The 1,137,798-nt window shown below is 43.0% G+C and overlaps 6 protein-coding genes, 2 long non-coding RNA genes and 1 other non-coding gene across 58 annotated transcripts in view; 3 read left to right on the top strand and 6 right to left on the bottom strand.

Annotated features, from left to right (window-relative positions):
* Positions 1-23,666: 23,666 nt before the first annotated feature.
* Positions 23,667-51,831, bottom strand: TLR8 (toll like receptor 8). Of its 18 annotated transcripts, none has more exons than XM_085006345.1 (7): positions 51,672-51,831; positions 42,704-42,826; positions 36,244-36,365; positions 35,543-35,857; positions 33,249-33,427; positions 32,675-32,738; positions 23,667-30,323 (listed from the first exon to the last, which is right to left on the bottom strand). In XM_085006345.1, exons 5-7 carry the CDS (start codon positions 33,410-33,412, stop codon positions 27,231-27,233), a joined length of 3,321 nt encoding a protein of 1,106 aa, XP_084862471.1. In that variant the 5' UTR covers positions 33,413-33,427; positions 35,543-35,857; positions 36,244-36,365; positions 42,704-42,826; positions 51,672-51,831; the 3' UTR covers positions 23,667-27,230.
* An 11,638-nt stretch (positions 51,832-63,469) lies between these two features.
* On the bottom strand, positions 63,470-67,292 carry TLR7 (toll like receptor 7; the record flags this gene model as incomplete). The annotated part of the gene is given in 1 exon segment (NM_001097434.1): positions 63,470-67,292. A coding segment is annotated over 1 exon segment (3,151 nt), but the record flags the coding sequence as incomplete, so codon positions are not given.
* A 40,774-nt stretch (positions 67,293-108,066) lies between these two features.
* PRPS2 (phosphoribosyl pyrophosphate synthetase 2) lies at positions 108,067-135,619 on the bottom strand. Of its 3 annotated transcripts, XM_085006167.1 has the most exons (8): positions 135,369-135,619; positions 129,113-129,296; positions 122,231-122,329; positions 120,840-120,964; positions 113,512-113,685; positions 112,772-112,931; positions 110,561-110,667; positions 108,067-108,561 (listed from the first exon to the last, which is right to left on the bottom strand). In XM_085006167.1, the coding sequence occupies exons 1-7, from the start codon at positions 135,488-135,490 to the stop codon at positions 110,575-110,577; spliced, it is 957 nt and encodes a 318-aa protein (XP_084862293.1). In that variant the 5' UTR covers positions 135,491-135,619; the 3' UTR covers positions 108,067-108,561; positions 110,561-110,574.
* On the top strand, positions 135,489-139,192 carry LOC110257839 (uncharacterized). Its single transcript, XM_085008483.1, has 4 exons — positions 135,489-135,569; positions 135,631-136,062; positions 136,990-137,242; positions 139,033-139,192. The coding sequence occupies exons 1-3, from the start codon at positions 135,489-135,491 to the stop codon at positions 137,212-137,214; spliced, it is 738 nt and encodes a 245-aa protein (XP_084864609.1). The 3' UTR covers positions 137,215-137,242; positions 139,033-139,192.
* Positions 139,193-151,867: 12,675 nt separating this feature from the next.
* LOC146394476 (uncharacterized) lies at positions 151,868-161,059 on the top strand. The gene is made up of 3 exons (XR_014835692.1): positions 151,868-154,907; positions 155,221-159,276; positions 159,568-161,059. It is a non-coding gene; the product is annotated as an uncharacterized LOC146394476 (long non-coding RNA).
* A 41,243-nt stretch (positions 161,060-202,302) lies between these two features.
* On the bottom strand, positions 202,303-1,121,981 carry FRMPD4 (FERM and PDZ domain containing 4). 26 transcript variants are annotated; one of them, XM_085007332.1, is made up of 23 exons: positions 1,121,852-1,121,981; positions 1,064,023-1,064,113; positions 1,057,138-1,057,259; positions 1,024,312-1,024,470; positions 1,015,107-1,015,236; positions 982,781-982,904; positions 586,749-586,787; positions 396,397-396,513; positions 300,929-301,089; positions 296,045-296,147; positions 251,473-251,518; positions 242,103-242,207; positions 236,813-236,920; positions 230,411-230,542; positions 225,013-225,132; positions 222,209-222,345; positions 219,295-219,421; positions 216,741-216,830; positions 216,000-216,182; positions 213,770-213,908; positions 207,445-208,512; positions 205,802-207,082; positions 202,303-204,166 (listed from the first exon to the last, which is right to left on the bottom strand). In XM_085007332.1, exons 5-23 carry the CDS (start codon positions 1,015,171-1,015,173, stop codon positions 202,842-202,844), a joined length of 5,472 nt encoding a protein of 1,823 aa, XP_084863458.1. In that variant the 5' UTR covers positions 1,015,174-1,015,236; positions 1,024,312-1,024,470; positions 1,057,138-1,057,259; positions 1,064,023-1,064,113; positions 1,121,852-1,121,981; the 3' UTR covers positions 202,303-202,841. The 26 variants fall into 26 exon arrangements, with proteins under 26 accessions (XP_084863458.1, XP_084863463.1, XP_084863464.1 ...); XM_085007337.1 differs by lacking the exons at positions 586,749-586,787; positions 1,064,023-1,064,113 and having other exon boundaries at positions 202,303-204,171; XM_085007338.1 differs by lacking the exons at positions 586,749-586,787; positions 1,057,138-1,057,259; positions 1,064,023-1,064,113; positions 1,121,852-1,121,981 and adding an exon at positions 1,052,682-1,052,772 and having other exon boundaries at positions 202,303-204,171; positions 1,024,199-1,024,470.
* LOC146394475 (uncharacterized) lies at positions 597,426-603,554 on the bottom strand. Its single transcript, XR_014835157.1, has 2 exons — positions 603,115-603,554; positions 597,426-600,746 (listed from the first exon to the last, which is right to left on the bottom strand). It is a non-coding gene; the product is annotated as an uncharacterized LOC146394475 (long non-coding RNA).
* Positions 805,237-805,344, top strand: LOC146394474 (U6 spliceosomal RNA). Its single transcript, XR_014835963.1, has one exon. It is a non-coding gene; the product is annotated as a U6 spliceosomal RNA (small nuclear RNA).
* A 7,182-nt stretch (positions 1,121,982-1,129,163) lies between the features above and the next one.
* MSL3 (MSL complex subunit 3) overlaps positions 1,129,164-1,137,798 on the bottom strand; it is a 15,848-nt gene continuing 7,213 nt past the window's right edge. For 5 of the 6 annotated variants that reach the window (NM_001359943.1, NM_001359942.1, NM_001244081.1 and 2 more), the window contains 5 exon segments: positions 1,129,164-1,129,971; positions 1,132,828-1,132,912; positions 1,133,497-1,133,596; positions 1,136,327-1,136,436; positions 1,137,076-1,137,338. In NM_001359943.1, coding sequence (NP_001346872.1) covers positions 1,129,872-1,129,971; positions 1,132,828-1,132,912; positions 1,133,497-1,133,596; positions 1,136,327-1,136,436; positions 1,137,076-1,137,338 — 658 coding nt within the window. In that variant the 3' untranslated portion in view covers positions 1,129,164-1,129,871. 6 annotated transcript variants of the gene reach the window in all.

The raw sequence follows: 1,137,798 nt of genomic DNA, 5'->3' as shown, positions 1-1,137,798 counted from the left end.
ATTAGCGTCTTTTAATTTAGAACTTCCTCAGCCTCGCCTGGTGTTCCATGCCACGACTCCTTGTGAAGACAACGGGCCAGTTGTTTTGTGGAATTTCCCTTGAATGAGGTTTGCCTGATGTTTCCTCATGATTAGATTGGGGCTTGGCCTTTTTGGCAGGAAGGCTGCACGAGAGATGCTGTGACCTTCTCGGTATCTGGCATCAGAAGGCGTGTGATGTTGGTTGGCTCCATTATTGGGGATGTTAACTTTGATCGCTTGATTGAGGTGTTCTCTTTCAGGCTCCTCCACAGTGAAGCCATTATGTTTTGAGACATGCTGTTTACTGCATCTCTGTTCCTTACATGGTGCGGATATTTCGGCAACCTTTGAAAAGACTTCTTAGCTCAGTAAGGCCACAGACTGGGTGTCTTACAAACAACAGAAATCTCTTTCTTATAGTTCTGCAGGCTGGATGTTGAGATCAGAGCACCAGCAAGGTTGGGTGAGGGTTGTCCTCAAGGCCACAGACTGCTCATTGTGTCCACGTGGGACAAAAGGGCTGGAGAGCTCTAGGGGGTCTCTTATAAGGGCACTAACCCCATTCCTGAAGGCCCCACCTTCTGACACCGTCGCACTGAGGGGTAGGATTTCAACATATGAATTTTGGGGAGCTACAGACTTTCGGACTATAGCACTCAGTAATGGTGGGATTAATTGTAAGCTCCACATGGTAAATGACTCTCCCCACTGTTCACAAACCCAAGCAAGATCCTGTGTGGCACTGAAACACATGGAGAGAGCACATCAGTGCCAATCCCACTCCCAAGTAACTTAGGTGTCACTTGAGCAATACCATAGTATCCAGGCTGTACCCTGTTTCCAAAGGAGATAACTTTTAGAGATAAAACATGGCAGATAGACTTTCACGAAGTGGTTCCATGACGGTCTTTTTCTATTAAATGCTAGAGAATGGGATCATGGGGGCTGGTCACTCAATACACTTGCCGAACCTTGTAGGATATAGTTCACTGTCAATGGACAGACCAGGAAGTTGGAGGCTGCCCTTCCGCCAGGACCTTACTGCAGTGTGGAGAGGCTCAGAGGGTCTTGGACTAGCCTGGCATCAGGTAGATGTTTGCAAATCATCTGTTAGCTGAATCCACCTGTTCTGCTGGGGGATGTGCACAGATCAGGCGATCTGTGGCTGAGAATAACAAGAACGAGGCTCACCTAGGGAGGGCTTGCCAGAGCCAGGCGCTGTCCTGCATGCTTTGGCATCCCCCTCAAGGCCAGCCTGCAGTGAACATCCATCTTACAGAGGAAGAAGATGGGGCTTAGAGAGGGAGACCAACCATTTACTGTTGAAGCATCTGATTTGCATTTTCCTCCCTCAAGCAGGGACGGTGAGTAAGGAGAAGGTGAGATTTCAGACACTGCAAAAATCATTCACTGGCCTTTGACTAGGTCAGTTGAAATCAGTTTTTTGGTTTGGGGGGTTTTGTTTTGTTTTGTTTGCTTCAATGGGAAACCCACTAACATTTGCAGTGCTGTTACTCTGCCCTGCTCTGTTGACTCCTCTGAATAACGCCATGAACTTGATCTTAGGATGCTTATTTTACAGAGGGAAAATCCGAGGCTGCAGAGTATGGCAAGGGGCTAGTGGGTGCCAGAGTCTGGGCTCTAAGCCCCCCTCACTGAGCCAGGATTGAGGCTGGGGAGCTGGTCCGCCCCCCATAGGAGGCTTTCAGCTGCAAATCAAACAAGGAAGCTTGCCTCAGCCCCTTTTAGACTGATCAAAATGAGAAGGTTGGACAAAGCCTGAGGTTGGTCAGAATGCAGGCAAAGAAGGGCAGAAGCAGCTCTCACAGGCTCTGGTTAGAAGGATAAATTGGCAGAGACTTTTCATTGTGACTTTTTCATAATGGCTCTTACAGCATTTCCAGCTTCATCCAGCAGTTCCACGGTTGGTCGTATTTGGACACACACAAAGATATATATCTACACACACACACACACACAGGGCTTTTCCCCACAGCATCGTAGCTAAGAGGAAAATCGAATCAACCCAAGTATATATCAATTGGAAGATGTGTTAAATACAGGCTAAAATACCCAAACAATGGAAAGTGAGGCAGCCGTTAGAAAAAGATTGAGGCTGGTTTATTCACAATGCCATGGAAAGCTGTCCAGAGTATAATCTTAAGTGAGAACCTCAGAAATACTGTGCAATCTCTTCTGTATAATCAAAATGGGAGTTATATCGAAATAATTTCCAGAAGGGAGTTTTAAGAACTATTGATAGACGTTATCTCTGGGGAAAGGAAATGGACAATGCTTTGCTATTTACATTTTTCCCAGAAACAAGTACTACTTGTATATTTGAAAATTTTTAAATACCATTTTATGTCTTATTTTCATCATGCATATATCTTAAAATTTTATGTCGATGGGGGGGAGGTTATGTTATGAACCTAAAACTGCTCTAAAAAATAGTCTACTGAAAAATATAAAATAAAAAATATATTATTCGTATCTTTCCGCCCCCCTCAACTTCATAAAACCCACACAAAGGCAGTTGAGTATGCCTTTGAAAGAAATCGAATGCGACCTTGGGCTTGGGGGTTCTTTAGTAAGAAAACACCTTTTGAAAGGAAGTGAAACAGGCAGTCGGGACCAGAGTAGGGACTTCCTGCTTCTCAGTACTTGAGGGAACTTGTGCACTTAAAGGGGCAGGAGGACAACTATTGTCAAGACTTCTTAACATGTGAAATCAAGTTGGCTGGAGACAGGACCCCAGCAGACGCCGAGAGTGCAACCCAGGTACAGTTTAGTCAGCCAGCCCAGTTCAGAGCCATCCTTAATGAGAGCAGCTATGCTTTGGAGGTTTTCCTGCAACATGTGAGCACAACATTACATTTTGGTGAAGGGACCTACGTTTTCAGCGAGGTAGGGAAGGCACTCCTGGAATCACAGAATGATGGATATGTGTCTGACTATCCAGGTAGTAGATTTCGCTAAGGGCAAACATCCATGGCCAGGTTGAACCATGATAAAAGTGTACATCGGTACAGAGGCTTTATTTTTTAGATGCTACCATTCTTTTGCACCTGCTAGCTCATTCGTGCCTCCTGACCACCCTGCGATGGTGTGACAGGACATCCCATCTATCAGGGAAGAAACGAGACACATGGTGAGTGACTTGCCCAAGGTCTCTGGGTATGTAGTGGGGCCAGAAGCGGGTCCCAAGCCTAGCAGGTAGGCTTTTGGCCTGGTGGCCCCGCAGGAGAGCAGCTGTGGTTTCCTGGGGTTTCATCATCTGTCCGTTTATGTGCAAGTAACTTTCCACTGCATTCACCTATGCCGACCTTGAGAGTTAGGTGCCAAGGCAGCGCTGCACTAGGGGTTCCCACCAGGGAGGGATCGGAGGAGGAGGGAAGCCTGGAAAAATAGGCAAGGCTGGCTGGGGCAGAAGTGGCCTCCTGCCTCCTCTGTCCACCTCTCATCCATATGACGGAGGGGACAATCACCTCCATGAAAGTCGAGCAGAGAAGCTGCACACACCGGCCCTGCAATTGCCATTATTACCGCCATAACTGACACGGACTCCGATGCCCTGGTGAAGATGGCAGAGCTGGGGGGTTGCTCAGGTCCCAGAGAGTCCCTGGCCAGGCTTAAAGGAATGCTGTCTTTCCCCCTTCTGCCTCCGGTCCCCAGCACACCCCAGCAGGGATGTTAGATTTAGCTGGTCCAAATGCAGAATATTTTGAGATTGGAATTTCAGATAAACAACAAATTGCTCTTGAGTAGAAGTTATCCCACGCAATGTCTGAGACCTTTAGATTTAAAAAATATTCACCACTGGAGTTCTCGTGGCTCAGCGGGGTAAGAACCCAACATGGTGTCTGTGAGGATGCAGGTTTGATCCCTGGCCTTGCTCAGCAGGTTAAGGATCCGGTGTTGCTGCAAACCGTGGCTTAGGTCACAAATGTAGCTCAGATCCAGTGTTGCTGCGGCTGTGGTGTAGGCCGGCAGCTGCAGCTCTGACTTAACCCCTAGCTGGGGAACTTCCATATGCCGCAGATGGGGCTGTAAAAAGAAGATACATAAATAAATAATTACAAATTATTCATTCTTTATCTGAAAGTCCAATGTAACTGGGCGTCCTAGCGTTGATCTGGTAGCCCTCAAGCAGTACCATGGGGCGGGGGGGACGGACTTAGAGCCTTTCACTGGTGCAAGCCTACTTCAGCTGTCTGTCCATCCCGATCCACCAGCGAGACAGACACAGACACACGGAGCCCTTGCACAGAGCCTTGGGCCTCTCAGTTCTCCCCCGAGGGCATCCTGCCAGCCTGGCTCCACTGGGTCCTCCCTGCAGGGGAGAGGGGAGGAGGGGACGAAGTGGGATGAGAAGCAGGGGGAGCGGGGAGGGGAGAGACAGCTTCAGCGTCAGGGGAGGCAGCTGAGCGCTCAGCCCCGGGGGGCTGTAGCCGGCGGAGCAGATGGGAGCCGCCAACGGGATGAACAGGCCTGCGAGGCTTGGAGCTGCTCCACCGACCCGCCCGCGTTCAGACTCAGAAGGCCTGTGTGTCGAGACAAACGAGCCCACAGCGCTGCCTGCTCTCCCCCGGGGCCTGCGCAGGCCCCGCCGCATCCCCGCCCCGGAGCCGAGCCCCCTCCCCCGCAGAGGCTGGCTTCAGCCCCGGGGCCTCGGGTGGCCACACAAAGGCGGGATTGAGGCCCAGCCGGAGCCGGCTCCCGGGGACACGGGTTCAGCACCCCGCCCCCCCACTCCGCGCCTTCCTTCCTGCTCCCATTCGGCAGAGGGTTACTGGGAGTCCACGGAGTGCCAGGCAGTGTGCTAACACGACCACACGACAACAGGCCGCTCCCCTTGCTGAACTGCCAACCTCGTCCCTTGGTGCTGAATGTCCATCAAATAAAATGCCCTCCTTTGAAGTTATGCGTCCACACGGACGCCCTTGTTCGCCAGGGTCTCCACCATCCCCTTCGGAGACACAGGGTATTTCCATCACCTTGGAATGTTCCCTGTGGCTCAGCCACTTGAGCGACCTGGGCTTCCATGGCACCCTCGGGGGAAGCGTTCTTTGACTTCCGGAAGCAGAAAGCAGGCCTCCCCGCCACCCCCTGCTTCCGCCACCCCCTGCTTCCGGCAAAGTCTCATGTTGTGACTCTTGTTCCCTTTGTTGCCATTTGTTTGTTCCCTGTCAGGCTGGGTCTCCTCCTGGGCCTAGGTTTTATTTCTTTCTGTCTCCAGCCGGTCCCGTCGGCCCTGAAGGGAATAATGTTTGTTGACTGCTTTGTGCGACAGAAGGAATCCAAGCCTGAAACTAGGGAGAGCGTTAGTAACCCAGGGAGCGCCTCTTGCAAGGCAGGTACAGATCCAGATCGGGGTCTGCTTTCCCCTCTGCCCTGTGGCCTTGCTCAGCTCAGGCGTCTGAGAGCCCATCAGAGCCTGTTTGCCGTGAGCCTGTGGACAAAGATTGTCACCTGCCATATCAGTAAACAAATCATGTCCCATCAAAAGCTCAGCCACTGCAGCCACCAGAGCTGTGGACCCTGAGGGGAACTCAGGATGGAGAAAAACAGGACACTGGCCCGAGAGGGCTAAGGTCCTTATCGAAGGAATGATTTCAATGAGCTCAGATTAGTGCATCTTCCTGTACAGAGAAGAGCGCTAAATTTCTTGGGATGGCCAGTTTTCTTCAACAGTAATCTTTTTTTTTCTTTTTTTTTTTTTGGCTTTTTCTCTTTTTAGGGCCGCACCCGCAGCATATGGAGGTTCCCAGGCTAGGGGTCCAATCGGAGTGAGGCCAGGGATCGAACCCGCAACCTCATGGTTCCTAGGCGGATTCGTTTCCACTGCGCCACGACGGGAACTCCATGAATAGTAACCTTTAAATGTTCCAACCACCTGGTTTTTGTTGCAAAAACTCCCATCTGTCCTGGCTCCTCCTTGACCTCTTCAGAGCAGTCCCTGAGAGCTGTCTGAGAGGCAGTCTCCAGGACTTAATCCTCAGTTTGTCCCGCGAATGAAATTTATTTTCCAGCTTTTAGGTTGCACATTTTTTCTTCAGTAGACAAGCCTCTGCGGGAGGCGCAGCCCACAAGCCCTTCTTTCCAGGCCTCCAGGGCAGGGGTAAGGCCTAATCAACCTCACGACTATAGTGTCAGCTGATGGTACCTTCATTCCCACTGGCAATAAGTAATGATAAAGACAGCGTGCTAATGTACATAGATGCTTCCATGTCATTCAGGATCATTGCAGAAAATCTAGGAAGTAGGATGGTAATGGACATTTATGGCCTGCTTATCGCATACCACAGACTAGTCTAAGCATTGCTCGTCTACCCTTCGAAACAAGGTAACATGGTAAGATTGAGGTGAGAGCTAGTACTGTTACCCTCCCCCTTTAAAGAAGGGATCCAGGTTACCTAACTTGTCCAAAGCGCCATCACTGATAAGTGGGAGCTGGGGCTTGAACCCAGGCAGTCGGGCCTGAGGTGGCCCACTGTCAGGCCCCTGCCAAGTGTGGAAGAAGAATCTGGGAGAGATTTGAAAGAAGAGTTCTTTTTTTCTTTTTCTGCTGTGGTTTTATTCTGATTGCATCGTCTGTTTCCTTTGAAATTTACAATTATTATGATATGATATAATTATATGTAGGGAACACAACTGAAGAACTGATGCTGCCTCTGAAAACTGGTCTGGAATATCTGTGGGGGGGGGGACTCAAATTGAGAAATGACTGAATGTACAGCCAGTGACAGCTGTTCTTTTTAGGAAGTTAAATGGATTTTGGTCTTCGCAAAGAGTTTCTCCTTCCTGAGGAAATGTATCCTGTTTGCTGTGTGTTCTAAGGCAAAGTTTGTGCAAGTGATGACACCCAAGACAGGCCTGATGTCCCCCAAACAAAAGGCCAGGTCATTAGGCATCACAAGTTTTTCTATTTTTCCCCATATTCAGATTGTAACCCAAACTTATCATTTTGACTTCCCTCACAATTATCCATTTCTCCCCATTTCCCTGCCTCTCCTCCAGGAGCCTCTCATCCTTGTGTCCCTGGCGTGGCATCGGAACAGCCTCCTTTAGGCTATGCTCTTGCCCTGGCCTGCCCTGCTCCAAACTGACCCCTAGGGGTAGTTTCCTGACCTGTGTTCACATCCCCTCCTGCTTCTTAAACCTTCCAGCACGGGCTACAACCAGCAGCCTTGAGGGCAAGGGCCTCTGGTTGGCCTTCGGAGTGCCATAGTTTGGAACATGTACTAGCTACCAGCACACGTCTGCCTCCTCCAGGTAACCAAAGCTGTAGCCACAAGGCTTTATCATTCCTCATGTGTATCACTCTCCTTGCCGCCCCTTCCAGACCATTGTACACTCTGTTCCCTCCACTAAGAAGCCATTAATCTCACTTCCAACCTCACCGCAACCTGAGGAGACAGCCATCATAGCACAGAGTTTAAGACAGAAGGCTCTGGAGTCAGACTGCCCAGGGTCACATAGGAGTCAGGGGCTTAGAAGGCCTGTGCTTGGTCTAACAGTCTGCCGCCGCCATCTTGAAATTCTTAGCCATTTTGACAAGGGCACTGGGCTCACAAACTATGTATGTTTCCTGATTCGAATACTGACAGGCGGTGTAACTAAAATAAAGAGAATTGTGAAGGGCTGAGAACAGGGTGGATGACACTGGGAGTGATCAATAAATGGGACTTACCATTATCCTCATGTCACACATGAAGAAACAGAGGCCCAGGGAGTTGCAGAGGGCCCCAGAGCTGTTACGTGATAGACGGTGATTTCGCTAAACCCACTGAACCTCTGGTCAATTAATCTATGAAAAAGGAGGCAAAAATCTACAAGGCAGAGATGATGGTCTACTCAATAAGTGGTGCTGGGAAAACGGGGCAGCTACATGCGAAAGAATGAACTTAGAACATTCTCTAATAGCATATGCACAACAATAAACTCAAAATGGATTAAAGACCTAAATGTAAGACGCAATACCATAAACCTCTTAGAGGAAAACACTGACAGACCACCTTTTGACGTAAACCACAGCAATGGCTTTGGATACACGTCCTCGAGTAACAAAAATAAAAATAAACAAATGTGACTTAATTAAACTTGAAAGGTTCTTAACATTTTTTTTTCTGTTTTATTTTTTAGAAGTTTTTTGTTTTTTTTTGTTTTTTTTTTGTTTTTTTGCAAGGGCCACACCCATGGCATATGGAGCTTCCCAGGCTAGGGGTCTAATGGGAGCTACAGCTGCCAGCCTGCACCACAGCTGGGGGTGCAACCGACACCACAGGTCACAGTGGCCCTGGATCCTTAACCCATTCAGCGAGGCCAGGGCTTGAACCCGCAACCTCATGGTTCCTAGTCAGATTCGTTTCCACTGTGCCACAACGGGAACTCCAGAAGTTTTTAACATTTTTTATTAAAGTATAGTTGATTTACAATGTTGGACTAATTTCTGATGTAGAGCAAATGACTCAGTGATACACAGATATACCTTCTTTTTTAAATATTCTTTTCCATCATGGTCTGTCCCAGGAGATTGGTTATAGTCGCCTGTGCTGTACAGTAGGACCTTGCTGTTTATCCATTCTAAATGTAACAGTTTGCACCGACTAACCCCACACTCCCATCCATTCCACTCCCTCCGCCCTGCCCTTTCACAACCACAAGTCTGTTCTCTGTCTTTTGAGTCTGTTTCTATTTTGTACATAGGGTCATTTTTGTCATATTTTAGATTCCACATGTAAGTGATATCATATGGTATTTGTCTTTCTTCTTCTGACTTACTTCACTTCGTATGATAATCTAAACTTAAAAGCTTTTGGACAGCAAAGGAAACCATAAAAAAAAAAAAGAAAAAAGAAAAGAAAAAGAAAAGGCAACCCACAGAATGGGAGAAAATCTTTGCAAAGAAAGCTCCTGACAAAAGATTTATCTCCAAAATATGTATATATCTCCCAATCAAAAAATGGGCAGAAGATCTAAATAGACATTTGTCCAAAAAAGACAGCCAGATGGCCAAAAAGCACATGAAAAGATGCTCAACATCACTAATCATTAAAGAAAGGCAAATCAAAACTACAATAAGTTCCCTTGTGGCACAGTGGGTGGGTGATCCAATGTTGCCACTGCAGCGGCTCAGGTCACTGCCGGGGTGCAGGTTTGATTCCTGGCTCAGGAACTTCCACATCATGTGAGTATGGCTAAAAAACAAACATACAAACAAACAAAAAACTACGATGAGGTACCATCTTGCACCAGCCAGAATGGCCATCATCAAAACGTCTACAAACAATAAATGCTGGAGAGGGTGTGGAGAAAAGGGAACCCTCCTACACTGCTGGTGGAAATCTAAACTGGTGCAGCCTCTATGGAAAGCAGTATGGAGGTTCCTCAGAAAACTAAAAATAGAACTACCATATGATACAGCAATCCCACTCCTGGGCATCTATCCAGAGAAAATCATAATTTGAAAAGATATAGGCACCTCAATGTCCATTTCAGCACTATTTACAATAGCCGAGACATGGAAGCAACCTACGTGTCCATCGACAGAGGAGTGGATCAAGAAGATGTGATACGGAGACACAATGGAATATACTCAGCCCTAAAAAAGAAGGAAAGTATGCCCTTTGCAGCAACATGGATGGACCTAGAAGTTATCATGCTAAGGCAAGTAGTTCAGACAAAGACAAATATCATCAGAGAGCACGAATATGTGGAATCTAATAAAAAATGATGTGAAAGAACTTATTCACAGAACAGAAACAGACTCAAAGATTTCAAAACCAAGCTTATGGTTACCAAAGAGGAAACGTTGGCGTGGGGGGAGGGATAAATTAGGGGTTGGGATTAACATATACACACTGCTATATATAAAATACATAAAGAACAAGGACCTACTGTAGAGCACAGGGACATCTACTCAGAACTGTGTAATAACCTACATGGGAAAAGAATCTGAGAAGGCTGTATGTATAACTGATTCACCTTTCCGTACATTGGAAGCTACAAACAACATCGTAAGTCAACTATACGCCAACAAAATTTTTTAAAAAGAAAAGAAAAAGAAGGTGATTTCTCTGCGAACGTGAACTTTCCTATGTAGCCTGGCTCTTCTTAGCACGTGATCTCATCTGTTTTCAGTGTACTAACTCTATGACAGCAGTCAGCACCTCTCCATACTTCTTTTGCTCCCTTCTTTTTTTTTTTTTTTGTCTTTTTGCTATTTTTGGGGGCCACTCCCGCGGCATATGGAGGTTCCCAGGCTAGGGGTCGGATCGGAGCTGTAGCCACTGGCCTACACCAGAGCCACAGCAACGCGGGATCCGAGCCGCGTCTGCAACCTACACCACAGCTCACGGCCACGCCGGATCCTTAACCCACTGAGCAAGGGCAGGGACCGAACCCGCAATCTCATGGTTCCTAGTCGGATTCGTTAACCACTGCGCCACGACGGGAACTCCGCTCCGTTCTCTTAATTCTTTCTTTCTCTCTTTCTTTCTTTCTTTCTTTCTTTCTTTCTTTCTTTCTTTCTTTCCTTCCTTCCTTCCTTCCTTCTTTCTTTCTTTCTTTCCTTCTTTCTTTTTCTTTTACAGGATAGTACCATTTTGGTTTTATTTGGCACCCCATTTTCTAAAGCCTTGAAAGTAAGCCAAACACAGAACTGGTATTTCTCACATTTGATAGAGGAAGAAAGAGTAAATAAGTGACTGGCCTAAAGGCGGGAATCCAATGACCAGCTCTGCTCAGACAAAGATGGTGGCCTCAGAGTCTGGGGCTCCCGGAACCCATTCATCGGGCTGTCTCTTCAGTCTTGAGCCAAAACCCTCAATCCTCGGCAAAGAGGCTAACAGACACATTCTGGTCTTGGGGGAAAGGCTACCTCTGAGGCCAATGGGAAGACGGGTCGTCTTGATCTTTCCTGCAGTTCCCAGAATGCACTGCAGGAAGTGGGGCGGGCAGCTCCAGGCGCTACCAAGAGAGGCTATTTACTGTCCTGCAGCATTGAGGGCTCAGTGCCATGATTCCCAGCGCTGGGGAGGGCAGTACTCTTGCTGCGTTCAGAGTCCAGCATTCACACGTTCTGAATCTAGTTATTATGCTTTGGTCTTGGAGAAGGAACCACACTGGCAGAAAGTGATGCAAAAGGGAGGAGCAGTCTGTCTTTCCTTTAGGGATTAGGGAGAAGGCTGACATGGATGAATTCCAACCATATGGCGAATGCTAAAAGCCAGGTGTGGGAACTCAGGGGTGAAAGCAAAGGTCTAGAAAGGAGGGCGGGGAGACTCCCCCCAGGAGGCAGAATTTAAGCTGCGACTTGAGGGAGGAGGAAGAGGCCCAATCGCCAGTCCACTGTATACCTTTCCTGTGGCCGCTGGAACCGATGACCACAAATTGAGAGCTTGAACGACACACATGTATTACTGCACAACCCTGGAGGACAGAGGTCTCTCGAGGGTTTCACAGGACCCAAATCAAGGTGCTGGAGAGCTGGGTCCCTTGCTGGAGTCTCTAGGGAAGAATGCACTTTCTTGCCTTTTACAGCTTCTAGAAACTGTCCACATTCCTTGCCTTCTGACCCCTTTCTCCATTTGCAAAGCCAGCCACATTGCATCTCTCTGATCCTTCCCCTGTAGTCACGTTCTCTCTGGTTCTCTCTCCCTCTTCCACTTGTAAGGACCTCTGGGGTTACTTTCACCCCACCTGAATAATTCAGGACTCTCTATTTTCAGCTGACTAGCAGACTTCATTCTGGCCACAGCCTGAATTCCCTTTGGCTGTGTAACCTCCATATCATAGGTTCCAGGGAGGAGGATGCGAGCATCTTTGGGGGCCATTATTCCGCCTACCGCACCCATTTTACAGATTACTTATTGTGTGGCCTTGAGCAGTTTGTTCTGGACCCTCTGAGCCTGAGGCCTCCCATCTATTAAACAGAGAAATAACGCTCGCCCTGCCCATCTGGCGATGTTGCCCTGAGAATTAAATGAGATAGTGTAAGTGAAAGTGCTTTAAAAATGGTAAAACCGTATGTCAGCATGTATGCTCCTTTGGGGGCAAGGGATGACAAGGATAAAATCTCTTGTGAGATTCTGCCACATTTCTTCCCAATTCCACATGCAGTGATGTCACACTGGTGTCTTGAAATCAACCATGGTGGGAGCATTTATACCATGGAAATGGGCAAACACTACATATCAGGGTGCTGCCCGCCCCTCTCCCTGCCCCCAACCAGCTGTTAAGCATTCCCAGCACATCACAGCTTTATCCCATTATTTGACATACCAGCTGACATGGTTATTGTTTCTTCGGAGTACAGATGAGCAGGGGGAAGCTCCAAGCCAGTGAGAAACCTGCATCAGTGCACGTTGGCTGGTAAGAGGGGGCCGGTGCCAGCTTGTCATACACTCCAAAGCTCTAGTCCCTCCACCACACCCCCACAACCACACTATACACCCCCCTAACTCATCCTGTTAGGATGGTTAGTCTAACTGTCCCAGAGGCTTCATGGGGCAGATGGCCATTTTTTGGGCCATGAGAATGAGGTTTCCTGGGACTCACCCAGGTCACTGCCTCCATTGGTGGCCCCTGTGTATTAACCTTCAAGCCGACTTGACCTCAATTGTGCCTGGAGCCTTCTACTCCAGGGTTTAGGCAACATATGGAAACAGTGACCTCATCATCCAATGCAAAGGTTCAAAGGGATTTGATGCAAACAAATTGCCAGGTCACTCAAAAGTCAAAGTGCCCCATGGCTTCCTTTTAGACAACCTGGAGGTATGTGAAGGTCAGCAAGTACAAGCACTCCATTCAGAGATGGAGAAAGTAAACAGCAGGCTGGCATCCTATGGGAGCAGTTAATGGAGGCGATTCGAGAGAGAAAAAAAATGGACTCTGCTCCATTTTGATCAGGTTTCCATTCCTCTGACCCTATGCTAACGGGGGGTTTTATTTTATTTTTTGGCTGCCGCGCGGCATGCAGAAGTTCCCGGACCAGGGATCAAACCCGTGGCACAGCAGTGACACCACCAGATCCTTCACCACTAGGCCACCAGGGAACTCCAGGGGTTATGTTTCAAACTGGTGCTCAAGGCAGAAGGCATCTAGACTAGTTGGTGGGCGTGGGAATTCACAGAGGAACAAAGGCTCACAACTAACAATGGTTCTCAGTCTTGGCTGAACGGTGGAATCACCTGGGGAGCTTTCAAAACTCCAGCACCCACGTTGTGTCCAGATCAGTTCATCAGACCCTCTTGGGTGGGACCCTGGCCTTGCATTTGCCCACAGAAACTCCCAGCTGATCTAGGTTTGACCGGCTGCTGCCGAGCTTATTTTCCGCACTCCCGCTTTCCTGGGGGTTTCTATTGTGTGTCAAAAGTCTGTTTGGGAAAAGCTTAGTATCCAGTTACAGCTAAAGGCCCTGGCTGGGCAGAAGGTGAAAGGCCTTAGAGCATTTTCTAGAAGATGTTTCAGGGAATAAAAAAAGCCCCACACCCAGCAAACCAGTTTTCCCAGCCTTGTATGACATCACCAGGAGCCAATAAAAAACTTTCACTTGAGTTTACTGGTTCATGTCTACATGGATTAAACCTAGAAACTGCTGGACAAACTGTGTACGCTTAGGTCACCCCCCCCCCCCCCCCCGCCGCCCCAAACTGCTCTTTGTATGAGATCGAGCCCATTCTCTGATTTGCACTAGATCCAGCCTTTTATCGACTCGCTTTTTTTCCACGCACTTGCTCTGAGGCTATGGTAGTAGTACTGGTTGGAGGAGGGTTTGTGTCCACAGGCAGGTGAGAAGCCAGCTCTCAGAATAAACAAAGATTCCACACCCTAGCGCCTAGCGAAGCGGAAAGCCAACGCTTTTGGTAGACTGTGGCTGCCCCCTGCCGGCAGTGATTGGCATTGACTCGTGGGGAAGCGTTGCAAGCCCCCCGCAGTCCCCGCTGGACCCACCTCATGCTGTGGCTCCAGACTCAGCAGCCAGGCTGCCGGCGGCGGAAAGAACTTTCCAGGAACCTATCCGATGGGGTAACGCGAAAAGGAAGACACACGCATCTAGGAGTTTACATTGTCTTTGGACCATGTTCACCTGCATCTTAAATGAGCCTTCCTTTGGCAATGTTTCATGTTCTGTGACCAGAAAATCATGATGGCGTGTTCAGATTAGTGCCTAACTTGCAACTTCCGGCCACTGGAAGCTGAGCAGCTATGCAGAGCCATCCAGATGAGGTGGAGGAGCAGGGAGACCCGAAGAAGCCAAACTGTTCAGAAGGCGTTTGCTCAAACTACATCCCCTCAGCATTGCCCAAATGGACATCATTAGAAACATATTCATTTGGGCTTAAGATACTGCCGTCCGTAAACGAACCATGGAAATCTCTGGAAAGGCTAATATGTGCATCACTTATATAATGAATGTATTTATCAGATCACTTTCCAGAATTTCATTCCCCATGTATTCAACAGTTGCCCTAAGATCCACTGGGCTTGGCACTTGGGGCGAAGGCGGGGGGCGGGGGGGGGGGGATACAGGCGTGAGGAAATTGCGGTTCCTTGACTGCGGTTCAAGGAACTTTTGGTCTTGTTGGGGAGGGATCTGAAGCGACTAATTGTGACCGAGACAACACAAAGAAGTGCCAGGATAGGGGAGCAAAGTGCTGTCAAACATGGAAACCGAAATTGTTCATTTTGAGTGCGGTACTTGGGTGATGCTTGGACCAGTGGGTCTCCAAGCATGGTCTCCACCCAGAAGCATCAGCATCACCCGGGAGCTTGTTAGAGATGCAAATTCTCAGGCCTGCCCCGGGCTGTTTTAACAAGCCCTCCAGGTGATGCCTGCCCAAGCTGAAGACCCACTGCTTCAAAGACAAGATGATGTGGGCTGGAAAGAGGACCCAAGGGACACATGGGACTTTCATAATTAAGATGGGCGGGCATTTCTCATCCTCATCCCTTATATCCGTATGGTGATTTACACCCTAGTATGTGATCTGACCTTTACAACAGGACATGAGACAGAGAAGGAAGCGAAACAAGTTTAGATTTCAAAGCAAATAAGAACTGGGTACAAATTCTCACTCTGACACCAAGCTGTGTCAGCTGGAGCAAGACCTTTAACCTGCTTTCTTACCAGTAAATGGTTACAGTTCTGTTCTCTGTGGGGATTTTTGGTAAGGATTAAATACAGAGCTGCTGTTCACTAAATGGCTATTATTTCTATACATTATTTTTATAAACCCCTGTTGGGAGTGAGAAAACCCAAGCTTGATTGTAGTTGTGAGGCTGCCCCTTGGGTACCTGACTCAGTCCTGGGGTGGTTTCCCTCCCAGACAGTTTTCACTACAGAGGAGGCCTCTACAAGGCCTTCTCTCTAGTTACAGATTTGTCGGCATTTCTGGGTTTACCGCATGGGGAACTCTAGAGGGCGCCAATGGTTCATGAAAATGGCAGTCACTGACGCAGAGCTGGAAGCTGAGTGAATACCGAGAAGTAGCGAGAAGGTGGAGTCGCACATAAAGTGAACATATTGCTTTCTCCCCCAAACTAGCCACTTTTAGGCCATGTGCATCATTTCTACGATAAACATTAGATGACTATCTGGAATTTTCCAAATTTTATTCCGTATTTATTAAACAGCTGCTCTAAGATGCTCTAGGGAGGAGACACGTGTGGGTAACATTGTGGAATAAACCCCCTCCTGTTTTTTCCCAAGTTTAAGGACTAAAGTAAGCAACTTTTTATAATCTATACCCAATGGATGGAGATTTGAACTCTAAGAATTTAGTAAGTTTTTTTTCTCTACAGGTGGAGCATATAAACTGGCATCCAGTGGGTAGAGACCAGGGATGCTGCTAAACATGCTACAGTGCACAGGACAGCCTCCTCCAACGGAATAGTCTACAGTCCAAAATGCCAGCAGTGCCAAGGTTGAGAGATCCTGCGCTAAAGATTCTCACCATCACCCCAAAGTCAACACATCAAAGATGAAGACTTGCATTCCCCAAGTTTACCAGATCTTTTTAAAATTTTTATTTTTAGGGCCCCTTTTGTGGCATATGCAAGTTCCCAGGCTAGGGGTTGAATCTGAGCCATATATGTGGCCTACACCACAGCTCGTGGCAATGCTGGATCCTTTGCCCACTGACCGAGGCCAGGGATTGAACCGACATCCTCATGGATATTAGTCAGATTCTTAACCCGCTGAGCCACAATAGGAACTCCTACCAGATTTTACAAATGTTGCTTCATTGTCTTCCCAACTCTGTCAGGCTAAAGCCTTTCACATTCCCTGGAAACCTTCCTGTGCTTTGCTCCATAAATCTATTTGGTCTCCAAGGTGTGTGGATTTTTGCCTATTTTGAATTCACGGCTTGCCATTCTCCCCAGGCAAGTATTACTATCCAGTATCCTTTGTCCAGGATCGTCTCTGCTGGCTTTGTTCTCCTGGGGTTCAGGAATCCTGCACTTACCTCTTCTAGTCTCTGTGTCCAGCACTGTGCCCAATGGGTGGCCTATTTAGCAAGAAATATCTAGGAGTCTTTAGGGAGAAAGATTTCTGGCTCAATACAAACACAAATTTCTAACAATTAAACAAAAAAAGTATACATAGAATTTAAAGGCATTTTTTAATGTGTATGTTATTATGGCAAATTAAATGTGCTTCATAAAGGAAGGATCAATATGTGGACATAAATTTTAAACTTTCTTTTGGAAGCTCTGCTCAATCATCATTGTAATGTACTTCCTATCTCTTAATTTGTTTATAGACCTGTCACACACTAAGTCCTAGAGACCATAGGTAATGTGTGGGTTATTATAGCCTGTGAAGCTGAGTTTATTTTTTGTTGCTTCTCTCAACTGCCTCCGAACCATGGCTTTTCCCACTCACCCCAGCCTTGCTTCTTCCCTTGGCTACATACTCACCCATATTTTCCCTGTTCTTTCTTCCCCACCACCTTACACAGATAATACCTTACACAGTTAATACCTGTTCACTTTTAGCTACTTTTTAGCTCTTGTGCTAAACCAGGAAAAGAAATTCCCTAAGAGGGAATCCTCAGGATTTGGGGTTTTTTTGTGTTTCTGTGGTTTTGATTTTTTTTTTTTTTTTTTTTTTTTTTGCTTTTTAGGGCCACACTGGTGGCATATGGAAGTTCCCAGGCTAGGGGTCCAAAGAGAGCTGCAGCTGCAGACCTATGCCACAGCAACACCAGATCTGAGCCACATCTGTGACCTATGCCGCAGCTTGTGGCGATGCCAGATCCTTAACTCATTGAGCAAGGCCAGGGCTTGAACCCACATCCCCATGGAGACTAGTCGGGTTCTTAACCCACTGAGCCACAATGGGAACTCCCTGTTTTTTTGCTTTTTGATGAAGTGATGCTTTTCAGTCACCCTGCCATTATTAAACAGAGAGTATAAAATAACATTTTCACAGAAATAGAGAAATTGCTGTGTTATGCTTTCATTTTCCTCACAATCTCCTTATTTTAAATTTTATTAACTAAATTTCTTAATATCTACTAATCAGTCAATAATGACCATCTTTATAAATACATTTCCACATACATCTATATGTATACATTATACATACATGTACACACATTTTATATCCATTTCCAATGTAAGCAATATCGCCAGAGTATCCAAACTTGGTTGGATCTGGTTGGTTGATTCAAAGGTGGAAATACTCCCAAGATTAGAGGTAAAATGTTTTAGCCATTGCCACTGACATCTTTGAAAGCTCAGTATTTCTTAATAAGTCCCTAGAGAGCTTGTTCAGCCACAGCAAACATTAGTCCAATCAGTGGAAGGATCATGTCTGTTTTCAGCTTATGTCAAGTACTAAAATTATCCTCCATAAGGCCAATGATGTTTGAGAAATGAATATTAACCTCTTCATACCATACCAAAGAAGGTCCATCATTGTTACTGTTTCATCATTTATTGTTTCTAAATTATAATCTTTGTTGTCACTTCTCTCTTTAGAAGCCATCATGTCCCCTTTGGAGACCTAGCAGGGCCAGTTCAAGGAGCCAATCAGCTGGATATAAAGGCCTCAAGGCATAGGGCCTAGATTGTTATTTAGGGGGCTTTAAAAACAGAACAATCCATGTCAGAATAGTCACTGTCCCCATGCACCTGTCACTAGGTTGGGTGAGTCTCTATCAGGCCTTCAAATCCCTCTTGAAGATGGCAGTGAATACTGGGAATTCTCTAACAGCCAAGCAGCTCCTAAAGCTCTCTGTATTTGTTTATGGATCACCACATGATTTCTATACTGTTGCACTCAATTTATGACATCACCCCTTGCCTTCTTCTTTTTCATCTATGCTGTACTTGCTCTGAACCACAGCCTAACAACATTCAGAGAATACAAATGATTTCTGCTCAAGCGCAGAGCCTCATGGACTCAGCCTCATGTCATCCAAGAGGGTTGGCACTGTCTGGTAGCCAAAGGACAACAAGCCTGCCCCTCCACATAGGTGCTGGAGTGTGACATTTGACAGTGTGACCTCCTACTCATACTGCATCTGTCCCAGCATGCAGCTAGAGAAGTCTATCTGAACCTTCATTCATGCATTCATTCATTTGTTCACTTGAAACATATGTATTGAGAATCTTTATTGTGTATCGGGCATTATAGTGAATATCGGGGATGGAATATTGGACCAAAGACACCTTCCCTCATCCCTGGAGGTCACAGTCTAATGGAAGACCTGTGCGTTAATAGCACTCTATCCATTTCTCTATCATCTACTCAATAAAACTCATGATAATGTTAAGATGATAGTATTAAGTCAGATTTGAACGTTAGGGGCAAGCCTCTCTAAGCAACACCTAACCTCTCCCTGTAGGATGAGTAGGAGTTAGGTAAGTAAAGCCTGGAGGAAGAGGTGTCTCAGGGCAGCAACATGTGTGGAGGCATTGAGGCAAGAGAGTTTGATACAACCTCAGCATGAACCAAAGGCTAGTGATAGGGGTGCTTATGCTTAGAGAGGAAGCTGAATGAAGAGGCAAATGGGAGGTCACAGAGGGTCTTGTTCAGGAGTTAAGGCTTAAAATTTAATTCAGAAGTCACACCTCTTACAAGAATCACTGGCTGCTAGAACTGAATTGGAGGGACTAGAGGGAATACCAGGAAGCCAGTGAGAGATGCTGGTAGCTTGGACAAGGGGTGTTGGTGGAGATGGAGGATGGATGGAAGAGAAATTTAAGAGATCAAGACTGCTTCATGCATGGTTGTGTGTGGGAGTGAAACAGAGGAGTCAATAGCAAGTCTGGGGTTTCTGGCTTGGGCAACTGTATCTGTGCTTCTCCTGCAAACTCAGACATAGCTCTTGATCATCTCCGAGCTCATGGTCATCATTACTGAAATAACTAGAGAGTTATCCCTAAAACAGTCCAGGCATAACGTCAAAGGAGAGGAAGACTGGGAAGGTAAGACAGAGGGGTCTTTTTTTTTTCTACTAGAAATGCATTTCTCACTAGAAATTTAAAAGTTTGAAACAGGAGTTCCCGTCGTGGCGCAGTGGTTAACGAATCCGACTAGGAACCATGAGGTTGCGGGTTCGGTCCCTGCCCTTGCTCAGTGGGTTAACGATCCGGCGTTGCCGTGAGCTGTGGTGTAGGTTGCAGACGCGGCTCGGATCCCGCGTTGCTGTGGCTCTGGCGTAGGCCAATGGCTACAGCTCCGATTCAACCCCTAGCCTGGGAACCTCCATATGCCGCGGGAGCGGCCCAAGAAACAGCAACAACAACAACAACAAAAGACAAAAAAAATAATAATAATAAAAGTTTGAAACATAAAGAGCTTCCCAATGGCAATATTCTACTATCATAAGTGGGGTTTTTGTTTTTCAGTTCATATCTCCCATCTCTTCTCTTCGCACACTGAAGGGACATTTATAAAGACCATTTCCCATTTTGAGTCACTAGCAGAGGAAATCCTGAAATGTTTCCTAAAGATTTAAAACACTGTTTATCCCTCACCTTGCTCCTCCAAGATTACATGAGTGCTGAGTAAGACACGGGGCTTTATCAATTCCCTCGTTCCCTCAAAGCATTCAAGGGTAGAAAGGAAGAGAACACAATTATGCAAACTTCTTTTGAACTCACGAGGAATAATGGATACTACTATGGCTTCAAGTTCAAGGATAATGATGGTGGAATCCTGGCCCTGTCACTATAATAGCTTTATTAATAGCTGAGAGGGAAATTGCCTTTATTCTTCTAATATTCATAAGGGACTCTCCCTTTCACAAGGGCATTTTCAATTCTCATGGAGTTATGAGTAATTTCTGAAAAAGAAAATCCATGGTTATTGTTATGAACTGAACTGTACCCCCTCCTCCAATTTTATGTTGAAGTTCTAACTCCCAATACCTCAAAATGTGACCTCACTGGGAAAGAGAGCTGTTCCAGATGTTATTAGTTAAAACAAAGCCATGCTGGAGGAGGGATGGAGCCTTAATCCAATATGGCTGGTGTCCTTATAAGAAGAGGAGAGAGACATAGAGGGAAGGTGGCCATGTAACAATGGAGGCAGAGACTGGAGTGATGTCTGTACGAGCCAAGGAACACCCAGGATTGGCGGCAACTACTGGGAGCTACAGGAGCAGGGATGGCTCCTCCCATGCAAGTTTCAGAGGGACCATGGCCCAGTAGACACCTTGACTTCAGACTTCCAGCCTCCAGAACTGTGAGACAATACACTTTTGTTGTTTCAAGCCACCCAGTTTGTGATACTTTGTCATGGTGGCCCTAGCAAGCTACGACAGTTGTAATATTGGAAAATAACATTCTCCATGTTAGTCCATTCTACAAATGGGGAATCATGCACAGAAAGGTAGAGTGATTTTCCCAGAGTCACCTAGTTCCTCTGCTCTGATCAAACTTGATTATTCTAATTCCCGTGGTTCAGGATTCTTTACAGAGGCCAGCAATCAGAGACCAGTACCAAACAGAGGTTTGGCAAATCTTGAACAGAACCAAGAAAAAAGCAGAGGACCAAAGTGAACTAGGAAAGAGGACTTCAAGAATAGAGCATGGACATACCAGGAGCTTCATGGTGGGGCCATGCTAGACAAGCCACTGACAAGGGGGCAAAAAAGAGAAACAAGGCTGTCGATAGATCCACGGAGTTGTGCAAACATCACTATAAAGAATTTTAGAACACTGGCCTCACTCCAACAAGAAATCCTCTGCCCATTAGCAATCACTTCCCATCTTCTTCCAATGCCCCCCCCACCCCACAGCCCCAGGGAACCACTTATTTAATTTCTACCTCTATGGATTTGCCTATTCTAGACATTTCCTATAAATGGCATCATACAACACATGGTCTCTTGTGACTGGCTTCTTTCAATTAGCAAATATTTCCAAAGTTCAACCTTGCTATAGCCTATGTCAATTCTTCATTCCTTTTCAAGGCTGAGTAATATTCCATTCTATGGCTATATCCCATTTTATTTACCCATTGATTAGTTAATGGATTGCAGCCATTTTGGAACCCACCTTAGGACCCAACACATACTAGCTGTTCAAAAGGCATTTTCCATTAAGTAGAAACTGTGAATTGAAGAGGCAGATAGATCACAGATGAGCTATTCCAGGGCTGATAGGTTTATCTTCTCACCAAAGATAGTGATAGGGGAGGATGGAGCCTTGAAAAAACTAAAAGAGGTTTGGGATGTGCGAGCCCTATTCCTTCTCAGTAGAAGGGGTCTGAGGTTCTAATTACAATTGAAGTGTTAACAACTTCTCTTGGCTCCTTTAACATGTAGCCACAAGCACTATGTAGATAGTTTCAAGTACTGTGGCAGGACCAGCTGGAGCATAGACATCTGGTGGACCTTCCCAAGTATCCTTCACACACAGATGATGACTACTGGAACAGCTGCTCCCTCTCACAGCCCTCTCTCCCTTCCCCTCTTTCACTCCAAAGGAACATGCTACCTGAGGCCTGGTCTTGAGGCTGGGTCCTGGAGAGGGGAGGGCAGATGAGTGGCCATTGGTCAATGATTTCCCACAAGTGCACTTTGACATAGAGACAACTGGTGCACACGGTAGGTGCTCATTTAATTTTTGTTGCGTGAAACAATGTAAAATATTTGAGTAGGAACCAGCTACATCAAAAGAGTGGTTCGTTCCCTGTGAGAGAGTCTCCACCTGGCAGGAAAAGGCAATGTTCTGGGAGTCTGGAGGAGGCTCTGTCTGGGTGTGTCTCTTGGGTGCTGATAAAACTCCGTCCTGACAGATTCCACCCCCATGACCAAGAAGATTCTACCTTTCCTCTATCTAACCTTAATTTTCCTCTCCCTTTCCTCTTTCATGTCTTTTGCTGAGGACAGAGAGAAGCACTTGGTTTGGCTAGTAGTTCTAACATCAAGGTAGATCCCAGAGCAAACAAACCCTAGCATTTTCCCCAGGAAGATGTTAGACAGATTTCTAACAGCATCTGGGAGGCCTATGTTCTGAGCTTTATGGAATCAGGTCCTGCACCCAGTCTTCTTCCGAGTCAGAGGTTATAAGGTAAAATGCAAATGCATGGGAGTTCCTGTTGTGGCGCAATGGGTTAAGGATCTGATTGCAGCTTCTCGGGTTGCTGAGGAGGCACGAGTTTGATCCCCAACCCAGCACAGTGAGTTAAAGGATCTGATCATGTGCTGTGGATGCCACAATTAAGAAAAGAAAAGAAAAGAAAAGAAAAGAAAAGAAAAGAAAAGAAAAGGAAAGAAAAGGAAAGAAAAGGAAAGAAAAGGAAAGAAAAGGAAAGAAAAGAAAAGAAAAGAAAAGAAAAGAAAAGAAAAGAAAAGAAAAGAAAAGAAAAGAAAAGCTTATAAAGAACCAATGAAGTGAATCTCTGTCCTGGGTCACATGTCAGAACTCTGCCCTCTCAGCCTTCTCCCCTCCAGCCACCATATAATACTCCCTGTCTCTGTCACTACTCAGTTGATGAACCACATCAAGTTGAATAAAGCTTATCTTGACCAACACATCCCCATGGGGTTTCCCACACTTCATTCTGTGGCTCACCATCAGTCAATAACATTGTAGGAAATTTTTCATTGTGTAGTTGATATGAGAAAAGCAGTGCATATGCTAAATATGCTTTCCTAACCCTCTCTCATCCTTTCCAACAGACCCCACACTTCCAGGAGGGCTGGGGACTTTGACATCACACCTGTACTCACAGAATGCTTTGAGTAGGAGGCCAAAATCCATGCCAGTTGGTCACTTCTACTAATTCCTTAGGAAGGAAACTCAAGATGGACTCTGAGCACAGTCTCTTTTGTGTTGGGAAATGACAACCATCAATTCTTTGACTCTGTCATCTTTCAACTCTTTCTGCCAAGGTTCTTGGTGCGAGTGTACATTTGAGCAGCACTTGGCAGGATGGTTGGGCAGCATCTATAGGCATTTAAAATGCCTAAGCCCTTTGAGCCAGTAATTCCACTTCTAGACCAATCCTACTCAAACCATCTATGGCAACAGATCGTATGTTTCAAAGTTCCACCCTGTCACGAATCCTGACCCTGGATGTCATGGCCATGTCCATTTGAAAACTCTCAAATTCTGCATTTCTCTCATCACACACCAGTAACACTGAGTTACAGTTCAGCAACCAGTCTTCAGACCAATTTGAGTATCATTGTACTAAACTTATTTTATTCTATGAAGGTACCGTGATGGAAGAAAACCTAAGAAAAGGAATGCATACATATGTATGACTGGGTCACTTTGCTGTACAGCAGAAATTGGCACATTATAAATCAACTACATTTTAATAAAAAAAATGTAAAACGAAACCCCCCAAATCAAAACAAACAAAAAAAGGTGTGTCTGTGTATATGAACACTAAGACATAAGTATTTTAAAATTATTTGTAATACCAAAAGATTGGAAGCCATCTAAATGTTCAACAATAAAGGATGGGGGAAATACCTTCTGATACACTCATATATAAGTCAGTACCATTCAGACAGTGAAAAGAAAAATACACATTCTGAGAAACGGTAAGTGAAAAGAGCAAAATGTAAAAACATTAGTATAAAGTCTGTTGCTTTATAGCAAAAGAGCAATTAAAGGCTTAGCTATGCAAACTGAAAACTTCTAGAAGGTGTGGCAGAGACTGCTAGCTGCCTACCGAATCTCTTCTCCCTTCCTTCCATAGTTAGAGATGAAATACATCTATTTCCCAGCACACCTTGCAGTTATGTGGGGTCAAACAGGTCCTAATGGAAGGGGAGCAGATGTGTGCCACTGTTGAGTCCAAGCCTCAAGACACTGGTCTGAGTATTTGTCCTTGTTGTTCTTCTCCCTGCCTGCCCTTGGAACCCATCCACAAGGGTGACTCTGCCTGGACCATGCAAGTGATGCCGTTCCCTAGGGAATGGAACAAGGGATCTTGATTGGCCACTTAGAGGCGAGCTGACCTCCAAGCCAAACCTCTCTTGTTGGAATTGCTATGGGTGTCTCAGTCCATTCGGGCTGCTCTCACAGAGACTGGCTGGCCTGTACACAGCAAACCTTTGTTTCTCAAAGTTCTAGAGGCTGGGAAGCCCAAGGTCACAGCACTGGCAGATTTGCTGTCTGGTGAGAGCCTGCCTCCTAGACAGCTGTCATTCTGCTGTAATGTCACATGGTGGAAGAAGCAAAGGGGCATTCTTGGGCCACTTTTATAAGGGCACTAATCACATTTAGGAGGGATCTGCTCTCTTGAAACGAATCACCTCCTAACATCATCACCTTGTGGGTTAGGTTGCAAGACATGAATTTTTGGGGGGACACAAACACTCAGGCCACAGCATATGGGACATGTAAGATCTATATGTATATAGCTGGATGTTTTGCTTACAGCAACTAAACTTTTACCCTTATAATACAAGAGAATGTACAAGAATCTCTAATAGTGATTGTCTCTAGGAAGTGAAGTTGGATTGGGGGGGGAGATTTAAATGTCATCAGGCATTCTTTTGTAAAAGCTGAATTTTTAAAAACTTATATGCAGGAATTAACATATACTCATTTTAAAATAACAGAAAACAGAACAATGCTGACTTCCTCTTCAACAAATTAAAGGTCTGGTTTTCCTGTAAAGGTACCTCAAATGAGGAATGAGTGAGTTTCAAGAAGAAATGTTTTTATGAACCACTGACTTCACTACCTTCACTTTAGGAAGTTATTTGCTAAGGAGAAGGAAAAATCATGACTTTCATTAGCTTGTGATTCTGTCAAAAGGACAGTGCCGAAGCATGTGAGCTTAACAGAGATCTATAATTACCAATGCTGCTGAAATGTGGACCTTTTTATTGCACCAGATAAGTTAATGTGGCATCCACAGGGAAAGCTCTACTGCCCCCACCATTCTTTCTGGGGGTCCCTTCCTAGAATGATCCTGCTTATAAATAGCTGTCTTCACACCTTGACTAACACCAGCATAAATACCTTTCTAAAACATGGTCACAAAATAGGGTTCAATATGACAAAGCTAAAGTTGTCCGTGACAAACTTGTGCTGATTTCCACTTTGTTCATGTCAACTAACACTGCAACTTGCCATTCTGTTCAGTTCTTTAGAAACTCATATTTAATTATTATTATTTTGCTTTTTAGGGCCGCACATGTGGCATATGGAGGTTCCCAGGCTAGGGGTTGAATTGGAGCTACAGCTGCCAGCCAGCACCACAGCCACAGCAATGCCGGATCCTTAACCCACTGAGCGGAACCAGGGATCAAACCCGAGTCCTCATGAATGCTAGTAGGGTTCGTTACTGCTGAGCCACCACAAGAACTTCAAAACTCATATTTAAAGAGAACTCATCCTACAAGATTAACTAAGAGCCCATACTTCAGCAAGGTTGGTGCCCTGGAGATTTTTCTTGTTTTCATGCTGAAAGGACTTTATTTTCTTATGCTTGAATAATTTCCAGTATCTTTAGGTCGATTTCATAAGGTAAATTTCGGGTCAATTTCATCTCTTCAAGATTCATGCTATTCTGGAGAGAAGATGCTATGAACAGATATGGAGAAACCAAGGGGGTAAGCAGAGATGGTAGACATGCCAACATTGTTTCACTTGAGAGAACCGCATAAAGAGTACCCACAGGTAGGCATTCTGACTTTGTATTTTCTGAGTCAGAAGTAAAAGAGAGAATTAATTTCCCTATTAATAATTATCTTAATATACAAATGCCATGAAAACTGTTGCCTCTTTGATTTCTACCAAAGGTTTTTTCTAAGTATTCTCCAAAACCCCAGTGTTGGTGGTAATTTCTTTTATGTTATAAATCTATTTCCCTATTGTGTATTTATTATACACTCATGAAATAAAGCATTTTAGTCATTAATTTCAAGATTTACAGCAATGGCAATAGACAGATAGACACTCCAAATGCTTCTAATTTAGCTATATGCTCTTTTTTAAAAAACGGTTAAGGAGGGAAAATACCATTTTAAATACTATCCATCTCAGCCTTTAAAGTGGTATTAAATGGCATTGAAAGCTTAGAAGTCAAGCATTATAGCCAATACATAAAAGTAACTGTAGGAGTTTCCACTGTGGCACAGTGGGTTAAGACTCTGACTCTGGTGGCTTGGGTTGCTGCTGAGGCACAGGTTCAATCCCCAGCCCAGTGCAGTGGGTTGAGGATCAGGCGTTGCCTCAGCTGCTGTGTAGGTCACAGCTGCAACTTGGATTCAGTCCCTGGCCTGGGAACCTCCATATGCTTTTTTTAAAAAAATTCAAAAAAAAAATAAAAGTAACTGTAAAAGGACTAATGCAACCAGAGCATAATATAATCACTTAGCCACAAATATATGATAAATCTAAACAGAAACTTAACATCACAACTATTATGGTTACAAATGTTCTGAAATATTGAAAAAGTGTAGTGGGTCAATGACTAAGATGGCCCACAATGACCCCACCCCCTGGCATTCACCATCTATGACTGAGATAGCAGTCTGTGGTCCTGGCTGACATGGAGATGACAGCCTTTGAGAAGCCCTGAGCACAGGACCCAGCTATAAGCCATGCCAGGGACTCCTCACCCACAGAGACTATGAAATAACAAATAGTATCGTTTTAAGACACTAAGGTGGGAGGGGGGAAATTTGTCACACAGCAAGTGATAGCTAAGACAGAAGGGTAACTGCTTTGCCTTTTTCTTAGGTTGGCGAACCACGACCAAACATCACCGAGGATTACTTAATGGAATTGACATACAAACTGTTATACCGCGAATCATTTTCCGTTAAGACGACATTTTTCAGACTTTGCCAAAACAAGCCTTCCGCCTTGGGGTTGTCCGGCCATTGGAGGATGGAGCTTTTGCAGATCCTCTGCCGCAGCCTCAAGTACTGCGAATGCTGCAGCACTGGCTCCAGCAGAATGAATACGATCACGTCCATGTTCTCATCCATTAGCCTCTGCAAGGCCAAGTAGAATGCTGTTTTAAAGTTCCAGTTCTTGGCATATTTTTTGGTTAAAACGAATATTGTCTTCTTGCTTTGGTTGATGCTCTGCATGAGGTTGTCGATGATGGCCAGTCCTGGGTCCCAGTCCCTCTCCTCCAAACAGAGGAGCACATTTTTCCCCTCACTCTCTTCCAGGTGGAAGCGCAGCTCATTCATCACCCAGTCTGTGACAGAGGCGTCTTTGGTGTCATAGGAAACATAAGCATCGTAGAAAGTCTGGGATGTGGGAAGCGACCGGTAGCCTTTTACCTTGGCTAAGCACACATGGTAGATGAACCAAGCATCCCAGTAAAACCAGTGGTGAGCCAGGGCAGCCAACATAACTGTGCTGGTGACAAAAAAGGTGAAGAAACATATTATCGCCGCAATGGTATCCGAAACACAAGTTGTGAGCTCCAGACTCACAATACTCCTCCCGCGTTGATCCCCAGGACTGGCACAAATGACATCCGTCAGTCTGGGAATTGTGACCTTCAGATTCTCATCCATCCATTTTCGAAAATCTCTGATGTCACAGGTACAGTCAAAAGGGTTTCTATCTAGTTTTAAAATGGCTAAGTTGGTGGTGGTCTTTGCGTGAAGCTTGGATATGTTGACCATCTTGAGCTGGTTGGAACTTAAATCAAGGTGCGTCAGACTGCTGGCTTCGGAAAGCAAGCCAGAGGGCAGGTAGGAAATCCTGTTCTGCCTCAGTATCAGTGTCTGAAGAGAAGTGGTGAATTTAGATAGGCTATCTGTTAAAAAGGAGAGCTCATTTCCGCTTAAGTCAAGCAAGGTGAGATTCGGAAACTGCTGGAGTAATGACCAGTTAAAGAAATTTAACCTATTATCACTTATATATAGTTCGGTGAGAGTCTGGGGCAAGTTAAGGAAGGCTTCACTCGGGATGTGCTGAAGGTTATTAGATGATAAATCGAGATGGGTCAGCGTGCTGAGATTTTTGAAAATTTGCCAGTACCTGTCATCTTGGGCATTCCACAAAAGGTCCAGGCGGTTTCCACTGAAAACTAATTCTTTCAGGGACGTGCTTTTTAAGTACGTTTCTGTTAAAGTAAAGATGCTGTTGTGGCTCAAGTTTAAAACTCTCAGCTGAGGCAAATTTTGAATAAATCCTAGACGGTGTGTCACTCCTGCTATTCGGAAATAGTGGGAGTTGTAGCTCAGATCCAGAACTTCTAACAACGGCAGCTCACTGAAAGCAGCGTCATCATCAAAGTCTAGTCTATTGTTTGTCAAGTCCAAATACTTGATACCAGGCAAATGTGAAAATTCAGATCCATGTAACACCTGCCCGTTGCCATTTGAAGACAGATTTAAACAGGCAATGTCCTTAAAGGCTTCAAATTGGTTTGGCCCAATAAAGAAAATACTGTTCAAGCTTAAATCTAAGGCTTTGCCATAACGTGAACACTGTGGTTTTATTAAAGGCTTGGTGTTATGATAAAAATTTGAATGTGGGTCAAACTTAGGAGTTGCTGAGCGTGGCTTAAGGACATGACTTTGGAAAGAGGGTCTATCTCCATTCTTTTGCCCGGTATTATTGACTAAGGGCGATATTCTGTTTTCTGACAAGTAAATGATTGACAGGTTGGAGAACTCCGAGAAAATGGTAAAATCAATTTGCTTAATGAAGTTAATGCCCAAATTGATAAACTTTAAATGCAAGAGGTTTCTCAGAGGCTGGAAATCTTCTTTTCTAAGTTCCTGGAAGACATAAGCTCTTAAGTGTAATATCTGGAGAGATGTAAGATTAGCAAAGTAATGGGAAATATTAATGTACTGGGGATATTTTTTCTGTTCATAGTTGTAAGATAAGTCAAGTATTTCTAAGGAGGGCAATTTCGCCAAAAATTCCCCAGAGGCGATTTCGTCCATCAAATAGTTGAATTCCAGGTGCAGCACCTTCAGATGATGCAGATTCTCAAACCAAGTTGCGGGAATCCTCCGGAGCGAAGTGCTAGAGAGGTTTAGGTAGCGAAGTTCGGTCAGGTAGCGAAAAGCCAGAGGGTGTATTTGAATTGAAGCATCTCCGGGGCAAGGGTTGCAGGGAAAGGGTGCGTTAAAACATCTCGGGCAGTTCCCGCTTAGATCCAGTACTCTTAGATTTTCCAGCCCCTTGAAGTCTTCCTGATTGATGTTTCTTATCTTGGTGTTGCTAAGATAGAGTTTTGTCAGGGAGCTGGGCAGTTTGGGTGGCACCCGGTAAAGGGTGTTAAAAGATAATGACAGCACCTTCAAATTCGTAAAATTTTCAAATGCTCCCTCGTCTATGATAAAGGTGTCATTACAAGTAAAATAGCAGTTCCAGCCCAAATAGAGACTTTCCAGTTTCCTAAGTCCAAACATGTTCTTTGTATTTAACAGAATGATTTTGTTTTGAATTAGACTAAGCTCTCTCAAAGATTCTGGCAAGCCAGTGGGTATTTCACGTAACTGGTTGTCTTCCAGCAGCAACTCCCTGAGGTGATGGAGGTTGAGAAACGCCCCATCTGTAATAGTCATACCGTTTTCACTCTGGGGCCACAGCTTGGCGTTGTGGTTTAGATTTATTTTAGTCAGATTTTGCAGCCCTTGAAAGGATTCATTGGTTATGCGTCTGATGAAGTTATCAGACAGGTCCAGTTCAGTCACATAGTTGCCCACTCTTCGGGGTACTTCCTGAAGTTGACGATTGTTGCACTCTGCAATGACAGAGCCATTTTCTTTTCTCTCATCGCAAGGGTAGCTTCTAGAATAATTGGCTCCAGTGAAGAACTCACAGGAATCAGGAATTAGCAGGAAAAGGCAGGTCAGGAGCAAAAAGTGAAGGGTCATGTTTTCCTAAGGAAAATCAAAGGGGATTCACAATGTTAGAGTGAGGAGATACATAGTGCTTCCTCCTACTTGGCCTGAGCTTTGAAGTTCCCTCAACAGTTAAATAAAGGGCATCAAATGAGGTTCAGAACGATTTTAGTTTTTCACTGTGTTCAGCTGCATGCTGCTAAAAGGAGAGATGAAGCTTATCTGAGATGAGATGATGAGAAAAACTGAAAAGCATTTGCAGAAGCACTAATCAAGATAAAGCATTTGTAGAAGCACTAATCAAGATGCCCCCCTCCCTACCCACATGGGCCTGATGCTGTGCCAAGGCCAAGGTTCATGCACAGCAAGCTATGTACTGTTGCTTCAACATATTAGCATAACTTATTCTTTTTTTAATTAAAGTCTAGTTGATTTCTATTAGCATAACTTTTGTTTTTGTTTTTGTTTTGCTTTTTTTAGGGCTTCACCTGTGGCATATGGAAGTTCCCAGGCTAGGGGTCAAATCGGAACTGCAGCTGCTGGCCACAGGCACAGCCACAGCCAAAGCAATGTGGGAGCCACAACGGGAACTCCCCATTAGCATAACTCTTGTTGAAACTTCGCCCAGTTCCAAGGAGAGTTCAGATCTAGCTAATCCTCCAAGATCTCCAAGCCAAGCCAGACTCACCTCTACCTTATTTACACAACCATAGCTTTTACTGGTATTTCTCGCAATTTTTCTATACCTCTGTGATGGTATGTTTCAAATTCCCTTCCATCCTAGCACAACAGGAAAGCAGACACTTCCTATTGATTAAATAATAGTAAACAAAGTGTCACATACTATGGTTCGCATTTTCTCATCCATGTTCCTGTTCCCAGCAACACAATGGGATAGATTCAATTATTATCCAATTTTGTAAGTGAAGAAACAAAGACTTAACTAACTTCCAGAAGTGAGACTAGAGTCCATGTGATTCCAATGTTTGTAGTGTTTTAACCACTAACCATCATGCTATACTGTCTCATTTTGAAATTTTCATGCCAGAATAGTACCTCAAAGGTAGACAGCACTAAAATAATTTTTTGTAGAGCAGCTACTACCTATATGAGGCTTCAACATCTAAATTCAAATGCAACTCTCATAGGGCAGGAGCAATTGAGGAGAAAAGCCTCTAGGGGGCGCTGGAGACCAGAAGAGGAACCTTTTGACATCCACTCCATTTTTTCACGATGAATTTGGCTTCCCAGAGAATCTGAGGCAACCTAAAGGCTAGGTCATGGAAATGATCAGAATATTCCAGAAAGGATTTCTGAGTAAAGAGCTTGAAGTTCCTAACTCCACCCTCCTGAAAGAGTGTCCTGAGATAAGAACAGGAGTCAACAAGTTACAAACCACCTCAATTTCAAGAGAAGTACATGGATGGGAAGTGGGGAAGTGATGAGCAGGCAGCTAGCAAAGAAGTTGAAGAGAAAGTCCTAATTGTTGAAGCCTCTTCCTACATGTCAGGGCCTCACAGAGGCCAAATGGACTGTGAAGGCTCGTCATCCATAGACTGAACCCTAGCTCACATCACGCAATGGGCTCTGAGGAGAGAGGGCAGAGCCCAAGGCCCTGGCCAGCAGGAGCTGCACCTCTCCAGCTGAGTTCTTCCTCTTGGCCACACCCATGCCTCAGGCTACCAAAAGTTGCAGCTCCCAAGAGATGAGAAAGGCAACCAGAACCACAGATGAAGTGAGAAGGGGACTGGAGAGAATTTACTGCCACTAAGTGGAACCAATGAATACCAACTATCCAGCCTGGCAGAAGAAAAATGGCAACTCTTCACACAAAATAGAGAAATGGCAACTATGCAGAAGCAAAAAAGAGAGAGAGAAACAGCAACTCGGTAAATAGAGGGGAAAGGGCCAATTACACAGTTAAGATAGAAAGTGAAACTATGCAAATAAAACAGAGAAACTGAGTAGGGAGAGGAGAGAGAGGGAAGAAGAAGGGGGGAAGGAGAGAGAGAGGGAGGGAAGGAGCGAGAGGGAGAGAAGAAGAGACTTTTGCTGTTTGAGGCTGATAGTTGAAGTTGCTCATTAAAGTGATAGCCAATGATTAGGACCTTACAAGATAAGAGTCTAAAAGGAGACCTCAGCAGGCAAGGAATGTGTATGAAGTTGAGGAAAATGGAAAGCAGTGTATGATCGGTAGGTGGCAGGGCAGAGCACAGAAGGCTAAAGCCAACCAAAGTGAGGTCAATTCATAGCACAGGAGCCTGGTAAGACTTCAGAGCTGCAGGCAACAGTTATGGCTGTGGTGTGCCAGGTGGGGTCGCAAAGGGAATGGGTTGCAAGTCTGCATGAAACACTAGACCCTTCCTTACTCTCCCTCTGAGACTTACTACCTCAAAAGGTTGAATCCAGAGCCTTGGGTTCAGGAGTCCAGGCACAAGTGAAGGCAGGGGCAAACTGTCAAAAAGCAAATAGGAGGGTTAAAGCACACTGTGTGATCTGGGGCACAGAACTCCATCCTCTTCCCTCTTCCAGCTCCAGGATATCTGACATCCACATGGTTTATAAACACTCTACTCCAGCACCCCAGGCAGGAACATCTCATTGGGAAAACAGACAGGCACAGTAGCAGGGGCACTAGTGTAAAATTTAAGAGGATACCCAAACATTTAGTCATCCAGATGAATATAGTTTAAAAAGCTAAAATCCCCAATGGACAACATATCAGCATTTTAAATAAAGACAAAATTGGACCCTGCACTGGCAAGGCAGTGTTCTACCTGCTTCATCACCATTCCAGCACTGAGCCCAAGAAAACTTGATTTTCCAGAATTGGCCACCAGCCTGAGGGCCGGAGTATGCTAATTTTATTTTTTAATGTAACATTAAAATAATACATATATTGATTACTGAGTTTTGGGGGAACCCTCCCTCCCTGAAACTGTACACCCAAAGCCATTGCCTCACCTTAGTCTCAGCCCTGCATCGCAGCAAAGATCTACGATCACATTGGCACAACCTAACTGAAAACTGGCTCCCACCCTGGGCTGGGACTCATGGTTGGCAAGCTCTGGTCGTTGTAGCTGGAGCTTCTCATCAGCTGTTTGCTGCCCCACTCGTAAGTATGACATAACAGCACCAGTCACCTGGAATTCACCCAGCATCAAAGAGAGACGGACACAAGGTAAAAGAAAAGAACAATCAGGAGTTCCTGTTGTGGCTCAGTGGGTTAAGAACCCGACACTGTCTCCGTGAGAATGTGGGTTCGATCCCTGGCCCCGCTCAGTGGGTTAAGGATCCGGCATTGCCATGAGCTGTGGTGTGGGTCACAGATGCAGCTTGGATCCTGCATGGCTGTGGCTGTGGTGTAGGCCGGCAGCTGCAGCTCCAATTCGACCCCTAGCCTGGGAACTTCCATATACTACAGGTGTGACTATAAAAAGAAAAATAAAGAAATGGAAAGAATCATCATAGAGCAATTAGTAAAATCGGGTCTTTTGAGACACAGGACAATGTTCGATAGTTTATTTTCTGAATGGACCTAGCTTATAAGCATGCTCAACCCTCTTGCCGCACTTAGGAAGGAAGACAGTGGGAAGATGGAAGCAGAGAATGCAACGATCCCCTACAAGCTAAGGATTGCTAGCCACCAAGTGAAGCTGGGAGAAAGGCATGGAATGGATTTTCTCCCTTAGAATTCTCAGAAGGAACCAACCCGGTTGATAACATCTTGATTTCGGACTTCTGGCCTCCAGTTGGGAGAGGATACATTTCTGTTGTTTTGAGTCACCAAATGTGTGGTACTCTGCAAGGGCAGCCCGGGGAAACAGAACAAGGGAGCAGAGAGCTGGTAGATAAGAGTTGATGGATGCGGAGTTCCCACTGTGGTGCAACAGGTCTGGGGATGTCTCATGAGCACTGGGACGCAGATTCAATCCCCAACCCAGCAAAGTGGGTTAAGGATCCAGCATTGCTGCAGCTGCACCAAAGGTCGCAACTGTGGCTCGGATCTGATCCTGGCCCCAGGGACTTCTGTATGCTGCGGGGCGGGGGTTGGGAGCAAAAAGAATAAAAGAGTTGATGGGTGGAACCCACTGCTGAGACAAGTTCGGGTTGCCAGAAAAAGCCTTTCATGTGGCCATGCCAGTGGGCTCACTGCAGAACACACCCTGACAAGGACGACTAGGTCTGTAAGGTCTCAACCTTTCCATGGGTGTTGCCTTGGAACACACAGAAAAAAAAAAAAAAAAAATCCAGGCCCATTTCTTTACAGAAAGCGTATGAATCACACACACAAAAGCAATTAGCTTAACTTCCCCCTCTGTGCCGAATATTGCATTGTTCACTATTGAGGAAGTCATTTCACAAGTGTTTCCCCAGTTTCCACAGCAGATCAGTTCTTTGGTTGGGTCTGTGGCAGAGGACAAGCTAATCCTCTCCTTCAGGCTCTGGGTAAACCCAAGAGCACAATAAGAACCACCTATCTCAGCTTTTGGCTTTTTTTTTTTTTTTTTTTTTTTGGCTTTTTAGGGCTGCACCCGAGGCATATGGAAGTTCCCAGGCTGGGGGGATCAAATCGGATCTGCAGCTGCCAGCCTACACCACAGCCATGGCAATGCCAGATATGAGCCTCACCTGCCACCTATACCACAGCTCATGGCAACACTGGATCCTCAAACCACTGAGCAAGGCCAGGGATCGAACCTACATCCTCACGGTTACTAGTTGGGTCTGTAACTTGCTGAACTACAACAGGAACTCCCCAAAACACCACATTGAAAGACCAGTGCAGTCTGAAGGAACAGCTGAGAAAAGCCTGCCATAGCTGAGGACACCCTAGGAGTCAGAGTGAGCCTAGGGGACACCCCCAGAACCTGGCCAGTGGGGCGAGGGCTACAGGTGGGGCAGAGCCTGGGTGTGCTGGGTGCAAAGGCAGTGACCCCAGCAGGTGAGGCTAAAATCAACCCCGCAGGTCTTTCCACACACCCCAGGATGAAGGTGGTGTGCGGAGCACCTAAAGCTGTCTTCCTGGAATAAACAAACAGCTTCTTAGCTTTTCACACCCCTTTCCTAGGCTGCAGGCATCAATTTTTGCAAAGATGCCCCCTCCCTTCTGCCTCCTTGAAAGCTTCCTTTGCCAAGATGTGATTCACCTCAGTCCATCGCCCTGGCTGTACCCCTTTCTCAGAATGGGGCCTGCAGATGCCCCGACATGGAAGTGCTGTGAGATCTTACCGATCATAAAATGGGATTAATCTCACCGACTGAATTACGTAGCTAATTGCACATGATGGAGGAGTCCACCAGAACTAAATGCTTGTCAAACTGGAAATAATTCTCCTTTTTCATGGCTTCTGATTCGTTTGCAGTTGACCCTGTTAATCACTGATATATTACAGAAGTAAATTAACAAGAAAATGGTTGTTCAGATAGAATTTGTCCCCTTAGATGAAATTTACAGTTAATCATAGATACTTAACTTGATCCATTCCACCTTTGATGGATTCACTCACAGCTTTGGAAAACTCAAGAGATGCCTACCACATGACATGCACGTGTCAATGAAGAAATGGAGCCTGATTTCATAGACAGAAAAATGAAAAATTATACTATTCGAATTCCAAGGAATATGCTGGCCAGCCTTTGCTGAGCACTTTATCATGTAAAAAACACTGGGAGCCCAAGTCATGCATCTTCCTGTCCGATCTTCATAAAAATCAGTGAGGTTGGTACTGTCCTAAGCCCCCATTTTATAGACAGGGAGCCTGAGGCTCAGAGGCTCATTTACCCAAGGTCACTCAGACGGCAAGTGGCAGAGTGGAAACTGAGCCTAGAGGTACCTGTGCAATTAACAAATTGGTACCCAGTGGCTGGACTGCAATGATCTGGTTTCACTTATCAGCTTAAACACCAAAGCCATACCTGGAACCTTCTGGATTCAAATGCCGAGGGTACTACCCACCTTGCCTTCCCACTGATCAGTCTACCACAGAGCACTTGCAGGCTCTCTGTAATTCCATAGAACAACTGGAAAAGCCACTGATTCTGGAGTTAAGGCACCAATTAGCAGCTCTTTGTTACCACCTGAAAAATCAACACAGCCGGTACTTATGCCCATCTAGAACCAGGGGTTATGCATTTAAATGTCCTGTGTCTGTACAGCCCCAAAGAGTTATAAATTGGGGTAATAGTTTAAAAAAAACCCAAATCCCTCAAACTCCACTTAATAACTCAGCTGAACTTAAGAAATCTTTCATTGGAATGACATGGTCCTCAACAGACCCTGGAGACGAATGACACTGAGACGCACTTACAAATAACATCCAACTCATTTTCAAAGGCTAACTCTGGGTCACGACATTGTCCCCTGTGAGACAGACCCTGATGCTCCAAATCTGGGTTTCCTAGAGTATCAGGGGGATCACCTTCTTGCCCATAAGCCCCCATGCAGTTGAAAGCATTATTACAGGAAAGGCAAGAAGCAGACTGAAGGACAATGAACTTCATCATTTGCCCTTGCCCTGATGCACAGCCTCGGCTTGGCAGAGAAACATACATGGAAATTTATTTTGCTTTCTGGAATCAAGCTAAGAGGCTAATGAATGAGTTTCAAGTCTTCCTAGAGCCTGGTCACCCTCTCAAAAAAAAAGTCTATGCTCCTTAAGGAAAAGACCAAAAGAGCTGTTCAGATGCTGCCCTAAGGCAAATGGTTCTCAACCTTGGCTGCACATTGAAATACCTGGGAAACTGAAGAGCCCACTCCAGAGATGCTGACTCCATCGGTCTGGGGTTCAGCCTGGACAGCAGAACTTTTTTAAAGCTCTCTCTGTGACTCTAATATATCATCAAAGCTAAGAACCACTGCTCCGAGGCCAGGAGTCAGCTAGGTCTGTGCCTTCTACCCACCACCAATGAGAGGGAGTTGGGGCATTTTCCAAGTTCAGTTTGATTTCATAATTTTGTTTTCACTTTCGTGTACTCTAATTATATTGGCTATGACAAGTAGAAATTGAATCACCTCAATTGCAATACTTATATTTACAAATTTATATATATAATATATACAATGCAAAAAATATGTACATATACACACACACACACATATATATAAATAATTATGTCATTGCCTCTATTCCTTATGGGCTATCGCAGTCCTTTTGTAAAGCATCATACAATTTGAATATAGACTTATTTTCAAGACCTATGATATGCATTCATTGGATATAAACAATTAACTTCAAGAATTTACGTATACATTAAGTAGTTGTAAAAACAACTCTAAGAACTTTAACAAGTACTAAATAAGCATGGAAAAAATTTACTAAGGTCAAGGTTGGATGAGAGTCTCTTGGAATCGGTCTTTGCAATGGCTCTTAAATTCACTGATTTTCTAGAAAATAAATCATTTTTTAAAATTGTAAGTTTTTATTTGTCTCTTTCGATTTTTCTTTTTTTCTTTTTCTTTCTTTTTTTTTTTTTTTTTTTTTTTTTTTTGGTCTTTTTAGGGCCATGGAGGTTCCCAGGCTAGGGGCTGAATCACAACACGGGATCCGAGTCTGCGACCTATACCACACCACAGCCCATGGCAACGCCAGATCCTTAACCCACTGAGCGAGGCCAGGGATCGAACCCACATCCTCATGGATGCTAGTCGGGTTCATTAACCACTGAGCCATGATGGGAACTCCCAAAATTGCAAGGTTTTTCAATCTGACCGTTCTTGACAGTAACAAAAGCTGACCACCAGCTACATCTAAACACTAGAGAATATGATTATGGAAATAGTAACACGTTTACTTAAAAACTCTGAACAAGAAAAGTAGCAATTACAGAGGTTCCCATTGTGGCTCAGTGGGGTTAGGACCCAACTTCGTCTCTGTGAGGGGATGTGGGTTCGATCCCCAGCCTCGCTCAGTGGATTAAGGATCCGGCATTGTCACAGATGCCACAGATGTGGCTCAGATCTGGTGCTGCTGTGGCATAGACTGCTGCTGCAGCTCTGATGCAACCCCTGGCTGGGGAACTTCTATATGCTGCAGATGCGAGCATAAAGAGAAAAAATAAAAATAAGATAAAATTAAGAAAAGTAGCAATTACAAATGCACATTAAGCTTCTAACAGTAGATGAAGTTCAGGCTTTGCCTGGGCACTAGCAAGCAACCCAAGTGTGTGAGCAGAGAGACTCCCCAGCCACTTCGCTCCCAACCCTTTCACTCTAGATGAGAGTATTGTTTCAGGCAGAACCAGCAGGTCATATTCCAGTTCAATCCCTAACTTGGAATTCGTTCCTTTTCCTTTTTTTTTTTTTTTTTTCTCCTTTCTTTTTTTACGGCTGCACCCGCAGCATTCGACAGTTCCCAGGAAAGGGGTCAAATCAGAGCTACAGCTCCCAGCCTACACCACAGCCACAGCATCGTGGGATCTGGCATGCCATCTGCAACCTACACCACAGCTACAGCAACGCCAGATCCTTAACCCACTGAACGAGGCCAGGGATCAATCCCACATCGTCATAGATCCTAGTCACATTCATTACCGCTGAGCCACAGCGGGAACTCCTCTTTTTCCTCCTCAAAACGTCAAACCACTGCATTGATTTTCAAAATTTCCCACATGCCAGACCATTTCACCTACATCTAGCGCTGCTCCAACACCTTGCCTTTTTATACTGATTTTGCCCATTTGTCACTTTCTTGGGTCACACCATTTGCCACCAAACCCTATTTGGGGGTCAAACATCCTCTATTTTGTTGGAGAGCTTCGTTAAAAGAATAAAAGTGGCTTACCGTTCTTCTGGTGCCGTGCCTTCTGATGGCTCATGCCAGAACCTGCAGCGCTGTGAAGTGGCACTCACTGGGCTGCGGGCGCACACAGACCTAAGAAACTAACCAACTTCCTAAAACCGGCCACTCTACCATCAGCAGAACCTCGCCTGTGGTTTGCAAAAGCTTATGTGGGAAGAAGGGAACTTGTGATTTCTTCACTGTTGCCAAATCATTTATGGACTGGGCTGTAAAACTGCAAAACTGAAATTGGGGTGGGGAGAAAAGTCATTTATAAAATGATTTAAATATAACCCGAGCCAGATGTATCCAGTGCATTTTGGCGAGTTTGGGTTTATTTGTGTCTCCATGTGGGTGAGTGGGTGGGGTGGCTGCTAGGGTCCTTGGCAAAATGTTAAGAGCAGTGAGCTTTGGGGAGCAGGATGGGGGCAGGGATGAGGGAGAAATGGGGACATTTTTCCTTTTCCTTAGAAAATCTTGGTGTGTGTGTTTGTTTTCCAACTTGACCACACACATGTACTCAATTTAGGATAGTGTGAACTCAATTTTTTTTCCCCAAAGAATTCAGAGATGTACTTAACATTTGCACTGCTCCATCTGTGTTCCGCACATTTCTAGGACTGCACGTGGTGAGGTGGGTGTGAGCCCCCAACCAGGCTGGGGCCACAGAGCAGGTCTTTCTCCCCGTATCCTTGTCCCTTGGCCAGTACCTGGCACAGAGTCTAAGATCAATAAATGTGCACTGAATGAGTGAATGGATGAGCACGGCCATGAGGCAGGAAAATTTAATTTCTTGATGTGGTGTGCTAAGTGAATTGGATTTAAGCTCTCAGAAGGTCTTGGAAGGTTTAGCCAAGAGCAGGAGTCCACAGACTCCAGCATGTGGGCCAAGTCCAACCAGAGAGTGGACAATGATTTTCACAGATGAACGTTTGCAATGGATCAGATGAGACAGAATGCTAACTGGTCGACTCCAACTAGGCAAAATGTTAGCACCCCCAAACACACACAGAATTCCTTTTTTCTCATTCTTAGACCAGTAGTACAAAAAAAAAACCCCTACATTTGATGATTTTTTAAAAATTTTATTAAAGTATAGTTGGTTTACAATGTTGTGCTAGTTCTAGGTGTACAGCAAAGTGCATCAAATATACATATACATATATCCATTTCTTTTCAGATTCTTTCCCCAGACAGGTTATTACACAGTATTGAGTAGATTTTCCTGTGCTATACAGTAGGTACTTGTTACTTACCTATTTTATATGTAGTAGTGTATATGCATCAATTCAAACCTCCTAATTTATCCCTCTCCCCAATGTTTCCCTTTTGGTGACCGTAAGTTTGGTTTTGAAATCTCAGAGTTTCTTTTCTGTGAATAAGTTCTTTTGTATCATTTTTATTATATTCCATACATTAGTGATCTCATATGATATTTTTCTTTCTCTGACTTACTTCACTTAGTATGATACTCTCTAGGTCCATCTATGTTGCTGCAATTGGCATTATTTCATTTTTATGGCTGAGTAATATTCCATTGTACGTATGTATATACTACATCTTCTTTATCCATTCTTCTCTCGATGGACATTTAGGTTATTTCCATGTCCTGGCTATTGTAAATAGTGCTGCTATGAACATTGGAGTGTATGTATCTTTTTTAATTATTGTTCTCTGGATATATGCCCAGGAGTGGGATTGGGGGATCATATGGCAGTTCTGTATTTAGCTTTTTAAGGAACCTCCATAATGTTCTCCATAGTGGTTATACCAACTTACATTCCCAGGAAGCAGTGTAGGAGGGTTCCCTTTTCTCCACACCCTCTTCAGCATTTATTGTTTGTAAACTGGGTTTTGTTTTTGGGTTTTTTTTTTTTTTTTTTTTGTCTTTTGTCTTTTTAGGGCCTCACCCACGGCATATGGAGATTCCCAGGCTAGGGGCTGAATAGATGCTGTAGCTGCCAGCCACAGCCACAGCCACAGCAATGAAGGATCCAAGCCAGGTATGCAGCCTACACCACAGCTCACAGCAACGCCAGATCCTTAACCCAATGAGTGGGGCCAGGGATGGAATCCGTGTCCTCATGGATACTAGTCGGGTTTGTTAACCACTGAGCCACAATGAGAACTCCTATTTGTAGACTTTTTGATGATGGCCATTCTGGCTGGTTTAAGATGATACCTCATTGCAGTTTTGTTTTGATTTGCATTTCTCTAGTAATTATGGATGTTGAGCATCTTTTCATGTGCTTTTTGGCCATCAGTCAATCTTCCTTGGACAGGATTATATTTTGAATTTTATCCATTAAATAATTGTGCCATTTGCTTTTCTCTTATATAAGTCCCTTCACAATGCCCTCAATTTGCTTCTTGACCTGCAAAGCCTAAAACATGTACCTCACAAAAAAACATTTGCTGACCTCCGATCAAAAGAAAAGAATAGTCTAGGAATGGGATATAATATGTTTCATCTTGCCTTATATTCCTTGAATTGAAGGGATCACACTGGGGACAGGGTGGGTAGGGTAGGGTAACATTTTAACACACACACACACTTTATTGTTTTATTTTCCCTCAGGTGCTCTGTCCACCTCTCTTGCATGACCTCTGGACGACAATAAATGGGCTTTGGCAACCTTGTTACAAAGGAAGGCCTTTCCGAACTCGGACACGCAGGCTTGCGGCCATTCCCAAACTTCCCTCTAATCAATGGTCCCTCAGGCGATTCAAGGCCTGACATAGGGTTTGGGAAGAGATTCCCATCACAGCAGCAACCACAGCCCATGGCCTTGTAGACTCACCCAAAACCTTGGTAATAGTCAGTTCAAAAACATCATCTGACCTCCATTCAGTCTTGTTTTCCCTTGAAACAATTGCTTAAAAAATAAAGTTTAAGAAGATCAGTCCAAGTGACCACCAGTAATAGACTGAGAGAGGCCCTTTTCAGCTAGAGAGTGGTCAGCCTTTCCAGAAAGGATACATGGCCTAGCCTTCAGGCCACAAAATGTCAGTCCATCACAGACCAGTCAGTTTGGATCTCAGAAGGCATGGCGCACTCTTGGGTCACACTTGCTGATGGTGTACTGCCATGCCAGGCAGACCATAGAAACCAGCAACTTATTCAAACCAAATGAGTCATCACAGGTTTTTCCATACAACCAGGAACCAGAAAGATGTAAATGAAAACGGAATGAACACCAGGGCAGGACAGTCACCGCGAACCACAAGTTTATCCCACATGGAAATTGGCCCAAGGATCTAGTCCTCTGCCCGAACCCAGAAATCAGCCATCAGGGGCCAGGTCTGCTCTGTTTGCCCTGCCAGGGCACAAAGCTCCGGGCAGCCCCTTCCCTGTTCTTCCCCTTGCCATCCATGCTGACTCAGATCTTCATTCCGAAATGGAGACCATCTGTCATCAAGTGCTCCCACCAGGGCAAGCCTATCAGGCAGCACACGAGTCCCCAACACACAAACCCCACTCTGAGGCCCATGAGTCTCTCTGAGCCCCAGTTTTGTTCTCTCTCGAATGAGAAAAATCATACTTTCTCTAATGGTAGCTTTAAGGATTAAATCATGCATGTGGAACCCTTAGAACAGTCCCTTACTCTAACTACCCTCATTGTCATGGACTTCACTCACCTCTGGGCTGTTGTCCACAGGGGGCCAGGAAGACCACTCAAGGCGCTGGCCGTGACCCTTTCCTTTGGTGTCAATGAGCATCAGGGCAGTCATAGGGCCACAGATGGCTCCTCACCATCAAGTCTGTAGTAAAAAACATGGGGAAATATCATGGATCTGGATCCCTGGAGGTGGCTCAAGACCTAGGACAATATCAGGTGCTGGGAATAAGTTATTTGTCCAAAAAACAAACAAAAAACCCCATGAAATACAGAAAAGGCTAAAGTAGAAAGGGTCTTGTCAAAGACACATTTCTCAAGTAAAGGATTTGGATGGAGAAATGTACAGGGTGATTCCTTATACAAGGCCAGATCTCCTGTGATCCCATCCTGGTTTTAAATTGAAGTGCAGAGCTCCCGAGTGGACAGACAGCAAGCTGCCCTTTGCCTGGTCAGCACGGACACAAGTGACATGAGCCCTAAGACCCAGGCACAGGATGCAGCTATTATCCATCTCCTGGTCCTCATGTTCTGGTTCCCACAATTCCACAGCTTCTCCCCTCCTTTCCCTCCTTCCCAAATCCTGAACCCTATAGCCTGCTCTTCTCAAGCTGTCTCAGTCTTAGCACTCATCCTGACTTACACCTACCCACTGTGCAATTATTTCTCATTTCAAACAGAAGCTTAACATGCTAGTCTATACAACATCTCAGTGCCCATTACAAAATGGCAGCCTTAAAAAAAAGGAAAAAAAGAAAATGGCAGCCTTTGGATGACAAAGTTTACTGAAGTACTCTTCCTATTGGCTGATGCAGCCCCTGATGAGGGCACAGAGCTTGCTAAGAGGAGGGAGGGTTGGATTCCAGGTTGTAGAGCAATTATCTGAAAACCTCAGTCTTTCCATCAGTTGCAGCCCATTCCTGTGTTTCCTGAAGTCATTATCTTCCAGATAATGAGCCAAGTCATCGGAAAACCCTATAGCACGCTAGAGCTGGAAGGGCCCCTTATTTCATGGATGAGGAAACTGAAGCCAGAGGTCAACGGTGGTGGTGGAGAGGAGTACTGGAACTCTCACTGTCCCACTTCTGCTCTTGGGTTCTTTCAACTTCTCCTTTCATGAGTGCCCTAAGTGAAGGGTCAAACGGTATCAAGGACCCCATCAACATTTTGACAAGAGGAAGAGGCTGTGTTTTCTGGTTCTCATCAATCCTTTGCTCTTCGTCCCCACCTCTTTCATTAAAATCTCATCATAATCCAGTTTCTCTCCAGCAATGGGTTGTGTAGATGCTGACATGAATTCCTATTGGTCCAGGTCTGCCAAAACAAATTTAGGCCTTGACAGAAGTCCCCAGACCAAAAGGGACTAGTGAAGCAGAAAATCACTGTGACGCATTTACCCATGGGAGCCCTGACTCGAGCCCCACACGTCCTCCCTCGCTGACCTCTGTGGCTCTGGAAATAGGCTTTGAGGCAGCCAATACTTCAGAAGAGGGCTGGCTCCACAGAATGGGAGAAAAAGTGGCAGTTTCCAAAGCTGTGATCCAGTTCTAACCAGAAGAAATAAATGAAACAACACAGAAAACAGTACTTCCATTCCCTGGAGAAGATGAAATATATCCAGCCCAGAGAGGATGATATGGTCACAGGGAGATGCTGGTCTGGTATCGGTTAAGTTCAGGAACACAGCAAACATGGAATTCCAGACAAGTTTTGGGAATCGGGAGTAGAGGAAATCTCCTCCTCATACCCCACCTGGAATCACAGGGCGAGGCTGTATCTGGAATGTTCCTTGCTACCATAAACACTAGAGCAGTGTGGAACACTGAGGCTAATAGGGCCAGAGACAGCTGCCTTGGTTTTCTCTAAGCCTCAGAGTATTGTGGAAGGAAATGCTTCAGAGAAGAGTGTGAAAGTTGGCTGAGAGACTGGGAGGGTTTCGAGGTCAGGTGGGGGGCATGGGTGGATGGCGTGTGAACTAGTGAGCCACAGTTGAGTGAGTCAGTTGATGAAAGCAAGACCATCCTGTGATTGTTCCAATGTGCTTGCAGTCAGATGGAAATGTTTTTTATAGTCTGTAAAGCTTTGAGTGTTAACCATCCTTATCAGCCAGTAAAGACCAAAGTGGAAGTGAACATCGTGATAATGTAAAGACATAATAGGACTTGGTGAAAAATAGAGCTTATACAAGAGTGAAGGCTTGGATGAACCATATGGCCCTGGATTGCATTTAGAGACATCAGTATGAATCTGTGTTTAGCTAGGTGAGGATACTGATGGATAAATACAGAAATAATTCTTTTGATAACAGCTACTCCTGATGTGTTATGATGAGAATGGTACTTCATCTCTGTGGGTCCCCCTCCTCAAATCCCATAATCCCAGTCTAATCATGAGAAAAACATCGGGAAAAAAAAATGGGGGGAACTCTACCAAAATACCTGACCTCAAAACTGTCAAGGTCCTCAAAAACAAGGAAAATCTATTAACTGTCACAGCTCATAGGAAGGAGCCTAGAGAGCCAGGATGGCTAAATATAATGTAACATTCTGGACTTCAGGGGAAAATTAATAAAAACTGAATAAGGTATGGAGTTTAATTGATAATAATGTATCAGTATTGGGTTTTTTTTAATTTTGACAAAAGTACCATAATTATACAAGATGCTAACAATAAGGGAGACTGGATGTGGGGTACACAGGAACTCTCTATCTCTGCAACTTTTGTGTAAATCTAAAACTATTCTAAAATTTAAAAATTTATTTAAATAGTAAAAATATAATACATGATTATGTAAACTGAGCAAGGTTAAAACTCTCTCTGTGTAATACACACAAATATGTAAAATCAAATGTGAATGTTCTCACTTAAAACAAAGAGGAGAGACAAAGAGGAATCAAAAGCAGAACCTATGTGTTCTGAGAGCAACAAAATGAAGAGAGCTATCTTTGTCCTCATCACAGCCCTGGTTACTTGCACAAGCCTGGCATAAAGGAGAGACTCAGTAAAAAAAGTCCTTGTTGAATGAAGGTGATGGAGGTAGAGCTGTCAAAGAAGCCAGACAAAGAGTAGTCCAAGGAAGAGGTATAGGAGCACCAAATAGTCCTGTGATGCTAAGTGGGAAGAGGATGGTTGTTCTAGAATGCAGCTCTCAACACCTAGCTCCTGCCCACATCTCCTACCTGTTTACAAAAGTTCTCCAGAAGATTTCCCATTGCCTTCCACAGAAAGTCTAACTTTCCTAGGATTACCACCAAGACCCCTTCTGATGAGCTTCGTCTCCCTTCTCAGGTCTTCAAGAGCCAAGCCCTGCTTCTGTCATCATTCCAGATTTTAAGAGATGCTCACATTTTGCCTTCCAGCTCCCACTCCCACTCCCCTCTGGGCACACACTCACACTGCCCCCATCCCATTCCTCTACCCAAACCTGGCTATCTACTGTGATTCCCCCAGAATACTGTCAACTCCAAGATGCATATCTGAACCAGCCCCACTCATGGCTGGGTTGGGCCTCCTGCTCTATGCTCCAAAAAGGCCAGGACATCCTCTGCTTCCCTCTTTCAGGAGGTTTATCATTCATTAACTGACTAGCCCAGGCCCCATTCTGGACAAAGGCTCCTTAAGGGCAGGCATTTTATCTCCACGCACCCAGCTCAGTGGCTGTGGGATAACAGAAGGTAAGGTCAGTAAATGTTCTTTGAATAAAGGGAGGGAGGGATGGAGAGAGAAGGGAGGAGAGTGAAGAAAAAGAAAGGATGTGTTTCATAGCCATAGCTGACCTTAAGCAGAGCTTACTATGTTGCACAAATTTTTTCCTTGATTAATTTATTTACCTCTCCAAGGAACCCTGTGACAGAGGGACTGTGCTTATTCCCATCTTTCATAGGGAGAAAGCCAAGCACAGAGGTTAAAGAAGTCACATTTCTCTGGTTCCAAAACTGTGCTCTTGACCACTACCCAATATTCTAAAAATGCAAAGGACTGCAGCAGTCTATAAAACTCACATAACTTGGCAAAGATTATTGGTGACACTGAGTGTGGAAGAATTAAAAGCTGGGTTCGAAGCGGCTAAACAGTAGTGGGGCATGAGACCAAACATGATCACCTCCCACTCAGTACCAAGCCCAGCAGATAAGATGAAATTTCCAGAGCGCACTGACTACCACTATCTCAGCTCCAACTCCACCATAAGCATGGACATGTAGGCTGGTAAGCAAGTTCCTCTGAAGCTGTGACCCAGTCTTTCCCAGGGTTCCCTCTCAATAGCCTTCAGCTAACAGGACTGCCTTTCACTCCTTGAGAATGCCCTATGCCTTTCCTGACTCTGCAGCCTTCTTCCTGCTTCCTGGAAAGGTCTACTCTTGCCCCCACCCCACCCCAGCTCTGTGAATCACAGGAACTTGCATTCTGTGAGGCGTGTTCCCTCAGCCATGAGCATCTGGGACACAGCTGTTGGTACCCTGCCCATCTCAATGGCTACCCACTTGGACAGGCCCGCCCAGGAGATGTGCATCTATGTTCACTCCCCAGGCCCCTCCCTGCCTCTTGTGGCATTTCATCTCCTCTGTGCCAGGCACCAGCCTGAGGCTCCACCCATGTACATTTTACATTATGCTTGAGTGGTTATTATAATCTCCACTTTGAGAGGAGGAAGCAGGTTTGCAAAGGTTCAGTAATTTGCCCAAATGAACTAAAAGCTCTGCAGAACTTGTCACTTTCTGCCCTGGATTATATTTTGGTGGGGCCATCTTACATTCTTTATCAAAATGTCAATCTTTTGAGCCTCGGGGCTGTTTTATTTGTCTAACTTGGCCATGTACACTTACTGGTTGATAAATGTTCATGAAAATGAACGGGAAGCACAGAATATCAATAGAAATATGGGACACTTATTGTATGTAAATCTTTTCTGATTATAATATTACATAGTTCTAAACATTCCAATTGAGGAATGTATAACATGTAAGATGAAAGCCCTCTCGGAGAATATACAATGGAAAAAAGAAAGTCACTTCAGTAAGTGGTGCTGGGAAAACAGCTAAATGTAAAAGATTGAAAGTAGAACACTCTTGGAGTTCCCTTCATGGCTCAGTGGTTAACAAACCCAACTAGGAACCATGAGGATGGGGGTTCAATCCCTTGCCTCGCTCAGTGGGTTAAGGAACCGGTGTTGCAGTGAGCTGTGGTGTAGGCTGCAGACATGGCTCAGATCCTGCGTTGCTGTGGCTGTGGTGTAGGCCAGCAGCTGTAGCTCCGATTTGACCCCTAGCCTGGAAACTTCCATATGCTTCAGGGGAAGCCCTAAAAGGCAATTAAAAAAAAAAGTACAACACTCTCTAACACCAAGCACAAAAATAAACTCAAAATGGATTAAAGACCTAAATGTCAGACCCAATACCATAAACCTCTTAGAGGAAAATGCAGGTCCTCTAAGTCCTGCAGGCAGAACGCTCTTTGACATAAATTGCAGCAATGTATTTTTGGATCCACCTCCTAGAGTACTGAAAATAAAAACAAAAATAAACAAATGAGACCTAATTAAAATTGAAAGCTTTTTCACAGCACAGGAGGAAAAAAAAGACAATTCATGAAATCAATAACATTTTTAAAAGTGAAAAAAAGACAACCCACAGAATGGAAGAAAATATATGCAAATGAAGTGATCAACAAGGGATTAACTTCCAAAATAATTAAACAACTAATGAAGACCAGTATCAAATAAAACAAAAAACCCCATCAAAAAATGGGCAGAAGATCTAAATAGACATTTCTCCAAAAAAGACAGATTGCCAAAAAGCACATGAAAAGATGCTCAACATGGCTAATTATGAGAGAAATAAAAATCAAAACTATATGAAGTAGCACTTCACAACAGTCAGAATGGCCATCATTAAGAAGTCTACAAAAAATAAATGCTAGAGAGGGTACAGAAAAAAACGGAGGCTCTTACACTGCTGGTGGGAATGTAAATTGGCACAACCATTATGGAGAACGGTTGGCAGTGCCTCAAAAAACTAAAAATAGAACTATTATGTGATTCAGCAATCCCATTCCTGGGCATCTATCTGGAGAAAATTATAATTCAAAAAGATACATGCACCCCAACGTTCACTGCAGAACTATTTACAATAACCATCACTTGGAAGCAACCCAAATGTCCACTGACAGAGGAATGGATAAAGAAGATGTGGTACATATATACAATGGAATATTACTTGGCCATATAAAAGAACAAAATAAAGACACCTGCAGCAACATGGATGGACCTAGAGATTATCATACTAAATGAAGTCAGAGAGATCAAGACAAATATTGCATGATATCACTTATATGTGGAGTCTAAAAAATGATACAAATGAATTTATTTACAAAACAGAAACAGGCTCACGGACTTTGAAAACCAACAGATGGTTACTGGAGGGGACGGGTTGAGGAGGGGAGGAAGATGGGGAGCTTGGGGTTGTCATACACACACTATGGTATATGGAATGGATGGTCAATGGGACCTGCTGTATATGTATAGCACAGGGCCCTCTATCCAGTATTCCGTGATAACCTATATGGGAATGGATATGTGTATATGTATGACTGAATCAATTTGCTGTACAGCAGAAATTAACACAACACTGTAAATCAACTATACTTCAATACATTTTTTGAAAAATCACAAAAAAGATGTCAACTTTATGAATTCTACTCAAAGACAATGACTATTAACAGTTTAGTGTATGTTCAAGATTTTCCCTATGTATATACTAATGTATCATTACAAATAATATTTTGCAAAAAAATGGGATCATACAGTATATACTGCTTTTGATCATTTTTTCCTACTGTTTTAGATATATAGATCTTATTCTCTTAGTCTTTTTTAAAAATGGTCATGCTGTGTACATTGTATGGATGTAACATTTTATTTAGTGAATCTCCTACTGATGACATTTGAGTGTCCTAAGATTTTATTATTAAAGTATAGCTCACTTACAATATTGTTGTTAGTTTTAGGTGTTTTATTTACAATAGTCAAGACATGGAAGCAACCCAAGTGCCCATCAGACGACTGGTTTACAAGATACATATACGCACACACACGTATATACACACACAATGGAATATTATTTAGCCACAATAAAGAACGAAATACTGACCTGAGTTTTAAAAATTACCAACAATGTCACAATAAACATTTGAAGAGAAAATAATTTTAGAAAAACCACATTCAGGTGAGGAGAAGCATCAGCAGGAAGAAAGAGAGCAATTATGTCATAGACAGAGCATGTCTTGTGAAGCAAGTTTCCCAAGTAGGAGGTGAGGCTGGGTGCTGGGGGAGAATGGCTGGCAGGGGGCTGAGAACATGCAGGAAGATTTGGGGAACAGCTACTTAATTCACATGCAGGGGGGCACTCTGAAAGCACAAGAACATTCTCTGAGATTTAAGGCTCTTGGCTAGGTGGGGAGAGGAAGACTCCAGAAGGTCTTAAATGGACTCTTCAAAATCCCCAGGGCCCATTCTTCCTTCTGCCTATGCCAACATGTCTTCTTTCCTCTTTCTAATTCTTTTTCCAATCTCCACGTCTCTCAAAGCGGTACTTTTAAAGCTGGAGAAAACTATTTTTGTTTCCTCCTTTTTGTATCTGTCCCCCAAGGGACTTCAGAACTGCCCTCAGGCTCCCAAATTTTCTGGAAGATCGAGCCAATAGTAAAAGAGTTGACGACCATCCTGCCACCAGGTGGCGCTCCCTGCCCAGTGTTTCTGAATTCCCAAATCCTTTTTTGTGTGATAACATATGGAATAAATAAGTATAAAAATGTACACTGCTGTAAAGGCTAATGAAATCTACCCATGTAGGAAAGCTTTATTCCTCAGTGAGGGTCCATTTCAGTTAAGGCAAGTTTCCAAGTTTCCAAATAAAAACAACTTTTTTATTCATAATGCACCCTATGGATCTCAAAGATTTAAGATTCAAAAAAAAAGCCAACACCACGAAGCAATGAGCTTTTGCTCCCCGATTTGGGAATAGAGAATTTCAACAAAGTACTAAGCTAGACAAGGCTCAATGTCATGAATTATAAAAGATATGAAATAAAACACAGGCTTCCCAGGATCTATTCTAAATCCACTTACTGAGTTAGATTTTGAAAAAACAAAACAAAACCAAATTACCAAAGAAATACAGCCAGGCGGGAAATGTTTCAAAAGTAAATGAGATAGCTAATGTGTCTGGTGTGAATGTCAGTCTGCCAACTGCGATGTCCGGAAAGACAAGTTCGTTTTCTATGATTTTTTTTTTTTTTTTTTTTTTCCATCTGCGCCCTAGTTATGCAGACGCTCTGGAGCGAGAGAATGAACCTGCACCACAGCAGAGACCATGCCTAATCCTTAATCGCTAGGCCATGGGAAAACTCCTCTACTATTGGATAAGTGGGGGTGCCATGGGGTGCAGGTGTGCACATGCGCAACCCTTTTTTCTTTTTTTCTTTTTAGGGCCGCACCAGCGGCATACGGAAGGCCCCAGGCTGGGGGTCGAGTTGGCGCTGTAGCTGCCGGCCGACACCACAGCCACAGCAATTCAGGATCCGAGCCGCCTCGGCGACCTACACCACAGCTCACAGCAATGCCGGATCCCCGACCCACTGAGGGAGGCCCGGGATCAAGCCCGCATCCTCACGGATACCACGCAGACTGTCTCTGCTGCGCCACAACAGGAACTCCGAACAATCCATTTCTTAATTATTTTTCCGCATAAAGTGGACCTCTCTTTTCTCAGAAGAGAAAGGTCCTCTCCTGCCTCAGAACCCAGGCCTCCGCAGCCCTCTGGTTCCCTTCCCTCTCAGCTCTTCTCTCCAAAAAAAGGGGGAGACGCAACCTCACCCTCTGCCGTTCCTGGAGAGCCGGATGTCCCTGAGCAGCTTAACCTCCCCAAACCCCTCTAGGATCCCCTAGGACCATTCATTAAGTCTTTAGAAAACAAAATCCAAATAACCCGACTTACCCCGCACAAATCTCCCGCAGCAACGCGCACAGAGCTGAAGGTCAGCTTGAAGAAAATTGAAGGAAAAAAGCAAAGAAAAGCGATGCCGTTCTCAAAGCTCACCTGGCCTCCCAGCACCATCTAAGGCGGGGCTTTGCAAAGCTTTGTCTCCAGATCAACCGCTTGGGGAATCATCTGGTTCTTATTTAAAATGCAACTGTGAGGACTCAAAACACCTGGGAGCTCCAGAACAGGGCCAATGAAGTTTGAGAACCGCTTGCTTGAGATGAAAATTCTTAGGCTCCAGCACCAGACCTACCAAATCAGAAACTGATGTGGGGATCCGGCAAATTGGAATTTTAACAAGCCCCCCCCCCTCCGTGACTTTGCTGCATGCTCAAGTCTGAGAACCAGTCGCAATGATTCTAAAGCAGTGGTTCTCAACATTGCCCGCGTTTTGGAATCATCTGCGAGCTGTTCTAATCACCTTCAAAGCCAAAAGCCCAGGCTGGACCCCAGATCAGTTAAACCAGAATCTGCATTGGTGGGGCTCAGCCACAGGGATTTTTGAAGAACCTCGGGTAATTTCAAAGAGCAGGCAAGGTCAAGAAGCACTGTAACAAGTGGGGAAATTGATATCTGAAGCCCCAGGACTGTCTCACAGCAAATATACCCCACACGGTGGTATTGTTCCCAGCCTGAGAATCTCTGCAGTTGTAACCTTTGGTATTGATGGCACAGGGTCATCTTACACCTGCGTGTTCACATGGACTCAAGATTTAAATGTAGGACCTAAAACCATAAAACTCCTTGAAGAAAACAGAGCAAAAAACCTCCTTAACACTGGTCTTGCCAATCGGTTCTTTGGACATGACAGCAGAAGCACTAGCAACAAAAGCAAAAATCAGCAAGTGAGACTACATCAACCTAAAAAGCACAGCAAAGAACAACATCAATAAAATGAAAAGGCAATCTATAGAATGGAAGAAGATAGTTGCAAACCTTACATGTGATGGGTTAATATCCCAAATATATAAGGAACTCTTACAGCCCGATAGCAAAAATAAAAATAAAAACAGAGGAACTGAATAGACATATTTCCAAAAAAGACATAGAAATGGGCAACAGGTACATGAAAAGGTGCTGGACATCACTAATCACCAAGGAAATGCAAATTAAAACCACAATGAGCAATCGCCTCACATCTGTTAAAATGGCTATTCTCAAAAAAAAAAAAAAAAAGTTTCCCTTGTGTGCAGCGAAAACGAATCCGACTAGGAACCATGAGGTTGCGGGTTTGATCCCTTGCCTTGCTCAGTGGGTTAAGGATCCCACGTTGCCGTGAGTTGTGGGTCACAGATGTGGCTCAGATCATGCGTTGCTGTGGCTGTGGCGTATGGCCAGCAGCTGTAGCTCCGATTAGACCCCTAGCCTGGGAACTTCCACATGCCCCCCGTGTGGCCATAAAAAAAGCAAGAAAAAAAGAAATAATAAGCATTGGCAAGGATGTAGAGAAAAAGGAACCCTCCTACACTGTTGGTGGGAATATAAATTGGTGCAACCACTATGGGAAACAGTTTGGAGGTTCCTCAAAAAATTTAAAAATAGACCTACCATATGATCCAGTAATTCTACTTCGGGGTATCTATCTGAGGAAAATGAAAATACTAATTTGAAAAGATATCTGCACCCCTATGTTCACTGCAGCATTATTCACAAGCTATGGAAACAACCTAAGTGTCCACTGATGGATGAATGGATAAAGACAGTGTGAGATGGAGATATATATATATTATATATATAATATATATATAAAATTCAGCCATAAAAAGGAAGGAAAGTCTGCTGTTTGGAACAACATGGATGAACGTGGAGGACTCTCTGCTAAGTGAAATAAGGCAGAGAAAGACAAATACTGTATGATGACTTTATATGTAGAATCTAAAATAGTCAAACTCGGAATTCCCTTGTGGTGCAGTGGGTTCAGGATAAGGTATTGTTGCTGCTGTGGCTCGGGTCACTGTTGTTGCATGGATTCAATCCCTGGCCCAGGAATTTCTACATGCTGTGGGTGTGCCCCCCCCCCAAAATAAAAGTAGTCAAATTCATAGGCTCAGGGAGTAGATCGGTAGTTACCAGGGACTGGAAGGGGGAGCTGAGGAAAATGGGGAGATGAGGAAACGGCAGAAACTTTTGGTTATAAGGTGAATAAGCTCTGAGTATCTAATACACAGTGTAACGGTTACAGTTAATAAAACTATATTATACACTTGAAATTTGCTACAAGAGTAGATTTTAAGTGTGCTATCATGCACACAGAAAATGGTAACTATGTCAGGTGATGGGTGTGTGGTAATGATTTCACGATGTATACATATATTAAACCATCAAGCTGTACACCTTCAATATAGAGAATTTTTACTTGCCAATTATGTCTCAATAAAGTGGAGGGGGGAGAAAAAGAAAGAAAAAATGAAAACCGCCAGTCTAGAGTAATATATGTCAATTGCACGTCCACTGACAGAAACAAAATTAGTAAAAACATTAAGGTTTGTTTACACTAAACAACACGAAATTATTCTTCTTTTATGAAAACCAGTGAGTTGCAAACACATGTTCATTTGTTCATGGACACCAAGTGCCTGGAAAAAAGTATAAAGTAACAACTGTAATTGAGACCTTCATAAAATCATGAAATTTTGAATCCACCAAGTATCTGGAAAAGAGGAGTGCAACCAGAGTTCTGATATATGAGTCTGGAAATCGCATACTTTCCTGTTTAAATATGCACCATGTTCAACCATATGTAGTTCCTTTAAAACTATTTATAGAAGGTAAGTATATTTAAGGCAGTCACATGTAGCAAACCGGCTGTAGATATAATTACACAATGTCTGCTTCCTCTGCTTCAGTCCCAAACTAGTTTAAAGAATTGCCTATTGGCAGACTTCAATAACCTGGGGTCCAGGGGCTCCTGTTCACATGGGGATTCTGACTCAGGGGGTCTGGGGTAGGATCTGAGATTCTGAATTTCTAACAAGCGCCCAGAGGGTCACCAGTAATTTGCATTTCTCTCAATTCAATGGGCACTGTGCAATCCTCATCTTTCTCTTCATCTCAGCAGCACGTGACATCGTGACATTGTCCTCATCATCCTTGCTTCCCTGATTTCTAGACACCGCTCTCCTGGTTTTTCTCCTCTCCCTCTCCCCTCCTTTTCCTTTTCCTTTTCTGGCTCATCTCTCGGTGGCTGTGAATGCTTACAATTCGTCCAAGCTCAACTTCTCTCCTCTTTCCATTCATACCTTGCCCCCATACCTCCAAACCTGGTCCGTTCTCAACCAAGGCGAGGTGTATCTTGTCCCCTGAGAGACATTTGGCAGCGTGTTTTTTTAGTTTTCACAACTTGAGGGGAGGGGACTCCTAGGACCTAGTGGGTAGAGGCTGGAGATGCCCTCAACACCCCACAATGCCCAGAACAGCTCTCGCCCCAAAGCGTCCCTCCACACGCCTCAGCCCAACAAAGAACTTTTTGTCACTCATGCTGAGAGGAATAAGCTCTACCCTAGGGCAGTGTTTCTCAAACTGTATGGTGCCTGGGACTCACCTGGGTCTCTTGTTGAAATTCAGATTCTGATTTAGCAGGTACGAAGTGGGGCTAAATGAACGTCCAGGAGATGTGGATATCGCTGGTCCAAGGACCACAGTTTGAATAGCATGGCCCTAGAGCACATCATCCTTGGCCAAGGTGCCCCTGACGGTCATTGCCACAGGGGACTTGAACTACATATCTCTACCTCAACTCTCTTTCTTGTGTTCCACAGACTATGGCCAACTACTGACTCAGCATCTCTACTTTGGGTATTGGGAACCTCCCCCAAATAAATACGTCCAAGCCATACTTAGGATATCCTGCCTGCAAACACGGTCCTCTTTCAAGGCTGGCTGGTTCAGTTAACTCATTTTTCATGTCTCAGCTCAGGTGGTCTTCCTTGGGCAGCCTCCGCCTTCCACCGCCCAATCTGACTCAGTTCTCTGAGGTGTAACATGAGAATTATATAATCTTCTAGAACATTCTTCCTTGAAAGCACTTGAATCTCTCTCAATATGATTATCTCATTAATGGGTTTCTGAATAAGCTTTGGGGAAATGGGATATTTCTATTTCTGCTCACCAGTGTGTCCTTGGCCCCTAGCACCATGCCTGGTCCGTGGTGGGCACCCAATAATATTTATTAACTGCCTGAATAAAATGAATGAATGAGTGAATGAATGAATACAATGGGTAGCTTCTAAATACTACATTAATATATCTCAGAATACAAATTCTAAATAACTACATTCGTTTGGGGGGGGTGTGTGCACGCAGGTGTGCGCACATTTTTTCGCCACACCTGCACCATGTGGAAGCTCCTGGGCCAGGGACTGAACCTACACCACAGCAGTGACAACACCAGATCCTTAACCCAGTGAGCAAGGGCAGGGATCAAGCCCGCATCCACTGAGCCACAATAGGAACTCTCTGGATTGAAGGTTTGCATTTGTTCTTTTCTACCTGTAGCTGGGAGGAGCTGAGGGTGGGGGCTGGGGGTGGGGCGGGGCGGGGAAGTGCTGGTGAGTTACAGGTCCAAGTTGTGGGCACCAAACTTAGCAAACGCTGAGTCTTAACCCCATCAGAGACCAGTGTGTATTGCACAGCTGGAGAGATGCATAAGGGACCAGCTCCCTTGGACCCCAACAATTCTGAAAACTTCACCTTCTGAGAGGAATCCTACATTCCCAAGCGAACTTCGCCAAGGCTGAACTTGGTGCAGCTTTGATGTCCAGCCAAACCCTGCCCACCACATTCTCAGAAGAAGACAGCACTTTCCACTTTCATATCTAAACCTCGATATGGTCTCTCTCAAAGGGGCTTGTTAAAAGGAGTTTTATGAAAGCAGGCTGTATCAGGGAAATGTAGACACGTGTGACAATGGAGAAAAGCAGTTATACCCAGAGTCAGAGGAACTATCAGAAGGTGGGCAGGGGGGTTAGAACAAGAACTCGATTCTGATTCATGGAGATAAAGAACATCACAAGGGAGTTCCCCTTGTGGCGCAGTGGTTAACGAATCCGACTAGGAACCATGAGGTTGCGGGTTCGATCCCTGCCCTCGCTCAGTGGGTTAAGGATCCGGCGTTGCCGTGAGCTGTGGTGTAGGTCGCAGATGCGGCTCGTATCCCGCGTGGCTGTGGCTCTAGTGTAGGCCGGCGGCTACAGCTCCGATTCGACCCCTAGCCTGGGAACCTCCATGTGCCGCGGGAGCTGCCCAAGAAATAGCAAAAAGACAAAAAAAAAAAAAAAAAAAAAAAAAAGAACCATCACAGGGTCCTAAGCAAGCCAATGTTGGCGCTACTTCATACTTCTGGATTTTTTTTTTCTTCTTCTTGCAGGATCATAGGAAAAAGCAGAACTGGGGAAATATGGGAACTTGGATCCACAAAAAGGGACTTTCCTCCGATGTTTTAAGCAGGAAGTGGTCAGCATTCTTATGGTAGAAAGAAGAGTATGGAAAATGAAATATTATATTTTAAAAAGCCTAGAGAAATAACTTCTGGGTTTCTAAGACATTTCTGGAAAGTTTCGTGGACTCGAATTCAAAGAAAACAAGAGAAGACCAAGCAGCGATTGAGAATAGGTAATGCATAGAAGAACTAACAAATTGTTTCCCTTTAAATTAAAAAAATGTATATGAATATAGTACATGAAATGTTGAGCATAAACTTAATATCCAGCAGAAATTGTCAGTAGAAGAAAATTCCCAGATACTATTTGCTAAAAGAAAAAGATTAAAACTATTCACTGTATGGGGAGTCCCTGCGTGGCACAGCAGGTTAAGGATCCTGCGTTGTCACCACCGTGGCTCAGGTTTGATCCATGGCTGGGGAACTTTCACATGCAGCCAAAAAAAAAAAAAAAAAAAAAACTCTGAATAAAAAACAAAAATAAAAATATTTGGGAGTTCCTGCTGTGGCGCAGTGGAAACAAATCTGACTAGTATCCATGAGGATGCAGGTTGGATCCTTACCCTTGCTCAGCGGGTTGGGCATCTGGCTTTGCTGTGGCTGTGGTGTAGGCTGCCTGCTGTAGCTCGGATTTGATGCCTAGACTGGGAACCTCCATATGCCAAGGGTACTGCCCCCCCAAAAAAAACCTCACTATATGATGAATATTCTATATATATAACAGCAAGTGAGCATTTCATCATCTTTGACTTGCTTCATGTTGTCTATGGGAAGCGAGCATGAAATCCCCAAGCATCACGCACCGCCCCCCGGCCCCCAGCAACAGTTCTGATGAATTAACCATAAGGGAAAGTGAAGAAGTCCGTGAACCCTCAAACTATTCCATTACTGCCCACTTCATAGGGTGAGGGGGTGGCGGGGAAGAACAGTTAGTGGTTAGATTATTCATATTATAGAAATATGAGAAAGGGAGAGATTGCTCAGTGAGTGAGACCGGGAGCTAGAGAGTGGCAGAGGGCGCTAGAGAGGCACTAAGAGGGAGTCGTTGCTACGGAAACCCCAGTTCAACATGGGGGCCATGTTGTGTGCAAAGAGGAAATGCGTTATAGAGCAAAGAAGGCCGCTCATTCAGCTCACTCGGGCTTTTCATCTACATCTACACGTGCAAAAGACAATGCATGGCCAGCCCCATTTCAAGACACTAAGCCAGAGCAATGGGAATAAGTGGTCAAAGCACTTGATAGTTTACGGTCAATAGACTTTTTATATTGTCCTCTCATCAATAAACAACAATGAACATACAGACCTAGATATTTCTGTATTAATACACTGGGTATATGATCAAGGAGCCACAAACATACTTTCTAAAAGAGGATGATACCTATTCTTATACGTTTTCTTCCCACATCCCGCTTGGGAGACCTAGCCGAGGGTCTCAGTAGCAGACCAGCAACACCCATAAGGTTTCACTAGGTGGCGATCTGCACCGTGCACGAATAACCACAGTCTGTATTTAATTCAGACACCAGGAAAATTACAATCAAGGCATCCTTTAAACCGTGAATACAAGCAGCAGTTCTATTTTCCAGGACTTATGGAATTGCAAATCAGTTGACCACCTGCCTCTGTCTCTACTCAAATCTGCTCAGTGTGCTTGCCCAAACTGTCTTCACATTTTAGCCCTGAACAGAGCTGCCAACCCTATATGGTTAAGCTATAACCTCTCCTTAAAACAAGAGCCTAGTGTGAAGCAATGTGAGTCGAAGCGCAGCTCCACTCCCTAGCAGTGGGTTAGGAGCACAAGGGTTAAACACAGAGGGAGAAAGAGAAATCGAGCATACCTGGGGACTTGGGCTTTCCTTGCTGAAGTGGTCCCTGTGTAAACAGTCCCTGGTACCCCAAAGGAAGATGTGGCACTTCCCAAATGGCTCCGGAGAGCAGCTGCTTCAGAAGCACTTGGGCTAGTTTCAGAAATGCAGGCTCCTGGGTCCCAGAGATCAGGATCTCTGGTGTGAGGGCCTGAAATTCCATAGGTGATTCTGATCCCCTGTAAAATTGGAGAACCAATTGGACTGGATGGACAGAACTGGGTCGGTTTGGGGTAGGACCATTCACATCCCCTGTGACCTTGGCAGTTGACTGAACAGTTGGATCCCTCCTTCATCTCTGCGTAAACCCATCATTTGTAAGATGGAACTCCTCATACCAGCCTCATGGAGCTGATACGAAGATGTAAAGGAAAAATGAAGCATTGAACTTGTGTTTGGTGCTTAACGGATGTGACTCCTTTCCTCTTCCTCCTCTACATTCCACTTTATAACATTGTCCAGGTACTGGTGACTCCATCCTATGCCCTTCTTCCTATTATCCTCCTCTCTCCTTGCCCTGTCAATCCCTTGGGGGTTTGCTGTCACGAGTAGGAGCCAAAATGGTGACTATCTTAAAATTCATTCTTCCCATGCAGCTGCCATTGAAAGGTAACTAAATGGTGGTAAGTGAGGACCTAGGGGAGCAAGATGGGCACTGTGAACCATTTTATTTAATGTGCATCACCTGGCTAGAGGTCCTGCTTGGTGGGCCTCCATTTGGACCTGGCCCAGGACAAGAATGTTACCCATTGTTGAAGGGTGACTGCAGAGCAGCATCAAACTAGATCTAATTGCCAAAATAGCCCCCCACTCTTCTTAGAAGCGTGGTCCTCCTGGACAATGGGCCTCGGGTCTGGGTTCATGGAGAGGTTACTACAAACTTCTAGGGCTCAAGGTGTCAGGTCATGCAAGTCATGACTTTGAAAAGCCTCTGGAATCTCTGAGCCGCTACATCACCTTGGTCAGTAAGAAGTGAAGCAGTCACGTGTATCATACAAGACAAAGATGGTGTCCTCGTTGGCTCTCCCTCTCTGGCCTTTTCTTTGGGTGTTTTCACCAGCCGGAAGGACACTGAGAACCATTTTCTCTGCGTGGAACCAGCCACCCGTCTCACCCTGCCCACTGGTGGGCTTTAGGGATGTCTGAAAAACTACCACGAGGCCACAGGGACTTGCTCTTATCATCCTCCAGAACTTAATAGACTGTTTCTGGAGGGCACTTGTTATAAGACACAGGGACTCAAACCTCCTCAGGTTGCCTGAGCTCTTCCAAAATAGTTAACATACACCACCAAGAGGGAGAAGGGACAGATATATGAAGAAATACAGCCACTGAAATATCATGGCAAACATGTTAGAAATTAATTACAACTCAAGAGTGGGGTATTCATAAGGCAGAGTATTGGCTCTTATCCTGTTTTTTAACTCACATGCTTGAAAGTTGAGATAAGTAAAAAGAAGATGAATTGCAATGTGACAGAGTCTGGCTAGTGTCACCCAGGGAAGGTTTCACCAAGGCGATTACAGAAGGTCATGCTCACAGAAGTGGGTGGGGATTTACTGGGGGGGGGGGAAGAAGGAGACCAGTTTAAAACCAAAAGTACACACAAAACCACCACTCCCCAAGAGGAGAATCCACCTGCAACAACGGCTCTTTCTCTTCATTTTTTGCGTAGGATGGGGCTTGCCGTGGGAGCCTAAAGCCAAAAAGGAAACTGAGAGCCAAGGGGAGGCAAAAGAAGAAAGATGGAAGAGATACAAAACCTCAGGGTGAAACTGCCCTATTGTCAATTCACTGTCACCGTCATGGATGGCTCCTGTGTTTTCAGGCCTTCTTCCACACAGTCTCATCCTGAGTTTGGGACTTTTTTCTCTCTCTCTAACCCTCCCCCTTCTCCATGTTGGTGGATTGGGTGGTTGGTCCATCTCTTGTTCTCTTTCATTATATTAACTCAGTGAAATGGATTAATATTCAGTCCTGATGTTTTTCAGAGAACATTTCCTTTGAGTATCCCTCAATCACGTTCCTTGGCCATTTCCCTCCCACACTGATATCTTTACTTCAGAACATACCAATAGTTCCCAGTGTTTCTTAGGCTCGAGGGTTCAATCTTCCAGAAGTTAATCTTCCACTATTAACTGTTCCCAAGCCCTGGTACCCCGAGGCTCCAAAGAGGAGCTTCCACGACCCAACTCGTAAATCTGCCCCATGAAATCTGGTTACTGGAACAACCAGTGTTCTCGGCCCACTTTAGTGTGTACAGAAGAAATGGAAGACAAATCGGACTTTATCCTCATGCCTGTTTTTAAATTGAGCCATAAATACCTCACAGGACATGCAACCTGGTTCTCCCTGGTCAGGTTGAGGAGATAAATAAAAAGCATTTTTGATGGGGTGGGGGTGGGGGAATGGCCCCCTTAAAAAAAAAAAAAGTGTGCTTCCTTGCTGTCCCTTTACGGTTTCCTTGGAGACTGGGCAATAAGATGTCTATATTCTCAAGTCACCATGCCCCCTCTCAGGTACTGTGTATCCCCCAACTATATTTAAGAGGCCAGAAGGACCTAAGACTGTTCAGACAGAGCTGGAAATAGACTTGAGAATGGGACCAGTAGACCCTGGCTCAGCAGTGGGGCTGTGGGCAGACTACACACACTTACTTTGCCTTTTTCTCAGCCATAAACCTGGCCTGCCTAATGCCTCCCTTGGCCTGGATCTGACAAAGGCCCAAGTTTTGCTGAGGTACAGTCTCTGGGGAGGAAGGACACCTGGCCAGGTTCAAGGGTGAAAGAGGCTGGGAACCCCTTCAAGGTGGAGTGGGATTTATGGAGAATTGGGAGACCCTTCTGGAGCATAGCCAACCCGAAGAAGGTCAGCTGAGAGCAGGACACTCAGAGCTTACTAGGGGACCTGGCGGCCATGCTCTCCTGATGGCCTGAGTTGGTGGCTTTTGATCTGAGCCATCTGTGAACAGCTCCATTTGAACACGACTCCACAGAGGACTGTCAGGAGGTGAAAAGAGTGACCTGTCAAGGTCAGGAAGGAATAAAAACTAAAACCACCTGTTGATGTTCTTTTGGTCATATTCTGCAACAAACCACTATACACAATTTCACGTTGAAATATGTTGTGGCTTCTAAGTTACATTGCTTTTGGCTTCTCTTCCTCTTGATCCATTTCAGAAGATGTTTAAGTTGTCTTCAAGGGCTTCATGGTTGGAAATTCATTAAAATAGCTTAAGCTTTATATATTTATGTGTTTTAAGAGAAGAAAATTGATGATGCCAACAGCCAGTTTTTATGACGTTATCTTTGTTTTCGCTGAAGCAGTAAGGCATGTATGAAGTACAACCAAGTTTACAGAAGTTGTCAGATCATTGCCTCTAGCAACTTAATTACCTCTCTATTCCTTCCAGATTTTAATTTGGGAGTCTGTGACCTTTATTAAGTGATTACATGTCCTTTAGAAATAATTTGTATACTGTGTATTTATAGCCGCCCTTTCAGTAAAACTTCTGGCTTTTGCATATATGAGGAAAACACAGTGTCTCCCAGCAAATACTCTGGGACCCATACGCACAATCTTGCAAAGGGCACAGATACCTCTGTAAATAACTTCACGAAATAAAAAACAAACTGGTCACGTTTCAAACTTTGAAATCATGCAAACTCATACCTACTTGAAAGTAAGTGTGCCTTCAGAACGTCTTGGTCCTTTCAGTTGTCACTTTTGAGGAGTGAAGCCAAAGCTCAAGACTGAAGCATTCTCAGCGTTAATTAAGGTCAATGACCCTCTATTTCTCACCCACCCCCTCAAATTTAAGGGAACCCATGTAACTTTCATCTCTGCGTGATAACTCTAAATAAATGCATGATCTTGTAACTCCTTTAGAGTTTACCATCAAAACCATCTAATGTTCATGGATCAAGTTTTCAGGCAATTACAACTGTACAGTGTTAGTGAATAAAGCAGTTCGAAACATCACTGGATGGGGCAATTCTTCTTTAAATACAGTACTTTACAATGCAGACAAAAATACTTGTCTTAGCTTGAGCTGCTCTAACAAAACACCATAAACTGGGTGGCTTAAACAACAAACATTTATTTCTCACAGGTCTGAAGGATGGAAGTCCAAGATCAGAGTGCCAGTGGGATGTGGTTCTGGCGAGAGCCCTCTTCTGGGTGGAAGACTGCCACCTTCTCTTTGTAGTCTCACATGGTGAGAAAACACCAAGTTAGTCCTCAGGCTGCTGCTTCTGAGACCCTCATCCCATCGCGAGGGCTCCACTCTCATGACGTCATCTCTTCTCGAAGGCCCCCCCTCCTAATACCATCACATTGGAGGTTAGCATTTCAATGTAGGAATTTTGGGGGTGGGGGTGGGGACAAAAATTCAGTCCATAACAATATTTAAGCAGATAAATTATCATCCATGGCAAACAGCATCACTTGGTATAAAGGCAGATCATTTTATTTTTCTCCCATTTGTAAGCAGACTATGTCCATCGATGGGCAGAGATTTTTCTATTTCCCTCACAGAATCCAATAATAGGTGGGGAGGCGGGGAGTGGGAGAGGGAGCCACGCTTGAGCAGCAACCACTTGTTGGTTGCTAGGTGACAGTCAACTGGTTGAAGAGTTGAAGAGTCAACCAGGGTATTTCTTGTTTTGTTTTTTTTGTTTGTTTTTTTGTTTTACTAATTAACTCTGGTAGACCCTGAACATTTTTTCAACCCTGTTTCTATACATACCAGTACTTCTTAAGGGTAGAAGTGCAGTTCTTCACAATGTTGTGATCGTGTACCTATGTAATAGTCACAATTAACAGAAGGATCAGGACTCTATGTCCTCTACTTGCCACCCTTCTCCCAACAGTATTTTATAAAAGAGCAGAAGCCAGAGACTGAAGTGTAAATGAAGACACAGAGAGACAGAAAGGTGACTTGATGCTTATATAAATTCCATTTTCCAGTTTCTCTGTCATACCTAGGTGACTCCTCGCCAAAACGGGCAATCCCAGGGCTTGGAAGATTTTAAAACACTCCTTTGGTGAGACATTTATGAGCAAACCTAGGCAGCCGAGCTTCCCCTTGGTTAAGTTAGGCAGTCACATTTTGCAAAGAGCTAGGCTGTCTCTTTGAACACCTGACTATAGGTAACGTGGTTGTCTGTGGCCAGGGCATTTTTCAGACACTGCCAGAAGTACGGGTGAGCCTGTGGATTTGTTGGCCACTCAAGAACAGAACTCCCACAGAGCCTCTTCCGAAGCTGGAAAAACTTGGACTTCTGAAGGGGCTTCTCAAGGAATATCAAGATAATGACATCCACTTTTTCATCCATGAGCCTCTGATGGGACAAGTAAAATGCTATCTTAAATTTCTCAGTCTTTGCATACTTGTCTGTCATCACAAACACCGTCTTTTTGCTAAGCTGTATGCTCTGGGAAAGGTTTTCCAGAACTGGCTGCCCTGGTAACCAGTCCCTTTCTTCGAGACATAAATTAAAATGTTTCTCTCTTGGATCTTCCAACTTGGCCACCAGCTCATCCAAAACCCACTCTGTCACTGCTGGGTCTTTAGTGTCATAGACAATAAAAGCATCGTAGCAGGAATTGGGTGATATCAGACGTTGATACCCCTTTATCTTGGCCTTACAGAAATGGTAACTGTACCACACATCCCAGAAATAGAGATGGTTTGCTATCGTGATTACAATCAGAAAGAGAACTGCCGATAGGGAAAGTGAAAACAAAACAAAATTAGTCAGATCTAACTCACAAGTATACAGATCTAGAGAGACCACACTCTGGCCCTTGTGTGCTCCTGGTCCCATACAAGTCACATCTGTGGCCAAGAAAGGGATGGTCACCTCTGTATGGTTAACCCACCAGACAAGCCACACAGCGTCGCAGTTGCACAGAAACCGATTATGATGCAAAAACAAAATCTGCAAATTGTTGAGAACGTTTTCTGGAAAACTAGTCTTCTGGATAACCTGGATTTTATTTGAGCTGAGGTCCAGATGTCGCAACTGGAAAGCATCTTGCAGAAAATACTTTGTTAGGTTCCTGATTTCATTATTCTTAAGTATGAGTTTCTTGAGGCTTCTGGAACAGTTGGATAATCTCTCAGGGACAGTCTTCAGCTGGTTGTAGCTGAGGTCCAGTGTTTCTAGATTCTGCAGATACTGGAGCTTTCCCCAATTGAAAGACTTGAGCCCATTTTTGGCCAAGGAGAGAGTCTTCAGATTTGGAGGCATGCCATCGAAAACTCCACTAGGTAAGAAACTCAGGGAATTTTCAGAGATGTCCAATTCCTCTAACTTGTGCAGGTTCTTGAAGAATTTTAAGTATCTGTTATCACCGTCTCTCCATAAAATATCCAAATGATTTCCTCGGAATTCCAGGATTCTAAGCGATTCGCTCTCCATGGTTGTGCTGGTGGAGGTGGCGATATCATTGTTGTTCATCATCAGTTTCTTCAGAACCTTTAGGTTCTTGGTAAAGTCTAGCATGTGAGTAATTCCTTCTGATTGAAAATAGTGGCTGTTACTACTTATATCTAGGACTTCCAGGTTGCGTAGCTCTTCGAATGCTGTTGAGTGGAGTAAATCAAGCCGGTTGTTGGAGAAGTCCAAGTATTTCAGCTCCACTAAAGGCTGAAATTCACTGCCATTAAGAGCTTGGCTGATGCTATTTCCTGATAAGTTTAGGCATTTGAGGAAAGTGAGATGCTGAAATTCCGAGGACCTGATAAAAAATATATTGTTTCTACTTAGGTCCAAGGTCTGCCCATACATGGAACAATCTTCATTAAGAGGCAAGGAGGAAGAAGGCTCTTTGTTTTTGAACCGGCAACTCCTTGCATACTCATCATATCTGAAATAATGTAATGATTCGAGGACCTGGGGCCCATGACTTTCTGCAGAAGTTCTCATGCCAGAGCAGAAGCCACTTTCACTCGAATCTCCTGAAGGTGATATTTTGTTCACTGAAAGATCTATGAATTTCAGTGTTTTAAATTGTTTAAATATGCTGAGGTTGGCAATTTTTATAAAGTTAGTCCCAAGATCAAGCACTTCAAGATTCGGAAGATTACGTAACGGGGAGAGATTTAAACTTTTCAGCTCCTTAAAGACATAGCCTTTGATCCGCAACACTTTTAAGTTTTTCAGTGAGGAAAAGGAATCTGACAGATTCATAAATGTATGATAGACCTGAAGTTCATAATTGAAGGACAGATCCAATTTGACAAGGTTGTGAAGAAGATGCAAAAATTTAGCATCCCCAATTTCTTTGGCCAAGAAGTTTTGGGAAAGATCTAGTTCCTTGAGTTTATTAAGGTTTTGAAACCATCTTTGGGGCACATACTGAAGAGAGTTACTGTGTAGACGTAAGACTTGTAATTCTGTCAATGCATCAAAAGCATGTAGATGGATCTGTAGGGGAGCATTGTTTTCACAGGGTGTACAAGGAAATGGGACATTATAACAACGAGGGCAATTTCCACTTAGGTCCAGAACTTGCAGTTGACTGAGGTTATTAAAATCATCTTCTTGGATTTTTGCAATGATGTTGTTGTAGAGAAACAGTTCTGTCAAAGTAGATGGCAAAACAGTGGGAACAGCTGAGATGTTGTTATCTTTTAGGGAGAGCAGTTTTAAATTTCTCAGACTGAGGAAAGCATCTTTTTCAATGGAAAATGACACATTACAAGGATTGCGATAGTAACAGTTCTGGCCCAGGTAGAGCATCTCTAGGTTGGCCAGTTCTGTTAGATTCTCTTTCATGATCCAAAAGATGTTGTTGGCCTCGAGACTCAGCAGCTGTAAGCTGGGAGGAAGATCCCGAGGTATTTCTAGAAGCTGGTTTCCATCCAGGTAAAGAGCTTTTAAATAAGTGAGTTTACTAAAGCTACTGGGTTTAATCTGCAGCCTTCTGGTGCACAGGTTGTCTTTTGGCCCCAGTCGAACAGGTATACAGTTGCATCTGAAATCGATCTCTACCAGATGGTCCAGCTGCTGGAAGGAGGCTGGAGTGATGCTCGCTATGTGGTTAATGGTGAGGGTGAGGTTGGTGGCATTGGTGGGAATGCCTCCAGGAATCGCTGTCAAGTGCTTGTCTGTGCAGTCCACGATCACATGGGCATTCGGAGCATCCAGACTGACATCACAGGGCAGAGTTTTAGGAAACCATCTAGCCCCAAGGAGCTCGGATATTAGGACGATGTTAAAAAGGATAAGGAATTGTCTCTTCAACGTCCACACTGGAAAAACCTGCAAGTAGAAGAACAAATCGCCCTTCTAAAATATACCAAGAATCAGAATTTGCAAGTGCAGTTTGCTGCATCTCTTTTGCTACATTTTATTTGTTTTGTTGTTGTTGTTGTTGTTTCTTTTGGCCGTCCCTGAGGCATGTGGAAGTTCCTGGACTAGGGATCTAACCCAAGCTGCTGCAGTAACAATACCAGTTCCTTAACCCACTGAGCTACCAGGGAATTCCCTCTTTTTTAATATATATATATATATTTTTTTTCTTTGTCTTTTTGCTATTTCTTGGGCCGCTTCCGCGGCATATGGAGATTCCCAGGCTAGGGGTCCAATCGGAGCTGTAGCCGCTGGCCTACGCCAGAGCCACAGCAACACGGGATCCGAGCCACGTCTGCAACTACACCACAGCTCACGGCAACGCTGGATCGTTAACCCACTGAGCAAGGGCAGGGACCGAACCCGCAACCTCATGATTCCTAGTCGGATTCGTTAACCACTGCGCCACGATGGGAACTCCTAATATTTTAAGATAAACAGTGTTTGGCAGTTTCCGTTGTGGCTCAGTGGGTTAAGAACCCAACTAGTATCTGTGAGGATGCAGGTTCAACCCCTGGCCTCATTCAGTGGGTTAAGGATCCAGCATCGGTGCAAGCTGCAGCATAGGTTGCAGATGTGGCTTGGATCCCGAGTTGCCATGGTTGTGGCATAGGCCTGCAGCTGCAGCCCCAATTTGACCCCTAGCCTGGGAACTTCCATATGCCACAGGAGCAGCCCTAAGAAAATTTTTTTAAAAATTAGGGAGTTCCCATCGTGGCGCAGCAGAAACGGATCCAACTAGGAACCATGAGGTTGCGGGTGCAACTCCTGGCCTCGCTCAGTGGATTGTGGTGTAGGTCACAGACTAGGCTCGGATCTGGCATTGCTGTGGCTGTGGCGTAGGCCAGCATCTGTAACTCCAATTAGAACCCGAGCCTGGGAACCTCCATGGGCCTCAGGTATGGCCCTAAAAAAATAAATAAATAAATAAACAAAACAAAAACCATTAAAAAAAAAAAAAAAACAGTTCAGGTCTTGCTCTCGACTGTCTAAACAGTAACCGCCATCCCCACCTCATGACTGTAGTTGTCAATTACTGAGTAATAACACAGTCACATATTTAGCTTTTAGCACCTGAGCTTTTGAGTCATATGGCTTTTAAGGTGGTAAAAGCAGCATTTTCCTAGTCCCTGTTATTTAGAATGGTACAATGGACGAGCTATCAATTAGCCGTCAAAGTCTGAAATGTGGGAGTAGGGGGTGGTGACAGAATGTTAAATGCAACTACATCTGGAAAGAAAAACACATTAGGACCTTAGTGCAATTAATGTTTGCTTGTTGAGCCTTCTCGGTACGCTAGAGTCTTCCACCATATTCAAGCCTCTTAACATCCTAAGTCGGGAAACAAAGGTGATCCGTTATCCCCATTTTACAGATTAAGACATAGCTCTGTGACATTTATTCACTGCTCTGCCCCAGGTCACCCAAGCTATCTATAAGCCAGCTTTCCTCTCGGATGGTCTTTGGAAATCATCTGCAACATGATATGGAGACAAACACTTTCCCTTCACACTGGGTTTACATCACACCAATTTGGAAAGGAGCGAATGGAGAGTCTCGGCACTGCCTGAGTGACCCCAAGAGACCACGCAGGACACTCATGGGACTGAAAGGGAGGGGGCTGCCAATAATTACACATAAACTAAGACTCTCTCTGCTGAACTGGGACAGGTGGGAACCTACTTTCACCTGGGATTCTTGGGCATCCAGGTTTAGTATGAGAGACACTTGGATCCTGGGGATTAAGACCTTAAAAGGGAATACTGGGAAGCACGGAAGAACTTTACTAATTACCCTATTAACTTGAGCCTCCTTTGCATAGAGGTTGGTTTAACCAGAGACTAGCTCTCAGGTTTCAGGGTTTCTATCAATACCTTACTCCAGAGTATTGGTTTTAGTTTCACCAGTGCTCATCCATGGCTGTGTCTCTACAGTAGGCTTCCAGCTCAACGAATGCTTTCATCCTCCCAACTGACTGAGTCAACCCATTCCCATCGTGTTGCTGTCTAATAAACCAATGCCTACCTTCCCTAATTCCTCTAATAGGGGGGAAACGAGCAAAACTTCTCCTGGGCTTTTCTTCTAATGCTAGACGCCTGAAGTTTGTTGGAGTTAGAGGTACAACACTGTCTTTTTTTTTTTTTTTCTTTCACCACCCCGTCTCCTTCTTCCCATCATTAAAACCATTCACTGAGTCCAGCTGACCTCCTTCACTGGCCTTCTTGGCATCCTCCTTGCTTTGCCATTTCAGCCGACCCAACTGGTTGAAATGAATCCACCCTTGGTTCACTCTAACACCTCATCCTTGTCCCCAGCCTCTCACTCCTCCAATCTAGCATTGACCTTCCCAAGCACTAATCGGATGATACTGCTCTGAAATCTGGAAATGGTTTTATCTTCTTCTTTTACAGAATGAGCCCTAACTTTTTATCACGGCATCCAAAGTCTTCCATAATCTGGCCCGGTTTCCTTGTCTAGGTTGACCCGATACAACTCCCTTACCAGCTTCTCTAACCACAACGCCTAAGCCCAGCTTGCAGTTCCCCGATCTGCAAGGCCTTCCACCTGGAATATGTCTCCCTACCGTTTCCACCACCAGAATTTCGGTCATCCTTTAAGGCTATACTTCTCAGTCATCAGCACTCAGAGCCCTAGGAAGATATGGCAAAACTCAGGGGGTACGGGGAACGGTTACCTAAATAGAGTATATCTTCCTTGGGCATCAGTCTTACTCAAAGACTGAGGGAAAATGTCCACCACTCAGGGAGGGGAGATTAAGTCAAGATGAGGGAAAGGGCCTTAGAAGAGGGAAAGGACAGAAGAACAGTGAGCTATTTGTGGGATCCTGGATAAGAGGATCCCAGACCCTGAACCCCATTCTGAGCTATGCTTCTGTCAGAAGACATGATGGGTTCATGAATCCCACTATCAAAAGGTAATGGGTAATGTCACTAAGAGTGGTATTATGGACGGGGTGGGGGGTGAGTTATATTCCAGATGGCGCCAAAATGTATACAGGACAAATCATAAGCCAAGTGCTCTCTTCTGATCCCATCCCCATGAACCCAGATAACACCCTTGGGAAAAAGTGGAAGGATCCTTGGACTGAGCTAAAAACAAAAAAACATGAAGTGACTGAAACTGCGTTCATCAAACTGAGTTCTCCAAGAAATGCCTAGCTGAAATATTTCTGTGATGGAAGAAATGGAGGCTCTAAGATCAAGGAAGCTACTTACAGAAAAAATAATGACAGTGGTGTACTGATAAATGTGTATCAACAATCTTTCTCCCCCAGGCCCCAATCGCCGATTTGTTAGGTCCTGATTTATAGCATTTGTGAATTCCCATAGTGTAAATACTGCCACCATGGTCAATTTCAAGGGGTCAGTGTGATGCGACTGAATGCAAGCCCGTATGAGCTTGGTCCAGCAAACTGCCCATCTTAACATACTGGAGACATGGATATATTACAAATTATAATGAATGAAAAACAAAGCAGAAGATCTTTTTCTCCGTTACTTCTAAACTTTGTCTGGCACTGGTCCACTTTTCTCCTTGTCTGCTACCCCCTCTCTACTCCACTTGGCCGTGAGGTCTCAAACCTGACCTACTGCACTGGACTCCAAACGGGCTTCCCTGGCTCCCCTCCGCCTCTACCATTCATCCATCCACGGCATCAGAGCAGACGTTAGAAACAGGAATGAGAGCAACCACAACGACTCAGGACATTTTGAATGAGGTCCAAAGTCTTTATCATTCTTTTTATCACGCACGTTCTGATCCCAGCCTGCCTCTCTGAACTTGTACCATCTTTTCCCCTTCTCTGACCACACACAAGATATCCGGCTTGTTTTCTGATCTGCGCTTGATCCAGTCTGGGCATCTGCTGTTCCCTCTTCCTGCAATCACCCTTCTCTTCCTCATCCTGTACCCTGGTCACCCCGCATCCCTTAAATGAAGCAACATCAGAGAGGCCTTCTCTGAGTAACTTTTCAAAATACTTTCCAACGGAATAATGGTTATAAGGTCAGGAGCAGCAGTTAACTTAGGTAGCACTTACCATGTGCTGGGCAACGTTTTCAGTGCTTTATATATATTAACTCATTTAATCTTCATAAGAAGTGCATGAGGGGGACACTCTAGGTCTTCGATTCCTCATCCAAAACCTTTGGATATACATGTGTTTTGGAAGTCAGAATCCTTCCCATTTTAGAATGCGATGCATGTATCTCCTTTTATGTACCACCCCTGCTGGACTCTGGGGCATCTTATAAACACATAATTTCTACCGTGAAACACTGGACTGCCCACTCGGAGTTGGATTTAAAAAAAAAAAAAAAAAAAAGAAGAACTACATCATTTGGTTCAGGTTCAAGATTCACCTCCAAATGAGTTCAGATCAAGTCGTGTTTGCCATCGACTGAATTCAGACAAAGCTTTCAGTTGGGGGATTTTGGAATTGCAGACCTCTATTATTATGTCCATTTTACAGATGAGTTAACTGAGGCACAGAGAGGTCTAGGTACTCTGCATCAGGCCACCCTGATTTATTTCCTTCACGGGCTTTAGCACAATCAGAAATTATGTTGCTGCTAATTGATGTGCCTCTGGTTTATGTGCTTCTTTGTTTAATGTCTATGCTGCGTGAAAATGTAAGATTTGAGAGAGCAGGCTTTTCTGTGTCCTCATGGAAAACAATGCTTGGCACTTAATTCATGCCGCATTATGTTTGCTAAATACACAAAAGGAAAGAATGAGTGCGTGAAAGAATGAAGAGCGAAACAGAGCAAAAGAGTTACAAGAAATTTCTCCTTGGAGTAGGTTCCTTCAGAGGTCACACTCTGCCTTTTCTCTTCTAAATCGTCCTGGGGGCAGGGGGAAGGTTTAGGGAGCTCTGCTTGTATAACGCCCAGTTCAAACTCTTCATTAAGAAGCTTTCTGTGATCAGCCTAGACAGAAGCAAGTGCTTTCTCATCTCTGACTCCGCTGATGACATGGGAGGTTGTGAAAAGAACTCCACGTGGCACATGGAAGCGGTGGGTCCTGCCCTGGTTTGGTAGTTCCCTCTCCACGTAGCTTCTGAGGTGGGCAACTGTCCTCAGGAATAGATCCCCTTCGAGAAGATGACCACACGGGAGAGCAAGGACTCAGACAACCCTCCTAGGTCAAGACAATGAACCTGGACTGCACGAGTCCCCAACAGTTCCTTAGCTTGGAATTGTACTAAGAAGATCACAATTCCACCAATTCATATTCATTCTTTCATCTGACAAATATTTATTGGATACCTCCTAGCGGTAGCAGATAACACAGTCTCTGTCCTGAAAGAGCTCAAAGTTCAGTGGAGTACAGAAAAAATACACAGACTGAAAACACAATGCAGAGGAGTCCCCTGGTGGTACAGTGGGCTAAGGATCCAGCGTTGTCACTGCTGTGGCTTGGGTCATTAGTTCTTTCTAGGAGAGATGCTGCCCTTCATATATGTATAGATTAGCTGTTTATTGTTCTTATTCCCGGGTTATTTCCTTACTTCTTCTTCTTTTTTTTTTTTTTTTTTTTTTTTTAGGGCCGGACCCTCGGCATATGGACATTCCCAGGCTAGGGGTCGAATCAGAGCCACAGCTGCCAGCCTACACCACAGCTCCAGCAACGCCAGATCCAAGCCTCAGCTGCCACCTACAAGGTAGCTCATGATATCGCTGGATCCTTAACCCAGTGAGGGGAGCCAGGGATCGAACCCGCATCCTCATGGATACTAGTCAGTTTCGTAACCCCTGAGCCACAGTGGGAACTCCCGGGGGTATTTCCTGATACTCCCAATTAATTTTTATCAGTCTCGTAGACTCCAGAGATTGTTATATATCTCCCAATTTTCCCCCTTTCTTTCATCTCATAGAAACAGAATCTCCATTTATAGTTGGGCATATGTCACTATGAAAAAAGATTACATGTCCCACACTCCCTTGCAGCTATGACCATATGACTTAATGAAAGCCAAGGTGACGTAAAAGGCAGTAAGGTGTGCAGTTTCTGGGACATGTCCCTAAACAGTGAGACTATTCCTCTTCTTCCTGTCTATTTCCATCTGGCTTCTTGTTATATGGGTATCGTAGCCACCACCTTGACTGATACGAATGAGAAAAACATGCCAGGGATGGTGAAGCAACAGGCAGATGATCCAGAATATCTAGATCCTCGAACAACTTCATAAAGCAGAGCGGAAATAAAGGCTCTAAACTGCTGACTTCTAGGAGTTTACAAGAAATCAAATAAAGCCTCTGAACTGCTGACTTTTAGGAGTTTACGAGAAATCAAATAAAGCCTCTGAACTGCTGACTTCTAGGGGTTTACAAGAAATCACAAGATTATTATGCCAAGCCAGGGTAGTTGGAATTACTATTGCACGAATGCAAACCTCAATTTTAGCCAGTGTAGAATGTATTGGAAATAAACTGCTGCCCATGAGAGGACCTAAAATATGTGGTATTGATATCATCGGGCCTTGGGCAAGGAAGACTCAGGTATTGGAAAGTGGAAAACTAGTGACCCGTGTTACACCATCACAAAACCCCTTGATACAACTATATCAGCTACGCTACCACGGAAGGCCGAACACCTGCCAACTATGACTTCTGTTTTTCCAGCTTTATGGAGATATAATTGCCATAAAACACTGGACTCGTTTTAGGTACACAACATAATGATTTGTTATTTGTACATACTGCAAAATGCTCAGCACAATAAGTTTAGTTAACATGCATCACCTGACAAAGTTGCAATGTCTTTTCTTGTGATAAGAACTTTTGTGGGGGGGGGGGGGCTGCACCCACAGCATGCGGAAGTTCTCAGGCCAGGGAATGAATCCGCACCACAGCAGTGACCTGAGCCACAGGCAGTGACAACTTTGGATCCTTAGCCACTAGACCACCAGGGAACTCCAGAGAACTTTCAAACACACAATACGGCATTGCCAATTGGAGTAACCATGCCGTACTTAGCATCCCCGAAAAGCCAACTTGGACTTTACTCTTGGGGGAAATGGTTTGACGATATTCATAATAATGATGCTGTGTGCCGATGACTTCTTACTGTTCTAGGCAATCTCGTGAGAGACGTGACCCAGGGCTGAAGTTAGCCTAGTAGGGATGAGAGGCTAACGTGAGCTCTTCTTCTGGAAGCCAGGATGGAAGGAACCACAGCTTTGCTAAGCAAGCTGTTCTCCCCTACAGCCTGAACTCTAACTCTTGATTAAGACTTCCTTAATTTGGGGCCAGAGGGGGTTGAAAAAGCCGACTGCCCTACCCTAAACCACAGCAGATGTAATGGATACAGTCAAAGAGCAGCCTTAAGAGAAAATAAGTGTATGCTCACACGCAGTTTTCAAGCACTTTCCATCAAGCATTTTCTAGCAGACAGTGAAAGCCAGTCCAGGGCAAAAAAAAAAAAAAAAAAAAAAATCTGATTAAGGGTGCTGCCTTCCTCTTGACTCAGCCAGCCTCTGGGAAGTTGATTAAATTGAGAGAGAGGAACACTGACAGAATACAGAAACTTTAGACTTAAATGGTCTAAAGCTGCTCTGTCCAATGCGACAGACACATGAGGTTGTTTAAATTTAAATGAATTAAAAGTAAGTGCCATTTTAAAATTCAGTTTCTCAGTCACACTAACCATATTTCGAAGGCTCAAAAGTTACATCAGCCTCGTGGCTACCATTTGCAAGCATGCAGAGAGGGAACATTTTTCATCATTGTAGAAAGTTCTAGTTGACAGCAGTGGTCTAGACCCGGCCTGGCAAAGTTTCTGTAAAGGGCCAGACAGTAAATATTTTAGACAAAACTGAGGTTGCTATGTGAGTACTTAAAAAAACCATTTAGAACGTGATGAATTCAAGTGGTTAAAACCATTCCTAGCTCATAAGTCATACAAATACAGGTGGCGGGACAGATTCGGTCCACAGGTCATGGTTTTCAGGCCCCCTGGTCTAGACAAAACCTTAAACTTATCCATGGAATTAACTCTAAGTGAATTCAGTCCAAGACTGCCCAGTATGAGAAGAAATCATATTACCTGTAAACCTCCATTCCCATGCCACTAATTTCAACCAACGGCATTTCACAAATTATTTTGGTGTCATCCTAATTCTAAGAGAGAGGTTCGTTTACAGTGAGGACAGTGAAAGGCAGAGACTAGAGAACTTACCGGAGGTGAGATCAGGCAACTCAGTCAGATACAGACCCTGCCCTCAGCTATCTTGCTAGCCTACCTTTCTACGAGTCTCAGTATCAACTCACCCATCTCTCCCGCTATGAGATAAACATTCAGGTCCATGATCTTGTCTGGTTTTTTTTTCCTTTTTTTTTTTTTTTTTTTTTTGGCTGCGCCCACAGCATGCAAATGTTTCCAGGTCAGGGATCGAACCTGAACCACAGCAGTGACAATGCCAGATTATTAACCTACCAGGCCACCAGGGAACTCTGACCTTGTTTATCTTCACTTGAACTCTATCACAATGACGTCTGCCACCTAGCGAGTGCAAGATTACTATCTGCTTAGTAAATCAAGGCTTTGAACATTCCTAAAATCCCATGGAAGACTCACATTCAATGATCATAAATGGTAAAGTCTTTCCAGAGGTCAGACTTTTTTGACAAGGGGATGAGGAGAGACCAGGAGGCACGGGGGCCTCTAAAAGAAGGGTTGAAGTGGGAAGGGCCACAGGAAAAAAAAAGGGGGTGGTGTCTGGGGGAGGCCGTGGGAAGCAGACCTGCAGAAAGACTCCTATACGATGTTTTCTCACAAGTTCTGCCCCCTCTGAATCTGAAACCCTCGTACGAACACGGAGCTTATCTGTCTCTCCTGAGAACAGCCACAGCCAGGATGGGACTGTCCCAGCCCAAATGGCCCTATGAATGCTAGTAACGCCAAAGAAGCCTTCTATCAGCTCTCCACGAGGGCTGCACTGAAAGCCTGAAATTCACAGATGGGCTCTGATCAAGAAGATGAGGGAGAAAACGGAGTCAAAGAACAAAGCCTTTCTGAATTTGTTAAAGAGCGATAACACCTTTGAGACTTCCAAACAGAAAAGATACTGTTGAGAAGATGATTTTTAAACGTGAAGTATTCCTTTATTCCCATGGACATTGCCCCTTTCAAATAACTGCTACTCCCTGCTTCAGACTGAAGAAGCCAGGACCTTTGCTTCAACTAATGCTATTTTGAAATGTAAGGGTTCATTCAGCATGGAGCCAGGTCTGTTTAGTCACTTCATACAATTAATCCACGTTTCTTTTCTTGCTTTTTTTGGCCATGACTGCCTAAAGACATGTGTCTTTTAGGAATTTGATTTGTAAAAGAGCATAAGACACCACAATAGGCCTGGCTCTAGTAACGAATCACAGCTAATTATACAAGCAAACACACTGGGTAAATGTGGATGCTCAATTAGTGAGCAAATTATGGCAAAAATGGAAATGTTTTATTCTGTATGCACAGGTGTTCTATTTTCCCAGTAAATCAACTCTTTCCTATTAATATGGAAAATGCAGCATTTATGTCGAAGAGTCATGAGACAAGCATTTGTGGTTTTTTTATAGCAACTGCCACTTATCAGGTATTTATGTGCCAGATGCCAAAGTAGATACATTGCTTCTATCACAGCACCAAGCCCTGACCATGAAGTCGAAAAGACATAGAAACACTCCCATTTCACTGATGAGAAAACAGAGATCAGAGAGGCAATTCCAAACCAAGACTCAAACTCCATTTTGACCAATCATCTTAAAGCTATTTCAGCCCAGCGAATGCACTTGGTATGATGCACACCTGCATCTTGATTAATTTCATTTTCAGGTAAAGGGTTCTTGGCAGTCTAATGTTTAAATATTGTGCTACTTGGATTTTTCATAAGAAAAATGTTCAAATATTCAGAAAAGATAATTATGATTTGAGGGGGACGAACCGGAGGGCAAAAAAGATACTTTTCAGATCATTCATTTCTTATGAGTGCATTCATGCTCAGTAATGCTATGTTAGCATAGTTTATGGATTTATAAATTTAAGGGCATGCTGAGCTATAGCTTCATAATAAAGTATGTGCTCATGTAGTCATTCAACAAACATTACTGAGCTCTCCTCTGTGCAAGGTACCATGTTAGACACAGTAGGGGAATGAAAATGAGTTAGACGCCATTCCTGCCCAATTAGGAACCAAATCCCTCTGCTGTTGCATCTCAGAACTAGTGATCACCACCTAAGCACAGAGCTCTGCAGTCAGGGAAATCCAGGGTGCGAGAAAGAAGATGTGGGAGAGGGACTAGTCAGGCCTACAGGTGATGCTGTCTGCCCATCCCTGAAAGATACACTTGAATACACAACCCTTTAAAGTGGCGACACATGTCCCCTGAGGTGCTTCATTTTTGTGGCAAGATTCGAGGCTATATTCCGAAGTGTATTCTCCTGATTTGAGACCCATTTTCGATTCCTGCTAGAATGCCCACGGTATGGAGCTATGATTCTGAACAGGAAAATACAGTGACCTAGATGAGTCTAACTCTGCGCGTTGCTGTTTTTATCTCCAAGACTTTGCAAGCTTGTGACAGGGATGCAATCTGTGGAGTGAGAAGGACAAATAGGAAGAGGAGGGAAATGAAGTTATGCGGTTTGCATTTTGCAACAAGTTACAGGAAGACTAGGATTAGTCTGACTTATGTTTATTTCTTCTGAGGGTTAGCTCCTGTGAACTGAAAGTCCCACCAGGACTCAGTTTAGAGATTATCATACTAAGTGAAGTAAGACAAATACCATATGATATCGCCTGTATGCAGAATCTAAACACCATCACATTTACAGAACAGAAACAGACTCATAGGCACAGAAGACAAGCTTAAGGTTACCCAAAGGGACAGGGAGAGAGGGATAAATTAGGAGTTGGAGATTAATAGATGCACACTACTATATATAAAATAGATAAATAACAAAGACCTACTGGATAGCACAGGAAACTATATTCGAAATCCTGTAATGAACCATAATGGAAGAGAATGAAAATATATATATATACACAGATATGTATAACCAAATCACTTTGCTATATACCTGAAACTAGCAGTATATTGTATTTTCTTTATTTTTTGTGTGTCTTTCGAGGGCCACACCCAGGGCATACAGAGGTTCCCAGGCTAGGGGTCGAATCAGAGCGGTAGCTGCCGTCCTATGACACAGCCACAGCCATGCCAGATCCGAGCTGTATCTGTGACCCACAACCACAGCTCACGGAAACGCTGGATCCTTAACCCACTGAGCAAGGGCAGGGATCAAACATGCGTCCTCATGTAACTAGTCACATTCGTTTCCGCTGAGCCACCACGGGAACTCCTAGTATTATACTGTAAATCAACTCTACTTTGATTTAAAAATAAAGATAAAACTTTTTAAAAATTAGAAATTGAGGCAAAGACGTCAGCTGCTTTGATGCACACCTACTGACTGAATTCTCCTTAACCTTGACTTTCTCATCTACACACTATGAGAGCTGTGTGAACTGACCTTAATGTTTCTTTTCTCTTGCGGTTATTCTAGGACTCCAAGGCTTGGCCCAGAGCCCCCTGAAACATATCTTCCTAGCTGCCCAGAACCTCAGGCTGCTGTCCTTTCAAAATCATCTAAAGAAAGTTTCCAACTACTGTGACCCTCTTAAGGATTCCACAGAGGCAAAAACAGAAAACAGACAGACAAAAACCATGAGGGCATATTCTTATCATAATACACATTATGTCTTAGATGAAACTATTTTATTAGTCTTATTCGGCTCTCTGAAAGAGTAAGAATGCAAAGATATTGATGACAGGAGTTCTCGTCATGGCGCAGTGGTTAACAAATCCGACTAGGAACCATGAGGTTGCGGGTTCGATCCCTGGCCTCGCTCAGTGGGTGAAGGATCCGGCGTTGCCGTGAGCTGTGGTATAGGTGGCAGACATGGCTCAGACCCCGCGTTGCTGTGGCTCTGGCATAGGCCGGCGGCTACAGCTCCGATTCGACCCCTAGCCTGGGAACCTCTATATGCCGTGGGAGCGGCCCTAGAAAAGGCAAAAAGACCAAAAAAAAAAAAGATATTGATGACAATCCATCAATTTGGAGAAATGGTTAAAAGCGGGAAACCACCAGTAGTAGAATATCAAACATCCCTTTACAAAGAATGTAGTAGGGCGACAGGTATTGACACGAAAAGCTGTGTGAGATATACTATTTAAAAAAATAAAATGAATTTTTAAAGCAGCATCAAAATAACCTATAGTATATGTTTCCTTTTCAATGAATATCAGTATACATATATGTGTGTGTGTGTGTATGTACATATGATTTGCATTTGTAGAGAAAAGTATGGAAGAAGACATTAGAAACTTTTCCATTTGTAGTTACAGCGCATTTTTTTTAAGTTTTATTGAAGTACTGTTGATTTACAATGTTATGGAAATTTGTGCTGCACAACAAAGTGAATCAGTTATACATAACACACATCCATTCTCTTTCAGATTCTTTTCCCACCAAGATTATTAGCACAGAATATTGGGTTGAATTCTCTGTGCTAGACAGTGACATTAGAAAATTTTAACCATGATGCCTCCTGAGCAGCCATAAGAAGGGGGCCTTCACTAAATAGGAAAGAAGGATTTCTCATGTCCCTTCATAGTCTTCTCTACTCTTGGAGTTTTGTACGGAAAAAAAAAAAAAAAAAAAAAAAGCATTATTTTTTATTAAAACACTTGAAAAACTACAAAGGAAGTAATTTCTCTTAATAATGAGAAAGGAAATTGTGAAAAAATGAAAAACCCCAGCAGCATTTTATTGCTACCTGCTATGTGCTAGGTACCTGCTTCTGGGCATTGGGTCACATCAGTGGTCTAAACAGAAAAGCTTCCTCACTATATGTTTTTGTGTACTTCTGTCTGACACATACTGGTTTTATTTATTTATTTATTTATTTATTTATTTTGTCTTTTCAGGGTCACACCCATGGCATATGGAAATTCCCAGGCTAGGGGTTGAATCAGAGCTGCAGCTGCCAGCCTACACCACAGCCACACCAACATGGGATCCAAGTGGAGTCTGCAACCCACATCACAGCTCATGGCAACGCCAGATCCTTAACCCACTGAGCAAGGCCAGGGATTGAACCCGTGTCCTCATGGATATTAGTCGGGTTCATTACAGCTGAGCCACAATGGAAACTCCTACATACTGGTTTTGAAGCCACTAGAAACTAAAGAGAAGATCTTTAAAAAAAAAAAAAAAAAAAAAAAAAAGACTTCCTACTGTGACACAGCAGGTTTAAGGATCCGATGTTGTCTCTGCAGCAGCTCAAATTGCTGCTGAGGTGCAATTTTGATCCCTGGCCCAGTACAATACATTAAGGATCTGGTGTTGTCCCAGCCGTGGCTCAGATTCGATCCCTGGCCCAGGGATCTGTGCTCTGGATGTGGCCAAAAAACAAAACCAGAAAAGCTTCCTGCTCTTGTGCAGCTTTATTCTCAAAATAATAAACTCAAAAATCTATCACTGTTTTCAGATCAGATGGTTAATAATAAATGTTAAGGAAAAAGAAAACATAGGGCAGGGGGGAGACGATCAGGAATGTGAGCTGGGCCTGGACTCTCAACAGGGGGGCTTGAGTGGGCATCACTGAGAAGCTGGTATCTGGGCAAATGTTATTGGAGCTCAAGGAAAGGAGGCTGGTGGCCATGCCTATCTGTCCAGGGAGAAGCGCTCCAGGCAGAAGGAAGAGCCTCATGCGAAGGCCCGAGTGGAAACAGGCTGGAATCATCACAAAAGTGGCAACAAAGCTGGTATTCCTGGAGCAGGGGAAGAGACAGCGAACGGAGTCAAAGTCAAAGCGGGAGGCCCCAGTCTTGCTGAGGGTGCCTACAGGGCCTTGTTGGCCACCCAGCCAGGAGTGGCAGGCCCATCCACTACAAACTTTTGAAGCCCAGGAGTGCCATGGTCCAACTTCCTTTTTAGAAAGATCATGCTGGTTGAAAAGAGACCACCGGGGGCCGGGGTGGAAGTGCTGAGACCAGCCCAGAGGCTATGACAGTAATTCAAGCAAAAGCCCCAGCTGGCAGGGGTGGCGGTGGCGAGAACTTGCCAGATACTACTGGATACATTTTTGAAGGTGAAGCCAAATAAAATACGACTTCCAAGTTCTTGGAAGAATGTGAGGAGAGGGGCTGGAGGCAGCAAACGTTTCTGGGAAGTTTCTTTCCTCCAAAGGGGAACAAAGACACTGGTGGGAGTTCCCAGGGCCAGGAGGGTCAAGAGCATCTATTTTAGGATGAGAGAAATAACAGCATGTTGTAATGCTGGTGAGAGTGAAAAAAAGTCCACCCCCCCAACCACTGTGAATAACAATACTGATGAGGATGCAAGCACCCAGAGCCTGGGGAGGTGACCTGTGCTCCCAGTGGGAGACTGGCCTTACTGAGAAGCAGAAAAATTCCACCCTTTAGGACGAGAGCGTCTATACACTGGATCACCTAGCTCCCTTCGTCTTTGAACCTGACCAGGCTTGTGTGAGGGTCTAAGAGGACAGAGCAGAAAGAAGGATGCTGCAGGCCTTTCAAGGCTGGGACGCAAAAGGTGGGAGGGTTTGCACCTGACCTCCCTCTCTCTGCACTTGGGTTGGAGTCCCGAACCACCAGCTTTGGAAGAAGCACAGCTGTCATACTGGAGAGACCACGGGGACACAGAGGCGGCCCACAGCTGGGGAGTCTCCACTGGAACCAAGCAGGACCCTGCCAGCCCTTCTCAGAGTGGACCCCCCCAACTCATGTCCTCCACCTGCCTCTTATCTATAGAAAAACTTGAGTCAAAGAATCAAGCACATCAGAGAAGCGAGAGAAAAAAAAATACAGAGAAAAAGAAAACAGTCGAGCTAGACAGAATAATAGTTAAGCTATTCAGTAAAGTCAGGGACCTTTAGTTCTTCCTCAAGGACTAGAGATAATGTTTTGAGCCATGTTCTTGAAGCTGTTTTGCAGGTGCTGAAGCCCCCACGGAGGGTTGGAAGTCAACTGTGTGCTGCCCACAAGCATGGAGACCCCAGACAGTTGGAACCAGAAGGCTGATGATGCTGATTCCCAATGACCTCACCACCCACCAATCAGGAAAATGTCCAGGAGCTGACCACGCCCTGTTCCTCAAACCCTGTAAGACCCCTCACTACCCGCTCCAAGGAGGGGGAGGCACAGTCCTTGCACTAGCTTGCTGGGCTCCTTTCTTCACCTGGGAATTAAAGCTACTTTCTCGGTCTCTGAATTCCTATTTGACAACGGTGTACCGAAGCAGCCAAGATTTCGGCAACACCACCCTGGCACCAGACCTGTGTTTTGGGTGGTTTGGGGGGCTCCAGTCCAGCCCCAGACACCAACTGCGAATGGCCAGCACCAGAGCCAGCACCAGAGCCACCTCGCTGAGCCCAGGCAAGCCCTGGGCCCATCAGACCTAACAGTCTAGGGAGGTGGCTGTTCTAAGCCAGTGCTTTTGGGGTGATCTGATAGGCAGTGATGCATCATTGGACAGGAGGTCAGGTGGAGAGGCAGCTGCAGAAGCTCTAGGGAGGCACTCCAGGAAAGAGACGCAGTCCTCTTTGCATCAGCACAGTGTTCTCAGGGCAGCAGGAAGCCAGGTTACCCACTCCCTCGCTAACAGTGAAGAGATGGCATGGGGCGGGGGATGGCTGGAATTGAGGGGAAGGTGGAGAGAGGGGCCCAGAAGGTGACTGGAGGAGGATGATGCCAGGTGTTTACCTGGGGGCAGGTAAAGCCCCTCACCTTTCCGTATTTCATTTGCATTCCCCTCCCAGTCTTTATTATGTATTTTTGCCTAGCTATGATCTGGTTAGATTTAAAGACTGCAAGGAAATTCTTCACAAAAGGAAATTCACCTGAAGGAAATTCACAAAAGGAAATTCACCTGACTATTTGAGGCCCTGGAACACTCACTGAAGGATTTGCTCCATCCCGGCTCATCTAGCCCACGTGAGTCCACAGGCCAACACACCAGGCACCCCCTGTGGGCTGCCATGTGCCAGATTTTAGGGGACAATAGGTGGATGCCCTCAGAGGCACTTCCGATTTATTTTCAAGATCACAGAGCAGAAAAAAAGCCAGTTCAAAAGAAACTGTTGGAATATGCATTTGGCGGAGTGGGGAGTCACTTAAGCCAAGCTATGGAAACAAAGGATTTCATGGTGCGGTGGGGCTGCCAGCCGTGGACGGGCTGGGTTGAACCAGAGGGGATGGCTGGGGGCAGAAGAGTGGGAAAGGGACTTGGAAGAGGCGAGGAATGGGAAAGCAATTGTGGGAAACCGTAGACTTTGAATTCACTAAACTTTTTGTCACGTTGCCATGACATTGAATTGTTTGCTAAGTAGATGTGTTTATAGACATCACCCTAGGGGCTAACCAAGGGCTGCGAATAAGGGAAGTTACTTACTTGCTATTGTTTTACGGGCCAGACTCCACTGGAAATTTCCCTAAGAGACGGACGACCAAATATCCTCTTTTTGCCAATTTTGAAATATTTCTAATTATAGGCTGACCTCTGTAAAGTCTAATTACCATGGACATCAAAGTCTCATTATATAACAACCAAAAAAAAGCACCAGGATAAGTAGACTTATCATTTACTTTCTACCATCTTAGTCCAAATGGACCTAGTTTTCAAAGTAAAAGAGTAAAATGATATAGTTAAAGAAATTAGAAAGTCAACAACTACTATGCATCAAAACAGACACCAAAGATATTCAATCTTATCTGCCCTTACACCCTTTCTCCTTTTTTCCATAAACCACAATCAGCACACTCTTTCTATAAAGGGCCAGTTAATAGCTACTCAAACCATTGAGTCATTTGCCATTGCAGTGTAAAAGCAGTTCAGACAACGTGTAAGCAAACACACAAATAAAGCCATGTCTGGGCACAAAAATTTGGATTTAATCTCAGTTTTATGGGTCACAAAAGAGTGTGACCCTTTTACATTTGTATGATGAATGATTTTTCTTTTTTCTCTGTTTATAATGCTTCTTATTTAAATGATAAAAACTTCATCAAATACATTGGGGCGTCATCCATCTTTTACAAAAAAATAGTATTCTTCCTTTGACTTTTTCAATCATTTGAAAACATTAAAAAATTCTTAGTTTGTGGGCTAAAAGCAGGTGGCAGGCTGGATATGGCCCACTGGCTATAATTTGCCATCCCAGCACTAAATTTTGGTGGGCTTCTGAGATCTAAATGAGCTATTTTGGGGGGTGGGGGCATAATGACACTGGATCATTAATCTGTAATGACTGGTTTTCATTTTGGCATGAACTTCAACATTTATATATATATATATATATTTTTTTTTTTTTGGTCTTTTTTTTCCTAGGGCCGTACCCACAGCACATGGAGGTTCCCAGGACAGGGGTCCAATCGGAGCTGTAGCCGCTGGCCTACATCACAGCCACGCCAGATCCAAGCCACATCTGCAACCTACACCACAGCTCACGGCAACGCTGGATCCTCAACCCACTGAGCGAGGCCAGGGATCGAACCCACAACCTCATGGTTCCTGGTCGGACTTGTCAACCACTGAGCCACGACGGGAACTTCTTGACATTTTTAAATAATCAATTTTTTTTTTCTTTTACCGCTGCACCCACAGCTTATGGAAGTTCCCAGGCCAGACTGAATCCGAGCCACAGCTGCAACCTACGCCATAGCGGGAACTCCTCATTGATTTTGATTAATGCAGTAAATGAATCCCTTACTATCTCCTGGGCTAGGAAGAAATGTGCTACCGTTAAGAGCAGAATCATGTGAGAAACAAATAGGGCCTGCTACATCAGTAAACAGGGGATGTCACAGTCGGAGCCATTGCAGTCCCTCCAAGGGTGAGATGGTGAGCCCTGGGAGAACTCCAGAAAGAAACCAAGAACACCTGCCATCTAGCAGCCCTCAGACCGCAGCCACTCGCCATGGTGAGCCTTGAGGAAACGCAGGATGTGACAACAGGATACTGGCCCCAGAGCCGAGGTGCATATCAAAGCAATGATTTCAGAGCGCCCAGATGTCTGCAACTTCCCATGCACAGAAAAGCACTAAACTCCTTAACTCGAGAGGTCTCATTGGCTGTGATTAACAGTCATCTCGTGTTCCTACCACCTGTCCTTTGTTGCAAAACTCCTATATATCCCAGCTTCACCCTCACCTCCGGGTGCAATTTTCTCAGGGGTACTCGAGATGCTGCCTCCCAGCCCAAGGTCTCATTTTTGTCCACAAAATAACGCTCAACTTTTAGGCTGTACTTTTTTTTTTTTTTTGGTCGACAAACGTTTTTATTTTTAAAACTGCTTACCTACTGCTACATCAGGACCCATTTCCTCTGACACTGATGCCCCCTTCCCGGCATCTATGGCACACAGTGAGAAGCATTTTAGGACTAGCTGGGGCTTTGTCAGTAGAGAGGTTTGATTTTAAATTCTCATTCTGGAGTTCCCGTTGTGGCGCAGTGGAAACGAATCCGGCTAGTATCCATGAGGACGTGGGTTCGAGCCCTGGCGCCCATGCATTGGGTTAAGGATCTGGCACTGCAGTGCTGTGGTGTAGGTCACAGACTCGGCTACCTCACTGCTGTGGCTGTGGTGTAGGCCAGCAGCTTTAGCTCCGATTTGACCGCTAGCCTGGGAACCTCCACAGGCCGAGGGTACAGCCCTAAAAATCCAATAAATAAATAAATTCTTTTTTTTTTTTTTTTTTTTTTTGCTATTTCTTTGGGCCGCTCCCGTGGCATATGGAGGTTCCCAGGCTAGGGGTCGAATGGGAGCCGCAGCCACTGGCCTACGCCAGAGCCACAGCAACGCAGGATCCAAGCCGCGTCTGCAACCTACACCACAGCTCACGGCAACGCCGGATCGTTAACCCACTGAGCAAGGGCAGGGACCGAACCCGCAACCTCATGGTTCCTAGTCGGATTCGTTAACCACTGCGCCACGACGGGAACTCCCTAAATAAATAAATTCTTATTCTGCCACCTAAGTGCTCTCAGACTTTGTTGAATCACTTTCCCTCGTAGGCCTATGCTTTTTCAACTGTAAAATGGTTAGAATGCAGGGCTCTTTTGTCAAACTATTCAAAAAAAATAGTAACACATTTATCATGCTCCATCATAAGTGACTAGATATAGTTCCCAATGCTATATAGCAGGATCTCATTGCTTATCCTTTTTTTTTTTTTTTTTTTTTTTTGGTCTTTTGTCCTTTAGGGCTGCACCCAAGGCACATGGAGGTTCCCAGGCTAGGGGTTGAACCAGAGCTGTAGCTGCCAGCCTACACCACGGACACAGCAACAGGGGATCCGAACCGCATCTGCGACCTACACCACAGCTCACAGCAACGCCGGATCCTTAACCCACTGAGCGGGACCAGGGACTGAACCTGCATCCTCATGGATACTAGTCAGGTTCGTTAACTACGGAGCCATGACGGGAACTCCCCAGATCATTTCTTTCAGAAGAGTTCCTTGAAGTGGAGTTCCCACATCGAGAGGTCTGACATACAACTATTAGTAAAATGGAATAATTTCCTTATGCTTTTTGGACTTTTGAATATTGTTTTCATGGTTTTTTTTTTTTTCCTTTCTTTCCTTGTTCTTTTTTGGCTTCACCTGAAGCATATGCAAGTTCCTGGGCCAAGGAGCCAATCCGAGCTTGCAGCTGTGACCTATGCCACAGCTGCGGCAATGCTGGATCCTTAACCCACTATGCCATGGCGGGAACTCCTTCATGAGGTTTTTCTTATAAGAGATATCCCAATTTCAGAGTTCCTGTGGTGGCACAGTGCGTTGAAGCATCCGGCATTGCTATAGGATGCAGCTGCAGCCAGGAACTTCCATATGCCTCAGGATTGTGGCAATAATAATAATTAAAAAAAGATATCCCAACTTCTCTTTTCTTAAGGAGTGAGATACCTGAAGCCAGTGCTGACTGTCTCCTGGGTAGACGTGTGTGCCGAGCCTGGTCTATATAGAGCAGCAGGGTCTCCAGTATGGCTGTCCGGCCAAGATCACAAGCTCTTACCCTCTGGAAACCCCAAGTCCTTCATCGGGGTCTCAAGAGGCTGCTTTGAGGGGGAGGTCGAATTAGAGACATCCAGTCTTTAGCACAACACGTAACTTGTGTGGTCAACACATGTGAGCTCCCTCTATTACTATCAACGCCATCATGCCATCCCTCAAGGGGCAAAGGCAGATGCGAGCAGGCATGGGTTTGCCTAAAAATAGACAGCTGAGTTTCTAGGAAATGAAACTCGAAGCTGTTGTTTCCTTTGTTAACAGAGCGCCCCACGGTTAACTCTTCATTGGACCTTAGACACCAAATGAGCCCGGGCACCAGCACTCAGATCTAGACGTCGGAGCGGGTTCCTGGTGAATGCACTCTAGTCTGTCAAATTGGGGGGACAAAAGAATTTCCATGTCTCCGTTCTGACTAACTGGGGGCATGCCTACTAACTTACACTACCTGCAAAGGACCAGAACATATACTGGCTGATGTGAGCCTCACCATGCTCCCCCCGCCCCCGGCAAAGGCAACGGGAGAGGGGGTGTAACGTTCATTGTGTAGTCAAAAGAACCGAGTTTCCTAGGGCTTGGGTGATAAGCCCACGGCCCCCCAGCTAGTGACTGACAAAGACTCTCTCCTTGACTCAACTTGACTCAGGCTCCTCGAAGCTTCTAGGTCTCCATCTTTGGGCTTTTGTGTCCATCTGCCCAGTTTTAGCAAGAATCTCCCCCCACTGACATCGGATCATCCTTGGTGTCTCATCAAACACCCTCTCCCCTACCACCACCCCCAGGTGACATCCAGCTCCCTGGCCTGCTTTCGGCAAGAATCCTGTCAAGTCGGTTCAGCCAGAACCGCCCCCACCCCCACCCCTAATATTTCCTCTTAGTAATTTTCCATCCACTGACCCCCCTCCCCCACTTCTTGGTTACAAATCCCCACATGCACATGTCGTATTTGGAACTCAGCCCAGTCCTATACTGAGGTCTCTTTTCTCCCACTGCAATAGTTCTGGAGCAAAATCTGTTTTTACAGCTTACCCTACTGTCTGGTTCTGATTTTTCTGACACCATGGGAGCCCAGATTCCCTGTATCTCTAGTCCGCGTTCCCCGCCACCACATACTCATTCAAATGCCACCCTACACTAGAAAAAGCACAAAAGAAAAAGAACTTCGGTGACTTGCACGGTTTTAAAGCCCAAAATGCAGGGTGAAAAAACTTTGACCGAGGGAAGCTATTTCCCCAATTCAAACATCTGGTGCTCCTCGCAGCAGCCCGATTAACTCCTGTAGGAAGTTAGACAGACCAAGTGTTGATTAATCTGAAATTACAAAACACCCTCCATGATTAACCCTGATTATGAAATATCAGGCGTTTTCCTCGGCAAATAACCGAAATCAAGATACTTAAACATCTCTCCTGCTAGCTAGTTTCAGTTCTTCCTCAAAAATTACAGGTAATGCTTTTTAGGGATCTCTTGGCTGTCCTTACCATCTTTAGTCTTCTTCCAGAATCAAACAGAGAAGCCTGGTTGAAGACAGCAGAGCATGAGAGGTGGCGTCAAGATCGGCCTGAGATGGACCCAAGAGCATCAACTAAGATAAAGAGAAAACACCAACACTTTACATGTCAAAGGCAGCAACGTACTGAAGCTTCCAAACGCTCAGGGACCATTGCTCTAATACGGGGCTGCTGAAAACATCTATTAACAGTATTTACTTCCTCAAAACATACCGACCAGAAACATACATGAGAAAATGATTTCTAACATTATTAAAAGTCAGACTTCATGGTCAAAGAAACGACACTTGAGACTACCAAAACTCTGCTTTAGATTCTCAAAAAAAAAAAGTCTTTGCATACAATTTGGGTTCTCCTTCCTCCCCTCCCCGTGCCCTGAGGATGGCTCATATATCATCTGCATTTGTCCCAATGTTTAAAATACCTTTCTTGGCTGCATGGAGTGAGTCTAGTTCTGGAATCTTCGGAGGTGAAGAGATGGGCTATGGGAAGCCCAGAGTCAAGACTCCAGGCTGCCAGCCTTGGAGTTCCCAAGGCAAAGATGAGGTTAGGGGTTGGGGGAGGAGCGTAACTATTTAAGCCATCTCAGACAGGAGGTTTCACAGAAGCAGTAGGTTCCTCTTATTTTTACCACTGAGGTAAAGCCATGTCTAAATCCAAGCAAGTGGGGAGACCAAACTTTCTTCTTTTTTGTAGGAATTTCTCAACCTGAGCATTGCGGTGAGATAATTCTTTGTGGCACCATCAGATGTTTAGCAGCATCCCTGACCTGTTCCCCCCCTAGATGCCAGCAGCATTGCCCCGTCCAGTCGTGACAATCACAGATGTCCCCAGACATTGCAAAATATCCCCTGGGGAGGGAGCAGCAAAAATGCCCCAGAGTGAGAACCATAGTTGTACAGATATCTTAGAGACTTCTAAATTCAGCTCATTCTTAGGTCCCACTGAAAGGAACCCTGGTTTCTAAGCAGGGGCAGGGCTTGCGGTGGGTTCACTGACTTCAGTGAAACAAGGGCAGCTGCACTTGAAGTCTAGTGCCAGGTCAACCCTGCTTCTCCAAGTGGGGCACCCTAGAGAACTGTTCCCTTCTGAACTGTTACTGGGGCCTTTTGTGGGTAGAGTCAAAACATCGGTAGTTATGTTTAAAGTTTTTTAGCCCACCTAGTGGACCCCGAGAGAATTTGCCAAGTGCAAGTCCGCCATGAGAAAACCAGCTGAAAATGATCAGGGTTAATCGACTGTATTGAAAAGCCAATAGTGCCCCGGATCAGCTAAAAAACTAGCAGATACAATAAATAAGTGATCTTTGAGAGTTTATTACAAACCAGACACTGTTTTAGCTGCTTCATATGTATTATCTCATTAAACACTAAAAAAGATGAAGTAAATATCATCCGTTTTCTTTCGTTCTCTTTATATATATATATATATATATCAAATCACGGAATTAACGCAGAAAAGATACTAGACTTTCCCCAGGTCACATACCATGTAAGTGATAGTCACACAAGCAAAAATCAAATGCCTTCCTGCCAAACCACCTTGCCATGCAAACGATACGTAAAAATCCACAGCTTTCTCACATATAAACAATAACGAATCCAAATGGACAACAGGAGAGTTCTCAAGAAAAACAGCAACAAAAACATGAAATACTTGGGAAGAAAATTGACATGAAACGCTTGGGAATGAAGAAGGTGGGAGATGAACAGGGGACAGTAACGCCTTACCTAGCGGGCCACTTGCTTTCCCTTTGCCCCTGCAGATCGGCTCTTCCACACCTTCCCACCACGCTCTGCGTCTGGAGCGGCTGAGCTGTAGGAACGTCTGAGCTGTAGGAACGTCATCACTAACTGGAAGACTTCCGGTTGGCTTTGGCCAATGGGAGGAGAGGACTGAGCACTAACCCCTGGCCTCCCCCCTCTCTGCGGCTGTGGATTGGCTGCAACCCTCCAATGAAGTTCTTGTCAGGTGATGCTCCCCTCATGGACACTTTTGCCGAATGACACTAATTGTTCCTCCCTCCTGCCGTTTTTGGCCTGGGGTTGCGAAGACTCAGCCCTTGAAATGTCGCACCTTTGGTTCTGATTTCCCTAAATCCTGTCCAAACGGTCATGAATAGTCACCTTGCTAAACGCATCAATTTCTTTTTTTTCTTTCTTTCTTTCTTCAGCTGCCAGGATCCTTAACTCATTGCGCAGGACCAGGGATCAAACCGGTACTCCGACAGAGACAGGCCAGATCATTAACCCACTGCGACAAAGTGGGAACTCCTAAACTCATCAATTTCTTTTTTTTTTTTTTTTTTTTTTTTTTTGTCTTTTTGCTATTTCTTTGGGCCGCTCTCGCGGCATATGGAGGTTCCCAGGCTAGGGGTCTTATCGGAGCTGTAGCCTCTGGCCTACGCCAGAGCCACAGCAACGCGGGATCCGAGCCGCGTCTGCAACCTACACCACAGCTCACGGCAACGCCGGATAGTTAACCCACTGAGCAAGGGCAGGGACCGAACCCGCAACCTCATGGTTCCTAGTCGGATTCGTTAACCACTGCGCCACGACGGGAACTCCCTAAACTCATCAATTTCTTACTTCAGCTGTGCCACTTGTTTCCCAGAGGACACAGAGAATATGTAAATGGATAAAGAGAAATGTATCATTATTAGGCCTAGAGGTCACAACACTAAAAAAATGCAAAGTTGCTTCAATTGATTTGTAAATGCTGTGCAATCCCAATCAAATACCAATAGGATTTCATGAGTAACTTGCTAGACTGATTCTAAACCAGAGACCATTCAATCAGCTGGGCATTTTTGTTTATCACAAAGATTGGGGCTGTGTGATCCATACACGACATCTCCTTGGAACAGTAAAGGATCCATTACCAGCTAATTCTTAGAAAGGTGAGGCATTGGATCTGACTGGGTTAAAACCACTGGTAAGGATAGCTCTGAATGAAAAGTAACAAGGAGAGGATTCCTCTTCCAGCTCAAGAAATGCATTATAATGCTGCATTGCCTACAACGGCACAATGCCAACACATCCATGAAAGACAGGTGATTGCAAAGATAAGTAAAAGCGCAAATGGGACATTAGTTTCAAGTCATATCAATGGCAAAAGGAATTACTAAAATAATGTTGGGCACTTCTTGTGGCTCAGCAGAAATGAAACCAACTAGCATCTATGAGGATGAAAGTTCGAACCCCGGCCCCGCTCAGTGGGTTATGGATCCAGCATTGCCCCAAGGTGTGGTGTAGGTCACAGATGTGGCTCAGATGTGATGTGACTGTGGCTGCGGTGTAGGCCAACAGCTATAGCCCCGATTTGACCCCTAGCCTGGGAACTTCATATGCCACAGCAGTGGCCCTGAAAAAAACTAATTATAACATTGGGCAGCTGGCTTAAAGCTTAGAAAAAATTTAACCTGTAGTCTTACTTTATTTCTTACATCAAAATTTCATATGGCTCAAAAATTGAAATGTAAGACATTGGAGTACCCCAGTGGCTCAGTGGGTTAAGGATCCAGTGTTGTCACTTCTGTGGCCCTGGACATTACTGTGGCATGGGTTCAATACCTAGCTTGGGAACTTTTGCATGCCACTGGCATGGCCAAAAATTTTTTTTTAAATATATATATCCTGTGGCTTTAAGTTGAAATAAACTAGTATTTATATTTTAAAAAAACAATGTACAGTAAAAGTACTAGAAGAAACAATAGACAAATATATTTTTATTTTTTATTTTTTTGTCTTTTTAGGGCTGCACCTGTGGCATATGGAGGTTCCCAGGCTGAGGTCAAATTGAAGCTGTAGCTGCTGGTCTATATGACAGCCACAGCAACGCAGGATCCAAGGCGCAGCCTTAAGCCACTAAGCGAGGCAAAGGAGGCCAGGGATCAAACCTACGTCATCATGGATGCTAGTCAGATTAGTTTCAGCTGAGCCATGACAGGAACTCCCCAAATATTTTTATTTAAAAAAAAAATGGGGGGCCACACCCAAAGCATCTGGAAATTCCTGGGCCAGGGATCAAAGCCGCATCACAGCAGTGACAACGCTGGATCCCTAATCTGCTGCACCACCAGGGAACTCCAACAAATATTTTTTATAATCTTCAAGTGGGAAAAGTATTCTAAGTTAGACAATAACAACAACGATAAAAAAGAAAGAAAGAAAGAAAGAAAGAAAGAAAGAAAGAAAGAAAGAAAGAAAGAAAGAAAGAGAAAGAAAGAAAAACACCAGGAACCAGAGAGTGTCTGAAAGAAAAAAATCAATAAATTTGACTACATAAAAACAAATCTGGGAAGTTCCCATTGTGGTTCAGTGGGTTACAAACCCGACTAGTATCCATGAGGACGCAGGTTTGATTCCTGGCCTCAATCAGTGGGTTAAGGATCTGGGGTTGCCATGAGCTTCAGTGTAGGTCGCAGACATGGCTCCGGATCCCACATTGCTGTGGCTGTGGTATAGACCAGCAGTTGCAGTTCCAAGTGGACCCCTAGCCTGGAAAATTTCATATGCTGCAGGTGCAGCCCTACAAAGCAGAAGGAAAAAAAAAAAAAAATCTGCTTACTCATCTATGAGGCTGTGTGATCAGTAAAAACAAATCCAGGTTTTTATATGGTAAGATCCTGAGAGATAAAGATACCATGCACGTGGCTTGTTGACTATGCTTTCTTGTAATGTTATTTGAATCTATCTCCTAGGTCCCCAATGATATTGCAGACCCCTTGAGTTAAGGATGCATTGTCCCCAGCATCATGTTCGTAGGAAGTACTTAAAAATCATTCTTCATGATGATGAAAATGAAAGTGATCACGAAAGTAAGAATAATTCAATCACTTAGATCAGTTTTGAGAGAAAGAGCATTAACCAGATAATCAATTAAGGTGACCTCCATCTGATTAGTTTCACTAATCAGATTTGAATTAACTATGAGGTTAGCCAAGTGCCACCTGCCTAGTAGTTGAGTGTAAATAAAGCCTATGTTTTCTTTCTCTTTTTTTGCAGTGATTTTTTTTTTACATGTAGCTGATTTACAGTGTTGTGCCATTTTCTGCTGTACAGCAAAGTATCCCAGTCATACATATATATATATACATTCCCTTTCTTATCTTCTGTCATGGTCTATCCCAAGAGGCTAGATAGAGTTCCCTGTTCTGTACACGAGAACCTCACTGCTTATCCATTCTCTGTGTAATAGTTTAAAGCCTATATTTTCTTACTCAAAAGATATGAAGTCCTTCAATGGATGTGGTAAATTCAATGGTACAGTGGATACTGATTTTCTAATAACCCACGTCATTCTCTTAACTTCGATTAAAAAGAAATTTACAAACAGCCTGTTTGTTGAAAGCCAACCTTTCTCTTCCCAACTTTTTTATTTGGAAAATTCTCGGATGTATGGGAGAGTTGAAAGAATTGGAGGATGCAACCTACAGACCAGCTGCCTAAGCGCAGCAATTGTTCATAGTGAGTCTCTGCACCTGGTTATGCACGTGTCCATTTTTTTCTTGCTCATTTGAAAGTTGCAGCCAGCATGACATTTTACCCCACTTAAGCCTCTATCTCCTAAAATAAGGATGCCACTTAAGAGAATTGACAACAATCCCATAATATCATCTCGTATCGATTTTACATTCAAATGTCTCCACTTTGTCCCCAGATCATTTTTAGAGCTTTTCCCCCTGACTCAGGAGCTGCTCAGGGCTCACACACTGACTTTGGTTACATCTCTACTCTCTTTATAATCTTCCTTTATATAAAAAGTCTTGAATTCTATTGCACCACCCTCCAAAGGTGATTTTTTTTTTTTTTTTGGCTTTTTTAGGGTTGCATCCTTGGCATATGGAGGTTCCCAGACTAGGGGTGAAATCAGAGCTACAGCTGCCAGCCTACACCAGAGCCACAGCAATACAGGATCCAAGCCACGTCTTCAACCTACACCACAGTTCACAGCAACACCGATCCTTAACCCACTGAGTGAGGCCAGGGATCGAACCTGCCACCTCATGGTTCCTAGTTGGATTCGTTTCCACTGCGCCACCATGGGAACTCCTTTTTTTTTTTTTTTTTTTCCTTTTTCTTTTTTTCCTAAAGGTGATTTTAAGCTCTGACAAAAATGTTCTCCTAAATAGCTGGCTCCGATTTCCAATTATGGGCTGAGCTGCTGTTTTATGTGTACAAAAAGGGACATACTCTTACAGGACAAGGCTCTAAGATTTTGAAACATGAATCTGTAAACAATGAAAAACGTTTCAAAAAAACCAAGAACAAATGAACTCTAACACTGCCATTTACAAGTTACCAGAATTTTCTGTCTCCTTAGAGACCGAGGCAGAGAAATTTGTTGGATTTTTTGTCCCTTTCAGTTTTCTCCCCTCTCGCTCTGTTTCTCTTTCTCTCCCTGCAAACATTTTGAATAGGGCTTTCAGTTAGGTAAATACAAGGCAGGGCAATAGGCTTTTAAGTTTTTCTTTAATTTTAATAGAAACTATATAATCATGAGGTAAGAACCCATACGTGGAGTAAATAGAAAAGTCAGAAGAGGTAAGAGTGTAAAGGTCTTTTTCTCTTATTTTAACAGATGTATAGTCATGTAATACAGAACAAAGATAATATATACACATATATATGTACGCATGTGCATATATTTGGGGGGGAGAAAGGGAGAGAGAGATGGGGAGAGAGGGAGGGAGTGGGGGATGGAGGGGGAGAGATGGCAAGAGATGGAGAGATGGAGAAACCATGTCGGGGTCCCCAGGACCAGCCCCAGGTTTAGTGATTCACTAGGAGAACTCACAGGAACTCTGCATAGAGCGGACTCGGGCTATGATTCACTACAGTGAAAGGATCCAAACCCCAATCAGCAAAGGGAAAAGGCAGAAGGGGCAATGAATGACTGGAGGAAACCAGGCACGAGCTTCCAGAGCCTTCTCCCAGTGCAGTCCCACAGGATGCACTCAATTCCCTGCCCCCTCCAGCCCCACCCAGCCCCAGCCCGTGGGGAACAGGCATACACGAGGCTGTCTACCAGGGAAGCTCATCAGGGACTCTGCACCCAGAGTATTTAATGCGGGCTGGTCACGTAGGCAACCCTCTGGCTGGCACGTGCCCAAATTCCAGACTTTCAGAAGGAAAGCCAGTGTTTGGCATAAATCACATTGCTTACAGAAACTGTTCAGGCACCGTGAGCCACTCTGAGCCGTTCTGGGAATGGTGAGAACCCACTAGAGCCCCCAAACGCCAGTCAAAGGCCAACCTTGGATGCAGGCCTTTCTAATGACAGCAATTTCCGGCTGGTAGGTCAGCTCTTTTCTGCACAGGTACACACCCACACGCGCATGCCACAGAGATGCAGACAGCGTAAAAACATAGTCCACTCTCCTTATGCACCAGCCACCCACTCACCCCCGTCCCATCCCCACCAGAAACTATTGTTATTAGCTCCTAATTTACTCTTCCAGAGTTTCTTGATCTTAGACCCCTCCTCTTTTTACCCCCCAGTATACCTTGTTAGCATATACTTCATCGCTCACTTGCTTTTTTCCTTTGGGGGTTCCTCCAATGCCTTCATGTAGGGAGCAGCCACATTCTTCTCTCACAGCCGAAAAAGACAATTCCATTGTCTGGACAGACATTCCATAGTTTCCTGAACCCTGGCTCTCTGGATGGATGTCTGGGTTGTTTCATATCTTTGGTATTACAAGCAGTAGTGCAATGACTAACCTTGAACCTGGTGCAGAAGAGTTAGGTGTGGCCCCGATGAGCTACCCTCATCTAGGTGGCACCGTGGGCCGGGGCCCCTGCATGTAATTAGCTCAAGAGAAATGACTGGATGAAGAAGATAGAGAGTTTCTATTTATCTTGTGAGAAGAGGCCTCTCATTGGCTGGACTATCCCATACTTGGTATTCTAAGGCTCAGTGCATTTTTTCCCTTTTAGATGGCAATAAAGAAGACTGGTGGAGTTCCCTGGTGGCTCAGCAAGTTAAAGACTGGGCTTTGTCACTGCTGTGGTTCAGGTTGAATCCCTGGCCTGGGAACTTGTGCATGTTATGGAGCAGGAAAAAAAAGAAAAGGAAAGAAAGAAAAGCAAGGAGTTCCCATCGTGGTGCAGTGGTTAACGAATCTGACTAGGAACCATGAGGTTGCGGGTTCGATCCCTGGTCTTGCTCGGTGGGTTAAGGATCTGGTGTTGCCGTGAGCTGTGGGGTAGGTCTCAGATACGGCTCGGAATCTGTGCTGCTACGGCTGTGGTGTAGGCTGGCAGCAACAGCTCAGATTAGACCCCTAGCCTGGGAACCTCCACATGCCGTGGGAGCGGCCCTAGAAAAGGCAAAAAGACAGTAAAAAAAAAAAAAAAAAAAAAAAAAAAAAAGGAAAGAAAAAGCAAAATGGCACTTGGTGGGTAGTTCAGGTTTAGCATAGGGTTGCTAAGTTTAGTAAATTGGGACATGTGGATACTAAAAAATTATTTGTTGTTTGTCTGAAATTCAAATTTAATGGGGTATCCTGTATTTCCTCTGGCAGCCCTAGTTTAGTGTCATATTTTAATCTAGAGACTTAAATACTGAAGGCCTCCTAGGATTAAGTTTCTGAAATCCTGAAGGCAGGCTAGGCTTGAGCAGCATGCAGAGTGGTGAGTGGAGAAGGTCAAGTTCCGCTGGGGACAGAAGCCCGAGGCTTGAGTCCCAGCGTCACCATTTGACGTGGACAGAGACATTAAAGGGGTTGAGTGGAAACTTAGCATCACACATACTCTCCTAAAGCTGACGGGAACCTAAATAAATCCCTTAAAGAAACTGCTGTAGTCCACCTAGGGCTGGGTTTCCAGCATGGAGAAGTATAATGTCTTAACCTTTCTTTTTTGGGGTGACCATGTGTCAGGTAGACCCCACTGCTTCCCCCTTTTCTGTTGGCTATTTCCATTCTTGGGCGCTCAGAGTCAGAGCTGGCTTGAGGAAAAGGAGAGAGGGCTTTAATGAAGAGCAATGTAGTATTTTTATAACAAGGCTGAAGTGTTAACACTTTTAATCAGGTATCACCATGAACATTTGTCAAATAAAAATCTTTACTAGAAATTTACAGATGCCACGAGCCTGCTCTTTACAAAAGACACATGGAAACAGAACATAGCCTCCAAAGTCCCTCTGTCTATAGTGTGTTTTTAGCAGTGTAAAGCCCCAGGGTCACAATGGACCTTGTCTTTTATTTCTCATCCTGCCCCCTCACGTTTAAACTGAAACGTGAAGCATGTCTCCACTTAGTCCTGTAAGTTTCATTTTCCCTTGAAATGAAAGTGTTCTGAAAAAGTCCTTGACAGGACGTGCAAATTCATATAACAAAAACCTTTCGTGTTGAGGGCTGGTCCCACGTAACTATGAGAGTTTAGCAGATGAGTCCAAAAGGTCAGTTGCTTTGAAAAAAGGTTCCGATGCAAATAATGGAATGGAGGACTTGGTTAAAAAGAGGAAAGGCTATTATTTATGGCAGCAATGGTCGCTAAGCAGTTCTGCCTGCTGTGTGGGAAAATCGGAAGCAGGTGGGCATTACAGATAATCCCTCTCGCCATCTGGTTTTTGAAGACCCGTGAGTGGCTTCATTCGTATTGAGGTATAGCAGCAAGAACACCTGCTTGGGATGGAGAGACGAGGCTTTCTATTCAAATGTGAACTCAGACCTGCACATTCCTTCATGTTTCCTATGGCACTAAGTTAGAAGCACCATCACTCCCAAAGCTTAAGAATAAAACGCCTGCGATTCATTGCAGCACTATTTACAATCCCAAGACACGGTGGCATCCTAAATGTCCATCAACAGAGGAATGGATAAAGAAGATGTGATACACACATACAATGGAATATTATTCAGCCATTAAAAAAATGAAATAATGCCATTTGCAGCCACATGGATGGACCTAGAGATTCTCATAGTGAAGTAAGTCAGAGAAAGACAAATATCATATGCGATTACTTATATGTGGAATCTAAAAAAATGCTACAAAAGAACTTATTTGTAGAAAAGAAACAAACAGATTTCAAAATCAAGCCTATGGCTACCATAGGGGAAACCACGGCAGGGGGAGAGAGAAATTGGGATGAGAAGTTAACACACACACACTACTGTATATAAAACAGAGAGCTAACAAGGACCTACTACATACAGGGAGGGCTACTCAATGCTCTATAATAACCTATATGAGAAAAAAGAATGGTTATATGTATATGTATAACAGATCTACTTTGCAGTACACCTGAAACTCATACAACATTGTAAATCAGCTATACTTCAATAAAAATCTTTTTAAAATTAAAAAAAAAAAAAAACAAAAAAAAAAACCACCTGTGAGGTAGCTATTCTTAAAACCTGATTTGGCCCCAAGGAGGAAGATGCTCAAAGTCCTATATCTAAGTAATATGCAAAACTGGGTTATAATTTGTGGGGTTTTTTTTTATTCCACTGCCCACATTCTTCCCAAAAGTCATGTCATCGACCAGGACCTCAGTAATTTAGCCAGATAATAATGAAAAGTCCTTTGTGAGTTGACGATTCTCAAGATTTATTTTCCACATTTGATATAACCATTCATATTAGAAGCTGTCATGTTTCAGTGATCTATTGCTGTGTAACAAAACACTCCAAAACATACCAGCTTAAAAGGGCAACTATTTCATTTGCTCACTGTTCTGCCACTTGGCTGGGGCTCTGCTGGGCTGTTTTGGGGGTCTCCCGAGAGGTTGCAGTCAAATTGCTTTGTTTACATGCCTGGTGCCCCAGTGGGGATGGGTGTGAGGCTGGACCTACTGCTTTTTTCTTTCCATGTGGCTAGCTTGGGCTTCTTTTCATGGTGATCAGATCCTAAGAGGGAGCATTTCAATATAAATAAGCCCCATTCTTCAAGCCTTGTTTGCATCATCCTTGCTAATGTCCTATTTATTGGCCAAGTCCAGAGTCAACAAGGAAAGGCACGCCACAAAAGCATGAATACTGGCAGCCTCGGTTCACTGGGAACCACCAAAGTGCTGGTCTATCACTTGTGATATATGCATGAGAAAGGTAAAGGGATGCCTCTATTTAAGCCCAAATCTATTGTTTCAGATTCTTTGAAGGATATTGGATTTAAAACATTTAACTTTAGAAAACTATGCAGCCTCTCAAAGTCATCTGTTGGAATACTGAATGAGACTCATATATACAGAGAACAGACTTGTGGTTGCCAAGGGGGAGCAGGTAAGGAGTGGAATGGACGGGGAGTTCGGGGTTAGTAAATGCAAACTATGACATTTAGAATGGATAAGCAATGAGGTCCTACTGTATAGCACAGGGAACCATATCCAATCTCCTGGAATAGACCATAATGAAAAAATACATAAAAAAAGAAAAAAATATATATATGTATGACTGAGTCACTTTGTTGTACAGTAGAGAGTGGCACAACATCATAAACTAACTATACTTTAATTTTAAAAAAGAATACTGAATGACTTGGGAAAAGATAATATGCTAAGTATAAGCGCAAAATGTTCTGAAACAAATACTTGTTTGGTTATATTTTAGCCAGTTACTGCCAAGCAACTACGAACGGTTTTTTCACTTACGGTTTTTGTATTTACCAAAATGTTGTCAACATATATCTATTACTTTATATATAATAAGTAAAAAAGTGATTTAATTTTTGAAGAAAAAAAGATTAAAATATTGCAGCAATAAATAGGTGGTAGATTAACAAGGTTTGAGTACAGCCACATAATATTTCCACTACTACATCGCTTTATAGATCCTATACAGTAAAATATTTGCAGTCAATAAAATAAAGTTTATAGGCATGCAAACAAAACAATAACCAGTTATCTTTAAATCATGATTTTAGGAACTAATGAAAAGATGGTCAATTCAGTGTTGGCCAGGATTTAGGGACTTGGGGTGGGAGTACAAGTTGATCTAACTTTTCTGGTGAGCAATATGATGCACCAGAATTAAAAACTGGGATTACTTTGATGGCGCAATTCCACCTGGAGGAATTCTAACTAAGGAGAAAATATTTTTAAATTCTCCGAAATGCAGAAGCTGGCTTGTACTGATTTGTGGCATGAGTGGTGGTGCTTTGTTCTTTTATATACTCTCCTCTGCTCTTTATACTTTCTAAATGCAGTGCCCCCATGGCGACACGCTCACATGTTGGGAAGAGGCGGCAGGCAGACCTTGAGGGCTTCGTGATCAAAACTATCCACTAGCTTCTTCTGCTCGCTATACAAACATCCTTGAAGAGATTATCCAGCATCAAGGCTCTCAATGCCTCTGCTCATGAGATGGAGACAAATGCAAGAGACCCATGGAGAATTGGCTCCCAAAATAAGTCCACTTACATAATTCAAGTTAAAATACAATATTTAAGCCACATATAAATCCTCTTTTCTTTTTTTTTGGGGGGGGGGCTATGTCTGCATCATACAGAAGTTCCTGGGCCAGGGATCAAACCTAAGTCACAGAAGGGACAATGCCGAATCCTTAACCTCTAAGCCACTAGGGAACTCCCAGATTGTCTTTTAAAAAGACTCCTTGGGTGTGGAGAAAAGGGAACCCTCCTATACTGTTGGTGGGAATGTTAAGTTGGTGCAACCACTATGGAGAAAGGTAGAGAGGTTCCTCAAACACTGAGTTACCATATGATCCTGCAATTCCACTCCTGGGCATATAGCCAGAGAAAATTATACTTCGAAAAGATACGCACACCCCAATGTTCATAGCAGCACTATTAACAATATCCACTAGCTATCCAAAGCAACCTAAGTGTCCATCAAAAGATGAATAAAGAGGATGTGTGTATGTGTGCGCATATATATGGAATACTACTATATGTTAAATGGAATGCTACTCAGTCAAGAAAGAATGAAATAATGGCATGTGCGGCAATATGTATGGACCTAGAGACTACGACACTAAGTGAAGCAAGGCAGAGAAAGGCAATCTTCGTATGGTATCACTTATATATGGAATCTAAAAAAATGATACAAATGAACTTATCTACAAAAGAGAAAGAGTCACAGACTTATAAAACAAATCTATGGTTACCAAAGGGGAAAGGGGACCAGCGGGACTACTTGGGAGTTTAGGATTAACAGATACATACTACTTTATATAAAATAAACAAGGTCCTACTGTATAGCACAGGGACCTATATTCAGTATCTTGTAATAACCTGTAATGGAAAAGAAACTGAAAAAGGATATATATACATGTATCTCTGAATCACTCTGCTGTACACCAGAAACTAACACATTGTAAATGGACTATACTTCAATTAAAAACAGGGCGAGGGGGAGTTCCCGTTGTGGCGCAGTGGTTAACGAATCCGACTAGGAACCATGAGGTTGCGGGTTCGGTCCCTGCCCTTGCTCAGTGGGTTAAGGATGCGGCGTTGCCGTGAGCTGTGGTGTAGGTTGCAGACGCGGCTCGGATCCCGCATTGCTGTGGCTCTGGCGTAGGCCAGTGGCTATGGCTCCAATTCGACCCCTAGCCTGGGAACCTCCATATGCTGCAGGGGCGGCCCAAGAAATAGCAAAAAGACAGGAAAAAAAAAAAAAAAAAAAACAGGGCGGGGGGCAGGGAGGGGATGTGAGCAGAGAGAATATGTCCCTGAGGGGAGGTGTTGGACCCCGGGAAAGGCTGCTGCTCCAGCTTCCCCACCCCATCCCCACCTTCCTTTCTCCCCTCCCTCCTTCCACACCCCATTCTGAAATGCTTCCACCCGGGACCTTGAGATATGTACTGATGATAACACTGGCTCTGAGGAAAATACATCGTAACCATAAGAAGCCAATAAATGTAGGGGAAAATGCTAAACGACAGATGCACACCAGAAATGGCTATGAAAACGACAGTGTATCTCCAAGCAGTATTTTAACCTGGAAGAGATGTGGTCACACGTGTTAAACAAGCACCTTTGTTCTGATTGTTCTATTTATATTTTAATGCTGAGTCTGAATGTCTTGGTAAGCTCAATATGAACAATTCTGATTTCAGGGTTGTTTTTTTTTTTTACAATGCTGAAAAAAAAAGAAATACACCAATAAAAATACTAAAAACAAAACAAAAAACACACAGAAAAACAAACTAACTCCCGGCACCATTGCCCTGGCCCCCAATGAATGATGGCGTCTACAAGGGTGGAGCTGTCATCCTCTTTTTTTTTTTTAATTTTTTTTCTTTTGGTCTTTTTGGCATTTTTTGGGCCGCTCCCGCGGCATATGGAGGTTCCCAGGCTAGGGGTCTAATCGGAGCTGTAGCCACCAGCCTGTGCCAGAGCCACAGCAATGCAGGATCCAAGCCGCGTCTGCAACCTACACCACAGCTCACGGCAACGCCGGATCGTTAACCCACTGAGCAAGGGCAGGGATCGAACCCGCAACCTCATGGTTCCTAGTCGGATCTGTTAACCACTGCGCCACGACGGGAACTCCTGTCACCCTCTTGTGTTGCCTACATCATGTGCTTGTGGATAAAACAAGCCATGGAAACTCTAATGGCTTGATCCCTGTAAGCCTTGGTCATGAAATTTTATTTCTCTGGTACTTATATCAGAGCCCCATCCTAACACAACGGTCTCCTAGTAACTGCTCCATCAAAAGCAAGGGGTGAGGAGTTTCCTGGCAGTCCATTGGTTAAAAAAGAAGAAGAATGAATGGGTGAGTGTGTGAGAGACAGCCTCCTTCACTTTACTGCAGACGAAAGACCCAAGCCAGGAGGGAAGACTATCGATAGGAACCTTGTGTTTGACGTCTGTGGGAACCAAAAGGTTCATAAGGAGCCAAATACAAAAATACAGAGAGGCATGAGGTATTTCTCAGATGGACAGTTCCTAAATTGCACACAAGTTACAAAACATCTTCAAATGACAGGGGTGGAGACAGTGTATATGGCTGCATCAATGAACACAACTCAGTAAGGACTTTTTTTAAAAAAAATTACTCAATGAATTTATTACATTTATAGTTGTACAATGATCATCACAACCCAATTTTATAGGATTTTCATCCCACGACCCCAGCGCATTCCCCCACCCCCCAAACTGTCTTCTTCGGAAACCATAAGTTTTTCAAAGTCTATGGGTCACTATCTGTTCTGCAAAGAAATTCAGTCTGTCCTTTTTTTCAGGACAGTGCAAGTATTTGATGTTGGTGTCTCATTGTCTGACTTCACTTAGCATGATCATTTCTAGGTCCATCCATGTTGCTAAAAATGTCAGTATTTCATTCCTTTTAATGGCTGAGTAATATTCCATTGTGTATGCGTACCACAGCTTCTTGATCCACTCCTCTGTCAATGGACATTTAGGTTGTTTCCATGTCTTGGCTATTGCAAATAGTGCTGCAATGAACATTGGAGTACGTGTGTCTTTGCGAGTCATGGTTTTCCCTGGACAGATGCCCAGGAGTGGGATTGCTGGATCAAATGGAAGTTCCATGTTTAGTTTTCTGAGGCATCTCCATACTGTTTCCCACAGTGGGTGCACCAATTTACAATCCCACCAACAGTGCAATAGGGTTCCTTTTTCCCACACCCTCTCCAGCGCTTATTGTTTGTAGACTTTTTGATGAGTAAGGACTTCTTGAGCCATGGAAAACCAGCCGTCTTGTGCCAACCGGGTTCCCTCCGTGTGCTCTTTAATGCATGGGATATGGTCCATGACTTGTGTCTTCAGGGAAGCGCTGCTCTTTGAAGGCTAACAAAGTCGTCAGTGAGGAAATGTTTGCATTGTCACCGCGGGGAAAGGTCTGTCCCTCTTTCAAAGCCTTAGGAGGGTGCTCTGTAGCCCTGGCTCTAAAGACAGGCTATTCTGAGGCTTAAAGAAAGTTAGGATCCTCCCTGGCTCCTCCGGCGAGTACACGTCAACGGCACTTCCTGAGTTCACTCTATAACAAACAGACATTACCATGTGCCCCCAGAGAATTACCCGGAAGATTCTGCAAAGTGACACAAATTCACTCTAAGTCCTCACAATTGTTCTGTGATCCATGGTCAGGCGTAGCTTCGAGGCAAGAAGATACAAGGTTTAACACTTCCTCTCTAGGCACCATCAGAGAATTATTCATCCACAGACACAAAAGGTCAAGTGCGCACAGACGTGGTAAGATCTCTAAATACACAGAAGGGCGATGTGAGCTTCTGTTGCAGTGAACATTTGAGACACTCTGCCTTCTAGCTGGACTGTTCCCCAGGGTCTCTACAAGCCACTATGGCTTTAAGGGCTGCTGTACCAAAGGAAGGGCAGTCAAGCCAGGTCCCGAGTGTTTCCTAAAAGTGCCCCCCCCCTTATTTGTGACTACAGCCTTCAATTCTATAGCTAACTGACCATTAAAAAAAAAAAAAAAAACTGTGATGCCACAGGTTGCTGGCCCATCATTGGGCTTGTTATATGGACTCTTTTTGGTTGCAAGTGGCACAAGATCAGAGCCAGGCTTATGGGATTCCTTAGCCAAAGTGGTGCTAGCGATCCAGAACCATCCACCTTAGAAGAAAGAAAACGAGAATAACTGAGCATCCAGGTGTCCCCAGGACGGAGGGCTTTCACTGGAGAGCAAACACAGAGAAAGTCCCCTGCAAGCCCAAACAAGCTGTTCACCTGATGGGGAAGGGCCCATCTTTGCCACATTAGAACCACAACCTTCAGCTAGCAGAAGTATTCCAGCTCAATCTATCATCAAGGTCATGGCCTATGCCATGGGACTTCTGTAATCATCTAGCCCCTCATTTTCACAAAGTGGGGTAGACACTTCCTCCGGGTCATAAAGCTTGTTGTAGCATACCAGGAACCAGGCCCGAGACTGCCACACTCTCCATTCAGGGTAGTTTTCACTGCATTACAGTTTCTGCTTTCCCATTCTCTATCGTTCTTGTAGTACTGAGTTCAGCTGAGTTTTCTTTTTTTTTTTCTTTCTTTTTTTTTTTTCTTTCTTTTTTTTTTTCCCCACTGTACAGCAAGGGGGTCAGGTTATCCTTACATGTATACATTACAATTACATTTTTCCCCCCACCCTTTCTTCTGTTGCAACATGAGTATCTAGACAAAGTTCTCAATGCTACTCAGCAGGATCTCCTTGTAAATCTATTCTAAGTTGTGTCTGATAAGCCCAAGCTCCCGATCCCTCCCACTCCCTCCCCCTGAGTTTTCTTTTGATCACAGGACTCAGAACAGTGCAAACTGCTGTTGATATTGGGTACCATTTTTTTTTTAAATGTTGGGAAGGTGAATGGAATCAGGTTGCTGTAAATGGCCTCAACTGGTCACCATCTCCACTCCTACATGGCATCCATTCCTGTCATCTCTCTACCCCAGTGAAGTACCTACGACATGCAACCATCTGTCATCACTGAATGCTACCCTTGACGGAGATGGTCATAGGCCAGGACAACGTACCCCTGGGGTGAGGGGAATCATGTTGGTAACTTGCTCACAGGCATGTGGATTGGTCTCTAGAAAGTGCATGCAAATCTGGCTTCTTCATACCCGCTTCGATTCTTTCAAAGGGAAGATTTAAGATGCCTGTTCTAAAAAACCAAAGTTCAGGTCCAAAACAATCAGTTCTAAGCACTTTACAGGTAGCATCTCACTCAATCCTTATGACATCCTCTGAGTTTAGTTAACCTACTGAGCAAGAAACCCCATTTCATATATGCAGAAACTGAGGCACAGAGGGGATAAGCAACTCGCCCAAAGAGGCTTTGTTGTCACTGTCTTAACTCTAAGTGGTTGAGTCTGTGTTTCTGAGCACCATGCTCTTTCAGAAAAGAAGAGCTCAAAGGTGACAGTGAAGCAAACCAATCCAGAATGTGGACTCAGAAAGAAGGGGGAAAGGTGGAGGGAGGGCTCAGTTCTTGGGAGCAGATGAACCAATAAGGTGAAGATTTGTAGTGAACAGAAGCAACTCTGTCAACTTCGCCATGCAGTGCCCTCGAAGGGTACAGTAGGATGTTTCAGCCCATCTTCACTGGATCTTCTCACTCAAACATAGTATGTACTAAACACCCTAGGCTGTCCTGCTTCAGTCCACGCTGGAGTGCAGCCACTGGTTCTGGAAAATTCTGCCATTTAGTGCCATCTATAATGGGAGGCCCTTCACAAATCCCTTTCTCAACTTCCCAGTTTAATTCAATCCTCTGAACCCTGTAGTATTTCATCTTTCCCTTTGACACTTGGCCTGTCCCACCCTGTAGCTTAGACAGGGGGTTTGACAGGAACTGTCATATGAAATCGAACACTTTCGAGAGGTATGACAGCATTAATTAGGTAAAACTCTAAAGTCGATGAAGTGGTTTTGGTGTTTCCATCTCTCCATTTTCTTCCTCTCTTCTAGAACATTCTACCATGGTCTGTTTGAAACGCTGATCTTCTCTGGTGGACTTGGTTTTAGTTCTTAGTCTTTCACTGGGATTTTAGGTCCAAATTTGTCACTCTCAGCAATATCCACGCTCTAGTCAAGGCCGGATCCATCCAACAGGTAAGGTCTACATTGCCGCTGGGTACGGTTAGGTCTAGTCTAGTTAGTTGATAAATGTACCAGAAGCCCTTTAAAATACAAAAGTGGAGCTACATAATGATAAAAAAAAGAAAACCAATCCATTCAAAGTTAAGCTTTACTCGGAGAACCATAATTATAAATTTATTTTGGCCCCACAAGAGTTAAAAGTGTCACTGAATAGGCAGTTATCTTATAGGAGCAGAAAACTGTTCTTGGTGCTTCTGAAATCAAAGCACATGAAAAACTTCTATGGGGCCTACATTTAAGTTTTGTCAGCTCCAACCTATGTACACTGAACACTACTACTCTGATGAGTAATTTTGCAGGAAACATCTAGAATTCTTAAGTGGCACAGCTATTATGCTGTGGAGCAAAGAGACTGCCCATTGGTTCTTCAAAGACACCTTCAAAATGAAGAGATGACTTCAATTAACTTCTGGCTTTACTGTACTTTGATGTGCTGGTCTATTACTGTGAAGCAGCAAACATTTCAGGCACTCCATCAAAACACACCACTTGTCAAAATATATTACTCCACAATGATGCTACAAACTAGAAAGGAAGAAGGAGCATGATTTTATTGAAATGTTTTAGTACAGTGTTGCAAGATCTTTAAATCCTATTTTCTAAACCAATACAAGCACTGCAAACGATGCATTTCCTGAGATGCAGTTGACTTCCTCTCTACCCAAGGAAAGTTATAATCTGCATCGCTTTAAAGCTGATTAATGTTCAAGTGGAAGCTGAGTGACTCTGGTATATTCTTATTTCTCTGGGTCCCCTTTTTGGCAAGGTGTACGCCGAGTTGACCCCCGTTCCGCAGAGTTGGAAAGAACTGACATATTTGGTGGTTTCGCTTCAATGTTTCCACACAAGCAGTGAGGGGAGGCACAAGCTCTGGGATTAAGCTGCTCTCAAGGCTGTCTTCATCATCTTTGTCGAATGGATCCATCCAACAGGTAAGGTCTACACTGTCGCTGTACGGGGCTAGGTCTAGTCTAGTTAGTTGATAAATGTACCAGAAGCCCTTTAAAATACAAAAGTGGAGCTGGATAATGATAAAAAAGAAAACCAATCAGTTCTTAATTCAGAGAATGACAACACCAAGTTTTCTTTGTTTATTGGAAGATTGTTTTTTAAAATCAGCTCTATATGTTAGACTCTGTATCTTAGATGAAATGATTGCCTTTAAATCAACTGGTTTTAGTCTCTGTCAACACGTCTACACTTATATGCCAAACCATCTGCTTGTGCACGTTCATAACTACATTTTCATTTCTGTGCATAGAAACGTCAAGAAATACAGGTATCTCTCATTTGTCCACAATAAAAATTACATACATCTCAACAGGCTCTTTACATATCTCAAATCAACTCTTTCTAGATAAGAGTCCATCTGTATTGCATAGCTGACCTTACCAGGCTCCAATGCCATATTTTTCTCAAAAGCCATCTTAAGGTACAGCAGAATGCTAATTTCTGCAATGAGTAAACTAATACTTCTTAACTTTGATTCGACCTCTGCTGTACTGAAGTTTGAAACCTTAACGATTGCTATCCAGGTTTGTTGATGACTAATTTTCATTTCTCCACTCATAGAATTGAGATCAGAGAATTTCTCCTCGTCAAGTTTTGAGATTCAGCAGAAGGCAGAGATTGTTATTTATTATTCTTGGGCTCTGTCTATGCAGGCACGTTTTCTTCTTTGGGGGCTGAAGCACTCAGTTGGCTGTCCGCCACCAACACGCACTTAGTAAAATTCAGCATCAATGCCTGCCACCTGCCAGAGAGGACGGGAGAGGGGGGCACCCCACTCAGGAGTCGTCTAAGGCCACCTGTGGATAAAGCTGTCTTCCCTCTGCCATCACCCCTGGGCCACCACTTGAACATTACCTTAATGGAGCAACTAATGTTTACTTATTCGTCCTTTTTCGGTAGGCCTTTCTCACCCACATTTTTCATGTAACAGCTTCAGTTAAAAATCCTCTGTTGCCTAAGAGGCTTGCTCCTTCTCGTTACAAAAGGCCGAAGACCATGAGCTCAACACCAAGGAAATAGTGTTAAAATATGTATTTGGAGGCACCCACAAAAGTTCACCTTTTTATTTTGTTAAAAGCAAAACAGTGATCGGACTAGTCAATGGGTGGGGACTTTAAGAAGTGGAAACCCGCAACATGAAACCACTGGAAAAAAGGCAAAGTAAAAGCAAGAGCTAAAAAAGGGACATAAAAAACCACGATGGCAGGACACGAGGTGCATCTGGGATGGGCACAGAAGAGCGTGAATGTGACAGTGAACTTGGAGACTATCTCAAAACAGTTCCTCAATCAGATCTACCGCTGAACACAATTTTGGAGTTTGAGAACATGATATTGCACGTAAGTGATAGTCATGTTTTTCAAAAGTGGCCACAGAAAAAATTCTGAATTACACTGCCTCTGATAGGTCTAATGTTTACCCAAAATCGATGTGTCAGTGGCCACCTTCAGCTACATAAAATTTGGTCTAAATTCAGCATAATGGCCCAAAGGGTTTATTGGAAACCTGATCAGTGAAACAAATATTCAACACTCAGGGTATTACACATTTTCTAAAGGTTGACTCAGAAGTAAAAGGCTAATTCTCTACGAGGTGTTATCCGAATGTCCATAGGCATTGTCATTTTATATTTACACAGAGGCTTTAATCTGACGTGACCTTTGGCAACCCCGAAACACATAAACTATGAACTTCCAGAATGGCAACATGCACTTAAGTTGTGGCCTCCAAGTACTGCCAGAACAAAGGAAAAGGTCACCTATCAGAACAGGTCAAGATGACAAAAATACTTCTCATTGAAGGCTGTGCACTTAAAAGATCAAATAAACCACCGCCCTCCCCAGCAAACTGGAAATCAACGGTCAAGAGCTTTAGAAGGAGAAACACTGGGCTGGGGAGCACACAAAGTTCTGATGCTTCTGCATTAATATAACTACTCAGTTCTAAAGCTAAAGAAAACATCAGACAAATGCACGCGAGTCAGAAGCCAGCTCAGGCTTGCTCCACACCTCCCATCCTGGCCTTAGAGCGGGACGTGGCTGAACAGGTAAGACACAGATTCGCCGTTGTGGGTCCTGCGGATGGCCTCGGCCAAGATCATCGAAATGTCGATAACCTAAAGGCCAACGAGAAGACAGAGAGGGGGAGGGGAAAGGGGGACATCTTAGTCACGTTTAGTCAGAAACTCAGAAGCCAAAAAGCTTAGGAATGATTTCGCCAGCACATAACAACGGGCTGCTTTCAAAACCCTCTGCACCCATTTCTGCCGAGAGGACAGACAGCTTGAGGTCCATCTTCCAACTGCAGACTCGTACGGGATCCTGGAAGGGAGGTTTTCCACTGCAGATGCTTCAAGGGCTTTTCAGTCTGCTCTCTTAACCAGAGACATCCATTTCTCGGGGTGCTTGTTGCTTACAAATTAATTTCACTCAATCATTATGTGCAAAGTTTTTCTCTCTCGGTCTCTGAAAACACAGGGGCTGGGCCGTTTAACAGCACAGCTGTGATCATCGAACTCCGGGTCAACATGAGAACAGCCCCAGACAACACATATAGAATGGGCATGGCTGTGTTCCAATAAAACTTTATTTACAAGAACAGATGATGGCCTGGATTGGGCCTGTGGGCCTTCATTTGCTGACTCTCAGCTACTGCTAATCAGAGAGCAAAATCTAAGGCGCAGCTATTCTGATCATTTTTTAACCAATCTTCTGGCGCCAAATGGACACGGATGGATGAGAAATCATGAAGCGAGTCACGAGGATCCATCATCATGCTCCAATGATGGGAATGGAATGGAGGCTTCCAGCAATGAAGGAACTTGCCAAAGTTCACTGAGACACAGAGGCAAAATGGGGACTCAAACCCCTTCAACTGATTTCAGGCCAGTCCGTGTAAAACGATCACTGCCAACTCTCTGGGAGCCTCCCAAGACAGGAGGGGCAGGAAGGAGTAACGCGGCATATGGAGGTTCCCAGGCTAGGGGATGAATCGGAGCTGTTGCTTCCGGCCTACACCACAGCCACAGCAAGAAGGGGTCCAAGCCAGGTCTGCGACCCACTCCACAGCTCATGGCAACACTGGATCCTTAACCCACTGAGCAAGGCCAAGGACTGAACTCGGAACTCTCATCCTCATGGATACTAGGCGGGTTCGTTACCGCTGAGCGACAACGGGAACTCTGACATTTTCACCATTTTTTTTTTTTTTTGGTCTTTTTTTTTTTTTTTGCCATTTCTTGGGCCGCTCCTGTGGCATATGGAGGTTCCCAGACTAGGGGTCTAATCGGAGCTGTAGCCACTGGCCTACGCCAGAGCCACAGCAACGGGGGATCCGAGCCATGTCTGCGACCTACACCACAGCTCACGGCAACGCCGGATCCTTAACCCACTGAGTGAGGCCAGGGATCGGACCCGCAACCTCATGGTTCCTAGTCGGATTCGTTAACCTTTGAGCCATGACGGGAACTCCCATTTTATCCATTTTTAAATATACGACTGAGTAGCATTCAACTCAACCATCACTATTACTTATTTCCAAAACTTTATCATCCCAAACAGAAACTCCGCACCCATTAAACACTAACTCTCCATCGCCTCCTCCTGGCAACCACCACTCTCCTTTCCCTTTCTATGCTCTACTCTGGGGCACTCGGCTAGGTGGAACTTAGTTAAAATATCCTATGTGTCTTTCCGTGATTGGTTTCTTTCATTTAGCATACTGCTTTCACGGTTCACCCCTGTTGTCACCTTTGCCACAATCTCCTTCCTTTTTAAGGCTCAGGAGAATTCCGGCGTTAAGAGACCACACTTGTGTACAATGGACAGTTGCATCCACTCAACCGTTGGTTGACATTTGGTCATTTCCACCTTTTGGCTACTGTGAACAGGGCCTGATGTGAATATCCGTGCACAAGGTTTGGGGGAATAACCCTAGAGGTGGAGCTGGGGGGTCATATGGTACCTCCGTGTAGCTTTAAGCAGAACTTGTTTCTTACTGTTTTTCTACTGTGGCTTTATTCACTTACTATTTCTAACTGTGACATCTGCTGGCCCCGGCCCTTCGCAGAGATCTGACATGTATGAGACCTTCCCGTTGTGGGAAACTGCCATCTCTGCCAACCTGCCTTAGCAGCAATCACACATACAAGACACATGCTATTGTCTGGGATGTGAGGTCGGTGCCGCACGGCTTGGCTCTGTCTGCAGTGTAACCAGTACCTGAATCTTGGAGCAGTGCTTCATTTTGTCCTCTTGTGGAATGGTGTTGGTGACAACAACAGCCTCAAAGGCGGCATTATTTATTCTGGAAATAGCTGGCCCAGAGAAGATCCCATGGGTAAGGATAGCATATACTTTGGTGGCTCCGGCAGAGAGTAGCCTATAAAATCAAAGACAAAAAATACCGTCTTCTCCTTCTGCGTTCAGTTTCAAGAAGTACCTTCTCTGACCTTTTTAAAAATACACTGAAAGTTCCATCTGGAAAATGAAAACCAGCCCATAGAGGACTTTTTTTTTTCCTCCCAAGAAAAAACAAATGGGTCTAGAATTGCCTTTGGTCTGAAACACTGCTGCTAATAAGCAACCAGTCATAATTCGGAAAAGTAGGCCTGGTATTTATTTATTTATTTTGTCTTTTTAGGGCCACATCCAGGGCATACGGAGGTTCCCAGACTAGGGGTTGAAGCAAAGCTGTAAGCTGCTGGCCTACACCACAACCACAGCAACGCCAGATCCGAGCTGCGTCTGTGACCTACACCACAGCTCACGGCAATGCCGGATCCCCAACCCACTGAGCAAGGCCAGGGATCGAACCTGCATCCTCATGGATACGAATCGGATTTGTTTCCGCCGTGCCACGACGGGAACTCCTCTTGGGCCCGGTTTTTAAAAGCTGGCATTTCCCCCTTTTTTAACGAGACGTCCTAGTGCTCTCCCAAACTCCCAAACCGCCCGCATACTTGTCTGCAGCATGGCAGATGGTGCCACACGTGTCAGCCATGTCATCCACAAGGATGGCCACTCGGTCCTTCACGTCGCCCACCAGGACCATCCGGTCCACTTCATTCGCCTTCTTCCTCTCCTTGTGAATCAAGGCAAACTCCACATTCAACCTGTCTGCAATTGACGTGACCCTGTTCAAAGACACAGACGGAAATGTCACATACTGGCGACGCGCAGACAAACACGTGTCTTCCATGGCTGTATCTTAGGACCGTTGTAACCAGCCCGGCCCAAGATAACGCAAGAATCAGGCCTCACTTGCAAAGCCAGGCCGGGTCGCTTAACACAATACGCATTAAGCGACGCACAGGGAGACACGTGCCAGAACACAGGCTTGCGTTGGTGGCGGTGGCTGGTGGGGAAAACCGGGGCACCTTGACCACAGGCTAAAACTCCTGGCTGAGAAGCCGACGCTCAGTGCGTTAGTGTTTGCAGGCACCTTTTGAAGTCAGGAGCGCAACTGAAAGCGAGTTATTCAGAACCTACCATCTGCTCAGTTTGGGGAGCAGCCAGCAGGGACAGAGTCCTGGTTAGCATAACCACACAGTCCATAGGTTTGTGACAACGGGCCTCACCACACTCGAGGCCTCCTGAGACGGCCATCACAGTCCAGACCTCTGCTCACCTACAGCCAAGACTCAGAGCTTATCAGCTCGGAAAGGCCTGAGCTGGCAATGGAAGGAGGAAAACATGGCAGGCCAGGCTTGCCGGTGAGGCTCAGGGCATTCTGGATTTTTCCTGTGAGGAATAAACTGCAATGATGAAACTTAGTATAAAACAGTGCCCTAGACATAAGATGACATGAAGATTTTCCTGTTTTATTATTTTTTGGTAACGGCTGCATCCATGGCATATGGAAGTTTCTGAGCCAGGGACTGAACCTGAGCCACAGCTGAGACCTATGCCACAGCTGTAGCAATGCCGGATCCTTGGAGCCACTGAGCCAGGCCCGGGATTAAACGTGCACCTCCAAAGTGACCCGAGCAACAACAGTCAGATTCTTAACCCAGTGTGCCACAGCACAGCTTTTTTCTTTTTTTTACTCTTTTACTTACAGTCACTCATGATGCAATGCAGCTGAAAAAATTTGTACTGAGGGATCAAAACACACACACTCAGGCACCCTAATTCAGGAGGCGGTGAATGGACACAACCATTCACGGGACACGACCTTTAAGCCCTGGCTCCATTCACTGTGATCTTTTCAGATGGTGACCACAAGCGGTGCTCTGTGGGTGCTGATCCAGCAAAGGGCAACCAAGGCTGAGAGGAACCCATTTTCTGGGGCCAAGAGGGCAGCGTGAAGGGAACTGTGTACTTCATATGTACTTGGCTATTTCTAAGAACATTCAACAACCAGTATTTTTTACATTGTGGTTTTTACAAAAAGTAAATAAATAACAGAATTTTTTTTTTTTTGGTCTTTTGTCTTTTTAGGGCCGCACCCGCAGCATATGGAGGTTCCCAGGCTAGGGGTCTAACTGGAGCTACAGCTGCCAGCCTACGCCAGAGCCACAGCAATGCCAGATCCGAGCCACGTCTGCAACCTACACCACAGCTCACGGCAACGCCAGATCCTTAACCCACTGAGCGAGGCCAGGGATCAAACCTGCAGCCTCATGGTTCCTAGTTGGATTCGTTTCCACTGTGCCACGACAGGAACTCCAAATAACAGAATTTGAATGGTGACAAACACGCTGCCCCACAATCACCTTATGATATTTACTACTATCTATCAGCCAATTTTGTGAAAGACAAACCATTTATTTAATTTATTTATTTTTGTCTTTTTGCTATTTCTTGGGCCGCTCCCAAGGCATGTGGAGGTTCCCAGGCTAGGGGTCGAATTGGAGCTGCAGCCACCGGCCTACGCCAGAGCCACAGCAATGCCAGATCCGAGCCGCGTCTGCAACCTACACCATAGCTCATGGCAACGCCAGGTCGTTAACCCACTGAGCAAGGGCAGGGACCGAACCCGCAACCTCATGGTTCCTAGTCGGATTTGTTAACCACTGCGCCACGACAGGAACTCCAGACAAACCATTTAAACTCCAGTTAAAGAAAGGTCGTTCCTCAGAACTTGAAACATTTTCCCAAGAAAAGACTAGAACACCTTATGGATGTGCATATATATGTGCCTATGTTTTATTATCTGTAAAGACCAGAAAGATCTCCATATGGCAGGGCCCCTAGTCCACAGCTCTGCATGCAGAAGCACCACTCTCAGGGGCTGCAGTTCTAAGCCACTCATCCAAGCAACAACCTGGGTTCACACCTTAGCCAGGTGACCCACTCTCCTGAGCCTGTGCACAAACACGCCAGCAGGGGGCGCAGAGGCCTGGGTGGGAAAGAAGCTAAGTAGTGTGGTTTTGGCGGGTGGGGGAGGGCATGGAAAAGGAATGGGGTGTCCCAGCCGCTTCAGGTACCCAAAGGTACTAGCAAACACAAAAAAGAAAGGAAAATATTCCTGCGAAAAGCCCCCTGGGTTGCTGGAACATTCCTACCTCTAAATAGGCTACAGGTCTTCTTTTCGAGGGGTATAACTAAGACTTAATACCTAGTCCTGACGTAGGAGGTATCACACAGAAACCTCAGCTGGAGGAGTGAGAACAAAAATGATACAGTTTGAGTTCCATTTCTTCTGGATACACAACTACATTCTTCCCAAAGGAGAGAGAGGAAAAATGTCTAATCTGAATTATTTATTTTCACCGACTTCCCCAACCAGTTTTATGTTAATACTAGCTCAACAGTGGGAGGTGTGGTTCCTAAGGTCTCCTTTTCTTAGCTTCGAAGGCTACCCACGAGTGACATCTTGTGGCGACAGTAAGTTTTACCTGGAACAAATCAAGGCTCAAAGTTGTTTCTAAGACAAGTTCGGGTATTTCAGATAGATACCTATTTTCTTTGGTGAAATAGGACTTTCTGCAGCAAGCAGAGAAGCCACAGATAATGGCATGTATCACGTGTCAGCTGCGAGGCTGTTGTGTCAGTTTGGCAAGAACTTACTCTAGAATACGAGGATGACAACGATATGAAGCAAAAATGGGGGGGGGGAGGGGGAGGAACAGAGGTGACAACAAATCTGAAATGCACATCCCCAAAAAGCTCGCCTTTCCCTGCACAGAGGGAGCAGGGGTGCTCTAACTGGAACTGCTCTGAAGGGGATCTTTACAAACAGCTTCTCACTGCTGGCCATTTCCTCTGGTTAGCTGATTCTGCATTTTTTTAACGAAACAAAGATTGGCAAACAGATGGGGGAACTTGGTATATAATAAAAGATGGCATTTCAAATCGATGGGGAGAAAGGGATATTTAATAGTATAGGAACAATCAGATCGCTGGGAGGACAAAGAGTTGGATTTGTAACTCACTTTTTACTCCAAAACAAATTTCAGACAGAGGAAAAACTGCAACATTAAACGCAACCCGGAGTTCCCGTCGTGGCACAGTGGAAACGAATCCGACTAGGAACCATGAGGTTGCGGGTTCGATCCCTGGCCTTGCTCAGTGCGTTAAGGATCCAGCATTGCTGTGAGCTGTTGAGTAGGCCAGCGGCTACAGTTCCGATTTGACCCCTAGCCTGGGAACCTCCATATGCTGTGGGTGCAGCCCTAAAAGGACCAGAAAAAAAAAAAAAAAGGCAACCCAACAGCAACAACAAAAGGCAACCCTTCAAATATATGAAATCGTGGGAGAAGGAAAATGTTAAGGGTGAACCCTTCATAAACCCAGAAGCCATCATGTGAAAAAGAGATAAAGATGACCACAGAAGAATGTTTTCAAACTCTTGCAGAGAACAAAACTACACAAGAGGACGGAGTGGAAAATCTGGGGAATTATTTGCAACACACAGGAGAAGCAAAGATGTCACTTCCTGCCTGTGCCCAGCTGCTGACAAACCAGAGGAAGAAGCCTGCAGCTGACAGAGGAGGAGAAAGGTATGAATGACAAAGAAACATTCCCAAAACATGACCGATAAATAAACTCAACCTTATGCACAACAACCAGAACTAACAGAAAGTGAAGCCATGGAGCATTTAGCTGATTTGTAAAGTAAAAGAAGTCTGGGAGTTCCCTGGTGGCCTAGTGGTTAAGGATCCAGCATTGTCACTGCTGTGGTGGAGGTTTGACCCCCAGCCTGGGAACTTCTGTATGTAGCAGGTGCGGGCCAAAAAAAAAAGTAAAAGAAGTCCAAAAATTTGCTAAGTGGGTGAACCTCTGTACCAAGTCGCTGTCATCCATACTCAGGAATGTCAACTTTTTTTAAAAAGTGAATTATAGCTGATTTATGGAGTTCCCGTCGTGGCTCAATGGTTAACGAACCCGACTAGCATCCATGAGGTTGCGGGTTCGACCCCTGGCCTTGCTCAGTAGGTTAAAGATCCGGCGTTGCCATGAGCTGTGGTGTAGGTTGCAGACACGGCTCAGATGTGATGGTGCTGCGGCTGTGGTGTCAGCTGGCAGCTGTAGCTCCGATTGGACCCCTAGCCTGGGAACCTCCATATGCTGCAGATGCGGCCCTAAAAAGCAAAAAATAAATTTAAAAAAAAAAAGATACAAAAATTGAATGATAGCTGATTTACAATACTGTGTTGGTTTCAGGCATACAGCACAGTGACCCAGTCAGACACATCTACCTATTCCTTCTCAGATTCTTTCCCATCACAGGTTATTACAAGATACTCAATATAGTTCCCTGTGCTATACACTGGGGCCTGGTTTCTCATCTATTTTATACAGAGTCCTGTGTATCTGTTAATCCCAAAGGTCTATCTTCTTGGAAAGGCCACATTTGGACCCTGTCCATCAAAATCGAAAAGGCTGGAGTTCCCGTCATGGCTCAGTGGTTAACGAATCCGACTAGGAACCATGAGGTTGCGGGTTCGGTCCCTGCCCTTGCTCAGTGGGTTAACGATCCAGCGTTGCCGTGAGCTGTGGTGTAGGTTGCAGATGCGGCTCGGATCCCGTGTTGCTGTGGCTCCGGCGTAGGCCGGTGGCTACAGCTCCGATTCGACTCCTGGCCTGGGAACCTCCGTATGCCGCGGGAGCGGCCCAAAGAAATAGCAAAAAGGCAAAAAGGCAAAAAAATAAAAAAATTTAAAAAAAAAAATAAATAAAAAAGGCTCAGGCCCCAGGCCTGGGCAAGAGCAGTTCGAGGAATGCATCCTACTCGCACGAGGATCCAAACCGTGAAAGGACTGTGGTGCCACACACAGGGCCCAAGAGTACGAACAGCAGCAGCACCTGCTAACAAGGAACAGGAAACTGATCGCAGGAATCACGACTCCACACACAAGGGGCGATTACCTGGCTTCGAAAAGCCAGAAAGCACATCTTCAGCACAGCCTGCTAAGGCGGAACACGTTTTCAAAAAACAGTGAAGACGTGTGTGCAGCATATGAGCATCTGTGTGACATTAAAAAAGGAGCGGTATGTTTGAATAAGGAAATTCTCCCTTCGGAAAGAAGAGAGGCCTCTCAGGAAGGACCATCTCCCTGTTTGAAGTTTGGCAAAGAGTATGTTTAGTTTTAGACAACGCATTAAAAAAAAACAGGGTCGGGATAGGAAAAGACAAGGCCACACAAGTTTGTGGAATCTGTGATTCTTTTGGCTTCTTAGCTATCAAAGTCAAGCTGTTCTGGTCAAAACGAGAAATATGCCCGACGCGAAAGCCACATGTTTTATGATGCATCTAGTATACGAAGTGGCCAGAGAGGCAATTCCACAGACAGAACGGTGATTGGTGGCGGCCGAGGGCTGGAGGGAGAGGGAGTGGGGGAGGTCACCCTCTGGGCTGATGAAAATGTTCTGGAATTCGATAGTCGTGATAGACGCCTACCTCTGAATACACAAAACCACTGACCCACCCACTTTAAAATGGATTAACTGCAGGTCCATGAATTCTACCTGCATAAGTTGTTATTAAAAACAAGTTATGGGAGTTCCCACTGTGGCACAACAGGATGGGGGCACCTTGGAAGCACTGGGACGTAGGTTCGATCCCTGGCCCGGCACAGTAGGTTAAGGATCCAGTGTTATGTCCTCATGGAGACTACTCAGATCCATTTCCGCTGTGCCACTATGGGAACTCCTACCTCTCCCTTCCTGACCGAGGGCCCTGCCTGGGCCTTAAAAGCCCCTTCCACTCTTTCCCACCCAGACAGCAGCTGTGCCGCTCGACGAGGTAACGCTGAGTCACTGAGTCTCCAGGTGCAATAAAGTACCCTGGATCCAATCAGAGTTGCATCATTTTCACCCCGATCCTCAACTGTCTGTACCCATGGCTCCTTAACTCCCCTGGATTTGCTGAAGCCCTCTGGACCTGCTGCTCAGCACCGCCTTCTATGCCATTGAGCGCGCGGCGCTCCGATGCTTTCTGCACCTTATTACTTTCTGTCACATTACGGCTTGGCAAGGGTTCTGTGACCCCCATGGTGTTGGCTGCCCACCCCCCTGTTATGTGCAGGCGCTGCAGCCCTGGCTTTTCTAACCTGGCTGTCAAGCATGACCAGGTGGTCTTCAACCGGGAGGGCTTCCCACATAGCGGGGCTCGTGGAATTGGGGACCTGCGCACCCGGAGAAGGAGGCGGATCCCTCCGCACATTTGCCCCTGGCACAGACCCTCCGCTGGCGCTCTCCTGGGTGGCTACTTTCTGGCCGCAGGCAAAGGCCCAGGGCCACGCCTGGCTTTCCGCCCTGGGCTGTAGGGGAGAGGTCTCCCCGTCACCTCCCCTATCTCCAGAGACCCCCCACGCGGGCAGGAACACCCAAGCCAGCTGCCTCTTCCTGGATCCGACGCCCATCCTCCAAGCTACCCGAGTGTGGGTAGCTTGATTTCTTGGCCACAGACATCTCTCTTTCTTGCTGCTCTGCGGACTTGGATTTAAAATCCAGGCCTCTTTTGGCTTCCTCTTCTGGTGAGAAGGACTAGCCTGGTCAATCGTGCTGTTGATTAAAAGCCCAGTTTTACAATTAGGCTCACTGCCTTGACAATGAGAAATTTAAACTTTAAAAATAACTCAAAACATTCTTTGCTGAAAATCACTCTCTGTGTGCACACGTGCGTTTGCGTGTGCTCTTCCTCCACGAGTGATGACGCGTGAAAGGCGCAGCTCTCCGCGCTGGAAGTAGAGCCTGCTGGCTACCGACGTGCTCGCTGGCAACACACACTGTTAACGAACTTAAGACCTGCCTCCTGATCTGACACACCCGGAACAGAAAAAGCGGTCCAGGAGCGCAGAGACCCGCCTTGTGGGCCCCCCCTCCCCCGGGCAGTCGGTACCTTTTGGCGCCGCCGGCATCAGGGGAAACGATGATGCAGTTCCTCCACTCGGCGATGTTCTCCGGAATCCACTGCAGGACCGCGGGCTCCGCGTACAAGTTGTCCACGGGGATATCAAAGAAGCCCTAAGGGGGGGAAGTGGGGACCACACTGGAGCAGGGTTTTTACAAAGAGCTCCTCGTTCACGAAATGAATTTTTTATTCAAAAGAAGCCTTAGCAACAGACTCCCCCTTTCTTTCTTTCAAACTTTTTTTTTGGGGGGGGGCCTTTTTAGGGCTGTGCCCTTGGCATATGGAGGTTCCCAGGCTAGGGGGCGAATCGGACCTACAGCTGCCGGCCGACACCACGGCCACAGCCATGCAGGATCCGCCACGTCTGCGACCTACACCACAGCTCAAGGCAACGCCGGATCCTTAAGCCACTGAGCGAGGCCAGGGATCAAACCCGCGTCCTCATGGATGCTAGTCGGCTTTGCTAACCACTGAGCCACGATGGGAACTTCTTTTTGGAAGTATAGTTGACTTACGATACTGTGTTAGTTTCAAGTGTACAAAAAGTAACTCGGTTTAGAGAGAGAGAGATATATATATATACACATACATACATATATACATACACACATATATATTCTTTTTCAGATTCTTTTCCATTATAGGTTACTACAACATAATGAATATAGCCCCCTGTGCTATGCAGCAGGTCTCTGCTGTTTATTTGATATAAGGTAGTGTGTATCTGCGAATCCCAAACTCCAAATTTACCCCCCCAAACCTGCCCCACTTTGGTAGTCCTAAGTTTGTTTCTATGTCAGTGCAGACTCCCTTTTCTTAACTCTAACAGAATTAAATCCAGACAAATAAGTTCCAGGAGGAGATTTCAGTCCAATCCATATCTTTGGGGACCCAGGCTATTATCTTACCCTGTATCCTAAGGAAAAGGAGAATGGCTTGCAGGGCAGTGGGGGAGGAGAGGTTTGCTGTTACTTAAGCACCTTATTAGAAGCCAAATAGCTATCACAGAGCGCTTGGCTGGTTTTACAGATACAGTAACTACATTACGAAGAGTTTAAAAAAAAAAAAAAACCGAAAACCTGCATTATGATTCTCCTTTTCTACCTATTTTCCAGAAGTTGAGAGGGAATTTTAGAGTTTCTACTGAGAAGCCATTCTTGCTCCTCCAAAAGTGAGCAGTGGCAAGGCTGGGCTGGGGACAGGCGATATCAACATTAAATTCGAAGTTCAGTAAGGATGAAAATCCAAGAGAGTCACCATGCTACAAACTCAGAGACACAAATCAAGTTACCTCCTTCGAAAAATATTCACCAGTTAGGAACGAACCACGTGCATTAAGCCCCCACCCCGACCGAGGACAACCAAGAACATGCTGGAACCTGGATCTGAGAGGCATGCAGGTCCATGGTGATGATGTGATCTGCCCCAGCCACCGACAGCATATTGGCCACAAGTTTTGCTGAAATCGGAGCACGACTCTGAAATATAAAATATGAAGGCACGGATTTTATAACAAGGAAGAGAGGGGTGCATTAGAGTCCTCCCACTACGATTTCCAGGAGAAAGAGGAAGCGCAGATGCTTTACTCCCCGTGAGGAAAATTAACATTAAATAATTTAAAATTCCTTAAACAGGAGTTCCCGTCGTGGCGCAGTGGTTAACGAATCCGACTAGGAACCATGAGGTTGCGGGTTCGGTCCCTGCCCTTGCTCAGTGGGTTAACGATCTGGCGTTGCCGTGAGCTGTGGTGTAGGTTGCAGACGCGGCTCGGATCCAGCGTTGCTGTGGCTGTGGTGTAGGCTGATGGCTACAGCTCCGATTCGACCCCTAGTCTGGGAACCTCCATATGCCGCGGGAGCGGCCCAAGAAATAGCAACAACAACAACAACAACAAAAAGACAAAAGACAAAAAAAATAAATAAATAAAATAAAATTCCTTAAACACTTCAATAATAGGAACTTAATTCTTTAAATGAATTCTTAATAAAGTTGTAAATTTTAACAGCTAAAGATGCGCATCCCCTTTTATTCACCAAATACTTTTTACATCTACTGCTGTGAGACAAGGTGCTTGACACGGGGAAGAGAGAACAAATATCAAAGAAGCGAATAATTATATACCTAAATACATGTAATATCCCAACTGATAGACTTCCAGTTGTGACAAGTATGTAGAAAAAGAGATACCGAGACGGAAAGTGAGAGAGACAGACAGTAGCAGGAAGGATATCGAGTTTAAAGACCCTGGTTGTCAGAGGCCTCTCTGGGGAAAGCACTTCTCTTAAAAAAAAGAAAAAAAAAATTTTTTTTTTGGGGGGGGCACACCTTCGGCACATGGAGGTTCCCAGGCTAGAGGTCGAATCGGAGCTGTAGCCACCGGCCTACACCACAGCCACAGCCACATGGGACCTGAGCCATGTCTGCGACCTACACCACAGCTCACGGCAAGGCTGGAGCCCGGACAGAGCACTTTTAAGGCGAGACCAGCATTCCAGAAAGAGCAGCCTCTGTGACGTCCTGGAGGCTGAGAGGTCACATCCGTGGATGGGACCAAGCCTAGCGTGGCCACAGGCAGAGGTCCAGCAGCAAGTGTGAGGGGGCGCGGGAAGGGAGGCAGAGGCACGTGCTGCAGAGCCCTGGAGGCCAAGGCCAGCCCTTAAAGATGAGTTTCTGCACCATGGCTGGGAGCGAATAGTGTTCCAAATTAAAGCAAAACCAGCCTGAAGAAGGAACGCCTTCTGGTGATGCATAATTTGCTCTTTAGAGAAGGAGATGCAGCCTGACGCTGAATCCTCTCTGCAGCCACCTAACTGCTCATAGCTTTAGTTCCCACACCATCCGCCCTGGACGGTAGCTCCATCCCCATCAAAGCAAATCCAAGGAACCACACAGGCACGATTAGACGACAAGAGTTGCGCATTTTGCTGTAAATAGTGTTCCTATATACCACAAAAAAAGGAAACACAAGCTTAAAAGAAGATCTCACTCAAACTTAAACAGTGTCAAACCTCAATAAAGCTGAAAACAAAAAAGATTTCATTCAAAATAGCAACAAATGATAACAAATAAATGATCCCTGTTAAACACACACACACAATACTCATGCAAACACACGGCGATTATATCACAATGTAAACAGCTTATTTTTCTTTTCTCTAATAACACCATTCTTTTCTCAAAAAACCCTACTACTTTATAATAATACAAGCACACACATACTTTTTTTTTTCTATACACAAAGAGAGGAAACACCCCAGAATGTTAATGGAAGATGTCTCTAGAAAGTGAGATTTGGGAGAAATAGTTTCCTCATTTTTTTTTTTTTGAATAGTGCAAACTTTTCAACTAACTATATAGTGTAACTCAGCTTTTCATCATGTAATTCTCCTGCTCTGCTCCATGTCGCCTGTGGGATAAAAAGTCCTTCCGCCAGTATGTTTTAGCTACTGAGAAGTGGTCGGCCCCCCAGCTCCACCCTCCAGACGTCAGCCACAAGGAAGGGTCCATCCTCGCAGTGGGTACTGGGCTGCTCCTTCCCTCTTGCCTGCACTCCTGCCTTACCCTTAATTCGCCACCATCTCTGCTGAGCCCAGTGCCCTTCAAGCTTCAGATCTGGTTCAAAGCTCTGAACTTCTCAAGGGACAGAGTATTTGGCCTCCACCACTTGGGGCCACCTTAGGCCATGCACTCAAAGACCAACATCAAGAGCTATTTTAGGGAGCTCGCGTTGTGGCGCAGTGGAGACAATCTGACTAGGATCCATGAGGATGCAAGTTCGATCCCTGGCCTCGCTCAGCGGATTAAGGAACTGGTGTTGCCGTGCGCTGTGGTGTAGGTTGCAGACGCGGCTCACATCTGGCGTTGCTAAGGCTGTGGCGTAGGCTGGCAGGTGCAGCTCCAATTAGACCCTTAGCCTGGGAACCTCCCTATGCCACAGGTGCGGCCCTTAACACAAAAAAGCTACTTTAAGTGCGATGCAAAGTTCACAAGTACACCATAAGGCCATCCCTCAAGGGCCCAAGATTGGTTTGGGAGATTTCTACATTATCTGCAGCACCCAGCGCTGTACCCTGCACACGACAGTTCTTCAATAAATATCAATAACAGAATCTCTCTACACACCGAGCTGCCAAGGCTTAGTCACCAACCTCACTGACTGTGAGAATTATTCAGTCTAATAAAAATCCCAGGATAATTAAAAGAACAAATCGATCACAGGAACCTGACTCATCAATTTGGGGGCTCTTCCTCTAACTTGATAACCTGCCAGAAGATTCCTCCGTTCTCATCTCTCCATGGCACCAAGCATTTTTTACTTCTGGGAGCCAAGACACAGGCATACTTTCTAAGTTCATACTTTGCAATCTCCTCCTTGGTTTTTGTACCATGTTTCATAACTTGGCGCCACACCCAAGGGCGTCTTGCAGGAAAAATGATGCACCGGTGAAGTGACATTACAGACAATAATAAAGAGAAAAATGCGTATGGCATTTCAACAAAGGCAGTCAAGGTACAGCAATGGAAAACAAAACATTCGACTCCCCTAATGAAAAGTAGATCAAGGAGTTCCCGTCGTGCCTCAGTGGTAAGGAACCCAACTAGGACTCATGAGGATGTGGGTTCAATCCCTGGCCTCATTCAACGGGTTAAGGATCCCACATTGCCGTGAGCTGTGGTGTAGGTCGCAGACAAGGCTCGGATCCCATGTGGCTGTGGTGCAGGCCGGCAGCCGCAGCTCCGATTCAACCTCTATAGCCTGGGAACCTCTAGATGCCGCAGGTGCGGCCCTAAAAAGCAAAAAAAAAAAAAAAAAAAGCAGATCAAGGTCAAAGGCCACACATTTTGTGAACCAGCCCAATCAGCACAAAGACTTTCATATAGTCCAGAACTTATTCAATGTATAAGATGCTGTCTTGCTCAAAGTGGAAATGTGACAAGCTTTAAAAACTGACAAGATGGGAGAGTTCCCTAGTGGTCTGGTAGTTAGGATTCAGTGTGTTGAATGCTGCAGCCCAGGTTCAATCCCTGATCTGGGAACTCAGATGGCACTTTAAGCTGCAGCATGCCACAGCCAAAAGAAACAAAGAAACTTGGAGTTCCCATCATGGCACAGCGGAAATGAATCCAACTAGGAACCATGAGGTTGCGGGTTCGCTCCCTGGCCTTGCTCCGTGGGTGAAGGATCCGGCGTTGCCGTGAGCTGGGGTGTAGGTTGCAGACGCGGCTGGGATCCCGCGTGGCTGTGGCTCTGGCGTAGGCCGGCGGCTACAGCTCCGACTGGACCCCCAGCCTGGGAACCTCCATATGTCGCGGGTGCGGCCCGAAAAAGCAAAAAACCAAAGAAAGAAAGAAACTGGTGCTCAACATGGCCCCTCAAGGAAATCCCATCTAGATGTTCAATGACGGGAACATGGGTCAAGAGACAGCCGAACAATGCAGTCCCAGAGAACAACAGTGAAGCCTGCTAGGGTGTCAAAAGCTTTGGAGGGCTCTTGTCATCAGCACAGCAATAGGGGGCGCTGTTGGCAAGTAGAGGCCAGAGGCCAGGGGCAGTGTCACATCCCCTGTGGAGGCAGGACACCAGCCACCCAGCCAGTGCTAGTTTCTCTATACCATAAAGACTTCATGATGAATGCACATAAGAAACATGGTTTGAAAACACCATCTTTTTTTTTGGCTTTTTAGGGCTGCACCTGTGGCACATGCAGCTTCCCAGGCTAGGTAGGGGTCGAATCGGAGCTACAGCTGCCGGCCTACACCACAGCCACACTGGATCTGAGCCGCATCTGTGACCTACACCACAGCTCACAGCAATGCCAGATCCTTAACCCACTGAGCGAGGCCAGGGATCGAACCTGTATCCTCATGGATCCTAGTCCAGTTTGTTAACCACTGAGCCATGAAGGGAAGTCCGAAGAGATCATCTTGGAGTAAGAGGTGACTGCCCATCAGACACCGGTGCAACAACAACAAAAATGCTGGTGTCTCAGTATGTGTATCAGTTAAAAAGCAGGTTAGGGTGACAAACTGTTACACAGTGGACAAGGGCTATGTAATAGTAAAAGGAGCAACTTACCAAAGCAGAAGCAATGTATCAAATATCTTCGTGCCAAATGCAAAAGCTACTAGAAGTGAAAGGACAATCTGATGCCAAATTACAGAATACGGAATGTGCTAAACCTCCTGTTATGCGAAAGAGAAATAGTAGCAGAATATTAGCTCCTTGATGACAGGGACAAGGATGAAGATGCTAAACAATCTCATGGGAACACTCAGGAGGAAGAGCTAAGACAACAGACCACGCTGAGGGGACAAAAAGGAAATGTCTATTTAGCAGCTAAAAATGCACATAAAACTTGCAAGTCAAGTTGAGAATAAAAGCAGCTCCACAGGAGTTCCCACTGTGGCACACTGGGCTAAGAATCCGGCATTGCTGCAGCTGTGGCGTAAGCTGCAGCTGCAGCTGGGATTCAATCACGGGCCCAGCAATGTCCCTGTGCCGCGGGCATGGGAGCAAAAGAGCAGCTCCATGAATGCCAGGTGGAAAGTCAAATGCTTCACAGCAGCAGATGGCAGTCAAGGTTTGGGCGGCCTACAAGCTAAAGCCAAGTCACCAAGTGACAGACAGACAGACAGACAGACTGAACACTTCATGGCACGTGGCACTTATCTAAAATTCACATGTCCATGTCCACAAACAACTGTTTTCATGACACACAGCCACGTCTGTTCATTGACGTACTGTCTTGGAATCACAACTGGAGTTTGGCAGTCACCACAGAGATTGGACGGCCCTCGAGACACAGTCTGCTGACTCCCTTCTAATATATATGGAGATCATGTTGCAAGGGCAGGATGGCGTTCTGGAGATCAAATTTGTAGTGAGAAACGAAGCTGTGTTCACCATGGGCTCTGGAAACTACATGTGAACACGTGCGCACTGAAATTTAGGGGGACCTTGCTATAGGAATTCAAATTTATAAAGGGACTTTTTTTTTTTCCCCCATTTAGGAGGGGATCTTACGTGCTGTTGAGAAAGTTGGGTTGTTACAGAACAAGAATTATGGAGATGGAGGTGTACTGGGGAAAATCTCTCTCATCACCAGTCACCCCGTCACTGGGCGGCAGTGTCTAGTCAACTGCAAGGATTCACCTGGAACTGAACGAACACCTATTCCTACAATACAAGGTGGACAACAGCTTAAGAGTTGACCCCTGTAGAGGGGTGGGTGGTGGTCCCCAAACCCGTGTCCACCCAGAACCTCAGGCCGTGACCTCATTGGGAAATCGGGTCTTGGCAGAGGTAAGGTGAGATCAAGACGAGATCTTTCTGGATGAGGGGCCGGGGGGAGGGGGGGGGCTACACCCCAAGGCTATCCTTTAATCAAAGACGGAAGGACACAGAGAGACACAGGAAGGCGGCTACCAGAAGCCAAGGAATGGCAGGAGGTACCAGGAACAGGAGGAGCCAAAGAAGGCTCCCCGCTGAGTCGTCAGAGGACGTGGGCCTGCTGGCACCTTGACCCCTGAGGTCTGGCCTCCAGGACAGGGAGAGAGTACACTTGTGTACACCTGAGTACACCTAAGCCTCCCCATGGGTGGTCGTTTGTTAATGGCAACACTGGCAAAGCAATACAATCCCCCTGAAAGCTCCCCTCCGACTCCAACCTCGCTGACTTCTTTTGGAGGCAGAGACCATGTCTGCAATTTCTTCTTGCAACTCCCAGAGCCTCCTACAGGGCTCGTGTTAGAAAAAGAGTAACTCAACAATATGAACTTCACTCTTCTTGGGAGGTGAGAAAGAGATAATGGTATAAATGACACTTTGGATCTTGAGATGAGGTGCAAGATGAGATGCCAGTGTGGCCCAGTTCCTCATGGTAACATTTTTCGAAACTACAGAAGGGGATCACAACCAGGATCCTGACACTCAGAGAATCCAGTGATCTGCTTCCGACTCACTGGGGGGGGGGGTGTCTAGTTCTATCCACCACCACAAAGATACACAGCAATTTCACAAGGACTAGAGAAATGGTGTTTTCACACCTGCAAAATACCCTCTTATCTGTTTCTCTCTCTACAAGTATCAGCATGATGACTGGTCCAAAGACAAACCTTTGCTAAAGCCAAGGGGAGAAAGCCTAGTTACTTGATCGCACAATAGAAAGCACTTTCCAGGGACCCAGAAGTACCAAGACGGGAAAAGAAACACAGCCAGGGAGTCCGAGCGGGTTCCTCCACCAGGACCCCCAGCCCCATACCTTGTCCTTTTTGTCTTGCCGGGCGTAGGGGAAGCATGGGATCACGGCGGTCACCCTGGAGGAGGAGGCGATCTTGCAGGCGTTGATCATGATGAGCAGCTCCATCAGGTTGTCGTTGATTTCGCCGCAGCCACTCTGGATGATGTACACATCCTCCCCCCTCACGCTTTCGCCAATCTCCACGCTAGGGAAAGGAAGACGCCGCCCGTCACCAGGCAAGTGTGGCTGGGCCCACCCCAGGGGGCTGGCGACTGGCCGGGGCTCAGCCCGCCCGGCTCCCGGCGGCCAGGCCTGCCCACACTGAAAGGAGACGGGGCCAGATCAGCCAAGGGAAAGGGCGCTCGGGCGAGGTCTGGGGCCACCAGGAGCAAGCTTCTGAGACTCCTTCCTCTTCAACCCTGGGGAGTCACGGACGACGGGGGAATGGCCACCAGCCGTGAGCTGTGACAACACACGCGTGACCACACAAGACGGGTGTGACGACGCGTGTCGACTGGAGAAGCTCCCGTGAGACCCGGTGCCCGGGGTTTTATTGGGGGCCAGGCACGTGGGCACCCTCTGCCTGTGGATCACCCAAATTCCAGACTCACAGGGACTCAGCGTGAACCACGTGGGTCGCACAGGCTAGCAGTGAGCCACTCATACAGGTTAAGGGCGCGAAGCCTGGCAAAAGTGAGGTTCCCAGAGGCCAGCAGAGCCTTTGCCACTGTGCAAAGGGTCTTTTTCATGTATGAGGGGACCTCATATGCTCTTTAAAATTCGTCTCAGACTCATGTTGCAACAGAAGAAAGGGTGGGGGGAAAACTGTAATTGCAATGTATACATGTAAGGATAACCTGACCCCCTTGCTGTACAGTGGGGAGAAAAAAAAAAAAAGAATTCGTCTCAGGCCTATCACATTAACTCTCTTTGGAGAAATATTATATTTCAGGGTTTGTTTTTTAACCTCTTTTCATGTTACATATGCACATTGCTTAAAAAGACTCAGGAGTTCCCATCGTGGCTCAGTGGTTAATGAACCTGCCTAGCATCCGTGAGGATGCGGGTTCGATCCCTGGCCTTGCTCCGTGGGTGAAGGATCCGGTGTTGCCGTGAGCTGTGGTGTAGGTCACAGATACAGCTCAAATCCCGAGTTGCTGTGGCTGTGGCGCACGCCAGCGGTTTCAGCTCCAGTTCGACCCTAGCCTGGGAACCTCCATATGCCTCAGGTGCAGCCCTAAAAGACCCCCCCGCAAAAAATTCAAACCATTCTGTAACACTTATAACAAATAAACAGCCCAGAGACAGCCAATTTCAACTTCTTCTTTTTTTTTTTGGCCGCAGCAAGCAACAGCTTGATGTAGGATCCATTCCCAGACCAGGGCTTGAACCCGGGCCGCAGGGGTGAAAGTGCAGAGTCTTAACCACTAGACTGTCAGGGAATTCCCTGTTTCAACTCTGGCTGTGGTTTTGAGATACTATCTTCAGAGCCCCTGGCTGATGCTTGGACTAATTCATCTGGACTTGACATCGTGGGCATCGTGCGCTGACTTCTTACCACCAAGGACAGGGATTTATCGCCACCCTCTCCCAGGCTCCTCCCCATCCCAGCCATCACCCCCTCCCTGTGGGGCCTTCCCATCTCATCTCGTCATCCTCCCAGCACAGACCAGCATTTCGAAGCAAAGGAGCGCTACCTGTTAACTGGGTCAATGCTGCTCAGAACTGAGCCAGAGAGTAAACCGAAAGCCAAGTTTATACGTTCCTTTTATGCATGACTTTTTTTTTGGCGGGGGGGTGGTTGTTTGCCCTGAAGAAAAGCATCCTATCCTTTCCTCTGCTAAGTTTTCTAGGTACAAATGGCAGCCTCAACACGTAAGCCCGAGACATCAACGCCAGGGGCCTCGAGGGCCACGTCCATCCCATTGCCCTTGGCCCCTCTCTCCTGAGCTGGCCGACCTGGGTTCTCCGTCTCTCTGGGCACAGCTGCCCCCTAGGGATTCCGTCCCCACCTCCCTTGCCCTGGATTTCCCACGTTCTGTACCGTTTCTTGGTGTACTTCCTTGTTCTGTGGATGAGCATCCTCTAGGAGCTTCTCAAGAAAGTGCAAATCGGAGCTAAAGTCTTCAAAAACTGCCTATCAGCAAATTTCCGGATTTCGGGCATAGCATTCTGAGTGTTCAACATGAGAGTGAGGCGGTCCAATGCTAGCAGACACGTACGATTCCTGGTGCCCCTGCTCCTGCCATCGGGAACCCTCACCCGAGGGTATCATCTTACTAAAATCTCTTGAGCCAGTTATTTCCAGAGAAAATGTAATTACAAATGCCATCTGGAATGCCACACAGTAATCTATCTGAAGCAACTAAAGCTTCTACCCGACTTCAAGTAAAATAATTATGAGACCAAAACGCCATTTCTTTTTTCTTTTTTCTTTTTTTTTTTTGGCCGCACCTGTGGCGCAGAAGTTCCCAGGCCAGGGACTGAACCCACGGCACAGCAGTGACAACGCTGGATCTTTAACCTGCTTAAGCCACCAGCTAACTCTTCCACCCCCCAAAAAACAAAAAACCAACAACAGGAGTTGCAGGTGCTGCTCGGTGGGTTAAGAACCCAACAAAGTGTCCGTGACGATGCAGGTTTGATCCCTGGCCTCGCTCAGTGGGTTAAGGATCCAGTGTTGCCGTGAGCTGTGGTGGAGGTCGCAGATGCGGCTCAGATCCCATGTTGCTGAGGCTGTGGCCGGCAGCTGCAGCTCCAATTCGACCCCTAGCCTGGGAAGCTCCATATGCCGCAGGTGCAGCCCTGAAAAGACAAACAACAAAATGCCATTTTTCAAGCTGATGGGATCTGAAAATGAGCTTTGGCCAGAGCCGGTCACGCCGTCCAGGTGCTCTGCCATAGATGCAAGAGTACGAGGCCAACCTCAGGATGCGAGCGAGACAGAATTCTCTGCAGCCCCTCCGAGCTTGGGTACCAAGCAGCTAAATAAACCTAAGTCCTGGGTGAACATCCCTTCCGCCGTGCGGAGAAGTCGACCTGGAAACCACGCTCCGAGACAGCTCAGCCCATGAGCCGAGGATGGCGTGGCAGGCAGGGCAACGGGCTCCCAAAGACCGTCCCTGTCCCACCCCTCAGAACCTGTGTGTTCATTTACAAGGCAAAGGGGAAGCAGAGGGGCAGAGGCAATGAGGGCTACTAGTCAGCTGACCTTAACACAGGGAGGTTACCCTGGATTATTCTCGTGGGCCCGAAGGCATCACGAGGGTCCTTAAAAAAGGAAGAGGCAGTGAGAAGAGGTCAGAGAAGGAGATGCGAGCACGGAAGCAGGGTCAGAGCCAGGCGTCCCTCAAGCCTCCAGAAGGAACAGAGTGTTCCACTTCGGTCCTCCAGAACTTAGGATGCGGCAGCAACGGGGCTGCCCCGGGCCCACAAAGCCCAAGAGCCTCGCTACCTGGCCCCTTACAGAAAAGGTTCACCAGCTTCTGGTCTGCCGACCGTCTCTCCCCAAACTTCAACTTCTCTGGCCTAGTCTTTCTCAGCAACCTCAATCCCCCTGCCGAGCAGTCCAGAAATCACCATGGCAACTTTTTTCCCAAGCTATTCCTGCTTCTACTCTTCAGGATGGTCACGACTGATCTTTATTTGAGGTCTTTTAAAAACCGTGGCCAGAAGGCAGCATCCACCGGCTGGGCAGATGGAGGCTCTTTACTGTTCCCGAGAGAAGGCGGCTGATGGGTTTATCTGTGTCAACAAGGAATGGGTGCGGTAATTAAAAGCCAGCCGCAGACAAGCACGTTTCACATCAAGAGGTGTGATCTGTGGTCCGAGCCCCTGGGTCTGGGAAGACTACGTGCTTGACAACACAAGGGCACAGAAGGGACCAGGCCCTCTGGGGCTCAGGCCTTAAGAGCCTAGTGGCTCCCCTTTGTTGTGTTTTAGAATCCTTTGCATTTGGCCCTCAGCTTCCATGCTCCAATCAGGAAGCTCCAGCACCCTACGGATAGGTACTGAGGTTCCTGACCACGCGCCCAGGCAAAAGCTAATGCCAACTTACTGGCCATGTGAGTGAACCATTTCAGAAGTGGATCATCTGGCCCCAGTGAAGCGTCCCTGACGCCACCACATGGGAGGGAACGAAGCCTTCCTTGCTGAGTCCGGCCCAGATGGCCAGCCTGCGAGTTCAATCAACAATTACTGTTTTAAGCCATGAGGTTCTGGGGTGATGTGTTACACAACGGAGAGCCAGAACTTTGGGTCTTAAAATCCAGAGAGCAGACTCTGCAGGCAGGTGAAGTGACCAGTAGAAGGGGTCACAGCAGCCTTTCAGACACCCTCATCACTGCTGTCCTAGGATGTCGCTGTGGGATTTCACGGGTCTATGGTAAAGCTGGGACGACATCCTCCTGCAGAGCTGACAGGATTTAGAGATGAGAAGGTGAAATCATGGAGACTGTGTGTCCAATCAGACAGTGTCTTATAAATGAGGAATGGGGCCAGTGAGCACCAGCAGACAGCAGACCAGATTTCTGGTCCTGGCTGAGGGATCGAGTCAGGAAGGGGCCCCTGGACAGAAATTGCATCAATGCTCTCAGCCTTTTGCCCGTCTGCGTCTCATCTCTAGGACCACCTTGGTAAAAACTGGATCCCTAGCACCGTACCTGACACAGGAAGGCCTGTTTGTAAAAATCAACCTCTGGACCTAGACAGTTCGTGGAAAAGAGAACAGTCAGGAAATTAACCTTTTAAAAGTCTAGATCGTAAAAACATCAAACATATGTAAAAGCATAGAAGGTAACTCCGTAAGCAATGCCCGGACTTCATGCTGAGTGGTTTCTGAAATCTCTTGATTTCCAATTATCAAGAGGCTGTTCTAAAACAGGCAAAAGCAAGTAATTTCTCCTTGACTTACAGGCCACCACCCATTATCACACTCTTCTGAAAGCTCCTGCAACGTGCATGGGACTGGCAAAATGCTGCCGCATTCAAACCTAGATCGACGATCCTTCTCCAGAGCCCTAGGCATCCTCCAAGACCTCTGGATGCCAAGCGGCATTCTTTAGCTGAATGACTCCTGCATTAGTACCATCAGACACCCATTCGCAAATGTTTCTTCACTTCCATTACCGTCAGGGCAGCATACCAGGCATTTTCCACCTGGAAGAAGGGCTTCCCATATCCCCGAGAGCTGACTCAACAGCCAACTCCAGCTTCTGGACATGGAGTAACATCTCTCCTCCGTATCTAAGCCATCTTGGCCTAATTCAAGATCATTCAATTGTCTCCCCTGTTTCCTCCGAGAAGTTTCTAGTTTTAGGTTTTTCATTTAGGCCCGTGATCCATTTTCAAGTTCATCTTTGAAATGGTGGGAAGTACGGATGCAGTTGTTTTTATTTTTGTTTGGGGGATGGTTTGTTTGGGGGGGGGGTGTCTGTGTTTGGTTTTATTTGGCAGCTGCAACAACTGTGCCAGCACCACTTGTTGAAAAGGCTGGCTGAACTGGATCTTTGCCAAAGATATCTGAGGGGGCCACCGGCCTGACCTCACTGAACAGAACAGACTACTTCTTGTGGACCTGAGACAGAGGCAGCAGTTACCCTCAAGCCATCATGGCCTTGCTGCCGGACACAGCAGAGACCCAGGACGACGACGAAGCTGAAAAAAGTCCATCAACTCTGAGGCAGAAAAGTTAACAGCACAGGGGATCCCAGCACGTGCGCCCGCGAGTTCCCAGGCTCTAAACACTATGCAGGACCACAACCTGGATAACTCAGACACCAGCACCCTGGACGCCCAACTCTGTCACCTGTGAGCTTTTAAAACGCCCCCAGACTCGGATCAGAATCTCTGGGGCATGGCAGGGAAGCGGCATTTTCAACCGTCCGCGGCGAATCCAGCGCGCTGCTGGGGCCGGGGACGTGGGCGGGACGCTCCCGACAGAGCCCGCCCGGGGCTTAGGATCTGCCCAGCAGGAACCCGGACCCCGGGTCGAGCACGCCCAGGGGCGTCCCTCCCCGCGTGCCCCGCACCGACGCGGTTCCCGCCGGCTGCACCCACCTCTTCCCGACACCCTGTGACCGCCCCGAGGTCGCTCTTCCGGGCTGGGGCCGCCCTCCTCGGCTTCTCCCGGACGCCGCGGCGGTGGCGCGGAGGCCGCATAGTGGCCGTCCCGCCCCGGAAGGGGAGCGGGCGGCCGCGGAGGGGGTCCCGGGCGGGCGCCGGCCCCGGCCCGGCCCCGCAACCGCAAGCCCAGCGCCCTCCCCGGCTCGGCCCCCACCTGGTCTCCTGGTTGCTGAACTTCTTGGTGACCACCTTGCCCAGCTCCAGGCCGAGCCGGTCGGCCACGCGCTGGGACAGGTCCTGGTGCGAGCTGCCGCTGAAGAGCACGATGTTGGGCATGGTTGCGCGCGGGGCTACAAGCGGCGCGGGGCGGCACAGGCGGCAGAAGCACGGGAGGCCCCGACGAGAGCGGGAAAGCGCGAGTGGAGGACACCAGCAGGAGCGGAGCTAAGAGGAGCTGGAGGGGGCGGAGCGGGCAGGAGGAGGAGCCGGAGAGACGGGGCTGGAGGAGGAGGAGGAGCCCGAGGAACCGCAAGGCGCAGCCGCAAGTCTCGGAGGAGGAGCTGGAGGGAGGCGGAGCTGCGGGAGGAGGGGCGAGAAGAAAAGGAACGCGCAGTCGCGGAATCCGGAGGCGGAGCTGGAGGGCCCCGGACGGAGGAAGGAGGGGCTGCGGGGTGGGAAGAACGCGAAAGCGCAGCCGCGGGCTCCGGAGGAGGAGCTGGAGGGGGCAGAGCTGCGGGAGGAGGGGCGAGAAGAAAAGGAACGCGCAGCCGCGGAACCCGGAGGCGGAGCTGGAGGGCCCCGGACGGAGGAAGGAGGGGCTACGGGGTGGGAAGAACGGAAAAGCGCAGTTGCGGGGCTCGGAGGAGGAGCCGAGGGCGGAGGAGCGGGAAAGCACAGCCGCGGTTCCGGTAGGAGGAGCTGGAGGGGACCGAGCTGAGGGAGGAGGGGCTTGAGGAGGAGGTGGGGTGGGAAAGGGCAGCGGCGGAACCCGGAGGTGGAGCTGCCGGAGGAGGAGCTGAAGGGAGAGGGGCGGGGGAGGAGGAGCTGGAGCGGGAAGGGAGGAGGCGGGGCGGGAGGAGAAGCCGGCGGAGCGGGAGAGGGAGGGGGAGCAGGCTTGGAGAAAGTTCCTGCGAGTGCTGCCAGGCGGGGGATGCTAACACCAAGGCGATAGGATGAGAAACCCTGGGTGGCCTGGCTCCAAGGGAGAGCTGCGGGACCCTAATCTTGACTTTTCTGTCCTGCTTCGCGGGGGCGAGTCAATGAACCGGATTAACTGGGCACAGAGGGAGGGTGCGGAAAGTGGCGATGGAGGCGCCTTGCAGCCAGGAGCGACCCCCAACCTGGAATAACCCAAAACCCGTTGCAGATCACTGGTGCCCAACTGCAGGGGGTCTGCAAACGCATGCTGCCTGTTTGTACCAGAGCGCTAAACATTGTTTTACTCTTGAACATGTGTGTATCGATGATAATGACGACAATACCTTTGGACTCCAATTAGAAATATTATCCCTTTCAAAAAGGAACACCTTTCTCTCATTAGTGGGTGTGTACTGCAAAAAAAAAAGAAAAAAAAACCCACTCAATTACTATTCTAGTTTGGATTCCATCAATAAAACATTGTGAAAGTTTGTTTTCTCTCTTGTTACATATCTACTTACATGATATCCTCGCCGGTTTTCCTCTTGGCCCACAAATCCTGAATTATTTACCTAGGTTCCTTGAAAAAGCCGCAATGCCAGGGGCCATCTAAGCCCCGATCACAGGTGGAAGGGGCAAGATTGCTCTTGATGGTGAGTTGGATTGAACCAAGGCCCTTCCAGATTCCTTATTTTTAGGTGAATGCGGCAACCCTCCAGCCAGATCGCAGCAACTCAGAGGACTCAGGTGGCCCCCAGCAGCAGCAGCAGCCCTCAACCTCTTTGGAGGCGCCACTTTTCCCTCCCTCCCTGCAGACAGGAGCCAAAAGGTTTTCTCAAGAGGCAAATACAGGCATAGGAGAAGGCGATGTGTTACATGGTGATGGAGGACGCGCAGTGTTAATGATGCTGGTCACAGTTTAACATTCCTCAATGAAAACGCATTAAACAGGTAAGATAAATGTCTGGGTTTTTACCTGACATTGCTGAAAATTGCCTCTCCATCAAGAAGACAAGGCCACTTGCAGGTTGTAGGCTGCTCTAATTTGACTTCATACTATTGGGCATTGGGGGGTTGTTGGGATAATTCAAATCATTGGAATTTTTCATCCAGGTCTATGTACTTTGCAAAATAAACTACCTAGTCCATCAAGTGTTTCTATTAAACTCCTACACCCGCCTGCTTACCAAAATATTGCCCCAAACACTAATTCTGGCAGCTCTTCTGCCCTCTTTTCATTCCACCTGGAGATGTGTAGGTGCTCTATTTTTTTTTTTTTGAAAGAGAAAACCCTACTTGCAATGACTTATTCTCTGTGTATTTTATGGATAATTACCATAGCAATGAGATTTATACTCATACTCAACCATATGTCTAAAATTTTTATTGAATGAGTCTGCCAATGTAATTATTTTAAAGTCTCCTAATAAAATTTACTACCAACGATATTACTATAATTTTTATGTACTCAAAATTTGTCTCGTAGGCAAAATATATACACGACGTTCTTCTCAAAGGGAAAGCGGCTTCTTGTTAGCATGGTGAGGCTGCAGTTCTTTGATAACAAAACAGATGTACTCTGTTAAGCAGTAGAAGCTAAAGCCCCTGTCCTCTGAGTCTGTTAATGGCTGGGCGTTTGGAAGCGATGATTGAATTTTCACAAACCATGACTTCAATACTACCAGGAAGAAGTAATATCTGGGTTGGGACAGCTAATAAAATGGTTGTTGGCTCAATGCTTTGATGATGCTTAAATGCTGAGTGTAAACAAGGGGGGACTGTGCCACTGGGATGGATGACAATCATCTAAAATCATCATGAGTAGCAGTCTGTCCAGAAAGCTGTCACTGGTAAATACACAGGCTCAAATAAAGAGCTAGAGATGATTTTTATTTAACGATGAACACTTTCTCTCTGAAGCCCTTTTATTCGTGATACTTGGGCAGAGGAGTCACTCTTCGTTGTGGGCCCTGTCCTGTTCGTTGTAGGATGTTTAGCAGCATCCCTGGTCTGTCTACCAGCAGCACCTCCTCATCAATTGTGACAACCAGAAATATCTCCAGACATTGCTAAATGTCCCCCAAGGACTGAAATCACCCCAGCAAACAAACCACTGTCCCTTTCTTCCTCCACGTTAGCCTTTCCTTGGAGCTGCTTGGGTTTCCTCACAGCTTGGCTACTGGGTTTCAAGAAGATAAGCCTCAAAGAGCAAGAGCATATCAATATGTTCAGTAACCTCTGCTATTGTCGTGTTTGCCAGTATCCCATTGGCCAAAGCAAGTCACCTGGCCAAGACCAATGTCAAAGTGGTGTGGGTCAACATAAGGACATGAACACTAGGTCTACCAGCCCCCCAGTCCACCAACCGTCCACCCTAGGGCACTAGCTTCTTAGAATGTGGAGTTGAGAGAGAATCTGGGAAAAAGAAACACACGTTCAAAGACTCAGGACTAAGAGGATAAAAAGAACATATTAGTATAATTGGCTACATATGATCTCAGGCCAGATATATTGTAAAATGTTATTTTAAGATAAAATGTTAGTGGGGAAAATTAAAATCATAAGATAGTTCCATTGTTAACTTCCATCCTCACTGACTCATGGATAGGACTGAAATGGGAAAACTGATTTGAGTTCGTGACCAGTTTCACTTCTTGTATTCCGCATCATTTAGCCAAGTTCTTTGTATATTTAGAGAGCTCTAAATATTCATTGAATGAATTTATCTGCAACTCTCCTAGGGCTGAGCAATGGAAGAAATGGCCCCTAAGAGAATGCCAAGACACCCCGATGCATCCATTCTACCGTGTATGTTTCACTGGGAGTATGACAAATAATTTACAACTGATTATAAAATGCTAATGTTTATAAATTATTCTAAAATATAAGTTAAAATGGATACAAGTTCTTTTTCTGACTTTTATTTCTCTGTCCTATCCTTTTCCCTTCTATTATGTAAAGAACAGTTTTTAAATAGAGAGGCGAGGATAATGAACACTCATAAGCCCATCACCTAGATTTAGCAGCTTGTCACAATTTTGCTAGATTTGCTTCATCTATTATTTTCGGAAGTATTCTAAATTATAGGCATAGTATATTCACCTCAAAATTATTTAGTCTGCATCTGTAAAAGTTATATATAATATACAAAAAAATGAACTCAAAGTGGATCAAAGACCTAAATATAAGAGCTGAAACTCTAAAATTCTCAAGAGAAAACAGAGGTATAAATCTTCACGACTTTGGATTAGGCAATAATTTCTTTAGTTTTTTATTTTTTATTTTTTGTCTTTTTTTTAGGGCCACACCCGCAGCATATGGAAGTTCCCAGGCTAGGGGTCAAATCGAAGCTGCAGCTGCTGACCTACACCACAGCCACAGCAACACTGGATCCTTAACCCCCTGAGCATGGCCAGAGATCAAACTTGCGTCCTCATAGATCCTAGCCGGGTTTGTTACCGCTGAGCCATGATGGGAACTCCAGTAATTTCTTTATTATGACACCAAAAGCGCAAGCAATAGCAACAACAAAAATAGATAAGCTGGATATCAAAATTGAAAACTTTTATGCTCAAAGGATATGATCCACAAAGTGAAGAGACAACCCAAAGCATGGGAGAAAAAAATGTTTGCAGTTCATGTATTTGATAAGGGATTTGCATCTAGAATGTATAAAAATGACCACAACTCAATAAAAAGACAGGAGTTCCCACTGTGGCACAATGGGTTAGGAATCTGACTGCAGTGGCTCGGGTCTCTGTGGAGGCTCAGGATCAATCCTCAGCCAAGCACACTGGGTTAAAGGATCCAGCCTTCAGCCCCTGGCCCGGGAATTTATTTATTTTATATGCCACACTTGTGGCATATAAAATAAAGAAAGAAAAATAAAAAGCCTAATTCAAAAAATGCACAAAGGAAACTGCACCTGGACTTTTACAGCAGCTTTATTCACAGCTGCCAAAACTTGAAAGCAATCAGGGCGTCCTTGAGTAGATGAATGGATACATAAACTGTGGCACATCTAGACAATGGAATACTATTCAGTGATACAAAGAAAACTTGGAAGCAATCAAGATGTCCTTTAGTAGGTGAACAGATACCTAAACTGTGGCTCATCCAGACAATGGAATATTACTCACTGAGAAAGACATGAGCTATCGAGCCATGAAAAGACACAAAAGAACCTCAAACGCATACTTCTTTTTGCTTACTAAGCAAAGACAGCCAATCTGAAAAGGCTACGTGGTCTATGATTCCAACTATATGATATGCTGGAAAAGGCTAAACTACAGAGAGAGTGAAATGATCAGTGGTCGGTCAGGGGCTAGGGGGAGGGAGGAATGAATAAGCGGAGCACAGAGGATTTTGAGGGCAATCAGACTCTTCTTTGTGATACTCTAATGGTGGACATGTGTCTATACATTTGTTCAAAGCCATAGAATATACAACACCAAGGGTGAACCCCAGCATAAATTATGGACTTTGGTTGATAATGATGTGTCAATGTTGGCTCATCAGTTGTAACAAATGTACTCCTCTGGGACAGGATGTTGACAGCTGGGGAGGTAGGGAGTATGTGGGCACTCTCTGTACTTTCAATTTTACTGTGAACCCCAAACTGTTCTAAAAAAATAAAGTCCACTAAAAGAATGAGAAAAATAGGCCAAGGATCTGAAAAACTATTTCTCCAAAGAAGAGACACAAAGGGCTAATAAACACATGAGAAGATCAGCATCTTTAGCCATCAGGGAAAGGCGAGTGAAAACCACAGTGAGACCATTTCACACCCATTAGGTTGGCTATAATCAAAAAGCCAGCTAATGCCAAATGTTGGTGAGAATACAGAGAAATTAGAACCCTCGTATCCTGCTGGGAGGGATGGAAAATGGTAGAGCTGCTGTGCAAGACGGTCTGGCAATTCCTCAGCTAAATAGAGAATTATCATCTGACCCAGCAATTTGATTCCTAGGTGGGTAGTCAAAATAATTGAAAACAGTAACTGAAACTCAGATAAACAATTTACATGAGTGTTCATAGCGGAAGCACTGTTCACAATAGCCAAAAAATGAAAACAACCCAGATGTCCATCAGCTGATGAGTGGATAAACAAAATATGATCTTTCCGTACAGTGGAATATTACTCAGCCACAAAAAGGAATGAAGTTCTGATGCATACTATGACACAGATAAACCTTGGAAACAGTATGCTAAGTGAAAGAGGCCAGTCAGTCACAAAGGACCACACACGGCATGCTTCCATGTCCAGAAGATGCAAATCTATAGACAAGTAAATGCAGCACATTCTAGGTCAGGGTGACCTAGGGCTTGGGGGATGGGAGAAAGGAGGGACCAGGGGGTGATGGCTAAGGCATGTGGGGTTTCTGTGGGGGCAATAAAAATATTCTAAAATTGATTATGAAGATGGATGCACAACTCTGTGAATATATTAAGTCACTGAATTTTATACTTTACATGGGTGAATTAAATAGTATGTGAATTATATCTCAATAAGAGTTATTTTTAAAAGATAAGGATGTTTCTTTATGACTTCAATACCATAATCAGGAGTTCCCTGGTGGCCTAACGGTAAAAGGATCAGGCATTGTCACTGCTGTGGCTCAGGTTACTGCTGTGGCATAGGTCCAATCCCTGGCCCGGGAACTTCTGCATGCCATGGGCACCAACCAATAAATATATACTGTGATCAGATCTAACATATTAATATGTCAGGTTGTCCTGCTATTGGAGAGCGTGAGGATGATACTGGTTTAAGATGGTAATAGTCCGAGTCTTCCATTATAGGGCTGTTTTCTACCCTTGCAAATGCGAATTTTCTAATTCCAGCATCCCTTCCTGTCCATAAAATTCTCCAGTAAAGAAGAGCCTCTCTCCAACTTCTGCGGCTCCTTGGTTGCCCTAAAATACAGTTTGTACTAAAAAGCAAGACAAAGATTTCATTTTCTTCCATTTAATGACCAGTTTTCAGAGTAGGTAGTTTGGTATAACACTACCTCCCTCTGAAAGGAACCAGGGAGCCTTGGTAATCTAGCAGGTCCCAAGGTCTGGAGCAGGGGACGGACAACATGAGCCAGCACATCCTGGGTCTGCTTGTTCCAAGACAAGGAGGACTATGTCTGCAAGATAAGGAAGCCAGCTTAAAACGCTTACTTCTCATCAAAAGTAGGACAGCAGAGTTCCTGTTGTGGCTCAGCAGAAACAAATCTGACTAGCATCCATGAGGACACAGGTTCGATCTCTGGCCTCACTCAGTGGGTTAAGGATCTAGTGTTGCTGTGAGCTGTGGTGTAGGTTGCACACATGGCTCAGATCTGGCATTGCCGTGGCTGTGGCGTAGGATGGTGGCTGCAGCTCCGATTCAACCCCTAGCCTGGGAACCTCCATATGCCATGGGTTTGGCCCTAAAAAGACCAAAAAAAAAAAAAAAAAAAAAAAAAAAAAAAAGAAGGACAGCATAAACAGCAAACATTCGTGAAAGGATAAAGGATAACTGCCTGAAATGTACAAAATATATAAAGATCAACATGTCCATAACGATACACAATGAAATGAAAACCAGAAGACAAGAACCAAAGTCGACCTCACTTTGGATCCAACAATGATGAATATTAAACTAATTCCTTCTCATGAAAACTGGTCATGAAGGAGTAAGCTTTCTGGAGAGGCAAGGTGAAGGTGGAATTAGCCAATTTCTTGGGTAATTCCATAGAATCTGATGCCGCCCAGGGGGATCTCTTTTCATGTGGGGCGGATCGGTCACTTCTGGAAATTAGATAAAAGATAAAGACACTGGTGGCCTCAGTGAACTTAAGATAGCTGGATACGGCATACATAATTCAAGCAGAGGAGGCCAGGCAGGGCAGCAGCACGGCAATTCCCGACCAGGGCCAAGATGGGAACAGGCGGAAGTTTTGTAATGGTGGAGCTAGAAGGTTCTTCAAGGGGACAGAGGATGTGCAGCGTTTTGAGTTGCTGGGGGAGGGCTCTGATGAGAGGGGTAACGCAAAGATAAATTGAACCAAGTTTCATTTTATTTATTTATTATTTATTTATTTATTTTTGTCTTTTTAGGGCCACACCCATGGCATATGGAGGTTCCCAGGCTAGGGGTCTAATTAGAGCTGCAGCTGCCAGCCTACACCACAGCCATAGCAATTTGGGATCTGAGCCACATCTGCAACCTATACCACAGCTCACGACAACACCAGATCTGCAAACCACCGAGGGGGGCCAGGGTTCGAACCTGCAACTTCATGGTGCCTGATAGGATTGTTTCCACTGCACCACGATGGGAACTCCTTTTTTTTTTTTTTTTCCCGAGCTTCCTTTTAGTGGGGGGGCCAAAGTGACAGAGAAATGAAGGGTCTCTAGTAAATAAGGACCAAAAAAAGCAAGTCGCTGCAAACCCGTTCTAGAATAAGATAGCAATTGAAAGAAGGAATAATAATATTGTACATGCATATAGCACTTACTCCGTGGCGGGCCTTCACAGCAACACTGTGGGGTCAGTCTTAGGACTCTCGTTCCCATTTCTCAGGTAAAGATACTGGGAAACAGAGCAGTTAGGTAACTTGGCCAAGGTCACACAGCTATTTAATGGAGGCTGGCAGCTTTTACTCCCCACCTACTGCCTCTTCCCTCGCTGCACCATGTAAGCAGGAGCAATTGGAGAGGGCTTTCCATTTTAAATCAAGATGATGTATAAAACTCCTTCCTTAAGAAAATGTTTCCTGCTTCTTAAATAATCACATTAATACAATTTTCCTTTTTTTTTTTTTTTTTTTTTTTTTTGTCTTTTTGCTATTTCTTGGGCCGCTCCCACGGCATATGGAGATTCCCAGGCTAGGGGTCGAATCGGAGATGCAGCCACTGGCCTACGCCAGAGCCACAGCAACGCGGGATCTGAGCCGCGTCTGCGACCTACACCACAGCTCACGGCAACGCCGGATCGTTAACCCACGGAGCAAGGGCAGGGACCGAACCCGCAACCTCATGGTTCCTAGTCGGATTCGTTAACCACTGCGCCACCACGGGAACTCCACAATTTTGATAAATATCCTACTCATGCAACATTTCTTGGGATGTTGTTGGAATGCCTTGAATATGATCCTGGCCTCTTGTGTCTCCTCTGTTTCCTCTACGAGCCCTTCTTGCTGTCATCCAGTCCCGTGACCTGGTAAATCTTGATGATTTACAGGTTCCTATCTCCGGCTCTGACCTCTCTCCTGAGGGCCAGGCTTGAACATCCAACAGTGACATGGGGGTGGGGGTGGGGGGCAACTAAAGGCCAAATCCTGTCCACAGCCTGTTTTGTCAATAAAGCTTTACATATTCACACACAGATGAAAGCTGTCATTTACACATTGTGTGTGGCTTCTCTGTGCCACAAGGATAGAGGTGAGGCGTTTGGGCAGAGATCATGAGGCTTAAAAGCCTAATATTTACTATTTGGTCCTTTAAAGAAAAAGCTGGACCTTTCCAATGAGACATCGGCTCCCCACAACCCTAGCTTTATTGAGGTATAACTGGCATATACCTTGTGTAAGCTTAAGGTGTACAACGCATTGATTTGATCCACTTATTGCAAAATGATCACCACCATACAGTTAGCTAATACCTTTGGCACATAATTACCACTTTTTTTGTGCCGAGAACAAACAAGATCTACTCTCTTAGCAACTTTCAAATATATAATACAGTGTTACTAGCTCTAACTCCTCTGCTGCAATTAGATCCCTATAACTTGAAGATCTCATCCCTAAAAGTTCATACCTTTGACCAACATCTCCCCATGCTCCCCACCCCCCAGTCCCTGGTAACCACCACTCTACTCTCTGTTTCTCTGAGTTTGGCTTTTTTAAGATTCCATATATATATATATAAGTGAGATTATTACAGTATCTGTCTTTGTCTGCCTTATTTCACTTACCACAATGCCCTCAAGGTCCATCCAAATAGTCACAAACAGCAGGATGTCCTTCTTTCTCTGGCTGTATAATATTCCATTGAGTATATAGATACCACATCTTTTTCTATTCATCTGTTGACATACGTCTTTTTGTATTGAAGGATAGCTGATATATAATATTATACAAATTATAGGTGTACAATATAGTGTTCTACAATGTTTAAAGGTCATACGCCATTATAGTAATTATAAAATACTGGCTAAAAATATACAAACAACTCATACAACTCAATAACAACAACAACAAAAAAACCCATAACAACAATAACAAAAAAACCAATCGAAAAATGAGCAGAAGACCTAAATAGACATTTCTCAAAGAAGACATACGGATGGCCAATAGGCACATGAAAAAAATGCTGAACATCACTAATTATTAGAGAAATGCAAATTAAAACTGCAATGAGGTACCACCTGACACCATTCAGAATGGCCATCATTAAGAAGTCAACAAATAACAAATGCAGGAGAGGATGTGGAGAAAAGGGATCCCTCCTATACTGTTGGCAGGAGTGTAAATTGGTACAACCACTATGGAGAATACTATGGAGGTTCCTCAGAAAACTAAATATAGAACTACCATATGATCCAGCAATCCCACTCCTGGACATATATCTGGACAAAACTACAATTCAAAAAGATACATGCACCCCAGTGTTCATAGCAGCACTATTCACAATATCGAAGACATGGAAACAAGCTAAGTGTCCACTGACAGATGATTGAAGTAAGAAGATGTGGTATATATACACAATGGAATACTACTCAGCCATAAAACAGAACAAAATAATGCCATTTGCACCACATGGATGGAACTAGAGACTCTCATCCTAAGTAAGTCAGAAAGAGAGAGACAAATACTCTATGATTTCACTTATATCTGGAATCTAATATAGGGCACACATGAACTTTCCAAAGAAAAGAAAATCATGGACATGGAGAACAGACTTGTGGTTGCCAAGGGGGAGGAGGAGGGAGTAGGAGGGACTGGGAATTTGGGGTTAATAGATGCAAACTATAGAGTTTGGAATAGATAAGCAATGGGATCCTGCTGTATAGCACTGGGAACTATGTCTGGTCACTTGTGATGGAGCATGACAATGTGAGAAAAAAAAATGTATACATGTATGTGTGACTGGGGAACCTTGCTGTGCAGCAGAAAATTGAGAGAACACTATAAATCAGCTATCATGGAAAAAATAAAAATCATAAAAAAAAGAAGATGTGGTACGTATATACAATAGAATGCCACTCAGCATAAAAAAGAACGAAATAGTGCCATTTGCAGCAACATGGAGGCAACTAGAGATTCTCATACTAAGTAAAGTAAGTTAGAAAGAGAAAGATAAATACTGTATGTTATCACTTACATGTAGAATCTAAAATATGGCACATATCTACAAAACAGAAACAAACTCACAGACATAGAGAACAGACCTGCAGTTGCCAAGGGGGAGGAGGGAGGGAATGGGATGGACTGGGAGTTTGGGGTTAGTAGATACAAACTAGTACATTTAGAATGGATAAACAACAAGGTCCTACTGTACAGCACAAGGAACTATATCCAATCTCCCGGTATAGACCAAGATGGAAAATAATATAAAAAACAATTGCATATATATATATGACTGAGTCACTTTGCTGTACAGCAGAAATTGGTACAACACTGTAAATCAATTATACTTTAATAAAAAATGCTTTAAAAATGTAAAAACCATTCTTAGCTCAAAGGCTGTACAGAAACAGGTGGGTGGGTGAGAGGTGGCCCATAGGCCATTAGGTAGTTTACCAGTCCTTCACCCAGCACATTGCTTGGCAGATTCTCACCATTTTTTTCTTTCTCTTGGGGTGGGGGCAGATAAAGAAGACAGGCAGGGAAGAACTTCAAAATGAGAAAATATTCTCCAATCAATACTCCTTAAATTTGCATTCAGAGAGAACACATGGCTGAATGCAAATCTGGTTATCATGCAATTGACATGATCAATGTAGACAGCAACCAAAAGGTCTTTGTTTTGCATCTTCCTAAAGATCTACTTCTCTTTATGCTATGCAGACTTAACCACCCTCACAGACACTCCAGTGATAAAACAGGAATTCATATCAAGTGACCCCTAGAAACTTCTTAGAGCAATGAGGAACAGCTCAACAAAACATGTCTCTTTTGTTTTTCTTTTTATGGAAGGTCCTGGGGCAGCGGAAGAACCTGCAACTCCACAGGGACCCCTAAACCATAGCAGGTGGATTCTTAAGCCATGGTGGGAATTCCCAAAACACATCCTTCTGATGGACGTGTAATAAGGGACAAACACACGCAAACACACCCCTGATGGTTCCAGTTCCACCACTGACTTTTTGTCCCTCTGGGTTCTGAATTGTCCCATCCTTTCTTCTCTTTCTCCAGAAAAATGTGCCACTTTTCCCCAGACGACTTGGTAGTGAACCCCAAAATAGCACGCGATTAAGCGGTGCCTGTGCTCTTAGTTGTGGTCCTTTTTGCCTTGGCTTCATTCCAGAGTCCACCATCCACTTTGCCAGGCATCATTCATGCCCTTAGGGCTGTGATGTAACATGATTCCTCTTTATCCTCCCATGTTACAGACCTCCTGTTCCCCAGGCTCAGAGGAGTCAGCTAAAAAGATACAAACTGTTTATGCCGCCTGATTAATTTAGCCCAAGGTGGTGGTGAAATGTTGCAATCTATGTTTTCTTGGTGTTTATTTAAAAAGTGTTTATTTTTGAAAAAGATAAAGTGAATCCGTGTGGAAAACTTTTTATTTTTCTCCAATATAAAATCTTAAAGGACATCCATCAGTTTAGCGTGTACTTTTAGAAGCTTTATCATACATAGGAATCTGATTTACAAGCACAGCTTTTTAACTTAAAAAAAAAAAGATTCATTTCCCTGAATGCCAACTTATGATAACAACTATCTATATATCGGTTCTCAAAAGCATGATGTGATTTTCTTGATCTTTTGAAAGGGGAATAATGTGACCTTATTCAGGCTTGAAAAAGTTTCAGCTCAAGTGTCTTTGGGGAAAAAGCCACACTTAGCCAATTATTAACTCCATTGGCACTCCTTCAAGGTTACACTACCATGGGGACAAGAAAGACTGTAGCAAGCCACAAGCAGGAATTTTAGTTCAAACACACTCCTCTGAACGTTCTATTTAGACCCTTAAACTGGAGGTGCTTTAAGTTAAATCAATAAAATACACTTGATAAACATCCATCTTGTGTGAAATACAAAGCATTGAGTATAAATCATATCAGTTTAAAACGAAAAAGGGTGTGAGTTCCCTGGTGGCTCAGTGGGCTAAGGACCTGGCATTGGCATTACTGTGGCTCAGGTTGCTTCTGTGGTGTGGGTTTTGATCCCTGGCCCTGGAATTTTGCATGCTGTGGGCACAGCTGAAAAAAAAAAGATAAAATATAAAAAGACTTCTGAGTAATTCATTCATTAACAGGAACCTCCTCAAAGGGAATGTGAGTCCCACTATGTGCCATGTTCTCCCTTAAAGTCACGTTTAACTCTCAGAGCAATCTGGTTTGCTATGGCTCCGCTAGCACAGATGATAAAAAGTGAAGCTTAGAGACAGCTTCACTGGCATCCAAGGTCAGTGGTGGGCAAGAATTTGAACTCTGTTTTCTATGTCTGAGTTTGATTTTTTTTCTTTTTTAACATTGAAACACAGAAGATGGTTGCTCATTCTTCAATACTGGATAGGGTGACCTGTCCTTTGGGAACCAGTGGGACTCTGGCTAACTAATGACCGGCCACTGGGAAGATGAATGTATTTTACAACTGCAGTGGGAATAAAATTAATAGAAAAATCATACTCGACAAAGTCATAAATGCACTCGCTTTTTGTTTCTAAATACACTAAGCTGTATCAATCCAAGACCACTTACTGAGTAATCCAAAGGGGGCCAGAGTGCTCCTTAATTTTCTAATATTTCCAAATCATTTCTGACTTTTAAAAGCTGTTCACATCATATTTTGTTTGACACAGCAGTGACCAGCTAAATGATGCTCCTGTCTGAGCTGAGATTTGACCCAAGGAACCACATTGAACTCATCCAATGATGACCCCTTATATGGATGTCACTAGGGCCCCCAGGCCAGTTCTTGGATTTATTGCAGCCCAGGGGCCACCAGGCTGGGTACTCCAGATCTTTTGGTGGCTGAGCCTGTGGACACCAGAGCTTTCTACGTGGTGTGGACCATGAGAACTATGGCTCTTCAGACCATGGGGCCACCAGTGCCCCCTTACTCCAGCCTGATAGGCACCCGACACTGGCACTGCCCCCACTTGCCATTAGCTGCCTTCAAAGCTTAGTGAGCCATACTGTCTGGTGATTTCTTATCTAATCAGCAGAGAATATATGTCAATAGCAACCATGTTATTCCCAGGGCTTAATGGCCTTTCCGCTTCTGATGAACCAATAGCAAATTAATAAAAACATTTTGCAGCCACTTTTTCTAGCTGGGATGTTAGCATATTTAACATCTCTGTTGATTTATCAAGTCACTCAGTCACCCTGATGATTGGTTATCATGACATTCGATGACATGGCAAAACCTCACACTAGGTTTATATTAGAAGGCATGTTGGTAATTACTCTTGCTAGTCACAGCAGCTGCTATTTTGCTATTTACGAATTGGTAGGGAGGTACATCAATATCAGATTAAAACATGAAATTCCTGCTAATGAACCATTTATGACCTGCAAAAACAGCAATTTCATGTGATCCTTCCGGGTAATTCTAACAACTGAAGGCCAGTACTGGGGTATAGAGTAGAATACACTCCCTGATAAATATGCTTTCCTCTTGGCCAGTGGTTCTCCATCAGGGACAACTTTGCCCCCTAGGGGACATGCAGCAATGTCTAGAGACATTTCTGTCTGTCACAGCTTGGGGGCTAATACTGGCATCTAGTGAGCAGAGACCAGGGACGTAGCTAAACATTTTACAATGCACAGGACGGCCCACCACAAAGAAGTATCCAAACCAAAATGCCAATAGCAAGGCTGAGAGATTCTGTTCCAGGGGAACTTAGAGACTAGGTGGCCCTATATGTGTTTCTCTAGCTGTAGGATCTAAAGCTCTTAGGTCTATAGCTACCTTAGATCTATAGCTCTTTCACTTTCTTTTGGCCTTTATTTGTGCTTAATCTTCACTAGGACATAACTTATACTTCATGAACGTGGTGAAGAAAAAGCCATTGAAAATCCAAAGCTAGGAAACCGGTAGACCACTGATGAATACAGAGGCTTTACTGTGATTATAAAACAGTATTTTAAGGGAGATTAAATGAGTGAAGCCACTGGCTGCTGTGTCTCTGTGGAATTTGGGTCTGTGCCAGTGGGCTCTTGTTTTCTTCCAGACTTTTCACCTACAACCTCCTGAAACAGACCCCCTGACCTACCAGCATTGGTTTACCCAATTGTCTTAGGATATCTTGCTCTTTCTGGAATTTTCACTTTCACCCCCACCCCCATCTGAACTCAGTTGTCAGTCAGCCCTTATTTCCCACTTACTTGCTTCACTTACTATAGTAATGTTGTTTTACGAATAGATTAGACATTTTTCGCACAGGTTCTTTTATATACTGTTGACCCCTCAACCACCTGGGTTTGAACTGTGTAGGTTCACTTATATGCAGCTTTTTTTCAATAGTAAACACCACAACAAGGGGTTAACTGAATCATGGATGGGGTGGAACCTCAGATGGGGAGGGTAAAGGGCCAACTATAAGCAGATTTTCAACTGTGGGGACAGTTGGGCCACTCAGCCGCCTGTGTTGTTCCAGGGTCAACAGTAGTTTGTTTTTAAATAAACTGTGTGTTGTGGAAGCATTTTAGACAGACAGAAAAGTTGCTGAGCTATTAGAGAGTTCCCACGGACACCTTACTCAAGTCTCCGCTCGTATTCAGACCTCATGAACTGCAGCCCACTTGTCAAATCAAGAAATTAATGTTGCTTCAACGCTACCAACTAAACTCCAGACTTGATTTGAACTCACTACTTTACTATTATGTTTAAATTTTTTTTTTTCCATTTTGGGATCTGATCCAGGACACTGCATTGCATTTACTGCAGTTTTTTCTTCTCTTTCTTTCTAAAATTGAAGTTGATTTACAATGTTGTGTCAGTTTCAGGTGTATAGCAAAGTGATGTGTGTGTGTGTATATATATATGTATATATATACACACACACACGCACACACACAATAGACACACACACTTTTTTAGGCTCTTTTTCATTATAGGTTATTATAAAATAATGAGCATAGTTCCCTTTGCCATACAGAAGGTGAGTTTTCTTTTTCTTTTTTGTCTTTTTAGGGCCGCACCCACAGCATATGGAGATTCCCAGGCTAGGGGTCAAATCGGAGCTGTAGCCACCAGCCTACACCAGAGCCACAGCAACGCAGGATCCAAGCTGTGTCTGCGACCTACACCACAGCTCACGGCAACGCCGGATCCTTAACCCACTGAGCAAGGGCAGGGATCGAACCTGTGTCCTCATGGATACTAGTCAGGTTCGTTAACCACTGAGCCATGACAGGCATTCTGAGGGTTTTTTTTTTTTCTTTAATATTTCTTAGAAGGATTTTTGAAAGAATAGCAAGTACTTCCATTTCACTTCAAGCTGAAATGCAACCTGGAAGAAAATTCTATGCTCCAGGCCACAGTGAGGAAAGTAGCGTCTTTGGTTCCATTTTCTTTGGTCATCAGAGTGATGCCTTTCATTGGAATGAGTCACTGACTTTTAAAATAGAGAAGATTTCATCTAAAAGCCAGATCTTGGACTTCTGTTGGAAAAATCAGAAGATGTGGCAGGACTGGTCCTGCTTTTGCATTGAACCACAGTTGTCTGTCTCCAAGTCGAGGCTGTCCCCTTTGGGGGGTGGGAGGTTGGCAGCATTCTCCTCTCTGCCATGGCCAGGCAGGCTTTATTTTATTCCCCTGGAGGCCAAACGTGAGCTGTCACTTTCCATCCCTTTGTACCTCTCTTTGTCATCTGGCCCTGCCCTAGTCACACATTTTCTTTGCTGTCTTGGCTCTGGAAGGCGGCTGATTTAGATTGTCTACCTCTAAGCCTTAGGACCCATTTAAATGAGAGGACAAATAGCCGCCTCTGTTCAATTATCTAGGGCCTGCAGCTCAGGACGTGGCCGCATCTGGAGAAATTTAATTATCCCCCTAGACAGCGAGAGTGCTTTCACTGTTGAAGGGGGAAAAAAAAAAAAGCATATCAAATAGGTCTGTATCAATGTTGCCTTCAAACATTGAAGCAAACATTCAAGCAGGAGATTTTGCATCAGCCTGGGCAGAGCCTGGCAGTCAGGCCTGAGATAGGGAAACAAGAGACCTGGCCTGAGCGCCTCACGGCAAAAGACCCGAGCCCTGCCTGACCCTTTCAGAGAATTAAAAACCACCCCAATCATAAAATGAATAACGTGGCCCTAAAAAAAAAAGAAAAAAGAAAAGAAAAGAAAAGAAAAAGAAAAAACAGGTAAAAGTGGAATTACCTAATTTTAGATTTTTGTGTCTGATACTGGTGGTTGGCAACTCTCCTCTCCATTTAAATTGTGTGCATATGTAGCTCAAGATTTGCACTTCTAGTTTAACTCCCCCATATAATACTTATTTTAGAAATATGTTTATATTTTAAATTTCTTCCAGAGAAAGGCTTGTATTGTATCAGCATCATTTTGGCAATAATTTTTAATTTTTATTGTGCATTTTCTGTACAATTTGGAAAAACTGAAATATGGCAAGTCTCTTAGTCTCGTGGAGAAACATGTTGAAAGGAAGGAATTACAACTTACTATTTTAGCTTTCTGAAACAGGGAAACTTCCAGTAAACTTGTTTTTCTAACAGTAAAGGAAATTTACAAACATTTCATGTTTTGGTCATTTTCTAGTGATGTGTCTGCTGAGATCATATATTGTTCATTTTTAAATTTGGAAAAAAAACGCTAAAGGACAAACATCTTACTGTCTTGAATTAAAGACTACTGTATGCAAACCAGACCTTTGTCTTAATAAACTAATGTTTCACTCATTATATTACAAAGATATAAAAATTCATAAAAATACTGGGGAGACTTCTAAAGAGAAAAATAAGGATTTTCCTAGGTTTTTTCTTTCCATAGCCCCCACACTATTTCATAAAGGAGAACAGTTTGAATTATGCCTGTTATGTAGAATGATGAATAATAAAGTAGCTGTGTACAAACCATATCAAGCTTTCTTCTGGGAAACAAAGTTATAAAACTATACTTATCAGGCACCAGTCCCTCTCATCAGGAAGCCTGCAGTAAGCCCCTGTACCAACTTCAGCCACAAGGGGAACAGACATCAGAAGTAAGAGAGGCTATAACCCTATTGTCTGCAAACAGGAGACCACATTAAAAATCTATACAAAATGAAAAGGCAGAGAATTATGACTCAAATAAAGGAACAAGTTAAAAAGCCCAGAAAAACAGCTAAATTATCTGGAGATTACCTACCTCCATGAAAAAGGCTTTAGATTAATGATAGTAGAGATGATTTAAGATCTTGGAAATAGACTGGAGGCAAAGATTGATAAATTACAAGAAACAATGAACAAAGAAATAGAAGATTTAAAGATTAACCAAGTAGAGATGCAAAATACAATAACAAATTTAAAAAAATTCACTAAAAGGAACCAACAACAGAATACAGGAGGCAGAAGAATGAATAAGCGAGGTGGAAGACAGACTGGTAGAAATCACTAACTCAGAACAGAAAAAAAAAAAAAAGATTGAAAAGCAATGAAGGCAGTCTAAGAGAACTCTGGGACAACTTTAAATGCACCAACATCTGTATTCTAGGGGTGCCAGAAAGAGAAGAGAGAGGACCAGAGAAAATATTTGAAGAGATAATAGCTGAAAACTAATATGGGTAAGGAATCACTCACTCAAATCCAGGAAGCACAATGAGTACCATATAAAATAAACCCAAGGGGGAATACCCAGAGACACTTATTAATTGAACGGACCAAAATTAAAGACAAAATATTGAAAGCAGCTAGGGAAAAGAAACAAATAACACACAAGGGAACCTCAATAAGGTTATGAGCTGATTTTTCAGCAGAAATTCTGAAGGCCAGAAGGGAGTGGTACAATATACTTAAAGCGATGAAGTGAAAAAAACTCCAACCAAGACTACTCTACCCAGCACGGCTCTCATTCAGGTTTGAAGGAGAAATCCAAAGCTTTACAGATAAGCAAAAGCTAAGAGAATTCAGCACCACTAGACCAGCTTTACAACAAATACTAAAGGAAGTTCTCTAGGTGGAAAAGAAAGGGCCACAATGAGAAACGAAAATATTACAAATGACAAGGCTCACCAGTAAAGGCATACATATAGCAAAGGTAGGAAATCACACACATACAAATATGCTACCAAAACCAGAAATCGTGAGAAGAGGATGGTATAAAAGCAGGACACTGGAGATGCATTTGCAATTAAGAGACCATCAATTTAAAACAATATTGTTTTGTTTATATATATATATTCCTATATCAAAACTTCATGGCAACGACAAGCCAAAAATCTACAATACATATACACACACATAAGAAAAAGCAATCCAGGAGTTCCCATCGTGGCGCAGTGGTTAACGAATCCGACTAGGAACCATGAGGTTGCGGGTTCGGTCCCTGCCCTTGCTCAGTGGGTTAACGATCCGGCGTTGCCGTGAGCTGTGGTGTAGGTTGCAGACGCGGCTCGGATCCCGCGTTGCTGTGGCTCTGGCGTAGGCTGGTGGCTACAGCTCCGATTGGACCCCTAGCCTGGGAACCTCCATATGCCGCAGGAGCGGCCCAAGAAATAGCAACAACAACAACAACAACAACAAAAAAAAGACAAAAGACAAAAAAAAAAAAAAAAAAGAAAAAGCAATCCAAACACAACACTAAAGATAGTCATCAAACTACAAGACAAGAGGACAAGAAGGGAAAAGTCCAACAAAAACAAATCCAGAATAATTAATCAAATGGCAATGAGAACATACATATCAGTAATTACCTTAAGTGTAAATGGACTAAATCCCCTAACTGAAAGACATAGACTAGCTGAATGGATACAAAAACAAGACCCATATGTATGTTGTCTTCAAGAGATCCATCTCAGATCTAGGGACACATATAAATTGAAAGTGAGAGGACGGAAGAAAATACTCCATGCAAACAGAAATTAAAAGAAAGCTGCAGTAGCAATACTCAGACAAAGCAGACCTTAAAGAATATTTTAAGACCTTAAAGAATATTTTAAGAGACAAAGAAGGACTATTACATAATGATCAAAGGATCAATCCACGAAGATATAACAATTATAAATATATATGCACCCAGCATAGGATCACCTCACTATATAAAGCAACTGCTGACAACCTTAAAAGGAGAAACTGACAATAACACAGTAATGGCTGGCGACTTTAACACTCCACTTACAGCAATGGACAGATCATCCAGACAGAAAATCAACCAGGAAACACAGGCCTTAAATAATGCATTAGACCAGACGGACTTAATAGCTATTCATAGAACATTCCATCCAAAAGCAACAGAGTACACATTCTTTTCAAGAGCACAGGAAACATCCTCTAGGATAGATCTCATTTTGGGCCATAAATCAAGCCTTGGTAACTTTCAGAAAATTGAAATTATATCAAAAATCTTTTCTAACCACAATGCTATACGACTAGAAATCAACAACAAGAAAAAGACTGCAAAAAACACAAACACGTGGAGACTAAACAACACGTTACTAAGTAACCAATGGATCTCTGAAGAAATCAAAGAGGAAATCAAAAAGTATCTAGAAGCAAATGACAACAAAGACACGACAATCCAAAACCTATGGAATGCAGCAAAAGCAGTTCTAAGAGGGAAGTTTATAGCAATACAAGCCTACCTAAGGAAACAAAAATCGCAAATAAACAACCTAACTTTACATCTAAAGCAACTAGAGAAAGAAGAATAGACAAAACCCAAAGTTAGGAGAAGGAAAGAAATCATAAAGATCAGAGCATAAATAAACAAAATAGAAATGAAGAAAACCATAGAAAAGTTCAATGAAACTAAAACCTGATTCTTTGAAAAGATCAACAAAATTGATAAACCCTTAGCCAGAGTCATCAAAAAAAAAAAAAAAGAGAGAGAAGACTCAAATCAACAAAATTAGAAATGAAAAAGAAGTTACAACAGACATCATGTAAATACAAAGAATCTAAGAGACTACTACAAGCAACTGTATGCCAATAAAAGAGACAACCTAGAGGAAAATGGAAAATTGACAAATTCTTTAAAAAATACTATCTTCCAAGACTAAACCAAGACGAAATAGAAACGATGAACAGACCAACCACAAGTACTGAAATGGATTAAAGACCTAAATATAAAACCGGATACTGTAAAACTCTTAGAGGAAAACATAGGCCAAACACTCTCTGACATAAATGACAGCAGTATCTTCTCAGATCCACCTCATAGATTAATGACAATAAAAACAAAAATAAACAAATGGGACATAATTAAACTTAAAAGTTTTTGCACAGCAAAGGAAACCCTAAAAAACAAAAACAAAAACAAACAACAACAACAACAAAAAAACCAACCCACGGAATGGGAGAAAATATTTGCAAATAAAGTGACCAACAAGGGATTAATCTCCAAAATACATAAACACCTCCTGCAGCTCCATATCAAAAAAAAAAAAAAAAAAAAACCAAACAACCCCATCAAAAAAATGGGCCGAAGACCTAAATAGACAATTCTCCAAAGAAGACACACAGATGGTCAAAAAACACATGAAAAGATGTTCCACATCACTCATTATTAGAGCAATGCAAATCAAAACCACTATGAGGTACCACCTTACACCAGCCAGAATGGCCATCATCAAAAAGTCCTCAAACAATAAATGCTGGAGGGGGTATGAGAAAAGGGTACCCTCTTACACTGTTGGTGGGAATGTAAATTGGTGTAACCACTATGGAAAACAATATGGAGATTCCTCAAAAAACTAAAAATAGAATTACCATATGATCCAGCAATCCCACTCCTGGGCATCTATCCAGAGGAAACCATTACTGAAAATGATACATGTACCCCAATGTTCATTGCAGCACTATTAATATCTAAGACATGGAAGCAACGTAAATGTCCATTGACAGATGAATGGATTAAGAAGATGTGGTACATACATACAATGGAATATTACTCAGCCATTAAAAGGAATGAAATCATGGCATTTGCAGCAACATGAATGGACCTAGAAACTATCATGCTTAGTTAGCCAGACAGTGAGACACAAACATCATATGCTATCACTTATATGTGGAATCTAAAAAAAGGACACAATGAACTTATTTGCAGAACAGAAACTGGCTCACAGACTTACGGTTACCAAAGGAGACAGGTTGCCGGGGGGAAGGGTGGGCTGGGGGTTTGGGACAGAAATATTGTAAAATTAGGTTGCGATGATGGTTGTACAACTGTAAATAGAATAAAACTCATTGAATTTAAAAAAAATTTAAAAAACCTATACTTATCACATTTGGCTATAATGCATATTAAGCCCAGAGTAGGCATTCTCTAAGCACTGTGCTAAGCATTTGCATTAATTATTTCAACTAGTCTTCACAAGAGCTGAAGAACTGGAATTACTCTCCCTATTTTACAGATGCACAAACTGCAGGATGGAGAGTAGGTCATGTGATGGACAGCTGGCAAGCGGCCAAGCTGGGATTTGAACTCAGGTGTATCTCCCTGTCAACTGAACTACAGCACACGCCATCCCTGTTCACTGCCATGGCTCTATGTCTCGTGCTTTCTATGTGTTAAGAAAAAGGAGAACAAAAGCAGTTTTTGGCCCCCCACCCCAGCCACCCCTGCTGTTTCCATGAGCAGGAAGCTGGGTTCAGGGGTTCCCTGGCTTCTGGTTTTCCCTAGTGCCCCCTCCTGACCAGATCTTCAAGGTTTAGCACTGGAAATATAGGAGGTGTATATTTCCAGTTCATGTGCTAGTTTATTCTATCCCCGTTCCTAAAGGGATTTGGGGCAGCACAGAAAGATTAAAACTGAACATGCTAATACAAGATTAACAAGACCAAGTGGATTTGGAAGAATTATGTTTGAAAGCCAATTTAAAAGAGAACATTTGAAACCTGAAACAGCTCTGAGCTTCCTGGCAGGCAAAGGCGGCCAAGAAAGCAAAGCAGTGTATACTACTCCCCCGAGAACATTGGAGGGGTGAGGGGAGATCCCCAGACTCAGGATTTTGAAAGAAGGCTTATGATGTTTACAGAAGATCTGATGGCAGGAAGAAATGAAAGGACCACTGGCCAGAGGCTGGAAAAGCTCCACATCTCTGTTCTAAACCCATCAATTTTATGAGCTGTTTGTTATATACAAGGTCAGCCAATCCAAGGCAGCAGGAAGGGTCCACTCCCTTCCTTCCCAGGAACTGCTTGGTGATTTCCAGCTGAAGGAGGCTTACACTTGCAAGTAAACACACTTCAAAGGCTACTTGAAACACAAAACCGATAATATTTTTGAGACGAGGTCAAACATGTATTTGAATACAAGGAGAAAAGGAAAGGTGAGAATGACACTGAAGTTTAAGAGTCAGTGTGTATGCTTAGGGGGATAAACAAGATTTTCCATTAGCTGAGCTGTTTGTGGTAAGAGTACAGGCATGAGGTTCTTTTGAATATGGATGAGCTGGAACAAGCCTTTTTTTTTTTTTTTTAATGTCCTCAGAGAAAGTATGTTTTAAAAAGAAGTGGGGGGGAAGAACCGTTCTTCATATGCCTGGAGAAATGACCTAGAAGCAGCATGAAGCCATTCCAAGGGAAGCAGCACTGGCTTTGAAGTGGCAATCATTAGGTGTGGCTGGAGGGTCTGCCAAGACTGAGCTGGTTGGTCATCAGCTCTCACGTCAGAAACACAAGTCAGGAGTTCCCGTTGTGGTACAGTGGTTAACGAATCCGACCAGGAACCATGAGGTTGCGGGTTCGGTCCCTGCCCTTGCTCAGTGGGTCAAGGTTCCGGCGTTGCCGTGAGCTGTGGTGTAGGTCGCAGACGCGGCTCGGATCCTGCGTTGCTGTGGCTCTGGCGTAGGCTGGCAGCTACAGCTCCGATTAGAGCCCTAGCCTGGGAACCTCCATATGCCGCGGGAGCGGCCCACGAAATGGCAAAAAGACAAAAAAAAAATAAAAAATAAAAAAAAAAGAAACACAAGTCAAGGCAGACATTTCTGTTTCTTCTGCAACATCTAGCATCAGAGCAGCCCAACCCTGTTACCCAAACAAGGAAGGGCTCTGGTTCACATCACATGCCTCCTGGAGTTGTGCAGTGCACAACCTGTGTACCCATACATGGCAACCCTGAGAGAGGGGAACCCACAAGACTTTGGAAAGCTTCTCTTTCATTTTTACTGTCTGCTGGATGGCCAAGTATACAAAATAGCCAGTGACTCGGACAATATTTCAGTGAGCTTAGCCTTAAATCAAAAATGATACTGAAAACATAAATGTAGAATTGGATTTTAAGGACTTCCTTTGTACACTGTGAAGGGTTGTGCTCATTGCGTGAAAGTGTGCTCAGCAGAGATGAATCTGACTAGCATCCATGAGGATGCAGATTCAATCCCTGGCCTCGCTCAGTGGATTAAGGATCCGGTCTTGCCGTGATCCGTGGTGTAGGTCACAGACGTGGCTCGGATCCTGGCTTGCTGTAACTGTGGTGTAGGCCAGTGGCTACAGCTCCTATGTGACCCCTAGCCTGGGAACCTCTATATGCCGTGGGTGTGGCCCTAAAAAGACAAAAAAAAAAAAATTGGATTTTAAAACTGAATAATTGAAAATATAGAAAAGGGGTTTGCTATCTGAAGAAATGCTGTGGAGACTTTTTTTCATAAAGAGAGGAAGCCCTTCACAAAGTAAATAATCACCTAATATCACTAGAAAAATCTGAATTTCCCTACATTCAATTTGCTGAAAACGAAGGCCGTTAAAATGCATGGATCCGGATCTGCACATGGAAGACGCACATGGAGCCCTGGGCCACTTGCTCTCACACGCCCAGGATCCCACACAGACACCCATGCCCTCGGTCACAGCGCCACATCTAGGGGCACTTTGTGCTGTGTCAAGAAAATAAGAGTCTCCATTTGCTCCTTGACAAAGTGGGGATAATTACTCAATGGGCCACAGAGTCAGGGAGGAAGCCTTAGGCCCCCAGTCCCTCCCCATAACCACAGGGAGCTTCCAGCCACACCCCGAGGCTCCCCCCCCCCCCATCTGGCTCATCATCACTATGTCCTCCTATAGAGAAACTGAGAGCATCCAAGGAGATGCCTCAGCATACTGCACACAGATTAGACCAGGTCATCTATGCCAGCTGCCCTTGTACACTGTGAAGGGTCGTGCTCATTGCATGAAAGTGTGTGCTGTGGCTGGTGGTCCCCAGGTGTGCCTGCACACTAGAACCTCCTGGGGAGTTTCAAGAATTCTGATGCCAGGGGCCCTCCCAGAGATGGAGATTCCATTGGTCTGGGATGCGACCTGGGCTTGGGAATTTTTTTTTTTTTTTAAGGCCACATACATGGTACATGGAAGTTTCCAGGCCAGGGATTGATTCCGAGCCACAGCTGTGACCTACTCCGCAGCTTAACCCACTGCATCGGGCCAGGGATTGAATCTGCACCTCTGCAGCGACCTGAGCCACTGCAGGCGGATTCTTTTTTTTTTTTTTTTTTTGTCTTTTTGCTATTTCTTTGGGCCGCTCCTGCGGCATATGGAGGTTCCCAGGCTAGGGGTCGAATCGGAGCTGTAGCCACCGGCCTACGCCAGAGTCACAGCAACGCGGGATCCGAGCCGCGTCTGCAACCTACACCACAGCTCACGGCAACACCGGATCGTTAACCCACTGAGCAAGGGCAGGGACCGAACCCGCAACCTCATGGTTCCTAGTCAGATTCGTTAACCACTGTGCCACGACAGGAACTCCTGCAGGCGGATTCTTAATCCACGGCACCACAGTGGAACCCCTGGAATTTTTGAAAGATTCTCCAGGGGATGTTAATGTCGTGACAGAGAAGAGGAAGGGGCTTGCTCTGCAAATGTACCTTCCAGCCACGCCCCGAGGTCCCACCCTCTGGCTTGACAAAGGTCAGAACCACTGCCACAGTCCATTTCTCCCCCTTTCTGCAAGCAAACCTGTCATTGGTCCCTTTTGCATGGATGATGACGACAACGATGAAGAAGCATATATCAACTCAAGATACCTGCTCACCTAAGGATTGCTTAGGACAGACCTTTACTGGATTATAACACTGACAAAAAGCTTCGCTGTCAATTTTGTCCAATGTCTGTTTTCTTTCCTTTCTCTGTGTCGTGTACCAAGTTGAAACTTCTGGTTGAACTACATTTCATTTGTGCAGTAAATATTTTTGAGCTTCTGCTCTGCGTAAGGCACTTAAAACTCCTATTTCAAGGATCAGACTGTGGGTTTTGGACAAATAAGGGCATGTTTAAGGGGGAAGATGTGCGATTCATTTGGCCACTAGATGGCAGGAATTTGTAAATCAATAAGAACAGAAGCCCAAAGCCCAGAGTAAATCAGAGCCTTCATATTACAAAAGAAATCAATGGCCCCTGAGTGAGGATGGGACAGGCTTAGGTGGTGCTTTAAGGGAAATGCAGTTTATCTCTGATGCCTCTAGACTTCCCTTTGCTCCGTCTGTTTGGGTGGCTCCGCTTCCATTGAGTACAGACTGACCTCACCTGGGTGCAGGTCTCCCCGTTCCACTCCTCCCATCGGGAGCTCCAGCTCTCCCAGCGATCAGCAAGGACTGGGCGGGCAAACTAAATGGTCAGCCATGTGAATTGTACCAATCCTTGGCCAATGCACGCAAGACCAGGAAAAGAGAATTTTCACCTTTTCCCAATCCACCGTTTCTTCCAGGCAATGATGCTATAGGTAAACCACGGTCAGAAAGGTGGTTATATGGCTGACGGCATCCATGGAGGGAGCCACAGGCCAGTGGGGCCCTAGACAATCAGGTGCGCTGGCTTGGGAGGATGCGCCGATTAAGCTGGGATGCGTATCGTTTCTGAGTTTGAGCTGTGACAGCTATGTAAAGCTGATATACATAAAGGGATTTCAATCCATCTCGAACTTTTACTTGTCATTTCTTGCAGGTGAATATGGTGTTTTCTGCTTCCGTTTTGTTTTTTGGCTGCACCCACGGCATGTGGAAGTTCCTGGGCCAGGGACTGAGTCTGAGCCACAGCTATGGCAACACCAGATACTTTAACCCACTGCTCAGGGCAGGGAATTAAACCTAAACCTCCACAGCCACCGGAGCTGCTGAAGTCAGATCCTTCACCCACTGCACCGCAGTGGGAACTCCACGCTTCTCTCTTTTTTTCTTTTTTTCTTTTTTTTTCGCCTCAGGTCAGGTTGGTTCTCTCCCTAATCCTGAGTCCTTGTGGAAACTATGTCATTTTTACACCTCAAATAAAACTCCCTTCCTCTAATTTTCAGCCACCAAGTTATAAATTGAAAGTACTCTTCCACAGCAATGACTTAAAGTGGTGTTGATAGAGTCAGGCAAGACGCAAGATGCCTATAGGACATGCATCAGATTCATTCCCACTTTCAATGGAGAAACGACATAAGTGACAACAATGAATGTCTCTTTATAAGTGTGTTTGGCTTTAAACCTCTTCTTTAGCTACTGGAGTGGTGAAGATCACCAAAATCCACCTACTCCTTCCAGGACCCCTGACCACATCACACCAATGAAAAGGTATTTGTGAGCTGGAAAAAAAAACAGTTTGAGCATGAGGAGTTCCCATCATGGCTCAGTGGTTAATGAACATGACTAGTATCCATGATGATGCAGGTTCAATCCCTGGCCTCCCTCAGTGGGTTAAGGATCCAGTGTTGCCGTGAGCTGTGGTGTAGTTCCCAGATGTGGCTTGGATCCTGTGTTGCTGTGGTGTAGGCTGGCAGCTACAGCTCCGATGTGACCCCTAACCTGGGAACCTCCATATGCCGTGGGTGCAGCCCTAAAAAGACAAAAACCAAAAACCAAAACGTTTGAGCATGTTATTTGAAACGCATGTAAAATATTGTCTTACGTTCATCATATGTTTCATGACTTTTCAGATACGTTTAAGTTTCCCAGATGCCTTTACAGTAAGGTGCGGGCACATGGCTGAGTTCTAGCCAGTGGAACTTGAGCCAAAATGACGCTGAACCTCAAATACTGCTTCATGGCCTTTTTTTTGAGTCCTGCTGGCTGGAATTATGATGATTGAGAGTGCTTAGAAGCCAAATGTTGAAGATGGGGAAGCTGACAGCAGCCTGGGTCCCCGAATCACTGTGTGGAGCAGAGCCCCTCTCTTCCTTCTGCCCACTAACGTTGTACACTGCAGCCCCCTCAACTTCTATCCCTTCAAGTGTGAGGTGAGTCAGAAACTTTTCTGAATGTGAGCTGTTACATTTTAGATCTCCTTGTTACAGCAATTTAGCTTTTAACAAAAGCATGTCGATAAGGGTATTTCAACTAAAAACAAACTCACAGGAGTCAGGGAAAAAAAGCAAGTGAGTGATGCATATTTGAACTCTCAAGCTCAGGCACCTTAAACATGGATCTGGGAAAATTATAGGTCCCTCATTAGCATATACATACTTGGGTTGATGAAATAACTGACAACAAGCTAGAATAATGCTTTACAGTGGAACACAAAGAAAATCACATTCAGGGCAACAACTGTGCACCCAAATCAATGTTCTTCCTGAAAAGTTTGGGAATTTCAGCTCTATGTGAGCTTTATGGTTCACAGCTTTCATTGTAGAATGCTAAATTAGAACTCTGGGTGAACCCTAGTCACACGCTAATTTTAATTCATGAATACCTTACTTTAGTAACTTTTTATGACTCACCTAGATGGAAAGGCACTCAAATGCAGCCATAGATTAGAGGCAGATAGCAGCCTGGCGGTGGGTACGGATTGAAGAGGGAAATCAGTGGCCTGGAGAGTTCCCCTAGGTGTCCCACTGCCCCAGACCTCTGGCAAGCATTTCACCTCCCTCAGCCTAAGCCTTCTGACTTGTAGACCAACGCAATGCAGTGCAACACAATGCAATGCAAAGCAACACAGCACAGCATAATCTCTTCCAGAGCTAACATGTTATGATTTCTAGTCATTAATGTTTAGTTGTGCTTTTTTTCAATTGACTTTTACTTTTAAAAAAAAATATAGTTGATTTATAACATTGAGCCAATCTCTACTGTATAGCAAAGTGACCCTGTCATAAATTCACATATATTCCCCCCCCCCTTTTCTTTTTGGCTTTTCTAAAGCTGCACCTGCGGCATATGGAGATTCCCAGGCTAGGGGTCTAACCGGAGCTGCAGCTGCCGGCCTACGCCAGAGCCATAGTAACTCGGGATCCAAGCCGCATCTTTGACCTACACCACAGCTCATGGCAATGCTGGATCCTTAACCCACTGACCAAGGCCAGGGATTGAACCCACAACCTCATGGTTCCTAGTCGGATTCATTAACCACTGAGCCACGACGGGAACTCCTATGTTCCCTTTCTTATCTTCCATCATGGTCGATCCCAAGAGACTGGATACAGTTTTGTGTGTGACTTTTTATCAGGTAAACACTGATGGTTTTAAATGGGGGTTGGCAGAATCTAAAATACGACACAAATGAACCCATCTACGAAACAGAAACAGACTCCCCAGACACGGAGAACAGACCTATGATTGCTAAGGGGGAGGGGGTGGGGGCGGAATGGCCTGGGAGGTTGTGGCTAGCAGACGTAAGCGATCATATACAAAATGGATAAACGACAAGGCCCTACTGTATGGCACAGGGAACTACATGCAATATCCAATGATTACATTGTAATGGAAAAGAGTATTTTAAAAAAAGAATGCACACGTATGTATAACTGAATCACTTTGCTGTACAGCAGAAATTAACACAACATTGTAAATTAACTATACATCAATTAAAAAATAGGAAACAAACCAGGACAAGGCAGGACATATTTAAGGTTTTGCAGGCCACAGGGACCGTCCTGGTTACTTAACTGTGCTCCAGTGGCAGGAATCAGCAAGAGAGAATACCAGCCAATACACTTAGTTTGCGGGTACAGGCAGCAGGCTCACTGGCTGTAACTGCTGATCCCTGGTTTAAAGGGCCAAATTCTTCCATGCCAGAACCTGCCGTGGTTATCTGCAGTTTCCACCACTGCACACCCCCGTGCAGCGCCCTAATCCCAGCCTCCGGCAGCCCCAGTGTTTTTTCTCCAATAAAACCACTTTCACCCCCCCTCCCCGCCCCACCTCAATTAGCCTCTCTATCTCTCAGTAATGCAGATACAGAGCAATTTCAACAAGGCTTCCAGGTGGTTAACTTAGAGTTTGAGACCCCCCCCCCGCCCCAGAGGTTTTTCTTGGTTGTTTCAAATTGTACGTAAAATATTGTTTCAAAAGATACTTGCTTTTCTCTCCAGCCCAGTCTTCCTGTCATTAGCTCCGCCTTTACCCCCAGTTCCAGAATTGTCCTCGAACCACATCATCTTTCTCTTTTGGACTCACTCCCCTCTGTTAGGGGGGGTGCCTTTCTTCCAGTAGCTTCCTGAGAAATGGGGCCTAGGAAATACATTTTTGTGGTTCTGCCAGTCTGAAAATGGCTTGAGTGTACATGCGCACAACTTCAAGCTTGACTGGATGTAGAATCCTGAATTGGAAATCATTTTCTCTTAACATTTTAAAGGCTTCGTTGGGGGAGTTCCTGTCGTGGCATGGAAGAAACCAATCTGACTAGGAACCGTGAGGTTGCAGGTTCGAACCCTGGCCTTGTTCAGTGGGTTAATGATCTGGCATTGCCGTGAGCTGTGGTGTAGGTGGGAGACGTGGCTCAGATCTGGTGTTGCTGTGGCTGTGGTGTAGGCTGGTGGCTACAGCTCCGATTAAACCCCTAGCCTGGGAACCTCCAGATGCCTCAGGTGTAACCCTAAAAATCGGAAAAAAAAAAAAAAGGCTTTGTTTGATATACTGCTGGCTTCCACTGTCTCTATTGAGAAGTTCGATGCATTTCAATTCCTGATCTTTTGTATGAGGGTATTTCTCCTCCCACCCCCTTTTCCTCTCCAGAAGCTTCTATGAGCTTTTCTTTTCCCACCATTGTACCAGTCCCTCAGCGGACCCTTTTTCATTCATGGACTTTGTTTTTTGGGGTAGTTTCTTTAATTACTTCGATAGTGATTTCCTTCCCTCCATTGTGTGTGTGTGTGTGTGTGTGTGTGTGTGTGTGTGTGCGCGCGCCCGTGTGCTCTTTCAGGAACTCCTCTCATTTGGTTATAGGATACTTTCGAAATCTTTTCTATTTTACATTTCTTTACCTTTTCACTCTACTAGCTGAGAGATTTCTGAGTTTTTCAGAAATCTGAGTTTTTCATTTCTGTGTTAGGATGAACCTTATGAAATTGTCAACTTTTTGATGGTTCTCAGCCTTTAAAAATGGCAATCTCATATGCTTCAGACTGAAATTTTTTATTCTTTTTTTTTTTTTGCCACACCATGGCACATGAAGGTTCCCAGGCTAGGGGTCAAATCCGAGCTACAGCTGCCGGCCTACACCACAGCCGCAGCAACTCAGGATCCGAGCTGCATCTGCGACCTACAACTCACCAAAATGCCTGGTCCTTAACCCACTGAGTGAGGGCAGAGATTGAACCTGCGTCCTTATGGATGCTAGTCAGATTTGTTTCTGCTGAGCCATGACGGGAACTCCCAGACTGATATTTTACATTTCCAGAAACATGCTCTTGTTTTCTGATTTTTTTTTTGTCTTCATTTTGATAGTGTCCAGCTCTTATTTCAAGGATGTTCTATCTCCTCTTATCTCTGAGGTTATATTAACGATAGTTTTTGGTATGGTTTTTATCTTCCTGTGTCTTCTCCCCAGTTACTTTTTTTCTGTCTCATTGTCTCATTCTCCAATTTTCAAATTAGATGTTTTCCTTCACTGATGATAACATCAAATCAGAAAATCAAACATCTTTAGAGCTCTTACCGTTAGGCAGGAATTCTTTTAACTGCTTTATACATATGAATTCAGTCTTAACAACCGTCCCAAGTAGTCGGAGCTGTGGGAGATGAGGAAATAGGCTCAGATATCTCAACTATCTGCTGCTATTTAAGCCACGGCCCCAAAGAGAAGAAAAGAAGCTGTGCAGTGAGTGGGATTTGTCAAGCACAGGTTTCATTAAAAGTGATCATACTAAATGAAGTGAGTCAGAAAGAGAAAGAGAAATACCATATGACATCACTTACATGCGAAATCTAAAACAGGGCACAAATGAACCCATCTCCAAACAGAAACAGACTCAGAGACACAGAGAACAGACATGTGGTTGCCAAGGGAGAGGGTGAGGGGAGTGGGATGGATGGGAATTTGGGTTTCTTAGACACAAACTATGACCTTTAGAATGGATAAGCAATGAGGTCCTGCTGTAGAGCACAGGAAACTCTATCCAATCTCTTGGGATAGACTATGATGGGAGAAAATATGAAAAAAAAGAATGTGATGGAGCCACTGTGGTGAGCAGAATACTGGCCCCCACAGGTGTCCTCACCTTCATCTCAGGAACCTGAGAATATGCTACTTGACATGGCAAAGAGGGGCTTTGAGTTAAGGACCTGGAGATGCAGAGTTGCCTGGATTACTAAGATGGACCCAATGTACATACACGGTCCTTACAGGTGGGAGAAGAACCTGGGGGAGCCAGTGTCAGAGGAGATGTGACAATAGAAGCCGAGGCTGGGGTGATACAGGGCCATAAGCCAAGGAATGCAGGCAACATCAATCATTATGTCGTGTGCCTAAAATGAATACAATGTTTTATGTCAATTCTATCTCAATAAAAATGAAAACATCCCTATTCTTTGCTTAAGGGGGTGAGGTTGGAATGCAACACAGAGATAAGTGCTTCATTTTAACAGGACATCTTGTCCTGGAAATCCTGGTCACTGAATTGAGATTTGGGTGTTTAAGCAGCGACCAAAAGAAAGGGAAAATTTGGGGATCCGACTTTTCGAGACGTATACAGTGTCCTTTGAAAATGAGTCAAATTAGCCATAGAATTCCATTTAAAGCATTCTAATAAATATATTAAAAGATTTCAAATTAGAAACACATCTCTGTATTTGAATGTATTTCTTTGAAGCCTACATAGCAAATGATGGATTAGGGATAATTATCTGGAGAACATGTGGCAAAAAAGCCTTGGGATGTTTTAACCTCCATTTAAATGGCCGATTCATTTAGCCCACAGAAGTGCATTTTGCACTTAATTCATTCTCACAAGTCCATCAGAATGATGCTCGTAAAGCTAGACTCTTCACAGAGGCAACTCGGGGCTTCTTAGGTGGACTGAGCGATGAGAAGGGAACAGATGGCTCAAACGATCTTCAGCCCAAAGAGCATCCCCTTCCACGCTGTTTGGCAGCAACTTTAGGGCCTTATGTATCTTCCAATAAAGATCCCAAGTTCTCGGCTGAGAAAAATTAGCGCTCCCCCTTGGAGGGGGTCCCCCCCTATTTCCCCCACTTTTCACAAGGTGAACTGATATTCCATGTAGCTGGAAATAAAGCTTGACTCTTTCTCAGATGCACATGAACCCTATAAGCCCCTCTTTGTTCTCTCTCAAACCTCACATCCAAACACGTAACAAACTGAAAAGCCTATTTTAGAACACCTACCTTTACAGGTGACCACTGGCTTGTCAAGTGTGGGCCCTGTACCGGCAGCATCAGTATCATCTGGGAACTTGTTAGAGATGTAAATTCTTGGGCCCCACCCAGACCTAGTCAATCAGAAGCCCTGGGGGTGGGACCCAGTGTTCTAAGTCCCCCAGGGGATAGAGTTGCATACTCCAGCTGGGGAAATCCTGTCTAAAGGGACTGCAGGGTAAACAGACTGCTATTTCAGCCCCTGGCTCAGAGTCTGATATACTGAAGATAATACATTTTTTCAGGGGTGGAACCTAAGAAAAACTCGCTTAAGACCTAGAATACTGGAGCAGACAGCCTAATGGGCATAGGATAGCTTTAATATTTCCAAGGGCTCAAAAGAATCTTAAAAAGAATATATGTGGGAGTTCTTGCTGTGGCACAAAGGGATCAGCAGTGTCTCTGGAGCGCTGGGACACAGGTTCAAATCCCCTGCTTGGCACAGCGAGGTAAGGATCTGGTATTGGCACAATAGCATCTGAGATCTGACCCCTGGCTGGGGAACTCCATATGCCTTAGGGTAGGAGGGAAGGAAGAAAAGAAAGAAAGAAAGAAGGAGGAAGGAAGGAAGGAAGAGGAAAAAAAGAATATATTTGTCTGTATATATAACTGAGTCACTGTGCTGTACACCTGAAACTAACACAACAGTGTAAATCAACTCTACTTCAATTAAAATGAAAAAACTGATGTAAGCCGAGATTGGCTTTTCTGCCCCCACTGTCAGGAAGCTTGGAGCTGCATGTGAATTCTAGGCTCCCTTTGTCCCCTGCCTCCAATGGGACCCTTTATTCTCGAGTTACCCCAATGTGCCTTCCGCTTGATCACATGAGTGGCCTCACAGTCTTGGGAAACAGGCTGGGTATAGATTGGAGATAAGAAGGTGCACGAAGGGCTGCAGGCAGCCCCGAGGCCAGGGTCAGTGAGCAGAAGCTCGGCTGGGAAAGTGACCTTTGATCACTCAGGCTGGCCATAAACACGAGGAAAAAGCAATGTGCGGGGGCCGTTATCAGCTTGTGCCCGAGAGCAGGTCAGCTTGGGTAGGACTCCAGAGCATTTGCTGAGCTGGGGGTGCAAGCTGGAGCTGTGGGAACGGCAAACATGAACTTCTGGAAGACCCAGATGGGCGCCTCTCTTTGATCAGAGGGGTGGCTTGGGGGATTGTAGAGCTCAGTGAGCCCTGGCCCTCCTGCTGGCAGTGCGCCTAGGCTCCTTGTGTTGAGTAGAATACTCATGGATCCTTTATGTCCTGTTGCTACATTGCAGGACTTACTGGGATCTTTCCAGCAATGGTATCCTTGTACTATTGTGACATCCGAGAAGCAGTTTAAAACAAAAATGACTAAGAGATGGTGGTTTTAAAACAGGCCTGGAAAAAAGGATGTGGAGAAAAGGGGACCCTTCTACACTGCTGGTGGGAATGGAAATTGATGCAACCCCTAAGGAGAACAGTATGGAGGTTCCTTTAAAAAAAACAAAAAACAAAAACCTAAAAAGAGAGTTACCATATGACCCAGCAATCCCACTCCTGGGCATTTATCAGGATAAAACCATAATTTGAAAAGATACATGCACCTCAATGTTCACTGAAGCACTATTTACAATAGCCAAGATATGGAAGCAACCTAAATGTCCATCAACAGAGGATAAAGAAGATGTGGTACATATACACAATGGAATACTATTCAGCGTGAAAAAGAACAGAATATTGCCATTTGCAGCAACATGGATGGACCAGAGATTCTCAAACTGAGTGAAAACAGAAAGACGAAATGTCATGATATCACATATATGTGGAATCTAAAACATATGATACAAATAAACTTATTTACAAAACAGAAAGAGACTCATAGGCATAGAAAACCAACTTCTGGTTACAAAAGGAGAAATGGTGCGAGGAGGGATAAATTAGGAGTTTGGGACTAACAGATACAAACCACTACATATAAAATAGATAAACAACAAAGATCTACTATATAGCACAGGGGTCTGTATTCAACATCTTGTAATAACCTACAATGGAAAAGAATCTGAAAAAAGAATATATATGGGTGTATATATAACTGAATCACTATGCTGAACACCTGAAACTAACAACACTGTAAATCAACGATACTTCAAAAAAAATTGTACCTGAAAATTCTTTGCCTTGGCAACCATCAAGAGCCATTGCAAATAGGTGGGTTTTTGTTACTCGCTTCTAATGAGAGTGCAGCAGGAGGTGATGCTTCATGCCTTCTGAGACTGTCATTAAAAGTGATATATATGACTTCTACCTGGCTCTCTCCTTGGATCACACACTTCTGGAAGGGTGAAGAGGTCAGGCTGCTGTGAAGCAGTCACAGGGAAATAACGTCTTAGAAGGACCACAAAGAGATAATGCTACAAAGAGAAGATGCACAGCTCTTCCAGGCTCCAGCTGTGGGCATTTTCCTAGCCCAAGCACCAGATGTGGCGGTGAGGACTCCTTTGAGTCCACACCACCCTCAGCCACCAGCTGACAGCAGTCCCATGAGAAATCCTGAGCCAGAACCAGCCAGCTGAGCCCAGTCAGTCCCCCAAAGCCGAAGAGATCAGAGTAAGAAAGAAGAGCTGATTGAAGGCACAAGCTTCCATCCTATTCCCTTCCCTTCCCAATTCTTGCCCTTTCCTTGGATCGCGTTAATTCCCATTACTCCCATATCTCAGTTAGGAAACAAGGTGGTGACAGGTACTGCTGAGAGCCAGCCCACCAGTCATCAGTGTGCTGATAGAATGGCGACCTGTTCAGGTCCCTGCTGGCAATCCGTGAACTGCAGGAGGGTTGGGCTCCTGTCCCATCGCCAGAGGTGAATCACAATTAGTCCAGATCAACGTAGGGATCTCATTCCCGTTGGCCACTGCTTGGTTTGGGGATGTGCATCTCTTTCCGTTCCAGCTCACCCGCTGAAAGGGGGCATTCACCTGGGAGTTTCCCTTCCCATATAAAGAGTTGACAAAAATGCAAAAGCCTTGACAGCACAGACCTTTGGCTGTCATTCTTTCCCGCCTCTTCCTACTTAGAACATGGGTGTTACGTATGGAGGCTGGGCAGTATCTAAATCCCTAAAGCAAGAAGTCAACAAGCAAAGGATGGAGGAGACACAAGATAAAACTGCTTTGTTTCTTGACAGTATTATCACTCCCTGATCTAACTCTTTCCAGCAGCTCCCCTCTGTGCTTTTTTTTGTCAGAGGGGGGAAAAAATAAACAACACATGGACGCCTCAGTGCTCTGCCTGAATTTCCTCGGATACACTTTCTTAGGTCTAAGGGCTACTTCAATTTCAGCTCACGTTGCTTCTAACTGTTCACACCTGTGATCCTTTTTGAGCCCTGCCAAGAGGCTACTGAGGCTACAGCAGCTTGAGAGGACATGCTTTCTCTGTGGGCAGCCACAGTGGATGACTGTTGGAGGTAGGAGCAGAAGCACCCAGCACTAATCCCTCAAAGGGGAAGAAAATCCAAGGTGAAATTTACACCCCAGGGCTCCCCCAGTTTACTAGCTACTGAGTAACTAGAATGAGAATTGAAAACCAGGCAGTCTGTCCCCCAAGTCAGAATTCTCTTCAATTCTCTTCAAACCCTTGCGGACAGACCTGTATTCAAATAATAGAAATCTAAGAATAAAACGACTTGCAGACTGGTCAGGGTGAACTCCATATCTTCATATGTTGTTTTACCTTCTAGTTCTTGTCTATATATACATTCAGTTTTTATATATTTGCAAGAAAATATTTTACAGCATTTTGTGTTGGCTATGTACTGTGTGCATTACACTAAGCATTTCTTTCCATCAATTGATCCCCCCCCAATCCCACCTCTGCAGACCCCCCTTTCTCCTGCCCTTTCTCAACCTCTCATAAAGACAACTAATTTTGGAATGGTAGGAAGATGAAAACATGTTAACACCCGAATTTGAATGTTGACTGTTGCTTCTGGGCTGTGTAATCTCAGACGACGTACTCTGCTTGTTTCCTCATCTGTGATACTGGGGTCCTAATAAAGGTATTTACCTTATAAGAATGTTGTGAGGCTCAAATAAGTATCATCTAGACTGCCGAGGAACACAGGAAGTACTCAGTATGGTTGCTATTTGTGTATTACCTACTGCTACATAACAGGTCAGGGCCATCTTGGTTGGGTTTTTCAACTGTAGTACTTTCCTCTTAGTGGCTTATGGATGTTATTTCACTTCCTTCTAACTTTTACTGTTGTTTATGGAAGTCTTATGCTTGTCTACTTCTTCTCCCTTTGTAAGTAAATTATTTCAATCTGAACCATGCTTATAAGATTTTCTCTGTACCTCTGGAACTCAGAAATATTATCAAGATCTTCCTAGGCAGCCACAGTGGATTTCCCATCGTGGCTCAGTGGAAATGAATCTGACTAATATCCATGATGATGAAGGTTTGATCCCTGGCCTCGCTCAATGGGTTAAGGATCTGGCGCTGCCATGAGCTATGGTGTAGGTTGCAGACACAGCTCAGATCTGGCGTGGCTGTGACGTAGGCCAGTGGCTACAGCTCCAATTTGACCCCTAGCCTGGGAATCTCCATATGCCTTGGGTGTGGCCCTAAAAAGACAAGGCAAAGAAAGAAAGAAAGAAATTAAAAGATCTTCCTAGACAAAGGTCTTTGATTTTCATTAATCTTATCTGGACTTCAGTGGGCCCTTGCAATCTGCAGACTTTTTTCAGACCAGAACAATCATCCTTGTATTCCGTCTTTAATTATTCACTTGCCTTTTGTCCTTTTTCTCCTTCTAGACTGCCTGTTACTAACGTACTAGGTTTCCCCAATCTGTTGTCTTCATGTATCTTAGCTAGTTACTCATAAATTCTTCTTTCGTATCTTTTCTCCAGAACTTTTTCATCTTTCTAAACTGAAACTCCGCCCATTAAATAATTCTCCACCACCTACCCCCCAGCCTCTATGATGACTATTCTAGATACTTCACATTAAGTCCAATCATAACAGCATCTATCCTTTCTGTTTGGCTTATTTGGATTAGCTTAACATCCTTGAGGTTAATCCATGTTATAGCATGTGTCATATTTTCTTTCTTTTTTAAACAGAATAATATCCCATTGTGTGGATAGACCACATTTTGGTTATCCATTCACCTGTCAATGGACATTTAAGTTGTTTCCAGCTTTGGACTATTGTGAATAAGGCTGCTCTCAACAGTGATATACATATATTTGTTCAAGCCCCTGCCTTTACTTTGGTTATATACTCAGAAGTAGAATTGGTGGATCATATAGTAGTTCTGGGTTTAATTTTTTGAGGAACCACCATACTGTTTTCTACAGTGGCTGCACCATTGTACATTCCTACCAGCAGTGCAGAATTCCAATTTTTCCACATCCTAAGCAACAGTTATTATTTTCTGTTTTGTTTTCTTTTTTAATAATAGCCATCATCCTAATGGGTGCGAAATGGTATCTTACTGTGGTTTTGATTTGCATTCCTTAATTATTTTGGTATCTTGAGTCCACTAACTCTGTATTCATTGCTTCCCATTGCCTATTCTATTTTATCTATGGAATTTTATTCATTTATTCAGCGAGTATTTGTATAAATGTGTAATGAACAGGGGAAGGAGCATAGCAGTGTAGGAAACCCACATACTCTTTTAAAACTTCAAAATTATTTGTTTTGTTTGATTTTAGTTCCTGTAAGTCTTTTCCTTAATGATGGAATGGAATTTCCTTAAGTTTTCTCTTTCCCTTTTTTATTTTTTTTCCACTTAGAGGCCATATGTCTCTTCCATCTACTAACGTTCACTAGAAGCTACCTGTTCGAGGACTTTTTTTTTGTCTTTTTAGGGCCCCACTTGCAGTACATGGAAATGCCCAGGCTAGGGGTCGAATCGAAGCTGCAGCTGCCAGCCTACACCACAGCCACAGCAGCACCAAATCGGAGCCACATTTGTGACCTATACCACAGCTCAGAACACCACTGGATCCTTAACCCACTGAGTGGATCCAGGGATCAAACCTGCCTCCTCATGGATAATAGTTGGTTTCGCTGCCGCGGAGCCACGATGGGAACTCCTGTTCCAGGGCTTCTTTTTGGTCTCTCTCCCAGGTTACTGGGCTCCATCTCCCAGGGATGGCAAAAGTCAGTCTCCACTTGCATGGAGCAAGGTTGACCCTCAGGTGAGCTACTGGGAGCCAAAGCCTTTCTGCTCCCACCTCTCTAGTTGCAACTATTAAGGTCTTTGTGCCTGCAGTTTCGTTGTTTTCCCCACCTTAGGAATAGGAATCCCACCTGTGCAGTGCTAGCTATTCCTTTGGGAGGAAAGCCGGCAGCCCCTCCTAGGTTAACATACACAGAGGCAGGTAACATTCTTGGTGGGGCAGGGGGAGCCAGGCATCAGCAACTTTCGAAGATTTAGTTCCTTTTATTGCTTCCACATTCTTTAGTAGAACATATTATGTGCTTTCTTATCCTGATGAAATAAAAGTCTGTGAAATGGTGGCCAAACTTGCTCCATAATAAGCTGAAACTTTTGGGTGATTTGAAAAGTTAACCTATACTAACTGGCAGAAGAAGCAGTTAAAAATGCTGAGTGCAGAATTTGGAGCCTGGAAATAGAAATAGCGTAGCTGGGAGTCACTCCATGGGAAGGGCTCTGTACATTCCTGCAGCATCCTGTGATGAGCAGTTTCATGTACCAAACTGATAGACCGTGGAGTGCCTGGACATGTGGTGAAACATTATTTCTGTAAGGGTATTTTGGGGTGTGATTAGCATTTAAATGAGAATACTTAGTAAAGCCTATTGTCCTCCCTTATGCGGTGGGCCTCATCCAAACAGTTGAAGGACAGAATAGAACACCTCTGGGTAAGAGAGAATTTTCCTGCCTGCTGGCTTTTTTTTTTTTTTTTTTTTTTTTTGTCTTTTTGCTATTTCTTTGGGCCGCTCCCGCGGCATATGGAGGTTCCCAGGCTAGGGGTCGAATCGGAGCTGTAGCCACCAGCCTACGCCAGAGCCATAGCAACGCGGGATCCGAGCCACGTCTGCAACCTACACCACAGCTCACGGCAAAGCCGGATCGTTAACCCACTGAGCAAGGGCAGGCACCGAACCCGCAACCTCATGGTTCCTAGTCGGATTTGTTAACCACTGCGCCACGACGGGAACTCCCCTGCTGGCTTTTAAACTGGGACATTGGGAATTCCCATCATGGCTCAGTGGTTAACAAACCCGACTAGTATCCATGAGGATGCAGGTTCGATCCCTGGTCTTGCTCACTGGGTTAAGGATCTGGCGTTGCTGTGAGCTGTGGTGTGGGTTGCAGACACGGCTTGGATCTGTGGCTGTGGTATAGGCTGGCAGCTGTAGCTCCGATTGGATCCCTAGCCTGGGAACCTCCATTCGTCATGGGTGTGGCCATAAAAAGACAAAAGACAAAAGACAAAAAAAAAAAAAAAAAACCAAAAAGTGAGACATTGGATCTTCTTGGTTCTCTAGCAGCCCGATGGCCTTTAGAGTCAAACTGGGACATTGGCTGTGCAGATTTTGGACTTGCCAGCATCTATAATCATGTGAGCCAACTTCTTATAATAAATGTCTCTCTCTATATACATTCTACCTGTTCTGTTTCTCTAGAAAACCCTAATACACTCCCTCTCCAGGGATAGCTGGAGTTTTGGTCTTTGGCCAGTTAGCTCCATCTTTTGCCTCCTGGTTCACTGGCGACCAGAGTCTTGTGCCCATTCTTTACTTAGAATAAGACATGCCACCTCTCTTTGTCAAAAAAAAAGTTTGAGCATTATGATAAATACACAAATAATTTACTTATAAATTATATACATGAACCAGTCCATGAGTAAGTCAAACATATTACATACCTTTACTTATAAACTAAATGAAATGGGCCACTTCATTAACACAACCAATCTGTTACATACTATAAAAATAGGAAAAAAGTACAGTTGAATTTCTCCATTCTAGTGGATTGTCTTGCATGAATCCTGCAATATATATATATATATTTTGGTCTTTTTAGGGCCGTACCCATGGCATATGGAGGTTTCCAGGCTGGGGGTTGAGTTGGAGCTGTAGCCACCAGCCTACACCACAGCCACAGCAGCATCAGATCTGAGCCGCATCTGCAACCTACACCACAGCTCATGGCAATGCTGGATCCTTAAGCCACTGAGCGAGGCCAGGGATCGAACCTGCATCCTCATGGATATCAGTCAGATTCATTTCTGCTGAGCCACGATGGGAACTCCGAATCCTGCAATATTTGCACTCCAATTTGCAGACCACTAACGTAGAGACCCCTGCCCAGCCTAAGGCTTTGGATGCCCCTCAGGCTCTGGCAGGACAGCAGTTGGCTCTAGAAAGGAAACTGAATGGCACTTGGGAGAGAAAGGAACTCTGTCTCCAATTGTCACCACCCATCTTATCTCTTCCTATTCTATTATTTGATCAGACTAATGGGTTTGAAACCAAGCCGAAGAAGTTTTAGCCTGTGTCTGCTTGCCTTTTTTTTTTTTTTCCTATAGTTTTCCAGGTGATTATGATGTTTTGTCACTATGGGAAGCCACTGAACTAGGCTAGGCCACTCTCTGCTGTCTTCTGTGAATTGTCACGGTTTAATAGGAGTGAAAATGAAAGTGCGTTTTTGCAGGAAGGTTAAAAATAAAATCAGGAACATATGCTGGTCGCTGCCCAAAAATGTTCTGAGAAGGAGTAACTTTAGGACAGATACAAGGTATATACTTTAAAGATTGATTTTGCATTTTAAAAAATTCTCAGTTTAGTACTATAAATCTCTGAAATTTTTCTGATTGAGCTTTTTATACTTTTCTAGCTGCTCATGGAAGAGCTGCATGTAAATTAAATTTCACCACCACTCTTGAGCATGGCAGGGTCTGCGTGTATGTACCTGTGTGTGTGATTGACTCTGTGTGTGTGTGTGTGTGTATTTCAACTTTGAAGATCCAGGGACTGCCACAAAAAATTAAGCAGTGTTTCTACCTAGAATTCACAAGGTAGATTTATTTGTTTATTTATTATGACAATTTCCCAGCAGACAATAATAAAATGTCTTGGCCTGAAGAAAAAAATCTGTGTATTTCAGCCATTTTATAACATGTGAACTAAAGCATTTCCAGAAAGGAGTATCTTTTCTTAATTTGCACAAATATGCCATATGCACTACTGGCAACCCCAGGGGTAAAGGGGTTAATTAAGTGGTTGTGTTCTAGCTACTTTTGCTGTCAACTTCTCAGCTCTTGCTTCTGGACCATCCCACAAATACAACAGTCCCACTAAGGAGTGTAGATTGCAGAGACAAGCCCTATTAATTTACCTGACATTCATTTATTGAGGCTTTCCCATGGGACTGCCATTGTTCTACTGGGCTGACGTGTGGTGACCTGGGAGGCCAAGCTGCACATCCTTGGACAGGGTTCTACAGTAAGCCAACACTCGCAGAGGGTAGAGCTAAAAAACCCCACTGGAGGTCTGCTTCTCTTCCTCCTCTGCAATTATTGGATTCAAGGAAATCAAACCACGAAACCCACTAATAGTGGCACCAGGCATGGTGGAAGGCTCTTACATGTGATTTCCTCATTTTTGTCATCATGAAAACCTATATACTCATTATTATCTCCATTTTAAACCAAAAGGAGTTAAGGCTCAGAGTGGGTAAGTGGCTTCTTGAAAATGGCGTGACTAGGATTTGAACCCAGGTCTCTCAGGCTCCCATGACCACAGTTCCAAGATTCACTGGTCCCTAACAAGGAATGACTCTCTCTCTACTGCCTCTGTCAATCAAGACATTTGGCTTCTTCTCACAGTTCAATAAGGAGAAGAACTGGTTGTTTTTCCTTTAACCATTATTTATATATAGCCTATGGAAACATTTGAGGACAGAGAGAAAACTACTGGCTCCTAAATGGAAAAAGAAAATTGCCAAAAGGGTCACACACCATGATCAAGTGGGATTTATCCCAGAAATACAAGGATTTTTCAGTATCTGCAAACAGTGTGATATACCACATTAACAAATTGAAGAATAAAAACCATATGATCATCTCAATATATGCAGAAAAAGCTTTTGATAAAATTTAACATCAATTTATTAAAACAAACTCTCCAGAAACTGGGCACAGAGGGAGCCTACATCAACATTATAAAGGCCATATATGACAAACCCACAGCTAACATACTCAACAGTGAAAAGCTGAAAACATTTCCTCTAAGTTCAGGAACAAGACAAGGATGTCCACTTTCACCACTTTTACTCAACATAGTATTGGAAGTCCTGGCCATGGTGATCAGAAAAGGAAAAGAGATAAAAGGAATCCAAATTGGAGAAGAAGCAAAATTGTCACTGTTTGCAGATGACACGATACTAATATATAGAAAATCCTAAAGACGCTACCAGAAAACTAGTAGAGTTCATTGATGAAGTCAGTAACATTGCATGGTACAAAATTAATACACAGAAATTTGTTGCATTTCTACATACTAACAATGAGAGTTCATAAAGAGCAATTAAGGAAACAAGGCCATTTACCATTGCATCAAAAAGAATAAAATATGTAGGAATAAACTTACCTAAGGCAACTATAAACATTGATGGAAGAAACTGAAGATGACATAATCAGATGGGAAGATATACTGTGTTCTTGGATTGGAAGAATCAGTACTGTTAAAATGACCATACTACCCAAGGCAACCTATAGATTCAATGCAATCCCTATCAATTACCAATGACATTTTTGGCAGAACTAGAACAAAACATTTTTTAAATTTGTATGGAAACACAAAAGACCCCAAATGGCCAAAGCAATCTTGAAAAACAAAAATGGAGCTGAAGGAATCAGGTTCCCTGATTTCAGACTGTGCTCCAAAGTTACAATAATCAAAATAGTATGGTACTGGCATAAAAACAGACATATAGATCAATAGAAGAGGATAGACAGCTCAGAGATAAATCCACTCACTTATGGTCAACTCATCTATGACAAAGGACACAGGAATACACAATGAAGAAAAGTCTCTTCAATATGTGGTGCTGGCACAACTAGACAGTTACATGTAAAATAATGAAATTAGAACACTCTCTAGTACTACATGCAAAAATAAACTTAAAATGTATTAAAGACCTAAATATAAGATTGGACTATATAAAACACAGGCAGAGCAATCTTTGATATAAATCACAGCAGTATTTTTTTTTTGATCCGTATCCTAGAGTAATGGAAATAAAAATATGAATAAACAAATGAGACCTAATTAAACTTAAAATCTTTTGCACAGCAAAGGAAACCCTAAACAAAATGAAAAGACAGCCCACAGAATGGGAAAAAATATTTGCAAACAATGTGGCAAACAAGGGATCAATTTCCAAAATATGCAAACAGCTCATAGAGCTCAATATCAAAAAACAAAAAACCCAATCAAAAAAATGGGCAGAAGATTTAAATAGTCATTTCTCCAAAGAAGACATAACAGATAGCCAACAGGCACATGTAAAGGTGCTCAACATTGCTAATTATTAGAGAAATGCAAATCAAAATTACAGTGAGGTATCACCTCACACCAGTCAGAATGGACAACACCAAAATGTCTACAAACAAATTCTGGTGAAGGTATGGAGAAAAGGGAACTCTTCCTACACTGTTTGTGGGAATATAAACTGGTGCAGACACTATGGAAAACAGTATGGAGTTTCTTTATAAAAACTGAAAATAGAGTTACCATATGATCCAGGAATCCCAGTCCTGTGCATATATCTGGAGAAAATTATAACTTGAAAAGATACATGCACACCAATGTTCATAGCAGCACTATTTAGCCAAGATGTGGAAGCAACTTAAATGTCCACTGACAGATGAATGGATAAAGAAGATGTGGGGTATATATACACAATGGAACACTACTCAGCCACAAAAAGTAATGAAACAATGCCATTTGCAGCAACATGGATGGACACAGAGATTATCATACTATGTGAAGTCGAAGACAAATAGCATATGATATCACTATATATGTGCAATCTAAAAAATGATGTAAATGAACTTACAAATCAGAAATAGACTCACAGACATAGAAAACAAACTGGTGGTTACCAAAGGAGAAAAGGGGAGGAGAGAGATAAATTAGGAGTATGGGGTTAATATATATACACTACTATATATAAAATAGATAACCAAAAAGATTCTAATGTATAGCACAGGGAACTACTCAGTATCTTGTAATAATTTATAAGGGAAAAGAATATATACATGTATCAAAGAATATATATAACTTAATCACTTTGCTGTACATCTGAAACTAACACTAAATTATAAATCAGCTATGCTTAAAAAAAACAGCCCCTGTAAATTTAAAATTAATTAATAAGTATATTAAGTGACTTGAGGTTTAATATAACAACTTTACGTATATAATTTATAAATTTAATAAAAAATTATACGTACTTTAATTTATACATTAGATTTTATTCTTTATGAAATTCCTGAGTGTTCATGACAAGAGCCAAGAAATTATAGCTGAAGGCCAATTAAATGATTAATAACTAAATAATTTCAAAAGCAAATTATAAAAAACATTTTATTTTAAATATATGTTTATTGTGGGATATAGGTGTTTTTTTAAAAATGTTCTTCTTTAATGTTTTACTATGAAAATCTTAGAACATATAGGAAAGTTGAAAAAAATAGTGCAATGATCACCATATACCCATCATCTAGATTCAATAATTGGTAACATTTTTGTCATATTTATTTACCCAACTGCCTATCTATACATTTTTGCTGAATCTCTTCAGAGTTGTAGATGTTATATCACTTCTATATCGTATAAAAACCTATATCTATATAATCACAATAACATTATCAGACTTAAGAAAATTAAACATGTCCTTGACACCATAAAACCCCTAGAAGAGAATATAGGCAAAACATTCTCTAACATAAATCATACAAATGTTTTATTAGGTCAGTCTCCCAAGGCAATAGAAATAAAAACAAAAATTAACAAATGTGACCTAATCAAACTGACAAGCTTTTGCACAGCAAAGGAAACCATAAACAAAACGAAAAGACAATCTACAGAATGGGAGAAAACAGTTTCAAATGATGCAACTGACAAGGACTGTTGTCAACACAAACAACACACGCAATTCAACAACAAAAAACAAACAGCCCAATCAAAAAATGGGCAAAAGACCTAAATAGACATTTCTCCAAAGACATATGAGTTGCCAGTAGGCACAGGAAAAGATGCTCAACATCACTAATTCTTAGAGAAATGCAAATCAAAACAATAAGGTACCATCTCATACCAGTCAGCATGGCCATCATTAATAAGCCTACAAATAGATGCAAACTATAATATTTAGAATGGATAAGAAATGAGGTCCTACTGTATAGCACAGGGAACTATATCCAGTCTCCTGGGATAGACCATAATTGAAGACAACATAAGAAAGGGAATGTATGATATGTGTGACTGGGTTGCTTTGCTGTACAGCAGAAATTAGCACAGCATTGCAATCAACTATAATTAAAAAAAAATAGGAAAGCCAAAAAAAAAGTGTATAAATAAATGCTGGGAAGGGTGTGAAGAAAAGGGATCCCTCCTACATTGGTGGTAGGAATGTAAATTGGTACAAACACTATGGAAAATAGTATGGACGTACCTCAGAAAACTAAACATAGACCTTCCATATGATAGAGCAATCCCAATCCTGGGCATATATCTGGACAAAACTTTCATTCAAAAAATATACATGCACCCCCCCCATGTTCATTGCAGTACTATTCACAATAGCCAAGACATGGAAACAATCTAAGTTTGAAAGATGAATGGATTAAGAAGATGTGGTACATACATACAATGGAATACTACTCAGTCATGAAAAATGCCATTTTCAGCAACATGGATGCAACTAGTTATTATCATACTAAGTGAAGTAAGTCAGAAAGAGAAAGGCAAATATCATATCATTTACAGGTGTAATCTAAAACATGGCACAAATGAACCTATCTATAAAACAGAAACAGACTCACAGACATGGAGAACAGACTTGTGGTTGTCAAGGGGGAGAGAGTGGGGGAGGGATGGATTTGGAGTCTGGGGTTAGCAGGTGCAAACTATTATACACAGAATGGGAAAACAACAAGGTCCTACTATATAGCACAGGGAATTATATTCAATATCCAGGGATAAACCATAATGGAAAAGAATATAAAAAAGAATGTATATGTATATATATGTATAACTCACTTTGCTGTAAGCAGAAATTGATACATTTTAAATCACTATACTTCATTTTAAAAAAAGAAAGCCCTGGAGTTCCCATCATGGCGCAGTGGCTAACAAATCCAACTAGGAACCATGAGGTTGCAGGTTCGATTCCTAGCCTTCCTCAGTGGGTTAAGGATCTGGCATTGCCGTGTGCTGTGGTGTAGGTCACAGACACAGCTTGGATCCTGCGTTGCTGTGGCTGCAGCTCCAACTGGACCCCTAGCCTGGGAACCTCTATACGCCACAGGAAGCGGCCCTAGAAAAGGCAAAAAGACAAAAAATAAAAAAATTAAAAAAAAAAAAAAAAAAAAAAAAAGCCCTTGCCCTCCTGCAACTGTGTTCATTTTACTCAATCTCAAAACAATAACAGCCAACATTCATCAGGGCTTTAGGTCAGACACTCTCCTAAAGACATCCATGAACTCATGTATTTCTTACAAAAATTATACGGTAGCAGCTGCTGCATCCTTATTTTACGGATAAGAAAAGAGAGGCACAGAAACATTAGGCAACTCACCCAAAATCACAGCTAGGAAAAAGGGAAATATAGATTTATTATTCTATCAACCGGAGAAGTGTTTCTAACTCAAAAATAACTTCTCGAATCTCAAAAACAAACATCTAAATACAAAAAGGTTTCTTTTATGAATGAAAAGTTTTACAGCAATAAAAGAATCAGTTTATTTATAAAAGCAAGGCCCTACAGGAAAACTTTCCTTAATGAAGCTTGTGATAAAGAGCAGCGGTACTTACCTGCAAAAATAATTCTATGTATCATTAAATCTGAAAATTAAAAAAAATCATTTATAGCTCAGCGGCCTAACCATGGATTTGTCCCTGGAGAGTTGTATTAAGCATTGAATTATGCATATCTCATTTCCAGCGCTACCTGGTGGGGTATTCTATTCTAATGATGCTTCAAAGCAGCTAAAATTAGAGAATTAGCACAGAGCCAGGGCCTAAAGGGCTATTTGGAGCCCAGGGTTTATTACTTTTATTCATTCAATAGTAAACATTTAATGAGTACCTGCTCTTTGCCAGGGCTATCTCTAGTTTCTTGAGAATAAATACAAATGAAACTCAGATCATCTATCATGAAAAAAATAAAAATCTTAAAAACAAAATAAAGAGCATGAATATTGAAAAAAAAACCAAAAAATTCATCTTTGCTCTTAAGGAAATATTAATGTGATAAAGATATACCATTGCATTGAATAAGAGCAAAGGGCAAAGATCCAGTGAGATGGAAGGTCAGACTTACCTGGAGGAGCTCTGGTAGGTCAGAAAACAGGACTAACTTCATGTGAATCATGAAGTTCACACATTGAAACTGAGGCTTGGAGAGGTTCAGAAATGCCCCAAGAGGATGTAAATCGCAGCTTCAAGACCCAGGTCTTCATGCTCCAGATCCAATGTTCTTTCCTTCTTCCCAATGTGGAGACAGATTCACGTAGTGGGCTACCAACTCACTCTCATGTGGCAGATGGTTCTAAGGTGCTCCGGCTGTTCCTCCAATGTCACCTGTGTGCATGTCTGGACTCTGAACATCATGGGGGAGTTGGTCATTGATTACAGTGGTTTCAAAGTGCTTCTCAGACCAATGATTCCCCAAGTGTGGTCCCGGGATGAGTGGTGGCAGCCTCACTTAGGAACTTGGTAGAAATACAAATTCTCTAGCCCCACCCCAGACAGGATGAATTGAAAACACTGGGCGTGGGGCCCAGTGAGCTGTGCTTTAACAAGCCCTACAGGTGATACTGATGGAGCTAAAGTTTGAGAATCACCCTCTTGGAGACATTTAGGAACACTTTCACGTTTGTTTGCTCGTTGACCAGTTGTCCAAATGTTGTAGCTATAATTCATGCATTTGATTAGCAGGGGAGACTTAGGGTCTTGCTGCTTGTGTAGCTGGTGGATGAAAAACATCACATCTTTTGGGAGCTTTTTAAAGCTGTAGAACCTCAGGCTGCCCCAGACCTCCTAAACCAAAATCTGTATTTTAACAAATGCCCAGGTGATCCACATGTATGTTGAAGCTCTCGAGGTGCGAGCCTAGATAATATCTATTTCCAAAGTTTAGGTTGTATAATTCTGTGAGTTTTGGGTTTTTGTTTTGTTTTGGCCATGCTCACAGTGTGTGGAAGTTCTGGGGCCAGCAATCGAACCTGTACCACAGGTATAACCAGAGCCACAGCACTGGCAATGCCAGTTGCTTAACGTGCTGAGCCATGAAGGAAGTCCATCATTCTGTGAGTTTTAATGTGGTCACAAATCAGATGGTTTTAAAAGTTAAAAAAAAAATACAACTTCCATCCCCCTACCCCCCACCTCCTGGAACTGTTTTATTACTGTGGTCAAACATAAAGAAAGCCCTTGGGATTTCATTCCAATTTTTACGAAAAGACATTTATTTGGTGCTTGCTGTGTGCCACATATAGTTCTAAGCACCAGAAATAGAAATGTGGGGAGTTACTGCTGTGGTGCAGTGGGTTAATGATCCAACTTATCTCTGTGGAGGCGCCGGTTTGATCCCACACCCAGCACTATAGCTTAAGGATCCTGCGTTGCTACCACTGTGGTGTAGGTCAAACCTCAGGCTTGGATTCGATCCCTGGCCTGGGAACTTCCATTTGCAGTGAGGGCAGCTGAAAAAGAAAAAAAAAAAAAGAAATGCAAATGTGAATAAAGGGCAGATACTTCCTTAAGCAGAACAGATTAAAAAACAAAGCCAAAAGACTAACACTGTGCAAATAAGGCAGTAAAAGAAGCAATAACAAGACACAGGGAGCTCAGAAGAGGAAGTGCTGCTCTTGAGCTCTTCAGTGGAGGTGGAGGTGCAATCAAGGAGGGCTGCCTGGGGAGGTGGCCACTGAGGTGTAACTGGAAAAACAAATAGGACTTCATGAGTCAGACAAAGCAAAGACTTCAAGATGGAGAGCTATTTTCATTGGAAAAGGTCACTTAAAACTGCAATTACAGATTCAAGAAATATTTATCAAAAAATCAATTGTTATTATACTTTTAATCTGTACTTATTCCTGGGTTGCCTCAGGCACTTATGACCACTGCTCTGCCTTCTGCCTTCTGCCCTATATTCTCAAAGACAGATAAAGATGTCTTCCTGGACTTAGTTATTCTTTCCATTATTTTTGTTCATTTAAGATATGTTCAAGTGTGATTTAGTGATATTTTACATGATTAAATATTATAATTATAATGTCTTATTTCATATCCATATGCCTTTAACAGTATGAATATTGTATAATAGAAAAATAATTCTAAAATATAGAATAATCCTTCACTTATAACAACATGAGTGGGTAACATAAACAGGCTTGGTTTCAAAAATAAATTTTTTTCTGGTCAAACTGCAATTTACTCCAAGAAATGTAATTCTTATTTAATGAACCTGAAAATAAAATGGTACTTTCACCCCATGACACACTAGAGAATGCAATTTACATATACTGTTCAATTTCCCCTGACCCTATCAACTGTGGGGTTATAAAAGGGATCCACTTAATGGAAATTAACTATGGCTTGGCTGCTTTTGTGCCCATTGTAGCAATGTAAGATTTTTCTTTCCTGTTAATGTCTCAAACAGTTTTTCCTGGGAGTTTGTGATGGTATCTCGTGTAAGTTCACCAACAGGTCTGCCCAGATTGTATGACATCTGCCATGTTCTTCTGACTCAGTTCATCCTTGTTGTGATCTGCTCCCTATAAAGTGGTGGAGAGCACCTCAGCCTTTCCCCATGACACATCACCATAATGGAAGCTGTGTCATGGCCAAGGGTGTTCCCTCCAGAGAGTCCCAAGTGAACCTAAGGCAGAATATATATATAACTTCGATGCGACACCAATCACTATCCCCAAACTGTCCACCCTTTGCCACTTCCTCCAAATATACTGCCTGTTCCACAGGATCTGAACAGAGATGTGATGCTGAGGAAATTGCTTACATCCATGGAGAAAAGTCAAAATGGTTTCCCACTTCATATTTAAAAAGTAGATTTCAGATGGATTAAAAACTAAATACGGAGGGGATAAATTGGTTTGGGATTAAAAGATATTTAATTCACCTGAAACTAACACAACATTGTCAATCAACTATACTTCAATTAAAAAAATAAAAGTACATGTCGGCAAACGTAAAAAAACTAAATAAGGATGGTGAAACTATAAAGCAAATAGAAGAGAATGTGGGAGAATGCATTGCTCATAAAGAATTGAGGAAGGGCTATTAAACAAAACCCTCAAAGCATACATCATAAGATTAAAAATAGGTGGGCTTGATTATTTCCACACTAAGTTTTTCTGTTTTTAAAGGAAACTATGGACAAAGATTACAAATGATGGATTCAGAGGAGATATTGGCAACGTCCCAAACCAGTGAGGACCTTTTATGTAAATGCATGAGAAACATCTGCAAATCAGCATAAAAAACTGAATTGAAAACTGGTCAAAAACATGAAGAGGAAATTAAAGTAAAAAGAACCCAAATGGTCAACTACACTACGAAGAGAGGCTCAAACACTTTAGCAATCAGAGAATGCAAATTCAAACAAGAAAGAAATATAAATCCATCAAATAAGCAAAGTCAGAAAGCTGGATAATGCACATTGTTGGTGGGAGTACATGAGTCAATGCCCCATGGTGTGTAGAGAGGTGCCACCATCTTGGTCACATTAAGTATACACGTACCTTGTCATCCAGTCTTTTGGTTTCTCTCTGTGTGGGTGTGTGTTGCTGTTGTTGTTACATGGGGGGATGTATGATGATATTCATCTCAGCTCTGTAGGAGAAAGTTTAAGGTCATTAACTGCACATCACTGGGGAAATAGCCAAGTAAATGTGGCGGATGTATGCCCTGGAATATTTTATAGCAACAAGAAACCAGGATCCGACCAGAGTACACATAGCAACACGGGACAGATCTTTCAATAATAGTAATATGAAAATATGATAAAGATAATAAATATAATGAGATCTGCAGTATAGTATCATTCTTATTAAGTCATGATACATGCTAACAAAACAGTACTATTTTTTTCTTCCAACTTTCCAGAGGATGTGTTATACAGATGATGGGCCTCCTGAACTGATGATTTAATTTCTTTCATCCCTTTCCTTCCCCTTCCCCTTTCCTGTCCCATCTCTTGGTACGTTTGATTCATTCGGGTTTTGTTTAAGTGTAAGTATACACCCATTACCAACATTTTTCTACACTGTGGTCATGCTGTCATGAAAAGGAACAAAACTTACAGAAGGGTTTAACATGACCCCAGACACTGGAGGGTACATCTGGGTCCTTTGGTTTGCACCAGTGTTAGGGAATATATAATTTATTGCAGACAGCAATCTCTCCCCCCTCTCCTTCTCTCTCTCTCTCTCTCTCTCTCTCTCTCTCACACACACACACACACACACACACACACACTCTACTATCTCTATCTTTCATCTCTATCTCTCTGCTTATTTCTTTCTCACTAAGAAATCAGCCAGCCTGCTTTAGCAGCCTGCTTCGAAGGAAACCTCAGATACTCAGGAACCAAGTGAAACTAGAGAAAGCCGATTCAGAGCATCTTAGACAACCTGGTGCTCGGATTGCTTTCCTTGCTTTTGCAGTCACTGTGGATCACTGGGCCTGCCTAGGAGGGCATCAATAGCTAGTGAAATTGAGGAATACATGTCAATTGCTTAAATTCCACGCTTGAGCAGACCTCCTGAGAAAAAAATCACAACACGCATGCACAGAGAGGCAGATACAAGAATGTTCATTGCAGCAGTGTTTTTAATAGCAAAAAATTGGTAAACAACCTAAATGTCCATTAACAGCAGAATCTAAATTCTAATATGCAATAGACGACTGTAAAGCAATGAAGGTAAATGAATCAAAGCTCTATCTTTTAAAAGGCATAGATCTTGCAAAACGAGTGTTGAATAACAAAATCAGAGTGTGGAAGGATATGTACAGTATGATACCATTTACATAAAGTTTAAAAACATGCCAAACAATATTACACATTTTTAAGGACATGTGATTATGTGGTAAATATATGAAGAATTGCATGGGGCGGATACAAAAGCAAAGTCAGGCTTGATGATATTTGAGGAGAGAGAGAGACGCATGGGACTGGGGAAGGTTACTGAGAGTATTCCAAGTCTGTCTCTGATGTTTATTTCTTTACAACAAAGATCCAAAGCCATAGGGTAAGTCGTTAGGATCTGACAAATCTGGGTGGCAGGTACACAGGGAGTGACTGCAAAACATTGTAGATAACAACGTATGCTTCTGGTGTGTCATACAAAAATCACAATATAAATCAATACGTGCCAAAGTATAGAGATATAGCAAAGTCACCCACACAGGTAGTTGTGAACACTGAGATCATGGCCAGGGCAGGAAGCGTACTATTCACCCATGACCTCCACGCAGTCCATTGCCCACACTGTAACCAAATTAGAAAAATGTCAAACCAGGGCTCTATAGTTTATTAAAACAAATTTTATGAAAACAATGTAGCTGATAACAAATATCTGTGAATGGTTTACTCTGTTCACTGGACAATAGATAATGGCTATAGGGAAAACTGGGAGGAAAAAGAGAAATGGTAGAAAGGAAACAATCTAGAATTGCAGAAAGGTGCGAACTCTCAGAAGGAAAAGATGCACTTTATTCCAAGCAGAATGAATGAAATAAAATTCCACAACTAGACACAACCTTGTGAAAGTCACACCGTGAGTAAACAGATTTTCTAGGCAATTGGGGTGGGGGGATAGAATCTTCTCAAGGAACAAGAATAATATTTAGCAAATGGATGTAAAAAGATGATGGGGCAATGACATCCATCCAAGGAATGTCATTTTGAACCTGGAATCCCACATGCAGCCAAATGTTCAATTAAGCAAAAGAGCAAAGTAAAGGTATTTTGAGACATGCAAGATTCGAAAAGGTTACATTCCACATAATCTTTATGGGAAAATTCCTCTAGGATATACTGGATATAGGAAATGGAGAGGTCCACTCTAAGAAAGCTGGGAAGGGAAGTCCTAGGATGGTATTTACTCATATAAAAAAAAAAAAAGGTTTATATTAGAAAAGGCAGTCAAACGGCGCTGGCAGGGAAGGATGTCTCCAGGATGAGTTAATCGCAAGGAACAGATAATGCAGTTGAGATGCTGGATCATGTTAAGGCTTTGGTGGAAGAACATGAACCAGATTAAAGATGGCTGCCGATTCTACGGCACCCTTCCGACTGAAAAGTAAAGTCTAATTCTCTTCTTGACTCTGGTCTGGTCTGGTGACCTAGTTGACCAAGCAAAGTTACTAAGTGACTTCCCAGACTAGGTCCAAAGAATTGAAGCTTCTGCCTGGTGCTATTGGAACCCTCACTCTTTCGATGCGCCATCTTAGAAGCCAAGTACCAAGTGAAAGGTTCTTCTACTTTGAGACTGCAGTGCTGTCTATTGACAATAGCCAAGATATGGAAACAACCTAAATGTCCATCGACAGATGAATGGATTAAGAAGATGGGGTATATATTCACAATGGAATACTACTCAGCTAACAAAAAGAACAAAACAATGCCATTTGCAGCAACATGGATGGAACTAGAGACTCTTATACTAAGTGAAGTAAGTAAGAAAGAGAAAGACAAATACCATATGATATCACTTATATCTGGAATCTAATATACAACACAAATGAACCTTTCCACAGAAAAGAAAGTCATGGACTTGGAGAACAGACTTGTGGTTGCCAAGGGGGAGGGGGAGGGAGTGGGATGGACTGGGAATTTAGGGTTAATGGATGCAAACTATTGCCTTTGGAATGGGTAAGCAATGAGATCCTGCTGTCTAGCACTGGGAACTATATCTAGTCACTTATGATGGAGCATAATAATGTGAGAAAAAAGAAGAATGTATAAATACATATGTATGTGTGACTGGGTCACCTGGCTGTACAGTAGAAAACTGACAGAGCACTGTAAACCAGCTATAATGGAAAAAAATTAAAATCATCAAAATTAAAAAAAAAAAAGAGAGAGAGATTGCAGTGCTGTGAGAAGCCCAAGACTCATGGAGTTGTCTAGTGTAAGACTCTTCTTGACAGCCTCTAGTTGAGCTCCCAACCAGTTGCTAGCCACAGAAGAAGTCATCTGAAAGCCCTGTCAAGTCTCAGGTGACTCCAGCTTCAGTCACTGCCTGAATTCAACTGCATGAGACTTCACGTGAGAATCCCCCATCTGAGCCCATCCCAGACCCAGGAGAGATGCGAATAGTTCTTCAAGCTCCTACAATTTGGGGTTTCTTTTTTTTTTTAACACAGTGTTAGATTTTTCAAACAGCACATTTTATCAGTAAGAAAAAAGGAAAACCTATAGAAACTTCAGGAAAAAAATGTTTAAACCTAGAAAGTAAATACAAAGGAATATGACATGATTTTGAAAAGTTAATGCCATTTCAGGAAAGATTGTCTATTTTATTTTGATGCTTTGAACATTCGTTCAAAGGACTTGGAACCATGATATTGAGTGTGTATAAGAGGAATCATCTGAGTACAATAATCGTCATAATACAAAGGCTGATGACCGGCTTGCAAATTGCAGATCCAACCTAAGTCAAAGCATATATGACTTCATTTTAACTAGAGAAATGCAAGTGTTACCAACCTTGACTTGCCCTTTTAAGAAGGAGGGATCAGCTTTAGTTAAAGGGACTCCGTGAAGCAATCACACGGAATTTCTGTTAGGCAAATATAGGGCAGAAAATTACCTTGCTCTGGCATATTTATGAATATTCTGGCTGCTGTAGAGCTTCTACAGGTTGAACGCAATTCAAATTGTGTTCTGCCTACTTTCTTTTGTCTTAGGAAACTTCTTTCCTTGATGTCTCCTAATGTTATACATCCAATCCGGTGATCACCCTCTGAAATACATATGCTGCCTGTAATCATCTCTTTTGGAAATATTAATCATAGCCTCTCTGTATGTATTTTAATATTTAAACACATTTTAACTAATTTCAGGTTCAGTCACAAGACAAGGTTTAGAGCAAAAAAGTCATGCTTCTTAAATTATATCTATTGTTAATCATTTAACATGGTGATTTTCAAACTTGAGCATGCATTAATCACCTGGTGGCTTGTTCAATCAGATTGGTGGATTCCACCTCCAGAGGGTGAGTCAGCAGGTCTGGGTGGAGCACGGGATTCTGCATCTCTAAGTTCCCAGTGGATGGTGCTGCTGGTGGTGGTGGTGGTGGTTCAAGGGACACTCTTTGAGAACAACCATATTAAGATATAATGAATTCACAGTAAATTCTATCTTTCCTTTCACATATAGGGTTTTTTGTTTCTAGAAGAGCTTTGGATAACATCATAGCTTTTGCCAAAGCAGTAGACTATGCTGTTTTTCCAGGCTGCAGTGGTTGATCCCTAAACACTGTGGAGAACATGCTTTTAATTGGGTAAATGATGTAAATGTGACGGTACCGAAGGCCTAACAACGACAGGAGGAAAGACTGAAGAAGTGGCGAGGTGGAAAGATAGGCTGGGGGAATAAGTAGCTTCATTCCACATGGGTGAGGAGTCAACGGAGACTATCTAATGATTGAAGAAGAAGCAGAGCTGTAACTATAATATATTTAAAATTAAATGACTAATGAAGGATAGAACATACTAATTATATCCCTATAAGACACTGGTTAGGGTAGAAGAAGGAAAGATGAGGGCGTAACATAAATAAGTGAATTCCTTGCATATCAAGAGGTGATTGGTAGAAACTGTCCAAAGTTGGTAAGTTAACAGATTACATTATTTAGAGTTAAGGAGAAAGCCACAAGAAAAAGTAAAAACAGAAACTGGTGAAATGCGTTGTCTCTGGGACTTAAGGTAGAGAGTTTGGGATGGTAGATGAATCCTTTTCGTTCTTTGATGGAATTGAAGATTTTAAAAAATACATGCTCTATTTATTTGATTAAAAACAATCAAGCTATCTACTTGGCCCCAAACTGATGAACAAATTTGCAGTTCCTGAGTTCAAATCTTGATGCTGACTAGCAGTCATGATTTTGGGCAAGCTACATTTGAAGTCTCTAACCTCGGTTTTCCTTCTTAAAAAAGGGATGATACCTCAAGAGGTACAAACTGTTAGGTATAAAATAAGCTACAAGAATATAGCAAAAAAAAAAAAGGGATAATAGTAATTTCTCAGAGGTTGTTCTAGGAAATAGATGCAATCATTATGCATGAAAATCATTTAGCACAGTACCTGGTAAATTTGCCTGAATAAATGTTAGGTATTATTATTATTATTAATGTCATTATAATCATAGTGGTAAAAGATTGGACACCAAGTTTGCAGTAGTGAGGGACAGAGATAGACTGGAGGCAGCAAAGACAAATTTGGTCCATGTATGTATTTCTGGGTGATGTGACACTACATTTACTCACATCACAGGCATGTGCACAGGTGTGTGTGCGTGTGTGTGTTTGCCTTGCCACACGTTTCTCAGAACTCCAGGGAGTATGAAAGGGGTACTTAAGTCAAGTGCGACTCAGCAATTCAGCTTTACATAGCTTTGGAAAATAAAAGGAGAGTATAAAGAGGCACAGAATCTGGAAAGAAATGAGCCCTGCTCCATATACCTCTCTGCTGACACCCACATGAAGGAAACAGCATCTTTTCAGGGTACTCTGGCCAGGAGTTCCAAGTTAGGCATGGTGGGCAGTCGAACTTAAATGCATGGGCTCCACTTCCAGATGAATAACAGGAGCAAGTGACCTAGAGCTGATTCACCCCCCTTCTCATAAATACTTGAGAAAGGCATGGCTGTGCTGGTTAAAGTTCAGCATCTTTAATAATTCATCTGCCTGTTGAAGTAGCCGATCTCACCTGACCCCAAAGGCAAATGTGACTCGAAAATGAGTGCAATGAAAAAAGTCATATTGCCACAGAAAGTTTACCTGTAGACTTAACCACTAATGAAATCCTGACCTGTACAGATCAGTACATCATAATTATTGGAGTTTCCAGCCCCAGAGACACTTGGCATATTAATATAGAAATATATCTAGTGAATGGGCCAGGGCCAGGGCAGAGAAGACCAAAGACTGTCCACATGGCCCTTGATGACTTCTATCAGAGCTGTGGGCCCTGAAAGGCTTTCAAGTTTGTATTTCAAGTGTCTACACTATTTATTCCATTCAGAGGAATATGTTCTCTGTTGAGTTTGTAGCTGAAGGAAAAGCCTTAGAGGACATTCAGACAGACCCTTGGGTGGGCCCCATGATTCCTGCCCCCCTGCTGTTCATGCCCTGTACAGCCCTCTGCCCTTGGGTGTGGACGAGACCTGGGACATGCTTCTAGCCATTAGAATATGGCAACAGTGAAATAATTGTGGAGATGGACATAAGGCCTCCAATCAATTATCTCTGAGTTAACCAAAAGAGAGTTTATCCTGGATGGATCTGACTTAACCCTGAGGTCAGAGATTCTCTTTGCAGGCTTAATAAAATAAGTAGCCATTTTGGAGATGGCCCTGTGGCAAGGACCTATGGGCAGCTTCTATGACCTGAGGGCAGCCTGTGGTCACCAGCCAGTAAAACAGCAGGAATAATGGCCAGTCCTATAGCCGCAAGGAAATGAGTTAGTCTAAAGATCTGAATGAGCTTGGAAACAGTCACCCCCAGCCATGCCTTAGGATGAGAATGCAGCCCAGCCAAAACCTTGACGATAACCTTTTAAGCAGAGGACTAGTTAGGCTGTGCCAAGATTCCTGACCTCCAGAAACTGCGAGATAAGCAGGTGTCACTGTAAGCCACTAAGTTTATGTTCATTGGTTACAAAGCAGCAGAAACGTAATACAGAAAGGTGGGGTGGGGAACATCAGGGGAGATGAGGAGGGGGAAGAAGACAAAGGCAGGAAATAATGGATTGGTGGAGATGAAACTGGTTGTCATCAAACTCTGAGCTCACACCTTCCTTTACTCCTCTCTACCCTGTATGTATTTTAAGAGTGGACTGGGCCACATCTGAGCGGATTTGAGATCAGGCCTGGAACCCAGCCAAGAACATAATTGGGCCCAAGACCTGGTGAAAAGATGGGGGAAAGCAGAGGAAAGTTCCAGCCCTGGGCTGAGGGCTGGTGTGGCATCAGACTATGTTTTCAGAAAGGACATATTCTAGGGAACAGACTGCACAGTCTGGCTCTTAGGTCAGTTTTGACACAATGGTTTGCATAGGCCAGTGCGTGTGTTTATCATCACAAACTAATGTGCAGTCCAAATTCACAGCAAATTTTCAGACCTTGGGGAAGAAGCAGTTATCCGTGGAAATCACGCATCATCATCTAAGGCATCCAGAGTCTAAGAACAAATGAGTGTTGTCTGGACCTCTGTGGGTGTTGGTACTGTTCAGGGGCACTCAGGTGTCTTTTTACTTGGGGCTTACCTGGGGCTGAGGAAAGAATGTGGGTCAGAACTCACAATCTAATGAGGGATAGTCTTTTATCGGCCATGCTACTGTTTCCATCAAACATACCATTTAAATGTCTTTAGCAGGGTCTGTGTGAAATGGGCTTCATGTGTACTAACTGACCAGTTAGTTCCTTCCCCCCAAATCTAGACAAATCCTCAGCAGCCTATCAACTTCCTTCTTTGAATTTACTGCACTCTGTCATTATTCTATTTATTTTTTACTCTTTTTGGTCTGCTTGCCTCCTAGAGGTTCATTGTCCAATATGGTAGCCACTAGCCACTGGGGAGTGTTTACATTTAGATTAATCAAATTGTATAAAGTTCAAAATTCACTTGCCATATATTCAAAGTACTCAACAGCCACATATGATTATTTGCTACCATGTTTGGCATCAAAGTTTTAGAAATTTGCCATTATTGCAGGAATTCAATTAGACCATGCTAAATCCTACTCATTCAGCCATTTTCACCACTGGCTTCAGACTCTTTAAACACCTGAGTACAGGCAGTCCTCATTCTGCACGGCTCTGATATATGCGAATTTCCATTAACACAGCTAAACACCAGTCGTCCAACATCATGGTTGTTAACTGTGAATAATAGCGTAAAGTACAAATTTTGCTACTAGCTCTTTCATCCAAAAATCACTGTATAAATAAAAATATGCATGGTGATCAGTGACCAATCATATCACTTCTTCCAAAGTCTGCCAGTGAGTGGTCACTGAGCCTCTGTCATTCAGTTCAGGCACAGGCAGCCAAGTGTGTAGTTGTGCTTTCCTCCCTTTATTCGGAGTGATAAAGTCACATCATTTTATACAAATGAATGATTGAAAGAGGGAGCTGGCCAACACAAATGAAAGTGCAGCAAAGAAATAAGAAGTGATTACTCTGGAAGTCAAATTAAAAGCAAATATAAATGGAATAACAGAAGAAGTAGGTGACGGTGGGAATAGAATCACTGGCCTCATTGGAGACAGTGGATATGCAGGCCAGAGGGATGCAGTGAAGGCAGAGCTTAGCGACATAAATAAGGAGTAATTGTGATGAAATGGTTGAAGCTCTCCCTGAGGAAGATACACTGGGGAAAAAACACTCACATTAAAGAAATCTTAGAGATACTTTACAACACTGAATGTACCAGTGCTAAAATGTTGGAAGCTGATCTGTAGTTAGAAAAGAGCATGAAAATTTGCCAGAGCCTAGAATGGATGTTCATTCCATATTGTAAGTTACATGATGCATAAAACGCAAGCACTGTTCAAACTACTTTTTATAAGGTTTTTACAAAAAGAGCCATTTTAATTCTCGAATTTTCTGTTTTAAATGAATTCACTTACAGGTGTTTTACTATATTTTCACACTCCTATTCATTTATAACTAATAGTAAGAATTTTTTTTTTTTTGTCTTTTAGGGCCGCACCCATGGCATATGGAAGTTCCCAGGCTAGTGGTCAAATCAGAACTACAGCTGCTGGCCTATGCCACAGTCACAGCCATGTGGGATCCAAGCCGCGTCTGTGACCTACACCACAGCTCATGGCAAGGTGGGATCCTTAACCCACGGAGCGAGGCCAGGGACCAAACCTGTGTCCTCATGGATCCTAGTTGGGTTCGTTACCGCTGAGCCACCATGGAAACTCCTGATAGTAAGAATTTTGACAAAAAATTTTTTTGGCCACGCCCATGGCATGTGGAAGTTCCCAGGCCAGGGATCAAACCCAGAGTCACTGCACTGATACTGCCAGATCCTTAAGCCACTGAGCCACCAGGGAACTCCTTCGCAAAAATCCTTATAGGTCATGGAACAATTGTAAGTTTTTCTCATTATCAAGATCACCTTGCACATTTGGGGCCTGCATGGGCCTCTGTACAGTCCTGCAGTACCATACAAAATGAAGACTGCCTACACTGACTCATGCTGAGCCCCTCCTTTCTTGAGAAAGAGCAAAAGATTACCCATTCTAGAATGGGTGCTCCATCTTTGGCAGGGACTGGGTCAGTCATATTCATCAACGTACCCTGCCTCAAGCACTAGGCAGTGCTTGTCCAGATCAGGACATTGCTAATAGCTGTTTGAATGAATGAATGGACTCATCCTGAGTGGGTGACAGAAAGGAGGCAAGATGTGCGAAGGGTACAAACTCACAATGGAAATAGGAGAATTATTACTTGGTTTGGGATTACCAAGAAGGCTCAGCTTCTCGAATCTCACCTGCCTCTACTGCCAAAGTGAACTCTGCCTAAAGTTGTGAATAATTATATCACGAATGGCATTCTGGACAAGAATTTTGGTCTAGAATGTATAGTGGAAAACAATTAACAGGAAGAATGAAAAAAAAAACCCACACAATGCTTTGAAATTAATGTGTAACATAAGATTGAGATGCAATTATAAATATGGAGGAAAGATGAGGGAAAGTTCAGCAAACAGCAGCAGGTTAATTTCAAGTTGAATGGTGAAATAAGTGACTTGGGATAATTGGTTATCTACTTCTTTTAAGCTATGGGGGATTTAACTAATTCCATTATTTTGCACAGCAGAAAGAGTTGATAAAGTCATGGATTGTTCTTCCATGGATTTCCTGTGTATAGGCTTTGAAATTTATTTATTTTTTAATTAAAAACTTTAATACAATTTTAAAAGGATACTTTTCAGGCTCTGACATTTAAAAGTGAGAGGGATAGGGCAGGGAATAGAAAGAATAAAAAGTATCCAACTTAGTGATATTCCAGTTGTTATGAATAAAAATTCAGTTCAAAAGGTAAGATTCCAACTCTTTGATCTTTCAAAGCTGAGGAGCTATTTCTCCAATCTGACTTTAAAGTTTTATCGAGTTTATGGACTGCCAGAGGGGAAACGAGCACTGAAATCCATAAAGGCAAACTGAAAACTAGTCTCAGACAGAAACCCACACACACACACACACACACCCCATTATCTACTCCAACACCTCTCCTGCACCTTTATACATCCAAACCTCTACAACACCCAAACATACACACGTACACATCCCCAAATCAACCTGTTTCACAGCAGAGAAAAATCAGGTTAGAGGAGGAATCATGTAATAGCCATGTGTTTTGATCCCTGTGAAGATTACTACATGTTTTGAAGCGATAAGGAATCATTGTAACATAGCTGATTTGCTTTTTTTTTTTTTTCAATTTCAAAAACGGTTAACCACAATTACAAATGGTGATGAAGAGAACAAATCTCTCCACTGCCAAATTAAGAGTAATCCAGGAGGAAAAAATTACAGCAACATCCTGAGTAGCTCAGAAATAACATTGAGAGAATAACTGGCATTTAGAAATAGATAAAAGAGGAACAGAAATGGAAGGTCGTCTTTCCCGAGATGAATCAGAATGAAAGATGAAATTCACAGTAAAGGGAATGGATCTCTTGTAAGGTTGCTGTGTTGGTCATTTCACTATTGTCTCAAACCTAATTTCCTCTGTGATGAGACGAATTTCAGCTGGGCGTAGGGGGTCTGTGTTCATTTTAATGTCTAAGGCAATGGCATTCATTGTTGGATTTTACCAGAAGCCTAATGCTGTGAGGGTGGTTCATTTGAGCTGTCTTTCCATGTCAATCACACTCCTCCAGCCAATCCACTTACATGAAACATGGTGGAAGGGAGACTCAGTCGAAGGGCAAAAGTGTTCAGATTAACTCTCTGAGTCAAAAGTTAAATGCGTAAACACCGACAGTAATAACATTAGCATAGATACAGAAAAAGGTGAAAGAAGATGCCCTAAATTATTGACAGTGATTGTCTTTGGGGGTTGGGTTTCTAGAAATGTTCACTTTCCTCATCCCTTATTTCTGTAAAATACTTGTTACTATTAGGCAATTATTCATTTTTAAAAGTGTGAAAATGTAATTATGATTATGTTTAAAAGTTCTTATCTATAGGAAGTGCCTACTGAAAGATTCAAAGATTAAATGCTATGATGTCTAAGATTTGCTTCTACATGCAGTGTGGAAGGAGGTGCATCAAAAAAAAAAGAGAGAAAATAAGACTGGACATGAATTGGTATGTGACGAACATACTGATTGATTATATGACTGTCTAATTTTGTGTATGTTTGAAAGTTTTATAATAAAGGATTAATAAAACTGACAGGTGATACATCTGGGAAAATAGGCTGGGGACTAAATGTGAAGGACCTCAGGTACAAAGAAGTTTCATTCTCTACTTCAGCCGCCTCCAAACTTTAGTGAAAGCAACTCTACCTGCGACAATATTAGTGCGTACATGCATCAGGCATATGCTTATTGATCAATTGATTTATTTAAAATGATGTACATATACCACTGTACTCTTATGCCATTATAAAACATACACAAACATAAAAAAAGGCTAGATAAAAATAAACACAGGTATCATTCTCATACATTCTTTCTGTAATCTAGTGCACCTGGACCCCACTTAGGAGCAGCACACTCAATGACTGGGGGGGCTCTTGAGGTTTTCTAAGTAGTAAAGAGTTTGGTTATAAGAAACAGAAATTTAGTGGAGCACCCAAAGGTAATGGGAGATTGGTTAGAAAGACCCAGAGCTATTTCACTGAGGCCTCTTGAAGAACTGAAATAGACTGGGACCATGTTCCAATTGGACATGTGATTGAACAAGGATCATCACTCCCCTGTATACTTCTTTGATCCATGTGCAGTACGCTAATGCATTCTGCACAGAGTCAGGATACAATATGCATATAAAACAAACAGCCCCCACAGAGGATCTTGGGCAATATATTTAATGCGATACTTATCATGATAATAACATCTGACACTGAGTGCTTGCTCTTTGCCAGGTATTGTGGTGAGAACTTTATATACATAATTTTACTTAGAACTCATGACAATCCTATGGAAAGAGATCTTACTACTGAATTCCATTTTAAGAGAAGGAAATCAAGACTGAGAAACTGATTAGCTTTCCCAAGATGAAAGGGCTAGAAAATGGCAGAGTCCAAATTTAAATCAAGAAGTTTTGGACCCCAAACCCCACGTCCTTAACTACTAAACTATCCTGCCTCCATAGGGAATTAACGATAGTGTCCAAACCATAAGAACGCTGTGATGATTAAATGAGAGAATATATATGATATGTTTAGCACATTGTCTGACATAGAACACACATCCTATTAATATGTATTTTAGTACACAGAATATTTACCAAAAATTTCCACAGTAAACACCATTAATATTTCTCACTATCAAACATCAATATTTGTAATCAAATAATGTTTTATTATTTAAACATTATAATAACACACGTCTAAATTTCTTTTGTTTGCTACCACCTATAAATATGTGTGGCTTTTGTTACTGAATCTCTAAGGAACAACTGACGAGAGAGGGATAGCAATTGGGGACCATATTATGCCTATAAAAATGGAAATATCTGCACTGGACACACTCCTGTCACATTGGAAGAAGCCACCTACATAAATCGGAGTGTGTGTAGCTTGAACACTAAATGAGCCATGAAGCACATATGTACATATCAACTTTATTATACAGTTGCAGACTTTGCATCCTTTCGCTTTGACCCAAAGATACATTTTGAGAGAGACGATGGTTCTAAACACTTCTTTGTGCTCCATCAGGTTCACTTAACATGGTCAAATTTACCACTTTTTTTTTTTCTTCAGCTTTTGTGTTTCTATCAGCCACTCCAGATTAGAACACTTCACAAATACTTTATGATTTATTTAAGTATGGCTTCCATATCCGAGTAGCTCTCTCTCCCTGATTTTCTGGAACATTCCAGATTTTAAGTTTTGTCCCAGTGTCAGACTGTAATTGTCAATTTGGTTGGGAGCGTTGGCCCCTGTAGAGGTGATGCACGAAGCTCTATGCTGAGAGCTGTGATCGTCGATGTGACTCATAGCCTGGTGTGCGGTTGGCTTTACGTTACTGGACCTGCATTTACTTGCAAGGATCATTAACTGTTCCTTTTTGTACTTCTGCAAATACTTTACTAAATGTTCTGTCACTCTTCAGGGAATTCTACGTTTCATGGCTGAACTGAAGGGCAGGGAGATGGTGTCTTTGGTTTATATATTTTGACATTGAGTTAAAGCAGATCTCTCTTTTCATCAACCAATCTCATTTTGGTATTATTAATTCCTTTCATTTTATGCAATTAGATTGTCTACAACTAGATACTACCCAGGAACCTGCCCATCATTCCCTCTGTTCTTCCATTTGGGAAATATTTTTAATTCTAGAAACATCATGAACAGCATTTGTGTTGACACAATAGAATCCACTCCCACCCCATTTCTAGCCCAAATGGCATAAGCCAAAATTAAATATGTAGGATTCTTGGAAAAAAGCATCAGATAACCAAACACTATGAGCAAAAAATTAATTTATTATATATATTCTCTAATAATTCATAATAGCTTTTTGAATTTTAAATGTATTTTTGCTATTTCCAATGCTTAAAAATCATAATTTTAAAACATAAGTATTGTTTTATATACATTGTGATTTTTCTTTTCGTTTTTGTCTTTACTTCTAAATATGAATGATATGGTCTCCAAGTATCCGCTTGGAAGGAAAGGGGATAGGATTCATTGTTTTGCTCCAACACAGCAGAATTTAAAATCTCATATCATATACCTGGAGTTTTGACTATATGAAAAATAGCCAAAGGTCACCACTTTCTTGTATATTCCTTTTACATGTATATATATGTATAATATAAACAGAATACAACTGGATTAGTACATTTCAACTTTTCATCAATGCGACTTTCATCTCCTATTTCATATAAAATAACAAAATATACAGAGAGAAGAAAGGAGACATCTGTTCATCGTACACATAAAGTAAATAAAAGTTCATGTATGGCTTTGCAAAGGTAGATTATGACATGACTTTCATACTTTTATTTATTTAAAAGCATCTTGAGAGAACGTGTTAGTGTGCTTACGAGAGCGGCCATGGTGGTTGAATGTCGCATCGAGAGTCCAACACTGGGATCCCCAGCGGTCTTTCCAGTGGCTGCCTCAGCAGCTTTCAGGAGACAGATGTAGTTTATGACCACTTCATCAATCTTCGCTACAATTTCCTGCCGCTGCGTTTCTGAGTTCACGACTTTAACTAATCGCATGCAGGCTTCTGTTAGGCAACAGAGCACTTGAAAACTGGAAGTCATGGCTAGGAGCATCTCCTCTGGGCTTTTTTCAGCCATTGCCATTTTCCTACAGGCACTTCCCAACTGTCTGGACTCAATGGATAACAGTTGCTTGTACTGAGAAAGTGTTAGGTCATAGGCTTCAGGGCGTGACTCTTCTTTCTTCCCCTTGGTTGCCCTGACAAGGCAGAGCAGCTCATTGGCATCATTTTGGGCTGCGAGGAACCCATCGGGCATTGCATACATGCTCTCCTTTAGGGCATTTATTCTTGCAATCTGGGCATCAAAAGCCAGGTTGCTCAAGTCCACATCATCTGGGCCACTCAAGTCTTCTGCCCAGACCTTCAGCACTGAACCTCTGGACAGCTCCCCTCCTTGCTTCCGAATCCCAACAGCCAGGGGTGGGCTGCTTGGTTCTGGCATGGCTTGAGTCATCTGTGGTCGAAAGAGGCAAGAGACTTGGCGGGTGGCCTCTCCCTCCTCTTCATCCTCCTCACCATCTTCATCCTGCCCTCGGTTCAGGAAGCAGTAGCTGAAGGGTCCCCGGCATCTCCAATTGCTGCCTTCCAGCTTCCGCAAGGGCAATGTCCTATACAGCTTTGAGTCTTTGTGAGCCACCGGGGACCTTTTCTGAACCTTCCCCTCAGAGCTAAAGTGCATGGAGCTTTGGGAACAACTTTTGGTGAGCTTCTTCCCCAGGGGGAGTTCTGCTCGCCTTTCTGAACTGGCCTCCTGTGCTTCTCTGATACCTGGACAGTTTAAGCTGACTGCACCCTTGCTTCTCTCTCGGAAGGTCTCCAAACTTACAGATCCCGAGAGGATACTGCTGCTCCGTCTCAGAGCCCTCTGGCTGGGGGGTGTCCTGAGGCTCCCCCCTCTCAGATCCAGTGGCCGCCAGCTCACAGCCTCTCTGTAGGCCTGGTTTTCTTGGGAGAAATCATTAGGGTCTTGATTTGGAATTGGCACCTTTGATTCCGAGTGAATGTTTGATGGTAGCAGGGTGGGATCAGCTTCAGGATGTTGAGACCAAGCTGAAGGCATGCCTCCTCGTCTCTCCTTCCCAGGCTCTGTCAAAGCTACACTAGGGGTAGCAGAAAAACAGAGAGAACCATTAAGCATCTCGTAGGTGGTCATTTTTACTAAATCTCTATATCATATCTGTCATCTCCTAAGGAAGTATTCTAGAAGGGCTGCCATCTGTCAGGGTCAACCTGCTCTCCAAAGACTGCCTCCTGAAATCTTAGAATAGAGTTTGACTTTAATACATTTTAAGAAACACCAGAATTGGTTGCTTCTTAAACTACTGACTCACTTGGCACTGTTTGGAAACTGCAAATATTTTAAGGGAGACAGTGGAATTTCACAAATTGCCTTGTTCCTAATACTTGTCTGTTAAAGCTTAGACACATAATTAGAAAACATACATCTCACATATATAAATATTCAAACATATTTATGATATTTAAGTTTCATTTCAAGAAGTTAGGTTAATCCTGGCATCAGTTACCTTTCTAAAAAGAAGCGGCCTCGTATAATTAATGCAAATTAAATATAGTAACCTTTTTAAAAGACCCCATGAGGTTTGCCTAGTATAGGGTTTGAAATTGAGACACTTGGCAAGTCCCAAAAAAGTTGGCGTGTGAAGAAAATAATCTCCATCTCACAGAACTTTTGTGAGAAGCAAGAGGTAAGTTAGATGAACGCTCTTTGTAAACTGCAAAAGATTAAACAGCGCACTTCAGTTAGTTTAGAGGTGAATATGCTTAGTTGGGTGATGAGTTAAGTAACATTCATAGACGGGTTTCCCAAGGCAGGTGAAGCCAGGGGTGAGTCTTGAGAAAAGAGATAATCTTAAAAAAGGGCAGGAATGGAAATTAACCAATATAAGGTCCCACCACCATCTGCGGACCTATATGGAAAAGACCCTACAGAGGATACCATTTGAAATTGAAAAGTGTGAAAGAAGGTCTGCTTTTCCCACAGGATGGCTGGCCACGTGGATCAGGGAGACAGGTACCCAGGGGGTGGAAGAATGGTGAAGGTAGGTACAGAAGGTAGCTGTGCCTGTGTTTCTACCCATGTGTCTATTTTATTATTTGGGGGAAAATAAGGCAGCTCAGCATGCCAACCCCCCAAACCTTCCTGACACTGGATATGCCAGACACCTCAAGTTTGCTCATCTGGGAGAACCTTACAGAGTGTGGAGGAGTCTGTAAATACTGCTGAAAGGTAAATGATCTTCCCCAAGTCCTCCAATCTCCCAGATCCTCTGGTGCACTCTCCCTCCTTGTCTCTCAAAAGCGAAATGGCAAAATCAGAGATTTGATGTCTTGAGATGGAAATCAGAACTTTTGCGACTCTAGGCAATAAATACTATCTCGCAACTGAAAGTCACACTGCGTACTGCTCAAAGCCTATATTCATCACTTAGGGAAAAAAAAATTCCGCCATCAAACTCGAAAAGCAAGACAGAGCAGGAGTCTAAAGAACAAATGCCATTTCCACTCCTGCCCTGGTCTGGAAACTTCAGCATTTATGTCAACACTGGGGGAATCAATGGTTGCTACTTCACCTGGCTACAGTTCTGCAGCCTTTTAAAAAAATCCTAACTTTGACTTTTCTTCTGGACTTGGTATTTTTAGGTTTGTTGTAATTTTGGTTTATGTGCTTCTGGTGTGTAACACAAAGCACTAAATCCATCACTGCTGTACCTGTGGTTTCCTTAATCTTGGGGAGTCGATGACATCCGTCTCTCAAAGTGCCAAACAGAGGTTCGGCATTAATGGCTGTGTGCAGAGCAGGCACTGTCATCCGCGGACACATCCCTTCCGTCTGGGGGTGTAACTCCTTAAAGGTGGCTCCGTGGCCGGGAAGCCCTGCGGCTCTCTCCTCTGGAGGAATGTAACTCACGCCTTTCCCCGAAGTCTCAGGAATCCGGTGCTTCCCCATGGAGGGGCAGAGTGGGGACTCCATGGGTGTGGCACAGGTGCTGCTGCTGCTGCCCGTGCCACAGCCCGCATCCACTGAAGAGCCCTGAGAGCTCTGCAGGGAAAAGTGGCCCTCGCTTTGCAAGGACGACATCCGCTTGGCCAAGTGGTAGTCACAGAGGCGCCCAACGCCTTCTTCTGCTTCGGGGAGCTTGGAAGGATGGTCACAGGCCGCCGGGTCAGCATCCTCCGGGTTGTCTAAGTCTTCAGCGGAAGACACGCAGGTCACATCAGTTAAGAAGTGGTCCCGTTGGCCAAGTCCTGAAACCTCAATGGCTTCTCCATCGGGAGTCCCGTCGTCCTTCCCTTCGGCCTCCCTTGTCCCCACACCCGAAGCTCTTGGAAAGGTTATCCCTGTGGCTGCTTCCAAGCCACTTTTTTCAGCCTCGGTGGCCACGTACCATCTTTGGCTGTCCTTGCGGAAGGCAGTTCTCTCCAGGTTAAAAGTGCTGAGGTGTTGACTGTCCCTTGAAGACACAGGACCGAACTGACCTTTGGGGCCCTCCTCCGCCTCGGGTGCTTTGGTCCCCTGCTGTTTTTTCCCCGGCATGCTCCCATTAAGGGCTGCTTTCCCCTCCCCGTCAGCCGGCTGGCTTTTCCTTTTGCTGGTGCAGGAGTATGCCATTGAGCCGATGTGCAGCTTGCCAAAATAGTCAGTGACGGACTTGGTCTCCATGGTTTCAGGCTCCATCTCCATGTGGTCCGAGTGAAGTATCTGCTTGGAAGGCACAACTTTGGGTGGAAGGTCAGTCACGGGACGGGCGGCCAGAGCGTGGGAGGCCTTTGGGGGCAAGCCTCCGGCTGGGGTTTTGGAAGTGGGGAATTCTGTCTGCTCTTCTGCGAGGGGGTGGTAGCCTTCGTGAGTGGCCAAGAACATGCGGGAGAGGTTTTCTGACTGCTTCTGTGCTGTGGCCAGTTCGGAACTCTCAGTCATTTCAGAAGAGTTAGTCTCATTGCCCGAGTCTGACGAGGACTCGGGACTATAAGCCCGCAGGATGGCTACACCTGCATGCCGTGAGAAACAAGAAGCGGTTAATGGATGCGTCACAGGCACTAGGAGACATGTAAGCAAATGGGACTCGTTACTATTACGACAAATACCAAGTTTTTCCCTTTGCTGTAAGGACTCTGAGTTTATTGCACAGCTGTTCCAGAGACAGGGGAAACAGAAAGGGCCACTTTTTTTTTTTTTTTAAATAACAACAAAGGAAACCATATACACAAAAAACCCATGGTGGTATTTTCAGCACATTTAGGAAATGGGACATGCGTGAAATGAAGGACATAACAGGACTCCAAGGGCAGATGGCTTGAAAGGATGAAATGATTTGGCTATCAGTGAATAAACGTAACAATCGTGAAAGAACCTGAATTGTCACTGGTCTGCTGTTCTTCGGACACGGACAGAGCCTCGAGCGCATCCAGCGTGGAAACGACGCTGTCCTCCAGGCCCTTCTCACACTTCCCCTCGGCGCTGGTGGGCACAGCGTCAATGAGGGACACGGGGATCTCGTCGCTTTGCAGAGTGCTGCCTGGCTCCTTGTCCTCGAGGAAGGAAGTGGCCTGGCTCTGAGAGTCCTCTTCGTCGGAACTATCTCTGAAGCCCGGGGGTGGTGCAGCGATGGCCATGTTCAAGGACCGCAGCAGGAAGTCATCCTCGTTGTCATCCCCTTCCGGAGGGGGCAGGGACGTGAGGTCGATGATGTCATCACTTGACCCAGACAGGTTGAGGATGGCTGGCTGGTTCATCTCTCCCACCACGAGGTCCTCCTCGCAGCTCACCTCATCCTCATCCTCGGCGTCGTCGGTGTTCTCTGCGTAGCAGATGTCGTGCAAGAGGGGCTCCTCCACGCCCTCGGCTGCCTCGAAGTTCTTCACATCGCCTATGTTTGCATACACGGAATTGGCCACAAACTGAAGGCTCTCTGCGTCTGGAGTGAGAGCCAGGCTCTTGATGTCACTGGCACCGCTGATGTAGACGCTCCTCTGCTTCTCTAGCAGCTCAGGGCTCTCGTCCAATACTCTGTCGTAGCCGAGAGTCGGGGGAGCAAGCCCATCATCCAGGGCGAGATCACCAAAAATAAAGGACACTTTAGCTCCTCGCGGAGACTCCTGTGCTTTCTTTAGAGTTTCTGGTCCTGAGAGGGTCAGCAGGGACCGCTGAGCTAGACTTCGGTAGTCTGCCTCGCACGGAGCATCTCCTGGCTGGCTCAGTGGCTGGGTGACCTCGTCCGAGTTATAGGTGTTATCTATGTACAGGTGCCGGTGGTGGTCTTTTGGACACAAGGTGCCATCTGCGATCTCGACCGTCTTCTGTTTTGCATCTATATACGTTATCTGGGCTTCTTGCTCCCCTTCGCCAATGAAGGTGGTCATTTGGGGTATACAGTTCCAATCGGGGCCAAGGAGGTTATGCTTTCCTTTATTGTCAGTTCCTAAAGAGAGAGAGTCATGCAAAGACACATTATTGCGCTGTCTGGTTTCTGGGGGTGGGGGTGGGGTCTTGCCTCTGGTTCTTAATGTAATGGTTTGTAGCATCGCTTTTTGTAAATATGGTTGTAATTCAGCTTTCCAAATATGGTAGCGGTCGATTTAGGCTTCAGGTGTGACGATTTCTTGGGTAGGTGGATTGAAACTGCAGGAAACAGAATTGCTACTGGATAAAATATACCACCCCCTGAGAGTAGGGAAATAGAGCTTAATTCCATCTGACCTCTGGTTCTATTATTAAAAGACCTCAGTTACGTCTATCATCGTGCATAGACAATGGGCCTTTAAAAATCCTTAGAGGTGACAGTCCGCTAGGCTGCTATTCCAGAGAACAGATTGCCCTTTTCTTTGTAAAGTGAGATCTGACATTTCCTGTTTTGTGTAGGAAGATGCTGGATGTTTTCCTCATTGAGTTAAGAGAAGGTCAAGGATCCTCATATTTCTACCACATATTCTAGAAAATATTGTATTGACAACAATAAATATATATAATGTATATAAACAAAAAGTATAACGTAATACTACATATTGTAACGATACCACAAAATCCTCTATCTTTAGCCTTTTTATGCCAGTGGGTGTGAATATCTTCACACACGCACGCCTGTATGTAAGCAGAGGTGCACACACAGGGAGGATGCAGAAAGTGGACCATTCACAGATAATGGAGGTCTCTGTGCTATTTCTAAGCATACTTAATACTTTGATGAATCTCAATTTTTATTTGTATCATGAAAACTCGTGAAGATGTATTTGGTGCTCCTCACGAATTAAAATTGCAAAAACCCTAATTTAAACATCGTTGTTTTGTTTGTTCTTCAAGGGTCTTTCAACAGAGAATTCTGATGAGGAGATTTTGCTCTGATATTTACCAAGACAGGGCACTGAGTCATTCTGTCAATATTGCTTTGTCAATTCCAGAGGTGACATTTTGGGGGAAATGTTAGGGCTACAAATTCTCCCATTTATCTCATCAAATTGCTCTCTGGCCCGAATCTGGATAATACTGATATGAGATATACAGAGATATCAGAAAAAACAATTCGTTTTACTGAAGAGGTTTTGGATCCTCCCAAAATATACAATGGACTCAATGCTGAAAACTGTTCCAAGTCATTTTACTAAATATATACATTTTCAGGAATAGCAAGTACAGATAAAACTGTGAAGACACTGAGTTACACACTAGCCATACTCACATGCTGCCTTATAATCAATACATGTGTCGGGATTCAGCACTGTTTTACTAACAATAACATAGATTCTGACTGGCTCTGTGTGAATGTGTGTGTGTGTGAGGAATGTGGATTGCGGAGGGGAGGGAGAGTGCTTTAGCAAAGCTGTAAGAGAGCTCTGGGTTTAAATGAGGGGTTGGCACATTTTTTTCTATAAAGGGAAGGCCACATAGTAAATATTTTAGGTTTTGTTGGCCGACTGCTCAGTTAAGCCACTACTCAACTCTGCTGTTGTAACATGAATGGAGCCACAGATGAGACATAAGCAAATGGATGTGGTGACTTGACAGGTGATGCCCTCAAAAGCTATGAGTGTAACCTTATTTGGGAAGAGTCTTTGCAGATGAAGTTAAGAATCCTGAGATGAAATCACCTCAAGCTATCTACACGGGGCCCTTTCCAATGGAAAGTGTCCAGCAGAAGGAAATTTGGGTCGCAGAGAGAAGAGGGGGAGGCCGTGTGAAGAGGGGGCAAAGACGAGAGTTATGCAGCTACAAGGAATGCTGATGGTCACTAGGAGTGGGAAGAGGCAAGAAATGATTCTCCCCTAGAACCAGAGGCCCCGCCAACACCTTGATTTGGGACCTCTAGGCCCCCAAACTGTGAGAGAATAAGTTTCTGTTATGTTAAACCCACAAGTTTATGATAATTCATTATGGCAACCCTAGGAATCTACTACAATGTACACAGCTGAGTCTCAATAAAACTTTATTCGCAAGAACACGATTTGATCCATGGGCCATATAGTCTGCCAACTCCTCGTTTGGACCAATAAAAAACCGAGTAAGTCAGCAGGCGAAAAAAAGCAACAGACTTTGCTAAAGCCCAGAGATGCTTAAATATGAGAGTTCAGGAATATTGAAAGTACTTGAACGGTTAATTTTCAAGATACTGCAGAAGAAATAGGGGCTCACTGTTCTCGGTTAGAGACCTTGACAAAGGTCTTTGATCAGTTTGAGACAAGAAGAAAATATATACTCAGTCTTGGCTTCCTTCCAGAAGGATGTCCTGGCTTCTGGAATGATTCTGGAGACACAGAAGGACGTGGGTTGGGAATTGGGATCTATTCTGCGGCCAGTCTCCTACAGAGTGGAAAGAAAGGACAGGCTAGGCCTGAGCTGGCCTCAACAAACTCCCCTGTCTACAGCTTTTGAGTCTCAGGAGATGTTTGGGGAATTTCTGAAGAGAAGGGAGGCCTTTCAGCCATTAGAGGATACTAAGCACTGAGCCGCAGCTCTCCATGGTTCAATCAGCTGCTTTTTGGAACATGCCATCAAATTCGTCTTCCCTTCTTAAACACGTGCATGCACATATACACACATGCACACGTATGCACATGCGCACGTGTGTACTATCTGGAACATATGCCGTCACCTTCATTCTCACTGTTGAACTGAGGCAAAGTACTGAAAGGTTGAAGTTTCATTCTTTCCCTGTGGTGACAGAATACTTTTTGGAACCAAGTTTTTGCCTCTTAAAACTTTATTAAACATTACCTTGTGAGTCACGATAAATTGGACAGAACTGAGGCCCTTATTACTGTAACTGTTTTTAGAATGGTTGTTTTGGTTTTCTTCTTGCACATGTGCAATCTTAGCAGTCCACGGGGAAAAGGGGAAAAGGTTTGGTTTTCACAATGAACTTTAAGAGTTGAAAATCAAAAGCCTAAAACTGATTTTCCAATGGGAAAGAATGGTGTTAAATTGTCTTTGGAATTTCGAAGGTCAGAGTTAAATCGCTCTACATCTCCTCACTCAATGAGAATGTGGTCCACAGAAATAATCACCACTGAACCTGGCACACACTCACCACCTCCTTTTTGGTCCTTCTTGATTTATTATTCATCTGTGTCACTTAGACACAAAAGGCACTTCAAGGTGGGGCTGGATAAAATCTAGTTCCAAGTCAGGGTTGCCTTCTGGCACGCCGTGCTCACCTCTCTCTCTCTCTGGTTTTCCTTTACCCTTTGACTGCAAGTGTTTCCACTTAACCAGCCATCATAATAAACTGTGTACCCGTTTGTCTCTGTGTGGGCATGGCTACATATTACTATGTATTTATGGAGTAATGCTTTATGTTTTTGGCTACATGCAAACATTTCAGACATTTAGGTTGGTTCCATGTCTTGGCCATTATAAGGAGGGCTGCTATGAACACTGAAGTTCATGAGTCTTTTCAAACTATTGTTTTCTCTGGATATATGCCCAGGAGTGGGAATGCAGGATTATATGGAAACTCTATTTTTAGTTTTGTAAGGAACTACAACCTAAATGTCCATCAACAGATGAACAAATAAAGGAGATATGGTATATTATTTACATACAATGAAATATTACTCAGCCATAAAAAAGAATGAAATTTTGCCATTTGCAGCCATACAGATGTACCTAGAAATTATCATGCTTAAATTCGGTAAGCCAAAGACAAGTATCATACAATATCTCTTATATGTGGAATCTTAAAAAAAAAAAGACACAAATCAACTTATTTATAAACCAGAAATTGATCCACAGACATAGAAAACAAATTTGTAGTTACCAAAGGGGAAAGTGGGGGGAGATAAATTAGGAGGTTGGGGTTAACACACATACACTATTGTATATAAAACAGATAACCAACAAAGACCTACTGTATAGCACAGTGTTTTATAATAACCAACAAGGGAAAAGAATCTGAAAAAGAATATATGTATGTGTATGTGTGTGTGTGTATCTGAATCACTGTGCTATACACATGAAACTAACTTAATATTGTCAATCAGTTCTACTTCAATAAAATTTTTAAAATTTTTAAAAAATTAAAAAGCAAAAGTAGAGGATTTTTCTTCCCTTCTTTCCCCCCCCACCTTCTCTTACAAACAGTGACAATGGAATTTGTTCTGAAGAATTTCCCTTCCTTTTAAAGGAAACCTGGATTATGGAACCCCATTATACTTTTTTCATGTGTCAGTAGCTCTGGCTTGAATGGTGGGATCCGTCCATCAGCCACATTTGCTGAGGGTGCACTGCAGATGGAGCAAAATGTTCAAATGAAAACCACTCACCCTCAATGAAGCCATCAGTTAAACAGCTGCAGCCCCCTCCTCCTCCTCCTCACTCTGGAGCTATTTCTTCCTGTCAGGTAGCTAAGATGAAGTATAGGACTGTTGCCATCTTGATGCTCCCGCCACGGAGCTAAGATGGCTGCCAGGGACCCTTCTAGAGTCCCAAGTTCAAGGGCTGGGTAATTCCCAAGTCTTGCTGTTGGTAGAGCTCCCCAAATCCTGGAGGTCAATCTGATGTAGGAGGGGGCGCCCAGGCATCTGGACCTAGGGCACCTTAAGGAGGGACAAGCCCTAAAGCTGGGGGCTTACGACTCCTACTGGGTGTTCCAGTCTTAGTTCTCTGTGCCCTGAGAGACCTCGGGAAAAGTCAGGCAGTAAAAACTCAGCCATGAAGGCTGATGCCCACGCCCTTCACAATAAGCAAATCACTGCTCCAGAAGCATGTACCTGACATTGCCAAGCGACATGCCAAAAAGGGGTGGAAAAAAAAAATCAACACTGTCATTTAAAAAGAAATTAGACCATATCAGAAGTATTTGAGGGAGTTCCCATTGTGGCTCAACGGGTGAAGAACCCAACTAGTCTCCATGAGGATGTGGGTTCAATCCCTGGCCTTGCTCAGTGGGTGAAGGAGCTGGCGTTGCTGCAAGCTGCGGTGTAGGTCACGGATGCGGCTCAGAGCCGGGGTTGCCATGGCTGTGGTGGAGGCTGTGGCTCTGATTCGACCTTAGCCTGGGAACTTCCATAGGTACAGGTGGGGCCCTAAAAAGAAAAAAAAAAAATGTGTTTGAAGGCTTTTGTGTTAAATTTGGACAGGCGATCTTTTCATGGGTACAATTTTAACTTTGTAAAAAGTATGCTTATTATTGCTGTCAGGTGGGAAGGGGAAGGGAGGTCAGCGCTCCACGAGCTGGGAAAGAATACCTGTCTCCTGGGCCCCTGTGCTTTTCTTGTTGGCCATGTTAAATATGGACCTTCTGGAATCCACGAGCAGCCTGTAGTATCCAGCCGTTAAGCAGGCCAGGTTCATGGCATCGGAAGATTCCATCAGGAGCGTGATGGGCTACACAAAAGAGAACTTTCAGTTAAAGCCAACCCTGCTTAATATTCCTCCCTCAAGTGACTACAATGTAGGCTTATGAAATGTGAATAAATGAAGTCATGGGAAGTCCTTCCATTGCACCAACACAAATGGTGATACCATTTTGAAAGCCTAGAGATTCTGAATCTTTGCCAAGTCACAGGCGATTAAACAAACAAACAAACAGACAAAAGCACAAATGCTAGTTTTGTTCCAAACAGCTAACATTTTAAAAAGTCACAGTTAAGGGGTCAGTTACCAGATGGGAGCCAGCAATCTGAAAAAGAACAGGAAGATTAAATTTGGGTTTGTGGTGAAACTCAGTGTTGAAGTAAAAATCAAGTGGAAATTACTGCTAAGACTGAATGAAAAGTACCAAAGCGGTCCAGGAAAAGGATGCTTCTAAAAGGAATCAAAAATTCACAGGAGGGCAAAACAGACACGGGAGTTGAGAAAAGGCCTTGCTAAAACTTTCTGGAAACAATGAAATGATAGCGTCCAATTATCACATAATTGGACCCGGATCTTGGCCACATAGGGAGGTGGTTATTCTCATTGGCTTCGGAAGGGTGAATGAGCTGGTGTGTTCTTACTGAAAGAGAGAGAAAGTGAGAGAGAAGTAAGGAAGCAACAGAGAAGCAGACATCTGGAGAGGCAGAGAAACAGTGAGAGGACACCGGCCAGGACAATGGCCTTGGCTGAGGAAACCTAACTTCCCATCCACAGCCCCTGTACTTCTTCACGTGCTGCCTTTTCCTTCCATTTCAACTGCGCTCTCCCTCCCGGCTGCCCCACAGCTCCTTGCTAGAGGCAGGAAACCACGCACAGGTCGCTGATGACCACACAGCCTTTCTTCGGCCCCCTTTTCCAAGAGAAGCCACTCTTCTCGGCATCTTGGGTCATGAACTGGGCAGGGGATTCCTAGTCTTTTCTTGTACTTGCATTGCCATGAAGGCAACTGGAGCACCCTGGGTTCAGCCCGCGCGCGCGCGCGGTGCCATGGGCCACGGCCAGCACGCCTGGGCCCCGCTTTCTCCCTTGCACGCTCAAGTCGCTTCCAGCTGCAGAGCACACTGATGCTTCTGGATCTGCTGCGTAGAAGCCCTTCCCCACCTTCTCCTTCACTCCTAATCCACTTGTCCCAGCCCAGCCCCGCCCTCAGAGCGCGCCTCCTGCTTCACCCTGTCTCCTCTGTGGACTCACTGCCTCTCCTCGGGTCCTGCGCCTTTTCTCCACAGAATCATCAGACACATTAACGCTGCCCATATCCAATGACTCATCTGTTACTGGGATAAGAAGGTAGGGACGGGGGACCTGGCTTGCCTCCTTTCAACTTCTGTTTTGGGCGTAAACGCCTGCCCTTGGAGGACAATCTCAGACGGTTCTTTGAAATGCAATGGCCATGCTATTAGAGGAGCCAGATGTTTAGCCACTACTAACTGCTACAGCAAGAAAAGACAGATTGACTATAATACTCAGCTTTGCCAAAAGAAAGAACACATACAGACTCAACCTAACAAAAAGAAATGGGAGTTCTAAACAAATGTGGGGCAAGTCTCCCTGACTCCCACCCAAGAGTCACATATTCTAGGAGTTCCCTGGTGGCTCGTGGGTTAAGGATCTGGTCTTGTCACTTCTGTGGCTCGGGTCACTGCTGTGGTGTGGGTTCAGTCCCTGGCCTGGGAACTTCTTCATGCCAAGGGCACAGTCAAAAAAACAAAAACAAAGTCACATCTATAAAACTAGTAGGGAAACACCCCCCCCCACCACCACCTAGGACTCGTGTATCCTGGAGCCAGAAGGGCCCTTAGGAAGAGATTGAGATTGAGCCCAGACAAGTACAGTCACGTGTCGTCTCTCCCCCCCCCCCCCCCCCCCCCCCCCCCCCCCCCCCCCCCCCCCCCCCGCCACAGAGCTATTTAGTGCGGATGAGAGCGCCGAGCCCTGAGGGGGGCGGATTTTTTCCCCCGCACCCTTTGCCTCTTCGGTGCGCTGCGCACGTGGGCATTTTGCCCACTTTGTAAATATCAGCAGTGCTCTCAGAAGCCAAGGCCACGTGTCTGTAAGGCTCACCTTCACGTCCAACACGTGGAGCTCCACCCTCACCAAGCTCTCCTCTTCCGTGAACATCTCGATCCTGTTGACGTGGCTGAAGTCAGCTAAAAGAGCCACCAGGTTGGTCTTGGTGTTGATGACGTGGCTGATGCCGTATCGGGGCCCAACCAGGAGGGTCACTTCTGAGCGCTTTTCCGCCTGCTGAGAAAGAGGCGTTGACAGACGATGAAAATCACGAGGCCTCTGAAACACCAGGCAAAGCTGAACCCGAGGGTCTGTTATAAGATTTTCTTTAGCAAGTGTTTCTGGGCTATACCGTAGTCAGTCACCCAGTTAGAAAAACCAGATATATGGCTGCAGTGAGGCGCTGATAAATTATGACTAATGTAGAAATAAACATTATCAGAGCACATATATTCATTATCATGAGAGGCTTTTAGATAGAGGAGGATTTTTTTTTTTTTTCCTTTTAAAAATCATTCCGGCCCAATGATTTCAAAGGAGGCCACTGTGAGAACGCGCCAATTCTCTAGGCTCCTCACATTTTTCTTTTTCTAGGGCATTCTACAGGGGCGTTATCGAGCTTAACATTTCTTCTGATATTTTCAGACTGCGGGGCGGTCAATTAGAAATGAGGGCTGGCTAAGAGTCACAGCTGATTTGCTTTTGTCATCAAAGGCAGCTCATTCAAGACAGCCTAGGCAGTGACATTTTGCAGGCCTCTGTGGCTGTCACGGAAAAGCAAGAAAAAGAAATTACCACCAACGTTGCCTTGAACACACGACCCCCATACAGTCGAAGGTCACTGAGGAACTTGAGATAATGGACCTTGGCTTGCAGTGCAGAGAGCTGAGGAGAGAAAAGAAACCTCAAGTCTTCACTCCGTGCGGTGTTTAACTGTGTTCCTGCTGGAGATTAGCCGCAAACAAGGGCAAAGGAGAAGGATGCTTCTAGAGCCAACAGATGGGGTGTGACAAGAGCTTTTCATGAGGAATAAGAGCAAACTGCTCTGTATTTGGTTTCCTGATGAAGGGCTGTAACGGGACCTCTAGACTAAAATTTATTTGGGGGGTGGGGAGTATGGTTCTCCTGGGCCAGGGCACTCAACGAGTCGTCAGAACGAGATGATAAAATTTTCCCCTACAAAGGGGTGGGTGCAGAGTTTGTGGGAGCTGTTTTGAATACATGCCCGCCATCCTTAGAAAGCCCTTTGAACAGGTTCTCTGCTCCCATTGTGTTTCTTCCAGTGTTTGCAAGTTTTTAGGGAAAATGAACTTTCCGAGTGCCAATCATTGTGGAAATGTTTGAACTTGCTATATGTAAGTGCCTGTTTTATTAATTCAATTCTAAGAATCTATTGAGGGTCATGAATGGTTGAAAAACGAAATTGTATCCAGGTAAAACTGGTCTTTATTTAAAGACTTTTAGATTTCTGAATGATAAAAAAGTATTTGACGGAAAAAAGTCCACATTTCAATCTAAAATACAACACAAAGGAACTTATTTACAAAACACAGACTCACAGACATAAAAAACAAACGTACGGTTACCAGAGGGGGAAGGGGGGGAGGGATATATTATGAATTGGGGATTAACAGATACACACTATTATATATAAAATAAACAACAAGGTCCTACTGTACAGCACAGGGAACTATAGTCAATATCTTGTAATAACCTATAATGGAAAAGAATCTGAAAAAGAATATATATAACCGAATCACTTTGCTGAAACAGTATAAATCAACTATAGTTCAATTAAATTAAAAAAAAAAAAACAGTAAAGAAAAAAGTCCACTTTTCATACCAAATGTGCCCGTTTGTTAGGGGTGAAATTTTCCAACCAGGTGTCTATCATCAAGGAGCAAGGACTGTGACATTCTGTTTTCAACTGCAGATGACTTGCCAACTCACTCGTTAACATACCTCAATGCGCTACCCTTTATGTCATTGTTATTTAGAACCAATCGCCCATCCTTGGTCTTTCAAAAATCTAAAGCATTTTGCAAATTGATTCAAAACCACTCACTCTTAACTGGAAAAAATGACCTTTATCGAAGGACGATGATAGACTGCTCTCAGAGCAGTTATCCAAATTATCATAAAACCAGTGGGCCAGGCTTGCAAAAAAAAAAAAAAAATCACACAAAGTCAATTAAGAACAAATAGCTTTGGGCAAATCAGAACCGACACTCATGACATTTTGACCCAGGACACCCTGCTATATTTCTGGAAGTGGAATGCTTACGGAAACTGGGAGGTACGTCAAAGGTGGCTGATAAGTGTGTCCAATTTGATGACACATTTTTAAAAAAGACATCAAGGTGAGAAGGGAGCAGAAATAAGTACGTCTTAGCCAGTAAAAAGGACTTGAAATCAGATACTAAGACCAAAGAACTGCCCACAGAGTTCACTGGAGTCACTCACGTTTTCAACGCCCGGTACCCCTGAATAAGCGTTCTGGGGGTGTCAGACTGCTTCCCATTTTAAGCCTCTTCCTGGCTCCTGAAACCCTTTGCTTTTTTATTACCTAAAAACATAACGATTCTGACCAACAGTATATGTTAAACTGTCCTTTGTGTTTCTTCTACTTGTTACAAAAAAAAAAGAGAGAGATGGTGAATGACAGAAATAATTTTATCTTCTGTCTCGAGGTAAGGTTTAACTCAGTGGTCATCAATTGGGGCTGATTTTGTTCCCCAGGACACATGTGGCCAAACCTGGAGACATTTTTGTTGGTTATGATTGAGGGAGGGGGTGGGTGCTACAGGTATCTCCTGAGTAGAGCTCAGGGATGTTGCTAAACATCACACAATGCACTGGAGAGCCCCTCTCCCCCAGCCAACAATGATCTGGTCCCAAAGTCAACAGAGCCAAGGCAAAGAAACCTTGGTTTAATTAATGGGGGCATCTAGTCTGCAGCGACCCTTACCAGATGCCGCTTGCTTAAGTTGGTCTGAGCGGTAAGCACGAATATGATAGAAATAGGAAATTATTTTGCAATTCTATCTCCTAATCCCAAAGACTCAGAGCCGACGCGGGGTTCTTGTGCCTGCACACATGAATGCACACACACTCCGTGCAATAAGGAGTCTAGAGCTTGCAAAGAATAAATAGGTCTCCGTAAGAATACTTATTTTTCGTTAGTTTTAGAAACATGTTAATAGTTTAAAAAAGAAGGGTATATAGTGTTATAGCTTCTAAAAATCTGGTGCTAAGTATTTTATTCATGGGCTAATTTTAAACATTTTTTAAAATGCATGCAAGCCTCTCTCTTTAAAATCCATTTTCTATTAAGATGCAAATGCGATACCTTTTTACCGGGTGGTACCAAGTTTTGATTTGCTTTGACAAGGTGTGAAAGTGCTTTCTTTATGTTCTTCTCTTTCATGCTTTGCAGCACAGCAGAGGGAAGAAAAGTCTCTAATCCCCATTCTTTTCTGCAATAAAGAGCATATCTTTAATTTCACATTCTAAGTTTGTCTAAGACAAAATGGCGCTCTGATGTCTGTTGGAACAAATGAACACTTGGTAAGGCAGGGAATGGAGACAAGTCCCCAATTAGGGAAGCAACTTTTAATTTACACTCCGGAAACATACTATTTGATCATTAATCCACATGTTTGCCTTTGAAAAGAAACATATTCCTCACTCTCCAGAGAGAATGCTAACGAGACACTTGGGACCAATGGGAATTGAAGAGACATTTTTTTTATCCAACCCACCTCGGAGCCTCTGAGAATTGGTTCACATACTTCCAAGAGCAATTTCTCTCCATCCCTCTGTTGACTCCCACTGTCACCTCTCCCTGTCTGCCCACACTCTGTCTTCTCTTAGAAGGATGAATACAACTCCTTCATGTTCCCAAACCATTCCTCCCGCCCCATTTCCCTCATCAATGGCAATTTCTCTAGAAATACTCAACTGTCTTTTCTCCCACCCAGATAATGTCTAACTCCTTCCATGAACATTTCTTGCAGAGGAGAGGAAGGGGTTGCTGGTATGAAGTCAGGAAGAGGTCATGACCTTAAGTATGTCTGGTCCTGACAGGGAGAGGCAAATATCCCTCACACGTGTGGATATACAAGAAAAGACAAACAAATGGTTTAGTTAGTATACTCTGGTCAAGGGTCCGTTTCCCCAGCCATGGCTATGGCCCTATCCCAAGAAGGGTCCATATTTGGAATTCTAGTAAATTTATCCCAATTGGCCATGTGCCCAGCCAGTATCTTCTCAATTATGTGAAGACATTCGAGAAGGTTCTGGTGCCTTCTCCTGCTCCAAATCCTCCTCAAATTAGAGCCGAAAGACAGTCTTCCCCCACTTGACTGTTCACGCTCTTTTCACTAATCAGGATGGTGGTTTTCTTGATCACCGCTTTCTTCTCCTGAACAACCCGTACTCATACTTTTTAAGTTCTTCAAAGGCTAAGATTAAAATGTATACTTATTAGCATTTTCTATTTTCCTAGTATAAATATTATAAAAAATGCTCAATGAACACTGTTGAGCGAATTAATTCCTGAGAACAGTATTGTAGACTCTGCAAGATTCTTAGTCAAGGTAGTTATCTCTGGAGGTTTTCGACTCTACCATGTTCAACCAGGTAAAATGTGGATATTGGGAATAGGAACACGCGTGCCTTTCAGTGGCCTGAAAATCATCTCAAGTTGTGCAGGTCACCTTCTCAAATGGGAGGCAGTTTCATCTGTCCCTAAGAACCTCACAAAGGGGAGTGGATATGGATGTGAAGCTATCTACTTGAGTGTGAGACCACTTGGACGGCTGGATTGCCCTTGAGCTCTAGCCCCAGCATGTGTGGCAAGAGACAAACCATCTGCAAAAAGGGATTGCACTGAGATTGGAAGGCCTGGGGTTCTCAAACTGCACACAAGGATCGATCCCTCAGCATGACAAGAGAACTGAGAGTGGCAAGATCAGAGGCACTGGGCGTCCGCAACCTGGAGCTCTCATCTTCTCCAACACAGGCTCACAAAGCTGTCGAGAAGCCATTTTGCTCCGTGGGGGTGGGGTGGGGTCACCCTAACGTGGTGGAACGCAGCAAGGCCCTGTAGGCTGCCCATGGGGAGAGCTTCTCTGGCGTGCGGGGCTTTAATCAGCAGTATGCCTCGTACAGGTGGAGACGTAGCAGACTCTAGGGCTTTTAGTGTTAATGTGGAGATGACGCTTCAGCCTCTCCATGAAGTCTGAAACATGAGTGTTCCTTTTTCTTAGCATTAAAGCTGCCAGGTTGAAGAAAGTGATGGCCACTTTAGGCTACAGGATCACCTGCCAAGGGGAAGCATATAGACTGGGAAATAGAGGGCTCTCTTTTAAGAGCAAGTCGACTGAAGGCCACACAAACTGCTATTTTTTCTCCCTGGCTGAGCCCATGGCATGCGGAAATTCCTGGCCAGGCATCACACCCAAGCCACAGCAGTGACAATGCCAGGTTCTTAACCTGCTGAGCACCAGGGAACTCCCAAACTGCTTTTTTCTAAGAGAGGATCTTTTCTGGCTAATGAGGTAGCATACCGATGTGGTAAATGCTGTATTCAGCAAGAGAAGGCATTTATATTTTCCAAACATTTGATTCATGAGGCCGTTTGTACGGCAGCCTTTCCCACTGTGTCACAGTTCTTTATTACAAAAACCGTCCTTCCTGATTATGACTCAAAGAATTCCTTTGTTTATACTGTGTTTGATCATCTAAACGTAGCCCATTTTCTCAACACAGGTCTTCAACTGATCACACGAACCACAGGGCAAAGTGGAGTCCCACTGCCTTGAGATCGAATCCTGCCCCCTCTAGTTAATAACCAGTGCGACTTGGGCAAGTTCCTTAACGGTTCTGTGCCTTGGCTTGCTCATCCTAAAATGGAGCTATGATCCTGCTGATCTCAGAGAGGGGTTGGGAAAATCAAACAGCTTGATGTCTGAAGAGTGCTGAGACCAAAGCTTGGCTTGGAACCAAGTCCGTTTAGGAATTTTAAAGTATATGCTTCATTTTAAATAGAAGCCTCAATTTAACCACAGTCCTCTAAAGGCAGATTATGTAATAAATGGATCTCTTCCACCAAAAATGAACAGAATATTCATATATTTTGCCTCTGGTTAACAAATGCTCTGCCACAAACAGGATCATTTTGGAAAAAGAGACACATCAAAAATACACTGGGGCGTTAAGGAGACAGCATCTCCGAAATAGCCCCGAGAGCCAACACTTACTCGATGTACTTGAGGGAGATTTTCTGTGTTTGCTTGGTGGTCACGGTTGCGATGTACATTTGCAAGGCCGCCAGCCGCAGGGCTATGTCATACTTCAGCTCCGGCCCAAACCGCTCCTGAACGACATCGTTACAGCTCTGCGAAGAGACCAGCAGAGGGCGCAGCGTGTCAAAGGACACAGCGCACGGCCCGGGAGGAGGACAGGTGACACGCCTTTCCCTGGAGTCCCACCGTTACTTCAAAGGCAGGGGGCTAAATGGGGAAACATTTCCACCGCTGCACGGAACCGAGTCAGCACTGGCTCAGAGGCCACGCGAACGGTTAACATTCATCATGTGCGAGCTATTGAAATATTTTAGCTTTTTGTAAAAATCATGAGGAATTTAGGAATGACATTTCCAAACACGGGTGCCACGGCTGAACAGGGGAAGCCCTGGTAGCCTGATGTGGCTTCTGTAGCTAGGCTGCAGGGACTGGAATTCTGGGTTCAAATCCTCTTTCTCCACTTCCATAGTGTGACCGTGGGCAAGCCACCTCGTTGTTCTAGGCCTCACTTTCCTCTTCTGTAAGTTGGGGATATGAAACCCCATTCACAGAGTTGTGGTGAGGCGTACACAGAGCCCTTAGAGCTGTACCTGGTAAAGGAGAAGCACTCATACACGCTAAAAGCTGTCCTCATCAACTTCATCCTCGGCCAGCATCCCGAGCGGTACAGGGAGGCAGAACTGGCTAGGAGATGGAGGCAGCCACTCGGACCTATGCCTGCTTCGGGATCCTGGCTTTACCAATGGCCTCAGTTTACTCATCTGTGCCACGGGGGTGCATACTCACTCCCTGCTGGGAGTGGGTAGGGGCGCGAGGACGCGGTGAGAAGCGCATATCACAGCACCTTGGCGCCTTCCGTGGTGGGGGGCGGTCCCGAGACCGCCGGTCTGTTACAGGGGTGACTTTGAGAGAGTCATTCCACACCTCTCACCCTTTGTTTGCTCATCTGTAAAATGGGGACACCTCCCAGGGTTTGTGATGAGCATCAAATTGAAGAGAGGTGGTTGTAGTGGGTCACATCGTCCACCACCAAAAGTGAAGGGTTCAAGGGTGGCAGTCTCACCCTTCATGGGACAAACATGGAGCCAGATGTTGGTGGGAAGTATGGCACCGCTGAAGCCTACTGGGCACATGTGTTTACTTTTGTTAGGAGAAACTAGGTTTCTTGGGCGAGAAAATATATTTAGCCTCTTCCTCTCTTCTTTACTTTTTGTCTTTTACCCCCCAAAGATTTCAAATGGAAAACAGTGTCAGGATTTGTTTGGCTCCTTTCCGAGATGAGCACTTGTCTGACCACTTCATGCATTGACTTTGCTAAAATGGGAACAGGAACCCTTGTATGGTTTCTGCACAGTATTCACCTCTGGGAAACTTCCCCGTTATGCACTGGAAATCCTACATCTATCCGGGTTGCACTGCACTCCTGGTGGAAGTGGGTCTGACTGGAGGCAGGAGATAGGGTGGCTCTGAGGGAAGGCAGCCTCTGGGAGCGATTCCAAGCTGCCATTTTGTTTTGCTAGCTTTGGGTTTACCAGTTATTTCCAAGAGCCCAGGGTTGTCCACAGGGGGGCACCATGGTTTTGGGGTCCAGACAGGGTCACTTAATAGAGTCTCATGAGGGATGAGGGTGAGGAAGGCACTTAGCATAGTGCCAGGCCATAATAGGCACTTGAAGAACAAGTTTTTTGATAAACCATTTGGAGAAATCACCTCCTTCTAGGATGGCTATTGAATGACAGATTTGAAACGGGATTTTAACATAGAATTAATTAATTTTGCTTTTTAGGGCCGCACCCACAGCACATGGAAGTTCCCAGGCTAGGGGTCGAATCCGAGCTACGGCTGACAGCCTATGCCACAGCAACACAGGATCCAAGCCGTGTCTGTGACCTACACCACAACTCACAGCAATGCTGGATACTTAACCCATTGAGCGAGGCCAGGGATCGAACCTGCAACATTCTGGTTCCTAATCGGATTTGTTTCCACTTCGCCATGACGGGAACTCCTTCTTAACATAGAATTTAGAGACAAAAACTCCAAGTCGGATTCTAGGCTCTATCAGCTACTGATCAAATGACCTTGGATGTGGCATTTCATCTCTCTTGAGTCTTAATTTTATTATCTGAAAAAATGGGCCAACACGTAACTCTTGAGGTTGTTGGTGTACCTGCAAGGTTGTTCCATAAAATGGAATGTGCTTTATTTACCAAGATCACTCATCACCATCACTTCTCCTCCGAGTTGTGACTGGGGCTGTTTTTCCCCCCAGTCCTGTTATAGCTTGGATTTAACCAGGCATTTGGGTGAATTTTTTTTTTTTTTTTTTGGTCAAGGTGATTAGTCACTTAAATAAATTATGTATTTTTTTTTGTCTTTTCTAGAGCCGCACCCAAAGCACATGGAGGTTCCCAGGCTAGGGGTCCAATCGGAGCTACAGCGGCTGGCCTACACCACAGCCACAGCAATGCCAGATCCGAGTTGCATCTGCGACCTACACGGCAGCTCACGGCAACGCCAGATCCTTAACCCACTAAGCGAGGCCAGGGATCGAACCTGCAACCTCATGGTTCCTAGTTGGGTTCGTTTCTGCTGTGCCACGACGGGAACTCCCCCAAAGTGAAAATTTGAGAAACACCGTGGAATCCTTTTATCCTACATTAAGCTTGGGGATGAAGAGAAAGCCCATCCCGAATGAAAGAATTCAGGGGCAAAAGCCCCACACCATTAAGACGAAACATGCCCCAATTCTCACGTACCTGAACATACAGATACTCGAAAGCAACCGGATCTCTCCTTAAAAGGTCAATCGGATCCTTTGGGACGAAGCTAATGCGGAAGAGACATCTCATCTTGTGGGAGCTGGGCCGCTGTGTCACCTAGGAGAGCAGAGCAACCACGAGAATCCTTCAGGGCTGGCAGAAGCGGCTGAGGGGCAGCAGCAAAGGCAGCCTGCCCTGGCCACTGAGGAAGGGGTTGAGGTTCTTTTAGCCTCTGTCATAGAATTATTCGTTCCCTCAACACTGACGTACCTGTGACTTAGGTCATGTTCCCCCAAAGGAGGCCCTCAAATGAGGGTGTGACAAGGACCTGCTTGCGGGAAAGGCCGGCGAGGGAGTGGGAGAAGCAGAGTCGGACAGAAGAGGAGGCCAAACAAGGTGCCAGCTGAGGTCAGCCTGGCAGGGGCGGTGATGGCCGAGCCCAGGGAGACTCCGCTGGGAGTATGGCTAAGTCATTGGTTTCGGGCTGTCCTGGGGGATGTGAATTTCCAGGTGTGGGCAGGACGGGCGCCAGCAGGCTGTGGGCAGTCCTCTGAAGATCTGCAGATGCTGGCTATCGTAAATGACAACGGCACACTCAAGTGAGGGTGGGGGGAGGGGGCACAGAAGGGGACCCTGGGCAGAGCACAAAAACTGGCCACTGCAGCTTATTACTGTGTAACGCTGCTATGGCTTTGCTCCTAAATTGGACTCCAGATTGACTGCAGCAGCGAGAGCATGACAATGTCGAGTTTGGGTGACATTCGATTGGAAAGCAGGAAGACAAATATCATACGACATCGCTTATATGCAGAATCTAAGAAATAATACAAATGAACCTATTTACAAAACAGAAGCAGACTCAGGGACACAGAAAACAAACTTAGGGTTACCAAAGGGGAAAGGCGGGGGGTAGGGAAAATTAGGAACTTGGGATTAGCTGATATACACACTACTATATATAAAATAGATGAACAACAAGGACCCGAGGCAAACTATTGCATTTGGAGTGGATAAGCAATGAGATAGATCTTGCGGTAGAGCACAGGGAGCTCTATCTAGTCACTTGTGATGAAATATGATGGAGGATAATGTGAGAAAAAGAATATATATATGTATGTATGTATGACTGGGTCACTTTGCTGTACAGTAGGAATTGACAGAACACTGTAAATCAACTATAATGGGAAAAATAAAAATCTTAAAAGAACAGGAAAAAAAAAAAGGACCTACTGTATAGCACAGGGAACCATACTCTCTCTCTATATATATATATTTTGTCTTTTTAGGGCTATGCCCACAGTATATGGAGGTTCCCAGGCTAGGGGTCTAATCAGAGCCACAGCAATGCTAGATCCAAACTGCATCTATGACGTACACCACAGTTCACGGCAACGCCAGGTCCTTAACCCACTGAGTGAGGCCAGGGATTGAACCCGCGTCCTCATGGTTCCTAGTCAGATTCGTTTCTGCTGAGCCATGATGGGAACTCCCATATTCACTATTTTATAATAATCTATAAGGGAAAAAACTCGGAAAAGGAATATGTGTCTGTGTATGTAAATAAATATAAAACTCAATCACTTTGCTGTACACCTGAAACTAACATATTGTAAATCAACTATACTTCAAGTAAAATCAATTAAAAAATAATTAAATTAAATTTTAAAAAAGAAAGCAAGAGGATAGAAATTTTGGCCTGTGCACTAAATGTTGAGTTCACAGGTTTCTAAACTACCCAAACTTCAGCTATCATTTACATTGTTCAAAGGAGCTTAGGATATACCATAGGTTAAGGAATAAGGATTATTTCAGTTGGTTTTCCTTTTCCCCAGCACAGTGCGTGCCAAGTAGTAAGTGTTCGTTTCTAAATTCTTTTTGTAACAAAGCAGAATCCATCAATGAAAAGTAGGTGCTTAACACACAGCTGAATGAACGAACGACACTGGACTTCAGGCAAGAAGGTAAAAGAAAAAAACAATAACAGCAAAATAACCAAAAAACAAACAAACAAACAAAAAAAGAAATAAAAGAAAAAAGAAAAAGAAAAAAAAAGAAGGTCAAAGCTCTTCAGTTTCCCTTAAAGAAGTCAGCACGATGAAACAAAAAGCATGAGGCATGAACGCACCCAGTTGTTGTGCTCACAGTTTTGCACACTTGGATGTACTTTTTAATGCACGTGCGCGGAGTTTTATGTACTTGTAACTGCTTTTATGCACCAGACCAATCTGGCAAAATAAAGATAGTCCTAGTTTTATTGAGTTCCCGGTGTGAGTACATGTATTCTGAGAGGTTACGTTCTAATATCGTTGAACACAATTTCAACGGGAAAACGCATCCTACTTGTAAAGGTACCCTGGGCATCCAGCAGTAGCGATACTGAATCAGCTGTCTGGCTGTGGGCGGGAGTGCAAAGTTGAGTGACCTCTGGAGCCCGTGGGCTCGAGGCTGCCCATCGATGGCTGAGAGGAAGGCAGCCAACCCGTGAAGAAGGAAGCGTGGGCCCCTAAAAGGCCTGTGTTGCTGGCGGGGCTGATGTTGCAGGTCGCAGAGTCATCACAGGGTGTTTCGCCAGAATGTCCGCTCTGATGTTAGAAAGTCAGGGATCAGCGTATCTCTGGCTCCGTTAATTACTGGCTAGAATCTGTCCTGACTTTTGCATAAGGCACTTTGAGTCTAGTTTTACTGTTAGTAAGTGAACACTAGTTTGGGGAAGGACACGGGAGTAATGCAAAAGCATGCTTTAGACTCATGAGAAACGGCAGTCCCATAAGAGTGAGGCTGTGAAACGAGCAAAAAGCCCATTTCTAGGAAACCTGAAGTAGTATATAAATAACACTATTATTTTCTAGACAGAAGTTTAGTGTCAAACTGTCAGAAATTCAGGTAAGATGCTTAAAATTCCTTGGGGGTTTTCATCACAGGTAAATGTTTTAAACTGATTTGTGTCCTCGGACCAATTTCTTACACTTACTCCCGTTCTTAACCATGTCTATAAATATTTTATTGATCAAAATTGTCACATGTATTAAATTCAAGGGCATATAGCTGGTTCATTTCAGGATACTCAGACCATCAATTTTCTAGAGCTAATACTTGAGTTTTAGCATTTTGCTCTTAGCTCTGATTAAAGACAAAACAAAGTGTCTTCGAGAAAGATAAGAGAAGAGGCAGTGTTCGAGTCTTTTGTTTCCTTGTAATGTTTTGAAAAGAAATTGAAAAACGAGACATCGATCTAGTGCAAACTATTGCATTTGCAATGGATAAGCAATGGGATTCTGCTGTAGAGCCCAAGGAACTCTATCTGATCACTTGTGATGGAACATGATGGAGGATAATGTGAAAAAAAAATGTGTGTATATATATATGTATATATATAAAACTAGGTTACTTCACTGTACAGCAGAAATTGACAGAACATTGTAAATCCACCATAATAAGAAAAAAGGTAAAAAAAAGAAGAAAAAAGAGAAATCTGGGATGAAAAGTTATGGTTACCTAGCACCGAAGAGCCATTAAAAGAATCTCCGTCCAGCTAAATCAGCATGAAGCGTTCCCATAAAGGCTAGGTAGGGGACAGAAGTTCAGAGGGAAAGGAGAACTAGAAATATCAGAAAGGCGTTGGAAAATGGAAAAAAAAAATGGGTGTGTACGGGTGGCTGGGTCACTTTGCTGTATGGCAGAAATTGAGGGAACACTGTAAATCAATATACTTGAATAAAAATTTAAAAATTAAAAAAAAAGAAAGTTGTGGGAAGTTTCATTAGACTCATAGTAACTGGCCTCCCACCCACTCCCCCAGGCATTTACCGCTACAGGCGGGAGGCTATTTACTGCAAACACCTGTGACCGTCTGCGGGCACCAGGAAAAGCTTCACAGGCAGGGGACAGCTGTCCTTGGCAGTAACCCACCCCCGATTACGGACAGGACGTTATCGGACAGAGCCCCAGACCCCTTGCCCCTTGGGGTGGGGCAGGGGGATGCCTCTGAGGCATGCTCTCCATTGGCTCCCAGGGTCCCCAGCAGGACTGAGCTCCAGCTGCCCACAGTGCGAAGTGGCTTGATAACACACTCTTTACTGGCCTCACCGTTTGTTTTCTCATTTCCCCTCCCGTTCCTCTCCTAGGGTTTCCCAAATAAACCCCTGGCACCCAAATCCTTATCTTCAATTCGGCTTCTGGAGGAACTCAGAGCCAGTGGGACTCTGGATATGGGGGGAGAGGCTCCCCTATAACCAACAATAAATGCCATCTGTTTCCAAGTGTGTTCTGGTACAGGTTAAAATAATAAACAATCATCAGCTGTGATTTAAGACATCTAAAGGTTGATTTGAACCTGATAAAAAGAACAGGTCAAGTGTAGACAGAGGGATATAAGAGAACACAAGTCATAACTTTGTAACGAATTCACTGCATCCAGCTGTCCTGTATCTAGAGAGTCAGGGACATTCGTGGACCTGATGTGTGGCTTTTTTCTTTTGGCTGTGCCCGCAGCATGCGGAAGTTCCCAGGCCAGGGATCGAACCTGCGCCACAGCCGTGGTCAGAGCTGCTGCAGTGACAATGCTGTATCTTTAACCTGCTGTGCCACAAGGGAGCTCCCTGATAGGTAGCTTTTAATCATGTGACAAACAAGAAGCCCTTGAGCATGACGACACTTTCTGCTACTCCATCCTCCCGGTGGGGACGGGGGCTCGACCCCCGGCCTCTCCTCCTGGCGTGCCCTCATGCCCCCCTCTGCAATGAACAATCCTACATAAGAGGAACTTGTTGCAGCCCCTTATCCATCCAACAAAAACCCTGCTTGTGTGGAATCATAAGGGAAGTCAGGACACCATGCTGAATTCAGCAGCCCGCCCGTCTCCCCAGAGAACAATGGGAGTGGCATCTTGGTGACAGTTGGGACACACTGGTGGGTGACATATTTACCGCAGAGGCAGGACTGGGTTGGGGGTGGGGGTAATTTCAGGCTTCCCAAAGGAGTCTCAAGTAGACACCTGGAACTTAAAACAACAAAAGATGGCTTCGGCTTAATTTAAATAATCTCAAAAAACGTTTCTTTTTAATAACTGCTAGAGATCAATGATCAAAACAGGTGAACAAGGCTAATTACCATAAGATAAAAGAAAATTCTGCAGAGTCATGCTCCCAATGAGCCCCTGCTGAGTCTTTGACAGTTCTGTCTGTGAGACCAACTGACAGTCTATGAAACAGTGACAAAAAGCGACACATCACCTTGAGACGCAACCCCTCCCCCACGAATGCAAGCCCTTCCTTCGGTGCTGCCCAGTGCAGCGGGGGTGGGCGACATTTAAGGGACTCAAGGACAAGGGAGTTCTGGGGCCCAGCGGCTTCTGCTCTCGTGGGCACCACCAGCAGGGGGGGCATAGTTCACACACCTGAGTTAGGGTCTCCTGTTCATGAAGCAAGAGCAGCTTGGTTCCGGCCCCTTCCGTCCTCTGCTCCAGCATGAGGGAGAAGTGTTCGATGCCTTTTATGGAGAGCTTCTCTTGAAGGGTTAAGATGACGTCCTTCCAGGGGAAACATTGACAAGATGCAATCAAAACCAAGGTAGCCCATTGTAATGTTTCAAATTTTTTTTTTTTTTTTTTTTTGCTTTTTAGGGCTGCACCCATGGCATATGGAAATTTCCAGGCTAGGTGTCGAAGCTGCCGAGTTGCAGCTGCCGGCCTCCACTACAGGCACAGCAACATGGGACCCGAGCTGCGTCTTGACCTACGCCACAGCTCACGGCAACACCAGATCCTTAGCCCACTGAACCAGGCTAGGGATCGAATCCGCATCCTTAGGGATATGAGTCGGATTCCTTTCTGCTGAGCCGTGACAGGAACACCCAAGGTACCCCATTTTCAGATTCCACATATAAATGAACTTCCATATAAAAACAGAAATAGACCCACAGACATAGAAAACAAACGTAGGGTTACCCAAGGGGAAAGGAGGCAGGGAGGGATAAATTAGGAGTTTGGGATTAATAGATACACATTATATATAAAATAAACAACAGGACCTACTCTATAGCACAGGGAAGTCTACTCGAAATTATGTGATAATCTATAAGGGAAAAGAGGATATACACACACAATATTCAATAACTGATTCACTTTGCTGTACACCTGAAACTAACACAACTCTGCAAATCAACTATACTTTGATAAAAAAAAAAAAAACAAGAAATCAAGGAAGCCCTCTTCTGTGGTGCTTGCCATGACTGAAAAGTGCAGCACAAATAGGCTTCGTATCTTTTTTTTGGTCTTTTTTTCGGGCCACACCCAAAGCAGAGAGAGGTTCCCAGGCTAGGGGTTGAATCGGAGCTGTCGCTGGCGGCCTACGCCAGAGCCACAGCAAGGCGGAGTCGGAGCCACGTCTGCAACCTACACCACAGCTCACAGCAACGCAGATCCTTTACCCACTGAGCAAGGCCAGGGATCGAATCTGTGTCCTCAGGGATGGTAGATATGTTTTTGCTGAGCCACGATGGGAACTCCAGGCTTCCTATCTTTACATTTTACACCTTTGATTGATTCTAAAGCTGATGCTCCAAAGACCCTCAAGGTAATAGAAATGAGGCTGTCCTTGCCCTTCCCTTGGTCTTCCCACCACTCCCAATCTTTATGGGGCTCAGAAACAGAGAGGCGGCCAGGTGCATTGCTGAAGCAGCACCTCCCCTACCACCCAAGGTCTCAGGAAGACTCTTCATGGACTGTGTGGTGTCGTCAGCTCAGTTCCCTTCCTGCTAAATGGGGTGGCAATTAAACCACCTCTGAAAGGGGTCAACCCCAGGGCTCGGCAAAATACTGCCTGCATGCCAAATCCAGTTCACTAGCCTGTTTCTGTCCATAAAGTTTTACTAGAATACAGTCCTGCTCATCTGTTTCTGGGCTGTCTGTGGCTGCTTTCATGCTTTGCATGGGCAGACTTGAACTTGGTTGCAAGGGAAATGGTGTGGCCTGGGAAGCCTACAATATTTGTTATCTGGCCCTTTATGGAAAAAGCTTGCCGACCTCCAGCCTGCACCTCTGTAAGAGCATGTGGAAGGGGTGAGGAATGTAGGCTCTGGAAATAGTCTTTTTTTTTTTTTTTTAAAGGATTTTTACCTTTTTCCATTATAGTTGGTTTACAGTGTTCCGTCAATTTTCTACTGTACAGAGAAAAGACCCAATCACACATACATATACACACATTCTTTTTCTCACATGATCCTCCATGATGTTCCATCACAAGTGACTAGATACGGTTCCTTGTGCTGTACAGCAGGACCTCATTGCTGATCCACTCCAAACGCAATAGTTTGCATCTATTAACCCCGGACTCCCAGTCCATCCCACTCCCTCCCTCTCCCCCTTGGCAACCACAAGTCTGTTCTCCAAGTCCACAATGGAAACAGTCTGGGTTTTCACTCTCGCTCTATTTGGTATTAGCTGGCAGCTTGGGGCCAATTACTTCACTTCTAGGTATCTCTCGACTGAGGATAATAATAAGAGCTTCCTCAGAATAGCTATCAGGACTAAATGGGCTCATACATAGTCAGCATTTCTTACAGTACTGTTTGGCACAGAGGTAGGGTGCCATACTGATAAAAGAAATTTTCAATATTCGGTGGGGAAGTCATTCTGGCTTATACATGAGTTAACCTGAATTTTATGCTAACTCAAATAGCCTGTTTGTGGCCTACCAAACATACACTGTACATCTGCTCTGATTATTACAGAAAAGGGCATTGTCCAGAAGTTTAGAAGGCCCATGTTAAAAATAAAGATGAAATGTCTCTCTTCTTGGGTCACTGACGGTGGTCCTCCTTTGATGATAAGACTCCCTTCACAGGTGCTAAGGCCATGCCAACTCACCGTGTATGTGTGGAACGTTTGTTTTTGTTTTGAAACCTTGAAGGAATATATCCCTGGCTTGTTTGATGTTCTTTGTTCTGACAAGATATAAAACTGTGCTGAAAACCACGCTTCTCAGTTTCTCAGAGTAATCTCAGAAGCTGGCTTCCGGGCTCTAGTCCGCAGTTTGGATCCAATAAAACTCTTTCCTATTGTTATTATTGATTGTTTATTAATTATTTTGACAGTAACAATATACATATATTAGCTTTTAAAAAAATCTCTGGGGAAGGTAGAATGAGCAAGCTTTACAGGATTAAATATTTATGATCAGAAAGGTGTTCTATACACAAGTAGAATTGTATTGCAATGCAAACAGATGTCCTCAACCATTACTTTTTTCATGTATTTGAAAACTAGTAAAGGATCTCTCTTCAAAGATAATTAATACTCAGATGCTAAAAATACCATAGAGCTGTAGTTTTCAACACAGAGAAATTTTGCCCCACAGCAACATTTGGCAATTTCTAGAGAAGTTTGTGGTTGTCACAGTGGGGTGGGGGATAAAAGTGACATCCAGGGATGCTGCCAAACATCGTACAACACATAGGACAGCCCTCACAACAAGGAAATTTTTTTTTTTTTTGTCTTTTTGCCATTTCTTGGGCCACTGCCGCGGCATATGGAGGTTCCCAGGCTAGGGGTCTAATCAGAGGTGTAGCCACCGACCTACACCAGAGCCACAGCAATGTGGGATCCGAGCTGTGTCTTTGACCTACACCACAGCTCACGGCAATGCCGGATCCTTAACCCACTGAGCAAGGCCAGGGATCGAACCTGCAATCTCATCGTTCCTAGTTGGATTCGTTAACTACTGAGCAACGACAGGAACTCCATAACAAGGAATTTTTTGGTCCAACTATCAACAATGTCAAGAGGAAACCCTGCCATAAATACAAGTTTTGTTTTTGTTTTTGTTTTTTTGATCTTTCTGAGGTTTGACTCTTCTCTGTGGATTTTTTCCAATTTCTTCTGGCCCCTTTAAAACAAAGATCTCCATACATACCCACCACCAAAAACATCATTTAACAGAAATTCCGGAGTTCCCATCATGCTGAGTGGAAATGAATTTCACTAGCATCCATGAGGATGCAGGTTCAATCCCTGGCCTCGCTCAGTGGGTTAAGGATCTGGCGTTGCCATGAGCTGTGGTGTAGTCACAGATGTGGCTCAGATCCTGTGTTGCTGTGGCTGTGGTGTAGGCTGGCAGCTACAGCTCTGATTCAACCCCTAGCTTGGGAACCTCCATATGCCACAAGTGCGGCCCTAAAAAAAATAAAATAAAATAAAATAAAATAAAATAAAAGAACAGAAATTCCTTGACTATATCGAACTTCAGAAAAAAAAAAACAAAAAACTCTCTGGTTCATAGTTTTTGCTCAAGGCCCAGAAAAGAGAAAAAAACAACAAAAAACCCAGCCTTTGTATGGCAACACATACTTTATAAAACATTCCCCTGAATCACCAGGGAGGACACAAGATAGCAACAGTTTCTCCCTAATGCAACTCCGTAAGCAAGAATTTGGGCAATTTTTATTAAATGGTGCCATATTCCTTTCATACTTTGACTGTTTCCATTTTATGCTTCCCAGCCTGTATCTACTGTGATAATAAGGCTGTGAGGCACAAGATAAGATAACTTTAATTTGATGTGACCTCTCTACACTGCTCCCCATCTTCACATTGTCATCTGCCCTCCTCAGGGAAATCAAACTTAGTCTGGTGTGGGTTCCTATACTAAAGAGGCCAGAGGGAATTAACAACTGGGCTCTCTTTGAAATTTAGATTTAGTTCTGTTGGGATATGCATTCACATCTTTACCTACATCTTCAGATGGGTAAGGGGTCTGATGGCAAGGAGCTTTTCTGACCAGTTGGGATCACAGAACAAGCCACAATGCCAGAGGGAATTGGAATAATGTAGCTCTGTGGGTTAGGCTGGGGGTCTTCAAACTGCATCCTGGCACTTTTGTTTCAAATCTGACCACGGCCATGCATTTATATGTTATCTGTGTAGTAAAAGCTTAGTCTTGGCCAAAGAGAGGTTAGCCTCTTTGCTCTTGGCCCTTGGGAGGTAACCTTTAAGCCCTTGGAGGGTCCAGCCTCATAGGAGTGTCTTTGTTGAACAGGGGGCCTTGGGCTACACTGGATAGTTTATGCTAATGATGGGATTTGCGGTGGGGACATCAGGCCATGGGTATCAGCTCACTTCAGGCAGGGCAGGATAATAAAGTCAGCCATGCAGGTGGTCAGCTGTGTTTAAGTGGCCAAGCCCTAATAAAATACCAAGGCTCAGGCAAGCTTCCCCAGTTGGCAGTACTTGGTGCATATTGTCATACATTGATGCTGTGAGAAATAAGCACTGTTGGCACAACTCCACTGGGGGATGATGGCTGGGAGCTCCCTGCCCGCTTTCTGCCACCCTGAGCACTTTTCTCCCTTCTGGATTTTAATCTACAGCCTTCTGCTGTAATAAACTATAACTGTGAGTATACCAATTTGTTCTGTAGGTCCTTTGAGTGAATTCTTAAAGCTGAGGGTGGTCTTGAGGACCTCCTGAATCCATCTGTCTGGTTACTGTCATGATACAACAGGAAAGTAGCTGTAACAGAGAGCAAATGGCCCACAAAGCCTAAAATACTGACTCTCCAGCCCTTTCCAGGAAAAAGTTTGCCAGCCCCTAGGTTACCTGATCAATAATTAGAGTAACATCTCACCATAAATTAATTGATTTTGAGTAGGGATAAAGGAAGAGGATTGTTTCAGTCATCGCCACTTAAAATGAGCAGTCTTGTACAAAGGAAGTTAATATTTCATCTAGAATGATTTAAGGATGATTTAAATGTTCCATCATCAATCTAATATTGTCTGCTCTATTACCTGCTAAATCACTACCTATTTAAAGCAATTCAGAACAAGCTGCTTGCAGTATCATGGCAATAAGAATGCACAGTGAGTGGGCGTCGGTAGAAACGCTTCCACTCATAAGGTCTATGCTGATTAATGAAAAAAACCTGAGAATTAGGGGTTGACTATTGAGACACATTTTTAATACAAAGGTGATAGTCTCTTGATATATTATTATACAGATCATCACCAGGTACTTTTTTTTTTAAGCCTCGATAAAATCTTTTTTTATTGTGCCATTTGAAGAAAGCCTATTTTAGCCTGATGGAATGCTAGGGAGCAATCAATTTCTGAACACACTTTTGTCCAATAAAAAAGAGAATACGTACTTTTCCCCAGGAAGGAAACGTGGGGAGAAAGAACTCATAGGCTTTGTTATAATCCCCATTAGGGAGAACTCACCTGTGGCTCTGAATAATAGGATGGCTTTGTGATGCTTCCTTTCCACCCTTTCTCCTAAGAGCATGCCTCATTCTTGCCTTTTTATGCATTATTTCCATGAAATTGGTTAGAGCAATTAAAAGTAAATCTCATTTTACATTCTTCTATCCCTTGTTTTTGCTGGACACCAAAGTAGCAGATATTCAATTAACAGCTAACATCTTCATTGTCTCGGTGGCTGACATGGCTGAGAAATCATGCTAGTTTTGGGGAGGGTGCCAAGCCTTCTTGGTGACAGTCACGCTATTTTAATTAATCTGCAGTTGCATTAAAATGACTAGCCCTAGCATTTTATGACTGATAGCATATTATATTGTTTTGCAACACACACACACACACACACACACACACAGAGCAGAACCTTGTTAGTTTAAACTTTATGTTTGGGTATGTTCACACATGACCTTATTTGCAAATGACCAAAAAGAATGTCATAAATAAAGTGATAGTTCTGAATGAAGGAAGGTGTGGATACCTAAGACTCACAGTGGGACCCTTATGCTATATCTGGCAGTGTTCAGGGACAGAGCTTAGCACGGGCTCTTACCTTTATGGAGGTGCTGCAGTCAAAGCGAAATGATTTGGTCTGTCCATTTTCCAGGTAGACCTTCAGGACATTTGGCATAAAAAGAAGTGAATTGTCCTTAACCGTTTCCTAGTGAACAGAAAAAGAGGAGGAAGTGTCAGTCAGTCCAATCAGAATGCTGCTCTTCTGAAGCAGCACATACATGCAAATTATTCTAATTGAAACATAAAAAAAGGATCAAACTTTCTAGGGCCAACTGAAGTATCCCTACAGTGATATTTGAGTTCACTTGTTCATAGTAATATTCTTCTTTACTGGCTACAAATAATTCAGTTGATTCAAATAAAAAGATCTTTTCCTTAAAAAATTTCCAACAAACAAAAGTCCAGGACCAGATGGCTTCACAGGCGAATTCTATCAAACATTTAGAGAAGAGCTAACATCTATCCTTCTGAAACTATTTCAAAAAATTGCAGAGGAAGGGATACTCTCAAACTCATTCTATGAGGCCACCATCACCCTGACACTAAAACCAGACAAAGATACCACAAAAAAAAAAAAAAAAACAAAAAAACTACAGGCCAATATCACTGATGAACATCGATGCAAAAATCCTCAACAAAATACCAGCAAACCGCATCCAACAATACATTAAAAGGATTACACATCATGATCAAGTGGGATTTATCCCAGGGATGCAAGGGTTCTTCAATATCTGCAAATCAATCAGTGTGATACACCACATTAACAAAATGAGGAATAAAAACCATATGATCCTCTCAATAGACATGGAAAAAGCCTTTGACAAAATCCAACACCCATTTCTGATAAAAAACCCTTCGGCAAGTGGGCATAGCAGGAACCTACCTCAACATGATAAAGGCCATATATGACAAACCCACAGCAAACATCATTCTCAATGGTGAAAAGCTGAAAGAATTCCCGCTGAGATCAGGAACAAGACAAGGATGTCTGCTCTCGCTACTACTCTTCAACATAGTTCTGAAAGTCCTAGCCACAGCAATCAGAGAAGTAAAGGAAATAAAAGGAATCCAAATTGGAAAGGAAGAAGTAAAACTATCCCTATTTGCAGATGACATGATACTAAGAGAATCCTAAAGACTCTACCAGAAAACTGTTAGAGCTCATTCACGAATTTGGCAAAGTCGCAGAATACAAAATTAACACGCAGAAACCAACGGCATTTCTATACACTAACAATGAAAGAGCAGAAAAAGAAATTAGGGAGGCGATCCCATTCACCATCACATCCAAAAGAATAAAATACCTAGGAGTAAACCTACCTAAAGAGACAAAAGACCTCTACTCTGAAAACTATAAGACACTGATGAAAGAAATCAAAGATGACGCAAATAGATGGAAAGATATACCATGCTCGTGGATTGGAAGACTATACTACCTAAGGCAATCTACAGATTCAGTGCAATCCCTATCAAATTATCAAGGACATTTTTTCACAGAACTCGAACAAAATATTTTAAAGTTTGTTTGGAAGCACAAAAGACCCAGAATAGCCTGAAAAAGAAAAATCCTGAAAAAGAAAAATGGAGATGGAGGAATCAGGCTCCTGGACTTCAGACTATACTACAAAGCAACAGTCATCAAAACTGCATGGTACTGGCACAAAGACAGAAATGTAGATCAGTGGAACAGGATAGAAAGCCCAGAATTCAACCCACGCACCTACAGCCAACTCATCTATGAAAAAGGAGGCAAGGATATACAATGGAGAAGGGACAGCTTGTTCAATAAGTGCTGCTGGGAAAGCTGGACAGACACATGGAAAAGAATGAAATTAGAACACTCCCTAACACCATGCACAAAAATAAACTCCAAATGGATTCAAGACCTAGATATAAGACCATCCATTATAAACCTCTTAGAGGAAAATATAGGGCAAACACGCTCTGACATAAATGACAGCAACATCTTCTCAGATCCACCTCTTTGAGTATTGACAATAAAAACAAAAATAAACAAATGGGACCTAATCAAACTTAAATGTTTCTGCACATCAAAGGAACCCCTAAACAAAATGAAAAGACAACCCACAGAATGGGAGAAAATATTTGCCAGTGAATCAACTGACAAGGGATTGATCTCCAAAATTTATAACCACCTTCTGCAGCTCCATACCAAAAAAACAAACAACCCCATCAAAAAATAGGCAGAAGATCTAAACAGACAGTTCTCCAAAGAAGACATACAGATGGCCAAAAAACAAATGAAAAGATGTTCAGTGTCACTCATTAGTAGAGAAATGCAAATCAAAACCATGATGAGGTACCACCTTACACCAGCCAGAATGGCCATCATCCAAAAGTCTACAAACAATAAGTGCTGGAGAGGGTGTGGAGAAAAAGGAACCCTAGTATACTGTTGGTGGGATTGTCAATTGGTGCAACCACTGTGGGAAGCAGTATGGAGATGCCTCAGAAAACTAAAAATACAACTCCCATTTGATCCAGCAATCCCACTCCTGGGCATCTATCCAGAGAAAACCATGACTCACAAAGACACAAGTATTCCGATGTTCATTGCAGCACTATTTACAATAGCCAAGACATGGAAACAACCTAAATGTCCATCAGCAGAGGAGTGGATCAAGAAGATGTGGTACATATACACAATGGAATATTACTCAGCCATCAAAAAGAACGAAATACCAGCCTTTTTAGCAACATGGATGGACCTAGAAATGATCATGCTAAGTGAAGTCAGCCGTACAATGAGACACCAACATCCAATGCTTTCACTGACACGTGGAATCTGAAAAAAGGACAGACTGAACTTCTTTGCACAATAGATGCCGACTCACAGACATTGAAAAACTTATGGTCTCTGGAGGAGACAGTTTGGGGGGTGGGGGGATGCGCTTGGGCTGTGGGATGGAAATCCTGAAATCCGATTGTGATGATCATTATACAACTACAGATGTGATAAATTCATTTGAGCAATAAAAAAAAATAAAGTTAAAAAAAGAAAAACAATTCAAAAGAGACAGAAAAAAAAAAAGATCTTTTCCTATCAGAAAATCAATCAGATGAGGGTTCCTTTAAAAAATCAAGTTTCCCACTAGAAAATACAATTACAGAAACAATTCCTTTGTAGTTAAACCTCAAAACCTGACTTTAGCAGAGCATTGTGTCTCGAGCAGAACAAGGACCAGCAATGATGATCTTTCATGTGACACCTGTTGGTAGGAGTCACGACAGCGAACTACAAGCATTAATAAGCTTCAAGTTTAGAGTAATTTTGCGAAATAATCTTTACCCCATTTAGAGATGTTCCTTGAACGCAAAGGGGACATAAAAGGAACGGGTCAGTGTTAGAAGAATGAAATCTGAAGTCTCTAACGAACAGGTCATAACTAAAAAATAAGTCAAAAAAGCAAATAAAAGACGTATTCTCTTTAACTGTAAGTAGGGAGAGATGAAAGGGGGAGTAAAAACACATGGTGGGTGAGTTCCACAGAGCCTTGGGGTGAAATGTGCTCCTCAGGCATAGTTGGTCAGGACGTCCCAGGGGTCGGGGAGGGAGGTCAGCAGTCATGAAAGCATAAGTGCCTTGTTTTATAGACGAGGACACTGAAGACAAGATGGCCAGAGATATGCTAACGTCCTACAGTTGCTCCATGAGTTCAGACGCTAAGGGTGTCCACAACAGCCTCTCACCCCGTGTTTCTTTCTCTGACTCGCCTCCTCTCCTCTCTACTCCTGTGGGCTTCATCCAGAACTTTCCTGCTACCCAATTCACTGAGTTAGTGTGGCTCCAAGTCCAGAAGGAAGGCCACATAATGACTCAGAAGAGCAAAAGGAGGCTAGAAAGGAAGCTGCTTATGAAGGCTGAGGGGCAGACACGGATCCCCACCACACACAGGCCTGTGGGAAGGCCACAGGGGATGAACCAACCCCAGAGCCGTTCCTATAGACCAACTGCCTCGAAGGAGCCCGGCTACATCCAGGGACAAAGTGCAACTGCCACAGCAGCTTCTGGAATCCTCTTCTCTCTGAGGATGCATCAACAGAGAGCCTAATCTCACACTGAGAAACTTGAGAGAAGATAAGGCAAGTTTCTATGGCCTTCTGTGTTACAGTCATTCCCTGTGGAACTGAGCCTTAACCTGGGACGGTCTTGTTCTGAGATGACAATTACGGTAACCCCCACCCAAAAGTGACAGGGCTTCACTGAGGGGAGTGTAAACAGGCCGTGGTGTGCAAGGGGCGAGAGGGGAGGAGGTGGAAAATGGCTGTTGGGAGGACGAGGCCTCAGATGAAATGCGGGACCGGGCCGCAGAGTGACAGCCTTAGGCCCCTCCCACATGCATAGCAATAGTGTGACAGACCGGTCAGCTGAGCCCCTGGACGCCAAGTGGGGCCAATGTAGCTCGGTAAGTTTAGCTGGAAGACCCTTGGGCCATGAATCCTTTGCCAGGGATATGCAGGCTTCGATTTTCAAATTCCGATCCAGGACCACCTTCAGGGGAGAGTCTGGGATGCATATAGCAAATATGTCACGGATGAGATTTTGTCCCTGAAGAGTTTGTTTAAACAACAAAACCTCGACCACAAAAGCTGGCCTTTCCAAGGTCCAAAAAATAAGAGCGCTCTAGATGACAGCTTTCTAAAAGCTAAAAACACTGGGCGATATTTGGGGGGAAAATTGGAAATAAGCATCCTATTGATGTTTGCATTACTCATTTTGATGATCAAGTGTGTGCCTGAGTAATCACGATTTCTATCAAGACCTACTGATGGAGGTCTGGGCCGCATTTCTTCACTCCTGGTGGCACAGAGGAAACTTCTCCATCACTTGAACTCCCTTCCATTTTGATCAGTTGAAAGAAGAGAGAGACATTTGATTGTGGATAAGGAAAAACGTAGGGGAAATCCTTCTCGAACTATAGAAAGGGCTGTCATGTGGAAGGATGCTTAGTCAGCAGAATGGGGAGAACTAGGGGAAAGTTTCAAAGAGGCACATTCTACTCGATATGAGGCAGTGCAGCGAGCTCAAATCAAATGAACTCCTCTGCACAGCAACGAGGTCTCTAACCCTGGGAGCATTCAAGGAAACGCCGGACTGCTATGCACTCTGGGTATGTAAGAGGGGACATGGCGGGCCCAACATGCTGAGCTCTCGGGCCCTTTACACTTCCGAGATTCGACACCCCTGGGAAATGCAACAGCTGCTTCTGAAGCCATCATTCCAGCGGGGCGACTGCTTCCGCTTCCTGCAAAGCCCCGACCTCAGGGCCTCTCTGCAAGTCACCAGCAGGTGACTGGGAACTCACCGACACTTGGCCATTGATGATGACCTCCTCAGAGAATCGCACTTTGACTGGATTGGACTTTAACCTTGCCTTTTTCGCAGCACTGATGAATGCTGACTTGGGAGACTAGGGAGAGGAAAAAGAAAACATTTGGTCTGATTATTGGTAATATAAGGCCAATTGTGTCAGAGCGGTTTTACATCTTTATCCTCCCAGGTATTTAATAGTTTTGCTAAAAAGGCCCAATTCAAGGCCAAAATACAAATTATGGAGGCAACCGAAAGCCTGTCAGGCTCATCAAGTGCTAAGTTTGATTTAGTCACCAGACCAAAACTATAAACAGCATGTCCCATGTTCTTTCTGAGCACATTTCCAAGCATCTTTAAAGATAACTGTGAAAGTACACGAACTCTACTTTCAACACGCAGCTTTGAGTACCATGTGGATGGGGGGGTGAGAGCCAACTGTCATGTGGCGTTTATGACAATTAGCTCATTAATTATCCATTTTATGATGCAAAGGAACTTATTTACGAAACAGAAATGGACTCGCGGGCACAGAAAACAAACTCATGGTTACCAAAGGGGAGGGAGAATTTAGGAGTTTAGGTTAACATATACACATTACTATATATAAAATAGATGAGCAACAAGAACCTACGGTACAGCACAGGGACCTCTGCTCAATATTTTGTAATAACCTATAAGGGAAAGGGATCTGAAAAAGACCTACCTACCTACCTATAGCTGAATCACTTTGCTGTACACCCGAAACTAACAGAGTTGGAAATCATCTATACTTCAACAAAAAAGCACAGGTATACTTTAAAAAGTATCCCATTACTTTCCTTCAAACAATTATCTATTTTAACAAGGTGGGAAAGAGTCACTGATGGCTCTGAAATAATTCCTAATCCCCTTGTTGTTCACATGAAGGGCATACAGGCGCATGAGCAGGCCAGCATACGCATACACACACACACACACACACACACACACACACACACACACACACTCTCTACGTGGCTGAAATGTGAAATGTAAGTTTCAGCCTCCTGTTGGTAACCTGTGATCCTACGCTCTTACTGGGCAGGGAAGAGAGGAGACCTCCACTTAGAACTGAAAGTCAGGAGTTCTCGTCGTGGCTCAGTGGTTAACAAATCTGACTAGGAACCGTGAGGTTGCGGGTTCGAGCCTTGACCTCACTCAGTGGGTTAAGTATCCGGCGTTGCCGTGAGCTGTGGCATAGGTCGCAGACACAGCTCGGATCTGGCGTTGCTGTGGCTCTGGTGTAGGCTGGCAGTTGAAGAAGCTCTGATTAGATCCCTAGCCTGGGAACCTCCATATGCTGCAGGTGTGGCCCTAAAAAGAAAGAAAAAAAAAAAAGAACTGAAAGTCACCTTCATGTTCTGCCTCATCTTTTGGAACGTTTGTACTGTCTTTCATTGGAAAGAGGGCAGAGGGATTCAGTTTGTCTCCCTCAGAAATGGAAAAGTGCAGCGAGAAAACCTGCTTGGAGGGGGCTGTGATCTTGGTAAACTGACTTCATCTGAAAAGCAGCGTCCCTGCACAATTTTAACAAAGCCTGAGGGGAAGGCATCATAGCTGTCAACCAGGTTGCAGGCACCATCTGTTTATTTTGAAAAAGAACTGCCTTCTCTAGTGAACCAAATACAGAGGTAAGTATTTTGCTTCAATCATAAAATTGCTATTTTATAGATCAAAATGGTCAAATACTGGAACTTGCACATGGTTCCAGCTAACATTTGCATACTATACAGTTCTAAGAGATTGAAGCCATTGTGTAAATAATTCTAGTAATCGACTCTAGAGTCAACACAGAGACTCAACCTCCTGTGTATATTGAATGCATTAATCTCAAAAGCCAATTAAGAGGTTCCATACTTTTGTTCAAGTAAAATGAAGGAAAAAAAAAGGATTCCCGTCTTTGTCAAATACAAGTATACAAAAGATCAAGTAAAACACAATGTGATGGAATGGATAAATAAAATGTAGTCTGTTCATGCAGTGAGATATTATTTCGCTACAAAAGGGATACATTCCTGATACAAGCTACAGTATGGATGGACCTCAAAAATATTACGTTAAGTGAAAGAAACCAGACACAAAAGGCTGTGTGTGATTTGATTACACTAAATGAAATGTCCAGAATAGGAAAACCCACAGAGACAGCAAGCAGATGAGTGGGTGCTAGCGGTTGGGGGAGGGGAGTGGGGAGTGACTGTTGAATGGGTAAGGGGTTTCCTTTTGATGTGATGAAAAAGTTCTGGAACTTAGCAGCGGCAAAGGTTGCACAAGATTGTGAGTGTACTTAACGCCACAGGATTGAACACTTAAAAATAGTTAAAATGGCAGATTTACGTTATATGGACTTTCCTATAATAAAACAAAATCACTGTTGGAAAAACATGATAAAACATGGAGGTGCGTATTCCTGGCTCGAGTTCTCCCTTAATGTTGAAAAAATCCTTCTGTGATTTCAAAAGCTCCCCTCCGCACCTGACCCACCTTGTGGATGGATGGTTTGGCTTCCAGAGTTTCAATTCCTTCATTTACGCAAGATGTTTTAAGAGAAGGGCTGCCCTTTAAAAGCAAAACAAAACACCCCCCACCCAACTCCACATGGCTGCTCCTCAACAGGAGCTCTTTGTACAGGTTCAATGTGACTTTTAAAAGTCCGACTGCAGAGCCAAAGTGATGCAACAGTGGCGTTCTCTTCGGTATCGGCATCACTGTAATTATAGGCCAAGCTTAGTCACGACGGATGAACAAATCATACCGTAGTGAGTTCATTTGCCTTTGATTCGCCATTTTTTAGCTGAAGGGAAAACATTATTCTCCCATAATGATTTTAAGCAGGGGATATTTACATTGGCACAAGGCGTTTAGCGCAAGTGAAGCGGCTGTAATAAAGCTACCCAGAACAGGCGCTGCTAATTAGATGAGATATTTGAGCAGAAACACCCTACTTCCCCAGCATTGTTGGGGAATGAAATATTTCACACATGTTCACTGTGCCAGATCCTGAGGTTTATTCCTCTGTGCATGTGAATTTTTAAATGGAGTATTTAACTGTATTTTTCTGAAATGTTCTGCATAATTCCTTGCCTTAATGAAGAGTATATTTAACCGAATTTTGGTTTTTTATGCATCTCATTTGGTGTATAATTTTAGAATGTGGTGATGTTCCCATGGAAGAACGTAGGGTTATCAGCCCCTAACGTAAGTGGCCCCATAGGACGGAAGTGGGCATGCTTGGGATGCTTGTCTCTTCTGTCTGTAGCTATTGCATGGTCACCTCTTACAGCCTCATTCCTGTCCCTAGATAAACCTGGCCATCTAGGAAAACCAGAAAGGAAACTAGAGAGCCAGGGGTAGTTAAGTAATGTTTTATACATATTTTGAAGTCAACAGCCTTGGGGTCAAAGTAACAATTTTGTGGTTGTTCTGGATTTGTGACTATTTCATAGAATGGACACATATTTTAAAAATCACCTTTGTCTTTTTAGGGCCTCACCCACAGCATATGGAGGTTCCCAGGCTAAGGGTCCAATTGGAGCTGTAACTGCTGGCCTATGCCACAGCCACAGCAAAGCAGGATCCAAGCCGCATCTGCGACCTACACCACAGCTCACGGCTGGATCCTTAACTCACTGAGCGAGGCCAGGGATTGAACCTGCATCCTCATGGATGCTAGTCAGGTTCGTTAACCAGTGAGCCATGATGGGAACTCCTAAAAATTACTTTTGATAATAAAGACATGAGCTCTTCAAGTCTGAAAGTTACTGAATGAGAATCCATAAAGTAATGGCTCTTTCTATTGGCTTGAATTACTTCTGGTACATGGAGTATGTAAATTAGTCACAACTGCAGTTTTGACTCCACCTCTCTTTGTGGCTCAAAAAATACACAGTGCACACCACCCCAAAACTCGATGAATTAATTCTTGGCAACCTGCAGACCAGTAGGTGCTGATCACAAGGACTTCATATCCTGTGGTGGAAGTGACAAGTCATTATGATTTAGAATAATCAGATTTTCCTGCTGTGATGTAATTTTAAGATGCAAAGGCCTCTAATCAACCCTTGCGCCTCTTCTCAAATTGGCTATTGCTAAGGTGGCCGTGACAGAGGGCTGACATGCTCCTGATGCTTTGAGATGTTCTTAAAAGTAATGAGAACGTAGCTTGAAAAAAATTACATAAATAAGATACATTTCTGCAACTGCAGTGTACAGTCTTGAACTTGCCATCCCCGGAGCTCCCAGGAAGCAGGGGGAGGTGAGCAGGGAAGGGAGACAGGGAGGGTAAGGAAGCCAACGAAGCAGTCCATGTTGAGTCAGGCACCACTGTGAGCAACTGGCGTCTAACCCTGCTGGGACCTCTGGGAAACAAGGCAGGCTGCATGCCTCAGAGCTATACTGACTGACGAGAGAGGGAGCTGGGGTGTTTATCCACCAGCCCCCGGCCATCAGTGATGAATTGGCTGCCCTTCTGGGAGTGATAATTCCTAACGAGGTGCCCCCTTCTGGCCTGCTCCCTGAGCATGCTCCTGCAGCCAGAAATAGCCCACAGGTAAAGAAACACTGGTGCTCTCAGGTGGAAATTGGGCTGGCAAGCTCAGCATGTCACATGCCAAGGGGATGTGTTCTGGGTTCTGATAGCATCTACTACACTGATGCTTCCATGAGGAGGTGTGTAGCTTCCTCTGTGGAACACAGTGGAAGGTGGACAGGAAGGGAGGGGCAGGCAAGCAGGTCTCGGCTCCTTGGCCTCGAAGAAACGTGAGGGAGGGTGAATTGCGGTACCTCAGGGACGTCAGAACGGAGAGAGACTGAGCCCAAGTCCCACTGAGTTGGGGTTGTGTGAGGGGAACTTCTAGAGACCCTCCCTTCCTCCTCTCTTTATTTCTTTGTCTTTTTAGGGCCACACCAGCCGCATATGGAGGTTCCCAGGCTAGGGGTCAAATCAGAGCCATAGCTGCTGGGCTACACCACAGCCACAGCAATGCAAGATCTGAGCCGTGTCTGTGACCTACACCACAGCTCATGGCAACGCCGGATCCTTAAGCCACTGAGCAAGGCCAGGGATCGGATCTGCATCCTCATGGATGCTCGTCAGATTTGTTTCCATTGAGCCACAACAGGAACTCCTAGAGACTCTTTAAATAGTCTGTCTTAGGTAAGGTTGGACCGAGACATTCTAGACTTGGAAACTATGGAAAGGAAAGAAGGAAGTAGCTGGCCCAGAAAGATCTGTAATTTAAAAAATGGTAACAGTGCAAGGAAAGCAGATGGCTCATCAGAACAAAACAGATAAACTCAATGAGTAGCCCTGAAATTCTTCCTCTAAAATTCCATCCTGAGGAAATGCTACCAAAAATAGATAAAGAATGAGCACTTCCCTTCGTGGCTCAGGGGTTAGTGAACCCGACTAGGATCCATGAGGATGTGGGTTCGATCCCTGGCCTCCCTCAGTGGGTTAAGGATCTGGTGTGGCCGTGAGCTGTGGTGTCGGTTGCAGATGCGGCTCAGATCCTCTGTGGCTGTGACTGGGGTGTAGGGCAAAAGCTGTAGCTCTGATTCCACCCCTAGCCTGAGAACCTCCATACACCACAGGTGCGGCCCTAAAATGCGCGTGTGCGCGCACACACACACACACACACACACACACACACACAAAGAATGAAAGGCTTAATGATGGGGGTTGGTTCAGTGTAATGTTTTAGAGTCATGTATATAATGCTTATAGAGAATCCTTGATGACATAGGAAAATGCTTGATGTACTAAGTAAAAGCAGCAGAATAAAAGTGTCCATTTTATGGTCTCAATTACTGACAAGGCATTAGAACAAAAAGACTGGAAGGAGATCGGCCAAAATGCTAACCCCAGTTGTCTTCTGGGAAAAGCACTGCCAACCTGCATTGTTCTGCTTCTGTATTTCCTTCTGCACTTCACTGATTTTTTGCCAAGAAATAAAGTGAAAATGGTGGAGAGAGCCCTCCATAATACTTTAAGTAAGAAGACAAAAACCTGGTAAGAGCTACTTCTTAGTGAAGAATCTGGGGACTCCTAAGGCTTTCCTCCCAGGTCGCCTCTCACTGGAGAATGATTTCGATGGCTGGGTTGTATTGGCACAAGGTTTAAACACTGGCCTTCTGCTTTGACTGGATCTTACTATACAGAGATAATATGACACAAAAAATGCTGCCCTGCAAGTTGCAAAGAAATTAAAAGGTTAGCTTTTATTGTCTGTAATAAAAGTAGAATGTATGGCCTTTCTCTTGGTCTGGTGGGCCCTCTGTTTCTGTCCACCAGTTCTGGTGGCCAAGAGAAATGGTTAGCAAATAAGTAAAACCTAAGGAAAAAAAATTTAAAAGCCACCGGCTTGTAAGAAAATGCAAACGCAAAAATTGAAGCAAAACTTCAGTCTCTCTTCCCATTTGCGTTCCTCTCTCCATTTATTGCATCTATTTAAGTAACTGTGGGGTTTCAACTCCTATAATTCAGAGGAGGAAAGGGTGGCTATGGACTGGATTAATGACGGGAGACTTTAGGTAGGACACTGGTTCCCCAGTGGGGGGGATTCTGGTCCCCAGGGACACGTGGCAAGGTCTGGAGACATTTTTGGTTGTCACCACTCAGGGAGAGGATGCTACTGGCCTCTAGGGTGGAGGTCAGAGATGCTGGTCCATATTCTTCTGTGCAGAATGGCCCCTGACAACAGAGAATTCCCCAGCCCCAAGGTCAACAGGGCTGATGTTAGGAAACTCTGAGGCAGCATTTAGAATTTGTGCTGAGACTAGAAAGGTGAGAAGGACCTGGCGAGGCCAAGGACGGGGTGAGCGGAGTGCGTGATGGGCATTGCAGGAAGGAGGGCTGGTCCAGGCAAAATCAAAGATGAGAATTCATCTACGGTGACTGGCCATGAGAGAGTGACTCTGAAGAACAGAGGTGCAACTGCTAGCCGTAAGGACAAGCAACACTCTTGAATGCTGTGGCTAAATGTTGACTTGTGATATAATGTAACAACAGGAGCCAGCTGAACTTCTGGAGAATTCCAGATTTTTCATCGAAAGTAAGTTCCATGATTCACAGGTGGAAATGGCTGTTCATATGAATAACAAGTCATGTAGACTCAAATGGCCAAAAGAGCAAGCAAAGCCGCAAGACAGAATCTTAAAGCGACATGGGATCCAAGCCACATCTGCGACCTACCCTAAAGCTCATGGCAACGCCAGATCCTTAACCCACTGAGCAAGGCCAGGGATTGAGCCCACAACCTCATGGTTCCTAGTCAGATTCATTTAACCACTGAGCGACGATGGGAACTCCCATAATCTTTAACTTAAATGCAAAACTCTTCGCAGTTTCCCGCACTGCAAAAACAACCTGGTTTGGAGTAAAATGGTTCTGATCTTGCATTGCTATGAGGTTATAAAGTGGAGACAGAGAATTCAGGAAAGACAACGTACACTTGAAGTTCCACCAGGACTTTGTAGCTGGTCAATCACTTGTTTATTATAGACACTTATATTGGCTTGACAAGAATGTACTGGCCCAGTGCAGAGAAATGAAGAAGTGTGGATAGATTTAAAGCAGGTGTGAGGGACAACGGGGTTAACTGAAACAGTCTAAAAACAGATGAGCTAGACTTTATATGGGGGGAATTGAGGAGTCAGGAAGTGGTGGAGTAGATAGAGAAGCCCTGTTTTAGTGTTGGGAACTCAAATCTTGGTTCTCTTACATTCTGCTAGTCTCCTTAGATTTCAAATCCAAACGTGTCTGTAACTCTCAAGGAGTTGGGACTAAAAGTAACAAATCAATGTTAAACTGGACTTTTTTTTTTTTTTTCATGCTTTTTAGGGCCGTACTCACAGCACATGGAGGTTCCCAGGTTAGGGGTTGAATCGGAGCTGTAGCCACTGGCCTACACCACAGCCACAGAAACACAGGATCTGAGCTGTGTCTGCGACCTACACCACAGCTCATGACAAGGCCGGATCCTTAACCCAAGGAGCAAGGCCGGGGGTCGAACCCGCAACCTCATGGTTCCTGGTCAGATTCATTTCCACTGTGCCACGAAGGGAGTTCTGTGACTTTTAATATATGTAGTAATGTCCCTGAATGGCATAACTAGCTGTCTTGGTTAGTTCAATTTGTGATCTTATAACAATCTTGAATTTTTTTTTTTTTCCCTGCCTAAAATGCCTAGCCCATGGTGGTTAGAAGGAAAATTCAGGGACAGGAGATGTGAAGAGTTTGGTCAGAAGAAGGAGACTGGCAAATGCCAGAGCCCCTTTTTTCTTTCTTTTTAGGGTTGCACTGTAGCATATGGAAGTTCCCAGGCTAAGGGTTGAATAGGCCTACGCCACAGCCACAGCCACACTGGATCCAAGCCGCATCTGCGACCTTTCCCACAGCTCATGGCAATGCTGGACCTTTAACCCACTGAATGAGGCCAGGGATTGAACCCACATCCTCATGGAGACGATGCTGGGTTCTTAAGCCACTGAGCTACAACGGGAACTCCTAGAGCCTTTTAATTGATGTAGAAATCTCTATGGGGAAGAAAAGAGAAGCATAAGCAGGTTGAAAACTCTGCAGCTCCATGTGAAGGCCACACAAGAGCCTGAGAGTGAACACTTGGGGAAAAACCTGCAGGAAATGGGCCTCAGTATTTTTTAGTTCTCTGACAATGTATGAAATTCACAAGCAACTGCAAATCTACAGAAACAAATAGTAAATTAGTGGTTGCCTGTGACTGGGTCATTATAAACGGGAAGGAGGAATCCTACTGGGGAGACGGAAGGGTTCTCCAAATGGATGGGGGGGGGGGACTATGGTGAACCCCAGTAAATTTTATAAAGATTACTAAACTGTGCACGGGCGAATTTTATAAAATGTGAATGACACCACAATACATTTTTTTTTTTAAATCATGGGAACTGAAGGCAGAGCAATTTTAATCACTCTCCACCCTCCTGACCCAGGCGGCTGAATCAAATTCTGATGGCCACGCTACCTCTGAAACCCATCTCTAAAGCAGGTTTCATTGAAACCTGTTTAACCTGGGATTCTTAAGCTGGCAACTTGAGAATCACCAGAAAATTCCTCAGTTTTGTGTTATTTCCAGCTGTGAGAGGCACATAGGACTGAGTATTTGTTTTTCAAGATATTTAGGAAACGCACGACTTTCTTCTCCAACGCATGGGCTGCAGCGTGGAGTGCAAAATACCAATAATCCAGATTTGGGGACTGGTTCTGTGAAGGCATGCTCTTATTCTCTGCTGTTATGCATCAGGCTGGAGTGGGAGGAGGAGTCTGGAAGCCTGAGATGACAGAGTGGCATTTTTACTCACGGGACACTTACAGGGTAAGGCTGGATGACCGTGAGGAGTATCGATTCTTTGCAGCTTCTGTAAGAGAGAAAAACAAACATATGACATGCACGGGGCCTGGACTCCAATGGTGACAGTATTCTTTTGAAACAAGATGTGTGATGGGTGGGTGACTATTCCTTGGGCTTCCAGGACAGGGAAGCAAAAAGCTCCGAAGTGGGCTTTCAGACCCCAGAGAAAATCAGACTCGAATGTTCACCCGCTGTAACAAACAGCCCAGTGGAACGCTCCTTATTGGGTTTATGTTGGGTGGTACCATCTGCAACGCCAAACAGCAGGGCTCTAGAATAAAACTGGCCGAAGAAAGGTCAGATTTTAGCAGGATCAATGCACTCTCTCTCAATATTGATCCTCGCCATCCGACTTCCCTTTAGCCGCTTAAAAATATCTGCGTACTTTTCTGGAAGGGGATAGATTTTAAAAAAAATGTATCTATCAATTCACTGACCATCATTCAAGGTTGTTCTATCTATCAATTCATTTCTGTCATTCATTGAACAGGCAACACCATTATCTTCTGAGGGTCAGCATCCCCAAAGAAAAAGGCGACTGCAGGCTTCTTACGTAAACACAGCATCGCAGCAAATGCGACACGCCAGACCCCGTGGCTCTCAAAGGCCGAGCTGTAACAATGCCTGTGACCTTGGGCGGATGAACGTTTCAGACGGGTGTCCCCGGGGAATATCACTCACCGGAGGGAACACTTTGTAGCTAAAAGCAGAACAATGTAATATAATGGTTTATTTAATTTCTCCCAAGTAACCCAAACCTTTCAAAGAACTCAAATCCTTGGGGGGAAATCATATTATGGGCTATAATAGTTTTTTGGCCTTCCTTCCTCTGTTCCTTTCTTTTTTTATCCTGAGTAGGAGAAAGGTCCGTTGCCATTTTTGTGGAGGAGGATCTGACTTTTTCTACTTCGGGAGGTAATTAATTACCTGCTTTCGGGATTTCCCACCCAAAGGACTAAAGCAAAGGGGATGTGTCTTAGTGCAGCTTCCCCGGAGAAGCCGGGACAAAAGTCATTTCTAGGATGAAGCCCCTTACTGGAAACCCATTGCCAGGGCTGGACCACGGTCTAGGCATCACAGCATTTAGGATGATGGTGACAGTAGCCTGTTTGTGCCCACCAGTTGCCAAGGGTTGGTGGAAAGCCCCAGGAACTGGAATGGCCCCCAGGGTTCCCATTAGACGGAGTAATAGAGCAACAGTGTGATCAAATGAGAATTCAGAGGCTAAGATGATGGGGGGGTGCCTGGCTGTAGACCTGTGTAGCAGTCTGGCACCCTCTAGGCAAACTTCAGTGTCAGGAGCGCTATGACCCAGCTGTCCCATGCTGGTTTATATCACAAAGAAATTCTGCCACTAGCCTTTAAGGGAGTGTGGATGAGGGTGTTCGCTGCAGTGCAATCTATGGACGTGAAGCACTGGAAGCAAGGTGGGCGTCCATCGCCAGGAGGGTGGGCACGTGACTGTGTGGACGGCGTGCCAGGGAATGGTGTGGCAGAGGTGGTGTGGGCCTGTTTGTCCTGCCTGGCCTGCTCTAGCTGGGTTAGCCCCCAGAGCCCTCTGTAGCAGGCAATGGCCCCGGACCTCATTCCTGACGCATAGCTGGTTGCACCTGAGCGTTGGAATGAGCCCAGTGGCTGTCCCCTGTCCAGAATCAGAACTAAGAGATGCAGACGAAGAGAGCTGGGGGCCAGGTGAGATGCGTGACTTGTCCTTCCTGAATAAGAGTAAAGGTTACAGATGCCAGTGTCCCCTGAGCAGGCCTGGTCCCCACCATTCCTGGGGGCTAGCTGTTCACTGTTCAAGTAGAAATAAAACAACTGATGTGAAATACCTCTGTATGATACCTATCATCAGTTCTGGGAATGGGCTTTATTTGTTTTCTCTCATCTATAAGTACTTAATTATCACCTGCCAGACGAAAAGAATTCACTCCATAGTGCTTTGGGTCTCTTAGGATTCCAATCCCAGAAAAAAAAAAAAAAAAGGTTCGAGGCCATATGTGTTCATATGTTACAGGATGCTACAATAACTGAGGCAGTCCCAGCTGAGGCCTCATGCCAATCACTTCCGCACACCAAAACAGGCTGCTGTAAGACTTTCACAGGAAGTACTAAAAACCAGGGTTAGGGACTCAACCCCTTATTCATCTCAGAGCCTCACTCATGATTTAAGTTTTTTACAAAAAAGGTAACAGGGAGAGGCCAGTAGAAGCAGCACATGCCCAAAGAGCAGAGGCTACATTTGTAAAATTACCACCCTTCCACAAAGGCAGGTCCCAAGTGTGCAATTCCTGTGGAAGAGCCAGGAGAAATGGTGCCCTGGGGTCACTGAATTAAAGGCATCTTGCTCAGCGAAGCTTCTTCTAAGGGCAAGAGGGCCTTAGCCGAAAACTGTAGAAAGTAAGGAACATTGGACACAGCCAGCCATTGGGTACTCTCTGACTCAAAGGAGCTACAGTTGGAGCAATCCAATTGAGAGATCTTCTAAAAATGTACAAAAGTGCCCCAAGGCAGAGACTCAACCCTCATCATCTTCCACGGACAGAGGAAACCAATGCCAGATAACACTGATGCGAATCAAGTGAGAACTTTCCTGCTCCTCACCTCACTGTTCTGGTCTCATTTCAATGTGGAAGGAGCCAAAGCTACAGAACAATGTTGGCAAATGCTCCTTAGCTCACTTTGGCCTTCACAGGACAGAAATAGGGGCAAGGGAGAAGTTTTGTGGGGTTGGCGGTTTGACTATTACGTGACAAGAGAACATTTTAATTACAGATTACAAGTTGTGATTACAAGTATACAAGTGATTGGAGAATTTTTCTGAACCTGCTCAACACATTTACGGAGGCTACATGAGATTTCATTGAGGGCTAAGGAAGACCTGGAGAGCTGTCATGAAGGACAAGGGGCTGGGGTGGGGCGGGGGGAATAACAGTTGCTCTGTGATTTCACCCTCTCAGATCTACTTGCTACCCTGACCCCCAATTTCTATTTACTTAAACTGACTTGAATAGATCAGATTACTTGAGTCCAAACAAGTCTTGCCTAAGACAGTGGGTGCTTAGATCCTGAAGAGGAAACCAAAAAGTAAATGCAAGAATGAGGGCTAAGAGGTGACAGGTGGAAGGGTGGGCAGGAGAATGGATGGGTCCACAAATTGTGGAAAAAAATGCTAGTTTTTCCTAGACAATGCTCACTGGTACCATATTCATCTGTTCATTTCAGGAAAGAGAAGCAAATATTCATAGCTCTTGTGCAGTGTGTTAGGAGCAGACAAGTCCCTGGAGAAGGACTCGTTATTCATCTTACATGCTAACAAAATAAGCATAGACACTGCATTAGCTTCCTATGGCTGCTGTAATAAATTACCACAACTTAGTGGCTTAAAACAACCCAATTTTGTTATCTTACAAGGCTGGAGGTCAAGAGTCTGAAATGAGCTAGGCTAAAATCAAAGTGTCAGTAGGGCTGCATTCATTCTGGAACATTTTCCAGCTTTGGAAGCTTCCTGGACTCCTTGATTCATGGCCCCTTGCTCCGTCTTCAAAACTGGCAATGTAGCAAATTTCTCCCTGACACTCCTGTCTCCCTCTTTCACCTATAAAGGCACTTATGATTACTTCGGACCCACCTGGATAATCCAGGAAAATTGTCCCTTTCTGAACTGAATCACATCTGCAGTCATAAGCTCTGGGGATTAGGATGTGGTTATCTATAGGGGACCTTTATTCTGCCCTACCATAGATGCTAGCTTTGTTAGTTATCTAGTGCTGCATAACAAATTACCATAAACTTAGTGGCTTAAAACAACACACATTATTACCTCACAGTTTCTATGAGTGAGACATATGAGTATGACTTAACTTGGTCATCCTTTTCAAGGTTTCTGATGCGATTTCAATCAACATGGAGCCCAGGGCTGAGGTCTCATCTGAAAGTTCAATTGGGAAGAATCCACTTCTAAGCATACTTCTATGGTTTGGGGTAGGATTAAATTCCTTTGGGGATGTTGTGCCAAGGGCCTCAGTTCCTTGCTGGCAACTGGTTAGAGATCACCCTCAGTTCCTTGTCATATGAGCCTCCCCCCCATGGCAATTTGCTTCATCAAAGCAACAAAGGAGAGCATCTCATTTGGTAAGACATAAGGTATAATCTTATGTTACGTAACTGAGGAAGTGACATCCCCATCACCTTTGCCATATTCTACAGGTGAGAAGGAAGTCATAGGTCTCAGCCAGAGTAAAAAAGAGGGAAATAAGCGAAGTTATGAACATCAGGAGGCAAGGATCACTGGGGGCCATCTTAGATTCGGCCTACCACATCAACAAAGAAAGATTCATAAGCAAGTAACCTGTAAGTATCTCAAAAGTAGTGTCCACCCATGACTTCACCTTACAGAGAAGTTTTTTTCTGTCAAGAATGTCAGGAAGAATTATTGCTCAGCTTACCTTGTTACTTTGAAAATGGGAACCTTTTTCAAAATATGCCTATTATAATTCTTTGTGTCTATAGTAATTCTTTGTAAATTGCCTGAAACATAGCCTATATTGACTTTAATTTTACTACCTAATGAATAAATGAAGTGATTGAAATAAAATATTCTAATATGTTACTTATGATTAGGACTAGGGATATGTTTCTTCTGTTTACTCTCATCTCTAATTATTTACTTATAACCTGCCAGACAAGAAAAGTTAACTCCATAATGTTTTGGATCCCTTAGAATTCTCAAGTCTAAGATCCTGGGGTGGGGGAAAGATGTAAGCCACATAAAAATAGCCTTAACAGAAAGATAAGAATTGAGAATGAGGAGTTCCTGTTGTGGCGCAGTGGTTAACGAATCCGACTAGGAACCATGAGGTTGCAGGTTCGATCCCTGGCCTTGCTCAGTGGGTTAACGATCCGGCGTTGCCGTGAGCTGTGGTGTAGGTTGCAGACGCGGCTCGGATCCTGCGTTGCTGTGGCTCTGGCGTAGGCTGGTGGCTATAGCTCCGATTGGACCCCTAGCCTGGGAACCTCCATATGCCGCGGGAGCGGCCCAAGAGATAGCAAAAAGACCCAAAAAAAAAAAAAAAAAAAAAAAAAAAGAATTGAGAATGAAAGATTCCACACTGAAGTAATAACTTCTTTTTATGAAGGTCTAAAACAGCTAGAGACTTTTTAAAAAATCCAGTTAGAAGCACATTTAGAGAAGTATTATCTTATAATAAATGCCAAGTGAACTTTCTAATTTGATGACTAATTTGAAATTACAGTGCAAATATTTTTTTAAAAGGTTGAATTTGTTAAAAACATCATTCTAATCCCTGTATTATAATGCTGACCTCTAGAAGATAATACAGTCTAACCTACCCTCAACCACTCCTATCAAATTTACCTTCCATTCTTCTCTCTTTATTCCTTTAACAAAGGTCTTCTGTTATCCTTTTTCAATGGAAAGTTGCTTGAAACACATTTGGGACACTCAGCATCAGTGGTTGCAGGTCATGCTTTGATATCATAGCCCATGTTCAAATTTCACTGGAATGGGACTCTGTTGCAGCAAGCAAAGTGAGGTGACGCAGAATCTCAGATTCTAATGAGGCTTTTGGTATTAACATCCCTTTCAGTGATGAAGCTACAGTTGGTGTTTGCTTTCTCTTAGAGCAGGATAGCTTGGTACCTTTCTTTTCTTGTCTTTTTGTCTTTTTAGGGCCACACCCATAACATATGGAGGTTCCCAGGTCAGGGGTCCAACAGAGCTGTAGCTGCTGGCCTACACCACAGTCACAGCAATGCAGGATCCAAGCCTCGTCTGCTCATGGCAACGCCGGATCCTTAACCCCCTGAGCAAGGTCAGGGATGGAACACATGTCCTCATGGATGCTAGTCAGGTTCCTTAACCACTAAGCCACAATGGGAACTCCAGTACCTTTCTTTAAATGACTTGCCCACTTCATATTTACACAGACTTAATACTGCAATATATAATCATATTGGCATATGCCATCATATATTTCCCTTCTAGACCAACTAAATAAGATGCCCTTGACTAACTCAGAGATCAACACAGATTTGCAGAGTTGTGAAGAACAATGAGATTTCCTCATAGGTTAGGAAAATAGAACAAAACAAAGCAAAACCGAAAAGATACAAAAATACACTTTAGGTCAAAATTCAAGAGTCTTGCTTTTGTAAAAGCCCAGACAAGTTAACCATACAATTTTAAACTTCAAAAGTGGAAATAAGGAATCAATTTATGAAGCCTGAAAGGTTAGGCTTTTAAAAGGCAAAATAAAGAGGCAATTTAGAGCTATATATAAAAGAATTTTATAAACTGTAAAATGACATTTGAACGTAACTCAAAAGACGGATGTGCGGTATTTTTATTTGGAAGGAAAGGTGGTGAGGCACAGTGAAAGGGCCTTTGAACTCTCACTTCTAAGGTAAACACATGCACACATAAGAGTCTTTCTTCTTCCTGAATTTCAGAGTTCCTAAAAGAGATTAGAAAAATATTCTTTTTCTAATCTTAGAAGCTAGGGCATCTTAGCCCTTAAACTCTCTGCTGGTGGACAGCTGCTGTTCATGGAAATAAGAATGGATTAAGAGCATTTCTCCAAGAGCCTTTCTGCAGTCCTAGGGTGTTATGAAGCCACTGGGACACCTTCTACTTTCTCTTCCTTACCTGAACCTGGAGATGTGAAAAGAGCGCTGAGATTTTTGTGATCTGATGACCAGCCATAACATAAAGTCAGCCTAGTCAATTGCTGCCAAAGTTGAGGAAATAATGTCCCTCCTTCTTAGAAAAGTCACCATAGGACAATTTGAAAGGGGGGTTTAATGCTTCATCCAGTTGACCTCTCCAACGTTCTGAACAGAGATTGTAATTATCCACTGTATCCATTCCTAACAGGTACTGAATACATTAGCTGGGGAGAATGGAAATAGCTAGCGAGCGACCAAGCATTCAAACAAGGTCAACATATTAAGGCTAAGTGTGATCTGTCATGGACTTTATGAAATGTTTATACTCTCCGCATTGTAGCTAAATTCTGCCCTTACTTTGATAATGGCAAAGAAGAGGAACAGGATTATTTGTCATTTCTCAGTTAGCTTCAGGGAATGCTGAGAAAAGAAATAGCCATAATGAAGCCACCACAGTCATCAGGGCAACAAAGGAAGAGGAGATGGCTCAAAGGGTTCACTTGTCCAGGAGCACTGGCTTGGTTTCTACCAATTCTACAGCCAAGGTCTCTCCCACCACCATTTTCCCCCTGGATGAGGGGTGATGCTACTGAGCCAAGAAGACTACCAGTTTGGTGGCCAAAGGGAAAAGGAAGAGAATTTAAGGAAAGATTCTTAAGCAATATGCTAAAGAGTTCACTCTAAACAACTGTAGGATTCTACCATTCACCTCTTCCCATCTGTGGTACAGAGGCTCCAAAAACCAGATCTCAATGGACCACACCTTTTGCTACTCTCACCTTTCTGTAGTCTCTTCCCCATGAAACTGGACTAGTTCTATGACATACCTTTGACGAATAGGATGTTATAGAAGGGACAGTGCATGACTTCCAGGCCTTGGTTTGAAGAACCCTAGAATCCTGCAGTGTCCAAGTGGGTATCTTGGAATGCTCACTCTGTGAGAAGCCAGCTACCATGTTAAGTCCCATAACCCTGTGATCAACATGTGGTGGGGAAGCTAGCCCTGTGGAGAAGCAGCGTGGGGAGAGGGAGGTTGGCCTGGCCAGCTGCAGTAGTGTCAACTGTCCAAGTCCAAGCAACAACAGAAGTATGAAAAAGGCACCTTGGATCTACAGTCCAAATAAGTCTTTATATGGCTCCAGTTCCAGCTGTCCTTTAACTGCAGCCACAGGAGTGAGAGCAGCAAGAACCACATGAATGAGTCCAGTCAATCCACGGTATCATGAGAGAAGACACAATCGATTTTACTAAGCCATGACATTTGTTTAGTGGCAATAGAATACGAACATCATCTGTCTATAAAGAGCTTGAAAATAATGTTTTTTAAAAACTGGCAATCAAAGGATACCAATGCTTTAGAAATTGAGCATCTCTCTCTTTATCAAGGAAGGGAGAGCATTCAATCTAATGACTCTCCAGGACACCACATGGAGACCCACACATGAAAAAAATATGCCATACAAACACACATGGAAGTTCGGAGGACGACTCACTAAGTGCTGGAAGTGGGGCTAGCACAACTGTAACATTAACTACAGACTTCTGGAGACTGGGGTGGAGGGGAATAGAACTATAAACTTAGGGGACAGGAAAATCTTGATCAGAGTCTTGGACTAAAAATGCTTCACTGCAAAGAAGAATTTTAAGGGCACAACTGACAGTGCCTTGTGGGGTATGTGTTTGAACTTTGCAGAGAAAGGATTAAGGCACATTGTAATTTTTGGCTTAGAATCAAACAGCTTACATACAACCAATGACTAGAATATAAACCTAGGGAAAGACTAGAATTCTTTGAAAAGTCTAATTCACATTTTCCTGAATGCATTTAAGGCTTAGATTGTGCTTTTCTTTGTGAAGAATATTAGGTTGTTAGGTTAAAATCCATATAAATGATGCAGTGATTATCAAAATTAACATTTTAATGAAACTGTCTCACTTCTGGCCCTTTATGTTATTATATTTTTTACACCTTTGCAGTAAAATTTCAAGTGAGGGGCTCTGAATTTGGAAGCTGCTGTGCAAGAGTTTTATTTGTGTATGGTATTTGTTGTGGGTTTGACCTAAATTTTTTGTCCATTTAATTCATTTTTTGCTGAATGAATATTGTCTTTGGCCTTTGAACTACTTTTTTTTTTCTTTTTTTTTTTTTTTGTCTTTTTGCCTTTTCTAGGGCCGCTCCCATGGCATATGGAGGTTCCCAGGCTAGGGGTCTAATCGGAGCTGTAGCTGCCAGCCTACGCCACAGCCACAGCAATGCCAGATCCGAGCCACGTCTGCGACCTACACCACAGCTCATGGCAACACTGGATCCTTAACCCACTGAGTGAGGCCAGGGATTGAACCTGCAACCTCATGGTTCCTAGTCGGATTCATTAACCACTGAGCCACGACGGGAACTCCTGAACTACTTATCTTTAACTAATGGATGAAACTGGTAGGTAAATTTAAGATTTATAAAAGGCAGCAGGATCTCTTTAGATAAAAATTAAATTATTTTATATACCTGTAGAATACTGAATAGCTCTTGCCTCATTCATTCTTTCCCTAGATATTGACTGAGTGCCTAGCAGGTGAGAGGCATTTGGGATACAGCAGTGATTCTCAATGGGGAATGATTCTGCCCTGTAGGGGGCACTGGGCAATGTCTGGAGACATTTATGATTGTCACAATGAAGGTGGGAGCTACTGGCATCTAGTGGGTATCAGCCAAGGATGCTGCTAAACATCCTACAATGCACAGGGCAGCCCCATAAACAAAGAATTTTCAGCCCAAAATGTCAGTAGCACTGAGACGGAGAAGCCCTGGGCTACATCAGATGTATTATCCCCCTGCTTCACCTCCCCCTCCACCCCCCCATCCCAACTCCCCAGGATAACCATTGGCCTGGCTTCTAACACCACAGAAGAGTTTGACCTCCATTGGGAACATAATATTAATACAATCCCATAGTGTAAACTATTCATTTTTCTTTCTTCTATCACTCACTGTTGTGTTTGAGATACATCCAGGTTGTCATATGCCACTGCATGAATGTCCCACAATTTCCTTATCCATTTTACCTTTGATGGACATCTGGGGGCTTTTCAATTGGAGGCTGTCAAGAATAGCATTGCTGTTAACAGTCTTATAAATGCCTTTTGGTGACTGTGTATATGCACGATTGTTTGGTATGTTCCCAGGAGTGGAATGGCTACGTCATAGCATATGCACATGTTCAGGCCAAGACCCTGTTGTCTTTAGCTACATCATTCCTTCCAGATCTCATGAAATTTTTATCTCTTGAATTCTATTAGTTCTAATAGTCTTCCTTTACTTTATTCTTTTACTCTTCTGAGCATCTGAACGAACTCCTCTATTCTGCTAGCTACTGGAATAAGAAGCTGCTCATCGTTTACCTGCTGTCATATAAACACATGTTCTCGAGGACATGAGGAGAAAGTGCTCTTATGACTGAAAGGCATCATGTTGAATAAGTAATCGATTTATGTCTTACAAAGGAGGGTTGGGAGAAGAATGTCTTAAAGTTACCCAAGAAGTAGTTAAAGCTTTGTCAGCTGAGTGAAGGGTGCAAGAAAGTGCGAGAATGTAACATTCAACATGCCCACGCTAACTAGTACAAACTCTATTAAAACTACTGGGAGACCCAAAGTCCTCATCAGCAATTGGTAGCAGCTCACCATGATGAGCAGGGAAAGGAGAGGGTTAATCTACATTCTCTCATTCATTTCTGGCTGCTTCAACCTACTTCTGGTATGAGAACATATTTCCACTTTCTTTTTGTCTGTCTATATCTTCAAGGATGTGATATTTAAAGAGTTAAATATCAAAACAAATTTCCAAGAGCATTCTAGTTGGCTCAAAACATGCAAGGAACTCTCTAAACCTGTGGCTATTTAAATTCACTAAATAAAATAATATTAAGTTAAAAGCTAATTCCTCTGCTGCACTCAATAGCTGCAAGTAGTTAGATTCTTGTATTCCATCACTGCAAAATGATTTGTTGGACGATGCTGTCCTAGGTGCTGATTGAGAGATTATTTACCCAAGAAATACAAAAGAAGACCCTCCTCCAAAATTTTAGCATGATGCCTATTGAACTGTAAAGGAGAAGGGCAGTTTGGCCATCTGGATCTGACGGCTAGAAGGCACACAGAGATAGAAACAGTGTTCAGGGGCAAACTATGATATTTAGAATGAATACACAATGAGGTCCTGCTGTACAGCACAGGGAACTATGTCCAGTCTCTTGGGATAGACCATGATGGAGGATAATATGAGAAAAAGAACATGTGTGTGTGTATGACTGGGTCACTATGCTGTACAGCAGAAACTGACTCAACACTGTAAATCAACTACACCCTAATGAAAAATAAATTAAAAAATTAGAAAAGAGAAGGTGCTGTCATGTCCTAACTGGCTGAACCACAACATAGACCTGTGCTTTCTGATTCCAAATCCAATGTCCTTAATTGTTCAGTTGTTCTATAGAAATTCTGATGTAAGTCTAGAAGCACAGAACTCAGAGGGCACCAGAGAGGCATTTTGTCAGTCCGGGTAACACTTCGAAGTGTGATGAGCTTTATTAGTACTTAAAAGAAGCTTCTATTTCTCATATACATTTTGGGGCAAGTCACATCACCCTACTAGGCTTCACTTCCTTAACTGGAAGAGGAGGGAACTTGGGAGTATATTAATGGTTTTCAAACTATGCTCTGTGCCATCCTCCTGAAATAGGGACACATGACAGCAGGAAGAGCCCTGGAGACACCGAGGTCTTCTCAACCACAAACGCTCTGCTGTGTTATGCATTGGGGTTGTGGTTTAGGTTTCTGTTGAAGAAAGGGTTCTACTGCTAAAAGCAAGAGGGAGACCAATGGCTAAACCAATTGCTACTGCTTCAGCAAATTTGAATAAGCCCTACTCTGCAATGCAAAATTCCATTTTGAATTTCCATGAAGGTGCCCAGCATTCTCTTTTTTTTTTAAATGATTTTTATTTTTTCCATTATAGTTGGTTTACAGTGTTCTGTCAATTTTCTACTATACAGCAAAGTGACCCAGTCACATATAAATATAAACATTCTTTTTACACATTATCCTCTATCATGCTCCATCACAAGTGCCTAGATATTGTTCCCAGGGCTATAGAACAGGATCTCAATGCTTACCCACCCCAAATACAACAGTTTGCATCTATTAAGCCCAGATTCCCAATCCGTCCCACTCCCTTCCCCTCCCCTTTGGCAACCACAAGTCTGTTCTCCAAATCCATGAATTCCTTTTCTGTGGAAAGGTTTATTTGTGCCGTATATTAGATTCCAGATATAAGTGATATCGTATGGTATTTGTCTTTCTCTTTCTGTCTGACATCAACCTTACAAATGTTTTCTTAGGTCAGTCTCCCGAAGCAACAAAATAAAAGCAAAAATAAACCAATGGGACCTAATCAAACTGACAAGCTTTTGCACAGCAAAGGAAACCATAAAAAAACCCAAAAAGACAACCTACAGAATGGGAGAAAATAGTTTCAAACGATGCAACTGACAAGAGCTTAATCTCTAAAATATCCTCTTTTAACTTAAACTTCTTTCCTTCAATGAGTAGCAAAAAGAACAAAGGTTTATTGGATTTTGTTGCTTTTCTGGTCTTTACATGCTCAGAATGACAATATCGCTTGCAATTTTATACTACAAGTGTGGAGCAATCCAGTAATAATCACAACACCCTAGGAGCTAGGTACTATTATTATCCTCATTTTACTGATATGGATAAGAGGCTCAGAAACGTTACCATGCTTGTAATAAAGTCACGTGGCTAGAAAGTAGTGGCATTTACTTACCTGACCCTGGACTTTGGGCTTGGCCAATGACTTGCTACGGCCAATGGAAGAGGTACAGAGTGACAGGTCAGAACCTACTGCTTTAGAGGCCTCATGTGTTCCAGATTGTCCACTCATGCCCTCGACTGCCATGGGCATACCATACCCAAGCCAGCCCCCTGGTCCATAGAAGATGAGAGATACGTGGAGTAGACATGAACCTAAACCGCATCTTCCAGGCAAGCCCAGCAAAAATGCATGAGAGAAATGCTTATTTCCAGACACAAAAGGACAGCTATTGAATGATTCTACCTATATGAGAGACCCTGAATAGGTAGATTTATACAGGCAGAAAGTACACTGAGGTTATCCAGGGCTAAGAGTAGGGAAGAATGGAGAGTTTCTGCTCAGTGGGTCCAGAGTTTCTGTCTGGTGTGATGAACGTTTTGGAAATGAGTGGTAGTGATGGTTACACAATACTGTGAGAGTACTGAATGCCTCTGAATTGTACACGTAGAAGTGGTCAACAAGGCAAATTGTATGTTATATCTGTTTTACCACATTCAAAAAAGAAATGCTTATTATTGTCAGCCATTGAGATCTTGTAATTACTTGTCACCAAGCAACAGCTGACTGATACAGTCCCTATCTAATAGTAAGACAGGTATTATGAAGAGAGACAAATCAGAGTTTGCTGTAACACTGAATATGAGTAAGAGAAGAGGAAAGGAGGGGTTATATCAGACTCAACATCCAGTCTGCTAAATGAAATCTCTCCAAGTTAAAAATAAACTGGGTAGTGGGCTATGGAAAGAATTGATTGTTGGGACAATTAAAAGAGATCATTTACCAGTGGCTTATGCCATTTGAGGGTCATTCCCATGGAAGGGCTGCTGTCATGGGTTATGCAAGATGACCAGAGGAATTTAGTTAGCTGAAAACACTTTGTGTTTTTGTTTTTGTTTTGTCTTTTTACAGCTGCACCTGCAGCATATAGAAGTTCCTAGGCTAGGGGTCCAATCAGAGCTGCAGCTGCCGGCCTACACTATAGCCACAGTGATAGCAACGCAGGATCCGAGCCGCATCTGCAACCTACGCCATAGCTCACAGCAACAATGGATCCTTAACCCACTGAGCGAGGCCAGGGATCGAACCTGCGTTCTCATGGATACTAGTCTGGTTCATTACCACTGAGCCACGATGGGAACTCCCAGAAACACTCTGAAAATATTTTAAAAAACTGGAAGCCAACACAACATGTTTAGGGTCTGAAAGACTGGAAGAAACTGGCAAGAGATAGGTAGTGTCATCTGCCAAGGTGAAGATGTTAGAAAGCGTAGTTCATATCTCGAGTCAGTTCTTGAAAAAAAAATCATATTCTTATGCAATTCAAGTCAATTTGCCTTGACAGCTCCTTTCCATTTGCCTCTCAGTTCCGCAGATATATTTATGTTTGATTCTGCTCTCTTTCAGCGCTGACTTCACCTTCTCCTCCCCGGCCCTGCAGTGCTCTTACAATATAGGGATTTAATATATTTTTAAACGATAAAATTAAACAGAGGGCCAGAAACTGTAATGGAATGCATGGCATGATCACAAGTGGGAGGTGGCACTTGAAACCTTTTTTATACATATGCTGAGGGGCATAAGATTGTTCAAAAAATAAGGTGGGAGCCAAAAGTCTCAGCAGCGAGCAATGTGGTTGCAAAATGGAAATAATAATAATAATCATAATGGTAATAAATCATAATGATATAGGCCTGTTCAGAGGATTGTTGTGAGGACAAATTATAGATGGGGGAACTGCTTTTAGTATCTTGGAGGAAAGGTGTTATGTAAATTTCAGTTCGTTTTCTTTTCATTATTTTTCCTTAAAGACTGCCAAAAAAAAAAAAAAAAAAAAAAAAAAAGATCCTAGTGGGTGGATGAGAGCAGGGATTGAGGGAGGAAAGGGAGAGAAAATAATTTAAAGAAGCAAGTGATAAAAGAACTTCTTGGCCATTGCTTTTGCTTTAATCTTCATCCATTGAGCTGCACAGCTACCTAGGAGGTGGGGTGATGGCGAGACCCCCTCCCTCATCCCCGCACTTGCTCTTGCCCAGGAAATATCTAGATTTTATGCCCATTTTGCCAAGAGCATCCTCTCCATCTTGTTGGCATGGCTGCTGTCTTCACTTTCATCATTTTTTTAGCAGTGACCGAGAACATTCCCCCCAGGGAACTATAAATGAGAGGTCCAACGGTAGACGCAGATTCTGCCTGCTCCAGGACAGCGGGCAATCCAAGGCCAGTATCTGGACCTGGTGTATTAAAGTGAGCGTTTTGGAAGGCAAGCCTGAATGGCAGCTTGCTGCAACTCACAGCAAGAGAAGTTCAATTCGGATCTTGGAATCCATGGGGATGATACCAAGAAGCTTGTGGCTTTCGGGACAACCAGGACACGAACTGTTTTTCAAATTAATTCATTCGATACTAACCTATAATGAAAAGGAATCTGAAAAAGATTCCTTTATGTGTGTATAAAACTGAATCACCTGAAAGTGTACACCTGAAACAAACACAACACTGTAAATTAACTACACTTCAATAAAAATGGCTTCAAAAGGTAAGAAAATTAATTCACTCAATAACCCTATTTGGGGAAAATGACATTTTTTTTTCTTTTTACAGCTGCACCTGTGGCATATGGAAGTTCCCAGGCTAGGGATTCGAATCAGAGCTGCCAGCCTACACCCCAGCCACAGCAATGCCAGATCTGAGCCACGTCTGCAACCTACACCACAGCTCACGGCAATGCCGGATCCTTAACCCACTGAGTGAGGCCAGGGATCAAACCCGACACTATGTCAGGTTCTTAACCCGCTGAGCCACAGTGGCAACCCTGGAAAAGGACTTTTTAATCAAGAAGTGGAATGCCTCCTGTTCCATTTCTCCTTGGTTTATTTGGAAGCAATTTGATCCATCTTACTGAGGTATGTTGATCATGCCACTTGCCTTCTCAAAAATATGATTATTTCCACTGCATCTCAGATTAAATTAACATTCCTCATCTTTTTCTCCTAATAGGAGATACCTCTGGTAGCTCTCCACTTATATTTCAGCTTTAAAGACCACGGGACTTCATTAAACAAATGTTTGACAATCCCCTACGATGCCTCAAAGAGTGTTCCAGGCTCTATGGACACAGTAGTGAAGAGAATAACCCCTGCCTGTCTGGGACTGCCATTCTATGGAATCCCCTGGGACACAGGCTTTGGGGCAGAGGATGCCCTAGTGGCTGGGAGAGGCCTGGGTGCGCCCTCACACCTCTGGCCATCTGTCTTCTTATCTAGAAGATGCAGAAACGGGACCAGACCTCAAATCACATACATTTCTCCTAGAGACCCAAAGCTGCTTACCATTCCAGTTAATGAATCCCTTACATTAATTAAGCTGTTTGGTTCAATACCATTCACCTAAAACTTCCTGTGACCTCTCCTTCAACAATAAATGATAACCCTGCCTCTTTATTCCGAACACTCTCCAGGAAGGGGTGAAGATTTCCCAAATGACCTCATCTGTTCCCAGGCCGCCTAGTGCCCATTTCAACATCCATGGGCAGCTCTGCAGTGGCTGGGGGTGGGGGCAGTGGTGGGGAGGGAAGACTCTGCTCTTCCTTTAAGCAAAGAGGGAACAGATTGGGAAAGGAAAGAAATAGCTTGCTTGGCTACCTGGAGTCACATGGCCTGGACTGCTTTTATCAGAAGGCTATGCTGCATTAAGGTTTCAATACACACAGGCACGGAGGATGGCCAGAATCTATGGGGGGGGGCCAACCGGTGATCATTGATTTCACATCTACTGTGTGCTAGGGTCTGTGTAAAGCACTTCATACCCAGTATTTCTCATGTACTCCTTCCAGTATATGTAAGGGCTTGGGTGTTGTTATTCTCATCTAGAGATGAAGATACAGAGGACCTGGAAATTAACATACTTGGAGCCCAGGTGCCAGAAGTTTAAAAAAAAAAAATCCTCATTTACCAAAGCATATTTACTCCTGCTGCAGGAGGAGGGTCCTTGCTACAGACCCAGTGGCAGGTCCCATGCTGGGCAGACTGAAACAAGCTAAGGGATGAGTGATGCCCCAACCAACACATCTTTAGAGGTGCTGCTGCCTGCTTCTGTTGTTATTAAAACCACTATTGTTGCAATTATGATGAATTCCTGTCCCCAGGGCCCTGAAGGAGGGCATTCAAGGAGATACAGAAGAGAACCGAGCCCAGCCATGAAGTTGGCTCATTTCACTGCTGCGTCAAGAATTGCACCCCGGCCCCCTAGTCCATGAACGCTGCACGTTCTTGGAGCTTCTGTCTGAGCGCACCACCCCTGAGGCTCCCAGAATAACCCCTGTGGCAGCACAGATGATGCTCTAAATGGCTGTCAGCTGTGAGTCTGGGTAGCCTGAGAGTGTGGCGCTTGACAAAGCAGGTTTTGAAAGCAGGATCTTGACATTTGTCCAGGTCGGCAGCCTCCCAGGGTGGAATTCAGTCTCCAGGGTCTGACGATCACTCCCTCTCGGGCCTTGTCAAGTTGCGTAACGTTGACTCTTGCTTGGCCGTGCATCCTGATCAGTACGGTCCACGTGGGAGATGATAAGGGAACATTGGAAACCATCTGAGTTCAAGTCACCAGAGCTATGTCGACTCCCATTTATTATTTATCACTGACTGCGCCAGGCCTCTGGCGGGCTGCTTGACCCTCGTCCTCTCTAGTCTTTAAAATCACTCTGCGAGGTAGGTTTCATTATTTCCACTTTACATGTGAGAAAAACAGGTTCTCTTCAAAGAGGTTAAGCATCTTGTCCAAGGCCACAGAGCTCACTCAAGGTAGAGCCAGGAATCCAATGCAGGGCATTTGTGCCAATGTTCTTCCCCTCTGTCCTTGGTAAAGTCATTATCAGTAATCAGAGTGCCCATCTCCCCCAGTTTTGCCTTTCTCTGTTGGCTCATTAAGAGCTGTCCAGTAAAGATACATGTTGTGTTCGTCTTTACAGGCTCCAAAGCATGTTCCCATATTGTGTCTTTTAATCTCCATAATGCCACTGGCAGGTAAGTATCACTTCCTCCACTTGGTAAATGACTCAACTGTTGTGCAGTGTCTAAGCAATGTGACCACTGTAACCTGCAGAGCAAGATCTGACAGCTGTAAAGCAGAACTACTGTTGATGTTCTAGAAACACAGGATGGGGAAAGAGCAGCTCCAACGTGTGGGAGAAAGGAGGACAGTCGGCGGCAAGCCAGAGAAGGCAGCTTTGGAGCCTGATCTCAATGGAAGGTAAGAGCTTGACAAGGAAAGGGGTTCCCAGGAGCACTGAAGGTACAAACAGATCTATAGGCAGGGATGCTTTGGGTTTGGTTAGGGAATGGTGCAGTTGCCAGTGTAACTAATACACAAGATGGGTGGGTAGTTCTCGAGAGAAAGAAGATGGAAAGGAAGGGAGCTCCCTGGTGGCTCAGTGGGTTGGGGATATGGCATTGTCATTGCTGTGGCTCGGGTCACTGCTGTGGCATGGATTTTATCCCTGCCCCTGAAATTTCCACATGTCATGGGTGTGCTCCCCGACTGCCTGCCAAAAAAAGCAGGTGGAAAGGAAGATGGGAGAGCCGAGGAAGATCCTGTTGATGCAAAGAATCCTGGTGAGAACCACCCTTCAGCAGTGGAGTCATTACAGCAGGAGGGGATAATGCTAGTGAATAAGAGCTGGGAGAAATGATCCTGTGCACAGGCAACCAAGTGGAGGTACAAGTGGAACTGGAAATGTATGAGTGCAATTTGTGTTTTTAGTGGGTGTCACACAGCAAAGAAAGCTCTAAAATGCCTGTTGCTACTATTAGAACTTAGAGGAAACCCATTAATTTGTTCAGAAGGAAGCCAGACATAAGAATAATGTTTTTAAAACCAAGCTGCCAAATCAGGATCTCAGGCGTTCATGTATTCATTCATTCACTTTTCCTTTCAGTCAAACATTTCGGTACCTGGGACCCTGGTCGGCTATAGGGGAATGAAGAACCTAACAGTTTCCTTGTCCTCAAGAAGCCCAGAATCTAACCTGAAAGATTAATATGACTCCAGTGAAGGTGTCATGAAGAAGCCCATATGGGTACATGGTGGCCTGAAGGGTGAAGGGTCAACCCTTCCCAGGGTGTATGTGAAGAAAGTCACACTCAGGGTAGCATTTGCCACGTGGGAGATGCTTCTGAGGGATAAAGGAGTTGTCTACCGGGTGGGGAAGGAAACGAGGGCAATTTCAGGCTGCGGGAATAACAAGTCCAAAGGAAACAAGTCCAGAGAAAACCATGCACTTGGGGGCTGTGGGAAGTCTGGGAATGCCCTACCAGAGTCAAAAAGTCAAACAAGAAAGGATGAGAAAATAATAATAAGGCAATAGTAAGGGCTTTGAACTCTCGTTCCAGTTGATAACTTTCACACGCATGTCAAGGATGGGGGCAAGTGTAAAGTAGAAAAATGCTATTTTTAGTGCTGGTAAGGAACAAAAAGGATGCCATTAAAGAAGATGCAATTCAAAGATGGCGCATAAAGAGACAGCATGCAAACAGCTACAGGACAAAAATGTGCCTTCCTACCAGGAGGAAAAAATCAGGTTAAGGAAGAATAGGTACACAACTCAAACAGAGCTACTCTGAAACAACACCCCAAACCTCATGAAACATAGCAAGGTCCTAATCCTCTCTGAGAGATGAAAGACTTTCAGTCAACCATGATCATACTTTTATTGATGGAAAGAGGTTGTGGGATTTCTATTAAATTTTTGAAGTGTGCCTTCCATGTCTGAATTTAGCCCCAACCTAGGAAAATGATTTACTCTCATCAATGGCTATAATTTCTCCATGGCAAGGCTTAGAGAAATCTCATTTTCCTGTCTATTGGGAAATACTGCTTTGAACATGAACTTGGACTGCACTAACCCTGCAACTGAATTCTGAGACCTTTCTGCTTTGGATTAATAGGGTTTGGAGTCTGCATCTAGGCTGCCCACATGAAGACAGAAAGTGTTTTACTCACAACAGCTCTCCAATTACTACATGAAGAATCATATAAAGATTACTTTTCAAAAGCAGATATCCATTGGGGTTAAGAACAAAGAGAAAAACCAAGTAAACAAAAGGAGTGGAATAGCTTCCTTGCCACAGAACCTTACAGCATGGCTTAGGTCATTCCCCTCTATGTGTCCTAAAATAACAACAGATTAGAGGTTTTTTAGTATCATTACAAAAACCGTTTACTCTTTCTACGTTCAAGACTATGAAGAACAGAGAGGGTATGGATTGGTGATCTCCATTTTTAATCATCCTATATTTTCCACTCATACCACCAAGCAGAGGCTTAATCCTTTGCCAGAACCTGAGTGAATTAAAAAGAATGCAAATAAAAAATATATGCCACAATCTTCTATAAATAGGAACAAATTTTTGTCTCTAATACTAAATGTTTTTCTTTTCCCCTTGAGTTTCATTAATGTCCAAGGCGGATCAATGTTCAACTAAGCTAAAAAAAAAAAAAAAAAGAAAAAAGAAAAAAGAAAAGTCCTGTAGGTGGGTGAGGGGCTAAGAAAAGGTGAATATAGAAACTGAGTTAAAGAGTGAGTTTTCAAAATTACCTGATGCCTAATATGCAAATACTATGCATAGAAAAACAGTATGAAATAAAATACAGCAAGGTCTAAATGGATCATGATATAATGGAAACAATGGTAAGAAATTAGCAGGAAATATAAGATAGACTACTACTATGTGCATATTATTTTGATAATATTATTTGATGAACAGTAGTAACAGTACAGACACGATTATACATATACACATTAGGAGTTCTTTTAAAAAAATGCATTTTCTTTGCCCAAATGAGACCTTAATGGCTCCTTTGAAACCCAGGTAATGTATCTTATGTTTTTAAACATATGCCCTATAGAACTGTTAGGGGAAAATCTGAACAGAACAGGTGAGGTAGTCGATTTGTATAGTTACTAACTTCCTCTTCACATGCTTTGCTCTTATTCCCGTGCAGTTCCTCCATGCAGACAAACTGCTACTCATTTAAAGAGACAAAGTAAAAGCCCTCTGTGGAGATCCCAGAAAATGATGAGACATGAATGATACCTTGAACTTGGATCTGAAATGTGGCTTGGCTAGCTGCACCTTTCAAGTTGTGCTAGATTCTGACCTGAGCCTGGTCTGCTGCTTAAGGAGATGTGGGTGGTGGTGGCTGGGGCTTAAGATTCCACCTGAGTGGAGTAGGGAGGCCACCAGCAGAAGCCCCTTGCTGCCCTCTCAGCTACCTAGATGGGAAGATGAGCTAGACGGGGGAGGTCTCGTTCAAGCTTGGGGCCCTCAGAGGCATTCCCGTCCAGTCTATGGCGAAGCACAGTCCTAGGCTCTCCTGACTTCGGATCAGGACCTGAGGAATGTTGGTGAGTGGGTCCCCCAGGGGTGCCAGAGACAAAATAAAGTTATGGTGACAGCAAGAGCCCCACAACTCTTTTGAATCCTAAACTGTTTGTCCTCAATGATGCTCTTTGCATAGTGTATAGAGATACATACTTAATTCACACCTGAATGATTTTAAACAGTGGCCTAAGATAGTGTTTTGTAAGATGAAGTTCAAAATTAGCTCATTTTTACGCATAATATAAATTACATAAAAACTTTGTCCAATAGAAGTAACAAGGTACAAGATTACAGGTATATCTTCCTAAAACAGATTATTTCAACTGTTTCTTTGTGGCCCAAATACATAATTGCTCCAAATACTGGCATGAAGAGATTTATTGTTGGTGGTTTTGTGTCAAAGGCACTCATTCAATTAAGAGTTAAACCCATATGACGATTCCTAGAAGAAGCCACAATGTTTATCGTAATAGCATGATGACGTGGTCTCCAGCGCAGACCCCATGACTTGATAACAGAGAACTCTGAGAAACTTAAACTTATCTACTCAAATTATTTCTGCAACTCCAGATGGCTGAGCTCATTGACTGGCACCATCATTCACGCTTGAGATTTGGGATTGATCCTTTATTTCTCACTGTCCTCAATCTCCACATCAAATACACCGCCAAGTCCTACCGATTCTTCCTAACACACTTTGCTCTATTCCTAGGACTACTCTGGTCCAGTCCTCTGGCTGTTATTTCCCACCTGAACTCTTTCAAGAATTTCGAATGGCTTCATTGTTTCTACTCTTATCTCCTTTATTCCTTCTCCATGAAGTAGAGCCAGAGTGACAGTTTTAAAATGCAAGTTGGGCTATTTTACTCCACTGCTTAAAACCTTCCAGTGGTTCCCTCTTTCCTAGAATAAAATCCAGACTTTTTTTCATGGTCTAGATCAAGGGTCAGCATACCTTTTTGGGAAAGGGCCAGAGAGTCCATAGTTCAGGCTTTTCGAGCCAGGTCTCTACTCTGCACCTGTAGCACAGAAGTAGCCGTAGACAATACGTAAATGCACAGTGTTGCTCTGTGCCAATAAAACTTGACTTACAAAAATAGGCATCAGGCCAGATTTTGTGGGCCACAATTTGCCAGCTCTTACTCTAGAAGACCTTCCATCACACTGTTCCTGTCTTTCACACTACTTTCCCCTTTTCGGCCAAGGGCAGCCACCATGCTTTTGTTTCTCTTCTCCAAACACTCAAAGCTCTTTCCCTCCATTCACTCTTAGTCTGGTTGACTTTTTCCATCCTCTCAGTCACAACTTAAATGTCATGGCCTCCTGGAGGACCCCCCTGAGTCCCCTACTCATATGTCATCATTCTCCCTTACAGTGTCCTGTTCTTTTCCTTCGTGGCACATAATAGAATTTATAATTATCAAGGTATTTGCTTGTTTCACCTCTTACCATCCATCTTCATCATTAGACCACATGCTCGAGGAGAGAAGGGCCCAGGTTGCTACTCTATAACCAGCACCTCCCACCATGCCTAGCTCACAGCGGGTCCCAATAAATATTTACTGAATGAATACACTTCATATCTTTGAGTCTCAGTTTCCTCATTGCTAAAATGACAGAAACAATACTTGCCTTAGAAAAGTGCTGTGCTGATTAAATATGTCGAGTAACCAGGGAAGTGCCTGGACTCAAACATTTTCCTTGCATGTGGTTCTTTTCTGCATTGATACAGACTTAATGGACAGGATTATTTCTTTAAAAAAAAAAACCCATTCTTTCAAATGGCATGCAGGCAGTTCGTGGTCTATCTCCTGAGTCAAAATATTCAGGCTACTTTGGTTGCATATTTATAATGCAAGTTAAAGATCAGAAAAGTATGGCTTTCTTTTTACAGGAGGTTTCTTTAATGGTTAATTTAATTCACCTTCAAGTCCTTCTTCTAGGGACAATTGTCAATGAATATGGAATGTTGGGCTAGAAACAAATGTTGGACTAGGTACAGGCAAGAGAAATAAAAGCAAAAATAAGCAAATGGGACCAAATCAAACTTATAAGCTTTGGCACAGCAAAGGAAACCATAAACAAAACAAAATGACAACCTAGAGAATGGGACAAAATATTTGCAAATGATTTGACTGACAAGGGCTTAATTTCCAAAATATACAAACAGCTCATATAACTCAATAACAAAAAAACAAACAACCCAATTGAAAAATGGACAGAAGACCTAAATAGACATGTCTCCAAAGACGACATACGAGCACATGAAAAGATGATCAACATTGCTAATTATTAATTATTAGAGAAATACCAATCCAAACTACAAAGAGATACCACCTCACATCAGTCTGAATGGTCATCATTAACAAGTCTACAAATGACAATGGAGAAGGTGTGGAGAAATGGGAACACGACTACACTGTGGGTGGGAATGTAAATTGGTGCTGCTATTATGGAGGATGGTAGGGAGGTTTCTCAAAAAACTAAAAACAGATCCAGCAATCCTACTCCTGAGCATATATCCAGAAAAGATGAAAATTGTAATCAGAACTGATACATGCACCCCAATGTTCATAGCAGCACTATTTACAATAGCCAAGACATGGAAACAAGTTAAATGTCTACTGACAAATGAATGGCTAAAGAACATGTGAAGGGAAGGATTAGGAGTTTGGGATTAGCAGATACAAACTTATCTGCGACATATGGAGGTTCCCAGGCTAGGGGTAGAATCTGAGCTGCAGCTGCTGGCCTACACCACAGCCATAGCAACCTGGGATCCGAGCTGCATCTGAGATCTACACCACAGCTCACAGCAACACTGGATCCTTAATCCACTGAGCAAGGCCAGGGATCGAACTGAGCAAGGCCAGGGATTGAACCTGTGTCCTCATGGATGCTAGTTGGATTTGTTTCCACTGAGCCATGATGGGAGCTTCCTGATTCTAAGGGCTTTAACTCCCATCATCCAGCACCTAGACTTTTGAACTGTTTCTGTGTTCAATAAATACCCTCAAGCTACTGAGCTGGCTGTTGCCTGAGGGCACAGAGGGAGGGCGGGCAGGAGGGAGCGAGGAGAACAAACTTGCCACATCTCTGCCTCTGATGGGACAACTATGAAGGAGCTATCCAGAACTCCCTTGTAGACAGAGCCAAAGTTATCCACCTTGGACTTCGCCTGATGTGGCATCTTTGGCTTGCTTTTCTCCTAGGTCTTGCTTCCCCACTCTCATATTCATTTTCTCTGGGAATTCTTCCCATTAAGTCATTTGCACATGGATTCCCATCTCAGGGTCAGCTTCTGGGAGCCCAAACTAAGATGGTGAACAAGAGCTTCATGATGAAAAACCGGTATTCTCTCTGTAAATTGTCATTTCCATACCATGTCTTAATGATCACAATTTGGGTAAACATTTTGTGGAAGGTATTTACAGGCAAGTCCGGCTTACTTGAAAAGTTTAACTACTTGCTGTTCAACCAATTTCTGAACCGGAAAGACAAGAAGAAAACTCAAAGTATTTGGAGTTTGCAAATAAATAAGAAACAGACTAGATTAAAAGTAAAATCCCCCATGTCAAGGTCATGCTGGGAACATTTTCTCTCTATCAAAACACATTGAAATAACCATCATTAATAGGGATCATTCTTTTAAAAGAATGACTGGAAATATTCTTTTAAACAGAAGAAATGCCAATCTGCATTAGTCTTACATAAAGATTTCACTGAGCAAAGAGGTAATTACAGCCTGACAGATGCCTAAAATAACCCTGATTCTGTGTTTCTTTTTCAATCCAGAGGTGGGCAGATACCACCCTGGTGCCTCTGGGAGTTAGAGCTTATAAAACCTGGCAGAAAAAAATTAGATCTATTGAATTGCAATGTTGAGACTATACAAGTCTTGCAATACCTTCTCCTGCCCCCTCCACTCCTGAGTATCTTCTCTAAGCAAATGAAAAGTCTAAGTTTTCTTCTTCAAAGGCAATGGTTAGAATCCCTTCCTGTGTTGAAAAGAACGGTGCTACGAGGTTTCTGTGTGTCCTGGTACAATGGTTCTTTATGTTCAGCTCTGGGCTCTGCTAGTTACTGGTTCTAGAAAAATATTACGTTCTTTGTTTGAGGCTCTACAGCCTACCTGATAGGATAAGGAAAACTTTTCTGTTAGTCCCCCATTTTGTGAAGGTGAATGGTCCCTTTACTCATAAATATTAATCAAGAAAGAACATACAACATGAAAATAATCCGGGAAGAGGCAATGCCTTCAATGGATCAAATATTTCCCACACTACTTTATACTGTACTTTGCAGGAAGTCCATTTTTTAAATCTAAGCTTTGTTTGATGTCCACAAGTTTAACGCTGTCAACATTTTGTTCTCAACAGATCAGCTAGGTTTTATTTTTTCTATCATATATGATGTCTTCTTTATTACAAAAAAAGAAGGATTTCATCTGAGCCTCTGAGAATTACTATTTGTTGATATTTGTCTGCTAGAGAGTTACTCAAATGAAAGCGCTACAGGACTATAAGAGATACTGAATATTTACAAATACTTTTCTAAAATTAAAACTTTTTGATAAAATCTGTAGCCCCTGGAGGATTATGTCAAGTTGGTAAAAGAGACTTTGAACATCCTTGAGTTCTTTCATTAACAGGGGAGGAACCAACGAGGACGGCAAAGCCAAAAACCCACAGACAACATCTCCAGCAAAACTACGTGGGAGATAGCTCCATGAACACCTGATGGAGACGCACCACCAAGGCATCTGTGGGGGAGGCAGAGAGGGAAGGGAAAGGGGCTCTGATGACTCAGAGACCAGAAACACCCCGATTGCCTACAGGCCCTCGCAAGAAGTGGGAGAGCCCCATCCAGGGGGAACAAGCTGCAGACATCTCTCCTAAGTAGAATGACAGCCACTAAGGCAGAGCATCAAGGTCCCAACCCACACTTCCCTGTATGACAACCATGCTGGTGCTCTAAGAGTAACAGGAAGCATCTCTATTGACTCTCTCCCGATAGGGTGGATGTTGCACATCGATCCACACCAAATGGGGGGAGAAAGAAGAAAGTTTACAAAGAGCAGAGGTAGGTGGCTGCTTGCCTCACAGGTATTAACATGAATTATGAGTATAAAGATAATAGTTCAAGTCAAATGTCCACGGAGAGGACAAAAAAGGCAAAGAGGTTACTTGCTAATATCAATAATGTTCAGAGTGAGAAAGCGAGAGACAATAGCCAGATAATTTAAAAGGTGGGTAGGTGGGGACAGGGGGTGGGGTGAGAAGAACTAGGCTATCACACAAAGGTGTTAGCCTAATGACAACCACTAAAACAAAAGTAGACATTTTCCTAATGACTGCTTGTGTGAATGTGTGTGTGTATAAAAACATGATATGATATAGTGACTGGGAGGATATAGAGTTAAGTGAAAAAAGCAAAGTGAATAAAAGTCTGCCTACTTTACTACTGTTTCTAATTAAACAATGGAAAAATACTACTCAGCCATAAAAAAGAACAAAATAATGCCATTTGTAGCAACATAGATGGAACTAGAGACTCTCATACTGAGTGAAGTAAGTCAGAAAGAGAAAGACAAATACCATATGATATTACTTATATCTGGAATCTAATATCCCGCACAAATGAACCTTTCCACAGAAAAGAAAATCATGGACTTGGAAAACAGACTTGCGGTTGCCAAGGGGGAGTGGGAGGGAGCAGGGTGGACTGGGATTAATAGATGCAGACTATTGCCTTTGGAATGGATAAGCAATGAGATCCTGCTGTGTAGCACTGGGAACTATGTCTAGTCACTTACGATGGAGCATAATAATGTGAGAAAAAGAATGTATATATGTATGTGTGACTGGGTCATCTTGCTGTACAGTAGAAAATTGACAGAACACTGTAAACCAGCTATCATGGAAAAAAATAAAAATCACTATATAAAAAATTAAAAAAAGAAAAGTGAACCATAAAATAAAATTTAAAAATAAGTGTTACATATGTGGAAGGGAAAGGGAGGGGCAGATAGGGATAGAAGTTACATGTACTTCTTTGAATATACATTTTGTACATTTGACTTGGGAATCATGTAAATATATATAATTATAAAACAGAGGTAAAGAAAATCCCTAAAAAATGCTTGTAAAGTGAAATAAAGAACCTGGGTATCCAGTTGGTGGCAGTTATGGTTACAGAGTTTTAAAACAAAACCAAAGAGCCATCCTTAACAATTATAAATAAAATAATTGTACCTGTGAATTTAGTTAGAGGCAGAATGACACAGAGAGGAACTGTTTCAAGTGATTTTAAAACAGTATTTTGAACATCCTTGTGGGATGTGCCATAAAGACAAACAGACTGTGATAAAAAAATATCTTCAAATGTGTTCAGCAATCAGGTTATTTGCAGTAGTGTTGTTATTCCGAGGCTGGTGTGTGTGTGTAGTGTGGGATCAAGTTGAGAAATTATGATGGGGTCACTAAGAATTGGGATATACAGTTTGAGAAAAAGGAGATAAAGATTTAAGACAGAGGCAATTATATAAAAACCTTGGTCCTGAATGTGAATCAAACCTATGATACTGGTATGAGCTCATGATATATTTTATCTTTGAAAAATGCACACAAATAGCTTAGTTCTGTCCTTATCAATGCGCGCACTAGCATTTGGATGACTAAATGCTACCTCCCATTGGAAGGAGTCATGGCTCCTTGACTATCTTATCTCATCGTGAAGTCAAGACACTAAGAGAGACCATGAGGGTCCTCTTGAGAGGACTCAATGGCCCTCTGTAACAGGCTCTCAGTGACCAAAGATGAGACAAACGGAGCTCTAACAAGAAGAATAATATTAACTAATTTAAATCATCAAATATACTTAAATCCATGTGTTTATAATGATACCTAAAACACCCCACCAACCTGTTTTGGGGGAATGCCAATAATATAACTAACTTTCTTTCTTTTCTTTTTAGGGCTGCACCTGCGGCATATGGAAGTTCCCAGACTAGGGGTCCAACTGGAGCTCCAGCTGCTGGCCTACACCACAGCCACAGCAACTTGGGATCCAAGTTGTATCTGCAACCTACACCACAGCTCACGGCAATGCCAGATCCTTAACCCACTGAGTGAGGCCAGGGATCAAACCTGCATCCTCTTGGATACTAGTCAGATTCATTTCCCGCTGAGCCGCAACAGGAATTCCATAACTATTTGTTTTGAAGACTGGTTGTGAAAAGTGGTGAATAAAGGGACAGAATCAAGTATCTGTCCATCTTTCATATGAACAGTTTCTCAGGGTAGTATCACATACTTCCTCTTTACAGAGTTATTCAGCTAATAATTGAAGAAGAAATGAGGGAATTAGAGTATTGCTTCTTTATAATCACTCATCGATGGATAAATCAAAGATTATCAGTAATTTCTTATATCATAGAATGAGACACAGATACCATGCACCTCTGGAGGATGAAAATACACAGCATCTTCCATAAGAGAGATCAGACTCTGCGAAGAAAAATAGGAGGACAGATCATGCGGCATGACACACTGGGAGGCAGTCAGCAAAATTCAGGCTTTGGGCATCTTGACAGGACAAATAACTTGTTTCTTTAAATATATATAAATTGTTTTAAAAGACAATAAAAAGAAATGGAAGGGAAAAGTACAGATTAAAAGAGTTCCACAAGACATATTGACATATCATAATACATGGCCTTTATGTGGATCTTGATTCAAATATACTGCAATAGGAAATTATTTTATGAGACCATGGAAGATAATTTGAGTACTGACTGGATATTTGATACTATTCAGAAAATATTTTTAATTTGTAAGGTGTGATATGGCTATTGTGGGGTTTTATTTTTTACAACGAATGCTATTCCTTAGAGATACATACTGAATTATTATGCATGAAATGATGCAGTGCCTGGGGTTTGATTCAATGTCATCAAAGGGTGGGACAGTGTCTTGGGTGTGGATGACTGGCCATGAGTTGATGGCTATCGAAGCTCGGTGATGGAACAGGGGTTGACTGTGCTATTCTCTACTCTTAGGATTCTGTTCAAAATTTTCCATAATAAAATGCGCCCAAAACAACCCGGAGCCAAGAGTAACCAGTTGTAGTGGCAGTTGTTTCCTTTGCCAAACTACTCTTCTAGCAGCAGGCACCAGACCTCCTCTGCAGAACCAACCTCCCCAGGGAAAATCCAGGTAGGCTGATCCCATCTCCATCATATCATGTGGACCAGCGCCCCCCCCGAACTGGGCATAGTCCACTCTCTGCCTAGCACTGATGTATTTAGGGGTGGCGGGTCACCATACTGGGCCAGTGAAAGTGGTGTCTGGGAAGTGTGGTTGGATGTGGAAGGAAATCATGGTCTTTCACCTGCTCAGGATGTGACGCTAGTGGCATCCAAGTCTGAAGCTGTGGTTCGACTCACCACTAGTGGGAGAGACTCGCCCGAGAAAGAAGCCAGGATGGGGAAGGAGATGAAAGAGGGGGTGGATGAAGGCGTCCTGATACTGCTGGCTCTCACACCGAATGCCCCTCATGCCTGACTAACTCTGCCCTACATCCTTTTGAGTTCCACGAGCCTACAGATCCCGTGTTTTCGTTTAACCCAGTTTGAATTCTACTTCACTTGAGCCTGAAGGCTCTTATTCATCACAGCCAGGCTACTTTTAAGCCATACTGTATACTTGAGGGCCCAAGGAGAGGGGCTTCACGGAGAAAGAAAACAAATTACAGGGAAAGGCTACTGCTAAGGGTCTCCCACATATTGTATTACTTTGTCAAATAATGGAAACCGGTATCTCACTGTGTTTAAGAAACATAATACATGCAGGAAATTAAAGAGTGAGAAATGTGCGTAGTGTTTTTTTTTTTTTTTTTTTAATCTTCGTACTTTTAGAAGCTTTCCCCAAATGTGGTATTTTTGATTATAAATCCCAAAAGAGGTTTCCTCTGTTATTGTGTTTAGCTCTTCAGTTTTAAAATTACCAAGTTCCAAGTTACCGAGATACCCCGAAGTGTTCTACCAGAAAGAACTGAGGCTGTTGATTGGGTTCAACGAAGAACAGTCTGTTCCACCTCTAATATCCTTGATTTAACATTAAATATAAATGAAAACACCCTGGGGTAGGGTTTCGGAGCGTGTGATGAAAATTCAGCTCTGGCATGCTTCTTGTAAAAAGCCAAGAATCCTCAACCCGCAGAGCAATCCCATTTATTAGACACAGAGATGTAGACTATTTTGTGCATAAAAATATAAATAGAACAACAGCAAGGAGCTAAAAGGGGGAAGAAAGATGTTTAACAGTGATAAGCTCTCACACAGGGAAAAAAATAACCTGTCTTTTTTTTTTTTTCTTCCTAGGTCCTTTATTATTATTTGACCTAGAATCAGTAACACATTTCACCTTGGTTGTTTAGGTCGGAAATACTCAGAATACAAAAAAGCAGAGATACTGAAATCAGAGTGAAATCCTATTTGGAATCTGAATGTGTTACAATTACTTCTGCCTAAATGACAAGATCTACAAATTTGGGGGGCGGAATTTTTTGTCTAAACACGTGTATCACATGGAGAAAATGAGTCTATTTTATGATTTAAGTTGTTATCAAGTGGCTTACTGACTGCTCTTTCTTTCTTTCTTCTCTCTCTCTCTCTTTTTTTTTTTCTTGTATTTTTAGGGTCATACCCACAGCATATGAAGGTTCCCAGGCTGGGTAGGGGTGGAATCAGAGCTGTAACCGATGGCCTGTGCCACAGCAATGCAGGATCCAAGCCGTATCTGCAACCTACACCACAGCTCATGGCAATGCCAGATCCTTAACCCACTGAGTGAGACCGGGGATCAAACCCAAATCCTCACGGATGCTAGTCAGATTCATTTCTGCTGAACCATGACAGGAACTCCATACTGACTGCTTTTTAATGTCTACGACATGGTGCTATATAATTTGGCACCCGATACAGACTGATTTAAGATATGTAGAATATTAATAAGCAAAGGTGTTGAAATTAAGGTCAACTTGATACACATAAGCTATTATGTCTGTACATGGAATCAAAAAATATTTCAGAGTGGACAAATGGCACTAAACAAGGTCTTGACTTTCCTTGCTTCTGCATATGCTGCCCAACATTAAAAAAATAAAAATAAAAAGACTAGGTAGTGTATGCCATAACACTAGTTGTAAGAAATAGTCCATTTCTTTGTATTTCTTTTTTCTTTCTTTTTTATTTTTTGCTTTTTAGGGCCACACCCTCGGCATATGGAAATTCCCAGGCCAGGGGTCGAATTGGAGCTACAGGTTCCGGCCAACACCACGGCTACAGCAATGCCAGATCCAAGCTATATCTGCAGCCTACGCCATAGCTCGTGGCAATGTTAGATCCTCAACCCACTGAGTGAGGCCAGGGATCGAACCCACAACCTCATGGTTCCTAATTGGATTTGCTTCCGATGTGCCACAAGGGGAACTCCTATTTCTTTGAATTTCTAAATAATGTATTTTTACTCTGAACTCCTGCCCAGCTGGCGGGTGGGAAACCCATTCTCAGTCTTAGGAGAGTTCCTCTCTTGCCTAAGTCATGCCAGGGTCCTGGGGGATGCTACTCAGCTCTCACCATTCAGAAAAGGCCCTCTGGTGGTTGAACCTACACATCTACCACAGACTGGTTGCTCAGTGTCCAAGGGTCCTGGAGAGGCCAAGCGACAACACAGAGTAAGAGAAGGTGCCCACCACAATGGACATTGGGCTGAGTTCCTGATTTCCTCAAGTATTGCTCAACTGACCTTGAACAATGTACAGAACTTTCTAGTAGGGTACAGAGCCCTGCATTCAGTTAGTACTTGTCTAATCCTGTTTCCTTAACTATAAATGAATCCAATTACGCTCAATCACAGAGATGCGCCAAGATGTGTGTATGTGGCCCATAAAAGGGCTTAATAAATGGTGGCTGCTTCCCTTTTCCTTTTTTTTTTTTAAAATTCAGTTCAAGTGCCTCTTTCAGCAGCTTCTGTTTGCATGAAAAAACAAAGTAGCAAAAGAGTGTCAAGGGAGTAGGAAATCTCTCTCTGTATCTTCCTTGTTCAAAGAATCCTTTTCTGCCTCAGATTTATAAGCCAGAACATTTTTATAGGTCCTATTTATAACTAAAATCCACTGTCTTGCCATCCTGTTTATGAACACGGGGGTCTCTGCTACCACACCATCTGGGTTCCCAGGAGGGAGAGGGTGGATCTTGATAATTGCTACCTCCCTGGTCCCTGCTCCTGGCTCTGTTGCCTGGGAACAGGGACAGGCCTAGCCTCATTACCTCCCTCTGTTCTTCTCAACCATCTCATGGATATTCTGCCATCTTGGAACATTCCACCCACTGGGAAACCATTCATCTGCAGGAATGTGAAAATTGCAGCCTCTTGAGAAAAGGGTGTGCGTGTGTCCACTCATGATCACAGTACGATTAAGCTGGAAACATTTCCTAACAATCATCTCCAGTGCTCCTCAGTGGGGCGGGGACATCCCCAGTGAGTGGCAAACACCATCAGGACTTAGTGGAGGAGGCCACAGGTGTTCAATGTCCTGCCACTCCAAGACAGAGCCGTGCAATGAAGAACGGCTCAGATGGAATGCCTTTGGTTCCCCATCCGCGCCTTCGGAGGGGGGAGGACCATCAAGCTGTCCCAACGCCACAGTGACAGAGCTGGTTTGGAGAGGCTTGGTATAGAACCATGACCACCTCTCTCCCCGATGCAGGCATATTCTGCACTGTGACACTCTCCGAAGCTTAACAATAAGAAAGGGATGCATGGGGAGAGCTTGGACCCTGATCCAGTGAGGAAAGGAGGAGGGTGTTTATCTGCAAGTTCCTATGTAGACTTAGGGCATAAAAATAACCCTTAAAAGCCCCCCATAGAAGGGCAGTAAATAATCTCCTTTCCCAGAGGAAAGACCAGTTTCTTTTGTTTGTTTTGCTTTTTAGGGCTGCACTTGCAGCATATGGAAGTTCCCAGGCCAGGGGTCGAATCAGAGCTGCAGTTGCTGGTGTACACCTCGGCCATGGCAACGCTGGATCCAAGCCCTATCGGTGACCTACACTGCAGCTCACAGCAACACCGGATCCTTAACCCACTGAGCAAAGTCAGGGATCAAACCCGCAACCTCATGAATACTAATTGGGTTTGTTTTCACTGCGCCACAATGGGAGCTCTTGGTTACTGAGTTTAACCTCAAACTAGAGATCATCTTAAGGGTGGGCACAACGGGATTCTGGCTGTGTTTGCTGCACAATGTGACACTAGATGATTCTGGCTATGTTTGCTCTATGATGTGACACTGGATGAAGACACGGGGGCAGGTTAATTCTAAAATGATCATTTCAACCCCTTACCAAATGCCTTATTTCAAATTTCGGAATGGAGACTAAGATGACGAGAGGAGACTGAGAAGCGTGAAGTGAGTAGAAGCGAGGCAGATGGAGATAACAAAATGATACTCAGAGTGATGGAGAGATGCTTGGAACATACGCTATGTCAAGGCTAAAAGCAGGAGCCAAGCAATGGACCTGCTTCTGGCTTGAAGTCTGTGTAGATAGAGTCATCCACAGCCCTTCCATCCTCTTCCTCTTCTGCATTTTAAGAGGGACAAACGAGGAGCTACGGGTCACAGATGGCAGAGTCACAACGTGGAGAGGGTCTGAGTTGGGTGTCCAGATTTACCTCCTTAAGGAGAGCTGCCCGGCAAGCAGGGGCACCCATTACTGACTATGTGATGGACAACTAAACTCCTAGAGAGACTGAATCTTTGTATAGTTTTGGATGTGTTACAGCAGCTAGTGCTGTCCTGATCCTGGCCCCTGTCATGAAGAAACACACAGACTTGTGACAAAGAAAGACAAGTTCACATATAATGGTAACATTGGGTGGTAGAGATTACAATAAAAATATATGTACATTTCAGTACATCAAGATTTGGGAGTAATTAACTTTGGGAAGTTACTAGGGGGGATCAGAAAAATCACCATAAAAGTCTTTGACGCTTATCTATTTGTTTCTCTTATCATTTTTTCCTTTCTCTCTACCATTCAAAAACGACTTTAGGTGGCCAGGAAGTTCGTAACATTTGCTGGATCTTTATTATTATTGCTGGCAAAAAAAAAAAAAAAAAGAAAGAAAGAAAGAAAAAAAGAGAAGAAAAAAAGGCACAGCACCCTCTGCTTTATTTCTCTGCTTTTATCTCCTCTCATCTTCAGATCAAGTCTCTTTAAGTTTCATTGGTTTAAGTCAGGGGTTGGCCAACAATACCCTGTGACCTAAATCTGGCCCACCCTTCTGCTTGTGTAAATAAAGTTTTATTGGGCTATAGCCAGACAGCCATGCCTCTTTGTTTACATATTATTTACGGCTGCTCATGTGCTACAATGGCAGAGTTGAGTTGTGAGACCATGGCCTGGAAACCCTTAAATAATTACTACTTGGTCCTTTGCAGAAAGAGTTTGCTGACCCCTGATTTAGGTCATTCCTTAACCTAATCTCACCCGCATGATGGCACATGCTAATGGTCCCAAATCTTTCCACACCCCCTTCATCCATCGGACACGACATTCTCGTTCCAGCCACCATATCATCACACTGTAGCACACCTGTGTGGTCCCCCAGGTCAATCAAGTTCACTACCAATCACTGCTGGGTCCTAGCACTCCAGGGGTGAGCTATGGCTGCCTTTGCAAAACCAAGTTTCAGGGCTTTTGAACTGCTCCCCAAATTACGTTCAACCTAAAAGACTAAATTTCTACCCAGGATCCTCTCTCATTTGGGTTGAAATCTGGGTTTGTGCTCCAGTGCCCCAAGAGCAGCAAGGGTGACATCTGAGTCCTGTACATTACCTCCTCTGACCCTTAGACAAAGCCTTAGAAGTGCAAATTCTAAGCAATGATGTTGACGGTAACCTGGATAAAGGCAACAGTAACTCAAATTTATGAAGAGTTCCTCCTGTGTTCTTACTCTGCTGGGAGCTTTACTCTGCTGAGAGTTTTACTCTCTGTGGTTTATCTAATTCACAGCAATGCTATGAGGTAGGTCTTCTTCTTCTTTTTCCTTTTATGGCTGCACCCATGGGATATGAAGTTCCCAAACCAGGGGTTAAACTCGAGCCATAGCTGTAAACTATGCAATGGCTGCAGCAATGCCGGATCTTTAACCACTGTGCCAGGCTGGAGATCAAACCCACACCTCCACAGTGACCTGTGCCATTGCAGTTGGTTTCTCAACCCACTGCATCACAGTAGGAACTCCTAGGTCTTCATTTTATAGGTCAAGAAACTGAGGATTAGAGAAATGAAGTCCCTGTCCAAAGATACACACAGCTAAACCATGGCAGAAGTAGGATTTGAATTCAGATTCTTCTGGTTTCTAAATGATACATTTTTTTTTTCTTTTTTCTTTTTAGGGCCGTACCTGTAACATATGGAGGATCCCAGGCTAGGGGTCTAATCGGAACTACAGCTGCTGGCCTACATCACAGCCATAGCAACGTAGGATCCAAACTGTGTCTGCGACCTACACCACAGCTCATGGCAACGCTGGATCCTTAACCCACCGAACAAGGCCAGGGATCGAGCCCAAAACCTCATGGTTTCTAGTTGGATTCGTTTCCGATGCACCACGACGGGAACTCCACATAGGTCTTTTCATTGGGTAGCAGGACAATATTTTGAAATACCCACTGATGTTCACCTCCATGTCCATTTCTTTGCTTTGCTTGGCCAGCTCTGTTTCTTTGCCCATCTGGTCAGCTGACCACACAACACACATCATTCCAGGGAAGGGTTCTTATAAAAGGAAGTACAGAAATATCTAGGCTCCAGGAACACAGTAAGGGCTGGGAAGGGTAACAGGATAATAGGGTAGGGGTGGGGGGAATTAATAGGCTAGGAAGGATATTCAATAAATGAGGATAAACTTGCCTTGCCTCCAGAATGGGGACTAGTCAGAGGATGGAGGAGACAGAGTGGGTCTTAGGGCCAGCAGAAGAGAAGCAATTGGCAGGTGCCAGTGAAAGAACAGGCATGCTCCCCCTTTTTTCAGAAGCAGATCCTCCAGGAAGCATCAACTGGGAAGCCCACAGAGCTTTGTGGAATTAAAGAGCATCGTGACCTGTGTCTTCTTTCCTAGTCACAATCCGGAAGGTGACGAGCTCCCAGAGGGAATTAGCCCTGGAATTTTTCAGTGTCCCAATATGGCTCAGTGGCACCCAAGATGACAGAAAAGTGGCTGCAGAAGGGTTGACAGTGGTGAACAAAGGATGACATGGTGGCTCATTGCCTAAGAAGTGATCAAAGGAGGACCAGGTGGGCCCAAAGACAGCTCAGCGAATTCTAGTGAGATGGATGATGAGGCCAAAGAGTGGACACACTTCACCTCCCCAAACACCTCCTCCGTTACACCAACCCTCCTTAATGTAGACTCGACACCACGGAAAGAAGGATGAGTTGACCAATGGACACATTCATAAGGATTTGAAATAAAATCTGGATTATTATAGGTGACAGATACATAACAATTCGCTTCTTGCCCATCTGAGTGTGTGATCTGAGATTTTTGCCAACCACACCCTGCACTGTTTTGTAAAAATAGGATCTGGGCACCTAAGACCCTCTACCAAAATCTCTAGGGAATGAAGCTTACGCCTTGATCTCCAGCATGTTCTAACCACAGGCTCATCAAGGTAATTTCTCTGTCTTTTCAGCTACTTATACAAAGGGCATGGAATAATTTATAAATGTGTAGTGCTAAAGGATTAATAGAACATGGCATAAGACCAATAATTATCTTCCTCCATTTTTTCCCCTTAATACAAGTAAGGTACTTGTTAAATTAATACGAGTTAAGACATTCAGTAGATCACTGAAAGCAGGTCCGAGTTTCCATTTTTCTCTGCCTCTTCCGTTTCCAACATTCATTTTCCTTTCATGAGTTGTATAAAAGCATCCACAGCAATGGAGAGTCTTAATGAGAGAGTGGGAGACGGTTATGAAAATCTAAGGGACATTAAACTAATCAGAAGGAAGCCATTTTTCTTATTCCTTTTCATCACTGTATGCCATTATAACTTTTATGAACTATGGGCTTAAATCCCTTTTCCTACTTTATCCATATTAGAATGTTTCCCCACACTTTCCATTTTCTAGAATAGCCAACCTCCTTCTCCCCAGGGCTCTGTAATTTGCAATGTCAGAAAATGTGTACACTGCCAGTGTGTATTAGGTGAGACCACAATCTCTAGCGTCAGCATACCGAGGGGCTGTTCTTTTGTGTTTTCCCTGCAACTGCTTGCCGGTTCTACTCTAATAAGGCCTTATTATATCTTACATCATCGTGCATATTTTATATGCCTGATGCTTGCGGTGGATGTTCTTTGCTTTGTGATCTTACTCAGAAGCACCGTGAGGCCCCTGAGCCCAACTGAAATTAGGCAGGAAGGTGACCTTCCTAATATATTCTTCTGCAGGCACAGTGCCCCTGGAACAAGATCTGATTTGACTTGCCATTATCATTCTGATGAGGAGTGACTGATAAAAAGACTGACGTGCTGAGATCTAATTGACAGACGGGTCCCTTCTAAATGGTTTATTTTGCTCTTGCTAAGCTTGCCAGGCTCCTCACCCCCACCCCTTCCCTGACCCCAACAAGCAGGCAGTCTCGAGCTTTTCCTATTAAAATTACTATGAATGTCTGGCCAACCTGGGATGGGAGGCGGGCTATTGGTGTCTAATCCGAAACTGGAGGTGCCTATGCTATGAAGGCACTAAGACCCAGGTTCAAGAGCCCAAATACAGCCTTGTTGTTTGCTGGGCCCACTAAGTAGGGACTGGATGCCAGATAGCTGGTTTGGTTCCCTTTGGACCACCAAGTCCCAGTAATTTGTAGTGGGTTTCTTTGGTGCCCACTGCATGCCCCCTCCCCCTTGCCCTGAGCAAGAGCTTCAACCTCTCTATGCCTCAGTTTCCACTCTGTAATGTGGGTCTAATAAATGGTTCTTGCCCTCAGGGCTGTTTTGAGGAATTCACATGATGAGCTGGTTAGGAGCACTCATCCATGTGCCAGACTGGGTTTCCCTCCGCCGCTTACTAGGCAAGGGATTTTGGGGCACATCCCTTAATCTCCTTGGGCCTCCAATTCCCCATCAGTGAATTAGAGGGAAGCATGGTATCCACTTACCATTGTGAGGATTAATCAAGCTGTAATACCCAAAAAGCACCTAGGGCAGGGCATGGTAAACACCATGTAAGTGCAGCTGGTCTGAACACTAAGGAAAAGTCTTTAGCAGAAGGTTTAGCATAGGATAAAGACTTGATACATATTAACTCCCATCATCATTATTGGTTGGGATGCCACCAATAATATTCTGTTTTCTTGAAGTGCCAAAAAAGTTATCCTTAAAAGTTATACACAAAGCTATGACCTTGATGGTGGAAGTGAGCTGGCTCATTTCCTTTGTAGGGTTGTACATGTTCCAGGAAGACACAAGTCCTCCAGAAAAGTCTTCCTGGTCTTAAAATGAAAATCTTTCACTGTTTGGCATATGTTTATATATATTAGTCAGTATATAATATATATTAACAACTCAGGTTATCAGTGCAGAAGGGGTGAGAGTTGTGGGCAACCTTCTGTAGATGTGGCCACGGCCATGGCTGTAGCACATCCTGTAAGATCAGCAGGAATAGTCAAGTGAGGTGGAGAGAGAAGATGGAGGGAGAGTCAGCTGTCCTATTGTAGAGGATGGGAGAAGGTGGAACTAGTTTCTAGTTCAAACCTTATGCCTTCTTCCTACACGGCAGACAGCCTTCAGCTTCTACTGTTCAATGGGAAGGGTTAAGATGAGTTAGTTGCTCACATACTTGGCTCTTCCAAGCTACCTTCCAGCAGTGATGAAGGGAGAGAAAGGGAGCCAGTACTTTAAGAGCTATTAGGGCTCTAAAACTGGGGTTGGCCATGGCTGGGGGTGGGGGGTGTCAAAGAACATTCTGGTATTACATGCAAAACTGTGTATACAGGTGGATTTTTCTGAGTGGAGGGATAAGTCCATGGTATTGATTAGATTCTCAAGTGACTCTCTAATCCCAAAGACTGATGCCTTCAGCCTAATGTGAGCCAGGAGTCCTGTTGCTGCTCTGAGGAGGCCATTTAAGGGGAGACAGGAGCAAATTTGAGGTCGTGGTTCTGGGCTGTCATCTGGGTGATGGCTATTTCCATATCTGCCAGCTGGAAAGGCAGTGTCCCTCAGGGGGGTCTGGGTTTCCCGGAGTACAAGAGGGACATCTCTTTTACAACCCTCTCTCCATGCATAAACCTGCCCTTCCACTCAGGACCAGTGGCTGTGCCCCCATCACTACATTCCTGCGTGTCTCCACCCATCCCCATTCAACATTCCTACTCAACACCACCCTCTGCCAGAGCCTCTCACACTCTTTAACACAGTGCGATGAATTAGTAGTCTCCTCCTTGAGGGCAGGAATCACGTTTTAAGTATTTACACATTCACAGTACTCTATATTACATTTGCTACCTAGTTAATGCTCAGTAATTGTAAGCACTGTAAATTAATTACAGAAATTAATTTAAAAAATGAACTTAATTGGACTGACTAGCCTTGGGGGATGGGGCATGATTCATAGTGTCTATGAGCAATTATACACCATAGTTGTTCAGAATAAAACTTTGGAGATGGTTTTAAGTTAATCCGCCTAGTTGCGAAAAGCCAAGGGAGATTATCCTCGGATAGTTTTAAAGAAGAAAGATATGGTAATTTGCAAAGGGCATGAATTCTTCAAAGATTTCAGTCCTCCACCACTACAAAGTATGAGTTAGAGTTAACAATTTAGAAAACTATGAAATGAACGGAACTCATCTAATTTCAGTGCAGCAATTATAGCTCTTTTTGAGGCTACATGAAAAAACCCAAATGTGGTTACTATAGCAGTAAATTGGTCTCTAAGAAATGCTTTCATTTTCTCAAGGAAAAAAAAAATTCTATGCTAAAGCAGGCAAATGATAAGAAAAATAATCCACAAAGAAACACAAATGTATCTGGAAACAAAAAATGATCCACGCGCAAATACGGCAATGGGGGGAACAAAAGCAAAATAAGACCAAATCACGTAGGCAAGTGAATGGATGTCAATTTTTAAAGAGAGAATTTTACAGTGTTATTAAAATGATGAGTGTTTCCCCAAATTTCCTCAGTGGCTACGAAAATGGGATAGTTTATCAAACAGAAAGGGAATTTATCTTGTGTAAGATATAGACATTGAAACACGTATTGGCTGAGAAGCCCAATAAAAAAGAGATTATATTACCAGAGCTAAATTTTCAGGTTAGTACACATATGGCAGATAGATGACTGAACTGATGAGAAGGCACAGGAAAATTTTCTAATGGATGAACTTTTGCACGAGCGAGAAATACATTATTTCAAAATTCTGGTTGAATGAGTTTGAAGCTTTCCCTTACAGTAAGGACTCCACCACCAGCTGCATTTCAATTCTGTGACTCGCATTGTGTCACTGTACTTAGATTTATGTGGTTAAAATCAGGTACTCTGTTACTTTTATAAAGGTAAATGTATTGCCTTGAGATTAAAAGAGAGTAAGTTTTAGGATGACATACATGTTCACAGTCTCAGGAGCATTTGGGCCGATGTGTTTTTATCACTAGCAAAATCCTTTCAAGTCCGACATTCCCTTAAGTGCTCAATGTGGGGGCCGGTCTGTCTTGAGGGGTCCCACCCTAACAGATGAGACGTAAGCTCCCCAGAGACTGGGCTGTGGCTCACCTATCCCCGTGCCTAGCTCGGTGGCCTGCATCTACAGTAGGTGCCAGAAAGTGTGTCCTAAATCAGTGACAAAAACCAATGCTTTCTGAGGAATGGATTTGTTAGCTGACATTTGAAGTCATGGAACAGCTGCAGGAGAGCTTGGGGGAAACCATCTAACTTGGGTGTTTCCAAAGAGTTTTCTTTAGAGCCCACCACCCTCTCAGCACACTGTTTGTGGGCATCTCCTATGGACCTGGCACTGGTCCATAGACAAGGTCTCTCTTCTCATGGAACATGGGATCCAGGTCACCTGCTTCTACAATGTCAAGCTACAGTCCTGATTTAAACTGTGTCCTTGTCACCCACCAGTGAGACACCAGCCATGGGACACACAGACAGTTCGCCACAACTTTCTAAGAGGAGGCCCTGTGTGATGGGCCTCTGCTGGCTACTGCCTCCTTTCCCCTTCTCCTTCTGGAAAGGGTGGGGGAGGGCCATGGAGCAGATGAGCTTCACCCAAGAGCCAGCATGTGGCACCAGGGACATGGAGGGAGGTGACACCTAGTGCCAATCAGAAGGGGGAGCCACGGTTCACTCTGAGAGGACTCAGCTGAGAAAAAAGCCGGCCTGCTGTATACTTCAGTCCATTTATTTATTAGCCTTTTTTTTTTTTCCTCTCTTTTCAGGGCTGGGAACCTGAGGCATACGGAGGTTCCCAGGCTAGGGGTCGAATTGCAGCTATGGCCACCAGCCTACACCACAGCCACAGCCACGCCAGATCCGAGCCTCGTCTGCAACCTACACCACAGCTCACGGCAACGCCGGATCCTTCACCCACTGAGCAAGGGCAGGGATTGAACCCGCAACCTCAGGGATACTAGTCAGGTTTGTTGCCGCTGAGTCACAATGGGAACTCCATCCACTTCAGTCCATTTAACACACCACGATCCCTCATCAAGTGTGTGGGAATCTGCTATTATCACCATCCTATGCTGAGCGAAGTCGTCTGCACATATTCTCTGGGGTTTTCATCTCAATTTGCCTTCATCGAAGAAAACGTGCCTGGTTACCTTACTATTCCCTCAAGCGGGGGTTGGGAAACCTTCTCTGGCAAGGCCACAGAGTAAAGATGTCAGTCTCTGCTGGTCACACATCCCTGCCACCGGGTATGCAGCTGGGTGATGGGAGGGACAAGGCAGCCTAGGTCATGTGGCAATGAACGGGCACAGCTGGTTTCCAATCAAATTGTATTTATGGGCTCTGAAATTTGAATTTCACACGATTTTTCTGTGTCACAAATTCTTTCATTCCCCCACCCCCCAACCCTTAAAAATGGTAGAAACGATTCTTAGCTCGTGGGCTGGATCGGGATTGCAAGCTGTCGTCTGCTATCTCCTCTTTTAATTGGTTCATCTAGTCAACAAATCTTCATTGAGCTCCATTACACAAAAAGTCCTACCGAGACTTTTGTTTACAGAGATGCCATTTTCATCCACAGTGTATTAAACCGGAAGGGGAAAAGAAAATCTTTTTTTGGGGAAAAAAAAAAATCTTCCCAGGTGTCCCGGGAGGATTGCTTATGAAATGATTCCCCCTCTGAAGAGAGCTTTTGCTCCATCTCCATGCTGCAGCAGGCAGTTTAGTCACAGCAAACACGAACAGAGGTATTTTATTTCTCCTGTCATCCTCTGAGCATTGAAATCAATAGGACTGATCACAGGAGCACGTGCCTAGGGGAAAACACAATGGCCACGTGACCTGTCATCAGCCCTACACGGCACTCCAGGATGCGAGGCCACAGAAGGCTTCGTGCCCGCCTGCACGAGGTGCATTCCTGCCCACGAGCATGCATATTCCGAGACAGAAGTAGTCCCAAGGGATCACCCTGCAGCTTCCTCTCCAGGGCTCCAAAATGCAGAGCCACCCCCTATCCTTGCATCCCAGGTCCCCAGGAATAATGGCTGTGTGCCCAGGGCTGGCTCCTGTCGCAGGACCTTCCTTCCTTTGGAGGTTTGGATGCCCATGAGGACAGGCACTTGGCTGGCCAGCTGCCAGGGCCCCACTCCGTGTGGCCTGCTCAGGAGCAGGAAGTTGGATGATCAACCATCCCAGGACCAACAGGTGTCCCAGGATGTGGCCTCTCTGTGCTAAAACTGGGCCGGTGAGTCACCCTAAAAATAAGCCCCCTCCACTTCTATTTCTGTCTTCTCATCCCTGTCCAGGTTCTTCCCAAGGGCCTGACTATCAAGCACTTGCGAATAAAGCAGAAGCTGAACTAAGCCTGGAAAAGAAACTTTCTCCAGAAAACACCAGAAACACACCCCTTTCTCAGGGTACAGATGTACCTTTTGCTATGAGAAACCATAAATGTGAAAAGATGCCCTTCTCAGTTTAAAGTGTTCTGAGAGCCTTAGCTTCTGTTTCAATCTTGTCTATAAAGACGTCTTTATAAAAGACAAAGGTCACACAAGCCGCTATCCCTCAACGCCTGGCAGCAAGAGTGGATTCATTCATCTAAAAAGGCAAAGCCTTATCTGGAAAACGTCTAAAGACCCCTTTTGCACTAAATTCACGGTAGGACTGACTCTAGTGGGCTTTCGAGGGGATCCTTGCCCAATATTTTATTTCACACATTTTTTAATAGTCATGGGTGTGGCCTATGGAAGTTCCCAGGCTAGGGGTCAAACTGGAGCTGCAGTTGCCACCCCACACCACCGCCAGATCCGAGGTGTCTGTGACCTACACCACAGCTCACGGCAACGCTGAATCCTTAACCCACTGAGTGAGGCCAGGTGTCTGAACCAACAACCTCATGGATGCTAGTTGGGTTCATTTCCACTGAGCCAGGATGGAAACTCCATGCCCAATATTTTAACATCACATAAAATACATTTTCTGGTGCTCCCTTAAGCATATCACATAACAAATGATTTACATCTATGCTGAAATGAAACTAATAAACCCAGCACATTTTTAAACCGGCCTTGTTTTGACCTAATTACCCTTTTTTCTTGGTTGATGGTTTCAATATTCAGTAATGAATCACCCAGTCAAGTATGAAAAAAAATCAGTGAGCTGTGTGTTTGCGTATCCATGGGATTATGCGTAAGAAAATTATGCATTGGAGTTCCCGTCATGGCGCAGTGGTTAACAAATCCGACTAGGAACCATGTGGTTGTGGGTTCGATCCCTGCCCTTGCTCAGCGGGTTAACGATCCGGCGTTGCCGTGAGCTGTGGTGTAGGTCGCAGACGTGGCTCGTATCCCGTGTTGCTGTGGCTCTGGCGTAGGCAGGTGGCTACAGCCCTGATTCGACCCCTAGCCTGGGAACCTCCATATGCCATGAGAGCGGTCCAAGAAATGGCAAAAAGACCAAAAAAAAAAAATTATGCATCACTTAAGTTGGGCTCAGGTATTGCACGCTGATCACCTTGATTATGGAATATGAATGTGTTAGTTATTTTGGAAGGAAACAAAAATGCAACCCTTGGATAGAGCAATGAACATAAGAGTCAAAGAGATTTCAAGGTGAAGGCTATGTACCTCGAATGTTAGCACAGAGCGGGCAAGCAGGTGTTCTGTGTTTACGGAGCCTGGTGTTTCACCCTAGAGGTCCGTGTCACCAACACTTTTGAGGTGAACATGTCAGCTTGTGTTTCTGCCCCAAAGTAGCCCATGGGAAGCCCTTTCTCTGCCAGGTGAGGGCTCAGAGCTGAGCAGCTGCCCGACGGGGCTCAGGTGAGTGAGTCACCTACCTGACCAGGTCGATGACCCGCTCCCTCGGTGCGGCGCTGACTGGCTCATCATTAATCATCACAATCTGATCTCCTGGGATCAGCTTGCCCTCGGAGGGGCCTCCTGGAGACAAATGAGAGTGAAGAGCAGGTGAGAAGACCAGTGGTAATCCAGCCAGCCGGCCAGCCAGCCAGCCAGCCAGCCGTGGCCTCCTCTCCCCATCATGATGCCTTGCGACCAACTGGTCCTATCAGCCAAAACCAACCCCACTCGTGGTCTCTGCCCCATCCTTCTCAATATTAGACAATACCTGGGGAGCAGGGAGCTTCAAGCAAGCTCCTGAGGGCCCCACCACACCCTGGCCAGTGAAATCAGACTCTCTGGAGGTGGGGCTTAGGTAAGGTGGAGATTAGCAATGCTTCTCACACTTGAAAGGGGGATATGAATCCCTTGGGACCTTGTCACCCTGGGCTGATTCAGTTGCTTTGGAGGAGTATGGGGCGACAAGATGCGTTCCTCACAAGGTCCCAGGGGCTGCTGCTGCTGGCCAGCTGGCCACGCTCTGAGTATCGGGGCCCCTAGAAGAAGGTATTCTTCCAAAAGGTAGCCAGTTGGCAGGGCTGATGCCTGCAGCCAGAGCTGCAACCTGCTGGGCACACCTGGAGCACAGTACATTTATTTGCTCTGCACAGCCAGAAAGATGGCACACTGAGGGGAAGCGTGCGGCAGCTCGACACGTGGCTGCTGGGAAGGGCTTGGAGGATCTGGCCTCCTGTTATGTGCTTTGGGAGGAGGGGTCAAGGAAGCAGGGGCTTTGCTCTCAGGAAGCGAGGGTAATTCTGTCAGGAGCATCTTAGTAATTCTCGTCTGAAAGGGAGGTGGAAGGAAGCAGGGCTAAAGCTGGGATTGGTATAACGAAGCAGCAGCCTCCCGTGCCAGCTGGGAGATGAGGTTGTTTGGTCAAGTCTGTGGTTGGGACTGTGCTGGGATGTTGGTGTCAGGGCTCACATGTGATGATAAAGGATTCCTGTTTTTAATCTTGATCCATTGCAGCCTCTCTCAGTCGTTTTTCCGAGGAGGTGGGGGGAGAACTAATATTTGCTGAGCATTTATTGTGCACCAGGCAACAGGCTGAGTGCTTTACCTAGTAACCTCAATAATGCCATAATCCCTTCCATGTAATGACTGAGCTGAGGCACACACAAAAGAAAGAACTGCCTGGAAAGACAGGACTGGAGCTTGGCTTAGGTCGGGGATCCTTCCGAGTTGAGGGTGGCTCCTATCTCTTTTGAATTTGCTACTATAACTCAAAAACTGGTCACCGCCAGGTCTCTTGGCACACAAAGTCACAGGTGCAAGCAGCACACATCTGGATTAAATAAAACCTAAAAATAAATGCTATGACAACATGGACTGTCTTCACACGTCAAATAGAATCACCCTCCAAATACCAATGGGGTACCATATGGTACTGGGATTTGAATTTTACTTCCGGAGGTCTGTCTGGATAATAGGAGCAACTGAAATGTTATCTTTCAAAGATCATCACTTTTACTTCATTCCGTAACTGAAACGAACACTTCACACCCCAAACGTGGAACTCAAAGCAACTCAGCTGTTCTGAACCCACAGCCACTTGGCATCCGTGTCACTCAAGCTGGAGGAGACACGTGTCTTGTTTCTGGGGAGTGAGAGCACGAGAAAAACCTTAACGTGTCCCTATATCAGAGAGAGAAAGTATTCATTTCCAGCTGTGGGAGCTGAGATTCCGTGTTGGCTGCCCGAGGGATTCAGAAAATCATGGGAGGGACCCTCGATGACGACTGGATTACGTGCGGATGCTCACTCAGATTCAGTCAAACAAATGCTTAGAAGTCAAATGCTGGTCAGATACAGAGAAATCTTCAAACTGTTTGCATGGCAGATGTTACCTACTCTAATGAGAGAACCACCTGCATAAGGACACGACGTAGTTTTATATCTGACTTAGGCTTTCTGAGCAAATGGCAACACCCTTGTGTACGCATGAGTTATGGGAGCAAGTGACACCCAGCTCCTTCCAGAACATGAAGCATGGGGCACACTCACTTCAGAGACCTCCCATGCCCTTTACTCCGAAGGCTGGCTCGCCTACTACAGAAAACCTGGTCTTGCCACTGCTATCACTTAGGACTTCGGAAGAGTCATTTTCTGAGAGGCACAGTTTAGGGGACCAGTATTTTCACTCATAAAAATGACTAGAAACAGGGCTCTTGGACCTTAGTTTTCACTTTTTCTACTCTTCTCAAAACAAAAAACCAAGACCTGAATCTCCAGTCAGCTCCGAGGAGGACACATGCGTTGGAGAATTTCATAACCAGAGATGTTACAGTGTCTCATGCCAAAGGGGACCCCAAGGAGGAAAAAATATGTGTACACACACGCATATAATACATTATATGTGATATGTAATACATGCAAATGTATGCACAGAATGACCTACTATACATATGTTCTCCATGTATAAAATTCTTACACGATGGAAGACAATGTAAGAAAGGAAATGTGTGCGTGTGTACATATATATATATATATATATGTATGTATATGACTGGGTCACTTTGCTGTACAGCAGGAAATGGCACAACACTGTAAACCAACTCTACTTCAATAAAACTATAAAAAAATGAAAAAGGAGTTCTTCCTGTGGCTCAGCGGGTTAAGAACCTGACTGGTATCCACGAGGATGCGGGTTTGATCCCTGGCCTTGCTCAGTGGGTTAAAGGATGCAGTGTTGCTGTGGCTGTGGTGTAGGTCAGCAGCTGCAGCTCTGATTCGATCTCTAGCCTGGGGATTTCCATAGGCCGCAGGTGTGGCCCTAAAAAGACAAAACAAAAAACCAAAAAAAACCTCTTAGTGGTAGGAACTCAGGTGATTTTTAAAAAACGTTCCCCTCCATGTTATCTACACTCTTGTTTCTTCTAAAAGCATACGTATTCTTTCATTATTAGAACAAGCAACAAATCTCTCTCGAGATTAAAATTCTCAAATTTAATCAAGTTTGACAAGCCCACGTACAGAACTAAACTGTGACCTATAGCTAATGAATGAAGCAAGAAGCTCGGCAGATGGATTAAGAAGGTATATGGTAAGGCAGTGGTAGGACTGAAAAGGAAACTCCTTCTCTGTGCAAGTCTAAAGGGTTAACTCTATTTGCAGTGCTTGCCTGGGGGGGCAGAATGTGTCAAAATGATGAAAAATGAAATTCACTTTAAAAATCTACACTAGCTCGCTCATTGGCTTTCCTTAACTGACAGACTCAACTGGCCAACTACTTTAAAGCTTAACGACAACAGCAACAACAACAACAACGACGATGACGATGGTAAGCATTCCTGGAATAAGTATGTACCGGACACGTTTCTAATGCATTTCATTCTCTCCCAAGCCCTAGAAGGTAGATACTATGTTCCTCATTATCCAAATGATGGAAAGAAGTTACATCAGACTGAAATGGAGGGGAGTTAACACAGAAGCTAAAAAAAAACCCTAATTAAGAGACAGAGGCAGGATTCATAACCATCAAATCCAGGCAGTCTGATGCCAGAGTCTGTGCTCTTGACTGCAGTCCTTTATGTTTGAACTCTGTGACTGATTTGCAAAATCCTAGAGAGAAACAGCCAAGGACATACTTTTGCTTTTGTCTGAAAAGAAATCCAAGTCCATTAAAATAAATGCATAGACACTAATAATAAATAAGTAATAAAAGAGCATTGTTTCTGGAAAAACAAAGGCTGTCCACAGCAGGCAATTGCATCATCAACTATTATACTCAACTATGTTGATGTGGAACATCTGTAGACTCTAATGAGAATGACTGAGGCCAAGTACATTAACTACCTGATCATGTGGCAGAATTTAAGAGATTTATGACACACTGTATCATCATCATCATTTACTGTGTAACGAAACACCCCGCAACTCAGTAGGGTCTCTTCTCATGCTTATGGGTCTCTAGAAGAACTGTGGATTGGCTGATCAGGATCAGACCTGGCTGGGTGGTCAGGCTGTACTTAGCTTTAGGCTGCAGGCTGGTGGCCCTATGTGTTCATTTTGGGGGCTCAGGTTGAAGTGGAAGCAGCCATTTCAGGGAACCTTTTTTTAAACATTCAAGTATAGTTGATTTACAATTTTGTGCCAATTTCTGCTGTACAGCAAAGTGACTCCATCATATACATATACGCATTCTTTTTAAAATATTCTTTTCCATCATGGTCTATCCCAGGAGACTAGATACAGTTCCCTGTGCTGGACAACAGGACCTTGTTGTTTAGGGAAACCCTTCTCATGGCTATGGCAGTAACTCAAGAAACAAGCTCAACTCCGCAAGCATATTTCAAGCCTTTGCTTATGTCATACTTGCTAATATGCCATTGGCCCAAGTCAGTCACCTGGTCCAGCCCAACAGCAGTACAGTAGGGAAATAAATTCTGCCCCTACTGGAAAGGGAGGGGAGCACATCTTTGTAAAAGAGTCCACCCACCTGAACGAACCTGAATTAAAGTTTGGAAACTTTAATACAATTTTTTTTTGCTTTCTCACGAAGGAGTTTGTCATGAGCTTACTGAAAAGAACCCAGTACCATTCTCTTAATATTTGCATTTACACATTAGGAGGTGGGTCACTTCCATGGGAATCAGTGTTTTCCTAAGTCTAGAGAGATCGGAAGGATTTGGCAGTTTAAAACCTCATTTGCAGAGCCATTTCTGTCCCTCTGGTGGTCTGGCTCTATCCAGGTGTTGGGAAACCTCAAGTAGACTTTACGGCTCAAAAGGGAACAGCAAAGAACTTGTGACACGGGACAGCAGTGGTGCTGGCAGGGGGTGGGGGGTGATCCCCAAGGACGGGGGCTGGAAGGAGCTTACCTGGGGTTACCGAGCGAACGACCACTGGCTTTTCACTCCCCGCCACAAAACCAAATCCCAGTACAGGGTCCCTCCTCATCTCCACCCTCCGTGGAGCCGGAGGGATGATTTGGCAGCTCTCCAGACGAGGGTCATCAAATGGGATCGCCTGTGTCATGTGACTGTGGGAAAAGCATACACAAGAGAAACAAGGCATCAGTGCACGTGTTGGGCAACGGCCTGGTGACTATATTCTCTCTAGTTGCAAAATCTTCTATTCTCCAGTAGAGAGCAGGGAAGATACTGGGGGACTCCCTGTCCTGCTTCTTGCATGGCCCTCTTCTTCCTGGAAAACTCTAGGCCCACTTTTGCTTTAGGCCTTTGCACCAGCTACTCCCCCCAACCTGGAATGCTTGTCTTGCAGATACGTGTATGGCCCACCCTGACCTTTCAAGTCTCTGCTCAAATGTGACTTTCTTGAAGAGGACTATCCTGGTCCCACATCTTAGAACTACAGCCCTTGGAGTTCCCGTCGTGGCTCATTGGAAATGAATCTGACTAGCATCCATGAGGATGCAGGTTCAATTCTTGGCCTTGCTCAGTGGGTTACGGATCCGGCACTGCCGTGAGCTGTGGTGTAGGTCGCGGACGTGGCTCGGATCTGGTGTTGCTGTGGTTGTGGTGTAGGCCAGCAGCTGTAGCTCTGATTCAACCCCTAGCCTGGGAATTTCCATGTGCCTAAAAATATAAAATACAATAAAATAAAATAAATAAAATAAAATACAATAAAATTGCAGCCCTGCTTTGCCACACCCAGGTCCTTTTACTCTTTCTACTTTTTTTTTTTTTTCCATAGTACTCATTACTTGCGAACAGGTTGTGGAACATAATTATTCTTATGCTTTTTTCTTTTTTTAAAAACTGTTCTGCTGTCCACACTAGAATGTAAGCTCCCTGAGGGCAAGGCATTTTGTTTCATTCACTGATTTATCCCAGGTGCCTGGAATGGTGCCTGGCACTTAGTGGATTCTCAATAAAGACTTGAATTAATAAGTAGAGAAAAAGAGATATTTGTGGAGAACTATCCAATTATAACCGATATGCTGAGGAAGAACCTCAGAGGGTTATGGACATTGGGTAGGTAACACAAAGGGCTTTGGGCTCCAGTGAAACTGAAGTGATGGGGATTGTTTTGGTGGCAACAGTTCCCCTTTGGTGTCAAGTAGAGTCCCCCCTTTCCAAACAAGTTGAGGAAATGACTCTTGGCATTTCTGTTCTGGAGAGACTTTCAGATGATCTACATGAATCTTTTTCACACCAAAACGTCGGAAGTCTTAGCACCATTTTAAACTTGAAATGTGTATAGCATTCAAAAATTATCAAACTGCTTCCATGAATGGCTCATTAGATCCACAAAACGACCTTGAGAATGAAGGAACAGAGCGGGTATTATCACCTGCATTTTTCACTGGGAGGAAACTCAGATCAAAATAGTGGCTTATTGTCACTGAGGGCCCATGGCTGGTGTGCTAGAGGGTCGGGTGGAAAATCAACTCCCATGACTCTTAATGAAATCTTCACTCATGCACATAATCCAAAGCAGACATCTTTGGGGGAAGAGTTATTAGTTTGAACCCTAGAAATCTCCTTAAAGTATGTAAGCCAAGATTATTTCAAGGACACGGGCTTAATTCGATTTTTTTTTCTCTCTCTGATCGTCTTCAATAAGTAAAAGAAGATCATTTTTAAGTACTCTGAAAGATGCTACTCTATATGCCATCTGGACAACATATTGTTCAAATGTAATAAAGAAAGACAGACAAGGAAGAATCCTGTTGTCCTTCAGTGTAATTAAGAAGAGTTAAGAAAAATCAATGAAAACCTGCTAGGATCTATCCTTTAGGACATGTATCACTGACTAGGAAAATAAAAGTTTAAAATCCCTTTGAAACAGATAGGAAGGAAATGTCTTTTCGATTTAGCAGCTTGTGATCTGGAACACTAGGAAAAAGAGAAGTGTGAGCTGAAAACGAACCTGTTGTGTGCCACGTGCTAACACTCATCTGTCACCTTGTTTCATCGTCACAATCCCCATCATGGAGGGAATCTGACCTCGCCCACCTCCTCTTTGCAAATGCCCAGAGAGGAAGAATAACTGGGTCAAGGTCACACTCTTCTCAGGCATAAGCCAGGTACCATTCACACCAGGTCTTCTGATTTTAAGTGTCATGTGCCTGACCAGCTACTTCATTTGCAAGGACAGTGCAAAATGATTATGCGGGGACCCTCCTTCAAACTTCAAGCGAGCAGAATGTGAAAAGCAGCGCAGTGCCTTGAGTGACTGCATGGGTCACATGCCCACGAAGCTGGGCGTGCTCAAATGCTATCTATCCCATGTCCCATCACCATTCCAGAAATATCTAGGCTCAGAGTAGCAACATTATAGAGTCAAAGAGGGAGGGGCTGTCTTCTGTGAAACTGCAGGTGTTTCCCTGGACCCAGAGATTAGATATGGCTACCATGGTGGGGCATGTGCTTGGGACAAAGGGAGGTGGGCAGAAGGTCACACGGAGAATCCTAGCAGTCTGAAGGACAGAATTTAAGACTCTGATCAAAGCAGGAAAAAACAATACAGGATGAGACCCAGTATTCAAGGAAAGAGCTGTAGATGGGACCCTGGGCAGGGAGGGACTAAGACACAGGGAATGGGTGGGGAAGTCAGGACTGGGAACTAGGCCACGCAGGAGGTCCTCTCATACTCCTACAGGGGGCCTCCCTTGGTGGAATCTGACCCTCAACGTTGACCCCCCCCCATTGGCATGAAACGTGCATGGCTGTATGTGCCTGGGGGAGAATGTGGCTACCTGGGAGTTGAGGATACTGTTCTATGCTCTTATCTCCTCTACAAGAGGGCTCCAACTCAGAGTGTTATAGACAAGAACACACCTGACTCCATATTGGATCTGTCCCTTTAGTGCTAAGCCTGTGCTCTGTGGTCTATGCTTAGTCATGCTGGCTCTGCACCTTTGTAAAAGAATGCTGCTTATAGCCTGAAATATATAGGATAGCCTATTCTTAAGGCTCTGACCTTTCAAGGCACAACACTTTTCCATTCGTATAGAGATAAAAAGTTGAGAACAGAAAATAACAAATGTCTTGTTGGAGGTTTATAGGATCCTTGTGACCAGACCTATGTGGACACCTGCAAGAACAAAGGATTCCAGCCGCAAGAACTCTGTGACAACCAGCCACCCTGCCCCACCCCCACCCCGCCTGAATTCCAACTTGGGGGAGATGATTCTCTGGGACACTAGTCCACCATCTTCTGAGACTGCTGGCTTTCTGAAAAACGTCGCTATTCCTTGACCCACCAACTTGTCTCTGGATTTATTGGCCTGTCATGTGGCAAGCAGAACGAGCTTGGACGCAGTAACAAAAGCGTGCTATACTCTAAGTACATGTGGAAATGAGTCTGTCCTTTTATCCCCAGAGGGAGCAAAGGAAAAAAAGGAGGGGAAATCCACGTTTTTTGGCCCTGAACTCTGAGTTGGCACCAGAATTCACAGAAGGCATATGCTAAATGAGGAAAGTTGTAGAGGTGATGTAATTTGCTGATGGTCATAGATGTTGTAGAACAGACAACTGAACTCTGGTTGGCATAACTCTCAATTCCATGTCTAGAGAGAGACTGGGGAAGACATTTCCCCTTGCTGTAGCCAGTCATGTGAAAAGCTTCTAGCAGTGGTTCCCAAACTTTGCTACATATTAGGATCACCTGGACAGCATTAAGAAATCCTAATACACAGGTTTGACTCCAGATCGATCACATCAGAATAGGTGAGAGTGAAAGCCTGGATCAATTTTTTAGAAAGATTCCCCCAGTGATTCCAAAGTGTAGCAAGGTTTGGGATCATTCACTTACCCAGGGAAGGGTGTGTTCTAGTACCTTCTGGATAATCGAAAAAGAGGACACAATGCTGCAAATGTAGGTTAAAATAACTAAAGCATCTGTAGCTAGATTATCCTCTTTCCTCTACATGATAACGTAATAGTCTCCAATTTTTAATTCATCATTCATTTAATAAGTATTATAATGTATTTTATTAATACTTGACATTAAACAGTAATTTCATGCTAAGCCTTTTTCAAGTTAATTTCCATATGTTAGTTCATTTAATTCTTGAAAACAACTATAATGCATTCATTTATTCATTCAGTCAACAAATGTTTATTGAAGGCCCACTGGCTTCTCAGTTCTGGGGATACAAGAGCAATGGAAGCAGAATAAAAAAAATAAAATGTTCACTGAGGTGTTGAGAGACAGGAAGTAAACTAATAAACTAGTAAAATGTATGGCGTATCAGGTCATAAAAGCGCTAAGGAGAAAATGCAGGAAAGAAGCTGAGGGAGCAAGGGTCCTGCAAGGTTATAACAGGGGTCAGGAAATACCTGGAGGAGGGACATTTCGGCAGAGGGACCACCCAGTGCAAAGGACCTGAATGAGCATGAGGAAGGGAGAGCCTGGCGGCCAGTGGTAGGGTGGGAGGGAGGCAGTGAGGGGAATGGTAAAGAAGGGATGAGGGAATGACCTGAGAAAATATTCATGAGGTTGATGTCAGAGAATGTTTTGCCTATGTTCTCTTCCAGGAGGTTGATGGTGTCTTGTCTTATATTTAAGTCTTTTAGCCACTTTGAGTTTATTTTCGTGCATGGTGTGAGGGTGTGTTCTAGTTTCATTGATTTGCATGCGGCTGTCCAGTTTTTCCAGAAATTCTTGTTGAACAGACTTTTTTTCCCCCATTTTATGCTCTTGCCTCCTTTGTCAAAGATTAATTGACCATAGGTGTCAGGGTTTATTTCTAAGTTCTCTATTCTGTTCCATTGGTCTGTATATCTGTTTTGGTACCAGTACCACACTGTTTTGATGACTGTGGCTTTGTAATATTGCTTCAAATCTGGAAGAGTTATGCCTTCTGCTTGGTTTTTGCTTCTCAGGATTGCTTTGGCAATTCTGGGTCTTTTGTGGTTCCATATAAATTTTTGGATTGTTTGTTCTAGTTCTGTGAAAAAATGTCCTGGGTCATTTGATAGGGATTGCATTGCATCTGTAGATTGCTTTGGGTAGGATGGCCATTTTTACAATATTATTTTTTCCAATCCAGGAACATGGAATATCTTTCCATTTCTTTACATCTTCTTTGATTTCCTTGATTAATGTTTTACAGTTCTTAGCATTTAAGTCCTTTACCTCCTTGGTCAGGTGTATTTCCAGGTATTTGATTTTTGGGGGTGCAATATTAAAGCATATTGTATTTTTATATTCCTTTTCTAATATTTCATTGTTAGTGTACAGAAATACGACTGATTTCTGAATGTTAATCTTATATCCTGCTACTATGCTGAATTTGTTAACCAGTTCAAGTAGTTTTTGGGTTGAGTCCTCAGGGTTTTCAGTGGAAAATAAACAAACAAAAAAGAAGGGCTGAGGGAGGGGTTGAAGATGACCCAGGCTCTTAGAAGGACTTAGTGTTTTGTTCTGAGTGAAACAGGAAGCTGTTGGCAGGTTCTGAGAAGAGAAGTGATGTGGTGGCTACATACTGAGAAAGAAAGGAAGGGGCACTGGTGAGCAGGGAGAGCATCTTAGGGCCCACTGCATCAATCCTGACAAAGTATCATGGTGGTTTGGACCAGAGTGAGCACAGAGACAGCAAGAAATCACTGGGTTGTTAACATATAGCATTGGAATCCTGGCCCCCCCACTTCCTAGTGGTGTGACCTGCACAAATTACCTCATCCCTCTGTACCTCAGTTTCCTCATCAGCAAAATGGTGATAATAACAGATACAGACTCCTAAGATCGCTGTGAAAATTAAATGAATGAATAAATGTCAAGCAGTGAGCAAAATGTCTGTATGTAGGAAGCACTCGAAAAGCATGAGCTGTTATTTTCATCTCTTAAGATGAAACAGAAAGGCATTATAAACTCATTCAATTTTCAAATATAAAAACAAATGCAATGTTTCAACCTCCTGTAGCCCAACTCTCAGTGAGATGCCTTACAAATCCGAGGTAAGCTCTGAGGCTTTCAATTTGAAGAATCACATCAAATGCAATGAGAGTAAACACAAATGTATGCTGATATGCAAGAGGCAAAACGGTACCAGAATACACAAGGACAAAATCTAGGCTTCTTTAGCGGCTGAATCACAGTTAATAAAGATTTCCTCTGCCATGTTTCAAAGATTACTAAGTGACCATGAAGTCCATGGCTGGGGAGTGAACCTAGGTCATGGGGAAAGGGAGCAGCCCTAACCCCATTGTAAGGAATGAGAGAGGGGAGCTGGCCCTTAAATCTCAGATCTGTGTCAACAGAGAATTTGACATTGGTCCATATGACTTCCCCACCGTAATAAGGTCTGAAACTTACAACCATGTGTGTATTTTGTGGTCACTGATTGTCCTAGTATTTTCTTTTTTATTTAGGATTTTTACATTCTTTTTGCTTTGCTTGAACTTTGAGGATAACCTTCCAATGGCATCATCATTTTCTCGCTCAACAGGTTCTATTTTCAGAATACATGAACTAACAACAATCAACCCCTGTCTCTTTCCCAGTAACAGTGGATCCATACTAAAATGCTCCCCCATGAAACATCATTTTGTTCACTGTGTTAGGCAAGTATTTTTTGGCTCTCTCCTGGCAATACTTTTTAGACAGATGCTTGAGTCCTTTTATAATGAGCTGAAAAAGCAACATCTTTTTACCTGCTGAACATGCTCCAGTGAATTCTGATGCTGAGGCTAGAAAAATACAATTGATGAGCTGTACAAACTTTCACCCCCTGCCCCACTCTTCTTCGACAAACACATACAGATAGCCCAGGAATTTCTGACCTAAAAAATCCAGAGTGTATTAATGGTGATGGAAAATATGTCCACTGAGATTGAATGAACAATCTTCCTGCTTCTGACAGATTCCATTCAAAAGGAATGATGGGAATCCTGCTGTCTAGCTCACTGCAACAAAAGGAAACGTCTGTCTTTTAACTCTGGGAGTCTTTTTTCTTCAGCAGAAATAAAAGACTGATATATCCAATGTACCACAAAGAATTACTTTGACTAGTCAAATGTGCCCTGTAAGAAAACTTACAGTAATTTCAGTTGTCCATGCTCTCATTAGAGCCAGAGAGGTCCTTTTTTGGAACATGTACTGGGTGTAAAGCCTTTGGAAGGAAGAGCCAAATTAGAAGCCATGGCCTTTGGTGTGGGGGTATTAAAGCATTTAGGAAGATGGTGGCGGGTGGGACACCTGGGTAGTTAAGCCTGGAAGGAAAAGGAGTGTAAATGGTTCTGCTCGAGAAGATCATTGTTGGAGTTTGTTACTTTTCAGGGATGGGCAGCTGTGATTATGTGAGAGTATTAAATGTCTATATATTACATTCTCATCTTGGTAGCACTGGTGTGTGTGGTCGACTGAATTAGACCTCATTTTCTCCCCAGAATGTGATTTGCCACTGGATGCCACACTGCTCTAGAGTGTGGACAAAGAACACACTTCTCTACCCCTGAACTCTGCTAACATCTCATTGCCCAAAGCATCAGCATGAGAAAACCTCGAGGTAGCCACTGCCCCATCAGCTTGGGCCCTGGAATGGACACAGTGGGACAGACCAGAGCCAGCAAGGAGCCAAGTGTAGCAGAGCTGCCCAGCCCCTCAGCCTAGATCAGCCAGCTGAATCAGGGATAACAAATGGTGATTGTTTTATGAAACATTCTGAATTTGGGGGATGTTTGTTATGCACCAAAAGCTCACTCATACAATCTGTAAATAGTGTTTTCAAATAGTATTTAATAACCCTGAAATGTTACATCCCCAAAAGATTCTCTCTACCAACTCTATTCTTCATACCATTTATGGCCATATATGTCACATTTTACAAACACTACTGACACTTCCAAAGGAAACCCCTCCCCCCATTATCCCAGTTGATATGGCAGCCACAGGCACACCAGGGTCTATTCTTCATGACTTTCTCACATCTCTGACTGGATTGGGATAGTCGTGGCTCCCGAGCCAATAATTCGTAAGCCCTATTGTGGCCTGTGAGGGGGCCTAATAAGAAAGTCTCTGAGCAGAAGTACTGGGCCAGGCAGACTAGAATTCCCCAGACTAAGAATGTAAGGAGGAAAGAAAAAGAAAGCAGAAGTATGAATTATTAAAACTGATAGGCTACAAATGTGAGGGACTGTGAGTCAGATTAGACCCCATGATAGGTTTCCAGCAAGTCCAAATCACCATGATGTGTGTGGCAACATAACATATTGAAAAGAATTTTTGGAGTTCCCTGGTGGCCTTTTGGTTAAAGGATCCAGTGTTGTCACGGCTGGGGCTGAGGTCGTTGCTGTGGCACAGGTTAGATTCCTGGCCCAGGGAGCTTCTGCATGTTGCAGGCATGGCCAAGAAAGAGAAAGGAAAAAAATTTTTGTTGCTTTGTTCCCACTGAGCTTTTCCTCTCCCAGGTCTAATAAGGTAGAGAGGCTTTGTTCAGTCCCTTGCCTCAGGAAGATACATTTACCAGGGCCCAGAGCAAAAGCTGACTGCAGAAACCCTCTCTCCTGACTTTTGTTTTCCTGAAAGTCTGGGAAACTTGGCTTAAGGTTCAAGGGCAGAGGATCTCTGCAAGGTGGCAGAAACTTCAAGAGAGAGAGCTTGGTGGTACGTCCAGCAAGGCACCAAGATCTATTGGCTGAGTCTACAGAAATGGCAGAGGCAGTGAACTTCAGGGGACCATGCAGGCTTGGACTCCAGGATCTTAGGACTGAAGACTACAAAAGCCTATCTGAACTCTCTCTGCTCTGCAGAGATTCTGAGGACTTTTGAATATTCAGCACGATTACATGTGCGTTGCCAACCAGAAGGAATGTTATATGACAATACTCACATGAATTTAAGCATAAGAATTATACTGGCCATGTGAGAAAACAAAAACCATGAGTAAACAGCATCTTTGAGGGAAAGGAGAAAGGGGAGTTGGAAGAGAAGGGATGCAACTTGGAAAGAAAGCATACTGTAGAGTGACATCACACTAGGAGATCCAGGAAGTCCTGCTAATGAGGGTCCTCAAGCTTCTCTGAATCGAAAGCTACGTCCTAGAGGTGCTGCCCATGAGGCTTGGAGGCACAGCCAGGCTGCATTTCCATTGTCACGTGTTCATGGGGTTCCATCTCTCTTAGGATCTATCTTTTTTTATACTCAACTCTCTTCCCTGCCCTTTTAAAAAAATAAATCCAGGCAAGCCTCTTCTTTGGGATCAAAAGGGCCCAAGCAAATCCCACCACTGGAGATAAGTTAATTTTGTTTTGTTTTGTTTTTGCTTTTTAGGGCCACACCTGTGGCACATACAAGTACCCAGGCTAGAGGTCAAATCAGAGCTACAGCTACCGGCCTATACCACAGCCACAGCAACGTGGGATCCAAGCCACATCTATGACCTACACCACAGCTCACAGCAACACTGGATCCTTAACCAATTGAGCAGAGGCCAGGGATCAAACCTGTATCCTCATGGATACTAGTTGGGCTAATTATCACTGAGCCACAACAGGAACTCCCAAAGATTAATTTTAATATAAACACAGATAAGAGGACACGATATGTTTCCAGGTCACATAACATAGTGAGTCTCAGGCTTTCTGCCTTCACGAATATGCAGATTATGGGTTCAGTGGAACTTAACCTGAACTAATCAATTCCACAAGCCACTGTCAGTTAATTCCCACCACATATCAGGAGCATTTAAAGGTTTGGACCTATTTAGTCAAGCTTGGAAACTTACTTCGTACTTGAAAAGCCAAGAGAATCCAGGCTGCTTAAACTCAGAAACCACAAAATGTTTGGAGGAAGGAAGTATGTTAGCGAATTTTAGGAGGACTGGAAAGAAATGGGGCTTCTCCTTAATGGGAAGACTAAAGATGAAACATTTCCATTCATTTCCAATTCATTTGTAGATTTAATGCCATCTAATAAAGCTATCTCAATAGCCCTTCTAAAGAGAGAGAATTCTAAATTTAATGATATAAAAGAACACTATGAACCAGAAAAACACCCTGGTTGTCTAGCCTTATAAGATACCAGAACCCACTCAAAAATAACTCTTATGATGCTGAGACACTGGGACAGATAGAGAAAAGCACAAAATGATGAAGGAACCACTTTGACTAGAATAAACAGGGGGTCCAGGGTAAATTAAGAGATGAATGCCCTCTTAAAAGAATTCAATGCAAGCTATGGCATCCAGCAAACTGAAGTGCTTTAGCATGTCAACAATAAGGCTGCTTTCACAACAAAACCAGGGACGTACAGCAGAGTGGCTGTGAAAATCATTTATCCTACATAGGGGTTATTGGCTATCTGGCAACAATGCACTCAAAGAGCTGTCTCTTCAGAGTATAGGAGATATTATAATAATGAATGAGAAAGTAACTTATTTTTTAAAAGCAACTTGGACTGTGGTAAGAAAGCAGGAAAACAGATGTTTGGAAATGATTCTGCCGTTATGTGCTTCATTTATTGAAAATTATGCAAATAGGTATCTCTAAAAACAGCAGCCTTTGAAAACTTAAAAATGAATTTTTCTAACCTGTTTAAAAACCCTCCAAAGGAGTCATTGCAGTGGGCTGGGGAGTCATGTGTTAAATATGATAAACTGCAACAGCTTCCATTTGGTTTGTGTCCATTCGCCTGTTCACATGTTTCTGCAGTTCCCTTTTTTCTCCGACGACAATGATTAAAATCAAGAAATAAGCTGAGCTTGCAACCAGACCTTCAAAATGTATCCACTGAAGTGGTAAATCAAGATGTTCAAAAATAAATAAGCACCTTCAGTAACTCTGCTTTCATTTACAAAAGTAAATAATTGTTAATGCAGCAGGGAGGGCAAAAATGTTTACAAGTGATTAAAATTTGGATTTCACCTCCACTCATTCTAGCATCATTTTTGCATATGCTTTATATTTTCTACCATATCAACTTTACAGCAGGATATATGTAATGAATAAGTGAATATATGTTCAGGGGGTACATGTTCAAAACTCTTTTACTAATAGGAACACAAAAGCAATACATGTGGAGACTTCTAGCTATATGCTCTAGGGGGTTCCTGACCGTGTGGGTCCAAAGGGTGTTTTATATAGTTAAACAGGATGGACAGAATCACTGATTTCCACAAAGCTCATCACTGCTCTTAGTAAATCCAGCTCGCATGTTCGGAAATAATCAGTGGCATTTTCAGAAATCTAAACATGAAGTTAGAGTGCTGATGGGAAGCACTGCATGTCCTTCCTGTTTATCTGATGCTACCCAGCCACCAGGATGAGACAGAGTGGCCCCAGGTTTAAGTGACTAAAGGACAGACAGATTGATAGTTCTTACATGTGCTCTCGCTTTGGGCTCCACCAGATTGAGTCCTATGGGGTTTGGAAATCCAACCATCCCCAATCGTTCTAAGGTACCATGGACAGCTACCACTAACAGAACATAAGGTACTACATGATGGGTAGCCTTTTTCTTCTTGATTGATTAGGGCTTTTTTTTTTTTTTTTTTTTTTTTTTTTGTAACTATAGGAAAATATGTTTTTGAACTAAAGACTTGATAACCGTGAGCAAGACTTTTCTCAAACACGTTCAAACGATTACTTTAGGTCTGAGAGTTTGTCAAACTGGATTCTATCCATATTTTAGCACAGTCTTTAGGGCAGGGGGAGGGTTGAAGACATGGGATGTCCCCTCCCCACCCCAAGGGGCTATTGTATACCCATATCCCTGTGATCTCTGTGTATTCTTTGAAAATTTATATTACAATTTATACTTATTATGCTTAGAAAGTGAAAACAATCCCATGGTTTTTGTTAACTGAAATTATAATGGTGTTTGTTACAGACCAAAGCATGAACTGATTTTCATAAAAGAGATACTTTTAGAGAGATGATTAGCCACACTTTATAAATGTCATGATTTTATAATCTTTACACAAAGGATTTTCAAAAGTGATCAAGTGATAAGGGCTCACTTTGATGATGCAGAATTTCTGACAGAAGTGGTAAGGAAATCACAGAAGCAAAGGTTTAAGCTAACAGTCCTGTGTTAATGAAAACTTGTGATCTCTTAATCTCTTTCTCATTAAAATAATTATTTCTACCGCCTACCTAGCGTATTTAGTTTCCTTAGTCATGAAACTACATGACTGCCTAAGGTTACCCGTCTTTTCGGTTTTGAGTTTGGTTTGCTGGCTTATGTTTCACTTGTTCTAAGCTCCATCACAAGTGAACTAACCCTCACTTCGTACGCCTAGATCCACACCTGGCTCCTTTGCTACAAGCTCTGTGTGCAGCATCTCGTGGGCCCCCTGCCCTCTGGCTTTCACTGGGTTCAACCAATGGGAGGGACAAGCGAGGAGAGGAGGAGAAAGAGAACAGAGGCTTTCATCCTCCTACTGTCTCCTTGGTTTGCTGCAGTTCTGCAGTGACTTTATCCACTCTGATTACTGTCCCTGTCGCATAAGGCCCTCTTGAATGGCTCCAAGACTCAGCATGCTCCATGCCAGGCCCCTTGAGCCTAGTGGTGCTAACAGGTTCCAGCTGCTAGCCTTTGGGGCCCTCAACGGAACTTGGAGGTTTCCTTGTACGAACCCACATCAATCCATTTCCTGCCAGAGCCAGGCACCACGTCTCCCTCTTCCATGAAGCGACCTTGTCAGTCCCAGGAAACAAACCCTGCCCCTTGGATGGCACTGAAGGGGAGTCCCCTTGTGCTGGCTTCCAGTGAGAAATGCAATTCTAGCTTGTTTTTTGATTCTCGGCCAAGAGATAATAAAGATGTTTATTATCTGAGAGCAGCACTGAGATCAATTATTCAGCTAATATTATTTACAACCTATCAACCATACTTATATTTATACCCATGGTTTTCAAAAACAAAAACTCTCCAAAAAACCTATGAAATAAACATTTCTTTCTGAATGAAACATATTTTCCACATGTAAACCCTTAAACAGAATGAAGACTTTAGGAGTTCCCTGGTGGCCTAGCTGATAATGGATCCAGCATTGTTACTGCTGTGACACAGGTTTGATCCCTGACTGGGGAACGCCTGCATGGCATGGGCATGGCCAAAAATAAATAAATATTAATTAATAAATAAAATGAAGACTTTGCGTTCATCCACTGACCACTGTGGAATCAATTTCTATTTGCCTAATTTAAATGAGATTCAACCTCTTTTTACCTTAACTGAGGCAGTCTCGCTTTCTCCCTTTGCCAAAGTGTTCTCGGTAAACTCTTCTTTTGGGTCAACATTACATACAGTAAAATTTGTAAGGGAGATAATATCACTGAATTTGAGACCTGGATGAGATCTTGGCTAATGCTTTTATGTTTTAGAAGGGTTGATACACTCATTTCAAGATTTTGTCTACCATTTTCTTTCAAATGGCCAGAAACTGACTTTTCAAATTTCCAAAGGAGTCCTTTTGCTTATTTACAGTGAATCAAACTTATCCACCATTTCTTCAACAACTATAGAAGCTTTCTATGTACCTGGTGCCCAGGATATGGCTGCGAATGAGACCAGCAAGCTGATATTCTAGTGCGGGTACCAGCAAACTATAGCTCCTGAGCCAAATCTGACCTCTGCCTGCTTTTGTAAATAAAGTTTTATTGGAACACAGCTACACCATTTATTTGTGCATTGTAGCTGTTTCCATGCTGTAATGGCAGAGTTCAGCAGTTACAACAGAGAGTGGCCCACAAAGCCTTATGCATTTACTATCTGGTCTTTTACAGAAAAAAATTGTTAAACCTTCTTCTAATGGAAGTACTAAGACAATAAAAATCAAATAAACATAAACTATACCAAATACTGTCAGAGGCTGGTGGGGTTTTTTTTTTTTGGTCTTTTCTAGGGCCGCACCGGCAGCAAATGGAGGTTCCCAGGCTAGGGGTCGAATTGGAGCTGCAGCTGCTGGCCCACACCACAGCCACAGCAACGTGGGATCCGAGCCGCGTCTGGAACCTACACCACAGCTCATGGCAACGCCAGATCCTTAACCCACTGAGCGAGGCCAGGGATCGAACCCACAACCTCATGGTTCCTAGTCAGGTTTGTTAACCACTGTGCTACGATGGAAACTCCAGAGGCTGGTGGTTTTCATGAAGGATAGCAGGATAGAAAGCAAAAGAGGGAGCAGAAGCCTCTCTGAGGAGGCTATTTTTGAGATGTGAGGGATGTGAGGAACTGAGCTACGAGGGCACCCCTGAGAAAAGTATCCCAGGCAGAATAAACAAAAGTATAATGCCCATGAATGACTAGTCTCCACTCCATTATTTTAATTATGCATTCAAGAAATTTTTATTCAAGAAATCTTTAGTGAGCATCAATTTACTGTGAAGTTCTCCTTGGTTCCATGCCTGCAAAGAAATTCTGACCCTGTAGGAGGAGGCAGATATATAAACACCTAAGTACAACACATTGCTACAGGCAAATGCGCTGGAAGGATTCACCCCCATACTGTGGGGTTACAATTCATGAGGGGGGTGGTGAGTCTAACCCAAGAGCAGTGAATTGGCACCAGGAAAGACCTGACACAGTAGATGCCCATGAGGTGAGTCTAGAGCTGTGAAGCAGTAACTACTAAAAGGAAGGGAATTATACTTCAAGCCAAGGGAACAGTAAGCAAAGCTATAGAGGCATAAAAGAAACTAGTGTTTGGGCAACTCTAAGTGTTGCTTGCTGGGTCATGGGAGAGAGTGTTTAGGAGAGAGAGCAGTACCAAGGAGAAATGAGGTTACAGAGGAAAAACATATGCTGTGTTAGAATGCTGTCCAATATCAGCCACACACCCTTTATGTAAGCAGGAGCACCTCCTTCCCGGAAAGGTCAGAGGCTCTAAAATCTATCACTTGATTAGGATCTGGTATGCCATGGGTTGATGAAATAAAACTCCTGAAATTCTCTCCATATCCTAGGAGATAGAAGTAGGATATCTTAGAAAATAAGGTGAACGTGGTTCCTACATATTAATGTGAACACATATATTACTAATTTTATTTATGAATCACTGTATTATGCATTTTGAAAGTGATAGTTCAAAGGACCAGAGTTTAAACAGAACCCAGATTGATATATTTTTCAAGCCATGCCTTCGGCTTTAGCAAATGAGATGCAATACATCAAGGATCTATTAGGGCTTGTATAAATTAACATCCAAAATAGATTCCACTAATTCATGATCAAATTTACCCTGCAAGGACTCAGTTCTATTTGTCAATACCCCTACTGAAAACCATTTCAACAATTAGTCTTTTATCAACATCCAGATCATCACCTCGGATTTGTGTCATCGTTAAAGACGATGAATTTAGCGCCTGCAAAATGTTTATCGACTGTGCCTTGTGATTCTAATTGAAGGAATTAAAAGGGCAAAATGTTTGTCAGTTTCTTTAAGGCTGCAAAATTCCTTCAGCTAGGCTGATAATCAATTACATTAATTGAGTTCAATTCAATGTGTTTAAGAGACGCCTTTTATGTTAATGACACTCTAATGTGACAAAGCCAATAATCCTCAAGACACATCCTTGGGTTGATTGAGACTATGAGCAGAGCTGATAACTCTCAACCTCACCTCACATCATCAACTCCAGATATGCATCATTCCCAAGAACACTCAATCTTAGATGAGATTTACTGCTGATTAAAAATTTAAAAGACAGGTACTGGAGGCAGGTAGCCAGATAATAAACATTCAGACTCATATGTGCTATTAGGCAATAATTAATACAAAGAGTGTGATATCCAGGTAACCATAAGTTAATGTGAATTGAATTTGAGAGAAGGCTATAGAAGACTTGAAATACCACTACGGAGATTTCTGGAGAATTCATCGGTACAACCACATTAGAAAGCAAATTATCAGTAAGCTCAGGCTTTTAGTCTCAACCCTGACTTCAGAGGGGTTGGGTAAGACCCAGTAGCAGGGATATTCACATCATGTTCATGGTCCTTCCGGGATACTTGGAGGGTAGTCCTGTGGTTTCAAGGCTTTACTCTAGCTAGACTAGAGGTGCTGGTAAGCAAGGTCAACCTCAGGGAAAAGTGCTAGGAGGAAACCGGAGGATTTCATTGCTCAGACCCCATTCAAGCAAGGAAGGCCTTCTATTTCAGCAGGCAGAAGAGAACAGTCACTGAGAATAGAACGGTCACTGTCTTCCAAGATAAAGAATTTCCCACTACCTGTCTCCAATTGAAAACAAAAATATTAAGCTTAAAATAGTTAAAGAAGTTATACCAATGTTCTGGGATTTTCTATGATATACTTTGATGATATTTGCTTTAAAATACTTCATTTTTCAGGAGCTCCTGTTGTGGCTCAGTGGATTAAGAACCCGACTAGTATCCATGAGGACGCAGGTTTGATCCCTGGCCTTGCTCAGTGGGTTAAGGATCTGGCGCTGCTGTGAGCTGTGGTGTAGGTCACAGATGCAGCTAGAATCCCATGTGGCTGTGGCTGTGGCATGGGGCCCCATGTTGCCATGGCTATGATGTAGGCTGGAAGGTGCAGCTCCAATTCAACCACTAGCCTAGGAACTTCCATATGCTATGGGTGTGGCCATAAAAAAAAAGATTAAAAAAAAATCTTCATTTTTCAGACCCAAGTTAGCTGATTACCTAAATTGTATGTCAATTCTCCCCACTGGTTAATCTAGCATTATCCAGGAATCTGTGTTTTTAAAAGGCATTTCAGGCAATTCTGGTGCAGGGTTCAGGATTACACTTTGAAAAGCACTGGCTCAATGGATAACATACACCGCATCCCAGAGGGAGCCAGCCAACCTCCACATATCTTGTACTTTGCAGCTCCCTCTCACTCTACAGCCGGCTAGAGTGCTGGCCTCTGTTACAGCATCTTAATTCCTAATAACTTTCTTGAGAATCTAGGGTGCCAGATGGAGAAGCATTTATGGGAAGCAATAGCAATTCTTGATCAACAATTTGGTGGGGGAGTTCCCATCGTGGCGCAGTGGTTAACGAATCCGACTAGGAACTATGAGGTTGTGGGTTCGGTCCCTGCCCTTGCTCAGTGGGTTAATGATCCGGCGTTGCCACCGTGAGCTGTGGTGTAGGTCGCAGACGCGGCTCGGATCCTGTGTTGCTGTGGCTGTGGCGTAGGCTGCTGGCTACAGCTCCAATTGGACCCCTAGCCTGGGAACATCCATGTGCTGTGGGAGAGGCCCAAGAAATAGCAAAAAGACAAAAAAAAAAAAAACACAACAAAAACAAAAACAATTTGATGGCTTGAAAAAACATTCACCACTATGTATATAGGAATCCAGAACCCTGCAAAGCGTATTGATTAATGAGAGGCACGCATTTCAAAACTATTTCTTAAGCTGTACTGTTAAGAAGTGATGCACCATCATCTTGTGGACAAAGAAAACAACCCTTCATTGTGTTTTATTTTCATTTCCTGTGTTGCTCCTACACAGACTGGAGGTGCTGAGACTTGGGAACATTGCTACCTGAACATCTGGAGTCTAAGCCAAGTTTATTTTATAGACCCTTTGCTATGGCAATTTGTGTTTGCCTTTTGTCTTACTAAGAGAACTTTAGGGAAAATTTTACTTCATTTTATATTGTTAGATTCATTTGAATAAGCTCAAAATAGCTCGGGCTTTCAGAGGCCAGGCACGCTTAATGGCATACTGAAATTTTTAAAGAGCTCAATTATTTTCCATAATAATTAACATGTGTCAGCAGTATCCATTTTGCTAGTTGCAGATTTCTTATGATCATAATTGATGTTTAACAAAATATGGAACATAGGCATTTTCAATGACATACATTTAACAATTTTATGCATGCCTAATTAACTTGTCACAATAGTATTCAGTTAATTCAATTTAAGGGCTGAAAATTACTTTCAACCTTTATTAGTGTGACACTTATTTTCTGGGCCACACAAGCTATAGGGGAAACAAATCAAAGACCCAGGATAAAACTCTGGGAGATTTTGCCCCAATCCTTCTCCACCTTTAAAAAAGGGCATTCAAACTTCATGCTCTTCTCTCTTCCTCACAAGTAATTCCCGTTCTCAATAATTTACATTTTTTAAAATCTAACTTTGAAGTTATATTTTTCAGATCAGGCACTGCACTAGACCCTGAAGAAGAGAATCATTACTATAACAGCAGCAGGTGCTACACAGAAGCACTGAGCTTGCCAAGTACTGTTCTTGATATATATATATATGGTTTAGCACATATATTTTAAAACAAGCCTACTAGGTGGGTAGTATTCGTATTAACATAGCTGATACTGAGGAACAGAGCAGTAACATTTAAGCTATCAAAGTGTTAGAAGAAAATACTAAAGAATATATTGAGAGTCTTGGAGTAGGAAGGGCATTTCTAACTATAATGTGAAATTCAGCAGCTACAAAGGCAAAGACAGATCCAACTACATATTAATTTAAAAAGACAAAAACAGGAGTTACCGTCGTGGCGCAGTGGTTAACGAATCTGACTAGGAACCATGAGGTTGCAGGTTCGATCCCTGGCCTTGCTCAGTGGGTTAAGGATCCGGCGTTGTCGTGAGCTGTGGTGTAGGTTGCAGATGTGGCTTGGGATCCCATGTTGCTGTGGCTCTGGCGTAGGCCTGGGAACCTCCATATGACTTGGGAGCAGCCCAAGAAATGGCAAAAAGACAAAAAAATAAAAAAATAAATAAATTAAAAATAAAATAAAATAAAAAGACAAAAACATTAGCAAATTTATAAGACAACACACTGGAAGAAAATATCTTCAACATATAGAACAGATAAATATATAATATACATAAGAGATAATGATCTTCTACAATTCAAAAAGAAAAGACTACCCAAATAAAAAATGATGAAGTTTCAATCAAGCACATAGATAAAAGTAACATAAATGGCTGATAAAGTTTTGAAAGATACTCATTCTCATAAGAAATGCAAAGAAAAATACTGATATATCACTTTTCCCCCTTTGAAGTAAAGGTATAAAGCGGTACAATTTTTTGAAGGACCATCATAAGCTTTCAAAATTTAAAACCATATATTATGTGTCTCAGCAATCTCATTTCCAGGCCTGTAGCCTACAAAATAACTAGGTAGAGCTGTGTGCCCCAGAATTTGCACTGCAGTACTTTATTGGGGAGAAAAAAAAACAGAAAGAAACATGAGAACGAAGGAGTACTCTTGGAAGTCAAATAGGTAATTTCATAGTCAACTCAACAGAAAGCTTGAAGGATGAATTAAAAAAAATCTTATGGAAAGTGGAACAAAGAGACAGAGTTCTGGAAATAGAAAAGAAACAAATTTACAGAGACCAATTCTGAATCCAATATAAGATTGATAAGAATTTCTAGAAGAGAAAAACAAAAAGGAGAAAGGAATTACTGAATAAATGAACGTGAATAGTCCCTAAGCTGAATGACCTAAGAATTTAGCCTGAGAGCCCTTAGCCTGACAATAAAAGCACCTTCACACCTGGATGCGTCATGATGAAATTTTAATAGGCCAAGGATAAAGAAATTATCTTTATCCAGAAAGCCATAGAGAGAAAAGATATATTGAGGATGAAGGAATGAGAACCAGATCATTATCTGACTGTAGGACTGCAGGCAAGAAGGCGCTGGAGCTTGACTTAAAAACTTCCATGAGAAAATCATTTTCAAGCTGGATTTCGATGTCAAAAGTGAGAAGGCAAAATAAAGATTTTTCCAGACATGCAAAGATTTCGCAAGTTTACTTCCCACAAGTTAGCTGAGGATGTGCTCCAGCAAAACCGAGAGATGGAAAGACATGGGGTGAAGGCAATCACGGCTCCAACATGGGAAAAGAAAGAAGCAAAACCTTGGGATGACAGTTGTGTAGTAGCCAAGGAAGTCATCAATCCAGAACAGAGCAAGAGGAGAAAATGAAGAGGGGGTTGCCTCAGAAAGAAGTTGGTCTCAGAGATTTGACTCTATTCTTGAGAAGGACAAAGTATTTAAGACAGGACATGGAAGTGGTGGGGTGGGGGGAGGAAAATTGCCAGAGATTGCTGGAAAAACAAAAACCTGTAAAATAGTGGCAACATAACCAGCAATGATTAGCTACACGATGAGTAATATTTGCTCAATAAGAAAAATAAAAACTCTTTAGTGGGTTTTAAAATTTTAAATGAACCTAGAGGAGTTCCCGTCGTGGCGCAGTGGTTAAGGAATCTGACTAGGAACCATGAGGTTGCAGGTTCGATCCCTGGCCTCGCTCAGTGGGTTAAGGATCCGCCATTGCTGTGAGCTGTGGTGTAGGTCACAGATGCGGCTCGGATCCTGCGTTGCTGTGGCTGTGGCGTAGGCCAGCAGCTACAGCTCCAATTCAACCCCTATCCTGAGAACCTCCATATGCCACAGGAAGTGGCCCTAGAAAAGGCAAAAATACAAAAAAAAAAAAAAAAATTAAAAAAATGAACCTAGAGATAAAGTCCAAATGACTCAATAATAGTTACAGGACAACTGTAAATGTTTTCATCCTTTATATTATTAAAAATAAAATATTAAAAATAAACTGACACAACATTGTAAACCAACTACATACTCTAATAAAAATTTTAAAAGAATTCAAAATATTGGAGTTCCCTGGTGGTGTAGTAGGTTAAGGATCTGACATTGTCACTACTAGGGCTTGGGCCACTGCTGTGGTGCAGTTTTGATCTCTGGCCCAGGGAAATTTCTTATGCCACGTGGCAAAAAAAAAAAAAAAAAAAGACAAAATATGGAGACAAAAGTTGGGAAAGGAGAAGGTTAGAAAAGTAAGCAAGAAGGGTGCATGGATTATTATATCTTATATCTTACTAAGTGGAAATTACTGGTATCAGGACATGCTGCTTACAGTAGGAGGAAAAAGAAATAAAAGTATCATCAAGCATTTAAAATCACAAAGATAACTGGCAACTATACTGGAAAAAGGTATGTAAGAAGATGGTGAGGAATGGTAGTGCAATGGGGAATGCAGCACTTATCTGGCAGAGTATGCAATAGCAGGTAAGCTTTAAAATTGGTAGCCCTAGAAATAGGAGTTTAAGCCTATTATTCAGATCAGGAATTGGCAGATATTTTTTTCTGTCAAGGCCCAGACAGTAAATATTTCTGACTTTGCAGATCATATGGTCTTAATTAGCACTATTCAACTCTCCCTCTGGAGCACAAAAGTAACCAAAGACAATGTATCAAGAGTGAGGATGACAGCGTTTCGATAAAACTTATATATATATAAAAAGGCAGAGGGTCAGATTTGGCCTATAGACCATAGTTTGTTGAGCAGATCTGGACGTATAGGGAAAATCACCATATTTACAAAAACAATAGAGCATCATTTTCCAAATTATCACCAGGGAGACCTTAAAGGTGAACGAACACCTAAATGTCCTTCATTTAGTGCTTAAAAGGAATCCTCTCTTTTGATTCTCAAAGCTATGTCAAGAGCACAAGTGCTCCACGAAGAGCCTTTCCCCAGTATTTAGGACAGGAAAGGTCAATGGATGAAATATACTTAAAATGGAAGCTTCAGTCCAGAATCTGTCCAGGTAAATCACTGGTAAATGCATCCTCTTGGCAATTTTAGAATTAAACTCTACTAGATTTTGAACCCCTTGAAGGGTGTGTAGTACTATCTCTTTATTTTCAGTCTCTACCACAGGGTATAGCACAGAGTAGGTGTGCAAAGAATACTTGGAAAATATAATTTAGCCAAACATACGTCATCAGTTAATTTTAAGTTTAATATAAAAATATTTCAGGGGTTTCACAAAGAACCTCAGAGATGTCATATCCTGTTTGGCATTTTAGAATCATTGGTTTAGTTTTAAATCTGGTAGAGTCAACTTGACTTTGTCTAGTTAGAAGAAGAGAGAAGCTATATCTATATTGAAGCTATGAGTTAAGGTTAGAAACTTTTGCAAGGCTCCTTTCAGGCTTTAGAATTGCATGATGAATTAACAGGTCTCTTTCTGTACAGGTATTTGCAAAGCTATCACAAACTGTTAAAAATATTTTTAAGACAAAACTCAAAATATAATTGTCAATAATTAGCACTTTTTAAAAGTTTGCGAGCAACACTTATGACCAGTGAATAGGCAACCATATTAAAGTTTCCCATTATTCTTCAAGAAATTACCTTCTCTCCTGAAATTAAAAAATTCCCACAGGAATTTAAAATGCTTTTGGAAATGAAGTGCTTGTTTGTATTCCGCCCCCAAACATCAGATGAAAGTTAAAGAAGAGAAATAAACCTCTGTGGTTTCAGTTCACATAAAGCCTTGTCTACACACTGGAGCATAACCACATTTCATCATTTAATTATAGATCGTCTCATATGATAATTATGCAAAGTAGACTTCCATTATGTCTCAAACTGAGCCCTGAAAACTGTGGATTCAGTAGGTGGAAGGAATCAGCTGATGAATTTTTGCTATGGAGCTTTGTGCTGTTCATCACAACCACGAAGTCAGAGTGGAGGGAGAGAAACGGAAGAAGAAAAAGCCGGGTAGAAATATCTAGAAATTGATCTACCTCTCGTTTTCTGCAAAGCACTGCCTTTGAAATGTTAAGTATTATTTTATGAGCATTATAAAATCAGGGACAATTAAGAAGCAAATTAAGCATGGAAAGGTCACAGCTCACTCTTCATAGCCATGTCTCAGGAAGGGTTGAATGGGGTAAGAGTGTACAAAATTGGAGCCTGGGTAAACTAAAGGCTTGTGCACTTGTTCTCAGCTCATACTGAATTTAGGAGTTTATAGGTAATGATAATATATATGCCACTCCTTTTTATCTTACCTCTGCTGCATGAAAAGATAAACATTTCCTATGTGTGACTATTACTGCAAAATGAAATGTAACCCTTCCTATATTCAATTTCAGATAAGATTAAAATCTGAGAATGTTCACATCGGTGAGCCTGGGAGTTTCTCCCCATAGTGCTTCCCTTGAATTCTAAGAATTCCTGAAGGAATGGCTGAGTGGACGATGGCGTGATCTCTGGAAGGATAACTGTGTTGCCCACTTTCATGAATACTATCAGGAAGCAATAAAAGGTTCAAATGAAACACCCAGCTGCTGTCAGCAAACTGCTCCGTGTGTGTGTGTGTGTGTGTGTATTAACTCCCACACGGTGGAAGGGGGTGCAAAATCTTGGCTGTACACATTATGAATGTACTAAATGTCATTAAAGGTAAATTTTAGGTTACGTGTATTTTACAACAATAAAAAAAAATGCATTGAAATATTTCCTTTGGAGAGACTAGCTTTCTCCCTGAAGCTCCCTCATTCCCCTCTAGGCTCCTGTGGGGTGTTGCCTGGGAGGAAGGATGATACTAAAAAGAAACAAAAGCTCCCTTGCAAAGTACAAGCATTATATTTCAGGAACCATTATTCACAGGATCTTTTCCAAGGAAGGGAGTGGGAGAGAAAGGAGGGAGTAGGGTATCCATGAAGGAAGAATCTGAAAGAAAAGAGAATGCAATGAATCCTGTCTGGTAGTGGAAGGTTCTGCCATAATGTTTGGGCAGGTTCTCGGTCTGATAAATAGTGTTTGTGATTCTGAGCAGGAGACTCCTTGCTGCGGAATTAGCTTTTCGTCCTTGTAGCTCATTGTATCATTGAGCCAACAAGTGACAGCTAAAGTGTCTGTCTGCGAGGTCTGCTTAATAGTTTCAATGTCTCAATTAAAAAAGATGGGCCACTGATCCAGATCACACTTGCAGGCAGCACCCAGCACTGATGAATGGTCAACTCTGCGGTAAATACTAGGGCAGGCTAAGAGCCCAAGATGCAGTTGTCAGATACAAAAGATGCCACTTTATTTGAGGAGCCATAGGAAACGATCTCCTTTGCATTGGAGCCAAACTTCCTGTGTTTAACAGCGAAGAGCAAGCTTTAAGAGAGGTGGAGACCAAAAGTTGACTGCCTGGAACCAGCTGGTTGCCAGAGGGTCTAAGTGACTGGGCAGAGCTTCAAAGTGGATTTTTAGCTCTTTGAATATCTGGCCAAGGCCACTTCGCCAGTATTTCATCAACTCTTGGCTTTGGCAACATGGAAGAGAAGGACAGTCACAGTATGCAGTGTGAGGGGCACTTGGCATTGTCAGTAACTAGTGTTGGTCTCTAGTTCCACCTTCCATGATGCAGCGAATACTTATCGAATGCCTCTATTGTTCCAGACCCTACAACAAGCTCTTCATGGAGTACAAAGATATGCCAATATATCAATCATCTATTTTGAAAGTCTTCTCTGTACCTGACACTACATGTATACTATTGATAGTCTTCATGACCTTGACTTAGAGATGTGACTATTCCCAATTTTTGGAAGACTTAGGTGGAGTTCAGAGTCTAAATGATTCTTATCCTTAAAAGTTTACAGTCTGGTGAAGGCTGACAAATAGATTCATAATTTTAATACACTGGAACACTGTAAGTCACAACATCGTAAGAATTCTGGCCCCAGAAAGGATCTGAGTGATCAGCCTGTAAACTCATGACAAGTGAGTCTGTGGATGGTGACTTGTCCAAACACAAATAGCAATTTAGTGAGAGATGTGGTGGCAGATGCCAGGGTTAAGATCATAACAAGAATTCAGAGGAGCAAGGATAATACTGTGACATTCTGCGGCTTGGGAAAGGTCTGGTTAAGAAGGGAGCAGAGGAAATCAGTCTTAAAGGATGAGTAGGGATGCTAGGGAGGTGGCAAGATAGGTCAAGTGTAAGCAGAGCTGAGAGTGACTATGGCAACCGGTGAGTAGTAAGAATGCGGATGCAAGAGCGGTGGATGTCCCCTGGTCCTAGGCCTAGAATCCCTTGAATTTTTCCCTATATACTGCTTCCCGAGGCTTTCACTCCCAATAGCTAGTTTCATACTAATGGACAACTGGAAGAAAATACATCTTGTAGGATAATTAGAATTTGTAGATACAGTTACACGATACCAATTATTATCCTGTCCTTAAATTGGAATAACTTGGATATAGGCTAGACCCAATATATCACATTCCTTTCTATGGAAAAAAAAAGAGATCTAACAAAACATTTAATATACCAAAAAATAACTGCCTCGGATCCTTTTATCCTTTCCTGAAACTTTAGACACCACATTGAGAGAATTCAATCAGTCACTAACCAGATTGCAAGTGACTTAAAGCAAGAGTTCTTCTTTATAAAGTATCAGCCCCTAATGTGTATAGTGTTATATGAATCTTAAGGATACTGTACGTATTTTTCAGATATCACATTTTTTAGTCCTAGAACTTCCATTTTTTATAATTTCTACTCCTCCGGTGAGACTTCCTATATTTTCATTTATTTCATGCATATTTTCTTTTAGATCATTGAGCAGAGTCATGCTCATCTCTGTCATCAATATTGGTCTCTATTGATTTTCTTTTCTCTTAACAGTGGTTCACATTTTCCTATTTCTTCATATGTCAAATACTTTTGGAATATATCCTGGCCATTGTGATTTGATACTGTGAAGACTCTGTACTCTATTATGTTTCTCTAAAAAGTATGTGTTTCAGTAAATTAACACGATTAGACTCAAACTGCGTGCTCTCTTAGGCATCAAATAAAATTTCAGTTTTGTTCTCTGATGGTTAGCTAGACTACTTAGAGTTTGCTTGCACATGTGTTGTTCAGGAGTTAGAGATCCATACAGTTTATACAGAGAATGACGGCCACACCCTCTTTGGCTTTCTCCTTTCTTTTTTCTTTCTTTCTTTCTTTCTTTTTTTTTTTTTGCTTTTTAGGACCGCCCCTACAGCATATGGAGGTTCCCTGGCTAGGGATCAAATCAGAGTTGCAGCTGCCGATCTACACCACAGCTACAGCAATGTGGGATCTGAGCCGTGTCTGTGGCCTACACCACAGGTCATGGCAACACTGGATCCCCGACCAACTAAGCAAAGCCAGGGATCAAACCTGCATCCTCATGGACACAAGTTGGCTTTGTTTCCGCTGAGTCACGATGGGAACTCCTGGCTTTCTCCTTTCTGAGATTCCCCCATCTACTTTCCATCAGCACTGATTGTCCCAAACTCTGCCCTCTTGTTCTTCAGGACAGAAAGACTACAGGTTTTCTATTGAAATTTTAGCCACTTGACAAACTGTGACATTAAAAGCCATAAATCTTAGTAAAATTATCCCTTGCCATTCTTTTCCTCTAAGTGTCAACTTCCCTCAAGAATCTGCCTGCCACTGTTCATTTTCCAATGCCTTGTGGCAGGTGTTTAAAAAATTTTTTTTCCCAGAGATTACAGATATTATATAGAAGAGGATCAGTTTGATTTCTTAGACACACTGGAAATGGAAAGACATTTTTATTTTTTTTAAATCTATAATTTGAACTTTTTACCTATTCTCATAGCTTCCTTCCTCCCTTCCTTCCTTCCTTTTTGGCTGCACCTGTACGTACAAAAATTTCCTGGGCCAGAGATCAAGCCCATGTGACATCAGTGACCTGAGCCACAGCAGTGACATCAGATCCTTAACTGCTAGGCCACCAGGGAACTCCTCTAATAGCTTTCTTTTTAACTGAATAAATTTTATTTTCCAAAGACATTTTGTCTTCTAGTTTCAGCATCTTCTCTCCTTACAATCTCATCTTTTTCTGAAGCCTATAATAAAAGAGCATTTTGAGTTTTCTTTTGTTTATTGGGAATATTTTTAAATTGTAATAAAGCATTCATGAAGGAAAAAAGATTCAACTCTATCCAATAACATTTTAAAGGTATTAACTCCATCGTAACTTCCTGATGGATTGAAAACTGATTTCTGTCTGCAAGACCCATGAATTTTTTTTTTTTTTCTTTTTAGGGCCACACCCACGGCATATGCAAGTTCCCAGGCTAGGGGTCGAATTGGAGCTGTAGCTGCTGGCCACAGCCACAACACAGGATCCAAGCCACATCTTTTTTTTTTTTTTTTTGTCCTTTTGTCTCTTTCTAGGGCCACTCCTGTGGGCATATGGAGGTCCCCAGGCTAGGGGTCTAATCAGATCTGTAGCCGCCAGCCTACACCACAGCCACAGCAACACGGGATCCGAGCTGCATCTGCGACCTACACCACAGCTCATGGCAACACCGGATCCTTAACCCACTGAGCAAGGCCAGGGATTGAACCTGCAACCTCATGGTTCCTAGTCGGATTCGTTAACCACTGAGCCACGACGGGAACTTCCCGAGCCACATCTTTGACCACACCTCAGCTCATGGTAATGCCAGATCCTTAACCCACTGAGCAAGGCCAGGGATCAAACAACCCACATCCTCACGGATAGTAGTCGGATCTGTTACTGCTGAGCCACAACCCACACTCCCCAAATTCATGAAATTTCAAAACAAAATATTCAAAGCATTGTTATGTAATTATGGAGACACAGAACTAAACATTAGCCGCCAGGCTGAACAGAGCATGCCCAGTCCAGTCCCCGACTCGAGATCACTGCACCTGGGCTCCACTGGAAGACCACAAGGATTTGGAGACAAGGTCAGAAAGAGGTTGCCCCTGAAGCTGAAACTACTCAAAACAACACATAATGGATCTGCTGAAGTAACTCTCCTTAGTACATGGCTTAGAAATGTATCCCCGATGAGACTGAAGCCTGCAGTCTAATCCAATTAAGAAAACTAAGATGGTTCTCAAGGGCTGTCAACTACTCAACTGCAGTATAACAAGTATGAGACAATTTGTGTATTATCATAAAATTGGAAGGGAGGACTGAAGGGTGTTCTAAAAAAAGCAGGATGGAAAAACCAGATTTTGAGACTTCATTCAGCATGGTCAAAGAGATGGCAATATTTTCTCTATTATAGAGTTGGATATATTTTTGCATTCAAGTAGGGTTTTCTGTGTTAGAGGGAGGAATGGTCCATCAGACATTTCTATATACATTAGATGAAATATTCCCATGACTAGCCAACTTTTATTTTTTGAGTTAATGCTCTTGAAATAGTTTTTTCCCCCATCTACTACTTCAGTTCTCCTGGTCCTCATTGTTTGTTTGTCTGTGCCTGTGGCACACAGAAGTTCCTAGGCCAGGGCTTGAATCCGAGCCACGGCAGCAATCCAAGCCATAGCAGGGACGAGGCTGGATCCTCAACCCACTGTGCCACCAGGGAACTTCCATCCACTGTCCCTGGATATAAGATGGGAATATCCATTCCTTTGGGAAGTTACACTTTTCACTGTGAATGAATAAATAACATCTGACTTGGGATCCTGACACCGGTGCAGTAAGCGGATACGCATGCATTCAGAGACCCAGGCATATACATACATATCACGGATTCTCAGTGGGGGTGCTAGCACTTCCAAGAGGGTGAGAACTGGTCCATGGGATGAGGGGGGCACAAAAATATGACTCGTTTTATATACAAAGCACAGAGACACATGCAGTATGTAAACTTATATACAGTGTAAGTGTCCATGGTAGTACAATTTCATTGAAGAGCAGTTAGGGAAAATAATGTCTAAAAAGGCTCCTTTTGTTAGAGGAGATACTGAAAAAGAAGCTCAAGAAACACTGATACGAATACACACATTACACCTATGTATATACGTATATGTGTATCTCTAAATATATATTAGGTATAGACATATTCGCAATTATATGATCAATGCATAAGTAGGTTCATAGACATTTTATATCCATAACTTTTTTTTAAAATCAGTTTGGGGTTTGGGATAAGTCTGTCCGTTCACTATCACGGTCATTTCAAAAAAGCTAGCCCTCAGGTTCGATCCCTGGCCTGGCTCAGTGGGTTAAGGATCCAGCGTTGCCGCGAGCTGAGGTGTAGGTCACCGATGCACCTTGGATCCTATGTTGTTGTGGCTGTGGTGTAGGCTGGCAGCTACAGCTCCGATTCGACCCCTAGCCTGGGAACCTCCGTATGCCGCAGGTGTGGCCCTAAAAAAAAAAAAAAAAAAAAGCCAGCCCCAACTTAGATCTGCTAATTACCCACCTCGCACGATAGATAAAACCACACAAAATGAGCCACCAATGCACATCCCAGGCAGATCTAATTAGATCTTCTCTCATCTCAGCAGCAGTGCCAATGAGTGGGCAGGCATCACTCCCATCCAAGCAGCTCTCCTCTGTTGGACTGGGTTTACATGACTGATGCCAACCTCTGCCTTGTCCATCCCAGCAACTCGGCTTTGGCTAAATGTGGTGGCTTCAGGCTGTCCACACTTCCTCATCTCTTTGTCCCTTCCACCATCTTCATCTGAAATAAAATCCTACTGATCAACAACAGCCAACTCAAACAGAGCCTCTTCCCTCAGGCCTTCCTCTAGAAATGAGGCCTCTCCACCCACAAGCCCCCTTCGTGCGCTTCTGCTTCTCCCAGTGCACTTGTCATGTTTTGTTCACGTGACAGCTGTCTGCGTAAAGATCTCTCTTCTGCTGAAGCACAGTCCTCTCTAGGAGAGGAGGTGGCTTTTGTTTTGTTTTGTTTTAATTGGATTTATTTGAGAAATCCAGAGCAGCTACCCCAATGCCTGGGGTGAATAAATTGTTATGGATTGGGTTAAGGATCCGGCGTTGCTGTGAGCTGTGTTGTAGGTCATAGAGGCGGCTTGGATTCCAGCGTTGCTGTGGTGTAGGCCAGCAGGTACAGCTCCAATTTGACCCCTAGCCTGGGAACTTCCATGTGCCTCCAGTGCAGCCCTTAAAAGCAAAAAAAAAAAAAAAAAATACCGGGAATTCAAACTAACGTGTCGTCATCTCTCCCCAACAACTAATAAATATCTACTGCACACCCACTAAGTAAGAGGCTTTTGCTTCTGCGGGAACGAAAGGATGATAAATGTGATGCGATCCTTTTCTCCTTCAAGAACTTTAAGAGTTCAGCAGGTGCCTTAGACTGGTCCATGGATTTCTAACTTAACAAGAATCTGAGGCTAAAGTGACAGCCATCATGACGTTCAGGCCATCCTTGGTCCCTCAAAGACCTCTGGCCAGTCCAGGTGACAGGCACAGCTCACTGAGCTGGCCTCAGGGGGAACGCCCACTCCCGTACACTTTCTGACTACAGACAGAAAATGGCTACAAAGTGGCGAAGGCTCCCCATCAAAAGATCTTAGCTTCCTTTTCAGTGTGCAAGCCAAGTGCTAAAGCGGATTTCTCAACTTTTAGACAAAACCCCGGTAGCAGCAGGTGGAGAGGACTGGCTATGGAAATCACCCATCACACTCACTTCATCCTGTCCTGCCTGGACCCTTAGGCTGCCTCCTACAACCCTGACAAGGGGTTTGTTTTTCTTGCTTGACTACCCACGAAACAGAGCCTGAGGGTGCTCTGTTGGGCAGGAAGGGACTGACAGGTCTCTAGTTGCACAAATTTAGCCTGCAGGCCTTAAGCAGCTAAGGATGCGGTCCGGTATGAACATAAATTCCCCTGGACAGACGGACTGCCTCCTGTGTCCTCATAGACCCAGACACATCTTAGGTCTTAATGTAGGCTCTGTTTGGAGCAAGGATTTTTTTTTTCTTCCTCGACTTAAGCATGATTAATTAGCTGTCTGGATCGAATCTCTTTTTCTTAGTTTGGTTGTAAAAAAAAAAAAAAAGTCCATCCAAGTTGAAGTCAGGCCCTTTATTTTAACTCCTTGAACTTGGCTATGAGTGAGAAAGAAACATTCGTATGTTTAGAAACAAAGAGCACAGGTGACTAGAAGTTAGAGGTTTGGGTTCCACTGCCAGCCATCGAATGAGATCTGAGAACGGATCATGGGGTCCACACCCTGGGTCAATCCTGACCAGAAATGGACATGACGTTGGGAATCGGTGCATGGGTGCGCACTCTTGAGCTTCCTACGGAGGCTATGACAAACTGCCATACAGTTGGTGGCTTCAAACAACAGTCATTTGTTATTTTATAGTTCTGGAGGTCAGAAGTCTGCAATGTGTCTCAGTGGGCTAAAAATCAAAGCATCAGTACGGCAGGTTCTTTCCTGGAGGCTAGGGGAGAATCTGTTTCCTTGTCTTCTCCAGCTTGTAAAAGCTGCTTGCATACCTTGGCTTGTGGCTTCCTTTCATCGTCAGAGCAACGGCTGGTCAATTTGTCTTCATGGGGCATCACACTGACGCTAACCCTTCTGCTTCCCCCCCCCCTGCTCCTACACATGTAAGGAGTCCTGCAATCACACTGGAGGTACATGGAACACCCAGGCTATTCGCCTGGTCTCCAGGTCAGCTCATGAGCACCCTCAATTCTACCTGCAACCTGAATTCCTCTTTGTCATTTTACATAACCTATTTATTCATTATTATTTCTTTTTTAGGGCTGCACCCATGGCATATGGAAGTTCCCAGGGCAGGGGCTGAATCGGAGCTGCAGCCGCTGGCCTACACCATAGCCACAGCCACGGGGGATCTGAACTCTGTATGCAACCTGCACCACAGCTCACGGCAACGCCGGATCCCCAACCCACCAAGCAAGGCCAAGGATCGAACCCACGTCCTAATGGATACTAGTCGGGTTCATGTCCGCTGAGCCACCACGGGAACCTCTACAATACCTATTCACAAGTTCCATGAGATTAGGGGCATGGACAGCTTTGGAGGGCATACCAAATGCATATCTGGGGGGGGGGGGAGAGGGGTTATTTGCTGTCAGATTCCTAAAGGGGAATTTAAGAACCACTGGATTCAATGCTAAAAGGTTTCTTGAAGCTCTAACCCAGCGTGATTCTGCGAATGTCATTGACATGCTCCAGGGTAAAGGATTTAAGCTCATGCAGCTGGGCATCAACTTTATGAGGACTCAGTAATAGCGAGGGTCTCAAGAGAGGTGAGATGTGGTTCTGAAAAAATAGGTCTTTGTAAGAATTAATTTATTGCCTTTTTGCGGGGCGGGGGAGGACGGGGGGAGGCAGTGGGCAGGATGAGAGTGTCTTGGGTGGTTTTTAGTACCGACTCCACAAATGAGAAAAATGAGGGAATAGTTGGCCTGCCGGATTCTTGGGAAAACTGAGAGGAGATTCTGATGATCCAGGCTAAAAGTACGTTTTCTGTTTCTTTCAGCATTCAAATCATGCACAATAATTAGGTTCTCGATGAACAGTATCACTGGAGGGACCTCCCTGATCTGTCACTTCCAGCAGGGCACAATGGACGTGGCGAGGAGGAAAGCAAGACAGCCGAGCTCTCGCGAGATCAGAGCTTCCCTTTCGGAGTTAGGAGCAGGTGAATGCTGACACAAATGCTGTCAGGAAGGGAGACTGGGCTGGGTAGACTTTCCTGTTTAATGAGTACCCTCAGGAGACAGAAGAGGAGCCTAATTTTTAACGTGGCATTTTATTAGGTTGAGATGTTAATGAATCCCAGCTCTGGGACTTCTAGCCACCTTTTAACCTGTATTCAAAATGCTCCTCGGTGCTGCAGGCTTCTCTCTTCGAGTTTAGTCTGATCTTTCCACGTCCAAGGGCTCCCAACAGAATATCCTCCCTTTCTCGCAGAGCATGCCTTAAGCTCTTGATCTCAGGACCTCTTTATGTGCCTAAAAATTACTGGGGATCTCACAGAGCTTTTGTTTAGATGGGGTAATTCCATTGACAGTGACCATGTTGGAAATAAAAATGGAGACATTTAAAAAAAAAACTTATGAATTCATTAAAATCATAATAAACTCTTAATATTGTAACATAAGCAACATATTTATAAAATGCAACTATATTTTCCCAAACAAGAAAAATTAATGAGAAGAGTGGTATTGCTTTCCATTTCCATAAATCTCGGTAATGCCCAGCTTAATAGAAGACGGCTGGATGTGGCATTTATTCTCTTTTGATATCACCCAGAAAATGCCTCTGTACCCCTATACTGGAATGAGAATGGAAAGGGTTACTCATGTCTTACTATTATAATGAAAATAGTTTTGATATCACTGACCCCAAGATGGGTTTGCAGCACTCCTCAGGGCCCCCACTTTGAGAACCACTGCTCAAACACACTTTGTGTATCAGGGAGTTAATACTGTGTGGTACCCTGATAAATGACAAAAAAACTTGGGGGCTGCAAAGAATGTATACTGGGGCTGAAGTCAGAGAAAAATCATCTTAAAAAGTGAAATTTTATTCTGATTCCAAAATATAAGCAGTTTAGGTGAACTCAGTCTTTAAAACAGTAAGAAGCAGGAACAGTTTGGGGGCTCTGGTCTCCCAGGCAACTTCTGCCTTCTTTTCGCTCCAAGATTCCTTCTACAGAGCTCTGGTCTCCTTCTGACTCCTCATTTTGTTCTCCAAGTTTTCAAGCTAGAAGAGTTTTTATGCAGCCATTAACTAGTTTCCTAGGAACAAAAGCCCATTTCCCTTTTAAGTCCCTTTTAATAAGAAAAACAGGTAAAGTGCTATTACGCTTCAAAGGTACAAAGCTGAAGCACTTCATCAGTGTTCCCATTGCAAATGTCCTGGCGTTACCATTCAATTACATGAAGCAACTAACTTCAAATGCTTTTGTTTGTTCCACCTTAAATATCGGATGCTGCTGGGAGACAAATCCTGAACAACTTTTAGTATTTCATGTAGAAAATGAATGGTTAGCTCCTCACTGTTAGGAAGCTTGCCTGAATGCAGTGGTTCTCAAAGGGTGGGGGGGGCAGTTTTGCCTGCGAGATCTTTGGCAATGTCTGGAGACATTTCTGGATGTCACATCTGGGGATGGGGACTGTTCCTGGCATCTAGTAGAGGCCAGGGATGCCGTTCAACATCCTAGAGTACGCGAGACAGCCCCGCGACAGAAGAATCTGGCCTCAGATGTCATCAGTGCCACAGGTGAGAAACCCTCATATTTTTTTTTTCATCTATTTTTGTCTTTTTTTTTTTTTTTGATATACCTGCGACATGCAGAAGTTCCTAGGCCAAGGACCAAACCCAGACCACAGCAGCAACCTGAGCTGCAGCAGTGACAATGCCAGGTCTTTAACCTACTGTGCTACAAGGGAACTCTTAATTTTCATCTTAGAACTTGGGCATGTCTTTTTCTAAAGGCAGTGTCTATGTCTATTCTCAATGGGACCCTAGGAGCTACTGCTGTGGTACAGTGGAATCAGCAGGGTCCCCAGAGTCCTAGGACACAGGTTCAATCCCTGGCTCCGCATGGTGGGTTAAAGATCCAGTGTTGCTACGGGGGCGGTGTAGGTCAAAACTGCAGCTTGGATTTGATCCCCGGCCCAGGAACTCGATGTGCTGTGGGGCAGCCAAATACATAAATACATAAATGGGACCCAAATTACTTCTCCTTCAATCATATCTTTTAAAGAGTTTTTAGAACCCTACCATGATTATCTTAATATGTTTATAAGATTTGAAAGTGGTTGACTCATCAAATTGTATACATTAATTATGAGCAGCTTTTGTATACGAATTATACCTCGATCAAGTGAGAGAAATAAAAAATTAAATTTTAAAAAGGAAAAGTTGAGTGACTTGTAAATTCAGTTTAACATATGGAACTTGAGAAGAGGGACTCACAGGTAATGGGGGACAATGGGTTAATCAAAGCTTGAAAAAAGTAAGGGTAAACAGAACACAGTTTTTTGGTCATTTTTGCAAGAATCATTAGAGGTTTTAAAAGTATAGAACCCACTGCACACCTCCCAAATCTATGCAATGCATGGCATTTGGGGACCAGAGACGCCTTTCTTTAGGGAGCCCTTTGGTAAGGAATATTTGAGGAACATATTTGGAGAAACCCTGTCTTTTTAAGACAAGCCAAGTCAGTTCAGAATTTTTATATATGTGAAGATGAAGTGAAAGCCCAATGAATCGTACGGATTTTTTCTTGCTATTTTCTCCAATTTATAAAATATTCCTTTTGTTTAAAAGAAATAGAAATAAAATCACAATTATTTTATACCACTGTTTAGGGCTGACCACACAAAATAACTTTTTGAAGCAAATTAAAGCTTCGGTAGCCTCATGATGAACAGACCATAGCTTTAGAGCTTTGAAATTTCCATCAAATGAATAACAGTAATTAGGCGATCCTTTTTCAAAGCCCTCCAAATCTAGGAATATGTATCATATCATGTAACTACAGACACAACTGTTCAGAGGGTGATGAATCAGGAACAGAAGCTTCCGCTGGAAGGGTAAGAGAGAGAAGGCCATGGGCCTCTAATGGAGCACTCCAGAAAAGACAGAACATGGCTTGATAATGGGCAATTACAATGTGGAATTAAAATTTATAATTTACAATTATGGCACAGAATTGCTGTTCTGAGCTATAATCTCCAATCACTAAGCCACAGTTCATCCAGGCAGAGAGCCTGAAAGGGCTCCTATGAAGGAGGAAAAACGGGCAGGAAAGGAGAGAAGAAAACCCACTCTTGCTTAGTTCCCATTAAGCCACTGTCAAGTTCAATGTCATGTAAATTCACACTGAAAAAAACTACGCAGAGTCCATACTTGGTGTGCTAAATATTCAAAAAATTTTTAAAAAGTTGCCATAGCAACACCTGTTGGTAAATAGCATAAATATGTTTTCTGTGGAAGCTAAGAAGGGTTTTCTTGTTGTGATCATTTGTGTAGTTTTCATTTAATTATTTCACAGAGCATTGCCTGGCTGAAGAGAGAATTATTCATTGTGGGAGAAGAGAGCTCAAATTGTTCAATAAATTAAGGTCAGGCTTAACGACTGGGTCGAGGATCTCGACCTCAAAGTTGAAGTTTGTATGTAGATTACTTAGAAACATGGAAAACACAAAGGGCGCGCATTTTTATTTACTGGGATAACAGTACTTGTGTGTTTTGTACTGTGGTTCAGGGGAGAAAAAGCTGAACGTAGGAACCTATTTAACATGTAAAGCTCAGAGAATGTGGAGTTGTGCATTTTTAAAGAGATTACCAAAGGGATGTTGCCCTAAGGCACTATGGGAAGGGGGTGTTGGGGGGAGATTTAGGGGAGGAGGCCTTGGGCTAAAATCCTAGGGCAGGAGGCTTCACTTCCTGGCAACTATTGGGAAATTTACACCCACCCAATAAATCAATGATGTGAAAGTGCCTGGCTAGCCACAAAGTGATACTCGATTTTTAAAGTGACGCAGGATATGAGTGTGAATTAAGAGTATAAGGCAAACAGTCAAACCGAGGGTCGATTTAAACATGCTCTTTTAAAAAAAGATACCTGATTTTAACTGAAGGCAGCTGGCGGTGTGGAGGGAAAAACCAGAGAACCACACAGGAATGCTGGATTTAGATGAGGCAAAGGTATGCAGAAAAGAGAGAATATTTTATGCCATTTAGTAGGAGGGATTCTTTTAAATGTAAACACTGGAAGCCATGTGAGGACAATCTGCTTCTCCTTCAAGGGGGCAGGGTGGGAGGGAATGGGGTATCTCTAGGGCTAAGTCAGCTGCCCACCCCAGCAGAACAGGAACCTCTGTGTATTTCTTTGCTGTCTTTTCCAAAGGAGACAGGAAGCACAATGGAGAATCAGCAGCCAAGAGGAGTTCCAGTGAAGGCCCTGAGAGATACTGAAAGGTCTAGGGTCTCCTACTGGGTGAGTGAGCTGGGCAAGTGAGAAAGGGCTTCTGATGGGCCCTGCGAGCAGTTAAGAGGCCTGTCCTTGGGTGGAGCTGGAGGAACGAAAAAGGCTGGAGAGACCAAGTTGAAAGGATTGAGAAATGCCACATTAAAAGCTTTTGGGCAACACCCAGATGTTGGGGGATGTAGGATGCTTCCTAGAGATGGGCTACGAAGGAAACTCCTGCAGGGAAAAGCAACAGACTTTGAAGTAAGCCAAACCTGACAGCAATCCCAACCAACTGGATAGATGAAGTTGCTTAAATTGAGGCACCTTGGTTTGTCATCTGTAAAATGGGGATAATGAAACTCAGAAGGACCCTATGGGGCCTCCCCAGAACAGACCCCCCCCCCCCCCACACATGTCCTCCACCTGATGCTTGTCTGTGGAAAAATTTTAGTCAAATAATGAAATTAATCAGAGATGTGAGAAATTACAGAGGCAAAGCAAAACAGTCAAACAGAGCAAAATAATAATAGTTTAACCATTAAGCAAAGTCAAGGATCTTTAGTGCCTCCTCATGGGCTGTAGATCATATTCTCAGCCAGGTCTTTGAGCAGTTTTATAGGTACTGAAACCCCCACCAGGTGGAAGAAGTTAACTACATGATAACCAGTCTGTAGCCAGGACATAAGCTGCTCCATCTTACACAGTTCTAAGAAGTGGCCTCAAGGAAATGGGAACAATAGGATCCTGGATTTGAAGACTAAGTGTACTTAACACAATCAAGATGACACTGTCAGACTACAAGATGACCAAGTTCAAGATGCCTGTTGGAGCTGACTCTGCTGCTACTCTGCACATAGCCACATCCTCCCTCCGATACATCCCGGAAATTTCCTTTAAAAATTCTCATCCCCGATTGACAACTGGGAGTTGGTTCTTTGGGACACAAGTCCACCTTCTCCCCAGGACCCTGGTTGCCTCAACAAATCTATCTCTTATGCAACACTTGTCTCTCAGTATTAGATTCTTGAGTGGCAAGCTGCCAAACTTGAGTTTGATAACAGTAATACCAACCTCACAGGGTTGTGATGAGGATTCAACTCAGGTTAATTAGTAGAAAACTCTTTGGACAGGTCATGACACAGAGTAGGTGCTTAATAAAGTGCAACAAGTCGAGGTTATCTAGTAGTGGTGATGCTTATATACAGAGAGAACTCCTGCTCTTCAAGGGGAAACATCACCCCATCTTCAGAACCTTCTCCATTCCTGCTCATTCCTCTAGGTCAGCACTGGCCGCCCTGTACTGTAATTATCTTATGCACTGCTTTCCTCTAAGAGATAGTAACCCCTTCAGGGTAGGTAGGGTCATTGGTTTCTTTTGTAATTCTACTACCTAGCACATCGTAGCCCCTCAGTGTTTAAACAAAGAATGAGTGCATGTGTGCATGAATGAATGGTTACAGAGAGCTAGGATTCTGAGGTATTATTTTCTTAGAAAAATCACTTCTATGTCATAGAACATTCCAAAGGGACAGAGATATTTCACTTCAAATACAACCCTTATCTTAAATCCAACTGGCTCTAGGACAACCAGGAGTGGAGACGCAATACTGGTTGGGATTGCGCAAAATTTGTATAAGTCCCCCTTCCTCAGAAACCCAGAACAGTAATAATACCGTTATTTACTGCAACAGCTCAATGGAAATCTGCCATATGGCTGTACATGAAAGCAGCTGAGGAAAAAAAAAATAATAATGTACTTCCTTTTAAAGCCAAGACAAAGAGGAAAATGGATAATGGCTTACTTATCTTTGGGAAAGAATATACTGAAGTGGAATGAAGAAACTCAGCATTAATTCCTATTTTCTATCACTGATCTTTGCATTACAGCCAAAGTAAGAATAAAGTGTGCCTATAATGCAAGAGAGAAAAGAAAGGTAGCTTTCTCATCACTCAGAGATGGGAGGGCCAGTGCAGTGTGTGATCTTGCAGAAGCTATTTTTTGCTATTTTCTCAATGATCACCAAATACTCCCCAAACAAGTGTTCCTCAAAGAGTTAAGAGTTCCTAAATCTGAAGAACAGTGGGCAGTTATGAATACACTCTGCTGTGTAAAAATCCCACCTTTCTACCTCAAGAGAAAGGTGAAATAAAGACTTCTGACTGTGATCGGAAGTTTAGCACTTGCCATCAGCCTCTACATGGACTAAATCATGAGCCACTGCAGCTGTGGACCCGCAGTACCCCCTGAGCAGAGCTTGGGTTGGAGACCAGGAATGAGGCACCTCTGTGCCCTTGGAAAAATGGAAGAACAGGTCTTCAGCTAGTTAGATATTTTAGGAGATGATTTTATGAGCCCAATGCTTGCACTTCCTCACATCTAGAAAAAATACTAAAATCCTCCAATGATAACTGCTATCTGTGACTAGTAGTCACCTCCACGAGACCAGCAGCAAGCTTCTGTAAGATGTGTGCCTGGCTGCATGCCCCTCCCCCTTCACCTTTAATATTTCCCCTTTCCTCTTTGGGACAGTATTTCTGAGCTACTGAGTAGCTCTGAATACTGCCTCCTGGGCTGTAGTTAAGTAGACAAGACAAAAGATGTCATGGTCATCTGTCAATATAGTCACTCCCAAGGGTGGGCCAGTGAGCTCTGTAGGAAGTCAGGAAAGAGACAAAAGAATCCTGGCCCATAGCTGTGGTGCACTGCAAAGGAGTGATTCCACTAAGCCCAGACCTTTACATCTTCCCACAGAAACTGGTTTTCTGCAAATCTTTTCCTGTAAATCTGGTTATCTGTAAATCTTCTGTTCCTACTACATTCCCTTTGTTGCAAAAACTCATATATCCTAGCTCCCCCCCTTCGCCTCCTGGGAGTGGGTTCTCAGGGCTACCTGAGATTCTGTCTCCTGGGCTTAAGTCCAAATTTAGCCCCAAATAAAACTTAACTCTCAGCTTTCAGGTTGTGCATTTTCTTTCAGTCGACATGATAAATAATTTCTTATCCATTTTAATCTCTAAGTTTTAGACATTTAAGACATTTCATTTTAGTGTTCCTTTTTTGTTGTTGTTTTCTTTTTTTTTTTTTTTTGTCTTTTGTTATTGTTGTTGTTGCTATCTCTTGGGCCGCTCCCGCGGCATATGGAGGTTCCCAGGCTAGGGGTTGAATCGGAGCTGTAGCCACCAGCCTACGCCAGAGCCACAGCAACGCGGGATCCGAGCCGCGTCTGCAACCTACACCACAGCTCACGGCAACGCCGGATCGTTAACCCACTGAGCAAGGGCAGGGACCGAACCCTCGACCTCATGGTTCCTAGTCGGATTCGTTAACCACTGCGCCACGACGGGAACTCCATGTTGTTGTTTTCTTTATACTGCATGGGAAAAATAATTATTTTTATATCATTTCATTCCTGTCAGCTTGATGAAAATAATCACACACTACAAAACTCATGTATTTAATAATGACGATATTATGTTGCTTGGGATATTAAGTGAAGTCTTTTTTGGAAGAACAATGCAAGTACACTGAGTATTCAGGAGGCAGTCACGGTGATAATGCAGGCAGATAGGGTAGGAGAAAGAGAAACAGGCATGGCTTTCTCAAAGATAGAGAAGCCATTTTTGGCCGAAGCCATTTTGTGATCTAAGCCAGGCCACAAGGTTGTCCTTCAACAAGTCTCTAATTCATGATATTAAGGGAACAAAGAAAGGCAGAAACACTGTTATCAGGCAAGAGAAGTAATAACAGCAAAGCCCAGTTGTAGAGACTCCCAGTTCTGTTTCAATGGTAAAAGATTAGCCTGAAGAACTTTCTTGAGGTGTTCTGCAGAATTCAAAGTCCCCTCAAATGCTAATCCCCCAGATCAACTAGAACCGCAGAAATGAGGATCTTTTTTGACCCTCAAGACTTCAGTCAACTCAAGTTTGGGTCATGTTAACTTTTGCCCCAATTCTACTCTAAATTCTCCTCTGCTCAAGCCCTTTCTGGAATATGCATACATTCATACCCAACCAAACCCCTTCATGAATATTCATATGCCCTTAGCTTAAAACTTTCCCAATTTTGCTGTTTAGGGAGACACTGATTTGGTTTTTTTGGTTTTTCTGATTTTGGGGTTTTTTTTTTTTGTCTTTTTAGGGCCACAGGCCCAGCATATGGAAGTTCCAAGGCTAGGGGTCGAATCAAAGCCACAGCCACCAGCCTACACCACAGCCAGAGCCAGATGCCAGCCATGTCTGTGACCTATACTGCAGCTCAGCTCACAGCAACGCCAGATCCTTAACCCACTGAGCAGGGCCAGGAATAGAACCCGCATCCTCATGGATGCTAATCCATGGATGTTACCACTGAGCCACGATGGGAACTCCAAGAAAGATCCCTGTTGTTCCCCTGACTTGCTGCAAGTAATAAACCCTTCCTTCTTCTCATCTTTGGCTTGACCCCCACCAAGAGGGGAGCTCAATTTTCAGGTAATAGTAAGATTAGAAATCATAAACAGATAACACAATGTATGCTATCAAGGATTTTAAAACTGGGAGTTCCTGTCATGGCACAGCAGAAATGAATCCAACTAGGAACCATGAGGTTGCAGGTTGGATCCCTGGCCTCGTTCAGTGGGTTAAGGATCTGGCGTTGCCGTGAGCTGTAGTGTAGGTCGAAGACGTGGCTCAGATCCTGCGTTGCTGTGGCTGTGGTGTAGGCTGGCGGTAACAGCTCCGATTTGACCCCTAGCCTGGGAACCTCCATATGTCATGGGTGTGGCCCTAAAAAGAGAAAAAGCCCCCCCCCCCGCAAAAAAAAAGGATTTTAAAACTGTTTGGGAGCCCTGAGTCTTCCCCTGGCTTTGTTGAAGGTTGGAGCTGGTCTATGACCAGCAAAGACTCAATCCTGAAACTGGTTAGAGAAAAAACTGTAAAGTTTTTTTCTGGTTTTTCTGCTTTTGCTATATTCCATTCCCCTCCCTTTTCATGGGCCCACTGTACTGACATCATTCCCTACTGACTCATAATTGAGTCCTCCCACCAGCCAACATTCCGTGTAAGACACTGAGTTGTGCTCCGGAAGACACGGATGTCAGTCCCTGTCCTCTAGGTGTTTAAGAGCTGTTGTTTCCCAGTTGACGTCCCCACATGAGCAACTGTTTCCTTGGCCCCCAATTCAGACATCATTGCCTCCAACTGCTCAAGCCCTGCCTCTGGAATGACTAATATGAGGAAGGAAATTATATTTCAGAACTGATGGGTCAAAGCTTCACTCCATTACCTTCAGACATATTTTTATTTTGGAAACATTTCCGGTTTGTAGGAAAGCTGCAAGGAGAGCAGAGAGCCTTTCTGTTCACCTCTTACCCAGTTTCCCCCAACTAAAAACCCACCAATGGTTTGAAAGCATGAACTACACTCTGGACCTTATTTGGACTTCATCAGTTTTTCCCATTAATGGCCTCTTTCTGCTCAGGATGCATTTCAGTTGTCACGTCTCTTTAGTCTCCTCTTGTCGGTGACAGTTTCCTAGGCTGTCCTTATTTTTCACGACCTTGACAGTTTTGAGGAGTACTCGTTGGGTATCTGGTAGAATGTCTCTCAAATTGGCTTGGTCTGACATTTTCTTCATGATTAAGACCAGGCTATGGAATTGGGGAAAGACTACTGCTGAGTTGATGTGCCTTCCTCGTTACATTATGTCAGTGCTACCTGCTCCCAAAATGACTTATCACTGGGGATGTTAACCTTGATCATTTAGCCCAGGTGGCACTTGCCAACTTCCTCCTCTGTAAAGTTATTATTATTTTTTTACCCCTTCACATACTTTACTCCTTGAGCTGCCACTCAAGGAAGATGGAGGAGGCTGCTAAGTTCTATCTCCTGGAAGGAAGAAGTATTTACATCAGTTATTTGGAATTCTCCTGGAAAGAAGATTTGTCTCCTCTCTCGCACTGATTTATTTACTTAATGATTCATTTATAGCGCTACGGACTCATGTTTGTCCAAGATTTACATTGGGTTGTAATGCAATACTATGTCATTATTTTGCTGCTTGAAATTTCCAGGTTTGGCCATTGGGCGCTCTTCTAGGTTGGCTTCTGCGTCCCTTTGTCTTGTCCTCATCTTTTTTTTTTTTTTTTCATTTAACCTTTCCTTATTTTCTAGTACTACCAGATTCTATTTATTTATTTATTTAGTCTTTTTGCCTTTTCTAGGGCCGCTCCCGAGGCATATGGAGGTTCCCGGGTTAGGGGTCTAAGCGGAGCTGTAGCAGCCAGCCTACACCACAGCCACAGCAACTGGGGATCCAGGCCGTGTCTGTGACCTACACCACAGCTCACGGCAACGCTGGATCCTTAACCCACTGAGCGAGGCCAGGGATTGAACCTGCAACCTCATGGTTCCTAGTCGGATTCGTTAACCATTAAGCCACGATGGGAACTCCTTTATTCTTTTTATTTTGTTCTAGCACTACCAGATTCTGTAGGCTCCTCTTGTATTTCCCCTGTTCTAGCCCCCAAATGAGCCATTTCTCCAAGGAGCCCTGCTTCCTTTTATTGGAAAATGGTATAATCCTTTCAGTTTAACAGGGACCCTAATAGGAGTTGTGGGCCTTCACTTGAAAGTTGATCTTGCTTATTGATTCCAAGTACAATGACTTACTGAGTATAAAACTCCCTTATTTCCTAGGTACCTACTTAGTGAAACTGAATATTAAATTGTGAAACCACAGGTTCTGAGACAAGTCTTTTGAGGAAAAAGATTGTCCTTGTCTGTTTATTTATTTATTTATTTATTTGCTTTTTAGGAACACATTCGTGGCATATGGAAATTCCCAGGCTACGGGTCGAGATGGAACTACAGTTGCTGGCCTATGCCACAGGCACAGCCACACCAGATCCGAGCCACATCTGTGACCTACACCACAGCTCACAGATCCTTAACCCACTGGGTGAGGTCAGGGATCAAACCTGCATCATCGTGGATACCAGTCAGGTTTGTTACCGCTGAGCCACAAGAGGAACTCCAAAAAACGTTGTACTCCTACAGTATCAGTACTTAGAACTAAATAGTGTCTGCATGCAGTGATGTAGGCTGAAGAATTCCTTTTTGCCACATGGAATCAACTCTACCAGCCTCTGATCCATCATCTCTTGTTATTTTCACTATAAAAAAGAAATCTGAACCATTTAGATTTCAAAGAACTATCATCCAATTAACGTCTGGTTTTGTAAATGTTTAAAGCAGCACACTTATTCCAATCTAGAAAGTAAACCCCACATAGGGCAAGTGTGATGCTCTGACGCCACAGTATCATCCAACAGTCATCTTGGGGGAAGAACACCCTTATGACAGCTCAGCTCCGCACTGCGCCTGATGTTACTTAGAGATGCAGTTTGCAGGAACGGTTCTCAACCCAGTTGTCAGGACACAATGACATCAGAATCACTTGGGAAGTATTCCAGACCAAAGAGCATGTAGGGAGAGCCCAAGCTGTATGTCAGGAAATAATGTGCCATGACTATTTGCATGTTTCCGCTTGGTCAGAGCTTCCTAAGGAAACAGCACTGGCACCGGGGCTAATGGATGACTCAACAGCAGTCTTCAAGAGAGAGGCCTAGCTTACAGAGTCCCGCGTCTCCCTGCAGCTCTGTTGACACTCCAGGGTGCTAAGGTAGACACTGTCCCCTCTCCTCTGCAGAGAGAATGTGTTTCCATTTCAGAGCCATGTCATCCCCCTTCTCTCTCTGCAGGGGAGTCGGCAGTTCCGATATAAGCTCTGGGTTTCCTAATTCTGGAGTTCTCCTGTGACATAAAGCCTGGACATACCAGTAGGCACGTCTGCCTTTCATTGGTGTGTCCTGGAAAGAAGCAGTGCTCTGGGCAAAGCTTCTCTGTGAGCAACCTATCTCTGACCCAGAGGGGTGTGTGTAGAGACACACTTATGCACATGTAATTCTGAAAGGCTGGTTGGGTAGATTGAGAGTAAAATTTCAGACCCTTCACAGTTTCAGGCTTACTACTGAGAAGCAAGACTCTAAGGAAACCAGGGCTGTGTCTCCACAGGCACGCACTGGTTTCATATCTCCTATTTTTGGCCATTATGCCCCCTGATTTGTCGGTGCTCATATTATGAACTTCTAAAGGATGGCAGCAGAGGATTAAAATAAGCATGGGAACACTGCTAAGTGCAGGGTCCTTTGAGGCTGCATGAAGTACACACCCATGAAGCTGGCCCTCCGTCTCAGATTTCCAGCCACAGGGAATGGTTCAGACGCATAAGCAACAGAGATGACTGTTAGACCTCAGCTTGGGGTGGGAGGGAATGGTGGGAAAGAGGAGCATTCTTGCTCCCAGGTCCTAACCTTGCAAGAGGGAAGCCTGAGACTGATGGCTGCCAAGACAACCAGCCTGAGAGTGAAGCCAGGCCAGAGGAAAACAGGGCTACGGGAAAGAGCAGAAACGACCGAGTTTTGGTAGCATTGCTGGAGCTTCGGCTCCAGCTGTATCCCTGACTAGGGGCCAACACAGCCAGTGTGAGCTGGAGTTTCTGCCACTTGTAACCAGGAGAGACTTGACTAACAAAACTATTAACTATTCTAATCACAGTGAACCTCTCTTCCAGCTCCTACAACACTTGGTAGGCATCACGCACTGATTTATACTGTTCATTTATAACTAGATTTTAGGCCTTTCGAGAAATATTTTATAGGACCCAGAACAGTACCTTGCATAGGACGCATACATTCATAAATGTATCAATATGATTGTGTTAAAAGTATCATGCAAACTGATTGCTAAATGAGCACCCTGCATGGAAATTAAATACAGAAAGGTGTGTTTGCAGTCTATAGTATGACTAGATAGAGGCAGAAAATTCTCTGAGATGGAATACAAGATTTGTGAAGTTTGTAATTTATTATGACTTGTCGCTAAAACTTTTCTAAGAATATACTTCCAAGGGGGACATGACATTCAATGGGAAAATGTTTTCATCTACTTATGTATTGTTTAAAAACTGTTTCAAATGTGAATGATATACTGAATTTTTTCAGCCTTCAATTGATTGAAAAAGTAGAACTATTTAAAGAGATTTTTAGATATTCGTACCTACTGATTACCTTAAGGCTGGTGAAAAGTAAAAATAGGTGAGTAAGATTCACAATTTCCATTTGACAGAAAAATCAATGTTAAAACTGTCAAAAATGACAAGGGAAGATGCAAACACTAGGGAGAATTCCTACCTGCAGATGCTAAGAAGTGGTGAACACACACACACACACACACACACACCAATTATTCTTCAGACATGTGTCATGCCAGGTTGACAAAGATGCAACAGTAATTTATTCAAACTCTTGGACATAATAAATATTTGCAGCTAATGGAACAATTTACTTAGCTCCAAAATTTTATTTTCCTGTTGTGCTAGTAATAATTTCGAAAAGGTATACCACCTTTCTTTTGCATTTTAAAAGAAATCATCAACTATTCGCTTTTTTTTTTTTCATAGACCTGAGTTGTTATGAAGTCAAATTACTATAAAGCCTTGTCAATACCCTTCCTTTGAGGTCCCTCAAGTGACTGTGGGATAATTTTGGTCCCTCCTAAGTTCTCTCCTGCAAACTCCCTTTTTTCTTCATTAATCCAGGCTGTTCAGTTGTGTATACCCCTGGGTTCGCAAATCTAGTTTTAGCAATTGTAAGAGAAATGAGCTTCAGGTAAGAAAACGGAACTGTATATTTGAATATAGCTTTTGACAGGGGAAAAATACTAATTAGGGAATCATAGACTTTTATATTCAAAGGGGGATAGTTCCCAATTGTGTGGATACTGTCTGATATTTACCATGAGAGTTAATATTTTCTTCAGGGGATTTTGAAAAAAGCATCATGAATTATTACAAAGTAAATTCTGTCATTTCTTAAACTCCATAAATCGGAATGCACGCTGTAACTGCAAAGCATTTGCAAAAGAAAATTCTTAACTTTCTTTCTCAACTAAATCTTGGGTTTCCTAGACTGAAAACAGGGAGGGCCTTCGAAAATACAGCATTTTTACTCTTCGGAGAACAAAATCTAATTTGAAGACAGCAACTTTCTCCTCTCTAAATTTACAATTTAAAACAATTGCTCAAGGAGTTCCCCTTGTGGCGCAGTGGAAACAAATCAGACTAGGAACCATGAGGTTGCAGGTTTGATCCCTGGCTTCGCTCAGTGGGTTAAGGATCCAGCGTTGCCGTGAGCTGTGGTGTAGGTTATAGATGAGGCTCAAGTCTGGCGTGGCTGTGGCTGTGGTGTAGGCTGGCAGCTGTGGCTCTGATTTGATCCCTAGCCTGGGAACCTCCATATGCCGTGGGTGCGGCCCTAAAAAGCAAAAAAATTTAAAAAAGAATAAAATAATTGTTCAACTAAGCAGTCACAAGATCCCCACTCTATGAGTTTCTATAACTGTTTATTTGAACAAGGTAGACTCTCAGATAGTTACATAAAAAACTTCAACATAGTGTACATTTATGCCTTAACTAAAAAGGTCTCTTGCCACTTTCCCAAACTTTCCATATTTCTGTTGACTTTTTCCACTTAACTAATCCTTTCTCTAATAATTCCGTCCTTTCTCCAGTAGTTCTCTCACGCTTTTGTTTTCACAGATGCACTACTGATTTGCTAGAAGGTATGTTTACTACTGAGCCAATTAACCAACAAAACATTTCTCAACCTAAATCCAGTAGGGCAGAGGGTATGCAGCCCAAATAACCTTTCTGTGCTTAAGAATTATCTTGGATAATGGACTGGCCATTGTTGGCAGTTTCAAAATCGAAAATTCTGACATTTAACTGACTCCTCCTGGTTAAATACTGGAAGCCAGTATAAAATTCAAGCCTAACACCTTCTAAAAGAGTACCATGCCTTGAACTTGCCCTTTTCATTCTTGGTGATTATTTTAATGTTTTCCTTCTGTGAATAAGTCCATTCAGTAACTAAGGCTGCTATTTACTCAAAGACACTGCCTTTTCATCGTCTTTCTATGTGTAAGGACAAACGTTTTTGTGCCTTTTCTCTGCTATCTCCTATTTAAAACAAAATGACTTTGGAAAAACGTTGACATCTATCCTGCGATAGCAGACACTATTTGGCAAAGACAGTTTACATGCGAAAGGCAGAGCACTTCCTGAGGATAGGTCTTAAATGCAAAGCACAAAATATCTGGTTTTCACTATAGTCTTACAGTTGCAGAGACAGATGGTATGTGTTGCTACTGTCCTGTTTACGAAGCAACAGCTCAGTCATCTAGACGTCTCTAGGTCATCTTCTTTTCTTGCTCTTTTTATCAATGACTTGTTAGGCATGACCCTGTTCTTTTGCAATTCCAGATAACATACCTTCAACTTTGTTTTTAAGGGGAAAGCATGCGACAGTTTTGCCTGGGCAATCAACCTTGTGAATATCAAATGAAAGTCGTACAGGTTCACTGCAGCCCATCAAGGGATGTACAAATGGTAACCGTTATTACCATATGTGAATGGTCCAGCTGGTGACTTTGGGGAAGAACTGGAAAGCATGATGCACTGTTCGACTATAAGTGCACAAGATGTGGTGGCCAAAGACTGGCTTTTTGGAACCTATTAGATATAGAACCAAATCTTGCTTTTACTATATGCTAACCCATATGATTTTGGCTTGACTTCATTTGTGAGTCTTGTTGCCTCATTCCTAAAAAGACAAGAGGCAAATGATGCCTGACCAGAAGATGTTGTTACAATTAAATGAGTTCACTCCATGTTACAGAACTGTATCTATATATAGAAGGCTTAGGGTAACTATTTATTGTCTTCTCCTTCCAAGTCTAGCCCCTTTCTGAACAGGCAAAATCCCTGGTTCATGAGATGAAAGATGTTAAATTAATGAAACAAGGAGGCCATTAGACAGGTGGCTCTAATGCTGGAGAGGGCAACGTGGGCAAACCAAATCTAAGTCTGTAAATGCCTCAAGTTTACAAAAATAAAATCTAAGTTCAGACAAACACAATCAATCACCAGGCTTCAAGCTATAGCCAATCAATCAATGTCCTTTGCCTTTTGATGTTCTCTATAAGTTCTTCCCCTGGTTCCTGTCAGTGTAGTGCTCCTAGCCACTTCTGATTTGGCGTTGCCTGATTTGAAGGATTTTTGCTCAAATAGACTCTTTAAAATGTTAATATGCCTCAGTTTAACTTTTTTTTTTTTTTTTCATTTTTGGCCTGCCCTCAGCACATGGCGCTCCCAGGCCAGGTATCAGATCCAAGCCACAGTTGCAACCTAAGCCACAGCTGCAGCAACAATGGATTCCCCAACCCACTGGACCTGGTCAGAGATTGAACCTGCATCCCAGCGCTCCCAAGATGCTGCCTTTCCTGCTGTGCTACAGCAGGAGCTCCGGCCTCAGTTTAACTTTTACAAAGGGGAGCAGAATATGCCACCCTCAAAGAGGCTTCTTCAGCATTAAGGATTATTTTGTGCCAATTGTTTTTGAGAAAATCTCTGAAAATAAAACAGAAGTTATCCCTTTGGAAAAGACATTAACCTTTATAAGGGAAATCTCCACTTGGAAAGTTGACCCCTCTCTGTCCCAGGATGAGCAGGGTGGCTCTAAATCATGAGAACTCATGAACTAGGAGGCTCAGACTTAAATCTGCACAACAATCTTACTCATATTGACTGTGCTTTTCCTGGTCACCTCCTACAAGTGGCCTTCTCCCAGTCCCAACATCTTATTTTAAGTTTAGATGATACTGAAGGTGATGACCTGGACCATGTAGGGGAGTTGACTCAGTTTTCCTGGGTATTTCCCATGTATACAGGAGATACACATGTTATTAACTTTTTGGTATTATCCTGTTAATTTCTCTTTTATCACAGGGGGTCTTGGCTGAGGACCCAGCAGGGTACAGGGAAAATGATTCCCATTGCCTCTCCCAGAGTAATAGCTTCTGAATCCATCAGTTTGCCTTAAGCTAGACACAATATATTTTTCCAATATATTTCCACTTGATTTTTAAGAAAGGAGTGATATATATTTTATTGAAGTAATATGCTCAATTTCAAAAAGTACATAATATTATAATGAAGTCTCCTGACATTTGTAATAGCATAAAACCGGATTTAAACCGAAATGGAGGAGGGGAAAGGAGCTCTTAAGTTGTGTGAACTGTTGAACACAACAGAAAAGACCCAAAGAGCCCCCAATCCACCATGACCTCTGTGATTAGGTGACGGCTCATTGACAGGGTAAGAATAGTATCCTTTTTTGTCCTAAATCAAGAGTCATGAGATGTAACTTTTAAAAGAGGATGTGGATACTTTGCATGTAACTTTGGCGCTGAGAGAAGACTATTCACATGGAGACAAAGCAGAGCGTCACTGTCAGGGAGGGGGTGGGGTGGTACCCACAGCCACCCAGAGCAAGGGCTCCCTGACTTTCTTGACTGCTACCCCAAGAATACAAGAAGCAAGAGATTTGCTTTTCTGACCTAGTATGTGTGTATACATATATTTTTACTTATAGTGAAACAAAAATTTCCAAAACAAAATTTGTACTATGCACAATGTCCTCTTTTTAAAAAAATTTAATCTAGGTCGTATTTTTAAATGCCAGTTGTGACTTAATGAATTCATTTCCTGAGTTACTAACAGGTCATGGCTACCTTTTGGAAAAAAAAAAACAGTGACCCAGGCAACCTTTGGAAATCTTTTGCATATGAAGAGCCATCATTTGCATTTCAGTATCTACTGAATTCATCAGTGGGCCTGCTTCCGAGGATTAGCCCCTCCAAGTACCCAGAAAAATCCCTTCTATAGATATGCTATTTTAGCAATGATGCTAGATAATGTCTGTATATGACAAAAGTCTGTATAAAACACTACATTACACCTAAACAGATTTTCCTAGATCATATTTTTTGCTATGAAAATAAACACAAACTAAAGCGTAATATTAAATATACATACATGTTCATATAAATAATGCTTTTCTCTTACAAGCAATGCATTCTTTGAAGCAGAATTGACTCCTTGCCAAATTATGAAATCTGTTTATGTGTCTCTTAATATGTTTTCTGATTTACAAATATACAAACATGAGCACATACTCACAGTAAAGAAAGAAACCCAAAGATAACTACTTCTATCTTGTTTTGTTTTTCCCTGAGTTGTAAAATTAGGAAAGCTCTGCCTTCCATGGCTCCTATTTCACCCCCCCTCAAAAAAAACCCTTGATCCCACAGCTTCTTGGGTCAGGTCACTATTTCTGGAATCCCCTCAAGGATGACTGTATAGGTTAGAGAAATCCACTATTCAGACTGTTGGAGAGCTGAAGCTGTTGCCGGAATTCGGCCCTCTGTCTGCCAGGGCCAAAGTGAAACGCAGAGACAGAGTTTTGGGTAAAGGAGAAAAAAAGAGCTTTGTTGCTTTGCCAGGCAAAGGAGGGTCACAGCAGGCTGATGCCCTAAAGACTGTGCCCCTCCCCTTGCAAAGAACTGTGAGGCATTTTATAGTACAAAGGAGAAGACCAGGCTTTCAGATAGGAATCGGGATTGGGAGAAACATGCATTCTTCTCTCGTTGGGGGCCTCTTAGTCATCAGAGCTGGAGTCGGGAGACCTCGGCTCGATCACGACGGTGGTCTTCTGGGTTACTGACTAGAGTAACAGCACTTGCGAGAAGGGCACACTGATCAGAGAGGAGAACCAACTCGGAAGGTTCCTGGACAACGTCATGGGCGCATCCTCTTTAACCCACAGGCGATTATGCTCAGGGTGCCTGATCTTTAGCTGAGGGGTGACTGCGTTTAGGGTGCCATTAAGTCAGGGAGAAGGACAAGGAAGGGCTCTAAACTGTTCAGTTTTCGAGTATTCATTTCTAAAAGAAGCCTGAGGAATACCGCTTTTGTCTTCGGTGTGCAAGCTCCTCTGTCATTATGTGTATCCCTTGAGAGGGAACCAGGCTCCTGCCCCAAGGCTGTGCCGCTGTTGCTTGGTGGCTCCTGCCTCGTCCCTGCGTCCCCTCCCTTCCCTGGTCAGCAAGTGTCTGAAGCTGTCCCTAGGAACTCAGGGGAGGCCATGAAGGCTGAATGAGGCCCACTTCCTAAGAACAAGAAATGGGGACACAGAAAGGCTCTTACACCCAGGAGCCCCACAGGGCCGTGCTAGGTTTCACAGTCAGAAGTATTTTTCAAGGGTAGTGATGCTGGTAAACATCCTGTTAAGTAAAATAACGCGGTGTGTTTGCACGTGTCCCTCTAGAACGCTGACACAGCCTGGATACAAAATAAGTGTGTGGCAGCAAGACTTGAGCTTTTTAGAACTAGACTGATTTCATCTTAAAAAAACTACCATAATGTTGATTTTTTGTAAATTTTCGTTTTAATAGACAAGGAAAAATATCAATGTGTAGTTTTATATACTTGTCATAAGTGGGCAATAAATTAGGTACTAAACTTTCTTGAAGCAAAGGCCAAGGGAACTCTATCCGTGGACACAACACACTTTGTCTATATGATAAACTCAGACCATTTGTGACAGGCAAAGCTACTTTGAACACTTAAATTATATAGAGTTTCTCCTGAAATGCTCCTTCATGAGGAAGCAGGTCAAGATTATGGACACAATTAAGACTCCAGCTTTACTGGAGTTTGTCTTTTACATGATCTAGCAGGACCTGGGTCTGTATGGAGAAGTGCCACCTACAGCTATGGAGGGCTGGGGACCTGGGTAAGTGGCAAGGGGTTGAAGGCTAGTATGAGGGGACAGGACTGGAGAAGAGGCAAAATGCAGTGGCTACACTGCATGGAGTATGCTGCTGTAGTTAAAAGCTGTGGACCGATGTACACGTTGGAATAGGGATGGATCTTACATAGTGCACCATGGCACTGTCTGCAGCAACAGAAGACAAAAAACAAGGGAGCTCCTGTTGTGGCTCTGCAGGTTTCAAACCCAACTGCGATCCTGGGGCCTGACTCAGTGGGTTAAAGGATCCGGTGTTGCCGTGAGCTGTGGTGTAGGTTGCAGGCATGGCTCGGATCTGGCATCGCTGGGGCTGCGGTGTAGGCTGGCAGTTACAGCTCCGATTTGACCCCTAGCTTGGGAACCTCCATATGGTGCGAATGCAGCCCTAAAAAGCAAACAAGGTAAAAAAAAAAAAAAAGAGTAAAAACAACCCAAATATACATCAGTATTCTTAGGAGCTGCAAAATGGAGTGAGGACTGCGACTCTGTATCTCAGGAAAGTGAGGTTCAGGATATACTGCGCAGTGAAAAACATGCCTCTGTATATTTTCTTATTTTTGTAAATTGAAAAAAATTTTGGGGGTACACCCGTGGCATGTGGAAGTTCCCAGGCCAGGGACTGAGCCCGAGCCACAGCAGTGATAATGCCCGATTTTAATCCACTGTGCCATCAGGAAACTCCCTGTGTATTTCCATATGTTTAAAAACAATGGGAAGATAGAATAAAAACTAGAAAAAAATAAAGTAAAACATGATCTATAAACAAAACAGAAACAGATCACAGACATAGAGAAGAGAATTGTGATTGCCAATGGGGAGGGAGTGGAATGGACAGGGAGTTTGGGGTTAGAAGATGCAAACTATTACACTTAAAATGGATACGCAATGAGGTCTTACTGTATAGCACGCGTAACTATATCCAATCTCTTGAGATAGACCATGATGGACGATAACTGAAGAAAGGCTGTATATATATACACACACACACACATGACTACATCACTTTGCTTTACAGCAGAAATTGGCACATTGTAAATCAACTATACTCAAATTTAAAAAAATAAAATCTAAAAACAAGATGGAGAAAACAGGGAGAAAATATCATCTTCTCTGTATACATCTTATTTTGTAGATCTCACTTCTGAACCAGGTAAACATTTTAAACAGTTATGGAACAAGAGAAATTTAAAAAGGATTTTTAAAAAAATAAAAGCCAAGTGAAACAAAGGAACCTAACTGTGAATTGAGTTGGTAAATAAGTGCAAAGAAATGAAACATTGCAAGTAAATTCCAAGCACAGAGATTTTACTAAACATCTCTGTTTCCCTAGAAAGGAGTAAAATGAAATACACACACACACACACACACACACACACACACACGGACACATGCATTCACATAAATGCATGTGTATATGATATATATGTACATTGTATTTACTAAAATATATTTAATATAAAAAGAAATATATTAATATATTTTAATATATGTACTATAGTCATAAATACTTATATTAATTCTCAAAGAGAGAATATATACAGATGGATGTAATAAAGATACATATTTATTTCAGGATGGAGACTTGTGTGTGGATCAAAAATGATTAATGTTCTATGAGATGAGGAATATTCTTAAATCAGTCTTGTGTACCCAAGGTCCCAAAGAAAAAAAAAGTGCTGTGTATATAGAGAGAACATTTTTTTTTGCTACATCATTTGCCTTAGAAAATGAATCCTCTTTAATAAATGAGATGGAAAACTGCTTTCAAAGTTGAAGCTGCAAACACAGTACTACAGTTCTTGCACTTGACATGCTATTCTGAAATATTCAATAGTACACCTCAATGAATCCAAAATAAATCATCCCCCTCTTTTCTCTGGAAAAATATCAGATATAATGAATTCTCTTCTTTAAAAAAAAATATTTGTAAGGTTTCTTTTCTTCAAAGAAGATGCTAACTAACATCTTTAAGGTCATTACCCATCATTTCAGTTTAAGAATATTTTTTAACACTTTGGCTTGGTTATTTCCCATACCTAATATAGAACTCTACTCTAGAATATTAACCGAACTCACTATCTATCAATTTTATAGCTTTTAATTATGGTTTGAAAACCCAATGACTCTGAAGCCTCTATTACATGCCTGCTGCTATCCAATATGTAGTTATAGGTTGTTACTTCCCTGTTGGAAAAGCATTTTTCCAAGGTCCAAAGCGCTGTTATTTAAGAAAGACATAAATTGAATATCTTGATTCTAACTAAAATTGCCCTACCGCATATGTAAATAATTAGGCTAAGATTAAAAAAAAAATCACAGATTCTCTCAGGTTAGGAGACATAAATCTCACTAACTTTACGTATGAGAGGTATCAGTCTCCTCAACGGTGTCCCTGTAAATGGGACCATATCTAGAAGTGTTTTATAGTAAATAGTATATCAGGGAGATTATTTTTGGCCACGCCCATGGCACACACATGTAAATTCCCAGGCTAGGGATTGAACCCATGCCATAGTAGTAACCAGAGCCACAGTAGTGATAATGTCAGGTCCTTAACCCACTGAGCCACCATGGAACTCCTCATCAGGAAGATATTAATGGATACTTCTAAAATAAAGGAGGATTCTGTGGTTCAAAGAATTTAGAAAATGTTGGGCTGAAGAGGATGAAAACGCTTTTTTTAAAACTCAGAACATATAATGCTGAGCACCGTGATTCTCTCAAAGGGCGGCGGGGGGCGGGGAAGTAAGGCTGAGTTTTCCAAACTTGTCTTCCTTGGAATCATTTCTTTTCACAGGTTTGCGTTGGACGAATGTTCAGTAAAATGCAGTTTGGACAATGCTGGTCTATTGGTGCCTGGATACTGCCAACAACAGGTAATTAGATTCAGCAGCATGGAGCCCATTAAATCTTTTTGTAGCTCTTATTCAGAACTTCCATTTTCTGAACCAGATGCAGAAGTTGGCACATTTAGAGGAAAAAAATAAGTCCATTTACAAAGATACACTCTGGGCCTCTGTATTAGAGAGACCTTATGCAAAAATACAAACTCTTTTTAAGAATTAAGAAAAGGTACATTAATGTTGGCTACAGAAGATAAAGGAAAAAGATCTGTAATTTGAGTGATTAATTTTATGGGAAGTTAAGAACAGTCAATACTGATATAAGAAACAGAATATTTGAAAGTGCACATTGTGGGAATCAGATAAATCACACTTTTTCCTTCCAGAAACTTTCAAAGAAGAGGCTGGGTTCTAGAACTTCTGAGATGACCAGGGGAGGAAAGCTCTGGGGTGGGGGTGGGGGCGTATGCTGCACCCCGCCCCCAACCCAACTGATGGAATCCTTAGCTGTAATGGCTAGAAGTGACAGCTTTTCTATTTAATAATCTGGGAAATCTTATGTGTGTGGACACCTTCAGAAGAAGGCTTATTTTCCTAGCTGCTGTTTTATTCTCCCAGTCCTGCACAGAGAATCCCTGAGGACACAGGAAAGAACAGAAGTTTTTCAAAGAAGAACAAATTCTGGGGAGAAAAAAAAAAAAAAAAAAAGGAGCCAGGGCTCTGAAAGAACCACTCTCCTTGAGAAGTAGTCTTATGGGAACTGTCCATGGTCCTGAGTTGTCTCTGAAAAACTCCTGATGAAGGGTCAAGCTCCCTATCTGACTAGGCCTTATTTGCTTTCTTTACCAGGCTTCCTTCCAGGCTTAAGAAGATTTAGTCACTTCCCCAACCTGTGCTTAGCCTGGCCCGATGAAAACACACACCTTCTGCCTGGCCCAACCAAATAAGACCTAAACTTGCCTACCATGCCTTCAACTGTTGACTGCCATGCTCTAGACTAGCTCTTTAGTTCCTTACTCATTACCAGTAGAATACTTGTAATTCAAGCACCCCACAGAGAGGTGCAGAAAGCATCGGAAAGGGATGCGATGCCATGGCTTAGTGATATCCTCTAATGAGAACCAAGAGACAGGATTGCGTAGAATTCTGCCTAGCCTGTTGGAGTTATGCTGGATGGCATCACATCACCATGCTGAAAATCACATTTTCCATAGAAATCAATATAATGCCAGACTCTAGCATTTAGCAGCTGCATGACTTTGAACAAGTAAGCTTTTCTGAGCCTCAGATTTCAGAATGTTAAACCACGATGTTGTAATGATTGACTGGTATAAGGTGTAAAAACATAATGTAGAGTTGGATTTGTACACTAGAAAAAGGCCCTCTTTGTAACCATCTTAAAGATTAAAAAACCCCTTATAAAATCCTTCTCATTTAAACTCACTTTCCCCCATCCTACAATGCCCAGAGATATCAATGAGCTCTGTTCATCTTTAGTTACAATTTAGTACAGCAATACCTTCCAGACAACTTGCATTTCAATAATAATAACAGAGTAGGGCAGTATAACCCACGGAGGCTAAATTTCACTTCAGGATATCCACACTGAGGAGCTAACTAATGGTGCAACAAACAGAATATTAAGGTCTATATTTCCACCTTATTGTAGAACTGATAAATATGTGGAAAAGATAATTATTTTAAAGGAAGATAATAAAGGAAGATAAAAGTCTTCCTTTTAAAATTCTTGCCATGCAACTTGGATAATTTTTTTTTTTTTTTTGGTCTTTTTAAGGCTGCAGGTACAGCATATGGAAGTTCCCAGGCTAGGGGTCTAATTGGTGCCACAGCTGCCAGCCTACGCCACAGCCACAGCAATGCAGGATCGAGCCACATCTATGACCTACACCACAGCTCAAGGCAACATCAGATCCTTCGATCCACTGAGTCAGGCCAGGGATCAAACCTACATCCTCATGGACACTAGTCAAGTTTGTTACCACTGAGCCATAATGGGAACTCCCAACTCTGACAATTTTTAAGTACTCAGCAGTGATTTACATCCAGAAGTCATTTAAATGGATGAAGTACAGTCAGAACTTCTGATACTAAATTTTTCTTTAAAGGACTATTCATTTTTGCCTTTTAAAATCTCTTCTATTCTTTGAGACATCAACCTGTCCTGTGCCAACATAAGTGTTAAAGGTGACTTTGTTATGGCAAAAGCCATACCTGATCATTGCAGAGAAGACAGAAGTGTAAATTAGTGGAATCATATTCCTTCTTTTTTTTTTTCTTTTCCTTTTTTGGGCTGCACCTGTAGCATATGGAAGCTCCTGGGCTAGGGGTCATATAGGAGCTGCAGCTGCAGCTGCTGGCCTCCACCACAGCTACAGCAACACTAGATCTGAGCCATATCTTCAACCATCACCACAGCTTGCAGCAACGCCAGATCCTTAACCCACTGAGCAAGGCCAGGGATGGGACCTGCATCCTCATGGACACTAGTCAGGTCCTTAACCCATTGAGCCATAACAAGAACTCCAGAATCATAGTTATACACTTTCTTATCCCTTATTATTACGTCTTAAATAGTCATAAGTTTTAAAATTCTCTATAAGAATAATTTCAGTGCTTGAAAACCAGCATGTAATAAGACTATCACATTATTTAATTTTTACCATAAAGTTGGATATTAGGTTTGCTTTAAATTTTCTCTATTATTAAAAGTATCCTAATAATTAGTCCTATACATAAATCACTTTTATATTCATGATTATATCCAGAGGATATATCCATTGAAGCAGTACGACTGGGTCAAAGGAATGGATTATTCTTTTTCTTTTCGTTGGAATATTTTATCTATTTTAGTCATATAGTATCGTTAACAGTAATTTTAGGCAACAAAAATTTCAAAACTCTCGATAATTAGCTTATATAATAATAACTCTATGTAAGTGAGTTCATCCACTTACTTTGATATGAACTATAAAAAAGTTCCCCTGGGGGGTAGGGGCGAAGGGAGCCCAGGAGAAGGTGGCAATACACGAAGGACAGGAATTCAGTATTATTTCATTAACATACTTTTGGTTGGAGCAAGTTACATCTGACAAGAAATCTTAGGTGCTAAATTTTAGCGAGCATGCCAGCGGAGACAGCTTGGGGGCCTCGAGAATCCATTCACCTGGGTGTTACAGCAGAGCCTCAGCTGAGCTTGGTGTTCTCTCAACCACAGCTGAGCAGAGATGAGAGATGAAGACGGCTGTTAACATGGCCTCAGGCCATGGTCTCCGGGCATTCACCCTCCACACCTATAACCTTCCCGCCTGAGGGCTTATATTTTGTAAATGGGGCCACTTTGGCCTGAGAAAAGTACAAAAAGGTGTTAACATGTTAAGAGCCATCCTTCAGTGAACGGCAATACCCCCACATGCCTTGCCCCTTGGTTGGGTAACTGTGAGGCTTGTTCTATACTGGCTCGAGAGGCCCCCAGAGGGACTGGGCCCCCAGGAGCCATGTACTTGATAGTGCACCCTTTGCTGGTTCCTTTTCCTGTGTGGGTGAGAGAGAGAGAGGGAGAGAGACAGGGGGTAGGTCTCTTTGATCATGTATCAAATGAATAATGATTTGAAGAAGACAACAGAGTGAGTCACGCTTATTTATGGATTTCTGTACCTGCCCATCAGCAGGTGCGTTATGACCAGGTTTTTGCTTATGGGGACGGGATGCTGCTCTGAATATTTCGGTGTAACCTCCTAGTACCCCGTGTGAGAGCCTCTCATCCATTCCTATCCCCTCTGCTAGGTGTTAAGTTTCGCGATTACAGAGAAGCGATCCCTACAGGCTGTGGGTGGAACACTCTGGGTAGGAATGAGTCCCAAGTATCCCTTGCTGTTGATACCTTCAGCCCCTGCAGGCTGCTGGATTTCAAGTCCCTCCAGCCCCCAAACAGGTGATGCCGGTCTACCCTCACTCCTGACGTGCCACTGGTGAGTACCTTGGGAACTGCTGCCATTCTGGCCTCCACATGTATACAAGCAAAGCCTCCAGGGCAAAGCCCTTGATAGAGCCCTGACCTAACCAGCCAGTAGGGGCTTACAAGCAGGCGTTGTTACACGGGTCCTGAAATGGGAGACTGGCCGTCTGGCATCTTCTGAATGAGAGAACCTTGACTTTGCAGCAGGAACCCTAGAGCTAGAGCACCAACTCCAGCACTGGGAAGGAGACAAATTTGTTTTTCCAAATGCCAACATTTAATTGAGGATTTACACTAAGATAGACACTGGGCCTAACAGCATTTTGTGCATTACAGCAGAGATCAGTAAACTTCCTGAAAAGGGCCAGATTGTAAGTATCTTAAGCTTTGTGGGCTGTTGGGTCACAGCCGCTCAACCCTGTCATTCTGGTCCCAAAGCAGCTATCGACAATATGCACACAAACAGATGTGGCTGTGTTCCCATAAGACCTGATTTCTAGACCTCTGAACTTAAACTTCATATCAAAGTATGTCACAAAATATTCTTCTTCACTCCCTCCTAATCCTTTAAAAAGAGTAAAACCATTCTTAGCTTGCATGTCATATAGTAACAGGTGTTGGGATGTAGTTTGTGGGGCCCTGAACTACAGCGATCAAGAGCATGGCTTCTCGAGCCAGACCACTTGGGTTTGAATTAGTGCTACCACTGGCAAGCTCTATGACCTTGGGCGAGCTACTTTACATCTCAGGTCCTGCTTTGTAGGATTATTGTGAGGGTGACGATCAGGGAAGGATATGTAACAAACATTTAACAAATACTAAGTGGTTTTAAATTTTTTAATATATTTTTTTTTATCTTTGGCTGCATCCGTGGCATAAAGAAGTTCCTGGGCCAAGGATCGAACATGAGCCACAGCAGTGACAATGCCAGATCCTTAACTTGCTGAGTCACCAGGGAACTCTTTAACTGGCTTTTTAAATAGAAGAATAGTAACTGGTTTTATTGTAATTATTGGTCCTATCATATTTACATGTCAACCCCATCGTGATCATCAAGTCAGGTACCAGTGTTTGGGTGGAGGATATGGTCAGGGGCAGGTAAAAGCTCAACTATGATGTTTGCTGGGGGGATTCATCTGCCACTTCTGCCCCCAGGGCAGCAGAGTTGAAATGAACGGATCGTAATATACTGTTGAATGGGGAAAATATGGGGAAGATCCCTGTATTCCCAACTATAGCTAAATTATATGTTAACCGAGTACTTTTTGCGGGTTAGCCTGGAATTATGCCACCACTTATAATATTATTTCTATGGAAAAATATATTCCATGTTCCAATTTCCGGCTTACAGACCAGTAACTGGAAAATATTCGGGTCACAAGAACAGACTACAATCAAGCTGCCTGTGGGCTATTGAGAGAACAGGAATAAAGGCAGTTGGCAAGAAATCAACCACTTGCAATTTGGGATGCAATGTATTTCACTAAATGATAACCATTATACAACTCAAATTCCTTAGGAAAGAGTATGCCAAAAGTTGGACAAACGGTTGCGTTGACATATGGAAATCCCAGGTCAAAAAGATGGCTTTAAATGGCCCCTTTCTTCAATCACCCCTTTTCCAGCTGTTTCTGGCAGTGGTTTTAAGCAGAACAGCGAACTGTTGCACAATAAAGATAAGTCAAGTGGCTAAGTGATCATCAGGGAGTTTTTATCCCTACTTTCAAGATACGCCACTGGCTGGACCACTGTTTAGTTTTTCAAACTTCCCTTAAGCTCTGAAGCCTAGACTAGAAAGAATCCTTCTCTAAAGGGCAGGCTCAGGCACAGAAGTGCAGGACAATAACTCCAAGGTCCCTTCCCTCACTCCCTGCTGGTCTCCTTGCAGTTGAACATTATACATCATTTTCTTGTTCTTTCCCAACTAAGCCTCACTAGGGGAGGCTGAAGCTCAGACCACACATTAAACCTTTCCACAGGAAAGCAACTCACAGACTTGGAGGACGGACTTGTGGTTGCCAAGGCAGAGGGGAAGGGAGAGGGATGCACCGGGAAGCTGGGGTTAATAGATGCAAACTGTTGCTTTTGGAATGGAGAAGCAATGAGATCCTGCTGTATAACAGCACAGGGAACTGTATCTAGCCACTTATGATGCAGCATGATGGAGGATAATGGGAGAAAAAGAATGTATATATGTATGTGTGACTGGGTCACCTTGCTGTACAGTCGAAAACTGACAGAACACTGTAAACCAGCTATAATGGAAAAACAAAAAGCATTAATTAAAAAAAGACACCAAAAAATAACACAGAGCCCTTCCCCCTCACTCTCTCCATCCTGACAATGAGTGCCACACAGACTCCAAGGGAGTTAGGTCCATATGAATTAATTTTGGAAATCTCAGGGATTTATCCATTTTGAATGTTGTGCACTGCGACTGCCCTAGGGCACACACCAGCCAGGGAAACTTTGATGTATCTTAGACTTTGGTCCTGAAGACAGGAAGACATAAATGAGAAAAGCACTTATTCTGCAGCCAATCCAGGGGGAATGGCTGGGTTTTGAAGGAGCTGTGGAGAACATCTCTAGAATCAACAAAATTCTGTGATTTGGTATGCTAATAAAAGAGCCTTACAAGTTGTGGTGACAGGCCTGACAGCCAGGTAGAGAATTCAATCAGATCAGATTTAAATATCTAAGAACAAGGTGAGTCCTGAGAGTATGAAAGAAGCAATATTTCATCAGATTCGAAAATCTTAAAATTACACAGACAGGGTATTTACCTTTGCATAGAAGCAAAACTACACAAAATCTGATCATGTGATTAACAGGGTGGGGTTTGCAGAGTTTTTTTGTTAGTTTGCTTTTTCTTTTAATGATTTTTTTTTCTATTATAGCTGGTTTACAGTGTTCTGTCAATTTTCTACTGTACAGCAAGGTGACCCAGTTACACATACATATATACATTCTTTTTTCTCACATTATCACGGTCCATCATAAGTGACTAACTACAGTTCCCAGTGCTATACAGCAGGATCTCATTGCTTACCCATTCCAAAGGCTACAGTCTGCATCCATTAACCCCAGATTCCCAGGCCATCCCACTCCCTCTCCCTCCCCCTTGGCAACCACAAGTCTGTTCTCCATATCCATGATTTTCTTTTCTGTGCCATATGTTAGATTCCAGATATATGTGATATCATATGGTATTTGTCTTTCTCTTTCTGACTTACTTCACTTAGTATGAGAGTCTCTAGTTCCATCCCTGTTGCTGCAAATGGCATTACTTTATTCTTTTTTATGGCTGAGTAGGGATTTGCAGAATTTTTGAAGAAAGGATTAGTTACTGTATATAATTCAACTCCAGGGAGCTGGGCTACATGACCACACTCCTGCAAAGCTATGGGCTTACCAACAGCAGCTAGGCAGAGAGCCCTAGGACAAGCCACTCATTCATGGTCCTGAGAATGACTCAGTGAGTTCCTGGCTGAAACTGTTGGTAGTTCAAAATCTTCAGCCTGCTGAGACCACAATCCTCAGACTTCCAGGAATCAAATGACTGTTAATTGGTATGAGAACATTCACACTGTGGCTGTCTACTCCAAGTTTCAACAGGCAGTTGGGATCTCTGGTCAAAAGTTATCTCAGTAACTGGCAGTGCATGTGACCTCCTGAGCCTGAGCATCCTGCAACCCCAAGAAGCTTTAGAATTGAGAGTAGAAATAACTGAGAATTTCAAAACGATCCTATTAATATTTCTTGGTTAAGGCACCTGAACAAATTCGGTATTGTTTGCTCTTGTAATAGTTAAATGAATTTGGTTTATTAAGATGACAGCTGTGGAGTTCCCATCGTGGCTCAGTGGTTAATGAACCCGATCAGCATCCATGAGGACAGGACACGGGTTTGATCCCTGGCTTCTCTCAGTGAGTTAAAGGATCTGGTGTTGCTGTGAGCTGCAGTGTAGGTCACAGACATGGCTCTGATCTGGCATTGCTGTGGCTGTGGAGTAGGCCAGTAGCTACAGCTCCAATTGGACCCCTAGCTTGGGAACCTCCATATGCCGTGGGTGCATCCTAAAAGACAAAAAAAAAAAAAAAAAGATGATAGTTGTGAAGCCCAGATAAAGGATGTAATTGAATGAATGATTTAGTCTTTTCATTTTAGGTTGAAATCTAACTAAGTTTATACACACATTCAAAATTTAAAAAACTGTTCCACCATGTTTTTAAGTTTGGCTTATTAGCTTTAAGATTTATTTTGAACCCAGAAAGGTTTTTAAAAATTAATCCAGAGAATGCATGTACTGAAAGAATAAATAGCGTGTGTGTGTGTGTATAACTATATATATATATATATAGTTATACACACACATATGTAATTAAATTCTTTAACTTTTTGAGATATTTAAATTCTGAAGTATATAAATTGAACCAAGACTGTTTAGAGGCTGCTTAAAACTGACTACTAAAATACCCCGTACTCTGAGGAACTAAACTTAAAAGCCAGAGGGAAATCAGTTTGGGGTTTAAACTAACTGTAAAGCATTGAAGGATAATTATTTAAACAACAACAACAACAACAAAAAACCCTGAAGAGTGTTTTCTGTGAATAAGAGCTACCCTTAGAGGCACAAAGACCTTCTATCAATAAGCAAAAGGGGACAACAATCTTATTAGGTGGCTCAGTTGGAACCCCCTGCAATGAACTTAATCTTTACACTTTGGGTCCCTTTTTCTCATAGGTATGCTCTGAGTCAGGATTTAACCAATTTTTTCTGTGAAAGACCAGAGAGTAAATATTTTAGGCACTGCAGACTGTTTGGCCTTTGTTGTAACCAAAAATCTGCCATTAAATTACAAAAGCAGACACTGACAATACTTAAACAAATGGGCATGGCTGTGCTGCAAGAAAACTTCATTAACAAAAAACAGGCTGCAGGCTGGACTGGGCCCTTGGGCTATAGTTTGCTGACTCCTGCTGTAAGTGAAGCACAATTTTACCCATCCTGTAGATGAGAAAACTGATTTCCAGTTGCTATGCTCTAAATGTTTGTGTCCCCCAAATTTCCTATGTTACAATCCTAAACCCCCCAGGTGATGGCATTAGGAGATGGGGCCTTTGGGAAATGATTTGGTCAGGAGGGTGGGGCCCCCATGATTGGGATTAGCGCCCTTATAAAAGAGACCCCAGACTGCTGACTCTCTCCTTCCGTCACAGGGGGACACAGTGAGAAGGTGCTAACTATGAAACCGAAAAGAGGTCCTCGGTAGACACCAAACCTGCCAGTGCCTTGATCTTAGACATCCCAGTCTGCAGAGCTGTGAGAAATAAATTTCTGTTGTTTGAGCCATCAAGCCTCTGGTACTTTTCATGGAAGCCCAAATGTACTAAGATAAAGAAAATGTAGATAATTTGGCCAAGGTCCTAGAAGCAGTACGGATGGAGCAGGCACTTGAAGCTTGTCTGACTCCATGGTGCCATGGTGCCTTGGGTGGGGGGTGTCAGGTAGTTGACCTCAGTTTCCTGGTCTGCAAACCACAAGATCTGAATTCCGATGCCCTTCACTATCTTCTCCTCATACTGGAGTTTTTAACCACGTTTTGTGCCATGGAATCCTTTGACAGTCTAGCAAGGCTACAGGATCCTTGCTAAGAACAAAGTCTGTAAATGCATAAAATACACAGAATCACACAGGAAATTAGTTATACTGAAATAGGGTTATCAAAAGAAAAATGTATTTATTTATTTATGCCTTTATTTAAATATTTAAAGAATATTTTATTTATTTATTTATTTAGGGCCTCACCCACCGCATATGGAAGTTGCCAGGCTAGGGGGGGTCCAATCAGAACTACAGCCGCCAGCCCATAGCAACGCAGGATCCCAGCTGTGTCTGCGACCTACACCACAGCTCATGACAATGCCAGATCCTTAACCCATTGAGCGAGGTCTGCGACCTACACCACAGCTCATGACAATGCCAGATCCTTAACCCATTGAGCGAGGGCAGGGATCAAACCTGCAACCTCATGGCTCCTAGTCGGATTCGTTTCCACTGCACCATGATGGGAACTCCAAGAGTACATTTTTTTAAAGAGTATTTTTTAAAAAGCTATAGCAGTCCTCTCAGTCTCAACACTACTGAAATTTTGAACTGGATAATTCCTTCTTGGGAGGGCAGGGATTGTCTTGTATGTGCATTGTTACGATGTTTAGCAGAGGCCACTAGCAGGTCCCCCCCGCCCCCCAAGTTGTGACAACCAAAAATGTCTCCATATATTGTGAAATGTGCCCTGTGGGGCAAAAATTTCCCTTACAATCACTGGCCTATTAATAGATGTGCTTCATGAGAAGATGCAGTGGAGGGTCTAAGAAGCACCCAAACTTTGAAGGAGTGGTAAGCATCATCAAATGATACTTACAAAACTGTGATGTGACATAGAATGTACCTGTGGTTTCTACTGGTGACCAAGTTACAGGCACTGCAAATACTATTCTAGACTGTTGTTTAGATTCCCAACTGAGAAGAAGGCTCACTGACAGTCAGAGGTCGGTGAAAATAAAAATCTAATTCCACTTTTAGTCACCTCAGTCAAGGTTCATGGACTCCGTAAATTCTATGCACAGAGTTCTTGGAGCTCCATGATCCTTGTGGTGGGAAGCTGTCTTGTAGTTTAGACATATAATGAAGATATGATACTAATAAATCAGCCTTACATAATTAATTTTAACAGACCATAGAGAGCATTTAATGTACTGCCTTACAGCTGACAAAACGTCAGCTCTGATGGGGTAAGCGGTTTCCTCAAGGTCATTCAGTGGTTGAGCAGAACGCTTGGGATTTGGGCTGCCTTGTTTCCAGCTAAGCCATCATTCCTCAGGGACCCACGCTGACTGCTTTTCTCATTTGTTTTTGTTACCTACTTTCCTGACCTCCCCAACACTGGCAAGGATCAGATCTCAAATTCCTACTCAAAAACTGGACTTGATCCTTGACCTATGAAATGACTGTGGATGTTGGAAGACTTTAAGGAACAAGAGCCTAAAGATGAAATCCAAGGACTGTAAACAGAGCCTCAAGCTAAGAAAGGGTGACCAAAAGCAGAAGGGAGGGGTGAGAAGGTCAGCTCTGCCAGCTTCATTAGGGATCTGGAGGAGGGAAAGGTAGCAGGCTGGGCCTAACCTCACAGATTATTAGGGAAGGGCAAGATAATAAAAAGTCACCCAGGGAGGCAATGAACATGGGCAGGAGGAGGTAAATGAAATTTTGGATTGATAGGCGGCTGACAACGTGACTGTGTCAACAACAGTGACCTCAGCCAAGTCACTGATACTAAATGACACCTGAACGGCCTTGCCATTCAAAGTGTGGTCCAGGGATTAGCAGTATCGGAAGTCCCTGAAACCTTGTGAGAAACAGACTCTCAAGCCCTATCCCAGAACTCAATCAGAATCTACATTTTCACCAGATCTGCAGAAGGTACACTTTCAAGTTTGAGAAGCACTGCTTCAGAAAATCTCAAGTCCAAGAAACCTGAGAACTGCCAAGTATGGCTGTATCACTGATAGCCAGTCAAAGGTAATGTTAATGAAGGATCTGAAAGGAAGGATATTTTTCATGTAAGTTTCTGGGAAAATTCTTTACCATTCCCATCTGCCTTACTAAAATTGAAGGGCTTCTAAATGGCTTCAGTAGCCAGACTGGTAGTTGCTTTGCAGCAGTTTTAGGACAAAATGCTAAGAAATCTAATAGGGTCCCCAAATGTTGATATAGCTTGCACACGGACTTTTGTTCTCTAAAACTACCTTCTTAAAATTTGTTAAAGCAGATGGAAAAACAAATTGAAGATAAAAACCATCAAAGCCAGGGATTATAATAAAAGAGAAACCTGAGTGAACTTTCTACTCACTTTCCTCTTTTGGGAGGGGGGGCAGGGGGCAGCCCCTTCAGCATGCTGAAGTTCCCAGGCCAGGGACTGAATCCATGCAACTGCAATGACAATGCTGGATCCCTAACCCACTGAGCCACCAGGGAACTCCTCATGCTCCTCTTTCTACAGTCACCTTAGCCATCTGAGGGGGTCTTATTACATCCTTCTATCCATTTTCTCCTCTGTCCCCCAAACAGATTTCTACCCAGAATTCTCTTGGATGTTTAACAACACCATCCATACATCCACTACCCATCCTTCCATCCACCCATCTGATCATCTACTTACTTGTCAATCCATCAACTGTCAACCATCAAGTATCGGGCACCATTAAAATATTGAGATTCTAAAAGTTCCCATTGTGGCTCAGCAGGTTAAGAATCCAACACAGTATCTGTGAGGATGCAGGTTCGATCCCTAGCCTCACTAACTGGGTTAAGGATCCGGCGTTGCCATGAGCTATGGTGTAGGTCACAGATGAGGCTTGGATCTGGCACTGCTGTGGTTGTGGTGGAGGCCGGCAGCTGCAGCTCTAAATCCACCCCTAGCCTGGGAACTTACATACGCTGCAGGTGTGGCCCTAAAAAAAGAGCAAAAAAAAAAAATTGAGAAACTAAAATTAGATATCGTCCCTCTTTTAAGAAGCTCTCATTCTCTTGAGATAGAAAATTCTAGAGAAATCCTTGGTTCATCCATATCCTTCCCTCATGTTTCTTTACCCTGATCTGGATCTGATAACCCTATCAATTCCAGCTTGAAAACATCTCCTGATTTTGAACTTTCCATCCCCATGGCCTTCTTTTTCCTGTATCTTATTTTAAATCATCAACTCTCCATGAAATATTATCTTAGCCTCTATCTAGCATTTCCAGCAAATACTCAACTTGCTTCCACAGTTCCTTTCTAAGGCATGTATTTCACCACATTATTCTACTAATCACAGCCCTTCAGTGGCTCTCTACTTGCCACGTGGTAAAGCCCAAGCTCCATGGTATAGCATTCAAGTTCCTTTTCCTAATATGTCTCCAATTCATCTTTCTAGACTCATTTCCTGCCATAGCGATTTCCCATCCTTGACCACATCCCCAACATTCTAGCCATATGGTGGTTCCATTGCTCCTGGAATGTATCATACCCCATCATTTCTCTATGCCCTTGTATTACACTGTGTTATACACTTGGAAAGCCACTCCTACTTATTTCATTTTTTTTAAGATTCCTCTCAAACGTCACCTTTTCTGGGAACTAAGTTGGGGAAAAAGAGGAGTATCAGAGAAAGTTCCACAGAAGAAGTGACACTATGTTTATTTTTAACTGTGAGAGAAAATGGCATTCCCACTGCGGGACTCCATCATGAACAAAGACACGCCTCTTTTCCATATTCTCACTGGGTTGTGACTCTGACTCTACAAGAATTTCCATGTTAGATCAGAGTTAGTAGAGGTTGATGTGCTTCTTGTTCCCAAGCTGACTGTGAGTACCTTAAAGGCAAGGGCCACTTATTGTCACAGTTGCACTGTGGAGACAACATGCTGGGTGATCAATAATGTTTGCTGAATAATATGCATCCAGCTTCTGAGATGGCCCCCAATGATGCCTGCCTCCTGGTATTAGCTGCCTTGGGTAATACACTCCCTTTGGGCAACTTGCTTATAACTAATAGAATACAGCAATGCTGAGGAGCTATCACTTTTGTGATTAGGTTGTAAAAATATGATTTCCATCTTGCTAGCAGACCTATGACCTTCTTGGATTGCAAGTTGTGATGGAGTGAGCAGCTCTGCTAGGGAGGCCCAAATGGCAAGAAACTGAGAGTAGTCTCAGGCAAACAGCTAATGAGGAACGGAAACCCTGACTCCATCAAACCTAAAGGAACTGAATCCTGCCAGTAACTGGTGAGTGAGCTTGGAAATGCATCCTTCCCCAGTCTAACTTTCCAATGAGACCCCTTAGTCCCAGCCAACCCTTTGATTGCAGCCTTTTGAGAGATGCTGGGGCAGAGATCATACCTTAATCATGTCTACATTCCTGATCCACAGAAATTATCAGATAATAAATATGTGCTGTTTTAAGCCACTAAGCTTTGGGGGTAATTTGCTACTGTAGCAATAGATAACTAAGTGACAGAACCAAGTTGGGTGGGTTGATAAATAATAGTGCCTCAAGAATAGTTATGGATGATCCTGGATGCTGGGATAAAAATGATTCTGAAAAAGAGTCTTTTTAAAGTGAGATTTATTTAAGGATTCCTAATGTTGGATTTTTATACACAGTGCATCCATGTTGTAAAGAATAATCCCTTAGAACAAAAGTTAAGATGCTACAAAGAGGAATCTTCCACTTAGCAACACCTGCTATCTATCTTCTCACCTTGGCAAGTGTTTCTAAAGTGAGGAGCCCAGGGCAGGCTGGGTCAGGTCATGGAGGCTTTGCAATCACATCAGAAGTGAAAGAAGCCACCAGAATATTTACTACTGTGAGGGAGATTAGACATCTTAGCTCTGCCAGCTACTTCTTCCTGGAGGCTTTCTTCTATCTCGGATCTCCTACTGCACTGCTCTGAGATATAACTACTATGCTTATTTGGCCTCAACTAGATTATGTATCTGGCACACAGTAGATGTTTAATAAACATCAGCTGAATGAATGAATAAGTAAATAGATGAGCAAATTTAAGCTCCTTAAAACCAGAGCCACATTTCGTATGTTTTTTTTCCTATCTCTTGAGATAGCTGGCACATCAATTGGCATCTGGCAATTGCCCGATAAATTCCTGTTAATGGATAGATTTTGGGTAAAAACACAAAGGTTTTTAAATGCCAGAAGTTATGAGAAAACATTCCAATTTTCTCACTAATATAAAGATTTTTACACTCTAAAATTTCTTCAGAATGAAAATTTGAGAAGCCTAATCTAACACCTTAGGAAACAGTCCAACCACGGCATATCAGCTCTGTAAGGAAGTTTCCTAGTAGAACAAATAAATACAGCAAATCATTGTGGTGATGCATTTCAGAGAGGAATAAATTTTTTTTAGGACCGCACCCATGGTATATGGAGGTTCCCAGGCTAGGGGTCGAATTGGAGCTGCAGCCATGGGCCTACGTCACAGCCATACCAACGCCTGATCAATAGCCCACTGACCAAGGCCAGGGATCAAACCCGCAACCTCATGGATGCTAGTCACATTCATTTCTGCTGAGTCTTGAGGGGAACTCCAGAAATAAGTTTTTGCATAGGTTATTTTGGGTATATTGACCCAGTGAAAATTAGGCTTTTGTCTACATCTGATTGTCATACAGAAGAAGGCTAAAATGGGAGGAGAATTTTTTTTCTCGAGTGGAGGAGCTCTCAGAAATGCAAAGGAAAAATCCACCAACGAACCACTAACCAAAAAACACCCAGATTCCAAGAGCATGGTATTTTGCTGGTGCTTCACAAAGAAGGAAGACAAAAAAAAAAAAAAAAAATAGCTCAGATCTCTGATTTTGGCTAAGAGCCAATTAATATTGCAAGCCCTAAGCCCAAAGGATTAACAAGGATCACTTACAGTAACAGAAGCAGTACCAATAAAATAAACAGAAGTGAAAATTAACAAAGGAAGAAATGAGGCTAAATACAAGGTGACATAAGTGGAAACACCTCTAGCGAGTTCTCTAGGCAAGGACTCCGCCAGAAATATGCCACTAGTATTTCATTTTCCAGCAAGTGAAAAATCACTAATAGCTTTACTAAAGCACCATGAGGTATATGGGACCACTGCAGTTACTCAACAGATGTACTGATTATGAGTTTAAAATTTAAAAGACAAAATGATCAACTAAGGCCAGTCTTTTCTTCAGAGATTGCTTGACTATTTCTTTACAGCCTTCCAAAATTTGATCTTGGTTACAAGATAACCCATGAAGCTGGTTGGATTTGGCCGATGAAGACAGATTTTAGATAAGAAAAAGCATTCATTCTATTTTTTTTTTTTTTACTTCTAATTCTAGGCCTGAATCTCAAGAGCAGCACTCACAACCTAATATGTTGTGAAAGATGAAGATTTAAACAGTGCCACCTGTGAGTAATTCCTCTTGATCTGTATCTACAAAACGACAATGTTATTTTAAAGCCTATGCAATCTTTTTGGCTCCGTAGACACTCAGACTGTTTTCTCATATGATAACCTCTTCTAGAAATGTAAAACCCTTCTATTGCCACCCATAGATGAGGTCTCTTGGAAACACAGGTGCTTCGTTGGTTATAATTTCCACTATATTATCAAAGGCACGTCTAAGTCTCATTTGACCACCAGATGGCTGCTGCTCACGCAAGAGGAAGATTTAGAGACTGTGTTATGAAGGTTGGCACTGGAGGGCCAGGGAAAAGGATCCATATGAGGAGACACAGGAGGAGTGAAAGTGACCTGAGACTGTTTTCAAGTCCTCTAGAAATGGACTTATGTGAATCAGCAGTTTCTGCCCTCTTCAGCTCACCCGCTAACAAAGCCGCTTGCCCCAAGGGGCTCTTTGTGAACCAAGAGGCAAACCCAGGCCTGTATGAAGAATAATATACCAGGAAAGGAGCTCATTATAGGTTCCTGTCATTCACCCTGGCTGCTCTACATTTCAGGAGCAAACGTTAAGACTTAAGGGGCTTAAAATTAGAATTCAGGGCACATGACTGCCAACCTCAGACCCAGCTCTTACTGTGCACCCGGCTCTCCCTGGTAGGACACTGACACAGACAAACTACACCCTGATGAACTGGTCACACCGAGATAACTAAGCCACCAGGGGAGCCCCCTGAGGGCTAGACGCTATTTGCTTTTGTTTGCTAATCAGTGCTGCTTCTGGGACAAGGCACTCCGAAGGCCCCTGTTACCTCCGCCGTGGCACTCTCAGGCTGAGAAAAAAATGTCTTATAAAATGTTTCAGGAAATAAACAGGGATGTTTTATCCAGAATACGTAAAGGCCTCTTATAATTTATTAATAAGGAGATCAATAACCTCATTTAAAAATAGGCGTAAGAGTTGAAAAGATATTTCTCAAGATATACAAACAGTCAATAAGCACATAGAAAGATGCTCAATATCATCAGCCATCAGGGAAATGCAAATCAAAACCACAATGAGATAGCACTTCATACCCAGTGGGATGACTGTAATCGGAAAGACAGATAATCACAAGTATTGATGAGGATGTGGAGAAATTGGAACACTCAAACATTGCTAGCAGGAATGGAAAACAGAAACAAGTTGGCAATTTCTTTAAAAATTAAACACAGTTACCATGCAATCCAGCAGTTCCATCCCTAAGTATCTACCCAAGAGGAGTATCATATATGTTCACATGCAGAGATTTTTACATGAATGTTCAAGTAGTGGAAATAACTCAGATGTTGACCATCTGATGAACTGATAAAGAATATATATATATATCACATATACCCTATTGGGTCTTTCTCCGTAGAACCCTAAGACACTCGCGCCTGGAACTTTGTACATTTCAAAGTGACAGGTATCAGGGATAGAAAATACACATCATCTGTTTCCAGACACCAGTCTCACTGATGGTATTTAACTTGAGGTGTGTTTGGAGAGTTTACTTCCTTACTTGTTCTCTTCCTCCTCTTCCTAACAATAATAGTAATAAATAAATAAAACTTAAGTGCTTCCTTTTCTTAGCACTTCACATGAATAAGCCATTTAACTTTCAATTCAGTGGAGGAGGTGCTATTTTTATGCCCATTTTATCGATGAATAAAAGAAGGCACAGAAAATTTAGGCATCTTGCCTACCATCATGGGAATGGAGAATGTTACAGAAGATTCAATTCCAGGCAGCCTAGCTCCAGAGCTCAAATTCTTTTTTTTTTTTTTTTTGTCTTTTTGCTATTTCTTGGGCCACTCCCGCGGCATATGGAGGTTCCCAGGCCAGGGGTCGAATCAGAGCTGTAGCCGCCGGCCTACACCACAGCCACAGCAACGCGGGATCCGAGCCGCGTCTGCAACCTACACCACAGCTCAGGGCAACGCCAGATCCTTAACCCACTGAGCAAGGGCAGGGACCGAACCCGCAACCTCATGGTTCCTTGTTGGATTCGTTAACCACTGCGCCACGACAGGAACTCCCAGAGCTCAAATTCTTAAGCCCCTGGTTTTCCTGTACCTTAGCTTTTATTCCAAAAGTAATAAAAACCCTCCATGATAACATTATTTGGAAGTCACTTTCCTATAAATGCAACCATCTGGAATACAACAATCAAGTGTTAGAACAGCATGGGTAATCTTAACCAGCAGAGTTTAGGAGCATTTCAAGGAGATATCACACAACCTGAGCACTAAACCTTAGGTTTGTTTGTTTCACAAGAGCCCATGAGACCCTGGTTAGAGCCTATTAACTTTTTTCCCAGTAGACATGGATAAACTCCCCTAGTAAACTGGTCTCCAGGTCATCAGCAGATTATAAACTGTAAATTAAAAGGGAATGAAGAAGTAAAATATTTGGGGAAGGGGCTACTACTATTAGAAGGCAAATTTAAAGCCCAAAACCATGTGAACAGTTTGCCATATGGTAGTCCTCCAATTTAGAAAACGTAAGAAAGAAAAAGAAACAACAACATAGACCCTAGAGAAAAAAACAAACAGCAAAAGCAACATGGACCCACTCAGAAGGAAGACCAACGCTTAGCCTCCCTCCCAAACCTTCAGTGCGCTTCATACTGGTGGCTCAAGAGAGCATAAAAGCAAGGAATTGTATACCCATCATTTAGAAATCTTGCCATTAAAGCTACTGCTATAATAAAATTCTAGACTTTGTAATTTTATCCTGCCAACATCAGCATAATTTAGTTTTGGGAAGACAAGTGAGCCCTTCATTTGATATATGCATTGGTGTCAGCGAATTCCATCTGGTCCTTCATAGCCCTGTCCCCTAAATGGTCCTTTGACCCTGGTTGGAAATTCCACCTGGGGAACAACTATTCAAGTGCACTGCCACCAAATCAGGTGAGTGTCTTTTATTAAGAACCACTTCAGACCCAGGTCACTGCTAATGGCTGTGCAGGGGGCAGTGGCAAAAGAGCCAAATGGTGGCTGGAACCTAGCCTTGTTACAGAGCTCTGAGACTCTTGAAACTTAGCACAAAGATGCCACTGGCTGGCACACAAAAGCCCAATGGGGGTACTGTTTGTAATTCACCCAAGAGCCACACAGGCTATTTGAGATTCAGGCAATTTTTCAGAAGTAGGTACATCACGAACCAATGGTGAACACATTTAATAAGTTATGATATGTGGAAAAGGTATTTGGACTATAATTCAAAGCCTGCCAAAATACATTTGAACAAATCATCCCACAGTTACCCAATTTAGTTATAAACCAGATCATTGCCTTCCTACAGCCCCATGCTATCCCAATGCATTTTACTTTCTCCCAAGCCTGTTTTCTTTTCATCTTCCTCCAGAGATCTAGTCAAACCCTCTCTTTGTAGGAACTTAGAAGCTTCCTTGACTTTATCCTTCCTTTGCTCTTTTGTTCTTCAGTTCTGTTTCTCATTCCTCTCTTCCCAGGGTCATCTTTTGACGCTGAAGATCTTGATTGAATACTTACTTCAATCATTTACATAATAGCACTCTGACCAATGACTGGAAAATGAAGCTTTTAAGAAATGTAACATCCTGAAGACAGTTCTAGCCTATTCATTATTTCAGCTAGAAAAAAAGAGGCAGTGGTAAAGGGAAGAGTCGCTATCTTGAATATTTAACAGTATACTGTACTGTATTGACCAAGTGTTCATGGCAACCAAAGCATTATGACAATTCAGTTACATGGGGAAAAACAAGATTAAGTGACTTTCCCAATGCCTTTTTGCAAGACGGGTTGAAGGTCATCTCATTACAGGTATTACAGAAAACAGGAATGAAGGGGACCTAGGTAAAATTATGAGGAAAAATAGTCACTGAGCTAAGAGAAATTATCTTGAGCAGGGATCTGTAAACTACAGCCTGTGAGCCAAATCCTACCAGCCATCTGTTGGGCTAAGATGATCTTATATTTTAAAATGGATTAAAAAAAGTCAACATAAGAATGGAATTTCCCGTTGTGGTGCAGCAGAAACGAATCTGACTAGTATCCATGAGGATGCGGGTTCGATCCCTGGCCTTGCTCAGTGGGATCCAGCATTGCTGTGAGCTGTGGTGTAGGTACCTTGCAGAGGCAGCTTGGATCTGGTGTTACTGTGGCTGTGGTGCAGACTGGCAGGTGCAGGTCCAATTAGACCCCTGGCCTGGGAACATCCATATGCCTCCGGTGTGGCCCTAGAAAGCAAAAAAATAAATAAATAAAGGCAAAGTCAACATAAGTATAATATTGAATGATACATAAAAATAATATGAAACTAAGTTTCAGTGTCGGTAAAGTTTTACTGGAACAGAGCCATGCTTGTTCATGTAAGTCTATGGCTGCTTGCATGCCACAATGACAGTGTTTAACAGTTGCCATGGAAACCATAACCCACCAAACCTAAAATGTTGACTATACGGTTCTCTACAGAAAAAGTTTGTTGACTCTTTGTTCTGTTGGGAAATGACCTCTCTCCCAAGTGGTCTAGGTAGGAATGATTCAACTCTTACTTTGGAGGTAGGCTGTGTTTAGTCTAAGCTAATCAGCACCTCCCAGGCCCCCTGCCCATAATGACTGGTTCAGGTGTGAGTGTGTGGCCTCTATGAGAACCCAAGGGCCGAATCTGAGAATGCTAGGACACAGCTTCTCTCTCTTCTGGATGGTGAGTGTGAGGACGGAAAGGGCTACAGCCATGAGGAATGAAACTTGAGGAGGAAAGCAGAACAGAGGTAGCCCAGAGAGGTGGAGCAGAATTTCAATGACTCTGAGATGCTCTTTAAACCTGTTCAGAAGTTGGCCCTGATATTCTCTGTATTTTTAAAAATTGTGGTAAAAAACACGTATTATAAAATTTACCATCTTGGAGTTCCCATCACGACTCAGTGGAAACACATTTGACTAATAACCATGAGGATTATTATGGTTCAATCCCTGGCCTCACTCAGTGGGTTAAGGATGCAGCGGCAATAGCCAAGAGGTTAAAAAACAACAACAACAACAAAACAAAAACAGGAGTTCCTGTCTTGGCTCAGTGGTTAACAAATCCAACTAGGAACCATGAGGTTGCAGGTTCGATCCGTGGTAATGAACATCTTCTCATATGCTTTTGGCCATTTGTATACCATCTTTGGAGAAACGTCTACTCAAGTCCTTTGTCCATTTTTTGAGTTGATCCTTAGTTCTTGAGTTGTAGAAATTCTCTGTACATCTTTGAATACTAACCTTTAATGAAATAAATGATTTGCTAATACCTTCTGCCATTCCTTATGCTGCCTTTTCACTCTTTTAATTGCGTCCTTCGATGAGCAAAGCTTTTAAAGTTTAATGTAATTCCATTTGTATATATTTGCTTTTGATGCCTGGGCTTTTGGTATCATAACTAAGAAATCATTGTCAAATCCATTGTTATATGGCTTTTCCTCTATATTTTCTCCTAGGAGTTTTATACTCTGGGGTCTTTAGTTTAGGCCTTTAATGCATTTTGAGTTAATTTTTACATATGATGTAAGATACCGCTTCAAGATCATTTTCTTGGCATGTGGATATGGATATTCAGCTTTCCCAGTCCTATTTGTTGAAGGCTGTCCTTTCCTATTGAGTGATCTTGGCATCTTGGTCAAAGATCATTGAGTTGATTTCTGGACTCTATTCAATTCTACTGGTTCATATGTCTGTCATTATGGCAGTATCTAGTGTTTTCATTACTGTAGCTTTACAACATGATTTGAAATAAGGAAGTGTGAGTCATACATCTTTGTTCTTCTTTCCCAAATTATTTTGGTTATTCAGGGTCTCTTGAGATTCCATATGGATTTGAGGATGAATTTTTTTTGTTTGTTTCTGTAAAAACTGCCATGGGGATTTTGACAGGCATTGCATTGGATCTGCAGAGTAGATCACTTTGGGTGGTACTGATATTTTAGCAATATTAAGTCTTCCCATCCATGGACACAGGATATCTTTTCATTTGTTTGTGTCTTCTTTAATTTTTTTCAGCAATGTTTTACAGTTTTCAGTGCATAAGTTTTTCAACTCCTTGGTTAGGTTCATTCCTAAATACTCTGTTCTTTTTGACGCTATTGTAAATGTCATTATTTTCATCATTTTCTTTTCTAATTGTTCATTACTAGTGATTAAAAATTGACTTTTCTGTGTTGATTTTGTATCATGCAACTTTGCTGAATTTGTTCACTGTTCTAACAGTTTTTTTTTGGGGGGGGGTATGGATTAATATAGTGTTTTCTCCATATGAGATCATGCCACCTGCAAAAAGGGATAATTTTATTTCTTCAATTACAATTTGGATGACTTTTATTTCTTTCTTTTTCCTAACAGCCCTGGCTAGGGTTTCCAACACTATATTGAATAGAAGTGGTGAGAGTGGGCATTTTTTTCTTACTCTTGATCTTAGAGAAAAAACTTAGTCTTTCACCATTGAGTAGGATGTTAGCTGTGGATTATATCTGGCCTGAATTATGCTGAAGTACATTCCTTCTATCCTGAGTTTGTTGAGTGTTTTTAATGATGAAAGGATATTGAATCTTGTCAAATGCTTTATTTGCATCAATTGAGCTGATCAGGTGGTTTTTGCTCTTTATTCTTTTAATGTGGTGTATTACATTGTTCAATTCCCGTATGTAGAACAATCCTTACTTTGCAGGAACAAATCCTACTTGCTAATGGTGTATAATGCTTTCAGTGTGTTGTTGAATTTAGTTCATTAAGATTTTGTTGAGGTTTTTTGTAGTACATTCATCAAGGATATTTGTCTGTAGTTTTCTTTTCTTGTAATGCCTTTGTCTGGCTTTGATATTGGGGAAAATCTGGCTATACAGAATGAGCTGGAAAGTGTTAACCCTTCTTTAATTTTTCTCAAAGAGTTTGAGGAGGATTAGTACTCTCCAAAAAAGTCATTTAGTCCTAGGAGGTTTCTGATTACTGATTCAATCTCCGTACTAGTTATAGATCTGTTTACATTTTTTATTTCTTCATCATTCGCTTTTGGTAAGTTTGTATTTCTAGGAATGTGCCCATTTCTTCTCAGTTATCCAATTCTATCATCCCTTTTATTTGTCACATAGATTACAGTGTTTCTTCTCTTTCTGATTTTAGTTATTTGATTCTTTTCTTTTATCTTAATTTAGATAAGGTTTTGCTAATTTGGTGATCTTTTTTAAAAAAAAACAAACCTTTGTTTCGTTGAATTTTTCTATTGTTTCACTATTCTCTACACCAGTAATCTTGGCTCTAATATTTATTATTTTCTTCCATCTCTAGATTTATCTTTGGTTTGTTCTTGTTTTCTAGTTCCTTGAGGTGTAGTTAGGTTGTTAATTTGAGACTTTATTATTTTTATTTTTTTGTCTTTTTAGGGCTGCACCATGGCATATGGAGGTTCCCAGGCTAGGGGTCAAATTGGAGATGTAGCCGCTGGCCTACGCCACAGCCACAGCAATGCCAGATCCCAGCCGCGTCTGACGTACACTATAGCTCACGGCAATGCAGGATCCTTAACCCACTGACCGAGGCCAGGGGTTGAACTTGCGTCCTCATTGGATACTAGTCAGATTTGTTCCCGCTGATCCATGACAGGAACTCCAAGACTTTCTTCTTTTTTAATGTACATCTTTATAGCTATAAATTACCCCCTTAGCTCTGCTTTCATTGCATCTCATTAGTTTTGGTATGTTGGGGTTTTTTTGTTTTTGTTTTTTTGCTTTCTCTAGGGCTGCTCCCACGGCATGTGGAGGTTCCCAGGCTAGGGGTCGAATCGGAGCTGTAGCCACTGGCCTACACCAGAGCCACAGCAACGTGGGATCTGAGCCGCGTCTGCAACCTACACCACAACTCACGGCAACGCTGGATCCTTTAACCCACTGAGCAAGTCCAGGGATCGAACCTGCAACCTCATGGTTCCTAGTCAGATTTGTTAACCACCGCGCCATGACAGGAACTCCTATGTTGGGTTTTCATTTTCATTCCTCTCAACGTATCTTCTCATTGCCCTTGTGTCTTTTTCTTTAACCTACTGGTTAAGAGTGCACTGTTTTCTTTCTACACATTTATGGATCTCAGTTTTCCATCTATTATTGATTTCCAGTTATTTTCCACTGTAAACAGAAATTATGCTTTGTATAATTTCAATCTTTTAGAATTTGTTGTAACGTGTAGTCTATCTTGGAAAATGTTCCATGTGCACTTGCAAAGAATGTATATTATGTTGCTGTTGGATAGGGTATTCTGTACATGTCTGCCAGTTCCATTTGGTTTGTAGTATTGTTCAAGTCCTCTAGTTCCTTAATTATCTTCTTTCTGGTTATTTTATCCAGTATTGAAGTGTACTATATTCCTGTCAATTTCTCATTTCAATTCTCTCTATGTTCATTTCATATATTTAGGAGGATTCATGTTTGTGGTTTATTTATAATTATTACATCTTCTTAGTGAATTATCCCCTTTACTCTTATACAATGTTCTTCTTTGTCTCTTATAACAGTTTTCGACTTAAAATCTATTTTGTCTGCTATCGGTATAGCCATTCCTACTCTTTTCTGGTTAACATTTGCATTGAACTTGTTCCTATGGCTTCAGCCTATGATAGTCATTAGATTAAAAGTGAGTTTCTTATAGACAGTAATGTTTCTTGATTAGAGAGCTTAACCTATTTCCACTTAAAGTAATTACTGATATGGTAGAATTTACTACTGCTATTTATTTTTATATTTTTTATACTTTTTTGATTTTTGAATTTTTTAATGATTTTTTTTTTCTTTTCTTTTCTTTTGTCTGTTTGTCTTTTCCAGGGCTGCACCCGTGGCATATGGAGGTTCCCAGGCTAGGAGTTGAATCAGAGCTGTTGCCACTGGCCTACACCACAGCCACAGCAATGTGGAATCCAAGCCGCATCTGCAACCTACACCACAGCTCACAGCAACACCAGATCCTTAACCCACTGAGTGAAGCCAAGGATTGAACCTGCATCCTCATGGATACTAGTCGGATTCTTTAACCATTGAGTCACAACAGGAACTCCGATATTTTTTCCATTATAGTTGGTTTACAGTGTTCTGTAAATTTTCTACTGTACAGCAAAGTGACCCAGTCACACACACACACACATATATACATATATATATATATATATATATATATATATATATATACACATTCTTTTACTCATCTTATCCTCTATCATAAGTGACTAGGTACAGTTCTGAGTGCTATACAGCAGGATCTCATTGCTTATCCATTCCAAAGGCTATTTAAATTGTAGCTTGCGGAGTTCCACTCACGGCTCAGTGGAAACGAATCTGACTAGCATCCATGAGGATGCAGGTTCGATCCCTGGCCTCACTAACTGGGTTAAGGATCTGGTGTTGCCATGAGCTGTGGTGTAGGTCACAGACATGGCTCAGATCTGGCATTGATGTGGCTGTGGCGTAGGCTGGCAGCTGCAGCTCTGATTCGACTCCTGGCCTGGGAACCTCCATATACCACAAATGTAGCCCTAAAGAGACAAAAGAATAAAAATAAAAATAAATTGTAGGCTGTTATCTATCCTTTCTCTTCTCAATGCCTTTTTTTTTCAGTCATTTTTTGGTAGTGATATAAACTGATTTCCATCTCATTTCCTATTTTTATATCCTATAGATACCTTGTTTGTGGCCACCACTGTAATTAAACATATTAAAATTAACACATTCTAAATTGATGACCATTTCAAATGCCTACAAAATATACAGCTCTATCCCCTACTTTGTTATTTATGTCACAAATTACATCTTTATATATTATAAACACATTAACATAGGTTTGTAGTTATTTTAAATTTATCATTTAAATTCTACACAGAAATTAAAAGTGAATTAATACACTAAATTATATTAATAAAGACTGCTATATTTGTCCATGTATTTACTTTTTTTTCTTTTTATAGCCACGCCTGTGGCATATGGGAGTTCCTGGGCCTAGAGGCTGAATCAGAGTTACACCTGCAGGCCTCCACCACAGCCACAGCAACATTGGATCCAAGCTGCACCTATGACCTACGTCACAGCCTGCAGCAACAACAGATCCTTAACCCACTGAGCCAGGGATTGAACTACATCCTCATGGACACTATGTCAGGTTCGTAACCTGCTGAGCCACAATGGGAACTCCCGTGTATTTATTTTACTGGAGAAATTTCAAACTTCATTTGACCCTGTGTTAGTTCAGCAGCCTTTCCTTTCAGCTTGAAGAACTCCTTTTAGTATTTCTTACATAACAGGACTAGTGGTGATGAATTCCCTGAGCTGTTTATCTTAGAAAGCATTAAGTTTTCCTTCATTTTTGTTTGTTTGTTTGTTTTTTGGTTTTTAGGGTCACACCTATGGCATATGGAGGTTCCCAGGCTAGGGGTCAAATCTGAGCTAAAACTGCCAGCCTACTCCACAACAATGCAGGATCTGAGCAGTGTCTGCAACCTACACCACAGCTCATGGTAACACTGGATTCTTAACCCACTGAGCAAGGCCAGGGGTGGAACCAGCAACCTCGTAGTTCCTAGTCAGATTTGCTTCTGCTGAGCCACGACGGGAACGCCTCTCTTTCATTTTTGAAGGGATAGCTTTGATGGATATAATATTCTTGGTTGATGTATTTTGGTTGTTGTTGTTCATTCATGATTTTGAATATATCATCCCACTCACTCTAACCTACAATGTTTCTACTGGGAAATCTGCTGATATCTTATGGAAGCTCCCTTGTATGTAATGAGTTGTTTTCCTCTTGTTGCTTTAGAGATTTTCTCTTTCCCTTCCAACAATTTGATTCTAATGATTCTTGGTGTGGGTATTTTTGGATTTAACTATACTGGAATGGTTTGAGCTTCTTAAAATATTATGTCCATTACTCTTCTCAAATTTGGGAAGTTTTCGGCCATTATTTCTCCAAATAAAGGACTCCTCTTCATCTCAATCTTCTTGGACTCCATAATGCATATACTGTTGCTTGTTAGTGTCTCCTGATCCCTTAGGCACTTCTTTTTTTTTTTTTTTTTTTTTTTGTCTTTTGTTGTTGTTGTTGTTGTTGCTATTTCTTGGGCCGCTCCCGCGGCATATGGAGGTTCCCAGGCTAGGGGTCTAATCGGAGCTGTAGCCACTGGCCTACGCCAGAGCCACAGCAACGCAGGATCCGAGCCGCGTCTGCAACCTACACCACAGCTCACGGCAACGCCGGATCGTTAACCCACTGAGCAAGGGCAGGGACCGAACCTGCAACCTCATGGTTCCTAGTCGGATTCGTTAACCACTGCGCCACGACGGGAACTCCCCTTAGGCACTTCTCATTTTTCTTTTTTTCTTTTTGCTCTTCTGACTCTGTGATTTCAAATGATCTGTCTTCACGTTCACTGATTCTTTTTTCTATCTAATCAAGTCTGCTGTTGAATTCCTCTAGTGAATTTTTTAGTTCTATTTTTCAGCTCCAGCATTTGTTGGGTTCTTTTTATAGTTTCTATCACTTTATTGATATTTTCATTTTGATTATGCATTGCTGTCCAGATTTCATTTAGTTGTCTATTTGTGTTCTCTTTTAGCTCAGTGAGCACCTTTTTGACAGTTATTTTGACACATGAAATATAAAGGCATATATCTGCCTTTCTTTAGAGTTGGTTTCTGGGGTTTTATTTTGCTCCTTAGACTGAGCCATGTTTCCCTGTTTCTTTGCATGCCATGTGATTTTTATTGTTGTTGAGACTTGGGTACATGGCAAAAAACCCCCCAAAAACACAAAACCTCTTCCAGTTGTTTTAGATCGTCATTTAGGGAAAACATTGACTGATCAGCTCCACTAGAGATTATAAGACCTCTCAAAACTTTTTGAGGATGAGTCTTCTAGGGGCTTGTGCATATACTTTTACTCATTTCAAGTTCACTAAGCAGTTTGTTCTTATGCTGTAAAAGATTGAAACTGCTTGTTCACCCTGGCAACTACCTGCAGAACTGCAGCTCTGAGAAGTCATTATGATTGCATCTGTCTTCAGCACCTTCCAAACGAAGCCATCAGTTCCATCAGCATTCTGAATCAGGTGAGACAGATACCAGTCCCTGAGGTAGCCCCCAGCCTAGCCAGAACATTAGATGTATGATCTATTTTTTTCCCCCCTGTCCTGAGATAGAACACCTGGTGTGGGAGGTTTCCTCCTGGTTGTGTTAGGATAGGTCAGATATGGGGAAGAGCATGGATAGATATATAAAACATCACAAAATTTCCTACCCCTTTTGCTGGAATTCCTTCTTGGTTTTACACAAATCTGGGGTTGTAAATGTTCAACTGATACCTAGAATTCTCATAATGGTGTACTGGTCCATATATTCACTTCTCTGTGGAAGTGATGTTCAGAAGTTTCCTAGACCACTATCTTATTGATGTCACCCCATCTTATTTTTTATATATAAACTTACTTTAGAACACTTTTACAGTACAGAAAATTATAAAGAGTACAGAGATCTCTATATAACTAGGACTGTTTTTATTCCTTCACCTATTGTTAACATCTTACATTAGCATGGTACATTTGTCATAATTAATGAACCAATACTGACACATTATTAGTACCTAAAACCTCTGTTTTATTTAGATTTTCTTAGGTTTTACCTAATGACATCTATCTGTTCCAGAATGCCATCCAGTATATCACACCATATATACTTGTCATATCTCCTTAGGCTATTATAGCTTTACCACTATTTTTAGGTACATAAATAAAAAAGATATTCTTTTTTCTTGTTTAAGATGAATTGGTTAAGTATTTTCTGTTTCTTATAACACACCATATTCACAGTTGACACAGTTTTCTCGTACAAACACATTATTTTATAATGAGAATAGTGAGGCCTATAGGGTCCGAAGGATTGCCCAGCATCACACAGCTAGTACTAAGAGCTAGGATCCTAGGCTCAAGTGGTTTTACTCTTTAATGTCTGTGCGTTATGATTCTATGCCATTTGTTGCTGGGATACATTGCAATCACACTATCCCAGAAAGGCATTACAGTATGTTCTAAGTTTTGGAGTTTTTATAAATAGCCACACTAAGGTATGAATTAGTGACAAAGCCTTTATGAACTGTCAAGGTCTTATTAGGAAATACAGGCTTTGGAGTTCCTGTTGTGGTGCAGCAGAAAAATCTGACTAGGAACCATGACGTTGCAAGTTTGATTCCTGGCCTTGTTCAGTGGGTTAAGAATCCAGCATTGCCGTGAGCTGTGGTGTGGGTCACAGACACGACTTGGATCTGGCATTGTTGTGGCTGTGGTGTAGGCGCAGGGCTGTAGCTCCAATTTGACCCCCAGCCTGGGAATCTCCATATGCTGTAGGTGTAGCCATAAAAAGAAAATAAAAAGGTAATATAGGCTTTATCTGTTGTGCCTGAGTTTTGGTAGTGAAATTTCTCTAACAGTAAGTTAAGGAGAAATAATTTCTGCTCACCTTCCTGTATATCAGCATCTTTCCTAACAATGTACTGAATATAATGCTTCGGAAAAAGGTCTGTTCACCTAATAATCCATCCATCCACCTACTCATACATACATACGTCTCGGTATCTATTGAACACACATTTACTGACCACCTGTGGTTGCCCAGTCAATACTCTGGGCAGTACAAAGCAACTCCCACTGATCTCTTTTATCTCCTGTAGTGGCACAGTCAAGAGTCTCCAGCAATTCTTTCACTAAAACCTAATGGTATCAATATATTAAGTTCATGAATTCTTTTTTCTTTTTTCTGGGTTATTAGGAAAAAAAAGCTGTGAAAATGTGGGAAACTAAAGTTTGAACATTGAGCTAACAAAGAAGAACCAGCTGAGGAGACATGAGAAGGAAACTCCAGTGAGTTTGGATAAAAAGAAGAGGGATAGTGTCATGGAAGCCAAGAGAACAGCCTAGAACAGAACAAAAATAAACTGGGGATCTTTATGTGGGAGCTTTATAAAATTCCAAAAAGATAATGAGTAGAATTTCTTCAAAACACTATGGACGATTAACGTTTTCGAAGTACAATGGGGCTGTTTCTCTGTAGACTATTAGTATCAGCAAGTTGCTATGTAATTTTCACCTCCCTAATAATTATTTGTGCTTGCATTCAGCATTCCATTGTGCCTGGGCTTCATGTTGCTATCATTTCCTGTCTCTCCATCCCCCTCCCATGAAAGTGCTGGTTGAAGGTGGGGGTCAGGGAATCTCTCTGTATTTATTAAAATACTCTCATCATAAAAGTTCTACTTCTCTGGTGGATTTTAACAATGTTATTCCTAGAAAACCTTTTAGAGGCAGGTCATGAAGGTCAGTGCTGTACAAGAACCCTTGCTGACAACAGATACATCATAGAGCTTTCTGGCAAGAAGTAGGAAAAATGGGGCTCTGAGGTCCTTTTTAACTCCCCGCATGACTCAGAGTACAACCTCAGAAAAGTTGCTTTACCAATGCCTGCCCTAATTTCTTTCACATATAAAATAAGTGGCAGCTCCGCATTTCACAGGAGTGGGGTTTTTTGGTTTTGTTTAGTTTGTTTGGCCGCACCTATGGGACACGGAGAACCCACACCATAGCAATGACCAGAGCCACAGCAGTGACAGCACTGGATTCTTAACCCACTGAGCCACCAGGGAACTCCTCATGAGGGTTTTGAAAATTTATTAATTAGTGAATGAAGAATATGAGATGGGGTCAAATTTATGATGCTCTAGAGCAAGGTTTGGGAAAAAAAAAGAATATATTTTGGCCCTTGGGCCAAATGCACTCAGCAGACTATTTTTGTAAGTAAAGTTTTATTGGAACATAACTGTGTCCGTTTATGTACACATTTTCCATGCCTTCCTTCACACTCAATGGCAGAGCTGAATTATGTTGAGCTGCAAAAGAATCCATACGGTTTCCGAAGGCTAAAATATTTACATTTTGATCTTTTATAGAAAAGGTTTGCTGAATTGGCATAGAGAATGAAGGGCTCGGGGCGGGAGATGAGGGAAGTGTCTATCTTTGGGTGACAAAAGCCATCCTTGACAGGGCACAGAGATTGCTTTCTGAGGGAGTCAGTAGCTAGAGGCAAACTTTCCTCTTTGTTAGGCTTTTATTCAGAAGGCTACATGAGAAATGATTTTTTAAAAACTCAAGAGATAAGGTTGAGAGGTGAAGGCTGAAGGCTAATTAGTTTTGAACAGATGTAGCCATCTAAGAAACACACATGATCAAGGAATCCTGTCATATCCTCTCTTACTCGTGTTGCTGTCCTGTACTGGCCATCCACTTACTCGCAAAGTGATGATATAAAAGGCAAGGGAAAGACAGGGCAACCCGTAGTTCCTTCTCCTTTCAGCAAGCCAAAGGTAGGGAGATTTGGTAGAGCGTGCTCAGATCAAGAAGTAAAACAAAAACTACGGAGTTAGTTTTGTGCAACATTGCTACTTTTCCATTTAGCATGAAATTCATATACATGCGTAACCTACGAAACACAACTGTGTAATTTCAGCCATTTCTCATGTGATTCACATGCTCTTCTATTTGCACCTAAAAATCATATTGTACAACATGTAAGTGGTTGGTAAAACTCACGCTAATAATTTAAAATTTTACTTCTTTGTTACTTGGAATAGCATTCAATAGCAAATAGAAGACTATGACATGTTGACAGAGAGACACATAAAAAAAGGGGAAATCTTTACATTTTAGTACCTCTATGAGCACTTTGATACTGTTTTTTTTTTTTTTTTTTTGGTAAAGGGCCACACCCATGGCATGTGGAAGTTGCCAGGCTAGGGGTCGAATCAGAGCTGCATCTACTGGCCTATGCCACATGCATAGCAATATGGGATCCAAGCCACATCTGTGACCTACACCACAGCTCACGGCAATGCCGGATCCTTAACCCACTGAGCGGGTCCAGGCATTGAACCTGCATCCTCATGGATACTAGTTGGGTTCGTTACCACTGAGCCACGATGGGAATTCCTGATCCTGCTTTTTGAACAAGGGGCCTGCATTTTCATTTGGAAATGGGCACTACAAATTACAAAGCCGGGCCCTCATACTTAGCCCTATCCTTTAACGGCCAACAGATTGGAGAGTCTCTCAGTTTCCCAGCCTTCCCAGTTTGAACTACTCTCATGAAACCCGTGATCCTGCAGCAGCTGAGTGGCACAGTCTATGCCACAGCTAGGTGACACAGTTACTCTTGACTCAGACTGACTTGAGCATCCACTGGCACAAAAAAACACAGCCATTTCTCATCTTTGTGATGGAACGGAGTCTTCCCTAGAAATCAGCAATGACTCCAGCTTTGAGAAGATACAGCACAAGAGTTTGGCAGAGAGCTGCTGTTTTTGATCCCCTGGGGTCCACAGTAAGGCATTCTGTGCCCAGTCCTCTGTTCCTCTTAGGTAGCAATGCAGACAATGATGAAAAGAAACCTGCTACTGATTCCTCGTCCTCTTAAGTTCAGCCAACTTCCTTGGCAGCTACATCCACACACCCCCACTTGGCATTTGGGACAGGCCAGAATTTCCTGCCTGTGCTCCAGCCTTAGGTGATGATATCAAAATTGCTCTCTGCAAGGGCTGGCTCAATCCAGAAAGAAGAGAGGCACACACCACACAAAGGGATCAAGGGGTGGTAGGTAGCCCCAAGCTAGTATTTCAATTACAGGGTGTGATGGAAACCTGGTCATCCAGGTGCTTCTCCTTTTCACGGGTTGGCTGTCCCTGTGACTGTAAAAGGACTTCGTGACCCACCTCCTGTACATCCCCAGGAGCTACAGAGACGCTCAGGAGAAGAAAGAACCCACCCCATCCACCAGCTGAGCAGCTGTCTACAGCTCCGCCCCAATGTGCATGAGCCAACTCCTTTGTAAGCCAAGTGGCCCGAGGAACTTGGGCTAATTACAATCCCTTCAGAGACCTTGGCCTGCTGGACAAAGAAGCCCAATTTTTAGGGACCTGTCCTAGAATGATGAGCAGATTAGGTCAAGCAGCACAGTTTCAAGAACAAGTGCACGGGCAAAATGAAACAGCCTTCACTAAGGGAGAAGTCTGTCGAGCACAGCTCTTTGTGCCATATGCTAAGTTAGGTCTGGAATGATGGTGTCATTTTCAGAACCTTCCTGCTAAAGGCCTTTCCATCAGCTCTGCAAACTTACCTTCCAGCTGGGAGCAGTGATTATTAACTCAGCGGATAGGTGCTTTGTCAGATTCGAAAGAAAACAAATCTGCTCCAATGAAGGGAATAAACAGCCCCTAATGTTCAGCCTGGGAAGCTTGTGCATTGACACGGCATAATTACCTTTCATTTCATGTAATGACACTATCAGGTTTACTTTGTTCCTCCAATTCCAAAATTATAATACACCTCCCTCCCCTTGACTGGACGCTCGGGAGCCTAAGGAACACATTTACCTAAATGGCGTTTGCACTTGCAGTGAGGGAATTATTTGCCTTTTATGCAGAGTTCATTCTGTGCACTTGGAAGCAATATATTAAAGAATTCGTCGTCAAAAACACAAAAATGAGGCAAACTCCCTCTTCTCGAATACAATGCCAGTTCTCAACTCCTTGGATGTTTAAAACGTCACATACTAACACAGCAACCCACCTCAAACAGATCTCTCTTATTTCCTTTATTGGCATAACTGTTGATTCCTACAAAGAGCTTCTGCATTTTCTGAGCAGAAACAAAGGGTGACAACGTGAGGAATCTCTTGGCTTTATTCATTTGTCCTTTACTGAATATGTATTTTTAACTGGAGGCGTGATAAAGCAGGAAAATTGACACCTGCTTTAAATATGAAAATATTTACAGGGTTGGGAGAAGTACAACACAATACCCACATCCAGCTTTTTAACTTAACTCTTCTTGACTTTTTTTTTTTTTTTAATTTCTAGAGAAAGGAAACTTCAAGGGTGCTCATTGCAGAATAAGAGATTAAGGAGCTCACCTACAGAGTAACACTAAGACTCTCTAATCACGTCTTGGGGTAAAAAATCAAGAAAAAATAGCAAAGACTACCCCTAGAACTACTGAACAATGTTTGAAAATAACCAACTGCTTCTTCCTTCTTTGGGACATGTGAATTAGACTAGGGAAAGCCTGGAGGGAATACTTTGAGACCGACACTCAAGGAAAACGCAAGGCTTTGTCATTGGTGATTTTCATGATGACAGAATCCTGTCATGTTGACTTGACTATCTTTTGGTTAATAAAAAAGCAAGGATGGGGCATATAAGGAGCTTGTATTTCTTAAAATCATTTTTCTCTAGAGACAGATGAGCCAAAAGCCCATTTCACACTGACCACTGAGTTGACTGGCAGATAGCAATGGCTAAATGTCTCCCAAGTTGGGCCAAGGCCAAACTGCAAAACAAAGTGAAAGTTTCCACATCTCATTACTACGCCCCACTATTCAGCATTCAGAATTGAATTCTTCTGCATTAAGAAGACAGTGACTCGGTTTAATTGCCCACCATGGGAATTGCTGGTAGAATAATAGAATCATATGTCTTGTCCAATACGCACATGGGGCTACATCTGTAGACTCATGGGGTAAAGGTGGCCAGAAAACCAGCAGGCCAAAAAAAGGGGGGCGGGGATAAGCCTCTTAATGTTAGAGCTGGAAAAATGAGGGCATGAGGTTTGGAAATGACCCTCCAGTCTCCTCTCCCACTACCCAGCCCCACCCATCTCCCCAGACTCCAATCTGGCTTGTTTTAACCATCTATCTTGCCAGCTAGTGTTTTAATATTTAGCTTGCTCACATTTAAATGTTTTCTTCAACCTACAAAAACTGAATTTGCAGATTTATGAAGCACATTATTTTTGCATTAACTCTACCCACCCCCACAGGTAAATGAGCATGTTCTTACTCCACTTAACTCAAAAATGGAAAATCAGGAACACACAGTGCTCCCTCTTCTCTGACTATAAAACATTAAAAGAGACATTGTTTGGTTGAGAATCACTGTTGCCCTCTCTGTAGTCTCTGTAGTATAAGCCCCTTGGCAGCTGCCTGCACCCTCACCCTCATGTCCAACAGATGGGATCAACTACTTCTCTCTTTTTTTTTTTTTTTGGTCTTTTTAGGGCCTCACCCTGGCATATGGAAGTTTCCAGGCTAGGGGTCGAATTGGAGCCGTAGCTGCCGGCCTACACCACAGCCACAGCAACACCAGATCCAAGCCATGCCTGTGACCTAGACCATAGCTCACAGCAACAAAGGATCCTTAACCCACTGATGGAGGCCAGGGATCGAACCTGCATCCTCATGGATGCTAGTCAGTTCGGAATTCCAGATTAACTACTTCTTGGGGGCTTCTGCTATATCTAAAGCATAATCTTTTATTTCATTTATCACTTCCACCACACTCAAAGATCCTGGAAGGTAAAAATTAGTCATTTTGGTATCTTCATCATTTAGTGGTGCTCAATTAATGTTGAGCAGATGCATGTCAGATGCAGTGGGTTTTTTTGCACATGAACAGCCAGCCAGGCTGACCAAGTCATTTCGAAGGATCGAGTGGGAAGGGTAAGGCAGGCAAAGTGGAGCTGAGCTGAGCCGAGCATACACCAAGAGGGCTGGGTAATCCTAGTGGAGACTATCAAAGCTTAGTATGTGTTGAACTCCATGACAGAGCCCAGAAAACCAAGGCCTTTGAGTCTGATGATGTGTCACAAACAATGGTCTGACTAGTCATAGGATGTAGGGACCCCAATCCCTGGGAACCTCAGCTTTCTCTGCAAAAAGGAGATTCCTCTGTGTAACCTAACTACCTCCCAGGACAGTTGTTAAGATTAAGCAAAATCTTCTGTCTTGTAAGAATTTTCTAAAACATGGTAGTGTGACATACAGAGTTAACCAAATCAGAACACTCTGAGAGCAAAAAGAGGGGTCATTAGTCATAAAGTCAGAACTATACCAGTAAGCCAGGACCTTCCTGGGAAAACTGGTTGTATGGCCACTGGTCTATGTCTATGCATCTCTACCTCTATTCTGTCTCCATTGATATCTAAGACCTACAACTGTGTGTATCTAAATCCATCTCTATCTGTATTGTATCTATGGCATTATCTACATTCTATAACTGTATCTACATCTACATCTCCATACCTGTAACTATATCTATATCCACCTATACCTACTATTTATTGATGCTATTATTCTAAGAACCACCTCAGAGTACTTCACTTTCTTGGCTTCTCTTTTCTCTTGCCATCCATCTCTCCCTCCCTCATCCATTTCTCACCACGATGCTCTCTCTCTCCTTTGCAGTTTCTCTCTTTCCAGCTGCTTCTCCCCCTTCTGCTGTTCTGCGCGCGCTCTCTCTCTCTCTTAACTGGTAGTAATAAGGAACTGAGAAATTTTTATTGTGCATCTGTCATGTTTCTTGCACAACGTTCTCTGTTCCTCAAAAAACTATATGCATTTCTCAAAGAATACCAACAAAAAGTTGTCCTTGTGTGGCTTGGTAACCATGAGTCAACTTGGGGAAAGTCCTTTAGCATATAGAAAATGGGGTATTTAGTCCTATGAATGCAAAAAAGTGCTTTAGGGCAGCTGCCATAGCTGTTCCTTAGAATCACTTGGAGAGCTTCGGCAACTCTATTCCTAGGCTCTACCCCAGATCTAGAACTACGGACTTAAAGTTTTTGTCCCCTAAAATTCCTATGTGAAAGCTGTAACCCCCAATGTGATGATATTAGGAGGTAGGGCCTTTGGGGGGAGTAACTAGACCATGAGGGTGGAGCCTTCATAATGAGATTTCTAAGAAGAGACCCAGTGAGGTGATGTCTCTCTCTGCCATGTGACGATACAGCGAGCCAGGGAGAGGGCTCCTCACCAAGGACCCAACCACACTAGCACCAGGATCTTGGATTTCCCAGCCTCCAGAACTGTGTTTAATAAATAAATTTCTGGAGTTCCCGTCGTGGCGCAGTGGTTAACGAATCCGACTAGGAACCATGAGGTTGCGGGTTCGGTCCCTGCCCTTGCTCAGTGGGTTAACGATCCAGCGTTGCCGTGAGCTGTGGTGTAGGTTGCAGACGCGGCTCGGATCCCGCGTTGCTGTGGCTCTGGTGTAGGCCGGTGGCTACAGCTCCGATTCAACCCCTAGCCTGGGAACCTCCATATGCCGTGGGAGCGGCCCAAGAAATAGCAACAACAAAAAGACAAAAAAAAAAAAAAAAAAAAGACAAAAAAAAAATAAATAAATAAATTTCTGTGTTTAGGTCACCCAGTCTCCGGTATTTTATTACAGCAGCCCAAATGGATGGAGACTCCCAGGCATCAGGATATTTTACTGCTCCTCCAGCAATGCCAATGTGTAAGCACGGTTGAGAACCACTAGCCTGCAGACTATACAAAATCATGCAAATGTACATTAACGTGTGCATAATGGCATTGAAAGGTTTTTAACCCTGTGCCTTAGCAACTCTGTATAGAAAACAAGCTATCCAGCCCTACTCCACGTAATTGGGGAGGGGAGAGGGAAGAGGAAATGTGAACACATTTTCAACTACCCCGGGCTATACGCCGAAAGACTTGTAACAATAGAATTATCTCATTATTAACTCTGAAAATGAGAACCCTGGTTCCACCCATCACTTAGATGTAGTTTTAGCTGCATCGAACACAATTACCTGATGTGAGCTATCATTTCGATCTTAAGATTGAAAAAAAAAAAAAGAAGACAGCTAATCTCTTTCAAAGTGAGTATGCAGAAAAGTGGAAAATTAAATGCATCTGTGCTAATTACTAACCACAGATGAATGTTCAAATTGTTCTTTTCACTTCTAAAACTAATGAGTAGAGACAGAGTCCACACTGCAAACCTGGGCTCCCTGGAAACGCTGGTAATTAGAGTACCTCAATGTAACAGCCATCGCTCAGGAGGTGAGAGAGACAATCAGAATGATTCTCATTATTTATAAATCTCATGAACGACAAACAACACACACATGCAAAAGAAGGACCGCCTTTGAAACTTTAAAACAGTGTCTCTGAGATGACGGTGGAAATTCACTTTCCTAGTAAAAACCCTCCCCAGATTTGGAACAGTGACCGTGGTGACTTCGGTTTTAAAATCTGCCACTTAGTAATCAGTCCAGGTTTCTCTATTAACTTGCCGATGTGCTCTTTCATGTTGCAACGGCTGGCTGGCGGCAGGCCAGTGTAAATGTTAAACTGACACCTGGGCTGGCCCTTAAAAATGTCAATGACATTGATGGAAACGCCTATGGGCACAGCTAGGTGGGGTTCTCAAAAACTCTAACCAACAGGCCACAGTTTGGGTTTCTATCTATCCATCAAAAAGGCCTGGAATGTGCAGAACCCCCATCCAACCAGGGACAAAGAACAAGTCATTCTAAACAGAGAAGTCTGAGCCGTACCTTTATACATTCATAATCCATGTCGTCTTTTTTTTTTTTTTTTTTGGTCTTTTTGCCTTTTCTGGGGCCGCTCCCATGCAGCATATGGAGGTTCCCAGGCTAGGGGTCTAATCAGAGCTGTAGCCACCGGCCTACACCACAGCCACAGCAACATGGGATCCGAGCCGTGTCTGCAACCTGCACCACAGCTCACGGCAACGCCGGATCCTTAACCCACTGAGCAAGGGCAGGGACCGAACCCGCAACCTCACGGTTCCTAGTCAGATTCGTTAACCACTGAGCCACAACAGGAACTCCCAATCCATGTCTTTTTTAAATTACTTTCTTTGGCAGAAATTTTTTTGTATTGAGCCAAAGCATCTAGGCCACTTCAACTGTGTCAATTACATAAATTCATAACTGTGTCACAAAATAGATGGCACAACGTAATATCAAAATCCATCATCTTTCTAGCATTATGAGGGACTTGGGCAAACTATGGAAATGAATGACTCTGGGGAGTTGCCGCTGTGGCCAGCAGAAACAAATCTGACTAGTATCCATGAGGATGTGGGTTCAATTCCTGGCCTCGCTCAGTGGGTCAGGGATCTGGTGTTGCTGTGGCTGTGGCATAGGTCGGCAGTTGCAGCTCAGATTCGACCCCTTGCCTGGGAACTCCCATATGCTGCAGGTATGGCCATTAAAAAAAAAAAAAAAAAAAGAATGGATGTAAACAAACAGCTGGCCTTTCTTTACATATTAAAGCTTTCGGAGATTCTGTTCCCACTGCTGAAATGTCTACCCTGGTTTCTCTATGAGCCCACCCTCAGGAAAGCCTTAAGGAGCCAGAGGGCCACTTCTCACAGACTCCCTGGACTGGGTCACATGTAGGGGGCAACTTGAATCTTTCCAGGAGGGCCCTAGGAGGCAAGCCCCTCAGGCACAAGCTGTACAGTGAAGAGAGGTCCTCGCCCCTTGGCAGATCCAGGAAGGGGAGAGGTCTGGGCTGCAGAGACTAGGAAACTACTGCCAACTCTCGGGTGAGTTTTTTTCTGGAGCTACTTTCCAACAGTGCTAACCTAGAGCTGCTGGGCTGCTCAAAGACCAAATACTCAAAAACCAATCTTGTTACTTTGGTAAAAATGATCCCCACATCATACTGATCCCCGAGTTGCTCATCAGGCCACAGTCAGCCTCGCTGGAACGAGGAATGCAGCCTGTGATGCTGGCAGATGCTTTTCCCCTGGGCCTTCAGTCTCTGCTCACTTGCATTAGGCTCAGGCCAACCAGGCTTCCTGATTTCGAATCTCTTTCACCCGTTTCTGGGAATGAAGAATATTTGGCTTAGATTAGAGAAGAGACTAGAGGGCACTCTTGCTGTTTGGAGAGGCAATACGAGCACACGACCGTAAAAAACCAGATCACCACAGCCTCTGTGGAAAATGGTTGTGTCACTCTGGAAAAAGGTAAACATCAAAGCACTGCAGGATTCAGCAATTTCACTCCCAGCTACATACACCAAAGAACGAAAAGCAGAGACTCAAACAGGTCCTTGTACACCAATGTTCACGGAACCATTTCTAGAAGGGGTGCCAAATGATGCATCTTCACAGCAAGCTTTAGTTATTTACTAGCCTCGGACAGTAAGCACAAGTGGCCTCAGACTCAATAACGCACACTTCCACTCTGGCCCAGGAGAACCCCGCTACACTGGGAACTGCCAATCCAAGATGGCACCTGTCCAAGCACAAAGCAACCTCGGGTCATCAGATGTGGAAGGCACTTGAGTCGCAGCCTCCAAAAGTCTACAAGTCCCTCTTTGAAGTATGTTAATTTTCCTGAGTCAAGGGTCAAACCAGAGAGCACCCAAAAGCCAAAGATGGCACTGTTCGTGCGTGTGTTGAACCTACCTGATGAAGCAGTCTCGGCCATCCCGGTTGGCCATCATCTCCCAGCCATAGGGCGGCACCTGGTTCAAGCCCCAGGTCCCGGAGGGAGGCGGCCAGCCTGAAGACTTCGTCCTGTGGCTGGAAAGAAAAAGAAAAGCAAAGCATCAATACACCTGCCTCCTGAACTTTTCTCTTGAGACCAACGCCAGAAGGGGTACAGGACGCGCTCCTCTCAACTGTGGACCATCTCTTCAGCTGAGTAAATGAGCAATTCGAAAAAACAGGTTTGTGTCAGGGACTGTGCTGCGTATTTTTCTTTATAATGTCAGTGCTGGCTTTTCACAGCCGCCCTATGACGTAAGGATACTCATCTCATTTTACAGATGAGGAAGCCATGACTGCCTCACAAAGATTAAGTACCTTTCCTAAGGACACATAAGCCAGTTCTCAACAGAAGTTTGGCACACCTTCCATGACACTAGGCCTTCCTGGGACATTAGGACAGCTTGGCACACTAGTAGGTATCACACGTGAAAATAACTCCCCATTTTCAGCAATCTGAAACAAATAAGCCCAAGCCTCAGTTTGCTGGACCAAAATGCACAATTTCCACTCATAGTCATCACACTCCAGTCAAGGCGAGTCATAAACCCTCAGACAAACTCTCCATTTATGTTCCAATGAAAATCCCGCATGTTTGCTTCTGCACTTTCCAGGCTACACATTGAATGCGACTCATCAGCAAAACAAAAGGATAAGGAGAATCTTCTAGAAGCAGGGTTCTCCAAGAGCAAGAGGAAAAAGGAAGTGAGGCCATGTGACAAGCAGCATTGCACAGTAACAATCCCTAGCCAGAGGCCTGAGCCCAGTTTCGGGAGCATTGTGGAGTCCTGGCTGCTCCTCCTCTGCCCAAGACCCGAAGAAATGCTACTGTTCTCTCAGGTACACTGAAGATCCTGCAGAGCGCAGCCGTGGGAAGGAAACCGGCGATGCCATTTTAGGATCAACCAACATCCTTCCCCATTTCCTCCTGTGGATTCAGGTAAAGTTCCTCACTCTGGAGGGTGTGTTAGGTGCTCTGGGTGGTTCCAAATTGCAGATGGGAACCAACGTGTGTCGGCGGAGTCGTGAGGACACTTCCCGGGCCTCTCAGTCAGTGTCTCAATCGTGAACCGGGGAGCCCTTCATCATTAGATAGAAGCACCCAGCCCCTGCACCAGGCATAACATGCACAACCTGCACAACCGTCCGTGGCGCCCTCCAGCAGCAAACATACAAAATAGAAGTGTCAGCCTTTCTGTAAGGAGGGGAGGCTTTTCATTCCCCAGGATGCAGGCTAATTCGCCACCCCCACCCGCCACCCAGCTCACCCATCTGACCATGACCCAACACTTCTCAAAGGAAACCAGCCCATTTCCTGTAAACTTTCTGCAGAGGAACGAGTTTGCAGAATTTTAACCATCTCTGTTGCCTCTATCTTCCTTTCAGTGTTCCCACATCTTCCATAAAGTGTGGGGGGCAAACGAGCTTGCAAACTCAACACAGGTCCCACCAACTCAGAGTCCCACCACAGAGCCAATTCCTGCTTGTGGCCTTATTATAAGAAAAGACACGGCGAGGCTTTGTTCTTCTCTTCTGCACCCAAGCCAGCAGTGCCAATTTCCTCTACTGCTTGCTGGAGAGCCTGCTGCTTGCCTGCAGTGAGGGCTTTGCCCCCATTGCCTGCCCTGAGATTCTACAAAAAGCCCACCAGTGGTTCCAGAGCAGCAGAGGACATGGTTGCAAGGCTTTCTAAGGTGTGTGTGTGGGGGGCAAGAACATAAGCCCTTCAAGGTAGGAATACAGTGTATCCTGTTGCTAAAATGTTTTGCAAAACCAATGGGAAAGTAAGAGGGGACGCACAGAATATTCTGGTCAGTGAAAGGAGGCTTATGCCGAGAAGGTCACAAGTGACTCTGGATTACTAAATTCTGTCCTGTATCACAATGCTCATCTTTCCCAGAGGAGGCAAACTTATTAAAAACAAATACACTGTCCTTTCTTTTTTCATTCCTTTCATTCTTTTTCTTCCCCCTGAAATCTAAATCACTAAGACATGGAGCCTGCCTAACACAATTTACATGTAAAATACAGTGTTATAATAATGTGCTAGAGGGAGCCTGAATTTTATTATACACTACATCCTGCCCCATAAGGTATTTTCAGGAAGTAGCAAAAGAGAGTTTGGCAAGATATTTTCCAATCAAGCCTTCACCTGCAGTGCTAATACTGGAAAAAGTCACATATGCTCACTAGTTCATTCAGGGCAAGGGCTACCAGCTGATATAAAACAACTGAACAACTGGAATCAGACATGACTGTGTGTTTTTCTGTTAATACGTCGACATAAAATACACAGGTCAGAGAGGCACTTGTAGAACTTGGCCAATGAGAAGTGCCAGGAGAAAAGAAAACTAACCCTCTTTGTAAGTATCTAACTGGATGGTCTTGAGAAGAGTCGAGGTAACGCTGGAGCGATCTGGATGCTTGGTCTGCACAGTGTGATTATGGGACCTCTGTCCCCGCGACATACAGCCTTGGAAGCTGGCAGTTCACTCTCTGCTGGGAAATGCTCCGGGGAGCGCCTTGCACGGCTCCCACCTCTGTGGCTGCGCCAGTCTCTCTACCACTCCACATGGCCCCCACTACCAGGAGTGCAGAGAGCTGGCCCCCTGCAGAGCAGGAGCAGGACTAGCGCACGTCCAAGTAGAGCCCCCAGGCCATTTTGCTTCATGGCCGCCTTTGATGCAGATATTATCCCCAGCATGGACCAGATGCTGCCATGAAGATGCAATCATGTCCAGAACGCCTCGTGTCTGGCACTGACACTGACCCTGCATCCCAGGGACAGACACATGCCCTTTATTTGCCCCCTTTTCAGAAAGAGTCCCAGGCATCCTTCCCAGAGGATGAGGCCTCTTAAAATTTCTCTTTGAGTGATGTCTGTCTTGTCTTGTCCAAAGTTTCTCTTGACTCCCTCTGCGGAGGCTAAAGAGCCTCCAATGAAGTGGGAAGCCTGCGGTTCTGCTCAGCACCGATGCTGAGCAAGGGAAGCAGACTGGCCCCACCAAGGTCATGTGCAAGGACTCCTTCAGCCTAGGGCTGCCAGACTTAGCAACTAGAAACACAGGACTCCTGATGTGAATTTCACGCAAACATCAATTTTTTAGTATCAGTCTATTGCATATAATATTTGAGGAATACACTAAAATTATTCATCATTTAACTGAAAGACAAATTTAAGGGGGTAGCCTATAATTTATCTGCAAAGCCTCCCAAAATAAGCGATCACCCAGGTTCCATCAAGTTCAAAGAGACTAAAATATCATAGCCTAGAACCTTCCTGATTGGCCTTTACCTTAGAAGAAGGACTGAACAGTGCTATCAAGGAGTCTAAGCTGTGAAAAGAAGCGCCCTCTGCTCCCTGACCAGAGTCAAACCAAACAACAATCTCCTAATGTGTTCCTGGGGGTGACATGAGGATTACAAATAGTCAAAATCCAGGCTTTTAGGTATTTCCTAAATTGCACTGCCAAGAACCATCTGCCATGTTTGTTAAAGATTACCAGGTTCTAGAAATTATGATTCAGGAAGTCTGGATTAGGACTGGGGAATCCGTGAGTGAGTATGTGAGTGTGAGAATGTGTGTGTGTGTGTGTGTGTGTGTTCAAACAAGTCATTCAGAGGATTCTTCAAGAAGGGTTATCAGATTTAGCGAAAAGCAAAACAAAGTAAGAATGCCCACTTCAACTGAATTTCAAATAAGCAATGACTAGCTTTTAGTATAAGTACATACCCTACAACATTTGGAATGTATTTATACTAAAAAAGAATCATTTGCTATTTACTGAAAATTCAAATTGACCTGGGCATCCTATATTTTACCTGGCAACCATGGGGTTTGGTAAATACTTGTCTTTGCTACTCAAGGCTTGGGCTGAAGTCCAGCAGCCTGGGTTTCTCTTAAGTATTTATGGGATATGTGAAATTTGCATTTTATCAACATCCACTGGTGACTCATACATATATCCATTAAAGTTTGCTAAGCACAGCCCAGATCAGTGGCAACCAATGTGAAGCCTGGCCACATGCTGGAGTCACACGGGAGAACTTGTAAACTACGGATGAGCCACACTGAGTCAGAATATCTGGGGAAGAGGTCCAAGCATCGGCATTTGATAACCCAAGATGACCGCCCACTGCTCAAAGTAATTCTACCATTTTTTTTTTTTTTTAGCTGACTAGATAGGAGGGGAGGGTGTGATGGTCAAGAGTATGCACACTGGAGCATGAGGCTGGCCAAGTGTGGCCCCTGAACCACCAGCAGCAGCAGCAGCAGCACCACCCAGGAATGTGTTAGAAATGCAAATCCTTGGGTACCACCTAAGACCTACTAACCCTAAATTCTGGGGCTGAGGCTGACCCAGAAATTCGTGCTTAACCAGTTTCCAGGTAATGCTGGTGCCCAGTGGAATTTGAGAACCACTGAGTTACAATCAGACTCTTTCCATTCCGGGCTCTTGACAGGTATTTCTCATCACCTTGAGCAAATTACTCAACCTGTTCAAAACCCCAGGCCAGCAACTGCTCTGTGAAATGGTGGAAATAGGACCACATGTTTGGGAAAATATTAAATGCATTCTGTAAAGCTCTGAGCATGCTGCCTGGCACATATTATAGTATGTGCTATAAATTCTCTGCTAAATAAACCTCTACCTACCCCTCAAGAGAATGTAGGACTTGGAGTGGTTGGTTACGCAAGTAGAAATGGCTTCATCCCGCCTCAAAGCAGCAAAAGGGTGAAAGGCTCAGTCATCTATTTTTTTTGTCTAGTCTGGTACAAGCAGGTCAGAAATGGATGAGATCAGCAGCAGAAAAAGAAAATATCATCAAAAAAGTGGGGGGGGGGTTTGTTTGTTTCTTTTGTCTTTAAACCAGGAACCACAACCCCAGCTGTGTGTGTGGCTCCGTGGTGCTAAAGGTTGATCTCCACTTGTCCCAGGCCAGGCCTTGAGATTCCTTGCAACTCTCATGTTCTGTGACTTCAACCTGAGATCACGGCTGCCTGAACCATTTTCAAACACTTAGCTCAGCCTTAAAAATAGCGACCTACATTGACAGGGCTATTTAAGTCCCTCCAAAAACTCCCCAAGACTGACTGAACTGGTTCGCAACATTGTGTTATATTTGCAACAGATTGTAACTGGCCTGGACAAAAAGGATCTTCACATTTGATGAGAAGTAGGAGCAGCTACGAAAGGTAGAGACAAAGGTGCAGAACTGTTTATGTTGAGACGATTGGTAGAAGCATCACATAGGCACTTCCGGTGTGCATGCCTCTAAACCCTACTTGGACCAAATCCTGAAGGCAAATCTCCTCGAGAAGACAGTTTCTTAGAAACCACCTGCAGGCTGCTACGGTGACCCGAGTTTCCTTAGAAACACATCTCAGTATCAGAAAGAGGGTTGCGGAGGGGAGAAGGAATGTGAGGTCCCGCTCAAAAGTCCCAAGTCTGAGATTCAAATTCTGCCACTTCCTAGCTTTGAGACCCTGGACTCTCAATTCTTTGGGTCTTATTTTCATCACTTGTAAAACAAAACTGGTCTCACACAACGATTCCCACCCAGGAGTGATTACGCCCTCAGGACACATGTGACATCATTCAGAGACACTTGTGTTGTCACGGTGGGTATCCAGTGGTAGAGGTTGGGCAGTCATAAAACATTCGAAAAGGCACAGGACAGTCCCACCACAAAGAATGAACCAGCCCAAATGACCAGAGTGACCCTGCTTAGCTTACAGAGTTGTTGGCAAGAATAAACAAAGGGCACAATACTTGGCATATGTTGCCACCTAGTACAATTTTGTTCGGGAAAAAAAGCCTTCTCAATATTTCCACTCGGATGGATAAAGAAGATAAAGTATATACAAAGAACGAAATAATGCTGTTTGCAGCAACAAGGATGCAACTAGAGATGATCATACTAAGTGAAGTCAGATAAAGAAAGACAAATATAGTATCACTTATATGTGGAATCTAAAAATATGACACAATTGAACGTATATACCAAACAGAAACCGACTCAGAGACATAGAATACAAATTTATGGTTACCAAAAGGGGCAGGGAGGGAGAAATTAGGAGTTTCGGACTAACAGCTACACACTATTGCATATAAAATAGATAAACAACAAGGACTCACTGCATAGCACAGGAAACTATACTCAATTTTTTGTAATAACTTATACGAGAAAAGCATCTGAAAGTGAATATATATGTATAAGCTGAATCACTGTGCTGTACACTTGAAACTAATACATTATAAATCAACTATACTTCAATCTTAAAGAAACTAATTATGATAGATTTTTTTTTTTTTTTTTGCAGCATATGGAAGTTCCCAAGCTAGGGGTTGAATTGGAGCTGGAGCTGCAGCTGCCAGCCACAGCCACAGCCACGCCAGATCTGAGCCACGTCTGTAACCTACACCACAGCTCACGGCAAGGCTGGATCCCTAACCCACTGAGCAAGGTCAGGGGTGAAACCTGCATCCTCACGGATACTAGTTGGATTCTTAACCCACTGAGCCACAACGGGAACTCCGAGAAGGTATCTTTACATCAGAGATTACATAGCCACTTAATAGCTTCATGACTTTATGTGAATTGCTTGGCCTTTTGGGGTTTTAGTTTTATGTGTGAAACAGAAATAATGACATCCAGCTCCTAGTGATGCTATGCAGATAAAGGAGCTACATCAAGCCCTGCAGTGCTTGACTCATTTAGAATCGTCTCAAACAGTATGTTTTTATAAGTGGAAGTCAAAATAGCAATGGAAATAACTTTTGTGTTTGACCTAATAGTTTAAATAGCACTTCCACACACCTAATTTCTTTTGATATTCACAAGCCTGTCTCAGCATGCAGTAGAATGTTTTCTAAAGCATTAGCGTTTCCATTTTAAAGAGGAAGACACCAAGGCACAGAGAAAACGCCTAACTTGCCTCACGTCTGGTGGAGGCACCAGCTTTCCTTCAGTGGCAGGAAACAGGCACTGCAATCTTGGTGGGAGATGGTGTGGTCTGGCACGCACTGTGTTTTATTTATATAGAACATTCTGGGCACGGAAATGGGCAGAAGGGACCCAAACTCACTCAATGCAAAATGGGCCGGACTGAACCCTGAGGCTACCTGATCCAAATTCTCTATAACTTACACTGCATCATCATTAAGCGTGATTTCAATTGATGGGCTTCCTTATATACCTGGTAGGACCAGTAGCCAGGACTCAGCTGCATCCTTTGAACTTGCTGTGGAGAAATTTTCATGTCTGTTTCAGATGCGGAAAAACCTAAGCCACAGCTATTCAGTTATTCATCCCTGACACAGAATGACCCTGTTCAAATCCAATTAAATAAAAGGGGACCCAGAAGTTGATTATCTTATCTCATCGGACTCACAAAGATGATTTTCAGACTAACCCAAGTCCTAGAGTATTAATATAGTATTAAATATGGCAGTATGAGATGTAAAGCACTTTCTCATTTATTTTGCTCTAAATGGGGGCAGGGTTACAGCACCCCAAAACCTACAGCACTCCTAACTTCAGACAATATGCAAGCAGATGACCTTCAAGGCTGAAGTGCAATGCAGTTAAGGCAAAGGAAGCAGAGAGGGAGTGAGAAAAATGAACCGAAGATGGTTCTGGAGGAATTTTCAAAGCTCCAAATTTGGTGGCAGCCTTGTTCCTTTTGGGACCAAGCTGGGGGGCCCCATTGCGGGTGGAGGGGCACCTGCCCTGCAAAGTTTCCTTGTCTCCAGGAAAAAGTGAGGAACTGACTAACCCCCAAGCCTTCTGGTTCCAGTTAATCATGCAGGTGCTAGATGGATCTGTTCTGATTTGGGCGTATTCTCTCTAGGCTCTTCATCCAATCAGGCTTCACTAGAGCACTTAGAGCATCTCAATCGTATGTAAGAGGTAACAGCTTTTCAACCTCTGCCCTCTTATTCGGAGCTTCTAGGAAAAGTGCACGTAAACAAAGTTTTGTGGATAGGGTGAAAATAACATCAAGGCTATGCACACGGAACTAAGAGTCTTCTACCCACTATTTTTAAGCTTTCACTTCTGCTGTGACCAAGAGGACAGGAAAATAGACTAAAGGGGAAAATGTAGGCAATTCAAAACTATGTTAAATATTAATGTCAAGCCTCCTTGAGGTAGAAACTCAAAAATATATTCATTAAAAATCATTTCAGCCAAGCAGAAATGTATTATTAATCAAGAGTTTAACTACGGTAAAAAACCTTTGGATGTGTATTTTCATAACCAAATTTAAAACATTTTTGCTGATCATTGTCATCTGCTCGGCTGCATAATTTACCAACCCCCACAAAAAACAACTAACTGTGCGATTATACATCCGTGGGTTTCACGGCCAACCTCTCACCAGCCGGTTGAATGACCTGCTTCCTAACAAGGTACCTGGAAGAATGACCAGGGGAATTCCATCTAGGCTAGCTGGTTCTCCTTCCAGGCAACTGGCACACGAAAACTTGAGCCTCAGTCTGTCAACCATCCTGTGACAGAATCGAGACACCCTAAGAATCTGAGGCCATGTATCTAGAGTCCCCAAACATTGCCCACAGCGTGGCCATTAAATTCAGTGATACCTCTGCCTTGAATTCAATCTTTGCTTCTTGCAAAGTGCACTTGCATCTATTAGCTCACTGAATTCTCTGACTCCATGAATCTGGAAGGACAGTTGTAATTAGGCCCATATTGCACAGGAGAAAACAGATACAGACTGGCTGGGTGGGCCAAGAATGCCCGGAGAGGTGTTACCAAGCTAAACGTGGGAACACTCAGCCAGAGGTCAACACTCAGGTCCAGAGCCCCTTTCCCTGGGGTGTTGGCCCATGTGCTCATGAGCCCGCACCTGTAGCTCCCGGGTAAGAACATGATGCCAAGTAGATAAGCCACACTGGGCAGCATCTCTATCACTCTTTCTATCCCTGTTACTCAGACAAGTGTCAGCACACAGTAGCTGCTCAATGTGAACTGCACTCATAAAAGAATCAAGGTACATGATGGTCCTGGCCCAGAATCTTAGGCATTAAAACCAGAGCTCCCTGGAGCTCCTGCTGTGGTGTAACGGGATGGGCAGCATCTGGGGAGCACTGGGACCCGGGTTCAATCCCCAGCTAGCACAGTGGGTTAAGGATCCAGCGGCTTAGTTTGAGGCTGCGGATCAGATCTGACCCCCGGCCCGGGAGCTCCATATGCCATCTGGCGGCCAAAAAAAAAACCAAACCAAAACAGTGGGGCTCCCTGCCTTCAGTTGGGGGAGAAGGGAGGTAATTAACACACGTAACAAATGCTGATTGAGTACCCAGTATGTACTACATGCTGTTCGTGGTGCTTGGTATACATCAGCCAACAAAACAGAGAGTGAAAAGCAGAACCATCAACACAGCAAATAACCACCTCCCCAATCATCTGGCCCAGATCTTCTTTTCCAGCCTGGCGCCCCACTAATTTTGTATAAGAATATGCTGCTGCTTTTATACTACTGCGTCTGCATTCCCAGAACACACGTTTCCCAATATTCCTATCTCTATGTCTTTGTTCATGCTATTCCCTCCGGTAAAAACATTCTTCCCCCTACTCCAACTCCCTGGAGCTCACCACATCTGTCCAAATTTGATTCATCCTGCAAAACTCGCATCAAATGCTATCACTGCAGAAAGCAGTCCCTGAACACCCCTGCCCCCAAACGATGCCCTTGCATCCCTATACTCACGTCCCTGTAACTCTCTGCACCACTGAGGAAGCAGCTACCTTGTCTCATTATCAATGACTGTGTGAATACATGTCTTCCTAGACTGGAAGCTCTGCAGAGTTCATACCACTTTAAAAACTTTTACGTGCCGCACTTAGTTGATGCCCAAGCAGCACTTGCTTGCTAATACAGTCACTGCAGCTTGAACTCTCCTCATTACTCTTGCCATCTTGAATTGCAATGATCTCGTGTGCCTGTAATATCCCAGCGCCAACTGCGATTTCCTTAGGACAGGGCCAAGTCTCTGGGTTTAAATTCCTGGAATCCATACAGTACTAGGCAATGGCAGGTGTACAACATGGCCTCTTTGTTAACTGAGTTTTCCTGTTACACTTGGTTTACTACGGGTGATACAGCTGTACAGAAATAGGAATCTCATCACGGCTTTGGAGGCAGAACATAAATGCAGGGAAGCAATAATAGGACCTCTTGAGGTTACGTTCTGCTGCTGAGTGGCTGGGTGGATCTATGTCTAAGACGAAACGTCCAGACACAAGAATCACAGGACTCGTAGGCCTCCAATCCTCATCTCTGCCTTCAGCAATGGCCAACAAGCCCATACTCTAGGTAACTGGATCCAAAGCCACAACCACTTTTTATATCAGCATTGAGGGCGGGATGTGGCATATGGAGAGTGTTTTATAATAGCATTTGTTTGAACAAACGAATGAATGAATGAATGAACAGCAGTGGACTCTGGAGCATCCTCCAAAAGGAGCCATGTGACATTGACTAAGTGGGGCCGGGATTTCAACAGACCCTGCAGCCTGGAACAGGACCCTGCAACCCTACACTCTACAGGAACTCCCAGCCTTGGCGATCTTGAAAGCCTCTGGCTTTTATGAAGACAAACTCGCAACTCAGAGGCCCCAGCTCAAAATCAAGGCCTTTAGGAGTTCCCACTGTGCCTCAGTGGTAATGAACCCAACTAGTATCCGTGAGGACTTGGGTTTGATCCCTGGCCTCAGTCAGTGGGTTAAGGATCCTGTGTGGCTGTGCTGCAGTGTACGCCAGCAGCTGTAGCTCGGATTTGACCCTTAGCCTGGGGACCTCCATATGTTGTGGGTGTGGCCCTAAAAACACACAAAAAAATTAAAATAAATACATTAAAAAAAAAATCAAAGGGCTTTAAATCTAAAACTTTATAAATACTAAATTTGTAAGCCCTGATCAGTTTCCTTGATCAAAGGTCATTTTCATTTTGTAATTCCAGACTCTCTTAGCGGGAAATGGCTCTTCACTGATGACAAGCTCACAATCCCAACTAGGGTTAATTTTCCGACTTCTCATCTGGTAAAAATTTCAACTGTATCGAATGGTTGAGTACAACAATCATCCTTGTACTCTTCACCCAGAGCAGTGGTCCACAACAAGGGGCGACTTTGCCCCCCAGTGGACATTTGGCAATGACAGGAGACATTTTTGGTTGCCACAACTGGGGGTGGTGGTGTGCTACTGGCATCTAGTGGGAAGAGGCCAAGGATGTCACTTAACATCCTACAGTGCACAGGACGGCCCTGCAGCAAACTATGATTTGGCCCCAAATGTCAATAGCGTGGAGGCTGAGAAATCCTGACTAGGTTTATCAATTATTCATATTTTGCAACATTAGTTTTATTCCCGCTCCCTTTGCCCTTCTGTCCAATCCCTCTGCCTCTGTTCATATCTGTAAAATGTTTACTCGAACCACCAGCTAGTAAGTAATAGACATCAGGACACTTAACCTCCGAATCCTGCCACATCTCTCTCTTAAGAAAAAGGATATTCTCAGGAACTCCCTCTGTGGCAGAATGGGTTAAGAACCTGACTGCAGTGGCTCGGGTCAATGCGGAGGTGTGGGTTTGATCCCTGGCCCTGCTCAATGGTTGCAGCTGTGGGCTCAGATTCAATCCCTGGCACTGGGATGACCATCTACTGCAGGTGCGGCCATAAAAGAAAGGAAGGGAAAAGAAAAAAAGGGTATTTTGCTTTAAAACTATAATACTATACTTCACTCAAACTTAATGATGGTACAGTATTATCTAATACATAGTCCATTTCAAAATTGCCTAATTATCCTTATAATGTTCTTTGATAAGTTTTCTGGGGAGTGTGATTTAGTATCCAATCAAACTTTAGCCTTTGCATGTAGTTAGCTAGTCTCTTTATCCAATCGTGTTTCAAGGGTACAAAGTTATCACGTATTTCAGACTCAAGAAAAGATGATGCAAACTTTTCCTTCAAAACCCAGCAATAACAACCACTTTTCCCAAATCACACCAGAGTCCTGGTGTGACTCCAGGAGGTCACACCGGGTCTGGCAACAGCAATTGTGCAACAGACACTGTTTGTCAAGTGAGTTGACACACAAGCTGTTAGAAGCTGGTAGCAAGGACCACAACTGTAGGCAGCTGGGACAAGGCCCCAGAGACTCCTAGGATTTTTCAAAGGGCAGAGTTCAGGATGGGAACATAAATAAATAAAACTAGCAGCAAATAGTATTTAAGAATAAAAAGGTCCCTAGAATGGATGAGGAGGAAACCAGCTGGTCAGGAATGAGAAGCCCCCATTCCCTGAGCGTTAAAGCAAAGGAGCAGGACAGGCAAGGGGGAGCAGAACAGCCACAGGGTGGGCACCTAAACAAGGAACATTCTAGGCTGACTAGGAAGCCCCTCACGGGTTGATCACATTTGCTGGAGAGTACCACTTATCTGGCCCTCTGTCCTTCCTCTCCCCAGAAAGGATCCGAGCTGACAAACCAATCTCTTGACAAAAGAGGACAGTGTGGTTTAGATGGTGGTGGAAGGGAACACTGGCCAGCTGGACTAAGAGAAGATTCTGGAGTTCCTGCTGTGGCACAGCGGAAACGAGTCCAACTAGGAGCCATGAGGTTGCGGGTTCAGTCCCTGGCCTTGCTCTGTGGGTTAAGGATCCGGCATTGCTGTGAGCTGTGGTGTAGGTCACAGACGTGGCTCGGATCTGGCGCTGCTGTGTCTGTGGCACAGGCTGGAATCTGTAGTTCTGATTCGACCCCTAGCCTGGGCACTTCCATATGCCATGGGAGCAGCTCAAAAAAGACAAAAAAAAAAAAAAAAAATCCGAGTACAGACACAAGGCATTGTACGAGCCAAGCCCCTACACAGAGAGGCCTTTAAGGTCAATCAACAAACATTCACTAAGCATCAACTCCTTCGTGCGAGGTTCTGAGCTGGTCCTTGCAGATGATGAAGCAAGCCTCAAGTACAGTGCTCCTCTCTCTGGGCTATAGTGTAGTCTGAGAACTCTTTCTCTCTCTTCTAAGTACCAAATACCCTCACGGCACTACATTCATTCATTCAATCGATCAGCTAAAACATGTTACTGAGGATTTTTGTGCCAGTCCTGGTGCAGGGCTAGAGCTGTGACAAGTAGAGAGGGTGCCTGCCCCCAGAGGTGGGACCACTGCGGAGGATGGCGAGCAGCATGGCTTATGGTCCTGACTCTGGGTGTTGATTTCATTCAAAGTCCTCGGGTAGGAGTCGCAAGCTGGGAAATTCAAGCATCAGGGGACAGGAAACCCTTCCTTACGCCTCTCCACTTAACCCACCCAGACAGCAATTTCTTCCGTGCTGACCATGAAATACTTTTCCTACTTCATCTCTGATCCGGTCTTTGGCTCTGAGCTGTCAGATGGAATCTGAACATGCTCGCGGGCCCCACCAAATGTCTCATTTCACAGAACTCAACAGGGATTGTGAGATTAATGAAACCCAGCACTGGCTGCCTCTGCCACATGTGTTGTGAAAACACTTTTGCCGACGCTCATTATTCTGAGACGCGTTCATGTTCCTATCTGACTTATTTATAGAGAACTCATGACCTACTATTTCTATTCACCAAGCTCAGCCAGGTCCATGTGGCTTCCAGGAAACATCCTCATGAACCAGATATGAAAAATTCAAAGATTTTCTGAGTTAGTTATCCATTGCGAAAATTCTATTTGCAATGTTTGTCAGTGACATGCACGTAGAAGTTGGATCATTTTTCAATTTTTATGGATGAACTTAAAAAGTATGTGCTTCTCTGAACTGGAGTTTTCTTAATCCTCTTAGCTTTGCTTAATGACTTTTGGAATCCTATGTTAAAAGTGTATCTAACGGCTATCTTTCATTCCATTAATTTATTATTGAGGTAGATAATCAAATATTCCTTAAAATTATCCTGTAGGAATAAAAGGAAAGCGATTATAAGAAAGTGAAGAGAGGAGTTCCCATCATGGCACAGCGGAAACGAATCCGACTAGGAACCATAAGGTTGCGGGTTTGATCCCTGGCCTCGCTCAGTGGGTTAAGGATCCGGTGTTGCCATGAACTGTGGTGTAGGTCGCAGACGCGGCTTGCATCTGGCATGGCTGTGGCTGTGGCGTAGGCTGGCAGCAACAGCTCCGATGAGACCCCTAGCCTGGGGACCTCCATATGCCACAGGTGCGGCCCTGAAAAGACAAAAAAGACCAAACCCCCCCCCCCAAAAACAAAAACAAAACCCAAAAGAAAGTGAAGAGAGAGAAGAAGAAAGTACAATGACTATATATGCTTGGGCACCAAACATTAAAAAGGCTCGAGAAGAACACCAGCCTGCAAGGCAGGAGAATAAGTTCTAAGTCAACCACTGATAGCAGGGATCAGTAAGCTTTTCCTGTAAAGAGCTGATAATAAATATTTTCAGCGTTGAGGGTGCTATGGTTTCTGATGCATTTACTCAACTCTACACTGGATCTGAAGTAGCCATGGACAACGTGTAAATGGACGTGGCTGTGTTCCAAGAAAACTTTATTTACCAAAAAAAATCTTCATCTGGCCCATTGGCCACAGTTTGCTGACCCCCGATTTACATGGGAACCTTGGAAAAGTCATTTATACTTCTGCCCCTTGCGAATTCTGATCCACAGCATAAAGGTGCTGGTTGAAATGATTCCTGAGGTCCTTTCAAGCTCCAAAATGTCCACCTCCATCAATTATACAGGTTTCTTTCTCAAAGGCCATACTCTTTAACATAATTGGAAGAAACCCAGATACATAAATTCTACAAAACTGTTTTTTTTCCAACGAGGTAACAGTCCACCACTCAAGAGAAGTGAACAAGATTCCAATTTTCCACAACATTTGGCCTAAAGGTAGAACATTATAGTTCACCCCATCACATACCTGAATATTGATGGGGAGTTTTAAATCTCTGAACCGTTGATCTTGGCTTATAAATAGGGCCACTATCTGGATGAGTGGTGTTTCAAATATGCAATGCGTAGGCAGTCTAAAACTGTAATGGACAAACTTGCCATAGTGGCTGCTTTCCAAAATTCAAATCAAGCTTTTGGGGGGCTTGCGGAAGGGGTATCATGAGCCGAATATTACCCACCACTGTTTGAGCCTTATTGGCATTTTTTAAACCACCAAAGGCTGTTAATTTTCCAAGCTAAAACGTGTCTATTTTCCACTGAAAACACGCTTGAGCTTGCTTTGCTATTTCAGTGTCTGCTGGAGACGTCTTTCTTGACTGCTGATTTATAATCCCTAAAGAACAGGTGTTTAGAGTACACCTGCTGACATCCTCCACGAGGGAAGACAGAGAATTACAGCACACTTCGGCATACCTAAACATGCTGGCACACTAGACTGTGTTGTCTGGCTTCCTTCCCTAGAGTCAGACTGCTTGTGTGATATTTTTAATGGGTTATTTATAATATCAACAAAACACATCGACGTAAGTGTGCTTTATTTTGCTCTAATTCTAGAATGATGTCTGCTGGCTTTTCATTTAGAGCCATTTCATACAGAGATGCACAGCTTTGTCCCTGCATTTACATGACCATCGCCTCTCCACGTCACAAGTCTGAACCTATCACGAAGTTGTGTGGCTTCTCCTCATTTTCCTACACAATCAGTACAGAAGCAGCAAATGCGCACGTGATGCTATGTGCAGAAATTTACATTTTGAACACTCCCTGCCGGGATAAAATGGGGTAATTCATTATTTCCCCAGGTTTCTCAATATCTGCACATCTCCAAGGTCATCCAAAATGTACAAGGCTAGAGAAGGCAAGAAACCTCAGCGAGGACCAGATCACATGCACTTGGAAGGAGCTCTCTGTCACTCAAGGGCTCCCTACCACCACTTTTTTGGGCCTTCCAACAACTGTGATGATCTTAAGAGAAAACATTCTAATGATGTAAAAACTTTCTGGTGGTCATGGAAGCCCATTTGCACGTGCTTCCCACCCTATATCGCACTTATCTTATTTTTCTTTTGTTCTTCCCAAAACCCTTTTGCCAGGTACCATTTTTCTGGATACAAATGTGACAGATAAAGATGACAAACCCTTGCCCACAAAGAATGAACCATCTAATTTAAAAAAAAGAAAAGAAAAAGAAAAGAAGAAGAGAGAGAGAGGGGACGCAATGCTGAGCATGGGTTGAAAAACCTGAGCGGCGGGCCTCCTTGCTCCGTATGGGGAAACAGAATTATGGTTTATGTCCTCAAAGCATCTCTAAGAGCTGGCGTGTACCTCAGACTGTGCCACTGAAAGAGAAAGTCCACATTTTTTTTTGGTCTTTTTTTAGGGCTGCGCCCGCGGCATATGAAAGCTAGGGGTCGAATCGGAGCTACAGCTGCCGGCCTACACCACAGTCACAGCTCCGCCAGATCAGAGCCACGTCTGCAACCTACACCACAGCTCACGGCAACACCGGATCCTTAACCCACTGAGCAAGGCTAAGGATTGAACCCGCAACCTCATGGTTCCTAGTTGGATTCGTTAACCACTGAACCATGACAGGAACTACAAGTCCACATTTTGTGATAATTCTCTTCTCACGGTTTCCCAATTCTGCCTTCATATTTCCATAACCATTAGATTTATCATATTTTATCATATAATCATATATTATCAAATTGTATTTACTACATCTATCAATATAGTAAAAACTATATATCACAAGATAAATGGTGCCATTAGTTGCACTACTAGGGTTGCTTAGTTTCTGTGCAACTTCCCCAGCTTCCATTTGTAGTTCACCCATATTTTTCATTCTATCTGCTCCAATGGTAGGCACGTTATCACCGAGCACGAAGATCCAGAAATTCCTTGTCCAAGCTCAAGTAACAGCCATAAGTAGTCTCTGCCTCAGTTTTATACCCAAAACAATCATTTCATAAAGTGGGACAAAAACCATCATGTATTTCCCAAGATGTGCCATAGAGAAGAAATGAGCTGAAAACACTGGGAAGACAATAAGCTCTCAATATTTCCACATCCTGGAGTAATTATTTTCACAGCAAGAAAGACATTTATTTAGACATTTATTTACAAAGCATGCAGGCTGGCCAGTGGGAAAGACCTATATTGTCACCATGTAGGACATGCTAATTTTTATTAGACAAGTTTCAAAAACCTGTTCCTCTGACAGTGATAATGTAAGTACTGCAACTGTTACTATTTCCAGGAAAGAGATTTTAGCCAGGAAATGATACATTTATCAGAAACTAGCCGAAAAGCCTTTTGAAAAGTGTCTCTTAGAAAACAGCTTCTCCAACCTTAAGATGCCTAAGAATTAGCTGAGCATCTTGTTAAAATTTGTGTTCTGATTCAGCAAGCCTAGGGTAGGGCTTAAGAGCGCATTTCTTTCTTTTCTTTCTTCTTTCGTGCGCGCGTGCGCGCGCGTGCGTGCGTGCGTGTGTGTGTGTGTGTGTGTGTGTGTTGAGGGCCACACCCACGGCACATGGAAGTTACCAGGCTAGGGGTTGAGTTGGAGCTACAGCTGCGGCCAGCCTGCACCACAGGCACAGCAATGCTGGACCCGAGCCGCATCTGCCACCTACGCTGCAGCTCACGGCAACACTGGATCCTTAACCCACTGAGCAAGGCGAGGGATCAAACCCTTGTCCTCATGGATACTAGTTGGGTTCATTACCACTAAGCCAGGACAGGAACTCCTCAAAGTGCATTTCTAATGAGCCCCAGGTGGTACTGATGCTGCTGCTCCAAGGTGCACACTTTGAACAGCCAGCTTTACCACGGCTCTTACTGCTGTTGGAGGTTTCAACTTGGGGCTCCTAGACAGATGGCATTTGACAAGTGTCTGTGAGGCCACTGAGGTCAGCCTGGCGGAGATCTGCCAGAATGGATGTCAGCACCTACTCTGACACTGACCTTGGGAGACCCAGTTCAAAGCAAAAGAGTGCATGAGAACTGGTCTGAACTGTTTCGTTGGGAAAGCTAAACCAATATGGCACCTCACTTTCATGGTCATCATTACCAAATGGAGCTCTAACTCATTTCCTTCCAATAGGAGCAGAGATCTTCCCTTATGGTCTGAGTCAAAGGGCTCGCTTCTCTGGACAGGATCCTCAGCTAAGTGTCTATCTTAGAAGCCCTATCAGCATCCACAACTCCAGACAAAGGGCACGAGTCATGGCTTGACCCTAATTTTTAGCTGAAATATTGGTTCTTCAGCAGAGCAGAGTTTAAAAGCTCTGGGAAACTTTGCTTGATGCCCCTACCCTACTTCCTTCCAAAAGGATTTAGGGGGCCCATATGGTACCTGAGAACTCATCTAAACTCTGTAAGAACACAAAATGAAAACTTTGTCTTGGTTCTCTAGGAACAAGGACAAAAGCTGATGGCATGAAACTTAAACATAAAATAGTAAGAAAGCAACCAAGAATAAACTAGATTGAAAATAAGTATCCCTACAGAAATGCTATTCTTGGACTCCCCGTCGTGGCAGAGTGGTTAACAAACCCGACTAGTATCCATGAGGACTCAGGTTCAATCCCTGGCCTTGCTCAGTGGGTTAAGGATCCAGGGTTGCCGAGAGCTGTGGTGGAGGTCGCAGATGCAGCTTGGATCTGGCATTACTGTGGCCGTGGTGTAGGCCAGCAGCTGCAGCTCTGATTCAACCCCTAGCTTGGGAACCTCCATATGCCACAAATGCGGCCCTAGAAAAGACCAAAGGGGAAAAAAAAAAAAAGAAATGCTATCCATCCCGTTAGAGGCATTTCTTGTGCCATCTCCTTCACAAAGGAGGCTGGACACTCATGCCCAGCAACACAGTGTCTGTCCTTCCTCCAACTCTCCACATCAGTGGTCAGCAAAGCCACGGCTCACAGGCTTAGTCTGAGAGTTTTGAAAATAAAATTTTATTGGCGTATGGCCACACCTATTGATTTAAGTATTGTCTCTGGCTGCCATGGTACAAAAGTGGCAGAGCTGAGTACCATGACGGAGACCATATGGCCTACAAAATCTGAAATATTTACTAGCTGGATCTTTACAGAAGAAGTGTGCCAACAACCTCCACTCTAAAGCAATGAGTACCTCCTGGCATTACTTTTTTTTTTTTTATTGCATCCTGTGTTATAGTCTAGATAAAGAGAGAGGGAGAGAGAAAGATCTCCAGGGCCACCTAAGTGCACAAATACAGGTGACATCATTCACATTATGGTACGAGCCACCCTGTATCCTATAAGGATAAAGTTCTCTTATAGGTTCCAAACATCCTTACATCCGAGAAAGTCATGGACCACCAGCCTTAGGATGTGCCTCAACTTGGAGGTCAATGATTAAAGTTGAAAGAGACTCAACTCTGGGGCTTTTCTAGGGCACAACTGAAGCCGTGATATTTAGGACAGTGAAATTACCAAGAGCAATAAGCAAACATCTGATTACACCTGTACCTAAATTAGCAGAAACCAAATGGTCCTTTTGGCAGCAAAACGAAAAGTGGCCATTTTGTTTGACAGGGATTTTACAAGAGGCCCCATAATGAATTGCAGCCATAAAATACATGATATTAGCACTAGCAATCCTTGGTGAATCTTTGCTTCCAAGCCATAGCAGAGATAAAGAGCACAATCCGTGCCCTTTCCAATGCAAACAACCCAGAAACACAGCCATTGGCACGCCAGTTTATGGGCTGTGTATTTCTCCTTCTGCTCGAGCAGCCCTATTCATCTGGTATTTTACAGTCTTAGCTGGGCTCCAAGGACCCAGCAGGAAGAAGAGGCAGTAATTGCATTTTGTAAGCAATTAACTTTTTTCTTTCTCTTACAAGTTCCTCCTTCATGTTCATCAATTTTTAAGAAAGGAATAAAAATATACACCTTCCAACAACAACAAAATATACACCTTTTGTCACTGCCACTAGAGAGGAGACTAAGTCAAACCCTTCCCCAAATATTCTATCTGTCCACTGCAGGCGATGAGGCTCAGCATTTCCTTCATTTGCGATCACTGTACCAGGGCAACAAATTCCATACTTTTGCAATTGTGAGCCCATAACACTCCTACGAGTCCCTAAGATCACAGAATAAAGGAGTTTCCCAGATGCTGGTGAGTTTTGGGCCCTTTAAAGTAAATGTATTTAGAAGTTCCCGTCGTGGCGCAGTGGTTAACGAATCCGACTAGGAACCATGAGGTTGCGGGTTCGGTCCCTGCCCTTGCTCAGTGGGTTAACGATCCGGCGTTGCCGTGAGCTGTGGTGTACGTTGCAGACGCGGCTCGGATCCCGCGTTGCTGTGGCTCTGGCGTAGGCCGGTGGCTACAGCTCCGATTGGACCCCTAGCCTGGGAACCTCCATATGCCTCGGAAGCGGCTCAAAGACATAGCAAAAAGACAAAAAAATAAATAAATAAATAAAAATAAAATAAAATAAATGTATTTAACTTCTATGGGTGCAGCATGCTATTTCATTTGTTTTCCCCCATTAAAAAAAAAATCAAAACATTTAAATCTTGCCTATACTCAGATTCGACACCAGAAATTTACATATATATTTTTTAATCTGTATACCTGATTAATTTTAATTTTTTTAGAAATTTACATATTTTTAAAAACACTTAGAAACGATTTGGATGAAAAAGACGAGTAAATGTGATGCTTAAATTTAATCAATTTGACTTAGGCTGGACCACAAGATTACACAGAAAAGCGTGCACATTTCAGTGAATGCTTTTTCCTAATAACAACTTAAAATTCACCCAATTCCCCCAAAGCACAGAAAACAGACCTTGATTTCCTGCAAGATTAGAATATAAATATTCCAATAAAAGGTCTGGCATCCTACAGCCAATTGTCACTCTAGCACAACAAGAAGCCTGATTTGTTGATGGAAGAAAATGATACGTGAAGGATACACACAGGCTAAACTGGTGCACCTAAATTTGTGACAGTGCAAATAATGACCTTGCTGTGTCAGTTTCTCTGAGTTTTTCGTTTATTTGTTTTCATTTTTATGGCTGCATCCGTGGTGTATGGAAGTTCCCGGGGCCAGGGACTGAATCTGCATTGCAGCTGCGACCTACACTGCAGCTGTGGCAACACCAGATCCTTTAACCCAGTGGGGCTGGGCCGGGGATCAAATCCCAACCTCCGCAGCAACCTGGGCTGCCGCAGTCAGACTCTTAACCCACTGTACCACAGTGGGAACTCCTGTTCCTCTTGTGTTGAATGGCAAAAACTGAGACCTCCAAGTTAAATGGAACCTCTACCCCAGGTGGGGTAAAAGGTATTGGCTCTACTCATCCTTTAAAACGAAGATTAAATTCTCATCTCTCTTAAGATGCTTCTACACTCAAGTCCAGTCCACAGTGGGGTCTCTCTCTCTCTCTTTTTCTTTTTACTGCCACACCTGCAGCATATAGAAGTTCCTGGGCCAGTGTTGAACTGGAGCTGCAGCTGAGGCCGATGTCACAACCACGGCAAGAGTGCATCTGAGCTGCGTCTGTGACCTACCTGCAACTTGTGGCAACTCCTGATCCTTAACTCACTGGGTGAGGCCAAGGATCGAATCCGCATCCTCACAGAGACAATGTCAGGTCCTTAACCTGCTGAGTCACAACGGGAACTCCCACAGTGGGGTCTATGAATTCCTGTACTTCTCACCATCTTATACCTCGGCTGCCCACAGGCAGCTCGAGTTCAGCACATCCAAAAATGAACTCGTGTTCCTTCTCTCAAACCTACTCCTGTGCCTAATTCCAAATCCCTTCAAACGGCAAGTCCTATACTCCACGAGAGCCTGCGATGAATCCCATGCATTTCCTGCCTTCTCTCACCTTTGAGTATTTAAACTTTCTGGCCCCTGAAGCCCAGAAGCCTTCTCCAACACCCGCCACCCCCATCTCCATTCATTCTCCCAAATGACTGCTGCTGCTGCTGCTTTTTTTCTTTTTTGCCACACCTGCAGCATGTGGAAGTTCCAGGGCCAAGGATCAAACCCATGTCGCAGCAGTGACTGAAGCCTCTACAGTGACCATGCTGGGTCCTCAACCTGCTGTGCCACAAGGGAACTCCAGCTTGTTTTTTTTTTTTTTTTAAATATGACTACCAGATGAACTAAAACAATATATGTAGCTCACATTATACTTTTATTGGACTGCGCTAGAGCCTTGGGACAAGATCAGGTGCTCCTTTCACAGATTTCTTTATATCCCCAATTCTTTTTGTTAATTTGCCTGGTCAATTTGTCTATATATTCTGGGCTCTGAATGGCTGCTTGAAACGTAGAACTTGTGGTCTTGTTCAGTATTCCACTCATAACGGAGCCGCAGAAGAACTTCATTAAGAATCAAGAGACTAGGTGAGTTCCTGTCGTGGCTCAGTGGTTAAGCAACTCTTATCTATGAGGACGTGGGTTCGATCCCCGGCCTCGCTCAGTGGGTTAAGGATCCAGCATTGCCATGAGCTGTGGTGTAGGTCACAGATGCACCTCAGATCCCTCGTTTCTGTGGTTGTGGCATAGGCCAGCAGCTGTAGGTCGGATTCGACCCCTAGCCCGGGAACTTCCATATGACGCGGGTGTGCCCCTAAAAAGACAAAAAGACCAAAAAAAAAAAAAAAAAAGAATGAAGAGACTACAGCTGGAGTACCTTGGCCATGGTTGATATGGGAGTTAAGCCAGGGTGCCTCTCCTAGCCCTTCTAGATTCACTGACTACAAATATCTAACTTGGCTATTTAAATGAGTCTCTTCTTTCGCCTAAGATTTTTAGTTTTTTTTAAAAAACCTGTCTCATATTTTCCTTGTTATCTTCCAGAGAACTCAGTAAATACTACTAACTGTCATTATCAAGTCAACCAATACTTAGCTAAAAATACTTGCATGAGTGTTTTATAGGTTAGGCCTGTTATGGGAGAGTAAGTGTTTGACTAAGTTGGACTCTTTAAATCAGGTATAAATGGGGAACCTTGTCCCAGCAGGTGAAAGGCTAAGGCTAGGGCCTGGAGGTGCAGATGAGAGGGTGAGGGGAACAGAAGAGCCGGCTACAGCAGGGCTGGCAAGCTCCCTAAAACAGCTGGGGACATTCCCCACACAACACACCATGGAGATGCTCCCAAAGAAGCCAGCATCCTGAATGGCTCCTGCCAGCACCATCCTGCTTTCTCTTTCCTCCTCCAGACAGTACGGAGCAAGCAAGAAAGACTTCCCCAAACAGCCCAGGGAACTATACTCAGTATTTTCCAATAACTGATAGGGGAAAAGAATGTGAAAAAAGAACATGTATGCATAAATACATATACATAGATACACACATATAGCTGAATCACTGACCTGTATATCCGAAACAAACACATTGTAAATCAAGTGTATTTCAATAAAAGATAAACACATCAACAATGAAAAAAAGACTGACCCCAAAGCACTAGGTCTTGCTACCTGAGTTGACCATCTAACTCCGTAACAGTCTCAGCGCCCCCAAACCACCTTTTCTGTGATTTCAAGAGGCTTCTTGAAGAAAAACAGAAATCTTAATTTACACCCACAACGATCAAGTGCATAAGTGATCAACTGCTCAGTTTATTGAATGAAAATATCCACATCAAAACATATGTTTTGTTGATAAGCTTTTACAAAAATTTAACTGGAAACCCAGTTCTCCAGTTCATCATTACTTGCAGGTTCAAAGTTTATCTTGGCTTCACTGCTGTGATGTCTGTTCCCAGCGTGGACTCCTGAAGTCAGTAAGATCATCTGCTTGATTCACAGAAAGGATGCCAGCCATCAGTCATGACATAGGAGACAATGTGATACTGGCCACTCTCATTGTAGTAAAAAGAAGGAGCGAGCTGCAGCAGAAATGAACCCAACTAGTATCCATAAGGACGCGGGTTTGATCCCTGGCCTCAATCTGTTGGTTAAGGATCCAGCATTGCCATGAGCTGTGGTGTAGGTCACAGACGGGGCTCAGATCCCGTGTTGTTGTGGCTGTGGTGTAGGCCTAGCCTGGGAACCTCCATATGCCGCGGGTATGGCCCTAAAAAGACAAAAAATAAAAAAACCCCAAAAACCGAAGGGGCTAGCTGCAAGTAGCTTTGCATAGAACACAGGAGAATGAACTGAAAAGGAAGAGGCATGGCATACAAAAAGCATAATAAACTTCTCTAATAGGCTGCAGCATCCATAATTACTATTTATATTCCATTATATTCCACGTGTATTTCTCTCACAGTGATCTTATCCAAAATCTTATGGCTAAAAACTCTTTTCTGGAAGATAGAGGATTTAAAAATGCAAAGGCATACTGGAAATTTTGCTTTTCATTTTTCTTCGTCTTTTTTTTTTTTTTTTTTTTAAATGTAGCTTGCCTAAAGCTTCTATTCTGGAACCTTTCTGATTACCCCTGGAAAATTCGACATTCTCACGCTCAGAGATTTTTGCTGTGTTTTTCTTCTTACCCACTGCCTGCCATCTTCTGAATCTGCGATTTTGGCCATGACTCCTTGAAGCCAATATCTGTTTACATAATTGTTCTAATTTCTTTCCTGCAATTACTTTTCTTTTTTCTTCTTTTTCTAAGTCTCACTCTCCATTCTATTTCTTTTTCATCTCTCGCCCTAAGAAATTTCTCTTTCTGGCAGGATCCTTTCATTCTCTTGGGCAGTATTTCACAGAGGTACAAAGAGTCATGATGATGAAAATATGCACTTGCAAAAGGGGCCTCACCCACAGAGATTAAGCCACTCTGCAGACACTATCTCATCAATCTTCCCTAAACTCTGCGAAGGAGGGACTCATTTCCTGTAGAGACGCCAGAGGATGAAACAGCTGCATTTTATGCCTTAAAGAACCAGGAACACCACATCACCCAAAGTAACCTACAGATTCAAGACAAGCCTACCAAAATTACAATGGCATTTTTCATAAAACTGTAGTTTTTGTTCTTTTAATTCTTGGGGCCATACCCGTGGCATATGGAAGTTCCCAGGCTAGGGGTCGAATCGGAGCTGCAGCTGCTGGCCTACGCCACAGCCATGGCCACACTAGATCTGAGCCAATCTATGTCCTACACCACAGTTTGCGGCAACGCCAGATCCTTAACCCACTGAGCGAGGCCAGGGATCGAACCTGCATGGTCACAGAAACAACATCAGGGCCTTAACCTGCTGAGCCACAAAGGGAACCCCACTACTATAGTTCTATTTAGAAAAAAAAGTTGTAATACTCATATGGGAACACAAAAGATCCTGAATAACCAAAGAAATCTTGAGAAAGAAAACGAGAACCAAAGGTATCAAACTCCCTGATTTCAAACTGTACTACAAAGGTCTGGTAATGAGAACACTATGGGACTGGTATTAAAAACAAACAAACAAACAAAAAAACACCAGTGGAACAGAACTGAGAATCCAGAAGTAAACCCCCACACATACAGACAATTTACAATAAAGGAGGCAAGAACATACAACAGAGAAAGAACAGTATTTTCCATAAATGGTGCGGGGAAAACTGGACAGCCACATGCAAGAGAATGAAAGTAGCCACTCTCTTACACTATACACAAACATCAGTCCAAAAAGGATTAAAAACCTGAAGCCCTGAAATCATAAAAACCCTAGAAGAAAATACTACCTCTTTGACATCCGTCTTATCAATGTTTTTGTGGATCTTACTCCAGAGGCAAGGGAAACAAGAGGGACTACAGGAAACTAAAAAGCTCTGGCACAGCACAGGACATTAAAGGGCAACCGAAAAAAGGGAAGAAGATACTTGCACACCATGTACCCTATAAGGAACTACTATCCAAAATACATCATCAACTCATATAACTCAACAACAGCAACAAAAACCCAGTTAAAATAAGGCCTGAATAGACATTTTTCCAAAGACAAAATAGATGAGCAACAGGCACATGAAAAGATGTTCAGCGTCACCAACTATCAGGGAAGTGCAAATGAAAGGCATAATACGGTATTACTTGACACCTTCTCAGAATGGCTCAGTTGGGCACTGTTGGTAGAAACAGGTGGAAGAAATATAGGCATACCAACTATGGAAACAGGATGGGGACGCCTCAAAAATTGAGAACAGATTTACCATAGGATCCAGCTATTCCACTTCTGGGCATCTACTCAAAGAATATAAAAACACTGATTTGAAAAGATACATATACGCTTATGTTCACTGCAGCATTATTCACAATAGCCAAGGTAAGGAAACGACGTACGTGTCTGTCCACTGATGGATGAATGAATAAAGAAGAGGTGGCTTAAGTAGACAATGAACTACTACCCAGCCACAAAAAACGTTGAAATCTTACCATTTGTGACAACGTGGTTGGACAGGGAAGGTATTATGTTGAGTGAAATCAGTTGGATGGAAATACACAAACCCCATATGATGTCAACTCATATGGGGAACCTAAAAAGCCTCAAATGTGGGAACAAACAAAACAAAAATAAACTTATAGATACAGAGAACACATTGGTGGTGACCAGAGAAGGGCACTGGGGGGGGTGGGCTAAAAGGGTGAAGTGGGGAAAATGTATGGTGATAGTAATTAGACTTTTACTGGTGATTGATTACTTTGTAATGAATACAGATGTCGAATTATAAAGCTGTACATATGAAACTTATACCATGTTATATACTGTTTTGTCAACATTTAAAAAAGTACACAGGAACAGACTGTCACTTGTTTACATCACAAGAGGTCCAGATTCCTGTATTTTCTTTCTCCCACTCTTTCCTACTGAGGCTCATCCTTAATTTTTACCCTCAACAAAAGAGTGACTCATCTCAAGACTAATTTCTTCTAATATATGCAGTTTTAAATCTGGTGCTATATCATGTTGGAGAGGTACAAAGGGGAAGAAATAATTTTTAGTGAGTTGGACTTATTTTTGTCTTTTTTTTTTTTTTTTGTCTTTTTTGCCATTCATTGGGCCGCTCTCATGGCATATGGAGATTCCCAGGCTAGGGGTCTAATAGGAGCTGTAGCCGCCGGCCTACACAAGAGCCACAGCAACGCGGGATCCGAGTCGCATCTGCAACCTACACCACAGCTCACGGCAACGCCGGATCCTTAACCCACTGAGCAAGGCCAGGGATCGAACCCGCAACCTCATGGTTCCTAGTCGGATTCGTTAACCACTGTGCCACGACAGGAACTCCATGGACTTATTTTTAACTTTACTCTCTTTCATATGCTTCCCTTGGAAAACTCTGCAACCCTTTACTTTTTCTACTCCTATATTGTTGATGGTTTTACTTAGATTTCTTTGATGGTGCCTGATAACTCCGTAATTCAAAGAGCTTCTGGCCACCTCTCTGCTCCCCTCCCCATTGTGACAGATGGGGCAAGTGCTGCCAAAACACTTACAGGCACGACCAAGCTAGCTGAATGTCCAAATTTGCTTTATAAGCTAGGCCTTCAGGCTTCTTGCGCTCCACTTTTATTATTTTTTAACGCACTTCATAAGAATTTTTATATTTAAGGATCAAAACAATCTATACAGTTGCTCCTATAACGATGCCACAAATGAGGAGTAAGCTAGCTCACATGCCCAAAGTAGCTGAGCTTCTAAGTGGATGGGCCCAGCATGCCAGCCCAGATTTGTCTAATTCAAAATCTGGGCCTACACTTGATTTAAAACTTTTTTTTTTGGGGGGGGGGGCTTTTTTAGGGCTACACCTGCAGCATATAAAGTTCCCAGGCTAGGGGTCAAATTGGAGCTGCAGCCACCAGCCTACACCACAGCCACAGCAACACCGGATCCAAGCTGCATCTGCCACCTATGCTGCAGCTTGTGGCAATGCCAGATCCTTAAGCCCCCGCTAAGGGAGGTCAGGGATCGAACCCGCATCCTCACAGATAGTAGGATGAGCCACAACAGGAACTCCAAAACTGTTTTTGTCTTGACATGCTAAAGGAGTACCACCTCCCTTGCTCTGCCACCACCCGCCTTCACCCATGTTTCTCAGGGCCTGCCCTCCCCTGCAAGCACCTGACCTTGGGATGCTCCCTCCATGGGAACCAAGAGCTTGGCGTCCTGGAGACTTTCTTCCCACGAGCAGGAAATGTCCGCCGGAGGACATGCCATGCACATGATTTGGTTTTAACCTTGAAATGCATGTTCCCAATGGCATTGCCAGCACATTCCCTCTGGGCCAGGTATTGGCAAGGGGATACGCGAAGCCAAGAGCTGGGGACCCTTTCCCGTGCCACCTGTCCCAAACGGGCCACAGGCTGGTGAGTGCTTCAATTTCTCAGGGGATTCCCTAGGACACGAACTCTTTTAGGCTCCTACTGGGAATGCAAATGTGTAGTTCTTTACATGTCTGCTTGGAGATAGGAAAAATAAAACAAAGAAAACACTGCAAGTTCCCCAAGACCCTTCCAGCCCTTTTACTCTGTAACAAGGCCCTTTATGCACACATATTAGTTCATATAAAGAAGATTATCCATTGTGCTGCTATAAATAAGAGATGGGCAATAATTATTAACAATGCAGTAAAAAGGGACTTGTGTAAATAGGAAAAGTTTTCATATAATTTTGAGGAGAGAAGGAGAAAAAAAGAAATCCTGCTTCCCTACCGATCTAATTATCTCATCATCCAGCCTCCCCTGGAATTATCTACAAGGGCAGTATTCCCTGAAAGATGTAATAGCTCAATAATTAGATATGGGCAGGTTCTCTGCAAAGAAAAAAAAAAAAAGAATTGCATAAAATTAAGTCCCTTTCAACACACGTCCTTGGCCAGCATTTTAAGCCTGGGTCTTCATGACATTGCGGAACGGGGCCCAAGCCCAGGATTTTAGTGAACTTCTAACCAAGTGGCTGAAACCAATCCCACACACAGCTACTATTATTTTCTCCGCTGCAAATGAGTTTGCTGAGACAGGACCGAAAGTAGACTCAAAGCGAAGAAATATGTCACATTTTCGAGATCTATATTCTGCAGCAGCTAACCATCATTTTCTAATTACTCCTTGCGGATGAGTGGAAATATATTTAAGTGACAAGTTTAATGAGGCACTTTCATGTCAAAAATTTGCTTCTAAGAGCTTATAAATTTTACGGTATAAGCCACATGTTTTATCCATGGCCAAGGGCTGAATGACAGGACTGTTCTTCTGCATGTGTTATGTCTGAGCAGAGGGACTGTAGCAGAATCTTAGATTTCAGTCCACTTTTGTCACCATATGCAGCCAATTCTATGTAGCAGGAGTTGGATTAGATTATATTGCGGCAACATTCGAGCATTGGGGCAACTACCTCCCTACTTATTGTTTTAACCTTAAAATACTTTAGAAACTCTCTTTTATTCTATTATCATGAAAGCAGTATCAAAATCTTTGGGGACTAGGTAATCAAATAATCCTAATGCTGAACAGGAATATACACAGCCATTGTACTATTATACTTGTAGGTAAGGAGCACTGACTAAATGATGAGTTGTGCTTTTTAAGAACCCCACTGTGTCGAGCAAATGGTCCCCAATTCCAAGGAGTTTTCAGTCTTCAGAATTTGCCTCTGCATTCGGCTAGGCAGCTGGAAACAACCCAGTGGAAAAGACTGATGCCTGTCCAGAGGGTCTTCTCCCATCCCCAGCATGGAGGGCCTTACAAATAATTTCTGGCTCAAGCTTCAGCTTCTTCAGGCCCATGAAGGAGGATCCCAGGAGAAGCCTGTGCATGGCTCTGCCCTGTGACTTGAGTTCTCAGGCTCCACGCTGAACTCCAGATACCTTACTTGCAACAAGTCTTCTTTGAAGAGCAGTAGTTAACAAAATTAGGTCTGGGGGTGGGGTGGGGGGGGGAGTTGGGTGGTGGTCTTAAGAATTGTGAATTGTACAGACTTAGCTTTCACATGGCTTTCCACGTCCTTTTGCCCTTTTGAGGGTGGCTAAAAGCAGAAGAGAATAAAAATTTACATAAGGAGTTCCTGCTGTGGCACAATGGGCTTGGTGATGTCAAGTTTAATGAGCTACACCAGGACACAGGTTCGATCCCTGGCCCAGCGCAGTGGGTTAGAGGATCTGGCATTGCCACAGCTGTGGTGTAGATGGCAGCTGTGGCTTGGATCTGATCCCTGGCCCAGGAGTGCCACAAGCTGTGGGGCGGTCCAAAAAGAAAAAACATAAGTGTACATATCATTTTTCAAAACATTTACAATACTCCAGAGCAGTGGTTTTCAACTAGGAATGGTCTGGCTTGTCTCTACCCTGACCCCCCCGCCCCAGACATGTGGCAATTTCTGGAGAGACATCTTTGGTTGTCACAAGTGCCGGAGCTGCCACTGGCACCTAGTGGGGAAAAGAGGCCAGAGATGCTGCTCAACATTCCACAGTGCATGGGCAGCGCCCAACAAAAAGAACGATCCAGCCACCCATGCCAAGGGTGCCAGGACTGAGAAACTCCACTCTAGAGAGAGGGCATAGAGAAATGGCCAGAAGGGGGTTGGGAGTCAAAAAGACCAGAGGCTAAGACTTGGCTCTGCCTTTGGCATGTAATTAAGATCCAGCTTCTTGTTGGCAAAGTCCCTTTCTCCTTTGGTGGTGGCTGAATTACATGAAATGATGAAGGCCAAGTACAGAGATGAGCACTGTTATACCTTTGGGGTAAACCATCGTGGTAGTCAGTGCAACCACAGCAACGAGCCTTCAACCACGGGCACTGCCACCTACGACCCCACATGTGCTTCGGACTTTGCTTCAATTCTGTTTTTTTTTTTTTTCCGGGCCACGCCCAAGGCATATGAAGATCCCAGGCTAGAGGTCGAATCCGAGCTAGAGGTGCTGGCCTACACCACAGCCACAGCAACTCGGGATCCGAGCTTTATCTGGAACCTACATGGCAGCTCATGGCGACACCAGATCCTTAACCCACTGAGCGAGGCCAGGGATGGAACCCACATCCTCATGGATACAAGCTGGGTTCTTAACCTGCTGAGCCACAACGGGAACTCCACCTCAATTCTCATTGGTGCTTTAGGAACCTTCCAATCGAATGCATCCTTTACCTTTTACCATTCCAAATCCAGCTGGCCTCACCCCTCTTCTCTGCTGAGTCTTTCCTGGTTAGCCCCCGCTAGGTGGTCACCTACCTTTATGACAGAACCTATCCTCAAGTTCTACAGGATTGTATTCCTTTTACTTGAGATGTCTTTTGAGGGTCTATTTTATGTGTTTCTCACTGTATTTATCCTGGCTCCATTCATTATAAACTCCTTCAAAGCAGGCTTTTTGTTTCTTAATTGCTGAGCATCTCTGCTTAGGGTGGCTTGTGATTTGTTACCAAGAGAGGCTCCTGCTCAGACATTGACAAGGCTGCTTCTGCTAAGCTCTTTTGAGTCAGGATGGGCAGATGCACTTGGGTCCTGAAATATCTTTCTACTCACAGAAACATGGAAAGAAAAGTTGAGCAGAGTGTTTTTCAAAGTCCATGTGGTGACTCAATGGGCAAAATGGCAGCTTCTTTATGGAATGCAAAGGAGAACAGTTTCTATAAAGAAAATATGAACAGGAGAAGCAGGTCTGGAACTAGAGTCTTTGCACGTATCTAGCAGAACACATGGGATGTTCAATAAATACTTGTTGCTTGAATGGATGAATGCATAGATAGATGGACGAAATACATGAGACAGATAACCAATGAGGGGCTTAGAAGCCTAAAGCTAGGTTTCTGCAATTCTTCTCAATCGTAACAGAAAGCTACTGAAACAACTGATGAGGAAGAGGACCTATCTAATGTGAGAGATGTAGAGGATATATTTAACATCTTCAGTGAGGGAGCTGAGTCGTAGACCTTATGAACTCAGCTTGATCGTCTCATCCTGGGACCCAGGAAAATACAACTATACTGTCCTAATGAAATTTTGGAGATAATTTTTCTACCCCGCTGATTTTATTATATTGAAAAAAAACACAAACTACTTTCACACAACTAGGTTTCAAATGACATGTTTATATTCATTCACAGAAATAATTAATTCATGCTTAATATGTGTGGGCCTAGCCACAAAAACTTCAGGTCATTCTATCATTTTTGCTGGAAGAAAACCATCAGAGTAATTGTAGTCAATCAACAATATTAATGAATAATTCATTTTTTATCAATGTAAGTGCAATGTAATGCATTGGGTAATACTGAGGTAAAAATTGGGTCTTAAGTACTCCTGAACACGGCCCAATCAATGGTTGAAACTGAATTTATTTACTTAAAAAAAAAAAAAAAGGAATAGTGGAGTTCCCATCAAGGATCAGCAGAAATGAATCTGACAAGTAACTGTGAGGATGCGGGTTCGATCCCTGGTCTCGCTCAGTGGGTTAAGGATCCAGCGTTACCGTGAGCTATGATGTAGATTGCAGATGGGGTTCGGATCCTGCATGGCTGTGGCTGTGGCTGTGGCGTAGGCCAGCAGCTACAGCTCCAATTCAACCCCTAGCCTTGGGAACCTCCATATGCCGCAGGTATGGCCCTAAAGAGACAACAAAACAAAATGAAACACAAATGCACAGTGATCATAAATTAGATGGTTATTACATGGGGGGAAACAAAGAAAACACAGATGTTACAACTTCCAATTATGTTAAAACAGAAAGACAGCCTAAGAATCCTAAGAGACAGTGATTCTTACTTGTCACTAAAAAGCTCTAAACGGGAGGGCTTTATTCTCCGTGATACACACTGGTTTTAACTATGTCTCCACTGTGCTTGGCTCCTTATTGGATTTCACAATAATGGTATCTTTGTAGATAGTAACAGTATAGTACTGCTATTTATACCACTGGTATCTTGGACCACAGATTTCCCTTTCAAAAGTGTTTCATCTCATCCTAACCATCAGACCAAGGAGGGTAAATGATTGCCTGTCCATTTTCGAGATGATGAACTGATGGGTCCCAGGTTCAACGGCTGATGTCTCCAAGTGCAGCAGTTTCTGATATTCCACGTCAACTATCTGACATGAGGGAATGGAGCCTCAATAATAAGTGACACATTTTTGAATATTTTTACCTAATAGATGACTCCCTGTTTCTCTGCTTAGGGTTTCCAAATATAAGCCAACTATGGATAATTTATTTGAAATAACTTCAAAGATTTTTTTTCTTCTCATTAGCTTATTTTAAGGTTGCCTTTGAAACACTCATCACCTTGCTTCATCCTGAATATCTGCCAATACTTAGCTTCAAGAAGGTAATTATAAAAGCCAGTCTACCTCAACTTGAACAATCATGACCTCTGGGAATAAGATTTTTATTCCTGGAGAGAGAGTTTGCCAAGAAAATTAAAGAAAAAAAAAAAAAAAAGGCAAGAAAGAGAAGGAAAGTTAAATCTATGTTAATTCCAAATATCCAAACTATTAAGCTGTACTTTCTTATTTCACCAAAATTTTAGGCCTGGAACACTGTACCTAATGTCCAGGTCATTCGAAACAAATAATATGACTCAATTTAATTTTGAAGTAGAAAAGAATCACATTTTCAAAAATATCACTTTCAAAATTGACATTTTCTTAAGGAATCAAGGTACTGCTTTACCCCCAACTTTTTTCTTTCTTTTTTTCTTTATTATTATTATTTTTTTTTTGTCTTTTTAGGGCCACACACAGAGCATTTTGACCCAGGCTAAGGGTCAAATTGGAGATGCAGCTGCCAGCCTACACCACAGCCACAGCAATGCAGAATCTGAGCCACAACTGTGACGTACACCATAGTTCACGGCAACACGAGATCCTTAACCCACTGAGCGAGGCCAGGGATTGAACCCACGTCCCCATAGATACTAGTCAGATTCATTATCACTGAGCCACAATGGGAACTCCCTCCATCCCGAATTTTGGTTACGGCCTTTTGTTGGGGTGTATCAAATATTAAAGGACTTAGATTTGATCATGTTCACCTTCTAAGTGTCCTAGACAGGCAGGATGAAACCTCCAGAGTCAAACATGCATATATAACGCACCTTTCCTTGCAAGACCAATGAGGGCTTTTGGGACATTTTATCCTCTATGAACAGCTCTCTATACATTTCTATGTGTCTGTCCGATGTCTGCCTGGTCCAGGGTATCAAGGGGACGCATGATTGGGATCCCATGCACAAAGGGTGATGACAGGATTAGAATATTCTTTTTACTCGGGTCCCATGTGGGGCACTTCTGTCACCTGGAAACCTCAAGTCATGCAAGCACCACGGCAGATGAGGTGTTTCTGAACGTTAAGGAACTTAGCAGGAATGAATAGTTTCCTTTCTGCAAGAACTTCATCGCCCTGATTTTACACAGAGCCTGAATACAGACACAATAAGCTCTGAGCGGCAGGCAACTTAATCCTCCCTTTAATGCAGTCATAATGATGGTAGCCCCCTCTTGTGAGATGACACCTCCCTCCATGCTCCTTTGTCATGTTTCCATTTTATGCCATCTTGCTGTTAGTTGATGTTGCCACTGCATGCTATCTCTTTTGTGTTCTGTTCAAAAATACTTCCTTTTTAAAAGCTTAATTTGTTCTAGCGCTTTGATAGCATCTCAAGTAGATACAGCTGCAACCAAATCACTTATTTATTCCCGACAAAAAATTTACATACATCGGCTGAACATCGAGGCAAACGCTCCTTCAGTCCCCTAGATCCACGGAAACGAAATTCAAACACAACCCCAAAGACAAACTTGATGGGTGGGGGTAACGCTAAGAAACGGCATTTCTGCCTCATCTCCCCACAGTCACTCATTCTTACAAAATTCACTGATGCCCATCTCCGCTCACTGTGTTTTGACCATTCAATTGCAGATGTGATTGTCATTTGTTACACAAATGGCTCTTTTCATGAAGAAATGCAAAAGAGAGCACTTTAGTGCTTTGTAAAGTACCTGAGTACCAAAGGAAATAGAGACGGTATCAAGAGACTGTGAGGAAAACAAGACCTTCATCTGTCCTACTTTCCATCTCGGGTTTTGTTTTTTTTTTTGTTTTTTTTTTTTGTAGCTCTGATTTAGTGTCAATTTGAACAATTCACGAAGTATAAAATCACATCCTCCCATTAGACACTACCCACGGAAAGGATCTTATGTAGAAGAGCATGTATGTTTTCTGCTGCCTTGTTTGCATTAAATTGGAACAGATTAACTTAATGTTGCATGAAAATAAGGGAAATGTCATCTTAATTAAAACCTAGTAGTGCTGTCCTTTTGGCTGAAAGTCAACGTGAACCATCCATTTCTTAAAAGTAAACAGCTCGTTTTTCCTGATGGCTCATAAACAAGGTTTTTATCTTCATCTCTTTTGATAAGTCAGATGGGCACATGTGAACTGTGGACCAGCTAACTCATCATGTGAGAATGAAGCCCTAACATTTTGACAACTTCGCACACTGAGACTTGTCCAATAGGGATGAGCAGTTAAAACGTCGATCAGTGTGGTCCTCCGCTACTCAAATATGATGGAATCATTGTCAGGAAAGAAACACTTTTTTAGTAGACACAACAGAAAGCTATACTTTATCAAAGGACCCTGAAGTTTCCTTCAGGCTGAGATGAAACGCAGTCTTCAGCTGTAAAGGGATACCATGTTGGAAATTTCATTAACCAGCTAGATGGCACAGCACAAGTTGGCCTGGTACAATGGAGCGTGTGATGGAGGTAAAACTCTCAATAGTTAGTTGAACTGGCCAAAGCCTGCATATACAAGCTGTTTTTCTTTCCCCACCAGAACAGAGTGATGATAAGCCTTGAAGTCTGCACAGGGATATTTCTAACTGCCTTAGAACTGCATAATGAGTATTTTTGAGCAAGTATTCAATCAAGCATGCACTCCTGTAGCAGGCACACATAAAAGTTTCTACAGAAACATACACACAATTCTCCCCATTTCTGGAGACAAATACAGGAACAGAGAAGTGATGGAACTAACTAGAACCTTCCAGAAATGAATCGGTTCAAACACATCAAAAAATTTTCTTGCCTTTTCTTTTTTTTCCAGGGCTGCAGGTGCGGCATATGGAGGTTCCCAGGCTAGGAGTGGAATTGGAGCTGTAGCTGCCAGCCTACGCCAGAGACACAGCGATGCCAGATCTGAGCTGCATCTGCGACCTACACCACAGCTCACAGCAACGCCGGATCCCTAGCCCACTGAGTGAGGCCAGGGATGGAACCCACAACCTCACAAACACATCAAAATTAAAAAAATTTTTTGATGCTCGTTAATTGGATCCTACCTTCCCCAAAATGCCACCGGAGTCACCATGTGCTTAACTCCAGCTCCTCTCCTGGCTGTTGATTTAGCACGGATGGTCCAGGCCTGAAAGCACGGTCGTCAGGCACTAGCAAAGGTCGGGGCTCCCTCTGTGTCCTTCACGAACGGGGTTCTGGCTCTTTCCTTGCTTTCTTCCTCTGTGATATGAAGACTGTAGGCCCTCAAAAATGGGAGTTCTCTGACTCCTGTTTAAGTTCCAAAGACACCACTGTGTTTTCAGACATCACAGAGGTGAGGAGGAGAAACAGATCATAGGAAGAAGACTGGGAGAGATGGAAATCAAAAAGAAAAATCGCAAGATCTCAGGCCTGCTGAGGGACGACCACAGCTGCATTTGGGGAGACAAAAGAGGCTCTAATCACATACTGTAAAAGTAAGATCCTTTTTTCACTGCAGGCACTTCAAAGGGGAACAAAAGAAATACTGAGAAATATATTAACGCTGTTTTTGTCCCAGCCTAACATTTTGTTTGCCTGCTTAGTCTCAAAGGCACTAAGAACCAAAGCCTCATTCCTAGAAAAAAAAGGGTCCTATTTGTACTCCTGATTCTCCATTTGTATCAATGAGATGTGTATTGACAAATGCTCTAATATTCAGATAGGAAGTATGTTTTCGCCATTCTTGCTTCTCTCGCACCCACCTCCTCCAAGTGGGATCACCATCTCTTTCGGGAATACAAAGTCCAGAAGTCTCACATAAAATCTAATTTCAAAATGTTTTATAGATACCTAAAACCTTTTAGGAAGGAAATGCAACAGTTTAATGACCTTTCTCCAGAGAAAGAATGAGGGCAGGGAAGTTGACGGCTCAACCCAGGCATGGCAACTCAAGGTTTCTATTTAACAGCAAAAAATATCTACCCTCTGCATGCTTTTGATGTTTTCAAATAGATGTGGCAAGAATGATTTATCGTCAGGAGTTGTTCTTCCATTACATATTCCTTTCCTTATTTTGGCTTGTTCTCGAGAGTTCTACAACCTGCATTAATCATGCAGTCTAGGCATTGCATTTATTGCTCGCTCTGTCCCTTCATTTAATCTTACAGCTCACAACTCTCCCAAGCAAATGCTTATTAAAACTTAGGTCTTCCCATAGCAGAAGTTCAGCACCAAAGGTGATTTAAGTGAACCTAGGAAACCTAGCTGAAATCCAACAAAGCATTTGTTTTAAGGCACAAAGGACAGTGAAAAGCCAGGTGTTGAGACATTCATTACAGGGTTTTGGAAGGCTTCTTTCTCGAGTGTTTACAATAAACACCAATGTCCCTTCTGTTACTGAGCCAAAAGGACTGTTGAGCTGGGAGCCCTGGGGCCATCAGGACACTGAGCCAACAAGCAAAATAAAATGAGGGACCATCTCACTACATCCTTCCCTTCAATCACTCATTCTAAGAGTAGAAATGCTTCTTAGTTTGAGATTATGTAATTTCTTCAAAGCAACCATATTTTGTTTCTCCTTTCTTCGTCCATGGGAGTTTGTAGATGAGGGAAACCTGGAAAACTTTAGAAAGTTAGAAGGTATGTGACAGAGTCCTTTTAATCCTAAATTCCTCAGGCTGCCTTCTGTATTTCAGAGGCGATTACTTAAAAGAAAAATGCTATGCATAGAGAATCAAAATTCTAACTACTGGGAAATAGATAGGACACTTAATGAAATAAGTGAAATAGGTAGGACACTTAATGGAGTAAGTGAAGGAGGTGGTGAACAGGTCATTGGCTGTGGACTGTCATCTGGGGTGATGTTTAAGGAGGGCGCTCCAGTTCCTGAATTTCGTCTTCTCTTTTCATTTTGGTTCCGTCACTTGGCCTACTCAGAATGACCACTTCTATTTTTAGAGGTACAGCACTGTAGCCCCTCATCTACCTGTCATTTTTCTACAATTCCAAACTGTCTCTTAATTATGGAAATAGCTCTATTTTGTACAGAATTACTGACCATGAGAAACTAAAGTAACACATCAAATGGGAAACTGTCCTTCCAGGGGACACGCAGCTCCAAGGATCTTGCCCTTGCTGTCGCATACATAGATTATTAAGAAGGCACTGGTTAGGGATGGGGCGGGGTCAGCTCTCAGCTCTGCCCCTTAGTCTGTGGCTACAGTCTGTGGGTCAGACTGTCAATTGTCCAGGCACAGGTGGACACACACACCCCCCCTAACTTTTGAAACTGTAATGTCTGGGATGACCAGAACTTTCTGGATGTTGGGAAAGGGACAACAGCAAAGCTTTCTTGTAGATCAAAGCAAAACGAATATTAGCTAGTGAGAAGAAGCTAATCCTTCTGGGGCAGCAGCACTGCCAAAGCTGCTTTCGTTGCCTCCTTGTGGGCCAATCTGTGCTTGTCATGGGCTTATAAGGGACAGTTTGATGGCCACTGCTAGTCTTACCTCAGGGGCCCCGGGTAAATGGTCTCCCACTTCTCTGTCTCGGGTTTCTCTGAAGGTGCTGAGATGTAGTCCAGGTGCTGCTGGGAAAAACCCTTCTTCTACAGGAAGGGATCCATGAATAATTACACCTCAGCTTCCGTCCTTCAGGACAAGGCTGAGGCAAGTTCTATACCAGGATATTTTTAAGGTACTTTTAGCTATTTTAGGTCTCTGTCACAACTATTCAACTCCGTCCTTGTAGCACAAAAGCAGCCATAGCGATCATGGAAACACCTGAGTGTGGCTGTGTGCCAATAAGTTGATTTACAAAAACAGGCCACTGTTTGGTCTAAACAGTGGGTTTGAGCCCTAGACGCCCACGCTGCTAACCTATGGTCTGTTTCGTTTCTACTGCTTTTCTCATTTTTTCTCGTTTTTCCCTCTTCCCCACTCCAGCTGCCTGGAATCACCTCCCAAATCAACCACCTGCCCTCGCATTCTCATCTCAGGGAGCAGGCACAGGGCCCGCTCAATGTGCGCGGACAGACGCAACAAAGGACGCGTACATGATAAAATGTGATCCTTGTCCAGTGGCTGCGCTGCCCTGGCAGAAATGGATGCAGACTAGAAAATGCAATAAGGATACATCAGCAAGTTCCGGACCTGGGTTTACTCCAGTATTAGAATAAATTACAGCATCTTTATATTCTGTGCCTCATAGGCATCATTTATTGAGGACAAAAAGGATGGCAAAGGAATGTATTTGGCTCACTAAGGGCTATAGCCTAGGAAGTGGAGTGATGACAGGTTACTCAGGGCTGGTGAAATCGCCCTTGAGCTGATTACAGGCCATGTGATTTTTTGGGGGGCAGTCCTTCTAGAAAACTCTGCTAGGAGCTGGTCTGTACTTTCAGGATTTAGTAAACAGTGACAAAGGGGGGCATTCCTGCTCAAAACAAGGGAGCCATGATAGGAGTGCCTCAGAGGAGACCTCTTTAATGGCTTCTCTGAGAGCTTTTTCTCAGTTCATCAAATTCTTAGAATTCCTTTTTTTTTTTTTTTTTTTTGCTTGTTTGTCATGGATAGAGGAGGCTTTGGCTCTACCTACCCTCTCTTAGCTTATAATAATAGCAAGAGAAAAAATATACTACTCTTTTTTTTTTTTTGTCTTTTGTCTTTTTTTTTGTCTGTTGTTGTTGTTGTTCTACTCTTTTTTGATAACTGTTAGGTATGATCTTAATTTTTATTTTCTAGGAGACATATACTTAAGGGTTTCACTTACTAAGACTTAGACGTGATAGTGGACCGAGCAAACACCCCTTGAAGAGAGTTCCTCTGTCTACTGAGGTTTACTGAATGAGAGGAATATGGAAAGCGGGCAAATATTTGCCTACTTTCCCTAATGGTATTAAGGGATCTCTAACTGCAGAAAGTTGCTAATGCTAAGTTACTAATCCTATGGTCAAATATAAGGCTCCCAACCAGGGCAGAGTCCATAAATTTCCCAAAGATTCAGTCTTGAAGTTTCCACATGAAACACTAAAACAACGTGATAGCTATCCTATTTCAATTTGATGGCTGGTAGGGCTATATTGCTTTCTAGTTCCTTCTAATTCTTTTTCCTTGCATTTATTCATTCATTCATCAACCAAGCATCTATTATCTACAAAAAATGGGAGGTGGTTGGGAACATTGTATTCACTGTCCCTTCTCTATGGGCAGATTTAGCTCCTTATTCCACTGGAAGTCAGGCTGGGACAACAGGCTTGCTCTGGTCAATAAAATATGAATGGAAGTGACGGAACACTTCCTAGTAAAAATGAGTAAGCTTCATCAGGTGGTTCTACCTTCCTTTTGTTTTCTTTTAGCTGATTCCCCAAATGAATGGTAGAAAGCCAGAGATGATTTGCAAGGGCTAGGATGAGAGTGAAAAACTACCTTTGTTATTTTAAGCTATTGAGACTTGGAGAATTATTTGTTACCATGGCAGAATTTCATCAAAGATGACAGAGACATGCATCTTGCTATACAATAAAAAATTAAAGTTATAGAATATAAAAAGCTCTCTTGTATGAGGTGAGAGTTGGTAGCATGGGCACAAGTTTTGCAGTCAGACTATCCAAGTTGGAAATATACCTCTCCTGTACAAGCTGGGTTAACTTACCCAAGTTTTTTTTAACCTCTGTCAGTCTTACAAATATAGTTCTTAATTTGTTGGGGTGTGGAAAGAAGGGCTGAGACGATACTGCCACATGCACAGCACAAGACACAATAGTTTGTACAGAGGAAGGGCTCGATCCAAATTGTGAATAATGCAAAAGCTATTTAAGGGAACCCACCGTGGCCTTGTGAACTTTCATGAGATAATTTTTTCCTGCTTATTTTCACTGATGACCTCATAGTAATTGTTAATCAAATAATGGGACAATGTATGTAGGGTTACAGAATTTACAAATACTTTTCACTTCATACACTTTGATGGCCTTGCACCAACCCTGTGAGATTGGTAGGTTAGTGATACTTCACAGAAAATATGGGGGTGTTGTGGCTTCTTGAAGTTTGGTCCAATAGGTAGATCTGACAGAAAATCCTGGCATCCTGACTGCAAGTCCTATGCTTTCTTTCATCGCACTGCATCTTATTCTCTGTCAAAATCAGGTCTCCCACTGTACTAGATGGATGAACTCAGAATGACAGGTAAGAATGTACCCCGATCATCTGCAGCAAAGCTCAGTTCTTTCAGAAACTCTCACTGGTGCATCTAGAAAATAACTCCTCATATAGTATTGTTTCTTTTTGTTCCTCTTGATCATCAAAAGGTCATTTTCCTATGGAAAACCTCCCTCCAGCCATTCTTTGACATTTAATTCTCTGCAGTCCATGATCACGTGATTATTCTTAATTGCACTGTGAAATCGTACAGTGTTGTGGAGTTCTTCCAGAAACCTCATTGTTTTCAATGCACACATGACTTTTAGAAGAGATTATAGAGCAAGAAATGTCTTCTGAAGCTTAGAAAAAAGGAATTTGTCATGCAGATGTTTCCTAAGCACCTTGTAGTAAAAATATTTTATTATCCCAACTCTCCAAGGTCTTGCTAGATGGTGAAAAATCAAAGCTTGCAGATACATCACTGATATTTTAGAGACAAGAGAAGCTTGTTGATGGATTCACAGCTGTAAGCACAACTTGTCTAGAATGCTAATATTCACACAGAAACGTATGTATTAAAGCCCAACTTTTACCTAAGCCAATACTAATGTTTATTTTGAACATACTAGGATATATAATATTCTTTTCTGCTTTTTTGAGAAAACCTTTACTGAACAAGTATAGATCTGTTCATTACCAAAGCATTCCCACACCGTTTTTTTTTTTTTTTTTTGCTTTTCAGGGCCACACCCACAGCATATGGAAGTTCCCAGGCTAGGAGTCCAATCAGAGCTACAGCTGCTGGCCTACACCACATCCACAGCAACGCCAGATCCGAGCCGCATCTGTGACCCATGCCACAGCTCATTGGCAACGCCAGATCGCTGACCCACTGAGCAAGGCCAGGGATCAAACCTGTGTGCTCATGGATACTAGTCAGATTTGTTTCCACTGTGCCACAAGGGGAACTCCCTCTACACCATATTTATTTCAACTGTATTTTCATTTTTTTTTCTTTTTTCTTTTTTCTTTTCCCACTGTACAGCAAGGGGGTCAGGTTATCCTTACATGTATACATTACAATTACAGTTTTTCCCCCACCCTTTCTTCTGTTGCAACATGAGTATCTAGACATAGTTCTCAAAAGTAGAATATGCATCAATGACAATCCTTCATGATACTACAGAGGAACAAAGTTTGAATAGCAATCTAATGGTTTAGAACGGTCATATGTTGGCTGGAAGAATTGTGCAACATTAAAGTCCAAGTCAGAGGCTCACTGTTGGACAATTAAAACCATGTGGATCAGTGAAGTCCTTGTTCCACACCAGAACCCAAAATTCTGAATTTGCAGATGCTGTTATCCTTAACCTTCAAAAGTCAAGTTCTATTTAGACTTTACTCTGGCACAAAAAGGTGCTTAAAGGTTGGTTCTAAATGAGTGAATGAATGAACCAAAGGATATGGTGCAGAACTGTGCCTAGCGGGAAACCCAAACTTCTATCATTTGTCCCATGGTCTCTGACATCAAAGTCATTCAGAACTAACTCTGAGGGATGACACTCTAACCAAGCAATTCGTGGCCCTATTGTTACCTTTCTGCTCCCGCCAGCAAAAATCAAGGAATACGTCCTTAGAATTATTAAGGAGGATTTTGCTGCTTTTAAAAAGAAGACATCCAAAAGGGCTTTTTTTTTTTCCATTAAATACCTAAATTATTACCTTCAAAAGTAAGCAAAAACAACAGCAAATCCAAACCAAACCAAACCAGCATCCTTGCCATTCTGTTATGAACACAGACCTTTCATAGGTACTTTTGTTTAACAAGTGTAGCTCCTCTTTAAGAAATGGACCATCTTACTGTTTGGATGGTTGCCACGGCCTAATTCCCTCCTTTATTTGCTTCATTTGTTCTACCCACTGTAGGGAGTTTCGAAAACAAGACAGTAGATAAACACAAGATCTTAAAATGGGCAAGAAAACTCAAAATCACCATTGACCTGCTTCTGTAGGACTCGACTCTAAGCCACAAAGACAAACGCTTGTTTGTTTAAAGAAATGAGTCACATTATACAATTACATTTTGCACATTCTACTCCACCTTCTGCAGTCAAAATCAAAAATGGCGATAATTACGTCCATGCTGGGCTGGAAGCCTAGCCTTGCCACTCGGGAGCTCCAGGACGGCGGCCATCAAGCATTCATCACGTCTGACCAGACAGTCTGGGCAACTTGTAAGACAGTTCTGAGGTAGTAATTCACCGAACTACAGGAAGCCCTCACAGCAGTGCGTTTTTAGAACTTGCAATTTTAGTCTCATCAGTGGTAATTTACAAGTGATTTAATGGTGCTGAATCATGGGCCTGCTTCAACATTTATGAGTGGACATAAAAAGTTATGACAATTTCACAGGAGAAAATGAATATTAATATTAAAAATAGGCTTGGCTTTTAACTAATACTCCATTTCTGAGATGGTGGAGAGGCGGGTTTTTTTAGCCTATTTCCTTCAAAGGCAGGCCCTGCACGAGAAAGGGGAAAATGACAGACACACAACAGTTCAAGGCACTGACCAGGAAGACCACCGCCCAACTGGGAAACGGGCATTTCCCAGTTAAAATAGCGGCTTCCAGCCACTCATGACAAAGTTTCTTCATCACCTGTTCTTGCTCTCTTCTAGTAGTTTGAGTATGTTGCAGTTATTAAACCAAAGTTAGTCAACAAAATACAATGTAATGCATGACAAAGTATATATACATCTAACTCCACTGGTACATCATAAGCTGTATAAAATTATTTTGGAAAAACTATGAAAATTGCCCCTTAGCACTTCTTGCTGGCCTTGCTGTTGCAATTTGGGTGCTGGCTTTGGTTGACGGAGTTACCCCTGCAGACAAGGCAAGAGGACTCAGCAGAAGAGAGAACATTCTACTGAAAGAATGACATGACATCAGTCCCACGTTTTCTGTCCCATGAGCACATTTTTATATACACGGAAACGGGTTATCAGCCAACAGGGATGATGTGTATGCCATAGGTCCCTTTCTTTTAAGGCTACACCCTGTGGAAAACGCCCTTCGCCTCCCCTCACACACAGGTGGAAGAAATTTCTCATGGAAAACCAGTGAAGGACCAAAGGAGATTCTTCAGCCAATTACAAACACCTTCGGGAAAAGTGGAAAGAGCTATTATTTACTTTTTTTTTTTTTTTTGTCTTTGTTGTTGTTGCTATTTCTTGGGCCGCTCCCGCGGCATATGGAGGTTCCCAGGCTAGGGGTCGAATCGGAGCTGTAGCCACCGGCCTACGCCAGAGCCACAGCAACGCGGGATCCGAGCCGCGTCTGCAACCTACACCACAGCTCACGGCAATGCTGGATCCTTAACCCACTGAGCAAGGGCAGGGACCGAACCAGCAACCTCATGGTTCCTAGTCGGATTCGTTAACCACTGCGCCATGACGGGAACTCCTATTTACTTATTTTTTGAGGGGAGGAGGTTCTACTGTTCTCAGTACTCTAGAAAAGGTGACAAAAGCCCAGGCTCTCTGCACTGGGGACAGACTCAGGTCCAGTCCACCTCTAACAAGCGCTCCTTCGCACACCAGCTGTGTGTTCCACAACTCAATTCTGACCCTACCCACCCACAGACGGCATCCAGTCCCACGGGCTAAGGCTCAATCCCACAAGCCTGCTCCCTGTCTCCCCATTTCAGAGGCCAGTCACAGGTCGGGGCTGACACCTGGGCTTCTGCCCAACTGGCTATAGGCTGGAAGTTCCAGCGACTTAGGTTTGATTAATGACCCAGAGGGGCTTAACAGAACTCAGAGAAAAATTTTACTTACCCCATCACTGGTTGCTTATAAAAAGATATAACTGAGGAACAATGAGATGGAAGAGGTGCAGAGGGGATGGACTGGGGCAAGGCCGTGGAGCTTCCATGCTCTCTCGTGTGTGCCCCACCGTCCCTGCAACCCCCAGCACTCACCAACACGGACGTTTTCCAAACCCTTGCTGCTTGGCTTTTTAAGGTGGCTTCAACACACAGGCATGATTGATTAGCTCATTGGCCAGTGGCGAGAGAGTCAACCTCTCCAGGCCCGCCCCTCTCCGTGGAGGAGGGGGTGGAGGTCTGAACTCTCCAACTACAAGGTCAGTTTCCCAGGCAACCAGCCCCCAGCCTGAGGCACTTTTAAGATTTCACTTCATTAACTTAACAAGAGACACCTTAATGGCTCTCACCCCAGAAGGTGTTAGGAGCTCCCGGCCAGAACCTGAGACTTAGACCAAATACATATTTCTTGTTATCAGTTACAATATCACAGTAGGTTTTACAGAAAAGAATTCAATTTAAGCAAAGACTTGAAGGAGAAAGAAAGAGCCAAGCAGAAGCGGTGCGTAGATCCGAAGGCAGAGGCCGGCTTGGCAAGCTCAAATCTGAAATGGACTGAGCCCTACGTGATGGCACAGGCCACTTCCGGGGCGGGGGGGGGGCTGTCCCTGATTCAGTGCAAGACTTTGGCTTTGCTCAGAGTGAGGTGGGGAGCTGCTGTCTTCATGTCCTCTGTTGATTTAACATCTCTCCCGGCCGCGGATAAATTTCACGGCAAACCTAAGTCCACACCAAAGGTAGGTATTTTCACCGACGTGGTGGTGACTATTCAAGGCAAAGCAAGTCTCGTTCAGACGCCCCATCTCAGTTGCACGGAGTGGTACGTATTGAGGGGAACGTTCAGCCGCTTCCGGGGGCCACCTCCGCTTCATGCCCTGTCGAGTGTGTGCAGCGGCGAGAAGACTGCATTTCAAGATGCTTTAGAACTTCGTGAGGCCGGGGAGGCCGCTCTGGTTGATGGGACTGCGGTGAAAGAGCGGAGGGGGCACTTCTGCGCACATGGCTTACAGCTGGGAGATGCAGGCCCTCTGCCTTTGCTTCCCCCTCCAGCCTGCCCTCCCTCCTTTCTGGAACACACAGGGCCAGGCTGTGGGCAGAAGGGCAGCTGGAGATGGAAGCGCGTCCCTACAGGGCCGAATCAAAGGGAGAAGGGGCAGGGGTCCTTTGGTGACGGCAGGGTCCATCCAAGCCTTGTCTCCCCCTCGGCCCCCAACTGCAGCCTTTTCTTACAGGAGTCTAACTTCCATCTTTGACGATACTACTTTAATTTAGACCACTATTACAATCGTGAGCATCACTCTCTGTAACATGTAACAGAACCCACCCGAACCTAGTTAGGATGGTTTTGTCATAGGTCCTTTCTCCTCCTTTAGCTTTTCTATTTTATCCAAAACATCTTTCCTGGGAGTTCGCAATGTGGCACAGTGGCAACGAATCTAACTAGTATCCATGAGGTTGTGGGTTCGATCCCTGGCCTCCCTCAGTGGGTTAAGGATCCGGCGGGGCCATGAGCTGTGGTGTGTAGGTCACAGACGCGGCTCAGATCGCGCTGCTGTGGCTGGGGTGTAGGCCGGCAGCTGTAGCTCTGATTCGACCCCTAGCCTGGGAAGCTCCATATGCCTCAGATGCGGCCCTAAAAAGGAAAAAAAAAAAAAAAAAAATTGCTCCTTTGGCTTTTATGTGATACATCCCCCTCCCTCCAAATAGGCACCACAAATTTAGAGAATCTCTTCACAGGAAGAAAGAAAGCCCCCCCCCACCCCAAAACAGCATTTCCTATAATTAAAGATGTCTCGAGAAGTGCACCAGGGAAGTCGGGTCCAAGACAAAGACTGGATACTAACTGGCTGAACTAATCATAGAGAGGGCGTCTGGCACACAGGGTGCCAGAAGGATGGCTCTAAAGATGGCTGGCTCAAATGAATGCACTAAGCAGAATTAGACATGCCAATTGCAGAAAAAAACCTACATATTTCACTAAGTTGAAATATGTAGTTTTCACTAAGTTCACATATTTCACTAAGTTGAGGGATGTTAATCTAAAATTCTTCTCATTTTCCCTCCTCTTAAAACATATGGAAATGGGTTCAAATTTTAGAATAATATTAAATGTCTCATATGCTTGTGACAAGGATTAACTATGATGTAGTAAAAATGAAAAACTTCTCTTTCTTTATTCTTTCTCTTTCTACAGGCAGACCTGAGGCGTACTGGAAGTTTCCAGGCCAGGGGTTGAATCAAAGGCCCGCAGCTGCAGGCCTACCCCACAGCCACCGCAACACCAGATCTGAGTCACATCTGCGACCCAAGCCACAGCTTGTGGCAAGGTCGGCTCCTTAACCCACAGTGCGAGGCCAGGGATCGAACCTACATTCTCACTGAGACAACACTGGGTCCTTAACCCACTGAGCCAAAATAGGAGCTCACGAGAAACATCTTCAGGTGAGACAGGACGCAAAGTAGGTTCTTAAGGAATGTTCATTTGAGATTTCACCATTGTAGCACCAATTCATGTCATCTGTATCTCTTTTGTTTCATTAGTCAAAACAGATCAAATAAAATCTCCTGATATTTTCACAGGGCTGTGAGAATCAGAGCAAATAACAGGTATGGAAGCCCTTGAAAGAGATGAAAAGCATTTTTATTAGCAGTTGCATGATTTGTGTCAGTATTATATTTTGCTGCATTATTTTAAGAACAATTTTTATGTGCATTCTCCAGGTCTAGCCGTTCTGATACTATGATTGCAAATGACTAAGAAATGACATTATCTTTTATTTTGAAGGCACTTAAACAGCTTCCAAAATAGTCCCAGGTGTATTTTCCCAGCGCCATTACTTACAACAGTGCTGAAATACAGAGCAGCAAAATGGTCACTCTCACTTAACACTTGAGGACAGCAAGGATCAAAAAGTTGGAGCAAACTGTCCAGTTACCCAGCTGGGAAGTGACGACGGACATTTTCCACGCGATTCTTCTGATGGCAAAATCCCGTATTAGTTTAATCCCGTGGTTTTTCCCCTCCAAACAATTTCTCAGTGAGCAGATGGATGGCCACAATCAGTTTGGCTAAAAAAAGGTTCTGGGAAAATCCCTTAACTCAGAATTTCAAATAGTACCCTCCCCCCAGGGACCTGTGCATGTCTGAATAGCTCAGCCAGGTCTGAAATAGAGAATTCCTTCCTGTAAGTCCAGGTGTCTGGCCATCAGAGAGACCGTTTTCTGAGAAGAGGTGGCATATTCTAAGCCTGCTTAGAGTCAGAAGAGAGGCTTACCGTGCTGGGGGCGGTGGGGTGCACACCGGGCCGGTAACAGTACTTCTTGGGGAAGGCTGGTGTGAGATCAGATCTGGCTTCCCACACTCATTTTATCAGATGTTTAATGTTCAATGCATCACTCAACTTTTTTTTTTTTCTTTTTAGGGCCCCACCGGTGGCACATGGACATTCCCAGGCTAGGGGTCTAATCAGAGCTGCAGCTTGCTGGCCTACACCTCGGCCACAGCAGCACGGGATCCGAGCCAAGTCTGCGACCTACACCACAGCTCACGGCAACGCCAGATCCTCAACCCAATGAGTGAGGCCAGGAATTGAAACCGCATCCTCATGGATCCTAGTTGGGTTCGTTAACCACCGAGCCTTGAAGGGAACTCCTGCCCAACTCAACTTGAAATCAGATAATATAACTGGTGAGTGCACAGAACAGAAGCACCTTCATTTCAAGACGTGCAACCTATGATCCCTGTATTTCAAGGAAGACAGCAATCATTCCTATTAGTTTTTCTCTCATGAAAAATAAGCAAACTCACTTGCCTGGATAATTTAATATTCCCTAGGCATATGCCAGGAAAATTATTTTCTTTCCAGCCAAAGATTTCTTAACTCAATCAATGGCAGGAATAACATAATACACAAGGACCAAAACTGTACTTCCTGGCTGAATTTGCCTAGCCCATACTGCACATTTTAGCAATGTTTATTTAAAGAAAAGGAGCTCACTGTGGTGTACGTTGCAGACATGGCTCAGATCCCGCGTTGCTGTGGCTGTGGTGTAGGCCGGTGGCTACAGCTCCGATTAGACCTCTAGCCTGGGAACCTCCATATGCCGCAGGTACAGCCCTAGAAAAGAACAACAAAAAAAAAAAACCCACCAAAAAACCAAAAAACAAAAAGGAGCTCATTTTATTTATTGAAGTGCTTCTGGGCCAAGAATTAGGTACATTTATTTTCCTTTTTTTTTTTCATATATATCCAGTGATCCTCTTACTGATCAATAACATGAATTCAAAAGAAGAAATTTCTAGAGAGTTCCCATTGTGGCTCAGCAGGTTAAGAATCTGACTAGTATCCACGAGGATTTGGGTTCGATCCCCGGCCTTGCTCAGTGGGTTAAGGATCTGGCATTGCCGAGAGCGGTGGCATAGGTCGCATATGGGGCTCAGATCTGGTGTTGCCATGGCTGTGGTGTAGGCCTCAGCTGCAGCTCCAATTAGACCTCCTAGCCTGGTAACTTCCATATGCCACAGGTGTGGCCCTAAAAATGAAAAAAAAAAAAGTGAAAAGAAAAAAATGTCTATTCTTCTCAGCTCTAAATGTAGTTATTCTTAAAAGAGAGAAGGTTCTGACAAATGCACAGATCATTTCATTTATCAGGAGCAGTCACTCTCAATAAATTTTAAGAGAAGCAAGTTTTATTTAGAAACAACAAGATGCTTCCACTTTGATTAACTGAGTATACAAATACTCTGTCACTCCCTAGACACGCACAGACAGTGGATTCTAAAGAAGTTCACATAATATTTGCCGCATGCGATTAATTACCCCTCTATAAATACCACCTTAGCAAAACCAGGGCAGTTACCATCCATGACACCTAAATGAAATGGTTCCCCGAAAATCTGAAAGTGGAATTCTTGTTGACAGGACAGTTCTATATAGTGAGAGCAGACATTTGATGGCCATATTACATTTAGTTGGGTGAAATAAAACAGAAAGGAAACAGAGCAAAAATTAAGAGGACTGAGCCAAAGAACGATGTTTCTTTTTGTATCTTGCTTTGATAACAACTGCAAATATGCAATAGCCCCACGTGTCATGCATTGCTTTTGTTCCTCAAACAACATTTTGCCAGGAAACTGTGCAGACTACAATTCACATATTTATCCCACATGTTGGTTAACAGAACAAGACCCTGGATCCATAATGGAGTTAGGTGGTAAATAATGACCGAATCTCCCCAGATCCAGAGAAATACGAGAAGCAGCATTATCCCACCCCCCTGGGAAAGACCGTCAAACCAGATGTATTGGTTCCATCTGAACTTGGTTTCCCCCTACAGCAGAGATGGACTTGACTTTCTTTCCTTTTTACATATCATTTTAAACGTCGCTGCCTAAAACAGTTCACCACAGAAGGAATAAGGAATGTGATTCTGGGGAAAAGAGAAAAAAAAGCTTTCCACAGTTTCTACCTAATCATGGTAGCGTCCTGAGTGACGCAGAAAAGCTACAGGAGGGGACATGCTGCCTGCGAACTTCCTAGTCCTACATGGACTTCATTTGGAAAGTCATCTGAGCCTCTCTTCACTGCCTTAGACTGGTGGTTCTCAATAGGGGTGACTTTGTCCCCTAGCGACACAGGGCAATATCTGGAAACATTTTCAGCTGTCACAACTGGGGGTGAGGGGCAGTGCTGCTGACATCTGGATTCAGAGCCAGGGATTCTGCTAAACATCCTACAATGCACAGGGCAGCTCCCAAAGACAAAGGATTATCTGGCCCCCAAGTGTCACCAGCATCGAGGTTGAGAAGCCATGCCTTAGTTATCCATGCTGCTCCCCTCCTGGCTTGGTTTCCATCACCAATTTAGAACTGGGGTGTTAATTTAGTAATGTTAAACCACAGAAACCCAGCCTGGAGACCCCCATCAGATCTAGTCTTTAGCAGTTTCCCCACTGTCCCAGGCCCCAAGGGACTAGGCTGGCTTGGTGGCATTTCTCTGTGGGAGCGCTATGATCAAGCTGGGCAGGAAGAACTTTTGAGGGCAGGGCTGCCCAGGCTGCTCACTGCAATTGGTAGTCTTGCCCTCCCACCACCAAATGCCACACCACGCTCAAAGACACTTCCAAATGCCCCCAAAGGGGCAGAACCATGCCTGGTGAGCAGCCACCTGAGCACCTCCTTACTACATACCACTCTGAGGCTCAGAAGCTCAAACTAAGGGCTTTGGGAGCCGGAACCCATGCTCTCCTTCAGCCTTGTTGATCAGCGTTCAGCTTTGTTGATTATCTTCTTCCCACTTAAGGAATATTTATTCCCTCTCCCAGGCACTAGAGTCCCTGCCAAATGTGTGACAAAGACAGTGTTTTGCAACATTTCAATATTTTCACCATTGCAAGTTGCTACTGATTAGAGAGATGCAAAATCACTACAGTGGGTGGTGGCTAGCATTCAAAAAATAAGTAGAATAAAGCAGCAAATAGTTCATCAGGCGTACTAAGGACAAATACCATTTTGTTCAAGTTGGGATTTTTTTTAAAAAAAGATATACATGCAGTTGTGTGGGTCCTGAAATGTACTGGCTCTTGATCAAAAAGGACTAAAGCTACTGGTCTTATCTAGCATCTCTCTTCTTATCTTAGAATTTCCCTCTCTCATGCTCTCATCCTTGAGCTCACAGACCTAAGTCACAGTAGCAGCAGGAAGCCCAAACCACTGAAGCAGCCTTGTGATAAAGCAAGCACCTCTCATCTTCACTTTTATCAAATGAGATGCCATCAAACACAAGAACACATGAGATCGGTACATGCTTAGTCTCTGTGCTATCATTTGAAAATTCTTTGAGCAAACCCTGCATATACAGTTGGAGAAGAGAACAGGAAATGCTATGCCAGTCATCAAACACTTACAGACAGATACCACCGACCTTTTAAGGTTGTTAAGACTAGAGAAACTGTATCAAACACGCTAGAAGATGTCTTACACATCATAGATATGCAACCAATGATTTTATTGTTATTCCCATATCTATATTTGCATATCTCTTCCCTATTTCTGCTACTGGACATTTTGATGACTGAGGTCTTCCCAATATTTTCATTCTAATGTAATGTTAAAGTCCCTCAAGTGGAGCAGGAGATAACCTTTAGAGTTTCAAATGCCCTAGGTCAGCATTCTCAAACTCTAACATGAATTACAAGCACCCGGAGGGCTGGTTAAAATACATCTGATTCAATAGATATGGAGAGAGGACACCAATTTTTCATTTCTCTCAGGTTCCCAGGTGATGCCGATAATGCCCATCGAGGGATCAGTACTGCGGAGCCGATGCTCTACATGGATCTCATGACAACTAATGTGGTGGCCATTCCCAGAGGAAGCAGCCGTCCACACCTCATCCACCAGGAGAGCATTGGACCCAGCTGACCCAGGTTCCAAGAAGCTCTTGAAGGACAGAAGCAAAGGGATAGCTCCTATTGTCAAAACCTGCCTGGGAGTTCCCATTGTGGCTCAGTGGTTGACGAATCTGACTAGGAACCATGAGGTTGCGGGTTCAATCCCTGGCCTCGCTCAGCGGGTTAAGGATCGGCGTTGCCTTGAGCCGTGGTGTAGGTCACAGATGTGGCTCTGATCTAGCATTGCTGTGGCTGTGGTGGAGGCCAGGGGCTACAGCTCTGATTGGACCCCTAGCCTGGGAAACTCTGTATGCCATGGGGGCTGCCCTATAGAGGAAAAAAAAAAAACCCAAAAATCAAAAAGCGAAACTTGCCCGAATCAGACTCAGGTCAGAACAGTTGTTCCTAAAATGAGAGAAATGGGACCTGGAGAAAGAAAAGAACAGGATGAAACCCTGTCCTCAACTCCTAAGAAGTCCATTGTCTAGTAGGAAAACAAAAACAAACACTGTGTCTCCGCTTTTGGAGTAAGTAGCAAAGGTCAGTCTCTGCTCATCCTCATAAGAAAACGTCCTCACAGCTGGTGTTTACCGTCCCCTCTGTGCCAAGTTCAGCACCCCCTTTATTCCCACTTCTCAACAAAAACACAGGCCCACCCAAATTAATGAAGGACAAAATTCTGCTTTTAGTTGGGCAAGACATTTCTATTCAGATTCTCTTTTTCCCTGTCCTTTAGGAAAGAGACCAGCTTATTCCTCACAGGTTAGTTTCCCCTCCTTTCTCTACTTCACAAATAATTCCCAGTTCTACCACAGGTTAATGAAAATCCTGTGTCTCTGAATTAGGGGATGGGCAGAACACTCTAGAGGGAGTTCATGTGGACGCTCAGCCCTGTGGTTGAGATATGAGGGTGCCAAAACCACCAGGCGGAGAGGAAATTAGAACTTGAAAAATCAGTTTTCCGAGCTGATTTAGAAGCGCCAAGAGAAGCATTAAGCCAACTTTTAGAAAATGGAGAAGCGATGCAACTGATATTTAAGCTGAAGTTCTTCAAAGACAGCTAATTCATCATGTAACTGGGCCACACTCATCTCGAAGATCAAAACCTGAAGGCGAGTGCTTTCAGTCAGTAGCTGTGCATTTGCTCTTTTCCGCCAAAAGCAAAAACATCTGCGTTGCACGTTTACTTTGGAGGCACAACCCATAATGCCAGAGGCGACAAACAGACTGGCTCTTAGAAGCATCAAAACCCAATTAATTATGCTTCCATTGGCCTCTACTTCTACAAAGCTCCGAAAAGCTTAGGTCATTTTAGCCTTCAGATATAACTTTGTGGTATTAAACACTAGAAACCCAAAAGTAATGAAATCATACCAGTTGTGGCCATTTGCCTGAGGATGCCTTGCCTGCTGCAAACTTAACACTGTATCAAAATCTCACCTCATCATCTTCCCATCTTACCCCACCTTCACCTTGCCTTATGGAAGCAGCAATCTCTGTTGCATGGATAAAACTTGGGGTTGTCTTTGATGGTCTTCCCCACACATAGGCAATAATTCACCATGATATCTCATACCCCCATTCCTTTATGGTGTCTTGAACACCTCATCCTTTCTAGGCCCCCTACTACAGTAACAACAACAATAATAAAAACTATAACCACTACCAAGGAAGCTCATTACATTGTGCTGGGAAACATCTTCTGGCCAAAGGCACTAAGGAGCTTTATATTCCCGAACTCCTTTGATGAGAAATGTCACCCATTGGTCAGTCTCAAAAATCTGTGCTTCCACTAAAATAACTATTTTCTTTAACAGAAATTCTTGGAGGGAGGGCCTTAACAGTTAAAGACATGTCAACATCAGTGTGACAGCCTTAGTACCTGGGACCTGACAAAACTAGTTCTCCATGGACTTAAAGAGTCCTGGCTGTAGGAGTTCCTGTTGTGGCGCAGTGGTTAACAAATCCGACTAGGAACCATGAGGTTGTGGGTTTGATCCCTGGCCTCACTCAGTGGGTTAAGGATCTGGTGTTGCTGTGAGCTGTGGTGTAGGTTGCAGATGCGGCTCGGATCCCATGTTGCTGTGTCTGTGGCTTAGGCCGGCAGCTACAGCTCCGATTCGACCCCTAGCCTGGGAACCTCCAGATGCCACAGGTGTGGCCCTAGAAAAGGCAAAAAGACAAAAACAAACAAACAAACAAACAAACAAAAAACAAACCAAACCAAAAAAACAGGAAGAGTCCTGGTTCTATAGTTTATTTCTATGGAAGTCATTTTTTCCCAAACACTCAGGTCTCAAAACCAAATCTCCCACGTGTCTTGCCAAAGACTCTTTTCCGCTTCCCCTAGCTTCTCAGTTTGCTCTAAATAATGCACAAGGCAGAGGCAAAGTACCCTGCCCCATCAGCCTATCATTTTGCATCCTGGGAGTCTGTCTCAAGCTCCAGGGAAGGGCAGTTAGTATAATACAGGAGGATCCTTTGGTGGTGGACGTATTATATGAAGGAAAGAGAAGGAGTAAACGCGAACAAACAAACAAGATACATGAGGGTATCAATAGACGTGTTCTCGTCCAGTGGTGTATTTTGTGTACTTAGCTATTTTCAATTTTAATATTTAGAGTTTTATAGGCCAAGCAGAACATATAGCCTCCTGGGGAGGCTTCCTCTAAATTACAGGGGTTTTTAATGTGCAATTTGGGCGTCAGTTTAAGGCCATTCAACTTCTCCGGACGATTTTTCCAGAAACAAAGCCATGTGGCACTTCATGGACTTCCAAATTATGCCCTGTAGTTTCCCCACGAGATGCCCTTCAAGGCTTGGCGGTTGTATGTTTATAGTTGTCTCCAGCTGGGTTTCCAGCAGCACAGTAAGGAGGAGGCTGTTCTGAAGGGGCTGCTTTCTCTAAGAAGTCAAGAAGAGCTTTTTTTTTTTTTTTTTCTTAATCAACACATGCAAATAAGATGGAGAGGAGACTCTAGTCAATATCCTAAATGAGCAGCAGAATCTAGAAAAGAACTATGAGAACCCCTAGGAAAATTATGACACCTAACTTTTGGGAGAGTAGGGTCTTCAATGTCTTTGGTTTCTATTATGGACTGAACATTTGTGCTACCCTCCACGCCACCCCCATGCAAAGGTTGAAACCCTAACCCCTAAGGTGATGCTATTAGGAGGTAGGGCCTTTGGGAAGTGATTTAAGTCATGAGAGTGGAGCTCTCAGCACTCCTTCACTGCTTTCACCAGGTGAGGACATGGAGAGAAGATGACTATCTACGAACCTGGAATGGGCTCTCACCACGCACCAAATCTGCTGGCACCTTGGTCTTAGACCTCCAGGAGAAATAAATTTTGTTTTGTTTTGGCTTTTTTTTTTTAATTGGGTTTTTTTATGGCTGCACCCGCGGCATATGGAGGTTCCCAGGCTAGGGGTTGAATTGGAGCTGCAGCTGCTGGCCTACAGCACAGCCACAGCAATGCAGGATCCGAGCCATGTCTACGACCTACACCACAGCTCACGGCGACACTGGATCCTTAATCCACTGATCAAGGTCAGGGATCAAACCTGCGTCCTCATGGATGTTAGTCAGATGAGAAACAAATTTTTAGTGTTTATAAGCCACCTAGCCTATGGTATTCTGTCATAACAGCCCGAATGAACTAAGACAGTTTCTTAACTCCGAGTTGTCTCTCACTGCTCTTCAATCTCATTATGGGTCATTCGCAGCATTTTGTAGTTGGTAGAGCAGTGGAGTGGACGTGGCTGGCGCTCTTCCCAGGTTTCCTTAGATCCCTTCCTTATGGATTCTGTCAACTCCTCCCTGCTGCACCTCCCCCAACCCATGTGCTTTCTTTTGTACTGATCTGCAGCTACAGATCTTCTGTGAAGGGCTATCCTAGGGGCCTTGAACCTGCATTGGCTAGTACTGTAGAGAGCCAAGAGTATCCCTGAACCAACAACCGAGAGAGGTGCAGGAAAGGTCAAAGCCCAGCCACTGGCTGAGACCCATCTGCCCCCTTCCTCACATTCTGGAGCTGCCTGCAGGGCCAGGCTGCAGGCTTCTGCAGGACACAGCCTGCAATTGCCCATCTGCTGCGTCTTCCTCCTCCCCTCTTATCTGCTCTCTGAAGCACACAGCCAACCCTGGGCGCAATTCTTTAATAAACCATTGGAATACACATCCTCAAGTCAGGGGTACTTTAATATATATTTTCTCTCTGTAGGGTTGCAAATAAAATATAGGATACCCAGTTAATTTTGAATTTCAGATACACAACAGATTATTTAGTATAAATATGTCATATGTAATATTTGGGACATACTTATACTAGATGATTATCTGAAATACAAATATAACCGGACAACTATATCTTTATTTTCTAAATCTGGCAACTTTATTTATTGGACCCTCAGAAGAACCCAATGTAAGCAATTATTTCCATTTTAGAGGTGAAAAACTAAATTTTGCTTAAGTCTAGTGACTTTTCAAAGGTCATATCAAAATTGGCAGTTTTCCGACTCACATGTGGGAACCTTTTACTGTTTTGTTTGTTTGTTTTTTCAGCCTCATTTTCTTAGAACTCTGTACTTTTCAACCTCCCTGTTGGAAAAGCAAAGTTACCAGATTAATTTAAACTAAGGTTCCAATGGCCAAAACCCATAGCGTGTGCCGAAGCAACTCAGAATATGACATTTTAACCAACAGTGTCTTACTGGGGAAATGTGAAGTGTTCACAACGGAAACACCTCATCTGCTGACAGGCGACCCTCTCTTGAATGACGCTCGTACAGTATAAGTGACTCATTTCCTTTGCCTTTGAATAGGTTGGATGTAATTTCAAGGGCTATCATAGAGAAGAAAATGAAATCAGCTCTGGGTGTCATTAGTTCAGAACATAAAAACTAAACACTTCTAGTAGCATCATGGCTCTTGCTGAGATTATTCATGCCTGTTTCCATGGCAAACAATAGTGAGTAGAGGTTGGGACCTCTAGCTCTGAGGTCTGTCCCACATTGTTCTATCCCCACGACTTCCAGCTAGATGGTTTTGAGCCTTGCTAACTTTCAAAAATTATGAAAGGTCTGAGAATTGGCTCTAATTGCAAGCTACCATGTCACTCGGCTACGGTGCCTTGTTTGCTTGGCAAAGACATGAGACTCTTTGGTGAGAGAACAAAGAATTTATCACTTACAGCAACAAGAGTCTCAGCATCTGTGCCAATTCCAGAGCTCCAATCCCTATTGACATGAAGAGGGTCAGGTGACATCTGTACACACTGGGTTACAGGGCTGGGCTCCTGAATTTAGGGAACCCAGATCTTCCATAGTGGACAGAAAGCCTGCCTGAACTCTGTCCTGGAGGGAGCTATTACCTTTATTACACTGGACAATAAGCAAGCCAGTATTTGCTCTGGATGGAGTCATGATCTCGAACATGCAAATCTGGACACTTAAAGAAATATCTTTGTAAAGATAGTTTGGAAGAAAGGTTCAGTCAGTGTCTCTGCTCACAAGACAACGTGCAAAGGTGAGAGACTCAGGAAGAACCGCCTCCCAACACTCCGTCATGGTTTCCTCATCTACCAACTAGGAAAAAGAGTTCCTAGCTCACAGAGTTCCTCTTTACCTTCTGTTTAGAGAAATTCCTTTTGGCTGGCTATTTCTGTTTCTTGCCTCCTCCACAATGGTTGTATAATTACATGTGACTAAAAGCAGCTGTGGAAGTAGAAAGTGCCTTGAGTGTGGCCTCAGAATCCCAGATTTTGACACCCCCTCATTAAGCAAATATGTATCGAGCACCGACCACTGAACAAGGTTCCGTGTGATGTGCTGGCTTGAGCCCAGGTTGTTGGGCTAAGTCTCCCTTCTCTTACTTGAGAGACTACATCTCTGAGGCTTTTTTTTTCTTTCGGTAAATTAACAAAAGCTAGACTTTTTCCATAGTATCATTAGGAGGAATGAGATAACAAGTGGGAAACTATTTTTAAAATTATAGTGATGTACACATTTATTTTTTCCCCAACACTTCTCAACAAGAGCCTGGCATATAACCCTCTGAATCTAGTACTACCCTAACTGTATTAATTGACCGGCTTCCTTTATACCAAAGAGGTAGAACAATTTTATAACCAGTATCAAATTACATTAAGGATGAGAGAGGAAGCAAGGTCATTTCATTGATAGTCTCCTCTTGGATTTCTAATTTTACAAAGACGTTGCGTGCTGTGTCTGCTTCAAATGACTTCTCATAACTTTCCTGAAAACAGCAGGAATAGTTGACTTCATAAGGTCACCCAAAAATCTTCTGTGGATTGCTTTGCTGATACTTTCAGTTGTTACACAATATAATTGGATATAATCCAAAGAGTTTTAATTCTTTATAGAGCTGGTAAGTCACAAAATAATAAATCCCTAAAGACCAGAGAGAGTGTTGATTTATCTATTTCTCTCCCTTATTTTCTAGGTTTAGGTAAAAGAGGGACCCAAGTATCTACACATTGTTTTCCAAAATACATTTTTGAGCCTCGATCCTGAACAGAAGAACTCACAAAACAAAATTCTATTTTATTTTGAAGTTACAAGTAACCCAGGGACTTTGGATGCAAAACATGACTGGTATCTCCTTGGAGAAGAAGGAAGTTTATAAATTCTTAGGAAAAAGATTCACTCGAGTCTTCAGATACTTCATAGCAAAACTTCATAAAATCAAGTGTAACGGCAGCTTCAAGAAAGGAAAAGAGGCAAAGGCAAATTACCTATGTATGAATCACAGAAGGAGAGGGAAAATATCAGATTTCCCATTGCAGCAGTAAATTCCAGAAGACAATAGAATAAGATCTTTGAACGGCTAAGTAAAACTGGAAAACTGAGAAAGTTCTGAGGGAGAAAAACTGAAAATCCAAAAACAGCACTTAAGAGTAAGAATTAAATAAAGACATTTTTTTAATACAATAGAACTCAGAAAGTTTGCCACTGATAAACTACAACTGGGTTGGTTTCGGGGTGGGGGGAGTTAGGAGTGATTCCACATAACTAGAACAAATAAAAGCAAAGAAATGGGAGAGACATACAAGCTGAAGAATGAATAAAAGAAAATAAATCACTAAATCTAAATAAGCACTGTATAGAAAAAGTGTGTGTGTGTGTGTGTGTGTGTGTGTGTGTGTGTGTGTGTGTGTAACAATAGGGTTGAGATAAAAATTCAAGACTCCATAGAATACTAGTTTGAGAGTAGGGGGTAGGTACCAGGCTGGGGACAGCTTCCAGGCTGGGGACATATAAGGAAGCTAATGTTTGGGAGGGCAAATACTAATTGCATAGCTTTCAAGCAGGAAGAAAACAACAAAATTAATCAACCCAACAGAAATCAGAAAATAAGCATAAAAATAAAAAGAAGATATAAGAAATAAATCTAAATATTTCAATGGCCCTAATAAATACGAATGAGTTAAACTTATCTACTAAAAAACAGGAATTAAGATTTTTAACAAAATAACATTTAGGCATTAGGACTAAATAATTCTTTCTTAATTTAAAAAATTGGATTTCCTATCCTCTACAATGAATCATCACAACACAATACAAACAGAAATAAATAAAAAGAATTCAGGTCCCAAATATTTAAAAACTAAAATATATGTCTAAATAATTCATGGTAGTGAAGAAAAGAAAAATAACTATTATGTAATATTTACAGCATAATTGTAATGGTCGCCAGTTCATAACAAAATTAGTGGGATGAGCTAAAGCAGTACTTAAACTATTTTTTTTTTTTTTTTAAAGAGAGAGGAGTTCCCTTCGCGGCACAGCGGAAACGAATCCAACTAGGAACCAGGAGGTTGCGGGTTCTATCCCTGGCCTTGCTCAGTGAGTTAAGGATCCGGTGTTGCCGTGAGCTGTGGTGTAGGTCGCAGACATGGCTAGGATCCCACATTGCTGTGGCTGTGGTGTAGGCCAGCAGCTGTAGCCCAGTTTGGACCCCTAGCCTGGAAACCTCCATATGCCATGGGTGTGGCCCTAAAAAGCAAAAGAAAAAAAAGAAATGAGCCATCCATCCCTAACTAAACATCATATGATATCACTTATATGTGGAATCTCAAAAAAAAAAAAAAAAGACAGAGAGAGAGAAAGGAACTAAATATAAATTAAACGATTACCTCACAAAACTAGAAAATGCTGAATGAAGTCAGAGGAAGAAAATGAGAGAGAAAAAGAGAAGCTAAAATGGAAAAAGCCAATCAAACAATAGAGCATTGCTCAATAAAACTAATGTTGGTTCTAGGAGAATCTAAAGAAATAAACTTCTAGAAAGAAGGAGAAAAAAGAGAGAGAAGGCAAAAATAATAATGCTAAAAATGAAGGGCATAACTATGGATGCCATAGTGATTTCAGAAATCATAAGAGAATACCGTACAGAATTTTAAGCCAATGAAACGTACAACCTAGGAAATAAACCTCTACAAGGAAATGAATAACTGAAAGCTTCAACAGCCTCATGATTTTACTGGAGACTTTAACCTTCTACTAAAATGATTCCTACCTTGCAATAACTATTTTATATTCTGTCAAAAGATGTCCAGCCTGCCCACTTGATTCAAAAGGCTAGCACAACTAAAAAAAACAAACTCAAAGAAAAGTCACACAAGAAAAAATAACAAACTTATTTATGAATTCAGATGTAAAAATAATTCTAATCAAGGTAGAAAGAGCATTTACCACAATACCTAATCTTGATTAAATTTATAGCAAACTAGGAAAGAAGTAAAATTCCTAAGTCAATAAAAGGGAACATACTAAAAATGTACAGAAAAATAAGCTACTTAGCAGATAAATCTAAGATGAAGCCCAGTGAAAATCCAGAAATAGCCAAAAATATCTGCTGTAAGCCTATATTCAACATATATGCAACACTGTACAAGAGATTCCAGTTAACAAAGTGACTTTAAAAATTGGTAAAAATGGGAGTTTCCTGGTGGCCTAGAGGGATAATGATCCTAAGTTGTCACTGCAGCAGCTCAGGTCATTGCTGTGGCTTGGGTTCGATCCCTGGCCCAGGAACTTCTGCATGCCATGGGAGTGGCTAAAAAAACATATGAACAAAAATATTTTTAGGAAGTTCCCCTTATGATGCAGTGGGTTATATACCCGACTAGTATCCATCTATGAGGATGCAAATTCGATCTCTGGCCTCATTCACTGGGTGAAGGGTTAAGGGTCCAGCATTGACATGAGCGGTGGTTAAAAGGTTTTAGGACTATAAAGAAAGGGACAATATTTCCTTATTTGAAGATAATGTACTAGTTAAGATAATCTGTGCATCATTAGAATTTATAAGAGAATTCAATCTGTGGCTAGCAATAAGATTAATATGTAATAATCAGTAAGACCCCAAATGCCACATTCTAAAGTCAGAATATGTAAATAGAAAAATAGATCCCATCTTCAACAGTAAGAAAAACTATGAAATACCTTTCTACAGATATAATAAAAAATGCATGTTAAGGAGAAAGCATTCATGAAGGACCATATGCGAAGATACACATAACATGTTAACAGAAATAAAACGACCTTAGAGGCATACTGTGCTCAAGCATGAACACAGTACTACGTTCAACTCTGTGAGAGGGCCAATGCTTCTCAGTTATTGTTAAAAGACCCCAACCAAAACCTGGAAAAGACTTTTGCTGGCATTTGGCTAAAAGAAATTAACAAAGGCCAGTAAATGTGCAAGAAAGACATTGGTGGTTATGCAAAAGCGACTCTTGCATATAGAATTCCATATCTGTACCAAAATTCAAGCATGAATGCCTGGACCTTGTGGTTTTGCCCAAGACCCACACAGCCTTTCCTCCACTGTGTCAATGCCCTATATTTGGGAATTCATCTCAGCACCAGGAGCAGCCCCTGACTGGTCTAGATCTGTCAAGCCTGGCATGTGGTTTCAGAAGCCAGGCCTCTTAGCCAATCAGGGTATGGCATTCTCAAGCCAACCAAGGCTGGTTCAGCAAAAGTTATATGACTTACCTCAGGCCCAGGAGACTGGAGGGGAAGCTTCCTAGGTGCTTCTAGAAGGACCTCACTACCTAGAGAGTTAAAGGCAGTGATGGCTTTCTCCTCCTTTGATATTTTCCAGCAGTGACTTATAGACAGAACCGAGCTGCCATCTTGATATCAGAGTGAGATGCCTATGCTGAGAAGACAGCAGAGCCACGACTATCACAGGAAAACAGAGTCACAACCACTGGGCTAAGCCAACCCTAAGACCCTTTATAACAATTTCTAAATCTTGTAACTTGACAAAATCATCCTCCCGGATACAACGAGAGGTCAGAATTCATTGCAGGGTGTCCCAAAATAGCAATTTCTCATGGAACCCTTTTTAAAAAAATTATGGAAGTATCGTTGATTGACAACATTGTGTTAGTTTCAGGTGTACCGCTAAGATATTCAGATGTATACTTGTTTTTCTCCCTTGAAGACACAATTCATTTATGTAAATCAAAGCACACACGTTGAAGGAACACAGATGAATGTGGAAGAAATGCTACTAGTATAGAGAATGGCCTAGGGAGCAGACATCTGCCATGAACCTAAGAGCTTCTCCACAAGTCATGCCCTTCAACTACTCACCTACATTATTTCTCTCCTCCGCATGTGAAACTTTTCTGCTCCTGCACACACCCTGCATTCTCTCACCTCCGAGCTTTTAATACATGTACACTTTTCTACTGACCGGGAAGGCCTCCACCCCCTCTCCTCTCCACCGATCAAGCCATGCTCAGCTGGAAAACCCCACTGAGATCTTGCCTGCTTTACAATACTAAGCTGCCTTCTCCAGGCTCCCCATCTCTCTCCCTTCTCCCAACTCCTCTTTCAGGCTGACATCACAAAGCTGGCAGTTGAAGATGTACTGTCATGTGGTCTCTTCTGCTGCTGAGACCTTTTATTGCTGCTTTACTTTTCAAATATTTGTCTTCTGTCCAGATTTCAAGCTATTTGGGGACAGGAAGTAAGTCATAGCTGTATGGTCCCTCGTCCTTTGACATAGTAAGCTCTCAGCAAGTAGTCGATTGATTTGGATTTCTGGAATCATCCTTTTTGAACCATCTGCATTCTAAGCAGATGTTTCTTGCCCTTTCATATCTTCAGTTCCAATTCCAGGCCTCGCTACCTTTAACTTGTCTTCAAATTGGACAATCTGCTCACTCCCCTTTGGTCAGTTAACTCAGAAGATGTGAATTTTGGCCAACCTCTGGACAGCAATATCTCCCCAGCAGCAAGAGGCCAATCCAGTCTCCATGTTTTCAGATTCTAGGAAGTTATTTGTTGCCCAGGCACTGCTAGGTCCATGGAGGAGAGGAGATGACAATCTCCAGGTGTCTTTATAGCTTAATCGTATTCATCTCCTTCCCATGTCAGCAGAAACAAATTGCTTTGTGCTCTGTACTCTTCCGTTCTGCCCATGACTTCATTTATGAAAACAAGCTCCAAGACAATAAACCCTGTCCTTGCTCCTAAAAGCTTAGCTACCTGCTCAATGCTGGTTTTAATAATGACAACTGTCAGAGCTCCAAATTAACCCAGGGAACTTTAAAGGACCATTTAGGATACCAAAGTATCAATAACTTTTATCAAAAAGCTGAGTTCAATAACTCAGCCATTTACCTTGAAATCTTTCTCTCTCACTCTCTTGCTCTCTCTCTTTTTTTTTTTTTTTTTTTTTTTTTTTTTTTGCTTTCTATGGCTATACCCACACCATATGGAAGTTCCCAGGCTCAGTGGGTTAAGAATCTGGCATTGCCATGAGCTGTGGTATAGATCACAGATACAGTGCAGATTTGGCATTGTTGGGCCTGTGGCATGGGCCAGCAGCTGCAGCTCTGATTTGACCCCTAGCCTGGGAACTTCCATATGCCGCAGGTGTGGCCTTAAAAAGACAAAAAAAAAAAAAAAAAAAAAAAGAAAGAAAGAAAAGATGATATTACTGAAATCAAACTTACAGTTACCAGAGGGGAAACCGTGTTGGGGGAGGGATGAATTAGAAGGGATTAACGTACACACACTACTATATATAAAAAATAACTAATAAGGACCTACCATATAGCACAGGGAAATCTACTTACCATTCTGTAATAACCTGTGCGGGAAAAAAGAATGGATATGTGTATACATATAACTGATTCACTTTGCTATACACCTGAAACTAATACAACATTGTAAGTCAACTATGTTCCAATAAAACTTGTTTAAAAGATAGTATTACTTAATTCCAAGTAGGGAATCAGAAATGAAATCAAGGAGGTATATTTTTTTCAGACCAATTTGCCAATAGGTCTGAAGAACTTTAAAAACATGTAAAGCCTTTCCCTCTGGAGTATCATTTCAGAGTCCCTATCATGAAAGAATAATCAAAGATATGGCAAAGACTTCTAATAATTGGTATTTATAATAAACAACTGAAAAAAACATGTCCCAAAAAACTCAGCTACAAAATTATGCTACTACTTATAATAAATAAGGGACCGGAGATGTTAGACGAGAGTAGGAAAAAGGGTAGATTTCAGTGAGATGGTATCCAGAAAAGGTTAGCTGAATTAACATCGTTACATCAGGAGGGCGAGTGTCAAGAAATACTCAGTTTATGAAACAAGAAGTGAAGGATTAAGCATATTACTTAAAAGTTTCAAAGATAACCAATAGAGGAATCAAAAATGGACCTCTAACCATAGAAGAAGGACCAGCATTTATGAAGAGGCATGATGGAGCAACTGAATTAAGTTCCATATGACCAAAGTTTGCATTGCAAAAGAGAATATTATGAGGGGGAAAAAGAGGCCAAAGAGTTTACTAATGAGTATCCATTCCTCAGAAAGAGGGATGTAGTTTTCTAGTGTGGATACTAAAGAAATTTATATGAACATTTATTTCAAAAGCTCCTTTGTTTTATGAAGCGAGAACACTGAACAAATATCTACTGGATGCTACTATATATTTTAGGTACCATGGAGATTCAAAAGTGAACAAAACAGGAAAAAATCCTAGCTGTCCTTGAGTTTATATTTTGGTTTTTTGGAGGAAAGTATGGAAAATAAACTAATAAGTACATGGTATGTAATAGACAGTCCCCAATGCCTGTAAGATGGCTCCCCATGCTTTCTACATCCAACAGAAGAATAATTCATGTTTTTCTGTAATCTACAACCCCTGAGTGTGGATTGGACTTAGTGACTTGCTTCTAATGGTAGAATTCAACAAAAGTCATGGAATTTCACTTTTAAGATTGAGTTTTAGGAGAAAAAAAAAAAAACCTCTGGCTTCTATCTTGCTAGAACTCTCTCACTGTGTCTTGCTTGCTCACTTTGATCACACCAGTGGCCATGTTTTTGGGCTGTCCTATGGAGAGGCTGATGTCGCAAGGAACTCAAGGCAGCCTCTGGCCCAGAGCCTGGGAGGAACTGAGGCTGTCAGGTCAACAGTCTCTAGGAAGGAATTCTGCCAACAGCCCAAAGAACAATCTTGGAAGTAGAACCTGTTCCCATTTAACCTTGACAGACTACGGCCCTGGCAACACCTTGACTGCTGCCTTGTGAGAGACCCCAAGCCAGAGAGTCAAGCTAAGCCAAGCTGTGTCCAGATTGCTGGCCCACAGAAATCTTGGAATAATAAATGTCTGTTTTAAGTGGCTAAGTTTCGTGTAATATGTCCTCCAATGGTGGATAACTAAGATGAGATTCTGCATGTGAAGTACCATGGATAAGGATAAGGGGTCCAGTGGTTGCTGGAGTGGAAGTGGGGCTTCTATTTTTTTAAGAGTGGTCAGCAAAGGCCTCTCTGAGAAGGAGACACTCATGGGTAGGGCTGAAGAGAGTCTGGGTAGAGGCTATGCCAGCATCTAGAGGAAGTGCTTTCCAAGAAGAGGGACCAATAAATGCAGAGGCCTGAGCCAGACATGGCTTGAAATGGTCACTTCTGTCACAGAGTCATCTAAGACAAATTCAGAGCCACGTGTCATGGAGAGCAGAGAGGGGCCTTCGGGCCTGCCCCCCCTTTTACTCTTCTGAGTGGACCATGTGTCTGTCTTGTCACATTCCTCTTGACATAACAATCTCTCCCTGGCAGAAGTGGAATCCTCGATAAAGAGAAAATGTCACATTAGATAAGGCACAAAAGACATTCTTAAAGGTACTGCATTTTTTTTTGTGTGTCTTTAAAATGATCTGATGTGAACAAGGGTGAGTAAAAAATTGCTTCTTACCTGAAGACCAATTGAACAGCTAAGGCAAAATTAGTATATAGACAAAATTGTCCAATAAGCCAATTGTCCAGTTTATTACAGATGATACAACCATGTATAGTCATTCTTAAATATGTTAGACCTTAAGAACCACTGAGTAAGCGGGAAAAAAAGGCATCTAAACTCCAAAGTCTGGGCATGCCGTTGAGATAACTACCAAATTCCACAGGCAATGCAAATAGATGGAAAATTCTCAATGGTTCCTATTTACCTATTCTGTTTACTCTGTTCCGTTTTAGTTAAATATTAAGGCAACCTTACAGCATGTGTGTCATTTCATGAGATACGTCTTAAACATTAGGCATTGTGCACTACCTCGAATATAGTAGGTAGTCAATAAATATTACATGGGTTTGATCTAAATCTTGCTTCAAGAGACTCACATTCAAATTATTATTCAGAAAGTTGTTGAGAAAACAAGACCACCTTCTTCCTCTCATGCCATCAGATGTCAAATGCATTTAGACACTGGTCTCACAAACCATCATATATTCGTATGGGATGCATTGCATTTGGCTTGTAGACTATGTCTCTTCTCTGCTAGACTCCGCAGAGCAGAGAACATTTACATATACATTCCTAAAGCCTAAAATATTGTTTGGCACATAATAGGTTTTCATTAAATGTTTGCATAAATAAATGAATAAATAGATTGAAGATTTGTTCCTAAAAGCCAAAATGGAGAGCCATGTCTCTTAAATACAATGTTTAGGATTCAATTTGATTCATAACTCAAGGATAAGACTAAATTTCTCTCTGCATTTTGGATATAAATACTCCTCTGAACCCTGAATGCTATAGAGATATTCTTTTGGAAAACTAATAGCAGCAGTCAAATGCTTCATAGAATGGTTTTCACCTAAAAAATAAGATTTCAATAATAATGTCATTTCCCCCCTAACGATGAAGTTATGTGTGTTTGAGATGTTTGAAAATAATGCTGAACAAATTTAAAGATGAAAAATAAAGACTGAGGGTAAATGGACTGGCCATAAAATAAAGACATGAACCTCAAAAGGGTAATTCATTTATCAGAAAGAGCATACGGAAACAACTTACTATCCACTATCCACCTTATCAACAAAAGAAGAGGCAGAACTAGGAATGAAGATAAGCAGTACCTTTGTCTTTTAGAGACCTATCATCCAAATTAAAAATTTGTCCATTGATCACATAGTAATTGAGAACCTACTATAGGCAAGGCACTCTGCTGTCACTGAGGATTCACAAGGAAATAAATAAGATGCTGTCTTTCCCTCAAGGCTTTCCCATCTGGTTTGGGACACTCATGTGTAAACAAACAATGGAATTAAAGAGAAGGCAGGGCTAAAGGCCAAGAGTTACCGACATGCAAGACATGAAACTTGGAAAATGGACAGATTTTCCTGAAAGTCACATTCAGTACGAGTTTGCCTCAAGCTGTGAGTATGCAAGGCAAGTTCTGAGATACGGAAAGAATACAGAATTAATTATGATGGAATTAGGGGAAAGGAGATTATAAGACCTACCCTTAGTTTTATTGCATTTCATTCTATTCCAGCAATTTACCCCATGAGGCTGGTGCATGACAACTAGTATCAACTTAGAGTCATGGTACAGAAGAGGGTCAGAGTCATACTTCCAAGATGGCAGAGGAAAGACATTATTACACCCTGTACTTTTGAAAAGTATGTAAAAACCATAAAACAGAGGACAATCTCCATCAACTTTGGAGCTTCTGTACTCCAAACTTTGGAAATCAATTGGAGGAAAGCCAGATGAACTTAGGAAAGAGGTCGACACTTGGTGCTTTGGTGGAGACGGCGGGGTGCTAAAGCCTTGCTTTCTTTGCTAGCGAGACAGATCTACTGAGCTTGTGCTTATGCTTAGTCGGGTTTCTTTATGCCTTTATTTGGTTAGACAGACCACATTCCTCAAAGAAATGCCACCTTCCTCCTGTTTAATCTTTTTTGCTTTGTGTTCCACGATGTTCTTCTATCAACTTGTCAGAGCTTTAGGAGTCAGAGGCACCCCTGACAATGGAAGCAAGGGTGAGGCAGCAGTCTAGAAAAGGACACTTGATCAGTATCAATAGAAAGCTGGGCCTGCCATCCAGCCAAACAGCCCTTCTTCCTCAGCCACTGGAGAAGCCAGGAGATTTTCTCATCGAAGAAAACGAAACTGAAGCAGGATTTAATTGATAACTAAATGCTCAGAGAGCTAAGATACAACAAGTACTGGAGAATGAGCTCCATCAAAACGAGAGAGTAAACCGACACGGAAACACACAGAGGTTCCAGCACCAGGGTGGGAGACAAAGGAAACCCACAGGATGCTGACACACGAGAGCTACCCTAAAATGAGAGCATTAGAGGAGTTCCCTGGTGGTGCAGTGGGTTAAGGATCTGGTGTTGCCACTGCTGTGGCATGGGTTGGATCCCTGGCCCGGGAACTTCCATAGGCCACGATGTGGCCAATAAAAAAAAAAAAAAACAGAGAGAGAGCTTCAGAGTAGGCCTAGAGAAAAGCCACTCAAGACTGACAGAGGTTGAAGGAATTCAGGAAAACAATAGAAACTGGTCAATTATCTGACTTGCTGAACTTGGGAAAATTGTGTTGAGAGGTGTTTTAAGGAATTATGGGAGTCGTGTGAAGACTCTTCTAGATGGTCAGCAAACAGAAGACTAAAGCAACTGGAAAAACAAAACAATTATTCAAAAAAGGAGACGGAATCAATGTGTACCTGGGTCAGCAGGAAATGATATTTACAGCATCATTACAACAAAACCCCTCTAGTTGGACTCAACAAAAAGTTAAAATGTGATTAAAATCTTCCATAATACAGAGTTCCCGTCGTGGTGCAATGGAAACGAGTCCGAATAGGAACCATGAGGTTGCAGGTTCGATCCCTGGCCTTGCTCAGTGGGTTAAGGATCTGGCGTTGCCGTGAGCTGTGCTGTAGGTCACAGACGCAGCTCGGATCTGTTGTGGCTGTGGCTGTGGCGTAGGCCGGTGGCAATAGCTCTGATTCAACCCCTAGCCTGGGAGCCTCCATATGCCGTGGGTGCAGCCCTAAAAAGCAAAAAAAAAAACAAAAAAACAAAAAAAAAATTGCCATAATAAAAAGTTGATAATGTTTAAAATTATGTACATAAAAATATAACAATTTATGAATTATTTTTCAAAATATCCTTCTAAATAACAGAATAAATAAGCCAAGTTAAATGCATTTGCCTCTGGGGAGCAGGCAAGGCAGAGAAAAGGATGTGACAGGTTTTTATGTCATAAGCCCTTTAAGAGCACTGAGCTTTTACAATTATTTATAAGTAAACTTTTGGTTAAAAGTGAAGCCAGTAGCACCTTTTCTCCAAAGACTCACATAAATCTCTCTTTCTGGTGATTAGAGGACACCTGGGGACAAAGTGGCTCCAGCGCTGGAGGCTGGCAAGCCCCTGGCAAGGTCCCAGGAAACAAACATTGTTATTCGGCTTCCTCCCCTGGACCTTCCCATCTGAGCCCCAAGGAGACCAACCCACTAGCCGCTTTCATTGCAGTGCTCTGACTCCTGGCTTTTCTCCATCCCGATATTGTCATCATCACTCATCTACTCATTTTGTACCTTTAGCTTAAGGTGATGGCACCACACTGGTCTCCCCAGGAAGAAAGAGATGCGCCCTGGCCTGTGTCTTGATTTCAGCTGGCAAAATTCTGATCGATTGATTGATTGTTTTTTACTAGAGATATAGAAAGATAAGGAGAGAACGGGAGGAGAAAGAATACGAGATCTTGCGGTTGCCGGGTGGAGGGGAGTGGGATGGACAGGGAGTGTGGGGTTGGTGGACACAAACTGTAGCGTTTGGAATGGATGGGCAAGGGGGTCCCACTGTACAGCACAGGAAACTGTGTGTGAACGGGTCACTTTGCCATACAACAGAAATGGAAGAAACATTGGAATGCAACTAGAATGAAATGAAAAAAAAAAACCTTTACATCAAAAAAAAATGTTGGCGTTCCCGTTGTGGCTCAGTGGTTAATGAATCTGACTAGGAACCATGAGGTTGGGGGTTTGACCCTTGGCCTCACTCGGTGGGTGAAGGATCTGGTGTTGCCATGAGCTGTGGTGTAGGTCGCAGATGTGGCTGGGATCTGGCATTGCTGTGGCTGTGGTGGAGGCCGGTGGTTACAGCTACAATTGGACCCCTAACCTGGGAGCCTCCATATGCTGTGGGTGCGGCCCTGGAAAAGACAAAAAGACAAAAAAAAAAAATTGTATGAACAAGTTACAATATTCATACGCAATGAGAAAATACTAGAAGTGACCTTTCAGCAAGCAATTAATTGTCCTTTGCATCATAACAGAATTTAGTCCCCAGGTTTTTCAATATAAGTGATTTATATGTATACACATCAAAATAGCTAATGTTTATATTTTACTTATAATGTGCCAGACATCGTTTTAACCATTTTACATGTATTAATTTAGCTAATCCTCAGCTTCCCATCTGCAATATAAGGACTGATATTATACCCATTCTCAGAGAGATTAGTTACATAACTTGCCTGAAGTCACACGGTTAGTGACAGCCAGGATCCTAACCCAGACCAAAAACACTGAACTCCACACCTAGGAACTCCCAGGAATAAGATGGGATTGAGGACATTTTATGAGTAAGATTCAAATGTATGCCACAAGAGCAGAATCTGAGAGATGATTTGTGGAGGAGGTGAAATTAACAGTCGCACTGACATGAGTGTTCCTGGCAAAGCTTCCACCTGTCGTTATGGAAGGCTCACCACTCCTTTTACTTTCCTCCCTTTCTGGTATTTTGGTTTCTTTGTTTTTGTTGTGCTTGGGTGGGCTGGGGTCACTTTACTTTTCACTGGTACTTTCTCCTAAGGCCGATTAAAGGCAGAGAAGGGAGGGTGGCCCAAAGGGGTCCTTCTTAGAGTAGGCAGCTCTGATGACAAAGAACCAAAAGGCCTAACACAAAACCAGGCTGTCCAGACCAGCTCAAATTAGGTCATGGCTTTCAGAGCTCAGCCTTCTCTTTACGTCATCTCTTTCCCTCTGCCCTGGATAACCAATGGCCAACTGCCAAAACTTTCTCTAAGGTGAGGGGCTGGTTCCGATGAGCTCTCAGGTTCGTTCGATGCAGGGTCGACAGGCACTCAGGATCAAGGAGACTCAACCTTATTTCTATTTGCATTTCTCTCAAGGTCGCATTGGAACACTTTGACAGAAAACTTACCTCCATACACCTTCCAGACACAGAGACCAATCCCTCTGGCCTGGGGGCCACCGTCATTATCAAGGGATAGTTAGTGCCCACATGTGTTTTTAAATCATTGTGCTGACAGAGCCATAAGGTATTCATGATCTGAAAAATAACTTGCTATGATGTTTACTGATTTACTACATTCATGCTATTGAGAATATTAAAAAATTACCCAGTACAAAATAATACGTCACATCTTAAAAAAAAAATCCAATTTCACTGCCAAAGAGTATCCACACAATTCTCATTACTCACATGAGAATTACCTGGCTAGTACTTTCACGCATCAAAACAAAACAAAGCCCAAAGGAACTTAATAGTAAGGAGAGAATAACACAACCACACCAAGAGGGCAAGATTGTATCCAGGAACGTTGGACCAGGATTTCTCACCCCTATCACTCTTGACATTTGGGCTGGATCATTCCTTGTTGTGGGGAGCATTGCTACACGTTATAAAATGTTTTGTAACATCTCTGACCTTGACCCATAGGATGCCAGAGCTCCCTACTCATCCACACTCAGTCCTGACAACCAAAGTGTCTTCAGGCATTGCCAAAGCATCCTCTTGGAGATCAAAAGTGACCCTGATGGAGAAGCATGACTGGAGACACAAAGAATATATCAGGTGTTATCAGGAAATTCTGAAACCACAATTCTACTTTTATAGAACAAATTCACTCTGTCTCTGTCTTATGATGATGACAGATTCATTCAGTAGTGAACAGGAGACAGGGTTTAGCTGGCCCAGAGCTCTGAGCAAACCTAGGAAAGAGTGCCTATTTACACATATTTTTTACTTGTTTTGGCTTTTTTTTTTTTCCACTGACGGTGACAAGAAGGAACAAGAAATACGACGTTGGTTGACTGGCAATTTCTTATAACTTTCAAAATTGCTCTGACAAGTTGATAGAAGAACATCGTGGAACACAAAGCAAAAAAGATTAAACAGGAGGAAGGTGGCATTTCTTTGAGGAATGTGGTCTGTCTAACCAAATAAAGGCATAAAGAAACCCGACTAAGCATAAACACAAGCTCAGTAGATCTGTCTCGCTAGCAAGGAAAGCAAGGCTTTAGCTGATTTTTCTTTATTCTGTCTTCCTGAATCGTGGCAGAACAAGTGCCTAACTAGCTACAAAGGGAGGACGTCATTAAAGCTGTTTAGGAATTAAAAAAAAAAAAACAAAAAAACAGACTTCACATATTCAGCCTATAAAAACATTTTTTGATAGCTAAGCTCAGGCTGCTATAACAAAACACCCTAGGCTGAAGGACTTAAACAACAGATAATTATTTCTCACAGTTGTGGAGGCTGGAAGGCCAAGATTAAGGTGTGGGCAGATTTGGTTCATGGTAGGAAGCCACTTCCTGGCTTTCAGAAGGCCACCTTCTCACTGTGTCTTCACAGGGCAGAGGGTGCAGTGAGGGCCAGGGCAGTGGGGAAGCACAGTGGTCTCTCTTCTTTTTCTAGGAGGACACTAATTTCAGCATGGAGGCTTCACCCTCCTGACCTCATCTGAATCTAATTCTCTCCCAAGGCCCCACTTGCAGATACGATGACGCTGAGGATGCAAACATTGGGTTCATATCACTTGGGAAGAAATAAAAGCCGAGCCGCTGGGTGATTTGTTTTCAGAGTGAGGCTTGTCTTTGAGAAAGCCAAGGCACTACAGAAGAAGCGCTGCCTTTACCCCAGTCCAGAGGAATCTGCAGTTAGTTACCACCAGTATTTGTAATTCCTGTAGCACCTGCAATCAGGGATGCTCAGAAAACTTTCAGGTAATTAAAAAAATATCGGGAGCTCTCAGGTTTTCAAGATATTAACAAACAGCACTTAATTATTTCCCAGATGGAGAGGCTACACAATCAGTACAGGGGGATACACGATCAGTTCTTGTGTATACCGGAAGTCCAAACTTTGGAATAGGCCTTGAACTGCTCTACTCAGGATGTCACCTGTGGTTAGCAACTGGAGAGAAAGACAGAAGCTCAGACGCTGCCCCAGACCTATTTCATCAGAATCTGCATTTTAACAAGATCCCCAGACAATAATTATGCTCATTACAAGTTCGAGAAGCCCTGGGGAGTCCAATTTTATCATTTCAGACAACATGATACAGACTTTTCTGTGGTAACCATGAGAAACATTTTTTTGGAAAATATTCTTTTTTGAGCTTCTTGGAAAATATTTTAAAAACCTTTTAAAATGAACTCCTGATATTCCAGGAACAGCAGATTATATACTAAATAAATAAATAAATAGAACTGGTATAAAAATGACTAAGTTAAGCCTTCACAGTAGATATTCTTCAAAGGAAGATATTTCTGGTTGGATATTTCGCATGGAGCAGGGAACGCTACTGAAAACAAATGACAAGGGCTGTTCCTCAAGCTCCAAGAAAAATTGCTCTCGGACCATAGTACCCAAGGTGGACACTGTCCATCATTTCTCCACGGCGATGTGTTTCAGATCTTTCACACAAACAGAGAAAATGCTATGTCATACTAAGTGAAGTGAGTCAGAAAGACACATACCATATGATACCACTTATACGTGGAACCTAAAAGTGTGGCACAGATGAACCTACCTACAAAACAGAAACAGACTCACAGACATGGAGAACAGACTTGTGGTTGCCAAGGGAGAAGGGGAGGGAGTGGGATGGATGGGGAGTTTGGGGTTCGTAGATGCCAACTGTTACATTCAGAATGGATAAACAACAAGGTCCTACTGTCAAGCACAGGGAGCTATATCCAACCTCCTGAGACAGACCATGATGGAAAAGAATAAAAAAAGAATATACAGGGAGATCCGGTCGTGGCTCAGTGGTAACGAACCTGACAATATCTATGAGGACTCGGGTTCGAGCCCTGGCCTGACACAGTGGTTTAAGGATCTGGCATTGCTGTGGCTGTGGAGTAGGCCAGCAGCTGTAGCTCCGATTTGACCCCTAGCCTCGGAACATCCATATGCAATAGATGCAGCCCTAAAAAGGCCCAAAATAAATAAATAAATAAAAGAATGTACATATCTGTATGACTGGCACAACATGCTATCAACTAGACTTAAATTTTTTTAAATTAAAGTCTAGTTGATTTACACACCTACAGCCAACTCATCTATGACAAAGGAGGCAAGACTATACAATGGAGAAAGGACAGTTTGTTCAATAAGTGGTGCTGGACAGCCACATGGAAAAGAATGAAATGAGAACACTCCCTAACACCACACACAAAAATAAACTCAAAATGGATTAAAGACCTAGATATAAGACCAGATACTATCAAACTCTTAGAGGAAAACATAGGCCAAACACTCTCTGACATAAACGACAGCAACATCTTCTCAGATCCACCTCTTAGAGTATTGACAATAAAAACAAAAACAAATGGGACTTAATTAAACTTAAAAGTTTCTGCACAGCAAAGGAACCCTTAAACAAAATGAAAAGACAGCCCACAGAATGGGAGAAAATATTTGTAAGTGAATCGACTGACAAGGGATTAATCTCCAAAATTTAGAAACACCTTCTGCAGCTCCATACCAAAAAAACAAACAACCCCACCAAAAAATGGGCAGAAGATCTCAACAGACAGTTCTCCAAAGAAGACATACAGATGGCCAAAAACCACATGAAAAGATGTTCAACATCACTCATTAGTAGAGAGATGCAAATCAAAATCACGATGAGGTACCACCTTACACCAGCCAGAATGGCCATCATCAAAAAGTCTACAGACAATAAGTGCTAGAGAGGGTGTGGAGAAAAAGGAACCCTATGACACTGTTGGTGGGATTGTCAATTGGTGCAACCAGTGTGGGAAACAGTATGGAGATTCCTCAGAAAACTAAAAATACAACTCCCATTGGATCCAGCAATCCCACTCCTGGGCATCTATCCAGAGAAAACCATGACTCACAAAGACACATGTACTCCGATGTTCATTGCAGCACTATTTGCAATAGCCAAGACATGGAAACAACCTCAGTGTCCATCGACAGAGGAGTGGATCAAGAAGATGTGGTGCATATACACAATGGAATATGACTCAGCCATTAAAAAGAATGAAATACCTGCATTTTTAGCAACATGGATGGACCTAGAAATGATCATGCTAAGTGAAGTCAGCCAGACAATGAGACACCAACATCAAATGCTTTCACTGACACGTGGAATCTGAAAAAGGGACAGACTGAACTTCTTTGCAGAACAGATGCTGATTCACAGACATTAAAAAACTTATGGCCTCTGGAGGAGACAGTTTGGGGGGTGGGGGGATGTGCTTGGGCTGTGGGATGGAAATCCTGTGAAATTGGATTGTTATGATCACTACACAACTACAGATGTGATAAATTCATTTGAGTAATAAAAAAAAAAGAAAAAAAAAGTCTAGTTGATTTACAATGTTTCTTTAATTTCTGCTGTACAGCAAAGTGACCCAATCACAGAGAGTTCCCTAGGCTGTACAGTAGGACCCCCTTGCCCATCCATTCCAAATGCTACAGTTTGCATCCACCAACCCCACACTCCCTGTCCATCCCACTCCCTCCCCACATCCACAACCAAAATTCTGCTTTCCTTGGATGTGGTCAGTTTCTTAAATGCTATGTCAGAATTAATAAGTAATTAACAGGTAATTAAAACCCTGAGATGGCTTGCTTTCTTCCTTTCCTTTTTTCCTTTTTTTTCCCCCCTCCCTTCCTTCCTAAGACAACATAGTAGGATTTTAAGCACTACGTGGTCTGGCAGTTTGTGACTTGAGACTACTGGGACAGAAGCTTTGTTAGGCCTAGTTAGCTGTCCCCAGACACCAACACCATGGAATGAAGAATAAGAGAAAATTTTGGAGTTCCCCTTGTGATGCAGCAGAAATGAATCCGACTAATATCCATGAGGATGCAGGTTTGATCCCTGGACTCTCACAGTGGGTCCAGGATCCGGCACTGGCATGAGCTGTGGTGTAGGTCGCACAGATGCGGCTCTAATCCCACACTGCTGCGGCTGTGGTGTAGGCCAGCAGCTGCAGCTTCGATTCGACCCCTAGGCTGGGAACTTCCATATGCCGTGGGTGTGACTCTCAAAAGCCAAAAAAAAAAAAAAAAAGAACAAGAGAAGATTTTAAAATGTTAAGTCAAAGTTCAATGCACAGGGTTAAAGAGCATCCATAATTAGCAGGCAGTTAGCTCTATAAATGAAAGACAGTGTCATGTAATTAAAAGACAATGGCAAAAATCTTTGTAAAAGTATAAGAAAAATAAAGCCCATCACACTAAATTGTAGAGAAAGACATTTCTGTTCTATTGATGGGGCTCTCTTTCCTTTGGAGTCTTTTATTCCCCCTACTCAGGCCACAATAATACAGTAACAGGAAATATATGAAAAAGGTGGAAGATTAGAAGCTTAAAGCCCAGAATCCCTATGGTGTCAGCCAAAAACATAATTAAGGAAAAAACACTCATTTAAGTTTCCTTTCCTTCCAAAAACCTAATCTCATACTATTTTCAAGAACTTGGAGAAGAACAACGGTTTGGGGTCAGCTTTGGAACAATGTTAGATTACTGCTAACTGGACCCCATGACCTTATTTAGAAATGGAATTACGGACCAACGGACTTCAGGGGTAGGAATTTTTAAAATGGTGTTGCGCGCTTCCAAAGCCAAAAAATAATCCGTTCACATAAGAACACCGGGAACACTAGCTTATTGCCTCTAAACCTTGCTTTTCAAAATCTACTGAGTTTCCATAGGCAGAATATGAAACACTCAACTGTCAAGAAGACACTTTGCCCTCAAAAGCTCAATACAAACACAAAGCTCAACACAATATACACAATATACACAGCCCTTCCTTCCCTCCAGTAGATGTCAGCGCTAACAAAAAAGGTAGATCTTTCCCATTTCTGGGCCTATTCTGCCTTTTTAAAGGTGCAAGCAAAAAGACACTGCCTCGGAGTTCCCGTTGTGGCTCAGCAGTAACGAACCAGACTAGCATCCAAGATGTGGGTTTGATCCCTCTCCCAGCTAAGTGGGTCGGGGATCCAGCGTTGCCGTGAGCTGTGGTCGCAGACACAGTTCAGATACCGTGTTGCTGTGGCTGTGATGCAGACTGGCAGCTGCAGCTCCGATTTGCCTCCTAGCCTGGGAAGCAGGTGCAGCAGGTGTGGTCCTAACACGACCAAAAAAAAAAAAAAAAAAAAAAGACGCCTGTTCCCCACCCACACACCCCATTCCCCCCCCTCCCCCGCTGCCTCCCAATTTTCTTCAAAAAGCCTGCCAGTTGTCGGTCAAGTCTCTGGTCAGTTAACCACCTTCATGAATAACCAGTCAAATCAAACAGCAAGAGAACAATTTTCAGAGCGAGACTGACATAACGATTTCCCATTTTGATGAAAATGCATTTCCTCATTTGTCTCTCAGTTCTATATTTCACTTCTTAGCAAAATGCAAGACCACTTTCTAGCCCACTTGGAAATCCTGGGGAATCTTTCCTGATCTTTGTCATTTGCTCTCATAGGTCAGAAAGCCATTATTTACTGAGGTCCTCCTGTGCGCCAGGCACTGAGCCACGTGCTTGATTTGCATTCTCTCATTTTCTTCTTCAAACAGTTCCACGGTAGTATTTTCCCCATTTTTCAAACTTTGGGGACTGAGAAGAGGGAAGGTCATTGGAAGAAAAGGCTCCCTACTCAGGTTTTCTACCCCAAACATCAAAGCCTGAGACCCTAGCATCCTCCATAGTGAAGACAGCAGATAAGTATCTGTTGAAATGCACTGGACGAGAGATACAGGAGCCAGTAATCAAGTGCCCTTTCTTTTTCAAAAGAAGCAAAGCTCAAAGCCATGATCATGTATAAATTACATGATAAATGACCTTAAATGATAATACTGGGAAGGAAACGCTTTACAAACAAACCCTGATTTCAAGGATCCAAAAATATTAGATCTTAACTTCCTAAGTGTTTATGATTTTCAGGTGATGAAGGTCTGCTGAGCCGTCCACAGGAGTGGGAAGCAGGATGGGGGGGGGGGGGGAGAAAGGGAAGGACGGGGAGGGGTTCCCCTTGCGGCTCAGCGGTAGCAAATCCAGCTAATATCCATGAGGACATGGGTTCGATCCCTGGCCTTGCTCAGTGGGTTAAGGATCTGGCGTTGCCGTGTGCTGTGGTGTAGGTCGCAGACTTGGCTCGGATCCTATGTTGCTGTGGCTGTGGCGTACGCCAGCAGCTGCAGCTCCGATTAGACCCCTAGCCGGGAAAGCTCCATATGCTGCAGGTGCAGCCCTAGAAAAGACAAAAAAAAAAATTTTTTTTTTAAAAAAAGGAAGAAGGAGTTCCTATCGTGGTGAAGCGGAAATGAATCTGATTAGGAAACATGAGGTTGCGGGTTCGATTCCTAGCCTTGCTTGGTGTATTGAGGATCTGGCATTATCACAAGCTGTGGTGTGGGTCGCAGATGTGGGTCAGAACCAGTGTTGATGTGGCTGTGGCATAGGCCAGCAGCTGCAGCTCTGATTCGATCCCTGGCTTGGGAACTTCCATATGCCATAGGTGCAGCTTTAAAAAGATAAAAAGATAAAATAAAAAGTAAAGAAACAAAAAAAAAAAAAGCAATAGTAGAAAAACTCTTTTACCTCCAGTGCAAATATTTCATTTTTGAGAAACAGAGTTATCATGGGGCCTTATCCTCTCAGACTGCCCAACCCACCAGGTAATATTTGATTAGAACTCATGTCTTAGGATAAATTCTATAGTTTTATTTTTTCACCTCGGTGACCAAACAATCAAATACAAGGACCATGTTTACAGATAGGGTTTTCATAATTAAAGCCATGTTTTTGAAAGAAAACAAAAGGAATTATTGTTGATGTCGCTCTCATCAAAGGATGACCTTTGTATCAGATCTCCATTCCCCACACTCCTTCCTCCTTATATTTCAATAGAAGTTTCTAATCCGGTCCATATAGTGCCAACTCCCAATGTTGCCCCAGCACAAAGGAGTTCTTCCTTATGTCTTCCTTGCGGGTGGTAGATGAAATTGTACCCAGGTCTGAGGACAACTATAAAGGCTATATTCTCTAAGCACAGAAATCACACTGCGTTTCTGTGCTACAGTCCCCCTGTGATTGCTTGACAAAGTTAAAGTCAGTGAAATCTCTCTGTCTTTAAAAAAAAGATGCATGCAAAAATGCAAACATCCTCGTTCAACGGAGTTCTGGAGAGATTATGGTGAGTGAAGGAGCTAGCAGATGCTACTCGGATTCCTATGAGAGAAAAAAGACGACGGGCTGTCCTCTTGAAGGTGACGTAACTCAAGCAATTACAAGGGGAGGCCTGACAAATCCATCGTCCAGCACACATGGGCCACTCCAGAAGCTCAGACATGGGGTAGGAGGTGGGTGGGGTGGGAGCAGGCAGCTGGGAAAGGATTCCCTGGGGAAGGGAAGTCTCACCTGGAAATTAACCTATACAGCCAGCAAGCCAGCACAGCCTGGACCTGGGGTGGGAAGAAGATGCAGGTGGGGACGTGGTGGGGACGGAAGCCCAGCAGGAAAGGTCAGCACGTGAGGGGTGGGTCAGGGAGACGGCGACCGCGTGCAGGCTCGAATGGCTGGCAAATGAGAGACAGGAGATGATGAGAGGCGAGGCGGATAAGGTGAGGGGGGCCAGGTGATGGAGGACCTTGAAGAAATAATCAAATGATGAGATTTGCATCTTGGAAGACTGACTCTGGGAGCTGCTGAGACAAGATTAGTGAAGAGCCAGCCACCCAGAGAAGAGGTGATGGAACTCGGATGGGGCAGGGCTAGAAGTCAGAGATGAGGGGAGTATTGTGAGGCTTTAGGAAGTGAGGGGGAGTTCCCGTCGTGGCGCAGTGGTTAATGAATCCGACTAGGAACCATGAGGTTGCAGGTTCGGTCCCTGCCCTTGCTCAGTGGGTCAAGGTTCCGGCGTTGCCGTGAGCTGTGGTGTGGGTTGCAGACGCGGCTCGGATCCCGCGTTGCTGTGGCTCTGGCGTAGGCCGGTGGCTACAGCTCCGATTCGACCCCTAGCCTGGGAACCTCCATATGCCGCGGGAGCGGCCCAAGAAATAGCAACAACAACAACAACAAAAGACAAAAAAAAAAAAAAAGGAAGTGAGGGACACCAGGACATCGAGATTGCTTTTGCTTGGATATATCGTGAAGGCTTAAGACAAAGGAAAGACTCAAGAATCATTTCCAAACTCCCGGCTTGAGCAACCACAGAAAAGATGGGCTGGGCCCAGGGAGCACAGCTAAAGGAGGAGGTGGGGCAGTGACACGCTAAGTTCAGTCCAGGATGCATTCAACTATAGGAGCTGCTGGCATATCCATGGAGACAGGTCCCGGCAATACTCAATGTTCAGGTCCAAAGCTTGGCATCAGGGGAGACCTGGGCTGAAGACAAGGCCTTTATCACCCTGACAGGTGGCAAATGAAGACAGGGAGGGTGTGGAGGGGTGCGAGGTCCCTGAGGGTCACAGACCTTCAAGGCTGGGCAGAGGAAACAAAGGCCATGAAGGCGACGGAGGAGGAAGAGCCGGGGGAGGAGGAAAGACAGGAGAGGGCAGTTCTCTCATCCACCCGAAGTCAACAGAGAAGTACTTCCAGGTGAAGGGTCAACAACAGCGTGCAATGATTTCCAGGAGCGTAGTATGGACCTGCCCACTGAATTCAGTGACTTGGCACAAATGGGTTCAGAGGACTAACGAGAGCAGAAGCCAAATTTGATTGGATGGAGGAGTGGAAGGGAGGTAAAGAAATGGATTCAGAAAGCATAGATTAGCACGTCGAAAACTTTTTGGCCCCAGCACAACTTTATACTGTCAAATAGTATACCTTTAAAAACATGGGTTTATGATGGTTATATCTATTACTATCTAATGTGCTGGAAACTACAACTGAGAAATTATCCGAATAGGTATTAATTCATTTAAGAACAACAGTAACTTCGTTAGATAAATAACATATTTTTATAAAACATAATTTTACTTCCCACAACAAAAGAATGTGGTGAGGAGCACAGCATCTTTGTACACACTTGCAGACAGATCTCTTCCATACACAGCTTACGACATGACGATGGCTCTCTCCTGTCTCCTTTTTTTTTTTTTTTTTTTTTGTCTTTTTGCTATTTCTCGGGCTGCTCCCGCGGCATATGGAGGTTCCCAGGCTAGGGGTCGAATCGGAGCTGTAGCCACCGGCCTATGCCAGAGTCACAGCAACGCGGGATCCGAACCGTGTCTGCGACCTACACCACAGCTCACGGCAACGCCGGATCCTTCACCCACTGAGCAAGGGCAGGGACCGAACCCGCAACCTCCTGGTTCCTAGTCGGATTCGTCAACCACTGCGCCATTACAGGAACTCCTCCTGTCTCCTTCTGGATGTGATTTTGATGTAATCTGCTTTGCCTGAGACAGGAGAAGGAACTTCTTTTCCACCGGAACAAGGGAAAAAGCAAGTGGTGCCGGATATGAATAAATAGCTATGGGGGCAGGAGGTCAAGAGACTTTTTTATCCAGTAGGTTCTACTTGCCCCACGAAATCGGATCATGAGGCAGGAGGAGAGAGGAGTCAGAGATGTTAAAAGCATAGGAAATATGTGAGCAGAAATAAGCAAGGCAAGTCATCCTTTGTAATGAAGAAATGCAAGGAGGAGTGCCTGTGTGGCACAGCAGGTTAAGGATCTGGTATTGTCACTGTTGTGGCTCTGGTTTCAACTGCGGCATGGGTTCGATCCCTGGCCCGGGAAAGTCCACATGCCATGAACAAAGCCAGAAGAGAGGGAGAAAAATGCAAGGAGTGAAGTCTCCTCTGATAACACACAGGACATACCATGACAGGTATCTGCGGTGTTACAGAAATTGTGAGGCTTTCTGGAAAATTGAAATTCATGCCAAAAGGTTTTAGAAGGAATAACAGAAGAAATGCAGCACCGTTGGCCTTTCTAGAGAAACGTCAAAGAAGTGGTGGCTATTTTCAGCTGCGTGGAAGCCAGCAATAATGGCATTATCAGAGGATGCAGCAGGAGACTAACATGATTATGTCTGGTTCAGCGGCATATCTCAACCTTGTCACATGGAAACAGATACTGTTTACAAAGAGAAACCGTGATGGATGCTCGAGTCAACAGCTGGACCTGAACTAGCCCCCACTCAACCAACCTTCGCTCTTCTCCGCACCAGGCAGAAGTCTATGAGCTTTCTGCACAGTGATGCTAAGGGAAGCACAGCCACTGACTAAGAGGGCTGCTGAGGCAAGGGCATGTGACAGCATCCCCTCAAACTTCTTTGAAGTGTCTCTGACTTGTGCAACAGGTTACTCCAGCAGAGGCTCTTATGGAACTTTCTCCATGCCATGAGCCTCTCAGATAGCCCAACAGAACCTGTGGACTCCTTCTCAGAACGAATTTTTAATTTTTACTTGTTTATTTATTCATTTATCTACTTTTGTTTTTGCTTTTTAGGGCCGCATCCACAACATATGGAAATTCCCAGGTTAGGGGTCGAATCCGAGCTTCAGCTGCCGGCCTACACCGCAGCAACATCAGATTTGAGCAGCGTCTTCGACCTACACCACAGCTCGTGGCAATGCCAGATCCTTAACCCACTGAGCGAGACCAGGGATCGAACCCGCAACCTCATGGATTAGTTTCCGCTGTGCGGCGACAGGAACTCCCAGAACAATGTTTTTAAAGGCAAAAAGCAAAATACATAGACTTACAAAGGACACCAATCACATGGAAACATGGTTATCAACATATTTGAAAAGCCAAATTTCTAATATAGAACTATGTGTTCATTAATACATTAAATAGAAAGATCTAGCATTACCTTGAAGTCCTACTACTGTCACATATGGTGGTGACTACTGGGAGTATACAAAGTAGTGTAAGCCTAATGGGAAGGCAGACACAGAAAGAAACCAGTTGAATAGACTGATGAAACATGAAATTTTAGAGGATGCGCTCATACTACCAGATAGAGAGGAGTGTCTCCTAGGGTAGAAATGGATTCCTGAAGGAGATGCTACATGAGCTGAGGCTTCACGTTATGAAGATGTTATCCTTAACTATAAATTAAGAAAAAATTTAATTAAGTAGGCAGAGTCTCTGGATGATTAAGGAAAGAAACTATGTAAAAATAGTGGTATTTTTCTGAAAAATCACTCTTTGGTATTCCTAAAATAAAGGATTTAAAGCAAGCAAGACAAAATGTATGATGTTAGTGACATCCTTTGTAAAGTAGCTAAGGGAAAAGTCCAATACAACAAGAACCTAGAGCAAAATTTCTCATTTGAAACAAGCCAGATAGCTTTTTAATTTCTTTTTCTCCCACAAGGGAGACAAACCAACCTTTATAGTATGTTCCATCTCCAAAGGGGCAAAAAGGGTAAATAAAAGACAGCCATAGGACACCAATCAAAATATCCTCTGAACACAAAGATTCTTTTTTTGAAAATAACTCAGAATTAAGTCCCATGAAACTTTCCCTTGAGAAAATGCCAAGATCATTGAGGCAAATTAAAGAACCATAAGGAAGAATTTAAGAAGTAGCTCCCTGCCATCAAAGGCGACAGAATATAAGTTGTTAATGGACATGGCAGTGACGTCTTCCCGTAATAGGAAGTGGAAAATGATGGCCCACAAGGGAAGCTGGGCAGGGTTTCCAACACCCCCGCCTAGAGCAGAGCTTTCCCCCAGGAGTTTAAGGAGGAGGGACGGTTGTTTTGCTGTCCTCACTCAATCACCATTTTCATAGGAAAGAAACAAAGAAGGAAGGAAGGAAGGGGAAAGAAAGAAAGAAGAGAAAGAAAAAAGAAAGACAGAAAGAAGGAAGGAAGGAAGGAAGGAAGGAAGGAAGGAAGGAAGAAAGAAAGAAAGAAAGAAAGAAAGAAAGAAAGAAAGAAAGAAAGAAAGAAAGAAAAAGAAAGAAGGAAGGAAGGAAGGAAGGAAGGAAGGAAAGAAAGAAAGAAGGAAGGAAGGAAGAAGGAAAGAAAGAAAGGAAGGAAGAAAAAGAAAGGAGGGAGGGAGAGAGGAGAGAGAGGGAAGGAGGAAGGAGGGAGAGACGGACGGGGAGACAGAAAAGGAGAAAGAGAGAAAGGAGGAGAAGGGAAGAGAAGGGAAGAAAGGAGAGAGGGAGGAAGACATTCAAAACACCAGCAGATGCTCAGAAAACGTTATCACTTCCTAACAGCCTGCTCTTGGCACTTCAGGATGTTACAGAAGATTGACTAGTTCTTTCCCTTTAAAGTTATACATGCTGCCCAAAGGTCTATAAATTTCCTTATATTTTTATGAAGATCTTCAGATAATTAGCAGATTTCCTGAAAGCTTAGCTTCTTAGGGCAACTGTGAATACTGGTAATGTACACTGACCTTGAAATGCTCAGAATCATGGGAAACGGTAGTGCTAGAAAACAGACTTCAAAGTGGAAGACAAAAAACATTTTCATAAGATAATGACCAACATTTCTCTAAATACTAACCACTGTAATCAGTAGGTTTTGCTACCTGAGCAATAAAGTGGGAAAACTTTGGGTACGTTCACATATAACATTAGGTGTTATAATCAAACACCATGTAGGAAGGAAAAAGTTCATCTCAAATATTAAATAATATTTATAATCATAATATATAAATGGAAGCCAGGTGCCAGTCATAAAATTTTAGTAATGGTAGGGACATAGCACTCAACCTTATCTTTCTTATAATTGTAATCAAAACTAAAAACAGGAAATAGAAAATCTGAACATCTCCTTTCACCTCCTTCGTAATTTTTCTCCTTAATAGACCAGCTGGTTTGATTTCGTTTAGTTCCCAAACGGAAAATCTTGAGCTACTGTTGTCTGATAGCCAATTATTCCCTCTTTTTGCCATTTTGCCTAACATTGATACTCTTTGTTGAGTGCGGGGGATTTAGAACAAAATCCTCTTGTTAAAATATCACCTGAAAATATCATTAAAAAAATATCATTCAAGTTAAACAGAAAATTGAGCTCGTAGGGGTCAAAAGAGTGTTAGAGGAATTCTGGTACAAAATCCTTTAATCAGATTTTCTCCAAATATATTAATTTAATCAGATTGTTTTGTTTGCCCTAAGAACTAAAAAAATGAGAATTTTCAATTGGAGAGAAGAGAACAGATGGAGAAGGTGAAGGGTGCAAGGCTCAGAACTATCTCTATGAAACCAACATGTACTATCCAGCAATATTACTTCTGCAGGGCAACTTTGGCCATCCCAAGATGCTCAGTAAGGCTGTAATTGTAATGCAGAGTGCCTTATCTCAGGACTCATGTATGTCCACAATAATTCCAATGGGAGGCACACTCCCTGAACACCAATCTCCTGTTAAAAAAGAACATGGGTAAACCCAAGGTCAGATGTATCATCTAGAAGGGCTTGTATGGAAAACTGCATTCAGAATGCTTCTCCCAGGCTCTCAACACCCTCCTTACCTTTGTAGTTCTCACGACCTAAACAAAGTGACTGGTGGCACCCTGATATGTAGACAATTTCCTTCATGATGTCATCTAAGGCACCATCAGAAGGACTACACACTCCCGCTCTTTTAGAAAACACAAACTACCACTGCGCCTGGAGGCTTTCAATACAATCTTGTACCCATATGTGGAAACAGAACTATGAAGTCAGACAGAACTGTGTTTGAAGAACTCAAATGTCTCTCTGGTCTTGTCACCAACTTGGAAAAATGAGTTCATCTCTTTGCGGTTTGGGGAAAGCTGTAGTGATGTGCAAAGCAACACCACAAGAGTGACAACAGAGCTAGTTCTCAACACATGTTGTGTCTTCTCTCTGTACTGGTGTTTGTCCTTCATTATTTTGGGGCTCCCTCTTCCAAAGTCCTACCTTATGACGAAGATTTTCAGGGCCTCTGTACACTGATGGCTTCAATACCTGACATAAACAGAACTTTAGATTCCAGAATTCCCTAGTATTTTCTTTATCAGGAAAATATAAACATATACCCCATGGATTTCCATGCGGACATAAGGTATTTTCAAGACGATAGCATTAGTACATTGAGAGGGACCAAATAACATAACAAAATGAAAAAAATTGAGGGCAAGAAACAACTTTTTTACTTGATTAAAGGTTTTTAAAGAAGTGAAATGTCTCAAATAAAATCACTTTCATGCTCGAATCAGTGATCTGACAAAAGTAAACAACCCAAAATTTGAAAACATGCAGATACAAGTTACATCAGTAGGAATCTGTTAGTGGATCACGATCTGCTGTGTGGGTAGGACTAGTGAAAACCTCTCTGATTTACCACTCAGGGACACTGAGGTGGAAGGGAAAAGCAACATGTATTACATTAGGACTGTTTTTGAAAGACGTCTTTGTGGCAATAACTTTTTAATTCCTTTTCACTTAGCCAAGACATACTCATATAAAACTACTGAAACGCTTATAGTCACACAGACCAGTGTTGGTTTAACAGCAAAAGTCACTATCTCACGAACAGTAAATCCATAGCCCTATAGGTTTTCATTCACAGACATTTATCATTTAGACACGAAGTGATTTCGAAGGAAATAGAAGACAAAAATAGCACCTTTTAGACTGCTGAGGACACTGGAGTGCTGTGGCTGGAAGAGCTGAACATCCCCCCAAACAGCACCAGATATAAAAAGTACCCTCCGAGTGGTTTATTTAGAGGGCACACCAGGTCCAGAAAAATAAAGAGTTCGTACATTTAAAAGCTGGCAGGCAACGTTCCAGTGACCAAGCCACAATGGTAACCATGTGTATAACGCACCCTCCACTTTTGACTGGATATTTTTGTTTTGGAAAAGTAACTAAATCTACAGATCACTAGGCAACCTTTCCACTATCAGATCAGGGTCTCTGCTTGATAGGAAAGAAATCTCTCCATTCCTTTGCCTATTAGCTCATGTGGCATTTATGTGGTGTCACCAGAGTGCAGGCTCTGAAAGCAGACTCACCAGGTACATTGGCAATCCATCTGTGCCACTTCCTTTACTTCTCTTTCTTTCAATGTCATTGTCTATAAAGTAAATATAATAATAGTATCTATCTCACAGGGCTGATAAAGTAAATATAATAATAGCATCTATCTCACAGGGCTGATATTAATATTTGTCTTCCTTTAGCTTTACCCAGGCGTAGGCTTGCAAGATGAGGAGGGAGTCTAGTGCAGCAGTGGGGAAACTATACCAGGAGGAGAAGGCAGCCAATAGCTGCTACCACAGTGGAGTGGAGCTTAATCCTGCCAGGAGAGATGTGTGTAAGACTCACATCTCTCCAACAACTCATCTGAGGGGCAAGAGAGCTGGGGTATTTATACACCAACACTCCAGTTATTTTTAAGGTGCACCCACACAAAGACACAGCCGCAGAAACAGTTCCAGAAAAATCCCTCAGCCACAAGGATTCAGATATTGGCTGCTGGAAGCCTTCTAGCGCACAATGACGTGGGCAGGGCTGAGCGAATTAATGTACAAAGTGCGGAGAGCAGTGCACAGCACAGGGAGACAGTCCCGTAAGTGTTATTTACTACTACTCTCAGTATTATTACTACTGTTACACGCGGGGGTATCAGCCAGTGCCACCCGTGTTTATGTCAACAGGACACCTGTTGATGCTCCCATGATGATCATTCTGACTCAACGAAAGGGCTCCGACTGAGAAACCCGAGATTATTTGTGGTTGCACACTCTGTGTCTAGGAGATGAAGCGCAAATCACTGCCAACCCCAAACACAAATTCCTCTTCCAGGAGCCACCGAGTCTTTCCTCTCATACAATTCACCACCTCTCCCTTGGCTGCCGTTATCAGGCATGACCCTGAGATTTGCGTCAGCTTGCAGCTGAGTTGATTTCACCTGAATGCTATAGACATGCCTGACCCAGAACTGGTGCCCACCAGAATACGAGCTGAAAGTTACCCAAAGGAGATAAATTCTAAAAATTTCCTCTTCTCAAGCTGCTGCATTATGAAATTCCTTGTGGACCCAATGAGGGAGCCTCAGACACCAAAGCAGCTGGAAGCAGCAGTCACATAGCAAAGCCACAGAAAGCAGATGACATAAGATCTGTGTGTGGAGCATTTATTGTGTGTAAGCTAATTCAGACAGTGGGGTGGGGTATGGGGCGGGAGAAGTGACTAAGACGTAGAAGACAGACCTGCCTCAAGGAATCTGAAGACCTGTTAGACAGAGGTGGCTTAGCTACATTAAGTACCAATTATTACAAACCCCGGCTTACTCTTGAATTGCATATTATAAGAACAAAGTGGTCACAACACAAGACACACCGAACGGTCATATGATAGGAATTAGGCTGAAGGGGGTTATGAACCAGCTTGCATGGGAGTTGAGCCCTTCAACAGGATGTGGCGAAGAGACCCACAGTTGATTACTCAGCATCCATTCTCTCCTTCTTCCCCAATAACCACAGCCCAATCTGCTCCCAGGAGACAGACTTGTCAGGTAAGTGACTACAGGTCCCAGTCAGCCCCCCTTCAAGTTAAGGGTGTCCGGGGAGCTGCAGATGCTTGGCCTTTTTGTTCTTTCTGATGTCTGAAGCTTACAGGTCACCATGGCCCCCTACAGGGACCTTGACAATAGAAGCCATGTGCTAAGGATGCAAGAGCCAATAGGCCAAGGAGCTCAGGTCTCTGATGGTCCATGCAGCCACCATATTGAATCTTGAGTACCTATCTCTGGACTGATCTTATACAAGACGCACATTTTCCACACATTAGCATCTCTAAAACTGGGACGAGACTTACCATTGATGGTGTTTCAAATTGCTCTCTACCAAGTGAGAGCTGTTTGCCTTGAAGAGGTATGCTCATTGCTATTTACATGGGCTTCACTTCAACTGAATTATATCTAGTGTTGATACCACTCATGTTAAGCTTACATCCCATTTAAAATGTCTTCCAAAAGATTATGCTGGGATTCAACAATGAAATGGAAAGTTACTGATACATAGGAAGGCCTGGAAACAGAGCAGCAAACCATGAGTTTGATACTAGAAAAGCAAATATTAATTACTGAAGAAGAGAACACATTTTCACATTTTCTAGCCAAGCAACAAATGCTTTCCGCACAGGAAAATACCCACACAAGTAGACAAACCTGTGTTACAGTGTGCTACTAAAATACTTAGAAAACTATTGCCTCTCCCAGGCCAAGCGAGAAAAACTCAAGCATTAAAATGGGCAGAGTGGGTGTAATTTGGAAGATAATCTCAGAGACAATAGTGGGGATTTCTAAGAAATGCCACATCACCAATACTATTGCTGTCATAAGACAGTGCTGTCTGAACAGCGTGGGTATCAGTGATTGTGAGTCAAAAAGGCATTCAGGAGGGGCTCAGAATGTTAGTTTGAGGAATGCCCTCATCAGATTATTTTGCTTGTATGTTTCTCTTTATGTATGGTCTAGTGATAGACGATAAAAACTCTTAACACTAAAAGAGACAAGGAGACAGAAAGGACAATTCAGAGATCATTTGTCTAAGGCAGTAATAAGATGAAGAGGGCTTGATAAAAATAATAATGAAGGAAAGAAAACTAGGAAAACCTTTACAGCTCAAGTGGTATTTGCTAGAGGTACTTGCCTTAGTGAAATTCCAAGCGAAATCGGCTTTAGCAAGAGTTGGGGTTTAAGAAGAGAAATCTTTCTTTCACCAGGGTTAAAAGTAAGAGCATTTCAGGGCATTGTGGGCAGGATCAGTTTTGAGGCACCTGAAATTGACATTTTAGCTGCTATTCAGCCAGCTGCTTTTTCTTCCATTACACTTTTATGCCTCCATCATAAAAGGGGCATAGGCAGACCTACAAGTAAACTGGTTCTATCTTGAAAACCGAGTTTGCTACACACCAAGGAGCACTCTGCGGCAATTATAAAAACCAGATTGGAGGTAGACGGAACAAGGATGGATCGGAACATTCCAGGGCTCGGAAGAAACACACGGATACCTATTACTCAATAAAAGGCATACGAATTGAAATGAATGTATAGAAAATAAGGAAGCCCATTTAGGAAAACAAATGGACAACAAGGTCCACACTAAACGCAGTAGAAAAATTACCTGGGTGTGTACAGAGGATGGGCATACGTGGGCAAAAGGAAATGAAGGAGCTATTCACTCAACCAGTGATGACAAAGGGTCAGAAACTGAACACTAGTCAACTCCATCTGGTGACCCCTCCCAAGAAAAAGTTTGAGCGTAAACTGAAAGTTTCAATAAGCTTCAATAGGACATTTTAAAGCCCCTTTATTCTAAAATTCATGAGAGAAAAGGGGTGCTATTCATATATGGTGCAACTATTACATACTTAAGGAAAGAAGACGAAAATGGTTAGTAAACAACAATGAATCTAGTAAGCACCTTTCAGAATTAATAAAAATGTACCACTATGCAAAAAGGATACTAATCAGCACCTTCCTCCCACCAAAGGGAAAAAAAAAAACTTAACTGAAACATCATCATATTGGGTAATTTTTGCTAAATATGGTTTTCCTTTGGTAAAAGTGAAAAACCTAAAACTGAGTTACTCTAATTGAATTTATCTTTAAATATTCTCTAGTTGACCATTAAAATATTATTCTGTATTTCATTAATGTCTTTACCTAACTTTCAATTCTTCTCCTAATTTACTTTCAACAAATTAAATTCGTGGGTAACACAGAGGTCAATTTGGGGAATGTGCCCTGCATTTTCTATTTCCGTGCATCACTCTGCTCAAATATCAATTTCAGAAGCCCCCTCAGAGTTCTCTTGCTTTCAGTAAATGATCAGACACGAATACCCCTCATTTCCACCAAAGTCAATCTCCAAAGTAAGAGTGTGGGCCACACAAACAGAAGTAGTTCAGAAAGTTTAGCAAATGGAAAAAAGCACTTCCCAGCCAGAAGCCTGGAAAAGAAAATTGCATCAACACAACCAATGCCCATCTATTCGACGCCACACCAGGGTTTCTTAACCTGGGCTCTGTGGACCTTGGGGGGTAGATGATACTTTGCTGTGGGGCTTCCCTGTGCATTGCCGAGGGCTTATCAGCATCCTTGGCCTCTACCTACCAGATGCCAGAGAGCAACCTGTCTCCCACAGTGTGAAGATGGAAAAAATCGCCCAATTGAGAGAAGCACTGCTCTGTAGGAATAAAAGTGATATACTGAGATCCACTAAAAAGCAAAGACTGTGACTTAGTGGTTGTACCAGCATTCAGGAATAGTTCACTGATGAAAAATGACTCGAGCATCCAATGCGAGCCTTGTACCACGGAAAATACTTTTTAATGTTATCTCATTACAAAGGTGTTTTAATAAGAATAATAATAACAAAAACGGCAAAAACTAGCTATCAACCACCTATTGCTGTCTGTTACCCTTCCTTCTAGCAAAAGCCTCCTGATCTTGTGCCTTGGAAACAAGCTCGTCTCCATCAGTCACAGAGAGGGTGAGGTTTGCCCATCAAGGTGTACCATCTCTCCTAGCCAGGAAGCGGATAATCTCTCTCTGACAGAGCAAAAGAAAGATAGATAAAAAGCACAGGTCATCCATCCTGCTGAAGCATCCTTGAAAAGCTCTCCTATTGCTGCTGCTTAGACCTAGTACGCTGTCCTTGTTTTGGTCCTTTCTGATACTTAGCGTCTTTGAATTCTTTGAATGCCTTCATATCTTTCCCATAATATCCTCTTTTGGTTAAATTAGTCAGTTTGGGCTTTTGCAGTGCCATACAAGGACCCCACATGGTCAACAACCATGGACCGTGTTTAAGAATGGACCGGGCACTGGGCTAATGTCATGTCACGTGTTTCGTCTCTCACGCTTGGTGGATATTAATCCAGTGCAATAGGCCCTCTCCTTGTAGCAGGAAAAAGAAGTGAGGCTGCAGAGCTCATATCCTTCATTCAGGCTGCCTTGAGCATCATCTGGAGGGCTTTTTCAAAGAACAAGTGCTTAGGCGTTGCTCCCAGAGATTTTGATTCGCTTGGCCACCATGCTTTTTTCAACCAAGTGCTATTCAAAACATACTAGCTACAAGGTGGCATCCACGGCTACTTAATCTGAAGTCAGGAGTAGAAAAATAAGAGGAATTATATTTTTAGCTAAAAGGAAACTGAAAATTAGATTGATATCACTACCCTTTTTTAAAAGCTCTGAAGGGGATGGGTATCAATATGTAAGTGAGAGCTGAGTCCCACTATTCTAGAGTATGGACTGGCCAACTATGACCCGGGCAAGCAAATTCATTCTAATGCCTGCATTTAAAAATACAGTTTTACTGGAGTTCTTGTCGTGGTTCAGCAGAAATGAATGTGACTGGTATCTATGAGGATGAAGGTTCGATCCCTGGCTTCGCTCAGTGAGTTCAGGATCTGGCATTGCTGTGAGCTGTGGTGTAGGTCACAGACGTGGCTCAGATCCCGCCTTGCTGTGGCTGTGGTGTAGGCTGGCAGCCGTAGCTCTGATTTGACCCCTAGCCTGAGAACCTCCACATGCTGCAGTGTGGCCCCAAAAAGCCAAAAAGAAAAAAAAGTTTTACTGGAATGTAATCTATTCATTTAAAAATTCATTTACATAGTGTCTCTAGCTATATTTTTGTCCTAGAACAAAAGCTGAATAGTTGTGACAGAGATTGCATGGCCTGCAAAGCCAAAAATATATACTTTGTGGCCCTTTACAGAAAAAGTCTGTCAACCTCTGAATTATCTAGTTTAATTCCCATATTAGCCCCATTAGTAACAATACTAACAGTTAATGCATACTGAGCAATTATGTGCCAGGAGTTATGTGAACCACCTTAAACACATTATTCCATTTACTGCCCTCAATAGTTACCCTGCTAGGGAGCTATCATTGGAACACCCATTTTCAGAGGTAGGGAAACTGAGGCCAAGGTGAAGTAACTTTCCCATATCTACTGAGCTCATGGTTGGTGGAGCTAGTACTGGAATTCAGGTCCTTTGCCTCTGAAGCCCAAGCTCTTTGGTAAACCACATGCCTCTCTGCATAAGAGAATGAAAGCACTGACACTGTGTTTGGTCACTTTCAAGATTGGCAGTATAAAAACTTTATTAACAAAAACCTCAGTTAAATAGATTTGGGAGGCCAGGAGTAGGAGCACTCATTCCCCATGACAATAGCAGAGCCTAGCAGCAGGAAGAAGAAAGACTTCCTCTTCCTACCTGGCAACAGCTCAGCCAATGAGAGATTATCATATCTCAGCCAATGAAAAGACATGGCTGCTTTGTTTAATTCCCCTCTATAAAAGAGTTCTCCTCTCCCTTTTAGCAGTGGACTGGCACATGGCTCACCACGGTTGCAGAATTGCAACTCTTGGCCTGATCCCGAATAAACCTTTTTTTTTTTTTCCTCTGGAGAAATAACAGGCTGTCTATCGGTTTTAGCCAATAGTAGGCAGAACACTGGCCTCCAAAGACGGCCATGTCCTAATCTCTGAGTTTGTAAATATGTTACTTGACATGGCAAAAGGAACTCTGCAGATGTAATTAAGGATTTTCAGACAGGAGAATAATCCTAGATTGTCCACATTGGGTCCAAAGCAAACACAAGATCCTGATAAGTCAAAGAGGAAGCAGGAGAGACAGAGTCAGAGAAGGAGATGCGATGATGGAAACAGAGGTGACTTGGGACCACAAGGCGAGGAATGGGGCCAGCCTCTAGGATCTGGGAAAGGCAATAAAATAGATTCTCCCCTAGAGCCTGCAGAAGGAACCAGCTAACACCTTGATTTTAGCTCAGTAAAACCCACTTTGGATTTCTCACCTATGGCACAGTGAAATAATAAATCTGACTAGTTTCAAGTCAACACGTTTGTGGGAATTGGTTACAGCAGTCATAGGAAACATGTTATACAGGCCATATTTTACTTACTTGGACCAAAATATGGTACACACACAATGACAGCTACAGAGAGAGTTACTATAATTGCAGCTAATGGTTGAAGCTTCCAGGAACAGGAACAAAATAATACAGTTAGGCGGGGTTTGCTTTGAGAAACAAGCCTCGGGGCTAGGCAACTACCTGGAAACCCAAGGAGGAATTCTAACACTGACAGCCCACACGACTGCACTGGGCTCACCCTATCTTCCCTGAAGGCAGCTACTAACCAGCCCAGCTCTGCAGGAGAGAGAGATCTAGAGAGAGACCTAGAAAGTTGAATTACCCCAAGGGCAAGAGCCTGTAATGAGGCATTTTTGTTTTAGGAATTTTAAAAATAAGAGCAAGCTTTCCTGTAATCTGAATTTTTTTCCAAAAGCTAATTTTTAGATTTTCAGATATGTTAATGCCACCGCTCTCTACTCTGTTAAAAGATATCACTGTGCCTTCAAAGATTATTAAAAATTTGACCTATGGGGATAATTATATAAGTACTCCTTGAAATACCAGGCATACATTTTCTCGAAAAGCTGTGTGTGTATGAATACATTAGCATAATCCAGGTTTGTTCATCCTTGCCACTGACATTTAGGACCAGATAATTCTTTGTTGTGGGGGCTGCTGTGGGTATTTTACAACGTTTAAGAGCCTCTCTGGCCCCTACACACTAGAGGCCAGCATCACCCCCTCACTGAGTTGTGACAAACAAAAATGTCTTTGGACACTGCCAAATGTCCCGAGGAGCAAAACTGTCCCTGGTTGAGAACGACTAGCATGAGCAAAGACAAACCATATATTGGTATACTTCCATCAGGCAATTATGAATTTTTGCTCTCCTCATTACTCCCCAGAAAGCCACACCACCTCCCCATCAGAAATAAATGAGAGAACCAGTGGCATTGGGGCAATAATACTAAGAGAATGGATTCGGGGCAATCATATAAAACTACCCCATTGCCTCTGCAGGATTCCTCAAATTTTTATCTCAGTTTTTTTTTTTAAATCTCAGATTTTTATTTTCGGTTCCTTAAAAAAACCTTAAAATTTAAGGAAATATAACTTGATTATTCATTTGCCTGTAGTCACTGATATAGTAATTCCACAAGAGGAAGCTAATGACAATGTGCAAATAAAGAAAGGCTCCTGGGCATGGGTTCGAAGTCTTCGTTACAGTCTTGATTTCACATTAATGAGGAAGACAAGGCTTTGCAGGCATTTGACCAGAGATGGAGATGGCCTTTGTGTCAGTCAAAACCTGTTCAAAATTCAAGGATAGTTCTAATGTCACTCTCAAGGGCAAGTTTTCTGATGTCACCTTCCACTGCTCTTTCTATGGGCTCCCCCTTGCTTTTTTTTTTTTTTTTTTTTTTTTGGCCACACCCATAACATGCAGAAGTTCCCAGGCCGAGGACTGAACCCACACCACAGCAGCAACCTGAGCGGCTGCAGGGAAAATGCCAGATCCTTAAGCCATTGATCCCAGGGAACTTCCCATTGCTCTTCTACAACAATTATTTTACTCTTTTTTTAGACTTAGCTGTTCATGTGTCTGTGTCTACTTCGCCTGGGAACTCCCTGTCTCTAGTGGGAAAAGCTCCCTTTAAACCAGTGGTTCTTAATCGTAACTGTATATCAGAACCACTTGAGAGCTGTTACAAACACCAACACAGCAATCTCACTGATTGCTGGTGGGAATGAAAAACAGTGCAGTATGTTGGAAAACAGGTTGTTAGTTTCTCACAAAACTAATCATATCATACTCTTACCAAATGATCCAACTCCTTGGTATTTACCCCAAGGAGCGGAAAACTTACTTCCATACAGAAACCTGCAGGGGCTGTTTATAGCAGCTTTGCTCATAATTACTAAAATTTGGAAGCAACCAAGATGCCCTTCAGAAAGTGAATGGATACATAAAAAAGTGGTTCATCCAGACAATGGAATATTACTCAGCACTAAAGGAAATTAGCTAGCAAGCCATGAAAAGACGTGGAGGAATCTTAAATGCATGTGCCTAAGTGAAAGGTGTCAATCTGAAAAGGCTACATATTGTACGATTCCAAATATAAAACATTCTGGAAAAGGTGAAACTATGTAGACAGTAAAAGATCAGTGGTTGCCAAGGATTGGAAAGAAGGGAGAGATGAAACAGTGGAGCAGAGAGGATTCTTAGGGCAGTGAAAACACTCAGTATGATACCATAATGGTAGATACATGTCATTACACATTTGTCCAAACCCATAGACTGGATAACACTAAGAGTGAACTAGAATACTGTCACGTAAACAGTGGACTGTGGGCTATTATGATGTGTCAATGCTGGCTCATCAACAGTAACGGATGTACCCACTCTAGTAGGAGATGTGGACATTGGGGGAGGCACAGGGTATATGGGAAATCTCTGTGTTATCTTCCCCGTAATCTTGCTGTGAAGCTTAATTAAACTGCTCTTAAACAGCAAAGTGTTACTAAGAGACAAAAAAAAAAAAAAAAAAAAAAACAACAAAGCAATGCCAGGACCCTATCTCCAAAGATGATGATTTAATTGGTTTAGGGTGGGACCAAAGTGTCATTATTTTTTAAAACTCACCTGGGTTGAGCACCGCTGTTTAAACCAGGGGTCAGCAATATTGCAGTACTCATGCCAAATCCCACCTGTGTGAATAAAGTTGTGCTGGAACACAGCCACTTTCAACTGCTTACAAATTGCCTGTATCTGTTCTCATGATATACTAGCAGAAGGGAATAGTTGCATCAGGGATTGTCTGGCTGGCAAAGTCGAAATTATTTTCTATCTGGTTCTTTACAGACATAGTTTCCAAACTCTGATTGAAACTATTGATGCTAACAGAGGAAGAAGAACTTTTAAAAAAGTATATGTATCCCTCAGATCATTGGCTGATGGTAAGAAGAAACACACAGAGGACAACAGAAGAGATCAAGCCTTCATCACCTGTGCCAAATGGTAAAACAGAGAGAGTATGTTCACCCAGACATTGATGTAATACCAGCATCCCACTTGAGGGAAACTTTCCCAAAAGGTTTCTTTGCACTTTACTCAGACTTTAATCAGGACTCTCAATAAAAAATTATGGGTGATAAAAGAAAAATCTAAAACTACAACAGGAAATTCCCTGGTGACCTAGTGGGCTAAGGATCTGGTGTAGTCACTGCTGTGGTGCAGGTTCAATCCCTGGCCTGGGAACTTCCGCATGCTCCGGCTGCGGCCAAAAAACAAAAACAAATACAAAAACAAACCCCCCAAATGACAACAAAGCAATTAGACAAATCTGGAAGTTGAGATAGTCCACAGAACCTGACTCCTTCAACGACTGATTGGCATTCAAGAAAAGGGAGGCAGCTAGTCTAGAATAAAAGAGATCCTAGAAATGTGGCCCAATTTTGGTTCCTGGTTTGGACCAGTTTGAATATAGAGTGGGTACTACGTGATCTGAAGACATTGTTACGCTGCAAAGGTGAGAATGCTGTTAAGTATTTATAGTACATGATCATGATTTCTGTAATTTGTTTTAAAATACTTCCTCCAGGAGTTCCCGTTGTGGCTCAGTGAGTTAAGAATCCAGCTAGCATCCGTGAGGATGCAGGTTCGATCCCTGGCCTCACTCAGTGGGTTAAGGATCCAGCGTTGCTGTGGCTGTGGTGTAGGTCGGCAGCTGCAGCTCCGATTTGACCCCTCGCCTGGGAACTTCCATATTCCACAGGTGTGGCCCTAAAAAAAAAAAATATAAAAAAATAAAATACTTCCTCCAAATACAATACATAAATGGCAAAGCTTTGAATGATTGCTAAGTCTAAGTGACAGGTTGATGGGATGGCATGTAGGTGTCATTATGCTATTTTCTCTGCCTTTCTGTATATTTGAAAATGTTCTTAATGAAAGATCTAAAAAAATTCACACTTGGCCACACCAGCAGCACACACCGGCTGGTAAATGCTTCCCGAGTCACTAACAACAAACTCAGAAGAGAAACACAGCCCCAAAGGGGCCAGGTGAGGAGCTAGCTGAAGGGAACACGTATCAAGACAGGAACAGAGGAAGCCTGAAGCTCCCAGAAAGTCACGGCCAGGGACTGTCCAGGGAGAGCAGAAAGGGTCCATTCAGCAGGACAGCTGTGCGGTCACTGCGCTGCTCCTGAATTCCGCAAGGACGGGCTGCTCATGTGCTCAGTGTGTGTTTAGTGAGCATGCAGGTCCTGTCTGAGGTGCTGGGGGAGACACAGCAGTTAAGATGATATACACGCCTCTCAGGGACAATCTGTCCTTAGGAGCAGGGGAGGAGAGAGGGGGTTGGGTGACAACCAGGCCAACCAATAAATGAGAATGGCAACAGCACCGGAAGCCATCAGGAAACCAAAGGAGGGTAACGGGATAGAGCTGATGGAATGGGACGTGGGGACAACTTCAGATGGAGGGGTCAGGACACGCTGGCATCTTCTGGGAGCCCGAGTAATGAGATCTGAGGGGAGAAGCACTGGAAGAAGAAGAGACAGGAGCTCAATGACTCTGAGGCAGGAATAAGCTTTATGGGATGCAAAATAAAGAGGCCCATGTGCCAAAAGTGGAAGGGGATGGGGAGAGCGCTCCCAAAGGAGGCAGGAAAGGTAGACAGGGGCCAGATGGACAGCCGTGTAGGCCGTGCTGAACACTGGCGCACTGCTTCTTGGTGCAGTGGGAAGACACTGGTGCATTACAGGCAGGAGCAGGCCATGATCCAAGTTGTGTTTCTGAAAGACCTTTCTGGCTGGTCCATAAAAACTGGACTGAAAGAGGGCAGAGCTGAAGCACGAAGGGCCATAAGGAAACAGCTGAAGTCTTCCAGGCGAACAATGATGGTGGGTCTTGGTTACAAGTGGCATTCATCAAATCGAAGGGGCTGATTCCAGAATCTTATTAACAGATAGGAAGTGGGAGAAGAAGTGGGGGGTGTGTGTGGGGGAAGCAGGGATGACTCCTCGAGCCTTGGCCTGAGTGTCTGCACTGGTGCACTTGGTGAGATGCGGAAATCCTCTGGATAACATAATACAGCATCGAGTAGAACACTTTGTAAATAAGTAGACAAGCAGGATGTTTGGTTTCTGGAACATGTGAAGCTTATTCCTGCCTCAGGGTCTTCACACTTCTGTCCTTCTGTAGAAAGTTCTTTCCCTCAGTTCTTATTAGTCAAGTCTCTTTTGAGATGCCATTTTCAGACAATTCTGTCCTGGCCACTCTGTGGTCTTTGGGGGGATGGGGCAGGAGAGGAGGGTGTGGAGTATCAGCTGGCTTAGAGACTTGAGAGGTGGCACTGGGTCCTTCTGGCTGAAGGTGACCACGGCACTGGCAAAAGGCTGGCTGTACTTGGCCTAGCCAGCCTCCTCTTCCTCCTCTTCTTCCTGTTCATGTTCTTCTGTCTCTTGGCCACCTTGGAAGTCTGACCTCTCATTTCCCCAGCACAGGCCAGGGAGCCATGGGCTTGGCCTCCAGCCCACACCAGCCTGGGGAGCTTCATCAGCCTCCTCCAGGGCCAAGCTTGCCCAAAGCACAACTTGATCTTCCAGTACAAGCTGTGCCACTGTGGCCACCTCCCCACTTGCTCTTAAGCAACCTCCCGAGGACAATAGCTCTGACTGAGTCACGTTTATCTCCCATAGCATCTAGTATAACACTTTGTACATAAATAAATACACGCTACTTTGCTAGCAGACTCTCTGTGGAATGGAAAAATCTAAACTTTGGAGCCATCAGCCTGCAGACTTATTATAGCACATTAATCATTATCATACCTAAGAAATATCCATATGACAATATACCTAAAGGCCAACTGACTATCTGTATAAAACCAATATTCTTTCATCATCCTCTGTCCCAGTTTAACTAACACACCCAACTTATGTTAGATATTTACTCCTCTTTTCTTGTTTCTACATTTATCTCTGGCACATTTGGTCCTTCCAAAGACAGGGAGGGTGCTGGGGGATAAGAATAACAAGGAAAATCTGGAACATGACGAAGAGCAGAAATGGGGAGCAACATAAGCCAAAAACTCTTAGAAGCAACTGTCCTCAGACTGTCCTCAGTCAACCTGCCCCGAGCCACGGAAATAAGCAGCGTCCGCATAAACACGTTCATTTGCAAAGATGGGGAACTCTATTCTCCATCAAGGGAGAAAGAGAGAGATTGAGATTGAGATTAACTCGCTTTTCAAGTTTCATCAAGATGGAAGGACCTAATACCAACTGACTAATTTAAACCATATTTAAATTGTCTGTTTTCTCTAAGAAGAAAAACTTCATGGCCGTGTAACTTGAACATTAAATTTCCTGCTAGTGACAGATTTTCTTCAGCTAAAATCTGGCTTAAGTTGAGGGACATTCTTCTTTTCATACTCTTCTAACAAAATATGGGAATTAACCCTTTCTACAGGGCTTGCTAAAAATGGAATTATGAGATTTTTGGTTTTTGGGTTCCATGAGTGTGTTTCTTTTAATTGCTGAACATAACATGAGTTCCAAGTGTTCTCTTCAAATCGGTATCATCACACAAAATGTTTCCTGACCTTCAACTATTAAAGCAGAAACAGTAACAGAACAAACTCTAATTAAACAAAAAGAAGCTCTTTTGTGATCTAGAAACTTGGCCTGAACTTGTTTGTAAACCAAACTGGAAATAAAACTGAAAGGGCATAAAAGTCATAGACGTTAAAGTGGCAGGGTGGCATATTGATCCTGGGTTGAAAGGTCACTCATAATCTCAGGGGTAGGGTTAAAAAATTCAATGAAGTACGCCATCAAAACCACATTTTATAATCGTGAAATAACAGTTAATATCCTTTCCCTTTAAACCAGATGAACTTGATTCACATATGTCATGGTGCTTGCTGCATTCAAACATGCAGTGACATCCAAGGAGGGACCCGTGAGAATTCATACTCCTCCAATAATTTTAGGCTTTGCACTCTGCCAGTTGGCGTCTTCCCTCAGCTTTAGGCAGATGTCCCAAAAGGATACAGTGGTTGCCCACTTTCTAATCAAAAAGCCTGGTAAATTAAATATGACAAATAGGAAGAAGCAGATGGTTCAACTGCCTTTCTAAAAATGTCATTGAAGGTTAATGTTGCTAATTAATTTACGGGGACTTCATTTCACCTCAATATTGGGGGCACTGCCATGCAGCCCTCTTAAGAAAATGAGTTTACTTAACCAATGGAATACAGGCAGTATGTCTGCATCACTCTCCTCATCTGAGCAATCAGAAGCAAGTACAAATATTTACAGTGAGTTCCCTCTAAGGCTCTTTTGCTAGAGAATACCTTTCAGATGAGGGCTGGAAAGAGTGACGTGGGCCGGCATTACGAAACCCAAGGAACACCCAGGAGAGAAGGCAGTCAGGCACAGATGAGAAGTCAAAGCACAATGAACACTGCAGCAGAAATGTCTGGGATAAAGCTTCAGTGTCCATAATGTTTTCACATTTTGCGACCTTGAGAAACTTGCAGGGTGCTTTAAAAAAATCTATACATTGGATACCTAGTACTGTATCTGCATCTGTAACTCCCCACCCGCAACCACATCCATACCTCCAGTGCCATACGTACCCACATCTATAGAGCACCTACCACTGCCCAGGGACCGACCTAAGTACTAAACAGGCACCAGTGAACCACGCAGACTCGAACCTGTCTTTTTTTCCCATGGAGCTCACTGCCCAGAGGCCAATCGAACAAGCACGTAGTTTAACAAGGCCTCAGATGGAAGCAGGGACAGAACCCTGGTGATACACAGACTTGGAGCAGCTGAGCCAGGCTCGGGCTAAGGAGAGACAGGGTCTTGGCAGGGACGCTGTCTTTACTGACATGCCCAGCTTGACGGGCAGTGAGCAAGGGGGAGGGAGCTGCAGGGAATGGGATGGGCTGTAAGGCCCGGCCTGGCTCCCTGCGGGACTGCTGCTGGGTGTGCATTTTACAGCCCAGCATGTGGAACAGGAAGCAGGAACAGTTCGCTGATATGACTTGGAGGCACATCAACAGCTACGTTGCAACTGATTGTCAGCCTCTACGGAAAGGATCAAATCCTGGAAGGAGACAAGAATACCACAGCTACTCCGTGTCCAATTATTAGAGCCGGAAACATACCTGCTGATTGCCTCACAGAGTAGTTGTTACAAACAGGCAAAGCTAATTTTGGGGTGGCACGTTTTCTTTTCCCTCGTTTTGCAAGACTGTTTTCCCAGCGATAATTTTCTGTACACCTACCAAGCTTTCTGAACCTCACATGATGATACCAAAAATGGAGATAATGATTGAAGACCATCTGACATAAAGATGACATGGCCCGTAATTTCAATGCTCACTGCATCCTCCAAGCTAGCTTTTGCTACAGGGCCACTTCTCAGAGGCCAGGAAGCAAAACAAACAAACAAACAAACAAAAACAACACAAAAAACAACCAAAGTGATGATGTTAGTAGGTGAAACTCCTAGGTCAGGGTCCGGAGGTCTGTAGTATATAAAAGACAAGTATTATCACTGCTGCTTTCGCCTCCAGCACACATTCTTTCCTAGAATGCAAGGGAAGGAGCAAACATTGACTTTCTTAATCCACAGGGAATTCTTCTGGGGTCACCTTTTATGCAATGTTATGTACACCTAAGCCTCTTGGTTAAATTGCCAATATTTTGAGACTATGTTCTGAATTGGGGCACACAAAGCAATCGTGCGACTCATGTTCACTCCATCTTCACACTTACTAAAGCAGGACAGAGATAAATGTATGATAGAGATTCACTCAGGTTTTCACTTTTTTTTTTTTATGCTTCTTTTTTAGAGCCATGCCCGAGGCATACAGAGGTTCCCAGGCTAGGGGTCGAGTCGGAGCTACAGCTGCCAGGCTACACCACAGCTCACGGCCATGCCAGATCCTTAACCTACTGAGCGAGGCTAGGGATTGAACCCGCAACCTCATGGTTCCTAGTCGGATTCGTTTCCACTGCACCACAATGGGAACGCCTCAGGTTTTAACTGTGTGAGGGGTGAATTAAGAAACCTGATGGACCACATTGTAGTCACGTGGTCCATGAATTAAAATAAACAGAACAGTTTTCAAAAGCGGTCCAACCAAGGAGGTGTTAGGCAAAGTTATCTGACTTATAAGGAGAAAGCCCCCCCCCGTCCCCACCTGCCAGAGGCGGGAGAATTGTCAACAAATGATGCCTCCAAGGGCTAGCTCTTCTCTTAAGAAGGAGCACACAGCTCCACAGACCAATACCTACACACAGGTGCATTAACTCATTTACAAACAGCTATCGAGCTTGGTGCTGCCCTAGTTGCTGAGGATAGAGCAGAGAAGAAAACAGACAAAATCTCTTGTCCTCATGGAGCTGACATTTCTTATTCACCGTGTTATTAGTGTGAATGGCAACTGTGCTTCCTGCCACTTCCAAGAGGCCTTGACACTTTGTGCCAACATTCACATTGCTTCAGTTCTCGGTAAGGGAAGCTGCAGAATGACCCCGGAGCCAACCAGGGGCAGAGAAGAAAAGAGAGGGGAGAGGCTGAGGTTCCCAGGGTCTCTCCTATTTGCCACTGGCCCCCTAAATCATAGCCTGACAAGTGATAACCAGAAACCTTAGGTATTTAAGACATTCAAAGACAGCGACGAAATCATCCCTCTTACCGAGACAAGCCTTTGTTACATCATCGCTACAAGAAAAACATGGTCTTTATATCCATTTTCTAAAATTGTATGGTTCAAACAACTGAAATCTACTTTTGCATTGTAAGTTGAAATCAATTTTGCATGCTTATCATGTGATAACTGCATGTTAGTTCCTTCCTACATACATACATTGCTTTTACGCCACTAATGCTTCAGTCCTTGTCATAACGCAGCGGGGTTTCCCAAAACATGTTCCACAGAGTGCGAGTTCTCAGGGAGGTAAATGTGTTGATAAACTTGTTTGTTTAAATAAAAAAGTTCTGGAAAATATTGTTCATCCTTCACTCTTGGTGTCACAGGTTTGACAGTTCCTTGTAAGCCTGGGAACTTAGGACACTCAACCAGATTTTGATCCTCCTTCACAATGATGAGTTAGGCTTTGGAAGGGGAAGGACCAACAGCCATCCCTCAAAACGATGGAGGGTCGAAAATGCTTGGTAGAGTCGTCCCACTGAAGTTGTTTCACGCTCATGTGGCCCTAGGCCGAGGTCCTCAGCCCTGGGAAATAAGTTGGTCAATTTATGAATATTACCACCAGTCCCACTGAGGATGATTGAAGGAAGAAAATAAATCAGCAAATGTTAAGCATTATGCCTACATTGGCAGGAAAAGAAACACGGATTGCAATGAGATGCTTTCCTTTTAAAATTAGTAAAGATGCCAACAATTCAATATTTGTAAGGCGGTAGTAAAAACTTCGCACACGTTGATTTTAGAAGTGAAGGTAAGGAAACCACTTTACAAAGTAAACTGCACCTATGATGTGCATGTGTGTGTGTGTGGGGGTGGGTGTACACATACACATGCATACATATTATGTGTGTCTATGTATGTATATCTTAAAAAGTGTCCATAGGTTTTAATTTAGTGCCATTTCAAAGAATTTATCCATCATCCTCCAAAACATTCCACCGTACACATGGATGTATCGCACTGAAATATTTTATATGAAAATAAAAATTTGGACTATGTCTACATCTCCAATTAATGATTGGTTAATGATGAAACAAAATGTGGGAGATTCATTAATGAAATAAGCAAAAATCATCACAAAATGTGCTTTTACACATGATATAGTGACATAAAAATGCTTATAATCAAACGTTAACTTTAAAAAGCAGAGAACAAACTTGTATTTATGGCTTGAGGGTGATTTAACTTTTCTGGAAAAAAAAAAGGCAAACCTATGTAGGAGAAGAAGGGCAAGAAATGTTCCAAACACTAATAATGGTGAGTGTGCTTGGACAGCGGGGCTTGGGGATTGATGCTCTTCTCATTCCTTCTTTCTGCTTTTCTCTGTTTTTCTGACTTCTCTAAAGAGCAAAAACCATTCTCAAGGTTCATAAGAAACACTTCTGTATTTTAAGCTTCTTCAGGTATATGTGCTAACAGCAACCTTAGAGCAGATGCCCAAGGCGACCTGTAAATAGTGCAGACCATACCACTAAACAAAAAACATGGGTCATTAGGAAATCATTAGGCAGAAGATTATGACAATCACATGCCACCTTCTACTAGCACAAATAGGCTTCTCAAGGATTTGTGTCGAAGGTGGCTAGCTCTCTACCAAAAATCCACGCCCCACTTACAGGCTTCATTGCTGGGACCCAACTGCCCAGGCAGGGACTACATTTTCTAGCCCCCACCCCCTTATATCTAAGAGAAGACATATGACTGAATTCTGGGCAATGGAATGTGGGCAAAATCATGGCTTCCATTTGCAGGAGGGGTTCATAAAACCATGCATGTCTCGATGCTTTCTCTTCCTCCATCTGTGTGATTAATATCAATGCCCAGGGCAGGCCCAGAGACTATAAGTTTTGAAGACACCAGGGCCTCCAGCATAGCATTCTCTATGCTTGAATGACTGGAGTCTCTTCAGTACATGGTCTTGGGAAAACTCGACAGCTCGGGGTAAAAGCATGAAATTACAACATTTTCTCATATCATATACAAAAATCAATTAAAAATGGATTAAAGACCTAAATGGATTAAAGACCTAAATGTAAGACCAGAAACCATAAAATTGCTAGAAGATAACATAGGTAGAACGCTCATTGATGTAAATCACAGCACTATTTTTTTGGATCTGTATCCTAAAGCAAAGGATATAAAAGCAAAAATAAACAAGGGGGGATCTAATTAAACTTAAAAAGCTTTTGCACAGCAAAGGAAATCGTCATCATAGCAAAAAGACAATCAACTGAATCAGAGAAAATAGTTGTAAATGATATAACCAATAAGGGGTTAATATCCAAAAATATAAACAACTCAGCTCAAGATCAAAAATGCCAACAACCCAATTAAAAAATGGGCAGACCTGAATAGACATTTCTCCACAGAAGACAAAGAAATGGCCAAAAGGCACATGAAAAGATGCCCAACATCATTATCAGAAAAATGCAAATTAAAACCACAATGGGATATCACCTCACACCTGTCAGAATGATTACCATCAAAAAGAACACAACAAATATTGGCAAGGATGTGGAGAAAAGAGAACACTTGTGCACAGGTGCAGCCAGTATAGAAAAGAGTATTTTCAAAACACTAAAAAAAGAAGTACCACAGGACCCAGCAATTTCACTCCTGATAATACATGCACTCCTATGTTCATAGAAGTATTACTTACAATTGTCAAGATATGGGCAACCTAAGTGTCCATCAACTTATGGATAAAGATGTGAGTTATATATATATACACACATATCTCTCTCTCTCTCTCTCTCTCTATATATATATATATATACACACACACACACATATATTATAATGTATAATATAATATATCATGATATATACGATGGAATACTACTTGGCCATAGAAAAGAATGAAATTCTGCCATTTGCAACAACACAGATGGACTTGGAGGGCATGATGCTAAGTGACAGAAATCAGAGAAAGACAAATATTATATGGGGGATTTTAAAAAAAATAAAAGAAACTAATGAATATAATGAAAAGGAAAGAGATTTACAGATCTCATAGAAAACAAACTAGTGGTTATCAGTTTGGAGAGGAAAGAAGAGGAACAAGACAGATGTACAGGATTAAGAGGTACAAACTATTACATATGAAATAAATAAGCTATAAGGATATAATGTACACACATGAATTACAGCCAATATTTTATAATACCTATAAGTGGAGTAAAACCCTTCAAAATTGTGAATCACTATACTGTACACCTGAAACTTACGCAATACTGTACACCAGCTATATCTCAATAAAAGAAAGGACTCTAGAGGCTTAAATAAAGTCTCAAGGGAAATTATGCCAAAGAAAAGAAGCTAGATGAAATTTTGATATATTCCAAAGACAACTTACAGAATGGGAGAAAATAGTTTCAAACGATGCAATTGACAAGGGATTAATCTCTAAAATGTACAAACAACATATACAACTCAACAGCAAAAAAAGCCAACAACCCAAGTGAAAAATGGGGTAAAGACCCGAATAGACTTTTCTCCAGAGAAGATACACAGATGGCCAATAAGCACATGAAAAAATGCTCCACATCACCGATTATTAGAGAAATGCAAATCAAAACTACCATGAGGTACCACCTTACACCAGTCAGAATGGCCATCATAAATAAGTCCACAAATAACAAATGCTGGAGGGGATGTGAAGAAAAGGGAACCCTCCTACACTGTTGGTGGGAATGTAAACTGGTACAACCACTATGGAAAACAGTATGGAGGTGCCTCAGAAAACTAAATATAGAACTACCATATGACCCAGCAATCCCACTCTTGGGCATATATCTGGACAAAACTTTCCTTGAAAAAGACACATGCACCCACATGTTCACTGCAGCACTCTTCACAATAGCCAAGACATGGAAACAACCTAAATGTTCATCAACAGACGATTGGATTAAGAAGATGGGGTATATATACACAATGGAATACTACTCAGCCATAAAAAAGAACAAAATAATGCCATGTGCAGCAACATGGATGGAACTAGAGACTCTCATACTGAGTGAAGTAAGTCAGAAAGAGAAAGACAAATACCATATGATATCACTCATATCTGGAATCTAATATATGGCACAAAGGAACCTTTCCACAGAAAAGAAAATCATGTACTTGGAGGACAGACTTGTGGTTGCCGAGGAGGAGGAGAAGGGAGTGGGATGGACTGGGAGTCTGGGGTTAATAGATGTAGACTGTTGCCTTTGGAATGGATGGGCAATGAGATCCTGCTGTATAGCCCTGGGAACTATAGTTAGTCACTTATGAAGGAGCATAATAATGTGAGAAAAAGAATGTATATATGTATGTGTGACTGGGTCACCTTGCTGTACAGTAGAAAATTGACAGAACACTGTAAACTAGCTATAATGGAAAAAATAAAAATCATTTAAAATAAAAAGAAATTTTGATATATTCCAGGTGATGTGCATGAAACACCTCTTACATCATCATTTAAAATGTATCACATTCATCCTTTATTACATGAGTAATTAGAAACAAGTTTGCCTATTAATTTTGTGAAAACTTTGTTAGTTCATCAAAACAAAGTTCATACCACCATCTTTGCAGGGAAAAAACCCGAAGATGTACAGAGCCAACTTAATGGCTTTTATATACACAAAGACGTTCTGTTCATTCTCCAGCTGGCCCTATGCGAACGTGTGGTTGGAGGCCTACCTGCCTTACAGCCCACAACCTCACTGCTTCCCACAGAAGCCTCCTGGGACTAATTAATCCACTGGTAGGCTTGTCGACAGAGCTTAAATAATTCTATCTTCTGCCTCACACTAGCAGTTGGAGGCTATAACTGTTATTGGTCACTACCCAACACCTACACCAACAGATGTCTTTTAGTTAAATTTGTCAACACAGCCAGATAAGTAGGGAATTTCATGCTTCAGATGTGGCAAGCTGGAGCCAGGCTTCTCTGAATCTGGGAAATGCCAACTTCCAATATGCTGGAGGCTCACGACCTGCCCAAACATTTGTCATCTCTACCTCAGTACTTGTGAAACAGTACAAATCCTGTGAACAATGTCATCCACCTGCATCTTTACGAAGTACTATCCTGCACCGCCCAGACCAGCACTTTGAACCAGAACGCAAGTAAGTCCAAACGCAGGGATGAGAACAACAAATGCACTGCCATGAGTCCAGGCTGTTCCATGTCAACATGATCAATTAAACAAAGGACATTTTTGAGGGAGGGAGGAAAGGAGAGAGAAAGTGAGGAGGGAGGGAGGGAAGGAAGGAAGGAAGGAAGAGAGTGAGAGAGAGAGAGAGAGAGAGAGAGAGAGAGAGAGAGAGGATTACTGCTGACACCCAGTGTTGATCCACAGTAAATTCTTCAGCTGTGAGCAGGTCAACAAGAAAGCTAAATCATTCTCCCAGCAAGGTTAGGGAACAATAAGACCCCTTAAAAACATGTACGAGGAATGACATTTTTAATTTTGTTTTGAAATGCAACAAAAGAATACCCAAAATGAGAAGGGACACGTTCACTAGAGGGAAAAGGGGTCACAGTGTGAAGGCCAAAAACAAATTTTGTCATTTGGCCTTGAAAAGAAGCCACCATTCTGTTTCATCATCCTCAATGCTTATCTCAGATTTCCTCATTTCAGAGCTCCCTGGTGTCTCAGCAGGTTAAGGATCTGCTGGTGTCACTGCTGTGGCGCAGGTCTGATCCCCAGCCCAGGGAATTTCCGCGTGCTTCAGGAGCAGCCTAAGTAAATAAATAAATATCCTCGGTTCACCACTTTTCAGATTCAGCATGGACGTTTACAGTACATTCTCACCCTGAAATTCTATGATTCTACTGTGATTCTGTCCTCTCTAAATGGTTCTGACTTTTAGCTTTGACAGCCATCACTCAATGATGGCAAAATGAATAAGTCATGACACTTCCATATCAAAACTATTGCCTATTCTTATTATCACATACACACAGCGAGTTCACCTACAGTTTTACAGAACGGCTACAGGTTCCCATCTTTCATAAATAGTCAAGGGTGTAAGATTTTGTTTAAAATATCTAATTTTTAAAAATTCACCTGGGTAGGTCTGTAGGGAAATATTTTATATCCTTGCACTCACTCAGGGGTGAAAATGTTGTCTTGACAGATGGATTACTTGAGAAAAAAGTATGTGCAAATTTTCAATCTTGTTGGAGATAGACATTAGTCAAAAGGCAATGTTATCTTCCATCAGCTTCCCGAGAAGCTAGGTATATGTGTTCTAAAAACAGCAATAACAAACAAATGCTCTTGCTTTAAAAAGAAAAACATATCAATGGTTTGGTTATTTCAAAATGGGGCCTCTTCAGTTCAATACCTACTTAATTGTTTTCCAGACCAGAGGGCAAGATAGGCCAAGCCTATCTTAATTTAGATTAATCATGTGTTGTTTCAAAAATTACCCCTATGGTCAAGAAAATCCCATTACAGAAATACAAATGAAAAAAAAAAAAGATGATGAAAATTTGTCTAAGAATGTTTTCCAATTTTTTCTTTCTTCCTGTTGAAGCAACAGAAATAAAAAGAGAGAGTTGATGTTTGAAAAACACAGATTAAGAGGGTTGCCAGAGAAAATACAGAACACCCAGATAAATTTGAATTTCAGGTAAACATGCTAGTCACCCTCTATTTGTATTTGCTAAACCTGGCAATTCTACTGGTGATCCTTTGTTTCTCTTTAAGGTACAGATTGACTGACATAAAAGACAAAGAAAAGGTAGCTTCCCAAATTGAATTTGCAGTCTCCGCCTCGAGACCATTGACACATCCTGTCCACATCTGAGCGATGAACTTTGAGGCTTCTTACCTTCAAAAAAGAAGTGTACACTGAGCTGGACCCCAAATAATTATTGAAAATCTTTTACTGTATCTAGACTTAGATTAAGCTGAATGGTCTTAGCTCCCAGACATGGGAAGCAGAAAGAAAATAATGCAGACACTTAGACCTGAGCTCAAAATTCACAGACAGAGGAAGGAAGTGAGTGTATCCAAGGAGGCAGCCAGTAGTCACATGTGGCTCCTTAAATTTAGATTAACTAAAATAAAATAAAATAAAAATGTAGTTCCTCCACTGCAGAGCTCTGTTGACCCCAAGCATTCGATAGCCTCATGTGGCCGTCAGCCCAGATTTCCACCCTCATGGAAACTTTCACTGGACAGGGCTGGGACCCTTGCTGGCACAGAGTTGTGGGATTGTGGGTCTCAGGGGCAGTGGTATGGAAAGCAGTGCTCAGGACGCACCAAGCTTCGAGGTAATACTCCTTTCAGCCAGAAGAAGTGGTTTCTCAGGTCTCTAACAGGTGGGACTCCCTGCTCCTACTCCACCCAGAAGCTCCTTCTCCCTCATCTAGGTGGCTCCGACTAGAGACTTTCAGCATGTGGCAGGGTGATGTCAAAGTGGACAGGGCCCTGGTGCAGGAGTCAGAGAACCTGGCTCCCCAGGAAGCTCTAAACCAGCTAGCAAGTCTAGACACTAACTAGAAATGATCTTTTTCTGACTGGTCTGCAGTCACCACAACACCGTGATGAGTTCTGCAAGGACGGTTCATCGTGCCGTGGGCTCATTTTTCATCGATGTCTATAGCAGTGATAACTTTGGTCCAGGACATAACCTGGAGCTGCTTCTTCTCTCTTGACAAAGAAGAGACTGTAAATGTCCTCTTCCCTTCCCCATTTCAATGGCATGAATGAGGAGGTCGGGTCAGTTGGAAGCATGACTCTACACTAAGGATATCATTCTCTTTCAAGAATTTTCCTTATTAAAGGAATTCAAAACTTTTCTCTTCGGAAGGATGCCATGAGAAGTTTATGATTCTAAACTTCAGAGGGTCTCACTTGAAGATAAGGGGTTTGGATCAAGCATCTGTTAAGGCCTCTATTCCAAAAAAACAGATTCTGTAAGATACTGATACTTCTTTCCAGGCTGATCTAGAAATCACGGAGACTGCTGAACCACAGAGAAGTGTTTGAGACATAAGCAGGGATGAATTTAATAGATGATTTCCATCAACACTCTCTTGATTACATCTTGAACTCCTACGCAGAAATCTGAAATGTGTGAAAAGAAAAACAGGAAAGGATTCTAAAAGATACAGAAGACTTCATTGTCGACCCCTTGCAATTTGATGTAATTTAGAGGGCCTCATCACAAATCCAGGAGACGGTAGTAAATGCCATAAGCAATTCATTTCAGCCTTGGCTTCATCACTCCTGAGCAATACAGCCATGAGCAAAGTACTGTGCTTTTAGGGGTACCGATTTCCAGCCTTCTCTGAAATGAGGTGGTCTCAAATGTGGTCGGGAAGGACCCGGTCCCATCCACTACCCTGCCATTTTAGGGTGATGGACAAAAGAACTCAAAGTAAAGCTGACATATTTCACTGCACTGGCTAAGTATACTGAACATTCTAGACAGCGTAAGTAATGTACACTAAACTCTGAACAAAAATCCAAATTTCTGTTAAAAAGTAAAGAATTGACAAGAAAAGTGATCATCTCACAAACAAAATTTAGTATAAACTGGAGCTTTGGAGACACCTACATAAAGGTAAAAGGGATCATGAACGAGTGAAGAGAAAAACTCCATCACTTGAAAATTCACAAGTTATTTAATTTACATTTCATGGAGTTGTTTTGTTTTCATTCTTTTTCTTGCTTTCTTTCTTTAGTTCACACTCTCCATTGCATGCATTGACAGGTTCTATCCTCACACTGAACAAATAAAACTGCCATGGCCCTGGGTTTTGGTAACCTACCTTTGATTCCCTGCATAAATGTATTCCTCCATCACAAGGCTAAGGTTTAATATTGCAGCCTGGTACTGAAGTTAGCTGCACTACAAATACTCCGAAAGACTAGAAACTACAAAGCTAGCAAACTATCAGACCCCATTTTCAGTTTAACTTCGACTATAGTCCCAACTTCATTAACTCCGTCAATGGACTCGGAGTCAGTTGAATCTGGGGTTAAATCTCGACACTGTCATGCTCAGTAGCCAAAGGACAGGAAATGATGAACTATTCTTTGTGGCAATCTACAAAATGGGAATGAGATTCCTTATCCTACAAGATCTCATGAGAGGTGAGGAAACAGGTGAAGTGTTTATTTAGGAAGGGTCTCTGCCACCATTATTAATTACACAAAATAAGAGTAGAGTCACAATTCAGAGATCCTTCCTTGCTTAAAAATTAAACTCTTCTACACATTCACTTGAAGGTATCTTGCATCTAGTTATGCAAATGGATTTTTAAAAACTTATTTTACTGAAGTCTAACATATACAGTAAAATGCATAAATCTTAAGTGTATAGCACAATGAGTAAGTATATGTCCATGTGACAAACATTCATGCCAAGATATAAACCATATCCAGCACCTTCCCCGAAGTTTCCCGCATACACCTTCCCAGTCAATATCCAACTGGCCCCCAGAAGTAACCATTATTCTGACTTTATCATCAGAGATTAGCTGTGTTTGTGCTTCTTCTTCATATAAATGGAATCATGCAGTAAACATTCTTTCGTCTGGCTTCTTTTCCTCAAAAACTACGTACAGTTCATTCTTTGCACTGTTGCACAGTATTTCATCGTATGACTATACTACTTCTTTGCAGAGTGAGGGTGAGCAGAAGAGATTCCTATCCCCAGAGGTAACATAAAGCAAGCAATAAAAGAGCTACCAGAAGGGTAACCGAGGTGACCAATGGGTGATTATACCACCAATGGACACAAACACTGGCTACAGACATACAAGACAAAACTATCACATGCACGAGGAAGAAGGGAAGGGAAGAGAAGGGACGGAAAATACTTGATGATCTCAGAGTGTGTTTTATATCATACCGTGCTGCTCAGCTAGCCCGCAGAGACTTGTATTATAAGAAAAAAAAAAAAAAAAAAAGAAGTTTCTCAAAAGATAAAAGTACATCAATTAGCAACAGTCACATTATTAATATAATTTGTATTAAATCTCAAACGAGAGCTATTTCCAGCAAGATGTTAATTCACTTTGATTACGTTTTCTTATTAAACTTACTAAACTTCCTATTTTTAATTAAATAATAATAATTACTTAATAATATTAATAATTATTATTCATACTAAGCTGCTCTCTTTAATCAGGACACCTTATTAAAAAGCTTCCTTCATAGATATAACTTTCCTTCCACAATCTGCCTGCCTCTGAGTGAAATTCATTTCACTTTCTAATCAATAAGCCTCGTGTTCCTTTGTGCATCTTTCAGCTGCCTGTTTTCATATTATTTAATCGGTCTTAGAATTTCCTAGAGGCTTAGATTTAATGCAGTAAAATAGAAATGAACAGCCTTTAATCACCAGGTTTGTCTGAAATGGTATTAACCTAAGTTTAATGTACCTGAACCCACAGGGACGCTGGCAAGATCCGAAACAGTGAAAAATATTGATCAAGGGGTCATTTGCAAATTTCGTTACTAAAATCCTTGCTGACATCATTAGATATTCCTCTCTCACTGAGACAAAGGAAAGATGGCTTCCCCATTGTTTTATGATATTCTTTACCTGTAATTAAAAGAACAGAACAACCCCACGAATGCATAGTTAAAACCAAATACAGTACAGAAAAACAGCCTTCAATAAAATAACAAAGCTTTCCGTTACGTCTTGTTTGCCAAAAATTGTATGTTTTGATTCATTTCTAGTGTAGCAGTTGAATGTTAACCAAATGTTTTGCTCCCGATGTGGATAATTAGCACAAAACACAAATTGTCCATAATGATCTTCAGGGTAAGCCCCCCCCCCGCCCCCCGCCGTAAGAACAGCTACATCTCTTTATTACAACTTTCTTTTTTGACAATCCTTTCTCACCATTTAGTACCAAGATGCAAAGCCTTTGTCCTTAGGGCCACACCTCTTTCTTTGATTCTGCACTTTCTTTCCCCTTTGTGGCCGGTGACATATTACGTAAATACACAAAAGGGCTGAGGCATTTTCATGCACAGATGATGAGCTGGCTACAGTAAAACAAGCAGAGAGGCAGGTCATACACTCAGGTCCCTTTATTTCCTCGAATGGTGTCTGCACAGAAAAAGCCTCAGCTGTGATGCACCGGCTCCAAGAGGGTTAGGGAGACCCCAGAAGGCTTTGAGAAGCCTGTCCATCAAACCCAAGGCTGAGCCCCGAGAATTAGAGAAAATCCCACCGGATCAATCCATCCACACACGTGCATTCCTTGGCTGCTCATCCATTTCCCTTCAGTCACTTGCTGCACAAACCATTTAGTCTACGTTTGGGGGCCAACTCTCCCAAGCTTTTCTCCCTCGCTTAACTTTCACAGAAATGGGTTATTCTGTTCTACTTCATCATTTGAGAAGGTTATTTCATTTGGTGACAAACTCAGCTGCGCTGATCTCTGTCCAGATGTTTAGGGGATTTCATGCTCAAAACCCGGCCTCACTCTGAAGGGCTGGGATTTGTTTCCAATCATGAGGCAGATACCCGTGTTGTCTGGGTGACTTCCTGGGGAAGGCTTGAGCGCAATGAACTTGCAAGCCATCAGATTTAAGGAAGAAAAGCAAGTGGTAAGTCACCTCCAAGTTCATGAGAAAGCAAAGGGTCCTTATGTGTGTTTACCTGCGCACTTGCCAAATTTCTCAAAGGACAGTCAATGGAATGGCTTCTAAAGGCCCCGGGTTACAAATGAAGAGGAAACTTGGGAGAAAAACAAGGCACCATTTTAAACTCTTTGAGGCAACATTTTCAAACAATTCTTCTTCCTCTTCTTTGGACTACTTTTCTTGCAGGTTAAAGGACAGATTTTGAGCTATCACTTGGCTCAATGCCAATCAAGATTATTCTTTGAAGCTCTTTGACTTGCCTTCATTTTCATTTTTGTTAATTGCATGTTGCTATACTTTCCTTAAAGTTCACCAAAGGCTCTTGTGGTGAATATACGTGTGAAATATGCACTTTTTTATACAGTCCATTTCTCTCTAGGACTCGACCCGAAAAGGGCAATGTGCTGTCACTGTGCTATCCCATTAGGGAATAGTTTTATTCGAAATTCAAGTCAATTGAAATATTGACCTCATGACAATTATGCAAGTAACTCAAGGACGGCCTGAGGCCCTTAGTATCACAGAACAGGGTCTGTATACTTAGCGTCAGGCAGCCGGTCAGAAAGTAAACTGGCGTCCCTCTGACAAGCTGGCCAAGGTCACATGGTAGAGACAGAATGGAAAACACGGAATTTCTTAGTCCATTCTTTAAACCAACTAGCCCTGTTGTCTCCCCTGATGACACTGAAATTCTGCACAGAAGGCTGTTCAGGTCATGTCTGATTCCACTGATAACCAGTAAGATGTTAGTTAGCCGACTGGCCAAGGCAGCATCCTCTGATTTGGAGCCCAGTGTCTCTCTGCTCTATGAGGCTTCAGTACCTATTTCTGCAATCCTGGGCACAGGAACCACTGGGAAACTTATCATGAGAAAGAGAACATACCCACTCAAATTCTTTGAACAGATTTTTCAACAAGACCCGGGGGTGGGGAACACGGGCCAACCAACAGTCTACTTAGAAGTCCCCCTGGAACCTAAACAGTCCTGTTACCACTTTTCTTTCGATTCAAGAGACTGGAAGAAGGAGTTGAGCATTTTCCAAACTATAATCACAGAAACACTGGTGGCCAAGAGAAGTGATGTCCTAATGAATCACTCTTAGGGGAGCCAGGTATTAGAGCTCCTTCTTGGAGAGGTATACCATACATGAAAAACTCTCAGATGCCCTTTGGCAAACCTGCTTGTTTTTGCTTACCCTTGCATATTCTAAATTTATCTGACCGTGTAACTCTGTTTTCCTGTAATATCTTTGCAACTAATATTCCCCTTTTGGGCGACCTTCCTCCACCGAAGCCAAGCACCGAGGAGACATCCTTTTCTAAGACTCGGGATGAAGCACCTGATCTCTGCACTCCTCACTTCCTTTCGTTCCAGAATCTAGGGGGTTAGCAGATGGTGACTGAGATTTTTCTCCAGCCCTACCATTCCATTATTTTACACGCTACATGAATGATGGCAGTGCCCAGCATATTAGTCAGGTCAAATTCTATAATACTATAAAGATACAATTTTTATGTGTTACACGCAACACCACATCGGGGGTGGTGCCTCATGGAGTCACTGCGAGCTGTCTGCAGTGCCAACTTCTGTCAGCCTACAAAATGGGGACAGCTTAGCATGATGAAAACATGCCAAGACTAAGAGTCAGAAACAGCTCGACTCCTGGTTTTGCCGTTTACCTGTGAGACCTTAAGCAAGTCATCTATCCCCTGGGATTCAACTGCTTCACCTGTAATTTGAGATGGTTGAAGTTAAGGACCTCTGGGGTCCCCTTCGGGGCTAATATTTCATGACATGGGCCCCACTGGCCTCCTTAAGCAAAGGCAAGACTGTGTGGCTGCTGGGTCTTGGCTTTTTCAACCTGACATTGACCTATTGACTATTTCATGTCAAGGCCTTGATTAGAAATGCAGTTTCTAATTATAAGGTTGTTCCAAAGAGGATACCCGAGCATCTCTTTTGGCATCATTAATATTTATTCATCCATCAATTCAGCAGTCATTTATTAAAAGAAAATACATGCCAGGTGTCCTGCTGAACCTGAGGTGCACAAGTCGAAGACAAACCACTGCCACCCAGAAGCACACAGCCTAATGGTAAACATAGACAAATAACAAAAATTGTTCTAGAACAGTGTGTTTTGTTTTTAATCAGGATTTCTCAACCTCAGCCCTACTGACAATTTGGGGCTGGCTGCTTCTCTGTTGGAGGCTGTCCTGTACACTAGGAAGTTTAGCAATGGCCTCAGCTTTTGTCCACTAGATGCCAACAGCACCCCCAACCGACCAATGTGACCACCAAAATGTCTCCAGACACTTCCAAATATACCCCAGGTAGGAGGTGACAAAATCATCCTAGTTTAAGCATCACTGATTTAGACATATTCTTCTCCTGTTAGAGAATGTTCTATTCATGTGCTATGCCCGCAACGAGTCTGGACCATAAAATTGCAAGGCTAGCCACTATGTCCTAGTTTCTTGGTATGATTTCCATTTTGTAAATATTTATTAAGTCCATCTACAAGTTTAAGGTGCTCTCCTACTTCCTGAGTGTTTTTTAAAAATTAGTATATGACATAATTCACTGCTCTCAGGCATTTAAAATCTTGTTTGGGGGAGGAGCGGGGAGCACAGAATACAAGTAATACCAGGCGTGTGCGAAAAGTTCCAGAAGGAGCTATAAACAAATGAGTTAGGGGCAGGTCATTCATCTCATAAACATTTCCTATTATGTGAATGGGCTCTGGGGAGAAGGCTGTGAGCAAGACAGATCACTGCTCCCAGGACAGGGCCTCCATTCTCGTGTTTAATAAACAGTGAAAACCTACAGTGTGGCGCGGTGGAGAGGGCTTCCGACCCAGAGAAAGCAAGAGGGAGGGACAGGGAGCGCTGGGGCAACTTGCTTTTTTCCTTCTCTTTTGTTCACACCGTGAAACGGTGCGAAGTTCCCAGGTTAGGGGTCGAATCAGAGCTGCAGCTGCCGGCCTACACCACAGCCACAGCAACAAGGTGCATCCAAGGTGCATCTGCAACCTACACCACAGCTCACGGCAACGCCAGATCCTTAACTGACTGAGTGAGGCCAGGGATCGAACCTGCATCCTCAAGGATCCTAGTTGGGTTCATGAACCGCTGAACCACGATGGGAATCCCTGGGCTGGTCCTTTGGATCTCTGGCCTCTATTTGTGGGTCACCCCATCTTCCTTATCCCTGTTCAGGTCTAAGTTACTTTACTCAGAACCTGTGATCACAGGAAAAGAGAGCCTTTTCTCTACTCCCCGTTTCCCCCAAGTGCCTCTTGCAGCCTTTAAAGCCAGCCTAGTAGGGACCTTTATGTCCTGCTCTCAAAAATCCTCTTGCATCATGTCAGCTTTTCATGGGGGATGCAAAGTGCCACATCCCCTGACAGCCTTCTTGCTCTTGTCCCATCAGAAACCGAGTCTGTCTGTATTCTCTGGGCTCTTGCAACCTTCGCCAGATCTTGTCTTCTCCAGCGTTTTGATCTCTCCTCTTTCTCTAAAAGCTTCCAGGACTGGTCCACTCTCCCCAGTGGCTCTGTTTGCAAGCTGCCTCCCTTTCGGCTTGGTTCCCTCGCTCTTTCAAATTCAGATCCAGCATGTGAGAGTACCATCGGGAGCCAGGCCATGGGCTAAGACCGTCCTACAGACGAGTTTATCTAATCCCCTGGAATAGTTACTCCATCTTGCAGACACTCTTCCTAAGAACCACCAGCCCAGAGGCGACCTCTGGATTACTCTATCAACAGTGCACTTTCAATCCGACTACAACCACGGCCTCAACATGTAATGCTCTTCTGGAAGGTCCCTGACTTGTCATCTAACTGCTGTGAATTGACAAAATATGCTACACTGCAGCTGCTTTGGTGTCTATTTCAAATCTGAAATTGTACCAAAAATACAGGACATATATGACTTCCGTGTATGTGAAATATTTTCTCTTTTAACTAGAATACACCTTTCTTACAAAATAAGCACTTAACTGAGTAGAGGAAAGAGTGTGTGAGAATGTCTTTTCCATGTCCCTTAAAAATCTTAGTTCAACTTTGAGCAAGTGCAGCCCATCTTCAAGCTAGAATCCTAAAGGAAGTGGGTTTCCTGACTGTCACTTTTGTCTTTCCTACATCAATGGAGAGAGGGCATCCTGACTCTTTCCTGGTCAGTGGATGGCCTTCTGGGGAGGGTCAAAGTTTTTTGCTCTAAACATGGGGGAGGTCATATGTCCTACAGCTTTCTGTATTGGTTGTAAAGACCTCTGGTGACAGTTGCCATTTCTGCCATCCCAGTTTTGTAGCTCACGAGCATGTCCCTCATTGCTTTCATTCCAGCTGGTCATGGCAAATGACGGACAGGTCCCTGGAACCCCATTACCACAAATTGTTGGGATGGGGTCCATGGAGCTCGCTTAGACAATGTTCCTCTTGGGCTGAAGACCCCGGAGGGCACACTGAGGGCCGGCTGGTAAAGTAAGGGGGTCTTTAGAGACGAAAGCCCCCAGACCCATCCACAGAGCTCTCCTAGCTCTGTGTCAGTTCTTTTCTGAATCATCTTGGATGAACTGCTTTACCTCTCTGTCCCCCTGTCATCTCAGCTGTAAAGTGGAGATAGCATGAGCTCTCTATTTCCCTGTGGTGTTCTGATAATTAGATAACATCCTCCAAACACTCTATGCTCTTCACAAAAGGCTGCTTTGTAAATACAAGATATCACCACTGCTTCGACAGTTGGAAATAAATCAAGCATAGACATTCCTGGCTTCCAGAGTCACGGACTCTTCTTGTCTCCTTAACAAGCCAGGCTCGGCTGGACCCTCAAAGAAATAACCACAGCGACCTTCAGTGCCCATGGGGTTTTGGATACCTTTCTTCAACAGACCGGATGCTTGCTATAGTTCAAGCAAAGCAGTCTACACCACGACAACTCAACTGCTCAGCCAAATCAGCTGAAACATCCTGGAATTCAGGTCCTGACTATTTCCCCTATTTTCTACTGTTACACAGCTGCACAGATGCTAACTAGAGGTATTAGGATAATAAAATTTAAAATTCACTTGAAAATGAAGGAAAACCGGTTTGAATCTTCATTTGCTCTGCCCTTCCAGCTTGCTTTCATAAACTCAGTACTCATCAATCAAAACTATACTTGGAAAAATCCAGAACTTACCTTTTAAAACATACTTGCTTTTTTTACTTTGATAATTTACTAGAAAACATGCCATTAAACCTGGATGGAATATTTAAAACTTTAAAAACTCATAAGGAAAGCGTTCCTGGGGAAAACCTGATCCCTGAAATAAGAACTTATTAAACAGATAAACCAAAAAGAATGGTACACATACTTTTAGACTAAAAATTATGAAGTCTGCCATCCATCAAAAGTGCTTTTCTTATCAGGGTACCAGAGAGGCAATCCCTGTGCTGGTGCGGACTGCATTAGAAGCTATCACTTCGGATACCAACTTTCCCCAAAGATTTTGCAACTCTTCCTCTGAATCTTGGCCCCCGTTCCCCTGCTCTCATCCTCAATCAGAAGCCGTTTCCGGCTCGGGAACAAGGATCTGTGTGTCACCCCGTGATGAATCCCGGGTAATCACCAGCATTGTTTCTCAAGTGCACTGCCATTGACTGATGCCTTCCGGAGCATCCCTCTTCTTTTTGAGAACCCACATTTTTATGGCAAAGGTGCTTGACTCTATGCCAAGTTTTAACTGTGCGGACAAATTTCACTGCTCCTTCTAATCTTCTGAACAAGTCTGAAAGATATAGTACATGTGTGTATACATATATGCATATCTACACATACATATCTGTGTATATATCAGTTAATAATACTGATATATATAATGAATATATAACAGGTCTACTCTCTATCACAAATTGTTAATATGTGTTTATTTAATTTGGGTGTTAACTGAAGCAAAGATCATCGTATTGGCTGATGAAAGAAGATGCCCCCAAAGATGTAAAGAGCAGTAGATTTACCGACAACTTACAAGTGATACGAATAGCCTGTTGGGAACAATGGACTCACACTGTCCACATGCCCACATAACTGCATTTCAGCTCCCCCAGGACAAATACAATACCTGATTTAATTAAAAATCCACCCTTCTATCTTTAATGCAGCTTGTAAAAGATCTCAAAGAGCTGGACGGGAGATTTCCTAGGCATGAGCTAAGTCTCCAGGAGCAAAAGTCATAACTAACGGGCACAGAACACACGCTGCCAAGAGACACTGCTTGCTTCAGAGTTTTTACAGAAAACCAACACATGGAACAGTGATGTACAAAAGAGGGCCCTAAATTTCATTAAGCAGACGGCATGAATTAACTCCGAACTTTACCTTCTCACCAAGGTTCACCCCCAAAGGGACAACAGTAAACTACCTATGTTTTTAGAAAGGAACCTAACTGAAATGTTACATTTCCCAGGCTTTTCGTCTCACTAAAAGCCACTTCTTACTAGATTTTGGAAAAACAAACCAACAGAACCACTACTTCAAAACATCCAGTGGATTTTCAAGATGAGGTTTCACCAGACAGAAAACCGAGACAGCAAAAGGACTCCCCCCCTGAGGACACTTCTGCTGCAGGGACAGAAGTCCAGAACAGCTGTGAGGACTTGGGGACAAGAAGAGTTGTCATCGTGTGTAAGAGTAACTTCTAGACTACACTATACTATCCGTCAGAGCAGGTAGAAATCTTTCCACTTCTGCTGCTGATCCATTGCCCAAGAAAACCTAAGGAACATGTCGTTCCAAATAAAGTGAAACATAACCCCCCCCACCCCACCCCGTGCAATTGCTCCTCGGCCCAGACGTTTCCCACCATCAACCCCCCCCGCCCCCCCCCCCCGCCAGCATGCCCTGCACGGCTTACCTTTAAATTACGGGATTCTGTTAAGGATCCTTCCTACTCCATCCCGCAAGAATGCAAGATGATGCGTGCTCTTCACCCCCAAGCAGCATTCGACTCCACTCCGTGCAATCACTCTAAGCAGTATGGATGAATGGGCCAAGTTCAGGTTCACTGCCCTACAGGGGCTTTATTCCTCACAGCACATGACCAGGGAGCAAGCGAGCGCCGCTGCTGGTGCTGCTCCGCTCCTGGTGAAACTAATGGAAAAAGCATGTTGCCAAAAGCTCTCTACCAGCTCGCTCTCCTCACCCTTGCTGTGACAGCGCTAAAGCTGCTGCCTTGATAAAGAAGAACCAAAGCAAAATGCAACACAAACTGCCTCTCCAGAGGAGCTTTCTCTTCCAGCAAAACATGATCCATGCCAGGCTCGGGGACAACAGGTGAAGCCACGTAGGAAGCCTTGAACTTTATGGGCCGGAAGAGCCTGGGCAAAACCGTACGGATGCCTGAGCCCAGCAGGCATCAGGAGTCCCGGTGGTGCCTGCTCGCAACGTGCCTTGGGTATGCGGGGGTCAGCAAATAAACACCAATAAACAATAGAGAACACGGCCGACAGCTTAACCTTGCTCCTGCCTTCAGTGATGCCAGACTGTTCTGTTTGCTCAGGACTCTCCTTTTACCAACATTCAATTTGAATGAGGCGGTGCGAACGCCCGGCTCATCCGCTCCCGAGAACAGGATGCATTTATGTGAAACACGAGGAGAATGCCTAATGCCGAGGCATCCTCTGCATTCCCAGGAGCTTTTATTACAGGCCGAGCTTACATTTCACTGCTTGAACCCCCGCCAGCACCCACTGCACTTCTGTAAGCATCGCGACTTCAAGCCAGCATCCCATCAGCACACACACACCTGAAACACGGCGAGGCCTCCCTGCTAAGAGAAGCACCTTTTGCAAGCTCCCATCTGCACCCGGCGACACGCGGGGTGACGGTGATGGGGAGCGAGCTGACTCTGCCAGGCTTCTCTTTTCTCTTTCCATCAGCAACTTTCCAGACTGGGACAGGTGAGCACCAGGTGCATTGTCGTGTGTCAGCTTTACGCTGGGAAGGACCAGCGCTGTGGGCCTTCGTTAGACGTGGATTCACGAAAATGGGCCTCCATTGCTTCAATTCATGTTTGATATAACACATTAGACACAAGCTTCAAAACAACCCACTGTCCAAAAAGCACATGATGTTATGTAACACGGTAAGCGCGCCGACCAGACCACTGCCAACGACCCAGTGATTACACGGACCAGCGACCAGTGGTGAGCGAAGGCAGGTCTCTGGGTACGTTTCACTTCTCCTCATACTGTAGCTCAGGGTGAAGAGTTCCAAAGACCAGCATTGTCCAGTGCTTATTTTTCTTCCTTAAATTTGCCCCAGCTGTCCAGCCTGGGTTGGGAATGTAACGTGCATGGCTGTGTTTCCGACGGAAACACGGGATGTGGCCTGGAAGAGAGTGCAGGTCTCTGGAAAGTCACCCCAACCACACTCCTAAGAGAACAAGGTAGGAACCTCGTCGTAATTCATCAGGGGTAATTCACCCAGTAAAGCATGTGTGGCAAAGGCAATGTCTTTTACGGGACCGTAATGCTCTCATCTACCAAGGGAGCTGGACAAAACTCTCCGTCTTTTCGAGTAGATTCAGGTACTGAAGGAGTGAGTGGCTTACCATTACTGTTGTTTTGAATTTCAGGTGCACAGAATGACATTTTTAAAAACAGAAAGAAAGAAAGAAAATAAAGCTACTATTAAAACCACGCAGTGCATTGCTGGGCCATGTTACCTCCTGTGAGCTGCTCTTTGAAACTATAGCTAATTTGCCCGCCTTTGGACTAAGAAACTGTGAGTGTAAGAGAGTGAATGAGTGAGTGAGTGTGTGTGTGTGTGTGTGTGTGTGTGTGTGTGTGTGTGTGTGTGTGATTGTGTGTAGGCATTGATTGTACTGGAATCAACTTCAAGCTAGGTAAATCTCATCCTAGAAGTCAATGGCGAATTAAAAGTATGGTTAAGAGATTTGACAAATGGCTGATAAATGAACAAGATAAAATAAAATCTCGTAGATCCTTAGACTCCATCACAGACCGAAGTAGATAAATTCAATCCTATAGCAGAGTCATTTGAAGCCATTAGTGTAAGAAGGGGAAGCATGAGCACTGGTGGGAAGGAGAAACAGATGCCTATGTTGGCCTTGACGATTAGGAAAGGCATTTTTTAGGCAAACGTTCCATCCAGCTCTCTCAGAAGCTATTTATGATTAGGATTGCTCACAGAGAGCCTGGACAATCGGAGGATGCCTTCCAGCACTGGGGGGATTGTGGAAACAGCTGGTAGAAAATGGTGACTATAAATAGCAGTTCAAAAATTCCTACTGGAAGATGCCCAGGATGCATGGATTCATTTATCCATTCATTTCTTCAAATAAGCATGTCTGGAGTGCCTCCCATGGGCCATGCTCCGTGCGGCCCCCTGGGGGACAGAGAAATGGATAAGAGATCATGTGGCCAGGCCAAAAGGGGCTCACGCATGGTCTTGGGACTCAAGATGCTTTCTCTCTTTTTCCCAAGAAAGATTCGTGCCATAGTCCCAGAAGCTGACAATGCAGGATTCCACGAGAGGGATTTCGGACCCATAAGGAACATCCCTGTGGTTCTAAACCACAGACCCTGACCCTCCCAGATACCCTGGGAGACGGAAGCCAAGAAGACACCAAGGAAGTACCAGGAGGAGCTGCAGATGATCTGCTGTCTCCCATGACCTTCACCTTCTGCTGTCAGCCTGTGGTTTTGTTTGACGGCCAAAGAGGCCTTGCAGGTATAACTGTAACGTTATTAGTCAGCAGACCTTAAAATGTGGAGATTATCCTGGATTATGCAAGCGGGCCCAGTGTTGTCATATGAGCCCAAAAGGCAGGAAACACAGGTGCAGGGCAAGTCAGAGAGCCTGGAAGCACGAGAAGGACTCAGTGTATCACCGCTGGCTGGCAGACAAAGGGCGCACGTGTCAGCAAAATGGAGACCTCGCCTCTACAACTGCCAGGAACCAAATTCTGCCAACAAACATGGAGCTGGAGAAGCACGAGCCTCTAGAAGCTGAGAGCCATAGCCCTGATACTCTGATGTTAGCCTGGTAAGACCCAAAGCAGAGAAGCCAGACATGCCTTGCCGGACTTCCAACTTACAAAAATTGTGAGACGATCAACAGGGGTTGTTTAAGTCATGAAGGTAGTGGTAACAGATTGCACAGCAAGAGATAACAAATACACCAGGGATGCCCATGGCCAAGGTTAGCGGTCCTCCATAAACTAAGCACCCTGCTCTGTAGGTTGTCTTCATTCATTTGGCTCATCGCCGGGGAGGGGGACCTCTACCAGTGCCACAGATGTCACTGGATGGACAAGCCAAGCCTAGAAAGACACTAGGTCCGGCTAGGGACAGCCAGAGGCTAGAAGATGACTCTAAGACAGATGGAGCAGAGGGGGAGGCACATGAGAAATAAGTGCCAGACACGGGGCTAGGTCCTGGGGAATCAGAGGCAAGGAAGGCAAGATCCTTGCCTTGCAAGGTGTGGTAGTAGAAAGGAGACCGGGCAACTAATTAGAAGGGAAAACAGGCCCAAGCGAGATGCCAGAAGCAAAGGATAAGGCCACTCTTTCCATTTGCAGGCAAGGGCGGTGGCAGAGGGTGAGGTTCCTTTGCAGCCACGGGTGGGGTGAATACCCAAGTTGCCAGTGGCGTGCATACCGTGGCCCAGGAAAAACCATCAGTTACCAATTATCAAAATATCAACATTTTATAAAAAAAACTGGCTCCGATCCTGCACTTTGCATAACCCTACCTCACTCCCCTCACTCTGGTCTCGCCTCTGATGGATCCTGCTTTCATTTCAAATGTTCTTATTTTGCTCATCCTCAATTTTTTGCAGTCATTTTGATTTTTCATTTATTTATTCTGTGGTCGCACCCATGGCATGCGGATGTTCCTGGGCCAGGGATGCAACAGGAACAGCCGCACAGCAGCAACCTGAGCCACAGCACAGACAATGCCAGATCCTTAACCTGCTAGACCACTAGGAAACTCCCCAATTGTGAAAAATATTGTGTTAAAATATTATGTAGCTGGATGGTGGAATTTCTTCCATTTTACTCCTCGAGAGACCACCTTACTCACCAGAGAGAGGGACCAGGCGGAACAGGAGTTAGTCCGAGCTCAACCTGGATAATTCTGGCATCAAAAAAACTGCTTGCATTTTAACTTAGGCTTTCCAATTCAGGGACTAGAGGAGACTCCCTCTGGCTTCCTCCTCGTCTTAAAATTCAAAGTCTAAGATTGTACACATCATGTTGCATCTTTACGAAGGGGCGACCTGACTCCAAGAGTTATCAACAGTCCCTAGGTTGCATAAAGTTCTATCAATGCTCAGCTTCACTTTTTAAAAGTCTGTTGAAATATTCATCTATCTTACTGGTAAATAAATTTCATTTTGGAAACCATCCAGAGCTCCCATCCTGGACACTTAACATACCACTAAGGAAGGTGAAAGGCAGTGAAGGCTGTGGGGAAATTCAAGTCGAGCTAAGTCCAAGTTGGAAGTTGTTCTGTATTCTTGGTATAATGAGGTCAACCCAAGTCCCTAACTCCATGCAGGTGGTGACGCAGCTCTGCCGGAACCGCCAGCTGACTGGAATGATGCAGGTGACTAAGGGATCACAGACCCTCTGTTCCTCCTTTGAAAGGCTGCTGCCTTTGTGGGCTTCGATTTCTGTTCTAATCAAAGGAACGCTGGGGTCCAAAATGGTGCTCAGAGGGAACGCAGAGCTACCCGGTGGCTGACTTCATATTAAATTGGATCATTTTTAGAACGAGGAGGATTCTTTTCCCCTCGAGTTCTAAAAATAGCAGGAGACCACACAGTTTGGGCTTTGGATTATTGACAGAACAATCTGTCCCATTGGCTCTTTGGCTTTGTTTCGTTGGGAGATAATATTATTCTATTGTCAGGTTGATGCTGGTTCTTTCTAGCTGTGAGTGGGCTTAACACAAAAGGCGTTCGTAGAGCCAATTTAAAGCAGCAGGGAGAAATGGTTACACATCTGAATCAAAATAGAGAGGAAAAGTATATGGCACTCGCTTTGATAAACTCCCACCATTTATTATCTGGGACTGAGGTTTTTAAAAGCAAACACTTTGCAGAGTTTAAGCAATCAGCATCTGATTATTACTTAATGACTGAACTCACTTAAAGGCCCCATACTAATTAAAATGCAAAAAAGGTAACGACATGTCATCTGAGAATTTGAATTTTTAAATACCCAGGTTAAAGCATGAGAAATGTAATAGTCCCTCGGTAAAAATGAATTATTTCCTCTCCACTAAGCAATCAGTTAGAACTCCAGTACTTCAAAAGAACACAGAGGAAAGCTGCGAATATTGAGATTTTACACTTGACTTTACAAATCCGGGGCTAAGCTGTGCATGGTTTTGACACTCGGTACCAAACGAAGACCAAAATATAATGAAACTGCCCTGTAATGGTAGAATCATCGGGTGAGGCAGCAGGAAGAGAGAAATCAGCAGGGATGTTTCACAAAGTTCTAAAGGATGTTTCAGCTACATCATGGTACCATCAGGCCAGGGCTCCATCGGTTCTCGGCCTCTCCCAGGGGTCAGTCCCAGAAAGGCAGGGTCAGGGAGGGCCTGGGGTGCCGTAGGATTGAGGCTTTCAATTAATCAGACATAGACACTTCCATCACTCACAGCTCACTCTCCTTCCCTGGCTATGTGCCTCCAGCCCAAGGGAAGAGGAGGCCAGTTCTCTCAGCATATTCTCAAAGACTCTAAGTCTTAGGAACCATTTCCAGGCCCAAATTCCAGAGCCTAGAGCAAAAGGCAATGAATGGCCTGGCCTGGACAGACTGCTCTGAGGACCGAACACGCCCAGTCTGTGCAGTTTTATCAAGAATGCAACTCAGCTGCTGGGGAACAAGGGGTTGCTGACAGCAGGGAGGGCCACGGGCAGGACAGAATACAAGGAAGACCACTCCAGCAGGGGCTAGGAGGGGCCGACGTCACTGTGCTTCCGCCAAGGCTCTGGAGGGCCTACGAGCCTAGGCGGTGGCTCTCAGTCCAGGCGGTGAGTTGGAATCACAGGAGAAGCATTCAAGAGAGTCATGCCTGGTGGTACCCCTGAGAGTCTGACAGAACTGGTCTAGGCTGGCACCTGGGCCTCAGGACTTTTAATAGATCCTTGGGGGATGCTAACATGCAACCCAGGTCAGGGAGGACCAAAGGAAGGCAGACAGGTTTCCGGCAGCTTCCAGAAGATAGCACAGGTCAAACACAAGGAGGCTACACATGACTGAAGTTGACCAGACTCCAGAGACCAGAAATCTGAATGAAGTCAAGAAATTCTGATGGCGCCCAAGCCTGCCCTGGGTCCGCACACAAGACTCTGAGTGGACGAGTCTTCTTCACAGAGAAGTCATTTCTAGAAGTCCTTTAGCATTTCTCACGGACCACCCCTCCATATTGGTTGTTACCTTACAGATCGCTGCATAAAACACAGAATGCCCATCCAGGTAGACGTGAATTTCTGATAAACAACAAATAACTTTCTTAGTATACATACATTTCAAATCTCACAAGGGACAATAATACAAACACGTCCCAAATATTGCATGGGCCATACTTGTCCTAAAAGTTATTTGTTTATGCTACATTCAATTTAACTGTACATGCTATATTTTTATTCACTACATTGGGCCAGTCTACTCATCTTTAGTCTTCGTTGTCAGCACACACATATTTATTGATCTCCTGTGCAGCCACTGTGCTAAGCATTTAATCTCTAGGCCTCGTGCTCTCCTGCCGTCTGGGCAAATAGCGGGGGGCAGACCTAGGTGGAAATGCCAACTCAGGCACTTTCAGTGGGCCTTGCAGCCAATGATTTAGCCTTTCTTAGGCCGCATTCCCCTCTAGATAAAAGGGACCTTCTTGGGAGATGTAATGAGAATTAAATAGAGTCTAGAAAGCACAAAGCCCAGTGCCTGATGTATAATAAGTCACCTTAAATGGCTGCCATCAGTACGATCCCAACATTCTGATAAGTTGATTTCAATGAGATCTTTGACTTGCTCATATTAAAGTGAAGCAAAAGGAAATATAGGAGTTTCAGGCTCAGTTCTTTAAGGTACAAGTAAATTAGTTTAGAAAGTAACATTTAATTAGCGACATTTTTTTTTTTTTTTTTTTGCTTTTTAGGGCTGCATCCGCAGCATATGGACGTTCTCAGGCTAGGGGTCGAATGGGAGCTACAGCTGCCGGCCTACACCACAGCCTCAGCAACACCGGATTCGAGCCATGTCTGTGACCTATACCACAGCTCATGGCAATGCCGGATCCTTAACCCACTGAGCAAGGCCAGGGATCAAACCTGCAACCTCATGGTTGCTCGTCAGATTCATTTCCACTGCGCCATGATGGGAAGCCCCCTCTCCATGGCATTTTTTTCCCTTTCTTTTCTTGTCCTTTCACCTGCCTCTTGAATATCTTAGCCAACCATAATTCTCAGATGGAATCAAGACCAGATGATCCAGCTGTGACATAGTGGGAGCAGGAGATATTCATCAGGCTATGTGGTGTGGGTAGCTAATTCCTTATTGGGTATTTTTTTTTGTAATCTACACATTACTTGGATGACTTACACAAAGAAGCACAGATACTAAAAAAAAAAAAAAAAAAAAGAAAACACCAAAATGGGTATGAAAGTACAAAATGCAAGTAGAAAAGGGGATGGGATAGGTTTATAAGAAAATCTAGGCAAGAGCAATCTGGTGTAAAACATGCTTCCCGGCAGGAAAGGCAAAAAGGGAAACACAATCATTGGGTTTCTTGTCTAATAACAGGAAACATAATATTAGGAGGGAGCAATTTCCACCTGGCAATGAAATTAATATATCACCTAGCTCCCCAAACAACATAGTAGACTGGGTTTATTTTTATATTTTACTAAAGATACAGAAGCATTCTGGGTTTCAAATATTCTTAAGGATAAAATCTCTGAGCACAAAGAAACTAAGAAACAAACACCAAAAATATGTTTAAGTAAAAAGTGGAGCTCCCACTGTGGCACAGTGGGTTAGGAAGGCAACTGTAGCAGTTAGGTCGCTGTGGAGGTGCAGGTTCAATCCCTGGCCCAGTGCAGTGGATTAAAGGATCCAGTGTTGACCCAGCTGTGGTGTAGATGGCAGCTGCAGCTTGGATTCAATCCCTGGCCCTGGAACTTCCATATGCTGCAGGTACAGCCATAATTTTTTTTAAAAAAAAAACACTGATTGATTTGCGGATATTGAAGAACCCTTGCATCCCTGGGATAAATCCCACTTGTTCATCAAGATCAGGGATGCAAGCATTCTTCAATATCCTCAAATCCACCACTGTGATACACCACATTAACAAACAAGAATAAAAAACTTAGGTTCCTCTCAATAGACACAGAAAAAGCCTTTGACAAAATCCAACACCCATTTCTGACAAAAACCCTTCAGAAAGTGGGCATAATGGGAACCTACCTCAACATAACAAAAGCCATATATGACAAACCCACAGCAAACATCATTCTCAATGGTGAAAAGCTGAGAGAATTCCCGCTGAGATCAGGAACAAGACAAGGATGTCTGCTCTCGCCACTACTCTTCAACATAGTTCTGGAAGTCCTAGCCACAGCAATCAGAGAAGTAAAAGAAATAAAAGGAATCAAAATTGAAAAGGAAGAAGTAAAACTATCACTATTTGCAGATGACATGATACTATACCTAGAGAATCCTAAGGACTCTACCAGAAAACCATTAGACCTCATCCATGAATTTGGCATGGTCGCAGGATACAAAATTAATACACAGAAATCAACAGCATTTCTATAGACTGACAATGAAAGATCAGAAAGAGAAATCAGGGAAGCAATCCCGCTTACCATCGCATCCAAAAGAATAAAACACCTAGGAGTAAACCTACCTAAAAAGACAAAAGACCTGTACTCCAAAAACTATAAGCCACTGATGAAAGAAATCAAAGATGACACAAACAGATGGAAAGACATACTGTGCTCTTGGACTGGAAGAGTCAATATTATCAAAATGACTATACTACCCAGGGCAATCTACAGATTCAATACAATCCCTATCAAATTACCAAGGACATTTTTCATAGAACTCGAACAAAATATTTTAAAGTTTGTTTGGAAGCACAAAAGACCCAGAATAGCCAAAAACATACTGAAAAAGAAAAATGGAGCTGGAAGAATCAGGCTCCCTGACTTCAGACTATACTACAAAGCAACAGTCATCAAAACCATTTGGTGCTGGCACAAAGACAGACATAGAGATCAATGGAACAGGATAGAAAGCCCAGAATTCAACCCACGCACCTACAGCCAGCTCATCTATGACAAAGGAGGCAAGAATATACAATGGAGAAAAGACAGCCTGTTCACTAAGTGCTGCTGAAAAAACTGGACAGTCACATGGAAAAGAATGAAATTAGAACACTCCCTAACACCATACACAAAAATAAACTCCAAATGGATTAAAGACCTAGATATAAGACCAGATACTATAAAACTCTCAGAGGAAAACATAGGCCAAACACTCTACGACATAAATGATAGCAACATCTTCTCAGATCCACCTCGTAATGACAGTAGAAATAAAAATAAACAAAGGGGACTTAATTAAACTTAAATGTTTCTGCACAACAAAGGAACCCCTAAACAATATGAAAAGACAACTCACAGAGTGGGAGAAAATCTTTGTAAGTGAATCGACGGACAAGGGATTAATTTCCAAAATTTATAAACACCTTCTGCAGCTCCATACCAAAAAAACAAATAACCCCATCAAAAAAATGGGCAGAAGGTCTAAACAGACAATTCTCCAAAGAAGACATATGGATGGCCAAACAACACATGAAAAGATGATCTAACATCACTCATTATTAGAGAAATGCAAATCAAAACCACTCTGAGGTACCACCTTACACCAGCCAGAGTGGCCATCATCCAAAAGTCTACAAACAGTAAGTGCTGGAGAAGGGGTGGAGAAAAAGGAACCCTAGTACACTGCCGGTGGGAATGTAAATTGGTGCAGCCACTGTGGAAAACAGTATGGAGATGCCTCAGAAAACTAAACATGGAACTCCCATTGGATCCAGCAATCCCACTCCTGGGCATCTATCCAGAGAAAAGCATGACTCAAAAAGACACATGTACTCCGATGTTCACTGCAGCACTCTTTGCAATGGCCAAACATGGAAACAACCTAAATGTCCATCAACAGAGGAGTGGATCAAGAAGATGTGGTACATATACACAATGGAATATGACTCAGCCATTAAAAGGAATGAAATACCGGCATTTTTAGCAGCACGGATGGACCTAGATAGAAATCATCATGCTGAGTGAAGTCAGCCAGACAATGAGACACCAACATCCAATGCTTTCACTGACATGTGGAATCTGAAAAAAGGACAGACTGAACTTCTTTGCAGAACAGATACTGACTCACAGACTTTGAAAAACTTATGGTTTCCAAAGGAGACAGTTCGGGGGGTAGGGGGATGTGCTGGGGTTGCGGGATGGAAATCCTATAAAACTGGATTGTGATGATGACTGTACAACTATAAATGTAATAAATTCATTGAGTAATTTTAAAAAAGTTGTTTAAGGAAGAAGGTTTAGGATCTAGCAATTTTAGAAATGATCAGGTATCTGGCTGAGGGCAACTTGAAGAATTACAATTGCAGCCCATGGTTCATCAGAACCTTCTTCTTACGTCAACTGTCTTGAGAATACTTGAAACATTTTGCAAGCCTCTTCCAGAATCCTCGCCTTTTCTTTCGCGTGGACTAAACTTGCACAGCACATGGGATGGATCCAGGAGAGAGACAGTTCCTGGCACGAGGCTGTCACGGCCCTGCCCCTGCAGCTCATTTTACTGTCCCAGCAAGGGATCCCAGCGCCACATGGCCAAGCCCAAGGGAAGGGGGTTGCTGGCCTCCCAGAGAGGACTGACTCGAGTTTCCTGGGAGAAATGGCTAGAAAAACTCCACCTACGCAGCTTTTGCTTTTGTTAATTTCATCTGCTTTCCCAGTTCGAAACCTTTGAATGAAGAGACCAATGTGAAGCAAATTCCCCATGGTGCTTCTCTTTGTGAATTATGCTAGCTATCGAACAGCATAGATTTTCTTTTTCTAAAAAACATAGGAACATTACAGGACTGAAAGAGTATTTGCTCAGTATTAGAAAATGCTTTCACGTGCCAAAGTTGAGGCCGGTCCAAAAGAGAGCCATTAATCTTACCAAGGCTGGGCAACACACGCGCACACGCACACGCACACACACGCGCGCATGCGCACAGCCCATATATAAAACATATATTACACATGCCTACATATAACAGAGGTGGAAAAGCAGTGCTCTGAATCCCTGATTTCCTTTACTAACTGTAACTAAGCCCAATCCCTTGAGCACAGAAACAAGGCCTGTTTGAATTTGGCCTCACTCTCCTTCACTGATGCAACTGCTGTATTATTTCAAACTAAATTCCTTGAATCCATCATGCATTTTTTCCTTCTTTACAACAAAGGTTTCCACTGACTATGATACTCTATTTCACTTTACCTATTGAACTGCTATGTATCTCCCAGACCCTGATTAAATACCACCTCTCCATGAAGCCTCACCAGAATGGCCCATGGCACTCTGGCCCATGGCATTTTACACGGACCTATGCCATTTCTCACACTGGATAACTGTACATTTGAATCTCTTTCCCATTCTACACTTACATGACTGCCATTCTGATTTACTCTTCTTTGTGTCTCCAATGCCAAGATTATATCTAGCATAAGTAAAGATGTATTGAATTAGAAATCAATTCCCCAAAAGAAGGCCTGAGTTAAGTAAAAGATATACCCAACGCTCTAAAATACTATTTGTTAAACCTGGTTTGGAGACAGACCAGTGTGATTCCAAACACTTGCATAGTTTCATAAGTTATTAAAGCATTCTCCAAAGGAAAATAAGTTTGTTTTGTTTTTGTTTCTCATTTTATAGTCATAGCTACAGTATATGGAAGTTCCCGGGCTAGGGATCCAATCCGAACTGCAGCTGCCAGCCTATACCACAGCCATAGCAATGCCAGATCCAAGCCACATCTGTGACCTACACCACAGCTCATGGCAACACTGGATCCTTAACCCACTGAGGGAGGCCAGGGATCGAACTCGGTTTCTCATGGATACTAGTCAGGTTCTTAACCTGCTGAGCCACAACAGACCCCTGAAAATAAGTTTTGAGTTTAATTTAAAAGTATCTTTATATTGACCAGACTGCCCCTTGAAAAAGGAAGGTGTCTCCCAATCAGAGAACGCAAACTCACTACAACTCTACAAAGTTCTTTTTTCTGGGGCTCTTTCTAAAGAAAGAGGAAGAGTGGGAGAGATAGGGAGGGGGAGAGGAAAGGCAGAAATCATTTAAATTAAGTCCGAATTTATCATATGCTTCTTGTAAGTTTGGTGTTAACTTATAGATTTTATTGCATAGAATGTTGTTTTTACATAACAGGTCAGGTTGGAATGTTTTACATCCTGTTGATTTGCAAAAAAAGGAAAGAAAGAAAAAGAAAATAAGAAAAAATAGCAAAGAGCAGAAACTCTAACATATGGTCCATGCTGGGTAGTGAGGTGCAAACCATCCCGCTCACTTTTCCCTCCCTTCTTTTTGTTTGTTTGGTTTGCTTTTTAGGGCCGTACCAGGGGCATGTGGAGGTTCCCAGGCTAAGGGCTGAGTGAGAGCTACAGCCGCTGGCCTACACCACATCCACAGCAACACAGGATCTGAGCCACATCTGCGATCTACACCACAGCTCACAGCAATGCTGGATCCTTAACCCTCTGAGTGAGGCCAGGGATTGAACCTGCAACCTCAGGATTCCTAATCAGATTCGCTTCCACTGCACCACAATGGGTATTCCTGCCCTCCCTTCTCAGTTCAGCACTGGCCTTCAGTTCAGTGGAAGGACTGAGGTGTGATCGTTTATACTAGCTTGTTTTGCTAACTTCGGTGGTACCTTGCATTCCGCCTCTTTCTTTCTCCCCTGTAATGTCAGTTCTTGTGCACTTCATCCCCACCAATGATAAAGGCCAAAGCATCAGGCTGCGGGGCCTCTTGGTTTTCTAGACCTCACTCCCGCAGTGCCTGTCCCTGAGGGCTGTGGGGAGGACACGGCATCTCAGGGTTGCAGCCCAGGCGATCAGCCCCAGGGGCCAGCTCTTCCCCCTACTGTCCCCGCCCCCCAGGGCCAAGAGCAGGTTGGGGGCTGTGCCAGGAGGAGAGGGCAGTGCATTAGGAAAGGCATCTCTGAGGTCAGCCAGGAGGAGGGGGGGAGAGAGAGAGAGAGAGAGAGAGAGAGAGAGAGAGAGAACCAGGATGGAGGCCTAGTATCTGATGACCTGGGGGCATCTGATGAGAAGGGGAAGCAGCTACTGCATGGGCTGTGAGTTTCCCAATAGGAATTGTCGTTTGTGTTTTGTTTTTAATGAAGATGAAAGAAGATTCAGCCTATTTATTTCCCCAGAGTTCCTTCTGCTTTTTTTTTTTTCCTTTTTATGGCTGCACCTGCCACATATGGAAGTTCCCAGGCCAGGGGCTGAATTGGAGCTGCAGCTGCTGGCCTGCACCACAGCCACAGCAACGCAAGATCCAAGCTGCATCTGTGACCTGCACTGCACCTTGTGGCAACGCCAGATCCTTAATCCACTGAGGGAGGCCAGGGATCGAACCCGCATTATCATGGATATTAGTCGGGTTCTTAACCCACTAAGCCACAACAGGAACTCCCCCCAGAGTTCCTTCTTAATGAATAGGATAAATCCCTCTCACAAAACACTCACCAGCCCCTTCCATCACCTGACTAAAAGTTGGTCCTCGAACCCTCTTCTTCACCTTCCGCATCTAATCCCTGACTGGGGGGTCATCCATTTGACCTTCTCCAAGTATCTTGAATTGTCCCTTGCCCCACTGTTGTCACCACCATCCAGAACTCCTGCTGTCCCCACACTATCAGCTCTTCCGAAACCAGCACAGCAGCCCCACACCTGTTCCCCACACTGCAGCCACTGAAGTGGAAAAGGGGCCTGAGGGAGCTCATGACACGCCCGCAGGGGGCAGAGAAGCGGGCAGCAGGACCCACCCAGACCTGGCACCCTGGGCCGAAATCTTATCTGTACACCAAGAGCGCAAAAGAGAAAGGGGGGGGGGCAATTAGGAGCATGTCGAAAGGGTTCAAAAACTCTGGACGTGGTGTTTTTCCCCCACTGACTGTGGGCAGGTAAGGGAGTCAAATAGCAAGGCTGCATACCTCCCAATTATTCCACCTGCTCCCCTGCAAGGACCAGCCATGGACAAGGAAAAGCAAAGGCTTGCTTCCTGAAGCTCCTGGGGAGCCGGCTTCAGCGCAGGGCCCTTGGATTATGCTTCCACCCTTGTCACCCCTGGGGGCTGCAGCCCACCCAGTGAGAGGAGCAACAGAAGGGGGCGCCCCGCTGGCTCTCGCCTCCCCCCCCACCCACCGGCTGGCGGTGCCCCTCTGTCTCAGGGCTCTGTGCAGGGCTTCCCTTGGCCTGGAGGCGGGCTCTACAAACTCAACTCGGCCCCCTTCAGCTCCCACACTCCCTGAAGGCCTGCGCCCTGGGATGAGCCCCTTCAGCCCCAGAGTTTCCACCAAAGCCGCAGGCACGTCGCACTGAGCCGTGAGCCCATCAGGTCCCGTGCCCCTCTCCGATGAAGCTGTGCATCCATTAGAGCGAGGACTGGGTCACTCTGGCTCCATGTCATGTTCCTTGAGCGGCCACAGGGTCTGGCCCATGGAGACGCTGAGTGTGTGCCTTCCTATCCAGGGCCGGTATCATTTCTGAGAAATGAATAAATGCATGAAGATTGCTAGGAGGGGGGCTCCATTTCCATCTCTTTCCTCTCTCTTCCAGAGAACTGCCACCACCTCCTGCCTCGACCAGGAGCGGGTCTCTGAGCACTCCCCTCCTCCCTCTGCACGGCCACCAGGGCTGGGCTTAGCTAAGGGGATCGGACACCCCTGCTCCATCCAGGCTCACCCGTGAATACGCTTTCCCACACCTCCCAGGTCCCAGCCTAAGTCCGCTTCTGCTAACTCTGCTCCCTCCCTTACAGGGCTGGCCACTCTCTCTGCCTGGATGGCAACGGCCTCACCCCTTCCCGGCCTGGCAAATCCCTTGTGTTCTGCAGATCCAGCTCAAAAGGTATTTGCACTGGTGTTACCCTGTTTACTGTGAATGCCAGCTTCCAAGGGCAGGACAGCCCTTATTTAGCTAACTCCAGTGCCAGGCAGAGCCTGACATGTGTAGTTACTGAATGAATGAATGAGTGACTGAAGAAACGAAAGAGCATAGGAATAAGGGAGGCAAAAAAGAAACTACTAGTTCTCTGAGAACTAGTTCTAGTACCACTAACTTCTTTTCTAGTAGAAGAGAAGAACATGAAGCAGAGAATCTCGCAGCAGAAGATGAAAAGGGGCAGGCGCGAGAGGAACAGGGTAGAAAGCTCAAGAGAAGGCGCAGTGACTCCCAGCACTGCCCTCCCTGCTCACGGCAGCTCTTCTCCCTGGAAGGGCTTCGTGGGGTGAAAGTGGGTCAGTTCCGAAGGATGGAGAAGGAAGATGTGTCTAGGCCACGGGTTTGGGGAATGATCGGTTGAGATCTGTCCCCCGGGGGAGGACAGCAGGAAAGCTCCGGAACCTGGTAAACTGAGCAGCCGCAGAATGGAAGCCAAGGGTGGTGAGGCCAGCCCGCTGCTTCACAACCGCCTGTCCCTACAGGCCTGGGCAGGAGGCACAACCAAGGGGGGCACCGACAGGGCACTGTCTTGTTTGCAGAGCCATTTCCCAAACCACCTCTCCCACCTATCCAACAGGAGCCTCAGTCACCCATGCTCAGAGCTGCAAGACCATGGCCGAGAGGTGTGGCTCTCCCAAGGCCCCATAGGACGAGCTGCAGGGCTGATCTGAACCTGTCTTTTGTCTCAGATGTCAGGCTCCTCTTTAGCCCTTCATCCCACAAAATGCCTTGGCACGGAGAAGCTGCAGAGAAAGGCAAATAACCCTTCGCACCAGGAAGTTGACTCAAGTTTGCCAGAAGCTTTGGATTTCTGCTTCCTAGCTGCCTTCTCGAGCTGGGTCTTGAGGAAGCCAAGCCCCAAGTCGGTTCCCACGCAGGCAGTTTGCAAAGATACAGAATCACAGCAAGGCTCACACCACAGCACAAAACTCCCTGGACGCAGCAGCTTCCAGTCCAGGATAAACAGACAGGAGAACTAGAGCTGAAAGCCGGCCCCACAAGCCTGCTGTGTACTTTGAGGAGGAGAGAAAAGAACAGAAAAATGAAAAGAGCAGGAGTTCCCGTCGTGGTGCAGTGGTTAACGAACCCAACTAGGAACCATGAGATTGCGGGTTTGATCCCTGGCCTTGCTCAGTGGGTAAAGGATCCGGCGTTGCCATGAGCTGTGGTGTAGGTCGCAGACAGGGCTCGGATCCCGCGTTGCTGTGGCTGCGGCTACAGCTCCAATTACACCCCTAGCCTGGGAATCTCCATATGCCACAGGTGTAGCCCTAGAAAAGACAAAAAAAAAAAAAAAAAAAAGGAAAAGAGCAGAAAGACAGGAATGAAGGGAGGGAGGGAGGGAGGGAGGGAGGGAATCATCCCATCAGTGGAGTATTTTCCTATTTCAGGTCGTCTCCAACCAAAAAAACGAACATGAATCCTGCTAAGCCAGTCTTGGCAGCATTGTGACTGGGACTGCCAGGTTCCAAACTGGTGTCTAGCTCTTGGAAAAGCTCTTCTAATAAAAGTACACACACACACCTGTGTGTGTGTATTAACCGTGTTTCTAGCTTCTGGCAACTTGGTGCTTTATCCAAGCAGACACTGCTGGTGTGGACATCCTGAGGATACGCCCCAATCACCTGGCCTTGGCCTCCTACCTCCTTCATCATCAGCATCCTGCCTAAAGAGGACCCCTCCAGGAGGCTTGCCTTTCAAATACAAACCACCCATCAAGAGCCCACACACCTAACCACCTCCTTTATTGGCTTCTCACACTCCGGGCCACTAATCCCCTGCCCTAGTCAGCCCAGGTCCAGCCCCTAAGCCCCAGAGACTGCTGAAATTATTCAAATTGCCCAATCCTAAATTGGGCTGCCCCGCCTCACCCGTTTCTTCCGATAAAAACCACAACACAGGAGTTCCCGTCGTGGCACAGTGGTTAACGAATCCGATTAGGAACCATGAGGTTGCGGGTTCGGTCCCTGGTCTTGCTCAGTGGGTTAACGATCCGGCGTTGCCGTGAGCTGTGGTGTAGGTTGCAGACGCGGCTCGGATCCCGCGTTGCTGTGGCTCTGGCATAGGCCGGTGGCTACAGCTCCGATTCAACCCCTAGCCTGGGAACCTCCATATGCCACGGGAGCGGCCCAAGAAATAGCAAAAAGACAAAAAACAAACAAACAAAAAAACCCAACACAATAGAGGGTCTTGGCACAGTTGCCCTGCTCCTTCTGCCTCCTAACTGGCCCTGGTACTTCCCCATGTGACCCCTGATGGCACAGCATGCCCCCTCTTCCTAAGCACTGTATGTAATTAACTATGTGTTCAATGGCAATCAAGTCCTGACCTGTCGGCCTTACAAAGTCTCAAATTTCCCATTAATACACTATATTTTAGAACCGTGTATGTGTGTGTGTGTGTGTGTGTGTGTGTGTGTGTGTGTGTGTGTGTGTGTGTGTGTTGGCACAGGTGTGGGTGTGGATAGAAGATCTGATTCTCCAATTTTCTTCAGAGAAAATGGAAGTTTCATTTTCCCCTTGACATGGAATTGTGTAAGTTTCCAACATCTAATAGATTCTAAACATAAATGAGTGAAGCTTCTTTGGGGTTGTAAATGAACTTGCTGCACAGATGTTTGAATGGGACAGAGGACTCAGCTGACCTCATCGCCAAGTGCTCCCTGTCACCTAATATGCTCTCCTGCTTCTAACCACATGGAGCCAATGCCAGGGGCATCACCTTCCTCTCCATCTGCAAGATGCCACTTTCGAGGCTGTCATGCTGACAACTTGTCACTGAACTCTCTAAAGAGGCTGTCAAATGTGTCTTTAAAAAACACACACGCCACAACAACGGAATGAACTCCCTCAGAGTGACTCAAACTTCTAGTGTCTGAATTGTTTCACATGCCAAATGACAGCAACGGCAGACACCCACAATCGCACGTGGCTGGCACCCCAGCTGGTGCAATGCCACCTACCCAGGAGCTGAGCCCAGAGGTTGAGCTATTAGGAATTTTCGGTCTGAGATGTGGTCACTGCTGATGTCAAGGCCCACGGAGTCCTGCGTGTCCCAGGACTCAAAGAGAAATGGAAACATTTAGCTAATACTTGCCACGCTGCCATGGAACTATAGAGTTCCAATGAGAAAAATGCTTTGAAAGAATAAAATATTCTACTAGTAGGAATGGAATTTAGAATTGCAAGTTACTCGAGGGTAGAATAAAGAAAGTTTCTAGATGGTGGGCTTTCCCTTCTAAACCAGAAAAGGTTAAACCTGCCTACTTGAGCTAGAAGAAAAGCAATGGACGGAAATCTACTAAACACTCATTTAAATGAGCCTCCTTTGCTACATACATACGCTTGGCTTAATTGCCAACCCCAACCAGATACGCCCAAGTCCTGACATCCTGTACCTGTGAACGTGACCTTATTTGTAAAAGCGGTCTTTGCAGCTGTAATTTAATTAGGGCTCTCAAGATGAGATCATTCCAGGTTAACTCTCTGGGCCCTAAATTCAACAAGTGTCTTTTTTTTTTTTCCTTTTTAGGGCCACACCTGTGGCCTATGGATGTTCCCGGGTCAAATCGTGGCCGTAGCCGCCAGCCTCCACAACTACAGCAATGCAGGATCCGAGCAGCATCTGTGACCTACACTGCAGCTTGCAGCAATGCTGGATGCTCAACCCACTGAGTGAGGCCAGGGGTCGAACCCGCAACCTCATGGTTCCTAGTCGGGTTCTTAACCCGCTGAGTCACGATGGGAACTCTCCAAGTGTTCTTACAAAAAGAGAGAGGACACAGACAGGAAAAAACACACAGGAGAAGGACCTGTGAAGACAGAGGCAGAGATTGGAATCAAGTTGCTGTGACTGAAAAGACACCTGGAGCTGCCACAAGTTGGAAGATGCAAGAAAAGACCCTCCCCTAGAGGCTCCAGGGCGAGAGTGACCACGACACACACTGATTTTGGACTTTTGGCCTCCAGAACTGTGGGAGAAGACCTTTCTGTTGTTTTAAGGCAGCTAGTTTGTTATAGCAACCACAGGAAACTAATACCCTGCCATATGTAATTCAAAGTCTCAAAGGCACAAGTAATAACCTAAAGAGGTATCCTTGTCTCAGAACACTTGAAAATTACTGTGTTTAACTGCAGTACCTATCTCTTTCCCCTGCAAACAGAAAAAAGCTAAATAATCATATCTTTGGTGACACCCAATAGAAAGACAGGCTCGGTGTCCCAGCAAAGCCTGGTGGCTTGTCTGACTGCTCGCCTGCCTTAATAGGCAAAGCCTGCTCTGGCTTTCTAATGATCACAGAGAGGTGATGGCGACATCAGCCTGGAATCTTCCCAGGGTTGTCAAACCTATTTTTCCCCCTGACAGTTTTATTACTTACATGTTCTACAGAGATTTCCTCAATATTCCAACTGAACTTGCACCTGCTCTGGCTATTTGTAAAAGCCAACTCTTCACCAATACATAAATATCTTTCAACGTGTACCCTATACATTAGATTCAGGAAAATGCAACATCAGGACTGTAGAGTCTAACATAATTCAAGAAAGAGCTGATTTGCGTGGTTTTGTAAGACAAGGCCATTAAACTCAACTATCCTATTGCCTTCGCTTTTAATTGTTTCTAAGAAACCCTATCTTCCTATTCTAAGCTGACAACAAGAGTAATTCTGAGTGACTTCTGTGATCATACTCCAAAGCCTCAGAGCTCGACTGGGGTCTGCAGAGTTCAAAATACTGCTTTTTTCTTTTATGACTTGAGCTTTTAGCAAAAGGGCTACAAAACGCAAAAAAGCCACCCATAGCTCTGTTTCCCCCAAATGCTTAGAAAAAGAAATGAACATATAAAGCAGAACTGTTCAGCTGTTAGGGGAAAAAACAAAACAAAACAATATTGCCTGAGCACAAACAAGGTCTTAAATACACTTATTTCTTGAAAGAGGTTTCCAAGCATATAGCTGTGCTCTCCGTGGAGGGACATGTACATGGAGCAAGTATCTGGCAAACAACCAGCTTTTACCAATAAGGGCACATCAGGACTGAACCAGAAAATGATGAGGATACAGTACCTGTAGGAGGATGAAAAGGAATTTTCACCCATTGGCCTTCATGACTACTCTCCGCGCCCCGCTTTGATGACGCAATTGACAAATGCGAGTACTCCTCAAGCAGGATACTGGTGACCAACAGTGACTCAGACTTGTTCAGAATGGCAAATTGCGTAAATGACAGAGGAAACTCTCTTTTTCTTGTTTTCTGCTACGTGTCTAGTTTTGACATTGAAAACGAAGCTTAAGAGTTCCCGTCGTGGCTCAGTGGTCAATGAGCCCGACTAGTATTCATGAGGACTCGGGTTTGATCCCTGGCCTTGCTCAGTGGGTTGAGAATCTGGCGTTGCTGTGGCTGTGATGTAGGCTGGCAGCTGCAGCTCTGATTCGACCCTTAGCTTGGGAACCTCCGTGTGCTGCAGGTTGCAGTCTTAAAAAGACAAAAATGAAAGGAAGGCAGGAAGGAAGAAAGGAAGAATAAAGAACAGAAAACAGAGCTTAAATCATCAGGCTTGCCAATATACATACACAGACACTTATGGACAAATACCCTCCATTAAACTCTTATGTCCCAATGAACTATATATGTAAATATAAATATATTTATGTATAACTATATAGCTATATATGTAGTTATATATCTATAGCTCAAATCAGGGAGCAGGCCAATCTTTTGCAAAATTTTGGAATTGGGTCTGGATGTCCCTCAATCCCAATAAGATTCAGAATAGAATCACATGACTCTATTCACACTTGACGCACAACTGGCTGATACAGTTTAGCTGGGTACGTATCTAAAATATCCAGGTCCTTTAAAGATGAGGAGCTAGTGGAAAGGTTCATAACGTAGACTGCTATTTTTTCAATATTCAACCAGATGAGCCTGTCCGAAAAATAAAAATGCAAGTACTCTGAACAAAGTACATTATTGAAATATTAAAAGGGAGCATTAAGTTTAAACTTAAATCTTAGAAGGGGCAGCCTCAACAGGCTGGATGGATCGAGCCCCTGGCCTGGAATGTCTACTGTGGCCGTCAGCAGATGAAGGGGAGACTTCATCTGAGAGAAGCAGAGGTCCCCAGATGAACTATCACCAACTGTATAAGCATGAGAAGGGCAAGAAGAACCCCCCCCCAACAGAACCAGGGCACTCAGCTGAGAAAACAGCAATGGGTCTTTGTAAACAAACGGAAGGGTGGAAAGATGAGAGTAATGAGCTCGACAAGGGTTCTTATTTCCCAGCACATAAACTTGAAAGTTCAAGTGATATTTTTGAAATGGCTGACACAGAAAACACTAATTATCTGTATATGTCTGTATCCCCTCACACACAATACACCAAATATTCACAAGAGTAAAGTTTAAATGGAGGATATGCCCTGGGTTGCCTTCATCGTATTCATTTTATTCATCTCTATTTTTATAGCTTCTTTAACTTAACAAATCCAAGGTCAAAAATCAACTCTGGACTATTAATAGAGCTACCAGCAATCGCATTTGCAGCATCATGGAAACATGCGTCACGTTCTCTCCATCTCGCATTGATGATAGCTTCCAGCATGCTGTACCCTTGCTTAAAATTTTTTTAAAAGGCAATTATCCCCTGCAGGGCAAGCTTTGTGGCACATTTTACAATGTTGTTGAAGTGAGAAAAGTCATGTCTATCTGGAAATCCAGTTAAAAGTCATTAGATGGGACACATTTCAGGAGGTAAAAATCAAATTATAAAAAAACAGAGCAAGCCAGAGATAGCTGCACTCTGAACAATTACAGAGTAAACGCTCCCCTACCTGTTCTTACACACATCCCAGGCTGAATTTTTGAAACCATTCCTTTTCTGCTATGAGAACTGTAATTGAATTGTCTCTCTCTCTGTTTCACAATTTTGTCTTCTTAAATTTAAAAGAGGGTAAGTCAGGACTTCTCTCAGAGGCTCCCAGTGATTGAACGCTAAAGGTAATTATCAAAGGAAAGGATTTAGAAAGGATGAGTCAAACCACTGTAAGAATTGAGATTTGGGGGACTTCAGGCAGAACTATAAAATTCAAGGAAAGGACAAGCCACAAGGCTGGCAGGATGAGGGCCTTTACTGTGCAATCCTGTGAAATGGAAACATGAAGCCACTGATATGGGAACCACCATATTTCCTCTGTCACCAAATAGCACAGAGTGATCTACAACGTAAGATGGTCACAGTAACAAAAGCACACGTCCTTGGATCTTAGCATCCAAGAGCATCAGACTTTTACTCCCAAGTCATTTTCTCTAGGCAGGAGATATCTCTGCCAGCCTCGGGGTCTCAACTTATTCCTTGTCTATATATAGAATATGTGGGGGGCGGGGAGGGGCTTGGGAGAAAAGTAGGAAGTTGTACGTAGATTACTTACTTTGGGAAAACACTAATAAGTTAAAAAAATAATCACAGTAATATTATTATTTATAGGTAACACAGTGGAGATAATTCACATATTCAGAAACTGCAGAAGGGATCAAAAAACTGTGGTATATCCATTCAGTGGAATGCAACACAGCAATAAGAGAGAACAGGTGCTGATGCATATGCTGGAGCACAGATGAACCTCATGCCAAAGGAGGTAAGGCAGTCACTAAAGACAACATCTTGTGTAACTCCATTTATATGAAATGTTCAGAAAAGGCAATCGTACAGACACAGTAGAGTAGTGGTTGCTGGGGGCTAGAGATAGGAATAGGGAATTACTGTAAATGAGCACAAAGGAGATTTGCATAACTCAGTAAATGTACTAGAAAACACTGACTCATATACCTAAAGTGGATAAGTACAATATGTAAATTACACCTCAATAAAGAGGTTCTCCCAAAGTCAAGGGCCATGGCCCCTATGATAGGCTAAGTGTGCCTGTGGAAGGTCTTCTTCCCAAAGAACAGGTCTGTGGGTTCAGGCTTCTGAAATCCAGTGCTGAGGAGTTCCCGCTGTGGCACAGTGGTTAGTGAATCCGACTAGGAACCATGAGGTTGCCAGTTCAATCCCTGGCCTTGCTCAGTGGGTTGAGGATCCAGCGTTGCCGTGAGCTGTGGTGTAGGTCACAGAGGCGGCTTGAATCCTGCATTGCTGTGGCTCTGGCATAGGCCAGCAGCAACAGCTCTAGTAAGACCCCTAGCCTGGGAACCTCCGTATGCTGTGGGAGTGGCCCTAGAAAAGGCAAAACAAAACAAAACAAAAAACAAAATCACATCCAGTGCTGAAGTATATTTGTTTTCATGCTATGCTCCCAATTCTGCAAGATGGTGGCGTGTGACAGCCCAGGAAGCTGCATCCTCTGCAATTGCAATAGGTTCCACGTTTGCTCTGACAAAGATGCACACCATTCAGTGCCAGGTCCTGCTGTCCTGGAGGTGGGTAATCTAGATCCACATCTGAGCCAAATACAGCTGGAGTTCAGACCACAAATGCTAAAGATTATGCCCCAGGTAAGCATTCAGCTGTAAGATGGGGATAACAGTACCCACCTAACAGAGTTGCGAGGCTTAAGTGAGTTACTACATATAGAATTCTTAGCAGGCCTGGCACAGAGACCACATTCAGTATATGTTCATTGCTGCTTTTCTGTCCTTTGAGTATTGTTAAGGGATTTAAAATACCTAAGAGCTCATTCTCCCAATAAAAATATTAATAATTTTTGCCAATGACATGACGTATGGTTTTCTAAAACCTATTACTGGAAACAGTATCTACTCGTTGACTTGGTAACACTGGAATTCCCAACTAGTGTTCAAATGTAAAAAAAGGTAGAGAAAACGGAGGAAAATAAAATTCATTACCTGCATCATACCTGGTATGTACTAAATTGAGAAGGAATGATTGTATATTCAGTTACCATGTGTTTGCACTAATTTATGGGTGAGTTTTTTAAATTAATGGACTTCACTTTTTAGAGCATTTGAGGCTCACAGTAAATTGGATGAAAAGTCCAGAGTTCCCACAAACCAAGCCCTGGCATGACCAGCCTCCCCCATCATCAATACCCTGCACCAGTGGTACATTGTTAAAATTGCTGAACCAACATTGACACATTATCAAACACCGCTCAAATTAACATGAAGGTTCACGCATTTGGGTTACTCACTGCCTAAGTTCTGGAAAAGGATATATCGACATATATCTGCCTTTATAGAGTGGTTTCATGCCCTAACAATTCCCTCTGCTCCACCCACCTTCCTCTCCACCTCCATACCACTGACCTTTTTACTGCCTGCATAGTTTTGCTTTTTCCAAAATGTAATATACCAGGAATCATACACTATGCGGCTTCTTCAGGTTGGCTTCTCGTACTCAGAAATGTGCATTTTAGGATTCCTCCATGTCTTTTCATAGCTCAGAGTAAGTTGTGGGTTGTTTTTTTTTTTTCTGCCTTTTTAGGGCCACACCCAAGGCATATGGTATGGAAGTTCCCAGGCTAGGGGTCGAATCAGAGCTGCAGCTGCCAGCCACAGCCACAGCCACAGCAATGCAAGATCCTTAACCCACTGAGCAAGGCCAGGGATTGAACCCACATCCTCATGGATACTGGTCAGGTTCATTACCACAGAGCCGCAACGGGAACTCCAAGAGAGAGTAATTTTAGAGTATTTTTAAAATGTTTCTCTGTAATAGGGCTATTTATAAAATAAGGCTTGAAAGACATTAAAATTTTCTATATCTTCAAAAATCAACAAATCACAATGGAGGAGTTCAATGGTACCTTGGAGATATTTTAACTCAGTGAGGTATGGGGCCTAAAGAGGCAATAACTCGGTGTCCCCTTTCTTCTGCCAGAGCTGGCGGCAGCGACCATCGTGGCTTCATTAGGTTAACTAAGATAACCGCCTGAGTGGCCATGGCTTGAAACAACCAGAATGTGGCCAAAGTCTCAGAACCTGTCACTTCAACTTACCTTCTAACGAATCCAAAGCGAACCCATCTACATCATGAGAATGGTCATTTGTCAGATTTAAACACGATGCGTTTGCCATTCACTGGGATGGAATCAGTTGCTTCCACACCAGTACCTCAAGTTTGAAAGAGCCAATGTTTCCAAGGAAAATTTACAAGAAAAAAAATAAAGTTGGAGAAATAGATGGTGGGTAAAAGAAATGTCTTTTCCCGAGAGATTTCTAAGAGAATTTCATTAGAGCTGAAACGGGCCTTATAGACGTTTTCGAAACAGCCGTTTCCACAAATGTCTATGCCCGACAATGAACCCGAGAGCAGAAACGTGGCCAGAAGTGATGGATAATAGTCTGAGAACCTGTTATCTGTAAAGCAGAGTGTTTCTCCTCTTAAGCAGTGCTGATCTACTGGGAGAATGGAAATGGGCCACTTCCGTGCTGTCCAATACAGTATAGCCTGTCGCCACTTGTGGCTGTGTTGTTGTTTTTTTTTTTTTTTTAAAAATAGGAGTTCCCGTCGTGGCGCAGTGGTTAACGAATCCAACTAGGAACCATGAGGTTGCGGGTTCGGTCCCTGCCCTTGCTCAGTGGGTTAAGGATCCGGTGTTGCTGTGAGCTGTGGTGTAGGTCACAGACGCGGCTCGGATTCTGCGTTGCTGTGGCTCTGGCGTAGGCCAGTGGCTACAGCTCTGATTCGACCCCTAGCCTGGGAACCTCCATATGCCGCGGGAGCGGCCCAAAGAAATAGCAAAAAGACAAAAAAATAATAATACTAATAAAAAATAAAAATAAATAAAATAAAAAATAAAAAAAATAGCCCAAAGGTGTCTAGGTAAATTCCGAGGACATTTGCACCTAAAACTGTAAACTGCATTTTAAAATGCATTTTAAAAGTTACCTATATTCATAAAATATCAGCTTTACTGAGATATAATTCACATACCCCTAGCGCAGAGAGGCCCACTCCCACGGCACGAAACCTCTCACAGCTTTTGCTGTTTCTCCAGAATCAATACTTCATAATATATGCCCCGGGGTGCCCTGGAGATCCCAGGGGCAATCGGGCACCTAGGGCAAGCATTAGTGATAGAGCTGCTACTGAGGCACGCTGGTTGTGGGGCTCTTCGAGGTAACCAAAGTCGAAATCTTGGTTTTATTCCTTTGAAACCCCAAAAGATGAAATAGCTTGGAATGAACATGTCAGTCTCTTTTTTTTTGGTACTGTAGTAAAATACACGTAACATGAAATGTACCACGTGTACCATTTTAAGTGTACAGTTCTACAGCATTAAGCGCATTCACAGTGTTGTGCAACCACAGCCACCACCCCTCTCCAGTAGAACTTCTGAATCTTTCCAGCCTGAAACTCTGTCCCCATTAAACACCAACTCCCCATTTCTTCCCCTCCTAAGCCCACTGTACCCACCATTCAATTTCCCGTCTCTATGACTCTGACCTTTCTAGGTACCTCGTATTAGTGCTATCATACAACACTTCTGCATCCACGATGGGCTTACGTCACACAGCGTGATGACTTCAAGTTGCACCCATGTTGTAGCATGTGTCAGAACTGCCTTCGTTTTCCAGCCTGAATAATATTCTACTCTGTATACATATATGGCCGTCTGTTTATCCATTCTTTTGTCCATGGACACTTGGGGAGCTTCTACCTTTTGGCTATTGTGAATAATGCTACGAACATGGGTGTGCCAATATCGGTTCGAGTACCAGCTTTCCATTTTGGGGGCTAAATATCCAGAAGTAGAATTGCTAGATCATATGGCAATTCTATGTTTAATTTTTTTTTGAGGAATTGTCATACCATTTTCCACCATGGCTGCATCACTTGACATTCCCATGAATAATGCATCAAGGTCCCAATTTCTCTGTAGCCTCACCAACCGTTGTTATTTTCTGGAGGTTTTTTTTTTTTTTTTCATTTATAATAGTCAATCAAATGGGTGTGAAGTGGTATCTAAAGCGTGCAAAGTGTGGTTTTGATGTCCATTTCCTTAAGTGTTAACGATGCAGAACAGCTTTTCACACGCTCACTGTCTATTTGTCTATCTTGGGAAAATGTCTATTCAAGCCCATGGCTCATGTTTTAATCAGATCGTTTCGGATTTTGTTGTTGAGTTCCTGAAGTTCTTTATATATTCTGGATTTAAATCTCTTTTTTAAGTTAAGACAACTGAAATATTTTTTCCTTTGAAATTAAAAGATAATCGTCACATAAATAATAGGTAATATATCTTTTATTTATGTAGCAATTAAGAGCTTATTAAGGTCTAACAGCTCTCATCTAAGGCGGCTATTCTTAGCTTCATTCTGCTTTAAGATGTACAAAAGGAACAAGTGACTTACTCAATGTCACAGAGCACACTGGTAGCTCATAGCAAGTGTAACGACTCTCATGCCAATAATCTTTCCTCTGTGCCACTTTTTTATAGTGGCTTTGATGTTGCTACCTCATACGCTGACCGCAAAGAACTAATACGAAAGCCACAAATTCCTTCCTAATAGAGGAAAACTGGAGAAGAGTCAAATAGTTCAGCTTACCCACATTTACCTCGAAAATTTATCTTTCATTCTGGAGGTAGAAAATTCACTCATTTCTTCCACTTTCCCCATGTTCCTAACATAATAAGGTTTGCCTTTTCGACACATTTATGAAAACTTTGCGGCCAATTTGAAAGCTGTAAAATAGGCTTTGAACATATATGAAAGTGCTTGCGGGTGTATTTAAAATACATTAGAACACTGCAGATACAAGCCTTAGCGCAGAAAGCATACCCGTAAGGTGCTAAGTAGATAGTGAATTACCAGGAAGGAAAAATTATTTCATTGCCTCTCCTTTAGAGGAAATACACATTATTACTCATCCTGCTTAAGTTTTCCAATTGGCTTTTTCTTTCACACATATCAAATCCAAGTATGTTACATCAAGGAAAATCCAAACTTAGAAGTCTGTCATATGTAGAAATGTTACATACTGGAGTTTCCACCATGGAAAAAGTGCGTTAAGAACCTGAGTGTAGTTGCTCAGGTCACTGCAGAGGTGTGGGTTTGATTCCCTGCCCAATGCAGTGGATTAAAAGAGCCAACGTTGCTGCAGCTGTGGTGGAGGTCAGAGCCGCAGCTTGGATTTAATCCCTGGCCTGGGAATTTCCATATACTGTTGGCGTGGCCATAAAATTTAAAAAAAAAAGAAAAAGAAAAGAAAGTGCACATACTAAAGTGAGATTTGGTAAGAGTCTCCCTGACTATCTTGAATCTTACTACATTTTAATCCCTGTTCCACCAGCAGAGAGAGAGAGAGAAAAAAGGCAATGACATCTGACTCTGTCACTTGACACTGGCGGGGAGATTTTATAGTTCTGGCTAAAATTCTTTCAGATCATTTAATGTAATCTTCAGCAGAAAGACTCGTGATCATACAGCTATTTGAAAAAAAGATCACAGAGTGCTAAAATTTTCTAAAGACCTAAATTACCAAGAGTGGTGTCTGACTTAGGGCTAAGAAGTCGGTAAAGTATTTCATTAAACGGCAAAGGAGTGACGTTTTAGCCCAAACCTGAAGCTCAAGATGAACTCTATAGTGTCTGATGATATAAGATCTTAGAATAAAGTTGGAAAGACAAGTGAAACCAAAGAAATGACCTCTGCTTGGTGCAGGCCTTCCTGTAGCCTTTTTTTTTTTTTTTTTGCATAGCTTGTCAAGATTTGCAGCTTGCCCCCTGAGGTCAGCTGAGTTGGAGGCCAAGTATGGAAATGACACAGCTTCAAGCTGCAAGCCAGTCTCCCACTTCTCAGGGGCAGCCAGGCCTGTCCCGTCTGAAGCCTGGCAGGCAGCTCTTCCGGCCCAGCTGTCCTTCCGCTCCATCCTCCCTGTGAAATGGCTGATGTCCACATGGGAACAAACTGCCTGTTTTAGAGGCCTCACCAGAGGACAGGGGCCGCAGGAGATGAACGTGGTTACACATAAGTCTTGCCCAACAGAGAATACACCTGTTAAGTGAGTGAAAACAATGTTGGGGATACTTTGGAATTTGTGCCAGGTTAGGTTTTAAGTGGGTTTGAGATACAAAATTAATGAAACATTTTAATAGATAGTTATTAGAAAAAGCAAAGGGCATGGGCAATACCACTTTGTAGAAACATGACCTTGGCGAGTTACTTAAAGTCCTCTGAGGTTCAATTACTCCTTTGAAAAGTAAGGGTAATAATAGTCTCTTTGGCCTAGAAGAGACATGTTTACTGAAATCCTGTTGAGACCAGCCCCAAGCACAAAATGAGCACCCCATGAAGAGGGGCCGCTATTCTCATTAACCGAAAACCACTTCACAACAAATTGCAGCATTCCGCTGCTAAGAACTGCTAGTCTGTTTGAATGCCCAATCCTCATCCAAAAGCCAAAAAAAAAAAAAAAAAACCCCAAAAAACCCCACCAAATAAGACATCCAAAGCCAGGAAGGTACTTCTCCAGGTTTTGTGGGACCTGAAGTTTGTATAATTTGGGCTGAGACTGCTTTACGAGCAAGAACACCGAATTATGAATCCAAAATTAGATAAGGGGCCTGGGCAAGTGAAAAGCTCTGTAGCTTAAGGGTCATTAGCTTCATGGCAAAACTGACTTTACACAATAGTCGGAGGAGCAGCCCAAATATGTGAGCTTCCGCGGGTGAGCCCAGTGGGAGTGGTTTCCAGCCTTCCACAAGGCACAAGGCACTCTGCCGAGAAGCCTGTCTAGTGGACGGATAGAAACACGAGGCAGAAGCAGTGAAGTGATGAGCAACCCCATGCAGAGAGAGAAACGTGCTCGTGTGAAGAAAACAGCCTCTGGAACCAGCTAGAGCCATCGCATCTACAAGCCAGTCAGCGGACTGCTTCTAGTCAAGGGCAGGCCCTTCGCTGGAAGCAGCGGGATCTGCGACACACCTCTGTCCAGGCCCAGGGGTTCAAGTCAGTGCAGCGTCACGGCTCGGAGGTGCACACAGAGGTGTGTGCCTGGTAGACGGACGCCCCCTTCTCTGGTCCTGACCAGCCAGGCAACCCTCACTTTCTTCTTGGCCTGGCAGAGGGCCTCAGGCATTTGGGCTGCTCTTAGTCTGAGCAGAATAGTATAGACTTAGGGAACCAAGCTGTGCATATTCATTCCATTTGCAATTATGAATGTAATCGCAATGGAAAACACCAGAACAAAGTAAATACCCAGACTTCACTATTTGGGTTTATGTTGAACCAGCTATCTACCCCCCCCCACCTCACCTCCCAATTTAACACAAGTATATCAAGGGAACAACCAAGGCCCATGATAAGAGGAATCTCTACGTTGTCATTTTTCATTATTCTTATTTTCAATATGTATGTTTAAAAATGTGCAGGTCAACAAAATATGCCAACTGTTCTCTTTGAGAAAGGATTACGTCTTTTTCTACATTTATACTCTCACGTTTGGTGGCTAAAACGCCTTCTTCGGCAATTAAGCCAAAAATCACAATGGGGTACCCAACTATGCACCCATCAGAATGACTGCAGTGAGAAAGATACGCAATGACAAGGGTTGGGGGGAGGTGGAAAACCAACTCTCGTACACAGCTGGCAGGAGTATAAATTTGGTGCAAACACACTGGAAAACTGGAAGTCAGTGCACAAAAAACTCCTTTGGCCCAACATTTAGACTCCTAGATAACGTACTCACACAAATACACAGAGAGAGTCACCACGTGGCAGGAAGTAGACTGTTGACATTGACACTGCATGTAAGAGTTGATAGCTGGAAATGACTCAGCTGTCCATCAACAACCGAATGGCTAAGTAATTTGTGGTGTATTCATTCGCTGTGATTCTATAGAATTGAGAATGAATGAACACAGCCCTAAGCGAAGGAAAGTTACAAACATAAAGTTGCATAAAAGAAACTAGATATAAAAGAACACAGGCTGGGTGACTCCATAATATAAAGTTTAAAAGCAGACAACACTGATCTGTCATTTGAAGGCAGGAAAGACATTAATGCCTGGCCTGGGGAGTGGCCCCAAGGAGATGTGAGAGCTTTCTGATGGCGGGGACTGTTTTCTGCTATTGTGGCTGTGAGTGCACATATGTGCCTACTTTGAGAAAATTCTTTCTTTCTTTTCTTTTTACAGCCACAGGTGCGGCATATGGGAGTTCCTGGGACAGGGGTCAGATTGGAGCTGAAGCTGCCGATCTACACCACAGCCACAGCAACACCGGCTCATCTATGACCTACGCGACAGGTCACAGCAACGCTGGATCCTTAACCCACTGAGCAAGGCCAGGGATCGAACCCCACAGAAAGAACATCAGGTCCTTAGCCCACTGAGCCACAAGGGGAACTCCTATTGTGTGAAAACTCTGAGTTGTTCACTTAAGACCTTGGGCATTTTCGTTTCTGCCTTTATGTTATGCTTTCACACAACATTTACTTCTGAATGGCCTTTCTTTCTTGAAATGATGGAGATGGTCGCAAGAATAGTCCCCTCAATTAAAAGAAAAAATGTTTAAGGCTGTGAGATCCCCAAGGCTGGGAACTGCTTATCTAGAGGCCACTGAGAAACCCAAGCATAAAGAGCTACACTGCCTGCTCTTCTCTTTTTAAGGAGGACCCAGGCCAATGGAACAATGAAAGAAGTCACCAGAAATGATGTTAGAAATAGCAATAACATCGACAAATTTCTGGAGTCTCCAGACACAGCACTCTCTGGAAAGAACTGCAGCCTATCACACATTATAAGCAAACACGTTTATTCCAAATGTTCTTTTTCACTTCCTACCGCCTTCTACTCTGGGTACATCTTGCTCCGGCATGATGTACCCTCTTCTAAAGGGTTTCATCAAAGAGCTTTAAGAAGGCTCATTCTGAAAGAATTTTCCATGAACCTTTTCTACTCTGAGATTTTCCTTGCTCATCTCCAGTTTTCATTTCCTGTCTCTTGACCTGTTCTTAACTTATTACAAAGTTAATCTGAAATGTCGGACCTGTTTCAACATATAGTTCTTATCAGGGTAGTTTTAATCAAAAACGGCTTGAAAATTTAATTAAATCTGAGACGGGTTATCTATGCCCACCACTGGAGTTCCAAAACAACTTTTCTTTTCCATAAAGATACAGTCACGAGGACCAAGGCAGATGCAGGCTCTGTAAATAAACCGGGTGGTTCATCTTCGGACACCTGGCAAAGAGAAGAGGCCAGAAGTTTTGCACTGAGAGAACAATACAACCATTAAGGCCAATCTGAAAACTGAATACTGGAAAAAATATTCTTTACTCATTTTTTAAATTATAAAACAGGACCACAGTATTAAAAAGTAAAATGAAAAAATCAAATCCTACAGAATGAAGCAACAAAAGGGAAGGCCAATCTCCCTCCTCCTTTTCCCAAGCACACCAACACTCTCTCTCTCTCTCTCTCTCTCTCTCTGGCTGCCTATGGAAGTTCCTGGGCTAGGGATCAGATTCGATCCAAGGCGCAGTTTCAACCTAAGCCACAGCTACAGCAATGCGGGATCCTTAAACTCACTACGCCAGGCTGGGAATCCAACCTGCGTTGCCACAGAGGCAATGCCAGATCCTGAACGCACGGTGCCACAGTGGGAACTCCAGCATCAACACTATCTTGCTGTATGGTCTGTGCTTCCTGTGTTTTTCTCCTGACGATTTAGATCTATTAGATAGAGTCCATTTTCCAGATGTCCTGTGGTTACTTTTAGAAGTATATTATACATGCCCAAACATCTGTCTCATGCATTACTAACTTGAGACAGGGTCAATTACTGATCAACTTTAAGAGAAGTAAATGCACATACTTGTCCCTCTAATTTCCTTCATGCTCCACTAGAAAATTTTGATTTGTTACACTGTGTTTTACTGGTTATCTTTGTACTTTCCAACAATACATATAATTTAAGCCTCTGTTGTTTAATGTATTTATTTTAGGCAGCATCTTTTTACTGCTGGCTATGAAACAGGAGGAAAGCCACATTCCGAAACTTCTCCCACATCTTCTCCTGCTATGAATTTTTGTTAAGTGTGTTATGTAAATCGTATTATTAATGATCCATTAGGAAGACGTAAAACATTTGCACGCTCTTCTATAATCCTAATTACCACAATTGCTGAGACTTTTACATTGAAAAGGACGTAATACTCATTTCAGCGTCTCTATTAATTCCTGCTTAAAGAAACCTCACAATCATGTCTCTGGTTTCAAGAAGAGTCCACAGATGTCACAGTCATTTGCATGTGCAAAGATGTCTCTCTTTTGCCTTGGTACCTGAGTGACAACTTGGCAGAGCAGGAAATTCTCGGCTGGCACTGTCGCCTTCCCCTCGCATTGCAGTCATGAGGCTCCTGCAGGACTGAGCCAAGCTGTGGAGACTCCCGGAGGCAGCCTTAATGTTGACCTGCCTACCCCTGCCAGGTGACTTGCCTTTCATTACCCCAGGACCTGACCACCTTCCCACTTCCCATGCAAAGAGCAGGTCTGCATATGGCTGGTAGGGCTGCATGTGTTTGCATGGGTTTGTGGCGATTTGTGCTTTTTTTGATTATTTACCTTTGGCTGAGATGAGCTGCTGCTGAGCTGACTGCACCCACCCTCTTCCCTCCACCTGGCCCTCTGCAGACACGGGGTGTTGGTGGGACCTCTCCTTCAAGGCCACTGCCCCCTGTGCACCCTGGCAGGGAAAGGAGGCACGCATGCCCAGGTCCTGCACTTGTGGGGGCGCTCCCTTTCCCTTTCACATTTGTGTTCCCCATTTTCAGAGAGCTCCCTTCCTTGGTCTTCCTTCCAGGGCCCCCTCAGTTTAGGCTAAATTTCAGAGATTGTGGCAACTCTCTGTCAAGTTTAACTTGGGATTTGTTTGTTTGACAAACATTTATAGCTTTTGCTTCCTTGGGCTCACCCAAAAGAAGAGTTGTCTTCTCAGTTCCATTAGATGATGAGGGGCGAATGGGGTCAGAACACCCTAATTCTGACATCTTCAAGCAAATTTCTCCATTACTCCATTTAGAAAAGTGGTGGGTTCACGCCTACACAATATAAGCTGGTATCGCCATTATGGAAATCGGTATGGAAGTTCCTCAGAAAACTAAGGATAGAGTTACCATATGATCCAACAAGCCCACTCCGGGGCATATGTCCATCCACAGAAAACTCTAATCAGAAAAGGAATATCCACCCCAATGTTCATCGCAGCACTGTTCACAATAGCCAAAACATGGGAACAACCCAAATGTCCATGAACAGATGAATGGATCCAAAAGATGTGCTATGTATATACATACACACACACACACACACATATATACACATACACACACATACACAATGGACTATTACTCAGCCAAAAAAAGAAATGAAATAATGCTATTTGCAGTAACATGGATGCAACTAGAGAGTCTCATACTAAATGAAATAAGTCAGAAAGAGAAAGACAAATACCATATGATAGCACTTATATGTGGAATCTAAAATACAGCACAAATGAACCCATCTACAGAACAGAAACAAACACATAGACATAGAGAACAGGCTTGTGGTTGCCAAGGGAGAGGTGTTTGGGAGAGAGATGGACTAGGAGGTTGGTGTTAGCAGATGTCAACTATTATACACAGAGGGGATACACAAGGTCCTATGGAATAGCACAGAGAACTCGACTCAATGCCAAATGATAAACCACAATGGAAAGGAATATTAAAACAAAAGTGTGTGTCTGTGTCTGTGTCTGTGTGTGTGTGTGTGTGTGGCCAAACCACTTTGCTGTACAGCAGAAATTAACACAACACGGTGAAATCAACTATACTTCAATTTCAAAAAAGCTAAAAAATTTTAAAAAAAGAAAAAGCAAAGTGTTGGGTTGAGTAAAGGAGGACCCAGTCTTAGCCTATGGACTGCTCGTTCTCTAGTTTATGATCAAAGCTTGTTTTCTAAATGCTTTCTGGGGGCTCTTCTGGATGGGAGATACTCATACTTGCCTCTAGAGGAATTTCCTCTAGCGTGTACCTACCAGAGAAGGGAGGCCCAGCAAAGGGGCTCCTGTCCTCAGTCCAGAAAGCGAGGAGAACCACTTGGTTCCTGCTCTTCATTCCACCTCTGCAGACACTCTGGAATCCCTGGGCAGCTCCGATTCACCGACCCCTCTTGGCTTGAGAAACACACTCACAAAACACGCTCATTCTCTGCTTCCTTCTCCCATGTGGAAATCGGACAGATAACAGATGTGTCTTTTTTCCTTTACTTACAGCCTAAGACATCTCAGAGGTCAACTTTAGTGGGTGGAGGAGTCCTGACCATCAAAATAGGGTCATCAGCTGATGGAAAGGAACACTCACCTGTGTAAAAGCTACTGTTTGGTTCTCGACCTTGGTTCATTGTTAAAATAAGTTGCTGCCCATACGATGTAAGGGTTTGTAAAGATTTTTAAATGACTGTGAAGAATAGTTTATCAGCCCTAATGAATTTAACCTAGTGAAACCTGTCCTTAATATTTTACGAGTGTTCCCTCTAAAAAATTGTTCATAAATTAAATGACCCCAGCAGGAAAAAAAAGAGTCAAATGTATATATGCTTACTTAAGAAATATGGCTTCAAATGAAAATTGATGATATTAATTTAAATTACATAATGATATTTGGAAAAATGGGAATAACTATGAAATATCTGTACAAATAATACAAAGAAAACATATTTATTTTATTTTTTACTTTTTATTTTTGTCTTTTCTAGGGCCGCAGCCACAGCATATGGAAGTTCCCAGGCTAGGGGTCGAATCGGAGCTGTAGCCGCCAGCCTCACCAGAGCCACAGCAACACCAGATCTGAGCTGTGTCTGCGACCTACACCACAGCTCACAGCAATGCCAGATTCTTAACCCACTGAGCAAGGCCAGGGATTGAACTTGCAACCTCATGGTTCCTAGTCAGATTCGTTAACCACTGAGCCATGACGGGAACTCCAAGAAAACATTTAAATAAATGAAAAAAATCCTGAAAGAGTACTAGTCACATTTCATTATAATATATTTTAAAATAACTAGCTTCTACCTTCATATTATTATTTCATTAATTTAAATAAATTTACATCATCTTGGTTTACAAAGTAAAATATCCAAAATTTTGAAAGTTCTAGGAAATAATTACGAATCAAGAGTTTAACTTTCTATTACCCACTATATATTTATGTTTCTTCACAAAAAAATCATCTATATGTTCATATGTATAACTAATCCTGGCATTAAAATTTTATATTAAGTTAATAAAAGCTGTTTTTATGGCCGCACCTGTGGCATATGGAAGTCCCAAGGCTAGGGGTCAAATTGGAGCTGCAGCTTTCGGCCTACACCACAGCCACAGCAATACCAGATACAAGCTGGATCCATGACCTACACCACGGCTTGAGGCAACACTGGATCCTTGACCCACTGAGTGAGGCCAGGGATCAAACCCACTTCCTCATAGATAATAGTTGGGTGCATAACCCACTGAGGCACACGGGAACTCCATGTTTTTTTTAAATCATGGATTTTAAAAGATAAATACTATCAGAATTCTTTTAAAAGACAGCCATGAAAAAGATTAAATATATGAAATATCAAATACATAGTTTTAAGAGCAGGAATATCAAAAATTATTAGATTTACAAGGAGATCCTGCTGAATAGCATTGAGAACTATGTGTAGATACTCATGTTGCAACAGAAGAAAGAGTGGGGGAAAAACTGTAATTGCAATGTATACATGTAAGGATAACCTGACCACCTTGCTGTACAGTGGGAAAAAAAAAAAAAGTTGAAAAAAAAATAAAAATAAAAACTAAAGCTCAGAAAAGTTAAAAAAAAAAAATTTATCCAGCCTGCATTTCTGCGCCCAAATCCAGAAAAAGCAGTTTTCCTTTGACTGGATAATATGATTAAACAGAATCTGCCTAACTGGGCTGAATCATAGTATTGCACAACTATTCCCAACTAATTACATGACAAAAAAAATTTTTACAACCACTTTGAGGCAGTGAAAAATATTTAACTACTTGTCTCAGAATAGTGGGTAATAGATATCATGTAACTTCACATTCTATTAATAAATGCCAATTCTTACAGTATGAATTAATGAAAGATCTTTTAAAATTTAAGAAAATCCTTTTTTAAGGGAATATTGCTATTACAGTATTCAGGAAAATAATGAAAACAATCATCTGAATTACTAAAAATTGTAATAAAATCTCTAAACAAATGTAAGAAAAGTATCAAGGAATCACTAACTTCCCTCAACAAATAAAGGGCCAACACAATATGGTAGATAGGGAATTAAAAAGCACACTCTAGGAGTTCCCGTCGTGGCTCAGTGGTTAATGAACCTGATTAATATCCATGAGGACACAGGTTCAAATCCTGACCTTGCTCAGTGGGTTAAGGATCCGGCGTTACCCTGAGCTGTGGTGTAGGTCATAGACACAGCTTGGATCCCAAGCTGCTGTGGCTCTGGTGTAGGCCAAGAGCTGTAGCTCCGATTGGACCCCTAGCCTGGGAACCTCCATATGCCGTAGGTACGGCCCTAAAAAGACAAAAAAAAAAAAAAAAACCTCCATTTTCACCAAAAGTAAGAGGCAGACTGCAAAATATTTGTAAGGGGTACTGAAAGCAGTTTACTATATATAAGAGGTTCGCTCATAAGAACTGCTGTAGAGTTAATAATCTACACAGCAATTCTGTGAACGAGTATGGTTTTGCCAATTTTACAGATACGGCAATCTAAGCAATGAAACTATCTAATTTTGCCAGGGCTTCAACAGGAAGGAGCGAGAGACCGTGACTTCGGACCCAGATTTTCTAAGTCCATCATGCTCAAGCCTTGTAAAGATGCAGTGCCCCCTCCTCCAAGTCTGGGGTCTGCCTTTTTGTCCTTTATTTACATAATTCCAACGCCACCAATTTTTTTTTCTAGCAAAATTTTATCTTCCCAAGAAATACATTCCACTTATTTCACAAGGAACTGCAATACTTCATTAATGATAACTCTCAATTAACCATCCATGTGTCATCCACACAGCCTACCGTAGCTTTGCTTACTCGTTTGCTTTACCATAACCGGCTTCACAGTTTTGAGTGGTTCGAGTCAATTACATTAATTTTAATTCAGCATGTACCTGTACAATATACATTTAACATGTTCGATATTTATACAATTATCAAGAAAAATGTATTTTAAAGGCAAAATTATATTCTGAAGCTTAAGAGAAACAGTAAAGAAGCTCCCTTTTCTGTTTCCTTATAGATTTCTTATTCACAGTAGCTTAACTAACGTTTTTTAAAAATTCAAAAGAAAAAAATATTCTTGGGCTCTTTGTCAAGCTTCTAAGCCTTAAGCATTTAAGGCTTAAGCGCAATATATGTTGTTATATTTTATTTATTTATTTATTTATTTATTTATCTATCTTTTTAGGGCCACACCTGCAACATATGTAAGTTCCCAGGCTAGGGGTCGAATCGGAGCTGCAGCTGCCAGCCGACGCCACAGCCACAGCAACACCAGATCTGAACCGCATCTGCGGCCTACACCACAGCTCACAGCAACACTGGATCCTAAACCCACTGAGCAAGGCCAGGGACTGAACCTAAATCCTCATGGTTGCTAGTCGGGTTTGTTCCCCCTGAGCCATGACAGGAACTCTGTATTGTTATATTTTTTAAAGCTAGAAAGATTAATATTATTTTATAAAACGTGCGTAGATTTAAGTGTTCAATAAAGTACAGAATGAAGGAACTAAATGGACAAAACTAGTGACAAATGAGATTTTGCTATCATCCCTCCCAGTCTCCCCATATGCCACAAATCAGGCACCCACATCATAAAATGTAGGCTTGTCAACTGGGAAACTGGTAGGGAGTAACAAAAATCAGCAACACACAGATTTCCAAAGGTTCCTGAATTCTTCGAGTGCTCCCCATTGCTAGCCCATGTTGACAGCTCGTGATCTTCCGGATGTAAAGCCCAGGTCTACCACCAAGTGGGCCCATGTCATTGGGAAAGTCACTCAGCCTGTCTGAATTTGGTGGGAAAAGGCTTAGAGATGCAACTGCCAGAAGAAAAAGAAGTATCTTCTTGAACTGATGCTAAATGTGCCTAACCAGGCCATAACCCCCCAGCTCCCTCTCATCAACATGCATGTAAGCGGGGGAATCGCCTCCTTTCACTCAGTCCATCCTTTCATCCATCCATCCATCCACTGAATGCCCACTGAGATGATACCTGGAATTTCTTGCATTCTTTTTTTTTTTTTTTTTTTTTTTTTTTTTTGCCTTTTTGCTATTTCTTGGGCCGCTCCCGCAGCATATGGAGGTTCCCAGGCTGGGGGTCGAATCGGAGCTGCAGCCCCCGGCCTACGCCAGAGCCACAGCAACGCGGGATCCGAGCCGCATCTGCAACCTATACCACAAGTCACGGCAACGCCGGATCCTTAACCCACTGAGCCAGGCCAGGGATTGAACCCGCAACCTCATGGTTTCTAGTCGGATTCGTTAACCACTGCGCCACGACGGGAACTTCTCTTGCTTTCATTTTTAACTAAGTTTAACTTACATCTTTAAACAAACTCAAATTCTTGTCAGAACTGCTGTGACTCTTTTTTTCCTGAGCTATATGTGCTGAGTGAGGAGTTGGAGGAGACAGCAAAGGAGAATTTCCCAGAGAGATGTGCCTTCGGCTCCCCACCATGGTGCATCACACTACAAACACCGGGCTGCCTTTGGCACGAGCCATCTACGAAAGCCTAAAAAGCCAAAAGGCAGAGACAGACGCCAGAGAAAGTCAGTACCACCAGTCTGGAAGGGTCAATGAAAGCCCACCAACGTCCAGAAAGACAAATGTTCGCGAATCCACCGTACACAATCTATGGAATGTGGCTCAGTTCTATTTCAATGATCAGCATGATGAAATAACTATGACAGGAGCCAAGCATCACGATGCCCCCTCCCTCACCTACTAGTGATGATGAACAACAAGGAAGGTGCGTTGGTTTTGACAGACTGCACGTGGGGGTGGGGGGGGTGCAAGAGAGGAGAAAAGGTAAGTAGGTGTACAGCCAAAGATGAGACAAGTGGGGGAGGGTGTGCTGGCTTGTGGGGGGGTGGGAAGGGGCAGAGAGAGGGAAAGACAGAAGGAGGAAGCAGAAGAGAGAAAGAAGAAAAGGAAAAACCTGAGCAGTGACCGACAGGAGAGGGATGGGGGAAAGGAAAAGGGTTCAATGAGCATTGCTCTACAGTGAGTGATGCAGTGAGTGATGCAGTGAGTGATGCGGTGAGTGATGCGGTGAGTGACGGCTCCGTGTCCTCTAGACCGTCAGCACAGCCTCCACTGCTTCGGCGAGGCTTCCGGAGGGTGTGTTTATGTTTCCTGTGAATGGCACAGCCTGGTGAGATGAGCCTTCAGGCAAGAGCAGGCAGCCCACGGAGAGGCAGCAAATGTGGGCTTTGGAGTCGAAAACAAAAAAAGGCCACCAACAGAAGAGAATTCAAAGGTCGCTGCCGAAATTGACCATTTTGGACAACGGCTCCTGCAGGCCACTTTAATCGCACACTACACTTCTGAAATCTAAATTAAATTAAGGGAATGAATGCATTCATAAAACACCAAATAACAGGATCGGGATTCACTGGCAACATACGAGGCTCCTAAGAAAAGGAAACAACTGTGAGACACCAAGAGTGGATGGAAAACGGGCTTTTAGGTCTTATGGATTTAGCAACCATGCAGCTACTGTCGAGGTCATGCTGCTGAAGGGATTTTATCCCAAGACAGAGCAAATGTGGGGAGCAAGAAAGAAGTGTCGTTAGCACGCACAAGCTCTATCTTCTGATGAATTGCGTGCAGGTAAAAACGCTGATGTGAGGAAAGAGGGCAGGGACAACTTTGCCCATCAAAAGAGACATTAACTATGGAACAAGGGATGGAGAAACCTGATGAGGCTCCTACTAGTCTCAATCGTGACCTCTTCTCAGTGGCAGGCAGGCGGGTTTTCATCAGCCCTCTTCTCTCTCCCTCTGGTCACCTGCCTTAGCGATTTCAACTCTCGCATCCCTGGTGGTGATGCCTGAGTCCATTTATAGCCCTGACCTCTTTCCTGAGCTCCAGACCCAGATTTCCAACCAACCTGCCGGGCACGGCCAGATGGACGGCCGGCTGACACGGCGCAATCAGCAGCGCCAAAATAGAACTAATTCCCCCTGGCTCTGCTGTGTTTCCCCTCTTCGGGAACAAGGTGATCAAAGCCCAGAGGCGCATCCCAAGGTCACACAGAAACCAATAAAAGACAAGATCAGAATTTGAACTCAGAGCTCCAACCTCCAAACCCCAATCCCATGTCCTTTGTCACTATCACCTCTCAGCCTTTGCACTGTCAGGAGGACACTGACCTCTCATGTGGAGTGTCTCATTCCCTGTCACTTGTCTTTCTTCTTCCTTTCCTAGTCAGAGATTTTCACTCATGGGTCCTGAGCTCTGATTACATCAGTGCACTTCCACATAATACCTACAGCTACACAGCAGCTAAAATCCTGACCACTGGAATCACCTGCTCAATTGGAATCCTAGCTCTACCTCTGACTAGCTACGTGCTATTGGGCAGTTCATCACTGTATTCTTAGTTTCTCAATTTGTGAAATGGGAATGGTTGTAATGACACATAATCTCATTAGCAGGAACAAATGAAGCAATACACGTAGGCACATGGTTAGTTCTTTGAAAGGTCACCTACGTAAACGGAGCTCATCTACTCACTTGGGCCTTCACAAGCCACTCCTACCACGTTGACCCTTCACTGCTCCACAAACAATTTCGTTATAATGTCCTGCCTCTGTTGTTCTTCTAAAGATTTCTGCAGTTTGGAGGGGCCTTCCCAGCCGTGCTCCCAAGGTCTAGATGGTAAGCATCAACTTGTCGAACATAACCAAACTCTACTGTCCCCTGCTCCATAAGGCCTCTCACCTAGGCTTCACCACACACACTATTGACTCCACTGAGGGGTCTCTGGGTTGTGCTGCTGGGGTGTGAATGTCCTGCTCTTCCACCGAAGTCATGTGACCCTGGGCAAGTCACTGAACCTCCCCATGCCTCAATCTCTTCCTCAAATGTAAAACGGGGATTAAAAGAGCATTTTTCTTATAGGGGTGTGACCACCAAGTGAGACATACTATAAATGTACAAAAGACAGGAGAGTACCTGACTCAGGAAAACCCTCAATAAGCCCTGGCAATTATTCACAGAAATCTGTTTGCTTTCACATGTCTCCCTCTTTACACTGTGGAGCCTGGGAAGACAAAGCCTATCTTATTCTTTTTACAGTGATTTGTACTGTATCTAGCTCTGAATAGGCACTACCAAAACCCCAAACCACTACTGAATGAGTGAACAGCAGTCAACCCTCCTGTGTTAGTTGTTGGAACATAACAAATGTATGGGTTGGGTTCATAAATCTGAAATCTATTCTATTCAATATCAATTCTAAATGATAGAGGAGATTTGGCAAAATCCAGAAGCAAAAGTCAGTATTTTGTTAATAGATTATTTTCTTTCCAATTAATGTTTTTTTTTTTAAATTTTCCCTACAGGACTAAGAAAGAAAGCAATTCTATATGAGCTTCTAGTTGTGATTAATTATGGTGCCTCTCGACTTCTTGAGTTTTACTTCCATGAGTCTTAAAACACTGGAAAAACGACATTTTCTAAAGTTACTGTGTTCAAGGATTGTCCAGTCACCGTGTTAGGAAACATGAGATAATATAGAACTGTGGGGAAGAGTCATAACAGTCTAGCAACAAAAGTCGTAGCTTTTTTTGGTAGCTTATTACAAGCTTAAGGTTTAGAGTCAGAGTTCAAATCCTGAATCTGTCACCTGCCAACAGGGTGACATCACACCACTGAACTGCTCTGTGCCTCAGTTTCTTTAACTGTAAGCAAAGACACTAGTGCCTCTCCTATAAAATAGCAGAGCACCTGAAAAGTAACAGACACTCAGTAAGGGTGTATGGTAATTGCAAAGATAATGACACAATCATAATAATTTGGGAAAATACAGTAGATCTTTCCTTTTGAGTTAGTCATCAAGACACAGAGGTCCCCATGCATTAGGGAGCAATCACAGTTTAGATGCTAGTAGAATCAATAATTCAGCCATAAAGAAAAAGGACCGATGGGCTGGCATAGGGCAATATTTCAGTATGCTTCCCTTCTAGGCATTGTTACTTACTGATCAATGTTTTAGATTCACTTCCTAAAACGATGCCATTCTGAGGGATTATTTCATGCCTTGAAGGGAAAGGGGGATGCTGTGGGAGGCAAGTCTTCATGAAGGATTGTCCTAGCCAGAGAATGGAAGGCTGAAAGAACTTGAAATATCACGGTCTCCCAGCCAGGTCATCTCACAAATAAAATGCCTCGAAAAATCAAAACCAAAAACTAAGCCAAAAAAAAAAAGAAAGAAAGAAAATCCCACAAAACTAAACTAAGCTGAGGGCTGGTGTCACGAAGTTTATTAAGTGAAGTTTGCAATTTTCCTGAGGTAAAGAGATCAGTTAAAGGATCCCAGCCCTCAAGCCAGCATGCTGACATCGGAAAGTGCTGGTCAGCTCACAGAACGTGACTTGAATGCCATCTACCTTTTAGCGCATTGAGAGGAAAAGAAAGGAACGAAGTCACCTCGTGGAAACAGGTCATTGAGGCAGACTACTGGTGACACAGATGCACATCTTTAGAAAGGAGAGCAAGGGACACTGGCAAGGAAGTTCTGGAGGCCACTGAAAATCAATGGTGATGACAAATCAAAATACTTAAAGGCATAATATAAGCTGAAAATCAAGAGACAGGGAGTCATGTGTGCTTCTCGGGCAAAATCTCAAGGTTTCCCAGAGACTCTATGAGAACCGAGATGGTTTCCCTTGATAACCCTAGTTGGCCTATGAAAGGACAACATTCAACCTTTTGCCCAGACAGCTTAGCTGTTTCCCCACAAAAATGTCAATCAGCATTCCTTGTCCCTAAACCGATTTTCTTCGTCCTTCCTCCCTCAGAGAAAAAGAAACTCTTTGTAGACTGTTCTCCTCATAACTAAATGTGCATGCAAATAATTAGAGGTTTCTGAAAGTGTCGAGTATTGAAACTCCGTATTCCCTTTCACTGTCAGCCATGACATTTAAGGGATGGTTAGCAGCTTTTATGATACAATCAACACTGTACTGGCACAACAAGGCTGCCGTCAGCCAAAGCAATACTTGGCAATGTGAGCACACAGTCCCTAAGCACCAGGGACTGGGAGCCCGTTACCAGACAGGATGTGCTTTAGAGCCGCAGCCCATCGGATGAACGAGTTTCAGGGAAGTGGGAATTTGCTCTTAGAACAGGGGCAGGGAAGCCCTGTCTGCCACTGAGTGACTTGCTGGCTACCCAAACGTATTTGCTGGGTAACCCACTTAAAACTTCTTTCAAAGGCACTGCGGTATGTCAGCTGGAAGTTGGTCAGGCTACGCTCATCTTTTACATCATATGTTCCTGGAAATGGTGAGAGGATGAAATATGCCAGAAATTGATGAGCTTGTGCACGGTGGCCCTGCGCACAGACCCAGGTTGAGCATAGGTTAACAAGACTAGTAGCCGTGACATCAGTGGGGTTAAAGGTGTAAAAAGCAAAGACGACACAGTAACATAAAATACCCAGGCCAAAAGACAAGAACGAAGAAAGAAAGAAGCAACAAATCTCACACAAACTGTGGTCTAAACCGCAGAAGTCCGGTGCCTATAAATAATGATATGCATTCTGTCCAAATATGCAAAAAGTGCCTTGGAACTTTCAAAACCCATGACTTAGGGCTCAATAGAATAATCTTTTGTCGAAGCTGAATTCATAATTCACTTTTTAAAAACGCTGAAGAAGAGAGCCTCTCTAAAACAAGCTAACAATTCTCTGGTCCCAGATGGATGTAGCTCTCTCCCTGCCATTCTCTTGCTTCTCCCACCTGGACTGTAGCCCGTAATTCTTAATTAATTCTTAATTCTTCCCTGTTTTCCCTCGACCCTCCCTAAGTTCCTTTTTTTTCGCTGTTCTTTCCCCAGAATGCTGTGACCCCAACTCAACAACTTTGCAACATTTACGTGCCTTTCTATACCCTCTGGGTTCAAGTGGAAATTTCCTTTCCTCTGGCTAGCAGACAGGAGTTCACTAGCTGCTGAACTCACGCTTATTCTTAAAGATCCAACATGGAGCAGTGGTAAGATGGGCTCCAGGATACAGTGGCCTGAAGTGGAAATCCTGTTCTACTCCCGGGGAAGCTGCTTCACCTCTGGAAGCTTCTATTTCCTAATTTATAAAAAGGCAACCATGAGGGAGCGCCCCGGTGGCTCAGTAGGTTAAGAATCGAACACTGTTACTGCTATGGCTCTGCTTACAGCCCTGGTGCAGATTCAATCCCTGGCCTGGGAACTTCCACATGCTGGGGGCGTGTCTGGAAAAAAAAGGAACAGTGAGGCTACCTGAGCATCTTAAACCTTAAATACTGCACCAGGTAGGTGCTGGGCAGAGGTCATCCTACACCTATGTCTGCCTTTCTAATGCTTCTCTTACCTGAGTAACATTAGGCAACCATTTCTGAATTTCTAAAATATTTTGCACATGGAGGTTCCCAAGCTAGGGGTCTAACTGGAGCTGTAGCCACCGGCCTGCACCGCAGCCACAGAAAAGCCAGATCTGGAGTTCCCGTCGTGGCGCAGTGGTTAACGAATCCGACTAGGAACCATGAGGTTGTGGGTTCAATCCCTGGCCTGGCTCAGTGGGTTAAGGATCCGGCGTTGCTGTGACTTGTGGTATAGGTTGCAGATGTGGCTCGGATCCCGCGTGGCTGTGGCTCTGGCGTAGGCCGGTGGCTATAGCTCCGATTCGACCCCTAGCCAGGGAACCTCCATATGCTGCGGGAGCGGCCCAAGAAATAGCAAAAAGACAAAAAAAAAAAAAAGTCATAGAAAGAAAAAAAAAAAAGAAAAGCCAGATCCAACCCGTGTCTGCGACCTACAACACAGCTCACTAGCAATGCCAGATCCTCAACCCACTGAGCGAGGCCAGGGATCGAACCTGCATCCCCATGAATGCTAGTCAGATTCATTTCCCCTGAGCCATGATGGGAACTCCGCACATTCATTTCTAACACGTATCAATTTGTAGTTTTAAAAATCATATCTGCAACCTTCCATTGCGTGTGAATTCTTTTAGATAAGAGACAGTTTATTCATCTTTGCATTTGTTTTACACCAAACACACTGATGGGTACATAGTAGGTGTTCAGTCACTGCCTAAAATGAGCACTCAATACATACCTGCCTACTGAGTGAATGGATGGCTGAATGAATAATGCAGGTGGATTTTTTTTTTTTTTTTGCTCAAAGGCAAGTTCATGCAGACGATATCATAACCTCCCTTTAAAGCTGCTTTCCGCCTTTCTTTCCCAGAGGACAATGTGCTGTCCAGGACACGTGCCTATAGCAAGACGCACTTCTGCACATTTGCCTGTGTACCTTTCTCCCCTTCTGTTCCTAAGTCAAATCAAACCAAATGCGGAGTGAAATACTATTTTTCTTTTTAAACACTTTTTCATCATGAAAGAGGACCTGACATCAGAAATGAATAGTAAAGCCATATAACCATTTAAAGAGCTGTCTTCATCCAGTGCCTGTATTTGAACGGTCAGTCTTCCCTAAGGTTCACTTTACAAAAGCAGAGGGGAGGTCACGAGGCAGTCTGGCTGCAGAGCACACGTCACGGTGGCCGAGCATCTGTGCTGTCATTAGGCTCAAAGGCAGACTTGGTTATTAGGGAAAAAAAGAAGCCCTGGACAGCTTCCTTACCTTATACAACTGGGATTATCCATTACCTCAACCCATGTACCAGACAAATTTCATAAACTGGCCACTTAGAACTATCACACAGCATACTGCTAGAATATGTGTGCATTCCTTATAAATCCTAACTGGATTTTTCTAGCCAGGTACATACAGCTTCTCTCTGGCTCCTCAATTAGCAATTCTAAATAGGCCCAAATCCTTGAACAATGGCCCTAGCGATCATTTGTATCTTACTTTCTCAATTAAAAAGATATTGAGCTAATAAATAAACATAATAGAAACGTCTCTTAATGAATACTTGCCTATAAAAAAATCGTCTTTAATTTTAGCATTATCAGAACCAAGGAATGTACACTGCAAGAATTTACTAATAATTTTTGGTTGCTTGTGTTTGAATTGCTGCAAGTGCTCCCTTATTGGCCCACGTGTCTCCAGATTGTCCCTCTTCAGCATTTTCTGCACACCCTAACCTCTCAAACTCTGCTTTCTCTGTGACTCACCTGTGCCCACAAGCACAGTCCGTTGCAGCCGTGCCAGCAGAGTGCCCACCACCGGCCCCCAGACGCGCTCCGCTACCAGATTCTCTCTCTTCTCCGTTCTCTCCACTGCTCTTTGCCATTAAAGCACTGAACCATCAACTGCAACACTCGCCTTCTTGATCCCCCTTTTCCTGGTTTTAAAGTTGGACATTTTTCCTGGACCAGCTGTGTGACCTTTCAGGTTCAGCATGGGATTAATTTATTCAGTTAAATTACTTTTCAAAAGTCCATAGAGATGTTATAAGGAAAGACCCTTCTGGCCCTTCTCCCCAGATCAGCTTTCCTGGGTGAGATATTCCGGCTCCCTCTACAGTGTCTGTGGTGCTCACTGCTATGGCTCCATCCATAAATTGGCCACTCTAGGCTCCTGCTTATGAGAAGATGTATCTGTCTTGCCCCACAGAGAAAACACCTTCTCATTTTGGGAAGGGATGTCTAGGACAGCAAAGGAAACATCCAGCTCTCTGAGTCCCATACCTTAGTGTGCCCAGAGGCCTGACCCAAAGAGAAATACTCCTCCCAGCCCAGGGCTACCGGGTTGAGCTTTGGCAAGGCCATGGCTAATGAAGACTCCCAGGTCTCCACATACGGTTACGCCAGCTGCTGGATACAAAGAACTTACAAAGTTTGAATAACTGTCCAGTTGACATGGGGCAGAGAAACAGATGGCACCCATCTTAATGAGTGCCCTCTAACTTTAAACTTGGTCATGGCTACTTCAGAGAGAGCTAAAACAAGAGCCAAGAAAACAAGCCTTATTGTATCAATCTTCAAACTTGGAGAGAACCTCTTAACTAACTGGGGTTAAAATGGGCCACTCATCTTGGTCTCTGCCCTATTTTCCACCTCTAGGACAAAAAAAAAAATCTTGTTGAAGAAATTCATTTCGTCAAACTAGATCATGCATCGGGAACGACATTATAGATCGAGATCAAAGGCTTTGCGCTTAGAACTCCAACCAGGCAGACTCAGTCACCAAGAACAAATTACTAGAGTTAAACCAAATTCCTTTGAAGAGATGTGGTCAATGTCCTTGTGCAAATTAGACTTACAAGTGACACGACTGAAAACAATTAACATTGTCAAAGCTGAATGTGTTGGAAGCCAATCTCTCTAAGGGGATCACCAAGGTCCTTCCTAGCAATGGGCCACTAGTTTGGGAAATACTTCCATGGAACTTGGGATTATGCAGAGCAAAGCTTCAAGGCTCATACTCCGGAAAGGCAAAGAGAAAGGGGGCAGAGCGTGTTCTACAGGAGTAGGTGACAAGTACACTCATTATGCCCTTGATAGAAACTGAAGTTTGAGTCCTGGAATGTGAGAAGAGAGTTGATGGCAAAAGTATCTCAGTGGAGAAAGAGATGGCCCCAGAAAATAAGAGGGGACTAGACTCAGAGTCTAAAGGGAAAGAGGCCCATAACACCGTAAGAGATCCCTGGTGTTGGGGGAGAAGTGATGTATTATTCTAAAAGAATTATTAGTGTCCATCAACAGAGGAATAGGCAAACAAGATATGGTATATATGTATATATACACACACACACACAATGGAATACCGTTCAGCCATAAAAAGAGCAAAATCTTGCCATTTGTAGCAACATGGATGAACTTGGGGGGGGGTGAAATAAGTCAGGGAAAGACAAAAACTGTATAATATCATTTATATGTGGACTCTATAAAATACAACAAACTAGTAAATATAACAAAAAAGAAGCAGACCCACAGTGGGGGGAAGGGGCAATATAGGGATAGTGGAGTGGAAAATGCAAACTATTGGGTAGAAAACAGGGTGCAAGGATGCATTGTACAACACGGGGAATAGAGTCAATATTTTATAATAACTGTAAATGGAGCGCAACCTTTAAAAGGGTATAAAATAAAAAAGAAACATAAAAATATTTTTAAAGAAAGTATTAATGAAAATCCACCCCCCCCAAAAAAAAAGCTTCATAGAAAGTCAACAAGTTAAGGAGGCCGCACAAACTAATACAGAGCTCTAAATCCAAAGGTAGGGCCTTCCACACAAAAAGGCAGAACCGAAAACTCCTTGAGCTAAAGTTACAAGTGAAGCAGGCCCAGAAGTGTGTGACTTTAAAAGAAGTTATTTAACCTCAATTGTAAAGTGGGACAATAATGTTTATAGGATCAGTAGGAGGATTAAGCGAGATAATATATATCAAGGGCTCGAAACAATACCCAGTGTTTACATAAACATTCATTTTAGCAAGTAAGTAATAGACATTGAATGAGGTGAACTAGAGTTGTGGCTGCATGTCTTTCCTTTGCAGCCTGTGGGGGCAGGTGCCAAGTCACCCAACCTCACAGCACAGCTGGCACATACAGGTGCACCATAAATGCTTGCTGAATTGAAGTCAAAGAATTAGAATTGTCAGTTAACCACCTCAAGGGCCAAAACATCTCTTCTGGCAATCTCCCTATACAAAAATTGGCTTATTTGTCAATGTACAGAGTTCCACAAATACCACGGCTTTTTAAACAGAGCAGGAGAAAGAGGCTTAATACCTTAGACAAGGCAGAAACTTGCCTCCTTTCCCAAGAGTGTATGCCTTTATAAAAAGTACACATTTAGAATGAGTGTGCAGAGCATTCAAGTCTTGCCTTTGCACTTGACGGTCAGACCCACTGCCTTGTCAGTGCAGGGAATCCTGCACAGCCACTGAGGCAGATCTTTGGCGGGGAGACAACGTCCAGCAACAGACACACAGTGCAGTCTGGCCCTGACAAGACGAAAGGCGAGGGGAGGTGGGGGGAGGGAGGGGACAGAAGGGCGGGCAGGAGGCAATGCAATTTGCCTACAGATCACATAACTATGTTGACACTAGTTAATTCACGCTTCTAAACTAATTTAATACAGGACTTGCTCTCTCCCTGAAACAAGAAAATAAGACAAGAGGATAAAGCTTACTGTCAAATTTACTTTCCAGTGTAATGTAGATACTAATGATGCTTCAGTAACATTTTGCGATTTAAAGGGCAAAGAGATAATGACCCTTTGCAGGATCTCCTGATGCAAGCATATGATTGCACAGTATACAAAAGAGCTCTTTAAAAGGGACAAGATAATGAAGACCCACAGATTATGGTTTCACCCTACACACATCAGAAAAGTCTACCCATTCTCTGAGGACCTAGGGAGAGCTATACCTGATGCACCTAAGTTCTCGAACGTGGACGTGACTATAGTTTTCTATCCTAAACTAAAACAATTTGAAGATAAACAATAAAAAGTCATATACCTGAATATGTTTCTTCCAGCAAGATGCATACACGTAAATGCATGTATGTAAATTACACGGACTGTCCGAAAGACTCCCCAACTTTAATTAAATTTCACCCCCAAATGCCTTTCAGTTGGTTGGCTTGTTAAAGCATAGAAAGGGAGGATCATGACTATAATCTGTTGTCGAAAAAGTGACATTTACAAGTTTACTCTGTTTAGAATCACAGACCACACAGGGTCCTGAAGGGTGAATCCAAATTGTATGGTATGACTGTACCCATTGGTAACACATACTTCAATTCTGACCAGTGAAAATACAACCCAGGTTATACAGCATCCTCTGACATACCTCTTTTTCCATTTAACTTGAAGGAATGAGGATTAACTTTGTTGGCACTGTTAAGTCAAAGCTGCTTTTCCTGAGGCTCGTAATTCTTTCTTCACAAACACAGGCTAATTTCAGTTACCTTTTTATCTTGGCCAAACGTCCATCGCTCTGAGTCCAAAAAAGAAACATGGCCTAGTGGCTGCCTTCATGCAAAAACATTCTAAACTCAAAAACTTCTCAATATGGCTTAGGTAATGAATCATATATGCCTGCAAAATTTCAAGCACATAATTGCCTGTCCATAATAATTTTTGAAAATTGGCCCATTTCTAGAGTTTGTGCATATGGCCCATAAAATGTGTCACTTTTTATATGATTCATAGACTTTATTCCAAGTTTAAAGCAAACAGATGTTTATCTTTAAATGGGGTAGAAAAATAGAATGCTTTAAAAACTTTGGGTACATTTATTATGGTTAAAAATGGCAAACATCTGTAGTTAGGAAAGATATAGTATACTGCCTTGGTCCTGTGGGAAACCACAAATTAAGGGCTGACAAGTTGCAGGTATTTAAAATGTCTGGCTACATTGCATTCCATATAAAATAGGGAGCCTAATCGCTCTGATATTTGCTCTGCCCATATGTTGCTTTCAGACTGCAAGGGCATCTTGCTTCCTGCAGCAGTATTTTAAAAGCAAACTCTTCAAAAAGAAAGAATAAACAATAGAGTGGGCTTACTAGTGGATTTCATTTTAACTTTATGAATGTTAAATTATGTCACTAAGCAATGTTGTATTGATTTTTATTTTATATTGGGGTATAGTAGATTTACAATGTTGTGTTAGTTTCAAGTGTACAGCAACGTGATTCAGTTACACATGCACATATTTTTTCTCAGATTCTTTTCAATTATAGGTTATTATAAGATATTGAATATAGTTCCTTGTGCTGTACAGTAGATCCTTGCTGGTCATTTATTTTATATATAGGGGTATGTATATATGTTAATGCCAACTTCCTCATTTATCCTCTGGTTACCATAAGTTTGTTTTTCTATGTCTGTGAGTCTGTTTCTGTTTTGTAAATAAGTTCATTTGAATTTTTTTTTTTTTTTGCTTTTTAGGGCCGCATCTATGATCTGCGGGATATGGAGGTTTCCAGGCTAAGGGTCAAATCGGAGCTACAGCAGCCAGCCCGTGCCACAACCACAGCAACACCAGAACCGAGCCACACCTGTGACCTACACGCCAGCTCACAGAAACCCTGGATCCTTAACTCACTGAGCACGGCCAGGGATCGAACCTGCATCCTCATGGATACTAGTCAGATTCATTACTGCTGAGCCGCAATGGGAACTCCCTGTATCATATTTTAGATTCCACATACAAGAATTTTTAAATTCTGTTTTTCAAAAAAGCCAGAAAAAAATGACTTTCAGGATCCTCAATTAACCCACGAACCCAAGAGTCTAAGTTTCAATATTAGTTCCAATCCAAGATTGGGTAAAATAAGTAAATTACAATTTATCTGTTTCCTGAAAGAAAAATAACTCTAATATAAATATTAACGTGACCCTGAAAACACCCTGCATTTAATCATATTTTGAGCAAATATTCGCACTTCATCTATTCAGTGTGTGCCCAATGAGCACACATGATCACCTCACTTATTGCCTTAGCTTTCATGAGGCTACTGTTTCTAGATATTGGATGTTTTGGCAATGAAATACAATTTTAGCATGAAACATTTAAACTTTTTTTCCCCAAATAAAAGTTTCATGCTAAATATCAAATGACAACCTTTCAGGTCTTTTCACACACACACACACACACACACACACAGAAATGTACAGTTTCAGAAGTGAAATCAAGTATTAGTTAAGAAGGCCAATGTGGTAAACTAAGCTTTTCTTCTTCTTTCTTTTGTCTTATCTATTTAGGGCCACACCTGCAGCATGTGGAGGTTCCCAGGCTAGGGTCTAACTGGAGCTGTAGCCACCAGCCTACGCCAGAGCCGTAGCAACACGGGATCCGAGCCACGTCTGCCACCTATACCACAGCTCAGAGCAACGCCGGATCCTTAACCCCCTGAGCGAGGCCAGGGATCGAACCCACAACCTTATGGTTCCTAGTCAGATTCGTTTCCACTATGCCATGATGGGAACTCCTTTTTCTTTCTTTTCTTTCTTTTTTTTTTTCCCTCAGCTGTGTCCACAGCACACAGAAGCTCCCAGGCTGGGGATCGAACCTGAACCACAGCAGTGACAATACCAGATCCTTAACCCACTAGGCTACCAGGGAACTCCAAACCAAGCTTTTCAATCACCCATTTACTCTCCATGCACATACTCATGGGTGTTTAGAAAGTGACATCCCAGTGAAAGTTCTCTTGCATTCTACTGATAGCTGGTGAAAACCCACTGATTACCAATGGTTCATGGGCTGCAATGGCACCACCAACAAAGTGACCCTAAAGAGATTATTCTCTGTGAGGCATGGACTTTCAATACCAATAGTTTCTCATCCTTCATCTCATGGTTTTTTCCTAAACCTTCAGCCTTCCTTAGTTTACCTGCTCTCCAAAGTTAGCTCACTAGATTATCCTCACAATGATGCACTGTCCCCTCAGAATTAGGAAGAAATAGGTCATTTTTCTGGCTTTTCCAACTACTAGATAACCTGCGTGAACGACTGATAAGAGAAGTGTTCTGTTACTTCGGGTTTGGGGCCATTGGTTCAATCGAAAGGGTTCATGATGGGTTTATATCCCACTTCTGACACCAGTAAATGAATAAATAAAGTGTTCATGATGAAATTGTAAGATGACACCAATCTATTACTTCCCTAATTTCAGGTGAAGAAACTGAGGCCCGCGGTAACTGAGGTGCTGTGTCCAAGATCACTCTGCTTGAATTCAGTTCCTGATTCCCAGTTGAAAGTCTATTTAATTAATAATAGAGAAAGTATTTTTGAGGCCCAGGCACTTGTAGTAACTATGCTGCATGAATCATGCCATGCAATCCTCATAGCAATCCTGTGAAAAGGTTTATAATTAACTCATTTTACAAATAAAGAAACTGAGGCTGTGCAGATAGAAATGATTTAAAACTGGATGGGAGGAGTTCCCGTCGTGGCACAGTGGTTGACGAATCCGACTAGGAACCATGAGGTTGCGGGTTCGGTCCCTGCCCTTGCTCAGTGGGTTAATGATCCGGCGTTGCCGTGAGCTGTGGTGCGGGTTGCAGACACGGCTCAGATCCCGCATTGCTGTGGCTTTGGCATAGGCTGGTGGCTACAGCTCCGATTCGACCCCTAGCCTGGGAACCTCCATATGCCGCGGGAGCAGCCCAAGAAATAGCAAAAAAAGACAAAAAAAAAAAAAAAAAAAAAAACCGGATGGGGAAAAATTCTATTTTTTTAATAATGATTTTTATTTTTTTCTGTTATAGCTGGTTTACAGTATTCTGTCAATTTTCTACTGTACAGCATGGTGACCCAGTTACACATACATGTATACATTCTTTTTTCTCACATTATCATGCTTCCTCATAAGTGACTAGACATAGTTCCCAGTGTTACACAGCAGGATTTCACTGCTTAAAAAGCTCTATTTTTATATCTGAGGTTGCTGAATGTCTGGTTTTTGATTCTTGGCCAGGATAAAGGCAGTGGGATTTTATATATTTTGGCTGTGCTTGTGGCAGGCGAAAGTTCCCAGGCTAGGAATTGAACCAGTGCCACAGCAGTGACCCGAGTCACAGCAGTGACAATGCCAGATCCTTAACCCAGTGAGCCACTAGAGAACTCCTTTGATTTGTATTTTTATGGTTAGAATTCCCCTCTCCCATCAGTTCCTTCACTGATGGTTTTCCAACTGCCGTAACCCATTTGACAACTCTTGGCGAGCTTAGGACCAGGTAGATTTAGGAGTGCCCTGCACTGAAAGCTACTCTGACCTCTCCCCAGACCAAGATCCCTCACGCAGATCTAGGCATTAAAGACAATGCCTCAGTCTGTCCCTGTATCTCCAGGGAAAGAGCCCTGGAGAGGTGGATTGCTAGAATGGCTCACAGACTCTGATGCTTGACCACATATGATGCTCTTGCTGCACCATAAACTTTGCCTTTCAACAAAAGCCTCATAGGAGTATTTTCTGGGTAGTTCATAAATACTTTCAGATACCCAAACTTGGGAAAGAAGACCAGGGCTTACAGAGATGAGGGTCCCTCCCGGAGACCACAAAGCTTCTATATGGCAGTGACGAGGGAAGAATGCAGCAACCTGAGATCTCATGGCTGCCACTTCCAATTGTCCATGCTATAGCCTGGCCTAGGGACACCTGAAGGAGAGAGCAAAGGTGTTTTCTCTGGAAAGGTCTGTGCCAGAATAAGGGCACCATTATCTAACTCGCCCACTCAAAGGGGATAACATTTTCCAATTCTCACATTTTAGTTAGCTTTTTGCTGCGTAACAGATCATCTTAAAATAGAATGGCTTAAAACAACAGCTACGTTTACATCTCTTCACTCACAACTCTACAGTTTGGCAATTGGACTGGGCTCAGCTGGGCAGTTCTCCTGGTATCAGTTGAGCTCACGCAAGCATCTGCAGTCAAATATTGGGTTGACCAGGACTGGTGATCCTGGTGGCTTCAGCTGGTATGGCTCTTGCCTATCACTTGGGGCCCACCATCTTCCAGCAGTCCAGCCCTGGCTTGTGCTCACGGGATCTGGGCAATGCTCACCAACAAAGGGAGTAGGAGTGTGCAGAGCCTCTTAAGCATACTAAGCTCAGACAGGTGCATCATCCATCACCGTACTTGAGTTCCATTGGCCAAAGCAAGGCACAATGACTTAGGGGAAGAGAAACAGGTTTCAACTGTTGAAGGGAGGACCTGAAAAGTCACAGTGTAACTTACATCCACAAAGACAAAGATGGAGAAACAGAAGCAATTTTGTAATCAATCTACAATATTCACAAAGGTGTGATACGTACAGCAGGAACACTGGTCTAGATATAATCTTTGTCTCGATGGAAAATGATAAGGTACCTCAATGAAACTGTAAATCAGATCTGCTACAGTACTTTCATCTCAGGAGGTGGATTACAGAGTTCATTCTCTGGCTGACCCAGACTTACTCCCTCGGGCAACCTCATTACACTCAATTGAATCAACTGTAAATTTGTGTGCTGCATACAGCATGCAGGAAATAACCCAATGTAAAATAAAGTTCAATATTTGAAAACTTAATATTTTAATTACAGCATAATATAAAGTGATTTTTATAGGAATAAATGAATTTGGTTTGATCAGACTGGGAAGATTTTTTTGAAAGTCACCATTACTCATACAACTCAGCAAATGCCACATCTCTTCTCACAAAGGACAGGCATGTTAACCGCCTAACTTGTGATGAGCCATTCAGGGGAATCAGCTACAAAAATTAAGGTGTTTGGTAAGGACTTTTAAAATTTTTTATTTTTTGCTTTTTTAGGGCCGCAGGTGCAGCATATGGAGGTTTCCCAGGCTAAGAGTGGAATCAGAGCTGTAGGGGCCAGCCTACACCACAGCCACAGCAACACCAGATCCCAGCCATGTCTGTGACCTACACTGCAGCTCACAGCAAGGCCAGATCCTTAACCCACCAGGCGAGGCCAGGGATCGAACCTGCGTCCTCATGGTTACTCGTCGGGTTCATTTCCACTGAGCACAACGGGCACTCCAGGTGATGACTTTTACAAGTATACTGTGGATCACATATGGACAACCAAGCGAGGGGGACATTCGAATTTGAAAGAAGATTCCTCAACTATGAAAGTCGATTTGTTTTCCGGTCCAGCGTATCCTCCTACAGAGGACATTGTGAAGTACATTTCTGTTCAAAATGCCAGGCAGACAATATCTGCTTATCTCTTCTCCCACTTGAGTTTATGTAAAGTGAATAGAAAGAAGAAAAAGGAAGAAGACCTGGCTCTAGCAGAAAGCACAGGAAAGAGGATGGACCAGCAGGTGTGTGCAAAAAGGCAAGCTTGGGGAGGATCAAAGGCTGATGGAGAGGCAGGGCCCGGAAAAGCAGGGGAGGGATGCTGTGGCTTTTACTGCGCTTCTCGAGCTTTCGTTTCCTGACTCGCATGGAAAAATAACGTTATCATGCCTCACTGGATAACGGAGAATGTTCAAGGCTGGAGGCCAATGTCCTGGGCCTTTCGTTGCCCTGAAATCACCAGGAAGGCATTGATTTCTCAACAATCCTGTGACTCCGTGGTTCTCGGCCCAGGGCAGTTTTGTCCCTCAAAGCACAGTTAGCCATGTCTGGAGACAGCTTTTTGGCCGTGACAACTACAGGGGGGTAGGAAGTGGGGATTGTTAGCACTGAGAGAGGCCAGCAATGCTGCTAAACATCTTCTGATTTGCAGAACAACCCCCACGACCAAGAAAGATCTGTCCCCAACTGCCCCCAGGGCTGAGGCTGAGAAGCCCTGTCCTGGTCCATCTGCGGCCCACCCCTGAGTGTCCACCCAGAGGCTGGGAAGCTTCAATATGGTCAGAGGAATCTCCAGTGGAGGGAAAATCAACCTGACTGGGAAAATGCCGACGTGAGAGGCTCAGAAGTGCCAGGTACGGGACTGGGTGGCACAGGCCCTGCCCAGAACACAGAAGGAATCAACCTCAGTATGTGAAATAATTCACCACAGCGGCTCCCTCGTGCACAGGTGCCCAATAGCCTATATTTTCCAGGACAAGAAACTGGGAGCTTTTTCCCTAAAGAAACGGAATCAACCAGCTGCGGCGGCCATCTAGGGCAGAAAGTGGGGTTTACTGGTACCCCAGATAAAGATCTCCAGATTGAAGGCTTTCGAAGCCCGCACTGAAACAGCCTGCCTCCTGGGCCAGCAGCCTCGGGGTGAGCCAGTCACCATAACTATTTCAGAGCCTCCAAGGAGCTACCTGTTACTTCTCTTCGAGGAGCAGCTTAGGCCAGTGCTCTTTCAACTTGACAGAGCACAGGACTCTCCTGGGCATCTTGTTAAAATGGAGATTCTGATTCAGCAGGTCCAAGGTGGAGCTGGAGATTCCGCATGTCTAAGGAGCTCCAGGGGCAGCTGGTGCTTCTAGAGCAGGGGTCCTTCTTTGAATACCGAGGATGTGAAGAGGTTGGCCAACGACTGGTGGGCCAAATCCAGCCCAAAGACAGTTTCCTAAAATGTTTTAGTGCAACATAGCCACATCCTCGTGTTATCTGCGGCTGCTCCGGTGATATAAGCTGGGCGTAGGAGTTGGGGCAGAGGCCATGGGGTGTGCAGGGCAGACACTGTTAGTGCTACAACTCCAGAGCCTTCAATGCCACACGTTCAATATTAAGGACCACTTTCCGTGAATCCAATTAAGAACCCAAATAACTCTAATAAGGCATCTGGATCACAATTCCCATAAAAGGCCAGATAGCAAATATTGTTGGCTTTCTATGCACCAAGGTGGCTGTCAGCATTCCCTTCTAAGGCAAAACTGCCTCTAAGATCGAGTTACTCAGTGTAGACAGGGTTCGGTCCCCAAGAATTAGAAAATTCACACTCCACGTCTTCAGGATTCATTGGACATTTTTTTTTTTAAAAAAAAAAGATATTACACATGAGCCTGAGATTTTAAAAAGAGCAAAAGAGGATATGAAGCCCATTGCATAATATTTTACAACAAATAATATTTTTTCCAGAATAAAAAGAGGAAAACAGATTGGATTAATTTAAAATACTTTCCTCTTCTGGCATGTCTTCATTTGTGTTTGGGGAGAGGGAAACATCATAGAAATAAAAACCAACCCGATGAAGATTACATGAAAGGGCTGACAGCTTTGACAAAGCATCAAACAAAATTGTCTGCTGTCCTCAAAGAAGTGTGTTGAATCTGTAGAACTTTCCTTGTCATGCAAATATTAAAAGACCATAGTGCTTGGCACGAGTCTCTTACGGAAAAAAAAAAAGAAAAAAAAAAAAACCTCTACCCCCATTATCTTAATTAGAAAATTCATTAATAATAGCAATTGCTTTCTAAACATACTGAGCAAGGATAAAGTAATTAATTTGCATGCATCAACATACCTTTTTACGAACACAGACTCAGGTCAGTAAAAAGAGAGGCAAAGTAATCTGGAAACTCACTATTTGAGAACACAAAGCACTCAGTTTATTATTGATAAGCCAGAATAACAAGAAAACTTCACTGTGACATGTTTATTTTGAAACTGCTGTTAGTTAACTGGCAGTTTCTGTTTCATAATGCATGAAAACGGCAGTTTCTCTTCATAATGCACTAAAATTATGCTTAGAGATCAACTGTTATCCTTGAGAACAATTAACAAACACAAACAAAACATGTCACTTTGTCAAGTTCAAGAAGTGCCTTCTGATGTTGTAAGGCCCACATTTAAGGACAGAAGCTATGGTCTGAACAGAGAATTAGGTGAAGAACAAATGATCACAGGTTAGTTTCCTGGGCCTGGGTCTCTTTCAATGACCTGATTAACATTAGACATAATCTGGCAATTAACAAAGGGCATATTTCGAAGTACGCATTGGCAAATATTACGTAATGACTAAATTCAGTTCCTTGGGAAAAGGTCGCACAACTTGGATTACACACCATCAGGCTGCAAAGATGAAGTTAAGTGCAAGCAAGGCTGCCGCTCAGCCTTAAACCCAAGAGAGATCTTTTTTTCTCTTTCTGTCTGCCTGGGAGAAAGGAAGGTAGGGTTTTGCCTAAAAGAACTTGCAGAGGGGTAAAAAAGCAAAGGTAAGACATGTAGATTCTTCCTTCGCTTTGCTGGCTCAATCCACCTATGGGCACTTGCACACCCATCTGTTATTGCCATCTCTCCAGACAGGAGATGATGGAAGCTACACCAGGATTCCAGCCAAGGCTTCCCTCCTCTTATTTAAACCAACTGATCTTCCCCTAGAGGCTCAAATTTGCTCTTAAAGGAACTGAAGTCAGATGTATACAGACTGGATTGACCTAAGTCCAACCCCACACAGCGGGAGTACGGTTGCCCTTGTTGTTAGAAAAGCCTTGGCCTGGCTTCCATTTAGTCCCAGGGGTCCAGGCCCCAAGACGTAGACGCTCAAAGGTAGAGTCAGGCGAGATGGCTCCCTGAGCATATTATTCCCCAAAAGTGATCCCTCTGAAGAGGCCACGAAGACTCCAACACAAAGAAGCAGCAGTGAGCAAACCACATGTTGGGTCCGGTTGAGAAGGGGGTCAAAGAAGTGACCCCAGTAAGAGTAGCCTCCTTCTCTCCCTCTTGGAGGGGCCTTCACGGTGTCACAGCCTGGCTGCCCCAGGCTTTCTAAGGGGGCTCAGGCCTGGTTCTTTCTAGCACAGACCTCGCCTTAGTAACCATCCTATTATCCATGAGCCACCAAAGGCTGAATCTTTACTCCTGTTGGTTCTCCAACTTGGACGCAGTGCTTCAAAGAGCCCCAAGCCTTGTCATTTCCACACTCCCTCTGTCCACTGGCACGCTCCCCACCGGTGATGGGATTTGCTGACTTAATCACGCTCATCTGATCGAGGTGGCCCTGGGTGACAGCAGTATTTGCTTCGAGAGCCCAGGCTTCTTCTATCTCCTCTGAATCCTGCCCCCCAAGAATGGAGGTATCCAGTTCTGCTTTCTATTCTACCCCCAGGCTGCCCTATACCTGTTACCACTAACTAGGGCTCTGGACTTAAAATGTTGACTGTGACTCACAGTTAGAAATAAATATTGCTTAGCAACCGACTTCCTGTTTATATAAAACATTTATACCGTAATTCATCAAATCTTAGATGCCACTGATTCTGAGATCCATCCTGATTTGAGATGTCACAAGATCAGAAAGTGTGCAACACAATATTAACAAAATACAGACAAACCAAAGTTTCATGAAGCAAGACTCGCACCACTACAAAGGAGGCCCTCTAACATTTTCTGTCTCACTCTGGGTCATGATTTTGAACTTCTGCTTGTGCCCAGCGATACTGATAGACGGACCCTCCACAGGCCTTAAAAATAGAGAAGGTCCCTTATGTGCTCATAGGCAGCCGCAGGCTTCCCATCACATCTGAACACACCAAGCGCTACTGGCCACCTCACACTATCCTCTTTCAAGATGCCCTCCCCGAGTTATGCCTGCAATCTGCTCACTTCAGGTATCATGTCTAAAGTCCGGACCCAGGCCCTGGACAGCCTTCATTCATTTTGTATCACGTCACCTCATTTCGATGATGGAAGATAATTCGCATGGCTCCCGCGTGTCTTCCGAGTCCGGGGCACTGAGCGCGGTGTCCAGGGATGTTGCGATGGCAACCACGCTTGGAAGCTAGAGACTGCGAAGCCCTGGGTCAGAGGTTTGTTTCCTGACCAGGAGGATAAAAGGAGCGCTCCCTCATCCTCATCTCCTCTGCCCTCTGAGACAAGAAAGGACCTGAGAGTCCCTCCCTGCCTAGAGAAGAGCTGCTTACTCTCACTTCAGCCCATCAGCACAAAGACAGTCTCTCTTGGAAGGGATGCGAAGCGGGTCTGCTAGCAGTTCTAAGTTGGGAGTTCCTGAAGATTGGTGTTTCTAAGCTGGGACACAATCACACAGTGCGCTCAGCATCTACTCAAGGCCCCCCCCTCCCCTCTGCAACTGAGGGGCAAGGGGACCATGGCAAACATGCTGGGCCATGAATTATGACTGCCCGGTTATAACGTGCCCCGTTCCAAGCAAAGTATAATCATCATTTGGGCTCACTGTTTGCACACAGCTTAAATTTACGCAAGTGGGGAAGGTCAGCCTCGCAGCTCTACTGCTAAGGGGTTGCCTGGGGCTTGTTCACAGCTTTAACCACATCTGGACTTAGCTGATTCTCTGCTTCTCACCAGATTGCCCCAACCAGAGAGTCAGCCTCCTGAAGACAGAGAGCAAGGAATCGTACAGCCCTAAATCACATCGATGTATATTTCTATCCATGAAGTTTGTAATTTACAAATTGTACAGTTCACTTCTTCGGACAGGTAGGCTCTGCTATGGAAACTCTTAGGCATCCTAGAAGTGGTCAAAAAGGTCTTATTTTACAAAAATATGTTCTCTGGAATGTGTGCCGCTTGACACATTTACTGTCGCAAAGTTTTGCTTGAGGTACTAAATGCTTATAGTTAAGAGATGCTGACGGTTAGAGCATCAAAACAATAAACTCAATTAACTGAAGTTCTGGGTGAATAAACACGGCTGAGCCATGGTTAGGGAACATTTGTGATCATTTAAAATGTTCATTCTGCGGCCTTAAAAAGTATACAGAGAGAAGTGAATCTTGTTTGATAATTGAGTGCCTTGGCTCCCCTCAGGGTCATTGCCATGAATATTAAACATGATTACATTGTACGGAAAGAGGGTCTCTGTTGGTACTTAGTCTGGAAATTAAAATTTTTAATAAACTCCTAACAAGGATTTTTTTCACTGTTTTATTCTTTCCAGGTACCATTAAGCTGGGTACATTTCGATTTTCCTTATCTTCTGGCTAATCCAGGTGTCGCAGCACCTCTTTTAAAAAGCCTTCTAAATGAAACAAAGAGCAGAATCACAAGGTAAATCATTCCATTTAGAAAACACACTACTACCTACCTGGAGTCCTGGTTTAATTTTAAAAAGCAAAACGTCTGTTTCTCAGTGGATCTATTTGCGTTTATACCATTCCAAGCAAAATATAATAATAAAGTTGGAGGAAGTTTGCCTCAAGGCAGAAGCAGTGATTTGGTCCTGGGTTTTACTACAAGCATCTGCTGGGGGTGCTGTGCATTCTGGGAGGATGGAGATGCAGGGGGCATCATTACCGCCTTCCAGTGGTGGGGGGCGGGGAGCAGCGAATGGGAAAGTTCAGCCTGGATCCGGTCCTCAAATGTTCCTCCCTTGCTGCATGGCCTTGAAGAAGTCCCCTGTCCTCTTTTTGCCTCATTCCCCTCATTCGTAAAATGAGAACAGTACCTGGCTGTGTGAATTAACTAATCAATCATTTTAAATGGCTAAGATAAAAGTGCTTTAGACTCGCAAGCCATTTTATAGGATGTAAACTGCTATCTTCCAAATACTCCATATGTGCGACTCTATTAAGCTAAAAAAACACCAGTGGTTTCACAGCAAATTATCCTAAATGCTTTATAAATTCCAGAGGCAAATGCTGATAAGGGTTCTATAAACAGTGTTTACAATGACAGCCGTGCACAGAAGTGCAAAATAACATTATGTGGCAAGCATTCAGAAATAGGATTATTACTGAAATAATCCTTAGTTCCAAAACCATGTAGGACAAGAAATTCACCATGGCCAAACTTCTAGAACTTCAGATCCTCTTCCATTGACATCTGAATGGAAGATAACTACCAGGATTGTTGCCAATAGCTTTTCTTTGTTCAGTGATAAAAACAGGCACCAGAGGGCCCAGGAAAGCACTGAAAACAGAAACAATAGAAGCCCTTGGGTTTTACATTTCACTGAAGTCTCTCCAAATGATTGATTCTCCAATCAATGCACCTTTACAGCCCTGATCTCATTTCTTCTTGCCACCACCCTGAGGAAATTGAACGTTGGACTATGGGCTGCTATTCCCAAGCCTGCCCTCTTCCCACTAAATGTGGGGAGAGCTCCCCTCCAGCATTACTTAGCCAGGTGTGCAGATAAGAAAGGCTCCTGTAACACTGGGGCGGGGGGGGGGAAGCTCCAGCCTGCAGAGAGAAACTCACCTCCCATCAGGAGTGTCCAGGACCCTAAGCCAGTGGTTCTCAACCGTGGCTGCACCTGGCCCCACCCCACGCTCGTTACATGAGAATCCCTAGAGGATTCTCTAGTATTTTAACACAACTCTCAACATTATCACAATGCACAGCTGCATCTGAGAACCAGCGCTGTGAGGCATCCCCAAAGCTATTACCTGAATGAAGACAGGGCAGCACACTCTTTTTCATTGTTGCCTTCCTGTGACATAAAATCAGCCTCAGAGAATATGTAAACGGCTGTGGGGCCAGCCTGGGCACCTGAGCCCTCCTCTGCTGACCCCTGACTGGGCTCCGATTATCTCCACGCCTCATGGCGCTAGTATGTTACATACATCATAAAACATACAAACGAACATTTTTGATGGACAAATAAATGTATCGTTCATTGTGTGTCTGCTTTATGACTAGTACAGAGTATGTTCCTGTGGAACCATTCCTGTTAATACTTTTTTATGGAGATCAATTTGTTTTAATATGCTTAATTAATTTTGAAAATCTTGGTTTCACACACTATGATACAGCAATCTGAAGGTCTGGCTCCAAGTTCATTGCTAAACTGGGATCAGTGATGCTCGAACTGAAAGAGAAACTTGACCAGGATATGCTAACCCAAAGGTTGACTGGCTGGGTTTTCTAACTCATGAATCTCCATTTTCAACCCACACCCACCAACTAGGCAGTCATTTTGTTGAGCCTCTTACAGTAATTGTCCACCCTCCATGGCAACAATCAGTTGTCCTGGAAACGAATTGAAACGTATTAATTTTCACATTTTTAAAACGTGAGTTCAGGGCCCACTAAAACCTTAAATCTGGAAGCTATTTAAGCAGGTTCGAAAATTCTGTTTCTAAGAATTTAAAGCTTTCAGCTATGAGTGTTGATAGGTAACACTCATCATTTTTAATAACAATATACTTAAGAATATGTAACAATGGAAACACTGCTAAGAACCCATTTGTAAAATGGTTCAGAATTTTAAAACCTATCTCTCTGGAAAAGCAGTGAACTGCTTGTTCAATGTTTAAATTTTCACTCTGAAATAACAGACAAAATGTTTATGTCTCAAAAAGATCTATTAGTTTACTACTAATACCCTCTGGTCCACATCTGAAAAGGATTTTTGTAAAATAAAAAGAACATCTAGTAGAGCTTTTTGAACATTTTAAATTCTGACAACACCTTTAAGAGGTGTTTTGCCATGAGATAAGGAGTAAGCCTCTGCAGACATTAAAAGATTTCCACAGCCATGTCCTATCTCATTACCAAGGACAAGAAAGAGCCTCCGATTTAAAGGTATGTTTTAATTAAACCAGGCACAATTTGCAGCAAGACGAATGGACCTAAAGATTATCACACGTAAGGAAACTAAGTCAGGCAAAGACAAATACCGCATGATGTCACTTATAGGTGCAATCGAAAATACGACCCAAATGAACTTATTTATGAAACGAAACAGATTCATAGACATAAAGAACAGACTTGTGGTTGCCAAGGAGGTGGGGGGACTGGATTGGGACTCTGGGGTTAGCAGATGCAAACTATTATATATAGAAAAGATAAAACAACAAGGTCTACTGTGTAGCACAGGGAACTATATTCAATATCTTGTAATAACCTATAACAGACAAGGATCTGAAAAAGAATATATGTCTATAACTGAGTCATTTTCCTGCATATCAGAACTCAACACACTGTAAATCAGCTATACTTCAATAAAATAAATTTTAAAAAATTAAATTGGGCACAGTACTGATATCTTACAAGATGTCCCCAAAAACATGTTGCAGAGCACTGACAGCCAAAAAGGAAAAGAAAAAAAGAGCAAGCGTACTGATGACAACCCCTCCATGTTGTAACATTTTCACAGATTCCTCTAGACACACGATCACACATGAAATGTGATCACACGCTATGGACCCAAAGGAGCATTCCAACATCACTCGGTATTATCAAATGGCACAAAAGTTTAATTTGCTTAAGATAAACAACAAATACCAAGCTCTCCTTCTGGATCAACACATTGCACCCTCGGCTTTGGAGCCCAGCGCTCCAGAAGGTAGAGCTTGTGGGGAAGAATGGTCCCTACACACCAAGTACACCAGCACCGCTCTCTACGCCAGGGGCCAACGGTGTCCATCAACCAGAAAGCTCCTCAGCCTATAGGACTCTAAGGCAGCCACCACATTCGTCAGTCAGGGCCGAGAAATGAAAGCCAGCTCTCATTTGGCCTCTGCTCTAACAAGGTAGTTTATGCTTTGGGGAAACTTACTTCCACACCTGGTAATTAACCCAACAGAGTTACCGCATTCTCATCCCAAATAACCCAGATTTTTTTCCAGAAAAGACAGTCATAAGAGACCTGAAAATGATAATTTTCAAGTCATTCGCCATTTCATCTCAACACTCTGGATACTTTCCCCTATGTTCTTATTAGAACAGCATACAGGAAATATGTTTCGTATCAGTGACAATGTCTATATGTTTTTGCCATTTACTTTCAATCCAATTTACGCAGTCATTGACGACCTTAAAATTCAAAAGGCTTCTATATTCGGATCTTAAAATGGCAAGAGGAAGTTCATTAAATCAGAACTAAACATTCTTCATTGAATATAAATTTTAATGATTTTAGTAACATTAAAAAATGCTAAAGCGTGCATGCCATTTTCAATGAGGATCCCCGTTAACAAGAAAGGACTTGTACTTGCAAATCAGAAAGTGTGATCAGCACTTTCTAGCAGTTAGATTCCTGACTTTAAACTGACCTTTGTAACGCAAAAAAGAATGCCATAGAACCCTGGAGGATTTTTATCGTACTCGGAATGCCGAAAGCAAGCACACCACACACTGGATTTACCTGGGTACCCTTGTGAAGGAATGCATTTCAGAAGTGGATCTAAAATAATGAGAAGAAAAGGAAAATGTGAAAAAAAAAATCAACGAAACTCATTACGTTTGATTAAAAATAACGACTATAATTGAGTTTTCAATTGAGTTTAACAAAACCTATTCTGGTTATATCATCTTGAACACACAATGGTTGAGAACATTTTAAATTTTCTCTCTCTCCAGAATTTAGATCATGCAATTACTACCTAAGATGCTGCTCTTTAAGAAATCTAGTGATGAACACAAATTATACCAATTCACCCAGTTTAGATGGCCCACAGACACTGAATGCCTTAGCAGGTACACCTGTCCCTCAGGCTCACCAAGCCTGGCCGGGATATCCCGGGGGAGTGGGGCGAGACAGGGGCTGTTTCTTGCTTCCCAGAAAGCTTTCTCTCCCTACTTTATCAGTGTTTATATAGGAGTCAAATTCTATACATCTGAATGTATACAAAAGCACCACCCTCTAGCTGTTGTGTTACTTTGGGTGAGTTACTTAAATTCTCTGTGCCAAGGTTTCTCCTTTATAAATAGGAATGTACGGTAATGGTGCCTACCTTGTAGAGTCATTAAATGAATTACATTTTTAAAATTCACCCAGTTTACTAAACCTCATTTGTCATTTGAGGTCTGTGCTGACCTTCAGCACCACCTTTGTCCCCTGATAGACCCTTGGCTAAGGAGAATGGTATTTCGCCCTCAGCGCGGTTGACATTTGGGGCCAGATAATTCTTTGTGGCGGGGGCTGTCCTGTGCAATGTAGGATGTTGAGCAGCAGCCCTAGATGCCTAGATCCAATAGATGCCAACTGTTCCTCCCCCGCCTCCTGATTCTGTGACAATCAAAAATGTCCCCAGACATTGCTAAGTATTCCCTGAGGGGCAAAACTACCTTCACTGCGAACCACTCCACAGGCACACGCACTCTTTGGCCAAATCTTGGGTGAGTATCAAGCGCGCGTGAGGACACTGGGTCTGCCGGTGCCCGAGTCTCATTCTCATCTGCCCATCGTGAATTCTGCCGCAGGCCTTGGTCGGGCCTCTGAGGTGACTTGCTTCACTTTACCCCTGAGAATTCGCATGTTATCAACCCACGCCCTGTCCGTCATATTCACAGACACCTACAAATCCCCGAGGGATCACCAGCTGGTTTTCCCAAGCTGCTCACTGCCTTGTAGTCTTTCCTATGTTCTTGCCCACAAATCCAGAGTTCATCTCCATGTGAGATGCAGTGCTGGGATTCAGAACACACTACCTGATATAGGGTACCTTGGATATTGGATATTTTAAGCTAAAGGAATTTGGGAAGCAGCAGGTGCAAGAAAGACCCTCTAGCCCCTCCCCCTTCTCCCCTGAGGCAGGTCAGAAGACCCTCAAGGGAGAGGCGCTGTCCCCAAACCCGAGGAAAGGAGCATCCTGGTCTCTGCAGACAGAGGGATGCTGGAGGGGATCTGAACAGAGTCCTTGCCGGGTGCCCCTCAGCTGACTACCCTTAGCTCATACTCTTTCATCCTATCATGACTTTCTACTCTCAGCAAACCTAGCACACTAGTCCTCCCCCTTTACCATGGGGAACATCATCAAAGACCCCCGGGAGACGCCTGATACTGCAGGGAGTACAGAACCTTTTATATACTATGGTCTTTCCTGTACATACATAGTTATAATAAAGTTTAATTTATAAATTAGGCACAGAAAGAGACAAACAATAACACAGAAATTTATAAAAATACATTGTCATAAAAATAATTTGAATGTGGTCTTTCTTTGTCTCTATACCTTATGGTACAAGTTTAATACCTTTTCCATCCTAACTAAGCACTTATCATGCAGTGTGGCCACATCTTTTGCAGTTTGAGGTGCGACAGCAAAACTAGCACAGACTTCTTTTCCCTGCTTCACAATGTCACGAAGGAATATGTGTTCTTACCATAGGTCTTAGCCATCTCGGTATCTGATTTTTTTTTTTTTTTTTTTTTCCCTGACTGACTGAGTCGAGAACTTTCACCTTTTCACGTAGGGCTTCTCTCTGGTGTTCCTGAGTCACCAGCATCACTCCTCTGGCACTTTGGGGACAGGATTAAGTAACACCAGGGTCTCTAGACTACAACACTGTGACAGCGACTGCAGTGACTGACTTCTGGGCGGGACTTGCATCCCACAACGCAGGGCTGATATCGTGAGATTTCATCATGTGATTCAGAATGGTGCGCACTTTAGAAGGTAGGAATTGTTTATTTCTGGAATTTTCCATTTAATATTTTCAGGCCTTGGCTGACCACGGGTACCTGAAGGCATGGAAAGTGAAACCGCTCATGAGGGGGGACAACGATAAAAACGCTTAGGCTTAACTGTTGCTTTGAGTCTTCATTTCCTTATGAAGGCTCTCATGACACTTATAAAGGTGCTCATAAAACTTGGGTTAAATAAATGCGTGCCCTTTTCTGTTGTTAATCTGTCTTTTCTCAGTCCTGTTTTCAGGGCCCCGGTGAGAGAACCTGGGAGGATAAAAGGAGAAAGAATTTTTCCTCCCCTCCAATTGGAGACTGTCACCAGAAGGCTGTCATTTAGTACATATTTGGAGAAATACTGGCTCAACTAAGTCAATAAATAATTATTACTATGTTTTTCTCAAAACAACAAAATGGAAGATTAACCACCCCCCCAATCTTCTTTAGCCAAAAAACCCCCTTTGTTTGCAATATTAAAATGAAATGGGTTTTCCAGATTTCTGCTTGAAATAAAATTAAATTCATTTTAACAGTCTTTAGCCAAACTTTCTGGGAAGCAAACTCAAAACTTAATCACACAAGACATTAAATAGTATATTAGTCACTCGACACAAGTTAAATTTATAACTGTTAAATTGAGAAAGCCATAATCAGAGAAACTACTGAATGTCTAAAGTATAAGTAGTCACACCATCTAATAAATAGGACACGCAAAATGTTAGCTAGAGAAATGGCTGAGCCATGGTATTTACTCAAATGCCTGCATGTTAAAGATAAAGCTTTTTTTTCTTCCTTTAAGAATGCACTAATTGTGGTGCATTTGTGTTTCTTTAGGCAACCCAGCAGCTGTGATTCCAAACATGAGCCTTTGAGAAATACATTTAAATGAATATTTATAAACTTTTCTCTAGCAATTATATTTAGCAACTGTAGCAGATGCCATTGCTTTCGCAGCGTTAGTCCTGTCACTAATTAGTGTCCCTCTCTGCTCATGCCGTCCCCAGTCACTTGTCTCTTAAGTGGACTGCCACCACATTCAGCATGGAGAGAGATACACAGGCCTCAAAAGTCGACTACCAAGTTTTTTTTTTAAAGTCATAAAACACACATAAACCATGAGCACTCAATATTCATAACCCCAGATTCTCCCAAAGCAACTAGTGCTCACTCGAAATGGAGATTTTTATGTTCTGAGCATCTCTGTGGACTATCACCTTGAGTATGACTGGATAACTTCTATGTATCCCTCACAGCCCAGCAGGCCACTGACCAGAAACCTCAGCCTCACTCCCAAAACTGATTTAGAAGCTCTGGGAGGAAGAGTCTAGAAATGCATATTTTTGACAAAGTCTCCAGGTAATCCTTAGGTGCCCTTAAGTTTGCCAAGCACACCTTAAGACAGCTTAGACCCACCTTCTCCAGGAAGGCTACTTGATAATGCCAACTGAAGACTGGCACTTGCCACCTGCCTCTATAAGGATTGAATCACGAGCCTCTGCAGCAGCTGATCTTCAGCACCTGCTAAAAGGAGCTCAGGGTAGAGATCAGGAGTGAGGCACCCAGTGTTTTGGGAAAACTGGCAGAACAGGTCTTCGGGTAGTTAGATACTTTCAGAAGATGTTATGAGCCCAATTCTTAATGTCTCCTCATACTTAGAAAAGAACCAAAATCCTTTCTGGTGACATCTGCTCCTCATGACTCGCAGAAACCTTCACCAAGACTAGCAGTGACCTTCTGCAAAATGTGTGCTCGGGTGCATGTACCTCCCCCTTCACCAAAATCCTGTATATATACTGACCTTGACCCTGCCTCTTTGGAGCAATTTCTCAGAACTCTCTGAAATGCTGCCTCCCGGGCTAGAGTCCTCATTTTGCCCCAAAGAAAACTTAACTCACAACTCTGACACTGGGCCTTTTTTTTCCCCAGGGGACAATAACTCCCAGCTGGTTTTAATGCTGATCTTTTGTATTTCAAAGGTACCCTGAGTTCTCTTATATTACTGCCCTTATTACCCCTGGTGGAACTGATTCGGTTATTTCCTTCCTCTTCACTCTAAACTTCTTATAGAGTGTGTCTTAGATTTACACATTTTTCCACGCCTAATTAATAGAAGGCAACCAGTAATTAGCCGATCAAATAAACACTTTCAGCTTTCTAATACAGAGAGTTAAGTGTTAATGTCTTGGGTTTTATCCTGAATTCTACAAATTTTCACCAAATTTGAACCCTATAGTAGCTTTAATGTCATTTACATACACATCCTTTGTGGCTGCATCTCATTCTTTGGTCTTGATTTCCATTATGTAGTTTAATCAAGTTACATCACATAATACTGCACTCACCACATTAGATTTTGGGAAAGCTCCACTTTAACTCTTAAAGACACACAAGTTTTAAAAAATTCATGAGGGGATAATCTCCATCAAGGAGGTAAAAAGCGAAATTAAAAGTAACAGAAGGCTCAAGTCAGGAAGTAGATTTATACAGTAAAAAAGATATCCACCTCTCAGGAAATTAAAAGGAGTTGGTTATAAAGATGAAACAAACTGGAGAAAGAAAGAATACACAAAAGCTCATGCTTTCAAAGAGTTGGGGTTTTTCAACTTCCTGGATATTTTACATTACAAAGAGAAAAAGATCTCTGAAACTTTGGTCAGGAGCCCTCTCGAAATTCTCAATTCAAAGTTCTGGTAGATATAGCCCTTCTCTGTTCTTTTGACTGTATAATGACTCACAGCAAATCCTAACTCGAAAGCAGATCTTTCTGTTGGTTTTCAGATCTAATTCCCTGAGAAAGGTCCTTATCAATTAGCCACTCAGCCTTTCCCCTCAACCCTTCCCTTCCAATTGGCCTAAAATGTGCTCCTCTGTACTACTGCAAAGAAACAAGCAAACATTTTCTGTAAAGCACCACATCGCAAACATTCTTAACTTTGTGTATCACACAGTCTCTGCCCCAACTACTCAACTTTTCTGTAGACACACACACACACACACACACACACACACACACACACACACACACACACACGGCATGGACACATTCCAAGAAAACCTTACTTAGAAAAAAGATAGTGGACTAGATTATGTCTGCCAGCTTCTACTGTACTCTCCTCCAGGCACTATCTCATTGGCTCCGCATCTTTTTTTTTTTTTTTTAACTGTGAAACAACTTTATTCTTTTTTTTCCTTTCTTTTCTTTTCTATTAAAGTATAGCTGATTGACAATGCTATGCCAATTTCTGCTGTATAGCACAGTGACTCGGTCATATATATTTTCTATCATGGTCTATTCCAGGAGATTAGAGATAGGGCTCCATTTCTTAAACCATAAATCCTGTTTTATTTATAAACCGACCCCAGGATTTCTAGCTACCATTTCTGAAATCATTCTTTCAAAGGTCATCAATGACCACCAGGCTGCCTGATTGGTTGTGTTACTCGTTCTAGTCTTTGTTTCCTCAAATTTGAAACTTGTCCCTCCTTCCCAGGATGTCCAGCTCTACCGTCCTTCTGATTTTTAAATACTACTTCTCAGTCTCCTCTTGGCCCTTCTTTCTCTAACTCACCCATAAAATGTAAGGATTTTCCAGACTGGGTCTTTCTGTCTTCTTTAGGGACATGTTCTACTGGGTGATCTCATCCATCTTTCACCCATCAGTCCAACCCCCTAGAGAGCCTTCTCTGACATCTGCTACCAAGGCTCTGGGCTCCTTCTTTTTGTCCTCCTCTTACACCCGGGGTGCATATAAAATTATTGTTGTTGGTTTCCCGGCCTGCTATTTCATTCCGTAGTAAGAGCAGGGATGGTACCAGTTTGCAAAGGAAGCCTACCACCAAACAAATAATTCAGGGTCTTAAAAAAAGGTAATTTATAATTGCAGGGAGTCTCTAATCGAGATGATGAAATCAAGAACTTCATGATGCCATCTTCCAAAAAGGGGAAAGAATACCTAAGGGAAGGGCCTCCAGTTTCTAGGAATAAGAAGTTGAGGTATTTCCGTGAGTCTTCTGCCTCAAAAAACTGAAAAAGTGGCAAAAAATAAAAACATCATTTTAAATCCAATGTAATATTTTACATTACAAAGAGAAAAAGGAGCAGATGTGGAAAAGAAACAACTAGAAATTATATAAATAAATAAATAAATAAATAAATAAATAAAAATATAAAAACTCAGTGGACAGGTTTAACAGAAGACCAGACAGAGTTGATAAAAGAATTAGTAAAATAGAAGATAAATTTGAAGAAATTATCCAGAATGTAGCACAGAGAGACAACATCTTGGTAAATACAAAAGAAAGGGTAAAAGATACAGAGGATCAGCTTAGACGACCCAACCTGCATTTACTATAGAGTGTTGACTAGAAGCAATATTCAAAGAAATATCTGAGAATATTTTACTCTGATAAAAGACAGTACTCCACAGTTCCAAGGCATCCCCCAAATTATCAGAGGATAAAATATATCAAATGCTCACCTACGAATGCATATATTCCAAAAAGCAAACAGAGTTAAAGAGATACTATCTTCAGAAGAATTACATTTAGACTTAGAGCTGACTTCTCAACAACAATGCAAGTTCCAAGACAGTAGAATAATACCCCTAACGAACTGAGAGAAAATAACGGCCAACCTAGAATAAGACAATCAACAAAAAGACCTAAGCATGAAAGCAAAATACATACATAGGCAAATGAAAATAGATCAGCATCAACAGAGGCACTCTACAAGAAAGTCTACTGCATGTACGTCAACCAGGTTAAAAAGAGAGAGAGAAGACGGCAGAGGGAAATTTCTAAGACATAGGGAAGAAAGAAAAGCATATAAATAGCAACTATTTGGATAACTAAACCAACACTAAGTGCATCAAATAAAATTCATCTTGTGGGATAAATTAAAATACATAATAAAATTAACAGCATATATGCTTATAAGTGAGAGAGTAAGCAAATGGAGTTTAAATATTCTTTTTATTCTCTGGGAAGAAAGTAAAAGCATTAGTTAACTTGAGATTCTGGGAGCTAACAAGTCATGCTTTACTTTCCATGGTAATCGCTAAAAAGATAGAAACCTATCCTGAAAATAGAAATCTGGTCCTGAAAATGGATGGCACTGGAGTGTCACACCCCCTCCCGCCGCCATGGCAGGGGATGTATAGAAAGAAAGGCCCACGAGGGGCCCAGATCACACCCCATCAAAGAAAAAAAAAAAAAGGCGAGAAAAAACAGATAAGGAACACAGAATCATAGAGATAAATACAAAGCATAGAATAAGATGGTCGATTTAAATCTATGCATAGAAATCTTTTTAATATAAACATTTTAATATCATTACATTAAATATAAATGAAATAATTGGTCCCATAAAAATAAAATCAGATTAAATATTTTAAAATTTCAACTTCATGCTGCTTGTAAGAGACAAAACTTACGACTATAGGCAAAAGTTCAAGGATAAATAAAGCATAAGGGAATCTAGAGAGGATTATCTACCTACCAGCAGAAATGTAAACTAATTATTGATCTTCTTCCCTGCTGGGCGGATAAAGATTTCTAGTTATACTAGGGTGTGCTACTAATGAAGGGGAAAATAGTTACACCATATGACCAACTTCTCAAATTAAGTCATCCTATTAGCTTGGGGGCGATACTGCTTTATAAGCAGTCCCTCCTTCACTTCACTTGAACGCTATTTTATGCAGGATACACCTGAAGAAAAACTAATGATTTCATTTCATGACAATGCTATATATCCATCGGAGGCAAGGCAGAAAACTGGGCTGGTGATGGTTTCTGAATTTTAACATTCTCCTTCATTTCTACAGAGGGGATTGATCAGGACCAAGGCCAATAAGGAATCATGCTGATGTGGTTCAATTCATTAGGCTGACGGGCAGTGCTCAGAACACAAATGAGTACAATCCAATCTAGGGAGACCAGTTAGGTTTCCTCCTGTTCCAGCACATGTCCTTTCTGATCCAATCAGCGACTCTTACACCAAGGGCATCAGCAAGACTGTCAACAGAGCAGAGAAAATCCAGAACCTCAAAACACAATGCAAAGATGTCCCGTCTGAAGGCTGCTCCAAGGCATCGTAGCAGGCTAGCATGTTTTGGGCACTGGAATTATTCTACAGTGATTTGCTCCTAAAATAAATACTCTCAGACATCAGACTGTTTTATCTGCATTCCCCATCCTTTAATTCATGTAACAAATGTGTGTGTGTGTGTGTGTGTGTGTGTGTGTGTGTGTGTGTGTGTGTGTACTGTTTTAGGGCTGCACAAGCAGCATATGGAGGTTCCCAGGCTAGTGGTCCAATCACAGCTGTAGCCACCGGCCCACAACACAGCCACAGCAACGCAGGATCCTTAACCCACTGAGTGATGCCAGGGATCGAACCTGTGTCATCATGGATACTAGTCAGATTTGTTTCCAATGAGCTACAATGGGACCTGCCATTCAACAAATATTGATTGTGTACCTATGGCTAGAAGCAAGATATACAGTGGGTAGCCGAAGCCATCATGGTGTACACGGCCTAGCAAATGATCAAATTAGCTTACTTTTTTATACCAATTTCTCACATCAAACTAACTTAATTACTATTAAGTAGTGACAAAGGTTCAAAGGTTTTAAGGAAATTTGGTGCTATTCTTCTCAGAACACATTAGGCCTCAAGAATTTCCAGAACTTACATGTTGATAATTTTCCATCAATGGTTTTAATTTTAACTTCTAAAGCGTTGAGAGTGACTTTCTAGCTGTCTCTCGGAGATCACTTCACGCAGATGAAGTTTGCAGAATTCAGTGGCAGTGCATGGAGGCATAACTTAATACAGTGGCTCTAACAGAACTTGGCTCTGAGTATAAAAGGACCCCTAGAGCAGGGGCTGGCAAACGACAGCCCACAGGCAAAAATCCCACAGCCACTTGGCTTTTGTAAATAAAGTTTGACTGGAACACAGCCATGCTCATTTGTTTATAGGTTGTCTGTGGCATCTGCCATGCTATGATGGCGGAGTGGAACAGATGCAACAGGGATCGCATTTCTTGCAAAAAGAAAACATATTTACTATGTGGTTCTTTACAGCACAAGTTCGCTCCAGGGGAATCCAGGAAGGGACTTTCTCGACCATACTGTAGCCTCCATGCACAGACAAATGTCGAACAGCCAGGGAACTCCTGGCTCCCAGGAGTTAGCTAGGCAGTTATTTAATAAAGACTCTCATTAAAACAAAACATTTATCTTCATATAATTAAACCATCCCCACACTCTTCCTCATCCAGTGCCAGAAGGGCTGCCGGGCCAACTCCACTGCTTGGATGAATCAGCATCGGGGCCCAGGTCTGAAGAGTGCGTGCCGTTTCCAATTGTGTCCTTAGTGCTCACTGCCTTCCTGCGAAAGCCTGCTCTGTGTCATCCAGCCCCTACAGTGGCTGGCGTGGCACGCTCTGCTGGTTCATCAGGAAGCCCCGAACCACTGCGAGGAGAGTCACTCCTTCAAGGACTCACGGTTCGATTCAAATGGACAGGCCCCAAACACAGCTCACCAGCCACGTGTGGAGCCCAAATCCATTTCCCTGGGGCCCAGGTGGACACAGAGAAATGAAAAGGCAGGAACAGGCAGCACATATTCACGACCTCTTTCTGCGGTTGCAGTAATAGAATCCAGGTAACCTTGGAAAATTAGCTACCATCCATCAAATTTTTCTCCGGTCATAATGACCCTGAAAAGATAAGGCTTCCTATAACCGCAGAATCTTCTGGACGCAGAATGCTTCCTGTGTAAGCTCTGCAATGACCTCGGTGAGATGGTATTTATTTAACGTTTTCACAGTGAAGAATGGATCTGGAGAATGGAATACACAGTGGATGTTAAGGAGATGCACAGGATCTTGGAATGTGAAGGACCTCCAGGGAGACCTTGTATTTCTGTAGGTGTGAAGAAAGAAAGCAGAAGCAGGCCAGAGAATGCCAGGACCTCAGAGCCCAGGCAGATTCTGTCAAGGCTCCTTATGGCCTGAAAATCAAGTGGTCATCCTAGCTGTATGGGACCCAACATACTATGACCAAGCCCCATTGTAGTTACTATAGTAACGCATGATCAGAGCCTTACGTTTACCTGTACGTGGAGACTTCAGAGCCCTCGATAACCCCTCTCCCTTCTCTGAGCCCTCACCCAATCATTCTCCAACCCGGGCTCCATCCTCCCCCTCAGTGCTGTCACATTTAGCTCTCGCTTATTCTCCCTGGCCTCTAGCTCAGACTCTCTTCCCTCCCGTAAAACTATTACACTGGCTTTTTTTTTTTTTTTTACTCCTAGTTTTGGTTTTTTTTTTTTTTTTTTTTGGTGTCTTGTTTTGGTACAACATACATGCAGCAAAGCACACAGACGTTACGCATGCAGTTGGATTATTTTTCATACATGGCTGCGCTCACGAATGCAGCCTACTTCCGGTTCCTTAGAACTCCCCCTTGAGCCCCTTCTCATTCAAAACTCTCCCCGAAAGGAAACACCATTCCGAGGACTCACAGGATAGACTACCTGTGCTTGTTTTTGAATACCACATGGCCACAACGATTCCTGTTGGACTTTTGCTCAACACTGGTCTGTGAGATTCACCCAACTGTTGTGTCCAAGGACAGTGCGTTTTCACTGTGTTATACTCACGTTACTGTTGACGGACATTTAAGTTGTTCACAATTCGGGGCTGTGATAAAGCAGGAGAGCGCCTGTGGGAGCCTAGTCTTGGTCGCCGACTTCCAGTCTCTTCCCCATCACTGCTTCTTGCAGAGGCCCACAAATTACTATCACCACATCAAAGCTCCCAGTGTACAAATGCACAGCACACACAGTGCCAGTGCCATCTTGCTGGCTTTCTAAATAAAATGAGGTTCCTTGGCCTACCATTCAAGTGTTTCTGCTACTGCATTTGACTCATCGTCCAGACTATAGCCCATCTTTGTCTTCCATGTTTGCATTCATTCAGTCAAGTTCATTCTTTCCCCACTCCTCCAGCATCCCCTACTCACTTTCCATCTTGGGGGAGTGGTTTGGGCCCTGGATGCCCCTCCCCTACTATGTTCATTTACGCCTGAGGAAAACATCCACAACCTTCTAGGCTCATGGAAAAACTAGTTCCTCCAGGAAGTCTTGAGATAATGTCCTATTTCCCATCATGGAAGCCCACTACTCTTGAAGATTCTGCAGCTATTCCGTGTAGCACTGTTGTGCTAACCACAGCGATTCTTCATAAGAATGACCTGGAGAACTGATGGAATAGAGGGCTGGCTGTTTTTCTCAAACAAACTTCTTTATTTTTATGGCCGTACCCTCAGCTTATGGAAGCTCCCAAGCCAGGGATCAAATTTGAGCTACAGTTGCAATGAGCCACTGCAGCAGGATTCTTAACTCACTGCACCACAGTGGGAACTCTCTTAATCAAACTTCTGAGGCTAGGTTCCTAAGGACATCCTGTTTTCGTTACTGGAATTCCGTTCGGCAAGTAAACACCTAGTTTAATCGTTTAATCGTTTAAGCAGTGGGAGAATTTGGCAAATCAGGAAGGAGTAAATGAGTTGGATGATGTTCAGTTTGGGGTTAATTTTAATAAAACAAGGCTTTAAAGGACATTAATTTTTGTGAGCACAATAAAAGAAAGAAAAGCATTAACAGGAAAGGGTCACTGGTTACAGTCAGCCTGCATCCTCATAATACATACTCATTCCCTGCTGTTTGCCTAAATCACTGTGAAGCCCTGTGCTAGAAGCTGTGTGGGGTGAAGGGACAAGAGCTTGTAAACCTTACCCTCAAGGATCTCACAGTCCACTAGAGGAAAACAGAAAAGAATAAAATCAGCAGCGGAAATACTGGTTTGAGGAAAGCTTGGAGGGAAAAGCAAGCACATGAGGAGAGCTCTTTGAGACAAACAAGAAATGAGATTAGTATTTCTGGCTGTGGAAAGAATTTCTGCCCAAAGAGCTTCCATCAGTTTAGAACCCATGGTGACCCATTATTAGTTGACTTCTGCTGGATCAGGCTTTGGGGGATTTGGTGAAGCAAAGATTAAATTCGGAAAATTAACAACCAAAACCTCTTGCACAAGTGTAGAGTGGAGACCCTGCTGATGTGGTCATTACGGTCTCAAGCTTGCATCAAGTCACCCTTGGAGTCTCTTAAAATTGCTCCTAAGATAGGGTCTTCACTGCTTTGTGTGGGAACCCTGGGCAGAAGTTTGCATACCTTTATCTAAGAAGAACTAGGGAGGGATTCCGACCATTAAGTCACTTAAGTACTTTGCTGCTCCGGACACTTTGGCACATTTATGAAGATCCCTTTCCCAACATTAGGCTGTCATCAACACTGCCCTCTGGGGGCAATTTTCAGCTTCCCTCTAACTCTTCCCTGGTCAGTGGGTCTCTGGGGCCATTTGCCTGTCACCTGAGAAGGCGCTTGACTCCTCTATCAGCCATGGAGGAAACGAGAATGTGGCTCAAGTGTTCTTTCCAGAAGCTTTGCTCACCTGCAGGGTTCAAGTCTGTCTCTCTCGCTGCCAGTGGGCACAAGCTAATTAGAGAACTGAGCAGCAGGATTCTGGTCGAGGGATATCCTGCCCTCGACTACCTGCCTGACCCCTCACTAACTAGTGAGTAAGTTACCTGTGCACAGGATGCTATTGCACTACAAAAAGTCAGGGGAAAATCCTTATACAAGCTGTTTTCCTAGAGAGGAGTTAGTTGTATTTGAGTCAGGGGGCACAAAGAGTTTTTCCCATCAATCACACTTCCTAATTTCTAGTTTCTAATCATCTCCACCCATCATTCTGCAGTGGGCTGGAACTAATTGGTAAAATGGCAGAGTCAGATCTGAACTACAATGTTCATATTTTATTCATAGTCACCCAATTAATAAGGTTCTCCATGGCATATTGTTCTACAGTCGATTGTAGCATGGCTTCACCATGAATAATTCATTCCAGATGACATGCATCAAGTCAAAATTCAAAATCATGCAACAGGCATCTATATTTTATATGTGATTGTAAAATACAAATGTTCCCAAGGCGGCCTCTGCCTCAAGTGAATGAATGAGTGATGAGAGGGGCCGCCTGAAAAGGGCCCCAATGGGCCCTGGCAAACCATGTGGCTGCTCTGGCGCCACCAATAATGACCAGTGATAGGAAATGGACACCTCCACGGCCCCGTCACTCTCAAGAAAATAAGTCACTTTCTTCCCTGTAGTTCTTGGGGCCAAAAGGAAAAGAGAGGCTGTATTATTACAGGCTTGCTATAAAGCCGTGGTTCTCCTCCAAGGGGGATTCTGCTTCCCAAAGGACACTAAGCAATGACTGGAGGCATTTTTGTGTTGTTACAACGTAGTGGCGGGGGGCGGGGGCCGCTGGAGGAGAACACTGGCCATCTAGTGGGAGGAATGCTGCTAAACATCCTACGAGGTACTGGACAGACCACCACGCCCCACAGCAAAGACTCATCAGGCCTCAAGTGTCAGTACTGCGAAGGTCAAGAAACTTGTTATTATTTTTTTAATCTTTTGTCTTTTTAGGGCCACACCCATGGCACATGGAGGTTCCTAGGTTCCTAGGTCGAATCAGAGCTGCAGCTGCCAGCCTACACCATGGCCACAGCAACGCCAGATCCGAGCAGCATCTGCGACCTACACCACAGCTCATGGCAATGCCAGATGCTCGACTCACTGAGCGAGGCCAGGGATCGAACCTGCAACCTCATGGTTCCTAGTCAGATTTGTTTCCGCTGCGCCACAACTCCCAGAGAAACTTGATTTTAACCTAATGTTACCAGTTTAACTGTGTAAGGCTTTTGGGTGATGGGCCCCAAATTCCTTCTTAGTCTCCTACTATTAGAATTAGCAACTTGGGACCTAGGACATAGGAGATGATATTTGGCACTGTCACCTTGGTAAATTGGCATCATTAATTTCATTGTTCACATGTAGCGATAAGTAAGTCCTACGTCGTATTCTGAGGAAGACCTAGCTATAGGTGTAGTGAGTTTTCCCATCATCTGCTTAGATACCAATGATCGGGTTCAGCCTTGGCTCTTGCTTGGAACCTGCTTCTCAAGGGGTGCACAATCTAGCTGGAAAGTTCTCAACTTGGACAAAGAGAGAATCATACCAAGGAAAGTAGACAGAAAGAAAAAGACGAATATCATATGCTATCACTTATGTATGGACTCTAAAATGAAATGATACAAAGGAACATAGTTACAAAACACAAACAGACTCACAGACAGAAAAAACTCAGCGGTTATCAAAGGGGAAGGGTGGGGGAGAGATAAATTAGGGGGTTGGAATTAACATGTACACACTACTACACATGAAATAGCTAAGTAACAAGGACCTACTGCATAGCACAGGGCACTCTACTCGATATTCTGTAACAACCTATACGAGAAAAGAATCTGAAAAAGAACAGACACACGTACATACAGGACTGAATCACTCTGCTGCACACCTGAAACTAACACAACATTGTAACTCAACTCCCACCCAACAGAAAATAAAAAATTAAACTTGTTTTTTGAAAAAAGGATGCCGTTTGCCTTTAGCCTTCCACACTGCTTATGCACATGAGCTTTTACTAACACTTGAGTCTTTCCTCTTGCTGAGCTCTGTTTTCCGGCCTGGGGGCCACAGCATTTTGGCTGGTCAAAGCTTGACTTTTATGAAGGTTTCCCCCGCCCCCACCCCCGGAGTGCCACCATCAGCCTAACTTAACAATTTAACAAATTCCTCTCTGTCTCTGTTTTTTAATTCCTACTTTTCTTATTTGGGTTACTTCCATTAATCCAACTAATAAAGATGGAGGAAATACTAATTAAAGATTGTAATTTTTTTTTTTTTAATGGCCACACCTGCGGCACATGGGAGATCCCTGGCTAGGGTCGAATTGGAGCTGCAGCTCAGTCTACACCACAGCCATAGTAGTAATGCAGGATCCTTAACCTGCTGTGCCGCAGCAGGAACTCCCTGCCCAATTTCTTAATGAGGAGTTCCTGTTGTGGCTCAGCAGGTTAAGAACCCAACTAATACCCATGAGGATGAGGGTTTGATCCTTGGCCTCGCTCAGTGGGTTAAGGATCTGGCATTGCTGCAAGCTGTGATGTATGTAGGTCACAGATGCGGCCTGGATCCAGCACTGCTGTGGCTGTGGTGTAGGCTGGCAGGTGCAGCTCCGATTTGAACCCTAGCCCAGGATCTAGCAGGTGCAGATCTAGCAAGAGCGGCCCTAAAAAGAAAACAACAAGAAAAAAATTTCTTAATGAGAACTGGGGCCTTCCTAAACATTTTTTTCGAAACTACGATTTTATAATGACTAAATTCTTCAAATAACAGCAATATTCATTAAGAGCCATCAAAAGAAGGGAGCCATGATGAGAAGCTCCAAAAAGGGCTCATGGAATCTGGGCACGGGGCTCTTCATCTTGGCCTCCTCCGGGTGAGCCGAGGACGAGCCCTTCTTGCAAATATCATATGATCTCCTTGACCTCTAACAGGGTGCAAATGCCAGTGATTCCTCCTCTTAACATTTCACGAGAATTCAACGAAATTTTGTACACGAGGTGCTTAAATAGTGCCTGACACATAGTAGGCAGTCAGTAAGTAACCACAACAATAATAAATTACAGAGCAGCTAATAACCATCTAATAATATCTAATAAATCATCTAGTGCGAGAAAAAAAAAAAAGAAACGAAGGCAAAAGAGTGGAGGAAAAGTTTCCAATCTGCATTTAAAATATCACGGCAGTTCAATCTGGGCTAAAGATGTTGAAACATGTAAGGAAACCAGCCCAGGGCAGAACGATCCCTAGGCAGCAGGCTCCTGTTATTTTACCACAGGCTGTGCGCTGCTGCCAGAAACCAAAGGGACGGGCAGCCTTCTCTTCTAAAGTGGTAATCCTGGGACTGAGATACGGGTTAGCCTTGGACTGCCTGCTTTTTCTTCTTTCCAGCTGCTTCAATGTAGGTCTCTTGTGTAAAAGCAGGGAGCTTATCCATAATACAAGAAATACTTTGCCACTTGCTGGGGCTGGGGCGGGGGCGGGGGGGGAGCCCAGAGATACAAACTACAAATAGTAAATACAGAAAGGTTTCTCCTTATTTAAATTATCATGACAAAGCCTGAACTGTTTATCATATCCTTAAGCCTTTACTACTCTACTCCAAGGCCAAACGGCCCACACTGAGCTTCTATGAATAACTATGTGACATGATGTCTGGCTCTTACTAGGGCTATTTCACAAGTTAGCTGAATTTGATCTTAAATGTATATTCACTGAGCATCTGCTATAGAGTCAGCATCATTTTAGCCAGAGGGGCAAGTGTTCTCGACAAGGATGATGCATGCAACTAACAAATAGCTATAAGATTATTTTTTAACTTTTCAAAAATCGGTGATTTGCTAATGGCACAAAGAAACTGTGGGTGCTACATTGCATTTAGGGAGCGTTGATGAGAGTGTCTTGAGAAGTCGATGTGCAGGTTGAGTCTAGCATGGCAGATCACCACGGGAGAAGGAAAAAAAAGACAAAGCAAAGAAGAGCATGTGTCCAGACATGGAGCCGAACATCTATACACTGTTTGGGGATGACCACAGCATGGGATGGTATGGAGGGCTTGTGGGAAGCTGGAGAGGCAGGTTGGACCAGGTGATAAGTGCTTTTATGGAGTCTGCTAAAGAGTTTGGTCTGGTAGCCAGAAACAGGTCACTTTAAGTTTTTAAGCACAGAGAGACAGAGTTGGTGTGTCTGGTTTAGGACTCCGAGGATCCGCTATTCCACCAGTGCCACCAGCTCCAATCAAAAAATGGGCACACAAAAAAAGGGGAGCGAGTTCCCATCATGGCACAGTGGAAATGAATCCAACTAGGAACCATGAGGTTGCAGGTTCAACCCCTGGCCTTGCTCAGTGGGTTAAGGATCCGGCGTTGCTGTGAGCTGTGGGGTAGGTGGCAGACACGGCTCGGATCTGGCATTGCTGTGGCTGTGGTGTAGGCTGGTGGTTACAGCTCCGATTCGACCCCTAGCCTGGTAATCTCCATATGCCATGGGTGCGGCCCTAAAAAGACCAAAAAACAAAAAACAAAAAACAAAAACCCGGGGGGGGGGCAGAAGACGTAAATAGATGTTTCTCCAAAGAAGACATATAGATGGCCAACTCAACATTACTAATTATTACAGAAATGCAAATCAAAACTACAATGATGTATCATCTCACACCGGTCAGAATGGCCATCATTAAAAGGTCTACAAATAAATGCTGGAGAGGGTGTAAGGAAAAGGGAACCATGCTATTCTGTTGGTGGGAATGTAAATTGGTGCAACCACTATGGACAATAGTGTCAGGTCCCTTAAAAAACGAAAAACAGGAGTTCCCCTTGTGGCGCAGTGGTTAACGAATCCAACTAGGAACCATGAGATTGCGGGTTCGATCCCTGCCCTTGCTCAGTGGGTTAACGATCCGGCGTTGCCGTGAGCTGTGGTGTAGGTTGCAGACACGGCTCGGATCCCGCGTTGCTGTGGCTCTGGCGTAGACCGGTGGCTATAGCTCCGATTGGACCCCTAGCCTGGGAACCTCCATATGCCGCGGGAGCGGCCCAAGAAATAGCAAAATGATAAAAAAAAAAAAAAAAAAAAAAAACTAAAAACAGAGCTACCATATGTGATCCCACTCCTGGAAGAATAGCCAGAAAATATGAAAACTCTAATTCGAAAAGATACATGCACCCCAATGTTCATAGCAGCACTATTTACAGTTGCCAAGACAAGGAAGCAACCTAAATGTCCATCAACAGATGAATGGATAAAGACATGGTATATATATATATACATATATATATATATATATATATATATATATATGATATCAAATATTACCCATCCTTACAAAAAAACATGGATGGATCTAGAGATTATCATACTAAGTCAAGTCAGACGGAGAAAGACCCTATGATATCACTTATATGTGGAAGCGAAAAAAAAATGATACAAATGAACTTATTTACAAAACAGAAAGAGACTCATTCATAGAAAACAAACTTATGGTTATCAAAGGGGAAAGCAGGGTGGGCTTAATTAGGAGTTTGGAATTAATAACTATGTTTTAATTTTTTTTAATGTTAAAAAAAAACAAACCTGTTCCAGAGTCCCCTGGATTAAGACCCCGTGGATCTGATCTTTCTCCAACACCACCACCCGCTCCCCACTCCCATCCCCAAGAAAGTCTTCTTTCTCAAGGCTTTGTCAGTCAGCTCACTCTTGAGGTCTGAATTTTTTCCCCAACTCTGTTAGTTCAGGAATTCTTTCCAGATTCCCTAGCACCCACCTCCACCCTTCTGGCTTCTTTTCTCACATCTGTTCATAATTTGAGGTACCACAGAACAGTGCAGAATTAGTAAATCTGAATGAAAGCTAATAGATTCTTCAGTCCAAGGTGTCACTTGACAAGGGGAAACAATAATTAAGGTCTAGAAAGGATAGCATAAAGCCCATGTCCCCTTTTATTCCCAAACTTCCCTTCTCCTGCTTCCCTCTTTTAGTCATTTGTTCTAGAAATTCTTGTTCCCCTTTCTTCCGGCCTCCAGAGCCCCACTGGCGCCCCCTGGTGGTTGGAGGCACCATGGGCTGCCGGTCCAAGAGACACACACAGAAAACTCCCAGTCCTGAGTGTTGGTCTACCCTCCTTGTCCCTCTTTTGTCATTTACATTGAGGACACCTCCACATTGAAATGCCCCAGGGCCTAAGTCAGAGAATCCAAACTCTTAGGTCTCTAAGATCCAACAGTCAGATGCCTCTACATTACTGCCGCCTCCCATCTCCTCTGATTCTCGGCCAGGGGGTCAAGTCCTACCTCTGCTCTTTGGGTGTGTGTTTACACTATTTCCTTAACTTGAATACTGTGAGCTTTCATTTTTTTAACTTGTAGACATCTCTGCTGTGGTGCCAGGTCTATTCCAATTACCACCTGGGAGAATCTTTTCCTTTCTCTTGCTTTCGTCGTAGAGTTATATAATTGACTTGCCCAATACACTTATTCATGAGTCTTGCCTTAGTCTGTGTCCTCATAGCATTTTCTTCACATTCTTATGCAGATCTATTGCCAAAATGATTTGCTTTTGTGTCTTACACAACTGAAACTTCCTGAAGGAAATGAACCATATTTTGTTCGTGTTGGCATGTCTCATGATCTATGAATATTTGATTGTTGAATACAAGTGAAATGACTAATCCTAACCATCAGCTGGAGCACTCAGGTTGAGAGTGTTGGGATAGAGAAGTGAACCGAGGTATATGACTTCGCTTGTCACTTCTAGTCAGAGCCAAACAACTTCCCAGCTCTATCGTGAATAAGGCCTGGCCTGGCAGGGTAGAGAGGTGTGCCCAGGTTGGTCTGTGAGGAGTGCCAGAGGAGTAGCTCTGGTGGAGTGCATAGGTGGCAAGGCCAGTATGGGGGGAATGGAGCCCAGAGGGCCAATTCATTCTCTCTTCCACAGTATCTTTTCTTCCTCTTATTTTTAGGGCCACACCTAAATATGGAGGTTCCCAGGCTAGGGGAAGAATCAGAGCTGCAGCTGCCAGCCTACACCACAGCCACGGCAAAACCTGATCCAAACCACATCTGTGACCTACACCACAGCTCATGGCTACGCTGGATCCTTAGCCCACTGAACAAGGCCAGGGGGTGAACCCACATCCTCATGGATACTAGCTGGATTCCTTTCTGCTGCACCACAACTGGGAACTCTCTCTCTTCCACAGTATCTTATCTCTCCCGTCATGCTTTCTTTTCACCTCAGTGCTCCATTTTCTCCCACAATCCTTAGCTCTTTCCCACAATTTCCTGTTGCACACCAAGATTATTCATTCTATCCCACAATCCTCCATTCTCTCCCACTATTCCTTCTCTCCTAAAATCCTCGGTTATTTGCCACAATTTCCCATCTCTTCCACAATTCAACTCTTCCACACAACCTACCATGTCTTTGACAATTCCCTGTACTATCCCACAATTCTCTATTCTCTCACATAATTTACCATCACTCCTATAAACCTCACTTCTTGCCAATTCTATCTTCTGGCCCAGAATTATCTATCTCCCATAAATCCTATCTCACCCTAACTACTCTCTCTTCTCTCTCCACTCCCATAATTACCACTTTTTTCACAAACTTACTCATTTTCTCCGCAAATTTTCTGTCATATCCCACAGTTCTCTCCCTTCCACAAATCTTTCTCTCCTACAATACACCTATCTCTCTAACAACCCTCCATTCTCTACCCCCCATCCTCCATCCTCTCCCCTATGTCCCATAGTTCCCTATATTATCCCAAAACCATCCTGCCTCCCACGATCCCTTGTGCTTTCCCACAATCTTCTGTGTCTACAATGTCCTATATAGCCCCAGAATCCACGTAGCTCCCACAATTCACAGTACTTTTCCACAATTCTCCACTTTCTCCCACAATCCTGTCTTTTCCCACACTCCCTGTATCCCATAATTCCTTGTACTGTACCATTATCTCATGTCTCCCACAAGCCTCTTGTCTCCCACAATTCCCTGAACTGTCCCACAATTCTCCATTCTCTCCCACAATTCCATTTATCTCCCATAATCTTGTTGACTTCCACAGTTCTGTTTTTTTTTTCCCCCACAATATCTATTATCCCCAAAGTCTCGGTTACTGGCCCACAATTCTCTATCCCCTCACAAAATTCTCTGTTCCCTCCTAGAGTTCTCTGATTCTCCCATAATCCCACTTCTACCCCAAATTTTGCCATTCTCTCCCACAACTACTAATTCTCCTACTACTTTGCCTTCATTCCCCAACTACCCTTCCTTTCATAAGAGTACCCATTTTCAGTCCAAATTTCCTGGTGTTTTTCCACAAGTCTTTCTCTCCTATAATTCTCCATTCTCTCCCACAATTCCTTGTCTTTCCCACAATCTTCTACTCTCTTCCATAATTCCTTCCTTCCATAATTCTCCATTCTTTCCTACAGTCCTCCATTTGCTCCCACAATTCCTTCTCCCTCCCACAATTCTCCATGCGCCCCCCCCGCCACAATCTTCCATTCTCTCCCACAACTCTCCATTCTTTCTCACAATCCTCCATTTGTACCCACAATTCCTTGTCTCTCTCACAATCCTCTATTCTTTCCCACAATTCTCCATTCTTCCCCACAATTCCTTATTTCTCCCACAATTCTCCATTCCTTCCTACAATCCTCTATTCTCCCACGATTCCTTGTCTCTTCCACAATCCTGTCTCCCACAATATCTTCTTTCCCACAATCCTCTATTTTCTCCCACAATTCTCCATTTTCTCCCATAGCCCTCCGTTCTCTCCCACAGTTCCTTTTCTTTCCCACAATCCTCTAGTCTCTCCACAAATTCCATTCTCTCCCAGAATCCCCTTTCCTCCCCCACCATTCCCTGTTCTTTCCTACAATCCTACATCTTCCATGATGTATCCTCTCCATTCCTTCCCACAAATGTCCATCTTTCCATGAAGTTTCCATCTCTTCCTCAACTACCTCTCTCCCTCACCTCCCTGTTCACGCTCCAAATTATGTCTTTATATATTTCCCTTACTGCCTATGAGCTTTCTTTTTAAATGTTTATCACATATATAAGTTTTAATCAAAATGTGTCCTGTCTGCTGTGGCCAGTTCACACACTGTGATCCACCTGGTAGTTGCACCTTCCTGAGCTTTTTCCCAGAGTGTGAACTTCACTGCTCACTCTTGGACAATTCATTGAATTCTTTATGCCTTCAATGCCTGCTTACTGACTGCTTCAGGGACCGTCCATTTATACACTGGGTACTAAGTGATAGAGGGCAGTGCCACTTCAGTGCCACTGGTCCAACCTGAGACACACTTTTACTAGAATGTGCAACTGCTATACGGTTAAACATGGTGTTTTAGATGACTTTTTTTGTTCACAGCAAAAATGTCTTGGTAAAAGAAAAGTGTCTCATATTCTTTTCCTGGGCCAGCTCCTCACTACACTGTACCTCAAAAGTAAAGACACTGTTGGTGGCTATGAGTCTTTGTGGCATTCAGCTACATTAAATGCTACTGCCCTTAGGTTAGTGGCAACTCATTAAGATAAGTGTCCAACCCCTCCACGTTATTTTGCTGGGAAAATCTGAGAAATAAAAGGCAATAATAAAGATGTGACTACCACTAATGGGCAACCTTTGCTCTAAAGCAATATCTAGGGATGATCATGAACCCGTCAACATTTGGCGACGTCTGGAAATAGTTTTGATTGGCACAACTGGCAAGGGGGCATATTACTGGCATCTAGTGGGTAGAGGCCAGGGATGCTACTCAACATCCTATAATATGCGGGACAGTCCCCACAATAATTACCAGCCCTTAATTCTATTTCAAATGTCAAGAGGACCGGCTCTATAGGAAAGGGTTTTTAAAGGCTACAATTAACTCAATCTATGTTTATTGAGTGTCTGCCACAAGCCAGGTACCACATCAGATACTGGACTCAGTCAGCCCTTCCCACTAAATAACAACAATTGCTCTTCATCCAGATGCTAAAGCAATATTCCCCACAATCTTCAAAAACTTGGAAATGAGAAATGGTAACATCTGAGAACTACACTTCAAAATATGAGAATAATAAATTAGATCAGAGACATGCAAACATTCTTTACAGTGGCAAAAAGACAACTAGACCGAAAAGAAAGAGTTAGAAAAGACCAGCACCTACAGAGAAAGAGGGTTAATCATCCAGAGCAGGGATGAAAATAAGATGACCGACAAGGAAAAGACCAAGAAGAAGAGGGTACGGAGAAGAAATAACAAATTCACAGTATTTAAATAATAAACATTTACTATATACCCAGGAAATACCTGACAGGGGCTATGCCCTGTGATTCTCACCACAATTCTATGAGGTTGATTCTTTTCTTGCTCTTCCTGGAAGGTAGATCATAGCAGAATCCATGCACTGGCTAGAAGAGACAGGCTTCCTTCGGACAAACAAAATACCTCTTTTCTGATGAGTAAGGCCAGAACTATAAAACCTGATGCAACTGCACAATCAACCAATACACCTCACAACCTTTATTTGGATTCCAGGCTTACCAAAATAGCCTTTGGATAATTTGGTTTCTTCCGTAGATTCTCAGCAAGGAAACAGTGAGCAGGTCAAGCTGACATAAACCTTCGTTGACTCAAGAGTTCTCATTAGACTGTAATACACTGGAAGCCTGATTACAAGTTAAATGATCACAGAGCTCACCTACAGGGAAAGAGGGAATTGATAGGAAAGTGAGTGTTCCACTCTGTGTGAGAACTGTATTTCTTTCTCAAGGTAGAGTCATGGATTGCCGTTTTGAAAGAAACTTACACATATGATCTCTGTGTGTTCACATAAATAAATACAGCATGTACATCGCTACTTCAATTCTATGAATTTCCTTCAAAGGATAATAAACTTGAGAGGCCAATTTATGTTCAGTCAGAGAACAAAGTCGGTTTCTCAGACTAAGCATTTTAAGACCATTTCTTAAATCGTGCCTATCACCTGGCCTTTTGCTTTCTTTTTTTGGGGGGGGTCGGGGGGCGCACACCCACGGCATATGGAGGTTCCCAGGCTAGGGGCTGAATCGGAGCTGCAGCTGCTGGCCTACGCCACAGCCACAGCAACATGGGATCCAAGCTGTGTATGCAACCTACACCACAGGTCACAGCAAGGCCAGATCCTTAACCTATTCGGCGAGGCCAGGGGTCGAACTCATGTCCGCATGGATACTAATTGAATTTGTTTCTGCTGCACCACAACAGGAACTCCCTCACCTGGCCTTGCGAACTCACTCATTCATCAAGTAGGTATTACGAGGGACTGCACTGAGAAGCAAGGATAAAGAAAAAACTATGATTATGTGCCCCCGACTTTTAGTAGAGGTACTCTCTCTAGTTGGGGAGGCCCTAACCTTACTGCTGACTTTTTGCAAAATAGATCAAAGACCTCTCCAGAAAGATCATACACCATCTAGCAAAAACCTTGTGACACATGCATATCACACATGGGGAAACATCTTAGTCGAACACATGTTATTTAAGTGCTACATACTAAGCATAAGAAAAACCGGGAGTTCCCATCGCGGCTCAGGGGTTAATGAATCCGCCTAGGAACCATGAGGTTGCGGGTTCCATCCCTGGCCTCGCTCGGTGGGTTAAGGATCTGCCGTTGCCATGAGCTGTGGTGTAGGTCGCAGACGTGGCTCGGATCTGGCGTGGCTGTGGCTGTGGCTCTGGCGTAGGCTGGCAGCTACAGCTCTGATTTGACCCCTAGCCTGGGAACCTTCATATGCCATGGGTGCGGCCTTAGAAAAGAAAAAAAGAAAAAAGAAAAGAAAGAAAAACCCATTATAAAGCTCTGTGTGTATGTGTGTGTGTTTACAGGTATGGGTTTTTGGACATATTTTTCTAAAGTGTTTAGCATTTGTATAATGTTTCAAATACTTCCTTTGATGTCTAAACTTAATTACTTAGATCTCCTGGTTCATTGCCTATTTCCTGTTGGGCTTCCTATCTGTGTCCCTCTTTGATGTAGAGCTTTTACTGCCATGAAATTGTTTTTAGCTTTTCAAAACAGCATCTCATTTCATCATGTGAACCAAGAGTCTTCACATCTATCCTAAGGTACCTCAGCGTTCTGGGGACACCCTTCAGGGCCACCTGAGCAAACCCGTGGGGCCTTCTTCAACCCCAACATTACTCCTTGCAACAGAGTGGTTTGGTAAAAGCTTCTTTGAGAAACAGATTCTAGGAGTTCCCTGGTGGCTCAGCATATTAAGGATCCAGCACTGTCACTGCCGTGGCATGGGTTTGATCCCTGGCCTGGAAACTTCAGTATGCCACAGATGCGGCCCCCAAAAGAACAACGGATTCTAGGACATGAAGGAAAGAAGAAATAGAACAAAGGGATTTACAAAACACTGACACAGACTGTTAACTTCAAGAGGACATCTAATTGCCACCTTAGACCAGTGAGTTCCCAATAACTACTCCCTGACTACTGGGTCAATTCTTTCCCCAATCATACTGTACTGCTCTAAGGGCTCCTCTTCTATTCCGAGTCAAAGGTGCCTTTAGTGAAAATGAAATTTATTAACAAGTACATGAAATATTTCATCCACTTTAGGTACAGAGAACAAAAGAGCTTCGTAAAAGAATTCCCACTTTAGGTAATACAATAGCATGTGTCTGAAGGACCAAAGCAGAAATATTTAATTCATAGCACAATTAATACTAAAATGTTACCCAAAAATTGTCACATGAATTCTAAAACCAAAAATACTTAAAAATCACAACAGTTGGCTTGCACTAAATTCAAGCAAAATTATCAAATATCAAATCCAACGTCTGTGGCGTTGGCTTATGCAACACAAGGCTGTCAATCTTAATTTATTAGTCTTGCTTGTTTTACAACAGTGGCCACCCACTACAAGAAGCAAAATTTAAGGAAAGACAATGAACAAATTAAAGGCAGAAAGAATTCAGTGCTTCTTTGAGTATTAAAATGGACAGTGCCACCACAAAGTGAATTAAGGTATAATTCTTTCTTGCTATTTCAAAGAATGGAGCAATTTGCATATTTATTCGCTGCTGTTGGATTTCAAATTGTTGCCCTTCTCTAGGCGGCAATTTACATTGCATACCAATTGCAACCCTGCAAATGAACTCCCATGAAATACTAAATCTATTTGCCAGATCTGATCTATTTCTGCTACCTAATTCTTAGTATCCTTTCGCCCAGCCTTGCGTCCCACACCGCTCTATTCCTATTATTGTAAGCTGCTAGCATTAGCCTTCTAGCTGCAAACTTGTGGAAGTACATACTTGAATCAGTCAAAAACAGAGCTGAAATTTTCATAACAGATCAGTCATTAAGCTAGGTGATGGAGACAACAAAAATGCACTCACCGTTACTGTCAAACTTTCACGTTAAAAATACATAGTCCACATTCCATATACATATTATTGTATATTATGTAGATATTATATATTAGGATGTTTACATGTGCCTGTGCATATGCTCCCATCCACTAAAATCCTTTATACTTGGACTGGATCCCTTGGAGAGATTCAACACTTGGCGTAGTTTTCTCCATGAGACTTCAATATAGTAAAATGACTGAGATCATTCACTATTTTCCCAAATGTATGTCAAGACCTCACAACCTAGGAAGCATAGTTTGAATATAATAATGCATATGGGAAAGTTGTCATTTAAACTGGCATATTCAGTTTGAGAAACACTGAATCAGATATGCAAAGACCCTAGTTCAAGTGTCATACCTCAAATTTCTTGAGAGTCCTCGTGAGCATGCCAGCTAATACTCCACGCTTGGTTTCCTCAATTCCAAAGTGGGAATGAAAAGAGTTAACTTACGCTGTCCTAAATCTAAGTCAAAAAGTGACCACAGAAGTACTTTACACTGGAAAGAAATATACAAATACAAAAATTGCTTCTACCACCATTTCGTGGGTCAGTACCTAAATTCATTGTTGAAGCATTGTTAAAACAATAATAAGATGGGCGACACCACTCTAGGCCACCAACACCACCAATAATAATAACAGGCAACACTTCGTCATTTACTATGTCCTGGGCAATGTTCTTGGCACTGTGTACACATTAAGTAAGCCTCTCGACAATACTTTGGGGTGGGTACTACCCATTTCACAAATAAGCAAACTGAGGAAGCTAAAGGTTAAGTGAGTCACTGGCTCAAAGTTGTACCACTGGCAACTTATTCACTGGGAAGGCAAAACCCCGAGGGCAACAAACACACTACAGTGTGAGACGGAAAGTGCCACAATGCAACTCTGTAAGACACTTGGTGATTTTGCATTTTCTAGACAGAAATACAGGAGTAATAAGGAGGGTCGGTTTTCCGAAAGAGCCAAAGCCAGAAAGGTAAGAAATGGCATGACCTGGGCAAGAAAACTATTCTGAAGCATCCCATCCAGAGCAAAGCTCTACTTCTCGAACATTCCCCAAAGCACGTAACACTAGCTTACAATCCTGTAAGCCCTTCTAAGTCTCTTTTACCAAGATACTGCATGGCTCCCCATGGTGTGCGTTCTTCCTTGTTGCAATAAAATCAATTTGTTCAAGTCCAGGTGTGTTCCTGGCAGGCATCGTCTGGAAAGCATCAACCTCTCGTCATGCCCAGACCGATGCATTTTTATTCCCTAGGCAACAGATAAGGCTTTCAAGCAGAAGTGAAAGAACAAGTGGTGGTGTTTGGGAAAGTAACTCACAGTCATGTGGCAACGAACTGCACTGGGAAGAAGCTGGTGGTATTAAGACTAAGTAGGAAGAAGCAACCCCTAGCAGCGAGGACAAAGATAAGACTAAGGTAGCCAGGACCATTCGGAGGAAAAGAAGCCCAGACACCCAAAGCAGAACGAAGAAGAGACTGGTGGCGGGGGAAGGGAGGGAGGGACCTCGCAATGAGAATGACTGCGCTGTCTCCTGGGCAAACTGAACAAACATTGCCGCCACCGCACGGAAGCAGAAGTGCCTGGGGAGAAAAGATCAATAAGAAAAGGTGGCAGCTGCAAAGTTGATATTGCTATAGGACATCCAAGCAGAAAATGTCCTGTATTCAGACGTAAAGATCTGGAGACTGAGGGAGAAGCCAGTGCCAAAGATTCAAGAGTAATTAGCATACAAATGACATTTGAAGCCAGAAGGATATAAGATCATCCTGGGATAGAATGTACTGTGAGGCCCTAAAGGGAGCCAAGAACGATTCTTGGGGAATCATAATGTTTGATGGGAATGGAACAGCTAGCAAAGACTGATAAGAAGATTCTAAGACATATAAGGAAAATTAAAAGACGGCAAAGAACTAGAAATCAAAGAGAGGGAAATATTTGGAAGGCAAACCAGGGTATTGAGAAAGGTTATAAACTAGTTCAAGGAAGATGAAGATCAAAAACTGGCCTTTGGACTTGACAATTAAGTCTCCGAGGAGACTACAGAGAAGGGGGGGGGGGCTGCAAGGGGATCAGGGGGTATAAAGGCCTTTTTGTTTGGCTGGGGGGTTTTGTGCGACCCAAGGGGAAACTTGAGATGCTAAGCGACCCTGGTGATACAGCCAGGGAGCTAGAAAGATTGAATACATGGGAAGAGAAGTCACGAGGCAGAGGAAGCAATCCGAGTCTTTGGAAGGGATGGGATCCTACGAAAGAAGCACCTTCTCCTTCCCAAATCAGCCATAACAAAGTAAGGAGTCCGTCTTGAGGTGTTTAGGGAACATTCTGCCTATTATTTCTATGAAATATAAGGTCACGTATTTGTATGAACGTGTGTCAGCAGGTGGTAGAAATTAGAGTGGGGGGTATCAAAAATGATCATATTAAACAGATCAATCTGTTTAATTTTTTATTTTACCTAGTGCTACTAATTAAAATATTTCAAGAGCTAGCTACATGTGGGCTACTAACTATTGTATGGGTACACAAACATCTCGTTAGCGTTACCATGTAAATAGGTTTCCAAATAACTTGACCAACAGAAATGGGATGTATGGGTACTGCATCAGACGAAGGGAAATGCTAGGCTTGTTCTACTCGGTACTGCCTTTCACCCAAGTGCCAAACACATAAGCTGTTCACTGTTCCTAAAATGAAAACTCGACAGTATGTGGAAGTGGTTTTGCTGCTAATTTGAAAAGCCATAATAATATAGTACCAGCACGGTACTAAGCAAATATACATTTAGTCACATTTAAAATATTTCATTTCATTCCCAAATTATAGAAGAAAAGGCTGAGGCCCTGTAGGTTTAATCTGTGGCTATACTAATGAAGCGCCAAAGCCAGAAAAAGAACCCACGGCTCCAAATTTTTAAACCTGGTGTCTTTCTTCTGCTTCGGGCACCATAAATAAAATCAAGTCTTGGCCATCACTAGGCTCATTTTTTGAGTGAGGATCAGGATAAATTAGTCAGTCAGTAAATTCATCACCTCCGCTCTGATGAGGAATGAAGCAAGTGTTTGATGGTTCTGTCTTGCTGATGCTAACACACTTGATCCTCTAAGGGAGTTAGTGGCATTTGGCAACTACAACAGGCACCGTCCACCCACGCTGTATCCCGGTGTTTACTCTGGCCTCCTCACTCTATGCCACTCAAACTAACGCTGGGGCTTCCTCACCAGGATACAGAGCTTTGAGACACCTCTCAGGTAATGCTGTATTTATTTGGAGGTCATGGGTGGGTCTTGGTCTAAGGCTCCGAGACCTGCAAGAAGGCACTGGGCTTGCTCGGTATTAACCTGAGCCTCCGCATGGGCTGAGAATACTCTTGTGCCACACCATGTGATGCCACGCACTGAAGGCTTGCCAACTATTGTGAACCGAGTCAGAAACAACCCCTCACCGCTTTAAATCCTCATCTAAGGAGACTTGTGTTACTGTATGCCCCCAAATATTCCAAAACAATAAACAGGCAAGACTGACAAGCATCAAGAGAAATTTCTTTCCAATAGAAATTTCATCGAGGATGGGAATGTTCTAGCAGCACTGTACAGTACAATGGCCACTGGCTACATGAGATCTTAAGCACTGAGATGTGGCTGGAGCAACAGAGGAACTCAATTTTTTATTTTATCTAGTGCTACTAATTACAATATTTCAAGAGCTAGCTACATGTGGGCTACTAACTATTGTATGGGACTACATAGGTCTAGAAATTAGAAGACAATGTAAACATAAAAAATTCAACCTTAAAAAATGTTTTCAGCCACATGGATAGAGTTAGAGACGATCATGCCAACTGAAGAAGATCAGACAGAGATAAACACAAACACTATATGATATCACTTATACGCAGAATCAAGTAAAAATGATACAAAAGAACTTATTTACAAAACAGAAACAGTCTCACAGACACAGAGAACAGACTTGTGATGGTCAAGGGGGAGGAGGAGGGAATGGGACTGACTGGGAGTTTGGGGTTAGAAGATGCAAACTATGCCATTTGGAATGGAGAAGCAATGAGGCCCTACTGTATAGCACAAGGAGCTCTATGCAGTCTCTTGTAATAAAACATAATGGAAAAGAATATGAAAAAGAATATATATATTCTATACGTGTGTGTGTGTGTGTGTGTGTGTGTGTGTGTGTGTGTATCAGCACTAACATATTTTAAACCCTTTCTGGTGAGCCTGGAGTTTGAAAACCAAACTGAAGAAGAGGAAAAAAGAGGAAGTGAGGTGAGGAGAAGGTAAACGAACCCAAGGGATAGAGATTCCATAGCTGTAAGGAGGCATGGATCAGAAGAAAGATCCAGAAAAAAAAAGGAAGAGGAGGACAATGAGATACAACCACTGATTCTCTCCCATGCAATTTAGTTGCTCAAAAAACTATGGAGCACAAAATATAAATACTCATCACTTTTTAAGCTCGTGCTATACCAGTTCCTTCCCCAACACACCTGCAAGGCGGGACCATTAGCTCCATTTTATACACAACCAAAGAGACATTGTTCTCTTGACAGCAATGTTAGAAACCAGGCACTACATTGGTGGACAGCCATGTGCCTGTGCCCTCTGCCCCCCTCGAATGAGAGCCAAATTCCAACATGTGTGAGGAAAAATATTTACTAAATAATACATTAATCAATGCACTCTTTTCAAAGGGAGGAGCAAAAAGTGTTTACTACTCAATTCTTCTAGAGACTAACACTTTTCCAAGCCAAATGATAAAGTATAACATATTCTATCTAGAATCATAGCTCATTCATCACCAAGAGTACGCTGGCCTGGCATGAACTGGAGATGCTATGTCTTGGCAGAGAAAAAGTCTAAAGGCGTAAGGCAGGAAAATTGAGCCCAAAATTGAAAGGGTAGGATGAATTTGGAAAGCGAGTATTTTTCCAGGGCAGCAGCACTCCCATTTCTTCCTTTGTGTACCACTGGGAACTCTGTGTCTCTGTAACACCACAGTCATCTGAGACAGGCACACCAAAAGCCCATCAAGATGCTCAAGCATCTAACATTACACTAAGAAACAGTTTGGCTGGAGATATTTGCTGCTTTAGAGAGCAACAGGCAAGATTCTTCTCTCTTGGTGTGTAGTAGAAACTCAAATTGAAGCCATTCCACTTTCTCTAGTTGCAACTTAGTCATAGTTTGGGAAGACTCTGTTGGATTGCCTAGCCACAGCCAGGTTTCCCTTCATCCTTGGTAATAGGATCTGGATTTTGTTCGGGATTGGAATGGCATTATACTCAAGGCATGTATTAATTGGTCTAAAGCACTCACAGTAATCCCACCCCTCCAGCAATGAACATGTGACTTCATGGTAGCCAAGGAGGCACTAGATGAAGTCTTAAGGGAAGTGAAGGAGGAGATAAGTGAGAAGAAACCCACCCCTTCTGCCTACCCATGGATGGTGTCATAGGAGCACATGCTCTTTGAGTGGGTGGCAGCCACCTTGCACTCCTGAGACAGAAGCCAAAGGGACTTGAGAGGAGCCACAGCCCTGACGTCACTGAGCAACTCTACTACTGACATCTGAAGTACTTATTACGTGAGATTATAAAGACCTTTAACATTTAGCCATTGCTAACTGGGTACTCTTCACTGGCAGCCAAACTATCCCAAAAGATGCAATACGTATTATTTGTAAGTTTCATCCTAATCTATGTCTTTAGTACCTTCTGAATCCACTGTTCTCTATCATCTCCAACAAAACTTAGGTCATTGACACTTGTGTCCTAGATTACTGCAACACAGCAACTACTCCCAAGCCCTGGGTCCATATTTAGTGGTATCTTCTGCCTTAAAGCTCCCCAGCAACTCTCCACTGTCATCCAGGTAATACCCAGACTCCTACACATGCATGTAAAGTCTTCCACGATCTGGCATTGAGGACCTCCAGCCACACCTCGTGCTGAGGTCAGACTCTGCATTCAGACAAAGCTTGCAAAGGCACCACAGTCACCATTCCCCAATTTGGGGCGCACAATCTGCACCTGGGAGGCTGACCCTGCCTCAACTCCCCACTGACCCACTGACCATAACCCCTTCTTGGGCTCTAGGACTCACCTTTGTCAGTAGTCTCACTGGGAAGGAAGCCTTCCCAGCTCACCTGAATGGGAGCTGCTGCGCTTACGGCTTCCATTTCCCATTATTCGTTCTCAACTTGAGAGTAGTCTAACCTGTCTTCTCCTGATCAATCCACCCTTAACACAATCATCTCCCACAGGAAAACATCTGGACTTGCCTTGTCATCACTGTATCCCCAGCAACCACAGAACCAAGAGCACACCAGACATTTAGAACGTGAACAATGTTGAATGAGCATAAGAACAGATGGACCTTCCTTCACATCCTGCCTCAACTTGAATAAATAGCCACCATCTGGAACTGGCCCATTCTCCCAGGTGTTCTTGACCTAGACCAAGTCAGGACTGATGCCTCCAAAGAAGGTACTCTGCTGTGCAGGCGCGAGGTTCCCGAGGGCCAGGTATACCCCAGCTGCGAGGTGCGCCAAATGGCCTTATCACGTTCATTTCTGCATTTGCTACATAAAAATATATGGACCATTTTTTCCCACTCCTTAGAGGACATCAAAATGTCATGCATTTATCTTTATTAAATCCCTATACTCTTTAGCTTTCTGGTCAACTCATTGTTGTCTACACAGGGACAAATGAGGCCCCCAGAGTCTATGACAGGATTTAGTTCTCCACTCAGTCTATGACAAAGTCCATCAAAGCTGTAACAATATGAAATCTTCAGAAGGCACAAAAAAATGCGGACGGATTCTTGTCCATATCCCAATATTCCATCAACTACAAAACTGCAATATAATATATGAAACTTACTTATAAATTGCTTCATATATTTCATTAAGGAGTCAGAGAAATCATAGGGTTCAAAGGAATCTTTTAGATCATCTGATTCCGTGCCTTATTCTCAGGGCATATGGTACCACCAACACAATTCACATTGCAGCAGGTGCCCTGCTCATACTATAGCTGAGAAGGTAGCCTAATTTACAATGTATATTTTTATATATACTGGGAGGGTTCAAGATTAAGAGGAAAATGATAGCAAGTTGTTTTTTGTTTTTTTCACAAAAACCCAAATCCTTCAGGAATGCAACTTAACTATCCCCAAATTATGTCAAATGCATTAGGTCTGTGATTATAGATGGTTTTGTGTGTGTGTAGTAGCAACGATAGGGCATCAAAGTTTTACCTTTAGCTATTTTCTCTTTTTTATTTGGCACTTACGTGTATATAAAAGGCATTCTGTTCACTCAAATGAAAAGAATCATCAATGAAGAAGTGGGCTATTGTTCCCTATTGTTGCTGGGTTTCGTAGAAGGAGGATGCGTCACGACATACTTGGCAAACAGGGAAATTTCATGTGCTTATCTATTTACATCGCTATTGGATATAAAGGCCAAACCAGGACATTTCCTGTCCGACGTGACTGTCCACAGAATTGTCCTAATGCAAGTACATGCTGTGGATTGTGTGAGGATTGTCATTTGGTAAGTACAACCCGCGTGCACTTAGTCCTCAGATACACCTGGTATTTTGCCCACTGGATGCTATAGACGCCAAAGAGGGAGATGCCAGAGGAAAATTCTTCTGAGAAGAGAAATAAAAAGGAAGGGAGTATTCAAATGCTTTTCCATAATCTTTCTTCAGAATTTGATTAGAGGATTCCCTGCTGAAATGGCATCTGCAGCAACATGGATGGGTCTAGAGATGACCACACCAAGTCAAGTAAGTCAGACCCAGAAAGACAAATAGCATGTGACATCACTTACACGTGGACTCTTAAAAATGATACAAATGAACTGATTTACAAAACAGAAATAGACTCACCAACTTAGACAATAAACTTAAAGTTAACCAAGGGGAGAAGGGGGAGAGAACTATTAGGGAGTTGGGATTAACATATATATACCCCTATATATAAAATAGATAACGAACAAGGACCTACTGTACAGCACAGGGAACGATATTCAATATATGAATGAAAAGATATGAAAAGAATCTGAAAAAAAGAATATATAGATATATATAGCTATGTGTATCACTAAATTATTTTGCTGCACATTGTGGTAAAATAACCCAACACTGTAAATCAACTATACTTCAATTTAAAAAAAAAAAAAAGAGAGAGAGAGAGATTTGGGTCACCGATAGCCTAAAGAACTTAACCCCTCCTCCACACCTGCCTCTATGTCCAGGCAGACTCCACCCTACACTACACTCCCCAATTTGCCCACCCTTCTCTCCCATCCTCATTTAGAAGAGACACCTGAGCTGCACACAGATTCACATCAAGTTACCTGCCTGAGTTTCCCCAACACATTACTTGTTCCTGCTCACAAACTCTCCCACTACAACTGGAAACATAAACTGGTAAAATAACAGTCCCAAGACCATCCCAGATGATTCCAAAGCCCACCCCCTGCCCCACCGTAAGAAGCAGTGAGAGAAAAGTAGTTGAGTTGACGGGTTGGTCTTTGGTACCAAATGTTACAGTTAAGGATACCCTCCTTGCTCCTTGAGAACAAGATGGAGCCACGTGCACCTGAGAAGTGGTCTGAGGATTTCGACCTGAATGAACGGCCAAAGAGAGTGTCTTTGGCTTGGGAAGCACTCTCAAGGAGGATGCCGGATGGCTATGCCCTGCCCATTCAACATCTCCATTAGGGATAGGAATGTGGATGGACAGGGAAATGGATCAAATTTACAGATGGCAGAAAGGTGGGAGAGTTGAGTAGCACAGTTGTGGAAAGGTCAACCTAGAAATAACATCTCGTGTGCTTCTTGATCACTTCATCTACGCTAGGCATACTTTTAAACGCTCTCCATGAACTAATTTACACAGTCCTATGATATGGGTCATCCTGTTTCCCCATCTTACAGATAAGAAGACTGAGGCCTATAGAAATTATAAAATGTGGTGAGCTCGTGCAGATCTTGAGGAGCAAAGCCAGCATTAGACAACTGGCTGTCAGGAAAGCGGGGGGTGGGGGTGGGGATAAATTGGGAGTACGGGATTAATAAATTCACACTAACATAGAGAAAAGAGATAAACAAGGACTAACTATACTGCACAGGGAATTAAATTCAACGTCTTATAACCAATTATAACGGAAAAGAATCTCAAAAAAGGAATATAGAAAAAATATATATATATATATACATATATGTATATCTGAATCACTCTGCTGTACACCTGAAACTAACACAATACCATACATCAACTATACGTTGGTGAAAAGAAAATTTTTAAAAATGTAGAATCCAGAGAGATCTAGGTCCTTAACCTCTTCTCTATGCTGCATTTAGGGACTGTGACAGTTGGTAAAGAGAAGGTGAATCTAGCAAGATAAAATGTACCCCTAAGCAAGGCAACATCCTGCCTGTCAAGTGCAGGAATACAGCTCTGCCTGCATTTGTGAGCGGGGTGCTGTGGGGAGGGGAAGATGGGACATGTGTTTTGACAACCGTGCCCGTGGAAAACACTCAGGCATGTACATGGACTCTCAGCTGAATGCCAATTCGCAGGGTAACACTGCCCTAAATTTGGGCTCTGTCCTGGAAGTTTCACCAGCCTCCATAAGAGAGGATGCGGCTATTTCAGCTCTCCTAACCCCTGCCTAGGAAGGACACTTCTGGAAAGCATATTCTTGTCTGCAAACCGGTTTCAACTACTACCAACACTTTTTTTCTGGTCAAGTTACAAAAGGAATTCTTCTTGTCACACAAGGCACCTGGACCAGTCACCACTTGGGGAACCCAGAGAGCGTCAAGGGACAGAGGGAGCAAGGAGAAGGGGCTGTCAGGTCATGCATGTGGCATCCAGGGTACCTTGCAGAAGGAAATGTTTTGTATAAAACAAAGATTCCCAACGAGGGGCTCCGACATCTAAAGGAGCCAGTAAACAGAAGGTGGGGGAGTCCATTCGTTTTTATTGAAACCCACATTATATTTCCCCAAAGTTTCAGGAAATAACACTGACATACTGTTCAGGGACCAAATAAATGTGAAATGCTGAGTAAGAACATCTTGAAATGATTTATTGACTGTCGGGCACCGTTGCCCATACTAATTTTCCACGGGTTTGTAAATTCTCTCTGCAAAACTGTTGTCACAGCTCATGAAGCCATAGGGTAACTCAAAACACAGGGTGCGAAAATGCGTGGTGGTGTAATGAGCTGCCAGAGATAGTTCCTGAGGTGCCCAGATGATGAAGGATGGGTTACTATCATGCTTCCATTCAGATGGAGAGTTTTCAGAATTTCTTCCATTTATGTTCAGGAACTATCAAGAACAAGAGTCTGGAATGTTATGATCCACAAATATTACATGCGATCTTCCCAGCCTGCCTAGGGTGTTAATTCTTTGCTTCTTTGTGCAAGTCTGGGAAATGCATGAGAGAACAAATACCAGCAAAGGAAAAAAGGACATTCATTCACATAGTTGCACGTCTCGTATATGTTACTTTGTCACACAGGCGACTCACATTCTGAAACCGCAACGGAAATGTTTACTGGAGAAAATGATACTTCTACTAAAACCTCATTCATTAAGAGCTCACCAATTTAGCATGTGTCACGGGCTGACCTTGTCTGAGCTGAAATTCATCTCTGCACCAGGACGAGTGCGCTCATCAGTTTAATGGCACAAACGAGATCTTCGAAGACATGCTTAATTTGCCCATGAGAACAAACTGATCTCAAGAACTCGAAAAACACTCACTTAGAAATCATGACGGAATTGATTGCAAATCATCCGCATCTTTTCATTACAGCCGGCACACCCACGTGGTTCGCCACTTGGCCTTCTCCCTAAATACTCGCTTCCTCACAGCAACAGATGGAACTGTAACAAGGGCGGTGCTGCCACCAGGAGAATCAAGATTCGGGAGTCCAAGGATTCTTCCCTGTGGGGGTCTGTGCCTTAAGATTTTGCTCCTGAGAAACCACAGAGCCAATAACAGTAAACGAATTATTCATACGCCACAGACCAGCGCTGTCCAAATGGAGCTTTCTGTAGTGATGGAAATGCTCCAGATCTGCAGTGTCCTGGGGAACTGAGGTTTTAATTGTATTCATTTTTTTTTTTTTTTCTTTTTTTGGAGGCGGCAGGTATGGCATATGGAGGTTCCCAGGCTAGGGGTCGAATCGGAGCTACAGCTACCGGCCTACACCACAGCCACAGCCACGGCCACACCAGATCCAAGCTGTGACTGCGACCTACACCGCAGCTCATGGCAACGCCACGGAAGCTTAACCCACGGAGCAGAGCCAGGGATGTCCCGCGTCCTCGTGGATGCTAATCAGGTTCATTTCCACTGAGCCACAGTGGGAACTCCCTAATTGTATTACATTTTAATTAGCTAAATTTCAATTTTAACAGCCACCTGTGTCTAATGGCTATGTACTGAACGGCACTGTTACAGACACTGAGCTATTTGGAAATTTCTGGCCCACACTATACACTTGTCCTGATGACAGGCATCCGTTTGCCTTATGGAACGCAGAGAGTTTGTGCGGCCAAGTGGTCAAGCCCAGAGCAAGCTACTGTAGACCCTAAAGGTGGCTCAATCCTTTGCTCCCCTCCCCTCCCCCTCACAGGTGACTCTAATTTCCTTTGCTTTGGCAGATGGCAAATTGATACAGATGTTCTCCTGAGTTCCTTCAAGCCCAGTTCCCCAGGACAGTTCAAGTGTCTATAAGCAGTCACAATGAGATCCTGCTGTGTAGCACTGACAACTATGTCTAGATACTTGCTTTGCAGCACGACAATGGGAGAAAAAACCCTACATATACATGCATGTGTAACTGGGTCCCCATGCTGTACAGTGGGGAAAAAAAAACAATAAAAAATGTCTATAAGCATTCAAACTAATACAAGTGGATCTGCCAAGGTTAGATTTTGCTTCGGCTTTGCTGTAAGTTGCCATGTGCTATATGATACTTCCCATGGGCTCAAGGCTCCCCTTCATAAAAAAAATTATAATTATATTTTATGCAGCAATAACTTTTTTAATCCTAGAGGAATGAAAATAAAAACAAAAATAAACAAATGGGACCCAATTAAACTTAAAAGCTTCTGCACAGTAAAGGAAACCATAAAAAAAAAAAAAAAGATGAAAAGACATCCCAAAGATTGGGAGAAAATCCTTGCAAATGAAGCAACTGACAAGGGATTAATCTCCAATATATATAAACATCTCATGCAGCTTTATATCAAAAAAACAAACAACCTAATCAAAAAATGGTCAGAGGATCTAAATAGACATTTATCAAAAGACAGACAGGAGTTCCCGTCGTGGCGCAGTGGTTAATGAATCTGACTAGGAACCATGAGGTTGCGGGTTCGGTCCCTGCCCTTGCTCAGTGGGTTAACGATCCGGCGTTGCCGTGAGCTGTGGTGTAGGTTGCAGACGTGGCTCGGATCCCGCGTGGCTGTGGCTCTGGCGTAGGCTGGTGGCTACAGCTCCGATTAGACTCCTAGCCTGGGAACCTCCATATGCCACGGGAGCGGCCCAAAGAAACAGCCAAAAGACAAAAACAAAACAAACAAACAAAAAAAAGACAGACAGATGGCCAAAAAGCACATGAAAAGATGTTCAACATCACTAATTATTAGAGAAATGCAAATCAAAACTACAATTAGGTATCATATCACACCAGTCAGAATGGCCATCATCAAAATGTCTACCAATAATTAATGCTAGAGAGAGTGTGGAGAAAAGGGAACCCTCCTACATTGCTGGTGGGAATGTAAATTGGTACAACCAGTGCGGAGAACAGTGTGGAAATTGCTTAAAAAGCTAAATATAGAACTACCATATGACCCAGCAATCCTAATCATGGGCATCTATCCAGAGACAATCATAATTTGAAAAAACACATGCACCTCAATGTTCACTGCAGCACTATTTACAGTAGCCAAGACATGAAAACAACCTAAAGGTCCACTGACAGAGGAATGGATAAAGAAGATGCGGTACATATATACCATGGAATATTACTCAGCCATGAAAAAGAAGGAAATGATGCCATCTGTAGCAACATGAATGGACCCAGAGATTATCACACTAAGTGAAGTAAGTCAGACAAATATCCTACGATATTACTAATATGTGTAACCTAATAAAAATGATAAAAGACTTCAAAATCAAAGGGAAAACCATAGGGGGGAGAGACAGACCGAGAGGATGGGACTAACGTATACACGCTACTATATACAAAATAGATAACTAACAGGGACCTCCTATATAGCACAGGAAGGACTACTCAATGTCCTGTAATAACCTATGTGGGAAAAAATAATGGATATACGTATAACTGATTCACTTTGCTGTAAACCTGAAGCTAACACAACACTTTAAATCAACTATACCCCGACAATTTTTTTTTAAAAAGAGGAAAAAATTCTATTTTACAACCACACTGGTACAAATACATCAATTATATTAATATTATACATTAAAACATTTTCTCTGACCTAAACCTTCAGCTTTTTTCTTCAGTGTTAAAAAGAATGAAAATGATTGCAGTCCTCGGCCCTGGGCCCACCTGGCCTAGACCTCCAGTTTTCTAAGATCTGTGACTTCCTGGGGGCCCTCTAGCAGGCAGCGCAGAAGGTCCGTAGGTCAAGAAAGGGTGCAGAACTTCACAAAGGGAGAAATAACAGATACACAGCACCCTGCAGTAAAAGACAGCCTGAATGGGTCAGGCTTCTGGTCTAAGCTTTTGCCGCCAGTGCTTCATATTTAGTATAACTCCTTAAAAAAAAAAAAAGTTAAGGTCCTACTACAGCACTTGGAGCTATATTTAATCTCCTGGGATAGACCATGATGGAAAATAATATAGCAAAAAAAAAATATATATATATATATATATAAAGAGAGAGTGCATGCAAGAGAGAGGGCTCAGTCACTTTGCTGTACAGCAAAAATTGGCACGGCATTGCAAATCAACTATACTTTAATTTCAAGAAAGACCAAAAAGAGAAGTCAGTCAGAAAGAGAAAGAGAAATGCCCTGTTAAGGACCTGGCTTTGCTGTGAGCTGTGGGGTCGGCCGGCGGCTGCAGGTGCAATTGGACCCCTAGCCTGGGAACCTCCTTATGCCACTAGAACTCAGTCTCACTGGGGACCCCTGGGAGCCTCGGAGAGGTCACCTGACGGTGGAGGGAGCTGGGGTATTTACCCTCCAACTCCTATGTGTCATATCGACTCCCCTGCACTTGCCCTGCGCTATGGAAGATGAGAACAGAGAAAGGTACCACACAGAGACCCTCGGGGGCCTGGAACAGGAAGCCCTCCGTGTGTCCAGGCACAGCGACCATCCAGGGGTTTCGTGCCAAGCCCTGAAAGCATTTGCTACACCAAGTCCCCTGGGGCTTCTAAATATCAAGGCCTCCTAAAGCCCCCTCGCAGCCTTCATTTGTGCTCCAATCAGAGATGAATAGCTATTCCTCCTCCTAATTTTCCCATTAGGAGTTAAGCTGCAGGCTAGGGCCCCTGATGAGCTTATTTGAGATTTTAGAACCAGATTTGGAAATGATGCCTATGACTTTGTCTTCCAGGCTGTATGTGGACAAAGCTTTTCGGACTGAATGGGCTTAATAAATGAGTGATGGCTGGAATCTGCTTGGTCCCAGTATTAAAACAAATGGGGAAGCCAGTTGGGGAAAAAATATATTCAGAGAGCAGGTGGCTGGGAGCATCTGTGACCAGAAGTAGCAGCTGAAATGGCTGAAATCAAATCGGGGCTGGGATAAAAAAACAATCATACCCTGGGGTTTCCTATCTAAAAATAGGCTTGGTACTTCTTTGGACTTTTAGTTAATGTTGAACCCTGAATTTTAAGTGGGAAAAAATTTCTGAAGAAAAGGCACTCACCACCTTCCTAGAGGAATGGACTCTTTTGAGACCAGTGAGCCCAGGGAAAAAGTGGCTTTGGGCTTGAGATCTATGCAGTGCCCTCACCCAGATTTCTTTTTCTTTTTTTTTCTTTTTGTCTTTTTGCTATTTCTTTGGGCCGCTCCTGTGGCATATGGAGGTTCCCAGGCTAGGGGTTGAATCGGAGCTGTAGCTGCCGGCCTACACCACAGCCACAGCAACGCGGGATCCGAGCCGTGTCTGCAACCTACACCACAGCTCACGGCAACGCCGGATCGTCAACCCACTGAGCAAGGGCAGGGACCGAACCTGCAACCTCATGGTTCCTAGTCGGATTCATTAACCACTGCGCCATGACGGGAACTCCCCCAGATTTCTAATTAGAGAACAAAAAGTGAGATTCCACATTTCACGCAGAGGTCTGACTTTGGGAATGTTTTCAGTCATTTCTTGCAATTCCTAATACCAGCTAGATCACACATAAGTGAGACCAATTAGAATATGAAATACCATGGTAGAAATTCAGAAATTGTCCTCTTTTAAACCTTAGTCTGAAGCTTTATACCTGTGGTGTTCAATAGCCCCAGGTAGCTACTGACTTACATATATAACATGAGAAGTCCGAATAAAGACGTATCCTAATTGTACAATTACAAAGACTTAGTTTAAAAAAGAATGTAAATTATTACATACATAAAAATAGATAAACAACAAGGACCTACTTTACAATAGCCAAAACATGGAAACAACCTAAATGTCCATTGACAGATGAATGGATTAGGAAGATGTGGTGTATATACACAATGGAATACTACTCAGCCATTAAAAAGAATAAAACGATGCCATTTGCAGCAACATGGATGGAACTGGAGACTCTCATACTAAGTGAAGTAAGTCAGAAAGAGAAAGACAAATACCATATGATATCACTTACATCTGGAATCTAATAAATAGGACAAATGAACCTAGCTATGGAAAAGAAACAAACTCATGGACATGGAGAACAGACTTGTGGTTGCTGGGGGGGAGGGAGAGGGAGTGGGATGGACTGAGAGTTTGAGGTTAGTAGATGCAAACTATTGCATTTGGAGTGGATAAGCAATGAGGTCCTGCTGTAGAGCACAAGGAAATATATCTAGTCACTTGTGATGGAACATGATGGAGGATAATGTGAGAAAAAGAATGTATACATACGTACACACATATATATATGTACATATGTATGTATGACTGGGTCCCTTTGCTATATAGCAGAAATTGACAGAACAAGGTAAATCAACTATAATAAAAAAATTTTTTTAAGAAGGACATACTGCATAGTACAGGGAACTATATCCTGTGATAAACCATAATGGGAAACAATTTTAAAAAAGAAAGGATACAGGAGGAGCTTGCATGAGGATTCAGTGATATTGGTATTAGGCTGGTTCTTTAAGTTAGAATGAAGTTTCACAGAGCTTATGTTGTTATACTATTTCATTACTTATAGATGTACACATTCTTTTGTCTGTATCCTATTTTTCACAATTTTAGATAATCTACTGATGGTAAAAAAAAGTTAATCAACTTTCTACATCTACAAAAAAAGAGAGTAAAATGTCTTAATGATACTTTCTTTACTGATTACATGTCAAGTTGATCATGCTTTGGATCTACTGGGTAAGTAAAAAAGTGTTACTAAAATCAATTTCACCCCTTTATAGCTTTTTAAAATATGGATACTAGAAGAATTTTAATCTCTTGAGTCTCATTTCTATTGGACAGTGCTGCTTTATATTAAAAAAGGACTAAAAACAGGTATCATTGTTCAATAAGTGTTCTATATTTCAGCTAATCATCCAATAGTTTTATGTGGTCCATTTTCATCCCTTTGATGTAGGAAGGGAATAGTTTTTGTGAACCAAGTTATAGGGCTGAAGACTGATCCTGACCCATAATGTCATAATGTTACAAGAAGGGAAAGTTGTCCATGCGGAGACCCAAGTTGGATCTCTGACTGCCACCGTGGTCTTGAAACAACGCTACCCCTTGTGGGCCCAAGTTTATTCATCTGTAAAGTAAGAGGCTGGGCTCAATTGATCTCCAAGTCACTCTAATACTATCAATTAACCTTCCTCAAAGGTCCTTGTCACTCCCAGCTCAAAATTCTTCATGGCTTCCCATTACGCACTCGAGGAAAAACAAGATTGCACCTAGTCCTGCTGGCTCTCCACAGGGGGCCTCCCTTCCCACGTCTATCCTCTGTCCTCTGTATTTCCGACACACTCTGATGATTTCTTCCATTTCCCTCTTCTGAGCTTTGCATAGAGGCCTGAAATCCTGATCCGTTGTGTCCCCACACCTTCCAATGTCAACCATCAATCAAAGTCACGTCGCAATGGTACCTTTCCTGTGAGAGCGCAGATCTCCTCAGCGGGCAGTCAACTGAGCTCTTCCGGGTCAGCGGGCAGTCAACTGAGCTCTTCCGGGTTTCCCTCACATCCTGCCTTCTAAAACAGGAAACGCCTACTGCTTTGGGAAATGGTTATGCATGTACACGGCTCATTCTCTGGAGCTCGCTCCTGAAAAGGAGGTCCCATCTTTGTGCCTCAAGTGGAACTGACACAGTGGCCTATACTGAAGGCAGGAGCGCTCCAGACTGGCCCCATCCTTGCTTCTTCTACCATCTCCCCAGAAACAAATCCTACCTAGAGAATATATGAAACCAAGGAGGGCCACATTTAGTGGATCGCTTGGCTGCTGGCTTGGGCTCAAAAACCCAGTCACGTTGCTTTTTTGCTTTATTGTTCTATGGGCATTTTTTTTTTTTTAACAGAAGTCAAGAGTGAACATGAATTTGTTCACAGTGAAGTGGCCTGTTTTTCTTCCAAAGCTGATTGACTGAGAGGCTAATGATGCCTCAGCTTAAGGGCCCTCATTGCAAGGCTCCTTCCGGGGTTCTGGGTGAGGTGCTGGCAATTTGTAGTCATCATTCTGTGTGATTCTTCCGGAAGAGGGTTTCTCATAATGCAACAGCTTCCGGCCCCACAAAACCTAGATCTGTGCCTGATTTTAGTTCTCTTTTAATTTTTAATTGGAAAGAGCAGATACCTAAGCCTTTTTTTTTTCACTCTTAAAAAAAAACATTCTAGAGGCTATTTGGGGGCCCCCAAGCCCAGGAGAATGTGCTGACTCCACATTCTCTGCTCTTCGTAGGTCTCCCTGCCTATACATGAAAGACCCAGAGCACCGACGGAATGAATGACTGAGTCAATAAATGGATATATGAATGAAGTCTTGTGATGTCACACTGCTCAGTGATGGGGAAATAGGCACTTTTACAAAAATGGCGAAGCAGCAAGGAAATATTATCACCTCTGTGGAGGAAAACAAAGTGCCAGTGACAACCTCGTAAAGAAACTTCTCAGTCAAGGAGGTAAATTAAATCACAGACATTTCTGACATCCAGAAATGCAAATACAGTACAAAGAGGAAAGGCTTCTCAAACTAATTCCCTGTACATGAGCGTAAAAGGCACTTTTACGAAGTCTCTTTTTAAAGAAATGTATGGAGCATACAGACTTTCATACTCAAAGAGCAAATTCTGAAAAATATCCTAAATAACTAGTTCTACATACTCTAGTGCGCTTCTACTAAAAGACCACCCCCACTAATGACACTGGCACCACAAGGAACCAGAAGCTTCTATAAACTAAGCAGGTACGATCATCTTAGCATATTGGGTGATTAAACACTACACTTATATAAAATAATTACTTATGTCATCTTCAATTTTTTTTATTCACAGAACAATCAGTATTTGGAAAATAAACGTATGTCAACTTTTATGCTCGCAAAATTTCTGGTGTCACTAAATGTCTGATTTGAAAGCCAAATTACCATAAGTGCCAAAAAATAATGTCACACTGTACTTTGGCAGAAAACATAAAATGTAAGCAAATTGAGTAAAATGGACAGCAATCTTGTTCTTTAACAATTTTAGACATTTACTTGTTAATATTTGCAAAGCTTATTCTAGAACAAGATCACAGTTGGTAGAGGGCAGGAGCCAGATTTCCTTAAAAAACTAGATGGATATGTCAGTAACACTGGCAACTAAAATGATGGTAATTTTCCTTTTATTCAGCTGTGGTTTCCACATAAGAACTGTATTTTCTTTTTAAAATACTTGGGGTATGGTATTTATTCTCCACCTTGACTTATTTCTCCACAAAGTAGCTAATCATTGCTAGCAAAGAACTGTTACAGATTTCAAATAGATCAAGGTTCAACCTTTGAACTCTGAGATCAGATGATCTAAAGAGAAGATGGATGAAAACTAGTATATAAATGATAGATAAACAATAAGGTCCTACTGTATCACAGGGAACTACATTCAATATCCTGAGATAAACCAGAACCAAAAATAATATGAAAAAATAAATATGTATAACTAGGCACTTTGCTGCACAGAAGAAATTAATACAATATTGTAAATCACCTCACTTCAATAAAATAAAATTTTCAAAAGGGATGAATTAATAAAAAGTCCTATAGGCTGCCCCTTCTACAAGTCATCTGAACCCAACCACCAGTCATTTATTTCATCAGGGGCTGCTCAGACATCAAGAGGCTGTATTCTTTTACCACTTGAATGATTCCAGTTATTCCCCTGTCATTTATTTGATGCCACGCCCTGCAGTACTGTCACTGCCCTCACAATGCCCATCCAAACCCAGTGGCTGCAAGTTCAACATCATGATTGAAAGAGAGCATTCCCAAATGCCCAATCACTGAATAATGATGGCACTTACTGAGTGCTTACTATGAGCCAGGTACTGCTCAAAGCGCTTCGCAAGGATGATATCCTTGAATCCTCACAAAACTCTACTCCTACTTTCACCACTTGACAGATGTGTAAACTGAGGCAGAGAATGAATAGGAAGCTTCTCTGAAGTCCGCATGTCTATGGCAGGACAAGGATCTGCATCTGGGCAATCTGCTCCCAGTGTCCCAGTTGTCAAATACCACACTGTGCTGCCTCTGGTTTAAGGAAGTGTCCCCATCAATGTGGTCTTTGTAACCACAAGGACATGGGCGACGGGCGGGGGGCGGGGGGGGGGGGGGCTGGTAGAAATGTAGAATTCTCCACTCAAAGCACAAGAATCTGCATTTTAAAGAGATTCCCAGGGAAGCCTGATTCTAACAAAGTATGACAAGCACTTGTCTAAAGAATTCATTAAGGACAAAATATGCAGTACAGACTTTTTGATCACCTTGCAAAAGCTCTCATTTTCACCTAAACAAAAGCTCCTACTTTTATCTTGAAATGACAAGCCAAAGTTACAAAGTTACAAAAGTAAAGAATATCTGGGGTACCCACCCCAACTTGAGCCTAGCTCAGCTGGCACTGGTGAGCTGCTAAGAGAAGTGCTCAATGGCGGCTCTTCACACCAGGCTTGAGAAGGGAAGCCTGTGTGATGGTGGGTGCTGGCCTACACCTTTCTCCTGGCAGCAAAAGCAAGGCACTGGAAACTTCACCAGCCATAGTGAAAAAGAGTCAAAGCTCATCTATGGCACCAGAAGTGAAGACAGTGTTACCCTCGGCGGGAGTGGGGATTGGAAACGGCGGCATCCTTGATGGGCTGGTGGTGGTGCCTCTGAATTCCAGTTCCTGGTGCTGATTACCTGAGGGTGTTCAATTTGTTGAAAGTTTACTTGCTGGAGACTTGGGATTTCTGCAGGCATATTAAATGCTGATAAAAGTTTACATAAAAAGAAATTACTATTTCTATAAAATAGTCTCACTAATTAACAGATGGGCAACAACAGTTTTCATAACTTAGTGATAGAAATTACGTAGCTTATCTGGGAGTATTACTATATTTTCCAACAAAAAAGCAGGGCGTGCTCTCTTTCTAGGAAAATTATTTATACTTACTTACTGTTGGAAGCAGGGAGACTATTCTAGTTGTTTTGATTTTTAAATATAGTTGATTTATAATGTTGTGTTAGTTTCTGGTGCACAGCAAAGTGATTCAGTTACACACACACACACACACACACACACACACATACTCTCTCTCTCCCTCTTTTTCAGATTCCTTTCCATTGGTGCTTTATTATAGGACACTGTGCTATTATCATAGGACCTTGTTGTTCATCTACTTTATATACCATAGTTTATATCTGCTAATTCCAAACTTGTAATTTATCCCTTCCATGCCCCTTTCCCCTCTGGTAACCGTAAGTTTGCTTTCTATGCCTATGAGTCTCTCTCCGTTTTGTAAATAAGCTCATTTGTATCATATTTTAGATTCCACATATAGGTGATATCATACGGTATTTGTCTTTCTCTGCCTGGCTTAACTCACTTAGGGTGATAATCTCTAGGTCTATTTATGTTGCTGCAAATGGCATTATTGCATTTTTATGGCTGAGTAGTATTCTACTGTGTGTATGTACCACATCTTCTTTATCCATTCATCTGTGGATGGACATTTAGATTATTTCCTTGCCTTGGCTATTGTAAACAGTGCTACAATGACCATTGGGATGCATGTATCTTTTCGAATTAGAGTTTTCTCCAGATATATACCCAGGAGTGGGACTGCAGGATCATACTGCAACTTTATTTTTAGATTTTTTAAAAGATATTTTATTTTATACTAACTAGAAACTGCAACAACAATGCTTAGAGGTCCCATGTACCCTTCATCCAGCTTCTCCAAATGCTAACTCAGTCCTCCGTAACCCTAATATACTGTCAAAACCAGGAGACTGACATTTTGGCACAATACTATTAACTCAAATACTAAGTTCACCAATAAGAATATTCTGTCTTAGCTGCCAGTGTCATACCTTGTGGCCCTCTTCACAGATTTATAAAAGAAACAATGATATGTAAGCAAATACAATAAAAATATATTGCCTCAGTTTTGACGGTTAGACATTATTCTTTCCATATGGATTATATATAAATATATACGTGGATATATACAAGTATACATATAAAATCTATATATAGATACATACCCATACCTATGTATGTGTACATATCTATAGCTCTGTATGTATATCTGAAATTTAGAATAAAACAATCATTAGGCGAACCAGCAAATTAACTTTTCCTCTTCCTGGCATTGTCACATAACTTGATCATAATCATTCATTTAGTCCTACCAGTTACCTAACTGCCCCATCGGGGCTGCTCTGTATCTTCCCCCCTCTTGCAATTCCTTAAGTGAAATTAACATAGTGGTTTCAGTTTTCACGAGTTATGAATCAACCAGATGGTCATAGAGTTTTAAGAGAATAGAACATTATTTGATACATAGCTCAGTTAAGCAGTTCATCCAAGACAAAGCAAAGAAGGTATTTTTAAATGTCTATTTTAGAAAAAGATAATGGCATTTGGTATGCTAAGTAATATTCCTCATCAGAAAGACATAAAGAAATGCTCAGGATAAAAACATCAAACTGATGGAACTAAAGTAAAAAAGACATTTTACGGGACCACAGCCAGCAGATGGTATTAGGCATAGCAAGCACAGGGCTATTTTTCTATCTAGAAGTTCTTTCTGAAGGATCCAGGAATCAGTTATTTCACCAGAGAGAACTTTCTACTAGGCCATCAGAGCTTTGGGAATTAAACGTTACCAAAACTAAGTATGTGAGTTTTAGGGTCACCTTCTCGTTATACTCCACATCTCTCACTCCCCTCATCTATCTATTCCAAGCTGCATGTTACACACATTTCAAATACCTATTTCCTCCTGAAAATGCATCCCAATGGCACAAAGCTGGATAATCTGAGTCTCCACGTTCTGATTTTAATTCAGTTTCTCAGCTGCAGGAGTACTGACATTTGGTTAACAGTCTTTGCTAGGGAGTAGGGGTGACAGCTGTGCATCGTACAGGGTTTAGCAGCCTCTCTGGCCTCCACCCACCAGATGCCAGCAGCGCACCCCCCCTCAAAAAATGCGACAACCAAAAATGTCTCCAGGAGTTCCCGTCGTGGCTTAGTGGTTAACAAATCCGACTAGGAACCATGAGCTTGTGGGTTCGATCCCTGGCCTTGCTCAGTGGGTTAAGGATCTGGCGTTGCCCTGAGCTGTGGTGAAGGTTGCAAATACGGCTCAGATCCCGCATTGCTGTGGCTCTGGTGGAAGCCGGTGGCTACAGCTCTGATTCAACCCCTAGCCTGGGAACCTCCATATGCTGCATGGGAGCGGCCCCAGAAAATGGCAAAAAGACAAAAAAAAAAAAAAAAGTCTCCAGACATTGCAAATGTCCACTGAGGAGGAGGGGCCAAAATCACCACTTCTGTAACGTTATTACTTAGGTGGACTTTCAAACAAAGACCTGGTCCTTTTAACAATAAACTAGAAATAATGTGACATGACTGGAAATAGTATCGCCCAGTGATATGAATGGATCCCAACGATGCCAAGGTTTTGCCAGATTTGTTTCCCAACCTTTCTGTTCAATCGATACATGGAATAGAGCTCTAGCTAGATTTCAAAGAGCTTCAGAGAAGACTATTTTTTATTTTATTAATGAAGATGATATGCTACTCTCGACAGTGAAATGGAAAACGTGTGTGTGAGAAAAAGGTCACAGAAAGGCAATTGCAGGCGAGGCCCAACACTCTACAAGAGACCGTAAAATACAACAGAAAGATGATACTTACAATGCCCTTCCCAACCGCTAGCTCATTTGAGCATCAAAATCATCCTAAGATGCTGAGACCCTCATTTTTAGAGGTGAAGAAATGAGAGATGGACCCCTAACCATTTACGAATGCAAGAGTACAGAGTGCAACCTAGATTCTCTGCTGTGGCATCCACTGCCCTTTGCTCACTGTCCTCAGCTGCCTCTCGAGGTAGAGCAGGAGGCTCCTTGCCCTTTGGGTGCTGGCACTGTTTGTACTCCTGAAGTGTCTCTGTCCACATTCCACCCTCTTCCTGGGCAAACAAGAAGGCTGTTTTCCGGCCTTCCTTATATGGGCCATGGCTGTGGGAGGCCAAGGCAACGTGAGAAGAAATGAATGTGCTATTTCCAATCCTGTTCAATGGAAAAGCTCCCACTTGAGAGCCCCACTCTTTTTGCCAATCTCAACAGATCTCGAGAAAGGTCGATGCACAAGATAGAATCCCTAGATAGTCTAGATCCCTGAAGGACCCTGTGGGGCTGAGCCATATAGAAACGAACTGCACTGGCCGGGAATATGCGCAAGAAATAAGCTTTTAGGACTTCCAGGTGTGGCACCGTGGAAACGAACCCAACTAGTATCCACGAGGGCCAGGGATCCGGTGCTGTCATGAGCCGTGGTGGAGTCTGACAGCTGTAGCTACAAGTCCACCCCCTAGCCTGAGAACATCCATATGCCACGGGTGTGGCCCTAAAAAGCAAAAATCTATCAATCAATAAAAACAAAAGCTATTTGCACGGTGTCTTTAAAAAAGCAAAAAGAAAGAAACTTTTATTGGATGAAGCCGCTGAGACTCGGGGTGTAATTAACTACTACCACTGCTTTTGTCAAAAACCACGACGACAGCACCACAGTCGCCAGATGGCCAGGCAACTTCTGGGGGTTTAGCCTACAGAAGAGAATTACTGATCTTCCCCAAAGAGTCCCAAGGACAGTCCCCACCCCTGTTGAAGGACTTCCCTTCCCAACGGCTTTCCAGTAGGCTCCTCATCAGCCACACTTCTAGAAAGGGCTGGCTTTGAGGAAAGGAACTCTAGCTTCTCCTTACGTGACTCTGGGAGACTCTCCTAATGTCAAGTGACCCCCCTCCAACATTTTGTGTACACAATACATGTAAACCAGCACAACAAATAACAGCATATCATCACTCCGCCGAAAAACCAGCGGCCCCAAAATGAACCAATAATTTGCTAATGAATTTATTAGGATGTATACTAATAAACATGTAAGATTTCACTTCCAAGCATCCCATCTGTCTTAGAAAAAAAAAAAAAAAAAAAAAAAAGAGGAGCTATTTAGAGCACCACACAGTTTTTTATATTATACAGGGAAGGAAATGGGCTGTCATAATAACCAAGCTTAGTAAAATTACCAGTACTTGGTATTCTAGAAAAAATTGGGGGAAATTACAAGGTGCTTTTAAAGTCATGCTTAAAGCATTTTTTTTTTTTTCATCTAAATGGATAGATGTACAGTTGCGGAAAGAGGGTAAGTGGTTGATTATACACACATCTTATTTAGTCTCCCAAATCTCCTGTAGGCCACTCTGAACATACAATCATAGAGATGCATCTCTCACGTTGTTTCCTGAGGAAAAGATAAAACCATGAAAATAGGCACGGACCACAGTCACCTTATTTCAAAGTTGTAAATACACCCACAGAGGACTTCTAAGGAATGAGAATCCATACAAACATAAAAGACTCTTATTATACTTACGGGACTTCTTTCCCCTTCTTAGAAGTTGATTAATTTACTAGAAAAAAAATCTTCACTGTTGCACGAACTAGCAAACCGCAGTATCAGAATCTGTTCTCTCCCAGAGATGCTCAAGTTTGGCTGCACATTTAAATCATCGCGAGAGATTTTTAAAAACCCCGATGCCCAGATCACACTCCAGACCCAAGATCACCGTCTCTGGGAGTGGGAATCAGGTATTTTTAAAGCTCTCTGGGTTGATTGCAAAGTGCAGCCAAGAACTACATACTTTGTTCTTGATGACTTCCACAGGCTGAAGCCAAAACATGAGCGACCCTTGCTTTTCTACTAATCCAAAGTCGACAAGTCCACTTTTTCTTCTACTGCAGTATAGAGCCTGGTACTGTAGCATTAGGCCTTCTTTTTTCTCTACCGAAAACTGGTTTACTTTGCACCTAGACACTTTGCCCTGGGCCTACTTTGGAGAAGGGGCGAAGAGAAGAGCTGACTTTACAACTAGATTTCACAATGGATACTAGGCTTCCTACAACCCAACTTATTTTCCCATGCGAATGTCAGAATAATTCAGAATAATTTCAAATAATCGTGTCTCTTGAAAAATTAGTAAAAAATGCTTTTAAATCAAGCAAACAATAGCTTTAGGCATTCTTCAAGAACATACTATGGCATCATCAAAGGCTTCTTGGTTTTCAAGAATTTGCTATGTTAAACAAACTCATTAAAGTTTGGTGGGAAAACAAACATACAGCTGTCTACACTTCCATCTCACTTAATTCCAAGCAACACCTGTGGTGGAGAGATGGCTCTATTAATTATCACATTGTATTTTGGGACACAGTCACAGAGGGCAGAACTGTAATCAAGTGTTTGTGGAAAGCAGCTGCAGTGTGAACACCAGTCCCCTGGCCTCTGAGCTTCAGGCTTCTCAATCCAACTGCCCATGAAACATCCCCAGTTGCATATTTATCAGGTATATGAAACTTAACTCCTGATCTTCCCCTTAAAAAGCCGTTCTTCTCAGTCTCAGAAAACAATCATTTTCTCCTTTCAGTTACTCAGGACAAAACCTGAAGAGTCCCCTTGATTCCTCCCCTTCATTTACCCCATATCCAGAATCCCACCACTTCTCACTTCCAAGGCTCCCTGGCTTTGACCCCGGGGCCAAGGTCATCTTGAGCCTAGGCTATTGGGGGAGCTGCCCAAGGTTTCCCCGCCCCGGCCTTGCTCCCTTCTCTAGTCTTAAAACCGAAGCCTGCATGGGCCTTCATCAACCCATGTCACTTCCATGTTAAACCCCCATGTTAAGCCTTTGCATTTCATTCAAAGTCAAAACTAGTCCTGAAAAGTGCTGCATATCTGATACCCCACCTCCGCTTGATTTCAGTGTTCGTCACTTGTCTCCACAGCCACTCCATTCCAGCCACACCTGTCTGCTTGCTAATTCTCTTGCATGCCAGGCACCCTATTAACTCTCCCAAGGTCGCCAATCATCCTGGCTTACCAGGGACTAAGAGGTTTCTAAGGATGCAGGACTTTTAGAGCTAAATACCAAGAAGTGTGGGACAAACAACCAGGACAAGGTGGTCACTCTACCCCTCCCACTACCAGGTGCCATCCCATTGGCAGGCATAGGTCTTAAGCTCACTGCCTATATGTGAAACTGACTCTTTCCCCCTCCCACCTATCCTCATCCCATCCCATCGCTTCCTTTTTCTCAGAGCCTTTATCACCATCTAACATGCTCTATATTTCATCATTTATTAGGCTTCATTTCCTGTCCCTTCCACTAGAAGGTAAGCCTATGAGGGCTGTTTTATTTACTGCTGTATTCCCAGGAATCTAGAATGATGCCTGGCACAGAGGAGAGGCTCAGTAAATGTCTGTTGAATGAAATAATTATTTACACTGTACAATAAATGTTCCAGGGAATACATACAATTCAAGACGACAATATTGTTTCAAGATGACAATAGGGAATCACTACTATTCCTTAATGAACTTAAGAAGTATAATCAATAGGCAATTAAACAACAAGGTCCTACCATATAGCACAGGGAATATATCCAATTTCCTGGGATAGACCGTGATGGAAAATAATATATAAAAAAAAAATACACACACATGCACATATACATGTGACTGAGTCACTTGGCTGTACAGCAGAAATTGGCACAACATGGTAAATCAACTATACTTTAGTAGAAAAAAGAAATGCAACAGAAAAATAGGCAATGACATAAATCCATGGCACATACAAAATTTAGTGATTATGGGAGAAAATAAACGTGAAATGTGAGCCAAAGTCTACCTAGAAAAGACTGGTTGAAAATGGGCAGTTAGTGTGACATAAAAGGCACTGGTGTTTGTTCATATGCATTAAAATCCAGTATGATTGTGAAAAGCACATTGAGATTTTTTTCCCCCAAGCATAATGTAAACTAATGACCTTAATGTCTCCACCGCTAACATCCTAATGACATAAACAACTTATCCAAGCAGGGAGGGAAGATACTCAGTCCATTTGATTGTCATTAAAGACTGGTAGTGCATCAGGTGCAATGCACATCGGAAACTGCCATCACCTCATTTCACCCACAACTGGCTTCATAAACAAATTTGTATTATTGCAAGGATATGCTAGGAAAGCCTTTGTTGTCCTTCCAAATAAATATCTCATTTGAAGAGGCAAATGTTTGCTTCATGAAGATAAATGGTAAAATTCCAAACAGCTTTCTTCCCCCCCCCACCCTTCCCCCCGCCCGCCACCCTAATGAATATTGGCTTGGATTTCATTTTCTGGATATATTCTGCCATCCAGAGTTTGAGGCTTATAAAATTCTGAGCATACGCTGCTCATCAACCAGCACACCAAATCCCAGTGTAAAAGATCAAACCCCTTCCACATCAGTACAGGAGCAATTGCTACCCCAGCCACCCAGTTCCCCACCTCAGGGCTCCCATGACTTGCCCGTAGTTCTGCAGGGCAGACCATAATCCTAATCACGCATATACACATAACAACAACAACAACAAAGCAACAAACCCCCCATTCTGCTTGAAGTGGAGACAATCAAAGGCTGGTACTTGCCATCCCCACCCTATCTAAACCCACCCCGAGGCATGGCCCCTTAGCGAGATGGAGTCTCGCTAAGCATTAGCCATTAAATGAGCCAATGCTTTACGAGATGGTCCTTGTTCCAAATCAACCTTCCATGGACCGATGATAACTTGCGGTCCGGGGATGCAAGAGGCCAACCCCTTCAGCAGTTCGAATTTTAAAGGAAATGTACAACAAACTGACTTTCCAGGTTGCTACGTCAGTCTCATGACCTGAGGTCCGTTCAAGGGGGATTAACATGCTCTTGGAGAAATAACAAAGATTCCTAGATCTTCAGAGCTGAGGCCTCAACTTGAGACTGCAGCAATTTAACGAAGATTTAGAATGTTATCCCATGAGGTTTCTTGGGCACCTAGATCTCTACAAGCTCCACATGCCCCAATCTCCCTCCCAAAGGAGGCCACCAGAGAAACACTAAGAACACCTGCCCTTTGCCATGACCGTGGTTTTGAGGTCTCCACTCCTTACCGTAGTCTCATGGGTGGGCGGGGGCGGTACCGGGGGATGACTATTCTCTCCCTTTTACAGTTACAGAAACAGGCTGAGCCAGAATAACTTGCTTCCTGAAACCCTAAGCTGCAGAGCTGCAATTTGAAGGCCAGTGGCATCTCTGACTCCACTACTACTGATAACGATAATAACAGCGACAAAGCCAACACTTAGTGCTTATTATGTGCTCAACACCCTTCTGAGTGTTCACATCCATGAACTCTTTGGACCCCCAAAACAACCCTGTGAGTTAGATCTGACTTTCATTCCTACTTACAGATGATTAAACAATCTCAGAGAGGTTAAATGACTCATCCCAGGCCACAGACGGCAAGAGGAAGCTCTCATGCTCTAGATGAGGGCCTGGCAAACTGGACTGGTAAAGAGCCAGAGAGAAGATGGTTTAGGCTCTCTGGACCACATGGTCTGGGGCAGATACTCCACTCTGCCACTGCTGCCCAAGAGCAGTCATAGACATGGCACAGATGAACAGGCACGGCTGTCTTTCAGTGAAACCGTATTTTCAAAAACAGCCAGGGGCTGGATTTGGCCCGTGAGCTGGAGTGTGCTGGCTCCAACTAAACCCACTACACTGAAGTGCTTCCTGAAACAATTCACACGTGCGAATAATGCCATTCGTATCAGCAATGATGATTTTTCTGAGGTTTTTTTTGGCCACATGTTTTATTAAGTAAACTAGACCCCAAAATGAGTTATATCACTATACTTGCAAGCACTAAAAAATTTTAAATTTCATATTTATGTTCTTAACTTCATGATGGAAGTAGTTTTTACATAGGTGTACTGGCCTTGTGCTTTTGAAGATATTATAAAAAAAAAAAAAACCCTCAATTTTATCACAGAAGATAAAAGACCTGGAAATTGGGACTGCCTGAGTATAGAGTTGATCTAGAAATGACGAGGCTGATAACTGCTGAAGCCGGAAGACAGGAGGGGTTGTTTCACTATTCTGTTTACTTTATGTCTGGTAGAAATTTTCATATCAAAGAGTTAAAAGCACGAAAGCCTTACTTACTGTTGAATATGAGGTACACGGTGCCCTCGATTCCTTGGGGCACTAAGTCTGTTTTCTTTCTGACCTCTCGCTGGGCTAAGCTGTTTGTGGTTTTTGATCATCAAAATTATGTCTGCCAGTCCTTCAGCTTCCAATAGCCTCTTCCCCACATGTCAAGTCCTGGTGGCAGGTACTTGGGCAGGAAAGATGCACTGATGGCATTTTAAGAGGATAAATGCAAATCACCAGCTTTTGAAGCCAGAGGTTCTAAGAAGCATCAAAACATTGCTGCTGCTTTTTTTTTTCTTTAATCAATAACACCCAGAGAACCAGAGAGAATTTAGAACTCTGTACACTTTGCATTCTAATCGTGTCAGCTGTAAGGATTCTGAAATGGAATTTTCACCGACTTCTCCTAAGTAAGGCATCTCTTTTCTCCTTTGGTAGATGACGAACCATCATCTGTGGTCATGTCCAGCCTCAAAATCTCCATCCAGGTGACTCTGTCCTCTGCCAGAAGTTCAGCTCTGCCCAGCCAATGTCAGTGCAGCACTTACTGTGCTCCAGAAACCATGTCAGGTAACAGGACATGTCACCCAGGCCTCAGGGAGCGGACCGATAAATAGGGACTTTTGAATAGCATCCTAAGTGCAAAGATAGAGAAAACCACAAGGTATGAAGAGAGCCCAGAGGAGAGTGATCTGAGCCAACCTAAAAGCATCTTAAGAAGAGACACCTGAGGGACCCTGACGGATAAGAAGAGCTGGTACACGCAGAAAAGGGCATCTGGGGAGAGGCACCGGCTTCATCAAGGACTTAGAGGAATATGAAACAACCTGGCACGTTGGGAGAATGAGAATGTCCTTACTATAGTGTAAAGTATGGTGCAGGGGTAGAACACAGGGCTAAAGAAGAGTCATGCAGAGAGAGGTCACTTGTAGCCTTATAGCCAGGCTAAGGAGCTGGGGTTGGTACTTTCACTGGGAGTCACTGATGAGTGAACAGGAAACAGCGTACAGTTAGCCCTTCCAAGAGAATAGTCTGCTGCCAGAATGGTGCTGGGGGTAATGGATTTGAGGGAGGTAAGATTAACAAGTGAGATCATCAAGAGTGAGTGAAATAAAATCCAGTGAGGAATCGTGCATTAGAACCAGGCAGCGGATGGGGAGAAGCTGAGGAAGCTGGCTCCAAGTTAGACAGAGGACCTAACACTGGTAACTGGCCAAAATTGATGGTTGCCACCAGCTTTCTGTTTGAGGTGACTGAGTGGGGTCACCTACTACGAGAATAGAGAAGGAAAAAAAAAATTTAGGATGAAGTTGGAGAAGTACTTTTGCAACAGGTTGTGTCTGAGTATCGGGGCCAGATGCACTTGGATGTATCCTTCTCAAGTTCAGGTAAGAGAAGCGGAGACTTAGATGTTGGATTCATCAACGTACAGGTGTAGGTGAACCCGCAAAAGGATGAGGTTATCACATGAATGCTTGTTCAAGGACAAAAGGCCAAGGTCACAACCAGGGACACCCAGGTCCGAGATGCTGGTATGAGAAGAACCACTGAGAGTGAGAAAGAAACAACACTCAAAGAGATGGAAAATGGGTAGGAAACCCTTCTTTTTGGTGTTTTCCTTTATGCTCAACTAATACCACTGACACCACACATGCAGGGGGTTTTGTCCCCACCAAGCAATTCTCTGCAACACCAGCGGGGGGTGCTCCTACCTGGAGATGAGCATCATTCCCACAGATAAGCTCCCTTCCACAGAACTCCTCCCACTTCAAAAGTCAATCCCAAACTCAAACCGTCACCTGTTCTTCTGACTCACTGCAGCCACCACCCTCTACTTCCTCATCAACAGCAAGACCCCAGAGAAGGTGAGAGGGGCTGGAATCAGGAATACAGGTAGAGGAGTAAATTCAATTAACGAAGGGATCTTACTCTCGGAAGTTGGAGGGAAGCATGTATGAAGGATTTCCTATGTAGAAAACACCGCAAGAGTGTAAGCAGCAATTGCAGACATCTGCTAAGCCCCCAGCACATGGCAAGGCAACCATAAATGTTTTTTTTTCATGTACTCTAAAAGTTATTCAAGGTACATAAAGTGGGCATTAAGATTTTATTCTTTTCACGTGAAGAAATGACTCAGAGCATAAACTATTTTCTAAGGGCATACAATTAAGAAACAGCAGAGTCAAGGTTGGGACCCCCTCCCCCAAAAAAGAGTGAAACCCAGGCTTGTTTAACTAAAAAAATTTTCCCATGTTCTTTCCTATACACCTGGTAGATTCGACAGGTCTCTCATGCCATTGTCAATGGGCAAAATAAGAAGGGGGAAAAGGGAGTTCCCTTGTGGCACAGAGGGTTAAGGATCTGGTGCTGCCACAGCTGTGGCACAGGTTGCAACAAGAAGTATACCTTGGAGTTATCTGGTGGTACAGCAGGCTAAGGATCTGGCATTGGATCACTGCTGCGGCATGGGTTTGATCCCTGGCCCAGGAACTTCCACATGCCATTGGTACAGCCAAAAAGAAAAGGAAGAAGGAAAAAAAAATCAGTGCAAATGAATGATTTATTCTACCTTCAATGAAACTGGAAATGGCAAGATAGTAAAATAACAAGGCTTTGGCGTCAAGCATCATTAGATGGAAAATAATTCAAGAATCAAAGCATGACCTTTTTTTGCTGTTTTTTATAGGGGTTTTTTTGTTGTTGTTGTTTGGTTTGGTTTGGTTTGGTGGTAGAAGGCCGAGGAACGAGTAAATCTAGAAATTGTAAAATGGTGGGAAAGAAAAAAAAACAAGAAAAAGGAACCACAAGTAGGTTAAAGCCCAAGACAACATTTTCAGTCAACAGACTGTCCTCATTCAGGCATATGGGCCTTGAGAATTTTCAAGGAAAGGTCATAAAGCAAAATATCAGTGAAACAGAAAGACATGGAAGCACCAATTATAGCATAAAGAAAATGAAAAGGTTGGCCAAAGACACTATACCAGTAAAACTAAGTAAGACACATCAACTCTGAAGAAGCACTCCAACTAGTATGACAATCACAATTTAAATAAGAAGCTGGATGGTATTTCCAGCACTTGGCAGTAAACATCTTTTCTGGGAAATACATTTAGAGTCACTATACCTCAAACACCAGTGTGGCGTAAGTGGGTTGTAAGTGTACAGATATTTCACTGAAGACTCTTAACTAGATATTTAACCAGAAGAAGTGGCCCAGGACAGCTGGAGCCTCTGGGTCTGTACCTCCTGTCACAAATAACCAAACCCATTTACTGGATTCTGCCTTTGTTATGACGTGAAAAGGTTGGAGAGCACTGACACATCAACAAATGAGGTGCTGCCATTATGAATAGGACTTGATGGAACAGGACACTTTTTATAGGGCCTGCTCTTGATTGTTTTCTGGTCACAGGGTGTGGCAAGGATCCCAGCGACAAGGTTAATCAAGAATGCCCTGCCATGAGGGTCCAAGGCTTATAGACACCCAGTCCCACTTGACCAGGTTCAAACCTTGGCCCACCTTCCTAGGGGGTCAGCGCAGGTCTTGGTTATCTGCTCATGGACCTAACTAGTTGACAGAAGTCCTGGCTAGGTTCCTGGAAGCTGTGTCTACCGGTGACATGGAGCCCCAGTCTATCACCCTATGTTCTATTCTCCTCTCCTGTTTGTGGGAAAGGGGACTGGCTGGGTCAGGGACATCTCCAGATGAAACAGGAAAGCATCTGAGATTTGCGTTTCTAACACCTCCATGGAGCTTGTTGGGAACACCCCAGGGGTCTGGGTTAGAAATCCACAAAGGCCAAGTCCTAAGAAATTTCACATTTATTGTGCGCCTACATGACACTCTACGGGGTCTCTTTATGGGGTGATGGTCAAGCACCAGTGATGGTAACTGGCCACTTGCCCTTCATACTGGCATCCGACCTCTAGATCTACCCTGTGTACCGGACAATGCTAGATTGCTGATCTGGCCCATGGGAGCTAGAACTTAGCTTCCAACTTGAGGAATCAAGTACCCTCAACACAAGGGATGCTCAGACTAGTACCACTAGACATGGCTTTGCCCTTTTTCCAGCCCTCTGCATCTGTCTTCACAAAACAAATGAACAATATGGCACCCATGTGCACTATGGCCAGCTGGATGGACAACAAAGCAAGAGAGAGGCTTCTTTCCTCCATGTGCAAACGCATTACCTTGATTACTAGGTAACACATGGCCAAATGCTCCCTTTCACTACACTAGAGAATAATATTTCACTTGGAATACCTAACATATTGAAATTTAAGTTTGAAACTTATAAAGTAATAAAAAGAAACAGAGATGGACTAATCACGTATTCATTGAATATTTGAATTCTTTAAAGAAAGGCCTGCACAGAAGAGAAACTCTACTGATTTCAATGGATGTTCCAGAAACACAGAGCTTCATAAAATATTTGCCCACTCTAATGACAGAGAGAACAAGCAGTCGACAAACCATGGTCTGTAATTTGAAACTATCTCTTCCTCAAGATCGTAACCAAGAAATTGCCCTCTACCCCCTCAGGCATCACCCTCACACTGGGCTCTTGTGATTCACGGTGCAAAAAAGCTCCATCTTTCCCCTTTCCTAAGTGGAACAGAAAACTGACCATTCTCCTTTGCCCTTCCACCTTGTGCTTGGAATGCAGTCACCCATCCCAGCCACTCCCCTTTTTGCTGGTAATCCAAAACTGTGTCCCCTAGTCCCCACCTCTTTTCTGAGCTCAAGACTCAGTGTTAGATGAAATCAAAGTTATCTGAGATCAAAATTGTTGCTACTTCTGCTGTATTTTATTTAAAGGAGAAAATGCAGTGCTTTTTGGCTGCCATCCCAGGAAGGAAAAAGCCACATCTCAATGTCTCTGCCATTCCTGGGCTGCAGAAGGGCAGGACCTAGATGTCAGAGTAGGGAAGATATTGACGAGATCTGGGGAAGCTAAGAGTAACTACTGGGCTATACCATGAACGATGAAGACATAACACACTGTGCTACACGAAGCGAGGGGAACAGATTTCCCCAGAAGAGCCAGGGAAGGAAAGTGTCTTGAAGAAGAAACAAGATTGGCTCAACAATCTGGTGCAAGGCCGAAAAACAAGGTGGGTTGAAAAACAACTGAATGTTAACCCTTCTGATTCCCTACAACTTCAGTTTCGCTAAATAAATGCCTTGGGTATGAAAGAGCTACTGCTGTTTTATACTTGAGACAATGCAGAAGAGAAAGACAGCACATGAGGACAAGGAGGCAGTTTGCTGGACAGATTCAGTGGAAGCAGAAACCATCTGCAGACAGGTGTCCCTTTGTCCAGCCCTGGACATCAAGAATCCCAGAGGCTGCGAGGGCTGTGCCTCCAACTGTGTGCTGATTAGGGTTCTACATAATTTCATTTGAATCCCCAAGCAAGTTGTTGTAGCTGCATTCCCAGTGATACCAATAAATATGTTCGGCTGCCCTCTTGACATCTTCACCTAGACATCTTAGCAATCTCTTATTTATACTCAGTCTCAGCACTAGACAAATAGTCTTATTCCTAAGTCAGTCCATTTCCTAACCTGCTAAAAGACATCAACATCTACCGTGGTGCTCATCCTGGCCTCCCTACTCGCCTTTTACCCCGACATCCAATTAGTCAGCAAGTCCTGTAGATTCAACCATTTTATTTCTCTACATTCAATGCTCCGTTTCTTCCAATGCTCCAATCACTGCAGTTGCCTACAAACTGGCTGCTTATAAGCCACTCTCACCTTTGTCCAATCTAACTTCTTCTTCCAAGAAATGCTGCACCACCATATTTTCTGTTTAAAACAATGTATTCTTTTGTGGTGACCCTCCCCCTTCTGGAGAAAGGGAAAAGAAAAAAGAAAACCCATTTGCATGCTCTCCTGATAACATTCCCTTGTTCCTGGAGCACACTCTTGACTTATCATCTCTAAGCAGAAAATCTCTTATGCTTTGTTTACTGGAAAATATCATTTATTTCAACCCATCCTTGAGAAGTGGTTTTCCTAGATACTTAACTATTGGTATTGAGTCCCTCCCTTCTCTCTCCCTCTCAGCACTTTGAAGATATCATTACATCACATTAGAAAAATTCCATCCATTTGAAAAAATATAATCTTCATTTTTATATGAGCAGTAGCATCAATAATTAATACCTATGGCTTTCAGTAGAGGGTAATGACATTATGTGTGGTGTATTTGACTTCAAGACACAGACAGCTTAACCAGACTTACAGAAATCATGAGGGTATAAAACTCATGACACTTTAAAAATATCTTATTAAGAACATTGATTACATTTCAGTTATAAGGACCACAAATGATTATAAAAATGACAATTAAATATTCATAGAAGTCAGGAAGAGTTAGATCTTACCCAAAGCTATCTGTAACATCTTTGATAAGTGGAAGACCCCTCTAGTGACGGACCACTCACTTACTGGTTACAGCTGAGCTGTAAGAAAGAGTGTCCTATGGGGAACTCCTCCAAAGCTTTCCTCCTCCAATCTCTGCTCTATTTCCAGAAGCCTGGGCAACAGTCCTACACCTTCATTCACACCACAACCTTCCCGATACATCCCTACATTTCTGAATGGCTTGCCTGTGTCTGTACCTTGCCTCAAACCAACAAAAAAGAGAGACATTACAGGACATTGTTTGTGTCTTTCCCACCGCAACTGTTGTCTTCTAGATGCTCTCAGGTAACTGAACCTCTTAGCCCTGGTGGTCCCAAACCCGCCAGATAATGCAAATATCATTTGAAGTCCTTTCTGTGTTATTCAAAGTCCTACCTCTAAACAGATCTCCTATCCTGGGCCTTCCCACCTAAACTAGTGAAATGCAGTCACTCTCACCATGTTAGACGGTAACACCGGAGTCATGCACGCCCTCCACACATCAGTCTGACCAGGGGAGATTTCTGGGCTTTGATATATTGAACACACCTGGGTCTTTTCCTTGCAGTACATATGGTTTTCCATATGTCTGATCTGAGTTTCTTTAGAAGTAATTAACACATACATGAATGCAATCATATGTAGATTTATGCTGACGACCTTCAGATTTTCCATGTGACATTTTCAAATTCACAGATTCAAGAGCTTCTGGGAACACCATCACCTAAAACCTCTTTCACTTCCTCTAGATATGGTAGAAGGATCAATGTCAGAGACTGGAATCCTTCATAATCAAGAAAGACTCTTATTTAGTGAAATACTGTTATTGTTGGTGGCATTCAAAGAACGGTTAGAGGACATACTCTTACTGAATCCTTTTCTTTTTCAGACGAACACACATTTACTTACACTTGGTGCATCCTAAGGAAGTATGTTACGCAGCCACCCTGTGATAACTTAGTATTATGCCTCTTCATAGGATAGAAACATGACCTCGTATGTAATTACTATATTGATCATTTTTTTCATTTTTTTATTAAAGAATAGTCGATTTACAATGTTGTTCTTACTGTATTCTTATACCTCTTTCCTTAACAAAGGACTGTTTCTGATTTTGAAAAATCTCATGGTTATTTTTATACTTGGAATTTAATATGCTCATTGGTTCAAGCAAACATATTCCCCAAATGTCAGGCCGCTGGATGCCCGGAGACTGTGTGTACCATGGATAAAGCAATGCCCCGCTAGTCCAGAGTCCTGGGTCCTAGTCATACACCCCACAAACCATGCAACCTAAGACACAGTCGCTTAACTTTCCTGAGCCCTTCCCCCTCCCTACCAAACAGGGACTCCACTCTGGCTCATAAAGCTTCTTTGAGTGAAGCTAGAGCAAATCATCTAAACATATGGCTTCCTTTGAATCTTAAGAGCGGGATTTTCTATAAAGCTAACATTTATTGAGGGTTTATTATGTGCCAGGAACAGATGTTTTTGAGCATTAGCTCTTTGAAGCGTCACAAAACCTTCTGAGTTTGGTGCTATTTTTCCTCCACTTTGCAAGGAAAGTGAGGATCAGAGAGATGGGCCACTTTGCCAAAGGTTCCTCCACAGCGACCAAGGAAAGAGGGGGCAGTGAAATCAAGGTTTCTCAGAGTCAAGAGCTTCTGCTTTTAACCATGAGGCCACACAGCCTGTGTGGCAGAGTGAATGTCAATGCCCCTTAGCTCTCCTTTCCTTCCCACAGGTCTGCACCGACCTGAAGTCTGAGTCCAGGCTCCCTAGAAGCAGACAGTGAGCCAAGGGCACATAAAGGCAGTGCTCCTGAGGAATTCTTGCTAAGGGAGAGGGGGCAGCACAAAGAAGGATGGGAAGCCAAGAGGGACAGACCCCCAGGAAATGTCCAGTACAGGGTAGCTTCACCTGATTCCCACAGGGGTTTCAGAATGTGACGTATACTTCAGGGTTGCCTTGACTTGCTCCAGCCCCAGCCAGTCAATGCTCGAGAGCTCTGTGCTTGCATATAGAGGGTGGGGAGAGGGCCATAAACTCCCAGGTCCTTCCAGTTTTCTATGCAATCAAGCAGAGTGGGTTCAAAGTGGGTTCTAGTAGTCAAGAGGAGTCACCAAGAAAGGGTTTATGGAGGGCACAAAAACAGGACAAAGGAAACAAAGGGAACCAGACAGACATCAGGCAGAACCTGATGTCGTCTGTCTTACCTTGTAAACCACTGCACATTGGCCGACTTCCCTGTGGATGACACCTGCTCCCTGCTCTTCAGTCAACTGGGTCTCCTACATCTTCATGGGAACGGGCTGAGATTGTGCCTCATTTCAGAACAAGATCCATTTTACCAAATCTTCAATTCCAAGTGTGATATCTGACATTGTTATTCGTTCTGTGGCAGATCAGCACTCACAGTGAGGCTGGGTTTAAACAGGGGAAAACCAGCACTCCAGCTGGGTGCTCTGGGTGTCCTGGCCAGAAGACAGTGGGAGGGTGGGCTCTGAACTTGGCTGCACTCTCCCAAGCAAAGGCCTCTCCTCCAGCAGGGCCCACGGGAACAGGGGAACAGAAGGGTGGGGGTCAAGGGGGTCTTGGCCAACTTAGCTCTAATGAGGGACATCTGAGCTGAGGCAGCAACTAGACGCAGCAGGTGTATTCTGGGCTCAATCGCCATACCATGGGCACAGCTCCCATCCAACCTCAGCCTGCTACTGGGTGGTTGTTGTTTTTGTTTTTTTTAGTTAAGACAAAGCACTCTGGCCATTGGAAAAATTAGCAGTTATGATCATTCAGTTGAAGATTAAGAGAGCAGAAGCTTGTATTTTTTTTCACTACTGATCTCTCTTAATAGCAGTTCTATGCTAAATTTAAAAGTCTGACAACACAAGGTAACTAAATTAATTTTAAAAAAATCTTAATTTTTACTGTACCTTAGTGAAATCTTTATTTTCTTACCCTAGTGTAGTCAACTGGACTGAAATACAGGAACAATCCGCTCAAGAGATTTCTATATTATGCTTTGTTCCATGAAATTAATTCTGTAATACACAGCAATCTCTCCAAAGGTATGTTCCCTTTTCATTAGCAGTGAATTTTGCTAAAGAAACATCTAGCCAAACATGGAAAGTGAAGTATTTGCATATAGTATCCTAGAAAAAAAATGTATCTTTAAGAACTCATAAGATGTTGTAACCTATTCATCAGAAGTTTAGATATGTTTGGTGATTCCACTGTTTCATTTTGCTATACAAAATCATTACCAAATAAACATGTTAAGAACAACAACCCTAAAATAATACTTCATTCAGGGATGGCAGAAGACACTGTTAAATGCTCTGTTATAACCTACTCCACAGACAACTGCTTTCCAGTTGGTATCACAGTGTGCTCCTGGAAATGAAGGCACTAAGCAAACCTCTCTTGCAGAATAATATCACAGGGGACCTTCAGCACACACACACACACACACAAAATTGCCTTTTATGCCTACCATATTTAAAAAAATTGCACAATAGGACACATGCCTATATATAACTACTAATTAAAACCAACACAAGATAAGCTTGAATATGTCTACTCCATCCAATACAAATTATATTCTAAACTAAGTCCTACAAAGTGGGCACCCCAATGATACAAGGGGCTCTGAGTGTCAATACCCATCATACACATAACTACACAATGCATCTGAGGAGCTTGAGATTTGGGGTACTGAATCTAATGTATCCACTTTAACCAACTGTAAATAACTCTTCTGATAATTTAGAAAAAGTTTCTGAGGAAATGATCTGGATGGCTTCAGTCTCCAGAAAAGCTATCCAAACAGTCCTCTTTCTCTCCCAATATATTTCAGGATATGAAACAGATACTTTCAAATGTATCCCACTTTCCGTAAAGAAGAAAGAAAATAGTCAGTACATGTGTGTTGGGGATGAGGATGGGAATGCTTCTTGCCCTGGAAAACTGGAAAAACGGAAGGCAATCCTCTCTATTCTTTTCCCACCATCTAGCTGCTCCAAGGCACCAACACACCTCAACGGCCCCAGGAACACCAACAGGAGCTCACATTTTGGGGGTTATCCTTCCTCTTTCTTCACTGCCAGCCAGACCGGCCCACGCTTTCCCAGTCAATTTATGTTGCCCTATGAAAGATGACTGGTGAAGTTGAGTTCCCGTCATGGCACAGTGGAAATGAATCCAACTAGGTTCAATCCCTGGCCTCGCTCAGTGGGTTAAGGATCCAGCATTGCTGTGAGCTGTGGTGTAGGTCGCAGATGCAGCTCGGATCTGGCATTGCCCTGATTGCTCGGGCGTAGGCTGTCAGCTGTAGCTCCGATTAGACCCCTAACCAGGGAACCTCCATATGCTGTGCGTCTGGCCCTAAAAAGAAAAAAAAAAAATAAAGACCAAAAAAAAGAAAAGAAAAGAAAAAAAAATATGGGAGTTCCTGTCGTGGCTCAGCGGTTAACGAATCTGACTAGGAACCATGAGGTTGCGGGTTCAATCCCTGGCCTCACTCAGTGGGTTAAGGGTCCGGCGTTGCTGTGAGCTGTGGTGTAGGTCACAGACATGGCTCCGATCTGGCATTCCTGAGGCTGTGGCGAAGGCCAGCAGCTGTAGCTCCAATTACACACCTAACCTGCGAACCTCCACATGCTCCAGGTGCAGCCCTAAAAGGACAAAAAAGACAAAAAAAAAAAAAAATCAATTACCAGGGAGTCAATTGGACCTCTACCAGGATGATCAAAGTACCTATTGTGAAAAATGGCTAAGCCAAGAGCATATCATCTCCTGGAAGAGGAGTATGAAAAAGAGTCTTGTTCTTGCTTTTGTCTGCAGTAAGTGAGGCGTGAAAATGGAAATAAAGAGATGCCTATATAGAAAATTACTGAGTGTCAGCAGGTGGAATTATACTTTGTAACTCCTGCCCCAACTTCAATAAAGCCCAAGCTAACATGTCAGTTTCTTGGAATTTCACCTCTTCACTACTCTTTTTGTGACTTACAAGGAACAACGTGGTGGTATAAAAGACGGCTTTCTAGGCCAGGTGGGAGGTAGAAAGGAAAGGTATCAGTGATTGATTGGAACAATTGGGGAGCACCTAGAAAGGCTCTCTTGACATTTCAAAATACCTTGAACACCAGGCTAAGATCCAAGAAACATAAATGGCATTTCTGTTTTTTATACCAAACTATCCAACCTTGTTCATATTACATAATCTCCCTGAGTCTCAATTTCCTCTTTCATAACCTTACCTATCAGATAAAACTGCTGTAAATCTCAAAAAGAAAAAGCCATGTGACAAATGGTGAAGTTATAGACAGTTTCTTATTTGGTACTAATCGGACATTTAGTTTAACAAACTCCTCTTTTAACTCACAGATGCCTCTGAGTTCAGCCCACGGGACATTCACGGACTAGTGTGAACCACTTTAAACCAGTGACAAATCACATCCTTCCTCTGTGGGGTCATGCCTTAGGGGAGAAAGAATAATGTTTTTGGAGCATGGTATCCCAGAGGAGGGCATTTGGGGATGGGTTACTGGTGTGATGAGTTTAGAACTCCTGAGGGTAGCGTGGAGCACCCAGGACCGGAAGCCACTAGAGCAGATGCTCTCAACACTGAGAGATTTCGCTCTTCTCCCCCAGGGGACAACTGATGATGTCCGGAGACCTTTTAGTTTGTCATGGCTGGGAAGGGGAAGCTACTGATATCTAGTAGGTAGAAGCCAGGGTGCTGTTAACCACCCTACAATTCACAGGAGAGCCTCCACCACAAAGAGGTATCCTACCCCAAATGTCAATAGCAATGAGGTTCAACATCATAAGGCAACTTATAAGAAATTCATTGTGTGGTACACTCAAAACTAATACATTGCCGTATGCCAATTATATCTCAATTTAAAATTGTGAAAACAGGGGGTTCCTGTCATGGTGTGGCTCGGCGGTAATGAACACAACTAGTATCCATGAGGATGCAGGTTCAATCCCTGGCCTCGCTCAGTGGCTTAAGGATCCGGTGTTGCCATGAGCTGTGGTGTAGGTCACAGACGTGGCTTGGATCCTACATGTCTGTGGCTGTGGTGTAGGCCGGCAGCTGTAGCTCGGATTAGACCCCTAGCCCAGGAACTTCCATATGCCACAGATATGGCCCTAAAAAGTAAAAAATAAGGAAACACATAAAAAATAAAAATTGTGAAAATAAAAAAAATTATAGTGCTGAGGTTGAGAATCCCTGCTCCAAAGATAAGAAAGCAGGAGAAAGAAAGTGCAAGGCAAGAAAATTCAAGAGCAATTTCTCCAACTCTGCAAATCCCCTTAAGTTTCCAGTTGGCACCAACCAGTAGTCCACTAAACCAAAAAAAAAAAAATCTTCTCCTAGGCTTAAGGCCCACACTTCTAGGTTTAAATCATAGACTTAGGTTGACACAAATCCCATTTCTGAATTTTTTATCTCCTTCTTTTTAAATTATAAGAATCCCATCTGTTGGCAGATGTAATGATACTCTATGGCTATCACATTAATGGAATGTGAGACCTTAATTTTAAGGTGTCCAGGAGAGATTATACTAAAATGTGCTTTAAAAAAAATGCTAAACCGGTTCAGGAATCTCATGCAATATGTATCTCCTTTTGTCTGCACTATTTCTCATCAGTAGAAAAAAAAGAACAAAAATTACCATAAGAATTATGCAAAGAAAAAATATGGCTTTTTTCCTATGACTCTAAGCGGTTTAACAGCATTATCAGTGAACGTGAAAACTGTATCCTTAAAAATAACCGCACAGTTAGGCTTACTCCAGTTTCAAGCACTGAACACCAAAAAGCCCGAGGAGGTTAACAGGCTCATCCTGGAATTCAGTAGCTCATCTATCAGGTCACTGTACTCTGGACCACCAATGAAGAAATGATGCTAAGAGCTGAGTCATCCTGCAAGTATTTCTCTACCACTTTTGCATTTTGTCTGCTAAGAGCACAGAAATGCAACCTTTACATATAAGAATATGGTGGAAGACTGAAACTCTTCATTTCCCTCAATGCTTTTGAAAATGCTTTTAGAAATAGGACAGATCGGGAATTCCTAATGTGGCTCAGTGCTAATGAACCTGACTAGTGTCCATGAGGATGCAGATTCGATCCCTAGCCTCGCGCAGTGGGTCAAGGATCCCGTGTTGCCCTGAGCTAGCTGTGGTGTAGGCCGGCAGCTGCAGCTGATTCGACCCCTAGCCTGGAAACTTCCAAATGCCATGGGTGCCGCCCTAAAACAAACAAACAAACAAACAAAAGAAATAGGACAGATCACCTCATTTTGAAATGACATGAACCAAGACTTTCAACTTTTACCGGAACAGCAATCAGACTGTGAAGCCTTCTTTTCGGAACCCCCTCCTGAGGTCCAGGGTTCAGTAATTCCAAGGAAATGAATCACAAGAAGCAGTGGTGAGCTGTCAAAACATCTGTCTGCAAAGCCCAAGGCGGGAAGAAAACTACTGGCATCCCTGGCTGGACGAGAAGGCACCAGAACCTTTTGCAGGGCAGGCAATTCTGCGGCAATCCATCCATGATGATTGGCTTTGGACATCCTCGATGGGACCCGGCCAAGGACTCAGGAAAGATGAGGACGTGACAAGAGGAGAAAAGATTGGAAAAAGAGACGGTGTTGTGTCAATTCTCTTTACTGTTCTGGCTGAGTACACACAGGAAATATCTGGGGGCTGACAAAGCACTTACTGGCACTTCTCAACTCTTGGGACCTCTTTTCTTGATATGAAGTTTATGAGCTGAACGAGCCTCAGGGCAGGCCACAGACACCGTTCTTTTGTGAAGGAAGAATTCCAGCCCCTTTGTCCTGCTTTTCTTATCATCTCAGAGCCGGGGTATTTTCAACGGAAGTCAGGGCCAGATGAAAGGGGGATTCAGACAGGCAACCATCTCCCTCCGCACACAAGTGCCTTTCTGGAAGCCTCTTTCACGCACACGCACCCTCAACAAACATTTGTGGGCCTGGGCAAGAGCGCAAAGGAAGGCCCATAAATGGCTAAATAATGTAAAGACTCCAAACTGAGCTGATAATCTGTTAAAGGTAATAAGCATTTGACCCTCCTCATTTGACAAATGTACTTTCATCATAATATACAAGGCAGCTTCAAATTTAAAACTTTTAAACCCCTCAGAGTCCCACTCCACAATGTGGCATCGAGGAGACGCCACAGCTCCCCGCCTAACACACACACACACATACACACACACACACACACACACACACACACATACACGCACACGCACACGCTCAGGCCCACACCAGAGCCCATGCACCTCAGAGCTTATCCGCCTTCCCTTTGCAAACAGCCCTGCTTTGGCCGTCTTTGGTGGGTTTACCATCAGGGGCCTGGAAGCAGGCTCTGGGCTGTGGAGACGAGGAATTCCAGGGCCCCAGGGCCGCAGCACATGGTCTAGAATAAGAGCTGGGAAATTTTTCGTATTAAATAAGCAATTCTTTGAGTGAATACTTGAGGCTTTACAGGCCTTACTATCTCTGCCACAGCTACTCAACTCTGCCATTACTGCCCAGAAACAGTCGTAGATCATATAGAAATGAAGTGGTGTGGCTGTGTTCCAAACCGCACCTTTCCTGGCAAATACTGGCCATGGACCAGAGGCCATTCTTTGCTGGAACCCAATCTAGAAGGCAAGGGGGTCTGGGCATATCCCCTTGGTCCTGAAAATCCCCTGAACCATGGGAAGAGGCACGCGAGGAAGAGAACCGAAATGGGCCTTCTAGAAATGTCCAACACGGTAGCTACAAGCCATGCATGACAAGTGACTGCTTGAAATGGGGTGGCTGGTCCAATCAAGACGTGCTGCATGTACAGAACACATTATTCCAAAGACTTGGTACCCCCGCCAAATACAAAATATCCCTATTGTTCATTTCATATTGATTAGATATACTATTTGGGATACAGTGGATAAAATAAAATGTTATTACAATTCATTCTACCTGTTCGGGTTTTGTTTGGGTTTTTTTTTTTTTTTTTACCTTTTTAAATGTTGCTACAAGAAAATTCCCATTTCCATATGTTTACATACATGGTTCAGACTTGTGGATGGCAATATATTTCTACAGACAGGGCTGCCCCGGGGTGTGGGACCCCCGCTTTTTTGCTGCTCTGAAGGTTGCACTGCTGCTATGACCAGGGTGAAAAGGCGCAGCTAGAATGGATTTTTCAGCCCCACTCTTACTCCTCCTGCTCTGCCCTGGTCTGACCACAAAATGTGTAATGATACACAGAGGCACAGACCAAACACCCCTCCAATAAATCAGAAGAAGGGCACCAGGGAACTGAGCTGTCCGCAGTGAACCTCCTTAACTGGCAAAATGAAAATTCCTTCCACCACCTGAAGAGAAGAGAGACCTTCAGTGGAAAAAAAAAGCAAACCCTCCTCACATCCACTAAAGAGTGGGGTGAGTTGTCTGAAGAAGCATCTATTTGTTGCTTGGGGCCCTGACGGAGGAGCTTGCTACGCCTCCCCCCCGCCATGGGTTGCAGCTAGGGTCACTTACGGAGCTGGAGGGCCAGCAAGTACGAGCCAGTCCACCCAATCGCATGCACCTCTTCTGGGCATACTTCCTTTCTTGGAAGATGAAAGTAGCATGCAAAAAAAAAAAAAAAAGGAACAGGGTCCCCAAGAAAACAAGAGTTTCTGCCTGCCACTCACTCTGCATCGGAAAATGTGGGTCCAAGATGGCCCGCAGCGACTGGCATCAGGGCTTATCGTGCTTCACTTTCGCATGCTGTCTTAGAGAAAAGCTTCCATCAAACTAACCTCCATGTGCTTCATCCATCTGAAAAATCTCTGTGTGCTATACAGTAACAAGAAAATCTCCCATTCTGTGAATAAAAACAGCCTTCTAGAGATGTCTCTCATTCTTCCTTCCAAATATCTGCTATAACAATGTGCCAGGCATTTGTACTCCAAATTCACTAACTGAAAACCTGCTATAATTAATTTGCACACGAATGCGCACAAACCTACTAATGCATTTGTCAAGTGCTAACTAATGTGGTCATTTTTGTTGTATATCCTGTGGGTTATGCAGAAATCCACCGTGGACTGTTACAGAGTATTTTAGTGATTTTGGGGGGGAAATTGTTTGGAGTTTTTGGATGACTTGGGAATGCATTATTTTTCGTTTTTAAGATAAAGTAATGGAGCTTCCGCTATGGTGCAGTGCGTTAAGAATCCGACTGCAGTGGCTTGGGTCAATGGGGAGGAATGGACTCGATCCCTGGCCTAGCAGAGTGGGTTAAAAGGATCCAGCATGGCTACAGCTGTGGCATAGGTCACAGCGGTGGCTCAGATTCAATCCTTCGCCTGGGAATTTCCATACGCCAGGGGTGTGGCCATAAAATGTTTTCAAAATACTAAATTTTAAAAAATAAAGTAACATAGCCTTGCTGTAGCTAAACTCGCTAACGAGCAGAATTTTCAGAACAGGTCGGTTCGGAAAGGATGCAGTGAAGAGGGCACAGGTTTCATGAGCAGAAATAACCAACGAGTCTGTTTATTTTATTAGAAACAGGTAGTTATTTGGAGAATGGTGGGTCGGCTATGAGGGCAGGTACATTAAATCATCTTAATTACAAGCTAGAAAATAGTAATTCCTTTAAAATACAGATCTGTTCCCAGCGAACTTCGGTGACAAACCCCTGTGACAGGTGACAGCCTTAATGTAGATGCTGCACGTACTAAAAGGTTAGAGGAAACAAACTCTCTGAGAGGATGCCATCGAGTGCTGGGAAGATGCTAGCAATTTCTTTTTCCTCTCTCTCTCTATCTGCTGGGCCCCCGTGCGCAATTTTGAATCCACCTCAAGCAGCCCCAGTCAGGGGGTAGGTTCCCTACGAGGGCAGTCAAGAGAGACTACGACGCAAAAGCTGGAAGGGTGTTTTCACGGCGAAATCTCAAATATTAGGGTTGGGTGGCATCACTTTGATATGTGTAAGTTACAAAGCTGCAAATGACAGGCAAGGGACGCCTGCTGCTTCTGTGTAGGACAGAGGCTGCCCTGCCCAGGGCACCTCCATGGGAGTGCTTTTAGGGGTCCAGAGACATGCCAGAAATAAGGATGAAAGAACTCTCGTGGCGGTGGGAGGCCTGGGTTAGAGAGCTACACACTGGATTCACCTGGGGACCTTTTAAAAAAATACCCCCAGCCTGGGACCCATCCTCCACGATTCCAGTGTGACTCGTCTGGGGTGTAGCATGGGGACTGGAATTTTTTTTATTATATTTAATTAATTAATTAATTAATTGTGCTTTTTAGGGCCGCATCTATGGCATATGGAAGTTCCCAGGCTAGGGGAAGAATCGGAGTTGCAGCTGCCGGCCGACACCACAGCCACAGCAATACTGGATCCGAGCCGCATCTGCAACCTTCACCACAGCTCACAGCACTGCTGGATCCCCAACCCAGCGAGCGAGGCCAGGGATCAAACCCATATCCTCATGGATACTAGTTAGGTTCTTAACCCACTGAGCCAGCAGAGGGAACTCCTGGAATTATTTTAAAGCTGCCCCAGGAGATTCTGATGGGCAGCACAGGGGGGGTACCATTCAAAGAAGAGGCGATAAATGAGGACCATCACAACAACCTCTTGCTGCCTGGCCAGGCTCCCAACAGCACACAGCCCGCCCGACGCGAAAGAGCAGGGAACTGAGTCGCTAGGATCGGATACCCAGGGGCTTCACTGTGGTCATAACTGTACTACTGGGACTGGCCCGCTCAGCCTAGAAGAAGCATCTTAACTCAGGGTTTCTGCACCTTGCCACACGTGATTTTAGGCTGGATCGTGCTTTGTACTGGGTGCTGTCCTGTGCACAGTAGGAGGCTGAGCAGCCTGGCCCCCACCCACTAGATGCTGGTAAGACCCTCCTAACTCCGCACCAGCCGCACACCCAAAATGTCTCCGGGAGTAAAATTACCCCAGGGAAGCTGTGTCCTGCATGGGATTGCTTAGTTTTAGCCCCCAGGGGCCTCAGAATCCATCACTCAAGTGGGCAGGAGTCAGAAAAGGGGAGGCCCTGTCCAAAGCTGTCATACATTTGTGAATGTATGTTTGTGAACATATATTCACAAACAATTCACATGCATTGTTTGTGAGTGTATGTTTATAACTATATGGAGTGCTCTGGAGAACTTGGGCCCTGAGGGGGCATGTGGGATGAGGTGTGTGCAGGAGGCTGAAGATCTGCAGTGGCATGTGTAGAAGGAAGGAAGCCCAGGCTTGACAGGCCTAAAATATAAATTACACAAAGGAAGTGAAGGTTAAAGAAATGTGACACACCCAAGGGCCTGGCTCTAGGCAGCGCTGCGTTATTAGTCCAAATACACCTGCACCTCCCATTATCCATGCAATTGTGATGAAGGCTCCCCAGCTCTCACAGACTCAATGCTGATGGCACAAAAGTGACCCGCGTGGACAAGGTCTGACTGAGTCAGTCTTGTTCCCATCAGAGTCCAAAACAGATAAATCTTCTGAACATGCTAAGTCCAACAGCAATTTTGTACACTGCCTTTGGTGTGCTGATAACTGTTGGCAATGACTCTTATTGCCAGTTCTTTAAAAGTTATTTGTGAATGTCAGATAATTCCCAGGAATTCAAAGACAATCAAGGCTCCTATTAGGTTTATTACGAAAGTCCTCCTTGCAGAAATATTAAAATCTGATTGCTATATTCCTGTTATTTGTCTTTTTCTCCTGTCTTTAAAGAAAACTCTGACTGATCGCAATCTTTGAATTTATAGGTGCTGCTATTCTCACAGGAAATTTATACTCCACTGAAACTCTACCCTTTGGGAAGGTGCCCATTTGACGATAACTCGCAAACATCGGCAGGTGCAATCAGACCAAAAGGAAAGACGACAGGATCCAGAAAAATAAAACAGTGCTTTGATCGCTATTTCAAACACCTATTGCATGACTAGTTCAGTAAATACACAAATGAGCCTGTCAAAAGCAACTCAACTATTGGACACCCCTACTGTTTTCAGCATGCTGCTCACCTTGATCAAAAAAAAAAAAAATCTAAAAACAAAAACCAAACAACCTGTCTTTCATTTTGTGTGATTCTGCACATTGAGAAAATAAAGTGTGATGAGCTGAAATTATGACAGCATGGAGAGGGGGAATAAAAGAGCTCATGCATTTACAAATCCCGAAATCAGGTGACAAGAGTTGAAGCCACGGTTCAAAGGTGATCTACAAAAATACCTTTCTCGTATAAAATGGCAGCCATGGACTTTGGTCCACCAGCAGCTGCTCTCTTGTCCCAAATGCTTCACTGGACTGCACTGAGCAGTCACAGAGAGTAAGTAAACATGGGTATGGCTGGGGGTGGGGGTCAGTACAACTCTGGATGGTAGACACAGAAATACAGATTTCACATACTAGTCACATGTCACAAAATCTTGTTATTTTTAAACAATTTAAACCTGGGAAAATGTAAAAATGATGCTTAGCCTACATGCCATCGTATGCCCCCCAGCCTGAAAAATCGGGGTCCCTGTACGACTGGATGGAGTAGAGACACTTCCCCCCACGCGTTACAATGGACAATGACACGAGCAAGAAATTAACTGTACTGCAAGTCTGAGTCGGAATACTCTAATACTGAAGTATTTGCAGAATCTTGACCACCATGAAAAGAACAGATATCAGACAAACTGCTTCAGACATGAAAAAACGGTTGGTTTCCTTGGAAAAACACTAATACTCTGATCTGTGCCCTTGTGACAAGGTTCCATATCCAGATTTCCCTGAAGTTAAAGACTTATTTACAATTTTTAAGCAAGCAGTTTCTTTTTGTCCTCCCCTGCCTCCTCACTTTCAGACTTTTGCACATTTGTCAAGGATAATCTGATGGAACAACTCCCACGTGTTTTTGAGACAAATCCCTCCAGTGACCAATTTCTACATGATGGATACTTGAGAAGAGAGTGGTGCTTGTCTCAAAGAATGAGTTACAAGTTCATTCTGGGCAATGGTGTCGATCCGACTTAATGTGATAAATTGATGGCACATAACAATTCATATACAACAACATATACAAATCAGTCATTTTCTTATCTGCAGATGGAACCACAGAGACTGCTTCACCTAATTCAGAAAACACTGTTCTGAATCTTCATTCCACCATCATTATTCCGCCATCTGAGGAATATTCCAAAACAGACCTTGTAATGAAGTCCCTAACATTCCTGATTTTACTGATTTTAAAACTGCATTTAAAGACAGTAAAAGTGGGAGTTCCCTTCGTGGCTCAGTGGTTAACGAATCCGACTAGGAACCATGAGGTTGCGGGTTCGGTCCCCAGCCTTGCTCAGTGGGTTAAGGATCCGGCGTTGCCGTAAGCTATGGTGCAGGTCGCAGAGGTGGCTCAGATCCCGCGTTGCTATGGCTCTGGTGCCAGCAGCTAGAGTTCTGTTTAGACCCCTAGCCTGGGAACCTCCATATGCCACCGGAAGCAGCCCTTGAAAAGGCAAAAAGACAAATAAGTAAACAAATAAATAAATAAAGACAGTAAAAGGGCATAGAAAGGATTAGTTAATAAAAATATTATTGGAAAATTAATAAAAATATTAGTAGTCAGATTATTAGACTATATTATCTGAGATTGGACACAACATTTTTTCAAGAAGAATTTTTTTTGAAAGTTTTAATGACTTCTCTATTTCCGTGAATATTTAAAGAGGCAAACTTTTTATATTTGAGATGTAAAGAGATATGAAACCCAGTTTAGGATGATAAAGTACAAATACATCATGATCGAATAATGAGTTAACTACTGTGATACAACTTTTTAAGAAAAATTTTATCCACAGTTTAGAGCGGATTATAGATCACTTTTGTAAAGGCCTAATCTTGTACTGCCAGGAATGGCAAGACTTTCCCTTTCTTTCTTTCTTCCTTTCTTTTTGTGAAGGGCCAGACGGTATGGTACCTATTTTTTGGCTTTGTGGCCTAGTCTATCTCTGTGGCAACTATTCACCTCCGCTGTGACAGTGGGAAAGCAGCCATGGCCAATGTATCAGCGAGGGCCTGCGGCCACATGCCAATAAAACTTTATTTATAAAAGCAGGCCCCTGCCCTGGCGCTCGTCTCTTAATTCCTATAGTACTGTTGCCCAAGGGCAACTATAAGAAAACAAAGCAAGGAGTTGTCTCACCTCTTAAATCACTGGTATTCAGGAATCAATATATTAGGAATAGACTGTATACTAATATTATATAATTATTAGGAATATGATATATAGTAATATATAATCAGGAATGATATACTTTAATTCCCTTACCAGTTTCCAGATATTTGGTGTCAAGTTTGTTCCTCTCTAAAAATGGACTTGCAGAAAGATTTTAAAAAACAAAATATGGGGATGTTTTTTCCTTCTTGATTTTAAGACAAAACGATGTCTTGATTCAACTATCACTTTACAGGAAATACGAAGAACAAGGAAACCTGTTAGGTCCTACCACAGAATTAAAATCAGCCAAACCCAGAGTTCCTATCGTGGCGCAGCGGTCAATGAATCCAACTAGGAACCATGAGGTTGCGGGTTCGATCCCTGGCCTTGCTCCATGGGTTAACGATCCTGCATTGCTGTGGCTGTGGTGTAGGCCGGCGGCTATAGCTCCGATTTGACCCCTAGCCTGGGAATCTCCATATGCTGCGGGAGCGGCCCTAGAAAAGACAAAAAGACAAAAAAATAAATAAATAAATAAGAAATAAAAAAAATAAAATCAGCCAAACCCAGACTGAGTAAAAATTCTACAGGATAAACGACCTGGTTTCTTCAAAATACACATTATAAAATAGAGTGATAAGGGGAAACCTATGGATTAAAAGACACGTAAGAGACAAATCAGTCACCTATAGTGTACAGACCTTATTCGGATTCTAATTCAGACAAATTACAATATATATATTGCATACTGTAGTTATATATATATATATATATATATATATATATATATATATATATATATACTGAGACAAATTACTATGTATATACATACACACACACACACCCTGAGACAACTGGAAATTTGAACACTAAACGAATAATTGACACTAAACAATTAATGTTAACATCTAGGTGCAATTAAGAAAAACATGAGAATTGTTGAGAATGAATTAGATCTGGGTAAACAAAAACTTTTGGAGCAATTATCAACATTTTAATAAAAAAAACTTTCCAGAAATCCCTCAGGGCTCGTGTCTAAATATAGCCTCTCTTTCTAAATTCATGGTCAAGCATAAAAGTCACATAATACAAAGATAAATAAAACATGTTGGCACCAAGAATTGAGAGAGAATTTAATTGGCAATAGTTTAATAAACCTACCTCCCTATGAATATGGAAGATATTTGTTCAAATGCTAAGAGCACTAAAACAGTCCAAGTCTGATTGCCAACATGAAAAATGGTATAAAATGATCCTTTTCTGGCAGACGTTTCATTCATGATCAGGATGAATGGAGCATGTCTGAACTTGCTAAATCATCTATTTTCTGATACAGCTACAATATTAAAAAAAAAAAAGAACATTTGCTATAAAACTGAGATGTATACACTATAAAAATGAGGCAAATATATATTTCTCAGATGTAAAGATAAACTTTCAAAATAATTGTTATTCTATCACAGTCTGTTATCAGAAGAAAGCTATGCATAAGAAATGTCCTCATAATATTAAGTTATAAAATTAAACCCCTGGGAGTTCCCGTCGTGGCGCAGTGGTTAACGAATCCGACTAGGAACCATGAGGTTGCGGGTTCGGTCCCTGCCCTTGCTCAGTGGGTTAAGGATCCGGCGTGGCCGTGAGCTGTGGTGTAGGTTGCAGACGTGGCTCAGATCCCGCGTTGCTGTGGCTCCGGCGTAGGCCAGCGGCTGCGGCTCTGATTGGACCCCTAGCCTGGGAACCTCCATATGCCGCGGGAGCGGCCCAAGAAATGGCAAAAAGACTAACAAAAAAAAAAAAATTAAACCCCTGTTCTTTTTGAGTGTAGACCAAGGTTTCTCAACCTTGGCATTACTGGCATTTAAAGCCAGGTAATTCTCTGGGTGGGTGTGGTCCTGTGCAGCATCCCCAGCGTTTTACTTTTCTAGATGCCAATAGAAACACTCTAGCCAGTTGTGACAATCCAAAAACGTCTGCAGAAATGGTCAAGTGTCTCCTGGAGGCAAAATCAGCTTCAGTGGAACATGATGAATGTAGATCAATTCATGTCTTAATATCAAAGAGGCGGGATTCCCAGATGGCCTAGTGATTAAAGGATCTGGCATTACCACTGCAGCGGCTCAGGTCACTGCTGTGGTGCAGTTTCGGTTCCCAGCCTGGGAACTTCCATGGGGTTTGGGTGCAGCCAAAAAAATTATTTAAAAAACATCTAAGAGAAATGAATAACCATCCACACTGAAATATGCTAGAACCTGCAGATTTACAGAAACCAATGCTATCTGCTGTGACATGACTATGACAAGATCTGTAATTTATAACTAAGCTTGTAGTCAAGCAGTTTTTCTGATCAGATTCTTGGACATATTTAATTTGAGGATTATTTCAGGCTCCAGCAGTACCAGTCACTGGAAATCAAAAGTCCCTAAAGTATGTGGATTCCTCTTTGCCAAATATTCCAATCATTTACAGAGCAACACGCAACAGTAGGACAAGGGCAGAGAGACTCAAAAGCATTTCGGGGAAAAAAAAAAATCTTCATAAACAGTCCATGAAGGTGACTGGAAATGCTCCATTTTCCTTTCTTTTTTCTGCTTTTTAAAAACATATTTGCCCAGGAGTCATGATTTAAATTTTAAGCACTTATTTCTACTTTTCCAATGAAATCATTTTTTCCAATGGAAGTTTTTCATTACAATTTTTTCACAGAAAAATATGAAAGACATATTTGTGAGGGGTTTTTTTGCCTAATTTTAAAATGTAGAAATTACCTTTAAATTATTACCTACACTCATTTCTCCTGGTCTGATAATTTTTTAATAACAATTTTTTTCTTAAATTCATTTCGATATCACGATTATAAAAGTATATACACACTTGGGTTGTGAACACATGGTTGCGTATCACTCTAAAGTTTAACCACATTTAAAAATATTTTACTAAATATTTAAACAGAAAAATTTTTGGAAAATATGTACACATTTACTCAGTGATTGTCTGATGCCATAATTTTTCTTGTTTGTCTCTTTCTGATAAAAAACTATGTTCCTTCTGTGGCTCTACATTTCAAATACATGTGTTGAGAAAGAAATAAGCTCCATATAAAATGCAATACTGGATAAAAAGTACAATATTGAGTAGTGGCTATAAAATACTAAACTGAAATCTAAGCACTGATCTTTAATTTATACTTACTTTCATAACTACTGATGGTTAATCTTCTGAAGCAGGTTAATCATCTTAATTACATCATTAATTATGCATGCCAAAAACTTAAATTTTTAAAATTTTTTGATATTAAGAAAGCATGAATTTTGATACCTGAAAAACATTTTAGTTATACGATGGTCAATCAAAATAAAAGTTGTGCTACAAGAAGAAACAAAAAATTATCCCAATTCTTTTGTGTCTTTGTCTTTTTTTTTTTTTTTTTTTTTTTTTTGGTCTTTTTAAGGCCGCACCCACAGCATACGGAAGTTCCCAGCCTAGGGGTCTAAACCGAGCTACGGCTGCCGGCCTACACCACAGCCTCAGCAACACCGGATCCGAGCCGCATCTGCCACCTACACCACAGCTCACCGCAACGCCAGATCCTTAACCCACTGAGCAAGGCCAGGGATCGTACCCGCAACCTTGTGGTTCCTAGTCGGATTTGTTTCTGCTGCGCTACGATGGGAACTCCAAATTATACCAAATCTTTAATAAATCTGGCCCCTTTACTGAAATGATCAGACACTGAATTTGAAAGGCCTCTCTTTCTACACAAAAGGCACAGGGAGAGACAACCACCATTAACTATGAGTACCATTAGGTTTAGTAAAAGGTAAGAACATGTCATTCTCTCTCTTCTTGCTTTACCCAAATTTGTCCTTGAGGTCAGTACATATCATGGTCAAAGCCATTACCATCCTATTCTACTCCTCAGAGAAGGGATCTGTGGCACCTGCACCCTTAGGCTCTCAATGGTTATCAATGCAGAGCTCACGACGTTTCAGCCTCTGATGGGCACCCTCTTAAATCCCACAGGATGGCAACATGAGGGTGTCAAAGGAACCCATGAAAAACCCACCATGTGCCTCATAAGCCTGGGTGTTTAGCAGAGTCAGCACATGCAAATGATACTGAATGAATGCATGGATGAATGATAAACAAACAAATAGCAAAAGCAGATACCACCAGGGCACGTCGTTCTGTTGATGACAGTTCAAGGAGAGAGATGAGAATCCCTGGTGGCACGTGGGTTAAGGATCCAGCATTGCCACTGCTGTGGCAAGGGTGCAATCCCTGGCCCTGGAACTTGTGCATGCCCTGGGTACGGCCAAAAAAGTTTTGAAAAAAAAAAAAAAAACAAAAGAGATGAATTCCCAAGAGTTTGATCAAAACTAAATTTAGAGGCTGTTTTTCTCTGGGTTTCCTTCTCCTCTCCAGCAGTGTCCAATCCCTTAACAAGTTATTAGCATATTTTCTATTTTCCCAACTTCACAATTCATAACACTGCTGCCCCATTGCTTTGTCTGGTTTTCTAACACCCAATCCCACTGCTGCTCAAGTGCTAAATATATATATACACACACACACGTATATATAATTGCCTTTTAAATGCAAGTGAATTTGTTTTAATTTTGTTTTGGATCTTTCTTAACACCCCTGGAGATGGCTGGCAATGTTCCAGGAGGCTGTGAATCAAAGCTGCCAGAAAGTCAGGAGGAGAAACCCCAGGAGTGCTGGTCTTTCTGCCTATCTCTGCTCAAGTCAGAGCAAACACGAAACGAGCTGTTGCATAACTTACCTTCAACGCTGGCTTATGCCCCTGCCTTGTTCACACAGCCCGCGGTTATCTGCCTCTATTTCCAAAGCTACCTCTGATCCCTATTCTGCTCCGCCCAGCTCCAGCCAATGACCGCCTTCCACGGAGGCTGCAGTGAGACCACCCTGCTTACAGCTGCACCTGCTGTCTGCACACACCCACCAACTGCACACACCCACACCTGAACTTCCTCTTCCGCAGCTTCACTCTTCTCTCGGACTCGTTGCCCTGAGCTCTGGCTGTAAGGGACTAGAAGTTTAGAAGCTGAGCCACCTGGGCATCCTGTGTGTGAGCCTGAGCCTGGCAAGCCGTTCAGCAATTCTTCGGAGGAGCACAGGAAAAAAGGAATTACCGAGCTAAGAAACAGCCCTGGAGGAACGCACAAGCCGTGTGTTAACTGCTTTACGAGCACTGCATCATTCAAGTTTTTACAACGAGGATGCTGACACTAAATTAATTAACTTGCTCAAAGCTCTACATCCGACGGAAACACTCAGATCTAGATTCAAGCTGACACGAGAGCCGGAAAATACCCACTGTGCCCTCTATGTACAAAATATTTATTTGAATTATAAATATTTTTACCGGTGCTTTGGAGGTAGGTTTAGAAAAAAACAAAAACAGAAACAAAACAAGCACAGAGGCAAGGTGAAAGGGTTGAGAACATGTGTTGATTCAGTAGTTCTATTTAGACTAGAAGTGACTAAAAATTACCTTTAAATCATAGGATGCAAATAAAAACCGCACTGTTTCATGTCCTGAGTTCATCCCCGTCCCTGGGGCAGGTCCGCCCCTTCGAAAACACAACCTTCTACCAGCCAATCTCACCATACCTGCTAATCCTCACTATAAGATTCTGGGGTTCCCCCATATCTTGATTCACAAAGGTTCAATTTGCCGTGTGGGGTACCCCAGGTAGGTGGGAGGAGGGATGGCTAAATCTGATTTCCAAGATGTGTTGATTTGGCTCAAAACCAACATTGGAGGTCCTATGACAACACTGACTGTCTCCTGCTTAAATTCCCAGAAGCGGTCTGAATAATTTCAGTCTCAGTTTGCTAGTATTCAGCCTCCAATACACGCTACGGACACGACGGCTGGCAGAGCCATTTTTGGAGACTTGACTCTCAGGAGGACAGAGGCAGTGCCAAAAGTTTACTCTCAGCCAATCCAGTTGGAAAGATCACTTCGCCATGGCTCACTTCTCAAGTGACAACAATGTGACACTGAGAGGGAAACAGCGAGTCCGATTCATCTGCAGACATAATTTAATCCTACCAAACTGAAGCCCTTGGAGAGGAAGAGGAAGGACTCAGATGATCAATTTTTAGGGGAAGGCAAAAAACACACTGAGGGGGAGTGAAGAGAACTGAATCGAGCAGAAAAGTCTAGAAAACTGTGGACTAAAGGATGTTACTGGATTTTGCAGAGTGGTGTCTTAGTCACCCTCAAGAGAGGTGCTCCGGGAAAACCGCAGGTCAGGCCCATGCTGAGATTTAAGGAGGAAGTGAAGGGTAGAGATGGAAGCAGCTGGCACAGACCACACGCTCTGGCCTTTTGGAGAAGGACTGAAAAACAGAACAATGTTGGCCGCTCAAGGGAGGAACCGAGCAGAACCAAGACCTTTTCAGGATGGGTGAGATCAATGTGGGATTAAAGCCTGGGAGAAAGGCCAACCACCGAGAGGGAGAGACGAAAGAGGAAGCTGAAGGACAGGGCAATGAAAAGGAAGATAAAACCATTCGATTAAAGATGAGGCGCAAAAGACTTGCGTAGGGCAAGGGGATCCCAGGAGACCCACGTGGAGCTCCGTCAAGGGGTACAGGCAAGGACCGATGGACTGAGCGAGTGATTGATTTACGTATTTCTTTATTTCTATTTTTATTTGCTGGCCACGCCTGCAGCATGCAGAAGTTCCCAGGCCAGGGATCAAACCCACACCACAGCAGTGACCTAAGCCACAGCAGTGACACCAGCAGATCCTTAACCCGATGTACTACCACGGAACTCTGGAAAGGATTTTAGATACGAAGAAGGGAAGGAATGAAGGGCAAGAAATGAACACATCAAGGGCACAGATTATATTCCAGGAACTATGCTGGTTCCTTCACAGCTGCCATTTCATTTAATACATCTAATGTGCTATGATATAATTATGTTCCTCTTTGTAAAAGAAGAAACTGAGGCTGCTAGATACTAAGTAAATTTACGTAATGGACCCAGTATCAAACACCCCTCTCCCTTATCTCCCTGACTTGAATGCATGATGAAACAGAAAAAGGCAAGAGATGGTACTGGGGAAAATAAATTTGTCCACATTACAATTTCAGCCACTATTAAATTAATCACAATATCCAATGTGATTATGGGATAATTCCTGCCAGGATAACGCCTACCAATTCTACCAACTCGGTCTTATCACCTCTTGTTTTTTAAGAGATAACTACAAAAGGAGCAGATGTCATGTTTAAAATTTGATACATGATTTGTGCAAAGAAGAGATAAAAAACTAAGTGGAAGAGATAAATCTTCCACTTAACGTAATAAAAAAACACCCAATAAAACTTCCAATTGACTCAGTCTTCTAAAGATGAAAACCAAGGCTGTTCTCCAATTCTTAACAGCATTCTTGATATTTTACCTGGCAACAAAGACAAAATAAGAAGAAGAAAAACACACATACACAGATCCAAGAAAAGACATTCTTGCCCAATCAATGGTCACCAAACTCATGCCCTGTACTATCAAGGAATCGCAAATGGCTGTTTGCAAGCCCGTTTTAATACTCCCTAAACCTGCTGAAAAAATTGTAAACTGCTCTCAGTAAGGCTGCTCAAGCGCTACGAAATGCCAAGCACATTTGCCTTTCACCAGAATCACATCAACTCAGTATGGTAAATATAGTGCTAATTAGTGCTTTTTTTTTTTAGGTGTAATTCTTTATTTTATTTTATTTACTTATTTTTTTGTCTTTTTGCCTTTTTCTAGAGCCGCACTCCCAGCATATGGAGGTTCCCAGGCTACAGGTCTAATCAGAGTTACAGCTGCCAGCATACCCCACAGCCACAGCAATGTCAGATCCAAGCCACATCTGCGATCTACACCGCAGCTCACGACAATGCCGGATGCTTAACCCACTGAGCAAGGCCAGGGATCGAACCCACATCCTCATGGTTCCTAGTCGGATTCGTTAACCACTGAGCCACGACAGGAACTCCTATAGTGCTTATTAAAGGCGACTGTCAGGGAGTTCTCTTGTGTTACAGAGGGTTAAGGATCTGGTGTTGTTGCTGCAGCAGCTTGGGTTGCTGCTGTGGCATGGGTTCAGTCCCTGGCCCAGGAACTTCCACATGCCATGAGCGCAGACAAATATGTGTGTGTGTGTGTGTACATATATAATATATACTACATAAATTAAAGGCTAATATAGGTATCAGAAATTTTGGATCATGTCTGGCGGACTTGACCTTACTAGAGATGAGTACAATGCAGTGCCGGGACCGAAAGATTTCGAGTCTGTAAGTGACCTTAGATACGAGCAGCAAGTGAACCAATGAGTATCACTGGAAAGATCTAGAAGAATCTGAAAGTTTCCAGAAATTGGCACACTATAAATCAACTATATTTTAATAAAAATAAACACACCTGAAAGTTTCCTTTACTATGTATTAATACTTCAATGGTGACCATGATGCCAGAACATCCCTATAAAACATCTTGCCTGAGCATGAGCTCCATGAGATTTTCATAAATATTACACAAAAATAGGATTCTGTAATCAGGTGAGTTTAGCCAGCATTGGTTTAAAGAAAATTCAAGAGCATCCCAAAGGGCAAGACCACTAAGAGTCACATTTTGTGAACTATAAACCTCCCAAAGCGGGACGGAGGTGGGTGGGTATTGCTACTCAGCATTTTCAAAATGTATTTGACCAAAGGTTTTCTCTTTTGTAGGGTATCTGAAGGGACATCCTGGGGTTCCCAAAACATACTCTGGGAGCATTGAAATGGACAGTTCATAATTACATGTCATTGATATACTCTGGATCAGAAACAGAAAATGAGTTGGCACAATTAGATTACTTTGTATCGCACCACTTCCTTATCACTATTTATTTTTTCTTATCAAATTACCATTTCCCTATACACACATACCTACACACCACAGAAACAGATGTCTTTGTTTTCGTTTTTGCCACACTCACGGCATGTGGAAATTCCCGGGCCATGGATCAAACCTGCGCCACAGCAGTGACCCAGGCGGAAGCAGTGACGACATGGATCTATAACCTGCTGTCACAAGGGAACTCCAGAAATAGTATTTTCAATCATCAGGAGCACAAGCCATTCACAATCTAACTCCTTTTCGGTTGGATATTGCCCTCTCCAACGACAGGGAGCCCAAAGTTCTGTAGAGCCACCTGCAATTACTTCTAGGTACCCTCAACAGGTGCCTAGAGCCTCCGGAATAATTCCTGTTAGCCTCTAGGCAGTGCCACCATGTATCTGTCAAGAGTCCCACACATCCGTTATGAAGGTCCCTCCTAGTGTCCCCAGGGGCCCTAGAGGAGTTGCTTCCCACAGGTCTACTGCGAAACCACCAGGCCCCACCAATGCCACCACCAGGCACTACCTCCTAGAGAATCATGAGGCCAGTGCCATGAAATACTTGTACACACTGTCCTGGAGCTGCCACATGCACTCTGGAGACTACAAGGTGCCCCAGCTACTCTCTCCCTTTATGTCACCTTTCATCACAGAGGACACCAAAGCCATGCTTCTTTGCATGCTTCCCTATCTTCCAATATAAACGCAGCTTTCGGATTATCGCCAGAAGGCAACTCTCTCCATGGATCTGCCCCCACTTCTACACATGCTTCTAGCAGAGGCCCTGCCTGCCTCGGTTTGGGACTCAGTTTTCAAAGACGTTTGTATAGGGAATAGATGGCTAAAATTTCTCCAATGCTTCCTCCCTCCCAAGAAGAAGGCACGCTGACTTGCAGGCTGGGATGACAGAGATACTGCTACCCTCTGGAGCAAAGGACACATGTGATTACTGCCCATTAGAGGAGATTTGGGTTCTCTGAGCTCAGGGTTCCTTTCCTGAAATGGAAACCACTACATACCTGGACTCCACCTGGTCCTCTTTATGTGGCCCTGGAGAAACTGGGGCTCCGGGACCTGACACAAATGTTGACACTGTGGGTACTGCTTTGCAGTGAATAATAAACCACCTTTTCTTTCCAGCACAGCTATGGTGTCTTCCGTCAGCACCCATGAAACTGGCAGGCTACCTTGTTAGTGTGCAAGTGCAGGAAAAAGATCTCATGGCCCTCACGGATCTGGATATTTATTCATTTATTTATTTGTCTTTTTAGGGCCACACCCGCAGCATATGGAGGTTCCCAGGCTAGGGGTCCAATTGGAGCTGTAGCCGCCGGTCTACACCACAGCCATAGCCACGCCAGATATGAACCGAGTCTGCCACCTACACCCCAGCTCGCAGCAATGCCAGATCCTTAATCCACTGAGCAAGGCCAGGGATCAAACCTGCGTCCTCACGGATGCTAGTCAGATTCATTTCTGCTGAGCCATGATGGGAACTCCGATCTTGATATTTATATTTAGGGACTCCTGTGTAATTAAGATCTAAATGAGATTATAGAACTCAACCAGAAAAAAAATCCAAGACTGAGACTTTGACACTGAGCCCAGTTTGTCTTTATGATGAATCACCTCCAAGCTTCCTAGAAGTCCTAAGTTTCCTGTGATTAAAAATAAACACAGGGAGTTCCCTGGTGGTCCAGGGGTTAGGATTCTGTACTTTTGCTGCTGCAGTCCAGATTCAATCCCTGGTCTGGGAACCGAGATCCCACATCAAGTCGCTGTATGTCATGGCCAAAAAATAATAATAGTTAAATAAATAAACAAAAGCCCAAACCTAAAACCACAACAACAAACGACTACAAATTCCTGAGTTCTTGTGCTGGGCACTGAATCTTTGTTTTAATACTCACGACAACCATAGGAGGTAATTACCATCATTCCAAGCCAGGCAGGCTGATGTCACATGGGACGCAACGGGCACCGGACCCACCACCCCATACAGACTAAACGCCACAGTGCCAACCACTCAGGCCCACGCAGGCTTCTACTTTGTTATTCCTGTTGTTCAGTTAATTGTACCATCCCTCACTGCTCAGACCTATCAAGAACTTGTCTGTGAAACACTATGGCTTGCTGCAAAACTCCTTCCAGGGGAGAGTGAGGCTCTCCCCGGCCCAAATGTTCTCAGCTCAAATGACTCCAGAGCCCCGGCCCCTGACGTGGCCCCAGCTCGACCGAGAAGAAGCAGCAGAACCGCAAGCCCAGAGCTCCCTCTCAGGCGTGTATTTCTGGCTGCTGTCCCCTTTTCAGTCAAGGTACGGAAATCAAAAGACAGAAGGGCAGAAAACACTCTCTCCTTGTGCCCAAATGACATCAGGCCTTCAGAGCACTCAGAGCCCCGAGAAGAAGTGGCTACAATTAAGTATTAGCTTGACTCTCTTTCGTGCGAAGTGCCATCAGGAGGGCCATCTATCTTGCCTTAGTTTTGGTTAAACAACTTTGGGCCGATTTATGATGAACGGGGAAACAGTTCTGCCCTCATCTTATTTGCTATAATCACTCCCTCTACTTCCTCTTCCCTTGGGTACATTAGCGTTCACTTATACCCACAACCTTGCTGTTAATAAAAAAGATTTATGTGCAAGTAAGATTTTATTCCTTCCATCAGATGTTTACTTAAGGAGGCTTTATTGCATGAAGTACTATCCTGACTTGGTGCCCAAGCAGATTTATCTTTTTCAACTCATTTCCTATCTTTCCATACTTCAAATCTTAGTCTGTCGTGGGGATTTTATTTAGTCCAGGAATTTTAACTTAGCATATTGTTTGTTTCATATATAGGACCCTGAAGAAAGGCAAAGGGTTAAACCATTGGGTGTCTGGAAACTGGCACAGCTGCTTCTCAAGATGCAGAGAAAGAATGGTTTATTCAATGACTACTTTTGGCACAACCCGGCCTGCGTGAATTTGGAAACAGACATCTCCTAACTGGTACCTAATTGGAAAACCAAGAGGTGATACGTATTAATACCCACAAAAAAGGTGTGTCCTTTATCCCAGGAATATTATTCAGGGATGTTCCTTCTAGGAAAATAATTCAAAATAAGGGAAATAAAACCTATCTGAATAGAGGAGCACACTGAAAACCAGACTTAAGAGCACAAAATCAGAGCCATACTAAATGTGTCACAAAAGGCACAGCAGTCCACAGCCTCCCAAGAGAGACTTCTGGATACAGATGGGAAGGAAACACGAGAAAAGCAACAATGCTGTGAGGATGGTGGCAGAACAGGATACAATTCTGGTCTTAAATCTCTATCACTGTAAAACTGCTTTAGCAGCAAAATTTATTATAAAAAAGGAAATGGCTTACCTGAAATTCTTCCTCTTCTTTCTACCTTTCTAAAATATACCCATTTAAAGTTCCCAAGTTAAGGTTCACTTTTACCACACACCTTTGACCTTTACTTCTTCGGATCCATATCAATTTCCAAACCAGTAGCTCTCAACTAAGGGTAATTCTGTCCCCTGGACAACATCTGGCAATATCCATAGACACTTCTGGTTACCATGGCAGAGGGTATGCCCCTGGGGTCTACTAGATAGAAGCTGAGGATGGTGCTAAACATCTTACAATACAAAGGACAGCCTTCCGCAACCAAGACTGATCTAAAATGTCAAGAGTGCCAAGGTGGACAAACCCTGCTCTAAACCATGCAATAATGTAATGTTTTAAAAATATTCTGCAAAATAAATAAATGAAAATGAGCTAAAGATTTAAAAAGACACTGAGGAGTTCCTGCTGTGGCCTGGCGGTAATGAACCCAACTAGTAGCCATGAGGACACAGGTTCGATCCCTGGCCTCGCTCAGTGGGTTAAGGATCTGGTGTTGCCATGAGCTGTGGTGTAGGTCACAGACGCCCACAATGCTGTGGCTGTGGTGTAGGCCAGCATCTGCAGCTCTGATTTGACTCCTAGCCTAGGAGTTTCCATTTGATACAGGTGTGGCCCTAAAAAAGCAAAAAAATAAATAAAATAAAATAAAAATACAAAGACACTAAAACAAAGACGATACATAAGGAATTCCCTGATGGCCTAGCAGTTAAGAATCCATGTTGTCGCTGCTGTGGCTCAGGTCACTGGTGTGGTGTGGATTCGATCCCTGGCCTGGGAACCTCTGCATGCATGACATGGGCACAGCCAAAAAAAAACAAAACAAAACAAAACAAAAAAACAAAACAAAACAAAAAAAGAAGAAGAAGATACATGAAAGGTGAATAAGCATATGAAAGGATGCTCAGTTTCATTAGTCATCAAGGAAATGCAAACTAAACAACACGGAAATACCACTTCATACCCACGAGAATGGCCATGATCAAAAAGACGGATAATGACAAGTGTTGTCAAGGATAAAGAAAAACTGCCACTCTGACACAACTGGCAGAAAAAGGTAAAATGGTCCAGTCATTTTGGAAAAACAGTTTGTCAGTTTCTTAAAACAAACACAATTCCTATATAACTCAGCAATTCCACTTCCAGTTATTTACCCAAGAGAAAAACAAAAAACACATGCCCACACAAAGACTTCTATGCACGTGTACACAGCAACTTCATGAGAGCTAATCACTAGAAACAATCCATATGCCCAATATCTGGTGATCAGATAAACAAAATGGCCTTAAATTACAGGATATCCACAACTCCCTCTACTATAGGGATACTGCGATAGTATTCAAGTATCCCGCCAATGCAACGCTACTAAGCAATAAAAAGGAACAAGCCCCTTAAATGTGAAACAGCATGGCAGAACATCAAGTGTTTAACAAATAAAGCTTACATGTTTCACAAAAATTAGAAAGATAACTGCCTTCAATGACAAAGCGCTTTTACTCGGAAAGTCAGTGGAGAATTACTCTTTTTTTTTTTTTTTGTCTTTTTGCCTTTTCTTGGGCCGCTCCTGCGGCCTATGGAGGTTCCCAGGCTAGGGGTTGAATAGGAGCTGTAGCTACCGGCCTACGCCAGAGCCACAGCAACACGGGATCCAAGCCACGTCTGCAACCTACACCACAACTCACGGCAATACCAGATCTTTAACCCACTGAGCGAGGCCAGGGATTGAACCTGCAACTTCATGGTTCCTAGTCGGATTCATTTCCACTGCACCACGATGGGAACTCCATGATCATATTTTTAAAACTATGGTGCATGAACCATTATATTAGATGTACTTGGGATGTTTGATTAAGGTATAGATATTCCACATCAGGATTTTCAACAAGGATAAATAGGAAAATGAATTTTGTTAACAAGTTCCCTGGGTGTTTCTTATGCATACAAAAATTTCAGAACTATTATTACCGCATGATAACAAGTCACAATAGCTGTTAAATATTGAACTCTTATTTTAATATCCACAGGTGAGGATATTAATAAAGGTTAACCCTTTGTCTCAGTGGATTAAGACATGAGAGTCTGCTCCTCCTCATTAGAAAAATCATAGAAAAAACTCTTGACTGAGCACAGGAATGCTAAATTCTAACTGTAGTTCTACCATAAATCCAATGGGTGACCCAAGCAGAGTTATCCAAAGTATTATAGGTTCAGTTTCCTCACCTGCAAAATTTGAAGAGTTAGCCTAGAATCTATGGTTTTAAAACACAAATGTAAAACTAGTAACAACTAGTAAAAAACTAAAAACTCATCGTAAATGAAATCCTACGTATAAGGCAATAGCTGTTCAGGTTGGAAGGAGAGATGGAGCTACACTGACCCACCTTGGCCTCCAACTGCCATGGCCCCTGGGGGTGCCCCATAGAAGCCACAGAACCGTCCACCCTGGGGCAGAGTTTAAAAACTCCAGTGGAGCTCAGCTCTTAGATTCCTTATACCTTCTTGAAATTTTGACAGTCATGATTATCATCTTCAAAAGCCTTTAATTAAAGTCGATTCTACCATTTTGTTATTTTTAGAGCTGACTTATTTCCTCTACTCCCATTTGGGGAAGAGGGTGGGTTATGCTAGAAGTAGAGAAAAAAAATATATTCGACTGAGATATATTAAACCTTATTATGGATTCTATGAACTCATACAACTAAATCCGCAGGCAATTTGGCATTTTTTTACACGGCAGTTCCGAGGTGACAGCCTCTCCTGCTGTCACCCCAGGCCTATGGAGAAACTCCTTATAACATCAGTGTGCAGACCACTGCGCTAACTGGTGTTCTCTTGTTGCACTCTGAGAGTTTCACTACTGCAACCAGTTGTGGGGTTTTGTTGTCGTTGCTGTTCTGTTGGGGTTGTTTTTGTTTTTGTTTTTTTGGATATGCCTCGGCATACAGAAGTTCCTGGGCCAGGAATATCTTTGATGAATATAGAGCAAAAATTCTCAACAAAACTTTAGCCAACTTAATCCAACAATATAAAAAAGATTACATGCCACGAACAAGTGGGATTCATGCCAAGTTCACAAGGACGGTTCAACATACGAAAATTAGTCCATGTCACACACCACGTTAACAAAAGAAAAGTCGAAAACCACCTGATCATCTCAATAGATGCAGAAAAAACATCTGACAAAATCCAACATCCATTCATGATAAAACCTCTTGCTAAAGTGTATATAGACGGAACATACCTTAACATAATAAAAGCCATTTATGATAAACCCACAGACAATGTAATACTCAATGGAGAAAAGCTGAAAGCCTTCCCACTAAAATCTGGAATAAGACAAGAATGCCCACTTACACCACTTTTATTCAACACAGTATTGGAAGTCCTAGCCACAGCAATCAGATAAGCTAAAGAAATAAAAGGCATCCAAATTAGAAGAGAAGAAGTAAAAGTGTCACTATATGCAGATGACACGATACTATATATAAAAAACCCTAAGGACTCCACACAAAAACTACTTGACCTGATCAACGAATTCAGCAAAGTAGCAGGATACAAGATTAACATTCAGAAATCAGTTGCATTTCTATATACTTAACCCACTGAGCCACCAGGAAACTCATACTGCAACCAGTTTTTTTGTTTTGTTTTGTTTTGTTTTGTTTTGTTTTTGCCTTTTCCAGGGCCGCTCCCCGTGGCATATGGAGGTTCCCAGGCTAGGAGTCGAATCAGAGCTGTAGCCCTGGCCTACGCCAGAGCCAGAGCAACGTGGGATCCGAGCCGCGTCTGCGACCTCACCACAGCTCACGGCAATGCCAAATCCTTAACCCACTGAGCAAGGCCAGGGATCGAACCTGCAACCTCATGGTTCCTAGTCAGGTTCGTTAACCACCGCACCACCACGGGAACTCCTCCTGCAACCAGTTTTGAATATCATTGTAAATCTTTTCACAAATTTCTTTTAACCAAATATCCCTGTATGAGTTCACCTCATAGATTCAAAAGTTCTCATCTTAATCTCTTCTTTTTTCTCATTCTTTTGAGATGTTTAAAAAAAATCAAGGGGAGTTCCTGTTGTGGCTCAGTGGGTTAAGAACCCAACATAGTGCCTGTGAGGATGTGGGTTTGATCCCGGACCTCGCTCAGTGGGTTAAGGATCCAGCATCGCTGCAAGCTGTGGCATAGGTCACAGATGCCGCTCGGATCCGGTGTTGCTGTGTCTGGGGCACAGGCCTCCACTACAGCTCCGATTCAGCCCTTAGCCTGGGAACCTCCAAATGCTGCAAGTGTGGCCATAAAGAGAAAAACAATTAAAAATAAAAAAATAAAGAAAAAGGAGGGTGTTGGCATAGGGAGTGATTGTTAATGGATCTGTGGTTTCTTTTGTGGGTCATGAAAATGTTCTAAAATCGATTGTGGTCATGACTGGACAACTCTGTGAACATAATAAAAACACTGAATAGTATCATTTAAAGATATGCCTGTTATAGCAACAAAAACTAAACATTCATGTAAAAAAAAAAAAGAAATGAAGCATGTGAATCAACACTCATGGCTAAAATCCTTGGTTAGTTTACTTCATCAGATAAGGACCAAAACAAAGAGGTAGCTCAGTTTCTCCTTATAATTTTATACTGACTAAACACATAATTCAGTATAAAATTAAATATAGTCCTACTGAAATCTGTCATGTGATTCACTGTATTATTTGACATCTAAAGAGAAAAAAAAAAAAAAAACTTCAAGAAGTTTAAGCGGCAACCTGTGCTTTGGGTCAGCAAACTTTCTGTTAAAAGTCCAGAGGCTACATCACTCTCTTTGCAGGCCATCTGATCTCCCTCACAACTGCTCAATCCTTTTGCTGTGCTGTAAAAGCAGCAACACAACATGCAAAAAAATGAGCGTGACTGAGTGCCACTGCAACTTTTTTATAAAAACAGGTAGAGGGCTGCATTTAGCCTGGAGGCCCTAATGTGCTGATCCCTGGTGTAGATGGAAATTGTTAGGCCAGAGAGAAAAGGCAATTAAGACATTGCTCCCTGAGATGAGCTGTAATGATTATCCATTTAATAAGAGTATCAAGCTTATTCTCTCAAGAACCTATGGAATGAAACATCAAAAGTGTTATTGTTTTTATACTTTTCTTTAAAGAACGAATTCATTGAAATATCAAAGCGAAGTTTCTTCTCTATGACCCATTACTGACTGGCTTGGATGGAAGACCAACAAGAGGTAGTCAAGATCTCCTTGTCTAACTTCCTTTTTACATTTCCCGTCCTACTGGTAAATTTCTTTTTTTTTTTAAGCTTTTTAGGGCCACACCCATGGCACATGCAGGTTCCCAGGCTACGGGTCTAATCGGAGCTGCAGCCGCTGGCCTACACCACAGCCACAGCAACACCAGATCTGAGCCGCATCTGTAACCTACACCACAGCTCGCAGGGTGAGCGAGGCCAGGAATCAAACCGCATCTTCATGGATCCTAGTCGGGTTTGTTAACCGCTGAGCCACAGAGATAAATCCCCTCTACCGGGGAGCTCCCGTCGTGGCGCAGTGGTTAACAAATCCGACTAGGAACCAGGAGGTTGCGGGTTCGATCCCTGGCCTTGCTGGGTGGGTTAAGGATCCGGCGTTGCCGTGAGCTGTGGTGTAGGTTGCAGACGCGGCTGGGATCCAGCATTGCTGTGGCTGTGGTGTAGGCCAGCGGCTACAGCTCCGATTCGACCCCTAGCCAGGGAACCTTTATAGGCCACGGGAGCGGCTCAAGAAAAAGGCAAAAAAAAAAAAGACAAAAAAAAAAAATCCCTCTTACTTTCCAAAGACAACACATTACATATACCTGGTAAAGAAGTTAGTCCAAAAATAAGGAAGTCAGTTCAGTGGCAGAACTAAGGGAGGAAATAAAGCCATCAACCCCCCCCACCCACACCCACAATTTAAAAACCACGTCCACTGATGTTTTTTCAGTTGTGTGTGAGAGACACTGTTGTACATTTAGCTTCAAGACAAGTCCCTGGTCCTCGCCATCACACATACACTTCACACGTCCAAGACTGCCACTTGCATCCCTTTTACAAAGAATTTCCGCAGACTCACAAAGGGGTAATGACGATTTTAAACCTAGGGTACAGCAGAGGACTTGCTCAGGCACAGGGAGGAAAGGCGGCTCCTCCAGCCTGTCAGGCTGGATTCCGACTCGGAAAAACAAAGGCCCACATTTGTCATAACACACAGAAAAGGAGCAGAGCGAGAGGCTGGGAGTGATCCTCGGGGTTTAGTTGAAGCATCTGATGTTATTTGGGTCCCGGGACCCAATTCTGACGTGCTTGGAGGGTAGTGTCCCCACACCCGTGCGCAATTCTGACATTAGCTGGGTGCCCTATTACTCAGTTCTGACACCATCTAGGCAGCATCAGAGTCCACAAGCTAAGGGTTCAATCTGCCCTCCCCCATCCTCTCACCCCCTTCAGACACCAGTTACAAGCCCAGGCTGCAATCCGTGCTTCCCGTCGATTGGCTATAAATCAGAGATTCTCATAACCCACTTCTTGGGTCCAATCCATTTGTTAGAGCAGCTCACAAAATTGAGAAACATTTGACTTACTAGATCACCGGTTTGTGATAAAAGGCTGTAACTCAGGAACAAGCTGATGGACAAGCTGATGGAAGAGATGCAGAGGGCAAGGTACAGGGAAAGGGCTCAGAGCTTCCATGCTCCCCCCAGGAGCCACAACTCCAGCACCTCCACGTGTCCAAGCTCTCGGAACCTGTCCTTTTTTGGGTTTTGCTGGAGGCTTCATTATACAAGTGTGATTGATGAACTCATTCGCCAATGGTGATTGACTCACCCTCCAGCCACCCCACCCCCCACCCCCCTCCCCGGAAATGAGGGGGTGGGACTGGAAGTTCCAGCCCCCTAATCTAGGTCAGTTCCCCTAGTCAGTTCCCCCTTTTTTTTTTTTTTTTTTGCATTTTAGGGCCACACCCGTGGCATATGGAAGTTCCCAGGCAACCAGCCCCCTCCTTGCGAGCTTCTCAAAAGTCACTTCACTACCACAAAAGCAGGTGTGGTGGAAAGGGCTTCTTTAGAATAACAAGACGCCCAATTCACCCTTCTGGCTCTGAAGGGATTTCAGGAACCAAAGAAAGGAGATCAGATATTTTAATAAAAGATGCTCCCAGAGCTCTCATCTTCCGGAAATTCCAAGGCTTTGGAAAGCTATGTGCCAGGAATCATGTATGAAGACCAGATATATGAGAAATACATTTGGGTCATCTGAGTGACCGAATATATGTTTCTCATAAATCATAATATCTCAGGAGTACCCGTCGTGGCGCAGTGGTTAACGAATCCGACTAGGAACCATGAGGTTGCGGGTTCGGTCCCTGCCCTTGCTCAGTGGGTTAACGATCCGGCGTGGCCGTGAGCTGTGGTGGAGGTTGCAGATGCGGCTCGGATCCCGCGTGGCTGTGGCTCTGGCGTAGGCCGGTGGCTACAGCTCCGATTGGACCCCTAGCCTGGGAACCTCCATATGCCGCGGAAGCGGCCCAAGAAATAGCTAAAAAGACAAAATAAATAAATAAATCTCAAATATTTTCCACCAACAGGATGGGGAAATAATGAAATGAATGTGACACAAAGATGAGCAGGGGCTTCAGAGATGGGATAGCATGTGGCAAAACACGCTACGTGTGTTTCCAGTTAGGGTCCTGGGAGACAGTAAGCTGTCTAGAGTTAAAGTCGGGTGGGGGTGGGGTGGGGGGTGGTAGATATTATATTCCAGACACGGTCACAGCAATATCTATTCCGTCCCGCACATGCTTCTTAGAATCTGACACGTGCTCCCTTCCCCTGAGAGGTGAGGCCTCCATTCACTCTGTGGGAACCTGGGTCTCGTGGTTGCCTTGACCAATGGAACACAGTGGAAGGGACCCTGGATGACTTCCAAAGCCAGTCAGAAAAGGTGCAACAGCGTCCCTCCCATTCCCTGGGGACTCGCAAATTGGAAGTCTGGACGCCTGAAGCTGCCCTGCTGGACAGCCCACATGGGGAGACCACGTGGAGCTACGGAGTGAGGCCTGCGGAGCCCCCGCGGCTCCAGTCCCCGGCTCATTGAATCTCATCTGTCCTCGTACCAGACATCGTGGAAGAGAAATGCTGTGCCCCGTTGGAACTCCTGACCCGCAGGATCCGTGAACATGATAAATGGTCGCCTTACACCACTAAGATTTCAAGTCATTGGTTACACAGCCGCAGTGGCTGAAACAGTTGGATATGAAAACTGTATTCGAGTATAGCTGACAGCACACGGTAAACCAGCTATAATGAAAAACAAACAAAGAAATAAATAATAAATTCATCAATTAAAACGGAGGGAAAAAAAAAAACCTGTGTTCAAGCCAAGGGTCGGCAAACTTTCTTTAGAGGGTCAGACAGTAAGTGTTTAAGACTTGGCAGGCCACGTGGTCTCGGTTGCAGCTTCTCACCTCTGCTCTTGTGCCAAGAAAGCAGCCAGGCAAAGTGGAAATGAATGGGTGCCAGTGTCTTCCAATAAAACTTTATTTACAAAATCAAGGTGTGGGCCAGGATGGAGGAGGAGGACACATCTGGTCCACGGGACACAGTTTGCTAAACCCCTATTCCAGGCAACGGAAGAAATCTGACGTGAGGCCCAGAAGCAGAGACATGGCTGCTTATTCTAGAAATAAGAGATCCTACTCTGGAGGCAAAAGAAGGTGCTTATTAGCATGATGGCCTGGTACTTAGGCACACGGCCCATGGATCCAGATTATTTCTTCCTGTTTTGGGGGAGGGACACCCACAGCATGTGGAAGTGCCCCAGCCGGGGATCAAACCCATGCCATAGCAGTAGCCCCAACTACAGCAGTGATAACGTCCTTAACCACTAGGCCACCAGGGAACGCCTCCAGATTACCCCTTGGCAAGCCACTTAAACACTGTGTACCTCAGTTTCCTCATCGCATCTTGAAGTGGATGAGATCAGTATCATCTACCTCCTAGGATGACGCAGACTGGCCTCGGATGCCTGGCACATAAGATGCGCTATTGAAATGCTCGCTGCTACTTTTATGGTGCTTAACTAGGGGAGAAACTACAGAAAGCGAGACGGAGACAAACGTGAGCAATGAGGCTGAAGAGGGGATTGTGCAAGAAGCTGGACAAGGGGCAGGAGGAGCAGAGGGAGGAGCTGGGATGTGCTTGGGAAGAACCTTAGCACTGAACCGAGAACGAGGCCAACGGAGGCAACCTGAACGGAGAGAGGGCGGGATCAGAAAGGAGACTGACGGCAGGGGCTGCCTTTCGGGTTTCACTGAACAACCATCTTGGAAGATTCTTCCTGATTAGAAATGCAATTCATGAAAGCCTTGCATCATAAAGTAAAGGAAACATAACTGTGTGGAAAACAATCTATGCAGTCTCATTCCTCAGAAATAACCAACACTATTTTCCTGAACCAAACAACACGGACACTTTTTCAGTTCAAAAAAAGGTTGAATCTCAACAATTTTATTATATTGTTCAATTTCCCTTCTGGTATTTTTTTTTTTTTTTTTTTTTTTTTTGGCCACACTCAAGGCATGCGGAAATTCTGGGGGCAGGGATCAAACCCGCATCACAGCAGTGACCTAAGCCGCTGCAATGACAATGCTGGATCCTTAACCTGCTGTGACACAAGGGAACTTCCCCTTCTGATATTTTATACATATAAACACAAACATATACATACATACATATATATATATATATCTCGAGAGGGAGGAGTTCCCATCCTGGTGCAGTGGTTGATGAATCCGACTAGGAATCATGAGGTTGCGGGTTCGGTCCCTGCCCTTGCTCAGTGGGTTAAGGATCTGGCGTTGCCGTGAGCTGTGGTGTAGGTTGCAGACGCGGCTCGGATCCTGCGTTGCTGTGGCTCTGGCCTAGGCTGGTGGCAACAGCTCTGATTAGACCCCTGGCCTGGGAACCTCCATATGCCGCGGGAGCGGCCCTAGAAATGGCAAAAAGACAAAAAAAAAAAAAAAAAAAAAAAAGAGGGAATAAAATATTTTACCTGTAAATGCTATGTATAATTAAAAATTAAATAATATTCTAAATATTTTATTTTATAATATTTACTATACCGTTATAAAGGAAAGATAGAAATAGATATGACAAAATTATTTGACACAGATTTGTACATTTATCTTTTTTTTTCTTAAACGTGATCTCTTGAGCATTTTATCATGAAATTAAAGTTGCTTTTATAAGAAAATCTTTTTTTTTTTTTGCCTGTGCCCATGGCATATGGAAGTTCCCGGGCCAGGAACCAAACCCATGCCACAGCAGTGACGATGCTGAATCTTTAACCTGCTGAGCCACAAGAGAACTTTCATAAAAAAGTCTTTTTTTTTTTTTTTTTGTCTTTTTAGGGCCTCACCCATAGCATATGGAGGTTCCCAGGCCAGGGGTTGAATCTGAGCTGTAGATGCCAGCCTATACCACAGTCACAGCAACACGGGATCCTAGCTGTGTCTGCGACCTACACCACAGCTCACAGCAACGCTGGTTCCTTAACCCACTGAGCGAGGCTAGGGATCGAACCCGCAACCTCATGGTTCCTAGTCTGATTCGTTTCTGCTGAGCCACAACAGGAACTCCCTATAAGAAAGTCTTTTTTTTCTTCTTCTTCTTCTTTGGCTGCCCCAAGGCATATGGAGTTCCCAGGCCAGGGATCAGATCCAAGCTGCAGTTGGGACCTAAACTGCAGCTGCAGCAATGCCAGATCCTTAACCCATTGTGCCAGGCTGGGGGTTGAACCTGCGTCCCAGCGCTCCCAAGATGCCACTGATCCCGTTACGCCACAGCAGGAACTCCAAGAAAGTCTTTTAAAGGATGCTTACCATCCCATCTAATCATTATTTCCTGAGATGTGCATTGCCGTACACAGCCCAACGGCATCCACGTAAAGATGTAGCAATAAATTCATAAGATACACCAAGAGTTTAGGAGGAACATTTGCTGTGACATGATGCTCTACCTAAAAGGTGGCAGAAGAATTCTGTGACATTTGTGCTACAGAGCCCTATTTTTTCACAATTTCTCTTTGCCCTGAGGTCTCTTTTGACTCTTTACTTGGATTTCTTACAAACAAACAATAAATTTAGCATTGTGTCTTGAGCCATTAGTCACTGGTAAGTAGCTAAGCTGATCTATAACAGGGTATAAATCATAACGGATTAAAAGAATATGTATAAATCGAGTTCCTATGACAAACTAAGGCCCAAATTTTCCCTAGTCTACAAATCAGGATCTTGTAAAGCCAAGTGACACAACATTTTTAAATGAAAATTTTATTTTTACTCGATGGCAAAGAGAATATCTTACTACAGTCATCTTGCGCTTCTTAGGCAAGTTTATTTGGTATTTTTATAAAAAGGCCAATAATCAGAAATGAGCTATTTCAAAAACGCTAGTCAACAAGAAAAAAAAAACATATACAGAGGAAAAACTTCAACCATTCGTACTGCTAAAGGGCTTTTATTTTTAATTAACATCTAACTTGATAAAGAACTTCATAAATCATTATTAAGTTCATATAACATGACAACATAGGAAAATTTACATGTATCATAACAGTCCCTTAAATTTCAACATCCCAAAACAAAATAGCTACAGGTTTTCAATAAATATTTCTAACTTCAATTCTAACTGAATTTTAAAAAGACGTAGCCCAAGGTAATTAAAAAAAAAATGTACCAAGAGAAACACACTCCTCAGGAGATACCTGAATAAGACAGAGGTTTTACAGATAATAGAGGAAAGAAATAACTGAGGACCAACACTTAAGTCATTTTTGTTTTCTAAATAATACAAGTTGTCACCCTACAGTTTGGTTAAGTCATATCTTTTTATCCTTTCTCATTTTACAGAGAAAGTAAAGCATCCTAAGAGTACAGGTCAAAAGCAGTACGTGAAAGCGTCTCTACATAGGTCAAGTCCATACTCTTAAAATTAAGATGCAGGAGTTCTCTGGTGGCTCAGCAGGTTAAGAATCACTGCTGTGGTGCCGGTTCAATGCCTGGCCTGGGAACTTCCACATGCTGAGGGTGCGGCTTCCCAAAAAGTAAGATGCAAGCCCTTTTTCAAGGTATTCAGTAGGTCAATATTCATCCAACATAAAACCCAACTGAAAAACAACTTTCAAGCAAAAATGATTCACTGCCCATCCGTCGCTTGGGACTTAGAGCAAATTTCAAGTCACTCTCGTAAAGTACTCTCAGCAGGTCAACGCCTCTTGTGAGAGAAGTATGTCCCAGCATTTTCATGGCAAAATATTTTCCATAAATTTGATGCTTTCCACCCATCCTTCAACTTTTATGTGTGAAGAGACCAATTTAATGTGGCAAAACCCACTTATATTTTATTTTTAAGGGCAGCAGCTAGAAGTGTCTCCAAAAGTTATGGTTTTACTCTTGTTTTCAAAAACATTTGGGACACGAGAATTAACTTTTATTAAGTCTCTGCTATGTGCACGTACTGTATTCTGAGAGGATCCTATCACGATAGAAGAGAGATTTGGGGGTAGATTCCATTGTGGAAGCAGATTGGTAAACCCAAGCCTAAGAAGTCTGAGCAAGCTGTCAGAACCGAGACTCAGAACCACAGGAACCAGGAAGAAACGCAGCTATAACCACATCTGTACTTGTTGGTCAGTGGGTCACCCGGCAAAAGGTAGTGAGAGAGACTGGCTTCAGAGCCTCAGGAGTCAAGTCCCAATACCCTTCAGGTCTCAGGTCATAGTTTACAATGGGTGGAATGAAGGATCCTTGAGTCCTCAAACACAAACAGCCCTGCCTTCTTAGGAGGAGGCAGCCAAACAATCAAATACACCAAAGCAAGGCACCAAAAAACGACACTGGACTTTCTAGCAAACTACGAAGAGAATTTAAAAATCCAATGAAATAGCATTAGAATTCCTTTAGACCTGATGGGGACAGGGAGGGGGGTGCATTTGCAAGATTTTATCCTGAAGATAGGAAAAGAGGAAAGCAATTAGCAAGTACTAAAGAATTAGTTAATTTCAATGACAACCATAACGTGGTTATGAATTTTTGACTCCCTAACCTGAGCTCCTGTGAGCTATGAAATCTGTCCCCTGGGAAAGTGGATTTCTTAAGAAATAGACTGGGTTTCAGGTTACACTGACATCCATAAGAGAGAAATGTATTTTTCTCTCGCATAAAAGTCTAGGCCGTATGTCACCAGGCTCCATGACGTTGTTAGCGTCCTGCCTCCCCAGTGCCCTGCAGCCCAGCCTCCTTCCATCACGACATCTCCACGGGCCAGCCTTGACCACAGGTCCACGATGGTGTACATTCCAAGATGGTCTGCATTCCATTCAGAGGGAAAGATAACAGAAATTAACCTGACCGCCACCTAGCTACAGGGAAATGTGCCTGCTAAAGAAAACTGAATGATTTTCAACTTATAGAACAGAGCTCAACAACCGACAGCTCACGGACCAAAGGCAGCCCTCTGACTGTTCACAGACAAAGGATTAAGAATGATTTTCACATTTTTTTAAGTTGTTTTAAAAAATAAACCAAAGAGACTTCAGAAACTAAATACAGAACTACCACATAATCCAGCAATCCCATTCCCGGACAAATATCCAGACAAAACTTTCATTGAAAAAGATACACGCACCCCTGTGTTCACCGCAGCAATATTCATCATAGCCAAGACATGGAAACAACCTGAATGAATTAAGGTTGAAGGAATTCAGTTGAATGAATTAAGATGTGGTACCCATACACAATGGAACACTACTCAGTCATAAAAAAGAACGAAATAATGCCATTTGCAGCAACGTGGATGGAACTAGAGATTCTCCTACTAAGTGAAGTCAGTCAGAAAGAGAAAGACAAATACCATAGGATATCACTTATATCTGGAATCTAAAATATGGCACATATGAACCTATCTACAGAATAAAAACAGCTCACGGACATGGAGAACAGACTTGTGGCTGCCAAGGGGGCGGGGAGAGAGTGGGGTGGCCTGGGAGTTTGGGATTAGTGGATACAAACTATGACATTGAGAGTGGATAAGCAATGAGGTCCTGCTGGACAGCACAGGGCACTCTTTCCAGTCCCTTGTGAAGGAACATGATGGAGGATAATATGAGAAAAAGAATGCATCTATGTGTATAACTGGGTCACTTTAACGTACAGCAGAAATTGACAGAACATTGTAAATCAACTATAATAATTTTTTTAAAAAATAAACAAAAGAGAAATATGAGACAGAGGCCATCTGTGGCTCTCAAAGCTCAAAATATTTACTATCTGGTCCTTTACAGGAAAAGTTTGCCAATGTCTGCTATAGAAGAAGGAAGCATGAATACATGGGAGGAACTGGAAGTTTCTGCCCCAGCAGAACATGGCTGTTCAACAATGAGGCTATTTTGAATTAAGGAACCAACTGAAATCACACAAGCTCATAGAGTTAGCATTTTTTAATACATTTTATGAACAATCTATATTTATTATATAAGTGACTTCAGAAACTCTAACACACTAGTCTTGCCTTTTTAAGCTGAAAGGAATAAGAAAATTGTGTTTTTAAACAGAATTAGAACATTTCACAGGCTCGTTTGCCTTCTAAGTTTAATTTATGATATTTATACGAGGACTTTTACATCCCTGAAAAGCTTTTGGTTATTTGCATATCACATTGTCCTATCAGTCACTGGAACCACTTCAAAGGAAAATATAATATATTAAATGCCTAACTGCAGTGTGAAATATTTACGAGAATTTAATTAACGACTCTCAAAAATGGGTCTGATCACTTGAAGGAGTATCATTTGTTGGATTCAAGTTCACTAAACACTAGCCCAAAGAAAACGGGAAGAGGACTGCCCCTAGCTTCCTAGATTTAAAAAAAGAATAATAAGGTTTTATTCATGGAGCTTCAAAACACAAGAAAAATGAGGATTTTGGCAAGTGTAACTCCCACAAACGAAATATGACATTACAAGCAAAGTCACTATAAATATTCCTTTCCCTCTACACACGCTTCCAGGGGACATCAATGAGCTGGGGGTGGTAAACAGCTCTGGAAGTCAAGTGAAGCAAAAGGGAGGGGACCATTTGGCAGCTAAAGCAGGGAGGGCAAGAGACACCCTCCCGGGTTGGGAAGAAGCAGGCTGCTTGGCCCGACCTCCCGGGCCACCCTCTCCTGCCAGGGCTCCTCAAGGAGTCGCTTATCAAAGAAAACTGGGGTAGAGCCAGAAGCTGCAGCGACCAGCACTAGGCAGGCGTCTTGGTGGATTCGATCGTGTTCAGGAGAACTCCGCTAGTCAGGCCAAGCTGGTCTCTCCCGGGTCCTTGAGGAGATTGTAAAATAAATGCCAGAGCCGTGAAACCATCAGCCGCTGAAATCAAACACTGTTTTATTTTAACAGAAGTCCCTCTCAGAGAGAGATTCTATTTCATTTTGGCACTTTGAAATTCTATCTACGGAATTTTTTTTAAATGCCTGCTTTTGACATTTGAAAACCCTCATATTTCTGAAAGTCTAACATTTCGGTCTTGGAGAGTTTAAAATACAACTCACCACTGAATGCTGTCTCTTTAAATTTGGCGAATGGTAAGGCTGTCACTTTCTCTCATACGTCTAAATTCCAACTGCAGGTTGTCTGGTTTTACTTCTCCCCTTTTGGAGCCTGCGTGTGTGCTGGTGTGTGTGCGAGGGCAGGGTTCCAACACCGACCATGGTGCCCGCCTGCAGAGTTTCCAGAACATCAGACTGTGCTCGCTCGGAGCACCGCCAAGCTCTTTGTAACTGTGTGTTAAGAAGCTGCACCCGCTTGTCTTTCAGGAAAAATGAGGACATCCTTGTCCACCCTTTCTGCCTGGCCAACCCCTGCAGACCGCCTTCCTTGCACGTTCACTCTCCACACTCCCAATCGGATTCTTGGTACATATTTATTTTTTCAATTTTTTTAGTGGGTTTTTTTTTTTCTTTTTTGGCCACACCCACAGCACGCAAAAAATGCCCCGGGCCAGGCATCGAACCGGATCAACAGTAGTGACCCAAACCCCAGCAATGACAATGCTGGATTCCTCACCACTAAGCCACCAGGGAACTCCTTTTTGTACATATTTAAATGGGTGATTTCAGGCTCCAGCTGAACCAGTCAGTGGAAACCGAAGTCCCTCAGATAGGTGGACTCCTCTTTGCCAAATATTCCAATCATTTACAGAGCAAGAGGCAACGGCATGAACACAGCTGCCCAGGGTACCTCTGCTGCGGACCTAATTCTCTCACTACGTTAAATTCCCAGGGCCCAGCGAAGAACCTGGCACCAAGGAGGGGTTCAGGAAACTTTTACAGAAGGGAGAGAGAGGAAAGGTGGGGTGACGTGGCAGGAGCATGCTTGGATGGAGCCAGGGGGCGGGCAGGGTGCTCCTGCAGGAGCAGGTGTAGGCGCTCCCTCCTCTGTTCCAGGAGCGCTCCAAGGGAGTGGAAGCCAGAACCCCTCCACCATGGAAGGGGGGGTGGGCGGGGAGGATGGAACTCTTGGAGCCTCTAACCAGTTCACGCTGGTTTGTGCTAGCCCCTGCCAGCTGGTGCCCATTCAAGCTGGCTTCTGCTGGCTCACGCTGGTTTCACTGGCTTGCACTCTTCCCCCCTCGAACTCAACTGATTTTCCCCTTTGCGTTTGTTTTTTGATCACTTCCTTTACATTTTGCCTTGTGGTTTCATGCATGTACTTAGGAACCGTTTTCCATCTTTTCTTGAATAAGGTGGGGCATAAATACATGGATAGGCTCAAAGTCACAGGGCAATAACTATTCACGAAGGCAGTCTCGGGGAAGGAAAACCAAGCGCCTGTCACCTAAGCGGAACCTCTGAAAGCCAAGGCAGTGGCTTTCATACCTTACAAGAGCAACGTCTGATACTGCAAAGATTCATCTCATTTCTTCTAAGGGAAATGATCCTAAGAAATGATCAAATGAAAAGAGCCTCTACACTGACTGCTCTTGTCAATTATTCAAAATTGGGAGCAGTGAAGGAATAGGCGAGAGTCAGCATTGTCAATACCTGAAAAAGACTATGAGTGGGGATTCTTACCCTTTTTGTAATCAAGGACACAACTGACCACCATCTGAAAGCTGGAAACCCTCCTCCCAGAAAAGAACAAACGTGTACAGGTAGATATATGTTTGCAAACACCTTCAAGGGACAAGGGACTCAGTGACCCCTTCTACTCCCACCCACCGTCCCAACCGCTACACTGAAGCCCATCACACTACAGCTGGGGTTTTCAAACGGCATTCTGTAGATGCGGGTTAGGTGAGGAAGTGTCCAATATTCTGCAAAGGAAAAGGGAAAATGAGGTCTATGTGGTGGATAAAAATAGACGAGGCTGTAAAATGTCCCCAGTTCTTGCTTACAGAGGATTTTGGTCTCTCTTGTTATTTGGCTTTGCTAAATTTTTGATTCTGTGAAATTATTTTATGAAGTGCAGAGAGTACATGGTATTGGTTTTTCGTTTGCTATTTCAAATATCCAACATGGAACTGGTAAAAAAAAAAATTAGATTTAATCTCAAATAATATATTTTTTAATATATTATCACTCCGAAAAATTTGAAAAGGCAGAGGATGTCTGCTCTCAGTTTTATAAATCTCCAGATTAAAACGCTAATACTCCATCATAGATATTTAAGGAAATACTTTATGATTAGAAATACTTAACTGATATGTCCATTCAAGGTATACTGGACTGGGAGTTTCTGTCGTGGCTCAGTGGTTAACAAACCCGACTAGCATCCATGAGGATGCAGGTTTGATCCCTGGCCGGTTAAGGATTCGGCGTTGCTGTGAGTTGTGGTATAGGTCACAGATGCGGTTCGGATCCTGCGTTGCTGTGGCTGTGGTGCAGGCCGGCAGCTGTAGCTCCAATTCAACACCTAGCCTGGGACTCTCCATATGCCACGGATGCAGCTAAAATGACAAAAGACAAAAAAAAAAAAAAAAAAAAAAAAAAAAAAAAAGATATACTGGGCTGATTCACAAGAGGGCTAAACAAAAAACAAAAAAACTTGAGCAACTAAACCAATTTAAAAAGTCAAAAGTTCTTTTTTTGCTGTTAAGCACTGAGAACTATGTCTAGTCACTTATGACAGAGCATGACAATGAGAGAAAAAAGAATGTATACATGTATGTGTAACTGGGTCACTATGCTGTACAGTAGGAAAAAAAAAATTGTATTGGGGGAAAAAACGACAATGAAAGAAAAAGTTCATTCGAGTCTAACTGCATTGGGTTTTGTGACCCTTAATCTCACAAATAGTTTTTACATTCAATGATTAAAATCAACAAATTATATATCTTACTGAAAGCCAACTTAATTTAGCTAGCTGACTCTAAATAGGCAAAAGCAGTCTACCAGAATAATTTACAATCACTGCAGTTTCTTTCAACTATTTCATAATTTTGCCAAGTTATTTCCTAAACAGAACTTCTCCATAATTTTACTCTTTACATTTTAAATACAGGTAGTAAATGTGGCAGATGATTATATTTAATTGAGGAGAGTGGCTTAGTTGAAAGAATTTGTTCAACTGTATTTAAAAATTACTGAGATGTGTCATTATTTTAGTTTACTATAAACTTTTATTATAGCATAGTAAGAAGAAGGTATTATCTGAATATGTTTATATGATTTAAAGGAGGAAATCTGAGTTTATGAATTCAAAGATGTTGATCTTTTAAATATAATTAATAATCAGCTAGTATAAACAATTTTATTCCGCATAAAGACACTGAAGAGGATACCAAAATGAATAGGATACAAATATAATTTTGGTGTTTCTAATCTAGGATCTCTATATACAGGTTTTTTTTTTTTTTGGTCTTTTTAGGGCTGCACCCATGGCATACGGAGGTTCCCAGGCTAGGGGTCTAATGGGAGCTGTTGCCGCCGGCCTACGCCACAGCCACAGCAACTGGGGATCTGAGCCGCGTCTGCGACCTACACCACAGCTCACGGCAACGCCGGATCCTTAATCCACTGAGCGAGGCCAAGGGTCGAACCCGCAACCTCATGGTTTCTAATCGGGTTCGTTAATCACTGAGCCACGACAGGAACTCCTGTGCCATGAAGGGAACTCCCTTACAAATTTTTAAACACATTACAGTAATTACTTCAAAATCCTTGTCTGCCAGTTCCAACACCTGGGTAACATGTGGCTCTTTAGCTCTTGATAATTTTCTTTCTGGATTATGCGTTGCATTTTCCTGCCTCTTGCCTGTCTAGTTATTTGTAATTATATACTGATTATTTTTAATAATATGTTCTATAGTGTCTGGATTCTGTTATCTTCCTCCGAAGAGTATTGATTTTTGTTGTAGCAGGCAATTCTATTACTAGAGGATCACTTCATTCTGTGGATGCTTGGTTTTGAGATCTTCTTAGGATGGGTTTGTTTTGGTTTTGGCCTTATTTCAAGGGCACAGTCCTCATTGCTGGGACCCAGTCCCTGGGGCGCCAATGAAAACCACGAAGTGTTCACCAAATCCATTCACGTGGCAAGATCTGCACTCCAATCTCTGTTTTTTCAGCACCATGCAGTTGGTAAAATCTGTTTGGGTCTTTAACTTCCCAGCTACCGCTTTCTGTCATGTTCCTCGGAGTCACACCTGCACACAGATGGTTTAGGAATCAACTGGGAACGTGGCTACAGATTTGAGCGTTTGCCATCTCCAGGATTCCTATTCTAGGTGTTTTGGCAGCCCAGAACTCTAGCCTCTGAGTCCTCCACTTAATGAGAATGCCACTTTCTGCTTAAGCTCTACCCCCGTGTGCCACTCCAACTGCGAAGGAGGCTCAGCAAGCGGAAAAGCCAGTTAGGGTTGGGTCTTGCCAATGTGCTCCGCTCCTTTGAAGAATCCTACACCCTGAAGTTTCTAATTGCTTTTGGTGTTCACCAAGCAGCTTTCCATCAACTGTTTTTACAGTTTATAATTTTTAATTTATAACTGTTATCAGCAAGATGGTTAGGCAAAGACGGTTAGTATAATGCCAGCTACAAAGTGAGTCCTAGAGTTAAAACAGTAGAGATGTTTTCTTTCTTCTTTCTTCTTTTTTTTTTTTTTTATGGCCACACCTGTGGCTTATGGAAGTTCCCAGGCTAGGGGTTGGGTCAAAGCTGCAGCTGCAGGCCTACACCACAGCCAAAAGCAACACCAGATCTGAGCCGCATCTGAGACCTATGTCACAGCTTGCTGCAACCCCAGATCCTTAAACTAATGAGCAAGGCCAGGGATCGAACCCACATTCTCAGAGAGAGCGTGTTGGGTTCTTAACCCGCTGAGCCACGATGGAAACTACTAGAGATTAATTTTTTATTAAAGAGGTCCTCCGTTTCTCTAATTCCCTCATTAAGCTTTGGGGCTTCATAGTCAGGTTTTAAAATAGAATATTAATGAAGAAGAGTGCGGCATTTGTTTCATGCCAAAAAGAGAAAGTCAGAATTGTTTTCTCTCTGCACACAGCATTATCGGTTTTGGCAGTTCTACAAGGTATATCTCCCTGTTCTGGAGCTCCAGAATCAAAAGAACGCAAACTCTGGGACACTTATTTTTCTAACAAGAAATGATATGATGGTAAAAGATGTAGAAAGGTTTCCAAACAACAACAACAAAAAAACCCATAAACTAATTGGAAAGGGATCATTCCAAGGGCCTATTTATGGTGAAGGGACTAGTCTTTTCTTCTTTGACAGCACAGAAGACATTGCTAGAAAACCAAACTCCTTATGATAATTACAACCATATTTTTATCAGTCCAAAGCTCGAGCTGTGAGCAACAGAAACAGAAGGTGGATAACAAGCCCAAAAGGGATTAATGAAAGAAAATGTGGTTGTTCATGAAGGCTGTTCATGAAGCTCCTGAGACTCAGGGCTGGAGACCATGCGCCCGGAGCCGATGACGTGAGTCACAGCACAGACCAGCACACACAAGACGCTGCTGCTGCTGCTGCTGCTGCTGCTGCTGCTGCTGCTGCTGCTGCTGCTGCTGCTGCTGCTGCTGCTGCGGACAGACCCAGGAACTTGCAGGGTATATGCCACCCCTGTGGACTTGAGCTGTCTCTGCTAGAACTGCAGCAACGGAGACCTCTCAGGACCAGCTACGGCGGCTACTGCCAAAGGGACTCCTCAGGGGAATGGGTGCTGTGTGGCCCCTGCTTCTCCAAATCAAGAACTATGGATTCAAGGGCAGGTGTTGGTGTGTCTGGTGGGCCACATGCCCCACTGCCAGGTGTAAGGAAGGCTGCAGAGGTAGGTCTGTGACATCTTCAGGTTCTAGGGTAGGGTTGGCTCTGCCTCGTGACTTGGAAGAGTCCCCACTTGCAGGAAGGCAATTTTTTTTCTTTTTTTTCTTTTTTTTCCTGCCCCACGGCAGGTGGGGTTCCTGGGCCAGGGATATCAGATCCTAGCCAACTTGGTGACCTGTGCTGCAGCTGCAGCAATGCTGGATCCTTAACCCACTGCACCAGGCCAGGGACTGAACCTGCAACCTGGCACTCCCAAGATGCTGCTGACGCGAGGGCACCACAGCAGGAACTCCTGTGAAGGAGATTTTGATACCAAGAGGTGACCCTCTCCCAAAGTAAAGAATAAAAGTCTTTTACAATATTCTTGAGTCATCAAAGAAAGAAGCCAGAAACAACATTTATTAAGTGCCTACCCAGTACAAGGCCCTTTTGCTTAGCGCTTTTAAAGCACATTATCTTTTTTCATTTCATTTCATCACCACAATGATCATTAAAGCAGGTATAATTTCTTTCCATTGGCAAGAGTAGATTCTGAGGCTCAGAAAGATGACGCAGCGACAAAGACCAGATGTGTCACTAGCTTTATCTTGGTTCAAAGTCATATGTTCTTGAAGAATGCAGAAAGCCATGTACCCTAAGTTGGCCACCATGTCTTACACACACTGCTGCCCCGGAGCCCAGAGCCCTTCCCCAAACTTCCTCATGCACCTGCCTAAATTCCCTGCTGGTCTCTAAAGCCCCGCGCAGGTCAAGGCAGCAGCATCTTCTCTGAATCTATAATTAGCTCACATAGCGCCCACGCACACAAGAGAAGCTCGATCCTTGTTTGCTGAATAAACTGCACAAATCTTGAACATTCATTTCTGCGATGAAAGGAGGAAGGCTGAGGTAGACAAAACTGCCCTGTGAAGCTGCATAATTTAGCAGCTTCCCTGTAGCAACTTATGAAGGAAACAATACAATGCACCACTTTCATACAGAGCGAGAGAGGATTCCTTTAAGGAAATAAACACCCCAAATATAAGTCACCTTAAAGGAGCTTTGGGCATTCTAAGTCAGCTTGCAGTAACACCCTGCGAGTGTACAGAAAGAACTAAACTATTTTTTTCTTACTCCATACAATCTATCATCTTTTCGAGCTACTTGTTTATTCTGAATTCCAATCCCCTGGCCAAAAGCCCTACCTTAGCAATTTTTCCCGATTTAAAAAAAAAAATCCTCTTAACTTGAAGGAAAATTGTACTATATACATTTCTTATATAGAAAGAAAATCTTAACTCATTCTGCAAAATTTATTACTATAATTTTTACACAATGTTGATTCCTTAAGAGGCAGGAGATTTAGGTTAAATAGAGAAGAGCATTTCATAACTGGGTAGTTAATAGCTGGAACAGGTTGGGAAATTTTCCTCGCTGGAAATTTTTCAAAATTGGATAGATGCTCATCTATCTTGGACGAGTGAGTCTGCCTGGGTGCCCCGGGAAGAGGCTTTGTGGGCTTCCAGCATGAATTACCATCGCCTTCATCATCAAAAAGCCTTTCTTTAGCATCTAATTAGCCCTGATTTTGTGTCCACGTTGGTTGAAGAGTACTACAGGGACCTCGTTTTTATCCTCTTAGAACTGAGCCTTTAGGAACCCAGAGAAGTGACTCCTCCAGCATTAAGCAAATGGACTAATACATACAATTAGCCCAATTCACAAATGGGGCAATTTACAACCTGTACAAATTCAGGGCAAGTACCTTGGGCAGGTGGGATGGAGTGTGTGTAAAAAAGCGGGGTGGGATCTGGGGAGAAGAAGCTGATGGAGAGAAGCTGAGAAGGTTTAAAATGTCAAGACACAGACCATTTGGCAAAGGGCAGGGGTGACTGCAGAGTGTTAAAGGGAAGCGAAGAGAACACGCTTTCTCGATCTGTAATGAGACCCGGAGATCCTAACAGGACCCGGGGCAAACCCCAATCAGGCTGTTTCCAGACTGTGGGAGGACGAGGCATTGAAAGCGGGGATCTCAAACGCAGCAAAACCAAACGTCATTCAACGGCCGGCCCCTTGGTTCTAAAGGGGGTGGCCAGGGCAGGACAGTGAGAGGCGTAAGGCGGGAAGCAGTCGGACCACACCAGTGGCAGCAGAATTAAAGATCATCAGAGGTAGGAGTTCCCACTGTGGATCAGCAGTAATGAACCCAACTAGTATCCATGAGGTTTCAGGTTCTATCTCTGGCCCTGCTCAGTGGGTTAGGCATCCAGCATTGCCGTGAGCTGTGGTCTAGGTCACAGACAGGGCTCGGATCCTGGGTTGCTGTGGCTGTGGTGCAGGCCGGCAGCTACAGCTGCAATTTCACCCCTAGCCTGGGAACCTCTCTATGCCATAGGTGCCGCCCTAAAAAACAAAACCAAAAAAAAAAAAAAAAAAAAAAGATCAGCAGAGGTTATATAGGGTCACAATAATAAAAATACACCTCACCTTTCCTCTCTAATCACATATAGTAAAAGAGCAAGGTTTCTCAACTGTGGCTTATTAACATTGGGGGCTGGATTATTCTTTGTCGTAGGGACTGCCCTGTGCAATGCACCATCTTTGACTCTATCCACTCAGTGCCGGTACCATCCCTGCCGCTCAGTTCCAGCTGTGAAGACCAAAAATGTCTCTAGACAACGTACAATACCCCCTGGGGAGATGGGAGCCAGAATAAGATGACGCCATCAAAAGTCACTAGTAATACACAACTGAGGAGACGTTAACCATTTAGCCCGGAATGAGTCCATCTCTCATTTACGTATGTGTATAAAAACAAAAGAGGGTCAACCAAATATAATTATTTCACTCACAAAGAAAAAGCCGAACTGGATTCAAATCCTCAAAGTGATTTTAGATTTTCACCTAAAATTTATTTGTATCTCTGAAGACCCTTCAAAAAAAAACTGTTTTAAGTCCCTGTTCCAACTAAATGTCAAATAAATGGATTCATTTGTTCTAATTTAAATTTTTGGTCTTTTTTTTTTTTTTTTTTTTTTTTTTTGATAGGGGATCTCAGTTCTCAGACCAGGGATTGGATCCAGGCTGCAGAGGTGAAAGCGCTAAATTCTAACTACTGGACCACCAGGGAACTGCTCTAAACCTTTGATCTTAAGAAAGCGAAAAGAGTCCTGAGAGAAAAGATGTTTAAAAACATCATTGGTCCTTAATATCTTGGTATAAATGAATAGATTATCAGAAACTTTCAGAGAAGCAAGTACTTTTATTCTTGTTTGGAGAGACAGGAATTAAGATGAGTAAGCAGGAGTTCCCGTCGTGGCGCAGTGGTTAACGAATCCGACTAGGAACCATGAGGTTGCAGGTTCGGTCCCTGCCCTTGCTCAGTGGGTTAACGATCTGGCGTGGCCGTGGGCTGTGGTGTAGGTTGCAGACGCGGCTCGGATCCCACGTTGCTGTGGCTCTGGCGTAGGCCGGTGGCTGCAGCTCCAATTCGACCCCTAGCCTGGGAACCTCCATATGCCGCGGGAGCGGCCCAAGAAATAGCAACAACAACAACAAGATAAATTAAAAAAAAAAAAAGATGAGTAAGCAGGACATCATCTCCTGGATTTAGTTCTGCCTCTGCCCTTAAAACCTCTCTGAGAAATGCAAATCAAAACTACCATGAGATACCACCTCACACCAGTCAGAATGGCCATCATTAATAAATCCACAAATAACAAGTGCTGGAGGGGCTGTGGAGAAAAGGGAACCCTCCTGCACTGCTGGTGGGAATGTAAACTGGTACAGCCACTATGGAGAACAGTTTGGAGATACCTTAGAAATCTATACATAGAACTTCCATATGACCCCGCAATCCCACTCTTGGGCATCTATCCGGACAAAGCTCTACTTAAAAGAGACACATGCACCCGCATGTTCATTGCAGCACTATTCACAATAGCCAGGACATGGAAACAACCCAAATGTCCATTGACAGATGATTGGATTCGGAAGAGGTGGTATATATACACAATGGAATACTACTCAGCCATAAAAAAGGATGACATCATGCCATTTGCAGCAACATGGATGGAACTAGAGAATCTCATCCTGAGTGACATGAGCCAGAAAGACAAAGACAAATACCATATGATATCACTTATAACTGGAATCTAATATCCAGCACAAATGAACATCTCCTCAGAAAAGAAAATCATGGACTTGGAGAAGAGACTTGTGGCTGCCTGATGGGAGGGGGAGGGAGTGGGAGGGATCGGGAGCTTGGGCTTATCAGACACAGCTTAGAATAGATTTACAAGGAGATCCTGCTGAATAGCATTGAGAACTATGTCTAGATACTCATGTTGCAACAGAAGAAAAGGTGGGGGAAAAAACTGTAATTGCAATGTATACATGTGAGGATAACCTGACCCCCTTGCTGTACAGTGGGGAAAATAAAAAAAAAAAAAGAAGAAGAACTGACCAGAGCCCATCATCTTCCCCCCAACCTCCAACCCCCACTCCCCCACTCCCACCCCCACCCCCACCCCAGCACCCTGACCTTCGGCTTCCCAACCTTCAGAACAATGAGAAATAAATGTCTGTTTTTTAAGCTAAAAAAAAAAAAAACCTCTCTGAGGGTCACTGGGGCTGAAAGCCTGGTGACTGCTTTTCCCAGCATCCCTTAGCAGCAAGGCTCCCATCTGCATTTTGCCACTGAGAGTCAGGTGAGAGTCAGAGTCACCTTACAGGGGAGAGAGAAGACATTCACTGGTGGCAGCAGAGTCAGATATGTGGGCATCAACAGGTGGTATATGCAGAGTTTTGGCGGGATCTTCCAAGCCGCTTCTCAAGAATGACCCCATTACATGCCAAAGGCTGTTAAGATATCAAGCAGTAGTTTCATGATTTCCCTGCACCTCCTAAGGTCTTAATACTTGCAAAGTTTCCCTGACCTCCGCTGCCTGATTCCTCTAACGGTGTGCAAGATTATTCTCTATATTCAATCCCTTCCAGCTCAATATACCTAGAATGGTGTCTGCTTACCTTACTCAGCTTTGACTAATACATGCATAAAGCCTTAAGATAAAAGCACCACCAGATACTAGGGAATGAGAGACACTAGGGAAAAAGAGAAAATACCAGGAATTACGGGACACTGAGTTAGTTTCCTAAGGCTGCCATAACAAATGACCAAAATCTGGGGGGCTTAAAACAACAGAAATGTGTTCTCTCGGTCTGGAAGCTAAAAGTCTGAAATCAAGGTGTCAGCAGGGCTACACTCCATCTAAAGGCTCTAGGGAAGAATCTGAGATTAATAATCATTTCTTGCCTCCTCCTATCTTTTCATAGATGCTGGCAATCCTTGGCATTCCTTGGCTTGCAGCTGCATTACTTCAGTCTTTTATCTCCACTGTTACATGGCGTTCTCCCCTCTGTGTCTTGTGTCTGTGTCTTCACATGCCCTTCTTATACCAATCACTGAATTAAGACACATACTAATCTAATGGGCCCTCATATCAGCTTCATGACATTTGTTAAAAACCCTATTTCCAAATAAGGTCACATTCACAGGTACCGGGACATGAAGTTTAGGGGGACATTATTCCACCCAGCATAGACATCAAAGATCGAATTTGCCTCTTGCTTCCTTTCCCCCAAGGCCAGTCCTTCCCTAAGGGCTGCCACCCTGAGCATCATGGGAAATATGCTCAGCATTGTAGGAGAGGTAGTATTCTCAGAACTGAACCTCCTAATCAAAAGTGAACACTGCCTACCCCGCCAATATTTCCTACAGGTGAGGTCATTTCATCTGAGGACAGGATGCTTACACAGTCACACAATGGCTACTCCAGAAAGGTGACACATAGCTTGATATAAATAAACATTGCTGAATTCATTCATTCCACCAAAAAAAAAAAAATTGGCACCAACAAGTCCACAGCTCTCAGCTAAACTGAAGAAGAGCAAGACTCTGTTTAATTACTGATAAGATTTTAATCATTTTCATACAATGAACGATGTATATAACCTTGTAGGGTTATCCAACACGTTCCATGGGCATTGTCAATAAGACAGACACTGTAACGTACTGTGGGCCAACTTCTCTGCAAATCTCTCATCAGTCAGGGTGAGGATTAGAAGAAAAACCTGGCACCCAAAAGGAGCTGCAGTTTGGCAGGCTGTAAGGAAATGAGAATCCCAGCCAGAAGCACAATGGCATGAGAGGGAGAAAAAACAAAAAAGAAAAAGCACCCAGAGCACAGAAAGTCAACAAATCTCTAAGCAATAAGCAATACCTCGGCAAATAATATAGAATAATATAAGCTATCAGCATGTTTAGTATCTCCTTACAACTGTAAAACTGGGGAAAGAAATAGCTCTGTTTAATTTTCAAATCAGTTCTGTAAATAAATAAGCACATGAACCCAAGGAGGTTGCATTAACTTGGAAACAACTATTCATTAATAACTGTCATCTTCCCTTCTGACACACCATGCAGAGCCACCGGCCTCTTCTCCCGTCCCATTGGACGTTGCTTGTTACAACAGGATTTTTCAATGTATAAAGGCACAAAATAATAGCAACTTCAATAGCATTATTGAGTGCTAAAGCCAAAGGTACCTCTGATGTGCCAATGCACCTTGGTTTCATCACACCTCTTTTAAGTGGAACTATTTTAGGCCTGAGCACAAAGCAATCAACTGAAGAAGCAATCAGAAATAGCAAGTTAGCCAGGGTATTGTCAGCCACTCCACAGTCTCTGCCCCCCGCCTTATTGTCTTCATCACAGTACCCTATAGGCAGCAGACACAGACGACAGTCCTTGCTTTTGTTGCTATTCTTGAAGGATTTACTAAAAAACATGAGAGGATCCTTTGCAATTGTTTTTCAATATAGAAGTGGGTTTTTTTTGGTAACCATAAAAACATTACATGCTTGTTTAGAAATACTGTGACGATACAGAAAAATAGAAAAAAATACAAAAATAACCCCAAATCACATTATCCAGAGATAATCAGTTTTCTGCTCCCATTCCAGACTTTAAAATATGCATACATGTAGGGAAAATGTGTTTTAGGAGAAAGTTATGCATTGCGTAGGCTCGAACTGCAGAACACAACTTTCTGAGTTATCTGATACTGATTGTGTGGTGGCTCTGCATGTTTCATTGCCTTTGAACTATTTTGCAACTCTGTCAGTTGTAGATAACTGAGAGCAATGCAAAATAATACCTGTATATAGACAAGCAATGAAATTCTGGAAGGTGGCAATGCAATCGGCCACCTTTGCTGTTGAAGAAGTCCCTTTTGTAACCATCTGCATATTCATTTCAATATTCCTGAGGTAAAAACGAGTCAGTTCTTTGGATTCCCCTTTTAAATATTCTTCCATCTTACCAGTTCTCTCACTGATAATGACTTAAATAAAATCTTTAACATGGCTTCAGGAGTTCCCGTCATGGCTCAGCAGTTGACAAACCCAACTAGCATCCATGAGGACACAAGTTCGATCCCGGGCTCATTCAGTGGGTTGAGGATGGGGCATTGCCATGGGCTGTGGTGTAGGTCACAGACGCAGCTCAGATCTCGCATTGCTGTGGCTCTGGCGTAGGCTGGCGCGGCTACAGGTGCGACTGGACCCCTAGCCTGGAAATCTCCATATGCCATGGGTGTGGCCATAAAAAAGACAAAAAGCCAAAAAAAAGTCTTCATTTTATATCTATATGAACCAGTGATTTTATTTTGTTTTGAAAATTATATTTTAATACACAGATTATTTATTATTTTGCAGTAACGTGATCCCACCATGACTACATCTGCGGAGGCTGCTTCGTTCTTGTAACAGTACGCTATAGCTCTTTTCCATGATGATTAATACAGATTTGTACCAAATGCATATTATTCCAACTGCATGCATGTTCCACACCAACAGATATGTAGGTCTTTGCTAATATTTTGCTATCGTGAACAATATGACAGTGGACATCCTGGAACAAAGTTGCACACCTGTTCAATTGATTTTGGGGGTAGCTTTCTAGAAGGGGGATTGCTGAGCTGAAATACCTAGACATCTAAAGAAAGAAACCTATGGCTGGCAGGCTGTACACAACTGCACTCCTGAGAGCAGCATAAGAGAGGAGCTATTTTCAGCAGGGTAGCAAGCAAGACAGCCTAAGGTAAAAGAGATGGGATACGCGGGCATCCTGTGAGATAACAGAGTGCTGAGCTGCGATGGGAACTGAAAAGTGCTCAGGGCCTGCTCCCAGATTGTTGACCCAAGACGTTTGAAGAAGAAAACACACAGACACACACACAGACACACACACACATCATTTTCCTAAAATTGAAACTGTCAACTTTATCAAGTAAAGAATTGTTAGTGAGAAGTTTAGCCTGGCTGTAGCTAGTTTAAATAAAAAGCTCACTTTATGGAGATCCCTGGTGCAGCAAGTTAAGGATCCAGTGTTATCACTGCTGTGGCTCGGGTTGCTGCTGTGGTGCAGGTTCAGTCCCTGGCCTGGGAACTCACACATACTTTGGGCGCAGCCAAAAAAAAAAAAAAAAAAAAAAAAAAAAAAAAAAAAGGCTTGTCCTACAAGATGGCTTACTTCTCCTAATTGACAGAAAAAATCACCCAGCAAGCTGTATCCTGTGGCAACCAAATAAGGACTCATGTGGAGGGAGAGAGGCACAGCCATTATGTTAAAACACCCCCCCAAAACCTGCAAATGTAGGAATATCTTCGATCAATACAAAGTATCTGGAAACAATCTATAGGAACCAACTTTTAAAAATGCTGGACTTTGTAAAACTGAGAGTTTTCACTCTGCAACCTTATCCCTGTCCTTTCTTTTCTCTCTCTCTCTCTTTTTTTTTTTGGCTTTTTAGGGCCACACCCAGGGTTTATGGAAGTTCACAGGCTAGGGGTCAAATCAAAGCTGCAGCTGCCAGCCTATGTTGCAGCCACAGAAACACAGGATCTGAGCCACATTTTGACCTATGCTGCAGCTCACAGCAATGGCTTCACCCACTGAGCGAGGCCAGGGATTGAACCTAGGTCCTCATGGATACTATTCAGGTTCTTAATCCCCTGAGCCACAACAGGAACTCACTCCCTGTTCTTTCTAGCTTTTTTTTTTTTTTTTTTGGTGAAATATTTTTATGCATGCATTTCAAAACAATCATTTTTCCCCTTAAATAAGTCCGAGTAATTTTAATCTTCAAACGTTCTTCCAATTTTCTGACCGAAGTGACACAAAGCCTGGAGAAGTCTGCGGAGTCTAATGGGGATGACATTTGAATGTCTTAAGTGTCAAAGAAATGCAAAACCAATCAAACTGTGAAGGAAGCTAGTTATCTCCGTGGGAGAGGAAGTCATCTGTGAGCAGACGGAAGAACTAAGTAAAATGCTCCTGGAATGCAAGACCTCACTGCTCAAACGTGGCCTTTGGACCAGCAGTGGAGGCACCGGCTGGGGGTTTATGAGGAATGCACAACTGCACGCCCACCCAGACCCACTGACTCATATCCTTCAGCTCAACCAGATCGTCAGGTGATTCGAGTGCACATTAAAGACTGAGAAACACTGGTCAAGATATTCCTGCAATTTCGCCCCTGAGCATATAGCCACAGAAAACTCTAATCCAAAAAGGTACATGCACCCCAGTGTTCATGGCAGCACTTTTTATAATAGACAAGACATAGAAGCAACTTAAATGTCCACTGACAGATGAATGAATAGAGATGTGATACACATATACAATGGAATACTACTCAGCTATTAAAAAAGAATGAATAATGCCATCTGCAGCAACACGGATGGACCTAGAGCTCATCATACCAAGTGAAGTAAGTCAGAAAGAGGAAGACAAATACCATATGCCATTGCTTGTATGTGGAATTTAAAATATGACACAAATGAACCCATCTATGAAGTGGAAACACTCAAGGATAAGAACAGACTTGTGGTGGCAAGGGGCAGGGGGTTAGGGGAGGGATGGAGTTGGGCAGGTCGGGATTAGCAGATGCAAACTAGTCTATAGAGAGTGGATAGGAGTTCCGTCGTGGCACAGTGGTTAACGAATCTGACTAGGAATCATGAGGTTGCGGGTTCGGTCCCTGCCCTTGCTCAGTGGGTTAACGATCCAGCGTTGCCGTGAGCTATGGTGTAGGTTGCAGACGTGGCTTGGATGCAGCGTTGCTGTGGCTCTGGCGTAGGCCGGTGGCTACAGCTCCGATTGGACCCCTAGCCTGGGAAGCTCCATATGCCACGGGAGTGGCCCAATAAATAGCAAAAAGACAAAAAAAAAAAAAAAAAAAAGAGAGAGAGTGGATAAACAACGAGGTCCTATTGCATAGCACGGGGAACTACATTCAATATCCTGTGATAAACCATCATGGAAAAGAATGTGAAAAAGAACGCATATACATATGTATGTGTATATATATATATATATATATGAATCATTTTGCTACATAGTAGAAACTAACACAACACTGTGTATCAACTATATCTCAACAAGATAAATTTTCAAAAAAGAAATAGGAATATTGACAAGGATTGGTATTTCCTGCCAGTGTCACAAGCAGTAATAATGACCAGGACTGTCCCCCCCTTATATCAAAAACTGGGTGAATGGAGATGGGAGCTCCATCTTGCTTTGGGGAGAATTTTTTTTTTTCCTTATTAGATGTCTTTTAACCCCAGAAAGGTTTAGAATCAAGTATAGAGATGATGGATTAAGTCAATCCCACAGTATTAATATTTTTATATTAAGTTTAGAGTTAATCTGTATATATTTGATATTATAAGTGCTTTGTATTATTGAAGATATTGTGACATAGACAATACCCAATAAGTTAGCCTTGGAATTCTGATTTAAATGTGTACTTGAATAAATTGTTTAGATTTGGGAATATATGTTAAAAGACAGTTTGTAAATGGGGCTGGAATGCTTAAGAGAACCAAACACTTCTATCTGCAAGTTTAAAACATTAGCCTTCTCAGAGTAATTTAAATACTTAGAAGGGTTTGTTAGACAATGGAAAGACTTTAAAATAAGTACTGAAATGTCATTTAAAATGTTTAAGGGAATTGAATTCTAAGTTCTCATAAAAGTGTGAAATTTTGCTAGATTTAAAATAAATCATCTTTTTGGGGCCATGACCACAGCTTGTGGAAGTTCCTGGGCCAGGGATCAAACTCATGTCACAGCAGCAACACCACCACATCCTTGACCCGCTGAGAAGCACCACTGTCAAGCTGACCTTTGTGCCTTATTTCAGCCTTCAGTCAACACACGTGCCTACTTCTATTTTCCACCTTCTCCCAACTTTTCTGTTTCTATTCAGCAAGCAATCAATGGAAACCAAGCCAAAGACCAAAAGCGAGTGTATTTCTGGGGGTTTCAGAGGTACGAATGTGAATGTTATGAAAACAGCAGTAATCTCATACATTATATTAGTATCTACAGTTTGTAAAGGAGCCTCTGTCTCATTGGGTCAGTATAACCCCATTTCATGGATGAGAAAACAAAGGTTTAGAGCCTCATGACTAAGCTCATGTTGGGGTCACCCCTGGATTTCCAGAGTCCACAGACACTAATTTTGCTGTTTCCCAAGACCCATCTGGGCAAAGCAACACAGATATGCTCCCCACATTCAGAGAAACCCCCACAGTAACTTTTTCGGCTATGCCCGCAGCAGGTGGAATTTCCTAGGCCAGCGATCATATACCAGGATCATGCAACCAGAGCCACAGCAGTGACAATGCTGGATCCTTAATGCACTGAACCACAAGGGAATTCTGCCAGTAGTAACTTTTAATTAAAAACTATATACTTAAATATATGCTTTTGAAAAGAGGGGATATACAGGAGATATATACATGCTAACTATTGTTCAACCACAACATGGTATAAACTAGTGTTAAATCAACTAAATGAAGGAGGCCATTTGATAGAGTGGCTCTAATGCCCCGGTGGCCTACGTAAGCAAACCAAAACAAAATCTGTAAATCTGTAAATGCCTCTGGGTCAGGAAATCAATACCTGATGACAACCAATCCCAAAGAGCCAACTAGGCTTGATGCTACAGCCAATCAATCATTTCCTCTCTTCGCCTCTGCACTTTCTCTATATAATCCTTTCCCCTGGCTTCTGTACACAGCAGGCTCCTAACCACATGCAGTTTGGCATGGCCCAATCTGAAGTGACTTTTGCTCAAACAAATTCTTAAATTGTTTTGTACCATGCCTCGGTTTGCCCTTTAACACTGGACTATGCCAGTCCAGAGCTTCGACTGGCCCAGATGGGGTGGGTAAACGGCCGCATCGTCTTCTTTTATTTCTCTTTGCTCATCCCTGCTGTGACCGCAGTGACAGTCTGCCCGGAATGTAAGTTCTTTCTAAAATGGAAGATGAGCCCAATGGCCCTGGGGCCTGGGGCCATACGCTTCAGATCTGGGTGAGCCACCAACCCACCACGCCCATTCGCATTCTTGAGGATGTTCAGGACCACTGCTGTACAGCGCACTTGGAGGTTGGAAATCACACAAAACCGCATTTAGTAGTTGACGGGGAGAGGCTAGAAATGAGGTCATCTTAAGATTATCGGGGCCAGGCTGCCGGAAATCTCTTCAGAAAGTGAGAATTTTATCATCTATAAATTACACTCACCGTTAAATGATAACCTAATAAATACCCAACTTTTAATTTTCACACAGGACTAAAATCCCACTTTGCACTGAAGCATTCATCCATGTTTCCAGAACATTCCCAGAAGGTTTCCAGAGATATCCGGTGGGTTTCCCTTCAGGTCCCCCTGGCACTTGGGTGCCAGGTAAACATGGATAGACAGGCTATGACTTCTGCCCTCAAGAAGCTGTTGGTCGAATGGATTTATTCAAACATACATTTCTAGGTTATCACATGCCAGACTATATTACATATAGTACACACGTGACATATTCTATATCACATGACAGATACACTATAACAGCACTAAAGAAGTATGCATCTCTGCAGGAAAGGGTTAATCTATCCGGCTTAGCTGTTATCCTGAGAAACGTATCTTACAGAGTTGACCCTTAGCTGGTTTCTGAGAACGTCTCCACACGAGCAGGTTATCTTGCCTACCTGGAGCACAAAACACCTGCTTTGGAGGCATCCTGAATTGGCTGGTCATTGTGATGATGTGACCAAACACCCAGAAAAACCCTGGGCCCTCAGCCTCAGATGGGTGCCCTTAGGCAGAAACGCTGTCGGCGAGGTGCTGGGTCTCCCTGCTGGGGGAGGAAGCGCTCTGTGTGGCCTCATGTGGGGACAATATGGAGCCTGCCCTTGGATTCCTCCAGACTCTGCCTGAGCTCTTTCACCTCACTGACCCAAATGTAGAAACTTGCCCTGTAGCCGTAATAAATAAATAAATGAAACCATACACAGGATTATGTGCTGAGCCCCCAGGAGTCCTTCTAGAAAACTGCCAAACAAGTGTGGTTTTGGGGACCCCACAACAACCCCATTGTTTCAAGAGTCTACCACTTGGATTAGTATTTATACATTCGTGTTCTTCCAGACAACTGGTCAGTGAATTTGAGAGTTTGGGGGTAAAGTGAAATTTTAAATTAGATGACATAAATTACTCTGCCAAGTTCTTTTTAAAACTGCCCCATCGACCAGTGTCGTCAGTGTTTTCTTAAAAATTTATACCACAGTCAACACACACTCACATATGTAACATACACACATACATACATTATGTTGCCACGTCTTTGATTTCAAAAGTTCCAGCGAAACATCAAGTGACATAAAGGGAAAGAACAGAATGAAGCCAAGGGCAACGTGGCTTCTATTAACCTTTCAGCCACAATCTTTTATTCAAGTTATTTGGCAAATTAACTGATCTTGAATAAAAGGGGCAAGGCGGCACTGGGAACTTCCATTTCAGGTTGGCATTGTTTTCAATAATTAAATGCAGGGCTTGCTAACAGCACTACCCAAGTGCCGTGCTAGGAATAAAAAAGTGTGAAAAGAAACAGTATTCTCTCTGAAAAAGATGCATCCTGTTTTTTCCGCATGCCTTTGCTCTCACAGAGAATCTAAAATCCTGGGTCTTCGAGACAGAATAAGAAAATGCTACAATCCAAGGAACTATATTCAAGATCCTGTAAGAAAGCATAGTGGAAAAGAAGATGAGAAAGAATATAAATATAAATGTATAACTGAATCACTTTGCTGTACACCAGAAACTAGCACAACACTGTAAATCAACTGTACTTCGATAAAATAAATTTTAAAAATTAAAAAAAAAAAAACAGACTCACAGACGTAGAGAACAGATTTGCGGTTGCCAAGGGGGAGGAAAGATCGGGAGACTGAGATTAGCAGATGCAAACTAGTATATATAGAACGGATGATCAACAAGGTCCTACTGTATATAGCACAGGGAACTGTATTCAATATCCTGTGATAAACCGCAATGGCAAAGAATATGAAAAAGAATACGTATATATATATATATCTATAAAACTGACTCACTCTGCTATACAGAAGAAACTAACACAAGATGTAACTCAACTACAATAAAATAAATTTTCAAAAAACGTCTGAAAACGGTACAACCATTTTCATAACACTGTCTTAAATACTCACATAAATCATACAAAAAACATCCAATTTTCAAAAATCATACTTCAGTAAACACGAAGAGTCCCCCAATTTCTCTCTTTACCCCCAACGCCCGGAACATGTACACTCGCTAATGGGGAAGCACTCCCCAATTTTTGAACTCCCTCGGTGATTAACGTTTAGAACATTATACCTCACCTAACTTCATTTTGTAAGTGGAACAAAACAGTGATATTTATATGGGTACATGTGTTAATTTTCACCCACATCCAAATGACAATTAGGTCATATTTAAAGCCCCCTAATCAGGAATCCACACTTCAAAGGCAGCCAAGGCAAACACTTCAAAGGTGTTATCTAAATCTGCACCAGAGGGTTTGTTAATTAGCATAAGGGGTGTCAGAAATCATTTTTCATTGAAGAAATGGGTGGTGCTCCGGATATAGGGTAGCCGGGAAAACTACACAGGCCCTCATGCTCTTGCACGAGAAAAAGAAGAACTGGACCGAACCAGCAGCCGAACATCCAAGAGTAAGCCTCTGAATTCTGCCCAGCCCTCTGGTCTTGAGCCCAGGCCCTCGCGCTCACCCACTGCCCACTTGACAGAAGATGCCGGGCCTGGTCTGGCGAGATAACCTGACACCCTCTCTGTTTCCAAGAGAGCGCTTCAGGCAGGGCCTGCCCAGGGACTCCTGACCTCACAAGGGCAGGTATTAGATCTCTTTTGTTTTCTTTTTCCTTTCCATTCTTTCTCGCTGCCAGCTCTCTAAATGATACCTGTACCGACTGTGATCTGAGACTTGCTTTCATGTCCATTGGAACATACCACCCACCAGCCGGGTCACAGGGAAAAAAAAAGAGATACGGCTCCCTCCTATCTCTTTTTCTCAGACTTTTACCAGAAAAACAATTTTTTTGACGATCCAGTTGGCATAAATCCACTTTCACCTGTTATTTCACATTGACCTGGGACCCTATTTTCTCCAAAAGGCATATATGTCTGTTTCTATAACCGAATGTCCGAGCACCTAGATATGTGCAGCCTTAAAGGCATGTTTGAGGAGTTCCCGCTGTGGCTCAGTAGTTAACAGACCTGATTGGCATCCATGAGGATGCAGGTTCGATCCCTGGCCTCGTTCAGTGCGTTCAGGATCTGGCATTGCCGTGAGCTGTGGTGTAGGTCGCAGACGCGGCTCGGATACTGTGTTGCTGTGGCTGTGGTGTAGGCCAGCAGCTGTAGCTCTGATTCGACCTCTAACCTGGGAACTTCCATATGCTGTGGATGCGGCCCTAAAATGCAAAAAAAAAAAAAAAAAAAAAAAAAAAAGGCATGTTTGATAATATTTTGGAGGAAAACTAGGAGTTAGCAACAGCTGAACAAGGCCATCAAGCCATATTCACAAAATGGAAAAGCTTTCAAAGTTAATAGATTTATTTTAGAAGGTCATTATATGTTGCATGTAAGTCAGGCAGGTAGCCCAATGGAGAAAACCATCTAGCATTTCTGAGATGGACATACAGATGTAGAAACATGGGAAATGATTTGGAACCAGGGAGCAAAAGTTGCCATTTTTCATATTTGACACTGCCCTCCACCTCCAGCAGGCTCTCTGTTCTCATTTCATATCATTTTTGCCCAATGCCTTAAAAAGAAGTTGCATGCTGTAGTTTTTTAAAAATTCTGGAACACTCGCGATATTTTTTTCCAAGACAAAATGCTCTGGGTTACCTATCCATTAAAAACAAAGTCAGATAAACACATGCTACTTTCTGGCATCTTTAATACCTTCCATTAAATTCTTTCTCTGTTGTTTGGGTGGGTCTCCTTTTAGAACCAGAGGTTCTTAAAGTGTGGCATCTATAGCAGCGGCATCAGCATCATGGGTAAACATGCTAAAAATGCGCATTCTCAGCCCCAACCCCAGACCTAATGAATCAGAGGCTCTGAGGATGGGCACCCGTAATCGGATAGGAACAAGCCCCCCAGGTGGGTCTAATAAACATTAAAGTTTGGGAACCACTGTTCAACATTTGGCACATGCCTAGTTAAACTTGGAAGCAGCGACTACAGATGTACCCGAGGTGTCATCTTTAGAGGGAGGGGAAGCAGATGGCAAGGAAGTTCCTCCTTCTGTTGTGCTTCACTGGCAGGGTGAAGAAGTGATCATGCAAAGTTCATAAAATCCTTCCTACCACTGCACCAGACTCCGCTTCGTTATCAATGCGGCTGCCATCTTTGCACATGCTCTCCAGTTCTCAGCCTCCATTCTACAGCTTGCTATGGGCAAAGTTTCAAAACACCTGTTGGTGACTCAAGAATACCACTTGTCTTCTAGAGAAAGAACAAAGGCAAGCTAATTAAATCATCACACATGTCCTGGTCACATGGCATATCCAGTGGCATGGAGGCTGGTCACAGCAGTGCCACTACAGAGCTCTGAGCCTCAGTTTGAGGAATGCACCCAGAAATTTCGGTTGTGTTTCGAAATGTGATAAAGTTGATTCAACCAGCAGAAAAGAGAAAGCTCATTCAAACCAAACCCAAAGCAGAATAATGCCTTGAGGGGAAGGCTCTCTAGAAAGAAAAGACTTGATTCATAAGCATTTTTTGCTGTAATTAATTTTTCATAGACTATTTTCTAGAGCAGTTTTCAGTTCACAGCAAAGTTGAACAGAAGGTACAGAGAGTTCCCATATGAATGGGTGTTGGTTTTTGTTAAGTGTTTCTTTGGGATCTGTTGAAATAAAGATTATTCTTTTTTATCCTACTGATGTGATGGACTGCATTAATTTTCAAATGGTGAACCAGCCTTGCTTACCTGGGGTGAATTCTACTTGGTGATGGTATATAATTCTCTTTAGACATTGTTGGATTCAGTTTGCAAATACTTTGCTGAGGATTTTTGCATCTATGCTTATGAGAGATAAATAGTCTGTAGTTTTCCTGTCATGTCTTTGTCTGGTTTTGGTATTAGGGGAATGCTGTCCTCAAAGAATGGATTAGGAAGTATTCTTTCTGCTCCTATCTTCTGGAAGAGATTGTAGAGAATTGGTATAATTTCTTCCTTAAATGATCAGAATTCTTCCTTAAGAATCCACCAGTGAACTCATCTGGGCCTGCTGCTTCCTGCTTGGAAGGTTATTAATTATTGATTCAAAGTCTATAACAGTTACAGGCCTATTCAGATTGTATTTTTCTTCTTGTATGAGATTTGGCACATTGGGTCCTTTAAGAAATTGGTCCATTTCATCTAGGTGACCAAACCTGTGAGCAAAGAGTGTTTCATAATATTCCTTCATTATCCTTTTAATGTCCATAGGATCTGTAGTGATGTGCCTTCTTTCATTTCTAAAATTAGTAATTTGTGTCTCCTCTCCTTTTTCTCAATTAGCCTAGCTAGAGGCTTATTGATTTTACTGATGTTTTCAAAGAAGCAGCTTCTGGTTTTGTTGTGGACACAAAAATAAATTTAATGCAGTTCTGCTCGAAAGATACTCATACTTTAGAGTACTTGGAAACAACTAAAATACAATGCAATATGGTTGATCATATAAAATATTTATGAAGGTCTATTATAAAATACATAGGAGTCAGGGAAGGTCCCATGAAAAAGTTACACTGGGATCCAGTTGAGAAGGACCTGCAGGAATAGCAAGAATGAGCAAGTGTATTCAAGGTGACAGGACCTAGGTATACTTCTCTCTCTCTCTCTCTCTTTTTTTTTTTTTTTTTTTGTCTTTTTTAGGGCTGCACCTGCAGTATCTGGAGGTTCCCAGGCTAGGGGTCAAATCAGAGCTGCAGCCATCGGCCTACACCACAGGCACAGCAACATGGGACCCAAGCCGCGTCTGCAACCTACACCACAGCTCATGGCAATGCCGGATCCTTAACCCACTGAGCAAGGCCAGGGATCGAACCTCCATCTTTTTTTTTTCTTTCCCACACCTGCAGCATGACGAAATTCCTGGGACATGGATTGAAACTGCACCATGGCAGTGACCCGAGCCACAGGAGTGACAATACTGGATCTTCAATCTGCTGAGCCACCAGGGAACTCCTAAGTATATTTCTTGGTTACTCTCATGTGGTCAGTGTCTTCTAAAACAATCCCTCCAAAAACTAAATTTACTTATATTACTGCCACCTTCTCCACTCCGGTATTTTCTTTCAACAACTGGAGGGGGGGGGATTATGCCATATTTCCATACACAAGTAAGATAAACTCAGGTTTTCTAGATTTCTCCCCCACCCAACGCTCCTCAGTTGATGTCATCATACCCTCTGCTTTGCATGGACTTGGAGGAGATACAAAGGAAAAGTTACAGGGAAAATATGAAGATGTGTTGACATATTTGTAGACAGACTTTTCTCCCAAAAGTTGAAGAAAAAAATACTGTGCAGTGGTGCAAGTGGAGAGGGGGAACCACATAAAAAGACAGTCAGAACACAGTTGGCTTTTTCAGAATTTACTCTATGAATGGAAGCATTATTCTTTCTTTTCCTCTTGATGCAATTCTCTTTTTATCATCATGCCACATGCCAAAGACATATATAAGCCCGGGCTTTATTTACTACTTCATTGCTAGAAAGGCACCCTTAGCAATGCTGTATAGCCGAGGTATCAAAAGATGTTAAGTCCATCATCATCAAAAATGATGGAAGTCTTCTCTTTGGGATGCTACTGTCTTATTACATGACATAGAATAAGTAAGGCAGTAAGTAACAGCACCAAAAAGCACTTTGGGTGATTCTATTAAAAAATTAATAATTACATGGAGCCATTTTTTTAAACCAAAAGATCCTAAACACTCTCAAGTAAGACAGCAAGATGGTAGAACGACCTATGGCTGCTTTCTTTTCTTTTCTTTTTTTTTTTTTTTTGTCTTTTTGCTATTTCTTTGGGCCGCTCCCGCGGCACATGGAGGTTCCCAGGCTAGGGGTTGAATCGGAGCTGCAGCCCCCGACCTACGCCAGAGCCACAGCAACGCGGGATCCAAGCCGCGTCTGCAACCTACACCACAGCTCACGGCAACGCCGGATCCTTAACCCACTGAGCAAGGCCGGGGACCGAACCCGCAACCTCATGGTTCCTAGTCGGATTCGTTAACCACTGCGCCACAACACGAACTCCTGGCTGCTTTCTTACTTGATAACTGTGCTGCTGCTAGCTTATTAGCAAGAAGAAATCTAACTCTTCAGTTTTACGGTCAGAGTGTTGTATACAGTTGGTGAGATTTTTTTTTTTTTTTTTTTTTTTTTTGGCTGGATCCACACTATGCACAAGTTCCCAGGCCAGGGATTCAGCCCATGCCACAGCAGTACCCAGAGCCACAGCAGTGACAATGCTGGATCCTTAACCTGCTGAGCCACCAGGAAACTCCAAGTTGCTGAGATTTTTTTTTAGATATTTTACATGGAGTAGAGAGTTGACATGCCTTGGGGTGGAGGCAATTCAAGGAACTGTATGCAAACAATAAAAGACATGAAAAGTGCAAATTACTCGCCTTTAAAACTATTTATGACGTGAGGCCCTGGAATTGTACCTATGGATTTCCTTCTACAATCAGTTCATCATCTTTCACATGTGAAGCAATGGGCAGCCAAAAACATCATCTCCAAGGTTGCAGATCATGGGTCATGCTTTGTCATCAGACTGGACTTGGCACTCATGATTTCTTCTTAGAGAGAATTTTATGACCCCAGGTAATGGAATGCAAAAACTGCCAGGATGTAATGATTTCTGGTGAAGAGGCAGTGACGTTAAAGAGATATCTGATGAATGGAGCTCCTGGGGATAAACCGAGTTCCTTCAACTATCTCCACCATTAGATTCCATTTTTCCTCCTTGTTTCTTATGTGAGGCCAGAAGTGTGATGACATTTAAGAAAAGGACTCAGTGAACAGTTTGTCCCTTGGAGATAGGTGTCTTCCACTCCAGGAGTTGTGAGAATGAGGAAGTCAAGGGAAAAGGAAAGAAGGGAGCGTGGAGGATGGGGAATTAGCGGAGTCCAATCGGAAGAGTCAGCTCTTCCTTAGGGTCTACCGGTGGGAGAGAAGACCTTGGCCTCATCTTGTTCCAGTCATTTCAAAGAGATTAACTTGGGGGTGTTCATTCTGGACCGTCAGAACACCAGCCCCAGAATTCCGGTGAGGTGGGCATAGGCTGAGGGCTGGGCCCCTGTACTGTATAAAGTGTCCCCCACATGAGTTCCTTGCTTACCCGCGGAGGTCAATAACCATTACCATGGTGAATACACACACACACACACACACACACACACACACACACCCTTTATCTAAGACACGAACGAATCCTTTAAAGTAGGAGCTTAGGAGTTGGGTGCTGCCTCGCCTGTTGGGCTATGAAATACTCTTATACGTTGCAGAGCTTCGTTGTGGCATGAGCACTTACTGGGGTAAATGGTCAATGCTCATGTGCTCTCGGGCTTGTGGAAGGAAAATGCATTGGCAGAACTTTGAATATTTTTATAGATCTGGCTGAAGCCTTTTAGCGCAAATTTGTTTCAAGGCTGAGCGTGTAGTGGGGGGATTTATCCTTTTCAGTATTTGAGTGGATACCACCAAAGACAGAGGCTTGAACTTTGAAATCATGCTCCGTGGTTGTCTCCCATGCAATGTAGGTATGTCCAGGAATTCACAGGAAACCCAGTAACATCTCTACGTCTAGAGAGGCAAATATTTCTCAAAAGGCTTCCCTCAGGAGTTCTATTATGGCGCAGTGGGTTAGGGATCCAGCAGTGTCACTGCAGCAGCTAGGTTAGCGGCCGGGGCGTGGGTTCAATTCCTGGCTTGGGAACTTCCACGTGCAGCAGGGAGGGGAAAAAAAAAAAAAAAAAGGTTTCCTTCAACTGTATATTTGTTTGTTCTTCAGGATTCTTATTCCTGTTCCCTAAAGCTGTGATATATTTTATTTATTTATTTATTTATCTTTTGTCTTTTTGCCATTTCTAGGGCCGCTCCCGCGGCATATGGAGGTTCCCAGGCTAGGGGTCCAGTCGGAGCCGTAGCCTCCCGCCTACACCAGAGCCACAGCAACACGGGATCCGAGCCACGTCTGCGACCTACACCACAGCTCACGGCAACGCTGGATCCTTAACCCACTGAGCAAGGGCAGGGACCGAGCCCGCAACCTCATGGTTCCTAGTCGGATTCGTTAACCACTGCGCCATGATGGGAACTCCAAGCTGTGGTATATTTTAAATCAGCATAGTTCTCCTAGCAAAGATGGGAAAGCAGCTTAAAAAACATCCAACTGTGTTGCCGACTACTTTGCTAGTGAATACAAACATTTTTTTTTTTTTTTTGTCTTTTTAGGGCCGCACCTGTGGCATACAGAAGTTCCCAGGCTCGGGGTTGAACTGGAGCTGCGGCTGCGCACCTACATCACAGCCACAGCCATGCCAGCTCCGAGCTGCATCTGCGACCTGCACCACAGCTCACGGCAACGCCAGTTCCTTAACCCTCTGAGCAAGGTCAGGGATCAAACCTGCGTCCTTATGGATGCTAGTTGGGTTCGTTAACCACTGAGCCACGACAGGAACTCCTGTTTTCTTCTTTTTGTTTCTTTCACCCGTTTTTTAATCTACCCAGGTGCTAGGTTCCATTTTCAATATGTAAAGAATAATTAAAAATTATCGGAAAATTGTGCCCTTCTGATTTTCAGGGAATTTAAAGAGAACACTTCCTTGATTTGTCCCAGGAGACATGCCATTTCAGAGAAAACACCGCAAGACTTAATGAGCTAAATTCAGGCACCTCAGCCCAACTTTAATTTTTACCTTAGTTCAGGGAAGTCAATTTAGAAAGCTCTGAGAGTATTTTCAATGCTTCTATTTATATTCTGAAGAACACTAGACCAGTGTAGATGTCTTTAAAAGCCACGGACTGTGAATGCCTATCAGTGGAAAGACCTGCTAAAGACAGCAGGAGGGGATTGAGCCCTTACACTCTACAATTTATATTAAGAATCAAGACCGAAGCTGAGCACAAACCTGTAAACGGGAAATATCCATATATATTGGGGGGGGAATTATTTTATCTAATTATTACATCAGATTTCAATCTCTAGGTGAAAGATCAGAAAAGGAAGTCTTCCCTGAAACAGCTTTTCCTTTTTTTCGGTGGTAGGGGGCGTACCCGAGGCATGTGGAAGCCCCCAGCCCAGGGATCCAACCTGCTTCACGGCTGTAACCAGAGCCATAGCAGTGACAACACTGGATCCTTAACCCACTGAGCCACAAGGGAACTCCTGAAATAGCTTTTCTTTTTCCTAAAGCTTTAGGACTTCTTTATTCTAGCAAGGACTTTTGTTTCAGATCACGAAAAGGAAGCAAAAAAACCCATCCTCCTGGACTTTCAATTAATGTAAATTCACATCTCGTGGACTTGGGGAGGGTGTGCCTTGAAGGTTAAGGCCAGCTTGTGGATGGAAATCAACCAGTGTAAATATATATATTAATGTATGCTTGCCCAAGCATGTCACCAATTGATAATGTGTTTATCATTACCAGGATAGTTGTCAAGCCATCCCTTTCTCATTTTCTCTTCTGCCATCCTAGTTGAATGATCAGAAAAACATACCCTGTGAACCTCAGCAGGTGTGCGAGACCCAGGCGAGCGAGCACTTCCATTACGTTTGATGGTGTGGGCTTAGACAGAGCAACAATGGCATTCCTACAGATGAGAAAAAGAAGCTCAGAGAGGTAAACTTGCCCCAGGAAACACAGCTCATGAGTGGAAGGACCAGGCATCCAACCCCAGAAGTCTCTCTCCAGAGATCTTGTGTTGATCTTTGGCCTCAGTAGAGCCAACTTCAGGAAAGGGTTCACTGTGAGCTACGCGGAACCACGACAGAGCCCAAAGGAAATTAATTTTCCCCTGCCTCCTCTGCTAAACTGACTGTAATAAAATAGTTAGTAATTCAGATACCCAAAAGGGTCACATTGGATGGGAAAAATAACGTCCAATCTCATTGGATCAGAATGAACATCCTGGCTGAACTGATGACCGCAGGTGGTCAATCCATTTTAACTACATCTCTGCATGGTCCTGGTGCGACCTGATTCGCCTATGCTCTTTAGGCATTAGACTTAGGATTCCACCAAAAAAGTCAAGTTCTGAGCAGAGCTTATTAAACAATATGCTGGTTCAGCAGAAGGACTGACAGGGACAGAAAGTGATCACACACACACACACACACACACACACACACACACATTTCCCCTTCTGAGAAACCAAATAAAGTTTTGGATGAAAGGTGGGCCTGAGAAATATAATAAGGTTCCAGGGAACAATCTTTACTGCATTAAAAGAATTCTAAGGCAGGGCATTAAGTGTTGGATCTCAGAGTCTTGACAGTTTTTAAGTAGCTTGTGATAAGAACACAAACGCCATACTGAATATTCATGAGACAGGAAAACTCTTGCTTCCATACCTGAGAAAACAGAATTTGAAAATTTAGAAAACCCTTTAGAGTGAAAGGAATCTGTTTCCTTACGGGCACGATCTCTGGATGAAGACTTTTTCTTACTTCTTCATTATTGCTCATAGTTGCTGTTCGCTACATAACAAACAAGAGGAGATAGTTATTACTGCACTACGCTGTACCCATTCTCCCTTCGTCAGGTTCCTGCGGCCTGTTTTCCATTTTGAAGCTACCACTTGTCTCTCTTGGTCCTTACTGTTTGAGTAGAGCTGTTTCTATTCTCAGACACGTCACCCAGGCCTGGACAAAAGGCGTGCCACTATGTATTTAGATTCAGAGACGAGAAAAAGCTTATTAGAAATTATCTGGTACCATGTGCTGGTGTCACCCAGGAAGAGGAACACTCTTTTCGAGCTGTAAAATACAGGTTTCGAGCTACCAATGAGGAAAGGATGCCTGAAAGTAAACTAACTCAGAGAAAAAAGAGCTGAGAGGTAGAGAGAGACCATAACTTGACGACAGGATGGGCTTCATGGGCATGCAAACTGTGACACTCACAGGGCCATGCACTGGGAAGGGCCCTACCCTTGGTTTAAGGCTATACTGTCGCCATTTTGAAATTCTCGATAATTTTTGAATAAGGAGAGCTGTATGTTCTTTTTGCACTAGGCCTCACAAATCACACAGGCAGCCTTCCCTATAGACTTTGGTAAGACCTCTGGATCCAGCCATATCTGGGGCCCTCCAGTTGTGTGAGCCAACAGATTCTCTTTTTCATTCAAACTAGTTTGGGTTGAGATTTCCCTACATGCAATTTAGTTCTAATCTGATAATAAAACCACAATTTAGATGATCATCTTTCCAACCTTCCACGCAATTCTAGAACAAGTTCTTCAACCAGCTCATATGTATTCATCCTTTTTTCTAAAACCCTTCAGTTGTGGAAAACTAACTACATTGTAAGGTAGCCCATGTTGAGACAACTATAATATTCTTAAAGTTCTTCCTTTTATAAACTTGTACTTAGTAGTTCTATTTCTACCCTCTAGAATTATTCAGATAAATCGTACCTCCTGCCACACTGTAGGACATCAAATACTTAAAGACAGCTAGAATCACTTCCTCCAATAAGTCACTATTACTAAGACCCCAGTTTCTTCCATTCTTCTTTTATTCTGTTTCAAAATTCTTGAACATCTCGTGTACTATCCAGATTGTCAGCATCCAGACTGAAGGCAAACTCCTACTGTGAACTACAGTGGAATGTTTCCTTCCCTGACTTTGGATGAAACATGTCTATTAACACAAACTAAAATGGCATTATCTAAGGCAAGTGGTTCAGGCCAAGCCACCAGCCAACTAAAGACCCCCTAGGACAGGGTCAAGCTGAGCTTCATCATATTGTACTTGAACAAATGACCAGGCGCAGGAGTGAGTAAACTACAGTGACAAAAATCCAGCCCACTTCTTGTTTTTTTGGTAAATTAAATCATATTGGAACACAGCCACACTCAATTTTTTACCTATTTCCTGTGGCTACTTTCATGTTCAATGGCAGAGTTGAATAGTTAGAGCAGAAACTGGCTGGCCTGCAAAGTCAAAAATATTTATTATCTGGCTCTATACAGAAGAAGTATGTCAACCCCTGATTTAAACCAACATTATAAGCATTTACATTTATCCTTGCTAGATTTTATTTCATTAGCTTTGGCCCCTCATTCCAGTTTGGTAAAATGCGCTGTAATTCCATTAATATGCAACCTACATCTAAACTTTTAAAATCCACAGGCAATTGGTCTCAAAATTGTGCTGTATTCCCTATTCCTAGTCTCCTTCTAAAATCTATTTTAATTGATCCTTAACGCATTGCAATGGGTGTTTTAGATCACAAAGGAAATTACCCTTTACCCTTAATTCTAATCCACAACAAAGAGATCTAACACAGGCATTACCAGTTTTATTCTGAATTGGACAAGAACTATTGGAGCAGTGCTACCCACTGCCACTCCACATTGATAGAAATGCTCTACACATCTGCGTCGTCCAAGATGCTAACAACTGGCCATGTATAGCTATTGAGCACTTGAAATGTGACTAGTTCAACTGAGGACGTCCATTTTTAATATGATGTAACTCAAGGAATTGACAATTAAATATCAATATGCACATGTGGATAGTGGCTACCATATTGGAAAGGACAGCATTAGAGAGTTAAGAACGCTAAGAAATAGTAAAGTCCCATGCTCTCTAAGCAACATTTTCTTGTTCAGGCGCTTCCAGAGCTCTCACATACACATAACTGCCTCCCGAGAATTCTCTCATTTCTCCAGTATCCGATACCAACAGACGACTGGCAGGCTGAAGCCCATCTCGTCCATGACAGTTAATGGCAAATGAGGGCTCTGAAGCCAGCGCATGCTTGAAAGAATTCTGGGAAAGAAAGAAATATACCATAAAAAAAAAAGGACTAGGATAGCAAGACAGCAGGCAAGCTAAAACACTACAGAAGTTATTTAGGATTTCATTAAGTTTTCATTTTATTACAAATTCTTTATTGAACTTCATAAATCTCTGTGCGGGCACTGAACTTTGTGGTTAGGACTAGGAGTGAAAGGACTAGGAATGACCTAATTTACATGAAATCACTTCAGGAAGTAAGGCTGCATTCTTCTCTCCTTGGTATCCAGTAAATCTCACTTCCCTATGAAGCCTTCAGTGCTCTCCAGCGTTTTGGGGCATCTCTTTCTTGCATAAGAATTGCCATTATTGCATGTGGAGCATATAGAAAACTATCCCCGTTCCACAGAGGAGTCCGATGTGCAGTCAGGATTTACAAGTCTCGAATCTAAACATTCAGAGTTTCCACTGTGGCACAGCAGAAAGGAATCCAACTAGTATGCATGAGGACACAGGTTCAATCCCTGGCCTTGCTCAGTGGCTCGGGGATCTGGCATTGCCATGAACTGTGGTGTAGGTCACAGATGTGGCTCGGATGCTGTGTTATTGTGGCTGTGGTGTAGGTCAGCAGCTGTAGCTCTGATTTGACCCCTAGCCTGGAAACCTCCATATGCCACGGGTGCAGCCCTAAAATATATATATATATATATATATATATATATATATATACATATTGATCACTTTCAAATCTCTGTCTTCCATCCAATTACTCTTTTGAGATTCAGAAGCTTCTATGCAATGGTGGCAGATTACAAAACATGGCCACAGATTCTTCCCGTCCTATGTGCAAAGACCCTTTGCAAGGGGACTTTGCTGTTCTTCCCTTTAAGAGAATGAGTCAATTGCTCAATCCCACAAACATGGGCTGGTCTTGGGAAATGCTTGGCTGTAAGACTATGGCTGAAATGACATTATGCGTCTTCAAAAGCCAGACCTAAAAAAGGCCTTGCTTCTACCTCTGCAGCTTTGGGATGCTGCCCTGAAACCATGAAAGGAAGCCAGTCTAGTGTCCTGTAGGACCAGAGATCATGTGGAGAAGAACTGAGGTGCCCCAGCCAACTGAGGAGCCATGCCAAATAGGCACGTGAGGCTCTCTTGGACCTTCCAATCTAGCTGCTGTCCTGGATAGATGCAGCCGTGAGAGAGCTCAAGCAAAGCCAGCAGTGGAACTATTCAGAAAACCCACTGAATTGTGAGCAATCATAAATTGTTATTTTAAGCCATTAACTTTTAGGATGGTTTGCTACGCAACACTAGATAACAGAAATGCCAACTCTCTCCAGGATGTCTCCACATGCAGGTCGGAAGCACATCAAATTTACAAGTCCCTAAGTAAATGCATCCCATCCCCATGCCCTTCCAGGTTCCACAAGCCTTCCTTGATTGCCCACCTGCAGCCTGATGAGGCGTCCTTGCAAATGCTTCTCCATCCAGGAGGGGTATTACAAACTCCTGTATCTACCCCTAGCTCTCAGGGCATATACCAGCTAACATAGACCCTGTGATCCCAGCACCTAGAATGGTATTTGGCACATAGTAGGTGCTTAATAACTGTTAAATGCCAAATGAATGAGTCATGCATCTAGAGACCTCAGCGATCCAGAAACACAAAAACACAAATATAACTGGTGAGGCGGGGCGGGGGGGAGCAGTGGTCAGTAAGGCAAGACACGCCCAGTCACAACTCAGAAATTTACCCAAAGTCTAAGATAACTCATTTTCTATACATTTATAACAAACCTAGTGATCAAACCATGTAGATTATAGCAGCAATGACCTTTTTCTAAATTTTTTTTAATTTGTATTAGTTGATTTACAATGTGGCACCAATTTCTGTTGTACAGCAAAGTAACTTAGTCATACACACACATACACACATATTCTTTTTTATTGTTATTATTGCCCATCATGCTCTATCCCAGGCGACTGGATGTAGTTCTCCGTGCTCTACAGTAGGACCTTATTGTCTCTCCATTCTAAATGTAAGAGTTTACATCTATTAACACCAAACTCCCGGTCCATCCCATTTCCTCCCTCCTCCCCCTTGGCAAGCACAAGTCTGTTCTCCATGTCCATAGGTCTGTTTCTGTCTTATAGTTTCATTTATGCCATAGCATATTCTACACATAAGTGATGTGATATGGCTCTTGTCCTCTTTCTGACTTGTTTCACTTAGTATGATAATCTCTAGTTGTATCCATGTTGCTGGGAATGGCATTATTTCATTCTTTTTATGGCTAACTGGCATTCCACTGTATATATGTACCACATCTTCTTAATCCATCCATCTGTCCATGGACATTTAGGTTGTTCCCATGTCTTTGCTATTGTGAATAGTGCTGCTATTAACACAGGGGTGCATGTATCTTGTTTAATTGTAGTTTTGTCTAGGTATATGCCCAGGAGTGGGATTGCTGGATCGTATGGTAGTTCTATACTTAGTTTTCTGAGGAACCTCCATACCGTTTTCCATAGTGGTTGTACCAATTTACAGTCCCACCAACAGTGGAGGCAGTTTCCTTTTTCTCAACACCCTCCCTATTATTTGTAGATTTTTAAAATGATGGCCATTATTAACGGTGTGAGGTGGTACCTCACTGCAGTTTTGATTTGTATTTCTCTAATAATTAGTGATGTTGAGCATCTTCTCATGTGCCTTCTCGCCATCTGTATCTCTTCTTTGGAAAAATGCCTAGTTTGGTCTTCTCGCCATTTTTTAATTGGGTTGTTTTTTCGTTGAGTTGTATGAGTTGTTTGTATATTTTGGATATTAAACCCTTGTCAGTTGAATCATTTGCAACTATTTTCTACCATTCTGCAGGCTTTTTGTTCTGTTTTGTTTGGTTTTATATAATTTTCTTTGCTGTGCAAAAACTTGTAAGTTTAATTAGGTCCCATTTGTTTATTTTTCTTTTTATTTCTATTGCCTTGAGCAACGGACTGAGAAAACATTTGTAAGGTTGATGTCAGAGAATGTTTTGCCTATGTTCTCTTCTAGGAGTTTTATGGTGTCATGTCTTACGTTTAAGTCTTTAAGTCATTTTCAGCTTATTTTTGTCTATAGTGTGAAGGTGTGTTCTAATTTCATTGATTTACAGCTGTCCAATTTTCCCAGCACCACCTGCTAAAGAGACTTTTTCCCATTTTGTATTTTTGCCTCCTTTGTCAAAGATTAATTGACTATAGGTGTCTGGGTTTATTTCTGGGCTCTCTATTCTGTTCCACTGATCCATATGTCTGGTTTTTTTTTTATTTTTTTTTTATTTTGTTTGTTTGTTTGTCTTTTTGCTGTTTCTTTGGGCCGCCCCTGCGGCATATGGAGGTTCCCAGGCTAGGGGTCTATTCGGAGTTGTAGCCACTAGCCTACACCAGAGCCACAGCAACGCGGGATCCGAGCCGCGTCTGCAACCTACAGCTCACGGCCACGCCGGATCGTTAACCCACTGAGCAAGGGCAGGGACCGAACCCACAACCTCATGGTTCCTAGTCGGATTCGTTAACCACTGCGCCATGACGGGAACTCTCATATGTCTGTTTTTGTACCAATACCACGCTGCTTTGATTACTACAGCTTTGTGATATTGCCTGAAGACTGAGAGGGCTATGCCTCCCATAGCAGCAATGACTTGAATGCTAGTCAAGAAGGCCTATATCAATTATTTAAAAAAATCACTCCCAGTAGGCAAACTGAAAGGTAACACAAGTGACAGCTGAGAAAGGGAAAGGCAATAAATGAAATTAACTAACAGAGAGGAGAGCCAGGAACAGTGTAGGACTCTGAGCTATTTGGTGTCTCTTCTCATTCAAAGTCCTCACTCAAGCTACTCTAACCATCTCGACCACCAGAAAAATGTCAGGGCAAGGTAGGCAGGGATTTTTGTCTCCTTTGTTGAGCACTACACCCTCAGCCTCTAGCCCACTGTCAGCACTCAGTAAACATCTGTGGAATGAATGAACAACCTTCAACCACCGGAGACAACACAGAACAGACTGATGTCTAAAGTGAGACTTGGCAGCTCCCCGGTGGCTCAGCAGGTTAAGGATCCATCATTGTCACTGTTGTGGCATGGGTTCAATCCCTGGCCCAGGAACTTCCACATGCCACGGGTGCAGCCAAAAAACTTTTAAAAAATCAAGTAAGAATGACCTTAGTCATCAGGAAAAGTTTCAGATATATTCATTACACCAAGTTTAAGAAGACAAGGCAGGAAGTAACGCATTGGAAAAAATTATACTAAAATTGCTTTTCAAAGTCTGGACACATAGAAGCAGTAACCTGCATTCATTTGAAAAATGTACGAACACGAGCTGCCAGATAAGTGAGTTAGAACATGTCTATTTTCCCTTGCATCTTGAGAGCTAGCCCTGTCTCTTGCATTTTTCTGCATTTTCCACTCTACCTAGCAAAGCAGGTATAAACAATAAATCTGTGATGAACATTTTAAACCTTTTGTTATGGAAAATATCAAACACACTAAAGAAAAGAATACGTTCACATCTCTTCGTGTGACCATCACCCTGCATCAACATCATCCACTCTTGGTCAACCTTGTTTCATGAAAACCACGTCTACCTTTCCTCCTCCACACTACGCAAATATTTTGGAATGAATAACTGGTTCAAGATCCAGTTAATTACTATCACCTATAATCCAGCAGGTGAAATTTCCAGATTTATTTGTATTTAATGGACACTAATTAATGGCATCTTTTCATTAGAGATGATTTCATCTAAATATATGAAGAATAACCCCCTTATAATGGCTTTTTTATTTTTATTCATCCATAGAAAACCAAATGTCATACTAGAATAAATGATTCATTTTTACTTTAATCAATTTTTTATTTGTTGCTCTCATTAAGCCATTTTTCTTCCCAAGGATCTGAGAAACTGCATTTTTTCAAACATTACTATGGCAAGCCACATAAAAGGAGATTAGCTTATGGCTTACCTTTTTCCCTAGTACTAAATTTTTCAAATCCCTACATTTCTTTATATTTTCAGTGCCTTTTATGGATTATATATCCTACTGTAGTTTATTCTAATGTTGAGAATACAAAAGACTGTTGTTTTGTTCAAGTTCAGATATCACATTAATTAAATATTGAGAATATTTGAAACCAACTTTAAAACAAACATAACACTAATCATTCTTGAAACACATTTGCACGGTGAGGAAAAATTACCTTGTTTCGAACGTAATATTTTATGATCTAAAAAAACTATGATATAAATTATTGAAAATAAAGTAAATTTGACTTTATACAGATTTTAACAGCACATTTAGTCTTATACTTACGCAAACATTTTTTGAGACTAAGATTTGGGGAAATGCATACAATTATTATACATCTCTTTTTTTTTTTTGGCTTTTATTAGGGCCACACCCACAGCATATGGAAGGTCACAGGCTAGGGGTCGAATCAGAGCTGCAGCTGCTGGCCTATATTACAGCCAGAGCAATGCCAGATCCAGATCACATCTGCAAACTACAACACAGCTAAGGGCAGTGTAGGATCCTTAACCCACTGAGAGAGGCCAGGGATCAAACCGAAGTCCTCACAGATACTGTTCGGGTTCGTTGCCACTGAGCCACAACAGGAGCTCCAACTTTTTTTCTTGGTTTGAAAATCAGTGACTTCAATACGGAACCTGCTGTCATAGAATGGAAGAGACCAAACCAAACGAGCAGGAAGTATTCATGGCTGGGCAAGAGAATTAGATTCACTAAAAATTTACTTCATCAATACTCTACTACAGGGACTCTCAAACTTTGCTCCACACTGAAATCACCTGGGGCATTTCTAAAAAATCCTGATGCACAGGTCACAACCTAGACCAAATGATCTAGATCTCTGGAGACAGGACCAGTAATGTGCTGAAGCCAGCTTGGCTCCCAGCAGCTTCTAAGAGCCCATATAACGCACATGTCTTCCCAAGCCTGTGTTCAGTGACACTTACGTGAGTAGCCAGAAATTGGCAAAGGTGGGAGTATTTACAACACAGAAATGGGCAGACATTATAAATCAGGGCTCTTTGTCTTCCAGGGAGACAACTGTTAATCATTTACCAGCACATCACTGAAGTGGGGGTAGGTGGGTACACGAGCATCAATGTTTTTTAAAGCTCCCCAGATGGTTTCAATGCGCAGCCAAGTTTGCGAACCAATGCTCTAGACGTGGTGGTTGCTAAACTTCAGGGGTTATCAGAATCGCTTGGAGGACTTGTTAAAACACTGGCTGAGTTTCTGATTCAGTGGATCTGGGGGAGAGCTCCAGAAGCTGCATTTCTAACAGGTGAGGCTGATGAAACCTGTCCGTGGACCACATTTTGAGAACCACGGGTTCAGGGCATTCCATGAGCGTGAACCAACTAATGAGTGCAGCGATGAATCCTAGAAATTTAGAAGAGGCAAAATTAGCCCAGAAGGATCACTGCTCACAACAGAAGCTGGGAAACAAGACCTAATACTAGAAATCTCTACGTATCCATGTCTTTCATGTCCTGCCCATCCCTTAACACTTGTCCTCCATTCTCCGGGTAGGTACATTCATTCATTCTACCACCAGAGAGTCTAATTATGTCTGGTAGAATAGGACTTTAGAAATAAGAGATCAAGAAGACAAGGTCCAGTCCAGAAGAGTACCTCCCGGCTGGGAGGACAAGCACCACGATATTGAAACAAAGTAAGGTCTGGTAATTGTGCCATCATAAAGCTGCTGCATATACGCAGCCTGCTTTAAAAACGCAAAGGAGGACAGGGACCAGGGGAGTCTTCCTAGAAGCACTACCAGTTGACGTACAGTTTTACAAGATAATTAAGGGTCAGGTTAAATGGACCAGAGGATAGCAGGAGATAAGCCAGCACAGGTGAAGAGAAAAGCTGGTTTAAGGGCAGGACAGCAGAAAACATATTGATGCCAATGGATCTCAAAATTGGGTGGGCACTGGAATCACCCGGGGAACTTGCTAAAAAAGACAAAGGATCAGGCCCACTCTAAAGGCCTCTGTGTCCTTTACTGGCTCTCCAGGGGGTCTGACACACACGAAAGTTGGAGGATCACCAACTCAGAGAATCGTGACCAGATATGATGCACCAGAGTAGCATGAAGGGCTCTGAGGGAAGGAGGAGCTGGATTCAAGAGGAAGCCACGGCCAGGCTGCAAAGAGTGCTTTGAAATTATGTTTTTTCAAAAATAAAGGAATGATTTATATCTTCTCCTGGCCATCTGGGCATCCACTATCTGGGAGAAGAGTCAAAAAAAGCTTGGGTTTTCCAAAGCAGGACCCAGCAAACTACAGTCCTTGGGCACATGGGGCCTACCACCCACTTGTGTACCATGCATGAAGTGAGAATAGCTTTTATATTTTTAAATGGTTGGAAAAAATAAAAGAATAATATTTGTGACACATGAAAGTTCTATGAAATTCAAATTTCAGTGCCCATGCAAGTTTTATTGGCACACAGCCAAATTTATTCATTTATGAATTGTCTGCAGCTGCTTGCTCGTGACAAGGGTTGAGTAGTTGCCACAGAGACTGCGGTCAGCAAAGCCAGCCTTTACAGGAAGGTTTGCTGACCCTGTTTCTAAAGGCTGAGCCTATGAAGGTCTAGAGCTGGAGAAGCCTCTAAAGGATGAGGAAGAAGTGAGTGACCCGGACCAGGAAGAGTTAGAGTCTCCCAGCTGGTGGCTTCAACATGTAATGGCACCCTGGAGACCCAGAGACCTGGTTTCAACCTCAGCTTGTGCCCCAAGGGTAACAGGTGTCTTCTGGGACCATCTGGGCAATGGCTTAGAGAAAGTCCATCAAGATCTGTGGCCTTGTGTGCTGCAAGGAAGGTGCAGAGGTCAAGCTTAACAGGAGGAAGAGTAGGCTGCCAGCAAAGGCACCCACTTTCAAACATCCACGGAGGCCCCATGCATCACAGCAGCAGTCATGATAGCAGAAATGAAGACCAGAGGCCCAACGTGAATGGTCCTGGCCTCCTTCATCCCTGGAATTCTTTTTGTTTTTCCTTTTGATGGTTATACCTGCGGCTTATGGAAGTTCCCCAGGCCAGGGGTCAAATCAGAGCTGCAGCTGAAGCCCAGGCCACAGCCCCAGCAACACAAGACCGTAGCCAAATCTGCAACCCATGCCGCAGCTTGTGGCCATGCCGGATCCTTAACCCACTGAGCGAGGCCAGGGATCGAACCCTCGTCCTCATGGATACTATTTTGGGTTCTTAACCAGCTGAGCCACTATGGGAACTCCCATGCCTGGAATTCTAAATGAACCTAAATGCAGGAGCAGGGCCCTCTCCCTTCCTCCTGTCAGGCAGGTGGCAGCTAAGGCAGGGTGGATTTGATTTAGAAAAATAGAGAAATGCGGCATTTCCTGATACACCTTAGTCCCCAACATTCTGTTCAGACTTCAGATGCCCTTCTCTTTCATTGGCTCTCCTTGAATTTGAATATTAAAGCCATTTTTCTTTCTGGCCCCAGTGACATATGGCCAGAGGGGAAGGCTGGTGATCCCTGGAGCAAGATGTCTAAGCACACCTGTGGCCTGTGTCTCAGCACTGCACCCCACTGTGGTTGGTTGCAAGGAGGCTATGCCATGCTCCAAATATATCTGCTGGAGAACAGCCCAGATTTAATTTACTACTACGCTCTGGGTGCAGGATCTGTTAATATCTTCCAATTACCTGCCTCATACAACCATAGCTATTTTAAGCAGAAGTCACTTAAGGCTTCCTCACCATAGAAAACCTTCCCATTTCCAGAAACTGATGGTCAGAGAAAAGGTCAGAGAGACCTTGAGCTTGAGTTCAGCCCTAAGTTTGGATTTTATACCTTTGGAACCACGAGCGGGAGCAATCTGAGGTTCTACTGGGTAGAAAGGGAATACAGGCTTTGGACAGAGGCTTATTTTATTTGGCAAAAACTGCCTGAATGGACCATTTAGTTATGCAAATGCAAAGTGAAGACTATAATTAGTAAAGGCAAGGTTTGAAATGCTACAACTGCAATAGTGGCAAATAAGAAAGTGATTGTAGGTAGAGCTGCACCCCTGCAGATAACGTTTGCCTTAAAGATAGTTGGCTTTTCTTGTTTAGCCACGCCCATGGCATGCAGAAGTTCAAGGGCCAGGGAGTGAACCCACTCCACAGAGGCAACCCAAGCCATAGCAATGACAACACTGGATCTTTGACCCTCTGAGCCACCAGGGAACTCCAAAAAATAGGTCTCTTATCCATGGTGGATTTGGCTGTCCTTTGGCCACAGATTCTAGTTTCAGCTTCTACAGGTCACCTACATTCCCTGCTCATGGCCCTTTCAAACCCAGCCACTGTGGGTCCTCTCTCACCTCCCAATCTCTGACTCTCCTCTCTCCAATTCCTCCTCGTTCTTTTCCTCTTGTTCTCCATTCTCCCAGTGTGGTCCTTAGAACAGCAGCATCAGCATTTTCTGGGAACTTGTTTAGATAACGGATTCCCAGGCCCCACCCCAGACCTACTGAATCTGAACTCTGAAAGCAGGCCCAAGCGTCTGAATGTTAACAGGCCTCCAATGTGACTTTGATGCCTTACAGGCCAAGGTCTCGTCAAAGCAGTTTCCAAGGATACAGCAGGAGTGAAGGTACTTGAGATGTGAACATCACTTCATTCTAGAGAAAAGGCCTTGGGAGTTCCCGTCGTGGCGCAGTGGTTAACGAATCCGACTAAGAACCATGAGGTTGCGGGTTCGGTCCCTGCCCTTGCTCAGTGGGTTAACGATCCAGCGTTGCCGTGAGCTGTGGTGTAGGTTGCAGACGCGGCTCGGATCCCGCGTTGCTGTGGCTCTGGCGTAGGCCGGTGGCTACAGCTCCGATTGGACCCCTAGCCTGGGAACCTCCATATGCCGCGGGAGCGGCCCAAGAAATAGCAACAATAACAACAACAACAAAAACAAAAAGACAAAAGACAAAAAAAAAAAAAAAAAAGAAAAGAAAAGGCCTTAACAAAGGAACTGGAGCCTTCTGGTTCAGCATCAACCCAGACTATCCTAAAGATATCCCGAGTGTTGATTAAGACAGGACTAACCCCAAGCATCAACCATGCATCTGTATCACACACCAGATGACCTGCTAGGGCAGCAGCTCTCTATGCCAGTAGGAATTCAAGGGAAGAGAGTAGCACTAAAGGGCACAGCCAGTGCATGTCTGTGTTTGGGGCAATGAGGAGGGAGGAATCGGCAATGAGGACTCATGGTATGACCAGGAGCTACGTGGAGAGGGAGCCCTAGGGCAGGCCTCTTGAGCCCTGAGCATGGCCTTGGCCCAGACCCAGGCTGGATTGTGCCCTTGTTAGTCCCTTCTTTCATCTCCAAGTCTCTGCTAACTGCTGATAGGACCTTCTTTGTCTCCCCAAGTTGATGAAGCCAAGAAGCCTCTCTGGGTTACCCTTTGGCCATGGTGGCCAGGTGGCATGAAGCTCTATACTCATCGGGTGCATGGAGAACAGCTCAACCAGGTTTTGGCTCCTGAGTGTACAACAGCTTCTGCTTGGATTTGTTGGGCTCTGAAAACTCAATCTGGAACCATTTCAACCCTGCAAACCTGCCTTTTATCTCCAGTATCTTGCCAAGTTGTAAAGGTAGCTCTTGAACAAGTTAGAAGCACACTCACCAAGCTCGCCACTAAAGTGCAAATGATTTTTCTGCTGTGTTTTTGCTGTGGGAAGTGGCCTCAGCTCTTTCAAAGGCCTTCAGGAGCCCACCAGAGCAGAATATAAGAAAATCAAAAGCTTTATTTCTCATTTTGAAAGCTGCTTATATAACAATATCTGACGTAAAGAAAAAATAGAACTTGCAGCCCAAATTGGGATGCATCATCAGTAGAAATGCCCTAAAGTCAATCCATGGTCCTTCCGTGGCACATTTCAAGGCTTGGCCACTCCTGCTAGGCCCCTCATTGGCTTGACTCATTTGCCTTTTCAGTCTGCATGGTCTGTCTACAAGGAGTATTAGAAAATGAGCAGCCCTTCCTCCACTGTACTTGGGGTTACATAGTATTAATGTTACTGTCCAGGGTTCTTGGCCTCCTTAATCAATAGAAATTAGTAAAGCAGACAAGAAAATTCAGGCAAGGCTTTACTGGGGTCCCTACTGCAGGGGGAGCCCAGGGGTGGGGGGAAACAAGCAATGAGTTCCCTTTGGCACTCGCTCACAGAGCAGGGGTTGGGGGGCAAGCTGGTTCTTTATATGGGGGGAAGGTAGGGGCAGGTTGGGTGTAGGGCCAGGGGAGTAGCTCAGGTAGTTGGCCCACCCCTCTGGTGGTGTGTGCACGGGCATACACAGTACCCTGCTTTTGCTCTTGGCTCTTCAGAAGCGCAGGGGGGTTTTTTAGGGTTTTTTTTTTTTTTGTATCTTCTTGTCCATAAATTGCCACAACTACCCATGCACACAGTTATTTTTAGCCACTTATAGTTTCTTTGTATTTTGTTGCTCACAGAGATGTTTGTCCAGATGCAAGCGCTGTAGCCACTGAAGCAAAGGGTCGCACTTCCCATTCTGTCTCATTATGACCCCAACTGCCCGGGTAATAAAAAAGGGGCTTCTGAACCCCAAATGTTGGGATGCCCTGAGACTGAGAAGAACAGACCATCAGATGCCTTTTAACAAGCCATTCGCTGTGGGAAACTTCTCTGACCTGCAGCCCCAGCAGCTAGAAATTTGAGACCGTGTGGAAACACCTGCTCATTAGGCCCAAGTCTTTTGAACCACCAGTGAATGGAAAGCCATGCAAAGAATGATCTCAGCCTGTTAACCCAATAAAGGGTTTCTAGACATTCCCAGGACACTGAAGCTATGCACAAGAAAGAGGAGAGGGATTAGTTAAATTGTAAAGTTCACAGTGGGATCCTGGGACTGTCGAGGCAGGTGCCAGATTTAGGCTCCAGGGCCAAGCTACCCAAGCCCAGGAGCCGAGTGCCCCTGTCGGAGCGGAGCCCTGCTGCCATCGATCTGAATTATTGCAGCCCCTGGAAGAGCAGGGTGGCTTAAAATTCAGAGACTCATGAGGACTATTTCTGGGCAGTTTCACTTTGAGCCTTGGTAAGAAGTCTATTTAGCTTGATAAAGTCAAGAATGAACAGAACCTTTCCCGTATACAGGTAATGCCTGGCTTACGAAAGACCTGCAGAAATCCATCACTAGGTCCTTTTTCTCCCTTCTCTCCCTTCAGTTAACCAGAAACCGAGCTATTCTCCACCTGCTGGGAAACAAACCAGCTAACACATTTCGTGAGTTTTAAGAAGCACAGACTTTCGCATTTCAAATCTCCAGGTCCATCTTATAATGAACGGCATTTCTGAATCCCTGCCTTCTTGGAGGAAGCACAACTGGTTGATTATTCCCAGGGTCATGGCTGGACAACCACAATTCGTCCCCATTTCAGCCAAAATCTGTGCAAAGTCCATTTGAGGAAGGAAAGAGGAGACTTCATCATCACTGAAAAAAATTTCTGCTGAAAACTTCTGGGAGGATCAAGAAGGTCACGCAGGAGTTCCCATTGTGGCCCAGTAGAAACAAATCCGACTAGTATTCATGACGATGAGGGTTCGATCCCTGGCCTCGCTCAGTGGGTCCGGGTCCAGAGTTGCCATGAGCTGTGTTGTAGGTTGCAGATGCGGCTAAGATCCTGTGTTGCTGTGGCTGTGGCACAGGATGGCAGCTTTCGCTCCAATTCAACCCCTAGCCTGGGAACTTCCATACGCCGCAGGTGTGGCAGTAAAATGAAGAAGGAAAAAAAAGAGGTCATGCAGAATGGGTTCAAGCAGCTTGGAAGAAAATGCTAGAAGCAATAACGAAGTACTCATTCAAGAAATGATGCATCACCGGTGCTTTCCATGGCACTGAGGAAAACATTTTGTGGAAAATCATGGACATCAATTACTGCATTGAAAAGTGATTCATACAGATCCAGCTCTGGTTTATATGTACAAAAGTTTGAGGAGTAACTAAATTGTCTGCTTATTATTTCACTTTTTTGTATGCACCAGAGTATTATATGATTAAAATCTATGCCTAAGTCTAAAAGTTAGTTTAAGAAATATAAAAGTATAAAGGTTTGCCAAACTTTTTGTGTCAAGGGCCAGACGGTAAACATTTTCAGCTTTGTGGGCCATTCATTCCACTGCTGCAACTACTCAACTCTGCCACTGAAGCAGAATAGCAGCCACAGTCAACACATAAATGAATGGGTGTAGATGTGTATCAATAAAACTTTATTTATAAAAACAAGCAGAGGGCCAGATTTGGCCTATATTCCAATTTGCCAACCTATGATCAAACTGATAAAACATTATGTCTCCACTTCTGAGTGGACACATATAAAGATGTCTAGCAACTGATGAACCCTTAGATTCCATGAAATTGTATATTATATATATATATATATATATATATATATGCCAATGATACCAATTATTGCCCAGTTGAGAATAAAAACCCAACATCTTTGTTACCCACCACTTCTTTCCTTCGTATATAGGGGGATCATACATATAAAGTGCTTCCCCATTCTTCTAGATTTCACTAATCACTACCTACCTAAGCAATCTTCTCACATATCCATATTTCTAGCCTTCTTACTACTCTCCCTTCTAAACATTATTTTTTTTAATTGAAATAGTTGATTTACAATGTTGCGTAGTCTCAGGTGTACAGAAAAAAGATTCAGTTATACATATATCTATATATATATTCTTTTTCAGATTTTTCCATTATCGATTATTACAAGATATTGAGTATATAGTTCCCTGTGCTATACAGTAGGACCTTGTTGGTTTCTTCTAATATTCTCACACATTGGCTTTAGAAAGCTACCTCCATGAGTCAAAACGCAAGCCTTATCATGAACAATACATTTAATAGTTGTATCAGGGATGTGCTTTGTCAAAGAAGATGAAAGAAACACTTTGAAGTGAAATAACATATATATAAAGAATGTATTTACCTTCCACGATTCTCAAAAAGGTGTGAAATAACTTTCGGAAAGTTATGTCTCCCAATCCACAAAGAAAACCTCTTCTCCCTGCTTCAACATGAGCATGTGAAACGCTCTCTAAAATTTATTCTCACACTGTTTTGTCTCTGATAGCATCACGGCGATTGTGTACCATTCATGTAAGTTGCAGGCACGTGGCATTGTGATCACACTGCAGGTTAGAGAGAAATTTTTTTCAACCTTTATCTACCTCTGAATCTCTATTACCAGGGGAGACTATTTGCCATAACAGAACAATCCCAAAGTATCAGTGGGTTAATTCAGCTGACGTGAGTTTTCACTATTCCAGTCGAGGAAATTACAGAGCGGTGGAGGAGGTGTGTCGGTATGGTTGGCTCTGCACAGTTGTCCATGGTCCCAGGCATCTTCTATCAGTGGGCTCTGCCTCCTCTGGGCCAGGATCTCTCAATTTTGGCAGTGCTGACTTTCCGGGCAAGATCATTCTTCATAGTAGGTAGCTGTCCCATACATTATAGAATATTTACAAATCCCTGGCCTCTACCCACTAGATACCAGTAGCACCCCCCCCATCCCACTGTCACAAACAAAAATGTTTCCAGATATTGACAAATGTGCCCTCCCTCTCCACATTGAGAAGAACCGTGACTTATTCAAAAACTCTATTATTGGAGTTCTGGTCGTAGCTCACCAGTCGTGGCTCAGTGGTAACAAACCTGACTAGGACCCATGAGGATGCAGGTTCGGTCCCTGGCCCTGCTCAGTGGGTTAAGGATCCAGCATTGCTGAGAGGTGTGGTGTAGGTCACAGACACGACTTGGATCTTGAGTTGCTGTGGCTGTGGCTGTGGCTGTGGCAGGCAGCTACAGCCCCAATTCGAATCCTAGCCTGGGAACTTCCATATGCTGCAGGTGTGGCTCTAAAACAAACAAACAAAAAAACAAAAAACACCTTGGAGAGATTATGTGTTCTATTTATTTGTGAGAGACTAATTCATCTACTTGAAAAGTTTTTTTGAGGAGTTCCCACTGTGGCACAGTGGCTTAAAGATCTGACTCTAGGAGTTTCCATTGTGGCTCAGTGGTAACAAACTCAACTAGTATCCATGAGGATGTGGGTTCAATCCCTGGCCTCACTCAGTGGGTTAAGGATCTGGTGTGGCTGTGAGCTGTGGTGTAGGTCCAGACGTGGCTCAGATCTCGAATTGTTGTGTGGCTGTGGTGGATGCTGGCAGCTACAGCTCTGATTCGACGCCTAGCCTGGCAATTTCCACATGTGGCAGGTGCAGCCCTAAAAAAGAATCTGACTGCAGTGGCTCGGGTCACTACGGAGGCACTGGTTTGATCCTGGGCCTGGCACAGTGGGTTAAAGGATCCCGTGTAGGTTGCAGCTGTGGCTCAAATTCAATTCCTGGCCCGGGAACTTCCATATGTTGTGAGTACAGCCATAAAAAAATTTTTAAAGCTTTTTGAATATGAAATTATCTTTGTTCATGCAGCACACATGGAAGATGATTCCAACAGCTGTTGGACACTAGGTGCTACAGCTAGAAAGTCCATTATATCATCTTCCTATAAAAAGCAAGTGTCCTGTCCTCCTGCCTTGAAGTATTTCACAAGCACTTCAGAACTATTCCATTCACCACAGGATCAACTTCTAGCCATGAGTCAGATAAGAAGCCTTTAAAAGCCTGAGTAAAATGGCTTCCGGTGGGAGTTTTTCCAGACCTCGGTAGGTACCCTTGACATTCATTTCCTCTCCCTTTAAAAATTCACGACCCTGCCTCCCACCTTCTCTTCATTGGGAAGCAAGAGTTGATGTGCAAAACCACTTCCGAAGGTGAAAAAAATATATAAAAATGACTCTTACAAGCCAAACACCAGGACTCCTGATAACTACTTACATTATCTGAATTTCCCTGCAATAGGACTACCTCTCATCTTGCTGACGCAAAGCTGCTAAAAAGCAATCAAAGGCAGGCCTGTGTCTTTTGCATGCACCCATCGACATGTCATGGTTACTGAGGAAAGAGTGGTATAATTACAGCTGACAGTATTTCCCCTACAACTGGCACGTGCTGGAGCCCTTGAAGTCCTTTTTTTGGCAAGTGCCATCTTACAGGAAAAAGGAACATGGCCTGGCCCTGGGCTCAAGCCCTCATGGCTACAATTCACCTGGGTCTAGAGAACTTAGAATGAAGGCTGCTATCAAAACCAAGCACTGAGACCACAAGGTCTCAAGCACCACTGTTTTCCTCCCCCAAGAGGTCCCTGGAATCAATAAATCCAATTGTGAAAAATTATGATAATCAAGAATGATCAAATAATGGGCACATAAGTGAAAACAGTAATAATAGAAAACCCTAAGAGTGGGAAGCATGGGGAGAAACACCACTCCAGAGAAGGAGAAGGCATAATTGAAATAGTTTATCTTGTTCAGAGTCCTGGGAAAAATCTCACCAACAAATATCATCAGTTCCTAGATATCTCGGTTGCAGGCCACCCACATACTGGGGAGGTTCAAGTCCCTAATTGGAACCTAATGGCTCCATTTATCATTTGGAAACCATCTTCCAACAACCATCTATTTCATTTTCACCAGTGCACCAAAATGTGCCCTCTGTGCCCTCCCCTCTCTCTTCCTTTCATGATGGGACCCAAGGAAGAGGCACCAAAAGATGTTACTAGTGGGAAATTTACAGTAAGATGAAGGGAAATTCGTACTTTACGCCATGAATCTAAGCTGTTCAGTAGTGGAGAAATTCACAAAGGTGAAGAGTGTAGCTGGATAAGGTCTAGGGCTCATTGTAACATCTGAAGTCAGCAGCAAAGAAATCTATCAAATATCACCATTTTGCAATATAAGGTCAAGAAGGCATCTCCCTGACCTGAAAATGCCACGTTCACCACAGGGACGGGGACATGCCACCCGCTAGGCATGGAAGCGGAGGAGTCTTCCCAGGTTTGCCTGGGACTAAATCCCAGATGCTGCTGCCAGGGTGTCTGTGGTGGGCAGTGAATCCCAAAGCATATGTTATCACCACTGTGACTCACTGTTACACAGCCCAATTTTCCCTGGCACTTGTGGTCCTCAGTTTCAAGGGCACTAATTGTAAATGTCATCGAAAACGATAAACAGGAAGCAAGTCACCAAAAAAAAAAAATGCATCTGCTTATAGAACAGTCTGGATTCAATTTACTATTGCACTGTGAGTGGGGAAACTTACACGCCTCACAAAACCACATCTGTTCCAAGGAGAAGGTGCTGCAGTCATTTCAAAGCCTCTGTTCCTACAAGGCTCTTTATGTTGTTCTTAGAAACCACACCAGCACCTTTCCTGGGCTGGATATGGTGTTGCCCAAAACGGAGCGCGCAACTCCATCTAATTAATTCTGAGTTCTACATTATTCCCAACTGGATAAACACTGTTAAATATGAGAAACCTGTTCCCACTTTAAAGTTAATTATACATGCCACTGAGAATACTTAGTCAGACCCTCCAACAATTATTCCAGGAGGAAAATAACTAGTTTTACCTGTAATTTCGGATTACCTCCACAATGCATACTTTTTTCTATTCACTGACATCTCATGACAGCTACTGTTCTTTTGAGTAGATTGCACTCATTTAGTTCAGAAACAAAATGTACAAAGGCAGTAGAGGTTCAAAAGAAAGAAGGGAGTGTGTAATGGGATGGTTATCTAGAAAGAGGGTTACTAGGGATTTTGGGCATGCCTAATTGCTCCATTTCCTTTGATGGTGATGATAAGCATCATACTGCATTAAAAGAGGGGGAAGGAACCACTTTCATTAATACCCACATGGCTGGAAATGAGACTATTACCTCTGGAAATGTATAAAATACAACTAAGAATATACGTGTTTTTTCTGCCCTAAGATAGTATTATTTAAAAAGGCAGCTCCATGTGAGGGCAGAAGGTAAATGATGACAGCACATCCAAGTGGCAGGAGTTTCTGCCACAGACAAAGGAGGTACAAGTGGGGACGCTGAAGCGGTGGTCAGATCCTGAGTCTGCCTCTTCCTTGGAGAAGTTAGTCGCTGATGCTCTCTGCCCCTCAGCGTCCTCCTCTGCAAAGTGGGACCGACAGTAGAAGCTACCCCGCTGGGTTGTTGTGAAAAATCAAATACCTGAGCTACTACTGGGAAAATGCTTATCACAGTGAGGCCTCAAGACATTCTAGGTAGTGGGGGGGAACACAAGCAGCAGTGGTGGCAGTAGTAGTACTAGTATTAGTAAAGGTACTAGTAGTAGCAGTAGAAGAAGATGGGAGTTGGGAATAATACTACCCATAGGTTTGGGAAGTGGTACAGTAATTAATAATACAACCTGTAAGATGTAGTATCAGTAAAACTGCAGGACTAAGTAATAATATTAATGCCACTATTATTACTGGTAACAATATTAGGAATGATCTTACTAGCATTTCTAATGGCATTGGTGGTTGGCAATACAAAGAGAATAGCTATTACCAGGACTCATAATTATACTAATATTCTAGGTCCCGAAAATCACTGCATCATTGCACAGTCCATAAAAGTAATGCACTATAAGACGGGTCTGTTTTGTACCAGAAATGATCATTTATTTTGGATACAGGGTAGTCTAAAGAGTGACACCCATCCACTTTGCTTTCAAAGAAGATAAATGCACCTTGGAGCAGTATGAGGGGAAAAAAAGAGTCATCTTCATGGAGATAAAAGGGGAATGAAAGCCACAGAGGAGTCATTAAAGTAGGGATTATTTATGAGTTGTGTTGATTAAAATGAAGAGGAAAGGTCACTCTGAAAAGAATACAGCGCAAGACACCTGAAACTGAAAGAAATGAGCTTATTACACTATATAGCAACAAGAGTTTCTAAATTACAGTTGATTCTTGTGCTTTTTTGGCCATGCCGGAGTAATTCGGAACTTGTTGGACCGGAGCTCAAACCCACGCCACACCAGTAACTAGAGCCACAGCAGTGACAGTGCCAATCCTTAACCACTAGGCCACCAGGGAATTCCCATGGTCAGTTCTTGATCACCTAGAAGCAAGGGACCTGGTTTGAGAAAGACAGTGGTCAAAAACATTCTGCAAAAATACCCACGTCTAAGAAGAGAGGTACTAATGGGAATTTTCTTGCCAAGAATAGAGGCCACTTCGCATCTACCTGTTAACTACCTGCAGTATCCTGGTAGAGACTGTTGTGCCATTGCTCCCACTCCCTTTGTAAATGTTAGTTTGTTTCACTGAGACTGATGCATTAGAGAGCTATTTGAATACAATGCAAAGTTCCTGTTTGCTGATGCACAATGTCATTGCTGACGAACTCAGAAAAATGCATCCAGCTAAGCAGAGCTGCACAGGAACAAACAAAATGTGTGTAAACGCACCCTCGAGGCCCAAACACCCTCAGTTCAGGAGTACAACCTCCTCCTTGATTTCAGATGGCATCGCCTCCTCCCCTGCCCAGTAACACACAAGCCGCAACCACACCTACGCCCACTTCCACAGGACAACTTCAAGGCTTTTCAAGGGAAGGTGGCATATGTATTGCAGTAGTTATGTATTTCCTAACCATTTCACTCGTGTAGGACGGTGCTAGCATTTTTATGAGGTTCTTATCTTTTTCTGATTGTGTCACTGACAACGTTTTTTAATATTCGAAGCGCCATGCCCTTCACCCATTTTCCCCACAGGCCTGGCGGGTTTTTATTACATGCCTTCGCGATCGTGCTGCAATTTCCACAACGCAGATGTCGCATTAGACCAGAAGGGACTGCATCTATCATCCGCATCTTCGGCAGCCTCCGAGAGACACACGACTGCGGAACATCTGTAAGGAATACAGAGCATGGAGACACACTGCCGGGACCGAGAGCAACCGTCCAGGGGAACGACAGCCGTCTCCAGATGCAGATTTCCCACACCCCTCGGAGGAGGACAAAGGACAGAGATGACAGCGAGCGCTCAGAGGAGGAGGAAGCGGTAAGGACATGCTTGGAACTCCAGAGAGGAGTGTGCAGCAGAGACGGGCCGGCCGGCCGGGCACCAGACGGGTGTCTCTGCTTCCTGAAACCCCCGGAACTGTGACTGCCAGCATCTGACATGGTGCGGTCAGTCTCAGCACCGCTTCTCACCACCAGAGCAGAAGGGCCACGTGTGCCCTCTCGTCCGCTCTGCCCTCCGTTCAAAATCGGCCTGTTTTAGGCACACAAGCGTGATGCCCTGGAAGCTGCATACTGAAGGTGACCAATCCAGAGACGGAAGGAACGTAGGTCCCTCTACCACTACTGAGAGGAGCCCTTAGGCCAGCAAGACGGACAGGATTTTGGTATTGGAGACACCTCACGTCCTGGAGTTATTCTGCTACAGGAGCTGCACCGTAATGTATGACGTCCAGGCAAGCTGCTGATATGTCCCATAACCGATATACTTTTATGTATAACAGAATCACTGTGCTGTAAACCTGAAACTAATACAACATTGTACAGCAACTCTGCTTCGATGAAAAATAAAAGTAATTTTTTAAAAAAGAAAAAGAAAACATTGGCCCCTTTAAAAAAATATTGAAGGGTTAATGCCGGAGCACTTACCAGAGGGTGTAAGAAGTCTGTGCCTTTGCTATGCAACATCTTTTCTACTAAGCAAAGGGTTTCTATAATGGTGACTAAGACCCTCTCTCCTTTCAAGGAATTCATAGTCTAGCAAGGTGAGAGGGAAACGGGAGTGACGATTAAGACAGTTATGGAGGCAGCAATTCTACTCTGAGGAAGAGGTACCACAGAAATCTGTCCATCAGGTCATCATAGGGAGACACAAGAAGGATCAGGACAGCTCTGTTCAATAGAAAAACCAGAAGGTCCCCAGACAGCTATCAACAGTAGAATGGATACACCATGCGGGGGTCTTCATGTAATGGAACATTCTACGGCAGGGAGAATAAGCAGACTACCACTGCACACGAGCCCGGGTGAGCCTCGCACACATTACTTGAGTGAAAGCAGCCAGGCGCACCCGTGTGATCCCATTTAGACGACGTTCCAAGATGGGCCAAACTGTGCTAGACGTCAGGAGGGAGAGTGACTAACTTCAGGAAAAGGGTCCAAGGAGGGTCACTGGAGTTCAAGTTCTATTCTAATTCTGGAGTTCCCATCGTGCCTCAGAGGAAACGAGTCCAACTAAGAACCATGAGGTCGCGGGTTCAAGCCCTGGCCTTGCTCGGTGGGTTAAGGATCTGGCGTTGCCGTGACCTGTGGTGGAGGTCGCAGACAAGGCTTGGATCTCGTGTTGCTGTGGCTCTGGTGTAGGCTGGCAGCTGTAGCTCTGACTGGACCCCTGGCCTGAGAACCTCCATAGGCCATGGGTATGGCCCTAGAAAGACCAAAAAAAAAAAAAAAAAAAAAAAGTTATATTCTACTTCTTGAACCGGGTGGTTGTTACATGGTGTATTCAGTCTGTGCAAATTCACTGAGTCTACACACTTATGATTTAATTATACAGAACTATTATGCTCAAATATACAGTTGTAAAAAATTACCAATGTTACCTGGAGTTCCGCTGGGGGCGCAGCAGGTTAAGGATCCAGCACTGTCACAGGTTTGATCCCTAGCCCCGGAACTTCCGCATGTCTCAGGTATGGCCAAAAAAAATCCAAAGTGTTACTGATGCCAAGACAGCGGTTTGGAGAAGGTACTTCAGGGACTCAAAGATTCACTGTGCCCACAGAGTCAACTGCACTCATTTAGACAAGTGAGAGGCAAATAGATTTTTCCGGTGGGATGTTTACAACTGTTAGAACCTCTACCTACTTCCTCATCCTGCAGCCCCATCCAATAACTTTCAATTCAAACAACATTTTTTAAAATTTACTACCTAAGTACACCCTCAAGCCTTAGGAATCCTCAGGAGTCACATTTACACAGACACTACAAAGAGTCAAGCAGAATTACAGGAGAAATGGATTTCTCCGCTAATAAGAGCATCAGTTTGTTTGTTTGTTTTTTTTTCAATAAATCTCTTGCTGTCTAGCTTCCCTCCTCTTCCCTCTCCCCCTCCCCATTTCTGCCCTGCCCCTCTCTACCTACACATATGAGCACATGCAATACATTCATACATACACGGTAGATTCTAATGCAGTCACACCTCTTGTCTCACTGAGGCAAGCAGTGGCTATAGGGTTCAACAGGCTGAGGCCACTCCAGATGCAAAAGAAGATTCTTTGCCCATCAGGTCCTGCTGTGGAATGAACACACGTCCATCCTGAGGGCTGACCACTTCCGTACTGGTTGATGTGTATTACTTAGTGCCCTTGCAGGACAGAAACCATCTAACCCCTGATTAAGGAAAAACGAAATATTGGCTTATGTTACGTCAACCCACCAAGGTACACTAGCCTCTGGGATGGCTGGATTCAGAGCTCCAATTCTAGCAGAGTCCTTGCTCCCAGCCTCTTCCTAGATACTGACTCGGGCTCTCGGCCAGAGGTCCCCTAGGACTGGTACCTATGACTTCAGGGAGCTCAAGGACTCTTAAAGGCTGTCACCACAGAAAAACAAAGCCCTTCCTTGTGGGCTCAAGTTCAAAAGACACTGGGCATGACCTCTCATTGGCTCAGTCTAAGTCATGAGGGCTGACAATCAGTAGCCCCTCCTACATATGACGCTTGGCGGAAAGAGAAGTTCCCAGAGAAAGAGAAGGTATGTTCCAAGAAGAGGGAAGAGTCCCAGGAGAGGAAAAAAAAAAAAAAATCACACAACCACAATCCTAGTGTTCTTCAAACATGGGCTGCAACTTATTTGCACGAGGAGGTCATGAAACTAATCCAGTGGATGCAATCGGCAGATTTTAAACATGAAAAAGGATAAAACAGAACAGAATTGGATTGTATCCAACTCAATATTATGTTGTGAAAATTCTGTTTTAATAGTGCGTGTGTGTGTGTGTGTGTGTGTGTGTGTACTGGGCAACAATGGAAAACAAATTTCTCATTATGGGTTCTGGTTTTAAACACTAAATAAAAAGTCAGAGCACTACAATACTCTAGGCAATCATCAAATATCAGATGCGTTCCATATGTATACCTACCCACTCAAGGGATTACTTAGTGTATATTTCATACCGACGAAGGTCTATGTCGTGCCTTCATTTAATGTGATTATGCCTACAGATACACAGAAAAGTATAGCTGAGACATTTTTATTATGAACTATTACACCTCATTCAATTAATGAGAAAATGGAGTAAGAAATGCGCAACTGTAGAGTTCTTTTCAATGGCATCCAAACAAAAGTGCCTAATAAATTAAATGGTTTTCTCATAAACACTGAGAAAAATTACTTTAGATTTACTTAATTATTTATAATTATCTTTACAGACTTACTTTCAATCATACCATGAATACATTCCTGTTGGAAATAATGTGTTCATTACAGAACAGCATGAAAGGAAAGAGCTTTTCCAGCTCACATAAACTCAAATCCTGTAGTATAAGAAACACAGGGAAGCACACTCCCCACTCACGTAAAACTCCAGCCCTGTGAGCTGTCCTCATGAGGGCAACCACTGCCATCAGCCCAATGAGTCAGTCGGTAATTACTAGGTATCCGTGTAACCGTCCCTTTCTGGAGATCAATTTGGCAAATCCTCTGTTCTCCAGAGCTGGCCTGACCAACAGTCATTTCCTCTCCTCCTTTCCTCCCAGAGTCTCAATTGTGCAGAGGTATCAGATGGCTCTGTGCTGGGCTGGGGGTGGGAGAGGGGTAGTGGGAACCTGGGTCCTCTCCCACACTGGAAATTGACTCACTTCATAGAAGCCAGTGTTCACCCCACGGCAGCTATTTTGAGTGGGGCGGCTCTTCACTATACACAACGGTTTTGCTCATGTTGGGATGCTTGGTATCCCCAGTCCTCTCCTGCTATGCTCACGGGATGCCATTCCCAACACCATCAACAGCTGCAACACTCAGGGGCATTGCCCAAGTGCTGCCCCCCAGTTAAGAACCACAGGACCGGTGGTTAGCACACTTCTTCTACAAAAGGCCACCTAGGATTTCCCATCGTGGTACAGTGGAAACAAATCCGACTAGGCGCCATGAGGTTTCAGGTTCGATCCCTGGCTTCGCTCAGTGGGTTAAAGATCTGGCATTGCCGTGAGCTGTGGTGGAGGTCGAAGACATGGCTCGGAACCTGCATTGCTGTGGCTGTGGTGGAGGCCAGCAGCTACAGCTCCAATTGGAACCCTAGCCTGGGAATCTCCATATGCTGTGGGTGTGGACCTAAAAAGCAAAAAAAGCAAAAAAAAAAGGCCACCTGATAAATATGTTCAGCTTGTGGGCCATATGGTCTCTGGTGCAACTACTCGACTCCGTCACTGCAGCTCAAAAGCAGCCTTAAGTTATACGTAAATGAATGGATATGGCTGTGTTCTAATAAAACTTTATTTACAAAAACAGGCAGTGGGCTGCATTTGGTCCACAGATCAGAGTTTGCCAATGTGTGCAAGTCCAAACCAGCCACCATGGTGTTTCCCCTCAACAGGTAGATTTAAGAAAAACAAGAGACACCGTGGTAACTCTGGACAATGCAAGACCAAGGGATTCTGCTCTGAGGTTTCAGGGCAAGTTTTCCACACTCTCAAATAAAGGAGGAACGAAGAAACCTATCCTGCTCCCTCCTCCTCATCCCCAGTCCTTTTTGTGTGAAGATATGATAACTGGAGCTACACTAGTCACTTCGCAACCCCAAGAGGGGTAGCCTCCATGCTGAGATGGCACGTTACAAAAACAACAAAACCCAGAGCGCTGCAATCCAGTTAACCAACCCTGAAATGGCCTTACCTCTACTTTTCCCCTGTGACAGAGGAAACTGTCCTCTTCTTAAGGCTATTTTAATTGTATTTTCTATTACTTGCCGATGATAGCATCCGAACTCATATACTTTGAATTGGATCACAGAGCAGCAAGGGTCACACATTTCCACTGGAATATGAGTAGGGTGTCCACATGGATATTTGTTAGCTACCTCCAAAATTCAAGCGTTTCTCTGGCAAACAACAGCCTTGCTGCTGTTTTCCAAATACAGCTCCGAATAAAAGAAAAAGAACTCCATGTTGAAGGCTTACTCAGCTTCTTTCCCCTTCTTCCTCCATGCATCTAGAACCCTGCTTCTGAGCATTTGGACCTCTGGGAAGGTAAGCCAGAAATGAACATCTCATTGCCCTCTGGTAGATGTGGTCATGTGATCCATTCTGGTCACGGACACTCTAAGGGAAGATCTTCAACTTCTGCAAAAGACATTCCTCCCTGATGGTTTTTTTGTTTGTTTTTTTTGTTTTGTTTTTTTTAAAGAGCAACACAAGGAAAATGCTCGTAGTGCTCCAGCCATGTTCTGCTTCCTATCTCTGAACCCATATCTGAATCATATCATATGATGATATGATGTCTGGAGCTGTGGCAACCACTTTATACCATGAGGCAATAAGCATGAAGCTGAGTGAAGCAGGAAGAAGGAAAGCTCTTGAGTCAAAGAAGCTCAACCCACAACTGCCTCCCTCTAGGAATCTATTGTTTAAGCCAGAGTTATCCAAGCACTCCTTTACTTGCAGTTAAAGTATCCTAACTGATAAACTCATATTAAGAGAGTATAAAAAGGATGACATTTTAAACCTTAAAACACAGACGCTATTTCGGCTATACATAAACTACTAAGTATGGGTGTCCCTAAATAAATTACCCATAGTATAGTGGCGTTTTGATGTCCACTTCCTAGAGAGAAGACATAGGTGGATAATCCTGTAGGGCTGGCCCAGGGAGTCCACATCCTCTTCTGTTTCTTCTATCCTCTTAAGCAAGCCTACACTTCCCTTCAAAGCATCCACCCAGAAGAGAAGAGCAACAAGTGGACAAAGGGGAAAGACATCATCACCAAAGGATTTGGCTTCGAATCCTTTAGTACACACCACTTAAGAGTGGTGACATCTTCTTTGTGGGAAAGAAAGCAAGCATGGCAGGGGGACATAAACATTTACAACACAATTCCTATTCAAGTTGTTTAAAATCTATTTGGGAAGAAAAAAGACGTTTCACAGTCGGAATGTTTATACAAAGAATCGTCTCTAAGTGCAAAGTGGTATTATCTAACTTTTATGCAGAATTTCCAAAAAATGCCCAGAAAGATAAAAATATTTCTATAGCTAAATCTGTACCTACATATTCATTTGTGATTCTCTTCCCACCAAGAACCACTTTTTTTTTTTTGGGCCATGCTCATAGCACACAGAAGCTCCCAGGCCAGGGATCAAACCGGTGCCACAGCAGTAACCAGAGCCACAGCAGTGACAATACTGGATCCTTAACCTGCTGAGCCATCAGGGAACTCTTTAAAGAACTACTATTTTTTTTTTCTTTTTGGCTGTACCCACAGTATGTGGAAGTTCCTGGGCCAGGGGTCAAACCCATGCCACAGCAGCAACCCAAGCCACTGTAGTGACGATGCCAGATCCCCAACCCATGGCACCATAAGTGAACTCCAAAAACTACTTTTAATGATATTTGATGACATACGATGGGGTCAGAAAACTTTCTAAGAGGAGCACCTGTTTTCAGTTCTGTGGGTCATCTGGTTTCTAGAGCAACCACTCAACTCTCCCACATATTGAGAAAGCAGTCAAAGACAATACATAATGGGCGCGGCTCAGTGCCAATTAAACTTTATTTATAGGCACAAATTTGAATTTCATATAATTTTCACGAGTCATGAAATATTCTTCTTCTTTTGAGTTTGAGGAACCATTTGCAAACTTAAAAACCATTCTTAGCTTTATACACCCACAAGCAACAGGATGAATTTGGCCCACAGGCTACAACCCATGATCCCTGAACAAGGACACAGGAAAAAATGTGAAATGACTTCTAGGTCAGCATTAAAACTAAGTTATGCCCAATGTAGTTTTTATTCACGTATCTTCTCATGTTCAGATCCTCTTTTAGAAATGTTAACACGTATACCTATAATGGCCAGACTCTTTGATTAAACCCATCACCATATTCCAGAGAAATGGAAGTTTATGGAGTTATACATGACCACATTAGTACCAGAGTAAGATAAACTAAAATATTAACCAGTAGAGACGGACTAGGCACTTTATTGCCTCCTACGTGTGCTTCATCAACTTAGTTAAATAGCACTCTATTCTTCAGCCTGTCAACATGATCTCAACCGGAAAGCCGAATTATGAACTAATGGCATAATAATCAAATTACAGTCTTAATGGAAACATCCATCAATATAGCCCCAGAATGTGGTTCTCAAAAAAACACAACTTGTCCTCTTTAGTGCATAGATTATCAGAGCATACAACTTTTAGGATTTCTGTCAAAATTTCATCAAATTTAAATTTTAAAACCATGACATAGTCTTTGTTGGGTGGTAGGGAACAAAAGAAAAATATATTTTGTTTAGATGCCTATCAGAGAAAGACTGACCTAACATATAAAAACTGAGGGAATTCTGCTTCAGAGTACTCACTTCTATCCGAAAAGAGATCATTTTTATGATGTGATCTTTCAGTTTTATCTTAATTTGAGAATAAAAATTACCATTAAAATTTTATAGATCTGAAATTTCTATTATACTTTTTGATACATATATACTTAATACAGTAAAGTATTTCTTATGCTTCATTCATCCTAAACAGAGAAAACTAATTCTAGGTTAAAACAGTCTGAGTCAGTCATTTAAATTTTTATCCAGGGAAGATTTTGCAACGTTTCATCACATTTTGAGGGATCATATTTACCTAATTTTTGTTTTTTTTGTTTGTTGTTTTTTCTTTTCCCCCAGGTCCCCCTAATCTACACTTTTTTTTTGGCCCTGCCTGCAGCATGCACAAGTTCCTAAGTCAGGGATCAAACCTGAGCCATGGCAGTGACAATACAGAATCCTTAACTGCTAGGCTGCTAGGGAACTCCTAATAACGCTTTTATTAGTTTCTTATGTATCCTTTCAGTATTTTTTAATATAAATGCAACTGTACTGTCATGTAATTTATGGCATTCACTTCATAATGGAGATGGTTTTATACTGCTTCAGAGAGTGTCCCCTTGTTCTCTATTTTTTATAGCTGCATAGTGTTTCATCTTATCTTAATCTATATTCTCATACTTAGATTTCTTAGATTTTGTTTATTCTATGGTAAAAGGATGGAGGCTGAGCAACAGCATTAAATTTACAGGGAATCTTGCATAATTTCCCTCTTTTACAAATGTGAGGAAACAGAGATCTGACTTGCTGAAAATCCACCTGATATTCCAACCACCATTACGCAAACCCTCCATCTCCAAAAGCCTCAAGTCTCATCATTAGGTTAACTTCTATGACAAATGCTGCTTGTCAACTTTAATACCTTTGAGGAACTAGATTGCCCACAATTTTAGCACAGAATTTAAATATCATTTTAATGGCATCTCCAACGACCTTCTGACTTTTACGAGTTTTGAAATACTCAGTATGCTAATATTAATGTCATAAAAAATATGCTCATGAAATCCAAAGACTTCACTGTAAAGATTCACTTCATCGCATTACTATCCAAAGCAAAACACTGGGAAGGATCTAAAGGTTAATTAAACAGGAAGTCATTCAGTAAACTGGTATATATAGTTGTTTATTTTATATTTAGAAAAAAATTTAATGATAAAAGAACATAATAGTTTAAAAATTAAGTACAGAATTGTGTGTATAGGATATTAACTATGTAAAATAGATGGAAAGGTTAAAGACAAGAGAGAAATAAGAGTGATTGTATCTGGCCGGTGGAATTCTGAATATATATATATTTTTTTCCTTTATCAAAACGTTCTGCAATAAAGTTATCTTACTTTTACAATCAGAAAAATCACATCAAAGTCCTACTGATATTGTTATTTAAACCTCTGGATTTATGTGGGTATCCCATCACTTTTTTGATATTCAAATTTATTTGCTAATACTTAATATATTCCTAGGGTTCAAAAATCAAAAGAAAATAAAAATACAAAGCATGGATGGGGGAGGGAGCGGGGAGGGAGTGGGCTGGACGGGGACTGTGGGGTTAGGAGATGCAAACTATGACACTGAGAATGGATAAGCAACGAGGTCCTGCTGTGCAGCACAGGAAACTCTATCCAATCACTCGTGATAGACCAGGATGGAAGAGAATATGAGAAAAAGAATGTATTGTATGTATGACTGGATCACTATGCTGTACAGCAGAAATTGGAACAACACTGTAAATCAACTATACTTTTTAAAAAAAGTGTGGATGGGGGCCTGGGGACCCCCCCATATCTTCTATGTACCCAGTCCATCTCACGACATAATCCCTTGTACCCCTACTTTACAAAGTTAAGTACTCTTAGTTTTTTGTGTATCCTCCCAGTCATTTTTATGCAAACACAATAAATAAATATATATATTAAATCCCCCTTCTCTTTTATATACTTTTATCTTTATTATTTTCACCAAACAATAAATATATCCAGAGAATTTTTTCTATCACTGCATATAGAGCAGTTCCTAGTTCTCTTTTCCCCACAGCCGCAATGCATTTCATGTTAATTTTTAAGCAGTTAACTCGTTCTTAAAACTTGCTCATTCAGTGTGATTTTTTTCTTATGGCCACACCTGCGGCATATGGAAGTTCCCTGGCCAGGGGTAGAATCGGAGCTGCAGCTGCAGCCTACAGCACAGCCATGGCAACACTGGGTCCCAGCTGCATCTGCAAGCTACACCGCAGGCTGAGGCAACGCCAGACCCTGAACCCACTGAGCGAGGCCGGAGATCGAACCCACATCCTCACAGAGACAATGTCAGGTACTTACCCACTGAGCCACAATGGGAACTCCCAGTGTGATATTTTAAAAGAGCAATATAAAAACCAGCCCTAGGTCAAACGTGTGCACTACCTTTCATTTAGTATAGTGTGGATTTCACGTTCTAGTTCTTTATCCCCTTTTCCCAATACTACATGCCAGACACTCTGGTCATGGGTTCTTTAGTATCACATTTAAGTACATAAAACTCTCATTATCAAATCTTTAAGTATGTTCCAAACATTATCTACAATTATCTGCTGGCAGTAGAAAAACAATGTGTGTATTTGGAGAAGACTAGGATATTCAGGACTAGAAGAAAGGGAAAGAAAACAAATGTGAGACACAGAGGATCTGGGCTCAGATGTAGGGCTGGGTCCCAGCCTGTTGGGTAGGGAGTGGTTCACTGCCAAGTGTCCACCAGGTATAACAAACGAGCAGTGGCACCCGATCCTAAAAATCAGGAGCTGTCTGATCTGCCGAATGACGTACGCAAGGCGGCCTATCTGTGATAATTGATACTTGACATCATGTGGAATGCAGTCGGCTTTCACTCTGATTCACTCATAAATCACCAAATACTCATCCAATATCTACTCTGAACGATCTTGCCCTCAAAGAGCTCATAAATGAGACACAATCCCAAAGTAGACTCAATTATGACATGTACCAGTCAACTATTGCCACAATAATGCTGTGTAACAAACCTCCCCAAACTCAGTGGCATCCACCAGTAAGTACCTGTTTTCATGCTCGCAGGTCTGCAGGATGGTGCTGTGCCATGAATCTAGCTTCTGGAACCGGCAGGCTAAAACCCAGGCAGTTCTCCACACAGGAAGGTAAGAAGCAAAAATGAAATGCACACTGCCTCTTAAAGCCTTCTACCAAAACTGATGCTCTTACTCCTGCCTGTGGTCTATTGGCCAAAGCAAGTCACCAGCCCAACGGCAATGGGCCAGGGAAGGACACTCCACCTCTAACAGGAGAAACCGTAATGGCACATAGAAAAGGCTTGGATCTTAAGACGTGGGAACAAAAGTGTGCTCCACCGCATAGTGAATACGTATTATTATAAGCGCAGAGCACATGATGCCGAGCACAGCTCCACTGAATTTCCCAGCCGTTCTGGCAGTTAGGTATGGCCAGGGTCTAAGGTAATGGAGTGTGAATAGAATGATGTACTTCAGTTTCCAGGCGTGGCCCTTCAAAACCTCCCACCCAGGCTTCCCCCAGTTCTCTCTCCTTGAACCTTGATGGGCACGGCAACCTTGAGTCTCCTATTGAAGATGCGAGACCCTCCATCCTCCGGGGGCTCTGACTGAGTGTGTGTGGCAAGGCTCCCACACTCCATCAGGAGTGTCTGTTAGGGCTGCAAGGGAGCAAGAAATATGCCACATTTTTTGGCCACACCCATGGCATATGGAAGTTCCCAGGCCAGGGATCAAACCAGCACCAAAACTGTAACCAGAGCCGCAGCAGTGACAACACCAGAGCCTTAACCCACTGAGCCACAAGGGAACTCATAGGCTACTTATTCTTAAATTGAGGGGGTACTCTGTTAAAGCAGTCAGAGTATCTTCACTAACAAAAGATGCTGGTCAGGCCAATGAACTCGGGATGGGGGTGTTTGAAAGGTTACATGGAACAAGCACAGATTATAAACTGAAACAAAAAAGACAAATGGTGGTTTTCCAAGCGAAAATGGGGCAAGGTAAAGATTGTTCCAGACGAAATGAAGAGTATATATAAAGGCTCAGAGGTGTGACACCATTTAGGACTTCTAGAAAAGTTTAACATAGTTAGAGGTAGGGAGGGGTGTGTGTGTGTGTGTGTGTGTGTGTGTGTGTGTGTGTGTGTGTCCCCACATGTCTGTTTGGGGGTTGAAGAGGAAGTTAACTAAGGCTGAAAAGGAGAAATAACAAGTTTCCAAAAATAAGATACCCAAAGGAAAAAGGGGCCAACCCCCAAGGGGTGGAGACGAAGGATGTGGATTTCTCCCGAGGGACATTAGGATGGACAGATGGCGAGGATCAGGCTTGGACTTTAGAGAGCTTCTAACTCCACCTCCAAGTGGCACAGTAAGTGGTAACAGGTCAAGATCCCAGAGGGGGTCCCCCAGCCACTTCCCCACTCCTCCTCCTAGCAAAGCAGGCGGAAACCCGGGGCACAGCTCTAGCCCCAAAGGGGAATTTGAGTACCGGGCAGAGAGCTCAAGGAAGAACAGTCAGCTGCTCCTGTCAAGTGCAGAGAGTAAATATTTCAGGTTTTCTAAGTCACATGATCACTGGCATCACTACTCAACTCTGCCAAAAGCAGCCAAGAACAATACAGAGACAGATCAGCATGGCTGTGTTCTCATAAAACTTTATTTATAAAAACTGGCAGGAAATAAGCAAATAAAAGCAGAAGTAAACATATCAGGTGGGCTACAGTGTGCGAATCTGTGCCCTAGACCATGGAGGGGGGCACTGTCCTAAGTCCGGTGCCGCTGGGCATGTGAGGGGCTTGTGACAAGACTAATCCCAGGCTTTACCTGCTGTGTACCTGAGACGGCCCCCGCTTCTACCCTGGGGTCAAAACTGGTGACCTGGACTGTGATTTTCCTAAGAGACAAGCACTCTGGACCCCAGTTAGAGGGCTGTTGTCAAACCACCATGGTTAGTTAGATGTATGAGCCAATGCAGAACATTCCTGAAGCGGCCAGATGGCTTCATGCTCTCCACCACAGCAATATTCCACCAGCTGAATAGTCGTGCCAGTTAAATATATAAATACACTCCTTCCTACATTTGTTGGGCGAATTTTAACATTAATTTTAGGAACCCTGGCCTCTTGTGTTCTTTAAAGCTCATCTCTGTCAGATAATTATCACGTTCATATTTTCAGTTAAGCAAATCTCACACAGTCTAGGAAATATATGAAAACAACCAAAATAAACATTAAAACCCCACAGTAAATTGTAATTGTAGGCAAATTGCTTCTCCTTTTCAAATGCGAGAAACATTTCTTTCATTAAAATGACAGTCTTTGCCTATCATTCAAAAGGGACTTCCTAAAATAAAAACTTCCTGACATCGATAAAAACTCATTTTAGCATAATCATAATTTTGCTGGTAGAGCTTAGAGCACTAAAACACAGATTTCTTAGAAGTCCAAGTTGATGACTTTTTAGCTATTAATCATAGAAACAAACACTTCAAGATGTCAAAACAGAAATAAAAGTTGATCCTCTGAGACCTAGTCCAAGAGCAGGCCATTGATTTTTAAGTCGTACCCTCCTTTCTATTCCGGAGCATCATGGTCATTGTTCAGCTAAACAGATTCCAATAATTCATTTGCAAGACATGTTAGAATGAGCTGTATCTGACTTTACTCACTTATTATTTAGTATGAAGTATTCGTCATATGCCAACGGCTATAAACCATACTTGAAAACATATTTCTAAGAGAAGAGCGCAGGAGGAAACCACCACATCTCTTTGCCAGGAAACAGTGTGAATGTTAACTTTGTTATCTAAAACTGAGGCTTTGATTTCTTCAAGATACTCAGCAGAGCTTAGGTACGTAATGACCTAAATCGCTCCGACGCGAGGCAGCATACTTTGGGGACATCTTTGCTATGAAGAACCAAAGGCAGTCTACCGTTTTTCGTTATGATGCTCTCAATCAGATCGTAAGAAAGCTGAGTTAAACTCACCTGCAGACTGGAGTTCCCGTCGTGGTGCAGCGGAAACGAATCCGACTACGAACCATGAGGTTGTGGGTTCGATCCTTGGTCTCGCTCAGTGGGTTAAGGATGCGGCATTGGCGTGAGCTGCGGTGTAGGCCGCAGACGCGGTGGCTCGGAGCTGGCGTGGCTGTGGTATAGGCCGGGGCTACAGCTCCGATTAGACCCCTAGCCTGGGAACCTCCATATGCCATGGGTGCGGCCCTCAAAAGACAAAAGACAAAAAAAAAAAAAAAAAGAAAAGAAAAAGAAAAACTCACCTGCAGACTAATACAGCCTACCTCTGGCCCTCTGCCTACAATTAAATCCACTCAGCTAGTTTTCTTTCCATTTGGAAAAAGATTAATGAAGGTCATCAGCCACTAGGACCAGGTGGCTCAAGTGTACTGTAAGGAAATACCAGGCCGTCTCTGTGGACTTATCAATTCTCGGCACACAACGGTTGAGGCTGTACAAGAACTGCTGCCCGTTCTTTTTCCATCCGTGTTAAACTAGAAGTTGAAAGGCTTATGGAAGGCGAGCATCACTCTAACAAACATCTCTTTGGCCCAAAGAAAGCGGGCCAACTTAGTGACGAAAGAATAAGCACACAACATTGTCCCTTGTTCCCAGTGCAATACCACTAGGGCAATTATACTGGGGTTTTTTTCTGCCTTTTAGGGCTGCACCCACAGCATATGGAGGTTCCCAGGCCAGGGGTCGAATCGGAGCTGTAGCTGCCGGCCTACGCCAGAACCACAGAAACACAGGATCCGAGCCGTGTCTGCAACCTACACCACAGCTCATGGTAATGCCAGATCCTTAACCCACTGACTGAGGCCAGGGATCGAACCTGCATCCTCATGGATACTAGCCAGGTTCATTAGCCATGACGGGAACTCCTGTGTTCACTTTTGATGCTCTATGTCCATAAAATTAAGTAAATAACCTGAGGTCAGAAGTTTAAATAAAGATAAGGTCTACATTAATTGTTAATGTACACTGGTGAAGGCATGTATTTAATATGCTAAATGTAACATGGCAATACAGTTTCTCTCCTTAACCAAACTTGAGCCAGCCTCCTCTGAGCCACCCCTCCACTAGGCCTATAAGGACCTGAACAAACACCAACTACAAGGACCTCTAACAGCTCAAGGCAACATCCCCAGGATGACTCTAGCTCCCCTCAAAGTGTCTGTTTGAGAAAATTCAAAGCAGTAAAAGAACTGACTATTTTAGGAGTTCCCCAGTAGCCTAGCAGTTAAGGACTCAGCATTGTCACTGCTGTGGCTCAGGTTACTGCTGTGGCTCAGGTTTGATTCCTGGCCCAGGAACTTCTGCATGCCGTGGTTGTGGCCAAAAACGGACTCTTCCTGCCACACCCGAGGATGGGCCCCTGTCTCCCAGGCTCTGGGGGAGGGCAGGAGCTGAACTCTGATAAGATTCAGTTCACAAACCCAGACGGCTTTCACATGGACCAACCCCCTTTCTGCTTTTTGTAATGTTCCCCTTCCTGCCCATACTGAGCCCCAGCTCTTTCTCTCCCCATCCCCTCATTCTCTCTTTAAAATGCCCAGTCACCTCTGCACAACTGGAAGTTGTGCCGTGTTCACACATCGGCCTATTTCCCCTACTGCAAGAGTGTTTTACTGATTAAAATCTGGCCTTACCACTTGAACTAGTAGTTGGCTCTGGTGATCTTTGACAGTGTGTCTCTGGTTATACATAAGTCCACATGCACATGCGGATAATGTAAAGAAGAGAATAGGAAAATGCACTGTTTCACCCAGGAGTCAGTAAACTGTTTCTGTAAAGGGCCAGAGAGTAAGGATTTTGGCCATATTTGCCTGCCCTAAGGGCTCTGGAGCATCTACTCAACTTTGTGGTTGTAGAGCAAATGTAGCCACAGACAACATTGAAATGCATGAGCATAGCTGTGTTCCAATAAAACTTGATTTAGAGACACTGATACTTCATATTTTTCTCCTTTTGATTTTTGAACCATTTAAAAATTAAAAGAAAATTTAAAACCATTCTTAGTTCACAGTCTACACGAAAAGAGCCAGCAAGCCAGATTTGGCCCACAGGCCATAGTTTGTCAGTTTAACGTATTAATAATTTTCTTTCTTTGCTATGATGAGTTTCCAAAGTTCAAGATCATTTGATGGTAAGAGCGGGAGATTTAAGGACTGTATTTCACAACAAACTAAAAAAAAAATGCTCTCAGTTTTTTCCCATTGAGCCAAGTATGAAATCAGTTTTAAGTCCATTCCTTAAAAATAAATTTTTAAAAATAAATTTCTAGTTCATCAATAATGGATATTCTCTCATAGCTAAACATCCATGGCAAACTCCAAATGGAATAATAAAGTTGCACTCTCTGTGTGTGTAAGTATGGAATTATTAGGGAAATGCAAATCAAAACCACAATGAGCTATCACCTCACACTTGTAAGCAGGACTATCATCAAAAAGTCTACAAATGTTGGCAACGATTTGGAGAAAAGGGAACACTCTTGGTGGGAAGGTAAATTGGTACAGCCACTGTGGAAAACAGCATGGAGCTTCCTTTAAAAATTAAACCTAGAGCTACCCTATGATCCAGCAATTCCACTGCTAAAAATATATCTAGAAAAAAAAAACCAGTTATGCTAACTCGAAAAGATACATGCACCCCAATGTTCATAGTAGCATCACTTACAAGAGCCAAGATAGGGAAGCCAAGATAGGGTCTATTGACAAAAAAAGAAGGTGTGGGATTTCCCTTGTGGTGCAGCAGGTTAAGGACCCGGCATTATCACTGTAGAGGCTTGGTCACTGCTGTGGCTGGGGTTCAGTCCCTGGCCCAGGAACTTCTACATGCTCAGCCAAAAAAGAAAAAAAAAAAAGATGTGTGTGTCGTGTGTATGTTATGCACACGGCACACAAAATGGCATGTTACTCAACCATAAAAAAGAAGAAAATTCTGCCATTTGCTGCAACATTCATGGACGTAGAAAATATTATGCTGCCGGATACAGAAAGACAAATACTGTATGATATCACTTACATGCGGAATCTTAGAAAAATAAAACGAATGAATGTATACAGCAGAACAGAGACCCACAGATAGAGAAAACAAACTAGTAGTTACCAGTGGGGAGAGGTGAGAGAGGGGTATAGGATTGAGAGATACAAACTATGTGTAAAACAGATAAGCAGCAAGGACATGCTGTACAGCACAGGGAATTATAGCCATTACCTTGTAATAACTTTTAACGGAGTAAAATCTGTAAAAATACTGCATCACTACGCTGTACCCCTAAAACTAATACAACACTGTAAATCAACCATACTTCAATGAGGGAGCGAGGAGAGCGGGGAAAGAGAGAGGGAATGAACAGCTGGAAGGTTCATAAGCAGAAAATGATCGTTTCCAAGTCATGCTTTTCAAGTATAAGTAAGTTTCACTTCAGCTGACAAGTGATATCAAATGCTGATAGCAAGAAGGTGAACATGAACTTGCTCCAAACAGAGAGAGCGAGAGATGCTTGAACTGGTCCATAGCCTGAGCCAGACTCCCTGCCCTGGAACTGCTAACGACTAGACTTTCACAGCTGCAAGCTAGCAACCCCTGGCAAACCAGAGTTAAAAATTCCTAAAAGAGGAATCTAGTTCTGTTATGAAACTGTTCATCATTTCACCTCCTGACAGCCACGAACACCAGCAGAACTCGGAAAGGATTCAGACGATGAGCAAGGAACATTTTTAATAACATTCAAATCCAGAGTCTTCGGGAGTTTTTTCGTCGCTAGCCTGCAGATCCCTGTCCTCAGCAACATTAACGCAATTACTTGGGTCAAAAGGGAGATGGGGAAAAAAATTGACCTTGGCATAGTTTCTTCTACTTCTCTTTTTCCCCGGGAAATATTTACTTCTGAGTAAGGTAAAGACACAGAATAGAAGTTGAGAGGTCTCCAAAAAGGTTTTACACAAAATCTAAGGAAACTATAAATACATATTTTTTGTTCTCCTTCCAATGCAGGAGACTTGTAACAAAATCAGCACACTTGATTATTAGTCACTGCTATATACAAGATAACCCATGCGACTATAAGACAATCTAAAACAAAGCAGCCCTCCAATGTACCTACCACTACAAGGAATAATCTTCATATGAAAAATTGGGACCCAATCATTACCTCAAAGTGTGCCATTTTGCTTAAAGAAATCTTCATTTTTTTTTTTTAATCCAAGAACACATTACTTAGTTTAACAACACCCCTTGGAGTGTGGGGTTTCCAATGACTTCCCTCGGGCAAAGGGGGCATGATCATATGTTTTTCCACTGAACTGCATTCTTTCATAAACATTTCAAAGAGTCCATCTGCTTTACAGATGAAACAGTTGATACAAAGAACAGTAACAATAAAAAATATATATATGCCTATTTTTATACTATTACTGGTTTATAAGGCAATCATCTGTAATGCTCTCATCTACAAGGATGGGAAATGATATATAACTGTTACCAAGGAAACAGTGAAGTAAAATTGCATGTAAACTATCAAGCAGTTTAATAACCAGAAAATTAGAACAAGAAAAAACATCTTCAGATAGAATCATGACACACTGTGCCACCCACGATGGACGCAATCAAGGGTCCCAACTTCCCAGCTATTCCAATGCCTGGTGGTGCTTTATTTTGTTTTCTAGTGATGATGGTAAGACGGGACTGGGTTGGCGAGGGGCAGCTGGAATTGTGAAGTCTCACAGGAGTAAAAGGGGCAAAGATTCTGGGAACAAGTGGTTAAATGCCGGTACGTTCAAAAGTCAAAACAGGCTGTGTATTAATTCCCATGTGCATTAAGAGTCTCTTGGAATTCTCCGTAATTACCACTTTCTTTACTCACCGGTGGGACAGTTAGCAAATATCAGACAGCCAATGCTCTCTAAATTAACATTTAGAATCTCAAGTTCAACTCACTCTGGAACCAAAGGCAAGGCTACGGCCTGGGCTGTGTGTGCGCATCTCTAAACCGGGAGAATTTTAAGCACTCGAAAGTAACCATGCTGATCAAAGCTAAATCCTTTAGGAAGATTATCCATTCCGAAATCAGGAAAATCCTGCAGTGTAAGCACTTTTAGACTGCACCTTTGAGAAAAGAACTTGATTTCTGTAACAGTGTTTAAAACACACACACAAGACTTTATTCCTTCAAGGGCAGAAACAAGCAGCTGCAAACATGTGTTTTTGCATGCTGATGACCCTCTAAAGGTATTTCTATTTCAGCCTGGGGACCATCCTTGAGCTCACGCCGAGAAACAAGAAGAATTCTTATGGATGGGAGATTTCTTAATCGGCACATAAGCTCAGAACATGTGCAGCTTCTCTCTTTAGAATAAACACTCTATTTGGATCACGTTAAGGATAGAAAGTGAAATTCACACTCATTTACTAAATTTTAACCTCTCTTTAAAATAAGATACTAATCACCCACAGCCCGGCTTGGGTTTTGCAAAAACTCAGATTTGTGAAAATCACGAAGGCATCCTAGAATTGAGGAAAAGAGAATGAAACAGCTTTTCACTGATACCTAGCACTGTCTTCCCCCAAACTCCCAAGTTTAAGGACTGAACCTAGGCGCTAGATGTTACCATCAGCTTAACGTTTTCAGCAGCCGAGGCCACCGACATTTATCTTGGATACTCTGAACCACCCTATGGGCTGAATTTCTCTTTCCCTTGGGCAAGCTCTCTGTCCATCACAGATGCCACCAGGCAACCGCTAAACTATTACTCACAGCCGTTTCCCATCCACGGTTCGTGATTTGACAGCTGTTTATAATCCAGCCACAGGCAGCAGCACGCAGGAAAGTTAACAGAATAGAGGTGTGAAGCCATGGCCCTCAATGATATCGGTGTGAAAGCAAACAACTGGCCACACTCCCATCATCCCTTGCTCAACTTCAAAGTCTTCTGATGTGCGTGGCAACACCCCTTGGCGGGCTTCTCCCAGACAGACAGACTTACCCATCAGCGGTATGCTTCACGTCTATCCAGACTAGGTTACACTGGGGCCCTCGCCCTGCGAAATCTGCCTGGAACAAGTGAGTGGTGAGGGAAGATGGAGATGGGCAAGACCCGATCAAGACCTGTGGCCGTCGGAGAGAAGCCCATCTGAATGACAACACCCCAACGCAGTGTTTCTGAAACGGTGACCGGGCAAAGTCCACATACATGTCTGATCAGGGCTACCTGAGGCTGCTCACGCTTGCCTGATGCAACTGACACCTCACCTGGCGGGACTGTCTTAGGATGGCAAGCAGGTCTAAAGTGCTTCCCGAAGACCACTACAGTTTCCCCTCCTTAGGGCCAGGCAGTAACTGCTGGAAAGAGCTGGGGAGGGAGGAGGGGGTGTGCGCTGAAGGCCAGGGCTTCCAGAGACTGGGGCAGAGAAGGGGGGGCGCGGGCTCCTAAGAGTTCTCCTACCTGCCGGGCTCTTGCCTGTGAATGCCACACCGCGAGGAGCACAGACCTGCTTCCCGGGGGTAGATGAAGTCTTCGGAGGTGTCACTGGGGGAGGAGACCTAGGAGGAGCGCTGGGACCAGGTTGCGCCTAGGCGGCCCCAAAGTGGAGGTGTTCCTGCTCTATCAACAGCGCCGGAGAAATCTGCCCGAACCGATGCTTTTTCTGGCGTTTCAACAACATGGCCACTTGGAAGCAAATCTCCACAGCTCTCCAGGCTGAGAACTAGTTACCTCAAGAGAGGTTAAAGGTCTTTGTTTTCTGTCTCCATGACTTCAGCCTCTGGGTCACTGCTGGGAACACCTGACGACGGGTTACCTGGATCAACCTACAAGCGGACTCTTGGGGGTGGGGGGACGGAGGCCTGATTTAGGGGCGGGGGGTCACTCTTGGTCCCTGCTGCTTGGAAAGCAGGAACCCAAGCTCTAAGCACTTCGGGCTTCCCGTAGCAGGCGCGATCACAAGCGTCTCTTAACCCTGAATTATACATGGGACCCAGGCACCACTGGGGCTTTTCCTAAGGCAAAACAAACTATCCAGAATGCTCGTCTGTGCCGGAGGGCGCGCGCATCTGTGAATGTGTGGTCCACAGCCGTGGCTGCACAAGCCCCACGAACCAGTGGGAAAGAAGTTGAACGCGGCAGCCCCTGGCCACCTCGTTTTAGTTCTAGCTTAAGCCCCGCTGCTCTCTCGGGCTCCTGCTTCTCCCCGAGGCTCCCGAAAAATAAAGCCCCAAGTTGCCCGCGGCGGGGGCCCTGGGTGCACGCGAACCGGCGCGGCCCCTACCTCGAGAGCTTTGCAATCTTCACAAAGCTGAAGACATCCATGCAGGCAGCCGGGGACCCCGAGCGCGGCGGCTCCGTCGCCCCTTGTCACGCCAGCAGCAGCGGCAGCCTCGGCAGCCCCATGGCCGGCCGGGACCTCAGCGCGCCCCGGGGCTCGAGTGGCGGCGACGGCGGGTGGCGGCGGCGGCCCGGGAGAACCCGCACCTGGAGGCGGCGGCTGCTACCCCCCTCCGGCCGCGAGCTGCGTGTGCATCCCCGGGCAGGACCATGGATGGGCGCCGGTGTCGGGAAAACTCAACGGAGAGGGGGCCGGGCCGGGTGCGAGGGGCGGGGGCGGAGAGCGCGGCCCGGGGACCGCGGGGCGCCGCGGGGAGGCGAGGCCCGGACCTGGGGCGCTGCTCCTGCGCCCCGGCCCGCCGGCCCCAGCAGCCCCGCGTGCGGAGGAGGGCAGACTGAGCCGGGAGGCGGCGGGCGAGCCCGGCATACGCGCGCGCACCCCTCCCGGCACTGCAGCTGCCTCCCTGCCTCCTTCCCCGAGCCCAGTCCCTTCTCCTCTCCCCACCCCCAAGCCGCGGGGTTGGGGGGGGGGCGCTCTCTGGGCACCCGCGGCGTGTGCCTCCGGATCCGAAAGATCTGATCCCACCGGCTCGGGCACACCGGGAACCGGGAACGCTACCCCCTCCCTCCCCAGACCTAGGGAGAGCCGGGCCACCGCAGATTGCCCAAAGCCTCGATGGGTTCCATAAACAAAACTAGCGACCGGGAAGGAGCGGGGATGGTCGAGGCTGGCTGGTTATTCCAGGGGAAGGGGAAGAAGGGGAAGGGGAAGGGAGGGAGATGCCCAGCTCGGCGGGCTGGATTTGGAGAGCGCTCAGTTCCCACTGCTCCCCACTGCACCGCACCCCCCCCCAACCTCTGGAGCGAGACGTGACAGCTGGCTTGGCTGGGAAGGTGTGTCTTAGGACAGCAGCACCGGGAAAGAGTCGGAGAAATAAGAAAATAAGAACGGGAGGCATGGGGGGGAGGGGGCGGTGCACACGGCTGCTTCTTACTCGAGGGGCAAAGGCACGAGGGTCCCGGGAGCCAGCGGCGCGGAGACGTTGAAGAACGGGATTCAGAATCGAAAGGCAGAGAAGGGACGGGAATGGGGGTCTGGCAGGCGGAGCAGCCGCCTTCGCCAGCTGAGCAGTGGGTGAAGAAGGGGGGAGAATAACCCATTCTCAGAAAACAAAAACACAAAACAAAAGCACAAAAACATCAACACTCACCTTAGGCAGAGTAAACTCCAAGTTGCAGCCATTTAGAACTCCTAGGCTTCTCTTTTACATAATTGTCTCGGATAATCACCCCTCTTCATTAACTCAGTTTTATCTCCCCGGAGGCTCCGGATTCTCCGGAGGGGGGGGGGTGGGGGCCTTTTCCTGTTTTCTTCTCTTGGAGACTCGAGGCCTCTTCTCCGAAATCCTTTACAATTTCTCCCCAGGCTCTCTGAAGGTCAGATGGCTGCCCAAAGTGTGCTCTCCCACCCAGAAGCGTTCACCTGCTGGCAGGGCCACCGCAAAGAAAAGATGCCACCCCCGAAATGTTGGAGGATCTGGCCAGCTCGCTGCTAGCTCTCCAAGGGGATTAGAGAAAAAGGAAATAGGTTTAAAGTTCCCAGACTTCTGCTCCTATGCTGGTCGGTTGCTGTATTTAAAGTCTTCAGTATTCAAGCCTAGCATTTCCACTTTTTTTTTTTTTAAGGCGTTTCTTTCAAAAATTAAAATCAGTAACAATCTGAGAAATCTAAATGACTTGAGACTCAGGCACACAATTACCTGATTTTAAAAATAAGGAGGATCAATTTTCCTTTAGCTTCTTATAGATAGGCTGGTTTAATTTCATGAATGGATTACCACTCTTGATCAGAGGACCTTGGCTGTTGAACCCCCCTCTTGTTTGTGTAAAATAATTATAGTTTGGGTCTCCACGGTGCTTTATAATTTTGAAAGCGCTTTTGCATTTGAGTCTCATAGCAACCCTGTCATAGAAGTAAGGCAACATGTTTAAAAAAGAGGAATCTTATTTTTACACGACAATCTATTCTCAAGGCGTTTTAATGTGGGTCACGTAAGGTTACTGATCTAAACTCTGCGAGAACTCGTCCTTCTCTTCGCAGCTGAAGGAGCACTCCTCCAATGACCACCAAGGCCCTAGCGGCCTGGCCCCTGAGCTCTCTGGCCTCGCCCATTGTTCTCACCTCACTCCCCGCAACAAGTTTACTAGGCCCCAGCAACACCAGCCTCTTTGTGCTCTTCAAACTCTGCAGGTATCCCCCCATCTCCCACCTTTGGCTCCTTGCAATGGTTGTTCCCTCAGCTTAGAACCATCCATTGCGCAGCCATCTCCTTCACCTCATCAAGTCTTTGCAGAAATAGCACTTCCAAAAAGCCACCTCTGAAAAGCCTATTTAAAATTGCAAGACCCCCACACCCGGAGACTCCAAGGCCTCATTAACTGTTTTTTTCTCTTGTTTCCATAGCACTTATCACCCACTAGTATCTTATATAATTTATTTTCATTTCCGTTGCTTCTTGTCTGATTCTTTGGCTGGAATAAAAGCTCCGCAAGGGCAAGGATCTTTTTTTGGTTTTGTTTCTTGGTTTGGTTGGGTTTGGTTTTTAGAACAGTTCCCTGGATGCAGAAGGACCTTAATAGATAACTGTTGAATGAATGAATTTATGCCTGTTCGATTCACAGCCAAACCAACGCTGGCCAGGCATCCCCAGTGGCTCCTGCTCCCTCTCTGACCTCGTCGTCGTTGATGTTGGACCATCTGCCACCACTCCGCCAACCCTAGCACCCTTCACCCTCCCTTAGAATCCTGAGGAGAGCCGTGGAGGCCCTCTCTTCTCCAGGGATTTTTCCCCTTCATCCCATCTTTCCCCAAGAGAGGGGGCCCCCCCAAACCTTGCCTCATGTCTGAGTACACATCTGGCAGGACAAGACCAGCCCTTGATCAGGAAAGGGAAGTAAACCAGTGCCTCTGGAGAATGTGTTCTGAAAGAGCGCTACCTTCCTTCTACAGCAGAGCTGTTGGGATGCCCTTTTAAAAAAGATACCCCTATTAATCAAGATTTCTTGCAGATAGCAACTAGCTAGTTATTCAACAGTGAAAGTGACAGGAAATAGGCATTGTGTTTACTTGTAGAGAGACAACCTCCCTTCAAGACATCTGGTCTACCTGGAACAGCTTGCTGTTGGGCTTTCAATCTGTGCCAGTTTGTGCGCTACAGTTATGAATGGTGCAGATGCTGACTCTCCACAGCCTAATTGCCACCAGGGGGAAATGACTGGCTTCTCCAGGTCTTTATATTTCTCTGGTACATTAATTATCTAGGATGTTTCCTAATGGATTGATTTTTTTTTAAGCAAAGACATTCTCCTCCTCCTCCTTTGTTTGTCATGAACATAAAAATGGAAGACTCTGCTCCCTTGAAACGAACTAACACAGCCAGTTTATACCTTTAAGCTTTCTTGGCAGAAAGACAAAGATTTGAGTCGCTGGTCTCTAGGCTCTGTTCCGTCTCTGTGCCAGGTGTGTGCAGCAGAGGTTGGGATAGGTTTCTTTGTCTAGCATGGAATGGATCTGCCCCAAACAAAAGCCGCTGAGTGGCATTTGGGTACCTATGTGATTTTCTGAGGTTCTATCTTCAGCCTGGAAAAGCTCTAAGGCATCCTTCTACATCCTGTAGAGATTTACTCATTGAAAATGATACTACCCAGCCTTGAGAATCTGTCGAATTTGCTTTATTTGGCTCCAAGTGACATTTCGTCACTTCTGAAAACAAAACACTTTCTTTTTTTGTCTTTTTAGAGCTGCACCCACAGCATATGGAAGTTCCCAGGCTAGGGGTTGAATCGGAGCTGCAGCTGCCACCACAGCTACACCACAGCCACAGCAATGCCAGATCCGGGCCATGCCGGTGACCTATACCACAGCTCACGGCAATGCTGCATCCTTAACTCACTGAACAAGGCCAGGGATCAAACCCAAGCCCTCATGGATACTAGTCGGGCTCATTGCCACCGAGCCATGATGGGAACTTCTGAAAACAAAACACTTTCACACACTGTTGAATATATTCACAAATAAGAGACTTAAGGGCATCAGATCCAGAGCAAGTCATTTAACTTCTCTGAGACTTAGTTTCCCCACCTATAACATGGAAAGGATGATAAATTCCTACCTTACCTAGAATGAGCCCTCAGGTTGGACACCAATTCAGAGCTGAATACACGTGAATTGAAGCACGTGGTTATTAACTCCAGAAGGATTTCTACAACTGGCTTGAGCCTTAGCAGGAAAAGTTTCAGCCTCTTGATCATTACTTTGAAGGTGAACACATCTGATTTGATTGATCAGAGGTGGGTGCTTTGCCTAAAAATCAATCTCGTTGCCTGGTCAGTCACCAAAACCCTAAGCAGTAGTATCTTTTCTGCTCTGAGGGCTTCTCAGGGAAAAGAGGGAGGCATTTCTTCGTTACTATCAAGACCTTATTTCAAGCGAGTGTCATGGATCTGCTCTTGGGCCAGATGTTCCATACAGGATGACAGCTGAGGATTCTTTGGCTGCAAATTACAGTAGAGAGAGCCCCGTGCATTTCGCAGTTGGACTGTAGCATCTTGGCCATCTGGTCACAGTCTTGAACACAGAAGTGAGTAGGTAAAAGCAAGGTATCTGCTAATTCAATCATTATTTAAGGATTTTCTCCTATGAACCAAGCACTGTTCTAGGCACTGGGGAATATAGGAGGCAACAAAACAAGTTTCTGCTGTCATAGACTTTACATTTTAATAGAGAAGATAGATGATAAACAGCAAAATAAGAAAATAACATAAATAAGAAACACCAGATAGTGATGTGCCGAGAATTGAAGCCGTTTCAATTGAAAGGGAGTTCCCAGATGACTAAGAGGCAGTGGTCAAGGAAGACCTCTCTAAGGAGGTGCCATTTAATCTGAGATCTATGACGAATAGGAAGGAGGCCGCCGTGCACATTCACAGGGAACAGCATTTCATACAGGAGGACCAGCAAGAACGAAACAAGAACTGAGTCTCCCAGTCCAGAACAACTCTTCTATGTTTGAAGAATCAGAATGCAGCCAGTGTGCCTGGAGGAGACAGTGTTAAATGGAGTAAGAGTGGGTGAACTTGCAGGGGTAGGCGGGGGCGCGGCCATGTGGGACGCGGTAGGCCGAGGTGAGCCAGCAGCCTCTTTCTGTGGGCTGGGGATCCCTAGGAGGCTTTCTAACATGGGAGGAGCGAGATCAGAGTTAGGTTTTGAATGACCATTCCTGAGGGAAGTTAGCATGGGGACAAGGAGACAACCTAGGAGCCTAGGAGACGGCAGTGATCCAGAAAGGAACATTACAAGGATTTGGCGAAAAGTAGCCAGGCTAAGGATGTGTTTTGAACAGGATGTGTTAATGGATTGCATATGTGAAAAAAGGAGAGAGAGGAGTCAAGGATGACTCACTAATTTATGTTATTAAAAAAAAATACCTTGGTTCCCTTCCCTTTATTTAACATATAAAAACCAGAAGGGGTTGCCCTGCCTCTGGGCTCATGTACACTGCCCTGCCTCCGGTTCTTCCCAGTGATGTCTCGGGTGCTGGAGGGAGCCTCCCCTCTCTTCCCTGCTCAAGGCCCTCACTCCAGCACTTACCCTCTGTTTCTCCTGCATCAGCATTTTTCCTGAACTACTGGACAACTCCTATGTGCATTCAAACCTGCCGCTCTTTATCCCGTCTTTAAGAAAAGCTTAACACCTACCCCAGTCTCCCTTCAGCTATGTCCCATTCTTCTGCTTGTCTTTATCGCAATGATGCTTCAGAAAGTTATTTCGATTTGCTCTCTCTCACTGTATCAATTATACTCCATCTTGTTTTCTAACTACCCTTATGATCACCACTCCATTGAAACTATTCTTGTTGCCATAACCAGGGACATATATGTAGCCAAATCCAATGGTCAGTGTCTCATTTCTCACTGTACTTGACTCAGCTGATGACTCCTTCTTCCCTGAAACATCTTCTTCACTTGGCTTTGGGGATATCTCCTGGTTTTTGTCTTTCCTTGTGGCTTACTCCTCCTCAATATCTTCTCTGTTACTCTTCTGTCACTGTGCCTCATCTTGCCCAACTCTGAACATTGGAATGTCCCAAGACTGAGTCCTACACCTTCTTTTCTTAGACTATGCTTATTTCTAGGTGATCTCATTGGGTTTTATAATGTTTATACACTCTATATGCTGGTAACTCCCACATTTATATCTCTGGCCTGGATCCCTCCATTCCAGACCACCTACTTAACTTCTCCGTCTGATGTCTAATAGGCAGCTTGAAACTAACAAATCCTAAAACTAATTCCCATAGAGAAGACTCCTCCCTCCAGTGTTTTCCATCTCAACTAGTGTCAATTCTATTCTCTAGTTGCTTAGTTCCAAAACCTAGGTACCATCTTTGACTTTTTTCTTCGTCTCTTAAAGCTCACCTCAAATAAATCATCAAATCTTTCAGTCCTGCCTTCAAAATAGATCCATACGATTTTTTACACATCTCACCAACTCCATCACAACCACCTATGTCCAAGTCACCACTTCTCTCCTGGATAATTACAGTGACTTACTAATTGGTCCCCTTGGTTCTCCCATTGCCCCTACTCAACAACTAGCAGGCTCTTTTTAAAACAGCAGGTAGATCATGCCATTTTTCTGTTCACAACATCCAATAGCTTCTCCTCTCACCCGCAAGGACATACGTGATATGGTTCCGTGATCCTCCCTGAATATATATCCTACCCCTCTCTGCTACTCACACCAAGTATTTCATTGCTCTAGTAGTTGGCCTTGGAGATCTTTGTACTTTTTCTCTCTGCCAGGAAAGTTCTTCAAGATATCAGAGAGGCCTTCCAGAATAACACTCCATTTCAAGCAGAAATACCCTACCCTCCAAACAAAACTATTGACAAAACTTAGCGAATGGGAGAAAATATTTACAAATGATATGGCCAATAAGTGATTAATATCCAAATTACACACATAGTTCTTACAACTCTGTATAAAACAACCCAATTAAAAAATGGGCAGAAAACCTGAATAAGTATTTTTTTGTCTTTTTAGGGCCACATCCACAGCATATGGAGGTTCCCAAGCTAGGGGTTGAATCAGAGCTACAGCTGCTGGCCTATGCCATAGCCACAGCCACGCAGGATCCGAGCTGTGTCTGCGACCTACACCACAGCTCGCGGCAATGCCAGATCCTTAACCCACTGAGCAAGGCCAGGGATCGAACTTACATCCTCGTGGATGCTAGTCAGATTCGTTTCTGCTGAGCCACGACAGGAACTCTGACATTCTTCTAATGAAGGTATACATATGGCCAATAGGCACATGAAAAGATGCTCAACATCACTAATTATTAGAGAAATGCAAATCATAACTACAGTGAGGTACCACCTCACGTTGGTCTGAATGGCCATCATTAAAAAGTCTACAAATAATAATCACTGGAGAAAGTGTGGAGAAAAGGGAACCCTCCTACACTGTTGGTGAGACTGTTGGGGCAGCCACTACGGAAAACAGCATGGAGATACAGAAGGAACTGAAGTGCCCATCAACAGATGAGTGGATAAGGAACAGGGGGGATATTAATCAGCCAGAAAAATAATGAAATAATGAAATTCTGCCATTTCCGACAATGTGGATGGACCTAGAGAATACTACACTTTGTGAAACAAGTTAGAGAAAGACAAATACTCTAGGCTATCACTTATATGTGGAATCTAAAAAAATAATACAAATGAATGTATGTAGCAAAACAGCAACAAACCCACAGATACAGAAAACAAACTAGTCGTCATCAGTGGGGAATGGGTCAGGGGGAGGGGTGAGACAGAAGTATGGGATGAAGAGATAAAAAAACTACAATGAGTAAAATAAATAAGCAACAAGGCTATAGTGAATAGCACGAGGAAATATAGCCATTATTTATCTTATAATAACTTTAAATGGAAGATAACCTATAAAATATTGATTCAGTACGTTGTACACCTGAAACTAATATGATATTGTACATCAACCACACCTCAATAAAAAAAGAAATACCCCACCCTCCAGACTCCTCTCTCCTCTTTTTTAGTTTTCTCCATAGCACTTTATTCCACAGGATAATTTTAATTTGTTTTTAATTTCCTATTTCCCCTACCAGAAGGTGAGCTCCATAAAGAGAGAAAAGGGATCAACAAATATGGTTGAATGAATCAATGGATGATTGATTGAATAAGCTAAATTCCATAAAGGTGAAATGTCCATCAACAGATGAATGGATTAAGAAGATGTGGTATACATACACAATGGAACACTACTCAGCCATAAAAAAGAACAAAATAATGCCATTTCCAGCAACATGGATGGAATTAGAGACTCTAATACTAAGTGAAATAAGTCAGAAAGAGAAAGACAAATGCCATATGATAGCACATATCTGGAATCTAATATATGGCACAGATGAATCTATCTACAGAGAAGAAACGAACTTATGGACATGGAGAACAGACTTGAGGTTGCCAAGGGGGAGGGGGAGGGAGTGGGATGGACTGGGAGTTTGGGGTTAGTAAATGCAAACTATTGCACCTGGAGTGAGGTCCTGCTGTATAGCACAGGGAACTATATCTAGCCACTTGTGATAGAACATGATGGAGGATAATGTGAGAAAAAGAATGTATACATATGTGTGACTGGGTCACTTTGCTGTACAGCAGAAATTGACAGAACATTGTAACTCAACTATAATTTAAAAAATTTTTAAAAACACTCAGGGGCATGGAAGTATTGTGTGTGTAGGAATTGTGGGCAGTCTGGTGTTGCTTGGTCTTATAGTACGAAGAAGGGAGAAAGACAGATGAACCTCAAGAGGAGGGCGGGTACCAGGTCATGGACTTTACCTTATGGTCAGTGGGCTTCCAATTTTAACATCAAAATACCTTTACCTAAAAGCAATTATTTCCTAGAATCTCAGAGCAGAAAGCAAATACAGAGTAGGCGCTCCTTGTTTGACGTGGGAACAAAGATCCCAGCTTAGATAGCAACGCCTTTGCCTTCTTCCACCTCTCCAGTTAAAGCACACCCATATGAACCCATTTTGGGAACCATGGCTGCAGTGACGGGGTCATGGACTGGCCTGAACCAGGATATGATCTGGTCAGATGGATATTTTAAATATATCCTTCTTGCCGATTTGGGAAGAAGAATGAACATAATAAGACTAGTTAGGAGAATATAGAGGAAGTCTATGGCAGAAGTTGAAGGGATAGAGAAATGTGTTTGGGATAAAACTACCAGGACTACATATTTGACCATATATGGGAGTAAGAAGGGAAGGGGTCAAGAAACTCTCCCAGATGTCTAATTTAGATGCCTGGGCCAATGGAGATGCACCTGAGACAGTGGTGCCCAAGTGGCAGTTTTATAAGAAAAGATGATGAATTCACTTTGTGACCTGTTGAATTTGAACGGATTGTAAAATACCCAGGTGATGTCCATAGGATGTTAGATGTACATGCCTGAACCCAAAAGGAAGTTGTGACAGGTCAAAGAGACCCAAAAGATGATGAACTTAGTGCAAATGTTAATTCCCCTTCTCCAGGGAATATTGGGTGTAAATAACTGAGCAATGTTCTCAGAGATAGAGGGGCATGTATAAAGACAATGGGATTCTTCAGAAATGAGGTTTAAAAACGAATAAGAGTAGTAAAGAAAGAATTGCTTGTTTTTATTTTCTTTCTTCCCTCTTTTATTTTTTACTTTTTACCTTGCATGCATGTGAATTCTACAGAGGTGGGCAGTGGGACTAGAGGTCAGAAAGCAAAACAAACTGGGTTTTGGGGAGGGGGGTTGTTGGTCGCACCTGGGGCATATGAAGTTCCCAGGCCAGGGACTGACTCCAGGCCACAGCTTTGATCCACACCACAGCTGCAGCAACATCTGGTCCTTAAGCCACTGCATCAGGCCAGGGATCAAACCCACACCTCCACAGTAACCAGAGTCACTGCAGGTAGATTCCTAACCCACTGCACCATTGTGGAAACTCCAAGACAAGGTGGTTTTAAAGCTTATTATTTTTATTAGTATTAAATAAATGATGAATCATGCTGTACATTTGTAAGTTTTCATTTTTCTAAGTTATTTTGTACTCTTAGTTCTTAAAATAGTCCTGTAATTTAGACAAGAAAGTTATTATCCCATTTGAGTGATGACAAAAGGTATGACCACAAAAGCAAAGTGATGACAATAATGTCTACAAAGTATGAGGATTATTATGTAAAGCATTGGTTCCTAGGGATAGGTCTGGCGTCAGAAGGGTTATTATTTTTTTTTTTTGTCTTTTTGCTATTTCTTGGGCCGCTCCTGCAGCATATGGAAGTTCCCAGGCTAGGGGTCCAATCGGAGCTGTAGCCACCAGCCTACGCCAGAGCCACAGCAATGTGGGATCCGAGCCACGTCTGCAACCTACACCACAGCTCACGGCAACGCCGGATCCTTAACCCACTGAGCAAGGGCAGGGATCGAACCCGCAACCTCATGGTTCCTAGTCGGATTCATCACGACGGGAACTCCAGAAGGGTTATTTTTGAATAAAGATTTTGTGGAATAAAAGTCTCAAGTTCTACCACATTAATTCAATTTTTTCTCCCCTATTTGACTCTCTTAAAGGAGATTCAGAAATTAAAGGTGCCACATAGGGCATTAGAAAGAGCAGAAGAGGAGTTCCCGTCGTGGCGCAGTGGTTAACGAATCCGACTAGGAACCATGAGGTCGCGGGTTCGGTCCCTGCCCTTGCTCAGTGGGTTAACGATCCGGCGTTGCCGTGAGCTGTGGTGTAGGTTGCAGACGCGGCTCGGATCCCGCGTTGCTGTGGCTCTGGCGTAGGCCGGTGGCTACAGCTCCGATTGGACCCCTAGCCTGGGAACCTCCATATGCCGCGGGAGCGGCCCAAGAACCAAGAGATAGCAACAATAACAACAACAACAACAACAACAAAAGACAAAAAAAAAAAAAAGAAAGAGCAGAAGACAAGGCACCAGAATTGCTCAGTTCTATTCCCAAATGTGTAAATGGAGATGACCTTTAAGATATCACTTAACTCTTCTTAGTGTTGACTTCCTCATCTGTAAGTTCCATAGGTTAAAATAAGCTTACGTGTTCCCATTCCCTTTCCCCTTTCCTGCAATGCAGATATACAAGTGCATCTTCCAAAAGGCCAAGAGAGCCCATCTACTTTGGTAGTTCTGTAATCAGGGAGGCTAGGTTTTATAGGAACAAATTCAAGATCAGAGACGTTTGCCAGTCAATTGCAAATCTATAAAATAGAAAATTATTAACTCATCCTCCTGTAAGCTAAACTTTATTCAAAGTTAAGAACCACATTTGCTACATGTACCTTCCAGTAGGCCTTATTAGGTCACTTAATTTCCTTTATATCTTTATCCCTGCCCTCTCTCATCCACTTTGCTCAGGCATATACCAAAAGTCTGTCAATGTAGGAAGGATTATAATTACTGCTTTCCCACTGAATCTCCTCCCTGTCTGATACGATATGGGAAGAAAAGGGGGAGGAGGTCATTTAAAAGATGCTGCTAGTGTATAATTTTCAGACTATGAATTCTCACTGTGATATACCCTATAACAATATTTTGAATTCCTATGCAACTTTGTATAAAAGAAAACCATAAAGGCGCATATTTGTCAGAGACATATTTTAATATCTCAGACTCATTTTAAACCTTTCAGATCTGAACTCACTTTTATGCTGTCTTTCTAACATAATGTTCCTGCATCTTAGCCCCTGACTAGACAAAAACCAATCAAATCACTCTGAATAGCAGCACTTCTACTTGACGGATAAATCACCCTAGTTCTGAAAACCATCATGAGAGTGAACTTTAAGGAAGATATATGTATAAAAGTGCCCGAGTTGAGACTGGTTATTTCAGGTTTTTGAAATCTCAACAATTTATTAGTTAATTTATTAATTAATTCAACAAATATTTATTGAACAGCTACCATATGCCATCTACTATACACTAGGCACTGTAGAAAAGAAATCAAGATGAACAAGACTTGATTCCTGTATCAAGGGCTGTAGCAGACACTTGCCTACTCAATATATATGCACTCTCGCTTTTCAATGCAAATGAAATCCCTTTTCAAGACCACCTGAGGGCCCGCCTCCAATCCAGTACTCCCCCCCAAAAAAAACACTGTTTCCTGTCTCTGAATGAGGTCATAAAGCCTTGAGCTGTGGCTATCATCTTGCAACTATGAGAAAAAAAGCATGAAAACAGAAAGTCAAGATACTGAAGGCAAACAAATACAACATTTTAAGTCAACTATACACCAATAAACACTGTTTCAATAGGGGAGGGATAAATTAGGAGGATGGAAATAACATATACATACTACCATACACAAATAGATAATTAACAAGGACCTACTATATAGCACAGGGAGATCTACTCAATAGTCTTCTTAATAACCTATATGTGAAAAAATAGATATATGTACATTGCGGCTGATTCACTTAGCTCTACACCTGAAACTAATACAACATTGTAAGTCAACTACACTCCAATAAATTTTTTTTCAAAAATATATTGAAGACAGTGAGGTAGAAGCTGAAAGGAATTGAGTTGTAGAACAAACCCTGACTCCTGGCCTTCAAATTTCTTATTTTATGAAGTAGATAAGTCTCTTTTTTTGCTTAAGCCTGTGATAATTATGTATTCTGTTACTTGTACCTCAACACATGCCTAAGGATATAGGGGGTTAACACTGGTTGTGGGAGGATGGAGTACAAATAAGTTCTCAAATAACTATAGTGTAAGAGATATTATAAGGCAATTATATAAATAACTAGAGTAGTAGATAATTGTTATGATATCCCACGTTGGTATAATGCTTTCCAATTTAGAAAAAGTTTCTGTATATACTATCTTAGGGTTTACAACAATCCTAGGAGGCAAGGAATATTAGCTCCAACTTGGAAGATAATAATACAGAGGTCCTAAGAGGTTAAGTCATTTGCCAGAGATCACACACAAGCAGACTGGAAGCAGCAGCCCTCAAAGAGATGCATCCTAATTTCCAATGTACTGAGCTTTCACCTAAACCAGAGGAACCTCAACCAGCATGATGACCAGAGACCTGAAGAAACCCCAAGAGAGGTGGAGACAAGAGGGTAGGGTGCAGGGTTACAGTGCTAAAAGGAAGGAAACATACTGGGAGGGGAAATAAGAGAATCCTCCTGAAGAAAGGCCAACTTTTGTAATGGGCCTTAAAGGTTGGATGGGAATTCCGAAAAAGATTGGAGGGAAGACTCTTCCAGAAAAAAAAGAGAATATTATGAAGATGAAAATATGAAGATGTAACTTATAGTGAACAAGCATGTCCACTGAAGTATAAGCCCTGAGTTAGAGAGAAACTAAAGATACAAGGGATATAAGAATTCTGAAACCAGGGCTTTGATTTCATACCAAGGATTCCATATTAGTAGGAGATGGGACTCCAGGAGCAACTCTAGAAGAGAGACCATGGAGGCAGTTACAACAGGAAACTGAGCTTTATCAGTAGAGCTCTGGGTAGATGAAGGAGAGGGAGAGCCCAGAGTGTAGAAACCAGGAAGAGGGCATCTGCAATGGTTGATCCAGAGAAGAAGGCATGTGATGACCCAAACTAGGGTTGGGGCATCCAAAATAGAAGAGACAAGATGGAGTTGGAATGATGACCAGACTTGCCTACTGAGTGAGGAAGACAGTATAAAGTGGAGGAACCAAAGGAGGCTTCGAAGAATTTAATAGAAGCTAGTTTAGGGGAATGATAGAGATGATTAATCCACTTTCTCCTTCACATCCCTGGAAGAATGTTTTAATTAATCAAATCAAACTCCCCCCCTTCCCTGCTGAACCACTCAGGAGCTCAGAGTTTTGGAGCCATCGATCCAGTTTGCATATGTGAGGTGGGACCTCTAGCTCATGCTTCCTGGAATCACCACAAAAGTTCTGGATCCATCCTTAGCTATGTACCTGGCTTTGTGAGATGCTAAAATCCACCTCTTATAGATTATCCTTCAAAGCAGGAGGAAGGAGGGAGATCCACATCCTCTTTCTTTCTGAGGCACCAGCTTTGTCTCTGATCAAGAAATGTAATCTTCTTTCTATGGCTTTTTGTTGTTATTATCATGGTGTTTTTCATTCTGGCTTTCCTCGGAATCCTTGCCATCATTTGGCAGACAGATGTCCTTCTGTATGGTTCTTCCCATGTCCTGCTGTGTCACTGGCTAGTGACAAGCTGTGGCTAAGTTGTCAGCTCCCTAATTACAGGACAGTCTAATTACAGACATGTTACACTTGCAAGGTATTATTACTGAGGCCCTGTCTGCCATCACCCAGAAGTAATCTAGCAAAATGTCATCACAGTTGTTAGGGGATGAGTATATAGAATGATGTAAATTCTCCCATGAATCATCAGTCTTGGGAATGCCCTTGGACCTTGGGGAGGGGACAGGAGCATGGGGAACGGACACTAAGCTGGATTCTTTAGGACTGTTCAGTGTGGCAAGGAAGAGTTTTCTGAGCCCCTCACTCTAGTCAATCCATGTCCTCCTCACCCTAAGAGGACTTTTGTTTTTGTCTGTTTAAGCTTAATAGCATTTGAACTCATGTTATGAGAGGCTATCAATGTGAGCAAGAGGAAAGTTTGTCTTACGATCATTTCACTCTGAAGAGACTAAAGGATGTAAAGCTACACCCGTGGAGGACTTCACCCTCTCTGGACGGATGCACTGGATCCCTTCCAGAACAGAGTTGGGAAAGACAGCCTCCACCCACTTGACACCAAGGTGCTTGCCAGGAAGGCCGGAGAAAGGGACCAGGGGTGGAAAATTAAGAGAAGGGTGGCCAGGGAGGGGAAAATTTTCAGTTGTCCATCAGAGGCTGAGTGTCAAAATGGTAAGATTACTCAATAAGAAAAGTCATCTTGGGCACCATCCTTTGGGCTTCCTGTATATTTGAGATTAGCCAACAATGAGATTGCTTTCTTTCTGGTAATACCCTGGAAAGCCTTCCAGATATAGTTTCCTTCCAGTGTTGTAAAACCTAAGGGGTATCCTCCTAGGTCCAGATGTCTGATATCTCAGGGTTATGATGCTCTAGGAGGATCTTCCTGAAAATTAATACAAGGTATGTTGGTTCACAAACAAAAGCTATTGCCATAACAGAGGTATTAATACAGTGGAGAAGAGCTTTGGATACTCAGTATGGATTTATTAGAAGGGCTGCTGTAACTTTTGTAAAGCCTCTGGGGCCCAGGGATGTTCTCAAGATCATGGATGCATCATTCACTCAATGATTTAAGAACCCAGGCAGGATGCAGGACTGCTCCTAGAGGCAACTACGTCTCAACAGAAATGAGGAAGAAAAGGTTCCCAGCAGACTTGGAGGCTGTAAAACATACCATGCAATGCAGAAATTAATTGGGCGGTGGGCCTTAGCAGTAGAGAACATTTATTGATTTACTGATTCACTCATTCTTTCATTCAACAAATATTTATTGAGCATTTACTATGTGGAAGGCTTTGTGCAAGATGCTGTGACTACAATTGTGAGCCAAATAGATGCAGCTTCTAGCACTTTTACACTCCAGGGGTACTCTGCTTTGGAGCTCCACTGCCAACACCACCAATGCACATTATATCAAGCATGTTAAGACGTACACTCTTCATGCATTATACAGACATTGTTGCTATATAATTTTTGAAAAAAGAACCGAACAGTCCCTTTTAAAATTGCATTAAAAAATAAAATACATAGGAATAAACCGAATCAAGGAGGTGAAAGGCTTATATGCTGAGAACTATAAAACACTGATAAAGGAAACTGAAGATGATTCAAAGAAATGCAGAGATATCCAAGATATGCTCCAAGATATGCAAATATATGCTCTTGGGTTGTTAGAATTAATATTGCTAAAATGGCCATACTACCCAAAGCAATCTGCAAATTTGATGCAATCCCTATCAAATTACCCATGACATTTTTCACAGAACTAGAATAAATAATCCTAAAGTTTATATGGAACCCTAAAAGATCCAGAATAGCCAAAGCAATCCTGAGGAAAAAAGAACAAAGCTGGAGGCATAACCCTCCCAGACTTTAGACAATACTATAAAGCTACAGTAATCAAAACAATATGGTAATGGCACAAAAATAGACATATGGATCAATGGAATAGAATAGATATCCCAGAAATGAACCCACACACCTATGGTCAATTAATCTTTGACAAAGGAGGCAGATAGTCTCTTCAGCAAATGGTGTTGGGAAAGTTGGACAGCCACATGTAAATCAATAGAGTTAGAACACACCCTCACACCATACACAAAAATAAACTTGAAATGGCTTGACGACTTAAATACAAGATACAACACCATAAAATTCATACAGGAGAATACAGGCAAAACATTCTCTGATATAAACTGTACCAACATTTTCTTAGATCAGTCTCCCAAGGCAAAAGAAATAACAGCAAAAATAAATAAATGGAACCTCATCAAATTTATAAGCAGAGGAAACCATAAATAATATGAAGAGATACCCTGCATACTGGGAGAAAATATTTGCAAATAATGCTACTGACAAGGGCTTAATACCCAAAATATACAAACAACACATATAGCTCAACAACAAAAAACCAAACAATCCTATAAAAAATAGGTATAAGACCTAAATAGGAATTTCTCCAAAGAAGGCATACAGATGGCCAGTAGGCACATGAAAAGATGCTCAATGTTGCTAATGATTGGAGAAATGTAAATCAAAACTACAATGAGGTACAACTTCACATTGGTCTAAAGGGCCATCATTAAAAAGGCTACAAATAACAAATGCTGGAGAGAGTATGGAGAAATGGGAACACTCTTACACTGTTGCTGGGAATGTAAACTGGTATAACCACTGTGGAAAACAGTATGGAGATTTCTTAAAAAACTAAAAATAGAATTGCCATGTGATCCAGCAATCCCACTGGGCGAATATCCAGAAAAGATGAAAATTCTAATTCAAAAAGACACATGCACTCTCAAAGTTCATAGTAGCACTATTTACAGTAGCCAAGACATGGAAGCAACCTAAATGTCCATTGACAGATGAATGGATAAAGAAGATGTGGTCCATATATATACAATAGAATACTACTCAGCCATAAAAAGAATGAAACAATACCATTTGCAACAACATCAATGGACCTAGAGATTATCATACTAAGTCAAGTAAGTCAGAGAAAGAGAAATATCATATATTACTGCTTATATGTGGAATCTAAAAAGTAGTATAAATGAACTTATTTACAAAATAGAAACAGAGACATAGAAAACAAATTCATGGTTTCTGAAGGGGAAAGGTGGGAGAAGGATAAATTATGAGTTTGGGATTAACATATGCGTACTATTATCACTCAAGGAATAATATACTGTTCTTTCTTTCCTACTAAGGGCAGGCAATGATGAGAAATGCCACCGTGCATTGGATAAGTAGAAGTAAGCAGGAAGAGGAACATTTAAAGAAAATCAAGCTATGACTTAATTATGTTTCCTAGGTGCATGCCAGTAAGACAGCTGGAAACCTGGGCTGAACTGTATTGACCAAAGGGAAGGAGTCCTTAGCCGGCATAAGGACAGGCCATCCTGGTACTCTTATATAGGACATGTACTGTATGATTTTAGAGGACATCATTCATATTGTATTATTTATAGATAAATATATATGCTCAGAAAATTTTCTTGAACATAGCACTGAAGTGTCTTAGGAAAATAACATCTTTTCTAATTTTCACTAAGATGTTACATGGGCTGCTTAGCATTAGCTATCATATTAAAGTTTTTTGATTGTTAATCTCAGGCCCATATATACTTATATTTGAGGGCCTGGGCCCTGAGGCCTTAAAGAAAGAACCTTCAGTGTCAGGGATATCAAATTATTGGTAGACTTTCTAGAGTATCAGGTGACCTGTGAGCTCAGACCCCAGCAATATTCCTCAAATCTCCTCATTATTACTTAACCCAAAACCCTTAAGTGCTCATGGACAACTAGACCATATTTCCCAGCATCTGTCACCACTGGGTGAAACCATATGAGTGATTTAAGGCCATGAAATATAGAGGGAAATAATGACTTGGCCTATAAAACCCTCCTATATGCAGTTTTGCACTCTCCCCATCAACTGGCTAAAGAGAGAACTCCAAGGGCATAGAAGGATGGAGCCACAAGATGGAAAGATTCTGGGTCTCTGAGTGACCATATGGAACCCTCACCACCCCACTCTACACTGGAGTACAAAGGAACTATTTTGTATTACCTTTTGTAAATTTTGGGTTGGTTGTTAGAGCAGTCAGTCTACCTTTCCTAGTACACTGGAAGAGGAAATTATAGTCATCAAGTCTCTAGGGAAAGTAATACAATATAGTGTTTGATGCCTCAGAACCTGGAGCCAGAGGACCTGTGTTTGAATCTGACTCCTGCTACTTTCTACCTGTGAGACCTTAACCACATTTATTTAAATGCATGCCTCAATTTCCTCAGACATAAAATTGTGATAATAATTATACTTAACCCATGTGTTATAAGATTTAATACATATAAATTGCCTGGAACAACATCTCACCTGCCATGAACATCAATAACAGCTATTCTGAGGCTGATACTGGAACACTCTGATTATGCGTATGCTGAAAGACATACAGATGCTAATGGTACAAGACCAGGTCTTGTCACCAAGTCCAGGTCTTCTCTAGGACCTTCCTTCAGCATAAAACGCCATCAATCTCTGACCCAGAGATGAGTAGCTTTGGAGAATCCATACAGCACAGGATTGGAATACGTTTTGAGGCTTGGATATGACGGTGTTGCCTAGGAAACCAAGCACACAGTTCAGCTTCATCTTGGGCCAGGTTGAAAGGGGTCTCAAATGTCTGCACTCTCTGAGGGATTGTCCCAAGGGACCATAAGACAATGGGAGAAGGAGGGAAAGTTAGAGCCCGCATGGACCACCTCATGCAAAGTCAACGTTACCGAGGTGAAGGAGTAGACAGTGGTTCTCCAACAATTTTGTCTCAGGACTCTTATTATACTTTTAAAAATAATGAAAGACCTCAAAAATCTTTTCTTTCTGTGAAAAAAATCTATTGATATTTACTATGTTAGAAATTAAAACCGAAAAATGTTTAAGTATTTATTCTTTTTTTTTTTCTTTTTTCAGCCACACGAAAAGTTCCTGGGCTGGGGATCAAACCTGGGCTGCCACAGAGACAACACCAGACCCTTAACCTGCTGCACTACAGCAGAAACTCCAAATATTTATTCTTTTAAAATAAGAACAATAAACCCATTACATGTTAACATAAATAACATTTTAAATGAAAAATAACCATATTTCCAAAAGAAAAAACTCAATAAGAAGAGTAGCACTATTTCATATTTTTGAAAATCTCTTTAAGATCTGGCTTAAAGAGGACAGCTGGATTCTCATATCTGCTTCTGCATTCAATCTGTTGAGATATCACACACCATGTAGCCTCCAGAAAACTCTACCAGGCATTCATGAGAAAATGAGATAAAAAAAGCAAATAAAGTCTTAGGATTATTAGGAAAGTAATTTTGATCTTGCAGTCCCCCTGCATGAGTTTTGGGGACACTTGGGATCCCAAACCATCTTTCAAGTAAATGTGGTAGCCCATGCCTCCGTGCCCAGGGCTTGCTCAGTTCTCATTGGTTCCTACCTTTGGGTGGTAGGAGTTGTGATCTTAAATTCCTATGTTTTCTTTTAAGTAATCATACATTATCGCATCCTGAAATAGAGGTATACACACTACCTTCATTTGAAGAAGAAATTAAGGAATAAAGAGTATCTGTTAATCTGAGCTCATATACTAAATCTCTCTGGAATCCCAATCTTGAGTTTTCTTCTACCCAATCAAAATTCTTACTTGGTCCCAATATTGCATTGAAATGTCTGTGTAGTTCCCTGTTGGGTTGATAAATACATATAATCTGAACAGGTTACACCTTCCACCGGTGACCTCAGCTCCAGTACAGTCCTACCTTGAGGCTATACTTAGCGTCTTCTATGCATCCTAACAGAGATCCGACTCTCTGAATCGATAAGCAGAGACAGATATTTGGTGATGATTTTATGGAGAAATCTTTTTTTTTTTTTTAAGGCCGTGCCCACAGCATATGGAAGTTCCCAGGCTAGGGTTGAATCAGAGCTGCAACCACTGGTGTACACCACGGCCACAGCAACGCCAGATTCGAGCCACATCTGTGACCTGCACCACAGGTCCTAGCAATGCTAGATCCCCTAACTCACTGAGGGAGGCCAGGGATCAAACTCGCATCCTCATGGACGCTAGTCGGGTTTATTAGCGCTGAGCCACAATGGGAACTCCTATTTTATGGAGAAATCTTGAGGGAGAGAGGTGGATCAAGATGACTCACACCACACACTACTTACAGGAAAGTTTGCTAATTTCTCTCACTGAAATTTCCACCATCTTTCCCCCATTTCTGGTCACGTCACCTCTCCTTTCTCTCTTCTCTCACTGAGTCATGCAGGATCTCACTTCATTAGGAAGGAGAATTTAGCTTTCCCCCTTAGTTTATAATTCCCACTCTACAAAAAAAAAAAACAAAAAAAAAAAAAACAAAACAAAAAAAAAACCCCTCAGGGCTGACTACTGCTGCTCCTTTGAATGCCCCTTAGAGAGCACAATTCATTTGGCCACATCTGGAATAATTCATTAAGAAAAATGGGATGACAAAAATTTTTTTTACTTCTGTCTTTCGTTTCTATTAAGTATCATAAAACTAACCTCAGGCTCATAGAGCCTGAGGCAAACTCAACAAAGTCCTCTAATTTATACTCCTGTGAATATGATACCACATCCTGCTCCTATAGAAACACTTCTGTATCTTATATATAGAGTCCATGAATTTCTCCAAATGTGGCACTGCAGTCTAAAAGGTGGAATTTACGCTGTCATGAAAATCTCTATTCTGTTGCACATTATGTCAAGGCAATAGAGGGGAGCTCAATACATCCCTGTTTCACCTTCAGAAGTTTGGGGAAATGCTCCCATCATTACTGTCCTCTCTTCTCCAGGCTAAAGAGCCGTATCATTTTCCTAAATTTGAAACTCACATTTTATTTGCTTTCTCTTTTATCATTTCCATAGCTTTGCAGAGACCCTTTCCAATGCTTCCATGTGCTCTTTTAGATTTTCAGGACAAAATTGCACCCAGCTTTTAACAAGGCAGACTTTTAGCCATGAAACATATGACGCATATGATTAAAAGAATTAATGCACAATTTTCCTCATTTCCTATTGATGACATCAGTAACATGGCTTTTTTGGGCCACGCCGGTGGCTTGTGATCCAGGGATCCAACCAGAGCCGCAGCAGTAATCTGAGCCACAACAGTGCCAATGCCAAGTCCTTAACCCTCAGGTCACCAGGGAACTCCCAGTAACCTGTTACCTTTAAGATTAAATTAACAATTCCTGTTCCATTATCATAGTGAACTAACTACTAAAATTAGAAGGCGGCAAAGCAATGGCCCGGGGATGTTAAATTGTCTTTCTTTTACACTACCAAACAGTGAATGTTAAATACATATGCAACATTGAACTCCTTAGAGTGGAAGCTTTGGGACCTATGTGTGACTCACTCAAAGCACCCTTGAAAGGACAAGACCAATTATTTACTTTTGTAATGTGTTCCCCCAATCCCAGACCCAGTGCTGTGGACAAAGGATGAATACTTGGACTAAGGGCAATCATCATTATCAAGCCAAAGATTAGCCAAATCCTTTCCTTCAAGAACTTGAACTCACTGGAAATGCAGTCCGTCAACAGTGGGTGATGGAGTAAGCCAGTAAGGTCCCATAAATGGGGCCCTTTCGAGCCCTTTACAAGTGGCCAACATCTTTGGAGGGCAGAGACCAAGAAAAACAGAAATGGGAAAGGGTTTGTGGGGGTTAAGAGAAAAAGAGTTGAAGAGAGACAAAGACCTTTCAATCCCAGTATCTTCCCTTCTTCCCCTCTTAGGAAGCTCGACCACTTTTTAATTGCTGGGTCTGAGTGACTGCAGACTATAAAGACACCACAACTCCCTTCTTCCCATGAGCTGGTTTGAGATTTCTACCTCTTGCCACCAAATGGTTCTCAGCCAAGACCATCTTTGCCGTCTGATGACTCAGGTATGGGAGGCATGATGCTCAAGTCTGACACTACCCTGGCATCCAAGCCAACCCTGCCCCACCTTGTCTCCTCAGTGGCAGACATTCTCACTGAGCACCCCAGACACACAGAAGGCCTTTACGCTTCCACTGCCATGCCGGTGCCTTAGCACTGCCTTGGAAATGGTTTCGTTCGTCATGTGGTTTGTTAATAGCAGCAGTGACCTGCTGTGGATCTTCATATTTTCAAAACATAAAAAGTATTCAGCAATTTGGTATTTCAAAAAAGGAAAAAAAGTGGGGCAAGAATACTTGTCCTCTTTGCCATCCACTTAACTGCATACTTAGCAGATTAATTAATGGTTCTTGATGAAGAGAATTCCAGTGGATAATTCCACTTACTTGTATGTAGACAAGGCAATAATGGAGTGTAAGGATTAAAATTAGGAAAGAGGGAGTATTTAGGTCAAAGAGAGTCAAGAAGGCTTTTGGAAGAAGGCAGACTTCGAAGTGGTACTAGGGATTTTAGAAATCCGTAACAATTAAGAAAAAAATTTGAACATTCGGTAATTCGCTGCTCGCTTATTTTTCCTAACCACTGTATGTGTGCTACATTGAGAACAAAGTATTTTAAACATGAAAAAAAAGAAGAATTACCCAGATGAAATGCGATGTGGGGAACAGGAAAAGGGTATATCCGGAGAAAAAGAAGCAATGAATATGGCTTAATATGCTCAGGAAACAAGATGGTGGGAACACTGATATCGAGCGGAACATTTGGTAAGATCTGATCATTAATTTTTTTATGACCACACCCTTGGCACATGGACATTCCCAGGCCAGGGATTGAATATGCCACATAGGCAGCTGTGGCAATGCTGGATCCTTTAATCCATTGCTCCTGGCCAAGGACCAGCAACCTGAGCCATTGCAGTTGGATTCTGAACCCACTGTGCCATGGTGGGAACTCCCGGATAATGAATTTCTTTAAGTCAGTAAAATAGGGCGCAGCGAGGGAGGGGTGTTAGGCACAGCACAAGCAAAAGAGTTTCTACAGAAGAGCACTGGCTCTGAACGGAGTGAAGGGAAGCATGCTGGACAGAGAATACGGGGCCAAATTCAAATTCAAATATGAAGACCTGAGTGTCAGGTTCATGCGTTTAACTTAACCCCAAAGCCAGTTGGTATGATACTTAGAAGTGGGATGATAAGGTGTCCTTCCTTTGTGGGAAAAATTGATCTGGGTTCAGTATCAAGTAAGGGGAAAAAGTGAAAGAGGTAAAGGCAGCATTTAGAGCTGACTACAGGGATGTGGGCTGAGACAATACAAACCTAGGCAAGGATGGTGGGAGAGGAAATGCAAAGAGAGGGCCGATTCTGAGCGATGCTGTAAATAAAGACTGATGTGTGTGGTAACTGATGGGGCGGAGGGGAAAAAGAAAAGGGAGACTTTTCAGTGGTGATTCATCCAACTAATTATTCAGCAAACATATACAACTGATGCTGTTCTAGCAGAGAAGGGTCTTATTTGGTAGCAACCAAAACTGAATCTAGTTTTCTCAGGCACAAAAGGTATGGATCATAACGCCAGGTACTGGGAGTTCCCTGGTGGCCTAAGCAGCTAAGGATCCACCATTGTCACTGCTGTGGCTTGGGTCACTGCTATGGCACAGACTCGATCTCTGGCCCGGGGAACTTCTGCATGCCTCAGGCAAGGCCGAAAACAAAATAACGCTAGGTACTCACAGCATCAGTGAGAGCTCAGAAGGTTAGGCTTAGCAAGAGGGCAGATCCAAAGATGCCCTGTAGCAGTCCTTCTAACCTGAGTTGCCCGAGAAATTGAAGCTCTACCCCCTGTAGCACGAATTACATATAATGATTCAACTTCTCTCCTATGCATCTACAATGGCACTAGTTATGTCATCTTGGGCCAAGCTGAGAAAACTGTCACTCAAATCATTTTCCATGTCTGTAGTTCCAACGAGGTACCATAGCTGAGAAAGGCTGGCTAGGGGCTGAGCAGAACACACCGCAAGATGCCCCTGGTCACACGCTATTCGTTGCCCTTATTCCCACATTATTGCTTCATTTGCTCAAGATGTAAAGTCCCAGGAGCATGAGGAGAGTTCAAGCAAAGCACCTGGGAGGGCTTTATAAAAAGATGCTTCAAAATAGATCTGGAAAAAAAAAAAATCAGTGGGGGCTTGTAAGTGCAGCGAAAAAGAGATCATCACGGGAAAAGCCAGAAGGCTGAAAGGGCTGGCGTGGCATGTCTGGGAAGTGATCACTAGGGTGACGGGCTGAGGATGCGAGACCGGAGGTCGACGGCAGAAGATGAGGGGGAAACGTGAACACCCCGTGAAGGCCTGTTCTAACAGGGTCTGGCCTTACCCTCTCGGCCTTGAAAAATCTCTGAAGTTAGTAAAGTTTGCGAGTGACAGGATCAGACTTGTCACAATAAGAATGCTGATGAGGGCTAAGTTATAAGAAGGAAAGACTCGAAAAGTAAGGACACGACTCTCTCGCGCTCTCTCTCTCCCTCTCTCTCTCTATATATATGCTATGTCAGCAGCAATGGGCCATTCATCCATGAGCTTGGATACATAAATCAAGACTCAAAAATGTTTAAGAGGGAGTGGGAGGGATCGGGAGCTGGGGGTTAACGGATGCAAACTATTGCTCTTGGAATGGATTTACAATGAGATCCTGCTGTGTAGCATGGAGAACCACGTCTAGATACTTACATCGCAACACAACAATGGGAGGAAAAAGTATGTACACATGTATGTGTAACTTGGTCCCCATGATGTACAGTGGGGAAAAAAAATGTTTCAGTGACCAGTGTAGATCAGCACAGCTTGCAAGGAAAGAGTGAGGATTGAAATCCCCGGGGAGCAAGGACACCAGCCAGGAATGAATTGAAATCGTCCAGGTGATAAATGATAAGGTTTTGCCAAAAGGAGGTGGGAGTGACAGCGGGGAGAAGACATTGTAGGAATGATAATAAGGTTAAGGGAAGGGTCATGAGTTCACCCCGAACCCGCAGAATTAACGGCTTATGTGCAACACAAAGGCGCAGGCTGAAGTAAGTGAGTGAGAGAGTGAAGAGGCCAGGGGATAAAGTGAGGGAAGGAGCCAGCAGAGGGATAGGGACAAAAAGACAAGGTCAAGGGTGAGCCACCATGGGGGCTGACACTGGAGGAAAGGGGCACCTAAGAAAGAGAAAGTAGGGAGTTCCCGTTGTGGTGCAGCGGAAACAATTCGACCAGGAACCATGAAGTTGCGGGTTCCATCCCTGGCCTCGCTCAGTGGGTTAAGGATCCGGCATTGCGGTGAGTTGGGGTGTAGGCCAGCGGCTACAGCTCTGATTAGACCCCTAGCCTGGGAACCTCCAGGGCAGGTTGGGCCCTAAAAAGAAAAAAAAAAAGGCCTAAAAAGGACAAAAAAAAAAAAAAAGAAAGAAAGAAAGAGAAAGTAATCACAAAAGACCAGCGCTATCCATGCCAAGGAGATACATCTTATTTCCTCCCCCCCAAATCCCTAAGATCCCAGTCTCATTAAAAACCAAAGAAAGCAAAACAAAGCACAAAACACTTCTTTAATTCTTGTTCATATGACAGAGAATAACCTCATCTCCTTGATTCTTTGTGCTAGCTCCCTTCCATCGAAATCTTATTTACTCTCCGGGGTATTTATTCTGACAGCACTAAACGTAAACTAGAGATAATTAGTTATAACCATATTGCTTGGCCTGGTCTACTACCTTTAGGAATCTATCCCGTGGAATCACTTAAAAAATGTATTCAAGACTGGTTCTAGCTGCAGTGCTCATAGTGCAAACAAACAAAGCAGAATAAAACCGTAAGAGATGCCCAACAAGGGAGCATGGCTGGGATATGATCCCATGCACGTCGCTATAACATTGTACTGCATTGTGGCTCAAGTAGATACACAGAAAAACTTACATGAATTAAAGAAGCAGAAAATATAAACCCTGAATGTACCAGCCCAAGAACTGGAAATGGGTCATAGACACTTACAGAAAAGTAAGATTACACTTTAAAGTTACTTGGTATTTTTACTGTCAACTACATAGCTATTTATGTTTATTTTAAAGATGGCTAGGAGTTCCCGTCGTGGCTCAGTGGCTTATAAACCTGACTAGTATCATCAAGGATGTAGGTTCGATCCCTGGCCTTGCTCAGTGGATTAAGGATCCTGCATTGCTGTGGCTGTGGTGTAGGTCGCAGATGCGGCTCCGATTCGACTCCTAGCCTGGGAACGTCCATATGCCGCAGGTTCGGCCCTAAAAAGAAAAAAACAAACCATGGCTAAATCGTGAATAAACATGAAATATAAACCCGTTATTTCTGGCATGTTAGTATAATGAGAAAAGAAATTTCACTTGTTGGATTAAGTTGCCACAGATAATACAGTTCAACGTCACTGAGTAAATAAGGGTCTTGTGCAAGGTACTTGACGGGGTTCAAACGCACTCCCCTAAAATATGGCATCTTGGCAGACCGAGCGGTTTAAGTGAAGGAATTTGAGCAAACCCTGGCAGTAGCAGGAGGGGCGCTGTGACCTCCTCCCCCGGCCGTCTCCCCTGAAACGTTGGATCCTAAGACCCTCAGGCGAGAGATGCCTCTCCACGCCCTGGGCAAAGGAGCATCCTGATCTCCGTAAAGCCAAGAAGAATCTGAACAAACGGGCCTTGCTGAGGGTTCCAGTTTCCTGCCATTACCTGGTACCCCTGCCCGATGGTATTCCTCCACGACTGTCCACGCTTCCTCAGACCTAGCGTACAAACACACGGCTCTGCTTCTTTGGGTCTTCATGTCCTGATGAAGGCTGAAGCCTCATGTAAAACTTACATCAGAAGGCTCTTCTCTTGTTAATTTGTCTTTGTCAGTGTATTTTTCAGGCCCGGCCAGGGACATTCCGACGGTGATAGGAAAGCTGTTTCTTCCCCTATCTATTCTTATGAGCACAAAGTCAAAATGCCCTGGTGAAAGCATATTTCAATTACGGAAAAGAGAAGATTGAAATATGAATGAGTGCGTGCTTGAAGACTAAAAATACCATTTTATAAGCTTTTCAGGAAAGTACTATAGGGCTATGCTATTTACATAGAAACAGCAAAAAATAAGCACAACTCCGGAAGCAAGAGATTTATTTATTCGTTTATTGTCAAATGGGAATTCTGTTTATTTGATACCAGCCATGAGAATGGTAACAAAACATTCTCTAGAACAACAGACGCACACAATTTTTTTAAAAAGCTTTTGGTCTATTTCCTGCCCCCAAGCAGATACAGAAAAAAAAAATATTCACAGAAACATTGAACAAGGGAAAACAGTTTGAATTTAAGAAAGGCAAAGATGAATATTCTGAAAAACAAGAAGAGTGACAGTTGAGAGGAGAGAAGAAAAATATTTCAGAAAAGCTCTGGAGCATATAACAGGCTGTAGGAAGCAAGATATTTTAAAGGTGAACTTGAGTGAGAACAAGAGTATGTGAAAGAGAATTCCCAGTTGGTAGCATAACAAAAGTGAAAAAAGTATTTTAAAAAGGTACAAAGAGATTAAAGGACAGGAAAATATTGGAGTCATTTAAAGTTATACGTATAATTTAATGTTCTCTGTACAATTTTTTCATCTTTCAAAAATGCTTTATAACTCCAAATATCTATCTAAAAGGTCCTTAAATTGCTCCTGTATCTCATTTTCTTTAATACAATATTTTTCAAGACTCTTGGTTGCAAATAGCAGTATTCCAACTTAGACCAGCCTACACCGAAAAGGAATTAATTTGCTCATTGTGATAGGTCCCCAGAGAGGTTCGTGTCCTCATCCCCAGAAGAGGAAAATATGCTTCCTTACAGGGCAAGAGGGACTTCTGCTGATGTCATTAGGATTTTGAGATGGGGTGGTTATCTTAGATCATTTGGGTGCGTTCACCGTTATCACAAGAGGCCTTCTAAGGGAAAAGAGGGAGGAGAGTCAGAGTCAGAGAAGGATGTGACGGCAGAAGCAGAGGCGAGTGTGATGAGGAGCCAAGAACCAAGGAAGGCGGGCAGCCCCCCAGAAGATGTAAAAGGAGAGCCATTTTAGACCTCTGACCTGCAAATTACAAGATAATAAATACGCATGGCTGGAAGCCACTACTTTCCTGATAAGTCGTTACAGCAGCAAAAGGAAACTGATACACTCATGTAACCAAGAAGTTGAAGGAGGATAACGAACTTCCAGCCCATTCTAATCCAGTGATTCAGCTGATGCTGTGAACATATTACAAGAAGTTCTAAGCAATACACTCCTCTGCACTGTCTCATTTTCAGGCAGTTCCTGCTCACATCATAGAGAAGAAGATCACTGCTGGTTCAAGGCTTTCCTTGTCCTTAATAAATGAGGATTCCTTGAGCTACTCTGTATGGCACCCCTGCTCAAAACTAGCAACCTCAGAAGAAAAGCCAGAGCACCCTGCCTCAATTCCGAAAAAAGTCCACAAAGGGGAGATGACTGACTTGGCTCAGGCCACACCTTTTCCTCGAACCAATTACAGCTAGGGGTATGCAGTAGTTTAGCCAGCTCTTGGTCCTCCTACCCTTGTGGGTTTTTGGGGGGGGAGGGGCAGCAGCAGGAGGGGTCAGCCCCATAGGAACCACGTGGACTCGAGTCCCTACAAGAAAGATGGGTGCTGTGACCAGAAGAGGGGAAACGAAAGGATACTGAGTAAACAAGAATCACAGCTACCACTGAATATCGAACATACTATTTAAAAAGCACATATTCAATATTGGATCCAAAATTTCACAAGTGATGAAACAACTTCCCTTGAATACTGATTATATAATTTTAAAAGCAATATTATAAAATTAAACAGGAAGTTCCCGTGTGGTGCAGCGGGTTAAGATCTGGCATTGCAGCAGCTGTGGTGCAGGTCATACCTGCTGCAAGAGTTCAGTCCCTGGCCTAGGAACTTCCACAAGCCATGGTTGCAGCCCCTCCCCCCCCAAATTACAATACTCCAAATTTTTATTACATGTCTGGTTTCATTAATGCCCTTGACCACGCCCCATGCCCCACGCCTAGAAACTTCTATATTAAGAAATGAATTTGGCAACTCAGCAGTAAGAAGGACAATTATTTTGTTAATAACAGGTAAAAACAACTGTAAAATGTAATGTCGAAGTGACATTGTACTCAACCCAGAGTGAGGCTGCCTCTACAAAGACATGGTCCCTGTTCAAATAAGGCTGGAGATACCAGGGTTTAAGAATTCCAAAGAGTTGGTGGTTGGCAGAATCTCACGGCAGAGTATCAGGACTCTGATTAGTGGGTCTCTTCCTTCATTTACTGATCTGTTATAATCACGTCTTCCCTTCCTGCTTTAAACAGCCTAAATATGCCTGAGGACAAGTGGCGAGGGTGGATCCAAGCAGATGAAGTGACTCCTCTGGATGCAGCATTCAGAGAAGTGTCTTAGAAAGACACCTAAAATGTGTTCAGTCTTTCCACAATGTCTTTAAAAATCTCGGTGAGAGGATTTTGATTTAAAGACTTGCAGGGTGGCATGAAAGTTGCTCTGTCATCGGGAGGACCTCATCAGGGCACCACGTCCCACTCGTGTCTTAGCACTCCGGAGGACCTCACTAAGTACATCCCAGATGCGTGAACTGCCTTCACAATGTTCCCCTTCTTCACTTGCTGAATATAAATTTAAGTCTCTACAAAAGGGCAAAACTCTTTTTTTTTTTTCTTTCTGGTTCTGTATTTTTACTATCATCAACAGGCATTTGATATTTGTTTCTTTCGGCTATTACATTTGTGTCAGGAGTCTGAAGTCAGGGGTTAAACGAAAGATTAAGGGAGTTATACACAGAGATAATTGTAATGTTACTACAACCACAAATAAACACACGCGCACACACACACGAGGAGTATTCAAGTTAATGCAAATTCTCAATGTCTAAGATAATGCAGATTGGAATGCAGCCAGCAAAAATGTCATTTTCTGGCTTAATGGAGAGATTACTAAATCAAAACCATGAATTATATATGAAGTCTCAGCCAGGGTCTCGGGTATTTTTAGCACAGGAGAGTAACACGACGCTGCAGGTATGGTCTGTGCCAACGCCATAACTGGAGGAGCAAGTACCAAGCAAAGCAGGGCTGCGATGTCTCAATCAACAAAAGCAGGGACAAAAACTCAGCATCCTCCAGAAGAGAGAGAAGGCTATTCTCCTGTGCAAGACCGAATGGCAAACGTGATGGAAGGAATCACAAGTGTGACGGGGGGGCTTCTCCAGCCTACTGACAACTGATGCAGAGAACTGACTCCGTCAAGTGTCTCTGCTTGTCCAGGGATGAAGGTAATTCGCGACTGGGATTTTAACCTCCCCTACACTAAAGAAGGCCACCGTCTGAAACAAAAACGAAGGGGGATAATTAGGACCAGACAAAGCTACATCACGTGTACAGAATGAAAAAGGGCAAGTAAGCCAGAAGGAGAAAGACACCTATCATATGATAGTGTTTATACGTGGCTTTAAAAAAATGATACAAATGAACTTAGCTACAAAACACAACAAGAGCTACAGAAATAGAAAACAAACTTATGGTTACCAAACTTATGGGGAGGACAAGAAGGGATAAATTAGAGTCTGGGATCAACAGATACACACTACTATATATAAAAGAGGTAACCAACAAGGACCTACTGTATAGCACAGGGAACTATACTATACTCAGTATTTTGCTTTTTAGGGCCACACCTGTGGCATATGGAAGTTCCCAGGTTAAGGGTCGAATTGGAGCTACAGCTGCCGGCCTACACTCCAGCCACAGCAATGCAGGATCTAAGCTGTGTCTGCGACCTACACCACAGCTCCCGGCAACGCCGGATCCTTAACCCACTGAGCGAGGCCAGGGATGGAACCCTCATCCTCATGGATCCTAGTTGGGTTCATTAACTGCTGAGCCAGGAAGGGAAGTCCTATACTCAATATTTTTTAACAACCTATAAGGGAAAAGAATCTTTAAAACAATGTATAACTGAATCACTGTGCTGTACACCTGAAATGAATACAGCATTGTAAATCTAGACTTCAACTAAAAAACAAAAAAAAAAAAAGAGGAGTCCACAGACTCAAGTTCAGATCCCTGGTCTCTGTTGTCCTGAACAAGTCATTCAACTTCCAGAAGACTTAATTTAATTGTCTGTAAAATAAGAACAGTATGTCTAGATCATAAAGTTTGGGAAGGACTCAGTGAAATGACATATGTATTGAGCATGCTGTCTAGTATAGAGTAAGTGCTCAACAGTTAATAACTTTCAGACATATGTCTAACAAAACCAAAGATAAGTGCATATGTGTGTCTCCACATTAACTTTTAAAATCATTAAAATACCTATTTATGGATGCATATATAAAACGTAAGGGATGTGTGTTAAACGGTTTTAACAGATGTGCCACATCAGGAAATGAATCCAAGGCAGGCCCCATAGACACTGAATAGTTCTGGAACACCCAGCCTGACAATCACATAAGGAAGTTTTCGATTCAATGAAGAGGGAAGACAGCTCTGAGAGTAAACCTATAATATGTCATGTCACCGCCTCTCCCCTGGCCTGTAGCGCCGTGGGCACCAGACCCAGACAATAGTCCTACCCACTAATGACCATCATTAAACCTTAGCGTTAGGAAGGAAATCACTCCAAGCTCCAGGAGACCTCCAAAGGGAAGAGAGATTAAGAACATCTTTCTGCTGAAAGCATATTCATGAAATAGTCACCGAAATGTAAACTCTAGTTATCTCCGGGTGGTGGAATATAGTTGATTCTTATTTCTCAACATTTTTTTGGGGGGGGGTTGCAGATAATTATAAATTTTCTGACATATTCATACTTGCTTATGCATTAAGAACCAGAAGGTACTTAAGCAGTATCTCCTTCATTTACATAAAGGAGTGGGATTGGGGGGAGAGGCAGCGGCCTGCAAAGTACAGTCTGATCGTCCCTGTTTGTGCAAATAAAGCGTTGCTGTAACCCAACCACACCCCTTTGTGTGCTGTCCAGGGCGGCTTTGGCATCGCAATGGCCGAGGCGAGTAGGAGTAACAAAGACCTCAAGACCACAAAGCCTAACATGTTTACCATCTGGCCCTTTACAGACAGTTTGCTGACCTCAGAGTGAGAGAGTGCCAAGGAAATTCTTAAGCAGGGCCCAGCCATTCTGCAACACTTATTACACATGGGCCCCTCCCCACCTGCGATGGTTTGGACAAGTCATTAAACTCCAAAGTTGTCTTATTTGTAGAAACAAATAAATCAACATGAACCTTTATTGAGTGTTTACCATGCACCAGACACTCTTCAACTGCCTCCCATATATGAACTAATTCAGTCCGCATGACAGCCCTGAAACAGCCCTGTTATCATTATATACAGCAGCCAATCACATTTGCAAATGGGCCTCTCCCCTATAGATTGATAGGTTAAACGTGCTCCAACGCGAAGGAAAAGCTTAAGTCGAAAATTAAGAAAAGCAAGTTAATTTCAAGACCTGTATTTACATGTTTAAGAAAAGAAGCAGAGGCAGTTCCCATTGTAGCTCAGCGGGTTAAGGACCCGACGTTGGCTCCGTGAGGATGTTGGTTCTATCCCTGGCCTCACTCAGTGGGTTAAGGATCCAGTGTTGCTGCAATCTGCAGTGTAGGTCGTAGATGCCATTCAGGTCCGGCATTGCCATAGCTGTGGCATAGGCTGGCAGCGGCAGCTCTGATTGGACCCCTAGCCTGGGAACTTGCCTATGCCACGGGTGTGGCCCTAAAAAGAGGAAAAAAGAAAAAAAAGAAAAGAAAAAGAGACACAGGACAAGGCAGGGGCCGGTGTCACTGTGGCTCTGCCACGGTTAGCTGAGCTTGGAACCCGGGGATGGCCTCTGTCAGTCACGCTTCAGAAAGGACCCAGATCAGTCCCCAGGTATCCATATGACAGAGTAAAATGTGGGCATTGAGAACTATGTTCATGAATCCCACGGTAAACCCGCACTGTTCCCTCAGACACACAAAGCCTGGAACATTAAGGACTACAGTTTCTCAAGGATTTACCTGGGTAGTAGAACTGTGGGGTGATTTTTTTCTTTCTCCTTTCCTTCCTTATTTTCTTCCTTTCCTTTCTTTCTTTGGCATTGCATATCGTCCAAGGTTTTTACAATTAGTATTTGTTACCTTTAAAATCAGAAAAAAGGAGTTCCCGTCGTGGCGCAGTGGTTAATGAATCCGACTAGGAACCATGAGGATGTGGGTTCGATCCCTGGCCTCGCTCAGTGGGTTAAGGATCCGGCATTGCTGTGAGCGGTGGTGTAGGTTGCAGAGGCGGCTCGGATCCCGCATTGCTGTGGCTGTGGTGTAGGCCGGCGGCTACAGCTCTGATTAGACCCCCAGCCTGGGAACCTCCATATGCCGCAGAAGCGGCCCTAGAAATGGCAAAAGGACAAAAAATAAAATAAAATAATAAAATAAAATCATAAAAAAAGTTACACTTGGAAAAGAAAAACATTGCTGTACTGGAAGAAATCAATATAAGCAACCTTCACATAATAAAGGGTCAGAATCTTGTCTTAGGAGAGCCTTTTGCAGGGCTGTGCAATTTTCATCATGGAAAAAAAAATGAAGACTTTGAAGGATGAGATAAGACTCCTCAAACACTCTGCAGAGCAGCCATGTGGAGGAGAGATGAGACTCTGTTCCTGGCGGTTTCAGAAAGGATGGACTTCCCTTTGTGGCTCAGTGGCTAACGAATCCGACTAGGAACCATGAGGTTGCCGGTTCGGTCCCTGGCCTCGCTCAATGGGTTAAGGATCCGGCGTTGCCGTGAGCTGTGGTGTAGGTTGCAGACACAGCTCGGATCCCGAGTTGCTGTGGCTCTGGTGTAGGCTGGCAGCTACAGCTCCGATTCGACCCCTAGCCTGGGAACCTCCATGTGCCGCGGGAGCGGCCCAAGAAATGGCAAAAAGACAAAAAAAAAAAAAAAAAAAAAAAAAAAAAGAAGATCTAGGACCAAGAGACCAAAAAGGAAAGGGAGGCTCACTACAGTTTAGTGGAGAGGAAATGCTTTCCCATGAGGGTAGTGTGCCCACAAGCTTGACAGGGCTCCCTCTCTGTAGGTGCACACCTGCAGAGGCTGGATGCCTGCACTTGAAAACGCACTCCCGGACAGAGACCACATGATACCCCTTACATCTGGAATCTAATATACGCCATAAGTAAACCTTTCCACTGAAAAGGAAGGCATGGATTTGGAGAATAGACTTTGGTTGCCGGGCGGGGAGGGGGGGGGTGGCGGAGGGAATGGACTGGGACTCTGGGGTTAATAGACGCAAACTGTTGCATTTGGAGTGGATAAGCAATGAGATGCTGCTGTAGAGCACTGGGAACGGTAGCTGGTCACCTGTGAGGGAGCATGAGAATGTGAGAAAAAGAATGTATGTATGTGTGACTGGGTCACTTTGCTGTACAGCAGAAAATTGACAGAACACTGGAAACCAGCTATAATGGAGAAAAATAAAAATGAGTTAACATTAAAAATAAGAAAAAAGAAAAAACAAGAAAACGCACTCCCAGATGCCAATGACCAGACATGGAAATACACATCCAGATGCCAATGAACAAAAAGGCACACACCCCAATGCTGAATGTCCTTCCTGCCCACAACCCTTCACTAGAAGGGACTGTGGGCAGTCTCTTGGGTCAGCAGATTAAGAATCCAGCGTTGTCACTGTAGCAGCTTGGGTTGCTCCTGTGGCACAGGTTTGATCCCTGGCCCAGGAACTTCCACAAGCCGTGGGTGCGGCCAAAATAAAATCGAAAAAAAAAAAAAAGTGAACTGAAGTAGGTTTTCTACCCTTAAAGAAGCTTCTCAGGGCTGCAGATATGTCCTAAAATAATAAGCCACAAAGTCAGTAGTGGGTCTTTAGGGATGGCAGTGTTTTAATATGAAGAATACCTTAGAATTGGAGTTTCAGTTTGGGCACAGCGGAAACGCATCTGACTAGGAACCATGAGGTTGCGGGTTCGATCCTTGGCCTTGCTCAGTGGGTTAAGGATCTGGCGTTGCCGTGAGCTGTGGTGTAGGTCGCAGCCTCGGCTCGGGTCTGGCGTTGCTGTGGTTCTGACATAGGCCAGCAGCAACAGCTCCGATTCGACCCCTAGCCCTCCACATGCCATGGGTGCAGCCCTAAAAAGACAAAAGACAAAAGAAAAACAAGAATGCCTTAGAAACAACAGCACTGGTGTCAATTAGCTACAGAAGAATTGCAGGGTAATACGCGGCTGCTCCCTTCAACCACCTGCTTTATGGCTGCACAGGTGCAGGGGCTGCTCATTATCCTCTCACAAAAATGCTCTCAAGAAAGGGCAGCTTCAAAGTGGAAGGATGGAAACACAGGATTAAAGAGGAGAAATGAGGGATGAAAAAATATGGAGAACAAGGCAGAGAGCAACAGATTAATACAAATACAAAAGTGTTCAGAGAACAACCGACAGCAAACATTAAAAATAAATTTGCACTCTGGCCTTTGAGGTTTATTCACCTGCTTAAACCATCACCTACTTTTTTTTAGGTGCTTCCAAAACTGTCCTGACAAAGGTCTTACAGGGTTATTTAAATGGGAGGAAGGAGAAAAACCAGAACAGCTGTGATGTTTATATTTTTATCACAATTCTCCTAATTAACTCCATGACCTGGAGGAAGTTGAAAATCTCTCTGAAATTCTGTTTTTCATAGACAAAATGAGAACCACGCCTACCTAGACTGTTGCAAGAAATAAATGTCTTCTTCCATGTAGGGGTATACTCACTAGATGCTGAATGAATCGTAGCTTTAGTATTATTGCTGTTGTTTGAAAACAATTTACTGGGTCTAGAAAGGAATGGGTACTAAGATTTTCCAAGATCTGATCTGAGATGAGATTTCCATATACGAACTCTATTTAAGTTCATCAAATCTTAGAGTTGTTGGTTGACAAACTCTTCGGTAAAGGGCCCAAGAGTAAATACTTTAGGCTTTGGCGACCTGCAGTTTCTGTCGAAACTACTCTGCTCTGCCTTGGTAGCACAAAGCAACTGGAAACAATATGTAGATGAACGAGCATGGCTGTGTCCCGATAAAACTTTATGTACAAAAGCAAGGCAGAATTGGCTAGTGGGCAGTAATAAGCCTGCATGGAAGCTAGCTAGCAGTCCCCAATTCCAAATGTAAAACTGGTTGCTCGAAGTGCTCAAGACACCTGTCCTGAGTCACTCGGCGTGTAAGGGGCAGGCCTGGGATCTGAATCTAGGACCGTCTGTCCCAGACCTCATGTTCTTGCCTCCAGGCTTAGTCATGTTTGGCATGGTACCTTGTGCAGTCATTTAAAAGCAGGATTCATGGAGTTCGTTCCCACCCCCACCCCCCTGTGGCTCAGAGGAAATGAATCTGACTAGCATCCATGAGGACAAAGGTTCGGTCCCTGGCCTTTCTTAGTGGGTTAAGGATCTGGTGTTGCCCTGAGCTGTGGTGTAGGTCGAAGACACAGCTCCGATCCTGCGATCCAGCGTTGCTGTGGGTATGGCGTAGGCCGGCAGCTATAGCTCTGATTTGACCCCTAGCCTGGGAACCTCCATATGCCGCGGGTGCGGCCCTAAAAAGCGAAAAAAAAAAAAAAAGCAGGATTCATGCTTCAGAGGAGAAACTGCGCTCAACTAAACACACAATTGCTCCATAACACAAACTGTGCCCAAATAACTCAAGCAGAACATATGTAGATCCCAGGCCCCATGCTCACTCTAAAATTTATAGTCTCCAAGGGCTTCTGGTATTATTTCAGTGAGAAGCTGATCTTGCTAAAATCAAGGGAAGAATTATTATAGGAATGTCAAAGAATAATTTAAACCTGCATTTCCTGGAAAACACGAGTAAACATTTTCTTGTTTGGGCTTTGATAACCCAGAGATTTGCCTCATTGTCACAGAGAGAGGAACTGAGTGACTGATTCTTTATAGAACAAGAAATGGGAATAAGAAAATAGCCACTCCTCCAATTATTCATCTTAAACATTAATTTCCTAAAAAGATGGGCCACAGGCATTTACAAAATACCCAGAGCCAGTTTTCAATTGGGTTGCAAAGAGAAGGAATGAAGAAACAGAGGAACAGAATCAGCTAGAGATCTTTATCACAAATATAGGGCCCAGCCATCACCCCCACCACCCCAAGATTCGGGACCCCCTGCTCGGAGTCAGGGACTAACGCGGTACCTGCTTGTACAAAGCAAAATAAGGGGAAACGAACATTTCAAGTGATTCTAATTATTGCACCCTCAGGAGCACTGGTTAAAGCAGAGATTCTCCCCCTCAGTACTCTTGGCGCTTTGAGCTGGATAAGTCTCTGTTGAGGCAGACTGCTGTGCGTATAAGATGTACAGAAGCAGCCCTGGCCTCCACCCACTAGAGGTCACTAACATCCTTCCCCTATTCGGGACAATAACAAAGGTCTCCAGACATTGCCGACTTTGGTTCCCCTAGGGGCCAAAGTCACCCTCTCTGAGAAGCACAGGGTTGGAACATAAACCATCTGATACTGACTTTATTTTAGCATTCAGTCCAAAAAACGGGAGAGGAGAAGTCCACATGAGATCAAGTCAAAACACTTTTCTTCTATTTTAAGGACCACGAGGCCACTCACAGCTCCACCTTTTTACTAAAGTGTAGCCATTATTTTGCAGCTTGGCTTCATCACAAACTCATGTACACTAACTCAAATGTACTAACACGCATTTTTCATTCGTTGTAACAGTTTTGATATCAGTATTAATTCTTATTAATGTTACTCATATTAACTATTAGTAATAATATTATTAATGATAATATTAGTAAATATGAATGGATCAAACTTTCCCCTGACTTTTTCTTTTTCATTCTGTTTTTTACACATTTTAAGTGACCTTGAAATTTGCAATCACAATCTTGCAAAATTTATATCGCATTCAGCCTTCCATAACTAAAATTCAATTACCTGAAATATATAATAAAAATTAATCAGTCCTCAGTCATTAAAACAGTATGGTCCAGCAATCCTGGGCATCTACCCAGAGGAAAATCATAATTCAAAAAGATACACGCACCCCAATGTTCACTGCGGCACTATATACAATAGCCAAGACATGTAAGCAACCTAAATGTCCATCAACAGAGGAACAGATAAAGAAGATGTGGTACATATATACTACAAAATATTACTCAGCCATAAAAAAATGAAATCATGCCATTTACAGCAACATGGATGGGCCGAGAAATTATACTAAGTGAAGCAAGTCAGTCACGGCGCTAAAGACAAACATTATATTATATCACTTATATGTGGAATCTAAAAAAAAAAAAAAGAAGGACACAAATGAACTTGTTGTAGAACAGAAAGAGACTCACAGACTTTGAAAACAAATTTATGGTTACCAAAGGGGACAGGCTGAGGGGCGGATGGGCTGCGGATTTGGAACTGAAACATGCACACTGAGGTCTATGCAATGACTGGCCAATGGGGACCTGCTGTAGAGCACGGAGAACTCTACCCAATATTCTGTGATAGTCTATATGCGAAAAGAATCTGAGAGAATGGATGTGTGCACATGTCTAACTGAATCACTTTGTTGAACGGCAGAAATTATCACAACATTTAAATCAACTACACTTCGTTAAAACTTGAAAAAGTGAAAAAAGTTAATCAAATAAATGTCATTCTAGTGTCAATGAAAATATTACCTAGGTTTAGACAATAACAAATGTTGGACATGATGTAGAGAAATTGGAACCATCATACATTGCTGGTGAGATGGTAAAATGATGCATCTACTTTGGAAAATAGGTTGGCAATTTCTTTAAAGCTTAACGTAATTTATCATAAGACCCAGAGATTCCACTCTGAGGTGTCTACCCAAGAAGAAGGAAAACATATGTCCACGAAAAGACTCATACCTCAAAACTAGCATTATTCATAATAGCCAAAACGTGAACACGATCAAAATGTACCTTAACTGGTGAACAGAAAAACAAAATATGGTATTTTTCTCACACAACGGGATACTACTCAGCAATCAAAAGAAGTACTGGTACATGCCACAGTATGTATAAACCTTGAAAACATTATGCTATATGAACGAAGCCAAACACAAAAGACCACACACTTTGCTCACTTAGGCAGCACACATACTAAACATTGAAATGACACAGAGACGACTAGCATGGCCCCTGCACAAGGATGACACACAAGTTCATGAAGTGTTCCATATTTTTTCATGACAACCACAATTATATCATAATATAAAAATGTATCAAACAATACATTGTACACCTTAAATTTACACAATGTTACACATCAAATGTTTTTCATTTTAAAAAGACCACACGGTGCATTATTCCATTTATAGGAAATGTCCACAATAGGCAAATCTATAGAGGCAGAAAGCAGATTAGCTAGGGCCGGGAGTACATGGGGGAGGTGGGGACAGAGGAGAACTGTTAGGAAGTATTGAGCTGCTTTTGAGAGCGGATGAAAATGTTCTAAAATTAGAGCATGGTGACCGTTGCACAATTCTGTAAACAAACTAAAAACACGGAATTGCATACTTTAAATCAGTGAAATTTTTTTCTTTCTTTCTTTCTTTCTTTTTTTTTTTTTTTTTTTTTTTTTTTGTCTTTTTGACATTTCTAGGGCTGCTCCCGTGGCACATGGAGGTTCCCAGGCTAGGGGTCCAATCAGAGCTGTAGCCACCAGCCAACGCCAGAGCCACAGCAACACGAGATCCAAGCCGTGTCTGCGACCTACATCACAGCTCTTGGCAACGCTGGGTCCTTAAACCACTGAGCAAGGCCAGGGATCGAACTCATAACCTCATGGTTCCTAGTCGGATTCGTTAACCACTGAGCCACAAAGGGAACTCCATAAATCAGAGAATTTTATGATTAGCAATTTGTATCTCATTAAAGCTACTAAGATATATATTGCATAGGTCTAGATGAACCCTTTCTTGAATGAAATTGAGGTTCACCTACCAGGCTAGAACCTTGGTTGGTAAGTTTCCACTGGCCTTCTGTTCATCAGAACTGAAAATGCAGGTCAGAACAATGAGAGATTTTTCCATAGTTCTATGTTCCCCTCTGTTCCAACATTCTCTGCATCCTCGAAATTAAGGAGACTGAGACATGATATCAAGTTTACAAATAAGGATTCCATTGCTGCTATGACATCATGGAACCACAGATGAATTTACTCTTTCATATATGTGCATCTGAATTAGAAGGCAACCCTTTATTTTAGTAGAGTATGTGGTAGGTTCTCTCTGGAGGACTCAAGAGCACTTAAAGTCCTCAAATCTCACTGAGTTCCCCTTTCTGTTCCACCTCCAACTTTTGGCCTAGGCTTTGATTCTGATAGTTCCTGTCAAATGAATACTAAACCAAGTGTGAAGAGAAAGATTTGATCAAGATGGGGGCAAGATTCCAGCGGTTTGCCACAGGACCCTGTTGTCACCAATATCACTGAATACACAGACCTCCCCCTCAATTCAACTTGTTAGTTACTCAAGTATAATAAGAGCAGAAAATATATTAGATTACAGAGGTAAGATTAAAAACTACCTCCATAAGCTGGAACAAGGTGCTGAAATGAACGAAGGTAAATAAGAATAGATATACTGGAAAAGTTCAAAAAATCTATTTCACAAGAACAGAATGAAGGAGACCTAGCTTCATAATCACTCCTTTAAGAGAAACTGGTGGGAGGTTAATTGGTATAGCCACTGTGGAAAACAATATGGAGGTTTCTCAAAACATTAAAAATAGAGCCACCATATGATGAAGCAATTCCAGTGCTGGGTATATAGTCAAAGAAACTGAAAACATTAATTTTAAAAGATACATGTACCCTGATATTTACAGCAAGCATTATTTACAAGAGCCAAGATATGATAGCAACCTAAGTGTCTATCAACAGATGACTGGATAAAGAAGATGTAGTACATATATACAATGGAATATTACTCAGGCATAAAAAATGAAATTTTGCCATTGCGATGACATGGATGGACTTGGAAAGTATTATGCTAAGTGAAATACATCAGAAAGAGAAAGACAAATACTGTATGATATCACTTATATGTGAAACCTAAAAAGCAAAACAAACTAGTGGACATAAAAATAGACTCACAGATCTAGAGAACAGACTAGTGGTTACCAGTGGGGCAAGGAGAGAGGGGTGGGGCAAGTTAGGGGCAAGGGATCCAAAGAGAGATCCAAAGTGCTATTATAAAATAAATACGCTATAAGAATATATCATACAGCACATGGAATATAGTAAATATTTTATAATAACTACAATGGAGTATAGCTTTTAAAAACTGTGAATCACTATGTTATACACCTGAAACGTATAATATTGTACATCAACTATATTTCAATAAAATAAAGAAATTGGTGAGTTTTATATCCCAACAATTTTCATGTGAATAGGATACATTGTTTATTTATAAAAAGAATATTATGGTCATGGGCAGCAGTAGCAGAAGTGTAGAATTCAGCTGACATTTGAAGTATTACATTTCTTCTTTTTACTACTCAATGCATTTATCCCATCTGTAGTTACATAATGATCGTCACAATCCAATTTCACAGGTTTTCCACATTTCTGAATGTAGGTTTTTTTTGGCCTTGCCTGCAGGATCCAGAAGTTCCTGGGCTAGGGATCGAATCCATGCTACAGCAGTAACCCGAGCCATAGCAATGACAACACCAGGTCCTTAACCCACTGAGCCACCAGGAAACTCCTGAATGTGATATTTTAAGAGGTATATTATAGAGTGGTCATTTAACGACCTTCAACAAATAATTGAGCCAGCAGTGTCAGACACTGTGTTTGCTACAAGAAAATATAGGAAACACAAGAAAATAAGGTCCTTGTTCTTGTGAAGCTTATAAGCTATCAGGAAGGCAGGCCTTGCGTCAGTCCTTACCAACACAGCGAGTCCTACAGAGGGAGAGAGAGGTCAGCGCTCATGAGAGCAGGCAAGGGCGGACCTCGCCTGGATGTCCTTTCACAGGATGGCAACCCAGATGGGGAAGACTCTGGAAACAGCAAGGCATAGTTGAGACGTGTAGGGATGGATAATCTAGACAAGAGACAATTGACGGGGTGTGGCTGAAGTGTAGTTATGTGGGTGAAAAATCAGAGAAAAGAATTAGGACCAACAGGGAGAAATTAAGCAAAGGCAGGATTTCTGTAGGGATCACTTCCTTGGGCAACGGAGGAGGTGACTGAATACGGTAGTGACCTCGCCAACACAAAAAGTGTTCAAGCTGATGACCTCGTGTCGGACTAGATCGGGGCCAGCAAACATCTTCTGTAAAGGGCCAGGGGGTAAATAAACATTGTAGGCTTTTCCGTCTCCACAGTCTCTGTGGCCACTCCTCAACTCTCTCCCTATATGAAGAAGAGGGTCACAGAGAACATGCAAATACGCGGCTGTGTGCTAATAAAGCCGTATTTATGGACCCTGAAATGTGGATTTCACATCATCTTCACATGTCATGAAATATTCTTCTTTTGATTTTTTTCCACAACATTTTTAGCTTGTGGGCTGTGAAAACAGAGGCAGTGGGCCAGGTTCAGCCCACGGGTTGTAGTTTGCCAGTCTCTGGACAAGATGCTGTTGGAGTTAGTTTCCAGTTCTGTGACTTTGAGTAAAACCTAAGAGATACGGCACGCGCTTTTCAATTCATCATCTCTTCCCAATAATGAGAACTATAGGTAACATCGACTGAGACGAGAGCATAGAGAATGCTTCCCAGCGATGAAATGGTGAACTTGGATTTGAAGCCAGACAGCCTGGCCCCAGAATCATTTCTCTGTATATTCTTTCAGGTAATCTATGCAACAAACCCAGAAGGCAGGCACTGTGGGCAGATCTGTGCTGTAAGTGGAGAAACAAACACGGAGTCGTAATCCACCCAGATTCACGAGGAGGTAACTACAGGGTTCAATCTGACCCAGGGGCCAGAAACTTAACACCCTCAGCCCCGCCCCTGGCTGTGAAGTTCCTCTAACAGCTGAGCTGGGTTCGACCACAGTTAGCGGAAAGATGGGCAGCTCATTGACTGGCCAGTCTGGGAAGTGGTGGTGGGCACATCATTGCCCCTCTGGCACTGGTGATACGGGGTGAATGTGGAAAGGCTGAATCAAAAGGGGATCTTAGCACAGAGAACGCTACACAATATTCTGTGATCATCTATGTGGGAAAAGAATCTGAAAAAGAATGGATGTGGGTACGTGTGTAATGGAATCACTTTGTTGTACAGCAGAAGTGATCACAACATTGTAAATCAACTTGACTTCAACAAAGCTTTAAAAAGTGGGGAAAAAAGGGAATCTAGAAAAGCAAGGAAACTCAACCATGCCTGTCCCCAAGTTTGGCCTAGGGAAGAGCCCTGCTTCAATTTCTCTTCTGTAAAATGAAAGAGAATATTAATATTCACCAGTCTTACCCAAGGGCGTTGAGTAAATTAATTAACACCAATAAACTGCTTGAGGTGTTTAGATGGGAACAAAAAAGTTAAGAACAAGTACAGCAGGGCAGTCGATTTGTACGTATTGTTGCATTTATTAAATCCTAACTCGCCTGGTCTTTGGGAGGCTTCATGAATAAACAACAATGTATTAATTATTCTCAGAACTCCTCCTTATCACTGTGAGAAAACCAAGCATCAATGCCGGGAGGCAATGGCCACTGTGACAGAAGATTTGGAGAGGCAAAGAATTACAAACTTTGAAATCTCTTTACTATTTCTTTTGATCCATAATTCCATCACAGGACTGACAAGACCAATTTCCGCCTCGAGGCTGCCTTTTTCCTAAGAAACTGGCACATGAACTGCCTGCATTTAGGTGTTCGTAGCACATGAAAGTACTTTTCTGCCTCCTAGAAGGTACTATGTTGTAGAGACAGGGCTGGACAGATGAGGCGGGAGAGCTGGTTGGGCTGAGGCCCTGGCATGGAATTTAAGCAGGACACTGATTTCTGGTCCCCTCATTCAGGAGGTCTTCTCTGGTTTCTAGGCTGAGTCGGATGTGTCTTTTCTGTACTTCAATCGTGCCAAGCACATCTCTATGATACTACATATGCCCTTCTGAAATTGCTGATTTGCTCATCTGGTAGACAGAACATTCCTCAAAGGCAAGGCTTTTTTGGGCACGGTCTTGTCTGCAACCACTGCAACGCTGAGCAGATTGTGGGCTCCCAGTAGAGACTCAATGACAATAAACTGTCCTTGGTTTGCTCATCAGGAAGATGGGACAATAGGATGAGGGGGGTGTTAATGTCTCTTCCAGTCTTGAGATTTGGATAAAGACCACTCTTCTGATGCCCAAACAGACTCTCATGAAGGTGGTTATTCTCTGGCTTGGAGGAAAATAAGGAAGAGAGTCTCAAAGGAGAATAACTGATATGACTAGATCCTTCTCTTCCTGTGGAACAGATGTTCCCTTCCCAACTCAGCATCCAGAGGTATCCATTTTCAAAGACTGCAGCTCTTATCATTCCTCTCTGCTCATAGCCCTCTACACGATTCCCTATGTTGCCCAGAGTAAAAGCCACAATCCTCAGTCCATTGACAGAGGAAGGGATAAAGAAGATGTGGTACCTATACACAGTGGAATATTACTCAGCCACAAAAAATGAAGAAATGCCATTTGCAGCAACATGGATGCAACTAGAGATTCTCATACTAAGTGAAATGAGTCAGACAGAGAAAGCCAAACATCATATGACATCACTCATATCTGGAATCTAAAAATTGATACAAATGAACTTATTTACAAAAACAGAAACAGACCCCCAGATACAGAAAACAAACCTATGGTTATCAACGGGGCGGGGGGAGGGAGGAATAAAAAAGGAGTTTGGGATTAACATATAAACACTACCATACATAAAAGACATAAACAGGAGTTCCTGCTGTGGCACAGTGGGTTAAGAATCCAACTGCAGCATGGGGGTGGGGGTTTGATCCCAGGCCCAACACAGTGGGTTAAGGATTTGGCATTGCTGCAGCCTGTGGCATATGTCACAGCTGTGTCTCTGATTCAATCCCTGGCCTGGGAACTTCCATATGCCATGAGTGTGTCAGAAAGAAAGAAAGAGAGAGAGACATAAACAGCAAGGACCTACTTTATAGCACAGGGAACTAAATCAATACTTGTAATAAACTATAATGAAAAAGAAAAAAAAAGCCACAAAATTCTTCCCATGACCTATAGACAGTGTACCGCTGATCTTCTCCTCACTCACCTCTCCGACCTGTCCCCCTGTCTCACTCCAGTCTGGCCACACGAGCTTCCTCACTGCCCTACAACTTATCACGTGCCTTCCATCCTCAGAGTCTAAACTCTTGTAGTTCTCCCTCCTGGAACTTTTCCCCCCGATATCCCAATAGCTTGCCCTCTCACCTCCTCCAAATCAGCCACAAGTCACCTTCACAGGCACACCTCTTCTGACCACTTTACTGACAATTTGCAATCTTTTTTCCAGCACCGCCGTCCCCTTTGCTGATGTGTTTTTTTTCCATAATGTTTGTTGCCTTTCATTCTACTATAAACGGTACTTTTACTTGATAGGCTCTATGAGTTGGTGCTTTTGTCCCTCTCGTTGCTGTTGCATCCCAGCACCTACAAGCCTGCCGGGCATGCAGCATGGGACTCAATGAATGCTCGTTGGATGAATGGACACAAGGCAGCACAATGAGACACGAGTGAGGCTCCTGGGCCTCAAGCCCCACTGATTTTTGTTTGGCCTTTGGGCTATTGCTCTAATCTCCTGTTTATGGCCTCCCCCAGAGGCCAGATTTGCTCTGTTCTTCAGCTCTCTTTCCCTTTTCCACCTGTGTCCACAGGTTACTCCCTTTCAGGTCAGCAGGAGCTCCATCCCAAGGCAAATTAAGCAGGAGGTAGAGCGCTGGAAAGGGAAAATGCCTGCATGCACTAATGGAAGTCAAAAAGCTATTATCAACAGGGAAGGCATGGGGTTGACCACTGACCTTGTTTCCTGATGTGGAAAAAGGAGACAAACATCAGTGTTTCAAGCCCAGACTCTCACAAAAGCTCTTTTTTGAGCTAATGATGGTTAAAAAGAAACTTGACACATAAGACTTGAAGACATAAATCTAACAGTGTTTTCTAGGCATAGCCGGTGTTCGTGGAGGCTGTCCAAACCTTGAAGTCCTATGTCCAGTCCTATAATTCATTCTAAGAACTAGGAAGAGGCAGTGAGGTGGAATGGAAAGATCCAGGCTTTGCATATAGGCATGTGTATTTCTTCAGGTGAAGAAACCAAATCATCGTCCCTGCTTCATGAGTTTATGTTAAGAGCAGCATCACTGTTCTTTGGAAGGGTTGATCTCTCTTGGGGGCAGCAAGGGAGAAGAGCACTATCAAGAGAGAAAGAGAGAAGAGGGGACAGGCCATAGGCTGCAAGATGAATCTAATTCAACTCGTTGAGGGCTTCTCAAACTTGGCGCACTTCACCATTGGGGTCACATAATTCCGTACTGTGGGGGCTACCCCTATTTTGTCAGAGGTTTAACATTATCCATGGCCTACATACACACCAGCTACAGTAGCAACACCTCAGTTGTGATAAACAAAAATGCCTCTGGACATTGACAGATATCCCCGGGGAGGCACAATCACTCCAGCCGGAGGGCTACTGATGTCTGACCAGGAAACAGGAAGTAGAAAGCAATAAAAAGCAGATCTGACTTAAAACTTCCACACACGTACCCTTATATATCTTTGTGCCAGTTATCTCTGTAGTTGACAGCAGAACTTGGCAAAACAAATCATGGTCCATGGGTCAAATCCATCCCATCACTCGTTTTTTATAAACAAAGTTTTGAAATCCAGTGAAACTGGATTGTTATGATCATTATACAGCTACAGAGGTGATAAATTCATTTGAGTAATAAAAAAATAAATAACAAAGTTTTATCAAAACAGAGATATGTTCATCATTTACATATTATCTATGGCTACGTTCACACTGTAAAGACAGAGTGAAGTAACTGTGGCAGAGACAGTATGGCCTGCCAAGCCCAAAACATTTACTCTCTGGCCTTTTGTAGACACCGTTGTCGATCCTTGGTTTATGGCACAGATTGACTCTGGAGGCAGGATGCTTGCTTTTGAATCCAAGTTCAGCTAGTTATCACCAGTTGTTTTGCAGCAAGGTCCTTGAATCTCCTGATTCTTCGGCTTCTTAGTCTGTCATTGGGGCTGATGATAGTGGTGCCAAATTCACAGGGTTGTTGTGGGAATTAAAGGAAAGACATGGGACATGTCTGGCAATGTCGTAGGTACTCAGTGCATGTCTACTATTATAATACTCTTCAAGGGCAAGCCAAGAAAACATGGTGGCCTTCCCTTTTGAGGGACTGATGGATATACCTATAAATGCTCAGAAAAGGATAAAATCTCTCATGTCTTAGAAAATTTATTAGTATCTGTTCTTGGATCATCTCTCACTAATATGCGATGAGCTAATTTCTTTCTTTCTTTTTTTTTGGCCTGTGCCATGACAATCAGAAGTTCCTGGGCTAGGAGATGAACCCGAGCCAGAGTAGTGACAATGCTGGATCCTTAAATGCTAGGCCACCAGGGAACTCCTTGATTCTAATTTCAAAGAAAGAAAGAATCAAATGCCTTCGAAAAATACAAGTTTAAAGTATCTGATGAAAAACCCAGGAGGAGAAATACGAATGTGCAATGAAAATGATATGGGCTTTATGGACGTTCTGGCCACGGCAGATTAAGAAAGGCTATGCTTTCTTTTTTCATCGTCTCATTCCTCGTCTTATTTAAAAACCCCTGTAAAGGAAGACTTTCAGGTAACAACATACATTCCTGGGGGCCTGGATGTGTCTATGTCCCCATCACCAATCCCCATCCTGACTAGACCTAGAACCTTACTGTACAGGAGCAAATGAAATTCTTGCCTGCCTTCTAGAATTAGCTCAGGTTGTTTCAACTTCTCCAATTTCTGTTTATTCCCCAGATGTCAGCATAAGTGCTTCTTTTCGCCTCATGGCCCTTGGCAAGCTCTCCAGACTGCTTCTTCAAATTCCAGAAGGACTCAAAGGACCTTACGTTTCAACAAGGCTTTTCATCCCACATTCACTGCAGCTGTTCCTCAATTCCTGCTCATGTGGCTGCCTTGTTTCCCAACTGAATGTTAAATGACTCGTGGCAAGGACCTTAACTTGTGTTCCTCATGTGGATCTCCTGTTGCACCATGCTTGGAGGGGGAGCTCTTAGTATGCACCAAACTCACTAGGTAATTAAAAGTTATATTGCTTGTAATGCACATATTGAAAGAAGGACTCATAATTAAATCGGTATCCTCACAACCCTAGGAGATAGAAAGTACTATCAGACCAATGTAAAGATGAGGAAATTGAGGCTTACAGAGATCAAGCAACTTATCCAAGGCCACATTTCTAGTAGGAGGTAGAGCCAAGATCTGCACTCATGCAGTCTCTCTCCAGAAGTTGTACTTTTAGCCAATACATTATGCTACAATAAGAATAAATGTTCAGGAGCTCCCGGGTGGCTCAATGAGTTAGGGATCCAGGGTTATCACTATTGTGGCTCTCGTGACTGCTGTGGCACAGGTTCCATTCCTGGCCCAGGAATTCTGCATGCTGTGGGCACAGCCAAAAAATAAATAAATGTTCAATGCAAAAAAAAAATGACTGACATAAGTAGATACAGATATATAGATACGATCCTACAAATCAATGAAGAAGCAAACAGCATCATGGTTAAATGGATGGAAGACCTAAAGAGATACTCTACAAAAGTTTATCCAAATGGCCCACAGACATATAAGATACTCAACTTCATGAGTCATCAGGGAAATGCACATGAAAACTTTGTGTTGCTATCATGACAAACCCACCAGAAAGTCTAAAGTGAAAAAGACGGAGAGTAAGGAGTAGGGCAACTGCAACTCTCACACACAAGAGAGGTTGCCACAAGTATTTTAGAAAATTGTTTAGCAGTATCTACAAAATCTCAACAGAAGCACATCCCATGACTCAGCACTTCCATTCCTCAGTTTGTTCTTCACAGAAAATGCATACAAAGGTTCATTAAAAGGTAAGTACTAGAATATTCATAGTAACACCATTCCTAATAGCCAAAAGCTGGAAACCACCTAAAATGCTGATGTGCAGCAGAATGAATAAAGAAACATCAATATTCTTCTAATGGGATATGATACAGCAAAGAAAAGGTACCAAATATAATACTCTCGTCAATATGGATGAATTCTACAAAAGGAAAGTTGAGTGAAGGAAGCCAGACAGAATAGGGTACTTAGCATATGATCCAACTGAATATAGCACAAAACCTAGTGAAACAAAACTTTACTGTTAGAAGTTAAGAAAACAGCTATTCCCCAAAAAGGGAATATGAGCTGGTCTTCTCAGAGAAGGTTGCTAATATTCTGTTTTTCTAATCTGAGCATTGGCTGTGTGAATATGTTCAGTTTGTGAAGATTCATAGAGCTGTGCCATTAAAAATATATATACCTCTTCAAGTTAAAACCATTTTCATTGATTTAAAAAGGAGTAAATTACCAATATTCTCTTTATTTCCGGGTACTGCTTTTTGTTTTGTACATAGTATGTAGATAGCAAAAGTCACCACTCCTGGCAGAGCACAACCCATGATGAAAGAACAGTTTTTCTGCTCACGCTGTCACAAACCCTTCAATTCTCCGGCACCAGTTCACCACCTCCAGTCTTGCTAAACACACTAGAACATGTCATTCTTTACGCAGAGCTTGGCATTTGAGAATTGGAAAGAACTTCATTTCACAGGCAAGCAAACAGACTCTTCAGAGTTGAGTAGTTGGCCTGAGACCACATGGCCAATGCACAGTTGAGGTGGGAGCGTGGTCCTGGAACCCCTCCCTCCCACATGCACTCCTCTCTCCTCTGTTGGCCAGGAAGGAACAAAGCTCCCTGGGCAAGGTCCACAGTTCACACTCTCCTGGGGCAGCTGACCATCTCTGGAGCACAAAAAAAGACATCTGCCTGCAGCCAGGGTACCAAGAGCTCGCCACCAACACTCTTTTCCATGAAAACTTGACAGGAATCTAATAGGAGAGGTCACATTTATTTTCTTTGCAGCCAATTGTTTCTTTCAGACTATAAGTATGTGCTAATTTCTGAAGCTGAAGAAAACAGAATCATAACCTAGTACTTGGTTAGTAATTACATGGTACATTGTGCTGAAGGATTGATAACATGCTTTGGGGGGGAAGAAAGAGAATAATCTTACAAGTAGCAATTTTTTGCCTTGTCATTTTGAAGGCCAAAAAAAAAAAATCTATATTTTGTATTCAAGGAAAACATGCTTAAATGAACGATGTGGGTATTTTTTGTTTCTCCTTGAACACGGCTTTTGTATCTCCTCCCTGCTTAGTGCAGACTGATGCCAGGAGGAGGTGAAGCTACAAAAGAGGCCAAAGTATTACATAACTCAGCCTGGGTAAACAAACCCGTCTACCTGGGAGGCCTCCTGAATCTCGATGCTGACCCTGGGTGATATCAACAATGAGCAAGGAATTCTAAGAGGGGAACAGTGAGAGCATAAACTTGTACGTTAAATACAGGCTGCAGAGCAGGCCAGAAGCGAGCCCAGTTATGAAAGAAGGGAAGGTGGCTTGAAAAGCCTGGTGTGTTCTGAACGTCCCTCCTCTCTTTGATTTGCCCCCAGCCTCTTGGCCCCTACCCCTCACCCGCACCTCCCTTCCTTAGGCCCTTGGTGCTTTGGGGGGAGCCCTAAAGAGTCACACTTTTGCATAAAAACCTCCTTATGAGTACAAGTTGGACTTGTGATTTTCTTCTAACCAACAGAATATGGCAAAGGTGGTGAGATGTCACTCCCTTAAGTTACATTACTTGGCAAATGTGATGGGATATCCGGTAAGACTCCATCTTAGCGGCTTGGAGTGAGAGATTCTCCCTTGCTGGCCCTGAAGAAGGAAGCCGCTATGTTGTGAGAAGGCCTCATGGTAAGGCATGCAGGCAACCCCCAGGAGTGAGAGTGGCCCCCGCTGACAGTCAGCAAGAAACTTGAGGACCTCAGTTCTACAGTACCAAGAAACAATTCCATCAGCAATGAGGTGAGTCTGGAAGATGATCCCAGCAAAGTAAGGCAGCCCGGCTGATAAACTGACTGCAGCCTTGGGAGACAAAGAGCAGATGATCCAGCTCAGCCGCACATGGACTCTGGCCACAGAAACTGTGAGACACTACATGGGTGTTGTTTTAAGCCACTAAATTTGTGGTCATTTGTTACACAGCAACGGAAAACAAATACACAGTAACAGGAGAAAAGCTGTAAAATACACAAATACGTGGAGATTAAATAACGTGCTCCTGAACAACTGATGATGGGTCAGAGAAGAAATTAAAAGGCAAATCAAGAACTATCTTAAAACAAATGAAAATGGAAGTACAACATATGACAACCTATGGGATGCTGCAAAAGCAGTTCGAAAAGAGAAGTTTACAGTGGTAAATGCCTACATTAAGAAAAAAATCTCATATAAATAACCTAACTTTACATCTCAAGGGACTAGAAAAAGAAGAAAGAACTAACTCCAAAGGTAAGAGAAGGAATAAAAAACAAAGATCAGAGCAGAAATAAATGAAATAAGAGGCCAGAAAAACATTAGAAAAGATGGACAAAACTAAGAGGTTTTTTTTTTAAAAGACAAACAAAATTGACAAAATTTTAGTCTAACAAGAAATAAGGAGAGAGGATTCAAGATCCGAAATAAAAAAGGAGACAATTCAACTGGTACCAGTTGAATTGCAAAGGATCATGAGAGACTGCTAATGAGGTATGTGCCTTCTATACCCAATCTGTTGAGAGTTTTTATCATGGAAAATATTGAATTTTATCAAATTCTTTTTCTGCTTCTATTGAGATGATCATATGATTTTTAGCTTTCATTCTATTAATGTGGTGTATCACATTTACTGGTTTTAATATGTTGAGCCATCCTTGTATCCCAGGGATAAATCCTACTTGATCATGGTACATGGTCCTTTTAATATGCTGTTGAATTCAGTTTGCTTATATTTTGCTGAGAATTTTTGCATTGATATTCATCAGGGATATGCGGCCAACAGGTACATGAAAAGGCACTTGACCTCACTAATCATCAGGGAAAGGCATACCAAAACTACAGTGAGATATTATCTCACACCTGTTAGAATAACTATCATTGAAAAGACAAGAGATAATGAGTATTGGCAAGGATGTGGAGAAAAGGGAATCCTGTGCACTGCTGGTGGGAATGTAAATTAGTGCAGCCACTATGGAGGACAGTGTGGAGGTTGCTCCAAAAATTAAAAATAGAACTGCCATATAATCCAACAATTCCACTTCCGGATATACATCCAAAGGAAATCAAAAGAGGATCTTGATGAGATATTTGCATATCCATGTTCAATGCAGCACTATTCACAATAGTCAATGTATGGAAACAACCTAAGTGTCCATCAACAGATGAATGGATAAAGAAGATGGAGTGCCATATATGTAAACATACATACATATAGACATACCTGGGAGATACTGAAGGTTTGGTTCCAGACAACAGCCATAAAGCAAAGAGCGCAATAAATAAGTCACAGGACTTTTTTGTTTCCCAATGGATATGAAAGTTATGTTTACACTACACTATAGTCTATTAAGTGTACAATAGCGTTAGGTATTTAAAAATGTACATACTTTAATTTAAAATACTTTACTACTGATAAGCAAAACACGGAAGCGACCTAAACGTCCACCGACAGATGAATGGATAAAGATGTGGTACGTATGTGCAATGCAATACTACTCAGCTATAAAAAAGAACAAAATACCATCATTTGCAGAAACATGGATGGACCTAGAGATTACCATAGTAAATGAAGTCAGTCAGAAAGAGAAGGACAAATACCATATGACATCACTTTATGTGGACTCTAAAACAGGACACAAATGAATTTATTTATGACACAGAAAGATAGAGAACAGACGTGTGACTGCCAAGGGGGAGGTATGGGGAGGGAGGGATGGACTAGGAGTTTAGGATTAGCAGGTGAAAACTATTCTACATAAAATGGATAAACAACAAGATCCTACTGTATAACACAGGGAAATATACTCGATATGTTGTCATAACTTGTAAGGGCAAAGAATACATTTTTTTAAAGAATATGTGTATATATATATATTCTTTTTCAGATTCTTATATATATAATATATAAAACTGAATCGCTTTGCTGCACACCAGAAACACAATATTGTAAATCAACAAAAATTAAATATAAAATAAATTAAAAATTCTTTATTGCTAAAAAATGCTAAAACAATTACAATAGTAACATCAAAGACCACTGATCACAGATCACCATCACAAATATAAGAATGATGACAAAGTTGGAAATATGGTGAGGAGCACCAAAATATGACGTAGCGACACAAAGTGAGCAAACGCTGTTGGAGAAGTGGTGCCAGTAGACTTGCTCAATGCAGGGTTGCCACAAACCTTCAATTTGTAAAAACACAATACCTGCAAAGCGCAATAAAGCAAAGTTCAGTAAAATGAGGTATGCCTGCCTAATGGAATATTATTCAGCCCTGAGAAAGAAGGAATCCTGCCATTTGCAACAAATAGGATGAAACCCGAGGGCGTTACACTAAGCGAAGTAAGACAGAGAAAGACAGACACTGCATGATGTCACTTACATGTAGAATCTAAAAAAGCTGAATTCAAAGAAACAGAGATGAGAATGGTGGTTACCAGGGGCTAGGGGTGGGAGAAATGGACAGATGTTGGTTAAAGGGTACAAACATTATTTAAAAGGTCAACAACCTCTGGGGATCTAATGTGTAGCAAGAGGATTATAGCTAATAACACTGTATTATATACTTGAAAAGTTGCTAGGAGAGTAGATCTTAAGTGTTCTCAACACAAAAAAAGAAATGTGATTATGTGATGGGATGGAAGTGTGAGCTAGTGTTATAGTGGTGACTATACATATCTAATATAGATATATAGATATATAGATATATAGATACCTCTTTTTTTTGGCTGCACCTGCACCTGTGGCATGCGGATGTTGCCAGAGCAGGGACCGAACCCATGCCACAGCAGTGACAATGCCAAATCCTTAACCACTAGACCACCAAGGAACTCCTTCAATGTGTTAATGTATCGACACATTGTAACACAATGTTATATGTCAATTACATACCAAAAAAGCTGGGGAGAAACAAATACAGTGTCTGAGGATTAGCCTGCATTTTCGGAGGCCCTCAAGTCACATCTGACCCAGACCTCCGTATCTTTGCCTCATCTTTGACACAGGCGCTCACATCTTTCCTCAAACATATAAACTCTCTTATTTCTCCAGGGCCTTCAAAAGATTTGCTTGGAAGGAGAAGAAGTAAGGGGAGGACAAGGAGGGGAGGGGAAGGAGAGGGGGAAGAGGAAGAATTGCCTGTTAATCTCTGATAGATTATTAATTAGACATTAATGACCCTGTCATCTCTCCACTCCGGGGATATAAACTTTTAAAAAGAAAATTGCAGAAATTTTCCAGATATGTTCCCTGAGTTATTACCTGCTGGAGAAGAAAACAAAACAAAGCAAAGCCAAAAAAAAAAAAAAATCAGTTCTGCGCTCAAATACATTTGGGAAATGCTGAGCAAAGCAAAGTTAAGCAAGTTCCTTCATCCGTAAGAGGAAGATAAGCAGGTGACGTTTCCATAACTTACTTAACTACAGAGCTATTTCCTCCTCCACCTTTCAGTGTGTGTGTGCATATGTGGAGTTTCACAGGATACCAACCCAGAGGGCAGACACACACACACACACACACACACACACACACACACACACACACACACACACACACGATGAGAAGATACTCAAATAGAAAGTTTACAAATCATAGTAGATATAGCAGTAGTTATTCTATAATAATGGGCTTAAGGGTGTTTTCTATTCTATAATATTTATTGTTTGCAAAAATTTTTTTAAAGACAAAAAAGGTAAGGAGAATAGCTAACATGTATCCATCTCAACCCAGAAATTCTTTTTACAAAACTAATTAAGGGTTGATTACTCATAAAACAATCCGATCAATTAATTTTTTTCAGTGTTAAAAAGATGCCCACTGGTTCCTATAAAGGATGAATCTCCTCATATATTTAAACTATGTTTCAGCCTTTAAAAATTGAAACACACATGTTTAGTGTAGTAACTGCGCTACGGTAGACCCACAAGAAGATTTCATTTAATTGAAATCTTCGAAGCTATGTTTACTGGGTAAAATTTACCATCTGGTGGTATATCTGCTATTATGGGACATTAGTTTTCAGCATTAACAGAGTTAATTATTTAATTGAGATTAGCTGTCTCATGATTTCTTTGATCCCTGGCACTGAGTTTTAAACATACTGGGTGAAGACCACAAGCATTTCATCCATGCTGTTTTTATTTTAGTCTTTTAATTTTTTTGGCCATGGCACGCAGCGGCTTGCTGTGGGATCTCAGTTCCCAGAACAGGGTTTGAACCTTGGCTGCAGTGGTGAAAGTGCTGAATCCTAAATACTAGACCGCCAGGGAACGTTCTATTCACGCTGTTTTTAATTTTCTATTCTTTCATTATTTGTGATCTCCGGATGATATCCAACCATCAACACTTTTCCCCAAGTTTCTGCTGGCTCTACCTAAATTCAAGATGTCATATGTGAGTTTGTTTTAAGGCTCCAACGTTGCCCATCTGCATAGCCTCCTCTTGGAATTTGTGGGCCATTGAGTCCTCCATACACAAGGGGAATCTCACTCTGAAGTCATGGGTCTTCCCAAAGTTTCCACACAATGTGGTTTCTCTTTTCTGGCAGTTTTCTAAGCCAGAAAGAGTTGTTTTTATTTTGTTTTGTTTTTGTCTTTTTAGGGCTGCACCCGTGGCATATGGAGGTTCCCAGGCTCGGGGTCTAATTGGAGCTGCAGCTGCCGGCCTGCACCACAGCCACAGCAACGCCAGATCTGAGCCGCATCTGTGACCTACACCACAGCTCATGGCAACGCCGGATCCTTAACCCACTGAAGGAGGCCATGGATCGAACCTGCAACCTCTTGGATGCTAGTCGGGTTCATTTCCAGTGAGCCATGATGGGAACTCCCCAGAAAGAGATTCTTGAGTACCTACCTATTATATCATTTTGCTTTCATTCGCAGTAGAGAGGGAAGAAAAAATTTAAATCCATTGCTTATTTGTTTTTCTTTTTTTTTTTTAGTTTTTATTAGAGTATAATTGATGTACAGTGTTGTGTCGATTTCTACCTATTTGATTTTCTGATATGTTGGATACTGTTCATTATTTTAGACAGAGAACCACCAAAATGGCTAACTCTCTTTGATGACCAAAAATAAGACTCAGTATTAACATCAGAAATCCCCTATCACTCCTTCAGAGAACTGAAATGATGCGAAATTTTCATATTTTTACTCATTGTGAAGTATAAGGCTTTTGCAAAAAGAAGAGTGCTTCAGAACACACACACACACACACACACAACCACATACAAAGACAATTAGATGTTCTCAAAGAAACAACAAACAATAAATAAGGAATTAATTGCATCTTTATCATTCCATGTGGTTAAAATCTCATTTTACTTTAACGATTAATTAGTCTCCTATAGAAAATGACTTGTGCTTGATTCCTGGAAGAAACAAATAAGAAATATCCTGACTTGGGCTACATCAGGTAATTTCAAAAGTATAACTCACCCACGGTCTGAATAATGTCACAATGAGAGGGAAGAATATTTACGGCAGCTCCTTCCCCGCATCATAAATTTCATAGGAACGAGGAAATTTGTCTCATACAGAGCAGCGAATACTGATGAAATTTTCGAAGGTAGGAGCTGTCAATTCTAGTGACATTAGGAGATTTCAAATGTAATAAAAAATGAGAAGCACAACTCCTAGAAGAGTCCACAGACATATACTTCTCCCTCCCCATTAGTATCTAAAATTATATTGAAAGAATTAAATAAAAGAAACTGGCATTCTAAAAGGAGCAATCCAAGTATCACTGGGTGTGGGAAAGGTGCGGGGCAGCTTTGCTGTTCCTTCTCAGCCTGTTACTGGATCTATGAGCTTCCTTCCTCTCTGTTAGGCACTTAGAAGTAGGTACGGCGATGGGCAAATTCATAGCTGAGAAAGGAGAATCGCAAGTTGATCACTCAGAGAACTAAGAGAACTAAGACCAGAAGGCCCTTCTGCTTGCATTAAGCTGTAAGCCTTTCTGCAGTGGAGCTTCTGGGAAAATCTTGAAAAAAGATTGAAAAAATCTTGAAAAAAAAAAAGATACCGTTATTCTAGGGGGAAGAGAAATGGTGTCAGCATTAACCTCAACAGAGTTACGACATGCAGGTTGTGTCCACAAGCACGATAAAAATAACTGCAACAAAGGCAGGCTTATTTTCGCCCTCTGCGGTTTAGCATGTGAGGGGGCCGGGGTTTCACGCTGAGCAGCAGGCCCCGGTAGCCCGGAACAACTTCTCCTTCTGCTCATGGGCAAGTCTCCTCTGTCTAAGGTGACATAAGGCATGAAAAGCAGGAAAGATTTGCTGGGATTAGGTTTCCTGTGGGTAGCTTTAAATAAGCAGCCATTTAAAAGGGAGGCGAGGCAAGCAAATAGGTAAATAATTCACAGGAGTTGAGTCTGACACATTTTCAGAAGGTAATAAACTGCAGTATTGATGCCTTTATAAAGAAATAATTCAGCTTTGCATTGTTTAGCTGGGTTGCTCAAGAAATCTGTGACGATACTGCCTTGCTTTTGTACAATTACCTACAGAAGCAGCTGTAATCACCACTGGAAGGGAAATGCTCAGAAAGTGTCTTTGAATTATAATTCCCAAATAATCACACCATAAATAATTTCTGGAATTCTAGATGCTTCCTCTTATTTTTCTCTTAGCCATAGCTGTCTTCTGTTCCGTCTTCAGGCTCAGATATTTTCTGAGGTTTTCAGCAAAGACTGTGCTTTTATTTTTTGCTTCCAAGTTTTAGAAGTTCTTCTGAGAGCTTTGTGCCCAGCTGACGTCTTCTCACAGATATCCACGGGTTAGCTTCTCTTCTCTTTTTCCTAAAATCTGCCAGGAGAAAAAAAAAACCTTCTCTAGCTGAGGAATGTAAGCCAGAAACAAGAGCACTCCCTGGTGGACATCCACGGCGATACCACCTAAAACGAAACGTGGACCACTTTTTCTCCAGAGTCTCTCAATCAAGAAGGGATGGTTAGGAGAAGGAAGACCATATATATTATTGCCTGAACTGGAATGCCTTTGAGAGTAAGTGGAGGCTTTGGAGATAATGATACCTGAAAAACAGACACAGACCAGGAATGTTCTGGGCAAACAGAGACGTATGGCCATTCTAGGCATTAAAGTTAAAAATAGGAGTTCCCACTGTGGCTCAGTCGGTTAAGAACCCGACACAGTGTCTGTGAGGATGCGGGTTCGATCCCTGGCCTCACTCAGTGGGTTAAGGATCTGGCACTGCTGCAAGCTGCAGCGTAGGTCACAGATGCGGCTCGGATCCCGTGCTGTTGTGGCTGTGGTGTAGGCCAGCAGCTGCAGCTCTGATTTGACTCCTAGCCTGGGAACCTCCATATGCCATGCGCGTGGCTATAAAAAGAAAAAAAAAAGTTAGAAATATTGAATTTGCCCCTTGGGTAAGTGAAGTGAAACAAGACACAGAATTTACCAACTTGTGGCAGGGAGAGGAAAGAGAGTCATAGCTGGCAAATAATACCGTCCTCTCCTCAACAGGGCAGGTGTCGTCATTCTCGCTGCACTCAGAGACTAAAGCATGTTGCTAATGGAGAGGATACAGTGCCCGAGCTCCAAGCTTTTCCAAAAGTCACTGTTTCAGTAACACCTGAAGATGTAAGAGCTTAATTTCGACGTAAACGCATTAATGATCCAAAAGGCACATTAAGGTATATCTTTGACTTCACTCTGTATTTCACTCTGGAATGTAAAGAGATACTCATGTTTCCAGCCAGTTTATATCGTAGCAACGGATTATTAGCAGGTCTTCTCTATCTTAAGAAGTTGGTTGCAGAATGCATTTCTAGGAACACAGCCGATAGAGCAGAATGACCTGAAAAGGTGGATCCAAGACCATAGATATTTACAAAATAAATGAAATCATCAGGTTATGTCTATAGAACTGACAGGACTTAGTAATACCACAGCTGGAATGAAAAATATTACAGAATAAAACAAAATAAATGGAAATAATCTTTCATGAGTGCCAATAATTTAGATTTACAGGATCATCTACACAAATTGCAACTTCTAATGGATTGCCAAACATGTGTCTGAGGACTCTCATTTCCACTGATGTAGGTTTTATTATCATTTGAAGGGCTAGAAAATTGGAGTTTTAAAGGCAAAAATGGGGATATAAACAAACATTTGGAAAATGAATCGTGTGCAGAGATTCAATAAGCAAACTGTATCTTTCACAAGAATTCTTTTTTTTTACTGTTGTTTAATTATTTAAGTTGTGAAATTTCATTCTTTCTTCAGTTAAAAGAAATATCCCGAGACTGTAAAGGGTAAATACAGAAAACTGCCAGGCACATTGTTGAGGGGCAAGTGTTCAAAGGATGCAGCAGCACTTTCCAAATCCAAGTACCATTTTGTGATTACAATACCTATATTTCACAGATGTGTGAAAATACAGCTTAGTTATACAGGTGAAGTGACTTGGGCATAGAGACGTTAATCCAAACTAGGACCAGAACCCTTTAGTCCTGCTTTAGGCTGCCTGCAGCATGACTGAATTTCCCACTGCCTTATATCACTAGTTGTAATGCAGCTGGATAGACTCACAGCTGTATTCATACTAATTCCATCCTAATTACGTTTCCATGAAATTACACTGCACGGATTTTATTGCAATCAGGAGATGCCCACTGTCTCCTTAATGGAAACTAGGGAAAGACTCCAGCTTAGTGGATCTCAACTGGGGTTAATTATGCTCCCTGCAACACGGAACCCTTGGAAATATCTGAAGATATCTCCAGTTGATACAACCAGGGGCTGGGGGTGGGGGTGGGTCGGGTGCCATTGGCAACTAGTGACAAGAGGCCAAGGAGGCTGCCAAACACCCTACAACACACAGAAGAGTCTCCAACAATAAGGAATTATCCAGCCTCAAGTGTCAACAATGTAACAGTTAAGAAGTCCTTCCCTAGACATCAGCACTGTATTGTGAAGTGATTTCCTGGGCTGGAACCCACCATTCGATAACTCACCCAAGCCAATTTATGTTGATGCCTATGGGCTGTAAAATCAGATATAGTTATAATCAGTTTCCTGACTGTGGGGATATGCTACATTTGGAGTTTGGTGCTCTCTATTCAAAAGGTTGCAACTTCTTTAGAAGGTTCCAGCACAGGAAGGGAGGGAGGAAACCTGAGGGTCCCAGCTACAAAGAAACGGCAAGCCTTTCATTCTTTGTACCCGAAGGTGACCTCCAATGAGTCACACCCTTGTAGAATCCTACCCTTTTGGCGTGACTCAGACTTATGACTTGCTTCTAATTGATGGAAATTTGATGGGATGCTCTTCTCATAATTATGCTACATTATAACAGACTCTGTCTTAGACTGGAGTGAGAAATTGGCCTTGAAGAATGGAGCTGCCATGTTGTGAACTGTCTATGAAGTGGGCCATGTGTCTAGGAACTGTGGGAGGCTGGCAGGGCATGAGGAGAGCCTCCAGCTGACAGCAGTAAGAAGCCAGGAACCTCAGTCCTACAACCACAAGGAGATGACCTGCCAACAAGCCGAGGGAGCTTGGGAGAGGATCTTGCCCCAGTTGAGCTTCAGATGACACTGCAGCTCTGGCTGACCCCAGAATTGCAGGCTTATGGGGCCCCAAGCAGAGCACCTAGTTTAGATGGGCGCGAACATGACCCACAGAAATGGTGAGGTAACAATGTGTGTTGTTTTAAGCTGCTCACATTGTGGTAATATGTTACACAGTACCAGGATGAACTCACCATGGAAGAGCAGTATCTGTGATGCTGAAGAAAAAGTGTGGGATCATGTGCTACTCTCGTTTATTGATCTGACTTCCTAACAGAGGTGGGGGGAGGTCTGGTGGTGATGCTCGGGATTAGGATCACTATAAAACAGCAGCTAAAGGCCAACTGGCTGCAGGGGACCAAAGAGAGCTACAGAGAGAAAATTCCACCCTGCTTCACCATCAAAATTATAGAAAGACTCCAGATTTCACCTTCACCTTTTTGTTTTCTCCAAAGTGACCCGATCGGCCCTAAGTGGGTAGAAACATGAGATGCTTTTCCATGACAAACCGCCATGTGGTGGCCGGGCATAGGAAGCCCTGGGGGAGTTTTACCAGGTGGGGAGGGAGATTTCAAGGAGATGGAAGACTCCATTTCCAGCTGCAAAAACCCCACACCCCTCCTCCTGTCCTTAGAAAACCAAGGAACTGAAAACACATGAACAAAGAGTAGTGTCCAGTTCCAAGAAGAAGAAGACTCAAATAGGGTTCAGGTAAAAAGAAAAGTGAACCAAGGAAACTCTGTCCATGATACTTCCCGGGGGTGGTGGGGGGGGAGGCATGGATGCAAGCAGAATTGTCCCAATTCAAAGCATGCATACACACACACACACACACACACACACACACACCCACACACACACACACACACACACACACACACAGTAAAAAACCAACCGTGGCATTTAAACAAGAGTGCTTGTAATGGAAAGAATAAATACTGGATGGAGAAAGCAAATGATGTGGGTAATCAGGGGAAGATTTATTCAAGGAAACAAAAGAGCATTTTAAGTGACTCAAACTCTGACAGAAATGAAAGAAAGCAGAGGTTCTGTAAAATCATAAGAAAAAATGAATTAATAAAAACAGAATGAGAAGAAAAAGGTGCTGGCAGAGCTGAGGAAATAAATTAAGGAGAAAAACGATACACGGTGTGACAAAAAGAGAGCTAGAGGCATGGGTAGCAAGTGCAATGTTTACTGAGATAGCATAAGCGAGGTGACAGAAACTCATCCAAGGCCAGAGGCAGTGCAGATGGAAAAGGGTGAACACTGACTTAGGGGAGAAAGAAGGGATGCAGAAGAAAGGTCTGCTCAGAGAAGCAGGGAGCACATGAGCACAGAGTCATTTTGCGGAATTCGAGCAAGGAGTTTCCAGATGCAAGCGCAGTCAGGGTCAAGTGCTAGGTGCTAAGGAAAGGTCATCAGTGAGTAGACAAAGTAGGAGAAAACTTCCTCTCTACAAAGGCAGAAAAATCAGAGGACCTTCAATTGCGTTGCCTCGAGGGTCCTTGATCTCCACGGGCTATCAAGGGGAAATCTCAACTTTCCAGATCAAAAGGAGAATAGCAGGTGTCTGTGTGATCATCTGTAGTCTTCCATCGGGGCTCTTAGGCTGCTAAGAGCCGCTCTTTCCCAATCATCCTTCCTTCTGACATATGGACCTTGGTTTAAGGGTAATTGTAGAGTCTTCTAGATAAGATTTCTGTCTTGATACAGTAAGCTTGCTTAGGAAGCCTGGCAACAGGTTAGGAGACTTCCATCCCTCCCTTCCTTCCCCCTCCCCCTTTCCCCCTCTCTTCCTCTTTCTCTTTCTCTCCCTTTCCCTCTCTCTCTCTCTCTCCCTCTTTCTGTCTCTTTCTCCCTGTCTCTGTCTCTTTCCCTCTTTTTAAGGATTTAAGGTACAGTTGATGCTGTCCTCAATATTATCCCATCTAAGGACTAGGAACCTGCCAATGGAAAATGGTACTTGGTGCTACTCTCTACAGGATAAAGGAGTCAGTGAGGAGGTACCAAATGCTTTATTTATGCATTTGACAGGCTTTAGCCACCCTCCTACAGAACTGAAAAATGTTCTTAAATCTCTGTATTCCTAATACAGTGCAGGGAAGAAAGCAGTGAAAAACATTCCTTGTGGTGATGTTTTTTTTTTTCTTCTAAAAACAAAACAAAACAAAAGGCAAATGACAGTTTCAAAAAGAACTATTTTTTATGAAGCAGAAGGCAGAAGTTTGGGATAAAGTACTATTAGCAACTGGATAGGGGAAGGAGAGAACTTGCCAAGTGGGAAATGTCTTATTTTGCAATTTCAGATTCAATCTCCCAGTGCTCTTTGCAACCAAGACCCACGGGAAGCTCAGTTTAGTCCAGGCAAATTAATTCTGCAACCACTGTGGTCACTGGCGGTTTTGCTGCTAATTTGCTGTTTTAGATAAAGTCTGAAAAGTGACTTGCTACTCTGCAATTATCATTTAGTTCTGGCCAAGAAAGCTAACTTTCCTACAAGGCTGGCCGGCTGGCAACCGTGGTATCACCGCTGTACTGTATGATACTTTACGTTGTACTGTGTCGTGAGATACAAATTTGGAACTGGGACCACCACTAGCTCTGTTTCCTTCGGCAAGTCTCTTCAACGAAGTCTCCTTTTCCTTGCCTTTTGAAAACAAAGAGAGTAAAACGAAGGAAGAATAAAGTGGGATGTACCGCAGCATCTGCTTTAAAGCATGAAAGGATTAAAGGGCATACTTAAGACAGGACTGGGCAGATGATAAGTCGTTTAGTATATCAGTCAAAATTGTTGTTAATTCCACATAGAGTTAATTGTTTATGTTGATGATGTGACTGAGATTTGATTTTATTTTTATTTCTTTATTACTCAAATGAATTTATCACATCTGTAGTTGTATAATGATCATAACAATCTGATCCTGTGAAATCAGACTGTGACTGAGATTTGAAAAAGAAGACCATGGAGTTCCCATTGTGGCGCAGTGGTTAATGAATATGATTAGGAACCACGAGGCTGCGGGTTCAATCCCTGGCCTCGCTCAGTGGGTCAGGGATCCGGCATTGCTGTGAGCTGTGGTGTAGCTCGCAGACTCAGCTCGGATCCCGCGATGCCGTGAGCTGTGGTGTAGGCCGGCGGCTACAGCTCCAATGAGACGCCTAGCCTGGGAACCTCCACATGCTGCGGGTGCAGCCCTAGAAAAGACAAAAAAAAAAAAAAAAAAAAAAAAAAAGAAGAAGAAGAAAACCATGAGAGCTTTCAACACATCTTTCTAACCTGGCTATTTTGCCAATGGTAGGGTCTATGAGGAAAGAAGCACTTTTCAGGTGGGTGGGTAAGGTGGGGGCGGGGAGTGGTTTAGAAGAGCGGGCAGGAGAAATCTTAGGAGCAAAGCCTGACAGTAGGCTCCTATCACAGCACCTGTCCCACTGGACTGGCATTCTGCGTTTATCTCCTCTTCCGGTCTGGGAGTTCACGAAGGGCAGGGTCTCAGGGACAATGCCTTCCTCTCCTTTCTTTCTTTCTCTCTCTCTCTCTCTCTTTTTTTTTTTTTTTTTTTTTTTTTTTTTGCTTTTTAGGGCCACATCTGCAGTATATGGAGGTTCCCAGGCTAGGGGTCGAAATGGAGCTACAGCTGCCAGCCTATGCCACAGCCACAGCAATGCGGGATCTGAGACACATCTTCGACCTACACCGCATCTCACCGCAAGGCCAGATCCTTAACCCACTGAGTGAGGCCAGGGATCGAGCTGGCATCCTCATGGATCCTGCTTGGGCTCGTTACTGCTGAGCCACCACCAGAACTTCCTTTTTTTTTTTTTTTGTTTTTTTCTTCCTCTCCTAACTTTCTTAATAATGGTGAGTCAGACAGACTGAATGGGAAGAAGCCCAATTTTGGTGGAGGGTCAAGCCTCCATTTCAAAACCACATCTAATAATAACACTTGTGTGAATCATGTCTTTTATTAAATCCTCGGATTACTAATAGAGGTCTTTCAAGGCACAGCTACCCTTTATGCAAGTTTCGGCAGCGCCGGTACTGTATTTCCTGTGCAATGGAAGGTCTTGCCCAGCTTCCTTCGGAAATCATCCTTCGCCATCACCAATATCACCCACATTCTCACCATCAGAACCACTGGGAAACTGATACAGACATTACATCTAGAGACGGGAAAAAGCTTCCATTTCCATTTCTCTGACTTGTAACAGCCACTAAAAAGAGGACCTTCCTTCTTCCCTGGATCCTCAGAAAGTTTTTGCCATTAACTTTTATTTATATCTTGTTCAGATCCTTCCAGCCAGGCTGCTGAGGCATCTGTGCGTCTCTCCTTTCCTTCGGGAACTCAGGCTGGAGAGTCTTGGTGTACTCATTCTCTGAGGTTGCCTGGTGGCATCCAGAACATCCTTGACCCATGAGAAGGAAAAAAATCTCTTTATATCTGTTTTTAGTTGTTTTCCAGACGGCCGTTCTTTATTCTCTCCACTCTGGGGTCCTGGGTTGTATTACTGCTCCTTCCTCATGGGCAGAAAGTTACTTTAGAGTTTTCTGAAAGGTGCCTTTGGTTTCTTCCCCTGTCTCACCATCACCTTCCTGTTTTCTTTTCAGAAACCTCCAGGTAGCAGCCTCTGAACTGTTCCCTGGCAGCCTGTGCCCTCCAAACCTGCATAGTGCAATTGGTCCAATTTTTCTCCTCTCCGGAATTCCCTATATTTTGATCTCCAGCCACCTCCCAGATGCTCAGTGAACACGGGCATATAAAATAATAATTTCCAACCAAAAGGACGAAAGAGCAAAGTGAAGCACTGCCTGGTTCATTCTATGCCCAGGCAAAGCCGTGGACTGCCTCTAGGTCATAGCCATTCTCAGTCGCTGGGTGGATGCAAATCACCGCCTGCATAGGCATCACATCTACTCACTCCTCAGGTTCTGACACAATCTGGCCAACTGAATTGCCTCCTGCCTCCTGCAAGCTTCTTACTCTTCAGTTTCTTTATCATTGGTTACAACCCTCTTCCCACACAGGCTGCAAACTCCTTCTTCCCTTTACAAACACTGCAGTTCTCTTTCAAGAGGCCATCATTTAAAGCATTTGGGGAAGAATAGCTCTGAACACTGTGGCAAGAATTATAGGATAAAAGAGATTATCTTAATTATGTCACTCAACATGGTGCAAGATTCATGCAGAGCAAATATAGTTTCAATCTCTTGTCACTGGAGAAAAGCTAGCAAAACATGTAATACATTTTTGGAACACTTAACATTCTTATTATCTCAAATCTCATTAATAGAATATAAGAACCATATGTTGAATCAATAATGTGCTGTGTTGAAGGAATAATCTCATTTATCTTGCCCTGGTAAGGCAGGTCTATAGCCGTCTAACTTGCTTGATTTCGGGGAGTTAAGAAAATTCTTTTTTTTTATGGACGGATGCCTGAAATTTTACACTATTCAATTATCCTTTTAGATGAATACATTGATCTCTTTGGAAAAAATCTCGAAGAAGGTGTCAGGGATCTGCATCGGAGTGGGGACCTGGGAGCAGGAGTTAACAGGACACACAAGAAAACAGACACAGAGGGGTGAGAGGAAAGGGGCCATTCGGGGAGATGGGAACTGGAGGGAAGACACAAGTGAAAAATCCGGAGGCTGGGCTCGCCTAAGACAAGTCTCGCCTCCCTCTCAGCTTGGGAGTGGGAGCTGTGGTAGTGGTCTTTTCAACTGACAGCAGTGATGTTCAAGCAAGTCAGTTAACCTGGGAGTTTCTTCTACAGCCAGCACAACCTATCCATAAAATAGTGATGAATTTATATTAACTATTCCAGTCCGACAAAGACATGCCACAAACTGAAGACTGTGTTTCTATCTGTCAAAGGATTAGTATTCAGAATATCTAAAGAACCCTACAAATTAGCAAGAAAAAAAAAAAAGGCAAACAACCCAGGAGAAAACTTGAAAAGGAAACAGACAGGGAAATCAATAGAAAAAGGAAAACAATGAGATTTTGTCTAAAACCTGAAAGACTAAAAAGATGAAACTGCCAGTTTGTAGAAAAATGTCTATTGAAACAAAAGGGAGACAGCATTTCCCATACGTCGGATTGACAACACATTAAAAAGTCTGATAATACCAAGTGGAGGTGAGGCTACTGGGAAACGTGGGTCAGGCTACAAACTGATACACCCATTTTGGAGAATAATCTAGCCTCACTTAGTAAAGAAAGAGTTGCACACCCCATCTGGTACAGTAAAGCCACTTCTACGTACAGGCCCTGGAGCGAGGGTCAGCAAATCATAATGAGGGCCAAATCAGGCCCAATGCCTATTTTTTTATGGCCCACAAGCTCGAAATATTTGTTAACATTTGTAAATGACCGAGGGGAAAAAACCAAACGACTAGTAATGACACATGAAAATGATGTGAAATTCCTATCAGCATCCACGAATACAGTTTCATTGGCACATGGCCATGCCTGCTGTTTACATCCTGTCACGGGCCACTTTCTGGGCTTGGAACTCAGTGGAGTTCAGGAGTTGGGACAGAGGCCGTCTGGCCTGCAGAGCTAACAATATTGACTATCTGGTGCTTTAAAGGAAAACAATTTGCAGACCCTGGCCCTAGAGAAACCAGGAGGGTGTGTAACAGTGTTCACCAGAGTGTCATTTGTAATGGAAAGAAACGGGGAGCTATGAGAATGTTCGGTAAGAAGTGACTGCATATGGTAGTGCATTTACACAGTGAACTCTGTTTTTGAAAAAGAAACCTAAGTGTACAACTTAGATAGAAACCTCAAAGACCTGATTCTGAATGAAAAAAAAAAAAGTACACCATAAAAGGATATGGTATAAAGCCACTTACATACATTCTGAAGAATACCCTAAATGATATGATAGATGATGTATGGATATATACAGAAAGAGAGAGAATAAAAGTTGAAAACATGAGTAGGAAAAATACACACCCTCAGGACGCCAGTTATTTCTGCAGAGGTGAAGGGAAAAGAATGAAGGCTTTCACCTGCATCTATAATACTCTATCGCTTTGAAGGAAAAAAAATCAGGGGAGTTCCCTGGCGGTCTAGTGGTTATGACTCAGTGTTTTCAACTCTGTGGCCTGGGTTCAAACCTAGTCTGGGAACTGAGGTCCTACATGAAGCTAGTGTGTGCCAATAGCCAAAAAAAAAAAAAAAAAATCAGTAGCAAATAAAAAAGAAACTCAATGTGTTTAGTATATGTACACCCGTGTTTATTGCAATGCCCTCTAGATCTTTGAAATGTGTAAAATATTTTCATAATTTAAAATGATTATTTTGGAATTCCAACAGCTATTATATCTAATTGGCCATAGTTTCAGCTGACCGCAACCTCTTCTGTAAATGCCCTTTGAATTACCTAACACGTGGGAAGGGATGTCGGGCAGGAGGTTTGCTTAGTGTCAGCCCTGCATTGTCAGATGCTAGGAAATGCACACCAGTGGGCATGATTAATTACATAGTCCATAAACCTTGTTCTTTGACTATCCACCTAATTACCGTGACACTCATGGGTATGGGTGACAAAATAATTGCTGTAAACTCAGACGAATGCCTTATGAATACTGGAACAGAGATGGAAATGGAAAAGAATTCAGCAGCAATATATGTCATGAGGAGTAAGCCATCTCCCAATGACCCTTCTGTTAATAGAGTGTGCATTTCCCAGACAGGCTGAGTGAAAAGCAGCTTCATTTCCAACCGAGGTATCAGGAAAAGAAATAGAGGCATGTTGCTCCAGACTACGAATCGAGAAGCATAGTGCTATGAAGCACAATTAAATACTAACAAGAATGATGTCACATGCGGTGGGAAACTTGCACCGTCTATCTTAACCCTGGGGAGTCTGAGGTTTGCTGCGGAAACCTCAGAGAGTGTTCATGGAAACTCCTACGCCTGCATGATCCCTCACTACTAGGTCACACACCTGCCTGATGGGTCTGTCCTTTGGCTCATAAGGGTGGAGGTGGAGCACTAGAAAAGTTTCCACGTGCCTGTAAGGCAAAATTTATGGAGAAAGGGAAAGCAGGGAACAGGGACGTTTTGTCAGACTATCTCAGCTTCGTGTTTGTGTCTGTTTGCCTTCGCTGATGAGGAGGCAAGGTGGAAGGGGGGTTACACGGTATCAGAGCGAGCATCTTAGAGTCGGGAGACCTGGATTTTGTTATCAACATGGCCACTTGCTCTCTGTGCAATCCTGGGTAAGCATCTTGTTCTGCCCAAGGCTGAATGAATGAAATTGTAAGCTAATCAAGGTAAATGTCCCTCTCACAGGATTGCGGAACGTTTTCAAGGAAAATTTCGACCAAAATGCTTTATACAGGGTTACTCTCTGTAAAGATATTAGTAAAGATATCTTTACTCTCTGTAAAGATATTACCAGATGCTTTGATTTGTCATGTGCAGCTTAGTGAAACCACTTCCACTGATCTGTACAGTACATGCCTTGGTTTGTGGGATTTACAAAGGAGAGGGGACGGAGGGAGGCAGGCAAGATGCAGGAGGAAGGAATAGAAAGAGAGAGAGAGAGAGAGAGAGTGAGGAAGGGAAGGAGGAAGGCAGGAGAGAGGCAAGATAGAAAGGAAGGAGGGAAGTGAAGGGAAGAGAAGGGCCCAGGCAGGAAGAAGGGAAAGCAAAGCCTGCCTACCACTCCCAAAGGAAAATCTTGACTCAGTCTCATCAATACGAAGAGATCAGTTCTATCAGCACCGTGCATGGGTTCCGGGCAGGTAACTCAACTATCTTGCTGTTGTCGCCTCCAATGTGTAGATAATGTAACCAATGTCTCAAAATACTACAAAGTCATTTTCTAGGACAAGAAATTGACTCTCCAAAATATATCCAGAGCACACTCTCCCCTCTGAAAGGTCTTAATGACCAATACAGTCCAGGGCTGTGAAGAAACAGAATGGTTTGAAATGCAAATATCCAAGAAGCTCTAACACCGGCACTTTAAATGATTTAGTTCAATTGTATCTCATCTTTGAAAAGGCTGTTTCACTACACTTACAATATCAGTTTGACAATATATATCCATTTTTTGACCCAAAGGGCCATCTTTTATGTGAGCTAATGGTGCTGGCGCACTGTCATTGGACCTGTTTGGTTTTTTGTTTTTTGTTTTTTTTTTTCTTTCCAGCAGTAAGAAGGCTCCAACAACGAATCAGCTCCATGTGCTGATGCTCCCCAACTTTTCTTTACATGGATCGCATTAGTGGTGCAATCCACAGCTACAGAACAACTAGTTATCTGTTTTAGGGCTGGGAGAACTACACTGACTTGGAGCCTTGAACCACGGCCTCAACTCAACACTCTAACAACACGAGTTGAACAGATCAGATACGACAATTACTACTCAATTAGAGAGTTGCCTGTACAAGTGAGTTTTCGGTGAAACGTCCAAGTTAAAAAAAAAAAAATGTTCTGTCTTGTCCCCTCTAAACAATGAAAATTTCCCAATTTTTTTTCTATTTTTCTTTTTTTACATTAAAACCACATATTTTAAAATGCATCCCACACTAAAACGTGCCATAAAAATTCTTTAAAATATATGTCCCTATCAATTGTTCAGAAAATATGTGAGCTGTTGATTTACCATTTTTATAGATGATTTTTTTTTTCTTTTTGCTATTTCTTTGGGCTGCTCCCGCGGCATATGGAGGTTCCCAGGCTAGGGGTTGAATCGGAGCTGTAGCCACCGGCCTACACCAGAGCCACAGCAACGCAGGATCCGAGCCGCGTCTGCAACCTACACCACAGCTCACGGCAACGCCGGATCGTTAACCCACTGAGCAAGGGCAGGGACCGAACCCGCAACCTCATGGTTCCTAGTCGGATTCGTTAACCACTGCGCCACGACGGGAACTCCTGAGTTACCATTTTTAAGGCCAAGCTTTCCACAAGATCCTTGGGCCTCATGCCTCTTTTTGATCACTCGGGCACATCACATCAGCAATCATCATCCGTCTCTCTTGGATCGTGAATCCCCGCTTCTCCCTTTGATCATTGCTATCCGAATTCAAACATCTTGTAATATCTCCAGTATCAAAAATAAAGCTTTCCTGGAGTTCCGAGGTGGCTCGGTGGTTTATGGATCTGCCATTGTCACTGCTGTGGCTTGGGTTGCTGCTGTGGCGCCAGTTCCATCCTTGGTCTGGGAACTTGTGGATGCCAGCGGTGTGGCCAAAGAAATACATTTTAAAAACACATAATGCTCTCCCGTGGTCCTACATCTCCTCCAGCTCTTGCCTAAATTCTTTGTTTTCACTTGCAGCTACATTCCGAGAAAAGTATGCCTGCACTCATGGTCTCCACGTCTACCCATTCTCTCTGGACCCACTGTGGTCAGGTCTTTGTCTCCATCATTGTACCTGAACTGCTCATTCAAAGACACCGATAACCACCCTGAGGCCCATTCCCAGAATCAACACTCCCCTCCCACCTTTGTCATCTTACCCACAGACTTCACATGTAGCTCCCTCCCTGCTCTTCCAAATGCTTTCTTCAGAGTGGAGTGTAGGAACTCCACTCCTGGTTCTCCTACCCCACTGCCCCCCCCACCCCAATCGCTCTTGGTCTTTCCATTTCCTCTATTTCCAAATAGAGGGATGCGAGGGACCCAGCACCCTTCAAGCTGCACCATTACTCCTTGGGTCTCTGCTTCAAGCCTCCTGGATTGGAACCCCATCTATCCACTGACCTTGCCAAAATTTAGGTCTTCGACCTGAACCTCATCTCAGAAGTCCAAACTCATATCCCATATTTGACATCTAATCCATAAGAAAATCCTATGGGCACTTTCTTAGAAACACATCTCTAATACAGCAACTTTTCATCACCTTGGCCACAGCAAGTGGGATCTAAACTACCCTTATCTCTAGCCTAGATTCTCATTCTCTCTGCTTCAACCCTTGCCGCCTACAGCCTAATTTCCATTTGGCAGCCCGAGTGCTACTTTTAGACTGTCAGATCATGATGCCTCCTGAAGCTTCCCATCACACTCAGGGTGAAAGTCCAAGTTCTAACCATGGCTCTCGGGACTGGCCCAATTTACCTCTCTGATCTGGCTGCCAACAGTCTTCTATTTGTTTGCTGGGCTCTGTCCACAGGCATCTCTTTGTATCTCACTGAATATGCCAAACATCCTCCTGGCTCAGGGCTCTCAGCCCTACAGCTGAGAGAGTGATACCGCTCACTTCCTCATTTTCTTTAGGTGCTACTCAAATGGCACCTTATTGGAGTGGCCTTCTCTGCTTCCCTACAGAAATAGCATCAACCCAGCACTCTCCATCTTCCATGCCATTTATTTTTCCTCAAAGTGTTAGTCACTGCCAGAAACACTGTATATTCACTCGTTTTGCTTCTTTCTTTGTTTTCTGAGTATCCCTTCCTAATGTAAGCACCTCAGGGCAGGAACTTCTTTATACAGTGCTTTGGATTGAGTCTGACACCCAATAGACATTCACCAAATATTAATTAAATATTTCATTTGATCCTTAATGAATATTTATAGAGTACTACATTTTATTTTAATAGCATTCCATCAATTAATCAACTAACCAATGAGTTCAGCAATTGCTGATTGTGGACCTCACTGTGTGTTAAGAATTTTGCTAAAAGCCAAGAGCTCGTAGTTAAGGGAATGTTAGAAAAATAAGCAGTCTAGTCCCATAGTTTAACTAAAATGCATTAGACTTTGACAGTAGGAAGTGAGGAGAGGCTGAGGGTCAGAAGGTCTTGCCGTAGATTGGTCTTCAGTAGGATGACTCTGTTCTCCAAGTGATGGTTTCTTTCCTCATCTTTTACTTTTCTGAAGAGTAAATATTTTTTTTTAAAATCTGAGCTTGTTATCACAATCAGAAAAAAATCAATCTCCCACTCTCTTGCTCTCTTTCTGTCCTGCCTCTGTCATGACATTTCCTTCTCTGACTCAGACCCTCACGCCTCCCTCTTAGTAAGAACCCTTGGGATTACACTGGGTCCATCCCGATAATTCAAGATAATCTTTCCATCTCAAGACCCTTAACTAAAGCACTCTGCAGAGGCCCTTTGGCATCTGAGATAACATATTCAGGATTAGAACATCTGTGTGCATTATAGTGCCTAAAGCAATTATTCACTATGAAAACAACAGGAAAAGATGGACTATTCTGAGTCATCAGATCAGGAACCTAGGCATGCCAAAACTACAGCAGAACTAGAAAATGTGGAAATTATTTACATAAAACATCCTTCACTTGGTGCTTGGCTTGGAGTGACCAAGGCCAGAAGGAGTGAACACAGACAGCCCTGACTGACCATGGGCCATTTCTCGGGCCTGGGCAATGTCTGCAAGCCAGGGGAGGGGGGCAGATCAAGGATGCGGGGCCACCTTCTCACCTCACATGAAAAAATTCACTGTGCAAGAAACGTGTCACAGAGTTCAAGGCATCTTCGAAACCTTGAGGCCACTGCTATGTTTGGGTTTCATTTTGTTCTGCTCTGTTTTTAAGGTTTTTGGAGTTATAAAATATAAGAACCAGAGTTTGAGTTTTACAATAGTGTTTCTTACTTTATACTTCTATTAAAAATTATCCAGAATTTTAAAAATGACAATGAAATATTATTTTAGGAACTTAGGTAGTCTATAATATATGAATCTGTATCTTTCATGCTCTTCAAGAATCCTAAATATTCAAAAACTTACATGTTCCAAAATTAATTCTTCTGTCCCTATAAACAAGTCCGAAGTAGTTGTTTTTGTTAAAGGTCAACTAGAACTCAAGTCGTTTAAAGGGCAAAAAGCAGAAAAGAAATGCTATCTCATCAAATATATTTACCTAATTGATCCTTTCAATTGTTTCTGTGTACACCATGCTCACAAGACACATTCTTGGGAAGTTAAATTTCAAGGGTTCATCTCCAATCATGGACAATTATAGAAAACACAGTCTTAGAATTTGATTTGTTTCCTAGGTAACACCTCTTCAAATCTGGTATCTGCGCCTCATCATTTTGCTCCTACACATGGATAAAGATCCTGAAACTACATAGTGTAAATTTCAGGGACAGAGGATAATTTGAGCAGACATCCTAAAAGAAGGATCTGGGGTGGGTGTTATTCTTTGGAAGGAAATTTAATTCCTTGAAGTTAATAAAAATAGCAGGAAAAAGAAACAAAATTGGAAACTTGCTGAGACTTAATTCACTGCAAGATATTGTTATTCTAGCAGGTTAATCTTGGGCCCCAACCAAATGATCAACTTTCTGAAACCCATGAAATATCTCTTAGTTTAACCTGATGGCTGTGACATAATATAGCTCCCAGGGGAACAATACAGTTAGATTTAGTTAGATTTATATGTTTGAACAATTGTGGCTGATTTATGAACCTTAACAATGGGTTTAAGACTATAAATAGAGCAAAAATGAGATTTATGTAGACTGAAAAAATGAAGAATCTCTCACACAGTTCCAGCATACAAATGTGGATTACTAGACACAAACATCAAAATTACTTTGATACAAAGAGATCCATCCCTCCAGGTATGAGAATCAAGGGCAAAAAAACAAAACAAAACAAAACCAAAAACAAAGAAAAACATAAAGTGTGTCTATGTCCTCATCTCTTACTGTAATATTAGTATTCAATAAATACCTTGTTTCAAATAATCACCCAAAGTAGCCTTGAACCATACAGCCAAAAGCAGAAACAGAGCAGCCACAGTAGGTAGCCTGCCGCAGCTATACATTTACAAATCGAGAAGGGATACTCACGTTCAATATGCTGCCTCGAGGGGGGGTATGGAAGTGAAGAGGAAGGAAGGAGTATCAGGAGCAGGCAGCCAAGGCCTGATCCGTCTAGACAGCTGGCCTGCCTGATTGCACCTTTTGAATGGAACTGCCCAAGGTTCTGAAACAGGCGTTTGAACAACACTTGATTCCCCCGATTACAATATGAAATTGTCACCAGCCACTGCTCGGCGCTGGCTGAAGACACACTCTTTTTTGTCTTCTTCCACCATGAGTCACTGTGCATTTCCAGATACCTGCTTCTCACGGTGCCTCAACACCTGAACCTAGCCAGGGATAGCACTCTTCGAAAGGGATAAATCAGAATACACAGAGTTCACACAGAAATCTGTTTAAAGGTTCAATAATTTCTTTCTAATATTCACTAGCTTTTTATAAGTCACAACACCCACTCAATTTGCCAATTGAGAATGATTTAAAATTCAATAGTATTTGCAAATAGGAATCCTTACGGGCCTTTTCTAAACTACAGAAGCCTAATTACTCTATTTTCATGTTAAGTGCCTAATCTTCATTTAGTAAATGGAGATTATTAATTATACACACTGACATTTAAAAACCATATGAATCCTCTGTACTCACTACTAACTTGAAGGGTTCAAACCATACCACTTCCACCACAAATTAGCTCATTTTTGTTAAACCAAGCAGAAAAATTTTAGTAATCTGTATTAAAAACAGTTACGTTAATCCACTGAGATGAACATTTTTTTCAAAATTTTAAGGGCTCTACTATATTACTATATCAATTACTATATCAAGACCTAGAATATATTTTCTCCCAGGATATACTGTCTGGAATGATCGACTTGCACTTTTTTTAAAGCACTGAAGAAATCACCTATTAATGTGGATGATGGATTTTTTTATTCCTGGATAAATTAACCTCGTCATTCCAGACTTTTCATTCTTATGCACTTCACTTTGATGAACAATTCCAAACCTCCACATTCAAGTATCCTCAGTGATAGACTTAAAACATGCTTTGATTCAATTGTAGGAAAAGACACCTGACAAGTAATTCACACATCAGATACATTTCTTGGCTAGGTGTTTGTCAGGCTTGAAATAGGCCCAGGGAGGAGTATTCTGGGAATATAGTGATTTATCAAGGTTCCCTAAAAAATTGCATCACAATTAAAATCTGTGCCAGAGACATGGTCCTGAGAGGTACCAGATTATGCCACCCCAAAATATGCCTCTTTGACTTATGGATTATTTTGAGCTAAAGGCCATTGAGAACCAGCCAAAGCTCTAGAAACAGGGCATAAATTTTCCTTTTGTAGAAGAAATGTCCATTTACAAAAGAAGTTTCCATTTGTAGAGATGTCTCCCTCTGCCTAACCAAGAAAAGGACTCTTAACAACACTTATGCAGTGAGAAGGCTCCAATTGACATCTGTATAACACACCTCATTAAACAACCCTAGTTCACAATATTTTCCTGACCATCCTTCCTTAACTTGACTCCCACACAGAAGCCCCAAACTCCTCTCTCTTTTTTGGTATTTAAACACAAATTCTAACCACTCTTCTGGGTTATTCATAATTGAGTGCTCCTTTGTGTACACCACAAGGTAGATATTAATAAACTTTAAAAAAAATGGAGTTCCCTTTGTGGTTCAGTAGGTTAATGACCTGATGTTGTCTCAGTGAGGATGCAGGTGCAATCCCTAGCCTTGCTCAGTTCGTCAAGGACTGGGCCTCACCACTAGCTGCGGTACAGGTACAGGTCACAGATGTGGCTTGGATCCAGCATTGCTGTGGCTGTGGCGCAAGCCCCAGCTGCAGCTCTGATTCGACTCCCAGCCTGGAAACTTCCAGATGCCATGAGTGTGGCCCTAAAAAGCAAAAAAAAAAAAATTTTAATTAAAAAAATTAATTAAAAAAATCTACCACAGGAATAGCAGGAAACTATTTTTATTTTCTTAGAGTATAGTTGATGTATAGTGTTGTGTCAATTTCTGCTATACAGCAAAGTGACCCAGTCATACACACACACAAACACACACATACACACAAATATACATTCTTCTTCTCATACTATCTTCCACCATGTTCTATCCCAAGAGACTGGATATAGTTCCCTCTGCTGTACAGTAGGACCTCATTGCTTATCTATTCTAAAAGTCATAGTTTGCATCTACCAACTACAAACTCCCTGTGTACCCCACTTCCTCCCCCCTCCCCCTTGGCAACAAGTCTGTTCTCTACATCTGTGAGATTGTTTCTGTTCTGTAGATAGGTTCTTTTGTGCCATGTTTTAGCAGTCCTACTCCTAGGCAGATATGTGGACAAAACTTTCATTCAAAAAGATACATACACCCGAATGTTCACTGCAGTACTATTCACAATAGCCAAGATGTGGAAACAACCTAAATGTGCATTGACAGAGGAATGGATTAAGAAGATGTGGTATACATATACAATGGAATACTACTCGGCCATAAAAAAGAATGAAATAATGCCATTTGCAGCAACATGGATGCAACTAGAGATTCTCATACTAAGTGAAGTAAGTCAGAAAGAGAAAGACAAATGCCACGTGATATCACTTATATGTGGAATCTAAAATGTGGGAAACTTTCTTAATTTGTGTCTACCAGAAAACTATAGTAAACTTCATTCTCAGTGGTAAAATATTGGCTGTATTCCCACTAAGCCATGAAAAAAGCAATACTCTCTACTTTTTCATCTCAGCTAATCAATATTGTACTGGAAGTCCAATCTAATACAATAAATAAAGAATATAGGAAGCATAAATATTGGGGAATGACAAAAAAATCTGTCAAATATTTTTGTCATAACCTTCTGATATAGGAATATTCTAGCAGATCAATAGACAAACCAGTAAAACCACAAAAATCAGTAACATGCTGAGAGAAAAACCCTTATAAGACCAAAGTGCTTCTATATACCACTAATAACCAATGAGAAAATATAATTAGGAAGATTAGGGATGGCTTTTACACAAAAAAACCTCTGGTCCACACATTTATCCATATGCTCGCCCACCCACCTATATGAAGAAAAAGAAGAAACAACTACTAAAAAAAAAAAAGAAATTTGGAAGAAGTTTATGAACAAAATTATAAAATATCATTGAAGTACTTTTTAAAAAATTGTAGAGACTTGACCATATTCCTAGAAGACTCACTACTGAAAAGAATAGTTGCTTCTCACCAAAATAATCTATATTAATGGTTAAATTTGTTAGATCCATATCTTGGAATACCATAAATCTACAAAAAAGTAAAATAGATTTATATGTACTGACAAGACAAATAACCATGATATACTCTCAAGTAAAATAAAGTAAGTTTCCCAGAATGATTCTATTAATGCCTCCCAGTTGTTACATGCATGTTTGTATGTGGAGGTTGTATATAAACAGTAATATCACAGGGAGTAGAAGGGGTAGAATGAGGGCAGGGTAGCAGAACTGTATTTATTTTTATGACTGAACTCTTTGGATTTTTACAACAAGCTTTCTTTTTCTTTTTATATATACTTATAATGATTTTATTTTTTTCCATTATAGCTGGTTTTATTTTCCTAACTAAAAACTTTAAGGATATTAAAGACTTAATAGAACTTGTTTACTAGCTTCCAAATGCTTTCAAGTTCAAACTGTGTGTTTTTCATCTTTCTGAGTATAAGACCATTAATGTCCTCAAATTAGGTCAAAATATGTTTTAATGAAATCTCCCTAATCCAACAGCTCGACACACTTTGATTTATAATAAATGTATGTTAGACTTTGAGCTTTGAGGGGAACCAAAATGCTCCTCCGTACAATGGAACAGAGAAGTACATGGAAATAAGTATATTATTTTTATTTATTTATTTAAAATTTTTTTATTATAGTTGCAGGTATGTTATTTTTAAAATGGATTTTTCTTTGTCTTTTTTTTTTTTTTTTAGGGCTGCACCCATGGTATATGGAGGTTCCCAGGCTAGGGGTCCAATCAGAGCTACAGCCGCTGGCCTACACCACAGCCACAGCAACGCAGGATCTGAGCTGCGTTTGCGACCTACACCACAGCTCACAGCAATGCTGGATCCTTAACCCACTGAGCGAGGCCAGGGATCGAACCCATGTCCTCGTGGAGACTATGTCAACTCCTGAACCCCCTGAGTGACAATGGGAACTCTGAAATATACTATTTTAAACCAGATTGGAGATGAATAGAGAGAGGGGACGGGGAGTACACACAGCAGCTGAGGAAAGAGAAGGCAGAGGCTTCGTGGATTTACTTTCTCATTCCAGGCCCGTGGTTGACTCAGCGCCAACTTCTATGTAAAATAATGGTCTTTGCTTAAACTTCGAGATAAGGGGGAAACAGTTTCATCCTTGAAAGATATATGATAGAGAGAGCATGGAAAACAGGACTTTTTTCACTCTATTGGAATCGCATTCAATATAAGTATGTACAATTACTTTCACTTCGGGCAAAGCTTCTCATCCCCAGTACTACTGGCTTTGCCTTGTTAACTACTGGGCTGGGGAACTCTGTCGTGGAGTGACTGTCCTGTGCATCATAGGCTGCTTAGTGGTGTCCCTGGCCTCTATTCACTAGGGCCAGCAGCACCCCATCCCCTGGCTGTGACAACCAAAAATGTCTCCAGACAGTGCCAAATCCTTCCTAGTGAGGAGGGGTATGTGCCAAACTGCTTCATTTTGGAACATCAGTGACTTATTGACATGATGAACATGCTCCTTTGTCATTAAATATTCTATAATGCATCTCTAATGATTTTAAAATATCACAACATGTAATAATTTCATTTAATCATTACAGGTAATTAGACATTTTACTTTCATCACCTTTTATTTGTGTCACGATAAATAAGAAACACTTGTACAAAATTCTTTGGCTGAATACCTGGTGATTTCCTTAAGATGAAGTCCTCGGTTGAATTATTCAATCAAAGGGTATGATCATTTTAAAAATGCATCCGTGTGCTCAGCATCTCTAATTATTAGAGAAATGCAAAACTACGCTGAGGAGTTCTCACTGTGGCTCAGCAGTAACGAACCCGACTGGTAACCATAAGGACACGGGTTCTATCCCTGGCCTCCCTCAGTGGGTTAAGGATCCAGCGTTGCAGTGAGCTGTGGTGTAGGTTGGCAGCTGTAGTTCTGATTCAACCCCTGGCCTGGGAACTTCCATGTGCTAACGGCACAGCCCTAAAAAGACAACAACAACAACAAGCAAGACAGAGGCAGAAGAACTGATTGTCAACATAACTCAGAAGCTAATAACTAATAAATATTCATAACATTATGTGTACATTTTCAGAAATATTAAATGAAGTATAATATGGCCTGTCTGAGAAAGCAGAATTCTAAAGGGGCCTCCATGATTCCCACCCTCTCGATGGCAACTGGGAGAGGCCCTGAGCAGAGGACTGAGCTAACCCACGCCTGAACTCCTGACCCAGGGAAACCAGGGGAAAACAAATGTGTGGTGTGTTTAGTCATTTCTTATAGTCACTCAGAAAAGAAAACTAACAGTGTTGCAGGTGACTAATACTGATTTAGGATAGCTTCCACTAAAATGGTTCAACGATGTGAGCCTGTGAAAAAGTAAACTTCAATGATCATATTTAGAAATTCCTTCTCTTTGAATATCTCAGGCCCCAAAAAAGGCTGGCTGAGAGGAAGGCAGTTCTATTTCGCCACTCCTTAAAATATATCATTAATGCATAACCCAGGATAGTACACCCAAATCTTTTTTTTTTTTTCTTTTCAGGGCCGCACTTGTAGCACATGGAAGTTCCCAGGCTAGAGGTCTCATCAGAGCTGCAGCTGCCAGCCTACACCACAGCCAGAGCAATGCCAGATCCGAGCCACATCTGTAACTTATGCCACAGCTTGCGGCAACACCAGATCCTTAAGCCACTGAGCGAGGCCTGGGATCGAACCGGCATCCTTATGGATACTAGTCAGGTTCTTAACCTGGTGAGCCGCCATGGGAACTCAAATGATCTAAATATTCAAATATACTCCATTTACAACAAAGATAAGAAATGATACCAGAGAAATAACTAAAAGTAGTAATTCCGATTTTGACTCTTTTCAGGATGTTGATGAGACCAAATTATGCTCTGTTCAAAAACACCATCATCAGTAATGTAACTAATTGACAAATGAAAGCAGAAGGGACATCTGCCAAAATGTGGGTAATTAAAATAAACGCCTGTCTTCATTATGCACACATTAAATTTATCATACAATTACTGTATGGTGTTTGTATTCTTTGCTTCAAAGAACTTTATAGCATCAACATAGTTTTTCTAAAAATAAGCACTAGAAATTAAATTTATGCAGTGGCAAAAAAAAAGAGGAAAAAAACAATTTACTCTCAAATTTTTCACTATTTTAAAGCATACTTTATAGAAGTCATTTGAATAGACATAAGCACATAATTGATAAAATATATAAGGATAACTATTACATTGTTATAATGAAACACAGAATCACCCCCATATACTTATCAATATGTGGATTGTTAAATATATTTTGGTATATTCATATCATGGAATGTTATGTAGCCCATTAAAAAGAATAAGTTTGTCACAATGTGCTGACATGGATAAACCCATGACATTTTATTGAATGAAAATGTTGTGATACAATACATGCAGTTGCATGTAGTACAATACATAGTTTTATTTTCTAAATATTATGTACATATTTATACTTTGTGCATAGAAAAAGGTTGTAAATATAAGGTTTGTGAAAATAAAATGACAAAGATTTAAAAAACCTAATTTCTAGAGTTCCCTGGTGGCTCAGTGGCTAAAGGATCTAGCATTATCACCGCTGTGGCTCAGGTCATTGCCGTGCTGCAGGTTCAATCCCTGGACCGGGAACTTCCGCTTGTCACGGGTATGACAAAAAATAAAAATAAAAACGGAATTGCTAAGAGAAGAAAACCCTTGAGGAGAGGGGGGACTTCTTTTATTCACTATCATCCTTATGAATCTTGAGCCCACAAGGTCCACGCGAACAGAATAGTTTAGAAGGGTCTAAAATGTCTCCCTTCTAATCTAATTTCCAAAACGTCTAATTATACCTCTTGCAAACATCAAGCCTGATTCAAATCCAAACTTCCAGAAAGAGGAATTATACTCCCCTCCCGTCCTCTCCTAGTTCGCTACCCTTCTGCTCTGCAGCCTCTTACAGGCTGAAGGCAACCAGGCTGAGATGGATGTAGCTTATTTTACCAAGCCTCTCCCTGCCCCCGTGCCTCAAGCCCTCAGGCCTCATCTCGTCCTCACTCTGGTTCAGTCCCAAAACTGCTAAGAAATTCTGCCAAGGGAGGCAAATTCCCTTCTTCTTTGAGTAAGCTCCAGCAGAGACTGGAAACATCTACATGTTAATAAATTATGACTTGTCACATCACGCTTTCATATTTTTGTAAATCAAACCTGTTCTAGCGAGGTGAATTTTTTTCCCATTTGCTTCTCGGGAGTGAGGTCTGTTCCATTTCAAACCTTTCCATTTTCATCTGATCGGAGTTAATTAAGCTTACTTCAACACGTTTTTCGTGACCACTTGGTGACCAAAATGAAGATGGCGACCAGATGAAGCCGGATGGTCTCACGGAGACTGCATTCTAGGGAAAGGGGGCAAAGGCTTCAACAACGGACCTGATGACTCAGTAACTTGCATCAAGTGGGACTAGGGACAGGAGAGAGTAATGAGACATGGGGGTGGGGAGTGCACAAGCCGATTAAGACTTTTAAGAACCTAGAGAAAGTGGTGAGGAGTCCAGACGAATCAAGGGCCCCCACCATACTAAGAATGGGTTCAAGCTGCAGAGGGAGGGCGCTGGCCTGTGGGGGGGAGGAGATGTCTGCCATCCATTTCCACTTGCTTGTCCTTTATACCACTGTCTGTGGTCCTACAAGGGCAGACAGTAAGGTCCCGCACTGCAAAGCCCATAATTGGAAGTGAGTGGCAATTGGTCTCTGTTTCCCAAATGTCCTCATCAAGAGAGTTTGGAGAGGCTTACAATTAAGAACTGGCCACAGGAGTTCCCCTTGTGGCTCAGCGGGTTAAGAACCCAACTAGTGTCCATGAGGATGTGCGTTTGATACCCAGGCCCGCTCAGTGGGTTAAGGATCCAGCATTGCCACAAGATGCAGCATAGGTCTCAGATATAGCTGGCATCTCCCGTTGCTGTAGCTCTGGTGTAGGCCAGCAGCTGCAGCTTTGATTCGACCCCTAGCCTGGGAACTCCCTTATCCTACAGGTGTGCCCCTCCCCCCCCCCAAAAAAAGAACTGGCCACAGTTAGGTTGCTCACCTAAACATTTTCTTTTGGCCTTTTTCATTTGTAGTGTATAGGCCATGACAGAGCTTGCTCCCACCTGAAACTCTTTCCCACCTGAATCTGTAGCTTAAGCTCCATTCTTTTTTTTTTTTTTTTTTTTTTTTTACCATAGCATGCCACAGCTTATGTGGGATTTCAGCTTCCAGACCAGGGACTGAACCCTGTGCATCAGTGAAAGCACAGGGTCATAACCACTAGACCACCAGGGAACTCCCTTAAGTTCAATTCTTAAAAGACTGTTTCATAAGAATCTTCAATCTTGCAATATGTCACAGATTTTGCTAGAGAAAATACAGTCTAAGTTTAGAATACCCTTATGTTGACAATCCCCTTAGACGAACTTTTCATTTCCCTTAAACATTCCTCTGTCTTCCTTGATGCCTAGATTCCTGGCCCTAAATACTGACATAAGAGGGTTTTATTAATATTAGTGCTAGAGAATTAATGTTAACTTACTATTATAGTTGACTTTTTGTTGGTGGCGGTTGTTTAAAGTAGTTGAGAGAACACCTAAGTGAGAGACTTGGAAAGGACTCCAAATATTGGGGGGGGGGTAGTTCCCGTCGTGGCACAGTGGTTAACGAATCCGACTAGGAACGATGAAGTTGTGGGTTCGACCCCTGGCCTCGCTCAGTGGGTTAAGGATCCGGCGTTGCCGTGAGCTGTGGTGTAGGTTGCAGACGCAGCTCGGATCCTGCGTTGCTGTGGCTCTGGCTAGGCCGGTGGCTACAGCTCCAATTAGACCCCTAGCCTGGGAACCTCCACATGCTGCAGGTGTGGCCCAAGAAATGGCAAAAAGACAAAAAAAAAAAAAAAATATATATATATATATATATATAGGGGAAAATACTGCGCACATGGTAGTTGAGCGGCTGTGGAATAAAGCAGATAAAGAGACTGAGACTCAGCGACTGCTTCGGAAGGCTGCTATCTGCCCAATGTCACAGACCAGTGGAACTAACCAGACAAGAGAATTTGTGTTGCTTGCTTTTCATTTTCAGTTCAGGGCTTCCCCACTTCGCCCATTTTGCTGTGGAGTCAGAGTATATATTCCTTGGCCCACCCAAGCAAACACCAAACATTTTAACTGTGGAAATCTGTAAAGACATTGTTTGAGTACTCGGATGCCCTCTCCTCCCCACTCCCTTCTGATTCTCTGGCTGAGTGAGATCAAAGCTGCAACCCCATAAATTTCTTTGATGTGTTGGTTAGACCATCAATACAGCAAGCAAGGCAGAAGACCAAAAGGGCATTTAATGACCACAAGAACCACTTTTACAAGCTTCCCTTCTCTATAAATCTGACAGTGATTTATATAGGACTCATTCAAATTTACCACCAACTAGCAGAAATAACCTCAAGAACATGGATCCTGGTAAAATCTTAATATCCTAATTTAGCATAACACATCAAAATGGAAAAATACCATTGGACCTTCTTGCTATGTTTCTTCAACAAATCTTACAGGGTTCAAAACATTTAAAATATCTTTGCGGTATAACATCAAATATGTCGAAGTGATTAATGAACAACATCCCTGGCTCTATTTAATGCAAATAACTGTTTCGTATTCCCTACACAGCTGAAAACTGCCTCCACTGATCAAGTTGTTACTTGCTTCTTTTGTGCTCTTGGAGCATTTGGAATATATCTCTGCTGACATGGACACGTAACCATTTACTTTCCTATATTTCTTCCTGCAAGACTTGGAGGAAAGGGACTATCTTCCTAACCAACCCAGTGATTGATGCTACAGGGGGCATTTAATGGTTGTACGGTTGTGAGAGCTGTAATGTTTAACCACCACCACCATAAAAGATTTTATCCAACAGTTCTCCTTCTGAATTAGCATACACTTTCTCCAGCAAGGTCTCCTATGTTATCCAGTCTACCCCCCAAAGGTAGGACGCATACTATAAAAAAATGCTTGTATAACCATCGCACACCTCAAAAAATATTACGAATATGTTTAACGCTCTATATGTACACTTCTCCATATACCCCCTAAAATCTGCATTATTCTGAATGTATTGTTCACATTCCAGGCCCACCTTTATACTCTTTACTACACAGGGATGTATGCTGAAATCACGGTACTGTTTTGCATGATTTTAAACTTCATTCACATCGATGGTATTGGACTATGTGTCTCTTTATGTAATGTGCCTTTTGTCTCTCAACATGAGGTTTTTCCATGTTGATACACACAGTTCTAGCTCAGTCCTATTTCCTGCTGTGTAGTATCCCATTGTAGTAATATACTGCAATTTCTCCATTCTCCTCTTGACGGATATTTATGTTGTTTACACCAGGTGGCTCTGGCGATGTTAATATGAACATGTTGTAAAAGTAGTATACTTGTGCACAAGTGTGAATCATTTCTAGGTAGGATTGAAACTACCAGGTCAAAGGGACTGAGTGCCTTTGACTTTACTAAATATTGCCACACTGCCCTCCAAAAGGACTGCACAAATTTATATACCCACCAGCTACATGTGAAAGTTCTGATCATTCCACGTCTGCATCAAGACTTAATATTATCAACTTTAAATGTCTGCTCATCTCATTGGTATGTACTGCTATCCTTGTTTTAATTTGCAATTATCTGATCACTAATAAGTATAAGCAGGGCTGTTGCCTTTTTAGCCTTCCTTTTTGTGAACTGCCTGTTTACACTCTTTGGTTATGCTGAATTGGTTATTTATGGTTTTATCCCATTAATAAATATATGCTAAATCATTTCTCAGTTTTATATTTAATAAATATCTTTTTCAGGTTTGTGATTTTGCTCTTTTTCACAATATAATATCTTAATATTTAGAAGCTTTTAACATTTAGTGTAGTTAACACATCTATTCCTTTATACTTTGTGCTTTTTTTATCTTATTTAAGAGGCTCTCCCTACACTAAAGTCTCAAATTATGTCCCCTGTTTTTTCTTCAAAATATAGAAGTTATAAATTTTAAAGTTTTGCTTTTCATATTGTAAAAACTGTTAAATTCTAAATGTTTTCCCTTGAGCAATCTTACATGAATATATATATAAAATGTACATGCACATACACACATATATGTGTGTATATATATTTATAATATTTTGTGTGTGTTTAGTTTTTTTGAAGAACAAAATTTTGGTTTTGTTGATTTTTTTTCTATTGTATCTTCGTTTTCTCTTTCATTTCTTTCTATCACTAACTTTTTATTAGTTCTTCCTAATAGCTTTGACTTTATTCTAACATCAACTGAAATGCTTAGCTCTTTCATTTTTAGGTTATTTTTATTAGTATAAGAATTTAAGATTACTATTATTTAAGAACCACTTTAGCTATATCACTCAGGTTCTGAAATACAGTATTGTTTTGTCTTTCTTTAATTGTAATTGTTTTCTAATTCCATTATAATTTCTTCTTTGACCCATGGGCTAAGTTAAAATGTGCTTTTAAATTTCCAAATGTACAATCCTCATAAATGAATGATTTATGGTTATGCTCCAATAAAAGCTTATTAATGGACACGGAAATACAAATTTTGCATCATTTCCAAATGTTGATAAATATTCTTATTTTTTCTTTTTTTTTCTTTTTTTTTTTTTTTTTTGGCCATGCCTGCGGCATGCAGAAGTTCTGGGGCCAGGGGACGGCAGTGATCTGAGCTACAGCAGTAACAAGGCCTGATCTTTAACCTGCTGAGCCACCAGGGAACTCCTAAACATTCCTATTTCTTTCTCAACATTTAAGAATGTAAAAAACATCCTTAGCTGTTAGGTTGTCTGAAAACAGACAGTGTACCAGATCTGGTCCATAGGCAAATGTTTGCCAACCCCAGGTTCAGAACATTTTCTAATACAAAGAAAGCAATGTCTATGTTTGCTATTATTATTAAACCAAGCAGCATTAATAACCATTATTTAATTTTCCCAGCAAACAAACTGGCCAAGAGAAGCCTCGTACTGTGCCATTTAGGGCAAAGGCAGAGTACTCATGGTATATGAGACCAGAGCCTCTTCTTTGTTGACTGAATAAGATGGTCGGGTCTGCATTGATCTGGGAAAGTAGAACTTTAGAACTAGAATTTAGATGAGTGAGGCTTGAAATGCTTAAGTGACTTAATCAGTTTGTGACACTGGGAGAGTAGCATAGAAAACTTCACTCATCTTTCAAAATCCAGCTCAATTTGCTCACCTCCTCACAGACCCCTCCCTTGAACTGTCAAGGTTAATGCTTCTGTCATCTGAACTCATTTTGCCCTTAGCACACACTCCCTGTAGCAATTCTCAGTGCACTGCTTTTCTCTCTCATTTGAGCGTTCTTTATTTACCCTCCTATCTCTTATAACTAGACCTATGAAGGCAACACCTGGAAATGGCTCATTTAAAGATTATCAGATGAATGGATGCGGTCTCCATAGAGCAAAGCTTATGTATTTCCAATAAACAGGACCTAGCAACAGAGGAAGATGAACTTTTCATAGAATACAAGAAGAATGGAATGATACACAAATCTCTTGCATACCCATGCAAACCTCAGGATCTTTAGAATATAAGCACCGTGATAGAAACATAACAAAATTATGTGCGTATGACTCTGAATTGCTGATTACAAAGTCATCTAATCATTGCTAAATCAATCTTAAAAAGAAAGATTTAAGAACTATGGGTAAATTTCTTCCTAAGCCCAAATAAGATTTTATCATTCAGAAAATTGGTAAAAAATTAACTCGAATGGCTAAATTACACAGATGGGAAAGCAGTAATTCATTTTTCTTGTCAGTTATATAAAAAGCCTTTCTTATGAAGAACAAACTATATTCGAATATCATAAGATGATATTTTATTCTCTTAAAAAAAACTGTCTGAGTGAAATTGAGAAAAGCATTTAACTTCTCAGGATTTATAGTAAATTTCCAAAATGCTAGAGGATGATATGCAGTGGAAAACGTTCATTTTGCTGAATTAAGAACATGATGCAGCTATCCTTCTATTACTACTATTTCATAGAGGAGAAAGAAGACTTTAATACCAAAATACAGGAAAACAATGTTATGTTTATTAAAATATAGTCCTTTAAGTTAAATAGATTTAGCTTTCTTAAAAGCATGTTAAATTGTTACTACTTTTTAAACTGTGCTACATACTAGAGGAAAAAAAATTCACAGGTCCCAAAAGCCCTACTAATCTGAAACCCAGTGTTTGGGGACTCTGGATTAGAGATCTCTTTTAATTCTGATTTTTGAACATAATTAAATTCTTTTTTCTGCATCATTATATATTAAATCACTCTTTCCTTTATAGCAAAGCTCACAATATATCACCAAAGATAATTCTTCCCACGGCTCTTAAAATTCCTTTTACTTAAACTTGATATTGAATTTACTTTCTAATTTACATCTTTATCAGTTTCAACTATCTTCCTGTTTGAATTACAGGCTTTCATCATTAGCTCACTAAATTAGCCATATATCATTTCTTTTATATATTTATCTATTTACACAACAGAAATGTATTGTTTCACATTTGGGGGGACAGGAGTCTGAGGTCAAGGTGCCAGCAGGTAGGAGGGTTGTGAGGGAGAAGCCTTTCCATTCGCCCTCCCCCGCCCCCACCCCGCTTCTGGTGGTTTGCTGGTGATTTTTGACATTTCCTTGGCTTATACCTGCATCACCCAGATCTCTGCCTTCACCTTCACAGAGTTATCAGTGTGTGCATCTCTCTGTCCAAATTTTCCCCTCCTTAAAAAAAATTCATGGATGTATAGCTGATTTACAATGTTGTATTGATTTCTGCTATATAGCAAAGTGACTCAATTATATGCATATTTTTTTCAGATTCTTATCCATTATGGTTTATTGCATGACATTGAATATAGTTCCCTGTGCTATACAGTAGGACCTTATTTATCTGCCATAGATCAGGTTTTTCAGCACAAAAAATGCCATATAGTTTTCTCTTTTTTTTTGTCTTTTCTGAGGCCACACCTGCAGCATATGGAGGTTCCCAGGCTAGGGGTCGAATCGGAGCTGTAGCCTCTGGCCTATGCCAGAGCCATAGCAATGAGGCATCCGAGCCATATCTGCGACCTACACCACAGCTCACGGCAACGCCGGATCCTTCACCCACTGAGCAAGGCCAGGGATGGAACCCGCAGTCTCATCGTTGCTAGTCGGATTCGTTAACCACTGAGCCATGACGGGAACTCCCTAGTTTTCTTTTAAAACCCTTAAAAAGTGGCAGAAGTTCCATCTATGACAAATCCTCTCCCCAAGAAACACGTAGAAAGCTGACAGAATGGTCAGAAACAAGCATTTCAGAGCTCCAAAAATTGGCCAAAGGCAAACGACAAATAGAGAAGCAGTGATACATGAAGAGCTCCCAGAACGTCAGGAAAGAACTTAGGGAGACCATGGCCCGCCTGCCTGGGCTGCTCCCATCCCCACTGCTTGGATCAGGAGGCAAGAATAGCAGCTGAACAAGTATGGGGCTAGACTGAAAACCAGCAGGCCACTGTCCGAGAGGGTTGACTTGATTTGGAGCAGAGCTGAAAACCCATTCCCAGCAGGGTTCTCAGTAAAAGTAGTGAACTCAGTACGAAATAACAGGAAAAGCCACAGCCCTGCTCGCCTTAGGTTCCGAGGCAGATGGAAAGCCGGGTGGGAGTTTAACAAGGAGAGGGTCCTGGAAATGAGATCGCCTTAGCAGTATAAGAAAAGCTTCCCACACGTCTCTGCCTGACTGGGAAAAGTACAAGTATGGGCAGGGAGACCGAAAGATCCCAGTGGAGAGTAAAAGGTGAGGCGGACTTTAAAACCGCCTGAGCTCTTCGAATGTGCTCCCGACACCCACACGCCTTCACTGGCACAGAGGGGCAGCCAAACAGCTTGAAGGGCCTGAGCACAACCTCTGTCCAAGCACTGCCTCAGTCTTATGTTACCCACACAGAGCAGTGACACCTATATATGTAGGATAAAAATTTAAATTAGGGGAAAAAGGAGCAGACAGAGAAGCAACCACACAAACTCTTTAACATTTATAGGACATTCTACTCAAAAACAATATAATGTACATTTTTCTTCAAGTATATATGAATGTTCCTCAGAAGAGACCATGTCCTACTCCACAGAAGAAGTATCAAGAAATTTTAAAGTACCTAATGAGGAGTTCCCCTTGTGGCTCTGTGGTAATGAACCCAACTGGTATCCATGAGGATGTAGGTTTGATCCCTGGCCTCGCTCAGTGGGTTAAGGATCCGGTGTTGCCTTGAGCTGTGGTATAGGACACAGATGTGGCTCGGATCCTGGGTTCCTGTGGCTGTAGGCCAGCAGCTGCAGCTCCAATTCGACCCCTAGCCTGAGAATTTCAATATGCTGCAGGTGCAGCCCTAAAAAGCAAATAATAAAAATAAAAAAAAACAAAAGTACTAAATGATTTAAAGTATGTTCTTCATCCCACTCCCTCCTGCTGTATAGCACTGGCAACGATGTCTAGTCACTTATGATGGAGCAGGATAATGTGAGAAAGAAGAATGTACACATGTACATGTAACTGGGTCACCATGTTGTACAGTAGAAAAAAAATAATGTATTGGGGAAATTAAAAAAAATCCTTCAATAAAAAGAAAAAAAAAGTATGTTCTCCACAACGGAATTAAATTAGAAATCAATAGAAAAGAATCTAGGTTGCTTCCATGTCTTGGCTTTTGTAAATAGTGTCGCAATGAACACTGGTGTTCATGTATCTTTTTGAATTATGGTTTTCTCCAGATAGACGCCCAGGAGTGGGATTGCTGGATCATATAGTAGTTCTATACTTGGTTTTTTAAGGAACCTCCATACTGTTCTCTGTAGTGGCTGCACCAATTTACATTCCCACCAACAGTGTAGGAGGGTTCCCTTTTCTCCACACCCTCTCCAGTATTTATTGTTTGTACACTTTTTGATGGTGGCCATTCTGACTAATAGGAGGTGATACTTGATTGCAGTTTTGACTTGCATTTCTCTAATAATTATTAAATGTCCGACAGTGGAATGGATAAAGATATGGTACATATATATACAATGGAATAATATTCAGCCATAAAAAATAATGAAATAATGCCATTTGCAGCAACATGGATGGACCTACCGATTATCATATCAAGTGATACGTCGGATGGAGAAAGATATCATGTGCTGTCACTTATATGTAGAATCTAATAAAAAATGACACAAATAACTTATTTATAAAACAGAAACAGGATTCCTGTCGTGGCACAGCAGAAGCGAATCTGACTAGGAACCATGAGGTTGCAGGTTTGATCCCTGGCCTTGCTTAGTGGATTAAGGATCCAGTGTTGCTGTGAGCTGTGGTGTATGTTACAGACGCTGCTCAGATCCTACATTGCTGTGGCTGTGGTGTAGGCTGGCAGCTGTAGCTCTGATTCGACCCCTAGCCTGGGAATCTCTATATGCCGTGGGTGTGGCCCTAAAAAGCAAAAAATAAATAAATAAATAAATAAAATAGAAACAAACTCACAGATTTCAAAACCAATCCTATGGTTTCCATAGGTGAAACTGTTAGGGGGAGGGAAGAATTAGGAGGGGGGGAATAACATATACACACTACTCTATAAAATAGATGATTAATGAGAATCTATGGTAGAGCACAGGAAAATCTACTCAATAGTTTGTAATAACCAATATGGGAAAAAGGAATGGATATATTCATATGTATGACTGACTGACTTTGTTACACACCTGAAACTAATGCAACATTGTAAGTCAACTATATTCCAATAAAATTAAATGTAAAAAAAGAATTTAGGAAATCAGATATTTGTACATTAAGCAATGTTTTTCTAAATACTATATAAGTATAGAAGAAATCACGAAGGAAATGAAAAAGTGATCGAACTGAATTAAGACCAAATCACGTATCTTAAAATTTATTAGATGTAGCTAAAGTAGTACTTAGAGGATAACTTATAGCTCTAAAAATCTATATTAAGAAAAAAAGCTCTCAAACCGATAATCTGTTTCCAACACTATAAATTAGAAAAAAAGAAAAAAAAATCAGATTCAAAGCCAGCAGGAAAGAAATCATAAAGGTCAAATGGAAAATAGAAAAACAACAGAAAAATCAGTCACAAAAATGGATAGATTTCAGAGTTCCTGATGTGGCACAACTGGATCGGTGGCACCTCTGCAGTGCCAGGACACAGGTTCGATTCCCTGCCCAGCACAGTGGGTTAAAGGATCTAGTGTTCCCACAGGTAGAGAGAAGGTCGCAACTGTGGCTTGGATCTGGTCCCTAGCCCAGGGAACTCCATATGCTGCTGGGCAGCCAAAAAAGAAAAAGGGAAAAAAAAAACTGATAAATTTCTAGTCAGCCAGACCAAAAAAAGAATAAATAACCAAACTCAGGAATGATAGGTTGAATAATACTTCCAACTCTAGGGAAGTTAAATGGATAAGAAAAATTATGAACAAATTTATACCAACATATTATGCAAATTAGTTGAAATAGTCAAATTCTTAAGAAGATATTCCAATGATAGACTTAAATATAAGAGCTGAAACTAAATCTAAGAGAAAACATTAAACAATATCTTTGTGAAGTTAAGTTAGGCAATGGTTTATTACATGTAGACATAAAAAGCACAGTATAATAAAAATCAGTAAATTGGACTTAATTGAATTTCTGCTGTATGAAAGGCACTGTCAAAAAAATGAACACCACTCCACAGATTTGGGAATAATATTTCCAAAATACTTCTATTAAAGGGTTGGAATCTAGAATACATAAAGAACTATTACAACTCAAATGAGTCGACAAGAAGACATTTGGATAGACAATTGTGGAAATTAATACCACAATGTTGCACAAATACACATCTCCTAGAATGGCTAAAATGAAAAAGACTGAAAATGTCAAGCACTAGTGTGAATGTGAAATAATTAAAACTCTCATTCACTGTGAATGGGAGTGCACTGTGGTGCAGCTACTTTGGAAAACAATTAACATGTGTTAAAAATTTTAATATACGTTAAATTAAATATATGTAACAATATACATATATTAAATGTACATTTAATATATATCCCAGAAATCCCACTCCTAGATAATTACCTAAGAGAGATGAAATCATATGTCAAAAAGACTGGCATATGCATATTTATAATAAATGTATTCATAATCAGTCAAAAACTGGAAATGCAAGTACCCTATCAATTGGTGAATGAATAAACAAACTGTAGTACTTCCATACAATGAGATACTATTCAGTAGTAAAAGGGAACAAATTACTGACATATACAAAAACATGGATGACTCTCAAAAGCTTTATGCTAAATGAAACCCACAGGTCACACACTAGATGCTTCCAATATTTTACACACTGGAAAACACAAGACAATAAGGACAGAAATCAGATCAGCGGCCAGAAGTGAGGAGGTGAGGAGATAAGGATAAAGGAACATGAGCAACCATATGACCCAGCAACCCCACTCTTGGGCATATATCCGGAGAAAACTTTCCTTAAAAAAGACACATGTTCATTGCAGCCCTATTCACAATCGCCAAGACATGGAACAGCCTAAATGTCCATTGACAGATGATTGGATTAAGAAGATGTGATACAAATACACAATGGAACACTACTTAGCCATAAAAAGAACGAAATAATGCCATTCGCAGCAACATGGATGGAACTAGAGAGTCTCATACCAAGTGAAATAACTCAGAAAGAGAAAGACAAACACTATATGATATCACTTATATGCAGAATCTAATATACGGCACAAACGAACCTTTCCCCAGAAAAGAAAATCATAGACATGGAGAACAGACTTGTGGTTGCCGGGGGGTGGGGGGGGGGGAGTGGGATGGACTGGGAATATTGCCTTCAGAATGACTAAGCAATGAGATTCTGCTGTATAGCACTGGGAACTATATCTAGTCACTTATGATGGAGCAGGATACTGTGAGAAAAAAGAATGTATACATGTTATGTGTAACTGAGTCACCGTTCGTACAATAGAAAATTGACAGGTCTATAATGGAAAAAATAGAAATCATTTTTAAAAAAAGGAACATGAGCAAGCTTTTTGGCATGATGGGACCGTTCCTTACCTTGATTGTGATGGCGGTTACATGTCTGTATATACTTGTTGAAACGCATCTTAAATAAGCACGTACAAAAGGGGAAAAAAGATTATCGACAAATACCCTCATGAGAGAAAAGGTTTAGAGATAGATCCCCTCAGCCTCTGACACTAAAAGCTTGAATAACCCAGCTGAGAACATTGGAGAACTACCTAGAAGTTCCAGAAGTCAGTGCATTGTCTGTGTAAGGAGGAAGACACGGTGCAACTTATCAGTCCCAGCGCCCAGCAAAGTGCCATACGCTCATGGCTTCTTAATAAACATCGGTATAACAAATGGACAGATAAGTGGTTTCTAACAAAGATGCATGGCCAAACTCAAATACTCTGCCAGGTGTGGAGGTAGAATATTAAATGGTGAACTGTGAAAACAGAGGAGTCTATAAATTAATCTAATTGCCCACAGTACCCTGTCAACGGTACCTGGATGGCTGTTTTAGATTCTTTGTGCATGACCATACTGACAAATTAGTAGAGATAAACACTCTTTAAGAGGGATCATGTATAAAGAACAAAATAACTTTCAGATGACTCACTTAAGGATTAAAACAGATAAACGAATCAAAATAAAGAAGTCTACTCAAATCTTAAAAGTCTATTCAAGTAAAATTGATCTGTATAAGTTAGATAATGCCTGAGCTGAAATAAGGTTCTCTGACAGATGTGTCACTTGAAGTAGGCAGAATTTCGTATTTTTATTGCATTTTGTAATAATAAAGCAAACTCAAAGGCTTCTCTGCAAGCTGTTCACTTCTTAGCTCTAGATTGTTTTCCAAAAAATTCAAATTAATTCATATTATTTCTAAAGACATGTCAAAACGTTCTCAATTGCTTGCAATGATATTGTTAGTTTTTCTTGTTCAATTTTTTATTTTGCAAATTTTCCTAATAATACCCTTTACGGCAACTGTGTTTTTCGAATCCAGATATAACTCACTGCTTCTAGTTAACATGTCTCTGCAGACTCCTTCAATTTGGAGCAGCTCCTCTGCCTTTCTTGGATGACATTTCCATTTTGAAGAGGAGGGTCAGCTTTGTTGTAAAAACATTTCTTAGTCAGGGTGTGTCTGGTATTTCTCGTGATTAGACCGTGGTCAAGCATTTTAGACTGGTCCCACACGAACATGACATACTGTCCTTCCTGCTATATCATCAGAGCTCTCTATGGTAAAGGGATCTGTTATCTTTTGTAACTAACAAATAACCCATGTAGACATACTTGGATAGTTCATAACTTAGTTCCATTGCAAATTATAGTATCTTTTAAAATAAACACATTTAGCCATTAATAATCTCACTAGATACAGTTTTGGAAGAGAAAGATCTATTTACTTACTATGAAGATTTTTCAGAGGTTATCATATATTTGCGTTATTTTTAAGTAGATGTTGATGGAAACGCTCTACGGAAAGTGCCTGTTTTCTTTTGTACCAACATGAGGCATATTGTTTATGCTTGGTGCCCATGAGTCCTGTTGGGCAGTCATTTCTCCTGTTTAAAATTCAAGAGCAGTGCTCTTCATCTGGAGGAAACAAAATGCTTTTCCAATGTACTGACAAATGTACCATCTCACCAAATATCAAGAAGTCCAAGAGGCCAGACTGGATCAATAAATAAAACTTCTAGGCCCTGGCCTAAGCTCCAGTGATTTAGTTCCATTTATAAAGCGTTAACCTTGAAATATAGTGTGACACACTTTGGACATACTTTGTTACAATATAAGCTGGTAACACTAGAATCCCTACTTGCTTAAAGTTAATATGTTAGAATAGAAAGATATGTACAGTTGAAGACAACCAGTGTTTTTATCCTAACTCCGTCATGTAAACCTAGCCTTTGGTAACTCACTTTCCTTTCTGAAAATTTACTCATCTTTAAAGTGGGGCTCACGGTACCAACTCTGTGAGGTTGTAGAAGCAGGAAAATCTATCATGCATTAAAGAGCTCTGGAAACCATAAAGCACTTACAAATGTTAGCCAAAATACAGTGGTATTATTTCCCACATGAAAAATCATTCAACTCGGATTTGATGCCAAATAAAAATCTACTTATTCAAGAATTTCCAGTGTTTTAAATGTCTGAAAATGGAGCATCCTGACTGTAAAAATGAAGAAACACTGAATAGAACAGAATTTTAATGATGCCAAGAACCAGGCATAAACTGCTCAAGAGACTGACTGCTTGCCATGCTGACTTCAGGGAGGGAAGGACAGTTTTAGGAGGAACAGCTGCCGACATGGGTTAGCCTACTGCTTACCTTTTACAGTGATGCTAGAGCTGCTTACACACAAGGCTACGGGAAACACTCTAGCACTGGCTACTGCTATCAGTCATGTGCAACCATGGGCACATATGTGCATGCGTGCATACATACAATGGTCTGGCAAAAAAAAAAAAAAAAAAAAACCCAAAAAACAAAAAACAACCAAATCAGTTAACCAAATTGGAACCCCCTTTAAGTAATGTCTACATGCTGTTTCATGTGTTCATCTAATCTGATTCTTTTGTTGTTGTTGTTCATTTGTTTGTTTTTTCCACACCCATAGCACATGGAAGTTCCTGGGTCAGAGACTGAGCCAGCCCCTCATCGCAGCCTGCACCATAGCTGCAGCAACGTCGGATCCTTAACCCATTGTGCCTTTTTTTTTTTTTTTCCAATTCTTGAATAAATTACCAGAATACTGTCTGAGTGTACATTCTCAGTGAAAGAACCAGGAAGGGTAGAGGCAAATGGTCCAGCTGTAATATAATTGCTGCTCTATTCACCAGCACTAAAATAAGCATTGGTAAAGCTAGTGACTGCACTCTGATTCCATGGGGGGCTAAACTGACACAGTGTGCAGATGTAGCATTTGCTGGTTCAACTTGATCAAATAATGGAATTAAACTACCTAGAGCAGGGTTTCACACCTTGGCACTGTTTACCTCCAGGGCTGGTTGATTCTTTTTTTTGTTGTTGTTGTCTTTTTGCCATTTCTTGGGCCGCTCCCTCGGCATATGGAGGTTCCCAGGCTAGGGGTCTAATGAGAGCCGCAGGTGCCGGCCTACGCCAGAGCCACAGCCACGCAGGATCCGAGCTGTGTCTGCGACCTACACCACAGCTCACGGCAACGCCGGATCGTCAACCCACTGAGCGAGGGCAGGGACCGAACCCACAACCTCATGGTTGCTAGTCGGATTCGTTAACCACTGCGCCACGACGGGAACTCCAGCTGGTTGATTCTTTTGTGTGGGAGCTGTCCTGTGCAACACAGGATGCTGAGCAGCATCCTTGACCCCTACCCACTAGAAACCTATAGTGCTGCCTTTCTCCTCATCAGGTTATAATGAAAAAACAAAACAAAACAAAACTGTCTCCGCCTGAGGGGCAAATCCACCCCTGGTTGAGAACCAGTGACCTTGAGTAACTGAAAGAAAATGTCTCCTTAGCTTTCACCTTCTCAGTTCACCCTTTACCCCAATCATTTCCACCTTGCACTGGCCTTATGGGAAATTCATTATTGTGGACATTGCCACCTTCAACAATTTGAGCTTTCGCTGCTGACATCCCTCTATCCCTCTGCTTTCCTTCTTAACCTGCCAAATACCTCTCGCAGATTTAATTTCAAAAGATTTTTATAAATAATTCTTTGCTCTGAATAGCATTCATCCCACAGACACAGATGATACAGGCTTTTTCTAGTCACTGTGGTTTCCACCAGAAAACTGACCTCCCAGAGGAAGGGACAACTACCTCTGTGACTGCAAACTGACCAGGCATGTCGAAACATGCTTTTCTACATCCACTTCTCCTCTCCCCAGTCCTCTCATAAATTACCGTGAATCCTGCTGTTGGTACCTTGTAGTTTTTCCCTCTCAGGAGATCACGCTGTAGAATACTCATGCTATTTCTTCTGCAACCAGTGCAGATTAGCATTTGTTATGTGCACTCATTATCTGCCAGGCATCATGGTAGGTACTTTACAAACATTATCAATGTTCCTCACCAAAAGTCATCTATAGCAGCATTAGTGGCATCTGTTAGTGTATCTTAGAAAAGCAGATGCTCAGTTGAATTTGGGGAGAGAAATAACAGGCACTTGGCTGAAGAAGAAAATATCTACTGTCCAAACGTAGCTTTCACTTCTCGCCCTTCTGATTCGTTTCAACTAACATTCTGGCTTTCCTTGTCTTGAGTGAGTCAATGGCTAGCTCCACCTAGATTTTTGGTTTCCTTTTCTTTTTCTATCCTTCCTGGTGCAAATGAACAGTGCCCTCGCTAACAACTTTCGTGCCCCTTTGTCTTAAGACAGTCCAGATTCCTTCTGGTTAGGTGACTGTGGTTCGTTGACGTTTTCAGATTTGCCACAGAAAACAGAAACTGTTTTCGTTGTCTAATCAACGGGTGCTGGATTTGTGGAGACTTCAATGACCAAGAAATAAGGCCTCTCGGAGGAGCTCAAGATGAGGGTTTCCGTGTTGACGGCCACAATCAAGAGGCTCCCAAACAAGTAGAAAGGAAGAAGGGCTCACTTGGAGGATCACTCCATCATCTCGTATGTGGGTATCCTTTCTATTTACGGTGAGGCATCGTGCTGATGGCAGTGGCATTGAACAGGCTTTCTTAGAGGACCACGAAAGGCGCTGCAATGTAGATACTAACTTTTCCGGAAAGCCTGTTCCTTTGAGAGGATCTAGAAGATTAATATTCTCCTTCCAGGATGCCAGTGTGCCTCGTCAAGTCTGGGAAGTTTCCTATGATTCTATTAGTCATACTGGCTTCTATCTTTACCGCAATAGGATAAAGAGAAAGAGAGAGTTGCTGCTGGGAGTGGGGTCCTAATATCTAGGACAGTTTTCATTTGATCCGTAACAATTTTCTTTTGACAGATGATCAGATGAGGCTCAGAAATATCAGGACCAGAAATGAGCAAATGGAATACACTAGGCTGAATTCTAAGATGACCCCCCACCAAAGGCTCCCACTGCACTGGTGTCCAAGCTCTATGTAATTCCCTCCCCTTAGATGTGGACATGATCTACGAATACGATGGGGAGTTGCTCCCATGATTAAATTACATTGTATGTATTACATTATATGGCAAGGGTGGCAGGGTTTTCAGATGCAATTAAAGCCCCTCACTAGGTGATGTTAAATTGATCAAAAGGGAGATTATCCCGGGTGGTCCAGACCAAAAAGGTGAGCACTTTAAAGAGGGTCTAGAGCTCAGAGAGATTCTCCTGCTGGCTTTGGAAAAGTAAGAAATGAAAAAAAAAAGAAAGAAAGAAAGAAAGAAAGAAAGAAAGAAAGAAAGAAAGAAAGAAAGAAAGAAAGAAAGAAAGAAAGAAAGAAAGAAAAGAAAAAGAAAGAAATGTGAGAAAATCAAGAGGGAAGGAACTTCCGGGGTCTCTAGGAGCTGAGAGCAGCCCTCAGCTGACAGCCAATAAGAAAACAGGATCGTCAGTCATACAACTGCACAGAACTGAATTATGTCAACAAACACACGAGCGTGGAAGTGGACTCTGAGCTCCAGAGAGGAAAACAGCCCAGGCGACATCGTGCTTTCAAACTTGTGAGACACTGAGCACAAAACCCAGCTAAGCTGTGCATGGACTCCTGACTCATACAAACTGTTTTTTAAGCCATTGGCTAAGTTTGCGGCCATCTGATATGCAGCAGTTGAAAACTAATGCATCCTTAATGTTGAGAAATAAAAGTCAATGTTTGGCAACAAAAGGAGACCAGTGGTCTACTTAATAAGCTTGCTTTTTCCATCTTATGGGAACTTCAAAAATGTGGCCAATATTTAAACACCACCAATAGAAAAAAGATTATATAGTTTATAAGCAAATGATTCCTATGTATTTAAGATGATGCTGACCATTAATCAGCAATAATTTTATCTGCACAGGTAACTTATCCCAGATATTAGCTTTACTAATATTTATTTTGACTGGAAAGAGAAGGCACAATTAGATACATACAAATGCATCACCAAGTCCAATGTACAAGAAGCAAAGCCTGAGATGTGTCTGTTTGACCTTTTTTGCACTGCGACTATCTTTCTTACTTATTTACTGTTTATCTCATTTACATCCCAGCAAATATGTTTTCAGAAAGCAAGGACTAAGGAATGAGTGCTGACTCCCATGACCAGTCTTTGCTGATCATTCTGTCACACTGCACATAACAGGAAGGGATTGTTTCAGGCCAGTTCTAGTTTTCCTCACCTAGACTGCTCGCTCCCATTAGACGATTGCATCAAATGTCTATGTGATTGAGGAAATTATAGTTTTTCACAATTCCAGATTCGAAGATGTCTCTTGCTATAAAGAATCCATTGGACTGATGATGTAAGAGCGAATTGAGTTAACTTTGAGGACCTGAAAGTTATAAGCCATTGAAAAAGCCTTAGTCATGAGAGGTTTAAGTTTTGTGATATGAATTTACAGAGTAGTAAGTTCGAATTACTCAGTTTTGCTAGAAGTAAACAGGCCCAAGAGACATAAATCAAAAAGACACAGAATTTGAGTCAATATGAGAGGTTACAGTACTCTCATCTTTGTAACAATTGAAAGAGCTGCCTTATGCAATAATCATTTGCCAATTATTAGATATGATTATGCAGAGACTGCAAGTTCACTGATCATGAAGGCTATAGGGCAAAATCTCACACTACACAGGAGAGTGAACCCAGTGAACAAAAGAAGTCCCCATTTCAATTCTAAGACTTTTTATGATTCTAAAGAAAAAAAGACATAATAATTTAAAGAGATATAGCACATCATGACATGCCTGTATTAGGACATGATTTACGACATGATATGTATATCACATATATTACAGCAACAAATATATGCCTTTTTTCCTTAGTATAAGGTAATCTTGACAATTTGCTCAAACTCTTTAGTGGTGAAAGGAGGAAAAACACCCAGTCGCAGTTTCCGGAATTTAACTTCCCATCCCTGGACATTCACAGACGGGAAGAGTAATTAAGGAAGAAAAGAGAATACTTAGTCAGATGATGGAATACAATGACATGTACATAAATTTATCAACCAGCATGTTTTGCATCACACTGGAAAATTCTGCCTCAAACAAGTCGGAAAGCACCTCTGATCAAGAATGATGCTCAAGGAGGCCCTTGGTGCCCCAGCGGTTAAGGATCCAGCATCGTCACTGCTGGAGGGAGGATTGTTGGGGACTATATTAGAAACTCTCTACCACAGATATAGACAGAAAAATGAGTTCCTCAAAATTACCAAACAACCTGATTGAAAAATGGGCAGAAGAGGAGTTCCCATTGTGGGGCAATGGGATCCACAGCATCTCTGCAGTGCAAGGAGGCAGGTTTGATCCCTGGCCCAGCACAGTGTGTTAAGGATCCAGAACTGCTGCAGCTGTAGCACAGGTTGCAACTATGGCTCTGATCTGATCCCTGGCTCAGGAACTCCATATGCCACTGGGTGGTCAAAAAAGAAAAAAAATTGGGCAGAAGAACTGAAGAGACATTTTTTTCAAAAGAGGAAATGCAGACGGCCAATAGGCACATGAAAGATGCTCTACATCACTAATCATCCATGGAAATGCAAATCACCTCCCATCTGTCAGAATGGCTATCATCAAAAGGGAGGCAAATAACAAGTGTTGGTGAGGATGTGGAGAAAGGGGAACCCTCATGCCCTGTTGGTGGGAATGTAAATTGGTGAAGCCACTTTGGAAAACAGTATGGAGGTTCCTACAAAAACTAAAAATAGAGCTACCATATGACCTAGCAATTCCACTCCTGGGTATACAGCCAAAAGAAACCCCAATGTTCATAGCAGCATTATTTACAATTGCCAAGATATGGAAGCAACTTAAGTGTCTATCTACAGATGAATGAATAAAGACAATGTGGAATATATATACAATGGAATACTACTTGGCCATAAAAAAGAATGAAAATTTGCCATTTGCAGCAACATAGATGAACTTGGAGGGCATTATGCTAAGTAAAATGTCAGAGAAAGATAAATACTGTATGATATCACTTATATGTGGAATCTAAGACACAACAAACTAATGAGTATAACAAAAAAGAAGCAGACTTACAGAGAGAAGGAACAAACTAGTGATTACCAGTGGCAAGAGGGAAGGGAGAAGGGGCAATACAGGGTGAGGGAGGGGATTAAGAGACACAAACTATTAGGTATAAAATAAGTTACAAGGATATATTGAATAACAGCAATATAGCTAATATTTTATAATAACTATAAATGCAATGTAATCTTTAAAAACTATATTATATACCTGTAACTTACATAATACTATAAGTATTATGAAGTATAGTACTGTACAGTGACTATACTTCAATAAACTAAAAAAAAGTTCCTTTTTTTTTTTAAGATGTCTTGACTATGAACTTGAGTGGTCTCTGAGATATCCATGAGGAGGTGTCAGTGGGCAACTGTCATGATCATAAGTCTGGAACTCAAGACATGTGGGCAAGACATGGCACTCTGAGTATTGTCAGTTTCTATTTTAAAACAATGAAATAACGCCATTTGCAGCAACATGGATGGACCTAGAGATTATTATACTAAGTCAAGTAAGTCAGACAGAGAAAGACAAATATATGATATCACTTAATGTGGAATCTAAAATATAATTCAAATGAACTTATCTATGAAACAGAAACAGACTCACAGACAGAGACAAGAGACTTGTGGTTGCCAAGGGATGGGGGTGGGGGGCATGGATTAGCAGTTTGGGATTAGTAGAGGCAAACTATTACATACAGAATGGATAAACAAGGTCCTACTGTATAGCACAGGGAACTATATTCAGTATCCTATAACAAGCCATAATGGAAAAGAATATGAAAAAGAGTGTGTGAGTGTATATGTATATGTATATACGTATATGTATATATAATATATGTATATGTATATATAATATATGAATATAAAAGAGTATACATATATCCAGTTATATATATATATATATATATATATATATATACACACACTCAGTTTATAACTGAATCACCTGCTGGACACCAGAAACTAACACAATATTGCAAATCAACTGCACTTCAATTAAAAAAGGAACATGAAACAGTCCCCAAAACCTAATTTGTATGAAGTTGACTATACATGTGTATATATTTTTCTTCCCTCAGATCTTTTTCCCTTACAGGTGATTACAAAATATTGAGTCTACTTCCCTGTGTTATATACAGTAGGTCCTTTTTGGCTATGTGTTTTATATATAATAGTGTACATATGTTCATCTCAAACTCTTAATTTATCCTTCCCTGCTACTTCCCCCTTTGGTAACCATAAGTCTGTTTTCTATGTCGGTGGGTCTATTTCTCTTTTGTATATAAGTCCATTTGTATCCATTTTTTTTAGATTCCACATATAAGCGATATCATATGATATTTATTTTTCTCTGACTTACGTCACTTAGTATGATCTCTAGGTCCATCCATGTTGATGCAAACGACATTATTAGCTAACAGTCCATTGTACATATGTACCACATCTTTATCCAGTCCTCGGTCAATGGACATTTAGCCAAAAACATAATGTTGAGCTTAAAAAAAAGGCTACTGTTACAAAGACAGATAATACTTAGATGTTCAAAAGAATCCAAGACCAACTACATATTTTTACAGATCCATTTGTATTTAGGAATAATGTAAAAGCAAGCATAGGAATTATTTCTAAAAATTCCCAAAAGCAGTGACATCTGGGGAGGGAGTAGGGGGAACGCAATCAGGAAAAAGTACACAATAGACACCTCCTTATCTGTAATGTATTATTTCTTTTTAAAGTTTGAAGCAAATATAGGATGATATATGAGTATTACTGATATACCTTTCTTTTTTGTCTATATGTTTTAAATATTTCATAATGAAAATTTTAAATCAACAACTGATAAGATGTGGCAACCTTTTAAGAGTAGTTTTAAATAGAGTAGGTTAAAACAGACTAAAGAGAAAATGAGAAATTTGACTTCACCCTCTGAATAGTCTTGGAGAAGTTATTTAACCTCTCTGAACCCCAGTTTTTTCATTGTTAAAGTGATGTATTTATGCGTATGTGCATGTGCATCATGAGTGTATATATGTGTTTATATGTGTACATATACACACATTCATACGTGCAAACACACACATATATATGCATACACCGATGAATGTATTGTAAGCAATAAATAAATCATAGCTATACCTCAACCTTCACAGTGAAGACTGAAAAAAGACAATATTTCAGAGCTTAGCTAGAATGTAGATTACAGATAAAAGAAATGAAAATGGAAGGGGGAAAAAATGGCAGGGAATACTGCCAAATGCTATTCAGATCTATCTGTGTTAGTACAAAGAAAGTAGAAAAAAAAGATCTTCAGAAGCCAGCCAAACTTTGTGGCCTGACTGCAGTTATGTGACTTTCAAAAGAAAGCAGTGTCCCAACCCTACCCCTTCCACCACTGCCCTCCCAAAAAAAGCACAAAGGAAGAAAGAGAGAGGGCAGCTCTTCAGCAACCGCTTAACTAAAAAAAGACAGGCTGACACAGGAGCCTAAAGAAGATGGTCACTGCAGTTGTGACTAAGATGGGAAAGGCAAACTAAAGCTTAGAGCCCCTGAACAGAAATTTAAAGGGAGTTGACACTGAAAAGGAGGAATGGGGCAGAAATCCTGAAGGTGAATTCAGCAGCGCAAAGTCCTAAGAATCTTTTTCCAGGTACCACGTGTCCATCACTGATAGAGAGCCATTCAAATATTCTTTCAAGTTGCTGACACGTGCCAGGCAGGAGCATGTTGGTGCTAGGAAAACATGGCAAACAAGACAAACTCTATGCCTTCATAGAGGTTACATTCCAGTGGGAAGAGAATGAAAGAAAGTATAAGCAGTGCTAATTTGGAAAAATAAAGCAGATGGGCACTAGCGGGGAGGGGTTAGAAATTAAAAATCCCATGAGCAGGGACATGCTCCCTAATAAGGTGACTCATGACGTGTGATAAGTATGGGGATTAGATGCTAGGAAATGAAGGATGACTTGGAGAGTCTGAGCTTCTTTTGTAACTCCCAGTTCAAACAGGGATAAAGGACAAGATGAGATGGCTTCAAGACAGAATGATAGTGGCATCAAGCCGTGAATGTGGCTCAAGAGCCTGGGGCTTAAGGCAGACGACCAAAGAGACAAAGAGAGCTGGGCTTTCAGAGACATAATGGAGCTGATAAAGTCTGCAGTGTGAGTGAGAAGGCCTGGTGTGCTGTGTCTCAGCCCAGGTCCATGGTGAGTTAACCCCACAGACTGACCCAGGGGCAAGCTGCTTCTGGTAAGGGAGCAGGTGCTGAGTGAATCCACAAGCGTTTCATCTTCAGGTCCATTTCTGAGAGAAATTCCAGTGCTAAAAATCTTTGATATGTGTCTTTCAGCAAGGAATGAATAGGGCCTACCTACCAACCAAGGTTCAACTCAGCATTTCTCCTGTGCTACCAAATGGACTCATGACATACATGCTGCCAGCAGATGTCATGACTGCAGGTGGATTTTTAGTTAAAATAATAGCAGACAATTGCTCAGTGCTTACATTGTACCAGACGCTTCCCAGAGTACTTTGTATGTATTGATTCATTGGTTTTTTTTTTTCATTTAAACATTTGAGAGAGGATTAGGACCTGCAGATTCGAATACGAACAACAGAGAACCACATAATCCTTAGTTTCTATTCCCTAGGGATGGAAGTATTGTCAATGGGAGATAAATTACAAAACAAAACAAAACAAAACCTAAACATATAAGATACTATACACCTATCAGAATGGCCAAAATCCATAACAGTGACAGCAAGGAATCCGGGCAAGGATGTGAAGTAATAGGAATTCCCCATTGCTGTGAGACTGTAAACATTATAGCCACTGTAGACGACCGCTCCTTATACAACTAAACACACTCTTGCCATATGATCCAATAATCATGTTCCATGGCATTTATCCAAAGGAGTTGAAAACTTATGTTTATACAAAACCTGTAGATGGATGTTTATAGCAGCCTTATTCCTCATTGCCAAAACTTGGAATCCAACCAGATGTCCTTTAGTAGATGAATGGATAAATAAATGGTGGGGCATCCAAACAGTGAAATAATATTCAGTGCCAAAAAGGGATGAACTCTGAAGCCATGAAAAGACATGGTGGAACTTTAAATGCATATCACTGAGTGAAAGAAGCCAGTCTGAAAAGGCTACATACTTGATGACTCCAACTATGAGACATTCTGGAGAAGGCAAAACTATGGAGACAGAAAAAAGCTCAGTGGTTGCCAGGGGTTAAGAGGGAAGAATGGATGGACAGGCCAAGCACAGAAGATTTTTAGGGTAGTAAAAATACTCTATGATATCACAATGAAGGATACGTGTCATTATACATGTGTCCAAACCAAGAGTGAACTATAATGTAAACTATGGACTTTGGGTGATGATGACTTATTGATGTAGGTTCATCATCTGTTGGTAAAAGTACCACTCTGGTGGGGATGCTGAGAATGGAGGAGGCTATGGATATAGGGGGGAATAAGGCAGGGGGTATATGGGAGATCTCTGTATTTTCCTCTCAAATTTGCTATGAACCTAAAATTGCTCTAAAAAATAAAAACAGTAAAATTTTTTTAAGAAAAATAGAGAAGAAGGTAATAGTTTTGTACCATAAACCTCTCCCTTATTTTTTGGCCAAGAGACCCTTGATCTTTCCTTGATGACTTATTTGGCCTGAATAAGTTCTTCTACGAAGGGCTGAGTTTGATGTTCTTTTGAGAGAAAAGTATTACAAGAAAAAAAAAAGAAGAAGAAGAAAAGGAATCGATTGCTAAGGGCTTGAAATGTGGACATTTCAAATGAAACCTGTCCATAAAACCTGATTCCAGAAATTAACCAATTCCTGACTCACTGAGAAAGGGATGCTCTGAACACAGCCACAGGCAGGAAGTCTGGTTTCTCCCACGTGGCTGGGACAGGTGCAGGTTATGTGTTCACAGGAACTTCCTCCCTAACAGTCCATCTCTTCCTGCTTTTCTTCATTTAACCCTGCAAAAGAACTTGACAAGCTGTAAGGGCCTGGTCGAGGAACCGGGGATGCAGAGAGAGAGTATCAGTTACTGACTGAACAAGTACTGGAAGTCAGAGCAGGGCGTGGACCAAAAGCCACAAGGTAAGCCAGTGAGGAAGTTTACACAATTATCCAAGATCAGGGCAAGTAAGGATTCCAAAGCTAGGTCAATCAGTGAGAAGCAAAAGGATATAAATAGTACTGCTATATGGGGCAAGCACTATTCTAAGGCGAACAATAGCCTACTGAACGGAGAAAATAGAGGAACAGCGTAAAACTCAGGAGGTTAGATGCCAGCTCTGGAGAAGAGAGACCAAAGTTTGCCTCCAATGAGGCTTTGGCCTGATTCATGGGAAGGCTGGGCCTTTTCCTAGTGTAGACAAATCTGGAGTCATTTGGGAAGATCTCTCCAGAGAGAGGAACTCGGGATATGGAGGAGCTGAGAGGGAGCCATGTTGTGAGCTGCTTAACATGGGTTGTGCTTTGGCCTGTAGATAGCTCACCTTCCAAGAGCAGAGTTTTCTGTTCTTTGGTAGTATACTCTATATATTTAGAAGTGGAAAAAACAGACCTAAATAGCTTATTTTGGAAGAATAGTGCTCAAGACAATTGTTCTTTTGAGGCAAGCCTTCCTTTGACTAATGGCCAAAAGAATAGTTCTCAAGGTCAAAGAAGTACACTAGGCAATCTATAACACAGATGAAAGGGATTCGGTAAAATAAATCTCCCTTCCCCAAAAGCTATTCCAGAGAAACACATTTGCAGGGTTGCATTAGTCATTATTTTGCTAAAAAGATGGCAGAGGATAGTTGTACAAAATCAATTCACTCCGCATTTAATGCACTCTGTCTGGTCTGCTTAATGCACCGCAATAAGTATACTAACCACATCGAGCCCCTCCTCCAACTCAACCACACTTAATAGCGAGAACATTAGACATCCCACAGACTCTCGCAATTTCCCTTCCACTTCCTTTGATTTGACTCATTCAATGAACCTTTCCCTTTCTCTCCAGTGGGGTCTTGACCTCGCCCTCAACTTCTTCTGCCTTCTTCAGTCACAAGTTCCCAGGAAGAAGCACACATGTCCCCTCACGCCACACCCCAGTTTAACGAAACTCAGCTCTCTTCTCTGGGTAAAAAGAGTCAATAGCATTCCTCCTTTGCTTATCCTTCTGTACTACTGCAAAAGAAACTGCAAAACAACAATAACAACAACAACAAAAACAATGAACATCAGCAAAGCGGTTATTTTTCTTGTGTTAAGGTCCCAAGGAGTATGGCGGCTCTGTAATGCCACTGGGGAAACTAGGCTGCATCTGCATTTTTGCTAAAACTAACATAACATGTGGCTTTCACTTACTGCTTGTTGCCTTATGGTTGCAAAGTGGCTGCTTCTCTTCCAGTATTCTAACTATGCCCTGAGTAGAAAAGAGAGAATGAGATGGACAAAAGCCACCCAAGTCAGCTGTGTCTGTTGCCATTTTAAAGAACATAGCTGGAGTTCCTATCGTGGCTCAGCGGCAACAAATCCAACTAGTATGCACAAGGACATGGGTTCGATCCCTGGCCTTGCTCAGTGGGTTAAGCATCCAGCGTTGCTGTGAGCTGTGGTGCAGATCGCAGAGGCAGCTCAGATCCCGTGTTGCTGTGGCTGTGGTGTAGGCCGGCAGCTACAGTTCTGATTGGACCCCTAGCCTGGGAACCTCCACGTGCCGGGGGTGCGGCCCTAAAAAGCCAAAAAATGAAAATAAAAAATAAAGAACACCCCTTAAGCCTTACTGTATAACTTTACCTACATCTTAATTGTCTGTTTTCATGACCATCTATAATCACATGACCAGCTATAAATGCATGGGAGTCTAGGAAATGTATATTTTAGATAGGAAACTTTCTACTCCAAACAGAACAGAGTTATTTTAACAGAATAAAGAAGCAATGACACGAGCAACAGAAGCAAAAAAAATCAAGCAGAACTACATTAAACTAAAAAGTTGCTGCACAGTAAAAGAAGCAGTCAACAAACTTTAAAGGCAACCTATGGCATGGGAGAAAATATGAGCAAAGCAAACATCTGATACGTGGTTAATACCCAAAATATATAAAGAATTCACATAACTCAACAGGAAAACAACAAACAATCCAATGTAAAAATGGGCAGAGGGACCGAATATATATTTTTCCAAAGAAGAAAAACAAGTGGCCAGCAGGTACATGAAAAAGTGTTCAACATGACTAATCATCAAGGAAATGCAAATCAAAACCACAATGAGTCATCATCTCAAATCTGCTACAATGGCTACCATCAAGAAGACAGAAGATAACAAATGCTGGCAAGGATGTGGAGAAAAGTGTAAGAACCCTCCTATACGAGTGGGAATGCAAACTGGTGCAGCCGCTATGGGGAACAGGAGGCAGGTTCCTCAAAAATTAAAAATAGAACTACCATATACGATCTAGCACTTCCACTTCTGGATATACATCCAAAGGAAACAAAAACAGGATATGTAAGAGATAACAGCACTTCCGTGCTCACTGTAGCACTATTCATAACAGCCAAGATATGGAAACAATCTAAGCATCCATAACTGGATGAATGGACAAAGAAACTGTGGTATCTGGAAACAACAGAATATTATTCAGCCATGAAAAAGAAGGAAATCCTGCCATTTGCAACAACCTGGGTGGACCTTGAGGGCATTATGCTACGTGAGATAACTCAGACAGAGAAGGACAAATATGGCATGATTTCACTTATATGTGGAATCTGAAAGAGCTGAACTCAAAGAGACAGAGAGGAGAATGGTGGTTACCAGGGCCTGGGGCTGGGGGACTTGGGTTGATGCTGGTCAAAGAGCACAACCTCGCAGTCAGAAGATGAGTAAGTTCTGGGGATCTAACATACAGCATGGTGAGTATAGGCAATGACACTGTACTGTACATTTCCAAGTTGCTCTGAGACCAGAGAGTAAATGTTCTTCCCACAAAAAAAGAAATGACAGTTATGTGACATGATGGAAATGTTACCTAGGGCTGTGGTGGTAACCACATTACAATATGTAAACAGATCATATCAACACACTGTACACCTTAAGCTTATACACTGTTATGTCAGTGTATAGCCCAGCTTCTAAAAGCAGAGAGCAATAAATAGCAGCTACATGGTGACAGACCAAAGAAATCATTACAAAAATATACAACGACAAGCTTTGATAAATGGCAGAAAGAAAAAGGTCAGCTTGATGCCAGAGCATGCCGTGAGGTAGAGTGATCCAGTGTGGGGAATAGGAGATGACCACGAAAAACCTATTAGGTGAAACTTGAGAAATAAATCAGACGTAAGTAGGTGAGGGGGCACTGGGTTCTCTCCTTGCTACCTTCAAACTTGGGAAATGGCCAAACAGCCAAAACTGGAAACTTAAGCTTTTAAAATGTACTACGAAATGAACTATAACATGGATGGGGGGAGCATATTTTTAAAATTCCTGAACTTGGAGATGGCAATCTTTCCAAAGCTAGACTGCATCACGATCAATCCCTTTGTCTGAACTCACTCTTGGAATTTAAAAAAAGAAGCCAAGACTCTTTTTCTTCTTCTTTTTCCAAACCCAGCATAGCGCTGCTAGTTAGACAAATGCAGCAAAGAAAACCCACGTACACTTGCTCTTCCTTGCATATCTCGGGGTTCAACCACAGAGCCCTCATTAAGCTAACATATTTGTCCTTTACCATCTAGAAGGTGATTTTAGACTGTTACCTATTGGGAAATAAAGGGAGATTTGCAATTTCATCATCACAACGGCACCTTTACATCTTTTATCCCACTTCGCTGTCACAGCCTGCAGTACTCGTCCGGTTATTGCTTCCACGGAAGCTTACACTCAATCAAATCACAGAGCACTTGACGCTGCATATTTGCAGCAGCTATTCTGGCCCAGGTCTCTCTTTCAAATTCCTTAAATGTGCCCATGCGTGTGCACGTGTGTGTACACACATGCACAGACACAGTCACAGCTCATAAGCACACCCAATTAAATACGTATATATTTCTTTTCTTGCATCTCTAGACTTTGGAAATTCTGCTCTTTCCTCCTCAAAGTACTGAAAACTCTGATGGAAGAATACTACATTTTCTTGCTTTCTGACTTTCCATAATATCTGGCTTAATTCTCTGCAAAACAGACACCAGGCAGACAGGGAGGCCTCTATCTTACCAGGCAAGGCAGACCCCGTCAAATATCTGAGATCGTAGATGTGAGCTTCCAGACTCACAGGATGACTGCAACGCAGCATCAAAAATAACTTGTACCTATTAAGTCAGGGAGCATCCACATGGCATTGTGACATCTCAGTGGTATAAAGACAGGACATTTACTACTCACAGGAGAGAATGGTGAACGCCACGAGGGAGAGGGACAGCAGCACAGTCCCTCCTGGGCGGCAGACAGATGTCCTCTCTCTCATTTAAGCAGAGACTGACAGACCCTAAGGAGCCCCCTACTTCCACCCCCACCCCCATTTCTTCTGGCTACTCCTTGCCTGTACTGCTGCCTTACTGACTGCCAGGATGAAGATGTGGGGGACACCTGGGCAGACACCTTTCCGTGCTTGGCTGGGGGGACATGGAGGAGAAAAATGATCCCCGAGTCTAGGAAGATTTTTGATAAGGACATTCCATGTGTCTCAAAAAACTACAAAAACGATACATGTGATTTGATAACCATTTTCAAAGAAGTCCTACTACATGACCTGGATTAAGTCAGTTCTAAAAGGATTCGCTTTCAGGGCACCAGGGTGTTTTTTTGTGGATTTAGGTAATGGGCTGCAAAAGTATACTCACAGATTTTCCTACGTTGGAGGATGTTGCTGACAGCTAAAGGGAAGCAGCTGAAATAATTCTGACCAGTTGAAGAACTGCAGGAGTACAAACCTGGTGCGAGTCGATGACAACTTATCTGGGTCAAATCATAAAGGAAAAAAGAAAACTAAGAACCTCAGAAATTGGCCTGTGTCAGGTTCACATACTATTGGTAATTGTAAATTGAGCAAAGCAAATCCCGAAGCATTGATTTTATGGATTGTCAGGTTCTTAGCTGTTACCAGTGAGGATGACCTCATGTTGAAGAGTAGGCAGGAGTCTCCATGGGCAGAGCCAGGCGCAGCCTTGCTCCAAAATATTGCCCTTGCTGCTTCTGCATATCTCTCCACCATCTGGAAGTCATTACATTGGAGGAGGTATTGTGCGCTTGTATTAATCATTTATTTGTACATAACCCTTGCTTTGCTGCAAACACTGTCAGAGTTGGGCTTTTTTTTTTTTTTTTTTTTTTTTTTTTTGGTTTTTTTAGGACCGCACCCGAAGCATATGAGGTTCCCAGGCTAGGGGTTGAATCTGAGCTGCAGCTGCCAGGCCTATGCCACAGCCACAGCCATGCCAGATCTTAGCTGCATTTGCGACCTACTCCACAGCTCATGGCAACGCCGGATCCTTAACCCACTGAGAGCGAGGCCAGGCATCGAACCTGAGTCCTCATGGATACCGGTCAGATCCGTTACGGCTGAGCCACGACGGGAACTCCAAGCGTTGGGCTTTTTGTGCTACAGACACATGAGCCTTTGCTTGAAAACAGAAGCAAATCACTAAGTCAGTCCTAAACTCAAGGGGAGGGAATCATGCAAGTGAGTAAATGTTGACAGAGAGTTGACTGGGGGCCATGGCAGAAGCCACCTACCACACTACTCCTTGCTGTCCTGTGTTAAACTGTGTGCACTCTGGGGAGAGATAACATAAGAAGCTCCTGGTAGCTTCGTGTAAGTACATTCATCAGGTTTCTTTGGAATCAGGTGGAAGCTACGTGAAGGCTGATACCCAGGAGGTAGAGGGAGCTGAAAAAATGGTCAAAGTCTGCGAAAGGGGAGGTGAGCAACGCAGAGTGGAGGATCCTAGCCTTCCAGTGATACAGGAGTTAAAAGAATAGGTCTGATGCCGCCGGAGCTTGAGACAATAGTCTGGTCAAGTAAATTAAATATGAGGCAGCAAATTGGTACTGCAGCTAAAACAAAGGAAGTCTGACTCTGAGCTGGATAAAGAGGAATATAATACATAAAGGTCCTGGAATGGTGCTTACTGGGTACTCCACAATGGTGAGATACTTGGGAGACTATAAAATCTCTCCTTGACCATGGATGTGAGGGGCTTGATGACTCCTCAGACTGAAATGCAGAAAATAAGGGAAGGTAGGGGATAAAATGGAAAAAGGCTACAGTAAAACCTGTTTATCTTTCTTGAAGAGAAGGGCTTTGAAACACTGAAATATACTGCTAACCTTGTGATTATAAAGAACTAGTGAGTTATTTTGTTTCTATTGAGAGACAATTTCCTTAGAATCCTGGACTATTTAATGACTCCCTCTCAACCAGGAAACCATTGTTTCCATGGGATTCCAGATCTAGAATTAGATCTGCCCACAAATTTAAGTTTTATGGGAGGACCTCTAGGACTCATGCGCTACCTACTTACATTACAAAAACCCCCGATCTCATATACATAAGCTCAGTCTCCTCACTCACTATTCTTGAACATTCCATGATCATTTTCACTTCTATTGTCTCTGCTCATGGAGTTTCCCCAAGTTCCTTTCCCACGCTTCATCTTATCTTTATTATTTATCTTCATCTCCTGTCTTCTTCTCCCCCATAGCAGACTATGACGTAACAAATAAATTCCATTGTTTTTCATGCCAAAAAAAATTATAAACATTAAGTGTATATGGTTCTTCTGTCAAGAAATAACATTTCCCACTCTGGTGGAATAAGAATTCTGCATTGAATCTCTAGCAGTAACCTTAAAGTAGGTGCCATGGATTTGTCTAATGCATCCATATATTCTTGTCTGTCCTTCCTGCGAAGGAAATTCTTTAGGGGATGCTAGACACAGCCAGTCGCATAGCTGGTTTCCCCACCTCTAAGGAGCTAAGAGAGAAAACAATAATAAGTGAAGGAACTAAGAAAAGGTGATGAGCAAACTGAATAAGCATAAGGGAACAAGGGCCATCACGATAAAAAAAAAAAAAACAAAAAACCACCACCACCACCAACAACAAAAAAACCCTCAATTAAAAAAGAAGGGAACTTCCTCAACCTGATGAAGGACATCTACAAATAACCTACAGATAGCTTCATACTGAATGGTGAAAGACTAAACTTTGCACTTAAGGTCAGAAGCTAGACATGAATGTCTGCTCTGTTTTTATTCAACACTGTACTGGAGATTCTAGTCAGTGCAATTGGGCAAGAAAATGAAATAAAAGGCACCCAGAATGGAAAAGAAAAGGCAAAACCATCTCTATTTGCAAATGACATGATTTTGTACATGGAAGCTAACAAGGAAAATAATGGGAAATAGCCTGAAGGCACAGAGATGGAATCCTTGAAATAACAGGAATGTCATATATATTTTTTTCTTTTTAGGGCCACACCTGCAGCACATGGAATTCCCAGGCTAGGGGTTGAGTCAGAGTGCAGCTGCAGGCCTATGCCACAGCCACAGCAATGTCACATCCGAGCCTTGTCTATGACTTACACCACAACTCTTGGCAAAGCTGGATTGTTAACCTTCTGAGCGAGGTCAAGGATCAAACCCACATTGTCATGGATAGTGGTTGGGTTATTAACCTGCTGAGCCACAATGGGAACTCTAGGAATGTCATATGTTTATGTACTGTTGTACAGCTTTCATAACCACCTATAAGATAAGTAATATAATTCTCCAGATCACAAATGACAAAATCAATACTTAGAAAGTGATGTATTTGTTAATGGAGCCAGTAGTTAAGTGTCGTAACTGTCACCCAAACCTCCAGCCCTAGGACTCTAAATCGATGTACAATCATTGCTTGGTTTCTTATCTCTTAAGATAAGCATGGTGCAAAAGAATTTTCTGTGATGGTGAAAATGCTATATATCTATATACTAGACACAAGTGGGTACTGGGCACTTGAAATGTGGCTAGCGTGACCAAATAACTGAATTTTTAACTGTATTAAATTTAAATAACCACATGAGCCTAGTGGCCACCATGCTGGACAGTGTAGCTCTAAAGAGTTACTCTCTGTTTTAAATCAGACACTCCTCCTCATGGTTCTATCCTCATAGTGACCAGCCTTGGTGCAATTCTTCGTTAACTGAAGAGGAATGTATACAGAAGCATGAAGATAGACAAACCACCCTTGGGAATAATTACAAGTTGCAGTATATCCTTAGAAATACCTAAAATGAATCTGCAACATAGAAACATGTATGAGTGCTCTCACCAACCAAAAAAAGAAGAAAATCTTTCCCAACTAGGGCTTAGTATTCATTAAGGGGGTGGGGTGAGGTCAGAAACAATACAGCTTACGTTTAAGCGATCACATGTATTTTTCCTCTCGTACACCCACTCCACTGAATTCTCGCTTCTAAATCGACCACTACAGATCTGCCCCCCAAATTGCTTGTTTTTCTTTAAATACTTCCTTCAAGTTTCCATTTTATACCTTTTCTTAGGCTATCTTCTCTGCTGGGAATATCTTCCATTTTACAAATCCAAAAAGGACATCCTCCAAGGCCCAACTCAAATCTATAATCTCCTGGAAGACTTTCTCGTCTCAGCTAAATGATGTCCTCCACTCATCTATGTTGTCTGTAACACTCAGTACTCTGACTGCATATTATAGTTTTATGTGCACATTTTCTCTCCAATTAGACCCAGTGTACGTAAACCACAGCTCATGGACTAAATCTGGTCCATTGCATGTTTTTGCAAATAAAGTTTTATTGGAACAGAGCCAAGCCCATTATTTTATATATTGTCTATGGCTGCTTTTGCCCTCTAACAGCAGAGTTGAATAGCTGCAACAGAGTCAATCTGGCCCTCAAATCCTTATGTATTTTCTACTTGGCTCCTCAGAGAAAGTTTGCTGATCCTGTATCACCGTAAGCTTTTGGAATGAACTATAGAAACCATATCTGATTTTTTTGTTTCTTTGTTTTGTTTTTTGTCTTCTTAGGGCTGCACGTGAGGCATATGGAGGGTCCCAGGCTAGGGGTCGAATCGGAGCTACAGCTGATGGCCTACACCACCCATAGCAATGCAGGATCTGAGCCACATCTGCGACCTACACCACAGCTCACGGTAACGCCGGATCCTTAAGCCTCTGCGTGTGGCCAGGGATGGAACCCGCAACCTCATGGTTCCTAGTCAGATTCATTTCCGCTGAGCCATGATGGGAACTCCCACATGTGATTTTTTTTATTCCTCTCCAGACCTAGAATACTGCCCTACATATAGCTGTAACACCATAAATATTTTAAAAGAATTTTCTGTTTATAAGCAATTAATAGTACTGTCTGCTTATGTATATCAATTTTCTATTTGCAAACATTATCCCATCCAATTTCTCATTTACTCATCAAGATAACTTTCTGACACAGAGGAAATAAGTCTCATTATCTATATTTTTACACCACAAGAAATCAAGGCACAAAGAGACTTTTGCCTAAGGTCACAGTCAGTAAAGAGAGTTGCAAAATTGGTTTATAAACCCAGATCTTCTGATTTCTGTCTCTGAGCTACCTTACTCTGCCTCTTTGTGGTTACCTGCTTTCCCCTAAATTGAACGAAGATGCTGATGGAACCCCAAATAAAAACATATAAATATCTACTTAGTCAAGTCATAATCACGACCCAGGTAAGTCATGTTTATTTTTAATAGAATTGCAACTAATTTATGAGAATTAGTCATTTCAAAATATTTTATGTTTTAAATCCAATAAATAATTTTAAAATTAAATTTAAAAACTCATTAAGATGTGAAATGTTTCACAGAAAATAATTTTCCCACCAAAAATGGAGGGAAAATTTTTTTTAAACTTTAAAAGATACAGAGAATATCTATTTCCCACGCTGGTCACACTGCTTCTTGCTGTTTGTCCTCCTCACATTTCATTCAACATATTAAAGCTACTAACTTCAAATTAGTAGCTATCGGATTCAACTGTAAGTAAGAATCCTATGTCCACAGGTATGTGCAGCCCGCTCAGGCCAAGTTTACCTAATTCCACTCCATTATCTGCTCAGCAACACCTCTTTATTATTCAGTATTGATTGTTTATGCAGCTGATATGAAACACTGGAATAAAGCAGAGTGGTGAGAATACAGGACATTTATTTTATGTCTTCCTGTAAAACCCTGTAACTTTATTCTGAATATGTTAAACACTAGACTCATGAATTTTTTAACAGTATTTGTAATGCCTTTGCACTTATATTGGATAACCACATTGTTTTTGATACACAAATAGGATTCTTTAAAGAAATATCCCTTTCTCTGAAATGGGTCAGATTCTTTACAGTTATAGAAAGCCTACTTATTTCTTCCCAGTGAGAAAAAATGGGTTCCTCTTTGAGGTGTTACAGTCAGCTTAAATTATGCATGCAATTTAATGCAAATGAAAGGTTTCAATATAAGCAGGTGGTTCTCTGAGCTGGAGGCTATCCCACTGGCAAAATATATATCATCAAGTATGCATTCACTTCTCTGTGGGCAGCCAATAAATGTCTGTAAGACTAAAAAAACAAAACTACTTCTACTTTTTTTTAAAAAAAGCAAACATTAATATTTTGAAATCCACGGTAATCAGGGTTATCAGAATGTCTGGAAACTCAGGAGCACATGCCTAATGCAGATGTGACCTCATTTCCTGGTTCATCACCACAAAGACCAATGGGTTAGCTGGGTGATGGGCTGGACCCCAAAATCTTAATTCCTGATACACAGAGCTACTCTGTTGTCTTCTTTACATTTGCTTTTGGAACCTATCTTTGTGTCTTTATTTATTTTTGCTCTGCCTGCTGAGAATGACTTCAACCAGCCTACAAAGGCACATATGATATATTTGAGGTTAAAATGTGTTTAAAATAAGAAAGATGAAGCATCTCTTAGCCTGTGTGACATGATGTCCAACATGAGCCACAGACTAAAAGTGTATTACGAACTCCAACTGGGCTCACCAAAGCCTCTGCGCCTAGAGTTCTGATGTCAGCAGTGACAGATAACAGAGCCAGACCCCCCACAACTGAATCCTGGCTCTGAATTCGGTTATGCGCTGCCATGCCATGTGCCCTTGGCCAAGTGTCCTCTCCTCTCCAAGCCTCAATTTCCTTAGGCCTAAGCCAGGGATGCTAATAACACCCACCTTAATTCAAACAAGGTATTGCAACAGTCCCTGAGCCAAAGAAAGCCCCGCCATATGATCCAGTGGAAGGAGCACTGGTATTAATCACAGTAATGTCTCAGCATCAGCCTAGCAAGCAGTGACTCAGAAGTACAGTCTCTCTTAGTCAGGGTAAGCCACCGAAGTGTATTTCTGAGGTCTTCCCCATTTCCTGTTTCCTTTTCGGTATCCTTCACCTGCCTCTTCTCAATGGTGAGTCTCCTCACCCTCCCAGCACTCTTTAGGGGGAGGGCCCCATTCTGTGGCCACTGACAGGTCAATATTGACTCCTAGCTGACTGTCGCCAATCCCTACTCAGAATTTAAAATATCATAGGTTTTAGCTACACTCTTTTTTTTTTTATTTTCCCACTGTACAGCAAGGGGGTCAGGTTAGCTACACTCTTAAGAGCACATTTATGTCACCTAAGGAGGAGTCTAGAAGACTGAACACCTTTGAACCTTGATAAAATTCTTCTGTTGTTATGATGACTAACAGTGGACTGGAAATCTCCAGCTACTTCTGGCTCTTGATCCCAAACATATTACTTGGTTAATCAGCAGGCTCTGAAGGAGAGAAGGCAATATTGTGTGGATGACAGAGCCGAGGGAAGGTACAGAGAGCATTCTGGACTACAGCACTGACAGGGAAAAGAAGCAGCGAGACACATCCAAGGGCATTCTGGGCTTTGGAAATTCCAGCAGGACCTCTTCTGAAAGGCTCTGGCGTAGGAGCAATCGCCTCTTGAGAAGGCAGTGGGAAGGAGTAGAAAAAGGAGATGCCAATTGTCCTGGGTTGCCATGACTGCATAAGCAATGACTTCAAAACTCAGCAGTTTAAAATAATGACACTCCTTCATCTTGGCCCAAATCTGCAAGGTGGGCAGGGCCTAGCTGGAGGGACTGTCTCTGTACCACACAGTGGCAGCTGGGCAGTTCTACTGAAGCTGGGGGATCCCACTCCAACACAGCTTAATCATATGGCTGGAAGGTGGTGCCAGCCGTAATCTGGCCTCCGTTTCTCTCCATGAGAGCTTGCCACAGAACTGCTTAGGCTTCCTCCCAGCATGGAGGCTGGCTTCCAAGAATGGGTGTTCCAAAAGACAAGTTGAAACTTGTCTTTTTAAAGATTCAGGCCCAGAAACTGGCACAGCAACATCCTACTTTAGTCTACTGCTTGAGCCACCACCAAGCCCACTTGGGCATAAGTGGAGAGGACACAGAAAAGCCCTCCACCGGGAGGTGTGGCAAAGAACTTGTGGCCATCCTAACTGTCCTCGCTCGAGTGAAGCAGAAGTGAAGACTGAGGCTAAAATAATGGCTCTCTGCTCCTTCTCCATCACCCAAGCAAAGAGGAGGAGCTGCCAGTGGCTGCCCCAAGACAATGAGGCCCTTTTTTCTAGCCTCAAGACCATAGAAACCCTGTGGATTTTGAATCCCTGTATACTAGAATCTCTTCCCTTTGAGCTACTGATATCCCTTTGCAAAATCTACTTCCTGCTTTCCTAAAATTGATGGTCTCTGTTTCACTGAGTCAGATTAAATGGTAAAAACAAAATGCTACAGCTCTGGGGCGAGAAGGATGCAATGAAATGTATGGTGTCCCCCCTCAGGGGGTCCTGGGCCTGATCAGCCACCAGTGACGATGCGTTTTTGATATGCTTCAAAATGGCGACCTTTTCAACTACATATTTACAGAGAGAACTTAATTAAAGAGAAATGTTGGCTATTTTGATGGCTTTTCTGGTAGTAAAACTCTCAACATGACATTTTTTTAGTCCAAGGCAATGGAAACATGTTAAAAGTTCTTGTAATATAACCTTGAATTTAAAGATATCAGAGAACTCTTGTTTTCAGTTATTTCTGCTTCAATATAGATTTTAGCTGTTAAATCCTTCTGTTCTTAAGTGAAAATGTGTACATACCTAAGCCAGAGGGCTATTTTACTGAGAACCAACTTCCATTATGAGATTTTTATAATGGGCTTAAAGAGCAAATGTTCAGTGTATGATAAAATTAGCTTTTGAAATCCTGGGTTTGAAGGGGTGAGGAAATCAAAAGAGTCAGGGGGTTCTCAAATTAAGCTCAAAGATAAAGCTGATTTAGATGTAGGGACCAAGAGTGGTGAGTCCTATGAAAAGTCTGCCTTTGTCTGGCAGAGAGGCAAATGGGTTCATTGTACCAAGGCTATAATCATTTTACCATTTCATCTAACAGCCTGAAAATTTTCTTATAAAGCTCAGGTTCTTAAATTTTACCCAAAGGGAAAAAAGAAACACGAGAGAGTCTAATGACTAATGATTTCTCCTCTAAAAATAAATCCCACTTTTGAATGTGGCAGCCTGGAAGGAGACAGACCTGCTCCCACAAGCACGGAGGTAGGAGGCTTGAGTAATAGGGCCACAAGCCACCCCTTCCCTACTGTGGCACCAGCCACAGCGTTTTCTGGTGCACTTCTGGGAACCTGCCCAAGTCAGAGGTGCTGCAGAATGGGCCTGGTGAAGCCATCGTTTCGCATCAGACCTAAAGGCATATCAATTCTTCCCTCTGCAGAGCTCAGAAGGATGACATAATGCATTTGGTGAAGGCTCACATGTCTGTTAAAAGATGATTCATCAGGGTAAAAACTAGGACAATAAAATTCTACAGAATGGCTCTGCATCTCCAGGTACTTAGGGATTAAAGGAAACATCAGAAACAAAATGGACACCGTCTAGACTGTAAATACACACACACACACACACACACACACACACACACACACATAGTGGTGAAATAAAGAGAACCAAGCAGACAATTAGCTTGTCACAAATTCTTCATACTGGGGAGCCTCAACAATGGTCAAGCTGAAGTTCAAATATAAAACGGTCAAGCCAAGATGGGCTGTCCATGATTTAGGCCACTGCTACTCAAAGTGTGGTCCATGGGACTAGCAGCATCAGAACTACCACATGTTAGAAATGCAAATTCTCAGGCTTCATCTCAGACCTCCAGACCCACAATCTCTGGGGGTGGGCTGCAGCAATGTGTGTTTTACGAGTCCTCCAGATGATTCTTAAGCACGTTATTGTGGGACAAGCCCCAGTTCAGACGATGGCTAGAGGAAAAACTATAAAATAGACATGTGGTTGACTTGGGCTTAGCTCTCAAGAATGCATAACAAAATTAGGCATAATTCACGTGTTATTTAAATACTTGGGAAATTGCTTAAGTTTGATAGGCTCTGAATAAATGCTAATACATGAGACATGACAAGTTCACAAATCAGTTACTAAAATTATTTGTCCCCAAATTACTAAGGGTGCACTCCACACTGCAGGAAGTGGGGCTGCAGGTTTATATGTGGGAAGTTAAGGATCTGAACAATGTGAGGAAGAAGCCAGGCAGAGCACTGGGCCAGCAGAACACAGTTCTTGCCCCTGGCATGGAGCCCCAGGTCGCAGTACAGAGGCCAAGGGGCCTGGGTGGGCTAGATAGAACATGTCCCCCTGGCAGTGAGAGGCAGCAGAGTCAGGGGGTCCACGTAGATCACGGACAGCAAGCAGAAACACGCGATCAGAAGCTTCAAACCTAACCCATTCCAGTTTGGCCCCATTTTTAAGTGACTCAACACCCACGCGATAACCAATATAAAGGTCTGGGGGGCCTCCCTTTATGAGGTGCTGGTGCAGAATGCGGTGTGGGCCAGGCCTGAAGGGGACACAACCAGACAAGTGCTGTGGGTGCTGCATGGCGATTAAATGTGGTGATGCAAGCCCAAGGCCCTATTCAAAACTGTTAAATAAACCAGTGGCATGTTCAAAGTAAGGAAACTGCTGATCAGGCCCTCCACAACAGTGACTGGGCAAGTGCCAAGCACCAGCTGAATCATACCCCTACGGCACTGGGTTGGGAGGAAGCTTCGCTGGAATTACTCCAGCAGACCGTGGCTCCAGGAAGACGTTTTCCATCCACCAAGACCTAAGTGGAGCTCCCCTTTAGGGAAGCGGCTCTCAATCTATGGAGCTTTTAATATATAATGTCCAGGCTCAGATCAATTGTACAGCAGAAGATGGGACCCAGGAGCATTTTCAGAAAGCTCACCCAGTCATGCTATTACAGCCAGAGTGGAGAACCAGAACCGAGGGGAAGGGAAGAGAGGGGAGCAAAAGCCAGACCTCGCCCAGCCTGTCTTGGGGAAGGTGGGGGAAGGAGGGATAGGACGGATGCAGGACTGGCACCTCAAGTGAGCTAATTAGGAGAGGTACCCACGTGTCTGAAATGCCCACACTCGGACATTTGTCTGCCACCTGAGATAAAGGTTCATGCTAAGAACCTGTACATTTCATGTTAATGATGGATGTCTGGGTGACGATGGGTAGACAAAAGGCCCAGTGAAAGGGGCCAGTATGGAGTTCCCATCGTGGTGCAGCGGAAACAAATCCGACTAGTAACCATGAGGTTGCAGGTTTGATCCCTGGCCTTGCTCAGTGGGTTAAGGATCCGGCGTTGCCATGAGCTGTGGTGTATGATGGCAGCTGTAGTTCCAGTTCAGCCCCTAGCCTGGGAACCTCCATGTGCCACAGGTGCAGCGCTAAAAAGCAAAAAAAGGAAAAAAAAGAAAGGAGCCAGTGTAAGGAACCAGGTGACAAATGCGGATGGGGACCAGCAGTTCCTCAGCAGAATCTCAATATATGCTTGTGGAACGAATGGAAGTGATGGATGTATATACACCAGGCTCTAAGTAAAGTGCAAGACATCACCTCCCTCAGTCCGCTGACTGCTCCTGTTAATCCTATTATTCCCCTACTTTACAGATTAAGAAGCCAAGGCTCAAAGCAAATCAGTCCTTTCAGATCTCAGACCCTCTTCCACCATCTTGGGCTACAACACATAGGAGCTCCAGCGGTTAACTCAGCTCAAGCTGCTGCTGCTGCTGCTGCTCTTGGGCTGCTGCACTTTAGGTTTTTGGGTTCGAGCTGCTGGAATGGGCCGGGGTGGGGGGTCTCGATAACAGGAGTTTCATGTCAAAGCAGCTCCTAGAATAGTTGGTAGACACCTCTTCCACGCTTGATTATTTTAGGAAAACTCTACGCAACAGTGTCTCAGGCCCTGGATCTTTGGGAGAGAACCTCCCACCCTCTTCCTCTGTTAGTGGGGCTGCTGAAATCTGCGTCTACCAGAGCAACTTTAGTAGGTGGATACAATGTTGACACATCTGTGTGTTCCAAGTCTAGCCTCTCTAGGCTTGAGAAACTCAAGCATGAAGGCCTCAGGCTTGCGTCTCCAATGCCCAATGCTATGAGATACATAGTACCTTCTTAAGAGTGGTCTGTTGAATAACTACTGAGCTGACCCCGCAGGGGATTCCTTCTCCAGTTTCCAAGGGATTTTTTTCATTCATTCAACAAACATTTCTTGAGCACCTACTATGTACCACGCACAATTCCAGGAAGTGGGGATATAGCGATCAACACCAACAGGGGCTCTCAATTATCAACACTACCACACCCAGAATAAGGGCTTACCGAGTGGGCATGAGGTAGAGAGGAATAAGAACATATCATGACTGCTTCTGAATTCCAACATTATGCAATTTTCCTTGGCTTTTCTGTTACATACTTGCTTTAAATGAGTCCATCGCATTGTCCTGTCATCAGAAAGGCAGACAGTTCTAGGAGAAATGCTATCGAGTTTCTTGGAATTGCTGACTTGATACATAACCAAAGCCGCCTGCCTACGAACAAATGTAGGAAAATAACAGATTCCCACACTCACATGAGCAGAAGCAGGCGGGCTACTGCTCCTGTGTATCATTCAAGCCACATCAAGTGGAGTGAGGGGTTCAAGAACTCAGTGGAGAAGTAGAAAGTAATTAAAACACATCCTTCATTGTCCAAAATGTGGGTAATAAATGCTTTCTAAAATGCACTGAGAAGGAAGTCCAATGCTCTGTGGCCACATTTCGCATCTTCCTTTTCAGCATTATTAGAACAGGTCTCCAAGGAGCCACCTAATCCAGTATTTAACACGGAGCTTTGTATGTTGGTGGAGTCTCTGCTGGCCCTGGGAAGAATGAAAGCTACAGATATTACTATTCACTTCCTAGATCTGGTTACATGCAAACATTACATTCATGGCTCACTCCAGATCCCATTTTCTGAAAGCCTAGGCACTGGTCCCTGTCTGCTAAGGATGGCAAGTCAATCTTTATTCAAAACCAATAATCTTTGGGAAAAAAGATGATGGGGAGATAATTAATTCAATGGCCATTCTGAACAATTCATTTACAGGGAAGAATTCCAAAAGTGTCATTTAATTACAAAGATAAAAATGCATCAATTTTGCAGGTCAAGTCATTCCAGCAAGCCTCTAACTCAGGGGGAAAATTCAGAATTGAAAATTGGTGTTCCGAGTGTACTGGATGGCTTTCTCCCTCCTCTCCAATAGCTTGATTGTTGTGTTTGTTTTTTAACAACATCTCTGTGTTTCAGGCACTCTGGCCACGAGCACATGGTATGGCCCCACTGCTCTCCTAAATCAATATTTGTCCACACTCATAAAATATCTGAGAAACAGATGGTCATTTATATAGTCTCTTCTTTCTCCGGGTTGCCTTCTCTCTTAATGCAAACGATCTATCACCTAACACCTTCCTTTATTTCCAATTACGCTTCTGTGTGATCGCCAAGTAAATCATCAGAAAAGACAACTAACCGAAACGCATGCATTTCCAGCTCAGTTCAATTTCACGTGGTCCAGCTTAGAGGAATGTTAGGAGTCATATGCTGGACATGGTCGTCTCTCGGTCTGTATTACAGCAGCTGGCACAACCAATCTTAGCTAACGCAAATGCCTGCTCACTGAGTGCAGGTGCTATGCCAGGGAGCAGCGTGCTTGTAGAGTAAAACTCTTAGGGGTGGGATGCATGCCTGAAGTGATTCTTCTTCTGTTTTAGAAAGGCGAGCACTGCAAATGCTGTTTATTACATAACCCATCAGGAGAGTCCAGAATGGCACCTGATCATTGAGCGTACACTTGTATTTCTGCAGCTAAATGCATGAATATTCACCCTGGGCAAGAGAGATCCAGACTTTATATAAAGAGATTTGGGTCAGGTTTTTAAATGTCTGATGAGTTACAAAGTGTATCAAGTACAAAAGTAAGATTTACAGAACCATTCTTTCAACAAACTTTCTCGAAGCTAGGGGTTCGAGAAATGCAAGACAATTTCCCAGGGAAGGAATACGTCGGCGTGACAATGGAGCTGGGCAGAGGGTGTGAGAAGAAAAGACAGGAATCCAGTTTAGCAAGACTTTACAGGTGAGGGTGATGCCCAAGCTCAATCTTGAAAAGTGGGAACATAACCTGAAGAAGGGAAGAGGGGGAAGAATGTTCTGGGCAAGAAAATACACTCCGAGGCAGGTAATGTGGTCAGAAAGGACTGAGCAGAAAATGCTCAGAACAAGCTGAACTCAGCATCATGTTTGACAATTTCTCTACAAGCAAACCATCTGCTTTTGGTCTATTAGGATACTGAACTTTTCTTCTGGTAAACATTGCTGTATATTTATGTCGAAGTTGCCTTTTATGAGGCTCTTACTGGACCTGATCTTTGCTTCTCCTGCATAATTCTAATCACTGCTCTGGGAATATTTGAAAGTAAGACTTGAAACCCAAATATGCTTCTTTGGTTTATGTGTCACCATACCTCCACGTAACTCAACATCTTCACAGATATTTTCACAGCTCTGCTCTATGCCAAATTAAGTGGAGAAAAAAGATCCAAACTTGTATCAAAACCCACAGAAAAGATCTGATGGGGTAGGAGCAGAGAGAGGGCAGAGGATGGTCAAAGAACTCAAGTAGGCAAGATAAAAAGTAAAGTGAGGTTTTAAAACCATCATTGGAACATGTGGTTTGGTGTAATTCAAAAATAATAAATCTGAGGAGGCCTATCATTTTATCACTTCAAGCTTAACTCTCAAACATGGACCTTTTAAATGTCAGTAAAAGTTGAGTTCTTTTTCTCAAAGAAAAGAAGAGAATTCAAAGCATGGAACATCTTTTCAGGATGTGCTCTGAGTGTTGACAAGGAAAGGCTCATCTTCACCACTTTCTGAATATCACTGATGGGCTCCAAAGACAGACTCAGCCATCATCGGCGTGCACAGATGCTCATAATCATTTGAAGAAGAGGTTTTTAGTTGGGGGAGCTGGTGCACTCCATTTGCTAATTGCTTCCTCTGCCTGTTTCTCTTTAATCTCCCATTCAGATTTGCTTTCTGTCTTTTGAGCCTCTGATGTGATCAGCAGCGGGAGATGCAGAGCCAGTCCCGAGATTGGTACAGGTGTGCGCGTGACTTCGCTTGTGCTAACTCATCTGGCTGTGGTGAGTGTGTCAGGAACTTCTATAACTTCCGCCATCGAGTTTCAAACATCCTTTAAGGACATCTTGAGGCTGCAGTACACCTGATGTTATCTGTCTTCGTGTGCGTCCTTCCGTCAGTTGCTAAAAGGACATTTACTGAACCGGAAAGTTCTCTGATCTAATTGTTAATGTTAGCGTTTCGTTATTCAAACTCGATGTTCATGAAAGGGTTGAGCCATTTCTGGATCTCTTTCTTCTCTGAGTTTCTTTAGAACACTTACCACAGAGAAGTTGCAAGTAAAACTACTCAGTTTTGGTTTGGTCCAGCTAGCAATGTCTTTATTGCTTTTGTATTGAGTGGCAGGTCATGGAAAAATATGGCGCCTTTCAAGGGAGCCTTGTGGACAAAGAGATGAAAGGCAGGTGGGTAGTTCCACAGGTGGCCAGCTCCTGAGGCCTCTCCAAGAAGCAGCAGGTAGAAGGACTTTTTAGATGAGATCCTTATACACAAGCAGTCAGATGATCAACTGCTATTTACTGTGTGTCCCACAGACATGACATTATACAAGCTCGTGGCCCAGTTAGATAGGGAGCCTGAGCTATCCCTGCTTTAAAAAACCAAACAGTATATGTATGACTGTGTCACCTTGCTGTATAGCAGAAATTGGCACAGCATTGTAAATCAACTACATTTTAATAAAATTTTTTTTAAAATTTTAATTAAGGAAAAAGAGAAAAACAGGAGTTCCCTTATGGCACAGAGAGCTAAGCATCCAGTGTTATCACTGCAGTGGCTCGGGTCACTGCTATGGCACGGGTTTCATCCCTGGCCCAGGAACTTCCACATGCTGTGGGTGCAGCCAAAAAATAAATAAATAAAAAATAAATAAAACCAAAACAGATTTCTCTTTTTCATTTTTTAAAAAAAGGAAAAACATCTTTCCACACAAACTGAAAAGCACTAGTCAACTAGTTCTTTGAAGTGACTGTGCAGCTGTTCCTGATGCAAGCTGTTTGGAAAGACAAGTTGTTTCCTGAAGAAACATTCAAAGTTTGCGTAACTTTTCATCAACACTAAGAAATAAAAGTTTTGGGGGTAGGATATATCAAGATGATGAAACAATCATTTCTCCTCTGAGTATGAGCAATGATTTAGATAGGATGTGTGGATTGACCATAAAAAGGCTTTTTTTTAAAAAATCCCCTTGAATGGCAGAACTTTCAAAATTAGGATTTTAGATGCCAATTAGGCAGAAGAGATCATATTAGCATAGTCAAGATTTCAATACAAGTTTAATACAGATGGCTGCCAAGTTGGATTTTCTACCCTAGACCTTTCGCCTTTGCTCCAGCTCCAGACTTTCATCTACAGAGAGCCAGCCGGATGTCCTGCGCTCACCTCAAACCTGAAAAAGCCCAAAGGGAAAACTGCATTTTCTTATCCCTCATCCACTATGCAAAAACAGCAACAAAAAAACAAAACAGAGAAAACCTTTGGTTCTGCTTCCCAAGTTTCCAATTCCTTCTAAAGATACCTCCACTGGACTTCCCATCGTGGCTGAACAGAAACAAATCTGACTAGCATCCATGAGGACGCAGGTTCAATCCCTGGCCTCGCTCATTGGGTTAAGGATCCGGCATTGCCGTGAGCTGTGGTGTAGGTCACAGACCCGGCTCGGATCTGGAGTTGCTGTGGCTGTGGTGTAGGCTGGCAGCTGTAGCTCCAATTCGACCCTTAGCCTGGGAACTTCCATATGCCGTGGGTGCAGCCCTAAAAAGACAAAAAAGAAAATAAATAAAGGTACCTCCATTATCCTGGTCTCATTTAGTCAACACATGCGAGGGAGATATAGATGGACAGGCTCTATGCTGTCCATCAACCTCTAGGGCACAGCATGAAAACGTGATAGGTGTTGTGACAGAGTTATGCACTAAGTATCAGGGAATGAGGATTAGCAGCATCGATCACAGCCTTTCAAGGAGGTCAGAAAGTCCTTTGAGAGAAGACAACACTCAGGTCGAGATTCGAAGGATTGAAATGAGAGGAGGTACATTTCGGGCCGAGGGGAACAATGTGTGAAAAGGAGGCATGAAATTTCATGGTGAATTGCAAATAGGTCAATGGAATCACAAGGCAAGACAGATGTGGGAACCTAGCAGAACAAGGCTGGGAATGTGAGATTATGAAGAACTCTATTTACTATGAAGTTTGACCTTTATACCAGTAGGGAGCCACTTGAATGACTTGTCCAGATGCGTTTCAAAAAAAATTACACCAGTTTTGAAAGTCTGGACTATTGCTCAGAAAATATTCAGTTAACCTCCCTTCTACTTGGAGTATTATACCTCCCTACTCCATTGCCTTGGGCTTTGTTGTGTGACTTACTTTGACCAAAGGAACATAACTCTAACAGAAGCTTCAAGTGTACTCTGCCCTCTGATGGCCATGAGAGAAGCATGTCCAAGGTAGCCTCTGTCCCTTCAGCCTGGCCCCATGAGACCCTTGCTGTAGATATGAAGCCTGGAGCTCAAAGTCTGGTTCATGGACCTCAAAACATGGAACCACGCGCCACCATGTTGCAGCCTGAAAAAGAGCCACTTCAGCCAACCCAAAGACTTAAGGGCACAAAAAGTAGACACTTTTTGTTACAGACCAGTAAATTTGGGAATGATTTGTTACACGGCATTTCTCCAGCAATATCTGACTAATACATGCATATTAGGAAATATGACAAGAGTTTTTGCCTACCACTGAACTTTGTACCCCTTCCAAATCCAAAATACCAGGGAACTATTCTTTCAGGCCTTCTTTAGAACCATATTCCTGGAACAGCCTCCTAATCAATATTCCTGAGTCTGTTTTGCTCAGTTCCCATCCATCCTGAACTCTACGTCTAGACTACTCTTCTTAAATACCATCTTCGTGTCATATCTCATCTCACAATCTGTAAGACTTCCCATTACACAGCATTTCAGATTCAAATGCAGATGTTTCCAAACACCACCAAATGGTTTTATTCCTTCACTGTTTGTACCCCAAACTAATACTTTATGCCACATCTTTGTTCAGGCAGAAGAATCCACCCCCCTCATTGCATTTAGAATATTTACTACTTCTTTTCATCTCATCTACAAAGCTTCATTTTAAGCCACCTTTCCTTCATGTAGTAATCACCTTTCCAGACTTCTTAGAGCTGCAAGGACTATGTGTTCCTATGACACTTTTAGTCCTCAGCCCAGGAGCATCTAGGATCAGTGATTTGTATATATGTGTATCTTATTTTCCCAACTACCTTGAAATCTCCTTGAAAGTTAGAACTACATCAAATTTTACTACCTTCTTTTGTCTTCCCACCATTCTTTGCGAAAGAGCTAGACACAATAGGCAATGGATATCAGATACCCTAGAATAAGCTTTCATTTATTCAATCCACATTGATCAAGCCCTTACCATGTGCCAGGCACTGGGATAGGTAATCACAGGCTGAAAAAAGATGAATAACCATCAGCTATGGCCTCAAAAGCTTTACAATTTACAGCAACAAGAAATAAATATACAAAAGGAAGTGTTACTGTTTTCCTCTGAAGGAATTCCGTTCTATTTACTGCATATATTTTAAATGTTATATTAATTGGCGGACTAAAAGGATAAAAGAAGATCAGGCCAGATGTATTTCCTCAAGTCACAATCGTGTCTTACCCAGAGAATTTTCTGAACCTAATTGCCACCACTCTGGGAACATGATTGTCAATCCTTATTTATTTTCTTCACAAAGGCAGTGAGGGAGAGCCAAAAGGGCATCTGGGGAGGGAATCTTCTGCTAAAACACACTATTTATAGTTTTCCAGTTTACCAGAAACAAATATTTAAATGCGTTTTCTTAATTTTCTCCTTGTCATCTATCTGACAGAAATGTAGCAACTTCCATAATTTATCAAAGAGGCAGGGCATCACTTTACAGAATCAATGCACTAACTAATGGAACTGCATTTTCTAGGTACACTGTCTGCTCTTTTCTTTGTTTCTTTTTCTTTTTCTTTTTTAGAAAGGGAAAGCGGATCTAAATAACTGAATCTTCATACCTGGCACATCTGGGGGAAATTTTAAAGTCTTATTATTGACTACAAAACAGAATTCAATAACAGAATTTAAAGCAACGTTGCCAAAAGATTCTGAAAAATAGCCTTGATGCATTAACGAAAAGTGAAATTTAATTGAGGACCACTTTCAGCCTCCAATACATCAGCCGCATCTTAAAGAACAAAAGAGGTAGTGTGTTGGACATTTCAAAAGCAATTTGATACTAATTATGAGAGTGGATGTTTAACCACGTAAGTGAATAATTTTGCCCACACGTTTAGTCCAAGTTCACGATGGTCCCTGGCTCTGACAGATGCCAAATCAGAAGAGGAGTTGGTATCACCATCAGGTAAAAGCCTTCATGTGACCAAGAAGGATAATCACATTAATTTACAGTGACAGACACAATGAGATTTTAATGAATTTAAGTATTACGTTTCTCTTAATACTCAAATAACTGCATGTCTAAATATCAGACTGGTGAAAGAGCATCCAAGAATTCATTGTCTTCGATTCTCAATCTTTCAATCTGAAGGAGTATTTTCCAAGAAAAGTAGACTCTTCCCTTGCACCTGTTGGTGGGGGAAAGAAGTCTGAAATGTTGAGGACTGAACTCTATTTACAGATCACTGGCAACTAAAATAGGAAATCTAAGAAAATAAGGATAGCAAGACCCAGGCAAGAGTGGGAAAGATTGGGATGACAGAATTACATTTCTCTGGGACCTCTTCCAGGCTGATCTGTGACTGAAAAAAAAATCGAAGTGCTACAGTATGCCACTGTGAAGAAACAGATGTCAGGAAACCCAAATTTGAGGGGAAGTCAGGCCTCAAAGTACCACGCTATAGTGTGACATCCTTGATGATCATCTTTGATCTTCAGATGCTTCTGAAAGACTCTGCTAAACTCTTAATCAAATCCAACCTTCATTGTAAAGAACTGTAATTTAGCAGTGAGAAACATTTCAGTACAAAGACACAATCCAGGGGGAACAGAAAAGGTCCAAAGACCACATATTCAAGCTGTTCCAAGAGAAAAGGGAGAGCTATTGCAAGAATTTTGGAGTCTGAAGTGGAAAAGGGCCTGGGGAGAAAGGATTTTTTTAAAAGTGATACCAGTATTTCAAATTATTCTGGGCCTACTTCAAAGCAGACATATGGCATTAAATATGCAATCATGAAAAGAAAGAACATAGACACAAAATGGGAATGAAAGATGAAGCATAGAGCTTCCTACAGAATTGATGTCTTCTAGATGTCTCTGAGCTTCTATGTAAACTGTGGGGTGCTTGAGTTATTGGGATGAGTATGTCCCACAATCACTCATTATCTGGAGAACTAGCAAGCACAGAAGTCTTGATTTATACAAAAGATCTTTTAGATTTAATCTAAAATACGATTCCTAACACAAAATTGTAACTCAACTATACTTGGATAAAATAAATTAAATAGAACTCCTATCTACGCACACACACACACACCACAGACACACCACAGACATATTCACACCCCACACTGAACACAGTTTGCCATTTTGTGTGTCTGTGAATTTAAGAATGCTTCTGAAAGCAATCAACCATAATGAAGCAACAAACAGAGTTCAACCTTCCAGACTCCATAGCTCCTTTCGGCAGCTGCTGTCTCATTTCACTACCAAACGCACTCCCCAAACAAAGGTGTATACTTGCTCTGCCCTGCCATCTTCCCATCATATGAGCAAATCCTCTGAGGGTTCTGACTATGTATTAGTAACTCCACATCTTACCTCTTCCAAGAGTATCTGTCTTTTAGAAGAAGAGAATGAGAGATGTATGCTAGATTCAAAGGAATGAACCCCATGAGCTAAGAGGAGAAGAATTTGGGGGGAAAATAACTTTCCTGTGACCCTCCAGCCACCTTATGTAACGAAGCCCTCCTTTTCCATGTGTATGTGCCAGGGTCTCTCAACCTTGGTGCTACTGATGTTTGGGGCTGGAGCATTCTTTGTCATGGAAGACTGCTGTGCATTGTAGGATTTTAGCAGCATCCCTGGCCTCTACCCACTAATGCCAATGGCACCCCTTCGCTCAGTTTTGAAAATCAACAATTCCCCAATATGTCAAATGTCTCCTGGGTGGGAGGCAAAATCAGCCAGCTGAGAAGCGCTGGTCTGTGTGAAGACAGCCCTTACTTGCAAACACCAATAATCTTAAATTCGACTCCTCAGATTTTGGTCTTTATCCCTGTGCAACTGCTGTTAGAACATAAATCACTCTTTTGAAAAAAACAAAAACCAAACAGAAAACCTGTTCATCACAAAATAATTAGCAGAACTGGACTCCAGTCAAGAGCTTTTGTTCCTGCTTCATCGAGGAAAAATCTACACATGAAACTATCCTCAAGCAAGGACTCAACACATCATCACATTCTTTGCTCTCAGACTTATTTACAAACACCTACCTGAAAATATATTAAAGGGCACACGACGATACTTCTTTAGAGTCACTGTGGTTTCTGAAATCACTGCATTAAAAAAAGCAGATTGAACAAAAAACTAACTTTTAAAAACACACGAAGAGGCAGAGCTTTGTTTTTATAAAAATGCTAATATTACATCCCCGACTTCTACATACATGTCTCTGGCTCAAGGTAGACACCTTTATCTATAGAACATGTTGATTTTTAAATAAATGGTTATTTTTCCTTAACTTTTTGGGGCCACTCTCCATCTCCATTCCCTATGGTTTCCTGAGGTCAGGGGTACTCAACTGGGAGCAATTTTGCACCCCTCCTCTTGAGGGGGTGGGTTTGTCAATGTTTGCAGATGTCTCTGGTTATCACGACAGAGGTGGGGGAGGGAGGATAATGGCCGACATCTCGGGAGTGGAGGCCGGGCTGCTGCTAAACATCTTACAATGCACGGGACAGTCCCCACCACAAAGAATTATCCAACCGCAAAAGTCAACAGTACCGAGGCTGAGAAATCCCAGTCTACACACATACTAAGAAAGCCCTATAGAGCCCTTGATTTGCTTACAACCATGGGAAAGAGACGGTACTTGCATTTTCGCCGTGTGATTAATGACCATGATGCCTAATGTAGGGCTACGTCTACTGCAGGTACCCCATTTAATGACTACCTGAAAAATGCAAATTTTTGGAAAGAGAAGACAAAGAAAGAACTTCATTCCTCTTGGTTAAAACATTCTTAGTAAACTAAAGAATTCAAGTATGGTTGGAAGAAAATCCTATTTTGTTAATGGATGAACTGTAACATGTGCAAAACACAGGGGCCATTTTGGAACACAATATGTGTTGGTAATGCATTTAAACCTCCAGGGGGCGCTGAAGGCTCTTTTCCTCACCCGCTACCCCCTTGTCCTCTACCAAGACCAGGCAGCTCCCTGAGGGGCAATAATGCTGAAGGGCTTTCCCAGGGCACAAGGAGGCCACCAGGCTAGAGGGTGGGGACAGTGAGCAATAAAGAGAACACAGGTGAGGCTCGAATGTTCCTCCTCCTTTAAGTAAATCTCTTCGCCCTGAATTTCTTTTCTCTTTGCATCTCTTTTCAGGAATTCTAGCTAAAATTTTTGAATGAGAGCTCTGATCTGACTCAAGTTCTTTCTGAAGATTTATGTAATTGTATCTCATTGTTCCAAGTTCGCTAAAGACAATAGAACTCAACAGCGGGCAATCAAAATAGTAAGGTACAAAATGCAGGTGGTGGTGACTATCCCACCAAATGCAGGCAATCTCCTTGGGACTCTGCGTAAGCCACACTACATTCCTATCCTGAGAGACTAAACACATGGCTACAGCAATAACATGTTGGTTTTTGTAATAATCCTTGAAAGTACATAAATAAACCAAACCTCTGCAAATAGAAATCCCACGAGCTCTTCTTATGATTAAGAATTTAAAGCACCAATCTTCTACTGGGCTTGGAGACTTTTAAAACAAAAAGTTTTAAGTGGAACTGGAAAACAGTTCTATATTACGGATGCATCCATATTGCTCATGGAATATTTATAAGCCTCAGAATGATCATTCTGATTATTCCCAGCTGATTTTAACAACAGATTTTTTTTCCCCCTCTCTTAATTAGGTGCCTGCGTGCAAACAAAAGCCTATTATAGAACACAGAAAGAACACATTGAATAAAATTAGAGCAGATCTATCTTCTAAATCATTGGATAGTAGTCTAGATATAAAAATAAAATGGTTCCCTGTGATCGGAATGTGAGTGCACTTGCAATAAAACTGCAATACGATTTCAATTGCCACTCTCTGCAATCAGGGCAAGCAAAGGCAAAATCTACTCCAAGTCTGTATAATGCATCTCAACTGAGATACACGCTTTATCAGTATCAAAGGTAGAGTTGTCTCCTTTTCTGTTTAGAGGAGCAAATTTCTAAACGTTCTCAGGTGACTGTAAGGTAAATGACTGAAATTTAAAGGAAATCATTTTTCCTATTGCTCAGAGCCCAGAAGAAAGATTTCAGATTCAGGAGGATGAAAGAAGGGTGGAACTTTTAGACACAATCACTATCCTTAAGCTTGACTCTGATAGGCTATTCAATGGCAATTAGTGTCTAAATTTAAGTCCCTGGCTGTGGTTGGAACAGAGGTGCAAAGTGAGAAATTCTGCTGCAGTATGCACCTACGTGGTTTTTCATGAGGCATCTTATCATTTGCGTTTTGAGAAAAAAATAAAATAGATGCAAAGGCATGGGATCTTCGCAGGTAACAGTAAAAGTCTGGCTCCTTGTTTTACATGATCATTAGTTTACGAAATCGTAACTCAGAAATATTTACACTTGAAACACTGGACCTTATTTTGAAATGCTGTGAAGGATTAGACCCTGCGACAGAGAGACCCTAAGGTGACTTCCAACGAGTCCCAACCTCCTGGTGTTTGCATATTTCACCATAATTCATTTTCGAAGATAGTAATAATTACCAAAGTGCTTAGTGCTACAAAAAATAAGGTACTATGGGAATAAAGAGGGACCTATTCCAGGGTGAGATGCTGGTGGGTGGGTGGAATGGAGAGAAGACGCAACAGGTCCATCTACACTGAGTTTCCAGAAAAAGCACTGATCCTAATATGAATGAAGATCGTGGAGATGTTCAAAGATGTTGGAAACAACCTAAGTGCTTACTGACAAATAAATGGATAAAGAAAATTGTGATACACGCACACAGAGACTTGTCCCTTGAACGAGTTGGAATTGCATGAGTCCACTTACACACTTTTTTCAATAAATATAAAAAAATACATGTAAAACATTGTGTGCAAGACGTATTAAATGGGAGAGTCCATCTTTACATAGCATAAGGTGATATTATAAAATTAAGTGTGGGAGTTCCTGTCGTGATGCAGTGGTTAACGAGTCCGACTAGGAACCATGAGGTTGCGGGTTCGATCCCTGCCCTTGCTCCGTGGGTTAAGGATCCGGCGTTGCCATGAGCTGTGGTGTAGGTTGCAGACGCGGCTCGGATCTGATGTTGCTGTGGCTGTGGTGTAGGCTGGTGTCTACAGCTCTGATTAGACCCTTAGCCTGGGAACCTCCATATGCCGTGGGAGCGGCCCAAGAAATGGCAAAAAGACAAAAATAAATTAAATAAATAAAAATAAAATAAAATTAAGTGTGTTAGTTTTCTTACTGTTTTATAACTTTGCTTTCAAAGAATTACATTACTGCACAGTCTGTCTCTCTCATGTATCAGCCTATAACAAGTGTTTTTTTTTAAATGTAAGAGGGTTCCAATACTGTGTCACGAATATGACTGTTGTACTGTGTGCCACAAAAATGGTATAACGGTTCATTCATTGCTGTACCGACTAAGCTACCGTATGGATGCAATCGAGCCATGGCATCGACTGCACGAGGCAACCATAAAGCAATCATATTGCTGCTTCTTTGTTTTTAATTCATGAATTGTTATACCTGTAAATAAATACAAATTTTTTCACATTGTCTTTTCAATGTGATGTTTAGTGTTAGTGAAACCGCACAGGGCCCTGTGGGGCTTCTGGGCACCAAAGCCTATGTCCCCCATTGGTTTTTTAGGAAACAGGCCTCATTCAGCTTCCTTGAGCTTCCCTGAGTTCACACAGTTGCTAGTCAGGGAAGGGAGGGGAGGCAGAGACTGGGGAGGACCCCTCAAGAGATTATAGCGCAGCCTTGGGGTGGGGTCCTGGTCCCTCCTCAAGGAACATAGATAACAATATCTTTGAGTTCTTCCGCAGCACCAACCCCCCGCCCCCCATGAAAGAAGGACCACCAGAACCAGTCCCGGGTCCACTTAACACCAGCTGTGAAAAACAGTGAAAGTTTGCATCTACCCTGATCCTTATCTGTGGCCCTATCTGTCACTCCCCAAACTATAAAACCCCCTCCTACTCTCTTCCAAGGTGGGGGCACAGTCTTCAGGGTATCAGTCTGCTGTGACTCTCCTTTGCTTAGCAGAGCAATAAAGCCATTTTTTTCTCCTTCACCCAAAACTCTGTCTCCACATTTCTATTCGATACCTGTGGACAAAGGCCAGGCTACGTATAACATCCAAGGTATTTTGTATCCTATAAGACAATTCTGATGTAGGTACTGACAGACAATTTGTCTTGTAAACAGATGACATAAACTCAGAGTATCAATAACTATTGAAAGCGTATTTTCTCTTATGATTTTCTTAATAACATTTTCATTTCTCTAGCTTTATTCTAAGAATATAGTATAAAACATATGTAACATATAAATTCTGTGTTAATCAACTGTGTTATCAGTAAGGCTCAACAGTAGGATATTAGCAGTTAAGCTTCGGGAGGAGTCAAAAGTTATATGTGGATTTTCGACTGCACAAGGATTGGCACCCTAGCCTCCATGTTGTTCAACAGTAAACTGTACATACAATGGAATATTATTCAGTCTCGAAAAAGAAGGAAAGCCTGCTATATGCGACAATACAGATGAACAGAGAGGACATTATGGTAAGTGAAATAAGCCAGACACAGAAAGACAGATACTAGATGATCTAATTTATATGTGGAATCTAAAAATTTGAACTCATAAAAGCAGAAGATAGAATGGCCAAGGCCTGGGACATGGCGGAGATGGGGAAATGTTGGTCAAAGGATATAAAGTTTCAGTTAGGCTAGCGGAATAAGTTCTGGAAATCAGATGCACAGCAGGCTAATGACAGTTAACAATACTGTATTGTATAGTACTTGAACTTTACTAAGAGTAAATCTTAAATGTTCTCCACACACACACACACACACACACACACACACACACACACACACAACGGTAACTGTGTTAGGTGATGTATTCATTAGCTTGACTACGGTAAGAATTTCATAATGTAATCAAAATATCACACAGTACACTTTATATATACAGTTTTTATTTATCAGTTCTACCTTGATAAAGCTGGAAAAAATTTTTTTAATCTTAAAGATGTTCTTTTTGTCCCCTAGTTTTCTAATTGCTTCAAAACAAATTTTTGTATTTGTGGGATGTGATTTATTCTTTACAAACACACTCTACTCATTAAGATGCCATTTTTCCTAGTAGCCCTGACTTATGTTGCTCATAATAACCATTTCATTACTTCAGTGATTCAGCTTAGATTTCTCCTGCAGTAATTACCGGAAGGATTTCTTTTTCTTCCCCTTGAAGATGGATAGCATATACTCTTTGAATCAGTTTTCAATTCCAAATGTATTGTTCCGTTTTGTTTTGTTTTTAAATAGGCAAAATGCCCTAGATAGCTCAATCTTGCTAAATTAGCTATGCTGAACTATCTGTGGATACAGCTCTCTGCTTACTTCTCCACTTCACATCATTGAACACATTCTACCCTTTCGAATTACAGGGAAGGACATCGGCTTTGAAGAGGTTTTCCAGGAGGAAAAAAAAAAAAAGCCAGTGAGAAGCCCCCAATGACATCAGATCATTCTGAGTACCCATCAGCGCTCCCAGAGAATAAAAACACAGGGGCTGACAGATGTCCTTGATTCTGCTCTGTCCAGAGTTTCCATTGCTGAGACTTAGGACCACACCGGAATATTCTGGAAAGCAAATTTACACAAATGCAGCCATTTACTCAGTTTGTTTTCTGCTGTTCCAGCTCCTTTTTAATAAGAAGCAGCAGCAAAATCTATTGACCTAAATGCCTTCCTGACATTTTTCACTCATCATACATGAGAGAAAAACCACTATTTGCTTAAGAGTCCAGTTTGCCACTGTTTCCATGAACCAGGATTTACCCTATTTTGTTTTGTTGGCTTGTTTGATGAGAAAAAGCCCTCTGTGATAAATACGATCCTGTGCAATGGAAAATTAAAATAAAAATCTGATGCAACCCAAAAGAAAGGAAAAAACAAAGTGAAAATGATCACAGAACTGGTCCCATCATAGCTGATGAATCAGGGCAAGTAAGGAGGAAATAACTGGGTCTAATGAAGATGCTGAATCATAGCTGTTCAGGGTCTTTTCTGAGCAAGGTCAGTCTCTTAAATTGGCTAGTCATTGGTGATTCTCATTAGGCAACAACGTGAATAGTGACAGGCTTGTTTGATACGGAACAGAAGTGTGTGATCTGAGGAACCACATTATATTTGGTCAATTGATCTAAGAGTTAAAGCTATGTTTTCTAATTCCTTTGACAGTTGTAATTAACACATTCAAAGGTTCAATCAGACTGAGGCCCTTGCCGGAAAGTAGGTTTTCCTTTCCATCCAAATAAAAATCGGTTTACTGATCAAGGCCACAGCTTACCTGAAAATGGATGTGCAGTCAAGAGTGTTGTGTTTTAAAGGTTTTTTTTTTTTTTTTTTTAAAGGGAATCAGCACCAGATCAAGGCTGTATGATTTTTTTTAAAAGAAAAAATAGCTTTTAGAGGAAATACTTTTATCTTCTATGGTATTCACTATCAAAAGGCCAGTAGGCCCTCCTCTTTTTGTTCCTTACTTTTTCATGAAGAATCTGTCTTTACATTTTCTGTGTGATAAGCTACAGATTATTCAGATACCTCTGTTGCAAAACTTAAAATCTTAGGCCAGAAAACGGCTTGAGAAGAATCCCCTTTCCATCTCAACATCAGGGAAGTTTCAGATTAATTTGGCACGAGAAACATTCATCCAGAGAGGGAACATTCAGGAGTGCCTAGGAGAGGGATAGCAGAAAGTCCCCATGTCCCCAAACTGCTCTCCCATGGTTCTGCCACGGTGCCAACAATTCCCAGGATAAAGGTTACTGCTTTGAATGGTGGCATTTTTCTCAGGAAACCCCTGTTAAAATCCAAATCATGTCTGGAAAAGGCAGGCTACTCACCTATACCCACCCATTAACTGCACATAATTCACCAAGGACATAGCAGCTCTTGGATTTAAGTTGAGAAGTTGGCCGGCACTCTATAGACATGGATTTTCAGGGCTAGCACCCTAGCTTCCCCCAGGCTCTGCACCCAGCTGTCAGGAAGCGAGTGGGAAATGAGGGCTGATCCTCGGGCTGTACCATGAGCAGCTTCCAGGTTCAGTTCAACCTTCCTTCGATCAACTAGATTTTTAACCAGGATTACATTTGTCCACATTCATTACCCACCAGAAATAGAACTCTCATCTTCTTTGGGAGGTAAATGCCAAAAAAAAAAAAAAAAAAAAAAAAAAAAAAAAAAAAAAAAAAAAAAAAAAAAAAGCAGTATCCCAAATGCAAAAAAAGAACAAGGAAATGTCCATGAAGCGGCACTAGTGGGAAGGGGCTTGGGCAGCAGTGGGAGTGCTTTTTCTCTTCCCCAGAATGATGCAGTGGATCTTAGCAAGCCCCGTCCCCACCCCATCCTGTGCTCGGTGTTAGTGGGTTAAGTGTTCTACACGTTTTAAAGCTTTCCAACAAGCCTGCCTAGGAGGCAACATTTTCTCACTTTCATGGAAAAGGAAACTAAAGCTCAAAGATAATTTGCCAAAGTCCCAGCGTGTCTGACTGGTAGAGACAGAGTAGGCACAGGTCGCTGTAGAAGTCTCCACAAGGGACCACAGATAGAGAGGGAAACCTAGGGGACTGGGGGAGATCACCATAAATTAATGACTACTCCAGAAGACCAGCAGAAGAAGGCAGGCATGCTTGCCTAGTGGAGGCGCAAGATACGGCTCAGGTCACTGGGTGAGGGATGGGTGAGGCCTGCATTCTGGTTCTGGCCAAGGGCAGGAGTTTGAGGACCACCCTTCTGCTGATTTGAATAAGCACCTTGACCGGGTACCAAGGAGGGGCTACTACTCTGCCAAAGAGGAAGAGGGGTCTTTTCCGACCCTCACTCCCCTTGGATTAAAAAAAGGTGTAGCCCACTGAATGCCCAGGGCAGAGCCTCCCTGCCTGCCCGCTTGCATCTCTCACAAGCGTCCTATCTTAATAAATGTATTTCTTGCCTATCCTTTGTCTCTCGCTGAATTCCCTCTGCGCGGAGGCATAAAAAACCTGAACCTCAGTGAGTCCAGACACCGGGTGAGTGAGTCTAATTTAAAACTGTGGGTTTAAGTCCCAATCTGGGTTTAGGCTGGGTTCCAGTCCCGGCACGTGGGGTCAAATCCCAATCTGGGTTCTGGCTGGGTTCAAGCCATGAGTGCTATCAGTTTCATGACTGCAAGGCCTGCAAATTTTCTTGCTGGCAGGCTTCCTCCTATATTCAGAATGGTATCTTTGGATGAAGACTTAAAACATCGGAAAATGCTAAGCTGAGGCGCAGTACCTGCTCTTGTTCTCTGCAAGCCTCTGCCCTCCTCTCTGATGGGGTTTGTCCTCAGGGTCACCCGTGCCCATCAGGCTCTGTGACAGAGCAGAGAACCAGCGGTCAAATCTCAGCATCCCAGACCATCAGCCTCATACACCTGACTCCTCTCACCATCTCCAGCTCAGCTGACCTCTTGCTGTGGTTTTCCGGACCCCCAACAACCCTTCGGGAACTCTGCTCCCCGGCCCAGCAGAGTGGGGAGACCAGGGCTCCTCCATGAGCCTGCTCTGCCCTAGCTTCTCTGACCGCGGGGACTGCATCTTCCCGGCCCGCACTGCAGAGGTCGGCCTGGCTCATGAGCTCCCCGTCAGCATCAGCCTCTCTCTGTGACTCTCTCTCCTCACTCCAGCCAGGAGCATCCATGCAGTAACAGCCTGGATTCCTGGAGAAGAACACACAGGACTCAAATCCTGCACTTACCAACAGCATCCCGCTGGCTCAGAAAGAGAGTCTCATTAGCAGCGCTGCTCAGAAGGCTACTGCCTCAGAACTCGCACGTGACTTTTCCTATCTCTTCAACTCCCACGGACCTCCTGGCTTCTGACAATCGCTTTGGACACTTGACCTTTGCCTTTGCTCTTTCCTAGGCCACTTGTAACTCTCTGTCTCGTGACCTCAGCTTTTTCTCTCTGCCAATTTGTCACCTCCGAGCTAATCTTCCACTCCAGATCTCTAGTTCAAGCCTGACTCCTAGCTTCTAGCCCATCCGGGGGCCTGACTCTGTGCCAACCCCTCTGAGCTTTGCCCGGGGTCTGTCAGGCCCACCTGCCTTTCATCTCAGGATGTGCAGGAACTTTCTGTCACCGTCAGTCACTGATGGACTGAATCCTGATTCTCCTCAAGACTGGAGGCAAATTCCTTAGCCACCATCCTTGGAGCCTTCGAGCTTTCTTCAGCAGAACACAAGTTCTACTGCCTTGTCCCTAGTGTTCTACAGCATTCCATACCACGAGTGGGTCGCTTTAGGCCCAGTTTCTTTCTCAGGGAGCAGCTAGCTTTCTCTCTTAGTGACAAAGGAGAATAATACAAAAGACAGAGAAAAAAATGAACACATCAGCCTCAATTCACACAGAGGCCTTCTTCCAATGAATGAGAAGACAGCTCTTCAGTCAAGTCTCCACCTTTATCCAGATGGGCTCTGAAGAGCTTCTCCAACTTTTGGAGTCGTTGGAGACACCTGTTCAAATGCAGATTCTGCTTCAGTACTGCAGGGGGAAGGGTGCATTTCCTGCAGGCTCCCAGGAGATGCCCGGGCTACAAAAAGGCTGACAGAGCTTACAGCCTAAGAACCGAAGCCCTAGCTCTACCAATACCCGGCGATGGATTCATACCTGGTCTGCTCCTTAGGCAGTCCACGCAGGATTAGACAGTCCTGGTCTCTGACTCAAAGCACAGCCCTTTTCTTAGAAACATCACATTTTACAGAATACATTTAAGCAAAACCCAATGTTTTCAAACATAACAGTGATTTCTTTCTTCCTAGCTATGGATGGGAGCCTGAATTAATAGACACAGAGGGTGTTTCAACAAAGGGAGGAGAAAGGACAGGGAAGGTGCGAGTTAGCGGCACTGGAGCAGAGGTTACTGGGCAACCAGGCAAAAATAAAGTCACTGAAATTCTGCTGCTGAACAAATAAAAGAACCCCAAGGACAAGACCCCATGAGAGGGTGAGGCAATGTCAAGCCTTCATTTCAGAATGTTGCGCTGGGCCAACTCCAGAGAGGATGTGACTGAATCTAGACAGATAAGAGTCTCACTTGTCTTTTATCTGTCTTGAGGTCTGGCAGCTTTTACTGGCTTAAAAGTCCCCCCCCCCTTTTAATCAACCTAAATCCTTAAGCTTTAATATAAACTAATTTATCCTTACATACTCATAAGGCTAAGGCCACCTGATTACTATCTCTTCTGGATGTGGCAGATAATTGAAAATGATTTCCACATTTTCTCAATATCAATGACTAGCATTTATACGGCATTCACTATGCGCTTTATGTGACTCCATCTCAACTAATTCTCTTAACGAAGCAAAGCGTAGTTTCTCTGTCAGTCCCACTTGGCATCTGACTCTGGCCCGCAGTTTTCCACTATGCCATCCTGCCTCTTCATTACTACTTTTTTTTTTCCCCAAACTGGACAATTCCAACTTATTTTCTCATAAACTTTCCCTGCAAGACTTCTCTGGCATTCTAATGAAAAGTCCTCCAAGTGGACCCAAGAGCAGACACTAAGTATAATCTGAGAATCTAGCTCAAGTGGGAAGACGGAAGGGACATTTCACTCCACTTGCTGTGGTTCTTTCATCCACGTGCTATTCCGCGTTATGGTTTGGATTTCTTTCCGGACAATTCTAATTGCTGCTCAGCGTATGGTCTCTCCTCTCTGAGCCCAGCATCCTTTATTAAAAGTCATACCCAGGATGCTTTAGGCTCTAAATTGTAAAAAATAAAACTGGAACTGGCTTAAATGATAAAGGGAATATATTAATCCCCATAACTGAAGAACTTCTCAAACTGGGGTAGGGGCAAGAATCCAGCGTCTTTTCAGTATTTCACATTGCCACTGAAACTCTTGGCCATATCTGGAGCCAGCGCCCGTCTGAGTCCTAGGATGTCGCTGGCCAGACACTCTCAGAGCTACTAGCTTCCTCATTTGCACCTGAGAGGAGGGCCAGCTCTTCCCCACATTATCAAAAAGAAGTCCTGACCTTCATTCTGATGGAATCAGCTCATTACTGGATCCATCATAAGATGCCAATTTTTTCACACTGTAACATCTCTGAGATAAAAATATATCTTAAAATAGATGTATAGTGATGTTGGGGGTTTTCCTCATTGTTTTCTTAATGGTACCTAACATAGTATGCTCTTTTTGGTACCTCATACTGGGACAATAGGCCTACATCAGTCAGGAATTCTCCCCAGACTTAGGGCAGCCCCAATCCCTAGGGCGAAAGCATTACTGTTACTTCCCATGGGGGAGGGTGGAGCGAATGTTGGGAAGACAATTGAAACATTAAGTTACTAGGCACCAACTAATGGGAGAAAACCTAGTGCAAAGCCATTTTTTATCCCATCACTTATTTATTCATTAAAGTGAAAGCGTTTATTGAGTTCCAACTACGAGCTGGACTCTTCAGGGTGCTGGAATATAAATGATTGAGATACAGACCCTGCCACTGACCAGCTCATACTCTACACTGCTATTACCGTGCTAAAATTTATATATAGAAATGTTTCTACTTAAGTATTACAATTATAATCTTGTAACATCGCTGGAGTCATGTTCTACAAATAATATCCAGGTAACAAGCAGCTAAAGGAAATGGCTAGGCCATAGATAAAATGTTATAAGGAATCTTATACTCAAAAAGCTTTGCTGGAAGTGCAGAAAGCATGTTTTGTTTCTAAGGCCCTAACAAAATGTGGGTCATGTGAAGCAGGAACTCAGATTCTGATTTTGGAGTAAGAATGGCAGCCTGGTCCATGGCTAAGATGCATTCAGTGACTCACAGATACCGGAAAGGGAGGAAATAAGGAAACACTGGGAATTAGATCATGACCTGCAGAAATTTAGGAAGCTCAGCGGAAAACAACCCTGACAAATTCAGCCATTATAAACCATGCGAGACACACAAATGATCTGGAAGAGGGAAGAACAATTGCCAATTACACATACTGACCACCAGATCAATACCACCTTTATTGGTAGGGGAGGCTTAAACCAGGGGACAATCAAACAGAACTGGATTGAACCAAAGGATGATTAGCCAATTTCTATGAGATTCTTGGCTGGGAATAAATTTTCTGCCTCAGCTGTGTGTAGTATGAGATAAATAACAGGCATTTGTGACGAGAGCCCCAGTGAGGTCAAACCACATTAGCAAAACTAGCAAGTGCTTTAGGCAATCACCAAAACCTTCCGGGAAAAAATCATTTCACCCAGCTGAAGTGGCAGAGATTTGCAGTCAGCAGAAATTTTACTCCTGACACCTACTCTTTCTGTTCCCCTGGTGGTTCTTATATAGCTCCTCTCCGTGTAGAGCGGTGACATCCTGCAGCTCATCTGCTTAAAGCAGTAGTAGTTAATTTTTGTGATGGGGCCATAATTAGTTAGCACTGAGACCACGTCCTTCTCTAGGCAGCCAGTGTGATTAGGCATTTACCCTGATTATGATGTGTGGATATTCGGCAATGGAGACACAGAAGTGATCAAAAAGCTTGCACACGACGTGGCCACACAGACTCTATCTGGGAAGGCAAGTCTGATGGATGCAGTCATCTATGTATCACAAAGCACGGAGGGCCTTCGAGATCAGACCGCCAGATGGGCCCCAGGAAAAGCTCTCCTCTTTAGCCTCTCCTGATAAGCACTGCCTATCAAGGGATGAAGACTGTTATGGGGACAGGGGAGGTAAAGGTGACTGAGTTGAAAGGGAAATGGAGAAAAGCCCTGATAGACACATTTGGAAAAGCATACCCCTTTGATCGGGGCTGGAGACACAAACTGCCTACTCTCTTGGTGCCAATAGGCATCATAAAATTAGTAACGTTTCCCTAAAGACAGCAGATCATATCTCTCTCTGGTTTTGCTACAGTATCCTAGAAACCCCCAAACACCACAGCTATTGGATCTGAGGGTGGAGGAGGAATGTACTAGAAATAGTTGACTACTGTAACTCAGTAAGACTACTTGTACTTTGGATATTCCAGTGGGGGTTGATGGAGAGAGGCAGAAATGGGGGCGGGGAGCGGTGAAAGCAACTCTAAGTTTATTAAGCTAATCACCATGACGGATATTAGTAAGAATGAATTGACATGTTACATATTTTGAAATAACCAAGAAAATGATGTTTTATTAAATCATATAGATTCCAGGCTCTACCTCCCTAATCCCGAATTTAGCCAGCCTTTCACAGACCACAACATTTCACACAAATTTATCAGTGGGTTTATACCGAGATGGCATCACCATCACTGCCATTTATCAAGGCAATTTTTAACCCAATCTCCAAGCTGTAGGACAAGCCCCTACACTTGGTTTAAGGCCATTGGGAATCTTAATGCCTATGATTTTTTTATTCCATTTTCCAAGTCATTGATAAAAGACTCCCAATTTTGAGATCTAAGGCCTAGCCCCATGGAAATCCAGCCCCACGGCGCTGCCCCAACAGTAATGTTCTTGGGGCATGCCCCTTGGCAGCTGAACCCATCAACATGGACAGGAAAGTTCAATAATTCTGCCTTTACTTCAGTTAATGGATCGAGGCTGTGCTAGAGGTGTCACCCAAGAAGACTTTCAAGGCACTGTGCCATCCTGAGCGAGATGAGAAGGGACCCTCTTAGTAGTCCTGTCCCAAAGAGAAAATGTCCATGAGAAATAGCCTCTGTTTTCGGTCAAGTCTCCACTGACCCAATAGAGACGGAGACAAGATACCATTAGCCTGGTTGTTTAGGCCCAAGTTTACCGCCTTCACACCCAGTCATAGCCCGCCTGGCTGTAGACTTGACTTTGACAATAGACTTGCCTGAAATAGTCTCGTACACTGTCTTCCCACCACAGAAGCCTGTTAGAAGTTTCTTTACAACCGCAGGCCACTAACCGCCCCAAAACATGATGCCATCTCTTTGAGACTCTTGGTTGGGGATGTATGTCTCTGCTTCAATTATTGCAGTATGAGATAAATGATAGACATTTTGACCAAAGCACAATGAGCTCAAAACTAGCAAGTGGTTCAGGGAAAAATCATTTCAATTATCCTAAATTTCTTCATGAAACAGATGAGCTTTCTTTCCCTCAATAGGGTGCCGTCTCCTTCCTGCCAACAAACTCATGGTTATTTTGGTTTCCTCAGGACTACCTACAACATTTTAAAAAGAGTTCCCAGGAGTTCCCGCTGTGGTGAAGTGGGTTAAGGACCTGACTGCAGCAGCTTGGCTCGGGGCAGAGGTGTAGGTTCGTGCCCCAGCCCAGTGCAGTGGGTTAAAGAATCCAGCGTTGCCCCAGCTGCAGCTGGGATTCAGTTCCCAGCCAGGGAACTTCCATATGCCATGGGTGTGACCAAAAAATAAATACATAAAAATACTTCTCAATAACAACTAAACAATAGTTTAATACCGCTTCCAGGAAACTTCCATTTATAGCAATATTTATGAAGGTAGCATGCATAAGTTGAAAGAACATCTGAATGAATACAATACAGAAAGGAGAGACTAAACTTTAGCCTAAATATGTGAAAGTAAACCACCACTGATTCTTTATTTTCTCTGACCAGAGAATAAGAAAGGGGTTGAAATGGGTTTTGGAGTTCCCCTTGTGGCGCAGCGGAAACAAATCCAACTAGGAACCATGAGGTTGCAGGTTCGATCCCTGGCCTCACTCAGTGGGTTAAGGATCCAGTGTTGCCATGAGCTGGGGTGTAGGTCACAGACATGGCTCAGATCTGGTGTTACTGTGGCTGTGGTGTAGGCCGGCAGCTGTAGCTCCGATTAGACCCCTAGCCTGGGAACCTCCAAATGCGGCCCTAAAAAGTCAAAAAAAAAAAAAGCAAATGGGTTTTGGTTGGCCTATTTGTCAGGCCTCACGCAGTTGCAAATGGCAAAAATGAATAACAGCTCTATTGCTTCCCACGATGAGGCAGAGACAGCAGGTAACCAGAGGGACAGCAGTGTGGCTTGTTGGTTGATATTGTGGGTGGTGGAGCCAGGCTGCCTGGGTTTGAATCCTCTCTGCCACCTATTACCCAGGTTTAAGCAAGTTACTTAACCTTCCTTGACTTATCATGGAAAAAAGAGAGAAGAGGAGACAATTTTAACATCTCACTGGGCTGCTGCAAATACTACTACCGTGCCTGGCATTAAACAGTAGCTTTTATTGTGAACTAGACCCCAAGGCTCAAACAATGAGGGTTAAACCTCACGCCCAAGCTACTTATTTGCTGAAGGCTGGGGAAATGGTGCCTGAAATGAGCATAATTAGAAGAGAATCCGCCAGTGTAATCCGAGTAAGTGTAGCTACGCAGAATGTTTAACCTGTCCGACTTGAAAAAAACAATCAGCTGCATTCATACAAGTTAGTCTTTTAAAAATAGATGAAAGTGAACCAGCTATAATGAAAAAAATAAAAATCATTATATTTTTGAAAAATAAATAAATGAAAGTGGAGATTTAAGGGATGATGCTTTCAGGGGGATTTTGGATCAAAGCAAGAGTCTGTGACCGAGTTCCCTGATAGCACAGTGGGTTAAGGACCCACTGTTGTCACTGCTGTTGCACAGGTTCGATTCCTGGCCCAGGAACTTTTGCATGCCGCAGGCACTGCCAAAAAAAAGGAGTCCGTGAGTCAAAGGAATTGTCATGTGGCATCACGAAAGGTTAAAAAAGAGAAAGAAAGCAAAATTCAACTTAATGGGTGTTACTGATTATGCTATAGAAAATACTAGCTTCATTAGGAAATTAAGTCTTGGTTAAAACATTTTGAATTCATGGATTATTTTTGCATATCTGTGCTATCTTTTCAACCCATTGCCACGGTAAATAGAGGCAAATTAAGGCTAAAATAACATCATGATTAGATGCAAATGTTTCCATGGCATAAAAAAAGACTTAATGAATTCTACTCTTTTTATAGAAGCTTCTTTCCTTCCACCTTTGTACATGTTTTTCACTAGATTTTAAGTCTCTTCTAGGTGGGATTTGTGTCTTAGACGTCTTTTGTCAAGCACAGTGCTTAAAAAATAATCCCTGATTGATCCACTAAATATAAAATAGGAAGCTGAGGAAGTATGACAATATTGTGAGAGACTGTGAAATAAATTTCATATTTTATGGCAAGACAAGAAAAATTTGTGAATAAAAAATGTTGCCTGCCTTATCAGTAAACAAAGGATGTCACAGCCATCAAGCCACAATAGCCACCCCCACAGTGAGCCCTGAGGGAACTCAGGGTGGAGACAAACGGGCTGCCAGCTGCCAAGTCTTCTGACCAGTGCACCCCGAGGGGACTCAGGATGGGGGAACAAACAGGATACAGGCCCTAGAGCGCTAAGGTGCACATCAAAGGAATGATGAGCCCAGACTCTTGCCTTGTTCGTTGTGTAGCAAAGCACTAATTTCATTTACTTGAGATGTCTGGTTTTCTTTTTTTTCAGGGCCACACCTACAGCATATGGAGGTTCCCAGGCTAGGAGTCCAATCGGAGCAACAGCTGCCGGCCCACACCAGAGCCACAGCAACATCTTATCCGAGCCTCGTCTGTGACCTACACCATAGCTCACGGCAACGCTGGATCCTTACCCCACTGAGCGAGCGAGGCCAGGGATCGAACCCACAACCTCATGGTTCCTAGTGGGATTCGTTCGCTCTGTGCCACAATGGGAACTCCTGGTTTTCTTTCATTAACTGTAATCTTTGGATGATCTGACTACCTGGTCTTGGTCACAAAAGTCCCATCTCTCCTGGCTCCTCCCTACCTTTTCCGAGCCTTCCCTTAGAGCTGAGAGGCTGTCCCCCAGCCTTAAGCCCCCAGAAAGTCTGCTGAACAAAGCATAACCCTCGGCTTTTCAACTGTGTACTTTTTCTCAGTTGACAAATTTAAACATGAAACATTTCCTCCGTCCCTTGGCCTCCTCTCTGCCCACACTGCGGATGTATATCTGCATTGGGCATCAACCAGAGCTCCCCATCAGCAAACACCTGCCTAACCGGAAAGAGCAACATTCGCCAGCACCACCAAGACAGCTCCTTCAAAGATAACCTTCCTTCTCGACCTTGCAAGGGGCCACGATGACCCCGGACCCACAACTTGCTAGACTGTGTACGTCACTGAACATACAGCTCTCTGTCTCAAAAACCTATGTGTGGGGCTTGGGCTGCTAACGGGTAGAGCAGTTCTCAGAGCGTTGAGGTGCTGTTTCTAGGTTGTAATCCTCAATGTGGCTTGAATAAAATTTTCCATTTCTTTTCTTAGAGCGGATTTTTCCATCGACAAGATACAGGAAAACTATTATTTCCTCCTTGTTAGACAGGAAAGAACTTCTTGCCTTGCAAGACTGCAGAACAGAAGGTGGCTGCTTCCAAATAACCACCAAATCAAGATACGATTCAAGTTCCAAACGGGGGTGAAAACGGCTAATGCTATTTTCTTTTGTATTCATGTATTGTTTGATTTTTTAAATTTTAAATTTAAGGTGCTAAAGAGTGGAAAGCAACTGACAAGAACCATGTACAAGTGACACACGACTGCTGATTTCTATTCCCCGACGCATGGTTAAAGAAGAGGATGCTTTTGCTAGACTCGTCCTACCAAACACTGCAGGGACTCTGGAAGGAGTTAAACCTTTACAGCAGGAAACAATGAGACGAATGTGTGGCCCCAGAGAAGTGACAACAGCTTTGGTAGCATGTGAGTTGATTTAAATTAGCAGATAGGGTATCTTTTTGGACACTGAAATGAGTTACAGTGAGTCGATGAGTTTTATTCTGGGTTAAAATATACATAATAAAATTATTCTGGAGTATGAAGCAAGCAACAAAAGGGAAAAGAATCCTTTTCAGAGAAATAATACAACAAAATGAAGACACTTTCATTCAGCATTCAGCTCAATCCATCCAACCATTCAACAATTACTGAATTCATTACCTTGGCAAAACATCCTTCTAGTTTAAAAGAATAGTGTGTGATCCTGTCCTCTTGGGAATCTAATTTAGAGAACAGGACATGAGGTGGGCAGACAAATGTCCCCCCCAAAGATGTCCAAGCCCTAATCCCCAGAACCTGTGAATAGGTTACATTTTACAGCAAAGGGAATTAAGGCTGCTGATGAATTAAATTTGCCAATCAGTTTACCTTACAATAGGGAAATTGGCCTGGGTTATCCAGGTGGGTCTAAATAGAATCACAACAGTCACACTAAGCAATTCTTGACACCAGCTGGGTGTCCTACAATTGCATTCAATTCTGACACTGAGATCAGATCCCACCATTTAAGGGCCTATGTCCCACAAGCCTGCCACCACTGCACCCGGTACCCAACCCTTGCACTTCAGACAAGTCCAGGCTGTCACCTGTGCTCCTGACGCCTTCCTTGAGTTGGGTTAATTTGCTAGAACAGCTCACAGGACAGGAAACCAGTTTTACTAGATTACTGGCTTATGACCAAGGATATTCAAGGACAAAAATAATGGGAGTTTCCTGATGGTGTGGTGGCCAAGGACGTGGCCTTGTCACTGCTGTGGCTCAGGTCTGATCACTGGACCAGGAACTTCTGCACGCCATGGGGGCAGCCAAAAAAAGAAAAAGAAAGAAAGGGACAAGAACAACAGCCAGATGATGAGTTACATAGGGAAGGGTCCTGAGCACAGGAGCTTCTATCTTCGGGGAGTGTGGGCTGTGTCAGCCTTCAGGCACTTGAATGCTTCTTTACCAACCTAAAAGCTCTCTGAGGCCTGCCCTTGTGGGTTTTATGGAGGCTTCATTACATAGGCAAGACTGAGTCATGAGCCAGTGATGACTGAACTCTACTCCAGCCCCTGATGGAAAGGTGAAGGGGGGCTGAAAGTTCCAGTTCTCTAATCAAGATTGGTTCCCCTGGCAACCAGGCACCCCCCCCCACCCCCGCCTCGCCTTAGGTTACCTGGGGCTTTCCAAAAGTCACTGCATTAAGATAAACTCAGGCATGCTTGAAAGGGCTTGTTGCAAACAATAAAAGACCCCTTTATTGCTCTAATCACTTAGGAAGTTACTAAGATTTTAGGAGCTCTGTGTCAGCAACAAGGACCAAATGTATGCAGTTTATATCTGACTGGGAAGGGGGGGGATTCCAGCAAGTTCCAAAAAGCAAAACTTGAATTTGCCTCAAGCTGGTCACTAATTACATAATATTTACATTGTATTGCAGTTACAATTACTTACATATAGCATTTCCATTGTATTAGGTTTCATGAGTCATCTAGAGATCCTGTGTCTGTATGATATGCAAATCTTAGACCACTTATATAAGGGACTTGAGCATCCTCAGATTTTGGTATCTGCTGGCATCCTGGAATTATACATCAGGGGAGGATTGTGTTTCGTATTCTAAATCACTAATGAGGATCAGGACATGCTACCCCCAAATATGGCATCTTGGCATATGGAGGGTGGAGTTTGGGGCAAAGAAGCAGGAAGGTCACTGTGATGCTCGCTATCCTGGGGGTGGGGGTGGGGGTCGGGGAGGGGGACCAGTAGCCTTACCTCAGAAAACGAAGGGGCAAGAAAGTGAACAGGCCTCGCTAAATCCCCACCCTCATCTAATACTCTCCTCTCACAGTTTCTTCAGGTCTTCATTTCCTTATGAGGGCATTTCTGAATCACAGAAAGCTTATGCTAAGTAAGTTTGGTTATGCTTTTTTCCCGTTAATCTCTTTTCTCGGTTTAATGTTCAGACCTATTCAGGGACCCTAGGTGGGTGGAGGAAAACTTTCTCCTCCCCAACATCACAATATCATAAATACAACCTGTAATATTAAATAGTTTGGGCTTTTCATTTAGGATTTGCGTTCAGGACACAAACCACAATTTTTTTTGGCATTATGATTTTTTTAATTGATTTTTTTTTTTTTTTTTTTTGGGCTGCTTGATGTGGGATCTCAGTTCCCAGACCCGGGATTGAACCTGGGCTGCAGCAGTGAAAGTGCCAAGTCCTAACCACTAGACCACCAGGGAACTCCCACATTATGATTTCTTAAGGCACATTTAATTAAACTTTAATGGAGACTAAAACTACCAAACATAATCTATATTTGCACACTGGGTTTTGGATATAGAATAGTATATGGGCAATAGAGAGAATTACATTCTATCATAACATGCATCTTTCTAAAGTGATGCTAATGTTGGAAAAGCTATATTAATATGTCTTGATGACTTAAATATTGTAAACATGATAATGGCCTTACCACCATCCAACAAGTTGCTCAATGACTGGACATCATCCTCAACTTGAGAAAACTCCTCCTCCTCCCCCACCATCCACTACAATATTCAATTTGTCACTAGGTCCCACCAATTTCACCTCAAAGATTCCTCTAGCTCAACACTCCCGTCCATCAAGACTGACATGGCCCCCTTTGGGGTCCCTTTGTTGCCAACTCAGAGTACATCCACAGACTCCTAATAAGAATTTTTGTTAAAGACATATATGTCCTAAGGCTCCAATCCTTAAGAACTTGAATCAGAAAATCCAGAGAAGGGCCTGGGTGTCTGTATTTCTGAAAATCCAACTGGATGGTTCTATTCAATCAGGTTTGGGAATCAATGTCTTAAGCGCTTAATTTTAATTGCACAAAATAGCAATGGAGGGTTGCTTTTGTTTAAAAGAAATAATAAGTTCAAAATGGAGTCATTTCCCCCCAACGACAGCAAACCATGATTTAATTGCAGTTCCAAGCCATTCGAGAAGTGTACCTCAATCAATCTGAAGTTTCCTGAGGTAATGAGGACAAGATACTGCCTTTCCCATTCCCCAGAAAGAAATGGCTTGGCCTGAAACAATCTTTATTTCCGTTAACACCTTCTTTTCCCACCCTGCTTCTGCCTATAAAACCCTGCCATTTTGCCCAGCCACTCAGAGCCCCCTTCTAGTTGCTAAATGGGATGCTGCCTGATTGGTGAATCACTGAATAAAGCCAATTAGATCTTCAGATAAACTCAGTTGAATTTTGTTTTTTAACACTTTAAATTTTAAAAGCTACTTCCTTAGGGTATATTGTTAAGGAAGCTTAGATGGGAATGAAGAAAGGAGGGAAGAAAAGTATCTAAAGAAGACTGGGAAGAAGAGAGCAGGGCACAACCTTTAAAAGAATGACACAGACATTGAGGAAAAACAGGATACAACAAAAACTGATTAGAACCAACTAGGTCCAAGATGGCGGAAGATTTGACTTCCAGGGGACCTTTAAGCCTCATTATGCATTCATTATAATACATTAACATGTTTGGTGACATGCCCACAGGCGCCATGACTGTTCTGAGGCTAACCCTAGAAGGCCAAAAAGAGGGCAGTGGCCTAATTCCTGGAAATCCCTGTTTCTTCCCCCAAATAGCTGGAATAAGCCTTCCACTTGTTAGTCTATGAAATCACCCAGCCCATAAAAACTAAACACCCCTACACCCTGGGGTCCACTTTCATTTTCTCAGATGGTCTGCATTCTGTCTATGGAATGTGTATCTCTCTAAATAAAGTTGCTTTCACTTTATTTTGGCTTGCTCTTGAACTCTTTCCTTTGTGAAGCCAAGAACCCTCTGCTTGGTAGTCTGCCCAAGGGCCCACACAGGTCCTGAGAGGTGGTATTTCCTTCCCCTGCACCATCAACACCAGGAGAAACCAGTTCTACAGCTGATCTTCAAGACAATGGCTGTCCATCAAAAGAAGGTATCAGACATGTTTACAAAAAAATATGGAACGAGCGAAAAATATTACTGGGTATCTCCAATGGGAAAACTGCATTATATATAACACTGCCTTCTGGATTATCCAATTTTAGCCTTTTATTTTCTTTGAGCTATTTTACAAGGGTAAATTCTAGATAATAGCAATAGAAAATAATTCTTGCCGACAGACATGCAAATAAATTGTGTAATGGCAGTTGACCCCCGCAACCACACCCCTGGGGTAAAAGCCAGTTTTATGTCCATTTCTAAATTCACATTCACATTTTTTCACTCCCTACAAATCAGTAGTTCATTAATCCTACTTTGAACTGGTTGTAACATCTTTCTGGGGCCCTCATTTAATTCATGAGTCACATAAAATATTTTATGTGCTCACTTTATATTTGTATGAGTCATGATTTTACCTTTTGTTAAAAATTATCCTTTAACAAGTTCTATCCGGGAGGTTGTTAATATCCAGGGACTCTAGAGGGAGATGATATCAGCCAGTGAGTTCATCTACCTCTTTTTTGTTCTGTTTCTCTGGCATGGCAAAACCCACAGCTTCTCTGTAAGGGAGAAAATGCAATACCAGATACAACAGGTATTCCAGTCTTCTTGCAAACTGGATTTCTCAGTGTGAACAAATAAATTATGCCTCTGATAATAAACCAGTGTCTGGTGGACATGGTTGGGCTGACTGACTTTGAGGGCCACACAATTTCCATTTCTGAAGCTCCAAACCTGAGGGTCAGATCCTTGAACATATGTTAGTACCCAGTCTGCCTCCTTCGGCAACAAGTCAACCTCAGTTCGCTAACTCTGACATGGGGAAAAAAAATTCTAATGCTCTTGAAACATTCTAAGTTTATTTTTTGAAGGGCCAAAGATGAAAAAGCTATTTTAAACTGGTACAGAGGAATGCTTCAAAGAGTTTTCTATACAAAAGAAAGCACAGTGATAGGAGAGGAATTGTTCGCAAGCAAGGGAGAGCTAGGTCACACTGGAGGCTAATTTAAAACCGTGCATACATGTATCACAGGACCACAGCACCCATGAATCCCACAAAGGGTTAATCTAACTGTACTAACAGTGAAGCAAGTTCTTGTTACTATATTTAGCATCTGCTGTGGAATGGCTTTCCTTTATTTTGCTTTATTTTTGCTTTTTTAGGGCCGAACCCCCAGCATATGGAGGTTCCCAGGCTAGGGGTCCAATCAGAGCAGTAGCAGCCGGCCTACACCACAGCCACAGCAACTCGGGATCTGAGCTGCATCTGCGACCTATACCACGGCTCAGGGCAATGCGGGATCCTTAACCCACTGAGCAAGGCCAGGGATAGAACCCACATCCTCATGGATCCCAGTCAGGTTCATTACCGCTGAGCCACGACGGGAACTCGGGTTTTATGTTATTTTTGAGTAGCTCTCTGTCAGGTACATCTTTAATTGAACTTATTACACCATCGCCTTTTGGAAAGCAAGAAATAGAAGAGTCAGGGTAGCTTCCAGTTCTAGTAGAGAAAAGAGCGTGTGAACAAGGACACTGAGTAGAAGTGAGCAACGTGTTCTATGCACTCGGATTGCTGGGGAGGGTGGGGGCTTGGTAGACATGCCAGTGCTCAAGCACATGGCAGGCAGTAAAAGTGCATCTTTCTTCCCATACTTCCCATCGGATGGGAAGAAAAATATCTTTTCCTTCTGCCCTTCTACTTTCTCAACTGGGGCCACCATAACAAAAGAAAGACAGATTAACAAGAGAAAAACACCCAAATATGAGTTTTTTCTTGGGGTGGGGGGGCGCACCCACGGCATATGGAGGTTCCCAAGCCAGGAGTGGAATCGGAGCTGTAGCCGCCAGCCTACACCACAGCCACAGCAATGCCAGATCCAAGCCACATCCGTGACCTACCCCACAGCTCACGGCAACACCGGATCCTTAACCCACTGAGCGAGGCCAGGGATCGAACCGGCAACCTCATGGTTCCTAGTCGGATTCGTCTCTGCTGCACCACAACGGCAACTCCCCCAAATTTAAGTTTTATGTGACCTGGGAGTCTTCACATGGAAATGAAGACCTAAAGAAATGCTGTGAACCCAAGTTCATGTGCCCAACACACAAAGAAGCCAAACAAACAGAGTGTGGCGCACAGAAAGGTTTATTGCGAGGGCCACTCAAGGAGAACAGGTGGCTCAGGCTCAAAAGACCTGAACTCCTCTGATGGGTGTCAGTGAAGAAGGTTTTATAGGAAAATCTGTGGGGAGGGCTGCAGGGCGTGTAACCCTCCTCTGCTTGGTGGGGAGGTAACAGGGTGATGCTCCAGGGATCGTGACCAATAAACAGCCTTTTGGTCCCAAGCAGTCTGGGTCCAAGCGCTAGAGCTCAGCTTTAAGTTACCATCCTCCACCGGGGTGGGGGCCTTAGTTCCTGCAGAAGAGCTCAGAGAGAGGCATCCGATTGTTAGGTTTATCCCTTGAGGCGGAACCAGGACGCTGCCCCGGGGCTGCACTATTGTTTCTTCCTGTGTTCTCTCACTCTAATTAGCAACTGTTTGAATCGGCCCTTTGGAACTCAGGGAAGGTCTAGGAGGCTGAAATCTTTGTCCTACAAACAAGACTTGGTGGGCACAGAAAGGCCTTTGTACTTGGGAGGGTACAAAGGGCAGGACCCACAGGGTCCTGCTCCGTTTGGGAAACCGTTATGCATTGCAGCCCTATTCACAATAGCCAAGACACAGAAACAACCCAAATGTCCATCACAGAGGATTGGATTAGGAAGATGTGGTATATATACACAATGGAATACTACTCAGCCATAAAAAAGAATGACATCATGCCATTTGCAGCAACATGGATGGAACTAGAGACTCTCATACTGAGTGAAATGAGCCAGAAAGACAAAGATAAATACCATATGTTATCACTTATAACTGGAATCTAATATCCAGCACAAATGAACATCTCCACAGAAAAGAAAATCATGGACTTGGAGAATAGACTTGTGGCTGCCCCGAGGGAGAGGGAGAGAGTGGGAGGGATCGGGAGCTTGGGGTTATCAGATACAACTTAGAATATATTTACAAGGAGATCCTGCTGAGTAGCATTGACAACTTTGTCTAGATACTCATGTTGCAACAGAACAAAGGGTGGGGGGAAAATGTATACATGTAAGGATAACTTGATCCCCTTGCTGTACAGTGGGAAAAAATAAATAAAAGAAAGAAAGAAAGAAAGAAAGAAAGAAAGAAAGAAAGAAAGAAAGAAAGAAAGAAAGAAAGAAAGAAAGAAAGAAAGAAAGGAGTTAGGCTTGAGTGTTTTTGTACTAGGTTTGATGAAGGGTGGAAAGTCATGGGAAATGTGATGGGACAAAGGGTATGAGCTAAAGGTAATCGACCAGCGGATACCCCCCAAGGCCTGTTCATTCCGACTCCCTGCAGTGTCCCTCCAGCTGCAGAGATAAGGATGCTGGTGTATGGATAGGGTACTTCTCACTCGAGGGTCTTCTGACCTGTCCCAGGGGAAGGTCAGAGAGTCCTTTTTGCATCTGCCATTTCTCACATTCCTTCAGCTTAAAATAGTCAATGTACCAAGGTACCCTATGTGGGGTAGAGCATCCTGAACCCCACAAGCATCACCACTCTGCCTACCTGCATCAGAACTGATTCTGCAACTTGGCAAAGATGAGCCTAACATGCGAGGTCACGGAGGCCCACAGTGGAGAGAAGCTGTAAAGACCAGCCCTACCTTGACACCCTCCAGGACCCCTTCCTCATCCTTTAGAAATCTGGGCTCTTCTCTGCTAGACATTTTAGAAGTTTCCTGTAGTGCAGTGATAAGACTGAGACTAACCTTTTGGAAATTAAATTGTGCCATCTGTGGAGTGAAATAATATCCACCCAAAACACTGTGAGGTTTAAATGAAATTCAATTTATAAACTGCTGTTTTCTCGGGTAAGGTAAGCTGGCTAAAGCTGAGTTGGAGGACTCTGATTAGTATTAGGTTTCCTGGACTGCGAGGCATTTCCCTGTAAGTGAAGGCTGACTTAGGTTTAGATTTGTGCCTGGGACCAGGCCACGAGGGTGGTCTCTATTTCGTGGGTCCCAATATAAGAATTAACTTTATCACTGCCTAAGAGCGTGTCTGGCTGATTCTTAATAAATTGCTTGCTTGTTACTGCTGTCATTACGGTTGTTTGGGAGGCGTTCTAGACTTGTCCCTGGTGAGAAGACTTTCCTACGCTGCTAAAAAGCCCTCGAGGGCACCAACAAGGTACAGAACAAATCCTCAGTGGAAATCAGCAGTTCCGACAATCAATTCATGATCCTATAATGCAAGACAGAAGGATAGAGAACAACGATGCCAACTGTAGAACCTATGGCGAGACTCCAGGATGATTTAAATAGAGGATCTGCATTATTTTATAGAAGCTGTAGTCCAATGATGGTCAGAGTGGACCACGGCACTGAGAAATTTGGTCTTTGAAAAAATTAACCTTTTTTCCTCCCTCACCTCTACTTGAAGATTCCCCTGCTCTTAGTTGGGTTTTTTGGGTTTTTTGTTAAAATTATTGAGCTTTCCACATAAAAAAAGCACTTCAGCCATGATGATTATTTTTAGGAGGTGCTAATGGGACAAGCTGTGAACCTCCTCTTAGCCGCTGTTCTCTCATTACCCTAATTAATGACTTCCTAGCATTTGGTTGTTCGCTGAAGTCACATAGTGGTGTATACCCGGATTCCTGACACAGGGAAAAATACATAGTATCTTTTTCAGTTGCAACTCTTCCATCCAGCTTTAAATAGACTCAACTCTATCTATCCTCAGAGTACGCTTTAAAAATCTATGCTATGTATTTGCATGTGTTTAATACTAAGTTTGGTTACCAGTTCATCTCCTAAAAGAGAAATTCAGCACTTATCCAAAAAAGCAAATTCTCTTTAATTACAAAACACATCAGTTAACCAAACTGAAGAAAACAAATGTGTTTTGTATTAAAGAGAATTTCTTTTTTTTTTCCTTTCTTTCTCTTTTTTTTTGGGGGGGGGGCCACACCTGCAACCCTAAAGTTCCCAGGATAGGGGTTGAATCAGAGCTATAGCTGCCAGCCTACTCCACAGCCACAGCAATGCAAGATCGGAGCCGCATCTGCGACCTACACCACAGCTCACAGCAACGCAAGATCTTTAACCCACTGAGCGAGGCCAGGAAACGAAGCCACAACCTCATGGTTCCTAGTCGGATTCGTTTCCGCTGTGCTGCAGTGAGAACTTCCAAAGAGAATTTCTTTATTAAAGAAATACTAAGAGGTTTGTGTTTCATTTTATTTATTTATTGCTTTTTTTAGGGTCACACCCGAGGCATAAGGAGGTTCCCAGGCGAGGGGTCAAATTGGAGCTATAGCCGCCGGCCTACACCACAAGCCACAGCAACGCCAGATCGGAGCTGTGTCTGCGACCTACACCACAGCTCACGGCAACCTCAGATCCTTAACCCACTGAACAAGGCCAGGGATCGAACCTACATCCTCATGGATACTAGTCAGATTTGTTTCCGCTGAGCCACGATGGGAACTCCGAGGTTTGTGTTTTTAAAAAATGCTCCAATGATATACAGTGACAAACAATGTTAGACTTTATCTGAACTCTGGGAACCTGGAAAACAGCAAAGGTTAAGAAATCCCTCCATCCTTTTGTATTCTGGGGAATGGCTTACTTGGGACAGAAGACTACCTTTCCCATATGACTTCCATAAGACTTTAGATTTACCCAGGACAAGGCCAGACACAGACCCTCCACATCCCGGCTCATGGTCATAAATGATTAGCTGGACTGGTGGTACCCACTGACCAGTCTGGACAAGATGCCTGCTGACAGCATCAGAATGCCAAACAGCCATACTTCCTTACTGACGCCTCCTGAGAATCAGCTGACCCCATGCAAAGACATGTCCTGCTCAACAGCAGGATCCTACCGCACGTTCATCTCTCTCCCTCATATCTGGTTCTCATATAAGAAAACTGCTTTCTCCCTGGCCTTTGAGATGCTAGCCGATGTTACAGACAGACTGTTCTCTCTCTTGCTAAGTTCTTTCTCCTTAAAGCAATGGTTCCCTTCCCTTACTGCAATAATCTTTTTGAATAGACGTCTTTCCTTACCTAAGTCCGGATTTGGTTTTTATTTGACAATGGAAATCTGGGTAAAGTTTTTAACAGTATCCTGGTTATGAATCTTTGACTGCTAAATCCCAAGATACAAAAAAAAAGTTTCTTTTCATGTTATGCCCTCCTCATTATTTTATTTTTCCTTTCTTAATGTAATCTATTTCCAATGAAGTTAACAATAAGCTTCTTGAAGGAAGAATATTAACACATAATAAAACAACAGAGGTAAGCAAGAGAGGTGAAGTCCTATGATAGAGAAGAACAAATGTGACTCCATATTAGATGGTTCTTTCACTTTAACGTTTGTATTCTATTGTTTTTGCTTGACTTAAGAATGTTGCCTATAGATACAGACTTCAGCCCCAAGAGGGGCAGACACCAGAAGTAAGAGAGGCTACAATCTATTATCTGTAAAAAGGTCACTACACCAAAAACCTATAAAAATCAAAAGACAGAGAACTATAACTCAGATAAGGCAGAAGGAAAAAACCCCAGCAAAACAGCTAAGTGATGAGGAGATTCTCAGCCTCCAGGAAAAAGACTTTAGACTGTTGACGCTGAAGATGATGCAAGACATTGGAAAGAAACTGGAGGCAAAGATGGATAACTTACAGGAAACACTGACCAAAGAGATACAAGATATAAAACTCAAACAAGAAGAGATGCAAAATACAATAACTGAAATTAAAAAATTCACTAGAAGCAACTAACAGCAGAATACAGGAAGCAGAAGAACGAATAAGTGAGGTGGAGGACAGATTAGTGGAAATTACGGATGCAGAACAGAAAAGAGAAAAAAGATGGAAAACAAATGAAGAGAGTCTCAGAGAACTCTGGGACAACGTTAAATGCACCAACATCCATATTATAGGGTGCCAGAAGGAGAAGAGAGAGAGAAGGGGACAGAAAAAATATTCCAAGAGATAATAGCTGAAAACTTCCCTCACATGGGGAAGGAACCACTAACTCAAATCCAGGAAACACAACGAGTACCATATCAAATAAACCCAAGGAGGAATACACTGGGACACATATTAATCAAACTGACCAAAATTAAAGACAAAGAAAAAATCTTGAAAGCAGCTAGGGAAAAGAAACAAGTAACATACAAGGGAACCCCAATAAGATTATTGGCAGATTTTTCAACAGAAACTCTGCAGGCCAGAAGGGAGTGGCATGATATACTTAACATGATGAAAGGAAAAAACCTCCAACCAAGATGACTTTACCCAGCAAGGCTCTTATTCAGACTTGAAGGAGAAATCAAAACCTTCACAGATAAGCAAAAGTGGAGAGAATTCAGCAACGCTAAACCAGCCTTACAACAAATACTAAAGGAACTTCTCTAGGCAGAAAAGAAAAGACAGAAACAGGAAACAAAAATACCACAAATGACAAGGCTCACCAGTAAAAGTATATATACAGTAAAGATACGAAAGCATCCACGCACAGCTATACCACCAAAGTCAGAAATCATGAGAAGAGGTGGGTATAAATGCAGGACACTGGAGATGAACTTGCAAATAAGAGAACAACAACTTAAAACAATCTCATATATGTATAGACTCTTATATCAAAACTTCGGAATAAGTGCAAACCAAAAATCTACAATTGATACACAAACAAGGAATCTCTGAAGAAGAAATACATCTCATAGTAAATAAGGGCGTAATCCACCATGAAGGGGGTCATTTGACATCATTCTTGGAATGCTGAAGTCTTCTTAGATCTGACTCTGATTTCCTCTCCATCAAAGAATTTATGATAATTATAATTAATTAATGCAACTGTACAATTAAATAATACAGTTCTACAATTGTATTATTAATAACCATTTCTCTCCATGGTACAATGTAAGGTCTATAATGTCTTGTTTATCACATCACCTAGAATGGTGTAATGCCTATAGTGAAGAATCAATCAGATGTAACAAACTGTGAGGACATATTTATATAGTTACTCTGTTTTTTAATCAATTTATGCATTTTCTTTTTACTTATTTTCAGAGGGTATATTATTTTTGTTATTCTTACCAGTTAAGTTATTCTTTTTATTATGCTACATAAAATATCTAATGGTATATAAGGCTTTCTTCTTTATAAATTTTAGTTGCATAATATACACAATTTTAACATAATGCTAATTTTTAAAGAAAAATTGAAATGTAATAGATAATACGAAATAGCAAAGATGAAAGCCATACAAAATGGGATAAAGTATAGAATACATTTCCTATTTGTCTCAGCATATTTTCCATTCCACTTCTCCAGAGGGAGTCACTTAATCTGTTTCTTAAGATCCAGGATATAATAATCTGTGTGAATGTAATTGTGTTTAAATATATGTATTTTATTCTGTAAAAAAAATTAAAATTTAAAAAAAATAAAAAAATAAAACTAGTGAGAATGTGGGGCTACTTCTGTCCAGGTTTCTCCCAGGAGTGGATGCGTTAATGACATCTGTAATACCTCAAGCTGAGGCAGGGAGGCAATGAGGTCTCAATCTCAGACTTCCTATTGCCTCAAGTATGATTGCTAAATGAAACAGCTGGAGTTTTCATTGGTAAATTTGAGTTTGGGAAGGCTTAAAAAGGAAGTTATCCACTGATTATTTCTACATTTTCTTTTATCTAACACACTGAGAATGTAATATGTGGCTATAACGATACACCACTTACAGTGTTATTAATTTCTAAATAAGTGTCTATTCAAAACTGAATTTAAAACATGATAAAATGTAATAAATGTTATTGTTTATCTTTTACATTTTTTATTAAAGTTGAATTACCAAAAAAAAAAAAAAAAAAGAGTGTTGCCCATAGCCAGAAATATACAGGATAGCCCATTCTCAAGGCTCTGATCATTAAGGGTATAACATTTCCTCATTCCTATAGAGAGAAAAAGGTGGAGAACAAAGAATTGTTGGATGTTGACAGGACCATGCTGACCTGACCTTTGTGAACGGCGGCAAGAACAAAGGATTCTTACACCAAGAAGGTTACAACAACCAAGCACAGCCCTCCCTCACCTTGCCTTTAAAAATGCTTTGCTGAAAACCTTCTGGGAGTCTGGGGGCTTTGGGGGGCATGAGACATCTGCTATCCTTGCATGGCCCTGCAATAAACCTTTCTCTGCTCCAAACTCAGACATGTCAGTTTGTTTGGCCTTCCTGTGCACCGAGCACATGACAGTCTCATTCATTTTTAGCCTAGATGAAAATGGTACCATGTGCGGATATTTGCGGCCATGTACATACAAGCTTCAGAGGTTTGGAGTTGGTCACTTGACCTCTCTTTGTTGCTTTTGCACCAGCTCTCAGAGCCATCTCACTATGTATGTCTTGTGTTCCGAGCCCCATCTGATCACGGTCTTCTCAATGTATTTCAAATTTTAATGTGCGAAAGAAAGTCCTGGAGGGTTTGTTAAAACACTGCTTGCTGGACATTATCCTCAGTTTCTGATTTTGGTGGAGCTTGAAATTTTGCATTTCTAACAAATTCAGGGCAATGCTGGTGTTTGAGTCTATTCACTTTTCAGCCACCCTTGGCCAGGGAGTCCCTACCCGCCTGGCCAGGGCAGCCATCCCTAAGGGAAGTGCTGGTGTCAGGGAAGATGCCATATGACATGGGTAGGGTGGTGGCTGTAAATACGTCCTCAGAGTTAGCTTTTCCCCATCTAGAGTCTCTAAGACAGGAAGAAATGCAAAAAAACCAGAGCCTTGCAAATACAATTCTTTGAGCTTTGAGTAACTGCTTCAATCTCAAGCAGCCACCTCCTGCAATGGGAGGAGAAAGGAGGCATTGGCTGGAGAGCTGCCAATTGCCACTGCTTTTCAAAGATTGCAATTGGGCTCTGGGGAAGGCAGATTAGGTTTTGCTCCCCTGGGATGCAAACTGCAGCATCTGCGATAAATTTGAGGAGGTGGTTACCCTGATAAATACGACTTCCCTTGTACAGCTCCAGCTGTGATTTAATGCTCCCATCCTGATGTACCACGAAGTGTCGATTTGGTAGCTTCAAGAAATAAAAGCACCAAGCTTAGCCTGACAGGGAAGGAGTCGTTATTCTCTTAAAGCTCCCCTTAGGGGGATGAGGCTCCCATGGGCCCTGGGTCTACCCAAAACAGTGACCAGTGGCGGGGCTGACTCACCCACTAGTCATAGAAGGCTTAGTGCCAAGAGCCAGATCTTGTGAACATGTGAAACAGCACTGAATTGGACACTTTAAATGGGTGAATTTCATGGTATGTGAAATATATTTCAACTGGAAAAAAGAAACATTGCCTTTAATCGTTATATAGACTAAACAAAACAAACAAACAAACAAAAAAGCACTTTCTGGGAAGCTCAAAGTTTAATGTGACATTGTGTAAGCCAGCCAGCAACTCAGGAAACTTAAAGAAACCTCAGATTCTGCCAAGCCATGGCCCACTTGCCTCACTCAGATCTCGGGGTCAGTGTGAGTGTGACTGTCCCTTCAAGCAACCATGTCTCTAGCCATTTAAAAACAGCCTAATTGGTAGCTTATACTTCTGTCCTAAAAGTTACTTCATGTGCCTTCCCTAGTGAGCTCCAGATGGAAAAAAAACCCACTTCTCTTAGCAGTTAATACTGAAGCGCAATACTGAAGAATCTTACCCTAGAAAGAGTAGCCAAAAAATGGTTTGACAAACCAATGAAGCTTGATTTTATCGAACTCCACACTGAGGATTCATGATTTCAGTGTTGTCAGGCACTAGACACATCACCCACAGAATTACTACAATGGAACAGGCCATATTTTCAGTTGTATTTTAGACACGGTAATGATTTTTCTATGGGTGAGAAAAACAAATGGCAGAACTTGGCATTGGACATCCTGAGTTTAAACTCAAGTTTCTCATGTAGATGTTCAAAGTCACTTTCATCAACTATTATGTGGCAATATTAATAATTACCACCAAAGAGACTTACAGTAAATAAGAGATGTGAAAATTCCTGTCACAGACTCCTTCCTGCATGGAACTGACTGCTTATTCCAAGAGTCCATTTTAAGCCCATTTGAGCCCAGGTTGCAATTTTCTCCATCTTATGATAATGTTGCATAAAGGGATCGTGGTCCAAGGCCAACCACAGTCTTCACTGGGCCTATCCTTGACCTCAAGTAAACATTTAATGATACTGCTCTTGCTTAAGAATCCTGGAAATCAGAGACATTCTGGATATGAGAAAAGAGAAAAAGGAAAGAATTCCATTCTTCCCCTAGCTACTCTTCAACAACATATATGCACACACTTTTGCAGGGTTCACTCCAGAAATTTCGAAATAATCAGATATGTCTTTGGAAACTTGCCACCTCCTAAAAGTCTCTAAATTGGATGAGGTTTTCTAAGCAGCCCCTCTAACTCTCCCCCTTCTGAACAAATACTCTGAAAGTTTCAAGACTTTTTTTGTTTGTTTCCCCCACAAGGGCTCCCAGGAACAGGAATCCTTGACGTACTAATGACGAGGAAGGGTAAGGAGGAAAAGCACCTTCTAATGAGACCTCACGCATCAGTCAGTCCAGGAGAGGGCCACCATTTTGTACACAAACACACCTCCCACAACCCACACAATCCAAAAGCCAGACTGAGCGTTTGTTACTCAGTGACATCATATTTATCACAGAATAGACATCATATTTATCGTCAAAAATAGAATCCACTTAACAGCTTTTTCTCAAAGTCCCTAACTACACCTTAAATCAGAACACTAATAGTGAGCCCTCCAGAGCCACTAATACATGAGCCAAGGAGAAGATTCTAAGAGCTTTAAGCAATATCTCTTAAATTCTAGCTTAGCAGAGCTCCCATGTGATTAACCTACAAATTCCAAGTCTATTATTTGATTTTTAAGGAGGCAGGTAAAAATGTCAGGATCCACACGCGCATGCTTGCTACAGCAATAGATATTTTTTCAAATGTGATGTCAAAATGCTACATTAAAACCTCAATTAGCCAGGATACAAGGATACCATGAATAATTTGTTAATTCATTCATTCCAAAATGAAATTTACCAAAGAGCCTTGGTTTTCAACACTTGCTGTCAAAGGTCTCTCTAAAATGTGTGTGTGTGTGTGTGTGTGTGTGTGTGTGTGTATTTAATTAATTAATTTAAATTCCTTTGGGGAGTTCCCGTCGTGGCGCAGTGGTTAACGAATCCGACTAGGAACCATGAGGTTGCGGGTTCGGTCCCTGCCCTTGCTCAGTGGGTTAACGATCCGGCGTTGCCGTGAGCTGTGATGTAGGTTGCAGACGCGGCTCGGATCCCGCGTTGCTGTGGCTCTGGCATAGGTGGGTGGCTACAGCTCCGATTCAACCCCTAGCCTGGGAACCTCCATATGCCGCGGAAGCGGCCCAAGAAATAGCAACAACAACAACAACAAAAGACAAAAAGACAAAAAAAAAAAAATTCCTTTGGCCACACTTGAGGCATACAGAAGTTCCTGGGCCAGGGATCAGAACTTGTGCCATTATCAAACATATAAAGAGGAATTGGTGCCCATCCTCCTTAAACTCTTTCAAAAGGTTGAAGAAGAAGGAATACTCCCAAAGACATTCTATGAGGCCACCATCACCCTCATTCCAAAACCAGACAGAGATACCACCAAAAAAGAAAACTATCGCCCAATATCATTGATGAATATAGATGCAAAAATTCTCAACAAAATCTTAGCCAACCGAATCCAACAACATATCAAAAAAATTATACACCATGACCAGGTTGGGTTCATCCCAGGTTCACAAGGATGGTTCAACATACGCAAATCAATCAGCATCATACACCACATTAACAAAAAAAAGGTCAAAAATCATATGATCATCTCAATAGACGCAGAAAAATCATTTGACAAAGTTCAACATCCATTCATGATCAAGACCCTCGCCAAAGTGGGTATAGAGGGAACATTCCTGAATATAATCAAAGCCATTTATGAGAAACCCACAGCAAATATAATCCTCAATGGGGAAAAACTGAAAGCCTTCTCACTCAAATCTGGAACAAGACAGGGATGCCCACTCTCACCACTGCTCTTCAACATCGTTTTGGAAGTCTTAGCCACAGCAATTAGACAAACAAAAGAAATCAAAGGCATCCATATAGGAAGAGAAGAGATCAAACTGTCACTGTATGCAGATGGTATGATACTATACCTAGAAAACCCTAAGGACTCAACCCCAAAACTCCTTGAACTGATTAATAAATTCAGCAAAGTGGCAGGATATAAGATTAACATTCAGAAGTCAGTTGCATTTCTGTATACCAGCAATGAAACATTAGAAAAGGAATACAAAAAAAATGATACCTTTTAAAATTGTACCTCACAAAATCAAATACCTCGGAATACACCTGACCAAAGAGGTAAAGGACCTATATGTCGAGAACTATAGAACTTTAATCAAAGAAATCAAAGAAGATGTAAAGAAATGGAAAGATATTCCATGTTCCTGGATTGGAAAAATCAATATTGTGAAAATGGCCATCCTACCCAAAGCAATCTACAGATTCAATGCAATCCCTATCAAATTACCCATGACATTGTTCACAGAACTAGAACAAACAATCCAAACATTTATATGGAACAACAAAAGACCCAGAATCGCCGAAGCAATCCTGAGAAACAAAAACCAAGCAGGAGGCATAACTCTCCCAGACTTCAAGAAATACTACAAAGCCACAGTCATCAAAACAGTGTGGTACTGGTATCAAAACAGACAGACAGACCAATGGAACAGAATAGAGAATCCAGAAAGAAACCCTGACACCTATGGTCAATTAATCTTTGACAAGGGAGGCAGGAACATCAAATGGGAAAAGGAAAGTCTATTCAGCAAGCATTGCTGGGAAACCTGGACAGCTGTATGCAAAGCAATGAAACTAGAACACACCCTCACACCATGCACAAAAATAAACTCAAAATGGCTGAAAGACTTAAATATACGACAGGACACCATCAAACTCCTAGAAGAAAACATAGGCAAAACACTCTCTGACATCAACATCATGAATATTTTCTCAGGTCAGTCTCCCAAAGCAATAGAAATTAGAGCAAAAATAAACCCATGGGACCTCATCAAACTGAAAAGCTTTTGCACAGCAAAGGAAACCAAAAAGAAAACAAAAAGACAACTTACAGAATGGGAGAAAATAGTTTCAAATGATGCAACTGACAAGGGCTTAATCTCTAGAATATACAAGCAACTTATACAACTCAACAGCAAAAAAACCAATCAATCAATGGAAAAATGGGCAAAAGACCTGAATAGACATTTCTCCAAGGAAGATATACAGATGGCCAACAAACACATGAAAAAATGCTCAACATCGCTGATTATAAGAGAAATGCAAATCAAAACTACCATGAGATACCACCTCACACCAGTCAGAATGGCCATCATTAATAAATCCACAAATAACAAGTGCTGGAGGGGCTGTGGAGAAAAGGGAACCCTCCTGCACTGCTGGTGGGAATGTCAACTGGTACAGCCACTATGGAGAACAGTTTGGAGATACCTTAGAAATCTATACATAGAACTTCCATATGACCCTGCAATCCCACTCTTGGGCATCTATCCGGACAAAGCTCTACTTAAAAGAGACACATGCACCCGCATGTTCATTGCAGCACTATTCACAATAGCCAGGACATGGAAACAATCCAAATGTCCATCGACAGAGGATTGGATTCGGAAGATGTGGTATATATACACAATGGAATACTACTCAGCCATAAAAAAGGATGACATAATGCCATTTGCAGCAACATGGATGGAACTAGAGAATCTCATACTGAGTGAAATGAGCCAGAAAGACAAAGACAAATACCATATGATATCACTTATAACTGGAATCTAATATCCAGCACAAATGAACATCTCCTCAGAAAAGAAAATCATGGACTTGGAGAAGAGACTTGTGGTTGCCTGATGGGAGGGGGAGGGAGTGGGAGGGATGGGGAGCTTGGGCTTATCAGACACAACCTAGAATAGATTTATAAGGAGATCCTGCTGAATAGCATTGAGAACTATGTCTAGATACTCATGTCGCAACAGAAGAAAGGGTGGAGGAAAAATCTGTAACTGCAATGTATACATCTAAGGATGACCTGACCCCCTTGCTGTACAGTGGGAAAATAAAAAAAAAAAAAAAAAAAAGAAAATATTAGTAGTCAAAGCCATGCTCTTTCTTTTTATTTTTTATAAGGAAAAATATCTATATTTGGAAAGATTTTCATGATATTTAATATAAATCTGAAAATTGTGCTTTCCTTTAGAGGAGTATGTTTTTTAGGGTAAAAAACTAAAACAAAGAAAAAATATTCTAATGTACTGAATGCAAAGATACTCTTTTGTAAGAACTTAGAACTACCATCTGTTAGAATGTCAACACTTTTTAATTGAAAAATAAATGGAAATAAGGAGACTAAATCAAAAAAAAAAAAAAAAAAAAGAACTTGTGCCAGAGCAGTAACGAGGATCACAGCAGTGAAAACACTAGATCCTTACTCCACTAAGCCACCAGTGAACTCTTTAATTTATTTTTATTTTTTTTAATTTTTTTTATTTTTTTGGTCTTTTTGTCTTTGTTGTTGTTGTTGCTATTTCTTGGGCCGCTCCCGCGGCATATGGAGGTTCCCAGGCTAGGGGTCGAATCGGAGCTGTAGCCACCCGCCTACGCCAGAGCCACAGCAATGCGGGATCCGAGCCGCGTCTGCAACCTACACCACAGCTCACGGCAACGCCGGATCGTCAACCCACTGAGCAAGGGCAGGGATCGAACCCACAACCTCATGGTTCCTAGTCGGATTTGTTAACCACTGCGCCACAACAGAAACTCCCTAATTTATTTTTAATTGAAATGTAGTTGATTTACGACATTGTGTTAGTGTCTGGTGTACACCAAAGCGATCCAGTTACACATACAAATATTAGAGTCTATTATTTTAATGGCTTTCAAGGTTGTTTTTATCCATAGGACCCTTTCTTAAAACAAAATCCTATGTGGAAGCCAATCCATGATGGCTGCCAAGCAGACCTGTTGAGGTTGAAGTGGGTACTGATGATTCAGGCCCTACCCACTCAGCTACCCCTTCTCCTTCCCAGGGCTCTGAGCTCCCACCCTGCAGATACTAAAGAATCCAGTAAACTACTATGTTAGCCCATTTCCCCTCTCTAATACAGTCAGGAGGATTGCTATCTATTTTTAATTAATATTAATGATAGGTACACTGGAGCTCCTGTTGTGGCTCAGCAGGTTACGAACCTAACTAGTATCCATAAGGACGAGGGTTCGATCCCTGGCCTCACTCAGTGGATTAAGGATCCAGTGTTGCCGTGAGCTGTGGTGTAGGGCGCAGACATGGCTCAAACCCTCAGTTGCTGTGGAAAAAAAAAAAAAAAAGCTACGTTTACTACAGGTTAACTATAAACCAATTCTGTGCTGAGTCTTACTTGTTCAAATTACCTCAATTAATCCTGATATCCACCCATGAGCGTTTACTTACAGTCACTATATTGTCCTCTCAAACAGGATTTGCTCTGCCTCCAGGTCATTATTTGAACAAGGTAGAATCATGAACTAGATGCAATAGATAACTTTTGCCTTCACCTTCTATATCCTCTTCTTTCGCTCCTTCTCCTGGAGCCTCGAGCTCCAGGTATTAACTGCCTTTGTGCCATCAATTTTGTTTTTCATTGTCTATTTACCAAGTGTTCACTCCACATCAGGCATTGAGGCTACCAAGATAAATGAGACCATCTCTGACTTCCATGAGCTCAGTCCAGAGGACAATGCCCAGATGCTAGTTGACTCATTTCAGGGAATGGCTGTCCTCAAAGCAATGACACAGTTCAAGTTTTCTTGGGGAGAAAACCCAATTTCAAATGTTTAAATAAAGATCCAGAGTCTCTTATCTGAAACCCTTGGTGCCAGATGTGTTTTAGAATTAAGAATTTTCCACATTTGAGAAAGGTAAGGTGGTACTTACATGGCTGTATCTATCAGGAGAGGCTAGACGATGCTCCGGGAACAAATAACTCCAAAATCCAAGCTGGTGGAGGCTCTGCTCTGCATCTCTTCCAGGTCCAGGCTGTCAGAGCAAAGACCTTCAGAAGCATTGCTGGTCAGAGTACCAGAGGGAAAGAGTGAAAACTAATTGCAAACTGCTTCCTAAAACTTGTGCTCTGAAGTGACACAGATCATATCTGCTTGCATTTTATTGGCCAGATCAAGTCACATGGGCAAACCCAACTTACAAAGGGAAGGGAAGCGCAAGCCTACAATGCGCCCAGAGAGTAGAGAGTAGGAAATATTTGGTACCTAGCCCTGTGGATTTCCAAAGCCATACATGATGTAAGAGTCTGCCACAGCAACAAGTAGGGAAACCCGATATGTGAATATTTACACTGGGGGCTGGTGGTGAACAGAAACGATGCATGAGCTCATACGCGTTCAGTTCAGGTCCTGTGCACAAATGAATTTGGGGGCCAAACTTACAAAACTCTCTGTTTTTCAAGCTTTGGGCATTTCAGACTTTAGATAAAGGACTGTAGACATGTACTATGGTCAGAGATTTCAATTTTGGCTCAGTTTCATATTTATTCTATTATAATTTGATCCTTTTCCATAAAGACATCATTTATTTGCAAAATTAAATGTAGAGGCAGTGTAGCCATGACCTTGAGCCCTGGAGATGCACTCCCCATTCCGCCACTTATTTCTTGGATATAAAGAATCGGGGGCAAGGTCTGGGCATTAGGATTTTGTAAAGCTCCCCAGGCAACATGAATGTGCAGTTCCATTAGAAAGTTGCTGCTCTGATGGCATTTCCTGAAACATGGAACCAGCATTCTCTAATTGGAAAAAAAAATGGATTTATTTTTCAGCTCTTTTTCCTTAGCAATAGCACACAAAACTTATGTTTTGTTCTAAGAGAGGAAAGGAGAGAACTTTGGCACATACCCTGGTTTGGGGACATATGTGCTGCTACCTTTAGGTTATTGCGATGCGTTGGCTCAGAGAGTGGCTTCCTGTGGCTCAGGTTCAGGGTGCAAAGACTCGCAGTTGCTCTTGGTGGCCTGAGTTCTACCTCTGGTGGGTGGCCAGAGAAGCAGCAGCCTTCAGATTATCCGATCATATTCTGCTGGTACTGGCCTCTCCTTGGGAGAGTGGCTTTTCTCACCTGCCATTAGCAAGGCAGACTTACACATTGACTGCACCGCCTAAAATCTATGTTCTCTTAATTTTACATGAAATTACAAACACAAAGATTCCGCCAACTGCTGGAAATAGACTTCTGGATAAAAGCTGGAATGAGAGTGAGACTTGTATCACAGGAAAGGAAAACAATGATTAACAGATGTAAATTAGAGGGCCCTGCAAAAAGCTGAAACAAGAAAAATCTTTTTTTTTTTTTTTTTTTGTCTTTTGTCTTTTTTTTGTTGTTGTTGTTGTTGCTGCTATTTCTTGGGCCGCTCCCGCGGCATATGGAGGTTCCCAGGCTAGGGGTCTAGTCGGAGCTGTAGCCACTGGCCTACGCCAGAGCCACAGCAACGTGGGATCCGAGCCGCGTCTGCAACCTACACCACAGCTCATGGCAACGCCGGATCGTTAACCCACTGAGCAAGGGCAGGGACTGAACCCGCAACCTCATGGTTCCTAGTCGGATTCGTTAACCACTGCGCCACGACGGGAACTCCAAGAAAAATCTTTTAAATGACCTACAGTGTCTGGGTCAAATTACAGAAATACGTAATGAAAACCCCTCACACTACCCCTCATTAATGCTTAATTGCAGTGTTCAGGTAAAGGTGATGTGATGGAAGAACAAGATATTTATTTACTTTCACTCCTGAAACTCCAATAAAACTACTGTAAGAGTATTAAAAACATTTAATCTCAAAATAACAAGAAGTGGACAGGGGGTGAACAAGAGGAACAAAATTTTGGAAGCTGGATAGCAGATGGCTAAGAAGGTGCAAAGTCAGCAGACCAAACGAAGCTGAATCCTAACTGACCGTGGGAAAAGCCACATCGCAGCTCAATTTATATCACAGACAAGGGGTAGGTGAAGTTTGATTGGAACATAGGTACGTCCATTCCTATCGGTACCGTCGATGGCTGCTTTCATGATTCAGCAGTGGAGTGGAGCAGTTGTGAGTAGTGGTGATTTTATAGTTCAGTGGTTGTATGGTCCACAAAGCCTGAGATGTTTATTATTTGGCCCTTTAGAAAAGTTTGCTGACCCCACTGTAGATTACTTCAAAGGTTCAAGTACGGGCAGTGTCAAGCACCTCAGCAAGGTGATGAGAAGGCGAAATCATAAAAATGGTGGTTGGTTAAAAGTATGTTTAAGAAGCAAACTAGATTTCCAGTTTCCCAGATGCTGTACAAAAGGAACATCCAGATAGTAAATACGAAAGCTAGGAGGCGGGATTTCATAGAAGTCAAAAATAAATAGCTCAATGAATGGGCTAGAAGATAAGATTGAGCAAATGTCCCTAAACGAGGGGAAAAAATTACTATGGACCAGTCTAGGAGTTTAGTATCTGATTATAATAAGATATCTATAAAGTAAAAAGAAAATGGGAGACAGTAAATCATTGACAAAATTACTATATATATGTTTTTTGGTCTTTTTGTCTTTTTAGGGCTGCACCCACAGCATATGGAGGTTCCCAGGCTAGGAGTTAATTCAGAGCTACAGCTGCCGGCCCACACCACAGCCACTGCAACACCACACTCCAGCCGCATCTGCAACCTACACCACAGCTCACTGCAACGCCGGGTCCTTGACCCACTGAGTGAGGCCAGGGATCGAACCTGCAACTTCATGGCTCCTAGTCAGACTCGTTTCTGCTGCGCCACGATGGGAACTCCGATGAAATTATTTTTAAAATGCCAGGTACTGAAGAGCATGAATGTTGAGACTGAATTTGCCCAGTAAGTGCACAGCAAAACGAATGAGCCGAGACCCAAATGAAGGCCTGTCATCATGCAAGAGCAGAACAGAGATGATCCCTCCAGCTTCCAGAGAGAAAAACCAGGTCAAGGCAAGGGATCAAGAATCAGAGCAGTTTTGGTTTTCTCAACAGTAGTGCTGGGACCTAAGAGATGTACATGGAAGCAATGCCGTCAAAGTTCTGAAGGAAAATGGTTCCATCTGTTTGGCACAGAGAGACAGATTTTCAACAAATGTTTAAGAACTGCAACAAATTACCAACTTTATTCCAGATTCGTATTTTCTTTGTTTCCAAGTCCCCAAGGGGACCGTTATATGGACAACCTATTCCAGTAACATGAACACCCATGCTCATTCCATCTTGCCTAGCACAACCGTAGGATTCCAGAGGTGATCACTGTAAGAACAGATGCATCTCCATCTTGCCCAGGCCGCCACTATCTTTTATCGGGACCTCTTCATCACCCTCCTATCTGGTCTCCCTGACTCCACGCTTGCCCCCTTAACCTTATCTTCTCTCAGCAGCAAGTAAATTGCATCAAGTCAGTCTCCTACCTGACACTGTCCAATGACTGGCCATTGCTTTTACAATAACTTCTATACCATGGGCTATGGTCTTCTACATGACTGGACCCTTGGCTAAGCTTCTGGTCTTTTCTCAGTAGAATGAGCTATGCTCCATCATGCCATAATGCCACTGCACATGTTCCGGGTTTCTTTGACCTGGAACTCTTGTGTACCACCTTCACGCGGCTGCCTTCTTGGTATCCTTCGGCTCCTGACTTGAATAGGACATCCTTAGAGAGGCCATTCCTGAACACTTCATCTAAAGGAGTTTTCTACAGCAATGATTTCTCACTCATACTATGGTGTTCTTCCTTCAAAACACCTGCAGCAGTGTAGCCACTTTTTTTTTCTTTTTAGGGCCATACCCATGGCATATGGAAGTTCCCAGGCTAGGAGTCAAACCAGAGCTGCAGCTGCCAGCCTATGCCACAGCCACAGCAATGCAGGATCCAAGCTACGTCTGTGACCTACACCATAGCTCACAGCAACACCGGATCGTTAACCCACTGAGCAAGGCCAGGGATCGAACTCACATCCTCATGGATACTAATCGGGTTCATTACTCTGAGCCACAATGGGAACTCCTGTCGCTACTCATTTTATTGTGTGTCCACATGAGTGCAGACTCATGATGGCAGAGTTTATGTCTCTTCTGAACATCATTGTACATCCACAGTGTTGACCGTACTATGTGCTCAATAAAAGCTTGCCTAAAAAAAAAAGAGAGAAGAGGGAAGGAAGGGTAGGAGAGATACAGAAAGTTGCATTCTCACAGTTCAGCATGGGTAATTTCATGTCCCAGACTTAGGTCATCGTAACCATTTGAGATGCTACCGTGAAATTCTGTCCAGATTTCTGGTTTGGGTACATAGGAATTCACCTGAAATTCTAGACTTTCATCTACAGTACCTAGGTATTCCAGCGTTGCTTTCTGCTCAATTATCAAGATTCTCTAGCTTGTTCTTTACTTCTGGCAGAAGGAAAGGTCCCAGATTGCAAAATCCAACCACTTGTTTCTACCCCACTTATCAAATGATGGCTATTGCTGGCCTAGATTTGAAAGATGGATCCCACTGATCTGAAATATTCAGAATAGGTAAATCCAAGGAGATGGAAAGCATATACTACTGGTTGCCTAAGTCTGATACTTGGTTGCAGGGGCTGGGAGGTAGGAGAAACAGGAAGGGACTGCTTAACAGATACAAGGATTCCTCCGGGGTGAAGAAAAAGTTATGGAATTAGCTTGTTCTGATGGTCGCACAGCAAGGTGAATAGACTAAGTGCCCTTGAACTGTGCCCACTTTAAAATGGTTAAGTTGGTGATTTAAAAACCCTTATTATTTATAAATTTTGCCACAATAAACTGATGCCATGCGCTTTCCTTTTACTTATTCAAAAAAATAAGAGACCAGTATAATTGAAGACAACATAATCCTTAACATCATTTGTTAGATACAAAAATCTGGTCCTAAATGGATAATAAACAACACAATGCTTGGGGGAAACTTCTATTTTCCCATTTCCAGTTGATTTCATGAGGCGGGAGGTTACTACTCTTCCCTTAATTCTACTATAGCTAAAATTCGACTTGTGCTTCCTCTGTGCCTTAATTTTTATTTAATGCTTTTTAAATTAAATACTGTTATTTAAGTAATGATACATTTTGAAATGTATCTTGCAACAACTAATCAACGTAATTATCCAAAAGGTTGTCCATAGGATAAGAGTTTGAAGCAAAGTTACTATTAAAATGCAAAACCTAGCATAAATTCCTGCTATAACATAATTCTTTATTTTATATGCATCCAATCCAAAAGCCGCTCTGCAATAGTGTTTAGCCTTTGTACCTCTCCAAAGCGTTAGCATTTGTATGCATCTAGCTGGCGTGCTTTCCTCACTTCTCCACTGCACACATCCTTTCTGGAAGCCCCAGGTCACAACTGATGATTGGGGCTTGATGTTCAACCGGGTTCCTGTTGGCCCCACACGTTTTGCCTTAGGAAGGAGGCAGCACATGTTCTCAGCACAGGAGAAAAGCCGCCTCAACTTGCAGAGTGATAAAGATGTCCCTCCATAATTTTAACAGTGCTAAAAATAACTGCTATGGCTTCGATCTCCCTGGCCTAAGTCCTCTAAACCAGGGGATAAATCTAGAAGCTTGCTTGAAGCCGACTGGATTTCTTCAAACTTGGAACACTGGATTTATTCCAACAAAGGTGCTGCCCTCGTTCAGCTTTTAAATACTTGAGGCGGAAGTATTTCTTAAGCAAATGAAACACTGTCCATGCTTCTCATTTTGGAATGAGCTTTCACGTATGTGAGCTGTTTTTCCTTCTCAGGAGGGAGGGATGTGTAAGAATCACCTATGGATATGAGGTGGCATATGGCTAACTGTGGGGAAGAAAGGGCAGAATGCTTCTGTATTTCACTAAGTGCTGGGGGCCATGGGGAATGCATTTACTAGCATATACCAGAATGGCCTACAGGTAAACATATGGCATTTCTCATAATAATCATCTCCGAAAACCTTCCGACAGTACTGTAAAACAAAAATAAAAAAACACAAAACACCAACAGCTAGAAATTCAGTGTCACAAAGGACCAAAGTTTACTGACAAACTCGTATATATGGATGAACTTGACTTTAGCATTCACAAGAAAAGACCAATTGCCTATATTTGTCTTGCCCATGTTTCGTCATTCACATAATATAGAGACTGCTTTTCCTCTACAAAGAAATTAAACACCACCAACAAAAACTATCTTGGGTAATAAACTGCTACGAACTTCAAACATATCATCCATCCCTTCATCTTTTAATCTATAAATATTTATTGACACCCTGTCATGTATCAGACTCTGTCGTAGGCTGGGTCTACAGCAGTGGGAGAGGTAGACAGTGTTCATAATTTCCAAGAGTTTATAATCTTGCAGGAGCACAGATCTGTATGTCAGTAATTACAAACAAACGTTTTGGAAACGACAAAGCCTTTCTTCATCAAGCTATCATCTCAAAATACTAAATACTACCCAGTTACGTTTGGCAAGAACACATTACTTCCTCATATAGGAACAGCAAACATTTCTCCGAATGCTCTCTTAACGTTTATAATGAAGGTCGGTCTCCCTCATGAATTAGGTAAACTACCCTTACCAGGAAGACTTTCCTGGGAGGAGCCAGCAGTTTAGAAGCCGCTGTCAGAGGCAGCCAGAGAGATGCTCTCCATTTCTCATTAATTTGGAGATACCGAGTGTCAAGATGCTCCAGCGCTAAACTTCCGGTTTCTACGTAGGCTGCCATGCAGGTCGACAACTGCCATGCAGGTTGGCAGAGCCATGCTTATGCATAAACTCAAACATACTCTCCTATTTTAACAGTTAGGGAGGCCCAAGTAAGGCAAACAGAAAAAAATCCCAGCAACTTCGAGTCTTAGGACCTAGTGCAGTGACCCAATAAGCATGCAGTGGTCCTTTCATCTAGCCAGCACAGGAGACTAAATCCACATCGCTTGCGTGAAACCCTTTGAAAGTGAGATTAGCAGGTAGCAGACTGGTTGCCTGGCATTCTCATACCATCATGATAAGCTCATCCCCCTTTAAGTATGACTGGCAACAGGCCAGGAGAGCTGGGTGTATGCCATGAATAAGCCAGGACTGCTTAACTGAAATAAAAATTCCACACCTTAAGCTCTCTTCTGAAGAGTTTAATTTAAAAAGAAAATTAGCACAGAGGCAAACATAAACAAAAGGGCAAGGTTATTGCATGCTTAGCACCAGATTTATCAACTGAATCATAATTAGAAGCCCTGCCACTGAAATAATGCAATTTGATGCTACATTTATTCTAGCATTATATTGATTGTCCCTAAAGAAACAAAGCTAACCTCAATAATGTCACCAAATATTTTGGAAACTCAGTTTCAACCCTACAAATGCATACAATTATTCTCCCGGCCGAGAGGAGGTGGGTGGGCACAAATGGTTCCTGAAATAGAATTGACGGTGGAGGCCCTGAGAAATGAAGGTTTTGATCCTTTGGAATTTCTGGGCACTGATTTGGGTGTCGGAAGAAGTGAAAATCATTTTGCAGCAATAAAAAAATGTTTGATTTTCTGCTGACTTTTTCCTGGTTTACTGCAGCTCCACGCATCTGGAAAACTTTCAATGATCCAAATGAAAGATATTTCCAACAAATCATTTGAGGCTGCTGAGATGGCTCAGAGCTTAAATACAAAAAAGGAGAGCAGCCAGCGGGAGGAGAGGGGCCTGCCATGAAAGGCAGGAAGCCCGTTTTCATGAGGAGCATCGCAAGGGTATGGTTAGTACAAAACAATAAATACTGCTGATGAGCCATCTTCCAAGAGGAAGAAACAATTCTTTTTTATGATCCATGAGTAATGAGGCCAATCTGAAACTGGCAGCCTTTTCCACAATTGGTGCAGATGTCTCCGTGTTAGAATCTGGGGTTGGGACTTCTGTTGGCAATGTTTATCTTTCTCTTTTGTGGAAACATGTACCTGACTTTGGAGAGCCTGACCCTCGACTCCTGTGCATTCCATCAAGCTGACATTTTGGGACTTGGTCTTATGAATAATACATCAGTATTTACTGAGCAACTGCTATGTGCCAGGTAACATACGGTGGCAATGAGAAAGCAATGCCCCTGCTCTCAGTGGAGAGAGACAAATTATAAACAGGAAACCAACCACACCATGCACATGTCAAAAAGAAATTTAGAATAACGGGGATGCTATTCTAGCAAGAGTGGTCAGGAAAAGTAACTCTGGTGAGGCAGAATTTGAGCACAGAATCAGGGGCAAGTCCTGCCGAAGATGGTGAGTTCCAGGCAGAGAATGCTATGGGGAAAGAGAAGGGTGGGCAAAGAGGTACCCAGGAACATGCTTCTCAAGGTCAAGTCATTTTTTTAATGCCTCACGTTTTACTCTTTGGTTCTTTTGAGACCTCCGTTTGTTCAAAGAGGACACCAGTACTTGCTTTGGGTATTTAACACCTGGTATGTGGTTTCAGACATTCAACTCAAGGCAGTTAGATATTGAAGAATTTCATTGCACATTATATAGCTGGAGATTTCTGCCTTAAAATGACATAGTCATTTGGACAGTTGACCAATCTCTTAATTTGAATAACATTTTCCCAAAAAGTTATGAACGTTCCCCCAGCATTTTGATATGCTTTTTGTATGCTGCCTGAATCATTAATATAATTGATAGTATTTAATTTATAATAGTAAAGAAATTACAGTATACTAAGTTAGAAAATCTCTGACTTTTAGGATTCTTATCATAGGAAAGAGAGAAAGGTAAAGGTCAGAAAAGAATTAAGCAATGGAAATAATACGACTTATGAAAGTGGAATTATTCAATAAAGATGAAACATACATACTGATTTAAAAGCTTTTTAATTTTATGAAGTTTTTCAGTGAATAGCTCATCTTGACTTATGCCTATAATAATTTTATCTGCTAGACTGCAATTCATTTTTTAAAAAGGAACTAAATGCCATTAATATTTCTTTGTAACAAGTCTCCCACCTAAATGGCAAGGGACAAACAGTGTCTTCCTTGGGCTCAGCACTGTGGTACATACAACCATCCGGCAATTAACAACATGATTTAATTAATAACACTATTCCATGCTGATATTATACTCTTAACCAGACAAGAAGCTTTTCTCTTTTTTCTAATCTAATCCTTAAACAATATATCTGGCCAATTTCATTACTATGTCCTTGCTATTATCAAATCTTCTTTTTAAAGTGATTTAGGAATTCTGAAACATCGCTGGCTGTTTGCATGTGTGCATTCATGTGTTCATAAGTCTATTAATCAAACAGTCATTGAGTACCCACACTGTGCCTCTTCCACTCCCATTCGTTCTGCTTAAGGAAAATGACAAAAGCACAACTTTTCCAAAAGAGCCTTGAGACAGATAAAAGATGGCCGCCGATTCTTTCTCTTCTCCCATCAAGAAATGGAAGGTTATTTCTCCTTCCCTGAAACTGCTTTACTGCGACTGCTTTAAGCAACAGAATGCAGCAGAAGTTGGGCTGTCATGATCTCAGACGCGGCTTTTAAGAGCACTAACAGTTTTTATTTCCTCCCTCTTGGAATTCTGACATTTAGGACCCCCAAATCACCATGTAAGAAGTTGTTCCATCCTCCTCCTTGGATAGACCGCATGAAAAAGCCATGTGGAAGGGAGAGGTACTGAGACCACATGGAGAGGGAGAGAGGCTAGGCCTCCTGGTGTCCCAGGTGAGCCTCCAGATGACTCTAGACCCAGTGTTATCTGACTACAACCGTGAGAAATCCCAAGAAAAGCCCACAGAAGAACTACACAGTTGAGCCCAGTCAACCCACAGAACTATGAAAGAGAATAGAAGGACTGTTATTCTAAGTCCCTGTGTTTTGAGATGGTTTGTTATACGGTGGTAAATAATGGAATAACCCTCAACGGAATCTGGGAACTCACCAATGAGACACTCCCACATGTAGGCTGTACTCAGAGTATTTCTGAGGTCAGTATTCCAGAAGAGGCAATGTATAGCCAGATGATTACAAAATGTCTGCCTTTGACAGAAGGTAATCACTGAAAAGGATTCATTCCCCTCCCTCTAGAAATGAACAAGGGTTTTTCTGGGACTAGATAAAGGCAGCCCATTACACATCCCTTGAGAGGGTGCTGGGGGAACTAACTGGTTGGGAAGAGACTAAGACCACAGGGCCAAGACACAGCTGGTGTCTCTAGGAGCAGATACCCCAACTTTAGCCCCATCGTACCTTAAGCTCACCCACAGCTCATCATCATTCCACTGCCCAAGCATAAGCAGACTGATAGGCACGTCTGATACCCTTTAGAGCCACTAGAGGTACCTCTCTTTCTTTTATTGAGGTATAATTGATTTTTTTTTCCTTTTTTGGGTGCCTCCATGGCATATAGAAGTTCCCATGCCAGGGATTGAATCCAAGCTGGACCTACAAACTATGCCATAGCCGTCGCATCACTGGATCCTTAACCCACCACACCACAGTGGGAACTCCAGAAGTATAGCTCATTTACAATATGGTGTTAGTAGAGTTTCCTTTCTGATGTACAAGGTAGGCCATACCAGTTCCATCTTCAAGATTAGCAATAATGCCTTCCCTGCCCGTCCCCTCCTCCAGGAGGACGTCCAAACTCCTCATCCTGGGAGGAGGGGATGAGGCGTGAGGACCTTCATATTCTCATGTATTAGTTCCTTTGGTTGTTATAACTAATTTCCTATATATAAACTTCATGGATTAAAAACAATAGAAATTTATTCTTTCCCAGTTTTGGAGCCCAGAAGTCTGAAATCAAGGTATGTGCAGAGCTGTGCTCCCTCCAAAAGCTCTAGGGAAAAATCCTTGCTTCTAGTTTCTGGTGACTCCAGGCATCCCTTAGCTTGTGACCGCATCACTCCAGTATGTGCCTTTATCCTCACATGGCCTTCTCTGTGTATCCATGTTCTCTTCTTCTTAGGAGGACACTTGTCACTGGATTAGAGCTCACTTGGGTAATCCAAGATAATTTTATTTGGAAGTCCTTCATTTCTTTGCATCTGCAAAGACTCCTTTTCCAAAAAAGGTCATAGTCACAGGTTCCAGGTGAGCGTTTCTTTTTGGGAGCCACCATTCAACCTACTACACCACATTTCTCCATGGCCTCTCTTTCTCCCCCGTGTCCCTGGCCCAATGCATGCTGAGATTTGGGCACTCGTTGTCACCATGACACGCCATGCCTTTCAGGTATCTGTATGCTAGTGATCATAAGACAATGTCCTTCTGACTAGAATGCCATCTGCTACCTTTCCTGGTGGAAAAAATTCTTTGGGGCCAGTTCAAATGTCACCTTTTCCATACAACCTTCTCAATACCTCACAGGCAAAATTAGTCACTTCTTGCTTTCCTTCCCACAGCATATGGTCCAGGGCACATGAGCACAGCTAAACCACTCAACCAGTTGGGTCTAGCTCGTCTTACAAATGGATACTTACAGGTTCTATCCCCATCTGTTAGGTAGATTACCAGAATTTTATTCCTTTGGGGTTCTTGAGGCTTTCTGATCTTTAAAGGCCCTTTGTTAAAACAGATGCGTACCCAACTATTTATGCCACAGTCACTTAATACCCTGGGGATGTTATTAACAAACGGAGGAAAGAACCTCTCTTAGGAATTAAATATTGAGGATCGGTGCTCAAGCAGAGGATGACAAAATGCATGCCAATATTTCCTTTACCTGGGCGTTCTGGAGAACTATGTCTCTAAGCTTCCCATGCATTTAAGTTTGGATCATGAGATTAAATCTCATCAAAGAAAGGAAGACATGGTGACATACTCCATTTCTGGGCTTCTCCACTAAAATCTCCCAAGAAATCATTGGCTTTTTCTTGTTTCCATTGTGTGTCTATAATTGAGGGCCTCAAGGTGACAGCAACCTAGGAACTTAGATTCTCGAGTCACTATTTGGAAAGAGAAATATAAAGGAGGGGTATCCAACCTTCATAGACTATAACTAAGTAAGAAATAAATTTTTACATTACTACATGTATCAATAAGTTTTCATTAGGTTATGCTGTGGTAACAGACAATTCCAAAAATCTTAATAGCTGGTGACAAAAAAAAGGTTTATTTATAGTTCACATTATGTGATAACTGCTTTTTGCTTCTTAAATATATATATATATATATTTTTTAATTCCAGAATCCATGGGACATGCTGTTTTCATGGCACAGGGGAAAATGAACCAACAACAGAGATGCTATGCAAGGCTCTTAAAGCCTCTGCTCAGGAGTTCCCATCGTGGCGCAGTGGTTAACAAATCCGACTAGGAACCATGAGGTTGCAGGTTTGATCCCTGACCTTGCTCAGTGGGTTAAGGATCCAGCGTTGCTGTGAGCTGTGGTGTAGGTCGCAGACACGGCTCGGATCCCATGTTGCTGTGGCTCTGGCGTAGGCCAGCAGCTACAGCTCTGATTAGACTCCTAGCCTGGGAACCTGCATATGCCGGGGGAGTGGCCCTAGAAAAAGGCAAAAGACAAAAAAAAAAAAAAAAGCCTCTGCTCAGATGTGACATCCATCATGTTTGTTCATGTTTCATTGGCCAGAGCCCATCATATGGCCAAGCCTCAGTTAGCTGAGTGGAAAATCCACTCACCCCCTATAATGGACTGAATTATGTTCCCTCAAACGTTCACTGGTTGATGCCCTAACTAACAATGTGACTGTATTTGGAGATAGGGCCTTTAAAGAGGTCATTACAGATAAATAAGGTCATACAGATAGGGCTCTAATCCAATAAGACTGGTGTCTTTAAAGGAAGAGGAAGAGATGCCCAGAGTAGGCCCTGCAAAGACACAACGAGAAGGTGGACAACTGCAAGTCAAAGAGAGAGGCCTCAGGAGAAACCAAATGTGCCAGCACCTTGATCTTGTACTTCCAGCTTCCAGAACTGTGAGAAAATACTCTATTCTATTCTATTCTATTCTAAGCAACCTGGTCTGTGCTATTTTGTTAAGGCAGCCCTAGCAAACTAATACTCTTCCACAAAGAGGCATTGTAAGTTACATGGCAATGGGTGAGGGTGACAGTCTTCTTACACCGAAAGAGATAAACCAGTGGGGACAATTAAACCGTCTATCACAGTATGCCATAGAAGTTGGAGGATGTTTGCTAGAGCAGTTGGCCAATGTTACCCTGACTTTTCAGATGCACTGGGCATGTCTAACTAGACACATGCAGAAAGGTAGTTTGGAAGGCACCAAAGATAAATCACCCTTCTTGTCTCCATTTGTCTTGGGTTAATGCTTCTCCTAGATTTCACAGAATGGGCAGCAGCTGGCCCCAGTGGAAGAGTGCCATAGCCAGCGCACTTTGTCCTTGGAACCTGGCTTTTGAATTATAGTGCTGTGGCCTTGGGCAAATTTCCTTACCTCTTTGGGTTTTACTTTGTCTGTCAAATAAGAATACTGATAACTGTGTCCCCGGGTTGATGGGAGAAGCAAATGAGAGAAAATGCTAGCACACAGTAGGCTTTCATCAAATGTTATTTTGCTTTCTTCCCACATTCTTCTTAGGAACTGAAGAAATTCATCCTGAGGGAAATGTAAAGTTTAGCATGTATCAGTCCTGTCAAAAGAAACACTTCCTTTGTTCCATAAGTCATTATTTCAAATCAAAGCTCATCTTACAGGACTAATTATGGTACAGAAGATATGGTGATTAATTGTTGCAGGACTGTAAAGGGTGGAGATAGAAAAGGAAGAATGGAGGCTTCTGGGCCAACCTGCAGGCAAGAAAAAAGGTTCACTGCATTTATTTAACAGGGCACTGTGCAGTTGACAGGAGTTTACTTGTCCTAACAATGCTGGCATTTAAATAAAGATACTAGCATTAATCACCAATTTTGGTTAAAGCCCACAGTTACTGAAAAGGCTGAAAACAGATCTGGCTTTTTTTTTCGCTCTCTTATTTTCCCCTTGGCCTTAGCAATGCAGCATTTCAGGGGTCCAGAAGAAAAATTCTGTTTTCACTAGAAACAAAATGAGGGTGGGGGTGGGGTGGTTAGAAATGAGATCAGGAATTTAGGTGGTAGCAGGGAGGAGAATTTGGTGTGTTCGTGTTTCATAAAAGGATGCCAGCTGTGTGGTTTTTAATTCAGGAATTATAGGGCTAAAAAGAGCTTTACTCACTAATAAATATCCACTTCCTTATGCTTCATTGCCATATTGTCCTTCAGTAATTCAGCACTCATTCCAGAACACTTTCATAGTTATCCAGCAGATCACACGCAGTGCTGTCACGGATGCTGAGCTCTACCATACACAAGCCGACAGTCTCTGAGGAGGAGCAGGGAGGAGGAGGAGGAGGAGGAAGAGGAGGAGGAGGAGGAGGAAGAGGAGGAGGAGGAAGGCCTTTTGCTAAAGATGTTTTCTCTTCAGGCTTTAAAACCCAGAGAATGGAATACAATGAGACAGCTTCGATTAATAGCTTTAAAGTGGAAACACAAACTAGTGTTCACGGAGGAATTTCTTGATTTGGGCAGCATTGTCCCCATCCCCAATTTCAACTCTTGAACTAGGCAAGAACTGTCACTGGACCCTTCCAATGATACCTGCCAAGCATGCTTTCTTGGGGCCCGCTGTGGACCCTGACTCCCTGCGAGATTTCTGAAACATCCCACCAGCTCAATCATCCCTCTGTAGCACCCATGATGTCACCTGGCTCCCCTGTGCTCCTCCATGGACTCTGTCCTCCCCACCATCCAGTCCTGTTTGATGGATTCTCACGTACTCCGCAGTGATTCATAACAGATAGTTGTGTAGTTCTCATTATTTGCCCTTTAGATCTTGACATATAACCAAAGCATCTGTCTCGAACAGTGGTTCTCAACTGGGGCAAGTCTATTTCTCAGAGAACATGAGCAAGGGCGTATCTATTTAAAGGGGATATAAAGAGTCAGGGGAAGTATGAGGAGAAAGGCAGTCCCTGCTTGGTCCAGGGCCTCAACAATATCAGGATTCAGTGTTAGTTTCCATGATCTACTCACATTTGCTTCATTGTGACAATATGGCGGCCATAATTCTGATTTCCAGGGAACAATGTTTTAAAGCAGGAAGCAGAGAGAAGCTTCCCATTTCAATACGCTCCTCTGTCAAGGAAGAAAGTTCCCGCGCAGCAGTTCCCTGAGTTCACACTGGCCAGGACAGAGTCACACGCCCATGACCATGGCCTTAGTGACAAGGGGGGCTGGGAAGTCAGGTTCTGGCATTGTAGTGGGAGGAGGTATCTGCTGGCAAGAAAAAGGATGTGAGCGGTTCCACAAGAAGGTATGAAACAGCGTAAGGCTGGTGGCAGGGAGAATCTGATCAGCACAAGGCCGCTGCTGCCATCTAGAGCTAGAATGTAGAACACACAGCAGGAGCTGTCAGCACTGCCTGCAGAGGTCAAGGAAGGCTTCACAGGGAGATGCACGCCCAGCCTTTGTCCTGAAATCCCTGTTTTAGTAAGAGCATCTCCACCCAAGTCAGAAGGCCTGGGAGTTGTGTTCAAATCCCCCCTTTCCACCTCCCCACACGTAACTCTCCCTCAAGACTTGTCAGCCCTTCTGCCTCTCCTACCTCTATACCGTCTCAGCCTTAATTGGAGACCACAGACTTAGTTCAAAATCTCATTCCCCCTTTCCTTCCTGATTGCTGGACCTCCTCTTTCATCCATCTTCCACAATATCACCATGGTTATTGCTCCGAACCTTAGATATGGTCATGTCAAAATTCCCTGCTGGTTCTTTCCTTTTTGGTCTTTTTAGGGCCACACCTGAGGCATATGGAGGTTCCCAGACTAAAGGTCAAACTGGAGCTGTAGCCACTGGCCTACGCCACAGCTACAGAAATGCAGGACCCAAGCTGCGTCTATGACCTACACCACAGCTCATGGCAATGCAAGATCCTTAACCCACTGAGCAAGGTCAGGGATCGAACCCGTATCCTCATGGATAAGAGTCTGGTTCGTACTGAGCCGCAACGGATTACCCTCCTTACTTTTTTTTATAAAATACACTCCTGCCACCTTAGTGTGGCGTGCAAAGCACCACAGTCTTTCTTCATCTGCCTTCCTAGCCTCACCTTCTGCTTTTCCCCCTTTCCACAGAGAAACAGGGAGATTGTGCCATTACCTAGATGGGCCACATAACTCCATGCCTCCATGCTTTTGCACAGGCTAAATGCCCTTCTTCCTCATCCAGGCCCCATCTTTACCTGTTAAAATTCATCCTTTTAGGTCCAACTTTTTTTTCTTTGCATCTTTTATTTTTTTATAATGAGTTGATTTTTTCCATTATAGCTGGTTTACAGGGTTCTGTCAATTTTCTACAAGGTGATCCAGTCACACATACATGTATACATTATTTTTTCTCACCTTATCATGCTCCATCATAAGTGACTAGATATAGTTCCCGGTGATTTTAGGTCCAACTTAAATGTCACCATTTTCATGAGGCTTCTTCAATCTCTTTGCGGCAGAATGAATTTGCTGCCTATTCCGAGTGCTCAGAATGTTCTGTTGAACCTCTGCTGAGGAATTCCCAACTGTATCTAGGAGACACTCCCTATGGGCCAGGGACACGCAAAAGGATTTTATAGGGGAAGCTCATTTAATCCTCACAGCAGCCCTCTTAGAAGTATTGTCTCCATTTCACAGATGGGGGAAGCTGAGGCACAGTAATCTCAAGGAACTCTTCTTGGTTTCAAATGCAGTCAGTCTGACTCCGGAGGTGAGTCAGCATGTCTGCCACATTGTGCAAAGGACGTGATGATGGACGAGTACCCTACCTCTGCTGTCCGGTTGGTAACTACCAACTACGGGGGGCTACTGAGCGCTTGTAATGTGGCCAGTGTGACCAAGATACTGGATTTTAATTGAGTTAGTTTAATTTAAGATTAAACAGCCACACGTGACTGCTGGCTACCACACTGGGCAAAACAGCTCTGTACCGTATTCCTCTTGTATAAGGGCAGGGACTATAGCCTGTTCACATGTGCCCAGGACCCAGCTTCGATGCTTGTTACATTGAACTAGGTCTATTTCTTTGTCTGCCATAAAAATGTAGGGCAGCCTTTCTACCCTTACGACCGAGGGACAAGACTCTTTTGCTGAGTTCCCGTTTTGTAGCATATGCTAAACAATCTCTATTATTAGAAAATCTGGTTAACCACACTAATCAAGCATGCTTCTCAAAAAATGGTTTTATTACTTTTGGATATTGCAAGCTCACAAAGCAACCTCATGCAGCTTGGAGGAGAAGCTGACCTCTGTGTTCAGAAATACGATTCAAGTTATTGACAATTCTTATTTATATTTACAGGTCAACGTCTAATAACATTTATAAGGTCAGCACACTGCACCAAGGAATAGGAAATAAAAGGTGACTGCAGTAAAGATGAGCATATCCTGAAAACGATTTGTTTCGTGTTGCTAGAAAGCTCGCTTGCACCCTCTCTCCCCCCCACCACCACCCTTCTCTCTCTCTCCTCCTCGCCATGGAAATACATGCTTAACTTTGGCATATATCTGTATCAAGAAATGATATTAATTTAAATTTCTGAACACTATTCACAACTCATTGTGAAAATATCTAAGTGACAGAGGCAGTGTATGTTTTGTCTACACCATGTTATTTAATGTATACACGAAAAAAGGGTTCTTTTTCTCCCCCATTCAGCACAGTGCACAGAGAATAATAATATCCATAGAAACAGTTTTCCCATATGTTTAGCTACAGTTTAAAGAACACAGGGGGTTTCTTGTACGTTTTGAGCTTTCTTTTCTTTCTCTGGGAGAAAAGGCAGCCTGACAACAAAGTGGCTGTTAAAACTTGTAAAGAAGTTTCAAATAATTCAAAGGATTACGGCTTTAAAACTGTACAACATAAGCCTGCAACAGGACGCTAACTGGTTTCGCTGGATCGGGGGTTATAAAGTAGTGGCCCTTGGATGGTTAGACATTTTATTCCGTCCACACAATGCTTTTTTAGAAATGTGTATTTGAATGCGTTCCAATTCACTGTTCACACCACTTCTTGTTTTATATCTGCTCAGCACTCCAACTGAGTTTGCCGGCCTGGCTGCTGGGGGCATTTATGTTTGCAACGCCTGGTTGGACAGTATTCCACTAACTCAGAGCACTCAGACATTCTCCTTCGAAGTCGTGTTCTTACCTTCTTATTCTTCAAATGAGATCATAACTGAAGGCCATGGTGCAGTGTGCTGTTTAGATGCAACACACCTTCAGTTCACCAAGGGAGAGGTACTGATACTTTACACAGAAAGGAAAAATTCACTTTCTGCATTTAGGAACCTTCTCTAAAGCTGGAGGAATCAGTTCAGCCAGGAAATATTAGGGAATACAGAGCTGTACTTTATGGGACACAGAGTAGTAGACCCACGCTCTTCAAGTCACAGGTTCCCAGCAGAACTGGAATTCCAGGAAGTATCAGCAGCTTTCACTGTCTACCGTGGTTAAAATGACTATAATTCTCGAATCTACAAATACTACCATTCTCTTTCCTCCGTATCTGTTTTCCCCAGTGCTTGCTGGGAGTTTCACTGAAACAGGAAACTTGACCTGGGGTCTCATCGCCCCTCTGCTCACTCACTCTATTCACCACCTTCAGCCCTTGTCCTTCGCCTATTCTATTTCATAGCTTTGGAGAAATTCTTGATCGTTATTCTACAGGAAGTGCTGAAACGAAATAAGGTTTGAAACCTGCAAATATTGTTCTTCCTTATTTTCCAAAGGGAAAATGACACTACAATGTTTAATTCCAGAAAGCAACCGTATGTCCTATATTTGGAATTTTTACTGAACAATGCACAGTGCATCCAGTATCGACTATGTAGTTTTCCTCTTGAAGAGATCTTAAGGGTAAAGTCCATGTATTAGTAAGGGTTCCCCAGAGAAACAGAACCAATAGAACAGACAGAGATATATAGGAGAAGATTTATTACAGGAATCGGCTTATGTGGTTATGGCCGCCAAGAATTTACCCTTCCTCTTACGTTTTTGTTCCATCTGGGCCCTCAGTGGATTGGATGATACCCACCCACATGGATGAGGGTACATCTTCTTTACTCCATCTACTGATTCAAATGCTCATCTCTTCCAGAAACACCTTCACAGACACAACCTGAAATACTTTTTTATCAGCTATGTGAGCATCCCTTAGCCTAGACACAGAGAAGTAACCACCACAGTCCAGTGCCTTAGGAAGGGGCGAAGACCCTTAGTGATCGTGCACTGACTCAATGATGACAATGAGACCAGAAAAGGCTAGACCAGAGACTCACGACCTCCACTGTGCCTCAGAATGATCGTGACTCAGAGGCGGCTGGACTTCACTTTTACATCCGATGCCTGCGCTCCACTCCAGAGATTCTGAAGTGAGGTACCAAGCATTGGTACTTTATAACCCTGGGTGATCAATGAGCACCCAGCATGGAGAACCTGAGGTCCAGACCAGCACTTCTCCAAGTATGGTCTTCACACACTCAGCATCACAATCATAGGGCATGCCTTGGAAAATGGGCATGTCTGACCCTGCCTCCAAAGGGCAACGGAATTAGGATCTCTGGGGTCAGGGTTGAGGAATCTGTAGATTCTCAGCTCTCTCTGAAATACATAGGCCCAATAAATATTGTGAACCACAGGCTAGGCAAGGGTAGAGAACTATAAGGCCCACTGGCTTTAGAGGCAAATATGGGTATTCTACTCAACTTGGCTACTTAGAAGCTATGGGTCCCCTTTAAGGGTGAGTTTCTCTCAGGATTCCCTGGTGGCCTAGAGGGTTAAGGATCTGGTGTTGTCACTGCTCTAGCATGGGTTTGATCCCTGGCCTGGGAACTTCCACATGCCATGGGTGTGGCCAAAAAAAAAAGGGGGGGGAGCTTCTTAACCTAATTTAGCACTAGTTTCTTTCTCTAAAAATGGAATAACAATAATAACCTCTGAATTAAATGAAATAATACAGAGTAATAAAACTACAGCATTGCAGAATTAGTGACCCATAAATTCTCTTCTCCGTTTTGCCACTATTTAGAAGCAGCCTCTTTTTTTGTAATCTCCTTTATTCTGCTATAAATATCAAAAAATCAGCCATTTGTTGTCATGTTCTACAGTTGTGATTGAGCAAAAGAGTGCTTCCACATATAAAAATATTGCAAGACTTGATGGAGCATTTTAAAATTGTCTGTTTGACCAAAAGGAAGTCTGCGGGCAGAGTCCCAAATCTTGTTTTGTCATCATGTATACATAGGATTTTTTTCTCTCCGTAGGTCAAGATAAGTTCACTAGCTTGTCAGGCCAGTGGACTCATCTGTCAAGTGGTATTTTTGCCCTTGGAGGAATCTGAGCCTTTTTATTTCTTTTATGTGTTATTATCCCAGCAAGTCATTTGCTATCTAACCTAACAGAGCAGTAGTAAACTGAAATTGTCTGTCCATTGTGTCAATCATTTAGACATAAGACAGGAGGAAAACATCTTTCTGGTAAATGATCCCACTTTTGATCCTGAGAAGAGAATACCATTTGTCCGGTGTTGACCATGAGTTTCTCTTTCCAAGGGTAATGTTTTGAGGCTGAGCTACATATAAAGATGCGAGGCCAACCTGGTTACACTAAAACTGCCAAACTAAGAGGCAAAAAAAAAAATTAATAATAATAAGAGGCTGGGAGTGGTTTAGAGAAACTCACTTTCTCCTTAAATGTCAGCTTCAACTGAGAGGACTAAGGGGCATATTTTTGCTTTTCTTTGGTGGCTTCTGAGTGGGAGGGCCCAGCCTCTGCAGTTAATGTAGCCTGGGGAAGCCTTCCCCTCTCTCTGTATTGTTCATCCTCTTCTTGCTCAATAGCACTCATTTGTAAAGCGACTGGACTGAAGCCCCCAACTCTCCCTCCTGCCATTATCATCACAGCACCTCTCAGTCCCATGTGTCCACAAAAATGTCTGCCAGCTACAGTCAATCCCAGATGTCCGCCTGGTCTTCTCTGCTCTTGCTAACGTGCTCTCCGTCCCCTGCCCACTGAGTCTCCAGGAGAAGCATCCCTTCCAGCAGCATGCATCAGACCCCATCTAAATTACGCCAGTTGCTCTCCAAGGTACCACCATTGAGTTGGAGGTCATTTAGAAGGATGGAGAGGCCCTTTGCCACAACACAGTGCCACACTTTGGCAGCTGGCCCCACAAAGCTTCTGTAATTGTGGTCAGGGTCTCCTAGAGTACTTGAATATTTCTGTTAACCTTGGCCTCTTTATTACTGCCACTGTAGGGAGTTCAAAACCGGGTCAAAGAGGAGTATATGGATGAATTGCCTGAAAAACACGACAGAAACTGAACCAATAAGGAATGTTTATGACTAAGGAATAGAATTATTAACAATGTGAAAATGAATATATTTTATTATCTCAATAAAAGAAGGTAGAGAGTTCCTGGTTTGATGCCTTAGATCAAGAAAATCACCAAGGCCCCATGATGATTTTTATCTTTCTACTTTGCCATCCTCGGCATTTTGCCTTGGTTTGTAACTTCATGGTTACAAGACAGATGCCACAAGTCAACTGTTACATCTCAAAACCACATTCAATGCAGGAAGAAGGAGGAAAGTGCATGCAGAGGAGATGTCTTTCCAAACTCCCTCTTTTGTCAGGGAGTAAAATGTCTCCTGGATATCCCTCAGCAGTCTTACCCTTATGTCTCATTGGTCAAAAGTCACATGGCCACCTAGTTTGCAAGAGGGGCTGAGAAAGGGCGTATGTGTCCAAGAGAAATGGAATTACCATGCACTTGTTTAGACCTATCTCCAGGTCTAAACCTATCTAAGTTCCTGGTGGCAAAGGAAAAGGGGAAATAGTATTATGGATACAACTAACTTTGTCTGCCACAGAATGTAATTGAAAAATAAACAGTCTTGGCTACTTGAGGAGTTACTGTCGTTATCACCCAAAATAGATTTATTCTCTACACATCAATGTCAATAATACTGTTGTATCTTTAAACATAATCATAACATTAAAGTTCAAAAGCTATGAGGACAAGGTCAAGACTACAGAATCCTAACATTAAAATGAGAACAGCAATCAAGGATCAATAACAACTCTGTCCTAGTATGGTCACTGTTGATATTTCTAAAAAGTGCTGATGAGTATTGACCTCCCATGGGAGTTGGAGGTCAAGACTGATGCAGAGTCAATTCCAACTTGCTTCCTTAGAGGGTGAAAGTGAGGACCAAGACAGGAAACTCAATATTGGTTTCAGCTAATTGTGTAAAACCACTTGACTTGATGTTGGTAGGGCAAAATTGAATGCTAAATTTAAAACCCAAATTAAGCTCCTGCCTCCCTTAAAGCCAACATTTTAAATGTTCCTTGTCCTTCAACTAAAAAGGTCAAGGATCAAGAGTATTTGATGAAAGAGATGTACACCTCCTTTAGCCTTGAGCTTAGTGGCAAAGTTTCTTGTTATGATTGGAGTTTAGCGAGATGAGTTTATGACATCTCCCTTTCATGATGGAGGGCTCTGCCTGGTTTTCATTGAAACTGACAGTGTAAAAACTAAAAATTTCAATGTTTTACAGCAGATAACTCTTTAAACTTACCCATTTGAAAGAGAAAGACAGAGGGGGATCAATGTGATCATTTCAAAATAAATTGACAATTTATCTTATCCAATGTGAATTTAGACTATACATCAAATGTGTTTTTAATTTGCCCTTCAGCCAAAGTTTCATTCAATTTTTCTTCAATAAGGGTGTCATATTAGCATAAATATTAAAGCTGAAATATTACAGTTTAGAAAACTAGGGCATTATATTCCATTTGAGGATTGACATCTATGCTTAATTCTGACACATAAACATACACCACTTATTTTGGCCAGCATTTTTCCTTTACTAGAAAGATATGGAAGATGTCCAGCGCTACATTAGACTAGTAATCACACTCAAAGACTGTAAACAAAATGAAAAATGGCAGCTGTCTCCTGCTCAATGCCACTTCATTCTTCCTGCCTTCCTCAGTTTCCTTTCTATAGACCTCCAAGAATGTCCTATCAACTACATTCTTCCAGTAATTGAGGCCAAACCCCTCAGAGTTATCTTTGATCCAAAACATATATTTATCCCATTGGCAAATCTTGGCAGGCCCATATTTAAACCATATCCAGAATATACCCATCCTCCACCAGCACCACAGCCAGGCCAGTGGTGCCAGCTTCCCTATTCACTCCCCTGGATTCCTACAATAATCTCCATCCAGCCTCCTGGCCCTCCCATTGCTCTTTTCTCACCACTCCTTTTCCTTCCAGCATTTCTCCCTCATAGTGGGTGTGAGAGAGAGGCAAGAGGCCATGGCCATTTCCACTGCAATTCCACTCTGAGAGATGATCCCCCATGCCAAGTATGAGTGGCCACAAAGGACATTCCTACTAATTCTGTTTTTCTGGTGTGAGAGTTGGTTAACTAATCTCACTGAAAGGCAGTTTAATAATCTGTCAAATTATTATGCCTTTTATATTGGATTGCTTACAACTGGAGGAAAAAAAGAGAGAGAAACAAGGAACTCAGTTACTGCCAGATCTGAAAGAAACTAAAGAATATTGACCTCAAGACTATTGTTCAGAGGCTTGGACCCCTGAGCCACTAGTATTTCTCCAAAGACCAGGCATTCAGAAAATTCTTTCATATCCAATACTTTTGTATTATTGTGAGATTATGGTAATAGCAGAAAATGGTTTAAGGAAAGATGATGCTATACTGAGAGCAAATCACAAATTGATGGGAAGGAAGTAATACTGTCCATTCGGAATTGTGCTCTCTATTATTGGTATAAAATGACCCATAAAAATTCTTTTTCATAATAGTCCATTTAAGTGAATGTGTACTCATGTTTAAAACTCCTCCTAAAAATGAGAGCATTATTGGATAACTCAGTGACTATAGCAAAATAGTCATTAACATATTACATTATCCATCACGTAAGCCTTAAACCTTGGCTCTCATGAGAAGAAAGAGAAAGATGTCAATGAGGTGACAATGAAAAAGCAAAAACAAAGAAATAAAAGTGGAGGTAGACAGCACAAAGTGTCAAGGGCCGAGAAAATCAACATCACTTCTGAGTCACAGCAAGCGAAAATAAGATTAGGATTGATATCAGGTTTTAGTCCACAATAAGCTCTTCAGCCATTTTCTTCTGTCCTAATAAATTATTCCGCAACATTCCTCTTGCTACAGTCACCAGCCACAGCCTGGAAGGAAACAAATACATTCTCCATCACCCAGGTGCATTTTCGGCATGAACAATTAGGGTGCCATACAGAGAAAGGTAGAGCATGATGCCATTAGCTTCTATATCATAGAGATGTCCTGCAGATTTATAGTTCAGACTTCTCATATTCCTCAATACAATGCAAAAGCCATTTGTAGTTTGCATGCAGCTATTATACAAACAGAAGTCCATCTCTGGGGAAGGTAGATGTTACGTTCACTGCAGAGTGGCGGGTTTGACAAACGACTCTAAAGCTTTGCTCAGACACCCAAAGTGCTCTTTCCATCTCAAAGGCAACTCCGTCTTGCCCTTTACTCAAGCTCCAACCTTGGAGACCCCTTTGCTCGCTGAGCCCTTGATGGTCCCCACACTCAAGTCAGGAAATCCACTCGGTCCTACTTTAAATTATTTCCAGAATCCGACTGCTTCTCCCTAACTCCAGAGCTTCCACTTTGTCTGACTCCCCCCACAGTCTCTGACCTGATGAGTCATGGGGCATCTTTGAGGCTCCTCCCAGGGGAGGTTGATGCTGCCGGGCCAGGGGCCACACTTGGGTAGCAAGGCTCTGCAGTGTGTTTTAAACTGAAGGACATTTGAGAGAGCGGAGAGACTGGAAAAGAGGAAGGTATCCCTCACTGTGAATAATTGGATATGGAGCCATCGACATGCAGCACAAGAGAGAAGGCACTGGGGACGGTCCAGTTGAGTGGAGTCACCTGCCTGCCTGTCCCACTTCCTGCTGCCCTTGCCCCCTAGAGTCTGCTCTCAACACAACACACAGGTGGCGCCGCGCTCTGCTCCAAACCCTCCGGGGGCCGCCGTCTCAGACGAAGTGAACCGTTACAAAGACAGATCTGGCCCCCATCTCTGGATCCTCTCTCTTACTGCCTCCCCCCTTCCCCTAGAGTCCACTCTGTCCTCGCAAAGGGCCTCTTCCTTTTGGTGTGAGCCTCAGGCTGCTGGCCCCGAGGCCTTCTCTCCTGCTGTTCTTACCCTAGAATGCTCTGTCCCATTGTATGCGTGAGCTAAATCCTTCACATCTCTCAGGACTTTATGCAAACGTCCTCTTAGGAAGGCCTACCCGGAGCACCCAGCTCCTCAATGAGCCCTTCCCCCATTTGGGAGTCCCTGACCCCCTCCGAGTTTTCCCGCAGTACTTCTGTCTTACATACTCTGCAATCTCTTCACTTATTCATTACCTTCATCAGTTCCTGTCTGTTTTCTGCACCATGAAAGCAAGGACTTTTTTTGGCCGCTTCCTCCATTGACCGATCCCCATTATCCAGCACAGTGCAGGGCACAGAGTAGCTCACAGTGAACGTATGTTGAGTAACTGAATGAAATAGTCTTTTTTTTTTTTTTTTTTTTTTTTTTTTTTTGCCTTTTTAGGGCCGAACCCGCAGCATATGGAGATTCCCAGGCTAGGGGTCCAATTGGAGCTGCAGCTACTGGCCTACACCACAGGCACAGCAACATGGGATCCAAGCTGCATCTGTGACCTACACCACAGCTCACGGCAACGCCGGATCCTTAAACCCACTGAGCGAGGCCAGGGATCGACCCTGTGTCCTCAGAGAAGCTAGTCAGGTTCGTTACTACTAAGCCACAACAGAACTCCAAATGAAAGTAGTCTTTGGTGATAACATCTCCTACATTCAGAAAAAGCTTTTATCATGAGACAAAACATCCTAACAGAAAATCACTGTTTTTAAAAAAGTTTGTGTTCTGGAGTTCCCATGGAGGCTCAGTGGTGATGAACCCAACTAATAACCAAGAGAATGCAGGTTCAATCCCTGGCCTTGCTCAGTGGGTTGAAGATCCAGTGCTGTGAGCCGTGGTGTAGGTCTCCAGATGAGGCTCAGATCTGATGTTGCTGTGGCTGTGGTGTAAGCCGGTAGCTGTAGCTCTGATTCGATCCCTGGCCTGGGAACCTCCATATGCCTCGGGTGTGGCCCTAAAAGGCCCCCTCCCAAAAAAAATGGCAAAGAAAAGGTAAAAAGGTTTGTGTTCTGAAAACAGTCATATATATACAGAAGTATAAAAAAGTGCCATGAAGGCCATGTACCCAACACGCAGTTTCAACAATTATTAGCATGGCCCCTCTTTGTTTTAGCTTTACCTCCCATTCCCCCTCCCCCCAAGAGATTACTCTGAAGTTAGTCTTGGGAATTGTTTCACTTACTTGTAAATGTATCAGTGTTACCTCTACAACACAAGGACTATTATCCCTTCTAACAAGTTCAGACAACCCTACCATCACCCCAGGCCCCAGCAACCACTGATCTAATGTCTGTCACTCCAATTTAGTTTCACCTGTTCTAGAATTTCATGTAAATGGAATCATGCTGTATGTACTCTTTTGTATCTGGCTTCTTTTGCTCAGCGTACTGTTTTTGCAATTCATCCATGTTTCATATCACATCGTAAAGTAGAAAACTGGAACTGTCATTGTCAAGGTTTTCGAGGGAAGCAAGACGAGGTGAATGTAAAGTGACTTACACCCTGATTAAGTCCGATACTGAATTTTAGCAGCTTCTAAACCTCCAAGCGCAAGATGGGGTTAATCTTCACTATTCAATGTGGTCTGTCCTGGGGAACATCAGCATTGGCAGTATCTGGGAGCTTGCTAGAAATGCAGAACCCCAGGCCCTGGCCCAGACCAGCTGAATTAGCAGGTGCATTTTAACAAGACGCCCAGGTGAGTGGTGGGCCCATTCTGGTTCCGGAAATACTCTTGGGGGGAACAGTTCAGTACCGCACCTGGACTGCTGTATCGGGGCTCACTGCTGCAGGTCCTTTGATATGAACTGAGCAAGGGCTCCTAATATTACCTTGGCCTCTGCGCAGAGACCAGTTTGGCACCCGGAGTGGGAGGAGGGGGTGTGGAAAGATAAGGAAGGAACCCTGCAGGAGAAAGCAACTAATGCAGTCAAGTTTGAATCCCCTTCTTAAAAGTACATCTGCTGCTGAGATGCAGGGGACATAATTGGATTACCTAAAGAGCTCCAGAAGGGTGTCTGTGCAGCGACACAGGGGAAATCACTCAGAACTCAAGGGCTGGCAGCCTGAACTGGAGAAATCACATCCAAGAGCATCCACAAGGGACAGTTCCTTTACAGGAAAGACTCCCTCAACTCTTACATATTCATCTAAAGCAGAAGGGGAGCTTGATTACAGGGGATTAAAACAAAAATACTAGAGAAAGGATTCAGGTGCAAATATAAATAGTGACTTGTAAAATGGCTATAAAATCTCAGGGTGCTTACACAACTCTGTCAGAACCATAAACATTGACCCAGCTGCGGGAAGAAAACAACCTATGCGAGGTGGAACTCTCCCTATGACATGGTTGAGAGGTTTCTAGAACAACAAAGCCCGCAATCTCCGGGTAGTCACGAATGGAAGACTGAAAGGTAGAAGACGGCCCCCATCTTAACGTAGAGTCACATGGACCTAGCTTCCCATCCACTGGTCTCTGCAACGCCACCAGCAGCAGCAGGATATTCCCTTGTTTTGTCATCCTAAAACTTCCAGATTCTGAAGTTCAGACAAATTTTTGTTGATTTGAATAGGGTCATGCTTGTTAGGCTGGATGAATCCAAGGCCCTCCTTGACCAAGTGCTCCCCATTCTCCAGGGCGCTGATTATTGAATCTGTGAGCATACATTCTCTCTTCCTAACAGTTTTCATCAGGCCTTAAATATTTGATCTTGGAACCTGGTGCAAGAGCCCTGTGCTAACTTTCCGCCTATTCCAGTAGATCTCAACTGGGGATGACTGTGTCCCTCGGAGCACATTGGGCAATTTCTGGAGACACTTTTGGTTGTCATAACTCGGGGGTGCTATGGGCATTTAGTGACATTTAGTGTAGGCTGCTAAACAGCCCACAGTGCACAGGACAGCCCTACAAAAAAAAATCATCTGGTCCCAAGTATCAATCAGTGCTGCTGTTAAGAAACCATGCTCTCCTATAATCTGTGGCTCAAGCAAGAGCAAGAATTGTCTTGTCCAAAAGAACCACCTGGGAATCTTGCTGGTCCCTTGAGTTCATACTTCTTGGACTGGAGTTGAACCTAGCCAAGATGACACATCCAAAAACCCATGGCAGAGTTAAATGCCTTACCACACCCAACTCCCTGAGGACAGCACCTCACTCAGAGCTCGCACTCAAAAAGCATGACTATTGCCCTAAGCTTATTTCACCAAAGACTCATATAGCAAAGTGCTTGTGCATAGAATGCCTTTTGATATTTTGAAATCAAAATCTCAATTTCAACTTTACATTGGCTTATATTAGCCCAAACATATTTTCATCCCTAACCAAAAATAGGTTATTTGTCACCAAAATGGCATAGATCCTTGACAGGCAGTATGAAATTTTAGTAAAACCTTTAAGGACCCAGGGGAAAAATATATGCAAAATGAAATGTAAGCTCAAGCACCTGTATGGAGAGGCGCTGCTGAGAGCAGTGCCTTTCACAATCAGAGTCAAATGCAAACTTTTAACAAGTAAATACACTCCTGGCCAGGATTCCTCAAGACTCTTAAGGTCGTGGAAAACAAGGAAAGACAGAGAAACTGTCACAGACCAGAAAAGACTGGGGAGAGATGACAACTAAATGCAACGTGGTATCCTGGAAGGGATCCTTGATCAGGAAAAGGAGTAGGAGAAAAACTGGTGAAATCTAAATCAAGCCTGGACTTTAGTTCATAGAAATACCACTGCATCATGCAGATCTAAGAGGGTCGTTCACCTTGGGAGGAATTGGGTGCGGACCATATGGGACCTGTCTGGGCTCTCTTTGCCACTAGTTTGTAAATCTGAAATTATTCTAAAATAAAAGGGGCGACTTAATAGGATAATAAATAAACATGCCCGGATGATCCTCCAGGAATTTTGATCAAAATTCTGAGATCCAGATATGTGTACAGAGCTGTCATGAATTCTGAAGCAAACTCCAGGACTGAGACACACCCGAGCTTCATTTCTTTCTCTTTTTTTTGGGGGGATGAGGGGTATGTCAGAGGCAGGCGAAGTTCCGGCAGCAGGGATTAAACTGTGCCACAGCAGTGATGACACCGGATTCTTAACCGGCTGAGCCGCCAGGGAACTCCCCAAGCTTCATTTCCGAAAGAGCAGATTCTACTTCAAGTTCTCGTTATAAAATCATCCCTTCAGGAATACAGAGGATACCTGAGGGACAAGAGAGCAACCACTGCTCAGGATCCTCGTTGGGCTCCCCTGACCTCTGACGAAAAGTAGCAGATGCCTAGGGAATGCAAGCTAGTCTTCTCCTTCTTGCTTTTTTTTTTTTTCTTTTTAGGGCCACCCCTGTGGCATCTGGAGGTTCCCAGGCTAGGGGGCCAATCGGAGTTGTAGCTGCCAGCCTACGCCACAGCCACAGCAACGCGGGATCCTTAACCCACTGAGTGAGGCCAGGGCTGGAATCTGCATCCTTACAGATGCCCGTCAGGTTCGTTAACTGCTGAGCCACGACAGGAACTCCTCCTTGGCCCTGTCTTTGACTGGAAAGTCCGCTCCATCTCCGCATCTCAGAACTTAATTATGGAGCAGAGCGACGCCATTCTCCACCCAGCAGATGTCTAGGTACTGATTCTTGGGCCTCTGGTTGTGTCCTCCTGCGCGTGTGTCTTTCTGCTCCTCCTGTCTTCCTTCCAGCACATGCAGGAGTGAAGGAGCGGGGGGCTGTCGGAGGCCCCCTCCCACAGGTCTCATTCACCCCGGGAGGGCTGCAGAAGGACGGCCCTGGCGCCTGGCTTGGATGACAACGACAGTAAGCACACTGCTGAAAAACCATCTTTAGAGCAGAAAGGTTGGACTGCTCCACTTGGCAAAGACCTTGGCTCTCTACCTGGGGTCCCCTTTTCTTCTCTGCTGTGAGGAGGAAAGCAATCTATTTAGCTATGCTCTGAGGCAGGATTTTAACGCCAAAGCCAAAATAAGACCAAGAAATAAATAGGAAAGGGAGAAGGAGGGAGGGAAGGGAGGAAGGAGAGGAAGAAAGAAAGGGAGGAAGGAAGAAGGAGGAAGAGGGAGGGCAGTTACTTAGCTTCAGGACCGAGTTCTCCGGTCGCCTAGCAGTTAAGGGTCTGGCGTTGTCACTGCTGTAATGCAGGTTTGATCCCTGGCCCAGGGACTATGGTATGCCATGGGCACTGCCAAAAATAATTTTTAAAATGCGGTATCATTTCTGTCCAACTGAGGAGAGTCTGAAAAATCTCTGTCTATCCCATATGCATCCTAGATACACACACACACACACACACACTGAAGCGTTCAACCGCCTACCTAAAGCCACTGAGTCCTCCGATCAAGCACAAAAATAACTGTTAGAGTATTATAGGATTTGGCCATTAAGTCATTCATCAAATAATTCACTGATTTATCAAATAATTCGTACATACTATGTGCTAGAAACTGTCCTGGGAGCTGGGGCCACAACAGTGGACTAGTCAAAATTTCTACCCTCAGGAAAACTTCAGCATTACTATACAACATTGGTCAAATATATATTAAATGCCGGTTATTAGCCTATGTAATCCCTTTACATGTCTTTTCCCATTTATTCCTCACAGCAACCACGTGAGGAGATAAAATCATTATCACTCCTAGTTTCCAGATGAAAATCCTGAGGCTTATCAAGAGCTGGTAACTTAGCCAAAGGAAATAATAGCACACAGATTTTAACCCAGAGAGGTAACCACAGTGCCAGGGCTAATACCCCAGATCAGTGTTGGATGTCAGCTGCCAAGCTAGCCAGCGGTGGCACGAAATGTGGCCGGGACCAAAGCAAAGATAAATGTTGCTCTCTTTACTGCGGGGTGGAAGGATTCTGGAGTTTTCTTTCTTGGCTCTCTCTTCCCACAGCTTCTGGGTCTAGGGAGAGGAGTGCCCTTGCTTGCACTTGGTCCACATCCTTCATCCCTTCCTCTCCCATCCCCAGACAGGGAACAGCAAGGAGGAAACTGCCTTTCCAGCCCACGCACAGCTGTTGGAGGGAAGCTCTGGCGGGCACAGTGCCCTCCCCGAAGCGGGATTCCAGGAGGAGCGGCCCCTGCTCCCTGCCTTGGCTCGTCCACGTTTGGATGAGCTGCATCCACCTGCCACCTGTTATGTGCAGCTCAAGGTCTGGCACTGGCTCCCAGCTGGAGCGCCAACAGGGCTCTCTGCTCCGGGTAGAGACCCGAGGAGCGGAAGGAAGACCCGTCGAAGAGGGAAAGTGGAGAAAAGGCTGGACGGCGCTCTCTGAGCAATGAGCCTTGGAGACACCTCAAGAGGCAGCGGCCCAACTGGCAAGGCCTGTGTCAGGCAGCTGTGCGCTCAGGAACGGGGAGCGACACACATATGGCAGAGTGGGGCTGCGCCATCTGTCACACGCCCGTGCCAGCCTCTTCACTTTAGGCAAGGTGGGAGTGGGCGGCATCAGGAGAAAAGCCACAGCTCACCAAGCCAGCCACACGCCTTGGCTCCCGGCTAACAGGCTCTTCCTCTAAACATTTAGACTCCTTCACTGCTGCTGTACGGCGGCTGCCAGTGGATACGCTCCTGTCGTCAAGGGGAGTTCGGAGTCAGCAAACCCGAGGTCTGAAAGCTGCTCCACCGCGTACAGCTACAGGTCTTGGAGCCTCTGTTTCTTCTTTGGTCAAACGCAAAGGATAATCATTATCCCTCACGGTGCTCGTAAGGATCAAATTCAGGGGTGATTGTAAAACGCGGAGGGCTGTGCTTTAAAAAAAACCTAACACATATCAAGTAAACGAAGCCTTTTCCATGCTGAGTCAAGCCTCCGAGTGTAAAACATTCTTCTTTCGTAGGTGGTAGGTCTTCTGTCTCAGTTTGGGAAGTAAAAAGAGCAATGGTGCTTCTCAGCTCACTTCAGTGTGCATTCAGAGTCCCTGGGGATGGAGGGAAAAGGCAGACGCTGGTTCTGTGGGTGTGGGTGGGGCCTAAGAATCTGCATTTCTGATGGGCTCCCAGTCCTGTTGATGCTGCTGGTCCAGAGACCACACTTGGGGTGGCAAGGGTCTAGGAAACCAGCTGTGGTACCCTGGGTAAGCCATCTCACTTCTCTAGGCTTCGGCTTTCTCGGATGTAAAATTTTAAAAGTTTATCTAGACAATTTCACGTTCCTGTCATACTACCCTACTGTGATAGATGACCTGAAAACTGGCTGCATGCAATTCCTCCCACACTACCTGCCCTTCTGCAATGTGACTTTGCTGTCCCTTTCATTGAGAGATGGAGTCCCTCCTCTTGAATCTGGCTTGTCCCGGAACTTGTTCGGACCAGGAGAACGTGGCCAAAGGAAAGCTGTGTGACTTCCAGGTTCTGGCCTGAGTGAGGAAGCCCAGCAGCTTTCTTTTTTGCCTTCTTAGGACCCAGCTGATGTGCAAAGAAGCTCAGGTTAGACTGCTGAATGAGAAGATGGAGAGGGTCACTTGCCCCCAGCTTCAAGCACTGTGGCTGAGGGGCCAGACATGTAAGCATATCTGACTGGAACATTCTAGTCCCAGTTTACCACCTACCTTTATGCGGCCACACAAATGACAAGCTGAGATTCCATGCAGCAGATGAACCACCCTGCTGAGCCTAACCCACAGAATTATGAGAAATAACACATCCTTTTTGTTTTCAGCCGTTATGTTTTAGAGGTGGCTTGATACATAGCAGTTGATAGCTGATACACATATTTTACCCACATAGGAGATAACAGAAACTTCAAAAGCCAGAACAGTTGGAAGAACTATGAAGAAACATCCTTACCAGTTGGACGGTGGAATATACGCCAAGGATTCTTACATTTAGAGAGTTCTTAATAAAGATCTCTCTTCTGTACTCAATTCAATGTAATAAGTGCTTGGTCAGGGCTACTGTGAGAAAAATTGGAGACATAATTCCAAGAAACTTGCAATATATTTGGGAATGGTAGTATGTTACAAAGAAAACGATAAGAAAACACACATCGTTTAATAATAGTACACTAAGCATATGTTTGAGAATCAAAATATTTTAACATCAACAATAAAATTCTATGGACACCTAAAAGGAATTCAATCAGTACATTCTGAAGTTATCAGAGAACAATTTATTAGAGGAAGCAAAACTGAGCCCTGGGAGTTCCCGTCGTGGCGCAGTGGTTAACGAATCTGACTAGGAACCATGAGGTTGCGGGTTTGATCCCTGGCCTTGCTCAGTGGGTTAACGATCCGGCGTTGCCGTGAGCTGTGGTGTAGGTTGCAGACGCGGCTCGGATCCCTCGTTGCTGTGGCTCTGGCATAGGCCGGTGGCTACAACTCCGATTCGACCCCTAGCCTGGGAACCTCCATGTGCCGCGGCAGCGGCCCAAGAAATAGCAAAAAGACAAAAAAAAAAAACCCAAAACACTGAGGCCTGGATAAATGGAGGAATAAAAAGAAGTATGTAAAAATTAAATTGTGGTGTTCAAACTTGCTATACTAAAATGAAAAACTCGGTCATAATAGCAAATACATTCTAGGAAGTTCTCAAAGTCCTTTATACAGAGAATGACAATTTTAAATAGACTTTTGAAATCATTATTTGCTATGGCACATGGCACACATATTTTCACTAAATGAGTAAATTGTGGAGATCCAAGATTATTATACAATGTATGTGACAGAATGGAAATAGTAGAATTTCCGAGATGTAATACAGGTAAAAGTTGGGAAGGTATAGTGTGAAAGCCAAAAGACGATGACATAGAACTTGAAAGGTGAAAAGCATACATAAAACCAAAGTGGGAAATAAATATAAAGATTCCATGTATGGAGTGATCATCTTTAGCCCTCTCATCTACATCCTGGTTAAAATGTACTTCATTTTGGAAAGTATCTTCTTTTTCTTTTTTTTTTTTTTTCTCTTTGCCATTTCCTGGGCTGCTCTCACAGCATATGGAGGTTCCCAGGCTAGGGGTCTAATCGGAGCTGTAGCCACCAGCCTACACCAGAGCCACAGCAACACCAGATCCGAGCCTCGTCTGCAACCTATACCACAGCTCACGGCAACGCCGGATCCTTAACCCACTGAGCAAGGCCAGGGATTGAACCCACAACCTCATGTTTCCTAGTCGGATTGTTAACCATTGAGCCACGACGGGAACTCCTGCAAAGTATCTTCTATTTCGTGGTGGCTGCTGACAATGTGAAACTTTAGAATTTAAAAATTCCACTGATATTGCAGTAAAATGATTCATGGTTAAGAATAAGATGTAAGAAAAATAAAATTACATGTACTTCTACAATATTTTTTATAAGCATTTTCTGTAAGAAAATCATGCACTTACAAATCAGGTTTTAACTGGATTGGATAATACATCAACCAATCCATTTTTTTTAGAACAAGAAATTAATCTTGCAGGCACCTCCTCAAAACTCCATTTATCTACATTCTCATTTTGCTACCTCTTTTCCCATGAACACCCACGGGGAGAGAACACAGTCCTAACATACTGGTAAGATGAGACCTCGGAACAGGACTTATTTTAGGCGAAAGTTCTAACCTAAAATCATAGTCGAGTGTTCAAGTATTCACAAAGAGACCAAAGACTGGCTTAGTAAGGGCGTGATGTCACCCTCCCACTAGCATATAGATGAGTGCCAGGTCCGCAGTTAGCACCCGACTGAACATACATCAATGCATGCAAGCTTTCTCAAGGACAGCCTTGGAGACAGACAGGGCTTTATTTTTTTCCACCTCTTGTAATTAAACCCTTTGAACATTCCTTCACTTCTCCATTTAACAATGAAGTTTTAACGGCTGATACTGAAAACGTTACAGTAACCTAAAATCTGAGCAAAGGGATGTTTATTTGTTGAGTACCTATAACCATCCTGAGGAAAAACAGACACTAAGCAAATACGCTGCCACAATGCTAGATGACTGCAAGTATTCTGAAGCGAATTCAAGCTGTGTCTAGAGGAGGGCAGCAGTGATCAGGAACAATTTTTAGGTAAGATATTCCGGAAAACTTTGTCTCTCAGAAGGATACACTTGAGCAGGGGTGTGAGGGCGAAAACATTCCGGAGAAAGGGAGTCATGAGCAGAAAAATCCTGAGTCAGAAAGGAGAGTTGCTATTAAGATATGATTAACAGATTGTCATACTAAAAATATTTTAAAACACTCAAAAAAAGAGATATAGAATAAGCCCCCTCCCCCAAATTAAATTACAACAACCCAAAACCCCAGATGTGATTACCGCAGCTGGCTCTGTCTGTGAATGTGTGTGTACCTTCTCCGCTCTGGGGGTTTGAGTTCTGTATTGGGAGGGAGAGCTGGCATTCCTCGGGCAAAGAGATTAAAGACACAGAGCTTCCAAGCCATTAGCTTCAGTCCCCCGGGAGGATTCTGTTCAATCCTGTCAGCCATCATCTATAACACAGGATAACCGCCTTCACCTGAGAGCGGGCTCCGAAAGGGCAAAGCACAGCCCTGGCGGTGAAGGGTCCTTCAGTGCGTGCTGAATCGCCTGGGGAAAGACCTTCTGGCATCCCTGTTTACTTTTCAAAACAATGAGCTTGTGCTTTATAATCAGAAAAAAAAAGGGTTGACTAAATCGATAGCCTCTCTGTAATTCCAAAGTGTTCCCCAGCTGTTTCCTTCTAGAAATTCACTTTCTTGAGACAGTAGAAGACTCCCTGTCATCTTAAAAATCTTCAGAAGTAGGGGTGCGTTTTGGAGAAAATTATGAATGGGGAGTACACACTGATTGTCTGAATTATTGATTACCACTGCATATACCTTCTTCATTCGTGGGGGGAGAGGTGAGAAACTAACACAATTCCTCAGGGCAGGTGCATCCTTGCGGAATAAAGCACCCTCTAAGCCAGGCATCTCACAGGGGCGCCTTGGTTTTATAGGTATTTGGCCATAAATTCATCCTAGCTACTGAAAGCGGAGATGGAATAATCAATCACGTAAATGAGCCTTAATAAGATTTTTCTTTATTTGAGTATATATTCAACTCAAAGCTTTGACATAATAGCTTTTGTGCACAATTAATTTAATAAAATCTGTTGAATAGAGACAAACTATTGGGCAGCACTTCTGAGCCTTTACTGGTGGAGAGGGAGCCCTGTGCCTCTTTGAGAAACTGAAGAAAGCCATGGGCCCTTTGGCCCAGGGGAAAAAAATGCTGTAAACAAATAAGAATTTACATTAACTATGGAGGAGTTCATGGACCCCCTGGGTCTGTTGTTGGAGCCCCCTGTTTCAAAGACACTGGAAAACAAAGAATGTCACAGTGGTAGCAGCTCAGGTCTGCTCGGCCCTAGAAGAGTTCTAATTTTATAGGTGATGTGTACACTGAAGCTGGATATGTTGACATACAGCTTTTCTTAACATCAAAAAAAAAAAAGTTGTTTGTTAATTGTAAAATACATATAACATAAAATTTACCACCCTAACCATTTTTCAGTGTACAGTTCAGCAGTGTTAAGTATATTCACGTTGTCACACAAAAGATCTCCAGAAATTTTTCCTCTTGCAAAACTGAAATGATATACACATTAAACAGCTTCCCCTTTCCCCTCCCCCACTCCCAGCCATCACCATTTTACTTTCTGTTTCAATGAATTTGACTACACTAGGGGACCTCAGAGAAGAGTATTTATCTTTTTGTGTCTGCCTAATTTCACTTGGCATAATGCCTAGAAGTTCACCCTTGCTGGATCATGTGTCAGATTTCTGTCCGTTTCAAGGCTGAATAATATTCCATTGCATGTATAGACCACATTTTGCTTATTCATTCACCTGTAATGGACACTTGGTTTGCTTCTACCTTTTGGCTGCTGTGAATAATTTTTCCATAAACATGAGTGTACAGACATCTCTTCGAGATCCTCCCTGCACTTCCTTTGGATGCACACCCAGAAGTGCAATGACACAATGATTTGGAGGGAGCCATTTTTTTTTTTTTTTTTGCTTTTTAGGGCTGCACTTGCAGCATATGGAGGTTCCCAGGCCAGGGGTCAAACTGGAGCTACAGCTGCCAGCCTATACTACAGCAATGCCAGATTTGAGCCGCATCTGTGACCTACACCACAAGCTCACTGAGCTTAACCCACTGAGCAAGGGCAGGGATCGAACCCGCAACCTCATGGTTCCTAGTCGGATTCGTTAACCACTGCACCACAACAGGAACTCCTGGAGGGAGCCACTTTTATGGGCCCCTTTGATGCAAGAAACCCTATGACTCAGCAATTCTTTTTTTTTTTTTTTTTTTTTTGTCTTTTTGCCATTTCTTGGGCCGCTCCCACAGCATGTGGAGGTTCCCAGGCTAGGGGTCTAATGGGAGGTGTAGCTGCCAGCCTGTGCCACAACCACAGCAACACAGGATCCAAGCCACGTCTGTGACCTACACCACAGCTCACGGCAATGCCGGATCCTTAACCCACTGAGCAAGGGCAGGGATCAAACTCGCAACCTCATGGTTCCTAGTCGGATTCATTAACCACTGCGCCACGATGGGAACTCCTGACTCAGCAATTCTGAGTCAAGTCCCCCATCAAAAGGGACCCTCCAAGATGTGAGATTGGCTCCAAAATGTGAGATCGGCTTTTCATTACCAGGTTATGCAGATGACAGGCTTCCCTGATCTTTACTCCATCCTTAACCCCTCCTCGGTTTTGTGAATTTCACTTTCTACTTTACTCGTTTCAGTTATTTTTTTAAATTTTTATAAGCATGTTTTAGCTTTATAATAAAAAAGGCAATAAAGATCATTAAAAGTCTGTCAGAACTAAGTATATAGGGTATCTCAACTACTTCTTAAAACTATCAATTGCAAGGAAATTTATAATATGAACATTGGCAAATGAATTTTAGAGAGAGAGAATATATATATTATAATCTACATTAGAAGATCTGTTGGAAATCTATTTGAAGACTTCCTATGCAGTACGGAGCTAAGAATAAGGACACAAATTCTTCGTCCTCTTTCCCCCTAGTGTCCAACACGACACTGCCCAATAAAAATTAGTATTCTCAAGAAGCCTTCAAATCCCAGATGTCTGTGATTGAATTATCAATTGGATAAGGAAATAAGTTAAAATTTTAGTTGCGTAAGTATAATTCTTGGCTGAATGTAAATGAGGAGAGCTATTGAAATTTTATAGGTGAACTTAATTAACATGAAGTGTAGACCATTCGAGATAGCTATGTTAGCTCTGGGAATGAGTGGTCACTCAGCTTATGAGCTGAGGACAATGGTTAGCAGGTGACTCCCTGTTATGGGTGGATTGCCTGCCAGAGGGTGCCCGAACCTACTCTTTACCTCCTTATTTCTAACTCCTACCTTCTCCCAAGCCCACCAGAGAGGAGGCGAGGCCCTAGGATGGAGAAAGAACATCCAGTGGTTTACTTCCTGGTTATCAGAACAGCTGGAATTTTAAGGATTTGGTCTTGGGGCCAGGTCAACATGGTGGCATCATTAGGTACCTAAGTCACAAGAGCTGTAAAAACACAGCTGGGTCAAAACTGTCTCATTAATCTCTTTGAAACACCAAGTGCTCATTTACATTAACCAAAGTCAATCCAAGAACTTGGCTATGGCATTCCAAGCCCTTGTGGATTCAGGTCATCAATAATTGGCGTCAAAACATGCTGCTTTTGGAAGTGTCCTCAGTGATTGCTTTAAAACTCTGCCTCTGCACTAATACCAGAAGATTCAGTCCCCTTAGCAACCAAGAATTTATATTTGTTTGCTTATGGCTGTTTTCAAATACTCTGAGTATTTACAAAGGGTCCAAAGGCCCTCTCACCTTACAGATTCTAAGTGTTTTCAGAACAGATCCTAGATCTACTCTGTCTTTTCCATCCCTTCCCTCCCCTTTCCGCCACCAGATATTAGTATAATGCTCTGCATGGCAAAGATATTTGTTCATTTTAAGACTTCATTATCTTCTGGAAAGATTAGAGAGCCCTTTACTAGGATGGAAAAAGGAATTGGACGGATGCATAACCTTGAGGTTGTGGCATTAGCTAAATGCATCTCTCCTTCTCTCACATAAGGACAAGTCCTGATGGCAAATCATAGAGAATTTGGGTGCAAAAATTAGATTTTTTTCCAGCTTGATTAAGGAACATAAAATTGATTATTTAACCTATTTCTCAGGCTCCAACTTTTAGCTTTGTGCCAGTGAGCCCCAATTTGTATTTTCAGCCCAGACTGCTCTTTACAGCTCCCATCTACTAGGTATGATTACCTCAGAGGTACTTTGCACTTCACAATTGTCCAAAGCTGAACTCATTTAGCCTTTAAAATATCAGCTCCATAAGAGCTGGGACTTCTTTTTGTTCACTCCGGGATCCCCAGGACCTAAAATAGTGCCTTGCTTAATAAAGATTTGTTAAATGAGTTGATAATGAATGAATGAATGAAAATGAACGAATGAAAAGATCCTCCCAGAAGGTAGAGTCTTCCATTAATGCTCCACAGGTTCTACAGGACTTGACAGGATCAAACCCTATACCTCTTCCCATTATCTCCTCCCGCCAGTCTCCTCTCTTATCAAATGGCCCTCTCTGCTGCCTCATCCACGCTTGCCTCCCAATACGCTCAAAATCTACCATCATAAAACAAAATGTTCCTTTATTATGCAAGGCTACCTATAAATCTGTTCACTTTGTACTCCTAACATCTTGGACACCCTAGAGCTCCCAACTTGCACCCCACTCCTTCCCTTTCTTAGGCAAGGAATGGCTCCCTTGGAATGCCCCCCCACTGCCCTGAGAAGCCCCCCTAACTCCTTCCCTCCTACCCTTCAATTCCCACTGCAGGTATTACCTCCCCTGTGAAGCCCTTCCCGGTACCATCTCCTCCAGGCAACTAGGCAAAATGCTCTTTTTCTGTGTCTTCATAATACCCCAACCCAGGCCTTCCCAAACTTTTTCACATCATGATACACGTAGAAAATGCACAAAGCCCTTGCTGTACAGTGGGAAAATAAAAGAAAATGCACAAAGCTGTGCATGGCCGGGTCTCATGTCATAATCACTACATTCACCGTCCTGTACTATAATTATTTGTTTGTGTTTGTCCCTCGTTGCTCCTGTGGACCGCTCAATGGCAAGAACTCTGTATTCTCATTTTTTATGTTTTAAATGATCACATACTCCAATGGACTTTTTTGAATGTACAGCTTTAGAAACGTTACCACGTGTGTAGATTCCCACCACCATGACCGCAGTTAGGATACAGAATAGTTCCATCACACAAGGCACTATCACACCCTCCCTCTTCCTCTAACCCCTGGTCCCCAGTGATCTGTTTTCTGTCACTCTACCTTTGTCTTTTGAGAATATCATATAAAGAGAACCACAGAGGATGTAACCTTTTGAAATGAGCTTCTTTCACTCAGCATAATGTCTAATATGCATTCAAATTGCTGTGCGTATCAAGAGTTTGTTCCTTTTTATTCTGAGTAGTATCTCATGGTGAGGACAGTGCGTTTATTCATTCATCCGCTGAAGGACATCTGGGTTGTTTCCAGTTTGGGGCAATTTCGAACACAGCTGCTGTAAACATTTGTGAAAGGTTTTTCTGCGAACAGGAGTTTTCATTTCTCTAGAGTAAATACCTAGGAGTGGAATCATATGGGTTTTATGGCAAATGTATATTTAGCTTTATGAGAAACTAACAAACGGTCTCCAAAGCAGCTATACCATTTCGCTGCTACACTGTACTAGCAAAGTATATAAGACTTCCAGTTGTTCCACATCCTTCCTAGCGCTTGGCATTGTCAGTATTTTTCATTTTTTACCTTGACCATTATCTCTGTACCCCAACACTTAGCACACAGGGAGATCCTCAATAAATTTCGGTTGAACTGAAATAAATCTATCTCATTTTTGTCACTCGTATTTCAAATTCACTAATGTTTTCATGATACTTTTTACCAAGCTTTGCGTTTAAAAACTAAAGAAATCGCATAGACGTGCTAAACTCCCTCTTTCCCCAAGTCCTAAATGAATCACTCTTCCTATAAAAAGACTGATATAGCAATATAGTCTACAACTTTCACTCCAACTTAAACTGAACTTGAAGGCTTGAAAATAAGATTGTGTTTGAAAGGTGCTACTATCACTGCTACTAGTGCTAACAATAAGAATCACATCATGGGTAATTAGATAATTGGATGAGCCAGACACAGTGCTAGGGGCTGTTCCTACAGTAACTCACTTACCCCTCCAACCCCTCGAGGTAGGTATTATCCTTTTCTTTACAGACGTGGGGTCTTCGGTTTAATGAAGCTGATAAATGTGCCCAAAGTCATACAGCCAATAAGTGAAGGCACCAGGGTGCACAGCCAGGTCAGGCTGGTTCCAGAAGCCATAGTCCTAACCATTCTGTGTGGCTGCTCTACTGGGCAAAGGAACCAGTTGCTCTTTAATCAGCAACAAAGACAATCTCAAGTCACTTTAATTTTGAAGGATTGCATCTGCAGCAACATGGATGGAACAAGAGACTCTCATCCTGAGTGAAGTAAGTCAGAAAGAGAAAGACAAATACCATATGATATCACTTATATCTGGAATTTCATATATGCCACAAATGAACCTTTCCACCGAAAAGAAAATCATGGACTTGGAGAAGAGACTTGTGGTTGCCTGGGGGGAGGGAGAGGGAGTGGGATGGATGGGGAGCTTGGGATTAATAGATGCAAACTATTGCCTTTGGAATGGATTAGCAATGAGATCCTGCTGTGTAGCACTGAGAACTATGTCAGGTCACTTATGAGGGAGCATGATAATGGGAGAAAAAAGAATGTATACATGTATGTGTAACTGGGTCACCATGCTGTACAGTAGAAAAAAAATTCGTAATGGGGAAATAACAATAAAATAATTTTTTTAATTAAAAAAAATTTTTGAAGGATTGTAAAACTGCAGGAAACTGAACTATTTTCCTCTTTACATTGGTCTTATGATAGCTCTTTCAGATCAGCAATGAACCGCATGGACAGGGGGTGGGCAGGGACCCCTAGGCTGGGAAGCCTGCACTGCCTGAACGGAGGAGAAACTAAGAATTTTAGATCTTATTTCTGTGAAACCAGCAGCAGAAGTGGGATTCAACTGAGCATCACTTGTTGCTCTATGAAAAGTATCCCCATCCACTGAATCTTAAACCACATTTATATAGTCCTACACTTGAGAGCATCCTCCACGGAAGACATGAGCTGAGGTTACAATAATGCTTGCTTTTTATGTTGAGTCATAAAAATAAAATAGTACTTTATACACATATATAAAAGAAAATTAATAATATACTGACCTGAACTCTCTAATGACTAAGCACATCCAGGGATAACACAGAACTTCAGACTATATATCTACCACTAATTCTAATAAAACAAGACACACTAGACTTTCCATTGGATGTGCGGAGTAAAACTATGGCCAACCAACCGTCAAATTGGAATTCGGTGGTTTGGCTTAAGAATTTGATTTAAAGTATTTCTTATCTCTTTTATTACCTATTTTCTCCCAAACTCATAAACAATATGCTTCAATGAGTGAGAAGGTGAATCTATTTCTTTTTATGTTATTGACCAGGCAAGCAAGAGACACAAGCCCCAGGACTCTATGTCTAAACAGGTTACTTTTCGTAGCTCAAATATGCAATCGTTTCATCCTTTAGGTACGAAATCAGAAGGAAAATGTGAGCACTAAAAAGTGAGTCAATGAAATTATGTCATAAGCAAACAGTAGTTTGGGGAGACTCTTAGTTGCTAGTTCCAAAATGGGTGTTTTGTACATTTTAGTCCCATAGAACGACAATATCCATTTCTAAATTTCCCTTACAATGAACTACACAACAGAAGGAGGTTTCATTTGCACTCATGCAAATGAGTGCAACTGTTTTAAAACAAATAGTGCCACCAAGTGATTACTGTCATCGAAAATTATGGCAACTCTAAAAAATATTTCACTCGAAGTCCCAAGTAGTGAAAGTCAAGAGTAATGAATTTTATCCAGTTGGAGAGCTGCTTTTAACCTGTGGCTTTATACTGGGGCTTCCACATAATGTTCCTATCATGATGCTTAAATACTCAATAATCCTAGAGTCTGCTGAAAGAATATCATTCAAACAAAGTCATAAGCAGCTTATAATACACAGTGCCAGTGATTAATGAGGAAGCATTAAGCAGCAGAATGGCTGGAAACTTTCCAATCGGCATTCCAAAATGTATTCATTACTGACAAATTTCTCATACTTGAAACTTTGACAACCTCGAGAAAGAATTCCCTAGTTATATAAACCGTAAGCCACTCAGCGACCATCTGAGCTTTCTGTAAAACTGTGGTTTTTCTCAAAGGAGGAAAACTTATTCAGCAAGACCACCGAACACAAAGAAGCAATTAAGCACAAACCAATCTGCACAGCCAACGCAGCATTTTCGGCTTCAGCATCAAAACTTTTCACCCTGACAGATACATTTGTCTCTGAGAAGACACCATTTAAAAACATAAACAAACAGCACAGTCCAACGTTCCTTGCAAAAAGCACAGTCAAAAGTTTCCTGAATGATAGCCTCTGGTAATATGTATATTAAGGATGAGCAGCTGAAATCGGGTTCTCTCTTCCCCAAAATGCCTCTGGACATTTAGTCTTCAGGAAATAAGCACAGTAGCATACAGCTGCGTACTTTTCTTTTACAGGATATTCCTGCCTCACCTCCAGTATTCTTTTTAACTATTAGAATTGCCTGGACCGAAAACTCAGAAGCATCTCATCGCTTTTCCATCAAAGGCACCATGCTTGTATCATTCTGACACATGGCTTTCAATCCGTGTGCAAATGCATTCATCCAACCGAAAAACATGAGCTAATCTCTGAAGCCAGGGATAAGACCCCTGACATTTGCACCGGAGGATGATTACTCACTGGCAGATGTGCGCTCCTTCATCCTCTGCTGACTTGCCGAAGCCCCAGGGAATGGAGAACGTCTGCCAACTTTCTCCTTCGAGATCCTCATCCATGGTAGGAAGCCAAAACAGCCCACTTCTTCCTAAAGAGGGAAAGAAAGAAACTCTGGTCTTGATTCTTTCATAAGAAGAATGTGTGGATCCTAACAAACAACTGCTAGACAAGAAGAGTGAGAGAGGAAGGAGAGGGGGAATCGATGCCGAGAGGCCAATCATATTTCATCACTCGGCTACTTGGAAACCAGATATGTTGCGACAGTCACGTGCTCGGAGAGATTTGAGGATGCAAAAGAGGAGCGGCTTTGTCTTGTGTGAATTATTAACAGGGACTTTTCCCCTGACCGTGAGCAAAGAGTCACAGGTTACTCGTTTCAGAAAAAAAGCAATCAGGTTTGAAGGGGACATATAAATCGATGAGTCAAGAAACAAGATTTCTGATCCAAGTTCTGCCACTGACCCCCATGAATCAGGACAGCCTCGTGCAGGTAAAGTCGAAGTGATGTTACACCGGGAATAAAGTGGCACTTTCTGAAGTGACCATAACTGCACCTTCAGCATTTGCCTCGGATGAAAACGAGTGTTTGCTCCTCCCCACCTGGCTATTTGGCGCTGTGAGCTGGCACGAAGCCACACCTGCCCACAGTTCTCACAGCTCTCCTAGATTTCCAAGTGCTCTGAACTTCTCTCATGGCTTTCTTGTGTTTCATCAAATTTGAGATTTAACACGTCTACCTGAAAGCCATTTGAAAGACGGCAATGTTAATGCCAGATCCACCTGAGTGGGAAAGTGCTGATCCAGAAAGCTTTCAGAAAGCACTGGCTTCCCATGGCACAGATGGGCACAAGTGGGGCCTGAAACTGTGCTGAGTGGTATGGAATGTCTCTCTCTCTCTCTCTCTAGAGCAGGATTTCTCAACCTCAGCCCTAGTGGCATTTGGGCTGGACACTCCTTTGCTGCGGGGATGCCCTGTACACTGGGGAAGATTTAGCAGCATCTCTGGCCTGTACCCACTAGATGCTAGCAGCATGTACAGTTGTGACAACCAAAAATGCCTCCAGGAGTTCTCTTGCTGTGCAATGGGTTAAGGATCTGGTGTTGTCACTGCTGTGGCTCAGGCTGCTGTTGTGGCACAGGTTTGATCCCTAGCCTGTGAACTTCCACATGCTGCAGGTTCAGCAAAAAAAAAAAAAAATGCTTCCAGACATTGCCAAATATCCACTGGGAGGTAGAATCCCCCCATTTGAAATCACTGCTCTAGATCCATTTCTTTTCTTTTTCTTTTCTTTTCTTTTTTCTTTTTTTTTTTGGCTGCACCTGTGGCATGCAGTAGTTCCCAGGCCAGGGATCGAACCCAGGCCACAGTACTGACCAGAACTACAGCAGTGACAACACCAGGCCCTTAACTCGCTGAGCCACCAGGGAACTCTTAGACCCACTCCTTTAGTGAAGTTTTTCAAAAGAGGAGGAATGTTATTTATACTTGAAATAGGCTTGTGCCAAAGACAGGTGGTAGGTAGAGTCAAAGCTGTGGGTGAACTCAGATTCATATGCTGGTGGCCAATTCAATTTGTCTAAATGATGACACATTTAAAGTGGGGAATCCAAACTCTCCATTGATATTTGCCAAACGGCTCACTACTTGAGATGGTTAATTTTATGTCAACTTGACTGGGCCAAGGGATGCCCAGATATTTGGTTAAACATTATTTTGGGTATATGTGTGAGGGTGCTTCTGGGTGAGATTAACATCTGTCAGCAGGCTGAAGAAAGCAGATGCCTTCCCCTATTCAGGTGGGTCTCGTCCAAGGGACTGGAGATCTGAATAGAGCAAAAGCTGAAGCAAAGTGGGATTCACCTTCCACGTGACAGTTTTCAAGCTGGGATATGGGTCATCTTGAGCCCTCTGGAATTGCACCATGGGCTCTCCTGGGTTCCCAGCTTGCAGATGGCAGATCATGGGACTTCTCAGCCTCCATAATCATGTGAACCAATTTCTTATAATCAAACAATCAATCAATCTCTCTGTATGTACACACAGACACAGACACACACACACCCACACCCACTCACACACACACACACACACACACACACACACACACACCCCGGCAGACCTCAGGTATATTGTGAGCTTGCTTCCATACCGCTGCAATAAAGCAAATATCACAATAAAGTAAGTCACATGAATTTTTTGGTTTCCCAGTGCATGTAAGAGTTATGCTGACACCACTAATGTGATCTATTAGGTGTGTGATAGCATTATTTCTAAAAAAAAAATGTACATACCTTAATTAAAAATACTTTATTGAAGAATTTCCATTGTAGTGTAGCAGAAACAAATCTGACTAGTATCCATGAAGATATGGGTTTGACCCCTGGCCTCGCTCAGTGCGTTAAGGATCCAGCATTGCTCTGAGTTGTGGTGTAGGTCACAGATGCAGCTCGGATATGGCATTGCTGTGGCTGTGGAATAGGCTAGAAGCTGCGGCTCTGATTTGACCCCTAGCCTGGGAACCTCCATACACCGTGGGTGTAGCCATAAAAAGTAAAAAAACAAACAAACAAAATACCACCTCAGAAAACCCCCCCAAAATTTTATTGCTAAAAATTGCTAACCATCATCTAATAACACAGGGTTGCCACAAACCTCCTATTTGTAAAAAATGCATTATCTACAAAGCACAATAAAATGAGGTATACCTGTAAATACAATAATAACAGTCTATTTAAATTCAACACTGGGAAAATAAGGTGCATAGTTTCAAAAGCAAAAGTACAGATGAGCAAGTCCACAGGTGGTGGTGGACATCTTCTCATTCAGAAGAATGGCATACTATTATAGAAGACAGCACGGGGTTTCCTCAAAAAAACTAAAAATATAGTTGCCATATGATCCAGCAATCCCATTCCCAGGCAAAACTATAATGGAAAAGATACACGCACTCCTACATTCACAGCAGCATTATTACACAGCCAAGACATGGAAGCAACCTAGATGTCCATCAACAGAGGAATGGATAAAGAAGATGTTATATACATATGTACATATACACACAACAGAACACTACTCAACCATTAAAAAGAAATAGATATTCCCATTTGAAGCAACATGGATGGACCTAGAAATTACCATACTAAGCGAAGTAAGTCAGAAAGAGAAAGACAAATACCACATGATATCACATTTGTGGAATCTAAAATACAACACAAATCAACATATCTAAAAAACAAAAACAGACTCACAGACATAGAAAACAGAGTTGTGATTGCCACAGGGAGAGAGGGGTAGGGGAGAGAAGGATCGGGAGTGTGGGATTAGTAGAGAGAGGCAAACTATCATATAGGATGGATAAACAACAAGGTCCTCCTGTATAGCACCAGGAACAATATTCAATATCATGCGATAAACCATAATGGAAAAGATATGAAAAAGAATATATATGCATAACCGAATCACTTGGTTATACAACAGAAATTAACACAACATTGTAAATCAACTATATACTTCAATAAATTTTTTCTTTTTTTTTTTTACTTTTTAGGGCTGCACTCATGGCATAGGGAAGTTCCCAGGCTAGGGGTCAAATCAGAGCTACAGCTGCCAGCCTACACCACAGCCACAGCCACATGTGATCTGAGCCACATCTGCGACCTACACCACAGCTCACGGCAATGCTGGATCCCTGACCCACTGAGTGAGGCCAAGGACTGAACCCACATACTCATGGATACTAGTTGGATTCGTTTCCACTACGCCACAGTGGGAATGCCAATAAAATTTTTTAAAAAAGAAGACTGGCATGCCCAGGAGAAATCTTGCAATAGGAAAGATGGCTTGGGAGAAGGAGCAGCCTTCAGAGCCTCAGAATCTCGTTTCTGAGTAGGAGCAGGTGTGATCAAAAAGAAGGAGAATTCTCCACATGGTACAGTGTGTCAGTACAGCTGTCTGTCCACTCCAGGGCTAATTTGGAAGTTAGTAAGGAGGGGGTCAGTCTGTGAAGGATTGAGGTTTGTGTTTCAAAGTTCCTATGAGAAAGGCTATTGAGTGGGCAGGGAAAGAGAAGTGCTGTATTCCATTTCCTTTGGAATAAGAAAGAGAAAGAGTTTTTAATAAAGTAGAATGGTGCTCTGAGATAGGTAAAATGTGTCCCCCTATATGGACTGGACTGTAGCAGGAGGATCTGTGTACCTTGGGAACTGTCCAGGGTGTTAAATGTGGCCTGCAAGGGGGAAGGGCCTTCCACTTGAGTGCTGGGTCATAGAAGCAGAGCTTCAAGAAATAAAATATCTTCAAGAAATCAAAGAGGAGGTCAAACAATACATAGAAACAAATGAAAATGAAAACACAACGTTCCAAAACCTATGGGATGCAGCAAAAGCAGTTCTAAGAGGAAAGTTTATAGCAACACAAGCTTACTTCAGGAAATAATACAATCTCAAATAAACAATCTAATCTTACACCTAAAGAAGAACAAGCAAAACCCAAAGTTAGTAGAAGGAAAGAAGTAATAAAGAACAGAGCAGAAATAAATGAAAAAGAGATGAAGAAAACAATAGAAAAGATCATTGAAACTAAAAGCTGGCTCCTTGAAAAGATCAACAAAATTGATAAGCCCTTGGCCAGACTCATAAAGAAAAAAAAGGGAGAGGGCTCAAATCAATAAAATTAGAAATGAAATAGGAGAAGTTACAATGGACATCACAGAAATACAAAGGATCATAAGAGACTACTACAAGCATCTATATGCCACTAAAATGGACAATCTATAAGAAACGGACAAATTCTTAGAAAGGTACAATCTTCCAAGACCAAACTAGGAGGAAATTAAAAAAATGAACAGATTGATCACAAGTACTGAAATTGGAACTGTGATTTAAAAACTTCCAACAGGCAGAAGCAAAGTATTACATTTAGAATGGATAAGCAAAGAAGTCCTACTGTAAAGCACAGGAACTATATCCAATCTCTTGGGATAGAACATGATGGAAGATAGTATGAGAAAAGGAATATATTTATGTATGACTGGGTCACTTTGCTATGTAGCAGAAATTGGCACAACGTTGTAAGTCACCTATACTTTAATAAAATAAATAAAAACTTCCAACAAACAAAAGTCCAGGACCATGGCTTCACAGGCAAATTCTATCAAACATTTAGAGAAGAGTTAACATCTATCCTTCTGAAACTATTCCAAAAAATTGCAAAGGAAGGAACACTCCAAATTCATTCTATGAGGCCACCATCACCTTGACAGCGAAACCAAAGATGCTACAAAAAAGAAAATTATAGGCCAATATCACTGATGAATATAGACGCAAAAATCCTCAAGAAAATATTAGCAAACTGAATCCAACAACACACTAAAAGGATCATATACCATATTCAAGTGGAATTTTTCCCAGGGATGCAAGGATTTTTCAATATCAAAAATCAGTGTGATATCCCACATTAACAAATGGAAGAATAAAAACCATATGATCATCTCAAAATATGCAGAAAAAGCTTTTGACAAAATCCTACACCCATTTATGACAAAAATCTTCCAGAAAGTGGGCACAGCGGGTACCTACCTCAACCTAATAAAGACCGTATATGACAAACCCACAGCTAATGTCATGCTCAACAGTGCAAAGCTGAAAGAATTTCTGCTAAGATAGAACAAGACAAGGATGTCCACTGTCACCATTTTTTTTTTCTTTTTTGGCCATCTGTGGCATATGGAGTTCCCAGGCCAGGGATCAGGTCCGAGCCATAGCTGCAACCTATTCCCCACCTGCAGCAATGCCAGATACTTTAATCCACTGTGCCCAGCCAGGATTGAACCTGTGTCCTGGTGCTGTAGAGATGCTGCCAATCCTGCTGTGACACAGTGGAAACTCCTCACTCTCACCACTTTTATTCAACACAGTTTTGGAAGTCCTAGTCATGGCAGTCAGAGAAGAAAAGGAAATAAAAGGAACTCAAATTGGAAAAGAAGTAAAACTGTCCCTGTTTGCAGATGACATGACACTATATGTAGAAAATCACAAAGATGCTATCAGAAAACTACTAGAGCTCAACAATGAATTCAGTAAAGTTGCAGGATACAAAATTAATACACAGAAATCTCTCACATTTCTATATACTAACAGTGAAAGATGAGAGAGAGAAATTAAGGAAACAATCCCATTTACCATCACATGAAAAATAACAAAAAACCTAGGAACAAACTCACCTAAGGAGGCAAAAGACCTGTATTCTGACAACTCTAAGAAGCTATTGAAAAAAACAGAAGATGACACAAACAGATGGAAAGATATACCATGACCTTGGATTGGAAGAATTAATACTACCCAAGGCAAGCTACAGATTCAGTGCAATCCCTATCAAAGTACCAATGGCATTTTTCACAGAACTAGAACAAAAAAACCTTTTAACTTGTGTGGAAACAAAAAGACCCCAAATAGCCAAGGCAATCCTCAGACTATACTACAAAGCTACAGTCATCAAAAGAGTATGGTACTGGTACAAAACTGGAAACACAGAGCAACAGAAAAGTATAGAAAACCCAGAAATAAACCCACGGACTTTATGGTCAACTAATATATGACAAAGGAGGCAAGAATATACAATGGAGAAAAGACAGTCTCTTCAATAAGTGATGTTGGGAAAACTGGACAGCTACATGTAAAAGAATGAAATTAGAACACTGTCTAATACTGTACGCACAAATAAACTCAAAATGGATTAAAAACCTAAATAAAGACCAGATACTTAAAACTCTTAGAGGACAACATAGGCAGAACACTCTCTGATGTAAACTGTAGCAGTATCTTTTCAGATTCACCTCCAAGAGTAATGAAAATAAAAACAAAAATAAACCAATGAGACCTAATTAAACATAAAAGCTTTACACAGCAGGAGTTCCCATCATGGCTCAGTGGTTAACGAATCTGACTAGGAACCATGAGGTTGTGGGTTCGATCCCTGGCCTTGCTCGGTGGGTTAAGGATCTGGCATTGCCGTGAGCTGTGGCGTAGGTTGCAGACGCAGCTCGGATCCCATCTTGTTGTGGCTCTGGCGTAGGCCAGCGGGTATGGCTACGATTCGACCCCTAGCTGGGAACCTCCATGTGCTGTGCTGCGAGAGCGGCCCAAGAAATGGCAAAAAGACAAAAAAAAAAAAAAAAAAGCTTTACACAGCAAAGGAAATCATAAACAAGGTGAAAAGACAACCCACAGAATGGGAGAATGCAGTGAAGCAACTGACAAGGGATTAAGCTCTGAAATATACAAAAAAACTCATGCAGCTCATCATAAAAAAGAAACAACCCCATCAAAAAAATGGGCAGAAGATCTAAACAGACATTTCTCCAAAGAAAAAGATGCTCAACATCACCAATTATTAGAGAAATGCAAACCAAAGCTACAATGAGGTACCACCTTACACCACACAGAATAGTCATCAAGAAGTCTACAAACAATTAATGCTGGCGAGGGTGCAGAGAAAGGGAAGGACCCTCTTACACTATTGGTGAGAATGTAAATTGGTACAACCACTGTGGAAAACAGTATGGAGGTTCCTCAGAAAACTAAAAATATAATTACCATATGACCCAGCAATCCCATTCCTGAACATCCATCTGGAGAAGGCTGTAATTCAAAAAGATACACGCACCCCAATGTTCAGTGCAGTGTTATTTACAATGGCCAAGACACAGAAGCAACCTAAATGTCCACTGACAGAAGAGTGGATAAATAAGATGTGGTACATATCTATAATATCATTAAAAAAGACATTGTCCTTAAAAAAGTCATTAGGAGTTCCCATGGTAGCTCAGTGGAAACGAATCTGACTAGCATCCATGAGGACGCATGTTTGATCCCTGGCCTCACTCAGTGGGTTAAGGATCCAGTGTTGCCATGAGCTGTGGTATAGGTCGCAGATGCTGCTTGGATCTGGTATTGCTGTGGCTGTGGTGTAGGCCAGTGGCTACAGCTCTGATTGGACCCCTAGCCTGGGAACCTCCACATGCCATGTGCGCAGCCCTAAAAAAAAAAAAAAAAAAAAAAAAGTCATTAAAAAAGAATGAAATAATACCATTCACAGCAACATGGATAGACCTAGAGATTATTATACTAATAAGTCAGATCAAGAAAGACAAACATCTTATCATATTTCTTACATGTGGAATCTTAAAAAAAAAAAAAGGGGATACGAATGGAAGTTCCCTTGTGGTGCAGCAGGTGAAGGACCTGGCCTTCCTGCAGCTGTGGTACAGGTCACAATTGAGGCTTGGGGTCTATCCCGGCCCGGGAATGTCCACTTGCAGCAGGTGTGACCAAAAAAATAAACAAATTCAAATTTTAAAATGTAAAAGGATACAAACAAACTCATCTGCAGAATGGAAACAGACTCACAGAACTTAAACACAAACTTATGGTCACCAAAAGGGACAGGTCAGAGCTGGGGGGAGGGATGGATTGAGGGTTTGGGATTAGCATATGCACACGGTGGCATACGGACAGGTTAGCCAATGGGGACCTGCTGTATAGCACAGGGAACTCTACTCAACATTCTGTGATAGTCTATATGGGAAAAGAATCTGAAAAAGAATAGATGTGTGTGTATGTGTAACTTAATCACTTTGTTGTATAGCAAACATTATCACAACATTGTAAATTAACTGTATTTCAATAAAACTTTAAAATTAAATTTTAAAATTTCTTTATTTTTACCCTATTTCTCATATTTATTTCTTGGCTGCATGCTGTGGATGTTTCTTTTCTTTTTTTAACTTGGAAACCTTCGCTTCTTCTTTTTTTTTTTTTTTTTTTTTTTGGCCATGCCCACAGAAGGCAGAAGTTGCCAGGCCAAAGATTGAACCCACACCACAGCAGTGACCATGCCAGATCCTTAACCTGCTAGAGCACCCAGAAACTCAAACAATCACTTTTAAAAAAAAAATTTGTTAGAGTATAGCTGACTTACAATGTTGTTGTCTAAGTTTCAGGAGTACAGCAAAGTGAATACATACATCCATTCTTTTTTTCCCCATTTACATTATTACAGAATATTGAGTACATTTCCCTGTGCTATACAGTAGGTCCTTGTTAGTTATATATTTTAATTAATGAATGAGTGAAATAAGTTTTTGGGCAGTGCCTGCAGCATGAAGAAGTTCCCAGGCCAGGGGGTAAACCAATGCCAAAGTAGTGACAACGCCAGATCCTTAACCCCCTGAGTCACCAGGGAACTCCTAGTTATCTATTTTATATACAGCAGTGTGTATACGTTAATCCCACCCTCTTAATTTACACCTCTCTCTCCACGGTATACCCTTTGTTGACCATAAGTTTGATTTAAAAAATCTGTGAGTTTCTGTTCTATAAATACTCTCTCGCTTTTTTTTTTTTTTTTTTTTTTTTGTCATTTTAGGGCTGCACCTGTGGTATATGGAGGTTCCCAGGCTAGGGGTCAAATCAGAGCTGTAGCTGCTGGACTATGCCACAGCCACATCAATGCCAGACCTGAGCCGTGTCTGTGACCTACACCACAGCTCATGGCAACGCCGGATCCTTAACCCACTGAGCAAGGCCAGGGATTGAACCTGCGTCCTTATGGATACTAGTCAGATTCATTTCCGCTGAGCCACGACAGGAGTTCCTGTTCTAAAAGTATTTTTAAGAATGTCAAGAGCTACCAACTGAATTACTGCACTTTGACATTATAGCTGGATACCAAGGATTCGTTAAACACCTACTGAATGGCCTGTACGATGGCAAATGCGAAAGTCTTAGATCATATGTTGCAACCCCCAAAGAGTTTATATTCTAGGATTAGAGAGAGATGATATATATCCAAGAACAGCAGATCTAAAAGATTTCATTGTATATTTTCGCTTTACGTCTTTACATGGAACTGGATAATTTTGCTCAGCTTAAAAACTAAAGGTACAGTTGAGTGACTTTAAAATTACTTATGAACATAATCACCTTTTTGACTAGCCAAGAGACAAATACCACTCCTATTTTACAGTTACGAAAATAATTTTATAGTCCTCTGAAAGAAGGTGTTGAGAATTCTTTAAAGTTGTTCAGATGGTCCTTAACTCTGCATCTGACCTTCAAGGGCTCTGCCGTCTCTTTCCAACCTTCCTTTCTGACCCTGCCTCCCTTCTGCTCTTTCTCATACTCTCCATGCCAATTATATTAAAGGATGCAGTGGGATCACTGTGATTTTCCACGTCCAAACATTTGGATTTTTTTCTCCCCCAGTCCCCGCATGAGAGCACCAACTGCCTTCTGCCTGACCAAAATCAATCTTTCCTTCCCCAAACACCCGAGTCACAGCCCATCTCCTACGATGCTTTCCATTTCCTCCAAGAGAATTAATCTCCTCACTTTGGTACTTCTAAAGGACATAGTTCCCCAGTAAAAGCAGCTATCACATTCTGCCTTCCATTTCAGGGACTTGTGTTCAATTTGCTAAACTCACTGATCACTGCAGTGCGCTTTTTGTAGCTACTTCAGGATTTTCTACACAGCTGATCTTGTAACCTGCAGATGAAATCAGTTTTACTTCTCCCTTTTTGAATTCTTCTCCCCACATCCGCCCCCTTGCTTTAATGTACTGGGTAGGGAGTTCCCGTCGTGGCTCAGTGGTTAACGAATCCGACTAGGAACCATGAGGGTTCGGGTTCGATCCCTGGCCTTGCTCAGTGGCTATAGCTCTGATTAGACCCCTACCCTGGGAACCTCCATATGCCGCGGGAATGGCTCAAGAAAAGGCAAAAAGACGAAAAATTAAAAATAAATAAATAAATAAATAATGTACTGGGTAGATCCTCCGGTATCATGTGGAATATAGAAGTGGTGAGAGTGGAAATCCTTGCCTCATTCCTGACCTGATGGGAAAAGCATTCTTTCTTTCTTTCTTTCTTTCCTTCCTTCCTTCCTTCTTTCTTTTTTTTTCTTAGAGCAGCACTTGCGGCATATGGAGGTTCCCAGGGTAGGGGTCTCACCTGAGCTGCATTTGCGACCTACACCACAGCTCACGGCAACACTGGATCCTTAACCCACTGAGCGAGGCCAGGGATTGAACCCAACATTTCATCCTTCCTAGTTGGATTCGTTTCCGCTGCGCCACAACAGGAACTCTGGGAAAAGCATTCTTAAGCAGTACAAAGAACTGACAAACTGAACTTTGTCAAAATGTTTCAAGTGTGGTCTTTGACCATGTGCAGTGTAGAGAAAATATTTTTCTGTTTCTGCCAAGTTGGGGATTTCTGAATACACTTCGCTGAAAACTTGGGATCCCAAGCTACAGGCAACCCTTGGGAAGGTATTTGGAACCATGTACACACTGAGTGAACTCCAGAGGGACAGACCTAACTCCGGAGGTATGTTTACATTTCAAGGGAAAATGAGGCACAGGGCCTTGGAGAGCCAGAGACATGCAGGCTTATCTGCTTCTTGAAAAGATGTCACTACATTTCAAAATGTTACACTTGAGAACCCAGGATCCTTTCATCCCATCTCCAAGGAGAAAAAGCTTTACTCCCTCCTTTTGAGAGAGGGGGAGAAGGCAGCTGCCTCTTTCTCTTCTATATCAGCAGAGAAAATATCCGTTTTTCTCCCTTCTTCACCTATGGATTATCTGGCCCCTCACATAAGAGATTTTTCCATCTGGCTTTCCTTGTGATGCTCCAGGGGGGAGCACTGGGGCAAGGGGGCCACGTAGTGATGATCAGGTAAATAACACTAAGGATAGTCTGTCTCTGATTCAGAAAACCTCATGAACACATTCAGATGAAATTAATGAAGAGGAATATTAGAAACCCAACAAAAAGACATTGGGCTTTGATTTTTGTCTCTCTAGCGGCAGGAAATCTGTAAAGACAACGTCCTACTTTTCTGAAAAATTGCACACGCCCTCAGGTCTAAAGCAGCTTCTGTGCTCAGATACCTCACAGTTCTCTCATTGTTTTTCGTTCACTTTTTTCCTTTCATTGTGGTAAAATATACATCACACAAAACTTACCACTGAAACCATCTTTCCGTTTACAATTCAGTGACATTAAGTACATTTACAATGTTGTATGACCATCCCTACTATCCATTTCTAGAACGTTTTCATCATGCCCCAAAGAAACTCTGTGGCCCTTCAACCATAACACTCCATCACCCTCGCCCCTCAACCCTTGGTAGCGACCATTCTACTTTCTGTCTCCATGAATCTGTCTATTCTAGGTACTTCATGTAAGGGAGATCGAACAGTATTGGTTCTGCTGCCTTTGGCTTATTTCACTTAAATAACATTTTCAGTGTTGATCCATGCTGTAACATGTACGAGAATTTCACTGCTCTTTATGGCTGACGATCGGCCGCTGTACGGCGAGACCACGTTTTGTCCATCCGTTCATCTCCACCTTTTGGAGACTGTGGCTAAAGCTGCTAAGAATATTGGTGTACAAGCATCCATCTGAGTCTCTGCTTTCGATTCTTTTGAGTATATACCTAGGAATGGATTGTTGCATCACATGGTGTTTCCATGTTTAACTTTGTGAGGAACTGCCACACTCTTTCACATCAGCTACACCGTTTCGCATTCTCACCAGTAACGCCTAAGGGTCCCAGTGCTCCAACGTCCTCTCCACCACTGGTGATTCTATTACATTTTCCTTCACTTTTGTGCTTGTGTCAGCTCTTCAGCAATTTTAAGCTTTTCAAAAATAGTTTATCCAGCGAATTTCTCTGAATAACTGACCCTGCTACTCTTAGAAGCGGGACACCTCCTTTTACTTTAAAACAACAACAACAAATATTCATGACAATATCACACAGAGTCGGGAGAATACATCTCAAAGTAATATCCGCAGCTCTTTAGCATCAGAGGAAACCTACAAGCACCTTTAAATTTACACTAAAACTTGTGTTATTTTGAATTCTTAAGTTCATTTTTAGTACTTCTCCTTAGACAAATTTCTGCCTTTCTCATACGGCTGACATGGTGTTAACACAAAATGAACATGATAATTCTAAAAATACATCATCTAAAAATACATCATCCACAGAATAAGTTATTCTAAGTTAAAACCACCTTTTTGGAGAGCAGCCTGCTTGGTGTTTTGTGGAAATGTTTCTCTCTAGTAACAATAAAAGCTGATTTTAATGAAAATTGAGGAAATGCGGGCACTACCTTTCTGTTATCTATATACTGTCATTTACTTTCCCATTTCCTTTGTTTTCTCTGTAAAAGCGCAAGGAAAGTATCACATGGCCTGCTGAGAATAAGACCAATCTTTTTCAACTTTGAACTTATAGTTAGAAATAATTGACACAGAATGAGATTTTATCCTTCCTGCAGAAAGAAAAGGAAATGTCATTAAAAACATAAATTGATGACAGCCTTTTGAAATTGAAGGGGAAATTTTCCTCCCAAAGCCTTTCTCTCCATTTAAATGCTCCCAGCAATATTGTTCTAGGTTCAGATAAGTTGGCTATTAAGTAAATTAGCTTTGAACATACAAGTGGCATTCAAAAACCTGTCTAGCCATGAAGGATTTAAGTTGAATTGTACCTGCGATGAAAAATGAGAGAAGGATTAAAAAAGCTCATTACTTAGAATTCACCTAGCAATTCATGTTTTCTATGCATCTATAATCAGATGCAAGTCATTCCTCAGAAAGGCTTTGTGCATTTTTCAGTGGGCACCATTCTCCATAAAGCTCACAATGCCAGAATTTCCTATTTCCATCCATCTTCTTGCCCTATCATTAATTAGTCTACTGAGCACCAAGAGTGGGCCAGGCATTGTGTTAGGCTGGAGGGCTAGAGAAATGAAAATGTCTGGGCAAGTTCAGTGACTTCAGCACCCCCTCCCCACAATGTTTGAAGCTGCTAGCTCCAGTTTTGCCTCCCTGCCTCAGCCCTTTGAATTGACAATCCTTTATTCACCACCCCACATGCATCGGCTATTTGGTTCTTGACCTGGCTTTATCCCTGGCCACTGCTGTTTAGGTCTACCTCACTTCTTCCACATTCTGCATCTTTCAGGCCTGTCCCAATCACCCTCCGCCTTCTCGCCAGATCTGGAATTCGGTCTAGTTGCAATGCACAATGTGCCCAATGAAAGCTGCGAGTAAGGATGACAGATAGGTGTTCCCATTGTGGCGCAGCGGAAACGAACCTGACTAGCATCCATGAGGATGAGAGTTCGATCCCTGGCCTCGCTCAGGGGGCCAAGGATCTGGTGTTGCCATGAGCTGCAGTGTAGGTCACAGATACGGCTCGGATTCTGTGTTGCTGCGGCTGAGGCTGTGGCTGGCAGCAGTAGCTCTAATTCGACCCTTAGCCTGGGAACTTCCATATGCCACGACTGCAGCCCTAAAAAGCCAAAAAAAAAAAGATGACAGATAAAAAAGAGGACTTCTGACACATTGGAATTTCAAATAAACAATGAATTTTTTATTTTAAGTATATCCCACAATATTTGGGATGGGGATACACTAAACAATTATTTGATAGTATGAGAAATTCAGATACAGCAAGTCCTGTATTTGTATTTGCTAAGTCTGGCAACTCCAGTCAGGGCAGATAAAATACATTCCTCAGGAAACTGACCAGTGTAAATTAACATGCATGCTACTAGATGAATCCCAGTAGAATGTGTTCGTGATGGGTCCTAGGTTGGCTTCCCCTGGCAGCAGACCTTAAGGTAAGAATCTGAGTGCAAAGGGTTTGTTTGGGAGGTGACATAAAAGAGGGAAGGGAAGGAATCCAAAACAGCGTGCATTAACCAACAAGTTATTGCTGTGGAGACGTGAGAACTCACTTCAGAGATGTCTGCCCCAAGGGACAACAGTGCTGCGGTGCCTTTCTTCAGCTCACATTTAGCATTAGCTGAGGATCGCTCCTGGGGATTTGAACTCCCCTGCATTCCCAGCCAAGCATGTCTCAGCAGCCAGATGAGAGCCTCTGGCAGAGAGTGATAGGCACTTGCAGCAGAGCCAGCAGAGATGGTGGGTGCCAAGGAGATATGAACAGGCACTGCCGTGACAGCATCTGCTACAGTGATCACTCTGGATTGTGAGCCCCGTAGAAACGGAGTTAATTTGGGAACCAAATGTAAGCCCAAAAATCAAGGCAAGTAAAAATTGGGAAAGACCTCACAGATAATCTAACTTATCCAAAGTCCAACTCCCTTATTTCACAGGTCAGGACGTTAGAGAGTTTGTAATCTCTCGCAAAGAGAAAGAGTTAACCTTTTGGCAGGTCTAAGATGCTGTTTCTATTGCTGTCAGGTCACCATCGACCAAAGATGGATGATTTGCAAAGTATTTTCACAGTTCATAGACCCCAACCCTACCTCTCTACACCCAAGGGAGAGGAAGCTCTTGGAGTTTGGTCAGGATGGGTGCTGGGCAAGAACCAAAGATCTGGGTATGATGTCGACTCAGAAGGGGCCCCTCGCCGAGAGCTGAGAACCCCGCCTCCTGCTTGGATCTGGGAGACAGAGCAGGGTGTGAATTACGAATCAGTCCTCTTTTGGGCAGAGGTTGCCCTGTTCCAGAGCCGGCCTGCTTTCTGCATCCCATCCTCAGGTCAACAAGGTGCTTGGCTTTCCCCAGATCACACTGAGATCCCGTATAAAGAAAGCTGCCAGCTTGAGCTCACCTATTCACTCTGTCATTCTGGAATGCCTTCAGAGGGATCTCACAGAAACCTCGGGGGTGGACAGAATTGTTGTTGATTCCCTCCCAAATGTGGGGTGAAAATCAAGTGGGATCATGGTGGGAAAATGCTATAGATTTGCAATCTACAAAGGATAACATAAAATAGATATTTTGGCTCTTGGCACAGAACTGCCACATAGTAGATGTTCAATAAATGGTTAATGAGTGAGGGACAGAGTCCCTGAATTGCAACTTACTGCTCACCCTTACTTAAAAATCAATGCATTCTACTTCTTGCTCAATTTGTTAGAAACCCTTGACTGCATGATTTGACAGTGATGTTCATATCCGGTGGCCTGGGATATAGGCTTTGGTTGACAGTATTAAAAGCAGCTAAAGAAAAGGATGGCAAAAAGCATGGGAAGAAATAGTCACTGCAAACTTGATGACCTGAACAAAATTTTTACCGACCCAATGGTCTTTAAAAGGTAGCCAGGAGGCCTTTATTTATTTAAGCATTTAAACCAAAACAAGAAAACCAATCAAAACAATGTAATTGATTCTAACTTGGAATTTTGCTCCTGCCATATGTAGCAACTAATAATTTTCTTATCTGGCTCATAAGTGACCTCAAAGAAGTTCAACTGAGATCTTAATGTCATATTGAATATTATTTTGTTCACCTCTTAACTCAATAGGTCAGACCTATACTTAAAATATTACAGATTATAAACGAACCCATTGATCACAGTCACTTTACAAAATCTTTCCCTTTACTTTGGTAAAGTTGTTGAGGAAAAGCAGTGACATGGTACTAGGCAGCATAATAAGTGTCCAGGCACTTAAACATCAAACCATAGAAATGAACTCAACCCGTGGTGCTGTATATGTCTCCAAGATATCTGTGGTAATATAATCTTTGTCTATTTAAGGAGAACTTTATTTCTTGAAATCATATGTTTTCTAAGAAGACAGTAAGTGTACCCTTATTGCTTAAGTGTACCATTGCATTTTCTTTATGGGCATAGTATAAATTAAATTCCAGGGAATTCAGACATGAGCTCTGAAAAGGCTCTTGGACACCACTGAGTCCATTCAACTCATTTTACAAATGACACAATCAATGCCCAGAGAAGTTAAGTGATGATCTCTAGCCTAGGGGTCAGCAAATCTTTCCTATAAAGGGCCAGATAGTAAATATCTGGGCCATATGGTCTCTGCCACGCCTACTCAGCTCTGTCACTGTGGTGTGAAACACAGTACAATTGGCCCTCCATATCTGCAAGTTCCACATCCATGGATTCGACCAACCACGGATCTAAAATATTCACACACGGAGAGAGGACAAGATGGCGGAGGAGTAGGGGGACACGCTCGCCCTCTCCCACAAACACAACAAAAAAAGCACATCTACAGAAGAAATGACTCGCACAGAACAACAACCAATCGCTGGCAGAGGAACCTAATCTCCAATAACGGCAAGAAATTCGTGACATTATTGGGCAGAACGGGAGAAAAGAGGAGAGTGAGAGAAGGTGAATCCGAGCGGGACAGGCGCTCCCGAAAGGGAACTGCGGAGGGGAAAGGGATCCCGCACCCTGGAAAGTCACCTACCGGGCGAAAGATCAAACGAACCGGAGGAATCTCCAGATGCAGAGAAGAGTGTAGCAGTAAGTTGGAGTACGGAAAAACGATCAAGAACCCAACGGACCATCTGAACTACGGGCACAGTCACCAAAAATTGAGACGCCTGGGTGGGGGCTGGGCACCGAATCCTCGGCTCCAGAGGTTAGTCCCCGGGAAAGGGCCGGGGGACGCCTGGGTGGGGGCTGGGCACCGAGACCTCAGCTCTGAAGGTTGGTCCCCGAGAGGGGGCCGGGGACGCCTGGGTTGGGGCTGGGCACCGAGACCTCGCCTCCGAAGGTTAGTCCCCAAGAAAGGGCCGGGGGACGCCTGGGGGGGGGGCTGGGCACCGAGACCTCGGCTCCAGAGATTAGTCCCCGGGCTAGGGGGGCGGGGAAGAGCGGAAACTGCTTGGGAGGTCTCTAAACCATTTGACGGGGCAGAGACTGCCTGGGAGACTAGAAAACAAAGCTGTCGCAGAGGAAGGGAGCAATACTCTAGGGGCGGGGAAGTGGAAAGCCGCCTCAGAGGGAACCTGGGAGAAGAGCCTGGTCTGCGCCAGTGCTGGGGAGGGGAGAGAAGAAGGGGTGGGTCCCCATAGAATACCCCCCACGCCACAGCAAGCTTACAGGCCCGCTAGCTAGCAGAAAGCTGTGCTTCCCAGTGCATTCCCTCCCCCCACCCCCACCACCCCCTACGCTCTCGCCGAACCTGGGGCTGCCTGCCATCCAGGAGGGCTGGCCTCAACAATTGCCTGAAGCCTACCACCGCAGGGGCTCTCCCTGCACAGGCCTGCTTGCCCTTTGGAGGGGCTACACTTCCACAGAGCAGCACCAAACACCACCAGCCCCCTAAAAAAGGCCTGCAGCCCAGAAAAGCTAGAACAAGCCTAGCCAGGCCGTGAATAGATCGACCTAATTCTCTGACGGTTTTTCTGAGACGGGCTCCCCCGGGGAGGAGCCTCTTGAGTCTCCAAGGGCCTTGCTACACGCCCAAGACCCTAGGGGGTGCTAAGACCTAGTGGACCAGCTGCATAGGACTGCCAGCTCCAGGCAGGACCCCCTGCAGCCCAGAAAAGCTGCAACAAGCCTGGCCGAATCGGGAAAAGATCTCAGACGGTCTTTCTGAGTCGGGCTGTCCTGGGGAGGAGCCTCTTGAGCCTCCAAGGGCCCTGCTACCCGCCCAAGACCCCAAGGGGTGCTGAGACCTAGTGGACCAGCTGCATAGGACTGCCAGCTCCAGGCAGGACCCCCTGCAGCCCAGAAAAGCTGCAACAAGCCTGGCCGACTTGGGAAAAGATCTCAGACGGTCTTTCTGAGTCGGGCTGTTCTGGGGAGGAGCCTCTTGAGCCTCCAAGGGCCCTGCTACCCGCCCAAGACCCCAGGGGGTGCTGAGACCTAGTGGACCAGCTGCATAGGACTGCCAGCTCCAGGCAGGACCCCCTGCAGCCCAGAAAAGCTGCAACAAGCCTGGCCGAATCGGGAAAAGATCTCAGACGGTCTTTCTGAGTCGGGCTGTCCTGGGGAGGAGCCTCTTGAGCCTCCAAGGGCCCTGCTACCCGCCCAAGACCCCAGGGGGTGCTGAGACCTAGTGGACCAGCTGCATAGGACTGCCAGCTCCAGGCAGGACCCCCTGCAGCCCAGAAAAGCTGCAACAAGCCTGGCCGAATCGGGAAAAGATCTCAGACGGTCTTTCTGAGTCGGGCTGTCCTGGGGAGGAGCCTCTTGAGCCTCCAAGGGCCCTGCTACCCGCCCAAGACCCCAGGGGGTGCTGAGACCTAGTGGACCAGCTGCATAGGACTGCCAGCTCCAGGCAGGACCCCCTGCAGCCCAGAAAAGCTGCAACAAGCCTGGCCGACTTGGGAAAAGATCCCAGACGGTCTTTCTGAGTCGGGCTGTCCTGGGGAGGAGCCTCTTGAGTCTCCAAGGGCCCTGCTACCCGCCCAAGACCCCAGGGGGTGCTGAGACCTAGTGGACCAGCTGCATAGGACTGCCAGCTCCAGGCAGGACCCCCTGCAGCCCAGAAAAGCTGCAACAAGCCTGGCCGAATCGGGAAAAGATCTCAGACGGTCTTTCTGAGTCGGGCTGTCCTGGGGAGGAGCCTCTTGAGCCTCCAAGGGCCCTGCTACCCGCCCAAGACCCCAGGGGGTGCTGAGACCTAGTGGACCAGCTGCATAGGACTGCCAGCTCCAGGCAGGACCCCCTGCAGCCCAGAAAAGCTGCAACAAGCCTGGCCGACTTGGGAAAAGATCCCAGACGGTCTTTCTGAGTCGGGCTGTCCTGGGGAGGAGCCTCTTGAGTCTCCAAGGGCCCTGCTACCCGCCCAAGACCCCAGGGGGTGCTGAGACCTAGTGGACCAGCTGCATAGGACTGCCAGCTCCAGGCAGGACCCCCTGCAGCCCAGAAAAGCTGCAACAAGCCTGGCCGACTTGGGAAAAGATCTCAGACGGTCTTTCTGAGTCGGGCTGTTCTGGGGAGGAGCCTCTTGAGTCTCCAAAGGCCCTGCTACCCGCCCAAGACCCCAAGGGGTGCTGAGACCTAGTGGACCAGCTGCATAGGACTGCCAGCTCCAGGCAGGACCCCCTGCAGCCCAGAAAAGCTGCAACAAGCCTGGCGGAATCGGGAAAAGATCTCAGACGGTCTTTCTGAGTCGGGCTGCCCTGGGGAGGAACCTCTTGAGTCTCCAAGGGCCCTGCTACCCGCCCAAGACCCCAGGGGGTGCTGAGAACCAAGTGAAATCTGCTACCATCGTGGGGTGGACCTCCCAGTCCTGTCTGCCCTCAGGAAGTCCTCCTTTGCTTCAAAGAAACACTGTTAGTCCCATCAACACTCCAGAAAAGCCACACTGCCTCAAAAAAAGATTGACCAACAACGACAGCCCTCAGGAAATATTCCAGGGCAGTGACAAGGCAAACACTACCCGATAACAGAGAGTACAACTCCCTCAGGAGAAAGAAGACAACAAGCAAGATGAAGAAGCTGAGAAACCACCCCCAGTCAAACCAACAGGAGAACTCACCTAAAACAGTCAACAATGAAACTGATCTCTGCAGTCTGACAGACCTGGAGTTCAAAAGAGAAATAGTGAAAATACTGAAGGAATTAAGAGAAGATATGAACAGCAATGCAGATACCCTCAGAAAGGAGCTAGAAAATATAAGGAGGAGCCAAGAAAAACTAGAACATTCATTTGCAGAGATGCAAACTGAACTAGGGGCAGTAAAAACCAGAATGAATAATGCAGAAGAACGAATCAGTGATATGGAAGATAGAATAATGGAAATCACTCAATCTGGTCAACAGACAGAAAACCGAATCAAAAAACTGGAAAGCAATATAAGAGACCTATGGGATAATATAAAACGGGCCAATCTACGCATAATAGGAATTCCAGAAGGAGTAGAAAAAGATAAAGGAATGGAAAATATATTTGAAGAAATTATCGCTGGAAACTTCCCAAATCTAAAGGATACTGGATTCAAGATACAAGAAGCACAGAGGGCCCCAAACAAACTGAACCCAAACAGACCCACACCAAGACACATCATAATAAAAATGGCAAAAGTTAGTGATAAAGAGAGGATCCTAAAGGCAGCAAGAGAAAAACAGAATGTTACCTACAAGGGAACCCCCATAAGAATATCAGCTGATTTCTCTACAGAAACACTACAGGCCAGGAGGGAATGGCAAGAGATATTTAAAGTGCTCAAAGGAAAAAATATGCAACCTAGAATACTTTATCCAGCAAGAATATCATTTAAAATAGAAGGGGAAATAAAAATTTTTCCCAACAAACAAAAACTTAAAGAATACAGCAACACAAAACCCAGGTTAAAGGAAATATTGAAAGGGCTTCTCTAAACCAAAAAGAAAGGAAGGAAAGGGAAGAAAAAAGAAAAGAAAAAAAAAAAAAAAAAAGAAGAAGAAGAAGAAGAGGAAGAACTAGGACTGAGGAAGATACAATCAGAGAGCAGTCACTCAAATAAGCCAGCATACAGATTTAATCATGAACATGCTTCAAACAAAATAAAAGTAAAAAGAAAAAAATAAAAGAGTCATCAAAACCATAAAATGTGGGCAAGGGATGTTAGGAGGTAAATAATCCTTTTTGTTTGTATGTATGTCTCTCTTCTTAATTTTAATATAATAATGAAGTGTTTGAACTTACAGGACCATCAGGCTAAAACACACAATTATGGGAAGGGGTTAGCATACTTAAAAAACAGGGCAACCACAAGCCAAAACCAAATATTGCATTTGCAAAAAATGAAAAAAAAAATACACTCAAGCAGATAATAACAGGAGACCATCCAACCAAAAAAAAAAAAAAAAGAAGAATGGAGAACCATAGAATCAACTGGAACACGAGGATCAAATGGCAATAAATAATCATCTATCAATTATCACCTTAAATGTCAATGGACTGAATGCCCCAATCAAAAGACACAGAATGGCTGAGTGGATAAAACGGCAAAAACCTTCAATATGCTGCCTACAAGAAACTCACCTTAGGACAAAAGATACATATAGATTGAAAGTGAAAGGCTGGGGAAAAGTATTTCATGCCAATAGACATGACAGAAAAGCAGGAGTTGCAACGCTCATATCAGACAAAATAGACTTTAAAACAAAAGACATAAAGAAAGACAAAGAAGGACACTATTTAATGATTAAGGGATCCATCCAAGGAGAGGATGTTACTATCATCAACATATATGCCCCAAACATAGGAGCACCCAGATACATACAACAAATATTAACAGACATAAAGGGAGATATTGATGAGAATACAATCATAGTAGGAGACCTAAATACCCCCCTCACATCAATGGACAGATCCTCTAGACAGAAAACCAATAAAGCAACAGAGATCCTAAAGGAAACAATAGAAAAGTTAGACTTAATTGATATCTTCAGGACACTACATCCAAAAAAATCAGAATACACATTCTTCTCAAATGCTCATGGAACATTCTCAAGAATCGACCACATATTGGGACATAAAGCGAATCTCAATAAATTTAGGAGCATAGAAATTATCTCAAGTATCTTCTCTGACCACAATGCCATGAAATTAGAAATCAACCATGGGAAAAGGAAAGAGAAAAAACCTACTCCATGGAGACTAAACAACATGCTACTAAAAAACCAATGGGTCAATGAGGAAATCAAGAAGGAAATTAAAAACTATCTTGAAACAAATGATAATGAAGACATAACCTCTCAAAATCTATGGGATGCTGCGAAAGCAGTGCTCAGAGGGAAATTTATAGCAATCCAGGCCTTTCTCAAAAAAGAAGAAAGATCCCAAATTGACAACTTAACCCTCCACCTAAATGAATTAGAAAAAGAAGAACAAAGAAGTCCTAAAGTCAGCAGAAGGAAGGAAATTGTAAAGATCAAAGAAGAAATCAATAAAATAGAGACTCAAAAAACAATAGAGAAAATTAATAAAACCAAGAGCTGGTTCTTTGAAAAGGTGAACAAAATTGATAAACCCCTGGCCAGACTCACTAAAAAGAGGAGAGAAAGAACCCAAATCACCAAAATTATAAATGAAAAAGGAGAAATCACAACGGATACAGCAGAAATACAAAAAACCATAAGAGAATACTATGAACAACTATATGGCAATAAGTTTGACAATCTGGAAGAAATGGACAATTTTCTAGAATCTTACAGCCTGCCAAAACTGAATCAAGCAGAAACAGACCAACTGAACAGACCAATCACTAGAAATGAAATTGAAGAGGTCATAAAATCACTCCCTACAAATAAAAGCCCAGGACCAGATGGCTTCACAGGTGAATTCTATCAAACATATAAAGAGGAATTGGTGCCCATCCTCCTTAAACTCTTTCAAAAGGTTGAAGAAGAAGGAATACTCCCAAAGACATTCTATGAGGCCACCATCACCCTCATTCCAAAACCAGGCAGAGATACCACCAAAAAAGAAAACTATCGCCCAATATCATTGATGAATATAGATGCAAAACTTCTCAACAAAATCTTAGCCAACCGAATCCAACAACATATCAAAAAAATTATACACCATGACCAGGTTGGGTTCATCCCAGGTTCACAAGGATGGTTCAACATACGCAAATCAATCAACATCATACACCACATTAACAAAAAAAAAGTCAAAAATCATATGATCATCTCAATAGATGCAGAAAAAGCATTTGACAAAGTTCAACATCCATTCATGATCAAGACCCTCGCCAAAGTGGGTATAGAGGGAACATTCCTGAATATAATCAAAGCCATTTATGATAAACCCACAGCAAATATAATCCTCAATGGGGAAAAACTGAAAGCCTTCTCACTCAAATCTGGAACAAGACAGGGATGCCCACTCTCACCACTGCTCTTCAACATAGTTTTGGAAGTCTTAGCCACAGCAATTAGACAAACAAAAGAAATCAAAGGCATCCATATAGGAAGAGAAGAGATCAAACTGTCACTGTATGCAGATGACATGATTCTATACCTAGAAAACCCTAAGGACTCAAACCCAAAACTCCTTGAACTGATTAATAAATTCAGCAAAGTGGCAGGATATAAGATTAACATTCAGAAGTCAGTTGCATTTCTGTATACCAGCAATGAAGCATTAGAAAAGGAATACAAAAATACGATACCTTTTAAAATTGTACCTCACAAAATCAAATACCTCGGAATACACCTAACCAAAGAGGTAAAGGACCTATATGCCAAGAACTATAAAACCTTAATCAAAGAAATCAAAGAAGATGTAAAAAAATGGAAAGATATTCCATGTTCCTGGATTGGAAAAATCAATATTGTGAAAATGGCCATCCTACCCAAAGCAATCTACAGATTCAATGCAATCCCTATCAAATTACCCATGACATTTTTCACAGAACTAGAACAAACAATCCAAACATTTATATGGAACAACAAAAGACCCAGAATCGCCAAAGCAATCCTGAGAAACAAAAACCAAGCAGGAGGCATAACTCTCCCAGACTTCAAGAAATACTACAAAGCCACAGTCATCAAAACAGTGTGGTACTGGTATCAAAACAGACAGACAGACCAATGGAACAGAATAGAGAATCTGGAAATTAACCCTGACACCTATGGTCAATTAATCTTTGACAAGGGAGGCAAGAACATCAAATGGGAAAAGGAAAGTCTATTCAGCAAGCATTGCTGGGAAACCTGGACAGCTGTATGCAAAGCAATGAAACTAGAACACACCCTCACACCATGCACAAAAATAAACTCCAAATGGCTGAAAGACTTAAATATACGACAGGACACCATCAAACTCCTAGAAGAAAACATAGGCAAAACACTCTCTGACATCAACATCATGAATATTTTCTCAGGTCAGTCTCCCAAAGCAATAGAAACTAGAGCAAAAATAAACCCATGGGACCTCATCAAACTGAAAAGCTTTTGCACAGCAAAGGAAACCCAAAAGAAAACAAAAAGACAACTTACAGAATGGGAGAAAATAGTTTCAAATGATGCAACTGACAAGGGCTTAATCTCTAGAATATACAAGCAACTTATACAACTCAACAGCAAAAAAACCAATCAATCAATGGAAAAATGGGCAAAAGACCTGAATAGACATTTCTCCAAAGAAGATATACAGATGGCCAACAAACACATGAAAAAATGCTCAACATCGCTGATTATAAGAGAAATGCAAATCAAAACTACCATGAGATACCACCTCACACCAGTCAGAATGGCCATCATTAATAAATCCACAAATAACAAGTGCTGGAGGGGCTGTGGAGAAAAGGGAACCCTCCTGCACTGTTGGTGGGAATGTAAACTGGTACAGCCACTATGGAGAACAGTTTGGAGATACCTTAGAAATCTATACATAGAACTTCCATATGACCCTGCAATCCCACTCTTGGGCATCTATCCGGACAAAGCTCTACTTAAAAGAGACACATGCACCCGCATGTTCATTGCAGCACTATTCACAATAGCCAGGACATGGAAACAATCCAAATGTCCATCGACAGAGGATTGGATTCGGAAGATGTGGTATATATACACGATGGAATACTACTCAGCCATTAAAAAGGATGACATCATGCCATTTGCAGCAACATGGATGGAACTAGAGAATCTCATACTGAGTGAAATGAGCCAGAAAGACAAAGACAAATACCATATGACATCACTTATAACTGGAATCTAATATCCAGCACAAATGAACATCTCCTCAGAAAAGAAAATCAATCATGGACTTGGAGAAGAGACTTGTGGTTGCCTGATGGGAGGGGGAGGGAGTGGGAGGGATCGGGAGCTTGGGCTTATCAGTCACAACGTAGAATAGATTTACAAGGAGATCCCGCTGAATAGCATTGAGAACTATGTCTAGATACTCATGTTGCAACAGAAGAAATGGTGGGGGGAAAAACTGTAATTGTAATGTATACATGTAAGGATAACCTGACCCCCTTGCTGTACAGTGGGAAAATAAAATAAAATTTAATAAAAAAAAAAAAAAAAAAAAAAAAAAAAATCACATTTCAAATCCAAAAAAAAAAAAAAAAAAAAAAAAAATAAAATATTCACACACATGATATTCCAGAAAGTTCCAAAAAGCAAAAGACTGAATTTGCTGTGCACTGGCAACTATTCACATAGCATTAAAATTGTATTGGGTATTATACGTAATCCAGAGATGACTTAAAGTGTATGGGAGGATGTGGGTAGGTGATACACACACACTATACCATTTCATAAAAGGGACTTCAGCATTCTCAGATCTTGGTATCCAGAGGGAGCTTGAACCCAACCCCCCAAGGATACAGAGGGATGACTATACTTTGACAAATGAGCAAGACTGCATTCCAATAAAACTCTATTTACCAAATTTGGTGGTACCTTGGAATTGGCCTATGAGCCAGAGTTAGCGAGATCCTGATCTAAATTGCACAGTTGAATAATGTCATAGCCAGGCTAGCTTCCATGACTGGCTCTGTTTATTTATTCATCTAATACCTATTAAGAATCTATTTAGGGAGTTCCCGTCGTGGTGCAGTGGTTAACGAATCCGACTAGGAACCATGAGGTTGCGGGTTCGGTCCCTGCCCTTGCTCAGTGGGTTAACCATCCGGTGTTGCCGTGAGCTGTGGTGTAGGTTGCAGACACGACTCGGATCCCGCGTTGCTGTGGCTCTGGCATAGGCCGGTGGCTACAGCTCTGATTCAACCCATAGCCTGGGAACCTACATATGCCTCGGGAGCGGCCCAAGAAATAGCACAAAAAAAAAAAAGAATCTATTTAATGCCAGACAAGAGGCAGGATGGTAGAGTACTCTGATATAGTTGAATAACTCCAAGTTAAGACCATAATATTTTTTTTACAGGGATAAAATTTAGCAGTCTCTACTAATTGTGTCTCAAGAAAACGTCTTCAATTGGAGATCAAATTTCTCATCATGGAAACTGTCTATGGGGCACAAAAATTTGATCTCCCCTAGAGCTAAGAACATACTATATCTGCAGTTGCAGGTCTCTGTTCCTCAAATGCTTAGGTGGCGTGATAATTCTATTTCCAGAAACGAGCCATTAGGATTTCCAGGATCAGCATCCCCACTCCACCACCGGATCATGAGCATTTCTTCCAAAGAGTCCTCTCAGCCTTCGGCTCACCCTACAAGCAACTCCTCCCTTCTAATACAGTGTCTCTCCCAAACGATGTCAGGGGGAGGAACGGGTTTCATAGACCAATGAGAAGACTAGATCCAAAGGGACTGGCTCGGGAGGAGCAGAGGGACAGGAGAAATGTTAAGTCTTCTGCTGAATCTTCCCAAAAATACTTACCAGCCCCAACTATATTCTGGGCACATTGGGATGAACTATAGAGACAAAGTTCCATTCTAGAGGGGCTTATAGTAAAGTTGGGGGAGGCGTTAAACAGATAGCGATAAGTTCTGTGAAAATAAATAAATAAACAAGAATAATGGAAAAAAGACTAAATGGAGGTTATGGAGAAAGAGAAGGGAGCTAGGTAAAATACAGTGATCATGGATAGAGAGAACAGACTGGTAGTTACCAAGAGGAAGAGGGGTTAGGAGAGAGATGGATTAGGAGTTTGGGATTAGCAGATGCAAACTATTATACAAGGGATGGATAAACAACAAGGTCCTACTGAAGAGCACAGAGAACTATATTCAATATCCTGTGATAAACCATCATGGAAAAGAATATGAAGAAGAATAAATATATGTATAACCGAGTCACTCTGCTCAGTACAGCAGAAATTAATACAACATGGTAAATCAACTATACTTCAAAAAAATTTGAAAAAATACAGTGATCGGGGAAGACCTCTTTAAGAGGGTATCTTTCAGGATAAGTCTTGCCTGATGACAAGGAGCCAGTCTCATAAGAATCAGGGAAATAAGAACTATGATTTTTATTATCCGGAGTTAATGTCCTAAAGCAGAAACTTGTTTGGTGTGTTCAGTGTGGTTAGGCTAGAGAAGGTAGGTAAGCCCAAGAATGGGGTGAGATGAGGTCAAAACAGAAGGCAGGGGTGGCTGCAACCCCTGGTCACCACGCCTACGAGTCAGTGTCTACAAAGTAGGATACACACTCCACAGGGCATGACCCTTACAGGATCTACTGGGGTGAGGGATTAAAATATCAGCGGTTTAATTTAAAAGTATTTTTGTCAAAAATAATAAGGAAGAACTTAAACTTTACTAACAGGTCATATAAAGATCACCACTGGTGCTCTCTCTCAGGCAAGATGCCTGAAGGTCGTGAGCCGAGGATGTTACTAGAAATTCCCCTAGGGAAAAGAACCATCAAAGAGTCTGTAGGGCACCTGCAATCTTTTTGTTCTGTTGCAGTTGATATGTGCCTTGAGTGAATTTACAGATTACATTTCCCAGCTGTAACTAAATCGACTCTCATATAACACCTGAGCTCTGTGCAAAGGAACCAAGGATTGAAAGTAATACAAATAATATAAGTACAAAAGAAAAGCAAGAAAATGGTAAAGTTTACATTTCTCCTTCCCCTAATACGAGCTCTTAAATAGCAACAACTCCTGGGTAAAAACAGTGATGACCTAGGGAGCTCCCTGGTGGTCTAGTGGTTGGGATTTGGTGCTTTCATGGCTGCAGCCTGGGTTCCGTCGCTGGTCTGGGAACTGAGATCCCACATCAAGGCCCTGCACACTGCTGCAATCATCATCATCCTTATCAATTTCAATACTTCCAAAAGTGTGTGAATGCAACACTTCATATCATGGTTCAGCATTTAGATATCTCTATATAGACATGTAAATATACACAGATATATGGATATAGGTATATAACTGAAATAAGAGTTTCTCAAAACAATACTTATTAGTAATATACTCGGGCATTTTCTCATTTATTTTATTAAAAATATTAGTTATCATTCACATTATAAGCCACCAAGAGGTTGTGATGTGCAGTTTGAAACGTAGTGACACCATCAGATCTGAGGAGAAATCAGCCACACAAAATCGAAATTGAGACTATCTAAAAATGGATTAACATCCATTACTGTTAACCATCAATCTCACCACAAAAGCCTATTTTTCCCCTTAGAAGTTGGCTAATGGCAGCATGAAGTCATCAGAATTTGTAAAATATTTAAAAAACTAAACATCCAGACCACAAAAACAAACCACTACCATATTTTTCAGTAATATTAAAAACCATGAGACAACACTCATACATTACCTTACAAGATTTTACTAAACTGACAAATCTCTTTAAAGATCTCTTAGTAGATGCTTATAATCTATAAACATAGATAGATATACAAAGAGACAGGCATGTATGGACAGTCTTACCACTTTTTTGCTGAGGTGATATGTGAATAAGTTTGGAGACCACCATGATAGCTCACAGAATTTGTCTGTCCTGGATCTTCATTATCTGTCTATGGATTTCCAGGACCCTTGAACTAAGAACTATGCTTTTTCACCTTAATTCTTCTGCTACTGTCTAAACGTCATCTTTGTAGTCCTTTATTACCTGAACTACTACCCTGGAAATTGTCCCCACTTTGTGAAGTCCTTTACCCCAAAGCAAGTAATTGATGGACATAAGATACCATTAGACCAGGCCACATAGTAGTTGTTCCCATGCCAAAGCTTTGTGTGACTTGGCTCATTTTGATTCAACTTACTCTATAATCTGGATATAGTTTTAGAAAAAATCAAATGTGAGAAAGGGCTTGGTATATCCCAATCACCACTCAGTTAACCAATTATACAATCTGCTCTAGTTAAGAGAGAACCTAGACTAGTCATAAAGGAACCTAGACTAGTCATATTAGATATATGAATCAGTCAACGCCTTAGTGTTGAATAAGGGACCTCAGTTTCCATATTCATAAAATGCTGAAAAACATACCTCTAATTAATCATCTTACAGGTATCCCCCACTTTCTGAAAGTTTGTTTTGTGCCACTTCACTCTTACTAAAAAACTACATTACTATCTGTTTTCACTAACAAATAAATCTGAAGAGGATTTTTGCTTTTATGAAAAAAGCCAGTATGGTACTGGAACAAAAAGAGACATATATATCAATGGAACAGTCATATATGGTCAATTAATTTATGACAAAGAAGCCAAGAATATACAATGGGGAAAGGACGGTCTCTTCAATAAATGGTATTGTGAAAACTGGACAGCCACATACAAAAGAATGAAACTTGACCGTTATCTTACACCATAGATAAAAATTAACTCAAAATGAACTAAGACTAGAGAACATAAAACTGGAAATCATAAAACTTCTAGAAAAAAAACATAGGCAGTAAGCTCCCTAACATAGGTCTTGGTGATGATTTTTGACACAAAAAAAGCAAAAGCAACACAAGCAAAAATAAACAAGTAGGACTATGTCAAACTAAAAAGCTCTGCACACAAAGGAAAGTATCAACAAAATGAAAAGGCAACCCACTGAATGGAAGAAAATATATGCTCCTGATAAGGAGCTACTATCTAAAATGCATAAAGAGGTCAAACAACTCAATAGCATAAAACTCTCAAACAATCCAACTTTAAAATGGGCAGAAGATCTGAATAGACATTTTTTCCCAAAGAAGACATACAGATGGCCCACAGGTACATGAAAAGATGCTTAACATCATTAATCATCAGACAAAGGCAAACCTCGTCCATGAAATAGCACCTCACAACTGTCAGAATGACTTCATCAAAAATACAAGAAATAACAAGCGCTGGTGAGGATGTGGACAAAGGGAGCCCTTGTGCACTGCTGGTGGGAATGTAAACTGCTTGGTGGTATAGTCTCTAAGGGAAACAGTATGGAGAGTCCTTATAAAATTAAAAATAGAACTACCATATGATCCAGCAATTCCACTTCTAGTATTTAACCAAAGAAAATGAAAACACTAACTCAAAAACATGCCTACACCTCCATGTTTACTGCAGCATAATTTACAATAGCCAAGATACAGAAACAGCCTAAATGTCCACGGATGAGTGAATGGATAAAGAAATTGAAATATATATGAGATTACCAATACCTGGAATGTAATAGAAATGATACAGTAGAACTTATAAAACAGAAACAGACTCAAAGATTTAAAACCAAACTGATGTTTACCAAAAGGGAAACACGGGGAGGGATAAATTGGGAGGATGGGATTAACATACATACACTACTGTATATAAAAGAGCTAACTAACAAGGACCTACTGTATAGCACAGGGAATCTACTCAATACTGTGTAATAAACTACATGGGAAAAGAATATGAAAAGGAATAGATATATGTATAGTATAAGTGATATACTTTGCTGTACGCCTAAAATTAACACAACTTTGTAAGTCAACTATATTCCAGTAACATTTTTTTAAAAAAGAAACTGAAGTGTATATCCACAATGGAATATCATTCAGCCATAAATAAGAATGAAATCTTGCCATTTGTAACAACATGGATGGACCTTGAGGGCAGTAAGTTGAAAAAAAAAAAAGGCAAGAGAACAATAATAAATAAATAAATAAGCATGCGTATCTATGTATATATACATGCATGAATTTAAATAAATACATATGTATATATGTTCATAGATATAGGGGATTGAATATTATATGAGTACACTATATATTATATAAAATATATAGTACAAACATACACATACATTGAAAATTCTGGAGTCCTGGGTCCTAGCAGTGAGTGGGATCCCCAGCCAGCTGGGAGAGTTCAGTCTGTGGCACTCTGGTAGAAGGAAAGGCAGCAATGAGGTAGAGGAGGAGCAGCAAGTTCAGGGGCTGGGTAGGTGGAAGACCAGATAAGTGTGGCAGCCCACAAAGCCCAGAAGAGGCCAGGAAGGTGCAGCAGATGAGAGGAGAGCATGGCTGAGACAGAGAGTTCCCCTCTACTCTCTACCAAAGGCTCATGGAGGGGTAAGCCCAGGAGACCTGTGTCGAGACCACCGGACGGGCTCACTGGCCTCCTGTCATTGGGGATGTAGCCCCATATCCCCCCAGCACATGGATCTGCACACTCTGTGTTTCATCCTTCAGAATATTGCAGCAAATGGCTCTCCTAAGGCCACGTACCATGGGAATGGGAGTGTCATATCTTGCCAAGCTGGTTTAATACAGTGTCCAGGCCAGGCAGCCTTCAGATGGCCAGGCATTCACTGTGGGTGGTGAGGAAGAGGCACGGACTGGGAAAAAACTCCCAGAACAGTTAGAATAAAGGAAGCATTGGCCATTTATTGCTGGCAAAATCCTACCCAGCCTGCCAGCATGGCCCACCTCCTCCATATCCTCACCATTCTTCTTAGTTGTTGAGAGAAAAAAAAAACCAAATCACAACGTTTTTCACATTCACGAATAAGAAAACAATACCATTCCAATTAGGTTGGCAAGAAAACTAAAACAATCTTTGCATCAGATCAGCCCTGCTGTCTTGGCCACTTTCCTGTTTCCACAGCCACCAGGTCAACTTTGAAAATGATTCATAAACACTCACCTGTATTTTCCAAAGATGAAGATGCAATGAAAGGGCAGGGTTTGGAATCTTGCATTTTATTTTCCATTCTCTGGGTAAAAGTAGGTTATTAAGTTGCTTATTTTTTTCTCTTGGTCTCGTTTCCATCCACCTATAAGAGAAATGATCTTGTTTTTTACTATCTTTGCACAAAAATGCGTTATACATTTTTAAAGAACAGTGTGATTCACTCAGTTCTACTCATTGGCAAGAATTCTCCTTCTGGGAAAGTCACAGATGGATGTTCTTTAGACTTTTCTACTTCTACCACCCTCAGTTTAAATAATGATTAACTTTAGGAGACTACCGGGAACAATGACTTATAAGACTTTTTTCACATTTTCTTCTGAACATTTACTAGAGAAAAACCCATTTTACTATAAGCAAAAGTCAATATTGCCAACAACATCAAAGGGCAGGAAGGTCAATGGAAAGTGTCCATTAAACTCCTTCCAATTTTGGAATGCATCTTTGTTCTCAGGTAGTTAGCAGAGGAGAGGAAGTCTTCATGAATAAATGAGGCACCGATTTTCTAGAATATTCCCAGAGCAACAATGACAGGATAGGTGTATGTAGAAAGACAAGAGGCCCGACTGCTTTTGCGCTTGCTAAATAATCCCTCTGTCACCCAGGAGGAAGCACATCCTGAAGGTTGTTGAAAGCTTCTCTTCTCCAATAGTGCAGGCAAACCATACCCACTGCCCATTTGCCTCTTCCCTTCTACTTATCCTGTTCAAAGTGTTGGCTCACTCTCCCGAGCTCTGGATCCCCCGGGTGGCTTCCTCTGTCCTCGCCTTCTGGTGTGTCTCACCACCCATTTGATACCGTTAACGCAATGCTCTGCGAGTGCCCTCCATCCGCACCCAGGCTCCTCCTGCTCCCTCACTCCCTCACGCTTGTCAACTCTCCAAGCAGTCTGAGTTTCTCTATTGCACGTATTCCCAGGATACATGATTTTCACAGATGCATATAATGCGTGCGACTTGCCAAGGCTGCAGCCTATGTGGGAATCCAGTTTTCCCTTCCCCTGTTGCTGCCTGCCAGACTATTGTCTCCTCCCATTAGCACCTGCAGCAAAGTCACAGCCTAAAGTTGTGACAGCACCGTGATATCCAAGGCAACCAGAGGCAAGGTCCTAAACATAGAATTATTTCAATGCAAGACAAGGCACAACACAAAATAGAGGAACACGCAAACAAAGCACGTGCTTTAACATAAGTCTTTATTAATATTAAATTGAGTCAAAGTAATTTCTGGGTGTCATAAGAGTTCTTTCACAAATTATACCAAGAAAGTACTGTAAATTAAGAAATTGTATGGCCATGTCAGAGTTCCTAATAAAATGTATTAAAAGCATACTGAGGGAAAAAGTTAAAGGAGAATAGAATTTCTAAGTTGTCTCTGTCAAATACATAAGACATCAGTTCTGAGTCAGAAGCACTGAACTAGAGGCAGAAATTATTATTATTCATTATTTTGAGTTTACACGAATTAACTAGAGTTGAAATAATGTTTTCTTCTGTCATACATAATATATATGCCTTTAGTCACAGTTTATGACTGAACTATGAAATAATCTGTATCATCACTCCTGTAACAAGTCAAAAACGGTAAGTGACTCCCCATTCCCAACACCCAGGGTAGCCTAGGGGGTGCTACAGATCTCCATAACCTTCCTCGGTTCCACCAAAGTCTCCTCCAACACCCATGAAATTGAAACAAAAACAGTGTGCTCGCCATATAAACACCTCTCAGAGACAATCTTCCTAACCACACACCTCCAATCAGGTTGCAGCCCTTAAACACCTCAAGTTAATTCTGGTCCTTTCTCTAAGATGTAGACGTCAAGGTGAGAGTAAATGTAAAAGGATTTTATCAGAGAAAACACTTGTGGCAAGAGAGAAATATGGATGGATGGAGCCAGGCAAGGCTGAGAGAGTCAATGCACCTTCACATAGGTGGAAGCATCCCAGACACCCTTAAGGTCTACGGAAGGTTCAGTAAAGCCATCTGGGAGTTCTTGAGCCAAGGGCAACCCACAAAGGCGTTTGTGTCTCCTGGAACAGCATGCCTTAGTATGCCCACCCTGCTCAGACACCGTTAGGGGGCAGCCCATGGGAAGCAAGATCCACACTGTAGGAGCTGGGGGCCTGGGACAGCGACTCCTCAGTGTAGGAAGGTCTGCGAGGCATATTCTCAGGGCTAACCCACCAATTCCACATAGAAACTCAAAAGCTTGTACCTATACAATAAATCTTTAGTCTCATATCCAAAATTTCCTTGATCACCACATAACCCGTATACAAACTTAATTTCCAGCATGTACTTTTTTAAAAAATTGAAGTATAGCTGATTTAAAATGTCATGTTAGTTTCTAGTGTACAGCAAAGTGATTTGGTTCATATATATACATACAATTTTTATTATGGTTTATTACAGGATATTGAATATAGTTCCCTGTGCTATACAACAGGACCTTGTTGTTTATCTATTTTATAAATAGTAGTTTGTATCTGCTAATCCCAAACTCCTAATTTATCCTTCTCCCACCCCTTTTCCCCTTTGGTAACTATAAGTTTGTTTTCTATGCATATGAGTCTGTTTTGTAAATAAGTTCATTTGTGTCGTATTTTAGATTCCATATATAAGTGATATCATATGGTATCTGTCTCTCTCTTTATGACTTACTTCATTTAGTGTGATAATCTCTAGTTGCATCCAGGTTGCTGCAAATGTCATTATTTGATTCTTTTTTATGGGTATGTAGTATTCCTTTGTGTCCATATACTACATCTTTATCCATTCACCTGTTGATGGACATTTAGGTTGCTTCCATATCTTGGCTACTGTAAATAGTGCTGCATTGAACATTTGGGTGCATGTATCTTTTTGAGCCAGAATTTTCATCATTTCTGCATATATGCCCAGCAGTGGGATTGCTGGATCATAGAATAACTCCATCCTTAAGTTTTCTAAGAAACCGCTATACTATTTCCGTAGGAGTTGTACCAATTTATATTCCCACCCACATTGGAGGAAGTTCCCTTCTCTCCACATTCTCTCCAGCATTTGGTATTTGTAGACTTTTTCATGATGACCATTCAGACCAGGGTGAGGTGGTACCTCACTGAGTTTCGATTTGCATTTCTCTAATAATTAGCAATGTTGAGCATCTTTTCATGGACTTATTGGCTATCTGTACGTCTCTTTTGGAGAAATGTCTATTTAGCTCTTCTGCCCCAGCACTTGCTTTTTTGACACTTGATAGGAGTCTAAGTGCCACCTTCCTCTGCATATGAGTCCCATAGGTGACCAAAATGCCAGTACCTCCCTCTAACATGTCATCCACCTACAACGCTCTGTTCAAGATCCTACCTACTCTGTATGCCATTTGAACACTAAAGCTGTAGTCAAAATTCCTGCTCTCACTCCACCTGCTCAATACCCACCCTAGGAGACAAATTCTCTCCTGCCTAGGAACCTTCACAAAACTTCACCTACTCAGACATGGGCATTTAGAGTATTAAGCACGACCCACTGTTTTACTTGTAAGTTTTATCTCCAGAGCACATCCCTGGAGACACTGCACATATTTCAAATTTGTATTCCTGTACTGTGATACAAATAGCAAATTAAATCAATGAATGAATTAATTAATGAAAGACCAATTCTGGCGTGGTGCATATGTATCAACCCAGGGCCAAAAATAAAGCTCAAATACCATCTTTATTCCTTATTTTCTTATTTTTACATTTGTGTAAAAATAAGATTTTTTTTACATTATAAGAGAAATACAAACTATTAAGCCCGAAGTAATATTGATTCTAACATTTGAGGCAAAAAAACTTCACAGACCTGAGAAAGGACTGCTGTAGTCATAGAGAAAGACACTCAGTAGAATTCCCTGACACAGGAGGTTGACCCAGTAAATGACTGCTTTGTGAGAGATTTAAATATAGGATCCTGGTGAATTAATTAAACAAGGCCAGGAGACAGAGGTGGCTCTAATGCCGCAGAGGCCAATGTAAGCAAACTGAAATCTAAGCCTGTAAATGCCTCCAGGTTCCAAAATCAAAATGCTAAGAAGGACACATGACAAACAGCCAACTATGCTTGAAGCCACAGCCCAGCAATTATTTCCTTACTTGGATCCCACCTTCTCTTTATAAAAGTCTCTCTCTGAGCTCCTGTCCATGGAATATTCCTAACCCTCCCTGATTCAAACTGATTTGTGCTCAAAGGAACCCTATGAACGTTGAATATGCCTCAGTTTCTCTTTGAACAGTTCGGGTGTCAGAGCAGGGAGCCAAAGGAGCCCCCTGCCAGCCCCCAGGCGTCGGTACCTGAGGAGCCCCTGGACCGGCTGCTTGCTCGCTGCCGCTGCAGGTGACGGGCGACTCCCTCGCGGAGCCTGGGGTCCGGCTCCGGCTTCGGCGGGACGCGCTGTCGGACTCGTGAGCATTTCTGCTTCTGGGCCGGGCCTAGACACCGGCCCGAATCGGACGTGTTCCCACTTAGAAACAGACCCGAATCTGGGTCCCACTTGCTGACTGGACGAGGACCGGGACACACCGGGTCCCACTGAGGAAACCGAGGCAGGTCCGCTGAGGAACTGGGTCCGACTTAGAAACCGAACCGGGTCCAGGGAAGAACTGGGTCCGAGTGACAACGTGGACCTGGCCCCGGGACAAACGGGTTCCGACTTAGAACCTGAAGTGGGTCGGGGACGGACTGGGTCTAGCTTAGACCCTGGACCGGGGCCGGGACCGGACGGGGTTTGCCTTCGAAACCAGAGCGGGTCCAGTGTGAGGCCTCGGGTGAGTGGAATTGTGTTTTAAGGTTATCCTTAGCAAAGATCGTCTTGAATTACAGTGGCCGAGAACTTGGAACCCTCTTAGCTAACCTTATCCAGTTACCAGGTGCCCCAGAGGAAAAGGGGTCTCAGCCAGGCACTCACCATTAAGGGAAGAGAGAAAGTTATTTTTCCTCCCCTACAGCTGCCAGTGAACCGGGCGAGACCCACTGGGACACCGCGCTCGCTCTGAATTCTGCAGACAGCATCCTGGGAAAACTGGCAGACACCTGGCAAAGGGTGGGATTCCTTCCAAGGTCAGCTCTCCCAGATCTGTGGAGCCTGGGTGAGGGAGGAAGGTCAATTTTCTCATTGTTCTATCCTTTCCAAATCCACAATGGCAGGAAAACACATTGGTGATGGGTCCTTTCCCTCCCAGGGAGAGCTACTGCCTTCTTTTTTATCTCAATTTGTGTCCCGAGAACTTGGCTTGGCAACTAACAGGTTGCAGACCTCAAACATACAGCTAGACAGAAATACCAACTGTTGCCAACTGTCAAGGGAACTATCTAAATCTTTCTTTCTTTTGGTTATTGTAGGGAATGGCTCTGGATCCTGGAGGGTGGTGTTTTGGGCACCCTCTCTGAGACCTCCTCCTGCATCCATGTGGTTTTCAATACTGCCAGGAATGTTCACTGCTTGACCCAGCTGAAACTGGACAAGATCCTCAAAAGGATTTTTTTTTTTTTAAGTAGCTGTATGGTTAGAAGCTGGCCAAATTGAAAGCTGATATTCAGCGCCTGACAGGCACTTTTTAAAGGCCTTCTGCACTAAGCACTATGCGCCGAAAGGGAAAGAAAAATATTCTGAAGCCATGGTGGAAGGGTTTACTAAAGTGTTCTGAAGACACAGAGTTCAAAATCCAGAACATAGGAATCTCTTGATTCCCATCTTAGTAGAAGATTTTCCCCCTAATGTAAAGATGCAAATCGAGGAAAAAGTAGTTGGATGGCTGGGTCAAAGTCTAGATGCCATGCGGATTGCAACACAACTGTACTTGTCTTAGAGATTGTGTTTTCACAAGAACGGAAATGCAGCTCTAGAAACAATTCAAAGCCTGCCTGGCCTTTTTAACCAATCCCCAGTCTCTCCTACTCACATCAAAAGGCTTGCAGATGCTTTAAAAAAAAAAAAAAAAAAAAAGGTGGATTTGGAAAGTAAAAACCCTTCTTGGAGAAATGTGAGATATAAATGTTCTACCTGGTCTCTAGGAACCCAGAACCAAGTCATGGTATGCAAATTTGAGGGAGATAATTCTTATCAGCAGGAGGGGGAGGGGAGGAGAGGGAGGAGAGAGAGAGGAGGAGGAGGAGGGGAAGGATAAACCGCTCTTTGGAACTGAGGTGAATGAAAAATCTTAAAGGTTTTCCCCACAAATATCAATACAAGCTTTAGCCATCTGAGCAGGTAACCTTAACTTATTCTATCTGCCAGAAATACAATTTGTATCCAACCATGCTTCTATAAACTAGTAGGCTTTGCATCACTGTATCTATCTCATGGCTAAAAATTTGAAAGAAAAGCTCTAAGATCTCTGCATCTGTCTGTCTTTTTATGTATGTATGTGACAGATGTGGGATATTTTTCTACCTCTGGATGGCACAGCTAAAATCAATTTGTAAGGAGCTCTATTTAATAGGCTTAAAAACAAAACAAATTATATACATCAAGTATATAATCAGAAATATAAAAACCAGCACTAGTGTTTTTCAAGTTCATGTGATCTAGGACAATCTGTGATAAATTAAAGCTCATTTAAGTTTGTTGGTTTCATTAAAACAGGCATGTCTTTAGAGTTATTACCATTAACTAGAATACTTTTATCCTCCCTAGGTTAACCAAAGTCAAATAAGGTCATATAATCTCTGTTACATAATTTGTCAGCAGGAAAGGTAACTTAAGATGACAGCTGGCTATTCAATGTCTCATGAAATTTTCATGAGTAATCTAAACATAATTGTTAAGAACAAGCCAATTAAAGAAGTATTAGTAAGATAAAAGTTTGTAAATGTACTTTTCAGCAATAATCTTGCTTTATGGCATGTCTTCTTAAAAACAGTTTCCATAGTTACTGTGGAGAACAGTATGGAGGTTCCTTTAAAAACTAAAAACAGAGTTATCAGGTGATCAGCAATCCCACTCCTGGGCATCTAGACAAAGAAAACTCTTAATTCAAAAAGATACATGTTACCTTTTATTTTTTTTTTTTTTTTTTTTTTTTTTTTTTTTTGTCTTTTTGCTATTTCTTGGGCCGCTCCTGCGGCATATGGAGGTTCCCAGGCTAGGGGTCGAATCGGAGCTCTAGCCACTGGCCTACGCCAGAGCCACAGCAACGTGGGATCCGAGCCGCGTCTGCAACCTACACCACAGCTCACGGCAACGCCGGATCGTTAACCCACTGAGCAAGGGCAGGGACCGAACCGCAACCTCATGATTCCTAGTCGGATTCGTTAACCACTGCGCCACGACGGGAACTCCCATGTTACCTTTTAAAATTGCACTCACAAAATCAAATACCTCAAAAAGATACATGCACCCCCAAGGTTCAAAGCAGCACTACTTACAATAGCCAAGAGGTGGAAACAACCGAAATGTCCATTGACAGATGAATGGATAAAGAGAAATGTCCATTGACAGATGAATGGATAAAGATGTGGTACATATCTACAATGAAATACTACCCAGCCATATAAAAGAACAAAATAATGCCATTTGCAACAACATGGATGCAACTAGAGATAATCATACAAAGTGAAGTAAGTCAGACAAAAACAAGTATCATATGATATCATTTATATGTGGAATATAAAAAATGATATAAATGAACTTATTTACAAAATAGAAACAGACTCATATATAGAAAACAAACTTAAGGTTACCAAAGGGGAAAGGGGTGGGGAAGGAATAAATTAGGAGTTTGGGATTAACAGGCACACACGACTATACATAAAATAGATAAACAACAAGGTCTGACTGGCACAGGGAACTATATTCAGTATCTTGTAATAACGAAAAATGGAAAAGAATCCAAAAAAGAATATATAGAATATATATGTATATACATATATATAATATCTATATACATATCTATAATATCTATATACATATCTATATCTCTATATAAAACTGAATCACTTGCTATACTCCAGAAACTAACACAACATTGTAAACCAACTATACTTGAATGGAAAGGAAAAGAGGAAAAAATAGTTTCCAAAATCTTTTTGGCAACTGAAAATTTTAAAGTTATACTGAGATTAGTTAAATGATGGCTATTCAATGAATATCTAGATCATTTCCAAGTAAGTTAAAATAGTGAAACGTTAATTACTGAGTATAGGTTTATCCACTTTGGGCTTTCTTTTACAGAGGAACTAAAGCTATTGGATTCTTTCAGTAAACATGTTTGTGCCACAATGAAAAATTACTAAGAGGAAGAATATACTTCTGGAAATTGTGAAACATATTTATAAATTTGCCAATCCACAGAAGGCTAGTGTAACGCTGCTTACTTCTTAGTTTTCACTAGGAATAAAGGATTCCAAGGATTAAGAATTCTAATAAACATATGTGATGTAGTTAAAACTACTTGGAACTAATGGAGGTGAGAGGAAACAACTGTGACCCTGTAAACTGAACCGGGTCCCAAATTCTTCTGGTTTCCTCAAACATCTGGCTACGACTCTCCAAACTCGTGCTTCCAGTTTTCTCCCACCCTTCTGATGAGGCATCCGTGAAAACAACGGCTGCCCTTGAACCTCCTCGGAAGGGCTGATACCAGGTCCTTCTCACTACCCAGATGACAGCCAGATTTTAGGGGACTGAACCTAGGTACGCATTCCCCATTTACAGAGGGCTTCCCCAGACCCCTGGAACTACCCACACACCAGCTGGAGATGTGACATTCAAAGTGACTAGGGAGGGTCCTCCCCGGAAGAGATGGCATCTTGAGGGGGACAGCTCAAGATCTTCATCTCCGGGATGAGATCGCCTCTTCACCTCGGGATTCCTTGTGCCTTCCCGCTACTGGCTTTTTCTCTCTGTCACTGCGTGGGGAGGCAATGCTCCTTAACGCTGACAGTGATCGCTGCTAATGTCATAGCTACACAGCGGAAGTCCCTGGACTTTCTTGCTAAGGAGGCTGAGACAACAGAATTGCTTTTGATTACTTGTTGGCTGAACAAGGAGGACTCTGTGCCATAGCTAATACCCCCTGCAGTACCTGGATCAACACCTCTCATACCGTAGCAAATAGAGGAAATCAACAAACGAGCCGCTTGGCTAAAACAGGTTGATGGCCCTTCAGGTGCATTCTTTGATTTATCTGACACTAACTGGTTTGATCCACGGGGCCCTGGTGAAGGAGTGTACTTTACTCTCTTGGTACCATCTTCCTAAGAGTCATCACCGTCGACCCCCTGGTGTGCTACGTTCTCTCAAGGTCTCAAATGCATGTTCACGGCCATCAGCAGTGCATCAGATGGTCTCACTGAGCTTAGAGAAACAGAAACAAGATAAAACACGAGGTGAGTAGCAAAAATAATTCTTATGCAGATCAGACATCATAACCTACAAGTTTCACAATGAGACAAGAACAACAACTCTATTGGCAACTGAAAGTGGCACTAATACTAATTTTTTGGTCAGTATCTCACCTATGAGAAGATGATCAAAAAGGGGGAATTGTTGAATTAATTAAACAAAGAGGCCATTAGACTGAGGTGACTCTAATGCCTTGGCAACCGAGGTAAGCAAACCAAAATCTAAGCCTAAGGCTCTTAAGTTCCTCAAGGGTATGAAATTAAAATGCTAAGGAGAACCAATCACAAACAGCCAACTAGGCTCTAAGCAACAGCCAATAAATACTTTCTTTTCTCTGCGTCCCCTTTTCACTCTATAAAAGAGCTCCTGTTGGCGGAGTACTCCTAATCATTTCCAGGTTGGCACTGCCCTATTCCAGTTGATTTTTGCTCAAATAAACTCTTTAAAAATTTTAATATGCCTCAGTTTATCTTTTAACAATCCTAATAATATCTCTTCACCTATTTGTCTCTTTTTTCTCAGGAGTGCTGTAAAGTCAAAACTTTGCATATAACTTTACAGTCGGCCCTCCATGTCCACAGTTCCTTGTCTGTAGAATCAACCAAGTGCAGATCATGCAGCACTGTAGTATGTATTTACTGGGGAAAATCCAGTATAAGAAAGACCCACATAATTCAAACCCCTATTATTCAAGGGTCAACTGTATATCCATAATTAATACCAAGAAATAAAATCATTAAACGTCTTTAAGTTGTTTGAGAGTCCCATGGCAGAGATTTAACTGTGACTAGAGAATCTTGTAAATTTTTCAATTAAAAAAAAAAACCAGCAGTGAAAGATTAATCTGTTTTCATGCCCAAGAATAACCAGGAATTTGAGCTTTACAGAAAGCCCTTAAAGCTTATCCCAGCTCACCTGCAGCAATGAAGAAAACATCTATTCCTAAGTTTCTTGAGGAAAAACCCAACTGACATCTAAAACTTTTATCTCTTTGGTGAGTTCATTTATCATCAGGTTTCAAGAACCTCATAAGATGCTTCCAAGACAGAAACATTTCTCCAAGACAATTCATCTCTTTTAAATATCATTAAAGTGTGACTGGCACAGAATCTTAAGGAGCTGACATCCAGAGGGAGAAGAACATATTACTAATGGCTACTCAGGTGCCAACTTACTCTAAGTTGCCAACTCTCTTTCCCAGGAAAACCAAGTATATCTAAGCAAAAGGAATTTTGATGATAATCAGGAGACATTCTCTGGCATCAAAAAAGCTGCCTGGCAAGAGATGACTCAGGATTGCAAATGTCACCTGAGTCATAGAATGGCTTCAACTATGCAGTCCAGATACACCCTAAACAAAGGTGAACATCAGGCCAAGATCCCATAGAAAATTATCCACCAAGAAGTTCTTCTCCTTACAACCAGACTGCAAAAGATAAGTAACCCAAGAAATGGTAACCATGTGTGATCATTTGCTTAGAACAGACAGTCAAGAAACATGGCAGAAAACAATAAAGAGAAAGAGAAAACAATAAATTGAGAGATTATTCTTTTGAAAACACATGCCTAGTGTTGTAGGCATGTATGTGTTCTTAATTTTACTTTGTCCTGAGGAGAATCCCTGTTGCATTTAATTGCCAATTTCACTTATTTAAGTCAATAATAATTCTTGGAGAGACAAAAGACCTGTACTCTGAAAACCTTAAGATGTGGCTGAAAGAAATCAAAGATGACACAAACAGATGGAAAGATACACCATGATCTTGGATTGGAAGAATCAATATTGTCAAAATGACTACATTACCCAAGGCAATCTACAGATGCAATGAAATCCCTATCAAATTACTGATGGCATTTTTCACAGAACAAGAACAAAAAATGTTTCAATTTGTATGGAAACACAAAAGACCTCAAATAGCCAATCCTCAGAAAAGAAAAAAAGAGGAATCAGACACCCTGACTTCAGACTATACAATAAAAGCTATGGTCATCAAAATAGTATGGTACTGGTACAAAATTGGAAATATAGATCAATAGAACAGGATATAAAGCCCAAAAATAAATCCATGCACCTACAGTCAACTAATATATGACAAAGGAGGCAAGAATATACGATGGAGAAAAGACACTCCATTCAATAAGTGGTGCTGAGAAAACTGGACAGCTACATGTAAAAGAATGAAATTAGAATAATCTTCTAACGCATGCACAAAAATAAACTCAAAATGGAGTAAAGAACTAAATATAAGACCTAATTCTATAAAACCTTTAAAGGAAAACATACACAGAACACTCTCTGGCATAAACCACAGCAATATCTTTTCGGATACACCTCCTAGAATAATGAAAATAAAAACAAAAATAAATCAATGGGACCTAATTAAACTCAAACGCTTTTGCACAGCAAAGGAAACCATGAACAAAGCAAAAAGACAATCCAAAGAATGGGAGAAAAATCTTTGCAAATGAAGCGACTCACGAGGAATTAATCTCCAAAATATACATACAGCACATATAAAGGAGAGGGTGCAGAGAAAAGGGAACCCTCCTACACTGTTGCTGGGAATGTAAATTGATACAACCACTACAGAAAACAGTATGGAGGTTCCTCAAAAAACTAAAAATAAGACTACCACATGATCCAGCAATCCCATTCCTGGGCATCTATCAAAAAGCCATTAATTCAAAAAGATATGTGTATCCTGATGTTCAGTGCAGAGCTATTTACAATAGGCGAGACATGGAAGCAACCTAAATGTCCACTGACAGAGGGACGGATAAATAAGATGTGATACATATATACAATGATATATTAGCCACAAAAAGAATGAAATAATGGTATTTTCAGCAACATGCGTGATCATGTGAAGTAAAGTTAGACAGTGAAAGACAATCATCATATGATATCATTTATATTTGGAATCTGAAAAAGGGATACAAATGCACTTATTTGCAGAACAGAAGTAGACTCACAGACTTTGAAAACAAACATACGGTTTGCCATAAGGGACAGGTGAGGGGGAGGGATGGGCTAGGGGTTTGGGACTGGCATATTCACACTGCAGTATATCGAATGGTTGGCCAAAACAGGGACCAGTTGTCTGTCAACTCTACCCAGTATTCTGTGATAATCTATATGGGAAAACAATCTGAAAGAGAATGGATGTGCGTATTTATACAACTGAATCACTTTGTTGCATACCAGAAATTATCAGAACATTATAAATCAACTATACATTGCTAAAACTTTAAAAATGAAAAAAACAATAATTTTTTTATTTTTATTTTTTGTCATTTATTTATATATATTTTTTTCTACCGTACAGCATGGTGACCCAGTTACACATAGATGTATACATTCTTTTTTCTCACATTAAGTGTGCAACACACAAGACAAAAGTTAAGTAAAGTTTTGTGGGGTTTTTAGTTTGGGGTTTTTTTTGGGGGGGGTGTCCACACCCATGGCATGCAGAAATTCCTGGGCCAGGGATCAAACCTCAGCAGCAACCTGAGCCACAGCAGAGACAATGCCAGATCCTTAACCTGGTGAGCAACCAGGGAACTCCTAAGCACGGTTAATAGAAGTGACAATTCAAATTCTCAAGCGAAAAGACCAGAACAGGCACAGCTAACTATATATATATATCCAAAGTAGGAGAAGGGCACAGGCAGAGTGAAGACATCAGGAGCTGGAAATGAGGATTTCATTTGAAGTGGCAACAGCAGCTACTCTAAACCATGGGAAACTATTTAATATAACAAAGGCTAGAGGCAGGGTGGCGGAAAAGATAACCTCAAAACCAAACTCTTAAAACCTGTGAAGAAAAGAATTCCAGGAATTCCCCCTTGACCTTGAACCTCAATGTTATTTCCGAAACAGTGATAAACTGAATAATAAAGCAATCTTCATGGCTTAGCCTCTAAAACATGAAAAAGCATAAACTCACAGACTTGGAAAGAAGCCTCCCTTACTTTATGCAAAACAGAAGAATTCTATTGTTCTAAGACGGTTTTAACTTTTAAAAAGTTATCCTAGAGAATGTCCACCTCATCTCAAGATTCTGTCTCTAATGATCATTCCAAGTGCAAAAGAACGAAAGTAAATATATTTTGCAAAAAAACTTAATCATGTGAAAACCTGAAATTCCTTTTTAACGCAGCATAACGACTTCAAAACATTGCAAATGGCTGTACTTTGCTACTTTGTGCTTCCTGCTTTTAGCTCTAATCAACTTTGTATTAAAGAGAATAAAAATTGATGTCCCGAATAATTTTGCCCTTGTCTGCAAATGTAGTTCTTCCCATGTGCAATAAGTGAATAATTTTTTAATTAAATGTCAAATAGTTCAGTTCGAGCATAGGAATAGCCTTAATAAACTTGTATTACTTACACAAATATTGAGGAACATAGTGAGGAAACAAATAATATTTTCACACCTTCAACTGTTTATTAGAACCAGGGATAGGAAAAAATAAATTATTTGACAGCTACATTTTAAAGGATTTCTGCAAGTATGTTTGCTTTCTTAAAAATTTGCATTATAAATGTGCCTTAGCTTATTAAACTTACCTTAGGAGAAAAGGAAGATGCATTATTTACATAAGGTTATTATAAATGGATTCAAAGTACATTTCACAGAATGCTTCTTTTCAGAATAAACTTTTCTGTAAGTTTTCATAGTAAGTATTCTTTTTTTTTTCTTTGTCTTTTTGCCTTTTTCTAGGGCCACTTCCACAGCATATGGAGGTTCCCAGGCTAGGGGTCAAATCGGAGCTGCAGCCACCGGCCTACACCTGAGCCACAACAACACGGGATCCAAGCCGCATCTGCGACCTACACCACAGCTCATGGCAATGCCGGATCCCCAACCCACTGAGCAAGGCCAGGGACCGAACCCGCAACCTCATGGTTCCTAGTCGGATTGGTTAACCACTGCGCCGCGAATACCACAGTAAGTATTCTTTTAAAGTACACATGGAACAGCCTATAGGATAGACTATACATAGACTGGGCCGAAATACAAGTCCCCCAAAATTTGAAAATGCTGAAATCACCCAAAATATGTTCTCACCATAGACTCTGAGAAAGTACTACTGGAGTGTGTCCCACTTACTAATGAACTTTGGTGCTTCCTCCTACTGCCACATAAATAATTCCCAAATGGAAGGTGTGATTGTGTGGCCCAGATGGCATTAAATGGCTAAACTGCAATAGCCCAAGGCCCACCTCATCCATCATCCATTTTTTAGCCTGATGGGCTAGACTCTTATTTTCAGCTAATCGCCAATGAAGAAACAAGTTTTGCCACCAAAACAAGGACTCTATTTAGGCATACCAAACAAAGAGATTTCATTAACTTCCTTGTGATAAAGTATTAGAAGCTGGGAACAGAATCTCACTGTATATTAGAGAGGGTTTCTGGTATATATTTACACCTATGTTACTGTAGGTGAACTGCATATAATTCATATTCCAAGGTGTCAGTTTAGTTATGATCAAAAATTTCTAATGCGGGAGTTCCCGTCGTGGCGCAGTGGTTAACGAATCCGACTAGGAACCATGAGGTTGCGGGTTCGGTCCCTGCCCTTGCTCAGTGGGTTGACGATCCGGCGTTGCCGTGAGCTGTGGTGTAGGTTGCAGACGGGGCTCGGATCCCGCGTTGCTGTGGCTCTGGTGTAGGCCGGTGGCTACAGCTCCGATTGGACCCCTAGCCTGGGAACCTCCATATGCCGCGGGAGCGGCCCAAGAAATAGCAACAACAACAACAAAAAGACAAAAGACAAAAAAAAAAAAAATTTCTAATGCCATCACTGTCATCATACCCAAGCTAAAGTCAAGTACTTCCCCAAGTCCTTTCTTAGCAAAATCCGTAAGAGGAGTTCAAAAATTAACAATTCCTTTCTTAGATGTTCACATCCAGAATAAAGAGCTCTTCTAACGGAAAAAATAAAAAGACAATCCACTTTTGGAGTTCCTGCTGTGGCATGGTAGGTTAAGAATCCAACTGCAGCAGCTCAGCCTGCTGTGGAGGTGAGGGTTTGAACCCCAGCCCAGAGCAGTGGGTTAAAGCACCCAGCATTGCAATCTATGCTGTAGCTGCGGCTCGGATTCAGTCCCTAGCCCAGACACTTCCATATGCCACAGATGTGGCCATTAAAAAAAAAAAGATAATCCACTTTTAAAAAATGAGTAGAAAACTTCAATAGACATTTCACAAAAAAGATACACAAATAAATAATAGATGTATAAAAAGATGCACATCATTAGTCATTTGGAGAAAGGAGAGCCCTTATATACTGCCGGTGGGGACGCAACATCATACAGCCACTTTGTAAAATAGTTTGGCAGTTTCTTTAAAAATTAAACTTACCAGAGTTCCCGTTGTGGCACAGTGGTTAACGAATCCGACTAGGAACCATGAGGTTGCAGGTTCGATCCCTGCCCTTACTCAGTGGGTTAAGGATCCGGTGTTGCCGTGAGCTGTAGTGTAGGTCACAGACGCAGCTTGGATCCCGCGTTGCCGTGGCTCTGGTGTAGGCCGGTGGCTCCAGCTCTAGCCTGGGACCCTCCATATGCCGCAGAAGCGGCCCTAGAAAAGGCAAAAAAAAAAAATTAAATTTACCGTATAAACCAGCAATCCTACTTCCAGGAATCTACCCAGGAGAAATGAAACCATTATGTCCACACAAAGACTTGTATGCAAACGCTCATAAGAGCATTATTCGTAATAGTCAAAAAGTGAAAATAACCTAACTGTCCCTCAGCTGGTGACTCTACAAACACAATGTGATCTAGCCATACAATGGAATACTGCTCAGCAAGAAAAAGAAACAAACTACTGATCCATGCTACAAAATAAACGAACCGCAAAAACACTGGGCTAAATAAAAGCCAGGCACAAAAGACTGCGTGTCATATGATTCCAGGTCTATGAAACCTCAGAAGGGCAAGTCCCTAGATATAGAAAGCAGATGAGCGTTTGCCTGGGGCTGGTGAGGTGAGGATGAGGGTGGGGGCAAAGGGCTGGGAAATGACTTGAAATGGCCTCAAGGGAAATTGTCTGGGTAATTCTAAAACAAGACTGGGATGATGGTTACATGAGTCTGCAAATTTACCAAAAATTAAAAAAGAGGAGTTCCTGTTGTGGCTCAGTAGGTTAAGAACCCAACATAGTGTCCGTGAGAATGTGGGTTTGATCCCTGGCCTTGCTCAGTGGGTTAAGGATCCGGCACTGCAGTGAGCTGCGGCAGAGGTTATAGATGTGGCCTGGATCCCACGTTGCTGGGGCTGTGGCGGAGGCCGGCAGCTGCAGCTCTGATTCAAGCCCTAGCCTGGGAACTTCGATATGATATAGGGGCCACTGAAAAAAGAAAAAAAAAACTAAACCATTGGGTCAATTTAGTCCAAAATCTTTATTTTAGAAATAAGAAAATTGCTTTCTTCGACCCATAAAAATGTATGTGTCTCATATTTGAACTCTGATAGTGCTTTCTTTTTTTATTTTTTTTTGATACTGCTTTCTAATTTTTCATGTTGAGGATCTTATTTCCCAAGGGATGAAGAATATGCCTTAGAATATAGGACAAGAATTTGTGCTAGATTCTTGACGAGTGACTTTGAAACAAACTGACTTGATTTAAATTCATAGGAATAAGCTTGGCGAGACTGAGACAGTCTTCTGAATCAGATCTAACATAGTGGCTTTTCTACTCATTAATTACTCAGCTTGTACTACTGCAAATTCCCCAAACATACACAAGAATACTCATATCCAGGGGCAAACAAAAAATAGCCTCTAGGGTAAAAACAAAAACCAAACCACATACTCCTCGCACTGTGAATTAATGTTCCTTTCTGGTTTTTATCATTAGCGATATCGAGAGTCCTATATATAAAATGAGGGGACATGCCGGGCAAACACTAAGATTCCTTCCAGTTCTAACATAAATCATAACCTCCTATTACTCCTGACTATTTTTTATCATTTCTACCCACTATCACCTATTTCCGTAGTAGTTGAGCATGAGTCTATTTTTGTCACCAGCCTCTTTCACCACATCCTCAGGAAAGTAAGGATTTTTTTTTCAGATCCAGAATAGAAGAAACAAAATCTCAGCTTTGAAAAAAAACTGAATCTAGAAATATTTCAAAATAATTTCTTAAAGACCCAACATCAATCTAAATATGAGATTACTAACTTAAAGAAATGACCAGTAGGATTTTTTAAATAAAAAAAGACATGCATTGAAATGCAAGTCTTTTTTTTTTCAGTTTAAAAATGAAGTGAAATATAAGCTAAAATAAAACTAATTCATAGTCAGTAACATAATATATGGCCAGAAATATAATTCATAGTCAGAAACACAAGCTCAGTTCAACATGGCAATGAGCAGTCAGGATGCTTAAACTCTGTCTGGAAAAGCTATGAAGAAAGTGATTTATTATTCTAAGTATTAAATGTAGGTATTGTTGGGCTCATATCATTTTTTTTAATATTTCCCAGTATTAAAGAACAAGTGAGACAGTGGGAAAATGGAAAAGTGATTCTCTCTGGGGAATGCTATTGAGAAGTTGAAAAATGAATGTGGATTTTGACTTTTCACTTTACTTTTTCAAACTGCCAGATATTTTTTTTCATGAATATATATACATCTTTAACATCTCAAAACTCAATAAAAATTATTCAAGGAGTTCCCTGGTGGTTCAGTGGGTTAAGGATCTGGCATTGTCAGTGCTGTGGCTTGGGTCACTGCTGTGGTACAGGTTCGATCCCTGGCCCAGGAACTTCTACATGCTGTGGGTGTGGTCAAAAAAATTATTCAAGAACAAAGTAGGGCTTTTTTTTTTTTTTTTTTGTCTTTTTGCTGTTTCTAGGGCCGCTCCCAGGGCATATGGAGGTTCCCAGGCTAGGGGTCCAACTGGAGCTGTAGCTGCCGGCCTACACCAGAGCCACAGCAACGTGGGATCCAAGCCGCGTCTGCAACCTACACCACAGCTCATGGCAACACCGGATCCTTAACCCACTGAGCGAGGCCAGAGATCGAACCCGCAACCTCATGGTTCCTAGTCGGATTCGTTAACCACTGAGCCACAATGGGAACTCCAAAATAGGGCTTTTTCATTCCTCATATGCATTTCTCTTGGAAGAAGGGGAGTAGTTAACAGCAATACTGAATTTTTTAAAAGAAAAAGCCTAAATTTTGCTATCAAAAATATTAAGATTCAAATTTCATAGCACCCCCAGCATATATTTGTCTTAAGCTTTCACCAGAGCATAACAATTAGGTTTATCTGTCTGCTACCTAGTGAGCAACACTATAGTTGGTTCTTGGTATTATTTACCATTTTCTGTCTTGTGCCTAGCACGCTGCTTGATATATACTAGTTGTTCAACAAATGTCCATTAAACTGAACTAATCCACTAATTTCCCACCTCCTCCAACTCCCATCTGTGTAATCTTCGCTGAGTCAGCTTCCTCTATTCAAAATAGGAGTGATAATAATGACCTCACAGGGTTGTTGATTAAATGGCATGATGTATATACAGCACTGAGCACAGTACCTGGTATGAACCACTCTCCATTCACCCTCACCTCTTTTAAAATATGTCTCTTCCTTGGAGTTCCTGTCGTGGCGCAGTGGTTAACAAATTCGACTAGGAACCATGAGGTTGCCAGTTCGGTCCCTGGCCTCGCTCAGTGGGTTAAGGATCCAGCATTGCCATGAGCTGCAGTGTAGGTGGCAGACGTGGCTCGCATCCCGCATTGCTGTGGCTCTGGCATAGGCTGGTGGCTACAGCTCTGATTAGACCCCTAGCCTGGGAACCTCCATATGCCGTGGGAGCAGCCCTAGAAACAGCAAAGAGACAAAAAAAAAAAAAAAAAATGACACTTCCCAATGGGAAATGGTACCAATTTTCACAAGGTAAAAAAATCTAGTCAGTTATGATGGAGCATGATAATATGCAAAAATAGAATGTGTACATGTACGTGTAACCGTGTCACCATGCTATACAGTAGGAAAAAAAATCGTATTGGGGAAATAACTATTAAAAATTAAAAAAAAAAATCTGCAGTCCTTCATCCGACTTTTAAATGCCACTTTAAAGGCAGCAAAGATGGGCCAGGAAAAACAGCCTTGGTTTGTGTATCAGGGGTCCCAAGACCACCCATCCATTCAGTAATTTGTTAGATGGGCTTGCAGGATTCAGAAGCAGTTGGACTCACGGTTATAGTGTATTACAGTAATCACCAAGAGGGAAAGACCCATCAGGAGGAGTCTGAAGGAATCCGTGTCCAAATTTCCTCCATTCTTTACCTAGCATCAGGAATGTATATGTTTCTTCCTCTGGCAACGAGATGCAGCAACAGGCATGCAGCATCCTGCCTAGCGAGGCCTGTCTGAGACTCAGAGTCCAGAGTTAATATTGGAGGTTTGTCACTTAGGCGTAAGTGACCTTTAACAACTGTCAAACTTCTAGATTCCCAGAAGGAAATGGATGTTCGGTGGCCCACATGGACAAAACAACCTATAGCTTAGAGAGTGTTTCAAAGGCAAAGTGCCCAGGTGCCCACTGAGGGCCAAGCTTGTAACGAAGGCCATTTAAACACAGCAGCCCCAGGCCTGCTATGTTAACTCTTCCCTGTATGCATGGCAAGTGATAAAGTGGGAAAAGAGGGCAAAAGCTACAGAAAAGGAGAGTAATCAAAATTGGGGGTAGCAGAGAAAGGAGAAAATGGTTTGAAAGGAAGAGAGAAAATGCAGTAATGGGAGAGCGAGGAAAGAAAACAGGAAAAGGGGGAGGGAAGGCAGACAGAAGAGAAAGGCATCACCTGGCTGACCCAAGTGGCCTCTCCTCCGGCCATCTGACCCTCTAGCACCCTTGCTCAATGCTGCTCCTCCCAACACTTCACTTCACTCCACTACATATGATGCCATGCCAGACATGCCTAGCTTTCATCTGCTCGGTTTATATACATATCCATTCCCTTGGTCCTGCTGCCTCCATGTAATCTGGCTGTTGTGATAGGAGAGAGAAGGGAGGGGGAGGGAAAGCCCAACAGTGATGAAAATAAATAGGAAAAGGCATTTGAGCTAAATGGAGCAAGAAGGCAAGCACAGGCTCCCAGGGTCCCTCTGAACTTTGAAAGAAATACACAGTCCTTCTTGTTAGAAGACAAGAAACACTGGGAAAATATCATGGCAAAGTAGTCTCTTCTGAGTGTATTTTAAATTACAGTGGCCTCTTTGATTTCTGAGAGGTCTTGGTTACTTCCCTCATTTAAATATCTGGAGTAAGTTGTTGTTTTTTTTTAAGTTGAAAGGTTCTAGGGTTTTACTCTTCCTCTTTTGACTTTCTGAGTTCATGCAAAGGAAATGATGATAAAGGAAATATTCCTTGCTTTAGTGCTTTTGTAATTGAAAAAATATGACAGATCCTTTTCTCACATTCTATATTTTAAAAACTGCTGTCAGACTCGGGCTTTGCCAAGTTTCAACCCCAAGTGAAATCTAACCAAGAAAACTGAAAGATGTATAAAAAGCAGATGGGTTATAGGTATAATCATAAAGCCTATGTATGTGTTAGGGTTTTTTAGACAAGCTTCTCTTTCTTGTGTTAAACGTATAATATTAATTATAATGATATGTATATAATGAAGTATATATCTTTTTATCATTCCATTTTCTTGCAATCAGGAAGGTTTCACTTTTGTGAAAACACATATATTTTCACCTAGATAAAATCCAACACCCTTGATAAGGGAAGAAATTAGGAGGAACATGATGGCTTTCCATTCTCAGTGGCCTAGAAGTCTACCACACAGAAGGGGAAGATACATTCACAGCTCCAGATAATGGCAGTTGAATAAGTGCAAGATATTTGCATAAGGCACAATAAACTCACTTAAGGAGAAACGTGATGGCGGTCAGACCCTTCTAAAAATAGAATGTGCTGCCTCATTGAGTACTTGCCAAGTGAGGGGCACTGTTACTGAAGGAGCTCATGACTGGAGCCCTCGTGCTGGTGAGACTCTAAGAAACCAGTGGAGGGCCGAGGAGAGGCCTGGGTGGAAGAGCACACATAGATTCCCACCAAGTCCAAAGACGAAGAATGAAGTGGGAGCCTGGGAAAGCTTACTGCCATGGGGTAGAGTCCAAACGCCTTATTGGGAGGGGTCCGGTTACCACATCTAACTAAAGAGGTCTAAAGTTCTCATACTAGGTGAAGTAAGTCAGACAGGGAAAGACAAATATCACACGAGATCACTAAGAGGTGGACTGTTAATATATGCTACAAAGAAATGTATTTACAAAAAAGAAACAGACTCACAGACCTTGAAAACAAACATATGGTTACCAAAGGGGAGGGTGGTTGGGAAAGGATGGGTTGGGGGTTTGGGATTGGCAAAGGCACACTTTTGTATATGGAATGGATGGTCAACAGGGACCTGCTGTATAGCACAGAGAAATCTACTCAATGTGCTGTGATAACGTATTTGGGAATGGATATGTGTACACATATGGCTGAATCACTTTGTTGTACAGCAATTAATACAACACTGTAAATCAACTATATTGCGTTTTTCCAGGGCCGCTCCTGTGGCACATGGAGGTTCCCAGGTTAGGGGTGGAATTGAAGCCATAGCCGCCGGCCTACACCACAGCCACAGCAAGGCAGGATCCGAGCCACATCTGTGACCTACACCACAGCTCATGGCAATGCCGGATCCTTAACCCACTGAGCAAGGCCAGGGATCGAACCTGCAACCTCATGCTTCCTAGTCAGATTCATTAACCACTGAGCCATGACGGGAACTCCAATAAAATTAAATTTTAAAAATAGAGGTCTAAAACTCAAATTTAGCACAGGCATAGAAGAGAATTCAGACTGGGTGGGGAGAACTTGAAGGTTAGCAAAAAGACGTGAACCAGTTAGTTTAGGCTAGACTATGTGGAAGTAACAAGTTAACCTGGAATCTCACTGGCTCAACACAACAAAGTTTCTATCTTTCTCAAAATACCCACATGTCTCAATGCATGTGGGTAGGGAGTCCTGGTCTACTCGGTCATTCCCGGCTTCAAGCTCACAGACGTCTGGCGCCTTCTAGCTGCTTCATCTGGGTCACAGAGGCTCAAAGTTCTCTGAAGACGAGGAACAGGGAAAGGCAAGGGCACGTGGACTCCTAAATAACTCAGACCTATAGTGAGGCTTCACCTCTTCTCATAACCCATTGGCCAGAGCTCAGTCACATGTCCCAACTTCACTATGAGAGAGGTTAGGAAATCCAGGGGAGGAAGTGGATAGTTAATGTTGCAAGAGCATGCACTGCCCAAAGCCAAGCCAGAACTCTTTGTCCAGGAGGAGGTGCCACAAACATCCTTTATCTCAGTCCCCCAACCCTATAAGGTCTTCCTTGCCCAGCTATTTAACATGTTCTGAATTTTTTTTTTTTTTTTTGTCTTTTGTTGTTGTTGTTGTTGCTATTTCTTGGGCCGCTCCCGCGGCATATGGAGGTTCCCAGGCTAGGGGTCCAATCGGAGCTGTAGCCACCGGCCTACGCCAGAGCCACAGCAACGCGGGATCCGAGCCGCGTCTGCAACCTACACCACAGCTCACGGCAACGCCGGATCGTTAACCCACTGAGCAAGGGCAGGGACCGAACCCGCAACCTCATGGTTCCTAGTCGGATTCGTTAACCACTGCGCCACGACGGGAACTCCTGAATTTTTTTTTTTTTTTGTTCTTTTTTTAGGGCCGCATCCACAGCATATAGAGGTTCCCAGGCTAGGGGTCAAATTGGAGCTGTAGCTTCCAGCCTACACCACAGCCACAGCAAGGCGGGATCCGAGCTGCATCTGTGACCTACACCACAGCTCACGGCAACGCTGGATCCTTAACCCACAGAGCAAGGCCAGGGATCGAACCTCATGGATGCTAGTCGGATTCACTTCCACTGAGCCACGGTGGGAACTCCTGTTCTGAAGTTCTAAATTCCCCTTGTTTGAGGATTCAAGCAGAAGCCAGGGAACGGCCCAAATCCAGAACACTAACCACAGCACATGTGGGCAAGGAGGTGGAGCAACAGGTACTCCCCATCATTGCTGGTGGGAATACAAAATGGTGCAGCCCCTTTGGAAGACAGCCTGGCAGTTTCCTACTAAATCAAATATACTCTCACGATACCATCCAGCAATTGCACTCCTTGGTATTTACCCGAATGAAATGAAAATTATGTTCACACAAAAGCCTGCATATAGATGGATATAGCAGCTTTATTCATAATTGCCAACACTTGGAATCCACCGCGCTGTCCTTCAGCAGATGAATGGCTACATTAACCATGGTACAGCCAGACAACGGAATATGATTTAGCACTAGACATAAACAAGCCATCGAGCCATGAAAAGAAGTGGAGGAAACTTAAATGTGAACTCTTAAGTGAAAAAAGCCAATCAGAAAAGGCTACGTACTGTATGATTCCAACTAGATGACACTCTGGAAAAGGCAAACCTATGGAGACGGTAGAACAATCAGTGCCTGTCAGGGGTTATGGGAAGGAAGAGATGAGTAGGCAGAGCACAGATGATTTTTAGAGCAGGGAAACTGTTGTCTAAGACACTACAATAGTGGATACATGTCATACATTTGTCAAAACCCATGAAGTATGCGACCCCAAGCATGAACCCTAATGTAAACTATGGGCTTTGAGTGATAATGATGCGTCAGTGCAGGTTCGTCAATTGTAACAAATGAGCCACTATAGTGCAGGATGTAGATGGTGGAGGAAGCTGTGCAAGGATGGAGGAAGGGCGTTATGGGAATTCTCTGTGCTTTCTGCTCGGTTTTGCTGTGAATCTAAAATGGCTCTAAAAAATAAAGTTCAGGAGCTCCTGTTGTGGCACAGCGGAAATGAATCCAACTAGTATCCATGAGGATGCAGGTTCGATCCCTGGCCTCACTCAGTGGGTTTGGGATCCAGCGTTGCCGTGAGCTGTGGTGTAGGTCACAGACGCGGCTCAGATCCCGTGTTGTTGTGGCTGTGGTGTAGGCCGGCAGCTGTAGCTCTGATCCGACCCCTAGCCTGGGAACCTCCAATGTGCTACAGGTGTGGTCCTAAAAAAAAAAAAGTTCATTTATTTATCTTTTTGACTCATCCACAGCATGCGTTAAGTTCCCAGGCCAAGGATGGAACCTCCACCACAGCAGTGACAATGCCAGATCCTTAAGTGCTAAGCTACCAGGGAACTACTAAAGTTTGTTCATTAAAAAAAAAAAAAAAAAAACAGGTGGGGCATTTCAATCATGGCTCAGTGGTTAACGAATCCGACTAGCATCCATGAAGTTGCGGGTTTGATCCCTGGCCTCGCTCAGTGGGTTAAGGATCCGCCATTGCCGTGAGCTGTGGTGTAGGTTGCAGATGCGGCTCTGATCCTGCGTTGCCCGGCCTGTGGCGTAGGCCGGCAGCTACAGCTCCGATTTGACCCTTAGCCTGGGAACCTCCATATGCTGCGGGTTCAGCCCTAAAAAGAGCAAAAAAAAAAAAAAAAATGGGGCTGTTCCTCTTCAATAAGGCAGTAGAAGGGATGTATTTTGGTGGGAAGTGAATCAGATGACCTATTCAAATCCCTTCTAACCCCGAGGATCTCTGATTTCTACGCTCTGTGATGTTGGGAGACCACTGAGTCTGAGGGCAGGAAAGGATTTTAAAAGTCATCAGACAAGAAGTTCCCATTGTGGCTCAGCAGTAACAAACCCAACAAGTATCCATGACAATGCGGGTTTGATCCCTGGCCTCACTCAGTGGGTTAGGGATCCAGTGCTGCCGTGAGCTGTAGCATAGGTCGCAGGGGAGGCTCGGATCCCACATTGAGGTGGCTGTAGCATAGGCTGGCAGCTGCAGCTCTATAAGACCCCTAGCCTGGCAACTTCCATATGCTCAGGCTGTGGCCCTAAAAAGGCAAAGAAATCAAGTCGTCAGACAAATGAACTCTCTCTTCAGCATGACCGCTGAAAGGTCATCTAGTCTATGATGGAAGATTTTCAGAAAACGGAAATGTGGTGCCTCTTTGATTAACTCTTTATTTATTAAAAAAATTTTTTTTTGCTTTTTTAGGGCTGCACCCACGACTTATGGAGGTTCCCAGGCTAGGGGTCGAATCAGAGCTATAGCTGCTGGCCTATGCCACAGCCACAGCAATGCCAGATCTGTGACCTACACCACAGCTCACGGCAACGCCGGATCCTTAACCCACTGAGCGAGGCCAGGCTTGAACCTGCATCCTCGTGGATCCTAGCTGGGCTCATTTCCACTGCGCCACAACAGGAACTCCTGATTAACTCTTTCAATACCTCCTTGAACCACGATGTCTAAGAGTTAGCCTTGCAGTGAGGCAATCTGTCTCTCCAGAGTTCCCCCCCTGTAGATATAAGCATGGGAATCAGCACAGTGGCGGGCATCTGGAGGTACCAGTAACTGTGAAGCCCTTGCTACGGAGGGGGCACTGGAAGAGAATGAGGCGGGGATCAGGGACAGCCAGAAAGAACCAGAATGGATGGCAAGTCACTCAGAGGGACTCTGTGGTCCTGGAGGACAAAGGCAGGGGCTCCGTTTGGATGCTCGTGGCGTTATCACTGTGCGGAGCCAGAGGCAATTTGGGGCAAAGAGCACATTCATTGGTTTTTGCCAAGGTCATCCTCCTCTCAGTGAATACCGAGTTGGTTTCAACTAAACATTCCTAGATCACGCCCTCCCCAAGATGGTCTTCTAAATTGTTTGCAGATGGAAAGATATCGATCTTCTAAAAGAGTTCACAGCCTTATTTAGGAAATCTAAAAGGATGTTGCTCAATCCAGTGGCTATTTCTCATCCCTTATTTCACTTGGTAACCCTGCGAAATCTAGCACTACTAAATACTCTTTCCTTGACACCTGCCCCATCCCTGTCTTGACCTTCTTTCTCTCTCGCCCATTTCCGCTCAGCCTCCTGCAATGGATTCACTCTCCTCCCTTCCAGCAGTGATGGTTTTGCCAGAGGCCAAGCCCTGTCCTTGCTATATGACCTCAAACACATTTGCTGGGCAATCTCTCTACTCCCGTGACTAGATGTACACGCTTATGTTGATGAATCCCAAATGTGCGTCTCTCCAAGAGCCTCTCTCCTAATGCTTTCAATTCTACCTAAGCGGGCCACAGAGAGAGACAAGTAGGTGTGTTTCCAATGGATCCCATTGCCGTTCACTTACCTGTTCACGCATTGCCAACTTAGCACAATATTGGCTCAGTCTCCCAAACTGGGAAACTAGAAGCCCCCCGTACTCTTCCCTCTCCATGAACTGCCATAATAGAGGCATGAGATCCCAACAACGCTACTTCCAGGCAGCTCTAAAATCTGCCCCTTACTTTACCAACGACATGGTTCAACAGCTCTCATTTGGATTACTGTAATATTCAGCTCTAACTTTCACAATAATATTTTAAAGTATTTTCATAATGAGTGACAAATTTCTTGGCTCAGTCTTACCCTGTCACAGCCTAGCTTCCCACAAGCCACTAACTGAAACTACTACCAGTATTTGACCATGAAGTAGTTGCCTCAGTATCTCTAGATAGGATGCTTTAGGTCACAATGTTTTAGTTTATCCAAACCAAATTTCTATTAATTTTCTGCTACAGCAGATGAAGATTCAGCCTACTTCTCTCACCCAAATTTCCAGTAGCCCTTCTTCCCCAAATTCTGCATATGCCCAAACAGAAGGCAAGATTTTTCCTTCGAATTGTCCCATCAAAAAAGAAATCCTCCATGCCAGTCAGAATGGCCATCATTAAAAAGTCCACAAATAACAAGTGCTGGAGGGGCTGTGGAGAAAAGGGAACCCTCCTGCACAGTGGTACAGCCACTGTGGAGAACAGTTTGGAGATACCTTAGAAGTCTATACATAGAACTTCCATATGACCCCACAATCCCACTCTTGGGCATATATCCGGATAAAACTCTCCTTAAAAGAGATACATGTACCCGCATGTTCATTGCAGCACTATTCACAATAGCCAGGACATGGAAACAACCCAAATGTCCATCAACAGATGATTGGATTCGGAAGATGTGGTATATATACACAATGGAATACTACCCAGCCATAAAAAAGAATGACATCATGCCATTTGCAGCAACATGGATGGAACTAGAGAATCTCACACTGAGTGAAATGAGCCAGAAAGACAAAGACAAATACCATATGATATCACTTATAACTGGAATCTAATATCCAGCACAAATGAACATCTCCACAGAAAAGAAAATCATGGACTTGGAAAATAGACTTGTGGCTGCCCCGAGGGAGAGGGAGAGAGTGGGAGGGATGGGGAGCTTGGGCTTATCAGACACAACCTAGAATAGATTTACAAGGAGATCCTGCTGAGGAGCATTGAGAACTTTGTCTAGATACTCATGTTGCAACAGAACAAAGGGTGGGGAAAAAAATGTATACATGTAAGGATAACTTGATCCCCTTGCTGTACAGTGGGAAAAAATAAAAATAAAAAAATAATAAATAAATAAATAAATAAGAAATCCTTATCAAGACTGTCATATTACAGGTGGTCTCTCAACTACTTAATTTTGAACAACAAAGTACTATTTGGGGAAGACATATTAGCTTGAAATGACTTCGGTCAAACTCAGTTTTAGCGCTACAGAGATTACTTGACACAACAGTGGAAAATAAATAAATTTAACACAGATAGAGTCACCGTTCCTGGAGAAACAACTTCAAACTGAAGCTCTAGGTACCACTGCCTTCAAGCCTTTTTAAAACATCATCTTATTACAGTAGATTAAATACTTATGTTGTGGAGCTTACTACACATTAATGGGTGCACATGAATTATGGCATAATTTCTACTGGCATCATCATGCTTAGATTCAAAAAGTGCTGCAAACAACTGGAAATGAGCGTGGTACTGTTTTCAAGCAGCTCTAGCTTGAAAGAGACGTGAAGGTCCCTGTGTACATATGGGAGTTTGAAAAAAAACTGGATCCTGAAATGTGAGCGTGCAAAAGAGCAATTCTGCGAAACAATACATTTGATAGAATGTGAGGTTTAAAATATGTATTTATATAATTACAGTTCAAGTTAAATATGATAGGTAGGCACTTGGCCATTTCAACCCTTTCTCTAAATGTTGGATAGTCACGTTGAGAAAACAGAAGTTGGGAGTTTCCATTGTGGCTCAGCAGGCTAAGAACTTGACATAGTATCCGTGAGGATGCGGGTTCAATCCCTGGCTTCTCTCTGGGGGTTAGTGATCTGGCGCTGCTGGAAGCTGTGGTCTCCGATTGGACACCTAGGCCGGGAACTTCCGTCTGCTGCAGGTGTGGCTATAAAAAGAAGAAGGAAGGGAAAGAGAGAGGACGGAAGGAAGGAAGTTGTTTTCAACTTTTTCATTTAGGAAAATGACAGCTTCACATCTATTCAGGGCCCACTCCTCTTTGGGCATCTACTCTGGTTCTATCTCTAGATCAAGACCTCCGGTGATCGGCGCTGCCAGTAAGCAAGCCCACCCCTGTGTCTCTAGTTCATGTTCCCTCCACAAAGGCTCCATCCCCTGGCCCTTCATTGTGTCGGGGGAAGCAGTAACGCTGTCTCTTTTCCCTCCACCACCGACCGGATTCCATAACAAAACTCGCCTGTGATTTGTCCAGCAAACTGTTGGCCCTTGAGTGAAAAATGACGTAGCTGTGTTTTGATTGATTTAAACAGAACTGTTGAAATGCAATTCATGTCTCTGCATCTGAAACCGAGAGGTCTCTCCTCTTCTCCTTTCTGGACTACATGACCTTCACCTTAGACTGCTCAGTCATCCAGCCGCCTGGAGAGAAACCAGAATCCATTTCGGAGGAAATTCAAAGAGAAAGTCCAAGGGAATATTCATCTTCTGATCTTTAAAAATAGGCTTATGAAGCAGGGCAGTAATCTTCTAAAACTAGCTTTTTTTCTTGAGAGAGGATTGTCTAGATTAGCTTTAGGTCCCTCTTCAGTTTGCCAAGGGACAAGCTCGGAGGACCCAGGCCCATAGATTCCTATGGGAGCCTGACAGAAGGTAATCTTTCATCTCTGCCAAGTGGGCACAAGCTATGACGGTCAGAGTTGAAGCACAGTCACCACACAGCCTAGTTTGACTTGGACAGTTCCAGCCAACACTTGTCCTTGCATCCCATTCAGCGAGTGTCTCCTTTCATTTTCAAATGTGGTCCAGATCAGATGATACATTTTATGACCAGCCTAATTATAATGGATGTAGAGGGAAGATCCCCCGTGATAGTTAATTTTATGTGTCAACTTGACCGGGCATGGGATGCCCAGATATTTGGTCAAATGTTATTCTCAGGGTTTCGGTGGCAGTGTTTTTAGATAAGATTAACATTGAAATTGGTAGACTAAGGAGTTTCCATCGTGGCACAGCGGAAATGAATATTTGACTAGGAACCATGAGGTTGCAGGTTCGATCCCTGTCCTTGCTCAGTGGGTTAAGGATCTGGCATTGCCGTGAGATGTGGTGTAGGTCGCAGACATGGCTCAGATCTTGTGTGGCTGTGGCTGTGGCTGTGGTGTAGGCCAGCGGCTACAGCTCCGATTAGACCCCTAGCCTGGGAACCTTCAAATGCCGTGCGTGCAGCCCTAGAAAAGACAAAAAAAAAAAAAAAAGAAAGAAAGAAAGAAAAGAAAAAAAGAAAGGAAGAAATTGGTAGACTAAGTAAAGCAGATTGTCCTAGCTAATGTGGTTGGGCCTCGTCTAATCAGTTGAAGGCCTGAAAAGAACAAAAAGGCTGATCTTCCCCCAAGTAAGAGTGAACTCCTGCCTGATGGCATTCAAACTAGGATGTTGGCTTTTGCCTGCCTTTGATTTTTTGTTTTGTTTTGTTGCTTTTTTTGTTTTTTTAGGGCTACACCCGTGGCATACGGAGGTTCCCAGGCTAGGGGTCTAATCAGAGCTATAGCTGCCGGCCTAAGCCACAGTCACAAGAATGCAGGATCCAAGCCACATCTGTGACCTACACCACAGCTCACAATAATCCCGGATACTTAACCCACTGAGTGAGGCCAGGGATCCAACCCGTGTCCTCATGGATACTAGTTGGATTTGCTTCCACTGAGCCAAAACGGGAACTCCCCTGCCTGCCTTTGGATTCCAACTGAAATATCAGCTCTTCTGGGTCCTGAGCCTGCTGGCCTTCAGATCGGAACATACACCATTGGCTCTGCTGGTTCTCAGGCCTTCAGACTCAGACTAGAGTTACATCCCTGGCTGTCCTGGGTCTCTGATTGTCAACTCATCCTACAGATCTGGGGACTTGGCAGCCTGCATAATTGGGTGAACCAATCCTTCCTTAAAGTAACTATATTCACACACACACACACACACACACACACACACACACACACCCTATTGATTCTGTTTCTCTGGAGAACCCTGACCAGTATGCCCTCCACTCTTCTGATCTGAGAAACTGTGAGAAGGAGAGAGAAAAAAGGAGGAGAGCAAAGTAGGCAGTTGGGTCTCCTCCTTTCTTCTGTTCAGCCTGGGTCTGGCAAAGGAGAGACGTGATGAGCAAATGGGGAGGAATCAAGAGGACCTGAGACGCTGACATGAAGCTTTCTCATACTGCTCTGCAGTGCAATCATAACACGCTGCCGGACAATGAAGTCATGCAAAAGGAGACCCTAAAAATCTAGCTTGTTCAAGTTCAAGTTGCCCTGGGTTCTGCCATGGAAAGTAGTTGAGTTTCTAGATGCAGTTTGTAATGGACACAGTCAGAGTAAGGTGGTGTCCACTCAAGGTCCTACAGGAGACCACCTGAGTCAGGGTTGCCATGGTCAGAATGTTTATGTTCCCCTGAAATTCATAGGTTGAAATCCTACCTCCCACAGGTGATGGTATCCGTAAGTAGGGCCTTTGGGGATGATTAGATCAGAAGAGTGGATCCTTTATGAGTGGGATTAGTGATCTTACAAAAGAGATCCCACGGGTCTCCCTAGCCCCTTAAATCAGGTGAGGATATAAGAAGTCTGTGACCCAGAAGAGGGCCCTCATGTGATCAAGTGGGCACCCTGATTGTGAACTTCCAGCTTTCAAAATTTTGAGAAATAAACGTCTGTTGTTATAAGCTTCCAAGTCTGTAACACAGTCATCCCTTGGTATCCGCACGGGAATGGTTCTAGGATCATCCCATCCTCCCAGCCAATACCAAACTCCATGGATGCTCAAGTCCCTTAAAGAAAATGGTATCGGGAGTTCCCGTCGTAGAGCAGTGGTTAACGAATCCGACTAGGAACCATGAGGTTGCGGGTTCAGTCCCTGCCCTTGCTCAGTGGGTTAACCATCCGGCGTGGCCGTGAGCTGTGGTGTAGGTTGCAGACACGGCTCGGATCCCGCGTTGCTGTGGCTCTGGCGTAGGCCGGATGGCTACAGCTCCGATTCAACCCCTAGCCTGGGAACCTCCATATGCCGCGGGAGCGGCCCAAGAAATAGCAACAACAACAACAAAAGACAAAAAGACAAAAAAAAAAAAAAAAAGAAAGAAAATGGTATCGTACAGTCGGCCCTCTGTATCCACAGTTTCTGCCTCTGGAACCTGCAGAAGCAGAGGGCCAACTGTATTTTGTTCTAGCAGCCCAAATGGACTAAGAAAGGGTCAAGTGGAAGTCAAGGTCAGATCTCAGAGGGGTCTGAAGTGACAAACGAGCTGGTGCTAAAGCATTCAGAGCAACACAAAACCCTCACAAAGTCAAGAGTGGCCAGGTCACCAGTTTGTCCATTAAAGACATGAGCCACATATGCCAGCCAAGCTGGCAGCACCCATGTGGACAAATAACATCACTTCAGGAGCTCAGAAGTTCCAAAGAGCCTAACTCTTCCCTCCTGCCAGGGGGTCATAAAAGCAATACCCTATCCCACCCTCAAGGCTCTTCTAGGGAGAAAAACCAGAGGCTGGGCATTTGTGCATTCATTTGAACCACATTATTTGCCAATTTCCAACCATTTGTGACCTGCAAAATGTGATAACAACATATACTTCAAAGTGTATAAAAAGCATACAACTCAATAATAAAAAAACAAATAATCCAATTTTTTTTTCTTTTTAGAGCCAAAGCTGCAGCATACTGAAGTTCCCAGGCTAGGGGTCAAATGGGAGCTGCAACTGCTGGCCTGTACTACAGCCACAGCAATGCCAGATCTGAGCCGCATCTGTGACCTACACCACAGCTCAAGGCAATGCTGGATCGTTAACCCACTAAGGGAGGCCAGGGATCGAACCCGCATCCTCATGGATACTAGTCAGATTCGTTTCCACTGCGCGCCACAACAGGAACCCCCAAATAATCCAATTTTTAAACCAGGTAAAGGATTTAAATAGACACGTTTCCAAAGTAGATACACAAATGGACAATAAGCACAGAAAAAGATGCTCAACACTAACAGTCATTAAGGAAATAAAAATCAAAGCCACTGTGAGATACTACTTCATACCCACTAGGATGGCTAGAACCAAAAAGACAGACAGTAGCAAGAGTTGGCAAGAAAGTAGCAAAACTATAACCCTTGTACATGGCTGATGAGAACGCAAACTGGTGCAGACACTGGAGAATAGTTTGGCAATTCCTCAAAAAGTTGAAAAACAAGGTTCCCGTATGCCCCAGTGATTTCACTCCTAGACCTAAGAGAAGTGAAAATGTATGTCCACAAGTCCAAAGACTTGTACACAGATGTTCATAGCCGTGTTATCCGTAACAGCCCCAAAGTGGAAACAACCCAAATGTCCATCAAGTGAAGAGTGGATAAACGGAATGTGGTACAACCATACAATGGACTGTTATTCAGACAAAAAAAGGAATAAAGTATTAATCCGTGCTACGCATGGATTAAACCCTAGAAACATTGTAGTAGGTGAAAGAAACCAGTTACAAAGAGCCACATAATGTATGATTCCATTTATATGAAACATCTGGAGAAAGTAAATCCATAGGGACAGAAAGTAGATTAGTGGCTGCCAGGGACTAGGGCAGGGGAGTGACTATTTATGCGTATGAATTTTCTTTTTTTTTTCTTGGTTTTTTTTTTTTTTTTTGTCTTTTGTCTTTTCTAGGGCTGCACGTGCAGCATATGGAGGTTCCCAGGCTAGGGGTCTAACAGGAGCTATAGCCACTGGCCTATACCACAGCCACAGCAATGTGGGATCTGAGCCATGTCTGCAACCGACACCACAGCTCACAGCAATGCTGGATCCTTGACCCACTGAGCAAGGCCAGGGATCAAATCCACAACCTCATGGCTCCTAGTCAGATTCGTTAACCACTGAGCCACGATGAGAACTCCTGAATTTTCTTTTTGAGGTGATAAAATGTTCTGGAGCTAGAGAGTGGACATTTTGTGCTCATGGCCACGCCTATGGCATATGGAAGTTGCCGGGCCAGTGACTGAATCCAAGCTGCAACTGCAATCTAGGCTGCAGCTGCTTGGCAATGGCAGATCCTTTAACCCACCGCACCAGGCCAGGGTTTGAACCCACACCTCCACAGCAACCCGAGCTACTGAAGTCAGATTCTTAATCCACTGTGCCACAGCAGGAATTCCAATAGCAGCAATTTGTACACAGCTTTGTGAATATACTAAAAACTACTGAATCATAAACTTTCAAAGGGTGAATTTTCTGGTATTTGCATTAAACCTTAATGATTTAAAAAAAGCAACACTTTCCAAATTTTCAGAGTGGACTAACACTGAGACAGGATTGACTTTAAGGTGTTGTTGGCGTTCTCTTGTGTTCTTCCTCTAACCAGCAGAAGGGAGATTGGGATGGGCCGTAATTATAGACTAAATAAAGACGTGAGGTTCTTTTCTGCACGTCTATATTGTGATATAAACAGTTTCTTCTTGCCTGGCAATATACATAAAGATCTAGTTTTCTGGTTCGCTTGAAATTTTTTTTCTTTTCTTTTTGGGGTCACACCTGCAAGCATATGGAGGTACCCAGGCTAGGGGTCCAATCAGAGCTGCAGCCAGAGGCTACGCCACAGCCACAGCAACACCAGATCTGAGCTGCAGCTTCAACCTACACCACAGCTTGCAGCACCACTGGATCCTTAACCGGCTGAGTGAGGCCAGGGATCCAACCTGCATCCTCATGGACACTATGTCAGGTCCTTCACCCCCTAAGCCACAACAGGAACGCCTTGAAATTTTTTTAAATCTGGTAACAGTGGGCTGGCAAACCTGTATGAAAACAAGCTTCTCAGTTCAATAGCAGTAGCAGCAGCCCACTTTACATGGAGAACTCACTCTCCAGTTTGCCGTGCTCCCATCCTCAACCACTCTCACTCACTCACATTGCCTGTCTAGACATGAATTTGTGATTCCTGGCCAGTGAGTCCATTCTAAAAGTTAAATGTCAATAAGCAGTGTTTACACTCATTTCAGTTAGGAATGCGTTTAGCTGCAAATAACAAACACCCAAACAACCGTACCTTTAACCACTAGGGGCTTCTTTCTCTTATATATCAAGAAATCTGGAAGAGAGTAGTTGCTAGAGTTGGATCAAGAACTCAGTGATAATAAGATCTCAGTGGTGCAGAGGCTACGAGCTGCCTACCAAATATCTATTTTATCTCTTCTGAGTTACGTGAACTTTGTGCTTATTTGAAAGGACAAATGTGACAAGCAAAAAATGAAATTTTTTATCTCCCTTACAACTCGGAGTATTTAAGAACGGTCCTGCTCAGTGAGATGTACGTAAAAGTCCCTGAAAGGAACTTCCAGGAAGGCAACTTCAAGGGGTTAACACAGTTGGCATATGCCTTCTTTTCCCTTTGCTCTTCTCTTTCTTTATGCTCGAAATGAAAATACAATGGTCGGCGCTCTGACAGCCATTTTGAAAATAGGAGGATCAGGCCAAAAAAGCACAAACTCTAAAGGAGCATGGGTCCCTGGTTAAATCATATAACCATCATAACAGCCTTGGAGTACCCAGCTGGACTTAATAAAACCATAATTCAAGCCATCCTTTTATGGCTTTTGATTACTAGAAGCTGAATGCAATTTCTGATTGATACACTGCCAGTGTGTCTATAGCTCTTTTGACCTTTTCATTAAAGTAGTCAAATTACTGCTGCCTTGCTTATGACAAGAATACAGAGAAGGGAGAAAGGGTCTGTCACAGGTACAGCTTTTGTGTTGGCTTAAAGCCAGGGTAATAAGCGCTGGACTATTATTCAAGGCACTAAATGGATATCTTATCCAGTCGTGGGAATTGGGAGCACATAAATTTTTCATCAAATGCATACTACTATTGATGCATACTATTAAGGAAGTTTAGCTAGTTAGGACAAACATGTCATCTATGCAAACCATCCATTGGAACTCGGAACATGCCACTAATGCTCTAGTTTAGGTTCTTTGAATGCCACGTTCCCTACTATCCTGCACTCTGGAATGACACAGTTTTTGTATCCACTTCCAAACTAAAGCAAAGCAGTCATTTGAACAGTATGGAGATGCAAATGCACTAAAACCACGTGGCCATGGATATTCAATGAGGCACAGGCTCATCCAATTTACCATAACACAAATCATAAAATATACTGAAACAACCTAAATGTCCATAAACAATGAATGTCTAAAGAAAATGTGGCATATATATACAATGGAATATTACTCAGCCTTAAAAAATAAAGACATCCTGTAATATGGGACCACAGGCATGAACCTAGAGGACATCATGCTAAACGAAATAAGCCAGTCACAACGGGACAAATATTATATGATTCCATATGTATGAGGAACTGAAAACAGTCAAACTCACAGAAGCAGAGAGTGCAATGGGGCTGAGGGGAGGGGAAAACAGGAAGATGCTAATCAACAAACACAAAGTTTCAAACACACAAGATAATTAAGCTCTAGAGCTTTGCTGTACAACACTGGCTCAGAGTTAATACTACATTGTGCACTTAAAAATGTGTTAAGAGGGTAGAGCTCATGTGAAATCTTCTTACTATAATAAACAAGTTTTTAAGTTAGACTTATGCAGATAACTGGAAAAAATATATATGGATATGTACATATGCCAACATACAACTTCCATCTGAATGAAAACACAAAAATTTAAAATTCCTGTAGTAAACGCAACACACCCCAAGAATACATCTTTGTGCAGGCCCAGCTGAAGCCACGCTTTTCTAAAGAGTTAAGGACCTCCCCTGTCTATCTTTCTCTGAAAGGTGTATGTGCCCCCTCCCTCTTGCTGTGCTTGTCATTTTGTGACGCACTTGTTTTTTCTTTTTAGGGCCACACCTGCAGCATATGGAAGCTCCTGGGTGAGGGGTCAAAGCGGAGCTGCAGCTGAGGCCTACACCACAGCAATGCCGAACCTACACCACCCAAACCTACACCACCGTCTGTAGCAACGCCGGATCCTTAGCCCACTGCGCGAGGCCAGGGGTCGAACCTGCCTCCTCAGGAAGACAAGCCACTGAGCCCCAACGCAGGAACTGCTGTAATACACTTGTTTGTGTTCTCACCTCTTTCCTACTTGTCTGGGAGCCTTCTGAGGTCAGCCACCGCTCCCGTCTATTTCTTTACAGATAAATCTAATTACTTAACACTGGAGAAATGTTCTAAAAATACGGGGCTGCTTTGAATGAAGCTCTAGATAAAACTCATCACACTTTGAAGGAGGCCCATCAGTAAGACAAATCTGAAATGAGCTGTACTGGCAATGTGTCCAAAACACAGAAAAGGAAACTCCCCTAAGAAGCACTCAAGTCTTAAGAACTCGACTCTGACAACCTGCAAAGAAGACCAAAGAGAGCCTCTCGTCTGCCTTGTCAGGTATTTGTTATTTAGCCTTCCCATCAGAACTCACAGGTTTTGTTCACCCTTCCTGTTCAGTCAGCGCCGAGAGGCAGAATGACGGTGAAAGGTCCTCAATGTCTTTGGCGCCCCCGTCCCAGCTTTTCCTATTTTAGGGCAGAGCCGATGAGCTCATTTACAGAAAGGCTTGCCAGGCTCTGCATATGGTTTGTAATATAAATAGATCACATCTTAGACATATCAGCAAGATAGAGGAGGCCTGCCCTCCCCAAAGTCTGCTCAAGTAGAAATTCTCACCAGAAAAGCAGGCAAGCCACCTCTGCTTTAGACTTCTCAGGGAATTGCAGGATGTGGTGTGTGAAGATTTCAATCTCTGGGAAATTGAGATGAATTCTGGACTATCCAAAAAGATAATATGCCAAAACTGAAGATAAATGGTAATCCTGTTTCATTTCCGACTGTGACCTATCGCGGGGCTTTGCGACTGCATGTGTTCAAGATCTGGATTAGAACCTATGGCATTAGCCTCAACACGTATTGATCAGATTCTCTTTCGTCATTTATAAATAACACCTGAAAAATGGGCTTACTCATGCTATGAGTCTCCATTAAACCAAAAATAAATCTACACGCAAAATTGGAGCAAAATCTCCAATGATTCTGAGCAGCACAATAGTCATAAACAGGGGAGCGCTTTGCCATCTATTTCGGCATCTGATTTTTTATTTCGTTTTCACACTTTTTCATTTGAAATAGTTCAAGACTCAGAAGAAGTTAGAAAAATAACAAAGTTCTGTGTACCCTCGATTCAGCTTCCCCAAGTGAGAGCATCTTTCGTACCTATAGTTAAGTGCCCAAACCAGGAACTGACATTGATACAATACTATTAACTCAATTAGTAATCTTACGGGGATTTCATTCTTTTGCTGCATTTTTCTTTTTTGGTAGTGAGAGTTCTATAGAATTTTATTACATGTCTAGACATGTATAACCAGCACCACAACCAGGACACACATCGGTCTTATTTTAAAAATTTATGGGAGTTCCCGTCGTGGAGCAGTGGTTAACGAATCCGACTAGGAACCATGAGTTCGCGGGTTCGGTCCCTGCCCTTGCTCAGTGGGTTAAGGATCCGGCGTTGCCGTGAGCTGTGGTGTAGGTTGCAGACGCGGCTCGGATCCCGCGTTGCTGTGGCTCTGGCGTAGACCGGTGGCTACAGCTCCGATTCAACCCCTAGCCTGGGAACCTCCATATGCCGCGGGAGCGGCCCAAGAAATAGCAACAATAACAACAACAACAACAAAAGGACAAAAAAGACAAAAAAAAAATTTATGGAAGTCCAACTATGCACAAGGCACCATCAGGCACTTTTTTTTTGCTTTTTTAGGGCCACACCCACAGCATATGGAAGTTCCAGGCTAGGAGTCGGATTGGAGCTGTAGCTACCAGCCTACACCAGATCCTGAACCCACTCAGCGGGGACAGGGATCGAACCCGCATCCTCATGGATACTAGTTGGGTTTGTTACCACAACGGGAAGTCCTGTGAGGCCCCTTTATATAATAACTTCACGAGGTACATTTATCATCTCCATTTTGGAGAAAGAAGACATAAAGAGCCAAAAGCAGGTATTATTCCTCCTTGTGGTCTTCAGTACGAGGCATGTGCCTGAGCGGCCCTCTTAGCTAACGACAGGACTTCCAGTACCAAGGATTCGTTTTGAACCTTTATATTGGGCCTTTACTAAATCAGGGCTCTTCAATTTTTCAAGTGCAAAAAGAGAGCGTTCACAGGATCTGTTCGCTTTTTAGAAAATATCTCCATTAGGCAGGAAGTGATGAAAAGATCACGAAACAAAGAGGGTGCATCCTACAGCTCAGGACGGCAAAAGCCCCAGGACTTAAGTCACTTTTGCTTTGCCTCAAAACCACCGTAACTCTTTCTATTCTTGCTTCTCTCCTGCACCCAGACAGTAGTGTTTTTATCCTTGAGGATTATTCTAAAAATCCAAGGGGAAAGAAGAAGAAACATGGAAAGGCCTCTATGGCTTCTCAGTGTTACTTTTAACCACCTACTTCGTTTAATCCCCATTCCCTTGCAGAAAACGCTCTGTCCGTTGCCTGTCTTGAGGCTGCATGCAGTTGGAAAATGCGTGGCCTTAATGGTCCCTGTGCCCCTGTCCCTTCTACCACCACTGGGATGGGGGGGCAGGAAGGAACTGAGGTGGAGCTCGCTGGGGCTCAGCGCGGAGCTGGGCCGTCACTTCTTATCTGATTGCCACCGCTGCCTTTCAGCAACTTCTAAAGCACATCCAGCCTAAACAGCTGTGACCTCACATAGGCGTTTTCCTCCTCCTTCAGGGCCCACTCTCTCTCTTCTCCCACTTCCTTCTCTTCTTTCTGACCTCCAAGGCCAAAGTCCAGGAGGCCCATTCTCGGCCTTTTCGCGAACACTGATTCTCTGCCAAGAGTGAGGTGCAACCCAGAGGACACTTGGCATTGCCTGTGGATATTTTTGGTTGCCACAGCTGGGGGCGCGATGGGAGGTGGGCGGATGGTATCCAGTGAGCAGAGGTCAGGGATGCTGCTAAACACCCTACGATGTACGCTGTAGGGCGAGACAGCTCCTCCAACAAAGGCGGATCCCACCCCAAGTGTCAGCAGCGCCCAGGTTATAAAATCTTGCCCTAGAGGTCTTACTCAGTGGCACGCTAAACCCGGGTTCAGTCTACATGCTGATGACCCCCAGGTTTCCATCTCTAGTCCTGCCTTCTCCTCCACCTCCAGGTTCTTGTATGCAATTGTCTCCAGCTATGTCTGTTAGGTACCCCAAACTTAACTAGTTCTCAGCCAAACACGCTGTCATCCATAGAACTGCTTCTTCCCCACTCTTGCCCATTTTGATGACGAGTCCATTCAAAGGGGTCATCTTAGACCCAAAATCTGCTTCCACAGGCACCCTCTGATTAGAGTCAAAGAGCAGTGGAACTGTGAGGGGTCTCATTTGGGAGATGAAGACAGCAAGACACAGAATTTTTTTTTTCTTCTTACAGCTGCACCTGCAGCAGATGAAGGTTCCCAGGCTAGGGGTCAAATCGGAGCTGCGGCTGCCGGCCTACACCACAGCCGTGATAACACCAGATCCAAGCCGCATCTGCAACCTATGCCGAAGCTTATGCCAATGCCAAATCCTTAACCCACTGAGCAAGGTCAGGGATGGAACCCGCATGCTCAAGGACACTATGTCAGGTCCTTAACTGGCTGAGCCAAAACAGGAACTCCCAAAACCCAGAATTTTTGAGGTGTGCCTGAATCTACACGTTTAACCTGGCAAAAAGGCCAGAACAAGAACTATTATTTCCTACAGCTTTAAGTCCAGACAACTTTCCCAGAGCTGACTTGGTGCCCTCGGGTGAAATACATAGCCCAGCTGTATGCACATCGTTATTTTCACAAGTCAATGTTAGACAGCTGTTCATCGTGCAGGGTTTAGCAAACCACAGCCTGTGGGCCAAACTTGGGTTTCCACCTGTTTTTGCGTGGCCCATGAACAGAATGATTTTACCATTTTAAAATCACTGGGGAGAAAAAAGCCAAAGAGCCATAATAATATATGGCATGCGAAAATGATCTTAAAAACAAATCTTAGTGTCTGTGAATCAAGTTTTATTGGGTCACAGAGAGACTCATTCATTCTTGTATTGTCTATGGCTGTCTTTGTGCTTCAGGAGCTGAACTGAGAAGCTGCCACACTGAGCAAAGCTGAAAATATCTGGCCCTTTCCAGAACAAGTTTAGGGACCGCAGTATACTGACGAGGGCCCCCAATTTTAGAGTTCAAAAAACAAACATGAATTTCAGTTTTGTCTCCGCTGGCAGGGTGACCTTTGAGTACGATCCAGAGCTAAAGTGGGACAACACTACTTTCCTTGAAGGATTTTTAGGAGTATTAGACGTAGTGCCTGTATCAGTCTGAAGTACAGCAGGAGGAACTCAACAAATATTAGCAAGAATACTCCTAATATGTATCAGTGGTATATTACCGCTAAGTGTACTCCTCAAAATTTCCCCTTTGGTAAGCTCTGAGAGATTCCATGCCAAACGCCTTTCTCTGAAATCCAAGCAAATACACAATGTAAACATCCTAGCCTTTTGCCTCCATTAGTTGGGTGATGACAGACCAAGTTCCCATCACATTGTGTTTTGACAGCAAACTGGCTGGAGGTTAATATCTTTATAACTCACATGTCACTGTACCCAATCATGAATTCCCTGGGTAATTAGTTTCCAGGAACGCTGTCTCCTGAGGGATAAAGGTGACACTATCTGAAACAGGAAATCATCATGATCCGCCCAGTCCTCTTTCTAGCTTTCTTATCCCAAGACTGCCAGAAAATAAGTTTGTTAACAGAAAATGGGGAAACCAACATGAAGTTAGTGAAGAACAGGTAGAAACAGTCCCCAAACTCCCCATTCTTTCAGATTTCCTTAGTGTGGCCACAGAGGCAGATATTGGCTGGGGGGTGGTTTTTCGGTTGGTTTTTTTTGTTTTTTTTTTTTTTGTTTTTTTGGTTTTTTTGTGTGCCACACTCACATCATGAAGAAGTTCCCAGGCCCGGGATCAAACCCAAGCTACAGCAGGGACAATGCTGGATCCTTAGCCACTAGGCCACCAGGGAACTCCTGACTGTGGTTTTCGACGGGCATCCCCACAGGCCTCCAGAGATAAGAGCTGGGAGCATGCCTGACACTCACCTTGCCTGCGGCCTCCATCGGGGCCTTGACCTCGGCCCTGGCCACCTTCAATCCTGCAGGAGACTCTGCCATCCCTGGTGGCTTCTCGGCCTCAGGCTTGCCTCCTGGCTTACATCTCATTCCTGGAGTGGAAAAGAGGTCAAGTCTAGCTCTTTTTCTTTGTGCGGCCCCATCCTTTTCCCCGCTTGCACCCTGTCATTTTCTCCCGCTCTCCGGGTAGTTTGGGCCGAGCAAGAGTCCCTTCCAGCCTCCTTAGACTTCCTCTTCCCGCTGAACTGCCTTTTCTATGGTACCTTCTGGGATGATCCACATTTCTCACGAGTGACAAGACGTCATCTTGCTAATTAACATACGGCCTAATTATGGCAGTGTTACACTTTAGGAGACAGAATTAAAGTCTGAAGTGACCTCAGTAATTAGGAGAGGCAGACAGAGACAAATGAAAGCAGCGGCAGAACGGTGGGGGTGGACCATGACTTGGCCGCGTCCTGGGAGGCTGAGCACGACTGGCCGGGACTCAGGTGCACGGACACCTTGGGATCGGCTCCAAGCAGGCTGCTGCTGTAAAAAGAGAGCATCCCTATGTAGGGCAAGATGGGATTTTCTCTCCTCCGCCCCCTCTTTATCCTTTCCTCCACCATCCCTGGCGCCGAGGTGCCGCTTGATAAGATAGAGCAAATGAATCAGAAAAATGCACGCCCACAAAGTTGAATTTTCACACGGTGCTGCAGGAGACACAGGACTGCTAGCTGAAGCGAGGGGCTGAGGATGGCATTGCTAGGAAGTGGTCCTTACTCTGCTAGGACACCCGGCCGAGAATCAGAATCAATGAGGACAGGATGGGAACAGTCTGGGTTCCCCCAGACCTTGACCTTGGGTCAAGAGCGTAAGCACAGGTTGTTGACTGGGGAGAAGAACCAAGAAACACTGGTGGGGAGCGACCACACGAGACAAGGGAGGGAAAAAAGGCAACAGAGAGAGTCTCAACAAGCACATCGGGACCGTGGGCCGCCACAGCTCAATCCAGCGGGGGAACCGGGAGGAAGAGAATAGACCAGAGGTCAGCCAACTTCTCCAGTCAAGGGCAGAGAGTACACATTTGAGTCTGTGGGAGCTACGCCGTGACTGTAGCAGTGCCTTCATTCTGCCACTGCAGAAGGAAAATGCAGCCAGAGAGAACATGTAAAGGAACGGGCATGGCTGTGTTCCAAGAAAACACCACTTACAAAACCAGGCAGCCAAGCCAAGGGCTGTCGTGGGTCAACTCCTTGCTATAGAAGAGTGTTTCGCAAGCTACCATGGCAAAGAACCATTAAAAAAAAAAAAAATGATGGCCACTCCGTGTCCAAACAAGACTTTTGTAAATACAACAAAAATGTATCACTAGAAATGCGAAATTAAAAAAAAAAAACTGGCATACAGAATACAAGTCTTTTTAAATTATTAGAATCAAAGACACACCATATCTTGGTCCAAGTGCTTTTCTAAATGCTCACTCTGAAGTTCTGCACCTCACCTACCCTTGATCTCAGCCAAAGCCATCACTAGGGTTCACAGCCCCGGGGGCTGTCTTACGAGGAAAGGCGGCTGGGGCAGTTAGCCGCTGACACCATCCATCATTCTCAAGGGCTGCCTCCCAGCACAGTGACTCCCGGGCCTTCTGGCTTGTCTGGCAAATGGACCAAGCACATTTCCACAGTCTGAGAAGGTGCAGAGGCATCCGGCTCCCGGTAGGAAGTTGGAGGCATAGACGGCAATGGTGAGAACCACAAAGTCATGAGCAGCACACAGTCAGCAGCGCTCCCGTGTGATAGAGTCGAAAGACCCCGGGCTTTGGAGGCAAAGAAATTGAGATAAAAGTCTTGGTTCCGCCACTGAACCTCTCTGTTTCTACATTTCCTTGTCTGGAAAAGTAAGTATAATATGATGAGGGTTGCATTGAGTTTGGGATTTGTGGGGGGTTCTTTTTGGCTGCGCCTGCAGCATATGGAAGTTCCCAGGCCAGCGATCAAATCCAAGCCACAGTTGCGACCTATGCCACAGCTGCAGCAATACCTGATCTTTAACCCAATGCACCAGGCTGGAATCGAACCCATGCCTCCAGAGCGACCCAAGCTGCTGCAGTCTGATCCTGATCCCTTTGCACCACCGCAGGCACTCCTGGGTAATTTTTATTTTAAAAAGACTGTATTTTTTAGAGTAGCTTCAGGTTCACAGAAAAATTGAGAGGAAGGTACAAAGAATTCCCAGATAGGAGTTCCTGCTGTAGCTCAGCGGGAGGAACCCCACATAGTATCCGTGAGCATGCGGGTTGGATCCCTGGCCTCACTCGGTGGGTTAAGGATCCAGTGTTGCCCCAAGCTGTGGTGCAGGTCACAGATGCAGCTGGGATCCGGTGGTGCTGTGGCTGTGGTGTAGGCCAGCAGCTGCAGCTATGATTCAACCCCTAGCCTGGGAACTTCCATAACTACAGGTGTAGTCGTAAAAAGAAAAAAAAAAGAATTCCTATATATTTTCTACTCAGTACAGACATAGCACCCCCCCCCAACATCCCCATCAGAGTGATATATTTGTTACAACTGATGAGCTTATACTGATACATTGTAACCACTCCCAGTCCATAGCTTACATTGGGGCTCACTCTCGGTGTTGTACATTTTGTGGGTTTTGACAAATGTACAATTATATGTACCTATCATTACAATATCTGGGTTTTTTTTTTTGTTTTTTTTTGTTGTTGTTGTTGTGTGTTTGTTTGTTTTTTGTCTTTTTAGGGCCGCACCTACAGCATATGGAGATTCCCAGTCTAGGGGTCGAATCGGAGCTGCTGCTGCCGGCCTACACCACAGCCACAGCCATGCCAGATCCTTAACCCACGAAGCGAGGCCAGGGATCAAACCTGCATCCTCACGGATGCTAGTCCGATTTGCTTTCGCTGAGCCATGATGGGAGCACCTCATTACAATATCTTACAAAGTATTTTTACTGTCCCAAAAATCCTCTGTGCTCCACCAGCTCATCCCTTCCTCCCCTCAACCCTTGGCAACCACTGATCTTTTCACTGTTGCCATAGTTCTGCCTTTTCCAGGAATTCATCTAATTGGAATCATACATTACACAGCATTTTCAGATTGGTTTCTATCACTTCGTAATATGCACTGAAGGTGCCTCCATGGCTTGTAATGGCTTGAAAGCTCATTTCTTTTCTTTTTCTTTTTTTGAAAGCACTGAATATTCCACTGGTGATTTGCCCATTCACCTACGGAAGGACATCTTGGTTTCTTCCAAGTTTTGGCAGTTGGCAGTTATGAATAAAATTGCTATAAACATTCGCGTGCAGGCTTTTGTGTGCACGTTAAGGTTGCAAATCTTTTGGGTAAATACCAAGGAACGTAACTGCTGGATCATATAACAAGAGCATATTTAGCTTTGTGGGAAATCACCAAACCATCTTCCAAAGTGGCTGTACCACTGTATTCCCACCAGCAATGAATGAGAGTGCCTGTCGCTTGACATCCTTGTCAGTATTCAGTGTCGTTAGTGTCCCAGTTTTTGGCCACTCTAACAGGTACATAGTAGCATCTCATTTTTGTTTTACTTTGTATTTCCCTAATGATTTATGATGCGGAGCGTCTTTTCATATGCTTATCTGCCACCTGTATAATAACAGTTCTTGATCGGATGTGTCTTTTGCAAATATTTTCTCATTTTGACCTGAGTTTTAAATGGCCTCATAAGGAGTTCCCGTCGTGGCTCATCGATCAACGAATCTGACTAGCATCCATGAGGACGCTAGTTCGATCCCTGGCCTTGCTTAGTGGGTCAAGGATCTGGCATTGCTGTGGCTGTGGTGTAGGCCGGTGGCTACAGCTCTGATTTCACCCCTAGCCTGGGAACTTCCATATGCCACGGATGCAGCCCTAAAAAGCAAAAAATAATAATAATAAAATGAATGAATAAATGGCCTGATAAGAAGCTCTAGCATATGTGGAACATTTGGGCACATTAACAAGAACTCTCTAATTCCTTCCCCATAAAATCCCCAAATTATATAAAAACTTAGAGCTAGGAGGGATCTAACGGGTTGTCTCCACAAACTCCTATTTTTCTCTGTTGCTCTCCATTCAACTGCACTCACTCACCAAGCTAAAGTGAGGGGAAGGTGGTAAGGATGAGTCATAAAGTGGATGGGGCTGCAGAGGAGCCTTGGAGAATGAGAGGGATTTTAATAAGACAGAGAGAGGGAGGAGGAAATGGAAACTGTAAATGTTCCTTAAGCACCTATTACATTCTAGGTTCTATGGGGTATCCATGTAAGAATAATAAACTATCCTTATTTTTAAAGACTTTATGGTTTAATGAGAATGGATAATAAAGCCATAAGCTGAATCTTCACTGCTTGTCTACTAATTGCCAAGGATCTCACTAGATTCTTTGTATACATTGGTTATAACCCAAATGACGACCCTGCAAGGAAGGTGCCATTGACCTCATTTTAAAGAGCAAACTGACGTTCAAGGAGGCTGTGTGACACATTCCAGGCCACAAAGCTAGTAAGGAACAGAGCTGAGTGAGATTCAAGCCTAGGGCCGTCTGAGTCCAACGCTCACACTCTTCATATACCAAGCTGTTGAGAACAGCTCCTGCGACAAATCACAGATAATTTCACTGTGAGAAGTGCAACCTGGACTGAGAAAAGAATACACAAGGACCCATAAAATGGAAAAGAATTCGTAGGGAAGGTACAAACGAAATGGCTTAATTATCACTGAAGCTTGTGAAAAATGGAAATAGGAAAAGTGGAGTCACACAATCCAAGGCTTTGACTATAAGGCTAAGTGTTTTGAAGGTGTTTGCCAAGCCAGTGCACACCAGAGACTCTCAATGAGATTTTTCTAGGAGCTGGAACAATACATTAAGATTCATCTGAAAAGAATCAATTAAAAATTAAACGAACCCGACTAGGATCCATGAGGACGTGGGTTTGACTCCTGGCCTCGCTCCGTGGGTTAAGGATCCGGCACTGCCATGAGCAGTGGTCTAGGTCTCAGACACAGCTCAGATCCTGTGTTGCTGTGGCTGTGGTGCAGGCCAGCAGCTACATCTCCGATTCAACCCCTAGCCTGGGAACGTCCATATGCCACGGGTGTAGCCCTAAAAAGCAAAACACAAAAAATAAGATAAAAGAAATGGGTGGTGTTAAACAATACCATTTGGGAATGATCTTGGAGAAACACTCAACTTCTGCTTTGAGGGCGGCTGTTATAGAGGTATCCTGTCGAGTGTTCCCTGCAAACGGTCCTACTTGGACTGAATACTGGGGACCAGGCAGAAGGGATCATGTCCCACAGCCAAGTCACCCACATCCTGTTGCAGTCGGAGGAGGCCGATTTGAGAAAAGCAAGGGCTTCAGAAATCCATTTGCGACACTGCTTTGTAAGATTTTGATTGAAATTTGTATTATTGAATATTTTTTCAGATCTACATGCTGTTTATAGAAAAATGTGAAAAACAGAAGTATAAAGAATTCACACTTCTTCATTCAAAAAAAAAGTGCAGTAAGACCTGACACTAAGATAAGACTCTGCAGTTCCTGCTGGGTTCTACAATGTTTTAGGTTTTAGGTCAACTGTACCTCAATACAACTTTTTTCTAATTCAAAATCAATTTTAAAAAGTGCATACTATTTAAAAGTGGTGTACTCAGGGAGAAGACTAGTCCTCAAAGGAACTTACATGTATTAAAAAGCAACAACAATCCAAACAGTGAAATACTGGCTCAAGAACAGACAGAAATCTATCAGGAGAAGAGAATCAGCAGCGCAGAAAATGAGCTTTTTATATAAAACTGAATATTTAATAAAGAAAGCATTTTAAAACAACAGAAAGGAAAAAATAATTTAGCATATGCTGTTGAAAAAACAAATTAGGAAAAAAGGCACTCTTACCTTTTTTAACTGTATAGCCAGTTAAATTTCGAGTAGGTTTAAGAGCTTTTTTAAAAAAATTAAATATAGAAAATATTTAATTTCTGGTAGAATACACTTCAAAATTCATTTACGTGAAGAAAGCTATTCTCACATCTAAAGTTCAAAAGAGGGTATGGTTAAGGCATGATAGTGCTTCAGCTCCGTGGAATGATAGATGGCCATTCAAGTAATTATAAAACTATAGCAGCATTAAAAAAAATTTAGGCATGCTGTAACTATGAAAAATATGGCGTATTACTTTTGTTGTGGTAACAAATCACCACGAACTCAGCTGCTTGAAATAAACATACTTATTATCTTACACATTTGGAGGCTAGAAGTTTGACATAGGTCTTACTGAGCTACCATCAAGGAGTCCTCAAGGCTGCCTTCTTTTCTGGAAAATACTGAAGAATCCATTTCCTTGCTTTTTGCAACCTCTAGAGGGTGCCCGCATCCCATGGCCGGTGGCCCTTTCCTTAACATCATCAAAGTCGGTGAAGGACAATTGAGCCCTTCTCCTGTCGCTTTGCTCTGACTCCCTTCCAGAGTCACATTTACCGCCGAGTGGTCTTCTGCCTCTCTCTTTTAAGGACCCTTGTGATGACTTTGGGCCCACCCAGATAATCCAGAAAATCTACTTAAATCAGCAATAAGCAAATTCTGTTCCATCTGCAATGTTAATTTCCCATTTTTCATGTAGCCTAGCAAATGACTAGGTTGAGGGCATTAGGGCACAGACATCTTTGAGGGGCCATGACTCTATCACATATGGCTTTCAACAGATGGAGAAAATATAGTGAAATATAACTATATATTAGGCGGATGGCACAGTAAGTGAATCATTTTCTGTTCCATTTTTCAAAACTTTTGCACTGTGATATTCCTTCTATAATCTTTTGCAGACAAAACCCTACCTGGCACATGCACATCACCGCCATCATTTTTCAACCAGACAGTCAAGGGGGGCAGAGACAGATCAAAAGGCCGCCTTCATCTCCAGCAGGTCTGAAACAGGAAAAAAAGCCTTGCTACTCACAGTTCAGCCTGCGGGCCCCCAGTGGACTTATCACCTGGCATCATATAAAAATGCAGATTCTGATACAGGAGGTCTGCGTTGGGTCTGAGAATCTGCATTTTTAACAAACTCCTAGTTGATGCTGATAGCACTGGTCCATAGACCACACTCTGAATAGCAAGGTTCACCTAGGAACTTGCAAGAAATGCAAATATTCATCCCATCTCTGACCTACAGAATCAGGATCTCTGGAGGTAAGACCACCCATCTGCGCTTTTTTTTTTTTTTGTCTTTTTGCCTTTTCTAGGGCCGCTCCCGTGGCATATGGAGGTTCCCAGCCTAGGGGTCTAATCAGAGCTATAGCCGCTGGCCTACGCCAGAGCCACAGCAACGTGGGATCCGAGCCGTGTCTGAGACCTACACCACAGCTCACAGCAACGCCAAATCCTTAACCCACTGAGCAAGGCCAGGGATCGAACCTGCAACCTCATGGCTCCTAGTCAGATTCGTTAACCACTGCGCCAAGATGGGAACTCCCCCATCTGCTTTTTTTAAGCCCTCCAAGTGACTCCAAGGCTTGCTCAAGTTTGAGAATCATCGGTACAGAGGACTTCAAGACTTCTGTACAAATCCCACCCCACCCCGCATTCACAGCCCCTGGGAGGGGGTTCTGGGACAGAACACCACTGGGCCACATGACCAAAGGGTGAACACAGAGCGAGAGAGGACAGATGAACCTCTCCTTCTCCCTCTTTGGAGTCGCTTGCAGTGAGAGCAGCAGCGTTTCAGGCCTTCAACATCTGTGTGCACTGCTGTGCCAGTGCAGTATCGGTGAGAGCAGCTGCAGGGGAGCTGGGTGATAGCCTCATTCTCTGCCTCTCATTCTCAGGCAATTCTTGAGTGGGAGAAGGTGTGCTGTTGCCTCTGCACTTCTGCAGATCACAGGCGTGATGTGATCAGTGCTTCAGCCGAAAGGGCTAGGAGCCGTTGAGCCCTAAGCAGTGGTCCTCCAGCAAGGCCGAATGCCCCAGGGCAGCTGCTCACACTTTAAGGTGCATGAATCCCCTCAGGGATCTTGTAGAAGAATCTTCAGTAGGTCTCGGGTGGGGCTTGAGATTCTGCACCGCAAATAAGTTCCCAGGGGATACTGATCCTGCAGGTCCACGAAACACATTTGAATAAGTAGGTACTAAAACACACCCAATTGCCAGTTTACCTGGCTTCCAGAAAGATCCATTCATATGGATGACCAATAATTCTGGTTTGCTTGCGAATGAGAGGGTTGCCAGGAGGCAGGACTTTCAGGGCAAAAGCCAGGAAGGTTCCAGACAAACCAGCATGGATTGGTCATCCCACTTAGGTGCCTACCTTAGAATGACATTTATTAGACAAAACAACAAAAGTCCTTGTCAAGTCTACTCTACTCCCAACCAACGTCTAATTGATCGCAACTCTTCTTGAACGGAGCCTAGACTTGGCCCCATGATTCTTCTTTAGACTGAGTTCCAGCAATCACTACCAATCCATTGGAATTGGCAAAGGAAAGGAAACCCATTTCCAACTGAAGCTGGAACTAGAAGTCAAAACACCACGCTGCCTTGCTTCTTGCTTGCTCCTTCCACGGAAATGATCAACACAAGGAGGACGATGATGATGACAACTCAGCAAAAATTAGGTGTGCGTCAGGCCATTTTTCATATCTGTGTAGCAGTAATCCTCAGTGAGAATAAGCCGTTCAGATCCTAATGATTAATTATAAACACAGTTTGGTGTAATGGAGAAAACCATCTCTAGGAAAGTGTAGGTTGCGGTCTAAACAAGTAACATAACTGCCCTGAGCCTAGGTCATCCTTGGCGAAATAGAACCACAATGACTTTACTACTGTTTGGGTCAAGAGCTGAGCACAGGCCTCGGCAAGCCTATATTCCATTTCCTTCTTTCCCTTCTTCCTTGACCACCAGATTCACTCCCCTACCTCCAGACTTCTCAGAAGGAGCTTCATGCCAGGAGGAATAAAGCATGATTGTTGAATGACAAACCATAGTCCCAAGATCAAAAGTCAGGCTAGAAGTTTTTCTCAGAAACCACAGCTCTCCTACAGAGGATCAGGGCCCAGAGATCCTTGAAGTCACCCTCTGGGGGGGTGTGCGCTGCTTGAACTCAGCTGTTACCATCGCTTTCACTGAGCTCCAAGTCTCAAAAAGGAGCATTGCCTGAAATTTCCTTCAGGAGTGTCTCTCTTTCTTTCTTTCTTTCCTTTTTTTTTTTTTTTTTTTTGGCCACGCCCACAGCATGCGGAAATTTGCAAGCCAGGGATGAGGGATGGAACCCGAACCACAGCAGCCCACTTGAGCCACATCAGTGACAATGCCAGACTGTTAACCCACTGAGCCAAGAGGGAACCCCAGCACTTCCTAGTTACCCATTACCCTAACACTCAGTGTCTCGACACACCACACATCCGTTACCCCTCGTTTCTGTTGCCGAGGGATCTGGGCACAGCTGCTCTGAGTGCTCTGCTTCAGGGTCTCTCACAGGGCTGCGATCAAGGTATAAGGCTCATCTGAAGGACTGACGAGGAAGAATCCACTTCCAAGCTCACGCAGGTGGTTGCTGGCAAGATTCATTGCCTCAAGCGTTGTTAGACTAAGAGCCTCAAGTCCCCCTGGCAGTTGGCTAGAGGCTGCCCTCCTTTCCTCACCATGTCGGCCTCTTCAGTTTGCTTCATCAGCGCTGGCCCAGGAGATGAGTCAGAGAGAGGGTGGAAATATTTTGTTTGTCCTTTATAAGAAAGTCCCAGATGTGACATCCAGTCACTTTTGCTGTATCCTATTGATTAGAAGCATATGATTAGTTCCAGTCTACACTCAAGAGGAGATTGCAGGAGAGCATGAATCTCAGACTGTGGAGATCGTTGGGGCTGTCTTAGAGACCACCTGCCTCATGCACTCCTTACTGAAGTCTCTGATTCCAGACCAGCACTAGGCATTTTATGAAGCCACCACAGAACCGTTTCCATTCCTGCTTCTAGAAATGCAAGTACATTTCCTCCACCACACCATTTAAGGAATAAAACTACAAGATGTGTACTTCAGTTGTTGCCATGGTGTAGAATCAAGACAAAAGATTGTTTGGGAAACATCCACTTGAAAAATACAGTCAATGTTTAGTTTTGGAAAAATTGAATAATTTGGTCTGTGTTCACGCACAAGCCATGAAAGCCAGTGTTAGAAGAACTACTCCTCTTATCTGTTCCAGAGTCCTCCCTGACTTCCCAACTTTGCTAAAAACTCACCTCCTCCAAAAGTATGCCAAGGTTGACCCTCTACAGTTCCAACTCTTCTGCTCATTGAATAACTTCAAATAATTCATGAATAACGCTCCATTTATGTCAAGAGTCACCCATGTAGCTTGAGAATTCCTTCTTCTGAAGAGTGTAAAATATTTTAATGTTATGGATCATGTCAACCCAAATCACAGGCATTAAAAATAAAAACAGAGCTGGAAAGGATCTTAGCTGCAAAGGATCTGTTTACTAGTTCTCAATCTTGACTACATATTTGGAATCACCCAGATACCCAGAGCATATCCCAAAACGACTGCATTAGAATCTCTGGGGGTGAGACTCAGAAAACAGTGTTTGTAAAGCTTCCCAGCACCAGCGTCAGTGTTTAGAACCACTGCTCTATTCTAGAACATGGATGTCCAAAGAGGTAAAGTGACTTTCCTAAGATGATATAACTAAATAGTAGCAGAACCACTAGCACTGTGCTTTCTTTACAGCTGGGACTAAAAGACTGAATTCTATGCTGGGCATGATCCACAGGAGTGATCCCCATTCTTGGCTGGCTAACAGAGACATGGAAGCCTTTTAAAATATACAAATTCCTATATGTATAACTGCTTTACGTTGCTGCACATCTGAAATTAACACAACTTTGTAAGTCAACTACATTCCAATCATTTTTATAAAAAGACTATAACTTTCAAAAAAAATTATACAGATTCTTGCCCTCACCCAAACACAGATACTGATCTACGTCTCTATGAGGCTCTGCAGGTGATTCTAACATGTAATCAGAGTTGAGCACTTCTGATCTAAAATTTGAGCGTATACTATAAAACATATCTGCTCATCTCACTTAACCACAGACCACAAAGTAGGAGGATGAGGCTCCTTCATGTCTGAAGGGCTTTATCAGAATGAAGTCATGTCTGTAAGCTCTTAATATTCAGAAGGAGACTGTAGAATGTACATAGTACACTTAGTCTACCCCAAAATGATAGGAATTTTTCTATGAAGTAAGAGGAAGAGCTCCAACAACATGCTTCAATTGTTTTAAGCTTTAATACCAGAAGGAAAGGCACCACTGATCACAGAAAAATCAATCCAAGGCAGGACATAAGGAAGTTTGCGGTACAAATACTATGTTAAATACGAGATATTAAAAGGTGATGGGAAAAAAGATATGTACTTAAGGAGCCTTGAGTGAGTCAGTATGAGCAGGAGCTATTTAGCAGTAAGTGAAGATGTGAAGAGGCTCAAACCGAGGACCAATCAAGGAAAGTGAATCCATCACTATTAAAAAAAAAAACAACTAAGCATTAGCAGTTTAAGACAACAAACATTTTATTATCTTGCAGTTTCTATGGGTAAAAAACTTGGGAGCAACTTAAGGGACTGGTTCTGGCTCAGGGTGTGTCATGGACTGCAGTCATGGTATTGGCTGGGCTACAGTCACTGAAAGTGACTCGGGGCTGAAGGATCTGCTTCCAAAATGGCTCATGCGGTGGACAAGTTGATGCTGGCTACTGGCAGGAGGCCTCAGTCCCTTGCTACATGGACCTGCTCATAGGGCTGCTTGGGTGCCCTTATGACACGAAAGATGGCTTCCTCCACAGTGAGTGACCCACGAGTGAGAAAGGAGGAAGCCACAATGCCTTTTACGACTCAATCTCAGCAGTCATGTACCATCTTACAGGATTTATTAGAAGCAAGACATTTAGTCAAGGCCACACTTGAGGGGAAAGGAATTAGGCTCTAATTTTTGAAGAATGACTCCAAGAATTTGGGGGACGTATTTTAAAACATCACATAAGAGAGACTACACAAAGACCAGAGTGGGCTTGCTGGTAGACCCAACACAAATTCCATTTCCTGTAAAAGCTGATGACAAGGAACACATACTATTCCCCCTCTGACAACTGCCAAGAGGTCCAGCTATAGGCCTTTAGAACAGGCTAGAGCAGCCTCCGGCAGGAAACAGGGATTATCTGAGATTTCTAGGAACACTTTCTCTCTACAAATATCTACCTGCCTGCTTCCTGAAGGCTGAAATTGTTTTAATATTGAGGCAAAAGCCACATCTGCAGAGAAGTGACTACAAATAAAATGAAAATTGAAATAAACACTAATACAGCTGAAAATGGAAATGCTTACTAACCTTGAGATCACAGATTTAACCTTTTTTTTTTTTTTTTTTTTTTTTTTTTAGCACTGCAGGTGCTGCATATGGAAGTTCCCAGGCTAGGGGTTGAATGGGAGCTGTAGCTGCCGGCCTATGCCACAGCCACAGCAATGTGGGATCTGAACTGCATCTGTGACCTACATCGCAGCTCATGGCAACACCGGATCCTTATCCCACTGAGCAAGGCCAGGGATCGAACCTGCATCCTCATGGATACTAGTTGGGTTCGTTACCACTGAGCCACAATGGGAACTCTGATTTAACCTTCTCATGTAAGGGGAGGATGACAGATTCCAAGAGAATTAGGAGAAAGGACTGTGAAGTGTGAAATAAAACAGTCACTTGCATCAAGGGTTTTTTAAATGGAGCCAGGAGGCCATTAGGAGGTGAATCTTACATACACGCTCACCAGGTGGAACCGTGAACTTTGGAACTGAGTCAAACCACAAATACTCCAAGGACTCTGCAAGAACACCTGCAACTTGTCACAGTAACAAACTTTTACCTCCCTTTAGTAATGGCCTTGATATTCAATATTCATGTTTAGCCAAGACTCGCTTCTGCCTCCAACCCCAAAATGACAAAATTCCTTGTCATGTAAACCTTCCTTCCTTGCCTTTAAAAGTCTCTCACTTTTACTCCCTAGCAGGACACTGTTTGTGTGCCCCAAATTGTATTCTTTGATCCCGAATAAAAGGTTTCTTTGCTTGATGACTGCCTCCTCGGTTTATTTAGGTTGATAGGACACAAAAAGGTTAGGATGAGACCCAGGAGGCCTGGACTTAGATAATCGCACGACTTTGCCCAGGTAGGGTTTCCAGTTGTTCAGTAATTGATCAGCTACTTCTGCAATTTTGCTTCATACTCTATACAATGAGAAATCTTAAGGTAGAGAGTTAAGATCACAGTCTCTGTAGCTCTAAGGGTGAATCTCAGTTCTACTATTTTTTTTTTTTTTTGGTCTTTTCTAGGGCCACACCCACAGCATATGGAGGTTCCCAGGCTAGGGGTCTAATCGGAGCTGTAGCCACTGGCCTACGGCAGAGCCACAGAAACGAGGGATCCAAGCCGCGTCTATGACCTACACACAGCTCACAGCAACGCCGGATCCTTAACCCACTGAGCAAGGCCAGGGATCGAACCTGAAACCTCATGGTTCCTAGTCGGATTCTTTAACCACTGAGCCACGACGGGAACTCCTTAGTTCAATTATCTGCTCACTATATTCTTCAGCAAGTCACATCAGCATCCTCCACCTCTCCTTCCTCCTTTGGACCATAAGGAGAATAACAGTGCCTACTTCCAAGGTTACTGGGTGTGTTAAACAAGTTAGTAGCTTCTCCCCATTAGAAAAAACAATTCTCGGGAGGTGGATCAAGATGGCAGAGGAGTGAGACGTCTCACTCACCTTCTCCTACAAATACATCAAAAACCCACACCTACATGTAACTCGACTCGCACAGAACATCTACTGAATGCTGGCAGAAGATCTTAGGCCTCCAAAAAGGGCAAGAAAAAACAATTTTTGATAGCATGGCAAGAAGCCCCAAGACTCAAACTCAATATTTCCTTTTTTTTTTTTTTTGGCCAGGCTCATGGCACGAAGTTCCCACGCCACAGCAGTAACCAGAGCCACAGCAGTGAAAACACCAGGTCCTTAACCTGCTGAGACACTAGGGAACTCCCTGAATTCTGAACATTTGCTGATTAGCAGCAGTAACCAAACTTCTAGAAATCTGCCTCCTCACTTGCTGCAGGTTTTGTACTTCTAACTGACCCCATTGTACGAGGGGCCACTCAAGTGAGACTTCCTGTCCACACACATATGTTGAGAAACACAATCCTTGGGTAGCTCCTGACTACTTGAAAGCAGTAAGGTTAATTATTACAAGTCAATAAATGCTTTTTCGCTTTTCCTTATATCAGCCTTTACACATAAAAAATGCTTTAGGAGTTCCCGTCGTGGCGCAGTGGTTAACGAATCCGACTAGGAACCATGAGGTTGCGGGTTCGGTCCCTGCCCTTGCTCAGTGGGTTAACGATCCGGCGTTGCTGTGAGCTGTGGTGTAGGTTGCAGACGCGGCTCGGATCCCGCGTTGCTGTGGCTCTGGCGTAGGCTGGTGGCTACAGCTCCGATTCAACCCCTAGCCTGGGAACCTCCATATGTTGTTGTTGCTGTGGCTCTGGCGTAGGCTGGTGGCTACAGCTCCGATTCAACCCCTAGCCTGGGAACCTCCATATGCCTCGGGAGCGGCCCAAAGAAATAACCAAAAAAAAAAAAAAAAAAAAAAAAAAAAAAAAAAAAAATTAAAAAAAAAATGCTTTAAATTACCTTTGATCTTTTTAAAGCATTTTTTTTAGGGCCACACCCATGGCATACGGAAGATCCCAGTCCAGGGCTTGAATCAGAGCCACAGCTGTGACCTTCGCTGCAGCTGTGGTAACACCAGATCATTTTTTGCGTGTTTTCGCTTTTTTCGTTTTTGTCTTTTTGCCTTTTTTAGGGCTGCTCCCGCGGCATATGGAGGTTCCCAGGCGAGGGGTCCAATCGGAGTTGTAGCTACCGGCCTACGCCATAGCCACAGCAACTCGGGATCCAAGCCGTGTCTGACCTACACCACAGATCACAGCCATGCCGGATCCTTAACCCACTGAGCAAGGCCAGGGATCGAACCGGCAACCTTATAGTTCCTAGTCGGATTCGTTTCTGCTGCGCCAGAACTCCAACCCTTTTTTAAAATCCCCTGCCCCTATGTTGTCCCTCTCTCCTTCCTTCTCACCACTGGTAACCACTCTATATCTGTGTCTGCTTCTTTTTTGGTTTTTTTTTTTTCACTCTTTTGTTGTATTTTTAAGATTGCACATATAAGTGATATTATACAGTACTTGTCTGATTTGTTTCACTTAGCATGAATGCCCTCCAAGTCCATCCATGTTGCTGCAAATGGCATAATTGCATCGTTTTTTTATGGCTGAGCAGTAATCCGTTATATAGACATACCATCCATTCATCTCTGGGTGGACACTTAAGTTGCCTCTGTATCTTGGCTATTGTATTGGGGTGCATGTATCTTCTCAAATTAGTGTTTTTTTTTTCTGGATATATATCCAAGAGTGGACTTGTTAGACCATGTGGCAGTTCTGTTTTCTTGAGGAACTGCCATACTCTTTTCCACAGTGGCTGAAATCAACTTACATTCCCACCAACAATGTAGGCAGGTTCCCTCTTCTCCACATCCTCACCAGCAGTTGTTATTTGTGTTCTTTTTGATGGTAGCCTTTCTGACAGTTGTGAGGTGATCTCTCACTGTGATTTTTTTTTTTTAATTTTATTTTCCCACTGTACAGCAAGGGGGTCAGGTTATCCTTACATGTATACATTACAATTACAGTTTTTCCCCCACCATTTCTTCTGTTGCAACATGAGTATCTAGACATAGTTCTCAATGCTATTCAGCGGGATCTCCTTGTAAATCTATTCTAGGTTGTGACTGATAAGCCCAAGCTCCCCATCCCTCCCACTCCCTCCCCCTCCCATCAGGCAACCACAAGTCTCTTCTCCAAGTCCATGATTTTCTTTTCTGAGGAGATGTTCATTTGTGCTGGATATTAGAGTCCAGTTATAAGTGATATCATATGGTATTTGTCTTTGTCTTTCTGGCTCATTTCACTCAGGATGAGATTCTCTAGTTCCATCCATGTTGCTGCAAATGGCATGATGTCATCCTTTTTTATGGCTGAGTAGTATTCCATCGTGTATATATACCACATCTTCCGAATCCAATCCTCTGTCGATGGACATTTGGGTTGTTTCCATGTCCTGGCTATTGTGAATAGTGCTGCAATGAACATGCGGGTGCATGTGTCTCTTTTAAGTAGAGCTTTGTCCGGATAGATGCCCAAGAGTGGGATTGCAGGGTCATATGGAAGTTCTATGTATAGATTTCTAAGGTATCTCCAAACTGTTCTCCATAGTGGCTGTACCAGTTGACATTCCCACCAGCAGTGCAGGAGGGTTCCCTTTTCTCCACAGCCCCTCCAGCACTTGTTATTTGTGAATTTATTAATGATGGCCATTCTGACTGGTGTGAGGTGGTATCTCATGGTAGTTTTGATTTGCATTTCTCTTATAATCAGCGATGTGGAGCATTTTTTCATGTGTTTGTTGGCCATCTGTATATCTTCTTTGGAGAAATGTCTATTCAGGTCTTTTGCCCATTTTTCCATTGATTGATTGGTTTTTTTGCTGTTGAGTTGTATAAGTTGCTTATATATTCTAGAGATTAAGCCCTTGTCAGTTGCATCATTTGAAACTATTTTCTCCCATTCTGTAAGTTGTCTTTTTGTTTTCTTTTGGGTTTCCTTTGCTGGGCAAAAGCTTTTCAGTTTGATGAGGTCCCATGGGTTTATTTTTGCTCTAATTTCTATTGCTTTGGGAGACTGACCTGAGAAAATATTCATGATGTTGATGTCAGAGAGTGTTTTGCCTATGTTTTCTTCTAGGAGTTTGATGGTGTCCTGTCGTATATTTAAGTCTTTCAGCCATTTTGAGTTTATTTTTGTGCATGGTGTGAGGGTGTGTTCTAGTTTCATTGCTTTGCATGCAGCTGTCCAGGTTTCCCAGCAATGCTTGCTGAATAGACTTTCCTTTTCCCATTTTATGTTCTTGCCTCCCTTGTCAAAGATTAATTGACCATAGGTGTCAGGGTTAATTTCCGGATTCTCTATTCTGTTCCATTGGTCTGTCTGTCTGTTTTGATACCAGTACCACACTGTTTTGATGACTGTGGCTTTGTAGTATTTCTTGAAGTCTGGGAGAGTGATGCCTCCTGCTTGGTTTTTGTTTCTCAGGATTGCTTTGGCGATTCTGGGTCTTTTGTTGTTCCATATAAATGTTTGGATTGTTTGTTCTAGTTCTGTGAACAATGTCATGGGTAATTTGATAGGGATTGCATTGAATCTGTAGATTGCTTTGGGTAGGATGGCCATTTTTACAATATTGATTTTTCCAATCCAGGAACATGGAATATCTTTCCATTTCTTTACATCTTCTTTGATTTCTTTGATTAAGGTTTTATAGTTCTCGGCATATAGGTCCTTTACCTCCTTGGTCAGGTGTATTCCGAGGTATTTGATTTTGTGTGGTACAATTTTAAAAGGTATCGTATTTTTGTATTCCTTTTCTAATGTTTCATTGCTGGTATACAGAAATGCAACTGACTTCTGAATGTTAATCTTATATCCTGCCACTTTGCTGAATTTATTAATCAGTTCAAGGAGTTTTGGGGTTGAGTCCTTAGGGTTTTCTAGGTATAGAATCATGTCATCTGCATACAGTGACAGTTTGATCTCTTCTCTTCCTATATGGATGCCTTTTATTTCTTTTGTTTGTCTAATTGCTGTGGCTAAGACTTCCAAAACGATGTTGAAGAGCAGTGGTGAGAGTGGGCATCCCTGTCTTGTTCCAGATTTGAGTGAGAAGGCTTTCAGTTTTTCCCCATTGAGGATTATATTTGCTGTGGGTTTATCATAAATGGCTTTGATTATATTCAGGAATGTTCCCTCTATACCCACTTTGGCGAGGGTCTTGATCATGAATGGATGTTGAACTTTGTCAAATGCTTTTTCTGCATCTATTGAGATGATCATATGATTTTTGACTTTTTTTTTGTTAATGTGGTGTATGATGCTGATTGATTTGCGTATGTTGAACCATCCTTGTGAACCTGGGATGAACCCAACCTGGTCATGGTGTATAATTTTTTTGATATGTTGTTGGATTCGGTTGGCTAAGATTTTGTTGAGAATTTTTGCATCTATATTCATCAATGATATTGGGCGATAGTTTTCTTTTTTGGTGGTATCTCTGCCTGGTTTTGGAATGAGGGTGATGGTGGCCTCATAGAATGTCTTTGGGAGTATTCCTTCTTCTTCAACCTTTTGAAAGAGTTTAAGGAGGATGGGCACCAATTCCTCTTTATATGTTTGATAGAATTCACCTGTGAAGCCATCTGGTCCTGGACTTTTATTTGTAGGGAGTGATTTTATGACCTCTTCAATTTCATTTCTAGTGATCGGTCTGTTCAGTTGGTCTGTTTCTGCTTGATTCAGTTTTGGCAGGCTGTAAGATTCCAGAAAATTGTCCATTTCTTCCAGATTGTCAAACTTATTGCCATATAGTTGTTCATAGTATTCTCTTATGGTTTTTTGTATTTCTGCTGTATCCGTTGTGATTTCTCCTTTTTCATTTATAATTTTGGTGATTTGGGTTCTTTCTCTCCTCTTTTTAGTGAGTCTGGCCAGGGGTTTATCAATTTTGTTCACCTTTTCAAAGAACCAGCTCTTGGTTTTATTAATTTTCTCTATTGTTTTTTGAGTCTCTATTTTATTGATTTCTTCTTTGATCTGTATAATTTCCTTCCTTCTGCTGACTTTAGGACTTTTTTGTTCTTCTTTTTCTAATTCATTTAGGTGGAGGGTTAAGTTGTCAATTTGGGATCTTTCTTCTTTTTTGAGAAAGGCCTGGATTGCTATAAATTTCCCTCTGAGCACTGTTTTCGCAGCATCCCATAGATTTTGAGAGGTTGTGTCTTCATTATCATTTGTTTCAAGGTAGTTTTTAATTTCCTTCTTGATTTCCTCATTGACCCATTGGTTTTTTAGTAGCATGTTGTTTAGTCTCCATGGAGTAGGTTTTTTCTCTTTGCTTTTCCCATGGTTGATTTCTAATTTCATGGCATTGTGGTCAGAGAAGATACTTGAGATAATTTCTACGCTCCTAAATTTATTGAGATTCGCTTTGTGTCCCAATATGTGGTCGATTCTTGAGAATGTTCCATGAGCATTTGAGAAGAATGTGTATTCTGCTTTTTTTGGATGTAGTGTCCTGAAGATATCAATTAAGTCTAACTTTTCTATTGTTTCCTTTAGGATCTCTGTTGCTTTATTGGTTTTCTGTCTGGAGGATCTGTCCATTGATGTGAGGGGGGTATTTAGGTCTCCTACTATGATTGTATTCTCATCAATATCTCCCTTTATGTCTGTTAATATTTGTTGTATGTATCTGGGTGCTCCTATGTTTGGGGCATATATGTTGATGATAGTAACATCCTCTCCTTGGATGGATCCCTTAATCATTAAATAGTGTCCTTCTTTGTCTTTCTTTATGTCTTTTGTTTTAAAGTCTATTTTGTCTGATATGAGCGTTGCAACTCCTGCTTTTCTGTCATGTCTATTGGCATGAAATACTTTTCCCCAGCCTTTCACTTTCAATCTATATGTATCTTTTGTCCTAAGGTGAGTTTCTTGTAGGCAGCATATTGAAGGTTTTTGCCTTTTTATCCACTCAGCCACTCTGTGTCTTTTGATTGGGGCATTCAGTCCATTGACATTTAAGGTGATAATTGATAGATGATTATTTATTGCCATTTGATCCTCGTGTTCCAGTTGATTCTATGGTTCTCCATTCTTCTTCTTTTTTTTTTTTTTTTTGGTTGGATGGTCTCCTGTTATTATCTGCTTGAGTGTATTTTTTTTTTCATTTTTTGCAAATGCAATATTTGGTTTTGGCTTGTGGTTGCCCTGTTTTTTAAGTATGCTAACCCCTTCCCATAATTGTGTGTTTTAGCCTGATGGTCCTGTAAGTTCAAACACTTCATTATTATATTAAAATTAAGAAGAGAGACATACATACAAACAAAAAGGATTATTTACCTCCTAACATCCCTTGCCCACATTTTATGGTTTTGATGACTCTTTTATTTTTTTCTTTTTAATTTTATTTTGTTTGAAGCATGTTCATGATTAAATCTGTATGCTGGTTTATTTGAGTGACTGCTCTCTGATTACGGTTTCCTCAGTCCTAGTTCTTCCTCTTCTTCTTCTTCTTTTTTTTTTTTTTCCTTTTCTTTTTTCTTCCCTTTCCTTCCTTTCTTTTTGGTTTAGAGAAGCCCTTTCAATATTTCCTTTAACCTGGGTTTTGTGTTGCTGTATTCTTTAAGTTTTTGTTTGTTGGGAAAAATTTTTATTTCCCCTTCTATTTTAAATGATATTCTTGCTGGATAAAGTATTCTAGGTTGCATATTTTTTCCTTTGAGCACTTTAAATATCTCTTGCCATTCCCTCCTGGCCTGTAGTGTTTCTGTAGAGAAATCAGCTGATATTCTTATGGGGGTTCCCTTGTAGGTAACATTCTGTTTTTCTCTTGCTGCCTTTAGGATCCTCTCTTTATCACTAACTTTTGCCATTTTTATTATGATGTGTCTTGGTGTGGGTCTGTTTGGGTTCAGTTTGTTTGGGGCCCTCTGTGCTTCTTGTATCTTGAATCCAGTATCCTTTAGATTTGGGAAGTTTCCAGCGATAATTTCTTCAAATATATTTTCCATTCCCTTATCTTTTTCTACTCCTTCTGGAATTCCCATTATGCGTAGATTGGCCCACTTTATATTATCCCATAGGTCTCTTATATTGCTTTCCAGTTTTTTGATTCGGTTTTCTGTCTGTTGACCAGATTGAGTGATTTCCATTATTCTATCTTCCACATCACTGATTCGTTCTTCTGCATTATTCATTCTGGTTTTTACTGCCCCTAGTTCAGTTTGCATCTCTGCAAATGAATGTTCTAGTTTTTCTTGGCTCCTCCTTATATTTTCTAGCTCCTTTCTGAGGGTATCTGCATTACTGTTCATATCTTCTCTTAATTCCTTCAGTATTTTCAGTATTTCTCTTTTGAATTCCAGGTCTGTCTGACTGCAGAGATCTGTTTCATTGTTGACTGTTTTAGGTGAGTTCTCCTGTTGGTTTGACTGGGGGTGGTTTCTCAGCTTCTTCATCTTGCTTGTTGTCTTCTTTCTCCTGAGGGAGTTGTACTCTCCGTTATCGGGTAGTGTTTGCTTTGTCACTGCCGTGGAATATTTCCTGAGGGCTGTCGTTGTTGGTCAATCTTTTTTGAGGCAGTGTGGCTTTTCTGGAGTGTTGATGGGACTAACAGTGTTTCTTTGAAGCAAAGGAGGACTTCCTGAGGGCAGACAGGACTGGGAGGACGACCCCACGATGGTAGCAGATTTCACTTGGTTCTCAGCACCCCCTGGGGTCTTGGGCAGGTAGCAGGGCCCTTGGAGACTCAAGAGGCTCCTCCCCAGGGCAGCCCGACTCAGAAAGACCGTCTGAGATCTTTTCCTAGGTCGGCCAGGCTTGTTGCAGCTTTTCTGGGCTGCAGGGGGTCCTGCCTGGAGCTGGCAGTCCTATGCAGCTGGTCCACTAGGTCTCAGCATTCCCTGGGGGCTTGGGCAGGTAGCAGGGCCCTTGGAGACTCAAGAGGCTCCTCCCCAGGGCAGCCCGACTCAGAAAGACCGTCTGAGATCTTTTCCCGACTCGGCCAGGCTTGTTGCAGCTTTTCTGGGCTGCAGGGGGTCCTGCCTGGAGCTGGCAGTCCTATGCAGCTGGTCCACTAGGTCTCAGCATTCCCTGGGGGCTTGGGCAGGTAGCAGGGCCCTTGGAGACTCAAGAGGCTCCTCCCCAGGGCAGCCCGACTCAGAAAGACCGTCTGAGATCTTTTCCCGACTCGGCCAGGCTTGTTGCAGCTTTTCTGGGCTGCAGGGGATCCTGCCTGGAGCTGGCAGTCCTATGCAGCTGGTCCACTAGGTCTCAGCACCCCTTGGGGTCTTGGGCGGGTAGCAGGGCCCTTGGAGACTCAAGAGGCTCCTCCCCAGGGCAGCCCGATTCAGAAAGACCGTCTGAGATCTTTTCCCGATTCGGCCAGGCTTGTTGCAGCTTTTCTGGGCTGCAGGGGATCCTGCCTGGAGCTGGCAGTCCTATGCAGCTGGTCCACTAGGTCTCAGCACCCCTTGGGGTCTTGGGCGGGTAGCAGGGCCCTTGGAGACTCAAGAGGCTCCTCCCCAGGGCAGCCCGACTCAGAAAGACCGTCGGAGATCTTTTCCTAAGTCGGCCAGGCTTGTTGCAGCTTTTCTGGGCTGCAGGGGGTCCTGCCTGGAGCTGGCAGTCCTATGCAGCTGGTCCACTAGGTCTTAGCACCCCCTGGGGTCTTGCGCGGGTAGCAAGGCCCTTGGAGACCCAAGTCACTGTGATTTTTTTTTTCTTTTTTGGCTGCACCCGCGACATATGGAAGTTCCCAGGCCAGGGGTTGATCTACACCACAGCTGTAGCAATGCTGGATCCTTAACCCACTGTGCTGGGGATCGAACCACCAAAACCAAAGAGACAAGCTGGATCTCTAACCCACTGTGCCACACAGCAGGAATTCCTCGCACTGTGATTTTGATTTGAATTTTCCTGATGATTAGTGATGTTGAGTATTTTTTCATGTGCCTGTTGGCCATCTGCATTTTATCTTTGGGAAAATGTCTATTCAGATTTTCTACTCATTTTTTAATCAAATTGTTAGTTTTTTTGATGTTGAGATTTATGAGCTAATTATACATGTTGGATATTAACCCCTTATTGTCATATCATTTGCAAATATCTTCTTCTATTCAGTAGGTTGTCTTTTCATTTTGTTGATGGTTCCCTTTGCTATGCAAAAACTTTTAAGTTTAATTAGTTTCCATTGGTTTATTTTGGCTTCTATTTCCTTTGCTTTAGGAGACAGACCCAAAAAATATTGCTGTGATTTATGTTAAAGAGTGTTCTGCCTAAGCTTTTCTCTGGGAGTTTTATAGTATTTGATCTGGGATTTATGTCAGAGTATTCTGCCTAGGCTTTTCTCTAGAAGTTTTAGAGTATTCGATCTTACATTTAGGTCTTTAATCCATTTTGAGTTTATTTTTATATATGGTGTTAGAAAATATTCCAATTTCATTCTTTTACAAGTAGCTGTCCAGTTTTCCCAGCACCACTTATGGAAGAGACTGCCTTTTCTCCACTGTATATTCTTGCTTCCTTTGTCATAGATTAATTGACCATAAGTGTTTAGGTTTATTTCTGAGCTCTCTACTCTGTTCCACTACTTATGTGTATGTTTTTGTGTAAGGGCCATACTGGTTTTTTTGTTGTGTTTTGTTTGTTTGTTTGTTTTTTGCTTTTTAGGGCCGCACCCACGGCATATGGAAGTTCCCAGGCTAGGGGTTGAATCGGAACTGCAGCTGCCAGCCTACACCACAGCCATAGCAACTTGGGAGCCAAGCTGCATCCGTGACCTACACCACAGCTCATGGCAACACTGGATCCCCAACCCACTGAGAGAGGCCAGCGATTGAACATGTATCCTCTGGGGTAAATTCATTTTCCCTTCACCACAATGGGAACTCCCATACCATACTATTTTGATGACTATAGTATAGTCTAAAGTCAGGAAGCATGATTCCTCCATCTCTGTTCTTTCTTCAGATTATTTTGGCTATTCTGGGTCTTTTGTGTTTCCACATAAATTTTAAAATTATGTGTTCTAGTTCTGTGAAAAATGACACTCGTATGTTCGTAAGAATTGCATTTAATCTGTAGATTGCCTTGGGTAGTATGGTCATTTCAATAATAGTAATTCTTCCAATCCAAAAATACATTATATTTTTGCATTTTTTCATGTCATCTTCAATTCCTTTCATCAGTGTCATAGTTTTCGGAGTACAGGTCTTTTACCTCCTTAGGTGGATTTATTCCTAGATATTTTATTATTTTTGATGTGATGGTAAAAATTACCTTTCATATTTAAAAATAACTTACTAAAGTTTCCAATTAAAAAACTAATTCTGGAGTTCCCACCGTGGTGTAGCAGAAACGAATCTGACTAGCAACCACGAGGTTGCAGGTTCGATCCCTGGCCTCATTCAGTGGGTTAAGGATCCGGCGTTGCCGTGAGCTGTGCTGTAGGTGGCAGATGTGGCTCAGATCCCACGTTGCTGTGGCTTTGGTGTAGGCCAGCGGCAACAGCTCCGATTTGACCCCTACCTGGGAACCTCCATATGCCAGGGGTGCAGCCCTAAAAAGACTAAAGACAAAAAAAACAAACAAACAAAAAAAACTAATTCTGAGCCTTTACATTCAATTTATTAATCATATTATTATATTTATAAATCTACCAAATTTTAATAATCACTCCTGGGTGATCATTAATTAATGTTTGTTCCCAATCACCAATGTACTTGATTAGACTCTCTTTAGTATGTTAAACAGGATTTAAAATTTTAATATATTCTATTTTTTTTACAGGCTTCAATTGTGTGAGTAACAAACCTTCCCAAGTAATCAATGTTTATAAATCTAACGAATTAATTTTTTAAATACACTGATAAACCTAATTTTTTCCTGAATTTTCTAATATTACTTGTAAACCTTGTAAGATTTCAAGCTAAAATCATAAGTTTAAATCAAATAACTCAAATACACATTTGAATGGGTATCGCAAAGCTGATTGGTTATAAGGCAAATTCTCTTAAACATTAAAACCACCTAAAATGCCAAATATGTATAGATTATTCTTAAGCAGAAAAATATTAATGCTATAGTTTTGATTCCCTTAAATTTTTTTCTAAATTCTAACTTTCCCGTGGATTAAAATATATCTATGCACTAAGGAACCGTAACTGTTTCCTCAAACACTGAGTATCTTAATGTTTTCTTTTCTCATTTTTATTTTTATTAGAGTATGGTTGATTTACAGTGTTGTGTCCACTTCTGTTGTACAGCAAAGTGACCCAGTCATACATATATATATATATATACACATTCTTTTTCTCATACTATCTTCCAGCATGGTCTAACCTAAGAGATTGGATATCATTCCCTATGCTATACAGTAAGACCTCATTGCTTATCCATTCTAAATGTAATAGTTTGCATCTACCAACCCCAAACTCCCCATCCATCTCACTCTCTCTCGCCTCCCCCTTGGCAATCACAAGTCTGTTCCCTATGTCTGTGAGTCTCTTTCTGTTTTGTAGAGAGGTTCATTTGTGCCATATTTTACATTCCACATGTAAGTGATATCATATGGTATTTGTCTTTCTCTGTCTGACTTACTTCACTTAGTATGAGACTCTCTAGTTGCATTCATGTTGCTGCAAACGGCATTATTTTGTTCTTTTTTTTTTTTTTGTCTTTTTGTCTTTTTGTCGTTGTTGTTGCTATTTCTTGGGCCGCTCCCACGGCATATGGAGGTTCCCAGGCTAGGGGTCGAATCGGAGCTGTAGCCACCGGCCTACGCCAGAGCCACAGCAATGCTGGATCCGAGCCGCGTCTGCGACCTACACCACAGCTCACGGCAACGCTGGATCGTCGACCCAATGAGCAAGGCCAGGGATCGAACCGAACCCGCAACCTCATGGTTCCTAGTCGGATTCGTTAACCACTGCGCCATGACGGGAACTCCTTTGTTCTTTTTTATGACTGAGTAATATTCCATTGTATATATGCACCACATCTTCTTCATCCATTCCTCTGTCGATGGACACTTAGGTTGTTTCCATGTCTTGGCTATTGTGAATAGTGCTATTATGGACATACGGGTACAAATGCATCATTTTGAATGAAAGCTTTGTCCACACATATGCCCATGAGTGGGATTGCTGGATCATATTAATGTTTTCATTCAAACAGTTACAGCATCACCCAAGAACCCTGGGTTACCTCTCTCGGTGATTTCAGGCTTGCTTCTAGTTCCCTAAAAATAGGCTCATGCCTCAGCCCCTAAAATAGATGCTCATACACAACTCTCAAGGGACACACTGCAGGCTCTTTATAGCTGATACATTAATGCTCTCCGCATGGGGAGGCCTCACACCTCAATTCCATGTAATCTGATTGTCAAGTTTGCCATGAGAGCCCAGAATCCCTTCCTGAAATTTAATGATGAGGTTTTGAATATACTTGGCTCATGAAGATTCTTAATACTTTTTCTTTTAACTCTATAAAGACTTGAGTGAACACTATAGTCTTTTCAGAGCCTTATTATCTAGTAAAGTCACATATTATAGTTATTAAAATAACATAGAACTGAACAGTGGATTGTGAGGGCAAATACAGAAGCAGGAGGAAGAGTGAGAGAAGTATTTCAGCGGTCCACAGGGGACGTGATAGTGGCCAGGACCAGAGTGATGTAACTGAGCAGGACCCCATGGGGACTTTCTGAGACAGAGCCGCACCCCCCCCCCCATGTCCTCTGCGTGCCTGTTCTTGGTAGAAAACCTATGGTCGCCCAGAATTCCCCTGAGCCACAAAAGCCTGGCTGAAGAATTAATGACTGACAGTATCACAAGACAGAGAAGATTCACTGCATCAGAAAAAGCTGGGTCAGGTCAGAGGAATGCAGTCTTTAACCCTTTCACATCCCACCATAAGAAAAGGCTGAGTTGCTTGCCCTTTGGAGGGGCTACACTTCCACAGAGCAGCACCAAACACCACCAGCCCCCTAGAAAAGGCCTGCAGCCCAGAAAAGCTAGAACAAGCCTAGCCAGGCCGTGAATAGATCGACCTAATTCTCCGACGGTTTTTCTGAGACGGGCTCCCCCGGGGAGGAGCCTCTTGGGTCTCCAAGGGCCTTGCTACCCGCCCAAGACCCCAGGGGGTGCTAAGACCTAGTGGACCAGCTGCATAGGACTGCCAGCTCCAGGCAGGACCCCCTGCAGCCCAGAAAAGCTGCAACAAGCCTGGCCGAGTCGGGAAAAGATCTCAGACGGTCTTTCTGAGTCGGGCTGCCCTGGGGAGGAGCCTCTTGAGTCTCCAAGGGCCCTGCTACCCGCCCAAGACCCCAAGGGGTGCTGAGACCTAGTGGACCAGCTGCATAGGACTGCCAGCTCCAGGCAGGACCCCCTGCAGCCCAGAAAAGCTGCAACAAGCCTGGCCGACTTGGGAAAAGATCTCAGACAGTCTTTCTGAGTCGGGCTGCCCTGGGGAGGAGCCTCTTGAGTCTCCAAGGGCCATGCTACCCGCCCAAGACCCCAAGGGGTGCTGAGACCTAGTGGACCAGCTGCATAGGACTGCCAGCTCCAGGCAGGACCCCCTGCAGCCCAGAAAAGCTGCAACAAGCCTGGCCGAGTCGGGAAAAGATCTCAGACGGTCTTTCTGAGTCGGGCTGCCCTGGGGAGGAGCCTCTTGAGTCTCCAAGGGCCCTGCTACCTGCCCAAGCCCCCAGGGAATGCTGAGACCTAGTGGACCAGCCGCATACGACTGCCAGCTCCAGGCAGGACCCCCTGCAGCCCAGAAAAGCTGCAACAAGCCTGGCCGACTTGGGAAAAGATCTCAGACGGTCTTTCTGAGTCGGGCTGCCCTGGGGAGGAGCCTCTTGAGTCTCCAAGGGCCCTGCTACCCGCCCAAGACCCCAAGGGGTGCTGAGACCTAGTGAACCAGCTGCATAGGACTGCCAGCTCCAGGCAGGACCCCCTGCAGCCCAGAAAAGCTGCAACAAGCCTGGCCGAGTCGGGAAAAGATCTCAGACGGTCTTTCTGAGTCGGGCTGCCCTGGGGAGGAGCCTCTTGAGTCTCCAAGGGCCCTGCTACCCGCCCAAGACCCCAAGGGGTGCTGAGACCTAGTGAACCAGCTGCATAGGACTGCCAGCTCCAGGCAGGACCCCCTGCAGCCCAGAAAAGCTGCAACAAGCCTGGCCGAGTCGGGAAAAGATCTCAGACGGTCTTTCTGAGTCGGGCTGCCCTGGGGAGGAGCATCTTGAGTCTCCAAGGGCCCTGCTACCTGCCCAAGACCCCAGGGGGTGCTGAGAACCAAGTGAAATCTGCTACCATCGTGGGGTGGACCTCCCAGTCCTGTCTGCCCTCAGGAAGTCCTCCTTTGCTTCAAAGAAACACTGTTAGTCCCATCAACACTCCAGAAAAGCCACACTGCCTCAAAAAAGATTGACCAACAACGACAGCCCTCAGGAAATATTCCACGGCAGTGACAAGGCAAACACTACCCGATAACGGAGAGTACAACTCCCTCAGGAGAAAGAAGACAACAAGCAAGATGAAGAAGCTGAGAAACCACCCCCAGTCAAACCAACAGGAGAACTCACCTAAAACAGTCAACAATGAAACAGATCTCGGCAGTCTGACAGACCTAGAATTCAAAAGAGAAATACTGAAAATACTGAAGGAATTAAGAGAAGATATGAACAGTAATGCAGATACCCTCAGAAAGGAGCTAGAAAATATAAGGAGGAGCCAAGAAAAACTAGAACATTCATTTGCAGAGATGCAAACTGAACTAGGGGCAGTAAAAACCAGAATGAATAATGCAGAAGAACGAATCAGTGATGTGGAAGATAGAATAATGGAAATCACTCAATCTGGTCAACAGACAGAAAACCGAATCAAAAAACTGGAAAGCAATATAAGAGACCTATGGGATAATATAAAGCGGGCCAATCTACGCATAATGGGAATTCCAGAAGGAGTAGAAAAAGATAAGGGAATGGAAAATATATTTGAAGAAATTATCGCTGGAAACTTCCCAAATCTAAAGGATACTGGGTTCAAGATACAAGAAGCACAGAGGGCCCCAAACAAACTGAACCCAAACAGACCCACACCAAGACACATCATAATAAAAATGGCAAAAGTTAGTGATAAAGAGAGGATCCTCAAGGCAGCAAGAGAAAAACAGAATGTTACCTACAAGGGAACCCCCATAAGAATATCAGCTGATTTCTCTACAGAAACACTACAGGCCAGGAGGGAATGGCAAGAGATATTTAAAGTGCTAAAAGGAAAAAATATGCAACCTAGAATACTTTATCCAGCAAGAATATCATTTAAAATAGAAGGGGAAATAAAAATTTTTCCCAACAAACAAAAACTTAAAGAATACAGCAACACAAAACCCAGGTTAAAGGAAATATTGAAAGGGCTTCTCTAAACCAAAAAGAAAGGAAGGAAAGGGAAGAAAAAAGAAAAGAAAAAAAAAAAAAAAGAAGAAGAAGAGGAAGAACTAGGACTGAGGAAACCGTAATCAGAGAGCAGTCACTCAAATAAGCCAGCATACAGATTTAATCATGAACATGCTTCAAACAAAATAAAATTAAAAAGAAAAAAATAAAAGAGTCATCAAAACCATAAAATGTGGGCAAGGGATGTTAGGAGGTAAATAATCCTTTTTGTTTGTATGTATGTCTCTCTTCTTAATTTTAATATAATAATGAAGTGTTTGAACTTACAGGACCATCAGGCTAAAACACACAATTATGGGAAGGGGTTAGCATACTTAAAAAACAGGGCAACCACAAGCCAAAACCAAATAATGCATTTGCAAAAAAATGAAAAAAAAAATACACTCAAGCAGATAATAACAGGAGACCATCCAACCAAAAAAAAAAAAAAAAAAAAAAAAAGAAGGATGGAGAACCATAGAATCAACTGGAACACGAGGATCAAATGGCAATAAATAATCATCTATCAATTATCACCTTAAATGTCAATGGACTGAATGCCCCAATCAAAAGACACAGAGTGGCTGAGTGGATAAAAAGGCAAAAACCTTCAATATGCTGCCTACAAGAAACTCACCTTAGGACAAAAGATACATATAGATTGAAAGTGAAAGGCTGGGGAAAAGTATTTCATGCCAATAGACATGACAGAAAAGCAGGAGTTGCAACGCTCATATCAGACAAAATAGACTTTAAAACAAAAGACATAAAGAAAGACAAAGAAGGACACTATTTAATGATTAAGGGATCCATCCAAGGAGAGGATGTTACTATCATCAACATATATGCCCCAAACATAGGAGCACCCAGATACATACAACAAATATTAACAGACATAAAGGGAGATATTGATGAGAATACAATCATAGTAGGAGACCTAAATACCCCCCTCACATCAATGGACAGATCCTCCAGACAGAAAACCAATAAAGCAACAGAGATCCTAAAGGAAACAATAGAAAAGTTAGACTTAATTGATATCTTCAGGACACTACATCCAAAAAAAGCAGAATACACATTCTTCTCAAATGCTCATGGAACATTCTCAAGAATCGACCACATATTGGGACACAAAGCGAATCTCAATAAATTTAGGAGCGTAGAAATTATCTCAAGTATCTTCTCTGACCACAATGCCATGAAATTAGAAATCAACCATGGGAAAAGCAAAGAGAAAAAACCTACTCCATGGAGACTAAACAACATGCTACTAAAAAACCAATGGGTCAATGAGGAAATCAAGAAGGAAATTAAAAACTACCTTGAAACAAATGATAATGAAGACACAACCTCTCAAAATCTATGGGATGCTGCGAAAACAGTGCTCAGAGGGAAATTTATAGCAATCCAGGCCTTTCTCAAAAAAGAAGAAAGATCCCAAATTGACAACTTAACCCTCCACCTAAATGAATTAGAAAAAGAAGAACAAAAAAGTCCTAAAGTCAGCAGAAGGAAGGAAATTATACAGATCAAAGAAGAAATCAATAAAATAGAGACTCAAAAAACAATAGAGAAAATTAATAAAACCAAGAGCTGGTTCTTTGAAAAGGTGAACAAAATTGATAAACCCCTGGCCAGACTCACTAAAAAGAGGAGAGAAAGAACCCAAATCACCAAAATTATAAATGAAAAAGGAGAAATCACAACGGATACAGCAGAAATACAAAAAACCATAAGAGAATACTATGAACAACTATATGGCAATAAGTTTGACAATCTGGAAGAAATGGACAATTTTCTGGAATCTTACAGCCTGCCAAAACTGAATCAAGCAGAAACAGACCAACTGAACAGACCGATCACTAGAAATGAAATTGAAGAGGTCATAAAATCACTCCCTACAAATAAAAGTCCAGGACCAGATGGCTTCACAGGTGAATTCTATCAAACATATAAAGAGGAATTGGTGCCCATCCTCCTTAAACTCTTTCAAAAGGTTGAAGAAGAAGGAATACTCCCAAAGACATTCTATGAGGCCACCATCACCCTCATTCCAAAACCAGGCAGAGATACCACCAAAAAAGAAAACTATCGCCCAATATCATTGATGAATATAGATGCAAAAATTCTCAACAAAATCTTAGCCAACCGAATCCAACAACATATCAAAAAAATTATACACCATGACCAGGTTGGGTTCATCCCAGGTTCACAAGGATGGTTCAACATACGCAAATCAATCAACATCATACACCACATTAACAAAAAAAAGTCAAAAATCATATGATCATCTCAATAGATGCAGAAAAAGCATTTGACAAAGTTCAACATCCATTCATGATCAAGACCCTCGCCAAAGTGGGTATAGAGGGAACATTCCTGAATATAATCAAAGCCATTTATGATAAACCCACAGCAAATATAATCCTCAATGGGGAAAAACTGAAAGCCTTCTCACTCAAATCTGGAACAAGACAGGGATGCCCACTCTCACCACTGCTCTTCAACATCGTTTTGGAAGTCTTAGCCACAGCAATTAGACAAACAAAAGAAATAAAAGGCATCCATATAGGAAGAGAAGAGATCAAACTGTCACTGTATGCAGATGACATGATTCTATACCTAGAAAACCCTAAGGACTCAACCCCAAAACTCCTTGAACTGATTAATAAATTCAGCAAAGTGGCAGGATATAAGATTAACATTCAGAAGTCAGTTGCATTTCTGTATACCAGCAATGAAACATTAGAAAAGGAATACAAAAAAAATGATACCTTTTAAAATTGTACCTCACAAAATCAAATACCTCGGAATACACCTGACCAAAGAGGTAAAGGACCTATATGTCGAGAACTATAAAACTTTAATCAAAGAAATCAAAGAAGATGTAAAGAAATGGAAAGATATTCCATGTTCCTGGATTGGAAAAATCAATATTGTGAAAATGGCCATCCTACCCAAAGCAATCTACAGATTCAATGCAATCCCTATCAAATTACCCATGACATTGTTCACAGAACTAGAACAAACAATCCAAACATTTATATGGAACAACAAAAGACCCAGAATCGCCGAAGCAATCCTGAGAAACAAAAACCAAGCAGGAGGCATAACTCTCCCAGACTTCAAGAAATACTACAAAGCCACAGTCATCAAAACAGTGTGGTACTGGTATCAAAACAGACAGACAGACCAATGGAACAGAATAGAGAATCCGGAAATTAACCCTGACACCTATGGTCAATTAATCTTTGACAAGGGAGGCAAGAACATAAAATGGGAAAAAGAAAGTCTATTCAGCAAGCATTGCTGGGAAACCTGGACAGCTGCATGCAAAGCAATGAAACTAGAACACACCCTCACACCATGCACAAAAATAAACTCCAAATGGCTGAAAGACTTAAATATACGACAGGACACCATCAAACTCCTAGAAGAAAACATAGGCAAAACACTCTCTGACATCAACATCATGAATATTTTCTCAGGTCAGTCTCCCAAAGCAATAGAAATTAGAGCAAAAATAAACCCATGGGACCTCATCAAACTGAAAAGCTTTTGCACAGCAAAGGAAACCAAAAAGAAAACAAGAAGACAACTTCCAGAATGGGAGAAAATAGTTTCAAATGATGCAACTGACAAGGGCTTAATCTCTAGAATATATAAGCAACTTATACAACTCAACAGCAAAAAAACCAATCAATCAATGGAAAAATGGGCAAAAGACCTGAATAGACATTTCTCCAAAGAAGATATACAGATGGCCAACAAACACATGAAAAAATGCTCCACATCGCTGATTATAAGAGAAATGCAAATCAAAACTACCATGAGATACCACCTCACACCAGTCAGAATGGCCATCATTAATAAATCCACAAATAACAAGTGCTGGAGGGGCTGTGGAGAAAAGGGAACCCTCCTGCACTGTTGGTGGGAATGTAAACTGGTACAGCCACTATGGAGAACAGTTTGGAGATACCTTAGAAATCTATACATAGACCTTCCATATGACCCTGCAATCCCACTCCTGGGCATCTATCCGGACAAAGCTCTACTTAAAAGAGACACATGCACCCGCATGTTCATTGCAGCACTATTCACAATAGCCAGGACATGGAAACAATCCAAATGTCCATCGACAGAGGATTGGATTCGGAAGATGTGGTATATATACACGATGGAATACTACTCAGCCATAAAAAAGGATGACATCATGCCATTTGCAGCAACATGGATGGAACTAGAGAATCTCATCCTGAGTGAAATGAGCCAGAAAGACAAAGACAAATACCATATGATATCACTTATAACTGGAATCTAATATCCAGCACAAATGAACATCTCCTCAGAAAAGAAAATCATGGACTTGGAGAAGAGACTTGTGGTTGCCTGATGGGAGGGGGAGGGAGTGGGAGGGATCGGGAGCTTGGGCTTATCAGTCACAACCTAGAATAGATTTACAAGGAGATCCCGCTGAATAGCATTGAGAACTATGTCTAGATACTCATGTTGCAACAGAAGAAATGGTGGGGGAAAAACTGTAATTGTAATGTATACATGTAAGGATAACCTGACCCCCTTGCTGTACAGTGGGAAAATAAAAAAATAAAATTTAAAAAAAAAAAAAAAAAAAAGAAAAGGCTGAGCAATCATGGATCAACTCTCCAGGATTATGTTCTGATGCTTTTTTTGGTGTGGGTCAATTCAGCAGCTCCTGCATAGAATGTACTTGACACTAAGACTTCCTTATACCACAATGCACTGAAGTATGTTTATTTAAAAATCCTAAGCTTTTCTGTTCGGTAAGTATGTATGTACTTTGCCAGATGAGTGTTAAGATAACATGCAGTGGAGAATATTGCAAAATAGCTAAAAAATTTGGAATAAATGAATTACGGTTCACAGTAAAAAAAAAAAAAGAATTAATGATTGAAAGCATGTGAACATCTAATGACAAAAAATCGCAGCTGGGCCAGGAGAACTGGTGTTTTACAGATGCTAAAACCCACACCAAATGGAAGAACGTAAGGACTTGACAGCCATGAGCTACTGGAGCCTGAGGATTGGTAACATTAACCCCTGCGACCCTGCTCTGCCACCTCACCACCAACCAACACGCGACCTGTGCGCCAGCTGATCACACATCTACAAGCCCCCGCCTCACCTCGTCTTTAAAAATGCTTCCCTGAAACCCCTTTGGGAGTTGAAGTGTTTTGAGCCTGAGCCGCCCCTTTCTCCTTGTCTGGCTTGGCTCCGAACTCCAGCATTTCGATAGGTTTGGCCTCACTGTGAGTCGGGCACATGAACTTGGGTTCCGCAACGGTGATATTAGCGGAGATGGACACGCTTGGGCAAATGAGGATGTGTTCTAGAGGCAACACTGGCAGGACTTCGTGATGAATTTTAACTGTGTGGAGGGGAGAAAGGCATTCGAGATCATGCCTACATATTTGCCTGAGTAACCAGGTGGCTGGTGTATGGTGCTGTTTGCCAGGCTAAGGAAGACTTGCGTGCGAGGGGCTTTGCAGAGCAACTTCAATAGTTTTCTTTTAGACGCGTTAAGGTCGGGATGCTGTTATATTGTGATTTATAATAAGAGATAGATATATTTGGTCTTTGTCCTCATTTCAGGCACAAAGCTCCTAAAACCCTTGGGATTTCTTAAGTGTTGAGAGCTATCAAGGTGTCTTTTGTGCTGTTAATGAGGCAACTTTTAGAAAGTGCATAAGGAGGGCGACTGGCTGGCAAAGGAGTAACCTTGGGATTCGAGGGCCCCGGAACTTTCAGCCCTACCCACTGACACCCTACATTCCTGAGAGGGGAGAGGAGCTGCAGACTGAATCAACTGCCGATGTCCAGTGATTTGATCAATCACGCCAATGTAATGAATCCTCCATAAAAATCCAAACGGACTGGGTTGGAAGACCTTCTGGCTTGGTCAACATGTGGACGTGATGGGAGCGCTGGACACTCGTAGAGGGTGTGGAAGCTCCGGCCCCCTTCCCCATACGCTGCCCTCTGCATCTCTTCATCTGGCTATTCCTGGGTTACATTCTTTTATAATAAACTGGTAAGCTAAGAAGTCAAATGTTTCTCTGAGTTCTGCAAAGCACTTTAGGAAATTAGTTGAACCGGAGGTCAGCGACTGGGTCATAAGCATAGGTGACAGCCTGCACTTGAGACTGGCCGGTCTGTAGTAAGCGGAGAGGGCCCATGGGACCTAATGCTATCTCCAGGTAGATGACATAAGAATTGAGTTCAACTGTAGGACACCCAGCTGGGGTCTGAACATTGCTTGGTGGTATAGGGAAAATCTCTCTGCACCTACTGGAATCGGGTACCAGAGTCCTTAGATGCCCTTTAGGCAATCAAATGGCAATATGATATTACAGACTCCAGACTACAGGGCCGGCAAAAAGTCTGGGCTGGAATGATGCATGTGTAAGTCATGAGTATACAGACAGGAACTGAAACCATGGGATTGGATCAAGTCCCACAGGGGATTAAAAAAACCAGAGGGAGCCTTGGCGGTCACCAGGGATCCCATGGGGAAGATACTATCTCTGGAGAATTCTTGTAAGATGAAGCTTTGGTGGTTTCACAGACAAGGTGGAATTTGAGGTGCCCTGGGGCTCGGGGAGAGAAGCAAGGCAAGAAGGAACTCAAGTGCCAAGACAGAAGGCAGGAGTCTGGTTTTCCATCAGACAGTCCAACAACTCCGCTTTACTTCCACAAGGAAAAGGAAGGCTTGGTTTATCTGCTGCTGGGCATATTTGCTGCCTGAATCTAAGAAAAAACTCTACTTCCCTTTTGTCATCTCTATAGAAAGGAAGCCAGGGACTTCCCGTCGTGGCGCAGTGGTTAACGAATCCGACTAGGAACCATGAGGTTGCGGGTTCGGTCCCTGCCCTTGCTCAGTGGGTTAACGATCCGGCGTTGCCATGACCTGTGGTGTAGGTTGCAGACGCGGCTCGGATCCCGCGTTGCTGTGGCTCTGGCATAGACTGGTGGTTACAGCTCCGATTCGACCCCTAGCCTGGGAACCTCCCATATGCCGCGGGAGCGGCCCAAGAAATGGCAAAAAGACAAAAAAAAAAAAAAAAAAGAAAAAAAGAAAAAGAAAGGAAGCCACAACTTTATGTCTGTGATAGACACTGTTTGCTTTCAAGTGAGCAGGAATAGATATTTCCCCTAAATAGAGCCTTGAATGCAGGCAGTCCTCTATGACAACTACAGCACCATAAATCAACCACCTGGGTACTCAGGCTTTTGGGAAATTGGGCTTATTTAGAAAATATTTTGGTTCCCAATGACTTACGAGTCAAGAATCTACTAAATATTATTGTCTTGACTAAATTTCAAGTGTCAACTTGTTGAGGCTATGTGTAGTTGGTTGGTCAAACACTAGTCTAGTGAAGATATTTTGTAGATGTGATTAACACCTGTGATCAGTTGTCTTTAAGTAAAGGGAATTTACTCTCCATAATGTGGGTGGGCCATATCCAATCAGTTGAAGGCCTTAAAAGCAACAACTGGGGTTTCCTGGAGAAGAAGGCATCCTGCCTTAAGACTGTAACAGAGAAGTCTTGCCTGAGTTTCTAGCGTGCTGGTCTACCCTACACATTTAGACTTTAAGACTCCAATGCAACTTCTATCCGAGTCGCCAGCCTGCCAGCCTGCCATAGGTATTTCAGACTGGCCAGGCCCTGCCATCACATGGGACAATTCCTTAAAATAAATCTCTCCAATGTACGTTTATAAGTATGTATGTATAATGTACATACACATAACAGGTACATACACTTATATCCTATTGGTTCTGTTTCTCTAGAGTTAGAGAAACTGACATAGTTATCTATTCACAAATTTCAAGTAGGTAAAAATTAATAAGAAAATTAATTTTAAGGATCACGAAGTATTCTTGGGGCTCCGCTAATTCCGTATACTACCCTGGCTACATCAGAAGTGTTTCAGGGAGTTCCTGTCATTGCTCAGTGCTTAACAAACCCAACTATCCATGAGGATGGGGGTTCGATCCCTGGCCTCGCTCAGTGGGTTAAGGATCCAGTGTTGCCGTGAGCTGTGGTGTAGGATGCAGACACGGCTTGGATATGGCGTGGCTGTGGCTGCGGTGCAGGCCGGCAGCTACAGCTCCAACTGGAGCCCTAGCCTGGGAATCTCCATGTGCCGCAGGTGCAGCCCTAAATAATAATAATAAATAATAAATAATTTTAAAAAAGAAGTGTTTCAAATCTTTAATGAATGGAAAGAGGAAGGGAGAGAGGGATTTCATCTGCAAACAGAGCTTTTCTGGAATTTCTGCTTGGAAACAGAGCCCATTCTCAGCACCTCTTGGAGCGCTCACCATGTGCCACTCAGAAAAGAAAAGGGCTGATGAATTGTTCCGCATAGAAGCCGAGGAAAGAGAGTTCCAAAACTGTAACTATTACTCGAGACAATATGCCATTGATAAGAAATGATTTCAGATTGTGAAATGCATCTGTGTACAAGAAATGTTGGTAAAAACCTGCTCATTCTTTTGTTAGCAAAACCGAATTCAGCTAGATAATCCTTCCCATATTATAACAAAGCGAATTTTACATTAATTAGCAAGCTCTCTCAAGATAATGAAAGGCAGATGATTTTCTAAATCACTTGCTTACTAATACATGATTACAATTTAATAGGCTACTATGAACAAGTTATTTTTAGGACATATGTTTTGCATGCCATTATTTTCACAAAGAGATGTTTTGTCACATAAATTGTTTTTCATGTCCCTGACACATTTGTATACGAGAAGGAGGTGAGAAATACCTTCATAGGCTCATAAGCCTAAATGTAAAAGCAAAACCCATAACATTTCCTAAGGAAATCATAGAAAAATATCTTCTTGACCTTGACGTAAGCGAAGATTTCTTTAAACAGGACCCAAAAGGCATTAACCATAAAACAAAAAGTGATAAACTGCAGTTCAACAAAATTACAAACTTCAAAAGACACCATAGAGAAAATGAAAAGGCAAACTACAGACTACTGTCAGACTTGCAATACCTAATCCATGACAAACTATACAAATCCAGATTATAAAAAGAACTGCTACAAATAAATAATAAAAAGACAACTAGGAGTTCTCTTGTGGTGCAGCAGGTTAAGGATCCAACGTTGTCACTGTAGCAGCTTGGGTCACTGCTGTGGCACGGGTTTGATCCCTGGCCCAGGAACTTCCACATGTCACGGGGACAGCCAAAAAATAAATAAATGAAAAATAAAATGGTTAACTTAAAAAAATACATGCACCCCAATGTTCATAGCATCACTACTTAAATATCCAAGGCACAGAAACAACCTAAATGTCCATCAACAGAGGAACAGATAAAGAAGACCGTGGTACCTGTCTACAGTGGACTATTACTCAGCCATAAAAAAGAATGAAATAATGCCTTTTGCAACAATGTGGGTGGACCTAGAGATTCTCACACTAAGTGAAGTCAGAAAGACAAAGATAAAAAACCAAATGATATCACTTTTACGGAGTATCTAAAAAATGATACACATGAACCTATCTACAAGATAGAAGCAGGCTCATAGACTTTTGGTTGCCAAGGGGGAGAAGGAGTGGGGGAGGGATAAATTAGGAGTTTGGGATTCGCACATACAAATTTGTATATACAACATAAACAACAAGGTCCTATCGTAGAGCACAGGGAACTCTATTCACTCCTGTGATAAACCATTACGGAAAAGAATATGAAAAAAATATATATATATATATAACTGAGTCAATTGTATAGCAGAAATTAACAGAACACGATAAATCAACTATATTTCAATAAAATACAGTTTTAAAACTGTGACGTGTTACTCAGCAATAAAAAGGAAGGAAGTACTGATAATACAACGACATGAGTAGAGTCAATGAAGTCAGATGAAGAAAGAGTACACAGTGTATGGTTCTATTACATCGGTTTCCAAAACCCACAAGACTTCTACAGGGAAAAATTCAGAGTGGTGGCCCGGGGTTGGCAGTGGAAGAGTTGGGGGTAGAATTTCACTAAAAAGGGACAGGAGGGAACTTCCTGGGGAGATGGAAAGTTTCCACATGTTGACTGAGGCGATGGGTACGGATGTTTTCCTCAACTGCCTAAACTGTGTACTGAAGATCTTTGCATTTTACTGCCTATATATTATGCCTCCATAGAAATTTCCTCCTTGTGGGTCATATACATTGGTGCTTCCTGGCTTTCCCTACGCAAAAGAAATTTTCTAGAATCTTTATAAGATAGTCAAGATCTTAGAAAGTAAGTTTGTTTTCAAAGGCTCCACCTATGACAATAGCCTAAGAAATTACAGCAATTGTTCTAACACATTTTTTGCTGAGGTTTACCCTCCATAAAAGAGGCAGGATGGAAGGAAAACAACTGAATGGTTTGCGCTATGCTTCTGTGGGCCATGCTGGCATGCAGGGTGTCCAGGCATGAGGTCACATAAGGAAGAGCAAACAGCAGTCATGCTTTGTGGCTCACCTCGACTCATCATTGGCTCCATGAGTCATGGCATTTTATGTCTGTGCTCCAACATGACAGCTACGTGGCTCTCAGTAGTCTGCTATGGGGCTCTGTGTCCAGGTGACCCGTGGTCCCCTTAGCCTCTCCAGCAATCCCGTCGGGCAATGGGAGCTTGCAAGCCTCCTATTTTTCAAGCTACACATGGGTGATCCTTGGTCCTTAAAAAAGACTCCTAGACTCAGTCCCCTCTCCCTACAACTATGGGGTATGTCTACGAACTGAGATCGGGGGGCAATTTTGAGAGCCGGCAACGGTTTCTCCATTCTGCCTCACCCCAACCCTCTGATTTTATCCCTCCTGGAAAGTGAACTGTGAAGTCTTGACCTCTGCCTTGTCCACCTCTAAATGCTGGCCCTGCTGTTTGAGGGGAACTTCAAGGAGTTTGACCCTCAGCTGCTTCCCCATTGGCTTGGACCTTAATAGGCCACCTGGCTCCCAGCATCCCACGTTCCGTGCTGCAGATACAAAACTTTGGTCCAGGTATTGGGCCAACCTCAGACCCAGGTACGGGGCCATCACTCCACCATCACCGACCCTTCTGGGTGGAGGTTGAGAAATGACCACAAGGGATAATCTGTTGATGAGAAAGCTTATATCTGAGAACAGTTGAAAGAACTCAAAGATGAGCAGGTTTCCATTAGCCCCAATTTACAAATCAGTTTTTCCTATTTCGTAAATGTAGCTGAAGAAATTCCTACCTTGCATAAAACTTTGGGCAGGCGGCTCAAATTGGAATTTTGATACACTGAAATCTTTTTCTCAGTTTGGAGTTTTGAGGTATATATCGAAATGGGAATTTCCCTCCCTCCCTTCCTTTGTCTTTTTATGGCCACACCAGCAGCACAGGGAAGTTGGCATGGGCCAGGGGTTGAATCCGAGCTGCAGCTGTGGCCTGCGCCACAACCACAGCAGTGCAGGATCCAGGCTGCATGTGCAACCTACGCCACAGCCTGTGGCAACCTTGGATCCTTAATTGAGCGAGGCCAGGGATTGAACCCACATCCTCATAGAGCCAGTACTGGGTCCTCAACCCACCAAGCCATAAGGGGAACGCTGACATTTTCTTTAAAATGCTGTAATTCTACACACACACACATACCCAAATTTATGGGATTCTAATATATTTTCATAAATAAAGGACTGGATTGGGAAAATGACAAGTTTTTCTGTTATCTGAGGAAAGTATTTTCCTTTAGAAGCATGCATTGACCCCGAGTGAACCTGTGGCCTGAAAGCAACGAGGTTTTGGTCTCCTACTCAGCTCTCTGAGTGGAGGAACTAACCTTAGTTTATAGCCAACTCAAGTAGCACATCTTTATAGACTGAACTGGAAAGAACAGTTTCTGCAGAATTAAGTATGCGTCCCACTTGAAAACACTGATGTCAAAGAGAAACCCAGACGCTCTAAGGCAACTCTTTTGTGCTAGGCTGAAATGCAACAGACTGAAGTTCAATTTAGAAGGCTGGAACTCTCATCTATTATTTTTTACCCCAGCCACTGCACTGCTAAAATGGAAGATGTGGCTAATCAATTACAGCAGCTGAGGTGGAATATTCCATAGCTCGTAATCTCTGAAGCTTAAAAGAAAATCCGTTTACAAAAATTCAGAGATACATCAAAATGACAGGGGGAATAAAAGTGCCTTCATTTTCAATTAACACCAGCCAGAGTTTCAGAAAGCGGCAGCATCCTTATTCCTCTTCTCGCCACCTCTTCTAACATCGGCCAATTTGATCATAACCATGTCGTGGAGCCAGAACTGATTAGGTGTTTACAAAACAGATGTTTTCAAGGGATGCTAATAATATATTTAAACTGAAGACCCACCTTCCAAGGGGACATAAATTACAAGTGACAGTGTGCAAGCTACACAAGGACGCATTAAAATGTATACCACAGAGCAGACCCAATCACGGGCAATGTGGGCTAGTCAGTATGTACGGAACACCTACCATATGATAGAAAGTTCCCACAGTTCTCCAGAAGAATCGGTAATCTTTCGCTCTGTCAGATTATGGACAAAGTATGGTTTAGTAGATGACTCAAAAAGAAAAGTATAATATTTCACCATAGTCAGAACCACCAGTGGAAGAAGCAAGACTATTTAGGATGCTATCTTCTCATGAAGGATGCAATGAAGGAAGAACCATGCATGTGAATGTGTATATATGCACACACACACACACACACACATCGTTTTTCCGATTTTATTTTTTTATTTTTATTTTTTGTGTTTCATTTCTATTTTTTTTATTTCCCCCAAACATTATATATTTTTTTCTCCTGTACAGCATGGTGACCCCATCACACATACATGTATACATTCTTTTTCCTCACATTGTCATGCTCCATCATAAGTGACTAGACATGGTTCCCAGGGCTACACAGCAGGATCTCATTGCTCATCCATTCCAAAGGCAATACAGACACACACACATCTTAATAATGACGAAGTGCTTCTTCTTAACTCTGTTAAAAGTAAAACATGCCTGTACCTTTTGATGGTGAGTGCCCTCGAAAGGGAACTCTATGAGTGGTACAAAGATCCAGATGTTATTCAAACTTTGTTCTTCCTGTTTCCTTCTTGCTCCTCTGCCTAAACATAACTTTCTCATACCAGATAGAGACTTTTCTAGACATAATGAATGCTGCAGGGAGTGTGCGGAAAAGGGAATCCTCCTAGACTATTGGTGGGAATGAAAATTGGTGCAACCACTATGGAGAAGGGTATGGAGGTTCCTTGAAAAACTGTAAATAGAACTACCATATGACCACCAACCCCACTCCTGGGCATATATCCAGACAAAACTATACTTCAAAACGTTCATGCACCTCCAATGTTCACGGCAGCAATATTTACAATAGCCAAGGCATAGAAACAACCTAATGTCCATGGACAGGTGAATGGATAAAGAAGATGTGGTCCATATTGTGGGTGGGAAAAAGAAGGGCCACAGACCTTGAGCTTGAATGCTTGGTCATGAAAAATCATGACTCGCTCTTGGAATGCCAAGAGGGGTGTGCTAGGACAGAATAGACTCTGCCTTGCTAAGATAAAACAAGGGACTACTGCAATCCCTTTGCTCTTCTGCAAGTAGCTGCATTATGTCCTAGATAAAAGCTCCGACGACTTTGTTGCTAGTGGTCTTCTCACCAAGGGATGGCCTTGAAGCTGCCTGTGCTGGTTTAGCAAATTGGATCTATAATCTTTTCGAAAGTTCTGCTTCCCACACTTCTGCACTAGCCTTTGCTCACAATCCTAATAAAAGACACAATCCTAATAATTAGCCATCTCTGTATTTTTCTTAATCTCCAAGCGCAGCCTAAATTCTGATTGCCAAGAACAATGACAACGTATATGCAATAGAATACTACTCAGCCATAAAAAAGAATGAAATAATGCCATTTGCGGCAACATGGATGGACCTAGAGATTACCATACTAAGTGAAGTAAGTCAAAAAGAAAAAGACAAAAACCATATCTCACTTATATGTGTAATCTAAAATATGACACAAGTGAACTTAAGTACAAAACAGAAACAGATTTACAGACATAAAGAACACACTTGTGATTGCCAGATGTGGAGGGGGATGAAGGGGGAGTTTGTGATTAGCAAATACCAACAATTATATCTATCTATCTATCTATCTATCTATCTATCTATCTATCTATCTATCTGAATCACTTTGCTATATACCAGAAACTAACACAACAATGTAATAAAACAACTATTCTTCAATAAGATATATTAAAAAATGAAACAAAAAAAAACCAAAAACAGACTTTTTAACTCTAACTTCACCTAGCACACCGAAGTGAGACGATGCTGGCAGCCCACCCTCAGTTTCCCTACCACCATTCTCTAAGTGGTTCTCCATCAGAGGTGACTGCACACCCCTTGGGTCTTGGGCAACGTCTGGAGCTATTCTGGATTGACACCCCTGAGGAAGGGATGCTTGGGCATCTCCTGCTGGAGGCCGGGAATGCTGCTCAATTTCCTCCAGTGCAAAGCCAGCCCGCCCAAGACAAAGAATGATCCAGTCCCAAATGTCACTCATGCTGAGAGTGGGAAATCCGCCTCCAGAGTCAGCTATTACCAGGCCTGCTACGTGATGGGCTCACTGCTAAGCAATTTTATTTTGGGTTTCAGATGCAGAGGGTTGAATTAATCAAACTCCCCAGTTTATGGCACATTTTTCATCATTAGACTCTACAAGGCCTGCTTTTATTTATTCTCTATCCTCATTCCCCCACTCCTCTATTCTCATATATTTGATGTGTAGCTTTTATTTGCATATGACCTTGTAGAGTATTTAGGGGGGTGTCTGTGTACATGTATTTGATGTTACATGCATGGCATTGTGGCACTGGGCTCTAAACCCACAGCACTCTCTGCCTTTTTCTTTTCACACAGCACTCTTTTCATGATCTACCCACGTTGCTATGCACCAATCCAGTATGATCCTTCTCAGGGCTAAGAGATATTCCAGAGTATACTTTCACCACAGTTGACTAATGGGAAACTGGGAAAAAGAAGGGCCACAGACCTTGAGCTTGAATGCTCGGTCATGAAAAATCATGACTCGCTCTTGGAATGCCAAGAGGGGTGTGCTAGGACAGAATAGACTCTGCCTTGCTAAGAGAAACCAAGGGACTACTGCAATCCCTTTGCTCTTCTGCAAGTAGCTGCATTATGTAGCTCCCCACTCCCCCACTCTCACCAGTGCTGGCATTTCCAACACTCCACTACTGTAAATGTCATGCTGAGCACCTCTGAAAACGTTCCGCAGGTGTGTGAGTGTGAGAATTTCCCTGAGACGTACATCCAAGAAGAGGGACTGCTCAGTGATGTTTCAAATAGAATTGCACACGCTCTTCAAAGCAATGACGTGAGATGAGAGGCTTCATTGTTTTCTACCATCAAGAAGGAAAAACTGCAACTTCCGGGGATGACATAAATTGCCCAAGGTTATCCAGCAGAGCTAGGATTTCAACCTCTATTTTCTGAAGCTCGCACCTCACTTTCTCCTTAGAAGCCTCCAGGTGTCGAAGATGTAGAAGCCCAGAGCAGAAATGACACTGACAGAAGGATGACACGGAGGGATGTGTGTGAGTCACACTCACCTTCTAGAATTTTCCTCCTTTCCCTAGCTGAGGTATCTTTCTCTCTAGCCTCTTATCATTCTCAGGATCTTCAGGAGTGATCCTCTCAGGGACAAATGGATCCATCCCAGGGAGGATGAGGCAGGCCTGGTGGCCTGAGCTTCATACCCAAAGGAGACCTTGCAAAGAAACCCCAAACCTCCTCTAGTGTTTGAATGTCTTTCCCATTCATTCTTTCATTCACTTTTGATATTAAATAATCATTAGTTTCACCTATCTTCCAATCATGTTTAGAGGATTCAAAACTGGATTTGGCTGTGACTATTTGGACCCAGGTAGGCATAAATGGGGGAGGAGGCTACCGGGGTCCAGATACCCAGGCGTGGATCTAAGTGTTGTTGAATCGCTGAGCAACTGTGAGCAGCTCAGCTGCTGTGAGTCTCACTGAACTCCCCTGGGAAAGAGGTGAAGCTTCAGATTATGTTCCAGGGCACCTTCAGGGTCAGTGAGGGTCCCTCAAAAGCCCTTTGGGATGACAGGATATTTGGGAATGAGAGCTCCAGCTCTCGCCCACGCTGACCCATTTTATATAAGGTTGCCCCTCGGTATCCACAGGGGATTGGCTCTAGGACCTTCCTCAGCTACCAAAATCCAAGGATGCTCAAGTCCCTTATACAAAATGATATACTTGTCTATCACCTACACACATCCTCCCACATGCTTACTGAAAATCATCCCAGATTACTGAACAACAGAAAACACACAACTCAACTGAAAAATGGACAGGAAACCTAATTCTCCAAAGAAGACACAAGGATGGCCAACAGGCACATGAAAAAAAATGCTCAACAGCACTAATTGTTAGAGAAATGCAAATGAAAACTGCAGTGAGGTACCACCTCACACCAGTCAGAATGGCCATCACTAATAAGTCTACAAATAACAAAGGCTGGAGAGGGTGTGGAGAAAAAGGAACCCTCCTACACTGTTGGTGGGAATATAAATTGGTACAACCACTATGGAAACCAGCATGGAGGTTCCTCAGAAAACCAAATACAGAACTACCATATGACCCAGCAATCCCACTCCTGGGCATATATCTGGACAACACTATCACTGAGAAAGATACATGCAGCCCTATGTTCACTGCAGCACTATTCACAATAGCCAAGGCATGGAAACAACCCAAATGTCCATTGGCAGATGATTGGATTAGGAAAATGTGGTATATATACACAATAGAATACTACTCAGCCATAAAAAAGAATGACATAATGCCATGTGCAGCAACACGGATGGCACTAGAGACTGTCATACTAAGTGAATTAAGTCAGAAAGACAAATATTATATGATATCACTTATATGTGGAATCTAAAATATGGCACAGATGAACCTTTCTATAGAAGAGAAACAGACTCACAGACATGAAGAACCCCCTTGTGGTTGCCAAGGGGGAGGCAGGAGGGAGTGGGATGGACTGGGAGTTTAGGGTTAACGGATGCAGACTATGACATTTAGAATGGATAGGCAACAAGGCCCTGCTGGCTAACACAGGGAACTCTATCCAATCACTTGTGATAGAACATGACGGAAGATAATATGAGAAAAAGAGAGAGCATGTGTGTACGTGTGTATGTGTGTGTGTGTGTGTGTGTGTGTGTGTGAGTGTGATTGGGTCACTTTGCTGTATAGCAAAAATTGATAGAACAATGTAAGTCAACTATAATAAAATTTTTTAAAAAATAAAGGACTGAAAAGATCCTTTAGAGCCATGGTGGTAGCATGAAAAACTCTGTGTCTAAAAGTGAATTAGAATTCATTTTAGGGGATTTCCCTGGTGACACAGTGGGTTAAGGAGGTGGCACTGTCACTGCTGTGGCTCCAGTCACTACTGTGGTGTGGACTCAATCCCTGGCCTGGAAACTTCTGCATGCCACAGGCATGACCAAAAAAAAAAAAAAGAAAAGAATTCATTTTGGGAAGTGAGCAGACTGTGTATGCATGTGTATTTGTATGTATGTGTCAGAAAGAGAAAGAGAGAGAGACAATAGGCGTGCACATATACACACACACACAACCAGTTAAAAAGGAAACCAGGGGAGTTCCCATCATGGAGCTGCAGAATGAATCCAACTAGGAACTATGAGGTTGCAGGTTCGATTCCTGGCCTCGCTCAGTGGGTTAAGGATCCAGCATTGCCGTGAGCTGTGGTGTAGGTCGCAGATGCAGCTCGAATCTGGCGTTTCTGTGGCTGTGGTGTATGCTGACAGCTGCACTCTGATTCGACCCCTAGCCTGGGAACCTCCATACACTGTGGGTGCGATGCTAAAAAAATAAGTAAATAAAAAGAAAAAGAAACCAGGGTACAAGAGTGACCCAGGAGCCCATCCCCACCCCCACCTGGATTGCCTGGACGGAAACCAGGCTGGGATCCTGCTTTATGTATGGAAGATGCTCCTACTTCTCCCTGTGAAAGGGGCCTCACTTGAACACAACTCCCCGTAGGTCCACTGGTTCTCTTCCTGAGACAGAAGGGGCCATGAGTTCCTATGGATTCCAAAGGCCTTGAGTCCTAGGTAGTTGGCATTTCTGGAAAAGTCCTGCCCACATCTGGCACCCAAATCTAGACAACCTTTGCATTATTCCACCTCTGACAGGGTGGCTCTCAGGCTCTCTTATACGGAGGACAACACACAAGAAGCAAGGACATGGACCTCTGATGCATACGCAGCAAAAAGCCGGACTCCTTTCTATTGGGAGCAGGGGGCGCCTCTTGTCTCTTGCCAACCCTGGTTTATAACTCTGCTCTTTCCCTATAGGATGCACTCCTTATCGCATATTACGTAGCATCCAGTTAATCCCAAATCTTGATCAATGACCTGCAGAAAGACAGGGGAATACCCACATGACAGATGTAGGCTGAAATACTGGTGCTACTCTTGTCACCGTGGTAGGGCTGAAGGCAATGGATACTTTCTTTTTTCTACTTTTCTGGCTTTGTAACTTTTCTGCCTCACCCTTAGGATGGAGGAGGGGATCATTCTCATCTAAAGTGAACACAAAAACCACGCAGATGACAGCCCCCGAAAAGAAACAAATCCACCTGGCGATGTGGTCTGGAATTGACCAGTGTAACTGACATTGGAATTGACTCCCTGCAAGATGCAATCTCTGAGATACCGATATTAAAGGAAATCTAATCTCTGCTCCCAATTTATCACCCTAAGTGTTACAGAGGGAGAAGCTGGTCCATGTCTCTTTAGTTCAGGGGGTGACAGTCTTGGTTACAAAAGATTCTTTCTTAGAAAACATCTTGTTGCATTTTTACAAGGTTGCTTTGCTCCAGGACTCTCAGGGAAAGCTATTCTTGTGAGAAATAATAAATCAAGCGAAATAAAATATGGCCTAAAAATGGATTTACATTTCCATTTACAAGAATCGAAAGTGGCAGTCGATGAATCAAAGTCACCTCATTTAATTCACTGTCCTAACAAGGGTGGTTATCTGGCTTCACAGCCTACAGGGAATAAAAGAAGTGAAATAGGAAAGGGATGGAGACAGAGGGTCAGAGATGTAGACCCTAAGGCTGATGGGGGAGGGGGGTGGGCAGCAGATAAACACCTGCCAGACTCAGAGGGCAGAAAAAGAAGACGTATCAAGAGATATTTCAAAATCAGATACAAAACATTTCAAATAAAATTTGAGAGGTGCCATTGGACCAAAACAATAAATAAATAAACTGAGCTTTTTGTTTTATGAACAGTGCCTGGCACATAGTAGGCACTTTAGAAATGTTTGTTGTACGAATAATGAAGGAATAAACAGCACAGATCCCTGCCAAGAATGTGAAGAAAAGGCCACACCGAATTGGCTGGTGCCAGGAGAAATTCTATTTTCTTTGTGGCAAGTAATTCGGAAAAAATGTATCACGTCTTTAAAACGCCATAACCTGGGGTTCAGCAATTATATTTTTAGGAATCTAATCTAACCAAAGAATCTTAAAGTCATGAAAAGCCTTATGCAAAAGTATCTCCAATTGATAGGCTATGTGCAATAACACCAGAAACAAATCAAACTTCCAACAAAGTGGGATGGTTCAATCAACTCAGTGGAATAGTACACAACCAGTATCACAGGATGTTCAGGACAACCTGTAAAAATGCTCTAAATTCTTTAAATTTATCTATCAACCTATCTTTTCACCAACTATCTACAAAATATGTATAATATGTATGTGTGAGTGTATACAAAAGCATATCTATGGTATGATTATAATTCTGAGTTAAGAGAATAACTATAATTTTCTATGCCAGTAGTACCACAGAGTAATCAAATAGTCGAAGGACAGTTTCTCTTGATAGAAGTATCCCAGCTGATAAATGAAGAGTAAATGAAAGGATCAGGATAACATTGGATTAGTTATCTTTGCTTAGTAACAAATTACCCCAGGATAGGGAAGCTTAAAATAACATAATTTCTATGAAGAAAAATTCAGGAGGGGCTGAGCTAGGAGTTCTGACTCAGGATCTTTCAGGAGCTGCCATCAAGATGCCTTAGAAGACTTGACTTCCAAGCTCAGTCATGGCCCTACTGTCAGGAGGCCTCAGTTCCTTTCCACATGGTCCTCATGACATGACTGCTGGCTTGGCTCACAGCAAGGGGCCCAAGAAAAGAGGGGCAGAAGCTACACTGCCTTTTATGACCTCACAAGTGACATACTGTCACTCCCCCCTGATATTCTACGGGTCATCTATACCAACCTCAGTATGGTACAGAAGGCCATCATATGAGGGCCTGCAGATGAGGAGGCAGGGAGTGATGTGGGCCAGCTTAGAGGCTGGCTACCATGAACACCATTTTGCAACCCCAAATGAATTAATGGGTCTATGCTATAATCATCAATGGCTGCTGACATCACAAGAGAGACAACCAGATCCAGTGCCACTTAAGTAACAACAGCAGCTCTGAAGCAGTCTGGTCAATCAGGCTCCCTGACTTCAGACTATACTACAAAGCCACAGTCATCAAAACCGCATGGTGCTGGCACAAAGACAGAAATACAGATCAACGGAACAAGATAGAAAGCCCAGAATTAAACCCATGCACCTACAGCCAACTCATCTATGACAAAAGAGGCAAGAATATACAATGGAGAAAAGACAGCCTGTTCAATAAGTGGTGCTGGGAAAACTGGACAGCCACATGGAAAAGAATGAAATGAGAACACTCCCTAACACCACACACAAATATAAACTCCAAATGGATGAAAGATCTAGATATAAGACAAGACACTATCAAACTCTTAGAGGAAAACATAGGCCAAACACTCTCTGACATAAACAACAGCAACATCTTCTCAGATTCACCTCTCAGAGTAATGAAAATAAAAACAAAAACAAATGGGACCTACTCAAACTTCAAAGTTTCTGCACAGCAAAGGAAACCCTAAACAAAATGAAAAGACAGCCCACAGAATGGGGGAAAATATTTGCAAATGAAGCAACTGACAAGGGAGTTATCTCCAAAATTTAGAAACACCTCCTACCGCTCAATACCAAAAAAACAAACAACCCCATCAAAAAATGGGCAGAAGATCTAAACAGACAATTCTCCAAAGAAGACATACAGATGTCTGAGAAACACATGATACCTCACAAAATCAAATACCTCAGAATACACCTGACCAAGGAGGTAAAGGACCTATATGCCGAGAACTATAAAACTTTCATCAAAGAAATCAAAGAAGATGTAAAGAAATGGAAAGATATTCCATGTTCCTGGATTGGGAAAATCAATATTGTAAAAATGGCCATACTACCCAAAGCAATCTACAGATTCCATGCAATCCCTATCAAATGACCCCTGACATTTTTCACAGAACTAGAACAAACAATCCAAACATTTATATGGAACCACAAAAGACCCAGAATCGCCAAAGCAATCCTGAGAAACAAAAACCAAGCAGGAGGCATAACTCTCCCAGACTTCAAGAAATACTACAAAGCCACAGTCATCAACACAGTGTGGTATTGGTACCAAAACAGACAGACAGATCAATGGAACAGAATAGAGAATCCGGAAATAAACCCTGACACCTATGGTCAATTAATCTTTGAAAAGGGAGGCAAGAACATAAAATGGGGGAGTTTCCATCGTGGCTCAGTGGTTAACTAATCCAACTAGGAACCATGAGGTTGTAGGTTCGATCCCTGGCCTTGCTCAGTGGGTTAGGGATCCAGCATTGTCGTAAGATGAGGTGTAAGTTGCAGACGAGACCTGGATCCCCACGTGTTGCTATGCCTGTGGTGTAGGCCAGTGGCTACAGCTCCAATTGGACCCCTAGCCTGGGAACCTCCATATGCCACGGGAGCGGCCCTAGAAAAGGCAAAAAGACACACAGAAAAAAATTCCCTGTTTTCATGGGGCTCAGACTAGACGATGAGATCTTACTGAGCTAAGCCTCTGCTGTCCTAGTGGTAACAATTATTAGGAGAACCCTGGAGCAGTCCAAAAGCAAAAGCAGGTCTGAATCTATTCAGTCGACAATTGAAAAAAAAAAAAAGAACATAAAATGGGAAAAAGAAAGTCTATTCAGTAAGCGTTGCTGGGAAACCTGGACAGCAGCATGCAAAGCAATGAAACTAGAACACACCCTCACACCATGCACAAAAATAAACTCCAAATGGCTCAAAGACTTCAATATACGACAGGACACCATCAAACTCCTAGAAGAAAACATAGGCAAAACACTCTCTGACATCAACATCATGAATATTTTCTCAGGGCAGTCTCCCAAAGCAATAGAAATTAGAGCAAAAATAAACCCATGGGACCTCATCAAACTGAAAAGCTTTTGCACAGCAAAGGAAACCCAAAAGAAAACAAAAAGACAACTTATAGAATGGGAGAAAATAGTTTCAAATGATGCAACCGACAAGGCTTAATCTCTAGAATATATAAACAATTTATACAACCCAACAGCAAAAAAGCCAATCAATCAATGGAAAAATGGGCAAAAGACCTGAATAGACATTTCTCCAAAGAAGATATACAGATGGCCAACACACACATGAAAAAATGCTCAACATCACTGACTATAAGAGAAATGCAATTCAAAACTACCATGAGATACCACCTCACACCAGTCAGAATGGCCATCATTAATAAATCCACAAATAACAAGTGCTGGAGGGGCTGTAGAGAAAAGGGAACCCTCCTGCACTGTTGGTGGGAATGTCAACTGGTACAGCCACTATGGAGAACAGTTTGGAGATACCTTAGAAATCTATACATAGAACTTCCATATGACCCCGCAATCCCACTCTTGGGCATCTATCCGGACAAAACTCTGCTTAAAAGAGACACATGCACCCGCATGTTCATTGCAGCACTATTCACAATAGCCAGGACATGGAAACAATCCAAATGTCCATCAACAGATGATTGGATTCGGAAGAGGTGGTATATATACACAATGGAATACTACTCAGCCATAAAAAAGAATGACATAATGCCATTTGCAGCAACATGGATGGAACTAGAGAATCTCACACTGAGTGAAATGAGCCAGAAAGACAAAGACAAATACCATATGATATCACTTATAACTGGAATCTAATATCCAGCACAAATGAACATCTCCTCAGAAAAGAAAATCATGGACTTGGAGAAGAGACCTGTGGCTGCCTGATGGGAGGGGGAGGGAGTGGGAGGGATCGGGAGCTTGGGCTTATCAGACACAACTTAGAATAGATTTACAAGGAGATCCTGCTGAATAGCATTGAGAACTATGTCTAGATACTCATGTTGCAACAGAAGAAAGGGTGGGGGAAAAAATGTAATTGTAATGTATACATGTAAGGATAACCTGATCCCCTTGCTGTACAGTGGGAAAATTTTAAAAAATTAAAAAAAAATAAAAATAAAAAAATAAACTGGGAAAACCACTCTAGGGAACCACTCCCTTATAGAACTTCAGGTGTTCATCTGTTGAGTTTATAGGAGTTATTTCTCTTCTAGAAAATAAAAAATTAGCAAGCCTGAAAAAAAAAAAAGAAACACATGAAAAGATGTTCAACATCACTCATGATTAGAGAAATGCAAATCAAAACCACAATGAGGTACCACCTTACACCAGCCAGAATGGCCATCATCCAAAAGTCTATAAACAATAAGTGCTGGAGAGGGTGTAGAGAAAAAGGAACCCTATGACACTGTTGGTGGGAATGTAAATTGGTGCAAGCACTGTGGAAAACAGTATGGAGATTCCTCAGAAAACTAAACATGGAACTACCATTGGATCCAGCAATCCCACTCCTGGGCATCTATCCAGAGAAAACCATGACTCAAAAAGACACATGTACTCCAATGTTCACGGCAGCACTCTTTGCAATAGCCAAACATGGAAACAACCTAAATGTCCATCAACAGAGGAGTGGATCAAGAAGATGTGGTACATATATACAATGGAATAGTACTCAGTCATTAAAAGGAAAGAAATACTGGCATTTTTAGCAACATGGATGGACCTAGAAATTATCACGCTAAGTGAAGTCAGCCATACAATGAGACACCAACATCAAATGCTATCACTTACATGTGGAATCTGAAAAAAGGACAGAATGAACTTCTTTGCAGAACAGATACTGATTTACAGACTTTGAAAAACTTATGGTTTCCAAATGAGACAGACTCGGGGGTGGGGGGATGCACTGAGGCTTTGGGATGGAAATGCTGTAAAATTTGGTTGTGATGATTGTTGTACAACTATAAATATAATAAAATTCATTGAGTAATTTTTAAAAAAGTAGTCCAGTCAAAAAAACCTGAATCTGATTAAGCCTCTGGTCCCGGAGTTTCTGTCATGGCTCAGTGGTTAACGAATCCGAATAGGAACCATGAGGTTGCGGGTTCAATCCCTGCCCATGCTCAGTGGGTCAGGGTTCCGGCGTTGCCGTGAGCTGTGGTGTAGGTCGCAGACGGGGCTCGGATCCTGCGTTGTTGTGGCTCTGGCGTAGGCTGGCAGCTACAGCTCCGATTCGACCCCTAGCCTGGGAACCTCCATATGCCGCAGGAGCGGCCCAAGATATGGCAAAAAAAAAAAAAAAAAAAAAAAGGCCTCTGGTCCCATCTACTAATGCATGGAAACTAGAGGGCCCTAGGGAAAGTATTAAACAATACCATATAAACACAATAGCAAGATTCAGACCGGGCAATTTTACAAAACAAAAAACTAATGTCTTCAAAAAATAAATTGCAAGAGGATTTTTAAAAAAAGGATAGGGAGGGAAGAAGGAAACCTACAAATTAAAAGAAACTAAATGAGGCATCCTCTTGTGCCTCAGCGGGTTAAGCATCTGGTGGTGTCCCTGTAATGGCCTAGGTCGCTGCTGTGGCACGTGTTCGAACCCTGGCCCAGGAACTTCCACATCTCATGGGTGCAACCAAAAAAAAAAAAAAAAAGAGCGAGACTAAAGGACATATTAACTGTTACAATGTTTGAACAGGGAGTTTCCGTCGTGGCTCAGTGGTTAAGGAATCCCACCACGAACCATAAGGTTGCAGGTTTGGTCCCTGGCCTCACTCAGTGGGTTAAGGATCTGGCGTTGCCCTGAGAAGTGGTGAAGGTTGCAGACGCAGCTCGGATCCCGCGTTGCTGTGGCTCTGGTGTAGGCTGGTGGCTACAGCTCCGATTCGACCTCTAGCCTGGGAACCTCCATATGCCACGGGTGCGGCCCAAGAAAAAAGACAAAAAAAAATGTTTGAACATTATTTCAATTCCAATCTGAACAAATAAATAATAAAAAAGAAAACTAAGCCTATAAATACAAGAAGAAACTGTAGTCAAATACAAAATACAACATCCTGAATTCATTCATTTTAAAGGGAAAGAGAATTCTACATACCTAAAATATACGTTTTCTTGAGAAAACATTAGAGTAAGAACAAACATTCCTTTAGCCAATCAGTTAACAAATGCTCATTGAGTACCTAATATGATCAAGCCATGCAGTAATTATCCTGGACCAAAATAGAAAAGGTTATATTATGCTTGACACCTGGTGGCGAAGGCAGCAAAATGCAGGCTATATTTTTGAAAACTGTTATAAAAAGGATTGAGCGGAATAATCTGAAATTTGACTTGAGCAGAAGACAGCAAATAAATTCTCATACCTTCTTTGCTTTGCTTAATTTTAAAACAGAAGTTAAAATACAACACCATTTTGCCTTAATGCTTAATAAGCTTGCCCTAACTCTTCGAGCTTTTGGTGTTAAAGTAGATCTATTTGCTTTCTTTTGGTGTGATTAGATATTCTTATTTCCATTTCCTTATTTAGATGAAGATATTCACATAGCATAAAATTCACCCATTCAAAGCATACAATTCAGCACTGTTTAGTATATTTACGAAGTTATGCAACTATTACCACTACCCAATTCTAGAATCATTTCGTTACCCTCATAAAGAAACCCCATTAGCTGTTAGCATTTTCCTCCCCGAGCCCATCCCCCACTGCCAGTGGCCCTCGCCCCACCCTAGGCAACCATTAATCTAACTTTCTGTCTCTACAAATTTGCCTATTTTGGGTATTTCATATAAAGGAAGTCATATAACCTATATGTTCTTTTGTGACCGGCTTCTTTCACATAGTATGTAACGTTTTCGAGGTTCATCCATGACGTAGCGTGTATCAGTACTTTGTTCCTTTTTATGGCCAAACAATACCCCACTGTATGGATACACCACATCTGTCACATTTGTTCCTCTTTCAGCTGATGGCCATTGCATTGTTTCCGCGTTGGGGCTATTATGAATAATGCGGCTATGAACACCTGTGCACAAGTTTTGCTGTGGACACATTTTTTTCATTGTTTTGTTTTTAGCCATGGTATGTGGCAGCTTGATGTAGGATCTCGGGTCCCAGGTCAGGGACTGAACCCGGGCCCTAGCAGTGAACACGTTGAGTCTTAACCACTAGACTACCAGGGAACTCCCTGGTTTTTAATTCTTCTGGGTAGATGCCTAGAAGTGGAATTTCTGAGTCATGTGGTAACTCCGTGTTTAACCTTTTGAGTAACTACCCACACTTACATCTTCCTCCTGTCCACTCGGGCTCTTATTGGACAGGCCTGCCTTGATCACGTGTTCCTCCTCAACCAATCATCATGGTGGTCAAGGGTCTGCGAGGAGCTGACTGGCCAGTTGGCATCCTGTGCTCAACCTTGGAGCTGGAGAGGGACCTGCCCACCTCCTGTACAAGCCACAAGGACTGGGAATGAGGAAGTGAGGGGCGCCCCCCACAGGAGATGTGAGGAAAGCAGAACAAAGAAGGAGGCAAAGATCCAAAATGCCTGCTGCTGTGCTGGCTTTCTCTGTGTACCGATCTAGCCGACCAAAACTAATCATGAATTGAGAACAAGACATAACCTACTATGATCTTTCTGCCTCCACCCGGCACTTTGTACAACAGCCGACATGCAGTCAAAATCATATTTAGTACTTCCTTTTTTTTATGTATAATGACTTTTATTTTTTCCATCATAGCTGGTTTATAGTGTTCTGTCAATTTTCTATTGTACAGCATGGTGACCCAGTTACACATACATATATAGATTCTTTTTTCTCACATTATGATGCTCCATCATAAGTGACCAGACATAGTTCCCAGTGCTATACAGCAGGATCTCATTGCTCATCCATTCCAAAGGCAATAGTTTGCATCTATCATTTTTAATACTTTCAAAACCATTTCCAAAGCAATAAATTTCATTGCAAGAATTTTGTAAACAAAAAACAAAAAACAAACAAACAAAAAAAACAAGTAAACCAGACTCACTACTCTGAGCAACCGTGGTTAAAATTTAAGTGATTCAGAAGTTCCCGTCATGGCACAGTGGAAACGAGTCCTACTAGGAACCATGAGGTTGCGGGTTCAATCCCTGGCCTCGCTCAGTGGGTTAAGGATCTAGGGTTGCGTGAGCTGTGGTGTAGGTCGTAGATTCGGCTCGGATCTGGCGTTGCTGTGGCTATGGTGTAGGCCGGTGGCTCCAGCTCTAGCCTGGGAACCTCCATATGCCATGGGAGTGGCCCTAATATATATATACACATATATATACATATGCATATATATATATATATACACAAAGTAAACAGTTATTGACCAACTAGAACATTTTCATTTGACTGGCTCTCAAGTTATACCTAATTTATTATTTTGTAAAAGTCTGGTTTTCTGTCATAGGTTGACATTTAAATGCCAGACCTCATTCCATTTCTTGAAGGCATAAGAGCTGTTATTACCTGTTACCTGTTTATACTTTATTTTGTCCAACATTTTAAAACACTTTCATTTGTCAAGATATTTTTAAATGATATGATATCTGGAATTTACTTCAAAAAATGTGATAGCAGTACAAGAAGTGGGTAAAAGTACAAATAAAACAGACTATGAATCGATAATGGCTGAAGCTGAGGTTCATTCCTGGCGCCTCCATATTCTACTGGGTTAACTTTTGTGTATGTTCAACATCTCCCAGAACAAAACAACGAAAGATAAATATGTTTCCTACATGACTTTCATGGCTCTAAGCCATTTTTTAAGTACTGAATTTGTCATTCATTTGAGCTGAAACATCATTATACCATCCCTTTCTGTTAGAAAAGATAATACATATTTCATTGGACAAATTTTCTCTTCTCTCCTTGTTCAAGAAGTACCAAGAAGGCACAACACTGTAAAGCAACTACAATTTTTAAAAGATGAAAAAAAAATAAAAGGATGGTGAAAACAAAATACACACACACACACACACACACACACACACACACACACACAGTTTTTTTTACGTTTTGGTTTTGGAGTCCATTTGGAAAGGATCTCCTCGTTAAACCAATGCAAAATGAATTACAGGACCATGTAGCCATGACTGCTCAAGTTAAACCACTTAATTTAATGCCATGTAGAGCAGACTCCATGTGGACAAATTAGCTACAGAACAGTCAACTATGAAAAATGGGGCTGGGGTCAGAGGGGCCCAGGCATGGGTTGTTTTTCAACCCTGCCATCATGAAGCTCAACAGGAACCACGGCCCCTAAAAGCGTGGGATGTTAATCAAGCTGACTGGAAGCCAAGCCATGATTCTAGCAGTCTCCATCAAAAAGCATGTGACTGCCGCTAATTACTAGGAAATTACCTGTGTGATGCTGCCTTAAAGAATTTCCTATGAAGGTGACTAAATGCTCAGACACTCTTTGGTTGACTTGACCGAAATACACAACTCAGTCATCGACAATGAAAACAATTTGCATCACATCAGTCTTTTCACATATCTTGAAAGCAAGCTGATTTTGTGGGGTAGCGGTGGCAAAGATTAGATTTGGCTCATTTAGATAAAGCACATCCGGCAAACAGGTAACTGTCGCTGAGAAAAGAATATCGTTCTGAAGATTATCATCGACAATGAGACATTAAGGATAAAATAATCAGTTTGGAAGTACTGAACAGTCTATTGCAAGAATAATTTCTCAAAAACATAGACTGCAGGGAGTTCCCTTGTGGCACAGTGGGTTAAGGATCCCACATTGCCAACTGTCACTGCAATGGCTCGGGCCACTATTGCGGCATGGGTTTGATCCCTGGCCTGGGAACTTCCACATACTGCTGGCACAGCCAAAAACACCCATATATGTATACAGACACTGTAAAGTGTCCGTGGAATGTATCTAGATGTTTCTATGAAGGCAATTAGGCTGAAAAGTGGATGGTGTGTTGTAAAGTGTTCATTTTCCACCTGCCAAGACCCACGTCTTTATCAGGTGGCAATTTACACAGTAATCTAGGAAATAGAAATGAAATACCTGTCATTTCTAAGTCTTCAAAAACCTCATTACTGGCATTTTCAAACTATTCTGCGCCTTATAGAAAATACAGGAAATGGGGTATTCTGTTTTTGTTTTTGTTTTTTTTTGGGGGGGGGAGTTGTCTTTTTAGGGCTGCACCCATGGCACAAGGAAGTTACCAGGCTAGGGGTCAAATAGGAGCTGTAGCCGCCAGTCATAGCCACAGCAACGCCAGATCCGAGCTGCATCTGTAACCTACACCACAGCTCACAGCAACGCCGGATCCTCAACCCACTGAGCAAGGCCAAGGATCGAACCCACAACCTCAAGGTTCCTAGTCGGACTCATTAACCACTGCGCCACAATGAGAACTCCAGGTATTCCGTTTTATAGTGGATCCTTGACTCCTTTCTCAAGCCTTGTGTCACCAACATCAGTCAGCAGCCTCACAAGCATATTTAACATCTCAATTTCTCAATTTCGCTATCTCTAAAGAAGACACTTCAACAGATGGTGGAAAAGGAAATAGGACAAGAATCAAAGGAGACGGCTTCAGAAGGAAGCTTAGAGAAAGGAACTCAATGCATGGGAACTTCATATGTATAAAAAAAACAAGTGCCAGTCAGCTGACTGGTAGATGAACCCGAATAAGGTCTGTGCATCGCCGTGGATTGATTTTCCTTGATTTTCAAGGAAGCAGGAAAGAAAAACAGCCCTTCCCAGAGACCCAGGCTCTGTGCTGGGTTCTAGAGGCCTGATCCCATCCCATCGGAGGGGGTGGAGGGAGCCGGCCTTCAGGCTGAGTGCTTTGGGGTTGAAGGAAAAAAAAAATCCTGAAATGGAAAGAGAATACAAAGCAAGCAGCAATTGGAAAGGGCCAAAGAAGAAGGCGAAACCCACTTCCCAATGGAGGTGTGAGGCATGGATTTGATTTATTTTTATTTCATTTCTGAGACAGTTCCTGGAGTGCTTCGCAGTGGGTGCAGCAGCGGAGAAGGAACTTTCGGGGGCAGGAGGAGGAGGAGCAGCTGTTTGCATTTTCCACCTACAGCGCTTGCTGTGTGATCTGCACCGAGCCACCACCCGAGGCCCAGTGTTGTTTCAATCCAACAGGGCCAAGGCAGAGATGCAGAGCAGAAGCGGAGGAATCCCTTCACACTTACCCAACAGACCCTTAGTCAAGGCGGCTCTGCAGGAACGTGTGGGTCTTCTCGGCCCCTCTGTGCACACAACACAGACACACAGACACACACACACAGACACACACTTCTCCAAACCTCTGCTGTGCCTCCCAGGGGGCAGAGGCCTGGAACCAGGCCTGAAGTCTGCTCCCTCTGCAGCCTGGGGGTGGGTGACAGCCTGACCCAAGTGGCCAGCCGGACACATGAGAACAGGACAACAGAAAGCAGCATTTCCATGGGAGCTCTTACAGACTGAGAAAAGGAAGCTCAGCTTTGCTGTCCTGGGGTCTCATTTGCACAAAGAAAATAAACTAAGAATGAAACCGCAATGTAGCATCAGAGTTGTAGGAGTTCCTGTTGTGGCGCAGCGGAAACGAATCCAACAGGAACCATGAGGTTGTGGGTTTGATCCCTGGCCTTGCTCAGTGGGTTAAGGATCCGGCATTGCCATGAGCTGTGGTGTAGGTCACAGACGCGCGCGCACATATGTGTGTGTGTGTGTGTGTGTGTGTGTGTGCGTGTGCATCTTTTGCTTGTTTTTTTGTTTTGGGCTACACCTGCAGTGCACAGAAGTTCCCTGGCCAGCGATGGAATCCGAGCCACAGCTGTGACCTACACCTCAGCTGCACCAACACCGGATCCTTAACCCACTGCACCAGGCTGGGGATCGAACCCATGCCTCAGTAGCCACCCGAGCCACAGCAGTGAAACATGGGATCCTTAACCTGATGAGCCACCAGGGAACTCCCAGCTTCCCTATTTTAATTTCAAAAAGAAATACTTCTCTTTGGATTTAATGTAAGCCATATGACAGAGATAAGAATGCTATGTTTGATTTATATAATGCACATATATAAAAACAGATGACAGGAAGTATCTTTGGTGCTGAGGATGGAAATTATTTTCCCTGGGATCTTTTGTCCTTTAAAATTATGTGCATACTGATGGCAAAACTCTTCACAATGTCCACCCACATATGAGCATGTGTGGACGTGAAAAAAAAAAAAAAAAACCACCATCTGTGACCTCATAAAACACGAATGTATCACAAATGAAATATGAGATGCAGAGGGTTTACAGAAAAGTGCAGAGGTCAAGAAGAAATCACTCACACCAAAAAAAAATGCTCAAGAGGGTTTTGAAATCATGACTTTCCTTTAGCTTCATTATTAAGAGCCCAAGAACTCAAATATGTGGAGTCATGGGAACATGAAGCGAGTAAATGTGTTTTGGAAATAGCAACTATCCCACGGTTTGCCTTCTGCTGACCAAAGAGAATTTCACATTATCAAATATCCTTTCTCGGAGGACATTAAGTGATTTTATAGAATCTAAAAGGCAGTGGGGATCACGTAAGGAAAGGGATGTGGGGCCCCGCATCGCTCTCAAGTAATAGATGCTGCAAATGCTGCTTGATGCCATTAGCATGGGGTGATGCTAATGGGACAAACATAACAAGCACAAGCTCACTAAGTGTTCGATATTATATTAACCTTAGTTTCAGATAGTTTATGTGGTTATTATTAGAATCTGAAATCTCCTTCCTACATGATAAATTAAATATCCCTTCAGAAAGCAGGAAATGCACCACGGCATTTCTCTAGACCAGAGGCAGGAAAACACCGGGCTGCAGGACAAATCCTGCCCACCGCTTACATTTTGTAAAGACACATGTACTGGAACCCAACCTTATCTGTTCATGTCTATATTGTCAGGGGCTGCTTTCATTTTTTTTGTTTGTTTGTCTTTTTGCCTTTTCTAGGGCCGCTCCCACAGCATATGGAGGTTCCCAGGCTAGGGGTCTAATCAGAGCTATAGCCACCGGTCTACACCACAGCCACAGCTACAGCCACGCCAGATCTAAGCCGTCTCTGTGACCTACACCAGAGCTCATGGCAACGCTGGATCCTTAACCCACTGAGCAAGGCCAGGGATTTGAACCCACAACCTCATGGTTCCTAGTCGGATTCGTTAACCAGTGAGCTACGACAGGAATTCTTTTTTTTTTTTTTTTGGCTGCACCTGCAGCATATAAAAGTTCCTGGGCCAGGGATTAAACCCATGCCACAGCAGTGACAATGCTAGATCCTTAACCCACTGAGCCACCAGGGAACTCCTGTGGCTGCTTTCATATTCTAATGGTGGAGGTTGAGTGGTTGCAGCAGAAACTGTGTGGCCCACTAAGTTTGAATTATTTACTATCTGAGAGTTCCCACTGTGATGCAGCAGAAACGAATCTGACTAGTATCCATGAGGACACGGGTTTGATCCTTGGCCTCATTTAGTGGGTTAAGGATCCGGTGCAGCTGTGAGCTGTGGAGTAGGTCACAGATATGGCTTGGATCTGGCGTTGCTGTGGCTGTGGTGTAGGTAAGGAGCTATAGCTCTGATTCGACCCAAGCCTGGGAACTTCTACATGCCGTGGGTGCAGCCCTAAAAAAAAGCAAATAAAACAAAACAAAACTTATTTACTATCTAGCCCTTGGCTGGCTGATGCATTAGACACTTAATTATTTATCCTCACTGTCCCCACAGCACAACGAATATCAGATAAGTAAAATTTCAATATCTCGTGTGTTATTATCCTGAATGTAATTCATGGGATTTACATTAAATTGTCTGCAAATACGGCTGCCAAGGAGTCCTCCCCTCGCTGTGCTGCATTCTGCTCTCTGCATGCACACACCGAGTTTGTTTTCTCTCCCTCTGCATATGGAGGGCCCCTGTGACTTGCCCTTACAGCAGAATACGGTGGAAGATGCCTGGTGGCTTCTGCTTTGCTCTTGACATGTGAAAGTCTGCTTCCCCTGCTGGAGAGGCCCCACCAGTTCCCTGACATAGCAGGCACTCCAGCTCCGGTGCCAGTCTTGAGCGAAGCCATTTGGGATGTTTCAGCCCCAAGGGAGCGCCCAGCTCAGTGTAGCCGCAGGAGGGGCCACAGCCAACACCGCACAGAACGAACTGCCTGACTCAGGCTAGGTAGCCAACAGAGCAGGGAGAAGGAATGCTGTTGTTTTAAAGCAAGGTTTGTTCTTACACAGTGACAAATGCAGTCAACTTAAGGTTCTGATGTCCCATTTAGTATTTCAAAACTTTCTTTGAGATATTTAAAAAGAATTCTAAAACAAGCCAACTCCATCATCTGCTTTGACATCTTAAAAGCAAGAAACACCCTCTGTTCAGATGGCAGTGTGAGCAGGTTGGATGAAAAATGCCTCCCCTTGGGAGTTCCCATCATGGCTCAGCGCAAACAAATCTGACTAGCATCCATGAAGACGCAGGTTCGATACCTGGCCCTGCTCAGTGGGTTAAGGATCCGGTGTCCCCGTGAGCTGTGGTGTAGGTTGGACACGTGGCTCAGATCCCAAATTGCTGTGGCTGTGGTGTAGGCCAGCAGCTACAGCTCCAATTCAACCCCTAGCCTGGGAGCCTCCCTATGCCATGGGTGTGGCCCTAAAAAGACAGGAAAAAAAAATGCCTCCCCTAACCTTTGGGTAAGACAAGGAGAATCATCTAAGAAAGAACAAAATGATCTGGCAACAGCAATAAGACACAAAATATAATCATACTCTAAACTCCAGGAAGATTTTCTTTTTAAATCCATCATCTCGGTTCAGGGGTTTCAGAATCATTGAGGAAAGCACCCCCCCCCCCCCATTCTACTTATTAAACAGAAAACAGGTCAGGAGAAAGACAGACTGGACAGAAACCAAAACCAGAGTTGTTGAATTTAAGTCTACAATGCCTCTGATGAGAGGCAACTGGTAATTGACTCGTGATAAAAGGATCAAAAAGCTGATAACTCCGCCTAGAAAAAAAGGAGAAAGTGGAGGAGGAGAGGAAGGCTGTGGAGAAGAAGGTGACACCCACATGAGAAGGAAAGTCCCTTTGGAGTCACAGAAACATGGAACAAGGGATCAGATTTCCCAGGCAATGTGGAAAAGGGCGCTCAGGCAAATTTAAATACCAAATGGCTTCAACCAGCCCTTGAAACACTCGTGTCTCAAATAGGCGATTAGAAGAAGCAGCTCCAAAGTGATTAAGGCACCTGCTATGGTCTTGGGACAATGGATGATTTTTCCCCCCTTCTTTTAAATGTGTGCTTTGATGTGTTTGTGCCTTTTAGTTTTTAACTTGGCTCTGAGGGGCTGAAAAATGTTAGTATCATGTGACTTTTTAAAAGAAATGGTGATTGGTTGGTTTAATAATATTAACATTTTTAGCAGATGATTTTAAACTTTAAGAAGAAGAAAACTATTAAAGCATAAAAAGAAATATATTAGAAAACAAAAACATAGCCTTATTGATAAATCCAAGAGCAAAATTCTTAGGGAGACATAAAAGCAGTCACCTTTGACAAACACAATCAATTAAAAAGGAGGAAAATGCCTTCTGGAAGAAATTATAAGAATTAAAATGGGCCTGACAACAACTACTGGAAAATAACTCTGAAAATAAAAAAATTTTTTAAATTAAAAAAAAAAAAAAACCAGGCAGGCACAATTGTAATATATTTGCAAATCTAGACCAGGTTTGGCAAACTTTATCTGTAAAGGACCAGGTAATACATATTTTCAGCTTTGTGGGTAAAAGATAATGAAGAGTTAATTAACAACAACAATTGCATGGGAGCGGGCTTTCTAGAAGCACTTTCACGCGGAACCAATGGGGGGGGTAAATTCCAATAATTCGTCTGGAAAGCAATTTGGCAAACGTATCAAGAACTTTCAACGTGTTTATAAGACGTGGATACCTGTGGAGGCGGGAGCGCTGCTACCCGGATGCTGCTGGGACCAGGGGTTTAGAGAAGGTGCTTCTGAGGAAGACGGCGCCTCCCACGAGGCTGCTTCTGGAAGCGCGGGAAGAAGGGGGAGGCTGCAACCAGCGGCGGCCGCCGCGCGAGGCGCCACCGCATCCGGGGTGGGCGAAGCCCGCCGGTCATGAGGCCCCGCCTCCCTCCCTGGGCCCGCCCCGTGCAGAGCCCTCTGCCGGCAGAAGCAGGAAGCAAGCCAAGCTCCGGGAAAAGGCGGTTTGCAAAGTCCCCTTCTCGGCACAGCGGCACAGCAGCACAGCAGAGAGCGGTGGATTTGCAACTGTCAGATCGTCACCGAAAAACTGGCAGCGCTTGAAAGCTCTTTATAAGATTTCCCTTTAGGGGACAAAATACGCCAGATATCTTCAAAACCAAAGCCCTGATGCCAAAAATCTTAAAGGACCTAACAGAAAACCCAGCATCAGATGTTCCTTCCAGAGTGATTTCTGGGAGCCAGCAGGAGTTGACTTTGTTAATATTATAATTTTAATGAACATTACAATTTAATATTATCATTTGATTCATGATTTTGTGATCGGTCTGGCTTGGGAGTTTTGACATGGATGTAGTTTTGCAAAAGTTTTATTTCTCATTTTTCCATACAAAATGCATGCTAGAGTATTACTTCTACAAACAAGTCATTCTTATCACCAGTTATAAGGATTTTAAACTAAGAGCCGCCGCATTGCAGAGCATCTGTAATGTAACCTGACATAAATCAAAAACCTCAGGCGGCTCTCAGATACGGTTACACATTGAAAGCGTGAGGGCGATGCTGACAAAGGGTATATACACAATTTTTTGAGAAGAACATTTATTGGGAGGATAGACTTCTTGTGTACTGACTCACTTTTGACAGGGGATGTGTAGAATCTAAAAACACTTAGCTACTTACTCCTTAAGCAACAGGAGGATTTTCTCCTCTTTACAGAAAGACTATTATTGGACCTTCGCTTTACCATATCCATGTCTCCGCATGGTAAAACACAGGTTTGTAAACTTGACCTCTCAATGGAAAAAATCAAAAGGACTGATGTGTCTTATTGGCTAATGAACCTGTGACCCCTCAGAAATGATCTAATGTGAACCCAGCCATCCAACTCTTGGGCATATATCCAGACAAAACTTGCCTTGAAAAAGACACATGCACCTGCATGTTCATTGTAGCACTATTCACAATAGGCAAGACATGGTCCCGTCGTGATTCAGTGGTTAATGAATCCGACTAGGACCCATGAGGTTGCGGGTTTGATCCCTGGCCTTGCTCAGTGGGTTAAGGATCTGGCGTTGCTGTGAGCTGTGGTGTAGGTCACAGATGCAGCTCGGATCCCGCATTGCTGTGGCTCTGGTGTAGGCCGGTGGCTACAGCGGACCCCTAGCCTGGGAATGTCCATATGCCACAGGTGCAGTCCTAGAAAACACAAAAAGACCAAAAAAAAAAAAAAAAGCAAAAGAAAAGAAAATGTGATGTGGAATACTACTCAGCCATAAAAAAGAACAAAATAATGCCATTTGCAACAACATGGATGGAACTAGAGACTCTCATACCAAGTGAAGTAAGTCAGAAAGAGAAAGACAAATACTTATATCTGGAATCTAATATAGGGCACAAATGAACTTTTCCACAGAAAAGAAAATCATGGATTTGTAGAACAGACTTGTGGTTGCCAAGGGGGAGGGGGATTGAATGGGATGGACTGGGAATTTGGGGTTAATAGATGCAAACGATTGCCCTTGGAATGGATAAGCAATGAGATCCTGCTGTATAGCACTGGGAACTATATCTTGTCACTTAGGATGGAGCATGATAATGTGTGAAAAAAGAATGTATATATGTATGTGTGACTGGGTCACCTTGCTGTACAGGAGAAAATTGACAGGACACTGCAAACCAGCTATCATGGAAAAAAATTAAAATCATTAAAAACCATAAAAAAAAGAAATTATCTAATGTGGTGTGTTTGCCCCATTCAACACAATATTTGAAGTATTCATTGGATGACCAACTCCTTTCTATAAGGTCATTACATAGTTGTCCCGGAAACCAGTTAGTGACCAAGGAGCAGACCGTCACCTCCTACCCTGCTTTTTACCCCTGTGAAGTTAATTATTTCTAATTTCTATGAGCCCATAATTAACAACCCCCAATTCTGCGGAAAGGCATGGGGGGGGTCAGTGTGCGATGAGGTGATGCGGAGAAGGTGTCAAAGACATCTCAAATGTTCATCCTGTTTTTCTTTTCTTTTAGCTCCCTGTGCCATACCTCTGTCTCGCGAAGACAACTACCCTGAAACTTCACACCCAGGAGCTCTTGCAAAGCCAGGTCCCTGTCTAATGGGGTAATATCAGACTCTAGAAAATGTGGGAAAAAAATACATGCCCGACTATCCAATAATTCTGACTATGACCAAGAGAAAGACTGTCATTTGAATACAAGGAACTACATACAAGTGCCAATCTTTGCAGCGCTGTTAGTAAAAGGGGGACTTGGAAGCAATGTGAATATCCAACAATGGTAAAGGACTTAATACAGGGTATTATATCCACACAATAGACTGCTATACAGCAGTGAAAACAATTAAACTAAATGTGCGTCTATGTAGAAACAAATTGCTGTAGTTAGGTATGTACCTATGTCTACTTACACGTGTATGGATGGATACATGTATATGTAAAATGCAGGCATATATGTTAAAATATGATGAAGAGTATAAGAGCAAGAAGTTCCACGTGCACAGTATTTGTGCCCATTGCACCAAACTCAGAGTAGTACGGCCTCTGGGAGGAGGGCAGGGGACTGAGATTCAGGTAATGGTAAAAAGAATTGTAGCCAAATCCAAAATGTTGTCTTTTTCAAACAGTGGCTGCAAGCAAACTTTACAAAAGAAAAATAGTTACTTTTATGGTGAAAACATATTTTATATTCTCCTTTCTAGCTTTCTGTAAACTTTCAATTTCTTACCAAATAAAACCCAGGTCCCAAAGATCCCAAAGATGTTTTGCTGTCTCTTATCCCTCTTCTCCCCTGGTACCTGAGCGGGAGCAAGAGCAGGCACACATTCCCTTGGTTAGCTGATGGCTTCTGAACATGCTAGATTTCAGCCAAGGCAACGAAGTTTGAGTTGTTCCATAGACAGGGTGCAAAAGATACACATGGCAAAGGCACACCGCGATGTTAGCTATTCCTGCATAATCACCCCAAAATGCCGTGGCTGAAAACACTAAGCATTTACTGTTGATCAATAATATATGGATCGACTGGGTGGTTCTGCTAAACTAGTATATGGGTTTGGCAGATTTTGTCTGGCTTGTCTCTGCATTTGTGGTGGGCTGGTAGTTTGCTGGGGGTTGGCTGGTCTAAAAGAGTTTCACTCATATGCTGGGCGTGTGGCTGGTTGTTGGCGGAGTGATGAGAATAACTAGCCAACAAGTCACTGAACATTCCGCAGGTTAACCTGGGCTTGTTCACATCTCAGCAAGATTCCAAGAGACAGAAGGGAAACGAATCACTTCTACCACATTTTCTTGGCCACAGCAAGTGCCAAAGCCAGACTAGTTGGGGTTTTGTATGTAACAGAGCAGCTCTCTTACTGAGATCTACTTAAAGTCAGTCCTACACAAGGCTAGGGGTTGAATCGGAGCTGTAGCTGCTGGCCTACGCCACAGCCACAGCAACGCGGGGTCTGAGCCACATCTGTGACCTACACCACAGCTCACGGCAACGCCAGGTCCTTAACCCACTGAGCAAGGCCAGGGATCGAACCCGCAACCTCATGGTTCCTAGTCGGATTCGTTAACCACTGAGCCACGATGGGAACTTCAAAACAGATCTTTTTTAAAAACTGAGTTTATTTACAATATTATGTAAGTTAGATCCTAACTCTTGATAAGAGAAACTACAGACTCACATTTCAGGGTCAGGGACGTGTGTCAAGATTTAGAAATATTTTTCAATGCACCTACCATACTGCGACTTCTCATGGACCATCAAATTAAAAAAGGCTTTTATTACTATGACTGGTTAAGCTTTATATGCTAGAGAATATAAATATGGACTATCACATATCAAAAGAAAGTTTTACTAGGCTTTCCCTCCCAAGGAGTGTTTCGGTTTTCAAATTTTATGCACTGCCCATCCTCGGACTCTAAAAGGTATGTTTCTATATGGTTCACAAATCACTTCACCCGAAATTATTTTCTGGATAATAATGGACAACTAATAGAGGCTGATGACCTGAAAATGTCTCAAAAGTCACCTTTACAACAGTGCAGATTGAACAGTTAATAGGACATGCAGGCTGGTGTAATTTACTTTGTGCCAAACAGATCTCCAAAATGACTTACTAAATCATTCCACTGAAAGTTGTAAATCTGAATGAGAGAAGTACAAATCAATAGCAAAACAGAGTTGAGCACTTTACGACCTATGATTTTTCATGACCTTCTGGAAGGATGGAGATTGATGTTACAAAGAAATTCCAAAACAGCAAGACCTGTAAAGATGAACTGGCTAGAGTTTGCATTTTTCTTAAATCACATTACTTTTGCGGTCACTAACCTGCTTAACCTTTTTTGGTTTATATCAGAGTATCAGTATATAATTTATTCCTTATGCCTTGCCATGCAGAAGAACTTGGGAGTCAAGTAAGTATGAAGATCCACCAGGAAAGAGAGAGGTGGAGAATAGCATTGTTTTTACTGAAACTATATAAAAACAACAAAATTCAATCAGCTTAAAAATGCACTATCTAGGAGTTCCTGTCGTGGCTCAGTGGTTAATGAAGCTGACTAGCATCCTTAAGGACACAGGTTCAATCCCTGGCCTCGCTCAGTGGGTTAAGGATCCAACGTTGCCATGAGCTTTGGTGTAGGCCACAGACGAAGCTCAGATCCTGCGTTGCTGTGCCTGTGGTGTAGGCCGGCAGCTACACCTGATTCAACCCCTAGCCTGAGAACCTCCATATGCCGCGAGTGTGGCCCTAAAAAGCAAAAAAGAAAAAAAAAATGCACTATCTAAAGGTTCGTCCCAAATGAACATCTGGAAGAATCTGGCTCAAGTATAAGACAAGGAAAAACTCAAAAAAGGCGTCTCCATTGCATTCCTAAAAAAGAGAAAAAGAAAAAACAAAAAAGACTTGACTGGTGCATTGAGGAATCTTATCTTCTTGGGGTGTAAATGCCATCTCCCCGAGTTACTGCTTTTAATTTCATTTTTGTCTTTTTAGGGCCACACCCACGGCATATGGAGGTTCCCGGGCTAGGGGTCTAATAGAAGCTGTAGCCGCCGGCCTACACCACAGCCATGGCAACGTGGGATCTGAGCCATGTCTGTGACCTACACCACAGCTCACGGCAACACCAGATCCTTAACCCACTGATCAAGGCCAGGGATCAAACCCGCACCCTCATGGATGCTAGTCAAGTTTGTTAACCGCTGAGCCATGACGGGAAGTCCATGCTCTTCATCTGCTGAAACTCCTTTTCCCAATGGATATCACGTCCCTTAACACCATCTTGCCATGTTTTATAACTCGTAAAAACTTAATTACAAACCCACCTGACGTCTACACAATAGTTATAAGAACAGAATTATCCGTTCTTTTTTGGACAATGAGAAGATTAATTTTGGGAAATGTTGCCACTCATGGTTACATTATACTTTTTAAAATTAAGAACTGGTTAAAGTAAGACACTTTTTTTTTTTTTTTGGTCTTTTCTGGGGCCGCTCTCGCAGCATATAGAGATTCCCAGGCCAGGGGTCTAATCAGAGCTGTAGCCACCAGCCTACACCAGAGCCACGGCAACGTGGGATCCGAGCCGTGTCTGTGACCTACACCACCGCTCACGGCAACACCAGATCCTTAACCCACTGAGCAAGGCCAGGGATGGAACCCGCAACCTCATGGTTCCTGGTCGGATTCGTTAACCCCTACGCCACCACGGGAACTCCAACAAGAAGATTATTTTAAGAGAGAAAGGTTTTCTTTTCCAGGCCATAAATAATTCCTGATTTAACTTTTTCAGCAATTCAGAGAACACTGCAGGTGCACCAGATTTAAACAAGCATTGCATAAGCCAAATGGAGGAGCCGAGCATGAACCCAAATGCTACTCCAGATTAGAAGCCAAAACCCGAGTTTTACTTAGCAACTCTGTGCTCTAAGATGACGTCTACTTGACTCGGAGGTTCTGACTTTCGTGGGCTGGTGTATACAGAAGTCTCTCCGACGGAACGATTTAGAGACCTTTTAAAACTCCCCGTGGCCTTCGTCGTTCCTGTTCAGTAATCCTGGGAAGTTAAGGTTAACTATGCTGAGCTACAAGAACAGGCCGATGCTATGTTCAAGGCTTGTATGGTACCAGCATCCCTTAAACAAGAGTTGGAATGTTCTAAAACATCCTGGGGGGATAGGGGATGGGGCAGACACGTCAGAGACTGAGACAAAGATTAGAAGGGTGACCTCAGAGGCCATCAGCTGGTAAAAATGGAAGAAGATAAGTATGTTGGCCCCATACCAGGCCGGAGTGTAGCTAAAAGACAGCAAGGAGCTGTACCACCTTCCAGTATCCACCTTCTAGTCATGCCAAGGATACAAAATCAGAACAGGAAAGGAAAACAAAAGGCCTTAACAAAAAAAAAAAAAAAAAAAAAAAAAGGCACAAAGAGGAGTTCCCGCTGTGGTGCAGTGGGATTGGTGGCATCTTGAGAGTGCTGGGTCTCAGCTTTGATCCCCGGCCCGGCACAGTGGGTTAAAGATCCCAGCATTGCTGCAGCTGCGGTTTAGGTCTTGACTGTGGCTTGGGTTTGATCCCTGACAGCGGAACTCCATATGCCACAGGGCAGCCAAAAATGAAAAAAAAAAAAAAAAAAGACTTTAAAAGATTGTTTAAAAGCCTAAACAAAATAAACATAAAAAGTTATGAATCAGGGTTACCTTGCTATTTTTCTATAATAAAGAGAAGAGGACGAGGCCAGAGTGAAAACTCTCCTGATTCTTTCCAATAAGACGGGCACCAGTTATTTATTTTGCTTTTTAGGGCCACACCCACAGCATATGGAGGTTTCCAGGCTAGGGGTCTAATCAGAGCTGCAGCTGCTGGCCTACACCACAGCTACAGCAACTCAGGATCCGAGCCGCATTTTCAACCTACACCACAGCTCACAGCAACACCGGACCCTTAGCCCACTGAGCGAGGCCAGGGATTGAACCTGTGTCCTCATGGATGCTAGTCAGATTCATTAACCACTGAGCCATGATGGGAACTCCCAAATCATTTATTTTAGATCACCAAAAATAACATTTTACAGAAAGGGAATTATAACATTACACAACCAAGTGTAGCTGTAAAATCTCAAACATTCAGGCAATGCTTTATTTAGATCACCAAAAATAAGGTTTTACAGAAAAGGATCTGTAATAAGCAAATGTATAGCTGTAAATGTTCTTTTGCCATCAATATCAATTCCCTCTAAGATATGCTAGGATTACTTCATGGCTTCCAAGCAAAATAAAATTTGTTGGACAGAGTTGCTTAGCCTCATCACAAGAATGAAAAGAGTTTGCAAAACAAATTTGTTTAATGCTAACAACTAAAAAAGGTGGTTACTGCTAACAAATAAATTCCAACATCTACTGAAACAGCCCAACCTATCCACACTTTCGGGAACATTTCATTGTGAACACAGCTACTCTTTTCCCGCCATCACAGGTGACAAGGGCAAAGAGTTCGGTGGCAAGCCTCAGATGTCCGAGGCCGTTCAGGGACCTGGGAAGTAATCCGTAACAGAAATGACTACAGTAGGTAAGCAACTCAAATAAATGGGCCTGCCTCTGCCAGAGCCCCCAGGGTGGGCGTTGCATCTGCTCTGCCTGGAAAGAAGGCCCACCCACTCCCTAGTTCTTTACTGGGAACTGAGAGCACAAAGCTAGAGAAACTGTTCGTCCAGAACCATCGAAACCTTAATAAATCGCCCTGGGGTTCTTCGTGCTATAGTGCGCCTCACAGGCAGCAACATAGGCAGACTCTGGGAAGAAGTCGTCGTGGTATTCTGCTAAAAACCTGGAAAAAGAAAAAAAAAAATAGCCCTGATGAGCAGCACTGTAAAGACTAAACACCAGGAAGCAAAATCGTAACTTCCAACCACTCTAACATTTCACTTTTTTTTTGTATTTGATAGAAAAAAAATAATAACCACAATATTGATTTCATTGCAAATATCTAGCTTCTATGTTAATTTCTATGTCATCAGAATCCTTCCCCTATCAAGTGTACAAATCAAAACAGAACCTCAACTCCACTAGATGGCAGTCTTGACAATAGAAACACTTCAGTGCAAAAAGGCCTCAGCGATTATTTCTACATTTTTCTGCTTTAAAAACAAACTATCAGAAATAAATTATAGGAGTTCCTGCCATGGCACAGTGGGTTAAGAACCCAACTGCTGTGGCTTGGGTCACTGCGGAGGTTTCAGGTTCGATCCCCAGGCTGCTGCAGTGGGTGAAAGGATCTGGCATTGCCACGGCTGCCATGTAGGTTGCAGCTGTGGCTCGGGATTCAGTCCCTGGCCTGGGAACTTCCAAATGCCGTGGGTGCAGCCGTAAAACAAAATTTTTTTAAATTATAAACTCAATAAATGTCACTTGAGAAATTCACAGGACTTATATGGGCTAAGTTAAATGACAACTGAACGGTTTAATTAGGACAGAGCATTTTGTGTCCTAATTTGCCCTGCCAGGAGATGCTACAGTTCCAGCTTACAGTACCAAAACAAATAGACAAGACTCATTCATGCCCAACTATGGATGGATGTTAAAATGGAGCCAGTCATTCAAGAATCTGCAACAAAGAGATACTATCTTGACTCTGAAGAATCAAATATTTCACCAGGAAGGGTTAAAACACTCTCACATGGGCCACATTAACTAGTCAGTTAAGTAATTAGCTTTGTGTTTATTTCCCCAGCCTTCTCCCAGCTGCCCGAATTCCTCAAGAAGGCAAGGATAAACCTCTGTGAGAGGTTCTTCAGGAAAAACTGAGTCAGATTCATTCCAACTCTTTCTTCTCTGATTGGATACAGTTTACAACAATTATGGATCCACTGATTCTCTAGCTGATATCTTGGATACATTTTCAAAATCCATTACAACTGACCCTTGAACAATGGGGGAGTTAGGGGCACCAACCCTTTTCGCAGTTGAAAATCCTTGTTTAACTTACAGTTGGGCTCTCCGGATCCACTGTCCTTCCTAATTGGCAGGAACCAATCAACCAACCATGCGGACTGTGTAAGTACTATAGTATTTACTACTCTTTTTTTTTTTTTTGCCATTTCTTGGGCCGCTCCCGCGGCACATGGAGGTTCCCAGGCTAGGGGTCCAATCGGAGCTGAGCTGCCAACCTACGCCAGAGCCACAGCAACGCAGGATCCGAGCCGTGTCTGCGACCTACACCACAGCTCACGGCAACGCCGGAACCTTGACCCACTGAGCAAGGGCAGGGATCGAACCCGCAACCTCATGGTTCCTAGTCGGATTCGTTAACCACTGCGCCACAACGGGAACTCCAGTATTTACTACTCTTAATTTATTTTTTATTTTTATTTTTGCCTTTCTAGGCTGCACCCGTGGCATATGGAGGTTCTCCGGCTAGGGGTCCAACTGGAGCTGCCGGATCCTTAACCCACTGAGCGAGGCCGGGGATTGAACCTGTGTCCTCATGGATGCCAGTCGGGTTCGTTAACCACTGAGCCACGACAGGAACTCCAACTATTTTTTTTTTAAATCCCCTAAAAGTGATGTGGGCAGTTCAAACCTGTGTTGTTCAAGGGCCAACTGTACTATGTTTGTTTGTAAATTTTTCTAAGTTACCACCTAAACCCCTAATTTCTATTTTGTATTGGGCATACCTCGAAATGAGCAGGCCTCCTTTGCTACCTTGCCACTTCCTCACTCTGGCATTCTTTGATTTTTGACTCACAAGATTTTACTGCCTAATAGAGTTGTGGGTTTGTTTGAGAGGAACGCTGGAGGGGAAGAGGGCATTTCTGGAACTTGTTTCTCCTAAAATGTTAACGTCTAAGCCACCTGTGGATACTTTATTCAAAACGTCCACATGAAAGTATCTTTTAAAAACTCCCAGACTCCCTTCTCTGGCTGGAGTGTTCTCCACCCTGGTAAATCCTACTTGATTAGCTCTTGTGGACTGAGGCCTAAATACAAGGCGAAGGTACTCCTTTAAAGAGAATGAACACACAAGGTCAGGCAGACAGAACAAGCTGGGTGAGGCAGGGGGACAACCAGCCTTCAATGCCGAGAAAAACGGATCATTAGACATCTGGGTAAGGAGATGGGCCACAGGCAAAAATGAGGCTGCGGCCCACAGCCCCCCAGTGCGGGGAGGGCAGAGCCTCGGGGCGAATGATCCTCGAATAAAATGACTGGCTCTGTCAGGTGAGGGAAACAAGACCTTTCTCTGAATTCACCAACCATCAGCACAGACTACTGGTCATCTGTCTTAACTCCAAAGCAGACACCAAAATCCAACCTATACATTTAAGTTAGTTTACATACATGCGACAAAGAAAAGCCTCATACTTAGGCTGCTCCTGAATAAAAACTGAAATTGAAAGTATGATGCATCTCGATCACTTCTGCAGAAAATAAATTTTGTTTACATTGCCATCTACCTGGATTCTTCTAGTGACACAACAAGTACTTAGAAACCAGATAAACTACGACGAAAAGAAACAGCCAAAACCCTCCAGGTCACAACCACTGTTAGAACCACTCAAACTTAGGCAGTACTGCTGCCATATTCTAAATACCACAGAGCCAGCTCCCACGTCTGCTCAAAAGAAGTTCAGGGAGGTCATGCATAAGGTGGCAGAGGTAAGTTTTGACAAAGTAATAACAATACCTCAGAAAGAGATCAAAGTGCTTCAGTAAAGCTTTCAGATTCTTCTCAGAAAAGGACATCTTTCCAAGGATTTCTGGAAGTTTAACTGCATTAAAAAAAAAAAAAAAAAAAGTAAAACCATTACAAGTGGCAGGACACAAGTTGTCCTCCAGGTCCCCATGTGTCCTTATTTGATCTGAAATTAACATCCACAGTACCCGACCAAACCAAAACTCTTACTGAACACAGAGGAGAAGTACAAATATTACAATTTTTATGAAATTCATTGTTTTTTTTAAGAGATCAACTTTTAACGATTTTTCTTAGACCCTGAAATTACCATGACATGTACATAAGCCTACGAGTGTTAAAACCAATGCAGAAGAGGAGTTTCCACTGTGGCTCAGCGGTAATGAACCCAGCTAGTACCCGTGAGGATGCAGGTTCAATCGCTGGTCCCGTTCAATGGGTTAAGGATCTGGCATTGCCGTGAACTGTGGTGTAGGTCGCAGACTCGGCTCAGAACTGGAGTGGCTGTGGCTGTGGTTGTGGTATAGGCTGACAGCTGTAGCTCCAATTGGACCCCTATCCTGGGAACTTCCATATGCCATACCTGCAGCCCTAAAAAGGACAAAAAAGGCAGAAGAAAAAAAAAAGGGTAAGAAGAAAGCAGGGACCAGGATTTCTTACCAAACAATCGCAACAAGTGTTGCGCCCCGTAAATGTAAGAGGGTGGAGGTGGCTGGTCACCTGGGGGGTAGCTGTCGGGTACAAGTTTCCAGGAGAGGACCTGCGGAAAGCACAAGTGAACGCTTTGTTGATTTCTCCTAACACTCCATTGCCAACAAATCTGTATATCTGGAATCCCAGCAGAAACACACACGCTTTGACATTCTTAGGCCAATAGGAAGGTATCATGTGTCACGTGTCACATTTCTACCCCACAAGCTTCCCATCCCTCTGGCACCTCAGCAGCTGCCTCACAGCTGGACCAGAAAATGAGAGGAAACCCAATGTGGAAAAATCCAATGAGGAAGTTCTAAAGCCAACCCACCTTCCTTGGCAACATGGAGACATTTCTAATCACCTAAAAATTATGACAAATTGTATGCAGAGGAAAAAACATGCCACTGTATCAAAATAAACACAAGCTTATAAAAATAAAAGTAGGGGGAGACTTAAAATTAGATTAGGGAAATACCTGATTTCCTAATTTTCTAGAGCTCCTACCTATAAATTAGCTATAACTGTAGGTCATTTTGCGCCCTTTCCTTTATTGGAAATTCTGTTGAATGAAGCTGCAAAAAGTCACTCAGAGATGTTCTGAGTAACGTTACCATTGTTTCAAGATTCTCTGACTTTCTGCTATGTTAGATTCACTTTGCAAACTAACCTGACCATTGGATCAAGTGAAACAGACGTCGACCCTGGCAACTGATCTCTTTTCCTTCACTTTGAATTTCAGAACTATGGGCGGATTGGGGGCTTGCGTTAAAGAGATGAATTTTAAGACTCTCTGAATGAACTTCCATAGAAATACTTCAGCGAATCATAGGACTATTCTACAGAGTGACTGCTTTGCTTTTGGGGATCTGTCAGGTTTAATCTGTCAACAATAGGGCCAAAGGTAACCTTCTAGAAGACAAAGCAGAAGGATGTCAAAACCACCCCAGAAAGGCTGATGGAGTCAATTTAAACAACTGAAATTGGAGACGTGAACAAGTACCACCGGGGTCTGTATGACTCCATGCCAAAGGTCCAGGCTTCAGCCACTGCCCCACTAAAACCACCCTTCTGTGCTCTAGAAAGCTCTGGGCAGGGCTAAGTTTCAGCATCGTTATCCTATCCCAAGCACTTTGTCCCATGGTGCACACAGCTGAAGCTTGGGAACTGTTCCAGCAGGGAAACTGCAGGTGAACACAAGGGAACCTGTGATCACTGGATGCATGAAGCACATATGTGTATGGGCAAGAGCAGGTCACTTAGCTAGTCAGCTAGCCAGTCTACCTCCCTCACTCAATTCTGCACCTCAGTGCAGTAAACCACCTCCTACTGATCAAAGTTGCATGGGTGGGGGGAGGAAATAATAGTTTTCCAGCGGAGGGATTCTCTGCTGGGGTGTGCATGGGCTGTGATCCCAGCCAGGAATGTGCAAGTCCAGACTTCCCCCTGATGCGACGGGGCAGCAAAGACCACTGGGAGAGTCTCAGGTGGTCAGTGTGCAGAGCCCTGGTTAAAAGGAGGCTGCAGCCGAAGCACTTGCAGAGCGGGGAAAGCACTAAGGTCTCGAGCATCACTGTGAGAGCCCCCCTGATTCCGACTGTTTACTAGGAAAATCCTACTTCTTCGCGAGCGCTTGCAGCTGTGCCTACAACCACTAGATGGTGGCCTTGCGCCAGTGACCAGAGTGGGAATGGCCCTGCCTCAATAGTCACACGTTGAGAAAGAGGACTCCCCTTGAATAATAGCACGGGCAGGGCCTTCTTGTCTCAAAAAACGGGATATTAGTGACTGCTTGTAGCAGAAATTTCCTAACCTTCGTTAAACACCACTGTAACACAAACTGGGTTTTCTGTCAGGGGTCAGCCAACTTAACAGCCCTTGTGCCAAATCCAACCTGCGTGTGCTAAAAGTTATGTTTATAAATAGTTCAAAAAATCAAATAATATTTCACAACATATGAAAATCCTATGCAATTCGATCACCAGCGTGCATGAATGAATCGGGGGGGGGGCACACAGAACACCTGCTCATTTGTGAACTGTCCACACCGCCTTCACACTGGTGCACAACCCCGAAAATATTCAATCAGACCTTTTATAAGAAAAGTTTGCCGAAACCCCGTCATCAAACATTCGGTGTAGCAAAGCCGTCTTTGTCTGTGTACAGAAGCAAGGAAGCTCCACCCCCTCAGCAAGATTAACAGGACAGCCCAGCGAACGAAGGCATCTCCGGAACTCCTGAAACGCTATCCGCTTCAGTTAACTGGCCTTAAAAATATTACTGTTAAGGATGGGTTTTATATTTTTAAATGGTTGGAAAAATACCCAAAGCAGAATATTATCTCATAACTTACAAAAATTATCTGATATTCAAATTTCAGCATCCATCAATAACATGCTATTGTGACACGACACACTCATTCACTTACATATAGTGTCTACACCTGCTGTGGAGCTGGGGGGCGTCTTGATGGCAACCGTGTGGCCCACAAGCTTTAAAATATCTAGCCCCTGGCCTTTTGCAGAAAAAGTGTGCTGACAACTGTTCTATAAAATGAAAACACTCCTACTTCTCTGAAACAAAAGATGAGCGTTAAGTGTAGGGCTGGTGTCCGGACCACTGTTTCATCTTAGACACAATGAACACAATGTCACACTTCGTGTGAACCCTTCTGTTAACATCCAGGGCAAGTGCGACATAATGTTTCTTCTAAGGAGACTCTGTTTCCTCCCCGGGACTTGAGCAACTGCGGGAGCCAAGACTCGCTGGGGATGAACAACAGACACGAACGCTTTACCTCATTGATTTCATTAGTTCTTCTGCCTTCAAAGCCAGCAAACACCGTGCTCCCTTCCTTGCTGGGGGTTAGAGGAACAGGCGAGGAAGATCTGCTATGAACAGGCGTCTCTTCAAAAGGAAACAATGTTGGTTATTCACCTGTAAATCACAGGGCTGCTGCCAGACTATTACCAACAACAGGGAACGTATTCATCTGTAACAGTAAGACCTTCCGATGAAAGACGGTCCCTGGACTATTATTTGGTGGGGAAAAAGGAAAGAAAAGGCGTCCAGTAGGGATACATGCTGCAACGTGATGAACCCGGAACACGTTATGGCAAGAGAAAGAAGCCACAGACCAAAGGCCACGTACTGTCTGATTCCACGGAGAGGAATTCAGGCCCAGAAGAGGCGAATGCATAGGAACAAGAAGGGAGGAGTGGCTGCCTCATGTGACAGATTAGGGCTGGGATGGGGGCATAGGGAGGCACTGCCAACGGCCTCCTGAGCCGCGCTGAGCTGAAGGCCTGGGCGAGCTGCCTTCGCCCAGCTGACTGCCGATGAGGGCATGTGCCTCGGGAGCCTCCGGCAGGCCACCCTCCCAAGTCGAGTTCCCGCAGCCGAGCTGGCGAGTCTGGCTGGGACCGCGTGCTCCGCCCGTGCTTCCCCAGCCCCTCCTGCCGCCGGACTCCTTCCCGCAGCGCAGGGCCAGGCCCAGCCCAAGCACGAAGGAGACGTCCGCTCTGTCCGCCCGGGGGAGGGACCTACTCTTTTCCAGGTGGAGGAAGAGCTTGGGCATGCTGGCCGACGTGTCCTGCTGCCGGCGCTTGGGCTGAGGAGAGGCGCTGCTCTCAGACAGCCTGTCGCAGTTGGCGGAGTGGCGCGTGGACCGCCTCAGGGACTGCAAGGCTTCGGGCTCGGCTTTGCGCCTCTTGGGGGTGGCTGGCTCGCCGGTGGTTGGCTGGCTCTCCGTGGACTGTGGTGTGGACGGATTCAACAAAGGTGGGCTTGGCGAGAGCTCCTCCTGGTTCCTAGGGAAGAAAGCGCAAAACGTGACAGGTGCCTGGCCTGCCGAGTTGCTGCCAGACCTGGAGGGAATCCGCAGTGTCCTCCTCCAGACAGTAAGCGCACCGGCCACTCCGCCCCAGCAGGGCCAGAAACTCACTTCCAAATGGGCCAAAACAGGGATTTTTCTTAAAAAGTAACAGGACACACACTCTGTCGCTTGAATGCTCTCAGTGACTCTTCAAGGCACACTGGCATTTAAGACGGTGGTGCCCCTTCCTAGGGGTCTCAGTAGGCAGTGATTCCACTCTGCCAGGGACACTGACACCCTCCGAAGAGCTCGGACTGTCACGACCAGAAAAACGCGACGGGCATCCAATGCGGGAGAAGCCCGGCATGCAGCACAGCAGCCCAGAGTGCACAGGGCGGCCCACTGCCAAGGGCGACACAGGTCAAAACACCAGGAAAGCCGAGGCTGAGAAAGCC

This window comes from Sus scrofa, chromosome X (assembly GCF_054392235.1).
Source record: "Sus scrofa isolate SSC_HxYL_T2T_F1_AM1 chromosome X, Sscrofa_HxYL_maternal_Yorkshire_Landrace_v2.0, whole genome shotgun sequence".
In the NCBI taxonomy this organism is placed as follows: domain Eukaryota; kingdom Metazoa; phylum Chordata; class Mammalia; order Artiodactyla; family Suidae; genus Sus; species Sus scrofa.
The sequence above is the reverse complement of the archived record's forward strand: the minus strand, read 5'-3'. Positions and strand labels throughout refer to the sequence as shown.

Excerpts from the sequence above, each read along its gene's own strand:
- TLR8 (XM_085006340.1), bottom strand. The coding sequence starts at position 42,796 with ATGACTGCCCTGATGCTCATTGACACCAAAGGAAAGGGTCACGGCCAG. Across the intron at positions 33,428-42,703 it reads CTGTGGACAACAGCCCAGAG|GTGACTGGTGCTGTTATGTC; the intron begins GTGAGTGAAGTC and ends GGTGAATTCCAG. Across the intron at positions 32,739-33,248 it reads GATGCAGGGCTGAGACTAAG|TTTGCCCCTGCCTTCACTTG; the intron begins GTGAGGCAATGG and ends GCTTTTTGACAG.
- LOC110257839 (XM_085008483.1), top strand. The coding sequence starts at position 135,489 with ATGGTTGCGCGCGGGGCTACAAGCGGCGCGGGGCGGCACAGGCGGCAG. Across the intron at positions 135,570-135,630 it reads CCCGACGAGAGCGGGAAAGC|GAGGAGGAGCCGGAGAGACG; the intron begins GCGAGTGGAGGA and ends CGGAGCGGGCAG. Across the intron at positions 136,063-136,989 it reads AAAGCACAGCCGCGGTTCCG|GTGAATGCGGCAACCCTCCA; the intron begins GTAGGAGGAGCT and ends CCTTATTTTTAG.
- PRPS2 (XM_085006167.1), bottom strand. The coding sequence starts at position 135,490 with ATGCCCAACATCGTGCTCTTCAGCGGCAGCTCGCACCAGGACCTGTCC. Across the intron at positions 122,330-129,112 it reads GGCAAGACAAAAAGGACAAG|AGTCGTGCTCCGATTTCAGC; the intron begins GTATGGGGCTGG and ends TTTATATTTCAG. Across the intron at positions 113,686-120,839 it reads GATGCCGGCGGCGCCAAAAG|GGTCACGTCAATTGCAGACA; the intron begins GTACCGACTGCC and ends GTCTTTGAACAG.
- FRMPD4 (XM_085007332.1), bottom strand. The coding sequence starts at position 1,015,173 with ATGGAAAATAAAATGCAAGATTCCAAACCCTGCCCTTTCATTGCATCT. Across the intron at positions 242,208-251,472 it reads CGGTCATCCAGCCTTACCCT|TCTCCCAAGTCAGCATTCAT; the intron begins GTAAGTGTCCCG and ends TCCTCTCCCTAG. Across the intron at positions 219,422-222,208 it reads ATCTCCCTCAAGTACATCGA|AAAAGAATGGGGATTAGAGA; the intron begins GTAAGTGTTGGC and ends TCTTTATTGCAG.